Below are 1,153,433 nucleotides of genomic sequence, written 5' to 3' on the forward strand. Positions count from 1 at the left end.
CCTACTCAAAGACTCAATCAGATACTTATGCACCTAATCACAGATTCACTCAGAGACTTATGCACCCACTAACAGATCCACAGAGTGACTCAAGCACCTGCTCAGAGACCCACTCAGATACTCATGCACCCACTCACAGACCCACTCAGACAATGATGCACCCACTCACAAATCTATTCAGAGACTCTTGCACCCATTCGCAGACCCACTCAGATAAAGAAGCACCCAGTCACAGACCCACTCAGAGATGCATGCACCTACTCACAGATCCACTCAGTCACTCATGCACCCACTCAGAGACTCATGCACACACTAACAGACCTACTCAGAGACTCATACACACATTCACAGACCCACTCAGAGACTCACACACACACTCACAGACCCACTAAGACACTCCCACACCCAGTTACAGATCCACTGAGAGACTCCCACTCCCATTCACAGACCCACTTAGAGACTTATGCACCCACTCACAGACCCATTCAGAGACTGATACACCCAGTCACAGTCCTACTCAGAGACCCATGAATCCACTCACAGACCCACTATGACACTCATGCACCCAGTCACAAACCTACTCAGACACTCATGTACACACTCACAGCCCACTTAGGCATTTCACCCACTCACTCTCAGACCCACTCAGAGAGCCATGCCCCCACTTGTAATAAAAATGTTGATATGGAACATTACAATCAAGTGTATAGATTGAAAATGTGAATCAATCCAGATCAGAAGAGATTTAAGAACAATACAGCATCCATCCTCTGCATTCTAAAGAAGACATTGGTGGTGCTTTTGATCTCTTTCAAATGAAGCAAGCAAATGGACCTCCCATTAATGTGTGGAAGAAAAGTTTAGAAGCTCGCTGTTTTGTACAACTGTTTCCCACTGGAGGAGGTGGCCGATATGATGACTGCCCTGTACCAGCAGCTGAATACCGGTCAACAAGATTATATTTAGCGGATCCAAGATTTTGCCAGTACACTCTATACATTTTCCATCTTCTGTTTGAGAGTGACTTTTTAGACTTTCATATGCTTTAAACCACATACTAAAGACAGAAGTTACTCTTCAAAATTTCGCTGCAAAGCAATTCGTTGACAAAGTTTATGGAGAGGATGAAAAGTTAGAATACAACTTGTTTAATTTGATGGCGTTTCCAACGTGGCACCAACAAATATTGGTATCGTCGCCATGGAGAACTGAAATATATGTTGAGAAATTTAGGTCCATCTAATTGGTTTCTGACACTTAGTTGTGCTGAGTACGCCTGGGATGAACTGCTTGAATGTTTGAGAGAAGCAAGCTCAAACATTAAGGACATTAATGTGAAGACAGCAGGAGGCCTTTGCTCTTTGGATCCTGCTAATGTTTGTAGATATTTTAACCACAGGTTCCAAGCCATGCTGTCTTTCATCTGCAACAAAAGAAATCTGCCTCTTGGTAAAGTAACTGATTATATTTGAAGTAAAGAGTACCAAGCAAGAGGTGCTCCTCATATTGACATGCTGTTATGAGTAAACGATGTACAGAAATTTTGAACAGAAAATGATGAGTCTGTTTTGTCTTTCATATAACAGTTTGTCACATGTGCCATCCCAAAAGATGATGGTGAAAATGGTTTGAGGCAGCACTTCCAAACTCATAGATGTGAGAAATATCATCGACAAAAATACAGATGCAAAGCAAAATTTTACACATATTTGTCATTTTGGATTGCCACGAACCATCATTTCAGAAGGAAGAATGAACAGCTTTGTGTCTGCAGTCCGACAGACTCTAATACAGTAATCACCAAAAAATGCATACTATCTGAGAAAAACAGAGGCTTCAAAGTATATTAATGACTACAACCCTGTTATTCTGAAGATGGGGAATGCAAACATGAACTAACAATTTGTTGCAGACACCTCGATCACTGTTGCTGGGTACATGACTTCATATATAACAAGATCAGAGAAAACAGAAATGAAAGAAATGTGGGAGGATATTTCTGCTGAAGAGTCTTACCAAGATATTGTATAGTTTCAGCTTGAAGATGCTTTCCCATAGAGAAATAGGTTCCTATGAGTGTTTGGACTGCTTGAGCTCTGCTAGTTTATTCTCAAAGGCAAGAGGAATTGTATGGGTAAGTCTAGGCCTTGTAACAGTCAAAATAGAGTACTAAAATCTTTCCCAGAAATACAGTACTCGCCTAATTCGATCCAGAAAGTAGAGATATTCTGTAAACAAAAATGTTGGATGCATACTTCCCAAAAAGGAGTCCACATCTTCAAAAGATGTATCTCTATGAAGCAGGAAGATATGCAGTACTTGGATGCAATGGATGTTTGGTGAGACACAACAAACAAAACCACAACAAAAAAACACCACAAACTTTGATGCCAAACTCCAGAGAGAAGTGAGTTTTTCTACCTGGCACTTTTGCAGGTATTCAAGCCATGGCATGCTGAATCAGATTTACTTGGACAATATGATTTTTTTCGAAGACTCTTTCAATTATGTGAAACACAGCATTGAGTGTTCAGTCTTTCCAACCTATTTGCAAATGTTGAAAGATTAGATTGAATTGGAGGAAACTATTGCTGCTGAGATACCGAAGGAAGGTTCACAAATCACTCAGAGTTCTGCACCACTCAGTCAATATCCTTTTGGAGAACCAATAATTCAAAATAAAGCAGCTAGAGCTATGCATGAAGTAGAGACAGCAATGCAGCATGCAGGAGAGGAAACTAGATTTTGAACAGTTAGTAGAAAAACTGAACAATAAACAGAAAGACATTTACAACGAAGTTAAAGATAAAATAGAGCATGGATTTATCCACAAGAAGAAACAATGTGAATATTCTTTGTATAAACCAATATTAATATACATCAGTGGTCAAGCTGGCACTAGAAAAAGCTTTCTAATAAAAGTTCTCAGAGGTTATCTACATAAGACTACAGATTCAAATTTGTCATGTTGTAGTAACAATATCAACAGGATTAGCTGCACATAACTTTAAAGGAATTACTCTAGATCTTTGACACCATATCCCACTACACACTGATCAAAAGACTCCCCCATATTAGCATCCAATGGGGACATGCTCAGATGGATCACCTCTTTCCTCACCGGAGGAACCCAGAGGAACCACCTTACACCTTTAAACCCAAGGTGATCAACTGCAGTGTCCCCCCTGGGCTCATCCATCAGCCCATGCTCTTCAACGTATATATGACCCCACTGGCCAACATCGTCAGGTCACACCGTCTCAACATAATTTTCTACACAGATGACACAGAACTCGTCCTATCACACACTGATGACCCCACCACCACCAGAACCAACTTCCATAGATGCATAACAAACGTTGCTGACTGGATGAAGAACAGACAAGACAGAAGTACTGGTCTTTGGCAACAGTAGCAACACATGGAATGACTCCTGGTGGCCATCAGACCTAGGACCTGCACCCAATTCCTCCAACCATTCCAGAAACCTTGGAATCATCATTGGCCCCAAGCTCACCATGACATCACAGATTAACTCTGTCTCCTCTGCCTCCTTCCTCACTCTGCGTATGCTATGTAATATCTTCTAGTGGCTACCCCTACATACGAGACACACCGTGACACAAGCCCTCATTACCAGCCGACTGGACTATGGCAAACCCATCTACGTAGGAATCACCACCCACCTTCTAGGAGACTTCAGACCATGCAGAACACCGCAGACAGACTCATCCTCGGCCTTCCCCGACCAACCCACCTCATACTCCACCTTGGGAAACTCCACTGGCTCTCCATACAGAACAGATGCCAATTCAAGCTGCTGACCCACGCACAGAAGGCTCTACATAACCTAGGACCCAACTGCATTAACCACCGCCTGAACTTCCAACATCCATCGAGAAGACTACGCTTCAACTTCCTTTCACTTACCCATACTCCCAGTAACCTGTAACAGCCTCCCCACGCACTTTGGGACCATCACCTCACTTCCAGAACTCCAAATGTCCCTCAAGACCTGGCTGTTTGAATAAGCCTCTGTGGACTGGAAGCGCCTGGATACCCTATGGGGTGATTAGCTGCGCTTTATAAATCCTGATTGATTGATTAACTTTTACTACTAATGCTACCTGTTGAACATGAAAATAAACTGAAATATCAGAAATTATCTGATGACGCTTGTCATGAGGTATTCAGAGTATTGAAAAAACTGAAGCTTCTAATCATTGATGAAGTGAGCATGGTATCAAACTTAATGGTTGCCTTCATACACTTAAGTATGCAGCAGATTGTAAGAACAAACTTTAATATACTCATTGGAGGAAAGCATTTAAGTGTGTTTGGTGGCCTACTGCAACTTACTCCTGTTAAAGGACATGTTTTCAAACACTTGTTCATAATGAAACAAGAAACTCCATGGGTAGTATTGGCAATGTGGATATTTGGTTAAACTTCGAATATAAGGAACTAGGAAAAAGTATGTGTCAAGCATCTGATGTGGAATATGGAGATATACTAAGAGTAGGCGTTCTGACAAAAGAGGGGAAATGTGCTTTGGAAATTATCCTTATCAAGAAATTATTTCCATGTAACATTGCAGCACCAGAACTAATGTACAATTTTATTCAAGAACATAAATCTATAGTTTGTTTAGTCCATACTCTCGAACAGTGCTCCAACTTTAATGAAAAATTTCTAAAACTGGAGAAAAGAGATATTTTGGAAATTACATCTATTGATAAAATTGAATATCAGGGAGTCACAATATTACTCACAGACAAACTACAAGGAAAATTGGATTCTTTGGAGAAGTCTGTATCCAAAACAGCAGGACTAGAAAACATTTAAGCATGAGCAAAAATTGTCGAGTAATTTTACGCCATAATTTAAATGTTGAAGAAGGGTTAGTAAATGGTGCAATGGGTAAAGATATTGATTTCATTAGTTTTCCATATAGAGATGAAGTTCAATACTTGGCCATAAAATATGATTAAATTGATGGTGTAAAGAAGATTGGCCAATAGGTGATATGTTTTTTGCTGGTGCAAGACACATATATGAGGTGCCAGTAGTTCCCACTCTCTTTAGCGTATTCTATAACTGTTCATAAATCACAAGGTTTAGGTGTAGATAAAGCTTTTGTGAACATTGGTAGTACTGTCTTTAAAGAAGGAATGTCATATCTAGCATTGTCACTAATAAGAACATTGTTCGGTTTGATTTGATTGATTTTGATGATAAGTGTTGATGCAGGCTGTGTACGTGAGTACAATCTATTAAGAAGTGTGTATGCTCCTCATTTACGCCAATACCCAAATTATGAGAAATGGCTACTCTGTCCAAAACGGAAGATTACAAAAGAGTGTACAGATGCTGAAGAAACGAAAAGACACAAGGACAATCTAGAAACTGTTAAGAAGAGAAAACTAGAAAATGACAGAGATATTGGAGGTTACCAGTTGGAAAACAGTTCAGGTGTCATCTGCTATGCAAATGTTGTTCTCAATGTACTGTTTCATTAACCACATCTAGTGAACCAAATTCAACAAAAAACAGATAAGAGATTGTGTTCTGTACTGTATCACTTGCTCTAACGTCTATTGACTAAGAGAACTGTGATACATTCTGCTTCAGGTGGTCAAGATATTTTAGATATATGGACTGGATCAGTAATGTTTACTCTCAACAATCAACAATAAGTGCAAGAATGTATTATGGTTATGTTTGGAGTTTTAGAACAAGAAGATGTAAATATTGATGATTTATTCAGATGTTGATTATACATCTACCCCTCAAAAGAATTCTGAGCGTTTTCTCTATTTAACATTTCCAAATTCCAAATCTGTGCCATTTGACAAATTGTTGAAGAAGGCTAACCAAAATAAGACTTTTCCAAACTGTAGATCGGATGTTATGTATGCATTAATCCTAACAACAACTGGAAAATACCTTATAGTAATGCTACAATGATGCAAAGCAGATGGTTACAAATTGGAAACAAATTACAAATTTCCCAGCTGGACAAATATCTATTTCGGAAACAACTTTTACTACTTCGGCTATCATATTTCCCGAAGGAATTAATACAACCCCTGGACAATACACTGTCTATTTAAAGAGTGAAAATGAGTAAACGGTATGTAATAACATCAACCTAAATTTCAAACCAAAATTTCCTTTCAAACTACCAAACTTTTATCTTTTCTTTCATCAATCAAAGTTCTAATGAGGAATTCTGGATAAAAAATTGGTATACAGTGTTTCTTCTACTTAGTTCATCACTCTTTTAAACATTAGCAGCGTATTGGGAGTAATGCCTTTAAAAAAATTCTTTAAAATTCAACAGTCCTTTTATCTTCCATAAAGGAGTTAATACCACATCTATATACTACACTGTCTAATTAAAGCCTGAAACTGAATGGACATAATCTAATTATAGCAGCCTTAACTTAAATGCAAAACTGCCTTTGAAACTAAACAATTCCCCTTTTTCTTTCATCAACCAAACCACATATTATTAGTGGGAAAAACTACATTATCTGATTTTGTCTATATGGATCATAAGCATTTTAAACATTGCTGGGCTTACCAGGGGTGATGTTTTCAAAAGAATCTCCCAAAATTGAAGTGTGCTTTATATTTATTTGTAATTGTACCAGTTATAATAATTTAAGAAATATTTGTAATATTTTTAACTTATGTTTGTTTAGATTATTATAGTAACTCCAAAGAAATCAACCAAGTAATGAAATGTAGGGAGTGCAATGCTTACTGTTACTTATTTGTAGTTATCTACTATGCAGCTTTGTTTTTCTTTTTTTTTTACAATCCATTGATTGTTTTTTTCCTGACTGTTCAAGGATGATGCTTCATATAGACTGTTAGACCTGGCACCTTTTGGCGTGATCTCCCCTGTCTTTCTTCTTCTGCCTCCTGTTTTTTTATTGTATGTTAGACTGCACATTTGCTTGTTTTATGACTCTGGGCACTTTACCACTGCTGTTGAGTCCTATAGTGCAAGTGCTCCCTATGTAAAATATAATACAAATTTGTTTGTCCATGAGGGCCATATTTAACTTACTTGTAAGTCCCTAGTAAAGTGCATTATGCATGCCCAGGGCCTGTAAATTAGCCAGAAACCGGTCCCAGCATGTTTGTTTCTGGTTCAGGGAAGACATGGCTTGGCAGTTCGGGCTGGACTGTTCCCATGAGGCACAGGGTCAGACTGATTTGCATATGGCCATGTCTCAACTGGGGTGACGGAGTGAGCTAAAGAATGATGATGGATTAAACCCAGATCAGTTGACTGGGTTTGAGTGCTTGCAATGTTCAACACTACGTCCATCATCTCCTTGTGTTTGCTTTATTCGCCCTAAGTTGGCAGGGTATGCACAGACATGGGTCCCTTGCTCACGTTGCCACTGGATTCAAGCTAGCCTGCCTGATGACGGCTGATTAGCCAGAAACCGGTCCCAGGATGCTTGTTTCCGGTCCAGGGAAGACATGGCTTGGCAGTTCGGGCTGGACTGTTCCCATGAGGCACAGGGTCAGACTGATTTGCATATGGCCATGTTTGAACTGGGGTGGCGGAGTGAGCTAAAGAATGATGATGGATTAAACCCAGATCAGTTGACTGGGGGTGAGTGCTTGTAATGTTCAACACTCTGTCCATCATCTCCTTGTGTTTGCAGGAGTTTTCACTGACACCTGAATAGGGCTGTGCATGTCCTCACACAAAGCTGTCTCTACCCCTCTGTAGTGTGCCTGGAATGAGGCAGGGAAAGGCAGGGTTTTGTGCACTACAAAGACTTCCCTTTGAAGATTGCCTACTTCAAAGGCAGAAACTGGTATAAGTACTAGAGCTATGACACCATAACAGCAGAACACGTCTGGATTGAGGACATTCTGCCAGTAAGAAGAGCTGCATTGCTGGCAGGAGGGACTACCACTTTGCTGTTTGCTTTGCTGTGTTGGTCTGCTGCTTCTGTCTTGGGCTGTGAAAGGACTGGACTTTGCTTTCTGTTTCCTGCATTCCAAGGTTCTCCAAGGGCTTGAGTTGAGCTGGCCACCTGTTGCAGAAGTTCCAGGGACATCAAATACTTCCTCCACTTCTTGTGACCAGCAATTGGACCCATCTGCTGTGAGTCCTGCATTGCCAAATGGTGCCAAAACCAGTCCTGGGAACTGAGGAGCATATTTACAAGATGGGGATAAAAAATTATCGCAGCTCTTGCGGCCGTTTTCGGCCGAAAAGCGGCGATAATTTTATCGCCTAATTAGCAAGGCCACGCTAACGCGTGAATCCTTGCTTTAGCGGCAGGATTCCTAACGCCCAGCTTTGCATCTCTAATGAGATGCAAAGTGGACGTTCCTGACCTAACATGACAGGAAAAATGTCGCTAAGCGACATTTCTCCTTTCATCAAGCCCCACGCTATGAAGCATAGCGTCAGGAAAAGTAGCGATAACCCCGGTTATCGCTACTTTCCTTACGCCTGCTTCAGGACTGACTTAGCCATGATATCCTATGGAAGGAGGGTATCATGGCTAAGTATGTGAGTCCCTATCAGCAAGCTAACGCCACACTACGTGAGATTATCGCTGGCTTTCCAGAGATAATCTCACATTAGACAGTTAGCGTGAGGATTTTTATCGCTGAGGAGATAAGCGTTGCTAATAGCACGCTATCTCAGCGATAAAAATCCACGTTACCCAGCGATAATTATCCTCACGCTAAGAGCGCTGAGCAGCTGCGGCTCGTGGAGGGAGTTCCGTGGGGCGGAAAGGCGGGGCGGGGAAGGGGCAGCATGGGGGGTACTAAAAACCAGAATATGGATAATTGGAGGTAAGTAAACAATTAAATAAATAAAACGAATTCCGTACCGCGCCCTGCATCGCAAATTGCGATGCAGCACGCGCTATGAAATTCATTTTATTTATCGCATCCTATCGCGTTGGGTACGCAAATCCACAGAATTTTTTTTTAAAAAGACAAGAAATCATTGGTTGTATGACTACTTTGTACACTGAAAGGTAGGGTGTATATTTCTGTTTTTTAAAGGTATGATTCTTATTGGTTAACAAAAACAGTTTGTAAGGAACATTATATATGATTAGCTGATATGTTGAAAAGTGAAGCACACTTCCTCTCTTGTGTAGGAACATTGTGTGCTGAACTTCTGACCTGTGTGCTTAGTGCAGTGTTCCATGACCTGTTTCTATGGTAACAGGCAGAAGGCAGATTGGGGGAAGGGTTGAAATGTCTTTTAGTTGGAAAGGGTTGAAATGTTTAACCAAAAGAAATGTGTGTTTGCTTTTGAGTTTATGTGTGAAGTATTGTGATTTGATGTTTACATGTATATGTGTGGAAAATGAAAGGGAAACTTTTCCATTCTTTGTTTTTGCTGAGAGGTGCACAGTGCAGAGATTCTGTAAAAGAAAATATGGTGAGTGACTGATATACTTCTTAATCTCCAAAAGAACTTGAAAGATGAGTTATTTAATTGTGAGGGGATGTATGTAGACTATTTTGATTTTAATCAGACTAATGTATTTCTCCTGCTAAAGTGTAAGGAGTACTTTTTTTCTCTACAATCTTATTGACAGTGTGTGTGCATGTAGAAACCATTCTGTGATAAGCATTTGTGTTTTTCATGTGTTTGCAGACAGATAACTGTGCTGTTTTTATATTTTGGTAGAATTAGAAACCAGTCACTGTTTATGAATTTGTGAAATGAGTTATGTTATGTTTCTATACTAAAATGTAGTACTACTTCTAGATGAAGAAATGTGTTTTGGTATAGTGCAAGGGATAGTGTTGTTTGTCTAGTTTTAGTAGCATTAGAAGACAGTTATGGCTTATGATTTGATTAAATGAGTCAAGCTTTGACAGAAAAGTGCAGTCCTGAAATATGTAGAGTGTGTGCAGTTCCTTTACCACTTGCACTGTAGTGAATGAGTTTTGGTAAACTCCTAGGGATAGTGGTGCTTGTCTAGAATCACAGTGTGAGTTAGTGTGTATTTGGGATCAGTGTGAGAGAAGCATTTGGTGACATCATGTATTTGCTGACAGATAACTTTTTTAAAACCTGTCATTTTGTGAAGTTTTAGTAGCATTAGAATCCAGTCTTTGCTTATGCGTTGATTAAATGAGTCATGCTTTGACACTGATGTGCTGTACTTAAATATGTAGATTGTGTTCAGTACCATTAACTCTTCTAGACTAGTGAATGAGTTTTGGTAAACTCCTAGGATAGTGATGATTGTCTAAAATCACACTGTGAGTCTGTGTGCATTTGGGTAAGGATTGTGAGAGAAGCATTTGGTAACATCGTGTATTTGCTGACAGATAACTGTTTTAAAACCGGTCATGTTGTCAAGTTTTAGTAGCATTAGAAGCCAGTCTTTGCTTATGCTTTGATTAAATGAGTCAGGCTTTGACACAAAAGTGCAGTCCTGAAATATGAAGATTGTGTGCAGTTCCCTTACCACTTCCACAGTAGTGAATGATTTTTGGTAAACTCCTAGGTATAGTGGTTGTTGTCTAGAATCACACTGTGAGTCTGTGTGCATTTGGGAACCACTGTGAGAGAAGCATTTGGTAACATCGTGTATTTTTTAGCAGATGACTCTTTTAAAACCTGTCATGTTGTCAAGTTTTAGTAGCATTAGAAGCTAGTCTTTGCTTATGCATTGATAACATGAGTCAGGGTTTGACACTAAGGTGCAGTACCATGTACTATTCTGTTCACTGTGGCAGACTTGAAAATTTAAAAGTTTTACCTAAGCACTGTCCTAGAAGTAGTCTGATTATTTAGTCAGTTTCTAAGTACCAAATAGATTGCTTCAAATGTCTATGCAGTATGCATGTAGTGTTCTAACATACTATACACTTGTCTTTTACACCTTCAATTCCCTAGTCAGTATCCATACACTTCCAGGAAACACCCTGTCACTCCCTTTGCAGTCCTCTAGAGACCCATTCAACAGCATGTACTAATCCATTCACTGTGCCAAAACCGAAACACTTATAAATTCACCAAGACACTCTCTTTCCAGTACTCTAATGATTCAGTCACTGCCTAAGTATTCATGCACTGAGCCAGGTCTTAGCACATGGACTTCTTCACACCCCTATCCACTATGCATGCAGTCCTCTAACCACCTACACACTTGTCTTTCACACCTTCAATTCCCCAGTCAGTATCCATTTACTTCCAGCAAACACCCTATCACTCCCGTTGCACTCCTCTAGTGACCCATTCAGCATCATGTACTAATCCATTCACTGCGCCAAACCCTAATAAATTCACCCAGGCACTCTCCTTGCAGTACTCTAATCATTCAGTCAGTACCCAAGTACTCATACAGTGACCCAGGCCTTACTATGTGGACTGCTTCAAACCCCTATCCACTATGCATGCAGTCCTCTAACCACCTACACAATTGTCTTTCACACCTTCAATTCCCTAGTCAGTATCCATACACTTCCAGGAAACACCCTGTCACTCCCTTTGCAGTCTTCTAGTGACCCATTCAGCATCATGTACTAATCCATTCACTGTGTGAAAACTCAAACACTTATAAATTCACCAAGATATTATCTTTGCAGTACTCTAATCATACAGTCAGTGCCTAAGTATTCATGCACTGAGCCAGGCCTTAGCACATGGACTGCTTGAACCCCCTATGCACTATGCTTGCAGTCTTCTAACCACCTAGACACTTGTCTTTCACACTTTCAATTTCCTAGTCAGTATCCATACAGTCCAGCAAACATATTGTCACTGCCTTTGCACTCCTCTAGTGACCCATTCAGTACCAAGTACTAATCCATTCCCTGTGCGAAAAGCCTAGCACTTATAAATTCACCTAGGCACTCTCCTTGCTGTACTCTAATCATTCAGTCAGGACCCAAGTAGTCATGCAGTGAGCCAGGCCTTAGCACATGGACTGCTTTAAATGGCTATGCAGTATGGATGCAGTCCTCTAATCACCTACACAGTTGTGTTTCACACCTTCAATTCACTAGTTAGTATTCATACTCTTCTAGCAAACACCCTGTCACTCACCCAGTGTGTCTCCTTATAGTACTGTAATCATTTAGTCAGTTAGCATGTAGAGTTTTAGTGAGGTAGGCTTTAGGGCATGAACTGCTTCAAAGCAGTATGCACTATGCATGTAGTGGTTTAACCATCGTCACACTTGTGGTTCAGGAACATAGTTTCTTAGTCAGTATTTATATAAAATGTGTTTGTACAGTAATGGAATAGTATAATTTTAAAAGTTATTAATTTACATTTATTTGTGATTCTTTTTTACAGATACAGAACAGGAGTGTTTCTCATCTGTTTGCACTCTTCTCGTGCAAGATTGTTTGGATGAAGGGTCCTTAGGTGTTTCATCATACTTGCTGTGCCGCATGAGTATTTTTTGTTAGGATCCCCTCGTAACAGAACTCTTTTGAAAATCTTGTGCATGAGAAAGGTGGTATTGGTCTTTGTTTGCCCCTCGAGAGAAGTAAAAAATTTCCACATCACTGAAGGAAAACGTTGTGGGCGTGGTGCATCCTCCAAAAATTCAACTTTAGATTTGGTGAATATTTTATAGCGACATCATTTACAGTTTAAGTTAAAACATTTTGTTAGCTGTGTGAATTTTATATTTCTGTGATTTGTAGTTTTGAGAATGGCATGTTTTTTTTTTTTTAACAATCTTTGAGATTGTGTTTTTTTTGCCCGCTGTTAAGTGATGAGTACGATTGAAATCACTATTTTTAGTGAAATTTAATATATTCTGAGCACAGCAAAAAAGGCAAAAGAAAATTACTTTGTGGAAATTATGCTGAGTTGTATAAAATGTATTATTACATGTTATAATTTTTTTTTCCTTTTCTTTCACAGATCCAAATTTTAAAATAAGTAATTTATATGAATTTATATTTGAATGAAAAACAGACAAAAAAATGTATACCATTTTTTATTCCTATTACTGTGAAGGTAAGTTTAACTAAGTCTCAATATGCAGAATGAAGAGGCCTGCGAGAAGATACTAAGTTGAAACACGTTTCTAAAAACACTCTGTTTATGTAGTTTTGAATTCTGACCATAATCAGATATCATGTGACCTGCAAAAAAAGAGATTTGAGGGGTTCATAATATTGCACCTTTTTAGCTGTTGAAGTACCGCAATCATTTCAATCATTCTTCTTTGAACATCTTTGCAGACAAAACTCTGTGCTTACCTTCTATCATTCGCAAGGAAATTTAAAAACGGAAATATGTCACTTTTTGTAGCATAGTTATTGTGCAAGATACTCTTTTATATTTACAAAGAGAGGAAAAGGCACTCTGTGCACTTTTTATACTCCATGTAAATATAACTTCATCATGCACACCACTTTGTGTTGAAAGGGTGTTCTATAAGTGTTGTTGTGCATGATTGCACTTAATACTCATAGAACAAGACACATGTCTAGATTTATCAGAAATCATAAATCTCGATATGTGTGTGACTGCTGCACCATTCTAAAATTGGTGTCGGAAAGCACAACAAGGAGAATTGTTTTAATTTCTCCACATTTTTATATCTTCAATGCATGCTGAAATGTTCAGCATACATTGAAGAAGAAAAATGCATTTTCTCATTGTTTTTGTGCAGGAAGGTGTGCTCTCTGCAGAAAAACAGCACATGACACAGATATCCTTGCACTATGGTCACCACATGGCTGCAGTTTAAGCAGCCGTGCAGAGAGAAGCATAGATTTGCAACATATTTATGTACATATGTTGCATCCCTGTGCTTCGGAAGTACTACAGCACACTGCAGTTAAAGAGGTTACTGTGTGATGCTGCAGCACTTCCTCATAGTTCTGCACTTAAACATTCACCATACGCTACTAATGCATTCATTCAGTCAATTACATACTACACATACATTCATCTAAACTAACACTAACAAAGAAATGTAGCTCTTTTTTTAAACCAGGAAAGTTAGTTCTTGCAAGAACTTTTTTTTTCTTCTTTCATAATTTTTTTGGGGTTTTCTGAACAATTTTTAAATTTTGGGGGTTTTTCTGAAAAAAAAAAAAATAGGAGAAACCAAACAATGAACTTCAGGGAACAATAATTTTTTTTTTTTTAAACTAGCCAATGTGACTTTCTTGCTGGCGGCAGATCAGATCGATCGACTGCTCACCATAGCACAAAGTCTTATTGCAGTTAGTGCAGAGCACTTTTAAAAACTGAAATTGAGGACGGATGTCCAAGGTTTGGGCTGATGGATGCACTCTTGATGTGCTCGGCTGCGATGAGGTGGATGGCGCAGGAGCAGGAGTGTTTCTCATCCGTCTGCACTCTTCTCGTGCAAGATTGTTCGGATGAAGGGTCCTCATGTGCTTCATCATACTTGCCGTGCCGCAAGAGTATTTCTTGTTAGGATCCCCTCTCGAGAGGACTCTTTTGCAAATCTTGCACGTGACCAAGGTGGCATTGGTCTTATTCTGCCCCTCGGGAACAGTAAAAAAATTCCACACCACTGAAGAAAAACGTTTTTTGGGTGGTGCCTCCAAAAATTCATCCTCAGAAGTATGAGGTGATGCAGGCGATGCCTGCTGCCCTAAAGCCATTTTTGGTTGAAAAAAGTTAGAGCTAAGTGTAAACTTGGTCTAAAAAATCTTCTTCTCTCCAAAGAGATGGTGCTCTAAAGAAGGTCAAAGAAGAATGATTGAAATGGGTGGGGCCTTTCAATAGTTAGAAGAGGAAGTGTAATGAACCAATCAAATCTCTTTTTTCGCAGGTCACATGGGATCCGCGCACCCTGTGCTTACGCAGCACGCACCCAGCGCGCCTCCGCGAAATTCAATTACAAAGAAATCTAGGATTAGATGTAAAAATATACTAGTTTTAAGACTAGTTTAGAGTTTGTCTTCAATTAATATTCACATGAAATACATAAATATATGTTTTTTTAAATGTTAAAATATTTCGCGGGATCCGCGCACCCACCGCGTCATAGACGCAGATGACGTATACGTACATCAAACGTGTTGTGTATAGGCTGGGAGTCGCGTATTTGTCGCATTGCGATCGCGCACTAAACACGTACCCAACTCGTACCATGCGTGGATGCTATCACGTAGGGATCGAGAACGGTGCGCATAGGGTGCGCGGATCCAAAAACATTGAAAAAAATATTTAAAATACAGTTTTGAACATATAGTTAAAAAAATATTTTGAAAAATATACAAAAATATGTTTGTAAAACCCATTAAGTTCAAATAACATTTTTTAATTTTTAAAAGAATTAATTGAAAAAATAAGTTTAAAAAATGGTGATAAAAAAGTATTTAAAAAAAAGATAATTAATGAAATTGACACACTGTATTTGAAAAATATAGAAATCCAATCAAAATCATTAAACATGATATCTTCAGAGATAAGTTATAGATAGGAATTAGCATTTAAAAAACCTTTGAAATTCACTAAAAAAAACGTAGGTTTCATGCACGTTAAAGTTAGGAATTGGCATTTAAAAAACCTTAGAAGTTCACAAAAAGCTGAACTAACTATAACGGGGGAATTTCTAGGGTTTTGTACGAGGGAAATATCCAGCTAACTATAACGCCCCTGAAACATATGTTTTTTTTAGTGAATATATATATATATATTGCACATTGCCTGTTGCTACTGTTTGCGTAGGAGGTGCCTTTTTATGTTCCTTTAATAACTTTTGCACTGTGTAAACAATCTGCATGAAACTTTTAAAAAAACGTTTGCCCACATTGGCTCCTTCATGCGCTGATCCATCAAGTGGGGGCTAATAAAAAGAGGCTCCCAAAGTGCAATTTCCCTTATTAGTTTTCATAGGAAACTTTGCTCTCTGATAAAGAAAAAACAGTTAAATGGAATTATACCAAATTTGGCAAAAAGTTATAACTTCACTCAGAAAGTATGCTTTTGGTGTAAATCTGTATAACCGTTTAAAAAAATTGCATTTAATATGGTGCTGGGTGTGGGTATAAAAGGGTATTAACGCTGGTAAAAAGTTGGTGTCCAGATATGATCTGATTGGCCCATTCATAGTGGATGGGTGAATCCTCACTGGCTGGCCCCAACATGGAGAACATATTCTGGCAGCCAATACAGGACTCCTGAATAAAATGAAAGGCCGCATATGGGGGCAGGGTGGGCACACCCTGACCCCCAGGGCCATGTGAAATGCCAGGAGTCCTAAGCAGCACCTCCTGGTGCTTAGTAGAGTGGGTCATGTGGAATAAAAGGACATGAAAAGCAGTGCTCTGCTTCTGGAGCTTTTTGAACCCCCAAGAAGACCCAGCCTCTGGGGGTTGAAGCAAGGAGATATAATAAAATATGACAGCTGGGGGGATGTGCGTAGTGCCACCTCCCTATGATGCTATTATCCCTGGATGCTCTCATGACTCAAAAAGCAAAAGAAGAGAAAATAAGCGTAGCTGTATTCTGTCAATACCTGTCCCCAGTGCCCCATCTTCCCAGGGATCAAGAAGGACATAAGCTGGGTGGCTCGCCCAATTCCATACCCATGTATTACCACAGGCGAGAAGAATGCTTTATTGCTGCTTCCACCTGCAGTCACCACAGGCAATACAGGTAGGGATGCCGGCTCCCGTAAAACATGGAGAGAGTCAGCAATCAATCAATCAGGGGATTGTAAGCGCGCTATTCACCCATGAGGGTCTCAAGGTGCTGAGTGGGGGTGGCTGCTGATCTGTTTAGCCGAAGAGCCAGGTCTTCAGGGTCTTCCTGAAGGTGTTCAGGGAGGGGGAGTGTCTGATGTCGGCCGGGAGCTTGTTCCAGGTTTTGGCCGCAATGTGAAAGAAGGATCTTCTGCGTGCTCTGGCTCTGTGGATGTGCGGGTTTTTGGCTAGTGCGAGATTGGAAGATGGAGGTTTCTTTTGGGTACGTGGAAGTTGATTCTGCCATTGAGGTATTTGGGTCCAGTGTTGTGTAGGCATTTGTAGGCGTGGGTAAGGATTTTGAAGGTGACTCTTTTCTCCACGGGGAGCCAGTGGAGCCTTCGTAGGTGTTGGCTGATGTGTTCGTGCCAGGGGATGCCAAGGACGAGTCTGGCGGCGATGTTCTGTATCGTCTGGAGTTTGCGGAGGGGCTGAAGGGGGCTTTGGAGCTCCCCTGATGAAAAATTGATGGTGTGGGTGTCCTCTGTGGGACAGGGATACCCAGTATTAAATGAATAAATAAATATGCACTTTTACCCCAGCAGCTATATCAAACGACCTCCACATCAAAGTTCCACCACTGGGGCTCAGAATGTCCCATAAGCCCTTGTGAGGGCTTTTTCTAATTTCCCTATTCTAATTAATTTTTTTGTGGGGGCACAAGGAGTGTGGCATTCCCCACAGGAGTCCCTTCCAAAGTTAGCCTAATCCACTTAGGGGTTAAATTGGTGACACTAGGAAAGTTTTCACACAGATTCAAGCACTCCTAGAGCGTGAACTCTTGCTCAGAGGAGTAGGGATTCCTGTTGCATTTTATTGTCACCTCAAACATTGGGTTTCAGCCTTGATGCCATGATGTCATACTTAAGGAGACATTAAAATGCTTCGCACCAGCTGATTTAGAGTGCGGTGGGATCTTTTTCCATATATTCCTTAACTTTATTTATCATAAGGCAATAGATTGGTCCACCGCCTCCGTCGGCCTCATCCGCGCCACCATGAAGAAGACTCACTCCGGGGCCCCCACGGACCCCTGCCCTCCTCACATCTTTCACAGAGCCGCCGATGCCATCGCTCCAGAACTAACCCGCACCATCAACTCCTCCCTGGCCTTGGGCACCTGCCCCCTGGAATGGAAACGTGCAGAAGTAAAACCCCTCCTGAAAAAGCCTTTGGCCGATCCAACGGATCTAAAGAACTTCCGACCCATCTCCCTCCTGCCCTTCGCCACCAAAGTCTCGGAAAGAATCATCAAAACCCAGCTGACCACGTTCATCGAAGAAAACTGCATCCTGGACCCGTCCCAATCCGGTTTCCGGAGCAACCACAGCACCGAGACGGCCCTGATCGCCGCCACTGACGACATTCGCATGCTACTAGACCAGGGCCACACCGCAGCCCTCATCCTCCTGGACCTTTCAGCAGCTTTTGACACCGTTTCACACCGCACACTAACCACCAGACTCCACACCGCCGGGATCCAGGGAAACGCCCTCAAATGGATCCGCTCCTTCCTCTCCGGAAGAACTCAGAAAATCAGACTCCCCCCCTATGTCGCCGACCCAACAGACATCATCTGCAGAGTTCCCCAGGGTTTCTCGCTGAGCCGCACCCTCTTCAACATCTACATGGCACCCCTCACCAACATCGTCAAGAAACACGGACTTAACATCATATCCTACGCCGACGACACTCAACTCATCCTCTCCCTCACCAGGAACTCAGAAGAAACTAGACTCAGTTTCCAGGAGGGAATGAAGGACGTCGCATCGTGGGTGAAGGACAGCTGCCTCAAACTCAACTCTGACAAAATCGAAGTCCACATCTTCGGCACCCGCCCCTCCGCCTGGAGCAACGCATGGGTGCCATCAGCCCTCGGTCTGTCCCCCACCCCTACGAACCACGCAAGAAACCTTGGCATAATCCTGGACTCCTCCCTCTCCATGAATCGCCAAATCAACGCCGTCTCCTCCACCAGTTTCAATTGCCTCCGGATCCTTCGTAAGACTTTCAAATGGATCCCCCCCAACTGCAGAAAGACGGTCACCCGTGCCCTCATCACTAGCAGGCTCAACTACGGAACCACCCTCTACGCAGGAATCAACAAATCCCTGCTATGCAAACTCCAAACCATCCAGAACGCTGACGCAAGGCTCATCTTAGGAACACCATGCCACGAGCACATGACCCCGCACCTGCGCAGAATCCACTGGCTCCCTGTCGAGAAGAGAGTCACTTACAAACTACTCACACACGCCTACAAATCACTCAGCAACATCCGGCCCAAGTACCTCAACGACAGATTGAGTTTCCACTCACCAGTGAGGAACCTTAACTCGGCCGACCTCGCCCTGGCAGAAGTCCCCCGCCTCCGCCGTAGCAGATCCGGAGGCAGGGCCTTCTCCTACACCGCGGCCACGGCCTGGAACTCTCTCCCGTTGGAAATAAGACGTACACCAACCCTGCTGGCTTTCAAGAGTGCACTCAAGACTTGGCTTTTCAACTGCCCGGAGCTGCCCTACCCCCGCCCCCACCCCTCAGCGCCTTGAGACCCTCACGGGTGAGTAGTGCGCTTTACCAACCCCTGATTGATTGATTGATTGATTGATTGATTGATTGATTGATTGATTGATTGATTGATTGATTGGCATCCATGCAGCATGCTCCTTGCGGGGTTGGTTAGGTGGCAGCTTGCTCCTCACTCATCCGTCCAGAGCTCCCACTAAATGCAGAAGAGGAAACCGCACTCGGGCCATTCCAAAATATCTTTTTTATAACAAAGCACCAGAATAGGAGCCGGTTTGGCTAGCGCCTTGGTGAGCAAGTATTGTGGACATGAAGCACAGAAAGCCTGTGCCCTCTGGCGTGGTTAAAGAGAATCCATAAAACTGACCTTACTGTGCTGTGGACCTTCACAGCCACCCACAAGCTCTGATATGGTGCGTTGCTAGTTTCATCTAAGGGGCGCCCTTTGAGAGAGATGAGGAATGCAGCTAGTGACTCTACATTCATTCCCTCCTCCCTAACGCCCTGTCATAAAATATAATTGATGTAGCTTTCTCCTGCTTGGGGCACTTTCCTTTTTAGGACACGGAAAGCGGTGTTAATCTGTTCTGAAGTTAAGAGAGCTGGAAATCACTAACAATTAATGCATTATTTTTCTTTAGATAATTTCCGGGTAAACAAGTGGCATAAAGCATTTATAAAACACTTTGTGCTTTACAAAAAGTACGCTCCCCCCCAATGTGATATCTGTGCCATTCCAACAGGAGCTATACATTTTGTCGACCTCTGAATAATGGAAAATGCATCACAAAATGCCACATTGTCAGTACCCTTGAAATATAGGGTAGAGGGCATAGCTGATTTAACCTGTTCACTTAATAGTGCTGATTACATTTGTATATTCCGTCTCTGTCGTTTTCTAGGTCCTATGACCAACTAAATGTTGGTTTTTAGAATAAAACACACAAATGCAAATACGTTAATTGCCTCAATTAGTCGCTCAATTCCCCTGATATATGTTAACCATCATTTGTATCTGCTTAATCAACTGAGACATTCATTATCATAAATTAGACCTTTACATTTAGCCACCCTACACTGGAGAAAATGAAACTTTAAGCCTGGCCTCCTCCCTGATTACTCGGCTCAGTCCATCAATCGTGATTATGGGCCTGATACAGTAAATAAGGGATTTAATCAATTGTTAAAGCACATTCTGCAGTGGACCGTGAAGGGCAGCTAATGCATAGATATTAGAGGTTAAACTGCGGATTCCTTCAGGTGATCCTGAAGGCAGCAGGGGAGGAGAAGAGGGGGAGGAGAAGATGGGGAGGAGAAGAGCGGAAGGGCATCGAGCGAGGGAGGGCGCGTTATCACCGGGCGCTGACAAATACAGATCCGAGCCCAGGCTTGAAAGGAAAACAGCCGGCATGCACAGACAGCGAGCAGGGAGCCATCCTAGCATCCACACCACGGGTATCCCGCAGATAAATGTGTCCTGCCAAATATAAAGTTACAGCTCCGCCACACCGGCTATCGCAGTTTAATTGTGCGAATTCTTTTGTTGAACTGTGGTGTTTTCCTGCTGATTAGCGCTCATCCCAGATGTGGACACAAACCAACTATATTACCACTTCTACTACTAGAAAAATAAAGGAACCGCTGACAGCATAAACATACCCTCTAATCTAAAGTAAATACAGTGCACCATTTAGGTCTGACCAGTTCCTATAAAGTATAACAAGCATTGGCACAGCCAATAAATCTCGCCTTTGGGACCTCATAAGTGTTTAGCCAGAGCTATTGGCTTTGCCAATGTTTTTAAGCTGTGTTGTAGCGCCGCGTGGCTGCTGTGCAGCATGTTGAAAATGTATAATAAAAAAGTGTTATAAGTAATTTTGTTACCTTATATATAACTAAGAAGAGATTATGTTCAACTGACTGAACCTATTAAAAAAAGAATTACATAAAAAATATCTTCTAGATTTTTTTTCCTTGCAATGCTGGCAACTTTTTCCTGCCTGTTCTAAAGCTGGTTTGTTATAGTTTTTTTCTTTGTTATGGGGGTGGACAAACAATGGGAGGGAGGGTGGAGGTTGGGAAATAGTACCTGAATTACAACACGAGCAGTGGACGAACACTAGGGGAGAAGAAACAAATGCCAGATTCTGATGGCAGGCTGAGGTGGTGATGATTGATGCTGAGGTGGTGGTTCAGTGGTGCTCAGGTGGTGCTGAATGATATTCAAGTGGTGCTGAGTGATGCTGAGGGGGTGGTATGCTGGTGCGGAGGGGATGCTGAGTGATACTGAGGTGATGCTGAGTTATGCTGTTGTGCTCAGTCAAGCTGAGGTGGTGCTCAGGTGGTGCAGAGCTAGTGCTCAGAAGGTGTTGAGTGATGCTGAGGTGGTGCTGCGCTGATGCTGAAGTGGTGCTGAACTGCTGTCGAGGTGGGGCTGCGTTGGTGCTGGTGCACTAATGCGGAGGTGGTACTGTGCTGATGCCAAGATGGTGCTGTGCTGATGCTGAGATGGTGCTGTGCTTACATTGAGGTGGTGCTTAAGGGGTGCTGCACTAGTGCTGAGGGGGTGCTGCACTAGTGGGGGTGCACTGATAAGGAGGTGGTGCTGTGCTGATGCTGAGATGGTGAGGTGTGCTGAGTGATGCTGTGGTGGTGCCGAGTCATGCTGAGGTTCTGGTGCTGTGCTGGTGCTCAGGTACTACCGAGTGATGCTGAGGTGGTGCAGAGTGATGCTGAGGTGGTGCTCAGGTGGTGCTGAGTTGAGGTGATGCTGTGCTGATGCTGAAATGATGCTGTGTTGTGCCAAGTTGGTGATGAGTTGGAGCTGCTCTGGTGCTGAGTTGGGGCTGCGCTGGTGGTGGTGCACTGTTGTAGAGGTGGTGCTGTGCTGAGCTGGTGCTCTGGTGGTGCTGTGCTGAGGTAATACTGTGCTGATGCTGAAGTGGTGCTGCATTGTGCTGAGTTGCTGATGAGGTGGAGCTGAGGTGGGGCTGCAATGGTGGTGGTGCACTAGGTGGTGCTGTGCTGATGTTGAGGTGGTGCTGCGCTGGTGCTCAGTTGGTGCTGAGCTGGTGGTGGTGCACTGATCAAGGGACGGTACTGTGCTGATGCTGAGGTGCACCCATGTGAGCATTTATAGGCTGCAAATGCCCCCAAGGTCACCTAAAAAATAGCTTTTCTGTAAACCAACAACATGGCAAAATTCTGTAATCGGCAACTCTCAATATCGAAGAGTCAAAAGGTTAATTCAACAGCAGTGCGACAAAAAAATGAAATGTAAGTCGCATGCTATGGAGAAATAACAGACCAACGCCATTTACAAAAGGAAGGAAATAATTTGACTGATTCAAACTAATCCACTCCATCTAAATGAAGGACACTTCCTTCTATGAGTTCATCATCTAGTCATTACTTTTCCACAGTTCTTTTCTAAAACATACAGAACAGGCAATGGCATGACCGTAAGAAAGGAAATGTGTTCCAATAGTAAATTACATTATGAAGTAGCGTTCAGTTATTGTACTTGTTGCCAAGAAGGAGCATACTTTAATCGAAAAGGTCTAGCTAGTTTCTCAATAGGATATGAAGTTAATAGTATCATGCTCCTAATTCTGGTCTTTAGCAGCCAGTGCTTGTATATTGTGCAGCTTTATCTACTACATGAAGGTTCACAAGAAATACTTATCACTCAAATTATGAGAAAAGATTTTTCAACTTACGCGTCAACTGAGGCGTTTTACTATCAGACATGCAGAAGTCATCCTGGGGTAGTGATTTATCATCCTAATGAAAATGGTTCAGTACAAGATTGACTCTGTTTCCACTAAATCAGATGAAATGTAAAAGCCATTAAACATACAATTAACTTACCATTTTTACATGCATTGATCTGTCGAATAAGAATTGTCCATTGAACACGGCTAAAACAAAAGTTAAGGGAAACTCCACAGCAACTAGAACAAGATGTTTGACTCTCAACAAAAGACTGCAAATGAAAAGATGCAAATCAGTGGAGAAAGACTATCATCAAAGCAGGACACAAGCATTGAAGAAAAAGCAAGAGCAGCTCATGGTAAAAGACCACATCACAACACCCGACAAAGGCTTGATCCAACTCAATTAGTAAAGCACCTAATCAAATAGGAACGATCTTAATCGCTGATCAGATCGAGAAAGCACAAGTTTGATACCACTAAAGGGACACATGGAAGGGAAAGTAAAGCAAACAGGAGACAGACCGTGTCAATAAGTGAATGAATACCTGGCAATTAAAGATAAATGTATATCACAGAGCAGCTGGCCCAGCATGTATTTCCAGCAAGTCCCAATCCAAGCACTCACCCCAGATTAAAAGTGAGACTGGGAGTACTCACTGCTCAAGGGCACCAATTACTCAACCAAAGGATACAGATTGCTTGAACAGCTTCAAGTGATTGTCCAAAAGTGACTGTGTCCATTCCAGGACTCTTGCCGTCTTGGTCTTCCTCGTTATCTGCTCGTTTCACAGTTCCTGCCATGCTAAACACCTCTTTCAGTTGTCTCCATCCAACTTTAAAATTGAGCTGAAGGACAACAAATGTTATTATGAACTGATGCAGCGGAAGCGGGGAGAAATTTTATTCATCCTTAAAGATATTGCTAATTTTATACCACTAGACTATTTTATGATTAGCAGTTCGGGCCCATGAGAACTTAATAACCACTTACAACAACAGGTCCTCCGATAAATCTTTGTGTAGATCTAAGAGGGACTTGGTAATGGAAAGACGGATACAATTCCCCTCATTAGGACCCTAATGAAGGATATATCTAACTTAATAACAACTGTCATATTATGTACAAATCTGTCAAAAACTCATAATAATGACAAACTCTGAAATACTTATTAAGTCACTTTTATTCAAGTTTTCCAGAATATGAATGATCAGTACATGAACACATTAGTAAGAATCATAAGTTTTCTTCATAAACAAATGTTACAGGCAAATCACTAATACAAGTAACAATTTTCATCAAACTCAGCACCATATCAATAACAGGCCATTGAGTGGAGAAAGCGAGACAGACAAAAGGGAAAATATTTCATTGCAAATATCAATATGCAATTTGATTTCATATGAACCTAGAGAAATATTTGCTCAGCACGCAATGAGAATGGAAGATAACCTCTTGGCCAAAAAGGTATAGCTAAGAACAACATCACCAGCCGATGAAGTGCAAAGTATTCAGGACAGTCTTAGTCAGGTTAGCAAAGACAGCAGCCAGCCAGAGTAGCAGTGAGAAAATAGCAGCGAAGCTCTCCTCCCATAGAAACAGCTACTCCCTCCAAAAATGTATTTTTTATACAAATATTTATACCTTAATTATTAATGTTCAATCTCCTAAAGGTATCATTTCATAGCTTCGTCTCATTTTCATTGGTTTTCAGAATAAGGTGATCATCTGACCATACAAGCTCGACAAAGTTCATTGAAGAAAGTCATTGTTAGTTCTAATGAAGTCATCCTTCCGTGGAAGCAGGAAAACATCTTGCAACATTATCCACGTCATCACGCACGTTTCGTTGGTTTGTAACTTTCACCCAATTAGTTCATTCACAATAAATAATCAAGAGGAAATTCCATGAGATTAATTTGTGCACAGCTAAACAAACTAACACAGCAATTTAGAACTAGTGAGGGACAAAATAAATTTTCTCCCGAAGCCTACATTTTAAGAAAAGAAAATATCATTCAAGCAAGGTTTTGAGTCCTTCATAGGATTTTGTAATGCATCTCTCTCTAGGAAAATAAAAGACATTTTAGCTACAACGATAAATATCATAAAAGATCATCGTGGCAAAAGAATCATAATTTCTCTATTATATCCACAAATATTATTCTAATTAGTCAATTTTTTACTTATGTCTTTTACATTATAAATAAGAAAAATAAGCGTTTTTGCATAACGTTTTCATAAGCATTTTCTATTTAATATTTCCATTTCTTTCACTCTCGTAAATGTCTTTGTCCACATAAAGAAAGTTTTTTTTATTCATGCTCTGCACACGTTTAACACTACTTTCACTTTTCTACACGTATTGTGCTTCATTTTGCACTTTTTCACTAATGCTTCTAACATGTGCTTTTTTTACATTTATTCACTGAAAATTGGTCACCCATGTTAACATGTTTTCACACTATTAGTCATTGTTTTATTAGTAAGACAAATATGAGTAGATTTAATCAAGCAGGATTTTATTTAGCAAAATCATGCTTCATCAGAACCAATAAAAATATTGCCCATAACAACATCTTGGTGTGCGTGATAATCTCTTGATATGTGTGATATTAGAGAGCCCGAGGATGCACAATCAATATTAAAAGTGAGCACCACTCCATCCCCTATGACGGCCTAAAATTTGACAACACATTTTTTTCATGGCCTACTACTCTTATGTAACCCCGTCTTTACAGCAAGTAAATGCTGTGGGGACTATTCTTACCCGTACTACTAGCTTTCCCCGATACCCTACCCAGGCGTGGCCTGCCCTGCAATCTCAAAGACAATAGACAAAGACAATAGGTAGACTGTGCACTTGAACGCTATTAGAATCGCTGTTCTCCTCCACCAGTTGGTCATCTCAGTTGTTGACCTCGTAGCTCCAGTGCTCCTGCTGAGGCTCCTCTTCTTGGGCCCCCTGGCTTCAAATGCTTCCTGTGCCTGGTCTCGGTCCATGTCTTCCATTCTAACGAGCCCCTTCATCTTGGAAAGAGCCGGTGTGTTGGGCCGCAGTGGGTGTCGTCAGAGACAACTTTTTGCGAGAGGGGGAGCATTCTTTAATTTAGCATGAATATGGAAAAGGGACAGAAAAGCAAAGAACCCCGTAATAATGGCATCTGACTAATGTTTTTTTCTACCATATTCTCTGCAGCGATATATGAAAGCAAGCTTTGTTATGATTATACATTTATTTATGTGACTGTAAATAAGAATTTAAATGAAACATTGTACTTATTTTATTCATTTTGAAAATATTGCTTGGCTGAGATAAACATTTTGTCATACATTTTTTAATATGAGTTTTTTTCAATATAAAGACTACATTTCATACTGAGAGGGTAGCCTTTTTTTAGTGGTAATTTGTTACACAAACGGTCGTTTTTTTCCATATTAAGATGGCTGGCAATAAAACATGAGCACAGTCTATCTTCTACAAATGCACATAAGTACGTGGGTTGGATAATGGTGAAGCAATGGAAATTAGAATGCCTGTAAAAAAGCACGTAACATGCCCACCACTGCTCGCTCCCTTGGCAATACTCCATGGGAGTGAAATTTTGAATAAAGGTGGGACATGCACCCACCTTTAGCCATTTGCAGGCCACAATTTTTTAAGGACACACACAAAAGCCAATCCAAAGTGTGAGAGGAGTCAGACCCCCACAAAGTACCTACAACAGATCGCGTAAGGCTCGACCTAAAAAGATGCTTGCCTTGTCATTTAAAATTAAATGAAGGCCAAATCACTCTGCGGAAGAACAGTTCGTAACAAAAAAAAATAGTATTAGATGGATTCAAGTCCTAGTACATTTTTATCTCCATTTCAACTTAAAAATATCAGGTGAGTTATCAGTTAGATCATAAAAAAGGTAGTCCATGTCTTCCAATAAGAAGTACAGCATTTGGTAAGGTATTTCTTTATGTATCTTCAGTGTTTTGAGAAAATATTCACCAGATCAGGCTCCAAGTGCTGTACAATGTAAAACAAGGCATTCTTTAAGGCTGTACTTTGCATTACTTATAATGTATTGTTTTGAATTTTAGTAGAAGGGATTTCCATAGCTTTAAGATTGTATAAAAGAAAAGTAAGTGTCAGGAGAAACTAAGAGGATCCAATCTGTGCTGCTCTCCCCATCTTTCCTTAGTGGTGTGCGGCAAATAGAACACTCTTTCTTGCAGACACTAGACAACGAACTCCCCATTACAAGTGAGATACTTTCTGAGCACTGAAGAAATTTCTGTTCTCACAGGGAAAGTAATTCTAAGATTTTCTGTAAACACACTCGTACATGTGTCCCTTATTTATTTATTATGAATTTATGTATTCATATAGTGCCTGAATCGACCCCCAGAGGGGTATTTCTGTGCTTTTGGACCGGCATCAAGAAGAGCTGAGAAGCTGGAACATAATCAGAAACAGATAAGGATGATCTTAAGGTGCTTTCTGAATTGGAGGTGGTCAGGGCATTGTCTCAAGTGAATGGGGAGCTGATTCCAGTAAAGAGGGCCAAGGTGGGAGAATGCCTTCCCACCCAGCCTAGCTTTCCTAACTCGGGGGAACACGAGAAAGGATTTAGTTCCTGAGCGAAGGGACCTGGAGGGCATGTACGTTGTAAATTTCTCTGCAAGATAGGCGGGCCGAGATTGGATATGGCTTTGTGAACAGTACAACAAACTTTAAACTTAACCCGCTTGCGTACTGGGAGCCAGTGGAGCGGACAGAGAAGAGGGCGGGAGGCAGTCATGGGGGGGGCATTGAGGACCAGTCGCACCGCGGTGATCTGGACCACCTGCAATCTACAGAGCGAGGACTCATTGGCTGAGACCAAGAGGCCATTGCAGTAGTCCAGACGGCTCAGTATAAGTGCCTGCATCAGGGTCTTCTGAGTTGAATCAGGAAGCAAGGGAAAAACTCGGCGTAATAGGCCCAGCATATGAAAGCAGGAGACAGCTGTCTGAGCAGCGTGCTCCTTCAAAGTGAGAGCCTGGTCCAGGCGGAGGCCTAGGTTCTTAACAAGGGACTTGAGGGCGTGGGGAGCGCCAAGGTCCGCCGGTCACCATTCAGGAGACCACAATAAGGGGGAATCTCCGAAGAGCAAGATCTCAGTCTTCCCGACATTGAATTGGAGGAAATTACATCACATCCAATTGGAAATAGCCCTCATACCAGAAGAGAAGACCGACTGAACAGATGGGGTGAATTTGTCAAAAGGAAATAGCAGCTACGTATCGTCGGCGTAAGAAATAGGAATGAAACCACAAGTCTTAAGGAGGTTGGCAAGGGATCAACATAGATATTAAACAAGGTGGGGCTCAGACAGGATCCCTGAGGTACTCCCATGGTCAGTTTCATAGACGCCGAACGATAAGGGCTAAAGATTGATGGTCTGGGAACGGAAGGATAAAAAGCTCGTCATCCACTGGAGGGCAGAGTCCTAGAGTCCAATCTCCTCCAGTCTCCTGAGCAATATCTGATGTCAGACCGTGTCGAACACGGCAGAAAGGTCCAACAGCACCAGAATCGTAGATTGGCCCCTGTCTAAGGTCATCCTGATGTTATCTTTGACAGCTAGCAGGGCTGATTCTGTGCAGTATTTGGGCCTAAAGCCTGACTGGGAAGGATCTAAGCTGCCAGTGAGTTCTACATGGTCAGACAGATGTTTGTTGATGTCCTTCTCTAGTAATTTGCTCAGGAGGGGGAGTAGCGAGATGTGACGGAAAGAGGAGACTTGGTGTTCTTGCGGATAGGCATAACCTGTGCTGCTTTCCATTCCAGAGGAACATGACTCTCTCTCAAAGAGAGATTGAGAAGAAACCCTATGGATGGAGACAGTTGATAGGACAAGGAGGCTGCAACTTTGGCCGGGATAATATCTAGGGGGAGCCAGATTTTACCTTACGAAGCAATGCTTCTACATCTACCGAGGTCAGAGGGGGGAAACTCTCTAACAGCTGGGGGTTTGCATGTTCTGGCGGGTTGAATGCCATGGCGACCGGAGGCTGGCTCCCTGACGAGACACTTTTATCGGAGATAAGTTATATTTTCTGCGAAAAATATTGTGCGATGTCATTGCAAAGAGATTGTGAGGGGGCCTCTAGATTATCACAGGCCTCGGGATTGATGAAGCACTGAAGAATTCGGTAGAGGGTTTTGGGAGCATTTCCAGCCTGGGCTAACTGAGATGCGATGTGAGCTTTCCGTGCGGCCTTTATGTTTAGGTCTCGCCTAGCTATTGCGTTTACGCAATCGCTATGCGAGACTCTAGTAAGAGGGGCATTTCAAAGTGCTCCCAAAAGTGGATTGCATGGCGAGCACGCGCACAATCACGTGCATCGTGCCGCCATGCAATCCGTTTGGGGAAGCGCTTCAGCCCACTGGCGCGTGCACGTGTAGTCACAGCCTCGGCATCATACTACTTCAAAGGGTCCGCTCCCCCGCCTGGAATGCACTCCCCCACCCCTGCCACAGCATGCCAAGAGATTGTTTCCTCATGGCGCCTCTCACAGCGCCGCGCTGTTAATGGTTTGATTGTTGACTCTTTCCATGCTCCTCCACCCCCCTCTGCTCTCACTCCCTTCTCCCCCTCCCTCCTTGTTATATCATTAGCTGCAGATAAACACTTCGGAGCTTTTCGCACTTTCCATATTGTTTCTCCAGATGCTTTTAAGCTTTTCACGGTGCGTTCTTTTCTGGCTGGTTTGACGTTTTAGATGCGCACACACAAACACGTTTTTTTTTTTAAATGCTTAGGTGCCACAAGACACTGCGGAGCTTATCACGGCGCTTTGTTTTCAATTTATTTTTTGTTTGTGTGTGCACACACAAGCGTATGCTTTGTTTGTATTGTTTACGTGCTGCTACACATTGCGGAGCTTTTTGCGGTGCCACGATACCATTTCACTGAATACTGCTAAGCTTTTCACAGCGTTTTGTCCTTCATTAAGCATCACATTGGACACTGCTGAGCTTTTCTCTCAAGGAGCTTTTTGTTACGAAGTACCTCACTGTGGTGCTTCCTTTTCCAGTATGTTCTGCTTTAGTAAACAATTAGGACTTACATGATAACAACCACATTTCCCTATATTCATTATTTAATATATATCTACACCAATTGCCCCGTCAACAGGCACCTTAATACAACATAAAAAACACACACGCATTTGCAATGCAATAGGTCTCGCATTATTAAAGTTTGAGCTATTGGCATTGCTAATAATAATGCAACACCAACAGCTCAAACATTTAGTAATGCGAGACCTATTGCATTGCAAATGCTTGTTTTATGGTAGCCAGAGAGAGAAAACCTTGAATCTATCTTTATCCCTCTCATCATAGGTGCTACGCCAGGGTCTTTCTTGTTTTTTGCATAGTTGTTTTGAGCTCAGAGCTGAGGGGAAAACCAAGCAGTCTGGGGACGCTTAGAGGAGTTGGGGAGTGATTTCAATGGTGCGAGCTGGTCTATAGCGCAGGTGACAGCAGAATTATATTTAGCAAGAGCATCCTCTTTATTATCAGGTGCTGCGTCCCAAGGCGCCAAGAAGGAGGCTTGGAAGCGCTCTGAAGAGATTTTCTTCCATTGCCTACGAGTATAGTGAGTGACAGGGCTGGGGCCATTCATCTCCCTGGGACTCTGGATGAAGAATTCAATTGATGCATAATCTGACCATGTCAGCGGCTGGGGAGGTTCACACAAAAGACTAGAAGAATTAGAGAAAATAATATCCAGTGTGTGACCTGCTGTGTGTGTTGGACCTTCGTTGAGCTTAAGTAAGCCCAGAAGGGCAAGGTCTGCCATGAGCGTCAGTGCGTCGGTATTGGAAGTACATTCACTGTGAACATTAAAGTCTCCCAACAATAAAATATTGTTGGTTGAGATCACATGGGGACATATTAGTTCAGTAGGTTGGAATAAGAATTTGGCTAAAGGACCCGGGGGCCGGTAGACTAAGGCCCCCTTCCAACTGAATTGCGATAGAAGGTCTATCCAAAAGACCAAAATTTCAATATTAGCGTTACATCGCTGCTCCAATGAGGTGACTTTGATGCTGTCCTTATGTATTATAGCTATCCCACCCCCCACCTTGGGCTGTCTATCCATTCTTATAATCCTGTAGCCACCAGGCAGGGCTATCGTAATGGCAGGAGTAGAATGGGGCTTAAGCCACATTTCAGTCAAGAAACCGAAATCCCGCTGCACGGAGGAGAGGAGATCCCATACTTCAATAGGGTGCTTAGGCAGGGATCTAACATTGTATAGCACACTTTTCCACCCTGGCTTGGAATTGAAGGGAGGTTTCCCTGTGTCATTGATAGAAGAGGTGGCAAGTTTAGAAAGGGGGGGTTGTATGTTGAGGAAAAAGCAACAGGGTTCTTCATAGGTAGGAGCCGCCTCACAAGAAGTACCTTGATACCGGCAAGCTCGACAGGAAAAAGTGCCCTCTAAAGTTGGCCAACTCCAAGGAGACAGGGGGTCTGTTCTCAGATCTAAAAGCTTTGGCACGTCCGCTGCGCGTCTGGTGAAGCATCCGGTTTTGTAGAGGGGGTTGGGCCGCTAAAACGCCAACCTGCCTTGCAACCGGAAGTGAGTCAAATCTCCCTCCACTCAAACGAGAGAATGTCGCGGTGGACCGGGGAGAGATGACCTCAAGTGTAAGTGCCAGTAAACCAAGTTTAATGTGCAGAAAAGAGGGAGGAAATATTTTTAAAAGCTCATGGTTCAGAATTTAAAATACATACAAGAACTGTGCAAATAAGCGCAAGAGTAAATAACATTCAGAGTAGGTTCTCAGTGCAAGTAGAGTCAGCTTTACCTGCGCGCGTCCGCTGCACGTCTGGTGAAGCATTCGGTTTTGTAGAGGGGGTTGGGCCGCTAAAACGCCAACTTCCCTCGCAACCGGAAGTGAGTCAAATCTCCCTCCACTCAAACAAGGGAATCTCGCAGTGGACTGGGGAGAGATGACCTCAAGTGTAAGTGCCAGTAAACCAAGTTTAATGTGCAGAAAAGAGGGAGGAAATATTTTTTAAAGTTCATGGTTCAGAATTTAAAATACATACAAGAACTGTGCAAATAAGTGCAACAGTAAAAAACATTCAGAGTAGGTTCTCAGTGCAAGGAGCTTTAGCTTTACCTGCGCGCGTCCGCAGGTATTAACTTTGGGAGAATGAACCTGTCGGAATTTACTGGGAAGAAACATGCTGTGAAATCTCAGTACGGAAGGAGGTACCCAGTAAATAATGCAATTCCAGTATCAGTATATACTGGGTACAATAAATACCCCAGCTTTAATTGGGGTTACTTCGACAAGGAGAATGGAAGGAGAAGGCGGCTCCACCCTTAACTTACCAACAACTGCGAACCCGTATGTGATTGTCATGATGAATGTTTCTCTATTTTCTGTGGGCATGACTGAATCAACCACTGAGCTGAAAAATAAGGTCACCCATTGCTTCAGTTTAAAGACCAATTCTAGGGCCTGGACTACAGACAATATTCTAATGTTACGGGCAGTGGGATGGCTTCAGCAGGGACAGTGTCATAATTAATTTCATATTGCTAAGGACTGTTGATGATCTGCTGTTTGGGTTGCAGATGGACTGTTTAAGTCTAGCCAGATTTAACTCCTGACGTTTGTCTTATTTCTCAAGAAACTTGGCTCAATCTTTGAGATGCCCTGCTGTACCACTCTGTGGAAAGTCTAACTTGGGAGTTCCCACTTTTAAGTGCTTTGAGCCCCTATCCACCTTGGCAGAGGTGGGCTGACTGTTTGAGACAGGTGATAGTCCTTGTGAGCATGAAGCCCCCATATTGAACTCTACCCAGTTCTGTGCTGCGTGATTTCCCTGTATTATTTCTCCCTATGCAATGCCCTCTGTTTCTACGCTGGTTTAGCCCTGCCTTTGTGGAACTAACTCCTTAAATAAACCCGCTGTTGAACCACTCAATCTCAGAGTCCTCAGCTGGAACATTGCAAGGGTCAAAGCTAAGCTGAGATCTTAAATATGGCTGGACATGGTGAAGCAATTTGATATAGTATAACTACATGAGACGTGAGTCACAGAGGAGGTTTTCTGTGATGGTGATATTAGCTTTTCTCAGCCTGCTTTACAGTCTACCTCATGGGGGCCAGTGCTGGTCTATTGGCCTGGTTTATGGTCACTCTGGGCTTCTCCATAACCTGCATCGATACAGGCAGTAGATTCCTCCAGGCGTTTCATCTGAAATGGGCACCCAAACCTGGGTATTTGACTTGAATTTTTATAATGACGATTTCTCTGTTAAAACTGATAGGAATTTTTCAGTTCTTTTCTCTTTTAATGATTCACTTAGTACCAGTTCTTTGTGTATAGGAGATATTTGTAATATATTAGATGGGGGTGATTTAAATGCTAAGCTGGGGGTTTGTTTAGATTTGATTGAACCTTATTATCTTCTGACTTTTCTTGTTATCTTCACGCTCAAGATCAAGATGCTCGGGGAGCATCTTGTTATTTCCAATCTTGGCCTGTTCCAATTTGTGTAATGCCTTTGATTTCCTGGGTTCTGATATTTCTACAGCTGCCACCTTTACAGTAGAGGTCAGTGTTCCACTATTGACTACATCTTTATATCCAGGAGTTTGTCCTCTAGTGTTGTTGAAGTTGATGTCATTACCAATACCTTTAGTGGTCATACTTGTTAGACCTAGCATCTTTTGACGTGATTTCCCTTGTCTTTTTGCTTCTAATCTGACCCCCTGTTTTTTGACTGTGTGTTGCATGTCATTTTTGCTGTTTTTATGACTTTTGGCACTTTACCACTGCTGGCCTGTGCTAAAGTGCAAGTGCAAGTGCTTACTGTGTAAATTATATTGGTGATTGGTTTATCCATGAATGGCATATTTGATTTACTAGTAAGTACCTAGCAAAATGCACCAGGTGTGCCCAGTGCCTGTACATCAAATTGTACTAGTGGGCCTGCAGCACTGATTGCGCCAACCACATGAGTAGAGTAGCCCTGCAAACATGCCTGAGATCAGGCACTGCAGTGTCTGTGCATGCAGATTTTAACTGCCTTTTTGACCTGGCAAGTGCACCCACTTTCCAGGCCCAAACATTCCCTTTTACTATGTGTAAGTCACCCCTAAGTCAGGAACAAGGCAGCCCCGTGGGCAGGGTGCATCATATGTCAAAGATAGGAGATGTACTGCTATGTTTTACATGTCCTAATAGTGAAATACTGCTAATTTTGTTTTTCACTATTGCAAGGAATATCTCTCCCATATAGTAACATGGGGATTACCTTGAAATATCTTTTAAGTGTAATTTCCCATTGGGAGCAGATAGAGATTTGGGGTTTGGGGTCTCTGACCTCACAATTTAAAAATACATCTTTTGTTGAAGTTGATTTTTAAATTGTGTGTTTGAAAATGACACTTTTAGATCTGTGACTGGAGGATGAGAGTCTGAAAAGTGTCAGCGCTCCGTCCATCATCTCCTTGTGTTTGCTTTGTTTGCCCTAAGTTGACAGGGTATGCCCAGACGTGGGCCCCTTGCTCACATTGCCACTGGATTCAAGCTAGCCTGACTGATGAGGGCTGTTAGCCCAAAACGGGTCCCAGGATGCTTGTTTCTGGTCCAGGGAAGACATGGCTTGGCAGTTCAGGCTGGACTGTTCCCATGAGGCACAGGGTCAAGGCTGATTTGCATTTAGCTGTGTCTGAACTGGGGTGGCGAAGTGAGCTAAAGAAGATGATGGATTCAACCCAGATCTGTGACTGAGGGCGAGTGTCTGAAAAGTTTCAGCTCTCCGTCCGTCATCTCCTTGTGTTTTCTTTGTTAGCCCTAAGTTGATAGGGTATGCCCAGATGTGTGGCCTTGCTCACTTTGCCACTGGATTCAAGCTAGCCTGGCTGAGGGCTGTTAGCCCAAAACTGGTCCCAGGATGCTTGTTTCTGGTCCAGGGAAGACATGGCTTGGCAGTTCAAGCTGGACTGTTCCCATGAGGCACAGGGTCAAGACTGATTTGCATATAGCTGTGTCTGAACTGGGGTGGCGAAGTGAGCTAAAGAACGATGATGGACTCAACCCAGATCTGTGACTGGGGGTGAGTGTCTAAAAAGTTTCAGCTCTCCGTCCATCATCTCCTTGTTTTTGCTTTGTTCGCCCTAAGTTGGCAGTGTATGCCCAGACGTGGGTCCCTGCTCAATTTGCCACTGGATTCAAGCTAGCCTGGCTGATGAGGGCTGTTAGCCTGAAACCGGTCCCAGGATGCTTTTTTCCGGTCCAGGGAAGACATGGCTTGGCAGGTCGGGCTGGACTGCTCCCATGAGGTGCAGGGTCAAGACTGATTTGCATATAGCTGTATCTGAACTGGGGTGGCGAAGTGAGCTAAAGAATGCAATTGATTCAACCCAGATCTGTGACTGGGGGTGAGTGTCTGAAAAGTGTTGGCACTCCGTCCATCATCTCCTTGTGTTTACTTTTAGAAAGTGGGCATTTTCTTGCTTAACCATTCTGTGCCTCTGCCAGTCTGTAGAATAGACATCTGTGTGTGGGCTCCTGTGCATTCACTCTAGACAGTAATACACAGGGATCTGAGGTGTGCCTTGTATATCCTGATGGGCCATCACCAGGCTGGGACTGAGGCAAAGGGAAAACTGGGAGAGTCAAAGAGACAGACAGAGTGTAGGCTTGAGGGTGAATGATTAAAGTGGAAGTGAAAGAAACAGTTAGAGAGCTGTGCTGAGTGATTAGTCAAGAGAAAGTGAGTGACTTAAAAGAATTTGTGAGTAATGGCATGGGGACGAATTGTGAGAGGGATTTACAGAGAAATACATTTCAAGGAACAGCAAAAGAAGGAAGGGATCAGAGAAAGATGGATATATTGGAAGAGATGGTTAAGGGAGAAAGTGACACCGCAAGAGGGAAAAGGATAGAGAATGGAGAGAGATAGAGACAGCAAGAGAGACAGTGATAGTAATGAAACACTGGATAATAGGGTGACCATTCTACCCATGAAAATAAACACTAAGGGCAGAGGTGAAAATGAATGATTCAACAACAGAGTTAGGCAAAGCTGATAATGGGTATGTGGTAGATGTAACTGCTGATATCAATAAATAGACTAAGGGTGTCATACAAGTGCGTTATAGTTCGCTGCCACCAACAGTGCCAGTTGTCAAAAGTCTGCTATCCAAGTTACAGGTTCAAGCATAGCCAATAGCCCAAACCACAGGACCAGGTCTTCAACAAACCTTTGAATGTCTTAAGAATTTGTCATTAAGAATCGTTTTGGGCCCTGAATATCTGGTTGAGTGGTGGTGTTTAAATGTTTGTCCCTATACATGCCTCTGTGTGAGTATGCCTTTATGTGTACACTACTGTATGTGTGAGTCAGTGATCATGAACAACTGTGGCTGCCTCTCTCTCTGAATCCCTTCTCTTTTACTGTCTGAGAAAGTCGCATTTCAAACATGATTGAAGATTCAAAACAAAATAGTGGTTGATTTTTTGTTCAAAAATGGTGGCTCCCCACTCACAATCTTGTATTGATTCACAATTTATGCCTGATTTGCTGTCCTTTTCTGTTGTTTTTCTTGCTTTTTCCACACATCTGGCCCCCCATTTAGCGTTTGGCGTTCAGACACTTGCTGTTGCACCTCCTCTTACCTGAGGATTAATTTCCACACTGCAAGACGTCACAACCCAAATACCAGTCATGATTTTTTGAGATGGCCAAAAAAATCTATGATTCGCTACTTTAAGCAGCAGAAATACCAAAGTGCTCACCCTTTCAAGCCCCCCCAATATAATTTTAATGCTTATATCTGAAAAATTACCTAACTGATTTGCAACACACCAACAAAAGCCAACTTTATGAGTAAAAATCTGACTTCATGTCAAGATTGGTATGAATCCATTGAGTGGTTTTGTCTGTAGGTACAAGCAGAATGTACTCTAGGGAGCTAAAATGAGTAAATAAAACCTTTTTCCAAAGCTCTTAACTATTTTTTCCACTCAAGGGATCACAATGAGACTTGGCATGAAGGACCGTGTGTTAATATGCCAAGAGACTGCCGAATCTGGTCCAGATCTTTTAATGGAGTCAATTTAAAAAAATGCATTTTAAATGGAAAGTGCAGCAAACCATAACTATACAGTGGCAACTGTGTAATAAATACATATATATATATATATATATATATATATATATATATATATATATATATATATATATATATCTTATCGATCCACAACCCGGAAGTACGGAGCTTCACCACGGCAGTCCTGGACGGGCTCCGGCTGTCCCATCTATCATCAAAATACTTCCACGCTTCACAGTGAAAGAAATCCAGCAATCGCAAACAGCACCTTTGCGAGTCCTGGATTTCTTTCACTGTGAAGCGTGAAAGTATTCTGATGATATATATATATATATATATATAATCTACTGGCGGTCGCCAGTAGATAGTTATAGTTAGGATCGTGTTTCCATAGGAAATCCGCAACATTCTATTTGGAATAACTTTGGCACCGATTGACGAATCCTCGCGAAATTTTCAAAATAGGTGGGGCGCTCCGCTCCGCTCCTTCCCTGAAAGTCTCGGGGGGATTCGTCAAGCGGGGGCTGAGAAAAAGGGGGGTCCCAAAACGCATTTTCCCCATGCATTTTTCCATAGGACCTTTAGTCCAAGCTACAGCCCGAACGGCTGAACAGAATTACTTGAAATTTGGCAGAGAGGTAGTCCTCAGGTCAGGGATGTGCCTTTTGCAGGTCTGGTGTAAATCTGTTCAGTATTTCCTGAGAAAATAGCATTTAAAAGCATATTTATATCTGTAAGCGCGCACCGTGCGCGTACGGTAAAACTTACCGTACGCGCACGCTGCCATGCGCGAGCGCGATTCTGATTGATTGTTAGATCTTAGTAAACATTCGAATCGGTCGAAACCAGGAAGTGTCGGCCGCCATTTTGTCTCTCGCAGTCTGAGGGGGTGAAAAACAAAGGTGGAGAACGTGAAAAGGGGGCAGGGTGGACAGTTCCTGACCCCCTAGCCTTTGTCAGGGGGTCCCAGAAGGACCCCGAAGGGCCAAAATTTCCTTTAATTTTTTTGCGAAAAATCGCGGAGTACGCGTAACGTGCGCGTACGGTAGAAACAGGAAAATTCCGCGAACTGCGTAACGTGGACACGCGGTGCGGGAAGCGCACCGCGCGCCCACAGCGCGTACGGTACGCGCACGGTGAAAAACCTTAAAAAACAAAACAAAAAAAACCATAACTTAGCATTTAAAAAAACGTACAAATTCACTGAAAAAACCATAGGTTTCACACACGTTATAGTTAGGAATTAGCATTTAAAAAACCTTGCAAATTCACTTAAAAAACCATGGGTTTCACACATGTTATAGTTAGCTGGACATTTCACTCGTGAAAAACCATTGAAATTCCCCCGTTATAGTTAGTGCAGGCAACTATAACTCACACGACCGCAATCCTCTGCTGATGACGTCAGATATTACATCACTGATGACATATGTGTCTTTCTGAAAAAAAAATGTTGTAATATATGTATAGCTAAAAATTAATGGAAGAAGACATGGGTAAATAAGTGTCTAAATACAGTGATGTAATATCTGACGTCATCAGCAGAGGATTGCGGTCGCGTGAGTTATAGTTGCCTGCACTAACTATAACGGGGGAATTTCAATGGTTTTTCACGAGTGAAATGTCCAGCTAACTATAACATGTGTGAAACCTATGGTTTTTTAAGTGAATATATATATATATATATATATATATATATATATATATATATATATATATATATATACATATATGTCGCCACTGTGTAGTTATTGTCCCCTGCGGCACACAGCTAAAGGCTGAGTGCAGCAGGGTTGACCACCTTTGAAGTGCTGAGTGCAGGAACTGACCTGCGGTCAATCTTCATTGCGCATGACCTGTAGCTGCCCAATACCCTCTGTACACACTCTCTCACTCAATCTCACACTTTCTCACTCACCCATGTACAAAAGACACCTCCTATTTCACTCCCTCCCTCATGCCCTTCTTCGCTTTCAAACACTCTCAGTCACTCTCAATCTCATTTCCATCACGTCTTCTCAATCCGTTTTTCATGCACTTTTACATTCACTCACTTCACCTCCTGTACATCACTTTCTCTATCTCGTTTGCTTTGATTCACATACAAACCAAACCACATATAGTATTTTCTTTTTTCAACCATTAATATGGTTTCTAAAAAAAACAGTTTTTGTTTTTTGTGTTTTTACTTTTTGGGGGGAAAGAAAAGAAAATATACAACTTGAATAATGCCAAAAAAGGCCAAAATAATGTTCTTTGCAGATCTTCTGATGAAGCAACAGTTGCTTTCTGTGAGCTCTTCCAAAATGACCATGCCACACACCAAGCAAAGCACAGCCCGCAGTTGCAAAGCAGGGATCAATCTTTTCTTGCACCTCCTGCATATATCTACAGAAAACCTTGGTCTAGGAGGGATGGTGTGTTGCAATGCTGAAGAAAATGTACTTTACTCTTCTGTGCCCCTCCTTCTCATCTCAGCATTGTACTGCCGTTCACGTACTTTGTGGGAAATTGTTTCGAAATGCAATGGTGAACATATTCCATATGATGGATTCATGTTATGCATGGAACCCTTAATGTGAACATCTTCCAGTTCTTCATATTCTTGTCCTTCTTCCTCTGCATTTCTCCTACTCTGTTATTGTCCGAAAGGCATTGCAAAGGAACAAAATGTTTTGGTTCCTCTAAAAACAAAATGACTGCACAATAACTATGCAGTCTTCTTTTCTTCACAACTCTCCTATGGAAAGTAAGAAAGGCATGGGTGGGTCCGGCATTCCCTGGGTTTGCTGTACCAATTCCTGGTACTGCGCAAATCAAAAGGCTTACATGGGGGAAAAGTGAAACATAATACTACATCTGTAACTTTTTAGTTGTATCTAGTAAGCCCTACTTCCAAACAACATATTAAAATGTGTTTTCTTCAAAATACATTTTAAAAGATTACTGGGTCTGTGGTTCTCAAAACAAAGACTCACCTTTGTGTGACCAAGCTAGAGTCATTAACCAAGAAAAAGACTTGGTGTCCCATAGTATTGTGCCTATCGGTGGACCTTGAAAAAACAAGCCATCTTCCTATAAAAAGTTTGACTCCTCCTTCCATATAGGCATCTTTTTATATTTCTCTCTGTACAGATCAGAATGTTGGAAAACAGGCACAGAACCACAATGAAGCCAATTAGAAGCTGAAGTGAAGAGCAGTCAAGCTGTAGCAGTCGGCCACCAATTTCTGCATAAGAAGAAGAAGTAGTTGTGGAGATTCCAGGAGAGCGGAAGAATTCATCCAAGGAGTCACTGGCCTGGAAGTTTTTCAATAGGAGAATCAAGATCCACTCACCTGAATGTCAAAGTTCCTTGGGAGCGAAGATTGTCCACCCAATTCCTCAGTTGGTCAACCCTCAACACTAGGAGACTGTGACAAGTGTTGGCGGGGGTAAAGGGAGTTGGGGAAGAGAGAGAGGGATGAGCGGGAGGATATTTTCTTCTCTGTCACGTGGCAGCTAAGGTGTTCTGATTGCAGTCAGTATGCTGGTCCACACCTCACCGAACTTCTTAAGAAATCTGTGATTCTTGCTCTAACATGGACACACAAAAGGGGAAACAGTGATTAATATACAGTTTCTGCACTTTTTCCTCAACTACTGTGGTGTTCTTACTTGCATCATTTATTATGTCACAATATGTGCACTCACCCTTGCATCTCTAATTCTTATTCTGTGCTTTTTCTATTGATCACATTGATTGCTGTGTGTTTTCTATTGATTGCATAGATTGCGTCCTTGACCTTACTTGTGACGAAGGACCCTGATGAGTTTTCAGGTTTGCCTTAGGAGAACGGATTGAGATTAAACAGTTCCGATAGTTAGATCATTTGGTTGGAGATAACAGGAAGTTATCCTAAAGCAAACAAACGCTGTTGATAAAATGCTAAGCTCTTGCAAGTCTTTCTAAGTTCAGTACAATTACCTCTTTGGTGGGCAGCCATTCTTCTTTTTTCTTTTTAACTGTGGTTTGTGCTTGTCATTCTGTTACCCACAATGTCTATGTTTTTAGTTTCAGATGCAACAGGGTGACACAGCAATGCAGGTTATTGCGACAAACTTCTCGTCCTGGAATCTGATTTGGGAGCACTTGGAGAAGGAGGTATGGGGTGAATAGCGGGATGCGGAAGTGGAATGCAAGGTCGTCTTCTCTCTGCTGAAGCCAGTAAGCCAAGCAGAAGGCTGTGACCTGGGTTCTGTATTTACGTACCGTACCCCAAGATGTCTGTCAAATTCCATGGGCTGTAGAGATCTCGTGAGATCTCGAGCGTCGCTCAGAATGGCATTGAAATGCTGAGTGAAGTCTGAAAGGAGGCCACAAATTCCATGGAGGTATCCAAGAGCAGGTGTTTCTTTATTGGGGGAGAATGAAAATTTACCACAGAGGGTGAGATGCGCGTGACCTGGGGTGGGGGGCATCATACCTATTGTTGCAGGGATTCTGCTCATGCACAGAACTATGCGCAGGAAACCAGGACCTCAGTGAATTGTGGTGTACCAAAAACTCACCTTAGTACCCAGAACCCCTATCTGACTAGCATCAGTGTTTCATTCGTTCTCCGTATCATCTCAAAGCTACCAATGATTACACAACCCAGAACAAGCGACTTAGACTACTCTCAGGAATGGTGGGAATCAGGAACACCTTTTCGTTAATATTCTCATATCAGTCCACAACAAGAGTAATCAGAGACACGATAAAGTTTAAAATGTTTATTTTTAACTACATGCCCTAAGGTGCCGTACTTTGGCTAACATAAGCAGACAAATGATTAAAAACAAAACCATCAGCATTGTTACAATACCATAGAAAATGAAGGGAGAAATCATATTACAAATGATAGTGGAATACAACTACCCTCCCTTTGCTAGTAAGCTAGTTTTATGAAACTAATAGAAGGTCTCTAGGCTTGAATGAGGATTCCCATACCGTAAATATCAACTTAGGTGAATCACATCACAGGATCAGCTCTGCTCTGTGTCTGGGAAAGGTTTTCTCCAAGTGTCTGAATCATGCATACAAATGCAATATTAAAGGCACCCGAGTTTCAGATATTTGCAGCTGTGTGCGTGTTATGGCTAGAGCGTGGGCCAATCAACCTGAATTCAAAAGCATACATTGTTATTTGACCTTGATGGCTTCTGCACACAGTGTTCAGACTAAGGTCGCGGTGCACGTCTAGGATTGTGAACAACAGACCGTTCTCATGTGAAGAAAAAGCAAGCAAGCAGTTTTTCTTGTAATAATAGCTACCTGCAGTGTTGTGTGCAAAAGCAGCAAAGTGGCAAGATGGCGTTTTACATCTAAAGCGCTTATGCTAACATAACAATGTGTGCATAGAACCCCGTCTCTACTACACTATCTGGGGGAATACAGTACGATGGGATGAACGTAACGCTAAGGTGGGCGTAGCCTAGTTGGGCACCATGTCTACATGAGGGGATACAGAGCTCACAGATTGGAAATATCAGCTTGAAACCTTGCCTATGTAGGACAGACCACAGAAGCATCACAAATCCTAACAGTTCTCCCCCTCCCAAAGGCCAATTGTTGGGCTGAGGCTTGTCAGGATAATGGGCATGTAATTGCTGAACTACACGTAAGGCATGGGCAATACATGCAGGCTCCCAGAACATCTCAGCTGTGAAATACCCTTTCCAGTCTATTAGGTAATGTATTTTCCCTGTATTCTCTTTGACTCTACAATGCGTTGGATTCAGAAATCTTCATGGTCTCCAACTAACAAAGGTGGAGGGAGGCCAAGTTGAGAGGATGTTACACAGGGTTTGACTAGTGAGGCTTGAAATACAGCGTATACGTGATAGTATTCTGGTAAAATTAGTCTTAGATTTAGTGGATTGATGACTTTGTTTACTTCAAAAGGACAACATAACGAGGTTGTAGTTTTCTTGGACCATGGAGGTTCTTTGTAGCCAGCTAGAACTGATTTCCTATTGTGTAGGTGGGTGCTGGTTGCGATTTTTGGATGGCTTGTCTTTTCATGAGCTCTTTAAAAAAAAGCAGCAAGATCTCTGTTGCTCATGTCCAAGTATCATTTAAATGTCAGATATTTGTTTGCTGTTGGAATTTCAAGTTTTATGAGTAATTTGTCTAGTGTAAATATAGGATATCAACCATAGTTACAGACAAAATGGGAAACACCAGTAGCTGTGTGTACACTGTTGTTATATGCAAATTCTGCTCTGGGTGAAGCCTGAACCCAATAACTGGTCAAAGATAATAACAGGCATCATAAGTCTTGCTCCATAGATTGATTTGTCCGTTCTATTTGTCCATCAGTCTGCGGCTGGTACGCTGATGACAAACCGTGGTCAATTTGAACAGCTGTGCAGACTCCTTGCCACAGTTTACCCACAAATAGATTACCCAGTGTGAAATAATTTTATGGACAGTCACCCATTGCTAGGCCTGCCATCCTCAGGGTGGTCTCTCCCCAGTCTCTTTGCCTTTTGCCTCCATGTTGTGCTGATTCTTTTTGTTGACCTTAGGACTCTGAGCATCTTATTACTTCTAACCAGTGCTAAAGTGCATACGCTTCCCCCCTAAACATGATTACATTGGTGTATGCTCGATTGGAATATTTGATGCACTGTTAAGGCCCTTGTTAAGTGGTATACCATATACCCAGGGCCTGTACTTCAAATGCTACTAGTGGGCCAGCAGCAGTAATTGTCCCACCCACATAAGTAGCCTTTCAACCCCATCTCCATCCCCAAGGAAGAGGTGTGGCGCCGCGGCCAGGGCGACTGACTCCGGAATCTGGGGATCACAGTTCGATCCCCGGCTCCGGCGGCAGATTAGCCCAGCACCATGTGACTTTGGGCAATAGCTTGCTTAATCTTCCCGAAGGCCCCCAGCGCCTAGAGACCCTTACGGGTGATTGTTCGCACTTTACAAATGTGGATTATTATTAATATTATCTCAGGCCTGCCACTGCAGTGCCTGTGTGTGCAGGCATCAACCCCTCTTTTATTGCACATAAGTCACCCCTAAGGAAGGCTCTAATTAACCTTAACAGCAGTGTGCCATGTAAGTAAGAGGCAGGACATGTGTGTTCAATCTTTACATGTCGTGGTAGTGACAAACCCTCAAATTCATTTTTCACTACTGTGAGGCCTTCCCATCTCATAGGCTAGCATTGGGGATTCCTGTATATACTTTTAAGCTGTAATTCCTTTAGCTGTTTCATGTTTCATGTGTTCGGAATGGCATTGATAAGTCCTCCTTACTGGCTAGTTTGGATTTAACATTACTGTTTTCGAAATGACACTTTTACAAAGTGGACAATTCACTGCACCTACTGTTCTCTGTGCCTGACAGCCTTTCCCCAGTACACTTTTGGGTTGGTGACAGCTACACTTTGTGCATTACCTCTAGACAGTCACAATACAGGAGGGATAGGTATGTCTGAGTACCCATCTACATGCATCTGCATTCTGATAGCCGTGCCTGGGCAGGATGGAATGGAGGTGCTAACAGGCAAGTGTCCTGTCCCCACAGAAAGGACTGATTACCTCCCACAGATAGCCCAGCAGACATGACTGGGTTGAAAGGGATTCTCGTGCACTTCAGAGCACTTCTTTGAAGTCACCCCTCACATCAAAGGCACTTTTGGATATAAGTACTGGGGACCTCATTTATGGGGCTCTACCGGCAATTTTGCGCCGCCGAAACGTAACTTTTTTAATGTTCCGGTGGTGCAATGTGCCACTGGCATATTTATAAGGTCACGTAAAGCCACGTTAAGTGGCTTTTCATGGCCTTATAAATATGTGCCCATTTCACTCAGAAAACTGCATGAAAGGGTCATTCCATGGGTGTTGCTGAGGGCGTCCCCAGCAACATCCGTGGCTTTTTGTCACCTTCCCAGATTTATGAGAAATCATAAGTCTTAGGCAGCACCAAAAACGATCGCCTCCCCAGTGGAGGCATAAGTAGGGCACAACAAGAATACTGCAGCAAACATAGAAAGAGGATAAAGCCTCTTGTGATTGTATATGTGCAGGCAGATTTAGCTTCCTTCACAAAAATAATCATCCCCGCAACTGAGGCAGCCTTGCACCATTATGCAAAGGTGCCTGCATTGGCACACGGCAGCCCATTGCACTTTGATGCAGGGGAAAAGGACAGGATGTGCTGTTTCCAAAAGATATGGTGCATTCCTTCAGTTTTCTTTTGCCGTAGTGCAGCGCAGCAGCAAGGCCTGCTGTGTTACTCTATGGCAAAAAACCCTTAAATCTCTGACCCCCAAAAATCAAATACTTCTGGATCTTGACCTGAACTTCTGTCAGAAGGATGCTGTGCTTCTTAAAGTACTCGTCTTTGGACTACAGACTTGGAAGGCCTACTTTTACTCTTCTGTTGCCCTGCTGCCTGCTACTCTCTGACTCTACTGAAGGAGAGCTGTACTCTTCCTTCCCTCCAAGTGATCTCCAATGTCTTGTTGACTTGCCTCCTGTTGCTTAAGACTCAAGGATATCAAAGCCTCTACCCCTGTTCTTGGCTCACGGGAAGTGGCCCAGATGCTTGCAACATGGATTTCGATGCATCTCCTGTTTGTGTGTAAAAGAATTGGTTCATCTCATCGTAACCAATACTTTGCCTCCAGAGATTAAAGCATTGGGCAGCTTGGTGAGACTGACGCATTCCCTCGACTGTTGCAGAATCCAGCACAACGCTCGATGTTTCTCGACTCTGGCGTCCATCTTCGGAACTAACGTGTCACCTTCATTGCGCAGAGAAGATCGACACAGCTCGTTGTTTGCACCCAGAAAAGGCACTTTGTTCACCGGATCTGCGTGGGTCCCATTGCCAGCCTGTGCTACATCAGGATCAGCCCGAACCTTGACTTTGCCTCAGTCTAGCGTGACCTAAATTAACCTTTTTAAGCACTACTTAATTCTAAGGGCTTTACTATTTTTATTCCTTTAAAATTAAATATCTCAACTTCTATACAATGAATTTTTGTCGTTTTGGTCTTGTTTTGTTCATAATGTAATAATCTATTTTTCTAAACATGTGTGCAGTCTGTTTGTAGTGTATTCATTGTCTTACTGTGTGAGTGTGTTGCACAAATACTTACACATTGCCTCTTAAGAGAAGCCTGGCTGTGCTAACCTACCAGAGGGTTGGCACAGGTTATTTTTTAGCATGTACAGTAGCGTGTCACCGGGTAAGAAGTCCATAATCCCTGCCGAGGGCGTCAGACCAAAAGCATTCTGGACCCAAGGGAGAGAGGGGTTCCTAGAGGGAAAGTGGTTCTATAGATGACTATTGCAGCCCCCACACAAGGTGCACTGATACGCTTACCACCTCACCTAGCTTGTCAAAGCAAATATACAGGACCTCCCGAACATCGTCCATGGGAGCAATAGGCCCAATCCCAGTCATTGCCACATCCGAACCACACAGGGGCCACAGAGCAGCTTCTCAACCCCCATCGGTATGGCACAGTAACACCAACACTACGCATCACCATTGTTAAATTCACCTGATATAACCTCCCCCTCAGCCCTGAGTCAGAAGTAAGTGGTCGGGCAGGCCCTGCGACGTAGACCTGAAACAACTGATGGACAGATCACAGGTCGGGTGACACGTAATCCTTAGACAAACGCGAGAACAGGAAAACCCAGATCGATCCCACAGATAGGCAGCAACATCACAATTGTCTTAGGAGACTGGCCCCATAAAACACGTTTGGCCGGAGGGGTGCAAGTTCCCAAAACACCATAAAGTCAGTTGCCACACCAAGTTAGGAACACTCAGCCAGTCAGAACACAGCATACACCCTATATGCAGTGATCACGTGCTCCCCTGGCTTGACATCTGGACATGTACCCACTGACCCCACATTGTGTCCATGCCAGGTCGAGACCCACCTGCCCTTCTTACCAAATTTCCAGAGTTCTGTTTCCAAAGGAATGTACAAATTACTTTATGGCGCTTCATGTAATGCATAAAATGACAGCAGAAACCAATGTGCTTTGAGACAGTCTTCAGACCCTGACTCTGTTTCCTGCTGTACTGGTTGCTGCATTGAATTAAACTAACTTCCTGTTTTGCCAAACGGCTCTTGTCTTTTATTTTTTCAAGGTAAATTCACATTCGAACAACATTCGCTCGCCAATTGTGTAGTTCTGCTCTGCAGGGGGGTATCTTTTTGGAAAAATAGGCTATGGGGTGCATTTGCTCTGAGATTTTATCTCTTTTAGAGATTATTCCTGCGACTGCATATTCTGAAGCATCCGCTTCAACAATGTACAATAGTTCTGAATCTGGGAGTCAATGTACAGGAGCAGTTGTAAACTTCTCATTTAATAAGTGAAAGCACTGATCGACTGCTGGAGACCAATGAAAGGGCATCCTTTTCTTTAACATGGCTGTGATGGGTGTAACAATGTTAGAAAAATGCATAATGATGCACCGATAAAAACTTGGCAAACCCGAGGAGAAAGTAAATGTCCATTATGAGTTGGTTAGGATGGCTTAGGCTTTACCTTTATCTGTTTGTATTCCATCAGGTGACATAATGAACCTTAAAATGTCCACTTGGGTGGCATGAAAGAGACATTTCTCCATCTTCAAGTAGAGATGGTTGTCTCACAGTTTTCGTAAAATAGCCTGGACATGAGTTAGGTGTTCTTGTTCAGATCGAGAATAGATCAGAATATCGACTATGTAGACAATAACAAAAAGGTCTCGAAATTCCTGTAAGACTTCATTGATAAAAAATTGAAAGGTTGCCGGGGCATTGCAAAGGCAAACAACGTTACACAATACTCAAAGAGGCCGTACGTGGTACTGAAGGCCATTTTCCACTTGTACCCTTCACGAACACGCATGAGGTGGTATGCCCAGCGAAGATTTAATTTTGTACAAATGGTTTCCTTTCATATCTGGGCCAACATCACGAGGATTAGAGTACATGCTTTTTATGGTGACTTTATTGAGTGCCTTATAATCTATGCATGTTCAGAGTTGCCACTTTTTCCAAGGAACAAAAGAGAAATGGGAGGCTACTGGGAAGATATAATAATAGATTAACTCATAAGAGAGTAGTTTTTCTAAATACTCCTTCAAGTGTTTGATCTTATGTTCACATAAGGTGTAAACTATTCTACAGTGTAGAGTAGCCCCCGGCATAAATTCTATTCTGCAGTCAAAACTACAGTGTGGGGGCAAAGAAGTAACCTTTGTCTTGTTGAACACATCTACATGTTCTAGATGTGGTGGTGGTGGAAGAAGTCTTAAGTCTTGTGCCAATGATGTAGGACAGGTCAAGGGTCTTACCCAGTCGGAATCTTCTTGACAGCAATACCGGAGACTGTGCGTGGAATCTAAAGTTACTGTTCTTGCCGACCACTTAATTCTAGCTTTATGCTGTTGCAGCCATGGGACCGCCAATATAGCTCCAAAGGTGGGAGTGTTGATTAGGTCAAAGCTTGGATTCTCAGAATGACTGTTGTCACATATAAGGGTAATAGGTTGAGAAGGAAAACAGATTAACCCTGAGGATAGTTCTGACCCATCCACTGCCCTTACTGGTTGTGGGTGTTCCTTTTGCAGAAATTAGACTCCCAAGGCTTTGAGTCCAGAAGAATTGGGAGAACCTTTTCGCGCCTGGTTACTGACAGCCATATTGATCGTATGGTGAAATGTTTCAGGATTCTGGTGAGGTAAACAACATTTACCACAAAACTTTTTGCCTGCAGGAAATCACAACGCGGTTGTTACAATGACCGCGTTGTGATTCCGCATACCATTACTCCGCAAGTCAGAACAATGACTACTGTCCGCACAGACTTGAGTTGGAATAGTAAATTGTACTATTACAACATCCAGCGCCCCCCCCTCCGCAAGTCGTTGTTACGACTTGCAGAGTAATGGTATGCAGAATCACAACGCGTTGTTGTAACGACTGCGTTGTGATTCCCTGTGGACAAAAAGAGTGCGGGATAATGACACACATTCTTCTGGTGATGATGTCTCCCAAATCCTTAGGGATCGCCTTTGTAGATGCACTCGAAGAGTGACCCCTTCCCTAGTTGAGTTTAGTAGTTTCCTGACTTGCCCTTCTGTACTTCCACCACTGCTACCTCTTTATTGGAAGCTTTGTATTTTACCGGACATTCTTTGGCAACGTTGCCTCCTTTGGCACAATAAAGGCACACATTTTGTTTGCGTCTTCTGTCCTTCTCCTTTGAGTGAGAACTACAAATGCCTCCAGTATGCATGGGCTTGTAGCCTTTGGTAGTTTTGCTTTTGCTTCCTTCCCTTTTTTCTCCTCAAAAGATTATTACTCTAGGACCCTCTTCTTTCATTTTCTTTCTCCCGAACAATGATCCACCTGCACAACCAAATCAATAAATTCAGAGACGTCTTCAGGGGGATTCATGATCTGAGCGAGGACATTTTTTAGCTCATAGTGCAGTCTATGATAAAAGAGAGAGGTTCTCTTCTCCTTAGGCCAGTTGGTTTCGATCTTCTAGTGAAACTGGTAAGGTAGGTCAAAAGGTCCTTACCTCGTTGACCCAAGTTTACCAGCTCGTTGTCACTGGCCTTCATGAATGTGTGTTTAGCCAATAATGTTTGCATCCTTTCCTTAAAGGCCCTGAAGTTATACCACATGGCATCATTGTTATCCACTAAAGGTATGGACCATGTGACTGCATTTCCAGACAGATAGGAATTCTTGAATGATCCTTAGGCAGTGTCATTGAGGAAAGCAGTCAGTCTGCACATGAACGTAGGTGGCATTGATTCATGAAGAAACTGAATTTGTGGCTATCGCCATTGAGACATTCTGGGTCCGCAAGAGGAAGGGGGGTGAGAAGGGTTAAATTTACATGCTGCACCCCTGTAGGGTTGGTGATTTGTACCTAAGAAGTACCGACAGGGAGAAATATAGGGAAGTAAATGACACAGGTTCTCCCTTTGGTATTGCTCTAAACTTGTCTCCCCAAGGATCTGTTCCAGGTTTCTTTTTTTTATAACTCTGCTCGCAGGACCTTATTTTCCTGCTTGAAATCCTGTACCTCTGCCTGAATAGACACTAAAGCTCTGGCCGACTCATCCATAGTAGGTCCTGATGCCACCTCGAATGTCATCTGAGGGAGAACAGCAAATTGGGCACCCTGATCCATCTTCCCTCGGGCAGATAAATTGTCAAGGACTTCCGTCAAGATCCACTTAACTGAATGTCCAGGTTCTGCAGGAGCAAAGATTGTCCACTCAATTCCTGTTAGTCCACAACCAACACTAGCAGAGTATGACAAGTGTTGGCGGGTCATCTTCCAGGGGAAAGGAGATTGGGGAATAGAAGGAGAGATGAGTGGGGGATATATCCTTCTGTCATGTGTTATCTAAGGTGTTCTGATTGTGGTCCGTATGTTGATCAGCACCTCACCGAACTTTAGCAAGCTCAGGTTCTTGCACTTACATGGACACACAAAGAGGGAAATAATATAGAGTTTGTGCAATTTTTCTCAACTACTGTGGTGTTTTTACATGCATCATTCATTATATTACAATATGTATACTCACCCTTGCACCTCTAAATCTTATTCTGTGCGTTTTCTAGTAAGCACATAGATTACTATGCTTTCTCTATTGATCGCATAGAGTGCTGTGTCTTTCCTATTGAATGCATAGATTACGTTCTTTACCTTACTTGTGAGGAGGGACCCTGATGTGTTGTCAGATTTCCTCTAGGAGAACGGGTTGACATTAAACAGTTCCAATAGTTAGATCATCTATGTGGAGATATTAGGAAGTTATCCGAAAACGAAAAATGCTGTTACAAGTCCCTTAAAATTCCACGTTTTCGCAAGCCTCTCTACAGTTTAATGCACTGGCCTTTTGGTGCGTAGCCATTCTTCTTCTTTTGCTATTTTTAGCTGCGGGTCATGTTCGTCATTTTGTTAAAGCAATGTCTTTGCTTTTTCTTTCAGATGTTGGCTAGGTGACACAGTGATGCGGGCTATGAAGAGGAGATCTTCAACCCGAAATCTAAATCGGGAGCACTCAGAGAAGGAGATAAGAGGGGGAATACAGGAGCAGGATGCGGAATTGGAAGAGGGATGTAAGGTCTTCTTCTTTCTACAGAAGCCAGAAAGCAAAGCAAAGGCTAATGACCTGGGTACAGTATTTATGTACCGCGCCCCAAGATGTCTGCCAAATCTCACGCATGCTTGAGATCTCACAAGATCTCGAGCCTTGCTCGAAATGGCATAGGAATGCCGAGTGAAGGCCGAAAGGAGGCCGAAAACTCTATGGAAGTGTCAAAGGGCAGGGATTTCTTAATGGGGGAGAATGAAAACGTACCACAGAGGCTGAGGTGGGTGTGGCTTAGTAGGACATCATACCTATCTGACGGAATGCCGGATGATGGGGTGAGCGTACCACTGAGACCGAGGTGAGCGGATGGGAAATATCACCTTGAAACCTTGGATATGTATAACAGACCTCAAAGGCAGCACAATTCCAAACAAAGAGAAGGGAAAATAATGTGAATGCAATGAAAGTCACTTGCACTTTGTGACCAGGTGCACCCCAAAGGACACAGTGAAAGATTTTCATACAGGGCAGCTTGTATGATAAGCATCTTCATGCCTTTCACAATAATGGGTGCCCACAGGCAGAAAAAGAGCAATAAAGCATGGAACGGGGGGAAGAATTAAGCTTTCCTGCAGTTATGCTTTAAGTAGAAGCGGAAGCGTGTGATTCCTGACCATTGATGTTTGCCATTTACTATTGACAATGCAAAAAACATAATTTCTCTCTGGTGAACAAAATCGATGAGTGACCTTTACTGTTATGAATAAGTACCTGAAAAAAATCACAGCATATATAATTCCCTTTGCTTCAAGAAAAAGTTGACAGTAAAAAAAAATTCTATATAGAAACAACAAATATGCAAAGAAAACATATCATAGATTTAGTAAAATAAAAGTTCAGTTAAAGAGATAAAATATTTTAACAGTCATTACCCACCCACAGTAGGTTGGGCGCAAGGCAGTGCTGGAGACCAGGTTCTGCAGCCAATGACTGCTGTGCAAAGCAAAAGGCCATGCACCGTGAGAGTAAGTTGCCGACCACAGATTTGGATGCAGGACCTAGCCGGCTGCTATCCTCCCTCTGTGCAGCTGTGTGCAGTAGGGGTTGGCGACCCGCATTGGGTTGGGAGCAGGCTGTATGCTAAATTCCCATGTATAGAAGAAGACTGTGTGGAACAAGAGTAGGCTGCCCAGAGAGGGTCATGTGCAGCGCCGAACTGCAGGGATGACCCTGCACCCAGGCCCCCGTGCAGAGCTAAAGGCCATAGGAATTGGGGGTTGGTGCCTCTCAGCACCAAAAGGCCATAAGCAATGGGTGTTAGCCGCTGCAGGCTGGGAATGCGGGTTAGGGTCAGGGCATGGCCTAGCCTGCACGTAACTTCCACAGTTTGGAACTTAAGAGTGTCATTAATAAAACATAAAATTAACCCCCAAAAAATTTAGAATCTGATTTGTGGTTCTGGCTCAAACATGTTAAATCACTGAAAGTCACCATTGGTGATTCAAGCCGCAAACACACAAATAGGCTAACTGTGTGTCACATTCATTAAATTATGCCATTGTTCTTAGCAAATAAACACTTTTTGAACTGCCTCTCTTTTTAAATGTGCTCCGTGAATTTACACAAATTAAAAAATACCAAGAATAAATTAATTGTGCTAAGTAAAAGGAAAGAAAAAATGTATTTTCAGTGGAAACTCAACCTAACCATAACTACACAGGGTATATATATCTGAACTCTTCCCTCCCCATACTCTTGCGGGCTGGAAGCAGTGCCCCAGGAGATAGCATGAGTCTCTGAGTGGGTCTGTGAGTGGGTGTGTGAGTGTCTGAGTGGGTCTGTGAGTGGGCTAGTGAGAAGCTGATTGGGTCTGTGAGTGGGTGCATGACTCTCTGAGTGGATCTGTCAATAGATACATAAGTGTCTGTGTAGGTCTGTGAGTGGGTGCATGAGACTCTCAGTGGGTATGTGAGTGGGTGCATTAGCCTCTGAGTGGGTCTGTGAGTGGGTGCATTAGTCTCTGAGTGAGTGGGTGTGTGAGTGTATAAGTGGGTCTGTCAGTTGGTGCGTGAGTCTGGATGGGTTTGTGAGTGTATGTGTAATTCTTTAAGTGGGTTTGTGAGTAGGTGTGTGAGTCTCTGACTGGGTCTGTGAGTGGGTACATGAGTCTGTGAGTGGGAGTCTCTGAATGGGTCTGTGAGTGGGTGCATGAGTCTCTGAATGGGTGCATGAGTCTCTGAGTGAGTCTGTGAATAGGTGTGTGACTTTCTGAGTGGGTCTGTGAGTGGGTGTGTAAATGTCAGAGTGGGTCTGTGAGTAGGTACATGAGTATCTGAGTGGATCTCTGAGTGGGTGCATGAGTGTCAGAGTGGGTCTGTGAGTGACTGTGGACGTCTCTGGCTGGTTCTGTGAGTGTGTGTGTGAGTATCTGAATGGGTCTGTGAGTGGATGTGTTAGTGTCTGAGTAGGTCTGTGAGTGGGTGCAAGAGTCTCTGTGTGGGTCTATGAATGGGTGTGTGAGTCTTTGAATGGATATATGAGTGGGTGCATGAGTCTCTGAGTGGGTCTGTAAGTGGGTGCGTAAGCCTCTGAGTGAGTCTGTGAGTGGGTGCATGTCTGAGTGGGTTTGCAAGTAGGTACATGAGTGTCTGCCACATTTTGTACAAATGTGTCAAACAGTGCTAAAGGTATAGGCAAATATCAAGATATCTCTATTATTTAACCTCTTCATGCCCACACTAGAGCACTTTGAAAATTTTAATTTCTTGAAAACTATGGTACAGATTCACACCAAACCACACAAAGACACTTCAAGTTTGGTGTTTTTCCATTCAGACATTATTTCTGTAACAACGAGCAAAAAATCATATGGGAGCTAAAAGGGGAAACCTAATTTTTCTGGCCCACTTGGTTTTTATGCCCCTGCTTGAAGTGTCTGGGGAGTTTGGTGCAGGCTTGTTGAAGGTCATCAAAGTTATTGAAAAATCAAAAAATGCATTTTCATTGGAAACTCTAACCTAACCATAACTACCAAGGGTATATATATCTGAACTTATCTCTGCCCGTGCTCTTGCGGGCAGGAAGCAGTGTCCCAGGAGATAGCATGAGTCTCTGAGTTTGTCTGTGAGTGGGTGCGTGAGTGTCTGTGTGGGTCTGTGAATGGGTGCATTAGTCTCTCAGTGGGTCTGTGACTGGGTGCAGGAGTCTCTGAGTTGGTCTGTGAATGGGTGCATGAGTCTTTGAGTGAGTCTGTGAGTGGGTGTGTGAGTGTCTGAGTGGGTCTCTCAGTGGGTGCATGAGTCTGTGAATGGGTCTGTGTGTGGGTGCATGGGACTATGTGTGGGATTGTGAGGGGGTGTGTGAGTCTACGACTGGATCTGTGAGTGGGTGCGTGAGCCTCTGAGTGGGTCTGTGAGTGGATGAGTGAGTCTCCAACTGGGTCTGAAAGTGGGTGCATGAGTCTGTGAGTGCATCTGTGAGTGTGTGCGTCAGTCTCTGAGTGGGTATGTGAGTGGGTGTGTTTCTCTGAATGGATATATGAGTGGGTGCATGAGTCTCAATGTGAGTCTTCTGAGTGAGTGTATGAGTGTCATGAGTGGGTCTGTGTGTGGGTGTGTGAGTGTCTGAGTGGGTGCATGAGTTTCATGAGTGAAGTTATAGTTAGAAAGTTTCCATGACCACCACTGGGATATATCTATATATATATCTTCTTTCAAATTCACCAGCGCTACTTCACAAAGCAACAGGAATCCACGGCACCATGAAGGACAAATCCAGGCAAGTGTAGACTTTTTAAATATTTATTTATAATCACCATTAGTGCAGAGATAAGGACGGTCTACGCGTTTCGGCACTACGCCTTCGACTGGAATATATATATATATATATATATATATATATATATATATTACCTACTGGCGGTCGCCAGTAGGTAGTTATAGTTATGACCCTGTTTCCATAGGAAAACCGCAACATTCTATTTTGAATAACTTTGGCGCCGGTCGACGAATCCTCGCAAAATTTTCAAAACTAATGGGGCGCTATGCTCCGCTCCTACCCTGAAAGTCTCGGGGGGATTCGTCAAGCGGGGGCTGAGATAAAAAGGGGGTCCCAAAACGCGTTTTTCCCATGCATTTTTCCATAGGACCTTTAGACACAGCTACAGCCCGAACGGCTGAACAGAGTTCCTTGAAATTTGGCAGAGAGGTAGTCTACAGGTCAAGGAAGTGCCTTTTGTAGGTTTGGTGTAAATCTGTTCAGTAGATTCTGAGAAAATAGCCTTTAAATCAATATATATATCTGAGCCAGCTTACGGTGCGCTTACGGTAAGCTTACCGTACACGTACGGTGACGTGCGCGAGCGCGATTCTGATTGGTTGTTAGATCTTAGTAAACATTCGAATCGGTCGAAACCAGGAAGCGGCGACCGCCATTTTCTATCTCGCACTCTGATGTGGTGGAAGAAAAACAAAGGCAAAAAACATATAAAGGGGCTGTTTAGACTGCTCCCAACCACCTAGCCTTGATGGAGGTGTCCTCAAAGAACCCCCAAGGGCAAAAATGCAATTTTAAATTTTTTCAAAAAATCGCCGATTACGCTTACCTTACGCGTACGGTAAAAAAACTGGAAAAAAAAAAAATATCCATATTTTCCACACCCCGTGTGCAAAAGGTGCCCGAAGGACACCAATTGTGCATTGCATATTATTATCGCATAGTACAACAAAAAATCAAACAATCCCTTTCACAACGAAGCGCATAATATGTCCTCCATGCGCGCACGGTGCGCGAAGCGCACCGTGCGTACATGGCCCATCCAGCGTAACGTGGGCACGCGGTGCGCGTAGCGCACCGCGTGCCCACCCAGCGTGCACGGCACTAACTGCGTAAAGTGGGCGCGCGGTGCGCAAAGCGCACCGCGTGCTCACTGTGCGCGCACGGTATGTGAAGCGCACCGTGCGCGCACGGAACAAACTGCGTTAAGTGGGCGCACACTCCACGAATGGCGTAAAGTAACTTAGCATTTAAAAAACCGTACAAATTCACTGAAAAAACCATAGGTTTCACACACGTTATAGTTAGGAATTAGCATTTAAAAAACCTTGCAAATTCAATGAAAAAACCATAGGTTTCACACATGTTATAGTTAGCTGGACATTTTACTGATAAAAAACCAATGAAATTCCCCCGTTATAGTTAATGCAGGCAACTATAACTCACGCGACCGCAATCCTCTGCTGATGCTAATACTGTATTTAGACACTTATTTGCCCATGTCTTCTTCCATTAAATTTTAGCTAAACATATATTACAAATATTTTTTTTTCATAAAGACACATATGTCATCAGCAGAGGATTGCGGTCGCGTGAGTTATAGTTGCCTGCATTAACTATAACAGGGGAATTTCATTGTTTTTTTATCAGTAAAATGTCCAGCTAACTATAACATGTGTGAAACCTATGGTTTTTTCATTGAATATATATATATATGTATATATATTGAAAACCAAGGTTGCCCAAGAGAAGAAGCCGCACATGAGGAGTTAATGCCCTTTTATTGCAGAAGGCAGCAGGTACAGCACACCATCAAACTTCGAGTACAATTGCCAAAGTTATCACCAGACGCGTTTCAAACTCCATTGAGTCCTTGTTTACAGGCTGTTTGGCAAGAGGGAAACAACAGACTGTCAGTGGAGCACATTGTTAAATACACCCAAGTCCCGCCTTGAATGGGCGGCGGCACAAATTGCCTCCTGGTACATGTAGTCCACCTTAATGTAAACCCCTGTGGGTGCTGTTGTTTGATAGTCCACAATTATTTCCCCAGTGGGTACAGCATGCCTGCTCCTGCTGCTAATATACTCTGCAACAATGACCTCCTCATTCTCACAAACGCTCAGAATTACAAGCGCTTCAGATCCGCCCAATATTAGGCAGCGGGGCTCCTTCGCGGCCGGACGAGCCGCAAAACATTGAAAGCCAAGGTTGCCCAAGAGAAGAAGCCGCACATGAGGAGTTAATGCCCTTTTATTGCAGAAGGCAGCAGGTACAGCACACCATCAAACTTCGAGTACAATTGCCAAAGTTATCACCAGACGCGTTTCAAACTCCATTGAGTCCTTGTTCACAGGCTGTTTGGCAAGAGGGAAACAACAGGCTGTCAGTGGAGCACATTGTTAAATACACCCAAGTCCCGCCTTGAATGGGCGGCAGCACAAATTGCCTCCTGGTACATGTAGTCCACCTTAATGTAAACCCCTGTGGGTGCTGTTGTTTGATAGTCCACAATTATTTCCCCAGTGGGTACAGCATGCCTGCTCCTGCTGATAATATACTCTGCAACAATGACCTCCTCATTCTCACAAATGCTCAGAATTGCAAGCGCTTCAGATCCGCCCAATATTAGGCAGCGGGGCTCCTTCGCGGACGGACGAGCCGCAAAACATTGAAAACCAAGGTTGCCCAAGAGAAGCCAGCCGAGTTTGCGGAGATTTTCCTATTCCACGCTCCATGGCAAGCGCAGAGATAGGCAAAACACTGCCTCTGTGGCAGAGCAGAGTTAGCCTCTCTCTCCCCCCTTCCAAATACTTTATAAATAATAAAAAGAAACCACTTATTTGTGTTTCTGCCACCTCCCCTGCCTGGCCACTCTCCTTCCAGGTCCTCTCGCTTCCTTTTTCATAAAAAGAAAACACTACGTTGTACGTCTAGCGAGTGCGCATGCGCAAGATGTACAACATAGTGTTTTTTTCAATGAAGAAGGACGCAAGGTGGCAAGGAGCAGGAGGGAGAGCGTCCTGGCAGGTAAGCCGGCATAAACACAGGTAAGTGCCTTTTTTTATTATCTTTATAGCATGTAAGAGGGGGAGCGGAGAGGGAGCTACCCGTAGAGGCACTACGCCGGCTCCGCTCACCGTTAATATCCATATCCTAGTGGTGGTCACCACTAGGTAATTATAGTTAGGATTGCTTTTCATAGGAAAAGCTTTTTTTGTGAGGCTAATAACTTTGCCACCGTTTGACGAGTCTCCGGGAAACGTTCCAAAATGGTGCTACTTTGTGACTAGTTTGTGTATGGAAAGTTTTGTGGTGATCCATGAAGTGGGGGCAGAGACAAAAAGGGGTATCCCAAAGTGAAATCCCCATGCATTTTCCATTGACTTCTTTAAGATGAACTACTGCATAAACTGCTGAACTGAATTACAACAAACTTGGCAGGATCGTAGATTGTGCTTTTTGTTATTTGGTGTAAACCTGTTCAGGTGTTTTAAAAAAAATTAAAGGTAAAAAATAATTGTATATCTGGATGGTTGGGTGCACGAGAGGCTCAAGAGACTCTTGCGGGAATGCCAGGTTAAAAATGGAGCATTTTCTTTGGCCCAAAGAGCTTTATTTCCCTTGGGCCATCTTGCTCCCACAGGTTCTCCTTGCTTCCTCTGGGCGCCAGCAGCTGTAGCTGCGTTACCTCTCTTCTCCTGCTCCCTGGTGCCTCGCTGTTCCTTCATCCGGGCTTGGCTCCGCCCCCCTGCAGTAACGTGGGACCGGCCAGGCTTGGCTCCGCCGGCCCCAGTCAAACTACAACATCCAGGATCCCCTGGGACAGGACGACACAGCACACGCACCAGGAGGCGCTTAAAGGTCCACCTAGTGCGGAGCCCCCTGTTCTCCTTGCTTCCTCTGGGCGCCAGCAGCTGTAGCTGCGTTACCTCTCATCTCCTGCTCCCTGGTGCCTTGCTGTTCCTTCGGCCGGGCTTGGCTCCGCCCCCCTGCAGTAACGTGGGACCGGCCGGGCTTGGCTCCACCGGCCCCAGTCAAATTACAACACCCAGGATCCCCTGGGACAGGACGACACAGGACACGTGCCAGGAGGCGCTTAAGGTCCGCCTAGTCCCTCGCCCCGCAAGGACACGCGCGGGCTGTGCCGGGAGAAGCCCGAGACAAGGGCGGGCCGTCTGCGGCCATCCGAGGCCAGAGGAGGCCGGGCTGGGCCACCTTATTTTCCTCTTGGATCTATTCGCCCTATGACATTCGGAACAGGTTTGTGCAACTCTCAACTTTCCATTTAGCTCTGTTATTGGTCCTTTTCCCTGCTGCAGGGTTGTTCTTCTTACGAAGCAGTCTCATAATGAACAAACGAGAAACGGCTGGCAGGGTGGTCGGTACCCTGGACAACTTTTTAAAAAGAGCGGAATCCGTTTTAATCCACGAAATAGAGGCCACCGAACGAAGACTCTCTTTAGATCCTAGAGTCCTGGGGGGGGGGGGGGGTCACAGCCCTGCGCTCCTTTGAATGTCTCTCGAACAAACTCTGAAGCAGCTGCCCCCAATGATCGCTTGCGGCCTAGGATATCCAGCCCCACCACATCCAGTCCTGAGCACCATCCGCCACCCTCCCTGAGTTCTACGTGCACTCCCGCTGGCATTACTACAGGAGGGATGAAAGGGGTTGGGAAAAATAACAAGACGACACAGAAAAAGGCAAGGAAGGGGCACAGCATTACGAAACAAAAACCACTATTGTCATCCACTGCTACGAAAGGGGTATTCGTATTTGGTAGCTCAAGAGCAGTACCCCCCCACCCACTGATAACTCCTCCAAAGCTTCTACTGACTCTAACCATCTTTTGAGTGGAAGTGACATCTCCTGTATTTTAAAGGAGCTTCTAGCTGCCCTCCTTGAGCCGTTTGCCCAAAGACTGGTCTCTGTCGACACCAGGCTCGCAAGGATTGAGGACGCTCTGGCAAACCTTTCACATGAGGGCCAGGCTCAGGTCCCCAAGGCTGCCCCCACCAGTAACTTTCCAGCTTTGGTGGGGGACATTCACAAGGACCAGCATGGTGCTACGGTACAAGCTAAAATTCTCAAGGATGGGGCAGATCCAGTTGGAAGCATAAGCACCGTTTTGCCAAGTGGGCCCAGTATCGCCGAGGCATCCCCTAACCAAAGGTCATCTATGTTAAAGAGCCCCCATAGGCTGATCAATAACAGTTATTTTGGTTGTCAAGTGAGACAACCCAACCTTCACCTGCCCCCGAAGCATCTCCCTACACGGTCATCCTGGCGAACGTTCCGACCTTACCACAGGGCACTCAAGAACATTGGTCCTCTCTTAAAAACAAGGCCCTATATTTTTATAATTAAATGACAAATCTTGGGGACGGCCTATTCGAGGAATTTAAAATGGTCAGACGGATGGAATGGGTTGGGCAATCCGCCAAATTTCTAAAAGGTGATTGTGTTGTACTAAGTTTTAGGTCCCCAGGCCTTGTTCGACATATTCTTGAGGCAGCTAGTTATAAACCTGTTAATGGGGCCTCCATTGCCATACTACCCCTTCGCTTCTTTTACCAACAGCACTTATCCCAGGGTCACCGGAATGCCCATACTGCAAGACGTAACCATCTTAGGCCTGACTTTTCCATCCAGCTTAATAACCGCTTTGATGTTCTCTCATCACTTGAAGAAATAGATTGACAGCGGGTGGGACCTAAGGGAAGATTTCCGTTAGATGTATTTGGGTCTGGAGGGGTGTTATCTAACACCAGCCACCCTAGCCCAGTAGTCCCTAAAGTCCAAACCCTGGTCACCACCACAGCTAACCCAGCCATAACGATCTTGGACTGCTGTCCCACGGACCTAGCAGCTGCTACTGGGTCCCTACCCTCCCCACAGGATGTATCCTTGGTCATTTCCTCGTGGAATATAGCTGGCCTGGAATCTAAAACTGGGTCAGCTGACTGGGCATCTTTCATCAACGGGGTAGACATCTGGGCATTCCAAGAAACCTGGGCTGTGGACAATGTTTTTCACATAGGTTATCTACATTTTCGAAACCAGCATATAAGGGCTTAAGGGGGAAGCCGGTAGGAGGTCTATCATGCTGGGTTAGGGAAAAGGAGGGGATTACTGTGGTTGAAATTCCCTCTGGAAATCCTGACATTCTAGTCATAAGAGTAAGTTCCTCAGGTGGTCTCAATCTACTCCTGTACAACGTTTATGCCAGAGGGCAACAGGGGGGCAGGTACTCCCAGGTCATAGCAGCTCTTGAGTCTCTTCTAGTCGAGAGCGCCCATAACACCAATTTGATTATAACTGGGGATTTCAACACATGCTTTGAGCCGTTGGACTCGGACGATTGACGGCTCAGTGAAGAGGTGGATGCTCTCTGGGGTGTGCCACAGTTGGATCTCCAACCCATTAAAAAATGGACCGAGGTTGCTCTACAGGTTAAAGGGCTGTGTCTGGAATGGGGACTCAGAGCTGTAAACGGCAGGACGAAGTCTGATGCAATCGGGGCGGCAACCTTTGATAACGGGTGCAATAAAAGCGGGTTTGACTATATCCTAGTCAAGGTAGACTTTTGGCATCACGTCGTTGACATGAAAGTTCACCCCCGTCCCGAAAGCGATCATAACCCCCTGGTGCTCACTCTTAATGGGTTGTGCTTTGGCCCTTTAGCATCCACTGAGTCGGATAGTGGCCCTAATCATGTAATTTTGGGCAACGACCTGAGAAGGGTTCGCTGGGACAAGGTGGTACTTGATGACAAGAGTATGCTAGAAATCCGGGCACTTGTTTCAGGCTCTTTGGGGGAAATTAATGACTGCGGTTCTCAGGAGTCCCTCAAAGCTAAATTGCCTGTAATCCATAAAGAGCTCTTTCGTAGTTTGAAGGGGTTCTTTATAAATTCTAAGCCATTAAGAGTGAAATGTAAGCCTGATCCCATTTCATGGTATAACGACTGTTGTAGGTCCTCCCACAAAGCTCTTGTGAAAGCCATCAAATCCAGGAATCTTACCCTCATCCAGCAGTCTAGGGCCCATTATAAATCCACCCAAAGAGATGCAAAAAGAGACTGGGATGAGGATCGATGGAAGGATCTTCTGTCTGCTTGCAAAGGGAGGAATATGACCCGGTTTTGGGACCTAATAAAATGGGGAAACGGGCAAAGGTTAATTACCCCTAACAACAACGTGGACCCACACCACTGGGTTGCTTTTTTCGAAGCCCCATATCACCAGGACTCGGAGTATGAAACACCTGCTCTGGTTATAAGTGTCGACTCTCGACTGACGGTTAGTGCCAAGGAGGTTGAGGTGGTTCTGAGGAACATCCCTAGTGGTAAAGCACCAGGGCCCGATTGTATCCCCCCAGACCTCTTTAAACAGAACAGCGATCTCTGGGTTCCCTACATCACGACCCTGATTAATTCACTGGCGGGGGGTACACCGTTTCCAACCTCTTGGTCCGGGGCGGAAATTATCCCGATTTATAAGAAGGGGGATCGTTCCGCCCCGGCCAATTATAGGCCGATCAGCCTTATCGACGCACTCCAAAAAATCACTGCTCGGGTCCTGCTGGGCAGGATCCAAAGCTGGATGTCTGAAGAGAACATCTTATCTTCCCTGCAAGTAGGCTTCCGGGCTCACATGGGGACCCTAGACCAAGTATTTAGATTTGTCATGCTCTATTGGAAGGTGGTTCTCTTAGGTAAGGGCCTGATATTTGCAGCATTCGTAGATTTAAAATCTGCGTTCGACCTTGTTCCTAGAGTAAAACTGTGGGATGTACTGCTAGTTCTAGGGATGCCCAAGGAACTGGTGGATTTTGTTATACTCCACACTTCCAACTACGCCCAGGTTCGGTGGGGAAAACCAGGGGAGCTCACTGAGAAATTCCGTGTCGGGAAGGGCGTCCGCCAAGGGTGTGTCCTCCTGGCCCCAACCCTCTTTTCTCTTTTCATCAATGGGGTGGTGCAGTACTTTGATAATTTTCCAACTGACGCCCCCATGCTGGCTGGCCAAAGGATACCTTTGCTCATGTTCGCCGATGACACCCTGATTCTCTCAAAAACGAGGCAGGGCCTTCAGTTGGCACTGTCCCGCTTTGAGGAGTTTTGTACCGACCATGAACTGGTTGTAAATGTGGGAAAAACAACATTTATGGTACTCCACGGGGCAAGACCTGTTTCTGCAAGAGTTTTCATGAGCAGGAAGCTCCTGGAACAGGCTAACGTATTTTCCTACCTGGGTATCACCCTAGGCGCAAGGTTGAGCTGGTTACCTCATGTGAAGCTACTTGCACTGAAACACTCCCAGCTAGCAGGGGCTTTGTTAAAGGAACATAGGCTTACCCAGACCAAGCCAATAGCCCCAGTGGTTAAATTATACATACTGAAAATGATTCCGGCCATACTCTACGGCGCCGAGATTTGGGGTTGTAGCAACTTAACAGATCTAACAAAGGCCCAAAACAAGTTCCTTAGATCTATAGTGGGCCTACCTAGTTCGACCGCCCGCATCCCCCTTCTTCTTGACCTGGGCTGTAACACAATCGAGGACATCGCTCAGTACAGAATGCTGGCTTTTTGGAGAAGACTCTGGACAGTTCCAGAACTAATCCCCTTTGCCAAAGCCTTAGCGGAAATAAGGTGTCTGGATCGCTCAAATAAGATCTTATGGCTATCCAGAATCAAAGCCCTACTCACAGAGATGGGGATGAGGGACTTATGGGTGTCCCCAGAGTCGGCCGTATTTCCACCAAAAGTATCATTTAGAGCAGCCTATTGGGACTTAATTTATTACAGGAGGCATAATAGCCCAGGAGGTTCTTTATTGTCAAGAGCTTTTTTGGACTTTAAAGACTACCCACAGTTGGAAGGTTACTGGGATCTCATCACCAAACCCAGAGACCGCAGGTTGTTCCACCAGTTTCGAGTTGAAACTCTCCCGCTTAGGAAGTTCACTCGTAAATGGACAACTGGTAAAGGCGATAAGTGCCCATTTTGTCCTGAATCAGTCGAAACCATCGACCACCTTTTATATGTTTGCCCTGTTTACTGCTTACCTAGAAGCGTGTGGCTTAAAACTCTATGCAGAAACCTGGGCACGAATTCGGCTATGATTGCCAAAAGACTATTAAAAAGCGGGGGCAATGCCACTATAATAACTGGGGTGGCCAGATTTCTTAGTTGGTCTTGGGCCATCCACGAAAAGTCGGTGGGTTATGATTATTAGCTCAGGCCATTCCCCAGGGTTGAACTGCAATGAATTAAGCAGATGTACGTTCTTCTGTAAAGTGTTTTCGATTGATACTATTGATTGTAATATATGTATAGCTAAAGATTAATGGAAGAAGACATGTGTAAATAGGTGTCTAAATACAGTGATGTAATATCTGACGTCATCCGCAGAGGATTGCGGTCGCATGAGGTATAGTTGCCTGCACTAACTATAACGGGGAAATTTCATTGGTTTTTTACGAGGGAAATGTCCAGCTAACTATAACATGTTTGAAACCTATGGTTTTTTAAGTGAATTTGCAAGGTTTTTTAAATGCTAATTCCTAACTATAATGTGTGTGAAACCTATGGTTTTTTAAGTGAATATATAAATATACACATACATATATATAAATGCATATGCATATATATGCATATATATATATGTGCATATGTGTGCATGTACAGAGAGGTAGAGAGGTAGAGGTGTATAGGTAGAGGTGTAGAGGTAGAGAGGTAGAGGTAGAGAGGTAGAGAGTAGTAGAGAGAGAGGTAGAGAGAGGTAGAGGTAGAGAGTAGAGAGCGAGTAATAGAGAGTAGAGAGTGAGTAGTAGAGAGTATTAGAGAGTAGTAGAGAAAGTATCAGAGAGTGAGTAGTAGAGAGTAGTAGAGTGAGTAGTAGAGTGAGTAGTAGAGAGTGAGTAGTAGAGAGTGAGTATTAGAGAGTGAATAGTAGAGAGTAATAGAGAGTGAGTATTAGAGAGTGAATAGTAGAGAGTAATAGAGAGTGAGTAGTAGAGTGAGTAGTAGAGAGTGAGTAGTAGAGAGTAGTAGAGAGTGAGTAGTAGAGAGTGAGTAGTAGAGAGTGAGTAGCAGAGAGAGAATATTAGAGAGTAGTAGAGAGTGAGTAGCAGAGTGAGTAGTAGAGAGTAGTAGAGAGAGAGTAGTAGAGAGAGAGTAGTAGAGAGTGAGTAGTAGAGAGTGAGTAGTAGAGAGAGAGAGTAGTACAGAGTGAGTAGTAGAGAGTAGTAGAGAATGAGTAGTAGAGAGTAGTACAGAGTGAGTAGTAGAGAGTGATTAGTAGAGAGTAGTGGAGTAGTAGAGAGTAGTAGAGAGTGAGTAGTAGAGTGAGTAGTAGGGAGTAGTAGAGAGTAAGTAGTAGAGTGAGTAGTAGAGTGAGTAGTAGAGTGAGTAGTAGAGAGCAAGTAGTAGAGAGTGTGTAGTAGAGAGTGTGTATTAGAGAGAGAGTAGTAGAGAGTAGTAGAGAGTGAGTAGTAGAGAGAGTAGTAGAGAGTAGTAGAGTAGTAGAGAGTGAGTAGTAGAGAATGAGTAGTAGAGAGTAGTAAAGAGTGAGTATCAGAGAGAGCATTAGAGAGTAGTAGAGTAGTAGAGAGTGAGTAGTAGAGTGAGTAGTAGAGAGTAGTAGAGAGCGAGTAGTAGAGAGTGAGTAGTGAAGAGTGAGTAGTAGAGTAGTAGAGAGTGAGTAGTAGAGAGAGTAGTAGAGAGTAGTAGAGAGTGAGTAGTAGAGTAGTAGAGAGTGAGTGGTAGAGAGTTGTAGAGTGAGTAGTAGAGAGAGAGTAGTTGAGAGTGAGTAGTTGAGAGTGAGTAGTAGAGTGTGAGTAGTAGAGAGTAGTAGAGAGTAGTAGAGTAGTAGAGAGGGAGTAGTAGAGAGAGAGTAGTAGAGAGTGAGTAGTAGAGTAGTAGAGAGTGAGTGGTAGAGAGTAGTAGAGAGCAGTAGAGTGAGTAGTAGAGAGTAGTAGAGAGTGAGTAGTAGAGAGTGAGTAGTAGAGAGTAGTAGAGAGAGAGTAGTAGAGAGTGAGTAGTAGAAAGTAGTAGCAAATGAGTAGTAGAGAGTGAGTAGTTTAATTTAAAAGGAACACAATGAGGAGGTTCATTTTGCCATAGAAATTATGATTAGTGCGGAAAAAAGAAAATTAGGGCACATTTTGAGTGACTTCTCAAATCCTCTTCTATTTCATTAAAAAACTTCTGACATGCAGACTGAAACATGCACTTTCAATACCAGCAGCAGACTTCCCTGGTGAGCAGTAGCTTTACTACAGTGATCTAATAAGCAACTAGAGTGCTAACATTCCGAATTAATGGCAAATGTGTGACACATCTGAATGCCTTCTTGATGGAATGAAAGTAAAAAACCGGATAGTATTTCCTACTGAGTAGACTGTTGTAAATGAGGAAATTAGGAAACTTCAAAACAAATAAGTCTCCCAAGTTGGCCACCAGAGACAAAAGAGCCCAAATGTAGCACAAATATCACCGAGATGTGGCCCAAGTATAGCCCAATGACAGAATGTCCCAGAGTGTTTTAAAGAACAACTAGAGCGCTAACCGTCTTACTTATGACAAAAGTATGGCACACCTGATGCCATCTTGATTGGAATAAAGTGGTAACACTTAAAACATTTAATTTGCAAAGGAACAAAATGAGGGAGTTCATTTTGCCATAGAAATTATGATTAGTGCTGCAGAAAGAAAGATTAGGGCATATTTTGACTTCTCAAATCCTCTTCCATTTCTTTAAAATATTCTGACATGCAGACTGAAACATGCACTTTGAATACCAGCAGCAGACTTCCCTGGTGAGCAATAGCTTTACTACAGTGATCTAATCAGCAACTAGAGTGCTACCATTCAGAATTTATGGAAAATGTGTGACACATCTGAATGCCTTCTTGATGGAATCAAAGTAAACAAGCATTGAAAATGCAATAGATCTCGCCCTCGTTTAAGTTAAAGCAATTCTGTTTGTAATTAGGTGGCTTTTTAGCTTTGCTTGTATTAGAGTTTTTCAAACTTTCATGTACATACAATGCATATGTATGCATTTATGTATATGTATATGTATATGTTTGCATGCATTTATATTTATATAGATATGCAGATTATATTTATATGTTTATATATGTATATATATATATATGAAATAAACAAGATGCCCTGAGCATTTAGAAAAGCACTCGACAGTGCTCTGCCCTCCAGCTCTGAAGTTCAGCATGCCTTCACGCTCCATTTAATCCATTCATTTGCCAACGCGTTTCAAGGTTACAACACCCCTTCATCCTGGGCTGCATAAATGACACCTGAGACTCGCATTAGATTGCATTTCCGGCTCATTTAATTTCAAATCCCACTATGGGCGTGTGCTAAGTGCAACGTCACTCTAGGATTACTCTGGGACTTGAAGTCCATAATGCGATGAACATTATTTGCTTTAAGTAAGTTCAAGTGTACATTTAAAATTCTGCTTGTCTTTTAAATACCTTAAGTAGGTCAATGTCACATTTAGGCATGTTTAAATTAATCGAAGAGCACTGTGCCAGGAAAGTTTCAATCCGTTTGTACTTTCAGCCTCGCCCAGCTGGTAGTTACATTTCTCACACAGCAGGCGATGGTGCTTTCCTCACGGCCGGGCCGCCGTGTGCAAAATGAAATAAACAAGATGCCCTGAGCATTTAGAAAAGCACTCGACAGTGCTCTGCCCTCCAGCTCTGAAGTTCAGCATGCCTTCACGCTCCATTTAATCCATTCATTTGCCAACGCGTTTCAAGGTTACAACACCCCTTCATCCTGGGCTTCATAAATGACACCTGAGACTCTCATTAGATTGCATTTCCGGCTCATTTAATTTCAAATCCCACTATGGGCGTGTGCTAAGTGCAACGTCACTCTAGGATTACTCTGGGACTTGAAGTCCATAATGCGATGAACATTATTTGCTTTAAGTAAGTTCAAGTGTACATTTAAAATTCTGCCGGCCGTGAGGAAAGCACCATCGCCTGCTGTGTGAGAAATGTAACTACCAGCTGGGCGAGGCTGAAAGTACAAACGGATTGAAACTTTCCTGGCACAGTGCTCTTCGATTAATTTAAACATGCCTAAATGTGACATTGACCTACTTAAGGTATTTAAAAGACAAGCAGAATTTTAAATGTACACTTGAACTTACGTAAAGCAAATAATGTTCATCGCATTATGGACTTCAAGTCCCAGAGTAATCCTAGAGTGACGTTGCACTTAGCACACGCCCATAGTGGGATTTGAAATTAAATGAGCCGGAAATGCAATCTAATGCGAGTCTCAGGTGTCATTTATGCAGCCCAGGATGAAGGGGTGTTGTAACCTTGAAACGCGTTGGCAAATGAATGGATTAAATGGAGCGTGAAGGCATGCTGAACTTCAGAGCTGGAGGGCAGAGCACTGTCGAGTGCTTTTCTAAATGCTCAGGGCATCTTGTTTATTTCATTTTGCACACGGCGGCCCGGCCGTGAGGAAAGCACCATCGCCTGCTGTGTGAGAAATGTAACTACCAGCTGGGCGAGGCTGAAAGTACAAACGGATTGAAACTTTCCTGGCACAGTGCTCTTCGATTAATTTAAACATGCCTAAATGTGACATTGACCTACTTAAGGTATTTAAAAGACAAGCAGAATTTTAAATGTACACTTGAACTTACGTAAAGCAAATAATGTTCATCGCATTATGGACTTCAAGTCCCAGAGTAATCCTAGAGTGACGTTGCACTTAGCACACGCCCATAGTGGGATTTGAAATTAAATGAGCCGGAAATGCAATCTAATGCGAGTCTCAGGTGTCATTTATGCAGCCCAGGATGAAGGGGTGTTGTAACCTTGAAACGCGTTGGCAAATGAATGGATTAAATGGAGCGTGAAGGCATGCTGAACTTCAGAGCTGGAGGGCAGAGCACTGTCGAGTGCTTTTCTAAATGCTCAGGGCATCTTGTTTATTTCATTTTGCACACGGCGGCCCGGCCGTGAGGAAAGCACCATCGCCTGCTGTGTGAGAAATGTAACTACCAGCTGGGCGAGGCTGAAAGTACAAACGGATTGAAACTTTCCTGGCACAGTGCTCTTCGATTAATTTAAACATGCCTAAATGTGACATTGACCTACTTAAGGTATTTAAAATACAAGCAGAATTTTAAATGTACACTTGAACTTACTTAAAGCAAATAATGTTCATCGCATTATGGACTTCAAGTCCCAGAGTAATCCTAGAGTGACGTTGCACTTAGCACACGCCCATAGTGGGATTTGAAATTAAATGAGCCGGAAATGCAATCTAATGCGAGTCTCAGGTGTCATTTATGCAGCCCAGGATGAAGGGGTGTTGTAACCTTGAAACGCGTTGGCAAATGAATGGATTAAATGGAGCGTGAAGGCATGCTGAACTTCAGAGCTGGAGGGCAGAGCACTGTCGAGTGCTTTTCTAAATGCTCAGGGCATCTTGTTTATTTCATTTTGCACACAGCGGCCCGGCCGTGAGGAAAGCACCATCGCCTGCTGTGTGAGAAATGTAACTACCAGCTGGGCGAGGCTGAAAGTACAAACGGATTGAAACTTTCCTGGCACAGTGCTCTTCGATTAATTTAAACATGCCTAAATGTGACATTGACCTACTTAAGGTATTTAAAAGACAAGCAGAATTTTAAATGTACACTTGAACTTACTTAAAGCAAATAATGTTCATCGCATTATGGACTTCAAGTCCCAGAGTAATCCTAGAGTGACGTTGCACTTAGCACACGCCCATAGTGGGATTTGAAATTAAATGAGCCGGAAATGCAATCTAATGCGAGTCTCAGGTGTCATTTATGCAGCCCAGGATGAAGGGGTGTTGTAACCTTGAAACGCGTTGGCAAATGAATGGATTAAATGGAGCGTGAAGGCATGCTGAACTTCAGAGCTGGAGGGCAGAGCACTGTCGAGTGCTTTTCTAAATGCTCAGGGCATCTTGTTTATTTCATATATATATATATATACACATACATATATATAAATGCATATGCATATACATGAATATATATATGTGCATATGTGTGCATGTACAGAGAGGTAGAGAGGTAGAGGTGTAGAGGTAGAGAGGTAGAGGTAGAGAGGTCGAGAGTAGTAGAGAGAGAGGTAGAGAGAGGTAGAGAGGTAGAGAGTAGAGAGCGAGTAATAGAGAGTAGAGAGTGAGTAGTAGAGAGTATTAGAGAGTAGTAGAGAAAGTATCAGAGAGTGAGTAGTAGAGAGTAGTAGAGTGAGTAGTAGAGTGAGTAGTAGAGAGTGAGTAGTAGAGAGTGAGTATTAGAGAGTAGTAGAGAGTGAGTAGCAGAGAGAGAGTATTAGAGAGTAGTAGAGAGTGAGTAGCAGAGTGAGTAGTAGAGTAGTAGAGAGAGAGTAGTAGAGAGTGAGTAGTAGAAAGTGAGTAGTAGAGAGTAGTAGAGAGTGAGTAGTAGAGAGAGAGTAGTAGAGAGTAGTAGAGTAGTAGAGAGTGAGTAGTAGAGAGTGAGTAGTAGAGAGTAGTGGAGTAGTAGAGAGTGAATAGTAGAGAGTAGTAGAGAGCGAGTAGCAGAGAGCAAGTAGTAGAGAGTGTGTAGTAGAGAGTGAGTAGTAGAGAGTAGTAGAGAGTGAGTAGTTGAGAGAGAGTAGTAGAGAGTGAGAAGTATAGAGAGTATTAGAGTAGTAGAGAGTGAGTAGTAGATTGAGTAGTAGAGAGTAGTTGAGAGCGAGTAGTAGAGAATGAGTAGTGGAGAGTGAGCAGTAGAGAGTAGTAGAGAGTGAGTAGTAAAGAGTAAGTAGTAGAGAGTGAGTAGTACAGAGTGAGTAGTAGAGAGTAGTAGAGAGTGAATAGTAGAGTGAGTAGTAGAGAGTGAGTAGTAGAGAGAGAGTAGTAGAGAGTGAGTAGTAGAGTAGTAGAGAGTGAGTGGTAGAGAGTAGGAGAGAGTAGTAGAGTGAGTAGTAGAGAGTAGTAGACTAGTAGAGAGTGAGTAGTAGAGAGTGAGTAGCAGAGAGAGTAGTAGAGAGTAGTAGAGAGTGAGTAGTAGAGAGTGAGTAGTAGAGAGTGAGTAGTGGAGAGCGAGTAGTAGAGAGTGAGTAGTAGAGAGAGAGTAGTAGAGAGTGAGTAGTAGAGAGTAGTAGAGTGAGTAGTAGAGAGTGAGTAGTAGAGAGTAGTAGAGAGAGAGTAGTAAAGAGTGAGTAGTAGAGAGAGAGTAGTAGAGTAGTAGAGAGTGAGTGGTAGAGAGCAGCAGAGAGTAGTAGAGTGAGTAGTAGAGAGTAGTAGAGAGTGAGTAGTAGAGAGTGAATAGTAGAGTAGTAGTAAAGAGTAGTAGAGAGAGAGAGTAGTAGAGTGTAGTAGAGAGTGAGTAGTAGAGAGTAGTAGTGAGTGAGTAGTAGAGAGTAGTAGAGAGTGAGTAGTAGAGTAGTAGAGAGTGAGTGGTAGAGAGTAGTAGAAAGTAGTAGAGTGAGTAGTAGAGAGTGAGTAGTAGAGAGTCAGTAGTAGAGAGTGAATAGTAGAGAGTCGTAGAGAGTGAGTAGTAGAGAGAGTAGTAGTAGACAGTGAGTAGTAGAGAGTAGTGGAGCGTGAGTACTAGAGAGTGAGTAGTAGAGAGTAGTAGCAAGTGAGTAGTAGAGTGTGAGTAGTAGAATAGTAGAGAGTGAGTAGTAGAGAGTGAGTAGTAGAGAGCAGGAGAGTAGTAGAGAGTGAGTAGTAGAGAGAGAGTAGTAGAAAGTAGTAGAGTAGTAGAGAGTAGTCAGTCAGTGTCAGTCAGTCAGTGTCAGTCAATCAGTGTCAGTCAATCAGTGTCAGTCAGTCAGTGTCAGTTAGTCAGTGTCAGTCAATCAGTGTCAGTCAATGTCAATCAGTGTCAGTCAGTGTCAGTCAGTCAGTCAGTGTCAGTCAGTCAGTCAGTGTCAGCAAATCAGTGTCAGTCAGTGTCAGTCAATCTGTGTCAGTCAGTGTCAATCAGTCAGTGTCAATCAGTCAGTGTCAGTCAGTCAGGGTCAGCTAGAGCAGCTCTGCTGACCTGGTTCTCTGGCTCTAAAGCAGCTCTGCTGACCTGGTTCTCTCTCTCTAAAGCAGCTCTGCTGACCTGGTTCTCTCTCTCTAAAGCAGCTCTGCTGACCTGGTTCTCTGGCTCTAAAGCAGTTCTGCTGACATGGTTCTCTGGCTCTAGAGCAGCTCTGCTGACCTGGTTCTCTCCCTCTAAAGCAGCTCTACTGACCTGGTTTCTCTGGCTCTGCAGCAGCTCTGCAGACCTGGTTCTCTGGCTCTAGAGCAGCTCTGTTGACCTTGTTCTTAGGCTCTAGAGCAGCTCTACTGACCTGGTTCTCTGGCTATAAAGCAGCTCTGCTGACCTGGTTCTATGGCTCCAAAGCAGCTCTGCTGATTTGGTTCTCTGGCTCTAGAGTAGCTCTGCTGACCTGGTTCTCTGGCTCTAAAGCAGCTCTGCTATCCTGGTTCTCTGGCTCTAAAGCAGTTCTGCTGGTCTGGTTCTCTGGCTCTAAAGCAGCTCTGCTGACCTGGTTCTCTCCCTCTAAAGCAGCTCTGCTGACCTGTTTTCTCTGGTTTTACAGCAGCTCTGTTGACCTGGTTCTCTGGCTCTAGAACAGGCTCTGCTGACCTAGTTCTTAGGCTCCTGAGCAGCTCTGCTGACCTGGTTCTCTGGCTCTACAGCAGCTCTGCTGACCTGGTTTTCTGCACTCACGATGCACACACCCGACTTCGCGAAAATATATTTTAAAATAATATAAGTTTATTATAAATAAAAATATATTTCTTACATAATCTCTTGCCTTAATATGTATATTAAAGACACATGCATATCATTTTGGAACATAATTTTTTTTGCGGGAGTCGCGCACCCAGCGCGCCCCAGCACGTATATGATGTCACACGGGACCCGCAACCGTGCAAACATCTCGTACCGTAATGCGCATGTGTCGCGAATGCGTGGGAGCAGGAGTCGCAGACTGGTCGCATACCAATCGCGCATATCACGTGATATTAAATGTATATGATGTAACTGAAAAACACGCAGCTGTTGCACACCATACGCGGATCCCTCATGACTTTCTAAAATGGCGGCTAGAATGCGCGCACCCACCGTGATGTGCACACTTTGAGTGCGCGACTCAGAAAAAATTGGATTTTTTTTTAAAGCAAATGATATAAATATATTAAAATAAAAAATGAAAACAAGAAAATTAATCAATATTTCAGTTTTAATAAAAAAAAAGGTGTTTTGCAATTTTCTGAAAAATATATAATGTTATTTAATGAATAAAATATTTATAAATAAGCAGTTAAAAAACTGTAGAAAATCAGTACAAAAAAATAGATATAACTATCACACTTAAAAGTTAGCATTTAAAAAACCTTTGAAATTCACTGAAAAAAAACATAGGTTTCAGAGACGTTATAGTTAGAAATTAGCATTTATAAAACCTTAGAAATTCACAGAAAAAAAACATAGGTTTCAGGAGTGTTATAGTTAGCTGCCCATTTCACTCATACAAAACCATAGAAATTCCTCCGTTATAGTTAGTTCTGCTAACTATAACTCACGCGCCCGCAATGCACTACTGATGATGTCACATATTGCATCATTCATGACATGGAAGACAGAGGGAGAGGGAGGGAGACAGAGGTTGACAGAGGGTGACAGAGAGAGGGAGACAGAGGGGCACAGTCTGGGGGAGACAGAGGGAGAGGGAGGGAGGCAGAGGGAGGGAGAGGAAGGGAGACAGAGAGAGACACAGACAGGGAGGCGGAGATGTTGATGGAGGGAGGGAGACAGAGTTAGACAGAGGGAGGGAGAGAGACAGGGAGGGAGACAGAGAGAGAGACAGGGAGAGATAGAGGGAGGGAGACAGAGAGAGAGACGGAAGAAGGGAGACAGGGGGGAGGGAGACAGAGGGAGGGAGGGAGGGAGACAGGGAGGGAGATGGAGAGAGAGAGAGACAGAGGGAGAGGGAGAGAGACAGAGAGAGAGAGACACAGAGAGAGAGGGAGGGAGACGGAGAGAGAGAGAGGGAGAGGGAGGGAGACGGAGGGATGGAGACGGAGGGAGAGGGAGGGAGAGGGAGGGAGACGGAGGAAGAGGGAGGGAGACGGAGACAGGGAGGGAGGGAGACAGAGGGAGAGAGGGAGAGAGGGAGGGAGGGAGACAGAGGGAGAGAGGGAGGGAGACAGAGGGAGAGATGGAGGGAGGCAGAGGGAGGGAGACAGAGGGAGGGAGACAGAGGGAGGGAGCTGGAGGGAGGGAGACGGAGGGAGGGAGACGGAGGGAGGGAGACGGAGGGAGGGAGAGGGAGGGAGACAGAGGGAGGGAGGGAGATGGAGGGAGACAGAGGGAGGGAGGGAGGGAGAGGGAGGGAGACAGAGGGAGACAGAAGGAGGGAGGGAGAGGGAGGGAGGGAGACAGAGGGAGACAGAAGGAGGGAGGGAGAGGGAGGGAGGGAGACAGAGGGAGGGAGATGGAGGGAGACAGAGGGAGGGAGAGAGAGGGAGGGAGATGGGGAGGGAGGGAGATGGGGAGGGAGGGAGATGGGAGGGAGGGAGACAGAGGGAGGGAGGGAGACGGAGGGAGGGAGGGAGACGGAGGGAGGGGGCGGGAGAGAGGCCGAGGGAGAGAGACAGAGGGAGAGAGAGAGGGAGAGAGAGAGAGAGAGAGAGAGAGAGAGAGAGAGAGAGAGAAAGAGAGAGGGAGAGAGACAGGGAGGGAGACGGAGGGAGACAGGGAGGGAGGGAGACAGAGGGAGAGAGGGAGGGAGACAGAGGGAGAGACAGAGGGAGAGAGGGAGGGAGGCAGAGGGAGGGAGACAGAGGGAGGGAGACAGAGGGAGGGAGCTGGAGGGAGGGAGACGGAGGGAGGGAGAGGGAGGGAGACAGAGGGAGGGAGGGAGGGAGACGGAGGGAGAGGGAGGGAGTGGGAGAGAGACAGAGGGAGAGAGACAGAGGGAGAGAGAGAGGGAGAGAGAGAGAGAGAGAGAGAGAGAGGGAGAGAGACAGGGAGGGAGACGGAGGGAGACAGGGAGGGAGACAGGGAGGGAGACAGAGGGAGAGGGAGGGAGAGGGAGGGAGACAGGGAGGGAGATGGAGGGAGACGGAGGGAGACAGGGAGGGAGGAAGACAGAGGGAGAGAGACAGAGGGAGAGAGACGGAGAGGGAGAGAGACAGAGGGAGACAGGGAGGGAGACAGGGAGGGAGACAGAGGGAGGGAGACGGAGGAAGAGGGAGGGAGACGGAGACAGGGAGGGAGGGAGACGGAGGGAGAGAGGGAGGGAGACAGAGGGAGAGAGGGAGGGAGACAGAGGGAGAGAGGGAGGGAGGCAGAGGGAGGGAGACAGAGGGAGGGAGACAGAGGGAGGGAGCTGGAGGGAGGGAGACGGAGGGAGGGAGACGGAGGGAGGGAGATGGAGGGAGGGAGAGGGAGGGAGACATAGGGAGAGAGAGACTGGGGGGGAGACAGAGAGGGAGGAGGGAGACAGAGAGGGAGGAGGGAGACAGAGAGGGAGGAGGGAGACAGAGGGAGGAGGGAGACAGAGGGAGGAGGGAGACAGAGGGAGAGAGAGGGAGGGCGATGGAGGGAGGGAGACAGGGGGAGATACAGGGAGAGAGACAGGGAGAGAGACGGAGAGAGAGAGGCAGAGAGAGACAGGGGAGAGAGAGAGGGGGAGAGAGAGACAGGGGGGGAGAGAGAGAGACAGGGGGAGAGAGAGACAGGGGGAGGGAGGGAGATGGAGGGAGACAGAGGGAGGGAGGGAGAGGGAGGGAGGGAGACTGGGAGGGAGGGAGACAGAGGGAGGGAGGGAGACGGAGGGAGGGAGGCAGAGGGAGACAGAGGGAGGGAGGGAGACGGAGGGAGACAGAGGGAGGGAGAGAGAGGGAGGGAGGGAGGGAGACGGGGAGGGAGGGAGATGGGAGGAAGGGAGACGGAGGGAGGGATGGAGACGGAGGGAGAGGGAGGGAGCGGGAGAGAGACAGAGTGAGAGAGACAGAGTGAGAGAGAGAGGGAGAGAGAGAGAGAGAGAGAGAGAGAGAGAGAGAGACAGGTAGGGAGACGGAGGGAGACAGGGAGGGAGACAGGGAGGAAGACAGAGGGAGAGGGAGGGAGACAGAGGGAGAGGGAGGGAGAGGGAGGGAGATAGGGAGGGAGATGGAGGGAGACGGAGGGAGACAGGGAGGGAGATAGACAGAGGGAGAGAGACAGAGGGAGAGAGACAGAGGGAGAGAGAGGGAGAGAGACGGAGAGGGAGAGAGACAGAGGGAGACAGGGAGGGAGACAGGAAGAGAGACAGAGGGAGAGGGAGGGAGACAGAGGGAGAGAGACAGAGGGAGAGGGAGGGAGATATAGGAAGAGAGAGACTGGGAGGGAGACAGAGAAGGAGGAGGGAGACAGAGAAGGAGGAGGGAAACAGAGAGGGAGGAGGGAGACAGAGGGAGGAGGGAGACAGAGGGAGGAGGGAGACAGAGGGAGGAGGGAGACAGAGGGAGGAGGGAGATGGAGACAGAGAGAGATGTGTGTATGCCGGGTCTGGTGGCTCAGTGGACGAAGGCGTCTGCTGCAGGGACCTGTGTTCAGCCTCATGGTCACCATTTTTTTTGCTTTAGCCCCGCCCCTCCCCCTCTGACCCCGTCCCCACCGGTGCGGCCCTCGGCCACAAACCACACTGTAAATTTGGCCCCCGAGAAAAAGTTTGTGAGTACCCGTGCTATAAATGCTCAGGATGGGGGGGACATACGGCCCCTCCTCTTCTTTTTATTGGAATTTTGTTCCCAGGAATGGGGTCCTCGGGCCAACTGCGGCTCGGGAAGTGGGCTGCATGCTCCCTCACCTTAAAATGTATATTTTGGTCCCAATGGATGGGGTCCCCATGGACCAAAGGCCACCTCATGCCATGCATGCCAAAGGCTGTGTGCAGTGTGGGGTTGGCAACCTTAGAGTGTGTTGACCAAATGGTCTGGCCAAAGGTTAGGCCCTGTGGCCAACCCCCACAGCGAACAGCCAAAAGCCATATGCAGTGTGGGATTGACTGCCTGCAGGGGTGTTGGTCACAAGGCCTGGCCCTGGGCCAACATCCAGCTGCTCATGGCCGAAGGTCATGCACAGCGTGGGGTTGGCTGTCTGTAGGGGGTTATTTGTACCACTCTCATTTGTTACTCTCTATTTTAAAATGACAACAATCCTGAAACATGTGTCTAGAGATAAACAGAACTGGCTGCACTAACAATGGTGAATACTAAAGGTTTTCAACTGAAGTGAGTGTCAGCATGCACTGATTTACTCCTATGCATCAGGGCTATTTGTGTGCTGGTATGTCAGGCAGTGTGCTCCCTCCTATTTTTTTTTATTAGCTCCTTATTGAGTTTTGGGGCTGATGAGCTCTGGTATGCACCTGTGCTTTGGGAGTGGTACTTAAACTGAGAAGGCTGTGAGCAGCATTGTCAGCACCCCCAAATTACACTTGTACTCTCTTGTGAAGAAGGGAAACAATCCTGAAACACGTGTAGAGGGATACACAGCACTGACTACACCAACAATGGTGAATACTAAAGACCTTTACCTGACGTGAGTGTTATGATGCACTGCATTTACCACAATGAATCTGGGCTAATTGTATGCTGGTATGCCAGGCAATGTGTTCCCTGCTCCTTTTGTGATTAGCCAATCAAATACTGTTTTATCATCGGCTCGTACCACAGTATATAGTGGACCAATATAGCACTAATTATTTCTGCCCTCTGGGCCTGATTCACAATGTTCAATTAATACTTTTTTAAACTTCACTACTGTTTGCTATTCACAAAGGCATTTCACTAGTACTACCTTTTCGACTGTGGAGTGTCCGCACATTAAAAGATTGGACCATCATATTTTTTTAGGTGCTGAGTCTCCCCATTCGTAAAGATACTAGTGGAAAATACTCTTCTGAATAACAAAAATCTGAAAACTATAAGTTTGCCTTGGTAAATCAGGGCCTATACCTTTAAAACTACTCAATTTAGATTTACTACAAAAAAGAACCCTTACACCTTATAATCGATATTTCTGACACATTTCATTTAAATCCATGAAGCCATTTTCATGCTACCTCAGTTTAAACAATACTTCATGACACAACACACCACTACACTCCACTGTACGACACGCCATTCAACTCTACTACAACCCAGTGCACACTACAACAGTCAATCAACTCCACTGTATGATACTCCATTCCACTCCACTCTATGCCACTCGACTATATCGTGTAACACTGAACGTCACTCACCTTTATGCCCCTCCACTCTATGGTATTCCGCTCTATGCCACTCTTCTCTACACCATTCTACTCTACATCACTTCACTGTACAATATTAAACTCTACACCACTCCACTCTATGGCACACCACTAGACCCAATCTACTCTATCCCGCTCCACTCTAAGCCATTCCACTCTATGCCACTCTACTCTATGCTAATTCACTGTATGCCACTCCACACCACACCACACCACTTTACTGTACACCACTCCAATTTAAGCCATTCCACTGAACGTCCCTCAACTCTATGCCACTGTACACTACTCCACGTTATTCGGCTCGATGCCACTCCACTCTACGTCACTGCACTGTATGACACTCCACACTACTTTATTCCACAGTATGCCACTTGAATCTACGTCATTCTGCGTCCCTACACTCTATGCAATTCAGCTCCATGCCACTCAACACTACACCACTGCACTCCATTCCACTCTAAACCATTCCATTTTATGCAACTCCACTCTATAACACTCTACTCTATGCCACTCCGCTCCACTGTACAATATTCCACTCTATGCCACTCCACTCTACTGAGCACCACTCCACTCTACACCACTCCACTCTATTTCACTCTGCACCACTCGACTGTAAGTCATCTATGCTATTCCACCCTACACAACACAACTCTATGCCAGGGAGAGAGAGCACTCCATTCCACTCTAAACCATTTCATTTCATGCAACTCCACTCTATAACACTCTACTCTATGCCACTCCTCTCCACTGTACAATATTCTACTCTACGCCACTCCACTCTACTGAGCACCACTCCACTCTACACCACTCCACTCTATTTCACTCTGCACCACTCAACTGTAAGTCATCTATGCTATTCCACCCTACACAACACAACTCTATGCCAGGGGGAGAGAGAGACAGGGGAAGATAGAGACAGGGGGAGGGAGAGAGGGGGAGAGAGGGAGAGGGAGAGGGGAGGGAGGGGGTAGGGGGAGGGAGTAGGAGAGAGAGAGAGAGAGAGAGAGAGAGAGATAGAGAGAGAGAGAGAGAGAGAGAGAGAGAGAGAGAGAGAGAGAGAGAGGTGTGTGTATGCCGGGTCTGGTGGCTCAGTGGATGAAGGCGTCTGCTGCAGGGACCTGTGTTCAACCTCATGGTCACAATTTATTTTTCTTTAGCCCCGCCCCTCCCCCTCTGACCCCGCCCCCACCGGTGCGGCCCTCGGCCACAAACCACACTGTAAATTTGGCCCCCGAGAGAAAGTTTGTGAGTACCCATGCTATAAATGCTACTCTATGCCACTCCGCTCCACTGTACAATATTCCACTCTACGCCACTCCACTCTACTGAGCACCACTCCACTCTACGCCACTCCACTCTATTTCACTCTGCACCACTCGACTGTAAGTCATCTATGCTATTCCACCCTACACAACACAACTGTCATGCCCCGCGGTCCTGCCCCAAGACGTTTCCAATATTTAAGGACCATAGGTTCACTCGAACGCCGCTTAGCGTTCTTGCTCCTAGCCCCGTTTCCGTCCTTTGATGCTGTTGCCTGACTTCCGCTTTAGGATTTCCTGTTTCCGTTGACGTCTGTTTCGTAGTTAACGGTTGCTAGCAGCTGTGGTCTTTCCTCCTGGCATATCGTCGCCGCGTTTCCAACTATTGGTTAAAGCGGCTACCTTTTTCTTGAGTACTTTGTTCCGCAATTTACAGTCCCTTGAGCACGTTAGAATCTAACTTAAGTTCCCCTGCTGGTTTCCACTGTATTCCCTGTCCGGGTGCTCCGCCTCACGGCCGGACTTGCTCCCGTCGCTTGGCCGGGCACTGCCTTTTGATCTTTTTCTCACTGGCGGGAGAGGTTCTCTCGTCTTCCCAGTGAAGACCCTGTTCTCTTACTTATTTGGGGTACTAGCGTGGACCACTGTGCAGAGTACATGTGACTGCTCCTTTCACCAGAATCACGGTAACAGCGCATAGCGCTGCCTTATTATACATATTGTTGTTTATATATAATTTGGATATAATTAGTCTGATTGAATTCCTTGGCAGATTATTACCATACCCACTAGAAGAACAAGCACGCTCCTCTCTCTCTGAGACACATAGGGAGAATTACGATCCTGTGTTACTCATAGTCCTCCTGGAGAACTGCGGGGTGAGCCTTGTGCATCCATAGCGTATGTAGTACTAATAGTGGAGTTACTTACCTAACCTTTGTTCTTCTATTGTACAGAAATATAGAGATTGATACAAATCCGCCATCCTCCTATACTACTAGCTGTGACCAATAGCCGTGGTAGGTGTCATAGAAGTGTGTTGTTCATACACTGGGGTTGTATGGTGAAGACAGAGTATAACACATTCTTTTCTTGCAGCTGGGTACACCCGCAACTGTCTCTGACGTGGTTCCATCAACACAACCTGCTTCTCTCCCCACCTTTCCTTGTTTTGTTTCCCTGTTTTCCCCTGACGTGCCATCTGCTACTCTAGAGTCTGATAGAGTCGGAAGGCCGTAGGGGAGGACTGAGGACTCTTCTCCAAGTTCCTGACGCTCCTGTGGAATGAACCTGGCATCCATAACAACAACTCTATGCCACTCTACTCTACGTCACTCTACACTACGCTACTCTATTCTATGCTATTCTACTCAAAACCTCTCCACTCTACACCACTCAAATCTATGCTATTCGACTCTACGCCACTCCACTCTACTGCTCGTAACTGCATTGTACACCACTCCACTGTATGCCATTCCACTCTATGCTGTACCACTGTAAGCCAATCTACTTTATGCCACTATATACCACTACACTCTACGCTATTCCACGCTGACCCACTACACTCTATGATACTCCACTCAATGCCACTACACTCTGTGCCACTACACTCAATGCCACTGCACTCTATGGACCTGCACTCCCTGCCATTCCGCTGTATGATATTCCACTCTGTGCAACTCCACTCTATGGCATTACACTCTATGTTATTACACTCTATGCCACCCCACTCTATGCCACTAGAGAGTGCAGCCCTCTACGCTATTCCACTCTATGCCACTCAACTCTGAGTCTCTCCACCCTATGCCACTCCACTCTATGGCACTACAGTCTACGCTATTCCACTCAGAACAACTGTACTCTAAACCACTCTATGCCATTTGACTATACGCAACTCCACTGTACGCCACTCCAATCTACACTATCACTTTAAGCCACTCTACTGTATGGCACTCAATTATATGCTACTCCACTCCATGTTGTTCCACTCTATGCCATTCAACTGTATGACACTCAACGCCACTTCCCTCTGTGCTATTCCAATCTATGCACCTACACTCTATGCCACTCCACTCTATGCTATTCCACTCCACCTAACTCTATGCCACTCTACTCTACTCCACGCCACTCCACTCTACATCACTCCACACCACTCCACTCTATTGTATGCCACTCCACTATATGCCACTCCACTCAAATCCACCCCACTCTATGATTTGAAACACTTAAAAACAAAGGTTAAAACTTAGCTATAGTTAGGAAAACATTATTTATTCTGTCAATAGAAACCAAATTTAAACTACACAAACATTAAAAATTCTAAAGTTATAGTCATATCTTAAACTTATGCGTTATCCATCTAAATAAATATAAATATATATATATGTTAACAATAATGATGCCTATCCAGTTGCAAGGCATTTTAAACAAACCCACAACAATGATCTCAAATGCCTAAACTATTTTGTCATTAGCTCTATACCCAAACCACGTAGAGGTGGCAATAGAGAACGCTCTCTACGACAATTGGAATCACGTTTTATTATTGAGTTGGACAGTAAACATCCTAATGGACTCAATAATACAGAAGATCTTCACAACTTTCTGTAATCCGCAATATGAGGCTTTAATCACACTTCTCTTAACATGCCTGAAGTTTGTGTTTCAAACAATTACCTTAACAACCTTTAGAATGATCAATGCCATGAGATTCCGCTCCTTTCCACTATAGGATACGGTATGGAGAACACAATACTCTATCCTATGATATGTAGGTTGCTCATAGACCATAATATTGAACAATATCTAAATAAGTCTATAAGTTGTTATGAGAAGATTTCCAACAAGACCTATTACAGTTCAATATCAGCTGCTACTCCCTTAATTTTCTTTTAGGCAAAGCACTTTAATTTTATGCATTCATGCACTAAATTATTTTTAATCATATTAGCACACAGCACTTTAACAAAAATACAAACATTGTACCGATGGAGTCTAGCTGAACGCAGTAGACAAGCATTGGGATTTCTATGACTCTCGTGTTAATAGACATTAATTAGTCAAAGAATGAAGCGTTTATAGGCATTTTTTGCACGTAGCTATGGTCCACAGTCTTTCAAGCATTTATGCAGTAATAGGCCAGCACAGGCCACAATATGAGTTTGTGCTTGAAAACAATGAATCTGTTTACATATGTATTTATATATATTTATTCTAGGTTTTAAAACAAATCCAGATTTTATAAACAGTTTTTAATCACATGTTTATATTTTTACAAATATAGACTATAGTAGCGTTGCCAAATAGATGTAGCCTTCTTTAGCACAATAATTGTGTAATAAGCTCGCACTTTTTATATCTGTATGCCCAATCATTGACTTGTATACAAACTATCAATAGCAGTAATGAGAGCCCCAAGTACAAAACAAATCTGTAAATACCAACGTTGCTGACTCACCCTTCGTCGTGAAAGAAAGTATGTTGTTTATGTTTATCACAGGTGTTGATCACTAAAAGATATAAAAATAAAAAACGGACTGCGTTACCGCATGTGATCAAGGGCACTTTGTATGCTCGAAACGCGTCATAAGGCTTGGTGAAATAAACGGTTTCAGCCATCAATCTTTGGGTCCGGGACTCTTTGTTTGTGGAAGAAGACATCATGAAGGAGTCGCTTTGTTAATAATATATATATATATATATATATATATATATATATATATATATATATATATATATATATATATATATATATATATATATATATATATATTCACTGAAAAAACCATAGGTTTCACACAAGTTATAGTTAGCTGTACATTTCACTCGTAAAAAACCAATGAAATTCCCCCGTTATAGTTAGTGCAGGCAACTATAACTCACGCGACCGCAATCCTCTGCTGATGCTAATACTGTATTTAGACACTTATTTGCCCATGTCTTCTTCCATTAAATTTTAGCTATACATATATTACAAATATTTTTTTTTCATAAAGACACATATGTCATCAGCAGAGGATTGCGCCCACTTTACGCAGTCAGTGCCGTGCACGCACGGTGGTCACGCGGTGCGCTGCGCGCACCGCGTGCCCACGTTACGCGGGATGGGCCATGCACGCACGATGCGCTTCGCGCACCGTGCGCACATGGGGGACATATTATGTGCTTCGTCGTGAAAGGTATTCATTTTTAGTTTCCTTGAAAAAAATAGGCCATGCACAAATGGTGGGGTGGGGAAAGTGTGGATAATTTTTTTTTTTTTAATAATTTTAACCGTACGCGTACGGTAAGCGTAATCGGCGATTTTTCGAAAAAAATTAAAATTGTTTTTTTGGCCTTGGGGGTTTTTGGGGGACACCTATATCGATGCTGGGTGGTTAAGAACTAAATATACTACCCCTTTAGATGTTTTTTGACTTTGTTTATGCTGCCCCCCTTAGAGTGCGAGAGAGAAAATGGCGGCCGCCACTTCCTGGTTTCGACCGATTCGAATGTTTACTTAGATCGAACAGCGAATCAGAATCGCGCTCGCGCACGTCAACGTACGCGTACGGTAAGCGCACCGTAAGCGCACCGTAAGCTGGCTCAGATATATATATTGATTTAAAGGCTATTTTCTCAGAATCTACTGAACAGATTTACACCAAACCTACAAAAGGCACTTCCTTGACCTGTAGACTACCTCTCTGCCAAATTTCAAGGAACTCTGTTCAGCCGTTCGGGCTGTAGCTGTGTCTAAAGGTCCTATGGAAAAATGCATGGGAAAAACGCGTTTTGGGACCCCCCTTTTATCTCAGCCCCCGCTTGACGAATCCCCCCGAGACTTTCAGGGTAGGAGCGGAGCGCAGCGCCCCACCTATTTTGAAAATTTCGCGAGGATTCGTCGACCGGCGCCAAAGTTATTCAAAATAGAATGTTGCGGTTTTCCTATGGACACAGGGTCCTAACTATAACTACCTACTGGCGACCGCCAGTAGGTAATATATATATATATATATATATATATATATATATATATATATATATATATATATATATATATATATATATATATATTCACTGAAAAAACCATAGGTTTCACACATGTTATAGTTAGCGGAAATTTTACTGATAAAAAACCAGTGAAATTCCCCCGTTATAGTTAGCGCAGGCAACTATAACTCACGCGACCGCAATCCTCTGCTGATGCTAATACTGTATTTAGACACTTATTTGCCCATGTCTTCTTCCATACATTTTTAGCTATACATATATTACAAATATTTTTTTTTCATAAAGACACATATGTCATCAGCAGAAGATTGCAGTCGCGTGAGTTATAGTTGCCTGCGCTAACTATAACGGGGGAATTTCACTGGTTTTTTATCAGTAAAATTTCCGCTAACTATAACATGTGTGAAACCTATGGTTTTTTCAGTGAATTTGCAAGGTTTTTTAAATGCTAATTCCTAACTATAACGTGTGTGAAACCTATGGTTTTTTCAGTGAATTAGTACGGTTTTTTAAATGCTAAGTTTTTTTCCCTTATAATAAGCCCTGTAAAGCACAGGGGGTGGGGTAAGTGTGGATAGTGTTTTTTGCCCTTAACAAAAGCCCTGTACATTTGGTGGCTTTCGGCCACCAAAAGCACAGGGGGTGGGGTAAGTGTGGATAGTGTTTTTTTTATTTTTATTTTTTTACCGTACGCTTACCGTAAGCGTACGGTAAGCGTACCCCGCGAAATTGCCGAAAAAAAAATAAAACCGTTTTTGCACTTGGGGGATGTTTGGGGACTCCCTCAACATGACTATGTGGGAGGGAGTTGTCAAAACAGCCCCTTTACATGTTTTTTGGCTTGATATTTTAAAAATCACTCTCAGTGCGAGAGACAAAATGGCGGCCGCCGCTTCCTGGTTTCGGCCGATTCGAATGTTTACTAAGATCTAAGAGCCAATCAGAATCGCGCTCGCGCACGCCACCGTACGCTTACCGTAAGCGTACGGTAAGCGTACCGTAAGCTGGCTCAGATATATATATTGATTTAAAGGCTATTTTCTCAGAATCTACTGAACAGATTTACACCAAACCTACAAAAGGCACTTCCTTGACCTAGGGACTACCTCTCTGCCAAATTTTGAGTAATTCTGTTCAGCCGTTCGGGCTGTAGCTCGTTCTAAAGGTCCTATGGAAAAATGCATGGGAAAAACGCGTTTTGGGACCCCCCTTTTATCTCAGCCCCCGCTTGACGGATCCCCCCGAGACTTTCAGGGTAGGAGCGGAGCGTAGCGCCCCACCTATTTTGAGAAATTTGCGAGGATTCGTCGACCGGCGCCAAAGTTATTCAAAATAGAATGTTGAGGTTTTCCTATGGAAACGTGGTCCTAACTATAACTACCTACTGGCTATCGCCAGTAGGTAATATATATATATATATATATATATATATATAAAACTGTTTTCAAAACTGAAAAAATACCAAATTAAACAAAATTAAAACCACTCAATAATGTCTGCTCACCACCTCAAAATTGAAAACAATAGTTAAAATGCTGTAGGCCTAGAGCAGTTTAATGAAAGCATTTAAATCATTTCAACTCATAAAACCATTATTACAGCAAACGGGCTGCATTCTCAAACAAAATAGTGGTGTGCTTTCCACATCATAAACTTTCTGCATCAAGAGAACAGCTCTTATGTTTGCAGACAAAGTGGAAGTCTTGGAAAATCTTGTGTGCATTTTTAATAAATGAAGCCTAAAATATTGTACTGTGTCCTGTAATAGATTCATGAAAATGCCAAAGGACTGTTTCCAGTCATCAATTATCTCTCCATGATATACACTATCAAAAAGAATCCTACCCCCGCTAATACCTATAATCATAGGTACGTTGTTTAAAATCTTCGCTGGGGAAATGCAGTACCTGTTAAGGCAATCAGGCAATTTTAACATGGCCCATAAAGCACTTACATCACAAAGGACGTCCCAAATGTCACTCCTGTCATCAAACATGGCACCACAGTGAGCTTTTTTATATTTCTTTTCAGAAAAACATAATATGTAAACACACTGTTTCTCCACTGCATACGGTTATCCCTTTCATATAACACCACCTTTGAAATGCACCTTAACCCTTTTAACTAAAAGATAGTTGTTGCAATGTTTGAGGGGTATCCTTAAAGTCTCTGGTACTCTCATTGAAATACTATATCCCAAATATCTAAATCTGGATAGAATCATTGGATAATCCTTCTGTCATCCACGTCATGGCAAGCTTCCCAATGATTAGCCCAAGTAAAATGTGAACTGATCACAACTGCTGGCTTCCCTTGGAGTAAAAGTATATATTTTTTTCGGGTAATAAAAACCATAATATTTTACACAGCTGAATCAATAAAAGTTACAAATTCATTAAATATATGTAAGAACTTCTTTCTAGCATTAAATATGTCATTTTGAATGATTTCTATTTATAACCAAAGCTAAAATTATATATTAAACATACTGCTACTCGCTTATTGGGATATTCATGGCCAACTTGTCCTAAGTAATAGCTTTGCCGGTTTGTTTAAAATACAATCATTTCGTGCCTTGACCATGATAAAGTGTGGACGTATTCCTCCAAGTCACCTTGATTTCCCTTGGTTCTTCCATATATGGCCAGTAAGCACAATTTGATAAACCAATTAAAAAAAAAATGTATTTGCATAGATTCTGTACAACTTTCCCAGTATTCCCAGAGTAGATGTATGTATGTGTCGAGTGCCTGTGGACAGTAAGTGCATTTGTCTGAACTGGTCTTATCCATTCTATGTAATTTCTTTGGTGCTGTGTACATTTTATGTAAAAAATAAGTGAGCCATTTTGAACCAAAGTTAGTGATTTAGTCACACATTGAAGTTAGTTTATGATGCTCTTTCTATGCAGTATCATGCATTTTGAAGCCTTTGCTAATGCAAATTTACTGTACAAATTTTATAAATGGATGCAATATTATTAAGTATTCGACTTTTATGGAATGCGTCCTACCTTAACGGGTATGGTAGTTTGAAGATATAGTATATATATATGTTTAATTGGACGGCCACACTAGTTGTTCATGCATTTATTTACTTTGAAATTTATGCTTGGTCACAAGTGCCAGCAAGATACAAGGACAATGCAGATTGTAGATTATCTAACAATCATTCACAATTACCGAATTGACTGTAAAGATTTTCTTAGAAATTGAAAAATAGTATGTTCTAGATCGTGAAAAGATAACCGTATTTGTCATTTAATTGTTTGTATTATTTATAGTTTGAGGTATTTCAATTCTTTCTGCTACAATCTTTTACAAAAAATCATATTTTTTGCAGGTTGATCCCCGTGCAGGAATTGTAGCTTGAGTAGAAAAGATATTTGATATGGTCCTTAAAAAAATACTGTCTTAATTTGAGTAAGTGATACATTTTGGTATGATGAATAAATTTGTTTCCATAAAAAAGTTTCGAACAGACGTTAAACATATGGGAAACAACTGAGGTTTTTTTTAATGAAATATAATTTTTTTAATGGACCTTCATTCAAAATAATGAGGAATTTGAGGAGCTTTTAAAAACTGCTATTGTGACCTTGACGTTGATATATGACAATGGAAAATGAAAGGAGGACAGTAACGTTCACTTGTTAAGTGGTGGATTTTGTTCCTTATAATAATAGGGATCCTTTGTGTCCTATCCTGACTATGACGTAGTAGTAGGGTGATACAGAGCTGTTCATTTCCAGTTATTTCAGGCATGAAAAAGCCAGCGCCAGCCCCACCCCATAATTTCACATGGTTAAAGATGACTGTTGCATATCAATAGTGAGTTCCATAGTTTAGCAGCTTGCACAGATAAGGGGTGCCCTTAATAGTTTCTTTCTTGTAGAGTGTATAATTAGCTGTGTACTAGTCTGGAATGTGGCGTCCTTTTTTTAGATATATTTTAAGCCTTATCTGCAGGGAAGTGGTCTCCTTTCCAGTGATTACTTTCAAGTAATGCAGTGCATCTTAAAGGTAGACCTTCTAGTGGCAGTGAAGGGCCTTTATGAAAAGGGACACATGGTCTTGTATGTTTAAATGTAGAAGATTTCTCAATGCTGTATTTTTAATCTTTTAAAAGCATCTCAGAACTGAAACTGAGACTCCATGGTAAAATACAGTTGTGATATAATGGTGGAACTAGTTGACTGGATCTTCTGTGGAATCCCAGATGTACATAAATATGTGATAGTGTCTGCATGGTATGAAATGTCGTTTTTTTATTTGGTTTACTTGAGTATTCATAGGGAGAGCTAAATCCATGATAACTGCTAGGTTTCTTACTTCTGTTGAAGTTGTTAGTGGTGCCCCCACTGCTTTAGGCCAAGTTGTCAATGCATCATCGTTTTTCCAGTCCCTGAATGTTAGGATCTCAGTTTTTCTGATACACTGAGCTGAGGTGTTATCATCCAGTGTTCAATGGCTCAGAGCCAGTTCCATAGCTTTGATCCTTCAAGGTCATTACGTTTTACCATTTTCCAGTTTGCCTAGGTATGACTCTTGTAGTTACAACATGTAAGGTGAAAGGATTTTATGAGTTCCTGGAGTTGAAAGATGTTTATGTTGATGAGGAGTGGTTGGATGATTGAGCCTTGAGGTACTCCTGTCTTGATGCTGTATGGTGTATAGTGTATAGGTAATGCTTGACATGTCCATAAAGAAGGCATTTCAGTTGAGGATGCTTTCTGCATCTAGTCCTGTATAGGCTGAAGTTCCTTTAGTCTATACAGTAGGGATTCACGTTTTATAGTGCAGAAGGCTACCAATAGTTTGAGGTGTCATTTTATTGTCACCTCATTTTTATTTATAGCGGTTTTTTGATCATCCCAGATATCAGAGCAGAAGGTCTGTCTTCTGGCAGATGTCTCTTTGTTGGTCAGACAGTAATATGTTCTCTTTGAAGAAATTTGAGATCTGGGAAAATGCTGCTTTTTCTAGTAGTTTTTGAAGGAATGGTCCATAATTCTTTGGGTTTACTGGATCCAGGTTTTTTTGACGGTGGCATATACAATACCTTGAATTGTGCTGGAAAAATATCCAATGTTAATGGTTTATTGATTATGTTATTTTCTGACATTGCAACTAAAGTTGTTAGTAGTAGGTTCTTGAAAGTTTATGGAAGGCATGGGTCCAATGGTAAACTGGCTGGACCACCGGCTTTCGCCAGATCATGGAATTGCGGGAGATATATTTGTTTGAAGAAAAAACAAATTCCAAGAATGTACATTTAATCCGTACAGTGAAAAAAATCATAATTTTAATTTTTGGGGTAACTGCCAGGAAGGCTATAAAACTTCACTTTTTTATGAGGTTGCAGGGGAAGAGAGGTACTACAATGTTTCAAAGTAAAACCTACATGAACCAGCTTTTAACTATTTGTGCCGTTGTACCACATACGCAAAAGAAACAATTGATCATGTACCACATACGGCATGCAACATGCACGTAATAAAACAAAGACAAGCATTAAAGGTTGGGGAGAGGAGCATAGCATTGGTGTGTCATGACCACTGGTCCCTAGTCTGCCAAATGTCTTGTACTTAACTTCTAAGTATTTTTGGGACTTTATTCACTACCCATCCAATGCAATGTGAACTGGAATGGAGTGCAAATTGCCAGCATCCACAGACAGGATGCCCCACAATAACAGCTGCTCCTCTAAAGCATCATAACTTTGAAATAAGATTCATTTAAAAAAAATTATATTTCAATAAACAAATAGCTCAGTTTTTCCAGATTTTTAAAGTTTGTCCTAAGCGTTTTCATCGAAACAAATATATGCAATATACCAAAATTGATCACTCAATCAAATTAAGACAGTGTGTCTTTTTAATGACTGTATCAAGCATCTTTTCTCCTCAAGATGCAAATCATGCACAAAAAAATCAACCCACGAAAAATAAATGTGTTGTAAAATAACAGACATGTTTCAGAATAAGAACTCACTGGAGAGAAGTAACAAGAGGGAAATCTTCAATATCCTATCCATCACTCAAGAAGCTCAAGCACATGCAATGTAGTTAGATTCAAGCATGTACACACAGCAAGGTTATGTCCAAGAGTAATTTTCTCACTTTAGACATCATTTTGTGTGTGTGGGTTGGTAAATACACCTTGGGAACTTTTTCAGGAGTTCTAAGGCAGACAGGGGTTACTGGGCTTTAATTGTGACAAGCAGAGCATTTTATCACTGGTGTCCTGGAGCTTAGTGTTACTACTGAGAGCAGACCTGAGCACCAATTACACCCATATAGAGCTTGAGCCTCAGGGTAAAAAAAGTCTAGCTTTCTATGGCTTGCTTAGAGGGTGGTCTGGGGTTAGACACTCGTGACTCAAAAGACTATTCAATACAAGATAATAATTCAATGTCCAGCCAGTGCTTAGTCTTTGAAAAAGATGTACTTTACAAAATCATATACAACGTAATGCAGCACATAAGATTGCAGAAGCTTAAACCACGCTATCTCAATAAACCCCTTTTTCAATCTTTTTTCTTTTTTATCCAACATATTTTATAACTAAGCATAAATGACTTAATCCCTCTATCTTGTCAGTATTTTCGTAGGGATATCACATTTATTATATCTACATTGAAAAAGGACCAATATCAAACAGTGGTGGCCATATTCGGTATATATTATCCGGGCGTACAAGCTCTTACTTTGAAAACACAGAGCTGGGAGTAGGGATGTGGTTTTGAACAACCCTATGTCGATATACCTTAGTAGTTTCCTCCTACATATTTTTTAGGTCTCGCGAGCCGAGACATTTTATATGTGGGATTTTCAAAGTGCTACCCACAGTCTTTTGGCTGGCCTAAACCTTGAGTGCACGAGATCATATGCACGTGCACAGCTGCTCCTCTGCTAATTGCATTCCCCCCTCCCTTCTCACCCAGCCCTTTGATGCTCTGCTCGATTACTTTCACTTTCGCCGCTTTGACCCTTGCATTCCCCCCTCCCTTCTCACCCAGCCCTTTGATGCTCTGCTCGCATCTCCCTCCTCCCTGGGCGTGAAGGGAGACAGAGACATCCTCCTTAATTGCTGTTTCCCCTCTGAGCCGAGAACACATCGGGTCCTGTGGACACGTTATTGATCAGCTCCGAGCTCCGATACATTGCTCTCAAGTGACCGTCTGTCAGAGGAAACAAGCAGCAGGCACTTAAATGACCTATGGGGCCCCAATAATGCTAAACACTACGAAAATCAGATAGAAATCTGTACAAACCGACACGAGTCACATGCCATGTGTTTGGGTGTTGGTGTGCTCTCGTGAGCACTGCCCATCAAGTCGTGCCACCCTGCAGCGTTTAATAGCACACATTATGACAAAGCTCTGAGCATACACCCCGCTCCCTCCTCATCTTTCGCCAGCTTCACCTCTTTCACTCCTCCTCTGCCTTTATCCGTTCTCCCTGCTATCAGCAACCTGTGAAATACCTTCCTCTTTTACACCCTTCCTTTTCTCACCGCTACATCTTTCTTTGCATTCACAGCTCTCCGTGTTCCCTCCCTCTCCATCTCGCTAAAAACACCTACTCCTCTCTGCCCCTCGCCCTGCTTTAACCGGCTCATTCTCACACTTTCCTGGCCGCATACTTTCCACGTGTTCTCCCTCTGACAACACTAATTACACTGGCGTTCCTGCCGGCACGCGTGTGTTCTTCTTTACGAGTGACCATCACACCGTGCCAATGCATGCTGGCCCCAGAGCTCTCCAATCAAAGTTTAAAACACTGCATCTGCTGTCAGGGGCGCTATTACATACACACTTTAAGGGGGGGCTATTTTAAACTAGGTGGGGGGGGGTTGGGGCTATCGGGATTGGGGCTATCTTCAGTACCTATGCCAATGTTTGCTTGTTAGCGTTTCTTTCATTAAGCACATCTATGGATCCCGCAAGTGCCTTGTTCCTAAAATGGCGTTGGGGATAAGCGCACAGGCACTGGTTGCTGCTTCAGTTGATAAACTGGTGGCGTGTGAACCAGAGAACTGCCCCATGCACATTGAGACGTAAGATGCACGATGACGCATCTTGTCTGGAGGCACGGGGAAGAGAGTAATTCTGACAAATTGCTGCTGTAGTTTGAGTTTGAAATGCATGTTTCGAGTAATCCGTACCAGCAATATTCTGAAACCCTCACTTTCACGCTTTTACACACGTTGGTAAATATCTCTCGGGAAATATATGTTCCTGAAAAAACAGTCGCCAGCGTGTGTGAGTTTTGCCGAAAACGTCGTTTGTTTGAAATGAATTACAGACATTTTTTAAAAATATGAACACAAATACAGCTGTTTCCATGACTTAAGAAAAGGAAGGTGGTTTAAATTAATTTCGCTGACCTCCGATGTGCATTTAAGAGCAATTGATTACAATAGATGTATGCAGTGAGCAGCTGAATAACAATCCATCAGTGAGCTCAAATCCTCTATACATAATTACGCTTTCTTATATGCCACATAATTTTACACCACTCAATGCAACACAATTCCACGCCATGCTACACAATTCTATGTCACATAATTCTACTCCACATCACATAATGCCACTCCACATCATGCCACATAATTTGACAGAACACCACATAATTCAACAAAGTGTAACATAATTCCACTCCTCCCTACATGACTCCACTCCACACAATGGCATTCCACATCACACAATTGCACTCCAAGTTACACATCTGCCCTTCATGCCACACAATTGCTCTCCATGCTGCACAATTCCATGTCTCACAATTCGACTCCACGCCACAGAATCCCACCCAACCAAGTTCCACGCAACGTAATTCAACTCCACACCACATAATTTCATGCCATATATTACCCCTCCAAGTCACATAATTCCACTCCACCTATTTTCAATCCACTCCATACCACATCATTTCACCCCATGCCACATAATTCCACACCACTCAAGGCCTCGCAGTTCCATGCCACACAATTCCACATCTCATAATTCCACTCATGCCACAAATTTCCACTCACACAATTCCATGCCACATAATTCTACTCCATACCACATAATTCCACTTCAGTGCACAACATATAATTCCACATCATGCCACATACTATGCCACATAATTTCACTCCCTACAACATAATTCCACTCTGTGTCACATAATGCCTCTTCCCTTTCGTGCCACATAATTCAGCTCAACATATTTCCACTCAACTCAATTCCTTGCCATGCGACACAATTGCACATCACATAAATCCATGCCACATAATTCTACTATATGCCACACACTTTCACTCCACACCACATAATTCCACACCACGTCACATAATTCCACTCCACATCACTTAATCCCACTCCACACAATTGCACTCCATGTCACACAGTGGCACTCCTCACAATTCCATGTCTCAAAATTTCACTCCATGGCACACAATTGCACGCCATACAATTTCACACCACACAATTCCATGCCACACAATTCCATGCCAAATAATTCTGCGCCACTTAAATCCAATCCATGGCATGTAATGCCATGCCACACAATTCAAATCAACATAATTCGGCTCCATGCCACATAATTCCACGGCACGTAATTCTACTCAACACCACACAATTCATTACCATGTCACATAATTCCACTCCATGCTATATGATTTCCACTCCACTCAGTGACACTCCATGTCACCCAATTGCACTCCACATCACACAATTGCATTTCACGCCACACAATTCCACGTTGCACAATTCCACTCCAGTCAACACAATTACACTCCATGCAACACAATTCTGCACCACACAATTCAACTCCATGCCACCTAATTGCACTCCACCCTCATCTTTCCAATCCAAGCCACATAATTCCACTCCATGTCGCATAATTCCAATCCTCTCAATGCCGCACAATACCATGCCAAACAATTCCATGCAACACAATTCTTCTCCACATAATTTCACGCCACCTAATTCTACTCTACACCACATAATTCCACTAGTCAACACCCCACAATTCCATGCCACACAATTCAACTCCATGCCACATAATTTCACTCCATGCAACATCACATGACTCCACATCATGCTACATAATTCCACTCCATGAGACATAATTCCACTCCATACCACATAATTCCACATTGCACCACACTGTACCACCTAAATTTAATCTCCCCAAACCAACATAATTTCACACCACACAATTCCACACCACACAATTCCATGCCAGACCATTCCATGTCACATCTCATAATTCTACTCCACGCGACATAATTCCACTCCTTGCCACCTAATTCTATGCCACACCACTTGATTTCACACCATGTCACATAATTCCACTTCACGCCACTGAATTCCTCTCCACACAATTGCACACCACGTCACATAATTGTAGTTCACGCCACACAGTAACATGTCTATCTCAGTGAATGCAAAATAATTCCACTCCACATAATTCCATGCCACATAAAGTGCTCTCCACTTCTCATAAATCCACACCACATAATTCCATTCCATGGCACACAATTCCATGCCACATAATTCCATACCACACCCTATAAATCCACACCACATCACATAATTCCACTCCACCCCCATACTTCCTCTCCGCAGAATTGCACTCCATGTCACACAATTGCATACCACGCCACACAATTCCATATCTCACAATTTCCCTCAACACCCCACAATTCTAGGCCACACCACACAAATCCACACCAATTAATTCCATGCCATACCACATAATTCCACTCCATGGCACGTAATTCCATGCCACATAATTCCACTCCACTATTAATGAATCCACTCAATAACATAATTCCACTAAGCGGCACATAATTCAACTCCACCACATAATTTCATTCCATGCCACATATTTCCACTCCATTCCATGACACATACTTCCATTCCTCTCAACACAATTCCATGCCACACAATTCCATGCCACACAATTCCACTCCACACAATTCCACACGACACCATATAATCCTACTCCACGCCATGCCAACTAATTCCACACCACATCCCTTAATTCCACACCATGCCACATAATTTAACTCCAGGTAACATAATTCATTTCCATACAATTGCAGTCTATGCCACACCACGCCAATCAATTCCACATCTCACAATTCAGCTCCATGTCACACAGTTCCAAGCCACTCAACATACTTTCATGCCACATAATTTCACCCCACACATCATAATTTCACTCTGCATATTTCCACTCTACTTGACACCACGTAATTCTACTCCCCTCTACATTTGCAGAACAAGCATTTACAATGCAATAGGTCTCGCATTTACGCAAGTTTGAGCTATTCACATTACAAATAACAATGCCTTTTATTTTTGTTTTCTTTTTTAAAACTTAAATAAAAGGCAGTGTCATTTACAATGCCAATAGCTTAAACTCGCGTAAATGCGAGACCTATTGCATTGCAAATGCTTGTTTAGTAGTGTAATCTATAATTAAGCATTAACTATATCAGTTTTCTAGTTTGTCAATTTTTATAGTGAAATCAAATTTATCATAGCTACATTTAAAAAGTCTGACACTTCAAAATGACAGACATATTGGGGAGTTACTTATTATGTATACATAGTGGCTCATTTCTGAAAGCATACAGCTGGCTTTTGGACGCTGAATGAATGTTTAGGTAGCCATCTTGGGGATGAGTATATATATAGCAGAGGTTATCTATTGTCATGTATAGGTCAAGACCAAACACTTCCATAGTTGCCATGTAGATGTCATGATGTAATCAAGCCACTGGAATAGTTAAGGAGTCCTCTATACCCAATGGGTAAACACTTTACATATTACATGTTGGTTTGACATTTGGCATTTGACATCTCTATTCTAAATCAAGTTGTTGGGAATGTTTTTTTGTCCCTCTTTCTGTTAGGATGCACGATTACTACAATGCGGCATTTTAAATAGTATTGAAGAATTACCTCCTCGTCTGGCTTCCCGTTCCATTCCTTACCCGGGAGCAGCTTCTCTGCTTTACAGAAACCTTTTACCATAGCAAACTAAGATACTTCCCCCAATATGGCACTGGCTACTCGGCCCGGCATGCATAAAGGGGGAAGTGCTCACACAAACATCCTGAGAATCCCCCCAAAAATCAAGAAAAACACAATCAATCACCATAACAGAAACAGGGAGGAAGGGATGGGCCCAGGAATGGAAGGGGAAGACCAGCACTCGGAGTAATGAAGATTACCGGTGGGTAACCGGGCATGTGCACTTAGGAGGTAAGTTAGACCATATGAAGCATAGTAGCAAGCATTGAAATAAATATATCAATAGATGAGGTCATGGATCTACTTTGTATGTACACCAGACTTATCGTTCCTCATGGCTCTGCAGTTTGATACTTATAATAGCATTATTTTTGCTGTTGATTACTTCCATGCTGGATTGATAACAATACTCTCACCCACACTAAATGGTGCATAAATAACAAGATTATATGGTATTGTTAAGGTTTTAGATGAATAGCATTACGACCAACTTCTCTTAATTTTGGATGCACGATTGTAGCACTGACAGTTTATAGTGTAAGGTAAAAATCTTAATAGGAATGAGTATCAATCCCCCTCCTATAATTTCCATGATTTTCTTTCATTGCACACTTTACAGTTATCCATTTGTGAATTTAGAAACACTTTCACATATAACATTTATAGTAAGGATGAGAGACATGGGTGACAGATTGTATATGTAGCGAAGAACACAGGATATTTTAGGTTACAAATCTGATTCTTATATGGGTCATTAATATTATTATTATGCCATGTAATATTTTATTGTTTTATAAATAATATTTGCTTTTTTTCTCTGTAGTCACACACAGAAAAAAATGTAATATATATACCTCTTGTGAATGCGCGTTAAGAAAATTGGAGTATGAATATGAATACAGTAGAGCAAAAATATAAACTGTAAAACACATAATGGCATAGTATGCAAACCTACGCTGGTTCGCAAATGTTGGACACTCGTCAGGAAGCAGTGTAAATGAAATAAAATATAAAATGATAGAGGGTGACACATTTGATGCAGTTTTAAATTATAGGAGAAATAAGTTTGGAAGCAAAATAGTGAAAGCTCTAAGGGTTCTGAATCGCGCTGCGTTTATTTAAGTGAAATAAGATGGAAAATAACAATCGTGGTTCACCCACACAGTATGCAAAATACGTGAGTCTTGATCAGAGGAGCACAAATCAGAGTGACGCCAAAGCGCCAGTCCGTAAACACTTTTGTCTATTATTGACTTTTTAATGTAATTCTAGCCTCACAACACAACTCATGTAAAGTCAAATTCTCCAGCACCCTCCTATCGTGGAAGTGCACAGTTCAAGCTGTGGGACATTTCGGGATTCCTGGGCATCACGCTCACTGAGAAGAGCAAATCCTTTCTGGGTGCTGAAGCGGACATCCTTGAACCATCCGGCCTAGGCTACTTCACAGCAGCTCTCCTTTCAGCATCCTGTTCATGTAAGGGCATCTTCGATGGCCCTCCTGAGCTGTCAGCCAGCTCTCTCACACAAAGCAAGGTCCAGGAAGCCTCATTTGGCAGTGTTGATCACCAGGGCCAGACTGGGAACGCAAACTGGCCTTGGCAATTGAGTTGGACCGGCCGCAGAGGTTGGGGGGGCGAGGGTCCACGTGGAAAACACTGCAGCTGCTTTTGTCACAGGGGGCCGATATTGCAGCTATGCTGCAAAACCAGCTCCCCAGGGGGCTTAAAACGGCCCCCCAGGGGTCCCAAAGCGGATCCCATCCTGGCGGCCCACAGGAAAGAGCCCGGTGCCCGCTACGGCCAGTCCGTCCCTGTTCATCACAAGTCCCAAAGTTGCTAATTCCTAACTTGCCACGGAAAGGTAGTGGTAAATACCTCTTCACTACAGCACAGAGAGTTTCTCCATCACCACTTCTGAGGCAACCAGGACTCTGGTTGAGAAATTCTGGCACTCTGGCTGGAAGTTGCTGATCCGTCTTTATACCAAATGTATATACAGTAGCTTTGGAACCCAACAGTCAATCGTGAGGCTGGTTCTGGGCAGTCCTGGCACTTTTGCTTATTGCACAGAAACCGGTCCTCCCAAAGTCTTTGCAACAAAGTGCTAGCAAGAATGAAAGGCAGAGCTGTAGGCACCGTGTCAAGAGAGACCCATAACAAGAGCACAAAAGGTAATGGAGGCTGCCCCACTTAACTAACTTTTAATCTGTGAGTGATGGTCCTACCAGTAAACGATGGGCCATGAAAGGGTAGAGTGAACACCCTAATTTTCAAAAGTGCCCTGTCTATACCCCACACTCAAAACTCTGACCCACTACAAAAGATTCCAGGAATGTTCTGGATGAGACCTACAATTTACATGTAAGACTGTGACTCTATTTAACCCTACATCTTAGGTACCATTAGGATGTTGAAAATGCAAAACGGATTCCATTGTGGCAGCGGCCACATGTATCATAAAGGTTTCACACACATTCTCTATACACAGGCATAATTGATTCACACAGCATGCATGCCCCACATTGATGGGCAAAGGGCTTAGTTGCTCAGGACTGAAAGACCAACGAAAAAGGTGGGAGAGGCCAGTAGGTGACTCTCCCTCGAAGGGACAGAAAAGAAGCCTTGCTTTGTCATTGAGATCTTTATCGGTGCAACTACTGCCAGTTCCCTACAGTCCAGCGAGCTAGCAGCAGTCATGTTCTGAAAAAAGGATACACATGGTGTCCCCCTCCAGACCATAGAGCCCCAATTCAATCTCAGTCCAAGTCATGAAAAGTCCTCCTATGGACACGTGATTGCCATGTGTGCCAAGTTGGGGGGTTAAAAATCTACAGAGCTTGCTATATTGAACTTGAAGCAAGGGGTGCATGCTCCCCAAAGCAATGCAGGGAACCTTTCTACATTGCAACACATAACACTTAAGGAGCAGTTCTCGAAAGGCCCAGAAAATTAATCTAATATGTCCAGAGCCACATGCAAGGAGAGTGGTAAAGAGTATTGCAGAAATCCTAACTAGCGTGTCAGCCCTAACGGTACTTTCACTGAACATAGAGGGGGCAGATTTACAAGAAAGTGATGCATCTGTAGAGATGTGTCACTTTCCCTGCGCCACCTTGAGTAACCCTTGCGCCATCATGGATGTGCATATTTACAATACGGAGCACCATGGCGCAACAATTGACACATGCGTCCGAAATTCTGATGCATCTGTTGGTGCAAAAGTCAAGCATTGCTGGAGTTGTGTCATAAGTACGACGTAACTCCAGCAATGCATGTGGAGGCCTATCCTCATTGCGCTGCATCACTCTTTATGCCTGCTTGAAGAAGGCGTATGGTTTTGACGCAGTGGCATCCTACGAGTGGCGCAGTGAAATCTTCTAGATTTCACTGTGTCACTTTTACGAGGCAATGCCAACCCTTCATACATTATACCTGACGCAGGTACAATGTGAGGCAGGGCTTTACACTGTGACGCATCTCCCTAGATGCGTCACGTAGTAAATGGACCGCATTATTAATAAATCAGAGCATACATATGAATAAACTGTAATGTATTATGGCTCAGGGAGTCACTTACCCAGAGTAATACATTTCACTGATGAAACAGATAACTTCTGTATCACCAGATTGGTGAACCGGTGTGATGATTTGCCATGATCAGGCTGATATGGGTTTTCTGCCAATCGTCTATCCAGTGAAACCGGGCATTTAGTTCCCAGTGCCTTTTTGACCAACTTCCCCACCAGCCTGACTGTGTTCATCAGAGTGGAGATGGATCCCTCTCATAGCCTTACCCCAATAGCATCATTCTTGGCACTACATATGGCATCATCAATATCATCAGTGTTAAGGCCATTTAAGGCTGTGTAATCACTGATCATAACATAAACAAGACAAAAATTTAAACGTGAAAGAAACTGAATTCGCAAACCCTACGCTGCAGTACGTATAAGCTCATTCCAAAAAACACAACACCCAGCTATGAATCCTGTTTTATTTAAAGTGGCACTGGTCTTTAAAGTTGGTCACGGGTTAGACACTTATACATGTCCTGAGTGCATACGCAGCATGGCCTGCAGATGAAAATATCACATCTGTTGAGAGGACATTTACCAGTCCAAAAGATGGCCAGTCTGCTATTGTTGTAGTTCTAAATCTAGACTACGAAAATATCAATCTTCACAAATATCAAGGTCAACATATTATGTTTCTACACGTAAACAGTAATTAGAAAAACTACAAGATATATAGTATGTTGAATTATATAATAGATTTAAAATATACCAACTGAAAAAGTATGGTGTTGGAACTGTAAAACACATTTAAAAATAGATATACTTCTAAAAATTACTGATTGGGGGCGTGGCTTGCCGAGCCAAGATGGTGGACACACTCTAAGTGTGCTCCTGCACCCCTCCACCATCCGCCCACAATCCTTACCTTAAACGGGCCATCGGGACCTGACATCTGCTGCTCAGTCAGCGCGGAACTCCGGGCGGCATGTGGACCGGCCCGCCGTATCCCGCGGACAAGATGGTGGCTCCCCTCCACTAAGTGTGGCGCTGGCAGAATCTTGGAGTGCTCCGCGGGACGTGACCTCTGGCCCTCATGAGCTGGGGAATTCCTCGGGGTGACGGCCTGATCGAGAGCTGCTGGCGGCCTTTGGTGGTGCTGGGCACCTTCTTTCTGCCTCCTGGACCTTGAGCCGGTGCTGAAGGTGGTAGGCCTGAAGTGGGGCGATCCCTCGGAGGTGAGGGACTGCTCGGGCCTCGGCCCTCTGGCGGCGCAGTCGCGTCGCCGCTTGCTGTGTCGGGTGACGGGGGCAAGGGACGGAGACTGCAGTCCCCCGCCCACCAATGTGAACCGCTGGGAACCCAAAGCCATGCAGTGGAGAGCGGCGGTGTGGGTGAATCCCGGCGGCTGTGAGCCCGCCTGTGCCTCGACCCCCTCCGGCGGAGCGGGCGTGAGATCGGCTGCCATATCGGGCAGCAGGGGCCGTGGAGTGAAGCGGTAGGTCCTGGTGCACGGAGAAGAGCCGCTGACAGACACTGGACTGAGGAGTGGGGGGCGGTGGTGCAGGTGAGTCCTTGCGGTGGTGTGGTTCAGGGACAGTTAATTTGGGCCCCCCGTGCGAGCAGGAGGCTGGTTTTGATAGGGACCTGTCCCTAAGCGGCCCTGCTCATTGTCCGACCCGACTGGATCTCTTTCCAAGACCACACAATGCCGAGGCCGGCTTCCCCTCCGGGCCAGTGGGGGCCTTGAAACTGCGCTTCTGGCCACGCGGTGGCCTGGACCGAGGGTGGCCCCGGGCTCATCATCAGCCACAAAACCGAGCGGCGGGTAGCCCGTAACTGATCCCTTCCCGCCTTGTCGGTCACGGAACGGCTGCCCTTGGCCTGGTACCTTTGCTGGAGCGGTCACGGAGGAAGGTTTTCCCTATCCGTGTATCACATCTTGGTCCCCCCAGGCCATATCAACGACTGGGGACCTGCTGCTGGGGCTTTCAGCCGTGCTAACCGAGAGGCGCCCATCTGTCTGTGGGGACCTCCATTGGGGAGTATCCGCCTTGCCCCCGAGTCCAATACGCTGGGCTGAGGCTCTGGAGTGACGGCCCCCCTCTCTCGCACCACCGCACCCAGGAATCGTGGCCCCGGGGGGTGGGGCTGCCTGTCGTCTCTCCTATTGCCGCCTGAGTTGAATGGTTTGTGGCCTTGGCAGGCGGGGCCCTGCCTGCGGCCCTGGGCCTGGACTTTTTCCTTCCCTTCCCTCCTCTCCTTCCTGAGGAGTCATTTTGTCCGGGGCGACGGAGTCGGCCGCACACATCGGGCGGCGGCGGTGTGGTCCGGACCGCGCCTCGGCGCTGGTTGCCCCTCCTGCCTGATATTGGGCCACCCACAGGGTTTGCGGGTCACCTCGCTGCATGACCCACCTGCAGGGCATCCGGGCGCTGGGCTCCTCGGCATGTTACCATGGGCAGAACAGACAGATCAGCAAAGGCTCCTGCCACCCAAACTAAAATGGACCGTTTCACCACCTTGGAAGCGGGCGCAACCGGAGGAGCCGCGGAGCAGGAGCCTTCGCCTTCTGCGGACTTGTCTACTATCCTGCAAGCCATCCACGCCTCACAGACCTCGGTAGAGGGCAAGATCGCGGAGGTGCGAGTGGACATGACTCTTATCCGGCAAGATCTCCGGAACGCCACTGCCCGGATCAAAGAGACTGAAACCCGCATTTCCTCTGTGGAGGATGATGTACAGCAACTCAAGGGGCAGGTGGCCCATCTTCAGTCGCATACTCAGGAGTTGCACCGCCGGGTGGAGGACGCAGAGAACAGGTCTTGGCGCAACAATCTCCGCCTGGTGGGCTTCCTGGAGGGGGCGGAGCAGGGCCGCACAGCGGATTTCTGGAGAAATGGCTAAGATCATGGGTCCCCGAGGGCTCCCTTTCTCCATGGTTCACGATTGAGCAGGCCCCCCAGTCCCTGGCTCCTAAGCCGCTGCCGGGTGTGGCCCCCTGACCAATCATAATGCAGATCCTTAATTTCAAAGACCAGGACGCCATCCTGTCTGAAGCCCGTAAACAGCAACGGCTCCTCTATGAAAATAGCGCTACCATGATTTTCCCGGACTACACCCGTGAGGTCCAGAATCAGCGGCGCTCCTTCGACGAAGTTAAACAAAAATTGAGGGCGCTCAATATCCAGTATCGGCTCCTTTTCCCGGCGCGCCTGCGAGTGGTGTTCGCCATCAAGACTTTGTTCTTTGATAATCCAACAGAGGCCTGGTCCTGGGTGACGGAGGAACGCCCGTTACGCACTGATGACCGAGCTCCACTCCTGGGGGGGCCGGGGGTGGGCCCGCTCGTCTCACACCTCTCGCCCCCTGGCCTCAACGTAACCGCTCTCGCTGGCGCCGTGGCCAGAGACGGACGCGTTTGGACTCTCCACCGGGCCGCTCCCTCCAGCCAATACTGCTGTCTGGTGAACCTTCAACTGGGAGGCGCTCAGGCTCATCTGATCGCCTGGATCATGGTGGTGTTTTGCTCCGACCCTCCTTACAAGATCCCCCGGACACAGACCTCTCATGCAGCACAATGCTCTTGAAAGACCCGGCTTGAACTCATCTCTGCCTGCCGGGCCTGGCTCCGCAACCGGAGAACGTGCCAGGTTTCAACACATTCCTTTTCTTCCTGATGGACTCGTTTATGTGCATCCTGAATTGAGGAGGGGTCCTCCACGCTTTCCCATTCCCAAGCGTTTTAGCTTGGTTGTTTACTCATTGGTAGGGGGCGATAGATGCTTCTGTTCCTGAAGTGTAGGGTGGGGGTGGTTTTACCGTTGCCCCGAGTTCTTTCTTCCATTTTGTGTTTTTTGCTTTTTAGTTCTGTCGCACCAGCATTCACGTAGCACCCTGGCGTACACCCGATAAGACAAGCAGACTGGACCTCCCCTTTCGGACTTGTAGTCCCAATGCCATACCACACAACATGTCTGACACACCTTTAGTAAGCGCCCCCCTACACATCATTATCTGGAACGTTAATGGCCTCTTGGACCGCTTTAAACGCATGGCTGTCCTCAGAAATGCGCAGCGCCTAGGGGCGGACATCCTACTCTTACAAGAAACTCACTTGCTGGGTAATCACTGCCCCTTTTTAACGAGTTACGGCTATGACAGAGCATGGCATTCGGGGTTTACTCGGGGTTCCCTAGGGGTGGCGATTCTGGTGAAATGCTCCCTCCCCTTTGTGACCGTCCAGACGACTCTTGATGCCCAGGGCACTATCGTAGCCCTTAGTGGCACACTAAATGGTAACCTGCTTAATTTGGTGTCCCTTTACTCTCCTCCCTTGATGCTGACGATGACCCTAGCTAAGTCTGTTGAGCTCCTGGCGTCCCTGCCCCTGGCTCCCACATTCCTTGGGGGCGACTTTAACGCGGTCTCATCACCCGACCTTGACACGACCGGTCCTCCGTCCTCTGGTAGAATCGCACAAGCCAAACAGCTGAGAGCTTGGTCCACATCACTGGGTCTATGCGACGCCTGGCGAGTATGGCACCCGCACTCTAAACAATTCACACATACCTCAGCGGCGAACCACACACAGGCACGCATTGACGCCATCTTCGTCCCATCGACGGACTGTCTTCTGATTCAGGACGTCTCGCTCCTTCCGACAGGTATTTCTGACCACTCCCCAGTGATGATCCGTACAGGTCCCCCCGCCATTCTCCGGCAAACATGGAGGCTAAATGCTTGGTTCCTTCAGGACAACGACTTTCGGAGGGTGGTGGGGCGAGAACTGGCCCAGTACTTTCTTTCTAACGAAGGATCCGTGTCCTCCTCAGGCATCCTGTGGGAGGTGGGCAAGACCACGATTAGGGGGGTCGCCAAGGGCCAGCTCAAGCTCAAACGACAAACCCAATTGGAACAAATTACTTCGCGGGAGGCGCAGGCCCTGCGCCATGAACATGCCTTGGCCCGATCCCCAGATGCTTCCAATACGAGACTCCTTACCCGGCTCCGGTCAGAGATCAAACAGCTGTCGCTGGATGTGGCCAAACTTCTTTGGCACTCCTCCTTGGCCAGGGTATATGGGTGGGGTGATAATAATGGCTCACTCCTTCACCGCCTTGCTACATACCCAAGGGGGAACCATATAATCCCCGAGATAGCGGCACCAGACGGTTCAATGTGCCATGCCCCAGTGGAGATGGCGCAGACCTTTGCCTCCTGCTATCGCCGATTGTATGAGGCTCGAGCCCCAACCCTGGCCCTTGTGGACCTGATGGACATGGAGGGCGGCTGCCTTTCGAGTGTAGACTCCACTACTCAAGCCGATCTAGACCGGCCCATTACCCATGAGGAGATTGGAGAAGCGATCACTCTCGTTTCTTCCGGCAAGACACCGGGCCCAGATGGTCTTCCTCAAGAATATTATGCTCACTATCGGGACGTTCTCATCCCTCACCTTGCTGAATTGTTTTGCGAAGCTGTGGAGAAAGGCTCCTTCCCTCAGGAGATGGACATAGCCACCATTGTGGTCCTTCCGAAATCCCAGCCCCCCTCGCCGCGGTGCGCAGATTATCACCCCATCTCCCTCATTAACACCGAGGTCAAAATGTTCACCACAATCCTTGCCCAGCAACTCAAACCCCACCTGTCTACGTTGGTCCACCCCGATCAATCTGGGTTTATGCCCTTACGTGGCACCCGACACTGTCTTTGCAGACTGCATTCCGCCTTGGCCCATCGCCACCTCCTCACCCTGTATCTGGCGCTTCTCCTGGTGGACTTCGAGAAGGCCTTCAATTCAGTGGATTGGGGGTTCCTTCAGGACATTCTTGACATGATGGGACTCGGTCCTCGCTTTCGGGCCCTGGTCAAGGTTCTGTACGCCCTCCCGAGGGCTCGTGTCCTGGTAAACAGAGTCCTGTCGGAGCCCTTCACGGTCTGCAGGGGGATGAGGCAGGGCTGTCCCCTTTCCCCCCTGCTTTTTGCTTTGGTGATAGAGCCCTTGACGGTCCTGATGCGGTAATGCGACCGGATGCGGGGATGGGATTGGCCCAGCGCCGAACCATATAAAATCGCCCTCTACGCGGACTACGTCCTCATCTACTTGGTAAGACCCCGCCCGGTCCAGCCCACACTGTCTTCGTATCCTGCAATCCTTCGAACGGGCCTCGGGCCTCCATGTGAATCCCGACAAATCGGTCCTGGTTCCCCTACACCTCTCCTGTGAATGCTTCAACTGGCAATCCGATACCCCAACGCCGGCAGTCCTTCAAATACCTGGGGATCTGGGTGACCTTACTACCCGAGCTTAGCTGGGCCCTCAATGTAACTCCACTGGTGAAACGAGTCAAGGCGGACCTCCAGAAGTGGCAGTCGCTGCCCCTTAACCCCATGGGGAGGGTGGCTCTTTTTAAGATGATGGTGCTTCCCCGCTTCCTTTACATGCTTCAGAACACCCCATGTGTTTTCCCAGGACCTGGTTCCGCGACCTCGATGGCATGGCCAGCAAGTTCTTGTGGGGGAGAGGAAGGTCCAGACTGGCGCTAGTGCTTGCAGGATCCCCTCGTTCGATGGGGGTTTGGGGAGGACTCACCTTTATTTATACTATCTAGTCACGTGACTTCTCTCCATACATGACTGGTTCAACGGGGGGTGGTCTGATCCGGCCTACAGGCTCGAGGTGGGGGAGCTGGGCCTCACCAGAATCCAGTCCTTTCTGTATGGGACCCCGATTCCTTCCTGTCTGCTGGAGGTGACGTGATCAGTGTTACTGGCCTGGCGGGCGGCATTGCGGCATACCAGATTGACGCACACACTGACCCAATGTACACCCCTGTGGCACGGGACCTGGCTCAAAGAAGTGAACAGGCTTCGGGGCTTGGGACCTCATAGGTATCACGCAATTGGGCGACATTTGGGTCGGGGATTACATGCGCTCCTTTGGCGATCTCCAAACCAGATACTCGTTGCACCACTCGCAGTTCTTTAGATACCTACAACTACGACATGCCCTACGCTCGCACCTCACAACAGGTACACGGCTTCCGGATCACAGTCCGCCTGAAGCCCAGATTATGTTTGGGGACCTGGGGAATGGTGGCCTTTCCCGCATTTACCGTGCACTGATCAACAATACCCCGACTTCCCTGGACCGACTGCCGGCACAATGGGAGGACTGGGTGGGCCCCTTCGATGAGCAGGGCTGGCGTGACGCTCTTATGGACCCCAGAACTTTCACCGCGTCCGCAAGATTGCGCCTGGTGCAGCTATTATTTACATGCTGCATACCTCACCCCGGTACGCCTTCATCGGGCTGGGCGCAGTCCGTCTTCAGCCTGTACTAGGTGTGGCCATGACGCCGCTGACTTCCTTCACATGGTGTGGGCCTGCCCCAACCTGGCGGGATTCTGGCGGGTCGTCGAGGAAGAACTAACCGAGGTCCTTGGGTGGGGGGTTCCCCATGACCCGAAACACACGATCCTGGGCATCACTGATGGGTTGTATGGGTCTCGTAACGAGAAATTGTTTTTCACTTCAGCTATGGTGGTAGCTACAAGAGACAGCCTCCTGGAGATGCCCTGAATCCCCAAGTGTGGGGCGATGGCGGACTGAGGTGGATTGGTGCGCCACACAGGAGAAAGTCATGTATGTGGCACGTGGGTGCCCAAAGAAATACCATAGAGTCTAGGGGAAGTGCTAAAAAGGTTACTTACTTATCAAATCAAATCAGGGATATTTGTTCAGCGCACATAACACTCGGAAGTTTCATGGCACTTGCAGACAGCTCTGAAAGATTGCTTGATGAGTTGTCAAATAGCCATGTTTTTAGCTTCTTGCGAAAGCCATTGTGCTCAGTGATTGTGCGCGGATTTCTGGGCAGTTTGTTCCAAAATGTGGGGGCAAGAAAAGAAAAGGATCTTCCCTCGCTTCTGGCGGCATGGATTCTGAAAGGTGTGAGTAATGATTCATTACTGGATTTCAGAGACCTGCAAGGCTGGTACCAGCTTAGTTTTTTGGACCATTATGCCGGGCCTATATCGTACATGTTTTGGTGTACTAGACAGAGGATTTTAAATTGAATCCACTTTCTGATTGGAAGCCAGTGTAGAGATCTCAGGCTGGGGGCCGAAGGGGATATGGGTGGAAGATTGAGAACCAGCCTAGCTGCTGTGTTCTGTAGAGTCTGAAGCCTAGTGAGAAGGCCTTCATTAATTGAGGACAACAAAGTGTTGCCATAGTCCAAACGGTTCATTATTAGTCCCTGGACTAATGGTTTCCTAGCCTCGGTAGGGATCCATTTGAAAACCTTTCGCAGGCTGCGCATAGTTCCAAAACAGGTGCCTACTAGATGGTTGATCTGACTTTGCATTGATAGCTTGTTGTTCATGTGGAACCCCAAATCCCGAACCGTCTGTTTTGGGGTTAGACAGGGGCCCAGGTTAGGGGGCCACCAGTCATGAGACCAGTGTTCTTGGGCCTTGCCAAAAAGTACGATCTCGGACTTTCCTCCATTTTATTGAAGGTGATTTGTGCTCATTCACCTATCAATGTGAGACATGCATTCTTTGAAACGCAGCTTTGTTTCAGCTGGGTCTGGGCCCAGTGTGACCAAGATCTGTGTATCGTTGGCATATGATACAACATCAATGCCGTAAGATCTGATCACCTTAGTCAGCGGTGTTATGTAAAGATTGAAAAGAGTAGGGCTAAGAATAGAGCCCTGTGGCACTCCCATCTTTACTGGTCTGTTACAGGAGACGGTGTTTCCTACTTATACTGTTGTGATTTAGTCTGTTAGGTAACTCTTGAGCCATTTTAAAGCGTTCCCTCTGACACCAATCTCCCAGAGCCGATGTTTTAGAATGCTGTAGGAGATGGTGTCAAAGGCAGCGGACAGGTCAAGCAGGACCAGGGTAGATGATTGACCTCTGTCCAAAACTAGCCTGAAGTTATCTGTTACCTCGACCAGTGCTGTGGGCAGCCCTGAAGCCCGACTGAGAGGGATCCAGTAGCCCATGGCTCTCAAGATGCGTGACGAGCTGTTGATTTACTAGAGATTACACCATCTTTCCAAAATAGGGGAGCAACGAGATGGGACGATAATTTAGGAGAAGTTTGGGATTGGCAGAGGGTTTTTTCAAGATTGGCCTGACCCTGGTAGCTTTCCATGCTTTAGGGAACTCGGCCTGCGACAGTGATCTGTTAAATAGGTCGGTTAGTCTGTCTAACAGTGCAATGATTGGGAAACATTTTGGGGGCACAGAATCGGTAGGTGAGCCTGATTTTATTTTCTGCATAGCTTTTCCCACTCCTTCGATGTTACACTCAGAAAAATCAGCCAAGATGTGAGAGGGGCCTGGAGACACACTGAGCGTATTTTCTGAGTGAATGTTATTTACTTGGGGCGGAAAGGAGTTATGGATGGCAATGATTTTCTCATCAAAGAATTTAGAGAGAGAGTCAGTCCATTCTTGGGAATTGGAAGTCAGTGATGAGTGGGAGGTGTTGTAAATTCTTTTAGAATTTGATAGAGCTCCTTACACGAGTTTGCCACCTTATCTATTCTGTTTAGGAGAAACTGTTTTTTTGCTTGTCTGATGTCCTCCATATAACTGTGGTGGATGTTTTTATATGATTTGCGGTCGGCTAAGTCTCTGTTTTTTCTCCATTTCCGCTCTGCTGTTCTGCAGGATAGCTTTGCTATCTTTAATTGTTCCGTGAACCAGGGGGCGGTCCAAGATTTAACTTTGACCCTGGTAAGAGGGGCAATTTTATCTAGTGCAGCTGTTATTGGCTATCAAAGGGGGTTGCTAGCAGATTAATGTCTACCTCCTGGCTAGAGTGGAAAAAGCTAAAATGTTTTTAAAAAAGAGATGGAGTGATTTTGCGCCATGACCTTTGACATATTAATTCATTTCTAGGGTTGGCTGTGATCATTTTTACAGAGATGACAAATTTTAGTAAATAATGATCTGTCCATAACAGTGGGATTAGAGATTCTACTGCGATGTCTGGAGAGTTTGTAAAGAGGTGGTCAAGCATGTGCCCTGCGATGTGGGTGGGACCTGTTATCAGTTGGGCTAATCCTAATGTGTTCATGTTTGTGATGAGTCGATCTGTATCAGAGTTCTGTAATGTCACAGCATAATAATTGAAATCTCCTATTAAGAAAAAGAAGTCAGAAGCCAGTACTTGCGGAGCGATAATCTCAAATAGCTTGTCTGGGAAATCATTTTTTGGGCCAGGGGTCTGTATATTAGAGCTCCCCTTCTGGTTCCATTGGTTAGTCCTTCTATCCTAAAAATACATAGCTCAAATTGGCCAGAGTTAACGGTTTCTAGGGAGGTGATGGTAAGTCCAGGGATAGTGCCAAGAAGTAAACCTCCGCCTCTTGTCTCCTTTCTGTCCACTCTGGTTATGGTGTATTGCGGTGGAAAGGCTGTGCGCACATCAGCAGATGTGTGCTCGTGCAACCAGGATTCTCTGACAAATCAGATATCTGGTGCCTCCATATCTATGAGGCTCCATATCTCCACCGAGTGTTTCGGGCTGGAGCGTGCGTTAAAGTAAATAGCCTTTAATGGTTTGGAAATTATAGTATGGTTTAGGACTCGAGATGGTTGGACTCTGTTCGGTAGAGCGGATTGAATTGAGCATGATATACCTTGAACTCTTTTGATTTCTTTGTCTAGTGAGACTGGAGGTCTAAGGTAAGGGTTATTTAAATCTTTTAGCTCTTGACTAGAGTATATTATTAGTGCCATATTAGTTAATTACTCACCAATTGGCGCACCAAATCCAAAAACCGGGATGGGGCAAAAAGTGCTAGGGTCCTGGCAGCTGGCAGTGGTCAGGCACGGACAGCTGCAGACGGGCTTGCCTTTGGCGCGCCGCCACTGCGTGCGTCCGTGCCCTGCCCCACTTTATGTAGGGTAGGAGCCAACTTCGGGGACTAGAGTGCCAACTGTAACTTCCGGTCGGCAAACCGGAAGTTATGTCTTTGCCTTTGTTGTCCCTCCGTTCAATCGGCACATGCCGTGACGGACCGGGGACTAAGGCAGCTAATCATACAGTTAAGTAAAACAGGCAAGAGAGATATATGCAACGCAATTGAAAATGGTTAAAAATACATTTATGTCTCAAACTGTGACTGTCTTCATCTCCTAGGAGGTTATAGACATAGATTTAATCGAGTGCTATGATGTCAGCATGGCCAGAAATCAGCTGGTGCGATTAAAGGTCAGACAGCCCTGCAGCATGTACTCACGGAGCGTCTGCTGCGCGCGTCCGTGCCCTGCCCCGCTTTTTGTAGGGTAGGAGCCAACTTTGGGGACTAGAGTGCCAACTGCAACTTCTGGTCGGCAAACTTATACAACACATTTATTAAGTCTTACATGTATATGAAATTGTATTAATTACGTAAAAAAACACCAGTTAAATAAAAACAATTAATAAAATAAACACATACATCCCAAAAAACCTACTCACTAAAGGCATTCTAAATAACAATTTATTGTGTTTCTACATTCTTTAGAACATTGCTAAAACACGGGGAAACATTAAACATCAAAGAAGATAATAAGCAATATATAATTAATTTTAAAACAAAATAATATTTGCTAACTACAAGTCTAAAAACAGAAAATAATTTAGTTTGGGGTTAATGTTTGCTAATATAATTCAAAAACTCCAAAAGCGGGTGAAAATGCATTGATTTAGAATGCGGTGGGACAGACCTGCTATTCCAAGTGCAGCCCCACACTCGTTGTGGAAAGTGTATATATTTGGAATGGTGGGTGAGATCTACTTTTCTAAGTCGAGTTCCACAAACATTGGGGGAAATGCATATACTTGGGATTGGGATAAAATGTACTATTCTAAGTCCAGTTCCAATACATTGTAAGATTAGGAACAGTGTATATATTTGTGGGAGTGCAGATTTACTATTCCAATTACAGTTATAGCAACAGTGGAGAAAAAGCACACATTTATGGCAGGGGAGCCAGATTTACTATCCTAACTCCATTCCCAGTAACAATGGGGTTAGTGCATATATTTGTGGGCTGAGATTTACTAATGTGACTTCAAGCCCACAAACATTGGGGAAAGTGCATATGCATGGAGTGTCAAATTTACTATTCTAACTCCAATGTATGGATTTTACACTTACCTTTCTGCCGCAGATGAGTGAGTCAGATTTCTTCCTCATGCTCGTATCAGAATCCTGCTTATGCTGATCCAGCATGCTGTGTTGGTCAAGGCTGCCATCTTGTTGTATTCCAGCCCACGCCAGCCCACTCGATTTGCACAGAGTATTCTAAGATGACTTCTCCCTCATGCCGGCTTGATTGTATGCCACATGCTGGAGGAATGCCGTAATCGCAACATTTCGAGCGCTAGAGTTCAAAAGAATTATACACAGTATTGTAATAAATGTTATGTCCTTCTGTTTTATTGCGGATACATGATGATTTGGAAATAATATTTTATACACCATTGAGTTGGGTAACACAAAACATCTGTTATTCAGCACCTTGGGTGATAAGTGCGCTTTACAAATACACGTGTTATGTTATGTTTATATCCCAATCCAAGATGGCTGAACCACTTTCTGAATTATGTCACATCCTGTTTGGTACTATAAAAGGGGAGTCCATTTGGAGATATATATATATATATATATATATATATATATATATATATATATATATATATAGATATATATATATATATTCACTGAAAAAACCATAGGTTTCAGGGGCGTTATAGTTAGCTGGACTTTTCACTCGTACAAAACCATAGAAATTCCCCCGTTATAGTTAGTTCAGCTAACTATAACTCACGCGCCCGCAATGCACTGCTAATGACATCACATATTACATCACTCATGACATGGTCAGTGACATCACTCATGACATCACTGATGACATCACTGATGACATCATCCAGTGAATGTGTGTTTTTCTGAAAATTACATATGTTTTATATATGTATATCTCAAGGTCGATGGAAGAATAAATGGGTATATAAGTGTCTAAATGGATGATTTGTTTTTGAAAAATTGATTGTATAACTGACTGATTAAGTGTATCTTAGTGAATACATGGCTTAGTGAGTAATGTTTAAATATGTAAATATCTGTATCAGTCTCTCACTTTGTGTATAAGTGGCTGCATGGGTTGGTGAGTAACTACATGAGTGTCTATATAGGTTATTAGTTGGTTTTTTGAGTAGCAGTATAAGTGTCTGATGTCTGTATGGTTCGGTGGGGGTATTATGTAGTGCATAGGTGCATGAATGAGTGACTCACTGTTTGTATGTGTTGAAGACAGCATGTATACAGGACAGTATGGGTGGATGAGTGGAAACAAAGTGTGCCTATACCTGTTGTGGGCTCTGCTGGACGCTCTGCTGCCCGGTCCCACGGTCGCTGACTCCTGGCTCTCCTGAGCTGCGTTTCTCCCCTGCCACCGCCACAGCACCTCGCGGCTTGGAGCGGGGGAGACTACAGCCCCCAGACTACCCTGGGCCCCTGACGTCCTACACGCGCCCGGAGGCGCTTAAAAAACGCCCGCTTTCTCCGCGTCGCGGGACGCGCGCGGGCGGCGCCGGGCTAAGCCCGGGCAAAGGGTGGGCCCTCTGTGGCCCTCAGAGGACCGAGAGAGGCCGGGTCGGGCCACGCTATTAAGCCGCAAGGTATTTAATCGCGATATTGTGGACTGGGTGCCCTGCCTATCCCCAGAAATTAAGAAGTTGTAGTGCTGATTTTAAACACCTCATTTGGATGACTTGTATTATTGTATGTGTTGGTGATAAACATACATTATTATAGTTTAATTCGTTGTTTTAGGATTTTGTAGGAACTTGTTCAACATGTCTAAACCCTTGTTGGGAAACAAATCTGCCACTGCTTCAACCCTAGACAACTACTTAGTTAAAGTAGTTACCAAAATTAATAGTGAAAGGCGCAAATCTCTAGGTCAAGGCTCCACCTCGACTATCATCTCCCCTTCATTGAATAATATATCCACCACTTCATCCCCCCCGTCTCACGGTGTGATTAGTTACAATGATAATCATGATCTGGTTACCCCGGGCGATCTAGTTCTTATTGAACAAGATTTGCCTGAGGCTAATATGGACCCTCCAAAAGATGTAAATGAGTTTCCTTCACAGGTATCCCCGATCCCAACAACAGAGAGAGTTTTGAGATCCCGCAAACACATTCAACCAAAATGGGGAGGTGCACGAAGTAGCCATAAAAAAACAGGTTCTGCGTCTTTAGTTGGGGACACCTTGAAGGAAGCCTCTTCTAATAATCTAACAACTAAGATTGATCCTGACCAATTAGACGCTCTGGTAGGCTTTTTGGAGGCTAAAATTATAAAAAATAGTTGAACCCCTAGTAGCCAAGATTGGCGAACTATCGGTAGAGATTGAAGGTTTACGTAAGCTTGTGGCCCTTTGTAACAACCCCCCTGTGAAATCTTGTAGTGTGGTTGTGGGTTCATGTGGATCTGTTGATCCCCATGAATCCCCAAAGGCAATTTCCAATTGTGTTGAACCCCCGGCTGTTGCACCCACGACCAATATGCAAAAAACTTTACCATTAGATAGCTGTTCAAGGAGTAACCACGCACCCAGACTCATGCATACAGGAGGAGCGCAACCAGACTTACCCTCTGAGTGCACCCCTTTTGTTGTAGTGTTAACAAATGTTCCTCCCCTGAAGGATGGTTCTCAAAATATCAAAATAGAATCCCACGAATCTCTTAAGAACAAAACTGTTTCGTGGCTAAACAAACAGTGTGAATTTCCAGTGCATTTGGCCCATCAGATCTCAACGACTAGAAGAGTTTCATGGATAGGGCATTCTCATAAAAAAATAAAGGGGGATTGTGTCATAATACATTTTAGAAATCCTTCCTTAGTGAATAATATCCTACTAAAAGCTACTTTGCTTCCTCATACTGACCAGGGTATTAGTGTTCGACCATTGGGCTGCTTTTATAGGCAACAGACAAACCCACCTATTAGTGAACCATTGGAGGGTAGAGCACGTTGCCCTGCTGGACAGTTTTCTCATGGTATCGTCACATTTAACCGTTTTCAAGCTCTGAGTGATTTAGACTCTAATGATTGACTTCACCATGATTGGGTTACCTCTCTATCCACATTGGGGAGTTTTAATCCCGATACGGGAGGTGGACCAGGGATTAAGTGGAACTGAGTTAAATATGAGTGCTGAGGGCACCCCTCATGCTATGTCAATAGTGAGGAATGTAAATGTTGATAATGTGGATAGTATAGCTGTCGTTCCAATACAGCCTGCAGGCACAAGTGTCCTTAGTTGGAATATAGCCGGCCTTAATAGTAAAGCGCATGATCCCTTATGGAGGGATAGTTTATCAGGCCATGAAATCATTGGGCTACAAGAAACTTGGGATACCGATAGTACCTTCTTGTTGGATGGGTTTTCTGCCTTTTGGTCACCTGCGGTGGTCTCTTGCCGGGGGAGGGCAAAGGGCGGACTTCTCACCCTCATTTCATTGTCACTCAAGGGTAAATACAGCAAAGTGGAATCAGGTTCGCCTCACTGTTTAGCAGTGGAAATTCAATCCAACTCTAATGGGAATTGGCTTATTGTCAATTTTTATAATTCATTTACTAAAAGTACACCAAATGAACATTTGATCAGTCTATATGATTTCTTGCAAACGTATAATGAAAATAATAAGAACCCTTATTCGGTTATAGTGCTTGGTGATTTTAATGTTCATCATTGTTTTAGCAAATGTTTTGTATGGGACAGCTTAGGTCCTTCAAACCAAGGAAATATATACTTCGAACATACACTACAGGGCATGTATTTAGAAGAACTCCTTGCCGACAATGCTCTGGTTCACCCCGTCAATCATTTAAATGATATCCCAATGTACAAAGGTACTGACTTGGGTTCCACTATTGACTACATCTTTGTCAGTACAACCTTGGCAGATAATGTAAGTCGGTATAACGTTATCTGGTCTACTTATAGTGATCACAACCCTGTCCAGATAACTTTGTCTGACGATCTTAGGAAAAGAGAATCTGATAATACGACAGTCAGAACTTTGGATATAAGGCCAACTGACCAAACACGTCGCCTGAAATGGTGTCAAGTGGTCCCGAAGGACTTTAATGAGAATTTGTTGGAAAAGGTTGGGGATGAAATGCATACGTGTTTGCAAGACGGGATTTTTGGCGAAGTGGTCTTGACCGCCTATGCCAAAATTTGTTCACAGGTAAATAGTGACCTTAAGAAAGCTTGCAAGGCCAAACCCATGATTGGGGAGAAATGGTTTGATCACAGTTGCTCATTGGCCCAACGGAAGTTAATGAGAGCCCTGAAAGCTGTCCCACCAGACAGAGCAGAAATCGCTGTATTTAGGAAAGCCTACAAAAAGGCCCAGAATAAGCGTAAAAATGAAATAAGGGAAGAGGCATGGGATGAACTCCTATCCCTTGATGTCATTAAAAATAGTGCCAAATTTTGAAATATCGTAAACAAGCCTTTTTTTAATGGTGAAAGTAATAATGAGCTTGATTGCGATATTCAAGAAGACAAGTGGTTTAGCCATTTCAAACAGGTGTATGATGGAGATGGCCCTAGGGTGACGCCTATATTGAACTCCGAGAATTATACCCTATCCTTTACAGAATTAGAGGTTACACATGCCATTATGCAAATGACAAGTAATAAGGCGCCGGGACCTGATGGAGTCCCGGCTGACCTTTTTAAATCAGACATAAAAATCTGGTCTAAAATCTTATTTAACGTTTTTGTTAACGCATGTCAACTGGGTCTACCGTTGACTTGGGCAAAATCTGTCATCATACCTATATTTAAAAAGGGTGATAGAGGCGATCCGAGCTGTTACCGTCCAATTTCCTTAATAGATTCATCTGTGAAAGTACTGGGAAGGGTTGTCCTCGCCCAATTGACTGGTTGGCTAGAGGAGACAGGAACACTCTCCAAGGTCCGGTACGGATTCAGAAAAGGGATGGGCACCATAGACCAATGTCTAAATTTACAACTTTTAATAGGCAAATACACAGTGGCCAAGAAGGGTTCCTTGTTGGTAGCTTTTATGGACCTATCATCGGCCTTTGACCGTGTAAATAGGTCAAAATTATGGTCCTTGCTCCTATCCCATGGAGTAGACAAAAACATCGTCTACTTCTTAGCTGATCTCCACAGGGATCTATCGGCTACGGTACGATCAATTGGGCAATTGTACAAAAGATATACCCATATCTAATGGAGTTAGACAGGGGTGCATTTTGGCACCCCTGCGTTTTACTCTTTACATTAATGAATTAGACAATGCCCTAATCAGCTCATGTAATGATATCCCTCGTGCAGGGAAATGTTTAATCCCTGCACTCTTATATGCTGATGACGCCGCCCTACTTGCAAGAACGGGAGTGGGCCTACAGTTATTGCTAGATTCATTTGCGGGCTTCATGAAGGCCTTGGATTTAACTGTCAACTTTGCTAAATCGCATGTTATGGTTATTGGTCCAAAATCTGCTAAGTCTAAAACGTTTAAATGTGGGGGTCACCAATTATCCAGGGTATCTTCATTTCCTTATCTGGGCGTTCTCTTTGACGACCAAGGTTCTTGGGTAACTCAAATTACAGCAAAAAGGATTGTTTTATCTAGAGCCACTGTGGGTGTTCTGGGTTTTGCCAGAAAGCTAGGTGCCAGACCAATGAGGGCCCTAATTCAAGTCTATAAAGCTAAATGCCTCTCTTTGGCACTGTATGGAGCCGAGATATGGGGATACAAAAATGTTAAAAGCATTCAGATCGTTGAGGACAGGTTTCTAAAAAACCTCCTCTCAGTCCCGATTTCAACTGCCAACTATAATGTTCACCAGGAACTTGGAATCGGTTCTGTAGAAGATAGTATCGCCCTGGCCCCATTATTGAAATGGATTAGCATTTGGCTTAACCCAGACCTACAATTAAACCACACAATCATGAAAGACTGCACACTGCTAGACTTTGGGTCCCGTATACCTTGGCTGAAATATATTCAGAACCTGGCCATAAAACTAGGTAGACCTGAATTATATCAGTCCCCAGAGGCCCTGGTAAAAGGTGACCTTAAATGGTGTAAAGAAACATTTGCGTACATATCTACCATGGATAGGGAAGGGAACGAGCTGGTTAAGGGCACCGTTAGGGCTCACCAGCTCTGTAAAACTACACCATCCATGGAACCATACTTAGGCTATGTCACAAATGCAAATCATCGTTTCCTACTGACTAGATTTAGATTAAATCAATTACACCTCTTGTTTGGAGATAGGAAAGGCTGGAAAAGGGCTATGGATATTGGCCCTTGTTCCTGTGATAATTTTTCTCCACAGGACATGACACATTTTTTCTTCTTCTGTGAGCACTTTATTGACATAAGGAAACGCTTTTTGTTACCTATACTAAGAAACAAAGGCTTTGTTCAGGTGAGACCTGCTCTTCTTTACCTTCAGATGTTAAATGATGTCTGGGAAACTTTTAACATTGCGAATTTTTTATCTGTTTTAATTCGCTCTTTGAGGAAATGAACTGTATCCATTTTAATGTTTTTTTAATTGGACACATTGCTCTATTTCTATTAATCTATGTCAATGCGTCTTTTAGCGGTAATGGTTATTTAAAATGAATTTTTAAGTCTATTTATTGTAGTATGCTTTTATGGTTTGCACTTAAACCGAATAAAGACTTTTGACTGACTGGGTGGATGAGTGTGTGCATGGGTGTGTTAGTGAGTAAATTACTGTCTCAATAGTGTCTCTATGAGTAACTACATATGTTTTAAACTAGTATATGTGACTATTGGTGTATATAAGTGAGTATATGTGAGAGTGAGAGATTGAAAGAGTTCCTGTATGAATAAGTATGTGTTTCTATAAGTGATTGTTAAAAAGACTAAGTATGTGTAAGTTTCTGTAGAAGTAAGTGTGGTGGTGTGTGTATAACTGTATATGCAGGTAAACAGATGTTTGATTCTTTATTAGCATGAGTGACTATGTGTGTGAGTAACTTTATGGATGAGTGGCGTTGTGTAACAGGATGTATAGGTGTATGAGTACATATGATGAGTCAGTACATGTATGAGTGACTGTATAGGACTGTTGGTGAATGAGTGGATGTGGATGTGGATCTTACAATTACTGAATAGGTTGTTGTAACTGGTATTGGTATGTCCATTGTTTTGAAAATTTTAATTTCTATTTTTGAATGTGTGTATCAAAGGTTATATTAGGGGGAGAGGAGGTCTGCCACTCTATCACAAGGATGATGTCATCAGTGATGTCATCAGTGATGTCATGAGTGATGTCACTGACCATGTCATGAGTGATGTAATATGTGACGTCATCAGCAGTGCATTGCGGGCGCGTGAGTTATAGTTAGCTGAACTAACTATAACGGGGGGATTTCTATGGTTATGTACGAGTGAAAAGTCCAGCTAACTATAACGCCCCTGAAACCTATGGTTTTTTCAGTGAATTTCTAAGGTTTTCTAAATGCTAATTCCTAGCTATAACGTGCCTGACACCTATGTTTTTTTCAGTGAATTTCAAAGGTTTTTTAAATGCTAATTTCTAGCTATGCCTACAGAGATAGGACATGTGAAGAAAGAAGGAAAAACGCACAGAAAGAAAAAAAAGAAATGCAGAAAGAAGCAACAGAAGTCCTCAAAGACGAAGAAAAGTGCAGGAAGAAGAATAACGTGCAGAAGAGCAGAAACAAGCCTTGTTGCAAAATCATCCTGTACCCTCAACTTTTTCAGACGGATACTGGTGGTAACTGAGTCTGACTAACCAGTCCTAGAGCCAGTGCTATGTTAAAAGACACTCAGAATACAGTGAAAACACCTACATACACTAGGGCACACTATGTGTTGGGGTCCCCCTGTGATTTGCATGACCTCCTCTGTAAACCCCTAGTATATAATAGGGCAGGGGATTAAAACTACCTCTTAAAACGCACCACAGGGCGTGTTTGAACACGTCACCTCATGCCCCGTCCCCTCCCTTCCCCACTGTGTAAACACGCCCTCTAGCCATTTTAAGTTGGGAGATTAAGTCCCCTTGAATCCTCAGGGTCCCTAGGGTCCAACTAGACCACTAGGTACCTCCAGTAAGCGCCACAGAGCTGCGTTGCAGATAGGTGTAAAAAGTGGCACAGCCTGCACCACCTCTCTGCAACGCAGAGCAGTGGTGCTTACTGGAAGCACCTGGTGGGCTAGTTGGACCCCAGGGTCCCTCAGGATGGAAAGGGAATTATTTCCCCAACTTAAAAACGCGCCACAGGGCCTGTGGGTGTTCTGAGTTGAGAGATTAAGTCCCCTTGAATCCTAAGGGTCCCTAGGGTCAAACTAGCCCACTAGGTACCTCCAGTAAGCGCCACAGAGCTGCGTTGCATGGAGGTGTAAAAAGGGGCATGGCCTCAGAACACCTGTCTGCAACGCAGCTCCCTGGCGCATACTGGAGATACCTGTTGGGCTAGTTGGCCCTCAGGGACCCTCAGTATTGAAGGGAATTAATTCCTCAACTTACAACTGGCCAGGGGGCGCGTTTGCAGAGTGCTGCAAGGAGGGGGCATGGCCTCCGGCGCGATGCCGGTCTTTTATTTATTTATTTTTAAGAAGGAGGGCTGTGTGGCCCCCTTTCTTTTTCTAATTTATTAGCCCTGGTGACCCCATCCCCCAGGGCCTGCACCCTCATTTTTTTTGTTGAAAAAAATTAATTTGGCCCTCCCAAGGCCTTAATGGGCCCCGGGGACCCCAACCCCCAGGTCATGGCCTTTTTTAAATTTTTTTATTCTTTAGGAGGGGGGGGGGGTGTTGCCCCCCTCCTCAGGCCACTTATGGCCCCGGGGACCCCATCCCCCGGGGCCGGCCTTTGTTTTTTATTTTTAAAAAAATATATATATTTATAGAAACACCTAGGACATGCTGGACAAACCGTATGTACCTATCACCATGACGATTTGCGTCATATTCATTTAAAGGCGACTATGCATACAATGAATCCACGTAGAATGTATTCACACCGCTAGTGAAGCTCTGACATGTCTGACACCCTACCGTGCCTAATCCCGGCGCCCCCGCTGGTGGGTACTCTCCAAGTAGACACCCTTGTTGTTTATTTATACAAACATGGGTAGCTATTGACGGGCACATTTAATACACATGCACATCAAGCCATTCAAAGGGGATTCGACAAAAATTCGACCAAACTATGCAAGAAACCCCCTCACGGTTAATAAAACACACATCCACCGCCGGATGTGTAACACTTTTTATTTTACTCTCTGGAAAGGAGACAAACCTCACTTGAGAGTCACAGCGTGCTCCTGGCTGAGCCAAATGCTGTGTTACACCCACCAGTGCCCGCCGAGTGCCACACACCTCTGTGTTGTATTCCACCAGCTAGTGCGTATGCTATGACACTCTCTAGCCCATGTATACTGTAACACCACCCCGTGAATATGTCATGCCACACTTGCCTTTGCACGGGTTATATTGCCCCATCTAACATGCCTTCCTCGATGCCTATGTTATAAAGAACAGCGCTATGCCATACATATTACAATCTGGGATCCATATCTTTGTCACAGTGCATATGCAATGTTACACTACCCAGCACACATTTTATATTACACTTTAGAGACTACTTAGGTTACACAACACTGCCCTGTGCATATTACACTCCAAGGCGCATATCACATAGCAAGCGCTAGTGCCTGTGCTATCTCGCGCTCTCCAATGAATCTGTCATTGCGCACAATGCATTGCATATTATATTTCACGCCCCGGTTCATCTTATATCACACTTTTTGGTGCATAGTTTATACCATATACTATATCTAGTTTTCATTTTCAATCGTGCTCTCAGGACTATGTTCTATATAACACTGCGTCCACCTACCCTTTTCACGGGCATTACATTTTGGGGGGTGGAGGGTCAGGGGATGTTTCTGCCAAGTGAGCCCGGAGTCACAGTCCCAAACGTCCTCTTCTTCCTGAATAAAAGTGAGATTATGCTGCATACTTGTTCATATTTTAAGTAGTTCGCACAGACACACATTTTAAAAACAATAAAGTTCCTAATACCCACCTTCTATGAACAGTTAGCTTGCTGCCCCATCCACCTCCTCCCTATCCTCTGTTGTCTGAATCCATGGACTAGCCTCCTCCCTCCTGCCATGCATGGTCTGATGTGCTTCCACTGCCCTGCATTTAGCATGATGTACCAGTCCACTCATCCTGCCCTCCATTGCCCAATTCTATGGCCCATCATTGACCTCCTGCTTAGCCTCTGTGCTTTGCTTGCTGCCCCTATTCTCCTTCCCCCTGCCCTCCGATGTCTTTGTGCATGCCCCTGCTCCATCCTTTTTGACCACCATGTTCAATGGACCTGCCACTCCTATCTACTCTAGTGTTCTGTTGAGCTGCCACTCCCCTACCACCTGCCTAGCATTGTCAGATGACTGTAACCTGTCCCTGCCACCTCCACCCTGCCTGTCCACATGCCATGCCCCTATCCCCTTCCTCCTGTCCTCCATGGTCCATTTTACTGCCACACCCTTCTGCCCTCCCTGGTCTGTTGTGCTGCAACTGCTCCTCCTGCCTGCCCCGCGCGGTCTGTTGTGAGGCCCCTTCCCCTGAACTCTCTTGTCTGTGCCCAGGTCCTGACCCTCCCTTCTATCCTCCATGGTCCTTTGTGCATGCCCCTGCACCCTCCTTCTTGCCCATCATAGCCATTGTGCTGCCACTAACCCTCCCGCTTGCCATGCATGGTCTTTTGTGCTGCCATTGCCCCTCCCACCTTCCCTGTGTGGTCAGCTAGCTGCTCCTGACCCCCTCCCACCTTCCCTCTATGGTCTGTGTGTATGCCATTATAGTCTCACTGTTGCTCTCCATGGTGTGTCTTGTTTCTAGTGCCCATCCTGCATGACCTCCATGGTCATCTTGCTGCTCCTGCCCTTCCCCCTTGCCCCCAGCCCTCTGTTTCCATGTGCAGACCCCTATTCCCTCCCTCCTGGTTTGTCGGTTCCATTGTAATGCCCCTGATCCGTCCCTCCTGCCCTTTATGGTCTGTTATGCTGCAGCTTTCTCTCCTGTCTGTCCATTATGGTCAGCTAGCTACCATTGCCTCTTTCCCCTCTGTTGTCTGTTGTCCATGTGCATGGTCCTGTCCCCTTCCTATTGCTTTCTATGGATTGTTGTGCTTCACTCCCGTCCCGCATGCCCTGTGTGGTGTATTGTGCTGCTGCAAACCCTGATGCCTGCCCTGTAGGGTCAGTTTGGTGCACCTCTCAATGTCCCTCCTGTCCTCTGATATCCGAGTCCATGTCCCTACCCCAATTCCTCCTGCCTACCATGATCCAATGTACCATACTTGCGAACATTTTGAACTTGGTAAGAGGGAGATTTTGAAATAAAACTGGGGTATTGATTTTCCCCTTTGAGTTACATTGAAAAAGAGAAGATTGTAGTCAGGAAACAGATCAAGTAAAGCCCATTTGAGCTTAAAAACATTGGACGTTTCCTGGCTAAAACGGGTCTGTTGGCATGTATGGTTGTATGACCACTGCCTCTTCCTTCTGCCCACAATGGTCTATTATATTGCCACAGCCTCTCTTGCCAGTCCTGTATTGTTGGTTTGTTGCCCCTGCCCCCCTTTCCACTGCCCTCCATAGTCTGTTGTGCTGCCACTGCCCTTCCTGCCTGCCTAGTGTGGTCAAATTGTTGCCTCTGCACTCTCCTACCTGCCTTCAATTTTCAGAGTCCGTGCCCCTGGCCTCTGCCTCTCAACAGTATCCCAATGAACAACTAGATTGCTAACATTCTATATTTATTACAAAAGTGTGGAATGCCTGACGTCATCTTGATGTAATCAAAACTGTAATGCCTAGAGCATTTCCTTTAGAAATGACATATATGAGAGGGTCTTATTTGCATCAAAATTATGGTTAGTGCTCTAAAAAACTAAAATGAGGACATATTTTCTGAGTTTTCAAATAGCGACAAAGAACTTTTAAATTATTTGTAATCTTAGTTTTTTTATCCAGTTGACCACTTGATTAAATGTTGCATCCAAGGGAAGAGGGTGTGGTGTTACTTCCAGAGCTGCAGACTTTGCAACTGGGGAACCAGGTTGGAGTTTCTGCTTCAGCTCAACATTCTGTGATTCTGGTCAAATCACTTAATCTACCCATGTCTACAACCAAAATGAATTTGATCTTGTGTGATGTAACCAATGTTCATGTAAAGCACTCCAATACCTGACAAGTCTGCACTATATAAAACTGCAAATTCACAAAAAATAAGTGTTTTGCACACTTCTGTCATTGGGCTACATTTGGGCTACATCTGGGTGATATTTGGGCTACATTTGGGCTCTTTTGTCTCTGGTGGCCATTTTAGGAGATTTATTTGTTATGAAGTTTCCTAATTTCCTCATTTACTGCAGTCTCCTCAGTAGGAAATGCTTTCAGTTTTTTACTTTGATTCCATCAAGAAGGTATTCAGATATGTCACACATTTGCCATAAATTCTGAATATTAGCACTCTAGTTGCTCATTAGATCACTGTAGTAAAGCTACTGCTCACCACGGAAGTCTGCTGCTAGTATTAGAAGTGCATGTTTCAGTCTGCATATCAGAATTTTTTAATGAAATAGAAGAGGATTTGAGAAGTCACTAAAAATGTGCCCTAATTTTTCTTTCTTCAGCACTAATCATAATTTCTATGGCAAAATGAACCCCCTCATTGTGTTCCTTTTTAAATTAAATGTTTTAAGTGTTACCAGTTTATTCCAATCAAGATGGCTTCAGGTGTGCCATACTTTTGTCATAAGTAAGACAGTAAGCGCTCTAGTTGTTCTTAAGAACACTCTGGGACATTCTGTCATTGGGCTATACTTGGGCTACATCTGGGTGATATTTGGGCTACATTTGGGCTCTTTTGTCTCTGGTGGCCATCTTGGGAGATTTATTTGTTATGAAGTTTCCTAATTTCCTCATTTACTGCAGTCTCCTCAGTAGGAAATACTTTCAGTTTTTTACTTTAATTCCATCAAGAAGGCATTCAGATGTGTCACACATTTTCCATAAATTCTGAATGTTAGCACTCTAGTTGCTCATTAGATCACTGCAGTAAAGCTACTGCTCACCAGGCAAGTCTGCTGCTGGTATTCAAAGTGCATGCTTCAGTCTGCATGTCAGAATGTTTTTATGAAATAAAAGAGGATTTCAGAAGTCAAAATGTGCCCTAGTTTTTCTTTCTGCAGCACTAATCATAATTTATATGGCAAAATGAACCCCCTCATTTTGTTCCTTTGTAAATTAAATGTTTTAAGTGTTACCACTTTATTCCAATCAAGATGGCTTCAGGTGTGCCATACTTTTGTCATAAGTAAGACTGTTAGCGTTCTAGTTGTTCTTTAGAGCACTCTGGGAAGCTGCAGTAGAACACAAAGGAATCAACTGACAGTCTCTGCCCTTGTTGGATGTACATGTTTTACTGAGAATGTCAGACTTCATTCTTACATGACTGAGAAAGATAATGTGAATTTACATAAAATATGCTCTCAGTTTAGCTTATAGATCACCTTCCAAACCTCTGTGGGAAAAGTATTAGAAAATAGTTTTCTCTCAAACATGGTTCGTGATATCACAGCAGAAGGCTTTTTCACATGGTAAAATCACCTTAGAACAATTCCTAAAATGAGTATGGTACCATCAACAAATGATTTATAATGTAACTAAAGTCTTAAAACCTTCTATTAACTGCAATGCTTTTTAATGAGGTGCTATCATGTATATTGGTCCCAAGATGGCTGCCAACACTTCTTGGATGAAGTACTGACAGCCAATCAGATCTCACGATGAGATGTGTGGTTAGGCTCCGCCCAGATATGTATGTGATTTTACTTATGATTTTCTCAGGAACTACTGAACAGATTGACACCATATATGCAAAAGGCACATGCCTGACCTGAGGACTACCTCTTTGCCAAATTTCAAGTAATTCTGTTCAGCCGTTCGGGCTGTACCTTGGATTAAAGGTCCCTATGGAAAATTGCATGGGGAAAACATGTTTTGGGACTCCCCTTTTTTCTCAGCCCCCGCTTGACGAATCCCCCCGAGACTTTCAGGGTAGGAGCAGAGCGGAGCACCCCACCTATTTTGAAAATTTCGCGAGGATTCGTCAACCGGCGTCAAAGTTATTCCAAATAGAATGTTGCGGATTTCCTATGGAAACACGGTCCTAACTATAACTATCTACTGACGACCGCCAGTAGATATATATATATATATATATATATATATATATATATATATATATATATATATATATATATATATATATTTTAAAGCAAGGTACGCTGCACTCTGGAACAGTTGTTTTTAAAGCTTTTTTATTTCAAAGCCCAGTCTGACAACCGACGCGTTTCGGCCATGACGGCCTTTCTCACATGAGAAAGGCCGTCATGGCCGAAACGCGTCGGTTGTCAGACTGGGCTTTGAAATAAAAAAGCTTTAAAAACAACTGTTCCAGAGTGCAGCGTACCTTGCTTTAAAATTGAATTCGGCCTGGGTTTGGCCCCACGCTTGCACCCGCTGCTGTGCGATCCGGCAGGAAACCCCATTGCTGAAAAAAAATATATATATATATATTCACTGAAAAAACCATAGGTTTCACACATGTTATAATTAGCTGGACATTTTACTGATAAAAAACCAATGAAATTCCCCCGTTATAGTTAGTGCAGGCAACTATAACTCACGCGACCGCAATCCTCTGCTGATGACATATGTGTCTTTATGAAAAAAAAATATTTGTAATATATGTATAGCTAAAATTTAATGGAAGAAGACATGGGCAAATAAGTGTCTAAATACAGTATTAGCATCAGCAGAGGATTGCGGTTGCGTGAGTTATAGTTGCCTGCACTAACTATAACGGGGGAATTTCATTGGTTTTTTATCAGTAAAATGTCCAGCTAACTATAACATGTGTGAAACCTATGGTTTTTTCAGTGAATTTGCAAGGTTTTTTAAATGCTAATTCCTAACTATAACGTGTGTGAAACCTATGGTTTTTTCAGTGAATTTGTACGGTTTTTTAAATGCTAAGTTACTTTACGCCATTCGTGGCGTGCGCGCCCACCTAACGCAGTTCGTTCCGTGCGCAGAAGGTGCGCTTCGCGCACCGTGCGCGCACAGTGAGCACGCGGTGCGCTTCGTGCACCGCGCGCCCACTTTACGCAGTTAGTGCCGTGCACACACGGTGGGCACGCGGTGCGCTACGCGCACCGCGTGCCCACGTTACGCTGGATGGGCCATGTACGCACGATGCGCTTCGCGCACCGTGCGCACATGGAGGACATATTATGCGCTTTGTTGTGAAAGGTAATCTTTTACATTTTCATTAACTTTAATATGCCATGCGCTAATGGTGCCATTCGGGCACCGTTTGCACACGGGGTGGGGAGAGTGTGGATACTCTTTTAAATTTACGTGTGAAACCTATGGTTTTTTCAGTGAATTTGCAAGGTTTTTTAAATGCTAATTCCTAACTATAACGTGTGTGAAACCTATGGTTTTTTCAGTGAATTTGTACGTTTTTTAAAATGCTAAGTTACTTTACGCCATTCGTGGCGTGCGCGCCCACTTAACGCAGTTCGTTCCGTGCGCGCACGGTGCGCTTCGCGCACCGTGCGTGCACAGTGAGCACGCAGTGCGCTTTGCGCACTGCGCGCCGACTTTACGCAGTTAGTGCCGTGCACGCACGGTGGGCACGCGGTGCGCTACGCGCACCACGTGCCCACGTTACGCTGAATGGGCCATGTACGCACGATGCGCTTCGCGCACCGTGCCCACATGGAAGAGATATTATGCGCTTTGTTGTGAAAGGTAATCTTTTACATTTTCATTATTTTGATATGCCACACAGGGTGGGGAGAGTGTGGATACTCTTTTGAATTTACGTGCTTTATATGCCTTTCACAAATGGTGCACTGCGGGCACCATTGGCACAAGGGGGGTGGAGACTGTGGATAATTTTGTTTTTAAATGTAATTTTTACCGTGCGCGTACGGTAAGCTTAATTGTCGATTTATTAAAAAAAAATACAATTGATTTTTTGGCCTTGGGGGTTCTTTGGGGACACCTTCATCAAGGCTGGGTGGTTAGGAGCTGTCTAAACAGCCCCTTTACATGTTTTTTGTCTTTGTGTTTCCTCCCCCCCTCAGAGTGCGAGAGAGAAAATGGCGGCCGCCGCTTCCTGGTTTCGACCGATTCGAATGTTTACTAAGATCTAACAGCCAATCAGAATCGCGCTCGCGCACGTCACCGTCCGCGTACGGTAAGCTTACCGTAAGCGCACGGTAAGCTCACCGTAAGCTGCCACAGATATATATATTGATTTAAATGCTATTTTCTCAGGAACTACTGAACAGATTTACACCAGACCTACAAAAGGCACTTCCTTGACCTGAGGACTACCTCTCTGCCAAATTTCAAGTAACTCTGTTCAGCCGTTCGGGCTGTAGCTGTGTCTAAAGGTCCTATGGAAAAATGCATGGGAAAAACGCGTTTTGGGACGCCCCTTTTTTCTCAGCCCCCGCTTGACGAATCCCCCCGAGACTTTCAGGGTAGGAGCAGAGCATAGCGCCCCACCTATTTTGAAAATTTCGCGAGGATTCGTCGACCGGCGCCAAAGTTATTCCAAATAGAATGTTGCGGTTTTCCTATGGAAACAGGGTCCTAACTATAACTACCTACTGGCGACCGCCAGTAGGTAATATATATATATATATATATATATATAGAGAGAGAGAGAGAAAGAGATATAGAGATATAGAGATATATTGAGAAATGTATATAAAAACCATAGGTTTCAGGCATGTTATAGTTAGAAATTAGCATTTAAAAAACCTTAGAAATTCACTGAAAAAACCATAGGTTTCAGGGACGTTATAGTTAGTTGGACATTTCACTTGTACAAAACCATATAAATTCCCCCGTTACAGTTAGTTCAGCTAACTATAACTCGCGCTCCCGCAATGCACTGCTGATGACGTCACATATGACATCATTCATGACATGGTCAGTGACATCACTGATGACATCACTGATGACATCTTGATTTCAAAGGTTTTTTAAATGCTAATTTCTCATTTTAATGATCATTAAACCTATGCTTTTTTCTGTGATTTTAAATTATCATCCCATTCTCAACCTGGTGAAAACTGGCGATATCGCCAGTTTCGCAGGGATAGCTTCCGCAAAACAATCGCCACAAGTGAGAGCGACAACTAACGCTAATGATATGCAGAGTAGGCGTTCTCTTGCAAAATTAACTCGAAAACACCACTTCCCGATATTTTTAACGACCAGCTAAATCTGCGATGCAATCCAAAAACAGGCAAAAAGCCGCGTTAGCAGCAAGAATTTAACACCAGCCTTTACTGGTGTAAAGCAGGACGACTACTTACAGTATGAAAGGGAGCCCAGCCCAGAGCCACATCTGAAGACCAACACATGTCATAGAGCTACTGATCATACAGCTCCGACACCCAAGAAGGCCATAATACCCACCACCACCACCCCCAGGACCTTCCCCCGGACCACACCCCCACTACCACCGAGGCAGCGCAGAACAGGACAGCGGACCTTCCCAAAATGGCATGGCCCCTCAGCCACACAATAGCTGAATGTTGGGAGATGTGGCAACCAAGTATGTGTGAAGGACTCAAGTCACCCATCAATAACAATGCACACATTGCCAAGTGTAGCAGTAATGTGCTAGACAGACCTCACTATGCAGAGCACAGACCTCTCCATGTGTATATATACTGCTGGTGTTTGTAGTGTTGTGGACAGTGGATGCAAACATGTTACCCCAGGCAGAGGGAAAGATCTCGGTCATGTAGCTGTGTTGTCCCCCCCCTATAAACAGAAGCGGAAGCGGAGTGGGCTGGTCCAATGTACGCCACTCCAGCATAGGATTGTGAATAAATAAGCCGGGATGGCCAACGTGTCTGCCACAGCGGCGGCCCTCACCCTGCCATGAGGCCACCGCCGTGACCACCGCCCTCCTCGACACAGGCCTCCTGGAACCAAGCGGCACAGCATCACAGAGTTATGTCTGTACAGACTACTGCCTTCGATGTACACTATGAACAGTAGGGCTCACAATTCAGATTGAGTCGCGATTCCAGATGACGCAGTCCAGTAGGCAAGAGACATTGCTCCCAGTGCAGCCTGCCCTGACCACACATCATCGCAGACTGCGCACACACTGAGTGCTTCATTTGCCACTAACTCAGTGCACCACAAGTCATCTCCATGTAGCCTTATCAAGGCAGAATTCATTAGGCAAAAGACATTGCTACTAGTGCAGCCCGCCCGGACCACGCATCATCGCTGGCTGCGCACACGCTGAATGCTTTTGATGCCACTAACTCAGTGCACCACAAGTCACCACCACGTGGCCTTACTGAGGCAGAATTCATTAGACAAAAGACATTTCTCCCACTGTGGCCCGCCCGGACCACGCATCATCGCTGGCTGCGCACACCCTGAATGCTTCATGTATCACAAACTCTGTGCAGCTCAAGTCAATGCCACATGGCTGGCTGTCCTTGCTGACCGCTGCCTCTGGCCTACACTGCGGTTAGCAGGGCTGACAATTCAGATAGAGTGGTGATTGCAGATGACGCAGTCCAGTAGGCAACAGACATTGCATCCACTGCGGCCCGTCTGGACCATGCATCATCACTGATTGCACACACGCTGAGTGCTTCAGGTACCACTAACTCTGTGCAGCTTAAGTTAAAGCCACGTGGCTGTGGGCCCTTGCTGACCTCTCCCTTCGGCCTACACTGTGGTCAGCAGGGCTCACAATTAAAATTGAGTCTTGATTCATTAATTGCAGAGTCCATTAGGCAACTAAGTATAACGTCCGTAAAACCTACATAATATCCTTTTAGTATCCTTGCTTCAAGAACTTATTTTATATCGTTATAGCTTTACTACAATGACCAAATTCATCTTGCAAGTCCAAAGGAACACTGAATGGCAGTCTACACTGCGGACATCAGAGCTCACAATTTAAATTGAGACGTGATTTATTAATTGCAGACAGAATTGTACTCTATGTCCTCAGATTTTGTCAAGAGGAAGTGACAAAAAGCATTCCTCGATGTCTGTGCTGACTACTACCTTCGATCTACACTGCGGACAGCAGGGCTCACAATTGAAATCAAGTCGTGATTGCAGATGACGCAGTCCAGTAGGCAACAGACATTGCTCTCACTGAGGCCCGCCCGGACCACACATCATCGCTGGTTGCACACACGCTGAGTGGTTCTGGTGCTACTAACTGTGCAGCTCAAGTCAACGCAACGTGGCTGTCTGTCCTTGCTGACCGCTGCCTCCGGCCTACACTGCCGTCAGCAGGGCTGACATTTCAGATAGAGTCGCGATTGCACATGATGCAGTGCAGTAGGCAACAGACATTGCTACCAGTCCTGCCCGCCCGGACCACGTATCATCGCAGGCTTCGCACACGCTGAGTGCTTCAGGTGCCACTAAGTCTGTGCTGCTCAAGTCAATGCCACATGGCTATTCACCCTTCCTGACCGCTGCCTCCTGCCTACATTGCAGTCAGCAGGGCTCACAATTCAAAATTCGTATCGATGCAAATTGTGTAAGAGACTATAATCGGTTAAGAAGACCAAATGCTCCCAATCTATGCAGCTAAAGTCAGCGCCACGTGGCTGTGGGCCTTTGCAGACCGCTGCCTCCGGCCTACACTGTGGTCAGCAGGGCTCACAATTCAAATTCAGTCTTGATTCATTAATTTCAGAGTCCAGTAGGCAACTAACTATAACGTCCCTGAAACTTACATATTTCGACAATGTAGTCCATACATATTTTATCTCTTATTCCATACGTCCATACTGCGGTCAGCAGAGCTCACAATTTACATTGAGACATGATTTATGAATTGCAGACAGAATTGTACTCTATGTCCTCGCATTTTGTCAAGAGGAAGTGACAAAAAGTATTCCTCGATGTCTGTGATGACTACTGCCTTCGATCTACATTACAGACAACAGGGCTCACAATTCAGATCGAGTTGCGATTGCAGATGACACAGTCCAGTAGGCAACAGACATTGCTACCAGTGCAGCCCTCCCGGACCACACATCATCGCTAGCTGTGCACACGCGGAATGCTTCTGATGCCCCTACCTCAGCGCACCACAACTCATGGACCCTTTATGATAGAATCTTTTGTGTATGATTTCAGATCTGCTGCCCCTACCCCAGTGTACCACAAGTCATAAACCCTTTACGATAGAATCTTTTGGGTATTATTTCACATCTGGTGCCCATACCTTAGTGCAGCACAAGTCATGGACCCTTTATGATTGAATCTCTGCGTGTGATCCGATGATTACTGTTGTACTTGATGCCAGCACCAACCATTCCCTGAGGGCTGGCTTACACTCACCCCACACACATCCAGCACAGACGTCACTGGACATGTGACCCTGGTAATAAAAAGGGGCCGAGCGCACATGCCCGTACCCAGTTCCACTATCTATCTAACCGTGTCTGTGTGTTCATTATGTATGCATAATGCTGCCCCTGGGCCCTACCACTTTGCATTCTGCTGTGGACAGCACCGCAACCATGTTACCTCTGGCAGTGGGGAAAACTTTGGTTATGTAACTTTGTCTCGGTCATTGTATAAGTACATAGGTAGAGACTGGATCATTAGAGTACTGCAAGGAGAGTGTATAGTGAATTTATAAGTGCTTCGGACTTGGCGGAGTGATTGGATAAGTACATATGTTGGTTGAGACTAACCCCCGAGCCTGAGCTTGGCTCTAATTGGCTGCCCTCCATGTGTCAAAAACTGAAATTTGGGCTTTGCATGGCCCTGTATTGCTAAAGCTGCAACATTCCACTGAATGTGCAATAAACATTCATATCCACATAGATATGTCATGTGCACGATCTTTCATGTGTGTAAGAATGGATGAATGTAGGGTCAGTGATTCCCCCTACCCTCCATGTTGGCCATGTTTTGGGACTTGGGTCACAGGGTGACACATTGGCGCATGCGGCCCGGGTGGCGGCAGCACTACACCAGGGACACCCGCATCAGTTGATCCCTCATAAAGGCCAAGACGGAACCACACCCGGAGCTCTGGAGTCATTGTTCATAGCCTCACGCAGGACTGGCATACGCCAGGCCAGCCCACTCCGCATACGCATACAGGGAGGGAAAGCAACGCTACATGGCCCCGATTTTCATCGTAGTGATCTGCTGCTCACAGGTCTAGTTGCCAGTACACCACAGCCACTCCCTGACGGCTGGTTTACACCCACACCACACCCATCAAGCACAGGTATCACAGGACACACGTGAACCTGCCAACAAAAAGGACCGGGCGCACGTGCTCCGCGCCATTTCCATTTCAGACTTGGTGGCACCGGATGCACTGCAGCCGGCACAGGCACACAGCCACGGACAGTGACTTTCGGTGCAGTGAGGTAGGGACTCTGTAAGTGCTGAGCGGGTGTGCAGCCTGCCATGATGCCCCGTTCTGGCGGTCTGGACAGGTCAGGTTTTGTGTGCCCTGCTGCACCACAGTGTAGGCCTGAGCCATCGAACAGCGGGGGCCTACCGCCACGTGGCGTGGCGTCACTGGTCACAGGGTTAGTGGCACCGCAAGGGCTGAATGGGTGTGCACCCGGCGATGATGGCGGGTGCACTGGTATGTCCTCTGCCATGGTAAAATCAAGACACAGCACCAAATGTGAGACCTGGTGGCCTGCGGAGTGGGGCTCCATGATGTGGAGGGTGCCCTGTCCATGGGCCCCAGGCTTGGGGCTTGCAACGGCATGTGGTGGGCCCTCTTTTCTACACGCAGGTGGCGGAAGGTGAGCAGTGAGGCCTGGGTGCGCAGGGGCGGGCAGACACCTCTGGGTGGTGGGAGTGGATGGTGTGCAGCAGCCTGGGTGCGCAGGGGAGGGCAGTCACATCTGGGAGGTGGGAGTGGATTGGGTGCAACAGCCTGAGTGCGCAGGGGCGGGCAGTCACCTGTGGGCGGTGGTAGTGGATGGTGTGCAGCAGCCTGGGTGTGCACAGACACCTCTGGGTGGCAGGAGTGGATGGGGTGCAGCAGCCTGAGTGCACAGGGCCGGGCAGACACCTCTGAGCTGCGGGAGTGGATGAGGTGCAGCAACCTGGGTGTGCAGGGGCGGGACAGCGATGAAGGCGTTTCAGATGAGTGAGCTTGAAGGCTGCAGTATAGCACGTGGTTGGAGACACACTGGTGGCAGAAAGGTGAGCTGTGAGGGTTTTGTCTACAGTGTCGGCATTCACTCTCTCTCGCCATCTCTTCCTTTCTCTCTCGCACACTCTTTCTCTCTCTCTTCCTCTCTCTCTCTCTCTCACTCTTTCTTCCTCTCCCTCTCACACTGTTTCTCTCTTTCTCTCTCTCTCTCTCTCTCACTCATTATCTCTCTTCCTCTCTCTCTCACTCTCTCTGTCTTTCTCTCTGTCTTCCTCTCTCACTCTTTCTTTCTCTCTCTCTCATCCTCTCTCTCACTATTTCTCTCTTTCTCTCTCTCCTTTGATGGGCGCATGATGCACAATCTTATCTTGCTTTTTGTCTTGCAGGCTGTGAGTCACAGATTGTAGACGCCCCCCCGACACGGGCCTCCCACCACGTGGCGATGACTTGAGTTCCACTGAGTTAGTGCCACCAGGGCTGAGCGGGTGTGCAGACTGCGATGATGCGTGGCCTTCATACACCATCCTGGCAATCAAGACCCGATTTCAATTGTGAGCTCGTGTATGCCACGGCTGAGGAGGTTGCTTCGGCACGTGGTGGGCCCTTTTGGACACACGCCGGTGGCGGAAGTTGAGCAGAGAGGCTTGTTTGCACAGCAGCAGGCAGTCACCTCTGGGCGGTGGGAGTGGATGGTGTGCAGAAGCCTGGGTATGCAGGGGTGGGCAGACACCTCTGGGTGGTGGGAGTGGATGGGGTGCAGCAGCCTGGATGCGCAGGGGCGGGTCAGCGATTTAGGCGTGTGCAGTTGTATGTACTCTGCCATTACTGATTCTATACTATGTTTCAGATGAGTGAGCTTTAGGGCTGCAATATGTCCAGGCACGTGGTTAGAGACACACCGGTGGCAGAAATGTGGTTGTATGACGTTACAGCGCATTCCGTTGCAACGCATGCCTTTTCCACACATGCGTTACATTGCGAATGCCATTACCACGCTTATCCTTTACCAAGGAAAAGCCATTACCACGCATACCTTTACAACGATTTTTATTGTAAAACTATGCACGATAATGACATTTTCATGGTAAAGGTTTTCTCCGCGTGACTGGTTATCAACGTGTGTAAACCAAGGATTTTTTCTTTTTTTTTAAAAGAAGTCACCGATCGATTTTGCATCTTTTGGTGAAGTAGGGGCTAGATGACAAGACTACGCCACTATAAATCTTCACTTAAATACATTCTGGAGATCAAGGAAAACTGTGAGTAATGTAATTTTGATATACGGGCTTAGCGGGTCTCTTACCGTTACAACTACCAGTTGGCTGCATCTTTCTTGCGACGGCAGTATTCGGAGATCGTGCGTGCCCAGTCAGCTGTGACGTATTACTGAGACACGCATGACCAGCGTGTGCAATTCGGCATGTAACGTCATTGCGCGGGGTTACGTACCCCCACAAGCCCCCTTTTTTTTTTTACTTTTACACACATGCTTTTTTGGGGGGAGACACCCAGCCCCCTTTTTTTTTTACCTTTTACACACATGCCTTTACTACGTATCTTGTAGTAAAGGAATGCGTGGTAAAGGCTATTCGTGGTAACCACGCATGCGTTGTAAAGCATGCGTGGTAAAGTGTATGTGTGGAAACGGCCGCGTTGAGTTGGCTGTTTCCCCGGAAAGGTGAGCTGTAAGGGTTTTGTCCACAGTGTCAGCACTCACTCTCCCTCTCCATCTTTTCCTTTCTCTCTCTCACACTCTTTCTCTCTCTCTTCCTCTCTCTCCCTCTCTCTCACACTGTTTCTCTCTTTCTCTCTTCCTTTCTCTCGCACTCTTTCTTTCTTTCTCTCTCTCTCACTCTTTCTCTCTCTATCTCTCCTTTGATGGGCGCATGATGCACAATCTTATCTTGCGCTTTGTCTTGCAGGCTTTGTTTCACAGATTGTCGAGGGATGACATGCCATGGCTGTGCCTACTTTTATTTTGTTGTTTTGTTTGAATTAAATATTTTATATGTAAATCCATAGATGACTGAGATTCTCATTTGTCCAACCTCACATGCATCTTTTTTTATTATAATTGTGCGACATCACCCGATTTGTTACGTTCCAGATTTTGGAAGGCTGCTGTCACATTCGTTTGTCGGGGGGTCAGAGGGGGATGGCGGACAAGGGGCTGGTGTTGGGGCACTGTTGAGTGTCCGAGCTGCAAGATCGTTGGCTCCATTGTATCTGTTGTCATTCAGGTGTGGCTGTGGACTGGACTCCCTTTCATGTTGCAGGTTGTAGTCCGACTTCACACCAGGTCAGAGCACATCTAAACTTCCTGGTGCTAACGCACCTTATCGCCTGTTTTGTACTCTCTTCACGGATCTTGCTGGTGGTTGAGAAAGTTGCAAAGTGGTGTGTTCGCTGCTTTTTGCACGGAAACGCCAACTCTGCATCTCATTAGCAATATTTGCCGGGGTCATCCGTGACGATGCTTTTTGAGGCTGCTATCGCTGGTAAACTGGTGATATGAGCTGTTTGCACCAGCTTGTGAATGGTGCGCTAAATTTATCACCATTTTGGCTGTGATAAAGTGCTGTTAACTCGGCAATGTGTCCTTGAGAATATGCTTGTCTGTGTTTTAAAGACCTGAGAAGTACTCGAGTGCCGCACTGAGAGCAGCGCACCTAGCGCGTTCACACTAGGGGGCCATGCTGAGAGCCACGCACTCTTCGTATTCACACTAGGGGGCTACGCTGAGAGCCGCGCACCCTTCGTATTCACACTAGGGGGCCGCTCTAGGGTCCCGACTCAATTTCATTCATTTACATTCGCCTCGGGGACCCCATCCCCCGAGGCATGCCCACATCTAAAAAAAATTATTTTCCAACGGCAGGTGTGCCGTGTGGCCCCCCTCCCAGGCCACTTCTGGCCCCAGGGACCCTTCCCCTGGGCCTGGCCTCTCTGTTGGTGACTGTGGGGGGAGCCCCAATGCCCCCACGGTCCCGCCGACTCCCCGCCTCTGGCGGGAGCCAGCATTCCTTTTGGGCAACAGGACCTGCTAACATACAGATCTCCTTGCCCAAAAGCAATCCTGCTTTGCTTCATTGAACCGAGAGCAGGTTTTCCTCCTCTCTCTTCAACGAAGCAACCAGGGTTTGCTATGACAGTGTGCGAGACATGCTTCCACCCTCTCATACCAAACAACACCGTCCCGGGGAAGCTCCCTGGGACATTGCAAGAGCCGGCCCTGGGGAGTGGTCCCCAGGTCCATCAAGGGCTCCAGCAGGGGAGACATGCAGCCCCCCTCCCCCTATTTTCGAAACCCCAGAGAAGTGGTGTTCCCTGGGGCTTCGGGGAGCCCGCGAAGCCCCCCCTGCATATTTAATTAAATCCCGGGGGAGTGGCGATCCCCAGAGCTTGGGGGGGCCTCGGATGCCCCCCAATAATTACAAAACAAGCCCCGGGGAGGTGGTGGTTCCCGGGGCTGCGGAGGCCCAACAGGCCCACGCAATATAATTATAGGATTGCCCCCAGAACCTTGCCCACCCGGGGGCTCATTTAAATGAGATGGGGCAGCCCCCACTTCATTTTTTTTGTCCGGATTCGTGCACCCAGCGCACATTCTGACGTTTTTATTTTTAAATAAATAATTTTTGGTCCTGGGGGTCCTTGTGGGACCCTTGTGAGCAGAAATAGAGGGTCAGGGTGTTTCTACCCTGCCCCCTTTTCTTCTCCTTTAATCTTTTTTCGACTGTTTTCTTCTGACTCGGTTCTATCGAGTCACAAGATGGCTGCCAATACTTCCTGGTTTGGAGTGTTGGCAGACAATCACAGTGAAATGCGTGGTCGGGAGGGTGCGCGAACCCACTGCTGCCCCAGATATTGAAACTTTTATTTTTTGAATTTCTCAGCAACTACTGAACGGATTTACTGAATCAAGCACTACCTTTTTGCCAAATTTGGTGTAATTCCGTTCAGCAGTTCGGGCTGTAGCCTTGGCTAAAGTTTCCTTTGGGAAATTGATTTTTTTAATCTTATTTTTTTTCTCAGCAACTCCTGAACGGATTTACACCATTTTAAAAAAAGGTCGCTTTCTGAACCAAGAGCTACCTTTCTACCAAATTTGGTGTAATTCTGTTCAGCTGTTCGGGCTGTAGCCTGTCTCAAAATTTATTTTGGAAATTAACATACGAAAAACACATTTTGGGACCCCGTTTTTTCTCAGACCCTGCTTGACGAATCACCCCCAAACTTTCAGGATAGGAGCTGACCTGGATAGACTTGTTTTGGGGAGAATTTTGCAAAGATTCGTCAAACGACGCCAAAGTTATTACCAAATCAAAAAACACTTTTCCAATGGAAACTAGGGTCTAACTATAACTACCTACTGGCGACTGCCAGTAGGTAATATATATAATATCACCATCATTCAGGACAAAAACAGTGCATAATTAAACGCCCAGAAATGCTTTCCAGGAAATTTGAGCTTCACAGACCATTTATGAGAGGCAAGACCTACATACAGGATGTCACTTGGAGCCCACTCCCTCCAAAAATACTGCATCATTCATGCACCAAAGAGGACGTTTGAATGCTGTATAAATGTATAAATAACTAAATAAAAGTACACTCGTAGGATTTCATTTCTAGGGTCCAATAGTTATACTCCGTAATTTTGCCACTCACTGTCCAATACTGACAGCGTCGGTAACTCCAAGGGAAAGAGTTATTGTCTATTACATATGGGTGAAAGGAAGAATTTGGTGCCGATCACGATCCGGTAAAAAATGTCCCCGTACGACTCGTATCGGGTCTTTTTACCGTACGAATCGTACAAGTGCCGTACGAACTGGCAATCACGATTCGCATGGTAAAAAGTCCATACGAACCGCACTGGGAATATTTCCCCACACGTCCTCGGGTCGGAAAATGTGTCCGACACGTTCTCGTACGATTCACCGTACAAACGTGAAAGGTGAACTCCGACCGGGGAATCACGATCCATCCCGGGCGTCCGAATGTACAACCGTATGGTGAAAAGACCGTCCGCACCGAACTCCCATAACAACCATGGAGACGTCCAAACAGGTGCCCGGTACGTGCCGTACCCCCCCCAGCCCCCGTAGGTACGCGCCGACCCCCCCCCAGCCCCCGTAGGTACGCGCCGACCCCCCCCCCCAGCCCCCGTAGGTACACGCCGACCCCCCCCCAGCCCCCGTAGGTACGCGCCGACCCCCCCCAGCCCCCGTAGGTACGCGCCGACCCCCCCCAGCCCCCGTAGGTACGCGCCGACCCCCCCCCAGCCCCCGTAGGTACGCGCCGACCCCCCCTGTGTGTACACCCGTGTACGGTGCGTACCCCCCGTGTACGCTCGAGTCGAACCCCCCCCGTGTACGTTCGAGTCGTACCCCCACCCGTGTATGTACGGTGCGTACCCCCAGCGCGTAGCGCTGGGGGTACGCACCGTACATACACGGGTGGGGGTACGACTCGAACGTACACGGGGGGGGCCGACTCGAGCGTACACGGGGGGGTTCGACTCGAGCGTACACGGGGGGGTACGCACCGTACATACACGGGTGGGGGTACGACTCGAGCGTACACGGGGGGGTTCGACTCGAGCGTACACGGGGGTACGCACCATACACGGGTGTACACACAGGGGGGGTCGGCGCATACCTACGGGGGCTGGGGGGGGTCGGCGCGTACCTACGGGGGCTGGGGGGGGTCGGCGCGTACCTACGGGGGCTGGGGGGGTCGGCGCGTACCTACGGGGGCTGGGGGGGGGGGTCGGCGCGTACCTACGGGGGCTGGGGGGGGGTCGGCGCGTACCTACGGGGGCTGGGGGGGGGTCGGCGCGTACCGGGCCACCTACTCTGGTCGATTCGCGCCGTACTTCGCTTTTGCGGCACTTTTTGGGTGCCGTGAAAATATTGCCGTCCGGACTGCTGTCGGTTCGAATCGTAATTCCTGGTTCGTGAAACGCTGCCTGAAAGCGTCCCGACGTCACGTCGCAGCATTCCCGGATCACATTCGTATGTATATTTTCGTCGGTCGGTGTTTTTTACGATTCGTACGGAAATGGTGTTTCCGTGCGAATCGTAATTCCATGTTTGTAAAGTTTTACAACCGGGTACGAGTCGGACGGGGAATTCGCTCCGACCGACGGTTCGTACGCGGTTTTTAACGGATCGTAATCGGCACCTACGTGTAGAAATTAATCATTTCAGGCCTCATTCCTCCCTCGTTAGTCTCACCCTAGGAAAGTCACCCTGAGATTGTCTGTTGGTGAAATATTCACGGTCTGCAGAATTAATGTAGATCATGTACCCAATTCAGCTGGTAATCAGTTTAACTGGGGACCGCCTGATGAGGTCCGTACAGGCTTCCTTGTAAATAAACCTTTGTGCTTCACAAAATTAATATAACCAAACATTCAAAATGAGGTATTGTCTGGACAAAATAAAATGCAGCTCAGTCAATGTCATGCCCACATCCAACTTGTTCTTACTTGACTCTACAATTTTATCGTCAGTATTATGTCTGTATAAAGCACTGCTCACACAACAGAGCCACGACACAGCGCCCTCCTGCAAACATCATGGGTGAGTAAGAATAATGCATCACACACATTACATATCAACCTCTTCAAGCAGATTGTTTACACCACGGAGCCTCGTTTCCCTTTCGGGTCCAGCTCTGGCTGAAGCAAGAACGGCCATTACTCAGAGTGAGCCTTTCAGGCAGAAAATGTCTTTGACATTTGAAATAAACACGATGCGGTACTGCATGTTGACAAGAAAGACAAAACAATTATTTATTTGGATGCTTCATAATACACAGGGGTGATGCCTATTACTATTTACATAAACAAGAAAGCTAAGAAGAAAGTTCTAGCAAATGTGCGTTTTCTTTCAATATAGTTTGAAAAAATCTTGGAACTTGCCTAATAACCTAAACCATTGCATGGAAGTAATAAAACAAAGCTGACCCGGGGCTTAAATATAATATTAGACAATTTCCCAGGTGAAAAGCATTACAAGGTCATAGAATCAGTACATAATTCTCTCCAATTGGCAGTCTCTGCTCAAACACGCTCAGCACAGTCACTGCATAAATTGAGCAAAGGGCCACGGGGCTGGATTGCTTCCTGCCACCACACGTGTATTCGGAAACAAATGTGGGATTGGATTCAAAGTGATGCCGATTGCTTTTCCAAAGAGGCGCGAGGGTGTTTACTATCTGCGCGGAGCAGGTGGCAGGGTATCAAAAGTCTCGAAGAATTGGGAAACCCTATCCCTCAGAAAGCTCCCACGGTGCCCTAATGTCTGCAGGAGGAAAAGCCCCTCGGTGCATCGCGACCTGTATGATTAATAACCTGCTGCTTTACGGCTTACATAAACAGCCTGATCTAAAGCATGAACCCGGGCAAACTCTGCATAAATCTGCTCACAGGTGTTGCTGGCAATAATCCTACACCAACAAAGACCGCTGTTTTGTATGGAATATAAATTGACGAGCGGGCACTGTTCCAAATTGTAGACACTTGTAATGAAACTTGAGGAATATAACCAATAAAATGGCGGTTAAACTCACTTCCTATGAAAGGGTAATCTTACAATTACCAAAGACAAAATTGCAAGATAAGCACCACACAATGGTAACCAAAGCTCCTATGTCTTCCCTGATGACATGAGAACGAACATCACTTCTTCGCCGAGGCTGGATGCAAACTACTACACATCCACCCCCCTTATTTCAAGGAATCTCTTGTGAGTCACATCATTCCAGATAACTTAACAAACCTTCAAAAGAAACACAGAGGCAGATCACTGGGAGCTCAAAGCCAAACGCTATGGACTGCATTGAACCGAAGCTCGAGGGGAGAAATACCTGCAATTCAGAAAACTCCTCCAGACTGAACACCAGAGTATTGTACATATGTGTTGGTGAGTGAAGAAAAACCACACAGAGGACTTTCACAATCATCCATGTGGACTCCAGCCTCCCAATGTGTCAGAATAGGTAATGCACACTGTACAGTGCTCTGAAGTAAACGTAAGTGACCCTTCGCTATAGTACACTTCAACATAAATAGTAAACTCCTAAATGCTGATGTGAGGAAGTGCTGCTGGGGCTCCTGAAAGCCAGGGCTGTGTATGAGGTACTGATTGAGTGCTAAGTGGTGTGTCTTACGTTTGGGGAAAGTAAGGCACGACAGTGGTTGCTGTCTTATCTCCCAACCTAACTTGTGTGATATGTAAGTGTGGAGTTCATTAAGCCAGGGCTCACCAAAAGATGAGCTGCTCTGTAGGAGAGAAGCAATTCCGGAAAATAATATAGAAGGCCTCCCTCCCACCCACGAGAGTGATTGGAGCAACAGCAGGTGCGCCGTGGCACCTCAGGCCCCTGAGCTGCCGATGATGCTCCCGAGGTACGCGGCTGCAGAGAAGACCATCGCGTGGTGCCTGGATTCGAAGGACTCACAGCCGACGGTGTGTTAAGTGTGACCACCCCTCCCGGGAGTGACTGAAATACAGTGAACTACACCATATCCTCAGGCAAGTGCATGTGGTCCCGAGGGGCTTGCTGACGATCGGCTGGCCGACTGCCAGAAGGCCTCTGTGATTTCATCCCCAATGCCCAGTCCTCGTTTTGATTAGTAGCTAACCACCTGGTACAGTGAGACTGCATAGTCACCACCTTTCAGGCCTCTCTTATCTGCTATCACCCTGCTTCCATGGGGCCTGTTGCTGCACACCCTGCCTCCTACTGAACCCAGGCACATTAGTCGCTGACAGAGAGAAAGAGTGTCACCCCGTAGGGCCGGGTGAGAACCTGGAGAGTCCACCACTGCGCAAAATCTAAGAATCCTGACCTGGAGCCCACGCTTGCCTGGGGTGCGCAGTGGGGCCCTGAATCTTGTGGCTCAGACTTGGCATGACATCTGGTGTCTCTACGCCCTAACCAACATTGTGAGTGACCAGGAACTGTTGAGGAGTATGGGGAGCCTAGTGGGCCCAACTAGATACTCACCACAGTCGGACAGTAAGGAGAAGAGATGGCTATGGGCCTTTTCCGACATGTGTCTTACCCTCACTGCATGGTGAGCAAACTACCCCAGCCATGTTTAAGAACAAGGGACCCAAATCCACCCAACAAAACAAAATCATCCGGTATACGCAACCTCTTTCCCTGGAGGGACAGACTAGGTGCAACGGAAAATGCAGAGGGAGCCATGGATGCAACTCTGTCAATGGCGGACTTGCTACCAGCACTCCAAAACTCATGGGACAAAACCGTTCATAAAATTGATTAAGTAGCCATTGATGTCAATTTGCTTCATACAGAGTTAAGGAAAGTGGCAAAACATGTGATAACTACGGAGAAAAAGGTGGATTCCCTACAACAGGAGGTCCACACCCTACGCGATACAGTCCTCAAGCTCAAAACATTGAAGACTTGACTCAATGAAAGATTGGAAGAGTCCGAGGGATGTTCCCACAGTAGCTATCTAAGATTCATGGGGTTCCCAGAAGAAGCAGAAGGACCATCTACTGAGCTATTTTTGGAAGACTAGATCACTTCGGTCATTATACCCTAGAGACTCTCAAAGATTGTACCGTTGATGAGCACATTCAGCCATGGCTCCCCGCCATGACCAGGAACACTCCATCGAGCAATTATTACCCGTTTGTTTAATTTCCGTGACCGCAATGCTATCCAGCAAAGTACTCTCACACGTGGTTTGCTGATGTTAAAAGGACACCCTATTTCTATATTCCCCGACTACACACAACGAGTGCAGGACCAGGGGAAAATGTTTCTATCAGTTAAGAGGAGACTCCAGGACCTTAACAGGGAATACAGTCAAATGTATCCAGCAAAACTGAGAGTACAACATAAAGGGAGGGCTTTGTTCTTTTTCTCACCGGGAGACATCAGCAAATAGATAGATGCTCTACCTTTCTCATGTGGCCAGGGCCCAAGTCGCCTGAACTTGTCACGGGCAGAAACCCAACGCCAATCGATGCATCTCCAATGACGATTGGGGTGCTGGAAGAACCTGGAGGATGACCATGGCAGGCAAAAAATCGTGGTCTGTCCGGATGGCACCCTACCGGCCAAGGAGATAACCCCATAATCAGGTGAAGATTCCTAGGATGAAGAACAGACCATGGTTCACCCAGTGACAGCTCAACTTGTGTTTGAGCTGTGGTTTATCCTGGTCTTCCAGAAATGTTGGATAGTCCTAGGTGATTGGGTACTTCTGTGCTGCTGTTTATCCACTCCATCTGTGCCCAGGGAAGTGGTGAGGAACTTTGCCATGCAGATATGATGCCATTGGGGGACTGGCTTCCTAAGGTATTGTGCACTATTTGCTCATAGAGGAACCTATAGCTGGGACAGATACTGTAACATGATGGCGGGAGCAACCACAACCCTGCGGTTGGTAATCACAGGGGAGAGGGTTGAGTGTCTTGGCCATGCACCTTTTCTGGGGACCTAACCTCTCGCTAAGCACTGGGTTTGGGATAGGGAGGGAGGGACGAGAGAGTGTTTTTTTTGCACTATTTTCTTTTTAAATTGCACAGATGTGGGAATGGGGTGGCGTTTACTGGCTTGCAACTTGTCTGTATATGAATGGGGCGGGATGATCATACTGCCCAAGGGGTGGGAGAGTTACGAGGAAGTACAAGTTTTTCATTCTGTGTAGAGTTAATGACATTGGTTTTGCTCTTGTGCATGTCGATCCTGTCTGGTGGTCAGATTTTACACAAAGTTGGGTAATGTGGTTGTGGGTTTGTGCCAATTTAGGGGCCGATCCCGATGTAGGACGTTCCCTGGTCCATCCGACATCGGTCAGGAGCCGTAACTGACCGACCTGCTGTCGACGGTTACGGCACTGCAAGTACGATGCGACCGAACCCTGTTCGGTCGCACTCGTATGCTTCACAATGGGAGCATGCATTCCAAGCGGAATGCATGCTTGCATTGTGAAAAGCAGGGGTGTAGTTGCCGACACCCCAAGGTGCCTGCCACCAGGTGCAGGGATCAACAGAGGGGCACCTTAGGTGACCCCAGGCCGCCAATCAGCGGCCTTGCACCCATGGGGGCCCTACTGGGAGCCCCCAAAGACAGTTTCCGACTGCCTTTTCATGCCGGAAATACCGGCACGAAAAGGCAGTGAAAAACTGCCATCGTACTCCCTCGGTCATGAAGAGGCGGCCGAGGGAGTACTGAAGGATTTCCGGATGGGGACGGGCTCTCTGAGCCCATCGGAAGCCATCCGGAAATCCAAGTCGGATTCCTTTCTGACTGAGCCCATTGGAATGGCTCAGTCGGAAAGGAATCCGGCCGGCATGTTCAGATTTGGTCGGAAGGGCTCCGACCGTCGTTCGGAGCCCTTCCGTCCGAAATCGGAATCGGGCCCTTAGAGGGATATGTGTGTGATTCTGTCATATGGCTGCTTTTACACTAAAACATATTACCTGGAATGTTAGGGGTATAGCTTGATTCGAGAAACGCAGATGTATATATATATGCCTATCTGAAATGTTACAAGGTATCAATAGCGTTTCTTCAATAAACTCATGTCTGCTGTGATTGTATTTCCTGTTTGCAAAAACATTGGAGGGGGCGCATATATGCTGCTTCATATTCAGGGTACCACTTGGGGTGCTTAGTTGGGTGGCTCCGGGAGTCCCCTTTGGCTACAGAAATAATGTTGTTGATCCGAAGGGCCACTATGTTATTCTGCATGAAACCTTAGACGGCAGGGAGGTATGCTTCATAAATGTTTATGCTCCAAAGACTACCCGGACCATTATGCTGGGGTTGCAGCAGCAGCCTTACCATACTTAGACGCAGCTGTTGTATTAGCAGGGGACTGTAAATGCACCCTAGATGGCTTACTAGATCATTAAACCCGCCGACACCACACTAAGCCCCACCTAACTGACGCGCCCGATGATCTGTTGTGTGGCTTGAACCTACGCGATGTCAGGATAGACAAACATCCAAAAGAGAGGCTGTTCTGTTACACTACTGCGACAAATACACAAAGTCAACTTGATTGCTGTTTTGCTTCCACTGATCCTGCACATTCTGTTAGAGAAGTCTTCTATCTAGCCTGTTACCTTTCAGAACACTTCCCGACCATTTTGAGCATCAAAGGTCCACCCGGACGTCCAGCAATTCCTCTCTGGTACCTCCGTGCGAAGGCATTGACATAATCCACAGTTGGCAGAAACCATGAATCAGACACTGGACCAGTATTTTGCTGAGGCCTGGGGCTCAGTAGGTACTAGAGCCCTAGATTGGGAAGCAATGAAGGTTGTTCTCTGTGGGAGCTGTATCAAGACCTTTTATGGGGTACACCACCACTTGGAAAGAGACATTGACAAACATATAAAGTGCTTAAAAAAACTGGAGGTACTGCTGCCTTCCCAGCCACAAAAGCTCCTTGTCTGGTGTGAGATCCGAACTGAGCTACTGGAGGACTGACCAGACTTGAAAAGCATATTTATATGGCCTATCGTCAGAAGCTCTATATGGAAGGAGGTAAAATGGGTGCATTATTAGCCTGTTTAATCAGGTAGGAAGCTCCCCAGTCCCCTATTCTGACCCTTCTTAATAATGTGGGCACTCTGGTCTGTACACAAGCAGCTATTAATGGTGTATTTCATGACCCTCTATGCAATACATACACTGAGCAATTGTGTTCCTCTACCATCGAGCTGAAGCAGTTCCTAGTGGATAATCCCTTACCGGGGCTCACCCCAGAGGCTAGGTACCTGATAGCCCACTCTCTACGGATGAGATAGTTGCTGCAATCCGACACCTTAAGACCTCAAAAACTCTTGGTAGTGATAGTTTACCCTTGGAATTTTACAACAAATATGTGGCATTTATAGCTGATAACCTCTTAGAGATATATCATGAAGCCAATAGCGTTGGGTGCCTACCAGGATCCATGCAGGAATCACTGATTGTGATGGTGCCAAAACCAGGTAGAGACCCACAGTAGCCGCAGCATATCGGCCAATATCACTCCTAAACATTGACATGAAACTCCTTAGCAGTGTGCTGGCAGCTCACCTACTTCTGCAGTTGCCTGAGTTGGTCTACACGAACCAATCAGGTTTCATTCCAAAATGGAACACTCTCCACAACCCCTGACATGTTGCTCACGTCTATCATGCCCCACAGCTCCAAGATGATGCCTACGCCCTCGCTCTATTGGGTATTGACAAGGAATTTGATCCTCTAAATTGGACCTACCTATGGCAAGTGTTGTGTAAAGTAGCCAAAATGTATTCAATGGGTCCGTCTTCTCTATGCCCGAGTATGAACCGGTGGCGTAGTCTCAGAACCCTTCCAATTGGGTAGGAGTACCAAGCAGTGGTGTCCTATTCCCCCTCCTATTTGCCTTGGCCATGGAGCCCCGGGCAGTGGCTCTGTGACGTATCATGGGTCCCTGGGGATTAACACTGGGGACGACCAATCATATTGCCTCCCTCTATGCTGAAGACGCCCTGGTATATCTGCGGCATCCAGCTGACTCGGTGTCTATCCTACTCATGAGTGCATTTGTGAGCTCTCTGGACTCTGAGTCAACGTGGAGAAGTCTAAATAGTTTCCACTGGAGAAGCTAGCCGGGTTTCACCAGAGGAGGTTACTGAAGTGGGACTCCAGTGGACGATTGACGCTGTGTGGTTCCTGGGTGTCCGGTTAACACACATGGCCAAGCTCTAAATATAGGATGGGTAATAGAGGGGCATTGAGCATCCATCTGATTTTAGAGGCAATTACCACTTTCCCTCATGGGCAGGATAACCATTGTGAAAATGATCATCTTACTGCTGTACCTCTATGCACTCCAAAGTACCCTATATACAATTCCAAGGCACTATTATTGCACACTGGACAGTCTTATAGTAGATCTTCTTTGGGTCCCTAAATGTAGACGAGTCAAGTTGACTACACTTTATAGAACATGGAGTTGGGGAGGTTTGGAGGTCCCACATTTGAAATTTTATTATATTGCGGCGCACCTCTAACACGCAATTCATTGGTTAGGCACCCAACGACAATTGGGAAAAACAACTTTTGCAGGGCACACATGTGGAAAAACCCCTCCTGAGATGGAGGATGTGATACTATGGGGGTCCGTCATCCCGGTAGGCAACTCATTACCAGGGAGGAAGCCATAGCTTATTTTCTTTAGGTCCGGGACAATACCGCCAATACATTAAAATATGGACTACAGCCCACATGGTGTGGTCAACGTTTCCCCGAGGAACCACCTCAATCCAACACCCTGATGATGCTCCTATATATGGTTGGAGGCCATAGACTGATTTCCCACAACTACAGGTTGCTCCGCAAGGATCTTCCATTTCAGCCACTCAAGGTTCAGACCTAGTGGGAGGACTATTGGGGGATCCCCCTGCAGCTAAGAAATGGTTTCAAATACATGAGTGATTACAAACTGTTAGTTCCAATGCATGATTCAAACTCCTGCAATATAACACTATACAACCAGCACACCTTACATGCCATATACCCTATACCCTACTCGATCCGATTTTTGTGTGCGCTGCGAGGCCACAGCAACAGACTTCACACATATGATATGGTTGTGCCCCTCTCTCTCCCCTTTCTGACAGTTGTATGCAATCTAAATAGGGCTTCAAATTGGGCGGTACCACTAGAAATCTGTCAGGTCTTACTGGGCCTGCTCCCTTCTCGTGCAAAACAACCAAATTGATTAAAAAGTATGTTCTCCTCGGCCTGGTATCGGCGAAACACCGTATAGCAATAGGATGGCTTAGCCCCATACCCCCTATGTATTTGGCGTGGTTGAAAGATGTTTCTGAGTGGGTGATTGCAGAGGAGGTACGCATGCAACATGTACATAAGGATGATAAGCTTGATGATGACCTGAGTGCCTGGTCGGCCATGTCATTCAATTTGAGGGAGCCACAGGATCTGGCTGCCTCGGGCAACGGGTCCATATAATGTGCTATATGCACCCAAACATTGTTGTACTGTATACTAGAAACACCCTCAGAGGTTGAATGGTAATACCATGGACACACACACACCACTTTTTCAAAACCTAATTTGTATCAGCAGCAGGGCCTTTGCACAAGAGTGAGGGGAGAATGGGAGAGGGGTCTGATTTCTGTTTTTTAGTTTCATGTTTTTTGGACTGTTGTATGGTCAATTGCCTGACATTTATCCCCAACAAAACTGAGTTGTAATTATTATTGATGTCATCTTAAGATCACGGTTCCCTGTTCATGTCAGGATAGATCCTGTAAAATATGTTATTTCCAATGTGTCGAATTCTGATGCGATACCATGGGATCCACCTGTACTGCGCATTTGAAATATCTGTACATGTCTATGCATATTGAGACTGAGCAGTGGAAATTGATATGTACTAAACTGATGCCCCTACATTATACTGATTATGTGATATTGCCTAAAATGAATAAATTGTAAACTTGATAAATCAAACACTACATAGATGCAAGTTTTAGACAAAAATAGCATAACATTAATACTATAGTCAATTTGTTGTCTTAAAACCATGAGAACATAGAAGTGGAAGAGTAAAAGTAATTTCACAAGTGCACTGTTTTGAGGCAGGTGATATGTCTTTTTCATGTGCATGTGAGTTCTTTGGTTTTAACATTGTGTGGCCGATTCCGATCTCGGTCGGAAGGGCACCGAATCAGGTTCGGCCGGAAAAACTACGAGTCGTGCGCATGTTTTTCGGCCGACTCGTACAGCTGTACGGGCGAGCAAGTATGATGCGAGCTACATGAAATTCACCGACCGAGTCGTTTCCGGGTCCGAACCGCTCCGTATGTCCCGGTCGCAAGCTAACCGTGGCGTGCAATGGATGCGATTTACAACCGAGCCAGTACGATGCACGCGTCGGACAACCTGAGCGAGCCGGAGTGTCCGGCACGCAAAATCTCCCGGAGTCGGACTTTGGGGGTCCGCGTCGGACCCCCTGACACCCACAGCCCTACGACTCGGACACAGGGGGAGACCTATGGGTCTCCCCAACACAGGCATGTACGCTGCGGGTGGCACCGACGCGTACCCACTGTAGGGGGCGCACTTGTTCGAGACTTACCCATTCAGTCAATGGGTGCCCATGTACGCGTCGTACGACCGGCTCCCATTTACTTCTATGGGAGTCTGACCGAACCGAGTCCGACAGCATACGTGCGCATCGTACTCGCTCGGTCGGACTGTAGGGGTCCGGCTCGGTCGGAAAACACTCCGGATCCGACTCGGTCGGAGTGCTTTCTGACCCGGATCGGAATCGGCCCCTGTGTAGTGTGAGCACCTGGGGCCATCCGGTACTGGAAGGTTTCAGTTGTAATTGACTAAATATATGTACGTCTGAAGGATTTGTACAAGGCTAGAGCCTCGTGCAAGCCGGCTGAGCATCCTGGAGGAGGCATTGTGGGTGGTATGCAGACAGAATATCAAGTTGGAAATGTGGACTTATACAAATATCGAGTTGGAAATATTGTGACACAGAAATATCTACAGCAAGAATATTGTGGTCAAGAATATCGACTTTAAGGTAAGAAATATATATATATTTTTTTAAATCGAAGTAATTGAAATAGATGGCAAAAATAAAGTTGATTAAAATATCGATTTTTTAATTAGTGTTATGTATTTTAGTATGTATTCAAGATATATGTGATACAGTTTTTTGTATAAGTATTGTTTTTGTTTTTAATATATGTGTTATATTTTTAGTAGTTATTAATTTTATTTTAAATAACTTTTGCCTTTTTTGGTTGCATATTTATATAGCGCGAACTCAAACCGAAGGTATTGGAGCGCTTTACATAGCACCGTATTTACATTACACATTCAGGCAAGGGGAGATTAAGTTATTTGCCCAGAATCACAGGATGTGGACGCGACCTCGAGGCTCGAACTCTGGTTTCCTGCACCAAAGGAATAGGGGAATTGGGTGGGAAGTAATACATTAATGATTATTTTTTATTTAGTATTATTCATTTAATTTAGATTTTACAGTGTCAATTGTGAGAAGTAATGTATTATTAATTAATTATTCATTGGTTGTTAAATAATATTAATTATTTAAATAGTAAATAATTATGGTAATCATGGTATTTGTTTAGGAGTGTGTTGTGGGATTTATAGGGGTAAAGGGTGGGAAGTAATTTAATTATCATAAATTAATGTTTTTTGAAAACATTATTAATATTTATTTTAGATTTTATTGTGCTAATTTTAAGAAGTCAGTTATTATTCAGTAATTATTCATTGGCTGGTAATTATTATTAACTAATTAATTAATTAATTAATTAGTAATAATTATGTAAATTGTGTCATTTTTTTAGGAGCTGGTTGTGGGGTTTATAGGGGTAAAGGGTGGGAAGTAGTTTATTTTTAATTCATTATTAAGTAATTGTTAATTGATATTAATTCATTATTTAAAAATTAATTTAGGAAATTGTGTAATGATTCATAGGTGTGGGTTGTGGGGTTTAAAGGGGTAGAGGGTGGATATTTAATTAATTAATAATTAGTTGATCATTAATATTAATGTATCATTTGATTATTAGGGTAATTGTATCGTTTTTTTGTGTGTGAGTTTTGGTTTTATAGGGGTAACGTTTGGGGAGTAAATCAATGTTTATCTGTTTAATTTGTTTTTTAATTAATAATATTTCTTGAATGTACCCCTCCGCTATCCAACACTTTGCCAATGTTGCACTCATTGGAGTGAGAATAGTAATTTTTACCCCTCCACTATCCGACACTTTCCCTACTGTTGCACTCACTGGAGTGGGAATATAAATTTTTATTCCACTGCAATCCAACACTTTCCCTACTGTTGTATTGACTGGAGTGGGAATAGTAATTGTTACTCCTCCTTATCCAACACTTTCCCTACTGTTGCACTCACTGGAGTGGGAATATTCATTTGTATTCCTCCGCTATCCAACACTTTCCCTACTGTAGCATTAACTGGAGTGGGAATAGTAAATTTTAGCCCTCAGCTATCCAACACTTTCCCTACTTTTGCACTAACTGGAGTGGGAATAGTAATTTTTACCCCTCCGCTATCCAACACTTTCCCTACTGTTGCACTAACTGGAGTGGGAATAGTAATTTTTACCCCTCCGCTATCCAACACTTTCCCTACTGTTGCACTCACTGGAGTGGGAATAGTAATTTTTACCTCTCCACTATCCAACGCTTTACCTACTGTTGCACTCACTGAATCGGAAATTTAAGTTTAAAGATTTTTAAATAGTTTAATGGTTTAATTTATAATATAATTTTTTAATTAGATTTTATGTTATTGGTGTATGTGTATATATATATATATTTATTTGTAAATGTTCATATATACAATTATAAAACAAATAAAAATGAATAGTTTATTAATTGTTTTAAAGTAAATATATATATATTACATTTTATATGTGTATGTTTACATTTTTTAAATTAAATGTATTTGTTATATTTGTTAAAACGTATATTACATCTAATTTATTTTTTTTAAAGTACATTTTATTATTTAATATATTTAATATTATTTTTTATCCGTATATTAAAATCGATATTTTGTACAACTATCGATACATCGATATTTGTTTTCTCGATATTTTTGTATTTATCATTATAAATATAGGGTGTTGATATATTTTTGACATTTATATTTATAACTCGATATTTGTGTATGGAGATATTTTGGGGGCTGATATTCTATCAGTGAACCATTGTGGGTCACAGACCAGAACTAAGTCTAAGGAGTGTCAGGTCTGCATTGTAAGGAAACACTGATTCAACTCTAAGATTTGCTCTATCTCAGAGATGCCTGTGTAGGCTAATGAACCATTGTTTAACAGCAGACAATAAAAGAGACATCTTGCGCCCTTCACTTACTCCCCTCAAACAAACTGAATCAATGTGGAAGGTATTTTAATTCACCCATTATCACCTGTACTCTAGCACAAAATTTACTGAAAATATAAATGATGTTTTGAAAAGTTCTAAATAGGCGGTTGTCCAACCTGGTGCATGACCCTTGTATCTAATTGACTGTATTGTACTTTTCTTGTATCCAGGTTTCTTTCCTTACTCTTGCTCTTTTCCTCCTCCCATTCCAACTGGCAGGACTTAGTCAAACCATATGTCTAATTAGGGTGAGGTAATTAGAGTTGCCCAAAAAGCAGCACCCCATCCCTTCATTAGCAATTACGCCTACAACTCCTCTGAAAACCTCTTCGCGAGAAATCCTGTTCATGCATCCAAGTGGGTAGGTTATGGGCATCTTTCCCGGTTTAAACCTGGAAGGGCCAAAACACCTGTCCCTTCTCATTTGCCCTTCTATATGACCCCACTTCCCACACTCTTCACCTTCCTCAGTAAGGTAAAAGTCAGAGAAGTTAAGGGTATATCCCCTGTTTGAGCCTGAAAGTGGGTAAACATTAAAGTCAGAATCCCTAACCTGACTCAAATTCCATTCCATTGAATGACTTTACAATGCATGCCTTTATCACGCATGTATATCTATTTCATTTCACTGGAAAAACAAACTAATATTAAACGGACGTTATAGTTAAGTGAAAATGTTAGTTAAAACGTAACATTTTAAACTAACAAAACCACTGAAATTCACCAGTTATAGTTATCTCAAGTAACTATAGCTTCAGCACTAAAGAAATTATAACTTTCCTCCTCTCCATACTCAGTGTTGTTGTCAATGATGTCATTTCAGATGTCACTAGGGATGTTAGCAATGCAGTCATTGAATATGTCATGAGTGAAGCAATATGTGAGGGTACAAGCAGTGCATGGCAAGGGTGAATATTATAGTTGCTTTACAGCCCATTTTTAAAAAACATTTACAGCAGGTTCTCTGCATATCTGTGGTACCATAAACAAAAGCATTTTTGGCCACAGAGGGGGGCCTCTGGCACCCCACCAGGCATCCATTGTCAGGGTATTCCTACCCTGCCAGACCTATATGATTTTGTAATACTTTTTTATCAGGACATGGAGTCCTAAAATGGCTCCCACAGCATATTTGCTAATGTTGTGGCAGCCAATCAGATCTAATCTTTTGATGAGTTGGGTCTGCGGATCCTCTGTGTCTCTATATATACAACATAACAACGTAAAAGAGAGGGGCTCTTTGCCACAAATAGGGGTAGAGCACCAATAGACAAAAGTCAAGAGAAGAATTCCCCTATTTGGCACATCATCAGGTGAACTAAAAGATTCTTACCCACACCAAACCATTCACTCACCAGAACAAGCACCCTTGTCTTAACCACATGTGGACTCGTAATTAAAAATTTCTATATTTCGAGATACGCGCTTCACTGGGGACCAGGTCAAGGCTTCAAGATTTCCACGTGCTGCAACGGGAAATCTTTGGAATCTCGAGAATACTTGTGTACCGAGATCTAACTAAATACATCAGCCAATGAAGTATGGATATTTAGGACGGATATGTTCTTAAAAGAATAGAGTATTTCCTTACCCCTGAGACAAGCTTTTGGACGGGATTGTTCCCTATTTTCATTTTAGCCGGTCCCACCTTTCCTATACTATGAGCGCACTTTAAAACGGATACACAGGATGGCAGATTAAGAGGTCTGTTCCCTTATATATCCTATGAACTTACCGCACTCCCGTTAAAGAGAAGTAAGGGAAGGAATCCTCTAGTACCTACCGCTTGGATGTACTGGCTAGAATAGAAGATTCTTTATATTGTGGGAGACCATAATTAACTGTCCTGAAGAAGGTGGTCTTCTATTTTCTGTTTTCCACCGAAACGCGTCGACGCAACTTTAAAGTAAAGGAGACTATAGATCGGAATGACATCTGTTCTCCGGAAAATGCAAACACTAAGTATCTAGTGTAATGAGAATAGTTGATCTAGATTATTTGTCTTCCTTTGTTTTTTGATTAGAAAGCATCTTTCTTACTTGTGTTCTCCCAGTGTTTACAAATGACTCTTAGGATGAAATTGGTTTAATGTATTTTTACTGTATGTTTTTTATTGTAATTTCTTTATTTTCTAACTGTCCAACAACTATAACATTGGGCGCAGATTTTACTGTCTTGTGATTGCTATAAAGAAATGTTTTATTATGTCATTGTTTCTAATAAAATATAGAAATTTTTAATTACGAGTCCACATGTGGTTAAGACAAGGGTGCTTGTTCTGGTGAGTGAATGGTTTGGTGTGGGTAAGAATCTTTTAGTTCACCTGATGATGTGCCAAATAGGGGAATTCTTCTCTTGACTTTTCTCTATATATACATACATTTGAAACCCTAATTTCTCAAAACCTATTGAACGGATTTACAGCAAACCACAAAAAGCACGCTTTCCATGTAAAGATCTAGCTTTCTACCAAATGTTGTGTATTTCTGTTCCGTTGTTTTGACTGTAGCTGTGTCTGATCATCCTGGGACTCACCCCTCCCCCCGAATGATCACTCTGAAAGTTTCCAGGAAGGAGCTGAGGTGGATGAGACTTTGTTTTAAAAAGATTCTTGATGATTGGTCAAATGGCACCAAAGTTATCAGCAAACCAAACAATCAATTTCCTAAGGAAACATGGACTTAACTACAACTACACAGTGGAGACTGCCACTGGGTAATATTACACAGTAGTGGTCGCCACATCAGAAGTTTCTGTGTCACTCCCTAAAATTAGGTATATGGATTGTACCATCTCAATAGCATTTGAAGCCATTTTTCCCAATGGAAAAAATGCACTCTCTTTCCCAGCACAAGAAGCAGGTCCTGAGGGAATATTTGGATGAAAATCTTCAGAATGGCCTGATTGTCTGGTAACTTCCTTCGCTGGAGATCCTCTATTCTTCATCCCAAAGAAGCCCAAAGAGCTACGACCGTGCATCAATTATCATGGATTGAATAAGGTCACCATTTAGAATTACCAGTTCCCGCTCATCAAGGACACTCCCTAAGTTAGTTCAGAATGCAAATCTGCACTAAATATTTAACTAAGTTAGACCTCCATTGAGTTTAGCATCTGGCCTGTATAAAGAAGACTGATAAGTTGTAAGATGGTCTTTCACAAATCTTTTGGGCACACTGAATATAGGGCCATGCCCTGTGTCCTTACCAATGCTCCAGAAGTTTTCCAGAGATTCATTAATAGCATATTCTTTGAAATCTTGAACCAGTTGCTAGTGGTGCACTTGGATGACATCCTAATCTTCTCTGTTTCTTTTCCTAACTGTTGGATAATGGCCCTCTCTGAAGGGTCAACCCAAACTTTTTGCCTTCCTCCTCCTATATTTCTCACCTTCCTTATGTTAGCCTTAGGACATCGAGCACTTAACCACTGCTGACGAGTGCTAAAGTGCACATGCTTCTCTCCTAGACATGGTTATATTTGGTATATCTAAAATTGTGATATTTAATTTATCTGTATGTCCTTAGTAGAGTGCACTACCTGTGCCCAGGGCCTTTAAATTAAGGGCTACTAGTGGGCCTGCAGCACTGTGCCACCCACATGTGTAGCCCTTTATACATGTCTCAGGCATGTCACTGCAAAGCCTGTATGTGCAATTTTGACCTTCCATTTAAAACCCTTTGCCAGGCTGTAAACTCCCCTTTTATTACACATAAGTAACCCCCAAGGTAGGCCCTGTGTGGCCCATAGGGTAGGGTGCTGTATAAGTAAAAGGTAGGACATGTACTTTAAAATTTTGCATGTCCTGGTAGTAAAAAACACCAAAATTTATTTTTCACTACTGTGAGGCCAACTCCTCTCATAGGTTAGCATTGGGAATTCCTTATTACACTTTTAGGCTGTAATGTGTCTTTAGAAAGGAGTAGCTCTGTCATGTTTTATATCTTTGGAATCGAGATGACAAATCCTCTTTACGGGTAAAGCTGGATTTGACATTACTATTTTAGAAACGCCACTTTTAGAAGTGGGCTTTTGTCTGCTCTTAAAGCTCTGTCTGGAGTGGGTGACAGCTTGCCTTTGTGCATTGCCTCTAGACAGCCACACACGAAGGAAGGTTAGGTGTGTCTGAGTGCTCGTCTGCATCCTGATGGCTCATCGTGGGCAGGGTGGAGTTGACACACCTGAATAGGCTGATTACCCCCCCTGTAGTGAGTCTTGAGCCAGGGCTGGAATGAAAGACTTCTGTGCACTTCAAAGACCCTTCTTTGAAGTCACCCTCTACTTCAACTGTACAACTGGATATAAGTACTGGGTTCCTGAACCCACCAAATCAGACACTTCTGCAATAAATAAAAAAATCTCTGTTGGAAGAACTGCTATGCTGCTACAAGGTCTGCCACTCTGCTGGACTGCTGCTCTGAAAGAACGGCTTTTCTCCTGTGCTGCTTGCGTCCTGCTGAGGGACTTCTGGACTCTGCCTTTGATGCAAAGTGATCTCCAAGGGCTTGTTGGCTTTCCTCCTGTTGCTTGAGACTCAGTGATATCAAAGTCTCATCACCTGCACCTGTGCCTGGTCCATTCAAAGTGGACCCAGGTGCCTGCTCTAGTGAAAGTGATGCATCTGCAGTCTGCTTGTAGTAGAACCGGTTCATCTAGCCTGTTGCAGGAGGAGAACTGGTGCATCGCAGTTGGAAGCACCGATGTATCATAACCAACGCATCGCCACTACTGCAGTGTGGGAAGATTGATACATCCCCTCGGCTGTGTGGAGAAACATGGTGCATCATCTACAAAGCCAACACCTCTCAGCTTGGCGTATCGTCTTCAGAACCGACGAATTGCCACCATTGCATGAAGAAAATTGATGCATCACCTCGACTGCAGAATCAATACCGACGCATCGCTCGGCTGCACCCCGCATCTCGCTGTTGTGACCAGGATCAAGGTACTGGGTTCAGCGGGCCTGCGTGACTCCTGTATCTGGCCCGTGCTCCATCCAGCGCAACCAGATGACCCCCATAGACGCTTATTACTTCTAAGTGCTATTTATACTTTCATTCTTTAAAGATTTAAATCTTGCCTTGTACTCATTGGATTTTTGTCATTCTGGTCTCGTTTTATTTATAACAATCATAACTAAATTTCTAACCTTATTTGGAGTCTTTTTGTGGTATTGTAATTGTGTTACTGTGTGTTGTTTTGCACAAACAATGTACATATTGCCTCCTAAATTAAGCCTTACTGCTGTATGCCAAACTACCATAAGGTGAGCACAGAATAATTCATGGTGTTTGACTGACTTGCCCTGACTAGAATTGTGGTCCCTATTTGGACAGGGTACATACCTCTGCCAACTAGAGACCCAATTTCTAGCAGTGACAATCAAGTCCATGTTCATTTCTTCCTTCTAAATCTCATGGAAAACCAAATAATCTGTAAAGCAGAGAAGTGCAAATTCAAACGAACAGTAGTGTAGTATTTGGGGGTATTGCCTCTTTGAGAGTGGACTATCTATGGACCATCTTTAGATCTCTGTCATCTTGGACTAACCGACGTCTAGATCTATCAAGAAGACACAGAGTTTCTTTGGACAAACTAACCTTTATAGACAATTCATAAAGAAGTTCCTGTTATGAATAGCCATATATGCGCAACGTTGAAGAAGGAGAAACTAACTAACGCTTTTTCTCGGGCTCTTAAAGCTCAGGAGTCTTTGTCAATCTTAAAAAGGCTTTCACCCAAGCTCCTGTTCTCAGACACACAGATCTATCCAGGAAGTTTATTGTAGTTACTGATGCTTCAACCTTTTGCTGAATAAGCATTACTACCTCAGCTCCTGGAGCAGGACAACATGGATCATCACACTTTTTAACTTCCCCATGTCATAAATTCATGTGAGCAATGGAATTCAGTTCTGGAACACAAGCTCTTGCCCCTTAAACATGTTTGTATGGAGTGGTGGCATAATTTAATGGCGTAATCGAACCTTGTGAGAGTTGGACAGACAATCAAAGCCTCCAATTCCTGCAGAGCATTCAATGTAGAAAAAACAGACAAGCTAACTGGGCCTATTTTTTTAATCAATATGATTTACATGTTACTCACATCTCTGCCACAGAGAACGTTCTTGTCGATGCCTTGTTTAGACTGGACATTTTGGTTGAAGAGCTTGAAACTTCTGTCCTATTACGTTCTGGCAAACTCTCTGTAAGACAAAAGAAGGAACAGGTGGACTACCACCCATGTACTGGATGCACAGCAATAAACAATTTTTTATTAATGTACACACTTGTTGGTAAGAAAGAGAACAAACGCATCAACAACAATGCAAATAAGCAATGTTTATGTTCCATTGATTATGAAATCATCAAGGAATGGTAAATTATTAAGTACATTATTAACACATGATAATTGTGCATGTATACATCAGAAAAAAGACATGACATCAGTAATTTTATATGTTTAAAAAAAAAAACTTCAGCAATAAATGTGGCTAATAGCGATTGTTAACACTGTTACAATTCATGCCCAATGCATTTCGGGATTGCCAAAAATCCCTTCTTCAGGGGCCACTGCAGAAAAAAATGGAAAAAAACACAATTTATGTTGTATAACTGTTATCAAATAAACTAAATGTAACATGATAGATGCAACATACATGGCCAAAGTGGTGGGGTGAATTCTTGTACGTATACAACTTAGAACAATTATCTACCAAAAGTGAATAAAAGAAAGACCTTTGCACAAAAACTGAAGAAAAAGCTTGTGTTAAGTGAAGAAAATAAAAGAAATGAGTAGGCATGCTGTGTAGATGAGAACACCAGACCCAAACCATACCGAAAATGTTGAGGATGCTAGAAGTGAAAATCTACTGGGTGCTGATATAACAGCACTTACTTGTAACCCAAAATCTGAAGCAATGTTGCTGATAGAAGATTATTCGAAAACGGGATAAAAAACTTTTCTACCAACTGTGATTCTGGAAACAGGCAAAAAATATAAATGTTAATGTGGTAGCTACTGCGAGAGGAAAGACTAAGCAAAACAGCGCTTTGTGCGTTGTAAACTCACAGTTAATAGCAGTCTCGAAACCTTCTGTAATAATACGATGTGTGTAGCGGCTTCGATAGGACTGTCAATGCAAAAGAGGGGAATATTAGACGTGATGTATTTATAAGTGTACTGAAGAGAGAAGCAACCAGTGTAATAGAGAAATACCTGGAAGTGATAGTCAGCCGATTTGACGTTTTGATTAACAACGAGCAATTATGTAAAAATGCTCGAACGCAGATGTTAATACAAACACAGGGAACCTGCGATAAAAACAAACAGCGCGCTAGTGAGTAACGCGTTCATGAAAAAGCATGTTTGAAAAGTTCAAAATATCAATTATGTACGGAAAAATTGCGACCTACTTACCAAATCTGCCCATGGAAGTGGCTGAAATCGTTACGGGTTGGAGACTCAGTCTCAGTAGAGTTGTGCATATGAAAAAACTGAAAACAACACGAGCAGCTTATAAATAATGCCTGCTTCATGTGGCGCGCGAAAAAAGTCAATGAACAAAGAAAGAAGACTGAACCGGAGTCGGAGTGTAAGCGCCATCTTGAGTAAGGAAAAGAAGTAATACAACTAATACAACAGGATGAAAAGATCGAGTAAAATACTTACTCTAAAAAAAATTTTATGATGTGAACTGACATGTACATCATCATACATCTGAAAACTACAGGACAATGAATGTAACTAAAAATGAAAAAAAGAAAGACAGAAATATGGGTGATGCGCCGATGCACACCAGCGCGACATGTGAATAAGGTGTAAAATGTGAAGTGAACGTACACTATATAGGTGCCATTTTGAAAATGAAAATGTGTTGTAGTGGCCCAAATCAGGAGGGCGACACTGCAGAGTAACATACTGTCCTGTATGAAGCAAATGCATCAAACAACAATATGCGAGGTGAAAGAAAATTTAAAAACAAGTAGTATGTGACAAAACAACAAAGCTCACCCCACACACGAAGAGGAGTAATGAGAATAAAATAAATGATACCTGTTAGATGTGTGTTGAATTGGTGACTATACTACTGTGATTGAGAAAAGAAAACACTGTGATGACCTTAATCAAATTAAAGAGGCAAGTAATTGTGAGGAGATAAATAAAAGAATAACAGGTGAATAAAAAATAAAAAGTGAAGACAAAATTGATAATTGTCTAGGAAGAAACATACTTACAGTCTAAACACATTAAAGAAAGCATTGCATTTCAAGTTTGTCATTGAGCCCGGCGGGCAATAACGTTTGGAGATATTTAGTCCACCGGACCTCTCTTTGAGCCAGTGTCTTAGTGATGCCCATTCCAGGCTGAGAGGTAATTATTTCTAGTATCATAAATTTAAGCTGAGCATTAGTATGTTGGTGTTGTAACCAGTGTGTCACCAGGTGTGACTTGAGGCTCTTAGTGCGAATGGAACTTTTGTGTTCAGAAATTCTGATCTTGAGTTTGCGTGATGTTTTACCGACATACAGTAATCCGCATGGACATTTTATGGCATAAATGACATTGTTGCTATTACAATCTCCATTATATTTAAGTAAAATAGATTTCCCTGAGTGAGGATGGTTGATTGTGTTGCCTGTCATAACATTGTGGCAATTAACGCAATTGAAACATTTGCGCATGCCAGTATATTGTTTTTGATTAACTGTGCGTGTTTGTTTCAGCAAATCCTTGATGTTTTTGCTGCACGTGTACACAAAAAGTGGTTCCTGAGCAAATAAGCCATTAAAGTCAGGTTCATGTTGAAGTAGTTCCCACCTAGATTTAATAATTTTTCTGATGTTAACCGAGTTGGTTGAAAATTTGGAAACAAAAACTTGACGATTTTGTTTAGTTCTCAATTGCGGGGAAAGTAACTCAGTGCGTTCTTTTTTGCTATTGCAAGATCTAACACATGATCCGGATAACAACGCTCCTTAAATTTTTCACACTGCTCAAACAAAGCTCTGTCTAGCTGTTGTTGATCTGATACTATTCTTCTGGTCCGTAGTAACTGGGAGTAAGGCAGGTTGCGTAACAATGATGGCGAATGGAAACTGGAATACACCAATAGGTTGTTCCTGTCAGTCGGTTTAGAGTACACAGAGGTCACAAGAGAGTTGTTATTTTTGGTTATTAATACATCCAAAAATGGTAGGGACACTTCATTGATGTTATGTGTGAACTTAATCCGAGCATTTTTTGTATTAGCTCATTGATGCATGTTTCAAGTGATGACTGAGAGCTTTTCCAAATAAGAAAAATATTGTCAATGTATAAAATGCCAGATTCATGCTCCAATGGTTATCAGTGAAAATGTAGTCATACTCAAACTTGGACATGAAAGTATTAGCATAAATCGATGCCCCAGAAAAACCCATAGAAGTTCCGCTTATTTGTAAATAAAAATCATCTTGCCACTGAAAGTAACTGTGTTGCAAACAAAATGTCAGTAGTTCTAAAATGAAAACTTTATTGACGCCAATTTCTGGTAGTTACAACAAGGCCCATTCACATGCTTCTATACCTTCTTTTAACGGTATAGATGTATATAGCGATGTGACATCTATGGTACAAAGTACCCATGAGGGAGTGAATTGTTCGATAGCGTTGTTAAGGAGGATTAAAAAATGAGTGGTGTTCTTAACATAACTCCTCCATGTTTGAACGAATTTCTGTAGAAAATGATCCACGAATTGGCCTAATGGCGCAAAAATGGAATCACAGCCTGACACAATTGGACGGAAAGGAGGGTCTTGTAGATTTTTATGAACTTTAGGCATATATAATGTGGGTCTTCTGGGATGAGACACCAACAAGAAACTACGAATTTTGGCAGTGATCCATGACATTTCTTCAGCATGTTCCAAGATCTGCTGAAGAGTTTCTTTAATCATAGTAGTTGGATCCTGATCTAGCTTACTGTACGTCGTAGTGTCTTGTAAATATGAAGACACCTTGTGTTCATAGAAAGTTCTGTCCATGATGACAAGAGTGCCTCCCTTGGCAGCTAGTTGAAATGTGAGTCTGTCATCACTAGCAAGTTGCTTGATGATGGCTGTTTCGTGTTTTTTTAATTTGGTGAAAGTGGATGTATGTAGTTTTAATTTAGTCAAGTGATTGCAAATAAGTGTTTCAAAAGTGTCTAGAGTTTTATGTGAAACTGGTGACATGAACACACTTTTGGGTTTGAATCTGCTCAATTCGGATTGGGAATCATTTTGAGTAAGAACTTCTGTTTCCTGACCAGGTACTACATTGGAATAAAAAAATGTAACCGTAAATTCCTCATGAACTTAAAAACAGCGATTTCTAACTCAAAGGCATTAGTATGGTACACTGATACAAAAGATGTGCCCTTGTTAAGAACCCGTTGTTGCGCTGATGACAATTCTATTGAGGAGATGTTGATTACAAGACCTTGCCCTTGCTTCTCAAACTGCGGGCTTCCAATTCTTTTTCTTTTGCTCCGCCTGTTTTTTTTGGTTCCGGTGGTCGGCCTGAGGTTGGGCCGCTGGCTAAAAAAGGTTGAGGTTGGGTAAGTGTATCTGTTGCCATTGTCTGCAGATTTGAGCTGGCCGTTTCTGGTTGCGATGCGAGTGGCACACGGGCTGGATCTAATTCACGGTCGGAGACTACTGACTCTTGGGATGAAGTGTTTGGTTTTTGATAGGGTCGCCTACGGGCATAAACCTCTGCCCATGTATACACTTCATTGAGCTTGTAATCTATGGTGTCGTGACAAAATTTACAGAGTTTTCTTTCCTGAATCTCTTTGCCATAGATTTCAAGTTTGTTGTTGAGTTCATCTAAAGTGAGTTTCCAATAGTCGGACTCACAACAAATTGCCATATCTGATTTAATGGCGTCTAGTTCCCTAATAGTGCGCGACAGTTCTTCTATCAGCAAAAGAATAAGATCAATCAATCAATCAATCAGTTAATTTGTAAAGCGCACTACTTACCCACAAGGGTTTCAAGGCGCTGAGGGAGGGGGGGAGGTGCTGCTGCTACTGGTCAAAAAGCCAGGTCTTGAGTCGTCTCCTGAAGGTCAGCAGGTCTTCGGTTTGTCGTAGGTTGAGGGGGAGGGTGTTCCTGGTCTTGGCGGCGCGGTGGGAGAAGGACCTGCCTCCGGATGTGGTTCTATGGATGCGCGGGACCGTGGCCAGGGCGTGGTCGGCGGAGCGGAGTTTCCTGTTGGGTACGTAGAAGGAGAGTCGACTGTTGAGATAGGCTGGGCTGGTTTTGTGGAGTGCCTTGTGTGTGTGGATCAGGAGCTTGAAGGAGATTCTTCTGTAGACGGGGAGCCAGTGCAGGTTCCTCAGGTGGGGAGTGATGTGGTTGCGGCGCGGGACGTCGAGGATCAGGCGTGTAGAGGTGTTCTGGATTCTTTGCAGTCGGTTGATGAGCTTGGTTGGGGCTCCGGCATAGAGGGCATTTCCGTAGTCGAGTCTGCTGCTGACTAGGGCCTGGGTGACTGTTTTCCTCGTGTCTGTCGGGATCCATCTGTAGATCTTGCGGGGCTTGCGGAGGGTGTTGAAGCAGGTAGAGGAGACTGCGTTTACTTGTTTGGTCATGGTGACTTTCGAGTCGAGGATGACTCCCAGGTTGCGTGTGTGGCTGGTAGGAGCCGGGGGTGCCCAGTGCTGCGGGCCACCAGGAGTCATCCCATGCTGAGGGGTTGGGCCCGAGGATGAGGATCTCCGTCTTGTCTGTGTTCAGCTTAAGTCGGCTTTCCTCCATACAGTCAGCGACAGCCTTCATTCCCTGGTGGAGGTTGGATTTGGCGGTGAGGGGGTCCTTGGTGAGGGAGAGGATCAGCTGCGTGTTGTCGGCATAGGAGATTATGTTGAGGTCGTGCTGTCGGGCGATGCATGCGAGTGGTGCTATGTAGACGTTGAACAGCGTCGGGCCGAGGGAGGATCCCTGCGGGACGCCGCAGATGATCTCGGAGGCTTCGGACCGGAACGGGGGGAGGCGGACTCTCTGAGTTCTGCCGGAGAGGAAGGAGGTGGTCCAGTCCAGGGCCTTGTCTCGGATCCCTGCGTCGTGGAGGCACGTGGGTAGTGTGCGGTGTCAGACGGTGTCGAAGGCAGCGGAGAGGTCCAGAAGGCCGCCATCTCGCCTTTGTCTAGCAGGATCCTGATGTCGTCTGTGGCGGCGATGAGGGCGGTCTCGGTGCTGTGGTTGCTGCGGAATCCTGATTGGGAGGGGTCCAGGATGCTGCTGTCTTCGAGGTGACGGGTGAGCTGGATGTTAACTATCTTCTCGATGACCTTTGCTGGGAACGGAAGCAGGGAGATGGGCCGGAAGTTCTTGAGGTCGCTCGGATCCGCCTTGGGTTTCTTCAGTAGGGCGTTGATCTCGGCGTTCTTCCAGCTCTCAGGGAAGGTAGCGGTCTCGAAGGAGAGGTTGATAATGTTGCGCAGGTCGGGTGCGATGGAGCTGCCGGCTTTGTTGAAGATGTGGTGTGGAAGAGGGTCACACGGGGAGCCAGAGTGGATTGTGCCCATGGTCTCGATTGTGTCCTGGATACTTACATTGGCCCAGGTTGTTAGGGAGTTGTGGTCGGTAGGGTGCAGTGGGTCCGGTGTGTCGAGGCCTGTAGGGGTCGTCCGGGGGTTGAAGCTGTCATGGATGTCGGTGATTTTGCAGTGAAAGAAGGTGGCGAGGGAGTCGCACAGGGCTTGCGATGGCGGAATGTCGTTGGCGCTGGAGCTGGGGTTGGAGAGTTCCTTCACGATGTTGAAGAGCTCCTTGCTGTTGTGTGCATTGTTGTCGAGGCGGTCTTTGAAGGAGGTCCTTTTGGCGGTCCTGATGAGGTGGTGGTGGTTGCGGATGGCATCTTTGTGGGCAGCACAGCTGTCCGGCGTCTTCTCGCTGTGCCATTTGTTCTCCAATTTCCGGCAGGTGCGCTTTGATGCTAGGAGTTCCGGGGTGAACCAGCTGGCTCTCTTGCTGGTGTCTCTGTCGGTTGGCTTTTTCAGCAGGGCTAAGGTGTTGGCGCAGTCGTACATCCAGCGTCTGAGGATGCGTGCACCATCGTTGGGGTTGGTGGGGTTGGTCGGTGGGTTGAGTGCCAGATTTGTCTGTAGTTGTTCTTCAGTGACTTTGCCCCAGCAGCAGCGGGGGATCTGCAGGGTGTGGTGGTGTGTGAGGGGTTTTTGGAAGGTGAAGTGGATGCAGTGGTGGTCTGTCCAGTTGAGTTCGGAGGCGTGGCTGAAGGCGACGTGGGGGCTTGAGGAGAAGATGGCATCGAGCATGTGACCGGCGATGTGGGTCGGTGTCGTGACGAGCTGTTTTAGTCCGAGGTTGGCGAGGTTGTCGATCAGGGTGGAGGAGTTGCTGTTGTTGTTGTTCTCCAGATGATAGTTCAGGTCTCCAAGGAGGATGTAGTCGGTGGAGGTCAGAGCGTGCGTGCTGATGAAGTTGGCGATGGAGTCGCAGAATTGTGGTCGGGGTCCGGGCCGTCTGTAGATGAGGGTGCCTCTTAGGGTGGTCTTGGGGTCTGTGTGGATCTGGAAGTGCATGTGTTCGGCGGTGCTGAGAGTGTCGTTGGTGTTTGTTGAGACCCTGATGGTGTTCTTGTGGACGATGGCAATTCCTGCTCCGGCTCCGTTGGTGCGGTCTCTGCGGGTGATCTTGTATCCGTCGGGGATGGCTATGGCGATGTCTGGAGAGGAGGCTTCGTTCATCCAGGTCTAGGTCAGGAAGGCGACGTCCGGGGAAGCGGTGTCGAGTAGGTCCCAGAGCTCGACGGCGTGTTTGCGTGCGGAGCGGGTGTTGATCAGGATGCATCTGAGCTGGTTGGGTTCCGTCATGGTGGGTGTCTCGGCGCCTTCGAGGCAGGAGAAGCTGCTGTTCCGGCAGGCAAAGGGACCGTGGGTGCACTTCGGGGCAGCCTTGCGGCAGGTGTGGGTCCTTCCTGGGTTGAGAACGACGAGGGTGCTGGCGTCATAACGGAGGCGGTCTTCATAGCTGGTGCGGGGGCCATGGGTTCTGGTGCTGGGCGCGATCCAGGTGCGGACGGGCGCAGACGGGCGCAGATGGGCGCAGATGGGCGCAGATGGGCGCAGATGGGCGCAGACAGGCTTGCCTTAGGCATGCCTTCGCGCAGCAGCCATATATGGGGAGGCGGGTGGCAGGGGCTTCGAATGGGCACGGAGGGGGCGGGGCCACAGGGGATGCAGCGGCGGGGACGGGAGCAGAGAAGCGAAGCAGTCGCAAGGTAGGAAAACAAGGTAAAAAGGGGTACAGAAGCAGAAAGGGGGGCACAGCTGCAGCCGGACAGATGGGCAGGGGGCACAGAGCAGAAAGGTCGCAGAAGGGGCAAGAGGCAGACGAGGGACAGAGGGAGAAAACCGGGCAGTGGGGGCACAGAAGTAAAAGAGGTCACAGCGGCGAGCGGGGTGCAGGGGGGTACAGAAGAGGATCGGGTGTACAGAAGGAGGGCAGAGGAGTACAGAAGAGAGACGGGCAGAAAGAATACAGGCACAACAGAGAGCAGATACAAACCTAAGGCCACCACTGGCCACCAGGGATGAGACGCAGGTGGTCGCCTGCGGATGGTGGAGTGCCTCGACTTCAGCGGCAGCAGCAGGAACGCAGGTGGAGCTGCAGCGGGGGGGAGCGACCTACCAGGCAAGGTCAAGGGAACATTTATTTAAAACCGCCTGCCATTTCTCCATAAATGCCTTATTAAATTGAAATTTATACAAAAGAGGTTTGATAGGTAAACGTAAACCACGAGGAATACGTTGAACCTTATGAATATTGTATTAAAGTAGAGGCATGTAACCGCTGGCTTAAAGCCCTGCGTGCGATGAATTCAAGTTGACGGATCTGTTGTGAGATTGAACAACTCTGGGCACTGAATGACGGTGCATCTAGGATTAGAGCATATATATCATTGACGTGAGAAGATGATAATGTGAGGGTGTCTGCTCTGTTGTCCGTGAGGTTTGAAATACTTTCAAATGACATCTTTAATCATTGAAGATAAGGGTGCTGCTGGCTAAAGGATCGGCTCGAGATACAATAAAAGTGTTGAAATAGTCAGCGCACTCTAACTGTTGAACAGAAAGAATCAATTGTTAAAACCAATTATACATAAGCGAGCGTGCAAACCAGATAAAGGTAGCCAACATAGAAAACAAAAGAAGGAACAGGTGGACTACCACCCGTGTACTGGATGCACAGCAATAAACAATTTGGTATTAATGTACACACTTGTTGGTAGGAAAGACAACAAACGCATCAACAACAATGCAAATAAGCAATGTTTATGTTCCATTGATTATGAAATCATCAAGGAATGGTAAATTATTAAGTACATTATTAACACATGATAACTGTGCATGTATACATCAGAAAAAAGACATGACATCAGCAATGTTATATGTCTAAAAAAAAAGAAACTTCAGCAATACATATGGCTAATAGCGATTGTTAACACTGTTACAATTCATGCCCAATGCATTTCTGGATTGTTAAAAATCCCTTCTTCAGGGGCCACTGCAGAAATAATTAAAAAAAACACAATTTATGTTGTATAACTGTTATCAAATAAACTAAATGTAACATGATAGATGCAGCATACATGGCCAAAGTGGTGGGGTGAATTCCTGTACGTATACAACTCAGAACAATTATCTACCAAAAGTGAATAAAAGAAAGACCTGTGCACAAAAACTTAAGAAAAAGCTTGTGTTAAGTGAAGAAAATAAAGAAATGAGTAGGCATGCTGTGTAGATGAGTACACCAGACCCAAACCATACCGAAAAGGTTGAGCGTGCTAAAAGTGAAAATCTACTGGGTGCTGATATAACAGCACTTACTTGTAACCCAAAATCTGAAGTAATGTTGCTGATAGAAGATTATTCGAAAACGGGATAAAAAACCTTTCTACCGACTGTGATTCTGGAAGCAGGCAAAAAATATAAATGTTTATGTGGTAGCTACTGCGAGAGGAAAGACTGAGCAAAACAGCGCTTTGTGCGTTGTAAACTCACAGTTAATAGCAGTCTCGAAACCTTCTGTAATAATACGATGTGTGTAGCGGCTTCGATAGGACTGTCAATGCAAAAAAGCGGAATATTAGACGCGATGTATTTATAAGTGTACTGAAGAGAGAAGCAACCAGTGTTATAGAGAAATACCTGGAAGTGATAGTCAGCCGATTTCGACGTTTTGATTAACAACGAGCAATTATGTAAAAATGCTCGAATGCCGATGTTAATACAAACACAGGGAACTTGCGATGAAAAAAACAGCGCACTAGTGAGTAACGCGTTCATGAAAACGCATGTTTGAAAAGTTCAAAATATCAATTATGTACGGAAAAATTGCGACCTGCTTACCAAATCTGCCCATGGAAGTGGCTGAAATCGTTACGGGTTGGAGACTCAGTCTCAATAAAGTTGTGCATATGAAAAAACTGAAAGCAACGCAAGCAGCTTATAAATAATGCCTGCTTCATGTGGCGTGCGAAAAAAGTCAATGAACAAAGAAAGAAGACTGAACCGGAGTCGGAGTGTAAGCGCCATCTTGAGTAAGGAAAAGAAGTAAGGAAGGAAAAGAAGTAATACAACAGGATGAAAAGAACGTCTAAAATACTTACTCTAAAAAATATTTGATGGTGTGAACTGACATGCGCATCATTATACATCTGAAAACTACAGGACAATGAATGTTACTAAAAATGAAAAAAGAAAGACAGAAATATGGGTGATGCACCGATTCACACCAGCGCAACATGTGAATAAGGTGTAAAATGTGAAGTGAACGTACACTATATAGGTGCCATTTTGAAAAAGAAAATGTGTTGTAGTGGCCCAAATCAGGAGGGTGACACTGCAGAGTAACATACTGTCCTGTATGAAGCAAATGCGTCAAACAACAATATGCGAGGTGAAAGAAAATTTAAAAACAAGTAGTATGTGACAAAACAACAATGCTCACCCCACACACGAAGAGGAGTAATGAGAATAAAATAAATGATACCTGTTAGATGTGTGTTGAATTTGTGACTATACTGCTGTGATTGAGAAAAGAAAACACTGTGATGACCTTAATCAAAGTAAAGAGGCAAGTAATTGTGAGGCGATAAATAAAAGAATAACAGGTGAATAAAAAATAAAAAAGTGAAGACAAAATTGATAATTGTCTAGGAAGACATTGGGCATGAATTGTAACAGTGTTAACAATCGCTATTAGCCACATTTATTGCTGAAGTTTTTTTTTTTTTAAACATATAACATTTCTGATGTCATGTCTTTTTTCTGATGTATACATGCACAATTATCATGTGTTAATTACCATTCCTTGATGATTTCATAATCAATGGAACATAAACATTGCTTATTTGCATTGTTGTTGATGCGTTTGTTCTCTTTCTTACCAACAAGTGTGTACAGTAATAACAAATTGTTTATTGCTGTGCATCCAGTACACGGGTGGTAGTCCACCTGTTCCTTCTTTTGTTTTCTAGGTTGGCTACCTTTATCTGGTTTGCACGCTAGCTTATGTATAATTGGTTTTAACAATTGATTCTTTCTGTTCAACAGTTAGAGTGCGCTGACTATTTCAACACTTTTATTGAAACTCTCTGCAAGACCATGATGCTCTGCAGAGTCGAGTTCCCTTGGCCTACCGTTAGAATCTGTATTTTCCCACCAGGCCTTTGTGATCACTACTAAGGTCTTTACACCAAGAATCATGTAATGTGTCATGAAACTGCAGTAGCAGGTCATCACAGGGTTAAGTCTCAGTAAATACCCCATAATCCTTATGTACTAACCTAGGCAATTTGACACACTGCCCAGTATTAGTCAAATATTTCTGATCACTCTTCAGTAAGACACTGCTCTGCTCTAAGAAATCTACTCCCAAGAATAACAGTGTTAGACCTGGCAGTCTTAGGGTGGTCATACCCCCAAGTTTTGCCTTCCTTTTTTCTGGCCTCGTTTTTGCTGCCCTTAGGACTCGGAGCACTTTACCACTGCAAATCAATTCTAAACTGCATGCACTCTCTCCTCTAAACATTGTAATATTGACTCATACCTAATTTCCATATTTAGTTTACTTATAAGTCCCTAGTAAAGTGCACTACATGTTCCAAGGACCTGTAAATTAAATACTACAAGTGGGCCTACAGCACTGATTGTGCCACCCACTTGAGTAGCCATTTAAACATGGCTCAAGTCTGCCATTGCAGATCCTGTGTGCAATTTTAAACTGCCATTTCGAGCTGAGAAAATACATATTTTGCCAGGCCCAACCCTTCCTTTTAAACACATATAAGTTACCCCTCAGGGAGGCCTTGGACAGTCCAGGTGCAGGGTGCAATGTTTTAAAAAAGTAGGACTTTTACTTTTAAGCTTCAAATGTCCTGGTAGTGAAAAACCCTTGCATTAGTTTTTCACTACTGCAAGGCCTATATCTCCCAAAACATATCATTGGAATTACCTTATTACATTTTATAAATGTAATTTTCAAATGTGAAGATATACTTTATTCAAGTTTGGTGTCTCTGGAATTAAAATCCTAATGTATTGTGAAGTCAAATTCTAAATTACAGTTCTGGAAATGCCACTTTTAGAAAGTTGCAGAAACTAGAGGGGATAGGCCCATTGGACGGGAGCCAGGTATTAAATTGAAAACACGAAAGAGGGGACCTGGCTCCGTTTTATCTTGTGCTCCTCTTACTTTAGAGCAACTAACAGACTTTAACCTCTTCTGTTTGGATGGAATTTTTATTAAACCATTCCTTTTTGCAATCTTAACTGTTTTGTTTATCCCAAAAATTCAAATGCATGAAAAATAGGGAGACACTCGTTTTTTCAAATAACAAAACTTGTTACAATTCACAGTAGACAATGAATATGAATACACAAAATTACTATCTACAACATTTATACACAAAACAACATTTAGCATTTGCATCGTAGGGCAAAAACGAAAATAGCAATCTTGTTGCTATCTTATTTTTTAAAGACCAATCATGTGCCTGACACAGGGAATACTTCGGTATATCTGCGGGAAAACTTATTCATAACAAATCGCTCACATAATACACTATAATTGTTCCAATTCCTCCGTGTATCAAAGTGCCAGCGCGTTTCAAGACCCAGGCCACTGGTACTTGGACTATCTTCAGGGCTTCATGTTAATGGATGACAGCAATTTTTGATAGAGCTATGACTCTACTTGTGTTTTCCGAGGAGTCCATGTTCGAACTCAAATCCAATTTCAGAGCACTGCAGGGGGCCTTGTTATTACTGCCGGTATGACTTTCTTAGGTTTGTAACAATTCTCTCTCATGCAGGCGTGTTTTCCAGCAATTCTGTCTCCTTCTTTTGACTTGAAACACATCCGTCCGTCTCTCACCGATGTAGACCGCTGCTTCACTGTCATCCATTAACATGAAGACACTAGACTTCCCATTGCAAACCCCATCAACGGGGTCCTCAACGATGGAACAGGACCTCCCACCACAGCCTCGCTGCATCCGGAACCGATTCATTGGTTTGGTTGCGCAGCGCATATTCGATGCGGATCCATGCAATGCTCTGCAACCAGGATTTAATGTACTCTGTTCCGCGGGTCTAAGAGGGTCCCTGGAGCAAACCTGCACTCCATCACGGTCGGCCTGAACTTGTGACTTTGTCCCGGTCCAACGTGACCAGATAACCCTATTGGCATTTCGTGATTTTTGGCGCTATTTTCAGTACAAACTTTAAAAATGAAATATCTCCAGTTCTACTAATTGGATTCTTGTCATTTTGGTCTTGTTTTATTTAGTAAATCTTACGCATGTTTTCTAAACCTATTGTGTGCTCCTTTTGTAGTGTGGTTTCACTGTGCTACTGTTGATGTTTTGCACAAATATTTGACACATTGCCTCTAAGTTAAGCCTGGCTGCTCTATGCCGAGCTACCAAAGGGGTGAGCAAAGGTTAATTTTGGGTTTGCTTGCGCCTTATCCTGACAAGGATTGTGGTTGCTGCTTGACCAGAGCTTACACCCCAGTCAACCAAAAATCCAATTTATGACAAGCAGGAAGATACTCCTGTAAGCAATCTAGTCACAAAAATAGCTTCACTAGTTCCAATAAGCATAAGAACGTGCTCTCTGGTTTCATCTACCGGATGCTTTTTGCAGATATTTTAGTGTTCTTGTTCTGAAACCAATAGATATGGAGAAAATGTTAGAAAGAGAACACAAAAACAAGGAGTGGCGTTGGGGACAGCGACAAGATGCTGCTGTTATGTGTGTGAAGCATATTTTACTAAAACATTTTGAGTCTGTAATTGTCTTATTTGTACTTTTTTATTATTGATGTCGGACTGTATCTCCCCATCTATATGATACACCTAGAAATTGATTTAGCAGACATTGTATCTGGTATGCAAATGAGTAACAATCTCCTGGATATAAGTACAGTTTTCCCTCCGGGGCCACTTAAATAAGTTCTATGTGTACATCATAGGGCACGTTATGCCAAAACAGCACATTATGTTTCCCTTCTCTCGGAGCGGGCAGCATAATCCAAAGATTCAAAATATACTCATGTGACACTTGGAATGAATCCAGTGTAATGTCTCTGAAAGTCTATTTTATGATGGTATTTATACTGTTTTTTGATACACTAAGGAGGCTAGGCACGCTGCAATGCTAATTTACAGTTGCTGACCAAACAGAGAAAGAACAAAAGGGTTTCACAATTAAGCACTAGACTCGGTTACACATAAAAAGCAGAATGCAAAAAGAACAATTGGTTCGTTTCATGACACTATCTGTGAGCTGTGTGTATCATTTCATCGGTCAGTAACACAGCAACCAATGCCATGGCAATATCGCTGTGATCTCCAACAGACAAACAGTCAAAACAGGCAAAACACTAGGCAACCAACCTGCTTGAAAGACTTGAACCGTATCCTGTGTGGAAGTCTTGTCTGGCCTCATCTGTTGCATATCAGGCAGACACATGCTGGAAGATCAGTTTCCATACTGCTCCCAAACGTAGGAAGAGTAACAGTTAATGGAACTGAGTATGAGGCGGCATACCTATAATTGCCAATCACCAAAGAGAGGAGTGTAGATTCCATACCACTGTTTAGGGTCCTAGAGAGTTTTGCATTCTCAGGAAACATGAGCCCACTGTCTGATCATGAAGCTGTAGGGTCAACATCTTGCATCATTCTTCTAGAATTCAATGGCCACTTATGTGCCTGCTGTCAAGGGTGTTGTCAAGAGGAATGGAAGGCTACCATGGCAGAGCGTTGGCACATGGCTTCCTTCATCCACTCTAGAGAGCGGGAAAGCATTGTTTCTGCTAACACGAGTAAAATGTGTTTGAAAAGCTCTATGTATGTCACCTCTGTTCATTGCAATGTAAATAAAAGGGCCCCCTGCTACAAATAGAGAGTTCCTCTAGGCAGGGAAAAAATGAAAATGCGAATACCTAGGGCAACTCAAACATGGTTGAAAACGTAACAATAATTCATAACTGGCACATGGCGGGACAATGAAATAAGGATTATTAAACAGATACAAAAATAGCTTTTATTAAATCAAGACAATAAATATAAGTAATAAGAACAATGAGACAGTCCACAGGCAAACAGCAGCCGTACCCACATTCACTCTAACATCACACTGTACAGTCAAGACAAGCAGAATATAAATACATAGATGTATGCATTTGTTGGCGACACCATCTGGGTTGCAGCCATTGACTGATGCTGAAAAGAATTCCAAATTATTCATCAGACTGAATTCACTGCCCAACAGAATATGGCTCCTTGCCATTTATGACATCGCACGTCATGGAGATCTCATAGACAGAATATCATTGAAAATGAGAAATTCATTTCTTCTAACTATTTTGTCTTTCATGTTATCTATGTACTTGTTATATTTTTCTTGTCTAGACTGCACATTGTGATGTTAGAGTGAATGGGGATAGGGCTGCTGTTTGCCTGTGGACTGGTTTATTGTTCCTATTATCTATATTTATTGTCCTGACTTAATAAAAAGCTATTTTTGTATCTGTTTAATAATCATTGTTCCATTGTCCCTCCATGTGCCAGTTATGAACCGCTGTTCATTGCAGCATGAGTGGGTTCCACGTTTTCTTTTAAAAAATTTAAGTTGCCCCATTATAGGGATACTTTATCGGCTATGCTTTGGTTTCATAATTATTTTATCATCACTATTTTATTGCATTCAGCCCAAGCTAAACAATGCAATACTATCTTTTTCTTTTTTAAATTAAATGAGTATTTGAAATCATCCTCACCTATATATTAAAGCAGTCACATGAATCCTTGCCCCTATCAAGGGGTTGATACGCACACGATTTTCCTTAAAGAAATAACCTTTTTGGCACTAACCAGGAGGGAAATATTAGAAATACCTACTGCATATTAGCATAGCAAAGCCAAAGTATGGGTTCCTTGTGTTGAATCCACCATTGTATGGTACACTAGGTTACTTGCCAAACAGGTATATATGTGTTATCAACACAATGGGCTGCCATTTTACAAAATAATTGAGAAAGGGAAGGCGTTTTGTGCATCATAGTTGTGCGAGTTTCTTTAACAGACTTCTCTCTTTATATATTTGGTACGAACATATTATGTTCTTCTGAAAAAAGCCATCCTTAGAGAAACTAGTGCAGGTTTCTCCAGCGGGTAGCCGTCCAGCTATCTGTGAGCAGCTCCCTTGTTTGTAGCTCAACCTAGTAAATGAAAAGCTTTTCTTTGGTTTAATTAGGTGCAGTTCCAATTTTTTTTAAAGTAAAATGTGGTATTTTCAGAAACGATAAGCTGATGTTTGCTGAAAATATATATTTAAGGCTGATATTTAAGTGGTAATTCATGCTGCACCGGGAAGTCTTTTTACAGTGTTTTTTTATGAGGTGCCATGTTGCATTGTGTGCAGGTCGCATATAATTGCTATGACATTTATAGGATTTAGAAATTGAAACTGATACAGCTTTTTGGACATTATTGCTAGCGACGTTGCTTGATGCACTGGGGTGGGCACTGTGGGTAAGCCTGCATGCAATAGGCCTATGAGATTTAGTCTGAAGTGGTCACTTTTGTAACGAGGATTTTTATTGAACGAAAGTAGTTCATGTAATATAAAAGGCTGGAGATTCCAAATGTAATACATATCTTAAAGACAGTATTCTATCATCCTGGAAAAACACCAACATGTTAAATATCATGAAAGCAACAAGAATGCAGCATCTGTTTCATACCTTATGTGTAATTCGTGGCAACATCATTATTGAATCTAGTGACACAAGGATAGCTAGATAAAGAAACTTAATTAGGATTCTCTTTAAAAAGGCTTATGTTGTGCAAAAATTCGAAATTATAGGTCGCATATCCTAAACAGGCTGTTCAAAATCCTGCTATTCTATGCAATTGTCTCTCAGCAGTGAGAAACCATGCTTCTTTTCCACTGCTGTGACCATGCTAATCCTGGAACCGGAGCCTGTCTTCTTCAGCCCATTTGTATTTCTATGTGAAAAATAGTACAATTCAAAAGCAATTTCACAATAGTAGATGGGTATGGAACCCATACACAACTTAAAATTGTAGATGAGTCACTAAATCAAGGGGATGCTTTTCACTTTGGCATACTGAGTGACATAATAGACTACTCAGTCTTTGCTCATTATCTTTATCTCAAGTCACTCAGAACTACTTGGTGAAAAACATCCCATTATTCAAAGTGACCTTCCTAAAATTCTATATATGCTCTGCATTTAAAATTAACTAGTGATTACCAATAACAGTTATAAATGTTGAGATGTCATCAACAAGGGTGAAAGCTATGTAAAGGCGCATTGGAGGATAGCGAGGGGTCATATGGGCCACATTAGACCCTTGATGAAAGTGTGACAATAGGCCAACACACCCCTCCTATCCCGGTTTTGGACTGGCGTAAATGAAACTGTGGTAGTTCCTGAGGTTGTACCTGGAAAGGACAAGTATGACCAGGGTCTGATCCCCTATCTCCACGAAACATACAGTTGGGAAGAGGACAGTTAGAAAAATAAAAACAGGGATCTTCATCCTGACGAATGCGGACGACCCACAGCGGTTGCAAAAAGATCGAAACATGTTGAGGAGCACAACAATTAGGGGTGCAGGGTACTAATTCCCCAGGTGTGCCCTGATACACAGATTTTTAAATCCTGCTAAGGGAGACTAAGAGTAAAATTGAGAGAGCTCTCTTGTAGGTAGTTTTAAGCTTTTGTGTTTAGGGGGTCCCACTTTTAAAGGGCTATTCTGGTCCACAGAAAAGAAAACTAAATTTGCTCCGTCTTGAGCATTGTTTTGCACAGAGGTGTTGTAACACACCCTATAATGAAGCATGACACTAACCAGTGTGTGAGGGCAGTTTTAAAACCATTGAGGGTTTTCCCCATTGGGATTTGAGGTTTATTTAGATTTTCCTGTTCCTTTTTTTATGTTTATAGTAGAACCTTCATGATCCTAAGCAGTAGACTAGATGCGGAGACTCAGTACATGTGGCTAAGAAATATGTACCTAAGCCAGAATTATATGTGAACTTTACTCATAACCTTGCACATCTTTCAAATATGGCATAGAACTTAAGTATATACCCTAGAGTGTTGTGCATGACGGGAGTGGATGTAAAAGTAGGTAATGTTTAGAATCATGACAGACACAAGGTTAGTTACAGACTATAATGTGTAACAATGGTTCCTTTTAGAATTCATTAAATGTTGTTTTACCAAACAATTACAGGGCCCGTTTGTAGTCCAATCATACTACAAGTATCAACAAAGTGCATTCTGAGAACCACCTAATTAGTTGTTCTTAAAGCAGTCATTTATTTACAAACATCAATTTACAGAACAAATGAAAAATGTGTTTGGTGAGTTGTGTGAATCATGCAGTGATAATATGTAAGCAGGGTCACTGGAAATATGCGGCAAGAAAAGCCAAATTATGTACCGTAAAATAGCACATCTTTTGGAAGTATTATGTAAACATTTTGTCATTTTTTACACATGTTAACACTGTCTAGGCAAAGTTTCACCTTAATTATATTAATTTTACAATTTAACAATTAAATAAAGTAATCAGCTACTGTACGGCTACCAGTTAATCTTTCTAAAGGGCTTCATACAGCACAGCAGCATTTTTAGTAACTTTTGATCTGTGTCAGCTTGAAACACATTTTTGTTTTGTTAAATCTTCAAGGTATGCATCAGATTGTGGATTATTTGGCAAGTGAGCTAATTCTATAATTTTGTAGGAAATGGTGCAGCTGCTTCTCTGCACAATTCCAGAGGTCCTGCATAGTGGGGTGGGGGGGGGGTGGATTGTGGTGGTGTGTACGGAAGAAAAATACGTTTGTATATATGTAAGAGAAACACTCGCTCAATATATATATATCACAGGCAAGGTTGTAACAACCACTGTTGCATGTCTGCAATTTCAATTGAATGTAGGTCACTACGGATAAAGATTTGAAATTGAGTTTATAGTGCCTGATATTTGTACAATAGGGGACAGTATTAATGGTCACATAAACTAAGTTATCAAATTGGTGGAAATTAGGCCCAGGAACAGGCCTTTAGTATGGTCTGGCCTGAAGTGAATCAGCAGCGAACAGTCGATTAGAAGCACACTGGTCACTGACTGATTTTGTGATGGGAATTGAGTGAGCGCTTGAGCCACCGACTATTACCTTGAGCCCGAGTGAGTGTACAGCATGGTAGAAGAGGAATCATTTCCTGAGACAGAAATTGCTAAGAGAGGTATGTATAGGGCCAGAGAGGCACCAAAATGTTGCAAATTGTGAAGAATACAGGAATAATTACGCAGTGTATCAGTGCAAGGAAGCAAATGAGAGTCTTTCCTCCGTATAAAAAAAATACGGAAAACAAGTTACAGATAGTTTGCTAAACTGCCCAATAACATGGCACTAACAGGACAAAAGTGAGCAGGAGAGCGAATATGCAATGTACGACAGAAAGCACACACATGGTAACTAGAAATAATAGAGGAAAACAATGAGATATCAACACGCAAATGGGAAATTACGAGAAAAGAAACTATGTTAGTTAAAAGGAAAAAAGAGAAAACTTTATTTTCAATTCCTTTAAGCAAAAGTAGTAGAGTGCCAATATTGCATCTTTTGCATGTCCATAAGACAAGATATCACAGTGTTCCAATTGTCCATTTACTCGAGTAATCTTCAATGGAGTTGCAGGTTAGTATCGATTTGGGCTCCCTCTTTTTCAGAACGGCTGTCTCATCACCTGTTCTTTATGGCACATGGATGATTTCAATAACTTGCAATTTAAGTTCATTTTTATTATGGTTGTTTTCGATAACATGAGAAACCAGAGGGCCATTGGTGACCTTGCAGCAATCCCTTCTCCAATATCGGCTTATTCTTGATTTTACCTTTTTGGTGGCTTGGCCCCATAGAGTAGATAACAATGGCTGAGCTTCAATTGGAAACATCATTCAAAGTCTGGGTAATCTGATTAAATCGCAACTCGGTCACAATGTTTTATTCATCAACACTGGGCAATGCATTCCAAAATGTATCTTCACATTTAATCTACAACTAAATTGTATGAATTTATGTGTGGCAGGAAGTACAAGGAATTGTACCGAAATATCTAGTTGCCACGGTTTTGTGTACCGTTAGAAACGTGTACTAAAAACAAACTTTACACTATGATAAGAAAATGTAGAGTAAGAAATGTTACCGTTTTTCGAACACTACACATGCATTATGAGCAAAAGGCGAAAATGCGCACATAATATAACATTGATAAATTACATATGTCTATGAAGGATATGTTTGAGAGTAACAATACACTTATAACCCAGTCTAGCAATAAACTATTTAAGTCAGCATTTACACCTTTTTGTATTACAAACAGTCTGTATTTGAAGAAATGTGCGCTTGTGTTTCTGTCAGGGGAGGGCTTGTGGTTGTTAAATAGAGGTGTATTTGCAACCAGAAAAGTAGTGTTAAACTTTTATGATACTATTCAATAGAAAACATGGTGGCACTAAAAAGCGTTCATTTTAGATTTAATGGAAGATATTGCAAGAACATTGGCAACCCAGTGGAATGATGCAATTCAATAAGGCATTCGACACCGCTCTAAAATGTATTTGATCACGCAGCTGTCTGCTCCATATGCTGCAAATATCAGGTAACATTGCCTCTCATTCATGCTTTATGCTGCGCCTATAAATTCTTATGGCTTTGATCTTTCAAATCTAAAAGTAAAGTATGATGGGGTGGGGGGAGTGACTAGCAGATGGACCAATGTGTTACCCAATGAAAAATACATCTTTTTGAACAAATTGTCATTACAGTGCAATGTAGATAACATTTGGATAGAAGCAATGGATGCGTGCCTCAGGTTGTGTATTTTTATTTACTCTGTGGTTTCATTTAAAAAGCAGTCACATATTTCTCACAATTTTACTAAACGGGCCACTCAGAATAGACAAAAAACTGTTCAAAAAACAGTTTCACATCGCTAAAATTACGAATAATAACCAGTCCATAAAGTTCCTTCATTTGATAACGCCTGCTTTGCTTTTGACATTTTTGGTGACATCATTCACCGGATGGCCCCTTTAACATTTGCTAATGGTAGCAGAAGGGTCTGCAACTTTGCAAGTCATGTGATGCCAACACACTTTGTGACCATAATGTTTTTTGTTTATTATCTACAGGTTTGGCGTTTTACAAAAATTAGCACCCTCGTTTTTAGGTTTCTGCTAGACAGTGCACGCGTTGTCTCGAATAGATGTGTTGTGTTCTATCTGTGGGCTTACAGGCCGCCCATCTTCTACCATTGGTAAACTTCAGCATCGCTCTAATTTTGTTTGATGCCATTCGTCATGGCACGTGGGCGTCATACCCTCTTCTTGTGTTTGTCATAGTGCATGGGCCAAGTGCATGTTTCCTGACACTGCTCCCGGTTTGTGAAGCTGTTTTTTCCCTTTGTTTTCAAGTACTCTATAGGAGCTATAGTATTTAGAGGCCATCTCCCTTGTACACATACACACATGCCACTAAAATGCATGCCCATGAAAAAATTAATTACTTAAAAAGGTGTTAAAACACGAACATCACTTGTTATTTATTTTTTTGCACGTTCAAATGGTATTTGAGCTCTCGCTCTGTCGTCCGTCTTTCCGTAGTGTGAACGCAAGCCGATGGTATTGGAGCACTTTAAGTGCTCACCAGTTACACATTAATTTTTGTCACTGATACTGCTTCAATGAAGGTTTTTCTCCATTGTTGCTTGCCCAGCTCCTACTGCTTCTCTAGTGGACCAGTCCCCCCACTACTTCCTTCAACTCGGCATTTTTCTTTGGGCACGATCCAATGGCATTGAAGCGCTTGTTCTGTCCTTCATCTTGCCATAATGCCAACACCAGCCGATTGTATAGGAGCACTTTCAGTGTTCACCAGTTACATTACACCATGACACATTCATGGTTATAGGCAGGGGGAAGTGTAAGTGATATACCCAGAATCAAAAATTGTTGAACCAACCCCGAGATTCGAACCTAGTCGGCAGCTCTAACCGTTAAGCCACATCCTCGCTTCACTTCAAAACTCCTCAACTATTTCTCACTATCACTTCCACATTTGTTCAGCAAGACCCCGTCAACACCGAATAAGCATTGGCAAAGACAATAGATCTCCACAATATCTGAGCGATTGGCCTTGTCAATGTGAATGTCTTTTAGCCATGTTATCAAGCAGCACATCTGCAGTTCAACACAGCTGAAAGTCACTGAGAAAAGCGTCATGTGATTCTGGGCTTTCAGTAACTTTCAGCTATGCTGAACAGCAGATGCGGTGCTAGAAAACATGGCTAAAAGACATTCATATTGACAAGGCCAATAGCTTGGGCATTGCCGAGACCTATTGGCTTTGCCTGGCTTGTTTATTTTCCTTGCCGGTTACTCTGTCAAGTTTACGTATCAAAGTGCATGAGCACCGAATTAAATTAAATCAAATCAACAGGAGAGGAAGGGAATACTTATGGAGCCACTCTTGGTTCCTTAGTAACACATAAATTAACAATCAACAGAAGAGTGATTCCCAACTAAGAGCGTTGGCACGAGGAGTCACACCGGTGTTTAAAAAGATCCCTCACTCACCAACCTAGTTGGTGACATGCTTCATCATTGGGATCCCACCCAAGGGGCCGAATGCCTCTTGTGTGTGCTACGACGCCTGATTACCGCGGAGCAGGTGTTTTGTGAAGTGCAATCAGTGAAGGTGGAAGGCTAAAATTGTCTTTACTCTTACCAACTACATTTTATTGGTGGACAAGCAAGGCAAGGTTAAAAAATAGTGAAAGTGGATGTAAAAACTGGTTGTAAATGGCCAGTCACATCCTAATGTGAAAGTGCAATTACCGGTATACCTGTTTCAGCCTCCGTAAGCAATTTGCGAGGCTTTCGTCAGGACGATAGAGTCACGGGGTATGCACACGCTAAGGCGTACCCTCACCTGTGACACTTAAACACCGCAAAACTTACGGTGACTGTGGGAACTGTAGTGTCTGACATCTAACTAACCCTACCAAGGTTTTGAATCTTGAGCCTAACAAAATCCCACACAAACTGTAATTCCATCAACGTGGTCTACTTGATCACGTGCCCATGTGGCCTCAGATATTTGGGGATGACAGGTAGGGAAGTGAAACAACGCATTTGTGAGCACCGGAGTAACATTCGGTGCAGGAAGAGCACTACCAAGATGACTGAGCACTTCCTGCAACTGAACCATACCACAAATGATTTGAAATGGACTGTCATTGAGCAGATCATAGTAGGAAAGAACACCCAAAGACTTCTGTTTGAAAAGGAACAGTGCTGGATTTATCGTCTCTCCACGCATAAACAGGGTCTGAATGATAACATTCCATGGGGGTCTGTCCTCAAGAAATAGTGATGGGATCACATGATTCAAAGACACCCTTTTCTAGATAGCACTTATCTTCTACTGGGTTGTTGTCACTATATGGGGGGCACAACATGGACAATACCTTTTACGAATAGTTCTAACAGCTTTGTTTCCTTCTTTAAGAGAAGGTTGACACCGCTTGATTAACCTCTGTTTCCTCTAGCAACACTATACTACAGTCAGAAAGCCCCATAAGCAGCATGTATCCTACATGTATACTATCACATGAGGAATATGCATGGCCGCAATTCCCATATACCAATGGGACACTAAGCGGTGCCTCAGTGTACGTTTGACAACACATTTGTCTTTGTCTGAATCAGAGCCTTTTATTGACCTACCACCTTTTGCAGACACTCTGAGAACCGGTCATGAGTAAATTTGCGCCTGGGGATTTCCTTTTTCTTTGTGTCTCCCATCCAACACACGCATAAAGTTGTTGTTGCAAAACATCACATTAATCATGAGTTCTTGTCATTGATCTAGCAATAAGCCAATGAATGACCGTATGCATACGCACATATGCGATGACGTCAGTGCCCCGCGCCAGGAAGGAACTGCGGGATGATCCGGCACACTACGGTTGCTGCAGAGACAGTACTTAAACTCAACCGCCCGGGACGCCTCTATCCTCGGCATACTGGAAGACGGATATCACCAGGTGCCATACGGGCGTCTGGCTTTGGCGTAGTAAGTAAGAATATCTGCAACTCCAAGGTAATAAAGCCCCTTTGTTTGGATGCCATGTTAACAATTGTGTCCATTTCCTAGTGTGTGACTACAAGATGCCGCCCCCCAATACGATCCATGATGTAAAATTCTTCTACACCTCATGTAAGCCTCAACCTTTTTCCCTCAACACCGAGCCTTGAGTTTTCGCATTGCTCTTTTAATAGTCATGTTCACCTCTTTTTTAGTCCTTAAGATATAATAATTATTTATGCCACATACCTGGCATTCGGAATCGACATGCAGGTATTAGTGCATAGTGGCACATTGACCCAGCATATTGTGACCGATCACAGGGGCAATATTTAGTCCACCTGCAATACCATCGCATGAGTAAGTGCTAAAACACACACACTTTACCGCTATCACCATAGGTTTAAGAGCTAAACTCATGGACACACCTTGATGAGCACGCATGGCAGCATAAGCGTTGACACCCACACTACATATTATCTTGCGTCTCAGCAAAACCTTAAATGTGGCATGTTTGTCTTTATTTGTGTTTTGTCTTACAGAAATGTCTGGCTTCTCTAAGTTTGCTGAAGGCCCACAGTCACCGTAAATTTTGCTGCATTTAAGTGTCACAGGTGAGGGTGCGCCTTAGCGTGTGCATACCCCTCCCCCCGTAACTCTGGTCCTGATGAAAGCCTCACTAATTGCATACGGAGGCTGAAACATGTAGACCGGTAATTGCACTTTCATATTAGGATGGGACTGGCCATTTACAACCAGTTTTTACATCCACTTTTTTAACCTTGCCTTACTTCTCCACCAATAAAATTTAGTTGGGATAAGTAAAGACAATTTTAACCTTCCACCTTTACTGATTGCACTTCACAAAACACCTGCTCTGTTGTAATCAGGCATCGTAGCACACCCGAGAGGCATTCGTTGGGTTGGGAGGTGAACCGTTTTCGTGAGGAGGGACGACTACCTCACCCCGCGGTACTGCTGACATAGCCCTCCCCGTTTCGGGGAGGGCTATGGACAGGACTCACGTATAAGAACGTGTCCCAAGACAATACTTGTCAAGCCAAACCAACAAGAAGGTTATATATGGGAATATAGGGTGTCTTTCCCTGATTCCCAGAGTCTCAGTTTTCTGTATGGTCCTGATGAAGCGCTCTAGGATCCACTAGGGACCACCTCACAGCGCGAAACATGTCGACCCCTTTCAATACACTTTAGATACACACTACACGGGTTGAGAGTAGCGGGATCTTATTTGTTCGGTTTCCCCTCTCAATGTGGCACTAATTTGCGTCTCCATCCCCGTGACTCTTTTACTCTGAACCAGGGGACCTCCCAATAAATTGTTTAGGCCCTCCTGGGTCATTTTATCTTGCACTCACTCTCACCTCCCAACCCACATACCCTCATACACAAATGCGGCAACTCCTTAAAAGATCTCCGCCAGAGAGCCCTTGAATAGGGCCCGTGAGGGACTGCAGCGCCACCCCCACGAGGAGCTTTTTGCCCAATGATAATGCTATACACTCGCAAGGGTGTGTGAGGGCACCACGTACCACACATAGGAGTACCCTCTCTCCTTTTTGCACACTCACTTATCCTTCGGAGATATCCCTTACCACTTACAGCTCATCTATCTGCTGTATTGTTTCCCCTCCCTTTAAGGAACTGATACCATCCATTTTGGTTATGTACTACTTTTAGGAGCATTGGTTCAGGACCTATTTCTAACAAGCTCCTTGTCCACCCCTCTTATATTTTAGTTGATATATTTTTTTCACAACTAACACAGCACAGACTTGACAACATGAATCATTTTTGCTTCGTCTTTATAATCCTTGACTAGTAGTTCTAAGAATTCGTCATCATTTTATTATTGCAGACAGTTTCAATCTCCATGGAAGTCCTCCTTGTCCTTCTGGATGAAGGTAAGTAAGCTGGTTTGATACTTGTTAGCTCTCTGATAGTATACTATCAAAAGACTCAATGAACAAACTGGGTTGCTTGGTACGGCACTAACATTGATCCATTCCTTACTTCACAACTACAGCTATCAAGTGTGCATCGATCAAGATCAATCACTGGATTGAAGAGTGACACGTCACGCTTCTCTCACCCTTTATCCAATATCAAATGTTCCTGTTAGCCTGCATGTCAATCTTCGGCAAACAGCGTTGGATCTTTCAATACACTTCATTTCTACAGGCCAACAAGCCTTGGTAATCCCCTCAGGCATATCATAGAGAGAAAGAAACCTGTGGAGATCACAACCAACACAGATCAGTGATCTGTTGTTCATATAAAAAATGAACACAGTGTCAAAGGAATGAATCTATCAGTACTAAGGAAGATAATACCTTTACTGCAAACCAACCACCAGAGTGAGCCAACAATGTGATTTGTAATAGGCGAACTATACATCTGGTATTCAATCTACACAATTGCCCAAGAAAGGTCATAAACAAACTGCAATAAGCATTGACACAGCCAATAGGTCTGGCTTTATTGTGCCAACACAATCAAATAGTATTTGCCCATGTGGTTCTGAACACAATAGCACATTAAAGCCAGACTGTTAGAAAGTATACATTTTTGTATAGTCACCCCTATTTTTGGTAGACTGATGCTGATGGTTTTTCAACTTTGCACACTGAGACATAGCTGTACAGTTCTCAGTGTATATGCTCTGGCTCTAACAACATGATAAAATTGGCTAATGCCAAAATAGCATCCTTAATGCTCAAGTAAGGCCTTAGAATATGTTGCAAGCATGGTATGGAAAGATAAATGTCACCCACAGATGTAGTCACATGATGTGCCATCCACTAGGCTGACAATGAAAATATGGCTTTAGGCCTAAAAGTGTAGCCTTACTGCTGCAGCTGTTAACATGAAGGCAAACATGTAAAAAAAAAAAAATTGAAAGGGAAGATTCCTACTTTTAAATATAAAATAAGTCAACCCTGGGTAGGCCTTGTAGCTCACAAGATATGTCTAGGGTCTAGTATTTATAAATGGATCGTACAAGAATGTATTTTTGGCATGCTCCTACAAGGACTAGCCCTCAAAAGCTATTTTCACAGTACAGGGCTATAGCAGATACTGGGCCAAAACAAAAATGAAAGTGCAATCAAATTACTATTTTTGCTAACATTTGTTTGTTATAAGCTACATCAATGATTCAGCCACTTTTTTCAATATTTATTAAAAATCCAATTCAGGGGGTGCTACAGAGCCAGGGTGCAAGATGGCCGCACAGATGTGAGGCTTCTGCAGTCTGGGGCCTTTTTCTGTCAGTATCCTGCCCCCGATGCCCTCACCGTAAGTATAAACATCACCTTACGGAAAGCAGAAACTGAGGGATGAAACAATACACTGCTTTTGGGTGTAAAAGCCTATGTGAGAGAGCGGCCATGTCCGCCATCTTCAGGCCCGCAAGACTGTAATTGTCACTATAGTCATGGGTAGGCCTGAAAACTGACCTGGGGGAGACAGTGGGTGGCAGAGCCAGGCACCGCAACGGAGCGGCTCTGTGACATTGCCTGGAGTGGGGACTGCGTAGTGCCCAAGCTCCAGTAAGGCGCAGAGTGAGAGGAGCGACTTACCTGGTGCGGCTTGCAGACCCTGGCAATAGTGGTCCTAAGGCCCGCGCGGCAGCAGGTGGGGCTCTTGGCTGCTTGCCAGTGAGTAACAGCACTGCCATGTGGCACCATCCATCCCATTCCTTACTCCTCTCTAGAGGCCCAACTTGGGCCGGACACAACACGGAGGAGCGGAGGTGTGGGCCTCGCTTGGGCTGACTGTGAGGGCTTGCCGCCAGAGAGACAATCTGAGCACCCACCCATCCAGAGGCCTGAGCACAGAGGGCTTGATGTGTGGGGGTGCATGGCTGCGGCCCGGACCTCCTGGAAGGGGTGACACTACAGGACACGCTTAATTGAGGAGCAGGTGACTCTCTTCACATTATTGAGTACCACAATAGTATTGTGGAGGAGATTTGGGGGGCACGTGTCTGCAGCCAGAGGAGATCGCCTGGGACACCATTGCCATTATCCGCAGGTGGAATGTGCTGTGCAGTCCACTGTGTCTCTGATGTTCGGGTCTAACTTCCTCAGCAGACACTGCCCGCAGGACACTTCGGTAAGACTTCCTGCTTGGGGGATGGAAGATTGACACTTTAACACCCTCCCTGTACAGTCGCCTGCTATAGGATTGTAGACTGGACCTGCCTGGCGAGTGACTGCCCCTCCTGAGCAACACACTTCTTGTCACTAAATGCAAAGAGTCCCTCTGACAGCCTGTACAGCTCTGTGGTGCTGCGGCTGATCTTCCACGTGCCGGCCCGGCTACAATGTGGACCGCGTGCCACCCTCCTGCACTGCCCGAGTCGGCTTGTGCCCCTCTGATTATAATATAGATGTGTGGCGGGGCTACAAGGCTAAATAAAAACCCAGCTATAACCACTGGTTCGGGGGAGGACTGAGGAGGAGCCGGGAGACACTGGGTGCAATACAAAACAGAAGCTTTGCTTAGGGACCCACAACAGGTACCCTGCACTTCAAGACATTTGAGGCCTCGGTGCGCTGCCACCTATAACAATGGGGAAAACGGACAGGGGTCAAACCAAGTTGCAGTTCAATGCCCGTAGTTGGTGCTAACAATACGGTATCCTGCGGTTGAGGTCACGGTGTCCACTTGGGTTGGAAAGGCTATTTAACATGGAGAAGGTACTCATAATGATATCAGTCAAAAATGAAGATTTGGAGGTGAGATCCCATAGATATAATCTACGAATAATGGAGATTTCTGAGTCCACCAACACCGGCCGAATGGAGGACTTTGGGGAGCGCCTACTCACCACCCTATTTGGTGCTGAATATGGAGAGAGGTCACTGAGCACTGATGACCACCCCCCCCCCCCCCCCACAGGGCACCCCTCTCCATGTGATAATTGACAGGATTCTGAATTACCATGACAGAGATACTACCTTTCGCTTGACCGGGACAAACGCACTTTGCAGTTTGAGGGAAACACAGTGTCTATCTATCCAGACTTCACGGTAATGGTAGAGTAGACCTGCCAGAAGTTTTTACCCATCAAACAAAAACTGTGTCAAGCCAACATCCCATATGCAATGAATATACCATGCAGGTCATTGCATCTCACATATGGGTAAGGATCACATCTTCACCTCCCCACAGCAGGTTGGAGACTTCATGTGGTGGAATGCAACACGGGCCTCCCCACTGGGTCACGTGACATCCCTGTCCTGGCCCTCCTCACCACTATTGGAACAAGGCTAAAATGGTATCCAATGGAAAGACTAATCTTACTTGGCAGCAACATGTCTTGTACCGTCCAGACAAACTGCTCTGAAGGGTCCAGGAGACATTTTATGACCATCAAACTATCTACATGTCTCATTGGCGCTCTAACGCTAGACATTCTTGATTTGCCTGACCATGCATACTTGTTTTTCTTGATTTCCCATGTCACATTGACAGGCTTGGCTCTGCTCTCTGGGGACCCCCCTGTAGGATACTGCTAATTTTGGCACTTGGTAGTATATTTCTTTCACTTGCACCTTCTGACCCTTGCTCACTTAGGGTAACTCTCCTCTGTCATTGCTTGGTACTATACTCCTTCCACTGGACCTGCTTTTAGAGAGCTCTCTTCTCCTTCTCTTGCCACCTCTTGTTGCGCACCTCACCTTCCTCATTCTCACATGCCTTTTCTCTCTTTCTTTGGATTACTACTGATAGTGCATTGCCATGGGTAGCAGACCTAGTCCACCTTCTGTTAGGGACAACACCCTTATTGGCATGTCTTTGCTCCTTGGCGCTTGGGTGGAGAGATATTCCTGTCAGGATTAGGCTGCAAGTGTGGGAGGAAGCCGAAAAAGAGATTTTTTTGGCTGTCCTCTTGTACACATCTACCCATACTGTTGTTGCTAAAACGGTTGAGTAAACTGACACTGTACTGTCACATCTGGGCTGCCAAACCGGATCTTTGCTACTTATTTAGGGATGACAGAAACCAAACCCATGCAGTCTAGCAACACCCGTGTCGGAATCAATTGCCTCACATGGAACATTAGAGGCTTGGGGGATGCGCACAAATGTAAGCACATACTCACTTATCGAGATGAGCATAACGTACGCATCACTCTATTACAGGAGACACATCTTGTTGATACCACACATGCCACATCTTCCACAGGTTGGCCCTCCTACATGCAATTTGCTAAGTATTCCTCATATGCATGTGGCACAGTGATCTTAGTGCGTAAGAGCACACCATATATCCCACAGGGGTCTCATAACAACCCCCAAGGGTGATGTACCTAGATATGGGGCAAATTAGCATCTTACTCACTCACCATTGTTAATTGTTATGGTACAAAAAATGACAACCCCTCTTTCTTTGATAGACTGTAGGGCCAGTTAGTAGATATTGGATCTACGTACATTCTCTGGGGTGGGGACTTAAATTTGGTTCTCAATGAGTAACTGGATAGGTTACATGGCTCCTCCACATCCCACTGTGTAGCTGCACACTGCATCTGCGGATCAAAGACTACTGGCTTCTACCATGAAGGCTGGAGTCATGAATACAGGGAATTACACATTTAGCATGCACCTCCTCAGATCTCTCCCCGGTTCTCCTGGATCTGAGCCCCCTAATGGCTCCACCATACGCAATGTGACATCTCTCTCCACTGTTGCTATTGGATTCTCTGTTTAGGATGGAACAGAGACAGGAAATTGGAGCCTTCTTTGACAGAAACAGGGATACAGTTCCGAAGCTGAGTACTGTTTGGGAAACCATTAAAATCACAGTGCGGGAGCTATGCCTGGCTCAGAGTGGTGGTGTGTTACAGGCACTTAGAGTTATGCTTAAGAACATAGAGAGGGACATTACATCTTTAGAGACCTGGCTGGGGACGCCCGGAGAGCCTGAGGTGTCCAGGAAGATTTGGGCATCTTAATCTAAATTAAAAGAAACTGCAGAACGAGAATGTTTGTATCGGGGCAAATACACTCAGGTGGGGACATATGGTAACGGAGAGCGCCCAGAGCATGCATTGGCATCCATGGTTCATAAACTCCAATTTACAAACACTGTTCTTGAGATTAAGAATGGAGACCTTGCATCAGTGTGAGATATGCCGGACATATTACAAGTGTTTGCCTCATTTTACGGTACCCTATACTATTCGACAAGGATGCAAAGGACTGATGTAGATGCCTATCTAGAGGACGTTGCGCTGGGGTGGTTGAGTGGCGCACAGAGGGAGTTCCTGTCAGCGGATATACAAGAGGATGAGATATAGGAAACTACAATGCAGTTACAGTCTTGTAAAGCCCCTGGCTCAGACAGCCTACCAACAGATTTTTATAAAGCTTACATCTGCATCCTCACTTCGCTGCTGAAGGTGGTCTGTTGTGAAGCAAACCAAGATGGAAAACTGCCGCCATCTATTGGACAGGCCATGATAATCCCCCTATTCAAACCAGGCAAAACTGCTGACAACTATAATTCCTACCGGCCTCTGTCGCTTATTAACTGCGATGGTAAGATATGAGCCAAGATCCTGGCAAATCGCCTTAGTCTCCTAATGACATTTCTGGTTCAGCCGGACCAATTAGGGGTCATCCCTGGGCGGCACACATCCCACATCTTTTGCACTCTGTTCGCAATGCTGCAGGATATAGGCCCAGATTTGTATCTTTCTTGATGCCACCTAGGATTTCAATTAGCTGGAGTGGGCTTACCTAATGGCTGTGCTTCGATGTATGGGATTCCCCCCAGCATTTCTGTCATGGATTGCCCTCCTGTACTCCTACCCAGCAGCCAAGATCCAGATAGGTGGATCGTGCTCAGCACCATTTTCCATCACTTGGGGCACGCCGCAGGGGTGTCCACTGTCACCCTTGCTGTTTGTACAAGCAGTAGAACTGCTGGCTGCCAAGCTTTGACGGCATCACCACCAATATGCAATCAGATATCCCACTAGACACATTTTAGTATCACTCTACGCTGATTACATTACATTATACCTCAGAGACTCTGGATAGTCTGAATGCTGTGCTCCGTGAGTTTGATAGCTTTGGTAGTCTGTCTGGCATCCAGATAAACTGGGAGAAATCTAATATTCTCCCTTTAACTGCAGTTACTCAGAGATTCTAAACAGAATTCCCACTAAAGTAGTGTGAGTCAAGTCTTAGATATTTGGGCATAGAGGTGTCTAGAAATAGAGACACACTTATATGTGTGAACTATGGTGCTGTCCTGTCCAGTGTGACGGACATTATCACCCGCTGACTATCATTGCCCTTATGCTTGGATGAACAGATTTCCCTTGTGAAAATGGTCATATTGCTGACGTTTTTGTACCGGTTTCTTAATATTCCTTACTCACCAGGGCAACATTTCTTTTACACTGCTCAGGACACAGATCATTCACTTGGCCTGGTCGGGCAACAAACTGTGTATAAAATAGGAGCTGCTCACTCAACCCTTTGGGCGGGGGGCTTTGAAGCTCCAGACATGGAGCTTTATTACCTGTGCGCACAGGCTTGCCACACCATCTACTGGGGCCCCTTACATACGCACATGGCCATTGAACAGGGTTGCATGACCCTGATTCCCTTCTACTACTTACCTGGGGCCCCAGGCATCTAGTGCTGCCCTATTGATTCTACCATTCCCTGCACCAATGTAGCATGGAGCAAACTGGCTAAAAAACCTGGTAAACCGCTGCTATACTCCCCTTCTATTCCACTACACTATCAGGCATCCATTCCAGTCTGAAATTGCCTGCTGGATTATGCTGCTTCAGACTGGTGCTACCACTTGGAGAGACCTTTATAAACATGTCCTGTTCACTACTCATGAGGTACTGTTTGCTGGAGAAACACAGACATCCTTAGATGTGTTTCTGTATATTAGACTAAGACATGGAGGGCCGAAACAATTGGTGTCCCTCCTATACCACACAGCACAGCAGGAGATGCTGAGAATGAGTGGTGGTGCTCTGGAGAGCTGGGATCTGGAACTCTCACTGATGCGCAGTGGCGCTATTGTTGCCAACAGACAAGGCACATCGCATCGAGCAGTAGGCTACGCATTATGAAATTCCTGCGCAGGATGAACTATAACTCCTGCAAGACTACACAAGTATCATCTCCAATCAGATAACAGATGTGCCAGGTGTACCAGCTGGCCTGGTCATGTCACCAAATTCGGTCCTACTGGGGGAGATCGTGGCAGCGCTGTCACTCATGACTGATCAACCAATCACTCTCACACTTCTGATGGTGATTTTGGGACATACAGGGGACATAGAGGCGGGATTTCAGAAATATGTATCCCTCAGCCTGCTTCCAATCAAAAGGCGTGTTGCTTGTAAGTGGGGAACGGGCCAGGCACCAAACTTTAATGACTGGCTGCAAGACTTAATAAATTGTAGAGACCAGCTTACTACCTATGCCGAATTGTTGCCCCCTAGTTCAACACCCAGCGATATATGGGAGCCATTGGAGTCTTATCCTCTTATCCAGGTCTCAGATGCCGCGGATAATACCACCACAGCTTAATGGATTGGAGAATTCTCCTGTACATACTATTACCTGATGAGATACACACTTCATCAATAACTGGGACGTCCTCACTACCACTCTATGGTTCATTGCCTTTGGAAGAGGAGCCCACACCTAACATAAATGTGTTACCACTAATGGTGAACTGTGTATCAAATCTGTGTATGCTGTATTGTAACAAGCCTATCTATGCTAAATTGTATCTTGACGTCTTGTTATATTCCAAAGTTAGGCCCATGTAGCAAAACAGATTATTTCTTACATTGTCCTCACAAATAACCTTTTCAGCTGTGACATTTTGCACATATTTGCATGCACGGCAATGCTGAATTAGTTTCCTTGAAACTAAACTTGTTTTCACATCTAGCTTCGCACAACATTATCACACCGCCCTGAACATCAACTACAATGTCTTGTTTTGTACTAACAAATGTCATCACAATCTCCATCTACAGGGTAACAGGGCTATCTACATATCCAAACATCGCTAATCTCTATGCACATCACAAGGCTGCTTTCTATTATAAAAGATGACCATCCCCGATAAATTGGCAGAATCTGAGAAACCACCACACATTGATTTGACATCTCTTGAGGGGTGTCCGGTATGCTAAGCACAGATTTGTAGCTTATGTGTTTTAAGCCATGCCCTCAATTACATCGGACACACCTTTTGGAGAGACCCCCACGTTTTTTCAACCTATTTAAAGCCCTTGAAACAACACCATGTCACAGTCACCTCACATCCTGGCACTGTGCATCATGCATGACTTCCAAGTTTTCAGATTGCCTATGTGCAGTGGCATAGTAAACCCTCCCCCACCCCACCTCTTGCTTTAGGTTCACAGTAAGGGTGAAGTTCTTGATGGGCCTCCTCTGTCTGCAACTCTGCAGACAAAGGCTCAGCTTATAATTAATGTGAAAAGGTGGGGGAGTAAGTAAGTGAAGGAATGGGTGAATGGATGGATAATTAGAGAAAGGATGGATGAGGGAGTGGAAGGATGGATGAGAGGAATGGAAGATGTATGAGTGGAATGGTGGATGTGGGGGTAAAAGGGTAGATGGATGGGTAAAAGTGTGGATAGATGAGTGAAAGGGTGGATGACGGGCAACTGAATGGGTGGATAGATGAGAGAAATGATGGATGGATTGATGAATTGATAAGTGAAAGGGTGAATGGATGTAAGGATGAGTTAAATGGTGGATGTAAGGATGGATGAGTGAGTAAGTGAAAGGGAGGGTAGATGGGCAAAAGGATGGATGGATAGATGAGACAAAGGATAGATGGATGAGTGAAAGGATGGATAAGTGATAGGGTCAATGTATGGATTAAAGAGTGGACGGATGGGTGAGTGGGTGGGTGGATGGATGGGTGAAGGGATGGCTAAGTGAAAGGGGGATGGAGAAAGAAAGGGAGGATGGATGAATGTATGAGTGAAGTATAGATGGATGGACGAATGGCTGGATGAGTGAAAGGATGGATAAGTGATAGGGTCAATGGGTGGATTAATATGTGGACGGATGGGTGAATGGGTGGCTGTATGGGTGAGTGAAGGGATGGCTAAGTGAAAGGGGGATGGAGAGTGAAAGGGGGATGGAGAAAGAAAGGGAGGATGGATGTATGAGTGAAGTATTGATGGATGGACGAATGGCTGTATGGGCGAGTGAAAAGAAGGATGTAAGGATGTATGAGTGAAAGAATGAGTGAGTGGATGGATGGGTGAGTGGGTGGGTGGATGAATGGGTGAAGGGATGGCTAAGTGAAAGGGGGATGGAGAAAGAAAGGGAGGATGGATGGATGTATGAGTGAAGTATAGATGGATGGACGAATGGCTGTATGGGTGAGTGAAAAGAAGGATGTAAGGATGTATAAGTGAAAGAATGCATAGATAAGTGAAAGGGAGAGTGAAGAGCTGGAAGAAAGGATGTATGGGTGAGTGAAAGGGTGAATGGATGGACATATGGACAAATGAGTGACTGGATCAATGTATGGATCGATGAATAAGTGAAAGGATGGGTGGAAGGTTAAATGGTTGGATGGATGAGTGGATAGAAGGATGGGTGGAAGTGTGGATGGATGAGTGAAAGGATGGATGGGGTTAAAGGGTGGGTAGATGGATGATGGATTGATGAAAGAGTGGATGGAGGGATGAGTGAGTGAAATGATGAATGGAAGGATAGATGATGGATAGGTTTGTATATGGTTGAATAGGTTTGGAACTGGATGGGCACACAAATAGAAGGATAGAATGAATGGTTATAGACTGAATAATGGATGAAAGAATGAATGGATTTCACGCCCCTGGGTGACTCAACTCCCCATCCCAAACCGACACATTACGTCAGGTAGCAAGCACAGAACTCAGGCTTCATATGCTCCTGCCTGCCATAAAGCAGAAACGAATCCCTTGTACGGTGCCGTGGTACCACAAGAGACGTTCCGCTGTTGTGCTGCTGGGCAGCGCTGTGCCCATGCCAATGGGATACAGCGCAAGCAGCCCTCCACCTGCCCATAGGCCAGGAGAGATGCATGAGGGCACAGCTCTGTGCAGCCCTTCTGTGGGGAAATGCAGGCAAGACAACATAACCTGCAGACAACAGCACCGACGTGACTCGGGTCCCTTCCACCACAAATGTTTTTTCTTTTAAAGTTTTGCACCCCTAAGAATATTGCACCCGGGGCAACCTCCCCTTTGGCTCTGCCCACTACCTACCAGTAGGGATGACATCTGATGCTTACACCTGGTAGCCCTCAATGTCTTAAGTAACATTTCCTATACATTGACTTTCACATTTATGAGTCATTGTCATTGTATAATATGTGTGTGATGTAACGCACTTTGACTTTGAAATTAAATACACTTGAGACAGATATGTGAAGTTGAGGGACACCATTGGAGGGTGGTAGCAAGGCTGGACTGGCTGTACCCTCATGGGAGGCTGGAATTTTGTGACTTGGGCCTGGAACTGCAAAGATCCTTGCATAACCAGCAGTTTTCAGGCAACAATAAAAGTGTCAAGGTAACTCTGGTGACTAGTGTATATGCTGGAGAGAGATGGGAGTTTTGCTTAGCGGCCGTTTTGAATCATCTAAGGTTGCACAGAGGGTTAATATGCCTGCTGCAAAGAATGTGTACCATGCCTATGAAAGAACAGTATTATCTTCCGGTCCTAGACGCTGCCACGGATTTCGGAGAACCAGCGCACTCGCTGTTCAGCCGAGGTATTGCTCTGACCTTTCCTGGATTATCATCACCAGCAGTTTCGACAGACCCTAACTGTGGCTGCACTGCCTATTCATCACTCACCGCGAACCAGGTTGGAATTTTCACCGGTTCAGAGAGTATTACCTTCCTCACGATTGCTACAAATTCTGCTGAAATACCGTATTATTTCAACCTTGGACCAGCCGGGACGGAAGTACCATCGGCAGAGAGATTTCTCACTTCCTTTGAACTTGCCTCAAGCCCTGATGAAGTCTTGGGTTCACTCCCCAGACGAAACACGTGTTGGCTGGGCAACCTTCCAAGATTAAAGAAGAACAAAAAAGAACTTCTGAAATGTTTATTATTTCTTAAAGTATTTGCAATACATATATATGTGTTTTGAATCACCACAGACAGAGTACTCATTCAACTACAGAATTTAAACGTGTGCACAGGCTCTGTTCAAACAGTATTATAGATACAGAGCTCAGTGGGTTACTGCTTTTGTCACTGAGATTCTTTTGTTACTGTGCAGTTCATAAGTTACATACGTAATCTAGCACAGTGAGCTATGAACTGCCATCAAAGAGCTGCATCCAAGCACAACTTTTAAATATCTGCAAATGAACTGTGTAAACATTCCAAAACATATCAGCAGTTAGGAAACCACAAATGGACCATTTGTTTATAATTCAGAAGTGTGCTGGAAACAGAGTTTTATAGGATCAAAACAATCAAGACACTTTACTGTGTGATGTTCAAATGATACATAGTTGCCGAAACCACATTTCCACACTTTATTATTTGTGCACTATATAGTGTTATCAGTAAAACTGCATGTTGGCATTTTGCTTCCATAAAATAGAAAATGTTCTGTATGTAAAAGACAGTGCATCTTTCCGCCCTACAATTATGCCTTAACCGTGTATATAATTTCAAGTCTGCAGCACACTTCTGATAAGAATCTGCATTTTACAGCGCACAGAAATGAAACAGCCAAACTGTATATTATTTCCAATATACAGATAAAATAAGGAGGGCTGATATAAGGCTAGCCAGGTCATTATATAATAATATCTAACCACTCTAACCCACAATAATACCATAACGCTTAGGCTCAGCAGTGTGCAGTCAATTAGAGCTCATGCAGGCTGGATTATAACACCTTTTTCCTGCTTAATGCTCTTACCGTCACACAAGACCTGTCCGCTATGGGTATTATCCATTACTCAGTACTGTACCAGCATCTATGCAAGTCATCACCAGCTGAACACAAATAGAATACTTGAAGCGGTCTGACACATAAAGCCGGCCACTTGCAGGACTGCACTCTAATCCAGCACTGTAGGTCCCAATTAGCTACATCCTATGGGTGCCGCTTTACATCTCACAATGCGGTACAAAAGGGGGTGGTGATGGACGGAGCATCAGAACCAATCAAACACTCACACCCAGTCAACAGATCTGGGTTTGATCCATCACCGTTCTTTAGCCCACTCTGCCACCCCAGTTCAGACATGGCCATTTGCAAATCAGTCTGACCCTGTGCCTCATGGGAACAGTCCAGCCCGAACTGCCAAGCCATGCCTTCCCTGGACCGGAAACAAGCTACCTGGGACCGGTTTCTGGCATTTCAGCCGTCTTCAGCCAGGCTTGCTTGAATCCAGTGGCAAAGTGAGCAAGGGACTCACGTCTGAGCATACCCTGCCGACTTATGGCGAACAAAGCGGTACAAAAGGGGGTGGTGATGGACGGAGCATCAGAACCAATCAAACATTTGTCACCCCGAGTGGGAAGGGTATGCCCAGACGTGGGTCCCTTGCTCTCCATGCCACTGGAATCAAGCTATCCTGGCTGAAGAGGAGTGAAACCCCGAAACCGGTCCTAGGATGCTTGTTTCCAGTCCAGGGAGGACCTGGCTTGGCAGTTCGGGCTGGACTGTTCCCATGAGGCACAGGGTCAAGACTGATTTGCATATGGCTGGGTTCAAACTGGAACGGCATGGTGAGCAAAAAAACGATGGATTTAGGCCCAGATCTCTGTACTGGGGTGAATGTATGACATTGTTCTGCATTCTGTCCATCAATTGTTGTTTTTGCATTTGTCACCCCGAGTGGGAAGGGTATGCCCAGACGTGGGTCCCTTGCTCTCCATGCCACTGGAATCAAGCTATCCTGGCTGAGGAGGGGTGAAACCCCGAAACCGGTCCTAGGATGCTTGTTTCCAGTCCAGGGAGGACCTGGCTTGGCAGTTCGGGCTGGACTGTTCACATGAGGCACAGGGTCAAGACTGATTTGCATATGGCTGGGTTCAAACTGGAACGGCATGGTGAGCAAAAAAACGATGGATTTAGGCCCAGATCTCTGTACTGGGGTGAATGTATGACATTGTTCTGCATTCTGTCCATCAACTGTTGTTTTTGCATTTGTCACCCCGAGTGGGAAGGGTATGCCCAGACGTGGGTCCCTTGCTCTCCATGCCACTGGAATCAAGCTATCCTGGCTGAAGAGGGGTGAAACCCCGAAACCGGTCCTAGGATGCTTGTTTCCAGTCCAGGGAGGACCTGGCTTGGCAGTTCGGGCTGGACTGTTCCCATGAGGCACAGGGTCAAGACTGATTTGCATATGGCTGGGTTCAAACTGGAACGGCATGGTGAGCAAAAAAACTATGGATTTAGGCCCAGATCTCTGTACTGGGGTGAATGTATGACATTGTTCTGCTTTCTGTCCATCAATTGTTGTTTTTGCATTTGTCACCCCGAGTGGGAAGGGTATGCCCAGACATGGGTCCCTTGCTCTCCATGCCACTGGAATCAAGCTATCCTGGCTGAAGAGGGGTGAAACCCCGAAACCGGTCCTAGGATGCTTGTTTCCAGTCCAGGGAGGACCTGGCTTGGCAGTTCGGTCTGGACTGTTCCCATGAGGCACAGGGTCAATACTGATTTGCATATGGCTGAGTTCAAACTGGAACGGCATGGTGAGCAAAAAAACGATGGATTTAGGCCCAGATCTCTGTACTGGTGTGAATGTATGACATTGTTCTGCATTCTGTCCATCAATTGTTGTTTTTGCATTTGTCACCCCGAGTGGGAAGGGTATGCCCAGATGTGGGTCCCTTGCTCTCCATGCCACTGGAATCAAGCTATCCTGGCTGAAGAGGGGTGAAACCCCGAAACCGGTCCTAGGATGCTTGTTTCCAGTCCAGGGAGGACCCGGCTTGGCAGTTCGGGCTGGGCTGTTCCCATGAGGCACAGGGTCAAGACTGATTTGCATATGGCTGGGTTCAAACTGGAATGGCATGGTGAGCAAAAAAACGATGGATTTAGGCCCAGATCTCTGTACTGGGGTGAATGTATGACATTGTTCTGCATTCCGTCCATCAATTGTTGTTTTTGCATTTGTCACCCCGAGTGGGAAGGGTATGCCCAGACGTGGGTCCCTTGCTCTCCATGCCACTGGAATCAAGCTATCCTGGCTGAAGAGGGGTGAAACCCCGAAACTGGTCCTAGGATGCTTGTTTCCAGTCCAGGGAGGACCTGGCTTGGCAGTTCGGGCTGGACTGTTCCCATGAGGCACAGGGTCAAGACTGATTTGCATATGGCTGGGTTCAAACTGGAACGGCATGGTGAGCAAAAAAACGATGGATTTAGGCCCAGATCTCTGTACTGGGGTGAATGTATGACATTGTTCTGCATTCTGTCCATCAATTGTTGTTTTTGCATTTGTCACCCTGAGTGGGAAGGGTATGCCCAGACGTGGGTCCCTTGCTCTCCATGCCACTGGAATCAAGCTATCCTGGCTGAAGAGGGGTGAAACCCCGAAACCGGTCCTAGGATGCTTGTTTCCAGGCCAGGGAGGACCTGGCTTGGCAGTTCGGGCTGGACTGTTCCCATGAGGCACAGGGTCAAGACTGATTTGCATATGGCTGGGTTCAAACTGGAACGGCATGGTGAGCAAAAAAACGATGGATTTAGGCCCAGATCTCTGTACTGGGGTGAATGTATGACATTGTTCTGCTTTCTGTCCATCAATTGTTGTTTCTGCATTTGTCACCCCGAGTGGGAAGGGTATGCCCAGATGTGGGTCCCTTGCTCTCCATGCCACTGGAATCAAGCTATCCTGGCTGAAGAGGGGTGAAACCCCGAAACCGGTCCTAGGATACTTTTTTCCAGTCCAGGGAGGACCTGGCTTGCCAGTTCTGGCTGGGCTGGACTGTTCCCATGAGGCACAGGGTCAAGACTGATTTGCATATGGCTGGGTTCAAACTGGAACGGCATGGTGAGCAAAAAAACGATGGATTTAGGCCCAGATCTCTGTACTGGGGTGAATGTATGACATTGTTCTGCATTCTGTCCATCAATTGTTGTTTTTGCATTTGTCACCCCGAGTGGGAAGGGTATGCCCAGACGTGGGTCCCTTGCTCTCCATGCCACTGGAATCAAGCTATCCTGGCTGAAGAGGGGTGAAACCCCGAAACCGGTCCTAGGATGCTTGTTTCCAGTCCAGGGAGGACCTGGCTTGGCAGTTCGGGCTGGACTGTTCCCATGAGGCACAGGGTCAAGACTGATTTGCATCTGGCTGGGTTCAAACTGGAACGGCATGGTGAGCAAAAAAACGATGGATTTAGGCCCAGATCTCTGTACTGGGGTGAATGTATGACATTGTTCTGCATTCTGTCCATCAATTGTTGTTTTTGCATTTGTCACCCCGAGTGGGAAGGGTATGCCCAGACGTGGGTCCCTTGCTCTCCATGCCACTGGAATCAAGCTATCCTGGCTGAAGAGGGGTGAAACCCCGAAACCGGTCCTAGGATGCTTTTTTCCAGTCCAGGGAGGACCTGGCTTGGCAGTTCGGGCTGGACTGTTCCCATGAGGCACAGGGTCAAGACTGATTTGCATATGGCTGGGTTCAAACTGGAACGGCATGGTGAGCAAAAAAACGATGGATTTAGGCCCAGATCTCTGTAGTGGGGTGAATGTATGACATTGTTCTGCATTCTGTCCATCAATTGTCGTTTTTACATCTCACAATGGCACTAATGTGTATGTAAAACTTTCCTTTTGTCCCAAGGATTTGTCATGAATTTTGACCTTCTGTCCTGAATATTTGTCCTGAATTTTGACCTTTTGTCCTGAATTTTTACACTCACCGTCCTGAATTTGCACCAATGCCAGTTGGTCACCCTAGAAGTGAAGCATATCAGAAGGACTCCAAGACACCACGGTACCTAGATGGGTGAGCAGGGATCCCTAAACATGTATATTGCTGTTCGTACAACAGGATAGCGATGCAGTACATGAAGTGCTTGACATGGCAGGTCTGTAAGACGCCGCATACACACATGTTCCAGGATTGGCACATTGCTCGTACAGCTCAGCAGAGACGAGAGGCCAGACAAAGGCAGACTGGAATCATATTATGAAATCTGTCCCTGGTGCTGGTGGGGCTTGCTTCACCATGAGTGGGCGCCACTCACTGGTCTGCATGTAACCCAGCACCTAGTAACTGCCACCTCCATTGATACTCTGCCAACACTTGGTAGTGGCTCGACTAGGGAGCGTTGACAGTTATCCTGATCACTTTTGGTGAATCTGGTGATTTGGTGCAGGTTTAGGCGCAGGTGCGCAGAAATGGTTGAAGACAGGTGAGAATAAGTTGCAACGTAAAACAAAAAGTAGCACAGAGACAGGGGTTAAGATGGAGATGCGGGAGAACCTAGGTAAAGAGGAATTGGTGGGAACAAGGGCTGCAGGGCAGAAACTGGGAAAGGCGGAGGAGCTCAAAGAACAGTAGCAATACGGAGGGGCAGGAGAGGTGGGTCACGGGAAGAGGGAGGAAGAGTGCAACAGGCTGCCGGGAAGAGAAAGGGTAAAGAGGGGAATACAGGAAAGAGCAACAGGAGGGGTGCTCGGGAGTTAAGAGGAGCAGACACACCATGGGAAATTGGAAGGGGTGAGAAGGAGCAATGTAGAATCGACAAAGGTTGACACAGTGAGATTTAAAATAGTTGCTAATAAACAGCAATGCAACCATTACAGAGGAGTGTAAGGGTACTCAGAAACAGCCAATAGCATTAAGTGAGAGAGGTAATCTCTAGGCTCATCTAAGATGTGACTGACAATGTCACAATCCTGTCCTGAAAGAGCATTAACCAAAAATGCCAACGACTGAAGTGGGCTCACCCAAAGCAGACTATAGTTAAAATATAAGATTGCTGGAAACAATATGTGACATTCACAGTTGTGCTGTCTACTTAAAAACAGCAGAACCAGGTTACCATTTTTTTTAGAAATGCAGCCACATCAAATCAACATTAAAAGAACTTCACTGGCTCCCAGAAGATTTGGACATACACTTCAAGGTCTTCTGTACCACTAACATGTCTATCGGACCAAAGAACCTTGATAGCTGGAAAATCTGGCTTCCCACTATATCCTGACGGCAACCTATGATTCATCAACTTGTACCTTAACCAACAACAAATCATTAGATGACTTAAACATGACAGTGCATCGCCTAGAGTCACAAAACCTGGAACACTTTGAACCCCAACGTCAGAGCAGAACCAAACATCTCATGTTCTGCAAATACAACTCTTGAAAAATGAACTCTTTAGGAATGTTCTGCCAATGAGATCGTACCAAGATAATACAGGTTGGGTTACTACACCTTAAATCCACTTGAACTCTACTTACCCTATATTTTGTACCAGAGCAGAAAAATTTAAATTCCTCAGCACTGGACTTGAAGTGACATTGGGGTGAAACATAAAATTCACAAATAAACAACTCACTATAAATTGTGTGTGGGGCGCCGGTGGTGATGGTTGTATTCTCTTGCGCAACGTATTCTCAATTTGACTTGCCATAGAGAAAGTTATTTAACAGTGCTGTTCTGAAAGACTCTCCTTCAGCCAAGAGATTTAAAGAAGCTGTTCATAACTTGAATGAATAATAGAATTTAAAGCGTCTATTTATCAAAGAGACCTGATTATACCAAGAATGCCTCCTAGTCACAAACTTAGCAAAGGATTACTCAATTACAGTCTTAGATACAGCCACCCTAAAATAGCCACAGATCCTTTATACCACCTAGGAGACTTATATTCCTGAATAATGCTTCAAAGTGAAAAGACTACATGTCTGGGTACCTAAACTTTTGGTTCAGAGTTTAAGTTCAAAATACTCTATAGGTCTAGCTGCCAAGATCAATGTTATGATCTCTTCTTTCAAATTGTTATTTCAAAATCTAAATCACCCACAGGTCATTTACTTTACTCATTTATTGCAAGGAACCCATTTACCTCCAGTGAAGAATGAGTGATCCTCGTCGTTTGGACAGAATAACAACTCACAGGGCAGGACCTTTGGCCGATGAACATCGTTGCGTCAGTCTGGGGCTCTGCCGAGAATCGTCTGCCTGTAGTTCAATAATGGAGTGATTGAGGTGGTAGACAGCATACGGCTGTGAGAGCTGCCGTTGTATCGAGCCATGACGCTGGAAGTTCTTATGCTGCAACACTACGACCGCGTAGTGGCGAGAACGACAGGGTGTTGCCTGGCATGTAGACTAGCTCAACAAAGGCGTTGCAGAGATGGGGAGCAGAATCAAAGTAACACAATGGCTCAGGAGAAGAGAATGGTTTCTGAAGCAGGTGAAAGTGGTTCACATGTCAGGCAAAGAACAACTACTCCTGCAAGGGCAAGACAGAGAGAGTAAATTATAGGGGTGGGGAGAGGGGGCGTGGACAGCAACTACCGGGGTGCTACTTGGAAGAAAATACAGCACTTATCAGACACAATATACTGACAGTAAATCATGTAAGAGGGAAAATGAAGGAATGAAGGGATAAATACCCCAGATCAAAGAGGGAAAAAAGAACCCTGGGAAGGGTGTATGACAAAATATCGAGAACAACAACATTGAGTGACAGCAATATTGTCTATTGAAATATCGAGTTTACATACTTTGTGTTAAACAAAACCAAAAAAGTAATGTATTTACAGTACTATATTAACAACAAATATAGAATTTAAATAATAGTAATATTAACAACGTATATCTATATTTTAAATATAAAAATATTAATTATACAATTTAATGCAATACATTTAAAAACAATAATATAAAAATTGACAAACATATATGTAACCAACAGAAGTACGTGACCTAACTTAAATATTAAAATTCATATATAATCATTAGAATTAATACTGTAAGCTAAGAATACAAATAAAATACATATAGAAATATAAAAACAATATTTAAACAATTCAAAATACATTAATATTGACAGCAACTAAAAAATATAAAACATTAAGAAAAATATAAATCATACAACTACAAAATAATAAAATAACAATCACCAAATATGTAAAAAATATATATGAGCATTAAAGCATTAAAAAATAGAAAATATATAAACAATTAAAAATAAACAACAATAGCAAACATAAGGCATGCAAATATACTTTAGAGGGATTACATTAGGTATGCCAATACCAGCATAACCAAAGACAGAAAAAACTGACGTTGGAGAAGATTGATTTACTATTCCCACTCCAATCTACGCAACAGTGAGGAAAGGCTTGGTCTTTAGAAGAGTTAAATTTACTATTCTTACTACAACATAACCAAAATCAGAGAAAGCGTTGGACTTCAAAGGGGTTTAGCTTTATTAGTCCCACTCCAACATAACCAAAATCAAGGAAACTGTTGGACTTTGAGGGGTAATATTTACTATTCTTACTGCAATCTAAACAATAGCAGGAGATAGATGTGGACTTTGGGTGTGGGAGGGGGAGATTTACCATGTCAACTTTAATCTAAGCAATAGTAGGGGAAGTGTTGGATATCAGTGGGGTATAATATACTATTCCCACTGTAATCTAAGCAGCAGTAGGGAATATGTTTGGCTTGGAGGGTTTAGCTTTACTATTCTCACTCCAGTTTTAGCAACAGGAGGGAAGGCGATGGACTTCAAAGTGGCTACCTTTACTTTTCCCACTCCAGTTTAATTAACAGTAGGGAAAGTGTTGGACTTCAAATGGGTGACATTTACTATTCCCACTCCAACGTATGCAAAATCAGCAAAATGTTGTATTTCGGAGTTGTTACACATACCATTCCAACTCCCAATCTTTTTTTTAAATTAATTATCTAACATAAAAGTAATAAAACATATTCTAAATAAAAAATATGCTATATAAATAAAGAATTACACTTAGGAAATAATAATAAAATGAATTATTAAACAAATAAAAAAAATCACTGCCATACCCACTATCCAAAAAACACAAACTCCAAAAGAATTTCCTTAAATAAAACAATAAATACATTGAAAAACTACTTAAAACAAACAAACCAATACTATTAAAATTAATAATAAATGTAAAATACATTTCACACAGTTTATGATTAAATACGCTTATCAATCAATAAATAGCATTTACATAACAAATATTCAATTAAAAAAATACATTGCTAATTACTAATTAAACATTTAATTAGTGAAAGAATTACCTAAAAAATATAATAATTCTAATACTTTCCCACCCTATTACACTACTAACAAAAGGCCAGCTGGTAAAATATAAATATGTGATTAAACTTTACAAAAACAAAACAAACAGTAAGCATGAATTAAACTGAAATGAATAAAAAAACAATTGATTAAACAATTTCCATAACTGACCATTAAATATTACATTTACATTAAAAATGCAATTAGCATTAAAAACCAATAACTTAAAATTATCAATCAATCAATCAATATAACTTTATTCGGTCTGATTGGAGATAGACCATAAAAGTACATAAAACTATTGCACATAGTCATAAACACAAATAAAACTTTAAAAAATGATCTTGCATTAAGAACAGGTAAAAAGATATATGTACATAAACAGCTTAAAAATTCCTCAAATGCAAATCGTAATCAAATTTTAAAATACCATTACACTAATACGACTGGGATCAGCAAACCAAGAGGATATACCGAGGGATGCAAAAGTGTCCTGTATGTACCTCAGCCACGGTATGGAATAGGCAATATCCAAAATCAGGCAATGAGATATGTCTTTACAAAGCTTACCTGCTGGGTTCAACTAAATACTGACCCATAATCAAAGTAGCGCCAGCTGAATCTTGTCTTCTATAAAGCCCTGGTTCAACTCGAAGTGGGTAATGAGACTAGAGGAGGACGGCAGTAAGCTCAGCAACCACCATCGCAAAAAGCAGTTTTCCTCAACCTGTAATGAGCAACATTTATGAAAATCCCAAACTCCAGCACCATAGGTGGCTGCGCTAATGCATTACGAAGTATATACCTTCAGTAGAGGGAACACAGTCCCCCAAATATCTGGTTTAACAGGATATCAAACTGTGCTGGCAATTTTTTTTAGTTTAGCACTGGCCTGAGCAAGATGCAAAGTCCACAACCCTGATGAACTAAAAGTTAACCCTAGATAACAAAAGTTATCAACACTCGTCAAATCGTGCCCATTGATACTAATTTTGTTTAACCTTAATTTGCCCGGACCACAAGACATGATGTGTGACTTAGTATATTTAGTTTTTAAGTTCAGGTTGTGCATAAAAGAGGCAAAACAATCCACCTGAAGTATCAGTGCGTTTGGAGTAAGGGCTAACAACACCGCATCGTCAGCATTCAGTAAGGCAGGAATTGTGGAGCCTGCAATTCTAGGTATATCTTCATGGGAGGAGGATAAATGAGCTGTTAGACCATTAATATATAAAATAAATAATAAGGGTGCCATTATACGCCTCTGCCTCACTGCACTCCTCAATGGAAAATCAGAAGGGTGCTCCCTGTCAGAGTTTAAACGGCTGAGAGGTCTGAGTGTAGACAATACAGAAAGTTAACTAAAGGCGGGTCCACACTTTGATCCAGCAAATTAACCAAAGTTTGGTTCAATTCACTGAATCAAAGGCAGTGGATAAGTCCATAAATGCTAAGTAAATAAGAGAGCGCCGGGCCTTAGTGTATTGAGAAATAGTCAGCACCAGGTTAAGACATTGTTCGTTAGTGTGAGAAGTTGGCCTGGCATATGCTGTCCACTAGTTATAGTGGGCACCTTCTACCAGTGCAAACAACCCTTATTGATGATAGGTTTCAAGACAACCTTTATTGAAAGCTATCCTAGTGGTAGCTATGGAGAGCAACCTTCAGGTTAAGTCTTGAAGGAGTGTAAAGCAGCTTGGTTTACCAGATTATAGCCTCTGGAATCACTAAATGAAAGGAGAACCACACAAGGTATATATAAAAGATATGTAATTATTTCTAAACACTCACTACTAATCTCTTTATGAGATTAGAGTCCGAGATACACAATAATACAGTTCTAAAACGACAGTAAGTAGCACAATATACAATGGGCCCTAGGGGCGGACCAAACCATATATTAAGAAAGTGGTATAAGAACCACGACTTGACTAGACACAGTGCCTAGAGCACGTAAAATTGCTGGGACCCCAAGGAACCACCCAAGGTAGTGACACAGGAGACCCACGGGGGACGCATGCAGTGTGAGAACACAGGCACGAGTCCTGTACTATTCTATGGGAAAGTCGCGGTTGTAATTTTAGAAGTTAAGGACACTTAGGAGAGGACTTTGAGCAAACCGCTTTAGACTAAGGGGGTTCTAGGGCCAACACCCATGGGAGCACTGGAGTACTCGAGTTACCTCACCCAGGGAAGCCGGGTGCATAGGTGTCAAATGGTGTCGGGAATCGTCGTTGATTTAAATGGCGATCTGCTGCAAGTGGTGCTGCCGGGAAGAAGAAAAGTGTCCATGGATCAAAGATCAGAAAAACCTGAAAGCAGAGAGGACAGAGACCAGTGACCAGGAGCACGATAGACGAATGCCCACCGATGTCGGCTGTTTCAGCTGCGAAGAGGTGAAGCTTGACTGCAGCCACGAGAACCAGGAGGCGTCGACGATAACCAGGAGCTGGATTCTAGCTGTCTCACAAAGGATGTCAAATGCTGCAGTATCGGTGCTCGGAGTGAACACAACAAGCCTTGGCAACAGCAATTCACGCAGGAAGGGAAAAGATGCTTCGGTGCGGACCAGCAAGGTCCTGGGGACCCCCAAGTGATGGAAAGTCAGGGCATGTCTGGAGCAACCAGGGAAGCCCAATCAGAATTAAAGTTGCCTTCACAGGGACCCACCAGTTGACGGACCAGGGATCGTGAAGGGACCTCGAGAAAAAACACAAAGGGCCAGCTCACGGAACACTCATGGAGTGTAGGCGGGCAATCTTTGGTGGAATTGCTGCTCGGGGTCAGGGCTACAAGTAACCCAAAGCTCAGCTGCAAGAGTCGCTGGAAAGCTGATGCTTCTGCAAAGTGACACGGTGTCCAGGGGTTCAGGTTGCACGGTCGCCATGAGGGATACAGGGGCACTGATTGACCTCTAAGACCACGCAAACCCACCTCCTGTGTTGCAAAGTTCTTCGGAGTCCTCAGGAGCTTTGGAGATGCAAACCGGTCAGATGCGTCTTTGGTGCCTGCCTTGCAGGGGAGTAACTCCTTTATTCCAAGGGAGATTCTTCAGTCATCTAGTTCAATGTAGATCATCGAAGTTCCAGGATTATGTATCAGAGTTTTGTCCAGGTAAATCTAAAGTCCTGCAGTCAGGGGTTCCTATCTTATACCCAAGGAAGGGGTGGGACAAACTCTAGGGACCCACCTATGGGAGGGTCAGGAAAGAGGTGTGGCTACACCCATTTCCTTTGTCCAGTATCACGCCAGAGCAGGGGCTGGTAGCCCCTGCAACCGGTTTGAGCTGGACTATGAACAGGGACACCAAATGTGCCCCCAGTGCAGACTTCAAAGCACTCTTGGAGTGCACCCACCCAGCCCCAATACGCTAAAGCCTGTCTGGGAGGTGGTGACACCGCCCTGTGACAGGAAACCTATTGTCCAGGCCTCCCCTGCCGGAGTTTCATCCAGCAGAAGGAGGGCAGACTCGTGTCTGTGGCTGGCAGCATCCATTTTGTGATGCCTGGGCTCTGTTAGCTGGTACCGGGTATACCAGTGCTGTCATGTCTCTCCATCTAGAAGGGTGGTATCATACTCCCACACCAGTTACTGGTGTGGGGGTATGATTCCAAGGTGTTTGACACCAAACACGACATGTTTCCATGCAGCCATTCCAAAGTTAGCATTTACCGCGAGGTTATAATGCACTTAAGAGTATATGGTTTGGCTACATTACAAACAACCCCTGAATAAAAGTTACGAAAGCTGCAGAGGGGCTCTGCTCATGCATGGGAACCCTCTCACATGAAACCCAGAACCCTGTCTTCAGGATTGTTAAGGCCTGCCATAGGGGTGACTGATAGGTTTACATGTGCAGTGATATGGAGAGATATAGGTAACCTATATCTCAGTAAGGGGTGCATACACCACCTTACCCAGGCTGCAGTAGCAGACCTGTGGTGTAATTTTGGAAGGCTTCCCATGGGTGGCACTATACATGCTGCAGCCCCTTGTAGGCCTCTGGGGTACCTATGCCCTGGGTACATAGTATACCATATACAAGGGATTTATAAGGGTACCCCAGAATCCAATCTGGAGTGTACCAAAAGTACTGGTAATCAATTTAGAGAGGAAGCAGCTAGGCTGTGGTCCTGGTTAGCAGGGCCCCAGCCAGACTAAAGTCAAAAAACTGTGAAACATCATCAAAAAGTGGGGGTAACTATAAGAAACAGATCCTACTCTCCTACGGTTAGTTCATAATTTTGACTGAAAACCATATTGAAAAGGGAAGAGTATATCCTCATCAGCTGTCCATTTAACCAAGCACTCATAGATGGCTCTTCCAATGATTTTGATAATACGGTTGATGAGAGAAATAGGCCGATAGCACCTAGGTGACATACAGTTCCCCTTTTGAAATATAGGTACAATTGTTGCGGTAGCCGACGAGGGGGGGAATAGTAACTGATAGACAGGTATTAAATGTATTAGTAATAAAGGTACCCCTTCTGGGCCTGGTGCTTTCCCACCATTGCTATGTTGGATAGGCAGCTCCACTTCCTGTACTCTTAATAAAAGTGGGGGGAATTCTATTGCGAAGGATAGCTAACATATTTGGTGCATCCTGAATGTGGTAGATATGAGCGATGTGGGTAACCCAGTCCATGCCCAAGATGTCGTTTTGCAGGAGAGGGTAGAAGGGGAATCAATAGCTCTGATATGCTTTACTAAGTTCCAAAAGGATTTGCTATCCTTTCCCTGGGAAGCATGTTCCAAATGCTCCCAATCATGTTTGTATATTTCCCTCTTCCTGTTTATGAGTGCGATTTTATACTGGGTGCCAGGAAGATTTCACTCCTGATCCTGCGACGTGCGTTTAGAGCTTCCCTCGGCTTCCTATTTGCCTCCAAACAGGCCAGTTAAACCATCATCTGTCCATATTGATGTACAAAATGGCTTGATCATAGATGCCCTAATTATACATATTAGCCTATTATAGTGTAAGGCCATTGAGTCTTGTTCGTTCTCCACTAGACAGTAAAAGAATATATTTAGGTGTGCTAATGAGTCTTTGGGCTTTTTCAGACACCAAATTAGTCTTAACCCATCTGAAGAATGATGTGTAACAGAGGCTATATTACTAGTACAGGCTAGTCCCTTAAGCGGTAGAAGAATAGTGGCGCTCAAGGCATTGTGCTCGCCCCAGTCTGTGGGCAGGAACTCTCCTTTGGAAAAACAAGGCAAAAAATCAGGGCTTACGAACATATAGTCTATAAGGGAGGTTCACCCCCCTTTTAAATAATATTAAAAATGTTCTCGCTCCCCCTAAGGTATCAAGTAAGTCAACCAGACCATGAGCAGTATGATACTTAAGAATCTCTGCCCCACTTGTGTCCTGCATAATGCAGCAATCTCCCATATGAGTGTCTTGTGTACTGAGGCCCCCTTTGCATTAAAATCACCACAGAGGAAAAAGTGAACTAGAACAGTGAGGCTATCAACCTTAGTTTGTAAATAAGATATAAAATTAAACAGGATATTATAGTGTGTACAACTAGAGGTCATAAAATCATTGTTATAGAAACTTATCAGATAAAAAAACATATTAGTCTTTGGGACTAAATGGTAGAGGAACCAGATTTAACCTGTGAAACTTCCATATGGGTAATCCTCCGGCCATGCGGCCACGTTGAGAAGGAATAGCAGGACTTGAATAACAAGCATAACCCTCAAAATACGAAGCAACAGTGAGCCAGGTCTCCTGCAATAGAATTAAATCACACTTGGAAACAAATGCCCTCCAGTCCTCATTGTTAATGTTCCCTTTAAGGCCTGCCATGTTCCAGCTAAGGACAAAAAGAATTCTATATTGTGTAGGCAGAGTAAGAGATGCATCTGCTGTTGGCCTTATATAGGGGGTAACATTAGATGTTACTAGCGATTAATCATGGATGTAATACAACCAGTTACCGATGTTAGAACTGCTTTAGGACCAGTACGTCAATCCAAGTTGGAGAGTGCATCAAATCTGTTAGATGTGAGTACAGAGCACATTACAGAAGATGCATAAAATGGAACCTGAGCTACAGTGGTGCATTAGAAGGTAGTACACTAACTATTTTTGTCTGTATAAACTTATCTTTTTTTTTTTTTTTTTTTTAAACCTTTATTTTCAAAAGTCTGGACACAGCTATTCAGCCGACAACCCGGAGGTTCGGCAGCTTCGATAAAGAGGAACAGAGACGCGTCCACAGTACAGTGAAGGAGGAATGCAAAGATTCCATTTTTAAATAAACACAAAACACACAACAACCCCCAGCAAGGCAAGAACACTGAATGCCCATGGTGATAGCCCCCCAGGGGAGGCAGGACCCCAATCATCTACCAGTTACAGTACTGTGAAAAGAGGAAGAAGGGGGACAGCAGAGGCCAAAGAAGTCCATTAACCATACTGAGCTGGAAAGAAGGTTAGGAGGAAAGCTGTTCCTCGGGGGGAAGTATAAACTTATCTAAGTGTGTGTTAACACTCCCATGAGAGGTAGTTAGACTTGTGACGTATGCGCTATGATTTAGAGATATATTATGTGGGCACTGCTCAAGATGGGTGGGAGGTCTATAAAATATGCCTAGTGGGACCAGGGAAATGGAGGTTCTTGCCAAATTACTAGGGCTAGCATTAAATAGCAGATCGTGTGCCAGGTTTGGAAGACTAAAATTAATCCCAATACAGTTTCCCTGGGGTTCCGCATGCAAGATATTCTTGGCATGCGAAAACTGCATTCTTCTATATCATGCCAGACAGTGTAAGGTTTTGTTAAAGAGTTGCTCATAGGTTTTGCGCTGGTACGAGCATAATGAGGGAACCCCTATCATTACGGCCACGGATGGGCATGCAGTTGGAGGTAGAGTAATAACTGGTAATTGTGTTTGTAACTGTGCTGTACTGGAATAGCTCTACCTTCTACATCCCTCGTGGTATGAGGAAAATTAGAAGTAGTAGTAGGCAACTGAACTACTTTCTGCCTGGTTAGAGTATTTTATTACATGACTAGTCTACATGGACTATTGGGTTGCTAAGAACTAACAGGGCCTGTGTTAGAGAAATGTGCTCTACCAAAGGTTCGTCAAGGTTATTATTCACAGTTCGGTGCCTGATTAAAGTGTTAGATGCAATTCCTTTGGCAGGGCCTAAGGGGCCGGTACCATGCAGCCAAATTGGTCTTAATAGTGTCCAATCGGGAAACCAGGGGGGAAAGTACAGTGTTAATCATTGAGCACAGTTTCTCTGCGAAGGTTTGTAAATGACTAACCACAAGGTCGTTGATGGAAGTGCTAATATAAGACTTATCTTCCTGTATAATGAGGCTAAAACTAGAGCTCCTGAGCTTGATGTTAAAACAGTCACGGGCTCAACCTCAGACACTTGTAAAGTCTCAGGAGGGGATAAAAGAGGGCTACCATCTGCTTGCGGGCCTTGCCACATCTAGATCTCTTTGGTAGTGTGGCAGGCAGAGAATTATTGTTCGCCGCGTTTGAAGAAGAGGGATGAGTGGCTGTGGGAGAAGTGGCCGCACAGTTCGTTATAGGACCTAGGATAGTAAGAGGAACAATACTGTTTTGGGGTGAAACTATGGGCATATCCGAAGGGGGGCAAGAGGATAGACCAGGTAAACCCCCACTAGTACCATCTGAGTTTATGGAAAGCATTTGTTCTGTTCGTGCGATTTGATTACTGATTCTACTATCCGATCAATTGAAGTAGGTTTTACCAGTGGGGATGAAACTGTACAACAGTCACCTGCTTTTTTCCTGCCCATAATCAAGGTAGATGGCCTTTATACTAAGGGACAAAAAGGGCGGCAGCGAGCCCACATGAACAAGGGATCTGAAGCAGACAGGAGGCCACAGTACAGCTCAGTTATATGTCCAATTTCCAAGGAGTGGCTTAGCGACTTCAGAAACTTCAGTTTACGTTGGGGCATTAGAGGCATCACAACAAAACGTCTCAGAGAGTGGGCCCAGCCCAGCCTCGAATGGCCAGGACGGGCACAGATGGATCCACCCATTGCGCCACCGGAGATGATGTAGCGCTATAAGCGCAGGGGTAAGGCCCGCTCTTGGCACAGCTGGAGATGACATGGCGCATTAAGCGCAGGGGGTAAATCCCCCCGTTTTGGTTTTGTTGTTCCCTGGGACTTCGAGTCCCCTCAGGGAGTTAGCGGGCAGCAGTGGCAGCAGCTGCAAATCAGGATGTCCCAGTTTCCAGTTGTTTGGGGTGCTGTTGACTTTGCTTTCATACTGGGTGTTCGCTCAGATGGTTGGGTGTACACTGCAGTTGTTTGGTGAGCTCTTGGGTGGCTGGATCCACTCTTGTATTGGAGTTGCTCTGAAAATGTTCGGTTCTTGCTCAGATTGTCAGGGTGCTGTTGGCTTCACTGTTATATCATAGGGTGCGCTCTGCGACTACTTGATGCGTGCGCAGATTTTTGCAGATGCGGTTCGGGTTCTGGCTTAGAACATGCTGTGTTGGGTCCACGCTGCAGTTCTTGAGTGCACTCTCAGAATGCTGTGTGTCACTCCTGCTGTTCGAGAAAACGTTGCAATGTTTAACACACTCTCGTGTTGTTTGTTGCCCCCTTGGATTGCTTGTTCTCTCTTCTTGTTCAACTCTTGTCCAACGTTTGCGGCAACTCACTGTTGCTGACGACTTTACTCTCAGATCGCTGGGCTCTCAAGCTTCGCTCTCAAACTGCCGGGTGGTTTAGTGAACTGTCACATCTGGCTGGGTCCCTTCTCTGCCCATGCGACGTGCTCTCAGAGGTCTGGAATGCGCTTTCCGGTATGACTGGCTACAGGCTCGAAGCTTTGGTCCCACTCTGCGATGTCCGTTCTGCTTTTCCTGGTGAGGCTTCTTGATGAGTCATGCAAGTGGATTGTGAGTCTTGCAAACCCGATGTATAATTCATTAACTTCCAACCTTATTCTCCTACAAACCCAACAACCCAATATAAAAATTTAGGGGCATATGCATCAACATTAGCATTTGCGATTCCTTATTAGCGAAAAATAAGGAATCGCTAATAAGGAATAGCAAAAGGCTATGCATGTAGGAATCGCTATTCAAATAGCGATTCCTTAACATTCCTTATTACCGAATCGGTAATACCGAATCGGTAATAAGGAATATCTACCCATTCATTCCTATGGGCTTGGAGGCCCATAGGAATGAATGTAAAGCCATTCTGTATTAGCGATTCGGTATTACCGAATCGCTAATAGCTGGAGCACTTTCAAGGGTGCCAGGGTGTCAAAAGGACACCCTGTTGCACCCCTGAAAATGATATGTGCACATATGTTGCACACACACATGCTCTAAGGGCATGTGTGTGCGCAACATGACACTTTGAAAAATGCACAAAAGTGCATTTTTCAAAGTTTTTGCAAATTACCATGCAGTTCATCTTCATGGTAATTTGCTCCCCTTATTAGCGAAATCGCTAATTTTTTAACTTTGATGCATTGCATTTAAGGAATCTCACTTTGGGATTCCTTAAATGCAATCGCTATTTAAGGAATCGGTATTTAAGGAATCCCTATTTAAAGAATCGCTATTTAAGGATTCCTTAAATACCGATTTCTGCTTTTGGGTTGATGCATTGGGATTGGGTATTTTTTCCTTAATACCGGGAGCTAATAAGGAATCGGTATTTTACCGACTGGATTTTGGCTTGATGCATAAGGCTGATAATGAATTAATTATATTTAAAAAAATTGCACTTTTAAAATTACAAACTATAATAAAAAAGAATTAACACTTTCAGTAATAATGTTAACATCCAAATCTAATATACTAACAAATATATATTAAACACTATATTCATTACAACTATATTAAGTAAACACTAATAAATGCAATAATGTTTTCCAAAAATATATACTTAAAAATGATATTCTAACCTTTGACAGTCTATCAATATTTTTATAGTGACTAGATTTTTAGCTGATATTCATCCCACACAATATTTGTGAATCAATATTTATGTCATTTACCCCCCTGGTACATAAGACTAGGGATTAAAGAGTGGTGAGTGAGGGATCAGGCATAAAGATATCCAAACAGAAAGATCCTCTAAGGCTACCTGGCACAAAAAAGGAAGTAAGACTATGCTTACATGCAAAGACTTGTGGTATTCAACAAATGCATGCAAATTGTGCCTCCATTTTCATAAAGGAATATCATGTGGAATCGCATTAATTACCTCTTGCTATACACTCACAAGGAGATTATACTGTACACAGTGCCAGTGACCACAACAGTGGCAAAAGGCAAGTTTACACCGTAAGAAATTGGATTAATATTTGGAGGGAGTGACTACCCACCTCAAGGATTTATTACAACTCTTGTCAGTGTAAACCCTTTATGTCACCGCCTGAGCTCAACCCTCTGGTAGCTTTTCACAGAGTAGACAGGATTAACTTAGGACAATTTGTACAGTATTAATACAATACCAGAACCTTAATAATGTTAAAATTCTAAATAATAAAAATCCCTAAATTAGAAAAATAGAGTAAAATTTCATAAACAGAATTATACCAAAATTACAAAAACTGATGAGGGGAGCTGGAAATATGATTTTCTTAAAGCTTTATGTAGAAAGAGTGCCAAGAAAGAGAACAACGCTAAGGATAGTAAATGGTTATGGTAGATCGCAAGGAAGTGCAGTTTCAGGCTGATCAAGGTAGAGCCCAGGTTGGAAACACCAAGCTGATTAGACCTGATGAAAATCTGTAAATCAGAAAGTAAAAAAATAAAATTGAAGTCCCGCTAGTCTGGACTAAAAGTTTTCAAAGGTTTTCAAACTTTCTTCTTGTGCCCAAACAACCACAGGAGTAAACTTCTAGAGCTCCCAGCATACCAGGAAAGACATTTAGAGATTTTCAGGGTGCCAGACAGAAGCCATCTGCAAGATCCAGACCAGGTCTAGTTGCCACCAGTCAGCTGGATACTTCCAGGATAAGGCCTCTTACAGCTACTTGTTCCTGGTAGCCACACAAGTCAGTAAACTAACCCATGGAGTCCACTTCTTTGTCTTGAGTACTAGATGGAGCAGGTCCCATCCTTCAGGGCTCCTCTCAGGTCAAAGACACTAGGTACAGTCCTCTTCTGATGGTCTAGAGAGTATTCTGTTTAGCTGCCGCAGTCATGCCTTGCAGCAGTTGGATGGGTGTGGTGGCTCCTGGGCACCTCATAACCAGTGGGTTCAACGGGCCAACTCGACCCCCTTTTTCAGTTGTTCATGCTTGCCTTAGAGCCTCAAAATGCCATGTATCAGGCCATTTTCAAGATGGTGAAAGTCTTCAGCCGCACTAAATGTGGTCTCTGAGGATTGGGCTTATGTGTGGGAGTATCAGAGGGAAATCATTAATGTCCACCCACATCTAACATTAAAATCCAGTTTGAAGCAGGTACTGTATCTACAGGAAACCCAAAGACAAAACTCTTGTAGGACAAAAGCAAGATCCTTCAGCAACCAGATAGGGGATACACATAAATAGTCTTGGGATCCTGTTATCACCCTTTCAAGTGCACCCCAAGTGTACCATGTGGCTCAACAGACCTGTTCAAGCAATATTTCACAATGTGGTTTTGCAGGATACCAACATCCTCCTCTCTGAAAATTCTTTGGAGTTCAGAGGATTAATTTCTGTGAATTAACTTCAACCTGTTGTATGTTCCTTGGAGGCATTTGACACATCTTTCACACCTATTCAAAGCTACACACTGGCTGGGCTACTGCTGAAGAGCTAATGCAAATTAGCCCCCTGGAGCTTCAGGGGCTAGAAAGGGTAACTTTCTAAAAGTTTATTTTCTTTAATAAATATGACAACCAGACTTCCCTATTTTAATAACTATTCCAATAGTGGTTTAATTATATTTATAGCTGGTCACTTTTGCACTGTGGCTTTCTACAAAGGAGAACAGATAGACTTTCCACAGTAAAAATAGTTTTTGGGCCTTGTCACTGTAAGGACATAGTAATATTAGTTTTCTGCATGTCTCAGTTTTATATACCATGCACCCTTCCCCGTGGGCTACATGACTTACGTAGGGGTGACTTATGAATATTTAAAAGGAATGTTTCTACTTCTCAAAAAGGGTTGTGTTAACAGGTTGTACTGCATATTTTCTGCTACAGCAGTCAGGATACACAGGGTAGGCTTGTAGTCATGTTTGCACTGCCACTGGAGAGAGAGTCATAATATATGCTGCAGTCCATATATGGCATGTAACTTCCAGGCACTTGGTGCACTTTATACAACATATACTAGGGATTTACAGGCAAGTTAAATGTGCTATTCTGGATTAAGCCAATTTAACCTTGGTTAAAAGGAGAGTACATGCACTTTACTACTGGCTAGCATTAAACAAAGAGACAACAGAACTGGAAGATCAACATCTAAGAGACAACATTCAGTCATCATACATAATTACAGCCTTTCATTATAAAGTAGGTTACATTTATGTCCTTATATCACCCTGATCATACCGACTACACCTTAAAGGATGCAGTGTTAGCTATGATAGCCCTGCTAAATTCATCACCATAGTAGAAGATGAAATCTCTGACAAAGAAATAGCAAAAGCTATACACCGGTATAGTTCCAGGAGAAGGTTCATTATCAGTAGAATACTTTAAGTTAAATAGAACACAGCTAGTGTCATTATCATCTCATATGTATATTGAGAGGCGGGTGAAAAAGAAGGGGTGATACTGAAAATTAAAAGAACTTGAACATCTATTATACAGAGACTCACTTGAGACCCACTACAATATGGCAACTACAGACCATATCACTTACACATGGACTTAAAGATTTTAGCCAAAATATTAGAGAATATGTTAAAATTTGTAACACCTTATCTAATTCACCTTTCACAAGTGACATTTCCCCAATTGTTCTGAGTAACCCATTTAAGGACATTATCTCACATCCTATGACAAGCTAGGAATGATAATAATGAGAAACATGTTTTGTATTTGGATGCCGAAAAGCCTTCAGCTGTGTGGAATGTTAGTTCAATTCAATTCAAAAACCTTTATTTCGATTGTTTAAAATCATAAAAGTACATAAATGAAACAATTCATAGTAATATATTCAATCAGTACAATACCCATGATAGAAATAAAGGTGACTAACTATTTTATCAACAAATAAAAACCCCCATTGAATTTATAGCAATCGATCAATCTGTATTGTTACATATCAGTTTCCTACGGATTAGCCACATTGCAAGTAGAAACCTGGAAACTGTTACCACGACAAGTGGATTTAGATCACTTCGCAAGACCCTGAAAAAGTCAAGGTAGCTCCTAATGCCCAGATTCAAGCAAAGCTGAATAATCCATTTCTTCCTAATTCTAGCGTATGCTGGGCAAAAAAGCATAACATGAATCATAGTTTCCTGTTCAGATGAGCACCCCGGACAATTGTGCTCAAGGAAACCCACCCATTTATCAGTAAATGAATATAAAGGAAGGGTCCCATATCTGAACTGTAGGAATAGCTTCTTTGCTAGGGTGGGCTGGATAACGTCGAGGTCAGATACAAAGGCGTAATTACACTTAACGTCCAAGAACTGATCAGTCAGGCTAGAAGGCCTAACTAGACGGTAAGCTTTAATGAGAAAGTAGTCTTTGAGTGTTAGGGCAAGACTTTTTTTGGAAATGCCTAAACAATTCTCTGGATTAGTCCAGAGATGGGCAAGGCCAATGTTGGATAGTGTCTGCCTAACATACTGGAGCCAGGGAATCTTATCGGCCCCAAGTAAACCCAAGATTACCTTCAATTCGTCTCTGTAACATGCCAACTCTGGTGTGCTCCAAAGCCTTTTCCAATACATCACCGGACGTATGGCAATGACCTCAGAAATAGGACGGATATTAAGATCCAACCGCAATGGCATGAGCGGAGTATTGATTGGGAGTGATAATAGTTTCCGCAAAAAATTATTTTCAGTAATAGTCAGATCATTTGTGCTACTAGAACCCCATAGCTCAGCCCCGTACAGTGTAGACGATCTAGATTGGACACAGTAAATTTCTAGAGGGGCACTTATAATTTTTAAACAACAGTTCTTATGAACTTTAAGGATGCCCCCCACCGCCTGGTTGAGTTTTAAATTGGCTTTAGAAATTTGCGGGGACCAACCCATCTTGTCATTTAGGGTCAAGCCTAAATACTCAAAGATAGAAACCCGATCCAAAGCGACTCCTCCCATTTTAGGATGTGGGTAATTAGAGGAGTTTACATTGAAGGCCATATACTTTGTTTTGCCAATATTGACCACCAAGTTCCTTTGTTTGCAAAAGCTTGTGAACTGGTCCAACACCCTCTGCATGCCCATCGGGGATTTGGACAGCAGCAGGGTGTCGTCAGCGAACATAAGGGCAGGGAATTTTCTGGAGGCCAGTTTCGGTGCATCAATGTCAATAGCATCTAAAAGATCGGCAATAAGGCCATTGAGGAAGAGGGAAAACAAGGTTGGGGCAAGTACACAGCCTTGACGAACTCCCTTAGCAACAGGAAATGGGCCAGTCAGATTTCCAACTTTTCCGTAGCGGACTCTAGCATAGGTCCCGTCATGGAGAATCTTCAATTGATGACATAAATAAGGCGGGACTCCCATATCCAGCAGTAGGTGCCATAGCTGGTTACGATCCACCATATCAAAGGCGGATTTCAAATCCACAAAGGTCATATATAGGCTACCCCCGTCCAGAATAACATGTTTCCAATGGAGCAACTGGAGCCTAAATAGTTGGTCCATAGTGGACGTTTTGGCCCTGAATCCAGCTTGAAGTGGGGTTAGTATATTATTCTCTTCTATCCAACTCTGTAGGCGTTGGAGAAGAAGCCTAGAGTAGATTTTTTGGCTCACATCTATTAGGCTTATAGGCCTATAATTACCTGGATCAAGGGGGGATCCCTTTTTGTAAATAGGGATAATTTCCGCACCCGTCCAGGTAGATGGAATCGGTGAGCCTTGTAAGATGGAATTGAAGAGAATTTGGAAATAAGGGGCCCAAACCTTTGGTTCGTCTTTGTAAAGGTCCCCTGGAATACGATCCAACCCCGGAGCTTTATTAGCTTGAAGCAGGTCCAAAGCCAAGTCCACTTCTGATAGGGTCCAGGGGGGTGCCAGCCAGGAAGGATCCTTTGACATTATGGTGGCTGGGGGATCGATGCACCTACTAGTGTTAATCGAATATAGTTTTTCGAAATGGGAAGCCCAAGCATCCTCGGAAACATTTGGATCAATCATGGTGTTGCCCTCAGGGCTTCCAGAGTGGACAAGATTCCAGAATGTTCTTGGGTCCTTTGCCACGAGGGCTTGCCTCATTGCGACCCATCTTTGCTCTTCCCACTCAGACTTGGCTGCAGAAATTAGCTTTTTATAAACTCGCCTGGCTTCCCTAATAAGTAGAGGGTTACCTCCTCTAATGGCCTGAAGTAGTTCCTGTTTGGCTAACCTACATTTCTTGGTAAACCAAGAATTAGACTTGCCTGACATCTTTGTATTGGGCGGGCCTGAGGTGTAAAAGGAACCGCCCAATATAGCTACTAGATCTTTATGAATTTTGTCCATATCTAGGATTTCATCATCTGCACTGCTATTAGTCTCACCCTTAAACACCCTATCAAGTAGGGGGAGAATATCCGAGTACAAGCTGGCTATTGCTGTAGCGGACTGTTTTATGGTTTGCCAGCGAATCCTCTTCCCCCCTTGTATAATTCTTAAATTACCCACTGGAGGAATAGCTGTATCTAGCCCTGAGTTCAATAAATAAAAGTTTAAAGCAACTGTCAGGGGGTCATGGTCACTCTCTGTGCGTCTAATTACTTTAAAATCCAGGATATTGGGCCATAAATCTAGGCTCACCAAAACGTAGTCGATCACAGATTCATGTCCCATTCCCCTATAAGTTGGTTGTCCTGGGGTATCACCGCCAAATCGACCATTACATGCTCTCATAGAGAAAGCATAAGTAAGGGAAGTTAGCTGAAGGGCCTTCGGAGTCCAGTTTTTAGCTGGATACATATTAAGGGGAGGTATAAGTCTAGCCTCATCTTCTACATTTGTCAGTGGAGTCACTCCGGACAAAGGCTCAAAGTGACAATTAAAATCCCCGCCAATCATCAACGCTACCTCGTCATGGAATGATTCCAGAAGTTGTGACAGGGAATCTATAGTGGTAGAACGACCACCTCCTTGAGTACTTCGCGAATAGATATTAATAAGTGCAATCTTAAGAAACTTTTTATGTAACAAAAGAATGCACAGTATATCGGAGCTTATTGTATCAACCCTCTTGATATTAAAGCCAAGATGAGTGCCTACCCAGACACACAAGCCCCCCGAAGGCCTCCCTCGATGTCCCTTTACAGCAGGAAGCATATAAGTTGTATAACCTAATCGATGGATGGGTTCAGTTGACCAGGTTTCCTGAAAGAGACAAATCCCAAAGGGGGCAATAAAAGAGCACCATTCTGGATTGCCAATGTTAGTAGCAAGACCCGCAATATTCCAGCTAAGAACTTTAAGCTGGTTATCGAAATTTGGAACAGACTCTTCATAATTAAGATGGGCGGGTGGGGGGGCTGTAAGAATTGGTTGTGTCTCAGTAACACCCCTCAGAGCTAAGGGTTCAGTACAGGCATCCCGCATAGGACCATTAGAATTAACGTAGTTGACTTCTGCTTCCAGGGAAGCTGGGCCCTCAACAGACATCACCAGTTGTTCACCATGATCTCTCTTTGCGTCAACATCATCATGAACAATGGAGGTGTCTCGTTCAAAAGGGGGAACAAGACCAGCTACTTGTTTGCTGGGAGGATCAAAGCATAGTGGCTTCCCACCGATCACGCCCCCATCCTGGAGAGTCCTCAAACCCCTCGACTGCTGTAAACTTCAGTCGCACCCTTCCATGTCTGTTAACACATCGAACCTATTTACAGTCTCCAGCGGTGTAAATGGTCTTAGATGCTCCATTCCCCTTATGATGTTTAGATTGTGCCTGGGGGGAACAATATTCCACCCAAAGGGATCGGCAACAGATACTGGATGTTGAATCTGTGCAGGGCATCCCATATCAAGAGGAGCTAGATAGTTCTGGTAAGTAGGTCCTTGGCCTCTTGCATAAGATGTAGGGAAGACCAGTGATCTTGGATAGAAGTACGTAAGTGCACGGGGTATGATGGAATTCATTCCATTGCCCGAGGGCCAATTTAAAATATGGTCCACCACTCGAGGGTCTCTAAAGTTCACTACAACTACATCACCCTCAAGATCTTTGCTCCTACCACCCAGCCATGAGAGTCGTCTGACATGCACTTTTTCTCCATTAATATTACTTTTAATAGGTCTAAAAATATTAAGCCAGTGCATGATTTTATTTTTTAGTTGGACGAACCCTTCCCTTTTATGATCTATCAATGAGGGAACCCCAGTCAAAACAACCACATAAGGCACGGCTTCAGGGGGGAGTTCAACCATTGGACCTTTGTTCAATGGCTTCCTTTTATATCTGGGGCTCCCCACCCCCTCCTGCTGTTTATTTACAAATACGTTATCCGTTCCTCTCTTCGATTCATTATCAGATGTAGCTGCTGGTTTGTTTGCCACCTTAGGAGGAGGTAGCCTCTGTTGAAGGGGTTCTCCTAGATTAAAAGGTACTGATGCAGCTTTGGGGGTTTGACTATTCGATTGTGCACCCAGGTGTGGAGAGGGCATCACCGTGTTCGCAACATCCCTTATTGCAGCGTCCTTGCTCCTAATAGCACACTCAATGGTTTCAAGACGTTTCTCCACCCTCTTAAGCTCCTCTATGATTGGAGAAACAAGGGACCTAAATAGATGTTCTATACTGTCTAGTAGAGGAGAGGGGGGGGGCTATTTTCAATCCCAAATCAACAGAAGGGGCGGCAGGTACAGTAGTACTAACTTCCTTGTCTAGGAGAGTGGATTTGGGAAAATTAGCTGAAACAGCAGTAGGCGCCTGGTGTGGTCTAATGTCCAATTTGGCATGCCTACCAAAATCTTTATAACTAGTCTTACATTTTTGGTATTCGCCCCCTTTTCGCCTTCTTTTGCCTGGAGGGGGGCCATGAGCCTTAGGCGGGATTGTTTTAATCACCTTGTGACGGGCAGATTTACTCCTATTGGTAATAGGACTAGTTAGATTAGCAGTTATTATACTAGGGCTAGGAGGCATGTGGTGGCTGCCAGTCTGGTCAGTTAGCGGGGTAGGAGTACATGTAGAGTCTCGTAGCAGAAAAGGGACGCTCGCAGAAGGTGTAAGGTCATCGATATCATTATGGCTGTCGCCACTCGGGAGGAGAGTCTGAGAAATCAGATCTGTAAGAGGCCGACTTCTCAGACTTTCGACCGAGCGACGACGCTCCAACCTTCGCTCTTCCAAGATTGACTCCCTGTCTAGTTCAGTGGGGACCCTTATAAAATAGCTGTCGATTGTACCAATTGAGGACCCCCCCCGACTTTTCTCCGATAACATTGGCCACACTCTGAGCCATAGCAGCAGCGCGCAAGCACAGATTAGTACAACACAATGGGGGCGTTGGGGAATAGGCCCTGCCCGGCCTCTTGCGGCCTCTGAGGGCCTAAGAGGGCCCGCCCTTTGCCCGGGGTGCGCCCCGCACGCGTCCCGCTAGCGCGTGTGGGCGGATGTTCATATAGCAATAGGCGTTACCGTGAGGAGGCGGGCCGAGAAGAGCAACCAGGTGTGCTCAATGAAGTCCGCACAAGGAACCCTGGTCCTCGCAGTCCCGGCAGTCAAGCCCCCACAGCGTCCAGCGCAGTCCCAGCCTTCCCGGTGGTTTAGGTATTCCGGCAGGGGACAGTCCTCCTCCGATCAGCACAGAGTCTCAGCACACAAGCGGCACCCGCGAAGCGGGGGCCGCGAGTCGTTTTGTTGTGGAGGGAGGCGGGGCCGAGAAGAGCAACCAGGTGTGCTCAATGAAGTCCGCACAAGGAACCCTGGTCCTCGCAGTCCCGGCAGTCAAGCCCCCACAGCGTCCAGCGCAGTCCCAGCCTTCCCGCTGGTTTAGGTATTCCGGCAGGGGACAGTCCTCCTCCGATCAGCACAGAGTCTCAGCACACGAGCGGCTCCCGCGAAGCGGGGGCCGCGAGTCGTTTTGCTGTGGAGGGAGGCGGGGCCGAGAAGAGCAACCAGGTGTGCTCAATGAAGTCCGCACAAGGAACCCTGGTCCTCGCAGTCCCGGCAGTCAAGCCCCCACAGCGTCCAGCGCAGTCCCAGCCTTCCCGCTGGTTTAGGTATTCCGGCAGGGGACAGTCCTCCTCCGATCAGCACAGAGTCTCAGCACACGAGCGGCTCCCGCGAAGCGGGGGCCGCGAGTCGTTTTGTTGTGGAGGGAGGCGGGGCCGAGAAGAGCAACCAGGTGTGCTCAATGAAGTCCGCACAAGGAACCCTGGTCCTCGCAGTCCCGGCAGTCAAGCCCCCACAGCGTCCAGCGCAGTCCCAGCCTTCCCGCTGGTTTAGGTATTCCGGCAGGGGACAGTCCTCCTCCGATCAGCACAGAGTCTCAGCACACGAGCGGCTCCCGCGAAGCGGGGGCGGCGAGTCGTTTTGTTGTGGAGGGAGGCGGGGCCGAGAAGAGCAACCAGGTGTGCTCAATGAAGTCCGCACAAGGAACCCTGGTCCTCGCAGTCCCGGCAGTCAAGCCCCCACAGCGTCCAGCGCAGTCCCAGCCTTCCCGCTGGTTTAGGTATTCCAGCAGGGGACAGTCCTCCTCCGATCAGCACAGAGTCTCAGCACACGAGCGGCTCCCGCGAAGCGGGGGCCGCGAGTCGTTTTGTTGTGGAGGGAGGCGGGGCCGAGAAGAGCAACCAGGTGTGCTCAATGAAGTCCGCACAAGGAACCCTGGTCCTCGCAGTCCCGGCAGTCAAGCCCCCACAGCGTCCAGCGCAGTCCCAGCCTTCCCGCTGGTTTAGGTATTCCGGCAGGGGATAGTCCTCCTCCGATCAGCACAGAGTCTCAGCACACGAGCGGCACTTAGTTAGTACTTATCTAATGTGATGGCAAAAACAGCTGATCTGGAGGTGAATTCATCCAAAAATGACTTCTTCATAAAAACAACTGCAGTGATAAACTGTGGGAGCTTCATGCTCCAGTTTGTTGGGATGTGGAGAGGCACCAGGCAAGTCTGCTCACTGTCTCAACTCATGTCTTTGTTTGCACTAGAACCACTAGCAATCACCTTTCAGCAATCTAAAAACATTACAGGAGTGGACACAGCGCAGCATACTCTGATGACATAATGGTAACTTTAAGAAATCCAAACACATCTGTCCCAGCAATGATTTCACTAATTTATAAATTCTATATAGGATCAACTGGGAGTAGTGTGAGTCATTACTTCTAACAAGATGAACCACAAAAGCATCATTAAGCAATGTCCCCTTTAAATAGAAGGAATTGCAACTAAAATACTTCGGTATACTGGTGAATAGAAGGTTAGACAGCATGACGAGGGACAACCTATGTCCATTATTAAAGATGATGAATCTGCACTGCTTATCAAATGGCCATCACAACAGTTCTCACTGGGGGAAGGGCTAAAATTGTTAAAATGCTTATAGCACCATGCTTCAGTTAAATATTTGCCATGATCCCTTTAAAAGTCCCCACATATTTTCTATTTGTAATGTCGGGAAAAACTAAGACTTTTGTATGGGGTGTGGACTCTAAGCCAAAAATAAAAGCATTCAATTTACATACTTCTACTGAAGTGTGTGGCCTTTGGCTACCCTATCTGGAAGCCTATTAGACTGCACTTTAGATAGCACAAACAAAACATGGGCCAAATGTACGAAATCGCATGTTTGCGATTTCCTAATAGCGAATTTTAGCAATTCGCTATTAGGAAATTGCAAACTTCTTTGAACAACTGGTTGAAGCTTGAGGATAACCATGATATGTTTCAAGGTATATTATTCACAGGTTATTTATTCCCGTTTCCATACTGACGGATAAGACTTTGGAATCACATTTGGATTCAATATGACCCACATCTAGGAGGAATTGAACCTAGTAAAACATTCTGCATTTATTGGATTAACACATGACTTTACTCTTCCAATACGAGATGAGAATTTTTTTCTTTTGACAATGGTGCATATGAGCCCTGATGAAGTCCAAAAGAGATTTTGAACGAAATGCGTTGGCTGAATGTTCTTTGTATATTTATGGATTACAAGTGAAGAAGGAAAAATGAAAAAGATTTCTTATAAATACTGCATTGAAGTTTTTGAATCAGAACACTTTCCCCAGTGCACCTTTCCATTTGAATTATCGATGTACAACTGTGTGTTTGACACTGTTAGTGATTCGCATAGGGTCGCAAATGGACCTGCCTCATCAATATTGATGAGACTGGTCGCAATCCATGTCTCCATTGTGAATGGCTACAATCACAGGCATGGTGGCCAGCAGACCACCGTGTCTGTGGTTGCTTTTTAAATAATGCAATATTTATTTTTGTAATGCGGCCCGGTTTACTTAAAGGAAACGGAATACATTTAAAAAATAAAATTGGAAAGCTACCTTTTCATTTTGGAAGAGTAGGCAGTGGTCCGTAGGACCACTGCTTGCTCTTAAAAAATGTTTGTACCCACATTCACAGAGGGGAAGGGGTCTCTTGCAAATGGGTTACCACCAACTTGAAGTTGGTGGTAACTGTGAATGTTTTGTGACCACATTCCCGGCCGCAAAACATTCATACATACCAGTGCTATTCGGTATTAGGAAGAGATGCCCTAAATACGCTGAGTCGCATTTTGCCTTCGGTACATAGCAAAATGCATTTTACCTGTTGCAAACTGTCCGATGGGCCATTTAGGACTGGTATAATGCTTCCTGCATCCGGCCCAAAGTGTTTTCCTTGTGCAAAGAGATCCTAATATGTGTACAGATTAAAGCAACTATCCGGGGCTCAGAAGGTACGTCAAAGTAGGAGAACAACCAAATCCAGTTATCAATCCGCTAAGGTTTGCATGGTGTTAAATTCCCGAGTTAGGCCCATGTAGCAAAGCAGCTTATTTCTTACAATGTACTCACAAATAACTTTTTCAGCTGTGACCTTTTGCACATATTTGTGAGCACAACAATGTTGGATTAGTTTCCCTGACACTAAACTTGTTTACACATCTAGCTTTGCACAACATTATCACAATGCCCTGAACATCATGTACAAGGTCTCCTTTCGCACTATGTACAAATGTCTTCACTATCTTCATCCATGGGGCAGTAGGGCTATCTATATATCCATAACATCACTAATCTATACGCACATCGAAAGGCTGCTTTCTATTATAATAGATGAGCATTCAAATAGATTAGTAGAGGAGGCCCTGCCGCTGACACAGAGGTCCGTGCATGCAGAGAATTCACCACGCAGCGATCTGACATCTCGTCAGGGGTCTCCAGTTTGTGACCAAGAGAGGGTCCTTCATTCTCTCTCATCAGGTAGTGGGGTTGGATCATCCCTTGAGAGGATTCTTGGTTTTACAACTACACAAACTCTAGGTACACTTAGAGTAGGGTTCGCATCTTAAGAGTACGCTCTATTACCACCTTGTTTTATATGCCTGCATATATACATTGCTTTAACACCATGGTAGAACTATATATACTATTTACGCCTTTTGTGCTTATCATCACATTTATCTGCCTCTATTAATCATTGAAGCACACATATTTTATGGAAGAATAACGTTGGTTCATTAAATTTATTGAAAACGCCCCGCTGTGTATTCTCTGTATATTTCTGTGAGAAGAGGTGAGCACAAGTGACTCAGAAAATATTTTCTGTACTGTTTCCAAGATCCCTGAGGGGACAAAGTTGTCATTTTGAGTAGTTGCCAGAAGCCATTTGCTTCCTGGTGAGGTTAGAGAGGCTTACGGTCCATAGGCCAACGTATCCTGCAGGGGTGTCCGGAATCAGTCTTGGCACCAAGCCCCTAGTTTATGTTGTTCAAACAATGCTCAGATCCTATGGATTAGTAGGAACTACACAACAATGGCATAAAGCACATGTCATGCTAAAGGTACACAGTAGACTACATGCACAGGTACCGATACGGCAGAACAAAGAGATTAGTATAAGAAAAAAAGGCAGTGTTGTGGTAAATGTGGAAAGGCAAAGGCATCAGTATATTAAATGACTTATTCATTGAAGTAAATTTTAAGGAAATTGATGACTTATAATGTGGTTATAATCCCTGGTCTGACCTAGAGATACCGCCAACTGATTAATAGATTACAGAAATGCCTGGGTCACCAGCCAGGCGCCTTCAAGCTCAACATATCCAAAAATATTCACCCATGGGATGCACCCACAGCCATGGTAACAAGGTTGTACTGAACACTCATAGGACACACATTGTCATGTCAAACAGCACAGAGAATGAAAGAATGGCAAAAAAGACAAACCAGCTGCAGAATACAGAGAAAAATATTAGGAGAAATGCTTCAGAAAACATGACCTGGATGAGATAAGCCAGACTGAAGTTGAGTTAATTAAAAAAAACTGGATAAATAGCACTGGTTACCAGACAAGCTGCAAATAGCAGGACTGAGCTCAACATCTTCTTACTGGAGATGCTCATAGCCAAATTGTGATGTTGTGCACACGTGTGCCAATGTAGCAAGCTAGATAGCTACCGGAATGGCATATGGGAAGCTTTCAAAGGAGAACTAAAGATAGAAACACATTAAACACACATATAGCCCTACTTTATGATGCTTTGACATTCCAGAGATCAACCGGAAATTTTGGAGATGATTCACCACATCTTTTCAATGCAGTGACAAAAATATGTATTCTAAGGCTGTGGAAGACCCAGAGGATATCAACATATGATTCGAGCTTGACAGACGTTTATGAGATGGACAAATATGAGTAATGTATCCACAGATTAAATGCCAGTTGTATGAAGCCATTTAGTGACCACGATCCCTGCAATTCACTTAATCGCTGGGTTGGAGACTCCTTAATGGCTTTTCGTAAAACCATTTTGCCATTTGGTAACAGATTACCAAATCCTAAAATGGATTTAATAGGGTAAAACGAATCACTATTTGGAATACATGTGTTTAGGGCGTCCCTTCCAAAATGCAATTCGTTATGTTATGTATCAATCTTTTGCCACAGAATCTGGGTACAACACATGACAAGCATTTTCACAGACATGCAGTCGAAATCTGGAACTTCCTGGACACCCTCTCACCTGACGTCGCCTTCTTTACAGAAACGTGGACCAACGCCACCTCCACCCCGGACATCACCATCAACATCCCGGATGGATACAAGATCCAGAGGAAGTAAATAAGAATGAAGGGTAATAGCAATCCCTCAAAAGGGATGAACCGCACTTCTAGTAAATAGAGTCTGTCAGTATAAACATGGATAGCAAAGCGCTTAAATAGTTACTGAAAAAGGGGTGCTGCACAAACTGAAGCACCGATTACCCCACAGTGCTGGTAACAGATCATAAACCTGTCAATCAAAGTAAAAATTGTTCAGCAATAGCACTCCCTGTCACATTTACATTTGGCGAACTTCGCCCACAGTACAGAGTCACGAGTGCTTGTATTTTCAGTAAAAATGTCCGCCAGTATTGTATATTGATCTTCTTTTTTTTCTTAAGTAGGGAGTTTCCCAGCAGCAAATAATTAAGATCAGGCCATCACGTGTTTCGTCTTGTACCACAATATGTACGCAGACTTTATCAAGGCTGGAAAAAAACAAGAAGTGTATATAAAAACAGTGAGACCGCACAAGCAAGTAATCAACAATGTATACTAGTATAAATTGTTATGTTAAACTCAACATGAAGTCATAAGATTAGAAGAGGGAAGATAATGAAACCAGAACCAACAAACAAACAAACAAGAAGGACCAAATAACACCGTGTGGAAAATGAAAATTTAAAGAAAGAGTCACCCGAAATCTGCAGCAAAAATAATAAATTGAGCTGTATCATGTGAATAAGGTAAGTCTATAATCATTGGCAGCCCTAAAGAGTATAGGCAAAGAATACCCCGAATGGTCAAAGGTGGAACATTAGTAAGATCGAAAAGCACCATTAAAGAGGTGTAGAATAGTGAAAGATACTGGGCAATTAAACACACCCACCAGTATCATGGATCAAAGTAAATCAAAAATGATCCAAAGGATGTCAGGTGTCCAAAGTAAACACGAGACTGGAAAAGAATAAAAGAATAAATCGTAAATGCAGGCCAATAAGGTAAGCCTGATTAAGTGTCATAGTCAGAGGAAGTAATACTGAATATGTTTCAATAACTGATAGTATATAATGCAACTAAAGTAACATATAGATAGTGCCAAAAAGAATTTTTTTGTTTTTTGTTTTTAATTAGTCAAGCAGCACAAAGAGAAAGGTAAAATAATGACAAAAACTAATATGTCCCTAAGGTAACCCATACGCTGAGAAATATAACGGGCATACTAAAAAAGTATATAATGTGTAGCATCAATAAACGCAAAAATTGGTGGGAGAAAAAATGTGTTAAAAGCACTCTCCCAGGCTCTCCTAGTCATGTTGAAATTCCTAGCATCGTATAGGTGAATTTAAGGTGATAACTAAAAACACTTTACGATATTTCAAGTGAAAAAAAGAGGAACCTCCATGGTGTAAAGAAATACCAAAGTAAGCGGCAAAGATGGCAACAGGATGTAACACACTAAGTATAACGAAAAATGTGAGACACTCACCCAAAGCGATCAAGATTCGGGTATGTCTCAAATGATGTGAACAGTAAATTCACGTTGTAAATTACGTGTCAAAGAACGAACATATGGCAGCCCCGCCTTGATAAGCCGGCTCCCTATGAGAGTAAATAAAGAGGAACCCTGTTTTAGCTGGTCAAAAAGTTGTCAAAAGAATATAATACCAAAAAGGAATATCTAACGGGTATCAAAGGAAGCGGTTGTGTACCTGCTAACGGTGTTGTCACCACTCGAACAGTGTGTGAGATAGAGTCCCGATGTAGTAAACAATCGGCGCGAGCCTCCCTCTATTTGAGAGAGAGCGTAGGGACGTAGCATGGAACACGTGATCCGGATGTGAAGGAAAATAGCTAGATGTATAAGATTAGTAGCGATGTATGGCCGCCATCTTCTAGTGGAGGTCGCAGTATCCAAAATAGAGGCGACGGATCAAATAAATAAACTGAAAAACTAAGTATGGCCCTAATAAAAAATATATTAACAGAACTGCACGTTAAACGAGGTAAGAACAGAACGTGCAAATAGCACAGTCTATGATATGGATGGCTTGTGGAACCCAGAAAGTGACTGGAGTGTCCACTATCTGAACACATAGTCATGTGATCTGCCGAACGAGTATAACGTTGAGATACGGAAGTAAACCTAATGAATAGGATCTCCAACTAATACTGTATATAAGAGCAAATCACTAATAATAAAAATGACTATGTGAAAAATAAACATAGAATGAAAAACGGTCCTCTTATCGAATGTGAGATTCGGGCCTGTTAAAAGAAGAAAGAAAGAGAGCAAAAAAGAAAGGAAAGACAAGGATAGTAACTGGACAAGAAGTACAGTACAAATACAGGGTAGGTACAACAAATGTAAAAGATGAAAACATTGTGAAAAACGACAGAACTAAACATTGACAATATGCGGTGAGCAACCACAATAAAGACATTGTTTCATGTACACTGTCAATATGACCCCTATTGTTGACGGTCAGTTACATGTAATAGCAAACAAGTAACATGTTAATACATAAAGAGTCAGTTGTTATTGTAAACACAAGTTTGTTATCAAATGGTCACATAAATAATTGCAAACAACTCCGTCACAGAAATATGATTAATACGAAAAAAAAAATCAGAAAGTAACAAGATACAAAGAAACAGGGGAGTGATATTGATAATCCCTAGATGAACAACATCAGTCTCTTAAGAACACATGTAAATCTCTGTCGACATTAAGTCCCATGTCTACTGTTCTGAGTTTGATTGACCATTGAGCTTCCAGTTTTCTTAATTTCGAGACCCTGTCGCCTCCTCGAATTTCTTCCAATGCTATGGCAATACCATGGAATTTGAGTTTAAGTTTCTCAACGGATGAATGTATGGTGTTATAGTGAACTGCCAGAGGGTAATCGCGGTTGTTATTGTGAATAGCCCTAATGTGTTCTTGAATGCGTTCTTTGAGGGGTCTAATTGTATTCCCCACATATATAAGATGGCACTGACAAACTATACAATAAACTACAAATTTCGTATTGCAGTTGATGAAATTCATGATGTTGTATGATTGTTTGGTGTTGTATCTGAAAGTCTTGATTTTATCACAGGCAAATTGACAAACATTACATGTTGAGCATTTGTAAAAGCCATTGGGTTTTACTGGTAACCAGCCACGTTGTGTTAGTGTGGCTGGAAGATCAATATACAAAACTGGCGGACATTTTTACTGAAAATACAAGCACTTGTGACTCTGTACTGTGGGCGAAGTTCGCCAAATGTTAATGTGACAGGGAGTGCTATTGCTGAACAATTTTTACTAAGATCCAGAGGAAGGACTGCCCCAACCACCTGGGGGGAGGCCTCACCATCGCGCACAAAAACTCCCTCCGCCTCTCCACCTCCAGCAACACCTTCCCCGTCGTCGATCACCTGCACTTCCAGGTCCAGCCCAGCCCAAACTCTGCTGCACCCTCGCCTACAGACCACCCAGGCCCCCGGGCCCTCTTTGCTGATTCCATCATCGACATCATCGCACCCCACGCCATCACCTCCATGGACTACATACTCATCAGGGACCTGAACGTCCACCTCAACGACCCCAACTCCACCACCCTACGAGACAACATTGGACTGAAACAACTCATCACCATGCCCACCCACAAGGCAGGACACACCCTCGACCCCAACTTCACTAGAGGAAACAGCATCCATTTCAGTCACACAACTCAGCCCCCGTGGACCGACCACCACTGCATACACTTCCTGCTTGACAAACCCAAGCTGCCCAAACCCACTACGCGCGCCCGGTGAAGGAACTGGAGCAGAGACACTGAAGAGCAGCTCAACTCCACCGTCAACCACAACACCCCCACCGCAGCAACAGATGCCAACGTCACAGCCAGGGAATTCCACAGATGGATTACCAACTGCGCAAATGAAATCACCCTGCTACGCAACTCCAACACAAAACACCCCAGAAAAGACGCCTGGTTCACCACTGATCTCCAGGAAGCCAGGCGCACAGGCAGATACCTGGAGAAGAACTGGAGAAACAACAAAACACCTGAAAACAACACCACCTACAAAAACGCCATGACGAAATACCACCAACTCATCAGAACCACCAAAAGGTCCTTCATCCACAACAAAATCCTCGCCAACTCCAGCAACACCAAGGAACTCTTCAGCATCATCCAAGAGCTCACCACACCCCCCAGCAAAGCCATGGACATCACCCCTCCCAGGTCCTCCGTGTAAAGCTCAGATCCTAATTCCACCTGAAGATAAGATCAAAAACCTCTATGACAACTTCAACAACCATACCCCGGACCCCAGAGCCATGCCACCAGCCAGCAACAACACCCAGTAAACCATCTCCTCCTGGACACCGATCACCACCGAAGACACCGGCTCGACCATGAGAGGCATCCACTGGGGGGGCCCCCACAGATACCTGCCTACCTCACATCTACCACAGAGCCACCACCACCATAGCACCTGAATTACAATGCACCATCAACTCCACCTTGGAGACCAGCACCTTCCCAGATGACTGGAAACCGCACAGAAGTCAGGCCCCTGCGCAAGAAGCCCTCAGCGGATCCGATGTGTTAAATGGTAGCGGCAGTCGTAGTCGATAACCTTTCAAGTATTGCCCGGCGGTAATCGCCTCTTATACCATTCGATGCTAAACCAACAAAGAGGCAGGCGCCGGAGACTGGAAGGCAGGAAACAAGGTTTTATTCTCTCCGGAGGAGAACACATCAGGTCAGACAGCAAGGTATCGTCATGAGGTGCTCTAACCACATCTCTGAGGCCTGGCCTCTTATACACAGGTTTATGACTTTATTGCAGGTTTATCATACATGGCACATTCTTGAGATCGCTTTGATACATGAAAGAACATCCTCAGAATCCCCACTTCAAGCTCGTTCCCACACATATCTACAGTGGAAGTCCCCACCCCACCCACAGTAGGAGATGGTTATCACACAGCTGGACATTCCGCCAATTCCTGGGGGTGTGTGTGACCGGTCGGGTCTCAGGGGGTGGGGGGGCCTTGATCTACTGTAATCCCTTTGATGTGGGGTGTTTCCCTTACAGTAGGGGCAATAAACTGCATCCGCAGGGCTAGGTGATGGCCTGGGATCGGTTCGGACAATTGAGCGCAGAGGAAGGGGGTTATCAAAGAGATGCATGACCATGTATGGGGTGTCGGTCAGGCGTGGGATGTGGTTCCATGGCAGGGTCGCGCAGAAGGAGAGGGTTTATGGCCTGTGTATGAGAGAGCGGGGGTGGCCAGCGCGCGGGGGAATCCTCGCAGCGCCAGGGGGACGCGCTGGCGATCGGCAATGAGCAGGGAGAGACCAGGGTGCCTAAAAATGGCTGCCGTGCGCTTTCCTGTGTGTCGCGCTGGGGAGAGACAAGATGGCGCAGATAATGTTCAGTTGCAAACTAAATTTCCACAGTCCTCCCTTTTAACATATCTCGCCAGCTTGTCTGGCCGACATTCACCGTCGTTAACCTTTTAGCCATAATATCGTAAATGTTTTCATGCGTTCCTGTTTTTTAAAAGTACAGAGTTTTAGGACAGGCGGGAGCAATCTGACACAATTGTACATAGTTACATGTGGTTAACGTGACAGTCGAGGAGGTAGCGTATACAGAATTTCATTAGCTGCATCATATATCAGACACGGAGATAGGTGGAGGGAAACTTGCTTGAACACAAACTCGACACTTGAAAAAGGTTCGGTAAAACAAGGGATAACTACACTCATTTACTTAAGGCCTAGACTTCACGTCGATCAAGCTAAACAGCATAGCCATGTGTACGGTTGATGCTATACAATTGTCATTTATAATAAGCTAATGTTTCCTCATTTATTTAGTGTGTAGTTGGAAGCGACTGATAAAAAGATCTTGGAAACTTGATTGGGAGGTAGTCAAATCAAAAAGTGGTTGGGAGAGGAATACAACTCAACATGAGATACAGTCGGGGGGGGGGTTTCTTCTTTCCAGTGTCTTATTGCAGTGAGCCATCACTGGTAAGCTCTCTCTTCTTCTTACGTTGGCACTGTTGAGCACCGGCGGTGGAGCTAAGGTCCAGCTCAAATCCAGATTTTTCGCGTTGCAGGGTGTGATCATCCTTTGCTCTTGGATCACAGTCCTGTTCTGTCCTGTCCCTTGACTGGTTTTATCGTAGGTACCTTGAGACGGGGTACCCGCTTCTCATTGTTCTTTTGTAAGGTCAATGTCAAAAATAGGGGTGCTTTGGGAGGCCGAGGGAAGAGGGGGTGGAGTGGGATCGGATCAAAAAGCGGACCAAGGAGAGCAGAATCTTTCAGCACTGGGCCCATCAATCGGGCCCGACGGGTTGGGACTTCAGGCACGTTGGTCAGCGAGCAGGGGGCTTCGGGATAGCCTTTCGTTCTATTGCTTTCCATGCCGTGAATGGTGCCTCGTCCTGCATCCCTTTGCTTTGTGGCTCCCCCTTGGTCGATGCCATAGATGTTCCATGGTCCGTAGCCAGGCTGTGCGTCACGTCCGACCCCTCTCTTCCGATGGCCGCAGGTTATCTTGGAATGAGTACAAGAAACAAAATCTTAGAGAGTTGGTTGGGAAGACATTTACACACTTCATCCTCTCTCCCAACCACCGAGTAGTTGGGGAAATGCTTTTATCGGTCGCTGTATGATTGATGTCTATTAACTCTTATGTCGGCGTGTGTTACGAATTTATTAATCATTGCTGTGGTGCAGGTTTCTGTGGGTGTTCCTGTCCATCGTCTGGCCTGCTAGGTGTTGATTCCTGTGTCCTATAATCGTTGTAGGAAGCCTGATATCTGTCAACTTTCTGGTCTATCAAAAATTCGAACCGGCTTCTCCGGTAGAGACTCGTTCTTCTTTACACAAGTTCTGTTAATACACATTTTCCTCCGAGGACTGCTCAGTTTATGAAAAAGTGCGAGGTGCTACTGTCATGGATTCACAGATATCTATTTCGGGGAGGGACACAAGCTAAACATTTTTTCTTGCTGGAGACAATAGGTAACCCTCATCAGCTTAGGCGATGTACCTTTAGAAAATAAAGTCATCAGCTGTTTTGTTCGAAATACTCTGGGACGGCTAGTACAGAGCTGGGGTGATTCTGGGAGGACGGGGATGGTGTCGTTAGAGCTCTAAAACGAAAACCACTGACATATAGTCCCCGTGATGAGGGCCAGATTGGGAGACATCAGTCGTCTTACCTGTCCTTTCTTTCTCAGCCAGTTAAGTCCAACATTTTACAGAAAGGAGAGGTAGTAACGTGGTAAAGTACGGTCGTTTTTGTTTCTGTCAATTTGTTCGAACACCACCGTGTTTTAGGCCAATTATACACATACTGAGGAGGTATAGTGTCGTTAATTTATTCAAACAGAAAGAGGGCAAGAGAGCCTTCAGCGAGGGAGGGAGAGAGAGAGAGAGAGAGAGAGAGAGAGAGAGAGAGAGAGAGAGAGAGAGAGAGAGAGAGAGAGACGTGCGCATCAAGTAGGCTATTTGGCATACGTACGACACAAAACGAGAGAGAGAGAGAGACATGCGTACGATAATAGGCTACTTGGTGCACACACAACATGGAGTAGCACGGGTCAGTTCTATGTAAGAAAACACAAGCGGGGGAAAGACAAAGTCGGTGATCACGTATACACAAATACCGGATAGGGCGTGACAGTACATACATCAAGCGCAGAAACTTAAGACGGAGACACAGGGCTACGTTGAGTATGGGGACCTCTCCTTTCCTGTCCTCTTTCCTATGCACGCTGCGTATTTTCAGTATTTTTGTAATTTATTTTGGGGGGGGGGGGTGTTGGACCTTTTACTCCCCGCCCTTTGATCGATAGACAAGCACTTCAATTATACGATGACGTTCTCTTCAAGCGACCCAAGTATATGAAATGCATACACATTCATACCGTATAACCGTAGCACACACGCACAGTCATACCATACAGTTTTTCACGTTCCCAATGGTGGTCTGCACTTCGCGCACTATCCCACAACGTTTGTCTATGTTTTTCCCTATATTGAGCACGGTGCGGTCCATGTCCACTCCATTCTTCAGTCGGAACTTCGTTGTGACCTATAGAGAGGGAAAAGAGGGTGGGGGGGGTGTGCAGTATTCAAAGTACATTAGCGCGCGTAGACACGAAAAAGTTCTACTTACCACGTACCAGGCTAGCCGCAGGAGTGGGTAATACCACAGACCTATTATGCTTTTCTTCCGACATACAAAGATGCTCTATTTCATTCATCTCCTAAATTCGGGTTTCCTGGTCGTACATGTATTTCTCGATCGGTCGTATATTATGGTGCAAGATACCATACCTTGCATTCGGCATATACCTTAAGCTATAGTCGACCATTTTCTGACAACTCTTGGAAAAAGACAGGTGTGACGGGTACAAATTCTGTTAATCAAAAAAAAATTCAGGCAAATGGGGTCTGCTTTATCTGCTTTCTATTGCTTGGGAGTAACAATCATTTATTCAAAAACCTTTACCAACCTAGATGATTTGTCATGACACTGATTCCGTAATTCCTTTAAGAAGCCCTTTATTTAAAACAATGTCAGTATACAAATACGGGCCTACAACCGTTCAGGCCGGCCACGGTGTGAGAGGCGTCTCGGCGCCATTTTGGGGCGAGGTCGGGTGGGTCCAGTGCACAGTCTAAGTCTTCGCACTAACTAGCTGCCGGACCAGAATCCCTTTCGGTAGTTCGAGAACTTTCGTTAGCGTCAGCTTGCGTCAGCATGGCGTCACCGCGATCTTGTAGCAATGCCGTGGTCCGTTCTTGGGGCGGGGCAGCAGGCGGGTTCTTCCGCCGACGCCTTGAATCAGTCTTTCTTTTACGGCACCAAACATAGGCAAGATGGCTGCCGCCCGGGGCAAAGACAAGTTAATGTGGAATAAGCAAGCAAATAGCGGCGGTTGCCCCCACCGGAAGCCCACGGGAGTCGAATGCCAATGACTCCCGCAGAATCTGCAAAGTTGAGAGGGTGTTTTTCAAGGGTGGGGCCCACGCCCAAGCAGACAAGCTTCCGAGTCCAGGGCCGCCTTTCGGTGGGCCAGGCCTGGATCTGAAGAACCGACAGCCAGAGTCCAGAGGCAGCAGCAGCAGCAGCTCTTCGTTACAGCCACTGGGGTGGGTCCCCCGATCACTCGGCTGCGGGGGCCCATTTCTTGAGTGAAACGCTAATGGCAATCTTAGTGGATCCGCGCCTGAGTGGTTACCCGGCAGGCAAGACTTGAATGGCTGTCCTGCTGCAGCTGGCCGGTGAGTGCAGGTGCGCCTACTCATCTGGACGGCGAGTGAAACGGCTGGGTGCAACTCAGCTGGCCGGCGAGTGAAATGGCAGGGTGCAACTCAGCTGGCCGGCAAGTGAAACGGCAGGGTGCAACTCAGCTGGCCGGCGAGTGAAATGGCAGGGGTGCCCTCTCTGCTGGTGAGCCTCCACCTGGGGAGGCGGGGGAGGCCCGTCCGCGTCGCTTCCCCCCTGCCAGGGCACCTTTCGCTGCCGGTCGAAGCGGGGAATGGGAAGGCCAGTACAATGTGGTGGACTCCACCTTGGCGCTGCCAGAGCCTCGGCGCTGCGTGTAGCCTCCGGCCTATTCGCACAATCGTCCGCCACTGATATCGATGGATTTTTGCATGGCTTTTATAGCCCAAAGCCGACTAAAAGGACCGCCCAAAGCAGGCCAATGTTGCTATTTCGAAGAAGGAGGGGCGAGGACTGTCATGTAAATAGTTGTTTAAAAACGTGTTTTAATGTGTTTACCCTGTTGGCGTGTTTGTTATACCTATAAGTTATTAAAATGTTATAACTATACTACTTTGTTGGAGTGTTTGTACATATTTGCAATCTGGTAACGAGCACAAGGATGTTACTACGTAATCGGAAAAATGACATAGCCCAATTGTGCGCGATCTAGCCCAGTTCGGTGACGTCGATGGTGGGTATCAGCAGGCTTCCGGTTGTGCAGGATTTTGTCGTGTTTACTGGGCGGGGTGGGCAGTAGGGCAGACATGTTTAGACAGCGAGAGCGACGGAGTCGAGCTACCTCGTGGCTACCTCGACCGTGGGCTTGGCTCCTCCTCCTAGTTCCATATTCCTCGTAAAGGGCTATTTCCTAACGTTTCTTATTTTTGCGGGGTCAAAAGGATCCCGTTATCGGTCTACTGGTCTCGCTTGATTATTCTTGTTTCTATATAGCGATCTTTTATGCCCTAATTTGCTGTAAGCTACAGCGACTAATCCATATTTAGTAAATATGTCCTTATTAGGGGTGTCTTCCAGTGGAGCTGGATGGTTCGTCTCTAATAAGCGGTCCGGGCAGAACCAACTACCAATCAGTGGGGAGAAGATAGGCATGACGGGTTACAACGGGGACAAAAGTCAGCACTACCTATCTTTTCACTGCTTGCAAAGACTAGATAGAATATCTCTATTCCACGTTATTTGTAAGCAGAGAATACCTCCAAAGAACCAATATCGAACAACTAGTGTTCGGACAATCAATCAATCAATGGTGAGAAAGAGATAGTCACGACGGGTTACAATGGGGACAAAAGTCTGCGTTACCTACCCTTCACTATTTGCAAAGACTAGACAGAATATTTCTATTCTACGTTATTTGCAAACAGAGAATATCTCAAAGAGCACTATCCTTCAAAACAATCAATATTCGGACAATCAATCAGTGGGGAGATAAAAATAGGCACGACGGGTTACAATGGGGACAAAAATCTGCGTTACCTACCCTTCACTATCTGCAAAGGGAGAGAGAGAGTATTTCTACTCCCCGTTTGCAGACAGCGAATATCTCAAAGAGAACAATCAATAAGCAATACTAGTATTTTCAATCAATCAATCAATCGTTTCGCAATTTGTCATGTTTCACGACCTTACCCGGACCGCGTGGACAGTTTCTCGTCTTCCGCCTCCAGCGCCCGATCGTCCTCTACTCTTCGTATTTGCCGCGGCACTCCTGATGGTTCCCAGTCAGGACCGTAGATCACTTGAGAGAGGTCTGCTCGGAACCAGTGAAGTTCGGATGATCGGCTGCCAGACGAGGGTCTATCGGGCAGGAGCTCTCCCGATCGTTGCAGTCGTTCACTCTGTCGTCGGGACCTCTCCCACTGGATCCACGTGTCGCTGATGGGCCCCACGCTTGGGACGCCAATTGTTAAATGGTAGCGGCAGTCGTAGTCGATAACCTTTCAAGTATTGCCCGGCGGTAATCGCCTCTTATACCATTCGATGCTAAACCAACAAAGAGGCAGGCGCCGGAGACTGGAAGGCAGGAAACAAGGTTTTATTCTCTCCGGAGGAGAACACATCAGGTCAGACAGCAAGGTATTGTCATGAGGTGCTCTAACCACATCTCTGAGGCCTGGCCTCTTATACACAGGTTTATGACTTTATTGCAGGTTTATCATACATGGCACATTCTTGAGATCGCTTTGATACATGAAAGAACATCCTCAGAATCCCCACTTCAAGCTCGTTCCCACACATATCTACAGTGGAAGTCCCCACCCCACCCACAGTAGGAGATGGTTATCACACAGCTGGACATTCCGCCAATTCCCGGGGGTGTGTGTGACCGGTCGGGTCTCAGGGGGTGGGGGGGCCTTGATCTACTGTAATCCCTTTGATGTGGGGTGTTTCCCTTACAGTAGGGGCAATAAACTGCATCCGCAGGGCTAGGTGATGGCCTGGGATCGGTTCGGACAATTGAGCGCAGAGGAAGGGGGTTATCAAAGAGATGCATGACCATGTATGGGGTGTCGGTCAGGCGTGGGATGTGGTTCCATGGCAGGGTCGCGCAGAAGGAGAGGGTTTATGGCCTGTGTATGAGAGAGCGGGGGTGGCCGGCGCGCGGGGGAATGCTCGCAGCGCCAGGGGGACGCGCTGGCGATCGGCAATGAGCAGGGAGAGACCAGGGTGCCTAAAAATGGCTGCCGTGCGCTTTCCTGTGTGTCGCGCTGGGGAGAGACAAGATGGTGCAGATAATGTTCAGTTGCAAACTAAATTTCCACAGATGGACCTCAAGAACATGTATCAAACACAAAGAGAGTAAGGGATATTTGTCGGGATACAACTCCCAGTCCCCTAGGGTTATATGACAAAAAACAGAAGAGGGAGTATCCCCAGGACCCAGCGTCCTAGCAAAAAATAGAAATGGAGAGTGATACAGAAAAGAAAGAATTCTTTCTTTTGTAAGGAAACCCCTCACTCACCAACCTGGTTGGTGACATGCTTCATCATCGGGGTCCACCCAAGTGACCGAGTGCCACTTAGGTGTGCTTCGACGCCTGTAACTGCAGCGGAGCTGTTTTTTTTGTGTGTGAGGTGAAAAAAGTGAGTGTATTAAAAATGTCTTTGTTTTACTTTCTAAAATTTTATTAGGAGTTACAAGACATAGTTAAAACCAAGTGAGATACTTAGGTTGGCTCAATGTACCAAGAAGTATCACTGTTTTTGTGAAGATATGGTCAACATGTTTCAACCTTAAAAATGGCAATGCAAGGTTTTCTTCAGGACCAGGTGTGTGAACCGGGAGGTATGCGCACGCTAAGGCGCACCCTTCCCCGATTCAACAAATCGCCAGACCGTCTACTTATGGTTCAGCATCCTTACAGCGTTCTGTGTAAGTCAAAACCAATTATCTGAAAAAGATAGAACAGAATATATATTGCACAATTATATACATTACTTATTTGTGAGTGTAATGTTCCAATTCACCATGTATATACTCCATAGTTGAGTAGTGGAAGTTTTCGACTTCTGGCACATTATGCATGTCATATTTTTAGTCACATATTATTCATGCACATATGCAGTGATGCGTTTTGTAAACAAGAGTCTTATAAATACTCTTTGCCACTTTTACAGACCCACTAGCGTTCACAATTGTAAGTGGGTGTCATGCGCCTCCGTGTATCTTAGGGGCGTTTTGTGAAAATGACTTAAAGCAGTCTCTTGGTCATGCATCACAAATACCACATAATTTAGCTTTTTAGTGGTTATGCACTCAGAGCGACAAACGGGGGCAGGGGGTGGGGAGAACCAAGGTTTTTTCCATTTCTATTTTTCACTAGGACGCTGGACCTCAAGAACAACCACCCCATCTCGCTCCTCCCTTTTGCGGCGCAAGTCGATAAGAAGACTGTCAATGCAGAACTGACAAGGTTCATCATGGACAACGCCATCCTAGACCCTTCTCAATCCAGGTTCCACACCAACCACAGCTCCGAAACCGCCCTACTCACCGCCACAGACGACATCCGCACCCACCTCGACCAAGGCCACACCACAGCCCTGATCCTTCTCAACCTACCAGCAGCTTTTGACACCATCTCCCACCTTACACACACCACTAGCCTACACAATGCCGGCATACAAGGAACGGCCCTAGACTGGATCTGATCGATCCTCACCGGCAGAAGCCAAAGGATCAGACTGCCACCCTTACACTCTGAACCCATGGAAATCAACTGCAGAGTGCCCCAGGGATCATCACACAGCCCAAAAGTCTTCAACATCTACATGGCTCCCCTCACCGCCATCGTCCGACACCACGGCCTCAGCATAGTATCCTACGCCGATAACACGCAGCTCATCCTCTCCCTCACCAAGGACCCCACCACCACCAGACTCAGCTTCCAGGAAGGAATGCAGGACGTAGCAACCTGAATGAGCAATAGCTGCATGAAGCTCAACTCGGAAAAGACAGAAGTCCTCGTTCTCGGAACCACCCCATCGGTTTGGAACAACACCGGGTGGCCCACTGCCCTCGGCAGCCACCCGACACCCACAGACCACGCTAGAAACCTCGGCATTGTACTAAACTCCTCCCTCTCCTTGAACCGATAGGTCAACATTGTCACCTCCAGTTGTTTCAACACCCTCCGCATCCTCCGTAAGACTTTCAAATGGATCCCCCTGATTCAAGGAAGACAGTCACCCATGCACTCATCACCAGCAGACTGGACAACGGAAACACCCTCTACGCCAGCATACACAAGTCTCTACTCCGCAAGCTCCAGACGATACAGAAGACCGCCGCCAGACTCACCCTCGGGATCCCTCGACACGAGCACATCAGCCAACACCTATGGAATCTCCACTGGCTCCCCGTCGAGAAGAGAATCACTTTCCACATACTCACCCATGCCTACAAAAGCCTACAGAACACCGGACCCCAATACCAAAACAACAGAATCACCTTCCACGTACCCAAAAGGAACCTCCGATCCGCCAACCTCGCCCTCACTGAAACCCCACACATCCACAGAGTCAAGACAGGAGGAAGAGCCTTCTCCCACATCGCGGCCAAGACCTGGAACGAGCTTCCGATCGACATCAGAAGGGCCCCCTCCCTGAACACCTTCAAGAAAGCACTCAAGACCTGGCTCTTCAGTTAAACGGTACTGCTGATCCCCCCCGCACCCAGTGTCTTGAGACCCTCACGGGTGAGTAGTGCGCTTACAATTCCCTGATTGATTGATTGACTGAAGAGTTCTTGTGTTTGTGAGTGTTTGAGCTATTGGCTTTGTAAATAACAATGCCTTTATTTCTGTGTTTTGAAAAGCTGCAAGTGGTGCGTAAACATGCACTTTGTAGTTAATGTGTTTGCTTAGGAGAAGCTAGGCTGGCAGTAACTGCGCCTCTTTTACTGCCAGCCTCTAGTAAGCAGGGACTATAAGTACAAAGTGGGTGTTTACACACCACTTGCAGGTTTTGAAAACACAAATAAAAGGCATTGACATTTACAGTGGCAATTGCTCAAAGTCTCCCAAATGCGAGACATATTGCATTGCAAATGCTTGTTTGAGTGGCTGCTAACAGTCTCTCACTGAGAAAAAAACGAAGGTAAGTAATTTTTTGGGGCACTGCTGACTTTGAATTCTGCAGAACACTTCAAGTAGTAAATACTCAATACCATTTCTGCTTGTGCATTCTTTCCTTGATAAAGCGAGTTTGTGTGACATTGTCTGCGAATGGTGCATCTTGAAAAACAGATCTGTATTGGTTGTGAGCTCCGGCGTATAACGTGTCTGTTCAAGAGGGATGGAGTGTGTATGTGCACCCAAGGGAAAATGTCAGTCACTGTATGTTTGTATCTATGTATACTGGCGTGCACATAGGACTGGTGCATATACTGCATCAAAGCTATCAGTGCTGGTGTGCTGTTCTCCAGTGACAGTAGAAATGATTGACTTAAATTAGTATTCACACACACGGCTTACAGCCCCTCACCCCAAACACACACAAGCGATAACTTTACCTAATGAGAAGCTGCTGAGGGTGGGAACTAGATTTACAAAGGACTGATCAGGGTAAATGGAACGACCTGTTATAGGCTTGACAGCAGCACTGCTCCAGTGGAGTTTAAATGTGTATCTAGTCAACGCCAACAAAGCAATTGTGTGATGTACCGAACAGGGATAAATAGCTGCCTGGACACATTAGCATGCACTGCAGTTATAATGCAGTGGCATCTCAGCACAGGCGAACAAGTGCTGAGTGCGCCGAACAAACACAGCCTTAAAAAACATATGTATAGGAACAGGGAGTAGGGTACCTTTCCACGGCCCGACCCCGTTCGGTACGGGGTGCAGACAAACAGAACACGCAATCAAATTAAATGCCATGATGTTTGGAGAATCTCTCTGCTTGTTAATTTGGAGGCGGGGAAGGACATGTTAGACACTTCTGCATTGCACCCAATTGCCTTTCCCTTGTTAAGATCTTATTGGGCCTATCGTCCGCTTCAGCAGGAGGACTCCAGTCAGGGATTGGATAGCAGACGATGACGCCCCTGACAACAAAAATCTAATACAAGCATTTGCAATGTAATAGGTCTTGCATTTACGCGAGACCTATTGCATTGCAAATGGTTGGCATCACAGACAACAGGAGGGAGGGCAGGTGGGGGGGGGGGAGAAGGCACGGACACTGAGAGGGTGGGGATTGGGGGGTTGAAGGCACAGACAATGGGAGGGCACTGGGGTGGGTTTTGTAGAAGGCACAGACAATGGGAGGGCGGGGTGGGGTGGGTGGAGAAGGCACGGACAATGGGAGGGAGGTCGGGCATGGGAAAGAGGGACGAACAACAGGAGGGAGGCGGGGGGAATAGGGCACCAAAGCATGTCATACCTGCAGTAGGAGAACCTCATTGAAGAAAATAGTGTTCAAAGTTGAAATAACACGTACTGTGTAAAGACCGAAGTAAAGGGGCCAGTCGCCATGGAAGTGGTGCTAAGGAGGGACTAACAAGCCTGTTTACGAATCAGAAGCCAGCATTTAGGACAGACAATGACACAAGCCAATGGCAAATATGGGTGGAGAGTGGGCGGGGCTTCTATTTGCGACTCCACCACAACAAGTCTCACTGACACCGTGTCAAAGGCGGCGCTCAGATCTAACAAGATAAGAGCCACGGTGTCTCCCTTATCAAGGTGGTGACGTATGCTTTCCGTTACCCCTAATAAGGTGGTTTCGGGGGAAAAGCCTGCTCTGAAGCCTGACTGAGAAGGATGAAGAAGTTCATGGGCTGTCACAAACTGAGATATATGGATATGCCTTTCCAGAATTTTTGAGAAAGCAGGTAAAAGTGATATGGGACCATAATTGCAGGGTATGTAAGTGTCAGCATTTGCCTTTTTGAGAAGGGGGTGTATCATAGCACGTTTCCATTCTGATGGGATAAAGGCTTCCTGTAGAGAGGCACTGAGTAGATCGGTTATCACAGGTAGCGAAGGTAAATCCAACTGCTTAATACTGAAATGGGCAGTGGGTCTTTTGATGATCCTGATTTCGTGTTATTGAGAAGTTTAGCTAAAATGTCTGTTTTCAACATAGGTCAGGTCTCAAGGAGGTTGTCTGGAATATCAGGTGACTCTACTTGATTGGGGGGGTGATTCAACTGTTTCAAGAGATGGAAGTAGTAAAGGAGTAGGAGAAGGATTACCCGCTTGCGCCATCACAATATCTTGATATATCTTATCTACTTTTTGGACCACGAAGGAGACGAGAGCCTCGCACTTCTGTCTCTTGAGTGCAGGAGGCAACGCTAGGGTTTTGGAACCAGCGAGTTCCTTAACTGTGTTGAAGAGAGTATTGGAACAATTTAAAAATCCAAAATGGTGGTGGAGACATAGTCTGCTCGGGCAGATTTGCAAAGTTTGTGGTATTTTTTTAAGGTGTTTTTATAGTCAGTTTTAGATTCGGGAGTGTAGTTCTTTCTCCACTTACGTTCCATGACTTTGCAGTTAGCTTTTTTCGGATTTCAGTGACTCGTTAAACCAAGGTGTAGGTGACCGATGGTTGTTTGTTCTTTTATTGGTGAGAGGTAGACAGGTGTTGATGGCATCTAAGAGTGATTTCTGCACTGAGGATGACAGGGGATTTACCTATTGTTTGGAACAAGGTCTATGGGAATTCAAAAATGTATTAAGGGCAGTGATATTTAATTTTTTCCAATTTCTGATTCGCGATTCTAGAGTAATAGAAGTGGATGTCGAGTATACAGGAAGTGTTAAGTTAAACCTAATTAAATAGTGATCAGACCAGCATGTTGGAAGAGCCGGAAGGCAAGTGATCTCTGCGAGGTCAGAAAAGATGGGATCCAAAAAATGACCTGCCTCGTGTGTAGGCCCAGAATTTAATAGATGGACATTCATGGAGGCCAAGTCAGAAATAAAATTAGAGCTATTTTTGCATGCTGTGTTTTCTAAATGGAGGTTTAAGTCTCCTAAAAGGGAGAAGTTGGCTGTTTTCATAGCCAAAGGAGCTATGAGTTCAGGAAATGTTGAGGTCCAGGAAGAGGGGGCGTAGGGGGACAATAGACAAGTATACCTGAAAGGGTAAACTTTGGGGTGAGAGTCAGCTTGAAGAGGGCTGCCTCACAGTTGGGGAAAGGGAGATGTTCAAAGTCACATTTGTAGTCTTTCCTAAAAACAATAGCTATCCCCCCTCCCATTTTCATGTTGTGATCTTTCCTGACTATTGCATAATTGGTGGGTAGCGCTGCGGCAATGTCAGGACCTGAACTCTCGTGGAGCCAGGTTTCTGTGAGGAAGATCGCGTCAGGTTGATCATTAGTTAGCAAGTCAAATACATCAAATTTGTGTTTGGGGAGGGAACAACAGTTTATACTAATAAAAGAGAAGAGTTTGTCTTGAGAAATTAATTTGTTGGAACTGGAGGGTTGATTATCCTTCTTGGTTTTCAGTCTGGTGAAAAGCGGAAACCGCAGTTAGAGCATGGTTTATTTTTGTCTGAAAAATGTGCTCCTATGCAATCAGGGGACAGAGGTATTCGAAGGACTTGTAATTGCTCCGGGGCATACTCAAGTCTGCTTGTTTGAACCTTTGTATCCGGCTGCTTATCACACATATGTCCGGGATTTTCGAACGGGGGACCAGGATTTCTGACCCCGGGCCCGAGCGGGCGCAGACAGGTTTGCCCTTGGCGCGCCTTCGGTGCGCCCGCGGTGCACGTCCGCTGCGCGTCCCTGACATCGGTCCCTTTTGTGCAGCCCGTATGGTGAGTCAGGGGGGGGCGTGTCACGCTCTACCGGTCCGCCCTCCACTCACGCAGCAAAACAGCTGTGGTGGACCGGGGTCGGAGCGGGAGTCGTGCGGCGCAGAAAAGGGTTTTAGCGGCAAGGAAGTCGTTTTTAAAAACACAATGTTAATTAAAATGATTTTCAATGTTAAGAGCTTAAATGACAGCAAAACACAAATGCGGAGCGCAGCCAACAGTAACACGACTCACTATCAGTTTCTATGTTTTCATGTTATGTGTTTATTTTGCGGAATTTTACTTTTTTTTTAAAACAGTTTTTTCAGAGTGCAATGAACAATATGCACTGATTGGAATAAATTGCTGAAAAAATAATGCGCAATGGTGATGGCTAGTGGATTCACACCATGTGCAGTTCTTGCAAACTAGCCAATTTATAAATGTTATTATAATTTATTATTATTAATGAATAAAAGGCATGATTTCTGTAACTAACATTTTTTTTGTCAACATCATAGAGTTCATAGAATTCACCTGACACTTTTTATCCCCAATATCCCTGAACATGACATCACACATGTGAAAACCCAGCTTACATCATAGAATGTGGTATCACAAAAGCAGATGGAAAATCCTGGAATAAACATAAAAACAATAAGGCTTAAAAAATTAAGGAAATAAAAAATTGGTTATCAACCAAGAGTGCGACGCAATGCATTATTGTTGCCTGCATTAGCTAGTGAACAAAATATTGGTCCTTGATGCTAGTGCGAAGGTGCTCATATTATGGTTTATGGACAGGTTATGAATTTGTTATCACATGTGCCGGTACGATTCAAAGAACATGAATGTTGACATCATATTGCAACCACATAAATTCAACTATAAATTAAACACAATACGGGCCAGGGCCCGCATTACAGATTGGGTGTACTTTCTATGTTTCCGCCACTTCGCACCTTAAAGCAGGTGTGCCCGGTGCAAACATCGAAAGTGTGCCCTATCAGGAAGAATGTGCTGCCCTCACGTCAGCTGTGAAGGCATTCAAAAGAAATATGGAGCTGATGTTTTAAAGCTGCTCCAAGTTTCTCTGTGCAGGCGGCATCCTCCCTGCACTTTTAAAAGGGATTCGAGATCCCTTTGCAGGTGATTGCAGTGAGTGACTGCACCCGCCTCCAAGGGGATGTCTGGGAGTTCATGGGACCACCTTTCATCCCTTTAGAGGGCTACATCTTTTTGTGGTGTACTTTCAGTGCGGTCTCTAATATATTGCTCTTTAAAAAAAATAGGTTATGGAAATAGGTGATTTAACTAGTTCAAAAGAAGCAGATCCATAGGCAATGATGTACAATCTCTTAGACACAACTTAAATCCAATCAAGACGAAGCAGGATCCGTTAGCCCTGCCCCCTTTACTTACCTGAGACTCGTCCTCCAACTGATCTAAGCTCTCACAGACCTGGCTCCTGCGCCTCAAGGCTCTCGCTTCTTCTCCCACTCACGCTCTTTCTCTACCTCGTATCTCTGTCATCAACCATTTGCTCTTTCTGACATTTACTCTCTACACTTCACTCTTTTGCCTTTCAATCGTTGCCATTTTTCCTTGTGCCTTCTTGCTCCTTTTCACCCCTTTTGTGCCTTTTTGTTCTTTTGCACCCTTGCACCTTTTTGTTCTTTTCACCCTTTGTTCCTTTTTGCTCTTTTTGCACATTTAGCTCTTCTTCTGTCACTCATTTCACTTTTCCTCTTTGCCTCTTGCCTGTGTTTTCCTTTGGCCTTTTGCTCTCTTTCATCCTCTTTGTGCCTTTTTGCTCGTTTTGACCCTTTGTTCATTCTTCTCACGCTTATGCCTTTTTGCCTCTTTGTACCCTCTGTCCATTCTCCCGCACCTTCTCCCACCTCTCCCCCTCCTTGCCAGTGGCTTCTTGTGCCGCCACGTCTTCCCATGATCCTGACAAGCCACACCCCTGCACTTCTCCCCTTCCAGGGCCTACTTAATGGTGACTGCAGTATGAACATGTGTTGCTGGTACACCAAAGGCAAGTCCGTCTGCTCCTGAACTGTGCCCAACGCCATGAAACCTGGTCCTTCCCTCCCATTGTGCTACTCTGCATTGTTTCTCTGATCTTTTAACCCAGGACTCCCATCCCCACACTTCTGTTGCACATCACCGCACAACACAGAAGGAGCTTTCACATGCACCCACAATCGCTTCGCATGTAGCATCCCACCCACCACAACCACACTTTCCACACAAACTATATACAGCACACTCCCTGCTCCAACCTACAAACATGCAAGCCTAGACAAACTATCATGCATGCTCATCAACATCCGCTCACTTATCAAACATGCAGTGGAAATCTAGGACATTCTAGATTTCAGCGCCTGGACCACCTCTTCATTGCAGAAACAAGGCTGACCTCCAAATTGGCACCCGACTTTGTCACGGTCATCCTGTGCAGGATGCAATCTCACATGACAGCTCCACCTAAGCAAGTCGGGAGGAGGAATCGCTATAATATTTAAGGAATCCAGCAACTGCACTACAACCACAAAGAATGCTACCGCCTAAATTGAACTCCTACACTTAAAACTTCAAATAACAGCAACATACACCCAGACCAAAATCTTAATCTACCGGCCACCAGGACCATAAACTACCTTCACCAACATTGCAGACTTCTTTGATCCCTTCTCCATCGAGTCTAAAGACAATATCCTACTAGAAAACTTCAACTTCTACTTGGCAGACCGGACTGACACCAGCTCTACTATACTCCTTGAAAGACTATAAAACCTCAGACTGACATAAGACATCACAAGACCCACACATTTGCTATTTTCTATGGTATGAAATCACCGTAATCACGTTGCTCACCAGGACTGATCATGCCATCATCCAATTCCAAATCAGCATCCCTCAACGAACAAAACCTGCCACCACAAACCTGGCCAAACACAGTTCTAGCATCATCTCGGAGGCAAACTGGCCCACCACCCTGTGCCTGAACCAAACAAACACCGCCGATGATGACCTAAAGAGCCAAATCATGCCGCTCGATAAATGGATCACAGAATGCGCCGACTCCCTGTCACCCTTTGACCACATCACATAGCAGAGAACTCGGAAGGCTAGTTGATACATTGAAGATCTTTGTACAACACAATACCACTGCAAGCAACTGGAAAGAAGATGGAGAACGAACCTCAATGAAAATAAAAAGGTAACTTAAAAAGCTGCCCTAAGACATTACCACCAGCTGATCAGAGAAACCAATAGGAAGGCCCTAGCAGCACGCATAAACAAAGACAACTGCTCCATTAGCTGCAAAGAATTCTTCTCAGTCATCAAAGACTTCACCTCACCAGCTTCCACCACAAACATCATTCTCTCACAAGAACTTCGCAATGCCCTTTCAAGATTCTTCAGGAACAAAATCAAAACCATCTGCAACAACTTCCACTTTCAATCGAACCCCTGCACCCTCACCTCCACTCTACCCATAAATAATCATGGAAATTCATGGACTGCCAGGGAAACTATTACCATGGATGAAACAGTCAACATCATGAGGACCATTCACTCTGGGACACCAATGGACCCCTGCCCCCACCACCTCTACAATTTTGGAGTCACCCCCTTCAGCAAAGTCCTTGTCCGCATCCTAAACATCTCTATCACCACCACAATGTTCCTGATGCCTGGAAACATGCACTGTTAAAGAAATCCTTGGCAAACTCCACTCAATTAGAAAACTATCAGCTGATCTCCCGTCTACCCTACTAAGCCAAGGTCACGAGGAAAGCCATCAACAACTTGCTCACTACCTCCATACACCAACTTCCAGACACCATACAGTCAGGCTCCAGTCCTTATCACTCTCATCATAGCAACAGATGAAATCAGGATGATCCTTGTCTATGAAGATACAGTAGCCCTCATACTGCTCGACCTCTCAGCAGCCTTCAACACGGTCTCCCACTTCACCCTGACCAGAAAACCACAGGTATTCAAGTACACACCTTCAGTTGGATCTGCTCCTTCCTAGCAAGAAGAACACAAAATTCAGCCTGCTTCCTTACACTTCAGAAGCACAAAACCTCATCTGCAAATAACCCCAAGGATCTTCTCTTGGCCTGACCTTATTGCAGGGATTCTGCTCATGCACAGAACTATGCGCAGGAAACCAGGACCTCAGTGAATTGTGGTGTACCAAAAAACTCACCTCAGTACCCAGAACCCCTATCCGACTAGCATCAGTGTCTCATTCGTTCTCCGTATCATCTCGAAGCTACCAATGATTAGATGACCCAGAACAAGCGACTTCGAGTACTCTCAGGAATGGTGGGAATCAGAAACACCTTTTTGTTATTATTCTCATATCAGTCCACAACAAGAGTAATCAGAGACACTGTAAAGTTTAAAATGTTACGTGCCCTAAGGTGCAGTACTTTGGCTAACATAAGCAGACAAATGATTAAAAACAAAACCATCAGCATTGTTACAATACCATAAAAAATAAAGGGAGGAATCATATTACAAATGATAGTGGAAAACAACCACCCTCCCTTTACTAGTTAGCTAGTATTATGAAACTAACAGAAGGTCTCTAGGCTTGAATGGGGAACCCCATACCGTAAATATCAGCTTAGGTGAATCGCATCACAGGATCAGCTCTGCTCTGTGTCTGGAAAAGGTTTTCTCCAAGTGCTTGAATTATGCATGCAAATGCAATATTAAAGGCACCCGAGTTTCAGATATTTGCAGCTGTGTGCGTGTTATGGCTAGAGCGTGGGCCGATCAACCTGAATTCAAAAGCATACAGTGTTATTTGACCTTGATGGCTTCTGCACACAGTGTTCAGACTAAGGTCGCAGTGCACGTCTAGGGATGTGAAGAACAGACCGTTCTCATGTGAAGAAAAAGCAAGCAAGCAGTTTTCTTGTAATAACAGCTACCTGTAGTGTCGTGTTGAAAAGCAGCAAAGTGGCAAGATGGCGTTTTACATCTAAAGCGCTTATGCTAACATAGCAATGTGTGCACATAAACCCCGTCTCCACTACACCCTCCCTTGATCGGACCACAAACAAAATAGGGAAGCAATGTAGGAACGCAGAGTTCAAGTTCGATTGAGACAGAACCAAGGTCATGTATTGCCAATCCATATAATTGGTAGTGATAGTTCGAAAGACTTGTTGGAAAGACAAAAAAATTAAAATATCTCGCAGTGGCGTGACACAGCCCAATGGCAAGTAAAAAGATTTTTTAATCTGTATTAGGACGTGCAGAAGACGGACAATCGCTAATTTAATCCATCAACGTGTAGGCACAATAAGTAGCAACCACCTCCAAGAGGAAGTCATTGTAATGTTCAGTAAAAGAGTCTGCCATCCAGTCAAGTAAAGTAAAGGAGCATACATGTTCTTCAATAACTGGAGCCTCTAGCACAATCAGAGGACAACTTGCATGTTCTTCAATATAACTTCTCGCCAAGAAGTCATATGCTGCCGCGTATATATCCCTATTCCCTAGGACTCCATGTGCCGCTCCACAGGCCATAATCCCGATGCCACTAAGGGACTCATTAGTCGATCATAATCCGGGGCAGGAGGCACCGTGTTCGACAGGCACAAATCCAGAGCCCATTCGAATGGACAATCTAGGCAATGGAAAACAGGTTGCACGCAAGTAAAGTAAGAGTACCGGAAGGATAATCCATAGGCTACACTTAAAGTGGCCAGTGGTAATGTCCCATAGTATTCAAGCATCCGGTTGCACATTTGGAGCAGCCGGGGCAGGATGTTGTGTGATACAGATCGTGCAGCCATTGCGAATCAAGCAAACCAACAGGAGCACACCAGCAGTCAGGGCGAGAATCAATGGTAGCCCGCCGAAGACGCTGGAAAAAGTAGAATGAAAAAATGCCGGCACCACACCAAATATTGTTTGGAAGGAGGTCACGAGGCCGGAGCCCACAACTTTGAAAAAATGCACCAAGCCAGTTGTTGACAAGGCATTGAATATAGTATGAATCAGAGCGCCGAAATGGAGGGAGAGATCAGTGTTTAAAAGCGCATGCACCTTGGTGCGGTTGTTTGCCACGTGAAGGACGAATATTTCACGGGAGGAAGTCAGAGCGACTTCTTTTTGAGACAATAGAGCCCTTATTCTGCTCATCTTGTTGAACTCCGCTTTCAAGGTTGGGATGGAAGGCCAGATGGATGCAACCAGTCTCCCATGTGGGGGCGGGAAAATGATATTTTTTACAACAGACTACGCGCTGTGAGACAGTTACTATGTACGGAATCCCCACTAGCATCCCGCAGCATGCCTCATTATTTAAAAGCAAATAACTGCAGTTAGCTAATAATGTAAAAGTGGGTGTAATTGCTGGCACAGGATTTCCCTTTTGAATGCAAGCTAAATTTGATGCCTGAATGTTGCAGGCGCATTGCAATTGGATGTTCCTACAGACTACTGAGTGATCAGGTGTTGAAGTGCATTCCTCTCCTTTCAAATAAACTTCTTTATCCTCTCGCATGCACCTGTATGTAAATGGGAGTGACCAAACTTCATGCAGGAAAGCAGTACCCAAAGGTTTGTATCTGCCTAGTGCATAATTTATTTCATACATGAACTGAACTTAAACAACGGAAACGGTAAGGTGATTAAACCGTGGATAAGCCGCACAGCTGAGTTCAATTCGGCCACAGAGAAAGGTAAAGGTTCCAACTTTTCAATATGCAGTAATGAGTATGCTGCATCCTTCATGGAGATGAACGGTTGTTTATCAGTCAGATTAAACGGCAGGAACAAAGACGATGTATTCATGTAGGCCCAGGGAACTTTCCCAGCATTCAATGTTCGTAAAGTCCACGCAAACTGCATTATAGAACGCAATTGATTTTGACCATGGTATAAAACAGACATATCATCCTGTACAATATCCACAACAGATGAAACAATATTATCCAATATGTAAATTCTGGAAGAAAGGGTGTTAATGCTATTATCGATGACAGCTAGCACTTTTTCTAAATTTGCTTGATCAATAGCCCTTAATCTAGACGCAGCTTCAATTTGAGATAGTTTCCAAACTTCGTTGTAAGTAGCATAACCCACCTTTTGGACCTGCCACCCACAGGGCCCTTAACAAAATCATTCAAATCTACTTTGTAATTTAATTTGGATAAATGAAGCTTAACAGCTGTCAAGGTGGAACGTTGCAGCCAGGTCTGACATAACTTCCCTACAGAATAGGTAGTAACAGATTGGGGAGATTCAAATCGTGGGTCTGCCCTAACCTGTGTATAGCCGGGGTACAGACCCAGAAAACGATGTTGACAGGAATCTGAACTTTTCTGCCATATTAACCATCCTTCAGGATCTAAGTTGGAAATGTTGAAGGATGTATTAGTAATAAATGACTGCAATGCATCAAGGGAAAGATCTGTGTGATCATCCCATTTTGGATACGCCCCCAGATTGGGAATAGTTGGGGAATTCATCTTTTTAGATGTAGCCAATCTAAAGCAGGTGGTTAGAAAAATGGTAGAATTCAAAAACAACATGTGGTTTGGGATGAGGCAGGCACGATGCAGAGCTTCTGTGCCTCGTACCTGCCATGCTTTCGATCCCCAAACAGATTTAAGATCAACGATATCTTTCCACAGCTCATAGCCCCCTATAGCTAATTCATCCATAAAGGACTTGGAATACAATAATTTAGTGTGGGTCAGTCTAACTTTGGAGGCTGACTCAGCAGCCATCTTAAAATAAAAGGCTTCAGGTCTGGATACGCTGAAGTCAGTAAAATATGTAATTTTACTCAATAGAGATTTGGAGCTGCCTTCAATTGGTGCTGGACAATGTTCCCATTGTGTATAATTGAAAACATTTCTAAATGTATTCGCTTTATGCAGAAAATGATTGCCATAATGTTGGTAACAAAACAACTCACGTAGTTCGCTGTGTCTAAATATAAATCCTCAGCATCAAAAGCAGCATAACATTCAAATCAGAAAAAAGAGCCTCTACGGCTTGGACATCCCAATCATCAGAGCGGATGTTTTGTTTCACAACACCCCCCATAGAAACACGAAGTACATTGGGGATATTAATCACTTTTGTGGGACCATGAATTTGAAATTTAACAGCATCTCACACAATCCCATCTAGCACAGGCCAGGCAGTAAAATTCACAAAAGTCTGGTCCCTCTTCATGATGTGTGATGAGGAGTGGGGTGCCAAAGTTCCATTAATTAATCTAATTGTAGATCTTTCGGTGAGATAGTGTCCGTTAACTAGACAAAAAATGCAACCACAAATCCAATGGACATAAACAAAAAAATAGCTATCAGCACCAGCCAAATGTAAGTCCAAGGGGGAATTAAAAAATGTCATTTAAACAAAACAGCAAAAATAGAAATTTTCGATGGGGCATTGGAAGTCACAGAGTTAGTGTCAAATGAAAAACGAGACTGGTCAACTGCACTTGAATGTAAACCAGGCAACAACACATCTGTGGGATAAGTATACTCAGTATCTTCAGTTGGACCACCAGCCGGTGGAGACAATAAAGGATTAGTAACTGTATGCTTCTCGATGGCAATGTAAGGCTTGTTGGTAGTTGCGGGAGCCAATACAGAATTTCTCAGCATTGCTGGACAAGAGACCGCTGGAGTCATACTAAGAAGAATTGGCCACTCGTTGTAGTTTGACATTGTCAACGGAGATGTACCAGTTATCCTTGCGACCAGGAAGTGGAGGTAAAATGGCTCTTCTTGTACCCTGCACGCCAAGCACTGGTACTGGAGCACGATAAGAGGAGCCAAATTCCTTCTTGTTCTCCACCTTCTTACGGACCAGGTCACCAACTCGAGGTAGCCAGCCAACTACCGGAATCTGAAGCGCAGCATCAGTTGTGGAGGGCAAGTGTTCCTTTGCAAGACTGTCTCTTGTCTCTTGTAGATTCTGCAATACAGCACAGTGATCATCTACGTCAAAGGGTGCGGCTGACGCCGCCATGTCTAGACCATCAAGGTCCGGGACAAACATCTTTATGCCAAACAGCATTTCGTATGGGGTCCACCCACCCAGAGACCTTCTAGGGAGAGTATTAAGTGCACGTTGAATGCTATACAGATGGGCCAACCAGTTCCTGCCAGTACCTAAAACCCTAGCTGTCAGGGATTGCTTTAAGTCACGGTTCATTCGCTCCACAACACTATTGGCCTCAGGCCGGTATGGAGACGAAAATTTGACTTGGACCCCCAAAGATCGCATGGCTTCTTTGCACGCCATAGAGGCGAACGCAGGACCTTGGTCAGAATGAAGGGTTCCCAATGAAAGATTCCCACAAAGACATGCAAATCCCTGATGACAGTTCGAGCATCAGCACTCCGTTGTGGCAAGACCCAAAGAAAACATGTGCACGAATCCACTGCAACTAAGATATACTTATACGCAGTATCAGAGGAGAAAGGACCGCAGTGATTTAAATAAACGCACCCAAGTGGTTTATTAGATATGTACAGCTGTGTTTGAGGTGGGTGCGCTGCAGTTGAAGGTTTTATCTGCTGGCAGATGTCACAATTAAGAACATAAGCACGAGTCTGTTTATACAATCCGCGCCACCAGTAACGTTGTTGTAAGAAAGTAACAGTCGCCGAAACGCCGGCATGGGCAGAAGCCATACCTTCGTGAGCTGCTGTTATCAAGGAAAGTCTGCAGTCCACGTTGGGAATCAATCTGTCACCAACGTCGTTAATTCTCACATAGGGAACGTTATCAGGACTTAAATGATAAGAGTATTTAGAAGGGAAACCTCTAGGGCAATCACTTTCCTTCTCTGTTGCAGCAATAGCTGCCAAGATGTCATCATCAATCTTACTTTTGGATCTAGTAACTGCTGCTACTAGATATGTTTTCACTGCTGTTTTCGCTGCTTCGTCAGCTAAGCTGTTCCCGACAGCGTGGACACCTACTCGCTGGTGCCCAAGAGTATGAATTACATTCACAAACGGCAGACGCTGTTTAAGTTCTGCCACTCGAACCCAAAGCATTTTACTCTTGATTGTGCTACCTTTGGAATCACGATACTCATTTTGAGACCAAAAAAATAAATTGTCGTTAAAAGACTGAACACAGTAAAAAGAGTCACTCACTATAAGAGTAATAACTCGAGGATCAGCAAACTCCAATGCAAGGACCAGAGCCCGAAGCTCTGCCAACTGGGAGGTACAATCACGCAATGACTGTGTGTGCACGACAACAGATTTGAATTCACCATTCACGAAAGTACCAGCCGCTATTGTGCAGGCCGCTGAATAAGCATGCTTAGATTCCGTCATCGGTTGCGCCGAACCATCAGTATAAATGACACAATGGTAATCCTCAAGCGGGCGCAAGGACAGAGGAGCTGGATGAACAAATTCATACTGCAAATACTCCTGAGTCTGCAAGGAGGCATCAAAGATGTAAGTGACATCCGGCGATGTCAAGGAAGTGGCCCATTGTATCCAACGTGGATGCAAAGCTTTAGAATTAGGTATACTGGCTTTCTTACTGCCTCTAGGGCAGGAGACGGTGTGACAACCAACATGCGTTTCCCCTGTGACAGCACTCTCTCTTTCAGGATAGCCATCTGCACTGCAGTCAAAACTTTCTCGACAGTGGAAAAGCGCATTTCAGCCGAAGTGTACAAGTGTGATTTGTAAGCAATGGGGACTGTGTCGCCCTCATTGAACATTAAGTACGTGAAACCGACTGCGCCAGGCACAATCCTTATTACCAGGTTAGTGTGGTTATCACGCGTCAGTAAGTATTTCAAAGCAAGAAGATCAGCCTGCAAAGATTGCAGGATAGCTGAATGTTCTGGCAGCCAGCTCGATTTGGAAAAAGTAGGTTGTACCAAGGCATATAGTGGCTTGATACACTGGGTATAATCGGGAATATAAGTATGCCCGAAATTCAAAAAACCCAGCAAAGATTGTAGTTTCTTTAGTGTCGTCGGAGCACGCAAACATGCGCACTTCTCCAGGAAATGAGGTGCTAATCCTCGACCTTCGTTGTTGAGTTCCTAGCCCAAAAACAACACTGTATACTCTGCAATGTGTTACTTTGCAAAGTTGAATTTGTAACCGAAGTCCGCAAACATGACAATGATGCGGTCAACGCGACACAGATGCGGCCATAATTAGTCGTCTGTGAGATATATATCTTCAACATACGAGTACGCATCAGGTTCAGTGCTCTCTAACAGAGAGACTACACGTGCGGCAAAGACACCTGGACTGTTTTAATAGCCCATGGCTAATCTTTTAAACTGTTTTTGCTTGCCGCCGGAAGTAAAGGCTGTCTATTGACTACTAATTGAGGACAGATTATGGCTATAAAAGCTATTGGAGATGTCAAGTGTGGTCTTAAACCTTTTTCTCACGAGACTATCAACAAGGGCAGAACTGTGGGTATTCTGTACGGCACAGGTCCGACAATGAGAGTTCTAATGCCGGTAATCCAAAACTAGGCGGTACGACCCATCAGGTTTAGTTACAGTGAATAGAGGATTATTCATGGGTGACACACATGTTTCAATAACACCTTGATATTCCAATTGTTCAAGGATTTCTACGATGTGAGATCTAGCTTCGCGGTGCATGGGATATTGGGGTTGTGGCTGGGGCATAGACCGTAATGGAATCTCATGCCTTGGCGACAACTTATCCCACCCAACCTGAGTACGGGACAACACTGGAGCAAGTATCTGAGCCCCCTCTTCTGCAAAGTTCTGAGTCTGATCCTTCAGCACAGTGTGTGCGAAAGATGGGAGGATTACCTCCTCCCCTCTAGGAGTGGCCAAAGCGAAAGCTGGGGGCCAGTCTGCCTCTGCTAACAGAATGTCATATGTAGAGGTTAGATTTTCCCCAAAAATCCCTTTTATGGTACGTTGTATGTCACCTTCTATTAAAAGGACTATGTCATATAGTCTGTCAAGGGGAGCCACTCTAGTATCAGCAGTTTCTACAGTAATAAATGTGTCAGTTGCTGTCGCCTTCAGACATGGACGCAGTGCTTGCTGCACTACTGTAACCTCCGAGCGCTGTCGAGCAGCGTTAGTGCCCATGCCAGGTTCCAAAGCTGCGTTCTCACTATCTGTGGCATACCTCGCTGTCAGTGCAGCAACTTTCTTCTTTTGAAAGGGGGGTCGTCGTGCAAACCCATCCTGCTTGCCTTTACCGTCAGTCTGGCGGGGCTGCTCACATCCTTGTTGCAAAAACAACAATTGATGGACAGAATGTAGAACAATGTCATACATTCACCCCAGTACAGAGATCTGGGCCTAAATCCATCGTTTTTTTGCTCACCATGCCGTTCCAGTTTGAACCCAGCCATATGCAAATCAGTCTTGACCCTGTGCCTCATGGGAACAGTCCAGACCGAACTGCCAAGCCAGGTCCTCCCTGGACTGGAAACAAGCATCCTAGGACCGGTTTCTGGCATTTCAGCCGTCTTCAGCCAGGCTTGCTTAATTTTCAGTGGCATGGAGAGCAAGGGACCCACGTCTGGGCATACCCTTTCCACTCGGGGTGACAAATGCAAAAACAACAATTGATGGACAGAATGTAGAACAATGTCATACATTCACCCCAGTACAGAGATCTGGGTCTAAATCCATCGTTTTTTTGCTCACCATGCCGTTCCAGTTTGAACCCAGCCATATGCAAATCAGTCTTGACCCTGTGCCTCATGGGAACAGTCCAGACCGAACTGCCAAGCCAGGTCCTCCCTGGACTGGAAACAAGCATCCTAGGACCGGTTTCTGGCATTTCAGCCGTCTTCAGCCAGGCTTGCTTGATTTTCAGTGGCATGGAGAGCAAGGGACCCACGTCTGGGCATACCCTTTCCACTCGGGGTGACAAATGCAAAAACAACAATTGATGGACAGAATGTAGAACAATGTCATACATTCACCCCAGTACAGAGATCTGGGCCTAAATCCATCGTTTTTTTGCTCACCATGCCGTTCCAGTTTGAACCCAGCCATATGCAAATCAGTCTTGACCCTGTGCCTCATGGGAACAGTCCAGACCGAACTGCCAAGCCAGGTCCTCCCTGGACTGGAAACAAGCATCCTAGGACCGGTTTCTGGCATTTCAGCCGTCTTCAGCCAGGCAGCACATCCTTGTTGGGCACCCCGACCTTTGCCAGGTTCTCCTTCACCGGACTGTGAGACCGATGTTTCCTGTGAAGAACGAGGAGAACGTTGTTCAGGAACCTGAAATCTATCATGAGACCTAATCCTAGTGCGATCGCGCAACTCATATATGCGTTCAATAGTCGCTTGAACCGGCGTCGCGGGACGAGACCCCTGTTTCTGTTGCTGCTTCCCCTGTTTTTTGGCTTTCCAATTTTGTTTAGGAAAAGCCGGACTGTCGTCTTTAGAAGACGCCCCTGTCTTAGTTTGCGGTTGCGTAGTTGTCTCAACAAAAGGCTTAACCCCTAAACTATTGCGGCCAATGGTCTTATAAGCCTCCGCAATAATCTTAGGTAACTGCCGGGGTTTATCGACGTCGTCGACGAGGTACAGCACATTCGACAGTGCATTCGACACTTGAAAGTTAACCGCATCTCCCTTGACGTTAGCAAGGATGAGCGTGGCAACTACTTCGAACATGCCAGCAAGCCTCATCCCTAACTCAACTGCCGCCTCCGCACCGTGTTGATTCTGAACACGCTTGATCACGGAGGGCAGTACTGCCATAGACGGGGTGCCGAAGCACTTCGAGTAGACTGCTGCAAACACTTTACCCCAGTTGTCACAATCAGCTACCTCTGGGACTAAGTCTTTCTGCAAACTAATGGTGAGGATCCTGTGTTTTTCCACAGGAGTAGAATTTGGAAAAACTGCTTCCAGCTGGTCAAATTTCTCAGCAAGCCAATAAGGCATATTGTCCTTATTCTGGGGGCGCTTGCCCATTACCGAATTAACCATGACGGGACTAATAGTAATCACGGCCGGGCCAGCTGGTTGCGCCGCAACCCCAGGCGCCCCCACCTGGACATTGCGTGAAACGTATTGCACTAAAGCCCTATGCACTGTAATTAGGGCGGTATGGAGTTGACGTAGCTCATCCACCGGGGCTTGCAAATAACGTGAATGTGGTGTAAACCCGGCCAAGACTGGCCAAGTGGCCCCTGGAATGGACAAGGGACCTAAACGAACCGGTGTAACCATGTGGGGAAGGGCGCCATTGAACCAAATACGATGCTACCAAGCAGAAATTGGAATTTCCTTCATCCTATATGGCGTGTAATTAGCCGGAACTGCTATAGGAGTGCACGAGTGAAACGTATTATCATCCGCATTCACCTCCGGCAAAGTATCCCAAGAGTAAAATAGCTCATAGGGATGTGATGCATCGGCACCCACCACAAAGATAACAGACATCCCATCGTCGGGCACCCTGAACTGCGTCAAATGACGCCGGAGAGGCGTGAGGAACTTCGATTTTCGATCACGATCGAATCGACCCGCCATTTTGTAACCCGCCGCCATTTTGTGTTGCCATCACTCAGGCAGCACAGCGAACAAAGTCTATTCTGCTTTTTCCCGTAGCTTGGTGTCAAAATCCGTCCTCGGCCTTGTTTGTGAAGCTGATGTTTGGACTAGCCGAGTACACTAATCCGTGTCTGGCTTTTCTAAGCCCTGTTTCAACTATCTGTAGGCTCGCACCATTCTTTCCCGATCATATCTTATCGACTGGCCTTCACTGTCTCCTGCTAGCATTCTCTTGTGTCATGCCTGTCCTCCAATACACACAAACATATCTCACCACCTGCAAGTCAGTTGTAATCTGTTAATAAATTAAGTTCGGGGGTGGGATGACAAACACAGTTGGAGGAGAGGTCTCTTCGAGTCATCTGATCTTTCTGTTTTCGAACCCTTCTTACTGGTTCCGCTTTGTTTTCCACTTACCCTATTGGCTCTTTTCTTCTTTGCTTGGGGCGTGTGTTTTTGTTAATAATTCTGTATTGTATGATATTTAATCTGATGCGCCACAGAGTGAAGTGGCAGTCTCCTAAGAACCTACTTTGTGTACTTCTAGGATAACTGTACTAGCTGCAGCTAATAAATCCAATCTTCTAACGCCGACAGAGTGTCCTGTGTCTCTGTGTAACGAAGCAGGTGAACCCAGAAGACGGAGGGCGTACCCTGCGCCGCCAGGTCCAAAAGGTTCTGGTTCTTCAATTGGCGCCCATCGTTGGGCGGCTTCAGTGGTACCGGTTCTGCTCGAAGGTCGTGAGGAACCTCGCAAGAAAATTCCGGAGGGTTCGCGAGCCACACTAAGCGACCCCTGTATGTCGAAAGTGGTCCAAAGGTCTTTTGCAGCGCGGTTACTCCTTCCTGACGGCTACTGGCGACCACTGCCCTGACTGCTGCCCTGCTTTGGCCCATTCCTTTGGTGATGTATGGTAAAGCGAACGATAGACGGGCCTCTGTTGGTGGAAAAAGACGTCCTTAGTTAAGTTAAGTGTTTTCGTGGGTCGCGCCCACAAATTTTGGTTCTTTGTTTGATGACCTTAGGTTACTTAGATTTAGTCCTTGCAAAGACTAAAGCCGAGGGTAAGTGCATTTGTGCTGCGTAAACTGAGTTTTACTCCCTTGAAGTTTGTGAACAGTCCAGAGACATTGTGAAATGCCTGGTCTGACTAAGTTTGGAAGAATTTTTTGTCTTGGTTGTAATAGGGACTTCCGACTTGAGGACTCTTGTCCGATTCCTTCGGTTGGAACTCCCACATATGAGCTCTACTCGAAACATGGTATCGGCCCCATTGCCTTTAACGAGACATGGACTCGATACACAAAGAAAGATGGTGTTCTTAAATGGCCAGAAAACGGTAGTTTTGACCCTGATGTGTTAGATAATTTAGAAACAGTTTTGTTCAAAAGAAAAGCCCGGCCGGCAATGTTTGATTCTCTTCGCCTTTGGCGTAAGGAAGCCAAACAGAAAGAAATTAAACAAGCAAAACGAGCTAGGAAAGCACAGGGTATGAAGATTATACAGGCTGCCCAACAGTTCAAATTCACCATATATGCGTAAGCGTCTCACAGATTCTGTCACTAGTAATTTATCTCCTTTCTTTGGAGCTCTTAATGCGTCTCCGGCTTTTGCTCGAAGACAATCTCGTAGTCAGTTCCCAGATTTCGAGGAACGAGAGAAGCTAGATTCTCTGGCACGAAGATGGATCAAGAAGGGTCCACAATATAGTATGTCTGATATTATGCCTACCTTTTTGCAATGGAATGCACCTACGCAAAGGTATGTTTTTAATGTAATGTGCGATATTCTCATTAAAGAATGGGAAGATGTGAGTTCGAGTCCGATCTCACAAGATTTGTTAGATGTCCAAGCCGATTTTGAAAAAGGACTTATTGTAGGTTCCAAAGTTGAGGAAGCTGTAAGGACACTCATCTCCTATAGAACCTTATTGTTCTCTCAGATTTTTCTTGATTCTGATCCGTAGGTTAAAGTGACATCGAAAAATTACCCTATGAGAGAGGTTCCGCCAGTATGGAAGGAAGAGGTTGCGGGAGTAGGTGCTAATCCAGCTATTCCAGCTCACTTTCAGCGTATATGGGTACATGTACCATGGAAGAGATCTGAAGTCTTGGCCCTTAAGCAGACTCTACCAGATCCTCGTAAGAACCCTGCAGGTTATTACAAAGAATTATCGCAGACAATCGATGCTTGTATTATGAATCTGGCAGATATTGATATGTTAATGGGTAATGTAGTCCCACAGACAATATGGGCTAAGATTCGTAGAGAGGATCATGCACAGGAACTGGGTGCTACTTGGGATGTCATAGCTGATACAGATAGAGACCAAGTGGGTGGTGCAAAGCCTGACGCCTTGATCTCGGAGCTTCCTGGTAGAATCATTACGTTAATGAAAACTATGATGCCTGCATTGAGAGTGAATTGGGATAAGCTAGCAGCATGTAAACAAAAGAAAGATGAAAGTGTCTCTGATTTCTTTACTCGTTTCGAGGAGACATTTATTGATCATAGTGGTCAGGACATGGCTACCGAAGGTGGACAGCGACTATTCGTGGACAAATTTGTATTCAATTTGCTTCCCGAGCTGTCACACAAATTAAAGGATTCAGAAAGTTCTTGGGCTGTTTCTTCTTCTGCCCAGATATTGGCTACTGCACAATATTACGAGAATAGGGACAAAGAAGAAAAAGAAAAGCAAGAGAAGAAGACAAAAGATTTAAAAACGAAGGTTCTCTTGCAGCAAGCTTATCCACCACGTTATGTTCAGCCTCAGACTCAACAGCCACCGCAGTTTCAGAGATTGTATCAGAAACCTGAGCCATACATTCCGCGACCTTTGTTAGGTCCTAATCAATGTGCCTATTGTAAAGAAGAAGGTCATTTTAAGAGCAGTTGTCCGGTTTTATTGCAGAGCAATGGAGCGTCATCTGCTCCACGAGGTCGTGCTGGCCTCCAGTCAGCAAACAGAGGTAGAGGTCGAGGCATGTTAACTCAAGAACAGCGTGCCTTTCCTTCTCCTAATTCCATGAACTACTTTGATCAGCAGAAAGTGAGATCCACTCAATATTATAATGAGGACCATTATGTTGAAGGCGAAAATGAGAGTCTTCATGCCAACTAGGACAGCCATGGACAAAGTAGAGGAGTTGTGCCAATCCCAGTAGATCAAAATGGCCCTTATGTCAACGTCACTACTATGGGTGTATCAGAGCCATTTCTTCTAGATACTGGAGCAATGAGAAGTTCTATTATTCATTCTAAACTCCCTGGGGCACCTTTGTCTGGCTTAACGAATGTTTCTGTAGGATTCTCTGGCGCCCCTGTTCGCAATCCGGTTTCTTGTCCTTTGCCTATTTCCGTTGGTCCTTATGACTTGGAAGCTTCACTTCTGTTAACGAATGGTTGTGGTGAGAATCTGTTGGGTCTAGACCTATTGAAAAGAATGCATGCTACAATATATTGTTCTCCTTCTGGCGTACATCTCACTCTAGGTCAGAAGTTGATCTCCCCAATGTATCTGGCTAAAGATCAGTTTCCTCCTGAGTTGCTTTCTATTCCGACAGCACTTTGGGCCACAAGTCCGAACGATGTGGGTTGTCTTGAGATACCGCCTTATGTTGTTACTCTCAAGCCCAATGTTGAATTACCACGTATTCCACAATATCGAATTTCTGCTGAAGGTGAAAAGGCGCTTTTAGAAATCATTCATGATCTCATTCAGAAGGGTGTGGTTGAAGAAACGAGAGGCAACACATGCAATAGTCCTATTCTTCCTGTTCTTAAACGTACTGATCCTTCTCAGCCTCCTGTGTACCGGTTTGTGATTGATCTGCGAGAAGTAAACAAAATTGTGATTCCACAATTTCCTGTTGTTCCATATATCACTGCCTTGTTGACTATGATACCTTCCACAGCGACTTGGTTTTCTGTTATTGATCTAAAGAATGCCTTCTTCAGTATTCCAATTGCAGAAGAGAGTAGGGATATTTTTGGTTTTTCTCTTGGAGGCCGAAGCTTCCGATTTAAGCGCGCACCCCAAGGGTACTGTGAAAGTCCCTCCATTTACAGCCAAGCTTTGAAATGTCATCTTGATACTTTTCACTTGCCGTCTGGTGCTGCTCTTATCCACTACATGGACGACTTGTTAGTTTCACCTTCCAAACTACAGTATGTTTGTTGGGAGGTTACCTACTTGGGTCATCTCCTATCAAAGGAGGGACGACGATTGACACCAGAGCGAATTCAGGCGATTGCTCGAATGTCAGTACCATCCACACAAAGGGAAGTACGTGCTTTTCTGGGGATCACTTCTTATTGTAGACAGTGGATCCCTAACTTCTCTTTGATTGCTAAACCTTTGTTGGCACTCACTTTAAAAGACACGCCTCAGCCCCTTCCTTGGACTGAAGAGTGCCAAAAGAGTTTCACTGATTTACGCACTGCTCTGTGTTCTGCTCCTGTACTGGGTACCCCAGATTACACTAAGCCTTTTATGCTGTATGTTCACGAGAAAGAAGGTTGTGCATTATCAGTCTTGACACAGCAATTTGGAGATAGACAGCGGCCATGCGCTTATTTTTCGGCTACGTTAGATCCCGTAGCTAAAGCATTGCCTAGTTGTCTCAAAGCCACAGCAGCCGCAGCGATTTCTATCCGACAATCTGCTGGAATAGTGTTAGATAACACTCTTATTGTCATGGTGCCACATGCAGTGGATACCTTACTAAACAGAACGAAGACACAGCATCTCACGAGTGCACGTTTAACTGGTTACGAGCTGACGCTATTGGCTAGTCACGTACACATCAAACGATGCAATACTCTGAATCCAGCTACTTTATTGCCCCTTCCAAATGAGGAGAGAGTTGAGGATCAGCATGATTGTTTCTTCCGTACTGAGGAAGAGACAAAAGGAAGGATTGATTTGAGAGACACACCGTTAGAGAATCCAGATGGGACTCTATGGGTAGATGGTTCTTGTTTTAAGATGCCTAATGGAGATACGGTTTCAGCCTATGCTGTAACTACCTTACATACGATTGTAGAAACTGCACGTGTTAGACACAATTCAGCGCAAGCAGCAGAGTTGATAGCACTGACGAGAGCTTGTGTATTATCAAAAGGGAGAAGAGTGAACGTGTACACTGACAGTCAGTATGCTTTTGGTGTCGCGTTCAATTTTGGGCGTCTATGGAGAGAGAGGGGTTTCCTAACTTCACATAGCACTAAGATACAGCATGGTCAGTTAGTGACTGATCTCCTTGAGTCACTTGCTTTACCTGTCCAAATAGCGATAGTGAAGTGTAGTGCTCACAAGAAGATTACGGATGATGTTGGACGAGGAAATGCATTTGCTGATGAAACAGCAAAGAAAACAGCGAGAGATTCAACGAGTCGAATGTATATCGCAGGTCCTGCGAATTGGGTCAGAGAGAGAGGAATGTGTGAGAATACAGTGGAAAGCGTGAAAACGATTCAGAAAGAGGCTACAGAAAGAGAGATAAGCAAGTGGAGAGAAAGTACGGGAATGTTAGATGAGATGGGTTGTTGGGTAGAATTATCCGAACATCAACGTTGGTTGTTACCGGATGCTTATGTACTCCCAGTGGTTACTATGGCTCATGGTCCAGCTCACCTTAGTGCAAAGGGCATTTGTAAACTCCTAGCTCCAGTTTGGCAGAATGAAAGTATCCCGAAATGTGCAGACAACGTAGTAAAGCATTGTATTGTTTGTCTGATGTATAATCCAGGAAAGGGAACCCCCACTCCAGCAGGTCACTTTGCTTCTCCGACATACCCATTTGAAGTGTTGCAAATCGATTGCATTCACATGGATCGATGCAACAACCTCAAATATGTTCTGGTGGTAGTATGTGCCTTTTCAAGATGGATAGAAGCATACCCTTTGAAAGACAACACAGCTTTATCCACAGCCAAAATCCTTCTGAAAGAGTTCTTTCCCAGGTTTGGATTGCCGCGCATTGTCTGGAGTGACAATGGGAGCGAATTTGTTGGCCAAGTCATGCAGAAAGTTTGTGCAGGTCTTGGAATCAAGCAAAAGTTCCATGCGGCAAATCATCCCCAATCAGCGGGTTTAGTAGAATGCTACATTGGGACCTTGAAGTTAAAATTAGCGAAGATTCAAGCAAGTACGGGACTTAATTGGCCTGATGCTTTGCCGTTAGCTCTGCTATCCACCAGAACTGCAGTACACTCTCGTCTGGGACTTAGCCCTTACGAAGTGGTGTTTGGCCGTCCGGCCAACGTATGGGGAATACCTCATCCTAAAAAGTTCTCAGATTTGCCCTACCCAATGTTAATTGACTATTTGCATGACCTTACAACTAAATTGCATGTTCTTCATCGACAGGTTCAGAGTGCTTTGCCAGAGGCTTCCACAGATCCAGGTTACTCCATCCGCCAGGTGACTGGGTCTGCACCCGAAATTTTCAGAAGAAAAAGAATTTGGAGCCCAGATGGCGTGAGCCCCGTATGGTTCAACTAACGACGAGGACAGCAGTTAAAGTTGAAGGAAAGAAAAATTGGATTCACGGTGTGCATTGCAAGAAAGTACCTTTGCCCTTGCCTTTTGATCAGTGGGTTCGTAGAGGGGTTGGTGATTGTGAAGGCGAAACAGTTCCACGATTTGTACCCTTTAGCGATGCACACCTGAATGGGACATTGTCTGAAAAAGAGGACGACGACATTTTACAGGGAGCAATTCCATTGCATCGTCGCTTGAATACGACTGAACCAAGAACATTGTTTCAAGATCAGAGTGTTCTAGGGAAGGAGCGCTACCATCTCAGGCCCAGACCAAAGAACAATTGAACTTTCTTCTTCTCCCTTGTGTAGTGTTCTGTTTAGGTTGCAGGGTCACGGTAGGAGTCTAGGTCACGACCTGAGTAGTGACAATAGGTCTGCAGGATTTTCAGTGTCATAGGACGGTTGAGCATCGTGACTTCAGTGATTGAGGAAGATTGCCGTGAGCATCCACTAGTGAAAATGGAAACTACACCAAGTAATAAAGAGAGAAGAAATGAAATGAAGAAAGCATCTTGTAAAATAATGTACAGTCGTTACAGTGTAACTCTATGTATTTTGATATCATTATGTATTGCTATGGCGATTATTGGTTGGATAGTTTATGTTTTACAGCCAAGAAACACCTCCCCTTCCTCCTCTTTGCCTTCTTCTACTGTCTCTCCACACCTCTTTCATACTTTTCCTTCACATGAACTTGTCAGAAGAACCGAGTATTACAACAATTATTTTGTCCAACTATTACACCAGCATCAATTAGTGGTTAACACAACTGATTGTTGGGTAAGTGGTCATATGCCGCATTCTACTGAGAAGGGAATACCATTTCTAGATCTTCCTTTCTCCTACGAGGGTTCTGCTTGGGCATTCTTTGTTATTTTCTCAAATGCATATCAAAGTAAATTCAGACGGTCTGTTGCTTCACAAATTAATTATCCGGATTTTAGTCATAGTTCTTTGATTAAGGGTATGGTAGTTATGGCTAAAATCATGAAGAATAGCAAGATTTCCATCGATGAAAGAAAAGCATACACCAATTGGAACGTCACCCAATACATGTCGAGTCTTAATAATAAAATCGGAAAGGAGAAATCCTCACCAATCTGGACTGTACCGCATCAAGGTAACTTCTGTTTAAAAATAAATGATCGCTCTTCTGACACTGCACCAAAGAGTAACTGTTCCTACATATACATTTATTCCTCTCTGAACTCACCTCCTCTAGTACCGTCTCAAGGCACCTATTTCATTTGTCATGACAGAGCTTATACCTGGTTACCAACGGGTTTCTCTGGTACCTGCTACATAGCTTTCCTTCTTCCTCCTACTTACACTGCTTCTGCCAATTATCACCGAACCCGTCTCAGTCGAGGAATTATTGACTCAAAAGACACCAAGGGACAAGAAGGAGGAGATTTCCTTAAAGGTTTTCTTCCAATGGCCAATAGCTGAAATATAAGGCAACTGGTCCGTGTTGTAGAAACTACAATAGACATCACTATAGGAGCCTTGAGTAATATTACGGCGGAACTACAGGCGGATCGTCTTATAACCTTGCAAAACCGAGTTGCCTTAGACTTTATTCTTGCCGATCGTGGTGTTGTATGTAAATTGATCGGGTCAAGCTGTTGCATTTTCATTCCTAATGACGCTCCGACAGTATACCAAGCTATTTCCAAGTTGCATATAATCTCCGAGTCTATTCATCAGGACAAAGGAGATTGGTCCTTAACGGAATGGTTTTGCGGACTACTGTCCAAATGGGGCTGGAAAGTATTGACATTCCTTGGAATAATCTTGACAATCGTATTTTCCTGTTGCTTTTGTATGCACTGTGGTCCTGCTATCTGTGATCTTTGTGCTACCATGTGCATTTCAAGACCCAAACCTCAAGTAACAGAAAACATAAGGATGATGTTACAACAACAGCTTGATGATCTCATGGCTATTGATGTGGACTCAGATTAACGTGAGTCTATCTTGCCTGAGTTCTGGCAAAAGGAGGGTCTGAGGAACTTCGATTTTCGATCACGATCAAATCGACCCGCCATTTTGTAACCCGCCGCCATTTTGTGTTGCCATCACTCAGGCAGCACAGCGAACAAAGTCTATTCTGCTTTTTCCCGTAGCTTGGTGTCAAAATCCGTCCTCGGCCTTGTTTGTGAAGCTGATGTTTGGACTAGCCGAGTACACTAATCCGTGTCTGGCTTTTCTAATCCCTGTTTCAACTATGTGTAGGCTCGCACCATTCTTTCCCGATCATATCTTATCGACTGGCCTTCACTCTCTCCTGCTAGCATTCTCTTGTGTCATGCCTGTCCTCCAATACACACAAACGTATCTCACCACCTGCAAGTCAGTTGTAATCTGTTAATAAATTAAGTTCGGGGGTGGGATGACAAACACAGTTGGAGGAGAGGTCTCTTCGAGTCATCTGATCTTTCTGTTTTCGAACCCTTCTTACTGGTTCCGCTTTGTTTTCCACTTACCCTGTTGGCTCTTTTCTTCTTTGCTTGGGGCGTGTGTTTTTTTTAATAATTCTGTATTGTATGATATTTAATCTGATGCGCCACAGAGTGAAGTGGCAGTCTCCTAAGAACCTACTTTGTGTACTTCTAGGATAACTGTACTAGCTGCAGCTAATAAATCCAATCTTCTAACGCCGACAGAGTGTCCCGTGTCTCTGTGTAACGAAGCAGGTGAACCCAGAAGACGGAGGGCGTACCCTGCGCCGCCAGGTCCAAAAGGTTCTGGTTCTTCAGGCACGCGACTATGCGCTGCAATAGCGATTTCAGCCATAAGAGAAGAAAAACAATCCATATAAACTGTAGCACCAAAAGGGTATAAGATAAAACAAAATCTTTTTAATTGTCAAGCTTGAGAGAACCTATATATTAACTATTTAGGTAGGTTTAAACCGTCACTCCCGTTAACCGGAAACAAGAGTGAGGGTATTGTGGACTAATATAAGCACTACTAAGTCATCTCAATCATAAGACCAAACATTAGGTGCGCCATGTTGCAGGGATTCTGCTCATGCACAGAACTATGCACAGGAAACCAGGACCTCAGTGAATTGTGGTGTACCAAAAAACTCACCTCAGTGCCCAGAACCCCTATCCGACTAGCATCAGTGTCTCATTCGTTCTCCGTATCATCTCGAAGCTACCAATGATTAGACAACCCAAAACAAGCGACTTAGAGTACTCTCAGGAATGGTGGGAATCAGAAACACCTTTTCGTTATTATTCTCATATCAGTCCACAACAAGAGTAATCAGAGACATGGTAAAATTTAAAATGTTTACTTTTAACTATGTGCCCTAAGGTGCAGTACTTTGGCTAACATAAGCAGACAAACGATTAAAAACAAAACCATCAGCATTGTTACAATACCATAGAAAATAAAGGGAGAAATCATATTACAAATGATAGTGGAAAACAACCACCCTCCCTTTACTAGTAAGCTAGTATTATGAAACTAACAGAAGGTCTCTATGCTTGAATGGGGAACCCCATACCGTAAATATCAGTTTAGGTGAATCACATCACAGGATCAGCTTTGCTCTGTGTCTGGAAAAGGTTTTCTCCAAGTGCTTGAATCATGCATGCAAATGCAATATTAAAGGCACCAGAGTTTCAGATATTTGCAGCTGTGTGCGTGTTATGACTAGAGCGTGGGCCGATCAACCTGAATTCAAAAGCATACATTGTTATTTGACCTTGACGGCTTCTGCACACAGTGTTCAGACTAAGGTCGCGGTGCACGTCTAGGGATGTGAACAACAGACCGTTCTCATGTGAAGAAAAAGGAAGCAAGCAGTTTTCTTGTAATACCAGCTACCTATAGTGTCGTGTGCAAAAGCAGCAAAGTGGCAAGATGGCGTTTTACTTCTAAAGCGCTTATGCTAACATAGCAATGTGTGCACATAAACCCCGTCTCCACTACACTACATATCAGATCACATGGCATCAACATATTTTCTTATGCTAACACCACCAAACAGATTCTCACCCGGTCAGACAAGACCCCCATAACATAAAACACCTTCACCACCTGTATGACCAAGGTAGCCACTTGGATCAAATCCAGCTGCCTCAAACTCAACATAGACAAAACAGAATAAGTGAGCTCCAGAAGAAAAATCTCGCCTTGTGACTCTACCTGGTGACCAGCCCAGGTCTGCCCCACAGCTACCCCCCACTAGTGCCAGAAATTTAGGAATCATCCTGTACAACAAGCACGACATGACAGCCCAAATAAACGCAGTGATTTCCAACTGTTTCTACATCCTGAAGATACTGCGTAAGATCTTCAAGTGGCTACCAAAGAAAACTAAAAAATAGGCACACAGGCCTTGATCACCAGCAGACTTATTATTGTAATGTTATCTATGTAGAAGTCACCAAGAAGCTCCTGAACAGGCTCCAAAGCATCCAAAATGCTGCAGAAAGACTCATCCTCGACCTACATTGCCCCACCCACATCACTCAGAACCCCAATGGCTCCCTGCACACAAATGCACCCAGTTCAAACTCCTCACACACATATAAAACACTTCACAACACTGGCCTGTCTACCTTAACAGCCACGTGCATTTCAACTGGCCTCCCAGACAGCTCTGATGAGCTGGAGTCTCACTACCTCACAGACCCTCCTCAAAAGCATGGAACGGTATCCCTCATCACTTCAGAGATTTCTCATTGTTTCTTGAGTTTCACAAGATGCTAAAAACCTGGCTCTTTGAATAATCTCTTCAAGGGGACATACGCCTGACCACCTGCAAAGTGCCTGGATACCCTTACGGGTGATTAGCACGTAACACAAATCAACATAACATAACAGTCTCTACATAGGGGCCACGATGCACACTGGGATAATGATGCCAGACCTGGTGGGGAAAGCAACAATACAGAACCATGAAACTAACTATGTTTTTCTATGTTCTTTGGAGCAGTCTTAAAATTAGCCGAACTGTATCTGCACTAATTGCAGTATACCCTGGTAGTACTGGGGGTCTCTAGTTGGTAATGGTTTGCACCTTTGTCCAAATAGAGAGCCTTCTTCCTAGTCAGGGTAAGGGGGACACACTTCTAAAATAACCCCTGCTCACCCCCTTGGTAGCTTGGCACGAGCAGACAGGTATCACGTTGGAAGAGTCTTGACTCACCGGTCAGCCGGGTACAGCAGGAACGATGCGTTGCTAATAGACCCTCTCCCCACAGGGGTGACACCCCTGCGTGCTCAAGAAACACCACATGTATGTCACGCCTCTAGGGGGAAGGGAAAAAGGGGATAAAAGAACCAAAACAAAAATAATCTACTGCTGGCAGGCTCTGGCACGGGAGGTCCTTGCTAGATACACAATCTCTGGTAAGGTCCACCCCAAAGGCCCTGCAAGTGGGACAGAAGCACATAACACATCAGACGCGCGCTCTGCACCTACCTCCCCTTCTCTGAGCTCCCCCCCCCGCTTGTACACTTACACTGACCAGTCTTTGCTTTCCTCATAGGTCAGCAGGTTGGTAAACACACTTAAGAATTCAGTACTGTTCTGTAGAAATGTTAATAGTTCTTATCTGCGGGGGTTGCTGATGCCGTTTAGAGAAGACGGAATCCTTCTTTGGTTACTTCACCATGAAGTCTGGATAGCGTATCTCTGCGAGCGCGACTACCGGCTTATCCCGGGTGTCCTTGGGGAGTCGGCACGGTAGGCAGGTTGCGCCCAAGAGAAAGGTCTGGGAGGAAGGGAACAGAGAGCAGAGCGCTCGCTGTCTGGTGGGGGCTTGCGGTCGTCACCGCGATGCAAGGGGGGTAGTCGTTTGTAGTCCGGGAGAGAAACGCGAGTAAACTCGCACTGCGCAGCGCACGTCTCCACCGGATAGGCGAATGCGTACCACGCACTAGCCTCTAACACAGGGACTGGGGGCTGCGCTCACAACGGAATGTCTCGGGAGTTATCCGCTCCGTGTAGCGCGCGTGGAGAGTGGCAGCTGTGAACACGGGCCTGACGCCCGCGGAGTCTCCTGGAAGTAGAGAGGTTCGTCTCGGTGCTGAACGTCCCGCTTCGGTAGTTGTCGGCAAGTCCAAGGGATCTCCGTCTGAGACCCGGAAGTACACAGAGTGACAAGCCCCGTGTTTCAGGTAGGCGGAGCTTATGTAGGCCACGCGCGGCTTGCACGAGGAGTCTGGGAAATGTCGTTCTTGCCTCCGTGACCTGGGAGGTGTAGTTCTCAGTCTTCTTGTCGGTTCTATGCCTACGCTGCGCCTCTACTAGCTCCTCCGTCCCCGAGCCCTGACAACAGGCTTATCTCAGAGGCAGTGTGTAAAGCATTTGTGCACACAGACAGTAGTACAGTGAAAATACTACAAATGGACGACACACCGGTTTAGAAAAATAAATAATCTTTATCTAAACCAAAGACCAACAAATATCTCGAATACAGTAATCAAAATATGATTTTTGAAAGGTAGAAATAGTTCTGTTCATAGAAAATGGTGGATGCGACACTTTCAACACAAAGTACTACGGATGCGTCAACAACACAAGCAAAAAGGGTCACAGGGAAGGTGATGCGTCGGTTCCTTACACACAGGTAAGGTGATGCATCAGTTCCTTGCTCCGGGGGAAGGGATGTGTCAGTTCCTTACTGCTGCGCAGGGGACGTGATGCGTTGGTTCCTTACCGGAGAGGACGTGATGCATTGGTTTCTTTCTGCATGGGGAGGTGATGCGTCGGTTTCTTACTGTGTCCCCTAGCAATGCAACAGACCTTGCGCCTTGATGCGATGCGTGATGATACGGGACGATGCGTGAAGATCTGGGATACAATGTGGTGATTCCGGCCCCGTCCCCTCGATGCCTCGGTTCTTACACAGCAGGGCCTGCATCAGAGTCGTGCGGTGATCTCAGACTTTGGAGATCGGTGCACAGAACTCGTCACACGGCAAACACTCAGCCACAGGCAGGCGCTGTGTCAATTATTTGGCTGCGGCTATGCGTCAGAAATTCTTCTCGCACTGCGGCAATGCATAGGAACCTGACAATGTGTCGATTTTCACAGATATTTAGTCTTTTTCAGGTTCCAGCCCCAGAAACAACCTCCAGAGGCCCAGAACACTGGCAGACACCTCTTGGCAGGTCAGAGCTACCAGCAAAGGAGTTCAGGAGGGACTGGGGTGAAGTTTTTGTGTCCCTGAGACTTCAGAACAGGAGGCAAGCTCCTGTCTTAAATTAGTCTGAGTTTATGCTATGTGTATTTAGTGAGTTGATATACAATAAACACAAGGTATCGAGTGGTGGTCGTTTTCGAGCATAAAATAGCAATTTCTTTTGCAGGATAACAAAAGCAAATATGCATAATATTCTGAGAGATCTTCCTCAAGCAGGGTACACAGCACACAGCAAAGTCCTCATCCTTTCCTTGGCAGAAGCAGCCACTGCAGGCCAACCCCAGACAGCACACGGCAAAGGGGCGGTACTTCTTCTCAGTTTCTCCAGCTCTTCTCCTTGGCAAAGGTTCCTCTTGAATCCCAGAAGTAATCTAAATGTCTGGGGCCCACTTTTTATAGCACAAACTCCTTTGTTCTCAGTTGGCAGAGAAGCTCTTTGCCCAGCCAAAACCAGTTCTATTTTCTCTGGTGCAGCTTCCTGGCAGGAGGTGGAGACAGCATTGTCCAAGGCAGACCAGACTCATTGAGGTGTGGAAGAAATCTCTTCTCCCTACTCTGGATGCAGGCCAGGCCTATTCAGCCCAGCCCTGACTCACCCAGGGAAGGCAGGACACACCTCGGCCCCCCCACCCAAGTGGCTGTCCTAACAGAATGCACATCCCCAGCCCCTGTCACTCCAAAGCCAGACATTCAATAAACAAACCTAGCAGAAGCACACAGGATGGCTAAGCAAGAAAATACCCACTTTCCAAAAGTGGCATTTTCAAACACAGAATGAAATCCTCCTCACTAACACATGTGTCTTTATATTCTGAGTTCAGGCATACTAAACTGTACCTTCCTATCCTGTCCCAATGGGAAGTTATATTAATAAGGTGTTATAAATGAAGTTCCATTCTATCCTATGGGACAGACAGCCTTTCAATAGTAAAAAACTAAATTGGCAGTATTTCACTATCAGGACATGCCACACACATCAGGACATGTCCTACCTTTCACATACACTGCACCCTGCTGTACCTTGGGCCTACCACAGGTGTGGCTCGCATGTAAGAAAACGGAAGGTTAGGGCCTGGCAAGTGGGTGCACTTGCCAGGTCACCATGGCAGTACCAGACTGCACACAAACACTGCACTGGCAGGCCTGAGACTTTTTGCAAGGCTGCTTGTGTGGAAGGCACAATCAGTGCTATGAGCCCAATAGCAGCATTTGGTTTTCAGGCACTGGGCACACACACAGTGCACTGTACTAGGGACTTAACAGTAAACCAAATAAGCCAATTATGGAAACACTAATCCATGACCACATTTTACAGAGGGAGCACTTACAGTTTGGTACTGAACAGAAATGGCAAAGTGCCCAAAGCATCTAGATCAGCAAAAACCAAGTCCAACACACAATAAAAACCCAGGAGTCAAAGGCAAAAATACAGGGGAAACCGACGCCAAGGATGCCAGGTCTAACAGTAGCCTTTTGGAAGTTCAGAAATTGTAGACTGAATTTTCATAACCTAGGTGAGGGAACATATTATAATGTTTTTGGAGCATATCAATGGTAGTGTCCTTCTTACAAGTGCAGCACCTAGTCTTACTACATAATTTGGCCGCTTAATAAAAGAGATATCAAGTAGATTATAAAAATTGCTCATCTTCAATTGCTCGAGCCTTCTCCTCTGCTTTAAAGATGATACCAATATAATTCTCTTTCTGGATTTTCAAAATTCCATTTTTACTTCCATTCTAATGCGTTCAGTTTTACCATTCAGTGTTATCCTGGCTCTTTTCCACTAAGATGCAGGTACTACTCATCTGTTTAGATAGCTGTGGATGCTATATGGATTCCTACAAAATAACACAATACACACCCTACTAGCTGATGAAGATGGTGAACTGCTTCTGATCTAGTAAAGATCCTTGGCATTTGCCACATTCTGGTGTACCACAAGGAGTATTAGTACACACCCTTGCCAGCCTCTATCTTCTATCGTAAGGAAAGAGGTGCCTAACATACTATTGTACTGATAAAAAAACAGCAGCTGCAAATATCACACTGACTTTATGCAACTGGTAATTTATTTTACCAACTGACCTATGTACTAATAAGTCGGATCACAAAAAAGGAATCTGAGAAGTCTGCAGAATGACCTGCCTAATGAATATTCATTAGGCAAGTTGTGAATTGCGACTCCGTCTGATTTGCTGTATTCATAGCAATGGTGACCTGCAACCCCCATATCTGTGACAGTATTTCATTTTTATTTTAAACGCCCAGAGCTACCCATGAAATGGTGCTGCTTTAAAAAAAGTTTTTCCATTTTGAGAACCTTAAGTGAGAGCAGGCAGTGGTCGCCTGGTCTACTGGCTACTTACCCTGCTGCCACCATGATTTCCATAGGAGAAGGGGTCCAAACAGGACCACTTTCCATTTGCGAATCAGTTACCACCCTAATTTGGGATCAATGGTTTGTGACCGAAGTACGGTCGCAAGCCATTGATACATAGGATACCAATTTCCAATATGGAAGGGGCACCCCAAAAATGCCCCTTGCAAGTTGCGGAAAGGTAACCATTTCTGAATCAATTTAGTGATTCTGAAAAATGTTTCCAAATACCTAAATGAGGATGGTACATTAGATAAAGGTTTTACCTGTCGCAAACCCTCTGGTTTAGCCCATCTGAGAGTTTCTGACCAGTAAAAACCTTTGCACATCTGACCCCTTGTCCATCTGGGACCATGGCTGTAAGAATAATCCAGCCACATATTAGAAGGAGTGATAAAATGAGGATAGTGAATGCAGCACACATTAAAATTAAAGCTAGGTTCATCCGATTCCCTTTTCATTAGGGCCATGAGAGTGTATTTTAGGAACATTAGCATTGTCGTATTGCACACAAGTAATCTAGGTGTGCATAGCGCTTGAGGTAAGCCAAGGGCCTCTTATACAGATTGCTTTTAAGGATCCCTTTTTAGGTCGAACCTAGCGCAGCGCGCATGCGCTGCCCTAGGAGAGGGCCTCTTGGAATCACTCCAGACTTCCAAGAGGCTCCTCCGTGTGGGTCGACCTCCTCCCACACATTTCATTGGCCTTTGCGTGTGGCTTTCAATAATAAAAAGCACGCAAATGGCCAAAGACAGGTGCATGTCCTGCCTTTCCTCTAAACTTTCACTCCCCTGGCCTAGGGGTCTTGGGAGCGAGCAGCGGCGTGCATTGTGCCAGCTGCATTCCTCCCTCATCGTTATCTTGGCTCATGTTACTCATTAAACAAACAAAGGTTGTTTTCGCGGCCGCGCTTGTTTGAACTATTTTTTTCTCCCTCTTTGATGCTTAGAGCTCCAGCCAGTTCAAAAGGCCCTTTAAAAAAAATAAACACTAACACGTTTATTGTTAGGGTAGGGGCTTTAATGTAGTCATTTTGCCTCATATCGCTTCTAAACTTTTGATGTAACTATTGTTCTCCAGGAGTATGTACACACTATTAAGGGTTTGGGGACTGGTATTAAAATCCCAACGCCAATGTTTGTAATTATGTTTTTGCATTAATGGAACTGCTGCCTTTCTTAATAGACCAACATTTAAGTTTAAAATTGTGAGGTACCAAGGTGTCTTCGTTTAACAGGGCTATACTCCTCAACTCTGACATGTGACAGTAAGCTTACAGTCTCTTTCCTTTTCAAAACTTCTGAACTATGTGAGAGAGCAAAAATGGCTCTGCCTCGCGATAAGCACTATGGCAATTGCAAAAAAATGATGACTGCATCAGCGTTCACATTCTCACGGGTCTTTTTTATCAATCCCATGGTCGTTTCCAAATTAACATGGGGTGTATCGCCCTCAAATGCACCTCTCTTTGATCTCTAGCTCCATGAAGAAGTTGGATATTAAACTTGACATTCTCTCTTTTGTATGGCAATGCCTAGGGAGAGGCGCCAGTGCATAAACTTTGTGACCTCTGATTTTAATTAATGTTACAGGAGACAATGCTTAATTAAGTGTGACCTCTGATTGTGATTAACGCTACAGTAGCCATGCTTTAATTTAGTGCTGGTTCTCATTTTGAAGAATTATGAATGTTTTATTTTATTTGGGATTTTTGGAAGGCACCACATAACAAATTGCAGTAGCTTCTAAACGATGTGGGAGCTAAATATGAAGATGGTGACTGGAGCATTGCATTGGGTAGACTAAAGTATGCAGTAATAATACAAACTGCAAGGTGGCTGGGTTAAATTCTGGTGCAGGCCTATGTGTACAGTATAAAGTAATAGAAATATATCTAAGTGCGGTGCTCAAAAAGGAAATGTGGCCACCATAACAGCCTTTAAGGTTCAATGCAGGCAGCATGCGAGGCAAGGAGGCACCATGCATAGCTCTTATTCCCCAGCCTCTTATGGCATTTTCACATAATGCAACACAATTACACGCCACATTTACACTTTACTCAATGCAACATAAAAACACTCCACATAATACCACTCAGTGCCACACAATTACATGCCACATAATTACAATCTACTCAATGTAACATAAATACACTCCACATAATACCACTCAGTGCCACATAATCACATGCCACATAATTACACTCTACTCAATGCAACATAAATACACTCCACATAATACCACTCAGTGCCACATACTTATATGCCACATAATTACACTGCACTCAATGCAACATGCACTCCACATAATACCAATCAGTGCCACATAATTACACACCACATAATTACATTCTACTAAATGCAACATAAATACATTTCACATAATACCACTCAGTGCCACATTACATGCCACATAATTGCACTCTACTCAATGCAACATAAATACACTCCACATAATACCACTCAGTGCCACATAATTATATGGTACATAATTACACTGCGCTCAATGCAACATACACTCCAAATAATACCACTCAGTGCCACATAAGTACATGCCACGTAATTACACTCTACTGAATGCAACAAGCACTCCACATAATATCACTCAGTGCCACATAATTACACTCTACTCAATGCAACATAAATACTCTCCAAATAATACCACTCGGTGCCACGTAATAACACACCACATAATTACACTCTACTCAATGCAATATAAATACACTCCACATAATAGCACTCAGTACCACATATTTACACACCACGTAATTATACTCTACTTAAAGCAACACAAATACACTTCACATAAAACCACTCAGTACCACATAATTACACGTCACATAATTACACTCTATTCAATGCAACATAAATACACTACACATTATAACACTGTGCCACACAATTACACGGCACATAATTACAATCTACTCAATGTAACATAAATACACTCCACATAATACCACTTAGTGCGACAGAGTTACACACCACATAATTACACTCCACGCAACATAAATACACCCCCACATACCACGCAGTACCACATAATTACAAGCCACATAATTACACTCTACTCAATGCAACATAATACACTTCACATAATACCACTCAGTGCCACATAATTACATGCCACATAATTGCACTCTACTTCATGCAACATAAATACACTCCACATAAATGCACTCTTTGCTACATACCACCAATCATCATAAATGCACTCCACACCATGACACAATTTCACTAAGAATAATTTCACTCAACACCCCAGTTCCAGGCCACACAATTCAACTCCACACATTTCCAATACACACCACACAATTACACACCAAACAACATATTTCAACTTCACAATCCACAACGTACCTCCAATCCACACCATATAGTGGCACCACCTGAGCACCAAACATAATTCACCACCACTATTTTGCATCAGCGCACCACCTAAGCATCACCTAAACATCACCTAATCACAATTAGTGCTATTATATCTATAATTAAATTCATAACTAAAAATAAAAACTATAAACTATTCCTCTGCTTACTGTCCATCTTTCAGGGTCTCCTCTGTCATACTTGCCTCCACTCAAACAGCGCCAAGACGTCTTCGGGCATTAGCTGCGCGTTACAAATATTATTTACATTACATTTACATTACATTACTGCAGTCTGCCCTCAGAATCTGGCATCTGTTGATTCTCTCCTAGTGTCCGTCCACTGCTCGTGTTTTAATTAAATCACTGTTTTCCAACCTCCACTCCCCCGTTATTTATGTCCCTCTCCCCCATAACAAACAAAATATATAACAAACAAGCATGAGAACAGGCAGGAATGAGTTGCCAGCAGTGCAAGTACAAAAAAAACTAAAAGACATTTTTTGTGCTAAAATCTTTTTTTAATCAAGTTGTTCAGTTGTATATAATGTCGTCTTGGTTTGTATAAAGGTAACAAAAATGCTTAACACTTTTTATTATAACTTTTCAACATGATGCACAGCAGCCACTATGCTCTACAACATAGCCAAATGTTCTGGCTAAACACATAAGGTCCCAAAGGTGAGACCTACTGGCTATGCCAATGCTTGTTCCGGATGGAGTGAATCAGGGAAAGCTGTGGCATGATGAAACAGGTTCAGCAAATTCAGTGGAGGAGTATGGTAACAATTTATACGACGAGGTGCCAGAGACCACGTGTAAGGCTGGTTAGATGCATGACACCCCATGTTTAGGAGAGAGGTGCAAGAATCTTCTTGTACTGCTGACGAAGCAGAAGATTCAGTTTTACTGAAATCCACCATTTCTAAATGCAATGATAACGGAAAGCACAGAGTGTGCAAAGCAATTGGAAAAAAAGAGAGCTTCTGCGATGGATGTCGTTGTGCTTTGTTTAGAACAATTACTGTTGCGAAATGTGACAAATGATTTGAATTCTTGGTTGCAGCTAATTTTGTCACTGACTTATGAGATGGCTTTATGTCTGCTTGTTAGAACTGGGGGTCTCTAGTTGGCAGAGGTAGGTACCTTTGACCAAATAGGGACCCTTGCTTCTAGTCAGGGTAAGGGGGTACACTCCTAAAATAACCCCTGCTCACCCCCTTGGTAGCTTGGCACGAGCAGACAGGCTTATCTCAGAGGCAGTGTGTAAAGCATTTGTGAACACATACAGTAACTCAGTGACAACACTACAGATGGACACCACACAAGTTGTAGTATAAAAATAAGTATTTTTATATAGACTTAACACAAGACCACAAACAACAAAAGTCCACAATACTTTACTTTAAAAATGGCAGAAATAGATTAATTCACTTAAGATGGTAAATGCGACACTTTGAGTTCAATGTACCTTAGGATGTGTAACGCTATACAACGAAAGTGTTAGAGGGAAGGTGATGCGTTGGTTCCCTACACGCAAGAATGGTGATGCATCGGGTCCCTACTGTTGCGTAGGGAATGCGTTGGTTCTTCTCTGCAAGGGGAGGTGATGCGTTGGTTTCTTACTGCGCATTTGTGGCAATGCGACCCGCAACGCCATGATGCGATGAAGATCTGGTGCAATGCGACAAAGATGGCGTCTTCTTCTTGATGCGACACGATGCATGCACGCCCGATGGCCATGCGGTGACTCAACGATTCTTCTGAGCCGCGACAGGCCCTGCGACACGCTTCCCGGTGATGCGACGGCGTCTGTTGCGACAGCGACACTCTTCTCCGGTGATGCGAGGCGCTTCAGTGATGATGCGACAGCTGCAGCGGCGGCGACACGCTTCTCCGTTGATGCGCCGGCATCTGATGCGACGTCGATCCTCTTCTCCAGCGATGCGACGACAGCGGTTGCGGCGGCGACACGCTTCTTCTTCGTGAGTCGCACTTCAAGCTCCTTGCAATACGCACTCCCTCAGAAATCCCAGCACATCAGCAGGCCCTTCCAAAAGACTCTTGGGGAGCTGGTTGGCGAAGTCTGTTGTCCCTGAGACTTCAGCAGGAGGCAAGCTCTATCTCAAGCCCTTGGAGATCCTTCACAAGTTGATGAAAGTACACACAAAGTTCCTCTCTCCTTTCTTTGGCAGTCAGGCAACCACTGCAGGCCAATCCACCAAACAGCACTCAGCTTAGGGATAGTCTCTTCCTCAATTTCTCTGGTTTCTCTCCTCAGCAAAGGTTTCTTCTTGTTTCCCAAAAGTGATCTAAAGTTCTGGGGTCTGGGTCCCCCTTTTTATACACAGTTTATCTTTGTTCTCTGAAGGCAGAGAGGCCTTTGCCTAGCCCAAACCAGTTCTGGTCAGTCCTGGAGCACTCTGTTTACATGACTCCTTCTTTCCTTTCACAGTGCAGGGCAGGGACATCAGACGCACCACAGGAGGTGGAGTCAGTATTGTGTAGGGAAGGCACAGCCCTATTCAGGTCCCAGGTGCAACTCCTCCCACCCATCTACATGCAGATCTCTCTATTCAGCCTTGTGCTGACTCACCTGGACTCCTGGAATCCCCCAGCCCCTGTCACTCAAACTCCAGACAAGGAATACACAACCTAGCAGAGGCAGGCTTGGATAGTTAGACAAGAAAATACCCACTTTATAAAAGTGGTATTTTCAAACATAGAAAAATGGGCGAAAATTCAGTTCCGCTCGCGGAAATTGGGATAATTTGACATTTTCGCATTCCGCGGAGAGTGCGAAAATGTCAAAATTTCCGCAATCTGCATCTTACCTGAAATTTGTTTCTTGCTCGCGCTGTAAAAAAATACATTCTCGCGTGCGCGCGATCGCCTTACCTGAATCCCCGCGTTCGCCGACAACTTTTCCCGATCTGTTCGCATTCTCCACGAGATACTGGATTGTTGGTAGCCATTTGCGCTGTCTCGCGACAGTTCGCGCCCGCATTAACGTCATTTGTTGCGCGATCACGTCATTCGTCGCGCCATCAAGTCTTTCTTCTCGCTATCATGCACCGTGAAAGTATGAGATGATTGAGATCTCGAACACGTCAATCTCCACCGCGAGCGAGAGCGTGAGGACGCAGGCACGTCATATCGAACGCGAGCGGGCGGGACAAGTGAAAACAATATGGCCGCGCCCGTGAGCAACCGCATGGGTAAGTTGGCGAGCCACGATCACGCAGAAAATTCCACGAACGGGCGGGAAAAAAACTTCTGCGTCTTCGCGATATTTCCGCGTGTTTACAGAGATTTTTAACATTTTCGCAATAGTTTGCAAAAGTGAATTTCGCAAATTCCACCCACCCTAATAGAATGTCAAAATCAACTTTACTAAAAGATGCATTTTATCATTCTGAGTTCAGGCATACTAAACTCGAATATCTACCTAGTTCCCTGAGTCAGTTAGGATTATAAGATGTAATAATCAAACTGCCCATTCTGGCCTATGGGGAACATGTAGCTATGCAATAGTGAAACACAAAACTGGCTGTAATTCCACACACATCAGGGCATGTCCTACCTAATACTTACAATGCACCCTGCCCTTGGGCCTACCATAGGGGTGTCCGAGGTTTAGGGACTGGCATAGGCTCTGCAATGGCAGACCTGAGACACACTTTTACAGGCAGCTTCTGTGTGTGGCACAACCAGTGCTGCAAGCCCACCAGCAGCATTTGGTTTTACAAGCCCTGGGCACACTCAGTGCACTGCACAAGGGTCTGGCAAGTAAACCAAACCAACCAATCATGGAATCACTAATCCATACATCAATTTACCATAGAGAGAGCATATGCACTTTAGCACTGATCAGCAGTGGTAAAGTGCCCAGAGTCATAAAACCAACAAAAACAGGTCAGACAAAATACAGGAGGAAGGCAAAAAGTTCAGGGATGGCCCTGCAAAAAGGGCCAAGTCCAACACTGCTTTAGTCGTCTTTCAAATGTTCTCTTGCATCCTATTCCCTGTGTAACAGAATATTGCAGTTCAGCTACACAGGCGATGTTTCACAGTGACAAGCTGATAGATTTAAGATTCCAGCGTCTAGACTAGTGCCTCTCCATAAATTAAACATGATTGCACAAAATCTTTCAGGTGTTTTCGATTTCATTAAAGTGGCACTTATGAGTTTATTTACCTGATTGACCAAAGCCTGCTGAAATGGATTGAATGGAAAGAGGAGAATGGAAAAACTGACAGTGTGTGCTCCTAATGCTGAAGTATTTGGAATAAAACATATGGTCATTTTCAACAGGCACAAATTGTTTGTTGACAGAGATGCAAGAGGAGCCATAATATTCTGGGCACTTCACTATTGTCAGCTTTCCCTAAATCACAAATTAAGAATTGGCTTTATCCTAGTTTTGCACCCTATTTGATTTATTTGAAAACTCGGAGGAATAAGGGAACTTAATTGTAAATTGTGGTAACCTCATGGGTTGGCCCTTCCGATGCTCGCATATCTGCATAGGCTCATAGAATGTCATCAACCGCAATCGCTCCACAGTACTTAAATTTTTCCAACTAAAGAAGGCAGGTTATTCAGAGGTGTTACCAACAGACTAAATTAGTTGAACCTGGCTATGACCAGGACAATGTGTCTAACTAAAAAAAATGAAATCAGTCTTCTGCGTTCATATGTTAACTCATAATTAGTGCTATTTTACTATAATTACCCAGCACCACTTAGACACAGGTTGGTGATTCACCTGCTGATCTGTGGTTTTTTTGCTCCAGCACTCCCAATGCTGGACGGGAAGCAAATGATGATGTGTGCACCACATCTTGCACCCACCTTCATGGGTGCGGAGGTTTAGTGTGTGTGTATAATGTTCTCTGTAGATACTGACAGTGCCACCCCTGTAATCTTTACGAGGGCCATACTATATCCCTTAGAAGGCATCTATTGACCACGTCATAAGCGGGTGGAGTTTATGACTGCACCTTCTTTGTTGATGGGCTCCGTTTGGTCTCTGCAACCTTCCTTGCCCACTCCCACCTAGTACATACAGGTGTGTGCTAAATTTTAGCTACATGCTGACTGCTTCACACTCAGTGCATCATCAAGAGGATTTTCATACGAGGCAGCCCTCATTCTCCTGGACATTTCTGCAGAATTTGACACAGTCTCACACCCCATCCTCATCAGGCACCTGCACGAAATTGGCAACCCAGGCCCCGCTCTCCACTGGGCCTGCTCCTTCTTAAAGGACAGAACACAAGCTGTCAGCCTGGCACCTTACTCCTTGGAAGCCTGCAAACTCATCTGCGAAGTGCCTCAAGGGTCATTGCACAGCCCCACCCTCTTCAACGCATACATGATCCATCTGGCCAATGTCATGCTCGCAAACTAAATCAACATCCTTTCCTACGTCAATGACACACAACTCACACTTTCCCTCTCGGACAAAGCCCCAAATACAAAAATAACCCACCACAAATCCCAACATCAAGAACTTATCAGCCAGACTCATGCTCAATCTCCCACATAGAATTCACACCACACCTCAGGGAGCTCAACTGGCTCTCAATACACAAAAACACTCATTTCAAACTCCTCACACACACATTCAAGGAACTACAGAACTTAGGCCCCACCTACCTGAATAATTGCTTCTCCTTCCACTAGCAACCTAAAAACCTCCGCTCTGCAGGACTTCTACTAGTACACATACCACGCATACACAGAACCAGATTAGGAGAACGGGCCTTGTTTTACACAGTGGTTAGTTTGTAAAAAAAAGAAGTTCGACCATCGCCTTTTCTCCTGTTAGCGCTTCCTAACACAGAACCAACGAACCCTACATGTGTGGAGGGGATGTGGTGCAATGGCCAGAGCTTCCGACTTCGGAGCTGGGAAACCAGGTTCGAGTTTCGGCATCGGCTCAACATCCCCAATCACTTAATCTCCCTCTCCCCACCAAAAATGACCTCAAGCACCAGTGTTGATGATTAAGTGCTGGTGCCGAGCATCGGAAACCACCGGCTCAAATTAAACATTGGACTGGTCTTACATCAGTCCTAATGAATGGAATGGCCTCACACGCCACATTAGAACCTCCTCCTCTGTTGTTGAATTCCGCAAGAAGCTGAAGACTTGGCTTTGCAATTAACCAACAACCTTAGGCAGAGTTAGCCACACCTGATCAGCACCAAGATACCCTCACGGGTGATAGTGTGCTTTTACAAAAACACATAACATAACTGGGGGCATGCAGTTGCATGAATGTATTGCAGAGCACCTGTAACAGAAAGAGTTGGACAAACAGATTTGGGCCCCTAGTTTAAGATTAATGTATCAATGTAATGTATTTGTCAGACTAAGCATTGCACTACCAAGGACAAAAAGGGGAAAGGGAGAGACATACTGGCGATAGTCCTTGAAGAAAGATGTGACTATTTTATAGTCCAGTTGTCTTCAAAGTAAACTGATTTCTCTGGGGAAACCTTAGCATTTCTGTATAGCAATAAAAAATCACATATACATCAGCATTGTGAAACATACATAAATAAACATTAGCTTATAACCTCCGCCTCCGGACCATGACTTACTGCTCGAGAAAGCTTGGTGCACTGAACCAAACAATATAGAACGGTGAGAGTCAGGAAATTATTTTAGCTTTCAGCGACTGGACAACTGCAGAAACAAAAGGAAGGGAAGGTGAAAAACAGAGCCCCGCTTATCGGAGCCTATCTCCTCAGCCACTGAAACAAGGGGAATAAAATAAGTGTGTGGGGATCAAAGATAGAGGTGAACTATAGCTAGGCGGTGCAAGCCTCACAACGGACACTGCAAGTGCTGAAATACTATCTTTGAGGCACTTTGTTTGTTTGCATTAGTTTATTCCTCTTGCCATATATGGGCAATGACTGCAATTGATCTGCAAGTTTTTCTTTACAGTTTGCAAATATAAAGGAACCAATCAAGTTTCTTAGATATTATACGATGGTTGAGCTACTTTGAAGCTTTTTAAGTGAAGGGATGGAAGGTAGCTGTGTGGCTCAGGGGTCAGTCCTCCCCTGTTGGATTAGGTGTTGTTGTTTTGGGTGCATAGAATCACCCCATCCACCCATATGACGTGAACAGTGGTCTTTAAGGAACATGTCTTCTTCATCCTGATCTTCTTTGGTGGTGTCTGATTCTAATAATGCAGAAGGCGATTCTGGACACAACCTGGTTGTTGTGGTAATGGTGGTTGCTGTGAAGGTGGTGGAGGAAGCGGAAGCTGTTGATATTGTGGGTTTGTGAATATTTCCTAAAGGAGACACTGATAATAGTCTAGCATAACCACCTCCCATCTGCTGCAGTTGTCTCACCAGATCATGTTGTACTTGGAGAATAGGTGGTTTATGATATGTACCAGGATCCTGAAAGCCTTGGTCCTATTCATGTGCATTATAATAAGGATGGTTGTATTGCCAGTCTACATCATCAAAGGGGTGGACCATGGGGATGTGCTCAATATCATATATGTGTCGGTGGTTGGAAATATGGCTTCGGAGGCTTGTTAGGTTTTCAAATTATTGCTTTAATCTAGGGTTTTTACAAAGAAAAATAAAATCTTCAAAAAGGAGGATAAGGAGAAAATAACATGGGAGAGAAGAAAAGGGAGTTATTTTGAGGAGTGTCAACCATGCACATTTTCAAGTTTCCTTTATGTACTGGGTTCCTTTTCTGGTCTTCTTTCGTTAGTGTGGGGATACCGATGCCACCAGCACCCTCGGGAGAAGACCAGAACATCCAGGTAAGTATATATCATGAATATGAATCCTTACGGAGTGTAACTTCAGGGGGGTATTTGGAGTGTTACCCACCCCAAATAAATGTACTTTGGGAGAAATGGTTGGCTGCCGGTGCTTTCAGTCTGGTATGGCGAGGTGTCTGTCGGTTTTCACCAGGAATTTAATTTTTTACACAGAGACTAAAACACAGACACAGACTCTCCCTGTTCGGAAAGAGAATGAAAAAAATGTTGGTTATTTCACAAAATAATGGGTTTTCTCACTTAGTACCTCTACATATCAGCATTACACTACCTTTCCACTGCACCTATAGCCTCTCTCGTCCTCCCTGCTTGTTGTATAAAGTATGTTGTCATTATAGGGTATATTTACTAAGATTTTGTGCCGTGTTTGCATCACAAAAATGATGAAAATGAAATCGAAATCTGTTTTCACCAATTTACATTCCAGCGCCAAACTTGTTTTGTGCTGGAAATTAAATTGAAAGTAATGCAAAGCAGCGTATAGAGCTGCTTTGCATTACTTGGCGCCAAGCGGGCATTCCATGGGTGGTTCATGGACGTTCCATGCAACCACCTATTCTTTTTGATGCAAAACCCTATTTGCTAATAAAAAACGAAGACATAGTTTTGCGTCAAATGACGAATGCCCATTTCAAATAGGCACTATTAACGGAGAAATGCCTTTACTTCTCCGTTTCCGACTTTGTATGTGTGGTGCACTGTACAGCACACATACAAAGTGGGAAAAGTTTTAAAGTTAGTCTAAACACTGTATTTTGTACTGGAAAACTATCCCTCGCGTACAAAAGATATGCTAGTCTCATGCAGATACCATTGCACAATGATGTAAAGTTGTGTGCTGGGCGCATGGCTGCCTGATTGTGCGCCGGCGATAGGCACAAGGGAAGAGAGTGCCATATCTCTGTAAATATGGTGCTCTTCTTCTCACGCAGTGCAGTGAAGTGCAGCATTTCTTACTGCTGCACAGCATGAGAATTTGGTAAACAGACCCCTATGTGCTAGTGTGATTGTTGGGAAACCTGAAGCTCACCCTCCAATCTTACAGACCAAGCTATGCCCCTGGAATCCTTTTCCCTTGGATATTTATTGAACGTGACTAGAGCGGTTTTTGCTCTTTTGCAAAACCATATAGCCCTTCACCCACATGTACTTGAGGGAGTTGCGAAAGATGGTGTCACTGGGCCCCCTTTAACCAACTTTACGAGTCCCTCTTCCTATATCACAGTATCACCTCTGTTTACCGGGAGATGTTGCTAGGTATACAAATGTGGAGGGGTTAGGTATTCCTTTTACTTTTTCTAGTGCTCCAACCATTCCCACTTCACTTTTTCCCGCTCCCTTGGAATAAATATTACAACCCTTAAACCAAAAGTGTGCACCCCATTATTCCCCTTTCCATGTCACTCACCTGGTCTGCCACAACTCTTCTGAATCCACCACTCCTCGCACTAATCACTGGCATCCTTGCCTTCGGTTAAGGTGGCCTCCTTTTCTGTTTCTCTAGCCAAGCCTTGAGCCGTATGAGGTCTGCGTTGTCCGCTTGGGTGTGGTCTTCCCCTACTCGTTCAGCAGCAGTTCTCAAATTCAGTTTCCTCGTCTTGCTGTTCTTCACTCCCCCTTTGAAGAAGATTTGGTGGTGGCTGGGGCAAAACTTTACTTGGTGAATTGTGTTCTGGAAGGATTTTGGTAAGAAAGCCATTGTCTGTGATGTCCTTTTCTTTGAAGGAGAAAGGTAGAAGTAATGTTCATCATCGGTGGAACACTTGAGAGAAGCATTAACAGGAGTAGCGTAGTCGGCATAGGCCTGAAAGGAACAGCTGTTGATGGAACAATTTATATAACATCGACAGAGCATGGACGATATCAGTCAACTAAGAAGACTGCATCATAGGTGATTACGGATTCTCTGCCTCTCACTATGGAAGTGATTCTTAAGGAGTCATCAAGTATGGAACAGAGGAAACATCTTTCAATGTTGAAGGCAAGTGCTTCCTGGGCAGCAGAGGCATTAGCTCCTTTCCTTTTCTTCAGTAGAAGCCTTTGCTGAACCACTCCTAGAGCATCCTAATGGAAGTGCCTACCTTGAGTAGAATTCTCGAAAGTAAAATGTGTTACCAACTGTACTTCAGAGACTTTTGTGTTCACTGACCTTTATTCGGCTTCAGTTTATAATAGTAAAATTGTCTTCCAGTCACTATATCAACCCACTATTTATTACTCTTTTTGACTAACAATACCTATGCTTACTAATGTCGACACTTTATATTATGCCAACGTGTCTCTATTTGTTAATGACTTCTAATTCATTTTTTGTTTGAGGATTCAGTTTTCATAATAGATTTTACCACAGGATTAGTTTTTCATTTCATTTGTTGCTCCTTGTTAGAACAGCCTCCCTCTTAGGCTTGGTGGTTTTGCATATTATGGTGGCTTCTGTGTCAGTCTACAATTCCTATGACCACTGTGCGTCACGTCATCTAGATGCTCGGGCCATGGTTGCTATGGTCGCCCTTTACTGAAAGCGAGGATTGGCATTCATGCTGCTTCCTCGCATGACAAATTCTGACGACTGTGGACTTTGATGAGGTGAGCAAAGGTGCTCTTTTAGACCCATAAACAGATTTTAGCACTCATGTCTCTCAAAGCTTGACTTGACCATTTCTTACAGAATGTTAAGCGATGGTTGGATATTTGGTTGAATGTTAATCATTTTTGATCATGGGTGATACTCTTTCCAAGATAAGTCGGACTGGCAGCCTTATGGCTGTTAAAGAGATCTCTTGAAGGTTGGTTAATTGCGGAGCGATAACCCCACCCATTCCCACCATGAGGGGTGCTCGATTTAGGAATAGTTGGATTTGACTCCTTTTCATAGTTTGCAGATGAGTGCATACTACTGTTGGTGTCATCTCCTTAACCTGTGTCTCTGTGCTTGTACCCCTTAGACCTGTCTTTGTGTGTAAATCAACCCTTAAGTTAAAGCCTAGCACTCAATGTGAGCTACTACAATTTACAGCACAGTTTTGGGGTGATTGAAGATGTGAATATATTACTCCTTATTGAATTATGACCCACTGATTAGAGTTGTTCTATATAACAACTGTTGCTTTTTATCACATTTTTTTTTTTTAGGTGCTGGTAACAGTGGACCTACGTGCATTAATTGTAGGCCACTCGGAGGGATCTTAGAAGGATATAACCTTCTCTTTTCACTTTTTTGCACTTGTAACTAGCAGAGTGATAATTATTTACTTGTCCTGATAAATGCCCAGAACCCCCTGACAGGGTCCTATATGGGGCCGAAACATGTGGACCTGGTTTGAAGGCTTCACTCACCTCTGAGTTTTAATCTGCTGTTTGTGTACTTCTAATAGAGCTGTTGGTCTACCATAAGTCAGTTTTAATGGTACGTTTCATGAACACCCTGACCTTTACACCCACAACCCACCCACACCTAGTTCTCAAAGGGACACCGCTTGATCCAAAAAAAACACCAAAAAGAGAAGAGCACCTTCCATTGCGCCCTTCTGGATAAAGCAAGAAGTTGTAGCCCACACCATTGAATCAATTTTCTTGCTATAAGGAGAGGCTTGATCATGAAGCATGCCACCTCAGAGTGGATGAATACTTTCATCCTAAATAGGAAAGACTTTCGATTTACAACAACACTGTCAAATACATTAGAGAACAAAAATGCATGGGTTTTAACCAGAAGACCGCAGCAGATCAAGGTCTCCCAAGGCAACCCTGAAATGGAATTGATGGGAACGATTTCTGCAGTCCTTCCAAGAATCACAGAATCCTTGAAAAGAAAATCATGATCTAAGAAATAGATTTAAACAAATAGAATTGAGATATGCTTTGACTGGGCCTGTATTAAAGCCTTTCTTAGCCACAGAATTGGAATTTGAGGAATTAGAACTGTACATGCACGAAAATAATCTAAGGATTTACTGCAACATCAGGAGGCAAACACTGACCACTCACTAGTATAAATCACTCTAGTGGATTGGCATCTAACTGCTAAAAGAACATTCAGAGCTTGTCATGGAAATGTATAAGAGAAAAGGGGTAACCACTCAAGTTTCAGGTGTGCCCATTTGGGGATTTCAAGTCTGGATTAAAAATCCTACCCTGGCCCTAGGATAATTGATCATTATTTGTTGGTATAGGCCTAGGATCTGACTCAACTGTAGTAGGTCCTGATACCAATGACATGTCCTAGAAAGGGGCTATCAGAACGATCCAAACCATGTAAAAACTATTTCTCAAGTACTCTCTTTGAAACAGTGGGAACACAAAGATCTCCCTACTTGCGTGTCACTGAGGAAAGTGTTCTAATGATGTGCAAAGTCATGTATCCTTCCCCTACAAATGAGCAATATCAGAGCTCTATAGACTCTGCATACCGTTGCCTGGACTCCAGTAATCTCAGATTATTTTGCTCAAATAAAACATTGTGATTGTGTCGTCTGTCAGAATCCAAACTTGCTTCCCATGCAGGTGTGGAAGACAGGCCTTTAGCACTAGCTTAACTGCTTTCTGCTTCATTAGACTGATGTGGCAGGAGGGTTCTTGGTGCAATCAGGGAGCATTGTAGGTAACATCACACAAGTGAAATTTCCAACCTTGAACAGAGGCATGGTCAATTGTTAGCTGGGCGAAGGTGAGCGTCATGGCATGCCTTTGGGTAGGTTGTATGGGGATATCCGGCCATGTTAAGGAATGGTGTTAGGAGGATTCTGCTCAGGAAAAGATCATAGAACTGGCTCATGTAACACCCTTTCAGTAATCCCATGCATAGGAGTATTTGTGGAACTAGAAAAAATTCAGATGCCATAAGGCCCAGGAGTCTCAAAACAGCCTTGGAAGGTCTGAGATGGGTTGTTTTTGAATTGTAATCCCACCATAAATGTGCTGCTTACTCTGTCCAGTGGAATATATTAATTTAATCTGTTTGTAAGCAGCAAGGTTCTTCAACCACATTTTCAGAGATCAAGCCTTCAGAGGCTAATCATTCAAATATGGGAAATATAGATGCTGTGATAATGTAAGTTAACATGCAGTATATCCATCTGTTTTGTCAATACCGTAATTGGGAGTGGAGGCCCCTCACAGTAAACCACAATTGCTACTATTGTTAAGAAAGATTTATATATGTAAATATGCATCTTGGAGATACATAGAGCCTAACAATTGAGAGACAGAGAGTAACAGACAAATATAAGCCTAAAGGCTAACTGGTCCTGCTAATGAAAAAGAATCTAATGAGACAAACCATAGTTGGCTTCATAAAATGAGCCTGAGTTGGCATTTCAGAAAGCTCGGGAAAAGTTAAAGAAGTGGTTGGAGCCAAGAGCAAAGCAGAGAGCACCAAAACAACAGCAACCTAGAAAGAGGCATATGTTCAACAAAACTGAATGATGCAGAGCTTGATGAAGGCTAAGATTCATTTGAATATGTTACAGCCAATGAAGCAGTAAACTTAGCAAAGATGGCCAACGTGGCTCTACGGAGGGACTCCATTTGGTCGGCAGAGATACCTGGAGGAGGAAAACTCCCCTATTTACAAATAGGCTTCAAAATAGGAACAAGGTCAGAGGATCACAATTCTACACTTTTATCTTAATTACAAGATGGAAAGAAGAGGGCTTATGCTCTTTTCAATTTCATGTATCTGCCACCAGACAGAACCCCTGAGCATCTTTGAATTCTGGGTCTTGATTTAGTTTTCAAAAAGCCATAAAATTGATGTCTCACTCGAACAGTTATAAAGTGCTTTTGAGAGGAAAGATGGAAGCGACATGCGACTACCCAATGCACAACTAGGGTGACCACTTCACTTAAGATCTTTTTGGGCTCTATCTCCAAGTCCTGGCCTCATCATCTACAAAATGTGTTCAGGTGTTTTAGTTTGCTTAGTTCAATGGATGAAAATCAAGAATTCAACATCCATTTAGGTGCTTATACCAAATTCAGGCCTGGAAACAATATCCTTAATGACCTGAAATGAGGTGGTCATCTAACTCATCACATATTAACAAAAAGGATATCAGTAAATAACATCTGGGTGAATGGGCTTGAAGTTGAAGATTTTGGTGTAGACTTTATAACTTAAAAAAATGAAAATTATTTGAAAAGAATTGAGGATACTTCCTAGGTGGCTCTGGATTCTACGTCTGGGGTCATCGTCATGTTTTCCTCCTAGCGTAGCAAGTTAACCACACAGATGAAAAAGTTCTGGTGCCTGGAAAATAGTTCACTTTAAGAACCTGTTGGCTGTAACACACTTACTCAGCCCCTGTAATTAATAGTCAAGGCCATAATTTAATTTTTTATTAACACATTTTATTGATTTTGCACATAATCAACATGAAGACAACCTTGGCCTCAAGGGCCTTCCATTCAAGCCCCAGGTGGCAATTATGGTAACAACCAATGCATCAGAGGAAAGATACATTTCTCATTTCAAAGACATGCAGGTAATCTTAAACATGAACATTGTCGCTACTGCCCACAATGAGCCCTGATCAGCTCATGGGGCCTCTATAGAAAGTCCAGTGGGCCCATATCCTCTCAATATTCTGTGGAAGACCCAATGCTTTGAATACTAATCTATCCATAGCAGCACAGTGGCCCATGTCCCTAATCCACTTCTGCAGCGGTGGTGCCCGCTTATCCCTCCAATGCTACGCCAAGTCTCTCTAAACCATCATATAAGTCATTGCAATGAGGGCATGGGTGGCACGAGACTCCCCGAAGGTGTCCATGATCCCCAACAGCACAACTTTGGGGTCCATAGCTAATGACCGGCATACCACCAGCCCAATCTGGCGGGTCACCTCTTGCTAGTAACCCTGGGTGTTTGGGCTGTCTCACAAAACATGATAAAGAGAGGCCAGGGAGCGGCGACACCAGAGACACTCGGGCCCCTGGGTACAGACCATTGCCAGAGCTGCACCGGGCAGTAATAAATATGGTTGAGGTACTTAAACTGTATGAACCCAAAGTGCATAGAAATAGCCAACATTCTCTGGGCTATTTTCACCTCCACCCACTCATCATCATCAAAAGTCCCCACAATCCTCCTCCCACCTTGCCCTAAAGGCCATCAGGGGATCAAGGGCATTAACAACCAATGATTTGTAGGGGCGTGAGATGCCCCCTCATCCCAGGTCCCACATTACCAACTTACATTCTAGAGTATTGAATTAGGTGAGGGTACCCAGTCTGTCCCCATAGCCATCCAAAGTATGGTGCAGCTGAAGGTCTCTATAGAACTGCAAGGAGTGCAAATGGAATTCAGCTGCCAGCTCTTGGAACAATTCCATGTGACCTTTCCCCCAGACATACAAGAGAGATGATATTCCAATGAGGACTCAAGCTTGAAACCCCACAAGGTCCACTGTCTCCGACAGCCACATTCAGAGGGGGGTCGGCCCCATTAAAGCACCATACCATTTCATGTGGCAGAGGGCCACATACCAGCACTGAACAGGGACCTGGGTGACAGGTGGCAATGAGCGAGGGGGAGATCTACCGTACAGCAATGCACCGGGTCTCGCCTGTCCACCCTGAAGCAGTTGTTAATCTTTAACAGCTGTGAGGCCCAAAAATACAATTTAAAGTTGGCCCATTACAGCCCCACGTCAAACAAGGAAAAACACTTTGCAAAGGAAACTCGGGGTGTTTTGTCTGTCCCCATGAAACTGGTTGGATGTGCTTGCAGATCTGCAAAGAAGGTAGGTAGCAGCTGGTAGGGGAAATGCTGCAAAACATACAGTAAACAAGGAATGAAAACCATCTAAAAGAGTGCCCCCGCCATCGACAGAGGCAGCTTAGATCATTCCCCCATAACCCGACGTGCCCTGGCCAGCAGTGGGATAATATTGAGTTCCCAGTAACTCTGTTGGGTGAGGGCCACAGTCATGCCGAAGTAACGGAAACTGTCACCTGCCACCCTTAAACAAGAATCCATCCTACCTCAGTCCACCACCCCCGTATGGGCATCAGTGTCAACTTCCCCCAGTTGACATTGAACCCCAAGGCATCCAGATAAACCTCCAGGATCTCCATGAGCCACGGGACAGTATCCCGAGATTACTGAAGGAAGAGGAGCAGGTCATTAGCATACTAGAAACACCATCCTCTGCTCCTCCTTTCCACTTAAGCCCACAAAGTCTGGTATCTATCTGGTTAAGCTCTGCTACAGGCTCCATCACTAAAGTGAATAGCAGGGGGTGGAACGGGCACCCCTGCTTGAGTGCCTCTTTTTATCGGACATTTCTGCGATTGTGCTCCGTTCAAGTCCAAAAGTCTGTGTACAATATTGACACCCACTTACTGAACCTGGAACAAAGAGCATTCTATTGATGATAGACAGGAGATAAGGCCAGCACACTGTGCCAAAGGCCTACTCTATATCAACAAGCAGGAGGGCAGCATACTCTAACACTTAGTCAGAGGGCGTGTTAGAAATGGGATTTTTGGTTGGCTAGGGCATGCGCCTAAGCCAGGTGGAAACCACCACTCTAGTCAGGGCAAGGGAGTTACACACCAAAGATAACCCCTGCTCACCCCCTTGGTAGCTTGGCAGAGCAGTCAGGCTTATCCCAGAGGCAATGTGTAAAGAGTTTGCGCAACACCACCCACACACACACACACAGAGCAGCGACACACTAGGCACACCACAAAAGAAACCACACACAAGGTTATATAAAAATAGCATTTGTATTACTCATAAATCACATTAGAGCATAATCACATATATACACTGTTCCACCTGGCACAAGGTATTACTTTACAGGGGATTATATACATTACAGGGCCAATTGGGCCACTGTCATCACCATTAGTGCACACAAGTAGTGAAAATCACAACCAGTAACTACTAGTAACATTGCATGTAGCATAAACACATTATGCATCACATCTTAGGCATACATTCTAAATTACCAGGGCACCACTGTAACACTCCTGAGGTGCACACATCACCTTAGGGCCTTAGGCCCCACCAGAACACATGGTGACTTCCAGGTCACCTGGCCTTCCGCGATGCCTGTCTTGGGCTGTCTCGTAATGCCCTCTGTCCAAAAGTCAGGGCTCTTTGAGCACGTGGCTTTGTCTGAGCCACCAGGCTGCCGATGCAGCAGGGTACGGGCCCCAATAAGCCAGAACCAAAATGAGGGGCAACGGTGCAACTCACCCGTGTCTCGCAGTGACACCAAAAAGCCCCCCCCCCCATTTGCAGATGCCCGTGATCGGGAGGTACAGCTTTACGAATCACACCAGGCACCAACAGTGCCTTGTGGGCCCCACTCACCAGGACTTCTCTGGTGCAACTGGCACAAGCAGGCAGCAACAGGGTGCCTTGGGAACCCCACTCACCGGGCTCCCACTCATAGCAAAACCGGCACTCGCAGGGTTCCTCCCCAAGCCCCTCCCCACCGGAGCTTCTCTTCGTAGGGAACTAGCAACAGGCAGGCACCCACTGTGTGCCTGGTGAGGCCCCCTCATCGGGGGTCCTCTCCGTTGCTGGCAGATCGATGCACGGGCATTCGGGCACAGAGCAAAGTCTCCATCAGCCATGCACTCAGCCAGGCTTCGGTTGCCTGACTTCCTCTTCCCTTCTCCTGGTGGCTTCAGGCAACACGCGGGGCTCTCCCTGTCTTCCCGGGAGCCACGCCTAACAACAGGTGCCGACTTGCCTGACTATGGCCACAGGAATCACGGAGCAAAGCCTCCGTTGGTCCCACACTCCTCCTCGGATCACCACGGGACACCATAATGCGGTGTGGGCTCCCACCTGAAGGTCAGTGCGACGGCGTCCCTTTTCTTTGGCTTCCACCCGGCTCAGTCCTTGCCTGGCTTCCGCTCTCCCTCTCACAATCAAGCTCTGCCTGTCTTCCGGTTTTTGCGGGCCGATTGCTGCAGGCCCAGTGCTCGTGAGCGCGAATTAAACGATTAAAGGGCTCCACATGCCCCCTCACAGGCCCCGCAGCAGTAGAGGATCTGGTCACAGTGGTGGTTCTAGCAGCAACCAGCCGGTCCCACCTCTGTAACCACCAGTAGATCCCTGACCTCCTGGTCAGTAACCTGCTCTCTCCCCCTGCAGCTCCATGGTGTAGTGCCACTGCCCTGGGCACTGCTGGTCACAGGGAAATAGGGGTTTGAGGCCCTCCTCCACCCGCAGGCTCCTGCCGGCGCCTAATCCCTGGTGGTCTAGTGGGAGAGCCATGCTCTTCTGCTGGTCCGCTGCTGTCCGTCTTGTGTTTGTGCCTTTTTCCTGTTTTTTGGTCATTTTTCTTCTGTTTGCCTTAATGCGTCCTTTTTTGTGTCTTTTCCTCAATTTCTGCCCTTTTGATCCTGCGCTGTTCCCCTGCCTGTTTCCCCACGGCCCCTCCCCCTGACGGTTTTCCTGCTCCCAGCTGCGCTTCCCTCCCTATTTAAGGGTGGCCACGCAGCGGACGCGCCGCCAGCGCGCTAAAGGCAAGCCCGTGTGCGCCCGTTCGCGACCAAACCGCAGCCAGCACCAGAAACCCTGGATCTCCGACAATCCACTGCTACGACCCAGCCACCGTCCTCGCACTCAACCCCGGAAGAAACGACAACTGCCAGTCGTCGATGCCAAACACCACCCACCGCCAGTTCTCCTGCCGTCACTGCCGCTAATCCTTCACCGCCGACCTCACCCCCATGTCCCCCGCACCTAACGTCAACAACACCGAAGCCCTGAAGTGCATCCTCCTCAACGTGCGCTCCCTGCACAGACACGCCGTAGAGATCTGGGACCTCCTCAACACCCTCTCGCCAGACATTGCCTTCTTAACGGAAACCTAGACCAACGCCTCCTCCGTGCCAGACATCGCTTCTGCCATCCCCGATGGATACAAGATCCAAAGGAAGGACCGCCCCAACTGCTGAGGAGGAGGACTCGCCATTGTATACAAGAGATCCCTCCGACGCTCCACCGCCACCACGAAGGACTCCTATCTCACCACCAAACACCTCCACTTCCAAGATTGAGATCAGCCCCAGAACCTCACTCCGAGGCACCCTCACTTACAGACCACCGGACCCTGTGCTTCGTTCGCCACCACCATCGCTGACCTCATCGCACCCCACGCCATGGCCTCCATGGACTACATTCTCATCGGAGACCTTAACTTCCTCCCCAACAACCCTAGCAACCCCAACTCCACCACCCTCCTGGACAACCTCTCCAATATCAGACTGAAACAGCTCGTCACCACACCCACCCACAAGGCAGGACACACCCTCGACACCATCTTCGCAGGAGATACCATCCACTACAGCCACATAATGCAACCCACTTGGACACAACACCACTGCGTACACTTCCACGTTGACAAACCCACGATGCCCAAACCTGCACCGCACCCTCCACGAAGGAACTGGAGCAAAGTCACTGAGCAACAACTCAACTCCACCCTCAACCATGATGCCCCCACCACACTGACCGATGCAAAACTCACAGCCAAGGGACTCCACACATGGATCTCCAGCTGCGCAGATAAGCTTGCACCACTATGCAAACCCGACAGACAACGTCCCAGAAAAGCCACCTGGTTCATCGCCAACCTCCAAGAATTCAGGCGCACCGGTAGACGTCTTGAGAAGAATTGGAGAAACAGCAAAACGCCAGAAGACCACACCACCTACAAAAACGCCATGACAGAATACCACCAATGCATCAGATACACCAAAAGGACCTTCATCCATAAACAAGATCCTCGCCAACGCCAGCAACTCCAAGCAACTCTTCAGCGTCATCCAGAAATTCACCAAGCCGCCCAGCGAAACAACGGACATCACTTCTTCCCAGGACCTCTGCAACAAGCTTGGATCCTACTTCCATCTGAAAATCAAGGCACTCTACGACAACTTCAACGACCAGACAACCACCTCCGAATCCACTCCCTGCTCCAGCACCACCAGCCAGCCCACATCTCCTCCTGGACCCCAGTCACCACCGAAGACACCTCCTCGACCATGACAGGCATCCACACAGGGGCCCCCATGAACCTCTGCCACCTGCACATTTTCCAAAGCGCCGCCATCGCTCCCGAACTACGACACACCATCAACACCACCTTTAAGACTGGCACCTTTTCCGACAACTGGAAACGTACAGAAGTCAGACCCCTGCTCAAGAAGCCCTCAGCAGACCCCACCGACTTCAAGAACTACCGAACCATCTCTCCTCCCCCCCCCCTTTGCGGCCAAAGTCACAGAGAAGACCGTCAATGCACAAATAACCAAATTCATCGAAGAAAACTCCATCCTGGACCCCTCCCAATCTGGATTCCGCAGCAACTACAGCACCGAAACCGCCCTATTTGCAGCCACAGACAACATCTGCACCCTCCTCGAACAAGGACACACCGCAGCCCTGATCCTACTTGATCTCTCTGCAGCATTCAACACCGTCTCCCACCGCACACTCACCGCCAGACTCCACCATGCCGGCATACAAGGAACCGCCCTCGACTGGATCCGCTCGTTCCTCACCGGCAGAACACAAAGAGTCAGACTACCACCCTTCCTCACCGAACCAGCGGAAATCAACTGTGGAGTGCTCCAAGGATGATCGCTCAGCCCCACGCTCTTCAGCATAGAAATGGCCCCCCTTGCTGCAATCGTCAGAAAGCACAGACTCAGCATAGTATCCTACGCCAACGACACCCAGCTCATCCTCTCCCTCACCACCAGACTCAACTTCCAGGAAGTAATGAAAGACGTCGCATCCTGGATGAGTAGAAACTGCCTGAAGCTCAACTCGGAGAAGACGGAAGTCCTCGTCCTTGGACCCTACCCTGCAGCATGGAACAACACCTGGTGGCCAACTGCCCTCGGCAGCACCCCACACCCACGAACCACGCCCGAAACCTTGGCATCGTACTCTACTCCTCCCTCGCCATGACCCGACAGGTCAATGCCGTCGCCTCCAGCTGCTTCAACACCCTCCGAATCCTCCGAAAGACCTTCAAGTGGATCCCCCACGAATCAAGGAATGTCATCACCCACGTGCTCATCACCAGCAGACTGGACTACGACAACGCCCTCTACACCGGGATCAACAAGTCTCTTATTCGCAAGCTCCAGACCATACAGAACACCGCAGCCAGACTCATTCTTGACATTCCTCAACACAAGCACACCACCCAACTCCTATGGAACTCCACTGGCTACCAGTTGAGAAGAGAGTCACTTTCAAAATACTCACCCATGCCTACAAATGCATCCACAACACCCGACCCCAATACCTCAAAGAGAGAATCTCCCTCCACGTACCCAAGAGAAACCTCCGATCCGCCGACTTCGCCAAAATCCAACACATCCGCAGAGCCAGAACAGGTGGAAGAACTTTCTCCTACATCGCAGCCATGCCCTGGAACGAGCTCCCGCTCAACATCAGACGCGGCCCCTCCCTGAACATCTTCACGAAGATGCTCAAGACCTGGCTCTTCGACTGAACGCAGCTGCTTCTCTCCCCCTCCCCTCCAGCGCCTTTAGACCCTCACGGGTGAGTAGCACGCTTATAATTCCCCTGGTTGATTGACTGATTGATAGGGCCCAGGCAACACTCCTCTCCCAGACATGCACAGGAAGGCCAGCACACAGGGTTTCTCTGGACAATAGCAGATCCTTCAGCTGCCAAGAAGGGTATCAGGTCAGTACCCCAGTGGTGGTTCCTCCTGGCAGTCCGGCAGCCTGCTGACCTCTAGTAAGCACAAAGTTCCACACCATACATGGGGTCACAGCCCTAATATGAATAGTGCAAATGTCTTTGTTCTACTCCCCTGTCACAGGCCTAAGCCCAGTCAAAAACTGTTCTGGGGGGTACCTCCATATATTTGTTTTTAGTGCACCAACACCCTAATTATTAGTGCAGGCTCTGGCCCCAGACACACCACAGGGGGGCGGAGCCAGCATTGTACAAGGCAGGCACAGACCTATTCAGGGTCAGGGGCTACTCCTCCCACTACTCCAAATGCAGATCAGGCCCATTTAGCCTAGTACAGACTCAGCCAGCCCCTCTGGAACCACTGCACCTCCCCAGTCTCTGTCCAGAGCCAGACATGCAATACAAAACAGGCAGGTACCAAGACCCATGGCACACAGAAATGCCCAATTCTAAAAGTGGCATTTCTAAAAAAGTGATTATAAATCTGCGAACACCAGTACGCAGCATTTATTACCACTATTTCAAACATACCAAACTTCATCACGCTACTCCTCACATACCAGGAATTACCACTGAAACACATATCGGGGAATCCTCAGTGCATTCCTATGCGAGGGCAGCCTCACAGTAGTGAGAAACTAAAATGGCTGTTTGTCACTACCAGGACATGCCACACAGTTAAGGCACATGTCATACCTTTAAGCTACAGCACAGCCAGCCCATAGGGCTAGCTAGGGCCTAGCTTAGGGGTGACTGATATGTAGTAAAAGGGGAGTCACAGACGTGGCACCTACTTTATGTGCCACATCACAGCAGCAGTAAACTGCACTTGCAGGCCCTGCAATGGCAGAGGCCTGAGACAGGTTTGAAAGGCTACTTTGGTGGGTGGCGCAAGCAGCGCTGCAAGCTCACCAGTAGCATTTCATTTACTGGCCCTGGGCAAATGAGATACCACTTTACAAGGGACTGATAGGTAAATTAAATACACCAAACAAGTGTATACCAATCTTACCACCTTTATCATAGAGAGCACATGCACTTTACACTGGACAGCAGTGATAAAGTGCTCAGAGTCCTAAAACCGCCAGAAAAAATACTAGGAGGAAGGCAAAACGTTTAGGGATGACCCTGCAAAAAGGGCAAAGTCCAACACAACCCCCTTCCAGTCTAAAGCCAGGGTGTGGTACTTTAAAATTTTGGACCGCGTAGGGGGCATGGCCCTACCCTGCCTATTCCGGTATCAGCGAACCGCGAATAGCCAATACAGTATGTACAAGTGTCTTGCAGAACGTTTCATCGATAAATTCACTTTGTATACGATGTTACACATTGACTTCGTGGGTTCCATTATGGAGCGGTAGCCATCTTATGGTTGCCCTCACATAGGCTGCGCGTTAAGGACATCCACAGGCCTTCAGAACACATGTGCCTTCTATTTGACTTCTCTGTGACCTGTGCAATTTGGCTCCACCGCCCCAGGTCAGTCCGGTCTCACGAGCTCCCCGTCCTACAGCCACCTGTGATTAGCATCAGGGTTTGACACACCATAAAGCCTTTTCATCCCACACAAGCCTCCGGCTAATCTCTTTCACACCTGACTTTTCCTGCTTTATGGCTTGTTTCACCAACAGGAGGTGCCCGTGTTTATTGGGGTCTGCTGATATCTGATGAGGGATCTGAGCCTCGCTGGGTAAATAATTGTGGGCTGGCTGAACTGGAATGTGGGATGGTCATCATGACTCTGCCTTTTCGTTTGTAATGAACACAAATGAATGACCATATCGTAAAACGAGGAATGTGTGCCTGAAGCATGATATTTTGTATATAAGGAGAAGGCCGTTTCTGTAAGGGAAGCAGTCTCCTGAGAACATACATTGTGTTGTACTTCTCGGATACCTGTAATTGGTCTGCAGCCAATAAATACGATCTTTGACTTCACCTAGAAGACTCTGTGTTTCTGTGGGTCTGAAACAGGAAGAACTCGAAGTCTTCGGGTGTGTTCCCCTGCACCGCTGGGTCCTAAAAACCCAGTACTTCAGTTGGCGCCCAACTCGGGGCGATTTCAGCGGTACCGGTCCAAGCCAGAGGTTTGTGAGGAGCTTCGTGTGGAAATTCTGGAGGAAGGCCGCCACTTCATCGACCCCTGCATGTCGACGTGGTCCAAAAGTCTTTTCTGCAAGGTTCTCCACGTCCCGACGTCTACGAAGGACTGCTGCCCTGATTAATCGCCCTGTTTTGGACCCTTGACGATTTGGTAGAGCGAAACAATTGAGAGAGTCTTCTGGTGACGCCATCGATCATCGATACCTCAGTTAAGTATAAGTGGAGCGTCTCCCAGTTTGTTTGGTATCCTTCGGGAATTTGGTATCCTTCGGGATCGCTTTGATTTGGAACTTGCAAGTGCCAAAGCCAGAGGACTCGTGTATTCACGAGACTATCGTATTCGATAATCCTTTGAAGTTTGAAACTAGACTTGTGAGCAAAGATGCCTGGTTCTAGTATATTTGGTAATTGGTTTTGTTTGGGTTGTAGAAAGGACTCCCGATTGGAGGATTCGTGTCCGGTTCCTCCAATTGGAACTCCAACTTATGAACTTTATGTGAAACATGGCGTGGGCCCCATTACGTATAATGAAGTATGGATCCGATATACTAGGAAGGATGGTGTTTTAAAATGGCCCCAAAATGGTAGTTTCGACACAGAAATTCTAGATAACTTAGAAGTAAAATTATTTAAGAAGAAAGCCCGGCCGGCGATGTTTGATTCTTTCCGCCTATGGTGAAAGGAAGCCAAACAGAAAGAAATTAAATTGGCAAAGAAAAATAAAAGAGAGAGAGGTATGTCGATAATGCAAGCAGCTGTGCAATTTAAAGATAATGAAGAGGACCAAATGAATGAGCAGTTGCACAGGCAACGCAAACTAGTTATTGATAAATGTTACCCAGTTTTGCCGCCCCTTCAGCAAGGCGCATCAAAAGAAAAAGAGAAAGATCCCCTGATGGCACATTTGTTAAGTTCGCCACCCCCGTATGTGCAAAATCCTACAGCACCTCCACAACCTCTAAATGCACAGCCTGCAGTTAATTTGCCGCAAGCCTTCCCACAGCCGCCAGCTCCCCCTCAGCTGGCTCCTATCCCTACAGCGCAGCCCTCTCAAGGGCCGCCAATTTCGCTACCTGTCTCCTCTGCGCTTCCTGTGCCTTTGCCTAGTACATCAGCTGCCTCCCTTGGCGCTCTTCCTAACACTGCCACTTGTTGGACAGGCCACACGAAGGGCTTGCTCCCTCCCCGCACGACAGGGCCCGAGCTCCGGCCCACCAGGCATAACCCACGAAAAGCACCTGTACCCCGTCTCCCGACGGATCTTCTGCCCTCGGACCTCTACTCATCACGGGGCCCAGCCCCACCGGCTCCCCCGGCCGGTTCAAGCCGCCATCTTGGGCCCTGCACCACGAGGCCGCGTGGCCTCGCCCCGACCCTAACCCCGGGCCTGACCGGCCCCGACATCCCGGCACCACCATCCACCCGGGAGGTGAGCGGACCACTTGGCAGGTCAATGGGAGGACGAAGTGTCAAGAGCTCTTCCCCCGCCAGGTGCCGATCGCCTCCAGCTCCCCCAGGCGCTGGCTCCACCTCCTGCTGGGTGTCTGGACACCTTCATCCCGGGCCCTCCGACCTCCAAGTGCGAGGGTCCGGACATCAAAGAGCGCCTGCCCTATAACTGGGGCAACTCCGGAGCAGGAAGGGAGTTGTATCCTGGAGTCGAGAGACACCGAGAGAACTCAGCCTTGACGGACTACTGGCGCGGCCGTAGCCCGCTCTTGTGAACCATCGTCCTGCCTGCTGGCGCTGCCGCGGCCTTCTGCAACATCCATCCTCGTCGGGACCTGCTGGCGCTGCCGCGGCCCGTTGTAACGACCATCCTCACCGGGACCTGCTGGCGCTGCCGCGGACCGTACATCGACCATCTTTCCGGGACCTGCTGGCGCTGCCGCGGACCGTGTCCCGACCATCTCGACCGGGACCTGCTGGCGCTGCCGCGGCCCGTACCAACTAAACCACCAAGCTCGAGGATTGTGAGCTAGTCATCATCTCATCCGAACTACCTGACTGGTAAACAGACTGTCCCGCTCCCCCTTACCCTGCATTGAGAGACTTGAATCGAGGGGACCCCTGAGTCCAGACCTCCTTGTACCATTCAACCGTACCTTAAGAAGTGCTTATAAAGAACACTGAACCTTATCCGTGTGTGGTATCTGTCTGTGGGGGGGGGGGAAGTTACTTGTCTGTACGATCGCTGGAGACGGCTCTCCCCGGAGACCTCTCCTCCTGACCCCGGCCGACCCTCCCGGTCCGTCTACCCTTTCTAACACCACTGTACCTGGATCTACACCCGTTTTTCTCCCCTCTGTCTTTCCCCCCGTTTTCGCCTCAACCTCTCCTTCTGCACGACAACGAATAGCTAGTGTTGTTACTAGTTTAATGTCGCCTCTCTTTGGGTCATCTAATATGACCCCTGGTCCACAACGTAAGCAGCTGCGTAGTCAACTGCCTGATTCTGGAGAGAAAGAGGTATTAGACCATATGGCACGTAGGTGGATTGTTTTTTCTTCACTCTATGATGTGGAATCAGTTGTTAATGTTTTTCACCAATGGGAAGCCCCGAAACAGAGGTATGTGTTTGAGAAAATGTGTGAATTCCTCTGTGAGGAATTGGAAGGTCATGGTTCAAACTCGAACCCGCAGTAGTTGTGTCGAGTGCGATTTGATTTTGAAAAAGGTACAATTGTGGGTCCCGACGTAGATAAAGCAGTTGTGACTTTACTGTCCTTCAGAAATGAGGATTGTCAACAATCATTGTTCGAACAGGAATTCCCTGTGGGGAAAAGGGTAGAAGCGCGCCAATATCCGATGCGTGAGGTTCCTCCAGTTTGGAGGCCTGGTGATGCTACTGCTGTTCCACCTGTTCTGCCACATTTTCAACGTGTTTGGGTACATGTCCCATGGAAGCGTTCTGAGGTGTTAGCGCTTAAGCAGACATTGCCTGACCCCCGTAAAAACCCTGCAGGATATTATAAGGAGTTATCACAGACTGCAGAATCGTGTGTCATGAATCTAGCTGACATAGATATCTTGTTCGGGAATGTTGTTCCACAGCCTTTATGGGGATCCATTCGTAATACAGATCATGCTGCAGAACTAGGGGGCACATGGGCTAATATCATTGCTGCAGACACTAGACAAGTTGGTGGTGCGAAACCTGAGCCCCTAGTAGCAGAACTCCCTGGTAGAATTATCACCTACATGAAAACTTTAATGCCCGCGATGCGTTTGAATTGGGATAAACTATCGGCTTGCAAACAAAAGAAAGATGAAACAGTGTCTGATTTCTTTACAAGGTTTGAAGAAACATTTATTGACCACAGTGGTCAAGATATGAGTACTGAAGGTGGCCAACGGTTATTCGTTGATAAATTTGTGCATAATTTGCTTCCCGAGTTGTGTAAGAAGTTAAAAGATTCAGAGAGTTCTTGGGCTGTTTCCTCATCAGCGCAAATACTGGCTACTTCACAGTATTACGAAAATAGAGATAAGGATGAGAAAGATAAAGCAGACAAGAAAACAAAAGAATTGAATACGAAGGTTCTGTTACAGCAAGCTTACCCGCCACGTGGTGGCCAGAGTAATTATCAGCAACCGCCACAGTTTCAGAGAAACGTGCAAAGGTACGAGTATTCTCAACCACGCGTTCCTGTAGGCCCTAATCAATGTTCGTATTGTAAAGAGGAAGGTCATTTTAAGTATAGTTGTCCTAAATTGATGCAGCGTACTAGTAATGCGTATGGCGCAAGAGGTAGAGGTGGTCAGCAAGCTCCTAGAGGCAGAGGGCGTGGAAATGTTCCCCAGAACGCGCGTCCTCTCCCGCCTCACAATACGATAAATAGCTTTGATCAGCAAGCCAATGCAACTGGTAATACAGCTCAGTACTATAACAATGACTATTATGCAGAAGACGACAATGGGGAAGGTAATGATTACTAGGACAGCCATAGACAGAGAGAGGGAGTTGTTTCAGTGCCAGTGGATCAGAGTGGACCGTATGTTAAGGTGACTACAGCGGGTGTAACAGAGCCCTTTCTGCTGGACACTGGTGCTGCAAAGAGTTCAATTATGCATTCAAAACTTCCTGGCGCGCCTTTGTCTGGCGAAATGAATGTTTCAGTAGGGTTTTCTGGCGCCCCGGTTAGGAACCCGATTTCTAGTCCTATGCCCCCTTCTGTTGGACCTTGTGAGCTAAAAGCACCCCTCATCCTAACGACAGGTTGTGGTGAAAATCTGTTAGGGTTGGATTTGTTAAAAAGATTGCATGCAACACTATATTGTTCTCCCTCAGGAGTACAACTTACATTGGGTAAGGAAGTGATTTCCCCAATGTATTTGTCAAAGAATAAATTGCCACCTGAATTGTCATCCCTTCCGGATGTCCTTTGGGCTACTGGTCCCAATGATGTGGGTCTCTTGGAAATACCGCCATATGTGGTCACTTTGAAAGCCAATGTCAGATTGCCACACATTCCCCAGTACAAGATCTCCAATGAAGGCCAGAAAGCGTTGTTAGCAATTATCAGTGATTTGATTAAAAAGGGTATAATTGAAGAGACAAGAGGCAACGTTTGCAATAGTCCTGTTTTACCTGTTTTAAAACGTACGGACCCTTCTCAGCCACCTGTTTACAGGTTTGTGATTGATCTTAGAGAGGTCAATAAAATAGTTGTGCCACAGTTTCCAGTTGTCCCTGATATAACTGCCTTGTTAACTATGATTCCAGCCTCCGCTGCATGGTTCTCAGTGATTGATTTAAAGAATGCCTTCTTTAGCATCCCAATTGCAGAAGAAAGCAGGGACATTTTTGGCTTCAGTTTAGGAGGTCGAAGTTTCCGCTTTAAACGCGCTCCACAGGGCTACTGTGAAAGTCCATCAATATACAGTCAGGCTTTAAAGGCCCAGCTTGATGCACTTGTTTTACCTAGTGGTGCTACCCTTATTCAGTACGTTGACGATTTGCTAATCGCCGCGGATACTGAGGAGATTTGTAAAGAAGCTACATTGTCATTGTTGCGTCATTTGTCTGCATTTCATCACAAAGTGTCTCTCTCAAAACTGCAATATTGTCGACAAGAAGTGACCTACTTAGGTCATCTCTTATCGAAGGAGGGAAGGAAACTGACCCCAGAAAGAATTCAAGCCATTGCACAATTGAGGGTGCCAAGAACACAGAGAGAAGTGCGTGCTTTCTTGGGCATTACTTCCTACTGTAGGCACTGGATCCCGAGTTTTTCTTTACTGGCAAAACCTTTGTTAGCATTAACCTGTAAGAATACACCGAACCCTGTCCCATGGTCTGAAGAGTGTCAGAAAAGTTTTTGGGAATTGCGTAATGCATTATGCTCAGCTCCTGTGTTGGGTACCCCTGACTACAGCAAGCCTTTTACATTGTATGTTCATGAAAAGGAAGGTTGCGCATTATCAGTGTTAACACAGCCTTTTGGCGACAGACCGCGTCCATGCGCATATTTTTCGGCAACTTTGGACCCGGTAGCGAGGGCACTGCCAAGTTGTTTGAGAGCTACAGCCGCAGCAGCTGTGTCTATTCGACAGTCTGCTGGACTAGTGATGGATAACACATTGATTGTAATGGTTCCACATGCTGTGGACACATTGTTAAACCGGACCAAGACACAGCACTTAACCAGTGCCCGATTGGCAGGGTATGAATTGACACTGTTGGCAAACCATATACATATAAAGAGATGCAACACGTTGAATCCAGCTACATTATTGCCGATTCCAGCAGACATAGATGAGATTGAGCGGCATGATTGTCTGTTCAGAACAGATGAAGAGACGAAAGGGAGAGTGGATCTTAAAGATACTCCCCTAACTGAGTGTGATGGTACCTTATGGGTGGATGGTTCGTGCTTCAAGCTTCCGAATGGTGATACGACTGCTGCATATGCTATCACGACTTTGCACACGATTGTTGAGACTGCACGCATACCACATAATTCGGCTCAAGCAGCAGAATTAATTGCCCTTACAAGAGCATGCGTGTTGTCTGAAGGAATGAAAGTAAATATATATACTGACAGCCAGTACGCCTTTGGCGTGGCCCATAGTTTTGGGCGATTATGGAAAGAACGTGGGTTCCTGACTTCGCATGGAGCTAAAATTCAGAATGGTCAGTTGGTGAATGACCTCCTTGAGTCACTGACCTTACCGTTACAAGTTGCAATCATGAAATGCAGTGCGCACAAGAAGGTCACCGATGACGTTGGTCGTGGTAATGCATTTGCTGACGAAATCGCGAAAGAGACAGCAAAAGATGTGAAGACTCGAATGTATGTTGCAGGCCCTGCAAGATGGGTTGGTGATGTTGGAATGTGTGAAGACACGATAGAGAGTGTGAAGTCCCTTCAAGCTGAAGCCACAGAAAAAGAGTTGAGCAAGTGGAGAGAAAGTACGGGTAAATTGGATGAGAATGGTTGTTGGGTTGATTTGTCAGAACATCGGCGATGGTTGCTACCGGATGCATATGTGCTTCCAGTGGTTACGATGGCACATGGAATGGCACATATCAGTGTGAAAGGAATTTGTAAGTTGTTGGCCCCAGTATGGCAGAATGCTGGAATTCCCAAGTGTGCAGAGAATGTGGTTAAAAATTGTATGGTATGTTTGAAATACAATCCTGGTAGAGGAACCCCGACTCCAGCTGGCCATTTTGCGCCTCCATCATACCCATTTGAGGTTTTGCAGCTAGATTTTATACACATGGAAAGGTGCAACAATTTGAAATATGTACTGGTTGTTGTTTGCGCTTTTTCAAGATGGATAGAAGCATATCCCCTAAAAGACAACACTGCTTTATCAACAGCCAAAGCCCTCATGAAATAATTTTTCCCTAGGTTTGGAATGCCAAGAATGGTGTGGAGTGATAATGGGAGTGAATTTGTAGGTCGAGTGATGAAGAATGTGTGTGAGGGACTAGGCATCAAGCAGAAGTTCCACGCTGCAAATCACCCCCAATCAGCTGGACTAGTAGAGTGCTACAATGGCACTCTGAAACTCAAACTGGCCAAAATCCAGGCGAGCTCCGGTCTTAAATGGCCTGACGCCCTGCCTTTAGCACTCCTCTCAACAAGGATGACTGTGCATTCACGAGTGGGACTTAGCCCATATGAGATCATATTTGGCCGCCCGGCCAATGTATGGGGTGTGCCAAGACCGACAAAATTCAGTGAAATCGAACATCCAGTACTGCTTGACTATCTGTATGAATTGACGGCTAAATTGCGTGTTTTACACCAACAGGTGCACGATACTCTGCCTCAGGCCTCTGAAGCCCCAGGACACCCTATCGACCCTGGCTCGTGGGTGCTCATTAGAAACTTTCAACGAAAAAACAACGATGAGCCCCGTTGGATCGGCCCTCACCTCGTACTTCTATCGACAAGATCAGCGGTTCGAGTGAAAGGGAAAAAGAATTGGATACACGGCGCCCACTGCAAACGGATCCCTTTGCCTCTACCATATGACCGGTGGGTCCAGGAGGGTATCGCTGATTCTGGAACTGACACTGTCCCCCGTTTTGTGCCATTTAGTGATGCACGTGTAAAGGGAACGACTTCAGAACGAGAAAGCAACGATATTTTGCAGGAAGCTGTGCCACCGTCAATACGATTGGACACCACAGAGCCTGAACTCTTGTTTCAAGACCAGACAGTACCTGGCAGAAACCGCTATAACCTGAGACCAAGGCCTATGGACAAATAAAAATTCCCTTCCCTTACTATTTTGTGATATTATAGCTCTCCCATCTGAAGGACTTTTTGATGTTTGTTTTTCGAACCACCATCCGGGTTCAGCCGCAGGGTCGCGGTGCCAAGAGTTCGGGGTACAGGCCGAAGACGTTAGGTCAACGGTTCTGGTCATTCTATGCGTTTCCTGGACTGACAGGCGTACTCCTTAGCAGAAGATACTCACTCGCCGCGAGCGGCACGATTAGAGGATGGAGTTTTTCAAGATGGACAGACCCGCTGAGGAAATGAACTTTAAGACGAAAATATGTAAAATAATGAAGAGCAAACGTTTTGTATTGTTATGCCTGTTTATATTATGTAGTATGATGGTGTTTACTGTAGGTTATGTATTCTTCTCCTCCCAAGTGCCATTTGCTCCCACTGTACAGCCTATTCCTCCTCCTACTGTCTCCTTGCACTCTTTCCACCCTCTGCCTGAACACGAACAAGCTAGACGGTCTGAGTTTGTAAATAACTCGTTTATTCAACTCCTGCACCAGCACCAACTAGTCATGAATACAACCAATTGCTGGGTGTGTGGTTTAATGCCACACACCATTAACAAGGGTATTCCTTATCTAGTGCTGCCGTTTAGCTATAATGGATCGTCATGGGCATTCCAGACTATGTTTCTTTTTGCATTAGGTGCCTACTCCCCGCGACAACCGCGTTCCATCAGACCTAGCTCAAACAATAAGGCCTTAATGAAAGGAGTTGCTGATATGAGCAGAGATATCGACGTATACTCATCTATTCCCAAGGATGAATTGCGAGCTTATGTAGGTTGGAACGCGACGGGGTATAGCATTAGTCTGGGCGAAAAGCAGCGGAAAATTTCATCCCCAATTTGGGTCGTACCCCACATAGGTCGGTTCTGTTTACAAGGTAATGGCCAGAATCCAAGAGCTCAACTGGGGAAAAGTGACTGTACTGAAACGTACACTTTTCCATCACAATTTTCCCCTGCGTTTTTGGCTGCCAAGGGTACATATTTTGTCTGCAATGACCGAGCATATACATGGTTGCCCCCTGATTTCTCGGGCACATGTTATATTGCAAACTTGCTACCGCCAACATTTACTGCTGCCTCTGATTATCACAAGACCAGAGTTGTGAGAGGCGTGATTAGTCAGGAGGATACTGCCGGTCAGGAAGCAGGAGACTTCTTTCTGGGTTTCCTGCCGTTTTGGGGACCGATGGTCAATAGTAGGAACCTGAGACAACTGACTCGTGTGGTTGAATCCACTGTTAATGTAACGGCTGGTGCCCTTGGAAATTTGACAGCTGAGCTCCAAGCGGATCGCCTCATGACTTTGCAGAACCGTATGGTTCTAGACGTCATACTTGCAGACCGTGGTGGGGTATGTAAGGTCATCCAATCTAGCTGTTGCATTTTCATACCAGATAACGCTCCAACAGTTTATCAAGCCATCTCCAAACTGCATAAAATATCCGAATCTATACACGTGGATAAAGGAGATTGGTCACTGATGGGGTGGTTCTGGGAACTGATATCCGCCTGGGGATGGAAAATTCTGATGGTCCTTGGAATGATCTTAGCCATTCCTTTCCTGTTCTGTCTGTGTGTACAGTGTGCTCCCGTGATATGTGGCCTCTGTGCTACATTATGTGTAAGGAAACCTGTATCGAGGGACGAGCTAAGTAATAGGATGATGCTACAGCAACATCTCCATTACTTTGTGAATATAGATCTGGATTCAGATTAGTATAATTCTTGCCTATGTAAGGGCAAAAGGAGGGTCTGTGGTACTTTAAAATTTGGGACCGCGTAGGGGGCATGGCCCTACCCTGCCTATTCCGGTATCAGCGAACCGCGAATGGCCAATACAGTATGTACAAGTGTCTTGCATAACGTTTCATCGATAAATTCACTTTGTATACGATGTTACACATTGACTTTGTGGGTTCCGTTATGGAGCGGTAGCCATCTTATGGTTGCCCTCACATAGGCTGCGCGTTAAGGACATCCACAGGCCTTCAGAACACATGTGCCTTCTATTTGACTTCTCTGTGACCTGTGCAATTTGGCTCCACCGCCCCAGGTCAGTCCGGTCTCACGAGCTCCCCGTCCTACAGCCACCTGTGATTAGCATCAGGGTTTGACACACCATAAAGCCTTTTCATCCCACACAAGCCTCCGGCTAATCTCTTTCACACCTGACTTTTCCTGCTTTATGGCTTGTTTCACCAACAGGAGGTGCCCGTGTTTATTGGGGTCTGCTGATATCTGATGAGGGATCTGAGCCTCGCTGGGTAAATAATTGTAGGCTGGCTGAACTGGAATGTGGGATGGTCATCATGACTCTGCCTTTTCGTTTGTAATGAATACATATGAATGACCATATCGTAAAACGAGGAATGTGTGCCTGAAGCATGATATTTTGTATATAAGGAGAAGGCCGTTTCTGTAAGGGAAGCAGTCTCCTGAGAACATACATTGTGTTGTACTTCTCGGATACCTGTAATTGGTCTGCAGCCAATAAATACGATCTTTGACTTCACCTAGAAGACTCTGTGTTTCTGTGGGTCTGAAACAGGAAGAACTCGAAGTCTTCGGGTGTGTTCCCCTGCACCGCTGGGTCCTAAAAACCCAGTACTTCAAGGGAAGACCAATCAATACATTGATGGGCGTCCCTGCTTGGGGCAAAAGAACACAGACGAGGGCCCGCAACTGCAGGGGTCACTCCAGTTCTATGCCACTCTGAACACATGTGGCTCCCTCGGTCTAAGCTCCCAGGACCAACTAAGCTACCCCAGTGGTACTCCCTAGTTGTCCGCAACCAGGACCAGGCCCTAGCCCATGCAGATGTCTCAGGCCCATGCCATCTCACAGAGTGGGGGGCAGTAGCCCCCAGTACATAGTATCCATTCTCTACTCTACCTCTCATCAGTGCAGTTCTAAACTGCCACTGATCCTCCAACCCAGGGTCTGCACCCTCAGGCTGACCAGGAGTCATGGGTGAGGTTCTCCTCCCTCTACCCCTCCTCCTCCTCCTCCTCCTCCTCTACCCCTCCTGCACTCTTCTCCTAGGAGAGGCACCCTCAGAACACAAAACTGTCAGGATGCTGGAATCAGTCCTCCCACACAATTCTCCCACCAGTTCCAGACCTCTCTCCTGCAATTGGTCTACCAACCTAGGGTCTAAACACTCAGGTTGCACCGGGGTCAGATGCAAGGACCCCCTCCCTCTGCACCCCCTTCCAGAGTTCTGCACCCTCCCACCTGAAGTGGTACCCATAGAAGACAAACCGGTCAGGACACTGCTTAGAGATGTCCTTCCCTAGAGGTCAGGCAGAACCTGAACCTGGCCTCCCAACCCAGGGTCTAAAACCTGCAGCTGAGCACCCACATGGCACACCAGGACTTCCTGGGGAGCAAGCATGCGCCCCCCCCCCCAAGGGTAACACATAACTTGTGTTGCGTGACAGTCTGTCTGGTGCTGATCTCCCGCCCCCTGTCATCTGAGGGAAGTGGTATCACCATGGTCATTCCTAGAAGGCTCAACCCTTATGGCTGGCCCCTGACCCACTGGTTCTCCCACTGGGGACTCTCTCCCCCTCTATCTGGACTCCTGCACCCTCCACTTAGGAGCGGCACCTCCAGACACCAGAACAGATGGAGCTCCACTTACAGACACTCCATGTTCTCCTGATACTAGGAGATCCCCCTCCATGGATGGCCTACTAGTACAGCCTAGGCTCCCCACCTGGTGTTCCCCGAAGCAACCCTCGGGCCCTTAGACTGGGTTTCGGGCACCGTGGGATGCATCCCATTCTCACTCATTCTCCGCAGAAACAGAACGTGAGTCCTTACACCCCTCCCACTACACCAGGACCTATCTGGGCTACTAAGAACCTTTCCCACCACCCTGGGCTAGGAAATACCTGAGCCACTCCTCTTCGGGTCACTCCTCAAAGCCTCCTCAGACCCTCTGGCACTCACCCAGAGGTCTGCCTCCCATGCATGCTCCTTGGGATCAGAGAACTCGCACTTCCAACAGGTGTTGGTATAACCTGGAAAACAACAAAGGAACATGTGCTCTCTGACAATCGGACTGAACAGCCCTACACATTTTTTTGCCGTGCTACCCATTCCTCTGTACCCAAGCCTGTCTGGCCTCGTCACACAGCATGTCAGCATAGGTTTGTTGAAGCAGAAGCAGCTGGCGGAGGGTGGATCCACCGTGCTCGCCTCTACATTTCTGATCTAATTGCACAATCTGGGCCTCAGTCTGGAGCAGGCCTCCCTGCGTTTCTTCCGTTGAGCAGCACAGTAGGCAATGTCCACCCCCTGATGGTGGGCTTCATAGCCTCCCAGAGTACAGCCGGAGAGTCCACCGTGCCAGAGTTTTCAGCGAAATATGTTGTGAAAGTCTGATGTAGGTGGGACGTGTATTATGGGTCCTGGAGATGCCACGGAGACAGGCATCATCGAAAAGGAGGCATGCCACCTCTAAGCAGAGTGTTAAGGCCACTGGAGAGTGATCCAATAGACCTCTAGGTAGGATATCAGTTTCAGCAATTCAGGAATTCTAGGAGTGTAATATGAATATATAATCTATCCTGGAGAAAGAGTCATAGAGGGCCGAATAATATGTGTAGCCATATGTGCCTGGATGCAGGTGCCTCCATGTGTCCAACCACCCCATATCCCCCACTAGTGTATGCAGAAGTGTATTCCTAGATACCTCGGGTGCCGTGCGTGACCTCGGCCTGTCCTGCGCCACATTTGATGGAGAGGCCTATAGGCATTTTTACCAGTAATATCGTCAATCGCTCTACAAACGAGTGTGGGGGGGGGAGGGGGGGTGACATACGCTGCCCAGGAGAATGGCCTCTCCGTGCAATGTCCTAATACAAAAATAATCTACCCTTGGGGTCAGTCCACGTTTTAGAGTGAATATAGGGAACTCGGCGGTGAATGAGGATGGCCACCCCTCTGGAGCCCCTAGTGAACCCAGCATGATAGACTTGTATATAGCCAAAGCGAGCAAGGCACAGTGCCTTAGTGCCCATAAGAAGGGTCTCCTGTAGTAGAACATCGGCCGAGGCACGCTTGGCCTGTCGTAGGACCGCACCCCGTTTGATCTTATTTAACGCCCCCCGTACATTCCAACTAACCACCTGAAGCCTACCTGCTGGGTCTATTACAGGGCAGGGTATCTAATGAAATGGGAGAATTTCGGGCTGTCACGGAGCATACAGACCACATTAAGAAGCCAACAAGACACAGTGTAATCAACAATATTTAACAAATCCAACCCCTCCCCCACCCACCCCACCCAATACCTCATAACAGCGGAAGCATCTGTCAACGTAAGTGTCACACCGCTGCCCCAATGGGAGCAGGGCCCAACCCCATACCAAGAAGTCCCAAAAGAACTGTCCCCAAACATACATAAAGTTCTCAGATAATGAGAGAAAAGTTATGGGGGTAGGCCTCACGTAGGCCCGTAACAAGGCAGATTTCATTCGCACTGCAACCATTACGATGAAAGTTCTCCAGTTGCCAGTCATGCTGGTGATGGGGCTCGCCGATCCTCTGCTATTCTTGATTCTGAGACGCTCCGAGATTTGGAGCGGCGTCGCGATCGCGATCCGCGAATGGGTTTTGCCTTAGGCTTGACCGTCTGCCACGTGGTCTCTCCGGACGAGGATTTGGAATCAAATCGCGGTGGAGTATGCAGCTTGTGGATCTGCTTCTCATCCGTCCAGGCGAAGACCTCCTCCGGGGTATCGAAAAAATGAGTACGTGACTTGTAAATGACTCTCAACCTCGCCGGAAAAAGCAAGGCATATTGGATCTTTAGGTCCCGCATCTGGCTTTAGCAACAGTAAAAGACTGGTGTTGTTTTTGCACCAGGCGTGTATAGTCTGGGAAGATTAGGATATGGTGAAACTCGAAGTGGAGTTGGCCGGCCAACCTGGCCTGTGCAAGGACAGCATCGCGGTCATGGAAGTTCAAGAGTCTCGCAATGACGGGCCGCGGCCAGGACCCCGGAAGTGTTATTGCATCAGGGCACGATGGGCACGCTCAATAATGAAGCACTGCGACAATGCTGTCTGGGGGATCCAGCTCACGATCCAGCCCACAAGGAACTCCTCCATGTTGTTTCCTTTAAATCCCTCCGGAAAACCTATGAATCGAAGGTTATTTTGTCGTGCCCTGACCTCGGCATCTTCTGCCCTTATCGCCAGCCCCTTCGTGATAGATTCCAGGGAGGTCACCCGTGCCTTGAGGGATGCAGTTGTGTCCTCCACGGTGGAAATGCGTGTTTCCGCCTCGGTAATCCTATCCACCGCTTTACGCAGGTCCTGACGGATAAGGGCAACATCTGATCCCACCTCGCCGATCTTAGCCTCAAGTGCCTCGCAGGACTGGGTTGTTGCCACCATCAAGGCCGCGTTGTCCGGGGCCTGGCTCGACATTTCCAGTGCGTGTGCCCCAGGGCCCGCATAGCGATCTAGAATGCTCTGCTTCGATACTTTGTCCCTGGTCATTGTATTGCAGGTGAGTGGGTAGTGGCCCAACGATGGAGAGTATGGCGCCACTAGGTATGTTTGGCCACAGATTCACAGCCCCAGCAGCTACACGACAGGACGTCCGATCCTCCAGTCCGTAGGTGTTGGGCGGGAAAACAGGCCCAGAGGCAATCGACACCCAAGCCGCACCAGGCCTGCTTCAGCGCACAGGTGCCTTCGTGCCCCTCTAGTGGGTGTCACCCATCCGGCCGGTCTTTACACAGGACCCCCGTGGAGTGCCCATCGCCGCATCCCAGGGAATGTTCCGCTGGCCCTCTCATGCAAGAGTCACTCGTCAGTGCCAACGGGGATCTTCAGCCCAGAAGGTGGACACTCATCAACACAGTCCTGGGTCTTGTACAAGGGAGGGGGGGGCTCACCTAGGGGACCCTTACGCAGTCACCAGCACCTTTTTACCTACAGCCCCTCGCTGTACAGTGTCAGTAACCAACCGGCAACATGAGGGGCGGGAGTTGTATGGGGCATCAAAAGGGGTCCAAGGGTAAGTGCTTGATGGGGGGGGGAGCGCTCCCGCCCCTGTCTCTTCTCCAAGCTGGCCCCAACCACACCCTGCTCGCATCTAATTTCCTCCTGAGAGCCCGGCGCACTCCCCACCTCGTAGTCGGAGGTCTGCGCTAACAGCCGCCACCAATCTGCCATGGCCACATGGTCTCCGCCCCTGCCGCAGGGGTCCGTACATTGATAGGTGTCCCGTGAGGCTGCCGACTGGATGTAGGATCACTTCGCACAAAAGGGGGACCCAGTATTGGTCCCAGCTAGGTCCCCGTAGTGCAGTTTCACTGCCGCGAGCCGGGGCGCGCTCACCGGGCCTCCAAGATGGCCAAGGGGTCGTAACACGGCCCGATCCGGATGCCGCGGATCCCCCGATCGTGGAACACTGCCAGCGCCAATCCAATTGGCCCATGCAGCGAAGACATTCAGAAGGGGCGCCCGGGGCGACAGGGATCAACACACCACTCGCTGCAATCTCCAGAGGCAGCAGACGGGTCCCAGAGCAAGCGAGTCCCGGTGCCGCAACAGCCCCGCAGCGTGCAACGCAGAGATGTCGATCCCCGGGTTGCTGATCACGATCACCGCAGCCTGGACCTCCTGCTGCACCTCAGTGTGACCTGTATGTTGAGGGAGGGCTGGAGATGGCAAAACCAAATGCGGATGAGCAGGATTAATAGAGGATATTGTACGAGCCCACGGAGCTCGTCTAAGAAGCATCCGCCATGTCGGCCCTCTTGGCCACACCGCCCCCCCCGGCTGCACATGTAGTTTGATGATTTAAATAAAGGTAAAGATTGTCAGTGTGCTGCTTAAAGAGAAATCAATTGAACCACTAATATGGTTTTGAATTTTCAACAGTTTTGCTTGGTTAAAATGAGCTGAGCAGACTAACAATGCATTTTCTAAAACAAATTGATTTGTGATTTTTCAATAGTATAAATTATACAAGACTAAACAGCAATACCTTTTAGTCTTTCATATACCTAACCAATTATTATGCAACTAGCTGGCAGCTCCCAATTCTTTGAGGCGCCAATGACAGAAGAGCCATTTCTTCATTCAAGGCAGAGATAATCTGATGCAGCTTTGACATTCAGATGCTAGACGTGCAAGCAGAAGACAAACGTTCACCAGCAGAGCGCCAAGCATTTGGAACAGCATCCTGAAGATCGGACTGATATGGTTAGTCTTCCAGTAAGGAAGGAAGGACCTTCTTTAAATTTCAATAACTAGGAATCATTTGAAGAATGACCTCCACACCTCTACCTTAATAAAAATGTGTGCTTACTTTTACCATATGCAGCACTTTGTTGCTACATAGTTAGGTCTGAGCTTTGCATTTAGTAAGTGCTCCCACGTGTGTGCCTACAGATAAAATCAGGATATATGCTTGAACTAGTCTTTTAGACAGGATCTACAGAAGGGATATGAAAAAATCCTGAGTCGATATGCTGTCAGGGAGAGCTTTCCTTTAAAAACATGGTCAAAGTTTGACTCCACGCACATCATCAATTGTATTTCTAGTGAATTATCCCATTTCTTTTGTGAAAAATATACACTAATGCCACTTCAAGGATCAGTGGCAGGTTTCTACAGGTTGATAAATGTTACTAACAAGAGATAGGCAGAGAAAAAAGATATCCAGACTCATACCTTTTGAGGTTGTGCTAGACTGAAATCTTTTTAAAGTATCAACACGAACTGCAGTTACTTTTTGATATTAAACTTATTTACAACTCTTTGCTTAAATTGGCCCCACACAATTTGAGAATCAGATGCCTTCAATCAACAGTGGCACAATGTAACCTGAAATATGAAGTCAAAAGTATCTTAGACCCTTGTCTGTGCCACAGCCAGCTATGGTATTTAGTTGAAATGGAGAGATCTATTACAAAGGATGATTCTTGTAAATGTAAATGTCCAGTATATGTAAAGTGCGAACAATAACCCGAGGGTGTCAAGGCACTGGGGGCTGTCGGGAAGATTAAGCAAGCTATTGCCCAGAGTCACATGGTGCTGGGCTGATCTGCCACCAGCACCGGGGATCCAACCGTGAGCCCAGCAGTTCCGGAGTCAGCCGCTCTGGCCGCTGCGCCACACTTCTTGGGAATTTTCTACTTAATAATATTTATCAAGCCTTGCCATTGTCCTTTACCACTGAAAAGCAAGTCTTGTGTAGGAAACATAGCAAGATGTTGTGTCCAGTTTACAATATCAGTTGCAGCAGGCCATGTCTTTCAATCCTTAGGATGGAGCTCGCTGTGCGGTCATTGACTGGAAAAAAGTGTGGAACTGTGGATGCTCATTTATCTTAAAACCTTAGTTATGCATGGGCTCCTCTTGGTTTGGGGAACCCACATACATTACGCAAGAAAGGTCTATGTTCTAATTTGTTTGGTTAGGAATCCACGCATAATACAGATCTTTCGAATACTTCCTGTTAAATGACGACAATTCCTTCAAAAGAAGAGTATCGTCTCATTTTACTTTGTGGCCCTGTCTAGTGCCTGATGCATACAGCAGCTCGTGTTTTTCCTGTAGTTCTAATAGCGTGTACAATTGGAAAGAAACTAGTGTCAGGACAGTCTCATTGACTTAAGAATGAGGCAGTTTTACTTTGTTGGCAGCATTATTTCCTACTGCAAGCCTTCTCAGGAAAGCAGATTCTGCAGGTTTCTTTTAATTGAAGAGGCAGTCCAGAAAACATATTTTCCCATAGAGGTTGTATTACTAAACAGAAGGAGATGACTTACAACTAAGACCCTCAATATCAGATTATCCTGATGCTCAGGATTTGGAGATAAAGGCTTTTTTTTAAATTAAATTAATGGTTGGAATGTACATTGATCTTTTGTACTATTTATGTAACAATTAAAGAGCACAGTTCTTTGGTGGTCTCAGTACTGCATATTACCGGCTTCCGGAATCGAACATTTAATGAGTGTGGTGGTAAGCCTCCAGAATACTTTGCTAATTCTTAGGTCCTCTTGTGCAAATGTCTAGTGACCTCGGCATATAAAGATAGTTATTGGATTTGAATCAAATGTGCATACACAGAAACATAAACTAATTGTATATTTTGCTCTTCAGTCCCATTCCAATCTACCCCCTGGCTGCTAGTATGCTGTGTTTTTTTTCTATAATCTGGTATAGGTACATGAAAGATGGGAGCTGGGAATCATCCCATTTGTGACGACCATCAGCATCTGTCACCAGATTTATGGTGAGGAAGGGATCCGTTCTACAGTTTGTGATGGAGGTGTTTGGAACTCTTTGGAGTGGATATTATTTACAACGCATAAATAATTCTGTCATTACCTTTTTCTAAGTGAAATGAGGCAAGAGTGCTATCTATTCAAAGCCAGCTGTCTATGGACCAGAATTTTGACAACTTTACAAATCAGGAATGGGCTAACCAGTTTCCCCAGCAAGAATACTAAAAAAGGATTACAAACTTTGTACAAAGTTTGAAGAAACGTGGTTCAAGGCTCTCCTGCTAGGAAAAGCAGAAAAGTAATAAATCCTTAACTTGTGTCCTTAACTTGACTTGTGTCTTTGCTACAATGTGGTTCCAGAGCTGTACCACTGAGTATCTCGCAGTGCCTGATCGGGGTCATGCCTGTCTGCTGGGAGTCACAGTGCCTTGGATGTTTGTTTCCATCTGGTGGCTGCAGTGCACAAATAACAGAGGAGTCAGGTTCCCTCAGTAGCTTCTGAAAGACAAGAGGTGTATGCTCCCATCCCCGACAGTAGACTGGGTAAGTAGGAGCGGTGGGGAAATGCTTGCATACCACGTGGTCTGGGTTTGCAGCACCAACTTCTGAAGAAACCTGAAACACCATTTAGATACCACTGCTTTTACCACATAGTACTATACAGAGAAGCTGGACACCCCTCCAGCCCGTGTTGGACATATTCTACCTATAGAATTTGAAGAAGTGTGTAATTAGAAGCAGAGGGCGAAGGGTCTCACATAGGCTCGACAGATGAGACCAAAGAGGAACGCCTCTGATTCCAGAAGTAGGTGATGTGCCATATTTAGCATTTACGACCATGGAGTTGGGATTTTACCATACAGCACTTTCTACTTGGCTGGTGGAAGTGAAAACTGTGTGAAGGCAATTAGACTTTTCCTGGCTTTCCTGGTGCAACTGTCATCAGAAATGTAGGTATATTTTCATAACCTACATGACCAACATTCCTGATGTGACGGGGGATTTCTCCCAGCACATCAAGAACCTATTAAATGCTTTCTGCACAAGACCACTACAGTTTACATGGAGTCCTGCATAAATGTTGTACTGCCAAAAATGGTGAGGAGACAACATGCCTAACTTGAGCTTATGACAGGACATATTTTATTGGTGCCACTACAGCAGTTTTAGGGTTAGGATTAAGGTTTTTCACTATGCGTGACACTGGTATACAGTGTTAAGCGTAAGGGACTACAGTCTATACATAATATAAATCCCGTCACTGCTTACCTCTATTACCTCTATTACATTACCGAAGTCCAAAGGCAAATATTTTCACCAGTTCAAATCTCTCACTTAGGTCATCCGTACTCACTGAGCAAGTTAACCTTTTCATATTTCTGAAAGAGTACTTGTTATGCGGGCATCACCCTCAGGTAAGGTGAAGAATAGCATTAACAGATTTTTCGTTCACCTCTGGGATTCTAGATAGCAAAGGCTCTAAGATTAAGCGCGTACACCACAGCCGAACATCAGGTCTCCTAGCAGGATTGCTATAGTGCTAAACAAACCATACCAGAGAAACTGTCTTTGTAATTGATTCTATTCCATTAATGCTGCTCATTCGTTTTTTCAGAAGAAAAAAGATCTGAATCTACAAAATCATGACTCTGCATAACTGTATGTTTGAAAAAATATAACACTTCATCACGGCAAAATTGTTATCAATTCTTTATTACTGAGAACAAAATGGAAAATTATTTTTTCTGGCACATAAAACAATTATTTCTACAAAAAGGAAAGTCTAAAAATTTTACAAATAGTATTTTTCTCAAAAAATAAAAATTTACTTTAGTAAACTTATTTTGTGCTCTTGTCAGCACTGTCTGAAATAATCTGCCATAATCCCTGAGCAGAGACATATTTTAACACATTTTTGACATACTTTATAAAAAGGTATTTTTAAGCCTCCTACAACAGGACAAACTGGGATGTCTTTTGTCGACATTCATTCTTTTACTGTTGAAGAAACCCAGTTATTAGTGATAACTTTAAGACCATAGTAAGCTATAAATCAATTGTTTCAATGAACAAAAAATAGGAAGATTGGTTGCATCAAAAGAGCAAAGAGCAGAAAAAGAGACTAGAAATAGGCACCCAGCAAATTCCAATGATTGTGCAACAGTAACAAATCTGCATGAGATATGTTAATCTTAAAAAGTACGTTTGCATTTTAGACCATTAAATGTAGAAGAGAATGCTGAAAGGGACCACCTCCTTCCAACTGCTGAAATACATATGTTGATATGCAATGATTTTAGATGTGCACTTTGTGAATACGCGAATAACTTGAACCCAAGTTTCCAGATTCAATAGCGATGTACGAGATTTTTACCCTAAATATATATAATTTATTTTTAAGATTATGAAATACATTTTCAAAACTCGGGCAAGAGTGTTGCACGAATGCTTTCTTAGCGATCACCACTCCTTATAAATAAAAACCTTAGCCCCAATGCTGGGCTGCGACCTAATAAAAAACAATTTTTAAAAAGCAGCGGGGTGACAAAAATGCATGAAGTTTCCACTGCACCTTTGGTTGAGTAGAATTTTCCAGATTTCAATATGTGTGTTGAGACACTCCACATCTGATCTGAACTCGTCCCACTCTGATCAATCAAAACCTCGAGTTTAAGGTCGCACCATCAATCAAGGAGCCTTTTGAAACTTTCAGGTAAAAGGCTGCAAAATGCTAGGTAGATGAACATGGGGAATTTACATAGGAACATACAAGATGCTTTGAAGATGGGCGCCTTTCACTTGACATTGACATAGGTGAAAGATAATATTATACAGATTGTATGATGGGAGGTACAGAAAGAACAAGGGCTGTAACCCAAATCCTCAGATAGTGTCTAGATAAAAAAAATATTATGAGCAACTCAACCTACTTAAAATTATCAGTTGCAAAATAATTCCATATCAAAAGAAATGTTTCCTCAAATTTGAGAAATCAACTTTCAATAAATAAATAAATAGATTACTGTATTTTCTCCAAGGATTACCCAGTAATGGAATGCTACTCCATAACTGTCTAGTTCATCCTTATAAATCTGATTCGAAGAACTTAAGAGAAACTGAGCTTTATCTATGACTGGCATATAAGTTACGCAAAGTCTTACTTCTGATGGCAAGCTGAAGCTGGACAAAGCATTCAGTGATTGGCATAAAAGACGGCAGAAACTAAAACTACACTGCCGATAATGATGCGTTATGTGTATAAACTCTGGCACACAGAGCAAAAAATAATGTAAATTTAACACCAATGTCTGTAAAGTATCCCTTATATATTACACAGTTCAGTAGGACTGCGTTTGTGCATTTGAAGCTACAAGATTTTACTATTTGTTTAGTCTCGTAGAAGATAATTATTTTAAGGACTCCACTGAATTCAGGGCAACCAAGTGATGCCTTCTGTCATGCAGCAATCCTGACTGACTATGGCAAAGTCTTATTCCCTTTTTGGCAAAACTGATTTTAGCCACATTCCCATCAGGGTGCTTATAGTTAAAGTAAATTCACATCTACTATTTACAGCACATCTCACTAGAAGAAATGTGTGTAAAACAGAAGTTCATCGTCAGAAAAAAACTCATCTATTAGAGTAAAATAATACACCTAGCTTGTGACTCTCTAACTCGATATGTTTTACACTCGAGTTTGTGGCTCTCAAACTCGATATGCTTTCGCTTTCACTTTTAAATCCAGACTAATGAGACACAAAGGGCAACTTAATCAACCTGCCTAGTGGGGAACTAGTAATGTTTGCTGAGTCGAAGGTCTATGTAAGGCATAGACAAGGAGCCAGTAAACACGATTTAGGTAACATTAGTCCGATCTTAATTCAAGGCCAATAATTATTTAGCACTTCTCTACAGACCAACCAAAATTAGTAAACAGCTAAAATGGAAGTCAAACAAAACATACATCTACGTGAAGTCTAATAAACTGAAAAACAAATTCTTGGATTTAGAGAAGTAGGGTAGCACTTGGATAAACTATGCACACATTGCATGTATTTGGCCAAGCATATGTTTGAAGTGAAGGTCTCGGTTACTTTCAGGTGAACCATATACTTTGTTCGCTCGCTCTGTTTCACAGGCAGTGCATTTCCAATGATTGCAATGAGGCCATAAATGAACATCGTGTGGCTGAGTCCCAACAAGAAGACTTTAGTGCATAAAATGCACCACTTTGTTGTGTCCATTTCTAACACTTGTAAATCCTTCATAAGGTTCTCAAATACTATCTACCTCTCCTTTTTGGCAAAACTACAGCACCAGAAGCAGAATTATCTCCTAGCAGCAGTGGAGATCCGCAGATCTGTGCAGTTAGATTCAGTCTCATCTCGGAAAACTCAATTTCCCACAAACTACAATCTCCTCCTTTTGTTCTTCGTGTCACGTTTTGGAAGTTTTTAACCCTTGCTTTTCCATGATATTCCAAAGCTTGCGAAGATTTGATTGAGTGATGATATCGTCAGGTTTGAAGTGAAGAGCCCGAAGGTAGTTGGCTTCAGCCTCTACGAGTTTACCATTGAGGTGAAGAATGGCTCCAAGGTTCATCAAGGCTGCCGGGTACTAGAAAATAAAAAGTAATAGTAAATATTAAAATCTTCTTATGATGTATCAAAACATTCTTCCAAACAGTTTTCGTGCTTGTGGGAGAATATATGGGAGCAAATGAACAACTGTGCGTCAGTGACAAGGAGAATGTGAACATGTTGGCAAATGGAGCTGTACGATGCTCATTTTAGAGAATTTAAAAATATTCCTGCACTGAGAAAATTCAGGGCACATAAACAATCAATAAATTATAACAGCAACGAATTACAAAAAAAACATGAGATGAACAGTGGAGAGTAAAGGCAGATTTAGTGTGCCATAAAAGATAACACAAAACAGAATGTTCACATTGTGCTCTAAGCTCTCATGAGTATTCCATAGTAACACATCATCAGCAGTGGGGAACATCAACGTTTAGGCTTGAAACTGGCTAGTGTGAAACTGCAAAGCAGGTGGTTCAACGGTTTGTAATACAACATGCAACCTAAAAGACTTCTCTAAAAACCTGTTGTTCAAAGATTCATCTTCGGTTCAGATTTATAGCTTGAAGAGAAAACATTCAACAACACTCTCAAATTCTACTGAAAACGATCATCAAGCTGGGCCAAGCAATAGGGACCCTGAAAATGGAAGTGGATAGCATGCCCTTTGCATGAGATTCCACACTCGGCCTGGACATATGCAGTAAAGTGACAGGTTCGTCCACCTTGTTTGAAAAGGATCAAGCCTCACTCCATAATAACATCATCACAACTGCACTGGATAGGTCTTGCACCCAAGGGAAAGCACAACAATACCTGCGAGAAGCACTCTCAACCCAAGCGTCAAGGAAAATCTTGTTTTTGTGGCTCAAAGGCCTTAGGATTTTGGATTTCAACTCAACATGGGCACAAAAGGACAGGACAGTGTCCTGCCGGGTATGCAATTATCACAAAGAATCTTGGCTCCACCTATTATGCTGTTGCCCCACATTGGCCAATGTAAGCCATCAGCGGCTATGCCCGATATTTAGTCTCAAGGGCACAATGTCCTGTAAGGAGGCCTTGGATTGGTGTTTTACAGCAATAAACACCTGCCTCCTTGCAAGAGCGTGAAAATGTATACATCAAATCAGAACTGCACTTGATACCCAGCTACTGCCCTCACAAATTAAGGCGGGTGGCAAACATGCACAAAAGATCTTGCCAGTGCCCTTGCAGGCCAAGCATGAAACCAAAACGATGGACAACGACAATAACAACCCTACAACCAAGGTGGCAGCAGCAGGGCCCAGCTGTGGGAATAAATAGAACAACCATAATGGGCAGGCGCATTTGCACAACCGTAACATGGCAAGACATCTGACTTTAAGGTCCTAATGGTGAAACAAAAACGCACCGCTATGCTCGAAGACAAAGATGGGACTTACCAACGAAAGAGGCATCAGTGTGTCTTGTGTTTTAAGTAATCAGGTGACGGGAGGAAGCAAGGGTGGACCTAAATCCCTTTGATCTTTTAACAGGTTTTGTGTAATGCTCGAGTAACGACAACAAAATAAATAAGTCTCCTGCTCGACACTTTCAATGAACTTTAAGGAAACGTCACCGTAACAAAAAAGCAGTACAATACAATACAATATTTTATTTGATTCAGACCTCAACGGAGATCAACAAATACATACGCATGACCTCATCCTTATTAAAGTACAGGCACAAAACTTTTAAAATTCATTATAAAAATAGAACAATAAAAATGCTTTAAAATCCACTTGTGCGACATTCTATTAAATAAAAAAGTTACAATTATTTGCTCTACTTTAAAACAATGTTAAAAAACTTTTAAAGAATGTAAACAAGTTATGACAAACTAATTCATTGGCTGGAGAGTTACACAGCATAATTAAGTCATGAGCTAGAGTTGCTTTATGCTTTAATTGGATAGGTCTTATAAATCGTCGTCGAGCCTCTACCATTCTCAGGTTTGGACAAATTAGTAAAACATGAAATAAATCTTGTCGTCCTTCTTTACACAATTCCCATATGCCTTTAATGTTATTTATACCTTCCCAACTGTCTAGGTGTGTTGCTAATGGGAGCATTCCCATACGTAAAAGAAGAATACAACGTCTTACCCAGTGTTCTAATTGAAATTGTAAATAGGGCGCATGGGTTTTAAAATCTATGCCTTGAGCGAACGCTTTATACTGCTTTAGCTGAATGTAATATTCTTTATCATTTTCGGAACTGATTCTAGGAGTCAGACGTTTTAAAAAGAGCTTCAAATGTGCTGGGGACCATTCCTGTAAAAGTGCAACAGTGCACTGAGAAACCTCAACAGTCTTTGACAGATTTCTATTAAAAGTAAACCGAGATGCTGCCTCTCTGAAAGTCTTCAATTTTAAGATACCTTAAAGTGTCTGGTGCTGCGTGTAATAGATTATACGCCCACCTTATGATGTTAGAAATTATTCGAGCAAAGAGCTTGAACTGGTACCGACTGAGACACCTTTACAAATTTTCGAAGTATGATTCCCTCCTTTACCTTTATAGTATGCCATGTTTTAATTTGTGAGAATTCCACAGCATATGATAGAATCGGTGGGATTTTCATACTATAAACCTCCAACATAGCTTTAAAGTGTCTATTACCCGTAGTGCGATACAGTCTCTGTAAAGCCCCTACATGAGATTCTGCCTTATGACTTAAATGTTGAAGGTGAGCTGTATCTTGTAGGTTATTTGTGAAAATACGGCCCAGATATGCATACTCTGTCTCAATTGGTTTACCTCCTAATGACCATGTAAAAGATAAAGGTTTCCTTCTACCACTGAAAGGAAGAGCTTTTGCTTTAGATATATTAGGCAGCAGAAAATTTTCATTTGCGTATTGGTTTAGTTTGTTCAGGTTTCTTTGCAGTCCTATTGGGGTACGATCAAATATAACTATATCATCGGCATACATTAAACAATGTAAGTCAACTTGTGCCAATTTCGGAGGGTGGTTTTTGATTCAGGAGAAACGCCCTGGTAGATCACTAATGTAGATAGAGAATAATAAGGGAGCTAGTAGGCATCCCTGTTTCAACGTATTCTTCGTGGGGAATGATTCAGTTAGGCCCTTTTCACCCCCCATTTGGACTCTACACCATGTTGCCGTATGAAGGGAAATCATAATTCTTAAGAGATCTGTAGGAATCCCCAAATTCTCAAATTTTCTCCATAAAATCGGTCTATCTACACTGTCAAAAGCAGTTTAAAAATCGATAAAAGCACAATATAAAATTTGAGCATTTGACGTAACATACTTGTCAAGGACTGTTTGAAACACAGCAATGTTATCCAGTGTAGAGTGCTTTGATCGAAACCCAGTCTGGAATATAGGAATCACTTTATTCGAAAAAGCCCAGTTTTATAAATGTTTCAAGAGCCAAGCTGCAAAAATGTTGCTGGTGGCATCAAGAAGGGTTATTTGTCTATAGTTGGCTAGATTCGTACTTGAGCCTTTTTTCAGAAGAGGAACCACTACACTTCCCCGCTATGATTCCGGTATTTCCCCGCTTTGCAGACAGTATTGGAAGAGTGGGGATAAAAATGTACTCCAACCATCGGCGTTTTTTTGTAGGACTTTAATTGGAATTCTATCCGGGCCCATCGCTGCTGATGCTCTGGCTGAGGTTATAAAAGCGAATATTTTTGCCGCTGAAATTTTCATTGATTCCTGCTCGCATTCACTCTTCTGCCCATAGTGCTGTCTAGGAAGGATCTGATTTTGATGGTTAGGTTTATAGAGCCCAAAGATGTGTTTTTCCCAGTCAGATGGCGAGAGTGGTGTAGCTTGAATTGATTTTCGTATTCCCATTTGTGCAAAAATTATGTTCCAAAATGATTTATTATTTCTGTATTTTACTGCCAGTTGGATATCGACCCAGATACAGTCTCTTAAAGCTAGCCTCTCTCTCTCTTTTTTCCGTTGACGGATTTTTTTCAGTTTTCTTATTTCTCCTTGTCTTACGTCACAAAAGGAACGAAATTGAGTTCTAATCAATTTATTTAGTTGTCGAGAGTTATTATCTGCTTGATTTACTTTTTGGAGCTTTTTAATGTACTCTCGCCTTGTTGGATTCACTTGACGAGAGGCAACTACAGACTGTATGATAGCTTCATATCTGTCTATAGGATTGCCATCTCTATTTGCAGATGATGACAACTTTGAGACCACGAAGATGTATGCTGTGTAAAAACATACATTTCTATGAAAAGCAATACTTTGCTAGTTGGCAAAGAAGGGATTTACCAATAAGTGGGGTACTAGAAGGTTGGGTGTGCTTTAAGGTTTAAGGGATGGGTGGGTTTCAGGTAGGAGGGAGCTGGGAAGGAGGGGTGAAGATTATGTGCTTTTTAAACAGTAAAGATTTTCAATAATCGTACGGTTAATAAACGTACTTGCGTAGTTGATTATGGTCCAAATGTGGTCATAATGTGCACTTTGTTGGGGCACAGCTGTCCCACATTTAGGCTCAATATATGTTGATTTCGTTGGCTTCAAATGTGTTGAATTTAGCTGCACAATATTTTACTCCATCACTCAAACATCCAGCTATCGCACATCATTGCTTACTGGGCTCCTGTGGGTCTTACATTGCCTTCTCTAACGTGCCCGTTGACGCCAGATGAGAAGTATAGCACCCTGAACTGATATATTTTTTGTGGGTACGAGAACAGCTGGCAGTGATCTGAACTGATGTGAGTAACAAGACATGCCGTGAACCATCCTTTTTACGTGTTATTCAAGGGCACATTGCAATTTTGGGAGCAGGTTGTGAACTGAAGATCCCAGGGCAGTAAGATTAACATTTTGTCCCTTTAGACACCTTTCCAGTGAATAAACAGGAAAGTCGCCAGCAGCCACACATCCAAATAAGGCTTCCGGACCACAGTTTTTTCCGTTTATAAGATCTACAAATGGTCAACCAAACCATCAATGTGTATGATAGCATATGATAAACATTAAGGGTCAATCAGCTTTTGACATAGGGGATTGTTATATGTTTAGCTGAACATGGATTGTCAGTGTTCCACAGAATAGTTCGCACTGCCAGGCACCTACCAAAGGATGGAGCAAAGGTGCAAACCACTGGCCTGAAGCAAGGACTTAAATCCGATGGCGGATCAACAAGAAAATCAATATAAATTTTCATCATTAGCAAAATTAAAAGTGTCATCCAAACATAACTAGTCCTTCATCTCTTTTAAAGTATCCAACAAAAGGCTGCTAACTGCAATGCTTATTTGGTAAATTTGCTTTCATAATGCGGTGGTAAAACATGTCTGCACCGAGCACTGCTTTCCTTGCCACCAAGGGCATGAATTCGCACCAGTCAATGTTTGGTGAGACTGTCTTGGTGTTGCCTCCCACACACAAAACCGTTGGTTACTCAGGCCTTCGTTGATCGCGAGCGGCTGGGGGCTCGGAGCGATATTTATTGCTCTTAATCAATGATGATATCCTGGGGATTGTTATTTATAGGGTACGATAAATATCAGCAATTATGAGTTTCCTCATAACAATGAGGAATGTGTGAATTCTGAGGCGCTCTCTGCACCAAAATCTGCTTGCATCATAAATTACCAGCCATTTTTCGCCTTGTGAATGTCGACACGATTCACCTGTCGAAAGTGACCTGGGGAAAATTTATGGGGTGAACACCCCATGGAGTTCTCTCTGCACTGCTCTCAAGTTTGAGTCACTGCACAGATCAGTAATTCACGGTGAATTCACAATCCCGATGCAAACAAGTACCTACAAAGTCTTCTCATATCCTGTGCCTAACAGTTTGAGTCCACTCACAAACATTACTCCAGTAATTTTGGTATGAATGGAGGTAAAGAATAAATAAAGATAAATTTAGCAATAGAAGCTGCAAATGAGTCTCTGTTCAAGAGCATTCATTCTTGGTCAGATGGCAGTGTGCCGGAGGCAATCAATGACTCTCTTCTAGCATGCACAGGACCGAAGATGAGTCAATGATTCACTGAAAGGTAGGGCAGGGTTAACAGTATATGAGACACTTCCACTTTATTAATTCTCCAAAAGGGGGCAAACACTTATACTGCTAGAGCTTGCCAAACACGTTGATAAAGCTCTTCAAAGCAAGACACTCCGCGCTCGGTCAAAACATTCTGTTTTCTTTAGCATTCTGCTATCTTGGCATTTATACTCGGTAATAATTGATTACTATGATCAAATAGTCTATAGAATACATTATGTTTTGTTTTTTTATTTAATCACTTTTCATCAATGAGCACTACAAAGGATTATGCCCACAGGCAATTTTCAATGTGTGCATCTTTTATATTTTTTATCCAAATACCATTCAACAATCGAAGTGGTGGATGATGCAACCCAGTCTCCTCATCCGACTCAACCAAAATGTAGCATTTTACATAAGACCCAATCAACACCCAAACCTCACAAATGGGATTCAAGGACATAGTCTTCAGTGGCTAACCCCCTGCCTGACTAACAGATTCCAGTTTATCCAAAATAACAAGTATAAATCACAGTGTATCCCTGTGGTCAGTGGTGTACCACAAGGCACCATTGCGTCACCTGTCATCATCAACCTCTACACAGAAGTGCTAAAAAATACACCTGACACACAGCTCTACAGACAAGGTGATATGGTAGTGAAACGGATGATGACAGGGCAACCTCACTACCTGGATATCGAAAGCCACCCCAAAACTAAAACCCTAGAAAAGAGTTTAACCTAACAACCAATTACAGCACTTAAGCTCATGTTAAGTAACAGTGGCTTCAGCTTCAAAAGGCACAGTGCTAGGAAGAGTCATTCTGCTTGATACCTACTCTCACTTCTTTGCAGTCAAGGCCGAACACAACTTCAGAGCAGTCTTTCAAGCGCAGGTCCTAACACTACCTGGATAGATGCAAGGTCCTGCTCGAAAGCAACTCCGAGATAGACGTGGCACCTTTGAAAACCATCTCCCATGCAAGTGATCAAGGGACTGAGAAAGATCAATGGGATCACACTGACTCCATTGTACGCCTCTGCCCAGCTGCAAGAACACTACAGACACTATGTGACAAATGGACCTTATACCTGTATTATGAACTTGCAACCGGATCGCTTGTACAGGACAATGTTTCTTTGCAACTTGGGTTATGCTTGATGTGCACACATACATAAATCTATAGATATATTTGTATAAAGTTTGCCCTTGGAAACTACATGTAGGACTGACTGCTTTCTAATGTTATTCACAACTGCAACACCCTGTTATGATTAGAATTTACTTGCAAAAAGGTTCTCTAACTCTTCCTCCCAGGAGTAGAATGTAAGCTAGAATCATTCACTCTATCAGTTCTATTTCAAGAGGAAGAGGAGTCTCAATCAAACTTTATGATGTTGCTTTCAGCAATACAGCTTTCAGCATATACTGAATAGTCATCTATCTGTATTCATACTTGTGTAGATCAGTCTAACATTCACAACACTGCACTATGAAGACTATCAGTCATATGCATAGGTCATATGCAAGGGAAAAGGCCCGCTGCCAACACAAAAATAGAACAGACAACAACTGGCATCACTGCCATGGTTGAAGTGGTATAGTTGGAAGGCAATTTCTTCTTCTAGTAATAAGCATAACAAATACTTGCTAGTGAAATAAAAGTTCACCATAGACATACTATCAAATGAGCAGAATTTATGACATTCATTGCTTTGAAAATGGAGTCCATGAGTTGCCATCTCTCCAAAACCTGTATTCCCAATATGTTCAAGCTGTAATAATATTTCATTTTGGATTTCTTCATTAAAACATCATATGGAAGTACACCTCAGTGTTTGATAATTTACCACACATTACAAAGTAACAATTATCAAAATGCATATTTCAAATAAAACCAATAGAAAAATCAACTAAAACAAGCATTCACAGAAATTTCTAGATGTACAAATACCAAAATGGCTTTCTTTGAGTGGCTGTAGAAACATTCATCCAAAACTTGTTAAAGATGTCCAAAGGTCTTTTACTTCAGAAATAAAGATACAGTTGTAGAATGCAGGACAGCCAACATGACTTGTGGCTGACATCCGCACTAGGGTATTAATGGTTGGCGTCCTTCATACGTTATTCAAGTTTTGGGTTTTGCCCATTAATATGAAAAATGTGTCCTTAATAGTGAATCTTCACAATTTACCAATAGTATTGGAAAGTGTGATGGTTCTGAAACTACAACATCAATTAGAACAAACGCAGTGGCAGATGGCATTCGAAGTAATGTGGGCCGAGATCAAGCCTGCAACACATCTGGGGTATGTATGGTTTTAAAATTAGACCTCTCAACAGCTTGTGGGACAGGGGTGCATCAATGCTTGGAAATTAGTAAAGCTATATGGTACAGGAATCCACACCTCTACTCTGCAATTTCTTACAAGTGAGATCACCCTTCTTCCCAAATCAGAGGTACATCTTTTTTTGTATGGCGAAATCATGTAGACAATCTATAATAAGAATCACCCATGTTGGTACCAAATGATATTGGTTCAGGTTTTATATCTTAAAGGGAATTTGTTTACCATTTATCCGTCCACAATTGAAAATCTGAATGGGAGACGAGTAAGCCCAAGATAAATGCTGTTCTGTGTTCAATGTGACCATTCAGGATCTCATATGTAAATGATTTGACAAGGTTATAAATCATGGGAATGCAGCAGTCATTTACTTTCCAATGTGGACATAATGTACAGATCCCATTTACCTACATAAAGCTGTAGAAGCTGGAAGAGAGAAATGTGTGTGATGTCAATCTGAAGCTGCCCGACGTTGTGCTTCAACAGAGTCGCAGACTACAAGGGCTATAGAGGTTGGAAACTGGCTCCTTTAGCCAGTCACGGCTGGTTCTTCTTTTATAGCCATTAGCCTTGGTGTAGTGGCTTTGGCACTAATAGGGGGAAACTACTGTATTGGAATTGCACCTGTGGAGCATGGTGCAAGCAGCTTCAATATACATCTTTCTTGCATATAAAAGTGCCTTCTGCTACAGTACGTACCAGTGCCTGGAGTGATCACTTTATCCTGCTCCCTCAACCCACTTTCAAATTGGTGCGACGGGCACAAACAGGGACAGTACACCCTACTGCTGATAGTGCACCGACCATTGGGCACAAAGGAACTAGTGCATTAGTGAAAGGCAGAGCAGATGCACGTAGCAGCCCCTCCGTATTTCACAGTGCAGGAGGCACTCACCTGAACTTCAACTGGAGGGCAGGGAGTGGCTGCGCCCAACTGAAGGAGGATGTATGTGGTGTCCATGGGACCCTATTCACCCCTTTCAGAGGGCTGCCCTAACGGAACACACAGAGTGCGCCACCTTTTTGCAACGTACAGTTAGGGTACCGCCTGAAGTCCTCTTCCTCTGCGCCCATGACCATAATACAGTGCAAGCACTGAGGCAAAATGTTACTAGCCCCTTGAAAATGAGGGAACACCTTTTTTAAGGTAGGGCCAGCACTGTACGTTCACTGTCGGTCTTTCTATTACAGAATGAGCTGCACAAGACGGCGTTTTCTTCTGTAATACTGCAATGACCCTATGGCCGGAATGTGAACAGCGACCAGCCCTGGCAATCTGCTCGACCGACTCTCATAGTGGGGGCAGATATTGCAGCACTGCTGCAAAACAGCCCCCCAGTAACCAAACCGACCCCCCCCCCAGCCTACTGGGAACACTTCTGGTGCCCGCTACAGCCAGTTTAGCCTTGAGTGACCTGGGGGTGCAAAAAAACAGCGCACATGCTTGTGGCACCCCAAGGGCACAGAATGTAATATGGCCCCCTGGTGTTTGGGGTAAATGTAAAATCAACTGGGGTATCTGAAGGAGTGGTGAGGATTTGAAGTGAATATTTAGTGGCTATTCGAGATGCATCTCCAAGGAGTACTGTCCCGCGAAATATTAAACGTGTTTCTTGCAAGGTTCACAGTTTCCATCTTTCATTGAGCAACCAGACTTAGATTGAAATAATATACCCTTATATCAAATCTATGACATGCTGACATTCTAGCCAAGTGAAAGGCACACTGACCACACAACCACTTCTCATTAGTTTGACTCGTTTGTAGCTTTCGTCCTCAATGTAAATACATTAATTAATAAAAAAGTATCAAAGGCGCTTTAACACCCTGCAGTCAAGCCCTTCCTTTAGTGCAATGCAAAGAATGAGCGGCCTAGTTACAAAATATGTAAGAAGCATATCGCACTCAGGAGGTTGGAATGACACCCCCTGATTTATACAAACTACATGGATCTCTGGAATTTACAATAAAGTGTGGCATTTTCATCCTCAAAGAAGGGAACTATATTGAGTGGGCAACCAGTCTGGCACCTCTAGGCCAGCAGGCTACCAACAGTTTTGGCTAGGGCTCACCTGGTTGGAGATCCTCCACTTTTGGGAGCCGTCGGAAACATGACATACTAGCGGCATAAAACACCGGCTCAAAATGGCCTCTTTTGGTCTAGAGGACGAAGAGGAAACCTGGGCCTTAAAATGCTTGCATAGGTTCTGCCCAGGTCACCAACTTTGATGATTATTTCAATTGTTATCGTGCTCTTTAATCCTACATGGATAATAGTAGGTACTGTTCCGGCCTTTGAGATGCTGCAACGGTCTGCTCATACTTCACCATCTGGTTTATTTGGCCGATTGTAAATATGCTCTTTTGATGCAAACAAACCGTGCTCCGCAGCCCAGATGGGTAGGCTGGTGATGTCTACATTCATTTAAGTAAGCGAGAAACCCAAAGACCTGCCAAAGGTAATTAAATCCTAAAACAGAGATCAGCAGAAACCTAGAAACATCCAACACTTTAAGACCACCACCTTGTACACCTCCAACACAATAGAGGGAAGGAAGCCCACTAGACCATGTTCAAAGAACACTTACTATCATGACACACCAAGAAAAAACATACAGTCGGCTGCACCGGACAGCATTCACCTATAGGAAACAACACACCTCCAAACACCCCTTCACACTCATCCTACCCTCGAAGCCATGCCCCCACCGTGATCCCCGTCAGCCGTGGGCATGACGTTAATTAGTTAAGATCCATCGCAGGTTCTGCTGCTGAAGTTATTACTTGGTCTCCGTGACCAGAGCGATCATTTCCTCGTCCTGGATTCCTTAACAACCAAATGGATTCCGGAAGTAGCAGCCTTGGAGCACTCGATTGAACTCATTGGATTAACACACAGAACATCAGTGGGCGGTGAAACTCCGCGACTACAGCATGGGGGCCGTTTGCCCGGGTGGAGTGTTCAAGCATCACTGCTGCATGAAGGCAAAAGGTTTGCGCTGCGGTAAGTGCTGTGTGCGGGGCGTGGCACCGCGGCAGCCAGTGCGCGCGCTGTGCCTGAGCGACACTTGCAGCTCTGCTGCGAGAGGAGGGTGTGTGCATAAGTGTAGTAAGCACTGCTGCCGCCATGGTGGACTGTAATGAGGGCAGCTTACACTGCTGATGCAGGAGCTGCTTGTTCTAGGTGTGAGGAAATCTTGCACTGCTGACGAGAAAGAGAGAGAGAGAGTGTGTGTTTAAGTGTAAGTGAGCATGCCTGTGAGATCTTGCCCTGTTGCTGCGCGTCGTTCCTGGCCTGTTATGGCGCGCTTACACTGCTGCTGTCCACATCGCACCTATTTGGTGTATTATGGCGAATCTTGAGGGGAAAAATATAACACAAAAAGATAACTAATTTTTTTTGCTTACTACTAGTTCCGTTTGCCTAAGACTTCTCTCAAGGCAGCATTCAACCTCTACCGATAAACGGACAAACGACCAGACGCTTAGAGTGTTTCCCGTTTCTTTTTGGTGCTGACGACATCTCGTTCAGGATGCGCCTTTTGTTTACAACCATCAAGGGTTAGTGGTCGGTGTTACATAAGAGGAAACAATGTTGGTCATCGATACTCGACACACGCTGCCGGGCCCCTCTGCGTCGCTGGCTTACCGTATCTGCTGAATTAGTTCAGATGTGCACTAAAACAAACGCTCTCCCTTTCCACCTCACTCCACCCCCCCCCCCCCCCAAAGCAATCTGCATGTTTTAAGTTAGCAGAGGACTTATCTGGCAGGGTCCAGGGTTCACTGAGAGGACTACGGTAATTATTTTTCTCAGACTTTAACGAATTCCCCACATTGAATTCGAACACACAGTTTAAAGACACCAAAGAACTAGAGGGCCAAGAGCTGGGTTAACATTTGGGGTGTCACTCATAATTACACAGCGCTTATAACTGCTGGAAAAATCAAAGGTCCTCTGAGGTCATGACCTCTATTAGCCAGCTGCAAACACAATGCCAGACACCACTTGTAAATAACCGCCTTGCCCTGGGGAAGAGCATCTGCCTTCAGGGTCATGGCTCTTTCCCATCACATGTGCACGCTTGATGCGTGTAATCTCCCTACCAAATCCATGCCAAGATGGTGCCGAAACAAAGGGAGCAGGCTAAGTCTACACGACCTAAACATTGCTTGGCGTTTGCATTTTTATGCTTTTTTTTTTGCATAAACGTGAATTCCTACTAAGAATGAAAGTGTATGGCCCAAGGAGAAAATTTCAAATGGGCAGGAGAATACCACTTTATTAGAACATTGGAATGTTGGTAACTCCATTGAAAACAATGGAGTGCTCCGGGCTTCTAATGGCTGGTATAAGCCCGGAGCTCCAACATTCCAATGTTTCTTTGTTCACAGCTCTGGCTGTGAACAAAGGCTTCAGGGAGCCGGAGGGGATTTCAATCCCCTCGCGCCCCCTGAAGTTTTTATTTGTTAGAACATTCTGCCCTCTAGTGGCAGAATGTTCTAATAGCCTTATAGCCCTTCGTAGCAGGGCTATACCGGCAATTAAAGTCCTGCTGCTTTGTTAAAATTCCTTGCCTTCGGCTCGGGCATTTAACGCTGCAGCAGGCCTTTAATAGCCGGTATAGCCCACTACGGCGGGCTATAAGGCTATATTAAACAAACAACAAGGGACTGTGCAACCTAGAAGAAACTACTGGGATGGCAAGGTGGGCTGGGGTGGGGTGATGTGTGTGAATTAATGGAAAACAAAAACTGAGAAACCACATTGGAGGAAACCAAATCATGGAAAGACAATTTTAAGGAAAGACAACTTTAAGGAAATACAAAAAAATCGTAAATTAGAGGAAACATTTTAAAGGAAGGATTTTTTTAAGGAAAAATCCAAATTTACAATAAACTTGGGTGGAGTTTAGGACTACAGTGGGGTTTTTGGTTTCAGGGATGGGTAATGTTTAGGGTGATGAGGGTTTTTTGGGGGGCAGGAATAATTGGAGTCCAGGCACAGAAAGAGGTTTTTAAGGTTCATAGATGGGTAGAGTTTAGGGGGTGCTGAGTGAATTTTAGGGTTCACGGATGAGTTGTGTTTAGGTGTGTGAGGTGTTTTTAAGTTTCAGGAATAGGTGGAGTGTAAGGGTGTTGAGGTGTTGATGGGTTCTAAGGTTCATGGATGGGCAGAATTTAGGGCTGGTGAGAGTTTTAAAGGTTCAATTATGGGTATCGGCTGGGTTGGGGATTTGTTTATAGGGTTCATAATGGGGTGGACTTTAGGGTGGCGAGGGGTTTTAAAGATTCAGGGATGGGTGGAATTTAGATGTAGAAAGGGGTTTTTAGGGTTCAGGATGAGTAGATTAGGGCGATGAGGCGTTCTTATGGGTCATGGATGACTGACATTTAAGGGCGGTGCAAGTTTTTTTTAGGGTTCAGGGATAGGGGGAGTTTTGGTGTGCTGAGGTGTTTTAACGGTTATGGGATGGGTGAGATTTATACGTAGAAAGGGATTTTTAGAGTTCAGGAATGGATGGAGCTAGGGGTAGTGAGTCATTTTATGGTTCAGGGATGGTGGCTAATTGGGAGAGAAGGACTTTTAGGCTTCAAGGATGAGTGTAGTTTAGGTGTGGTGCTGGGCTGGGCTTCAGGGGCCAGGGAATGATGGTGTTTATAGGTTATGAGGGGTCAGCGATGGATGGGGTTTACGGGTGGTGATAGGTCAGTGAATTAAAAGCATTTGAACTAATTGTTTGACAATCTAAAATATATAAATATGAAATAATGTCCTCTAATGCAACGCATTTTCTCTTCTCTCTCCTTCGTTTTATTGCTTGATTTACTGCTTTCCTTCAGCCCTGCCTTTCAATTTGTTTCTTATCTTCCTTTGTTGCTCTTTCTCGCAGATTTTGTTTCTCTACCCTTTTCTACTCCTTTCTTCCTCTACATTCCTCATGTATTTATTTTTTCTTCAATTCTGTTCTCTCTTTTATTTTTTTCTTCCTCATTCGTTCTTTCTGTAGTTGTTCATTTTGTTTACTTCCTTGCCTTTCATACACTACATTTTGTAATTTTCTTCTTTCACTCCTTTTCTCTTTTTTCTTATTCCTTCTTTAAAACTCTATATTTCTTTTTACTTTTCATTTTATCTCTTTTCTTTGTTTTCTGATTTCTTCCTTTTTCTTCAATCCTTTCTTATGCCTTCTCTTTCTTCCTTTTTTTTGCTTGATGTCGGGCAGTATCTCAGGAAAGTTTATCTGATCAGAAGTAGCTCTCACTATAGGAAATGCTGGAGATCCCTGGTCTAAACGCACCAGTGGGTGAATATAGTACTAAAAATCTCAACTCGATTTCTGTACTTGAAGTCTTTTAAATGGCATGTTCAGTCATCTCCTTCCTATGCAATTTATTGCCAAGATGACAGACCATTAGTAATTTACCAATGCATAAGTAACTGCTACCACCCTGCCGTGCCGCCCCATTGACCACTGCTCGTGTTCTCTAGAGAATTTAAAATGGTGCGTTTGTGCTGAGATCGATCATTTAGGCACAAGCCTCTATTAGAACAAGTGAGCTGCATTCATCTGGGGGTGTAGTGGATAGACTACTATTGTTCATAGCTACTTCAGATCATCCCGTGTTAATGAGGCACTTACCGTTGCCAGGGATGATATCACGATTGAAGTTGGTAAATTCATTTACGGAGAGAGATGGGATAATGATACACAAAAAATGAAAATGCCATGAATGTTGGATAAACTGTACTGTACTCTGACTAACGGCTCAATAAAGATTGTTAAAAAAAAAAAATCTACCTTTTTAACATCGATTTTGACCATATGATTTAAATGTCTCATTTAGTGTCTTAGGGGAATGGAAAATGTAAACAGGGGAGCATTTGTCATTGATATTAAAGCAAAACATTTAGAAGAACAAGTTGTCTGCCATTTCCAAAGCAGGATCTGTCAAAGTTTCTTTTGAGTGAACTAGACAGGCATGTGGGAAGCATGTGTAGACTGGATTGTAAGGCTCACGTGCAACTCCTACATATTTCAACATTTTAAATCTTATTCAGGGGCTGGTTGGAAGAATGTTCAACATTGGACATGCAATCAACTCCATCAGTATTCCCTGGTGCTCAGCAGGTAAAGGCCTTCCCTATATCCAGGGTTTAATTTTATGAAAGAATAAGTGCCGGGGCCCAACGTTTGGCTCAGAAGCCCAAAACCGGTGCTATCAAAAGTCAGGTGCCTAATTCGAAGGATGCGTAGTATGCATAGTCTTGATTTATCTGAGGTCTCTTGAATCTACTACAGACACTCCCTGACTCTTTATCTCACCTTTGCAGTTTCGTCTGCATCTCTACTTTTTCCCTTTGTCACTTTTGTTTTACAGGCTTTCTCCTCCTCTCTTTTGTGATTTTCCTTCTTTTGCTCTGGGTCAAAGTCTGTTGAGGAAAATAGGTTCTCGTCCCAAAAAATGAGTGTTGATGGGACCCATCTGCACCAGACTCAAATTAAGCACTGCACATATCTTACAAACATGAACCTGATGTTTCTGAGATTGTGTAGATCACCTTTGTATCTGGGAGACTCTCCAAAGGTACCACCAACCTAATAGTGCAAAGGTTTTGTGGAGAATGTGTAAAGATCACAAGCCCAAAGAGGAGTATTCAGTGTAGTAGTGAAGGAGACTTCCAGAAATATGCATTTGGCACGCAGATGGGTCAAGAAACACCTCAAATGTGACCATGACCTTCCATCATTCCATAATCTATAAACTGAGTAACACTAAACAAGGTGATGGTAACTCCTGATCTTTACAGAACGAAGAAGAGGAAGCGAGGTATGTAGTACTATACAGAAGAACTGCCGCCACAGCCACATAATACAATAAAGTTCACAGATCAACATTTTTATAGAAACCAGGTTGCATATCGCCCTTGGAAACGGAATACTACGATTCTAGGAGTATTTGAAGAAAATGCCTGTTTTCTGTGCCACGTTCCAGCATTACATCTACTATTACACCGATCTAAGATAGCAATGTAATATTTATGTGGGTTCTTGCTCGTACGAGGGAGCAATACTTTCAATTTCAATCTATTACTGCCAGAAAAACAACCTTAATTACACCCATTAAACGTATGTACATGCGTATACCTCAGCTTAACTCACGTTTTACGGACAATGAACAACGAAATAAAGCAAACATATGCCTAACCCACCATAGTCCAAACAGTACTTTCGAGACATTTATATTAAATTATATTCACAACCAGTCAGCATGTTTTTTTTTAGTTATGTTGTTTTTTAAGATTACATTTTGAAACAATAAAATGTCCCTGAACAGGATACCCCAAATTACTACAAAGCGAAGTGTGGCTGCACAATTTAATAATAAAGAAAGAAGGAAACCACAAAAATATGTTCTTCAGACCTCACAAAGTGCTGCTAATTAAAAGCCTTTCGTTTTTCCATTCCGAGCGTAGCTCTGTATTTCAGTTTGTACAGCGTGTAATAATTATACCCAACTTTCATAGCATTTTACTTTCCAGCTCACATGTTCACCCAAACATCTTCCATGCCCAAGCATTTGTTTATACGACGCTAACGTAACGTGATCACGTTAACCTTCTCTCCGATTACTGTACGCTGCAGATGTTTCACTAGCCAGTCCATTTCCAGTTACTTGCACAATCTGAGGCGCACAAGAGAGAAATGTAAAGTGTATTGTGTGGAAGGCCCAGAAATGAATTCTTTTTAATTTACATTAAGGGTAAAAACACAAGTCCACACAATGACTATACTTTGGTAAACCAGGGTTTATCATCAACTGCAACCCTCGTGGGACATTACATTTCAACACCTGTTTGTCTAGGATTGGAATTTTAAATTGGTCAGTAAACCCTTCGTCCCCTGTAAGTTTCCCCCGGTGAAGTTCAGAATGTCAAACCTGCTGAAATTGACAAGGTGAAAAGCTGCAGTAAACTGCAATATATGAACATTTTAATATATTAAGGACCAATTTCTGCACACAGCTCCTCATTTTTACAAGTAGAATTCAGAACAGTAACTATTTATTGCATCCGGTAAATACCACACTCGCGGTGTAGGTGTTTTACAGGTGCATTCAAATCCTCACCCACCCGATCTACTCAATCAGGGACAAAAAAAGACATAGGTCTTAAGATGCAACTTCGCGACCTGGGCCACTACAGCAACTTGGAACAGATTCCTGCTGAAAATGAGAACACTCCATCTGTCACTCGCGAAAAGGCAGGAAGTAGTGTCACACCTTTTTACTTAAAATATATATATGGAATATATTACTTACCCAGCAAGTATCTGTATGTGGCATGCAGTGCTGTAGATTCACATGCTTAGCATAAGTCTGCCATCTAGTGTTGGGGTCGGATGTGTGCAAGTTTTTTTTCACAGAAGTCTTTTGAGTCATTCAGTAGTGTGACTTCTCCTCTTGCTGGTTTTGCACATTGTCATTGACTCCATTGTTAGATTGTTTTCCCGCATGACAGGTGAGGATGGAACGTGATGTATAGTGAAGTATAAGCAATGTTTATTGTAAATTAGGTTTTGTGAATTAATTATGCAAGTAACAAATACAAACAGGTGTTCAGGGAGGAGGGTGGGGGGGTGTGAATCTGCAGCACTACATGCCACAAACAGCTTACTGGGATTCAGGTGGAGGGCCCGTTAGTCTTGTTAATACAATATTGAGGTTTTATGTGGGAGCTAGTGGAACTCTAGGAGGAATAACCATTTTGAGCCCCTCTAGAAAGGCTTGGACAACTGGAAGTCTGAACAAGGGTGTACGCTGTCTATTTCGAAAATATGCAGTGACAGCCAATAGGTGTAGCTTTATTGATGTTAAAGCTAGACCTGATGTTTGTAAATGAAGTAAGTAGCAGACAATGTCTTGTTTTGTAGCTGCAAAGGGATCAATGTTTTTGAACCGACTATAGTAAACGCATCTTTTTTATTTGGCAGCACAACAGGTCAGACAGTGCTTCTTGAAGAATGTCCACACAGTGCTGTAGGAGACAGCCAAATTCTAAGACTTCAGGAGCCAGATTGCAAGGATAAGTGATCTAAGATTTGGATGTATGTTTTCTCCATTATTCTGTGTTAGAAGGTCCTGTCTGTTCAGTAGTGCCTCGTGAGGGACTACTTACATTTCGAGAAGTGTGGTGAACCATGGTTGTGAAGAGGGTGACAGATGTCTGCCGAAGTTTGCGAACTAGAAACGGAATTAGTGAGGGACGTGAGAAGCATAAGCAAATATACCTGAGTAATTCTTCCATAATGCATTGCCCGTGGACTGTGCGTTTGGGAACCAGGAGGCAAAGCTTGGGCACTCTGCATTTTCAACTGTGGCGAAGAGGTCTATTTTTGGTTGTCCCCAATGCTGGAAATGTAGTTGGACGATTTGTGGGTGGAGTTCCCACTCATGGACTTGTTGTTGCTTCCTGCTTAGGAGATCTACAAGTTGATTGCCCACCTCCCGGAGGTAGTCCGCTAACAGGTGAATGTTGTATTGGAGAGCCCATTTCTAAATGTTTTGGGCGAGTTGGGAAAGCTGTGGGGACATGGTGCCCCCCCAGCTTCTGGAGATAATACATTGTTGTCATGTTGTCCATTTTGATGAGGACTACCTTGCGGATTAGGTGTGGAAGGAAGGCTTTCAATGCTATGTGAACAGCTAGTAACTGCAGGTGATTGATGTGAAGTTTTGTTCGACTGGGTATCCATTGTCCCTCGACAGTAAATTGTTGGGAATGCGCTCCCATATTGTAAGAGAAGCATCCATTGTTACTGTCCTCAACAGAACTGGGTCTAAACAAGGCCATCCTTTCAACAGGTTGTTAATGTGAGTGGCAAGCTTGACGGCTGATTAACACTAGATCTTCTAATGGACCCTCTGCCTGAGTCCATTAGTGCGAAAATAACTCTTGTAACAGACGCATATTGAGTCTGGCATGAGGAACTATGGCTATGCACAAAGTCATCATACCAAGAAGACGCATGACTGCACGGTCCGTGAACTTCTGATAATGCTGGAAAAGAGGCATGAGCACCTGGAAGGATTGAATCCGGGCGGCACTGGGGTAAGCTATCCCAAACTGTGAGTTGAGGATAGCTCCCAGGTAGGGTTGTATTTGATGGGATAGGAGGTGAGATTTTACAGCATTGATGGTAAAACCTAGTTGATTAAGCAGGTTTATGGTGGCCTGAATATGCTGGAAGCACTTTTGACAAGTTGTGCTTCTGATTAGCCAGCCAACTAGATTTGGAAAGACATGTATGTTTTGGCTGCCCGGCCCCCTAAACACCTGATAATCCCAGCCAAAGCACATATCCTGTCCCTAATCACCAGATGGTCCATTGTGTAGAGTCCATAAGGCTACATCTATGAAAAAAACATAGCCCATAACAATTCAGGGCTAGAGAACTAAAAAGCTATGTCATCCCTTTGAGACTCTCAATCATGTGCAAGACAATAGTGTTCATTTCACATATCAGTCGTCACTCGTATGGACTGATAATTATAACTATGGATGCATACATTTCTACTTGTATATAAAATAAGATGGCAATTTCTAGACCACTGTACACTATGAATGAAGAAATACAATTACTTCATTTGAATTAGCTGTTGAACTCACATTTTAACTACTCTGCCCCCAGCCTGCCAAAAAGGAACACAGCTGGTCAGGTAGTACTGTGTAATACACAGCACCACCATTTGACAAGAACCCCATCACCCAGAGTCGCACAGTAACTACCTTCAGTGGCCAGATCACGCTTTCAGGCACATAGCTGCTGATGAGCACATGAGATCAGCAGACCGTTCTCACAAGTGTCCTAAATAGCTCCTTCCACATAACCAACGGGCTCATGGATCCTGCCCAAAAACATGAAGAGCATCTCTCTTGCCTGCCATCTAGTATGCAGCGCTTGGCTTCTGTACCAGATGCCCTGCTCCTGGCACACACTCCGGTCTCCCCCACACATCAGGCAGATCTTTACCCACACTAGGATTCTGCAAGACACATGAATCGCTGGCATTTATGGCACACACTGATCAGTAGATTGAAGGTTTAAGGTAAGTAGATGATTTTGAGGAGTAGTCTCAGTCATGTGATGGACAAACATCATATAAAGATAAGGTCCACATCAAGATGATATCTACACGGTGTGAATGATCAGGACTGTGATCGTACTGTGACCTTTTTATTGCAGGCTAGACTTCTGAAGTCCAGGGCACAAGCAGGATCATGCTGCTTCTCACCTATGACTTATAGCTTGCACATGGTTCTCGGCTGTTAATGTGACTCTCAGATTAGTGTCATGGCCACTATGGCTGTGGGTTTTGGGGACTGAATGAGAAAGTGAAATTACGAGCATTTGCTTACAAAGACAGAAATTAGTGCGAGTGTAAGAGTGATTGAATGATCAGCCTCCGTGTGAGTGTGTGCGTGTGTATTCAAGAGAGCGTGCAAGTGCATTCAAGAGTTTGGCCTAGAGCCTCAGATCATCAGATGAAAAGATGGAATTAGGGAAAAACTAACACGATTAGCAGGGTCCCAGCAGGAAAAAGACTGGAATATCATAAAAACAATTGAATGTCCAACTTCTCCTCTTTACTCGCTTAGCTACTTATTCTCTCCTCTTGCAACGTTCAATTCATCAACGATGCTGAGGAGTCTCCTAGAAACTTCCGTCACTGACACTGGGAGGGTCGTTCTTTTGTTGCCTGCCTCCCTTATCACGCCCATAAGCACTTTCAGGAGACAGCAAAAGAGGGCCTCTTATCGTTATAGGCTGAAGAGGTTGCCCAATAGCTTCCCTTGTAGCTGAAGGTTTCCGGCAATGCTGCAGCAAAAAAAAAAAAAATCCCAACGAAGCCAAGAGATAAACATGTTTTGTATATTTAACAGCAGTAGATCTGATGAGCGGTTCATGGTTCTGGTTTAAGCTCAGTGTCTTGATATGAATATGTTTTATAATAAAAAGTGAGGAGGTGAGTCTAGCATGCAATAATATCGTTCAGTTAGAGCATGGTAAGTAATTCTATCATTCTTTGTGCCCTGCTGTACTCTCTCGGGGGGGCGGGGCTGGGGGGGGGATAGGGATAAATGACCGGGACCTCGGCCTGTTCTGTGCGGCCGTTTTCTGGCTGTACTTCAACATCAAGAAAGCAGAGCTGCAAGCCCGGCCTCTTCGAACAGCACAACCCCCCCCCCCCCCCCCCTTTTCATGGGGTAATTTTGAGAAGGACCAACTGACAGACTGCAGCTAAAAACAATATTCCCCAAGCAGTTTTAAAATCATGTTTTGTAAATGTAGACTTCGTTTTCAAATAAGTTTTTCAATCTCACAGGTAATATCGGCCCCTACTAGCGGTTATTTGTTCATACATGACAATAACAAAAGTGACGCCCTTTTCCAACTGACATCACAGACAGAGGGGGTGACTGGATGTTCCCACAAGGGTTCCGACTGTACAGTCATTGCTAGAGGGATTTTTAAGTTATAAAATCCTGTACACCAGGTAGAAAAAGTCAGTTATGATGATGCTATCTGCTGCGGCAACGGTTTCCATCGTGATCGTGAAAAGAAAGGGGCTTAAGGGGCATCCCTGTCTCTATGTTTAGCGATTTGCTTTCCCACTCAGACACGTGGAGAGGGGCAGTGTCCAACAGTAGGGTAAGGACTAATAGGCGTCTTCCTACTCCTATTCTGGGGTACCTGGAAGAGGTAGTCCCAATCCAGTGCATCAAAACACTTTCGCCAGGTGCAAGACCAGGCATGCCAAGTGAGGACACTGAGGGGACGCTCGATTTAGAATGGGTAGCATTTGCTAAGCCATTTTGGACTGAGTGGATAAGGCCCGGGAGAATTTGTAGATATCGGCTGGCAAAAATCTTGCTTAAGATTCTATAGTCCGTCCCAATATAGCTAAAAGGTCAGTAGGGACGGATCTCGGTCAGGTTTGGGGATGAAGACCAGGAGGGATCCTGGAGAGAAGGGGGGAGGGTTTCCACCTGAAGGGCCTCAGCATACAACACAGCTAAACAGGGGGCCAGGAGACAAACATTTTTTCCCCAGTCGCCAAGTTACAAATGGCTAGTTTAATCCCTTGTTCGCTTATTGGACCGTCTAAGGCTTCCAGTCTGCCAAAAAGTATACTAAGGAGGGTAAGGGGTGTCAGGAATTCGACCACAGCACTGGATGGAGGCCGTGTATGTCCCTTGGAAACTCCAGCACACAAACCTACTGACATTGCGTGTTCTCTGCGGAGGGAAACCGATCTAACCAAGGCTCTCCCCACTACCGAAAGAGACCTTGCGCCACCTCCGGATGGAGATGCCACTTATGACCTGCTAAGCATCGCCTGCTGAGTTTGTCCGCCCTGACGTTCAGGGAACCTGCCAGGTGTTGAACCACCAGGGATATGCCCTACTGTTCCAGCCACATTCAGAGACGCAGAGCCTCCTAACAAAGAGTCCACGACCTCACTCCACCCTCTTTGTTGCAGTACCACATGGAGATGGTGTGGTTTGTGAACACTTGAACTAGCCTTCCTTTGACGAGGGTAGAAAGGATTTCAATTGCAATCGGTGCTGTGCTGTGTTGCGAGACATTATCCGCAGCATTGTTTCAAACAACATACTGTGTGTGGCAAAGTTCATGGACCTTATATCACAGCGCGATATTGGTGGCGCTGTCAATGTCACTATTATGACTTTCATGTGCCAATGCTTGTATGGACCTTAGACCACATGTGCCAAAGTGACATTTAACTTTCATGTGCATTTCCTAAGTATTGTTTGCATTTACACTAATTATAACCTGGCTGGCCTGTTAGCCTTTTGTCCTTCTTGTTTTAACTATTTTGTCCCATAGCGAGCTTGATAGTTAGCTCCGCCTCCATACACACCACTGAAACACGTTCCCGATGGAACCAGCATGACAGCCATGTTGGAAGGGGCTCAAGTATAAAAAAAGAGCCCCACCCATCATCACATGCTTGCTATTTTGTTGCAGATCCAGGGAGTAAAAGCATCCTGGATTCTGTCGTCTGTGTGCAACAGGAGTGTCTCCAAGGTTTCTGTGCATGCTGTGAGCTGCAGCGGAGAGGTGCGCGTGTAGAAAGAAAAGCACAGCAGCAGATTTACAGATTCAGGATGACATGTTGGAATATAAGAGATCGGTCTTATCTCACGGGTAAGAGCGCTTTTCGCACAATATGACAATAAGACATCATTTATGCCTTCTCTGACTTTGCCGAAAAACTTGGGCCTTTGAGGTTTGAACATTGTGATGAACAGCTAAAACCGGTATAAAGTTGTGTGGCAGATCCCGCATAGTTCATGAAGCATCCCAAGTAATAGACTGTGTTAAGAGACAATTAACATAATTCCCATCCTGTTTTACTGTCTTCAGCTTCCAGTTCTTCTGGTGTTGCTGGTCTCTGATTAAGACTATTACAGAGTGAGATTTAGTAGATTTATTGTTACAAAACGAAAGTAATACATGTTATATATGGAATCTTGTACTTATAGTATAAAGGCATATGTACCATAGTGATATATGTTATTGTAGGAAAGTAGGATCTGCTTTCATAGTTACCCCCACTTTTTCCCCTGGTGTTGTGCCGTTTCTTACTAGTCTGATTGGGATCCTGCTGATCAGGACCACCGTCTCTGTGCTTCTCCTCTAATTTGGTTATGGTGAGTACCTAGGTACATCCCAGATTGGCTACTGGTGCCCCTAATATAAGGTACAGAAGTACCCAGGGCATAGGTACACCAGGGGTCCGCCTTGGGCTGAAGCATTTAATATGCCACCCATGGAAGACCACTCAAACTGTGTCTACAGGCCTGCCATTGCAGCCTGTGTAAGCTTATGACTTACAACAGATATAGCAATCCCTATAGCTGAGGTCAGTGCACTTAAAACCTAAAAGTCACCCCTAAGGTAGGCCTTTCAATACTGATGGCAGGGTGTACTGTTCTAAGTGTGAGCGTGCCCCTGCATGAGCAGGACACTCCTACAACCTACAGAGTCAATTCTCCAGGGTTGTAAGTGAATAAGCCATATAACAAATAGAGGGGCCATGCAACCTTACACAAAGACCATCTCTTAAACTGGCTGTAACGAACCCCGTCATGTTTGGTATCAAACATGTTGAAATCATACCCTCACACTGTAAACGGTGTGGAAAGTATGATTCCATGCACTGTAAAGCTCCTCTGGGGGGCCCTCACTGCTCCCGGTACAAGACTTCCAGGACCGGACAACAAGCTAGGGCTGCTAAAGACATGTTTCCAAGCTCCAGCTGCTGAGCCAAGCTCGAGCAGGGAAAGGCAAAACAATAGATATTCTGTCACAGGGAGGTGTGACCATCTCCCAGACAGGGTTTAGTGTATTGGGGCAGGATGGGGGAGCTTGCCAGCGCCACTGAGACTGCTTGAAGGGCCCACTTGGTGCCCTCCTTTCATACTCCAGTTTAAACCAGTTCAGGGAGCCGTTGGCTGCTGCTCTGGCTCACAACTGCACAAAGGACATGGGAGTATCTTCGCCACTGTCCAGCCCCTGCTCTGGGATGGACCCCTGAATCGTCCCAACCCTAACCTTAGGGTATTTAAGGGATTACCTGCGGCAGGATCCCTAGATTTTTCGTGGGACAAGATTCATATCAAGACACCACTTCATCTTCGACCGTCTGGGCACTCTGGACTTTGCTGGACTTTGCTCTGGGCACCGAGACAGCAACTGGGAAGACGCCTGATTCTCCTGGTCTCGTCGTCCTGCTCGTCTGCTGCAACGTCTGTGCTCCATACAGGATCCTTCCAAGGCCTGTGGGCATCCAAGACACCTGAAGGAATCTCCCTTGAAGTGAAGGAGTCACTTCCCTGTATCTGGAGTCACTGCAACCAAGCTGACCTGTCTGCTGCTCCTAGGATCCCACGGACTCCGCAACACAGGTGGTGGTTCTACAACTCCCTTGAGGCCTGCACTGTCTTCTCACTGAGTCTGAAGCCATAATCCCTCGTCGGAATCGCAGGAACCAAAACCCTGTGCACTACGTCGACTTGCCGTTGAAAAGACTTGTTGGCTTCCTTACTTCAAGATCCTCGGGCTCCAAGTAGCTCCAACCTCAAGCATCCCCGTGACCAAGATCTTCGTCCTCACCGTATCTTTTGCACCGTGGGCCTGCATCTTTGGTGAGCTGCTCGAGGTCCTCTTGCGACTCCAGTGCCACAGGCCTGTGGGTCCTTGTGAGGGTCTCCTTTGATTCCAGTGGGCTTCCCTGATTGCTGGTGGCCCACTCTGACTCCCCTGCTAGTGGTAAGTTCCTTGGACCTTGCTGTCCCGACACTGCACCAGTGGCGTAGCTGGGGGGGGGGCGGTCTGCCCCAGGCGGCACTATTTTGGGGGCGGACAAAGGCATTCAGATAAGGCTCGGCTTGCTTTCGTGGACGTTCGGGACGGGCAGAGAAGGAATAGGACTCGGGCAATGTCCTCTTCTTTTTTGTGCTGGCAGCTGTCCCCCACCTCTCTTCCTATTATTCCTTCTTTCTGTCTTGCTCCTCACTAACTAAAAACCATAACTTGAAGAAACGGTTCACAACCTCTTTCCTTCTTTCATTTAGTTGCTTCCCTGTGAAATGGATCCAAAAAAGAAAAACACTTGCGGGAAATGCCCTTTTTCTGACATTTTTCTATTCCAAAGTGCAGCGGGATGGAGAGAAATAGAAGGTTTTAAATATTAAAAATAAATATATAACTAAATAAAGCAAGACAGAGTGGTTGCAAAGTGGCCAGATTGGTTTTATTCACATCCATACACATCAGCCTCACTTTACTGACTTTGCAGTGAAGCGCTACTTTTGTTTTCTCGTTTTACTTTGAACAGCATTGTTGTCCCCATGTGGGGAAGTGCACCATTCCTGGAGGTACTGCAATACCTGGTTGATGGGTGGATTGGAAAACAAAATGCGTACCATGGCTCTGTTTATGGATGTGTTCTTTTTAAACCATACTGCTTACGTTTATTAAGGATATAAGCAATGGACATTGAAACGGTTCCCTTCAGGGCCCTGTAGTCATGTCCTTAACTTTTCAGGTAAAACCACTCGCTGATTTCTGAATAGTGAGTGAGAGATCGTTAAGGTAACCATGTTGTTTCTGCTTACATTTCACACGCTTTACTTAATCTTGCATTCCCTATGAGTGTTTGCTTTTACTTTTTTTTTTTTTAGGCAGCATATTACTCTTATCAAGTGCATAATTTGAATTGAGCCACATCCAAGTGTTTATAGCGGGCACAATTAGGTTGTAGCTGAAGGTAGTGAGAGTTTCTCTTTGTGGGGCAGAATGGTGTTCAGTGGGGGAGAGGATGTGGCACTATGGCCAGAGCTGTCGAATTTGGAACTGGGGAACTGGGTTCAGCCTTCATGACCAGTCCACCAGACCACTCTACTGAGGGAGCATATTCCCATGCTAGACCTTAGAAGGCCCCACTAGACCTTAGAAGGCTTGATGTCTTAGCACAAGCAGGTGTACCCTAGTGGTGTCAATTGTAAGTTAACCTTTAAGGCTTGTCCACCACAATCCATACTGAAGTTCATCTCCAGTCTTGAGGGCAGGCCTACGAATCAGCACACCCTAGAGCAACAGTGATCCAGTCTCTGTGACTCTGTCACTGAGGTCACATGAACCTTGAGCAGGTTAGGGCGGTGCGAACGGTGTGACCGCACTGGGTACCTATTTCGGCGGGTGCGTAGTGTTTGCAATTATATTATGGTTTAAAAAAAACTTGCTGCCTCCTTCCTGGACTCCAACAATTTTCAGAAACAATAAAAATGTCATGATAACTTTGGTGATTAATGTTCTCCCTAGAGAGCGAACCGAGTTTTGTCTAGTGGAAGGGTTGACTCCTGGAAAGGTAGCACAGAGGGTTAATGTGCCTGCTGCAAAGAACATGTACCATGCAGATCACAAAGTGCACTGCTTTAATGGGGGAGACCATGATGAATGGTCATTTAATGTCAGCTGTAGATGATGGATCCCTGAACAGTGTCATGTATGTGCATGTTTGCATTGTGCTGAGGGGATTACCAGGTAATTGTTCACGCAGCTCTCTGATGGATGTCACATGCAGTTTTTCTGAATTCCCAGATAGATCATGCAGATCATGCAGTTCTCTTTTGTACTGCCAGTCACCGGTGTATTCAACTGTGTAGCCTTGGACCGTGTCATGTATGTGCATGTAACATGCATGATCGAGGTAACTATTAGCGGCGATACTACGTGTCTCTCGGTCCTCTTTCAAGTGCTTGCTGTCCTTTTTCCCCAGCAACCTCGCCCCCGCCCCAGGGGCGGCAATCTGAGGGATAGTCCCGGGCGCCACAAGCTCTAGCTACGCCTCTGCACTGCACCTTTTTTGCTTGACACGTTGTCTGCAGTTGCCAAGGCTTGTTGGTGCTCTCGACGGACACCGACCCCTCAACTCTCGTCAACCGACGTGGGACAGCTCGTGAACGGCTCCTGATCTTCCACAGTGTCGCCTGGTCCACACAGCTGCAGCTCCAAAGTCATCATCAACTCTCCTGCAACACCAGACATCGGTGAGCATTCGTCTTCCGTGCCTCCTGGTCACTCCTGAGTCCCCTCTGCTTGCAGGTACTTCTCAACTTGAATTGACCTTTGGGTTCCACCGGACTCTTTATCTTCTTCGCCAGCAGCATCTTCCTGAAGACTTCCACTGAGTATGACATCGGTTTCCGACACCACTTCACACCTATGCACCCAGCTTCCCTGGTGTAGGTATCCTGGTTCCTAGGGTATCCACGGGTAGGGTGGCGCTCCCACCTTCTGTCTTCCACTGGGTTTCTTCAGGGTCCAGTGGGAAGGGTACATTTTCCTTAAAATAGCAATTGCTACTTACCCATTGACTTGACTTAAGCACGCAGACGTGTTCCCACTCTGCACACGGCCTCCGTGGGGTTCCTAGCTACTTATCTCAGGTGGTTACTTGGGTCCACAGCACTTCTACGTCTTCTGGGTATAGTCTTGACTTGGGTCGTGGTTCGCATACCACTATTTCAGTATATGGTTTGGTACCCCTCCCCCCCCGGTGACCACTGTGTATATCGTGCTACTGACCGGTTTTCTTTGCAAAGTATTGTGTGCATTGTGTATATCTCCAGGTAGGAGATATCTGTATGCGTTAGTGAGTGTCTTATAATAAATACCTATTTTTATAAATACATTGTGTGGTTCTTTTTCACTTAAACTATACCAATAAGATTACGTTCTGGTAAAACAAGCTGCTTTACACTCCTTCTGGACTAAGCCTGAAGGCGGCTCTCCACAGCTATCACTTAGAGACCTTTCTATGGTTGTCTAAGACCACTAAAATTACCATAAGGGTTGTCTGGATTAGTGCAGGGTGCTACACTTACATAAGTGAGCACGATAGGGCTACACTACATAAGTGAGCACCATATACTAAGCCAGCCTCCTACAGTTACCTTTTGTTTCCTAGGTATACAGTCACTCCTCCTTTCCCAGGCAATAAGAGAACAGCCCTCAGGTGAATATACCTTGAGCAGTAGTTGGTATTGGGGTAGAGCAGAAGAGAAATCACTAACAATTAAGCACACTCTTGGTTTTCTCTTACAGCTCTCATTCCCGCTATTCCTTCCCTAACCCCCCTTCCCCCACCTGGCCACTCCAGTAGTCTGCGCAATACCGGCATTCAGACTTGTTGGTGCCTGGAGGTAAACCTTCTGGCATCGAGCAAGCTCTGAGGAATTACATCACCTGACACATGTTCCCAGAAGGACGTCTGTGACAGCTTCATTAAAAGGGAGCAACGGTTCCAAAAAGAAGCTCCTGGCTGTAGCACCTCTGTCAAGATGTTAGTCTTGACCACCACTGAGGGTGGCTGGACGTGAAGGACCTCAGCCGCCCTACGCACTACCATTGCATAAGATGTTCCCTCCTCCGTAGCCAAGATGGGGGGGGGGGGATAAAGCACGCCAGTATCTGGAGAAGTATCCAGTCCACTAGCTTCACCCAATTCCTCATACCAGTCCATGTTCTGTTCATAAGGCTGGTCTTCTAAAGGGTTCAGGGACTCCTCTCATTCTTCTACCCAATCCTAGCCCTTCAGAATAAGGATCAGGAAACAACCTAGGACCTGTTGGTCCTGTCAGCGTCAGAATCAGCATTGATCAATGCACTACCAGCTCCGGGTCATTGGGGATGAGAATAGGATAGCACCGCTGGGGGCGACGTGAACGTCAGCATCGGGACTGGCATTGGGGAAGGGCGCAATGGCATGACCAGCACTGGCCTGGTTCCATGGACGGATCCGGGGGAACATCGGGGCTAGAGCCAACAGAGCAGAACCCGATGGAGCCCCTCTGAACCCGCGGGGCTCAAAGGCTCCCGGGAGGGGTCAGGCTTCTCAAAAATGAGGTACATGGCTATATACAATTATTTGACTTGAGCGGGGTCGCTCCGTATCCCGGAAAAGCAGGGAGGTGTGAAGCTGTCCTTCGCGCACATTCTGAAAAACAAGGCCTTGAATGCCAAGGCTCCCCCGTCATGTCGGCCGATGTATGGGGAGAATTCGAAGCACACCTCAACTTCTTGTGCCTCTTACCTAAGTGTCCCGAAGTTCGTGAGTGGGACAAAAAGGACTTGGGGATCCTGGAGTGGCCCTGGGAACTTCTTCTCGATCAGGACCGAGACCTCGAGGAGTCTGGCGCAGCGTCGCCTGCTAGGCCACAAGCAGCTTTAGGAACCGCTCCCTCAAAGCCATGGCCCAGCAGCTGGAGCATGACTTGGAATCTTGGTTGCGCTCCAGACACCACACACAAACCAAATGCGCGGTGACAGGCGCCACATGGCTTGAATCCTTAAGTCTTCCTAGACATGAATCCTACACACTGAGAAAAAACGGTCGACAAAAAGTCGAACAATTATCAAAAGTGACAGAAGGTAGCTGTCTTCATGGATCAGCGCTTGACTGGTGAGGAAATATTGGTGGCGCCCATATAGGTGATGCAGATGTCACTTCCGGTGGGGATGACGCAAACAATGTCACATGGAGCAGACCGACACTACCTATCGGTGCTCAGGGGCATTGCTCAAAGAAAAATCTTCCGGATGCAGTCTGACGCCTGGGAAATTCAAAGGTAAGGAGTCTGCAGCTATATGTCTCTATCAGATATTGGGGTTTGAATTTGGATGCACAGCGAACCAGTAATGCTAATAACAGAATACTAGGGTCCTGCAGCAAACGGCTGCATGTCCAAGCAAGATACAAAGCTGAAACAGAGGCCGCACTAGATCCAATGAGGCTGCACTGATGCTCGCTAGCCCCCAGCAGCTCCAGGTAGTGTTCAGGTTTCTCCCATTATGGCAGCAACTGTGAAGGCAATCAGCTCTTGGATCCAGGCTCCAGTTGTGAAATATGCACCCTAGCGCTCCCTTCACAGTGGGAGTCCTTTCGCTTTTCACCTCAATGTCTCAGGGGTCACTGCTACAAGGAAGGCCGCCAGAATATGAAGCTGGGCCAACGTGGTGCCATCGAGCCCAGTGCCCGGCACCACACTGCCACACAGGGGATCCTCTGAGACTCATCGATGGGCCAAACAGGATGGTAAAGTGAGGCAACAGCTAGGGCACACAGATCACAGAGCGTGCCCGTCTACAGCACCACGGCTGTAGTTCCACGATGGCCACTGTTTCAGTGTCGGGACGGTCCGTCTCTGTTCACCAGGGGAAGAGATACACCCACACCACCGTCAAGCACTACTGCTGCCATCAGGAGGTCCACTAACGCCGGATGGCAGCTGGAACTCTTCTAGTGTGAGTCCGCTAGCTAGTTCAAACCCCCCTCTCCGCCTGTTAGAGTCTTCGCAAAAGATTTGGCACCCGGTCTGAACAAAGCTTCTGAAATGCCTGTTTGAGAATATTTCGGTAGAGTGGAATATCCCTCCTGCCTCTTCAAATACACACCCTGTTTTCCTGTACTTCACAAAGGGTCTAAGGACTTAACTGTTCACATACGAAGTATTTCACTTTGGAAAGCAGAGAGAAACAATAATGGCTCCAGTTTTTGATACATAAATATAAAATGCTTTACAATCAAGTAATGCATAAAATGATTGGGTTTATGATTCCGCCTGGTGTCACTAGGAATAAACACACCTTTCTGCAGATAAAGTCAGTAAAATAAATACTGATGTTATCAAAAAAGGACAGTACGGTAGATTTGCTTAGTATCAGCTCTGCAATTCATGTATGCGAACAATACAGCCCCGGATTTAAATTAAAGTACTGCATATGCCAGAAAAACTACCACCAACAGCTTGATTAATTAATGACCTAGTGATACAGACCTACGCTTCAGGACTTAAGCTGTGAAGACCAACAGTAGCGATGATCCACTGGCTCAAATAAATACCTCACTCTGGATTTCAACTATAAGTAACTGTGAAAACAATATGATTAAGTGTCTACACAGATCCTTTCCCTAGTAAAAGAAAGCCAGACTAGCATGTGCTCCTAAAGTTATGCTAAGAATAGCTAAAAACGACTATAAAACCACCAGCCAAGATCAAACATGTAAAGTCCATTAGGAAAGAGTCGCAAGAAAAAAAACAAAAAAAAAACAGGGTGATTTAAGAATAAAATAATGTGCCTTTTGCACGCACACTGAACACTTGTAGGGTGTACAAAGAAGGGCATTTGTACACTTCAAAAACAAACATTACCACTCAGCATTTCAAGATTATCCCAGAACAGGCAATTTATTGTGTAAAAACCAATTAATTGACAAGACTGCTTCACTTTCTCCCTTTATTGTAAAAAAAATCAGACATGTATAGGTAATAAAGATAAAACAGATTGGAAAAACATTCCAATCTTTTTTTTTTTAAGTATATCGCACAATTGCAGCCCCAGAAGAGCTCCGGCAGGGAATATAGCATTAGGAAGCTGTACACAGACCGTATCTGAAAAAGCACTGGTAAAGCCAAGAAGTCTATCCTTTGGTACCAGCCTTCGGGCTTTGTCAATGCTTTTTAAGTTTTCTCATGGTTTTTGTAAAGCTTATTGTCGGGGCAGCTGCAGTGTCCTTGCAAATATAAAACAAAATGGCTAAATACATGAATATTGTCATAATAGTCACTGGCACTTGAAGAGAGGTACTTTGTGGGCACATGTTCTCCTTGTGAAAGAACAGAATGCACTCACTTGCAGTGGGATTGGCCCATGGCTGGAGTGGGAAGAAACAAATGCGAATGCCTAACAAGAGACTAATGGGTGAAGACAGCTGGCGGAAAGCACGTGCAAGCGAGTATATTAGACATACGATTTTAGTAAGATGTAAAGGGCTTGGCTAAAGATAGACCTAAAAATTACATTACCGAAAATAAGAATAACTTTAAGCAACATAATCAATCAACAATCAATCAATCAATCACACCAAATGGCAACAAAGTGCTGCATGGATACAGATCGATCGTAACATTCAAAAGTGTTCAAGGATTTGTTAAAGACCAGAATATCCTCTCCTTACACATTTCAGGGTCTTTATTCCAGGCAGATTATGGTGAAATTGGAAAAGCTTTCCCTCCAGCCCTTTTCCTCATGTTCTTTAAGCGGTTCTGGTGACAAAATGGTTCCAAGCTTTCCATCAAAGACTGACGAATTTTTTCTATAAGGACGTGTTACAAGCATTATGCTTTAGTCTTACTTTCAGATTAGTATGTTATGTCCCACTGACTGCTACTGGTGTGTACGCCTGGGCATTCCCTGCAGAATCCTGCATGAATCACAGCTAATGGTCTCTGGTAGAAGAGCAGAGGGCAGCAGTCCTGTAAGGGGGATCTTGAGGAAGGTTTACCGGACTATCCCGAACAATCGTCGAAATGCTATGATCCCTTCGGAAATGGCCTCAACTCTGTGAAAGGGTGGTGGACAGTTCACAGTCCACCTCATCTTAAACGAATCCTCTTTCAGAGACACAGACCTCTTCAGTTAGTTGAAGAGTTCCAAACAGCATAAATCATCTTTAGGATTTCTGTTGCTGCTGTGCGAGGAACAGAACAGGCCTATAGTTACCAACAGCACAGGACAACAACCTTGTAGCGGTTTAATAAACAGGAACAAACAGGGCATTCCTTGGAGTGGGAGACCATTGTATGATCATCTGACAGAGTAAGAGAGGCTGATTCTGAACTGCCAAAGGGGTGGCCAGAGTAAAAAGACAAGAGACCAACTCATTATTAAAAAAAATGCCCTCGCATCTGCCAGTAAATTGATTAAAACTTTTTTTTAAACTTGCAATTGCTACAACTCCCAGCTTGCACTGCAAATCAAAAATGGCATGGTTCCTTCTATCCAGAAGCTGCCCCCAAAGAGCAGGGTTGCTCCACTGCTCTGTTAGCAGTTGAAAAAGGAGAAATAAAATGATAATAACAAACGTAATTATCAATGTAATTTTCGGTCTTGGACAAGCTGGTTAGAGAAGGGGCGGGGCATCACAGGAACGGGGAGGAGTGGTGGCACTCTCTTAAAAGAACATGACTTTTTGGCCTTCAAAACAGTCATGCAGTGCGCACTGCGCATGTTCTCCACAGGGTGATTTGCACAGCCTGGATAGAGCACATATCCAGGCGCTCAGTTCCTGTTTGAACAATAAACCTCAGCGCTCAGACCAATCAACGCTGCTGTAATGCAGCTTCATGATTGGCTAGGTGAGTCTGGGTGGTTGCTGCTTCCTTCCTGCTCCTGGCGTGACGAAGAGGACCGAGAGGCAGCAGCCGATGTGCAGGTATGTAGTAGTTTTTTTTCCATTTATGCCCCAGCCTGCCTCACCACCCCCGTTAAGTAGCGGCCGCCACTGTCAAAAAGATGAGAACCACTGCCAGAACAGTCACTTAACAATGCCTTTGCCCTGTAGTTGGAGATTAGCTTATCTGCTCAGTAGTAGGAATATGCGTCCCAGATCCAGAAAAAGCACAGGTCAAACATTACTTTTTACCTTTAAATAGGGGCAGGGCTTACTATGTAACTAACGTAGCAGATGAGACTACAAGAAAATAGGCTAGAGCAGCAGTCTACAAACTCTAATGGGGAGAGCTGCTGATGTACACGTCTACCTGTGAGCTAGAAGTGCAGCAGCAGATCCGGCACAGGGACCAGTGAGATGCAGCAGAAGATAGGAAGGAAGCAAGGCTCAGGAGCATGAGAGAAGCTGCTGGGAAGTGAGCTAAGATCAGGCAGCCAAAGGCAGATCACTGAGTAGGCGTGGGCTTGGAGAGCAGGTACGTTCTGGTTCGAGCAGGTAGCTGAACTTGCGAGCATACGCACTTTACAGACTTGTTGTTAATTAGTAGCAGGAATGTGAAAACGTCAGTGTTGCCTGCAGCATTAGGGTAAACTGCAGCAGTGACCTGAAATACGATGTGCTATCTGCATTCCACCAACAGACCTAGTTCTGAGCATCCATAATTTCTAGAACTTTCCATCATTAAGAACAAATGCAGTGGCAATCTTCAAAGGATTGTTCTTTTTCCCTATTTGGATCATCTGCGCGGAAAAGAATCCGTCAATTAAATGAGGTCTGTTTTCTCTTCCAGCTGACCCCGCTCTAAAATCAATATTTAATAAACTGGACTAGTGTGCTTATAGCGGTTCAAAATATACCCGTCTGCCTGCCCTTTCAGCAGCAGCAGCAGTGTTACATTCATGCAGACGTAGAAAAGACCCTGGCTTGAAGAGCACTCAGAAGGTACCTTCACTTCTCCCGGAGAGGCCTGGGGAGTCAATAATAGTTTTCCTTCTTCCAGATGCCATTTGCACAACAACACATTGACCTGAGGGTGCAGATGGAACTCATCCTGACAGCTCTAATACCAGAAGGAATCCACTTTCCCGCCTGTAATCAAAGATTTCACATTCCGAGCATGCCTAAGAATTATGTATCCTAGCCCCAAGCAATACTTCCTTACAAAGGATGAATGGAGGGTACTTGAATTAATTACTACTAGGCGAAGTAAAGCTACGTAAACAAGAGGTTCAGTGTGTCCTGTTCTATTCATGTGGCTCGTGGTCTCAGAAGTGGTAACAGAGCAATGGCCTGATCCAAGCAGAACTGCGGCCAGTTCATTTATGGAAAGAAACTCCCTTTTATTTGGCCAATTTTTAGCAAGCCACATCAGACCACATTAGGCAAAAGCAGGTGTGCACCCACTTGTCGAAAACCAAACGAAAATAATTTCACTTAAATTCTTAGCTGGTTTCTTGTCTTAGATGGTACCTTGAGGATCATCCAATTTAAAATGCAATGAAACTCCAACTTCTGTACAGAGTAATGTGTTAGTATTGAACGAGTAAACTGTAAACCGAACAGGTGGGGGAACCAGCTTTAACTAGTGTCCTCTGAGCAGGTCATTCTCTAGAAAGGTGAAACAAAGCTTGGACACGGACTGGGCCGCAGGACTGCTAGGAGAATACACGACTGCTGCTGAGTGAGATGATTTGGAGGGCAGGAGTTCAAACCTGGCAGGGCTGACGCAGCCTTCCAACCCCTCGATGTATTACTTAACTGGGTGATGTAACAGCTGGTGTTTACAGCGTTTCGAAACGGCACAAGGCTGGTATGAAACGCTACATAAAAAAAGTTATTATTACACTGAAAAGTTGGTTTCTTATACACTTATGTATGTCCATGTTTACACTATGACCAACATCTGAGGGGAGTGAAAATAAACATTAATTTGACTTTAAAGAATAATTGATTCTGTCTGTTCATACATAAACGCTGACATTTTGCACATACACAGACGACACATTCATAAATATGGCTTGGATCTGAATGCCTCAAAGCACTTTCCTCTTACACCACGTGATTAAGCCATCATGCAGCAGGCATACTTCACTCTCCCTGAAGGTGAAACCACACGGACTCCTCAATAGTCGCGCGCGAGACCGGGTGTCTGCTGCTACAGGTCGACGTTTAATCAAACCCTTTTGAAGCGGCCAAATGAAAACAGCTGCCCCTAACAATGTGCTGCTGACAGGAGGCTTAGAGCTGTCAAAGAGTTGCAGAATCTTAGCAGCGCTAATGCCGGGTGGGAGGGCACGGGCTTCCAGGTCGTGGCATCGCCCCGTGGAATGCATCAGGACCAATCAGCTCAAGATGGCGGCTCAGGCCGCACAGACCTGCTGAGCTTTGCCTTAATTCAATGGTGCGAGACATCAAAGAGACCGCTCTTCTTGCGAGGCCCTAACCAGATGTGTGGGTGTTTTATCAGCTTTTTTAAGATCATCTCAAATTTGGCCTTCATCAAGACCGAAATATAAAAAAGATGTCCCAACAAAAAAGTAGTTGAAAAAATAAACATCGGCAGATGATTTTCTAAACAGCAATCGAAAAATCAAAGAAAACGCCATTTTCCACCACAAAACGAGCTTAAAGAGTTGGAGGGGAGGACAGGAAAGGAGAGGAGGAAGGAGAGAGGCAGACAGACATTAGCCAGTTTACGTTTTATCGTCTAAAAATAGAAATTTCTAAAAACCTCAAGAGCAGGACTGGTAGAAACTTGTTTTTGACGCAGAATTATTGCAGCAATTGCCAAAGTTAAATGAGCAGAGGACACAGGCGAAGTCTAGTTTTGAATATGGCCCTGTCCCGACTGGTGAAGTTGAATTGCAGCTAATTAAGTAAATTAAGAGCTAATAAAGTAAATTAAGTAAAAGTAGCTCAAGCATCTGAACAAGAGAAAATTAAAGCTTGTCCTGATGAAGAGCATCAACATGTGCCTCATCTGCCCCTCTCGAGAGACATCCATGATTTTACAGAAGTTTCTAGTTACACATATTTGACATTACTCCTGAAAGCATTTGAATCCACATACAATAGTTAGTCAGGTTTGCAAGGTTCATCTGATGCCTTGACTATTTCAGAATACACAGTACAATCCCTACGGAGGTCATGGAATGCACAGTTTGTACGCTAGGCCCTGGTCTATCACATGCTGGGAGCTGACTGGAACAGTGAAGGGTGGTCTTGAACGGATCCCACCTTTGAGTGACTCCATGCAGGTAGAGGAGGCCTTTATGTTGGTTCCATGTGAATACAGTGGATCCAAACATACTGCATTTGCATGAAAATAATATGAAGCATAATTTTATGTCCAGGACGTTGTTTAAAGACAGTACAAAAAGTGATGGAAATTGCCTGAGTTAATCCCAGCTGAAGGTAATACTCATGGCCGCATTCCATACGTTTAAGCTTCTTTGTGCCATTGGAGGCAGGAATCAACCTGAAGCAAATGAGTCAATCCAAAAGAGTCAGCCCAGCCTAACTGGTATGCCACGCCCCTAAAAATATTGACACAAGCAAACCCAGGATATGTGTTTTTCTCGATTGAGGACACAGGAGTAAAAACATACTATACTTAAACATGAACAATCGTAAGACTGCACTGGTAACACATGTATTTGTTTCATAATTTAGAATTAATACAAGAGAAAAACACTTACTAAAGGGAATCAACTGATAATGAGAGATAAATGCAACAGTAGAATTTTAGCACTTAAAAACGAAGCACGCCAACAGCAGTAAACAAATACTTACAGTTACATCAAATATTAAAACAGTGGCACCAGAAAAAAAACAGCCATAACCGTGGAACGGAATTTGAAAGACGCGAATTAGCACCAATAATGGTGTTGTACTCCATATTCTATAGATTGCAGAAGGATCCTTACCTAAACGTAGAAAGTTGGGTAACAACATTCTAGGCTGGTATTTGAGCTCAATACTATCCACCAAGAGGTATTTCAACCACTCAATTTTTAACCTCATCATCTGAGCACCCCTGAATAGGGGAGCATGATATGAATTTTTCTTCAATCATTGCTTAGCTTGTCTTAAAACTGATTTTAATATAGACTTGTTTTCTAGAACCACTTACCACCTCTCCCAACCTTCCTGGCAACTCCGGAACACAGCAGCAGTGACAAATGAAAAGTCCAATACTGAACACATCTGCATCTCACATTCACTTAAAGGATTGTAGGCAGCAGGTCTTCAGTGAATAGACCAACACAAATATACTAGAAATAGCGTGGAAATTGAAGGAAGCAAGCGCTCAATCTAGTGGCAAACAGACCAAAAACGATCTGCCCCAAAGGAAGTAAAATACCCAAAGTGTTTGAAGGTGAGAAAGCAAGACACTTGTTTTAGTCTGTCTTGAACTATGAGGCCCTGGTACTGCTCAAAAGCCTTCAGGAACAAATGAAAACAATTGTGGCAGGTGAGGGCAATGAGCATGATGGAATTCACAAAGTCAATGCTGGTACGAAAGTCCATCCTAGAGTACCACACTGTGAGAAAGAGGATTATTTGTTGGGGTGGATGGTAGTCAACTTCAAGTAATAAGGTAATTATTCTTGGAAGGTCCAGTAAAGGTTTCAATAATTTAAATCTAAGCTCAACCCCTGCTAACTATGGCACAGAGCAGACAGGCTTGAATTGAGAAAATATGTAAAGCATTTAGAAAAACCAAAACAGAAGTCGAAATCACAAGATAATAAAAATCCCAATCCAATTTATAAGAATAGGGAGTAATTCAACGCACAAAATGACAAAAATCTAATAAAGGGAATCAGATTTACGAATTTTTTAAAGTTGGAAATAAAAATGGGACCAATTAAAGTTAAGCTCCAACCACAGACATCTGGTTGCGCTTGGCATGATTTAAGGCTCACCCAACTGAATCGCGGTTCAGATACGAGAACCAAAACGGACCCAGTTGAAAGTTTTACCTTCGAGGTTAGTCTCTGGGATATAAGTTAGAAATCCACAGAAGGGCAAGGCAGCAGGCTGGGGCCGAGAAGCGCCCCATGAGGCTTTAGACAGCCGTTTGACAAGGTCCTGGTGAAGCCGTTGACTTTTGGCAGGAAACCTTCAGCAGGGCAAGAATGAAAACTGTAGCCGAACAGGGATCCACGAGGCTGGAAACCCTCTATGCCACATCCAACTGAAATGAATTTGCTGTTGCACCCTCAATCACCCTGCACCCAGCACCCTCAACCTCTGGCCCACCGGCAACACACCGAAATCAGATTGATTTGGATGATATGTCCCAGTCCTTCGGAGATTTTAGAGCAAAGGAGTTTTTAATGTTCCCATCTTTCAAGATGTTAGGAGGAGTACACTTTGACAGAGCCTAAAGTCAACTTCAGGAGCAGCACTTTGGGATCAGGACTTACTCCAGCAGAAGCCACCAGAAGGGTCCAGGGAAGGTCCAGTTTGAAGTGGTCAGCTGGACTCTTCAGGACAAGGGCCTCTTGCAGCTTGCTGTTTCCCTGTAGCTTAACAGGTCAGGCGACTGACCCTTAAAGTCCACTTCTTTGTACTGGGTACAAGTGGGAGCAGATCCAGCCCTTCTAATACCTTCACAGGTCTCAAACAGCAAGAATAGTTCTCTTTTTGTTCTTCCACAGGTCCAGAGTGTTCTGGAGAAGGTATCAAGGGGTGCAACATTTATGTCTGCCACTAGCTTGTGGGTGGGGGAGACTCCTGGCATCTCCCTGACCACTAGGGAAAGGTTTCCATGTGTAATCCTACCCAATTGTGCAGCACTTCCTGTTAGCCTTACAGGAAACAATCCCAAACTGGACCTCTCTACCTAAATCCAACATGGCAAAACTCTTCTTCCTCTGTTCAGAGCCTGTAACTTTTAACTTTCTAAAAATAATTACAAATTCGATTTTACTATTAAATTGGATTTTTAATACCTATTATTAATAGTGTTTGAAATATGTTTCCTAACCAAAATGTCCATATTAAATATAATAATGTAACCCAGTGTTTCCCTATGAAACAGCTAGAGTTGCTGCAGTGAAAAACAGTGGTGTATTTAACATTAAAGTTTTATATGACCTTCTTTTGAATACCATGCACCCGGCCTTATGGGCAGTAAGCCCTACTTAGAGGTGACTTTTTAATATTTAAAAAGGAGAATTGGGGCTCTCAAAATGAATATTTTTCACATGATGAATTTGCTGTTTAAAACTGCAACAGCTAGGCTACAGTGGTAGGCCAGCTGTCATGTTTACATTGTCACTGTAAAAGTTGGCACAATGGATGCTGCAGTCCACTAGTGAGATTTAACTTATAGGCCCTGGGTACACCTTATACCATATATTAGGGACTTATGGTTAAGGAAAATATGCTGATTAGGAGTATAACCAATGTCAAGGTGTTTTAGGGGTCAGAGCACATGCACTGGGGCCTGGTTAGTGCAGTCCCAGTGCACAGAATTTTAAAAAAACACAGCATCAGCCCACAAAAAAAGGAGGGGCTCATGCAAAAAGGGGCCAGTTTCCTACAAATACCAACTCTGAGTACCGGCCTTACTGAACATGAAAATTTCAACTTAAAAAACCTAAAAAATACAGTAGCTCCCCCCTTCTTGGCCTCCATATTCATCAGCAGATCTCCACTGGTACTTCCAATAAAAAGATTAGAGATGAACCGTTAAAATTAAAAGTCTAATTGGCAACCAATGAAACAGCAGAGAATGTGATGATTTCAAACTAACAGGCGGGACGCCATGGGACTGGCACTACACGAATTGCAAAGATAAGACCCCGCCTAGCACATCTTATGGAAGAAGATAGACAAGTAGAGATCTCTGCATCAGGATCTACGAATCAACATCATGGTAAAAAACTGCTGCCACATTAAGCTGTTCAGAAGTACTGTATATCGTGGGACAGTTTGATTCGACTGAGGGGCTTTTCAAGCAAGTTTCACATGTCCTGGGCAAGAGAAGACCCTGCTGGCAACAAACCGGTACCTCATCAGGTTAGTGCTCCTGTCTCAGCGACGGAAAACATTCCAAAGTTAGTGGAGTTTATCAAGGAGCCTGTAGCCATGTCCATAAGTTCTATTCTAAATTCTTAAATTGGCTACCAAAAGCCTGCACCAAAGTACAATGGGCACTGACGAGAATCACCCTCTGCCGAGCAGCTCTGTTTAAATTCAGGCTCCATGCTGCCTCAACTTCTACAGGAGATGTCATGTTTTGAATATTTGTGGTTATTTGGTGGATAAACGTCTGCTACTCTATACCTCACAGACCGCCTCAGAGAAGAGGATGCGGATAGTAAGCGTGGTTCTTGACCTGGCAGAATTAGCTCGAATTTCTCCAGGCTGGGGTAAAAGGATCTTTACTCTTGGCAAAAACGGTGATTGTGTCTATCCTGCGCATGTGCTGGAAGTGACATGGTATAAGCACAGAGTAATGCAAGCTAAAGATCACACATACCGATGGCTGTTTCAGGTGTTCTTGTCCCCACCACAAATTAGACCAATTGTTGATTTCATTACATATGCAGGCTGCAGCTGGTAGTTACTGCAGTCGCCCGATCAGCGCCCACAGGTTATTCTTCACTACCATTAATTTCTCCACTATTTTTTTCCAACCGCCCCATTCTCAGTTTTAGGAGCAGTTGTGCTCATTCGTGACATCACTGTGCAGTCGTACCAGCACCCCTTTACTTTTAGTACAACATGTGAAAGAGGAGGGTCATGTGATCTGTGAGCTAGCAGGGATTCTTTCATTGGGCCTATCAGAGGAGCCGCCAGCCATTTTGACAACCTTTACATGACAACATTTTACCAAGTGCGGTTGGGCACCTTAGAACCGTGTCATCATGAGGAGGTTGCACAAAGCTCATAATTATACATTTGAGAAAATAACTTTATGCATATTGATTCTCATACACTTAAGAACTGTCAACATGAATTACTTCAATTTTTTTAAAAACACGCCCCCCCCCTCACCCCCCACTGCGGCAGTAAGATTCCGTTTTGTAAAAATAAAAAAAAAACAGGGGTACCCGCAGCTCATCTTACAGTTTTCTGCTCATTAGCCACAAATGGGAATATTTGTAGATACTTACATCCGGCCTCAGTCCTGCTGCCATTTCGTAATACATCTCAGCCGCTTCGTTAAGACTGGCTTGGCTGAAAAAGGGAATACAAAAAACACACTCTTTAAAAACACAGAAAGGGTCCTGGAAGCCCAGCAGCCTGACCTGCGCATTGCTGAGATGCGGGTCGGCTTTAGCACAAAACTCTCAGCTTGAAATGTATACATCACTCCTACGAACAGACAAGTGTATAGGTGCTTTGGGGATGGGCTGGGCAAGGCATGGAGTTGACGTGCACCGACACTGCTGCTCGTGCTGTACCGGCCTGATTATGAGAAACTTGTAGTGCTTTAGCTACGTCGTACATTTTCCGAGTGTGACTATGTGCCCTGCACTGCATGTTTTAGTGCGGTTCGTATGTACGTGCACAGCTTGCACTGCTCCGTGTGCTGTGCATGGTGAAGAACCAGGGGAAGCGTGTAATGATGCTGGTTGTGCTGTAAGTGTCTGCCACCCCAGTTCAGACATGGCCATATGCAAATCAGTCTGACCCTGTGCCACATGGCAACAGTCCAGCCCGAACTGCCAAGCCATGTCTTCCCTGGACCAGAAACAAGCTTCCTAGGACCGGTTTCTGGCATTTCAGCCGTCTTCAGCCAGGCTTGCTTGAATCCAGTGGCAAAGTGAGCAAGGGACTCACGTCTGAGCATACCCTGCCAACTTATGGCGAACAAAGCTGGGGTGGCAGAGTGGGCTAAAGAACGGTGATGGATTAAACCCAGATCAGTTGACTGGGGGTGAGTGCTTGCAATGTTCAACAGTCCGTCCATCATTTCCTTTGGTTTTGCTTTGTTCGCCATAAGTTGGCAGGGTATGCTCAGACGTGAGTCCCTTGCTCACTTTGCCACTGGATTCAAGCAAGCCTGGCTGAAGACGGCTGAAATGCCAGAAACCGGTCCTAGGAAGCTTGTTTCCGGTCCAGGGAAGACATGGCTTGGCAGTTCGGGCTGGACTGTTCCCATGAGGCACAGGGTCAGACTGATTTGCATATGGCCATGTCTGAACTGGGGTGGCAGAGTGGGCTAAAGAACGGTGATGGATTAAACCCAGATCAGTTGACTGGGGGTGAGTGCTTGCAATGTTCAACACTCCGTCCATCATTTCCTTTGGTTTTGCTTTGTTCGCCATAAGTTGGCAGGGTATGCTCAGACGTGAGTCCCTTGCTCACTTTGCCACTGGATTCAAGCAAGCCTGGCTGAAGACGGCTGAAATGCCAGAAACCGGTCCTAGGAAGCTTGTTTCCGGTCCAGGGAAGACATGGCTTGGCAGTTCGGGCTGGACTGTTCCCATGAGGCACAGGGTCAGACTGATTTGCATATGGTCATGTCTGAACTGGGGTGGCAGAGTGGGCTAAAGAACGGTGATGGATTTAACCCAGATCAGTTGACTGGGGGTGAGTGCTTGCAATGTTCAACACTCCGTCCATCATTTCCTTTGGTTTTGCGTTGATCTAAACACAACAAACCCACCTGAGATTGTATTTTGCTTACCATATATCCCTCAGGATTCTACCCGAAACATTCTACTATTGGACACGCACAAAAATGTGATGGATGTCCTCACATGAACCCAGGTGTCATGCTTCATCATAGGACACCCCACGCTCTCCAAAATCCCGGTTTGATGGAGAGCGGGCCTGCACCTAAAAAAAGGGAGGCATTTCTATCCAAGGACGGACCAGTGATCTATACATATTAAAAACCGTGACATACTAAACAGACTTTTATATTTACAAGAAATATCACTTGATGTTAAAAACCAGTGTGGAGAAAAGGGGAATTAGTACCATGAACCTTCACCCTCTCAGACGGGACGCTCAAATGAGGCGCCTGCCATATGTTTCATCAACCCTACTCAAAATAAGAAACTACATCTCCCATGAGCTAGGAACTAGGGTGGATACCCAGGATTGGCCTCCCAAAGGCGAAGCCCCGATGATGCCGGATGACGTGATCATGCCGCACAATGAGGACATCACTCACAACAAAGTGCTTCAGCGGCGATGCTGTTGCAGGTAACAGCACTTCCCCCGGTTGGCTAGTACTCTTCAATTAAGAGGCTACAGCTGTACACGAGGTTGTAATTGCGAAGGGGGCCACACTATAAATACCAGGCTACGCCCCCACTCCCTTGCACACCAGGAGGAAGGAGCGGATGCAGCCAGGTTAGCAGACAGGAACTCACCTTGACTAAGTAAGAGGGTGGATATGTGTAAGGATACTGATCCCATGTTGTGTATTACTGAGAATAGGGAAAGGAATTGTGATTTACTGAAAATGAAACCACACTTCCTCCCGCATTGCTGTTTTTAGAGTGTAACTACAGGGGTTTCTAAGTCCTTCCTCCAAGGGTTCCAGATGACCTGATAGTGGAACAAGATTGTGAGCTGGTCTCACAATTTGATGTATTTGAAAACAATGTTGTTTCACGAGTTCAATGTCACTTTCTCGCCAAGCATGCAAGTGTTGCATGCTGATGGTCATTTCTATGTATCCCAGATCTACTAAACTTAAGGGATCTGAAAAACATATAGTAATTCTGTTGCAGGTATTCATCGGCCTGGTACATTAAAGGGAGACAAAGGTCCCTCTTTTGTTATTAGTGGCACATAGCGTGTCGTTTCCACACCTGGATCCCGTATTTCCATCCTGAAATATGCCACGGACTCGCATGATTCATCAGGCAGAAACATGTTGACTGTTTATGTGGTGATGGAGTACTAATTCCCGTTTTCTCCAAGAGTCTTTTCAACACCAAGTAATGTTTGTAGTAAATATAAAAGTCTGTTAAGGATGTCACATTGGTTTTTAATTTGTATAGATCACGGGCCCGTTCTTAGGTATAAGAGCCTCATTGAGTCCATCAAACCAGTTTTTGGAGAGCAAGGGGTGTCCTATGATGAAGCATGACATCTGGTGGAGGTGAGGACAACCAGTCACATTTGTGTGCATGTCCAATAGTAGAATGTTTCGGGTAGAATCCTGAATAATATATAGTAATCAAAATACACTATCGGGTGGCTTTGTTGTGTTTAAGACATTGTGTTTGGAGGCCAGCTCACCCTTGAGGCCCCATAGCCTCTAATTACCTGACTTGGATATCCTCCAGTGGTGTGGGTTTGGATATTATGTGGATTGCCTTGCACCAGAGAAACAATGAGTGGTAAAGCTTATAGGCCTATCCAGGTGACAACAGTTCTCATAACATTCTTCATCACACTGAAATCTCTTTATTTATATTTGGAGATCTGTAGAAAGATGAAGAACAGCCATAGGGCAAACAGTCCACATTCAGTGACTTAACATTCCACTTCACATTCCTCTGCAAACTATGCTCTTAATCATGATTAGAATGTGGCCCACAGAAGCTGACAACAAAGATTGCTACAGCTACAATTACACAAGGAATGGCTGCTTCAGTCACAGCTTTTCATTCGAGCTGCAACCTTTAAAATCCTGTACAATTTCAGGTGGCAGAAGGAAATTAAATACTGTGAGTACAAGGGCACCGTCCATCAAAGAGTTTCAATAATATCATTAATCACGCCTGTCGTGTTCCAAAGTCATCACAGCCCCAGAGACTGCAAAGTACGCTTACAGCCAGCCTGCTGTTCCCATTATATTTACCTTTTCTATACTTGAGCATTTCAAATTTTGCAAAGCTACAGTAAAAACCCGTGGCTGCTTTCACATCTGTCACCTTCAAAGCTCCTTTGTGATGGACGTCTTCAAAAAGGCTTACTGGCGGAAATGAAAGGAGAACAGACTATCCTACTCTACATGCCTGCGCAGAGAGGATTGCAAGCACTCTGAAATGTGCCAAGTTTGCGGAAATAGATACCTAAACATTTATAATTTCCTATACCCGCATATCCGTCTTTCAGGGACAAAAAGGGCTTACGTTAATACGGTGCATCATTGACGCATCAACAAAAAACACATACATTTCACCTCACGGAGACTGATCATCTCACTCCTAGGACTCCAATCCAACATCAACACGTTGAAAAGATCACCTTCAACTGGGACTGGAAACTGCTCCATGCAGATGCTCTTACTCCTGGGAACACACGTTACTGTCTAAGGGCTGCCCCAGCCTGAATGTCCCTTACGCGTACGTTTCAGTTCTCCAGAGGGATCACCAGCTGTAACCAGACCTTGCTGTATGGTGAGAGGGGATTATGAGCGGTTGAAGTAGTAGAAGAAAGCCCAAGTTGCCACAAGCAGTAGAGATATTAAGTCTATCTTTCTCCCGCCCATTTACTGAACAGGCATCTGATCAAAGAAACATCTAGTGATAAGGTGGCAAGCATGACTTCAAGCACACAAAGTTCTGGATGGATGAAGTCAGAGAACATGTACTTAACCATCAAAATGGGAAATTGTAGTCTTATCAGTTACATAACATTTTTTGACATTTTGAAAACCCACCAATATCTTTTACAGGAAGGACCAGAAAATATATATTTGTTAGATGATGGATTTGTGCAAGGGTTTGTGGGGTAAGGAGGTGAACCGTGGACGTTTGTGGCGCAGGTCTGTATAGATTGTACAATAGTTTCTGCTATACAAGTAAGAAGTGAGCTATATGGGGCAGAAGCCACTAACTGATTTTTGCATGGAGGCCACCGGGACTCTATCAAGACAGGACAGATAACATCCACATTGAAATTAAGAAACTAAGCTGTCGTGCTCAGGCTAGTCGACAGTAAGGAGGAATAGCAGATCCTGCCTTCTTTTGGAGTTAAATTCAAATCAGATGAGCATACTTTAGTTTCCTACATTACCAAATGTCTGGCTCGTGCTACAGGACTCATTACAAAACCTGTAGTGAAGTCAGCCAGTACCAGGCAAAAAGGGATTTGCAACTGTTTACAAACCAAATACACTACAGCCAGAGAAGTGAATAGTAGGGAAAACCAAGTAACCCCATAATGAGTCACCAGTGTTTCACGATGAAGTTTGGCTCCTGGGATACTTCTTTAAAGCCCCATATCTTTTTGAGTCTGTTCTTTACATAAGGTAAAGTGTATTTCAAAAGCCGCCACAGCTCTGCCACAGCTGTGGAATTCTAGGCTTACCAAAGACCATACCAAGTTATTTGGGAATTCTAAAATCATCTGGCTTAAAAATATTCTGGCCTTTTTGGTTTCTCAATTCGCATCACGCGCTCTAAAAAGATTACCAGTAATCTGTGACGGGAACTTGCATGGATGCTTATAATAGGAAGAAGCTGTGAAGGTTACTCACTGATGGAAAATACCCACATAGTCCGCATCTCTTGAAATGCGGCTTATGCGTCAAAGAACTACAGAGGGAACATCTACAAGATATACTGAGGCTTTACTATCTGAGTGGAAAAGCCACATGGGAAAAGGCTCCTAAATGAGCCAATGAAAAGGAAGAAGAGGTGAAATGCTTAAGGACGATAGGTATCCTAAAAACGTCCTGTACATATACATACATACATATATATGTATATATTTTTGTTTACACTCTGAGGCAATTTCCAGTCTAGCCAAATAATGTAAAATGCATTCTATGAGGTAAAAAAAAAAAACCTGCGTGCAATGCAAGGGCAATAACAGTGACGACAAGAAAGGGAAAGAGCCAAAGTCTTCATATTTAGACTGAAAAGAGTGGAAAAGGAGTGAAAGTCTATCTGGCAAAAAGAAAGACTCAGCAGGCTTGCTAGTAATAGTACCCACATAAAGAGGTGCATGCTGGGTAGGGTGACCGCATTCACTGAACCAATTTTGTCTGCGAAAATGGGTCTTCTATTGGGGCTTTAAATGCTATGAATGGCGGGTCTTCAAAGGTGTCGGAGGCGAGCCCTCGAAGACAGCTATAAGATCAACATTTTATTGTATATAAACAATAATATGCTGCACTCAACCCAAAATAGGAAAGGTTCAGAGATACTGAATACATTTGCATTGCATTTCATATTTTAATTAAATATGTTTTAACACTGTTGGCCCTACTAAGAATGCTATCCAAATTAAAGGTTTATCACCGATTGACGGTAAAATAAAACTGGCGTGCATGAGTTAAGGGGACAACGCATCCTTTTTAGGTGTTCTGAGAACATACAAGCTCTTGTGATCAATACATCAAAAATAAGTAAAGAGAGTGATCGAATTCTGGTTTAGCTCTCTCCAGCCATTGACCTTCATGTGTTTTGCCTGGAGCCCATTGGTTGGATGGGTGATCTGTCAAGGTCATGGCATTTTGAGGATGGTAACACTGTCCTATTTTTGCTCCAATTAGATTTTTGGGGCATTCCTTTTGCTAAACTGCTGGGATGTGTAACTTGAATTTGATACCCAATTTGTGTTCTTTGACTGCTTTGCTGGCAGGAGGACATTTTACTTGCCGATTTATGTCTAAACTGTTTACTGTCTGGATTCTAAGCTTGCCATCAAAGGCGGCGCAGTGCTATTCATTAATTGCTCTTGCGCATTAATTTGCTTTAGTTTCATGTCACAATAAAATGGTGGCTTTACCGCTTTTTTTTTTTAATTCACAAAATAGATATGTGCTGGCACATAGTCTGGCCCTTCATCAAAAATGTTTAAAATGCAATGTTTGCTGTGTATGTCTTTTTAAACTTTAACCAGTTTCAACACAAACTTCCTCGCCTGTGTCTATTTCATAACACTGATTTGGGAGGACAGCTTAACTCTGATAATGCTATCTGTTTAGATAAGGTGCCATTTCAAAACCATCATTACAAAGCACATACATGCAATTATATTATTAAACCATTCTTTCTGTTCTCCTCAAAGACTCGCCTGTCTATATTTCATGTTGTGAATTGCAAGCAACAAGATTAACTCATTTATAGTGTCAATTATAATAAACCAATCATTTATAAGCAAAAAAAGCATGCTTCCTTAATAACAGTACACTTATCATAGTTACCACATCTGCCAAGCCTATCTATCAGACGCATCGAGTCTGCGTACCATAACTACCATCTCTACCTATCATACATAGAACACCTTCCCTATCACAACGGACCTACCTTCCATAGCGATCATACCAGAAACGACCATAGCTTCCAAAACTACCTACCTTGCATAACCTACCTGCTACTCTGCAAAGCGCATATCTTACGCCTGCTCTGAAGTTTCAATTGAGTGAAAAAGGGCCAAGTTAAGCCTATGGTATGTCTAGAAAGACATTAATATAATGCAGCATTTTAGGGAAAGCCCTTGAGTGCAACTCACAAGACCTCTAGTGATGGCCGAAGTACTAGACTCTGCATCGGGAAAGTACAGATTGCAGCTTCTGAGGAGCGTGAAGATGTAAAGGCCTTGCTTCATTAAAATTACCAAGACCTGTTAGCTATGTAATACTTGCTTGTCACGTGATGGTCTACAAACTCCAAATCAAAGTCACCAAAAATGGAACACGTGCAGACTATAATGGCCATTCACATATCAAGCACTGACAAAGCCCATAGTCTTCCCCTAAGCAAGACCATCTGGCTTCATGCTATTCAGCAAAAAAAGCACTATGACAGGCCAGCGTTGACCTCGTCATAGTGCTTTTTAGGTCTCGCCTGACCCAGCGCATGCGCTGGTCTGGCGAGACTTATTGAGAGGGCTCCAGAAAGTGCTACCAGGCCAGCCTAAAGCTACAGTGCATGTGCGCGCGCGCCGCTTTTACCGCGATTACTCTCACTTTCGCGGCCGCACAGGCGCTTGGCATAGCCAATAGGTCTCGCTTTTGGGACTTTATAAGTATTTAGTTATGCAACTGTTGCATGGCTAAACACTTATAAGGTCCCAAAGGCGAGATCTATTGGCTATGCCAATGCTTGTTTTATTAAGCCATGTTGCACAGCAGTATACATTGCTGTGCAATGTGTCTAAGACCATTTAACAACGCCAAATAGCACTCACATCCATTTCATGTTTTTTGTTGAGAACAGAAGGGTTGGAGGGGGCAAGAGAAACCATGGGAGGAAGTGGGTTTAGCAACACAACGGACATGAAGAGAAGGATGGTGAGGGCAAACAACACGAGGGAGGAGGGAAGAGGAGGAACACCACAGAGTGCGGATGGAATGCAGGAGGGGGGTTAAACAACTAGAGGGAAGTGTGTGAGAGAAGGGGAGGGGCAACAACACGACGGAGGGCAGGGAGAGTATGGGCAAGCAACACAAGGGATGTCTGGGGAGAGGAAGGAGGGCACTGCAACACAATGGAGAGCGGGAGGGTGGTGGGGGCAGGAGTACAAACAGTGGGAGCGACTGGAAACATATGGAATCGTATAGAGTGTTTGTTAAAAAAAAAGTTAAATAAAGAACTTGCAGGGGCTACAGCTTATGGAAGGACACTGGCTGCAGAGAGGAAAGTGTAACTGGTTCATGCTTTACGGCAGGAATAAACACTTGAGGACCCAGCAGAAAGTAGGAGGCAAGCAGGAGGTGGTGACGAATAGAAGCAAGGAAACAATAGGGACGTTGAAGCCAACCAATGGTAGGTAAGTCTGTTTTTAAGCCTTATTTTTGTTGACAAACGATTTTGCTGACACAGCATGTGCGCTGTCTCAGGCGAAACCTAAAAACTAGAAGCACAGTTTCTCATAAGATAATTGAAAAATGATCTAAGAAAGGTAGATTAAAACCACCTGGAAGAGGTGATGATAAAAGCTAGACACCTTTGTAATTCTGTGAAAAGTTGTTCACTGCAGTATAAGTGAAATGAAAACTCAAATAACTCTCACGGAGCAGGAGAATGGGTGTTCTCAGATCTGCAGTATGGGCAATTATACAGCAGCAAACAAACAAGGCCTCTGCTCTGCCCAGAAGGACGTTTTTCAGCAATACTAAATGCAGAAGAGAATGCACTTTCACGTCATCGCATATTTCTCCACAATTTCTTTATTTTGCGTCTGGATCATGTTCAACATTGTTCTTTGTTTTGATCTAACATCAAAATAAACGTTTATGAAATGAACACTGAAGAAAAGTAGACATGTTGTGCTCAATTGTGCTGAATTTAACTGCTTTAGAAATATGTCACAAAGGAAAATAATATTCAGAGGCAGAACAACAATCTCGGCGTCGCCCAATACGTTTTTCTAACTCGTTCAGATATGTTTATTTTAGGGCACTCCTCCCTACATCGTTTGCTCTCATTGGGTAGAGGGTGATGGAAAGGTTTTTTTTTTATAGAAGAGTGTCAGCACCTTTGAGTAGGAAATAGGTACTCGGGGATAGCGAGTACCTACACTTTTATATTTCTATTTCAAGCGCTCTCGGTGAAGCAAGAAACAACCACTTCTATATATACTAAAAGATCATCTCACTATGCACCTTTTATGGTAAACCGCAGGGAAACAATACAAATGATACATTTAATCAACGCGCTGCAGCGTACTGGACCCAACGTACCGGAGCATGTGAGCGGCATTGAAGACCACGTCGAACTCCGAGCTGTCAAGTTCCGCCGCCTTCTTAGCCATTTCGGCTGCTTCGATTAGCCGCGATTCTTCCAGAAGGAACTGACCTGAAACAGAAATGAACCGGTTCTCTAAGCGGGCAATCATGACCTTAAGAAGAGTGGGCGAAACCATGCACGCGCGCTGCCATTTTAGGTGCATATAGCCAAAGACATGTTTAAAATTTAAAGAAAACAGACCTATTGCGGAACACCACGTATGCATCTCTCTATAGGGGTTTCTTGTATGCAGGAGCACAGAGGAACCTGTATCGCATAGCATTTAAACTATATAAAAATTGCAGATATTTGTAGGTAGCGACCATAAAAAATGCTTCACAGGAGCTTAATGTGCATTGAGGTGGCAAATCCTTAGCGTTGTGCTATTTTAATTTATCCATGCATTGTTGCTCTCGCTCATTGAATGAGACCTATACTTCATCAACCCGGGGATCTCTCTTCTTTGAAACCTAGAACCTGCTGATAGAGCGCAGTGATATTCTGGAAATTGTAGGGGTATATCATATTCATGAATAGTCCGTACCCGCATATATTCTTATGTGTGTTAACTCTAGTTAGTAATTTGTGTTGTAATAATCAATGGTAAATGAAATGTTAGAATAAGTCGTGCCATTCAAGTAACGTAAAAAGGCATTTAGAGGGAATCGTGTAATTCACGATGTTTATTGCAAATGCTTAACAGAGTAGATCAAGTGTAATGTAATGCATTAGATTTAAACATGCACCATATTAAAGTCTGCACATGTAGAAATGATTAATTGTGCCTTAAATTTGATGAAATGTAGTGCTGGCAGATGCAACATTTATAAATGCATGTTTAATTTGATGTCAAAGGCCTAGATGGAGTATTTGCTCTTTCGTGCTATGAAAGGCCTATTGGTATTCCTTATGTTAGCTGGTTTGTGTAGGCCTGAAGTGCATTTTCCCCTGGTAAAGCTCTCATTTGGAGGCAGTCAGCGAAATTCATGCGCGTGCAAGGTTGTTCTGTTCTCATGATTCTTTTGCAGGTGCAAGGACACCGTCCTCGTTAGTTAGACTAACGCCTTTTGTTTTAGGAGTTAGGTATGGAGGAGACCTGTTACAAAGTATTCAGGAATGCCGATAATTGGGAGCCGATATTCTTTCTTGCTGAAGAAGCCGGAGTCCCAAGAACACACCAACCGTTGCTGGACCGAGTACAAGTTTTGGTGGAAAATTACCTACAAGAGGTGCCTGGCCAGAGGAGGTGTTTCAGGGGCGTGTTCTATCGATTGTGCATTTTGTATTAGGGACAGTGCCATGAGGGATGAGTTAGAGAGCCGTTAGAGGGGTAGAAGGAAGGGATCGATTCTTTGAAGGAAGACTTAGAACGAGCTCTGTAGTTCGGCTACTGACCCTTACAACGTGAGTGCACTTCACGAGTGGACACCTTTTCTTGATCTTGCCTAGGAAATGCTAAGTAGGGATGCCACTTTAGTGATAGTGTAGGGATAGATTAACAAATTCCTTTTTGCAGCCACTAAAGAAGGCTAATATTGATGTTGGTGCAGTTATTGCCTGTTTAATATTTTTGGAGTTGCTTATTCTTTTTATGCTGCACCGGATTAGACTGATTCGTAGAGTGGGCTTTGTATTAGTGCCTATGTATTTTTACAACCTCGTCATGAGGTGTTGGTATGTTCAGTTATTTTTGGCTTTGTAATAAAATCCCTAAATTGGAATTGAGTCAGTGATCTTTTCCGAGTTTTTCTAAATTGATCTGTGCTGGGTTTGTCATGAATGCAATGTTTCTCCCCTTTACACTTCTCAGCAGGTAATAAAGGTCCAGTCGACCGAGGATTCTCAGTAACTTTGATAGTAGAATCCGTCATCATCACCGCTCTATGGTTCTCCTGGATTTCACTCCCTTCAGGTAGGTCAGTTTTCTACCCTAGCACCTGCTCCCTCCTCACCCTGCATGGATTCTTTCTCTTCCTTTAGTATCCATCTATTCTCCCTCCAGAGTCGCTCACACGCTACACAGACCGCCTTCGTAGTTCAGCACCTGTCCCACCTTAATGAAGAATCACTCACCCTTCTTTGGGCCTCTCCTTCCAACTGAGGCACCAAATATGAATTCCTCCTCATCTGGGTCAGCCTGTGCATTCCTTTCTAGCCACATATTGCGTTTTTCTACTGCGGTCTTTCTCCTAAATGAGCCCTCATGTCTTCTATGGGACTAGTTCTTCCTCTCACTTGGGCTTATCACCCCTTGCACAGGTTTTCCTTCTTGAGCAGGCACTCGTTCTTTAACACTTATGGGTTTCTCTGTCCTGCCGAGGGTGCTTCTTTCTACAGTAGCACCCATTTTCCTCATGATTCTGGCCTCTCCCCTCGCATGTTATGTTAAAGAAATTTGTATAAGAATGGCGACCTAAAGGCATGCCAGCGCTGATTGAGGGAAACAGACTGTAGACTTCAACTCCCCGGGGTTACTTCACAAACAGAAAGGTGTTTGGCCCTTTTCTGAAGGACAGTTATCAATTGTCTGCAGGGAAAGGGGCAGGATGTTTCAGAGTTTATCTACATTGTACCTAAACAATCTTCCTCCCTCTCTAGCCCTCTTCACGGGTAGCTCGTCGGCATTCATGGTGTGAGAGGACCATAGAGGCACAGCCACCTTTTACTCCTCTTGTGGCCCTTCACCCTACTTTTTCTGTAACCGGGCAGCTGTTCCATCAACATCCCCTGCAGCTCTTAACCAGTATGGATCATCAGCATTCCATCTTTTCCCTACACATAGGTCAGTCCTGATTACCCTAAGCCCAGCTCTCTACCCCCTGGATCATTCTCCCACTGCATAGATCCTATATCTCTGTAGCCTAGAAGTGTTTCCCTGGAGGAGAGTTTATTACAACTACTCATTTTTTAAAGAGGTTAGGGGTTCCAGTAAAATCAGTCACTATTAATACACTGTAAAGAAAATCTGTCAAATGCAACTGCAAGCTTGACGTCACACTCGAGTGTGCATGACATGATGGGGAATTCAACAAGAAAAAGGGTGATGAGAAATCGATATTCAGTTTTCTTCCAAGGCTTTAAGATCTGCACAAAAAATAGATGTGTTATGTGTCGAGTATGCAGATGTGTACTGTGCAACTGTATGCATGTATGTGTGAATATATGTTCTCAACTGAGCTGATGACATTGAAAGAAAAATATATAGGCAATTGTTGGCAGACCGAAAGCCACACACACTTCTCAACACGGTTGCTTTACTTTTATTGGGCACTATCCAGTGGTGTCCTGCGCATACAGGGAGGTAGGATCCTGTCCCACCAGCACCAGCCGGCATACACTGAGAGGCTGCTCTCCGCAGCCTCAAGATTCTGAAAGAAAAACAGACAAATTGTAACAATGTCACATAGTCCTGTTTTTAGTTCCTTCGACAGTGAACTGAGTGCATAGTGCGCATGGCAGCAGCACAGGGGAGGGAGTATCTGAAGGGCACCACAGATCATGCATGTTTGGGGATGCTGATCTTTCCTACCGCCTCATACATCCAAAACACATACACATGACATGCATGCACACACAGCCATGTTGAGGATAGGAGGCCCTATGGCACTAGCACAATCTTTGCATAGTGACGCCATACACTGTTTGAAGTCGTGATAAGGTGGACCTGACCTGCAAATGATCACCATAAGCCTAATTCTAGCTTCTGATAAAGCAGTTAGAAGGCCCCCAACCAGACATAACAAGCTCGCAGAGCCCGCCCAGCCACTGTAAAGAGCCTTGGAAAAGGCCTATCTGCTGGTAAAGTTCCATTTCACTGAAACAAGGAAGGGCAAGTCTGTGCTATAAGATGAATGCACTGTGCAAACGGTCACTGAGTGACAAGAGCTGCCCAGGGTCACATCAGAAGCAGTTTATAACTCACTTCAAAGAACCCTGTCTAAAAATGGCACCACTCTATACAGCAAAGCCGCCATTGCTGCCCTTACCTTGACAATGTCGCTTCTTTATGCACCTCAGGACACTAGAGCCATCGCCACTACAATCACTACTCTCATGCACCTGTTGCCACCCACACCGTGCCATGCTGCCACCAAAGCCTACCACCACAGCCCTCTCTTATATGTCTCCATGCACTCACACTGAAGTAAAACAGGATTCAGTCCTGGACAGCAAACACTGTCTGCTGCTAAAGCCAGCCACAGCCATTGCTATGGCTTTTAAATAGTTCCTTCAGCAAGCAGCAGGAAGCAGTTAAAATAAAAAGGTGACTAAACCCACCACTGTGTTGGCAGTTCTAGAATTATTCCAGGTGCTTGTTGCAGCAGGGTATAGTACTGGCACTCCCAACACAGAGCATGGCCCAAAATGAAGGAAGGCCCTCAAAGACTGGTTGGGTACTGTGGTGATGGGCCCGATCCATGCATGGGAGATAACATGCACGCAGAGCTGGGCCCAGCTATGTTTGTTGCTAGTACCTCCCAGCACAGGGAATCTGTTTCTACAGGAAGTCTAAGTATGCTAAATATGTACAGCATGTGACCAGACGCCATTCCTATTTAGGTCTCGCCTAGGCAGCGCTTGTGCGGTCTCTTCGAGACATGCTGTATTCAGGATATGTGAATAAAGATCTGCCTACTTCCCACCCATCTTTTTAATTGGCTACTGTCCCTGCCCTTTCTAAATGGTGGCTTTTCATTGGTTATTGGGCTTTGTAGTCCCTCCTTAGTAACTCCCTGTCTCTTTTTGTAGCCTCCCATGAGCACGCCCCCTATTCCATGTGTTGTTACGCCCTAGGTTTTAATTACAACCTCAAGGCACTATTTTCTTAAAGGACTTCAGATAGGACACTCACTTGGTCCTAAACAAGGTTCGCAGTGACTACTTTACTGGCTAGCACATCTCACATTTATATTAAACCTCTATAAATTTCCCTTGATCAGCTCCATGTAGAGTACAACCTAATCCGGAATTATTATAATAATTCTTTAGTCACATTTCAAAGCTACTAATTGTATATATTGATGAACTGTGGTACTGTCTTCCATGCAATGCATTATGGGTAGGGTGGATTTACCATATCTTCAAAGTTTATGATGCCCACTAGGGACATCTAGGAGCAGCTTGCGGTACTGCACCTACACATCACACATTTATATTAGAGCGTCTATAAATGTCCCCTTCATCAGCTCCACATAGAGTAGAACTTAATCAGAATTAATATAATAATTGTTTTGTCACATTTCATAGCTATCAATTGTATATATGGACACAGCTATTTGAATTTACTCGTGGTACTGTCTTGCATGCAATGCATTAGGGGAGTACCATATGTGACCAAACGTTTGATGCTCAGTAGGGCTTGGGGTAATGGCAGTTTTGGTGCCTTGCTCACTAGGGGCCTCTAGGATCAGCTTGCGGTACTGCACCTACCACATCTCACATTTATATTGGACCTTATATAAATTTCCCCTCATCAGCTCCACAGAGTACGACCTAACCTAATCCGGAATTAATATTCTTTTGTCACAATTCAAAGCTACTAATTGTATACAAGTACATAGCTATTTGAATGTACTCGTGGTACTGTCTTGCATGCAATGCATTATGGGTAGGGTGGATTTACCATATCTCCAAAATTTAGGATGCTCACTAGGGACCTCTAGGAGCAGCTTGCGGTTCTGCACCCAGAGAAGCAGTGCTGGTGCCTTGCTCACTAGGGACCTCTAAGAACAGCTTGCGGTACTGCACCTAGACATGCAGTGCTGGTGCCTTGCTCACTAGGGAGCTCTAGGAGCAGCTTGCTGTACTACACTGAGACATACAACACTGGTTGCTGGCTCGCTAAGCAATCATTCGCAATGCACTAGGTCTCGCATTACAGAAAGTATGAGCTATTGGCGTTGCGTTTTTATGTGCAACACCAATACCTCAAACTATCAGTAGTGCGAGACCTACTGTTTAAAACTTCCCTGTGGGATCAGAACCAGTTCCGGAGACATAATTGCAAGGGTCTTGAGATTTCTTTCAGTCAGTGGCTTGAGTGCCACTGCTACATCACTGCGAGGGGAGAGATGGTGACATAATTGCATTAGGCTACAAAACCATTATGTACTAAAACGCATCCACTAGGAAGCTGTGATGCACCTTCTCGGAGCTCTGATATTGCTAGTTTCCGAGAGCACTGGTGGAGTCTGATGCTAACACCAGATCCTCCAATATAATTGTGAGGTACTTGCATAAATTCTGGAACTGTGACATTGCTGCCAGGGACTGCTTTTGTCAGTGCAGCGGTTGTTGCATCACTACCAGGAGCTGTGACACCACAACCAGGGAATAGCATCAATACCAACAACTAGGACAACTGTGCTTTGTATGGTTATACCCGCGAGCTGAAGACTGCAACATCATTGGCAGAAACTTATAAGCCTTTGTGCAAGTGAATGAGGATGCGTGTGTTTAGTCGGGTCAAATTATCTCTGGCACGCCCTACTGTACCAAATGCATGAATATTATGGGCATTATGGGTCCCCTCGGCATTATGGCCCATTAGCGATTTAGAGACATTTTGGCGATATCTGTCATGGTGTACCAGACATATTTCTAGGCCTTCTTGGGGACATTCAGGATGAACTTGCCATCAGGAGCCCGTCAGTGATTTGGTGACATACTAATCTTGACAAACTGGCTGTCAGTGACATTTTTGGACATTCTATGCATGCTAGCTATATTTGCATAGTCGCCACCCAATGACACTTATTACCATTCTTGGCAAAATCTGGCTATCCCAGGCATCATGGTGGTAATCCTTCGTTTTTTTATATTTATTTATTGAGCAGGTTGCATAATATACAGTCAGGCCCCCAAGGTAGGACCCACGGCAAACAACAAATGCATGAGTGATACAAGCGTTTTCCATAAGCATAAAAAAAACAACCCACAAGAAGTAACATCCCACATCCCTCCAACCACTTCACCCCCATGGCACATTAGATGATACTATGACCCCAAAGTGGCATATCATCACATGAGGACATTTCTCAATAAGTGACCAGTCCGAAACACAACCAGTGCATCAATATACAGCATCTACTGAAAATCAGGGTTGCTCAGGAGATACACAGATAACGGGGCCCAGAAATCTTTAGGACGTAAAGACTCGGGTAGTTCCTCAGCATATATTCCGAGTTGTTCTTGACAGTAGAGTAAGTCACAGACCCACTTTTGCAGAGTAGGGGTAGTCCTAGACCCCCAGCATTGTGTCACCGCATGGTGGTAGTCCTTGCTGCAATGTGGGCATGCTTGGCAATATAGTCTGACTACCATGACATAATAGTGGCCCATCCTTGCCATATTCTGGCCAGGATTGATAACATTTTTACTATCCCCGCTATAACACCAGTCCATCCTTGACCTATTGATCCAATCCCTGTCATAATTGGCATCTCTGGAATAATCCTGCTGAACATTGTGGAAATGTAATCAAAATCCCTGATATGTGATGATAAATCGACATGAAATATGCCTATACCCGGCAATCAAATATGGGAGTAATTGGTGAAAGTGCAAGCTGATGTTTGTCGCCCAAAAGTATATTAAACATGAAAACCTGGACAACATTTCTGGACTAAATATTATTTTCCTGGAAGTGAGAAGCTGGTGTTTGGAGGAACTGAGCGCATTTACAAAAAAGAAATGCTTATTTTCAGAAATTCACAGACTGATGTTTTGAACCATTTCTGAAGTATATTTAAAGTTAATGTTTGACAGACATTTCATGCCGAGTGTGGGGGGCTTATTTCTTATTTCGATTCCCTGGTACCAAAGGACACTTCCTGCCAAGCTTATTATTTCATGACTTGCCTGAAGGCATTTTGTCTTCTATATTCATAAAGCTTTTATGATATCAGAACTGCTGCTAAAGTCACGGAGCGTGGAGGGTAGGTGTGATGCATGCGATCTGATTCAGTGTCACTTAGCAGCAAGTAGTATTGAGCCTGTGGGTTCTGTGTAGCTCTGCGGTCTACAATGTGTGCTTCTGAGATTAGAATTACATTTGAGTTGCCCGGCCTGCCTCTTCCGCGCAGAGTCTCAGCCACAACAAATGAGCCGCATTTTGTTTGCCGACAGACAATTCGCTGTCTGCACTGCAGCGCCTACTAATTACATCGCGCTATAGTTGTAGGTGGCGAACTGCCTGTGGGCAGCAGGGGGAGGAGGGAAACACCGACGTTGAGAGTGTGTCTGTGTTTGCCCTGCGGTGAATTGTCTGCAGGTCCTGGACATCTGCTGAGAAAGGACTAGACTGAAATAAGGGAGGGAGGAAAGATGTTATATGCATTTTGAAAAGTGTTAAGCCACGTTAGCTTGTATTACAATATATTCTACCTGCTTGTGTGTGATATCTATGCAGCTCTTTTAGCTAATATTGCATCCATGGTGTTGCCATCGTTTTAAGAAAGGTTTCTGAAGAGGCAACAACCCCGGGGAAGGTAAGGTAAGGGTTGTCTCTCACTCAACAAAATGATGAAAATGGGTCAACAATGTGCTTTTGACACTGCTCTTTTTCCAACCCCACCCCCCCCCCCCCGACCTCCTACAGAAGGGGGTCCCGGCTGAGGCCGGGTTGGTCACGTCGCTTCACTCAGTCAGTCAGTCAGTCCGATTCAAGGAAGGTATTTACAACCAAAAACCTTCAAAGTTCGTCAGCTCTTCTAAGCTGCGGCGCACTACGAACACAATGTCTGCCTCAAACAAGCCGAACTGATACAACACAGACACACAACGCACGGGTCACTCGAACACGGAAATTGTACTGAACTGACAACTACAGTGCAAGCACAAGTGAATTATGGAAAGGCTCTACATGCTCAAGGAAGGAATGCAGCAGGAATGCAAGGTACACAGGTACACACATGCACAACTTCTAGCTCCTGTGCAGTACTAACACACAGGGATGGCAGACTCTGCCCAAATCAGCAAGACAAATGACACAACGATGCAGCGCTAATGGAGAGGAATGAGTGTGCAGTAGTGGCACGTTTGTAAGACTTGCAACTGAATATCACATGCACACAATGTGTTTGCTGGATTCATTGGTCCATTTGGGATAACACTTACAATCTTCATCACAAATGTGATGTTTTGTCATGAAACCACTCTGATTAGCCTCATTCAGGACCAAGGAAGAGATTACGTAATCAGTTGAAGATGTGCTTGTCACAACTCATTTGAAAGTGTTAAAACCCAGTCTGACTCCTGTGACTGCAGGTTATCCAGTTCAGCACATGAAGGAAAGCATTGCTGAGTATCCATACAATGTCCTGTCTATGCCGTGGTTAGTTGCAGTATACTACAATCACTAGTAACCGCTCAAGCAGATCAACCATAGCCAGCCAGAGCATCAAGAGGATCGCGGCAGAGGACAGTGGGCTGGCAGGGAAATCTGGAGTAAACCCAACAAGGTTGGCACTGCAGCCATACGGGCAGGGATAGTGGTCTACTGCAAAATGCTTAAAAAAAAACCTACATGTAGTCAACCTTCATTGTATCATTAAATAACCCAGTAGGTGGCATGACGCATCTGCGCGTAGACACCACTTCGCCCCAGAACTGATGCCCACCCAAGAGCATGGACGTCAGTTTCTTTCTCGACACAGTTTGTACCCAAGAACCAATTGTTTGTGCTAGTGTGCAGATCTCTAATTTGGGAACTTTTTAGATGGAAAAAACTTCACTCCACAAACGGGAAGGTGGGAGGGTGGTGAGGCATCTGCGGTTAGATGGAGTATCCACCAGCAAGTACTTCAGTGACAAAGGTAATTAACTTGCTCTTCTGGTGGATACTTTTAACAATAGATGCTTCACTTTCAGAATAGAGAACAGATGTGCATATCTGCTGCTAAGGTTGATGAGCGTAATACAGGAAGCCAATAGCCCAAGAAGCCTCAGAGCCGCTCACTGAGACCCAGGCTGAGGCTGAAACATTGGGATCTTAGCACAATTGTCCTGGAGTCTCTGGTCTAGAGGGAATGTCTGATAACGCACCATATCCAGGATGGCTCCAATGAAAGGGAACCTTTGCGAAGGAGTCAGATGTGAATTTGGCAGGTTGATAATGAACCCTAATGATGTTAGGAGACTCAGTTGTCTGGAGGTGGTCCAAGACGCACTATGGCCATCCCCCTTCAACACCCCATTGGCTGAGGTAGGGAAAGACAGTTACACCCAATCTTTGAAGGTACAAGCCCTACCATCCAATCTCCTGGATCCAGGGCAGACAGAACCCAGGACAGTGTAAGTAATTTGGATTTGTCCTTCCATAGACAGAAATTGAGAGAAGTTGTAAATCTAGAAGCGGACTAAGGCCTCTGCCCTTTTTTGGCACGAAGAACAGGAGTAATATCCAGTTTTGATTTTGAGGCCGGGACTCTCTCTGTGGCTACTTTAGCCAAAAGAGTCTGACATTCCTGAAGCAGGACACACAAGTGGTCCTCCCAAAGCTGCCTTGATGTAGTTGGAAGGGGCACTAGGTTAAAAAGGAATGGCAGGGCGCATCCTCGTTAAACCATCTGCAAGACACACCTGTCAGGTGTTATGGCCTGCCACCCTTAGAGAAAGTGACTGAGCCTGCCTCCCACAGGGTGGTTCCATTCCGCAAAGGACAAACAAAAGCAGCTAGAAGGCTGCTGTTGGGAGGGACCAGGGACTGGGAGGTTTACTTTTCTTGAAGGCCTGAATGTTATGTAGATGTCTGTATGTTACATTCCGTACCCCCAAAGGATTAGGATGCCTGTTGCTTGGGGGGGGGGAGGGGGACATTGGTGTTGCCTATAAGAAGAACCCGTGGCGATGCCTCAGAAGAGGCAATACTGTAAGGAATACTGCCCTGCAGATGAATGCTTTTGCTCAACTTTCCTTTCCAGCGCTCTAGGGTGAAATCAACCTTCTTGTCAAATAGGTAACACCCCTGGGGGATGCCTAAACGTCACCGAAAAGTCTGTTGTTCTCATTCATATGTGGAGCCAGAGCACCACGCTAACCCAGACAGCTCTTCCTGAGCTGTTGATTGTGTTGAGGCCTCACCGTATGACAACTGGTTTGGTATGCACCAAATTGGTGTGGAATTCCTCCAGGACTGCTGGCAAGATCTCTGCAACATAGTCCTATAATATGTGGGAGCACCTAGCAAGCAAATATCTTGCGCTAACTGACCGAAGAACAAGAATAGATATAGAGGACACTTTCTAAAAGCCTTCAGTTTCTTCAACGTCATAACTGGAAGGGTCGTAGGCCAAGTTTGGATTGGTCCTGCTAGTGGAGGCCTGAATCACCAGGCTCCCAGGGGCAGGGTGGTGTGCCAAAAAAGCAGGGTTGCCCAGAGCATTTCTGTTGGCGTTGTGCTACCAGTCTATTTATAGGTGGGTAGAAACAAGGTTCAACCCTGGTTCCTATGAGGATGTCAAGTCAGGGCTTCATTCCTTGGCAGCAAGAACTCAGACAAAGTTTGCCCAAGCTGCAGAACTTCAGTGAGTACATTTTGTTTTTACTTCAACAGATGGTAATTGTAAATCCAGGACGTCAAGCTGCCCGTCTGATGACAACAGTAAATGAGGCTCTCTCTTCGGTTGAGGGACCAGGGGAAGAACACAGACCAGCGTCAGAGGAAGTGTCTAGTCCACTGAACTCTTGTAGGTCCGGATAGAAATTATCATCATCATCATTGTAGGGGAAATCCGTCCCCATCATCTGCATTGGTGCCAAAGGGTAGTTGCTTTGGTCAGAATCTGATCTGAAAAGAAGTTGGATTTCTGGAGGGCGTCTCCTAGGCAATGGTGCTATTTCGTCTGAGTCATAGTGAACAGGGGCCAGGTGTGTTGAAACAATTCAAGGATACGACCTCGGTCAAGATTCGGATAAGAGTTGGAAAGTGCAATAGGGATAGTCATCGTCCTCCGCCATCAGCAGTATCAGGGTCAGCATTAGGCATGGGTCGTGGTGCCACACATGGAGTCCGCTCATGAGTCAGAGCAGAACCCAAAGAAGGGTAAGGAGGCACAGACCGCGTCAAGACTCAACCTGCCAGTGGTAACCTGACTTGAGCCCTCCACAGAACCTTGGGGACCGAAGGCGCACTAGAGGGATTCGGCAATGTGCCAAAGATTCGCACCGTGGCTCCCTTGAAGGCCTCAATCTCTAGCAGCCTCACAGGAAGGCCCCAGAAATATGGGGTGCATCGGGATCAGCTATACACTCAGCTTCTCAGCGGGTGACTGGGAACGAGACTAAGGGGCACCTTTAAGTCCATATGACTTTTCTGCAGGAGAGTGGCAATCCTAGGCCGAAGTCTACTTGGACTTCTTATGTTGAATTTTGGACTTTAACTTACCTGAAGACTTGGACCATGATCACAACATATCGAAGGAGTGGCTACAACTTGGAGTAGTGGCTCAAACCGAAATACCAGAGAAATACTTCGTGAGTATCTATCACAGACATCTGCTACTGACAGTCCCTTCAAGGCTTAAACCCTATAATTTTAGCGGACATGCTCCAATGCACTCTGTAAAAAAAATTTGCCAAAAACAAATCCATCAACTAATGAGAAAAAGTTAGCAGCTAGCTCTGCATCTGTGTACGAAGGTGTGGGGAAAAAAACGGAACAGATGTCAGCTTGCTTGGATGATGCCCCTGCAGTCATTTCAGGGGCGGAGTAGTGTCGACGCAGAGCCACACTACACCACATACCAGTGCTTAGGGGCTATGCTGAAAAATCTTCTTGATCCATTCTGCCACCGGGTTATTGTAATGGTCAGGAATCTGCAGTTAGACATCCTTTGGAAGCACATTGATGAGAAACAGCAACATGGAGCATGGGGAGAGAAGCACATGGGGAAAAGAAGCACATGGGTGACAGAGTGCACGGTGAGGGAGGAAGCACATGAGGGAGACCGCAGGAAAATGTGTGAACTCTCTTGCAGCGCTTAAATGTTTGTCGCTGGCAAAAAATAAATATCAGATTTGCAAGTCACAATTCAGAGTGCAGCAAGACAGACTCAGGCTCCCCACCCTCCCAAAAGTCAGCAACTAATACAGTACCATTAAACTGGGTTAAAGTTACACCAGTTACAGCACACAGAAACTGCTAAAGTGAAATATGACTCACTACATATAAAACAAGTTATGTCCAGCGACAAGTAGCAAACATTGAAATCACCAAATCCTTTTAACATAATAAAACAGATACAACGAAACAAACAGTCTTTTGTTTAATCTGCTGGTGGAACGCAGGGGAAGCTTGAAGATTAGAGGCAATCCCCAAACCAGCCCGACCGGAAAATTACCAGTTACCACAGCAATATCAATGCTTTCACAACTCCAAAGGGAAGCTGCCCAAAAGGTGTAAATCCAAGTTCAAAGATAAGCAAACTTCATAACGTATCCACTAAACAATTAAGTGGCACACAAACAGGGAACGAAATGTATTGGCGAAAGCAATTTAGAAGAATCATTAGTTTAGCTTAATTGAGACCTAGATAACATCCGCAAAATTCTGCAGATGATGTCTTAAACTGTCCGAAAAAGGAATAAAGAGTGATGGGCAATGACTCCGGCGAGGCCCATTAGCATACATACCAACCCTCCCGATCCAGGCGGGAGACTACCGATTTCAGGGCGAGACTACTGATTTCAAAGCTTGCATGTAAAAAACAGAGCCCATTAGCATACATGCCAACCCTCCCGATTTAGGCAGGACATTACCGATTTCAAGGCAAGACTACCGACTTCAAGGGTTGCATGCAAAAAACAGATTCCTCTGCGGGCTTCAGATGGCAGGGGCGCATCTTGTGAGACTCGGATTATGCACTGGCAGTAATCTGCTACTATAAGTAAATGCACAAAATTGTCACGTTTTTCTGCCTGCCACAGCAATTTTTCTGTGCGCCTGACAGGCATGGGGAAATAACCTTATATTTGAATTTATGCTATTCGATCCTGCAGCAGCACACTTGCAAGTCCCATACATGGCAACAGACCCAATACGGGCCGCAAAAGAAGTCAATGGGAGAAATACGAATATCTGATGTTACTTAGCATACCGTTACTCCGTAGGTATTTACTTCAAAGTTTTTACTTCGCAAATACCTTTACTACGCATGATTTTAGTGCGCATGCTTTTACTTCGCAAATATATACAAATACTACTTCGCAGTTCATTATTATTCATACCGTTACAACGCGTTATTAGTACTTTAAAACAAAAAAATAACCATAATAGTAACCTATCCCCTGGCACGCACCCCGAGTCCTAAAAATACCCCCTACACCCCAAAACCCTACCTCACCCTGACCCCTAACAAATATCCCAGTACCCCTAAATGCATCCTGAACCCTAAAATTATTACCCCCTACACCCCAAAACCCTAACCCACCCTGACACCTAAAATTACCCCAGCACCCCAAAACCTAAACCCACCCTGAACCCCAAAAATACTCCAGCACCCTGAACCCTAAAAATACCCCCTATACTCCCAAACCCTAACCAACCCTGACCCCTAAAATACCCCCTACACCCCAAAACCCTAACCCACCCTGACACCTAAATGCACCCAGAACCCTAAAAATACCCCCTAAACCCCCTAACACACCCTGATCCTTAAAAATACCCCTGTACCCCAAAACCTAAACGCACCCTGAACCCCAAAACTACCCCAGCACCCCAAAACCTTAAATGTACCCTGAACCCTCAAAATACCCCATGTACCCCAAAATCCTAACCCACCCTGACCCCTAAAAATACCCCAGTACCCCAAAACCTAAATGCACCCTGAACCCTAAAATTACCCCCACACCTCAAAACCCTAACCAACCCCAACCCCTAAAATTACCCCAGCAACCCAAAACCCTAACCAACCCTGACCCCTAAAATTACCCCAGCACCGAAAACCTAAATGCACCCTGAACCCCAAAAATACCCCAGGACCGCAAAACCTTAAATGCATCCTGAACCCTAAAAATACAACCTACACCCCAAAACCCTAACCCACCCTGACCCCTAAAAATACCCCTGTACCCCAAAACTTTAATTTGCACAGTAACTCCATTATGCGTAGTAAGTGCATGCTAAGTAAAGGAACATGCGTAGTAAATGCAAATGCATGCTAAGTAATGGCATCTGCGAACTAAAATATACGTAGAAATGGTAAATTGGTAATACGAAGTAATGACCGCGTAGTAAAGGTAGAATACCGAGAAAGACATTTTGCAGATTAGGTTTTTATTTAAAAAAAAATCGCACCTTCCGCTTCCACAATGTTGTCATGTATGCATTAGGACAAATAACATTGCCCTGGAATGCCATGCTACATTGGATGAATCTGTCACAAACTTCCAATGGAAGCGAATTAATCAGCAAAACATTTTCTTCTGTTCTTTGCTCAATTCCGCCCAAGCCGCTGCAGATAGCCCAGACCGGGCTCACGTCTCACCCACTGTTATTGTAAGAGTCGAAAACACTATTTTCTCAGCCATTTGCTCAGATAAGGTTTTCAAGAAACTGTATTCTGCAGTTTGAACAGGAAGGAGAAATGAATGACAATGAGGAGGTGCAGATGTTCGCCGCCATACTGTTTCAGAAGGAGGAAGCTAAGAGACTGAGGATAAAGACTCACTTGACACTTCTTTGTTTCACAAAAGTTTTACGATCTTTCTGAAAGACAGGACTCCTATTTCTTGCTTACAAAAATACTCACTATTCTGCTGATGTAACTGTTTTCATCTTTAAAACGGAACTTTTTGTTGAAAGGATACAGTCCTTAGTAGCGAACTGGGAATCGCAAACAGCCTAGACAAATAACTAAACACATAAAAATGCAACCACGCGCTGCATCAAGTGAGCCTGTCACTCGCCTAATCTCTGTTCTCCTTGATAAGGGATTGGGGGCATTTTCTCCAAAAGGACACGTTACTATTCCGCACCTTTAGACCATCCCCAGGTGCCAAACTGAAACCAGAGAATCCTCCAGCAACGTTCATGTGCACCAGTAAGAAGTGCCGTGTAGTTCCATCCCTGCACACTATCAACATGTCATTGTGTCTCTTTCATACCACACACTCAGATGTGCAATGCAGAATAAATCGCAGCGCGCTGATCGTCAAACTTGGAACCTCTTTAGACGTTAAAGAGACCACTCCAAAGAACGGGCAGGAGGGAGGGCAATGAAGAATCAGCAGGTTCAGAATCCACCAGAAAGAGCATTACTGAAAGGAACGGACTATTTTCTGCTGATTGACACCCCTTATGGCATATTCCTCACCTTTAGAATGGATAAGCATAGCAGAACCTTCCAACGTTGGAGGGTTGGGAGTGCGGACTCAAATCAAAGATTTTACACGACTGAGCAGGTGAAGCCTCCTTCCTGCTCTACATGGCTGACAAGGCAGTAGTGCTTTGTGAATATACATACTGACCCCCACGCTGCCAGTCTGGCAGACGCTTAGAAAAGAAACGCCTTGTGCAAGTGCTGTCGTAGTGCCTTGGACTAGGTGGAATGAGCCTGTATTCCTGAAGGGAGGGCTGCTTCTAGGCCAGTGCCTAGCACATTTTTATTCAGAGGGCTACCCACCTTGACAGAGTGCTCTCCTGCCCCTCCTTCTCTTTCTTTGCGCCAGAGAATCCCAAATCTCATCTAAACAATGGTCCTTTCTGCTATTGATGTAAAAGCCGAGTGCTGTCTTGGGAGCAAGAAGATGAAGCCTCTCTTCCTCTTTTGAGGGGGGGAGGCGGGGCAAAGTATGCTGGCAGAGTGATCCACTGGTCACTATGGTAAGAAGGCCACTGGGTCCTAAAAAGCTTTTTCTGGGGAAAAAGGTGAGAGTTTGGACGGTTGCACCAAAAGAACCTGCCATTCAATCACATGAAATGCTGAGGTGATTGTACTGAGGAAGACAATCTTCAGTGTTAAAAGTCTTAGAAAACAGCTCTGCACAGGTCCAAGGGTGTGCACATGAGAAATGTCAACACAGTTTAAGGTTCATTGTGGTATAAAATTGTTTGAAAAAAATATGGGAGTCAAATCTTTTAGAAATTGCATCACAATCGGTGACTTAAACTAAGAAGAGTGGTCAAATAAATAGACAGGATGAAGGAGTTGGCAACTAAACCTTTCACTGTGCTCACCACATGATCTTGTTCGCCTTATGAACAAACAAAGGAATATCAGACAGTTTAGCGCGTCAGGGGTTGGTGCTTCACAAACCACACCTGGCAATATATCTATCTATATAAGATTGCTGATATAGGAAATATCAGTCCCGAGATGCTCACACCGTGTAAAGATGATAAAGATCATCGTAAATCAATTTCATTCAAAGCTTCACCACGTTTAGTTGTAAAATCCTCATTTTATTGTTCTTTTGTGCAAATTGTGAAACCGGTGATTTCCAATATTCAAATGCTTGTATTATGCTCAATCGCCTTTGATACAGCATGTTAGAATCCCAGTTTCTGGCGATTGAGCATAATACAAGCATTTGAATATTGGAAATCACCGGTTTCACAATTTGCACAAAAGAACAATAAAATGAGGATTTTACAACTAAACGTGGTGAAGCTTTGAATCAAATTGATTTACGATGATCTTTATCATCTTTACACGGTGTGAGCATCGCGGGACTGATATTTCCTATATCAGCAATCTTATGGACATTACTTCGGCGCTACCAGGATGAAGCGCACTCCAAGATAGCTCCCCTTAATGGAATACTCTACGATAAACTTGAACTAAAATGGTGTGCGGGACATACATACATTCAATATATCTATCTATCCCAGTGCTCAACATATATGGACTTAGTGGAAGGAAGTCTGGATGAAAGGATTGCATCAACTACCTCAGTCAGCAAGTCAAACGCATTTAGCTGTCACTGCTCAAGTGCCACGCACGGAGATGAAGGCTGTGGAGGCTCAGATGCTGAGACAGGAGGTCCTCCAGAAGTAGAAGCCAGATTGGAGGACAAATGCTCAAGAGCTCTGGTTACCACACACTCCTGGCCCAATCTGGGGCAATGTAAACGACTTGGGTCCCCGGTCTGCCTTGATCTTCCTCAGGACTCATGGCAGGAGAAGTAAAGGAGGGATTGCATACAGAAATCCTTACATCCACTCAAGCTGGAATAAGTCTACTAAGGAGCACTTTAGAGGAAACTTCAGCACACAGATATCGTGACAGAGTTTAACAATGGCGGATAAATTTAGCCAGGGCATATCCCATTGTTCGATGATGTCCTGCACAACCTCAGGATGAAAACACCATTGTTCTCCACAGGACAGTGTCTGATCAGTTTGTGTGCTCTGGAATTCACAGACGCTGCTTGGCAGTTAGCGACCAAGATGATGTTTTGCTGGTCCACCCGCCTCCAGAGACTTAACACCTTTTGACACAGGATCCTACCTTATCTGCTTATTGTAGTACCACACAACGGTAATGTTGTCCTTAAAGACCTGCACCGGCCTTCTTTGATGAATGCCAGGAAACTTTTAGGGCCAGATGGATTGCCTGAAACTCCAAGAAGACCTATATAGAGCAGGCTCTCTGCTTGAGATCAAAGGCATATGATTTCCACTTCTTGCAGGTGCCCCCCCTCAAACCAAGCAGTGATGCGTCTGCCACCACCATGAACTCTAAGAGGGGGGAAGAGAGTGGCCTAGCAAAGGTTGGACTTTGCTAGCCACTATTACAGACCCTATGACATCTCCCTCAAGATCTGGATGGCGATGGAAAGGCAACCCTAATGCTGGGCCCACTGGGCTCGGAGGTCACATTGCACAGCCCGCTTATGCCACCTGACAATGAGAATGAGAAGGATGCATGAAGCCTGAAGACTAAGAAGCCTCAAAGCAATGCTCAATGAAATCCAGAATCTATATTGAAACATAGGGGTGAGATCCTGATTGCCCCCGACTAGCTGCAGAGGGGGAAAGGCTTTGAACACAATTGTGTCCAGAACTGTCCCACTGAATGGAAGCCATTGTGAAGGGTTCAGGTGGGACTTCTGCTCACAGATGGTGAAACCCAATGACACCAAGAGTTTGTCTGTCATTCAGAGGTTTTCTACGTGATGTGGTGAGCACACCTGTAGCAGCGATTGTTGATATATGGGACTATGTGTTCTCCAACAACAGGGAGAGACTACCACCATCACGTTTGTGACTAGTCAAATAGCCATGGTGAGGATGAAAAGGAGACTGGTGAATTGAAGGTGTAGCATGAACCTCAGGTAACACACCTGTGGGACTGCAGAACAGGCATGTGGATAAATACCATCCTTTCACTTTCGCTGATTTTAGGACCTGCTTTATGGCTCCCTCAGAGAACAGAAGGTGGACTTCCTGCATCAGGATTGTTGAATGCTCTTTTGAAAGTCAACCCAGAGTGGGAGGACAATGGGGTGGGGGTGGGGGTGGGAAGAAGGTGAATGATAAAGCAAAGCACTTTTGCAAGCTCCATGTGGAAGTCTGAAGTGATAGATCGCCAGCTGGGAGGGAAATATTGCATCCTGCCTCCTACCAGCCAGGCATGACCACGAGAGGCTAACAATGTTACTTGGTAGCCACTTAAGTAGCAGGGTAAGAATTGGAGGTTTGCTGTCCCCTGTCCCTGCTAGCTGAAGCAGCCTCTGCCAGAGCCACCTCAGCAGCCTCGAAAGGACACTGCTGGCTGTACAGGTTGAAAAGGCGGACGTCTGTAAGCTAGCCTCAAGGAATACCCTCTAAATTTTCTGTATTGGTGGGGACATTTTTTAATTGGTATTGAGAGCTGCAAAGATCACACTGTGTTAAGGCTGTCCTTGAATTGTTCTAGTGCTGATTCAGCTTTTTCTCCAAATAGCCTGGTGTCACTGAAAGGCATATTCAGTAAGGACTCTTGCACATATCCAGAAATCTTTTTTAACCACATCAAGGCATGCCTTTTGAGCACAACACTGGTGCCAATAGCTCTACTGATGCAGTCCTTCCATTCCTGTTCAGAGCAAATCCTTGCTGCATTCAGGCCATAATGTAAAGCCTGGGCTAAAGATGCCCTGGGTTTCTCTGGGACAGCCGGCAAGATGTTGCTTGCCATGACCCATAGTGCATGGATTTACCTCCCCAAAAATTAAACTACGTTAAAAGATCTGAGGGTCATACTGGCTGTAAAAAAAACATTCTCTTTCCAAAGGAATCAAATCTTTTTGATTCCCTATCTGGAGGATTTGTTGTAAATACATTTGGATTAACCTAGCTTGTTAAGGTTTGAACAATTGTGCTTTATTGTGTAGGGTGCTTGTTGAGGATGTCCAGGTCATTGGGAGCCAGTCAACTCACTGGTAGGCATGAATATGACTTAGGAAATATAGCCCGAAGGGCATCAAAAAGAGCTTCATTAAACAGTAGTAGGGGCTCAGAGGAAGCGGCCCTGATCGAGAATCTCAGTAAATATTTTTGTTTTCCTCTCTATAGTGGGCAACTGCAAATCTAGTGCCTCAGCTGCTCTCCTAACCATGACTGTGAATGAAGCACTTTCTTCCATTGGTGGCCCAGATGGCAAGTGTAGCTGTTTCAGATATCTAGCGCTCTGGCATTTTGTAGATTAACAGACAATGACTAGTTAGTGTAATGAGGAGGGGAAATAGATTAACTTCCTCATCATCAGCAGCGTCGTGAGGGACACCGGGCATTTTATTGCACTGGGTCTGAACCAGGGCCAAAAATAGCATCAATCCTCTGCAGGTACTGGTGCCAGGCAGAGGATTTGGCCTTAAACTTGGCTGAATGACTACTGGTTGAACTTTTGCAATTTCATAGTGCGACATAGGCAAGGATTGGGCTGATGTTCATTCAGGGTCAGAGATCGACACCAGTGGAGTCGATGTTGGTACCAGCATGGAAGGAACTGCCATAAACCATGGCGTCATATCGCAAGTCAGAACCAGGGTAGGCAGGGGCCTGGTAGCGGGCGCCGCAGATGGCATTGGGGGCCAATAGCTGGCAGAAGTCTTTCTGAAGACTCCAGCGGCTCCGTGGGGCCGAAGTTGCACAAGAGGGCGCAAAACCGTACTAAAGATCTGCAGCATGGAGTTTTGAAGGCACTAACTGCTGCTTGGTCAATGACCGCCAACAAAATTCGGCATTGGTTCAGATTCAGGGGTAGTGCAATCTTCTCCTTGATGCTCTTGCACTTCTTTGCTAAACTTTGAGTGCTGGGATGGGGCTTAGTTTGATTTGTTTTTTGTGTGCTTGTGTTTAGACTTCGACTTGGCCATGCTGGAAGACTTTGACCAGTAAGTGGATTTTCGAGTGCCTTGAATTGGGCCCGCAACTTGGTGTGGGTGCAAGATCTGTGCTGCGACCATGACATCTTATGCTCAGCGATGTAGAGTGTTGCTTCCCGGTCACCAATCGCCTTTGTGTGCATAAGGTCATACCTGTCACATAACTTAAGAGTTGTGACCAAATCTTAAGCGGTACATACATATGTCATGGGACTCTGTGACCGACACCTGCTTCCTGCAGTCTCAGGACAGTTAGAATTCTGTCATTTTGGGTGGGGACATGGTTCCCTAGCACACTGGCAATTTTGTTTTTTGATTTGTCGGATGACATGGTGAGGTGTGAGCGGAGCTCCAGTTACACACTGAAGTGTGCAGGAAGAAAGGAACTTCCTGGGGTCAGGAATATTTCTGAAGAATTCTCAAGACGCAGTCTGGCACTTGAGGTCACTGTAAAGGTGAGGAATCTGCAATCAGAAGTATCCATCAGAAGAACATTTTTTGTAAATATGGTGATCATTAGAGTACTAAAGGACAGCATTAGACATTTGTAATGTTTAAAAAGCCACATATTGTTAAAGCAGCTATGAAAAAATAGAGTTAAATATTCCAACACTTCAAAGCCTTTCTCAATACCATGGAAGAATTGCTTTGTATGTAAAGAACCACTGCTTTGCATCTTTCCATATTACACGATGTAAAGCATCACTGTTTTATCCTTTTCTACACCTCCAGTTGGTAAAGCACCATTTGCATCCACATGTCTATGCTGTCCTGTATATACATTATAGGCTGCTATACAAACAAGGGAATGTAAAGACTTGCATAGCTGTTACCGTTACACACCAGGTAAGGTGGAAAAGCTCAGATTTTCACTTTCCCTCCTATGTAAAAACAGAGTTATGTCCATTCCCGGAGTCGAGCACCCACCAAATGCTGTTACCTGGACCCCTCGCAAGGCCTGCAGCCACAGTGAAGACCAGAGCCCTGGTGAGGTGGCTCATCCTCTTGGTGCCGACTCATTCATAATAACCAAGCAGGCAGATGAAGTCATCTGGCGCACAGGTCCAGATATATGGGGGGAAGTGGCCTCGGTCTGCTGTCCAGTATACCACAGAACCTGCAAGGAACCTGTGGCGTTGTACGGCGGTTCTTTGCGCATGGGTGTTGTTTGGCACACATGCTCTGCGTCCCTGTGATAGAAGCAACTGTGCGGGTGGGCCGATCTCCTTTGTTCCTGCTACATAAACGCTATATACCCGCCACCTCCGCTATTAATCTAATCGCCCAGCACGCCGATCTGGGCTTTGCAGCGAGCCACACGGCCCCTATGGTAGGGGCCGTGTGGCTCACTACAGGTTTGTCGGCCATTACGGTAGATAGACTGCCTAGTCCACCTCTCATTCGCACGCTATCTTCCGATACCACATGCACCTTGCATTTCTACATGGAAGGAGCCACATCCCGCCAAGCCCATTAGCTTCTGTTTTAGCAAAATAGGTTTCCTTCATGTACAGCAGTAATTTGGAAACTGGGCCTGAAGAATGTTTGCAGATTGGCAGCAATGGACTCCTCTGTTTTTCAATAGTGTGCCAAATGCCGAGGTTATGCAGTGTTGTCCAATCCTAGGGATCCTCATCACGAAGGGATGGATGGCACTTAGGGCCATATGTAGGAAGCCCAATAACGGTCGGTAACGGCCGATTTTCGGTAAAAATCCTGTTACCAACCGGTATTCAGGCTTTTGGTATGTAGGGGGCACATTTCAGGATTCGGTGATTTACCGAATCGGTAAAATTACCGAATCGGTAATTTTACCGATTCGGTAAATACCGAATCCTGAAATGAGATGTAGGGGGAGTGTGTGGGTGTTGTGGGGATTCGTTATTTACCACCAACTAAAAGTTGGTGGTAAATGACGAACGGCTTTGAAAAAGCATTTTTTTGCACTTAGAAGTGTGCAATGTGGCAGACATACATGCCCTTAGGGCATGTATGTATGCCACATGTGCACACATGCAGGAATCAGGGGTGCAACAGGGTGTCACTGTGACACCCTGCCACCCTTGATTGTGCTCCCCCCCATTACCGAATCGGTATTTACCGATTGGGTAATGGTAACTGGCTTCCCATTGATTCCTATAGGCCAGGAGGCCCATAGGAATCAATGGGAAGCCAGTTACCATTACCCAATCGGTAAATACCGATTCTAAAATACCGACCCATTCCGAATCGGTAAATATTACCGATGGATTACCTACATAGAATTTACCACTTCATAAATACTGAATCGGTAAAATTCGGTATTTATGAAGTGGTAAATGTTCGGCCACCTACATATGGCCCCTAGTGTTTTATACAAATACACACTTTTTTAACCTAAAAAAAGAGATTACTGCGCACAGTAAAACACAGCCAAATATTACAGTTGTTTCCAGGATGCAAGACGCTACGGAATTGAGACTAATTCATTTCACCAATTCCAGCACAAAGCTAATTAACAGAAATGCTTTTCAGTCACTGGTATGGGCAAAGAGCAGTACATCTTCATAATACATGATTACACACGAAACAATAGTTACAATTTTTCAACTACGTTTCTTCAATTACTGTGATTACGGTCTACGCTACTTACATTAAGTGCTCTCAAAGGTAAGAAACATTCATTACAGAAAGCAGTTTTCTTGAGTGCAGCTGAAGTCTGAGTAGAATGATGTGTATAAAAGCTATTGGGCGACTAGTGGTGTCAATGCGGTTTATGCTTTTAGCAAAACAAAATTGTTGTCAAACAACTGCGAGTTTCTGGGCATAAATGTTCAATAATCAATCAATCAGCTTTTTGTAAAGCGCAACACTGTCACCCCTAGGGGTATCCGGGCGCTGTGTCTCCAAAGAACCAGGTCTTGAGTCTCTTTCTTAAGTCTGCCAGTGAGAGGGGGGAGGTCGTTCCAGGTCCTGGCAGCGATGTAGGAGAACGAGCTGCCACCGCTGCAGCTGTGACGGATTTGGGGGGTGTGCGCGAGGGCGAGTGAAGAGGAGAGCAGGTGTCTAGAGAGTTGGTGGAAGTTGTCGATAGTTGAGATAGGCAGGTCCTAGGTCGTGGAGGGCTTTGTAGGTGAGCGTGAAGAGCTTGAAATGGCATCTTTTCTGGATGGGGAGAAAGTGGAGGCCTCTCAGGTGGGTAGTGATGTGGGTTTGTTTGGGAAGGTCCAGTATGAGTATGGCTGCAGTGTTCTGTATGGTTTTGTCTCTTCTGAGGAGCTGTGTTGAGATTCAGGCATAGAAGGCACTGCCGTAGTTGAGTTGGCTAGTGACAAGGGCCTGAGTGACTATCTTTCTGGTGTTGGTTGGGATCCATCTGAAAATTCTGCAGAGCATGCAAACTGTGTAAAAGCAGGAGGAGGCGACCGTGTTAACTTGTCGATTCATGGTCAGTTAGCTGTTGAGGATGATGCAGAGGTTGCGTGCATAGTCAGTCGGTGTGGGTCCGAGTTCTGCAGGCCACCATCTGTGGTCCCATGCGGAGTTGTTCTTCCCCAAGATCAGTACTTCCGTTTGTCGGAGTTGTGTTGGAGGCAGTTGTCTCTCATCCATTTGGCAACATTGATCATGGCATTGCAGAAGTTCGTTTTGGCGTAGGAAGGGTCCTCAGTGATCGAGAAGATCAGCTGAGTGTGATCTGCATAGGAGATTATGTTGAGTTCGTGGGATCAGACAACATCTGCAAGGGGGTCATGTAGATGTTGAATAGGGTGGGGCAGAGGGAGGATCCCTGCGGAATGCCGCATAATATCCTTGGGTGCAGAGCTGAAGGCAGGCAATTGGATGCTTTGTATGCATCCTGTAAGGAAAGAGGTGATCAACTTGAGGGCATCTTGCTGTATGCCTAAGTTGTAGAGTCTGGAGATGAGGGTGTTGTGTGAGAAAGTTGAATGCCGCAGAGAGGTCGAGGAGGATCAGGGCCACTGTTTCACTATGGACGAGTGCTCTGATGTCTTCTGTGGCTGAAATCAGCACAATCTCAGTGCTGAGGTCGGCACGTAATCCTGATTGAGAGGCGTCCAGTAGGTAGTTTTATTCCAAGAATTCGTTGGGCTGCTGGTTAATGGCTTTCCCGAGAACTTTCACCAGGTAGGGGAGCAGGGAGATCAGATGATAATTTTTGAGATTGTTGTAGTCAGTGGAGGCTTTCAAGGGTCTGACGTCTACGTGTTTCCATCTGTCCGGGAAGATTGCTGTGGAGATGGAGGTGTTGAGGATGCTGGTGAGTTGCGTGCTGATTAGGTCTGATGTGAGGTTATACAGTTGGTGGGGGCAGGGAGCAGTGGGTGCAGTGGCGTGGATGGAAGACATGATGGCTGAGGTGGGAAGGGTGGTGATCTGTGACCAGGTAGTGATGGTTTGGGTGATGTTTGCTGGTTGGTTGAGGTTGTCAGCAGTGAGGGCTGCAGGTTGGAGGTTGAAATTGTTTTAGATGTCGGAGATCTTGCTGTGGAAGTAGTCTGAGAGATTGTCACAGAGATCTTGGGAGGGGTGGATGGTGTTGTGTGTGGCTGTCTGGTTGGAGAATTCTTTTACTATTTTGTGTGGTTGGCCGTGGAGTCAATGCAGGCGGTGATAGCTGCTTTCTTGGCTTCTCTGATGTAGCGGTGATAGTTGCTGAGCGCTGCTTCGTGAGCAGCTCTGTCAGCTTGTTCTTGGTGGCACGCCATTGTCTCTCCAGTTGGTGGCAGTTGAGCATGGTGATCCTGACTTCTGGTGGGTACCAGATACCATGTTTGGGGGTCTTGTTGGATTTTGTAGGTTTCAGTGGAGCAACTCTGTTGGTGCTGTCGGTTATCCAGGCAGCGACGATCTGGATGGCCTAGATGAGGTCAGTTGAGGACTTGGTTTGGGAGGTGGAGAGGGCGTGTGACCACTGAGGTTTGGTGGCCTTGCTTCAGCTTTGGTGGGAGGAGATCTGACACCTGGTGAATGTCTATTGGGTGTCTGTAGTGGTTAAGTGTACATTGGTGTGGTCAGTCCAGGTGAGTTCTGTGGTATGGCTGAATTTGATTCTGTCGCTGGAGGGGAAAATGGGGTTGAGTTGGTGTCTGACTTTCTTCGTGGGTTCTGTGATCACTTGGGTGAGACCGATGTTGTTGAGGTTCTCCAGGAGGGTGGCAGAAAGGCCAGAGGTTCTGGTGCTGGGTGTTGTCCTACCTGTGGTGCGCTGGCGATGCACCCGTTGCGCGCAACTGCTGCGAAGTCGTGCAGAGACATCTATTAGTGATCCGAGTGAGAGGTCCAAGTGCAGGTAGCGCAGTGGCAGAGGGCAGCACAGGGGAAGCAGACAGTGCAGGGGAAACGGGCTGCGCAGGGGGAGGTGAAGCAGGCAACGCTCCTTACATCACAAATCTATTTTTGCAGGATTCTAGTGCCTTTTGTGCATTGTTCATTTTGTACGAAGATCCTGAATTGGCTAGTACTTTAGAAAGAGGCTAGGAATTTGATCAAATGTTTTCTCAGGGAAGACTGTCCATGTGGAAGTGGACAAGACTGAGTCAGATATTTAGGTATTCAAGAATAAACTACAAATGTGAGTAAAAGGTCAAAAAAGAGACTGATGGTAAGGTGTCAAGTGTACACTGATAAAAGTGGACCCCCACACATACACCTTTAACTGAAAACAACACTCACTATGAATGCAAGTCTGATCTATTCAGACATCCAACAATAAGCAGTACATTTAAGTGAAGGATCGAGTGTCTGTCTCACTTGGCTCAAAATCCATGAGCAGCACAAACTGAGTTCCCATAAAAACCATTGTGCTCATAAATTTATTTACAACTTCAATACAACCTATTTTGTTACAATGTTATCCACAAACAGGGCTATTATGCCATAAACTGAACTTCAAAGAAAATCAAAATAGATCCAACTCTGATGGCAAAGGAAAGAGGTAATAAATCAATATTTCCATGTGTGTTTTTTAATTGGTCTAAGTGCACAGGAGAGGGCATGCAGCATAGCAGTCAAAGAGCGGTCTGTCATCTGCACAAATAGCACACAGAAAATATTCAGCCAAACTAAGGGCCTTACTTAGAATGTGGCGGCCAGGATAGTCTATCACACACATGGCCACTATATACACACAACTTGTCCATTTTGAATAACAGTACTTTTCATGATGAAGAGTTGCAGACATAAAGACATTTTATTTCTGAACTATATTGCTATACCCTTTGGAGGTTTCTAGATACATGATAACACTTTCGATTGTTTTCACAGAGCCTACATGGGAATCCGCCTTTACAATGTGGTTGTTAGCACGCAACACCTTTACCATGCATCAATTACCACACTTACCTTTACAATGAAAATATAAGTATTTCGCAGGTAAGTGTGTGTATATTTAAAAGGAGGGCGGGAGAACCGTGAAATTATTTGGCAGCATTTGAGAAAGCTATTGTAGCGGAACGCGTCATGCAAAGCCAATTGGAGAATTAAAAGCACCTTGAACTGAAGTCCTGTGTGTGCTCTGCTTCCTTCGGTTGAGGGGAGAATTGGTGGATGTTTATGGTGCGAGCCACGAGCACTTTAAGAGTACCAACCCCTAAGTGTCCGGCGGTTTTTGTGGCAAATCTTGGTGTAACTACAGACTTTGTGGTAGACGCCGGAACACCGCTTACCTGATCAGTACCTGGCTGTCAATGATGGACCGCGACTTCGCAGGGGACGGACTGCCTACTTAGGCAGTGTGCACAGGAGTTTATCGGGAGTTACGGCGGTGGGGTGAAGGACCCAGGACAGTGCTATCCCGCTCATTTCCATATCGAAGCCTTCACGAACTAGGCGGCCATGGGGAAACGGGAGCAGACACCGCCCACTGGGGCAAGTACTTACTCTGATGTCTGCTCGGCTTGGACCTGGACTCCTGGGTTCGGCTCTTCCCGGTGGCATGACGACAGCACTGCCTCAACCAATCACAATGAGGCAGGCAGTTTAAAAGGAGGGCGGGAGAACCGTGAAATTATTTGGCAGCATTTGAGAAAGCTATTGTAGCGAAACGCGTCATGCAAAGCCAATTGGAGAATTAAAAGCACCTTGAACTGAAGTCCTGTGTGTGCTCTGCTTCCTTCGGTTGAGGGGAGAATTGGTGGATGTTTATGGTGCGAGCCACGAGCACTTTAAGAGTACCAACCCCTAAGTGTCCGGCGGTTTTTGTGGCAAATCTTGGTGTAACTACAGACTTTGTGGTAGACGCCGGAACACCGCTTACCTGATCAGTACCTGGCTGTCAATGATGGACCGCGACTTCGCAGGGGACGGACTGCCTACTTAGGCAGTGTGCACAGGAGTTTATCGGGAGTTACGGCGGTGGGGTGAAGGACCCAGGACAGTGCTATCCCGCTCATTTCCATATCGAAGCCTTCACGAACTAGGCGGCCATGGGGAAACGGGAGCAGACACCGCCCACTGGGGCAAGTACTTACTCTGATGTCTGCTCGGCTTGGACCTGGACTCCTGGGTTCGGCTCTTCCCGGTGGCATGACGACAGCACTGCCTCAACCAATCACAATGAGGCAGGCAGTTTAAAAGGAGGGCGGGAGAACCGTGAAATTATTTGGCAGCATTTGAGAAAGCTATTGTAGCGAAACGCGTCATGCAAAGCCAATTGGAGAATTAAAAGCACCTTGAACTGAAGTCCTGTGTGTGCTCTGCTTCCTTCGGTTGAGGGGAGAATTGGTGGATATATATATATATATATATATATATATATATATATATATATATATATCAGGAACTGTGAAAGTTCGAAACGCGTAGGCGGGGAAGAGGAAAAAGGTGATTAAAACTGAGCTGATAAATCCAAGAGGAGTGCGGCATTTTTCTTCATGTAATTGATATATATATATATATATATATATATATATATCTCCCACAGGTTTCCACAGGAACACCCCACAATCCATGGGGAGAAAAAAAAACAGCACAGCCAGATATCTGTAGCATGGTGAGTTTATTTCATTAATCCGAACAGGACAACCATAGTGCACAACAGAGACCAAAGCGTTTCGGCCGGAGCCTTCGACTGGGTCATAGAGTTCTTGTGTGTAGACTACCTAAAATAAAAAAAATAAAAAATATATATATATATATATATATATATATTTGTTTTTTTGTCCCATAAAAAAACAAAATGTTACAGGGGCATTATAGTTTGGAAATACAATTTAAAAAAACCTTAGAAATTCAGAGAAAAGACCCAAATTTACAGGGACGTTCTAGTTAGGCGGACATTTCACTCGTACAAAACCAGAGAAATTCAGCAGCTATAGTTATCTGGGCTAACTATAACTCGCGCCCCACCATTGCACTGCTCATTACCTCACACATTACATCACTCATGAATTGGTCAGTGACATCACTGATGACATAATCCAGTGACTGAGTGTTTTTAAAATGTTTATTTGTGTTAAATATTGAATAGTTTACCTGTAGGTGTAGTTTTGCAGCTTGAAGACTTTCTGGATTCACTATGCTGTGCATTATTCCGCGGTCTAGTGGTTGGGACCGGAATCGTAGTATTTTTTCTTTTCTTTTTTGTGGCCCAGGTGGGTGTCGACGTCCCACCATTTGGTGTCTTCCGTGACGTTAGCGCGCTTCCTTCGGAAGCTCCCACCTTTGGGCGCCATCTTCGGATTCTTTTTTTCTTGTCTTGTTCTATTCTTGTTTTTCCTCTTCTCTGTTTCAAAGTTTTTTTCCATTTTTAATCCCTTTCCTCCTGTCTCATCTTTCTGGCGGACGTGGGTGGGTTCGCTAGTGAATCCAGAAAGTCTTCAAGCTGCAAAACTACACCGACAGGTAAGAAACTATTCGTTTTACAGCGTGAATATTTCTGGATTCACTATGTTGTGTATAGACTTTGTAGCGGTTTGCTATGTTTGTGGCGGCTGGGTGGAAGACGAGCGTTGGTTGTTGAATATATGTTGAAGCACTTTTTGTCATACTTGTGCTTCCTTGTTCATCTGTATATCCACGCAGTAGTGCTTAGTGAACGTGTGCACTGAAGCCCATGTTGCCGCCAGGCAAATGTCTTGGATAGGTGTGTTTGCCAGGAAAGCTATTGTTGCTCTCTTTTTTCTGGAAGAGTGAGCTTGTGCTGCTCCTTGTAGTTCTTGGCCTGCCTGCTTGTGGCAGAATTGGATTGTCTGTGCGATCCATCGTGCGATGGTGTTTTTAGTTACCGGTCTTAACAAGAAACTGCTTGCGAATGACACAAAGAATTGCTTTGTTTTCCTACAATCTTTAGTCCTTTCATTGTAATACATAACTCCTCTTCTAGCGTCCTGAGTGCCCTCTCTGCGCTTGTGGATGGTCTTTGGAAAAAACTTGGTATCTGTATTGTCTGGCTTATGTGGAACTTTGACACCACCTTTGGCATGAAATGTGGGTCTGTTCTCATTACCACCCTGTCATTGTGAATTTGAATGTAGGGTTCTTGAAGTGTTAGCGCTTGCAATTCGCTCACCCTGCGTAGCGAGATGATTGCCACCAGAAAGGCTGTCTTTATGGTGAGCATATGTAGAGAGGCCTTGTGAATGGGTTCGAAAGGTGCCTTCATAAGTTGCGTTAGAACTACATTGAGGTACCATGCCGGCGGTGGCATCCTTTTTGGGGGGACGATTTGTTTGGCCCCCTCCAGGAATCTTTTTACCACCTGGGATGTAAAGAAACTTTTCCCTGTTTCTCCTCCTGTATAGGTTACTATTGCTGCTAGGTGTACTCTTAGCGAGGTGTCGCTTAGGTTACTCTTTAGCAAGTGTGTTAAGTATCTTAGCACTGTTGATTCCCTAGTGATTCTCTTCTGGAGCTTTTCCCTGATGCACCATTGGGTGAACCTTTTCCATTTTGCTACATAACACTTCCGTGTGGTGGATCTCCTTGCCTCCCGCAGCACCGCCAGCGTGCTCTCTGGGAGCTTTAGGTGCACGAACTCTAAGTCTTCAGGAGCTAAGCTGTTAGGCTGAGGCTCTCTGGTTCTGGGTGGAGCACCCTTCCGTTTTGCATCGAGAGCAGGTCTCTTCTTTTTGGGAACTTGTGTGGTGGCCCCTGTGCCATTTCCACTATTTGTGAGAACCAGGACTGCCTGGCCCACTGTGGTGCTACCAGAATCAGTGTTATGTTGCTGGTTCTGCACTTGCTGAGCACCTTGTGCATCAGCGGTATCGGGGGAAAAGCGTAGTCAAATGTCTTCGACCAGCTTATCCATAGGGCATTTCCTTGGGATTGCTGACCTGGCTGTCTGGATGCGAAGTATTGGCATTTTGCATTCTGGTGTGTTGCAAACAGGTCCATTTGTGGGGTCCCCCACTTCTTGAATAGCTTTTGCGTTTCCTGTGGATTGAGCTCCCACTCGTGGGATGCTGATGTCTGACTGCTGAGTCTGTCTGCTTCCACATTGTCCTTCCCTGGTAGATGTATCCCCAGGTCTATTTGTAGTAGGAAGGACCATCACCATATCTCTTGTGCTAGCCTTGATAGCGCCACTGATTGAGTTCTTCCCTGCTTGTTGATGTAGAACATTGGTGTGGTGTTGTCTGTTTGTATCAACACCCTTTGCCAGTACAGCTGTTTCTGGAAGGCTTTTAGGGCAAGGAACACGGTCTTTAGTTCTAGGTAGTTGATGTGTTTGATCGCATCTGTTTGTGCCCACAAACCCCTCACTTTGAGCAGGTTCATGTGCGCTCCCCACCCCATTTGGGATGCGTCTGTTGTGATGGTCACTGTTGGAGTTGGTGGTGTAAATGGCTTCCCCCTTATGTTCTCTTTGTTTCACCACGCTATCTCCTCTTGCACTGCGTGCGTTACAACCACTAGATCTTCCCAACTCCCTGTTGCCTGTGACCATTGTTGTTGGAGCCATTCCTGGAATGGTCTCATGTGGAGTCGAATATTGGGGACTAGGTGTATGCAGGACACCATCATTCCCATGAGCTTGCTCACTGTCAGAGCTTGCCCCTTCCGGTATTGACGTGTCTCCTTTAGCAGGGCGAAGGTTCTCTTCTCACTGGGGAATACCCTGCCCTGAATGGTGTTGATCTGTGCGCCCAGAAAGATCTTCAACCGGTTCTGGTTCTATTGAGGACTTTCCCCAATGTATCAAAAACCCTAGTTCTGTCAGCGTTTGAGTGACTCGCTGAGCATATAGTTTGCATTGGTTGTAGGAGTTCGCCTTTACCAGCCAGTCATCGAGGTAGGGATATACATGTATTCCCTGCCTCCTTAGGTGCGCCGCTACCGCTGCTAGGTATTTTGTGAAGACCCTTGGTGCAGATTTCAGTCCAAAGGCTAGGGCCGTGAACTGGTAGTGTGCTTTGTTGATGGCAAACCTCAGTAGATGTTTGTGTTTTAGGTTCATGGGAATGTGTAGGTAGGCATCCTTGAGGTCTATAGTGGACATAAAATCCCCGTCTCTTATTTGTGGTATAACTTCCTCCAGGGACGTTATTTTGAATTTTTGCGTTTTTATTTATTTGTTTAGGAACCGTAGGTCTAGGATGGGTCTTGACATTTCGTCCACTTTTTGTACGAGGAAGTAGTTGGAGTACACTCCCTTGTTTCTGTCCTTGTACGGCACTGTTTCTACTGCCTCCTTGTGGAGGAGTTCTTGTGCCTCCTGCAGGAGGAGCGAGAGCTCTCTTGTTGAGCGCGTTTTGTTGGTTGGCCTCCCGTTTGGTGGCGTTTTTTCCAGTTCTATACAGTAGCCAAACTGTATGATGTTGAGTATCCATTTGTCCGCTGTTATCTTCTTCCACTCCTGGGTGAAGTGTTTTAGTCTGCCTCCTACCGGTGTTACATGTTCGATGATTTCTCCTTTGTGTGTGTCTAATTGCTTTTTGAGTCTTTTCTTGTGCCACTCCTCTAGAGATGTTGTCTGGGTGGGCACGTTTGGTACAGCGGAGTCACTTGGAGTCGGGTTGCTGTCCCCCTCTTCTCGTTCGTCCCCGTCCGTTCGATCGTCCCCGAAAGGACTGGCCCCTCGGTACTGCCAGCTTTGCTGTTGCTGACCTTGCTGCGGCGCCTGGTTGTTTCCTTGATAAGTTTGCTGGAAGGCCTGGTGCGATGCTCCCGGTTGGCTTCCTCCTCTGCCGCCCGGTCTCCTTGAGGGTGTGCCCCTTCTCATCCCTCTGAACTGCAGTGCTCCCACGGACCTTGCAGTTTCATCATCCTTTTTGAGCTGTGTCAGCTTCTCGTCAACTGGTGTCCCGAACAGTTGTTCCCCATTGAAGGGTGTGTTCAGAATATTGTTCTGGGTTACCGGTTTGAAACCTGAGATCCTCAACCAGGCATGCCTCCTCTCCGTTACTCCAATCATCATAAGCCTGCTGGATGCGTCTGCCGCATCCAGGGCCTACTTTAGGCAGGTGTTGGCCATGTTTTTGCCTTCCTCCACCAGGTGTGTTGCCCTCTACTGGTATTGTTCTGGGAGATGTTTGAGCAGCTGCACAACCTCCTCCCAATGTTGGTACGCGTGCCTATTTATTAGGGCATTGGAGTTCGCAATGTGCCAGTGAATCGCCGCATTCCTCTCTACTTTCCTCCCCATGAGGTCTATTCTCTTACTCTCTTTGTCTGGAGGTGACCCTGAGTTTGTGGGAATGTTGGCCCTCTTCCTGGCTGTTGACGTTATAATGGAGTCAGCTGGTACGGATCCCTGGATATATGCTGGGTCCTTCGAGGAATGCTTGTAATTTTTCTCTGTTCTAGGGTGACAGATCTGCAGGCTGCTGGCTCCTTGAAAGCTTCCCTGCCCTGGTCCAGCATACTTGGGAGCATGGTCAGGAATTGGCTCCTAGTTTGAGTGGGGAGCAGAGTCTCCAAGAGGAAACAAGCTTTTGGTTTCTCTTCCTCTAATTTAACCCCATATGTTGCTGCAGCATTCTTGACGACCATGTTGTAGATACCAATGTCGTCTGGCGGTGAAGGCCTCAACAGATATGACTCTATGCCCTCCTCCGGGCTCTCGGCGTCGAGGTCCTGCCATTCCAGGTCCTGCGCTTCCAAGGATCTTTAGCCCAAGTATGTTCGCTGATCATCCTCGCCTTCTCTTTCGTAATAATACAGGCCCTCTTCGTCCTATTGCTCTGCTGGTTCAGGAGTTTTCGGCGAGTCGGCGGCGCCGAACTCCTCTTTGACTTCTGATTCGACTACCGTCGAGGGTGTCGTAGGGATGGTGCATCTCCTCATCCGTTCGTCGAAGTCCTTTTTCCTCTGGTTGATAATGTCTATTTCGCCCTCAAGCCTTCTCTTCTTCCTCTCCATTTCGGCTGCTTGTTCAGCGTCGAAAGTTTCGTCGCTTCTCTTCGTGGTCGTCGATGTTAAGGTCGAAGTCGCCTTCAGCTGTTTTTCCTTCGGCGTCGAGCGTGGCTTTTCGGGACTGTGCTTCGAAGACCTAGGCTTTTCTAGAGTTTTCGCCAGCTGGGAGTCCTTTTCGAAGGATTCGCTGGGCTGTTTGTCCATGGACTGGGCTGTTTGTCTATGGACGCAGCTGTGGCCGTCCAGTGCTTCAACGCCAGTGCTCCTTTCGAGGACTTTGGCTCAGTTTTTCGAGAGTCTGTTGGAGCTTTAAGGGTCGACGTCTCTCTTACCTCCTTTGTCGACTTCTTATCTGTCTCTGCGACCGTGTAGTCCTCTGGTCCCTCGGCGATGTTGTCCTCTTTTCCGCTGGAGAGGCCCACGTCCCAGAGCGACGGGGGTTGTCCTTGCCCCTGCATGGTGTAGTCCACTATCCTCTGTCTCTTCCTCACTTTGAGAGTCTTGGGGGTGAATGCCGAGCAGGCATTGCAATCCTTGCTTTCGTGGTCGATTGGCAGGCAGAGGTTGCAGACTGGGTGCTGGTCCTTCTGCGCGTACTTATGGTGGCAATTACGGCAAAATTTGAATGGGTTTTTGTCCATTACTGCGCTCCCTGTGTGCGCATTCTCTGTTGGACGTCGAAATTCTTTATCTTTCTCACCCTCTTTGTCGTCCCGGCTCTGTACTCCTGGTCGTGTGTTGAAAAACCCTTAACTCTTGGCGTTTTCTGCTTGATTTTTCTATTCTCCTTTCCAAAAAGACCCAACGGCGGAAAAAAGAATCTGAAGATGGCGCCCAAACGTGGGAGCTTCCTAACGTCACAGGAAGACACCAAATCGTGGGACGTCGACACCCACCTGGGCCACGAAAAAAAAAGAGAAAAAATACCACGATTCCGGACCCAACCACTAGACCGCGGAATAATGCACAGCATAGTGAATCCAGAACGGTTCACACTGCAAAAATATAACAAGGTATACTGATGAATCAGTGGCTGTATCAGAGAGTGTGACTGCCTGCATGGATGAGTGAGTGGATGAGCCAGTGGCTGTATGGGTTAGTGAGTATGTAAGTGAAGGGCTGTATAAGCGACTGAGTGTGTGTATGGGTGTGTTGAGTGTGTGTATGGGTGTGTTGAGTGAATTGTTTCAGTGGTATATGGGTGAGTAACTGGATATGTGAAAAGCAGTATTGGGAGTATATGAGTGACTATGCGTGAGTGAGGGCTTGTGATAGTGGCTGAATGGGTGAGTGTGTGCTTGCGTCAGTGACTGTATAGGTGAGTGAGTATTTGTTAGTATCTGTATTAATAAGTGAGTGTGTATAACTGTAAAGGTGAGCAAATGGTTTTGCGAGTGACTCTCTAGGTGAAGTATTTAAGTGTGTGAGTAGCTCTACGAGTGACTGAAAGTGTGTGATTGGCTGTATGAGTGGAAATAAATCAATGGCTGTATTAGAGAGCAAGTTGGTGTATGAGAATGGTAGTGTGGAAGTTGGAGTGGGTGTTTTAATGGTTATATAGGGTGTGCGTGGGTGCATCAGAGAGTCTGTGGTTGATGCCATCAGTGATGTCATTTGAGATGTCGTCAGTGATGTTACTGACCAGGTCATGAGTGATGTAATATGTGAGGTCATAAAGCAGTGGATTGTGGGGGCGTGAGTTAAGTGCTGAATTTTTCTGGTTTTGTACGAGTGAAATGTCAGCCTAACTATAACGTCCCTGTAACTTTGGGTTTTTACACTGAATTTCAAAGATTTTTTAAAATTCTATTTCCTAACTTTAACGTCCCTGTAACCTTTGGTGTTTTCAGTGAATATCTAAGCTTTTTCAAATTCTCCCAACTATAAAGTCCATGTAACTTATGATTTTTTTATTTAATTTTTAAGGTTTTTAAATTGTATTTTCAATCTAAAATGTCTCTATAAGTGGTATTTTTTCAAGCTTGTATTTTATTCAGTGGATTAATAAGCATTGTTTTTTTTTTCTTCACATTTGTTACATTTTTGACGACATCGACAAGATGTTTTTAAGTAACCTGAAACTCTGCATCCAGTCATATGTATAGCAACCATTTACACACAAAAAATGCAACAACTCTTGTCAGACACACCCTAATACCCAAAATATTGTGAAGTTTTTTTCAAAAGGGTTTTCTTTTCTTTCATTTTTTGGGATCTTTGCGACAATGTCGCGATACCCGTGGACACGTCGCAAAAAAGGAAAACAAAAGCAAAAATTCAATGACCACCAACACATCCAAAAATATGTAAAAAAAATCCATTTTGAACATTACCCTACACATATTTCTATATACATACTTCTTTAAAAACATGTTTAAAATAATGTTTTTGTAGTAAGTTTCTTTACAATCCATCTTTCAAACCTATTTTCTTTTTTCGCAGTTATTTGGGACGCCGGGATGACGTTAACTGCGACGATCGCGCCTTTCCCATAATGTCTAAAACACATATATCCACACATACTACAGTATTTTACAAACAAGGGGCTTTTTACAGTATTTTCTAAAGTCATGTTTTCTAGAGAGTTTATATACAAACCATCTCTAAAACCTATTTTCCATTTTCGCTGTGATTCCCGAGAGCACAATGACATCGGTAAGCGTGATCCCCATTGGACACTTTGCGAAAATGGAAAACAAAAGCAGACATTCAATGGGCACCAACAGATACAAAAATAATATGTAAATAAATTCCATTCTGAACATTGCCCTACACATATTACTATATACATACTTCTTTCAAAGATGTTTAAGCTCATATTTTTGTATTATTTCTTTATATACCAAATTTGAGACCTATTTTCCATTTTTCCGGTTATTCGGGACGTCACAATTACTTCATTAACAGCGTCGATTGTGCCTTTTCCCTAAAGTGAAAATACATAAATGCACACACACACTACAGAATTTTACACACTACGGGTTTATTACTGTACAATTTAAAGTCATGCTTTTCTAGTGTATTTCTAGAACAACCATCTTTAAAACCTATTTTCCGTTTTCGCGGTGAGGCTGGAGATCGTGATGACGTCGGTATACATGATCCCCGGGATTACGTCGCAAAAGCAGAAAGCAAAAGCAGGAATTCAATAGCTATCACCACATAAAAAAATAACTATATAATTAATTCTAATCATAACAGTAGATAACTCACTATATAAATAACTCTATAAAAACATTTCTCAATATCTCTAGAGGGCTTCCACGCTTGCTTTACAATAACCCCCAGGTGGGCCAGGTTCCAGGGGCATAGCTTCATATAGGAGGGGGACGCAGAAGGCCCCGCTCATTGGGCTTATCATGACCGCAACTCCCCTTGTCACTTTTGATTATGAATGCAGGCAGGCATAGTGGGCTAACTCCATTTGTGTGGGGGGGCTTCCTGGACCCCTTTGCTTTGGAGACCGCCACTTCCCCAGGGCTAATTTAAAATATTATGGGGGGCCTCTCTGCCTCCCCCGTGCCCTATGAGCCGTCACCTCCCTCAGCTAATTAAAAAAATATGGGGGGCCCACGCAGACACTTCCTTGCCCCAGGGACCGCCACCTATCCAGGGCACACAGTTTTGTTTTAAAGTAATGAGTGGGAGGCCATGGGGCCTACCCCACTGCCCAGAGTGACCGCCACCTTCCCGGGGCACAAATATAATAATTAAGGGGGTTCCTTGGGGCCCCCTGGCCCCGGGGACCACCACCTCCCTGGGGTCTAATTCACGAAGGAGGGGAGCCCTACATGGCCCTGGGAACCGCCACCCCCCCAAGGGCCGGCTCCAGCTATGTCCCAGGGTGCCCACCCCCGGGGACATTGCAATTCGTTATGGGTTGGCGGATGCACAGCTCCCGCCAAGTCATAGCAAACTCAGCTCTGCTTTCAACCAGGATGAGCAAAAATTCTTGCTTGATAAAAGCAGAGCAGGTCTGTTTCCTTGCCCTATGAGAAGCGAGCAGGAAAACATACATTGCTTTGACATCTAGGGAGCTGCATGTTAGCATCTCCATGGGTCTCAAAGCAATGCTGGCTCCCGCAGGAGGCGGGAGCCAGCAGGGACCACGGGGGCCTTGAGGTTCCCCCCACGGTCCCCAACTTTTAAAAAAAGTGAGTGCCCTAGGTGGGACCAGGATACCCACACTACAGGCGGGACGCCAGGGGATGGAGTCCCCTGGACCGAAATCGGCCTGGGAGCGGGTACTGCGTGGCCCCCTCCCTTTATTTAAAATAAATACTTTTTTTTAAATGAGAGCAAGACCTGGGGATGAGGTCACCGGGGCCAAAAATGGCCTAGGAGGAAGGGCCGCTTGGCCTCCCTCCCCTTCAATTAAATAAAATTCCATTAAAAAACAGGTAGGCCCCGGGGGATGGGGTCACCAGGGCAGAACTCGGCCCGGGAGGGGGGGGGCTGTGAGGCCCCCTCCCTTATTTTCAATAAAAATATATTTTTTAAAGGGTCCGGCCCTGGGAGAAGTGGTCCCTGGGGCCCAAAATTGTATAGGGAAGGGGGCCACGCAGCCCCCTTTCCTAAAATAACAGAGGGGAAAAAATGGAAAATAAAAAGCCGGCAACTCGCAGGAGGCCTCACCCCCTTTCTCCACTACTCTGCAAACACGCCTCTTGGCATGCTCCTGATTGGGGGATTAAGTCCCCTTGGCTGCTGACGGTTCTTAAGGGCCAACAAGACCCCCTGTTGCCTCCAGTAAGTCCCACACAATGGGATTGCTGAGAGGTGGTCAGAGGCCACGCCCCCTTTTTCCACCACTCTGCAAACCTTCTCGGTAAGGACTGCTAAACTCTGGAACGCATTGCCAATCCAGCTGCGCCGGATTGAGGCAGAATAGGAGTTTAGGAAGGTCTTAAAAACTTGGCTCTTTAGTCAGGGGTAGTATTATTGGCTTGCCTTTTTCTTTATTCTACTCTTAGCGCCGGGACACCTCTGTTGAGGTAGCTGTGCACTTTATAAATGACTATTGATTGATTGAAACACGTCTCTCAGCTCACTGCTGGTGCAGGTATGAAGTCACCTTGCCTCCTGGGGGCCTCAGAACTAAAGTGAACTTCTCCCCCAAAAGAGTAGTCCACCAGGAGGCGCGTTTGCAGAGTGGTGAAGAAAGGGGGCATGGCCTCTGACGACCTCTCAGTAATCTACCTGTGTGGATCTTACTGGAGGTAACAGGAGGGTTAGTTGGCCTCTAAGGACCCCCAACAGCCAAGGGTACTTCATTGCCCAACTAGTAGTGCACCAGGAGGCGTGTTTGCAGTGTGGTAGAGAAAGGGGACGTTATAGTTAGGAAATGGAATTTAAAAAACCTTAGAAATCTATTGTGAAAAACCAAAAGTTACACAGGTGTAATAGTTAGGCTGACATTTCACTCGTATAAAACCAGAGCAATTCAGCAGTTACAGTTAGCTGAGCTAACTATAACTTGCGCCCCAGCAATGCACTCCTTATGACCTCACATATTACATCACTCATGACATGGTCAGTGACATCACTGATGACATCTCAAATGACATCACTGATTAGATCACTGATGACATCATCCACAGAATCCGATGCACCTTCTCACACGCCAATACAATATTTCATACACCCGCTCCAACTTCCACACTGCCATTCTCAAAACCATTGATACACTCATACCAGTACTTACAAACCCGCTCACTGATTCAAATGTCTACACACACATCTACTCATTCACCCATACAACCACTCATAATCCAACTCCCTCACTAATACAGTCACTGATATATCCACTCATACACCCATCCAGCCACTCGCACACTATGAGTCACCCATTGAGCTACTCATACACCTACTCACTCTCCCACAGTCAATCACACAGCAACTTACTCACCTATACAGTCATACATACATGTGACCCACTCACTTATTCATACAGACTAACACATACTCACTTACCTATTCAGTACAAACTTACCCATAGTCACTCTCACAATCGCTCACTCACACAATCACTCATATACTCCAGCACTCCCCTATACTGACTTTCACATATGCAGTTACTCACCCAAATAGCACTGACACATGCACTGAGTCACAGACACAACCATACACACACTCACCCATGAAGCCCCTGACAGATGCACTCAGTAACCCTTACAGCCACTGGCTCACCCACTCACTCATCCATACAGGTAGTGACACACCCCGCATCCACCCACACAGACACTTATACAGGTCCTCAGACAACTAATCACTCACAATACAGCAACTCACATAGCCACACACATACTCATTCAACAACTTACACACCAACAAACATACTGATACAGACATTCACACAACCAGTCACTCATCCATATATTCACTGAGACACCGATTCCTTCACTTATACAGTCATTCATGCTACCACTACATCATTCATACAGACACTCATACACTCACTGATTCATCAACACACCTTGGAATATATATTGATCATGTATAAACTGTTTAAAAACAGTCAGTCACTGGATGATAGCATTGCTTTGGGATCCAGGGAGCTGCTGACATGGAGCTCCCTGGATCTCAACGCAATGTGTCTGTTTCCCTGCTTGCTTCATAGAGAGCAGGGAAACAGACACTGCTCCGCTTTCAGCAAATGAGAGCATTGCTCTCGCTTGCTGAATGCAGGGCTGGTTTGGCATGGCATGGCTGGAGCATGGCTCCCGCCATGCCCTAGCAAACTGCAATGTCCTGGGGGTTGGCACCCCGGGACATTGCTGGAGCCGGCCCTGGGAGGTGGTGTGCAGCATGCCCCCCCTCCTTTCCTGACTAGGGGCCTGCCCCAGGGAGGTAGTGGTCCCTGTGGCTGAGAACAGCCCGGACTGGGGCACGAGGCTCCCTTCCCATTTTAGAGTTTGGTCCTGGATATGTGGTGCTCCTAAGGGCCCGTGGGGTATGTGAGGCCCCCCAACCCAAGCATTTAAAGCCCTTGGGAGGTGGTGGTCCCCAGGGCAGGAGTGCAGTCTGTGAGGCCCCCCACACACTATATTGAATTAGCCCCGGGGAAGTGGCAGTCCTCGAGGCTGTGGACGGGCCCAGTGAGCCCGTCCGCATGCAAATTAAAAGTGCCCCAGGGAGGTGGAAGTCTTTGATAAGCCCTAGGAGGAGTGCCCTGTGCAACCCGCTCCTATATTTGACATATGCCCCTAGGACCTGGCCCACCCGAGAGTTATTCTAAAGCAAGCACGAGAGCCAGCACTTTTTTTTTTTTTTTTAACTTTACTGTGGATTCGCCGATCCACCCGTGAGTCTGCGTCAAAACTTAAAAAAACAATGCTTTTTACCCCCATCAGGGTCCCAGGGTCAGGGTATTCCTACCCTGCCCCCCTTTCTTTTACTTTTTTTTCCGGGACTCAGCTTCAAGCCGATTCTCAAGATGGCTGCCCACACTTCCTGGTTGAAGTGTTGACAGACAATAACATTTTTGTAGGATTTGTGATTCCAATGCAAGGACTAGGGTCTCCAGATATCTATCTTTTTAAAGATAGAAATCTCAAAAACTACTGAACGGATTTATAAAAAAAATTGAAAAGCACGCTTTCTGGGCCAACATCTAGCTTCCTGCCAAATTTGGTGTAATTCCATTCAGTTGTTCGGGTTGTAGTCGTGTTCAAAAAATAAAAACTCCTCATAGAGTTAACATAGAGAAACAAGATTATTGGACCCCCTTTTTCTCTCAGCACCCGCTTAACTGATCTCCCCAAAACTTTCAACACAGAAGTAGAACCAATAGGGGAAGTTTTGTGAAAATTTAGTGGAGACTCGTCAAGCGGCACCAAAGTTATTGGCAACAAAAAAAAAAAAATACCTATGGAAACTTTGGTCCTAACAATAACTGCCTACTGGCGACCGCCAGTAGGATCTATCTATCTATCTATCCTTCCTTTATACTTGCTTGCGAAATACTTACATTTTCGTGATACAAGCATATGCGTGGTAAAAATGTGAGTGGAAACAGCATATGCATGGTAATGGACGTGTGGTAAAAAAAGGCATGCGTGGTTCTGTCATACATCCAGCCTACACCATATGGTATAGGGTAGGACTAGATTACATTAGTAGGGTTGAAACATGTCAACAAATTACAGGCAATAAGGGCAGAACCCTAACAATTACCTTTCACCCCACTCCCTTTTTCAGGTTTTACCCTTGGATAGGAGAGGTGTGATAGAATAAAGTGACTGAGAATTTCCTGCCTCTGAGAAATGGGTTTCACCTATTGATTTTTGCTTCTTGGACTTCTACTTTGAGGGAGTCTCATTAACTGTTTCATCCATTGTAACTCTGTTAAAATGGATTGGGAGTGCTAAAGGCCAGTTCCACCCTTTTAAGAAGTGGTCCACAGCTGCACACCTGTGGTAAGAGGTTCTGGGCTGGTTGTACATGGTGAAACCTGCTCCCCTCAAGGCACGGACATGGAAGACAGGGGGAACCCCCACTGCTGCTCCCATGGCTTTGGCCTCTGAGTATGATTTTTCTCTGGAGTGCAGCATCACTTATTCTGCGTTTGGTCCCTGGTAGAGTGGGGCCCCCGGTGACATGGTTGGAAATGAGTATAGCAGCGCTCACCTTTTTCTGTGCTTCCATTATTCGGCGTCCATACCTGGAGAGAAGGGGGCCCCTGGCAAAATTCAATAAGAGGGGAGGGGGCCCCTGGTCCTCACCAGGGGAGTTTGGACTAAGATGAAGTGGGATCCATGTACGGTTCTCCTGTGAAAATCTACAAATCCTAGGGATAGATCGCCAGAGCAATAGTTCTTTTTAGCCCCAACACACGAAAGGTCTGAGCAAAAGGTGGTTTGTCTAGCACCGTAGCAGATTCCCATGGGGTATATTGCATTTTGCTAATGGAGTAGGACTTCTGCCCAGCTTAGCTCACTATCTGTGCACAAGTAGCCTGTCAAAGCAGGGATCCTTCATGGAGTGGTACTGACCTGTGCAGGGTCCTATAATATGAGTATATGTTCATAGTGTGAGTATGTACATCTGTAGTGATTTACTGAAAAGTGTGTGTGTGCTTTACTGAATTGCACATTATCAGTGACCCAGAAACTAGATTGATGCACCAATATTATGGTAATAAGGATCCTGACTGCAGATTTGACATTAATTTCCACATACCTGCACCCTTTTCTGGCATTTCAAAATGTATCAGTTTTCTCTGTCTCCGCTCAAATTAGATTCTTGCTTTTGAATCATACCGCTGAGTCAAGTAAATTACACTATTGGCCAGCCTTGAGGATCAAAGGTCTCCCCACAAAATAGGGCCATTTACCAGTGATTAAGTCTGTTCCTAAGTGTGAAAAAAGCGGAGGCAGAATTTGCATGTACCAATTGCTTTTCACACTGTACTTGGACTGGGAAGACAACCTCACAGATATTAAAGGAGGGTAGCCAAATCTGTGTAGGCAGTCACAGTAGGGGCTTAATTTTAAGTTTTGGAGGGAAGGGCCAAGGCAGCAGTGGCAGTTAGAAGTAAGCCTTAGGATCTCAGAGAAGGTTTTTAAACAGTCCATATGAGGGTGGCATATTGGAAAATCCCAAAAGGCTGTGCTGGAGGGTTGGGGCAGGTGGCGAGAGTTGTCATTCTAGGATTGGGGATAGATGCTTAGGATTTTCAAACTTTCAATCCCACTTAAAATTGTTCACAATGAAGAGACACTTGAGAACAGTTTAGACCTGGGGGAAGTGAGATTGGAGGAATATTCAGCAGGAAGAGATAAGACGCCCAACCTCTACTACAGAGATGGATTCATGGAATATTGATTTCAGCTGGCACCCAGAGACTAGGATTTGTTTCTCCACGGCTAATGGTGCTGGCCCATCCTAAACCCTATGGGGAACAGTAGAGGTATGGGCCTGCTGAGGGGCACCCAGGGGGAATCACCTGAATATTTGTGGGCTGGTCCTGCAGGTGTGTGACCTCCGAATAGAGGGGGGCCTGGACTTCTGCGAATACAAGTGCTTTGCAGTGGCTGAAGGAGGTCATGGGACCTGTAGGGTGGAGGCAGGGAGAGCACTTTGCCTTGGGATCCTGGGTTTGCTGGTGAGGAAGACCTTGGCCCCAGGAGAAGTGCCAGGTATCCAGACATGAGACCGGTCCGATGTAAAGAGCAAAAAAGTAGGAAAACAAACCCAGAGTGCTCTATCATCGGAGTGAAAGCAATAGAAACCAAGCTCCCCAAAAACTATAAACTTTTAGGACAGGAGACCTTAAATAAGCATACCTGGTTACTGGAGCAAGTCACCATTATCAAAATGCCATTTAGCCCATGAGAATTGTCCAACGCAGACTGATAACACACCTTTTGTTCAAGCCCTTCTTGTTGGGGCCAAGCAGAACTGCTGTCAATCTTGTGAATCTACCTCAGGGATTTGCTCATGGCTCCCGCTCCCTCCTAGTCCCAAAACTCCTGGTGAGGGCCATGGGCCACGAGAGTCAGCATATCACATACTTGGTGCCAGTCCTGGGCGTATGTGAAGTATCATATTTAATTTACCCTTGCGGCCCCATCTTCTTAGGTACCAATGCCAAAGAATGGAAGCAAATAAAAAGGTGAACACTGCTGCACTGTTTACCAACCATGTCTATGTGGGCCCCCCATGTCACTGGGGACTGAAAACCAAATGAGCACCGCTGCAGCTCAGAGGAAGCCGTGGCCTGGGAGGCAAAGCCGGAGCAACAGGTGTTTCCCCTTTTCCAAATGTCCATGCCTTGAGGGGAGCAGGAGCACTGCAGTCTGGATTTGTGCACGCATGGCTGCAAAACATCTGAGCTGCACTCAGGGAGTTGGCAGAGGGCTGCAGGATATACAGAGGATGATAGGTTTGTTAGATCTTGAGGTTCACATCTGGATGAGTTGGTCAGTATTGGTTGGCAGGCTTAGAAGTCAGCCACTGCAGACACTCAGAGGAGAGTGCATGATTTCATGCTGTGGAACAGAGCTTAGTGGCAAGCTAGCCTCAGAAATTTACTCATCTTTCCAGAGTCTTGGAAAGCCAGATAAGCCCTGCAAAGGTAAGGCAGTTGGTCAAGAAGATGGAATCCAAATTAGATTCTATAACACAGGGTCAAGGCTACCGTTTGACAGCAGAGACCACCACTCCAAAAGACCTAGAACAGGGGTTGAAAAATGCCTTCAAAATTCTCAACAAACTAAAGATGTACATCAGTTTTGGAATTATTTTTTTAGCCATCCCAATGATGAAGCGAAAGGATGGGCGTGTGGAAGGGGCCGGTGTAGGAAAAGAAAAATCCTTATGATGCAGGGAAATGTTTGCCTGAAATTATAAGACTACTATACAGAAATAAGGATGTTAAAATTGGAGCACATGTCCTGAGAATCATAACAGCAGTCTGATTCAACCTTGGGTTGAGGGCGTTTGCATGGTAGAAACAAGCTCTCGTGATTTATTTATGGCAATGATATGCGTACAAGAGAGAAAGCACATCTTGGTGACAAAGTTTAATTTTTATAACAAGTAAGATGCTCCTGAGAAAAGCTAGGTCTTGACTGTCTGTTATTCTAGCATGCTTGTAAATGACAACAGGATTGTTTAAGCTTATTACGTTCTGCAGTAAAGAAGCTGAGAATAAAGGACACACCTTTAGAAGTAAACAGGAGATTCTTCAGTCAGTGCTTATCAGGAAGAGGCTATTAGAAACTTAGCGAGGTTCCTAGGGTAGATCAGTAAGGCTATGGAATTAGGTCCTGATTTTGCTGTGTTTGTCACTGTCATGACCTGGAAAAACAGAGAGCAAAGACATTAAATGTCACCCCTGCGCATCTGTTGGGGGTTCTGCTGAATTCCCATCAGTTCCGCATTATCTGGCTGATAATGTAAGAGATGGAGTCCTTTCACCTGCCACAGAACATATCCTCAATTAAATTAAAAAAGACATAAGGAGGAACAGCGGGACGCTCAGCATGGCCTCTGCCAGATGAGAAGATTAACTTTAAAACTCAACAGCCTTCCTAGCCCTCAGAACTGAATGTCTTAAGCAAAGTGACAGGTGTCTGCCTTCAGTGAGGGATGGCAATTCCTATTGCTTGGGGGCACACAACTCTAAGCCGGAACACTTATAAACCTGCCTGACTTAACAGGGAGAATGCGGGAAATCATCGTGAAGTTAAAAAGGAGACCAAATTCACAATGTGCGTTTGCTAAAATGCATATTTACATTACATGTGGTCACTATGCTCCTGATTGGGAATGTTAATGCTCTGATCAGTAGCAGGACAGCATTTAAATACAATACAACAGCAATGGGAGTTTTGTGTATTAATTATAATTATTTAATTTGTCTACTAGATAGTCAGCTTGTTGTTTAAAGTTATTCATGCGACTACATATCCGCCGTAAGCAGAGGAATTGCACATAAGGTAGGTTTTTCCGTAGTGAATGGAGGTGAAAGCTGTAGAAACTTAGCAGGCTGTTTATTTGCAGTTGGCTTCAGGTAGGCATCTGTTTGTACATTTCCCATTTCAGGAAAGACTTGTACATCCAAAAATGTCAATAACTCTTTGCTAATGGTGTGGGTAAATCTTACATTTCTGTCCTGGTTGTTTAGCCATATGATAAAGTCAAGGGCGGGGTCACTCCTCCAAATTACAAGGATGTCATCAACATACCGCTTTGATGTGGAGATGTTTCCCCAGAATGGATTTGTTTCATATAGGTTTTCATTTTCTAGGTTGTAAACGTATAACCCGGCCACACTAGAAGCGAAGGTACTCCCCATCAATGTGCTGTGGGTTTGAAGAAAGAGAGTTCCCTCAACCTCAAAGACATTTCGTATTAGGGCACAGTCCATCACAAAGTTAGGGCACAGTCCATCACCAAGTGTCTGGGGGAGGGGAGCACGTATGGCCACTCCATGTTCTCAAGTATCTTGTTGATGACCTCTGGAGTCTCTACTTGGGGGAGGCTGGTATATAGACTTTCTATGTCTAAGCCTATTAAGAGGTCTTGTTGGTCAAAGAACCTGGTGTCTTTGATATGGACCAGTAAGTGTTTCATATCTCTAATGTAGATTTCTGTTTTCTGAAGTATGGGTTTTAGAAAGTAGTCACATAATTATGACAGAGGTTCCAAAAGGGAACTTATCGCTGATAAGACTGGCCTACCTGGAGGATGATTGCGATTTTTGTGGATCTTGGGGAGCATGTAAAAGTATGGAGTTACTGGGTTAGTGTTCCTTAGAGAGTCCCATTCATGTTTACTGATCCACCATTCGCATTCCGCTTCCTCTACCATGGAGTTAATCTCTACTGCGAGTGTGGTTGTAGGGTCTGCATCTAGTATTTTGTAGTTATGGTCGTCCGTCAACAGCCTCAGACACTCTGTTCTGTTGACTGTGGTAGACTGTAGGACTATGTCACTGCCTTTGTCAGCAGGTTTTATGGTGATGTCAGTGCCGTTTTGTAAATCGTTCAGAGCTTGTTTCTCCATGTTGCTTAAATTCAGATTTGTTTTAATGCATTTGTGTCAATGTTTTCTATTTCTGTGCATACTGCATGTTCGAATGTTAACAACTCCACTGGAGTGGTGTGAGTGGGGGGTAGAAGTTAAACTTCTTTCTTAAGCCTGTGGTCGATGTCTCTTGTGTGGTTTCTTGGACCCCAAAGTGTGCCTTTAAATGTGTTTGCGAAAGAAGGCTGCTAGCTCGCAACGTAAGTGGAATTTGCCAAAATTTGGTATAGGGACAAAATCTGGGCCTTTCATTAGTACCTGTTGTGAGTTTGAAACAGTTTTTTTCAGTGAGATTAATCACTAGGAGGGAGGAAGCAGGACTCTGAGCGTAAAAAGTAAGTTTTTTTTATTATATATAAAAATAAATATTTGCCCACTGTTACCACCCGCACATGGGGCTGCATTAGCTCTGAGGTACTCTGTCATTATTACTCCATGGAGGATTACTCTTATCCTGTTCCTCTTTTTCTCAGTTAGTGTTTCCCAGTCAAGCGTCTGTGATATAGTTAGGGCAACGTTTTAATCGGATAGGATCCTGCCAGAATCTCATTCACGTCTTTATCTGTGAAAGTTAGGCCGAACTTTCCACCATTGTGAACGTGTGGTGATGTGTTCTGTGTGTGCTTATGTTTATTAAAATTATGAGGTCTAAAAAAGGAGGTGGTATATCTCATGTAGTGTAAGACTACACTCTGAAGACCACAGGAATTGTGACAGTCAGCAGATTTCTTGTGGCATAAAGTCTCCTTAGCTCTCACAATTTTCAAAAGTTTGGAACTGCTTTTTACATCCAGCGCCATAAAATATTCCGGCCAATATGACAATGTATTATTTTTTAATTGTTTTGGAGCTAGATGAGGTCTCTTTCTGTGATCTGTACCCAATTAAAAAAAAAAAACTCAATAAGCAGAGACAATTGAGCAAAACGTTCTTGAGCAGATCTGAAAATGTGCATTAACAGAGACAGTAAAGACTTTGGTGTCAGCTGAAAAGACATGAGGGTGGTTTAATAGTTAATCGAAGACAGGCAAGGTGCCCTGCTCCGATATTCTTCTAGTTATAGTGTGGAACAGACCCCGATCATACATCCGTCTAGTATTTTCAAGTGGGCACATCTCAATTAAGTCAGTTTATTCTTAGACTACCTCCTGACAAGCAGGTTTTCTTGAGGTCGCTGCTGCTGTAACCAAATGTTACGGCTATGCGCTGGCATGCTTGGGCCATTGTGGCAATTTATGTAAAGTGGTGTGCTTTATATTGGTGTTTTGTTGATTTTAAAAAGGCCCTTGATTTGGTTGGTAGAGCTTCTCTTGTAGGCTGAATTCCCAGCTTGTCAGAGGACAGACACACTGCCACTTGTCACTTTCTCAGACAGCGGAGCATTCTTGCATCTCTCGTCCTGTAATGATGGGGTGCACAGCATGATTCACACTGGCAACCCCCTGCAATGGGTATGCAAGGTGGCATCCGTGGTGCGAGCTTTCTGTAGCTCCTTTACTAATTCAGAGCAAGCCCAGGAGCTAAAGACAGACAGGTCTGTCAGAAGCTTTTGCTTGCCTGGGTTACTTACCAGCATGAGGGTGGTACTTAGGTACCAATTACCTACCAGTCTCACCACAAACATATCACAAAAGCAGGCTAAGCCTGTGTTTGTGATCAAGATGGCTGCTGTGGATGCACGCAAACAGATAGGTAACCCTCTGAGGGGAAAACAAGCCCTGGCAAACAAAACAGCTTTCAAGGGTGTGACCTTTTGGATTTACAAGTGCTTAATAACTAAGAGCATATTTTCAAGAGACAAGTGAACCCAATGGATCTGAGAGGGACCTTGGGTAGGAGTAATTATAAAGGAACAGTGGTCCTTTTCAACACAATTAAGAAAAACAAGTCAACACAGGGATATAATGCTTATGGGAAAATAACTATTTTAATTTTCATTACAAAGAACATAAAAAAACACAAAGAAAGTGGAGTACTGATAAGCAATGGGGTTAGAAGAACTCAGACATAAATAATCAAACATTTTTGATCGGTTTAAGTCCGAGATAACAGTATGGGCCCTTTATATTCAAGTTGTGGCCAATCCATTGGCTGGTGGGGCCCGGATTGTCTTAAGGTGATGTTGGGCCGTAATTGGACCGATTCACAAAGTGTAGTTTGTCCGACTCAAAACATTATAGACCAATTAGTTTTGTTTTTGTTGACAATTTCCAGACGATAGATTTCAAGACTGGTGTTAAGGAGCCTAAAGGACTGGATAGAGGTCAGGAATGTTTACTCCCACTTAATGTTCGGAGATAAAATTAGCATGACAGACCACGGGGTTAGATTCATAATGCTGATAGGAAAAATTGTATCTCTGCATTACCTTTTCTTATGACTGGCAACTGCAGGTTTAAAATCCGCTTTTGAAAGTTCCGCATGAACTTGGTGTCCCAAGTAATCTTCTTGCATTAATTATTTGCCTACATCATAAAAACCATTGGCCGCACCACGGCGCTCAGACCAATCACAACGCTGCATTGCAGCATTGTGATGGGCTCAGGGGAGCCTCAGACTGCAGGCTTTCTGTTCCTGAAACACGGGCCGGGAGCGACGACGACAGGACAACAGAGAAGGTGCGGCGAGGGGGTATGTTTTATTTCTTCTTTTTTTACACCTCCCTTACCCCTCTCTCCCATCTCCGGTCCGCGCCCCCACCCTCAATCCGTGCCGGCCGGTCCTGTGATTGATTAATTGAATGGGGTAGTGAGACATCTATTTTCATGTTTACACAACGCACCAGTATTAGCTGGAGGAAAAAAATTATTCCGGTTTGTGAAGACAATTGACTGATCTTTGAGGCAGCGAGTGGTTACAAAATTATTTTAACACCACAACTGGGACTCCCTAATATATGGGAAGCTACAGACCTAACGGAGGTGGAGCAACAAATGACCACTCTGGGATACACATTAGTGAAACGAGCAATTGCAATGAAGTGGGGGGTGGAAGCGAAACCATCGCCGAAGAATTGGGCTAAGGAATTAGACCAGTGTATGATAGCAGAATAAGAGGTGTTCAACTCCAGGGGTTGTCCCAAGAAATGGGATAAAAAATGAAGTAAATGGAATACATACCGGGGGATTTGTGTACTTCGCCTACCACGGAGATGAGACAGAATTTTGGACATAATATAGGGGCAATGACTGATTTACTATTGATTCCTACTATATGCATGAATGATGTAACTGTACTGCAAAGTATGCAAACAAAAGAATTGTGACATTTGTTTTTTCAAATCAATAAAAAATTAAAATAAGATTAATTAATTTCAACCCACCTAGATGGTATACAAAAGCCATCTATTAGGAAAATTTGATAATTGAGGGTGTTCATGATTTTGATTATCTAGGTATTACGACAGCTGATAATGCCAAATGGACTAATCAAACTGGTAAAAATACAATCACTTTAGCCCATACAGTTAAAGCCATGTAAGCATATGCAGACACATAGGATCCCAGATGGTTTCTGCACCACTGGAAGTTTAAAGAGCCCAACCTCAGACAGCAGCACTCTACAGTGCAGAGTTATAAGGAACTGTGAGTCTCAAAGAGATATTAGGGCTAACAACTGTTTCCTTAAAGCCCTCTTAAAATTGCCAAGAAGTGCCACAGCTTTACCAAATCTGAATGATCTGGGTATCCGAATTACTGATTAGGCCATTGACTTTCTGGTGTAGGATATAGTCAAATGATAAATTGCTGCACTATAGAACAGCTCTCAGCAACTTACCTTGGCTAATGTATGTTTGCACCTCTTTGACAAAGCTGGAGCTGTCACATTACTGGCATGAATTTGAACAGATTACACCTGCTAAAGCCGAAGTGTTGAGCAGAAAATATTGGGCTAATGTCAACCAGGAGAGGCTGCTTAGTAACGGTTGTGACACTTCAACAGAAGGTTTTGTACTGCTCAAACATGTGGGAAGATATGATACCTACCTGCACTTAATACAGCCAATTCTTGCTATGATGATATATATCAAGTGCAGGTTTGGCATATTCCCACTAGCAGGTTTTCCTGGTAACTGCTCTAACTAATCAGAACACCCACAAGAATGGCATTTGCTGTTTCTAGATTTGCAATGTCTGCATGGAAGATAAGAATAAAGCATACTGAAGTTGCACGATAATTAAAGGTGCTGCTATGGATTACTGTTAATTGAATGTAATATTGTATAATATATATATATATATCACTTTATGCAGCTATTCTTATTGTTTTATGCAATGTTGTATACTGTTTTATGGATACTTGTACACATATACGGATGAAAGAACTTGATGGTAAATCAAAGTCAAAAGTAACCCTGGACCAAAGGATGAACCATTCAATTCACACTGATTTCGCCCTAGGTGGGTTATCCCTGAGCACTCATCTCTGGAAATTAACAAAATCACAAAAATGGTAAGAACTAATGCGAATAGAATTTTTAAATCTACGTGCATAATGTATTACTGACAGTGGATAATAAATGTTGGTCTTTGTGAGTTTCTTGGAAATATAAAACAACCCTGTAATGCCCAGAAGGGTGTAAAATATTGGAGAAAAAACTGTGTAAAAGAGGGAAGGCTTTAGGAAGCTCTATAAATTATACTGCTCTTCCTTTAATACAATACTTATGTCAAGCACACATCGACACACGATCTTCTAATGCCCACCCAAAGACTTGATGGAAAGCCGCGCCTGCATGGCTGAAGACACGATTCTGAAACCCTCCACATATGGGGCTTGGCTTATTGCAGCACAGATGAAGCCATGTTGACAATTGACATTCCTCTCCTGTGAAATGAGAGCTTTAAATTGCAAAAATAGATACAGGGCTGATTAAGAAAATGTAAAACGGCAGATTTTCTGCACAGGAGATTTGCTTAAGTGAGGCAGGGTGTGACAGCAGGAGATTTTCAATCCATAATCATGCAGCGAGATTAACAGCGAACCTGGAACATATGAAGAAACAAAATCTAAGCAAAACTCACCATAATGCATATAACAATTTCCTTTGGCGGGATCCAGCTTTATTGCTTTTAAGAAGTACTTTTCAGCCTCGCTCTTGCGGCCCTAAAAAAAGAAAAAACATATTTAATAAAGAATAATTATAATATAGATAGATAGATAGATAGATAGATAGATAGATAGATAGATAGATAGATAGATAGATAGATAGATAGATAGATAGATAGATAGATAGATAGATCCCTACACATATATAGTCATTTCAGGCTATGTACATTTTGGCTGAGCGCCATTTCCAATTTTCATATGGTTCCAATAAGCACATCTTTCAGTTCCGATTCGTCATTATAGAATGCTTACATATATATTTAGGCCACCTATGGTACTCATAAAAGAAGCTGAAGGAAAAGTTTCACTCAGGGTTCGAAGTACTGAAAATTGTCTAATTATCCGAACGTCCACTCGTTGGGATAGATTTCAGAACCCGTCTCTACTCTACACACAGATGTGCGTTTGCGGCCACCCACAGTCTTCCATATTCAGAACAGAAAATTAGTGGTTTGAAGGAGCCAGGTGCCTGCGCCGCACTTGTTGCACAATTACTCCAAACACATGCACAAGGAAGGAGGACAGTTGCCTAATTTGTCACTCTCTCTGGCTGAATTCCATTATGGAGAACTTGACCAGCGGTGGATATGGGTGTCTGGTGGCATAAAGATTAGGGAACCTCAGTATTTGGCATCCTAACATTCGATAGCACACGTTGCAGGCTTCTCAGTAAAATTTTGTGCTTGGGCACCTATTCTTTTACAAATTAAGCACTGCTAGTAAACCAGTCTTCCACCTTTATCTAGGCATGAAGTTGCTAGCATGTCTGGGAAGCAAAAAGACCCACCTGTTCAACGTAAATCCAGAGTTAGCCATATATGAAAACGAGTTACTTACCTGTAACTTCAGTTATCCAGTATTGGTATCTTTCATAGATTTACATGATTGAATCATTCCCCCGTCTAAGAGGGAGTCTCACAGTAAACATAAAATATATATATATTACCTACTGGCGGTCGCCAGTAGGTAGTTATAGTTAGGACCTATTATCCATAGGAAATCTGCAGCATTCTATTTGGAATAACTTTGGCGCCGGTTGACGAATCTTAGCGAAATTTTCAAAACTCGTGGCCCGCTCCGGTCCACTCCTATCCTGAAAGTCTCGGGGTGATTCGTCAAGCGGGGGCCGAGAAAAAAGGGGGGTCCCAAAACGTGTTTTCTCCATGCAATTTTCCATAGGGACCTTTATTCGCAGCTACAGCCCGAACTGCTGAACGGAATTGCACCAAATTTGGCAGAAAGGTAGACCTTGGTTCAGAGTCGTGCCTTTTGCTTAAATTGTGTAAATCCGTTCAGTAGATCCTGAGAAAATCAAAATCAAAATCACATGTATATCTATGGCCGCGCTGGATCCGTGCACCCTGCCGAGCACGAGCTGTATGCTAATTGGCTGTCAACACTCCAAACCAAAAAGTGTTGGCAGCCATCTTGTGCCTCGGTAGCACCGAGGCACAAGAAAAAAGAAGAAGAAATGCGCAGAACGCAAAAAGGGGGCAGGGTAGAAACACCCTGACCCCCTAGGCCTTCTCAGGGGGGGTACAACAAGGACCCCCAAGACCAAATTATTATTATTAATTTTTTTTTTTTTAAAGTCGGCACAATTCGCGCTGGGTGCGCGGATCCTGCCGATAAAAAAAAACGAAGCGCGGCCTCCCACGCTTCGATGCTAATTAGCCCCCGGAGGGCCAAATCCCGGGGCATGTTGAAAATAAAGTGTGGGGGGCCCAATCCCCCCCACACTGCCCCGGGGACCGCCACACCCTGGGGCAAAGTATGAATAATTGCGCGGGGGGCACACAGCCCCCCCGCAGCCCCAGGGACCGCCAACCCCACGGCTTAATAGTTTAATGTTGGGGAGCCTCTAAGACCCCCTGAGCCCCAGGGACTGCCACCCCCTGGGGCTCGACTTGATTTACATTGAAGGGGGTGGGGCACTCTGCCCCCCCGCAGCCCCGGGGACCGCCACCCCCCCAGGGCTTTTTTTTTAAAGAAAAAATACCCTGTGTGGGGGGGCTCAAGCCCCCCCACACGCCCCGGGGACAGCCACCTCCCCGGGGCTCTAAATATGTAAATTGTGAGGTCCGTGATGGACCCCCAGCCCTGGGGACCACCACCCCCCGGGGCTTTGGAAATTGGTGGGAGGGGGCCCCCCCCCCAGAGCAAATGATGGCCCTGGGGACCGCTACCCCCTCAGGGTCGGCTCCTGCAGTGTCCCGGGGTGCCCACACTGCTGTTTGCTATGCTATGGCAGCCCCCCTTCTTTAAAAAAAAAAAAAGAAATACCGGCATTGCGCCGGAGGCCACGCCCCCTTCTTTCAACACTCTGAAAACGCGCCCCCTGGCTCGTTTGCGGATGGGGAACGAATTCCCCTTGAATACTGGTGGTCCCTGGGGGCCAACTAGCCCACCAGGAACCTCCAGTATGTGCCAGGGGGATGCGTTGCAGAGAGGTGTTCTGAGGCCATGCCCCTTTTTACACCTCTCTGCAACGCAGCTCTGTGGCGCTTAATGGAGGTAGCTGGTGGGCTAGTTGCACCCCAGGGACCCTCAGGATTCAAGGGGGGGGTAATCCCCCAACTTAAAACGCGCCACGGGGCGCGTTTGCACAGTGGTGAAGGGAGGGGGTGGGGCCTGAAGTGATATGTGTGGAAACACGCCCTGGGGTGCGTGTTAAGTTCAGGAATTAATTCCTCTTCAATCCGGAGGGTCCCTGGGGGCCAACTAGCCCACCGGGAACCTCCAGTAAGCGCCACGGAGCTGCGTTGCTGAGTGTTGTAAAAAAGGGGAGTGGCCTCTGAACACCTCTCTGCAACGCAGCTCTCTGGTGCATACTGGAAGTACCTGGTGGGCTAGTTGGCCCCCAGGGACCCTCAGGATTGAGGAGGAATTGATTCCCCAACTTCAACTGCGCCACAGGGTGTATTTGCAGACATGTCACTTCAGGCCACGCCTCCTTCCTTCACCACTGTGCAAACGCGCCCCGTGGCGCATTTTAAGTTGGGGGGTTAACTCTCTTTTAATACTGAGGGTCCCTGAGGGCTAACTAGCCCAACAGGTATCTCCAGTATGCGCCAGGGAGCTGCATTGCAGACAGATGTTCAGAGGCCACGCCCCTTTTTACACCTCTCTGGAGCGCAGCTCTGTGGCACTTACTGGAGGTACCTTGTGGGCTAGTTTGACCCTAGGGAACCTTAGGATTCAAGGGGACTTTATCTCTCAACTTAGAACGGCCACAGGGCGCATTTACACAGTGGTGAAGGGAGGAGACGGGGCCTGAGGTGACGTGTGCAAACACGCCCTGTGCCGCGTTTTTAGTTGGGGAAATAATTCCCCTTCAATCCTGAGGGCCCATGGGGGCCAACTAGTCCACCGGGTGCTTCCACTAAGCGCCACTGCGTTGCGTTGCAGAGAGGTGGTGCAGGCTGTGCCCCTTTTTACACCTCTCTGCAATGGTGCTTACTGGACGTACCTAGTGGGCTAATTTGCCCCTAGGGACTCTCAGGATTCAAGGGGAGTTAATCTCCCAACTTAAAACAGCCACAGGGCGTGTTTACACAGTGGGGAAGGGAGGGGACGGGGCCTGAGGTGACGTGTGCAAACACGCCCTATGGCGCGTTTTAAGTTGGGGAAATAATTCCCCTTCAATCCTGAGGGCCCATGGGGGCCAACTAGTCCACCAGTCCTTCCAGTAAGCGCCACTGTGCTGCGCTGCAGAGAGGTGGTCCAGGCCGTGCCCATTTTCTCTGCAATACAGCTCTGTGGCGCTAACTAGAGATACCTGATGGGCTAGTTGTACCCAAGGGACACTCAGGATTCAAGGAGACTGTATCCCCCAAATGTAAACGGCCACAGGGCGTGTTTGCACACGTCAGCTCAGCCCCCCCCACTCCCTTCACTAGTGTGCAAACGCGCCCTGTGGCGCGTTTTAAGAGGTAGTTTTAATCCCCCTGCCCTATTATATACTAGGGGCTTACAGAGGAGGTCATGCTAATAACAGGGGTACCCCAACGCATAGTGTTCCCTAGTGTATGTAGGTTGTTTAACTGTATTCTAAGTGTCTTTTAGCATAGCACTGGCTCTAGGACTGGTTAGTCAAGAGTCAGTTACCACCAGTACCCATCTGAAAAAGTTGAGGGTACAGGATGATTTTGCAACAAAGACTCTTTCTGCTCCTCTGTTTGTTCTTTCTGTAAGTTTTCCTTCTTCCTGCACTTTTCTTCGTCTTTGAGGACTTCTGTTGCTTCTTTCTGCATTTCTTTTTCTTCTTTCTGTGTGTTTTTTCTTCTTTCTTCGCATATCCTATCTCTGTAGGCATAGTTAGAAATGAGCATTTAGCAAACCTTTGATTAGCATGACCTCCTCTGTAAGCCCCTAGTATATAATAGGACAGGGGATTAAGACTACCTCTTAAAACGCGCCACAGGGTGTGTTTGCACACGTCACCTCAGGCCCCGTCCCCTGCCTTCACCACTGTGTAAACGCGCCCTGTGGCGGTTCTAAGTTGAGAGATTAAGTCCCCTTGAATCCTAAGGGTCCCTAGGGTCAAACTAGCCCACTAGGTACCTCCAGTAAGTGCCACAGAGCTGCGTTGCATAGAGGTGTAAAAAAGGGCGTGGCCTCAGAACACCTGTCTGCAACGCAGCTCCCTGGCGCATACTGGAGATACCTGTTGGGCTAGTTGGCCCTCAGGGACCCTCAGTATTGAAGAGGAATTAATTCCCCAACTTACAACTGGCAAGGGGGCGCGTTTGCAGAGTGCTGCAAGGAGGGGGCGTGGCCTCCGGCGCAATGCCGGTCTTATTTATTTATTTATTTTAAGAAGGAGGGCTGTGTGGCCCCCCCTTCTTTTTCTAATTTATTGGCCCTGGGGACCCCATCCACCAGGGCCTGCACCCTAATTTTTTTTGTTGAAAAAAAAAAATTTGGAAGGGAGCCGCGTGGCCCCCCTCCCAAGGCCTTAATTGGCCCCGGGGACCCCAACACCCGGGTCATGGCCTTTTTTTTTTTTTAAATTCTTTAGGAGGGCGGCTGCTTTGCCCCCCTCCTCAGGCCACTTATGGCTCCAGGGACCCCATCCCCCGTGGCCGGGCTTTGTTTTTTATTATTTAAAAAAATATGTATATTTATAGAAACACCTAGGACATGCTGGACAAACCGTATGTACCTATCACCATAACGATTTGCGTGATATTCATTAAAAGGCGACTATGCATACAATGAGTCCACGTGGAATGCATTTACACCGCTAGTGAAGCTCTGACGTGTCTGACGCCCTACCGTGCCTAATCCCGGCGCCCCCGCCGGTGGGTACTCTCCAAGTAGACACCCTTGTCGTTTATTTATACAAACATGGGTAGCTATTGACGGGCATATTTAATACACACGCACACCAAGCCATTCAAAGGGGATTCGACAAAAATTCGACCAAACTATGCAAGAAACCCCCGCACGGTTAATAAAACACACATCCACCGCCGGATGTGTAATACTTTTTATTTTACTCTCTGGAAAGGAGATGAACCTCACTTGAGAGTCACAGCGTGCTCCTGGCTGAGCCCAATGCTGCGTTACACCCACCAGTGCCCGCCGAGCGCCACACACCTCTGTGTTGTATTCCACCAGCTAGTGCGTATGCTATGACACTCTCTAGCCCATGTGCACTGTAACACCACCCCGTGAAAATGTCATGCCACACTTGCCTTCGCACGGGTTATATTGCCCCATCTAACGTGCCTTCCTCGATGCCTATGTTATAACGCACAGCGCTATGCCATACATATTCCAATCTGGGATCCATATCTTTGTTACAGTGCATATGCAACGTTACACTCCCCAGCACTTATTTTATATTACAACTTTAGAGACTAGTTAGGTTACACAACACTGCCCTGTCCATATTACACTCCAAGGCACATATCGCATAGCACGCGCTAGTAACTGTGCTATCTCACGCTCTCCAATGAATCTGTCATTGCGCACAATGTATTGCATATTATATTTCACGCCCGGTTCATCTTATATCACACTTTTTGGTGCATAGTTAATACCATATACTATATCTGGTTTTCATTTTCAATCGTGCTCTCAGGACTATGTTGTATATAACACTGCGTCCACCTACCCTGTTCACGGGCATTACATTTTGCGATGGGGGGTGGAGCGTCAGGGGTTGTTTCTGCCAAGTGAGCCCGGAGTCACAGTCACAAACATCCTCTTCTTCCTGAATAAAAGTGAGATTATGCTGCATACTTGTTCATATTTTAAGTAGTTCGCACAGACACATTTTAAAAACAATAAAGTTCCTAATACCCACCTTCTCTGAACAGTTAGCTTGCTGCCCCATCCACCTCCTCCCTATCCTCTGTTGTCTGAATCAATGGACTAGCCTCCTGCCATGCATGGTCTGATGTGCTGCCACTGCCCTCCATTGCATGATGTACCAGTCCACTCCTCCTGCCCTCCATTGCACAATTCTATGGTCCATCATTGACCTGCTGCTTAGCCTCTGTGCTTAGCTTGCTGCCCCTATTCACCTTCCCCTGCTCTCCGATGTCTTTGTGCACGCCCCTGCTCCATCCTTTTTGCCCACCATATTCCATGGACCTGCCACTCCTATCTACTCTGAGTGTTCTGTTGAGTTGACACTCCCCTCCCACCTGCCTAGCATTGTCAGATGACTGTAACCTGTCCATGCCACCTCCACCATGCCTGTCCACTTGCCATGCCCCTATCCCCTTCCTCCTGTCCTCCATGGTCCATTTTACTGCCACACCCTTCTACCCTCCCTGGTCTGTTGTACTGCAACTGCTTCTCCTGCCTGCCCCGCGCGGTCTCTTGTCTGTGCCCAGGTCCTGACCCTCCCTTCTATCCTCCATGGTCCTTTGTGCATGCCCCTGCACCCTCCTTCTTGCCCATCATAGCCATTGTGCTGCCACTAACCCTCCCGCTTGCCATGCATGGTCTTCTGAGCTGCCCCTGACCCCCTCCCACCTTCCCTCCATGGTCTGTTTGTATGCCATCATAGTCTCACTAATGCTCTCCATGGTGTGTCTTGTTTCTAGTGCCCATCCTGCCTGACCTCCATGGTCATCTTGCTGCTCCTGCCCTGCCCCCTTGCCCCCAGCCCTCTGTTTCCATGTGCAGACCCCTATTCCCTCCCTCCTGGCTTGTCTGTTCCATTGTAATGCCCCCGATCTGTCCCTCCTGCCCTTTATGGTCTGTAATGCTGCAGCTTTCTCTCCTGTCTGTCCATTATGGTCAGCTAGCTACCATTGCCTCTTTCCTCTCTGTTCTCTGTTGTCCATGTGCATGGTCCTGTCCCCTCCCTATTGCTTTCTATGGATTGTTGTGCTACACTCCCGTCCCGCATGCCCTGTGTAGTGTATTGTGCTGCTGCAAACCCTGATGCCTGTCCTGTAGGGTCAGTTTGGTGCACCTCTCCATGTCCTTCCTGTCCTCTGTTATCCGAGTCCATGTCCCTACCCCAATTCCTCCTGCCTACCATGATCCAATGTACCATACTTGCGAACATTTTGAACTTGGTAAGAGGGAGATTTTGAAAAAAAACTGGGGTATTGATTTTCCCCTTTGAGTTACATTGAAAAAGAGGAGATTGTAGACGGGAGACAGATCAAATAAAGCCCATTTGAGCTTAGAAACATTGGACGTTTCCTGGCTGAACCGGGTCTGTTGGCATGTATGGTTGTACTACCACTGCCTCTTCCTTCTGCCCACAATGGTCTATTATATTGCCACAGCCTCTCTTGCCAGTCCTGTATTGTTGGTTTGTTGCCCCTGCCCCCCTTTCCACTGCCCTCCATAGTCTGTTGTGCTGCCACGGCCCTTCCTGCCTGCTCAGTGTGGTTAAATTGTTGCCTTTGCAACCTCCTACCTGCCTTCAATTTTCAGAGTCCGTGCCCCTGGCCTCTGCCTCTCAATAGTATCCCAATGAACAACTAGATTGCTAACATTCTATATTTATTACAAAAGTGTGGAACGCCTGACGTCATCTTGATGTAATCAAAACTGTAATACCTAGAGCATTTCCTTTAGAAATTACATATATGAGAGGGTCTTATTTGCATCAAAATTATGGTTAGTGCTCTAAAAAACTAAACTGAGGACATATTTTCTGAGTTTTCAAATAGCGACAAAGAACTTTTAAATTATTTGTAATCTTAGTTTTTTTATCCAGTTGACCACTTGATTAAATGTTGCACTTAGGGGAGAGGATGTGGTGTTACTTCCAGAGCTGCAGACTTTGCAACTGGGGAACCAGGTTGGAGTTTCTGCTTCAGCTCAACATTCTGTGATTCTGGTCAAATCACTTAATCTCCCCATGTCTACAACCAAAATGAATTTGATCTTGTGTGATGTAACCAATGCTCATGTAAAGCACTCCAATACCTGACAAGTCTGCACTATATAAAACTGCAAATACACAAAAAATAAGTGTTTTGCACACCTCTGTCATTGGGCTACATGTGGGCTACATATGGGTGATATTTGTGCTGCTTTGGGGCTCTTTTGTCTCTGGTGGCCATCTTGGTAGATTTATTTGTTATGAAGTTTCCTAATTTCCTCATTTACTGCAGTCTTCTTAGTAGTAAATGCTTTCAGTTTTTTACTTTGATTCCATCAAGAAGGTATTCAGATATGTCACACATTTGCCATAAATTCTGAATGTTAGCACTCTAGTTGCTCATTAGATCACTGTAGTAAAGCTACTGCTCAACACGGAAGTCTGCTGCTGGTATTAAAAGTGCATGTTTCTGCATATCAGAATTTTTTAATGAAATAGAAGAGGATTTGAGAAGTCACTCAAAATGTGCCCTAATTTTTCTTTCTTCAGCACTAATCATAATTTCTATGGCAAAATGAACCCCCTCATTGTGTTCTTTTTTAAATTAAATGTTTTAAGTGTTACCAGTTTATTCCAATCAAGATGGCTTTAGGTGTGCCATACTTTTGTCATAAGTAAGACAGTAAGCGCTCTAGTTGTTCTTAAGAACACTCTGGGACATTCTGTCACTGGGCTATACTTGGGCTACATCCGGGTGATATTTAGGCTACATTTGGGCTCTTTTGTCTCTGGTGGCCATCTTGGTAGATTTATTTGTTATGAAGTTTCCTAATTTCCTCATTTACTGCAGTCTTCTTAGTAGTAAATGCTTTCAGTTTTTTACTTTGATTCCATCAAGAAGGTATTCAGATATGTCACACATTTGCCATAAATTCTGAATGTTAGCACTCTAGTTGCTCATTAGATCACTGTAGTAAAGCTACTGCTCAACACGGAAGTCTGCTGCTGGTATTAAAAGTGCATGTTTCTGCATATCAGAATTTTTTAATGAAATAGAAGAGGATTTGAGAAGTCACTCAAAATGTGCCCTAATTTTTCTTTCTTCAGCACTAATCATAATTTCTATGGCAAAATGAACCCCCTCATTGTGTTCTTTTTTAAATTAAATGTTTTAAGTGTTACCAGTTTATTCCAATCAAGATGGCTTTAGGTGTGCCATACTTTTGTCATAAGTAAGACAGTAAGCGCTCTAGTTGTTCTTAAGAACACTCTGGGACATTCTGTCACTGGGCTATACTTGGGCTACATCCGGGTGATATTTAGGCTACATTTGGGCTCTTTTGTCTCTGGTGGCCATCTTGGGAGATTTATTTGTTACGAAGTTTCCTAATTTCCTCATTTACTGCAGTCTCCTCAGTAGGAAATACTTTCAGTTTTTTACTTTGGTTCCATCAAGAAGGCATTCAGATGTGTCACACATTTGCCATAAATTCTGAATGTTAGCACTCTAGTTGCTTATTAGATCACTGTAGTAAAGCTACTGCTCGCCAGGGAAGTCTGCTGGTATTGAAAGTGCATGTTTCAGTCTGCAAGTCAGAAATTTTTTATGAAATAGAAGAGGATTTGAGAAGTCACTCAAAATGTGCCCTAATTTTTCTTTCTGCGGCACTAATCATAATTTCTATGGCAAAATGAACCCCCTCATTTTGTTCCTTTGTAAATTAAATGTTTTAAGAGTTACCACTTTATTCCAATCAAGATGGCTTCAGGTGTGCAATACGTTTGTCATAAGTAGGACTGTCAGCGCTCTAGTTGTTCTTTGGAACACTCTGGGAAGCTGCAGTAGAACACAAAGGAATCAACTGACAGTCTCTGCCCTTGTTGGATGTACATGTTTTACTGAGAATGTCAGACTTCATTCTCACATGACTGAGAAAGATAATGTGAATTTACAGAAACAATGCTCTAATTTTAGCTTCTGGAGCACCTTCCAAACCTCTATGGGACAAGCATGAGCAAATAGTTTTCTCTCAAACATGATTCATGATATCACAGCAGAAGGCTTTTTCACAAGGTAAAATCACCTTGGTACCATACTCAATTTAGGAATTGTGGTGTGTTCTATCAACAAATGATTTATAATGTAACTAAAGTCTTAAAATCGTCTATTAACTGCAATGCTTTTTAATGAGATGCTATCATGTATATTGGTCCCAAGATGGCTGCCAACTCTTATTGGATAAAGTACTGACAGCCAATCAAATCTCACGATGAGATGTGTGGTTAGGCTCCGCCCAGATATATCTATCTTTTTACCTCTAATTTTCTCAGGAACTACTGAACGGATTTACACCATTTCAGCAAAAGGCACGAGTCTGAACTGAGGACTACCTCTTTGCCAAATTTGGTGTAATTCCGTTCAGCAGTTCGGGCTGTAGCTGCGTCAACAGGTCCTATGGGAAAATGCATTGGAAACGCGTTTTGGAACCCCCCTTTTTTCTCGGCCCCCGCTTGACGAATCACTGACATTTTCAGGATAGGAGCGGACCGGAGCTTGCCAAATGTTTGGAAAATTTCGCTAAGATTCGTCAATCGGCGCCAATGTTATTCCAAATAGAATGTTGTGGATTTCCTATGGAAAATAGGTCCCAATTATAACTACCTACTGGCGACTGCCAGTAGGTAACATATATAACAGTAGTAAAACATATTATAATAGGCTATAATGGACTGCACAGTCACTGTAGTAGCCCATCCTTGTCCTTTTGTAAAAAGAACCAAAGTTAAAACACAGCCAGTCAGGCTCTATCACCCTCTAGAACACTGCACAGAGAGGCAAGTCCCTCAGATTTTCGAGCACAAGTGACAAGAGTAATACAACAGCAATAAGGGAAGCCTCTCCGGGGAGGAGGGTGGGTCGCATGTTAATCTATGAAAGATACCAATCCTGGATAACTGAAGTTACAGGTAAGTAACTCGTTTTCTTATCCAGTATTGGATCTTTCATAGATTCACATGCTTGAATCCAAATAGATAGCAGTTAAACCATTTAATTTTGAGGAGGGTGGGTTTCATATGAATGGCAAATAGATATCCTTATTAATAGATATACATGTACACATTCTGAAGCCAAATCCAAGCAGTAGTGCCGTGTAAATGTATGCATATTCTTCCAAGTAATGGCACGGTTTTATCCAAGGGCACTCCAGCAAAAAGCGCTACTGATGATGACACTGCTCTCGTGGCATGAGCCTTAGGTTTGACAGAAAGTGGACAAAATTGAAAAGTTGCTGCAGGCCACCTTGCAATTGTTGCTTTAGTATCTGCTGTACCTGGCTTTTGCGCACCATAGGACACAAACAATTGATCCGATCTCCGGATGGATTTAGTATGTGAGAGATAAAATTTGAGGCATCTTTTTATGTCCAGTGTATGAAGTGGCTCTTCAGCCGGGGAATTACGATTAGGAAAGAATGTACATAGAATAATCGGCTCATTAAGATGGGAAGTTGAAGGCATTTTTGGAATAAAAGCAGTATCTGTTCTAAAGAGAACATAGTCATTAGTAAAGCGAAGGTAAGGCTCTTTAATAGAAAGGCTTGAATTACTCTGATTCTCCTGGTGGAAGTAAGAGCTAATAGAGCAACTTTCCAGGAAATGTATTTGGGTTCAGCGCTATGAATTGGTTAAAAGAGATGTTTCATAAGTTGCGCCAGAACTACACTGAGTCTCCATTCCGGAGGAGGAGCACTTACAAGAGGATATACTCTGAAAAGTCCTTTCATAAACTGTTTAACCAGTCGAGTTGAACAAAGAGATAAACCTCCAGAGGAACGTCTGCAGGTGGAGATGGCGGCCAGATGTAACTTAATAGACGTGAACATTAGGCCAGATTTAGCCAGAGAAAGCAGATAAGGCAGAATTTTATCCGGAGAAGACTCAAGTGGGTGCACATCGTTAAGAAGGCACCATGAACAGAAAAACTTGCATTTGAGAGTTTAAGTCTTAATCGTGGACGGTGACCTTGCTTTAGCAAGTACGTCTCTGCAGTATTGTGACAGATCTAAATCCTTGAATTCAGTAACCATGCATGTAGCTGCAGTGGGGCTGGATTTGGGTGGAGAATCTGGCCCCTGCTCAATGTTAACAGTGTTGGCGATACTGGAAGGCGATACGGTCTGCATTCTGAGAGCAGAAGTAGCTCTGTGAACCAGTGCTGATGGGCACAACATGGAGCAATGAGAATCATTTGGCATGGCTCCGTTTTCAACTTCATCAGTAGCCTTGGGATTAACAAAAAGGGGGGAAAACGCGTAGGCGAAGATCCCTGTCCACCTCATCAGAAAGTTGTTCCCCCACAAGCCTTTTTCTGGTTCCCAGCTGGCAAAGAATTGACATTTCCGATTTATTTCGGAAGCAAAGAGATCCAAGTTAGGCTTCCCCCACATCTGGAAGATGTACTTGAGAACCTTTTGATCCAGTTCCCATTTGTGGCAAGAGTAGGAAGTCCTGCTCAAGGAATCCGCTAGACTTTTCTTCACCCCTGGGAGATGTTCCACCTCGACAGATATGTGGTGAAAGAGAAGCCATTTCCAAATCTCCTGTGCTTCCTGTGATAGGATGTGGGAGCGTGTTCCTCCTTGTTTGTTTAGGTAATGCATGCATGTGGTTTTGTCTGTTCTTATTAGGACCGAGGATCCCTGAATCCTTGGGGTTTCTAGACTGCAAGGCTAGAAAAATGGCTCAAAGCTCCAGGAAATTGATGTGCATTTTTGAAAGCTCTTTTGACCACTTTCGCCTTATCCGGAGATCTTGAAGGTGAACCCCCATCCTTCTAGAGAAGCGTTTGTAGTGAGTACAAACACCGGTACCTGAGAAAGGAAAGTTAGCCCTATTGAGAGATTGCTGGAGCGCTGCCACCAAAGCAAAGCTGATTGTATGACTGGAGTTATCCGTACCAGGTCATCGAACGATCCGGTCACCTGAAGCCATTGATTATCTAGTTCCTCTCGTATTGGTCTCATTCTGAGACGAGAGCAAGGTACCATTAGAATTGCAGAGGACATCATGCCCAGTAAAGATTTTATCAGTCTCACAGAAGCAAACTTTCTTCCTATTAACTTTGTTGCCAGAGAAATTAGATGTGTTTGCCTTCTGTGAACTGCCTTGTCTTGGATAGTGTCCAAAACTGCTCCGAGAAAAAGCGTCCTTTGAGACTAATGCAGAACTGACTTCTGAAAATTGAGAGTTAGCCCAGGGAACGCAACATCTGAAGGCAAATTGAAGTTGCTCTTGAGGCTTGTCGAAAAGACGGTGCTTTCATCAACTAGTCGTCTAGGTAAGGGAACAGCTACAGGCCCTGCAGCCTGAGATGAACAGCGACTGGGGCTAGACACTTGGTAAAAACTCTTGGTGCTGACTGCAGACCAAAAGGGAAAACTCTGAACTGAAAATGGGCACCTGCCACAGTGAAACAGAAAAAGTTTGATGTTTGTGATGAGTAGGGAAGTGGAAATATGCATCCTGCAGATCTAGTGTCGTCATGAAATCTGCATGATTGAGGAGCTGTAGAATGTCCTGGAGAGTGACCATGCAGAATGACTTTCTGCAGGTATTTGTTTAATTTCCTTAGGTCGAGAATTGGCCTCCACTCTCCTGACTTTTTCCTTATCAGAAAGAAACGAGAATAAAAACCATTCCCCACTTGAGTGAGGGACTCTTTCTAATGCTCCCTTCCGGAACATAATCATGGCTTCTTTTCTAAGAAGTTTGAGATGAGGTGGAGGCTTCTTTAGAGGCGGATGGGGCGGTGGGATCTTTACGAATTCCAGGGTATGACCATACTTTACTATGTCCAGGACCCATTTGTCCGAAGTGATTTTATCTCCATTGGTCGAAATGTAAAGAAATATTTGCAGTATTGGGGTTGATATGTGGCCGAGTTGTTGCAGGTGCTGGTGAGGTGCCGCTGCTTTCTGGAATTGTCTCTGGCCTGAGGGGGGTGCTTTCTTCTTTTCTGCTGTCTGAAGTAGGCAGCAGCAGTGGGGGGCTCTATATGATCGTTGTGATTGATAGCCATATTTGTATGGATAATTCTGTGGCTGGTATTTTTGGTAGCTCCCTTGAAAGGAGTATGATCCTTTACCACGGGTCCCTCAAAAAGGTTATTTTCTGTACTGGAGCGTTCCTAAAGCCTTAGCTGTGTCTGTGTCCTTTTTAGTCTCCTGTAATGCATCGTCAATGTGTTTGCCAAACAGTGCGTCCCTATCAAATGGCATGTCTAATATTTTACTTTGCATCTCAGGACAAAAGGTGGTAAACTTGAGCCATCCTTGGCAACGGAGAACTGCTACTCCAGCTAGTTGCGGAAAACCTAAAGAAGTCAGATCCATAGAGATGTCAATAATTTCAGATGCTGCCCTTTTCCCTTCCAGCAGAATTTTTTACTTTTTGTCATGCGGCAAAAACTCGAGGTACAGAGCAACATCAGACAACATTTAGCGGTCGTATCTCCCTAAAATGGCTAAGGAATTTGCGGCACTCACTGAAGCATCTGCCATGGTGGTGAATCTTTTCCAAATATTATCTAGCCACCTTCCATCTTCATCGGGTGGTGCAGTTATGAGCACTGAAGGATTTCTGGATCTGCGTTGCGAAGCTTGGGAAATTACTGAATCAGGTTTAGGTTGTCCTGCCAGACATGCAGGAGCATCGTTGGGGGCCTTGTATTTCTTGTCGATTCTAGGAAGTACTGCCGGCACTGAGTAGAGGTTCTTCATGATTTTTACGCCTTCTTCCCAGATGTGATTAATGATGGGAATTGCGCAGACAGATTTCCTGTTCTGGTCCTTAAAATCATACAAAAAACAGTCAGACTGCTTAACAGGCATGAGAAGGTGGCATCGATTTGACGCTCTCTCCATAATGGCATGAAAGGCTCCAATATCCTCAGGAGGAGAATCAACTGCCTGAGGAGCCAGCGGAGAAGGTGTCGGAATTCAATAATCTTCCCACTCATCAATGGTAGTAGGCGTCTTAGGAAGTTCACCTTCCGCAGAGACTGTATCATCGTTGTGATCCTGCAGCCTCTGATCTTGTGGCACAGATAAAGAATCCTGAGACTCCGTTACGGGTACTGAAGGTGGTGCTGAATCTAAAGCAGCCTGAGGAGATGATTGTCTTTCAACAGAACCTACTGCAGTAGGGAAGCGTGTATGAGAGATATAAGAAGGTTTCTGGTAAAAATCTCTCAACAGGTTTGTCGATGAGAACCTGGATGACCTGATTGGTGTAAATTGCAATGAAGAAGGTCTTTTCCGTGGCAGCGTCGACGAGATGTTCACCGACGGTGAAACAAATACTGTCGATGTGTACATAACCAATGTCAACAACGGCGTAGTCATCGCCGAGGCCATCGACGGTAGGACTATCATCGAAGTTGTCGTCGTCGATGAAGTGGTCAATGGTGGTGTTGACGAGGGAGGCACCGTTGACAACAGGAGTGGCGCAGACGGGAGAGACGTCGACGGAGGAGAGATTGTCATCACTGCAGTCTCGTCGACGGTGCAGTAGCCGACGGTGAAGAGATTATCGTCGACGATGGCACAGTTTTCGTCAATGGTTCGGTCGACGAAGCAAGTGCCGACAAGGAGTGTTGAGGGGCCAATTCTGAAGGTGGTTTAGTCGTCGACAAAGCCTTTTTCGAGGACGAGGAGGTCTTGACAGACTCTGACTGAGTCTTAGGTTGCTTGAAGGCAGTCTTTGGGGCCATTTTTGAGGCAGTTTTTTCCAGAGCTTTTCCTCAAAAGGGAATGGCAGCTTCCATTTTTCAGAGGTAGCATGAAGAGCTTCATGATGGGACTTTTTTGCAGATTTCTTGTGTCCCTCAAGAGATTCCTCAGACCTGTCCCTTTTCTTTGCCAGACGGACTGACGCCTGGGAACTACCACTGCCTTCGTCCTCAGACACCACAGATGTCTTAGATATCAGCTTTTCAAGCCAAATAAGTAATCTGCCTTCCCTGTCTTGGAAGAAAAAGTCCTACATATCTTACAGTCTTTAAGTTTATGAGAAGGATAAAGGCAATAAATACAATCCTTTTGGGGATCTTCAAAATGCAGCCTTTTCTTCCCACATGACCCACAAGACCTGAATAATCCTTTTTTAGAAGTATGAGACATTCTGTGTCTCACAAAATCCAACAGATGAAAGAAAACTGAGCAGAGCTCAGGGAGACTCCCTGGTCACAAGAGGTGCGGTAGAAAATCTGAGGGACTTGCCTCTCTGTGCAGTGTTCTAGAGGGTGCTAGAGCCCGATCGGCTGTGTTTCAACTTTGGTTCTGTTTACAAAAGGATAAGGATGGGCTACTACAGGGACTGTGCAGTTCATTATAGCCTATAATGTTTTGCTACTGTTATATAAATATATCTTATTTTTACCATGAGACTCCCACCTTGACAGCGGGGATGATTCAAGCATGTGTATCTATGAAAGATCTATTACTGGATGAACAGTAATACATCCTAAAAGGAAATTATGAATGACAAAAGTAAAGGCATACACCCACAGGGACCAGTACACACAATTCTTATTATAGCGGCAGAATTCTAACCTTGTCAGACCAAATGTTAGAACAAACACTGGCAAAGCCAATAGGACTTTTTTACATTTTAAATACGGACTAAAACATTAAAGAAAGGCTACTGCTGTAAAGAAAACCTTTCAGTACCTAATGCAGAAGATAATTTATTAAGAGATGATTCAGTAAACGTTTGAGATGTGCAGGGTGCCAAGACAAATTGCTCCCAAAATCTGTATGTCTGAGGGCACTTCAACTGTCCCTGACGGGTCAAAGAAAGTGCTTAATTTGAGCCGGTGGGTACCGCCGCTCGGCACGGTCTCTTAATTGTCAACACTGGCACTTATGACAGCCACCACATGGTGGCACTGTCTGTCTAATTAGGAAATGAGCACAACAATAGTGGTTTATTACTTCAATATACAAAAAAAGAGGACTAATACCTGCCGCCCGAGCCATTCTTGTAATGTTGGTGTACCTAGATTAGTCTGAAATGTTATACTTGTAGAAGAGTGATGGTTAGTAGTTGTGTTGATACTGGCATTGGCAACAGTAATGGGTGGTGCAAAGCCGAAATGGCCTTCTGATGAGGGCCATGGTACTTTATTTTTAATTTTATTTTTAATTAAGCACTGAAAGGAGAGTGCCGAACAGTAACCAGAGACAAGGGAAGAGACTCAGAAGAAGAGACTCCAAGAAGTAGCAAAATTAACAAACATGGGGCTAGAGACATTTCTGATTGGATGTTTCATGACCGTGAGAGAAAGCACTTATGATGGCTTGGCATAGATGAAGCACTGTCAAACGTTGGTGATTCCATCCTCAACAAGTTGCACAAAAGGGCTATTCATTTGTTTGGGTGAAAATTTTGAGCCTGGGGCTCATGGAAGAACCACCAAGGGAGATCTCCTTTTCCCTGACCAGCACTTGCAATTGAGTTCCCTGTTTACCTGCATTCGCATAGCCCCTGTCCTGGATGGGAGAAGTGCATCTATACCGAACAGTATCATCAAGGGAACATAGCAAGAAAACAATTGGCTGGGGCAAAACCAAATGCTGCTGCTCCCCAGCGAGCATGCACATCAGCAGTGTGGAACACCATATCAGCAGACAGAATAACGCTGCAGGCACCTTAGCCCCACAGTTTTGAAGCGAAGGTGTCCATCTAAGAATTCTGGGAACAACAAATAACTTCTATTCTACTCTCGAGACAGAAAACGATAACCACTAGATCCAGACGACTATTACTTCCCAGTCTAATTATTGCAGAATTACTGCTGTGGGGGGAAATGCAGGGATGAAAGTAGACTGTACACTACCATCCCTTGAAACCACAGGTGTACTGTCCTATCACAATTGAAAAGTTACCTGGAAAAACCTGGGCGTAATCGCAAAGCAACACAGACTCCCTGGTGAACCCTGTGTCTACCTATTCTTGTCATGTACATGTTTTGTGTGTGTAGTATCTTACGGTGTGCTGTGAATAAAGTACTATTCTTTCTTTCGAATACTTTGTTTCGGTCAAATAGACCATAAAAGTGCAAGTGAAATAAAATCATACAATACATTAAAACAAAAAAATACACGGTCAAGTAGCCAGCAAAGTCCTAGGTTACAACTACAGTTAGTGAATCTTAGCCCCGTTAAGTATCCAAAAAGGGACATACAAAATAAGTTGTGCCCTATAAAAAATATACAATATTAAAAATAAAGTTTGCCAGGGTATACGTCTGGTAGCCCAATGGAGTCCTTAATAACATAGGTCATTGCCCAACACTGAAACATCTTGCCCTCAGATGCCCAAAGACAACCTGCAGAGTAGAAATAACCCCAGTAATAAAATGCTTAAAGTTGATGTTCGCTGCTCCCTCATGTTTACAATCAGCTAAAAAAAAAACTGTTGGGATGAGAATAGTTTTAATAAATTAAAATGGGGCATGTCCTATATAAAGAGTGTGTCGGCTTAGGTACGAGAAGTGGATACAACTAACGACTTGCGCGCATACCACATGGAAAATAGGAAGCGCGACACAGCAAATACAATTGGCTTTTGGGTATTATATTTCAGGAGCCTAAATACATCTGCACCATGCTTGGACCCCAAATTTCTGCACAATTGAATCAACTATCTATGTCTGGCTTTTTAATAGCCAGGACAGAAGAAAAATATGTGAAGTTCTGCCTCCGCCTCATTACAGGCTGGACATCCTCGAGTAGAGGTGCCTGCCCATGTATTTGAGAAAGAGTGCGGGGGGAAGCCATGTCTGAATTGTACATATAGTTTCCTGGCTAGTGCAGGTTGTATATCATCCAGGAAAGTCTCTAGAATATAATAATCCTTGATTCTCATAAAGGTACCTGTTAGAGAACCTATTGCTGAGCTCTCCTATAGATGAGGAAATGTAATCTCCCTATAACTCCTGGCCAATTAATTCCTTTTCTACCTATAGTACGGAGTGCATCCCTAATGTGTGCAAACCACGCTAGTTTGCCTGCACCCAGTACCTCCTTTAGCTCTGACCTGTGTACAGCCAAATCCAGGGTCACCTTTAGGCGATGTCAAAAGGTTAATGGTCTAAGACCAATTTCCTCGGCGATCAGTTTCACCCCCAGGTCCAAACACAGAGGAAGAAGTGGGGTGCTAGGGGGAGACCAAATAGCTGCCTGATGAAGTTGTTCTCAGACTTGGTAATATTTCTTAAAGAGCAGAGCCCCCAGAGCCCCTTACACTGCGGCACCCATTGTTTGCAATTTAAAGATCTGGACTATTAGACCAATGGGTTTGTGGAAAGAATTTCTAAATAGCTTGGCCAACAACCCTGTTGTCTGTGCTAGCTTTAGGCTTGTTTTGTCTATTTGTGGCCCCAAGTCCATTTTTTCTGTTAGGGTAACACCTAAGTATTTAAATACTGATACCCTCTCAAGCAGGATACCATTCAGACAGGGATGAAGATGTGCCGTGCTTACTGGCTTAAAGACCATATATTTGGTCTTCTGAATGTTGATCTCCAGCCCCCTGTATTTACAAACAGCGTCAAAGCTAGCGAGGATCCTTTGGATGCCCACTGGTGACTTGGAGAGCAGGAGAGTATCGTCAGCAAACATCATTGCTGACACTTTACTGTGTGCTATCTTCGGGGCATCAATGTTCTTCACCTCTTTCAGTATGTCAACCGGTGCATTAATATATAGACAGAATAAGGTAGGTGCTAGCACGCATCCATGTCTGACTCCTCTATTAACTGCAAGAGGTGAGTTAAGTTCACCATGTTTCCCATACCTGATTTGGGCATAGTTGCCTTCATGCAATCTCCTAAGCATGTGCCAGAGATAAATGGGTACCCCGAGGTCACTTAATACAGACCATAATTTGTCCTTGGGTACCAGGTCAAATGCATTTTTTTAAATCCACAAATATTAAATAGAGACAGCCACCCTCTATGGACACCGTTTTCCAATAAAGAAGTTGAAGCCTAAATATTTGATCAATGGTGGAGGTGTTTTTCCTAAAACATGCTTGAAATGGACACAGATATTATGTTCATCCATCCAGTCCTGGAGACAGGCCAATAGTACCCGGGCAAAGATTTTCTTGTTTACATCAATTAAGCTAATGGGTCTGTAATTAACGGGCAAGAGAGGTTTTATATACTGGGAGGATTTCAGCTCCAGCCCATGTTGTGGGGATTGCCATTAACCTGCAATATGGCATTAAATAAAGCCCACAAATTAGGCCCCAAAATTATTGGTTCGGCATGAAAGAGGCCCGTCAGCATCTTGTCTAGTCCAGGTGCTTTAGACTGGGCTATTTTGCTTATAGCACTAACTGTTTTGGTCAGAGTTATCTCTGGGTCCTCTCTTTGAGTGCTCTGCAGTTAGGTTATTGCTTGAACTATGGTGGTACCCTCAACCTCCAGCAAAGTATCTAGGGCATGAAAATGTCCTTTACAGATGTTTGCCGCTATATTAGGCTCTATAGCCTGTTTACCTTCACTACAGCCTGAATTAACTATGTTCCAGAAGGCCTTCATATCAATGGTAGATGGGGCCCTTTTCAGAGAGTCCCATTTGTCCATCTTCCAATTATTATTTTTTTTGCTAAGTAATGCGGTCTCTATAAGATGCCCTCTTTATTTTGATTTGAGTCTTACCCTTAGATTTAATGGCATCTATCAGAGAAAGCTTGGTCTCCCAAACCAGGAAAGCTTGGTCTTTTTTTTCCCCACTAAGATATCCTTCTGGAAAAAATATATCAGGGTTGGATGTCAGTATGTCATGAATCTCTGCAACTCCGGTGAAAGAGGTAAAAGTATCTTCTGTAGTTATAAACTTTTTCGCTTCCAGTAGGATATGGATGATACTTTCGTATAATGAAGCCAACATACCAGGAAATTGTTGTATTACTGCCACCATATTCTTCTCCTAATGTTAGTAAGTATTATTCTATCGTCTGGCGGTGTTTTTGAGGCAGAGTTTTCCCTGAACAGACAACTCCACCTCCACAATCAAAGCTTTGCGATCACTGTCATGTTGAGGCAGGACAGCAAAATCAACTATCCTTTGCCACATCCTGGTTTCAACCAGGATGTAATCTAAAATGGAGGATTGGACAACTCTATCAAATCTTTGCTTCCCTGGAGAGTCAGATTGTGTCCGACCATTACAGGCTCTTAGAGAATGGTTTAGAGTGAGGGGTTTAATCTGGAGAGCCAGAGGGGTCCATGCCCTGACTGACAGGATATTTGGCTCAGGGATTGCCCAGAGCAGGTCTTCTTCACAAGGGGTTACACCGTTAGGATCAATCAGGGGCTCAAATTGGCAGTTAAGATCACCACCTATAACTATCGAGGTATTTTTGGTCATGGTTGAGATAAAAAGGGTCGGTTCATCAATGGTTGGGGATTCTTGACCGATACTTACAGGTCTGGAGTAGACATTGACCAGTGCTATTCTAATCTTTGGGGCAAAAGTAAGTAGAATGCACTGGATGTTTGTACACTACTAGCCCTTGAAACCACAGGTCGTACTGTCCTATCATTATTGAAAAGTTACCTGGAAGCAGGCGCGGTGCGTCCATTGGGGCGTGGGGGCGTAGCCCCCCCGCCCGCGCCCGCAGCTCCCTCGTCCCTCCTCTGTGAATGTCAGTCAGCATGACGTCGGACCGTGGGCGGTCCGGCGTCATGTTGACTGACATCATTGTCAGACGCCTTTGGGAAAGGCAGCACAAGTGCGCATGAGTGGGCATGGAGCTTAATTTTTACTCCGTGCCCAGTCATGCGTACTTGTGTTTTTGCTGCCTTGCGCATGCCCATTAGGAGCCCCTCGGTCTCCTAATGGGCAGGCGGCGGGCGAGGAGTAGGCTGTGCCGTCAGCCAATCCTGGCGTGAGGGCCGGGTTACCAGTCACTTGCGTCACGTGGACGTGGTGTTCCGGACCGTTTGAAGGGGCAGAGAGGCGCCAACGCGGACCAGGAGAAGAGGCGGTCAGGTAAGTGTTTTTTAATTTTAGGGTGGTTTGGCTGGGTTGAGGTTGGTCAGGTTTGGCTGGATTTGGTTTGGATTTGTTTGGTTTGGTGTTGGGAAGGTTTTCCAGTGGTTTGGCAAAATTCGATCGAGATTTGGCTGATTTTAGGGTGTTTTTGCGTGTTTGCGGGGGGCGCGTGTTTGATCGCAAAGTCGTACCCCTTCCACTGGATGGATTTGTGTAATTCTTTGTGAGATTCTTCATAATCGCTGGAACTACTGTTCCAGTGAGTTTCAAGAGGATCGAAGTAGGGGAACTGCGAATAAAACGCTTTTTTTTTTTGAAGGTTCGAAATCAATGTTATCCAATGGGCGTTTTTAAGGTGGTGGAGAAGTGGTTTTGAGGGTGTTCCAGTTGCTCGAGAGGAACGGGGCTACTGTGAGTGGTAGGGAGGGGGAATTCATGGGTGTGCAGGAAGTTTGGGAGGAATCCATCAATGGGAAGGGTGTTTTTTGTCAAAGTCGAGGAAGGAAAGAGCTGCCATAGGAGCCCATGTTAAATGTGAGTGTTTACATGTTTTTGGGGTTGGATTGTAGGGTGTTCCAGGTGGTTCCAAGTGAATGTACTTAGCTGGGATCAGAGATGGGAATGTCTAATTTTGTTTGCAAGTGTTTTGATGTTACGTGAATCACGTGGTAGCAGCAGAAATGGAACCAGATATCTCATACATAGAATGTGAAGGTCATTGCGACAAATGAAATAGGTTAAATAGGTGTTTTGGTCCTAGTTTGAGAGTGCGTTTTGACGCGACTTTGTTACGGGGCACTTTTACGCCCCGCCATTTTCAATTGTCACCAGCCGCCACTGCCAGGAAGAACCTGGGCGTAATCGCAAAGCAACACAGACACCCTGGTGAAACCTGTGTCTACCTATTCTTGTCATGTACATGTTTTGTGTGGGTAGTATCTTACGGTGTACTGTGAATAAAGTACTTTTTTTGGTTTGTGAACAGAAGCAGTGGCCAGACAATGAACAGATAGTTATTAAATGCTTAACAGTCTGCACCTCATATCGCCTCCATCAGAAATCCTTGGACTGCTCAATTTCTTTACCTTGAGGGTTGTGTGTTTATCTAGGGATTAGTTTGGGGTTCAACTGTAAGGTAAAGGGCCAGGACACGTGTCGTAAAAGGCTCTGACAGTCACAATCTGAGCCCAACATCCTCTGATTGCCTTGCAAACCTGTTGACAAATAAATAGATCTACAGTTGCAGATTTATGGTTTGCTTGGATATATATATATATATATATATATTATCTACTGGCGGTCGCCAGTAGATAGTTATAGTTAGGACCGTGTTTCCATAGGAAATCCGCAACATTCTATTTGAAATAACTTTGGCGCCGGTTGACGAATCCTCGCGAAATTTTCAAAATAGGTGGGGCGCTCCGCTCCGCTCCTACCCTGAAAGTCTCGGGGGGATTCGTCAAGCGGGGGCTGAGAAAAAAAGGGGGTCCCAAAACGCGTTTTCCCCATGCAATTTTCCATAGGGACCTTTAGTCCAAGGTACAGCCCGAACGGCTGAACAGAATTACTTGAAATTTGGCAGAGAGGTAGTCCTCAGGTCAGGGATGTGCCTTTTGCAGGTCTGATGTCAATCTGTTCAGTAGTTCCTGAGAAAATCAAAAGTAAAATCATATATATATATATATATATATGTGGGCGGAGCCTAACCACACATCTCATCCTGAGATCTGATTGGCTGTCAGCACTTCATCCAAGAAGTGTTGGCAGCCATCTTGGGACCAATATACATGATAGCACCTCATTAAAAAGCATTGCAGTTAATAGAAGGTTTTAAGACTTTAGTTACATTATAAATCATTTGTTGATGGTACCATACTCATTTTAGGAATTGTGGTATGTTCTAAGGTGATTTCACCATGTGAAAAAGCCTTCTGCTGGGATATCGTGATTGAGAGAAAAATATTTTCTCATGCTTTTCCCACAGAGGTTTGGAAGGTGATCTATAAGCTAAACTGAGAGCTTATTTTCTGTAAATTCACATTATCTTTCTCAGTCATGTGAGAATGAAGTCTGACATTCTCAGTAAAACATGTACATCCAACAAGGGCAGAGACTGTCAGTTGATTCCTTTGTGTTCTACTGCAGCTTCCCAGAGTGTTCCAAAGAACAACTAGAGCGCTAACAGTCCTACTTATGATAAACGTATGGCACACCTGAAGCCATCTTGCTTGGATTAAAGTGGTAACTCTTAAAACATTTAATTTAAAAAGGAACAAAATGAGGGGGTTCATTTTTCCATAAAAAGTATGATTAGTGCTGCAGAAAGAAAAATTAGGGCACATTTTGAGTGACTTCTCAAATCCTCTTCTATTTCATTAAAAAATTCGGACATGCAGACTGAAACATGCACTTTCAATACCAGCAGCAGTTTTCCCTGGTGAGCAGTAGCTTTACTACAGTGATCTAATGAGCAAAAAGAGTGCTAACATTCTGAATTTATGGCAAATGTGTGACACATCTGAATGCCTTTGGAATCAAAGTAAAAAACTGAAAGTATTTCCTACTGAGGAGACTGCAGTAAATGAGGAAATTAGGAAACTTCATAACAAATAAGTCTGCCAAGATGGCCACCAGAGACAAAAGAGCCCAAATGCAGCCCAAATATCACCCAGATGTAGCCCAAGTATAGCCCAATGACAGAATGTCCCAGAGTGTTCTTAAAAACAACTAGAGCGCTTACTGTCTTCATTATGACAAAAGTATGGCACACCTGAAGCCATCTTGATTGGAATAAACTGGTAACACTTAAAACATTTAACTTAAAAAGGAAAACAATGAGGGGGTTCATTTTGCCATAGAAATTATGATTAATGCTGAAGAAAGAAAATGAGGGCACATTTTGAGTGACTTCTCAAATCCTCTTCTATTTCATTAAAAAATTCTGACATGCAGACTGAAACATGCACTTTTAATACCAGGAGCAGACTTCCATGGTGAACAGTAGTTTTACTACAGTGATCTAATGAGCAACTAGAGTGCTAACATTCAGAATTTATGGCAAATGTGTGACATATCTGAATACCTTCATGATGGAATCAAAGTAAAAAACTGAAAGCATTTCCTACTGAGGAGACTGCAGTACATGAGGAAATTAGGAAACTTACTAACAAATAAATCTCCCAAGATGGCCACCGGAGACAAAAGAGCCCAAATGTAGCCCAAAATCACCCAGATGTAGCCCAAATATAGCCCAATAACAGAAGTGTCCAAAACACTTATTTTTTGTGTATTTGCAGTTTTATATAGTGCAGACTTGTCAGGTATTGGAGTGCTTTACATGAGCATTGGTTACATCACACAAGAACAAATTCATTTTGGTTGTAGACATGGGGAAACTAAGTGATTTGACCAGAATCACAGAATGTCGAGCTGAAGCAGGAACTCCAACCTGGTTCCCCAGTTGCAAAGTCTGCAGTTCTGGAAGTAACACCACATCCTCTCCCCTAAGTGCAACATTTAATCAAGTGGTCAACTGGATAAAAAAACATAAAGGTAACAAATAATTTAAAAGTGCTTTCTCGCTATTTGAAAACTCAGAAAATATGTCCTTATTTTAGTCTTTTAGAGCACTAACCATAATGTTGATGCCAATAAGACCCTCTCATATATGTAATTTCTAAAGGAAATGCTCTAGGTATTACAGTTTTGATTACATCAAGATGATGTCAGGCGTTCCACACTTTTGTAATAAATATAGAATGTTAGCAATCTAGTTGTTCATTAGGATACTGTTGAGAGGCAGAGGCCAGGGGCACGGACTCTGAAAATTGAAGGTAGGTAGGAGGGTGCAAAGGCAACAATTTAACCACACTGAGCAGGCAGGAAGGGCCGTGGCAGCACAACAGACTATGGAGGGCAGTGGAAAGGGGGGCAGGGGCAACAAACCAACAATACAGGACTTGCAAGAGAGGCTGTGGCAATGTAATAGACCATTGTGGGCAGAAGGAAGAGGCAATGGTAGTACAACCATACATGCCAACAGACCCGATTCAGCCAGGAAACGTCCAATGTTTTTAAGATCAAATGAGCTTTATTTTATCTGTCTCCTGCCTACAATCTCCTCTTTTTCAATGTAACTCAAAGGGGAAAATCAATACCCCAGTTTTTTTTCAAAATCTTCCTCTTACCAAGTTCAAAATGTTCGCAAGTATGGTACATTGAATCATGGAAGGAAATGGGGTAGGGACATGGACTTGGATAACAGAGGACAGGAGGGACATGGAGAGGTGCACCAAACTGACCCTGCAGGGCAGGCATCAGGGTTTGCAGCAGCACAATACACCACACAGGGCATGCGGGACGGGAGTGCAGCACAACAATCCATAGAAAGCAGGAGGGAGGGGACAGGACCATGCACATGGACAACAGAGAACAGAGGGGCAAGAGGCAGGACCATAATGGACAGACAGGAGAGAAAGCTGCAGCATAACAGACCATAAAGGGCAGGAGGGATGGATCAGGGGCATTACAATGGAACAGACAAGCCAGGAGGGAGGGAGTAGGGGTCTGCACATGTAAACAGAGGGCTGGGGCCAAGGGGGCAGGGCAGGAGCAGCAAGAAAGCCATGGAGGTCAGGCAGGATGGGCACTAGAAGCAAGACACACCATGAAGAGCAACAGTGAAACTGTGATGGCATACACACAGACCATGGAGGGAAGGTGGGAGGGGTTCAGGGGCAGCTAACTGACCACACAGGGAAGGTGGGAGGGGCCATGGCAGCACAGAAGACCATGCATGGCAAGTGGGAGGGTTAGTGGTAGCACAATGGCTATGATGGGCAAGAAGGAGGGTGCAGGGGCATGCACAAAGGACGATGGAGGATAGAAGGAAGGGTCAGGACCTGTGGACAGACAAGAAAGTTCAGGGGAAGGGGCCTCACAACAGACCGCACGGGGCAGGCAGGAGAAGCAGTTGCAGCACAACAGACCAGGGAGGGCAGAAGGGTGTGGCAGTACAATGGACCATGTAGGACAGGAGGAAGAGGATAGGGGCATGGCATGTGGACAGGCAGGGTGGAGGTGGCAGGGACAGGTTACAGTCATCTGACAATGCTAGGCAGGTGGGAGGGGAGTGGCAGCTCAACAGAACACTCAGAGTAGATAGGAGTGGCAGGTCCATGGAACATGGCGGGCAAAAAGGATGGAGCAGGGGCATACACAAAGACATCGGAGGGCAGGGGGAAGGAGAATAGGGGCAGCAAGCTAAGCACAGAGTTTAAGCAGGAGGTCAATGATGGGGCATAGAATTGGGCAATGGAGGGCAGGAGGAGTGGACTGGTACATCATACTAAATTTAGGGCAGTGGCAGCACATCAGACCATGCATGGCAGGAGGGAGGAGGCTAGTCCATGGATTCACACAACAGAGGATAGGGAGGAGGGGGATGGGGCAGCAAGCTAACTGTTCAGAGAAGGCGGGTATTAGGAACTTTATTGTTTTTAAAACGTGTGTCTGTGCGAACTACTTAAAATATGAACAAGTATGCAGCATAATCTCACTTTTATTCAGGAAGAAGAGGACGTTTGTGACTGTGACTCCGGGCTCACTTGGCAGAAACACCCCCTGACCCTCCACCCCCTATCGCAAAATGTAATGCCCGTGAAAAGGGTAGGTGAACACAGTGTTATATAGAACATAGTCCTGAGAGCACGATTGAAAATGAAAACTAGATATAGTGTATGGTATAAACTATGCACCAAAAAGTGTGATATAAGATGAACCGGGCGTGAAATATAATATGCAATACATTGTGCGCAATGACAGATTCATTGGAGAGCGCGAGATAGCACAGGCACTAGCGCGTGCTATGCGATATACACCTTGGAGTGTATAATGCACAGGGCAGTGTTGTGTAACCTAACTAGTCTCTAAAGTTGTAATATAAAATATGTGCTGGGGAGTGTAACGTTGCATATGCACTGTGACAAAGATATGGATCCCAGATTGTAATATGTATGGCATAGCACTGTGCGTTATAACATAGGCATCGAGGAAGGCACGTTAGATGGGGCAATATAACCTGTGCGAAGACAAGTGTGGCATGACATATTCACGGGGTGGTGTTACAGTGCACATGGGCTAGAGAGTGTCATAGCATATGCACTAGCTAGTGGAATACAACACAGAGGTGTGTGGCACTTAGCAGGCGATGGTGGGTGTAACACAGCATTGGGCTCTGCCAGGAGCGCGCTGTGACTCTCAAGTGATGTTCGTCCCCTTTCCAGAGAGTAAAATAAAAAGTATTACACATCCGGCAGTGGATGTGTGTTTTATTAACCGTGAGGGGGGTTTCTTGCATAGTTTTGGTCGAATTTTTGTCGAATCCCCTTTGAATGGCTTGGTGTGCATGTGTATTAAATGTGCCCGTCAATAGCTACCCATGTTTGTATAAATAAACGACAAGGGTGTCTACCGGGATTAGGCACGGTAGGGCATCAGACATGTCAGAGCTTCACTAGTGGTGTAAATACATTCCACGTGGATTCATTGTATGCATAGTCGCCTTTTAATGAATATCACGCAAATCGTCATGGTGATAGGTACGTACGGTTTGTCCAGCATGTCCTAGGTGTGTCTATAAATATATATTTTTTAAAAATAATAAAAAACAGTGGCCGGCCCTGGGGATTGGGGTCAAAAAAATATAATTAGGAGACAGGCCCTGGGGGATGGGGTCATTAGGGCCAATAAATTAGAATAAGAAGGGGAACCACACAGCCCCCCTTCTTAAAAAATTAAAATAAATAAAAGACTGGCATCATGCCGGAGGCCACGCCCCCTCCTTGCAGCACTCTGCAAACGCGCCCCCTGGCGAGTTGTAAGTTGGGGAATTAATTCCTCTTCAATACTGAGGGTCCCTGAGGGCCAACTAGCCCAACAGGCATCTCCAGTATGCACCAGGGAGCTGCGCTGCAGACAGGTGTTCTGAGGCCAAGCCCCTTTTTACACCTCTCTGTACCGCAGCTCTGTGGCGCTTACTGGAGGTACCTAGTGGTCTAGTTTGACCCTAGGGACCCTTAGGATTCAAGGGGACTTAATCTCTCAACTTAGAACAGCCACAGGGCGCGTTTACACAGTGGTGAAGGGAGGGGACGGGGCCTGAGGTGACGTGTGCAAACACGCACTATGGCACGTTTTAAATTGGGGATATCATTTTCCTTCAATACTGAGGGCCCCTGGGGGCTAACTAGCCCACCAAGTGCTTCCAGTAAGCGCCACTGAGCTGCATTGCAGAGAGGTGGTCCAGGCCGTGCCACTTTTTACACCTCTCTGCAACGCAGCTCTGTGGCACTTACTGGAGGTACCTAGTGGGCTAGTTGGACCCTAGGGACCCTCAGGATTCAAATTAACTTAATCTCCCAACTAAAAACGGACACAGGGCGTGTTTACACAGTGGTGAAGGGAGGGGACGGGGTCTGAGTTAACGTGTGCAAAAACGCCCTGTGGCCTGTTTTAAGAGGTAGTTTTAATCCCCCTGCCCTATTATATACTAGCGGCTTACAGAGGAGGTCATCCTAATCACAGGGGGACCCCAACGCATAATGTTCCCTAGTGTATGTAGGTGTTTTCACTGTATTCTGAGTGTCTATTAACATAGCACTGGCTCTAGGACTGGTTAGTCAGACTCAGTTACCACCAGTATCCGTCTGAAAAAGTTGAGGGTACAGGATGATTTTGCAACAAGGCTTCTTTCTGCTCTTCTTTTTGTTCTTTCTGCACGTTATCCTTCTTCCTGCACTTTTCTTCGTCTTTGAGGACTTCTGTTGCTTCTTTCTGCACTTTTTTTTCTTTCTGTGCATTTTTTCTTCTTTCTTCACATGTCCTATCTCTGTAGGCATAGTTAGAAATTAGCATTTAAAAAACCTTTGAAATTCACAGAAAAAACCATAGGTTTCAGGCACGTTATAGTTGGGAATTAGCATTTAAAAAACCTCAGAAATTCACTGAAAAAACCATAGGTTTCAGGGGTGTTATAGTTAGCTGGACTTTTCACTTGTACAAAACCATTGGAATTCCCCCGTTATAGTTAGTTCAGCTAACTATAACTCGCGCGCTCGCAATGCACTGCTGATGACGTCACATATTACATCACTCATGACATGGTCAGTGACATCACTCATGACATCACTGATGACATCTCACATGACATCACTGATGACATCACTGATGACATCATCCTTGTGATAGAGTGGCAGACCTCCTCTCACCCTAATATAACCTTTGATACACACATTCAAAAATAGAGACTAAACTTTTCAAAACAATGGACATACCAATACCAGTAACAACAACCTCTTCAGTAATTCTAAGATCCACATACACATCCACTCATTCACCAACAGTCCTATACAGTCACTCATACATGTATTCACTCATCATATGTACTCATACACCTATACATCCTGTTACACAATGCCACTCATCCATAGAGTTACTCACACACATAGTCACTCATGCTAATAAAGAATCAAACATACATTTATTTGCATATACAGTTATACACACACCACCACACTTACTTCTACGGAAACTTACACATACTTAGTCTTTTAAACAATCACTTATAGAAACACATACTTATTCATACAGGAACTCTTTCAATCTCTCACTCTCACATATACTCACTTATATACACCAATAGTCACATATACTAGTTTAAAACATATGTATTTACTCATAAAGACACTATTGAGACAGTCATTCACTCACTAACACACCCATACACACACTCATCCACCCATACAGTCCTGCACACATGCTGTCTTCAACACATACAAAGAGTGAGTCACTCATTCATGCACCTATGCACTACGTAATACCCCCCACCGAACCATGCAGACACTCAGGCTGATACTCAAAAAACCAACTAATAACCTATATAGACACCCATGTAGCTACTCACCAACCCATGCAGCCACTTATACACAAAGTGAGAGACTGATACAGATATTTACATATTTAAACATTACTCACTAAGCCATGTATTCACTATGATACACTTAATCAGTCAGTTACACAATCAATTTTTCAAAAACAAATCATCCATTTAGACACTTATATACCCATTTATTCTTCCATCGACCTTGAGATATACATATATAAAACATATTTAATTTTCAGAAAAACACACATTCACTGGATGATGTCATCAGTGATGTCATTTGAGATGTCATCAGTGATGTCATGAGTGATGTCACTGACCATGTCATGAGTGATGTAATATGTGACGTCATCAGCAGTGCATTGCGGGCGCGCGAGTTATAGTTAGCTGAACTAACTATAACGGGGGAATTCCAATGGTTTTGTACAAGTGAAAAGTCCAGCTAACTATAACACCCCTGAAACCTATGGTTTTTTCAGTGAATTTCTGAGGTTTTTTAAATGCTAATTCCTAACTATAACGTGCCTGAAACCTATGGTTTTTTCTGTGTATATATATATATATATCAAAAAAGTCGCTCCCCACGTAGCCCCGGGAAGCAAAGGCGGCACTCCAACTGGAAACCAATCATCTTTATTTTATCGTGGCAACATGGACAAACTGCCTCCCCAACGCGTTTCAGCATACAGCCTTTGTCAAGGGTTCCGGCGGCAAAGATGGCTACTCGGACTGCCACAGGAAAGTTCATTATAATCAAATTGCTCGATGAAAACAATTGCATCCTGGGCCGAGTAGTTCCACCACAACGCCCATTGGAGCTATGATTGTTGTGGTGGAACTACTCGGCCCAGGATGCAATTGTTTTCATCGAGCAATTTGATTGGAGGACTATATAATGAACTTTCCTGTGGCAGTCCGAGTAGCCATCTTTGCCGCCGGAACCCTTGACAAAGGCTGTATGCTGAAACGCGTTGGGGAGGCAGTTTGTCCATGTTGCCACGATAAAATAAAGTTGATTGGTTTCCAGTTGGAGTGCCGCCTTTGCTTCCCGGGGCTACGTGGGGAGCGACTTTTTTGATATATATATATATATATATATATATATATATAGACTTCAAAGCATTCACAGGCTTCCAGCACGCGGCGAGAATGAATGTACAAACTCCTCTTCGTTGGTGAATAGAGATTTTTTAATACTCCCTTCTGCCTGCCATGACGCGTTTCGTCCGGTAAAACGGCCTTGATCACATGAGGCTGTCTTTGCGAGAGACATTTTTAAAGTAGCAGCACCCATGTCACATGATATATAGACATAGAAGATATACTGTGTTAAACAATTAATTCTCCTGCAGAAAAAAGATTTTATATGCTAAAACGATTACAGGTCTGCATAATGTACTTGTTTTAAAACAGTGTATAAAACAAATAATTAACATACATCCTTAAAAAATATATAGGTGGTGTGGTAAAAGCATGAATGCTGTTAACATGATAATTACAGTACTAGTAATCATAAATAACTGCATAAATTGCTGAATGCCTTAAAATTGATTACACTTTACTGTATAATTTAACTGAGAAAGTTCACGAGAATGGGCAATATGTAAATATCATAATGATATAAATATGTTACTCGCCCTATCCTGCTATCTAAAACAATCTAGTTAAGTCAAGTGTTGGGTACCTTGTAATACTGGTAGACAGAGCAAAACTGTAGGGCCAATTCATGTTGCTGCATAAACGCAAATTGCGGGAATTGGTCACCTGTCTGATGCAGTGTGTCCAGATGATAGTAAGGAGTAAAAGAGGTACCATGAAAATTGAACACTCCAAATATAATTATAGGATGGGTAAAAACTGCAGTTAAAAAAACTTGTTAATAAAAATGTATATCAGTATATATATGTATATGTATATATATCCAATCACTGAGTGCTCCTGCTGGAAGCCGGAGTCCCGTGGGAGGTGGCGCAAGAGTCGGCAGAGCAGCCCATAATCCAATTAATACGATCAAGCCGATGTGCGAAACGCGTCACGTTGATTTATGAAGGAATAAATCACTGGTTTTCCTGATCCCGTCTGTTGTTTCTGAGAGCGCAAGAGACTGCCTTTATCGTATTAATATATATATATATATACACATACATACTGTTTCATTCATACATACTGTTACTCTTTCAGACATTGAGACTCTCACCTTGACCATATAGCCTTTATGACACTACCTCTTGTATTTGATATTTGTCGGTAACCTCTGGGGTATTTTTGTTTGGATCATCATGCGGCATTCTGGGAGTGGTAGTCCTTTGATTCATCCCGGTGGCTGGTGAAAGCATTTATGCGGCTATTTCACACTGTGTGTATAATCAAACACCGGGTGGGAACTATAATTACCCTGATTTTAATCGTCTTGCCAATTGCTATTGGATCGTGACCTTCCATAACACCTTAGGAGTCATCACGGCATGCTAAACGGAGGTTAGAGGTCGCTCAATGACGAAGCTGTGAGCATTGGCGATATACATTTTAGGGCTGAGACGGTCTCCATTGAACAATTGAATGACTTTAAGCAGTAGTATTTCCTAAACTGTTATATGTTTCCGTTTTTATATGTGCAGGCGGTACGAGATAAAACAGTTTGGCGCTACATATATACTTGTAAAATATTCCCACTAGAACGGCAAAAATACATTCTCTGCAACGTAATTTATTAAACGTAAATTATTTATGTCAGCAATTACAACGGTAAATAACACAAGCTGTTTAATAGTTGCATTGTGCTAATTTTGAATTTCATATTTGCTTTACCAGTAATTATGACATGTTGCTGCAGATTACATCAATTGGCTCTATTGGTGATGTACTCTGTGGACTTACTTGAGGGTATGTCTTCTATGTTAATTATGCATTTGAGTGGGATGCACTATATATGAAGTGTGTGATAGGGTGCCAAATAGATTGACAAAGGCTTCTAAAGCCGAAACGTGTCTCTTACCTCATGGGTTGAGGGGGTCCTGAATGAATAAATGGATGCCGTACCCTGACAGCCTCGTGTCCGTGCCTCCTTCTATGGTTCACTCTGTGGGAGTTGGTTGATATATATATATATATTACCTACTGGCGGTCGCCAGTAGGTAGTTATAGTTAGGACCCTGTTTCCATAGGAAAACCGCAACATTCTATTTTGAATAACTTTGGCGCCGGTCGACGAATCCTCGCGAAATTTTCAAAATAGGTGGGGCGCTGCGCTCCGCTCCTACCCTGAAAGTCTCGGGGGGATTCGTCAAGCGGGGGCTGAGATAAAAGGGGGGTCCCAAAACGCGTTTTTCCCATGCATTTTTTCATAGGACCTTTAGACACAGCTACAGCCCGAACGGCTGAACAGAGTTCCTTGAAATTTGGCAGAGAGGTAGTCTACAGGTCAAGGGAGTGCCTTTTGTAGGTTTGGTGTAAATCTGTTCAGTAGATTCTGAGAAAATAGCCTTTAAATCAATACATATATCTGAGCCAGCTTACGGTGCGCTTACGGTGCACTTACCGAACGCGTACGGTGACGTGCGCGAGCGCGATTCTGATTGGCTGTTCGATCTAAGTAAACATTCGAATCGGTCGAAACCAGGAAGCGGCGGCCGCCATTTTCTCTCTCGCACTCTGAGGGGGGCAGCATAAACAAAGTCAAAAAACATCTAAAGGGGTAGTATATTTAGTTCTTAACCACCCAGCATCGATATAGGTGTCCCCCAAAAACCCCCAAGGCCAAAAAAACAATTTAAATTTTTTTCGAAAAATCACCGATTACGCTTACCATACGCGTACGGTTAAAATTATTTTTAAAAAAATAATTATCCACACTTTCCCCACCCCGTGTGCAAATGGTGCCCGAAGGGCAACATTTGTGCATGGCATATAATAATCATGGAAACTAAAAATGAATACCTTTCACAACGAAGCACATAATATGTCCCCCATGTGCGCAGGGTGCGCGAAGCGCAACGTGCGTACATGGTCCATCCTGCGTAACGTGGGCACGCGGTGCGTGCAGCGCACCGCGTGACCACCGTGCGTGCACGGCACTAACTGCGTAAAATCGCCGATTATGCTTACCGTACGCGTACGGTTAAAATTATTAAAAAAACAAAAATTATCCACACTTTCCCCACCCCGTGTGCAAATGGTGCCCAAAGGGCACCATTTGTGCATGGCAGATAATTATCAAGAAAACTAAAAATGAATACCTTTCACAACGAAGCACATAATATGTCCCCCATGTGCGCACGGTGTGCGAAGCGCATCGTGCGTACATGGCCCATCCCGCGTAACGTGGGCACGCGGTGCGCGCAGCGCACAGCGTGACCACCGTGCGTGCACGGCACTAACTGCGTAAAGTGGGCGCGCGGTGCGCGCAGCGCACCGCGTGACCACCGTGCGTGCACGGCACTAACTGCGTAAAGTGGGCGCGCGGTGTGCGCATGGAACGAATTGCGTTAACTGGGCGCGCACGCCACGAATGGCGTAAAGTAACTTAGCATTTAAAAAACCGTACAAATTCACTGAAAAAACCATAGGTTTCACACACGTTATAGTTAGGAATTAGCATTTAAAAAACCTTGCAAATTCACTGAAAAAACCATAGGTTTCACACAAGTTATAGTTAGCTGTACATTTCACTCGTAAAAAACCAATGAAATTCCCCCGTTATAGTTAGTGCAGGCAACTATAACTTACGCGACCGCAATCCTCTGCTGATGACATGTGTGTCTTTATGAAAAAAAAATATTTGTAGTATATGTATAGCTAAAATTTAATAGAAGAAGACATGGGCAAATAAGTGTCTAAATACAGTATTAGCATCAGCAGAGGATTGCGGTCGGGTGAGTTATAGTTGCCTGCACTAACTATAACGGGGGAATTTCATTGGTTTTTTACGAGTGAAATGTACAGCTAACTATAACTTGTGTGAAACCTATGGTTTTTTCAGTGAATTTGCAAGGTTTTTTAAATGCTAATTCCTAACTATAACGTGTGTGAAACCTATGGTTTTTTCAGTGAATTTGTACGGTTTTTTAAATGCTAATTCCTAACTATAACTTGTGTGAAACCTATGGTTTTTTCAGTGAATATATATATACACATAGATACACACATACATATATATACACAAATATACACACACACTATGCCAGATGCGATCATTTCTACTTTTTAACAACTTATATGTTAAGTCCAAATACCATGTGTTTCGACAGAGCAAAACAGATGGTCTGACTACAAATACCAGAAGACCAGCAACAATGTTCCATATTACAATATAAACCGTCACTGGTATCTCGATACGTCTTGAAGGGATGGTGTGGTTTTTTTTTTTTTTAACCTGCTCATTCACGAGAGACTTGTAATGTGCCCTAAAATGACCACAGTGTACAAATAAGTTGTGCATCAAACGTTCCAAAACAACATCTGATGAGAATGTTCAAGTATTTGAAATTTTACCCATTTGGGCGGCAGTGCCAGATCACCAACCAGGAGGATGCCACCTGCTACCAGGCAGCCATCATTGGCAACCACCCCTTGTCTATTTGAGCCGGCAAACCCAAAAGCATGCAAAAGAAAAGTGTGACCATAAGAGATCGCAACATTAATGCCCAATCCCATCACGCACAGTCAGTTCTAACCTGCCATTCCCTTCTGCAAAGTTTAAACCTTCTCAATGGAAAGCTGTCAAAAATTGAAGAGGAGGGGGGACAAGAAGCTCTAAAACGACTGCTTTTTTGTGAAAAAAGTGAGGTGATTATGAGATGGAACTACTGGAAGGGGATAAGGTGCTGGAGGTAGGATAATACTGCGAAATTGAAATTAACACTTAGGAGACTGATTGTATGAAATCTTCAGGCAGAAATGGAGATCGCCTTTCAGAAAGGGAAATATGTGCAAGATCAGTGTATGCCTGCAGGATAGAAAAATGGAAACAGAAGTATCATCATCTAAAACTGAAGGGGTGGAATAGATATAGAATGGTAAGAGATAACTGGCTCATACCTGTCTCCATCACAGTTTTTACTTCTACACTCCTCCCATCACTTAGTATATCAAGCGGGTGTTGAAAAAAGGATGGTGTGTTGGAAGGAAGTAGGGAATGAAACAGATGGAAAGGCCTAGTAAGAGCCTGGTAGAAACGAGAGGGAATAATTATATATCAATATGGACCAGGGTGGAACAACTACTATTGCCTCATCCCAATTCCAAAACACATTATGATTAATTGATGTATGAATTTTCACAAAAGATGCTTTAAAACGAACAGAATATGCAAAGAATATCTAGAGTAAGAGGTTACAACAATCAGACATGGGGAGGGTTGAACAGAAATCAGCAGTGCACTAGGTTATGAAATTTGTGAATGCTGGGGCCATGTTGTCATAGAAAGTTCTGGGCAGAGCATGACAGAATTTAGTCTGGCTGATAGGAAGGCAAGGAACATGTGCTGGTGAAACATGGACAAAGGGAAAAGCAGACATTCTGGAAGGGTTTAAGAATACAAAGTGGAAAGCCACAGAAGTTGTGCTGACGTTTGATGCATAAATGTTGGTGTCGTGAGAAAACGGGTTGACTAGTCAAATGTAAAGACTGTGTTCCATAGGGAGACATTGCCGAGGGAGAGGAAGTGGTAGCAGAGCATCGAGGGCTGGGGAGGGCCTGCTGTCAGTGCAATGGGCGTCAACTTGGTTGAGCACCAGAATACTAGGAATGTTCACACAACCTTACAGGAATACTGTTGTCCACCCCTGCCCTCAGAATACCCCTTCCTCCGGACAACCTTCTTCCTCACGAAACACCAGAGGGAACAGAGATACAATGTGCCTGGCCTGCGGGTACCTCGGGTCATCCGTCACTCAGCCAGGTCCACCCAGGTCACATTCTAATGAAGTCACAAGTGCTCACTGTAAAACCAGGCCAACAACTCCACCTTGTCTCACCAACAGATCCCAAGGAAGTACACATTCACTAAGGGGGTGGGGCAGTGCGAGATTATGTGCACAGAAAGGGGCTGACACAAAGCAGCTCTACCATGCTAAGTGGTGGAGCAGCACGAAAGGAACCAGCGGGCTGAGGAGCAAAGCAACAAAGAAACATCTGCCAGAGAGGACAGGTCAACACGAGGCTTGGAAGCATTGTTGTGATGGATTGTGTGGGTGCCAGAGACTCACTGACTCAGTATTCGGTGTGAAAAGAGTGAGCTGAAGGTGTTGTGCTGGGTGTGGCCACTCAAGAGGGCAGAACAGGCACTTGCACAGGTCCTCTGTGGAGCGTTACCAAAGAGATGCACACATAAAGGGATTGCAGCATTAAGAAGGGTTTTCCTGGCACACGGCAGCCTCATCACATTTTAACGCAGCAGCCATATTAGGTGACAGGAAACACTCTAACAGCCAATATGATTGTAATACAAGCACTCTTTCAGAGGAAGCACGCAACTTCTGGCCAAATTGTGCAAACATGACTCCCAACATGGGTGTGGAGCCAAAGACCCTCTCTAATAGACCTGAAAGCTCTTTTTAAGTTGATAACAATAAGGTCAGGTGACAGCTGTGCTGCCAAGCTAGACCTAAAAAGGGCAGGCAAAGCAAGTTTCTTCACTATGCTCTGATAATCATGAAAATAAAATGGAGTAATGCAGAGACGTGGGTCCTGTGCTCACTGTGCCATTGGATTCAAGTTAGGCTGGCTGACGAGGGGTGACACCCCGAAACCGGTCCCAGGATGGTTGTTTTCGGCCAGAGGACCTGGCTTGGCAGTTCGGGCTGGACTGTTCCCATGAGCAGCAGGGTCAAGACTGACTTGCATATATCTAGGTACAAACTGGGGTGGCATGGTGAGCAAAAGAATGATGAATTTAACCCAGATTTCTTGACTGGCGGTGAATGCTTGATTTGTTCAGCATTCCGTCTATCATTTGGTTACGCAGCATATAACTAGATGTGGACAACACGTTCTTTGCAAGACTACTTCTATCAGCATTAGAAATCTTGACCTAAAAAAGACAAATTATCACCTTTACCCATGTAAGTTCCCAAAAAGGGTGTAGTGGATAACTTCATGGGACTGGGGACATTGGCACTACTTAGCAAACATCACAAACAAAACCTTTACATTTGTTTTGCTGATTACAGCACCACCATCGATAGTGGGCAGATGTGGACAAAAAGGTATGGCTTGGGTAATGATGAGGGACATTTAAACTTGATAAGACCACTCCATGAAGGAACCTGGGTCAGATATAAATGTAATAATAGGAGGGGCTTTTCACAAAACAAATATGTAAATAATGGTTGAAGACAAGGCTGCATTTTAGCACCCTTCTTATTTTTTATTTATTTGGCTTATTTACCACACGGTTTAAATGGCCCTTGCTGTCATTCACCACTGCTTGATAATAGATTAATCTGTAGCCTAACACCAATTTATTACTTTGAACACAACAACTTAACTGCAAACACCTTCAACCAAATTAGCTATTTACAAGCCTGAAAATAAGTTTATAATTTACCTAAAGAAAACTAACTTTGATATTTAATGCACTCTCAAATTGGAACTTAAGCATTGCACCTAAATAATAAAGAAATTTGAACCAATGTCCCCGTGCTGGTATTTGAGACAGATTATGGATGCATGCTTCACATCACATGAAACAGTCATTTAAAGTCAGGGTGTGCTTTGGTGGTACATAGTTTCAAGAGATTCAACAGACTATTTTGCATTTTAAACCAATACAATTCTAATATAGAGGCTATTGATTTTGCTGCTCTCAACATGGACTTTTGTATATTTTCGCTTCAAAACTAACGGGATCATTTTGATTCTTGAGGTAAGAGTCTCCTCAACCCCATCTCCAGATGGGACTGGGGCTGGCAGCGCCCTCTGTTTCTGTAGATCAACCAACAGGTTTCAATATTTTTAAATGCTGTTGGGTCAGAGAGTGGCTTATTAAAAAATATACCATGTTATTAACTTACCAATGGTCTAGTGGAGAGATTCCAGTGGTCAGCATTAAGCAATACAGCGATTAGCTTAGCAAGGCTGATGGCAACTGGCAGGATTTTCTATGTTTATCTACCTGCAGTTTAATCTCAATTTAAAGCACATTCTAGTGAATGTCCCTTTATAACTTCCTACCAGCAGTGTGCTATTGAGAAATATATAAGAGTTTTGAGAATAATTTTTCAGTGAACAAGTGTTGGGCTTGTGTAGTGTTTTATATAAAGTGTCCTGCTCAGAGAGTGTGTGTTTGTCATGGCACTGAGTGCTCATGTGAGCTTAGAGACACCCCAGCTGTGGGTGTATCTGGCTAGTGATGTAGGTATGTATGTGGTACATCTTGCCTAAGGTGTCCTGAAGTGTCAATATGGAACAATTCAGACAATCCTAAAAGATTCTGTTAATTTGCTTATATGACTATCATTATGTTACAATGCATATATAAAGAAATTAGTTAGGCGCATTCAAATTAGTCTACAGAGATATTCTGCTTTTGCTAGGTGTACACTATACAGATACCAAAACATACATATATACAGCCAGTTGTCTTGTATTAGATAACATACTTGTTTTTCTATTTGTTTAAGATATATAATATCATAATTGAACACTGTATATGAAATTGGATTTTTCAAAGTATTTGCAGAACGTATTGATTTGTACTCTCAGAGAAACGGTATTGTATAATGATTTGGCTAAGAGATTCAATTAATAAACAGTGTTACAGTGTCTGAGTTTCTTGAGTATGCACATGATCTTTCAATCTAAATATTAAAGTACAGTACTTCTATTGTGTTTCTTGCACCACTGTAGAGTGAAGGTACTAATGTGGAATATACGGTGCTAAAGAAAGCGTGAGTGTATCGGATGGAAGAATGAATGGAGATTGTGAAAATCCGTTTCTTTATCTGAATGGTGTATCACGGATCTACAGCATCAAAGTATGATCCAGATAGGTTCTGTGTCTGAGAGGTGAGAGAACAGATGAGGTATGTGAAAATAGTTTTGTAATTTTTCCTAGGCAGCTTCAAGGTCCTGCTGTGATTTCCCAAGCAAGTTACATGGAAAGGACAGAGCTACACTCAGTTGTGACTTGTGAGAGAGAATAATATGAGCTGTCCACCCAGATGTGAGACACCAAAAAAACTAGAAGCATACCAGATTTCCCAAAAATTCTGTATCTGTAGTGTATGCTATTGGATATCGACCCAGATGTAGAAGGAGTAAAATGCACTAACACCAGTGCTGAATTTGAGCCGGTGAGGCACACCGGCACTCATTTCAGGAGACCAGCACTTTTTTGCCCCAATTACATATTTCCGAAGGGCAAGAGAGGGATAAACATACAAACAGGAAAGAAGGAGGAAGGGCAAGATGGAAAAAACGTCACCAAGGGAGAAAGCAGGAACCTAGAAGAGTGAGATAAAGGGGCAGGAAGTGTCTGGCAGTGGATTGAATATTAAGTATTCTACGCATTGACATAAAATAGTGCAGATTGCAGGGCTTCTGAGCAGCACTTTGGGCACTGGCACTCATTATTTTACAACTTAAGCACTGACTAACACCACTGTTTTTTTCCATGTGATTTCACAGCAAATTATCTATTTCTGGTGCAGGATGTCTGGTTAACTCACCGTTAATGTCAGGAGTTTCCCATAAGTGAGATGCGCAGGGATATGATCTGGTTTTGATCGTAGGGATTCCACATACCAGTGCTCTGCTTCTGAAACCTTGTTCTGTCTCATATATGCTTCTCCTACAAACACAAAAAGATGAAGGCATTTGGTTAGAAGATGCATCATTTTTCACATGTTTAAAATTTGCAACCAATGCCCAAAGCATTAAACCACCTTCCTTGATGTCGTACACTTTTCACGTCACCTATGGTTGATTGTAAACTGCTTAGCAATCCTTACAATAAAATAAAATCGAGTTCTACTATCTGTGGACCGAATGGGAGCAATATGAGAGGAATTAAAGCTTACATTTAAAAATATAAAGAGATGACTAGTTTGCGACTTATTAAAGTACAGAATTTGGGACCTGTCTAGAATGAACTTTGCTAAATCGGACATAAACTGTACCCTTCCTTTTATTTATTTTTTTATAAAATATATAACACTAACTAAGCTATTTAACGGAGTTGAGATTTACAATCCAAAATATTCTTATAAGGTTAAGGCATTGTCTTTTATGTGATATGTGCGTACATGTGCAGTCTGTGGTCTATGTGGATGCGAGCAAAAAAGTAGGCCAAAGAAGGACCAAAAGTTGTGATAAAATGGTGCAATTGTCAAAGATTGCAATTCTCAACACGTGGCGCCATGACAACGGTGTGCTGAAGAGGTTTTGTGGTTTATTACATAGAAAGCAATCAAGTCATCCAAGGCATTGTTGCTCTGGCCTCACTGGGCGGCACTTAGCCATGCCTGGACATTATCAGAGTTCAGAGTCATTAACGCCAGGAAGGCTTCTTGCTACTGAAACAATATTGTTGGTACCAAGGAGCATCAGTAACACTGCCAGCAATCATGTTTCCACAGTCAGAAAAATAATTAAGAATATAATTGACACACGTGGAAATGTGCTTTTGAAGGAAATGTGAGCTGGACAGTTTGAAGGAGAGATAGGTTTTTTTCAATAGTTCACATTAAGTGCAGTCCTTCTCTCTGTACTATGGTTCACAGTTTTTTGTAATTCTATGTTTTATTAAAAAAAACAATTTAAAAAAACAGGAATGCTTTGAAACAATTTTAGTGAGACAACAGATATTTAAAAAAAAGATTAACCAGCATCACAGAACTAATGGTATACATCTAAGTAGACCAATATTTTGCTGCATGTTACAAGCTTGCAGCACAACTACAGGTACTTTTAAAACAAAGAATAAGGTAGAAGTGGGAGTTGAGAAAATACAGTAGGAAAAGAGAAATTGAGGGGATAAAGTGTCACAGATGATGAAGTAGTTGAACTGCTGAATCCCTTAGTTGACACATAAAACTGATTTTGACACCTTTGAGAGAAAAATGACAAACATACACAACTGGTGTCCAAGAGAAACAGATCACAAAAAGACTTATCTACTGCATTGTAAAAGCATGTAGAAGAGTGTAGACTAGACGAAAAGGCTTGTTTTTAACACAGGTTCATGTTTCCTAAACTGCAATGGTGTGTTCGGTTAACGTGAAATAGAAATGTAAATGTGATGACTTGCGTGTTAGAGAGACTTCATTAACCGTTTTCCTTTGAAGAATAATGTATTTAAAGAAGTAATGAAAACTAATTGCTAATTAGATAAAGCTGTGAATGTTATAGAAGAGTTTTGATTTCAACTCTATCTTTGCTCATGTTAAAAGTGTGCACCAACAGAGAAAAAGAGAAACGGTGCTCCATGTTTATAATAATGCCAATTACTTTAAAACATCTATAGAATGATCTTCATACATGTACTGAGATTTACTAGAAATGACAACTATTTTAGATGTTGAAATGATTTTACACATTGGTACTTTGAAAATGTAGCAATGTGTCATAGTTACACGTGCTAATTCCACTGAAACAAAAATGCTTTATAAGTGTCATAAATTGAAGACACAAGTCTTGGATTACAGTGTATAATGCCCGTGGAGGGCAGTCTGTTACGGACTACATCCTCCTCAGATTTGGAGACTGGTCCAGATTTGAATATTCTAGGCATTTATGTAAAGTGGGAACTGACCACAACACTTAAGCTCTAGATGTCAAAGTGAACATATCCCACAAAACTAACGAACGACAAGGCCTGCACCGTACACCTGGGAAATCGGCAGTCAGGGTAAGATGGAAGCAGGCCCTGGAATCAAATACTGAACAATGGCAAAATGTGACATGCGCCAAGACCTTTTCTCAAACATGTATAGGGACCCACGGAAATTGAACGTCAGGTTACCAAGAACATTTGACCTCCCCATTATCACTAGTGTCAAAACACTTCTCCACTAACAAAAGAATTCACAATAAAATCGAGAGTACAGGGTGGTTTGATGAAGAATATAAGACCAAGAAAAAGATACTGAGCCAGACAAACTCATGGAAGCAATAAGTAGTTACAAACTACTGATAAAAAAATGAGAAGGAAGATGCCCTTCAAAATAAGTGGCTAATGCTAGAAAAAGCAGCACTCGATAAAGACCTATTGACACTCTGTTAGAAAACTGGCAAAGGTTTTTAAAAAGAAATCTCATAGAAGCCAAAATCTCACTGGACGGCTGGATACAACATTTCCTCTCAATATCTCAATCAACTGATTAATCACATACTCCCGACCTTTTACAATATTTCCGGGACCCCTCCCAACTCTACCAAAACAGAAAAAAGTTGCTCGAGGAAAGACTTTTACATAGTCCTATTCAAAGAAGAAAATCTGATTTGAGCAATGAAGGACCTAGCAAAGAGGAAAGTCCCAGTACAAAACATGATACCATAGAGGTTTTCAAGCAATGCCGGGTCAGGTGGCAACATATCTTAAAAGCAACATTTACTGAAAGAATTATGTGAAACGTATACCCTCAATCCTGGTGGAAAAGTTGAATTATTCCTCTGTACAAAAGGGTTCCAAATGGACTCTAAATTCTATAGGCCAATTAGCTGAATAGGCATTGTAAAAACTTTTCAAATTTGCTACTTAGGGGGATGGAAGTCTGGATTCTAAAGGAGAACATCTTAAATCCAAATGTGATGCCAGGGAAGGTCTGTCAACAACTGAACAAATACCTTGCTTCACACCAAACAAATACAGCACTGCCAAAAAGATACCACTATATGTAGTTTACCTGGACTTTTTTGGCTGCTTTTGACCTTTTACAGACTACTGAGAAAACTGCATGACATGGGCCTGGAGCTTTTCAGGTGATAATATGGTTTTATTATATTTACTTACCAAACACACAAAAAATCTACAGACATCAATGTATGAACCTACATTTATTAGTTAAATAAAGGTAGAAATATACTAGTTGCTCTCAATTGTCTTAAGGTTACATAAGATCTCATACGAAAAAGAAATATTGCATAAATACGAATGAAATGGTCATAAAAATAAGTACCATTAAAACAGGTATCCTTATAACACACTCCCATCAATTGATTTAAACAAGTAACAATGATATCCCTTCCTTGTTGTACAAAGCTCCCTACATGTAACTCCAAAGTACACACAGTTAAGCACTACTTGTTGCTGCGTGAAGGACAAACCAGCCGGCTCAGCCGAATAGCACACAGCATTTGTGCAAAAGCAAATCTTGCATAATGGTTGGCAGCCTTCTAGAGAATTCTACAACTAAAATTATAATACAGTACAAGAAGCAGAGGGCCAATTGTGTGAGATTCGAAAATATTTCTCTTCTTCCAATAATCTCTCTGATACAGGTTTAGCAGTACCGCTGAGATCCCCTATTTAAAATGAGGATCCTGAAGTTAAAAATATGGTTCAATTTTCTGGACCAGACATTTGTCAAAGTTAGAAAATGTTTTGTTTTTTCTTCTTCAAATCAGATTAGAACATATTGGTATGGTACAGATTCTGCATTTGGTAAGACTTCATACAAAGTTCTCTTTTCTCGTCAAACCATGGTTTTCTAAAAATTATGTGAATTGGTCCCAAGAAGAACAACGCAGGCATATTTGATGCATACGTGTGGCGCTGCTTCAATTTGAAACTCTGATGGAGTTCCAGCCACTCTGTTTCCACTGGACCATACGAGAAGGGGTGCATTATTTAACCCAGGCCGAGCTCTCTTTCCTAAATGAACTTCCCCTCTTATGCTACTTGATCTTTTGAATATCAGCCCTCGAGAGCTGTGGCTTGGACAAGATGGCCCTCACTATGAGCACCAGCTCTCTGAAGCTGGCCCAAGGTTTTTCCACTACCTACTGGTGTAACCCATATTGACGCGCTTGCTGGTGGAATGCTTACTTTGGGGCTGTTACCTCACCTCTAGAATGTGAACTCAAACTAAATATAATAGTCATTCCCAAAAGAAGATATCTATCCCCTCGTAGGGCGCAAGACCTGAAAGAGCATCTGAAATATGGGTGTAATCATTTATTTTCACATGCAGCAATAATTATCAAAGTAAACGCTCCATGTGGAAAAGTATTCTTGAGGAAATGTGAGCTGGAGGGGGCGTTGCAGGCGCTTTTCTGCAGGCCAGAACAATCGCACGCCTCTTCTCGGTCCCATTTGGTGGTCACAGAGTTTTCATGGGCCAGTTCCCAAGGGTGGGGTGGGGGGGGCTGAGTGGCTGAGAATGCAGCAGAAATCTCTTCCAAATGTAATCTCGCTTCCACATCATCCACGTGTGTGGCCCAGAAAAGACAACGTCTGACACAAACAGCTGTCACAAACAAATGAAACCACACATCTGCGATCCACATTTCAAGCAGTGTGACAGGCAAACCACGCAATCACACGCTATTTAGTATTAACACGTGGAACAAAAGTAGCCATTGATGCAACATTCTTGTTCCTTCGACGACGGACTGGAGCTGTATCATTTAACAAATGTCACCATTAGCAGGTTTGGATGAGCACTGGGCAGCGCCACAAGTGTAACTTTCACAGATTAATTGACATTTATGTTGGAAACTCAAGCCACCGGTTCTTGGTTTCGGTAAAGGACAGCTGTGTCTCCTACAGCAAACACACTGCTGTATGGACCCGGCACCAAACATGGCGGTTCGTGGCTACCGAGCCCTGTTCATACACCTTTCTAAGTGACATGTTTCTCAAATATTTTTCTTAGTTTCTTTATAGAAACACTCAATCTCTCTAGTTCTTCCCTATAAAGCGCACTAACACCAACATTGTGAAGTTGTGTGCTATAAAAATGCATAACAAACACGACTAAATACCTTCACTTATGGTATTGTGCAAAACTATGCAGTATGTTGAGATATTTACGTTCAGAAATGTGCAAGATGTACTTCAAAGGTTTTATCTCTTGTTGATTTGGATTTATAGCTGGTAAATTAGCCGTGATTATCGACCATAGTAGAACTGGGCAATAACTATGTTAAAAACTAATTGTATAAGCAAAATACGTCATTAGATCCATTACTAGTGGAAAACAAATGAGCATACTGATTCATGGGACCTTCAAATAATACCTTCCCAACCGCAGAGGGGATGTGAAGGGATCACAGAAAGAACGACCCTAAACTCATTGGGAAACTTTTGCAAAGAACATATTCAAGGCACTACCTCGTCCCCGCCTCCCGATTGGTAACAATGTAATTAGGGAGACAACTGTACATTCAATCAACCTCTTTGGCGGTGGGTAGGAAATAGTTTCAACGGAGTTGCATTGTGTTTTTTGTAACTCTATTACACTGGCCACTAGGGAGAGGGCTACTCGGCCTGCCTTGTGGATGGTTCAGTGTTTTCATGTGCTGCGCTTTTGGGGCCTACACAGAGGCATAAATAGAGGCCATTGTGCGCACCTACGTTGCTGCAGCAGGTATTTAATGCCTTGAGTAACTTTTGCAAAGAGGAAGTTCTAGGCACCATCTCTTTCCTGCCTCCCTTTGGTAAGAACTTTTATGGGAGACTATCGTCACCCATATGCACCCCCAAGGTGCCAGCTATGCTGCCCCATCATTATAAGCAACCAACTTCGCTGCAGAAACACTCAATCCCCTGCCAAGGGTTACAGACGCCATAGACGCAACATCCAACCTTCAGTATCACCAGAGTTAGCTCCTCACGTCACGGTCACCTTACTGTGAGCTACCTGCCATTGCTAAAACTACACCAAAGAAAGAATCTATACTATATTGTCGCTCTCAACAAGGTCTGCTCTTAATGATCTTAAACAGCTAAAGCTACTTCTAATTTCATTATTAAAGCTACGTTATTTAATATAAGGTCAGCTGCTAAATAGTGCATTGGATTAGCAGATCCTTGTGAGGCACACGATTTACATTCATGCTGCCATACCAAATCTTGGTTGTACGACAACTCTATTATGAGCCAAACTGCTACCACCAGGCATTCCAGCGTTGGGCTTAGCAGCCTCAGGAAAACCGGCAGTGGCGAAAACCAGTTCTGTATCAAAACTATCTGGCATTAAAAAACCGATGTCTTGTGAGAAAAAGTTCCTAGGCAAACTACTAGCATGTGTGTGCAATCATGGTGCAATAATATTAAATCTTCTTATATTACGCCCTCCTCAAACCAGTATGGAAGCTTCCGCTGCTCTAATTGAGGATACAGGAAACTGTGCCTTGAATAATTAACATTCCATTATTCCTGGCGACTTTATTCATTTGCTGGAACAGATGGATGGTCATACGTCTGGCTTCCTTAAAGACTTTGAAGTGTTAATTCTCACATTAATAAACAGCCCACACATCGCACACGATATCTCCTTCATGCTATTTTTTCTATAGCTCTTATGAATTGCAGTGCCCATCAGCCGATCCCTTTAGCTTAGTCAGAGACTACTTGGGTATCTTACCTTTACGTATCTTACCTTTACGTTAAAAGCTCAGGAAATATACTGTAATGCAGAGAAGGTGGAGGTCCTGCTGTCCATAAGAGGCTAGTAACATAGCCCCCTCTTTCTCTCTAAACCCCTTCCCCCACCCCCAACATCAGTGCAGGATAGCAACATTAACACAGATTTAGGAAATTGAAATTTGAATATGAGGAACCTACTTGATCCTATTCTATGTCAGGACCAGAGGCGAGGTTTATGCTTTAACTTCCTTCGCTTTTATTAATAACTTTCAATACCAAAGAAGTGATAAACTACCAGGCCCCAGAGGCTCTGGGAATGGTTCAAACAGCAATAACCAATCAAGTAACTACAGTTTGCTGACCAATCAGGCTTGTCATGTCCCAAGGAAGTCTATCACTCATCTTGTGATCTCCTCTTTCTTAGTTGCTTGCAGTCCAGATATATCAGGTCTTTACCTTAATGCCTGTGTTGTGGTGCGTGAATTGTTCTTTGGCTGCATTTGATGAGTTTGAGCGCTTCTGCACTTTTCATTGGTCTACTGCCACAGGAACGCAGTTTGCGCTCCTCTGATGCCGCCTTTTCAGTGAAGCTCCGCGCTGCGGTCTTTTCCGACCGCTAGGTTGCGCGCTACTGCGTGTGGCCCTAATCCCGCAACTTTGTCAGTTTCTCCTCAGTTGGAGCAAGAATCGTGCGTCATGTAGCTGATCGCCCAGGAGGCTGGAAAGTGACACCCCGTTGCTGGTGGGGTCTGTACTGCCTTCTTTTATGATCTATGTTTGACGCCCTGTTCAGGATCGGTATTGCATCAGACCACCCCTCAGGGTCTGTATTTTATGTGTGGCCAAGCAGGTCTCCCAGGGGGACACACGCTCCCAGGCTGTAATATTATCTATAGATACTTTCGCAACAAGGGGTGAGTGTTACCGGGCTCTGCCCATTAATAGTGTGGCTCTGCCCACATAAAAAGCCTTGACTGGACCCCCAGTCCCTTATCTGCAGCCCTCTGACTGCCCACATTGGTTTTGTGAGTGCTGTGTAGCGCCCTTTACACTTATTAAAGCATGGTAAAGTAAGCCTTCATGCAGTACCCTGCCTGCTTCTACCGGTCTTAGTGATGCACTGTGCCGTACATATTCTCTAGCTGGCACTTAATTTCCCTCATGGAAACCTCCGATAACGTACACATGGAGGAGGATGATCCCTCAGCTTACCTGCCCTGGGATGATGAGTTTTATGACGCAGTGGACGCCCACATCTATAGGCCGGTTGAGTGTCCTGGGTCCTATAGAACAGTGCCTTGCTCAATTAACTGTGATGAAATGTGCCAAAATACCCCAAGCAATGCAGGAAACATACGGACCCTCCACAGCTTCCCCCAGCTCTGCAATACTCAAATGCTGTACCAGCAAAACACCCCACGAGGATGGCGTAGACAACGATGCATTTGCAAGCCTAAAACAGGCATTCTTCGCCCAATATCTCCCTGCCCTGCCCCCTACAAACCCTGCGGGGATGCAGAAGCCCCAACTTCCCCTCTCCCCTTATTCTCAAGATGACAATTCACACTCAGATGATGAAGTTGGGTCTTCGAGACCGTAGCGTCCTCATCCCCCTCCCCCACAGAGCCCTCAGCTGCAGGGCCCGACATGCTGGACCCCGATGACATCCTCCACCCCCGGTCTATGGAGTGTGTCCCTGGGGTGAAAGTAGCACACTACGTAGTGAACTGCTTCCACAAGTCACTAGAAAAAGAGGCACATAGCCGCCTAAGGGCAGAATACCCGCGGCCGTCTTTGTACTGCAAAGTCACCTTGACTCCAGACAGACGCCAGGATGGCCACATTTCTGGCCAAATTCATAAAGGATCCCAAGAGAGGCATAGAGCGGTGCTGGAGGGCATGTCAAGACAACTTACGGGCTGCTGGATGCATTGGCCTTTTAACAAAAATCCTGGACATGGTGGTGGATGCCAAGTCTTCGAGTGCCCTGATCTCACTTGAGGTACTCTTGGGATTGGTGCAGCGGGCGAATATCTTTCTAAATAACCCCAATTGCACGCTGTTCAAGGAACGGCGGCTCTCCTTATTGATCAAGGTGCACCTCGAAGGTCTGGAACCTCGCAACCGAGGCAGTGGCCCACGGGGGGCTGTTTGGAGAAATCTTTATAAAGCAACTGGGAAAGTTCGTTAGCACCTTTACCTCATTGGACATTGCCCAGTCGACCATCAAACAAGTTTTTCTCACCCAGGTTTTCGAGAAGACCGGCTGTGGTAGGAGTCGCTCAGATGGCCGTGGTACTTCCCAACTCCCTCCAGAGGGCAAGGCTCCAGGCAAGGCTACTATCAGGACCAGTAAGTATACAAAAAACAGGGACGAGGGGCGAATGAAGGTCAAGCATACATGCCCCCGGACATACATGTACATTCAGAGGTATGCAGTTCCTAAAGGAGAGGTCAGAGGTACCTGATGTATCAAGTCAGGGGATCTGATCCATCAGGAGCAAGGGCCCTCACACACCACAAGGGGTCTCATGCTTCATCTTCAGGCAGCTGCTCATTGGGCTGGTGCTGTAATGCCCAAAGGGCCCCACAGGGGGACTCATTGCCAGAGTTCTTTTGATGCTGCTGACGTGAAGTGTGAGGTGCTGTTAGTGAGTAGACGATGTGTGGTGAATTTAAAAATAACTAGAGGTAATCCAAAAGATTGATTTTTAACGTGTGTATCACTCTTTATGATATAAACAGGTGGTGGCCAAAGGTGGATATAATGTTCCATGTTGGCTCTAAAATTAAGTGTAGGTCAACATGTTTCTTGCCATAAGTGTGTCAGAAGTGATCGTGGCAATTCTGCAGGACCTTGAAAATGTGAACGCTAGAAGTACAGGTGTTCTCTAAAGCCGTACCTCACCCCAGCTGTAAATGGTATAGAGTATACCTTTAGACAATCAGTATAGGAACCGACCTGAAGGGAACAGAAGAGGAAAACCAGCGGCAGATTTGAGTCAATGTATATACGTTCGCATGAAGTGCACAAATCAATCTACATGCTGAGGCTAATGCCACATGAAGGTACATGTAATTAGTAGGTGTGCAAATGGCTAGCCAAACTGACAAAATCTCATGCCAATTACCAAGCGTAACCCAAAAGTGAAACAAGTTTAAAAAAGTTATAAAATATTGATGCGCAGTGTAGGGACAGATTTTAGGCTGGTGCCATCGAAACTGAGAAAAACTAGGGGTATTACCGCCTACAGGGTGGGATGTGACCCCACAGTTGGTTGCCGAGTTGCACTAATTAGCGTCATACCGGCTAAAAACACAAACTGACATATACAATGATAAAAGGAGGTCAGAAGATTGGAATCAGTTGCCGAATTGTCCAAGGTGAGCAAATAGGCTAAGATATGGTGTATACTCACGTTGGTTGTCAAAGTGTATGGCTTGCGAACCTACCCCGATCTCTGCTACTGTTGGAGTGATGTATGGGCAGAGCAGACACAGTAAAGAGTGTAGCCGTGACGTGCGCCAGAACTGACCGGCCCGTGATTCTAGACTGCTACAGGACTTGTGGAGAGGCAGTAGTCCGGCACCATATTGGAGCGGAGGGGACGTCTGTAGCAAAGTAATGACTAGAGCAGTGAAATCCCAAGTTGAGGGTTATTGATAAAGGCAATACATAGATGGCCGAATCAATAGTCCCAAAAATGCGTAAGTGCAACTATGGGTTGGTCACTGGTCTGCAGTGGGTCTGCTGACATTTGGTGAGTGGTAGGTGTAGGAAAGTACAGCAGTATCTAGGTGTTGATCAGGTGGAGGACATGTCCCCCATGTACTAGTACTGAGCCATTATCAGTATTGACTCATCATAGATGGAAAGGGGTCTAAGAAAGGGTGTTAGCCCAAAGAGCGGCTATGTCACAAGAGGTTCTTTGTAGTGTGGGCACTGAGGGGGGGCGAGGGGGGAGGATGGTGTAGTGACTCCCGGTGGAGTCTCAGGCATGTATCTCGCCCCATGATATGTCATCATCGAGACCTGTCAGATATGTGGACAAACGAAAGATCCACCTCTGTTCTCTTCGTAACAGATTGGTCTTGGTTACGTTAGGGTGTGCCTCCAGAACATTCCAACGCAGGTCATCAGGAGAATGGCGCACATCAAGGTAGTGTGTGCTCATTCTGGTGGTGTTTTTGGTTTTAAATGTATGCCACTGAGATGTTCCATGATTCTTATTTTTACTACTCAAGTGGTCATTCCTATGTAGAGTTTGTCACAAGGGCAGATGAACATGTATATACAGTTATTAGAATTGCAATTTGTGTGGGACTTTTGTGTCCATACCTGGGTATTGTCCAGTTGGCTCATTTTTGAAGGTTCAGTAAGGGCACAGATACCAGATGAGCCACAGGGAAAATGGACATCCCGATGATCAAGCAGAACACCCCTTAAGGTGTGTGAGGGCCCTTGCTCCTGATGGATCAGATACACTGACTTGATAGATCAGGTACCTCCGACCTCTACTTTTCGTTAGAAGCTGCATACCTCTATCAGGACCAGATTCCCTTCGCCAGCTTTTACCCACCAGAGGCCAACGGTTCTGAGGCAAAGGCTTCAAGGGGTATTTCAACCCATCCTATTACGGTGTGTTTTCATCCTTCTTTCCTGGTACAAGTGGGGGGCAGACTAACAATTTTCATCAACACATGGAGGACTATCACATCAGACATGTGGGTTCTGTAAATGGAGCAGGGTTATCAGATAGGGTTTTATGGTACTCTGTTTCAGGCCACCGGCTCACGGCAGATACAATTTTCTTCTCAGGGGGCAGCACTTATAGACACTGGTCCACTCGCACTTGGCAAAAGGAGCCATTCAATGAACGACCATCCACCCTCACGGGTTTATCAGCAATCTTTGCCTGGTGGACAAAAGGGATGGCGGGCAGCGTACCATCATTTCAAAATGGAAGTCATCTACCTCCTGCGTTCATTCAATTAGATTATCTGCTTGAAATACAAGGACGCCTATCTATTGATCCAAATTTTCCCACCTCATTGAAGGTTCCTCCAGTTTCTTTGGCACCACCAGGCGTTCAAGTTTTCCACTGTACCATTTGGGCTCTTCTCCAAACCTTGGTGCTTTACCAAGGTTCTCAGAGGATGCACCTCATTATATACCTGAATGACATGCTCCTCATGGTTCAGTGCCCTTGTCAGCTCTCCAGTCGACTGCAAACAGTGGTCGACCTTCTGGAAAGCTTGGGGTTCATGATCAACGAGGCAAAGTCCCTCCTGGTTCCTTCCTAGAAAGCAACCTTTTTGAGGTTTGTGATCAACTTGACCACGTCCACGCTGAGTCCTCCGTCTCAGAAAATCACAAGTTTGTGTCTTGGCTGGAACACCAGTTTTTTTTAAGCTGGAGACCGGACCCGCAAGTGGCGACGACAGATGCCTTTCTGCAGGATTGGGCTCCAGAGAAGGATTACGAATTTACCTTGTTCGCAATAATCATTCGGGCCTCGAACCAGATCTGGTGACAGCGAGCAGAAGTGGTGCTGATCACTCCAACTTGGAGATCTCAAGTATGGTGTCCAGTTCTTCTGGAACTTTCCTGGGATTCTTCAATTTGACTCTCCCTGTTTCCACACCTTCTCAGTCCGGATCAGCTCCCGCACCGACTGGTGTTGCAGGACTTCCTAAGCTTGATGGCTTGGCGGATGACAGGGGGCGGTGGTCAATCCTGGGCCTTTTGAGAGAAGCTGAGGACCTCTTATATAAAGCAAGGGCCGACAGTACCATCAAGTGGAACAAGTCTGCCCGGACTCTGACGTGTTGGTGTCTACGACGGAGTGCTGATCCCGTGGTCGCAGATGTAGATCAGGTTCTCAATTTCTTGGCTAGTCTGGCGACAGAAGGTTTAGCCTATTGTTCTACCAATACTTTCTGTTCGACATCTCAGCAGGCCAGGTCCCGGTGGAGGGTTACCCAGTGGGGAAACACCCTTTTGTGTGTAATCTTCTTAGAGGAATTAGTCTGTTTTCACCACCGGCACTGCGCTATTTGGTGCTCTGGGAAGTCAACCAAGTGCTGAATCTATTTTTGTCTTGCAATTGAACAGGTTTCTATCTTGTACGGTGCTTTCAGCAAAACTGGCAATGCTGTTATGCCTGGTATCCTGCAGGTGGATTTCCGATAATCGAGCCCTCGATGTAACTGGCAGAATTTTTTCCCCTTCAGGGATGTCATTTACCAGTAGTAGACGGAAAATATCCAACACCAGGACTCTTTCATACCCGGCCTTCCAGGACGTCCCTAAATTGTGTGTGGTACGATGCCTTAAGGCAGGTGAGGAAAATGTCTGAAAAGTTCAGACCTTCCGGGGAGAGAACTCCTTATTGCACTGTGTGAGCAGCATAGGGCGGTTTCTTCCTCCACCATTGTCCACTGAGCGCGTTGGGTAATGTAGGAAGCTGGCATTGATCTGTCTGCTCTCAGAGCTCACTCAGCTAGTGGGACCATGACTTTTAAGGTCTTTACCCTTGGGGCACGCTTGGAGGACATCATGAATGCGACAGATTGGTCCTTAGATTCTACCTTCAAGAGGTTTTACTTCAAGCTGGTGCAGGACATGGATGATTTGGGGGTGAGCAAGCTTTGAAATAGCAAAATCCTCGCCTTCAGTCCTGGCATACAATGAAAATTGTTCCTAACTATTGTGTAGGAACGCTTTAATTCTATTAAGAATGGAGGTGAGGATTATCTCACCAGGCGAGCTTCTTCTCTAAGGGACCCACCTTATTATTAGCAAGTACTGGTTTTCCAGTTATTAAATTGGATGTAATGTTATGCATTTGTTACAAGATACTCTGTCTATTGTGTTACTTCAAAATGACCTTTTTCTGGCACAGCGTCTAATAATGTTGAGAGATCATTACTGATGACTCTCTTTGTCCACAGGATCGTAGGTTACTAAACAGGATCAGTGAGGACAGTGTTGAGGTTTGACTCACGCGATGAAAGAGGAGGTCACAACACAAATGATGGACTACCTTGGCACTGGTTACGCCTTTTTGGACAGCACCTGAGACTGTAGTTACTTTGTTATTGCTGTTTGAACCATTCCCAAAGCTTCATGGGACTGGTAGTTTTTCGCTTTTTTGGTATTAAATGTTAATAAAATGGCTGCTGTAATAAAAGCGAAGGAAGTTAAAGGCTAAGCCTCGCCTCTGGTTCCTTAATAGAAATGAAACTTGCAGCCCACAAATTAGACACAGATAGCAGAAAAGTTTTGGTGATAAAGAAAATAGTCAGGACTCCAAACAGCTATATATTGAATATCACTCTACAGCTAGACACCACAGATGCACACCATGAAACAAACTCACACTGTGGCTTGTATACCCACAAGCACCTAATCAAACAAAAAAGTTTTTAAAAGTGACTGAAGAACTTACAGCCCCTGCAGCAGCAACATTCGTCCTGCCCAATCAATACTTGTGAAATCAAATCTCTACCTTTTTATTATCAGATCCTATCTCAAAAAAAGAATCAAACAATGATGTAATTCCCAGAGAATCTACAGATCTCCTACCTCGGCCAAAAATATCCTGGCATGTTTCAGAGAAATTACCTCTAAAGAGATAACTGCTACTATAGCTATCAGCAAGCCTACTACTTAACCATTAGATATTTGTCCTGCTAAAATTATTAAACAGCTAAGTTCTGCACAGGTCGAAAATTATGTCTCCTTGTTTAACTTTTCCCTTAAAAAGGTGAACATCAAGGGAATGGAAAACAAGTGAGAGTAAAACCCAAAATGAAAAAAATATATATACTCTATCATCTGATGACCACAACAATTTTCACCCCATTTTCTTTATTCCTTCTCTGGGAAAGCTTTGCTTCACATAATTGCATTTTGAGGAATCTAATAATGCACTCCATCCTCTTCAAGCCGGTTTAGACGGTCACAGTGCAGAGTTAGTGGTATCTTCAGAGCTAGATGATCTTCATAGGTTGGTAGTGGTGTAGGGCCACGGTTATGCTAGATCCATCAGTTGACCTTGAAACGACAAACACTACGTTTCAACAGACTGCATGTAGGCCATCAGCCTGGAGTGGATACGGCCCATCTTCCCCAAGTGGCCCAAGATTCATTTTTCTTCCTCTTCTCTTATCAGAAGAAAAACCTATGTCAGGCACTGAGATCTATCCTTTTACATCTTATGTCCATTGTGCATTTAATTCAATGACATATTCAGTCAATTTTACATATTTGCAAATGATACACAATTGATCTTTGAATAGGTGGAAGTTAGAAGATCTTAATCAACTGTTTGTTCACAAATGTCTGGCCTCAAACTTTCTAAAGTTCAATGAGCAACAAAAACACTATTTATAAAAGGGTTAGTGACTGTTAGGCAGAAATCATGATCTAGTACCTTCAACCTCAGTTAAAGTGTGCATAATCTCTGGATTTATATTGTTTCTGATGTGTCCCTAGTAACCCAGATTTCCATAGTGGTAAACAATTGCATTTTTGAAATAAAACATCTGAGCAAAATCCTTCCTTATATTGCCACAGATCAACATGCTTGCCCTTATACATTCCAATTGGTTTACGTGAACTCTATTTACTTAGATCTTCCTGACAAACAGTCTCACCGCCTTCAATCTGTGCAGAACACAGAAGCCTATCTTGTTACGGTAAAAAGGCATCAAAATCCCATTACTCAGATACCAAGGTTTCTTAATTGGCTACCCATTATAAAAAGAGTAGTCCTTAAATCTTTAGTAACTGGACTGTGTCATTAATTAGACTTTCCCTGCATTTGATGTAACAAGACACCAGTTACATACCCAAAAACCAGTATTACATTCGACAGAAAAACTTCTATTGGATGTTCCTTAGACTCAGACGTTTCATTTGGTGACAGTGATTTTGCATTTGCTGCAGCGATGCAATTGAACTAGCTCCAGCTGGACTTATGTGCACTTCAATCTCTACTTATTTGTTTGTAATAAAAAAAATAAAAAAAACTTAAGACTCTAAATTTTAATTATTAATCCTTTTGGATGTTTTGTTAAATTCTTAAAATTTGTAGTGCTGCTCAAAATCTCGAAGCATCTGTGTGCATGCACTTATAAACTACAACATAAAGTACAAACATAATAAATAATTTGTCTCACTAAATAAATTGTTGGGATTCTAGATAAGGTCAGTAATTTCTGGGTGCAAGGAAGCACCCTGCATCAATCTCCTGTGACTTTAGAAGCCACTATGCTCAGATTTTGGCTGTGTGTAAGGCATGGCCTTGCCACAACTGTTGAACTTTAGGGCTTGTTTTAGAATGTAACCACAATCTCCTCTCTCTTTAATTATTGTTCAGAATAAGTTGCACTTTTTCTTCAAAATCGGTTTGTTTGCTAAGATCTGTACTTCCTTTGACAATCCCAAGATTGCAGTGAACCAAGGACCAGGAGGTGGTAAGAAGGAAGACTTTGTGCTGTCTTTCATGAAATTTAAAAGCGATTTTCCCTCCTAGTTTCTCCCTTAATCTGTGCACCACAGACCTGTGTGTTAAGCAATTCAGCCCCAGCTCCCATTTTGCCTTAGTGAGTGAAACCAGATCAACCCCCCACCTCAGAGCCCCCTTAGAAACAGATATTATACATCATACAGAACAGAGGGTGCTCAGAGAATGCAGTAATCTGCTGTCAGTTGTTTAAACTTTGTTTGGGAAGGGTTTTGTAACACTTGTTTTTTGGCTAGGAGAGTGAGTTAAGTGATGGAAAAGCAGTATTGTTAAAGGGCAACGTTTTTGGGCCCTTACAGAGTGTGGATTGAGCCGGTCTTTCTCCTATGAGATTGTAAATTGAGGCGCCGTTTCCAGCCCCCTGCCCAGCAAACATTGCCCGAGGTCGCAGGCATCTGAAATAGGTTGCTATTGGATGCTACATGTGTGCACTGATTGGTGGCTGTATCTGGTGTTTCTATTGAATTAGGGTTAGTGTTCTCATTGGTTGAGTATTTGTGGGTGCTGACTGGTTCCTGGGTCAGTGAGTCTATTGGATGCAGGGCTTAGGGTTAGGGATCGGATTGGTGGATAGGTTTAGGGGTTTGGTTTTAATTGGTTCCTAGGGTTAGGGTTTTTATTGGACTTTGGGCTTAGGGTTTCCTGCACGATTGGCTGCTGGGACTAGGATGGGGGGGTGAGGCTAGGTTTTCTATTGGACGTAGGGCTTAGGGTTTCATGCCCGATTGACTGCTGGGGCTCGGACTGTAATTGGCTAGAACAGGCTGCTGTCCTATTGGTTCTAGAGCTTAAGGCTATTCTTGTGATTGGTTAGGGTTAGGACTACATCTAGGAATAGGGTTCCTATTAGCCAAAGGGGTCAACTGATTACTAGGGCTATTTAAGGCCAAGGTTGAGGGTGTCTCACCCGGGTGTCAAACAAAGGGTGGAGAGGACAAGGGCAACTGCCTGTTTGAGCCTGTTCGAGACAGATCATACTATGGCCAGAAATGCTGCCCAATTTTATAAACACCAGCACCCACCCTACCCCATCACAGCACATGTACTGTACTCATTACTACGGACTAACCGTACACAAAGTTCAATCATTCAGCACCCACTACAAAACCCCAAATACCACATCTTAACACCCTTCAATCACAGCTACCTCAAATTTGCACCATCACTTACAAATAATACACAACTATATCATATACCACTAACCAATCCACTCATCACTAACACCCCCCAAATCCACACCATACTTAACTATATCCCATCCAAACACACTCCCTGCTCTAATTACTCCTAACAGGCCATTTTTTGGCACTAACAAACCTACACTCAGCCTTCAATAATTTCTCTCACCAACACCCTCCTCTTCTTTCTACCACAATAACACAAACACACAACACTTACAAACACCACTCATATTAACTCCTTCAGCTATCGAATCTACCGCAAACACTCTTAACTCTAGTTCATCCCCACTGACACAAAACATACACTCCACTCACAAACACATCACCACCCCTTTACCTTACAACTTCCACTCACAAACGGTACTCTACAAACAAATCCTTCTCAGAAAACAAATACATCAGAACCTCCTTTCATTACTCCTCAAAAACACACACACCAGCACAACAAAATCACTCACGCACACCTCATAATACTTTGTCACAAACTACAAACATACACCCACCTTCTAGACTACGCAAATGATACACACCTTGAACAAACACCAATGCCAAGCTTTTTGTCTTCCCCCACACCTAACATGTACAGCAACACAGCAACTCTTTTAACAGCCTCTCATCCACTGAACAATTTAGAACCTTACTACATGACCCACTTGCTGCACCACCACCCCTAACTCATACACCTTCCACCCTAAACAGACACATACAAAATAAGCAACATACCACATCTCACAACTTCGCTTCTCCGGGCCTTCTGCACAACAAGACTATACTACAAAAATGACATAGCTCACAAACTCAGTCTCAACCATCGTCTCCACCACCTACACACGAAGACTCATCAATATGCCTTCTTGGCTTGTTGGACTTCGAACACGATACAGAACAGCTGCACGATTGCTATTCTCATACAGCTAATACCAACACTAAGGACACGCCTGCTACAAGCCCACAAAATACTGCTCGCTCTTTTACAAAAAAAAGTAACACTATCACCAAAGCAAGTTCTCTACACTGTTTACTTATAAATGCTCAATCGCTCTCTAAAAAAAACATATCTACGACCTTTTCACTGACACAAAACCGGACATACTCTTCATAACTGAATCAGAGTAGGGAGATGATATGGCTCCCGTCCTGCATGAAGCAGTTCCTCTAGGCTATCAAACTATCAAGCATAATGATATAGGAAAAAGAGGAGGTGGCCTAGCTGTTGTGTTCAAGCAAACATTACATATCACTAAAGCTGACTACGTCTCCATACAAAGTTTAGAGTCCCTTTTCACGAGATGCAATCCTACACCATCTTCCTCCTCTAACTTCCAGCTCCTTTACAGACCTCCCCCTAGCAATGCAACATTATCAGACACACTTGTAGACACAGTTTAAACCTGATAACACTACACTCCAACCTATGCATTCTGAGTCACCTCAACATTTGGTTTGACAAACCCAATATGCCTCATCCGAAAACAATCATCATTGACCTAGATGCACTGAACCTGCATCAGAACGTCCACAAACCCACACACATCGCTGGACACATCCTAATTGTCATTTTTGCTAACACAGAACTAGTTACCATACAAACAATGGCTCCAGTCACATAGTCAGACCACCATTTGGCTTGCTTTCCAACATAAAACACAAAGCAACGCACCTAACACCACCTTTTGACCTTGTATCAAACTCAATTTGGAACACTTAGAAGCGCAACTAACATCCAGTACAGATCTAGACACAATAAGGAAAATACTACTTACCAGTATGCATCTGTTCTTGGCACATAGAGCTGTAGATCAACATACTTTTGCATAGATCGCCATCTGGTGTTGGGCTCAGATATTTGCACTTTGTTATTGTGGAAGTCTTTGTAGTCAAAAGATTGGTGACTCCTCCTTTGGTTAGTAGTGTGCATGGTCATCGACTCCATCTCGATTGTTTTTGCCATGAAGGGTGAAGGGTGATGATGGAGAAGTTAGAAATAGGAAAGATGTCCATGTGTAATGTATCTAAGTGAGATAGTACTGCAACCCATATAGGTGTCCGGGGAGGCGGGTGGGCGTATGCGGATCTACAGCTCTACATGCCAAGAACAGATGCATACTGGTAAGTAGCATTTTCCATTAGAGGCAAATGAGCTGTATATCGCATACTTTTGCATAGACTATACAGCAGCTATCCCATTAGCCGTGGCTACCTGTACGAGTTGCAGTAGTTTGAAAAAGTGTTCTTAGTACAGCCTGGCCCACACTTACTTGTTGTTTTGCTTACACATCTACACAGTAGCGTTTTGTGAAAGTGTGCGGGGGAGACCATGCTGCGGCAAATGTCATCCATGGGGATGTTTCCTAAGAATGCCATGGATGCCCCTAGTTTGCGTGTGGAATGCGCCCTAGGGGTAATGGATAATGTACGCTTTGCTTTTTGGTAGCATATTTGAATGCATTTAACGATCCATCTGGCAATTCCAGCTTTTGATAAAGGATTGCCCTTATGTGGTGGTGAGAAAGCTACGAAAAGTTGTTTAGTTTTCCAGAAACTTTTTGTCTTTTCAATGTTGTAAAGAATAGCTCTTTTGACGTCAAACGTATGAAGAGCCCGTTCAGCTACCGAGTCTGGTTGAGGAAAAAATGCTGGGAGCTCAACAGACTGGTTAAGGTGAAAGGTCAAAATTACTTTAGGTAAGAATTTAGGGTTTGTCCTAAGAACCACTTTGTTGTGATGTATTTGCAAAGATGGTTCCTGTATGGTTAGTGCCTGGAGTTAACCCACTCTTCTGAGAGATGTGATGGCCACAGTGAAAGCTACCTTCCATGTGAGGAACTGTAACTCACATTTATGTAAAGGTTCAAATGGGGGACCCATGAGCCTTGTTAGGACAAGGTTTAGATTCCATACTGGAGAGAGTGGAATTCTGGGAAGAATTATCCTTTCAAGGCCTTCCATGAAAGCTTTGATGGGAGGCACCCTAAACATTGACAAGTGTTGTCTATTTTGTAAGTAAGCTGCTATAGCAGCAAGATGTAATCGTATGGATGTATATGCCAGATTACATCTTTGTAAATGCAGGAGACAACAAATAATGTTTTGAGTTGAAGCATCTAGTGAATTGATGGTGTTATTGCAATAAACCGCAAATCTTTTCCATTTAGCTGCTTAGCATGTTCTAGTGGTAGGACGTCTAGCTTCTCTAATGACGTTCATGCAGTCTGGTGGGAGACTGAGGTAACCAAACTATAAGACTTCCGGAGCCAGATCGCTAGGTTTAGTTGGGCTGGTTCTGGATGTCTTATCTCTCCATGTTTCGGTGTGAGAAGCTTTGGGTAAAGGTGCAACTTTTGGTGTGGAACTACTGAGAGTTCCAGCCATGTTGTGAACTATGGTTGTCAGGCCCATGTTGGCGCAACCAGGATCATTGTGAGAGACTGTTTGAGCTTGCGCAACAGCAATGGAATGAGCAGGAGAGGCGGAAAAGCGTACGCATATCTGCCTGACCAGTTCATCCATATCGTATTACCTTTGGACAGTGGGTGTGGATATCTGGAGGCAAAGCTTGGGTATTTTGTGTTTAAATGAGGGGCAAACAGATCTATGTCTGGGTGGCGCCACATATGAAAAAACGGATGAAGAACTTGCGGATGAAGCTTCCATTTGTGAATCTGCTGTTGTTGACGACTGAGCAGATCCGCAATTTGATTGTGTATCCCAGGTAGGTGCTCTGATAAGAGGTATATCTTTTGATAAATGGTCCCTCTCCATATGCTTTGTGCTAGGCATGAAAGCTGCAGAGAGAGTGTTCCCCCCTGTTTTTGTATAAAGTACATTGCTGTCATGTTGTCCGTTCGGACTAAGACAGTCTTGCCTAGGAGATGCTTCTGAAATGATTTTAGGGCGAGAAATATGGCCAGTAACTCCAGGTGATTGATATGAAGAAGTTTCTGTTGAGGGGTCCACGTACCTTGAATGGTGTGGTTTAAGAGATGAGCTCCACAGCCTGTGAGCGATGCATCCGCTGTTAGCACTATTTGTGGAACCGGGTCAAAGAACGTCCGCCATTTGGAAAGATTTTGTGTGCTCCACCATTGCAGAGAGTGATATGTGCGGCTGTCTACCAACACCAGATCTGTAAGCTGACCCTGAGCTTGGGTCCACTGTTGTGCTAGACATTTCTGTAGTGGACGCATTTGGAGTCTTGTGTAAGGGACGAATAAGATGCAAGAGGCCATTATCCCTATTACCTGCATGAACACTTGAGCTGGTAGTGAGTGTTGAGGTTGAAATTTGTTATGAGGGCTTGCATACTGGCTATCCTGATTGGGTTGGGGTATGCAAGAGCTTTAAAAGTATCTATTGTTGCACCGAGATACTGTTGGGTGTAGGACGGCTGGAGATGTGACTTGGTGAGGTTTATTGTGAATCCTAAGTTGTGTAGCAGCTGGATTGTGTTGTGTGTGTGTTTTGCACACAATCGCAGCGTGACTTGGCTTTTATGAGCCAGTCGTCTAGGTAAGGAAACACATGAATGTGTTGCCTTCTTAAGTGGGCTGCTACCACCGCGAGGCATTTTGTAAAGACTCTGGGTGCTCTTGTGACTCCAAATGGAAGGACTTTGAACTGGTATTATTGTCCGTCCAGCACAAACCGTAGGTATTTCCTGTGAGCAGGGTGAATAAGAATGTGGAAGTAGACGTCCTTGAGATCTAGAGTGGAAAGGAAGTCGCCTTGTTGGAGCAGCGGGAGGACCAGTTGTAACGTGACCATGTGGAAGTGGTCAGATTGTATGTACAGGGTTAATGGTCTGAGGTCTTATTATGGCCTGAGAGTGCCGTTCTTTTTGTGAATGAGGAAATAAAGTGAGTAAACCCCTGTACCTTGCATGGATGCTTTTGCAAGAGAGTGAGAACCTCCTGCTTGAGAAGCATTCCATGTTCTGTGGACATTGGACGTTGTCTGGGAGGTATGTGGGGGGGGGGGGTACAAGTAAGTTCCAGGCAGTAACCATACTGGATAATTTGTCTTACCCACCTGTCTGTGGTGAAGGAATTCCAGACAGGTAGGAACTGTGATAGTCTTCCCCAGAGTGGAGAGGTCTGGGGGGAGTGGAGGGAAGTCACTGTTTTGTGGTGGGGGAGTTGCAGGTGTTAGAACCACGTACTCTCCCTCTGTTATTGCCTCTGTAAGTCCCTCTAAAATATCCTCTGCGAGGGGAAGTTTGAGTGGGGCTTTTGTATGTGGAAGAGGTGTTTTCTGTGCCAGTTGTTTTGGAGGCGCCCCTATAAGAGGAGCGACAAAAGGAACCTCTACTTGTTGTTGCTTGTTGAGCCCCCATAGATTTGGCTGTTTGTGTCCTCTTTCAAATTTCTAAAAACGTGTCCACAGTAGGTCCAAACAAGTGTTCCTGATCCAATGGTTGATTCAGGATGTTAGACTGTACCTCTTGCTTAAAACCAGATTTGCGTAACCACGCATGTCTGCATAGTAACACACTTGTATTAATTGTGCGAGATGCTGCATCTGCTGCACCCAGGGCACATTTAATAGATGTATTTGTAATTAACTTTCCCTCTTGTATAAGATTGTTTGCCTTGGTCTTCTATTGGTCAGGAAGATGCTGCATGAGCTTTTCAAGCTTATCGTAGTGAGCCCTGTCATACCTCACTAATAAAGCTTGTGAGTTGGCAATACGCCAGAAGTTTGCCGCCTGGGACGCAACTCTTACCTGATGCATCCAGTAGTTTAGACTCTCTGTCTGGCGGAGAAGCATCACCTGTGGTTTGGGAATTTGCCCGTTTACGGGCATTTGCCACTACTAATGAGTCCAGAGGAAGCTGACCCTTAATGTAAGCTGGTTCACTTACAGCTGGTTTGTATTTTTTCTCAATTCTAGGATTGAGCACCCTAGCTCCGACAGGGTCTTTAAAAACCTCAGGGGCATGTTTAATCATCCCTTTGAGCATAGGGAGAGTGTTTGTTGTTTTGAGGCTGTGAGAATATCTCTAATAAAAAGTCACCTTCCAGGGGGTCTGAATGGAGTTGAACCCCATGGTATTGTGCAGCTCTATTTATTAGTTGCGCAAACCCTACATTATCATCTGGAGGGGATGGTCTGGAGGGGTATAAATCTGGCTCAGGCACATCTAGGACATTATAATCGGCCCAAGAGTTATGAGGTGGGATACTGTGGGTGTCATCATCAGTATCTGTGTCATGATGTGGTGTGTCTATGTCTTCATCCCCACCCCCTAAATCCTCATCGTCATCTTGTGGTGCAGGTGAAAAAGGAGGTACTGGAGAGTGTGCTGGAGAAGTATAATGGTAGGAAGCTGTGGAGGTGGAGAAAAAGGCCTCATAGGTGAGGTGGCTGAGTCTTTTTCCTTCGAGGGTATCTTAGGTGTTTCTGAGGTGTACAATTTCATCTTTTTAGGTGGTATAGAGGTGGCTTGTCTGGTAATGGGTCAATATGGAAAGTCTTTTGCTTAGGATCCAGTGGATCTGGATGGAAAAGTTTCTTGGATCCATTGTCTTTTCGGCACCGAGGACTTGGGCTCCGAGTGGTGTTTTGGCCTATCTTCTTTAGCTTTAGGAGGGGGTTTTGGTGTCCTTCTGCTTAGGTGGAGTTTTCAACTCCGAAGATTTAGGCTGTTTTCTCGGATCCGAAGTCTTGGATTGAATTTGCTTCGGTGCCTTGGGTTTTGCTTTCGGTGCCGAAGATTCTGGTACCTTGGGCTTATGTTTCGGTGCGAAGATGGTTTTTTGGCACCGTGGTGTGGCTGTCTCGATCCCGAGCTGCCTGAAGGCTTTGTGGGCTTCGGAGCCAGGCCTGGAGGCAGGGCTTCTGAAGTATTTTCACGTGTCGACCCAGACCCGAAGGTGTTACTGGAGCCTTTTGTTTTTTCGGGGCAGGGGTGTCGATGTCGGTATTCATCCTCCGTTGACCTGGAGTAATCGACTCGTCTTCAGAGTCCGATTCGACGGCTTCGGAGACGCTGGCTTGTTCATCTCCTGTCTCCGGTTCTGGATCGTCGGGCCTGCCTCGAAGATGTTGTCCGGCGCTGAGACGGTTGATCTAGACATTTCGTGACATCAAACCCGGCGATCACTTATAGAATCACAGACCTGGCAGTGTCGACTGGGTTGCAGACCTCGTGGAAATCTGTCTGTGGGAATTTAGCCCCACACTTGCATTTTTCCTTTCCATATGCTGGTTGATGGTGCCGATCGGCCTAACGGCCCACGTCGATGACCGGACTCGAAAATCTCTTAGGAACTGGATACGCGTTGAGAGATCGCAGTCAAAACAATACCGTCGAGCGGTGAGAGCTTTGCGTGTCAAAGGGGAATCGAAACGACACCAACCTGGAGCGCAGCAAATCACATCCGAACCCGATGGGGGAAAAAAACAATCTGGAAATGGAGTCGATGTCTATGCGCACTACTAACCAAAGGAGGAGTCACCAATCTCGTGACTACAAAGACTTCCACAATAACAAAGTGCAAACATCCGAGCCCAACACCAGATGGAGATCTATGCAAAAGTATACGATCTACAGCTCATATGCCTCGAACATTCTGTTCACAAGCTACATGAGTGGCTACAGGAGTCTTTTGATATCCTAATACCACTAAAAACGACAACAGAATAAAGAAAACAGGCACCTTGAAGAAATACAGAGATTAAATGATAAAAAAACAAATTAGAAAGCTGCAATGTACTTGGCTCAAAACAAACACCAATCAAGACAAAGCTAAGAAAAGGTACTATTTAGACAGAATTCAAAATGCTCAATGTGCAAATAAACAATTCTACAAAATTCTCAATGGATTTAGTAAACCAAATTGTCTAGAAGGAGCTCATCCCGTTACTCATCAATTTACAGACAAACTGGCAAATCATTAAATAGCCAAAGCAGACACATTGGACTCATATTTAAAATAAAGACAAAGCACCAGCACCAACCCTTTTACAAAACAACAATCCAACAAAACTCTAACCCAGCCTCTAAATTCCTTCCAACATATTTCACAATTTATGGACCTGGTCAAAGCAAGCAGGCCTGCCGGCAGCCGTCTGATCCCTGTCCACCACAAACTTCGAAAGAAAGAATTCTTCTATCAATCTCTGCTGCCAAACCAGTGAGAAGAATCATCAACGATTCCTTAACTACAGGAATATTTCCAGGAGAACTCAAAAAGGCCTTCATACACCCATTACTGAAGAAAAGAAACCTGGACCCGCTCAACCTCTGACAGACCAATTACAAATGGACTTTTCCTTGGCAAACTGATAGAATTGCATTCGCACAGATGTCACAATTCATTGAAGATAATGCCAGACGTTGACTTCCAAACGGGATTCCATCCAGGGAGAGGCACAGAATCTGCCCTCCTTGCAATCTGGGAATACCTTAAGAACACAGTTGACAGTTGCTGTGCTACTCCTCTTGGACCTCTAGGCTACCTTTGACATGGTTGACCATGACACACTGATACAAAGACTAAACAAAGCTGGCATAGAGGGGACTGCTCTAGACTGGATCACATCCCACCTTCACTACAGAACTAATGTCATCCATACCGCCCTTTCTCATCCAAACCGTACTTCACAAAAAGCAGGGGTCCCTCAAGGCTGTAACATCTCACCCATGCTTTTCAACATCTACAGCCGCAGCCCGTGCAGGTAAGAGTGGTGGAGCTGGATGGGGGGTATTCGACAGATGACGAGGGGAAATTAAATAAATAATTTATATTCCCTCTTCCTGTTGAAATCCCCCCCACCCGGCCCCACTGATCTTACATCCACGGGCCGCAGCTGCTAAATGAAGTCATTACCGGAACTGATCAATTTCACCTCCCGTACTATAACTATGCAGATGACATGTAAATCCTCCTTCAACTGGAATGCCCCAAAGACATTGGAAACTCACCAATTTGCAGATATCAGAGCTGTGTATCAATGGATGATAAATTGAATGCTTCCAAAACGGGAATACTCATGTGTGGCGACTGGAAACATTATGACCCACTTGCCGCCTGGCCTGGTGATCTGGGAACACCAGCTAAAGTATCAAAGGACGTAAGAAACCTGGAGACTTTGGAATTACCATGGACTCCAAGCTATCAATGAATAGGTAGTGAGGGAGGAATAAATGGAGGTGGGAAGGTAGAAGAAAATGAAACAAAAGCAGCAACACGAAAAATAGTACCTCAACCAAAAGCACCAGTGGCGAAAGGAGCCGAAGAGCATAAATTATTATGTTTCTGTAAAACATAGGCATTATTTTTTATTCTACGGTGCCTGTGGTACCCGAGAATGTAAAGCACCAGTTTACAAGATGGTTGCTACATTTGTTAACTTAGTCTTGTGGAAAGGGTAGAGAAGAACGTGGTATTTATGTCACCCAATTAATCAGAAGCACTAATTGTTTTTATATATAAATATCTCAGAAATTGATGCTTTGCTAAAGAAAAAGACGGTTCATTCATCTAGGCTTTTTCAATGGGGAGGGAAAGAAAGATATTTCTAAAAATTGATCACTTCTAGGTACTCTGACGCAGTCTAATTACTTGCCAACTGTAATCGTACAATGTAACTGCAATGGGCAGTTATTCCATACAAATCTGGTTAGTCGGAAATTCAAGTGAATTTACTATCTATTTGTGAAAAACATGCTTAGCAATCGTAATTATTTGCCATTCGACAGCCATCACCCCTATTAAATGATAATTTACCCAACAATCCCAATATGGTCCCCAGGTTAATCATACATCAGAAGAAAAGGCTAATCAATTTAAGCCAAAAAATCCAACTGCCTGTGGTCGAGATCGGACTTTAATGCTTGGCTCATTTGCCTACCTCAAGCCTCACACTATCAGCCGGATTTGTTTCCTTACTATTTCGGTCAGAGTAAGCATTTGAAGCCCTCCTCTGCAGTCAGAGAAAGGCAGACCGAGTATTACACCTCCTTCAATAGAATGTGCCGGGAAATCCTATGGTTCACTGAGATGGAGGTCTGGGTGTTTGAGTGCGTTACTCCTTGAAAATAACCACAAATGTAGAGAACAAACGTATGTGAGAAGGCAGGTTGCTACTGTGTGGGATTTACAAAAACTCTAAGTCAGCATTTGAGCTGTACCCAAAAGAGGCCTGAATATTTAAGCAAACAGTTGACTAGACAAAGAGGTGTCACAAAGCATCATGACTGTAGTGTCTGCAGAGTAGAGTCAGGTTACATTTTTGGACATCCCCCACCATATGGCTATGACTACGAAACAGTGTTTGTGCAGGCTTTACTCTAACAAATAGGGTTCAAATACCTTTATGGATACTTGGAAAACTTGTAACACTATTATAACACGGACGACTGCTATGACACAGCGCTTCTTGTATGCTCTTACACTACACTTTACTACTACCACAACACATAGCCACACAGATGGCAATTTGTTGCAGCTCTCCCAAGTATTAACTATATACCGCTAACATACAGTGCAATAGACTACAATATCCACGTGGCTCTGAAAGTAAATGAACATGCCTTCTTGCACTATACACATTATTTTGATTAGGGTAGGTCCTATTGTGCAGTGACTCTATGTGGGACAGGGACAACGGACAGTGATGGCGGTTGGCAGTGGGTTCCGCTGATGCTCTTTTCTGCCCTTTAGTAAATTTTTAGGTCTCCAGTGGAGTGGAGTTCCTGCAAAACAAAGAGAAAGCCTGATTGCACGGTCCCTACCTGTCCTATCCCTTCCCTCCCCCCCCCACCCCCCGGGCCAGGGCAGAACAATTCTCGTGGCCTGGGTGGACGCCAAAAGGGACAGGACTGGCAGTTACAGTGCAGTGGGAATTTATCTTTAATCACTGTATGGTGGGCAAGATGAAGGTTTTGATATTTTACTTACAAATGAAATCTCACATCATTGCATGAGACTTGTGAGATTGTATTGCAACGTGAAACTAAGTTAGTTAAACAACTTGGCCATCAGAGGCATGCTGCTGGGTCACACCTGCTGGGTACACAACCTCAAGACATCAGTCTCAGCTGTCTGGTCTGCAAATTGAAGAGGGATGAGAATAACTGAAGGTTCATTCCTCCCTGCTGGAGCCTGGGGGTACGTCTTGGATACTACCATACATAAGAGTCTCTTAACCACAAGATACAATGTAGAAACTAGACATCAAGAGGACTGAGAGCCAGAGGGGAGATTGCTTGGGGTTTACCTTCTTCTACCTTTGAACCACTCATGTCTTCAGTTATAGAACTCATTGTTTAAGATACCACAACTTTGTCTCACTTTAGTCCCCAGTCAATCCACTCAGAACTGGTACAAGAAGGCTATTTTGTCAGAGATAGGCTGAGACATAAGAGAGTTCCTCCTTCCTCCTCCTTACATTTGAAAGTCACCAACAAAACAAATGCCAGAGTACATTTGTAATGTGTCATTTTATGTAATGTACATTTGATTATTCTGGATGCAATTTCCGGTTTGGGAAATCATGTTTATTGGGATGAAGGTGGTCTGTGGACGTTGTATTTGTGTATCACAATGTGTAGAGGATGGTTATGTTTGTTACTGGCCAGTAAGATTAGAATAGATGAATCTACTGTTCAGCTTTTAATGCTATAACATTAACAGGCATTTGGGACAGTAAAGACGTGGGCTGCCACAAAACAAAACCGAGGTGCATCAGGCGAGATCTGGAGGACTCCATTCGAAACCAGCAGGGCTGAATCCTGTAGATGTTACTCTAAGTTCTAGCAGTGCAGGTTCCAGAACAAAATTGGTGAGTGGGGCTTGTCAGAGTCAGAAGCTAGTGTTTCTTTCGGATGGGACTAGCACAGGTCAGAACTTGCTAGAGACAAAAATAACCTTGTCACAGCCCTCAGTTAGGGTGATTCACAAGACAGGGCTTTCACACTGCAGCAGGAAACTTTTTTTAAAAATATACTGGAAAGGGGGCGTGGTTTGATGGCGCAGCAAGATGGCGGTCGCCGAGTGAACTCCGCCGGTCGCGGAGCTTCTTTGTTTCCTGTTGCCTCGACGCGCTAGTGTTTGCGAACAGAGATGGCGGCCCGATGCCCTGACACAGCGCTACATCTAAAGGACGCTTTTTCCAGCTTCTACGTGCAAGGTGAAGCACAGAATCACCGACGGTACTGTCTCCCTCTTAAAATCGCGTTTCAACTGAGTTATACCTCACATTCTGCTTTTAATCCTGAACTGCTGGTATGCCACCTACTGTGGAACTCTTTCTTTTAATATGAATGCTGCACCTTTTTTTTTATACTTCTCTTCTTCTATTGACTGCTCCTTCTTTTTCCTATGAGTGGCAACAAGAGGGGCTGTACAGTGACAGAGAAGGCTTCTCAGTTTTTCTCTTTTACCTGTGAAGGCAATCTTTTGAATAGCAGCTTATTTCCATCAAAGCTGAGGCATTCACATGGAACATTTATGAAGAGGCACTTATGATTGTTACTGGCATGCCATGTATTAAATGCAGTCCTATCATTTGTTGATATAAAAAGGTGCATTTTTTGTGTGTCTTTAATCAGTAGTTACACTGTTTTCATCGTATATTTGGCCTGTGGCGACGCTTTTTCTTACTGAGGTAACATTGGATTTTCCACTTTCCAATCATCGAATACAGTACTATATTATAGTGCTTCATTTCCTTTCAACACTTGTTCTTATTCGTGGAGGCTTACCATTCTTGCCTTCCTCTTCTGTGGTGTATGGGTTGCATTTGTCCACTCTTAACTTCTACTCATCGTTCTCTTTCACAATTCAAGATGGCGAATGACATTCACGCCACCTCTAGATCCTCCTCCTCAGGCACTAAACCAAAGAGACATAAGAATGATCCTCCTTCCCCCATTCTTTCATCGCAAAATCCTGTGCTGGACTCTATTTTACAGTAAGTACGTGGTCTTCAACCCTTCATGGTCACCACTAATGAAAAATTGAAACAAACTGAAGACCGCTGGATTATCATGGAGGGCAAAGTTTTGGAACTTGAACAACGTGTTGGGGATCTTCATGATATCTCTACTAAAATTCATTTGTTAGAGCAAGAAATCCACCAGCTTAAACTTCACACTGCAGACTTGGAAAATCGTAATTGAATGAATAATATTCGCCTATATGGCTTTCCAGAAAATATTGAAGGTCCAGGTATGCTGTCCTTTCTAAACAATTTTCTACCGAACCTTTAGGATCTTCAATCTTCATCGCCTCTCAACATACAACGGGCGCATCATTTGGGTCGTCCTCAACCTAACTCTAACAAGCCACGTGGTATTGTCATGCTTTTCTTAGAATTTACTGAGTTGATGGACGTTTTGAAAGCAGTTAAATCCAAATGACGCCTCACATGGTCTGGTCAGGATATTTTCATTTCGCAAGAGGTTTCAAATGCAACGAATGAACGCCGTACAATGAGACAATTGACATTCAATAGGGTATTCTTCACCCATGTCTTTGTAAAGTTACTCACGAAGGAAGGTCTCCTTCTTTTGAAGATCCGGCCCAGCTGAGACTTTTTCTTAATAATTTGTCTCCTCGAAATATGGAAAATTAATGTTGTATACTCTTAGTTCTATCAGTCAACTGGTTCTTGCTCATCTAATTCTACCCTTATTCCCCTCTTTTTACATGTTCCTCCTTTAAAATATTTTTTCTTTATTCTTTTTTCTCTTCTACCTTAACTATGTACTTCAATTACTAATGTCTATTTATTTATTTATTAGGCTTATTATTTTTTATTTATTTTTATCACTGTCTCTGCTTTTGTCATCACCATGTCCCGACTGTCTTGTTGCTCGTTTTTCTTCAGATCAGGATTCTGTTCCTTGATCTGCTTACTTTCTTCTTTTCTCTGTTTTTCTCTGTTTTTTTCTTTTCCTCTCTATCATTCTACTATTCCTATATTTTTTGTTATGGTGTGTCTTTACTTTCGTTCCCTTGTCTTCACAAATATCTTTTCTTATATTCCATTAAGTGTTTACATTTCTCTATTTTGTTGCTTGATGCCTTTGTCTATCATTAACTGTTATACGTTTAGTTTTTTGTATTTATCTAATAAGTGGTATTTTTTTGCTTCCAGTCGTTATCCTGAAGTGTTTCATCTCTATTCATGTATTGCCCTCCCTTCCCTCCATTATGTGTAATGTTGTTACGTGGAATGTTCGTGGTCTTGCAAACCCCGTCAAAAGACAAAAGGTACTTTCTCACTTATCTAAATTGAACTCGCAGGTCTCTTTTATTCAAGAAACGCATTGCAATGATATAGAGTCACTTAAATTGAAAAAACAATGGGGGGGTCAAGTTGTTTTTTCTCCAGCTTCTAATCGAAAAGGTGGCGTAGCTATTTTATTTCATAAATCGATCCATGTATGAATTTTATCTACACAATGTGATAGTGATGGACGTTGGGTAATGGCTAAAGTTGTTATACAAAATAAATAAATTGTCTTATTGAATATTTACAGCCCTGTTAAACCAGACCCAGATTTTTGGAACAACATTAAGATTTTATTATCCTCTATTGATACGCCTAATATTATTGTTGCAGGGGACTTTAATCGATGGTTAGATCCATTTTCGGATAGAAAATCCAAATGCAAATTTAAACCAGATAAAACTAATTTCAATCTGCCATTGCCTCTCGTTCTTTATATGATGTTTGGAAGACCTGTAACCCTGATGCCCTTGAATTTACTTTTTTTTCTAATGTCCACCACACTTGTTCTAGAATTTATTATATTTTAGTTAGTAAACCACTACTCCCATCCATTCACTCCTCTGAGATCGGATCTATTTTTATTTCTGATCATGCTCCCGTCTTCTCTACCCTAGACCTCTCCTTGAGTTCTCAAAAATGTGGTCGTTGGAAACTTAATAATTTTTTATTGTCGGATAATACTTTTGTTACTGAAGCCACTACCTTTATTAATGAATTTTTTACTATAAACAATCCTTTGGACACATCCATTACTAATAACTGGGACGCCTTTAAGGCTTCCTTCCGTGCTTTTGCTATTTCATATTCAGCAAAAAAGAAGAAAACTGCTAAAACCGAATATGCCATGTTATTACAGCAACTTAAACAATTGGAACATAATTACTTTACCTCTAAGTCTTTCTCGGTTCTTCATGGATTGATTAAAGCCAAATCTGCTCTTAATAAACTTGCCACAACTGATGCTTGTAATGTCCTTCCCAAAATTAAGTCCAAATATCATGGTGGTCAGAATAAAGCCGGTAAGATGTTGGCCAATTATTTAAAAATTAAATCTGAACGTAAAAATATAGGTCCTATCCTCAATGAATTTACTAATAATTTGGCTTCCTCTGATGAAGATATTACTTCTATATTTCATGATTATCAGTCACTATATTCTGATGATACGAATCCCTTTGCTCAAAATTTACATACCTTTTTTTCGGGCCTCCCTAGTCCTCCTTTGCTTCCTGATAAATTTGAATTCCTAGAAAATTAGATTATTCTTCAAGAGATAACGGAAGCTACCAAATCCTTAAAAAAAAAAAAAAAAATCGAAAGCTCCAGGTTTTGATGGTCCTTATGTTGAATATTTTGCCACTTTTTCCTCTATTTTTGCAACCAAACTTTTGGCCCTTTTTAACTTATTTCTTGTGGACTTCAAACCTTCTGGCTCATTTATGGAGGCCTTGATTGTACTTATTCCCAAACCAGACAAGGATCATTCCCTCTGTAAAAACTATCGCCCCATTTCATTATTTAATTATGATTGTAAGATATTTGCTAAAATCCTTGCCACTCGCCTTGAAAGTATCATCCCTCTTTTGGTTAAAACTTATCAAGTTGATTTTGTTAAGGGCAAATTGGCTTCGAACAATGCTCGCACGTCTGCTAATGTTATTTCCTTCGGTAAAAAGTACAAATCCCCACTTGCAGCTTTGTCTTTAGATGCAGAAAAGGCTTTTGATTGTATAAACTGGCATTTGTCATGTCATGTCAATAAGAATTTGTAAAGCGCACGTACACCGGGGAGGTTTCATGGCGCTGGTTAAGCCGAATTCAGGTCCAAAAAGAAAAGTTAGAAAGCCTGTCGAAAAAGCCAGGTCTTTAGAAGGCGTCTGAAAATGAGGAGAGTAGAAGAGAGACGAATTTCAGAGGGGAGGGAATTCCAAAACTGGGGGGCCAGGATAGAGAACCTGGCTCCAACGGTGCGTTTGAGTTTGAAAGTAGGAGTCAAAAGAAGATTTTTGCGAGCAGAACGCAGATGGCGCACGGGGGTGTATTTTGTAATCATGTTGTTGACAAATTTCGTGCTTTGAAGATGAGGCAGCCGATTTTGAAAGCGCTACGCTGAGCAACAGGCAACCAGTGAAGATGCTTCAGGACGGGGGTGATATGGTGATGCCTAGGTAGGTGAGTGATTAGGCGTGCTGCCTGGTTTTGTATAAGCTGAAGCCTTTTAGATAGATGAAGGGGGATGCCAAAGTACAATGAATTGGCGTAGTGGATATGTGACAAAACCATAGCAATGATGACTTGAATGCGGGCGTCATAGGAAAGGTATTTACAAATTTTCTTGATTTTCCGAAGTTGGAAAAAACAAGTGGATACCACAGAGCTAATCTGGGGTTTCAGAGTTAGGTCTTGACTGATGTGCACCCCCAGACTTTTAGCTGTGCTAGAGGGGGTGGGAGGCTGACCCAGTTCTCCGGGCCAGAAGTGGGGACCCCAGGGGTGTTTAGCAGTACCGCCAATTAAGATGACTTCCGTCTTGTCCGGATTAAGTTTTAAGTGATTCTTGTTCATCCAAGTGCTGATGAACAGAATAGTGGATTGGAATGCGTAGACCGATTCAGGGGTGTCACTGATGGAAAAGATAAGTTGGAAATCATAGGCGTAATTGAAGGTGCAGACTTTCCGATCCTGCAGGGAGCGGACAAGAGGACGGAGGTAAAAGTTGAATAATAGAGGGGAGAGAGAGGAGCCCTGGGGGACACCACAAGAGGTATGAACACTGGGAGCAGTGAACTGGGCTGTTCGAACTGCCTGGGAGCGATTTTCCAAAAAGGAGATGATCCAACTTAGGGCAAGGCCAGAGATTCCTGCTTCCCTGACACGGTCGACCAAAAGGTGGTGGTCGACCGTGTCAAAAGCGGCCGAGAGATCAAGTAGGACCAAAGCCTGTGGGGAGCTCTTGTCAGCCTCACCGCGGAGAGTATCCAAAACAGTAAGGATGACCGCCTCGGTGGAGTGGGCAGGGCGGAAGCCAGCTTGGTGGGGGTCAAGAAATTCAGATTTCTCCAGGAAATCGGTAAGGCAACTGGTGACATGGGCTTCCAGGAGCTTAGCCAGGAAAGGAAGAAGAGAGATGGGCCGGTAGTTGGTGAGGATAGCAGGGTCTGAGCCAGTCTTTTTCAGAAGAGGTATAACAATGGGGGGGGCAGCAATCAGTGGGCGAGCCAGATTTGACTTTGGAGAGGAGTTCAGCAAAGGTGTGGTCCGTTAGTGAGGGAAAGTGAAATAACGAGCTGGAGTTAGTGCTGTGTGGAGGAGAGGGAGACGAGTCTAGGATAGCAGAGATACTGGACTGAATTTTCTTAATTTTATCAATGAAAAAGGTGTTGAGGGAATTGCAGAGAATTTGAGAAGGTGAGGGGCTGCATAGGGTTCTTTCAGGATTAGAGAGCTCGTTAACAATACGGAAAATCTCCTTGGAACGGTTGGTAGCAGACAAGATTTTTGTTGAAAAGTAGGTAGAATTGGCCGTTGCGATGGATTTTTTGTAGGAGTTCCGAAAGTTAAGATATAGCAGTTTGTCTTCTAGTTTATAGTTGCAGCACCATTTCCTTTTTAATTGCCTGAGGGTGAGTTTAAGGAGTTTAAGTTCATTGGAGAACCATTTTTGGGCGTCATGGGGACGGAGGGTAGAGGGCTTCCTAAAGGGAGCAAACTTATCAGAGGCAGTCAGAAGCCAACTGGTAAGCTGATCGTTGGCTGAGTCAAGGATGGAATTATCCAGAGGGGCGGTATTCATCAGAAAGTCGATGAAAAGTGATTTCTCCAGTTTGTTCCAGTTTCTACGGGCGTGAGTGGCTAAGCTGGGATTTTTAATCATGGCCTCAATAGAGATGGAGAAATGAATAAAATGGTGGTGATCGGACCAGGGGCATGGGTCTACGGAAACAGTGGGCACAGGAATATTCATGGTCCAAAACTGGTCAAGAATTTGACCTTTGATGTGAGTGGGCGTAGATATGTGTTGGGTGAAGTTGAGCTCGGTAAGTAACTCGGTTAGCTCAGCCGATTTAGGGCCGCCGAGAGTATCGTTGGCCCAGTAATTGAGGTCGCCAATAAGTAAGACCCTCCAATGGATTCATCTTTAATACACTTAAATTGTTTGGTTTTGGTCCAAATTTTATTTCTAATGTTAAATTGTTATATTCTTTTCCTCGTGCTAGTATTTTTGTTAACCCCTTCCATGCTGCGCAAATTCCGCCGCTGTGCTGACGGTTTCTTGCGCGGGCGTGGTCATGACGGAACGGTTCCGTCATGAGCACAGCTCAACCGTGGCTCATGACGGAACCGTTCCGTCATGAGCACCGAAGGGGTTAATAACCATTTTTCTAAATCGTTTCCGTTATATAGAGGCACTCACCAAGGTTGTCCTTTATCGCCCTTGTTATCTGTATTATGTCTTGAACCTTTCCTTGAACGTATTCGAATTAACCCATATATTTCTGTTTTTTTACATAATTCTATAGAATCCAAATTATCAGCATATGCGGATGACATCCTGGTATATATGTCTGATCCTAGCTCCTCCCTACCTCCTTTCCTGGATGAAGTTAGGCTATATTCTAGTATCTCTGGATATAAGTTGAACTTTTTTAAGACAGATTTTACCCTTAAATTCTCTGTGCTATCAATATATGTTCAATAACACAAATTTTACCTGGTGTCCCATTAAACTTAAATACCTTGGTATTTGGTTTTCCTCCACCTTACCTTCCACCATTAGTTATACGTTCAATGTTCTAATTACCAAGATACAAACACTCCTCCTTTCTTGGTCCCCCCTTTTCTTGTCATGGTGGGGTAGATTAGATACTATTAAAATGATGATTGTGCCCCATGTCCTATATATATTATCTATGCTACCTTTTTGAATTCCAGCCTCCTATTTTTCACAGATTAACTCTATTTGTACAAAATTTCTATGGAATAATAAGCACCCCGCATTACTCTTACAAAACTTATACGTCCCAAAACTGAAGGGGGTGTACGTTTTCTAGATTTTAAATCTTACCACTTCGCATTTTTAATTCGCAATTTTTTGCTTTAACTTATGATTTTGCTGACATTCTTGTTCACCGTTGGATTGTTTTTGAACGGTCTCTATTAAAAGATTTTTCTTTTCGTGATGTAATATATATGTCTAATTGTTCCTTCATATCAGATAATCCTATTTTAAAATACTCCCGACAATTACTATATAATATTTTTTCTGATGGTCTAGACTCTTATCAATGTTTTTTATACTCGACTATTTGGTATAACAAATGTATCAAATATAAACGTAAATCATTTTACTACAAGCATTGGAAGGAAAAGGGAATTGTTTTTATTCATCAATTTATTAAACATAATTCCGTTATTCCCTTCCAGGAATTGAAGTCACAATATAATTTACCCGATTCATTTTTTAATGAATACCTTTTATTATCAACAGCTTTACAATCTTACTTATCTTCCACTGTTTTCCCTTTAGCCTCTCCACTACTCACTTTATCCTCAACGTTATGTAATGTTTCCCAAGATCATAGGCCTAAGGCAGCTTTTATTTATAAGTTGTTATTATCTCGTGATACTGAACGACCTAAATCCCATGTTGAACTACTCTGGGAAACAGACTTATCTATGTCACTCCCCATTCCTTCTTGGGATAAGTTATGGCTCAAGCTATTTAAAACTTCTGTTGCCGCACGTATTACTCAATCCCTTTACTTCATTTATAGTAGAACTGTTATTACCCCTGTTCATATATCCAAGTTTTCCCCTACCTCCTCATCCCTCTGTTGGTCCTGTTCTGAATCTACTGGGACTTTAGTTCATCAACTTTATGATTGTTCGAATGTATTAAAGTTTTATCAATCTATTTGGTCTAAATACATGACAATATTTCAATGTAATATTCCATTAACTTTGCAAAACGTTTTTCTTGGTTCCTCCTCACCTGATTTTGATGTTTCAAATCATATTACTCTGTTGTTTGATTTATTTATTGCTATCGCTTTTAAAGTGATTTTGTCCTTTTGGAAAGATAATTCTAAATTATCAATATTAACCTGGTGGAATTTTATATGCGATGAACACAGAATTGCTACTGTTTCTTCTCTTACTCTTCATCAGAAAATCAAATCTGACCTACTTTGGCTACCCTTCACTTCTTATCTTTCCTCATATGCACCTAAATCTTAATTTCTTACTCTTTCCCAATTTCCAACTTTCTTTTATCCTCCCTTTCTTTCTTTTCTTCCTATCCTTCATATCTCTTCCTTTCCCTTTCTTTCTTTTTCCTCTGTTTTCTTACCTCTTAGTTATCTTTTCTTTTGATTCATTCGCTTATATTTTTTTCTTTAATTTAATCATTGTACTTTATTGATAATGCGTTCATTTAATTATTATATGTTCTCTTTTCCTGAAAACTTAATAAAAATCATTAAACAAAAAAAAACCACTGGAAACAATATCAGGCAACTGACTGCTTGAGGGCTTTTTCACAATGATGCTCTAGGCAGTGACATAACATACAAACTTGGATTCTCAAATACTTAGTGCCATGTATAGGAACCTCGTGTCACCGATACTGAAACGTTTCTAACAGTCACACCTGCATCTTTAAGCTACATTGATAAAACATGCATGGAAAATGAAGAGCAAAGAATCGATGGAGAGAAATGTGCCCAGAGAAAGTGTTGAGAAAACAGACATGGATAGGAAGGTAGAGTAAAGAAAACGGGCGTAGGACAAATACAAGGTATATATGAAAAAGAAGAAGAGAAGTAAAGACCTGTGGCAAGAAAGAGAGAGAAAAGAGTTACCAGTGAGGACAGATTAACATGTTTTTGTTTCTGTATACTACAAATTAACCATTGACGATGACGCTAGAAAAGGCAGATGTACAATATACAGAAACCAATAGTATAGCATAAAACCAAATGTGTCTAACATAAAACAGAGTACGAATTAACAAACTATGGCAATAATATGCTTTAGAAATAGAACAGGTAAATATACGTAATACATAAATAGCAAAAATTCCTTCGAAACAAAAGGTGTACACCAACCTTTGGGACAGGGGCGGTGAATCATATCGAAAACCTAAGCGAGCCTGACAAATGTAAACACTTTGCAAGTACCTATCACTTGGTTTATCCAGGAGGCCAAATTTCAGCTTAAATCAATGTTAGTCATCTGGCTTGTTTTCCGTTATCACCTCTTCAGCTACTATTTTTCTGTCCCCAGCACGGAAGGAACATATCGATCAAAACTGACGATTTCATTTGAATTCAAACGTACATATTGGCCCCACATATCTTGCTTAACAAGAATATTTATGTAACGTTAAGCACCCGGACATAGCCTGCAGTGATTTGCAGCACCACAGGAAAAAGAAAATCACATTTAACGTTTAAACTTTAATAATACAAATTTTTAACAACACCCTGGTGTAAAGCTGTGGCCAATATCATTAAAAAGTTTTCAGTCACATTTCCTTAAACAGGGAATCGGAGACAGCCTGGACAAACTTCAAAGACTACATTTGAACGTTCTGAAATAATTCACAAGGCAGGAAGCACTATTTTTAAAAGTTCAGCATTTATGTTTTTGTTGCATAGTTACAATGTAGAACACATGCTTCCCTTTGATTTCCTTTGTCTGTACACATCTGCTTTTGGGATTTTACTTCACTCGATTCAAACAAATGAGCGAGATTCCAAGTTTAATGTGTTGAACTACATAATCTTTATAAAATTATGCATATATTTGTGGACTGCGAATAGGAATACAATTCAAGACCCCTACAGAAAAATAGAAAGGGGAGGTCAACTCTTTGGTGATTGGAGCAGGATTTCACAGATGATTAAATTTTATTGGCAAATCGCCAGTTGCGCAGGTTACTAGTTTATTCGGAGTATAGTTTCAATTAAATATCATGAGTGGTAAAACAACACCTCTACTGAGGCCAGCACAGATCTACTAGGTACCCTTCTCATCCTGCAGGACTAGTAGTGAACCACATGAACAAGCCGGCACATAAGCCAAGCCTAGGGCTTGTCCTCATTTACCGCTAGCACCCTCCTTCCCACCTTGAGTCTCAGTATCATGAAGGTAGTGACAGGGAAAGAGTTTAGGCAAGGCTCTAAGAGCCCTGCTTAGTTTGCTTTTCATTTAGCCATTTGGCATCAAAGGAAAAGGTAGTGTCTGAGACAATAGGTGAAACCTACAATTCTACTGTGTTTAACAGGGTAAGTGAGGTCACTCCCACTACCTTGGCAATTTGGTGCATTAACATGCACGTTGAGTACGCTTTGTCAGACGACGCTGGATGGGCTACATAACGAGATTTTTGTATAGCACATATCTATCAATTGTTTGGCTTCTTAGTATGTTGCATGAGTTACGACTTTGGCGCAACTTTACAGCGAGTGCTTTCCCACCCTCTGGTTAACTTTGTTCAATGCACAAGTGTGCCTCACATGGACCAATAGAAGCTGGTATTGTAAGACCGCGAACATTCCCCAAAGCCATTTATTTTTTACAGGCTTTCCATTGAATCCTTGATTACTCTCAACCACCAATGTTGCAATTCAACAATGTATCCTTGCACACAAAAAGCTTAGTCAAACACAATGAGTGTGGGAACTGATGAGTCACTCTTTTTTAATGAACGTAGGAGGGCATGTAATTCTGCATGTTGTGCAGTATTATCACCTAAGCGTTTGTTGTGGGTGCGTTGTGGGATGAATTCACCATGTTTCACTACAACTTACACTGCTGCGAACACTGTGGAGTACTTGCATTTGGTTCCTACCACAGGTTGGGCAGAGCCATCAGTGTAAAACATGCTCTGGTAAGACTCAACAGGTAAAGTGTCTGGAGTCAGATCAGTATCCTGTATATATTGGAGAAAACCCTGTGTATGAAGAGAGGGGTCATACTGAAACTTACATCCACTTCACTTAAAGAAGAGGCCCACTGTACCCATCTTGGATGTAGGGCATGAGCATTAGGAATGCTTGCCTTTGTGGCCGCTTCTAGTGCTGGTAGAGGAGAAATAATGATGATATGTTTTCCCTGCGCCATTGGGCTCTCCTTAAATAAAAAAGCTGTTTGCATAGCCATCAGCAATTTTTCAATGTAAGCAAATTGTGATTCAACCAGGGAATACAAGTGAGATTAGTTGGCAATGGGGATAGTCTGTCCTTCATTGTAGGTCAATGTAGGTGTAAACCGAGAGACTGGGTAAGACTAATAACCAGGTTGGTTTTATTGTCCCTAGTTTGTAAATATTTAGTCTCAAGCATGTCTGCTTGTAGAGCACACACAATATCAGTATGTGTGTTTTGCCACTGTTTTGATGAAAATGTGGGCGAAATCTGGTCATACAGAGGCTTCACTTTCTCTGGTTAGTGAGGCAAATAAGTACATCCGAAGTTAAGAAATCTCAACAGGGATTGCAACTTTTTCAGTGTATTGGGAGGCTACAAGGTAGCACACTTCTGGAGGAAGTCCAGGGCTAGACCCTTGCCCTCACTGGATAATTCATAACCAAGAAAGGTCAGGTAGGAGATATTTGATTTTTTTTAATTAATCTTGTAACCATGCGATGTTAACATAGTCACTACTCTGGTCTACCCTAGTAAGGTGTAGATTCAATTAATCGTCACTTGAGTAGATATCATCAATGTATGACAATACCTCAGAATCAGATTGCAAGATCTCCACGATTCACGCTGAAAACAAGACAGCGCTATACTTATAGCCCATGGCAAAACATCTGAATGAAAACTGCACTCTGTCAAAACAAAGCGGTTATATACTCACTCTCAGGTGCTATATTCTGACTGAAAAACCCATTGTACATATCCAGGGTCATTTTGCATTTTTTTCGCACACTGTTTGTCATTAAGCCTGTGCTGTGGGCATTTTGCAGTGCATATGTTTGGGTGTGCAAATTCAGATTTCCATTGTCTAAGACTATTCTAGAGGAACCGTCTGGCTTAGAGAAGGGGAAAAAGAGGTGTGTTCGGAGTGAGAGGCAAGGCATTGTTATACCCTGATACTTGATCTAATATTGCTTAGATACCACATTTTGCATCTGGTTCTAAAGGGTACTGTGCTTGTGGTTCACTTCATAGGGGAATATCATCTGGACTAGAGTGTTCATCGCATCCCATAAAGTTGGAGCCTGTCTCACAGCCCATTCACTGGCATACATTTTCATTATATCCTCGGGTATTATGGGAGAGAAGGCTATCCTTATGACTTCCTCCCACTGAGGTGCATCCCTAATGAAGGCTGGAGGTCAGTCTTCTTCTGCTAGGATGATATCAATCATCAGATAATTGTGTCCAGAAGACTGCTTTGATTATAAGTGGCATGTCCTCTTCAATTTGTATGGTTAGGTTGTAAAACCCATCAGGAGGATTTAAATGCTGATCTGGAGTCTCGATCTGTAAAAAGTTATCAGTTGGATTCAGATCCAGAAATATCTGAAGCATCTGATGTTCTATTGTGACTTCTGCTGCGCTGTCTAGAAGCGCTCTCACCCAAGTCGTCTTTCACAAGACAACTTGTAGCTGGATCAGCATGTTTTCTAGAAAGTCCGTCCACTTTCTTCTTTTTTTTATTGTGTTTTTAAAGTTCAATCCTTTCTCTTTCCCTTTTACGCTAACATCAGTCTCACTTCCTCCTCCACTTTTCCTATTGTACTCTACTTTTCTTTGGTACTTAGATTAGCTCCCCCTCTCAGTTTTTACCTTCAGTGTCCTGAAAAGAATGTGAAGAGCACCTATTGGAATACTGATACCATTCAGGCTTTTTTATTTTCTTGCGGTCTCTTAAGTTATAACCATCTCAGCCAAATTCCTGAGAAGCAGGCGATCCAGTCCGTCTTTTTGTTTTTTCTTCCCTTCCATTGTAGATTTCTCCTTAACTGAACCATTGATGTCATTTTTAGGCTTTAAGTGTTGCTTAACGGGTTGAGTACCTGAGGCATCACTACCTGCAGAGGTATAAACTTCCGTGATTATTTTCGGTAGTTCTCGTTCACAGTCTTGAACCGTAACTGCTTCTAGTCTCTGATGTATAGCCATAACTAAAATCCCTACCTTTATGTTGCTTAGAATGACAGAGGAGACCGAAGAGAAGTTTCCCATTAACTTCTTTCCTAAATCCAGAGCAGATGCAGCTCCATGCTCATTTTGTACTTATGCAAGTACATCGGGGGGACTACCAATAAAGGCGTAGCATCTGTACTGTTATAAATGCATAGAAAGATGCTCCTGAAAGAGTTACTCTCCTCTACTGGGAGGTACCATCCCAAGAGGAAGGCACATAGTCAGTATTCTGTGTTTGTCTTGGGGGGCAGTATACATATACACTGCTTCTAACTGGTTAGTCTTGTGAGCAATCCAGAAAGCCATTTCATCATGCTTCACTGGCGCTTTTCTCATGATAGCGTTAATAGTGTGTGGACTAATTGTTTGTATTGGTGCAGGAGCAGGCTGAAACTCAAAGTACGCTCACAAACTCCTGTATAAGGTGACTGTGTAATTTAATATCCCTACTACCTCTGCATGGGGTAGGTTATCAGGGCGAGGGATGGGTGTGTAGGCAGCCAGCACTGGCCACATAGCCCGGTCACTGCTCAGAGGCCCCAGACAAACATTTCTTTGCGTGTGGCAGTTGACCAGCAAACTAATTTTGGTGTTCCTTGGTAAACCCTTTAATGGACCTACCTCTTTATTTTCACGAAACTGCCCTGAGGAAGAATCAAAAGGCTAACATTCCACTCAGGAGTAAAAAGTCTGAAAGGCACATGCTAGATGTGCATCTATTACAAAAGTAACTGCCCCCCTTTTATCAGGAACACCTCCAGCTTTGAGGTGTTCAGTAACTGGTTCCTGCAATTGACCGTTATAACAACAACATTTTGGAATCAAAGAATTAGAAAACCCACAGAACGAGGACTAACTTTTTAGGAGCCATGCTTGGCAAACCTTCGGAAATAGGAACACCATTACTCCCACCATGATTACCACGGACGTCCCCGTAATGGCGTAATAATTGTCCACATGTGTGTGATAAGTGTAAACTATTCAAGGTGTAACCGTAAGGTACAAGTCCCACGTTGGGTGCCAACTGTAGCGTAAGTTACAACTTTTGCATAGCTCTACAAGGTGTGCTTTCCCACCCACGGGTAACACGGGTGAACTTCGTTCAATGCACCAGCAATGCATGTGAAAGACAAGGTATTGTTGTCTAGCAAGACACTATTCAATGTGCAACTGACAAACAAATATTGCTTTTAGGTTACTAAAAATTTCATAAAGGGATTAGGGGCACCATGTTAACAGCAACAAACCTTACTTTGCTATTCACAGTATCACACACACTGTACTACGAAGAATGAACACTTAAGTTATAAGTATTTATTACTACAGGAACAGTCTGTTCCTCAGTACATCCAAAACAACTATGCAGAATATCTTAAAAACAGCAACAAGACACGTTATGAATAGAAAGAATAAAATGATCTTTTCTAGCATTCTTAAAATGTCAACTAGAACCTAACATCCTAAAGCCTACTTCTATGCACTATACTAATAGAGCATGGAAGGCCGAGCAAGTTGCAGTCTAGAGTTTCTTAGTGAGACGATACACTGTATAACTTGTTCACAGCAAAGGCTGTCTTTATCCCCTTCGATGCGTATGACGGAGCGGTTCCGTCATGCGCGTTGGTCGCTCTGTGCGCATGACGGAACCGCTCCGTCATGGCCCCGCCCGCGCACGGAACCTTCAGCACAGCGCGGTAATCCGCGCCGCGCTGAAGGGGTTATTAGTGGAGGCGCAAAGATAGTGTTCCACGCGAAAGGCAAACATCCACTGTGATATCAGTCAGTTGGTTTTCCACTGGGATTTGGCTTCAGGCTAGATATAGCAACTGCAAAGTGTGAAGTGTGCTGGCAGGAGACGAGACCTTCTCAGGCAGAATCTCAAGCGATAATCTGGGTGAAGGACCTCTCCTGACAAGTGGTCAAGAGTATACTAAATCTTATCAGAAATTGGATTTTCTGACATAAGTTTCAGAATGTGTGACATAGATTATGTGCATTAAGGTATGCTTCCCAGACTTTTCCCTATGAACATATAAAACAAAAGGACGTCAATTCATACTACATTATATTGGTTATAAGTGACATTTGACCCAGGCGAATGTTGCATTAGATATTGCATCTAAATCATTAATCGAAGAACTTGACGCCATCACAGTTCTTAGAAAGATTAGGTCTGGGGATATCTGTGTCTAAAGGCAGACATGACAATGATTCTCTATAAATCAGGGAATATCGTGACTTCCATTGTCTAAGTTAAGGAAGATGGCGGCCTTCATGAATAAGATGGAGTTGGGCCTTAGGGACTTTATGTGAAATACTTTGGTGCCGAGCTTGTCTGCAGTTGTGAGTTTGATTGCAAGGTGAGGTCAACCTCAGAGATGATTCTCAACAGATTATACCTGATGAAGGTTGTTGCTGTCTTCACAGTCTGATCACACTGATGCCACAGTAGGCCTTAGAGAAGCTCCTCTGAATTGTAATATTTAAGCTGGCACTATCTCATATTTTTAAACACAGTAAGCTCTTGTTTGCAAAGTGGTTCCAAAATTCAAAAAGTGCTGGATGGGGATGACACAAAGCCTGTCCTTTTTAAATCTAAGTGTGTACTTGTGATTGGTAGACAATTAAGCATTTTGAGTTAACCTATCAGCAATCACCATGAAGTAGACTCAATTATCTTGGGCAGATGTGTGCATGAGTCAAAACTAGCTTTTCCTATGAAAACAAGCATCAGAAGGCACTGTTATCTTCTGACTTTCATCCTCTCATCTTTGAGGAACTTGGGAAGTGCAGACTGAGCTATACAATGCTAGCAGCTTTATAGTGAACAATACAAAAGTAATTCTTTAGAAAGTAATGGGTTGGCATCCTCTACATTGGAGGTTGAACAATACTATTATTCAGCTAAACTCCATGCGACAGCTGTCACAGTAGGCAGAAACGTAGTTGGATCCCAGTTCTTCTAAGCCTTCAGCTTCACTCCATAGCAAAAAGGAGCAACATCTATTACAGCCTGTCAGTATGCATTCACTTTGAAATGTGTTTAAACTATATACGAGCAATATTTTATTAAGTTCACTGTGGGGGGAGAATGCAATTTGCAGCCACCACAAATATTTAAGCAGAAATATTGGTTCCTCTATTTCAAAGGCCACAGAAAAAACCACGCTTTCAAGATCAACTAACGTTTATAATAAATACAGCAGCATTTAGGTCTGGTTATAGGTCCAGAGCCTGAGAACAGGAAGGGTCAGACTGTCCTACAGGGCAATAAGGTAGTGCCTGAAGGGCTGGTCTGACAGGTAAGTGTATGGGTAATTTCTTTGGCTGTTAGTGGGACTGTTTTATGGTCAATGCTGGGCCGGTATTTACTCTTGATTTCCCTGATATTAAAACAAACATTGTCTGGTGCAAGCTCAAATCCATGCTGTCCAGCATACCTTGCAAAACACTTATACGGTGTTTTGCAAGGTAAGGAGCTTGTTTGCAAACATGGACTTTTTTAACGATCCAATTCACTAATTGGGGGCACCTTTATTTTGGTGCCTGAAACCGAGAATAAGCACAACATCAACAGGATACGACCATAATTGAGACAAAACATGTGGCCAAGAAGGTGACACTCAATAGGCATATTAGTTTAGCGCCACAAATCCATTGAAGCGGAATATTCTAAGCCTGACTAAGGGGATGCATGACCATTTTGTTGGTATCGTGGAAGTGAGGTTGGAAATGAGGCACATGACTGATGGCAGAGTTTTAGGTAGTGCAAGGATGAAAATGGGGTCTGGCAGCACAGGCAGGGCTCCTGGGTTACTCGGAAAAGGCAAGTTATTTTGGAAGCCAGGAGGCAATATATGGCACTAAATTGCTTGTTTTACTAGCAACATAGTTGATCTAGACCCATGCACCCGATATTGTTACTTTAGCTGGGAATGAGCCCACAGCAAAGGGTCGGTTTACAAGAGAGGCAGATAAACCATAATGAGAAAGCTACACAGTAAACAAAGGAATTTTGTTTAGGGAGTGCGAAATCTGAGTAATATGGTTTTGCACAATTGCACAAAATGATGAAAAAACTAAGCAAAATTACACACAATTAATTCAAAATGCATATCCGTCTCTTCGCTCTATTGTTAGCATGAAATAAATGCTTCCTTGTGAAAATTTTGGGCCCGATGATGCATTTGAAGAAAAGCACCACATCAGTGCAGGCAGGGAAAGAGATCAAAAGTCTGCTTCCAGCAGTCGGAGCATTTTTTAAGTGTTGGTGCGGGCAGGGAACACGCTATGTCCGGGGGGGTGGGCTCTCCAGGACATAGTAAGTGAGCCAGCCCAGGGGATTGGGTCCACAAGGCCATTAATAGCTTGGGGTGTCACATGGCCACACCTCCCCATTAACACAAATTTTGACCCAGGAGGTGGACTCCCCAGGGCCTCTAGAGGCTCGGGAGGACAGCAGTTCGGCCCTATTCACCATTTTGAATAATTTCGTCCCCGGGGATGCGCTCACCGGAGCCTCCGATGGCTCAGGGATGGGGGCCATGCAGTCCCCCTTCCCCTTATTCAATGTTTTTTGCCAGAGGGGTGTGGGTCACTGGGGCCTTGATGGCCTGGGAAGGGGGGCCGCTATCCCCCTCTCCATATATATTAATTCCGTCCCCAGCTGCCATTTTGCTTTTTTATTTTTTACAATCCAGCAGGACCGCAGCAATTTTTGCCAATTCTTTTTCGTTTTGGTCCCAGGAAGAGGGTGGGATCCTCTGCGGCCCTCCCAACCCCACCCCCCCACTGATAGGGCATCCCTGGGGATGGATGGAGATATATATATATATATATATATATATTCACTTAAAAAACCATAGGTTTCACACATGTTATAGTTAGGTGGATATTTCACTCGTAAAAAAACAATGAAATTCCCCCGTTATAGTTAGTTCAGATAACTATAACTCGCGCGCCCGCAATCCACTCGTCATGACGTCACATATTACATCACTCATGACATGGTCAGTGGCATCACTCATGACATCACTGATGACATCATCCTTGTGATAGAGTGGCGGTCGCGCGAGTTATAGTTATCTGAACTAACTATAACGGGGGAATTTCATTGGTTTTTTACGAGTCAAATATCCACCTAACTATAACATGTGTGAAACCTATGGTTTTTTAAGTGAATTTGCAAGGTTTTTTAAATGCTAATTCCTAACTATAACGTGTGTGAAACCTATGTTTTTTTCAGTGAATTTGTACGGTTTTTTAAATGCTAATTTATTTATGTAATATTATTTTTTTTATATATTTATTTTACAATAAACTACGTATTAAATTTTTTTTTTTTTCACCGTGCGCGCACGGTGCGCGCACCCCCGGGATTTAAAAAAAAATAATAATATTTTTTTGGGTGGGTTTTTCACCGTGCACGCACGGTGCGCGCACCCCCGCGATTTAAAAAAAAAAAAAAAAAATTCTGCCTTCGGGGTCCTTCAGGGACCCCCTGACAAAGGCTAGGGGGTCAGGAATTCTCTACCCTGCCCCCTTTTCACGTTCGCCACCTTCCTTTTTCACTCTCGCACTGAAAACAAACAAAATGGCGGCCGACACTTCCTGATTTCGACCGATTCGAACGTTGACTAACATGTAACCACCAATCAGAATTAAGCTCGCGCACGTTAGGGTGCTCGCACGGTGCGCGCACCCTGCGCGCGTATAGATATTGATATGCTTTTAAATGCTATTTTCCCAGGAAATACTGAACAGATTTACACCAGACCTGCAAAAGGCACTTCCTTGACCTTATGGCTACCTCTCTGCCAAATTTCAAGTAATTCTGTTCAGCCGTACAGGCTGTAGCTGTGTCTAAAGGTCCTATGGAAAAATGCATGGGGAAAACGCGTTTTGGGACCCCCCTTTTTTCTCGGCCCCCACTTGACGAATCACCCCGAGACTTTCAGGGTAGGAGCTGAACGGAGCGCCCCATTCGTTTTGAAAGTTTCGCGAGGATTCGTCAACCGGCTCCAAAGTTATTCAAAATAGAATTTTGAGATTTCCTATGGAAACACGGTCCTAACTATAACTATCTACTGGCGACCGCCAGTAGATAATACACATATATATATCAATGCTCAAATTCTGCCCAATTGTATGACTGGATGGTTGGGTCCGCGAGAGTCTCCTGCAGAAGTGCCCGTTCAAACTCCCTCTGGAGGGAGCGCTCAGATTGGCTGTTGGCAATATGAGAAAAATTTTGCTTGTAGCTGTTAGATGACTAGGGGACTTAGTCCCCTGTCCTGAACATGATAAAAAAAAAATTATCTATATATATATATATATGTATCAATGCTCAAATTCTGCCCAAAGCAGTAAACACGCACTCCAACCTCAGCGTGACAAACAGGTCTTTAATTGGATATGGACAGCAGGTCCTGGTGCCGATAAGATTAACAGCCGTTCCGTCGAGTCTTCGCCTTACGTGTTTCGAAGGGAGAGTCCTTCTTCCTCAGAGGTTCCTGGACGGGAGCTAGCACGTGCTCTATTCCGGTTACGAGTTCAATTTGTGCATGTGTCCACGCCCTGTATGGGCTGCTTATATAAGACTGTGGGGCACTCTGGGAACTGTAGTACCGGTTGCCATAGATGACGGCACTATTCACTGTTCAAAGTTAATTACAAGCCCATGTATGAGCCTCAGCGGCAGGGCGCCATCCTCCATCCTGCGCTAAGGCTTCCACATAACAGTCCAGTAAATACTAGGCTTGTGGCCCCCTGAGATCCGCTGGGTGGTGCGTGTTTGGCAGCAGAGGCTCCTGGACGGGAGCGGTCACGTGCTCTATTCCGGTTACGAGTTCAATTTGTGCACGTGTCCACGCCTTGTATGGGCTGCTTATATAAGACTGCAGCCCATATAGAGAGAGAGAGAGAGAGAGTTACATATAATAACAACAACAACAATGGTCGATTGTATGTTAAGGAAAGATTCTGGGTATGCATGGCTACTACTTGGTCAACTAAGTACGACTATGATTTAACCGCGTTTTCTAATATATATTGGTATGGAGCAACGTCAGTTTATCTTTGCTTATATAAGACTGCAGCCCATACAGGGCGTGGACACATGCACAAATTGAACTCGTAACCGGAATAGAGCACGTGACCGCTCCCGTCCAGGTGCCTCTGAGGAAGAAGGACTCTCCCTTCGAAACGCGTAAGGCAAAGACTCGACGGAACGGCTGTTAATCTTATTGGCACCAGAACCTGCTGTCCATATCCAATTAAAGACATGTTTGTCACGCTGAGGTTGGAGTGCGTGTTTACGGCTTTGGGCAGAATTTGAGCATTGATACATATATATATATATAGATATTTTTTTTTTATCATGTTCAGGACAGGGGACTAAGTCCCCTAGTCATCTAACAGCTACAAGCAACATTTTTCTCATATTGCCAACAGCCAATCTGAGCGCTCCCTCCAGAGGGAGTTTGAACGGGCACTTCTGCAGGAGACTCTCGCGGACCCAACCATCCAGTCATACAATTCTTTTTTAACCTTAACTCAAAAACTACAGAACGCATTTACACCAAAAAGCACAATATGTGGAACAAGATCTAGCTTCCTGACAAATTAGGTGTAATTCTGTTCAGCAGTGTTTGCTGTAGCCTATCTTAGAGAAGTCCATGGAAGATGTATGGGGATTTTGCATGTGTGACCCCCTTTTTGCTTGGCGCCCTACTTGATGGATCACATTGAAACTTTCCATACACAAACTAGCCAAAATATAGCACCTTGTAGGATAGTTCTGTGAAGTTTCATCAAATGGTGCCAAAGTTATTAGCAACACAAAAAAAGCTTTTCTGATGGAACAGCTGCCCTAACTATAACTACCTAGTGGCGACCGCCACTAAGTAATATACATATATATAAAAAAAACTGAACAAACCAAAGGTTATAGTTATGTGAATTCATCAGTGACAACATTAACGTTTTGAACTAAAAAAAACAAAAAGACACAGAAATAAACTATAGTTAGCAGAGCCAACTATATCTTGCACCCCCACCATGCACTGCTTATAACCTCTCTTATAACATTACTCATTACAAGTTCTATGACATCGTTTATGATATCAAATCACAAAGGAGGGACTCTGAGCTTTTTGGAAAGGTCAAGCATATGTGCCCAAACTTAGTAAAGATACAGAAAATATGCTGGTCCGAATTACGAGACAAGAGAAAACTAGGGGAACCGGTTTTGCGTGGTCATGAGATATAGGAGGACGGGGATTCCTCCTCTTGGAATTTGGGGCCCTCACACACCGGCTAGGTGTCATGCTTCATCATAGGGCTGCTCCTCGTCATGTCAACGCTGCAATACCCGACGGGCTCTCTATGAGGGGCTCTTTGGCGGAGGTCTTTTATTCCAAATTGCCGTTTGGTGCTGTGTGGGTGCGGGGCGTAACCAGTGTAGATGAGTGGCGGTGTGAAGGAAGTTTAAAACAGGTTTGGAAGTACCAACAAAAACTATTTTAATCAACAGGTCTCCCAACCTGATTAAAAGAGACAACGGCACATATCTGAGGTTATGCCTCAGGTAGGGCGCTATATTGTGTGGTCAACATGTTTCTCGCCTAGTAGTCAATCAATCTGGTGGCAAAACAGAGGGCAGAAAAACAAGCAGAAAAGGCAAGACAGAGCAGAAAATGGAGGGCAGAAAAAGAGCAGAAAAGGCAAAACAGAGGGCAGAAAAATGAGCAGAAAGGCAAAACAGAGCAAGAAACGAGCAGAGGAGGCATGAGCAGTGAGCAGCAGGCAGACAGGCAGGCAGCAGGGGGGTAGTGGACTGCGGGCAAGCTAGACAGGAGAACTGTTGCAGGGGGAGCTGGCATGAGTACCTACTCAATAGGGTTGCGCTGCGGCCTCTATTAAGTAGGTTCTGGTGGAGGGGAGGGCGCGTGGAGGTGGGAGGATGTAGATTGACCTATATACATGCAACCAGAATAAGCATGGTCTAGTCTGCTGGGACAAATAATTATATTATTTTCATCTGTGGATGGAATTTTATGATATCATGGCTCTGTATAAATCCAAGGATTCTGCATAGAGCACTTGAATGCAGTGTTGCAGTGGATATGTACTTATTGACTGCCAAGGAAAATGTAAGAATGGAATAAAAGGTGATGTTAGGGGATTTTTATGTGTAGGGGAAAGACTGATCAAAAGTCCATTCTTATCCCTCAATCACTGTTGGCCTGAAAAGTGCCTGTGGTGATGCAATGCTTGATGGAGGAACGTGCCTATGTTGTGTCCCTTCTCTAGAGCTACTAATTGAATGGGAAGTTCTTTTCTGGCTGAGAAGCCACTGCTGATTTGGCTCGGACCCTAGAGTTCGGCTGTTAGACCCTTCCACTATCCATGGCAGAAGCTGCTTGTTTCACTGATTAACAGCACCTGAAGAGGTTCAGGTGCTAGATTATCTGGTTTTGCCCTGCTACTCCCAGCCAGGGAGAATACACAATGTCTCCATAACCCCACACAATTTTGCTCCAGTCTGTGATGTTCCGTTCCAAGAATGGGATATGAAGAAGGTGAAGCTCCAATCACGAGCATTTGGTAACACAAGACTGCTTGCGGACGGGTATGTTCGGACTGGGAAAAAGCACCTGTGTATGCGCATAAAGGGAGGATTCTCTTTTTATCACACACTCACACTCGGAGCTTTCTTTAAAGTGTCGTTTACCCTGCATAAAATATTCTTATAGAAAGGTTGGGGTATAATGGCCAGATTTTTCCCTGTAAAAAGGCCATGGAATCAAAGTTTGATTATGTATTAAGTACATAGAGTACAGGAACATCCTTTCTAGTGTATTTAATTGTCTTTAGTGCCCATGTTGGCTCACTTTGAAACAATGGAGGGAGTGGAGACATATTCTTTCATCCCTTAAGCACTGTCTGAGTAGAATCAACCTAGAGTACATGAAACCTACAAATGCCCCGAAGAACTAGAGCAGCTCCTTCTTGTGGAGGGAAGGGTTCTCCTGTCACAGGTAGCACCAAACCACAACGACGCGGTGTGCTTTCCTTTCATTCTGTAAAGCCTCAAAAAAGGACTACACAGCTCAAGTACCATAGAAACCACCTGTGGTGTCTCAAAATAGACAACATAGGAACAGTCGTACAAGGCAGATTGCCACTATAACTCACATTGGGTATTGGCATAAGACGAGGATATTAGGATACACAATCTAAAACAGAATACAATCAAGTGAAAGACTACTTTGTCTGAGTTGTTTGGTGGCGCAGGACTCTTCGGAGAGATGAATGCTTTCAAACTAGACATAGGAGAAATGAGTGACCGCCACATGTTTTGGAGAAAAAACACTCGGGTTCATGAATTTTGTACTCCAACGCATCTTTTCAGCACACACTACTTCACTCGAAAGGAAGGAGAGAGGTGACTAGTAAAAAGCGAGAAACAAAAGGGGGTGATAGGGAGGTTAAATCACGAATATTTCCACTCCGAAATAATGGCTTCTTGTGAAACCTAGTTTGATAAATGTGCAAAAGTATTCAAAGGAATACAGCTCTAGTCGCTATTGGTAAGAAGAATGTCGTCCATTGATGCCTTGAGTGAGTGATGGCGTGTGCCCTCGTGAACCAACAATGGTGCGTCAACCAGGTTTCGGTGCTCTTAAGTTCACACCTTTCACAAAATAGGACGTTTTCACTGGAGTCTGAAACGGGTGTGAGCTCCACAAACGGTGTAGATGAAAAACAAAACTGTAGAAACATTTCACTTAAGGCAGTTTTACCTTTGAAAGAAACTGAATGAACTAAGCTTTTTTGCCAATGAGGCATATCATGAAATGCAGTAAACACTTCCCATGTTTGGTATAATTTGCTTGGAGCAGCATTTTAAGCTTTTCGGGCATGTGCTCCAAAGAGCGCTCAGTTAACAGTAATAGTTCCTCGGCTTTACCTTTTTTTTTAACACTGACAAGAACTCTATTTTTGTGGATCAATTATCAAGGAGAAAATCCCTAGATGTTTTATGGCCAAAATGAAATAAACCTCCTTTTCACATTTTTTGAGGAAACCCTAGACTGAACCAGTGGTGCTCGACCGCACGAGCTCGGTCAGTCCTTCCACACTGCTTTCTCGAGGACAAAAGTAAGTAATGCCAGCACTTTAACTCTTTTTTTCTGCCACTCGCTGCAGAATCATGGATTACTGTAACAGGTGGGGCTCTGTGGCTTTAGAAGCAAAGTAATACAATAAACTCTATAATATCACGTTTCCAGGGAAGGAAAAGCCATTTAAACTCAAATCTGCTCCTTAAGCAATCCGAATATTGCCATTCAAACTGCCAGCGTCCCACAGGTATCATTAGATCGTTTGACCCCAGGTTTTAATTGAAACTTTAAACAAAATATATTAGAATTTAAAGCAATTTAGCTGCAGTCTGGGTCTTGCAGAGCAAACTTCAATAACGTCCAGAGAAGTAATCTCTGCAGCAGCAGCATGCCGGGAATCTTTTGTAGGAGGCAAAGCTAATCACAAAAAGGCAGTTCTAAATCAGCACCATGTTACATACAACATGTGCTCTTGGTAGGTAAGTGCGTGCGTTCAGAATGGAATGTTCCTTCCTCATGCACAAACTATATATATATATATATATATATAAAATAATAACAACAACGGTCGATTTTATGTTAAGGAAAGATTCTGGGTATGCATGGCTACTACGTGGTCAACTAAGTACGACTATGGTTTAACCGTGTTTTCTAATATATATATTGGCATGGAGCAACGTCAGTTTATCTTTTCCTATGCATTAAAATGGATAACTTTCTCTATAGAATCCGCAATAAAAAACACAGCAAAGGTTCAAGCGCTTCTGTGGGTCAAAAATGCTCACGCTTTCAAGCAAACAAGTCACTGGGCCCGGAAAATGTTCGGTAACATGAAAGATGGGTGCATCTAAATGCATAGAGTGCCAACCTGGACGCCTAATCAAGCCATAAGGTGGTGAACTCTTAGTGCAGCTAGAGCAGAATGCTACTTCAATGTCGCCGTCATTTAACATTCGGATCAGGATCTCCAACTATAATCCATCTGAAACAAGGAGGCCTCTGTTCTGGTTGCAGGTACGAAAACAACAGCATAGAGAAGAAACTAGCAAGGCGTCTTTGTAATTTACAGAAGGCAGCGGATCTTGTAATTGGGCTTTTCTCTTTTTACTTATTTATTAGCAGTTTTATACAGTGTGGACCATACCTCCAGATCGAACCATAGATTTAAAGTAAGATTATGGTATGTAGGATTCAATCCAGCGGAGGCTCCTCCGTTAAGGTAGGGGGGAGGTGGGGGGGGTCGCCCTACTGCTCCGCTAGCAGTTTAAAAAGGAAACATAAAATGATAATACAATGTAATTTTATTTTTCTGTTCCTGCTTAGGTTTGGGTCCGGGCCGCGCTGGCCAGATCAGGGTCCAGAGGGAGGATTGGTGAGCACACACACTAAGTGCGCGTTTCAGTTTGGCCGGCCGCCTTGGGCCGGCCAAACAGTCATGCACACTTTGCATGTTATCCACGAACAGTATTGCGCAGACTGGGTGGGGAACATGCAAAGGCTCATAGTCCCAGTCTGAGCACCAAACAACGGCGCTCAAACCAATCACGGCGCTGCTGTCATGGCTGGTGACTGCTGCATCGTCATTGGCTCGGAGAGCTTGTGTGCTTCCTGCGTGTCGATGACCAATGAGGACCGGGAGCCAGTGGCCAGCCTTCCAAGTAAGTGGATTTCTTTTATACCCCCTCACCCACCACCCCAGTTAAGCAGCAGCCGCCAATGATTTAATCCCATGCAAGAAACTGACTTGGTGATCGATACCTGTGAGTTGATGTGCTCCTGCAGACTGAGTTAAAATTGTTTTGTTTTTTTACTGTGGAGCAAAATCTAGAGGTTCAGTGCAGTCAGGAAGTGACTGTTTACGGTCCAGAAGTGGGAGCGAGTGTAGCCAAGATAGAGCCTAGTTATTTCTAAGTCGTTTTGAATGGTATGTTGTGTTGTTGTCCTTCAGACGTCTGCCAATACTTTTTCACAGAGGAGCGCGAGATGCTTAGTCACCATTAATGTACATGGCAGTGACGTCTGTGGGAGCAAACTTTCTTACTCCACCTGGCACAACATCCAGGGGCGGTTGGTGTTAACGGGTGAAAGGGGCGTTGCCCTACTAGCATCAGGACTAGCATCCGGGAGGAGATAAAAGAGACAGAATGTACACCATGAAGCAGATTCAAATGAAATGCTCACTTCTTCATATGGATTACAAATCCTTTTTAGGTCTCGGCCTAGGCAGCGCATGCGCTGTCTCGTCGAGAGATGCTGTATACAGTACCGTGAGGAAACCTCCGGCCACTTTCCGGCGATCTTTTTAATTGGACGAAATCGTAAATTCTGCATTCTCATTGGTGTTCGGCAAGTTAGTCCCGCCTCCTGACGGCAATTACATCATTTTTGTCCCTCCATGGCCAACAGCCCCTTTACTTTCAAAACAGTTCTGTTCCCCTGCCTCCCCCCGTTCCCTCGCAGTCCGTCACTTCTCCGCCCACCAAAACCCCCCCACCCACTCCCGTTCCTGCCTTCTTGCACGACTGCAGTTTTGTTTACAATGCAATAGGGCTCGTGTAAATAGGAGTCCATTGTATTTGTAAATGCTTGTCTTCTCCTCTAATTGGCTGAGTCGATTTGCACTCTTTTTTGCCTGACCAGTCCAGTCTCTTGTTTAATTTGTGATTTACCCGGAAGCATGGCGGCTATAATGCAAATGCGCATCCTGCGATGCGCTTTACCGAGGACAGGCAGGAGCTAGCGGCAGCTTGCGGCGCTCGAAGCGGAGCTCCGTCCTACCATATTCTCGGGAATGGACCCAGGACAATCAGGCCCCAGGGGCTCCGGTAAAGCCCACCTTCACATACAAGCTGCAGGCCCCTCATACAAGAAGGACCGGGGAGAGAGCATAGAGGCGGACACTTAAATCAGCGGATCCAGCGGGAAGGTAAAGGTTCTTTCTCCACCGAAGGTTTTGCACCTTAAAAGGCCACCTATATGAGGGGGGTAGCTTTGCTGCTAGATGGAATGGCATTCCTCGCTGCGTCTAGCTCCTCTTTGCACAACTGAAGTTTGGGCAGTGGCACAGATATCGGAGGAGGTAACGTGGCAGACTGGATCGCTCCTCAAGCTGCTGTGTGGCCTGTAACGGGTCCTGGCCCTCCGGCATTGTTGCAGCAAAGGAGGCACCCCAGGCATCAAGTACCTGTTAAGACATGGTATGAGTAGCGTGGTACCGCGCTAAGGTGAGGATGTGCCGTGCTTCAAGTCTCCCCAGCAAAGTAAAGAGTGGTGTCTGTAACCTTTGAGGAGCGTATTAGGAGCTCCCTGTGGCAAGCAGGGGCTCGATGGTGGTGGAGGCATCCCTCTTAGGGGCGAGTGTGGCTTGCTACTAGCACGCCCCTATGCATGTCGATGCTCAGCAGGATCCCTAAAGCTGTCGCAGACACTTCGAGATTTAGTTGGCACTAGCAGGCATTAATATATGGGCAGTAAATCGCTGTATCACTCAAGAAACAGCCTAAAGGTGCAGAAGGAGCACAAGCAGGTGCATAAACCATTTGAGGGGGCAGGGCACAAATTGCCCCCCCGTGTTGCATGGGAGAAAAACTTCAGTGGGCTATCTGGGGGTGATATCCGAGTAATTTGTTAGACAATCGTCCTCCCCGCTCTAATCTAGATGAAGCGGCACTCAGTCCAGGAGATAGCAGGGAGAACTCGTACCCCTGCAAAAGCCTCAAAAGCAGCAAAGCTTGCAAAGATCCACCACAATCAGCCCGGGCTAAACGGCGCCAAGAGTATGGAACGAGGGAACAGGCAGAAGGACAGGGTGTTTGTCGGTGAAAGGTTGCATGAAGGTCACACAGAAACAGATTAAGGGAGATCAGTGTCTCCTGTAAAAGGAAATGTGTTTGTGTGTATTGTGCAGTGTTAGTGTCTGTTTGTGATGTGCGTACATTTGTGTGTCTGCTCGTGTGTGTCTTTGCATGTACTATTTGTTGCCTTCTCTATGATAGCGTGTGCATTATTGCCTCCAGTCAGTGTGTGTTTTTGGATGATATAAGTGCACCCCTGTGCGATTTTGTGTGCATGCATCTTTTCTCTATTGCTTTTACGATGTATGCGCAGACCTCTGTTAATATTTCCTACCAGGCTGCCATAGCGCTTATGCTTTTGGCAATCTGCTACCATCCCCTGACCTCCCTGTTTTTGCCCATCTGTCCTCGCGTCCTGCACTCCCATTTTAATTTGCCACGGGTCACACCGTGGGACTGCATACTCACCATGGCATTAATAATCTCATTAACGTGACCCGTTGGCCACACTTTGATTTTTACAAACTGCTGTCTTGCTCTGCCTTTCAGCTACACTTAAATGTTTGTGTCCTGCGTACCAATTGGGATTAGTTCCAGTCTGGAAGGTTCTTTGTCTTAAACCCCACATCCATTCAGTGCTTTTCTCATACATAGCAGTCATAGTGCATGGCGTGCTTATGTGAGCTTATTTAGTTTTTACCTCCTTACGCAATTAATGCCTCTTATGCACAGTAATCAGCCTTTACGTGGTCGTGTTTCACACTAGCAGACCTCTGTTAATTTTTGCTACCAGGTTGCCATAGCGCTTATGCTTTTGGCAATCTGCTACCATCCCCTGACCTTCCGGTTTTTGCCCATCTGTCCTTGCGTCCTGCACTCCCATTTTAATTTGCCAGGGGTCACACCGTGGTTCCCATGCAGTAAATTGCTATATTACACTTCAGGGGTGCTCCCCTGGGTTACCTCTGAGGGGGGTTCCTCAGTACGCTCACTGTGTGCCTGTAGATATGAAATTCACTACATATTCTAAAGGTAAGTTTGTTGTTCAGAAGACGTCACATATGTGTTAAAAGGAAGTGCTATTTCCTCGCAGCCTGCCCTGGGATGAATGCAATGCACTCTTACCAGCCAGTTATACAAAAATACCTCTTTCAATTAATACTTCTCAATGCAGTTCGATAATATGCCTATATGTCCTTGCAAAATGTAACAGAGGCTCATGTTAAGCACCCCAAAACCCTTGTGTCTAGTTTGCACTATATAAAACTATTTAAAAAAATTTGAAGGTTAAAGAACACTAGATGTTGTAGCTAATGTGCTGCATAGTTAAAAACGTATAAGGTTCCAAAGCCGTGACCGATTGCATTGCAAATGCTTGTTTTTTTTAGGAAGGGTTTGGGTCTGAGTCCTCCTGAACATGTGCTGGCCGGGCGAAGACTTTTGCTGTCCCTCGTCGGACATGCGAGGAGAGTGATGTCAACCTGATGGGAGTGGCCAGAGAAAGAGCCAATGGTTAGGTTTTAAATGGGGCGCATGCTGTGGCCCAGGCGGTTTCAGCAACGCGCTATTGAAATGAACGGTAGGGGGCAGGGTTGGCCTATCTCATCACAGAGCAGTGGGTAGCAACAACTGGAGCACTCCCTTTGCGCTACTTTTAGGCCTCCTGATTGGATAATGAAAGCTAGGGGAGTAGGCTGAGGAAGAGTTTGGCTTCTCATCTCTGACTGCGGGATAAGCAGCACGCAGCAGGAGTGCTGTATTCTACGTGTTGGTCGTGTTTATTGCTCAGGACGGACACTGGCACTGGCTGCAGTCACAGCATAACATTGTGGATTGTTGCCAGGCCGGGGTGTGAAAAAACAGTCGGTACAATCGCGACATCAGGACAGCGCTGCTTGTGCGTCCCGGGTCTTTTGTAAGACTGGCAGAATGGCGTGCGTGGTAAACTGGGATGCTAGTTCTCGAACCGCATTTCAAAGGAGAAATTTAGCTCTTGAATTGATTTTATATTTTTACTGTTTGCACATTGTGCTGTTAATTATGATTGTACTTGGTGTTTGATTGCTTACGTTTTAAGACGCTTTACTATTTATCACCAACAGTATTCTTTTTACCATACAAGTAGATATTTTATTTTTTTACATTCATTTATGAAAAGCGCTGGTTGATGTTCCATTTTATTAAATTGTGTTTCAATATTATTGCAGTACATTTAAATCCACTGTCATTTTGGTAAGTTGTTTCGCAATAGTTTCCTTAAGCACCTGCAAAGTAACATGTTTGTATACTCCTGAGGTGAGTTATTTATTACCAGGATGTCTAGTTCACAGGCGTAGCAATGACCTTAGGAATTGTAAAATATAAACTGTGCCCTTCATTTTGTATAGCGCACAGTGAGAACCCAATTCATCGTAAGTGCTTCAGTTTTACGACTTAAGCATACATACTTTTCAGAGGGAATCACGCAAGGAAGCTGCAGAGGGAGAGCCATAAACGTACTCCCTCCCTGTAAGTCAACATTTGTGTAAAATAACATACAACACTCTCTGTGGAGAGAGAGGAAAGGTGAACTTAACTTGCATTATTCAAGCGTTCCCTTCTTGGTAGACAACTGACAGGCAGGTACAGTGATTTGCCCAGGGTCACCCACTTTGCTCAAGAAGGAAAGCAAAGATTAGGGCTCAAGTCTTCCAGTTCTAACGGGAACCAGTGGCATCCAGAGTTCACCACTACCCTCTAACTCTGCAATACTTTGTAGTCTCCCTTTTGTTGTAAACTGGAGACTCCTGACTTAACTTTGCTTTTGACGCCCCCTGGCTCTTTATTCCCCTACATCTCACAGGTATTCATTGGCCTTGAGCTGAATGGGGGCCCTTCAAGGGCTGCCCTCCCCGTTGAAAGGTTGTGGCATTGCAGGGGCTTGCGTAAAGCATCTGCAAGGTGTTTTATGTGGGTGTTTTTATTTTATTTAAACACCCCCTGAAACCTCCTTCTGTTAGTCAAGCTCACTTAGTTCACTTGCTAATTTGAACTTTTCTCAAACTTTTACGCCACATCACTTTGAAAAGTCACCAGCCGCCACTGACATACCACCATTTGCAACACTGCATATGAAAAGGTAGACTTCTCCTTTGCAAAGCAATGGAATGAGACATTCGGTCGAGGTGAAACCTCTTCACACAGACCATGGCTAACTGTCCTGTGCCATGTCCCAGAGACAGGTGCCATAAAAGCACAGATGGGTATGCCAATTTCCCACACGAAACAATGTTAACATTTCCAGGGCTGGGTGGCCGTGGCATGTGCTTCAAAACGCAGACCTGTTTGGCACTCTTCTCCTGTAGACTTGGCATCTAATGTGACCAAGAGCCAGATATGTGCATCGCTCACCTGGAAAATGTCATCAAGAGCAGAGGTGTGTCAGCGATGAAAACGCGAATAACTATGGGGCACGATCGTGCAGAAACGTGTACCACGAGGCACATCATTCCGAACACCTTTCTCCAAAAGCTGTGAACACTAGCATCACGGTGTAAATTTACAGGATAACTGGCGCTGCTTGTATCTGTATTATCTTCAGCCAGCTGGAAGGCACCCTTGCCTGGACTGCACTATGTAAAACCCCCAAATAAATACAATCCCTTCGCAGCGTGCCTGCACTAAAGTCAGGCCGCCATATGTCATTATACAGAAAGAAGTCCACACCAAGCGGCGACTCCAACAGTTCTTTCGCATCAGACACCAGTGACAGCCGCCTGAGGCACACTGCTCGCTCTGCATTACTAGCCGAAGAGCTAGGCCGCCCTGCTGAAGAAAAACTATTTTGACAAGTTGTTTTGAATATTTACTCGCACACTTTGCTAGTAAGCACGACTATGAAATTCCTTCGCATTTCGTCAACAGAAAATAATGAGGTGATAAAAACACCAAGTCATTTTGCGGCTCAGCCGCGGGGCGAGTATAAATATAGCCTCTTTCCCAGGGCGGCGTGTGCGTGCGTGGGTGGGTGGGGGCGTCTGACTCTCGTGAGCACGCGGCGGATTCAGGGGTGGGAGAGCCAATTTGCAGCTCGTTTCTGCGCACATCTGCGGCCGGTGGTACCCGCTCGCCGGAAGGCAGTGCATCACCGTGGATTTCCAATACGCGATTCTATGGTTTTCTAAAATCCAGTTAGTCACTCTGGGTTCCCTATATTTAGATCCATCTGACTGCCAATCATCGCGTTCTTGTTAAATGCAGCGAGTGCTTTTCTTAGGCTACTTAAAGTTACTTAAATACTGCGAAACACAAAAGGCAGAGGCTAATACAACCCCCCTCCCCCAAGAGATGAATGCGCAACCTGAAACTCATAGGTTAACGTCCCGCCAGATACTCCGCCTTCCATCCTAAGTACCACTGAGATGGAGGAAATTAGCACCCGTTATGTACAGTGCTCCAAAATTACCAAATCTGCATGAATGAACACAATGGAAAACAAGCACTGTCAAAGTCAACAGATCGCAGCTGTGAAACCTATTGGCTTTGCCAATGTATGTTTTATATTAGATAGCTGCCGTACTGTCTTCACTCTGGAAGTGGAGAAAGCATAAGACAGGACATTTGATTGTATGCACGGATAGTTATGACAGACATCTGATGAATTGAAAGGTATTAGTAGTTTTACTAAAAACCTGCCGTAGAGTAATAAAGTGCTGCATATGAAGATGACAAGTTTCGGATGGCACAATTAGAGGAAAAAAGATACATCTAAAACGAGAAAATGACCACAGACAATAACAATACTGGCATGGGTCATACATAGCACACGCAGCTCCCAGTGTTTGCTTCCATTGGTCAGACTGAGGGCAGGTAGAGATGAGCAGGAGAGATCAGTGTGCGGGGTTGAACTGATGAGGGGTGGCAATGCCATCATCAGCCATCAGTCTGCCCTGGTGAGTGCAGATAGGTTTAGAGCAGTGTTGAACAGTGGGAGGAGGCCAGAACTTGCGAGCCATTGGGAGCAAGGGAATGGTAATCATTTGGCACGGCGCGCTCCTACTTTACCATCAGAAGACGGGAACACATGGATTTTAATTTCATCACCAAAACACATTTCCTACATATAGGATACAAGAGAAAACTAATAAAAGGAAATGGAATTCCCACCCTGACCTTTGGTAAATCAGGAAATGGCTATCGAACAAAATGAAGAAAGGGAGTAAAAAAGTTACCTGCACAGCTGATAAAATACCTCCATCATTAAAACTAAGAGCTCATCAATTTCTGACATACGCGACACAACAGTGAAATCCCAGGCTGAGGTGAGGCGCCTGAGCATGCTGATATTGGCTGAAGATGATAACAATCAGTGTAACCAATAAAAGGAAAGATAAGGAAGGATTATAATAACTACTACATTCACTGATTTATTTGACTTCTGGGGCATCTCTTGGACAGAACGAAATTAAAGATGATACGTGTAACTGTTGGTAATGGGTTCCAGACGAGACCACCTATTACGTGCAGTACTTACAAAATACAACCGCTTCCTCACACGTATCTTCAACATTTGGTGTCAATCCCACTTTTTACAGTACACATTTCAATCCTTCATTTCATTTATTTTGCCCTGAAATGTCAGTCAAACATTTCTGTAAAGTGCTCACCCATCATGTTGTACAGGCTCTGGGGTGCGAACTGCCTTGGCATTTTCTGTATTGCTTCCTTGTATACAGCAAGGGCGTCCTGCCATTTGAGGAACAGAGAGGAGCGAATTAGACCATTGGGACATCATCCCACTATAATTCATCTATTTTCAAATTACCTACATCACTCATATAACCCCCAAAACCGTTTATACTCAAGGATCAGGCTCCCCATGGTAATTCACAAAATAAAAGCGGATTCCACTCACAATTGCAAACACATCTTGGTACTTAAGGGCCAATGGAGAAAATGTTACACCCTTCTACTGCACACAGATAGCTACCGTTAGATTGCCTTACATAAAGACCTTTTCCACAGCAAAAATGGTAGAATGAGAAGGGCCTACTCATTCTGTAATATTAACGCTATTATGCTTTCACGCACCTGGAGTGAAAGTAAGGTATATGATAAAATACATTAGTGAGTGCATTACTTTAAGGTATGGCACACAAAAGGCAGGAAGAAATTAATACATCATTGTCTATGAGGAAGAGCAATATTTAAAATGTAGAGTGTTGTTAAGTCACAGTTTCCCATGAAAATTACTTTTTCTCATGTGTTCATTACTTTGTTCCCTTTTGATGAATCTGCACACAATCTTGAAATCACCTTATCTGTGAAGCTAAGCGCTGGCATGTCAAGTTCCATGCATGTTGTCACAGGACATGTTCGTACAGGGACAGAACAAAAAGTTCAATTTTCAACTTTATCTGCCATAGAAGGGTTGCCCACAGCTACAGCAAAATCGCTGAATGAAATGACTCCAAACTTGGCATAAGACTAGAACTTTACTTAGAATAATGCTGCCAAATGGTGTGGTGTGAATTTGTTCAGTGGCACTGAAATGGGCAATCCGTTTGAGATGCTGGTATTATATCATCCATTACCAGATTTTTTGCAAATCTCAATTCTTTAGTCTTTAGAGGAAAATATATTTTGAATATTTACAAATCTAATGGGAAATCGGGAATGTTTTCACTTTCTCTAATTGGAGGATTCAATGATCTACAAATATTTGTTGCCGCTTCCATTATAGGAAGGCAGGCATCAAAGCGGACACCCTGAAAAGTGACAGATGAGGTATATGTTGGTTATGGGAGCATTCCTGACCCAGAAGGTTGTGGGTGGTATCCCTGAATGTCAGATACTGCCCACTAAGAAATATAGGCAAAATACTAATTTTTAATGTGGTATTCGCAGATCCAAACTGGGTGCCCAAGGTATGGTTTGTGTAGCTAATTTTAATTGGTGAAATTCTTAGAGTTTTCAATCAATCAATCAAGGGAATTTTTAAGTGCGCTACTCACCTGTGAGGGTCTCAAGGTGCTGGGGGAGGAGAGCAGCTCCAGTTAGTCAAAGAGTCTTCCTGAAGATGTGGAGAGTGGCGCTGCACCTGATGTTGATCGGGAGCGCATTACACGTCTTAGCCGCGATGTAGGAGAAGGTTCTTCCACCGGTTCTTGCTCTGCGGCTACGCCTGGGTTCGATGAGGTCGACAGAACGGAGGTTTGTCTTGGGTACGTGGAAGGAGATTCTTTAGTTGAGATATTGTTATGGAGGCATTTGTTTGCGTGGATGTGTATCTTGAAAGTTACTCTCTTCTGAACGGGGAGCAAGTGGAGGTTTCGCAGGTGTTGGGTGATGTGTTCGTATCAAGGGATGCAGAGGATGAATCAGGCTGCGGTGTTTTGTATGGTCTGGAGTTAGCGAAGGAGAGACTTGTTGAACCCAGCGTAGAGGGCGTTTTCTTAGTCCAATCTGCTTGTTACGAGTGCGTGGGTGGTGGTATTTCTTGATTCCGTATGGATCTATTTGAAGGTCTTCCGAAGGATGCAGAGTATGTTGAAACAGGTGGAGGGTACAGCGTTGATCTGTCGAATCATAGAGAGGGAGGAGTCTAGTACGATGCAGAGGTTCTGGGTGTGGTCCGTGGGGTGGGAGGGCTGCCGTGGGCGGTGGGCCACCAGGTGTTGTCCCATGCAGAGGAGGTAGGTCCATGCACGAGGCCCTTTGACTTCTCCAAGTTGAGCTTCAGGCAGCTGCTGCTCATCCAGGATGCAACATCCTTCATTCCTTCCTGGAAGCTGAGTCTGGTGGTGATGGGGTCCTTGGTGACAGAGAGGATGAGCTGGGTGTCGTCGGCGTAGGATACTATGCTGAGTCCGTGCTGTCTGACGATGGCGGCGAGGGGGGCCATGTAGATGTTGAAAAGCGTCGGGCTGAGTGATGACCCTTGGGGTACTACGCAGTTGATCTCTGTGGGTTCGGAGAGGAGGGTGGAAGTCTGATTCTTTGGGTTCTGACAGTGAGGAAGTAGCGGAACCAGTCAAGGGCAGTTCCCTGTTTGCCAGCGCCGAAGGCTGCAGAGAGGTCGAGTAGGATCAGGGCCTCGGTGTGGCCTTGGTCGGGGAGGGTGCAGATGTCATCTGTGGCGGCAAATAGAGCGGTCTATGTGCTGTGGTTGCTGCAGAACCCGGATAGGGAGGTGTCGAGGATGGTGTTCTCTTCGATGAATTTCGTTAGTTGGACGTTGACGGTCTTCACGGTGACTTTGGACGCGAAGGGGAGGAGGGAGATTGGTCAGTAGTTCTTGAGGTCCGTAGGGTCTGATGAGGGCTTCTTGAGTAGGGGCTTGACTTCTGCACGTTTCCAATCGACGGGGAATGTGCCAGATTCGAAGGTGGCGTTGATGGTGCATCATAGTTCTGGTGCGATGGCAGCGGCGGCTCTGTGGAAGATGTGGGGAGGGCAGGGGTCCGTGGGGCCTCCTGAGTGAATGCCTTTCTTGGTCGATGTGGTGTCTTAGATGGTGACTTGGGTCTTAGAGGAGATGGTGTTCTGGCTGGCGTTGCTGGAGGAGGGAGTGGTTTCGTAGTCCGGCGTCTGTTCGTTGAAGTTGTCGTAGAGGGACTTGATCCTGGGAGGGGTTGATGTCTGGTTTCGCTTGGGGGTTTGGTGAATTCCTGGATGAAGCTGAATAGTTCCTTTGAGATGCTGAGGATCTTGTTCTGGATGAGGTCAGAGGTTGGCGAGGTTGTCCAGGAGGGTGGTGGAGTTGGGATCGATGGCTGAGGTTGTCGAGGTGGACGTTGAGGTCTCCGATGAGTATGTAGTCCAGGGAGGCAATGGCGTGGGGTTCAATGAGGTCGGCAATGGTAGTGGTGAATGCGGTTCGAGGTCCGGGAGGTCTGCAGGAGAGGGTGCCTTGTAAGGTCATTCTGGGGCTGGTCTGTATCTAGAAATGGAGGTGTTCAGTGGGGGCGGGCAGTCGCTCGTGCTGGAGGTGGTGAGTCGGAGGGAGCTTTTGTGTGCAATGGCAAGTCCTCCTCCCTGGCGGTCCTTCATCTGGATCTTGTATCCGTCAGGGTTGGCGGGGGCGATGGTGGAGATGGTCCAAGTTTCTGTTAAGAAGGAGACGCCTGGCAAGAGGGTGTCGAGGAGGTCCCAGATCTCTACAGCGTGTCTGTGCAGGGAGTGCACGGTGAGGAGGATGCACCTCAGGGCTTCGGGGGTGCTGGCATCCAGCATCGGGGTGCTGAGGGTGGTGAAAGTTTGGCGGCAGTGTCGGCAGGAGAACCAGTGGGTGGAGTTCGACAGACAATTGGCAGTTGTTCCTTCCAGGGTTCAGTGAGAGGAGGGCAGCTGAGCTGTAGCGGTGGGTGGTCTGAGATCCAGGGTCCCTATCACTGGTCGCGGACGGGTGCAGATGGGCTAGCCTTCTGCACGCCAGCGGCGCAGTCCGCTGCGCGCATCCGCTATGCGGTGCCATTAAATAATGAAGGGGGAGGGAAGTGCAGCTGGAGGCGGGAGCGGGAAACGGCATGGGGGAGGGGCCACGGGGGCAGCGGCGGCGAAAACAGTCACGGAGGACACAGGTACAAGAACAGAAAATACAAGAACAATTACAATATAATACAAAATAAAGGTACAATAACAGAAGAGAGGAAACAGAAACAGGGCACAAAACACAAAGACAGACAACAGCGGACCAGCAGAAGACCAAGGCTCGCCCACTGGACCACCAGGGATGAGGTGCAGGCAGGAACCTGCGGGTGGAGGAGGGCCTCGAACACCTACCTGCACAGAGTACTGCACAGATCAGCGGCAGCGACACCACCAGTGGAGCTGCAGGGGGAGAGAACAGGTCTCTGACCTGGAGGTCGTTTTAGAACCACAAGGTCACTTCAACTGTTCTTCTATAAGGGGAATATTACTGCACACATGCGAACAACCAGGATTTAACTTGACTGAAGATGAAGTGCAAAAATAAAAAAGAGGCAACAGGACTTCTCTATCAATGCACCAAGGATCTGAAACAATATCCCTGTGTCCACCAGGACCGCCCCGAGCCGCCTCTTTTTGGGAAAGAGCGATTAAGGCAAATCTCTCTAAAGAACAAAACAATAAATTAACAGTCCACTTTCACTCCTAGAATACAGATATCACTGCAACCACTTGTTGACTGTATCTTTGAGTGTGTGTAGCACTCTGTTGGCTTTCTTCCTAAATAAATAACACATACACATATATATTACCCCAAACAGAAAAGATCAAAGTAAGTTAAATTGACTAATACATTGACAGTGGCTATGTCAGAAAAAATAAAGATAAATTAAATTCAGAAGTTAAGGCATAACCTACACCCAATCTCCCACCCCTATTGCAAAATCAACCTTAACTCTTAACTCCACCACACACTGTTAGCAACATCAAACAAGTTGGCACACGAAAATAACACAGGTAGGATTAATGAATTGGCCAAACTTGACCTGAAAAATCCACTGAGTAATTGTGGTACTGTGTCAAACCAGGCAGTAGACTAAAGCTCAGTCTCAGTAGTTACTGCCATTTGTACAAGCATTATCCTATGGTATGTTAGGATAAGTACAAAAAGCATGACTTGTATCGAAATGGAGTTCGTTGTGCTTATCCAAGTTGCAAATAACTGATTTGCAAAGCAATAGTTCATGGAGGTGGATCCAAATCCCCCTCTGTGCATTTATTCAAACAAAGCTGAATCAGACCTAAAACAGACAAGACAGAGCACTCCTACGTTTTGTTATAGAAGGCACATGTACACACCAGTTTTATTCCCTTTTTAGATTACAAGAGTAATTTTACCTGTTTTAAATCCAGGGGTACGTTTGATGATACAATCTAGGACCTCTTGTCCTACAAGAATGGCTCATTAATCATTCCCTGTGATCCAACATATCTCATTTCAATTGATCTCTTTCTATATAGAGAATATATTACCTATATTTACATTGCTGTGTGCTAGAATGACTATTTTGTCTTCCCAAAAATGTGTCTAGCTTTTAAATTTTGCGGATCCTGGAACCATCCAAAAAAAAAGCTGCTAATAATAGCAAGATGTGAAGAGCAATAATCAGGTCAGATGGTTAAAGAATTAAAAATGTTTTAAAGGTTTTTCTATTGTATTTAACAATGTCATAGTTGGAGAAACCTGCAGAAACCACCAACTACCTTGTGGTTCCATACTACTTCCATCCACACAGTTCCAGAGCATTTCAGAATCGCTTATCTTTCAATCAGAAGATAAGAATAGGAAAACTTTAATGCTGTAGATCAGACCTTACAACAAAATAACTAATTCTTTGTGACTCCAAAGCAAGGATTGGGGTCATCCCCCAATGAGGCTGATAGAAGACTGCTGGCCTTTTTTTAAATTTTTTTACTGTTTGCCATATACAACTCTGTTGAATAGTGCTGGGTCATTATCATAGGCAAAGGAACTGCTGTTGAAAATTGTAAGGTGGATCTGTAACTTTCTCAGCTTAAAAAAAACTCGCTTATTACAAGTCTAATCTGTTCTGATTTGTTTCACAATATAAAAATGTATTGGAAGAGGTGCGATAAGATGGAACTTAATGAAGTGATTTCTCTATAACACAAATTGTCAACACAGAGAAACAACGGAGTATATTAAAGTACAATTATGCAAAAATTAGTATGTATGAGTATTTATTGAACAGAGAACTTTGACACCGGCTGAGAAAGGCCCAGCCCACAATGTACATATCTATATATGAATTAGAGAATTGTTTTGAAGTTTAGTAGCTGTATTCATACAGTTTCAGTATTTATAGTGTAGATGTTTGTATATCACGGTGGAACAAATAGGTGGTCAATGCAAATAATTGGTGTTGTATTCAGAATCAAGTAGTGGCCATGCAGCATGCTGCCTAGGACAGTTTTTGGTACTCCTTGTAAAATATTGATAAACCCTTTATTAGTTGATAGGCTTTATGAACTGTAAATCACGGTCACCAAGATAAACTTTTGGGTACTTAAAGATCTTAATTGAATTTGGAATGTCATTGAGTCCTCATGCCAAGTCTAAGCCTTATATGTTTATGCCCTGGATCTATTTTTAATTTTACAATTATATTGATCCTTCTATAAGAATATTTCTTGGAATCACATGCGCAAGACAAAAACATTTTATATTTGAGTCCTTGGCCTCTTTTTGAGTTTTTTTACACAACAGTAAAATGACAAATGACAGAATAGGCACATCAAGTTATATAGTCTTAAAATAAGTAATAAGTAGCAAACAAATGATTTTTAGGGGTTCTTAGAAAGTAGATACGCTTATATTCATCAAGTTAATATATGCAATTGTGTCAGTTCTGCCATTAACAACTGCCCTTGATTTATGTGTGTTGCGTGTTACATCACATAGGGTAATTTGAATGTGGACTCTATAAGTACTAAGATATGGTTGTTCGACAGGATGGGAATTAACTCTTGAATATCCAATGATTTATATATTTTATTGCTTGAAATGTGATCAAAAACTTATTGTGTGCATACGTTTGTTGTAGCCTTAAAAAAGAGGTGGTACCTCGAAACATGTAATGGCTGTGTGCTAATTGAATACTCTTGTTTCCTAACTCAAACATGGAATCAAAGAGACAAGATTATAAAAAGTTTTTGAGCACATTGTTATTTGGCGCATTCTGAATAATTGATGATTATCCTTCTATTGAAGAAATGTTTTGAAGTTTCACACGCAGTTTCAAGCTTGAGACTGTTATGGACCAAACTTGCACTTGACAGAATGCACACAAAAGCTTCTTCTAGATACACTTTATAAGTGTATCTCCCCACAATGGATGTGTTGGAAAAACTGATAAATATAACTCATACGACTGAATCAATGGCTGACTTTTAACTGGGATGGCAGGCACAATGTGATGCTGTGATTCTTGTAATGTCAGGAAAACACGAGTGAGAATTTAAAGTATCTATTTACAGAGGCATTTTCTTTGTCGAAGTCAAGCACAAAGCCTTCTTCAGAACAGAGTCAAAAGCTGACATGCTCTTTTGTGACGTCATCTTTTGAAAAAAATGCCTTCGCTCTATGAGATGTTTATTCCCAACAGTTATCTAGAATCACCTGCGGTTTATTCCTTATTATACACTGTTTATATATCGCTCTGTTATATGTGTGTATTAGTAGCGCAAAAAAAATTCTAGTCTCTTTTCCTAATACATTTAATATCATTGCTCACAAAAACTATTTTAACATAATTAATTCTCAATGAGTGTGCGAATGAACTCATATTTGTGATTTCAGTACATTGGCTGAATTGTTCCTATGTTTTTAAAATCAATAAAATGTGCTTATAAAAAAAAAGATAATTCTGAAATCCACACGCAAGGAACCCTTATATCAGGGCTTAATTTATGACAGTTATCCAATATATTTTGTACATTTATTCCCTTGTAATATTAGAATTAACAATATTTTTCCCTTATAGAAATATATTTTGTTTGTGGAGCACCATAGCCAATTCCTAGTGGCCCGTAGGGTCGCTCTGTGCAAAGTCAACTAGGAATGCACTGCCATCAGCAGATCCAATTGTTCCAGTACCACAGAAATCCACAAATCAGCCTGCTCCTGTATAGAACTGATTTACACTAACCATTTATTATGTATTCTCTGCACTGGGTGGACCCTAACATTCGGAGGGTCTGTATTATCCAGATGGTTCTGGATTCACATGCTAAGTGCAGACGAATGAATGGCAAGTTTACAACATGCATAGCGCATGGAGAGGGCCCCTGCTGGATTGTTCAGTAGCACTCAGACTCTGGCTCAAAAATGCACAGAGTGTATGACCTTCCTAAAATGATGAAATGCCAAATTGTGCTAAGCAGGAATCACTCAATTATTGATATTATCCTCAATGGCTGCAAACCAGGAAGGAGATCATGAGGGTTGGGAGATTTCAAAAGCCGAACCATTTTTCAGAAGTAAGTGGTGTGAGGTGAAACTCAGCACTTACTTTATAAGGTCTGTTCTTTGTACACAATACTTACAGTTCTTCTAATGAGCCTAGGACAGTTTCCCTAATCCCGTCTATGTTACAGCTAAAACAGACTTATTTGGCTGGTGCTTCTGGAAGATGAGAAATGGCAGAACTTGGTATAGACTTCTGAATCTCACAGTGGAATACATCACACGTTTTTCCATTTTCGATGGCTTTATGCTCAGTTCATTTTCTTTCAGCTTACCCACTCTCTAGTTTCGGAGGTTCTTTTTTGTAACACTATTAGTTTGGTGTTCCTTTCAAGATACTCCCTTTACAAAATCATCGTAATCAGTGTCAAGTGAAACTACATGCACGTCTTGAAGTAAATCTTTATGGGGCGTCATATTCTCTTATGGTACCTGACCGAGAACATACTAATAATGACAGATGTTTCCCATAAATGGCACCCCATTAAAATTAGCAGCATTGACAGGCTGCGCTCACCTCATACTGGCCTTTTTCATGAAACAGCTTCCCCAAGTTGTATAGACAACTTGTGACTGAGCTCTTGTGCGCGTGAGGATCTTTCAAGTTTTCGTCCGGGATTTCGGAGCACTTCACAAACGTCCTTCTGGCCTCATCAGCCTTCCCCTGATTCATCAGGATAATGCCTGTATTCAAGTACGCAGCTGCGGAGGAGCAGAACTGATGGTTACTAACTAACAACGTTTGCATGAGTATTACCTGCTCCAAAATACAGCAATAAATGACTGACTGCAGAGACAGTGACGCAAGACAGAAGAAAAGGTTTAAAAGTCTTATTTACAATGCTTGACTTGAGATATTGAGGCACTTGCAATACCTTCTTAGTAACATCACTTCAGTAGCATCACTGCTTCCAAACAATTTAAACGCAAGTAGGGCACATCTACTTTCTGTCGCCAAAATGTAACTGTTATGTTGCAAAAATGTCGTGTGAGTATAATTTGTATTCAAAGAGGATAGAATGTCATTATATAAGGAAACTTGAGAAGTCGCGCAGGCTTCAATGAGTCACCATTCCCACCTAATATTCTTAATTTATTTTGTGTGTAACCTACTACGGTAGCTGTATCTCTGCGTTTGGGGAACTATTCCTGGAGCAGTCAAATGTGTAAGATTTAGGCTCAATTTACAACGGGAGAAAATAATGCGGAAAAGTGCTTTTGCAATATTAACGTTTCCTTTCTCAAATTGGAATAAAAAACCATGTGGAGCAATCGTTTCTTCTCCACCCCTTTTCCATGGCAGAAAACAATCTCGAATTATGAATTCAAACAAATATATGATTGGGTGGGTATCTACTTCACTTTGGAGGGCCACCCCGAAAGGTACACCTAAAATTCTGCCCACATACCCAACCTTGCAAATGTAAACTTGGTAGATTTTCTGCGCTTTTGAAACAAAAAAGGCCACCAAACCTGGATCTCGGTACCAGGATATTAATTTAATGTTTTTTATATTGCTGTTTTTGCGCACCTAATCATAACTTACACACACACACATGAATCAAGCCTTCCGATGTTAGATTCCTTAGCTGCCATTCATTAGACACTGGTAAAGATTACAAGCTATTAACGTATATACGGTGCAGGAAAATAAAAAAAATACTGTTTAACATTTTTGGGGGAACTAAGGCCAGAAATTCTGTTTGTTCAAATAAGAGCATTTGAAAAAAGCAATGTGTGAACTGTTACTGTGACTGTGACATGAATGAATGTTAGCAAAGACTACAAGGCGATTCAATGAATATTGTAACGATTACAGGGATGAAAAAAACACGATGTCACTACAGTGCGGAAACTGTTAATGAAGTGCTACTACTAACAAGCACTGGCAAAGCCAACAGGTCTGTGTTTAATGTGCTAAGTGTTAGTACATTACAACAAAACAGATTGGAGGGAGCCAGCTGAGAGGGCAGTTCGAAGAAGGAACTCCAGTCAAGGTGGAAATGTACATTCAAAGAGCAAACAGCATTAAGTAAGAGAGGACTATTCCACTGGGCTCAGCCAAGACGTGACTGATAAAGTCTCAAGCCAATGACTAAAAGAGGGCGGCTGAGGAAAGTCAATGGCTAAAGGGGATGGATCTAAATCTCACTATATGTTACCAATAGGTCTGAGCTGCGCCACGAAAACCCAGACCTCAGGTGCAAACTATAATCACTCCCATGGGCCGTGTTGTGGGGCAATCAGCTTTGGAGCCACTCCTGCTCTGACAAACGTTTTTCGGGAGGAAGAGAGGGCAAAGGACTGGTCACTTCAAAAGGAAGCAGACCCAACAAACTCCAAAGACTCAGACTCTAAATCACATTTGGTGTCTGGAAATGGACTACAAGAAGGGGCACTTAAGACCCAAAAAACTGTTACCTGTCAATCAGCCAGTCGGGTTGTGCAAGGAGGGGAAGCTCTGCAAGAATTCTGCCTGTGACCAGGAGTGGTGGCTAATGCCTGCTAGTCTCCCAGCTGGGTGAGAGGACATCGCCGAGGGAATCCAAGACCACCTGTCTTGGAGCCAGGAGCATCAGCGTCTGCCCTGGAGCCAGGAGCACCACTGCCTGCCCTTGAGCACCAGGGCGCTGCCCTTGAGCACAAGCACCTGCCCTGGACCACCAGCGCCTGCCCTGGAGCCAGGAGCACTAGCGCCTGCCCTGGAGCCAGGAGCACTAGCACCTGCCCTGGAGCACCAGCGCCTGCCCTGGAGCACCAGCGCCTGCCCTGGAGCACCAGCGCCTGCCCTGGAGCCAGGAGCACTAGCGCCTGCCCTGGAGCCAGGAGCACTAGCGCCTGCCCTGGAGCACCAGCGCCTGCCCTGGAGCACCAGCGCCTGCCCTGGAGCACCAGCGCCTGCCCTGGAGCACCAGCGCCAGCCCTGGAGCACCAGCGCCAGCCCTGGAGCACCAGCGCCAGCCCTGGAGCACCAGCGCCAGCCCTGGAGTCAGGAGCACCAGCGCCAGCCCTGGAGTCAGGAGCACTAGCGCCTGCCCTGGAGCCAGGAGCACTGGAGCCAGGAGCACCAGCGCCTGCCCTGGAGCACCAGCGCCTGCCCTGGAGCACCAGCGCCGGCCCTGGAGCACCAGCGCCGGCCCTGGAGCACCAGCGCCGGCCCTGGAGCACCAGCGCCGGCCCTGGAGCACCAGCGCCGGCCCTGGAGCACCAGCGCCGGCCCTGGAGCACCAGCGCCGGCCCTGGAGCCAGGAGCACCAGCGCCCGCAAAGTCCTGTTTGCCATGTGAGGAAGAGGAGAGAGATGGAGGGAGCGAGGTCCAGTAAGGAATCCTCTCGAGTGGACTCCCTTAGTGCGGTGTGAGGAGATCGCTGCTGCACAAATTGGGTCATTGCACGTGTGCAGGAAAAAAGTCGGCGACTCTTGTAAGCGAGCACAACTGGCATGGGCTGTGTGCTGTGAACACATCCTGACCAGCTGCTGTCGCTCAGATTTTAAGACAGTCGGAGTGGAACTCTTGAGATCCAGACTAATAGTAAGGCTTACCCTGGATGGTGCCCATAGTGCATGGGGAATAATCACTATCGCTAGAGAAAGGAGGGAGTGAGACATGGGAAACTGCCTAAGAAACACTAGAGCCCTGACCTAGGGGACTGTGGAAGTTGTTTGTGATTGTTGGTTTTTCCCTCTTTTTTTCTTTTTTCATAACATTTAGTATTTGGCTGGACAATAATTTATTGCTGTGTGTGTTTTTAGTTGCGAGTCTGTGTTCACCCACTTTCCAATTCCCCCCGCAACCCCCGGAGAGAGCTTTGGAATGCTCAAACCACGCTATTACTGGGAGTCAAATGCTGAAAGGATATTTGGCCCAGTTGCTCAGAATCCATGGTAGGTCGGACACCTAGACATCTGGCGTCACAGGAATCGACTCACATGGTTCAGGCCGGTAACCCCTGCTTGCCTTGTGACCCTCCGAACAGGGTTCTGACAAGGATGCTCAGCCCAATGCACAGAGCCTCAACAAACAGATAACTTGCCTGCCCTTGATAGTGAGTTCTTGGCAATTCTACCTAGAATTTTCCTGTTCATTTCCGATAGCATGATCATCATTCCCAATATTTGAGGGGTTCCTGCGATGGGCGGGAGGAAGTCCCCTTAACATAACCTATATTGATCCGCTGACATGGCATTACTAAATGTATATAGCACCCAGAAACCTGTCACTCTGGGAAGAAGCAGTCATAGAGCCCCTTAGGCAGGAGACCTGACTTCTTCCTTGCTAATTAGCAATTATGCATGCATTTGGTACCAATAAATACATTTCACTCTGTTTCTGAGCAAACCTGCTATGTCTGGTGAGTTTCATTTGTTTGCTCTTGGGAGGGTGCCAGAATTTCCGAATGGTGTTAGAAAAAGTGGGACATTGGAGGACTGATATGTCACCAGGCAGTAAGTAACTGTAAGCTAAATAACCAACTTGCTGCATGTGACCTTTCAGTCTTTCAAATGCTTAGTTAAAACATAGTATTAATAAAAATGAGCATTAACTGCCATTTAAACTAAATAGGGGACTGTAGAGTATGTTTTAAAAAAAAATTCTCTGTATCAATACATTAATTGATATGTGGCTTCCACTGCAGGAGAGCCTGGGTTAGAGAATAATTTATGTGTACCTACACATATAAGAGATAGTCAAACAGGGGACTGATAAGTAACTAAGTTACTTTATGTCAAGTGGCCTGCCCTTAGGGGGCTTATAAAAACCACTGCAGAAGTGCCTGTGCCAGGATGGGGTATTTATTTTCCCCAGAAAAAGAAACCCTACCAGAATATAGTGAGTGGAGCTTCTGATTTGAGGGTTGCACCGGAACACAGAGCAATGATTTTGAAATATGCGTAGTTATGCCCTGGTGGTACCTACAAGGAAAAACGCATGCAAGCGGAAATGGAAAACTATATTTTATGCAGAAAGAAAACAGGCCTACTCGAGCCAATTTAAGCATCTCATTCAATAATGCACATTAATACATGTTGGTTGTGCACATACAACTACAAATAATTGACACGTGTAAGTATGTACATAAATTCAGCATCAGATTCATGTTCCACTTTAAGTAAATGTAAAGTACATTATGAATACCAATGCATAAACATTAGTGCCCATGTTTACATAAATCTCTCTCGTTTCTAGCCTAAATATATTTTAATAGTGTTAAGATGATTTATCAAATCCCTAAAGACTATATTTAGTTTTAATAAAGTTAAAGGACACGAAATATATGAATTTCTAGTTCTACAGTGAATGCACTTCAGCACTGGATTTAAGTGCAACATTTACATTAATAACATTAGGACACACACGTATGTAGTGCTAAATGCACATTTATATGGAGTATTTGTGATGTGTGAGGGCAGAGCCAAAATTACGATACAATACAATACTCCACGTCCTTGCCCTGTCTCCAGCCACGAAGCAAAACAGTAAGAGAGGAAATATTTCAGTGCCATGGTAACACATTCTAAATGCACCTCACTGTTTTTGAAGAGTGGCTAATCGAGACCTCAATTTTAAATTGAAATACACCACCAACGCATACCTACAGTGGCACCTTGCCACTTGGTTTGCAATAATTTGTTACTTTTCTACAAAATAAGGATTACAACTATATGTCTCTTTCAAGCATCATAACAATTACCAATGTGTCTTCCGGTAATAAATAATAGCTCGGCTAATGTCAATGCAACATAATCGAGTAAAAAAGACTTACTGTGTGACTTACATGCTAATGTAGGTCTGCTACCAATTGCTAGTTTATAGTACCGAAGAGCCTCAGAAAATCGACTGTTTTCCTGTAGCAATAATCCCCTACAAGAAAAAAAATACATTATTAAAATATGGAAGATTATCGAAGGACAGTTCAGGTTCAGATGCAATAAAGCAAGGATCTTCAATTGCACAAAAGAGGAGAAAGCCATATTACAATCTGCCAAGAGCAGAGAAAAGAGAAGCCATGAGGACAGATTGCTGAATAGCTGCTTGTCAAAACTTTCAAGGATAAATTATTTAAGCATTTACTTTCGGTGTATGGTTTTAATCCAAGTAAATGGACCTTTTAGCAGGTGGATAAAATATAATTAACACTAGTCTTTAAAAAATATTCCCTTTATTCAATAAAAGTGCAAACTTCACTCTTAAACAACTAGCGTTTCCCTAATTGCTGTCCCTTTTTTATAACTGCATATTACATACACGAGTGATGAAATGCACACCATTATGTCCAGTTTATACTCCAAAAATTCTTGCTGATTTAGTCCATTTGCGTGCAGTCCAGATAATTATGGTTTTGCCCTACAACCACTTGAGTAACGAATATTCCAGGTGGAGCGATGTCACGAAGAAAGGCCTATATGGCAAACTGCAACATTTGAAATGTTGGTAATACATTTACTGTTGCACATATGATTGTCAACATAGACTTGAATTGCATTAAGCACTGGATTAAGATTGCAATAAATAAGAGAAAAATGGATAAATGAAGTTTCCTTTTGTATGAAGGAGCGTAGCTGTGCGTCCGATAAGGAGCGTGAGATGGCTCCACCTGGAATATCCTTTTTAGGTCTCGCCTGACCCAGCGCATGCGCTGGTCTGGCGAGACTTATTGGGAGGGCTCCAAAAAGTGCTACCGGGCCAGCCTAGAGCTACAGTGCATGTGCGCGGGCGCACACGCTTTACCGCGATTACTTTCACTTTGATGTTTGATCGTGATCACGATCACGATCACTTTCACTTTCGCGGCCACACGGCATAGTCAATAGGTCTCGCTTTTGGGACCTTATAAGTATTTAGTTATGCAACTGTTGCATGGCTAAACACTTATAAGGTCCCAAAGGCGAGACCTATTGGCTATGCCAATGTTTGTTATGACTGTCCACATCCCATTTACCTCCACTAGGTCAAGTTTTTGTTATAAACCTATTTTCGTGTTATCAAGATCTGATGCCTTTGCTTGAATTCCGATGTACTATGGTATACCTCAAGGTTCATGAGTAGTTCCAGGTCTGAGTAATGTTTGTTGTAGGGCTTCGAATATAAACTATAATTTCTATGAAGGGTCAGCCTTATACCTGTTTATGTAACTGGGATACGACGGAATGATCATTTTTTAATTATTACAAGAATAACTTGTAAACATAGGGAGTGACAGCTAAGACTTAAAAAAACATGGTGTGGCGATCGCGTCAAACTCACCATATATTACTCCCCCGGGTGTGCATCTCTCTCCCCAATCAGCGTCCACGAGCAGGAACGGGAAGGACTTTCTTCCTGCTCAGTGGACAGCAATACAACCAATCCTGGTGAGAGCAGCTCCAGGATTGGTGGAAGCAGGCTAACCCAGCGTTCATTTTGAGGATGGGGGCCTGTGCCAGCAATCCCCGGATTGCTGGGTTTACAGTGCACATGTTGGGCTGGCCGTAGCAATAGAGCTGGCCGACCAGAGATGTGCACTGCAGGGGAAGCTGTAATCCTGCTATGGCAGGATTCAGCCCCGCCCCCTGCCCTTGCACTACGGCGTTTACGTGACATGCCATTTTACTTATTCATGTGTCTCTGCTGCACTCACAGCAGGCAGGGCAACGCTCCGCTGCTCTAACTGAGGAGCCGCCCCTGAACATAGGGCATGATTCACAGACAGAAGTAGTACATTTGCAGCTGTTGTGCTACTCCTACAAACAGGTGCAGATTTTCTAATTCTGAGAATTCATGAACATTTCCAGACATATTGATGGAAAGCACCCCAAGCGTAGGTTTCCAGGTGCACTACTGGGAATGTCATGTGACCTATTCACCAGGGTTTCATTTCCCCCCAGTGGATAATTTTACACACATAACATTTACAGACTGGAAAGGGTGTCCTTTTGTGCAATTTACTGCACTATATCACGTAGACTGCTAGAACAATGCAAAATCTGTTCATACAAGCAGAGATATTCATGTTTGATCTGTAGTTTATCCAACTGTATTATGAAGAGGAGCAAGGTGGCCTACTAATACAAGATATAAACTAAGGCACTTAACCAAGTGACACCGGTTATTGCATATAGTCTCTGAAATGCCTGTGGTGTACAGTCATGGGGGGATGTGCCCTTACCTTTTTCATTTTAGAAAAATAGTGCCCCAACTTTTTCTGAAAATGTAACCGCCCTGGGACGGTTAATTGAGACAGCTGAGATGGCTCAGTTGAAGTATAAAAAAGGGAAGTCTTCTGTGCTGTGAAGCAGAGGTAGGGGCAGACAGCTAAACAAACCTTCTTGCCTGGGTGTCCCATTCCCTGAAAATAAATGTAAATGTGCTCAACTTCCAAATGTAAAGGGCACTTGGAAAGATACTGGCTTTAACTGATGGAATTACTTGACACATTTATTCTTTTTAACAGGACTGTAAGGGAGTTACCAGCTAAGCTGTGTGTGCTTTTAAAAGACAGTTATAAAAAACAGAATTGCACTACGTACATTCTGGTTATTAGTAAAATCTATGTTTGGAAGCACTTTATCTTAAAAAAAAATTGCGCAATTTGTAGCAGCCTACTTTATACTGTATGTAAGGTAAGTTTAAAATAATGACTTACATGTTCACAGTGCTTTCTGTCAAACTGGGACCTTGCTGTCCTAAACATATATATGTCACTATTCTCCACTGCTACCAGCCAGGATTCAATCCTGTGGCTCTCTGGTGCAGTGAATTAACTAATAGAGGGTTCATAATGTACGATAGTGCATTTCCCACTAATTAACATAACTTGCATTTAATTTTCATTGAAGCTGTGTGTTATTGTATATGTAGTTACCTGAAGGTGAAAGATTGAAAAAAGTTACAGAATATTTGGGGCTTTTTTGCTACTCCTTAAACCATGCCCCCACATCCAGCCCTCATTTCGCGCAGCATCAAAGTTTCCATACTTTTTTAATGCACTTTGACCACTGGGTGTACAACACATACAGGTAAAAGGAAAGAAAACAATATATTTGCATGAGCAAAAAAACAACATAAGGATTAGAAATCCAAAATCCACAGTGGCCGGAGACTTCAACGAAGTACAACATAGAATAAAGTCAGTAAACGTTCCAATTATTGTAAATAATGATTTGAAATTAGGAACCAGACAAAATAAAACCTAGCAATAGATTTTGGATACAAGCTACAGTTTACAGAGGGTAGATGAACAACTAGAATACAACTGTTTTCTGTAAGTATCTCTACTGAACATATTCGAAACACATTAGAAAGCAACAGCCACGACTAGTTTGCACTGGGTTATGGGTACAAGAAAGGCTAATGGTGAATAATGCCTGATGGTTTGGAAAGAGGATGACGTTAGTATATATAGGGTCCGGCTTATAGTGCAAATATCCGCTGTTCTTATACTCCTGCTGAACAGGACGTTATTGTTTCCCTTTCACAATTATATTTTTTATTTTCTGAGATACGATTTTTTGATATATGTGGAAACTGATGTGACTATACTGTAGGATTGCTCTGCAAGACTGCACTGTATTGGGAATTCTGACATAACTGTATTACTGTAATGTGTTTGGCTTTACTTCTGTACAGACTTTCAACGGATATTTCTTGGTTATACCAAGTCTGTTTAACATAGTGAGTACTGTTAAACAACGGACATTGTGAACATTTCATTTATCTATTAAATGTTTTTAGGTCTCGCCTGACCCAGCGCATGCGCTGGTCTGGCGAGACTTATTGGGAGGGCTTTAAAAAGTGCTACCAGGCCAGCCTAGAGCTACAGTGCATGTGCGTGGGTGCTTTACTGCGATTACTTTCACTTTCGCGGCCGCTTTGCATAGCCAATAGGTCTTGCTTTTGGGACCTTATAAGTATTTAGTTATGCAACTGCTGCATGGCTAAACACTTATAAGGTCCCAAAGGCGAGACCTATTGGCTATGCCAATGCTTGTTTAGAGTGAAGGGGAAGAGTAGATTAGCCAAACTGACAAATGTAATAAAAATGTAGATCCAAGAAAAACAATTATAAACAAAGAAGAAGCCACCCACGACCAGTGGGGTTTATCTCCAGAACATGCATGCATGCTTTTACTACACCGGTTAAAGATTATTACATTTTCTTTAAAATATTAGTGGACCAAGTAGAGACTCAAGAGTTGGTGCACAACTTCTCTCCTCCATCTCATACCTGTAATCTCGTAACTGTAGAGGCGCTGTGCACAGTGAGTTGTATCACCATAGTTCCAATTATGCAATATGGTAATTAAAATGGTTGTCATTGTATTAAAGCTCACACGGGGAGGCCTGTTTAGCAGGTTTAGGAAACAAAAGTTCAAATAAAATAAAATGGATGTAACTCAGCAAAGAGATGGATTTCACTACACAGGATAAACACCTTAAGATTGCTCAGTGTTTAGATTGCTTCAGATTTACGATGCAAAGTCATCGTTTACGGTACGATCTATTGTACATACTCAGAGACAAAGCAATTCCTTGAATGACCAGGATTAATCATGGTGGAACTACTGATGGGGCTGAGTAAAGGTGTGTCATAGGAGATAATTGGTGTGTAGGTTATGAAGCCCACAATGGACAGCAGTGGGGAGGCTAACCAAAACACAGACAATAGAGGCTTGAAGTACGGAGCACCAGGTTTGTGCTGAAGTTGGCGTCTAGATTGGAAAACCAAGTTGAGCTGCCAAAGGTGGAGTCCTCCAAGTCCCTAGGTTGGAAGAAGGGAAGAATCTGCAGAGGTGCATGGAGTCTTTCCCGGCCCAACATTCCATTCACAACTGCTGAGAAATTGCAATTTACCTGAAAATGTTTTTTGGAAGCAATTCAGGAAGGAACTGTGTCTGTAACAGTAGGAAGTAAGTAACATTGAGCGATTGTAGAATGTTTTTTTTTCCAGGACCGAAGCCCATAGACACACAACAAAGATGCCTCATGTGTGGACGAATTTGCCATCAATGCGGTTCAGGATTCTGTGTAGCCAAAGGCCTGGCTGAGTCACTAATACCAGCGAAGGGAGCATGCTTTATTTCACACAGGCACTACCAGAACGTTTACTGCGGACATAATTGAGGCTGGGAGATTCTACTACAGCATTTAGAAGTATTATTTACACAACTGAACATGAGAGTGCTTCTTTGAATAATGTTGTTGTATGTTTGGCTAATGTATAATACCAACACAACAAGTAAAGTCTGCGGGTCTAAACCAATCTCTCAAAAGAAAAGAAGCGACATGTCAGCACATTCAAATGAACAAAGAAAGAAGTCCTAATAAAGAGGGCCAAGTCCCATCACCCACCGAAGTGGCATGCTTCATCATCTGGGACCTCCCATAACTACACCTGGTGTAGTTATAGAGCTACGACTCCTTCGATTACTATAACAAGGAGGAGCTCAGGGATGTTTTGGTTCCTATGATCAAGACAAGACAAATGAGGATACCACATTGACAGACGGTGGTACTGACAGTGGCCTTAGGAATAAATCCACATTCAATCCACCAGCACATTCCTTGCCCCCTCATGTTCTTGCTTTTGAAACTGCCGTCACCAAAGAAACCTCCTTGATGTTGACTAAACCAACTCGTCAATATAACAATCTACCTAACCTAGAGAAGCAGGCTCTGACCTCTCTGTCCAGAAACTCCACAATTATCATCAAACCTGCTGATAAGGGAGGGGCGATCGTGATTCTCGATGCCCTTGATTACAAGACAGAATGTTTAAGACAGCTCAGTAACGAGAGATTTTACAAAATCCTCACTCAGGACCCTACACCGCGCATCAAGAAAGAAATTTTGGAACTCGTGCATGAGGCTAAACTAGAGGGCTGGATTTCAGCACGAGAAGCAGAATTTTTGGTGACGGAACATCCGGTCACCCCCTATTTCTACGTTCTGCCCAAAATCCATAAGACTCAACGCCCTCCCCCTGGCAGACCGATCATCTCCGGCCTGGGCTCGTTACTGGAACCCCTCTCAACATTCGTTGATGTTTTTTTGAGACCCTTGGTCAAAACCATGCCGACATACCTACAGGATACCAAAGAAGTTTTACAACTGCTTCCAGGTCTAGACTTCAATACTGACACAGATTTTCTTGTCAGTTTTGACGTAGAATCTCTATACACTTGCATCCCTCAGACTGAAACTCTTGAAGCCATCAGAGGGCTCCTGGAAGCCAACAGTATTGGGCTGAGTTCGCCAGTGGCATTTATTATGGTATGTGCCAGGCTGGCTATGACTGAAATTTTTTTTCAGTTTGAACACCAGCTGTACCTACAAACATCAGGTACATCTATGGGCACGTTTTTGCCCCCAGCCTGGCCAATCTGTACGTACACTTGTTCGAACAACAATGTGTCTTGTGCACTGACAACCCCTTCCGTGACTATATTGTCATATGGAAACGCTATATTGACGATATTTTCGTCATATGGCGAGGTGACTTTGCAACCCTAGAGACCTTTCACCTTTGGCTCAATGAACGGAATCCCTTCCTCAATTTCACCATGGAAGCGAGCAAGCGGAGTTTACCATTTCTAGACCTTCTCATCTTTCCCACTGCCAACGGACTCGGGAGTGAGCTATACACTAAACCTATGGCAAGGAACTCTCTCCTGTCATATGAAAGTTTCCATCCCAAATCACTCAGGTCCGGCTTGCTTACCATTTGGGCAATTTCTCCGCTTGAGACGTAACTGTACTGACACTGACAAATTCAAAGAACATGCTGATGTTCTCTCGAGAAATCTAAGGGCAAGGCAGTACCCCTCGAAACTGATCAAACAATCCTATAAGCGGGCTAGCAACAACAATCGTGATGCCTTATTAGAACCATCGTACCCAAGGCCTCTCTGGACAGACTGACATGTGTCCAGACTTTCAGCACTCACTCTAATCAACTCCAGAAAATCATACGAAAAAACTGGCGCATTTTGAATGTGGGACAGGTACATCTTAGCCCTCCGCTTTTTTCGTTCAAGAGAAGTGCGAATTTGCGAGACACACTAGTACACACGCGCCCACAGAACAGAGTGATCTCTAAGACCAACACCTTGTGGAATTTGCCACCTGTCCAAGGGCATTATGCGTGTGGCAATTGTGCAGTATGCCCTAACACCAGACATACTACAGAAGTAGACATAGGGACAAATAAACCCTGGAGGCAGATTAAACACACTAACTGCAATAGCGAGAGGGTAATCTACTTGATCACTTGCCCCTGCGATTTAAGATACGTGGGCATGACCACGTGAAAGATCAAACTCAGGATAATGGAACACAAAAGTACCATCAGATGTCAAAGGCAGGCAACCCGCATGACTAGACACTTTGTGGAATCCAAACATAGCCCTGATGACATTAGGTGGACGATCATAGAACAACCCTTTATTCCGTCCCATATAACAGACGTGTCCACTTTTCTATTCAGAAAGGAGCAACGCTGGGTTTTTACACTCAAAAGCGACACGATAGGGCTTAACGAGTCTATACCTTGGACCTCGTTGTGACACTGCAGTGTCCAAGCCCTTGTGGCTGACGATGGGTCGTTTTCTTTTTCGGTAAAGTCTCATGATACTTCATTCCAGTGGTACTATAGTCAACTATGAGTAACATGGGAGAGTGGTATGATCTATCCCAACCTTCTCATCAAGCCATAACTCTTAACGCATTACACCTCTTCAGGTAGAGGGACACTCCCATGTATGACAGCTTAAGACTGATTTGGACTTTTCTAGGCAAAATTGGAACTCTCGTTCAGTCATACACAAGAGGATGCACTTTCAGTCCACTGCAACTCTATTTATAACATTTTCAGATTCTCCTGCACTTTCGATTTTTAGAGCGTCATGTTACTAAATTACCGCAATTAAAGACGCATCTATCCCTGACACATACGTACCTTCCTTGTTTCTGTTTTCATGGGATATAAGAGTGTTGAGTTTTACAATGGGGACAGATGGGACTGTGATCCCACTCTTAAGATATACTTCTGCCCACAACATCGTAAATTCACGGCCATAAGCGCGCTACATAATTTGGAGAGACTACAATCCCCAGCATTCGTTGCGTTACCGACGCACGTTTTCATAGCGTGTTGCGTCATTGCGCCTCCGAACGCTGATTGGTCCAAATCCCGGAACCTCTTACAGATGATCGTTATGAAGGGCAGGTTTACGATGCTCCGGTTACGCTCGGTACAACTAGGTAGAAAGTCCGGGGTAACGACGGACAGGTAAGCCTGCTCTCTGTTCTTCTGTATACAGTGACTTAGTCTCTTTACTGAATCCTACTTTAGAGACTAGTCTTCGAGTCATTTCTGGCTGTATTCGGCTATATGGTTGCCATTCGCCTGCTTTTGGTGATTTCAATTTCCTTCTAGTCATGGGCATGCTCACTCAAGATCCTGGTTAAGTTGATTTCCAGTATATTAGTAGCATGGTTTTATACAATTGATAGTCAGTTAACATACCTATGTCTGTTTATAGGTTTTTTAGTTTTTATGGTTATACAGCTTTTTGCACACACAGTTGAATATACAATCTTCTGTTGCCTTCGGCATTAGCTAGTTCTTTCTCCCCCTTTTTCTTGTCTTCTAGAGCGTTGCCTCACGCCCTGAGTTGTAACCAGGAGTGTAGGTGCATCCCTGACTTCTTGCGGGTAAGAGGACTATGCAGTCTGCACACTTGACAAATGTTTACGTACGAGACATTTGTATATTGTTTAAGAAAACGTAGTAGACTTGTTCAGCACATTTATATATTACTATTCTGTTTTTTCTCCAGGTGATTGAGTTACATCACTACGGTGCCACATATCCACGGATAAGTAGGTACTCTGATAGGTTGTATCGTTCCTTTTTATCTCACTTACCACTTACTCACTTTTTTTGCAGTAGTGTTACCTATTGGTCCTGACGAAAGCCACAGTCATTGGGTAGACACAGGTTGGCTGAAACATGTTGACCCACGTGGGCGCGGCCCTATAACGTTTGTGGACGCGCTCCCCCCACAATTTCTGCTGTTTTTAGTTTGGTGTCATTGGATACAGAATAAAATTTATTTTCCAATGATGATCAATTTTAAATCACATTCTTATTTCACACACTGCATCTAGATTCACCACACTTAGGACAGTCTTCCTCATGCTGAGATAATCCGTCCTCCCAATCATAGGAACCAAAACATCCCTGAGCTCCTCCTTGTTATAGTAATCGAAGGAGTCGTAGCTCTATAACTACACCAGGTGTAGTTATGGGAGGTCCCAGATGATGAAGCATGCCACTTCGGTGGGTGATGGGACTTGGCCCTCTTTATGAGGACTTCTTTCTTTGTTCATTTGAATGTGCTGACATGTCGCTTCTTTTCTTTTGAGAGATTGGTTTAGACCCGCAGACTTTACTTGTTGTGTTTGTTCAATTGATTTGGGGATTTGTCTGCGCAGGTCTCTAAAATTCCCTTAGACCCTGTGACCAGTGTTTTGTATTGATAATGTATAATACCATCACGTACCATTCACCCCTGGAGACCCTGACTGTAAGGTATTAAATGTAAGATTATGTTTTTACCATTGACATATGATTTTTTTTTTTTGTTGAATATTTTTATTGGCATTTAAACACTCGGAAAACAGTACAATCAACGACTATCCTTTGTCAGGGCATGTCAATATACAATTACCATCGCATAAATTTCCCAGCTATGAGTCAACAGTACATGGGTAAATCGTTGCCCCCCCTAGTCACCCTGCAGGATAATCCTTAGAGGCCCGCCCCCTGGCGTTCCCCCGTAGGCATAGTATATACTCGCAGGGCGCGGGGTCCCCACACAGATGGTACCCCCATGTAATTGGAGCCGCCAAATAAAGTTCAAACTTCAAACAACCATTGACATATGATTGATTAAAGTTTTCGATTATGCAGTTAAACAATGTTCCTTTGTATCTGGCTCTGCGCAATACTCAAGTTTTTTTACTCTGATATTTCCACTTTTTTTCTTTAGTATTGGTCACCTGTTAAGTAGGCTAAGAATTATTGTTCTAAGAGTATAATTGATCAAAGTAGCGCTATGTTGTGGCATTGTTGTCTATGGTGTTTAATTTTTTCTCGCTAATTAAAGGACTTGAACCGCAAATTGATTAAAAAGATTGAAACACAGTCCCATCATGCGAAGGCGTACACAGACTCAGAGGGGCCACAGACACTCGGACTCAAAGCACTCCACACAAACCCGCAAACCTCAAACTCACAACCTTTATGAAGACTAGCGCCAACTTCAAAGATGGCGTTTACTATTCTAACTGGACGTCCATGTAGCTACTGAATGTTTTTCAGAGCCCCGCGGTTAATGTTTCCGCATTAAAACACATGCACTTTAACTTACAGTGCCCCGTATAGGGACTGGGTCCCATAGCTCTTTGTCCTTTACAAAGACGGTTGTCGGAGTCAGTGAGACTTTACGATCATCATGAGGACTGGTCTGGTTCTATGGTATTTTTCTAATTATCCTCACTGTGGACAGCATCATCTGATTCCCACAAAGCACAATATAAGAGGACATATGGCTGTATGCCGGAAGACGAAGGCATTCTCTGTCGCCTCTTAAGTCCAGCATGAATGCATTTTGTGAGCCACTGGCTAACAAGCGATATAGTGCTGCGCCTCGCTGAGTTATGTATATATATATCTCTATATTAATACACACAACAAGCAAAAAGTAGCATATTAAAATGTAAATTCTTTTTCCTATTTATTATACGTCTTTATTGAGCCTCGGGACAGCTTGCTTCGAACTAGCAATAAAGCATGCCACTGTGTACTAAACTATGGAACGCCGGCTTCCTGAAGTCACCACCACGAGCAGCAAAACCCTCTGAAAAGGGACACAGCCTTTTCATCTCCCATTTCCACTTACTCCCATGACACACATCAAATCAAAATGCACTTTGCTAATAATGGCAAGTGGTCTTATCAATGTCACTCGTTTCCCAATTACAACATGATGTGCTTGGTCTGAGAGGGTAAGGGTCACATTGTTAAAAGGATTATACAGAAGTGGATAACGAGGTCATGATCCCAGGGGGAAACCAATGAGCTTGTTTGGGCTTCGACATCTTTATTTATGTACTCTGGCATATTCCCAATGGCACCAAGTTCGCTTTCCAAAGTTGTAAGAGATGATCAAGAAGCCATTTTTCAGGGAGGCCTGTATTCTGATCGCATTTATATGAAGGTGTCCTGATGTGACACGGAGTGCAGCTTCTTGAAGCCGGCATTAGTAATTTCCATTACCTATCGTCTCAGCAGCAGTTACACCGTTACCGCAACTACATGTATTGGCCTGAGATGTGTCCACTGATGAAAAGTACCATTTACTTAACACGCAATACACCGTTCTGCCCTTTACCTTTACACCCAACAACTTTAGTTGCCTTTAATGGTTGGCTCCTGTACACAGGGCTTTAAGTGGGCCGGGTCCTGCCAGTGCTAAGCACCGGCAGTACTAAAAAGCAGGGGCTGAGACGGGTCCCTGTCTGGCTCTCCATTGTTGCCCTCACCCTCAGGGTGAAACATCTCAACTCGGCAGCAGTGCCACCCTTCACTGCCTTTGATGTAACTTCGAAAAGACTCGCTATAATTCTTTCACAGTGTCATAATTTCAGAACCGAAGCATTTTCAATATTGTATACAACGAAGCCATAGTTGTTGTTTATCTTATGCACCTAACAACCGTTGACAAAGACAACAGTCCTGGATTGTTGTAAGTATAATGTTACTTGTATTGTATATCTGGATGCAATGACAGAAACAGCAAAATACCAGTCGGGCGGCACACTACGTTAAGCACAGATTTTAAGCTTAGGTGTTTTTGAACCACGCCCTTAATTACATCGGCCATGCCCCTTTGAGAGAAATACAGTTTTTTCATCCCACTTCAAGACCTGCTTGTATGTATTTACAAAACAGTACTACATTTGTAAAGAAGCACTGTGCCTATCCCCTCCTTGCACGGGCCAGTAGACCACATGGCATGACAGCGCCATAAGCTCTGCTTCTGCTTTGTCAGCCCAGCAGAATATGGACCTGTTGAACCCAATGTCATATGCCACGGGCTGGTCCAACATAGGCCCTGGAGGGCCTGGTACATTCCTGATTTTCAGGATAACCTCGAACCTTGTGAATGGAATCTCTAAAGATTCATTGTCGCCTAAGTTATTTTATGTAGGTAGCAAGAAAATCTGTGTTGGATCTGCGGCGCCTGAAACTATGTTGGGTACCCTCATCCAAACAGATGGTAGTGGGTTGCAAGGATCCACCGTGAACACTTATGGGGATGAACTGTTATTTAAGTTATTTTTTTTGTATGACCCATTCTCACAGAGCCACAGAAACTAATATCAAGCATACCCCAAAGAAATATAGAGCAATGCCTTTCTAAATTGCATGGGCTAATGTTTTGAGTGCAAAGACTCTCAGGTAAAACCTGACAAGGTTTCAAGTGCCATCTTTGGCAGTACGATCCACACTTTCTCTCTTTTAAGAACGCTTACAATGTGCAATTGTTTTCAGCTAAGGACTGCCATTCTAAGGAAATTCACAATTGTTAAAAATAACAAATAATTGGTAGCTATTCTTAGTGATCACTGAAAATTATCTCATTAGTCCAAATCAAAAAGTTTTCATAATTTTAGCTGGTTATTTAAGACAAAATTTGGACTGATTTATTTCAAGTTCCAAAAAATGAGGCTGAATTGAGATTTCAGCACAAAGTTAACAAGAAAAAGATTTCCCTCCCTCCCACCTTCCTTTAAAAATAGTTATGGAATCCTGCTGCCTTCACAGACTCGGGCACTTGCTATTTTTGAATGCTGAAGGAAGTCCAAGAATTCTGAAATCACTTATGGGACAGAAAAAATCTAGTCGACGTCCCAGACTTAGCAAAACCAAAATGCAGTAATCAGTTTCACGGTTAAGCCCACTGGGATGATGAACGGCTCCATCACGCCAGAAATGTAGTGATTATCATCCTCGACGACAAGCCCAAGTTAAAGCCGTGACCTCCACCTGCTTCCACAACCTGAGTATGCTGCACACGATCTTCAAGTAGCCACCAAGGATCACCAGGAAAACAGTTACACAGACCCTAATTACTTGCAGATTGGACTACGGCAACCCACTCTACGCCGGAATCACCAAGAGACTCTCGAACAGGATCCAAAGCATCCAAAATGCTGCAGCAAAACTCATCCTTAACCTACCTCGCTGTACCCACGTGATGCCACCTCTTTGAGAACCTCACTGGCTCCCCATACCCAAACGAACGCAGTTAAAACTCCTCACGCACTCACACATACAAAGCCCTACGGCCCAGGCTACCTCAACAGCTGCGTATGCTTCCACATACCTCTCAGGCAACTATGCTCAGCTGGACACATGCTCCGCATTCACAAAACCAAAGTTAGAGGCCGCGCTTTCTCTTACAAATCCCCCAAAGCATGGAACGACCTTCCACATCACATCAACGCCTCCTCATAGCTTCTTGAGTTCAGCAAGTAGCTGGGGACTTTGCTCTTCGAGCAAACGCACCGGGAATCAGGTGCCTGTATACCGTCACGGGTGAGTAGCACACTATACAAATAAACATCAGTTTCTGAAATTGGGGTATAGTGTGAAAGCATTAGGTTGTTGGCTTCATGAGTATGACAGCATTAAACAAAGCATCTCCTTTCTTCCCTTAATGATAAGTGTCTGTAAACATATCCTATGTGCCTTGATGTCGGAAAATACAATGGCTTCACTGAAGGTGCAGATTAGTGTTTCTGGACACTTAGGGAGTTAGCTATCATTCAGTCTTCTTATAGCTAATCTGGCTGATTCTTCTGAACAACTGTTTGGATGAGGGGATCTAAAGGTTATCTCCTCTTTTCACAGTTGTAAAGATCTAAACCAGAGTTAAGGTTATGGACCCGTTTTGTTTCATTTTGGAAATCCTTACACTGAGGTCAAATATCCTCATTGAAGACCATTGGGCCCTGCCAGAAACCAAGGAACAATATTAATACAATGAACACGACTAACCTCTTTTCAAGATACACTCTTAATCCAGGGCAGAACGAAGGCAGCTCAATAATTCCTAAACAGATTGGCTTGCCAATGTAGCTTCATGGTGCCAGTCATCACTCTAGACTAGACAGGACTGTGGTCCTTAAAACAGTGGGTGTATGATTAGACAGCGTTTCAGGGATACAAGCGGTTGGAGCTCCAATTCTAGTTTTTAGCCTCTATGGGACGGCAAGTGCAGTTGAAAAGATTTAGAACGGGAAATTACATCTTTGTTTCTGAATGCATGGGATGAAGTAAAGCAAAAACGTGTTTTTAACCAGATGAAATATTGCTTGCAACAACATGATGCCTTAGTACTAAGTATACTCACCGTATCACAGTTCTAGCAATAAAGTATTATCTAGTGCAGAATATTCTATCAATGGAAGTTCTGAACCACACAGTTTTTCAATTCCTTTTAAACCTGAACATATATCTGCCAAGCAGGTATGCATTACATAATTACACACAAAGTATGTTTAGTCTGCCAATTCCCGCATACGACAATGAACCACACAATGCCATGACATAATCAAATCCATCAGAATGTTATCATTGAACACAGTGATCCTATCGCTTCAACACTGTCCACCATCCAACCCCCCCACCCCCATATGCACCCTAGAGTCTTGAATGGAATTTACCAGCTATGTCCTTTATTGGTTCCTCTTCTACTTTTCCAACTGACACTAGTTTGTTGACATGAACACCTCCAGGTCACAAAGGATCCCTACCACCTGAGAAGTCTTCCAGGGTGCCATAATATCTCAGTCCATCTTCAATTGTGGCATAGAGCCACTTAGTGCTCTACTCCCAGATAATAGCATCAAGATTCACCAATAGGCCCATGATACTCTACTTAAAATCTCCTCTGCGTCAGATATTCAATTCCTCAGATCCTGATTATTCATCAGTCAGACTTGTATGTCCAAAGCCTATCTGAAGCTGGACCCAACCAAGACAGAATTCCTTTTATTTGCCAAGGACAACAAAAAAGAAGCAGTACAGCCCTGGCTCAATGACATGAACCTTGGCAGCTTTTAACCCAAACATTCATCGAATGCCAGGTCACTGAAATTCACCCTCAAGGAGCACATTTCCTAAAAAACACAGACGGCCTGGTAAGAGATCTCTCTTCTAAAGAAAATCAAACTGTTTCTTCTGAAATAGATTTAGGAACTGCAGTTAAAGCCCTCATACTCTTGCATCTGGAAGGTGGTAATGCCCCACTATATGGCCTTCCAGACTCCACGCTGTCAACCCTTAAGGGCATGCCACACGGGCAACACGTCTCATTCAGGGCCTTACAAAATATGATCACATCACTTCTATTGTAATGAAACTCCTTTTGGCTCCCCTTGCTGGCCCGAATCATCTTCAAAACCAGTTGTATCATTTACAAAGCCATCACGACCAGAACTCCAGCTTATCTTGCAGACAAGCTCAGCATCTCTGGTGGTTCTCAGCACACTCAAAGCCAGGGCACCATCACTCTGCAGACTAAGAATTGTAATACATTTCAAACAATACAGCAAGGCCTTTCCTATCTATGCACCCAGGATCTAGAACAATATTTCAGTATCCATCAAAACTGCCCCAATGGCGCTCCATTTGAGGAAAGACTTGAAGACTCACCTCTTTAAAGAGCACTACATCACAGAGCATTAACCATCCAAAACCACCTTCCTCTCCTGTAACTTGTTGCCTTTACATTTGGCATTGGCCATGCACAGGGCTGCCCTGCCTTTTGGGGAGGTTTTCACTATATAAATACCATAAACATACATACATCGTACAGCAGTGAATTCATACTGCTACAAGAAAGCAGGTAAGAATTGGCAAATGGTAATTCTATATGGCAAGGCTCACAGATTACATCATTTATTGGAAGAGTGATTCTATTTAAGGCAAACCAAGAAGGAGGAAAATACTTGTGTGATTTCATACTACTTTGCAGGCAGGTTCGCTACTATCAATTTAGCGACTGGCAATGGATTTTCCTAGACTTCTTCTATTTAGGAAGAGGTATTTCCTTCTCAAATTATGCCTAGAGAAAGTGTGAGAGAAAAAAGTAGTAAGCTACAGGAATACCTAAGAAGGGTCGAAATCTCTTCAAATCCACATGACTTCTATTCATTGTGCCTGTGGAATCTTAAAATATGTGGATATTCTTAATCACACTGGGAGACTGAACCCAGAATCGATTTTTCGAGTTCAGTGCCAGGATACCATCACATGTGATAGTGGGATTTACAAATACACATCGCCTAACAAAGTGAGACATTGTAGGAGCACTAATATTTACAGCAAATGTACTAAATGGCTAATTGAGAGTTCCACAATGGGCCTCACCAATGAGAGCGGAACATCAAGTAGGTTTAGATGCAGCATGTCACCCTTAACAAATGTGCGACTACAGGGGCATGCTCTCCTCTAACCCCCCACGTGGCAATAGTAATTCCTTAATAAGGAATCAAGATCTATTAAGGCCATTTTGAAGCCAGTAATACCTCAATCAATCAAGCGCAACACTCACCCGAGAGGGTCTTAAGGTGCTGGGGGGGAGGGGGCGTGAAGGTCCTGGGCGTTCACTGTGATATGTCAAACGGGAAAAAGTGACGGAATCAATACCTCACCTTGTATGCATGAAGAGCAGTGCATATTTTGAGGCGGGCCATGATTAAAGGGCTGAAACATGTCAACTAATAGTAAAGGGTAATAGTACAGATATATCTTTACTCCCACTGTTTTTTGTAAGTTTTATAAGTTAATTTTGACCATACTCCAATAACCATTAATAAAGGAATACAAAGGTTGGTTTGAGATATTTTTATATTTTTAGGTAACACTGCTAGGAAAAATATTCAAAGTGCTTCCAAAAATATGGTCAAGCCCATTCTGGTTTTTGGAGACAGGATGAGACCCGATGATGAAGCATGCCACTACAAGAGTAGGTGAGGGTCCATCAAAGAAATAAGGAACTTTTTCCTCACTAGCAAAGCTTCTTTTGGGTAGTGATTTTGTACACTAGGAAGGGGATATCATTTTGTGATTGCTGGTTTAAATAAGGAGACTGTATCCCCTTTCCTGGAAACTGAATTTCTCTCTTCCCTTCCCAGGAGTGGGAAACGGTTGGATTTTGCCACATATCGATTGGTTTGTACCAATTTAGAATTCAGCCTTCAGAATTCAGACCACTGCGCCTTCCTAGGCCTGGTCGCCCCCACGCTCCTCTTGCCTCCTGCTACCTGGTTTTGCCGCTGACTTCTCCCACGCCGACTTCATCTTGCTTCAGGCGCCCCAGCCGCCGCTGAGCCGCCCGCCAGCCCGCACTCGATTTTCCCGCCGCTGCCTCCCTGCGGCCCCGCCCCCCCGCCAGCCAATTGGCTCCCACGCTCCCGCCACCCAGCGGACCCTCCCTCCCGGCTCCCTTCTTATGGGGACCCTGCCACCATCTCTGGAGCGACCACTGCGCCTTCCTAGGCATGGTCGCCCCCACGCTCCTCTTGCCTCCTGCTACCTGGTTTTGCTGCTGACTTCTCCCACGCCAACTTCATCTTCCTGCAGGCGCCCCAGCCGCCGCTGAGCCGCCCGCCAGCCCGCACTCTATTTTCCCGCCGCTGCCTCCCTGCGGCCCCGCCCCCCCGCCAGCCGATTGGCTCCCACGCTCCCACCACCCAGCGGACCCTCCCTCTCGGCTCCCTTCTTATGACGCCCCCACGCACGCGCAGCGTTGACGCGCAGCGGGCGCGCAGATTGTGTGCCGAAGGCGCGCCAAAGGCAAGCCCGTCTGCGCCCGTCCGCGCCTGGACCGCGCCCAGCGCCAGGACCCCTGGCCCCCGCCGATGCAAGACTACCCGACGGACCTACGACGCCGCCACCCTCTACGCACTCAACGCCGGCCGGAACCCTGCCTGCTACCGAGCCACCCCGAGACGCACCCACGGACCCTTCACCTGCCACTCCTGCAAGTTCTCCGGCATCCGGACCTGCACTGCACCCGCCAAGCCGACACCCAGCAGCAACCACCTCAAGTGCATCCTGCTCAACACCCGCTCCGTCCACAGACACGCCGTGGAGCTCTGGAACCTCCTCGACTCGACAGCTCCAGACGTCGCCTTCCTCACGGAAACCTGGATGAACGCCTCCTCAGCGTCCGACATCGCCATCCCGGACGGCTACAAGATCACCCGGAGGGACCGCGTCAACCAGACGGGAGGAGGCATCGCCATCGCCCACAAGAACACCATCCGCATCACGACCAACACCGACGACACCCTCACAGCCGCCGAACACCTGCACTTCCGGATCCACACCGACCCCAAGACCACCCTCAGAGGCACCCTCATCTACAGACCCCCGGGACCGCGCACACAATTCAGCGAAGACATCGCCGACTTCATCAGCCCGCACGCACTCCCCTCTGCCGACTACATCCTCCTCGGGAACCTCAACTTCCACCTGGAGAACAGCAACGACCGCAACACCACCACCCTGCTGGACAACCTCGCCAACCTCGGACTCAAGCAGCTGGTGACCACCCCCACCCACAACGCCGGCCACACGCTTGACCCCGTCTTCTCCTCCAGCAAGGACATCTCCCTCAGCCACGCCACCGGACTCCACTGGACGGACCACAGCTGCGTCCACTTCAGCTTCAAAAGGAACACGACCCACCACCACCAGCAACAGGCTCCACGCAGAAGCTGGAACAAGATCACAGCCGACCAGCTCGCAGCATCCCTGAGCCAGAACCCTCCCGCCAGCTCAGTGAACCCCAACCATGCCGCCATCAACCTCTCGAGGTGGATCAACAACTGCACAGATGACCTCGCCCCACTGAGGACCCCTCCCAGCAGACCCGGCAGCAAGAAAGCATCCTGGTTCACCGACGAACTCAAGAGCTCCAAGAAGTACTGCCGAGCCCTCGAGAAAGCCTGGCGCAGAGACCCGACACCAGACAACATGACCACCCTCAAGCTCGCCACTCGAAAACACCACCACCTGATCCACACCACCAAGAAAACAGCATTCAAGGAACGACGGGACAACAACGCTCACAACAGCAAGGAACTCTTCAACATAGTCAAAGAGCTCTCCAACCCCAGCGCCGGAAACAACGACATCACCCCATAGCAAGACCTCTGCAACTCACTCGCCTCGTACTTCCACAACAAGATCGCAGACATACACAACAGCTTCAGCACACAGCCGACGCACCCTACGACCACACCAGCGCCCCCCACCACCACCCTCCGCGCCTGGACCCTGATCAACACCAAAGAGACCATATGCACGATAAACTCCATCCACTCCGGATCTCCAACCGACCCCTGCCCTCATCAAGTCTTCAACAAGGCCGACTCCGTCATCGCACCCCATCTCCGGGACATCATCAACGCCTCCTTCAACACCGCAACCTTCCCGGAGAGCTGGAAGCATGCCGAACTCAGCGCCCTCTTAAAGAAACCATCAGCCGACCCCACCGACCTCAAGAACTACCGCCCCATCTCACTGCTCCCGTTTCCTGCCAAAGTCATCAAGAAGACCGTCAACAGACAGCTGGCCGCCTTCCTCGAGACGAATGGATCCCTCGACCCCTCGCAGTCCGGCTTCCGGGCGAACCACAGTACCGAGACCGCCCTCATCGCAGCCACTGACTACATCCGAGCCCTGCTTGACAACGGCGAAACAGCGGCCCTCATCCTCCTGGACCACTCCACGGCGTTCGACACTGTCTGCCACCGCACCCTATTGCAACGCCTCAGCAACGTCGGAATCCAAGAGAAGGCACTGGAATGGATCGTCTCCTTCCTCGCCGGAAGGACACAGAGAGTCCGCCTCCCCGGTTCAGATCAGAAGCCACCGAAGTCATCTGCGGCGTACCACAAGGATCTTCACTCAGCCCCACGCTGTTTAACATCTACATGAGCCCCCTTGCGGCCATCGCACCCCAACACAACCTCAACATCATCTCCTACGCCGACGACACCCAGTTGATCCTCTCCCTCACCAACGACCCCGCCATCGCCAGAACCAACCTTCACGAAGGGATGAAAGACGTAGCCGAGTGGATGAGGAACAGCCGCCTGAAACTGAATTCGGATAAGACGGAAGTCCTCATCCTGGGATCGTCGCCATCCGCCTGGGACGACTCCTGGTGGCCCCCTGCCCTGGGCAGCGCACCCAAACCAACGGACCACGCACGCAACCTGGGCTTTATCCTGCACTCCGCCGTCTCCTCGTCATGCTTGAACATCCTACGCATGCTACGGAAGATCTTCCGGTGGATCCCCACTGAAACCAGGAAGACGGTCACCCAGGCCCTCGTCACCAGCCGACTGGACTACGGCAACTCCCTCTACGCCGGAACCACCGCCAAACTCCAGAAAAGACTTCAGCGGATTCAGAACGCCTCAGCACGACTCATCCTGGACATCCCCCGACACAGCCACATCTCTGCACACCTAAGAAACCTGCACTGGCTCCCCGTCAACAAAAGAATCACGTTCCGACTCCTCACCCACGCACACAAAGCTCTCCACAACCAAGGACCAAGATACCTCAACGACCGCCTCAACTTCTACACTCCCACCCGCCAGCTTCGATCGACCAGCCACGCCCTCGCCGCCGTCCCCCGCATCCGAAGAGCCACAGCGGGAGGAAGATCCTTCTCCTACCTGGCCGCCAAGACGTGGAACTCCCTCCCCACCCACCTCTGCCTGACCCAAGACCACCTCGCCTTCAGGAAGCAACTCGAGACCTGGCTGTTCGAGCAGTAGCAGGCCCCCCCCCACCACAAGCGCCTTGAGACCCTCCGGGTGAGTGCGCGCTATACAAATGCTTGATTGGTTGATTGATAGCCTGTGGTACTCTGGCTTGCCAGTGTGGTGCAGGTGATGACCACCTGCCAAATTTAGAGCTCTCTGTTTATGGAGTGAAGATGTGTGCCCCTTCAGAGGAGAGTCTAACTCCTCTGAACACATTGTGCCTTTGCTGAGTGTGCACCATGTTACCTGTTGCATCTCAGCAAACTATTTTTGTTTTAAAAAAACGACTAACAAGCAGGAGTTTGGTTTTGTCAACTAAAACTAAGGCCACTGACAACCTGGGCGTTTTCTCCCACAGAGTGCAAGTTAAGTGTTTATTTTTTTTGTTCAGGACTGCCTGGCTTTTATGTGGGTCCCACTGGCAGAGCCATCGGGGGCTCCACTGGTGGCAACATGACAGCTCACCTGATTCTAAACAGAGCAGGTGAACCAGACGTTTGGCAGACAGGGTATGCTGCCATGTTTGTAGTGGAGTACCCTATCCATTAAACTCTAGTAAAGCCCTTTCGTTCTTCAAATGGCCGGCCTCGGGGGCCTTCTGTGATCATCCATCATTCATTTGGTGGTAAAATTGTATAGGGTTTGGGCATGGACAGTATTGATTATTGTGTGTACTCCATTATTACTCAAGGACAGAATAAGGAAGTGCCTGGATTCAATGATTGGGAATTATTACTCTTGGTAAATACTACTGTTCCCCTTTTGTATTCTTGTGATACATTAGTTAGTGGACAGTACTGATCATCTGTGGGGGACGTGATCACTGCAAGAGGACATTTGGACTTGTCAAATGTCTACAAACGTCAAACTTGGATTACCTGTCTAATCAATGTGCATACATGCAGCAGTCAAAGAGAAGAATGGCTAATTAGTAACAATATCCAATTTCAATATCATTTTAGAACAGTGATGTTTCCAAGTTATCAAACAGATTCAAGAAACAAGGTATGTGTTACCCACCTTGACTCGTGCGTATGACCCACTTCATAAGGAGAAGGAAATGGGATTAGATGAACCTGGTGAACAGACCTTTAAGTTTCTACTGCCCATTACAATAGAAGTTTTTTCTCCATATTTGTTCTACACGCTGCAACACACAAGTCGTTTATTAGCCACCCCTTGAGATTTATCACACTCCTAATAAATGTGATATGCTACACAGATTACCTGCAGTCTGGATAAGCAAGTTGACAGTCATTATCATACAGTATTGTAAAATGTAATTAATTATTTAGGTGTTTTGTGAAGCTTCTGTTGTAGTCTTAGGATAACTGATTTGAACAGAAATTAAAAGGAAACCCAGAACAGGTAAGAGGGTAAGTAAACACCAGGCTATTAGATGTAAAGAACACAACTAGCCACATTCCTCAAACCCAAACCCTCGAGACAGTCTTGAAGCGACTACATTCTTGAAATATTTAGCTTTGAGAAGGTTCTGAGGAGATGTTTCAAAACCACACAGTAATTCTAAAAATTGCGTGAAATCTTTGTGGTTAAAGAGCCATCACTAATGGAACTATACAAGAAGTAAGAATGGCCCCAATGAATACCACTGGGCGTACTGTGCTTCATGCTTTGGACTGTGCTATTGCTGAACTTCAAAGCTCTGAGCAGGTCAGAGGGGCCAAGCTGCTGCTTTTTACTGAATTTTACATTTTATGACTTCTCTGAGCAGGGCTGCGATCAGTCCATTCTACAGAAGAGAGTCGCAATCTCTTTTAAAGACCCATCCAAAGAGCCCACCAACCTTCATTTACAGCATCACATTCTGCATGGATTTCAGGGCAATTAACACTGTAAAGGACCCATGGCCAGCTAGTCCTCAGTAAGCACACTCAACGGACATGAAATGGAGGACCGGTTGCCTGTCACATTGGTTTGCTAACCTCATCAGGGGCATTTATGGAACAAGGTTCTGGATGTGATGCTCCGTCCCTCACTGAAAATCAGAATCCACATGCATGTGGGAATTTGCTTCACAACTTGACAGTTTAGAGATAAAAATACAAAAGACCCTTGAGGGAGTGCCATTGCTCTTTAATATCCACTGCCCAAAAGCTTTGCCCACTCTGCCCGACCCACACAGTTAGCATAATTTTACTTTGCCTTCTTATGGTGCAAATTATAGCATCTACTCAATAAAGAGAACACAGCAGGGAATTGAGACGGGAGTTTCAAACTTGAGGCTAAAGTAGCTGAGCTGGAAACATTCTCCCTTTCAGCTGCACTGGAGAATTTTTCCAACTCTACTACTTTGGCCTAAAGTTTAAAATTCCCATCGCAATTCTCTCTAAAGTGCAATTGCCGGGACTGTCCAGGGATAGTGAATTACCCAGGACAGTCTCCTTTGGATTGTCAAAATGTTGTGGCCTATGCAAAATAATTAGACAACTAGCCGGCCTGCTGTTTCTATTGATCTCGCTCTTGCACCTGCTGCTTGAAGTAACCACAGTTTCGTCAAATGACTTCACTCGAGGAACATTTGATAACTGCGGTAAATGGAGGTGCTGCAGAGCTCATCTCTTTGGCGACTGCCTGGGAAATCCCTGCACAAGTTTTGGGATTGCAGCTTTCAATAAATACATTTTGCAGTGAAACTCTCGGATGGAAATTGGTGGGGCATTACTCGTGTGGCTTTGGTTCCTCATAGTTTTTCTGTGCCTGGCGAAACTAAGAAATATTTCAAGAGTGATTTGTTGACCCAAACTACACGAAAAAGTGGTCGCTCTTCAATAAGGCCGAAGAAACTGAATGATTTTGTTTCTCGCTAAACTGTTTTGATGTTTTTTTTCTTTTCTCTTCTTATTTAAAAGGGTGTGTACGGTGTTGTGTTAGATTAAATCCTTTTAAACATCTTTTGTTTTAATTAGATAGCACTATTGTTATTTGCACTGTATTATTCTTTGTTTTATAAAAAGGGAGATGTGTGGTATTGTGCAAGCCCGAGGCTTGCAATGTCATGTGGTCACTGGAGCATGGATTTCTTTCTGTAGTCAGTTGCTCCAGTGCCCCTTCATGAAAGGACGTTTTTCTTGGACTAAACCTGCTTCTCTCACTATAAGCTGCGTAGTGTCTTCTCTACACAAACCCAAACAAAAGGCAGACTACGTTTTCTTGGGCACTGATGGTGTTCCCCATGCTGGGTCATATTATGCAGCATTCCATACCTGTAAAAGAAGTAGGTAAAGGTGTGGGAGTGACATTCTCTGTTCAGCAGTGAGCAGCCATCTAAAATAATGAGACCGGCATCATAAGGAAAGGATGGTATTAATGCAGAGCTAAAGAATATTTCGTACTATCTACTAGTGCACCCCGCTAATCTCCATTTTATTAACAGCTCCTTCAGTCAGGTGACACTTACCCTAAGTTTCTGGCAGTGAATCAAGTTACAGTCTCTAAAGAATGGAAACCTAGACTGATATTTTGTACGACTGTTACCTTCACTGTGCTCCCCTTTTTTGGGTAAACAAACTATTGAGTAATGTGCGACTCTTCAGGGTACTCGCTTTATGATAAAGAATAATTTCTTTAAATTATATCAATTTTTTCCTCTGTGTGAAACAGACGTTTAAAAAAATATATACATCTTAAGAGATAAAGGGTGTCAGAAAAATAAGGGATTTGAGGTCTTAAACAAACATTACAGATCTTTTAAAAAGAGAGATTTTTGAAGTGACTGCCAGCAAGGCAGAGCAAACAATGGACCCCAGTTGCAATTAGCATGTTTGCCTTTTATGACTAGACTGCTGATTAAACAATAGTTAGTTAGGCAGTGGTTATGTTCAGAGAATGGTGACACTGCTGTCAACAAGAAAGCGCTAATAATGGGTCCCAATACTATTCTGAATGTCCAGGTTTTCTTGGCTTTCGCAAACAAACTACTAATTAAACAATGAGCAACGGCAAAGGTAAGAAATGTAAGAAACCTCTGCTACAAACGTAGAAACGAATGTTCTGGTGACTAAAAAATGGGCACCCATGAAGCTTTCAAGTGCCATTCACTATGTCAACTTTGCAAAATAGGGGAAATGTTTTGCAGGTTGCTGCAAAACGCAAAGTTGCTTGAAAATCCGGCTCAGTCTGCGGCATGTCACATATCGCAATGAACTGCCCAGAAAGTAGGAAAATAGATAAAGGGGGTAGGGGGAAATGTTTTCCATTTAGCTCAGATACTGGCATTGCAGGCCTAAAAAGTCAACTATGTGCAGTCTATAAAGCATCCTGTCTTACGTAGCATCACTTTAGCAAATGGGTTCTGCCTATTTAGTCCATTTGGATTTTTCACAAATGTCTACCTGGTTTTTTAGATCTCGCCTGCGTGGCAGCGCATGCGCTGCTTCGCCTTGGCGAGAACTATTGTCGTTGCTTTTGTGTCCGGATTCTCTGGAAACGGAGTTGGTGTCCACCCTGTCGCCATTAGGCCCCGCCCACCCTGACTGCATATTTTGCGAGCCTTGCTCTGGCTTTTCATGAAGCATTCTTGGCGTTTGTTGGTGTCCGTCCTGTTCATTAGGCCCCGCCCACCTTGCTCATGCTTATCAGGAAGAATTTTTGGCATTTGTTATCTGCATTTTATGCTTCCTCAACACTACTTATTGAAGCCATTCCTTCAGTTTTCCTACATTTCAGGGACACGTTGGCTGCTTTAGTACATTTCAGTGCAAGTTTGGGTCTTTTTTTAATATTTGCAATTTGCTGCGGGATGTGTCGGGGAGTTAAATACTCGCTACTGAGGTACGTGGTGAACTGCAGTCAGAAGTTTGAATCACGACTCACTTTTCCGTAGTTTGTAAACTGAGTGCCATCGCAATGGGCAGTGCCAGCCCCTTTTATTTACAACACTGAGAAATAGCAGAGACGTGATATATTGGCCCGAGAGCATCAAAGCGCTTTAGCCGAGCACCAGTTACATTACACAAAGTTATGTCACGGGGAGATGAAGTGATTTGCCCAGGATCACAGAATGTTGAGCCGAAACCGGTACTCGAACCTGGTTCACCAATTCTAAAACCGCCAGGTCCGTCTCTTAGGCCACATCTGCTCAATGCTGACTTTAAAAATGTCATTCTAAGATGCTTGGCTAGCCTCACAGGACGGTTAACATCAGGGAGACTGTGCAGGCCTGCCAAGCCTCTCTGGGGCCCACAAACATCCTTCTTCTGGAGGACACGACATGGCCAAGCCCCATTCGGTAAATGCATTTCTCACACAAAGTACACACTGTCCTCGCGTGTGATCCTCTGCATTAGAAGCCACAGTTCATGTGACACTTCTCATCCCGTTGGCTGCATGGCCTCAGACGAGAACCCGCCCCCAATCTACACTCCCTGCTTCACGCTTCCAAGTGCAGATTTTTAGTTTTCCGGGAATCCCAACGCTTACTGGAGTGTCCGTGGAAAACTAGGGTGAACTACCTTTACGTTTCTGCCAAGCCATGTCCTCAAATCCAGACAGAGCCTTGTCCTCAAATCCAGACCGGTGAGCATCATGCACACGGAAGTGACCTTGCATTGGTGCAAATGCACGTCAGGTTTTCTCTCAAATATTTTTGACCTATGCAAAAACCCTCCCCTTTATAGTTGTTTTGTGTTGTGTTTTTTTCAGTTTTCAATAGCGCAAACTCGACCCAAAGGTATTGGAGTGCTTTGCATGAGCACCAGTTATGTTACACAAGGACACATTCATTTTGTTAGGCACGGGGAGATTAAGTGATTTGCCCAGAATCACAGGATGTTGAGCGTCAATGCTGAGACTCTAACCTGGCTTCCCAGTTCCAAAGTGAGCTGCTCTGGCTGTTACGCCCGCTTCCTTTTTGTGAGGTGGTTCCTACCCATTCCTACCCTGGACAGGGATTTACTCCTGCTTCAGGCGGATGAACTCTCCATCACCAGGTTCCAAAATCAGCACCTCTGGCCGTTATGCCACAAACCAGCCCCCCATTCCCCTTACCTCCCCTCTTTCATGTCTGTTACCTCTTCTTCCCTACCTTGCTATTGTCTCTGCCCCTCTCCCCCACATGCTTTCTCTCTTATTTGCCCCTCTACCTTTTTCCTCTTTTCATTCTCCTCTCTGTCACCCTCTGCATATTTCTGCATCTCTTTTTCACGCCTTTCTCTGCCCTATCTTATCTTAAGTCTTTTCCCTCTTTCACCATCTTTTCTTCCTCGCTCTCAGCTGGCCTACCCTTGCTTTCCCCTTCTCTCACTGTTCACTCTCACTGTTCCAACACTCTGTCTCTCCATCTCTGTTTATATCCTTCGGTCCTCCTTTCTCACTCAGTTTCAATCTAGTAGTGCAACAGTCTGTGAACTATAATTCTACGTCCACTTGCACAGTGCTGCTTCTGGCACTATCATTCAAGGTCAGCTGTCACATTCTGCTTGGGCAGTGTAGGTTTGCTAGTTTTTTCATTGTTAAATACATCCAGCCATACGTGAATGTTTGCTCAATACTCCAATGTGTGATACAACTACAGAACATAAACCTATTGTGGCTTGTACTTCTGTCAGCGGTCTATTTTATAAACGTGAAGCCTCCTCAGAATGGTATGTAAAAATGATCTTTTGTCCTGAATTTTGACCCTTTGGCCTGAATTTTTATTATCAATGTCCAGAATGTGCCCTCTTGCCAGGTGGTCACCCTAGTCCCTACGGGATAGGACTCTGGGGTAGTTTGCTTAGCCCACGGCTCCCAAGGACAGCAGAAAGGATGTATGAGTGACAGGCCATGGAGAACAAGTGGGCGTGCAGAAGAGGTCATCAGTGAAGGGTCACAAAACAGGGGTTGTCAGGGCACTGAGCAGTCCCGTTCCGAGTCTTTCAAAGTTACTGGCTTTACTCCAGGGTAAAACTGTACTTATCCTGCAGAGAGAGCTCCCACTACAGGTCAGAAAGCCCCTGATTCAGTGTCTGCACTCACCCCATAAACAGAACAGAATGTGTAGTTGTAAAGCGCACGTTCACCTAGAAGGTTATCTTGGCGCAGAATCAAAGATGTTTATTGTCACCCAACTCAATGATACTCATTTTATCGACCTCGGAAGAATGAAAGGCTGAGGAAACCCACCGGGATTTGAACCTGTGACCATGATGGCAAGCACCGGCCCCTACCATGGGCGCATTAGTCAACTAAGCCCCCTTCCCGGCAAAACAAGCATTTGCAATGCAATAGGTCTCGTATTTTCGTAACTTTGACCTATTGGTATTGTAAATGACTGCCTTTTATTATTGCATGTTTTTTAAACACATAAATAAAAGGCATTGTCATTTACAATGTAAAAAGCCAAAATACCTATTGCATTGCAAATCCTTGTTACTCTTACTGTGAGCGAGTCTCACTACCTGAGGTTCACTCAGCAAATTCATAGTAACTAGACTGAATGTGTTAACCACCAGTATCTCCATTTAAGATAAGGCTGCTGCTGCACAGCTAGGGAAATGGGCACTGGGAGTGATCACACATGAACAAGTGTGCACATGCATGTGCGGGCATCTGTGGGCAGTGCAAGTGAGACTACCATCGTGCCCAGCCCAGTATCTGACACTGGTACCGGTCACACAGAACAGGCTCTGCAAGGATTGGAGCTGACCTGGCGTAGGCCTTCTAAATATGAGTGGGTATTCATAGTGTAGGTCTGTGGTGCCTTCATTGTATTATAGATTATAGGCAAAATCTGCCCTGAACTACAGTTTCGTTCCACTTCGGACAACAGGCTCCAGCAAGGTACTGAACTGGGGTACAACATGCACGCTAGGTTAGAATTTGCAGTCCTCAATATACCACACTCATACCTTATGGAATTTTACGATTTGTTATATTTCTCTGGCTCAACTTACAATCAGATTTCAGGCCTTTGTTCACCCTGCTTGGTCAATAATAATGACTCTGCTAACCAGCAGCAACAAAGTAGGCCTCCCACAAAAAAGATCAAAGTACCAATTAACAGTGATTGGCTCACGTCCTGGAAGAGGAAGAGGGTGGGGAAGTAAATCGACATCTGAGAAGTTGCTTGTTATCCCCCAAACCCCCTCCCAACCCCCAAAAATGTTTTTTTGTCAACTAACCCCAAGTCTCCAGGGGCCATGCACCCATGACCCCAAGACCAATCATTTTGAGTACTGCCAGAGCTTTTCCTCAAGTGTAGGGTCCCCTGGTGGTCGGTCCTATGAGCTTTTGCTCTACACGTGAGGTCAAGGGTCTCTTATGCTCAAGTTCTATGACTGCATTTTGTGGTCTTTAGATTGTGAAGAAAGGGACTGACACGTTTTTGAAATCAACGTTCTTTATTAACATTGATAGTGCATGAATTCTGTGTATTAGTAACATTATGCTTACTGATTTTACTGGAGGTATACGGTTGAAACATGAATTGGTTGCTTTTTCTAATGCCACGACACCCTGACAAAGCTAGTAGGCCTGCCTTATTCAAAGTGACACCCCATGATATTGAGATTTTGCATCTAGTATAGGTGGGGATATTGTCATCATATTGTTCAGGACTAAGGGTGTAACATAATATGAGGGTGTCACCAAAAGTATTTCCAACTCTCTGATGTACATATTAGTAATCAGAATTGCTTAATAGCATATGTAATAAAAAAACGTTTCCTTTTTAAAAGAAAAACACTGACCGAACAATAATTTATTGAGTGGTGTTGTGGGTCAGCAAATTCAGAGTGCTAGCCCACACACACCGCCCTTGAGTAGGTCTTGGACTGCTCTGCTACGCTACCCTAAAAAAGTACTAGAATGTTCCCTGTAATGAGACCACTGTGGACCTATTATTTGCAAAGGACGCACAGTCTTCATAACTGATGCACAATTTCTCACACTGTTCAAATTGATATTTTATGCACAAAAAATTAAATGTCACGGTTACATTTTGCACAAGAAAAAATGGCCAGCTCCCAAAACAAGCAGATCAGTTCAAAGGACTCTAACTGGCAAGGTAAATTACTAGAACAAGTGATGCATCATTGTTAGGCAGATGCAAAACAAATGGTTTTCCAAACAGTACAAAGCTTGCGGGGGTTTATGAAATGCCATCGAAAGAAACGATCAAATGTCATTTGTTGTCATTTTTCCACATGAGCGAGCCTGTGTAATTGCCACGCACAGTTGGGCTGAGCAGGCTTTTTAGGAGATTACTGCAGATACATTCATACTGGGGGGGGGGGGGGGGGGGGGGGGGGGGGGGACTGTGCCCATGGCGGTCTCACTAAGCTAAGCACCGCTTCATTCCTTCTAGGTTAATAATAGGCTTCTCTACTGTGACTGAAGCCTCTAACAGCTGTAAATATTTAAGTCACAGTCTACCCCATAATCACAGGATTTCTGCCAGCATTTCTTTTAATCACATTTTACAAAAGCACCATACATTTGTTTGAGAACAAAAAATAAACCACCCAGTAACGCCACATATGGCAACGCGCCATCTTTACTGACAGGGTCCCACTGCCGTAGTTTACTTCACTGACATCATTCAGAACAATTTACTATTTTCTTTCAGAGTCATGTTCGGCCGGAAAAAAAGTCATTCTCTCCAAAGAATGTACTACACTGAATTGACTACCTTGAAAAACAATTATTGTGGCAATACTCCATCAAGCACCAAATCAACTAATTAACCACACTGCACTGTCTAAATAGAAATACCAACTGTGCCTACACTGAGGTGTGCTTGAATGCAGACGTGTGCACAATGAGTGGATGTTTGGGTATAAGAGTGACAAAGGATGAGAAAGTACGTAAGTCATGGTCTTTTATCTGGACACACTTAAATAAGCTTAAAAAAGCATTGGCAAAGCCAATAGACCTGATATAATCAAAAGTGTTTCTTCACTGATCAATGATTGAGGACTATTGTATGGCTGGGTGATGGAATGCAAGAATGACTCAATGACTGCTTGAATGTGCGGATGTATGAATAGGTGAGGGAGCGAATGGATTGTTAAATGAGTAAGTGGAGTGCAAGGGTAAATCAATGGGCATGTTGGTGAATGAGTACCTCTGTGACATCCCAATAACTCCCACAAGCACCATCTTTCTTGATTCAATCAAGCGCTCATATCAGTTGCTGCAAATAAATGAACTTCCCTTCTATCTTCCAGACTAAAGCACAAGAAAAGTCAGGCCTGCTCTACCTGCACTCATGCACCTAATTTAATCCAATCACCGCATGCCACTACACAGGCATTCTGCCATGTGCCTTGTATGAGGCATTTAAAACAACCAACAGCTGTAATGTGGGGCGTTGCACAAGTGAGCTAATCTTACAACAACTAATGTCTGGGATGGCCTGACCTATTGCCATACTTTATGTACTGATGGTAGAAGTGCTTGTGAAAGGACTACAGCTGCCTCATTTTGGAACCACCGGTAGCTGACAAAGCCATTGTACCCATATATTTTGCATTTTGAAGTCGTTTTCCAACGTTCAATGTTGTCATATTGTGCATTAAAAATGTCTGTTTGTATACTTATGCTCAACTAATTGCCTCTTTTAACTTGCTTCTGAGTAACAAAATATATTCCACGAAAACATCTCACTGATTGCTCAGTGGCACAAGCCAGGCTAAACTCAGATGTCCAGCCCGCACTAGCAAGTGGATGGACTATGAAGTAGGTTCTTCAGCATGACATTTGAGTGGTCCCACATCTCTGCAACAAGACAGTCCCTTAAGATGACAATTGCCACCTAATCAAGGTACCAATGCCAGCGCCACGGACATGCACTTGTGTGTGGAATTTTGGGTAAACAAGCCACAGCCATGATAGACTAACAACTCACAGCAACTCCAGGAACTGAACTTGCAATCTAAACAGACAATCCGGTTTTCTCTGAAGCCACATAACAGTGCCAGAAATTATAGAGTACAGAAAAACTGTAACAAACACACAAAAGGGGCCGGGGAAGATTTAAATACCAGTGCATATTTGCTTCCAACAACACACATCAAAGACATTGCGAAATGCCCAGGTGGCTAAAGTGATAATATGGAAACTAAGGTGACCAACTTATCTTTGGTCAACATGTTTCTGCCCATAAGGTACCCTTAACATAGGTGTGGGGGCATTCGTCAGGACCTGAGTATCGATCACTTCTGCCAATCAGTGTTCAAAGTTAATCCAACCAAACGAAAATAAATAAAAAGTGGACACAAAAATTCATTAGGGAATCCACTTCTCCTGGACCCGCAACAGTCGGGTCTCCTGTTTCTACTAGAAAGTGGCCATGGCAAGTGGCTCAGAGCACAAACTACTTTGTGGACCCTGTTAAGTCCGCTGCTCGCCGGGAAACCAATTCCCTTCGCCAGGTAGGGAAGAAACATGTTGACCAAAGATAAGGCACTGAAAAGGGCCGGCTAAATCCCCTCCCTGACTACTCACTTGCACATAGCTTTTAATCCTAACTCCTGAAAAACAAGTATAAAGCCCATCATTTGTGGGGTCGTTCGTTTTAAGCCACCATTTTGACTTCATTACACTTTCACACTCTGCATTTCTCGCCCAAAACTATTGACTCACCTAGGATCGCATTAAAACATCCAAATAACTCCTCCTAACCTACTTATGAGTTGAATCCCACACCACATTTTTTGAGGTGTGAGGTGGAACCCTATAATGAAGCAAGCCACCATTAGTGGGTGATGGGTTTCCGTCCTAAAATGGAAATATCCCTGGACACCTAAATTTCCAAATGATCACCTTAGCCTCCGAGACCTGGGCATTTCATTGTGTCCTTGATGTATAGAAAGCTACTCAGCCTTGCAAATGGTGCTGCATCTGGTGGAAACTGAAATATGAGTGTTTCAGTCAGGTGAGCCATATGGCAAAGAAACAGCTTTGACTATCACAGCTAAAGCACAGCAGCAGAAATCTCAAAGCTGCCAGACAAAAAACAGCCAAGTCAGTAAGCATAACTCATTTTGCTGTACAAGCAGCTGTGGGAACGGGAAACCAGGGCATCATCAAAATACCAACGCAGGGATTAAGGCTATCTTTCTCAAAAATAGTGACCATAACTCTGGATTTTCAAGTGTGAATAAAGAGACAGTTTAAGTGGGGATTCCTAGGAAGAGCTGTTTTCACTGAAAAAGTGTTTGAGAATCGAACAATGGACTGAAGAGCATCTTGGAATTGTGGCTGCACTTCACAGCAGATTTTAATTATGAATTGCCACAAAACCCGTATACGATCAACCTTTTTTAAAATGTCCATCTAACTGGACTAATTCTGCATGCATAATTTCTATAGTTTCCGACGGGAGCCTAAATTCAAGTCAGCGGACACCAAGGGCAACAGTTCCAAGACAGATGCATGTATCCCTACTCTCAGTTGAGTGTAGGAAGGCACGTCATGCAAAGTTATTACTAAGGAGTACAATGCTAAAGTGGACAATACGTTTTTACACTCCTTCTCTTAACAAGACAAATTCCATAGACGCAGTTATCACACTAATGAATGCAAGTCACTGGATGAAGTGGAGATTGCACCAGTCTATCGTACCAATGTTGTGCTTAACAATGGGTATGAGGAAGCAATGCCCATGCAGTTCTGCAATGGGAAGGGCAAGGAGACAATAGGGACTAATCATCAAATGACTGTCAGTTTCTACATCATTTAGTTGCATTGTAAAACGAACACACAACATTTTTGCCATACACTTGCTTTATCCAGGAATCCTACCATGGGGGTTTTGAATTCAAGAAGGGCGATTGTACTCACACATGCCGCAAGTGTGACGCCCCTTACGTCAATTTTGCACACCTCACGTGGTCCTGCCCAAAACTACAGTCATTTTGGGAGGGGGTGCATAGTACACTAGGCGACATGATCGCACTGATGCTCATCCCCACACCTGAAGTGGCACTACTGGGATATGTGGTAAACTTCCCTAAGGGCATCTGGAGGTTCGCTGCCCTTAGTCTGCTACTGGCCAAAAGAGAAATAGCTATTCTCTGGGGCCGCAAGTCAGCTCCCACTCTGCAAGGCTGGTTGAACAGTCTGGCTCATTGCAACATCAACAGTGAACTATACTCTAACACTCTGCCTAGCTCTTCCCGTCCCAAGGACATCTGGGGCCCATACAGATCCTACGTGGAAACTTCTCGACGAGCCACTGGCGCACAACCAGCATTGTTCCTGCGGGGGTGGGGTGACCAATTTTTTTCCTCCTCAAGGTTTTATTTCCTCTGCTCTGCATTATCCAACAGTACTTGTGACTCATTGACTATGTCGCTTCGTCTGTGGTGGTTGGATACGAGTGGGCCTATAGACCTACTGCTGGGAGCCGCTAGATTGCTTTCGGGGTTGGAGGATGGGCCTTCAGGTCCGTTGTTTACTTATTTTTCTATGCCTAGCTGATTTATGTCCTCTAACAGATAGACTCCATATCAATCGGTGTTTTGATGTGTGAGGCTCCATATTACTGCTCTCCATTGTAAAGTCATTGACAGTGAACTTCTATGCCTGTATTGCTATGCTGTGCTAAATGGTCAATACAATTATTTAAAAACACATTTTAAAAAAGGTTGATCGTATACGGGTTTTGTGGCAATTCATAATTAAAATCTGCTGTGAAGTGCAGCCACAATTCCAAGAAGGACACCTTATTTTGTATCCACCACTGCATGATGTAAATGTGTCCAATACTTGGGTGGGCTGATCAAAGATACGAACAGCAGTTCAAGCAGAAAATGAGACTGTCTCAAAGCCCCAAACTATTAATATTTTTGATGTAAATGGCATGGGAACTAGCATAAATCTAAAGCTGTCTGCAGCCACACCCAACAAATGAGATGCTGGGTAAATTTCAAAAGAATTTATCATCAACTAGTGAGAAAAATTACTGCAATCACAGAAGCCAATCCGAAATCTTTTTAAGAAAAATAAATGATTCCAACAAAGAAACGTGGCCTATAATGATATTGAAAAATACTTTGTGTGCAGGTTCCAGAGAGACAAATACAAAGAACAAAATGTTTTTTTGAAATGTCCCATAGACGCCAAAGCATTTCAATAATCAGGTGCCTCTTACTGAAGGGAAGAAACAAATGGTATATTTGGATTTAAAAGTGTCCCCTAGGCCGAATGACCCACAGTGTGCCTGAGAAGATGTGAGAGCCCAGAGCTGCAGGCATGAGAATCCTAATTTATCTTTTGCCCTCCTGTTTGGTTATAGCAGTCTCACAGTACTCCATTCCAGAGGGGACTGCATGTTCTGGCACCTACTGTAATTAGAGACATCCAGAGAATTTTCAAACATTCTGGAGTTTCAGGCAAGTGACAGAGGTCAACCAACAGGACATCCCCGCCTCTATTTACAACTCGAATGCCAATAGATGCAATGGCAATTGAAGAGCCCTACCATGGCATCTGGCTCATGAGCATGCTCTGAACTGTTATGGATGCTGATGGCTCATTGACCTTAAATTGTTTCCAATCTAGTTGCCTAGATGACAATTCAGTGATGGGGAGTCCAGAAAGTGCCATACATATTGTTTGGGAGAGGGCAAGGAGAGGTCTCCTACTGCCCATGGCATTTCTTCTTCAGGTGGTTTGTTCTGGAGATTAAGCCAATGCACCATCTAAAACGAAGGTGAATATGAATTGCTGCCACACAGGACATTCATTCTTTAGCAACACGATTTACAGGCACAGCACTAATCCTAGCCTTTGGTAGCGTTGCTGGTTTTAGATAACTACTTAGTACTCCAACTTAAAAAGAAAAACACATTCAGGGACTTGACTGCTAAAATGGAAAAGGTTACAAAAATGCAGGGCCGATGGTCATTGTAAGTCCAGGGGCATAGCTTCTGTAGCAAATAGTGGTGTTCATGTGCTTTCAGTCCGGTATGGTGAGGTGTCTGTCAGATTGCAACCTGGATTTTTACATGCCCACACTTACAAAACAATCAACAACAAAAATATATATACATATATCTCTTTCTCCCCCCCCCCCCTCCATCTCCCTCTCCCTCCCTTTCTCCCTCTCAAAACTTGGTTAGTTTGCAATCTATTGTGTTTTAAGTACCCCTAACAATCCGCATTCCTCTTTCTTTCCACTGCCTCTTAAGCCCCCCTTGTGTCCTACTTCTCATGATGTATTTTAACAATATACTTCAGCATTATTGCTGGGAAATCTGACGCTTACACCCCGCTTCCCCCCGCAATTTTACTGACCAAGCTACGCCCCTGTCTAAGTCAGAAAAGAGATGACGCGGAGATGTGGTAGTGCTATGCTGCATAACATTTAGTCCCCTGATATACCTCCATAAACAATTGTTGTCCATACATTTTCATATTTGATTTGTATATTTGTATCATTAGAGAAGTAATTTAGCTTAAGTAGACATTGATAATCCGGGCTGAATTTTTCTGAATGACTTTTTGTTTTATAAATGGCGGATGTGTTGTAGTGGTGAGGCGATATTTCAGGACCCATGAGATCTATATACTTCATTTTGGTGTCAAAATTTAGGTTTTGGGGGTCAAGTAGTCTTATAGAGACAGAAAATAACTACTCATAGCAACCATTCCACCATTTCACAAAATGATGTGTGGTAATTCATTGTAATATTGTTTTTGTTTCAGGTTTTCCGTTGATCCAAATTCGTAAATATGAACAAAGCAGGTAGTAGTAGAGAATCTTTACCCCCTGACAGAGCGTTGGTAACTACAAAATCTGAGGACTCCAACAAAGAAAAATTTGCATTATACCAAACTAATCCGAAAAAAAGCTAACATCAACTGCAACTGGACAGAAGAGGGTTCGAGATGTTGCAGAAATACGGCAAGTCGAAGTTCACAAAAGATTGAAACTGATGGGTGAAGAGGATCAAATATTTTATAATTGTAACAACAAGTTCTACAAGTCGTATACAATTGAAAAAAGCCTGGAAAAAAATTGTCAAAGAATAACAGAAATCAGTGAATCACAAGAATCCGAGTCTTCTGAGAAAGCGACGGCAAACAAACACAATGCCCATCCACTTAGAAGATCAATGGCTACCCATGGTCCACCTCCAAAAACTGAACAAAAAGCAGAGCATCTTCAATGTGTTATCTGTGGTTTACCCAGAACAAGGGCCAAAGGGATTGACGAAAGAACGAAGTACAGAGTATGTGAGTCTTAAAGGGCAAACATGTTTTTATTTGCAGCTAGTTTCTTTCAATATGAAGTTTTCAGCTGAGTAGCTGATCCAAACAGCATGGTGAATGTATTTGTAGCCGATTTGTATGCCTACCCGTACTGCATACGTGCATGCATTTGAAAATATTCATGCACAATAAGCTCCTGGCAGCAACGTAGCCTCCAGCCTTCAGTTAAGTTTGCACTCTTTGAAAACCTCATGAAGTTTTAAAGCCACTCTTGAGTCCTGGCTACTGGTTCACACTCGGTGAGATCAGAGAAATCATGGTCAACATTGATGAAACTGTACTGATCCATAATAATGAAATTAAGATTTTTCAGGTGAGAATGTACAATGACAGAATTTTTGGGGTCAGCCTCACAAAAAGAATGAGCCACTTATGGTGGTGTTCTCAGCTGATGTAACTCTTAAAGTTCTTGCTGCCGAAATAAGATCAGAGGATGCAGTAAAATCATCAGGAACCATTTTAAGAAACATCCTTAAAGAATTAGATCTTGTGATGTCCCAGAGCTCCGCAATTCATGGGAGCCAACATAAATGCCTGCTGTTGTCTTAAATTTTTTTACATCATTGTTTAATAACAGCAAAGCAAACCTGTTTTCAAACTAAAGTTCTTGAGTTCGAAACAGAAGCCGACAACATTGGTGATGGCTTTGAAGACACAAGCGAAGAAATGGAAGAAAATCTCATGAACAGACAGACTTATGATGTGCAAATGTACTGCCTTTTCCAAATTATGATTTATAAATTACATCACAGCAAAAAGAAAACTCCACTACACAGTATGTCTGCCCACGCAATCTATGACAAGTGCAAATGTAGAGAGCTAATCACTTCAATGAATAGGATTGCTGTATCAACAAGTTATAATGACATAGTACGGAGCAGGAACTTGTTAGCAGCTCATGCTGTAAAATCCTATGAATCCAACAGCACACAACTTCCAAATCACTTTACCAGGAAAGGATTTACAATTGCTGCTCTTGATCATTTTGATGACAGCTCTTCTTTGTCTGAAACATCCAGCACACATGATACTGCCATGGTGCTTATTCGAGACAGTACCAATGAAAATAGCTGCTGGAAAACAAGCTGTGTTTGCTGGAGGCATAAACAAACGAAGCCGCAAACTTATAACCCAACTGCCTTGCCAACATGTGCAAAATCACTACAAGCCATCAATACGTCCCAGTCTACCAGAAAGTTTCAAAGTGGCTGAGGACATGGATCTTCTTCTACCCGAGTCTGCAAAGCTGATTTAACTGAATTGTATCATATCGCTTATTCAGTGCGGACTGAAGGAAGAAAAAAAGCCAGTTCCTCCTTGGGCTGGTATTCATGCTCTGATCTACCAAACTACCATCCCACTGAAGAAGGTTGGGTTTTTACCAGTATTACCATCTCCAGTAACAAACTACGCAACAATATACACAGCTCTAAAATAAATCCAAAATGTGCATGCTCAGCTTGAAAACCAGCCTATCCTGCCAATTTTCTGTAATGGTGTTCGCTGTATTGTAGCTGACATTTTTAAGAGCAAATCCTGTAGAATTTGATGATCTTTATCCAATGATTGGGTGTTTTCCACACGACAAACGTTGTGTTGCTGTGTGCAGGAAGGTATTTCAGTGGATGTGGCATAGATGATGCACTTTTTGAAGCTGAAATCTTTGGAAGCAAAACTGTCCAGTCAGTATTGAGCAGAACTCATGTTCATTCGTTATAAGGTATGCTCATCATATCTGTGGCTATAGACACATTGCGCTGGAATGCTGTCTGGCACAAGAATGACAAATATCTTATTTCAGAAGTGAACAAGGCACAGGGTGCACATCACTCAAAAAACATAATGCAAAGCCAATATTCAACACTAAGTTCAAAATAAAAAAAAAGTTTGTAGAGTTTGTCAAAGAATGTGAAGAAAAATAAGAACTTTGCAAGTGCTGGGGAAATGTTTTACACATAATAGTTCTAGTGAAAAACTTGGCACTCGGAAAGGTTGTTTGGGAGCTGCACGTGAAGACTGTGGAATCAGTGATTACTGTGTTTCGCGAATTCAATTCCATAAACTACCTGAGATATGGGTCCTGGTATTTAGAAAGAGTGAAGATGCTAGAGGTAGAAAAACTATACCTCTACAGAAAATTAATCCAAAGACATTTTGTGGTAAAAGAGAGAGAAGGTTCAATGCTGAGGCTCCAGATATGAAAATGGAACAGACGATTGAGAGATCACACAAAAAGCTCCAAGGGGATTGTTGGTCAGACACGTAAAAGTGAATATGTTGGGGGCGTGGCCTGGGAGCCGAACATGGCAGACGTGACTCTGTAGAGCTCCGCTGTTCGCTCCCCCTAAGGGCAGAAATCCCGCACTATCCTGGACCCTGAACTCGTCCTCGGTGACGTTCCAGGCTGCGCTGCGGTGGCGGTCGTGGCCCGGCGGAGGTGTTCCGGAGGCCGTATTGAGTCTGCGGCCCGGGGGGGCGGCTCCCGGTCACTGGCGGTCGCGCCTGCGGTGAGAAGTGCAGCACACGAGGCCGCGGCTGTGGTGGGCCCGCGAGTGGCAAGGCGGCGGCCCATCCTGCCTTCTGCGGATCCTGGGCCAGAGTGGGGTCGCCGTGTGGAGCGGCACCGCAGGAAGACCAGCGCACAGACGAGGCACACGGGGAGGCTCTCGCAGCGACGCCATAGGCGGTGCCCCACGCACCGCGGCTCCGTGCGGCCTGGCGGGATGCCTGGGTTCCTGTGTCTGGGTGCAGGGGAGCCGAGTCCCCGGAGGAGTTGCAGGCAGGCGGCAGACCTCTGGTGCTAGGGCACATTCTCCCGCCCCCCCTTTGTGGATCATTGGACAGCCCAGTCAAAAGAGACGCCCAGGGTGGTGAGGGGCTGCCGGAGGGCCCACCACTGATGTGGTGAACAGCTCGGCACCCGTGAGGCTCCAGTGGGGATGCAGGAGAGTGGCCAAACCCAGAGGCTGTGGTTGCTGGGCGGCCCGAGTCTTGTGAGGGTCTGGCTCCTGGCGATCTGGTGAGTCCCCATACTGCGGCGCTGCGGCCGCCGTCATCCCTCTTCAGGTACGGTGTTTGGCTCCTTCTGCACGACGTTCCTGGCTGAGAGATTGTGGCGCAGGTGGGTCCCTGTGAGATAATCCGCAGTGCGTGTCTTGGGCTGCGACGCGGCCTAGTGCTGGAGTCTGGTTGGGACTGCTCTAACCTACACCTGGAGTCATCTAGTGCTGCTGTGGGGGGGGGGGGGGGCGGGGAGTCAGCCGAAGTCCTCTGATCGGATGCCGTGAAGTTGATGGAAGCCATCACACAATCGCGGACAGCCCTCGAGGCTCAGATCGTGGCCGTGGGTACGAAAGTGTCTTTCCTCCGCCAGGATCTGCGAAAGGCGGTTGACCGCATTACTGAAACAGAAATCCGAGTCTTGACCGTCGAAGAAACAGTCACTGGACTGCAGCAGAAGGTGAACAAATTGACCACGCAGATGCGGAAGCTAGCGGTGCGGGTCGAAGATGCGGAAGGACGGGCCCGCCGCAATAATCTGCTGCGAGGGGACCTCGACGGACAAGTTCATTTCGGACTGGCTGCGGGCGCTGCTACCCCCGGAAGACATGTCCTCCTGTTTCGTAGTTGAGAGGGCCCATCGTACCCTGGCTAAGAAGCCACCACCTGGGGAATGCCCAAGACCTGTGATAGCCAGACTCCTTAATTATGCTGACCGGGACGCCATACTTCAATATGCCCGACTTCATAAGGATAAAATGGTATTCGACTCACACCCCATCATGGTCTTCCCTGATTACTCAAAGCAAGTGCAGCGGCAGTCTTTTGTGGCAGCCAAGAGACGGCTGCGGGAACTGAATCTATCCTATGCTCTGTCGTTTCCGGCCCGCATGAAGATGATGTTCAAGAAAAAGGCATTCTTCTTTGATACCCCGGAAGACGTCTTTGTGTGGACTGATGAGACGTATACTGAAACCTGACTCGCCCCCTCCTGTGGACTCCGATTCTTCCCAGAGCTCACATCGGAGTGGCCGACAGCGCAGAGATGCCACATCCCGGCGCAACCGTTCCTGCTCCAATTGGCGTGTCCCGGAGCCGACAGGATCCGGAAGCTGAACTGCATTGGACACAGTATTTGTTTTCTATATGTTTCTCTCTTGGGGTGGGAATTGTTTATGGGCGGGTGTAACCCACTGACTAGATAGTGTCCGACGAAGAGGGGTCCATAGTACAGGCCCTGGAAGGGATGGACCGAGGTTCGCCCTGATCGTTTTGGGTTATGTTGGGTAAGTTCGGTGGGGGGGGATCCATTGGAGGGACCGCTTGGATCATCCTGTTGGGGGCCTGGGATGGGTTTTCACCGCAACAGATACTCCATGTTGCAGGAAGTATGGGGAGGGTGGACGGCAGGGGGTTGGGGGACTGTTTCTCAGTTGATGGTTATTTGTATTAATGTTTCGCACCATGCACACGACACATTGCTACACTCTACGCGCATCGGCCATTGTTATTCTGTTGGCCACACAGAGATGGCTCACGTGACAGGTAACCTACCAACAGGGGAACTCAATATTCTCACCTGGAATGTGCGGGCTTGCACAATAAAATTTAACGGGGCGGTGCTTCACCAGGCGAAGCGATATGCTGCTGACATCTTACTGCTCCAGGAGACGCACCTCCTGGGTACGAAGGCCCCTTGCCTGGTCCGTTATGGATACTCCACGGTTTATCATTCTGGTTTTACACGGGGGCGAGGGGTACTGCCATACTCATCCATCGTAGGGTGCCACTCCAAATCACACGTCATTAGCTGGACCCAGGGGGACGTTACACTGTGGTCTCGGGTACATTAGCTGGTGAAAAGATCACACTAGGTAGCGTGTACGTCCCTCCGCCTCTAGGTCAGACGGTTATAGATAAATTAACAGCTGTGGGGGGGATCTTCCTGGTGGCCTTGTGCTGCTGGGGGGCGATTGGAATGACATTATGGGTCCATTGGATAGGTGGCGGGCCCGACAACAGGATACACCCCCGGTCACATCCAAATTGAATGTACTCGCACATACCCTGGGATGGGCAGACACGTGGCGGGCCTTACACCCGACGGAGACTGGGTTTTCATATGCGTCTTCGGCTCACCCCTCTCTTTCACAACTAGATTATTAATTCATTCCACAGAGTTATATGCACAGGGTGGCACATACATCTATTCTGCCTCGAGGCTTGTCGGACCACTCACCGATCCAGCTTAGATTGCATTTGTCCACGAACAGGGCCCCCTATAGGTGGCGCATGTCCCCCAGGCTGCTTCGGGATGAGGCATACAGGGAAATGCTGAGCCAGGCGATTATCGACTCTTTCCGATACAACGCCGGGTCGTGCCAATCCCCAGTGGTTTTGTGGGAGGCGTTTAAGCCCACGATTCGGGGTGCAGACATAAGCTACCGCACTGGGGAAAAGCATCGCCGCTTGGCCCAGGTCTGTGACCTGGAGGCCAGACAGGAAGAACTCCAATCCCTTATGGTGGGCAGTTCGGACCCCACGACACAGGAATCTTCTGCATGTGCAACAAATGCTCCATCAAGCCCACACAGACTGTGCTAAGGAGGCCTGGCTGGCCACCCAGCATAGGAAATACCAGTGGGGCGATCAGTCTAGCCAAATGCTCCATAGGCTCGGCCAGGCCAGGGCAGCCCCGACGCAGGTACCCCTGTTGCGGTCCCCAGCAGGGATCGCGTGTACGTCTCCGGAGGCGGTCGTTCAGGCTTTCGCTGATTTTTACGCGACATTATATGAGGCACGAGAGGTTATTTCCGTACCCCTCATAGATGCCTTTCTAGTGGATATTCCTCCCCGCCGTTTGACAGACGAGCAACGCGAGGCACTGGAAGTGCCTATTACATTGGAGGAACTGCAGTCTGCTCTCTCTAACACCCATCCAGGAAGTGCGCCGGGCCCGAACGGGTTCCCATGTGACTTTCTGCGGCCCCATCTAGAGCTTCTAGGGCCTCATTTACTTGCGGTGATCCAGGATGCCTTGGAACAACATATTCTCCCTCCAGATTGGAGACACGCAGAAGTAGTAGTGTTTCTGATGCCGGGCCGCCCACCGTACGACCCGGGCTCTTACCGTCCCATTTCCTTGCTGAACTTCGAGCCCGAGCTGCTGGGGAAGATCCTAGCGGACCGTCTCCGTACCTGTATACAGGAGCTGGTGCACCCGGACCAGTCGGGCTTCATGCCGCAACGCTCTACCAGACATAATATCAGATGTGCCCATAATGCAGGGGAGGAGGTACACCGTCTGGGACGTCCTGCAGCAGTTTTGTTGGCCGATATTGACAAGGCGTTCGACTCCTTAAGCTGGACATATCTTTTTAAGCAGTTGGAGGCGGTCAACTTGGGTCCTCAATTCCGGGCCTAAGTACAACTGCTGTATACAGATCTCTCGGCATCAGTCAGGGTAGCCTGTATAAAAAGTGAAGCAATGGGGTCTCGGCCATAGACATTCCACCGCGTACGCGGGATCGGATTGTGGGCAGTACCACCAGTCATTTATCACCAGGAGATGTGAGGCCTGATAATACACCTGTACGTCAGCCGCCGCTATTCCCCCGCAGTAGGTAGATTGGATGCAGGTCGCCAGTGCCACCCGGACCGCTCCACCTCCCCAGAGAAACCGATTGAGTCGGGCATTAATTTGTTGAAACCATATAGCAGCCGATATAACAGGCGAGGCAGAGACACCATTTTAAAAATGGCCAATCTGCCATACAGAGAAAGCGGAAGCTGAGACCACACCGTCATCTCGTCCCGAACCGCAGGCAATAACGGCGGAATATTCCGCGACCAAGCCTCAAGGGGGCATCGCGTAGTGAAGCCGGACTCTGCCACCACCAGCAGTGAGGCCCACGCCTGAGGCCGTTGATTCCCCTGCATATCAGAAACAAAACTGATTTGGAAGGGTTGGCACAGAGTCCCGACGTCTCACCGAAAACCCTCAGGATCTGCAAGCACTCGGGGCCCGGAAAACCATGGTTCTGACATGAAAAACAAAGTGTCATCAGCGTAGAGCGCTATCCTATCCGAGCACTCCGGAGACCAATCCAGACCCCGTATGCCCGCATTCAGACGGACCCACGCCGCCAGAGGTTCGATAGCCAGTGCGAACAGCAATGGAGAAAGCGGACAGCCCTGCCGCGTGCCTCTCCTAATGGGGAAGGAGGCCGAGAATTGACGGAAATTCCCCCGGCATGCAGGACAGCCATTCAGATTTGGAGACGAGTGGTCCGACAGATGGGATGGTGGGGCAAATTCACCAGGGCTACGCCTCTGTGGCACGGCACACACCTCCGGCCAGTTGCAGCTTTAGCCGGTTTTCGGAGGTGGGATGACATCGGGATTTCGGTGCTCGGAGATGTTATGAGGGGATCCACTCTCAAATCTTTTCAGCAACTACAGGCTGATTTCAACCTCCATAAAATGCAATTTCATAGGTATTTGGAACTTCGACATGCTATATCCCCTCTGATAAGGGATCTCGCGGGTCTCCCGGAATTTCACCAGCTGGAAGGCCGGCTGCTCATGGGGGAATTGGGGGCCCACAAGATCCGTCAAATTTATCAAACATTGACTACACACTCCACAACCACTCTACACCGGACCCGGGCAGCGTGGGAGGCTGATGTACCCACGCTGACAGACGATGACTAAGCCGAGGCACTGGCTAGCCCTAGATATTCTGCGGTCTCTGCCCGCTACCGGCTGATCCAGTTCAAATACCTCCACAGGGTCTACTATACCCGTCTCCGTCTATACAGGATGGAGGCGGTGCAGTCCCCTATGTGCCTACGCTGTGGCTCCTAAGAGGGGTCGTTTCTCCACACGGTGTGGACCTGCGCGGCTCTGCAACACTTCTGGGTGGGCATAAATTCCTGTTTGGGGCGGGTACTGGCTTGGCGCATTCCTGCCGACCTTCGTTTGGTCATCCTACACAGTCAAACCAGTGAATCACATACTCGTACAAGAGCTCGACAAAAGCGTTCACCTGAAGAATTTCAATTTGAAAAGGTGTCCTCATTGAAAACTGCTGTTGTTGTGGACTATACGTCACACTTGCGAATGGTCAAGATTTCATCCATGCAAAACTTCAGAGAGGTTGTTCAGACTGTTCTACAGATATCAAAATCAGTGTGCACCTTGCAAGAATGGTACATTGTCTCCGACAGTTATATTGAACTATCTGTCGAAGAAAGTGAGAGAATCAGACAAATGTCTACAAGTGAAACAACTGACCTTGCCTGCATTTAAAGTTCGACACCCATACCTGTGCAACTTGATAAATTCTGGTCATCAACATCGAACAAGATGAGCTTGGAGACGTTAACTCGCCAAAACATTGCCGATTGTAAATGAGGAGCTGGTTCCTGCAGAGATATATTCAAAAGGTACAGGCCATATTGTTCAAGAAATTAACAGCAAATTGGAGGAAGCTGACCTATGTGTTGTGTCACATGTTAAGTGAGCTGTTCGAAATGGTTCCAATCGAGTCATTGTACTGTCAAATGACACAGATATTATTATTGTGCTACTTAGATTTTTTGCAATGTTTCTTAGTCAAAGATTGTAAGAGTTATGGATACGTTATGGAAGGCGAGAAAAGACATTTAATCCCGTTTCATATTCTGTACAAGAAACTTGACCCAGAGATGCCCAGTGTTCTTATCAAGGCACATATTCCTACAAGTGATGACACTATGAGCAAAACTGGAACCAAGCTCGTCGGTTTGATTCCCGATCCTGTGAAGTTTCTGAAAGGATTTGCTGAGAAAGAAGAATAGGACTTTAAAGACGTAGAGAAATACCTTGTGCGTGTGTGGTAAATGAGTTCTGACCGTCACACATTTGATGATCTACGGTAAAGTGAGTTAAAGAGATCAGTTCCCCTAATTGACTTTCCACTGATGTCATATTCTTTGCGTGGACACATTAAAAGAGATTTCTACTTGATCAGAAGATGTGTAAATGTTTTGGATCATGCATATGTAGAGAAATATCCATGTGAATTTGTTTGGGAAGATATTGATGGGATGCTAAAACCTACGAAATTTCTAAAGCCTCTAACCACAGAACTTACACTTACATGTACTTGCAAAACCTGTGCTACAGAAAGAGGTCTCTGTCGATATGCTCTTCTCAAATGTTCAACATTCTGGAAATGTATCACGAGCGATTGCCAAAACAAATATATGAACTATAAAAATGTTTCTAACACAGGAGTGATCAACATTATTTTTTTTCATATTCTGATCATATACATTGTTTGGTGTATACATAAAAGGATTCAAACCCATTATTATTTGTTTAATTTCTATACGTCTCTTCTTCCTCTATTACAGCGCCATTTTGGAAAAGGGCGGAAGGGTTGCTCTAAGGAGTTCTTTTCTGTCTCTTTAAGACTACTTGACCCCCAAAACCTATGTTTTGACACCAAAATGAAGTATATAGGTCTCATGGTTCCTGAAATATTACATCACTGTAACACATTCTCCATTTTTAAAAATGTTGATCAGAAAACTTCGGTGTGGATCAGCAATGTCTACCCAAGCTAAGTTACTTCTCTAATGATCCAAAAACACAAATCAAAAATGTATATCTCTGGACAAAAATTGCAGTGTGGGTTGAGACATGGCAGGTATGCATTGAATAGTGTGGATTCATGCTGAGCAAAACTAGTCACAGGGACAAAGGGGATCTTGAGCAGTAAAGACAGCTCTGAGGGAACAGCCACAATCCTCAGACAGACACATACATACATAATTCTACAAAGAAATAATGCTCCTGGGAGTGGTGGTAAAACCATGATGCACTCTAATTTTATGAATTTCACTTCAAAACATCCTACAGTCAACATGTTGAAAAAATGGTGCTGCAAATGCCATCGTTCACCCCCCAATTTGAATTCAAAAGTATCCTCTGCAGTGGGTTGGTAATGCATTATACAATATGGTGGTGGTATTAAAACATTCCAGGGCCGCTTTACACCTATCACTCTATCCATTGCTAATCTCAATGAAGAGAAAGTTTTTTCTTAAGTATTTATTGCTCCTCATATCTTTTTTTTTTTAATTATTTTATTTATAAACAGTTGGCATGGTCAAGACATGAGATTATAAAAATTACATTTTAGGCATTGCACATACATCTGGTGCACAGCTAGACACACAGCACAATTATATAAACATCTAAGACTCAGGGAGGATTTTCCCCTACCGCCTGACGCAACAGTATAATACACACAAATCCTTTCGTTACAGTGTTGAGGAGCCCCCCGGTGAATGATGTTGGACCCTCGAGTGTGTGGGAGGGCTGTAATGGCTTCTGTCTGGGGCCATGGGGGAGTTTTCCATTTGTCAAAGATTGGTGGTAAAGGGTTCCCAGATGTCACAGGGCGAGCCCGTGGAGACATCAGGTCCCAGTAGTTGGAAATTGTTTGCGACAATATATAATGTCTGTGATCCAGTCTTGGGCTTGTGGCGCCTGTGCTCTTCCCCAGTTCATTGCAATTCTTCTGGTTGTGAGAAGGAGCATTACAGCTATTAGTTTACAGGAATCACTAGGCATGTCCTTTACATAGCCCAGAAGTCCCAATAGTGGAGACGGGGACATTGGTATGTTTGTAATTTTCTCTATTATGCAGAAGATCTCCACCCAGTAGGCAGCAATTGCAGGGCACTGCCAGGCGAATTAAGTCCGCCTGAGGTGAGTGACAGCATGGGCAGTGGCAATCCAGGCATAGCCCCATCCGATGTACTTGTATGAGAGTTTGGTATATGCTGTGCAGAATTTTGAAATGAATAGGTCGTAATCTGTAGTTGGGAGATAGCATCTCAAGCTGACCACAGCTGAGGCCCACTGGGTCCCAGTTAGGGGTAGGGCAAGGTCTTCTCCCCAAGACTCTCGGGCTGGTGTGGACACCACTGGCACAGTGCGCTGCATGTGGTTGTTTAGGGATGTTATCAGCTTCTGAGGCAAGGGTGTCGTGTATATATGATCTAACAGTATGAGTGTCTTCGCAGGAGCTGGGAAGGTGTCGTGAAGCGCCTGGCATGTCGTGCGCAGTTAGTAATACAAAAAGACGTCTATTGATGCTCTTATAGCGGTAGCTGGTGTTGGCAGGGCAAGGAACTGGCCTTCAGGGTAGAGATCTGCAAAGGTATGAATGTTTAGCTTGCTGGCGCGGCTGATTGCGCCTTTATCGTGCAGAGGCGGTAGCAGGGGGTGCTTCGCCACTGAAACGGATGGGGCGTAGAGTTGTGTTAGTCTTGCACGTCGTGCCATCCAGGTCCATGCTTAATGCATACACTGCGGAGTGTCTCTCCCTGAGGCAGGCGGTTTATATGGAAGAAATAACACCGTAGATAGTGGCCACGGGGAGGTCTTGTCTGTCTCAACCAGGACGTGTGGCTGAAAAGGTGTGGGGTGAGCCTAGTAGTGTAAGAAATGTGCCTGGGCACACATCGCTCCTCATATCTTGGCTGCACCATGATACACAAGGGTACATCAACATCTTTAAAAGCCTTCCTTTCACGCTGTGGTTAACATTCATACGGGTGTTCTTACCCTAATATGGGTATCTGCAGGGCAGACCCGAAGCTGCCTTTTATTTATTTATTTATTTTGAGATTTGTAAAGCGCCTGGTGACCCGAAGGCATCCCCGCGCTATAATACTGTAAAATCCAGGACGGGCGAAAACCAGGAACTATTTGGGGAAGAGGAGGGTTTTGAGTTTTTTGCGGAAAAGTGTGTGGCTGGGTTCCAGACGCAGCAGACGAGGAAGTGCGTTCCATGTGGAGGAGGCCTTAACCGAGAAGCGGCGTCCACCGGTGCGCGACTTCTTGAATCTTGGGACTGTGGCCAGATGTTCGTTGTCCGAGCGGAGGTTTCTGTGGGCTTTATAAGGTGTAATCATATCTTTGAGGGTGGCAGGTCCAACCCCATTGATGAGTTTGTGCGTGATGCACATGGCCTTAAACTCCACTCGCTGGCGGACCGGAAGCCAGTGCAGAGATTTGAGGGCCGGTGTGGTATGGGCTCTGGGGGGGAAGGTTGAGAATGAGTCTCGCCGCGGCATTTTGTACGCGCTGAAGTTTGGTCAGGGTGGTTTCAGGAGCCCCGAAGTATGCGGCGTTGCCGTAGTCCAGGCGTGCTAATATGAGCCCTTGCACCAGAAGTTTCCTGGACAGGGGGGGGCAGGAGGGGGAGGATCTTCCGAATTGAGCGGAGAAGACCAAAGCATGTCCCCGCGGTCTTGACTGCCTGGGTCTTCAAGGAAAGGTCCTGCTCCAACCAGAAGCCCAGTGTTTTAATTTCTGTCTTGGGCGTGGGGATGTCACCGAAGGAGTCTGGCCAGGCTGAGGGAGGGACAGAAGACCATTTGTTGCCCAGCAGCATGATTTCTGTTTTTGTCCCGTTCAGCTTCAGCGAGGATTCGCACATCCAGGTATGTATGTCTTGCAGGCAGTTGAGTAAGATTACAGGGTTCTTGTCCAACTGGGACAGGGAGACGACGAGTTGTGTGTCGTCGGCATAATTGACTATTTTTATCCCATAGCGGGTAACCACGTCCTCCAGCGGGGCCATATAGACATTAAACAGGGTGGGACTGAGCGAGGACCCCTGGGGCACACCACGCGGGAGGGGGTCTGATCGGGAGTTACCGTCCCACACCTGAAATGAACGTCCCGTGAGGAAGGATTTGATCCAGGCATGTGCGGCTCCCACAATTCCTGCCTTGGCCAGGCGGTGGAGGAGGACACGGTGGTCCACCGTGTCGAATGCGGCACTGAGGTCCAGGAGGATCACTGCCACTGATCCTCCTGAATCCAGGATGCACCTAGTCTCCTCGATGACGGAGAGGAGTGCGATGTCTGTGCCGTGCCCTGGCCGGAATCCGGTTTGTGACTGACGTAGTATTTTATTCGTCTCGAGGAATTGGGAGAGTTGCACATTGACCAATTTCTCCGCCACCTTGCTGAAACAGGGAAGGAGCGAAATGGGTCTATAGTTGGCCAAATCGTCCGGGTTTAGGTTGGACTTTTTCAGCAGGGCCTTGACGACTGCGCCCTTCCAGGAGGAGGGCACTATGCCTTGGGCCAGAGATGTGTTTATCAGATCCCTAATGGTAGGTGAGGTGCTGGGAGAAACAGTTTTTAAGAATCTGACGGGTGCTGGGTCCAGGGGGGATCCACTTCTCATTTTAGCCAGCGTGGTAGTGACCTCATCGAGGGAGACTTCTCTAAAGGAGGACAGCCGCGGGCTGGTAGAGTGGGCGTCTAACTCCACCGGGATGGGGGGGCTGATTGGGGGGAGGGATTCCAAGATCCGCGTGATTTTGGAGTCAAAGAATGAGGCTAAATCCTTACATCTGTCCGGCGGGGGGGGAGAGGCTGCGGGAGCTGAGGGAATGTTAAGTAGTTCCTTAACTATCAGGAAGGATTCCTTAGTAGAATTGGCCGCGTTTTTAATTCTATTGTCGTAAAAGGTGGACTTGGCTAGTTTGATGGCCGATTTATAGCGTCTTACTGCTATGTTATAGGTGTCTTTTTTACTATGTAGCCAGTCTTTCCTCCACAATCTTTCCGCTTTTTTACATTCTTTGCGGAGGTCACGGAGTTCCGGGGTGTACCACGAGGCATGACCTATTGACCTGTCTTTGATCTCCCGATTTTTTAGGGGAATGAGGCTATCAAGGGAGGAGGAGAGCCAGCCTCTTACTTGGGTGTCAGCCTCGGACGGGTCAGCCGAAAGGCTCGGGGTAGAAGAGTCCAGAGCTGTAGCCCAGTCCCCTGTTGAGAGTTTGGCCCACGATCTGTCCTTGGAGAAGGTGGGGGCTTTATGGGGTTTCTTGATAGCCCCAGGAATGTTGAAAGTGATAACAAAATGGTCCGTCCATGGGAGAGGTTGGGAGTTGGTAAATTGGAGGGAAGGGATGTTCGAAAACACTGGGTCGAGGAGGTGTCCTTTGACATGTGTTGGACCTGAATTGGCAAGAAGAAGGCCATGGGAAGCCAGGTCGCAGATAAGATCGGCGGCGCCTGTGTCCAACGGGTCATCGAAGTGAATGTTGAGGTCTCCTGTTAGGAGAAAGTTTGATGAGAGGTGGGCTGAAGAGGAAACAATTTCCAAAAGAGAAGCTGCGAAGGGGGCGAAGTGGCCGGGAGGCCGGTACACCAGAAGGCCTGAGAGGGAACTGGTCGGAGTAAGCTGAAGGGTGAAGAGACAGCTCTCTGAGTCCGGGGTTGTCATTGTGTTAATACGGCTGGCGAGGTGGTCCCTGAAAATGATAGCAATTCCACCTCCTCTTCCTAAAGGGCGTGGTTGGGACAAGATGAGAAAGCCGGGGGGGGAGAGCCAATACCATATCGGAATTGGAATGCCCCGTGATCCAGGTTTCTGTCAAGAAGAGTATGTCCAGGTCTAGATCGTCAATCAGGTGATTTATATGCAGAGCATGCTTCGGAAGCGATCTGCAATTGATTGTCGCCATTTTGATGACCGGCGGTGGGACCGGGGATTTAGGGAGGTGTAGCTTCGTCGGTTTGCAAATGGTGCAGCTGACGTAGGGGGTGTTAGGATCTTGCAGGACGTGGCATGCGCTGGTTTTTCGGGGTCTGAGGCTAAGTAGCTCCTTGCGGGAGTAACTCAACTTTGTAGTTGGAGGGACCGGCATGGAGTCTGGCCCTAGGCCCGGTCGTGCGCGGACGGGCGCAGATGGGCTTGCCTTAGGCGCTCCCGCTGCGCTCGTCCGCTGCGCGTCCTGTGGTTGCACATCTTTATGGGTAGGAAAAGGGGCGTGGCCTCAATGTGGGCGTGGCCTCACTTCCTCGCCAACAATGGCGGTGCAATGTTGTTTTTCGAGCGTTTGGTCGGTGCAGCGAAGGAGTCGCTGTTCAGGCGCGTCTCTGACCCGCTGAAGGAGATAACAGCCGGGTGAGTGCCCAGTTAAAATACAGGACTAAAGGGCGACACACAAGTGAAAGTACAAATTTTAAAAAGTGGACGTCTCCCGGCTTCCGCCTCAGGAGATTTAGCAGTTTCTGGTTAGTTGGCGCTGATGGCAGCGCTTAAATACTGTGGCGGGTGGGCGTGGCCTCAATGTGGGCGTGGCCTCACTTCCTCGCCAACAATGGCGGGGCAATGTTGTTTTTCGAGCGTTTGGTCGGTGCAGCGAAGGAGTCGCTGTTCAGGCGCGTCTCTGACCCGCTGAAGGAGATAACAGCCGGGTGAGTGCCCAGTTAAAATACAGGACTAAAGGGTGACACACAAGTGAAAATACAAATTTTAAAAAGTGGACGTCTCCCGGCTTCCGCCTCAGGAGATTTAGCAGTTTCTGGTTAGTTGGCGCTGATGGCAGCGCTTAAATACTGTGGCGGGTGGGCGTGGCCTCAATGTGGGCAAGAAAGAAAGACAAGCTACTATACTTATCTATATGTACTTCCAGATAGTGCATTTGCATCCAGTACTGCAAACATTACCAGTGCCTTACTAAGAATTCTCGCTGTGTTTATTCCACTATTATACATTTATACTCACAGACATTACACAGAAATACAGACATTATTTATGCAAGACGAGCAGAGATCACCAGGTGATAAATGCTAGCAGCTAGCCTTACATCATACACCCAAAAGCCTACCCGTGCAACGGCGCCGCCTAAAAAATGTCCGATTTTATAACAGACGAAAACCAGAATGCCCTAATCTATGATGTGACAAATATTTATTCAAAAAACAGATTAACTAAACATACCATGCCTTGTTGCATAGTTTAGCAGCATTTTATCATTCTATTGCTGTGCCAAACAAATGTCTGCAGGGTTTGAGGAAACTACCTTTTCCCTCAGGACTCAATACTAGTATTTCAGATCAACTCATATGACCTTAGCCTTCCAGACACCGTGTATTACTGGACTACTGTGCCACGATTTCGCTGTATTAGTGCGTTAAGTGCAGTGGCACCGGGGTCCAGAGGTATGAATGCTCTCGTGCACTTCCATTGTTACTGCCTTTTACAACCCAATTGGAGGTCCAGGAGCCCATTTTTCATGCTAACACTGGGCCAATGGCACACTTGCTAAGACCATATCGCAGCTTTAAGTGTTCAGACATTTGTGCAGTGTTTTTTGTAACCGCATCATTGAGTGCAAGTCCTTATTTACTATTTGCAAAGGCCACACTAAATGTTACTGAAGCATAACCGTGAGACCCGGCTATCGATGCATAACCTTAAAAGCCACGTTCTGCTCTGCAGTTTAGGAAGCGCGATGAAGTAAAAGATAAAAAACCAATACCCAAAACAGGTGACAGCGAGGACTAGCTCCGTTTCCTGTGGATAATTCAATTGTCCCATTCACCAGACATTTCATAAATGAGCCCGCTCCCGCTGAGCCGTGCATACTTACAGGTTATAAAGCATGTCCGCCATGTTGCTGCGGTAGTACAGGGCATTTCTATAGGCGCTCTCAGCTTCGGGAATCTTGCCCTGGCTTTTGAGAACATTTCCAAGGTTACCCCACGCTGCAAAAAACACAGCAGAGTATTAGGTTGAAATACACTCATTATAAATAAACAGACAAAAAATAGACATCTTAACATGCGGAGGTTTCAGGACAGCTAAGACACATGATAGTGAGAGTTCAATTTTACAAGCATGACGACTGAAAAAAGTAATGTATTTCATAGACGTGATCCTGTAAAATGTTTCACTACAACACGCAATCAATGAAAAGCTTAGTGTGAAAACGATACGCAGAATTTGACCAAGCAGAAATTGACAGGAGAAGTGGACTATAGGAGTACCACTGATTTATTCGTCACTGACAGAAACAAAAATAGCAAAGGGAATCATAAAATGACCTCATGTCAATATTAAAAATGTATTAGAAAAGGAAATACTAACAAAGGCGAAAATTGAAGCCAATGGTTCTTCAAAAATTCATGAGGGGCGAGTGTGAGGACAAAAGTCATTTCACCATCTGTCCCAGGCACGCATGCGGTATGGACAGATCCCCCATCAGTGATGTGAAGATCCATACTGAAGTATCTTAATACAGTGGCTTGAAAATCTGACTACTACTCGTATCATAAATGCACATCCAGGACAAGATGAAGAAAGAAAAAACTGTGCCAGGTGAAAATATACAATACATCAGGTTCCCATAAACCTGAGGAGGTAATGACATAAGAGCATCATGGCTTAGCATTTTCCTTATTTATTTTCTGCGACATTGTAGCTTAGAATGATGAAAACAAACTTCAAGAACAGGGGAAAAAAATGACTCATTCAAACGAGTCTTTGGTGTGAGTGAACACTTCTAACTCTGCACATAAATGCTACTGTAAAAATTAACTTGAACATACATTCCAGAAACGAAAGCAGCGTTCATACCTACCCCATCTTTTTCGTGCTAACTTTACAAAGTGCACCACCCCCATAAAGGTGCCTCAAATTAGACCACAAAAACCATCTTAAATAATCACAATAAGAGGCAAAACCAACATTCAAGCCAAATTGGAGGATCTCAGTGACTGGTGTCCATTACATATCCAAAGCATCGACACAATGTTGCTAATACTTGATCCAGCCTCTGTGCACAAGGAATATCGAATAAGAATAAGGTTTCTGACAAAGCCAAGTTTCATCCTAAAACTCATGTAAAGAACCTGCTGAGACACACTCAAGTTTATTACACCTTACAAAAGATACACATCACTTCTTGTCAACCAAGAGAAGACCTTTTTTAAAGCTCAAAGCCACAGAATTGGGCATGTTCAGTCTGTACTGTCAAACAACGGGTACTAACAGAGGCTCATGTTGCCGCCTATCAGATGTCCTGAAATGACACTTGTCAGTCTAACAAAGCAGCTGCAGCCTCTCTTGTACACTTACCCTGGCTCTCTATGATTCACTGAACGTTTTTTTTACAGAGAAAATTATGGCCATCAAAGACAGTATTCCTCAAACCTCAAGTCCTCTCCTTTCTGTTCCAAGCCCCAACACTATCGATTCATTTAGCAGTTTCCCCCCCATCACCCCAGAATTGTTCCAGGAATTACTGGTAAGAGTAAAATCTGGTGCTCCATCTGACAGATGCCCTCCTTATATCCTGAAAGACTGCCTTGCAGTTATCCCGGCCCCTGCCTGTACCCTTCTAAACAACTCTTTGGCCACTGGATTAGTTCCCCTTGCATTTAAAGAAGCGATTGTAATACCTCTCCTGAAGAAACCTGGTGCAGATCCGACCTGCAATGCAAATTACCGCCCAATTTCCCTTCTTCCCTTTTTGCTAAGGTGCTGGAGGCTCATGTTGCCAACTGCTTGTCCAATTTTATAGAGACATCTAACTGCCTTGATCCACATCAGGCGGGCTTTCGCCCAGCCCATTCAACTGAGGCGGTGGTAGTGGCAGTATTGGACACCCTTAGGGACTGCGCAGACAATCGCATTCCACAGGCCCTGGTGCTCCTGGATTTGTCAGCCGCATTCGACACGGTCGATCATACCATCTTGATCGACCGTGTCTCTCAGGCTGGCATCCGGGGCACGGCAGCCGGTTGGCTGAGGTCCTTTCTAGTAAATCGTTCCCAGGCAGTCCACCTGGGTAACCTAGCGGGCACTAAGCAGGCCATTACTTGCGGTGTACCCCAGGGTTCGTCACTGTCACCCCTCCTGTTTAACCTCTATATCTCCCCCCTTTAATCCAAGCTCTTCGAGATAAACAGGTAACGGTGCTGAACTACGCGGATGACCTACAGCTCCTATTCACAATTGACAACTCAGATACGTCCATCTCCTTCTTCCAATCAATAATGAGGTTCATCCAAGCTTGGATGAACGAAAATCATCTGAAATTGAACCCAGGGAAAACCGAGCTGGTCCTGACGGGGGACAGCGCTAAATACTGGGGCCCACAGTATTGGCCAACAGAAATGGGTCAAGCTCCGATCCCTTCATCTTCGGCAAAGACGCTTGGTATCACCCTAAACAGTGACCTCTCTTTAAAAACGCAAGTAGGCCAGGTGATATCCAAGTGCCTCTTTCAAATGAGAAAAATCCGGAAGGTTCGCCGTCTTTTGACCCACGAAGCCCTGATACAGGTGGTGATCGCAACCGTGATTTCCCACATAGACTACGCTAACTCGATATATCTGGGCCTCCCCCAGTTCCTTCTGAAACGACTTCAGATGGTGCAGAATCAGGCAGCAAAACTGATTTTGAACCAGCCTAGATGGCATTCTGCCACCCCTCTTTTGAAAGATCTTCACTGGCTCCCGGTCGCCCTACGCTGTACCTTCAAAGTCAGTTGTATGATTTTTAAAGCGCTCCACTGTAAAAGCCCCACCTTCATCACAAAACTCATTATAAAGTATGCCCCGTCCCGTAGCCTTCGCTCAGCCCAACAATGCCTTTTACAAATCCCATCCTTTAAACGTAAACGCTCGGGTGGCTGCAGATTTGGCACCTTGGCACCCCGTCTGTGGAATGCCCTCCCCCTTGCGATCCGGCTATGCCCCAACCTCATATCATTCAGGAAATCCCTAAAGACCTGGCTATATCAACAAGCCTACTACTAACTCCGCTGGCTTCCTACTCTGACTGTTCTCTGTCTCTACAGCGCCAGGAAACCAATCGGTGTCAGTGCGCTATACAAATCATTGTTAACATAACATAACATAACCCTGAATTTGGGAAAGTACAGCCTGAACTATTGCAAATGCTAGTCGAATAATCCTGAGACACATTGTGGATGCTGCTGACTCAGTTTACAGCCCCAAAATGGACTTAATAATTGTCATAGAGCCTGAAATAGCCCGAGCTCTACAAGGAGATCCAGACTGTCCTGAGGTCATCCAAAATGTAATAATGGTCCGCTTCTAAAGACTATGGTTCCATGAAGAAAGCCAGCAAAAATAAGTCTTGGGATATCCGAAAAGAGGGTTGGCCAAACTTGAGAGCAGTGGCTTCCAGGCAAACAATAAAAAATGTATATCTACTACATGACGCTCCAAGTAGATAGGACTGCTTCTAGAAAGACCACATTACAGTTGAGGAATCTGGTGTCCACCAAGTCAAGTGACTCAAAGGGCTGAGACTCAGGATAATCATTTCACTGTCGAATGGGCCATAAGGAATTTTGTGAGCAGTCCTGATGCAAGAACTTTGCCTACTCAAAAAATTACAAAATGTTTGCATAAAGGCTTTAGAAGATGTACACAGAAAATTCAATATAAACAAAGACAAACAAATGGAAAACCCCATACTGAAGTTACACTGCAGAAACCCCAGTGTTTCTCATATGATTTTAACGTGGAGGCATGAGTGGATAGATGGACTACGCCATTTCCTTAGAGATGGCCAGTCTCTTTAGACACTCCGGCTCAGCCTCCTCAATGGAAGTTGAACTGAAGGCTGAAATTACCTCCATGTGGATTCTAGAAGAGGGTGATATTGGTACTTTCACGCCACAGTGGTAATTTGCCTCTTGACTGGGAACTAAGCCCTGCATGACCAACAGCACAGCAGAAGCGGTACTGTTAGTGCTGGTAGGTCCATGCCCAAGCCCTAGGGAATGAGGCAAAAGAGAGGAAAAGCATACAAAAGCCAAACCAGCCACTTCGTTGCTATGTCAACTACCATTGTGTGCTTGAGAGTCTGGACAACAGCAGCATAACCCTGGAAGATGGTTATCCCAGTGTGATGCAATTATGGCCTTGAATGGGAAGCCTAACTATCAGCAGATCTGCAGGCGCATGTCATGTGGTGTGCGAGGGATTGAGAAAAGAAAACTATTCAATTTCATTTGTTTCCTCATACATTGGCTTTCCCCTCGATAAGAGATACAGTTCTTGCTCTGCTCAGAGCCTCATTCAGCATGCCAAGTCTGCTGACACACTGAACTTCGTTTCATGCCGCCTCTTGACATGCATAAATGTCTGCATATAGTCTTTTTATATTGGAACATATCTCTCACGGTCTTGAACATCCCTGCTGGTTTTTTGTGGTTTGAGAACCAATATTCAGCACTCTAGTGCAAATACCCTGAAACACCTAGGTTTATGGGGTAGTATGGCATAGACTATGTAGCTTAACCTACTCTGGCACCTAGAATGTTACTAGGTTAGAGAGAACAGGGAGGGAGAACGTTGGGGTGAGAATGCCAGTTGGCAGCCAACTGCTGTTGGATGTAGTGTATGTATTAAAGGCTGCACTTACCTTCATTGCAACGGTTTCTTACCTTATTTGAACATCATATATCTGGCGGCGCAGGATGGGACACTAAGTTAGAAGTGGATAACACCTCAACAAGGCGGTGGATGTTTCCAGATGCTGTTCAGCTTTGTTCAGGTTGGTGTGCGGTGAGAAGCGGCTTTGTGAGGATCTCGAGACCTGCTTAGGGGTCTGAAGCATGAGTACCTCCAGAGTGCTGATTGTGGCACTCATCCATAAGTTTGTCACGTTAAAGCTCGCATCCGACCCACTGGTTTGAAGAGGAGAGAGCAGACTACTCTGCTGCAGGCCCCTATGGCGTGTGATCACGAAGTTGCGCGCCCACTTGTCCTAGCATAAATGACTGGGTCCCTACGGCTAGCAAGATTGGGAGCACAGTGTAACGTCCTCTTCGTCCCCAGGCTCCCTGGTGTAAATGAACGATTCTGTTGCTGTTTTTCCTCCCAGTTGTGGCGTTCTTTTCTCTTTCGCCAAGAAAGATGGTGAGTCATGCGCTTTCAGCGTGCAAGGTTGTGAGCGCAGGGGAACGTCCTCTTCCCCCCCTAGGTCCCGGGTGTAGGAAAGAGGAGAGTCTCGCGCAAACAGGGTGTGTACAACAGTGCTAATTGGTAAAGTGTCAAAAGACAGGGTATGTTGAGTCGTAGGTTTCACCGGCTCAATAATCTGTGACTAGAATGCTTCAATAGAGATACAGAGCTGGAGGTTTAGTGGTCATATTGGATTGGTGACCTCTTCTTGCATGATTAACAATGACATGATTAACAATGACATGCACATCAAATTGAAGGTTTTGGTGTTGTCCCGTTGAATTGGAGCAATATTATTCTAGAACTATATACAAATACACACTTTCTTTTTTTACATGTGGTTATCTTGTTTAACAACACTACTATTTTGCTGTTATTAAGTATTCGCGGTGACACACACACACACACACACACACACACACCTCCCCTCGTTTCTACAGTAAGGTGCCGAACGTTACGGACAAGTAGGAGGTGACTGAGGTGTGTTATGTTGTGTTACTGATTTATAAAGCATGCAGCAACCCAACAGAGTCTCCAGGAGCTGGACAGGGCGGCAGGCAGACCCATGAGACTGCTAAACAATATCCCCAAGGTAAAGACTCAGGCTTGGCAGCTAGGTGTGTGAGGTAAAGGCTCAAAAACACTCACAAGAAAGGTAGAACCAGAAGCTAGGGTACAGAAGAAGCTAGAACCAAGTTTCAAGGGTACATGCCACAGGTGTGGACTTGAGGGTCATAGAGCCAATGATAAATCTTGTCCTGCGTCGTCACAAGTGTGCAATTCCTGTGGAATCAGGGGACATTTCAGTAGATGTTGCAGGAATTAGAATAGGAAAGTAGATAGGAATAGGAATCAAGAAACATGTCAAGAGATAGTGCTACAAATAGGAGACGCAAACAAGTGGTTTTCCTCTGAATTTGTGTTTATTGATGGTAAACAAGTTTCAATGAAATTTAATTCATGCCCTCGTATTACCATCATATCCAATCAGATTTCTAAAAGACGGTTGGCAGAAGTAAAGAAGCTGGAGCCGATGGACAAGTGCCTGGAGGTTATGGAGGGTTTAGAATTGAATAGCTGGGATACTTCATAGCTGACATATGCATAAGTGGGAAGACCACGTCTGGGAAAATGTACGTGTCAATCAATCACGTGTTTGTTAAGTGTGACTACCCACCAGTAAGGGTCTCAAGGCGCTGGGGGAAGAGGGGAGGTGCAGGTTCCAGTCCATTAAGGTGGGGGTCTGTCGAAGAGCCAAGTTTTGAGGTTTCTTGTGAAGATGGGGAGAGATGTTGTCTCTCTGAGGTGGAGCGGTAGGGCGTTCCAGGCTCTGGCCGCAAGGAAGGAGAAGGAGCGGCCTCCCGATCTGGTCTTTTTGGTGTGGGGAACCACAGAGTAGGAGAGCTGGGCTGATCGTAGGGTTCTTTGGGGTGCGTGGAAGTTGAGTCGGCTGTTCAGGTATGCTGGTCCGGTGTTGAGGGGACTTTGTGTGCGTGGGTGAGGATCTTGAAGGTGATTCTAGTCTCGATGGGGAGCCAGTGGAATGTGTGCAGATGCTGGGAGATGTGGCAGTGTCTTGGCAGGTTGAGGACCAGTCTTGCGGTGGCGTTCTGGATGCTTTGTAGCTTGCGGGTGAGGTTTTTGTTTATTCCGGCATAAAGTGCTTTGCCATAGTCGAGTCTGCTGGTGACGAGGGCGTGAGTGATGGTTTTTCTGTGCTCGAGGGGATCCATTTAAAGGTCTTACGTAGGAGGCAGAGGGTGTGGAAGCAGGAGGATGCGACGGAGTTGATCTGGCGGTCTATTTTGAGCTCGGAGTCCAGGATGATTACCCAGGTTTCGTGCGTGGTCCGTGGGGGTGCGTGGGCTTCCGAGGGCAGGGGGCCACCAGTTGTCCTTAAAGGCGTCGGGTTGTCGGCCCATGAGGAGCACTTCAGTTCTGTCGGTGTTGAGTTGTAGGCAGCTGCTTTTCATCCATTTGGTGACAGCTTCCATGCCTTCTTGAAAGATGTGTTAGGCTGCGTTGGGTTCGCTGGATAGGGAGAGAATGAGTTGGGTGTCGTCTGCATATGAAACAATTTTGAGTCCGTAGTTTCTGATGATGGGGGTGAGCGGAGCCATGTAGCCGTTGAAGAGCGTTGGGCTGAGGGAGGACCCCTCTGGGACTCCGCAGGTGGTTGGTGTAGGGTCCGAGAGGAAAGGAGGAAGTCTGACCCGTTGCGTTCTGCCGGAGATCAAAGAGCAGATCCAGTCGAGGGCCTTGTCCCGGATCCCTGCGTCGTGGAGTCTGCATATTAGGGTGTGGTGGGAGACTATGTCGAAGGCCGCTGAGAGGTCCATGAGGATGAGGGATACTGTTTCTCCACTGTCCAGTAGGGATTGGATGTCGTCTGTTGCGGCGAGGAGGGAGGTTTCTTTGCTGTGGTTTTTTCTGAAGCCGGACTAGGATGAGCCGAGGATGTTGTGCTCTTCGATGAAGGTGGCGAGTTGCCTGTTGATGGCTTTCTCAATTACTTTCGCTGGGAACAAGAGTAGCAAGATGGGTCTGTAGTTTTTTAGGTCGGTGGGATCTGCCGAGGGCTTCTTCAGGAGGGGGTTGGTCTCGGCGTGCTTCTAGTCGTCGGGGAAGGAGGCGTTCACCAGGGAGTGGTTGATGGTGTGGCGGAGCATGGGTGTGATGGTGTCGGCGGCTCTGTTGAAGATGTGGTGAGGGCAGGGGTCCACTGGGGCCCCGGAGTGGATTGACATCGTCTTCAGTGCGTCTTCGGTGGTGAGGGCTGTCCAGCTGTCAATCGTTGGCTTCAGGGTGTCGGGGTGGCTGTTGATGGTTCAGTGTGTTGGTTATCTTCATTGAAGTTGTCGTAGATGTTCTTGATTTTGTGGTGGAAGAAGGTTCTGAGTTTGTTGCAGAGGTCTTGTGAGGGAGGAACGTCAGTAGACTCGCTGATGGGTTGGGCGAACTCCTTGATGATGTTGAAGAGTTCTTTGCTGTTGTGTGCATGTGTGGAGATTCTGTCTTCGATCGCGGTTTTCCTTGTGTTTCTGATGAGTTGGTGGTGGGCGTTGGTGGCTGCGTGCCATGTCAGGGTGATGACCTGTTAGGGTGGGCTCATCAGAGAGAATTAGGGGTGAGTCTACATCCCAACAAAAGTCCACAGGTGCAGGTGGATGAAGTCAATAGTGACCATAACAAGTAAGTGAAGGAATTTGAGTGTTTGTTTCAGAATAAACTGGGAAGATTACAAGGGTACAAGTAAAGAATCAGACTTCAAGTGAATGCTAAACTATCAGATGCCAAAGTCAGGAGAATGCCTATACACATGCAATCTGCAGTAGCAGGTGAATAAGGAGGATTGTGTCAATGTGGTGTAATTGAACCGGTTGAGGCAACTGAATGGTTGGCTTCCTTAGTAGTGGCATGCAAAGGGAATGGAGACATTGCCTATGTATGGATTTGCATGCTCTCAACAAAGAAGAGACAGTGGACAAATTTCTGTTACCTAACATCGAAGAAATGGTTACAACATTTTCTGGGGCAAAAAGTGTTACCACTCTTGATTTTGTCTCAGTCTATAATCAGATGGAACTTGATGACAACTCAAGATCTCGCAGCATTTATAATGCCGTTTGGAGTATATAGTTTGTAGAGAATGCTGTTTGGCTTAATCTCTGCTGCTGCAGTTTTCCAAAGGATCATGGTGGGGATCTTGAAAGGCTTACCTGGAGTAAAGTGTTATCAGGACGACATTCTTATCTACGGAGTCACTAATTCTGAACATGATCATCGGGTGAGGAAGGTGCTCAGCAAACTGCAAGATGTAGAACCTACACTAAAGGCTGAAAAGTGAAAGTTTGGTGTTGCTGAAGTGAGTTATCTAGAAAATCAGATTGCAGGAACGGGAATCAAACCACATACGGAACTGGTGGACATAATTAGATCTCTTGAAGAATCAAAATCGAAAGAGGAATTGTTAACTTTTCCTGGCATTGTGGAAAATTATAGTAGATTCATCAAAGACTTTGCCAGCAAAATGTTCAACATGAGGAAACTACTAAAAAAAGGACAGTTTGTGTGGGATAGTTTGTGCAAAGCGGAGTTTGTGAGAGTTAAACAAGAATGAATTAATGCACCTTCTCTTCAGGCCTATGATCCAGAGAAAGACATTAAGGTGATGTGTGATACCAGTGCAAAGGGTTTGAGGGCTATTCTCATTCAAACCCAAGTTGGTAAGGAGAATTTAATTGCCTGTGTCTCACGGACCCCGAGGGATGCAGAAGGTAATTATTCCATTACTGAAAAGGAAACGCTTGCAGTACATTGGGCCATCAATAGATTCAAACAGTTTTTGTGGGGAATCAAATTCACTGTTCAAATGGATCATAAGCCACTAGTAGAAGTATTTACAAAGAAGGGGTTTGATTCAATATCTTCATTTATTAGGAGATGGAGTGTTTGAGCTACGTGCCCCTGACGGGGATTTATGAGGCCTTTAAGGCCTACTATACTGATCTCTATCGCCCCTCCCAGGTTCCCTCCTCCGGTGTCCTTGCGGGAATTCTTGGCCCCTACACAGCTTCCTAGGCTGGCACCGCTTGAGCGGGCGAACCTTGGCACTAGTCCAGGAAATTCGTGATACCATTACAGCTGTGGCCTTCGGTAAGACTCCTGGGCCGGATCACCTCCTGGCTGAGTTTATAAGTCCTTTGGGGAAGAGTTGGCTCCACAACTCCTCCAGCTCTATGAGGTACGTTGGCTGCCGGATCCCTCCCAGCCACAATGCGTGACGCCTCCATAGCTTCACTGCTTAAGCTGGATAAAAACCCTTTGGACTTCGCATTTTATCGCCCTATTGCTATCATGAACGTGGAATATAAGATCTGGCCAGGAGCAGCTCTAGAAGTGTCCAATCGATGCTTCCACGTTTAATCTATAGTGACCAGAATGGATTGTATTATGGAAAGGACTACCTCTCTGTGTTCGTCGGCTGTTTCGGGTCCTGAAGGCGGAAAAGACCCACTGATCTAGGGCAGTGGCGCTGGACATCTGTAAGGCCTTTGACTCCCTCAGCTGGGATTATCTTTCTACGGTCTTTATCTTTCTACGGTCTTGCGGAGTTCCACCTTCGCCCCTACATTACTAAACTTATCCAGCTCCTCTATACCTTCTCTACAGCTCAGACCCACTTTGGCGGTGGCGATATAAGGACCCTTCACAGTTGGGCGTGGCACCCACTAGGGTTGGCTTCTTTCGTCCTTGCTCTTTGCCATGACTATGGAGCTATTGGCTTCTCGGGCGAAGGTGGAAGGGCTAGGCTGGAGCATTCCCTTTCATGACGGGGCTCACGTGGCTTCCCTTTATGCAGATGATGGCATGCTCTATCTGCGAGATGTGGACTCTGACCTTTCCATGGTTGCTTCCCTCCTGGCTGACTTTGGAGATGTGTTGAGACTTTTGGTCAGTTGGAATAAATCCTGTCTGTTCCCACTGGTTTGGGAATTTGGACCCCGGGTGGTAGATCTGGGGAATTGGAAGCCAATTAATTGGGAACACGCTTCTGTCCGCTACTTGGGGATCAATGTATATCACAAGAGCTCGGACTTTTTACAGGGGAATGTGATTGAAGCAGTGGCCTCTATTGACTCATCCATCCCATTCTGGACATCGCCTCCCCTATCGGTCTTAGGCGGTGGAGCAATTTTCAAAATGATCATCCTACCCAGTCTCCTTCATAATTTTGGGGACCTTTCCCTCCCTCGTTCATTGTTTTGGGACTTGCATGCCTTACCTGCATGGATCAAGCAGGCGGGTAGCTATCGTGAAGCGCCAGCTCCCTCCGGTGCAGGGGGGCCTTGGGGCACCTAACTTGGAATACCATTATCTGGCGGCCCAACAGTAGTGGCTCTCTATTGGTTGGCTGGCCGCTAATTGGCAGATACAGGGACATATTGCCCCTATTCCAAGGGCACTTCTCCTCCATCTTCTTCACACCCGGACTAAGGTTCCCCTAGACTTGCCTGTTCTCTAGAGGGTTGAAATGATGTGCATTAGGCATGCTCTCCGTCTCACTAAGTACGTCCTTCCATATGCCCCGGCAGTCCCATTGCTTGGGCTTCCCCAGCTGGAGAGCCGCCTCACAAGGAGCCTTTTCCGGAGTTGGGAGGAGGCCGGTAATACTTAGTTGGGAGACATTCACACCAAAGGGCAGTTACTGCCTTTCAAGGCGCTGGTGGAGCAGTTAGCCCTATTTGAGGGACAGTTTCTTCTTTACGCTTCCCTCTGAGGAGTGTTGAAGGACACCTGGGGTAACAAGGGCCCTATACCGGGCCCTATACCGAACACCCACCAACTCCTGCAAACACTGCACACTATGACTGGGGGCTGTAAAATAATTACCTTGCTTACTAGGGTTCTCCTTTAGGCTCTACTGCAGTCCTTGAGGGAGACATGGGAGGGAGAGTTTGGTAGACCAATCTGGGCATGGGAGAGGGTGCTTGCATATCGAAGACAGATGCCCTGTATGCCCGCCTTATGCTCATCAAATTCTTTATACTTCATTGAGCATACCTCTACACGCAGCGGACTGCACAGAAATTTCCTGGTGCCTCCGATCTTTGTCCTCGATGTAGTGCCTGAGCAGCAGATCTGAAACACCTTGTCTGGGATTGCACATACCTACATGCCTATTGGCTCAGTTTTCACACAGCTTGAGTGCATCACGGGCATCCAAAACCTTTCCTCATGGGAGGCAGGTGCCTTGGCCATCTTGTCTAGACCCGGAACCGAAGAGCTGCTACTCGTTTGCTTGAGTTGGCCCTATATTAGCTAAGACAGCCATGACATCCCTCTGGAAGTCATGCGCTATTCCCACCTCAGCTTAGTGGTTGGTGCTATTCACCAAGTGGACAAAAGCCGAAGCTGTGGCGCTGCATAGGCAGGATGCACAAGGCGTTCGTTGGCACTTGGTGGCCCCGGGTTGGGAGGCCTTTTTGCTCTCTAAATTACTCAACCCGCAGCCAAAGTCCCCATCAGCCTCTAATGCCCCATCCACTTCAGGACAATTGCTTATCACTGATACCCTCCATCCCACCTCTCCCCCACTGAACCACCTCCTACCCCCACCTCCCATCAGGGCGTTCGTCCCCACTTCACATATATGAGTAGTGCCCCTTCCTGGGCCCCTGTCACCACCCCCATCCCTGGGGTGCTGCATCTAGCCCTTTCTTTATCCTTTTCTAGGGTACATGGCCCACAGGCCTTGCGGGGGAATGGCCTGGTTGGGATGCTTTCCCATATTTGCTCCATTGTGCATCTATGCTTCTCTTGTTTAGACTCTGTGATCATCACCATTGCATATTTGTACTGGTTTGCGTTTATTCTGCTGTATTATTTTGCTTTGTTTAAATCCACAACAAAACCTTAACAAAAGACGTGTTTAAAAGCACAGAAAGGCAAGATTTAACTGTGCTACCCTCAGTAATCTGTCTGCCCTGCAAGTCTCTTGGTCATCTGATGTATGGGTTTATCAGTACTTTATGTGCATTTGTATAAAGCACAACTCACCCAGAATGGTATCCTGGCGCTGCTGGGCATTGCTTGATTTTAAGGATGCACTGCTGCACACAGCTGCTTGTTCAAGTGGAGAGTTTCTTTAAGAAGCCCCATGGTGTCACCAGACACTGAAACCCAAAAGACTATTTTTGAAGTTTTTCTAGCATTAGTCCAATAGATAAGTCACACCTTCCTATTCAGCTACTGTGTGTCAGTATGATTGTGTTCTGATTGTAACATTTTTGCCTTTCACAATAGAATTGCATTCTACCATAGCTGGCCACGCAAACTGTGGAAAACTTGGATGTTTCGCACTCCCATTTCTGTGAAATCTCAGTAAAATATCTGATTTTAGCACCACTAAAGAGCATTGCCAAGAGCCAACAGATTTAATACTCATATTTCCTATTACATTAGAAATCAATTATTGTGTCACGATCACATATCTGTAGTGAACAACAAAGATGATATTATACCTCGAATTGTATTAAAAAAAAAAAATTAAAAAATCTTGCATTCTTTTTATACAAGGCTCGATATGTGCCCAGGTCTTTCACTTATTGTTAATCAGATAATTTGACAAAACCACAATAGTGCCTTCTGGCTACCTCGGCCCTGGAAAGAAAAATCCTGTTGTGCATCCATAAATTATTTAAACCTGAAGGACACACAAATCACCACCCCTCACGGTTTGGAGGTTATGTGAGATCCGAGCTGTGGACTCAAACTGGAAATGGTAGATTGGTCTCTAGAACGTCGATCATTGAAGGGCGCATCTGCTCTGTAAACAGCTAAGAGTGCACAGCTACTTGACAGTTTTTTGGCTTCGCACACAAAGATGCTTCTGTTGCCATGTACTCCAACAAACCTTGCTCATGCACGCTTTACTGTGCAGAGACAGGGTGAAATGTCAGTCTGGGCCTCCACCTTCTTCACACTGCAGCCCCTGGACCATAGCCATCATGCACATACAGAATCTGTACCTTAAAACTCCCCTCCAAGGAGCATAACGATAGAACACAGTTTCTGAATTTACATGGGATGGAACTTTCCTTTCATTAACCCTAACTCAATTTTAAAAGTCTAAAATTTATCATCACCCCAAGATTCACTTTATAAAAAAGTACGACTTTTTGAGAACAATATATATATATATATATATATATCATTTAAAGGAGTGCGGCCCAGAAGGAGGTTGAACGTTTTAAATATCCGTAAGGTCCTGGTATAATTTATTTTGTTAATGAAACCTGCCTTACTTGCCATTTTCTTAATACTTATAAGCCTTCATTACAAACTCTGTCCCCAATCAAGCCATTGTCTTCTAAATGTGCACAACTCTTACACTGCTGCTCTTCCGATAATCGCTGGAGCTGCCACCTACTTGACAACTTTATACTGCCTCGTTCTCTCCTACTACTAGTAAACAAAAAAGTTGCCTCCAAGCCTAACACTTCCAGGGCTGGGATGTGGGTTTTGCCCCTTACACACGAATCTGTGCCACATCCAGGAAGAGTGCATTTGTGTTTACCGGAATAATGGCACATATCACAACATGCATTTCGTGCGCTGCGCGGTACAGCGCAGACGACATGGTGACTCTTTCAATGTTCCGTCGTCTCACATGCACAAAGTCCTGTGGTAGGAAATTTCCACTCTTACAAGTTAACATGTAATTCCACCATGCTATATTTCACGTTGTACAGCATAAGACCTTCCCAGCATGTAGATGGGTAAGTAGGTTTGCACATAGTATTCAATTTTAAACTAGACCAGACAAAATGGTTCCTATCACCTTTCTAAAAGGTATGTCTGCCTTGTCAGGATTTATTAGGCGCTGCTTTAAACCTAGCCTCAGACTAAATGGATAAATGAAAGAGTGCTGTAACACCTGGAATAACCTGGGTTTTTTTACGTTGGATGTTTCATACATTAACATTTCTCATGCCTTTTAGTCAGATTAATTTATTGTACATTTTATTTCAAATTCTAGTTTCTAAAAGGCTGCTGTTCTAACTATTTTGTTTTAATTGAGATACATTTCTCAAAGAAACGAATCTCTAATATCCCCTTTAATAAACGGGTTACTCTCCCTGCTCAGGTTCATGATTTTGCATTGCTCAGCACTCTTTTCGATGATGACGGCACCAAAGTAAATGCTATATGGTCACAACTACGCAGCCTGTGTCTTCAGAGGCTTCGGCCAGTGGTTCGTTGTTCTAAAAACGCTCAAACTCATGTATGTGATGGAGCCATCGACCAGCGGCCCCAGATAAGCCATGAGCGTTCTTAGCAACTACTGTTGCATTTAAGGTGATTTATCATCAACATGCCTCAAAGCCATCAGTGGGGCTCATGAAGGTGAAAAATAGGCACTTTGGAACTTTTGGGCGGAAAAATATGCTTTAAGCTTAACTTTACAAGTAGTGCAAAATCACTGACTCGAGAATGGCCTGCTTCTCTATCTGCTTTGATTGGACATCAGTCCTCATTATTATGACACCAGAGCCTCTCAACCGTGTTAGGAGTGTAGCACATTCGTTCCCAGGTCCTGAAGAAGGAAGGCATTGGAACCTACGTACACATTAGCAGTGCTGAAATATGTTCACGTCGTCACAGGGTATGGAATATGTCAATTAATTTTATTGTTTGCCAGAAATAACATACGTGCATCATTAAAAGTGTACTCCCGTCACCTAGAACTATCTAATGAATGACTGGAGTGAGTTCTACAATTGTAACATGTAGTCTGTCATCAGCCCTGTGGTAAGACCACTTCATCAGGTCACCAGAACATCAGCGGTCCACCTGGAAGTTCTTCCCTTCTTTTCAGAGCTTTCATACGAACGCCCGTTCCGATACTTCGATAACGGGCTGCTTGCGTGCCACTATGAGCATTAGATGGAACCTCAAAGCAGTTTCCCAGCCTGGATTCTTCTATCGAGATAGGATAACTTCTTCATGACCCAACAAACAATTACGTCCTCTTTATGCACATGTTAAATTCATGTCATCCTACACACACATATAGCACCATCACTGTACAAATGCATTGGTTCGCAGGTTTATGGACTCTGTATTCAACATAACCACAAATGAGTAATTATATCACAATCTTTTTTGATGATGTTGAAAAACAAAATACATGTATATATGTGGACGAATACATTTGTATGGTATGGTACAGTGGGCGTATGTGTTGGATGTCATCTTTGTTTCCACCTGAGAAATGGGATGCATGTTTTATTAAATGAATAACATTATATCGAGATTTTTTTTATATTTGGTGAATATTTATGGGGGCTGCATGTATGTGTGTTTGTGTTATTGCAATTAGAGCAGAGCCTGCTTTTACGCGAGACACAGCACTACGTTGTGCCAGACTATGCAATACAATGCTTAATACCCTGGTACACAACTAAGTTCACAATATCAATCCTTTATATCGAGAACCACGTTCTAAAGATAAACCAAGTCTAACAGTAGAACACTAGCAATGGACTGTGCATTCCTGGTAAAGAAGATGGCTGGGTGCTTTCTGCAGTGCCCAACTGTGAGGCCACTTGGAGGTTCCGGACCTATGACCCTGGATATGTCTTTTAACAATAGGTTATCAAGACGTTCACACTGATATCAAAGTGCAACCACTTTTTCTCACAGTGAAACACTTAAGAAGGCTGGGTGTAAGTACATCACCAAAAAATAGGTATGTTAGACACTAAGGGTCCTATTATGATGGTGGTCGGACAAGCATCCGACCGCCATCGTTGTAGGAACCGGACCGGCAGACAGGTATGATCCGACCGCCATGGAGGTGGTCGGGAACATGTCTCTGTGCACTGAGGCTTGTACCGCAGCCCGGAAAAGGACTGCAGCACAAGGCCCAATGTCAAAAGGCATGTTTGTGAACATCCCTGCACCCTGTGGCAGGCACCACACGATGCGGGGATACCAGGGTCCATAACGGAGGGCAATGGGGGACAGGGGTCCTCCCAGTGGGCCCAAAAAAGCATTTCCACCAACCTTTTCACATCAGAAGAACCGACGTGAAGTGGCTGGCGGAAAGGTGGATCGTAATCCCCACGGCGGTGCCTGGGAAGGCACCGCCTCCATTGAGGGGGCTCCTTGAGCTCATCGGAAGATGTAGGTCGGTCCCTGAGCCAATGCAGTCCGACTGACTGCATCCTAATGTGGCGGTCTGACCACGGTTATAGATGTCGGTGGGACTGACGGCACGTCGGTGTCGCTACCACCAACATCACAATCGGCCCCTAAGTCCCAGGCAGATGAGTTTAAATGTGGTTTATTTATGAAAGAAGCCAGAGCAATTCAATTTACCGAATGCTTGAGTGAATATTATGATACTGGAAGCTGTTGTAATAATAGCATTAGGGGGATGGTTTACTACTATACACCAGTTAAAAGAAGATCTGCAATAATATTGCAACAAAATGAAAAAGACTCGAACCATGTTGTTTATATCTAGACCGCGAAGTCACACATATACAAAGCCAGTGGAGTTAAGCAATATTGCAGGACTAAATTGGGAGACAAATTATTTGTAAAGATAAAGAAAATTATATGCATGTTTTGTGGCATTATTTTCGAGACCTAATACACATTAACAGTGAAACAAAAATGGATCACAATGCTTTAGAAAATACAGAGATGTCTTACAAAAAGCTACACACATTTAGCAAATACTATGCAAAAGATTACTAACAATTAGAGAATGTGCCTAGCACGGGTAGCAAGGAAAACTATTGTACCAATATTGTTTTCATTATTTCTTAAAGGAAAATTCTTTGCGTAAAAACAATAACAGCGGTACAGTAAGTATAACACAAAAATACAAGCACACAATATGCAACGGAAAGTGTGACTTTTACTGAACGCTGAACTCTTCACAAAGTAATCAATTATGTTAGTCCTCAGGGCTTTAAGTGTTCAACTGGGGAAATTGGGAATTGGTTCCAAACAGTATGGTCATGTCTCGGATGAATCAGCTCCGGGAAAATATTTTTAACTGCTGTAAGAATAGTTTAAAAAAGTTAATTCCAAGGATCCTAAGATTGCCCTTTTGAGATATGTGTCACAGACAGAGGGCCTCTTTAGTTGCAAGAGCAAGCCGATTTTATGTTGCTGTGCCTTTTGAAAGATCTCGGATACTGCAAAAAATAAAAACCGTAACAAGTCCCCATTGATTCAGAACGAGTTGCAAAAATACCGACAGTGACAGGAAGTTAATTCAATTGTGGGGTACTTTTTTTAATTGGATTGAACTGAAAAAACATTTGTGTAGCGCATGGCTACCCGGGAGCATCCCAGCGCTGAGCAGTACTAGAGGCAACAGAACATTAAGGGAAGAGCAAGGTCTTTAGCTGTTTTCGGAAGGCAAGATGGTTAGAATCCCTGCGAAGGTACAGCGGTAGGGTGTAGCAGGGGTTGTGAACGGGTGTTCCTCCTTTCCACCGTTATCTTTTTGTCAAAGAGGATAATTCCTTACGTCAAATCAATACAACAATTCAGGTAGGATTTGAGTTAAAAATGGTTCTTTTTATTCACCATATTTCCTTGTTTCAGTTTCACTCGTTTTTTAATCTTTAATTAGGAAAAAATGTGAGAGAAGATGAACAGCCGACACGTGTTTCGCCCTATGTGGCAAGTAGAGCCAGGGCTTTCTCAAGGCTAATCTTTACAATCCAACAACATAGTGTCCGCATTTAGTCTGTGCATTTTCAGATTTATAAAGAAATCAGGTCTTAACATCCAAATTCTCCTGTTGCCCAACAGTATACCACGAACTTCAACTTCTTTCTGCTTTACTTCTGACTCTACACCATGGCTTGGCGGCACTATACGAAAAACGCCGACCTCCACTTCTGGCTTTCTTGATCCTAGGGACCCCTACTAAATGGAGCTCATCCGAGCGCAATTTCCTTTAGCCCTATAGGGGTGAATCATGGCTGAATTGATCGGTTCCCTTGCAGAGGTCCCTAAAGCAGATTCTTTCCTGCACCGGAAGCCAGTGAAGGGAGTGTAGGGCAGGTTTTGCTGAACAGCGATTGGAAACTCCCATCAGCAGCCTGGCTGCACAATTTTGTACAGTCTGAAGTTTCGCGACTACTAAGTTTGGGGCACATAGATATAGAGTGTTGCCATAGTCGATCCTTGAGAGTATTAGCGATTGGACTAGCACTTTTTTTGCTTGGAAGGGTAGAAGGGAAGCACTTTGCGGGCTATTCTGAGCAGGCCATAGCATGTGGCTGCAGTCTTCCTAGCTTGCGCCTTGAAGGTCAGGTTCTGATCTAGTCAGATGCCCAGGCTCTTTATCTCGGCTTTTGGGGCCGGTACCGGGCACATGCACACTGGCCATAAGGTGCTAGATTTAAAGCTTAAAGGACTGCCGAGAATCATGAGCTCGGTTTTCTCACCGTTGAGTTTTAGGTGTGACAAACCCATCCACTTAGAAACTTCTTCGAGACATAAGTGGAGGCCATTGGACCTCTAATCTGCATGGTTCAGCGCTATGACCAGTTGGGTATCATCGGCGTATGTTACCATGTAGATCCCGAATGGGGCTACAATATCCGCCAACGGGGCCATGTAAACATTAAAATGAGTCGGGCTCAACGATGAGCCCTGAGGGACTCCACACTGTAAGGGGGTGGGTTTTGAGGTGATGTCATCCTCAAATACCTGGAAGAATCTTCCCTCCAGAAAAAAACACAGCCATTGAAGCGCTGTGCCAGTTACTCCTGCGCTCCTGAGACGGTGAACCAAAATGCGGTGGTTCACCGTGTCGAAGGCCGCATTAAGGTCGAGAAGTATTATGGCTGAAGACCCTCTTGAATCTAGAATCTTTCTACATTCTTCCACCACAGCCAACAAGGCAGTTTCATGGGACTCAAGAAAAATGGAGAGTGTGTGATTTACATATTTTTCTATGATCTTGCTGATTCCCGGTAGGAGAGAAATGGGGCAATAATTGCCCAAGTCGGCAGGATCCAGATTGGTTTTTTTTTTAACAGTGTTTTAACCATAGCCCTTTTCCATTTGAAGGGGACGGTACCTGTGGAAAGTGAGGCATTAATCAGGTCGGTGATAGTGGTGGCAACTATTGGTGCTACCAATTTCAGAATATAGGGTGGTGCCAGATGCCTAGGCGACCCGCTTTTGACTCCAATGAATATTCAGTTACATGCCGACCCAGATCTGTGAGCTCGCTCGTAATGTCGCACTCACAGTCACTCTGGGATAGGCATTTGAGGATGTTCTGTACTTTGGTGGAGAAGTAATCTGCCTGTTCATTGCATCGCTGACCCGAGGTGTCTGGTGCGGCTGGAGGGGCGGAGGCTTTAAGTAGCTTTTTTATAATAAGAAAGGTTTCTCTGTGGGAATTAGCGGCTGACGAGATCTTTTCCTCGTAATAAGAGGCCTGGGCTTTTTTTTTCATTTCTGCCTTATAAATGCCAATGGCCGTCCTATATTCCATCTTCTTATTAAGTGAGAAGTCTTTCCTCCAGCTTCCTCCTAGTATTTTAGAACGCTGTTTTAGAGTGCGTAGTTCGGGGGAGAACCATGGGGACTTGTTAGGTCCACCTGTCTTTTTAATCAATATTTTTGGGAGCCCCACATTCAATTATTCCTCTATCCAGTTACAAAAGTTATCATTGGCTTTGACTGGGCTACGACCAGGATTTGGTCTGGTCCTTCCCAGTTCTTGGGCCCACTTGTCGAAGGGCCGAATTAAGGTGCGTATGGACTGGGTTTGTGGTGTGATAATAAGCGGGGACAAGAGAAGGGGAATGAGGGAATAATCAGACCACGGGAGTGGGATGGGATCTTTCCCTTTTAAATCACCTAGATTAGAAAAAACAGGATCAAGGCGGTGCCCTTTGACATGAGTCGCTCGCATGATCTTCTGTGGTAGTTGGAAGGCCGTAAGGTCTCGCGCTAATTCGAGTGCGGTAAGTGCTAAGGGGTAGTCAAAGTGCAAACTCAAATCTCCAAGGAGAGAAAAATTTGCGGCAGTGCTGCCAGATTAATAACTGCTTCTAGCAGAAATTTACAGAATGTGCCTTTTACCCCAGGGGGGCAGTAGATTAGAATGCCCATGAAGGGAAGGGAAGGTGTCAATTCTATTGAAAAGTGGGCATTCTCGCAGTCTGAAAGTGGGCTACTGAGCAGGCGACAGGTTAGATGCTCTTTATAGATAATAGCGATACCACAGCCCTTGCCTGTCGTTCTGTCCACCCTCTGCATCAAGTACCCCAGGGAAGGGGGGGTGCTTGGACGATGTCTGGCTCCAAGCTGGGGTTAAGCCACGTTTCAGTAAGAAACAGGACTTCTGGGCTTGAATCTTTTAGAAGCATCAAGATCTCTGCCGTGTTTTGGCAGAGATCTGCAATTCAGCAGGAATAGATTGTACAATTTTCTGGACAGGGAAGGTGCAGTGGTGAGGGAAAGATTCAAATCTGCAATGTATTGAATTAAAACAATGCAGCAGGTAGAACCACTCTGGCTTCCGCAAGTGTTTTGCCTCTAATTAGCCCGGCGCGGTCGCGTCTTCTGGCACCTTTATGCCTGTGGGCAAAGAGTTGGGTTCAGCAGCTAGAGTGCTGACCCGACGTCTAAAGTGAGAGTGCAAAAGAAAACGGGATGCCCCACTACCCCCTAAGCATTGAACACAGCTCTTCAAAGTTCATCAGTAACACAGTAAACACTTTAAAATTAATAAAAACAGTTAGCAGCAGTATTGAATTAAAACAATGCAGCAGGTAGAACCTGGATTTCTAGGTATCTTATTGATTTTAAAAATCGGTATATAGGCCTTCGTGGAATATCACTGGAAACTGGACGGAAATATTCATGGCTATATTATAATTTACTTATCATAATTCTTCACAATGGAAGGAATAAGTAAACTATACTTCCATTGAAGAAGTCAAAAAATAACATTTATTCTGTTTTATGATGGTTTCTATATTTTTTCCCTGTCAATAAACAAATATATATATTTGTTTATTTACACAATTATTTTACCATGGCATGCACCCTCTGAGGATGGCTTGCTTCCTTTGTGGTTCCCGATCTGGCAACGCATGAATATATATCCCCACAAGTTGCCCTCTAAACTGCTGTGTACTTGGTCAGGCCTAGACCAACCTCACTTGGAATAGGCAGTCAGAGTAATAGACAGCGTTTAGAGGAGAAGATATTTCAGGGCATGGGTTAGTACAGCTTGATTTGTCACACTGGAGAAGGGGATCATTTTTGTTGACCGGTTTAATGGTAACTGGGTAAGGGGAAATCATTCCAAGACAAGAGAAAAAGAGAACATAGAAAATGTTATTAAAGTAAAAAGCGGCATAACTAAAGTACAGACAAAGTTTAGCAAGAGAAAAGATGGCTTGAAGACAGATGGAAAGTGTATGAGTTGCATTAGGTGCATTTCATAACTTGGCAGACAAGATGATGTAAACATGCTCAGTAACTCTTCCTTACAAATGTATCTCCTGTGGTGTTTTTCTGAATTTTACTATTTTAGCGTGTAGGGTGACCACATTTGAAAAATAAAAAAAAACGGAACACGCTATAGAATTAGAACTATAGATTAGGACCGGCCATTGATACAGGACTATGATAAGCGCACACAGTGATAGAGAAAGACTACTACAATGGCAAATACTTCCATTATGGTAGACAGTTATCATTTATACAGTGTTAACACTGAAAAGGAAGTATTGTTAAGATAGACAATTCATTTATTCAAACCACAACCTCGAACTGTATGTGGTTAATCATACCAGGTGAGATATATGTATAAATAAGGCTGTTACTTCAAAACACAATAAAATATGTATTTAAGTATGGTGAATAACCTATATGAGGAAATCAAACCTTTGTTAGGGTCTCCCCATTTTACAACTGGAGTCAGAATGCTGGACCAAGGACCTGGATAGGCTGCTGCTCCGCGGCATGAATGAGGACAATGCACTGCAACATCTGTGGAAACTTACAGAAGAGGGGGGCCAACAGAAGTCGGCACGCAGGACATGTGAACTTGCCCTCAACTGACCCTCGCTCCAAAACTTGGGAAATATATTAATTTAGTCTAAAAAGGTAGTGATGCCAAGTCACTGCTTGTAATCAGTCACCCAATCCCAGAATCGCACTCTAGGTTCCAAAAGTCCAAAAGTGGAACTCTCCCTTAAAGCTAGTTGGAGCATCCATGCAAGAGGGCAACGTACTCTTCATCATAGCCTCCTCGATCGTTCTGATTGTCATGTTCTGTCAATTTTATTCATTTGATGTGAATCTCAAAGCACGTCGGCATTCCATTGTTTAATTAAAATGCCAAGTTTACATACCCTGTGCAGGCCAGAAGACATGAATTACGCACAGCTTAAGCTTATAAAAAGCAGATAATTAAACTCAGGTGCCAGTGGGTGCTTTCTGTTGAGATGTTCGAATTTTACTAGAAATTGAACATGTGGCGTTTTTAGGCAAGAACACCAGCAGCAAGCGTACATTTAAAGAAAGAACCCTTTCGACTGCTCAAACTAGGATATTCTGCTGAAGTTTAAAATACATTTGAAGTATTTCGATGGGAAACCCGGCCTTGGCGGTGTGTAATGATTGCCCGTGTCCCGCCTCGAACCATGGCAACTTTGCTTTAAATGTGTCACTTCCAGACTGGTTCTTTAAACTAAGGCTCGTCGTTTTTATGGAGGAAAACAAACATTGAAGCAATAAAAGTAGCAGAACAGCGATTAAGGAACACAGGGGAGAATTGAAACGCAAGCGCAATCTCAGCTGCTGATGCTGGAAAACGTGTGTGCACGCTCATATTAGGGCACATCCAGGTCAGCAGAAAAAAATATTTCGATTTTCTTGCAAGGAAAATTTGGCTGCTACGTGCACTATTTTGGCATCCCACACATCAAGTTGACAAGCCCTCTATCTCAAGAATAAAGTAAACATTATCAATTGGATGATAATGGCACATTGGCTCCCTGGAAGAGAAGCAGCACAGCCTCGAGCCAGGGGTGTCCATATGCTGACCTCTTCCTATAGTCGTGCGACAAACGTAACCAATCAGAGAGGGCGACATAGGGGGGCCAGAGTTGATCAAAAAGGCCACAAAACTAGTCTTCGTTTGATTTCCATGAAAGAAACATAAGCACATTATTTTTTCAGGAAGAAAGTGCTGCTGACTGATGAAAAAAACTGCAAATTGAAAGCGCGAGTACCAGGGCATGAGGTTAGTACCAGACCGGTCAACTTGTGAAAATTGTTCATGTGAGGAGGAGGTAGGGCCTTGCAGGGGGCAAGGCTAAGTCTTGCCCGAGCACAGCCCGGGGCACTTTAAAATGCACCTCCAAGAACGCCCCTCCCCACCCCAGTCAACACTAAAAACAAAGCTTTTGAGGCTGCCGCTGATGTTCGGGGGAGGTCTCATACCTCGTAATGGGCATCGGCTGGGCAGACTCTCCAATTAACTAAAAACCTGCTCTTTATAGCCATCTCCAGCTAATTGCCCACTGTGTGAGATTGGTTCCTTACCGGGTGACTGTGACACATGGTGGTGACGCGTGAGCTGGAAGGTCTGTTGCACCACGTACCTATGAAATGATCACACTGCACTGCATAAACTAACATGCAGATGCGAGTCAATTCCACCAAACTGATTCAAAACTTACAAAAAAAATCATCGGAAAATGAATGACAACAGATGTATTGCATTGTACTGCAGCATGTGGGGGCATTGAAGCACTTGCCTTCATAGGCACCAAGCTACGTCACGGAGGGAGTGAGTATTGAGTGTTGTCTTTCGTTTTTAGGTCTCGCCTGACCCAGCGCATGCGCTGGTCTGGCGAGACTTATTGAGAGGGCTCCAAAAAGTGCTACCAGGCCAGCCTAGAGCTACAGTGCGCGGGCGCGCGCGCCGCGCTTTACCGCAATTACTTTCGCGGCCGCACGGCCGCTTTGATGTCTGATCATGATCCCGCACGGCCGCTTTGCATAGCCAATAGGTCTCGCTTCTGGGACCTTATAAGTATTTAGTTATGCAACTGTTGCATGGCTAAACACTTATAAGGTCCCAAAGGCGAGACCTATTGGCTATGCCAATGCTTGTTTATCTTATGTGAGATGCGTTTCAAAATCGTGTGTGATGACTACTGAGGTGCAGTTGTCATGGTACGCAGCGCATAGCAGGGTTGTCGATGAAGGTGACTGAGGGAGAGAGAGAGAGAGAGATTGGGAGAGAGAGAGACTAGCGGTTTATGGTTATCAGTAAGCTGGCAGCTTTGAGCAGCCCTGCATGTCCCTTTATGATATTTCACACGTTCAGAGCTTTTTCACTGTTCACTGCACTGGGTTGCCCAACCTGGTATTTTGTTTAAAGTGTATAGCCCTAAGCAGGCATGGTTGGAAAGAGAAATGGTGGAGAGATCTACTGGGATGGGCTTATTTCTTAATTTCACTGTGAGATGTAAAGAAACAGTCATAGTGTGTAACTAGCTGGGACTTGGAGTGTGGCCCAGATTGGAGTCCTCTGATTGGCCAGCTATACGCGACAGATCTTTTTTGTTATTCAATGCCCGGTCAGTTGGTGGTGGCTGGTTTATGGGCTAGTACAGTACTGGGTGATGGACAAGACCCACAGGAGATACGCATTATGTGAGTGTACTAGGATTAATACGTTTGAGAGTTAGTGGGCATCAGCATGCTGCATAATGAGTGTTACAGTATTACTATGGACTAGAAGAAGGGCTATAGGTAAATTTATATTATTTTACAATAAACTGGCTAGCCATATATCAAACCCCTTTTAGCGTACCCGGGTATAGAAAGAAGTGTGCTGGTTGGGTTGTTCCATATGTGTCGGCTGTAAATTGTAGACTGTACTTGAAGGTGCAATTATCTTGACAGGTTTTGCCATAGAGATGAAAAATGAAGTGGGTAACTTTGAAATAGCCATGTTTTCAGCCGTCTTATGAAGTGCATATGCTCCTAAATGCTTCAAATCTTGGCTGGTAGCGTGCTCCAAAGCTTGGCAGCTTGTACCGAGAAAGCAGAGTATCTTACTGATTTCTTCTGGTAAGGTGGCATGAGGATCCATGGTGCAAGCCTCGAGGACAGTGTGCGGTTTTGCTGTATTGCTTGAATGTAACTTACATGTGAAACTGTCCTTTCCCTTAGGAGGCTCTGCGCCCATCACAAAACTGCTCTTCTAGCTATAGGTGGCCAGTGGGGTGATTGCAGGACTGGAGTCGTGCTTTGTCTTCTGCGAAGATGGGCAAGGAGTCTCGCAGCACCATTTTGGATTAGTTGTATTTTGCATATCATGAATCTGGGTACGCCAAGGTATAGGCTGTTGGCATAGTGAATTTTGAAGAATACGAGTCTGGGGATAGCGTGTAGTTTTTTTTTGTATCAAGGTATGAGAATAATATGACAGTGTTTCTTTATGTAGAAAGTGCTCTTTGGGGGGGGTTGTTGACACGTGGCACCAAGAATAGGTCAGAATCCATGGTTACCTCTAGGTTTCTGACTTTTACTGATCTAGCTGGAGGGGCTTGGAATTCCTCAGGCCATGTAGCGGGGAGGCTGGTACTCTTGCCATTGTTCGCTGGTTATGAGGCCATCTTTGCAGTTTTGAGTTTTAGATGAAAACTCATCATTCAAGTATTTGTGGCACAAAGGCAGTCATCAAGTTTTGAGTTGCAGAGGTGCTCTGAGCCAAACATTTTTAGAACGATTTACATGTCATTGCATAGTTATAACAGGCGAAGGTGAACAATTTAACCAGGTCGGGTAGGGAGATTAGGCAGATGTTGCAAAAAATAATAAAAAGGGTTCATGGGGCTAAAGTCTGTCATTATTACTGATGAAAAGGATAACCACTTATTAATGTAATTATGTAGGTCATTCTACTGATGCTGTTGTTCTTAAAGTGAAGCAAAAAAAAAATATCCGTATTTCAGACAGAATAACTGCCTATATTGTTGTTTCTTGAACTTCATATGGGATTCTGCAGATCAGGTTAGGCAAAAAAAACAAAAAAAACTGTGCGCATGCATGATTAAACAGCTTCCTTTATTTGAAAAAATATACTGCCCCTGAATTATTCTCTCTACGCTTGACTAACACATCCAACCCATCAATATTTCAAGCTTGTGAAATGTCGGTCTCCCCACAGGCACTGACCCACCGCCCTCGGCAGAGTCCGGTTCTGTAATTAGAGCCGGTGATAAACTGAAGTTGACTTGAAACCTCAACATGGCCGTTCACCCGCCTGAATGGAACGGAGCCCTTGAATGACGCGGCAGCGTCAATGCTTTGGATCGGTGTCACTTCTGCCACTACCGCTTCATGGCAGACCTGCAGCTTCAAGGCACGTCAATGCTCCCGCTGCACAAATATGACAACCGCCGTTATTTGGGCATTAACAGAAACAGGAATCTGTCAATGCATACATTTAGCGAAACGGATAGCCGTCCGCAGAGATAAAGTGTTCCGATGCTGAGCGGCATCGATTCATTCATTGACGAATCCCCCAGGACTGCTGGCAGCTCAGATCTGCCTGGTGATGAATGACAGTCCGTGCGGCAGACTAGGCTGGGTGTAGCCAGCAGGCCTGTGACTGCAACCACCTCCTTGCTGCACTGCACGATTTCCAGTTGCGCCATGGCTGGAGCAGGTTCCACTCTGCTACGCAGTTACTACCACCTCAGCTGCTTGCATTACAACATGTGCATCAGCCGGGAAGGTACTTTACGAGGAAATTAATAGCTCCCACGGTAAAGTACAGACAAGGAGAAACAGGTTTGCTCGGGTGGACAGTCTGACACTGTACAACATTCAGCACAAGAGGAAAGAGAGCGAACGTATATTAATGGACACCGCGTCGCTAAACCCTCCACTCCGTTGATCCTGCTCTGTCCCTAAGCCTGCAATATTTCAAGTACCAGACTCGAAGAGGCTCGCACTGCTCAAGTTACCAAAGCCCATTAGTAAGTGTCAAAACCCAGACTCTGGTAAAGAAAGCCCTGGGGCCTGCCATGACAATTTCATATTTTAAAATATTTTAATTCCACCCTCAACAACCTGCCAAAAAGATTCTAAGGCACCTACCATTTATTCGTAAAGAAACCCACTGATACGTTGCCATTCACTCTGGCCCGTCGTTCACCAGTTTACATCCCACCAATGGACCACACTTCATATCAGAGGGTAAATATAAAGCCTACCTTCATACTCCAATGTTATTTCATCTAGCCAACCCTCTGCCTTCAATTAGATTCAATCCCACCGTCGAAGCTGCCCAATGAATGTCGCAAATGAACATAGCTTGTCTCCGGTTTCAAATCTCTACAACTATTAGCTATTCAGGGACAGTTTTAGAAATGGGGGTCTCTAGTTGGCAAGGACTAGCACCTTTGTCCAAGTAGGGACCCTTCTTCCTAGTCAGGGTAAGAGGGATACACTTCTAAAATATCCCCTGCTCACCCCCTTGGTAGCTTGGCACAAGAAGACAGGCTTATCTCAGAGGTAGTGTGTAAAGCATTTGTGAAAACATACAGTAATACAGTAAAAACACTACAAATGAACACCGCAACAGTTTAGAAAAATAAGTAATCTTTATCCAAACCAAACAAGACCAAAACGACCAAAATCCACAATACAGTATTCAAAATATGACTTTTAAAAGGTAAAAATTGTTCTGTTCAAAGCAAATTGCAGATGCAACACTTTTCACACAAAGTACCTTAGATGCATCGCGCACACAAACAAAAACTGTCGCAGGGAAGGTGATGCGTCAGTTCCTTGCACCCAGGGAAGGTGATGCGTCAGTTCCTTACTTCAGGGGAGGTGATGCGTTGGTGCCTTACTGCCACGCAGGGGCGGTGATTCCTTACTGAAGGGGAGGTGATGCGTCGGTTTCTTACTGTGAGGGGAGGTGATGCGTCGGTTTCTTACTGCGGCCCCGGTGTTCTTGCCGGCGTGGCGCTCAGCTGCGATGTGTGAGGATCAGGGCTGCACGGTTCTCAATGCAGCGGCAAGCAGCGTTGTTCCTCCAGCCACGGCCCCACGATGCATTGGTTTTTTGCAGCCGCACAGCAGGGCCTGCGTCAGAATCAGTGCGGCGGTATCGGAGATCGGTGCATGGGATTTGACGTGCTGCGATTTCTCGAGCCTCGGCAGGCGCTGCATTGATTTCTTTGGCGATGCACTGGAAACAGGTGCGGATGCGTTGCGCTTCTTGAAGTTGCGTTACTTTTCCAGCTCCCAGCGGCAAACAGCCTCCAAAGGACCAAAACAGCAGCAGGCACCTCTTAGCAGGTCAAAACTCCCAGCAAGGAAGTTCAGGGGAGCTGGTGGTGATGTCATTGTGTCCCTGAGACTTCAGAACAGGAGGCAAGCTATATTTTAAGCCCTTGGAGACCTTCCTCAAGCAGGAGACACAGCACACAGCAAAGTTCTTGTCCTTTCCTTGCCAGAAAGAGCCACTGCAGGCCAACCCCAGACAGCAAACAGCAAAGGGGCAGTACTCCTCCTCAGTTTCTCCAGCTCTTCTCCTCGGCAAAGGTTCCTCTTGATTCCAAGAAGAGATCTTGGAAGTCTTTTCCGTTCCGGAGACTTCCAACAGGAGGCAAGCTCTACTTCAAGCCCTTGGAGAAAACTAACAGCAGGATGATGAAAGCACAGTCCAGTCTGTTCCCTGCCCAAGAAAGAAGCAACCACTGCAGGCCAACCCCAACAGCACACAGCACAAGGGCAGTACTCCTCCAGCTTTCCCGGTTCTGCCTCCTAGCATGTTCCTTAGTTCAGCAGTAATCTAAAGTTCAGGGGCCAGGGGCCCACATTTTATAGCACAAATTATTTTGTTCTCTGGTGGCAGAGAAGCTCTTTCCCCAGCCAAACCCAGTTCTGTCCTCTCTGGTGCAGCTGCCCGGTAGGAGGTGGAGACAGCATTGTGCAAGGCAGACAGGGCCTATTCAGGTGCAAGGGAAATCTCCTCCCACCACCACTCTAAATGCAAACTGGGCCTATTCAGGTGCTAGTGAGAACTCCTCCCCCTACTCTGAATGCAGCCCAGGTCTATTCAGCCCAGCCCTGACTCATCCAGGAAAGGCAGGACACACATCAATCCCCTCCCCCCGGTGGCTGTCTGAGAGAATGCACCTCCCCAGCCCTGTCACTCCAAACCGGAGAGTTAATACACAAACCAGCAGAGGCACACAGGATAGTTAAGCAATCAAAGACCCACTTTTTAAAAGTTATATTTTCAAACACACAATATAAAAATCATCTTTACCAAACTAAGCATTTTTATATTCTGAGTTCAGGCATACTAAACTCTATTTTCTCATCTTGTTCCCATGGGAACTTATACTTATAAAATGTTATAAGTAAACTCCCCATTCTATTCTATGGGACAGATAGCCTTTCAATAGTGAAAAACGAAATTGGGAGTATTTCACTATCCGGACATGCCACTCGGATCAGGTTAGTGCTTGGCAAGTGGGTGCACTTGCCAGGTCGATATGGCAGTACCAAACTGCGCATAGACACTGTGATGGCAGGCCTTAGACTGTTGAAAAGCAGGTAGCGTGGGTGGCACAATCAGTGCTGCGAGCCCACTAGCAGGATTTGATTTACAGTCCCTAGGCACCCACAATGCACTGTACTAGGGACTTACCAGTAAATCAAATATGCCAATCATGGAATCACCAATCCATAAACACAATTTACAGGGAGAGCATATGCTCTTTAGCACTGATCAGAAGTGGTAAAGTGCCCAGTGTCATAAAACCAACAACAAACAGGGGGCCAAAATGCAAAAAGTCTGGGGATAAACCCCCTGGACAAGTCAGGACTAACAGACAGTTTGAGGGAAAAGCAAGACCTGGAAGATACCTGGGCTGCAACATCCAGGAACTCATCAGATTGCCCAAACAACCAGCAATGGAACTCTTGGGAAACAAGAGTGAGGGAGGCGAAGTAATAAGAAGTTTTCACAAAAAGCATCAAAAATCCATGCTCCTGATCTACGCCCTTCTCCATTGTTTAGATTTCTTCTGACTCATGTAATCAGCTACAGTGCAGACCAGCAACATATAAAATGCTCAATCCAACATCAAAAACACAGTTTGCTTTAGGTTTAAGATTCACTTGATTGATGTTGAAAAAGTGTTATTATATACTGGTTGCTTAGTGGACTACATCGGTACACATTTGGTAGTTCGCAACTAGCCAACATATCACATTTTGATATTGATATTAGCTGTGAAGGGAGGAAGGAAGGTCTCATTGCTATGCAACGCATCTCTCGGACACTGTCATCTTACTTAAGAAAAGGCTTCTTAAGGTAGATGCTGGTGAGGAGGCGTATAGGGTTTGTGCCTGAAGCAAGCCTGTCTGGACCCACTCACTACTCTGCCAGGTCCAGGGCCATAAATGGTGCATCATTGTCCCCACATATTTATCTATTGCTAGGATGCCCTTAAATATTCTCTCCTCAGGAAACCACATTCACCATGAAGTCCACTCTCGCCCGTACCTGGGACCACATGCCATTCCCACTGCTACTCAGCCTATTACTCAATGTTTTATCCTTACCTCATAACAATGAAATATTGCTCCTAATGCAAACGTGCAAAGCTCAATTTGTTTCCTTATGGAAACATGACTATGCAATAGATCTGTCCATGTTATAGCAATCTCTTGCTTCCTTCCCACAACATTTTACACGTAGACTGACCTTCAAAGTTGGGGAGGGGGGTGAATGCAATAATTTTCTAGAGTCCCTGAATACCTCTTATTCCCCCCTCCACCAAATTTCACTAAATTACTCTAATTTCAGATTCTTATATCTCCACCCTGCACCTTTTCTGGAGCCTTAGCTGATGACCATCAGGCCCTGCCACTCCGATAGGCAACCAACTGATTCATCTCTTTATATCTAAATACCCAAGTCATCTAAATATCTAATTTTAGGGAGATTTTAATGCCTGCACAGACCACCCCCAACGGCACACCACATACAGCTTGCAGTAGGTCTTCTTCAGGTGGTACATCAACAACGCATCTCCGGTGTGTTCTTTTTTTTTACCCAATTTTCTGCAACAATTCTACTACTAAAGTATCTATCACACTCCTTTCCAGTGGACTGACCATTTCGGGGTGCCTTTCAAGCTTCATAAACCCCTCCACACCACCTACCCAGGCGTTCCTTCCACTGTTCTCTCAACCATTCCTTGGGCTGACATAGGTCCACAGTTCCACACTTTGGTCTATGTTCTACCATGGAAGAGAGTGTTGACAATTTCACCACCTGGGTAATCAGTGCTCTAGATGAGTTGGCTCTTTAAAACGTTCTGCGTCCCATCATGCCAAACCTACCACCCTACAGAACACACCTCTGCTCAATATTTGTAAATGTTATTGCAAAGCCCCGGAGTAAAGCTGCTGGAAAGATAACAAGCAAGCGGCTAAACTCAACCATACACTTGCTCTTAAGAATTACCAGAAGGAAATAAAATCCGCCAAAGTTACTTATTTCTCCTTTTGCATTCAGGAGTCTAAAAACTAATCTAGAGCTTTGTTCAACTTTGTAAAATACTTAGCCAATCCCTCCTAGTACTCCTGTCCCCTACGTCTCGAGCTATGCATTGACAGGTTGAAACCGCCTCATTTCTACTGCGTCTCTCGCAAACAAACCGGACACCCTCTTTAGCCCCAAACTCACCTCCTGCTTCTCTTATCTTCTCACCCAATCTCTCTTTCGGAGACCACAGGTCTATATAATCCATTCAATGAGCTCATCGGATCCTTGCTAAGCTCACTTGTATTCCTCACTTGCCCAAGTCATTGCCTTGGCCCTGCACTAACTGATCTCTGTAATAAGTCCCTAACCTCTACAGAGGTTTCCACTGCCTGAAAAAAACCTCTCGAAGTGCCTCTTCTATAAAAGAATACTGCTGACCCGTCTGTTCTTTCCAACTTCTGACCTAGTTCGCTGTTCCACTTTCCAAACAAACTCCAAGAAAAACAGGTCAACAAACAGATGCGCACTTCCTTGAATCTAACAATGTATTTGAATCCTCCCAGTCAGAATTCAGAACACTTCACAGTACCAAGTCTCCCCTACTGGCTGCCTCAGATGAACTCCAGCTAAAGGTGGAGAAAGACTACACTGAGGCCCTCCTCCTTCTGTACCTCCTGGCATCGCATGATACAATATCTCATCCCATTGTCACTACCCTCAACTAGTAAAAGCATTAACTTTAATGACTCCAGTCTTTCCTCGCCACTTGCTCAGTCCATATTACTCGCTCTTCTTAAGTACCCCCAGCTAAGTCTCTCCTCTAAGGCATCCCCTTAGGACTCATCACTCAGCCCTACTTTGTTCAATGTAGACGTCCTCTCCTTGGCTCGACTGATTCATTCTCCTGGCCTTTCGCTGATAACCGACACAGGTGACACTCAACTGACCATCAGCATAGATAATAAGAGAAACAATGTCCAATCGCCCTTCTGCACTTGTCTCAGAAATGCAGCACATTGGATGAGGGATAATTCACTTGAATTACACTCTGAGCAGACAGAAGTCCTGATTCTAGGAGTGCTTCCTCTGTATGGACATCTTTATGGTGGCCACCAGATCTTGCTTCCCCTACTTGCATCGTCTACCTCAGTAAAGAATTTTGGTGTGTGGTTCAACAAGGCAACTCTCCTCCATGCATTTGCTTGCATTCCTGCTTCCTGCTTCTAATATATTTTCTAAGTGAATACAAATCTTCCTTTCCTTCCTGAAAATTGCAGGAAAACTGTAATTCAATCTATTATCTCTCACTGTGGCTCTACCAAAGTCATCATTCATCCAACTTCAAGTGATAAAGAACAACGCTGTCCGCATCCCTTGCAATCTGCCCAGGCAATCTTGGTGGCTCATCTGCCCAAACAGAATTAGTACCTAATGTGATCTTATTCAGATCTCTTTGTACAAGCCACCAAACATATTATAATACAGGTCCACTTTACTTTCAAAAATATATTTCACCCCTGTACCCCCACTCCTCTCATCTTCACCATTGCAAGATAAAGAAGTCTTACCTTTGGGCAGTACTTTCTCCTATCTTGCGGCTGAACACTAGAATCTAGTGGCTGTCTCCATAAGAGCTACGTCTTCTCATATGCAGCTTCCGACGTCCCTACAAACCTGACTCTTCTTTGACAGTAACTAATATTTTTATTTTCTGTTCTCTTATACTATAAGCATAGTGCCAGGACATCCACGGGCACAGTACTGCTCTTAACAAACACGTTGATAGACATGGTTTGCTCTACGAAACAAATGACAATGTAAACAACTAGCTGCTCCCTTGCTGTGACTTACCATATTCAAGTCATCAGTGCGATAAGAGCACTTATGTGCATCAACTCGCCTACGATGATACAACAATTTGTCAAAAAGAATCACAATATAACTCTGTGAAATTGGTGGATTTCAAAGGAATTCATTTTCAAAGTAAAACCTGGATGTGGATAAGGTACGGCGTTTAACTCTTTCCCCCCCCCCCCCCCCCCATAAAAGGTATAAATGTCCTTCCGCTGCCATGTGCATCAACAAAACTTTGCCACATCTTTTCCAAATTCACAGAGGACACTATCAAGAGTGTCTCCTATCACCCCGACGTTTTGCGGTGTATACTGAACAAGTAATTGCATCTTTCATCTCCTACACAGGGATTTCACTGTTCTAGGTGTCAGATTCGTCTTACCAGGTTTTTGAAAATGAAGTGGCGCCTATACCTTTGATCCTGAAAGAGCAATACACAGCGTGGATCAACTTTGCAAGGAGTTCAGGCACGGACAAAATCCAATGATTACTTGCACACTTTATTTAAAAAACTGCTAATTTCTGACCTTTAAAAAGGCCTTCTATCCAAGTGTCAAACTCTACATCGATCCTAACATTTTTGGGCCAGTCGATCATGGGCGACTATGTAATTAGACATGGTGGTTTTATGTACCCCTTCTATGCTGGGCTTTGTTAATGCAATTAAAATGAAGGCTCTGACCTGATGGTTTGCCTAGGAATATGGTGCATTTGGACATGCATTTTTTTTTTTAAGTTGAGCCTTCAGGACATGGAGGATTTGATCTGATTTTCAAACCGATTGTGAACTTTCGAGAAAAGACATTTATGTTATCATCAGCTGAGGTGGCTAGGTCCATCCAGAAGAACATGGGTAATCAGAAAGGGTAATTTCTTGGTATGCCTATTCTCCTTGGATGTAGTGGGGGTAGGTTTTGCATGCCTTGTATGAGGATCGGGGAGACGGCATCTGAGTATTTTTTTAAGCTACTTTCTGAGGCTGTGTTTCTCCTGTGCCCCGCTTCTTTCTCCTAGGATCCCTACTCAGGGTTTCACTATATTGTGGGTTGAATCCTTCAGACCATTAGTGAGCGATATGATGGTGGCTAGGCACTTGGTACTGCATAATTGAGTGTTTTGGCTTTACCATTTCTGTTACCGAGCTCTGGCTTCCATTTTAACATTAATAAACAGATTTGAGAAAAGAAATAGGGTAATGCTTATAATTTGATATAGTCCACATTAGGTGCCATAAGGTTATTAAAGGAGTTTTTCATTTACTAACAGTTTTACTTTGAAATGTAAAAAATGCAAAGGGCACACAAATGGCTAGGATTCAGATGCGCTAACGGAGGCTTAGCTGTTAGTGTTGATGTCACACTGATTGGTCAAATAAGTTTGAGAATCTAAGCAGGATTTGTAATACAACTCCGATGCAAACTATTAGTCAAAGTCAAGTCAAAAATTTTGCTTTATTCGGTTAAAATTTAAAACCATCAAAGCACGGTACAATAATTCATGGTACGGGCAGCTACAAAAAGAAATTCACAAAAAATATAATACAGAACATTGGCGCAAAACACAATAAAAGTATGTCCAATAAATAAATCTAATTAATTACAATTCTCTAAAAACATTTCTACATCACATTCCAAATATCATGATTAAAAAAACAGTACTCCGAGGGCCTGGGGATCATTACTAATAGGATTAAACCCTATTTCTGCGCCTAATAGCACCTGTAATGAAGCTTGCTACCCCAAAACAGACCACCGGGGAGTCAAGCATTTGCAAATATACCAATGCAGGGCTCACTTGTACAAAGTTTTGCTTCTTGAGGATAGGCACGATGTATTTTTTACGGAGTATGGAGTAAAAAATCACAAAAGAAAACCATGTGCAACAAATTTTGTTCGGAAGTATTATCAAACTATTACATATCTATCCTACCAAATATTGTATTCTATTTTTATATAGTGTCACTATGTATTTTTATTTACTCCACAGGTATCTAATGTTACTGCTACTGTGATAGTTCTATAAATCAACCCAATAGCTTAAAGTCGAGTTTGTGCTATATAAAATTCGATAAATAAATACAGTTCCCAGACATACAGACACTGTTCAGCTTTATAGTATTTGCTAAACTCCATCTGACTGGAGGGTGGGTGGAGGTGACGTCTTCCTTTGCTGACCAATTGTGGCATGAAATTCTTAGAACCTTTTACATGGGAAAAATATATTAATGACAAATAAAGTATTTTATAAATGACAGGACAGGGTTACAGGCCTTAGAATGCTGTAAATAATGTTCAACTCTGAGTGGTCGGGAGCAGTTCACCTTTTGTTCTCTATATGGTTTATTTGCTTATCTGAATAATCCCATTTGTCAATTTAGTTCTTATATTCTTTTTGCTAAACTCTATGTTTAGGTTTCCCCACTCCAAAATAAAAAATCAAGAAATGGAAATGGGCAAATAGTATGTTAAGACACAGTTCCAATTGCTTGTTGGAGGCACAGCAATTGTGTTGGGAAGGGTCTACACAATACAGACGGTGCCAGGTCTTCAATGCACTGTGGATATGAACTATGCAATGATGTTTTGTGGTTGGGTAAGGGGCCAGTCTTTTGTGCTGCCCACACTTCATAAGGGCGAGCGGGTTCTGATTTCCTTTCAGGGCTATTCACCAACTTTAAGAGGGAGCCAGCAGGTGCAGTGCCCCAGGAAGACTGGTGAGATAAGCCCCCTGTACCCTGCAGCAGGCGCATGCCAGCATTGCTGACAGTATCTGCTTTCTCTTGTACAGGCAGGGGGATTTTCAGACAGGTCTGTGTTCTCAAGCAAGCACCACAACTGGTGCAAGCACGTGTTTCAACAAACGTGCAACTGTGGCTCACAAAACACAGGCTAACTACCTTATTTCCAATAATTTTGAGTTTTTTGGCAGAACAATCCAATTTGTTTCAAACTAAGGTTTCCCAAATGTACTGCAGACACTCGCAGAGATCAGAACCGATAGTAAAATGCATTCACACACAATTCAGCCATGAACCGGCGCTCTTAGTGCTACATATTCGAGAGGGTAACAATTTACAGTCTGTCAGGGCAGTAATGTATAGCAGATGTGAGGCCGCACTCCGGAATGACACTATAACTGCACGGTAAATATGTCAGCCGTATGAAATTACTGCCGCTCGGTCCAACCATAGGAATTGTATTAGTAAAATGTGTTATTGTATCCTGCCTTTCGGTTGCTGTACTTCTTTTTGGTACGTCTATTTCGTAACATACAACAAAAAAACTCCACACAAACGCCCTCCACACAAGGTATAACTAGATTGTGATTATAGACTGCTTTTTTAGCAGAGAATATTTCACTAATAGTGAAACAAAGGAGTGGATAATCAACAAACGTCATTTTGAAAGAGGCAATCCATCACAAATATTGAATTTTGAAGCCGCGGTCTCTGAAGCTGTGCCAGCGTGACGGGGCGGTATACTTTTACCCCTGACGAGGCGCTGAATATACCAGGTTAAGTCTTCTGGTCTTATTGTAAAGTAAAGAAAAGCTCTATTTCTAAGGGTGAAGACAAAATAAAAATAGGGCGAGTGAAGGCGGGCCTAGGCTTGGGGCTGGTGCTTCTTGGCCAGATTTTGTTTTTAGAACTCTTTGCTTGCTTTTCCCAGAAAGGATATAACAGGAGGCCGAGGGATTTGTTTCTTTTATCACTTGCCAACCCGCCACCTTCTATCATCTCCTTCGTATTCGAGTGTCTCAACTTTTTAAAAATTATTATTACAATTGGCTCATGTGTAGGTGAAGGCCCTCCAATTCCGACGATTGCTCCTCCTCCTATGCTGGGGAAGGGAGGAGCGGGGTCCTGGCAGAAAAGGAGCGAGGCTTCTAAGAAATCGAGTCGAACAGGAATTGTCTTCTTTCACTTCCAGAAGAGGATGCATGCTGTGAACATTCTTGCTCTGCTGGGCATCAACCAGACCTCACAGTTTTGTTCCTGCAAAGCTTCACTTCCACGTAAGGACCAGTATGGGGGAGGTGTCCTCTTCGCTTCTCTCAGATTCCTGCTTCTGAACCTTTATAAAAAAGGTCCCATCTTGTTCTCTTGTTTGAAATCAATCACACACCTGAAGAAGTAACAGACCTCTATAATCATCATGTGAAAGCAAATACAATGCAAAGGAGCACAGCAACTAACACAATTACAAAAAATACACAACCGGTGCATGTACAAGACTGCTAATATTTAGGGCTTATAAATAAAAGATCAGGAAAGGCTGAAAGTGGAGATTAAATGGGAGGTACTCTCAACATGGTGAGTAAACACAACAGCCACGATGAAAGGTCTATGTACGTAATATAGTAGTATTACAGAACCTTTGGAAAGGTGCAAAAACATGAGTCATCCATGATTCTCCAGTTATGATGGTGTAACGTGGAATGAGGCATTTTACTCCAGACCATATTACGGAAAGCTTTTTGCACTAGCGTAAAATGGAGAAAATGGATTGATTGCGCAACCCCGGCTAAACATATGTAGCACTTATTAGATCGTAAAGTTTTTACATTTGCAGTGGACTTTTCACACAAAGAATATTGGCAATTTACAGCCTTATAAAACGTTGTGTTAAAAATAGATATAACTGCTTCTGCCTCAACTTTAGTCCCATCTCTGCATTTGGAAAGTAAAAGGAAATGTATTGTCATACTTCCTTTTATATTAAACATCGGGTAAAATTCATTCAGTTCATATTTGCATGGTAGCAACATGCGGTTTGCTCCATTCCATACTTCAAAAGTAGCTGAATGGTGCAAATATATCTTCTATCTAGTTGTTCAGAAAGTGCAAAGTTTCAGGTTCAGTTACTATGCAAGTGGCTTTTAAGTACTGAAAGGTCCAGAAGCCACAAAGGTTCAGAACATTCAAAGTGGTAAAATTAAAACAGAGAAGACTAGAAAGCAGAGGTATGAAACTGATCCCTTTGTTTCCTGAGAAGACATTAATAAGGTGTGCAATGTAAAAAGGTTAAAGAAAGGTGAGAATTAGATTGCAAGGCAAGATTTGATGAGTGAACAATGGCAAGAAACTTGTGCATGGTTCGGGCAAAAATAGGAGTGAAACGTAGGAAGAAACTGGAGCAGTGGGTAGGGAATAGCTGGGGGAGTATAGGTTGGAATCTATGGAGATGCACAATCATAAAGAACAGCATACAGGCATTTCTTTTAAAAAGTGCCAGTTTCTATGCAATTGACATCAGTAGGGTGGTGGAAAGCTGGCAGAAATACGAACAGGTGTGACTGATCAGGTGAATGTTCAAACCATCAGCGTAGTGGATGACCCAAGGAGACTACAATAAGTGTACCTGGGAAACAGGTTGGGAAAATATTTAAGCGAGAACTGACACCAGGTGAGGTTTACCCGTTCTCTCATTCCAGCTCATGCTAACCTTTACAAAAAAAAAAACCAGAATATTTACCTAGTGGGCTCGTCAGCTCCTTTAGACAATCCCTTATTTAGTTAGGAGTTCTTCTGCTATTGGCTTGCAGCATTGTAGCACATCTGCTTTCAGCAACAGGAGTATTTTAGTCTAACCGACATTCTATTGGTTGTTTGGCGTATTCTTCCACCTCCAAAGGGACTGCATGCGGGACTATTTTACACTTGAAATGTATGGTCCAGCATAAAACAGGCGATCGTTTTCCGACCAATACGGTTACTCATCACACATTCAGTACTTTAATGCTCCTCTCCCTGCTGTCAAGCTGCTACTTCCTTTCAATGCAACTGCAAGCTCAGATTTATTCGCTGCTCAATAACTTCTCTCCTGCCTTGATGCTACCCAGATAGAGTACACTGCCATTAGCTCTTCTCGCCCCTCCCCCCGCAGGGATGGCCCTTTATACCTTCTGCAGGGACACTGCTCACAGCATCAGCATGCTCAATGGTGCATCTGTCCTGCCATACAGTTGCTGTTAAGCACTCCCAGTGGTTTCTTTCAACTGCATATAAACAAACGAATACAATGGGTTTGGCTTGTTACTCACATAGCAAAACAGACTCATTCACTTTGCCAATGCTTGCTTTTATGCAAAGGAGTTTATAATGGAGGAATGTGGTCAGATGCAATTGGCAATCCGCAAATGACCAAGCTAACTGTTCAGAACACCACAAGCATGATCTCAGTAAGATAATCACTAACACCAAAGACGCGGAGAGAGGGGTGTTGCCACCGTAGGCAAATTGTCATTGTGTTCGATCACAAACCAAACAGAAGGGCAAGGTTTGTTGCCTGCATTGCCAAGCTGGCACATTTTATGGCTAGCTGGTCTTAATACTATACGTTTGCATAGACTCCTCACTTTATGAATATAACCAGGCGCCAGACTGGACCCAGAAACGTCTCTCCAAGCAATATCTCTTCTTCCAGGTGGTACGATCAGTTTAATCAGTGGACTGATCTGTAATGTATGATGCGATATAATAGTTTATAAAGTGCTGCGAGAGCATTAAAACAGCATAGGAAACGTTTGCATACCTTCGCATCTTAACTGCAACACAAACTCAACAGGCAAGGAGGGATGGAGGTGAGGAATCTTAGGGAAGACATAGTATCACCAGAAATATCATTACAAAGGGTAAGTAACTTTTTTTCTTATGGGTACTTGCCACAGATCCCTCACTTTATAAACTAGTCCCAAAGGAATACCCTGTGGGAGGTGGGATTGATTAGTGCAGATCAACCAAGGAACTCTTGCAACCAACGACGACTTATGCAGAGAATGTGGTTTTGGTAGGCACAGGAAGGCAGTCAATGCAGTCAAGTAACCTGTCGCCGTGGTGACCTCTGAACCCTGCTGCACATAGCACAGCAGAAAACATCAGAAAGACAAGACTGGAAAGGGTTGAAATGTTCCGGCTCGTATCAAGTAAACTATGATTAGCAGCCCAGAAACAAATTTTGCAGTAGGTTTCCTGATAGCTAAAATGAAAGTCACTTCTGTTGGTAAAGAGAAGGTTTCTAATTACAACCGCTCAACCTCCTTGCTGTAGCCGTAGGGTCAGATGCACTGGGGTTGTGGGGCAGTGGGGGATCAAACCACATCCAATGCATAAGCAGGTCTGCTGTGCGTGGAAATGAGGAGCAAATTAGTGTTGCGCTTGCTCTTGCATACTCTGCAGGACGTTCGACAGAAGGGGGTGTGTGTAAAAGTGGAACCCATGACCAGTTAAATCTGAAGGTGTCACCAGGGAATTATTTGTAGTGGAGTATAACACACATCGGAGTCATCAGAAAAAGCGCAGCGCTTGAGCATCCCAATCAATAGAAGATTAGATCTATTGCCTCGGGATGGAGTTCCTACTTGTGACAAGATGATTTAGCACAATAAAGGGAGTAAAATTCCAAGCCCTAAACTGTAAAGCCACCCCTTTCATAGCACCCTTATTCAGCAATGCAGGAACCTCCGCCTTGAAGATTGGGGTGTGTGCTGGACATCACGCTGTAGCAGGAGCAGGGCACTCGAGGGGACAGGAGAGAGGCTGGTGTTGGAGGGGAGCCTGGGGGTAGGCGGGTGATTGAGCAGAGTCCGAGGTTTTATAAAGGCATATACAGCAGAAAATGGCACAGACTGCTGGCAACCCTTAGGTTCACCAAGGATCCGAAAAGGGTGGCAGCGCTGCTGAATAGTCTGGACCAGCAGAGTTTAATTGTCAAATCGTTTTCACTTTCCTACTCTCCCTTGGATTATATCAGCAAACTTTTAAGGCAGGGGAGGTGGTACCATAATCGGCATCGATGACACAGGCGGGACACTGAAGGCACGTAGAAGGTAACATTGGTTGTGTTTTTCCTTGGAAGTAGTGACGAAGCCTAGGGAGGCAAGGAGACAGGTGGCCTCTGGGTCAGTCTACGCAAATCGCTGTACCAGCTAAATCGGGCCCAAACATGGAGGTGGACAAGAATGTTGAGGGCCTGTCCTGAAAAACTCAACCATATTCTAACTGAAGACATCAACCTAACCAGGGTCAGCAAAAGGAGGGAGAAATCTGGTTTAATCTTTATGAAGACTGGAATCAGCTCCAAAGGGGAGGACGAGCCAGGCATCAGGAAAATGTAATGCTGAGACTCCGGACTGTCCAAGCAGCAGGAGCGTTTTCTCAACAATGAAGAAGACATCTTATGACCTTTCTTGTGCTAATTCTGAGAAGATTCCCAGAGGAAAATCCCAGATCAGGTGACTTACCTAAAGGAGGGAAAATGTAATGCGTTGGGTTCTCGTGGCATGCCAGAGTAAAAGAAAAAGACCTTCCGCTTCCCTATGGCATTTGAGTGCATTAAGGGACAACAGTCAGAGGCTGAGCGGTTGCAGGTAGATCCAAGAGCAACATACAGATGCCATGTAGATCTAATAAGACATCTTTCTACGTGGTCAACATGGTTTAAACCTAAGAACCTTAGAAGAGCACATCTGACTTTTAGGTTGTCCTGAGCCTCCAAATCAAAATGAAGACAATTCTTTTTTGCTTAAGGTTCTGAATCAGTTTGGAGAGTCACTATTAATAAGTATTGGGTTAAAAACAAGAACCCGGATTGATGAAGGTTTCCAGGAAAGTTTTACAGGAACATCTGACATCAAAAGAGGGCATTGGAATCAATGCTGTCAACAGTGACTGGGTTTTAATAGGGACAATTTATGCTAAACCTAAGCGCCCCCTACATTTTAACATCAACTTAGTTTGAAGGCAAGTGTCCTACCTACATCAATGATTCCCAACATATTTGAAAGCTGGAGGTATATGGATACAAACCGATGCATGGCAAGTTAATGTATAAAACAAAAGGTGCTCATCAACTTAAACCCACATCAAAACACACTATGGATGTTACAATAATGCACTACAAGGAAGTGCTGCACACAACTACTTTATCCTGCTTTGAGACTTCCACTGCATGACCTACTTAACTTAATCCAGTATTGGACCGAGGAATCGATCTATTGTTTATTTCAACACGTGCATTAAGGTGGCTCTCAACACAAGCAAATCCAATCAAGACACATTTAGGTTTCATGTATTAAAATATTATTACCATAAAAACCAAGAGAAGCGCACTTAATTCACTTTTTCTTCAACAAGATTGAGGTAGCACACTGATACACAACTCCACAGTACTACAGAGAATGTTTCATCACCAACAACTATGAAGAAGCAGCTCCTTAAAGGAAAGCATTATAAAATACTAAAAGAAAGAAGACTCCCTACCTTTCTTTGTGTAGAAATGTCACAGTAAACATTTACTGCGGAACACTAAACCACTTTCATCAGCAGGTTTGAATTCTAATCACAGATGTGCTCTAGCAGTACCGAAAGAAATGGGGGAAGAAGAAACACCAGGGAATAGAACTGGTTAGGGTTATGCAATAGGACCTGTATCGTATGATTCCTATCTATTTGCCCCATGACTTTAACACAACACCAAACAACTTTAAGAACCAACCATGTAGAAGTCTCTTCTACAAAGACAGATTCAACTAGTAAATTGACCAAACAGATACAATCATCAACCGGAGTGTAATAAATAAAGGTACCCTATATGCCCCACCTTCCCAGGAAGATCTCTATTTACAAGTATTACATTATTTTGAAACTAGACCACCATAACAAAAATGTATGTTGGACTCTCAAACCAAAACGGATCCATGACCAGCAGCAAGTATAAAACACATTTGTGGCTTCTAATCATCTGACCAAATATACCCATTGTCCTAATAGTACTTTGTATAGCTCCAGTGAAATGGAGGAAGCAGTGTTAGACCCTTTGCCCCAAATACAAAGTAGTGCAGCAGAAAAGACATAGAACTTGATTGCTAAATAAGGAACTGTTTGCCTTGAAAGATCCCGCACACCCTCTTAAAAGAAACTACAAAAAAACAGACAATGACAACACCGATAACTTTTATGAACTGCTGCAATTTAAGGCCTGCACATTTTTAACCCCTGCCCAAATTTCACTAACTACTCAAAAAACCTCACTTGTGCTCATCTTCCAACCGTTCTTCCTGCATCTGCTTTACAACTAGGATCTTCACCCAGTACTCATCTGGACAAGTTTAAATGTGCCCTGATGATTCCCTGATGTGTTTAAAAGCATTATGTAATATAGCCTTATAGCCCCCCCGTAGCGGGCTATACCGGCTATTAAAGGCCCGCTCCAGCGTTAAAGGCCCAAACCAAAGGCGAGGGACTTTAACAAGGGAGCGGGATTTAAATAGCCGGTATAGCCCAGCTACGAAGGGCTATAAGGCTATTAGAACATTCTGCCACTAGAGGGATACATATACAAATGACTACTGACTTTGTAAGTGTGCCTATTCACTCAAGTGTTATAAATATCTCAGGAGTACATTAAAGACCAGATATTTGTTGGAAGATACTATGATATTTCTCACAGGTGGGGACATTAGCTCCTGGAAACTGGAATAACCTGGTTAAACACATCTAGTTAGCACTTTTGCCTCAGGTATGTAACTTTTCAACTGTGTCACAGCTGAATGCCAGGGAAATCAAGAAACTACATTTTGTTACGTCAACTTTTGATAGATTATAAGCACATTAGACAGCATGAAAACAAAGAGATAGGGTGATAGCTGAGAAAATAACGGTGATCATAATTAGAATACAGAGAAAACACTTATTAATTGTCACTCATACAAAACAACAATAATGAAGAAAGTGGGCGTCTCTTGAGCTTTAACACTACAATATTTGGCAACAGGTACGACAACACATAACTACAGTGTGTGTTATGAAAGCCCAAATTGTATGCAGACATTGTATTCAGACATTACATGCACAAGATAGAAACAAAGGAGTGGTGTGGTTTGGCAATATTACTGATATGTCAAGTTTATCTTTTCCTAAAACCGTCTGGGAAGCATAACCATCATTAACGTCAACATCCGAAAGTGGATACTGCGGGAACAGTTTGTTTTTTTCTTCACTGCATATTCACTCGAAATAAAAAAAAAATGTAAACGTCAAAAGCAAAACAATATAAAAATCATAACAAGCGAGAACAGAAAACCAGAATAAGAGTGAATGCAAAAATCAAGAATAAAACCACCAGAAAAGTTCTAATGTGGAAAAACGCTATCCTTACTTGATAAGAATTCTTTTCATGAGCTATTGACCTGCCCTGAATGTGAAGGCTCGTTTACCAGAGGGATTTTTCTTTATTTACATAAAAAGTCACAATTTGATTTTGCTAATTGGGGAGGGACAACTGGCTTAAGCACTTCAAGAATATCTGCATACACACTGGTGGTGCCTGCTTCTTGGTGAAATGCAGGAGCTGGGGTGGCAGTGGCGGCAGGCGGACGTCCTGGTGACCACCCAGGTCCTAAGCACCACTACAAACACTGAATGTTCAAGCTATCGCCGCTGTATTAAGCAGGGAGATTTATTAATTAGGAAACTGAAGGAAACTGTAGCCATTAGGAGCAGGCAACCAAGAAACACACGAAGTTCTGGCCAGAGTTCTCACTACGTTAGCAGCGCATTCACATGAGGAATGAACATTGAGAATGTTTATAAAGCGTGATTTTACCTTTAGCTGGATTCACTTTTATTCCTGACCGGTACAGCATTTCTTCATTCTGCCAGTCACCATTGCGGACAACAGTCTTCAGCCCATAGAAAACAATGAAAGCAGCGGTGGCGTACAAAATCAAGTGCTTGAGAAAGTGCTTCTGGGCTTTCACGTAGAGGGCTCGAATACCCACAGTGATGAGAAGGCAGAACCCCATACTGGGAATATATAGCACACGCTCTGCTATCACAAAGCCGACGTAGAAAAATAGGTTTGTGGCGGGTACAAAAGGGACTATTAACAAGGACAAGGAAAAAACAACAATATGCTCCGACGAGGGAAGCTGCGGTCTGTGGGTCACATGGTTTTTTGTGCCATTTTCTACATTTGGAACAAAGCTTGGCTTGAGCTCCTGGCTCTTCTGCTCCAGGTCTGAGTGGCAGCTGTGCCCATTAGTATGCTGCTTGCCATTGGTGAAGGCTTTCCCATTGCATGCGGTCTCTGGACCGGATCTCTTCAGGCTCACGTAGACGAGGAGGAGGAGTCCAGCATAGAAGGCCACAGTGTGAAGGTTCCTCAAGTCACCGAGTGTTCTGAGGAGAGGCACTGCATCCATGGACCAATCGAAGCTCAGGGTGTCTGGACAAAGCAACAGCCACAGATTCTTCCCCGGCAAGTGCAGGAAAGTCAGCAGGCGCGCGAGAAGGCTTTCCGCGTCCGCTGCTGGGTTGTCAGAGTTTGAGAAGCTTGGTGGCTTGTTGCCCATCCAGTACAAGCGGGCACCCAGCAAGGTGGCACCCCAGACAGTAAGCAGGCCGATGCTGATGAAAAGAGGTGCATTCTTCCGCTGAAATAAAAAAAAACAGGAAGAACTCTTAATGGAGAAGAACGTGTGATATGCAGTTACACAGACATCAAGATTCTATCTGCATTAAAAAGTAATTAGATCACTCATTTTCATTCAATTTTGTGTTCCAAGGTGGCACAGAAAAAACACAAACACTTGATTCAATAGTCTGCCTCAATTTGGAAAAAATAAAGTGCTGCCAGAGTCTTGTCCGTTATGAGAGCACTGTAAGGCGCCACCGTGGAACTGTCATTCCATTCAAAGTGTTTTTTGTGTGGCAAAGTGGAAAACATACCTCTGCAGACGAAGATCCTGACAGTACCTTCCACAAAACATGGCATGGAAAGCCTTTCCACATCTTCTACATTCATCAAATTGTGCAACTGGTATTTTTGATGGTCAAAGTTTGTAAATGCAGTGCTTAATGTATGACTGACTATCTTCCACCATGCCTCTTCTGTTTTTTGTGTATTTTTGCATGCTGGCGCTCAGACTTCGAGGTTTTTCCTAACAATTATAACTCCTTTATTTGATTTCTAACAATCAATTTCATGGTTAGCAGAGATGTGGTACTGCATTGGGAGGAGGGTACGGGTGGAGAAGGAGAAAGCGAGAATAAGCGTAACCAACCACCAGGCTGCGTCAATCATGCAGCGGCGCCTTTAGGTAAGCACGGGCCAATCTTGGAATTGTTCCAGAAATGTAACATTCAAGCAGGTTGATACAGTTCTATTCAGGATAGAGAATGTTTGGGGGTATTTTGGTACAACTCCCTCTGGGTAATTATCAGCAGTTTACATCCATTACAAGTAATAGACAGCCAGTATAGGCTTGCAAGTACTGGGGATACACAGGCACACATATGGGTAGCGATAACTACGGGAACCTCAGTATGGACCGGATTGTAACTCTATTAACATCCACTCAGGGTTTTTCTTTTCAAAATGATCTGATTTGCTTTAAAAGCTTGGTGTGGTACGTAACTGAAGATGTAACCACATTCACTAGGTGCCCCGATAACTCCAAATAAAAAATAAAACCAACAAACTTCATTTTTCGCGACTGGAAAAGAGTCTTGCTAACATGATGTGTTTACATACTCCTGCTAGCTGTGAGATCTGATGCCCATTAATAATAAAAGCTCTATTTTGTCTCCTGCAAAGCAAGCCCTTTATTTCTCTTTCAGAGTTGAATCTCTTCAAATGGGTTTTATGATAGAACCACGAGTGGATAAACCATGTGTGCCTCTACCACGCAACCTAAACAACAAATGCGTCTTAACCACGCATTCCTTTACCACACATGCTACTTTAACGTGTAATTTCGTGGTAAGGCATGAATGGCAAAGTGGTATGCTTGGCTAAATTTACAACCCTTCATACCCCCGCCCTAGGCTACAAACTACCCTGCCTTCCCACAAGCCCTAAAAACTACCACGACTACCCATTCTCCTCCCCTGCCCTGAAGCCTAATACCCTAACTCCTAATAGAAACAAGCATTTACAATGCAACGGTCTCGGCATTGTTAAAGTTAGAGCTATAGGCATTGCTCATGACATTATTTTTGTTTATGTTTTTGTTTTTAAAACATGTAGAGAAACGGCATTGTTATTTACAATGTCAATAGCTTAATCAGTGTGTGTGTAGGTGGCTCTGTGTGTGGGTGCAAATGCAATAGGTCTCGCATTTGAGAGTGATTAAGCTATTGACATTGTAAATAACAATGCCGTTTCTTTAAATGTTTTAAAAACAAAAACATAAACAAAAATAATGTCATGAGCAATGCCAATAGCTCTAACTTTACCAATGCCGAGACCATTGCATTGTAAATGCTTGTTTTTAGGAGGCACAAGGCAACCGACTTGCTTCTTGGGCCACTGATAAAATTGTCATCAGAGCTTAAGGGCAGCCGCGGCCCATGCCGGTAAGAGCGGTGGGCTGGGCAAGAGGGGTGGTGCGGGGGGGGGGGGGGTGTGGGGGATTTCTGTAGATCTACGACGAGGGAAAATGAATTATTTAATTTTCCCTCATGGCCGCCTGTCAAATTCTCGCCCCTCCCCCCTCCTGAAAAGTTGAGGCATGATCCTTTTCCAATTGGAAAATGTTAGGTGCTTGGAGTCCTTAAGTGCCTGATTATTAAAAGCAGTGTCTGATGGAAAATGCAGCCTGGGGGCCTCCTGGGGAGTCCACCGGTGTGTACATGCATAGATCACTGAGTGGTTAGAATGCTGGCTCTCTGTGTGAAGATTCATAGCATTTCTATAAAATCGTAAACAATACAAAAGTGTTTTTAATCAGAAGCAGATTGCTAGTTCAAGGTCTGAGCATGTTTGAATGTGAACTGTGACTGTGCACAATCGCACCTGCCCTGAACTAGAAACTTCTCGGGAAAAACATTGTTGAACTGCTTTATTGATATTATTAATACATATATCAAATACATTGGGGAGGAAATAAAGTACACTTCAAGAAATATTATTACCTCCAGAAACTATTATCCCAGTATGAGAAGAAAAAAAAAAAACTTATTTCGCTCATGATAACGATGATTGACAGTGGATAATGGTTGGGGGTCACAAGGGTCTGCGGACCCCCCGTAAAAGGCACCTTAAGAACGGCTGGAATAACATACTGTTAATAGTGTGATTTATGCTCAGGTAAAGGGATGTCTTTTTACTTTATCTGTCCGTTTGTACTTTAGAAGTTCTTCTCTGTACCCCGACTGTTTTACTGCAAATGTTTATATAACCCCGACTACGTTTGTGCTACATAAACTCTACTAGATAAATAAGTCTATTGTCACAATGGCCACGTGTTATGATCGTTAAATAAACGCAAGTCGTGTTCAGCTCCTCACAGACTCCAGTACTGAAACCCATTCTAGTTCTCGACAGTGAAGAGTGCCGGAGCAGGAGAGGTGACACTGCAGCCAGCAGCACTCACAAGTCAACTCAGCCTAGCCGTGGTTCTGGTGGCTTTAGTGAACCAGCTTCTTCAAAAACAATGACTACCTCGTTTGCACTTATAAAGGCAACTTAGACATACTTGGTCAAAGGAAAATATGTTTTATGTCAAGAAAAATAATCAGCACGGTCACCTTTTTTAAATTTCAGTTTTTTTCATTACTGGGGTGACCAGGCCTCCAATACTTTCCCGAACAGTCCTAGTTTTTTACTGTCTGTCACAGTTTTCAGACTAGGGTGACTAAGTGAACCCAGAGTGAGGAAAGTTCACATGTTTCGGTGCAGGATTAGTTAAGAGCTCTTAACAGAAAGCTTTAAACAGATGACACTGTGTGTAAACGTTGCATTCAATTCCTTTCAGTGACTCACTGTGTTTTCTATGATACGGATCACTTTTGGTTAAGTCATTCTGTGCCCAATGGTCGATGGCACATTACAGTCTTACTTCTATATTTATGGAATGCACCTGTATTTGGTTTTCGAAATCCGGTGACCTTATCGACGACATTTTAGTCAAGAACAGATCAAGTACAGTAACTTGTTCATTGCAACCCAGCATGGGTGACAGACTTGCCACTAAGCAAAGGCCTCTACCACTGTCAACAGAATGAGTATCGTTTAGACAAGGAATATCAGTTACCCTAGCATTGGGAGTAAGAAAATGCCAAATGAAAATCATGAAATAATGGCCCAGTAAAAAAAAAAAAACAGCAGTTAATTCCTGGTTACAAATTCAACAGTGGTTTGTAAAAACTCCAAAGAGCATTCAATATTCTTCGAACTTGAGGGCGCTGCTGACAAAAGCATGCCAGTGTCAAGCCAGGCGGGTGGAGCCCTACAGAGCAGCTCTTCATCGGATCAACTGCATACCAGCCTACAAACCCTCAGGGTCCAGAGAGGTGACTACTGTGGATTAGTATCAGATCCACAACAGCCAATGGTTTTCTGTGCAGATCCAAACGAGTTGTGCAGAAGAGGAGCAGCGCTCCGCTTTGTGGAACAAACCTTACTTCACTTTTCTGTGCTAAATAATGCACAACTGAAGTTTAATTAAGAACCGTGCACCACTAAATTTACAAGAAGCCCTGGGAATTGTACATACTTCATATGCGAGAGGCTTTGGCAAAGGGCTGTGCGAGAAAAAGAAACTGCCAATGTTGCAGGCCAAGCCACGCTTTGCTCACATGCTGATCATACTGCGAAGGCCCGTTGCCCTGCCTTAAAATCCAAAACATCCCAAAAATAACAGTCATGTACCCTACCCAGAACATGCAATACAGCGTTCGGAATGTACATGATGTATACACAAGGAATAGGACTTTACTCGTTAAATGTCTGTGCATTGCTGTCAACAGATGCTTACAAGGCATGCCGCAATTCTGTTCAAATGCACAGGTGGATTTTAGTAGCCGGCTTGGGATTTCATATCCTATGACCGTGACGCTGAGTTCCAGAATCACAAAACAAGCTGTCGAAATAGCGGATGTCTCCTGTGACTAGCTGGTACGTTGGCTCAGTGAGTTAACGCGGACAGCTGACATCAGCTGTTATTTGAAGGTTACAATTTCGATTTTAGTCCGGGCAAACTCTGCCTTCAATACTTCTGAGGCTAGTTAGTCGAGCACTATTACACTCGGTGATATTAACAACCATTATGTACAGCGCTTAGAAATTGTCGAACAAGGGTGTTATCGAGAAAAGGTATCTTACTCCACTAATGCCCACAAGGTAGATCTAAACTGCACTCCAAACGGTCTCCGTTTTATTACAGTAAATATGGTCGAAGTGAAAGAATCTAATTTGAATAATTTAGCCGAGCCACTAGTGAGCAAAAAAAAAAAACCACAACTTTTATTTTCAATAAATAATTTTGAGAGAAAGCCTGTGGAGGAAGGGCGATCTTTTGAACGGTATGACGCCACCTGCCCACCACATCGCTAATTAGCTCTCCGCCGAGCGCTGACTGAAACGCTCTGCAGCGTGGAGTCTGCCTGCACGCGCGCTGACGGATGAGGGGCGTGACGAGGCCTTGAGAGCTTCCTGTGTTTTGCTGACCTGTAAAATCCAGGCACAACAATGGATGAGCTCGCTGGCAGGGTCAGACTTGGTCACAGAACATGGAAGTCGTGTCTGACCCCTAGGGGAAACGGTGAAACAACACCGCGCGCAAAGCCAAAGAGGCCGAACGGAAATGGAGGCGGGTTGGTTTCCCCCTTCGGCTTCCGGGTACAAGGAGTGTGAAAAAGAAAAGGGGTTGCACTTCTCCAGAGATAATCCTTGAAGGAGTTAAGGGATGGCGAATTGCGACACGCGTTTACATTGGGTAAATGGAGAGAGGCGTTAGCCCAAGCAGAGCACAAGACTCAAAGCCAAACGGTGCATATTGGCATGTCACATTATGGAAAATGCAGGAGGTGGTCCAAAATATTAACAAAAGCTGCTTTACAAACATCCTGTGCTAGTGGAATAAAATAGTAACGTTCAGAGATGACTGGGCGTGTATACACGCACACCTCCACTTTCCAAATACCCCACTGAGGAGCAATGCAGGCATGCCATTTTTACAGGTTTAAAAAGGAGAAGCTTTAATACTTCGAAGAAAGTACGCAAATCCTTTCTCTTGGGACAGAGACGTTCCTTGTATGCTCTGTAGACCGTACACCCCTACCTCGGATTCACCAATCTGCCAATACCTCAGCACGCACAGAGCTCACGCACGTCCGCTGGAGGTTTTTTCGTGTCACGACTGAGACAGAGCATGGCTCTGTGGTTAAGAATGGTACAGTATGTGCACCCACCTTGCCGAGCGTGACAACCGCAGGGCACAAGTCCTAAACAAGGAGATCAGGTGAGGGAGCAACGCCGGGACACCACCGCCTTTCTCCGAGGCAGAGAAGAACTGCCTCGGAGAAACGCAGCCTCGGTTTCGGATTCGGGGGCGTGTTTCTTTTTCTCTCCTCTTGCCATTTGCTGGAGGAGAGAAAAACACGCCCTGCGAAAAGCAACGAAAAAAACACGCCCCCCGATCCGAAAAGGACGGGGCTTCAACGGAGTGACTGGACCTCTTCTCCAGTGGCTGGCCAGCATTTAAGAGGCCAGCCAATGGAGAACAGGAGAGAAGAGGGGCGGGTGCAAGCCCCTCTTCTCAAAGTCACTCAAAGTCATTAAATCTCGGAGCGAGACTGCGCAAGCGCAGCCTTCGCAGCCGAGACCTAAAAACTACCCCTGATCCCCCAGCCCTGAAAACTACCCTCAGCCCTGAAAACTAGCCCCAACCCCCAGCCCTGAAAACTTACCCAAGCCCTGAAAACTTCCCCGACCCCAGATAATTACCCACAACCGCACAGCCCTGAAAACTAGCTCCAACTCCCCCAGCCCTGAAAACTACCCCGACCCAACCCCCAGCCCTAAAAACTACCCCGACCCAACACCCAGCCCTAAAAACTACCCCTGACCCACCCCCAGCCCTGAAAACTACCCTGACCCAGCTCCAGCCCTGAAAACTACCCCTGACCCACCCCCAGCCCACAAAACAACCCCCGACACACCCACACAAAACAAGCCCGAACCACCCCCAGCCCACAAAACTATTCCGACCCACCCCAGCCCACAAAACTACCCCAACACAACCCCCAGCTCACTAAATCACCACGACCCAGCCCCAAGTCCACAAAACTACCCCAGACTCACTCCCCAGCCAACAAAACAACCCCGACCCACCCAGCCTACTAAACTACAACAAACCAACCCTGCCCAGAACTACACCCAGCCACACCTACCTCTACGCTTCCTACGAGGTCTTACTGCCCCCATCCGCAGCTGCCAGAATCTAGACTGCAGATTGCCTTAACCACACATATGCATGGTTAGGGCATATGCGTGGTTAAGGCAAGCGTGGTAGAGCTTGCGGAGTCGGAACTCACGTGGTTTAGACCATGGTGTTCCGACTGTTTCCCCTTCAAATGCAATCTAAATGTGAACCTTGTTTATTGGAAAGTTGTTTAAGTACAATAGGAGTATTGTCGATGTCATTATAAAATTAAAGCAAAGCTAATAGAGAAGAGCAGGTAACAGCCACTGACATATATAAACAGTAGTCGTTATAATCACTATACAGGAGGCACTCCCAAGGCCATTTGTCATGGACCTGTTCAATAGCTGCCCAGAGTCACTTGTTATGCTATGAAGAAAAGGTGTAACCAACTCCACTGCTGCAACCGACAGGCTGACCACCTCGTTCTGTATACTGAGGCCACAGAGGCTGGTCGGAAGTACAAAACAGAGGGCTATGATATATCTTATTCTGGACATCCGACAAAGCCACTTCAGTGATGCTAACTGGAAACCCAGTCCCCCAGGGAATCCATGAAGATCCAGGTATTCCAAGAGTCGGAAGGACCTTTCCAGGACCTTAAATAAAAACGGAATATTGGAGATAGATTTCTAGTTGCTACATATAAATAACTGAGTGATGTTTTTTCCCCAATAGGAGTGTAATCTAAGCTTATTTCAAGAAATCTGTAAACAGCCTGTTCAAAACAAACCAGTCATTAAGTCCGTCTACAGAAGCAGTACATCTTCCACACATTCACAAAGATTGATGAGCTCAGATTTCCCTCAAAGAACAGTACAACGCGGGTATAGCTTTTCTAGTGTCATCTGTTGACAAATACCTAAACTGAAACTATTTACAATGAAGTCTACCCAAGGACGCATCATTTCTTCCCCTACACTGAGCGTCTGCACCAGGCAGACTTTCTAATGGACTGATACCAGAAAAAACAGTGTCCAAAATATTGTTTACAAAAGTATAGCCCTATGGAAGCTAACAAACAATGAACATCTAACAAGATTATCTTATTAGCAACAATATTTAGCACAAAATATTTGTTGCAATCGATGTTTTTCTAAAAATATTCTGAAACACAATCCTATCTAATGTCATTTGCAGAACAGTAGTGCCTTTTTACACTACAGCATTGAGAAAGCTGTACAAAAATAGCAGGTAAGGTGCTTCTAGCGAAACTAAATTGAATCTTGCCTACAGAATGTAAGATTTTGAGTAATTTTCTGGAACCGTGTTTAGAAATTACAATGTAGGTCTTTGTTGCTCTCAGTGTCTCTAAATGAACCTATTCGTCAGTTTACCGCAATTGATATTAACATTCATTGCATTGCTTTCTTAGATATCATGATTACAATAATATCTTCTTGTTTTTCTGCCTTCATCCTCCTCTTCCATTTGGTGCTACACTTTTGGCGGTGTTCAGAATTGTGTAATATTAACCCACTGCTGCTGGAAATTAAAACATTCTAGGTGTTTGCTATTCTTTGAAGGAGACTACTGCATTTGTTCATTTTTAGAGGACTTTGCACTTTACTTTAGCTGCTTTTTGTTACAGACTAAAACAAAAAACTAATGGTTGTGTGATCAGTCAATTCCAAATTCTCAAATCAGATGACTGTGGGATGGACATTAGTGCACAATTAGCCAATCTAATAGGTGTCACTTATGAGGGGGTGACAAAGCTGTTGAAAAGACTCTCAGAATCTCTGCAGCTGTGTTTGTGAGATTCCCTTACTATGGGTTGTTGTCCCCTCCACTACATCAAATATACCAAAGGTGATGGGAGAATGCTTGCAATAAGTCTAACCCTTGGCAATCGCTTGTGGTAGCATTCCAACCCACCATCTTTTGCTCACCGTGCCACCTCACATTAAACCCAACCATATGCAAATCAGTCTTGAGCTTCCTCCAATAACAGCCCAGCCATGACTGCCAAGCCAGATCCTCTCTGAACTGGAATATAAGCAACCCAAGACCAGTTTCACCCCGATTGTCCAATGGTATGCCCAGACGAGGCTCCCTTGCTTACCGTGCCACTGGAACCAAGCTATACCCAAGTGAAGAACCCCAATCAGGGCAAACCCGGTCTTGGGTCGGCTGTGTTCCGGTTCAGCTTGGCCTGGACTGTTCCTATTGGAGCAGGATAAAGACTGACTTGCATATGGCTGGATCTAATCTAAGGTGGTATTGTGGGAAAAAGACTGATGGGCTGGGATGCTACACCGAGTGATTACCCATTGTTAAGAGTAATTGCAATCATCCACCCCCCCAATCTTGTGTGCTTGATGTATCACCCTAAGTGCCAAAGGATACACCCAGACGTGAGTCCTTTGCTCACTTTGCCACTAGAACCAAGCTACACCTGACTGAAGAGCCCCAACCTGGATGAATCCGTTGTGGGGTTGCTTGTATTCCAGTTCAGAAAGATTCTGGCTTGGCAGTTCAGGCTGGACTGTTCCTATTGGAGCAAGGTCAAGACTGATTTGCCTATGGCTGAGTCTAATCTGAGATGTCCTGAGGGGAAAGGAAAAATTGGTTGTGATTGCCAGTGGTTAGACTTATTGCAAGCATCCTCCCATCACCTTTTGTGTATCCGCCCCACTATAACCATTAAATATGGAGAAGCGGAAAGATCAGTAGTACGTCCAAAATGTCATTTTCAAAGGTTGCAATGCTAACCGGTGACCCCATTGGGTTACAATTTAAGTGCTTCTAATCAATCTTATCAGAAACCTTTTATGCAAATTCATTTGCGATAGGGTCGAAGAAAGCATGGCGAGGTATTGTAGAGTTGTGCATTTAAAGATGTGTTTTAAACACAACTGATATCCCTTCTTTTCCTTAGATTAAACTTGTTAAAGAACAAGTATTGGTAAAGCCAACAGGTTTCGCCTATGCAAGATCTATTAGCGCTTTTAATGTTTTTTAAAGATGTTGCACAGCAGCGTGGTTAGACCATAGCACTTTGTTTTTATTTACTTTAAGCCATGTTGCACAGCAGCCGGCGCTGCAGAGCACAATCTTTAAAAAAAACATTAACAAAGCCAAATAGCCCTGTGTGAGCTATTTGGCTTTGTTAAAATTTGGATTAAAGTACATAAATTAAAGCTCTATGAAGTGGCCAGCGCTGGCCATCTAAGCACTTTTTGTTCTGAGGCAGGGGCAAAAAATGGACTCAAGAGGGAGTGGAAGGGATGCCAACTACGAAGAAGGAGGAACAGGGCAAACAACAGGGATGGGAGAGGGGGAGGAAAGGATGAAGAGAGAGCATGCAAACACAGGGGCCTGAATTTTTAAAGTACCAGTACAAGCGGCGACCAGTGGAAGGGCACTGGCTGCAGAGACAGGAAACTGGACTAGGTGCAAACTCTATGGACGACCGGATGACAGGCGAGATGAAGAGAAAGTGGAAGCAGCAGGAGGCCCTGACCAATGAGAAGTAAGGAAATAAGAGTTACGTGGAAGTCAACTAATGTTAAATAACGGTAAGCATGGGGAGGGCTCTAGGCCCATTTTTAAGCTTTTTAAATTTACAATAGCTTTCGTTGTCAGCGCATGTGAGCTGTAGGCAACACCTAAAAATACAAAAAAGTTTGTCCAAGTTACTTAATTTCAGCTTAACAAATTGTGTAAATTTGTTTGTGTACTAGGCAGCGTTAGCAACAACTTTAACCATCAGTTCGGACAGCTTTGCGCAAAATGGAAAGGTACATGCAAAATCAAAGGGGAACTTGGGCAAGAGAGGGGACATTTTAAAACAAAATATCTAACTTGTGGTCCTACAACAGATCTTTAATGTTCACATTTTCAGAATGCCTTCATCTCCTTCTGAAAGTGTAATACCCAAAGTAGCTGTCTGCATGCTGTCTGTTACCACAAGTGCCTGACCGGGCCAGTTCTCTGAAAACATTTACAAGGTCTCTTCATAAGGCTCAGCCAGTAGGGGGCAGAAGCTCGTTCCAAGAGAAATAACATGTAGCCAACAGGTCTCACCATTGGTACCTATTGACTGTGCAATGGTCTTAGCAATGGAGCACAGCTCATCTAAAGAAGAGAAAAAATATAATTTTGTAGGCGCACGCACAAAGTGTGCACATGCCAACAAAATAATACAAGCTTTTTTCTTTATGTTTACTGATCTAAGTTAGATTGGGTGCAGAGAGGGAAACAATAAAGGAGTGAGAGAGAAAGGTGAAGGGTAAAAGCAAATGGCTAAGACAAACCAACGTGTAGCTGGAGGCAGGAGCAGGTGGCTGAAAAAGCAGTGCGGGGGAAGATGCATGTAGGGGAAGGGAGAAGCACACGGGCTGAGAAAGAGAAACACAAACTTGATGGGGGATACTCTAGGGAGGCAACAGGAAAACACATGCACTCTTGTGGAGTGCTTAAACAAAAAGAAAAATGTAGCACCTGAAAAGTGATCAGTGGAAGGATAAAAGTAATGTCTCTATGGGAAGGGACAAACACACAAAAAGGAAGTAAAGCTCACACACGCTAGCAAATAAGAAGCAAGAAAATGAGTGACAATGAAGCCAACCAATAGTAAGCAAGGAAACGGTGGGCTGATCCTAAGCTGGCAATACATTGTGCAGAAGAAAGCGCATTCGCAGTTTAGTATATAAAACTTACAAATAGCCATTTTCTCAAGGGAAGGGGTAAAAAAAATGGCATCTAAAACATGCACAAAAACTTTCATCGGCCATTCATCATTGATGGAAGAACTGGGAGGTTTTTCATGTGCTTATTTGCGTGTGACAGGACAATGACAATGAATAAAGTCAGCGGGGCTAGCAGCTCTTTGGAACGCTGAGGCAGTGTTGTAAACTGTTCGTCCAAAGGACGGACCCGAAGGAAACCAAGAACCCGCCTGCGAGTATTCGGGATAACGCCAGCTCGCAGTAAAACAAAGATACTATCCGCAAACTGTAGATAGAAAGTTGTTAGAGTTCAAATTATTACACGATGAAGTAGCTGCATAATTCAATTACCCCAGCTGTAAGGGGTGTGCTGCAGTCACTAACCAATTACACTAAAAGCTACTAAATCACGTTAATCTTGTTTAGCTTAAAATGAGAGATTTAAAACATCCCACCAGGCAGGGCGAGTTGGTCAAATCAGTTTAACTGTGAAACAATCCAGCCTCTTTTTTTGGAAAAATTTGGAAAGCAACATCCTCCGAGGTAAAAGAATGTGGTTTAAAAAAAAAAACTTCAGTACATTTCATTTTAAATAGTTTTTTGTTTTTTTGGGCCACATGTTGAGCCTGAATCTGAAAGGGAAGAAACTGAATAAAAAGAGCACAAAAGTAATTGAATCTGCAAAAGGCGCCAGTCCTTCATCGATCTCTTTATTCACAGCCCTGCTGCATTGCAAATGGGACCGCAGTGCCAGTGGATTAAACGGCAACATTCTTTTGAGCCGGCGCGGCCCCCGCGTGACAGGCCGACCATTATGACACATTCCGGCCTCGTTAATGAGTCCAGCTCCGGGAGCCGGCGTTTGCGGCTAATATAAAGAGACACTTTATAATGAGATTCCGCTCAGCTGGGAGGCCCAAACGGCACAGCCTTCTCTCAAATTTGCCTGCATAATGGAAGGCCGTTCGTTGTAAGACGATAGGGGTCTATTGAAGGCACCTCGTTATGTTACTTAGGAAAGAAAATTAATAGGCATTAAAAAATAACACTGCAAATCATTTCATGTGTCTCTAGACAAATATATGGACAACGGCGTGTATTCTGAACGCCGATTTTTAATTTTTTTTAACATTACATTATACAAAACTACTGAAAAGAAATCCTGGGAGAAGAGCGAGGACACACCAGGAATGCGTCATTTCCAACTCGCGTGCAGAAATAGGAAATGAAGGAAAACAAACATGGCCTCTTTTATTCTTCTGTGTCCTCAAATTTGTCTGATGCCATCACCCCCATTTGCATGCTGTCTGCCGATTAGATAAGGAGACACTTTGCAAGGTTTAAAGAAAGACAATCAAATCCCCTCCTCCCACCACCCCGTCCACCACAGTCCAACCCCACAGACATTCCAGCCTATTCGACAAGACTTTTTCAATGGTTTCTGCCGATTTTCAGACGACGTTACAGGACGTCCCTTGCTTTGTATCAAAGCCAGTTCTACAGTACGTCGTAGTGCAAGTTTTAAAGATTTGCAGACCTCCTCTCCTCGAGACTCTACAGTCTGTGCCTCAATGACTCAAAGCCTACGCCTCAAGATGTTTTTAGCCTCTGCCTCAAGAAGGTATAACTTATGCCAGAGGACGTTGAAGCCTGTATTTCGAGTATTTGAGCTGTAGGCCACTGTATTTGGCAACCTATGCCACAGGACGTTGCAGTCTATGCTCAAGACATGACGTCCTGTGCCTTGAAGATTTACGACCCGTAGCCAAAGATTTAACATTTCAAACCACAAGAATGTAGAGGCTACGTCACAAGACAGCCCAATAGCGTGGGAGCCCAAAGTTTCCTACATAGAAGTACAAATTATTTAATTTAAAAGGCATTTGGGTGGTGGAACCCTCTATTTAAGCATTTCAATATAAACCAAAGCTCTGGATGTTAACCCTGAGAACTACAAAATAATAGACAAACACATTTTACACATATACAGTCAAAGAAATAAAAATGTTTCGAAGTTTAAATGGAAGCACTATGAAAACAGTAAAAATAACAGGGAGAAGGAAACAAGACGAGAAAGCATGACGCAAAACGATATTTTAAACAATATCTTTTTGGAGTAATACTAATATAGCATAGAACAGTTTAAATGTGAAGGCTGCTTCTTTCCGAGGACAACTCTCCAGCATAAGGGCAGTGTTCTACTAAGGTAAAGCCTCTGCATCAAGAAGGGGTGCACTCAGTAATATAGCTTAGTGCGTGAAGTCACATATCCCTTTCCATTAAGAGTCAATAAAATGGACTGTGAAAGCACCAAGAAATAATTCAGGCTGTTTGTGTGATACCAACTCCGGGTCATCTAGGCTGGGACCATTGAATATAGGTGGAAGACATTTTTCTTAAAGGAACTCACGCTCACTGAAGGTTACCCAGTGACATGCTTCATCACGGAGTTCTTCCCGACCCTCTGATGGTAGGGGCATGCTGCAACCTCTTCACTTACAAGGGAGCACTTGAAGGAAAAAGGGCGTAGGATTTATATGAGGTACACTTTAAAAATGCCTAGGCGGTGCCCAAATTAGTATTTATTCACAGGTCTGTCTGAAAAGGTTAAAAACTGGGGAAGGCAACCTAGTTGGAGTTACTAACACTCCTTGGCCCTGATCAATTTGTTTCCGTCATGTAACCCAATCCAGTGGATTTCATCGGGATCAGTATGTCCCTATTGATACTTTTTTGGGTCCCCACTCAGCCCAAGACCTGTTCACATTCTCCTGGAGACCCATGATGACTGTCACTACTGGGCACACTACCCTCCCGGGATTCCTATGAGGCACCAGGCGTCCACTAAATAAATGGACCATCTTCTAAGAAAGGCTATTACAGTAGTGGACCATGTAATTCTCACCTGGTATGTACTGTCCAGGATCCACAAAACCTGGTGTCACCATAGTGACACTGGCACATGTGTCCCTGTAGGCTTGAGCCACTTTTGTATTTATCAATGGAGTCTGTCTGTACTTGCCCAGATTACTGGGGCTCACAGTCAGGGACAAATCCATGTCCCCATCACAGATCAAGACTGCCTGTGCCAGGGTTCTGTCTAGGTCAGAATCTCCTTCAGTTCCCATAGTGATTCCCACTACACCCTTTGTCTGTGGACCAACACTGCTAACAGTAGTACTGGGAGCAGGTGCCTTAGGGGCAACAGTGTTGGGGGCTCCAACCTTCTTACAATCACTAGTCCAGTGAGTTGTATTCTTGCAAGACTTGCACCAGGGTTTCTTTGGACCTTCTTTCTTCTTCCCTTTAGGTTGTTGGGATCCACCCTCATTAGTACTAGTTTGGGGCCCTGTTGAAGACTTCTGGTCTTTGGATTTCTGGTCATTACCCTTTTGGTCTGTTTTCTTCTGATCACCCCCTTGGCCCGGGTTCTGGTTCTTTTGCTTAACACTGGTTCTGACCCATTTGTCTGCCTTCTTTCCCAATTCTTGGGGAGAGGTCAGATCCGAGTCAACCAAGTGTTGATGCAGTTGCTGGTTTTGACAGTTATTTAAAATCTGTTCTCTCATCATCAAATTGTACAATCCTGTATAATCTGAAACCTTACTTCCCAGCAACCAACCCTCCAAAGCCTTAGTGGCACATTCAACATATTCAGACCAGTCCTGAGTCTGTGCCTTCTGGGTATCTCTGAACATTAACCTGTACTGCTCAGTGGTTAAGCCTAACCCATCAACCAGGACACTCTTCAGGGCTCTGTAGTTTCTGACATCCTCCTCTCCAACAGGGAGGAGTCTATCTCTGCCTCTACCTTCAAAGGAGAGCCATAAGATTGTTGCCCACTGGTCCTCAGGAACCTGCTGTACTTTGCAGGCTCTCTCAAGAGCAGTCATCCACTTGTGGATATCATCCCCACTTTTGTAGGGGGGGGGCACAACCTTGGACAGGTTCCTATTATCAAAGACCCTATCTTTGTCCCTCAGGACAATGCTGCCACCAGTGGGTATAGACCCACTCTCTCTAGGTTGCCTAGCCTTGTTCAGTTTCTCTTCCATAAGGGCTACTTCTAGCTCCTGTTTCCTGATTCTCAGCTGAGCTTCCTGCATTCTGGCCTCATGCTCCCTCCTCTGAGGGCTGGTCATCCTTCTTCTGGATTGACCCTGAGAGCCTCTAGAGGCATGAGAGGCATTATAGTCACCTGAGTGATTCCTCTGTCTCCCAAACCCCTGGTTAAGTCCACTGGGGAAACTCGATGGGGGGAACCCATTGTCATTCCCAAATAGTCTTAAGTTAGCTGTGCCAAGTATAACACTTGGCACTGGGCTATTTCTCCCATCAGAATCACTACTATTACCAGACTCATCCCCCTTGTCATCCTCGTCCCTATGCTGATCCTCATCATCTGTAGTCTGATTCTCACATAAGGGGCGACTGTTAGGAAGGGGTGCTTCAGTAGCATCTTCAGAAGGAGGGCCTCCTGTTCCAGTCCCTGAGGGGCCTAACCGGGAGGCTTTCTTGAGAGCTCTCTGATCTTCATCAGTTTGCAAGAGTTCTCTGAGTTCAGCAGAGGTAGGGTTCCTGGGCTGTTTAAGGCCCCTGGAATTAGCCAACTGCCTGAGCTCATTCTGGTTTAGGGTAGCAAAGATGGATGGTGCCCTCTGGGGGTCACTCTCGACAGAGATGGGTACGTTGGACCCCTCTGCCCCAGCCATTGCTCTTAAGTGTGGGTGGATGTGTTGCAACTACCTACACTTGGGTTTTCCTACTAAACCTATCTAGTAGTTGTAGTCAGGGCGTGCTACTCCCTTTGCTCTACAACAACTAAGTTCAGTAGAACTTAAGTATATAACTAACTTGTTTTATATGTACCTAAAGGTACCTGTATGATCTTTCAATTGGTAACAAAGAGATTACAGAAGTAAAACAACAGCAAGCTCAAATCCCAACCGCTGCTCACCAATGTGAGAAGTTGGCCTGGTATATGATGTTCACTAGTTAAAGTGACCACCTTGTACCATGCCAAGCAACCCTTATGGTGTGGTTGTAAGTCAACCTTTTCGGACCAGCTGTCCTAGTGGTAGCGTAGGCTAAGCAGTCTTTTAGGCTAAACTCGTTTAGGCATGTTAAGCAAGCTGTTTTACCATATGTAACCCCCCTTTATACCAATGAAAGGACACCACACATATATATATTCAAAATATATATGTATTTATTACTCAAAGTATCCCCTAGTCTCTTTATGAGCACAGGAGCACAAATCGTTAAACAAGAAAGTATCACAATATACGAAAGTTGCACTTTATATGGATAGGCCCTGGTGGCCGCTCAAACCATATACTAAAATAGTGGTATAAGTACCACGAACAGGAAAGGGAGAAGGCCTAGGGCCTCTAGAATCGCTGGGCCTACAAGGAGCTAACTTTAGTTAGTGACCAGGAGGTCCACGGGTCGCGTGTGCAGTGAGGAAAGTTACACGCGGGCGCCCATAGGTTTTCAATGGGTGCGTAAATGTTCAAAAGTTACTGCTAGAAGGGTCTTCTGTTTGGACTACGAATTCAAGACTTCAAACCTAGACATTAGAGATGTTACTCTACACTTGTGCACCGGAGTGCCAGCTTTACCTCACCCACAGAATGCGGGTGCATAGGGCTCGAAGTGCGTCGGGTTTCGTCTATCTGTTCAATGGAGCCTGATGACAAAGATGCTGCAGGTGGTCGGTTCAGAAGAGATGCGGTGGATCCAAGGATGGATCGGAAGTGTAGAAGACCTGTAAGCAGAGGGGACAGTGTTCACAGTCACTAGCCAGTGACCGGCGTGGCACCAGGTAGGTACCAGACGATGTCGGGTGCAAACAGGTGAAGAGGTGTAGCTTGTCTCTGCAGCCACGTGGTCCCTGAAGGTCGACGACGTCCAGGAGTCGGTTCACGAGCTATCCCACACAGGCTCTCGCTGTCGGCGACTCAAAAGAAGCAAACGAGCCTTGGCAAAAGCAGGAGTCGCAGGAAGTGAAGAAAGCCGTTAGCTCTGACCAGCAAGGTCAGAGGGGCTGCTCCTTTGGAGGGAAGCGGGGGCCAGTCTGGAGCAACCAGACCAGCGTCGTAGTTTTTCAAGATGATGGCCACTAGTCAACGGACCAGTAACCGGTTAGGCGCGTTGAGTCGCGAAGTGCAGAGGGGCCCCACGCAGATCGTGGAGATGCTGGAGGGCTCACCTTTGGTGCAAATGCTGCTCGGATGTTGGGCTTCTCAGGACCCAAAGCACAACTCAGAGGGAGCCTCTGTTGTCGCGCTTTCAGCTAGTCGAGTGTCTTCCAAGGTGGCTGGCTCCACGTGTCTCGGTGCCTCCACGGGTTCCTTCTTTTCAGGGACTGTGGATCGGGCGGTGAGAGGTCTGGAGGTCCAGTCCTTGTCGGTCTCTGGGCTCGGGCTCCGGCGGGAGGCGGCGGCAAAGCAGACGTCGATTCGCTGGATGGTGCTTGCGTTAGCAAGATGGTCACTCCCTGACCATAGGGGAGATTTACTTCAGTCTTCTGTGCAGCAGAACGTCGAAGTTCCCGTCTTCTTCTTAGTTGTAAGTTGATTCCAGGATGTCTAAAGTCTTTGGACACAGCTCCTACCTTTAAGCGGATTCTAGGGGCCGGACTACCTGCTAGGTCCCTCCCTAAGGGTGGGACCAGGAAGGGGGGGTGGTTACACCCCCAATCCTTTGTCCAGCTCGCCCCAGGTCTGGGGCTGGTGTGCCCCAGGACTGGTTTGAACTGGCATATGCACCGAGGCTCCTTGTGAGCCTCAGGCATGTCTGTTTCCTTTCAAGCCCTACCTGACCAATACACAAAATCCTGTCTGGGGTGGTGCTCGCACCTCCCCTGGCAGGAAACCCTTTGTCCACGTCTCCCAAGCTGGAAGGACTCCCAGCAGCAGGAGGGCAGACTGGTGTCTGTGGTGGCAGCGTCCATTTTGTGGAGCTGAGGCTATGTCTGATTTTACCCGGGTTTCAGGTTCTGTACATGTCGTGTCCCTCTAGGAGGGTGGAATGCTAACCCCGTCGCCAGAATTGGCGAGGGGTTAGTATTCCAATTCGTATGACACCTTACTCAACATGTTTTGATAAAGCCAAACCAAAGATATCATTTAACCGCGAGGTTCATAATGCACTTAAGAGTATATGGTATGGCGATATCTGGAAACGGTAGAAGGAAGTTGTTCCGACTACTGCAGACAGGCTCAGCTCATGCCAGAGCACCATCTCACATGAAACCAAGCACTCTGCCTTCAGGATTGTTAAGGCCTGCCATAGGAGTGACTTATAGGTTAACATGTGTCCCATTTGAGGTTAGGTATAGGCATACTACACCTAAGTAAGAGGTGGATACACCAACTTACCCCAGCTGAGTGATCAGCCAGTTGTGTCAAATTGCTAGGCCAGGCCAGGGGTGGCACAATACATGCTTCAGCCCCTGGTAGGCCTAAGATACACCAATGCCCTGGGTACCTAGTGTACACTGGTACAGGGGCTCACAGGGTGATCCAGTTCCAATGGGTCATGCACCTAAAGTGCATAGTGTCAATTTAGCAGAGAGAACAGCAGGCTGGGGGTCTGATTAGCAGGCCCACAGCCTCAATACGTCGAAAACCAGTGAAGCAAAAAGCAAAAATTTGGGGTGACCATAGGATAGCAGACCCTACTCTCCTACAGTAGTACTGGAAATAAACATGCACAGCTGGTGGAATTTGTGTGTATCACCGTATTATAGAACTATTTATTATGGGCATGTGCTGAGAGATCTACTGGGAAGTGGAGGGGTTCCCAATTTTTTTTATAACAGGGTTTGGCTTAATGCCGCCAAAAGTGTTTTCCTTGGTAGAGTGTGGCCGAGCATATGAGAAATAGGATAGGATTAAAGTAATGAAACAATGTAACAGCCCAACACTATAATAGGGGCAGACAAGTGTCTCGATCAGTTTCAGGCTTGGTGCTCTGGATGCCATACAACTAAAAAGAAGCAAATCAGTGACTGCTTTATGCCGACAAAGGAAACTTTTGGGACTGTTGCTTATTATCTGGAGCTCAAGAAGCATCTGGATAAGCGATCGCTACCTCTTTTGGAAGCAAATATGCTTCTGACAAATGCTTTGTGAAAGGATGTCTACCAAAGAAGAAGAAATGATGCTCCTGTCCCCTGTGGTAGGGTTACACAGGTCTAGGGCAGAAGCAGCAGCCTAAGTCATCACAGAGGCCAGAAGCATCTCATTCAATACTGAGTTTCCAAGCAGGTATTCAAGGCAAAAGTAAAGACCAGTAGCCTCCACTACCACGAGAGCTCTCCTAACACTGTAAAAAGTCATCATTTTTTCTGACGTAAGCAAGGAAACAGATTTTTTTGAGCACACCCAACTCAAAATTCCATGCCCCCCACTCTCCCCAACATATCGGCCCTCCACTACCCAGAAAAACGTAGTTCATGCTGGAGTGCTCTACTCATGTGTACACGCAATGCTTACTCTAGTTGGCATGTATCACAACCACCCCAGAATGTTGTATCTTCTTGGTAAAATTTTAATCATAAAATTTGAGGGAATGATTGGTGATGCCTACCAAGCAACAGATTGACCCAAGTCCTTAAGCCCCTCAACCAGGCATACCATCAACAAAATTGGGAAAGTTGTAATTTTTTAGAATAATAGAGGACAAAATATGGCCTTTGTTGGCAAAATTCCAAACTAAGTTGACTAAACTATGTTGCAGAATTGTATTATATTGTACTGATATCTGAATTGCACTTTCATACTCACCAGCTAGGCCCAAAGCCCTCTCTACTTGGTCGGGTAAATAGTTACCTTGATTGTTACGAAGGGCTAGTAGCGTATTTTTGTAGAGGGCATTACGTGGGAAGGTTACATCAGGTGCTGCAATGAGATTATAGCTCGCCTTAAGTAAGGTGTGAAGCATAAATATATGAGAGGGATAGAGTGACAACTGCACAAAATCTGCAATGATGCTGGATTTATGTGAGGTCCATCCAGTATTAACAGTGGTACAACCACAGACAACACGATATGGGAGTCTTTCGCTTCCACTTACAAGCAGTGATGGCAGAACCCAATGATACCACGGTAAATGGTCTATAGGCTTCACCCAGAAGCAGAGAAGGAAAACCAAGAAAAATCACAGATGCCTCAGTAATGGATTTAGGGTTCCACCCATACACAGAGATGGTAGAATCCAAGAATGAACCACAGACAAAAAAGTAGTATAGGTGATACAGCAGTGTAGTTGAAACATTGCCCCCTCCCTCACAAACAATCATAAGAAGGATTTATTCACAACAAGATAAGGAAATGACTGAAGAACTAATTAAACCCCTCCCTAAAACATGTCACAACCCCCCCTCCCCCAACCCCCACTAACCTATTGTCACCCAGACAGGATTGGATAAACGTCTTGGGAAAGTAGCCATTCTGCAACTTCAGGACTACTTGGATTCCTATGCATTGTTTGTCAAATCATTGGTGCTGTTGGCAGTCTCTAGTCAGACTATTTTCTGTGTTGGGGTGTGCCCAATAGAGGGTGATTCTTGTGGGGAAGTGAGGACTTTAGGTCGCACATTTTACTTTCATGAGGGATCAGTGTATCTATTACTAGAGATGTGTAACAATGAAAGGCCCAAAAAAATAAGGAAAGGTAATGCCATACCATTCCACCCAAAAAGTATACTCGTGCCCTAGTGTGGGTAGCACCAATGGAGAATCCTTCAAAGAGGAACGGTTGTTGTGGCCCTTCATGGGTCGCTTGCATGTGTTTTATGGATAATTAAAACCTACCACACAAACAAGTACGGTAGCATTTATAGGAGTGTGGTCCAGAGCGGCGTACAAATAGGAAACCAAAAGTGGTGTACCTTTTGACGAATGTGTGACTATAAAGGACACCACCCCCTTCGAGACCAGGAAGCTGGTATCCCCAATGTATATGGAGTTTATTGAACATAAGAACCTGAACCAGGTAGGAATTAACTGGGTTTAAGGGTAGTTCACACCTTCATTCTATTTTTTCATTTTAGTGACTGTTAGAAGTCACAGATACTTCGGAAGGGATCTGTTCGCCTTGAAGAATGCCCCAGACTGTTCTGGCTATTATCATTGGGCAGAAACATGTTGACACATGAGGAATGGGCTTTAACCATTGTCCTCATTATACCCACCCAAGGTTGTTTTAGAGATACCCGGTGTTCCTGTGAATATAGGCAATAGCCTGGCAACACCAAGGTATTTATATTAAAATCTGGATCCCGTCATTGCCCAGTTAGTCTTATTCATGAACTCCTTCCTTCCATTCAAGTCTTCGAGGAGATTGAGTCTGCGATGGTGGTATTAACCACCCGAAGTGGGGAGAGGATGCCGATGAAGAAGCATGATACCAATAGGTGTATGAGGTTTCCTCTTCCATAAAAGATGCCTTTCTTTGCAAACACAGCATAAGTACAAAAAGTATTTGGTTTCCAGTCTGTTCCTACAACTGTTAGATAAGTAGATAGAGAGATTTGTGATTCTCTCACACTCCTATTGATGCTACCGTGCTTGTTTATGTGGAAGGTTTCAGTTTCTGGAGGGACATACGGTGGCCTGCCCTCCTCTATCTTTGTGAGGTTTGTTTTTTATGCATAATTAGACAGCCTCTGGAGACTGTAGTGAATCCAGCGCAATCTTCTGCCTCGTCAGAGTAAGAGCAGTGAGGAGGCTGAGAGAGCATGCGTCATCTTGTGTTATCTTTTTAAGTCTTTCTGTGTGTGCGGTCACCATTATTCTTCTTGTTCCAGAGTGCATGTTTTATTCTCAACTCTTCGCCTGCACCTTCTCCTTCCTGTGCTTATTTGTCTTTAGCGTTCCATGAATACATTTTCCTTTGCATCGTGTCCCGTTTGCCCATTATCCTGTAGTCAAGGGCAATCCGTCTCTTGCAGCAACTTGAGCCAGGCATTAAACCCAGCATTCGAACTGAAGCCTTCCATTTGCCATGACACAGCTTATACAAAACCAAATAACGGTTTAATTAAAAACATAGCAAATTTCAAACGTGAAACGGATACTTTATACAATACCTCAGATAAAGTATGGGTTCTTCAACCACAGGGCCTAAGATCCAGTTAGGACCAGATCAGTGCTTAATTTGTACAAATTGAAGTACAGGTGCTCAAATGTTTGTCAAAGGCCACACTCACTTTCCTAGGCTCCACCCACTTCCTCCACTGGCTCCACCCACTTCCTCTGGGCCACTGGAATTTTGTGTCAATGAAGGGTCAAATTATGCGGCAGGGTTGAGTGAATTATGCGGGAAGAAAAGGCAAAATATACAGCATAATGAGGGACATTTTATGATACTTCATTATTCTGTCAGTTTTACACTCGTTAATACTTCCTGGGCACTGACTGCACCTTATTAATACCAGTTTAACACAAAAATATAGCAATAAGCAAAAGAAAGGTGGCCAGTCAACCTTTGCAAAGTGCCTTCAACTACTCAGCAACATCTGCTGCTTGCATGTTTAATAACTTTTTAACCAATTGTGCCAGGAACATTTTTTTGTTGAAAAAGGCAAATCATGAAGCAGTTAATACATTATGTGGCATATGCGGCAAATCTATACTTATGTGAAAAATACTGCTGCCACACAATTGCATAATTCCAGTGGCGCTGCCTGCAGGTATGTTATCATGTACTAAACAGTGCTGTTATTGGAAGGCTTTCCAAAGTCAACCTGGAAAACTGTTATTATATCTCAATTTAAACCACAGCATAACCTTTTGGAACGTGCCTTTTAGACGCTCTTGTCCATGATAACTACAGAAAACAAGAGAAGGAGCAAAATATTAAGAAGATGTCTATATTCATTGTTGCCGTCTTCGTTACACTGGTTACATGAACAGCAGAATGGTTTCAATCACTCGCTGAGCCTCATACACAGTTTCTGGGTTCTTGAAGGAACTATGCAAATGCATCTGCACCAGGAGGCCCTGGCTGAGTCAATAGAATAACAGAATGAATTCGATCCTCTGAATTTGCCATATATGCTTGCAATATTCCGGCACATGGGATTCTGTAAGGGGATATGTCACAGGATCTCTCTATTTAATGCTATACCATCGGCAAATGTTAAGACAGGTAAAATAATATTATCACCTTTGCAGTGTCCCTTGGCACTACACAGGTATGCCAGCTATCAACCATGCTATTCGCACCCTAGTCTGGACCCCCCTGTCAACATGCTGAGAAACAAAGGGGCAGTGAGAGGGTTACAATACTCAGAGGGTCGCACAGATCACCTGCTTTATTTTAGGAGACAACTGCGAGCAGGCTTAGTCTCAATGTTTTATTCTCTTCATGGAACAGTCATGCCTCTTTGTCTAGTGGAAAAAAGGAGAAACCATACATTTTCCAATCCACCCAGCTGTTGATGATGAACCACTGAGGCACTAACTGTGAAACACACACATTTAGGTATCTGTGTGTATGCACGCATTTACCATAACATCGAGCGAAGAGTACAACGAGAATCTGTGGGCAACACTGCACTCGCTGAAAGACTAGAGTGCTGGAATTAAACAAAAGGGTGACGTAAGATTAACACCTTCCGGAGCGCTTTGCCAGAATGAACACATGGCTTAGATGACTTGCTGGTATATCTGAACTCGGGAAGTGGGAAGACATCGAATCCCACTTGATAAACTGACATTTCTGATCACACAAGGGCCTAGGGGGATTTAATTAAGATTTTGAACACTATTAGGCAGCAGCACTGTAACATTCCTTTTGTTACTGTGGGCCGATTTTGGTAAAAAACATAAATAAATAGGCCCCAGTAACAAAACCAGCCCGTTTGAAAACCAGCCCAGCTCCCGCCCTTCCAGGCTCCCGGCGTTGGTTACTACTTACTCGGTAACATAACATTGCTGCAGTTACAGACCGGTCACTGCCTTATTAGGAGGCCTGCTGCACACTGCATACTACACACTTCTTCAAATAATAGTGCATTCGCTCCGAACTGCAGTGTGCTCATGATGAGAAGGCGGGCGGGAGTGGATTCTAAAAAAAGGTTACGTTTGGTTACGCTTTACGCACGCTGTAACGGCAGCCCCAAAGGACCAAATCCAACCAAATCAGTGTCCCGCCCACCGGCAACACAGACTGAAGTCTTGGAATGCATGGATTTGTTATTGGCGAAGTCCACCTCACCGGAAAGACAGAGTGTGAGTAAACAACAGTAGATTATATTTGTGTGTCACAGTGACACACATGCAGTCAGACAGTGTTGATGTGAGTTGGCAGTGGCAGGCACTCAGGTCTAGACCCGGCCCTGATAAATTAGTGCCGGTGCTAAGCACCGGAAAGCACCGGCACAAATTAAGCACTGGACCAGATTATGGATACTTAAACGGAGCATCGACATCCTCCATTTATAAACATGCGTTGATACCAGTAAGAGGAACACAATGACATCTTAAAATGTTATGTGTCATGTGAAAACGAAACGCAATATACAACTACCTCATTAGAAATGTACACTATTTTTTTTATTCACGTTTAAACATTCAAAATTATTTCACAAATATTGTGATAGAACAGCAAAGTCTCATTTTGCCTTAAACAAAAAAAGAAACACAAAATAAAACGTTATACTTGCCAAATCTATTCATAGTCTTCTTAATAAATACCATTGCAGCAACTGGCATGCTGTTCAGTCCCTGGGGGAAGAAAGACTGACTGCAGCAAACACAGCAAAACACTTGTGTTTGCAATTATAAAATTTGGAGCGCGTTTCAGTTGTACTGTAAACATTATGGAGGGGGTGTCTATACAAATCACTGCTCATTAAGTTACTTTAACAGGGTCTTGCATAGAGTGCATCTGCCAATTGTATGACCTCATAAAATTGAGTGGATGCCTTCCCACCTGAAATGGCTTAACGGTGGACCGAGCCGTGTGTAGCACCGTCGGGTATATACGTTTGAGTTTAAAGTACAGTGGGCATGGCTGCCAACGGCCTAGTAGGAGAGAGTTGTAAAGTTTGCATGTTGGAAAGCAACACAATTCCCTGTGTATGATATTTTGGTCATCTGTGATTGCAAGTTAGTATGGTAGTTGCTTTGAGAATTTGCTCATGGGTTTGTGCCCCAGTGAGTGATTTGTTATTATCTATCAGCCTTCCATCACATCCGCTGGCTGTGTGAAGTCCGACCATTTTCCTAACTTTCCAAGAAAATCACCGTAGCACTGGCAGCCGTCAAGGCACAGCCCGAATCACAGCAATAGGGACCACACTGGTCCGCCAAACAATTCCCTCCCCATGCTCTAATAAGTCTAGAACTAGACAGCCTGTTTAATTTTTGGTCTCAAACATAACTATGTTACACCAGGCCTCAACTGGCAGCCCATTAAAGCAAGGTTGTAATCAGAATCATCTGCTTCATCCATACAATTCTTCATGGCTCTGCAGGACACTAAGGGCCTGATTACAATGTCGGTCGGAAAGCCTCAGACCGCTGCCCAGAGTCTTTCCAACCGGCATGGTATGTTTAAAGTTTGATCGCCGTATTAGGATGAAGGCAGTTGGAGTTTATATCGGCCGTGGAATCCGACGCGGTTCCCACAGGGTAAAAGAGCTACTCGGAAAGCCCTCATAATCCGTTAAAGAATGTGTTTCCACCGTCGGGATGATGATATTGGTTTCCGACAGCCAATCCATGTTGGCCTTTCCGACATGGAATGGCGGTCGGAAACTGACTTTGGGGGCTCCTAGCAGTGCCCCCTTTCTCCCTGGCCCTCTACATTTGGCCCTGGCCCCCCTTAACATCCATGCAGCGCATGGTAGGCACCGTGTGGTGCCTGCCACATAGTGCAGGGATGTTTAAAAACTTCCATTTTTCAAAGGGAGCTTGTGCTAAGTGCTTTTTCAGCCCGCCGCACAAGCTCCTATTGAAAAATGGAAGTTTGGTGATCCTAATTGCGTTGTCGGAACCAATGACCTATGGTCGGGAAGTTCCTCCCACGAAACTGTTGGTCGGAACTCGGAAGCAACTCCAACCGACATCGGAATGAGGGCCTTAAGTGTCCAATAATCTATTACTATAAGCCTACAATCAACAAATAAAAAATCCTGAGGTTACCAGTCACTTGCAGCACTTTACCAAAGCTCCAAATAATAAAATATCCAGTGGCATCCCATTCTTATTCGCTTGAAATTGAATAAAGTACAAACTGCTTGTGGGCACGGGCTGGAGGAGCAATGAGAGCTCCATATTTAATGCAGATGGTGACCTGATCAGAACTTACGCAAACTTTGAAAAGGCGCCCATTTCAAATACTCCATTCCTTGACAAAGAGGGTCATTTTCACCAGGGAGCTGCATACGAAGCACCGATTACACCTGCAAATTAGAGCGTACAAAGGTGCCTGCACGTCACCTTTGAAAGGTTTCTTTGCGCCGCAGTCTAATCTAGCGCCGAAAGGATCGTCCTCCCAATGGGTCACCCACAGTATGCCTGCGGCACTGTGCAGTTTGCACTCCTGCCTTTGACTTTCTACACATCTGCAAAACTGACAGCGCATTTGGCTTCAATTTGTACAGAGCTTTTAGTGAAACCGAAAGCAGGCGAAGCAGCGATCCGAGGCGCATCTGGGAGATGGGCGCGATGCACTTTTAAAGACTGGGAGGCGACTACGGCGGCTTTTCATTTAGCAGCATTTCCAAAGCTTTCTGCTAGCAGTGCGGAGAAGGGCCCGAGCAAAAGCGCCAAATACCGCGATACCCCGGCCCTGCCGACCTGACATGGCCTCTCGCAAGCAGTACAAACTACAGGCGGTGTTAATGGGCTGGCAACGCTGACACACGGGCGAGCATGTGCCCACCTCTCCCCTGTCGGAGATACTTTCACGAGGCCAGGCTGAAACTGTAATCCTATTAGCGCCCGAAGTATGCGCCTAATGGGAATTCAGTCTCATTTAACAAACGTGCTTATCCCACGCAGGCACTTTCAACAAGCTGTCAATCACCAGCAGGCCTGCCTGCAGGCCTTTGAGTCCTGGTGGGGTGGACGCTTGGTCACGTGGGCATCTGTTACTTACAAGATCGGATAAGTATGCAGGTGGCCAGAGGAGAATGCAGGCTTTTGAACACCCCCCCCCCCCCGTACTACATGTTTGACATTTTAAATTACTGTCAGGATGGTTATGCATCACTGGGCGAGAGGTTTGTTAAAAACGTGGGTATTCACTCAGTCCTTATAACAACTTTACATCTTTTGGATTTTATTAAGATTAGGCAGATTGCACTGTTTCCTTGCCCAAGGGCGAGTGAGAAGTGAAATCCACACGCAAGTGTATCCCGCAGCCGAAAGCAAACATTTTGTGGATCAACACTAAATAGATATTCAACTTGTTGCATGTAATATGGGCTAAACTGCTCCTTCAACCGCTTTATAATAAAAAAAAAAAAACTACTAAAAAAGCGTTAGGCTGTGCAGTCTGCCTACATTTCAACACAATGTTTCTACTTGCTACATTGCTGGTCTCTCAAAGACAAAACAAACTTGGAATGCTAATAAAAGAAATCGAAAAATGTCCTGAGGGCAGTACATCGATCAATGCATAGGGTTGTCTTTCCCAGTACAGAAGTAATATTTGTGCAGAGCAGAATAATAGGCAATTATAGATCTCAATAGTGCTCGGTTGGCAATGTGCGTCAAATAGCTCCAGGACCATTCATAAATATCAATATAGTTCTTACCCAACTTTTGGACCATCTTAGTGCATTACAACATTCCTCTCCCCCTACTCACCTTCCTAATACAGCTCGAAAAAAAATAATGAATTTTTATATATTTTGGGAAACATTTTCAAAATGCTGACAAGCCTCTCCTAGTTCTCCTGCGAGGGAACATGTTAATAAGGAAGGCCGGCCCCCTCCAAAACCTTCTGGCAGTACTTCAGGTAGTGGAAGGGGCAGGGCTGGGTGCAGGTGGTGGGGCTTATATCATTCCAGGGGTACTTTTTTCTGTAGCTCATAATTCACACTAAATGTGAGACTTGTAAAAGAGCAAACACTTCAAACAAAAACAGAAATTGACTAAACACTACTCCCCATAACTGGGGTGTTGTGAGCCCCTCACACTCCTGGTACCCAATGCAAGTGTACCAGCTGCCCTAATAATAGTTGTGACCCTGAATAGCCGGCTGTGTCGGCTGTCTTTTTCACCCCCATCCCCAACAAGCCTGGACAACTCTCCAATCTTGAGGCAGATTTCTACCTGAAAGGGACGGCGAATGAGCACCTACATATTGCCTGACTATTTGCAGCAAGGGTGCCTTCGGCCCTAATGCTAGCAGGGAAAATGAGCCTACATGCCTTTTTTATAAAGAGAATCATAATTGTGATGCAAGGGGCACCTCACACTCCTGGGACCCAGTGCCACTGCACCGGTTTTACTAATCAGAGTGACTAATTTACTAAGTGGGAAGTATTCTCTGCCCCTTGTTGAAAACATGAGCCTCCAACTAGCTCCATCTTTCGCTCTGCCATCTCTCCGAGGCCCAAGCTAAGGTGTCTCTGCTCCATTTCAGTTTTCCCCTCTCTTGGGCCTTGGTCCGATGCCGAAAGCAATACTGACACTGGGCCCTAATGTAAGCAAGGTAGGGCAAGATAGAAACCTTCAGCCCGTGAAATCAGAACCACCTGAGACCCATGGTATCCCTGGGCACTGAGGCTGGAAAGCGATGCACTTTAGGTCGGGCATGCTCCGGTGGTGGGGTAGGTATGGAGAAAGCAGAACTGCCTGAGACATGGGCAGAGGCAGTCGCATGGAAAATGGCACCAGGCAGGCATGAATGGGCCTGTCCGAGCCTCTGTCACAGCAGCAAAGTCGGGGAAGAGGATTATAGACACCCGCACCACAAAGACCACAGTGACGAAGGAGAGAGAGACCATCAAGATCAAAGCTACAACGTACGCTGGGCAAAGGGATAATACGTGCCCAGGAGGATGGAGTGGTTGGACAATATTTAACGCCCAAGAGCAGGTGATCGAGCTGGCGGCCTCGTGAGACAACTGTGAGTAAGGCGCAGGGGACAACCCAAACGAATGTGAGGGACTGCAGATGTGAGTGTAGTTTCCTGGTATGTCGTAGCAGCGCAGTTAAGGGGGCCTGAAGAGTACAGCTCAGGGGTAAAAGACAGCTGCCAGGGTCTCAAGGAAAAGCAGTAATGACAAGGTGATTTTCGTGGGTGCAGGAAAGTGACTGCGGCCCATACTGTTGGGATATCTGGCTCCGTGGTTACAGCAGAAATAGCCATCAATAAGAGATTACCTGGAAATAGAAGGCCCAAGTATGAGAACCACAAGAGGGGAAGTAGAAATATAACAACCTAGACAACACCATCCCCCCAATGGCTTGACCCTCAACATTGTCCAGGATACAGACCCTAAAGAACATCAAACTGATAAACTGGACAAATGCATATTTAAAAGTAGGGCACTAGGAGCCTCGCATCCGGGACAAATTTCTTTTTTATTTATTGGCGCGTTTCGTAGGGGGTGTCAGACGTCGCCAACATTGAGGAAGCGTGCAGTTTCAAGCCTACAGCATGAGGTTGTAAGGAGAGAGAGAGAGAGAGTTGGTGGACAAAGGAGTTATTTATCAATATTCAGAAACGTATATAGAAACAGACAGCAGAGTGGACACGTACCAAGAGGGAGGAAGACAGAATAATTTACCACTATGACACAAAGCAACCGGTCTAACAGTTTAGGCCTGCATGAATTGACATGAGATGTTAATGGACAAGGTCACAAGATTAAAAGGGAGATTTGGAGAAATTCCTATATAGACAAGACGTAGTCTTAATTATTATTACAAAAATGTCACCTAGTGGGTAGTAGATGTGATTTTATAGGCTAGGGTAGCTATAATGGATGGACCCATTCTGGGTTAATGTCAAGACTCCCAGGGGGTTGGTATCCTAGCTTGTAGATGGCTTGCACGAACTGTGACTGAAACATGGACTGATCCGGAGGGCTGCCATGCAGCCATACTGTGAGAATGGAATGTAGGGAAGATTCTGGTAGGACGAGATGCTGATTATTGTCAGAAATCTCAACCAGACAATGCAGCCCGAACTAAACACAGTAACAAAAAAAGCTCAATAGGGGAGGACCGATAACAGATTGAGAGATTTTGCTCATGTCCTGTGATTAAGTAATCTCAGGAGGTGGGGAACAAACACCCTAATGGCAACCAATATACAAATAATGTAGAGACTTGACTATGTTTTGGTACCAAATGAAAAGGGCGAGAGAGAAATATTGCCAAATACTAAAGAATGAAATAAAGCTGTGCAAAATAGCACAAGCTACACAAGGTGTGACACAAGGCAAGTAGGTTATTGGCCTGGTTGGCTCACTGAGAGGACAGCCACAGACGGATATGAAGCATCAAAGCCACAACTTGGGAACTAGCAGAAACGACACCTGAAATGGCATAAGGCAATGGAGGCAATTTGGAGCAAATATATTGTCCTGGGAAGAGATGCCTGTAGCCAAGATCCTGGAGTTAAAAGATATACCCACCCAGTCTCACTTGGGAAGATAATGAAGGGCTGGAGCTAGAGGTTAGGGAAGTAGGGGAAGCCATTAAACAAATAAAAACAGGAAAGACTATGGTAGCCCATGGCTTCTACATAAAATGTATTAAGCGTGTATGTGGGAAACATTGAAAAACCCTTTACCCACATTTTTCAGCATGTGTGGAAATTAGGCGGCCTAGCACATGATATTAGAACATCCAACAATACCCTTGTATATTAACCTGGTAAACCAGCTAAGCGCTTTACTGCACACAAGCCCATTTCTTTACTTAATATTGAACATTGACTGGCTAAAGTTTTTGCCAATCGGTACTACAAGATACTGAAAAGCTAGTTGCAATGGATCAACCAGGATTCATGCCCCACAGATCTCCGATGCACAACCTCTGAAGCCCTCTATGCTGTCCTACATAGAAGATAAAGGATGCAGGAACCAGTGGTTCTACTATCCCCAATGCCAAAAAGGCCTTTGACTCCTTGGAGTGGCCTTACTTGAGGGATGTGTTGTAAAAAAAAGTGTCCCGAGTGAGGATGACTGGTATTATGTTGAGAGAATTTCCACTGGTCCAGGGCACAAGGCAGCATTGTCCTCTATCCCCCTCGTTGTTCACACTTACGATTGAGCTATTGATTGAGTAGGGTAGAAGGTATGCTCTCCTCAGACGTATAAGATGGGACCCGGAGTGGGTGGGAAGACACCATTTCTTTGTATGCAGATGAAATATTGCTGTAGCTGCCTGCATTCATACACTCCATATCAAAGTCTTGGGAATTCTACAGATATCTCCCAGAAATGCAAATATAACTATTAACTGGAATGCCAATGGTGGCATATCGAACCGACGACTAGGAAACCTCTAGACAACTGGATTGTCTGGATTGACTGGGGGAGATTTAAATATCTGGGGATTTTACAAACAGGGGACCCCAAAGAATTCCCACACCAGAATGTAGGTCGAATCTAAATGAAATACAAGGCTGAAAGGGGTCGTACCTTGTGTCATACTATTACAGTGAACAATAAACACCAACTAACGGTTACTCTGATTCCAGCTTTCAGGTGGTAGCTTTACCTTGTATTTGAAAAGGCCTGTGGAAGTCTAGTGAAAGAAACATGTGTTGCCTGTTTTTTTGCAGACCAGACGTGAAATAACCTTGTTTGTCATTCTATGTCTGACTTTTGAATTAACTGTACATATATGAGGAATGGCATAAGATCTGTGCATTTCTTATATTTGTGTGGAAATCTAATAGATCAGTAAGTTTTCTAATGCTATGTGTGCAACGTACTAAAAATCTTTTGTTGTATTGTAAATATTGCGTCTTGTAAGCAGAACTAATGAAGAGCCTTTGCAAGACATACTTTAATAAATGTGAACACTACTGACATTTTATGTGTGAGATTGATTTCATATGGTGTGCTCGAGACAATTATCAGAAGGCGGCCACAGAACACTGAAGAAAGTTACAGTTATTGATGCTGGAGGGCAGTATTATATAACAGAATCATCCCGCCAAAATGTTTATATACACTGCAAAATACACCTTAAATACTACCGGACAGATTCTTTCACTCTGTCAATGCAGTGACCAGGTCTCTTCTGTGGGATGGGGAACCCTCAATCTCAATACTTACCCTAAGAGGTCCATATGATAGGGGTATTGTCTTGTAAGACCTGAAACTCTACCTTCAGGTAGCACAACAGATAGTAATAAACAAATCTGAATTTGCAAGGCAGTATAGGTGTGTGAATAAAGAAGGGCATCTCCTCCATTAAGACCAGTTGTACCCGAACCCCTAAAGTATAGGGCTTTTTAAACTGAACTGATTGGTAAGGTAAGGCTTACTCTTAGTCACAGCATGGACGCAGACAGAACATTGACATTTCAGGTATGCTGGTTACCCTGAAGAAGGCCATATACCAGTTACAGGCTACAAAAGGGGCCAAAACATGTTGGTAGGAAGAATGACATGATATCTACAGACACATCCCACTACTGTGTTTAACCATGACCAATGTACCTACCTGACAAGGAGCTTCTCTTTAGGTTTACAATGAGGTAGTTTAATCTAATATCAGTATTCCGTACCTATTCAGGAAATGTTTTTCGATCGCCCTCTAATTCGAGCTTGAGACCACCTTGGTGGTAATACCTTACCATGGTGGGACATAATTGCCTGTGATGAAGCATGCCACAATTCTGTGAGTGAAACTTTTCCATCCAGTTCTTCAATACTTTTCCAATATCATCTCGCTAGAGCATTGGCATGCTGCAAGTAGTGATAGTGCTTTAGCTACTACCACATTTTTGGTGTGTATTGATATGGTTTCAGAGGACATATGGAAGGCATGGAATTATCCTCTGTCATTAGTGCCAAATTAAACTGTATATTTTATTCTTTTGTTGCTACATAATTTAATCAACCCTGCCTCATATGTAGACCCTTCCTTCAACATAATTCCAGTGGCCCTGCTTACATTGTGTGTTATACAATTTTTTAATAATGGCTTACATACTCATAGTGCTTCTGTGTTACAGGCTGGAACTTCACAGCATTATAAATACACAAGTCAATATTCCACACAGCACCAATAAAGATTCAATTCTGTGACTCACTGATCTCACAGACATCTGCATTGATCTCATTAACCTATTAAGGGCTTCATAATATAAGAGAGAGAATTCTCATTGATTAGTTTAATTTTGCATTTATTTTTTATTCAGGTATGCACATTTTATATGCAGTTTTGGCTAAAGATGAAAAAACAACAAAATACTTATAGAATATCGTGTTCTTTTACCCACATTGTTGACCCCGCCATCACAGCGCTCAGAATCACAGTTGCCATACTTTTTTTATGCACTTTAACTGCTGGATATACATTAACATAGCATGGAAAAGCGAGAACTTAAAAAGTCGCTCTACGAGGCCATCTTCATTTACAAGTACTTACAGAGGCATTTATTGTCCTGCTGGGAACACAGCCATGTACGCCCAGAGAAGCACACCCCACAGTTTGAAGACCGCTGGTCTAGAAACAGATACAGATGTCTGTGCCCCCAGATAGCTGGAGTACAGTTATGACAGCTATGCATTGATGCTGTTGTGTAAAGCAGATGCAGCGTGGTGAGCAATATCAGAAGAAACTCTCATTAAAATGGTGGTTTAAATACATTCACAACAAGTGGAAATGAAAACGTGAAGAGAGGAAATGTTTGGAATTATGTCTTTTGTTATAGTAGTGATGGAACTTTGCGCCTACAAGTGTTTAGCCATGCAACAGTTGCATAACTAAACACTTATAAAGTCCCAAAAGCGAGACCTATTGGCTATGCAAAGCGGCTGTGCGGCCGCGAAAGTGAAAGTGATCGCGATCAAACATCAAAGCGGCCGTGCGGCCGCGAAAGTGAAAGTAATTGCGGGAAAGCGCGGCGCGCGCGCGCACATGCACTGTAGCTCTAGGCTGGCCTGGTAGCACTTTTTGGAGCCCTCTCAATAAGTCTCGCCAGACCAGCGCATGCGCTGGGTCAGGCGAGATCTAAAAATGAGTGGTGATGACTAAATTTCCTAGGGGCTGTGTAAACAGAGGGCACCAAAACCATAGAAATTCCACTTTTCAAACTCAATGACAAACCGCACACAATACCCTGAAAACATAGATTCAGTTTTAAAGCATTCAGGTATATTGTGTTACGATTACCCACCCATATGGTCTTATGTGGATAATGATATGTGGGACATCTGGGTAAGTCACTAACCGACAAAGCATAGATATCAGAATTTGGGTTATCAATTTAGGAGGGGGTGACCTGGTATGGTGTTGCTGGTTGAGAGGTGTTGGTGGTTGAGATGCCAGATTTATCCTACACACTAGCTAGTGATTTCAAAAAGTCACTACCCAGTGCTACCTAGTTTCTCGCAGTCACTCACCTATTTTTGTAGGACCTCCTCTTTGCCTTACTGTAAAATTACCAAGACGCCTCTATTTCAAGATGACAAATCCTAGCCTTCAGCAGCTAGGACTATCTTCAGCCTGACAGACCCACTCTATTTAGGAGCTCTCCTCCTGTTTGAAAGGGTCACAACTGGTGTTCTACCATACTGTGACTGGAGCATGGCTTGTGGGAGGGTCCGGGAATAATTAAGAGAATAGTGGCCGCCATCAACAAGTCCAAAAGAGGTAGTGCTAATGTTTCTCTTTGTTCTGCAAACTGTACCTGCCCAATCCCAGATAGCTGATCACTGTTAAGTGGTCAGCAGTTAATATCCATCTGCCCTTCCTGGACAGAGAGGCAGCCTATTTTCTTCTGAGCCAGAACTGGAAACTCTCCCAGCCATGGATGTGTATTCTAGCCCCGGAGGAATGATAAGTGGCAGGACTCGCTTTAAAACGAGTTCTATCTCAGGTTTTAAGTTTTCAAACACTGGATTTCACGAATTAATTCAGAATTTGACTATATATATATATATATATATATATATATATATATATATATATATATATAAATATATAATATCTACTGGCGGTCGCCAGTGGATAGTTATAGTTAGGACCCTGTTTCCATAGGAAATCCGCAACATTCTATTTTGAATAACTTTGGCGCCGGTCGACGAATCCTCGCGAAATTTTCAAAATAGGTGGGGCGCTACGCTCCGCTCCTACCCTGAAAGTCTCGGGGGGATTCGTCAAGTGGGGGCTGAGAAAAAAGGGGGGTCCCAAAACGCGTTTTTCCCATGCATTTTTCCATAGGACCTTTAGACACAGCTACAGCCCGAACGGCTGAACAGAGTTACTTGAAATTTGGCAGAGAGGTAGTCCTCAGGTCAAGGAAGTGCCTTTTGTAGGTCTGGTGTAAATCTGTTCAGTAGTTCCTGAGAAAATAGCATTTAAATCAATATATATATCTGAGCCAGCTTACGGTGCGCTTACCGTGCGCTTACAGTAAGCTTACCGTACGCGTACGGTGCCATGCGCGAGCGCGATTCTGATTGGCTGTTAGATCTTAGTAAACATTCGAATCGTTCGAAACCAGGAAGCGGCGGCCGCCATTTTCTCTCTCGCACTCTGAGGGGGGGGGAGGAAAAACAAAGGGAAAAAACATGTAAAGGGACTGGTTAGACAGCTCCTAACCACCTAGCCTTGGTGAATGTGTCCCCCAAGAACCCCCAATGACAAAAAATAAATTTTTAATTTTTTCCGAAAAATCGGCGATTACGCTTACCGTACGCGTACGGTAAAAATTATTTAAAAAAAAAAAAAATGTCCACACTCCCCACCCAGTGTGCAAAAGTTGCCCGAAGTGCACCTTTTGTGCATGGCATATCCATTAGCACAGAAAAATAAAATTTAAAAGCTCACCTTTCACCACGAAGGGCACAATATGTCCTCCATGTGCGCACGGTGCGCGAAGCGCATCGTGCGTACACGGCCCATCCAGCGTAACGTGGGCACGCGGTGCGCGTAGCGCACCGCGTGCCAACCGTGCGTGCACGCCACTAACTGCGTAAAGTGGGCGCGCGGTGTGCGAAGCGCACCGCGTGCTCACTGTGCGCGCACATTGCGCGAAGCGCACCGTGCGCGCACGGAATGAACTGCGTTAAGAGGGCGCGCACGCCACGAATGGCGTAAAGTAACTTAGCATTTAAAAAAACGTACAAATTCACTGAAAAAACCATAGGTTTCACACACGTTCTAGTTAGGAATTAGCATTTAAAAAAACCTTGCAAATTCAGTGAAAAAACCATAGGTTTCACACATGTTATAGTTAGCTGGACATTTTACTGATAAAAAACCAATGAAATTCCCCCGTTATAGTTAGTGCAGGCAACTATAACTCACGCGACCGCAATCCTCTGTTGATGACATATGTGTCTTTATGAAAAAAAAATATTTGCAATATATGTATAGCTAAAATTTAATGGAAGAAGACATGGGCAAATAAGTGTCTAAATACAGTATTAGCATCAGCAGAGGATTGCGGTCGCGTGAGTTATAGTTGCCTGCACTAACTATAACGGGGGAATTTCATTGGTTTTCTATCAGTAAAATGTCCAGCTAACTATAAAATGTGTGAAACCTATGGTTTTTTCACTGAATATATATATATATATATATATATATATATATATATTCCAAAACACCATGCCCTCAGGCGAGGCAGCACACGAGCAGCACCGCAATCCAGCGGGTAGAAGACACATCAGCATGCCGGTGTCAGCTTGTCAGTCGTTCTTCGCCTGACGCGTTTCTGAGCCGTTCGCTCGTCATCAGAGGCTCGACTGTCCTTGGCGCTTAACACTCCCACTATTTATTCAAATAAAACTCAATTGAGTTTGAAACGCTGCCATTCAGGGAATTAACACTTACTATGTATCCCACAATGCAGCGTTTCAAACTCAATTGACACCGGCATGCTGATGTGTCTTCTACCCGCTGGATTGCGGTGCTGCTCGTGTGCTACCTCGCCTGAGGGCATGGTGTTTTGGAATATATATATATATATAATTTCCAGCGTTTCTTCCGATAACATCCACCTAGCGAGGTTGGTGCAGGCAGGCGGGTGCTGGACCCGCTAAAATTTTTGGAAATTTTATTAATGAATTATAAAATGAATATAATTTAAGAACAGTTCCAAAAGCTAACTCAGGGAATACAGTGATTATATCAACTGTTTACTTGATGTTAACAAAAAGTGTCTTTCTTTTTGTTATGAGTAAAGTTGTTGAAGTCTGTTTTCTAAAAACTAAAAGAAACAGCAGTATCAAGTATTAATACAAATATTTCTTCCATGTTTATTGTTTGGCAACAGGAACTGCTTAAAAACAAAATTACTTCCTGGTTCATTGTAATGACTTACTGACGAAGACCGTGGTGTCGAAACGCGTCTAAGTCACGAATTACTAAAACTTCTCTAAGAAAATCTTGTGTGCGACTATTCTTTCCACGCGCCTGGAAACTGCGCGAGAAAATTCCTGTTTAATATATATATATATATTTTTTTTCACCAGATCGCTGCTCGAGCGGTCTTCCCCTCCTCGCGAAGTTGGTGCCTGCCAGTGGCAGCAGCAGCCACTTCCTTTAGCTCCACTTTCCAAAATCACACCCAAATGGTCGAATTTAGAGGCGGCACAAGAGTTAACTGCACAATAATTTTATTGTGCACCAAAACCTTCAAGGACGACGCATTTCGGCGTTTACCTTTGAACAAAGGCAAACGCCAAAACGCGTCGTCCTTGAAGGTTTTGGTGCACAATAAAATTATTGTGCAGTTTCCTGGTGCGCCGCCTCTTAATGCGACCATTTGGGTGTGATTTAGGAAAGTGGAAATATATATATATATATATATATATATATATATATATATATATATGAGAAACAGGGTTTGCCTTTTGCGGGAAGCACTCGCTGGAGACGTGGTTCCACTAAGGAGCTGCTAACACCTCAGACACAAGACAGTCTCTTGCGACGCGTTTCGGGCCATCCCCGCCCTTCTTCCATGGCAAAACTGTCAATTGGTGGGTCAAACACAGCTTCCAGTACATCCCCCAAATTTAAATGCAAGTCACGCCCATGTGGGCCGGCAGAATACTCACGCCGAAGCAAAGGATTATGGGACTGGAAGTTTATTGAAATTGAATAATCCATGTGGATCTGTTCAAACCTCTCCAAAAGTTAAAGCATAAGTTCTTAATTAGTGCTCAAGTGTATCGCAGCTCCCCATTACCAGGCAATCTCCAGCTCACGGAATCAGCTGTCCCAATAAACAGCGCCGGACCCGCAAGGGTATTGCGGTGGTGCTGTCCCTCGACCTGGCGGGCCGAATTACATGAGAAACAGGGTTTGCCTTTTGCGGGAAGCACTCGCTGGGGACGTGGTTCCACTAAGGAGCTGCTACCACCTCAGACACAAGACAGTCTCTTGCGACGCGTTTCGGGCCATCCCCGCCCTTCTTCCATGGCAAAACTGTCAATTGGTGGGTCAAACACAGCTTCCAGTACATCCCCCAAATTTAAATGCAAGTCACGCCCATGTGGGCCGGCAGAATACTCACGCCGAAGCAAAGGATTATGGGACTGGAAGTTTACTGAAATTGAATAATCCATGTGGATCTGTTCAAACCTCTCCAAAAGTTAAAGCATAAGTTCTTAATTAGTGCTCAAGTGTATCGCAGCTCCCCATTACCAGGCAATCTCCAGCTCACGGAATCAGCTGTCCCAATAAACAGCGCCGGACCCGCAAGGGTATTGCGGTGGTGTTGTCCCTCGACCTGGCGGGCCGAATTACATGAGAAACAGGGTTAGCCTTTTGCGGGAAGCACTCGCTGGGGACGTGGTTCCACTAAGGAGCTGCTAATACCTCAGACACAAGACAGTCTCTTGCGACGCGTTTCGGGCCATCCCCGCCCTTCTTCCATGGCAAAACTGTCAATTGGTGGGTCAAACACAGCTTCCAGTACATCCCCCAAATTTAAATGCAAGTCACGCCCATGTGGGCCGGCAGAATACTCACGCCGAAGCAAAGGATTATGGGACTGGAAGTTTATTGAAATTGAATAATCCATGTGGATCTGTTCAAACTCTCCAAAAGTTAAAGCATAAGTTCTTAATTAGTGCTCAAGTGTATCGCAGCTCCCCATTACCAGGCAATCTCCAGCTCACATTTAGTGAGTGTGTGCACATCTTGCCCTGTTGGCTTACAATGCACGCTTTAAGAGTGATTGATGTATATATAAAAAAGGTTTTACCTACGTAGCATAGGCACTTTTCCCTGCTGTGTTTCACTGCAATTCGTTTAAACTATAGCCCTACCCAGAGTACAGAGGCGCTCCTTGGCAAACATATGTCTTTGCCATATAGGTAGATGGTGTAAATCCACACTGCAGCCCACATATATTACTTACCCTCCATGCCATAGGTGCATTTTCAGGTCTTGCACATTTTCCATTTATAGAAAATTATCCTTTGCACTTCCCTCGCCCAATCTTCCCCATAATTGGGTGAGACTGTAGAACCACCACACCCCTGTGCTCCATAGAATAGAATGAAAATACAGGCCTGAGAGTCATGCCTTGTGTCAATCAGTTTCTCTTTTTTTTCGCTTAGCCAAAAAGGATCCCTGGTGTCCAATGTACATTTCAAGTCTACTTCGTTGCTGTGTCCAATATTAAAGGAATCCTGCTCTGGGACGGCAGTTAAACTGTTAACTCTGAGCTGAAATCCTTTAAGGACAAAGCTGTTGCTATCCTGAGAAGAGTTCAATCCTAGCTCAAGGATTGGGGTACTTCGTCAGTCCCCAAACAGGAATCATTTTGAAAGTAGCACAGCTGGGCAGGAGAGAAGGAGCAGCCCCAACACTGCTCCAATTTAGGAAAGAGTTGAAGTCTCAATTCTTTAAAAAACACCAATGAAATAACTGTACACAACACAGATTCCTCTCCTATTACTGGTTGACTTTAAGCTATCCTTTGTACATATACAGCACTTTGCCTTTTGACTAGCTTCACGGTATACAGAAATACACATACAAGCCCCTCCCTGCAGAAATGCCCAATCGACACCAAGGATTTGTTTTTCAAGCAACAAAAGAAAATGTATGGAATGTGGAGCTAGGCTTCCTGGCATAAGATTCACTTTGCTCTCTAATAACTGTATGCTCTCCTTGGGGAGGAATGCGAGCACGCACTTCACACTCTGGACTCCCGCCATTTCATCTCCACTGGGTAGGTCAGAGGACTCAGACACTAGCCTACCACTTTTGGGGTCCTACATCAGGTCATGCAACATAATAAAGATACAAAGTAGAGAGATTGGGGTAAACTCTCCAATCCACCCCCAGGGAGAGATAAAGACTTTGCTGTGAGGGTGTTACCAAATGCCAGTAAGGACTGGGCCCGCAAGTCATTTGTTTATATTTTTTAAAAAAATGTTGTCTAGGTGTGCTTTCTGCCTCCCTGGTGTGGGCATTCTTCATCCAATCAGTCCACCAGTGCACAAGAAAGACTATTAATGTGGTGGTGCAGCTAGATTCCAAGTGGCATCCTCTCCTCATCCAACTCTTCAAACAAAATCCCTGTTGTATATTGATGCAGCCCGACTCCAGGTGGTGCAAGCCCTCAATCCACTAATGTTTTTTGTGTATGTCTGTAAATTTCCTGGTGGCTAGTGTTAATCGCAGACCCTTTATAAGGGCAGATTGGGGACAAACCACCCAATCTGCTCTCATGGGGCGGACATGCTGCTGAACCACATCAATTGGGGTTAGGCCTATATCAACTTTGGTACTCTCCCCCACTAAACAAGTCCCTACTGAGTAGATTCCTGCTTTGAATCGGTAGCTCAGACTTCCCTCTCTGGCAAAAATTCCAAAGCCGAAATCCACTTGGGAGAGGTACTGCTGTACTACAGAACCTCTCTCACACTGATTGATGTTTTGGGTGAATATGAGACTTGGGTGAATCTGGGTACGCTTATGTTGTCAATATTGTCAGGGAGGCCCTTGAGCTGACACAAGAGCTTCCACATCAGCCCTTGGAGGGGTGAATAAAGGGAAACTCCTCTGGGTGAGAACCAGATGTCAGGGCTGGCTTTTGGACAGTGCAATAGGTGCAGTCACACCTGTTTGCTGAGCTTGGGTAGGGGAAAGGGGAGGTGCTGTGTTTAGAAATAACTTATAGGGTTTAGCACTTGCTGCAGAGTTCCTTGTGTGTTCAGCAGTTTTCATGCAACAATAGAAATGTCAAGATAACTCTGGTGATTAATGTCCCTGCTGGAGAGAGATAAAAGTTTAATCTAGTGACAGTTTTGACTCATCACAAAGTAGTGCAGATGGTTACTATGCTTGCTGCAAAGAACATATGCCATGCAGATCACTGAACTATAATTTACGTGGATAGCACAGTGGGTTACTGCTTTTGTCACACAGTTTCTTTTGTTACTTGCAGTTCATAAATTACAATCCTAATATGGCACAATGATCTATGAACCGTCAAATAGCTGCATGCAAACTGCATAGAATAGCTAGAAAGTTGTGTTTTTTCCACATTCTTTTATTATCTGAATGTTGCTAAAAAGTTGGCTAGAAATATATTATTATTAGTAAAGTCAACACCAACGCTTGGTACGTTTTAAATCCGGAATGTGCACTTCTCCAGACCAAACACTCTTAAAATATACTGTCTACTTGAATGGATGACGTGATTCCTGGGTAACATCTCCTATAGAAGGGCGTGGAGCAAGCAAGCAGCTGCAGGGCACCATACAGAAAGACCTCAGTATAATGACAGGGCATAAGTGGGGAGGAGGTACTTAATTGTATAATATGGAAAACGAGCAAATACAGGCACAAAATGCAATACATTGGTAAGACATTATTAAAAAAAAGTAACCGAAAGCTGAGCTCCGAGTGCTCTATTAGAGTGACAGGTGCCCTCTTTACAGTGAGCTGTGGGTTGGCGACAGTTCTTACTTTACAATAAAACAAAAAAAAAAAAAACATGCCTATGGGCCAAAAGTTTTCTTAGGAGCCTGAGCATCTGAATGTCGGGTTGCCCAATACCAATGTTGCCTATCGCTTTGATTCTACCTCATGCCACTTTCTTTCAACACATACACATTCACTCGCTTCATCTCACTCTTGTCGTTTTCTTGCCCTCCTCTTCCCCCTCTTTATAACTTTTTCTGCCTTTCTCACTCTTGTTCTGGGTCAAAGGGTGATTGTGATTAAGTCGTCCCTGCGCTCAAAAATGAGTTCTCCTGACCTGCAACCACAAGCACAGTCTAAGCGCTGCTTGGTGATCACTGTTCAGCAACAGGTCAACCAATTCTGAACAACTGCCCATGAAAGATGCACTCACTCACTAACAAGGCATGACTGTGCGTTCACTTTCAGGATTCTTGTTCAGGTCTTGACTGAGCCCTCAGGCATGCCCATACCCAAAACCGTTTTTTTGACCTTTCAGTACTTCTGGAAACGTGTCACTTCTGCCAGATCATCAAAGCTGCATAAATAAACGCATAACAATCACTTCTTCTTTTCAAGTTGAAATGGAATTGACCCATTTTACTAGTCCTGAAGGATAAGGTCCCACTTTGACAGAAGACTAACAAACCGCGGCCTTGAAAGGTTGCCAGCTCAGCTCACTCATGTTGAACTACTAGAACAGCATGGAAGCCTTCCAAAATACCCTTCGTTTGGTTATGCTTCAATAATTGGGTAGCCTTCCACAAGCGAACACAGAGTAGGTATAACATAATATTTAGAGTGCTACAATAACAAAGTAAAGTTCACATTTAAAGTGATTTGAAGATCTCAGGTGCCGTACGTGAAAATACGGCTGAAAAAGGTACCATTAAAAAGAAGATTTGAAAAACCCTTACAACCTGGTCCTCTGGGGGTATTTACAATTGTGATCGAGATGAGGGTCAGGCAATGGCAGGAAGTCGGATTTGACCAAGCAGAATATTACCCTTCAGTCCTGGAAGAGAACCACCAACGTTGCTGTCACTCCCTACCCACTTAGAGGCTCTCCTGGTCATACTGGGTGACTAGTGTTAAACTATTTCATGTCCTTGGTGGCAAGTTATGCAGTGCTTGCTGCAAACACATTTTACCAACATATTAAGAAAACAGGATTCTGGACCAGGTAATATGTCGCGCACATTTGTGCAAATGTGTTGTGCAGAATGTTGTTGTTGGTGATGTGTTCTGTTTTTTTGTGCTGGTGTTCCTTTGCCCTGCTTTATTGAAAGTGAATTTATTATGCTGTTCTGCCATTATTGTGTTGAGTTAGGTTTTGAATATTTCACTGTGCCATTCCATCTTATTTTTTTAACGGAGTCATATGTTGCTTTGTCTACAGTACTGTGCTATGTTACGTTGCTTGACTTTAGATATGGAAAGAAATGCTGCTATATTTCCAGGCAAAAGCAGGACATGCCTGGAGACTTCCTATGACAGGCAACCATTTACCACTGTCTAAGGCTGTAAAAAACCACTGCAGCTCTTCAACTTTTAAGCCATCAGTCAGCCCAGAACTGGGCAGAGACTGGGCCATAACTCAGCGCTCACTTTATGTGATGTGTCCTCATAACGCGAGTGCTAAATCTGAACCCTTACCGCTGCGAATTTCCACACCACAAATGGGAACTAATGCAAAATAATAGACGAAGGCAACAACAAACTGCGCGCAATGATTACCTAGAGCACAATCCTTTGATGTGCCACCTCTAACGAGGACCCACACTAAAGCATGAATGTGAGACGCTCCAATCTCACAACAACTCGTACTAAATAAAGCCATTTCCCTCCGGTACTTCCACTGAACTCAGTGCTCTGGAGCACCCTCTGCGTGGCATAACCATTATCCAATTTACTTACAAATAATAATACTCCCTTTCCATCAAGGAATTATGGGCCTGCATCCGGATTCCACCTCCGGCTCATTACAAATAAATAACAGGTAGGTCCCCTTAATTTTAAGCTGCAAATCAACTGCAAACTATTTCATCAAAAGAACGCAGCGTATTATGACGTGGCTGATACCATAAGACAGGCTGCGTCCTGGTGTGGTTTCATGTGAATGGTGGTCACCAAAAGCCTGATGGCAGGCGGGCTGGTTTGTGCTGAATTCATTACATTTCAAAATCCTATGAAATGAACAGGCACAGGGTGCGGATGGGGGGACGTCTCCTAATGAGCTAATTACCATATTTCAGGATCAACAAAACATTCAATTATTGCTATTTAGTGTCAATCAGCTGATCATTAGTGGAACAAATAGCTGCAGCCTTTAATGTCCTGCACTGACGCCTAGACGGCACACGCTGTTCCATGCCTTTGAGAATCTCCCTGCAGCGGTGTTAACAAGCATCATTAAACACAAGAAATACCCGCTTCCGAGTCGCCCTAGTGGCTGCCTCTGGTGAGAGGCTGGAGCGTCTCTTCGAATGTGTGCAATCAGGGCTGGGGAGAGGCATGTGGACATATAAAAAAAAAAAAACTTCAACAAAAACAAGCATTTGCAATGCAATCGGTCTCGCCTTTGGGACCTTACATGTATTTAGCTATGCAGCACATTAGCCTGGGTGTAGAGACATCTTCTGTTCTTTAACATGGAGGGAAAGTAAGCACCAAACTGCGTGACACACCAGGTATGGGAACACATGGAGAGAGATATTGCGTTTCAGCGGGAAATAGTATAGTCCAAAGCTCTGTTTTTAATATAAAATCAAGGCCTTCGGTGGTCATATCACAGTAAATACAAGATTTGAAAAAAATATTATTGTATACGGGTGCTCGTGGAAGACAATTTCTATGGACTGGAATATAGATAATGCTGAAGTGATTCTGGTATTTTACGGACCTCTTCGGGTCGTTTTCTATCAAGAAAGTTATATAGAGGCAGTTGCCAGAAAAAATTAAAAAAAGAAAGTCTCTCAGCAGAAAGCAATTCTGGTATTTTACTGACCTCTGCTAGTCGTTTTCTATGAAGATAGTTAAATAGAGGCAGTTGAACAGAAAAAACAGTCCCTAAGCGGAAGCAGACAAGTCCTAGGGCTGATCTCCAGAGCCCACAAACTACATGCACATATAAGTATATAATAAGTATATATTAAAGTATATACAAGAGGTCTCAAATGCTCGACCTGAAAACAGCATTAGCCCATCAGATATGCACTGAAAAATGCACATACAGTGGAGAAGTGTTGCTCAATGATTAGAGCGGCAGACCTTGATGCAGAGGTCTAGCCCGGGACCAGGGTTCAATTCCCTGCCTCGGCGGGTCTTGGGCTCAAAAAATTCCACGGACCTGATAATTCTCGCCTCGGTGCCTATTCTAATCATGGAGTCCCACTCTGCAACTCTGGGCCCCCACAACGCTAAGGATGCCTGGCCTCCACCTTGGGGGTGCCCAGGTGTGGACGCCTCACAGGGAAAGCCAGGATGGGTTCCACAGCGGTATTCGTACAAGCGCCTTGAGACCCTTGCGAGTGAGTAGTGCGCTATACAAGTTTCAAATGTACATTTTTTTTTTTTTTTTTTTTTAAAACCTTTATTTCTTCAAGAGTCTGGACACAGCTATTCAGCCGACAACCCGGAGGTTCGGCAGCTTCGATAGGAGAGTACAGAGAATCGTCCACAGTACATTGAAGGAGCAGTGAGAAGGTTCCATTTTTAATAATTACAAACACACAACAAACCCCAGCAAGGCAACAACACTGAATGCCCACGGTGGTAGCCCCTCAGGGGGAGCCGGACCCCAATCGTCTAACAGTCACAGTACTATGATAAGAGGAAAAAGGGGGAAAAGCAGAGGCCCAAGAAGTCAATTAACCATCACATCTGCATACTGAGCTGGAAAGAAGGTCAAGAAGAAAGCTGTTCCTCGGGGGGATCCAGATCAGGGGCAAGACATATTCCCCCCCTGTATTGATTCCACCGCCCCCAGATGGCATGCCATCTCCGAGGGCGGCCTCTGGCGCAGTATACTGTCTTCTCCCTGAGCATACTCCAGTCCATATTTTCTTTCCACGCAGTTAACGTGGGGGGCCCCCCGGAACCCCACAAGCGCGCGATGTCCCTCTTAGCAACCATGTTACCCAGGGTCACCCACTGGGTCTGTGCCTCATCATGGTCAGTGGGCCCCCAGACATTCAGGAGACAACACCGCGCTTCCGGCTGCATAGCAATGCCCGTCACCTCCCCCATCACCGCATGAACTCGCCTCCAAAATTCCGTGATGACACCACATTCCCAGATGATATGTAGGAAAGTACCCAGCATACCGCATCCCCTCCTACATAGGCCTTCCTCAGAGAATCCCATAAGAACCAGTCGCGGCCCCGTCACATACACTCGATGCAGGATCTTGAGCTGCACCAGCCTCAGACGCGACGGGATCGCAACCTCCTTAGGAGAGGAAACAGCAGACTGCCAGTCCTCATCATCCAACTCGAGTCCGTCCCTAGTCCACTGGTCCCGCAGCCCCAGTAGTATATCAGCCCGAACATTTATCAGTTTCTTGTAGATGAGCGAGATCGTGCTCTCCGGCATATGGCCATCAAGGATCCGGTCCTCCAAAGGAGAGGACTCAGGCACCTTCTCACCCTCCACGAGGACTGATCGCAGGGCATGACGCACCTGAACATATCGGAAAAACTCAGACGCCCCCAACTCATACTCCTTCTGCAACTCTTCAAAGGACTTCACCCTACCCTTAATCAGCGTATCTCCAACCCTGGAGATGCCGATCAAGTCCCATTTATCAAACCCTTTCGTATGCCAAAGCCTACCCAACCTTTCAGATTCAAACAACGGGGCAGCTAGGGTGAGCCTATCCTTCCAGCCCAGAGAGTCAGTCGCCATCTTCCATACACGCACCGCCACCCCAGTGGGCCCCGTGAGGGATGAGTCGAGGGACCGCGAGTACAACGCCCTAAGATAGTTCCCACCGCGCAACAACCATCTGTCCATGGCATAACCAGGGCTGAGGGCCGGGCCATAGAAACCGTGGTTAATCGCGGACAACTGGGTGGCCCAGTAATAGCGTCGGATGTCTGGAAGCGCGATACCCCCGTCATACCATGGAAGCGTCAATTTAGCAATCGCTATCCGCGGCCGCCCATCCCACAACAACGTCCGTTGGAGGCTTTCGACCTCCCGAAAGTACTTGGCCGGCACCCAATCTAGAGTATTTTGCAATGCGTAGAGGAACCGAGGAAGAGACATCATTTTGAACAAGGCAGCGCGCCCGACGAGGGAGAGCGGCAGCCTCCGCCAGCCCTCAACATCCCGCCGCAGGCGCGCCAGGGGGGGGAGCAGGTTTCTCTCATACCGCAAAGCGGGGTCCATGGAGATAAAGATCCCCAGATACACGAAGCCCTGCTGAGCAATCTGGATCGAACAAGTTCGCGGGACCGGCGGAACCTCACCACTCAGGACGTATAAATACGATTTACTCCAGTTGATGACGAGACCCGAATTCCTACCGAAGGATGTAAGAACGTCACAGACCACTATGAGTGAGTTCTTGGGCGAGGCAAGATACAACAAGATGTCATCAGCATATAGCGAAATGCGGTCCTCGTGTTCGGGCGACCACCGAAGGCCACGTATATCCGGGTGCCAGCGTATCCACGCCGGCAGAGAAATTTACATTTTTAAATTTTATTTCTAGTACTACTGTTTTCACAAATGTAGTTATTATTTCCTTTTGTTTGTTGGGTTTTTCCTTTTGCAACAAATGCTGTATTTCATATCACGTGACCCAAACGGCAATTTCTGTAGGGAAATTTTGGAAGTTTGGAAGTCATTCCTTTTGTTTCTCAAAATACATTAACAAGTGACATAAACAAGAGCAGTGGTTCTTAACCTGTAGCTCGGTGACCCCTGCGGGTACTAAAAGTCTGCTCAGTGTCTCCATGACTACTTAGAAAACAAAATAATATTAAAATATAAGGTGTACATTAGTGAAGAAGCAAAATAGAACATTTTGAAACCTTCTGTACATGTGAAGAAATTGGGGGCTAAAAATTAAGTTAGGATCCCCAGATTTATACGTGGGCGCAGTGGAAGTGCATCATACATAATCTAGTACGGACGATGAGTGGCCTCAATTGAATTTAGAAAGGCTCCAAACTTCTCATTAAAATTTAAATATAGATTTTGTTTTATATTTGTGAACTAATTGAAATATTTCAATGTTTGAATATTTGTTTGAGGAAGACTTGTTTCTTAATGTTTTGTTTATTGTTTTGCGGCTCAAATCACAGAAAATGCTTAGGCTGTAGTCCTGTGCTTCCAGTAATGTCTCAGTAGGGGCGCCCCCGATTTCATAAATGATCCAGTGGGGTCCCCATGTTCCAGTAAAGATTAAGTGGGGGTCCACAGAAGTCAAAGGTTTCACAACTACTGAACTAGACCAACAGTTAGACATAAACAACAGAGTGATAGTGCTCAAGATTGTCACTAAACAGTCACAAACCAAGTATTTGATAGACATACCATGGTTAGAACACGTGCTAGAGAACAGGATTACAACGCTGAATGAGACATTGAGCAGATGAGAAACTGGAGGACAATCTCAGAATTCTGCTGTCTTTCAGCGACCAGTAAACCTGCAGGTTTAAATAAGGTCCAGCAGGAGAAGGAACAGCCAAGTAGAAGGGAGAGCCACTGTCTGGGGGAGCATTTTCCCCATTGTGTAGCCTTCCATGACTGGTTGTATCTCAAACCATATAAGCCTATTGGCGGAAAGCGCAGGAGAGTTCGCACTTTGTCCAGGTGCAGGCCAATAGCTAAGCACTTTGTGGGGTGTGCTTTTACAGCAGACCAATAAGCCTGTGCGACAAGACTCAAACCAGATATCCTCTTGCACGCTCCAGATATCCTCTTGCACGCTCCATTTCACTCTTACATGATTCCCTAGTGTTTAAATTAAGCTTCAGTGTGCCGAATATTACAAGTTATGGTAGCATTTGCTTACACTCTACTCTTATTCACTGTGGTGTTTGTGATGTACATATGGTGAACCTTCCACAAACTAAGCAAAATGCACTTTCTGCAAGGAAACATTATTCCTTTTTAGCTTAATGTCATAAATATATTTCAAGGTTGTCTATGGTTAATTATGCTGCACACAAAAGGTGCAGAAACTGTTAATTGAGTTTTATATAGCGTAAACTCGACCCGAAGGTATCAGAGTGCTTTACATGAGAACCAGTTTTGTTACAGACTGACTTCTGTTATGCACGGGGAGATTTAGTGATTTGCCCAGAATCACAGGATTTAGAACATCCCTGCTGAGACTCGAACCCAGTTCCACAGCTTTGAGGTCGACTACTCAAGCTGTTAGATCACATCCTCTCTGTGGCCTAGTCCAGGAAGCAATGGACTTTTGTGTAATGAAGCGCATCCAATAACTTGAAGTTGATCTACTCTAGCACCTGGTGTTATGATAACAGCACATCACCAAGTGAGTAGTAGATTCAAAGTGTGATCAGTGAAACACGCAACGCGGTATTCAGTAAATATCCTTAATACACTATTTATTACCAGTTGTATCTGCCCTGCGTACTACTTTCCCAAATGCCTATTTAGAGGGCCAAGATGACATTTCAAAAGCTTCTTGAAAATCAAGTTTTTTTCTTATTCTGCAACAGAAGGACACGTGGTGAAGCAGGTGATGCAGAAGAGAGGAGATATCTTTCACAAACCAATTGCAGCTACACGTTAGAGAGGAGGTAAGGTGTACATTTTGAAAACATATGGCTCCACTCTGGACATATCTTTGCAGGCCATACTGAAATATTAGCATATTTGTGTGAAGATAAATCTATTGTTATGTTATGAGGATTTGTAAAGCACGCTTATTACCCAAGGAACTTTCAGGCACTGGATTAGGCGAGTAGGCTGATCGGTCTCCTAGACAAAAAGCCAGGTCTTCAGCTTCTGGGCTATTCGAGAAGGGATGGGGAGGGCCTGATGTGGTGAGGAAGATTGTTCCAGGATTTGTCTACGATGTCGGAAAAGGGGTGTCCTCCTGACTTGCTCCTTTGGATGCTGGGTACATGCGTGAGTAACAGTGAGGCTGAGACATTTGTCTGGTGGGTTGGTGGAAGCTGAGGCAGTGGTTAAGGTAGGCAGGTCCAACGTTGTGGAGAGCTTTGTAGGAATGGGTGAGCAGTCTGAATTCCCATTACTTCTGGATTGGTAGCCAGAGTAGTTCTCTGAGGTGGGCAAGGTGTGCGTTGTGGGGGATACCGAGGATGAGTCTAGTGGTGGCATTCTGGTTGGTCTGGAGTCTTTGTAAGAGCTGATTGGGGATGCCGGGGTAGAGTGCAATGCCATAGTTCAGTCTGCAGATGATGAGGGCCTGGGCTACGATGCATCAGGTGTTGGTGGGGAGCCAGTGGAATATTTTGTAGAGCTTGCGTAGGATGAAGAAACAGGATGAGGTGACAGTGTTCATTTGTTTGGTCATTGTGAGTTTGTCATTCACGATGATACTGTTGCGGTGTGATGCAGCGTGTAAAATTCACCTATCGCAAGCTTACTCTCCTTAATCCTCTAACTGTACTGTGACCTTTACGATTAGACAGTCTAAAGCACTTTATTTACCAAAGAGGCAATGATCCTTTGATGAATCTTTCTCCACCCATAAGAGGGGTGGAAATTAGGATGACCAACTCCACAATAGCTGTACAAGGCGGACCATTAATTGACAGCAAATGTCACGGTTTGAAATCAGATTTAGATAAACCACTCTCAGGACCATGTTGTAAAAATAAAGAATAGCAACTGGAAGACCCAACCTCCTAAATAAGTTAAGTCGAGTGAGAATTATGCAAACCAAGAGCTCAGCAATTGGAACGCAAAAGAGGAGAAGTAAAACCCGATTTTCTGATAGGGCTCGCTGATTCTCTCTACAATGCATTTAAAAACTAAATACAGTCAAAATGGAAAATTCAAAAGGACTCAAAAATAGACTCGGATAAATTTAGATTGATTTGATTGTATTAAGGAATCAAAATTTATCAGAATGAGCAGTTTAAGGACTTCGGTCTGGAATATTAAAGTACCTAGCATTTAGACAAATCTATAGAAGATGGTTATTAAATTCCGAGTACAAAGTCCCATTACCCTAAGGCAGAAGGTGGGTTCAATTTTCTAACAACTTAGGCCCTACGAGACAAAGGAAAAAGTTCAGATTAAAAGTCCATTAGGGACGAGTCCATTAACTTAAAATTTAAAGGTAAAATAGGATTTTTTTTTTTTTTTTTAACGGTTCAGCAAAGAAATTCTCAGTCCATCAACTACCAATTGTAGCATCAAAAACAGTCCAAAAGTAAAGAACAATCAGCATAGCATCCGGTTCCCAAGTAGGAAAAATCAGAATGGCGGTCTTTGCCCCTCCTGTGGGGTTTCTTCTTTTATAGACCTTTAGCAAAGTCCAGTGGCTTAGCATCACACCACCAGCGAAAGCCTATCATATGTCCCAGTTCACATCATGTCACCTAATGCGACTGAAATATCAGAGTAGTTTGCCATGCTAGTCATAAGAAATGACAGTTTGCGGGTCCTTAGAGGCCTAACATTGGTAGAAAAGAAATACAAAGTTGCGACTTATAGCCATAGCTGAAATTTGTTATAAAAGCATTGAAGAATGTCAGGCTGTAGAAGTGTACAGGACAAAATATGCAACATTTTACTTGCAAAGAACCATTCATTGTATTAAATCAAGGGAAAGGTCAGCATTAGAAAATCATTTTGTTAAGGCCTTTAAGTTGGCATTACATGTTTAAATGAAATGAGCTCTGACTTCACTTCTAACATAATGAAATTAAATCAATTCAAATGAAGAATGCATAAATTTCACACAATATTACATAAAAATAACTAACGTTAGAAATACCCTACTACAACTAAATTTTACGATATGAATATAAATGTGCGTTTTAAAATTTGTATTCTACTTTCATATTTCATAAACGACAGTCTCTAGTATCAATTTGCAAAACCTCAAGCCTGTACTTCATTGCTACACATTTTTTACACCGACTTTTCTGGCTGGTGCATTTTCAACAAAAAGCATTAATCAAAATCACTTCACATAGCATCAAAATTATCATCAATATAAATGTATAAGCAACATATGCATGAGAATTTATCTCAACTAATTTTTGTGTATTAATGTTATCTTATGAATATGTTTTCTTTATTTCACGTTTTAAAGTACACTTTTACAGTGCCCTGTTACTACACTTGTATCTGACTCATGTGCCACTATGTCTATCGCGTGCAATGTGTCCTTTAAGCCTTTCATGTCTTCTGTGTTTATACATGTTTTTTTTTTTTTTTTTTTAATACTGCTGGATCAATGCCAAGGTTTTTGGGGGTGGGGGTGGGACCCAGGTCTACTGACAACTAGGAGGAGTCCCATGGAGAGCTCTTATTGCCGAAGATCAGGACTTAAGTTTTATCAGTGTTGAGCTTTAGGCAGTATTGGTTCATCCAGTTAGCTACGTTGGACATGCAGGTGTATAAGGAGGTCCTGGTGGTGTGTTGTTGTCCATGAGGGAGAGTATGTGCGGAGTGTCGTCAACATAGGATATAATGTTGATTATGTGGGATCTTAGGACATGGATGAGTGGTGTTATGTAGACGTTGAAGAGGGTAGGGCTCAGTGATGGTTCTTCAGGAACCCCGCAAATGAGGTTCTTGGGTTCATAGATGTAGGGTAGGAGCCCGTCGTTGGGTCCGGTCGGAGAGGAAAGAGGTCAGACAGCTCAAGGCGGGACCATGAATTCCCCGAGTTGCTGACCCTTGTGATATTCACTATTCCACCCAAATGGGGTCCTCAGAGCTGCACTTGGTTAAAAGGGCTGATCGTGGCATTCTGGACTGCCACGGGGTCTGTCCAGAGCCACAGACACACCACATTATAATAGTTAACGTTTCATTTAAGCAGCTGATGCAACCACTGTTTTGGGTTGCTAGAGCAAAGAGGACATTTCATTACTAACCAGAACTTTTAGTCATGAAAGGAAAATATATATAACATACATTTTAATGATAACAAAGACCGCTGTATACATATAAACTTGCATTTGGTAAAAATCGTGAACTCTCGGAAACCTATCAAAGTCATATGATTCATAACTGGTGCCTTGGGTGCAAGGTATCAATTTTATTTACTTATAACCCAGCTTCAGTTCAATGTTGGTTCAAAAAAATTCCTTGTCACAAGAGATTCTACAAAATGACCAGAAACTGAGTGCCAACGAGGCCGAGTTTAAAGGTTAGGTTTTGAACCACCAGACGCCACTGATTCATGAACAAGAAGGGCATGAAGTATTTATCCAGTATCTTATTTTCCAGACAAATTAAATCCTGCTCGGTTTCCTGAAATCACACTAAGAATGCAAAGACACATAATTACAGATACAACGCTTTCTTGCAAGCCCGGATTATAAACATGCTTGTTACCTTCAAATACAGTAACACTTTCCTGTCAAGACCTTTTAAAATACAACTTTTGGGAATGTTTTCCCAAGTCTGACCTTCTCTTACACAGCATGCCTGCAGATGTTCTACGATTCCAATTTCCGGGGCCATGAAGAGTGATTTATCAATACCTGGCTGCCTCTCATTTTAAGTGAAATCTACTTTTTAATGACCCTCAAAAAATCCTAAATCAAGACCGGAAGGAAGAAAGCAGTGCTAGATGAAAGAGAGGGAGAGGTACACCCAGGAAAAAGGGAAGAGAACAATGAAAAAGAGGTTTGTGAACTCGAGATATTTATTATATGACGATATGGGAGGGAAGTAAGTATACAGCCAAACTGTAAATGAAAACCAAAGAAAGCAAGTAGAAAATTAATAACAGAGGCTATGCTTTCCCTGTGGAATGCAGAATGTCATTGAGACATCAGACGCACCTTGTACTTTCTGGTTCTACACAAGACTATTCTTACATGGAAACTGTATTGGAGAAAGACACTTATTTAGAATTAAACAAGCACATTTGTGAACAATGGGAACAGGAATGTTCCAATTTACCGTAAAAATACATTTTGGTCATTCTTGCTTTTCAGTCTTGACAAAGGCATTAATTTCACATCAATCACACTTTTGGCATATACTAAATAAATACACATTAAACTTCCAAATATCAAGATTTCATTGTTAGTGAATACATTCAGCTCCCACAAACAAAGGTTTTATATTGTAAACAACACTTTAAACATCAATGGCACGTTTTTATTTTTAGTAAAACCGTTAAAACAGTTCTCAAATCTCAGTCTGCCATTTTTATCGAGACCTCACACGCACTAATGCCCAACTTTGGAAGATGCAACCGCACACGTCCATTTATCACTTTCACATGGCAGGCCTGTATCTTAAGAACCTTTGGGGCCCAAGTCAAACATTAATTAGGGCCCTCTACTCGGAATAACTCTGAATTTATTATCTATTTTCAGCTCATTCACTCCTTCAGCAACAGTGCTCCGATTATTGACACCCCTATCGTTGGCCATCCTACATCTGGGCCCAACCCTGGAGTCAACAGTCGCTCTGGCTGGCACCAGAGAATCAGAGAGCAGTCACAGAGGTGGCATAGTACAATGCCAATCTTTACTGCCTAGTAAAGTGGCACATGCTGCATAAAGGCAAAGGCCTATGCAGTTGGTCTGGGCCTATGCACTTTAAAAGGTTAAAATGCTAGTTGAATTGAACTAGGCTCTAATTGGTTTTTTTTATCCCTCACCATCTTTTAGGTAGCGGCAGTGCTGGCCAGGCAGAAAGAATTAAGTAAATAAAATGAATATTTTAAAACTCTTGACAGTCTGGGACTCTCCTGGATGCTTAATTGATGGGGTCCCTAAAAAGATGTAATCCCTGGGCCAACGCTTACTTTGCCCATGCTTTAAAACATCTTTGGGACTGTCCACAAAAGGTTGAGGGTAGCCACTATACGTCAAACGACTAGCTTGTGCTAAGGAATGCCCATCAGATATCAAACATTCCAGAGCATCCATTATACAATAAGAGGGACACAATGTCAGGTAGGGCTGTAATATACCAAACACACCACAGGAGGACCACAACAAGCGAAGGTCACTGCCAGTAGTGGGCCACAACATGCCGGAGCAATAATTACAGCTAGTGTGGCCCACCACATTTTTTAAGGAGAGCCAGAGCATACGAGGGTCAGTACTGAACTAGACTGTCTCTACCAAAACAGGCATGTGCTGGAAGGCGGACACACACTCACAACCACTCACTAATGAACAAGTTATCATCTACTTTATCTGGTAGAGACTATGTAGTCATATATTCCTTACCTTAGAATGATCTCAAGCCCTATGCCTGGATCTGGATATTTTGGTGAGTAGTACCCCTGCTCGCCGGTAGTGTCCTACAGCTTATACTTTCTCAGTAAAAACTGTGCGTTTGTTTGACAATCTAAACGTCAAAACTGGGCAAGACTGATTCTACGCACACCAACAGGATATGCTGGCCTTAGTACCACATATAATGGTGCTCACAGTGCACCATCTGTACCACCAACCTGACAAGGTAACAAATTGAATGTGCAACCTCAGAACACGACAACCCTGACTTCCCAAGGAAATAGTGTAAACCGATCTATAACATTTTAGTTTGGTGACTCATGCATACTCAAAGGGTACACACGAAATATACAAGATGACATCTCAATATTTATTGAAGTATTGTGTTTTATGAGTAAAATACGTGTTCTTCAGTAATCTATAGAAGGAAACAGAATAGTGTGATCAGCAATAGAAGAATGATGCAGGGGATGAATAATTAAGCCATTATGCTGGCTACAGAGAATATATGCAAGCATATAAATACTGTTCTATTCTGCTCCTCCCTAGCGCTACTTATCCTAGTGTGCCTAGGATGGGTGAATCTGCCAAATCCCTACAGAGTGATCTAACTTCCCTGTTACCTATGGGTAAGTGTTACAAGGAAGCCCATTGTGGTGGCGTGCTGGACTTCATCCCTCTCAGGAGATAAACCGGAATCGGCTGGGCTGGAATTCCAGCATGTGTCGACCTCTCAGTACCAGCAAATTGCTCCTCCAACTAAACAAGGTAGAGATGTTGTTTATATTATAAACATCACCCATGTACCCATGCATAAGTCCCAGTCAACCAGCTCAGTCGCCAAACAGACAATAGCAAACATTTTGCGCAGTGAATTTAGCCCTTGTACAGAATGATCAAGGTATTTGATAATATGGCTATGAAGTGGAATAGCAAGAAAAGCTGTTTCAGAGAATTTTACCCTGCACAAGCAAACAAGCAAATGTGTGTCAAATGTCATTGTGTTTAAGAAAAGAAGACAACTTTAAAATGTGAGCATGTAAAATGGTAGTGTTTCCACCCAGGCCTATAATGTGACCACATGACAGTAAATGTAGTAGTTCGACTTCACAATGCATCTTCAGCGTTGTCCACACAAAAAGTGACACGTGCGGAACCTATATAGTGCCACCCCAGCAATCTGACATCAGTTTACTTTCGTGACTTTCTATGCCAGGAGCACGGAGCCACGAAGAACACTGACCACTGGTGTGTAAAGCAAGGGCCCTGCAAGGGGAACAGCCCAGTCCCTACAAATCATTGTCAATTTTCTGTCTCAAATTATGCATCGGTGGGGGGTGGGATGGGGGATTTGGGGGGATAGTGGAGAAAAATAAGAGCAACTGCCTTTAAGTGTTGGGTGCTGCTTCTACTGCCTACTTACTCCCTCTTCTGCTGAAACTTCTCTACTATGGAAGCTTAAACACTATACCGCACCTGTAGTTCAGAACAAAACATTAATTTCACAAGAGAAATGCACTATATTCCCTTTCATTGAGATTCGAATATATAATATATATATATATATATATATATATATTACCTACTGGCGGTCGCCAGTAGGTAGTTATAGTTAGGACCACGTTTCCATAGGAAAACCTCAACATTCTATTTTGAATAACTTTGGCGCCGGTCGACGAATCCTCGCGAATTTCTCAAAATAGGTGGGGCGCTACGCTCCGCTCCTACCCTGAAAGTCTCGGGGGGGATCCGTCAAGCGGGGGCTGAGATAAAAGGGGGGTCCCAAAACGCGTTTTTCCCATGCATTTTTCCATAGGACCTTTAGAACGAGCTACAGCCCGAACGGCTGAACAGAATTACTCAAAATTTGGCAGAGAGGTAGTCCCTAGGTCAAGGAAGTGCCTTTTGTAGGTTTGGTGTAAATCTGTTCAGTAGATTCTGAGAAAATAGCCTTTAAATCAATATATATATCTGAGCCCGCTTACGGTACGCTTACCGTACGCTTACGGTAAGCGTACGGTGGCGTGCGCGAGCGCGATTCTGATTGGCTCTTAGATCTTAGTAAACATTCAAATCGGCCGAAACCAGGAAGCGGCGGCCGCCATTTTCTGTGTTTCACTCTGAAAAAAAAAGAGTGAAAACAAGAAAAGGGGGCAATGAGGAGAGTTACAGACCCCCTTACATTTGTGAGGGGGTCAAAGAAGGACTGTAAAGTACAAAACAAACATTTATTGATTTTTGAAAAAAAATCACGGGGTACGCGTACGGTAAGCTTACGGTAAGCGTACGGAAGAAACATGGCGTGCGCGAAGGAGATTCTGATTGGCCCATAGATCTTAGTAAACATTCGAATCGGCCGAAACCAGGAAGCGGCGGCCGCCATTTTGTGTGTTTCACTCAGAAAAAAAACAGAGAAAACAAGGAAAGGGGGCAATGAGGAGAGTTACAGACCCCCTAACATTTGTAAGGGGGTCAAAGAAGGACAGAAAAGTACAAAAAAAACATTTATTGATTTTAAAAAAAATCACGGGGTACGCGTACCGTAAGCTTACGGTAAGCGTACGGTAAAAAAAATAAAAAAAAAAAAATGAAAAGCAGATTTAAGAGTTTGCTCTTCATATGTCCTCCATGTGCGCACGGTGCGCGAAGCGCATCGTGCGTTCATGGCCCATCTAGCGTAATGTGGGCACGCGGTGCGCGAAGCGCACCGCGTGCTCACTGTGCGCGCACGGTGCGCGAAGCGCACCGTGCGCGCATGAAACGAAATGCGTTAAGTGGGCGCGCACGCCACAAATGGCGTAAAGTAACTTAGCATTTAAAAAACCGTACAAATTCACTGAAAAAACCATAGGTTTCACACGTTATAGTTAGCTGGACATTTTACTGATAAAAAACCAATGAAATTCCCCCGTTATAGTTACTGTAGGCAACTATAACTCACGCGACCGTAATCCTCTGCTGATGACATATGTGTCTTTATGAAAAAAAAATATTTGTAATATATGTATAGCTAAAATTTAATGGAAGAAGACATGGGCAAATAAGTGTCTAAATACAGTATTAGCATCAGCAGAGGATTACGGTCGCGTGAGTTATAGTTGCCTACAGTAACTATAACGGGGGAATTTCATTGGTTTTTTATCAGTAAAATGTCCAGCTAACTATAACATGTGTGAAACCTATGGTTTTTTCAGTGAATATATATATATATATATATATATACACACACATATGCCATTATTCAAACACTTTACCCAAATGTTTTAAGATTGTGCTACCTCTTGTAATCGAACGTTTTTGTATAACTTGTGGTTATTAAGTTTGTGATTCACTGAATTGCTTCCTCAAGTCTTAGCGATATTGCCTTTTGTTCACATTTAAATAAGTTCAAAGTCTTTGCTAGATGCTTCAATCTTATATTGTTAGGCTCTCTTAGTTATTTCAAAAGTCTGTTATAAATACTCCAAATCCCTATCCTTAGAAAAGTACAGTTCTATGTTTATTCATGAAGCTTTTGTGCTCTTTCCATACCAGAACCGAAGTGGAAAACAAATTCCTTCAAATGCAGATGTCAAGATTGTTCTCTGTGAAATGACAAGACACTACCTTACGATCTTTCTTTGCGCTCTGAAACAATACACTTCTTGTGTGCAATTGGATAAATAAATACTTCTAGAGCAAATGTGATATTGAGACACTATCCGTGATGACTTTACACAGGCGCTGAAGCAAGGACTGTTTTGTGTACGCAGATTTTCCGGAAGAAATGCTCCCTGAGAACGCATAAAGATGAGATGCTATTCAATGGCCCGAAGATTAAGTTGAAGTGCACTACTCTTTTCTCAGGTGAGTGCGTTGAGGGCTTCAGGCTCTAGAGAGAGTCAAATAAAGTAGACTGCAGAACCGTGTCAACTTTCTCGATGTCTACCATCTTGAAATTCTTGCAAAGACTTCTTTGCAGAGATTTAAGCAGTTTTTTCTGTAGTCTTCTTGAAATAGGTTGACCACGTTTCCAGTGAGGATATCTTCTAGCTCTGACCAACTCAACACTCCTTTTTGGCCTTACTTTCACAGACTTGATACCAGCTGCTACACTCTTGACAACTGCTGAAGGCAAGTAACTTGTTCATCTGATAGCTACTTCTAGTCGCAGATCCCTTCCCTTAGAATAGATACACAAGCAATACCTCCCTGAAGGTGGGTCTGTAAAACAATTTTACCTCAAAAAGTTCTTCATGACTGAATGGGCATAGTGTCAGTCCCAACTGACCTGACTGTCCAGTTTCCAGGGCTAGGACTCCACGTGCTTGGGTAGCGGTCACAGTCTTTGCTCTGGTGGAATGAGCAAGCAAACACTGTGGGGGTTGCTTCCTGGCTAATGTGTAGCAGATCTTAATGCAGAGCACGATGCATCCGGAGAAGGGCTGTTTCTGCACAGCCTTCCCTTTCTTGGCTTCGACATACCCCACAAAGAGTTGGTAGTCTACCCGGAACTCTTTTGTGCGTTCAAGGTAGAATGACCACGTTCTTTTTGGGTGAATTCGGTGGAGTCACTCCTCTTCCTTAGAGGGATGTGGCAGAGTAAAAAAGTTAGGCAGGGTGATGGATTAGCCTATATTACAGTGAGTGACCACCTTCGGAAGGAAGCTCTGGTGTGAAGAACCAGTTTGTAAGGGAAGAAGTTGACGTATGGAGGCTTAAATGACAAAGCCTGGAGCTCACTGACCCTCTGGGCAGATGTTATGGCCACTAGAAAGGCTGTTTTGATAGTAAGGCGCCCAATAGGACAGTTGTGTAGTGGCTTGAAAAAAGTGCACAAAAGAAAAGGGAGTATTACATTTAGGTACCACTGAGGCATGGTGAAGGTGGGAACATGTGCTGTAGACCTTTCAAAAACCTATTTACAATAGGGGAATTGAACAGGGATGGCTGATCTGCCAACCGCAGAAAGGCAGAGATAGGAGAAAGATAGCCTTTTAAGGTGCCCAAAGCAGAGCCCTGCTGGGCAAGAGAAAGAATAAACAGAAAGAATAAACAAAAGTACCTGAGAAAGGGAAGCAAAAAGAGGGTCAACTTGTTTTTCTGCAAACCATGCAAAACCTTAACCCAATGGCAGGCGTATATACCATCTTAGTGGAGGGATGCCTGGCTGACAAAATGACATTAAAGACTTTGGGTGGAAGGTTTAAAGCTGTCAACTGTCTCCACTCAATCTCCACACATGAAGGTAGAGTGTTGACCGGTTTGGGTGGAGAACCTCTCCCTGTTGCTATGAAAAGTAGATCTTCCCAAAGGGGCAGTGTAGCAAACTGGGCTTCTTTGCAGATGTCCCTTTAGTTTTAGCCCTCATTTGAACTGCTAGATACTGGTTCTGGACTCTAATAGTGCACTGGACCTGCCAACCATGCCCCATTGACAGTGCTCTTTACCCTTAAGTAATATGAATTGGTACATTCAAATGGCAAGGTCCTTTGCCAACCCTTTAAGTCAGTAGTATATGATAACCGTGGTACACAGGGCAAGGGTGGTAAAGGGGTCACCAGGGCTGCAGCACTGTATTGTGCCACCCTGTGTGACCCAAGTAAAAGTGTATAGCCATTGCAGTCTGCACAAGCACCCGGTCTGCTTGAGAGGGACCCTGCACACACCACGGTCACTATTACTGCCTTAATGTAAGTCACCTCTAAGGTAGGCGTCCTATAGCCCAGGAGGCAGGGTGCAATATATTAAAGGAGTGGATATACATGTCAGACACATATATCCCTACAGTAACCCTGTAAAGCAAGGTTTACTCGAAGTAACCGGCGGTCCACAGGATAACATAGGGTGGCTAATGAGGAAACTCGAGATAGCCAGCTCAATTATGGTACCACCAAATTATGTCATGTTTGGCATCAAACACCATGCTTTATCTCCCTGACATGATTCTCGAATCAAGGGTGAGCTAGTATGCATAGGTATGACACCCTGAGTGGGTGCCCCTAAGATACAGATGCCAAGTGCCTTGGCGGGGTTCCCCGAGCTGTTTGCCGCCAAGACAAGAGTTTGCCCTCCTGCTGGTCATTCTAGCATGGCTACAGAATGGGAGATAAAGGACCTGGGTCATCCTCCACCCTCCCAGAATGGCTAGTGAAAGAGTAATCAAGGTGGTGAGCCTCACAGGCTTCACCGCCCCTTGATATGTAATTAACTTGTCCCTCAGTGGAGGACAAAGCCCTTCCTGTGCCACAGGCAGCTTAAGATGCAGGCAGGAAAAGTAGCCAGCCAGGAGGCGTACACACTCAAAAGGTTAGAGACACCTTTAGGGCAGGCTAGGAGGTCTGTACAGACAAGGAAGGGGTTTGCCATTTTGAAAAACCTGGAAAGTAGAGAGTTCTGGGAAGAAAGGTGTCGTATACACACAGAATGTAGTCACCCCAGGGGCGAATTAGCCGCAGGAACTAGTAGCCCATTGGTCACTATCCCTCACAACCTTAACACCCTCTAAACTAAGACTTAAGGGGATCCCCTGGCATCAGAACCTCAGTTCTGCACAAGATTACAAAGAAGGATGCCAAGTAGTAAGTGCCATTCCAGTATATGGTGCCACAGGGACTTAAGTATTCCTTCTCGAGCTTTGGGGCAGAGTCCATATCCTGTTGTCAGGACAACAGGATTTGGACTCTGCCGCAAAGCTTGAGAAGGGATACTTAAGTCCCTGTGGCACCATATACTAGAACTGCATGGACGACTTGGGTCCATGGCTGAAAGTCGACTCTCCCTGCAAGAGGGCCTCCCGTAGACACTAGAAATCAAGTCAGTCTCCCCTAGACTGGTGGGATCAGTCTCCTGCAAACTGCAGGTAAATGTGTGTGCTGATCGCAAAAAATTGCCATCCTCCAGGCCCGCCTAGAGATAGCCCTATGAAAACTGGTGAAGTGCATGCTGGGAGATGGGCTCACACCAAGTTTCGAGCCTCTACTGCACCAAAGTAACTTTGGATTACCTCTGCCGAAAACCAAGGCTTGTTGGTCGCCAGTCCGATAACCAACCCATAGTGACATCTACAACAAAATGGCACTTCACAGCACCTGCAAGCGTCATCGGCAACAACACCGCTCCTGTGTTTCTGCATCCTCCAACTGGTGAGGTCAACATTGTGGTAAAAGCATCTTTGGTTCGACTCGTTCCCGGTGACTGTCAGCTGAAGCTACCTCTGCACCCGGAGCCACTGAGCAAGGTAGAAGAAATCCAGCTGTTGAGCCTGGGTTTTGGGACCTCAAAGACCTCTACTCTACAAGAATAGACCGTAATTCAAACCCCAAGTGACTGATTGTCAAGCGATGCATTTTTGACAGTGCCTGTGGCTCCCATTTAAAGTGATTGACAGCTCAAAGCTACCTCAGCACCCAGACTCACCGAGCAAGGTAAAAGGGAACTGGCTATTGAACCCTTGTCCTGGGACCCCAAAGACCACTACCTTGCAACAGTAAGAAGTAGTTCAACCGAGAAATGACCGTTTGTAACAAAAGCGTTTTTTCCCCATTGACCACAATGTTTAAAAGCCCCAAGTTAAAGCCCAAGGATCATCTGTGTATTGTGAGAATATTGCATGGTAAGGCCTCCCAGCCATACCACATATCATTGCGCCTTGCAACAGGCAGCTTTATTGAAGGACTGATGGCCATGCTCAGTAACTCGGTATACCAAACTCTCCGAACCCAGTACGGAGCAACAAGGATGACTGGTGCCCGGTCATTCCTGATCTTCTTGATAACCCTGGGCAGGAGTAATATGGGTGGAAAGGCATACAGTAAATTTGAGCTCCACTGTGTATCTGAGCAAGAACTGCCTTACAAACTCCAGCATGCAAAACCACTGACACTGCACATTCTCGGCGGTGGCGAACAGATCTAACCAAGGCTCTTCCTAATGCTGAAACAGACCATGCAACACCTCCAGCTGGAGACGCCATTTGTGATCCGCTAGGCATCTTTGGCTGAGTGTGTCCGCCCTGATGTTCAGAGAGCCCACCAGGTGTTGAACCACCAGGGATATGCCCTGCTGTTCCAGTCATGCCCAGAAACACAAGGCCTCTGTACAAGGGATCCACGGCTCCACCCTGCCCCTTGTTGCCGTACCACATGGTGGTGGTGTTGGCTTTGAACACCTGCACTAGCCTTCCCTTGATGGATAGTAGAAAGGGTTTCAATGCTAGTTGAATCACTCAGAGCTCCAATATATCGATGTGGAGTCCGGATTTTACTAGAGACCAGAGGACTCTGATCTCCACCTGCCTAACATGGCCGCCACATCACAGGAGTGATGAAACGGTTACTTCTGTCAGATCTGGTTGAGGAAGATAGAGGCATCTGCCGCTCATCCAATCGTGGTTCATTAATTACGACAGCAGATCTTGTGCAGTACCCTCTGAGATCTGGACCTTGTCAATGAGATTCCCCTTATGCTGCGCCTTCTGGAACTTCAGATCCTACTGCAACGGGCATGTTTCACAAGCATTAGGTCATGAGGCCCGGGAGCCTCACCGAAATCCAGGATAGAGGCTGAAACATCAGTATCATTGCCTTAATAACCTGGACTTGCAGTTCAGGAGAATAAACCTGAAAATAGCTTGTGTCTAGAACAGCTTCAATGACAGGGAGCATCTGAGAGGGATTCAGGTGTGATTTCTGCACGTTGATAGTGAACTCCAGCTATACAGGAGGACAGCTGTTGTCTGGGGGTGTGAGACGCCTGCCTGGCGTGAGCCCGCCTTCAACACCGAGTCATCGAAATAGAGGAACACTGGCACCCTTAATCTCTGCAGAGGAGCTGCAACCACTACCATCACCTTGGTGAACACCTGAGGGACATTGGTAAGGTCAGAAGGGAGCACAGCAAACAAAGTGGTCAGAGCCCACCATGAACCACAGGCAATGTGGGCAGGCAGGACAGGAATGTGAAAGTATGCGTCCTGTATGTCCAACGCTACCATCCAGTCTCCCGGGTCGAAGACCGACAGAACTTGAGCAAGCGTGAGCATTATGAATTTTTCCTTTTTGAGGACTAAAATTGAGAGGGTGCAGGTCTAGGATAAAAGAAAAGATTCTGTCCTTCTTGGGCATCAGAAACCAGCTGGAATAACCACCACGACCTGCTGCTGGTAGCGGCACCCTCTCTAAGGCTACCTTGGCCAATAGAGCTGCCACTTCCTGGCGGAGTAAGGAGAGATGGTCCTTCATCGACCTGCCGAAAGTGGGTGACATGGATGGAGTGGCAGTAGCAAAGGGCAGGGAGTAGCCCCTTCGGAAAATCTGGGAACCCCAGCGGTCAGATTTTATCAACCTCTAGCGGTGTAGGTGATGATGTATTGTGCGTCCCACTGGATGTCCATGATGGTAGGAGAGCAAACTAAAGAGGCTTGGAGGCTGTGGTGGACTTGCCCAACCTCTGGCTGCCCGACCCACGGCGTCTGTGGATACTGCAGCCATGCAGATGCTGGGAAGATTGCAGGCCTTGGGGGCTGGGCCAGTAATGACATGGCAGACAACCCCGTCCACGGCCACAAAAGGAGTGAATGGTGGACTGGGGTTGAAAGGGGGCCATAGATAGGCCCAAGGACCTGACAGCAGCCCTGCTGTCCTTACAGTGCTCCTGCATCGAGTCTGCCTTGGCTCAAGACTGTTAGGAGAAATCACAGAGTATGTCCATAAGCAAAGCTTGGAAATCCCTTGAAAAGCCAGTTCTCCTCCGCCAGGCAGGGTACTGTAAGGCCACTGATGAAGAAACTGCTCTGCCTAGCAAGTTGGTCATGTCCAGCCCACATCGAATTGTGAACTTAACTACATCTTTCTCGTCTGCTATAGCCTGGGAGAGAATGGCATGGGCTTCCTCCAGGACCATGGGCACCACCTGCACAACCGAACCTTAAAGAGAAAAGAAGAAACGGCCCAAAGGGCATGCCCTGTTCATAGACCACAATGGCAGACTGGCAGAAGAAAACATCTTCTTACCCAAAGTGTCCAGCCTCTTGGATTCCCTAATCCGGTGGGGTGGTAGAGAATGCACCAAGTGAAGGCTTGGACCACCAAGCTCTGTAGGTTGCGTGAGGAAAGATGGGTCACCTGGGGTGAGGTAATGGGCAATTGTCCTGTTCACAGGAGCCCCTGTGCAGGGCTTGGATCAGGCCCCAAGCAGGACGTCCATAAGGGCTTCATTAAAACGGGAGAAGTGGCTCTGATGGGGTTACTCCGGGCTTATGCACCTCAGTCAAGACGTTCACCTTGGCTGCCACATCGGGCAGCTGAGAACACTGGGCAGCTGAAGGTCCAGGACCTCAGCTGCCCGTCTCACCATTTCAAGTGAGGTTCCCTCCTCCATAGCCACGGTAGAAGGAGACCTAGTCAGTATCTGGAGATGTATCCAGTCCACTGGCATCCCCTGATTCCTCACATAAGTCCATATTTAAGTCAAAGGTTGGTATTCTTCAGGGTCCAGTGGCCCCTCCCAATATTCCCCAAGTCCTAGCCCACAAGAATAGAGCTCAGGCTCTGGCCTGGCGGGATTGGCCCCAGTCGGACACGGACAGCACCTCTGTGGTGGAGTTGGGGATTAGAAGGGGGGCAGTGCTGCCGGAAGGTGAGGGTGGCATCTACAACAGGACTGGGGCCAGGGAAGATCAAGGTTGTTCAACCTGCGCACATCCAGATCCATCCAAGGGGCACAACAAGCACCGTGGGCGAACTAGTAGTGGCCCCTCACCAAAACAGATGGGGCTCCTCCCGAACCAGTAGGGGCCTATCCAGAACCAGTAGGGGTCCCTCCAAAACCAGCAAGGGCCTTAAGGTGAGCTAGCAATAACAGGCTAACCAAATATGAGGAGCATGGCCTCACAGAATTCTTAGAGTCGGGCGGGGGTCACAATGGCTCCCAGAAGCTCGGGTGGCACAGACACAGCCAAGACACAGACTCAAATGTGGAGACAGGCCTCAAGTGATGATGCTCACTTGTTTTGTCGGAAGGCTTTGATGGACAGGGTGAAGTCAAAGACCTCTTAGACTTCTTACTTTTCTTCTTTTTGTGGGACTTACCGGAATGGGACAACTTTGACAGCAATGAAGATAGATAGCTCCGAGACCTATCCCGGGACCTTCCTCTCAACCAGGATCGAGACCCTCGCAGTGTCGCATGTCGAGCAGCAAGGAGCTTGAGGGATTGTTTCCTCAAGCTTTTGGGGTGCATGACGCAACAATCTATGGCGGTCTTGGCATCGAGGTCATGCTCAAGGCACCAGAGGCAGACAAGATGTGGGTCCATCACTGACATCTTACAGTGACAGGCGTCACATGGCTTAAAACCAGCCTTCCTAGTAGACATCCCTGCCACATCAGGAGACAAGTCTCAAAAAACGTTTGCAAAATGTCAAATAAGCTCAGTCAAAAAGTGACTGATGGGGTAGCCCTCTCCGGATCTGCACTGACTGGCATGGAAAGAAAAGAATTGGTGTCAGCGCGCTGTTTGGTACCAATATATACATGCTTGCTTTACATTTTTAACCCTCTGCCAAGGGCACCATTGCCACACGTGCTCCTGCTTCGGGTTACATGTTGATTCTTCCACAGGACTTCATTTCTTACCCGACTGGCCACACCTTACAACCCAACGCTTCAGCTACTTGACATGCAGCGGGGATCCATAGCTAACTTCCTCACGTGGAGGGACGATACATGAGATATATCGGAATGGGATCCTACCCATAGAGGAGCTCCTCGTAGACTCTGAGCTTCCGCCGGGACAATTCTTCTTGCGCACTTCCTTTATCTGAGCACTGAGGCAGTACTGGGGAGACAACCAACAGGAACTCCCACAACATCTTATAATCCAATACCCACACGTAATGGGGACAGGTCGTCGCTTGACTCGATAGCTGGCCAGCTCCTTGTGCACCCACACAGTCACCTCTCTATTCGCACTGCGCCAGCACTGGGATACACACTTGGAACGCAATTGTACGGATACAGAGTGGAAGGTGATACTAGCTTACCCTACACTGTTGTCCCGCAATGCCCGTTTTAAATTAATAAAATTTTATATGGTACACACAGCTTATTTAGCTTCCCACAAAATCAATTGATATTTTAATTGTGCTGTTTTACTCCAGAGGTGGATCTTCTACATATGCTTTGGTCCTTCCAGTCATTGACTGGATATTGGCTGGATGTTACCACACATCAGACACAATGCACAGGCTCCTCCATAGTATATATCTGGGAAGTGTGCTTGCTGGGTCAAATACACTGTACAAAGAAAAACAGGGCAGTGTCACTCTTTATGGACATTGCCCTAATCTTAACAAAACGCCTGCTCACCTGTATGTGGAAGGCAACAAACCCCCTAGTTCTTCCAACTGGGCTTAGAGAGGAAATAGGAGGTCTCCGCAAATATCCATCTCCAATATCTGGGATGCACTACCGGAGAAGCTCCAAGAAGATTTGCAAATCAAAGAAAAACCCGCTTAACACTTCCTATGGGCTATCCTTCTATTACACCATATCCATCCATCGATCAGAGGTAGGACCCTGTCTTAATACAAAGTCTTCTATAGGAAACCCTGAGTACACCCTTGTTGGTTCACTATCTGTCACACCTAGTGAGTGCAGGATCGTTTTGCTCACTGCAGTTGTAGGCAGTCCTGTTCTATATTATGTTAGGCATCAGTTAACATTGCCTGCGCCTAAGCACATTCCTTTAAGTACCCCCAACCTTTGTTGGTGAGTTTTGACTATTGTGCGTCTCTAGAATCCTACATCATTCAACCCATGGCATTGTGTAGCAATGTGTTATACAGCCGCACTAATTATGATGAACACTATGCTTTGTAACCTGTACAATGTCTATGTAAATGTTAAAATACCAATAACAATTTTTTTTTTTAAATCAAGTGAAATCACTGGAAAGCAAGGGACACGCCAGAGAGTGTACAAAGAACACCAAGAGACCTGAGGCAGGGAGCGATGAGGGCAGTGACACACACATGCAGCAATGGATGCTGGACTCATACAGTGCCATCCTGATCTCGATCACAATTTTTCATTCAAAGAGGCTCTGTAAGGCTTCGCTAAGTAAACGATATGGGGAAATGTGAGGCCTGGGCTCAGTTTCTGTCAGAATTCTGAGTGAGAACTTTTCTCCCCCTAACCTAGTACAATGTCTCATTTTTATAAGCATGTGTCTGCCCGCACCATCACCTCACTCTCAGACAATGTTTGTCTACTGCTCTTCTAGTGCAGGATTCTGAAGTGCAAGAGACCAAAGTCCTTTACCTCCCTCCTTCTCTCGTGGGACTCCACACAAATGTCCTAACTGGTGAAACAATTCTTGGTAAAGCATACTATTCTTGTACAAGACGAAGAAAATCTGAAGCTTTCTGGCCTCAAAGAAATTCAGTATAAATTTTGTATATATATATATATATATATATATATATATATATATATATATATATATATATTCACTGAAAAAACCATAGTTTTTAGGGGTGTTATAGTTAGGAATTAGCATTTAAAAAACCTTAGAAATTCACTGACAAAACCATAGGTTTTAGGGAAAGTTCTAGTTAGTTGGACATTGCACTCGTACAAAACCCGTGAAATTCCACTGTTATAGTTAGTTCAGCTAACTAGAACTCGCGCCCCTCCAATGCACTGCTGATGACGTCACATATTACATCACTCATGACAAGCTCTGTGGTGCTTACTGGAAGTACCTGGTGGGCTAGTTGGCCCCCAGGGGACCTCAGGATTGAAGAGGAATTAATTCCCCAACCTAAAACGTGCCACAGGGCGTGTTTGCACACATGTCACCTCAGGCCCCGCCCCCTCCCTTCACCATTGTGCAGACGCGCCCCGTGGCACGTTTTAAGTTGGGGTATTAACTCCCCTTGAATCCGGAGGGTCCTTGGAGTGCAACTAGCCCACCAGGTACCTCCATCAAGCACAACAGAGCTGCGCTGCAGAGAGGTGTAAAAAGGGGCGTGGCCTCTGAACACCTCTCTGCAACGCAGCTCCCTGGCGCATACTGGAGGTTCCTGGTGGGGTAGCTGGCCCCCCGGGACCCCCAGTATTCAAGGGGAATTAGTTCCCCATCTACAAACACGCCAGGGGGCGCATTTGCAGACTGCTGCAGGGAGGTGGCAGGGCCTCTGGCGCGATGCCAGTCTTTTTTTTTATTATTTATTTTTTTAAGAAGGGGGGCTGTGTGGCCCCCCTTTTCCTATTTTACTGGCCCTGGGGACCCCATCCCCCAGGGCCTGACCCCAATTATTATTTTTTTTTTAAATAAATTGAAAGGGGGCCACGTGGCCCCCCTCCCGAGGCCATAATCAGCCCCGGAGACCCCAGCCCCCGGGGCATGGCCATTTTTTTATACTAATTTATCTGGAGGGGGCTGCGTTGCCCCCCTCCTCAGGCCATTTATGGCCACGGGGACCCCATTCCCTGGGGCCGGCTGTATTATTTTATTTTTTTTAAGTTTTTTTATTTTTTTGGATGAGAGGGGCCGCATGGCCCCCCTCCCGGGCCCCTTCTGGCCCCGGGGACCCCATCCCCCGGGGACCCCATCCCCCGGGGCCTGCCCTATCCGTTGGGGACCGTGGGGGTCCCCAATCCCCCCACGGTCCCGCCGGCTCCCCACGTCCTGCGGGAGTCGGCATTGCTTTACAACACGGGGAGCTGCTAAGATGTAGCTCCCCGTGTGGAAAAGCAATCTGCTTTGGTTTTTGGAAGAGAGAGCAGGTTTACTGGGGGTGGGCACCCCGGGACAATGCAGTAGCCGGCCATGGGAGGTGGCGGTCCCCAGGGCCATCGAGGGCTCCAGGAGGGGGGCCGCGGGCCCCCTCCCACCATTTACAAAGTCCCGGGAAGGTGGTGGTCCCTGGGGCTGGAGGGTCCATAACGGACCCCCCAATTTGCATACTTAGTGCCCCGGGAAGGTGGCGGCCCCGGGGGCGTGAGGAGGGCTCGAGACCCCACACACAGGTTTATTAAAAAAAAAAAACAAGCCCCGGGGGGAGGCGGGGGGGATGCGGGTGGCAGTCCCCGGGGCTGCAGGGGACCATGTGGCCGGGGCTTGTCTCCGGCAGTCTCCTGGGCTTGGGGGGGCCTTTCAGCCCCCCCCACCCATTTCATTCAGAAGCCCCGGGGGTGGCAGTCCCCAGGGCTGCGGGGGGGCCGTGAGCTGCCCCGCAAATATTTTTGAAAAGCCCGGGGGTGGCGGTCCCCATTACAAAATAAAGATTGCCCCCGGGGCTTGGCTCACCCGGGGGCTAAATTATAATGAAGCGCTTTGTTTTTTGTTTTATCGCGGCCGGATCCGCGGATCATCCGTGCATCCTGTGATTTAAAAAAAAAATATATATATATATATTTTGGGCCCTGGGGGTCCTTGTGTGACCCCCCTGAGCAGGCCTAGGGGGTCAGGGTGTTTCTACCCTGCCCCCTTTTCGTGTTTTGCGCGTTTGTTTTTCTCTTTAATTGTGCCTCGGTTCTACCGAGACACAAGATGGCTGCCAACACTTCCTGGTTTGGAGTGTTGACAGCCAATTAGCATGAAGCTTGTGATCGGGAGGGTGCGCGGATCATCCGTGCCTCTAGATATCACTATGTTTATTTCTTAATTTCTCAAAAACTACTGAACGGATTTACACCATTTTTTAATAGGTCGCTTTCTGAGCCAAGCAGTGCCGTTTTGCCAAATTTGGTGTATTTCCGTTCAGCAGTTTTTGCTATAACTGGGTCTAAAGTTTCCTATGGGAAAATTAATTTTTCACCATTTTTTTAACTTCTCAGGAACTACTGAACGGATTTACACCATTTAATAAAAAGGGCGCTTTCTGAACCAAGGGCTACCTTTTTGCGAAAATTTGCTGTAATTCCGTTCAGCAGTTCGGGCTGTAACCGTGTCTAAAATTTCCTATGGGAAATAACATGGGGAAAACGCGTTTTGGGACCCCCTTTTTTCTCGGGCCCCCGCTTGACGAATCACCCCCAAACTTTCAGGATAGGAGCTGACCGGAACGTGCCAATAGTTTTGAAAATTTTGCGAAGATTCGTCAACCGGCACCAAAGTTATTGGGAATAGAATGTTACAATTTTCCTATGGATAATAGGTCCTAACTATAACTACCTACTGGCGACCGCCAGTAGGTAATTATATATATATATTAATATATCCACCACCAAGCTTACTTTGTCCCTTAAGCATGAGCCACACCGATCTCTGTTGAAGAAAAGATATATTTATTTCAGGCACAAACAACGCGTTTCGAGCTTACACAGCTCTTGGTATATATATATATATATATATATAGATATATAGATATATTTAGTTCAAACATCTTAACATCCAGACTGGAGAACAGACACCCAAAGAGCATTCCAGCAGAAGCAATAAATGCAAAATAACTTTAATAAATGTCCACCTCAAATCTGGAAATGCAGAGAAGGTGAATCATTTCCTTTAGTTTTGCATTCAGATGAAGCCCAACTTGGTTGGCTGTAATAGATTAACACTGCAACCGACAGGTTACGGTGCCTGATGCTAGCGCTTCCCATTCGAATCCTCCAAGATACGTGGTTTCAGTATGTTCTTGCTACTGAATTATGAATGCTTTATGAAAAAGGTAAAGAATTGATCTCATTGTTGATGATCCTAGTAGATACAATCAAGCTAAAATATTTTTTTTAAGTTAAAGGTCATGCTGTCTCTTGCCACAAATCTGAAGAACGCTTGCATAAGACACAGAGTAAGTCACCAGGCAGGCAGATTGAGTATAGCCTGGTGCCCTTCTGAAACAAAGCAAAGAAGGTGACTAGTCACCATATTAAAACAACACATTTGTAATAACCACTGCCGAAACCAATAGGTCTGGCGTTGGCAGATCGCTATCTGGCAATTCTAGTTTTGTTTTGTCATGATTTTTGCAAAACTTTGTTCAGGAACATGCCAAGCCTTCAAAAATATAAAATAAAAACATTTGCCTTCACTTCTAGAACTTTCTTTCACAGCGGCAATTTTAATAGGCCAACACGTATTCCAATTTTTTACCACTTCCTAATATCCACTTCAGAGTCTTGGAGTTGCTTTGACTGGCCTCCGGGGCTATGCCATTAGCTCATGTCATACAGATAGAGTTTTTCGGTGAATGCTATTTTCACTTTCTTTTTATATATATATATATATATATATATATATATATATATATATATATATATATATATATATATATATATATATATATATATATATATATATATATATATATATATATATATATATATATATATATATATATATATATATATAGATGATGCCATATTCACACTCACGGAAAGGGCTTTGAAGTAGAAGTGAATTCCGGTATTGCCATTCCAAGACTCATTAGATCTACTGATTTCTCAAGGACCAACATTATGTTCCGTAACCCAAATCCCCCAAGCTTGAGCTTGAAAGATGGCGGCCACTTGGCATACGACTTTGTTGCCAGTGGTGTCTCACAAATCCAGCAAAGTGATTTGCTGCTGGAGTTGCAGTTTGCCCTAAATACATTGACCAAAAATGATCTGCGGTTCTCACAGCAACACCGGTCAACTTCTACCAATTGAGATTTTAATGCGTTAAAACTTCATGCAAGCATATTCAAGTTGGATGTATATAATAGGATATTTATAGCAAAGTCACCTATCTTGGGGAGGATTTTTTTTTTTAGTCAGGTAAGATCTTTGAATGAATGCTCATTAAAAAAAGTGAAACATGGAGATGACCAACAGGCACCATTGTCCAACACCACAAGTTGTAGCAAACTGCATGCTTAGTTTCCCTTAGGAAATCTTGAATGAACGTAGAGCTATAACAAAAAGCAGGTTCTCAACCATTTCAATTTTTTCCAGTTTTATCAAAAATCCCTTTTTGTTTATCAAATCAAATGTAGGCAGAGATTCCAGGATTGTCTTAGAGAGTGGCTTTTTTTTGGGAATAATCTACTTACACGCTACTAAACACAGTTCTGAGAGAATCTCTGCTCAACCCCGGGTATATATGGCACAAGCAGCAAGTAATCACCAGAGAATTGCATGCTAAGTTCAAGCAGTACCAACAACTTTAAAGAACGGAAAAAAACACAATAAAAATCCCAAACTAATTACGAATAATAGAGAAAATTTCATGAGCAAAAAAACAACATGATCATATGGGAAACCGGAGATATTCATTTTTTACGTTTTTGAGCAAAAAGGACCTAAAAAAATGTCAAGCACTATGGACAAACAGTTCCCAGAGGACTGAAACCTTGGTGCAATTCCAGGCCAACCACAAAGGAGAAGAAGGGAGATACACCAATCGGGTGTACGTCAAAGGGTTTACCTTGAGTCCTTGTGTGACTCATCTACTTCTAACAGCAGCTAAGAGTCTGGATTCTTCTTCCAGTAGGGCCTTCTTATTCAGATGGTGCTTTCCCTAGCTCACAAACGTTCTCATAATGTGGTGGTGGAGGTAACAGATTTATTGTGTGCACTAGGCAGTGATTGAAGAAATTCTGCTGCTTAATCCTAAAACGTTTCTTGCAGTGCCTCCGCCTCCTTTTGTAGCACTTCCTGTTTACTGTACTGTAACATTAGCCAGGAGCACCTGTTTCAATGTGGTCGGCCGTAGTGGCTACTAGGCATTCTTCTGTTCAATGTGTACTGTGAGTTCTGTGGATGAACAAAGGTCCTTCTTGGCATCTCCAAGTCAAAAGAAGTATTGTTAAAGTTGCCCTTTGTTCTGCCACTGTCCACTGCCTAACAGTTAATCACTGCTAACTGGCCATCAGTTAACACCCATTGGCCTTTCCTGGACCCACAAGCAAGTCTTAGCCCCCTGAGTCAGAGTTGTCCACTCTCCCAGCCAAGGTCGTGCATTCCAGCCCCAGTGGTGTGAAGAATTATATAACTGGTTTAAAGCAAGTTCGGGCTCAGGTAGCCTAATGTACAAAAATGTAACTCCACCTTTAAATCAGTTTTTAAAAACGAATCAGAAAATAACCTGGAGGCATTTTCTAGTCGTTTTCTAAGCAGAGGGGAAAGATTTAAATTTTTATCACAACTAGGCCTATAAAGTGGAGCATGGCCTACATAGTGAAATATATATATTTTTTTCACTGTGATGGCAAACTTACTTCAATATGTAGTGTGCCCTATTTTGTTTTTATATATTAGCACCCTACCCTATGGGCCTACAACTCTCACTTAGCTGTGGCTTATGAATATTAAAAAAATAGGCTATTCTTGAATGGCAAAGGCATTTTCCCTGCCATATGTCAGAGCAGTGTTTTTAAACTGCAGCGTAGCCAGAGCACAGCTGTGCTCCTGGCAGAAACACTGTCATCCATGTGGGAGGTGTAAATATAAACTGCAGCCCACATATGATATTTTGCTTTCCATTGCTATATGTACACTTAATGTACCACTTACAAGGGACCTAAATAAAAGACAACTAGATAAGCTCCAATGTATAGCATGTTTTGGAGGGGAAGAGTAGGCACTTTACTACTATTTAGCACTGGTAAAGTGCAAAGAATTCTAAAGTCAGCAAATACAGACATGCCAAATGTGAGGAACAATGACAAACAAGTATTGGCATAGCCAAAAGGTCTCGCCTTTGGGACATTATAAGTGTTTGGCCATGCAACAGTCGATGTTGCACCAAGGATATAGTGCTGCATAATTAAATACTTATAAGGTCCCAAAGGCGAGACCTATTGGCTATACCAATGCTTGTTAACTGAAGTCTATTTTGGCCTCGGAACACCGTCATACCTTCATTACCTTCGTTAACCGTTGAAGAGAAAGTAAAACCGGAATGTTTCAGAACCTTTGGCTGGGCTGTAGTTCAGCCAGTAGTAGTTATTCAACGCATATTCATTTGCACTGAGTCTCCTCCCTAAGCTCTCTAGGAGTTAAGTAAACACCGATCACTTCAAAGTCAAGTGGCAACAAACCTTCGGGTGAGAGATTACTGGACACGCGGAGGTAACAATTTATAATGTATACGTTAATTGGCATTTCTGTGAGGCACCGACGCGCTGTGTGAACGCTAGGTTGCGAAGAGAAACAGCATTTCTGGTTTACAGTCTACTTTTTAGGTATATTTCAGTTTGAGCCGATTTATTTCAATCTTGAAAGCCCGAGTTCTGACAATGCTCTTACTCCAGCGAGGAGTGCGCTCGATGGTCTTAGAAGCAACAAACTCGTATTAATACCTTTATAAATTGAACGTGTCACTAGTGTGTCTCGAGAAAACTGCTTGTAGCCAGAACCATGTAGCAACGTTCCCTGCAAACAGCAGAATAACTTCGAAGTAAGCGTGGCATGGTTTATTTTGTTATAAACTATTTTTAATTGTAAACAACACGCTTAGAATGATAACTTTGGAGATATTTAATTGTCCAGCCTATTGTATTGCACCGTTTGCTATTTGCATAATAAACCGGTTATTTTGTTTAAATTTGTATGATTTGGTTTTTATTCCTTAAAAAAACATACCATGTTCAACAAGCGCTCGCGCAAGTAGCGGGTGTGGGGTGTGGGGGCGGAGGGGGGAGTGCGACCGAGAGCAGGCAGCATTTCCCTTGCGGGAGCGAGCGAGCGCGATAATTGCTAACACATGGCACCGCTCGCTCCCGCAAGGAAATCGCCAAACGTGCACGCGTTGCCATTCAAAGTAATGCAACGTGTGCACTTTTTTGCTCGCAAAGCTGTGCCCATTACTAAAGGTCTCTTTACTATGCAGCGCATGCGTAGGTGAGACCTAAAAAGGGGTTATTTCTCACGGATATGGTTAGTAACATGTTCTTTTTCTATACCAGATCTTATACGTGGTTATTTGGGGGATTGATGTGAATTAGCAGTGAACATTTCGGATCTGCAGGAAAGATTTACAAGTGGTGCAGGGTCCAGCTATCTATACAGCATATTTTCGACAAACTCGTTTTATGGCTTACAATAAAGTAGGAAAAAGCTTTTGTAAACAAATCTAAAAATAGACGCATCTTATACAGATGGGCCATTAAATATTTATTCGCCTCTGTGCCAAGGAACATTAAAAATAAGGCTGCTGAAAATAAGCTACTAGTAGCGGCTCTTGGAGGGAGAGCTGCAGGGCGGTGAGGCGGGGAAGCAGGGAGGTAGGGAAGGGCAGTAGTAAACTCCGGCTCAAGGCCAATCGGAGTAATATAAATAAATAAACAAACAAATAAATAAATAAATAAATAAAACGAATTTCATTGCACATGCTTAAACGCCAAATGGCGATGCAGCGCGCACAATGAAATTAGTTTTATTTACATTACTCCGGCCGGCCGTGAGACGGAGTTTACGACCCCCCACCCTGCCCCTCAGCACTCACTCCAGGAGCTGCTACTGTAAGCTACCCACGTGGTAACAGTGTATCAAGCGTGTACTCATCCAAAGTGAGAAGAAGCGATCAGATAAGCAGGTTGTCACTTGTAATTCTCTTAGGTTCCAACTGATCTATTAATGTTTCTATGATAATTTGCCTTGATATCGGAAGGGCTCTCCATTTAGTTGCTTCATGGCTGAGTGAATCTTGTTCACTCAAAGAAAATGACAGTCCTTCTTTGTTTCAAGATGCTGGTGCAACCCCTAGCACCTTCCTCCGCCAAGAAAGCAATCGACTTCAGTAAATAACCTTTTCCAGCGTCAGTTTACTAGGGGTTAACTGGAATATGTGCTGGTAGCACCATGGTGCTACGCCTTTTTGAAACTGCAAGTCCAAAACCAGCTACTTGGCAATACTTCAAACCAATGTTGAATGTCGGCACCAACTTTAAGGACCACATACAACAGATTACACATTTCATGCAGCCCCAATATGCTATTTACTCAGCATGTGGCACTAAACAACAATCGGTAATGTGCAGAACCATCCACCTATCTAACTGTCTAAATCCAGGAAGGAGAGGCTGGGTTTGGCTATTAAACCAATTAACAAGCTACATCTATGCACTCGAAACCCATAGACTGAAAAAATAAAATTTGTGGCAGTATTTCATAGACTGGACATAATAAATTCAGTATTAAGAACGGGTTTTATGTCCCAGTCAGGCAGTGTTTTGGGACACAGTACCCAGGTAGGTTAAACTCAAAGCAAGGCTTTCAAGAGTTTCATATTACGCATAAATGTCATGGCGGTCTGTGCACACCGCAAGCAGTAAGTGTTTTACCGGGGGTGGTAGCCTGTTTCGCGGTCCCTTATAAAACCATAAAGCTCAGCTGTGTTTATTGATGGTGAAATGGTTATTTTGGGCACACTCCCAAATCCGTTTCCAGCTTCTCTGCTCAGCATTTAAATCAATCTCAACTGTTTATTTTTCTTTTCTTAATAATCGTCTTAGACTTGGCCTCTATGGCTCCTGCTATGTGGTCAGCGGGTTACCAAGTCGCAATCGTAAAAAAAAACGTAAGAAAGTAATTTTTACATTGACATTTTAGGATTTCCGAGATATGATTTCTAATGAGCTGGGAGGATGAGGAAAAAAAACAAAACATCTGCTGCAGGAAAAAACAAGCACTGGAATAGGCAATGGCTCTAAAACGATGAGCTTTAGGTTTTCCCAATGCTTCTTTGCAATCACGTGTGACGATGTATATGCACACATGCAATGGCAATTTTGGAATGGGTTTTGTGATAAACAAAACCGATTAAAAAAATATTGCTGGACCCTCATAAAAAGCACTATTTAAAAAAATGACAAGGGGAGCGGAGGGGAAGAATGGCTGAAAAGAGAGAAGGAACAGGGGTGGGAGTAGTAAACAAAATAGAGCGTGATTAGCAGATGAGGGACAGGGGACCAAAACGGACAGCAAGGGGCTGTGGGGGGAATGCAGAAGCACGTGGGGGAGAGAGCAAGGCAACAGATGTACTTCCCCTGACTGCTTACAGAAAAAGAAAAATTAGTTTGCTGATAGCAAGCAACATCAGCAGTGGAAGGATACAAATCAGCCGATCAATACATTGTGAGACTACAATGCTGCTGGGTGGGACAAACAAATGGCATAGGACTAGAAGTCCAAACCCAATGTGTGTTATATTCAAGATGGAAGAGGGAGACATTCTGTATACAATTGAGGATAGCAGGGCCCTTCATCTTTTTTTTTAAACCTATACAAGACACAAAGGGTGCTGTTTTGGGTCGTCTGATTGATTTAACTCACAAGATGGCATTACTGTATTTATTAGAAGACTAGGGCTTCAGGGATGCAAAACAAATACTTGTGCAGACGGGACTCATACCTGAGAAGCGAGATAAAGCTGTCCCACCAAGTGCTACTAAAAGGAAAGTTAATTTAAACACGAGTTGTGTGCTCCAGAAACCAATATATGAGGCGCATGGTTGTCTCAGAAAGACACACATGACTAATGGGAAACTGGTTAAAATATTGAGACAATGACACATCCTAATCCTAAAGGCATGCAATGCAGCCAGCCGTGGTCCGTGCAGGTAAGAGCGGTGGGCCGAGCGGTGGTGGGGGGGATTTCGTCAGACTACGACAAGGGAAAATTACATAATTAATTTCCCTCGTCGGCATCTGTCAAAATCCACCCCACCCAACCTGATCGCCCCACCACTCTTACCTGCAATAGCCGCGGCTGAATAAAGCTACTAAATATGGTTTGTAAATGTGATAATTATTGGTGTGGTGGAAGGAGGATGAAATCATGGACTACATGGTTTGCCTATGGTTGAGTGGGATCGGCCTGGTGCACACTGGAATAAGTTGTATCGTGTGTATTGTTAAATTATGAATACAAAACACTAGTAAAAATAATGCTTAAAAAAAGAGAAAAGGTCAAAGTACAAAGAAACATTAAGTGAGGCATGTGAAACCCCTTTCAAATTTGCTAGGAATAATTTACTGGAAGATAAAGTGTGACTTACCTGTGAAGGTAGGCATCAATAAAGAATGTCTAGCTCTTCTCAGTCCCTGGGCCCTATTGGAAGAAAATACTTCACCACCATACCCTAACTTGAATCATAACAATGCCTCTTCTTTCACACAGTCTCCATTGCTTGCCGTCCAGGGTTGTTTCATAAACTCCAATATATGAATGCAATGTATAAAAGTGGAAACTAATATACTGACAATGGATGGAGTTGACAAGATTGAATGGCTGATCCACATCACCCTAAACCACTGAATTAACCAATCTATGACTAAATAGGGACAATATGAGCAGAAGAAAAACAAATTAGAAGGAAAAGATGGCATACATTTTTAAAGTCTCATCTGTTAAAATATTATAATATACTGAAGAGGGAATTTTATTACAAGTATGCAACCAAATGGGGCTTCCAAGAAAATAGTGATAATTAGAGCTGGGTATATATAAGCAACCCAAAATCATCTGAAAGAAATCAATTACTCTTTGAAAATACTAGAGAACACGGTGAGAATGGAGAGTATTTCTTCCAAACATTCCTTGCAAGTACATACTTAGAATGGGCCCTTAAGTGTGCCTTTAGGTCAGGGCAGAAGGGAAACCAGACCACACTGCTATATGCAGCACACATGTTGCTCCACTGTGTCATTTTAAAGTCAACCATGCAATGTCTACCAGGATGCGCAATGCTTTGGCTCTCCAGCCCATGTAAGGAGATCAAGAATGGTTGGCCTCTGGGTGCTTCAATCGAATTCAAACCCAAACATAGAAAGCAAAATCAGATCCTGCTTAAACACTCATCAACCTAGATGGCCATACAACTCCCAAACACCTTGCGCTGTTGAAAACTAAAACGGCGATATGATTAAGTATTCACTAAAGACATGAATTCTCTCTAGTTAAAACATGTTTCTTGTCTTATGTTGACTAATGTCTGGACTCCATTTTGTATTGTTATGTCTCCACGTGCTTTGCACGAGAAGAGTCCTATCTTTTCGCTAGTTGCTCTTGTAATCTGCCCAGTAACAGTCTATAAATAGCTCCTTTGTCCGGCTGGCGCATGCCCAGACTTGACCACATCTGTTATCAGTTAGTCCTTGTTTGACCATGTTTTCGCGGGCTTAGGAAATTGTTAATTCCGCCCACATATTGATCCTGTATCGAAAATGTCCATAAATGGTAATGAATTTTGCTCTATGTTGTATCCACCCACTTATGAGCCCCTCTGTTATGTATAAAAGGGGACCGTGTACGCAAGTTCTTTGTGCTACTCTATGCAATACTAAAGAAGTGTTGTGTAGGTTGTAGGACCACCCTTAAGGGTTAATAAACTTTATCTTTGTATTTGCAGCTTCCGTGCCAACTTCCTTCTAGCTTTTGTTACAGGAGAGCGAACCCTTGTATTCTGCGGGCCTAGCTGGGGCCTGAGATTCATCAATTGGCGCCCGTCACGTGGGGCTCATCGGCGACTCGGATGCTCGAAGGACTGGTCGTGACGAAGGTGAGGAATTTGGCCGGGGATGTGATCACTGCCAGCGGCGTTTTTGGTCCTGGCATCCCGAGGTTTCTTCCTTCCCTTCCGAACTGACCATCTGGGTGGCGCCAGTTCTCGACTGAGACCTCTTCTGTCGGTCTACCGTGACAGCCGTTTGGGCGAATTTTGGAACTTGGCAGTTGGAATCTGGACACTCTCGATTGGTAAGAACCGTTGTACGGTACTTGCTCCGAGTTTTGAAGCCTGGATTGGCTATTTGAGTTTGATTTGTGATGACCGGTCATATCTTGTATTGATTACTGTGAGAATATATGCGTTGCAACACATATAGGCAGGTAATGTGGAGATATTTCTCCGGAGTTGTTTAAATCTGAACGGCGCAAAGTTTAAGTGCCATTTTTTTGATAATACTGCATATTTTGCATTATTTTTGAGCATGCCTGCTTTTAGCGCACTCCGTAAGTGGTGCTGCTGCTTTGGAAACCGGTTAAATCTCGAGGAATCTGCTCCAGCCCCCCCAGAGGGGACTCCTAATAGGGATATGTATGTGAAGCATGGTCTTTCCTCTATAATGTACAGCACAGTGTGGAGGAAATACACCAAAAAGGATCCTGAGTTACGATGGCCTTTGTATGGATCGTTTGATATGCGAAAGATTGAGTATGTGGAACAGTGTATGTGTAAACGGCGTGCTCGCCAAGACATGTTTGAATGTGTACGGTTATGGGTGAAGGAAGTGCGTGAGCGAGAGAAACGTGAGAAAGCGCTGATTGATAAAGAGCAACGGAAAAATGATCATGTGAGAGCACAGGAAGCGAAGCGTCGGGAGGAAAGAGAACTGGCGGAGAGACAAGAGAAAGAGCGTAGGTTGCAAGTCTCGGATCAATATGCTGTCCGCCAGCCACTTTATCCTGTCCTTACTAATCTTGAAGATGATTTTTATTTATTAGATCGCTCTCCGCCCCCTTATGTTGGCGCGTCTGCCCCGAGGTCACAGGATTCTGGATCGGTTTCGGATAAGGTAGACACGCGGTCCATGTTATCAGTTAAGCGTATGGGTGATCTTCTGAAAATTTCTCTGCGTGTGCTTAAAGGCAAGTTATCCCTTGCTGAATTGTTGGAATCTTTGGAAAGTTGGCAGGATAGGGAGAAGCTGTATTTTGTGGCAACTTTTTCTGATGAAGTGATTACTGCCTTTCGGAAATATTCAGATGTTTTTGAGCCCGATGATGTAGTATCAGATTCTAAAGCGTTACGTAACGGTGTTTTTTCTCCCTCTGAGGTACCCGATGCGGTCCGACGGCTGTTTGCATTGCGGGACGCGGCGAGTGAACTTAAAGAGAGAGCGCGCCTACAGGCAACGGAGAAGGAGCAATCGGATTCACATATCGGCGGCGGCCAACCATCTACTTCCCATTCAGATAAGAGCGAACTAGTGCATGCTAAACCGATGCGAGAGGCAGCACCTTTGTATGTTCCTCCTAAAGGAGCAGGAAATAGTTCAGATATATCTTCCCCTGATGCTAGGGGATATTTTGTGTATAATTGGGTTTATACTCCCTGGCATAGGGCTGATGTTATGGCATTAAAGAATGCATTGCCTGACCCCCGCAAGAATCCGGCGGCCTTTTACGAAGAGGTCGAAGGGGCCTTGAATTCTTGTACTATGACTTTAGCGGATATAGATTTGTTCTTTGGGCTCATTTTACCACCGGATATGTGGAGATCTGTGCGGAAGGTGGATGATGTTACCGCTTTTAAGGCTAGGTGGTCTGAGATTGAGGATGAGGATAGGGAGAGAAAACCCGCGCAAAAACCACCACGGATTATTTTAGACCTTCCTGCCGCTATCTTGACTAAATTGAAAACAATTATTCCCCCTAAAAATATTGACTGGAATATGTTAGCCTCATGTAAACAGAAGGTCGATGAGTCAGTTTCAGATTTCTTTACGCGCTTTGAGGAGACATTTCATGATTTCAGTGGTCAGTCACTTACGGATGATACGGGTCGACATCTTTTTGTCGATAAATATGTGGCGAATTTATTACCGGGAATAGCAGCTCGATTGAAAGCGAGTGAAAGTTCTTGGTCCACCTCGTCTCCGGCATCCCTCCTAACTATGGCTCAGTATTATGAGCGTCAGGAACAAGAAGCGAAGGGGAATGAGGAGAAGAAATCGAAAGATTTGAAAACTAAGGTGATGCTAGCACAAGTGTATGGTCCGCCTCGTCGGGGTGTCGAAAGAGGTAGAGGAGGATTCTATGGTCCCCCTTCGGGTCGGTCAGATGTTAATAGAAATCAATGTGCGTATTGTAAACAGTCGGGTCATTGGGCCAGAGATTGTCCGGTATTATATGCATCTCATCAGGGACGTGGTCAGGGACCACCGAGAGGTAGAGGGGGCTTTTCGAATTTTAGAGGGAACTCTAATGATCGTGCTCGATTCGAGCCGAACGTACAGCAACGGGATAGACCTAATGTATTTGATCGGCAACATCAGTATCAAATGTCTGGGAACGACCGTTCTGGGTACCATGATTCACAGCATGCGTAGGATTGCGTTGGATGGGGGTTGGAATCAGTTGAAGTGCCGGTTGATCAGAAGGGTCCTTATGTTTCAGCAAATGTTTTGGGTTCTACTGATCGGTTCCTAGTTGATACAGGAGCTACTCGTAGTGCGCTGTCCAAACAATTGGTTCCGAGGGCTCCCCCATCTGGCTTAATGGTTACATCGGTAGGGTTTGATGGTACACTCTCTCGAAGCCCTCTTTCCCGACACCTTGCATTTCATGTTGACCACTTTTCTGCACCCTGTCCGTTTTTGCTTGCCCCGAACACGCCTGACAACATTATGGGTCTTGATATGCTTAAACACTTCAGAGCAACGATCCGCTGTTCCCCTACTGGAGTACGTGTGATATTAAACGATAATCACCCTATGACAGACCGGATGTGTGTGGTTGCGGAGGATGCTGCATTAGCTTCCCTCCCTCATTCTTTGTGGGCCACTTCGGATACTGATGTGGGACAGATGGTGATTCCGCCTGTCCACATTAGTGTCCAGGAGGGTGCGGTGTTACCGCGCCTCCCTCAGTATCGTATTTCCCAGGAGGGGGAGGAGGCACTCATACAGATTGTGCAGGATTTGATTAAGGTGGGAGTAGTGGAGGAAGTTCCCTACAATGTCTGTAACAGCCCTATTTTACCCATTTTGAAGAAAGATACTGATACTAGGGTTTATCGTTTTATCATTGACTTAAGGGAAGTGAATAAGATAGTGATACCTCAGTATCCAGTGGTTTCTGATATCACGACGTTACTCACTTTGGTCCCGCCAACGGCGACCACGTTTTCAGTTATTGATTTGAAAAATGCTTTCTTTTCGATTCCTATTCATCCTGATAGCCGATACCTTTTCGGCTTTACTTTGAATAATAGGTCTTATAGATTTTGTAGAGTCCCTCAGGGTTATACAGAGAGCCCTAGTATTTACAGTCAAGCATTGAAAAGGCAATTGGATTCCTTTGTTCTGCCTGAGGGTGTCGCCCTTATACAATATGTCGATGACATCTTATTGGCAGCCGACACTCCTGAGCTGTGTGAGAAGTGTATGTTATCTTTGCTTTCCTTTTTGGCATTTCACAATCACAAAGTGTCGAGGAAGAAATTGCAATTCTGTAGACCAAAGGTGACTTATTTGGGTCACCTTTTGTCTAAGGAGGGGCGTGCACTCACACCAGATCGTATTCAAGCAATTTTGGACAGGGGAACAACCTTTACAACGCAACTGTTACAACGCACTACCTTTACAACGCATTTTTTACAACGCATAATCCATTACAACGCATGACATTACAACGCATGACACTACAACGCATTTTTAAAAACTACCTTTACAACGCATTCCATTACAACGCATACTACCATTACAACGCATACCATTACAACGCATAATATTACACTACACTATCCAACACTTACCCTACTGTTGTACCCCCTGGAGTTAGAATAGTAATTTTTACCCCTATACTATCCAACACTTACCCTACTGTTGCACCCCCTGGAGTTAGAATAGTAATTTTTACCCCTATACTATCCAACACTTACCCTACTGATGCACCCCCTGGAGTTAGAATAGTAATTTTTACCCCTATACTATCCAACACTTACCCTACTGATGCACCCCCTGGAGTTAGAATAGTAATTTTTACCCCTATACTATCCAACACTTACCCCACTGTTGCACCCCCTGGAGTTAGAATAGTAATTTTTACCCCTATACTATCCAACACTTACCCTACTGTTGCACCCCCTGGAGTTAGAATAGTAATTTTTACCCATATACTATCCAACACTTACCCCACTGTTGCACCCCCTGGAGTTAGAATAGTAATTTTTACCCCTATACTATCCAACACTTACCCTACTGTTGCACCCCCTGGAGTTACAATAGTAATTTTTACCCCTATACTATCCAACACTTACCCTACTGTTGCACCCCCTGGAGTTAGAATAGTAATTTTTACCCCTATACTATCCAACACTTACCCTACTGTTGCACCCCCTGGAGTTAGAATAGTAATTTTTACCCCTATACTATCCAACACTTACCCCACTGTTGCACCCCCTGGAGTTAGAATAGTAATTTGTACCCCTATACTATCCAACACTTACCCTACTGTTGCACCCCCTGGAGTTAGAATAGTAATTTTTACCCCTATACTATCCAACACTTACCCTACTGTTGCACCCCCTGGAGTTAGAATAGTAATTTTTACCCCTATACTATCCAAGACTTACCCTACTGTTGCACCCCCTGGAGTTAGAAAAGTAACTTTTACCCCTATACTATCTAATACTTACCTTAAATGCAATTTAATATTATGCGTTGTAATGGTATGCGTTGTAAAGGTATTATGCGTTGTAATGGAAATGCGTTGTAAAGGTAGTTTTTAAAAATGCGTTGTAGTGTCATGCGTTGTAATGTCATGCGTTGTAATGGATTATGCGTTGTAAAAAATGCGTTGTAAGTGCATGCGTTGTAAAAGTGTGCGTTGTAACGTCATACATCCTTTTGGACACGCCAGTACCTTCCACACAGAAGGATGTGCGTGCATTTTTGGGTCTTGCTTCTTTCTGTAGGCAATGGATATTGGAGTTTTCACACATAGCTAAACCGTTGTTAGCACTTTTGACAAAAGACACACCGATTCCTCTTCCCTGGTCAAATGAGTGTGAAATTGCTTTTCAGCAATTACGACAAGCCCTTTGTTCAGCACCAGTGTTAGGTACCCCTGATTATACGAAGCCCTTTTCACTGTACGTGCATGAGAAAGATGGATGTGCATTATCAGTTTTAGTGCAGATGCACGGCGACAAGCAGCGCCCTTGTGCATATTTTTCGGCTGTACTTGATCCTGTTGCCCGAGCATTGCCTGGTTGTTTTCGCTCGGTTGCGGCGACAGCTGTGTCAATACGCCAAAGTGAGGGAATTGTGTTATCTCACAAACTGTTGGTATTAGTTCCCCATGCTGTTGATGCCCTGCTTAATCAGACAAAGACGCAGCATTTGACCAGTGCTCGTTTAACGGGATATGAGTTGACGCTTTTGGCTCCTCATATTACGTTAAAGAGGTGTGCAACGTTAAATCCAGCCACATTGTTGCCGTTCCCGGAAACTCAGTCTGAAGCACGGAAAGCACATGATTGTATTCTTGTGACTGAGGAACAGACAAAGGGTCGTATTGATCTCCAGGATACGCCCTTTACAGATGTTGATGGAGAACTATGGGTGGACGGATCATGCCTGAAGCTACCAGATGGTACGACTTCAGCAGCGTATGCAATTACCACATTACAAACAATAGTGGATACTGCACGCATACCGCAGAAATCAGCTCAAGCAGCGGAACTGATAGCATTAACACGAGCATGTGAGCTCAGTGCAGGATTGTGTGTGAATGTTTATACAGATAGCCGCTATGCCTTCGGAGTAGCGCACAATTTTGGCCTACTCTGGAAGGAGAGAGGGTTTCTAACGTCACATGGAGCACAGATAATGTATGGAGAGTTAGTTCACAACCTTTTGACTGCATTAACATATCCAAAGAAGATTGCTATAGTTAAATGTAGTGCCCATAAGAAAGTGGTTGATAAAGTTGGAGAAGGGAATGCTTTAGCAGACCGGGTGGCACGAGAGACTGCGATGCAGCCTGGCGCTACTGCAATGTATGTTGTGAAGTCACAGGCAGAAAGATGGCACGATGCTAGGAGAGAAGTGCTGGAGATACAGAGGAACGCTTCCGATAAGGAACGGGAGCAATGGTCCAATGATGGAGAATTAGATGATGAAGGGTGTTGGAGAAGTAAGCAGATGGATAAATGGAAGTTACCCACTGCCTTCGTACAACCTATGGTTCAGATGGCACATGGACTAGCGCATGTCGGAGCTTCCGCAATTGTCAAATTACTCACACGAGTTTGGGAGCATCCGGAGATCGCTAGTACGGCAAAGAGGGTAGTGCAGACCTGCATGATTTGCCTGAGGTACAACCCAGGAAAGGGTACACGAACTCCAGCAGGAGGATTTGCAACACCTACTGCACCCTTTGAGGTTTTGCAGATGGATTACATTCAGCTTGAGCGCTGTAACAATCTGAAGTATGTTCTAGTAGTGGTTTGTGCCTTCAGTAAATGGGTTGAGGCATACCCTACGAAAGACAATACTGCAATGACTACAGCCAAGATGCTATTGAAGGAGTTCTTCCCTCGATATGGTGTTTGTAGATTGTTGTGGAGTGATAACGGACCTCATTTTATAGCAGACGTTATCAAGTATGTCCTGAAAGGCCTAGGCATTACTCAGAAGTTCCATGCAGTGTTTCACCCTCAGTCTGCGGGATTGGTAGAGAAATATAACGGTACTTTGAAGCTTAAGATCGCTAAGATCCAAGCTTCGACTTCTTTGACTTGGCCAGATGCTTTACCGCTGGCATTATTGTCAATTAGATCGATACCGCATTCTCGGACCGGTCTCTCACCCTACGAGATCGTGTTCGGACGCCCAATGAATATTTGGGGTCCACCAAAACCGAAGTCAGTGTATGATGTACCTTGTGTAATGATGAATGATTATCTGGCACAGTTAACGGATAATTTGGTTTCTATTCATCAACAGGTTCGAGAAGCACTCCCTGATCGGTCCACAGGTGAAGGTCATAATCTCCGACCTGGGGATCAGGTTATGATTAAGGTGTTCGAAAGGACGAACAGTCTGGAGCTAAGATGGGTTGGTCCTGAGCAAGTCTTGCTCGCAACGAGGACAGCTGTGCGAGTTTCCAATCGGAAGAACTGGATCCACTCTTTGCACTGTCGTAAAGTGCCGCCTGGATTAGTGGAGCCTGCTGTATTGACCGACCATCGAGAAATCCTGACTGTAGAGAAAGGCCGTGCTGTGGAACCGGACGACACTGAGGAGCTCTTCCCGGACCAAGCGATTCCTGGAGGAGGAAGATATCATCTCAGACCGAGGAAGTCATTTTTTCTGCATCCAGAGACGTTGTCAGAACGGCCCTTAGGTTAGTGAAACGGAGAGCCAATGAGGCAAGGGGGGGGATCAGCCCTGCATTAGTGTAGTGACACCCGTCTTGGCCCGCTGGTGAAGAAATCGACGGCTGCCTAAGGGGAAGAGTTCTGACAACTTTTTAGTTTCAGGAAGATACTGACTTTTTACTACAAGATGGAGAAGAGGAAGATTCTTTGTGCGACAAGCTTTATTATCATTGTGGCTATTGTGGGTATAACCACATGGTTTGTTGAGGATGTGACTCCTGCCCGTGAGTTGCTTGTTTTGACCACTCCAGTGCCTGAGGAGCACTACTTTTATACCCTTCCGTATCAAGAATTGAAGCATCGTCAGTCTTATTTGAATAACACTTTCATCCAGATGTTGCATCATACCCATGTCGCTACAAATGCTACGAACTGTTGGATATGTGGTATGATGCCAGCTCATCAGAAGAAAGGAGGAACGCCGTTCATACCTCTCCCTTTCTCTCATAATGGCTCTTGTAGAGCTGTCAAGAATTCCTGTCATACAAGGGAAACACGCCCTTATGTAAACAGGAGAGCTGTTACATAACACAAGGAAAACACGCCCTTATGTAAACAGGAGAGCTGTTACATAACTCAAGGGAAACACGCCCTTATGTAAACAGGAGAGCTGTTACATAACTCAAGGGAAACACGCCCTTATGTAAACAGGAGAGCTGTTACATAACTCAAGGAAACACGCCCTTATGTAAACAGGAGAGCTGTTACATAACTCAAGGAAAACACGCCCTATAAAGGGAGGAACCGGGAGGTACAACGCTGTCGGATATTGTGTTCACACCGACGTACCTGCTTCGTGAAGAGCAGTGTTCCGGAGTGGTGCTCCAGTAAGGCAAGAACGGAGGTAGGTCGAGTCGTTACTCCCTGGGCCGTGTCTTGCCCCATCGTCACCTGTGAAGGACCCGGAAGCTCTACCGGTCAACCATTGAGCTTCGCTTTTTGACTCGGCTGAGTCCAAGCGCAGTGGCGCTTTTGCTGGTTGGAGTCGTAACTCCCAGCCCGACCAGAGACACAGGGACTGCCAGCTGTAACGCACACCAGGAGGTGTTTGCCGCGTTACAGACTCGGAAGTCCACAGGATCGATCGAGCGGCTGCTCTCGGTTCAGTCTTCTTGCTTGTGATTGGGGTATCGGTGACGCATCACCAGGAGGTGACTCCGCGTCCCGGTGCAGTCTGAGGAAGAGGTTGAGCGGCTGCTCCCTTCAGGTAGAGACCCCGGCTGGGTGTTTCCCTGACTCCTCGATTCTCCCCAACACTCTTCGTGCCCCTCACAGCCTACCGATTGGCATTGTCGGCCATTTCATTTCTGCCCTCTGTTGGCATACGCCGGGACCGGCGTATATGCAGAGGACGGTTAGGACCATCCGTGCTGTGGGCTGGTAACGTACTTAGCCTGGAGGATTCCAGTGACTATAACTTGTTTATTCTTTGTATTATATTTGCCTTCATTAAAACAACTAACCCTTCACTAGTGGTTGCGTCCTCATTGTCGTGTCTGTTAAACGATCCTGAGACGTTCAGGGCGTTACAAGAGCATGGTATACTTTGCTTTTTGCCACGCGGAAACCTACAGTGGGACGATTACTTTTTAGACTTAATAGGGAATGTCATCAAGATAAAGAAGGCTATCAACAAGCGAATGGGACAATATGGGAGTGGGAAGAATATCGACCAGACAATGAATCGATCCCCTACATTTTCACGAACACCAGAGACACTGCTGGGAATGAACAATTTGTGATTCAAGTGGCACAAGCTCAAGCGGACCTGTGTGTCCAGAGTGTGGGTTATATTCCTGTTGGTGTTAGCGACTGTATTATTGTGTTAAACATAGATGGATTAAATAATAGTACTTTCTTAGCCTCCCATAATACATACTTCGTATGTGGGAATAAGGGTTATTATCGCTTACCAGCCGGGTGGTCCGGAGTATGTTATGTAGCGTTTTTATCACCTCCTGTATTCTTAGCACCTGCATCCTATCATAAAGACTTGAAGTTGTTGAATAATGTGACTGTAAATAGGTATAAACGTACTCTATCCATTGATGATGTTGATCAAACTGATACTAGCTTACAGCAGTATATTGATTTTAACCTAGGATTGTTTTTCTTTGTTGGAGCTGCCCTAAATAGTAGGAAGGTTCGAAGATTAACAAGAGTTGTAGAGGCTGTGACGAATCAAACCGCTGCTGCTCTTGGGAATCTTACGGAAGAATTACAAATTACTAGAATTGTTGCATTACAGAATCGTATGGTATTAGATGTTATGTTAGCTGACAGAGGTGGAGCATGTAAAATTATCGGAAGTAGTTGCTGTGTGTTCATTCCTGACCATACGCCATCAGTTTACAACGCTATTAATAAGTTGCATAAAATCGCAGCTGAGATTCATACAGAAAATGGCACTTGGACCTTTTCTGGATGGTTTTGGGCATTGATCACTACATGGGGATGGAAGGTTTTAACTGGTCTCTGTATTATTGTAGCAATTCTGTTTTCCTGTTGCATCTGTGTTCAGTGTGGCCCTTTACTCTGTTCTATATGTGTGTCATTCTGTATACCTGATAAGAAAGCTATTGCCAATATCACCTATCAGAAACATTTAACCAAAGAGGTGGAAGAGATGATGAAAATCGATATATATGATGATTATCCTAATAAGCCGAATGTCTTCAGTAAATGCTGAAAGGGTCGTCTGTTGAAAACTAAAACGGCGATATGATTAAGCATTCACTAAAGACATGAATTCTCTCTAGTTAAAACATGTTTCTTGTCTTATGTTGACTAATGTCTGGACTCCATTTTGTATTGTTATGTCTCCACGTGCTTTGCACGAGAAGAGTCCTATCTTTTCGCTAGTTGCTCTTGTAATCTGCCCAGTAACAGTCTATAAATAGCTCCTTTGTCCGGCTGGCGCATGCCCAGACTTGACCACATCTGTTATCAGTTAGTCCTTGTTTGACCATGTTTTCGCGGGCTTAGGAAATTGTTAACTCCGCCCACATATTGATCCTGTATCGAAAATGACCATAAATGGTAATGAATTTTGCTCTATGTTGTATCCACCCACTTATGAGCCCCTCTGTTATGTATAAAAGGGGACCGTGTACGCAAGTTCTTTGTGCTACTCTATGCAATACTAAAGAAGTGTTGTGTAGGTTGTAGGACCACCCTTAAGGGTTAATAAACTTTATCTTTGTATTTACAGCTTCCGTGCCAACTTCCTTCTAGCTTTTGTTACAGGAGAGCGAACCCTTGTATTCTGCGGGCCTAGCTGGGGCCGGAGATTCATCAGCGCATATCAAAAAGTACAACAATTGTTCTCCATCTTTCCATAATTTGCAGCCCTGGACAAAAATTATTTTTATTGCCTGCCTTTTCTTTTTAGATCAAAACTCTGCAAAAATGTTATACAGGTAAATAATAAACACAATACTGACAATCTCACAAACAACAGAGATGTACTTACCATAAATTATAAAAAAATAATTGACTTCAAATGGCTTAACTTATGAAAATTCAATGACTAATGCCTACTCAGTTCCGTCAATTTTGTTTTTAAGGATCGCTATAAAGTTTGGTGGATGCGTGTAAATGTATGCCAAGCCCAATATAGGAAAAGGTCATATAAGGTGTAAGCACACGGGTTTTTGATCCTGAAGATCCTTGCAGCACTTGTCCTGAAAAGTGTGTTGTGCTTCTGAAGTGACCGAGAGAAGATACACTCAAAGCCCAAAACGGTTGAAGGAGGATGCATAGGAGCCTCTAGTGTGATTTATTTAGCAAGGCTGTCACACAGAGAAAGAAAAGAAATATCTCTAGGCATTTGTCGGATTCCATCCTCTGCACAAGAATTTTTAGGTTGTGCGTAAACGTACAACCTCTTGTATACTTTAGTATACTTCTCTTGTGAGATTAGGGCCATCCCCTTGCTTTTGATGTTTGTTTGTTTCAGTGCCCTTTAAAAATCCTCGCTTGCTAGTTGTCAGCCCTGCATCTTTATCCCTCCTTTTCCCTTCCGTTCCTCCCACGAGAGCAGGGACCAAGTACTGTCTCTTTAGGCTAAGGTTATTTATTTGTTCTTTGGGGGGGGACTATTTTTTTCTTAGTTTCCTACTCTGTTACTGTTTAGCTATGTTCAGCTTGGGCACCATAGCTGTTTATATGTAAATATAGCATTCCTCCCTCCCACCTCCTTTTAATGCCACAGTTGTGTTAGTGCTGTCTCTCATGCCGTGCCTGGCGCTCCGTTGCTTGTATTTTATTCAGCCATTTTTGCAGTTTGACATCCACTGTCACTTAGGCTTTTTTTAGTAGGATATTAGTTTAGTTTTGGTCTTCCATTTGGGGGGGATTGGGCTTGTTGAAGTCCAGTTTGTAAGAAGGCATGAGGCATTGCAGCTCCTCCCACTTCTCCTTGTGCTCCCGTCCCATCCGTCACCTCTTCTCCCATGTTACAAATGCTGCAGCCTTGTAGGAGCCACCTGTAGCCACAGATTGTGCTCAGAAATGGTTCATCGCTGTGTAGACAGTTTGGTTGTATCGTAACTTTGAAGTGAATGCATGAAGTGGTGCTTTTACTTAAAAATAAGTGTTTCCTGCATCGCCGTTTTGTTTTTTTAAATTGGTGCAATCTGAGCCGTGATCTCTCAACCTAAGCTCAGCCTCTCTTGCGTATTTGTAGAAATTGCAAGCTATGCTGGATGAATGATGTGGAGAGTTAGAATTGTAAAACACTGCATAGACATTTCTGCTGGGTGCTGATAGGATGTCCGCTCACCAGCGTAGGCTGCTGGCAGGGTAGGAGGACTGGGACCGGGACATAGGACGCAGCTAACACCAAGAGCTACCAGAACTCACCACAGCACCGAACAGCACTCAACTGCCAAGGTCTATCCAGCCTAGCACCAAGCTCAAGTGAGGTGAGGTGAGTTCCACAGACACTGGGTGAGCTTGGGGTGATTCCACCGGATTAGGAGAGAATGGGTGAGGGGGATCTCCGGGGTGGTCAGGGTCTTTTCTGGGGTCATGCAGGGCTGTTCTCGCTGGTATCGGATTCCCCTTATTTCCCAGCAGAGCAGTACTTCTTGATCACCCTGTTCCTATGGGACGGCCCCTGTCAAGAGGCAGCCGAGGTAGGAAGGGTCCAACCCCACACTGAGCTCCTCTTACTCCCCTTTAGCCCCACTGCTTCCCTCCGCTGACTTAGTCTTGTGTTGTTCTTGCAGATGCTGGTGCATAAGTGGCAGAACAAATATGGACATGCCCCTTCATTTGACACCCTGATGGTTACTTCCCCACCCCCAACTCGTGATGGACTCCACTAATAGCATCCCTGTGATCTCCCACTTACAGCTGATGCCTAAGTGCATTGACTGGACTGGCCGATATCCCCCGAGGACCTATCAGAGCCTGGTGAAAGCCCTCTCTAGCCGTTACTCCTGCTACAGGGGAGGGAGTGTATTTAATCCCTTTTTGGGGAGGGAGTTTATTTAATCCCTTTTTTAAGAGAGTTATCCGTTGAATTTCCTGCAATTTTTTAACTGAAATAAAGTTAGCGTCCGGGTATGGGGGTGTGGTTGTAAATGCATCATGGATAGGTAGTAGACTTCCCGGCACCAAGATTGAGGGCACCTTTTACCACCGCCTGCCCTTGCATGTGCAATCTGTTTTTATGCTCAAGTGGGCTCATAGATATGTGTTGTAAATAGAGGTATGTCACTATCGCTGTGTAGCGGGAAGGAAGTGACGCCTGGTGGAGGAGATCTGATGGAGTAAGCTCTGCACACAACAAAAGCACATGATTAAGGGCTCTAAGAATCAACAGTACTCCGGGGGTTGACAGCAGAGGGAGCGCACAACCCACTATACAGACGAGCACCTTGTTGCTCCTTCATTACCATGAGTTATGAACCCATATTCGTCTCACATGCAGGGTGAGAGTGTTCCAGTAAGCGAGTGCCAGGAGGAAGACCAATCTTACAACTGGGATTAGCATAGGACATATAGGTTGTGATAATGAAGAATATGGGATCAGAGGGGCAACTTAGGGCGGTTATTTTTTGTTTAGTTTGGTGTGCTACACAACCAGAAGTTGCTTCAGTGCAAGGTTAAATCCAAGACGGTGACATGTGCTAGACACCAGGACCTAAAGGGAAACTGGATGTCAACGAGGAACTACCAGAGGGATCTGTTATCTATGGGGTGTCAGCTTACTTGGTATCTACAAAATACCCGTGCACACATCCAAAATTACATAAGGCAAGGTCCATGCATTAAAACAAAGGTAAGCCGAATCCAATGAAGATATCACGTCTTCTTTAATAAGTTGTACACAAGAAGCCAGCCGACACGTGTTTCATCAGAGAAAGAGTCTCTGAATCTTCAGGGCTGTAGACTGATTCCAATACAGCAAAATCTGAGAGAACAAAGCTCGGTCATAAGCAGAAATCTCTAGTGCACGCAAATAAGAATAACTGCCGGGTACAAAGCACTGATGGCATATACTCCAATAAATATAAGTATCACGAAAGAGTCACGCCAGTGTAGTCAAAATCTCAAATAGAGTCAAATCTCATCAAGCGATCGAAATTGGGTCTTAGTGAAACGAAAACGGGTAAGACACGTGTATTGTGTCTGACAAACCCTCTGTAAATTTGAAAGCGAAGAAGAAAAAACGTCCTGGCGGCCCCACTAAAATCCTGGAGTGCACCGCTGGCGCGCCTAAGGCAAGCCCGTCTGCACCCATCCGCGCCCGAACGGGACCGGGGACAGACCATTATGCCCAAAATCTTTCTTATTCTTTACATGAACTGAAACTCTTGCACTCTGAAAATTACCGTTTCAATCCCCATACTAACATGAGACTAATTAAACAGGGGATTATGGAAGTAAGGGCTTTCTTTCCAGAAATTACCACTCCCCCCATGCGATAATCACCCCCCAAAGACAGACTAGAGACACTGACATCAAACTTACCGTCGTTTATCTCAACACCCGCTCCTTGGTGAAACACCAGCTTGACATATTCAACCTCTTGGATTCAAGCCACCCTGACATCCTGTTCCTAACGGAAACATGGTTGTCACAGAACTCAGCTCCTGACATCTTAGCAGCTCTCCCTAACGACTATTATATCCTCCAGGCAAATCGCACGTCAGGGAACATAGGTGGGGGAGTAACGGCCATTGTGCGTCAAGACTTAAAATTTACAAACTTAATTATCTACCAAAGGTAGGTCAAGTGGGATTAAGCCCTCAAATTGGAGTCAGTTTCGACCCCTTTAACCTGTGTGGTATTATATAGACCGCCTAAGAACATGCCCTCGTTTCCCTAGCTGAACAGCTGGCTCGGCTAATTACCAACAATGCGAAAATTTTACTGATCGGTGATTTTAGTTATTGGGCCAATGACACACAAGGTGGACCCCATGCTAAAGAACTAACTGATCTTCTTGTTGGATTAAACCTTAGTCAGCAAATAACTACGGCCACATATAATAAGGGACACACGTTGGACCAAGTGTGGACAGCCAACGTTACAGTATCTGCATTGACAGTCTGCCCCTGCACTTGGTCTGATCACTCCCCAACTCAGTTTTTTTTTTTTAAAAGGACACATTTTGTCAAGTTGCACATGTATAGTAGGGCTCTGTATCGCAGAGACAATTGCACAATCAGGCTGACTTTTCCATAGGAGATATGTATTTATATATTCACTGAAAAAACCATAGGTTTCACACATGTTATAGTTAGCTGGACATTTTACTGATAAAAAACCAATGAAATTCCCCCGTTATAGTTAGTGCAGGCAACTATAACTCACGCGACCGCAATCTTCTGCTGATGCTAATACTGTATTTAGACACTTATTTGCCTATGTCTTCTTCCATTAAATTTTAGCTATACATATATTACAAATATTTTTTTTTCATAAAGACACATATGTCATCAGCAGAGGATTGCGGTCGCGTGAGTTATAGTTGCCTGCACTAACTATAACGGGGGAATTTCATTGGTTTTTTATCAGTAAAATGTCCAGCTAACTATAACATGTGTGAAACCTATGGTTTTTTCAGTGAATTTGCAAGGTTTTTTAAATGCTAATTCCTAACTAGAACGTGTGTGAAACCTATGGTTTTTTCAGTGAATTTGTACGTTTTTTTAAATGCTAAGTTACTTTACGCCATTTGTGGCGTGCGCGCCCACTTAACGCAGTTCGTTCCGTGCGCGCACGGTGCGCTTTGCGCACCGTGCGCGCACAGTGAGGACGCGGTGCGCTGCGCGCACCGCGCGCCCACTTTACGCAGTTAGTGCCGTGGATGGGCCATGTACGCTCGATGCGCTTCGCGCACCGTGCGCACGTGGTGGACATATTATGCGCTTCGTTGTGAAAGATAAACATTTATATTCAGTTTAAATTATATATAATATGCCATGCACAAATGGTGCCCTTCAGGCACCTTTTGCACACGGGGTGGGGAGAGTGTGGATAATTTTTTTATTAATTTTTTTACCGTACGCGTACGGTAAGTGTAATCGGCGAATTTTCGTAAAAAAATAAAAATGAATTTTTGGCCTTGGGGGTTCTGTGGGGACACATTTAGCAAGCCGAGGTGGTTGGGAGCTGTCTAAACAGTCCCTTTACATGTTTATTCTCTTTGTTTTTCATCCCCCCCTCAGAGTCCGAGAGAGAAAATTGCGGCCGCCGCTTCCTGGTTTCGACCGATTCGAATGTTTACTAAGATCTAACAGCCAATCAGAATCGCGCTCGCGCACGTCACCGTACGCGTACGGTAAGCGCACCGTAAGCGCACCGTAAGCTGGCTCAGATATATATATTGATTTAAAGGCTATTTTCTCAGAATCTACTGAACAGATTTACACCAAACCTACAAAAGGCACTTCCTTGACCTGTAGACTACCTCTCTGCCAAATTTCAAGGAACTCTGTTCAGCCGTTCGGGCTGTAGCTGTGTCTAAAGGTCCTATGGAAAAATGCATGGGAAAAACGTGTTTTGGGACCCCCCTTTTATCTCAGCCCCCGCTTGACGAATGCCCCCCGAGACTTTCAGGGTAGGAGCGGAGCGTAGCGCCCCACCTATTTTGAAAATTTCGCGAGGATTCGTCGACCGGCGCAAAAGTTATTCAAAATAGAATGGACATACCAATAACAGTTACAACAACCTATTCAGTAATTCTAAGATCCACATACACATCCACTCATCCACCAACAATCCTATACAGTCACTCATACATGTACTCACACATCATATGGACTCATACACCTAAACATCCTGTAACACAATCCCACTCATCCATAGAGTTACTCACACACAGTCACTCATGCTAATAAAGAATCAAACATCCATTTACTTGCATATGTATATATGTGTGTGTGTATATATATATTCACTTAAAAAAACCATAGGTTTCACACAAGTTATAGTTAGCTGTACATTTCACTCGTAAAAAACCAATGAAATTCCACGTTATAGTTAGATCAGGTAACTATAACTTGCGCGCCCACAATAAACTGCTGATGACGTCACATATTACATCACTTATGACATGGTCAGTGACATCACTCATGACATCAATGATGACATCTGAAATGACACATTGTGCATTGCGGTCGCGCAAGTTATAGTTACCTGATCTAACTTTAACGTGGAATTTCATTGGTTTTTTACGAGTGAAATGTACAGCTAACTATAACTTGTGTGAAACCTATGGTTTTTTAAGTGAATTTGCAAGGTTTTTTAAATGCTAATTCCTAACTATAACGTGTGTGAAACCTATGGTTTTTTCAGTGAATTTGTACGGTTTTTTAAATGCTAAGTTATGCATTTATTTTTAATTTTTGCGCGCACGGAGCGCGCTTACAGATATATATATTGATTTAAATGCTATTTTCTCAGGACCTACTGAACAGATTTACACCAGACCTGCAAAAGGCACATCCCTGACCGGAGGACTACCTCTCTGCCCAATTTCAAGTAATTCTGTTCAGCCGTTCGGGCTGTAGCTCGGACTAAAGGTCCTATGGGAAAATGCATGGGGAAAACGCGTTTTGGGACCCCCCTTTTTTCTCAGCCCCCGCTTGACGAATCCCCCCGAGACTTTCAGGGTAGGAGCGGAGCGTAGCGCCCCATTAGTTTTGAAAAATTTGCGAGGATTCGTCAACCGGCGCCAAAGTTATTCCAAATAGAATGTTGCGGATTTCCTATGGAAACACGGTCCTAACTATAACTATCTACTGGCGACCGCCAGTAGATTATATATATATATATATATATATATATATATATATATATCCATATCCTTGTCCTACTGGCAGTCGCCAGTAGGTAGTTATAGTTAGGACCTATTTGCCATATGAAATCCGCAGCATTCTATTTGGAATAACTTTGGCGCCCGTTAACGAATCTTCGCAAAATTTTCAAAAGTTTTGGCCAGCTCCGGTCCGCTCCTATCCTGAAAGTCTCGGGATGATTCGTGTAGCGGGGGCGGAGAAAAAAGGGGGGTCCCAAAACGTGTTTTCCCCATACAATTCCCCATAGGACCTTTAGTCGCAGCTACAGCTAGAACTGCTGAACGGAATTACACCAAATTTGGCAGAAAGGTAGACCTTGGTTCAGAGTTGTGCCTTTTGCTTAAATGGTGTAAATCCGTTCAGTAGTTCCTGAGAAAATCAAAAGTAAAATCACATATATATCTGGGCGGAGCCTAACCACACATCTCATCATGAGATCTGATTGGCTGTCAGCACTTCATCCAAGAAGTGTTGGCAGCCATCTTGGGACCAATATATACATGATAGCACCTCATTAAAAAGCATTGCAGTTAATAGAAGGTTTTAAGACTTTAGTTACATTATAAATCATTTGTTGATGGTACCATACTCGTTTTAGGAATAGTGGTATGTTCTAAAGTGATTTTACCATGTGAAAAAGCCTTTTGCTGGGATATCATGAATCATGTTTGAGAGAAACCTATTTTCTCATGCTTTTCCCACAGAGGTTTGGAAGGTGATCTATAAGCTAAACTGAGAGCATATTTTCTGTAAATTCACATTATCTTTCTCAGTCATGCAAGAATGAAGTCTGACATTTTCAGTAAAACATGTACATCCAACAAGGGCAGAGACTGTCAGTTGATTCCTTTGTGTTCTACTGCAGCTGCCCAGAGTGTTCCAAAGAACAACTAGAGCGCAAACAGTCCTACTTATGATAAACGTATGGTACACCTAAAGCCATCTTGATTGGCACAAAGTGGTAACTCTTAAAACATTTAATTTAAAAAAGAACAAAATGAGGGGGTTCATTTTGCCATAGAAAGTATGATTAGTGCTGCAGAAAGAAAAATTAGGGCACATTTGGAGTGACTTCTCAAATCCTATTCTATTTCATTAAAACATTCTGACATGGAGACTGAAACATGCACTTTCAATACCAGCAGCAGACTTCCCTGGTGAGCAGTAGCTTTACTACAGTGATCTAATGAGCAACTGGAGTGCTAACATTCAGAATTTATGGCAAATGTGTGACACATCTGAATGCCTTCTTGATGGAACCCAAGTAAACAAGCATTACAAATGCAATAGGTCTCGCCCTCATTTAAGTTAAAGCAATTCTGTGTGTAATTAGGTGGCTTTTTAGCTTTGCTTTTATTAGTGTTTTTCAAACTTTCTTGTACATAACATGCATATATGTATATGTATGCATGCATTTATATTTGTATTTATATAGAAATGCAGATTATATGTATATATATATATATATATATATTCACTGAAAAATCATAGGTTTCACACATGTTATAGTTAGCTGGACATTTTACTGATAAAAAACCAATGAAATTCCCACGTTATAGTTACTGTAGGCAACTATAACTCACGCGACCGCAATCCTCTGCTGATGCTAATACTGTATTTAGACACTTATTTGCCCATGTCTTCTAGCATTAAATTTTAGCTATACATATATTACAAATATTTTTTTTTCATAAAGACACATATGTCATCAGCAGAGGATTACGGTCGCGTGAGTTATAGTTGCCTACAGTAACTATAACGGGGGAATTTCATTGGTTTTTTATCAGTAAAATGTCCAGCTAACTATAACATGTGTGAAACCTATGGTTTTTTCAGTGAATTTGCAAGGTTTTTAAAATGCTAATTCCTAACTATAACGTGTGTGAAACCTATGGTTTTTTCAGTGAATTTGTACGGTTTTTTAAATGCTAAGTTACTTTACGCCATTTGTGGCGTGCGCGCCCACTTAACGCAGTTCGTTCCGTGCGCGCACGGTGCGCTTCGCACACCGTGCGCGCACAGTGAGCACGCGGTGCGCTTTGCGCACCGCGTGCCCACGTTACGCTAGATGGGCCATGAACGCACGTTGCGCTTCGCGCACCGTGCGCACATGGAGGTCATATGATGAGCATCGTTGTGACAGGTAAAATATAGGTTTTGTTTATCTCTGATGAGCCATGCACAAAAGGTGCACATCGGGCACCTTTTGAACACGGGGTGGGGAGAATGTGGATATTTTATTTTTTTTATTATTATTTCTTACCGTACGCGTACGGTAAGCGTAATCGGCGAAATTTTCGAAAAAATTAAAATTGCCTTTTTTCACTTGGGGGATCGTTGGGGACTCCCTCGACATGGCTAGGTGCTTGGGAGCTGTGTAAACAGCCCCTTTACATGATTTGCACTTTGTTTTTCAACCCCCTGTCAGAGTGCGAGAGAGAAAATGGCGGCCGCCGCTTCCTGGTTTCGACCGATTCGAATGTTTACTAAGATCTAAGGGCCAATCAGAATCGCGCTCGCGCACGCCACCGTAAGCGCACCGTAAGCTGGCTCAGATATATATATTGATTTAAAGGCTATTTTCTCAGAATCTACTGAACAGATTTACACCAAACCTACAAAAGGCACTTCCTTGACCTGAGGACTACCTCTCTGCCAAATTTCAAGTAATTCTGTTCAGCCGTTCGGGCTGTAGCTGTGTCTAAAGGTCCTATGGAAAAATGCATGGGAAAAACGCGTTTTGGGACCCCCCTTTTATCTCAGCCCCCGCTTGACGAATCCCCCCGAGACTTTCAGGGTAGGAGCGGAGCGTAGCGCCCCACCTATTTTGACAAATTCGCGAGGATTCGTCAACCGGCGCCAAAGTTATTCAAAATAGAATGTTGCGGATTTCCTATGGAAACGTGGTCCTAACTATAACTACCTACTGGCGACCGCCAGTAGGTAATATATATATATATATATATATATATATATATATATCTCCACAATTCCGCTCCGTTTCAAGGGGCCCCTGGCGCTTCTCTATCCGGTGCAATGCTGCGGCCGAGCTGTGCCGTCATAACATCCTCCGACGGTTCCCTGGTAGGAAACCAATTAGCACGCACTCACGGTTTATTTGATTTTAATCCCAGTTCTTTATTCGTCTTAATAGATTTCCAGTCTTAAGACAGACCAACGCGTTTCACCATCCACTGATAGCTTGATCACGGTTGTCGTTACACTTTTGAAATTAACCAATAAAAACAATCGGTATCAATCATGTGACTGTTGATGTCATCAATTACACAGCATAGCATTCTGGACCTCGTAGTTTTTGAACCTTACATCAATACATCATAAACGGTATCATTTCATGCAAGAATTTGATTCTTCAGTTTTATAATCACTTGATTAACTCTTGCATTATAACCCATATTGAATTTATAAAGTGGAAATTAATTTATTTGTTATAGTGACATGTTTTATTTACAAATTTGGTCTGCCAATTAGCACTTAGTTGTGTGTTTGTTTGCATACTGCTATTTGTATATCTTTTTCCATTATTATTGGGTTTATTTTATTTTATTTTATTTTAGTTGGTCCTGTCCTCCTCTGAGAGTTATCGTAATTTGTTTGCGCAAACAATCAGAGGAGGACAGGACCAACTAAAATAAAATAAAATAAAATAAACCCAATAATAATGGAAAAAGATATACAAATAGCAGTATGCAAACAAACACACAACTAAGTGCTAATTGGCAGACCAAATTTGTAAATAAAACATGTCACTATAACAAATAAATTAATTTCCACTTTATAAATTCAATATGGGTTATAATGCAAGAGTTAATCAAGTGATTATAAAACTGAAGAATCAAATTCTTGCATGAAATGATACCGTTTATGATGTATTGGTGTAAGGTTCAAAAACTACGAGGTCCAGAATGCTATGCTGTGTAATTGATGACATCAACAGTCACATGATTGATACCGATTGTTTTTATTGGTTAATTTCAAAAGTGTAACGACAACCGTGATCAAGCTATCAGTGGATGGTGAAACGCGTTGGTCTGTCTTAAGACTGGAAATCTATTAAGACGAATAAAGAACTGGGATTAAAATCAAATAAACCGTGAGTGCGTGCTAATTGGTTTCCTACCAGGGAACCGTCGGAGGATATATATATATATATATATATACATATATACACACACACATATATATTTATAAATACATATGCATATATATATATGTGCATATGTGTGCGTGTAGAGAGAGGTAGAGAGGTCGAGAGTAGAGGATGAGTAATAGAGAGTAGAGAGTGAGAAGTAGAGAGTAGCAGTGAGTAAGTAGGACAGAGTAAGTAGGAGAGTAGTAGAGAGTGGGTAACAGAGTGAGTAGTAGAGAGTAGTAGTGTAGAGAGTAGTAGAGAGTGAGTAGTAGAGAGTAGTAGAGAGTGAGTAGTAGAGAGTGAGTAGTGGAGAGTGAGTAGTAGAGAGCGAGTAGTGGAGAGCGAGTAGTGGAGAGCGAGTAGTGGAGAGCGAGTAGTGGAGAGCGAGTAGTGGAGAGCGAGTAGAGCAAGTAGTGGAGAGCGAGTAGTGGAGAGCGAGTAGTGGAGAGTGAGTAGTGGAGAGTGAGTAGCGGAGAGTGAGTAGCGGAGAGTGAGTGAGTAGTAGAGTGAGTGGTAGAGAGTAGTTGAGAGTGGAGAGTGAGTAGTGGGGAGTGAGTAGTGGAGAGTGAGTAGTAGAGAGTAGTAGAGAGTGAGTAGTAGAGAGTAGTAGAGAGTGGGTAGTAGAGAGTAGTGGAGTAGTAGAGAGTGTGTAGTAGAGAGTAGTGGAGAGTGAGTAGTAGAGAGTGAGTAGTAGAGAGAGTAGTAGAGAGAGTAGTAGAGAGTGAGAAGTAGAGAGTAGTAGAGAGTGAGTAGTAGAGAGTAGTAGAGAGTGAGAATTAGAGAGTAAGAGAGTAGTACAGTAGTAGAGAGTGAGTAGTAGAGTGAGTAGTAGAGAGTAGTTGAGAGCGAGTAGTAGAGAGTGAGTAGTGGAGAGTGAGTAGTGGAGAGTGAGTAGTGGAGAGTGAGTAGTGGAGAGTGAGTAGTGGAGAGTGAGTAGTGGAGAGTGAGTAGTAGAGAGTAGTGGAGAGTGAGTAGTAGAGTGAGTAGTAGAGTGAGTAGTAGAGTGAGTAGCAGAGAGTGAGTAGTAGAGAGAGTGGTAGAGAGTAGTAGAGGATGAGTAGTAGAGGATGAGTAGTAGAGGATGAGTAGTAGAGAGTAGTAGAGAGAGTAGTAGAGAGAGTAGTAGAGAGTGAGTAGTGGAGAGTGAATAGTAGTGAGTGAATAGTAGAGTAGTAGAGAGAGTAGCAGAGAGAGTAATAGAGAGAGTAGAAGAGTGAGTAGTAGAGAGTGAGTAGTAGAAAGAGTAGTAGAGTAGTAGAGAGAGTAGGAGAGAGTGAGTGGTAGAGAGTAGTAGAGTGAGTAGTAGAAAGTAGTAGAGAGTGAGTAGTAGTGAGTAGTAGAGAGTGAGTAGTAGAGAGAGAGTAGTAGAGTAGTAGAGAGTGAGTGGTAAAGAGTAGTAGAGAGTAGTCTGTGTCAGTCAGTGCCAGTCAGTCAGTGTCAGTCAATCAGTGTCAGTCAATCAGTGACAGTCAGTCAGTGTCAGTCAGTCAGTGTCAGTCAGTCAGTGTCAGCTAGAGCAGCTCTGCTGACCTGGTTCTCTGGCTCTGAAGCACCTCTGCTGACCTGGTTTCTCTGGCTCTACAGCAGGTCTGCTGCCCTGTTTCTCTGGCTCTAGAGCAGCTCTGCTGACCTAGTTCTTAGGGTACAGAGCAGCTCTGCTGATCTGGTTCTCTGGCTCTAAAGCAGCTCTGCTGACCCGGTTCTATGGCTCTAAAGCAGTTCTGCTGACATGGTTCTCTGGCTCTAGAGCAGCTCTGCTGACCTGGTTCCCTCCCTCTAGAGCAGCTCTGCTGACCTGGTTCCCTCCCTCTAGAGCAGCTCTGCTGACCTGGTTCCCTCCCTCTAGAGCAGCTCTGCTGACCTGGTTCTCTGGCTCTACAACAGCTCTGCTGACCTGGTTCTCTGGCTCTAAAGCAGCTCTGCTGACCCAGTTCTATGGCTCTAAAGCAGTTCTGCTGACATGGTTCTCTGGCTCTAGAGCAGCTCTGCTGACCTGGTTCCCTCCCTCTAGAGCAGCTCTGCTGACCTGGTTCCCTCCCTCTAGAGCAGCTCTGCTGACCTGGTTCTCTGGCTCTAAAGCAGCTCTGCTGACCTGGTTCTCTCCCTCTAAAGCAGCTCTGCTGACCTGGTTTCTCTGGCTATACAGCAGCTCTGCTGACCTGGTTCTCTGGCTCTAGAGCAGCTCTGCTGACCTGGTTCTCTGGCTCTAGAGCAGCTCTGCTGACCTAGTTCTTAGGCTCTAGAGCAGCTATGCTGACCTGGTTTTCTACACTCACGATGCACGCACCCGACTTCGCGAAAATATATTTAAATACAATATAAGTTCATTATAAGTACAAATATATTATTTTCATGAATATCTTACATAATCTCCTGCCCTAATATGTATTTTAAAGACACATACATATCATTTTGTAACATAACATTTTTTGTGGGAGTCGCGTACCCAGCGCGCCCCAGCACTTCTATGACGTCACGCGGGACCCGCAACCGCGCAAACATGTCGTACTGTAATGCGCATGTGTCGCGAATGCCTGGGAGCCGGAGTCGCGGACTGGTCGCATACCAATCGTGCATATCACGTGATATTAAATGTATTTGATGTAACTGAAAAACACGCAGCCGTCGCACACCATACGCGGATCCTTCATGACTTTTCTAAAATGGCAGCTAGAATGCGCGCACCCACCGTGATGTGTACGCTTTGAGTGCGCGACTCCGAAAAAAATTTACTTTTTTTTTATTAAAGAAAATAATATTAATATATTAAAATAAAAAATGAAAAACAAGAAAATCAATCAATATTTCTGTTAATTTTTTTTTTTTAAATGGTGCAATTTTCAGAAAAATATATAATGTTATTTAATGAATAAAGTATTTATAAATAAACAGTTAAAAAAACTGTAGAAAATCAGTACAAAAAAAATAGGTATAACTACTATCACAATTAAAATATAGCATTTAAAAAACCTTTGAAATTCACTGAAAAAAAACGTAGGTTTCAGAGACGTTATAGTTAGAAATTGGTACAAAAGGGGGTGGTGATGGACGGAGCATCAGAACCAATCAAACACTCACACCCAGTCAACAGATCTGGGTTTGATCCATCACCGTTCTTAAGCCCACTCTGCCACCCCAGTTCAGACATGGCCATATGCAAATCAGTCTGACCCTGTGCCTCATGGGAACAGTCCAGCCCGAACTGCCAAGCCATGCCTTCCCTGGACCGGAAACAAGCTTCCTCGGACCGGTTTCTGGCATTTCAGCCGTCTTCAGCCAGGCTTGCTTGAATCCAGTGGCAAAGTGAGCAAGGGACTCACGTCTGAGCATACCCTGCCAACTTATGGCGAACAAAGCAAAACCAAAGGAAATGATGGACGGAGTGTTGAACATTGCAAGCACTCACCCCCAGTCAACTGATCTGGGTTTAATCCATCACCGTTCTTTAGCCCATTCTGCCACCCCAGTTCAGACATGGCCATATGCAAATCAGTCTGACCCTGTGCCTCATGGGAACAGTCCAGCCCGAACTGCCAAGCCATGCCTTCCCTGGACCGGAAACAAGCTTCCTAGGACCGGTTTCTGGCATTTCAGCCGTCTTCAGCCAGGCTTGCTTGAATCCAGTGGCAAAGTGAGCAAGGGACTCACGTCTGAGCATACCCTGCCAACTTATGGCGAACAAAGCGCTATGTTCGCCATAAGTTGGCAGGGTATGCTCAGATGTGATGTACAACTAAAACATATATTCGCTCACCAACACACAAATAAATATACACCTAGTCAATCAACCATTCACACATCTATGCATAGAGTTACACACACCCCATCCAACCACACACAAACTCAGTGTCCCATACAACTACTCACCCAACTAATCAATAACTAATATACACACTCATGGAGTTAGTGACCAACTGATGCAACATGTTATAAAACAACAGAGACAGTGCTGCACACATTCACATAGTTTAGTTACTAATCCATGTATTAAGTGAGACACTTTTAATTACTCACTTAGACAGTCAGACAGCTACTAAATCCTCCATCCAGACAGTTATATATCCACTCAATCTTCAATACAGATTGGTATATATATATAATACATATTAAAATTTCAAAATAAACCATATTCACTGGATGTCATCAGTGATGTCATCAGTGATGTCATCAGTGATGTCATCAGTGATGTCACTGACCATGTCATGAATGATGCAATATGTGACATCATCAGCAGTGCATTGCGGGCGCGCGAGTTATAGTTAGCAGAACTAACTATAATGGAGGAATTTCTATGGTTTTGTATGAGTGAAATGGCCAGCTAACTATAACACCCCTGAAACTTATAGTTTTTTCTGTGAATATATATATAAATAAAACAATAATATGAATGCCCCAACTCCCTCCCTCTCCCCTGGTCGCACAAGTTCCGCATAGTCCTGTCTGCAACCTATAATCATAGCAGAATGGGCGAACCCCACCAGGCCCCCCCCCCCGCACCGTACCCCCATAGCCCAAATATGTACATATAAGTTATCCCAAGGGATGAACCTCTGTTACGGATGGCGGTTCCAACAACAATCCCCGATAATCAGCCCACCGTTTCCAAATCTTGTAGTGTTTGTGTGGGCACCCCTTGTGACAACAATAGGCTGTTTCAGCCCCATACAGAAGTCCAGCCCATTTTTCCATGCGGCAACCGATGGGGCCCTCGGCGCCTTCCATGCCTTGGCAATATCCCTTTTTGCGAAGGTGAAACCCAGTTGCATAAGGTGCCGCCTATAAATATTGCCTCCTATGCTCTCCATAACATGAAGCAAGGCCAGCTGCGGTGTACGCGGGAGCTCCCAACCGAGGACCTCCGAAAGACAGGCAAACACCCCCCTCCAAAAGCGGTCAAGGGAAAGACAACGCCAAACTATATGAATGAATGTACCCTCCTCTCGACCGCAGCGAAGGCAAGCAGGAGAAACGATCAACCCTGCCCTCCACAAATGCACTCGAGTAAAGTAGACCCTGTGTAAGTACTTGAACTGGACTAGGCGAAGTCGCATTGCTATGGCTGCCCCACGCGGGGCCACCAAGGCCTCGGTCCAGTCCTCCTCCTCCACGTGCCCACATCCTTGTCCCAATTGCCTCGGAGCTTCTGCATTGTGGGGGAGCAATGGGTAACTAGGGACTGGTATAGCCGGGAAATTTTCCGGTCATTTAAATCTCCCATGAAGACTTTTGCCTCCAGTTGCCTAAATTCGGGCAATGACTCCAGACCCTCTAAATTGGGGGATAAATTATGTCGAAATTGAAGATAAAGATAAAACTGGGACCATGGCATAAGGAATTCTTTCTGAAGATCTTGAAAGGATTTGACTCCCTAATTCAGTTTACTATCAATGACATTGCTATAGTAAAACACCCAAGTCTAAAAAAAATGAGTAGCTAGAAACTGGAATAATATTAATAGAATCCACTTCCATGCCACTCTAGCAAATACAGTTCCTATCCACCAGACGTCAATTAATTAAAGTGAGAAAAATCTCACAGCATGGCTTACTGTGGCCAGCAATGAATACGCCCCACTAAAAACAATTCGGTCAGCAAGACGCCACGAGGCACAAAAATGGTTTTCCCCAGATTTACAAAGCCAAAAACTAGCACTTCGTCAAGCTGAAAGGAAATAGAACTAACTATTCCCTAGATAAAAAAGAGAGATATTTGACTCATTTGAAAGAGTATAAAAAAGCAATTTCTTCAGCTAAGGCTGCTCATTTATGTTCAAACATTATGAGTTCTACCAACAAGTCCAAAGAAATATTTGCCATTGTGAACGAATTATCCAATCCTGACAGTTACATTAAAATCTACTCCCAGCCAAGTTTTTTGTAACTCCCTCAATTCGTTCTTTATCGATAAAATTGCTAAAATAAAAGCCAGTATTTCCTGTTGCCCTGCTCTTGAGGGTTCACCCTCAATGTTGGAAAACTCCTGCTCTCTTGAACAGTTCCCAGCAATAGACAATCAGACTTTTTTGGACCTTCTGTCTAAAGTAAAGTCAGGATCACCTACGGATAGTTGCCCGCCTCACATCTTAAGAGAAGTTTTCACCATTTTACCCGGACACGCTTTGGCACTCCTTAATGGCTCTCTTACACAGGGCTGTGTTCCGAGAGCTTTTAAAGAAGCAATAGTTGTCCCCTGTTAAAAAAATCAGGTGCGGACCCTGGGGCTTTGGCTAACTATCGGCCTATCTCCCTGCTCCCTTATTTGGCCAAAATATTGGAATCTCACAAGGCCAAATGTCTCTGTACTTTTATTGAGCAGTCGGAGTACCTTGATCCTAACCAAGCAGGGTTCCGCCCAGCCCACTCTACCAAGGCAGTAATACTCACTGTACTGGATACTCTTCGAAAAGAAGCCAAAAAGGGCTCCCCCCAGGCCTTGGTGCTGCTGGATTTCTCAGCAGCATTTGACATGGTCGATCATGGTATCCTGATCGACCGTGTCAGGATGGCCGGTATTAAGGGGATGGCGTCCAATTGGGTTGAGTCATTTCTTGAGGAACGCACTCAGTCAGTGCGTCTCTCACAATTCTCTGCACCTAAAATGGCAACGACATGTGGAGTGCCACAGGGATCCTCATTGTTCCCTCATCTATTCAATCTCTACCTTGTTCCCTTACTTTACTCCTTGAAAAATAGGAAGGTATGCACGTATAATTATGCAGACGATCTGCAACTGGTGTTTTCAATCGATAATTCATCTGTCTCGATATCTGAATTCCAGGCAACAATGTTACACATACGTGACTGGCTGAACAACAACCAGTTAAAACTGAACCCAGATAAAACAGAAGTGATTCTGATAGGTGGTCCCCTGAACCCCTGGAACGCACATTTCTGGCCAAGTGAACTAGGCTCTCCACCTAACCCTTCTTACTCAGCTAAAAGTCTGGGAGTGATCATCAATTGAGATCTCACTATGAAATCTCAGATAGGAGCCGTGACCTCCACTTGTTTCTTTCAGCTGAGGAAGATAAGGAAGATTAGGAGATTACTCACTCAGGAAGCCTTAATCCAAGTGGTTCTAGCCATGGTGATATCTCACCTGGATTATGCCAATTTTCTTTACTTTGGCATTCCGCTCTATCTTACAAAAAAACTGCAGATGGTTCAGAACCAGGCAGCAAGGCTGATCTCCCAACAACCTAGATGGGAACACATCTCTCCCACTATGAAAGAGCTACACTGGCTCCCCATCCTGCAAAGATGTGTGTTTAAAGTTGGTTGCCTCATATTTAAAGCTTTGCATGGTGCGAGTCCAAACTTTATATCCAGACTTGTCCAAAAATACCTACCTGCACGGAGCTTATGCTCTGCCCACAAGAACCTCTTAACCATTCCTTCCTATAAACGGAAATGAATAGGTGGCTGCAGGTTTGCAGTATTGGCCCCCAGCTTCTGGAACACTCTCCTGTTAGACATTCGAACCTGCACTAAATTTGTTAGATTCCGTAGACTTCTTAAGACCTGGCTATTTATCCAAGCCTATAACTAGACTTGTTGACAACTAATTGCATGAAGTCCCAGCAAAATTCTTAAGTTCAGCGCCAAGAAACTAATTGGTGTACGAGCGCTTTATAAGAAATATTAACATAAAACATTTTAACATAACAACGTTCCCGAACAACTAGAAAGCAAGCAGTTTTGTCTCGTGCAACTTTCATGCGTTTTTGTGCACATAAGAACACAAGTGCTTTAAACCTTTAGTCCTACTGGATGGAAGGAAATGCCGGTTGCTGGCTTTTTGGCAAAGATTCACTACACACGTACCTCTATCCAGTAAAGCCTGCAGCTCACATCTGGTATTACTTTAAATCTCCGGCCCTTCTGCCTGTAAACCCCGAACTTCAGCCTCTATTCTCTTGTTATCCCTCTTCTCGCTCCCTTTCCAGCTCCCTCCATTGAGCTCTACACTGTCATCAAACTTGCAATTTGTCTCTCTTCGCACTCTCACATCTATATTTCTGCACTGCTCTTCTGATCTACCCTTATTTGACTTTTACATTTTTTTTCCTCGCTTTCCTCTCTGAACCTCCTTTCTCCACTTTCTTATTCTCTTCACTACTCTCAGTCTTTCTCTTTGCCTTCTATAATTTATTTATATAGTCAACTTATACCCATGCCTTTTTCCAGGTGACAGCTGTATACTTTCATTCTTTGCCTTTTTTCAGGTTACAACTGTTATACTTTCATTCTCTGCCACATTTTAATGCGTTACTATGTAGTTTCGGATGTTTGTTCAGTACCAAAATCTCAAGACACGACATTGCTTTGGCCGGTCAGCCTCATCCAAAGAGTTTGTGCCCTTAGTCCTTGCAGCATACATGTGAAGTCACCCCATCCACTTGCGTGCTTGGTAAGCCCAGCTGCAAGCCTGGGCAGGCCTGCCCCCATGATCCTCACTAACTACTTTGGGCCTGAGCAGAATTCCAGGAAACCCGTAAGTTGGCTTCGGAAAAAATGCAGTACCTCATTTTTTAGGTCTCGCCTAGATGTCTTATTGGTTATATATAAGGTAACAAAAATGCCTATAACACTTTATTATAACTTTTCAACATGCTGCACAGCAGCAACGCTGCTCTACAACATAGCTTAAAGACACTGGCAAAGCCCATAGCTCTGGCTAAACACATAGCCATAGTTTTACTGTACAGTTGCTATGACACTTAATAATATGGTATAGTGTGCACTTTTTCATCAAATCACTCCACTGCAAAAAAACAAAACAAAAAAAAACTGTCAGCGCTAAAATCTCTAGCTTCAACAAATGCGAGACCTATTGCATCGCAAATGCTGGTGGTTTATGGCACCTACCAGCATAGAGCAGGAGCTTGGCTGAAAGTACAGATGGTAAAACCAGGCAACTAGGTGTCCAAGCATTTATTTCTGTTCTACTTTGCTATTTCCATATCATTGGGCGATGATTTCACTGACAGCAACTTTTCCCTTTATCAGATGAAGCCAGGAGGCCAAAGAAGGAATTAGATTACCTTCCCTTGCGGGATCACACAATCACATTCTCTGTTCATGAAAAAAAAAGTTATCATAGAATTAGAATAGTGACAGCTTGGATATAAAGCCAATACAAAAAAAAAGGCAAGTCTTCCTCAGAGTTGCCTGTAGTGGTCCCGCAGCCCAGGGATAGTTGGAGGATTGCTACCAACTCTACGGAAGTGTTGACAAGAACAATGCTGAGATGAAAGATCTCAAACCTGAGGCCCTGGCACTGGTACAGATGTAGTTGCTCCTGTTCATGCTCATTCTAACATTCATGAGATTTTATGTCCTGCTTAGAACTAGAAACACAAAGTTACAATGTCAGATACTCTGACCCACACTTGTAATTGCACAACCATAAAGATGAGTTCTAAGGCGACTATGAAAATACAAAAGATGCAATTTTGGAAACGCCTTGTTCAACTTTCGAGGGTTTGTTTTACGATCTCAGGCCTGATTATGATGGTGATCGGACTTTCGTCCGAACGCCATCCTGTCGGGAATGGGACCGCCCAACTAGCTGTCGGCAGTCCCGCTACTGGTATTATGATGTATCTGCCTTCAAGGTGGTCGCAGTGTGTATATTTTGTATTGCGGCGTGTGCTACGAGCCGCAGCACAAGCCGCAATAAAAAAAAAAACATTTTGCATATGCCGGCAACATGGTGCAGAGATATGTCAAGGGCACCATAGGTGCCCCCCAAGGCCCATATCTGAGGGTCAGGGGGCCCACTACGGGCCCCCAAGTCACTTTCTGCCTACTTTTTCATGGTAGGTTAACCGCCATGAAATGGCCAGCGGAAGGAACATGGTAATCCCTACAGCGGTGCCTAAGCAGGCACCGCCACTGTTGTATGCACTGCAGTCCCTCAGACGGGCTCAAGGAGCCCATCGGATCCGTGGCGTCGGTCTTTCCATCCACCTTCCATTCACCCGCCATCATAATGCAGCGGGCAGTCAAGCAGGGTCCAATGGCGGTGGAACGGCCACCGACGGCCTGATTGTGGCGGTCCTACCACCATGTTAATCAGGCGTAAAGACACAAAATTAACAACAACTAAAAAAATTGTGAAAAGAGAGCAGTGATAGTAAGCTTGCTGTTAGCCAAGTCTCAACCTGCAGGAAGAAATCCAGAGCCTGAAAACCACAGCGGTTGAATTCATGTCTTAGCTAATATATAACTGATGTCTCCATTGATTTTCTTTCAGTGGTTCCTGTAGCCGTAGTAGAGCTCTTTCTTACACTACTAACCATGTCATTAACCCTCAATATATTTTACTTACTTTTAGGGTTTCAGCCTGCCCTGGTGTCATTCGTCTTTCTTTCCCACCCACTACTTCTATTAGCATGTGACAGTGGCTCAGCCCACGTCAGCCACTGGCTAACTTCACTATGAGTGACAACATTCTGCTCTTTCACAAGGAGCTTATTCACACACAAAGTAATTCCTTTCTGTGCCATGGACTACAATGGCAATGTGTGCTTTCTGAAACCAAACAAGCACTTGCAAAGCCAAATGGTCTCGCCTATGAGAGCTTGTACAGCACAGTGAAGGCTTTGCAGTGTGGCTAAAACGAACTTAAAGCGATACGATGCAGCCAGGAATATGCACTTTTTTAATGTGTTTTAGTGCTAGATGCATCAGTCATTTTTATTATTATTATTTTTAGCCATGATGCACACAGTCAAACTGCTATACAGCATGGCTACAAATCATTGCCAAAGTCAGCAATACCCATGCTGTACAGCATGAACAAAATGGCAAAGCCAACAGCCTCCACACAAGACCTATTTGCTTTGCTAATGCTTGTTAGGTCTCGGCACAACACCCCAGTGATTCTGCGCAAATCTCCCCATGCATGAAAAACGAAAATAAATATTTGTCATCAAATTCTAGCATATAAATAAAGCAATTGGGCCCATGTCCATGTCTTAGTGAAAATATATTTAGAAACCGATATCTGTTGTCACAGTAAAAATCAATTTCAAAGGAGAAAGGGGCGTCTTTGCAGTGCATGTGGCACGCTAAAGCATAGCTACAAATGGCAAGTGGCAAGAGGTTCGAGGTTCAACGTGGACGACAGAAAAAGAAAAAAATACAAGTAGTACAACAATCACAGCACATTCAGAAAGACAGTAATCAAACTGAAGCGATCAGTACTTTGTCCATGATGAGGAAGTGAAGCCAGCAGCACTGGCCTATTGGAAGGCAGCAGATAAGAGCAACAATAAAGCCAATAAATGTTAAGCAGCGGATGGGCTGCTAGACCCTTGTTTTATACATTATCTCTCCAAAGTGAGAACGCATGTGCTGTCGAAAAATAAACCTACAAAAATGTTTGCTTTTTGACATTTTCTTTTTTTTAGTACTGGTGAGGGCCTGTCTGCTTCCTCAACTATACAGTTTTACAAAAACCGTATCAGGACAAGACCTGTGCAAGTCGCATGGCTGCAGCCAAAGCCAGACCTATTGACTTTACCTGTTTTGTTTTCATTTATTTTACAGTGCACAGCTAGTCGATATGCTATTGTGTACCCCTAAAATTCTACACCCCAAGAGACACCTCACCAGCAAACCCATGGATAGGTGGATCAGGGACAGTGTTAAACCTCAATTTTATGAGACAATGTGTACCAAGATAAGGTACAAACCAACATCACAAAAATACAGTCAATTAAGAAAGGCCAGAGTCAATAAGGGAGTTCTAGGGCGAGACAAAAAACTTGAGAGGATTTATTAGGAGCATTCGAAGGGTACAATGCAGATTAATTAGATTGCAGGTGCACAGGATCGTTGTAATACAGGCCATTAGTACAGAAAAATGACAAATCAAAGGAAAGTGCCAAGTCTGTAGCAAAGTCAGTAAGGAGAAAAACTGAATAAGAGGAATTGTCTCCATGGATATACTAGATGAACAACTCAACTAAAGACCTCCCCTCTCATCTAACTGGTTTCTGCCATTTTTCTCCATCTTGTTGAAGGGGAGACCAATGCTTATTTTGGCATTTTTGGCCAAGTCTCTTAAGAAAAGATGCTCCTGCGATGTATGCTTTTCTGTTAAAATAAATCTAATAAAAATTGGTTTAAGGGGGGGGGAGGAGCCTAGCGCGCATCCAAGATGGTCGCGTGAGCACAGGGCTCCCCGGACCCTCGCTGCTCCTCGGAATTTATCCTGAGATTATCCTGATATAGTTTACGGAATCTGGAAGATGAAGGCTGGCTGAACACGGATCTCCTTTCAGAAATCGAATCGGACCTGGGAATCCTGATTTATCGTGGTCTGAACTTTTGGGACCCACCCGACGGCGGTGCCCGGTGCGAGGGCGAACTGTGGAGACGGGGCGTAATTGAACAACAGCGGCTACAGCGCTGTGCCAGTGGTCGCTCCATCACTTTCGGTTTCACTTTTGGACTTTGAAGGGGCTGGACGGCGGAATCGCTTGGTGTGCCTGGGTGTTTCCTAGGCCTCTGCGTGAGGCCTTTGTCTCCGCCTGCTACTAGTGTGCCCATTGCCTTTGGTCCCCTCGCACCGCTATATTGCGGACTCTGGTGAGGCGCCCGTCTGCGGTGCCGGTGCCCATTCGACCCTTGATCGGCGGTCCCCTTCGGTGAGCGTGGCCCAAATGGGGGGCAAGGGGGGCCCCGAGGGGCGTAAGACTAAAGCTTCCCTCCGCGGGGGACCGGTCCAGGCGAACAACATGGACCGCTACACTCATGGCAGAGGGTCCCCTGGAGCGGCCGGCGCCCCCCCAGACGCCGCCGGTGGTGGCACGTCCGTCTCTCCGGAGCTGTCCCTGCAGGACATCATGGGCGCCATTGATGGCATCAGGGAGACCATCGCCACGCAGTACGAGGCCTTGGCCCGTAAAATCGACACGGTGGCAATCGATGTCACATTAATTCGGGCGGATCTCTCTAAAACCAACGAGAGGGTTCAAGCGCTCGATGTGCGGACTTCCACCCTTGGTGCGGATGTGTTGGACCTGCAGACCACTCTTGGCGACATCAAGATGGCCAACGATCAGATGGCCCGGAGGCTGGAGGACTTCGAGGGACGAGCCCGACGCAATAACATCCGTGTCATAGGCGTACCGGAGTCCTCCGACAACCGCCCGGTTGACCTCCTGGTTGAGGAACTCATCCTCCAACAGCTGGCCCCCGCTGGCCTAAGTTCTTTGCCGTGGAGCGGGCCCATCGAGTTCCGGGCGGTCGACCGCGGCCGGGGGCCCCCCCCCGAGGCCTATTGTAGCCAAACTTTTCCACTATAGAGACCGAGATGCGATTCTGCAGGCCTCACGGGTCCACGGCCCGGTTCGTCATGAGAACTCGTCAATTAACTTTTATCCGGACTTCACCCAACTTGTCCAGAAACAGCGGATGGGTTTCCAGGGGGTGAAGCGTCGTCTCCGTGACCTGGGCCTTAAGTACTCTATGCTTTATCCCGCAAAACTTCGAGTGGAACACGAGGGTCGGACTGCCTTTTTTGACTCTCCCGCGACTGTGAGTGACTGGCTGGACTCGCTGCCGGACAGGGGTGACCGGCCTGGGCCCTCTGCCGGTACCGAAGGTGACGGGTCCCCCTTGGAGTGACTTTTGGTCCTTGACTTTGCCATTTTGCACTGTTCGGCTGGGTTTTACTTCTTTTGTTCATTTTGTCTCACTATGACCTGTGTGGGGGGCGGGCGGGGACGGGTCCCTTTCCTCCTCCGGGGTCTTTTCGTAGAATGGGGTTAGTAGGGCGACAGGCACACTGCAAGTTGGGGTGGTTTTTTGGACCGCAGGGGTGCAGGGTGGGGGGAGTTGGATTTGGGGGGGGGTTGGGGGGTGGGAGGAGTTGTTTTGATGTGTGTTTTTTGTTTTCAGGGCGAGGTATTGATTTTTGTCCAGTTTCGGGGGCTGTGCTACTGGCTGGGGGACCTTTGATCTACTGGAGGGGATGGGGGGGACGGGTTGAGGTTGATGTCATGGAACGTCAATGGGTTGGGTGACCGTATCAAGCGGGGTGTTGTGCTGCAGTATTTGCGTCGTCTGGCTCCTGATGTGGTGTTTTTACAGGAGACGCATCTGGTTGGTAATGTTTGTCATGCAATGAACAGGGGGGGGATACCGCCTCGTGGCTCATTCTGGTTTCACCACAGGTTCTAGAGGGGTGGGCATTCTCCTGCGATCCTCACTTCCGTTAGAGATCACCAGGGTAGTCTCGGATGATAGAGGGCGCTATGTGGGTCTGACTGGGAGGTGGAAGGGGCAGTCCCTTTCCTTGGTCTCAGTTTACGTCCCCCCGGGCCTCCAGAACTCCACCTTTTCGGACTTGGGTCGAATGCTGCTTGAACTTCCCGACAATCTTTTGCTTATGGGCGGGGACTTCAATTCGGTGCTTTCGGGTGACCTGGATCGTCACCCGCCCAGGGCCCTCCCCGCTGCCCAGGCATGGCTCGGCGGACTATTGGAGACCTTCGGTCTGGTAGATAGTTGGAGATTGATGCATCCGACACAATGTCAGTACACCTTTCAATCTGGGGCGCATGGGAGTCTTTCCAGATTAGACTATTTCCTTATGCCCGCGGCCCAGACTGCTCGGATTCGAGAGGTTAGGCACCTGGCGCGGGGTATCTCTGATCATTCCCCGCTGTGGCTGCTCTTTGACACCGGGTCGCGGTCTGCAGGGCGGATCGCTCCCATTAACCCTTGGTACCTGCGAGACCCTACAACTCGCGACAGCTTGGTCAAGTCGATTGACCAATACTTCCTTGAAAACGAGGGGTCGGTGTCGTCCGCAATGTCCCTGTGGGAAGCCTTTAAAACCGTGCTCCGCGGACACGCCCTCTCCCAGATAGTGGTGGCTAAGAAGATCAAGAGTGAGGCAGTGGTGAAGCTGGAGACTGACATCTCGGGGCTGGAGTCGGCCTTGGAGGCGGGTGTCACTCCGGACGGGCTCCATGCCCTCAGCTTGAAGCAGTTTGAATACAGGTCTCTTGTTACTGATGCTGCCAAGACTATGTATAGGGAGCAGCAGGGTAGATTGTATGACGCCGGGGACAAGGCGGGTAAATTGATTGCTTGGCTGGACAAGAAGGAGAGAGTGAATCGTGTGGTCCCGGAGCTTCGGGCCTCGGATGGAGCGTGTGTGACTGAGCCTGGTGAGATTGTGGAGTGTTTCGCTGACCACCTCCGGGCCGTGTACTCCCCGGTGACGGATAGGGATGAGGAAGACTCTCGCCTTCTGCTGCGGGATATTGCTTTGCCCGGCCTGTCCGTCGAGGGACGTGAACAGCTGGACACCCCCTTGTCTGTTGACGAGATTGCCACTGCGATTCGGTCCCTTCGCTCTGGCAAGGCTATGGGTCCCAACGGCCTGCCTATTGAGTTGTATAAGTTGCGCCCTGATAAAATCGCGCCTTTCCTCCGTCGTATGTTCCAGGAGTCCCTCGAGACGGGTTCCCTTCCCGCCGACCAGCGTCTGGCTACTATAGTCGTGATCCCCAAGGAAGGTAAGCCACGAGACCGCTGTGCCTCCTACAGGCCTATTTCTCTATTAAACGCCGAGCCTAAGATACTGGCTAAAGTCCTCGCCAATCGTTTGCTGAGCGTTATCTGTGATCTGATCCATCCTGATCAATGCGGCTTCATCCCTCATCGTAACACCGCTCTTAACCTGCGGCGTCTCCACGGCGCCCTCGCTAGGGCGGAGTACCTCTCCGAACCAGCCGTACTGGTTTCTTTGGATGCCACGATGGCCTTTGATACCATCGAGTGGCCATTCCTCTGGGCTGTCTTGACCAAATTCGGCTTTGGGGAGGGATTTCTTGGCTGGGTGAAGCTTCTTTACACTGGACCAATGGCTCAGGTGGTTGTCAATGGGCGGGTCTCCCGGCCTTTCGCTCTCGGTAGGGGTACGAGGCAGGGGTGCCCGTTGTCCCCTCTGCTCTTTGCTCTCGCCTTGGAACCGCTCGCTGCCTGGCTCCGCTGGGAGCCCTCGATCAGAGGGATCCGGTGGGCCCCGGGCTTCGAGGATCGGGTCTCGTTGTACGCGGATGATATTCTTTTGTATCTCACCTCGCCGCGGCAGTCGCTTAATGTTCTCTTTGATGTTCTTACTTCCTTTGGGAGAAATTCGGGTTTGACGATTAACTGGTCTAAATCCTGTGTCTATCCTATCTCTGGTGGCCCTCCTCTCTTGCCGCCTCGGCTTCCGATCCAACTATCTCTGTCCGGCTTTAAATACCTGGGGGTGTACGTCTCGTTGGACCCGGCGGTTCGCTATGAGCAGAACCTCCTGCTTCCACTTCGGCGTTTGAGGGAGGATACAGCTCGGTGGTGTAAGCTGCCCTTGTCCCCGCTTGGTCGCGCAGCACTGTTTAAAATGATGTCCCTTCCCAGATTCCTTTATGCACTTCAGAACTCCTTCGACGTCATTCCGGTGGCCTACTTTCGGGAGGTGGAGAGCCTGCAGAGGAGACTGGTATGGGACGGGCGGGCGCGTATCGCTCTGGCAAAGCTTACTCTCCCCTGGTACGACGGGGGCATCGCGCTTCCCGACATTAGAAGGTACTATTGGGCCTCACAGCTATCGGCCATTAACCATGCCACGTATGCGCCTGGCTTGAACCCGGCGTATGAGATGGATAAATTCCTGCTTCCCGGCGGTAACTATAATAGGGCGCTTTACTCCCGCTCGGCTGGAAGGACCCTTACGGGCCCTACTAAGATTGCGGTAAGGATCTGGAAGGCGGCTAATGTAGCCATGGGCTGGAGTGAGCGCTTAACATGTGCCACTCCTTTATTTGCCTCCGACCGACTGGGAAGCCTCTGGAAAACGAAAGGCTTTGAGCGTTGGGACACGATCGGTATTAGCAGAGTGGGAGACCTATGGATTAAGGGCGCGGTTAAAACCTTCGCGGCGCTCCAGAGTGAATACGAGCTTACTGAAAGGGAGTTCTTCCGTTACGCCCAGGTTCGGCATGCCCTGCTCTCGGTCTTTGGGGTAGGGACCAAGGTCCCGGCTTCTTCGCCCCTCGAGGACCGCATACTCGATGGTCACGTGCCTGACAGCACTATCTCTCTAATTTATAAAAAACTTATTAATAATCGGGCTGACCTCTTGGTGCGTCTTCGGGAGGCATGGACGGGAGATGGGGTGGAGCTGGACGACGAGGACTGGCAGTCCGCACTGTCGTCCCCTAAGGAGGTGGCCATCCCGGCCCGTCTCCGTCTGGTCCAGCTTAAGATTCTCCACCGGGTTTACGTGACGGGTCCCCGTTTGGTTTCGATGGGATTTTCTGACGACGGGCTCTGTAAGCGGGGCTGTGGGCTTAGTGCCACCTTTCTCCACATCCTTTGGGAGTGCCGCGAGGTGGCGGAATACTGGCGCCGGGTGCATGTGGTAATGGGACAAGTCACCGGGGTCGCTCTGTTGCCGGAGGTGCGTCGCTGTGTTCTGAATGTGTGGGAGCCCAATTATTATAACGCGGCCCAGACTCGGTGGGCGGCCCTGGGGAACATGATTGCCAAGAGAGATATAGCGCAGCTTTGGGGTTCCCAGCGGCCGCCCACCGTGTCTGTATGGAAGGAGAACATGGACTGGTGCATGTTCAGGGAGAAGACTGTGTATGTGGCTCGTGGTAAACCGGGGGCATGGGGTAGAATCTGGAGGCAATGGAATCAGTATCGGGGAAATATCTGTGCTCCCCCCCTGGTGGACACTTCCGAGGTTGCCTTGTCCCCCTGACCCTTGATGGTTCCTTGCGTATTTGGAATATCCGAGTGTAGACCTGGCTCTCCCGTGACCCCCCCCTGACCTCTTAGTCCTCCTTTCCCTTGACCGCCATCTGGTGGTCGGATGTAGGGTCCCCCTGCTGTAGTCTGACGCCCACTTCATGTCACTACGCCTCGCCTTTTGTTTTTAGTTGTTATTTATGGTAAACGTATGTATCCTGATTCCCTTAGGAGTATCCGGAGCTTCTGTAATGGGCTGGGGACCATGGGTCGGTTGATGACTTTAACACTGTGTGATCCTTTTTGATTCTAGCGGCCGGCCCTGGTGGTTGTAGGCCCATGCTTGTATCCTTTTTTCTGTTCAATAAAAACCTTTTTAAAAAAAAAAAAAAAAAAATTGGTTTAAAACAAGAAAAGAAACAAACAACATCTCTAATAACATAGGAAAATCGTCTGGCTCACCCCCAAATGTGAGGGATTATACAGGAAATCTTCTTAGAATACATTGGATTGCAGCTTCATCATGGTCTGAGCAAAAGAAAACAATTCCACAAATAAGAATACAGACGTATTAAGCATCTAACAGTGGCACATATGTACTATCCCATTATTGAATATTAGTTCAGCTACTTTCTTACCTAATGTCATCGGGAGATGTCATAACAAACTAGTTACAAAACAACAGTGAACTATGGTGAATGAATGCAATAACATATGCCCATGTTAGAGAGCTTCAAACAATGTCAATAAGAAATAAACAGGACTCTGCTTGACTGTGAACGGTGTGCAGCAGAAAATACAAACAGGGAATATGACATCCATTTTAAACAATGTGACGGCGAGGCCCAGGTAGCATAAGCCAAGATAATGTACTTTAACAAATCATATCAAAGTTGTTTCAAAGACAATAGCACCATATCATTGTACACATGTAAATTCCAGTGTAGAAACCCATCCTGCACATTAATGCACAAAAATATATAATGCAGAAAAACATCTGCTCTATATTACAGTCTTCTGCCAGGGGCTATACCGGTTGTTAAAGGCCCTGAGCCCCATATACTTGCCCGAGCAACAGGCAAGAGTCTATAACAAGGGAAAGGGCTTTTAACAACTGGTACAGTCTGAGGTAGAAGGGCTATAAGGCTATTAGAACATTCCACCCACTGAGGGTAGAATGTTCTAAATTAAAAAGGGAGAAACAGATATACAAACACTGGAACATTAGATCAGAAGGCTTATACCAGATATTGTTAATCCTGAGCCACGATATTGTATTTAATGGAACTCCGTACATTCCAAAGTTCCAATAAACCCTAGTTTGTAGGACTGCTTTCTTAAATCAGACTACGGGAGAAGATTGGAACCTTTCTGAAAGCGTGCTGCAAGATTACAATTTGATGTCTCTATCCCTAGCATCATCAATTCAATTTCCGATGGTATGACAATAAAACTATTAACATGTTGATCTGTGCAGCACTTGTGTCTTCTCAAAGGACCACTACTCGGCCTTTTTTGTTTCCACTTTAGTTCAAAGTATGAGTTCATAGAGTTGGAATAACGCCGAGGCATCAAAAGTCGAACACCACATTTTTCAGACATGGTCCTTCACCTAACATCGGTTTCTTAGGCATAAAATATCATGATCCCGTTACACAGGAAGACCATCAATTCATCATCAAAAGTAACTCAAAGCACTAACGATGAGAACGATATTTTAAAGCTTCACTCAAAGACTCACTTGCTGTCAGCAGTCACACAACCCTCTTCTTATGCTGCCGGAAGAACGCGAGATGTTCTTTTACCAGCTTATCATCATCCTTTACACCTTTTCTTGTGGCAACCTCAGCAGAGCATGTCCAAAGACACCACCCACACCCTCAATCATTAACACATCCTGCAAACACACCTCCACTAAATGGTTGATCAGACTGACTTTATCAAATAGGTGCACAGGAGTGAAATCGCCTTTCAATTTTAGAATATCCAGGTTGAAATGTACATTATAGTTTAATCTTCATAAAGATCTCCTTTTGGACTTAGGTCAGAAAATGTGTACAAATGTGACTAACATGACTTTGAGGCACTGTGCCAAAAATCAGAACTTGTCCCCAATTACAATGGTCTGCCTTGGACCTCAGCCACAATCCTATTATGGTTTCAAGACATTTGGTTTTTGGTGCAAATTAATGCCAACAGCTGTTTCGGTAGCCCCATATTTATAAAACCAAAAGGTGTTCTATATTGAATTTAGCTAACAACCCATCTCAAATTCAGTTATCTGACGAATTACATGTCTCTCATTCTGCAATGCCACATGCAACAAAAAGGAATCCTGCTTTTTGTGACATCAAATGATCTGTGTGAGTTTGCTCTCAGTCACTGCACTGCCCCAGTTCCGACACCAATATTTACCCTGTTTCCCTGGTTACCATTTTCCTATGGTCAGTCTCAAATTTGCTTGACAAACGCCACATTTAGTTCTGTTCGCCCGGCTGCCACTCATCTGAGTAATGCTTCGGTCACGCGCTGAACATATTTCACGGTCCTCCAGACACGCCTGGACCAGACGCGTGCTAGTAGGAAAGTGAGCCCGATCACAGCCCTCAAGAGCATTTCATGGTCTGGCAGATGTTCAGACCAGCATCGTTTACGGGAGTCACCGAGGTAAAAATGAGTTGCGCAAAAGGCAGCAGAGCAAGGGCATGTCAACCATCTAGCCGGCAGGCAATGAAACTGCTGACACTCGCCCATTACAGCACTGCCAGGCTTGCTATTGCTAGTTGGATTCCTACCCCTGTCCTGAAGGGACACTTGAGCTGATCAATGAAGACGTCAGTCCGTCGACTGACACAGTACCTTTATAAAAAATGTCCACCAGTGCCTTCCTATTAAAGTCTGTAGTGCCCCCACGGAAACAAACATCAAGAGAAAAATTGCTTTTATGACCTAAACACTTGCACTAACTTGACCCTAAATTTTCTGTATCGCTCTGGAGGCAAAATGACTGAAATGAAGAACTGCGTGTAAACCAGCTAACAGCCACTTTCGTCGACACGACACGTGTAAGCTTCGAGGGCAATGCAGTTTCCCTTCTTCTGACTGCAGCCAATGAGAAATGCATAGAGGCACTTTTGGAACGTGCAGGGCAAAAAACACTCCTCAGGAAATGTCTTGTCCGGTGAGAGTTAAACCAAGTAACGTAGCGCGAAACGATTCATTCAAATGCTGGCTCTCAATGTCGGATCTCGGGCAAGTGACTTTCAGCTCAGGGTTTGGTTAAGCATTTACATGAATAGGTGACAAAGCTGGGCTTCGTTAACAGTTTGTTGAGTGCAGCATTAACAGAATGTGCAGGGATCAGACCACATGAAGGGAGTGCAGTAATGAACAGCCGAGCTACAGAACTGTGGGAAGTGGAACCCTTGGCAAAGCTCCAATGACACCTCCCTTGTCTGGAGCAGTCCCCCTTCAAACTTCCCTAGAACTGTTGAAAGTTTAACAGCCCGGCCCGTGCTGGACTTCGTTATAGCGACACCGTCTGAGACCGTGGGCTCCACAGGCTCAACTCGTGCCCCTTGTTCGGACAGCACTCCACCTCCTTAGTACAGCAATGTGAGGTGAGGGGAACAGCCTTAAAAAGCCGAACTTCAACTGTGAGAACCGGTCACAGAAAAGTCACCGAGCAAAAGAAAAATCACCTCCAGTTCCTCAATAACGCTCCATTAAGCTCCACCAGGAGCTTCTACAAAAGCTCTTGTTTTGTAGTCCGAGGTCCGAATATCTAACATAAATAGTTACACGCACAAGAAAAGGGGTGGCCAGAAAGGGGGAGGATTTAACAAGACAGGCTGCGTGCTCACGGACGTCATTCCAAATAAAATAATTTGGTGCCTGCAATGAATCGGTAAAGGTGTGAACCACAAATGGGAAATCGATGATACTAAATTATGCATGAAGAATATATACAGCAATTTGTCAAACAAAGTTCCGCTTAAACCCCCTAACAGATGACACGATGATTCTAAAGTCAGCTTTCCTAAAAGACAGCTTGAAATAGAAATGAAGCAGGATTGATTTTTCTGCCCCCTCCGTTTTCGACCCTGTTCTATATACAAAAATATATATGAAATGTATGCTGTGGCTGATACGGTGCCATCAGAATGAGTTGCCGTGGAAATGTGCTCCCTGGAGTCCGAACGGGTCCCGCGCATAAAATACACTAAACTGACTGGATGAATGGCAGGGTGGTAATTTAAATTCAAAGTAGCTGAATGAAAAATTAATGAATGCAATTTTGTACTTTTTTTTCTTTAAACATTAGCAGAATGCTATTACAAAATGTTCTGATTAATGTGCATTTTGTTCTCTGAATAGTACAAACAATTGACTGACTTAGCCATTTCATTCCAGACGAAAAATGACAATGAAATATGACACAATATGATTGCAGTTTCACGATCCAGTCCTGAATGTCCTGAAGTCGACGTTTTAACGGCCTTGGAAAGCTTTACTTGTAGAGATCCTCTCTCGTGACAGAGCGTTGGCAACAGTGCCAGGGAGATCAGGAGGTGAGAGACAAGATAACTAAAAATAAATGTGGGTTATATATGTATAGAATATATGAGAGTTAAACAAACTGCCTTGAGTCTTGACTTGTAGACAGACTTGTTGAGGTGTTTTAGTTCTGGGGGAGGGGGGATTGCACAGTGCCAAGATACCCAAGATTTCTGATTCTCCGGCGCATCTTCTAGATAGGACAGAAGACAGACTGCAGCGACTGCTCTAGTGCATGAGTTCTTAACCTGTGTTCTGTGGATCCCCAGGATTCCGCATCACCTACTCAGGGGGGTCCACAAATGTGTAGAAAGTTAGATAATATTAGCAGATTAATAAAGTGTACATAAAGAGACAAACTGTGCAATTGAATATTTAAAAACATTCTGTAAATGTGAGGTTCAAATCGAAGAAATTGCTTAGGCTTGAGTCCCCAGCATCCAGTAATGACTTAGTGAGCGCCCTTTAATTCCATTAGTGATTCAATGTGGGGTCCACAGAAGTCGAAAGTTAAGAACCGTTCCTCTAGTGGTATGATAATGTTGCAGTACACAAAACTTGTGTTCCAGAAGGTGCCCAAGATCAGGCAAACTGTTTTAAAATGCATCTTTCTTGCAGCAGGAAGCCAGAGTACCTCTTGCAGCAAGGGGGTAAAATGGGGACTTTTGCCGTTTCAGCAGGCACGTCAAACTGCTTGTTTTGGACCTGCAGCAGGGTAGTAATTTATTTATTTGGCAAACCCACAGAGGTGGATTCATAACAAAGGTTTTGTAACAGATCTGTGTTATTTGGGAAATAGGATAATTATTTTATTTGCTTGTCTCAATAAGGACCTTGTACATGTTGTACATGTTATTGAAATTCTCCTGGTGGGCTAAGGCGAGCCGGCAACAAAAAACAGGTCACTCAGGCTCTTAGCCCTCTCAGTGGGTGGCAGAGTGATATAACCAACAAGCCATCTGAAGGGGAGGGGGAGCTTTACTTCTGCAGCAGACTAACATCTCAGTTTTGGATCCATTTAAGGTGAAGCCACTGGATAGCATCCAAACTTGTGTGTATCCAGTACGTTTTCGGTAGACCATTAATGAAGACTGGGATTTCAGTACTATCAAGGTTTGCTGCCAAATTAAAAACATCTAGGAGTCCACCCACATTCAGTTATTTCCTTGATACAAAGGTGAGGACAATACGCTATAATATCCGTTTGTAGTGTCTTGGTTCTGTGCTCCTATGTGGAGTGCTGCTACTGGTTGCTAAGTGATCGCTCTAGAATGTAGAACCTGGGTGTTGTCTAGGGACTTTTGGACGTGTCAGTTGACAGTTGCTTCTTTTGGTGCTGGATGGGGTCTCCATTACCTCAGTCTTAATAAAGACAACTTCAACTCTACAACGGCCTCCTGAACTCTTTATTTCTGGTGCTGATGCGGATCTTACATTTGGCGACGACCGGAAGCATGAAAGAAACCCAGGAGACCTCAAAACACCATATAGATGAGTAACGTGTGCACTTAAAATCTGAAAGCCTGTTGCATCTAAGCTGCTTTGTGGTGCGTAGGCAAGCTGTTTCCTGGTTTGTGACTGAGGGAACTGGTGGTCTATATACTTCAAACTTGTACTCACCGGAGCAGTCGCGCACGCAAACCAAGTTCCCGTGCGCACACCAAGTGCCCGAGGGCTTTAACGACGTAAAGCAGCGGTACCTGGCAACAAGGGATTACACCCATTGCGCGCATACCAAGCGTGTGAGTACTTCATGGACGAGGAACGGCGCCGTCTGACAATGAAGGTTTGCACATGTAATCAGCGCGCACCCTCTCTCAGTGAGTATTGCTGCATGAATGTTCCCCGAGATTTGTCTGTCAGTTTGTTAACCCTGCGCTCATTTCCACAGTTCATCCTTGTTAGGCAAGTTTGTCTGACACTAATTTCGTCCTGCGCTGATACACACAGCTTACCGATTTTTGTGTATCCTGGAGTTCATAGTGTACGCTGTTTTGAAAGTTGTTTGTCTCTATTCATTAGGTATTGATAATACAGAATGTGCCTGCTCCTCCCTTTTTTCTATCTTCACCAGGTGAACCAGTCTTAGTCTGAGTTAAGTGGAAGAAAGTTTTTACTCACTATGCAAGAGTGTGTAGGACATCACTCAGTGCCAAGAGGAAAACGTCCCTTTTAATGCACTGTTTAGTTTCTGAGGGACAAGAGGTATTTGAGCATCTTCCTGAACTCACGGATAGTTATGCTACAGGCTTAAACGAGTTTGAAATCTGTATAAAGAAATTAGACTTGCATTATTTGCCAAAGGTGAGCAGGGTTCTTGAGAGGTACCACTTTTGTATGAGGATGCAAAGACGAGAGGAGTCTGTGGAACAATATATCACTGATTTGAGCAAATTGGCTTCAACGTAGAACTTTGGGGTTTCACTGGCGGAACGTCTCCGGGACCAACTAATGTTGGGTGGCAGCATTGATAAAGCCAGGGAGAGTCTATGGCAAAAAGATAACCTCTCATTACATGAGGTGCTCACTTTAGCATAAACTCTTGAACATTCTAAGGCCTGTGTGGAAATGATTCGCAAGATTGAACCCCAGAGTACGTGTGAGGGTAGTGTATTGAAGGTAGATGAAGAAAAGGTTGTCAAAAATAAAATGTCCCCAAAGGTAGGGAACAGATCCTTCTACAAAACTTTCCCAGGAAAATGTTTCAGATGTGGTAATACTGGCCACACGGCAAACTTTAAGGGCTGTCCTGGCTGGAAGGTTACGTGCAGCAACTGTGGGCGCAAGGGTCACTTTACAAAATGTTTTAGATCCAGTAAAGATCAAAAGAAAGTTAGGGAAGTGGATCTATATGAAAGTGAAGGTGAGCTTGAGGAAGTGAACATCTGTCAGGTCAAGGTATCTACTGGTCACTGCCCCATGGAGGTGGTGCTGGTCAATGATGCACCAATAAAGATGCTCTTTGACTCTGGAGACAAGGTGACTTTAATTCCCAGGTCTTTCTTTGAGCAATATCTGGTTAATAAGGTTAAGTTGTTAAGACCAGATATAAAACCGAGGGGGTATGGAGGATAAATTATTGACCTTCTAGGCTATTTTTGGGGCACATTAGATTTTAAGTGAAGGATCATCCCGGGAAAAGTGTATGTGTCCATGAAGGGTGATTTTCTCATAAGCTGGTTTCATCAACGTGATTTACGTGTGTTCCTGGATCCCAATGAGAGTCCATCTGTGTGTTTAAAGGAGCTGCCTGCTGTCAATCAAGTAGATGATGGATGGAAAGTCTGGGTCAAGGAATTTCCTGAGGTATTTGACAGCAAACTGGGGTATCTCAATAATTATATGCATTTCATCAAGCTGAAGCCTGGTGCAGTACCAAAGGTAGCTAGAGTTCGGGGTGTACCACTTGTTATGAAGGAGAGAATGAAGGTTGAATTGGACAAGTTAATTGCCAATGGCATAATACATGAAGTTGAAGCCACGAATGGCTTTCTCCGATGGTTATGGCTCGCGAGGCCAGGCTTTGTGTGGACTTGAGAGAGCTCAACAAGGCAGTGGTGGTGGATTACTATCCCCTGCCGAACATCAGCGAAATGTTATGCTCTCTTGGGGGTGCAAAGCATTTTTCATCTCTCCATTTAACCTCGGTGCATCACCAGGTCAGGTTACACTCCACCTCCCAAGATCTCACCGCTTTTGTGACGCCGTTCGGCACCTTAAAATTCTTGAGGATGCCTGTAGGTATCATCTCTGCTGCTTCAGTGTTTCAGAGAGTTATGGAGCGTATCTTGAAAGGGGTGGATGGAGTAAAGGTGTATCAGGATGATGTGCCTGTGTTTGGAGTTGATGCCGAAGAGCACAATAGTAGGTTGAGAGTGGTCTTGAGAAAATTGTGCGATGCTGGCTTAACACTGAGAGCTGACAAATGCCGTTTTGATGTAGCAGAGATTGAGTACTTAGGACATTTAGTGTCAGCGAGTGGCATTAAACCCAAGCCTGCTTTAGATAGTACGATTTGCAAGCTTAGAGTTCCTCAGAATAAGGATGAGCTTGTCAAGTTCTTGGGGATGACAGAATTTTACCGCAAATTTGTCCCAAACTTTGCTGGTGTGATTTGTCACTTAAGGGATCTCCTGAAGAAGGGATGCGAGTTTCCATGGTCTAAAGCGTGTAATGATGAATTTGAAAGCCTGTTTGAGCAAAGTGCCTGATTTAGGTAGTTTTGACCCCAAGAACGATTCTTAACTAATGACTGATGCCAGTTCCAAGGGCTTAGGTGCAGTTCTTCTCCAGAACTCTGGAGGGGAGGAGAAGGTTATTTTGTTTTTATCTAGACCTTTGAGGGGTGCAGAGTGCAACTATTCAGTGGTTGAGAGGGAAGCTCTTGCCATCTTTTGGGCCATCTGTAAATTGCAGAAGTTTCTTTGGGGAAGCAAGTTTGAGGTATTAACAAACCATAAACCGCCGAGAGAGGTTTTTAGTAAGAAAGGAATTGACTTTGTTTCCCACCGCATACGAAAGAGGGTTGTAGCATTGCAAGAATTTAGCTTCGTAGTTTCTTATGTTCCTGGGGCCAGTAAAACTCTGGCCGACGTTCATGATGAGGTGGCTGAAGAGAGTGAACGGTTTGGAGGAGAAGAACTCGAGGATGATGTTGATGTGTGCATGGTTAGTGATGGCATCTTTTCTAAAGTGGAATGGAGAGAGTTTTTAGCGAAAGATGATATTTTGCAAAAGATGGTGGCAATGGTGTTGGATGCGTGGTGTGAGAAGAAAGATTGTTGTCTAAACCTTAAGGGGTTCTGGCAAGTCAAAGAGGAATTAGCGGTTGTTGATGGTATCCTCTTGAGGGGCAGTAAGTTGGTTCCTCCTCGTGCTCTATGGGGACGGTTACTAAAGAGCCCCCATGCCAGTCATATGGGAATAGTCAAAACCAAAGAAAGAATTAGGGAAACATATTGGTGGCCGGCCATGGATGTTTATGTAGAGAGGGAGGTTAGGAATTGTGCACAGTGTACATGCAGCGATATGGTCTTTAAAGTGCAGAACTCAACCCATGGCACTGAGGGAACAGTCCAAGGAGCCTTGGTCAGCTATTGCCATTGATATTTTAGGTCCAGTAAAGCTAAATACACGTGATGGGTATATTTTAGTTTGCATGGATATGTATTTGCGGTGGCCAGAGATTAAAGTAGTCAATTCTGTGGAGTCCACTGTGGTTATTGATTTTCTGGAGGAACTTTTTGAGAGAGAGGGTTTCCCGATTTCAGTGCTCTCAGACAATAGTGTTCAATTTACCTCGAGGATTATTGCAGATTTTTTGTGTTGCAGGGGGCTCAGACACAAGAAGGCGGCTCTTTACCATCCTGAAAGCAATGGCGTTGTTGAAAGGTTCATGAAGGTGTTAAAGTAGACCTTGCGGCAAGCCATTGTGGCAGGAGTGAACTGGGAGGTGGCCATGAGGAAAAAAGTGATAGAATATAGGTTTACTCCGCATTCTTCTACAGGGCTATCTCCTTTTCGCCTGTTCAAGAAAAGGGTGGCGAACACAGAGGTTTGTCCCTAGTGGGTCATTGCAAAAAGGTCAATTGTTGATGGTGATGTTGGAGGCGTGGATGGTTGGAGAGAAAGAGAACGTGTTGTCATGGAGAAAAGGAAGAGATGGTTCGATGAGCGCAAAGCTGTCAAAAAAACTAGTGCAAAGCTGTCAAAAAAACTACGGTCTGTGGGAGATTGGGTTAACATCAAAAGTCCTCCCTTGGGTAAAGGAAATTCAAAGTTTTGCAGACAATTCCAGGTTAATAAGGTTTAAGAATGCCATCAAGACCAGCGATTGCAGGGTGTGGAATTTGAAGAGAGCGGCCAGATGTCAGTCTACTGATGTAATTGAACCTTCAAATGTTACTTCTGATTTCACCTCCCAAAAGTAGGTCTCTAGGCCTGGCAGAGTCATTAGACGTCCTGTTACATTAAAAGATTATATTTAAATGCTATGCTTTATTTTTATTTTCTTTGGTTTGGTCACTTTTCACTGTATAGTTTTAAGCTCTCTTTGTTCTTCACTTTGTTATCCCCTTGTTCTTTGTTAAGTATGGGGGAAGGTGATGTAGTGTCTTGGTTCTGTGCTCTAATGTGGAGTGCTACTCCTGGTTGCTAAGTCATCACTCTAGGATGTAGAACCTGGGTGTTGTCTAGGGACTTTTGTAGGAGTCAGTTGACAGTTGTTTCTTTTGGTGCTGGATGGGGTCTCCATCACTTTAGTCTTAATAAAGACTACTTCAACTCTACAACGGCCTCCTGAACTCTTCATTTCTGGTGCGGATGTCGATCTTACATCGTTCCTAGTCATAAACTAACCCAGTTCACGCTCAGGAATACCTCCTAGCGTGTACCCGTGGTATTGAGCTAAAACCACAAGGTAAACCAGGTCAAACTGAAATAGATGGCTTAACAGAGAAAAACAACAGTTTGTGAAGGCTGATAGGCCACAGACCCGGCAGCCACACCGACCTGGCAGCCATTCAGTGTGGAGGCAGCCTGCACATGCTGTAGGCATCGCTTGGAGAAAGGGAGAAGGAGAGAAAGGCAATTATGGGTAGAAGCAAATGAAATGCACCAGAGACACATGCGGCTTGCACATCTTTCTACAGACCAAACAGAGGAGCAATTAAAAAATGTTAAGAGTGTTCTGATAACCAAAAACAGTTAAGAACACTTTTTTAGACTGAGAATACCTACAAGAGCAAAGACTGCTGCAGGCACTTAGATTAGAGTCTTAACCTGGGTTCAACATGCTTGTGCGGTTCCCCCTCAGGTAAGTAGACTCAATGGTTTCATGGATATTAAAATTGTTTCCCAGCCAGCAAAAAAGTCTCTCAGAACATCCCCAAGGGTACAGATTAGGAGTAAATGCATGAACACCTGAAGGAGATAGAAAGGTCATTATACAGAAACTGAAGAAGGAGAACTGAAATGACTTAACATTTTTGTAACAAACTGAATTCAAATTTGGGTTCACAAGAAGTTATCGATATAAAATATGTCAAAATTCCTGTCAGTGTCCCAAAGGTGTCACCTGTGCATAGAGCAAGTAGACAGAAAAAAAATGTTTTTATTCATCATTGGAAAAACAACGAAAATGCGGCGGAATGGATAGAAAGAGAAATTATTTCTAGAAGGAAAATTAAATTAATCCCTCGCATGGACTATAATTAATGTCCAATTACTTATTCTAATTTAGAAACCAACACCAAAATGTAGTCCAAAAGAGTATTTTTATATATATTTTGAATGGGGCAATACAAACAATTATATATACACAAATTATATATACAAAAAACAACAATACATATGTCTGTACTTGAACATCATTCCTTGTTACCCTATTTGATATAACGGTTGCTGGAGATCCCAAACAATGATTATCAATGGCAATCCATAAAAAGAAAGAAGATAGCCCTAAGAATAGCACACAGCCAAGGGGAAATATTATCCCTCTGTCTAAATTGGAATGAGCATCAATTTATTTTAAATTCATTTCAACTTTTGCAGGGCTTCTCCAAATTGCTTAGTCGACGCGTTTCTTCAGCCCATATGTTTTGGGCCTCATCAGGACTGGAGCAAAAGGAAACCTCTTATCAATTCAACCGTCTCAAGGACAGGGAATGAACAGTGCCTAGAGTACAACTGTCCAAATTATTTGTTCCGCTCAAATAAATATAGTGGCAGCACTTCCAGGGAAGGTATATAACTTCTTAAGGGCGATACCATTAATTCTTAGGCTCTGTATAATAGGGTCTCGGTATTTCCTGGTCAATCGCGGTGCTACAGCACGACGCGGGAAAGACAGACCGTCTGCAATGGTACGGAATGCTAAAAGTTACAGAGATATGCTGACCTGGGGGAGCCCATATAGAAAAGATGTCATCAGCTTTTCTTTTGTGTGGAGTTTTATATAGCATGAACTAGACCCAAAGGTATCCGAGAGCTTTACATGAGCATCAGTTACGTTACAGACAGACACATGCTTTTTTTTTTTTTTTTTAGGCATGAGGAGATTAAGTGATTTGGCCAGAATCACAGAATGTTAAGGGTCACTGCCGAGACTCGAACCTGGTTCCCCAGCTGTGAAGTCGACCGCCCTAGCCGTTAGGCCACATTCTCTCCCTGAGAGAATGTTCCAATATAATGTGCTCTACTGCAGGACAATACAGTCCGAGTCCATTCTAGAGGAGCGAGTGTTGATCAAGGGTTGATGGACCAGATCAGAAACTGGATAATTTGTTTCATTACCCATCTCATCAGATCTTGGAGGACTGGACGAGGGAGTTTCCAGACCGAGTTTCATGCCAATCTCCATCTTATACACCAAGCTCTGCAGTTGGCACGCAAGACACTAAGTTATCAGACAGGCATTATATTATGTGACATCTTGTCCACTGCCTACCCCAAAACAAGCATTTACAATGAAATAGGTCTCGCCTTTGATTAAGTTAAACCCATTTGCTTTGCTAATGGTATTGTATAACAAAGCAAATGGCTTTAACTATCACTCACAACACCGGAACACCCCCACGCACGATCAAAACAACACACCCTACATGCTGTAGCATTCAACCTATGGAGACAAATGCTTCAGTGCCGCATACAGGGGTAATAAGCGCTATATAAAAATCGACAATACAATACAAGTCACCCCATCCTAACGGAACTGCATTGACTCCCCGTGCCTGCCCACATCACCTTCAAAACCGGCAGCATCATTTACAAAGCCATAACAACCAGCACCCCTACTTGTTTAGCAGACAAGCTCACCCTCTCTGGCGGTACTTGGCACACCTGCAGCCAGGACGTCATCATACTGCAGGCAAAGTATATATATATATATAAAAAGAAAAAAACACAAGACAGCAGGCCTTTTCCCATCTGTTCACCTAGGATCTATAACAATATCCATATAGACCACCCCCTCGCTGATCCAATTTAGGAAAGAGTTGAAGACACATCTCACATCAGAATGTATTATCCATCCAAAAACCAACCTTCTTCTCCTATAGCGCGTTGACTTTATAGTTTCACCCGGTCCAGACATCCCTTGCCTTTTTGCTAGGTTTGACCTATAGAAATCCCACATTCAAACATCACACTGGCTTTTGCATCTGGGTTAGATCACGGCCATGATGTAGCTTGTGGAAGGCAGTCCTGTGCAAAAGGACTCTGATTTGTCAAAAGGAGCTGAAGAGGCAAGCCTTGATGCTAGTCACACCTGTGTGTCGAACCCCAACTTCTACCATTCCCCAAGAGTTATGATTAGGAGTACACAGTTGTCAGAAATAAGAGTGACTGTGAGACAATACAAACAAATAGCACTACAAGGGGAGCAGTCTTCTGAAATATAAGCCGCACTTTAAGATTACCACGCATTATTTCTTTTTCTAAGAAATGTAGACAAAAGCTATTAGGAATGTGACTGGCAGGAACAGAAAGAAACTATTTTATAACTGATATGATTCTTGATATCGAAAGACCGGGCAAGAAGACTCCGGGATCTCAAAAAAACATGTGATGAAGAACCCAAAAGGCTTAACTATTGGCTAAGGTGAACAATGCTAAATCTAAAAAAAACTGTATGGGGGGGATGGGGAGGAAGGGGTTCAAGCTGTTACAGCTTCTATGGTGTCATAAACGATCATTAAATTTCCAAAACTGTTTAGATAGAACGTAAGTATTATACTACTAAACTATATCAGTTACAACACGTGATGTTTGTGATATATTTCCCCACAATAAGGAAGTTGCAGAAGTTCTAGTTTTGGACAAAACTGTCAGGACCGGAAAGGGAAGCTCATTTCAAACTTCAGCTGATAGTATAGCTGCCCCATTCTAAAAGTGAACGACTGCATATGGTTTTTCCCAACACTAACAATAACTCCATCTTCTGACAAAAGATGTGCCTAGAAGTCTTTATATTGGTCCTTCTGCTAAAACATTAGAATTTAGAGATCAGCTACGTTTGTGAAGATGCTCAAATTACCATGCAGACAGCACATACATGCTTTCCGAGATCTCCGTTGTCTAAACACCAAAGCACATCACCAGTGAAATAATTATAAAAGCAATGTATACGGTGGCATTTAATTATAAGTCTGGTGATAAAACAGCAGACGGCTGTCTAGCAACTTGGGGTCACGGTTCTGGTTCGTAGTTCCAGAACAATAATGCAATTACCACTTGGAGACCGTCCAATAACTAAGTGTGCTGGGAACCTATACTTGGTCATACAAGAGAAACAGAGTAGTGAGCAAATGGAAAAAGATGTATAAACACGTGATGGATAAGACAACACAGACAATGCCTCTAACCCTCCACGTATTGCATCTGCTATATCTGGGAAGAGCTGCATTGGGTCACAGAGGGTTTCTGCTATAACTGCCTCCATGGTGAAAGGTGAACAAACAAACGACGAAACCCAAGGATTTATGGCAATGACATTGAACTAACATAGCCAAGAACTTGCCAAAGACATCCCAGCCTAGGTTCTGGGTTATGAAAGGAGTGATGGAAGGAAAAAAAAGTCCCCTCCCTAGAATTCCAACCAAAGAGAAACCAACTATTAGCCATGCTCGACAGCATCAAAAAGTACACCTCGAGGACGGCATAACATTAAGAAACTGTAGACTTAAGACATACCAGACATAGTAACACCAATATAGGTATTCCGCGCCACAGATGATCAGCATCAAACTTGCAGTCTGAGAGACAACCTGTTAAACGGGTACTGTCGCGATCTGCGTATGGGTAAACTTTGTAAACACCTTTCACTCCCAGTGGAAAGCTCGAAGCAACACGCTTATGGTCAGAATTGTGTCGGGGTGCCTATATCAATTAAGCACCTTGATGTAGCGAAGCTGTCGCTATGTTGCTGAGCTGCAAGTTTAAGTGGGCATACACCTGGAAAAGGAGTTCTCTTCCTGGGCCATGCTTTCATCAGTGCAATACACACGAGGCTGTGCAACTAAGATACTGCTGCACAGACCAAGTTGTGTAGTAGCTCGTACAGTGCAGAAAGTCCGCAGATACTCCGCAGTTCACAATCAGAAATGAAGGAACTCGCATTGGTAATGTTAGTGCAGTATTGTTACTTTGATGTTTTTGCCTTACGTCACCCTTGCAGCTCACAGAGCTGTTGCAGGCACAGAAGTGATAATCTAGTACCCCTGGGGCTGCGCGGGCACAACGCTTACTTAAAGATGAAGGCTTGTAATTAGCCATGATCTGCAATGAGGTTTACATTTAAATATTGTAAACGTTTAATAAACATTAGGTCCCACCTGGATCAAGAGTCCTGATTGCTAAGCAGTGCACTATAAAAACAGATGTCAGACTGGACCACAGTTTCCATTCTATGCAGGGCTTTAAGTGGGAAGAAAAAACTGGAGGGGGGGGGGTCTCTCAAAGGTGCGTGGCCAATGTAATTAACCCTTGCATGCTCCCCATGCCTGTTGAGCCCTTACCTTGCCCTTGCCATTGTCATTGTCCTGCACAGCCCGGTTCGTCGCAGGAGCCTTTTCCTCTTCCACTGTTGCCTGGGGAGCTGGGGCGAGGCTTCGATCCCTTCGGCATCCAGCTTCGTCCTTCTCTTCTTTGGGAAACCGTGAAGTCCGGAGATCGCTGCGGAGCACGCCGTCCTTCGGCCCCTCTGATCGATGCCGCTGCAGGGAGATGAGGCCGGAACCATCGATACAGCGCCACCGGTCAGCGTTTTGCAAAAAAAAGATGGGGGTTTCGAAAATCACCACAGTCACCCGAGCAGCAGACTGTGACCCACCGAGGTTGTGCCGGGCTTGTGAGCCGCGTAGGCTTCACCTGCGGCAGGTCCACGTCCTTCAGCTGCGCTGCTGCTCCGGGTAACGCTTCACCGCTGAACCAAATGATCAGGCTTGCCTGTAGGTCTGGAGGCGTAGTCCTCTGTAGGCGCTAATATATAAATGATCTGAGCGCGGTGTCCGTGAAGTGGCACCGCACTCAGTTTCAAAGTTAAACATAAAAAAGACAAACACAAACAGAGCGCGGTGCACGGTCATTAGCGAGTAGCACCCGCCATTGTCCACTGAGTGCCAATCTCCCACATTGTTTAGTAAACAAAATAGTGCTCACAAACTAATTAAAGCATCCCGTATAACTCAGCCAGTAAACGATGCAATCCCAGTGGGCGGGGCCAAAAGGAGACAAGGTGGCAACAAGGCGGGACTACGAAGCCTCCTTTACAATCAAAAGGCAGCGTTTTGCATCTAAGCTGACGATAGCCAATTACAAAAATGGGCGGGGCTTCAACTCTGCCTCCGAGAGCTTCGGAATCTGTATGGATTCCAAGAAGCTCTCGGATGCCGAGAGCAGCGCATGCGCGATGCTGCTCTCCAGCCGAGACCTAAAAACAAAGGGTAAAATATTCCTAAAATATGCATTACCTTGCTTTTGCCCACACCTGGGTTTGTGGCTTACAGCTGAGCAATTGGTTTGCAAAATATCCCCTCCTACAACAAAAAGATCTTGTTAGAAAATAAAGGATATTGACTTGAGATATATTATTCAGTTTTGAGGGAGGTGGTTTTCATAAAAAGCCATAGAGAAAGTAATATAATGGCCCTTCATCATCACAATGCTAACTTACTAATTTGCAGAGCTCATTAAACCAGTTTACGTTGTACTTGCATCACAAGCCAGCCAATTTACTGTTCCAGTGTACACTTTTCTCATCATACTTTTGGGTAAAAACGCACAATGATTCTAGATTAAAATAGAGCTTAGAAAAATAAGAAAAGATGCACATTAAGCCACTGTTATTAGCAACTTTAATTACATACCTGTCCAGTGAGAAAAGACGAAGCTGAATAGGAGCGGTGTGTGTGCTTGGTGTGCATTATCAAGCTTATTCACTCTTTTTAGATATATATTGCATTAAGTGGAACCTTTTTAGTAACCAATAAAATTATTCCGCTGTAGTCATATTCCTCTTTAAAGCTCCATGACAACTGGAATTAATGAATGACAAGGGACCTAGTAAAGTTTTTTTTATTCTCTAAGGTAGAAAATGCTACAATCATGTGGTGACAACACTGCATTTTGAATTAGAAAATGTATTAAAAAACATCCAATGACACATTTTATACATTCAATTTTAAGAAATTAAGTGTATATTGCTTGACTGAAGTCATAAGCCGCTTCGAAGCTCCAGTGACAACTAGAATTAATGAATGACAAAGGAGGTAAGTAAGCGTTTGTGCATTCTCATGAGTAGAAGATGCTACAATCTTGTGGTGGCAATAATGTATGTTGGATTTATTTTTTAAAACATATGCACTTACACATTTCATAAATTAAATCTTAAGAAATGAAGTGTATGTTGCTTGACTGAAGTTAGAGACCTATCAACATTTCTGCTAACGATATAGTCCTAGCACTATCAGCAGACTCATTGACACATTTTCTATTTTGACACAGTTTGAAACCAAAGCAGGAAAAAAGAAATGATATAATCCTTGATTGGCACTTTAACTCCTCACCAACAGATTATTTCGGAAAATATGCCAGGAGGAATTTTCTTTAAAAGCAAGGTATAGTTTAATAGTTATCAAGTTAGACTTGGCATACTTGTTAGTTCTCCCCTGTTTGCCTTCAACCCTCCTGTTTTGCTGACTTTGATTTTGCTGGATTTAGGACTCTGCACACTTTACCACTGCTAACCCATGCTACAATGCTTGTGTTCTTGCCTTAAAACATGTTAGACTTGGCTTATACCCATTAGCCTCTTTCATTTACTTCTAAGTCCTTAGTAATGTGTTCTAGCCTCCCCTGTACCTCAGTTTCAAAATTGTATGCTGAAATCAATAGTTGGATGAGCAAGCACTGCCTTAAACTTAATTTGGATAAAACCGAGATAGATATTTTTGGTAATCTTCAACCCAAATTGGACGACTTATTGTGGCCTATTGAAATGGGAGTACTACCAAAACCGGTAGCAAAGGCTAAAAATCTAGGGGTACTGATTGATAATAAGCTAACGTACTCGCAGCAAACTAATGCCATAGTTTCTGCTGCCTTTCATTTGATTAAGAAACTGAATAAGGTTCTTCCCTACATTCCTACCAAGTTTAGGAAGACGATTGTGACTGCCCTTGTGCTATCAAAACAAGACTATCTCGATGGACTGTATCAGAATATGCAGAAACAACATCTAAAAAAGTTGCAGATGGCACAAAATGCAGCCGCAAGACTCCTATTGAATCAACCTAAATAGGAGTAGGTTACTAATGCAATTTGGAAGCTCCATTGGCTTCCTGTAGCAAGTCGCGTCAAGTTTAAGACACTATGCTTAGTTTATAAAGCCTTGAATAACATCGGACATGTATTCTTAATAAGTATTTTCTTAATAAGTATTTTTCGTTCATACCATCCTGGTAGACCGCTTTGCTCTACTGACGCTAGGCTCATGATTGTTCCCAGGATTCGCACTTTCAGTTGGGGGGGGCCGTATCATTGGTTATGGTACGGCCAAATTATGGAATACGCTCCCAATGCATATTAGGTCAGCAAGTTTATTTTCCTCGTATAGAAAGAATCTTAAAACCTGGCTGTTCCAGAACTAGATCTTGATTCCCTGGGCATACTTTTAGTCTCAGCGCCAAGACACCTCCGGGTTACGCTCAATAGGTTAAAATAACATAACGTACTACATATGCCCAGGGCCTGTAAATGAAATGCTAATAGTGGGCCTGCAGCACTAATGGTACCACCTACGTAAGTAGCCCTTTAAACATGTCTCAGGCCTGCTACTGCAGCCTAGGTGCGCAGTTTTAAACTTTCATTTTAACCTGGAAAAATACATCTTCTGCCAGGCCAAAGTCTTCCTTTTTAATATGTATAAGTCACCCCTTTGGTAGGCCGTGACCAGCCAAAAGGGTAGGGTGCAGTGTATTTAAAAAGTAGGACATGCGCTTTTAAGTTTTAACTTCCTTGTAGTGAAAATCTCTTAAATTAATTTTTTACTACTGCAAGGCCTACCTCTCCCATAGGATAACATTGGAGTTACCTTATTGCATTTAAGCTGTAACTTGCAATTGAAAGCAGGTAGACAGATTGAGTTTGGGGGTCTAAAGAATTGCAATTAAAAGCCCACCTTAATGTTGAGGTCAGATTTTTTTATTCACATTTAAGAAAATGCCACTTTTAGAAAGTTAGCATTTTCCTGCCCTAACTATTTAGTTCCTGCATCAGACCCTGGGACACATGACTAGGAGTAGCTGGCAGATAGTCTTTGTGTATTGGTACCAGACAGTGAGAGAAAGAAGATATGTGTTGGCAGAATGGGCCACTCTGATTTAACCCCTTTGATGCGCATGACGGAGCGGTTCCGTCATGCGCATCGGTTGCGCTGTGCGGATGACGTAACCGCTCCGTCATGGCCACGCCCGCGCACGAACCCTTCAGCACAGCGCGGTAATCCGCGCCGCGCTGAAGGGGGTTAACAAGGGGTAGGAGCTGTCACCTACCACACTTGCACATCACAAAGGCTCTGCCCGAGCACTCTCACAAAGGGTTTGTCCCAAGTCTTTTGTGACCCCAGACAAGCTGGGACCAGGACGGGGAGGAAGGGGACGTCAGACACCTCAGGGAAGGTGGAAATCTCTAGAAACTTGCTCCACTTCAAAGTGGGCACCAGGTATAAATATTAGGCCCTTAGACCCAGCTCTACAGTACACTTCTGGGCCTGTCAACTATGCAAGGAAGAAAGACTGCTGTGCTGCTGAAAGGAGTGCCACTCTGCTGGACTGCTGCCTTGAAGGACTGCTGCCTTGCTGTGCTGACCTGCTGCCCTGCTGTGCTGACCTGATGCCCTCTTGCCTGGGTGAGAAGGACTGGGCTGGCATCCTAAACCCAGGACCCCAAAATGACTCCAAAGGCTTCTTGGCTGGCCTTCTGAACAGAAGCCTCAGGAAAACAGCAGACTTTCAACAACCTTGAAAGCAGCACCTAGGCTCTGCCATCTGTGAGCCCTGCCCTCCCAAGTGGTGCCATCCCAGGCCTGGAGCCTTGGAAGTGGACCTAAAGGTGCATCAGCCCATCTGTGGATTCAGCAGAACAGACGCATCTTTGCGGCACATCTCCCGCAGACCCGACGCATTGCCCTCGGAGCCAACGCATAGTGTCTTCTGCACGGACTTCCCCAACACAGGCACTTTGCATCGCCATCGTAGCTAAAGCATCTCCATGCAAGGGCATTACCTCGCCCAAAGCAGCCCTCTGAACCCCTGCTGCGTGATGCATCACCACACCAAGACATTGCATCACCTCTGCTGTGTGACACATCCTCGACATGGGACTCTGGTACTGTGTTCAGCTGGCCTAGGTGGGTCCCTGTACCCAGCCAGCGGTCCATCACAGTCGGCCTGAACTTTTGACTTTTTCCCAGTCCGGCCCGACCAGATAACCACAGTTGTCCCTATAGGAGAGGAAATTTTATTTGAAACTTTAATGATATGAGAAATCCGATTACGACATTTTCTGAGAGAAAATTACTAAACGTGCACCAACTACACACTCACAAAAATATAAGACTAAAGACTTTTTACTTAATGCATCATAAAAGAATGCAGGAAAGGTGTTGACTGGATAATATTATTTGTGTAAATAATAGACTAATTTTTAATCAACAAGGTATTATTTTCCATTAACATGTGGCAGAAACCCTTAATCCTCATTATTTCCGTTTATATGTGTATAACTAATGTCAATTTGTCAAATGTTATGAATAATCCGGATTATGACGGTAAACATTACTAAAATGTACCATTTATGTGTGTAAACGTGTGCGCCAAAATGACGAAAGAAAAGGAGATGTGACACATTCCTAATTAATGTTGCTTCAGTGAAACTTTCAGAGATTTTATTTCGCACTTGTAGTAATTTCAGCACCTAAAAAGAAATCCTAAAAATGTGATTAGAAATATATTTACATGTTCGTACATTTGAAAAGTAGAAATGTATCATATTGACAAGTTATTTGAAACCATACTAAATGATTTCAAGTGCATCAGAGTTATACTACAATCATGACATCTTTATATTTCCTATGAATGTATGCTTAATAATACTATACATTTCACATTATATGAGCACAATTCAATGTAGGCCTAACTGCATACGTGAAGTTTCTTTACTTGCTGAGTCCACTGCTCATGAGAAAATTCCTCAGTATAACCAATAAAGTGAAACAATGTTCTTTCCTGAGTTCTCATGTACATTAAAAGATGCATTACAACAATTTCCAATACAATTCTGAACAGCTGCCTGGGAAACTCCTCTTGAAATTGCGGACAAGATCTTGCTAAATGAGCATTGTTTCAACGTTTCACATGGTGGATTGCTTGTGGGCTGCGTAATTTTACTACTTATTTCTCCACAATTTGTGTCTTCTTTATGTCGCTTGACACCCAACCAATACGGACTGACCAATGGACTGAGTGGTCTGACCAGATGAGGTGACTCCAGGAGGCGTCAACCCCGGAACTTAAAGAATATAATATTTCCTGAAGTTAGTTTTATGGTACGCTCGGACACACACACGCTAGGAGATAGAGAGACGTAGAGGCCTGTTGTAGTCCTAACTTGTCTGAATGCGGACATACTTGGCTTCCTTTACAAACTGGTGCATACGCTGTATGATCCGAGCGGTCTTTTCCTTCTTGGTAGACTGCTTGAATTGGTATATCTCTTGTCCCTTCCTGAACTTTCCAGCTTCGGTATCTTATTTCAACGATTTATTAAAATGTAACCAAATTGTCCTATAATCTGATGCAGATTTACTGATGCATAGGTCTTACCTTAAACTTTTATAAACTATACTAAAATTACTGTATCAGCTCAGTTCATGATTTATTTCCATTAAAGTGAATGTGCATTCTTAATTCAGACTTACTAATGGCTAGAGGAGATCATATTAGAGAGATCTCAGAGCATCAAATACTAATGCTATTATTATGTATAGCTTTAACTGAACTCTTAGTGTGAATGATATTGGCTTGCCTCCATTTCCCCAGGAGATATGGGCTTGCAGTGATTATCCTTCACCTGAATAGCATAGTTTTAAGAATAATATCCATGAGTCTGATTTCTAGTTTTTTGTTCAGTTATCCAATTCCTGGTCCTCACTGGATGACTGTTAGGACCCTTTATATCCAACCACTCTCGGCACTAAACAAGATACATGGCAGGACCAAGACAGTAGTATGTGCCAATCGTAAGAGAAAATTAAGTAAAAAAAACGAATAAGAAAAATGTAATGGGCTTAGTAACGCCGCAACACAGTGTTCTGCTGTTTGGTGCTATTTTCACTTTAAGTATTCAAAATTGCATATCACCAGTTCTACTGATTGGATTTTTGTCATTTTAGTCCTGATTTTTTAAAATCAAAATTTACTCAATTTTTCTAAATTGATTTGGGATTTTCGGGAACAGTGTTTTCACTTTATTACTTTTTGAAGTGTTGCATAAATACTTTAAAGATTGCCTCTAAGTTAAGACTGACTGGGGGGGTCCATTCCATCTCAGTTGCTCGATGCGACGCGTTCCGTGCTGCTGGCCTGGCGGGCCTCTCTACGCCACACTCGCTGGATGCGTAGGCTGACCCAATTCTGGCAGGGGACTTGGCTCCATGAGGTCAGTGTGCTGCAAGGGTTTAAGTCTTGGGACCTTATTGGAATCTCACAACTTGGGGATGTCTGGGCTAACGGGCACATGCATTCATTTCAGGAACTCCAGGCCCGCTATTCCCTTCACCCATCCCAATTCTATAAATATCTACAGCTGCGACATGCCCTCCATACACCTATCACAGACGAGACTCCCAGAGTACAGCCCTCCCGAGGCGCAGACTTTGTTGGGTGACCTGGGCAAAGGGGGTATCTCCAGCATTTACCTCACCCTAGTTAATAACACCCCCACCTCGCTGGATGGGTTGCGGGACCAATGGGTGGAGTGGGTGGGCCCGCTTGACGAGGTGGATTGGCACGACACCCTTATGGCGCCTAAGACGATTACCTCGTCCGCCAAGCTTAGACTGATCCAACTACTCTACCTGCACGCTGCCTACCTCACTCCCTTGTGCGTCCACCGAGCGGGCTTATGCCCAGATGCATCCTGAGCTAGGTGCGGTCATGCCCAAGCTGATTTTTTCCATGTGGTCTGGTCATGCCCCCAACTGGGGCGATTCTGGGGAGCTATTGAGGAGGAGCTCATGGAGGTCCTGCGATGGGTGGTTTCCCATGACCCATTTCACTCTTTACTGGGGATCACTGATGGGCTGGATGAGTCCAGAAATGAAAAAATATTTTTCAATACAGTCATGATTGTAGCTAAACGCGACTTAGCGGCGGCATGGAAATGCCCTGAATCACCTGACCTCGGGAGGAAGCGAAAGGGGGTGGACTATTGCGCGACCCAAGAAATAACCCTATATGCAGCAAGAAGATGTCCCAAGAAGTACCGTAGGGTATGGGGAAAATGGCTGGGTACTGTGGAATGACCAATTTATTTGGATTGATTATTGTGCCTGTGTACACCTTATGGGGATGGGGACTGTGGGATGTCAGGCTCCTGTAAATGTATATGATTTACTGTTTTCCGTGTTTATGCTGACCTGTTTTGCCTTTTTCAAAACAATAAACTTGAGTATCAAAAAAAAGTTAAGACTGACTGCTCTGTGCCAAGCTACCAAAGGGCTGAGCACAGATTGAAGGCGGCGGCACACGGACTCGGGCACGCCGCAACTAGAAGAGAGGATGGGGCTGGTGACGTGTGCATATGACGTTGCTGGCAGCAGCCCGACCTCGTACAGTAATTGGCTGACCGCGGGGTTGCCCTAGAAGGGCTTCAAGCACCTCCGGTGCAACAGAGGTAGGCCCAGCTGGTTCCTGCCGGTTTCTCACAGGCACTTTAAAGGAGGGCATCGGAGCGGAATGACGGTCTTTTCCTCACTGCTCCCGACGTGCCATTGTCTCCGCTCTCTGCCGGCTACCTCATCGAAGTGCAGGAACATTGAAGAGCTCCTGCTCTCTGTTCTGTGTCTCCCTTTAAAGGTTTTGGTGCCTAGCAGGCAGCGCACCGGGGGAATCAGCTGTTATCTACTTTGGGCCAGCTGGGAGCCGCGCAGGTTTGAGTGATTACACTCACCGGCCCCAAAATTTAGTGATTGAGGTGGTGGCTCTAGCTAGGAGTCCCAGGTAAGGGGAAAAGAAGTGTTAGGTGGTGCATGCTGTTCCAGCAAGTGGGGGTTCTTGTAGTGGCCCCCTGTTTTAAGTGAAGTTGCAAGGTTTTGCAGGAATTTTTGTGTGGGTTCCTTTTAACAAGTCATTTCTGGGGGCTGGGTTGCAAGGTGAGACTGGATCTGCCCTTTGCTCTTGTTCCCCAGGCTGCGGATGTGACTTGGGACTTTAGGGTTTTACGTCGGGACACGGTTGTGGTTTGGGGCCAGCAGTACCCAGGCGTAGCCAGAGTACTGGTAATAGGAAATTGGGTTGCACTGCTTGTACGTTGGTGCAGTGAGTGTGTTTAAGGTCTGCAGTTAAGAGTAACTATGGCACCTAAGTTGCAGAAATGGAACTTCCCGCATGGAAGAGCTGATGGAGGCAATGATGAGCAGTATGGATGATAGGGGTCAGTCCTTGGCGGACTTGAGAAGCCGGGTGGAGGAGCAAGACTTAATTGAGGAAAGGCCCAGGTGGGCTGGGGTAGCCCCTAGAGCTGCATTCCCGCCAGTACCTAAGAGGGCTAAAACCAAGCAGGGCGGGAGCGAACGACAGGTGCCCCCACGTGCTCCAATAGTGGAGATAACAGGGCCTGCAGCACCGGTCCGGAGAGTCCTTCCAGAGGGCCCGGTTGGGGGGCCCCAGCAGGCATATCGCTGGGAGGCATGGGGGGCCCTAGTCAGCCGGCTACTGTCGTCAGTGAGGTGCCAGTGGGAAGATCGAATGAAGGGGGCCCGGGGCAGCTGATTTTAGTCCCCAGTGAGGTGCAATCAGGCGGACTGGTCAATCACCCAGATTTAGTTTCCAGCTTAGCAGCTGTGCATCTGTGGTTATCACAGTCAGGGACATGGACCCCTGTCGCAGGCAGCAGGGCTTTGCTGGCTGATAGGGACTCTTTGGAGAAGGCTAGGAAGCTGGTGGCGCAAGTGGAAAGGTCCAAGCCAGTGGGAGCCCAATTTGTAGCTGCAGCCAGCGGAGCTGATCAGGGTGGTGCAAAGAACAGCAAGGGGTCTCCTGAACCTAAGAAAAAGGGAGCAGTGGCGGATGGAGATATCACCAAGAAGCAACACGCGGCAGCAGCATGTATGACGCAACTGCTGCCAAGTCTGGGTTTGGGGGAAATACGGTCCCCAAGAGAGCATCCCACGGGAGGTGAAAGAAAAAATTTGAAAGGGGAATATGTGGATATGTTTGAATTGTTGGTTATAAGCCAGAAAAGGAAGAGACACAAGGTGTAAAGAGTGTGCCCACTCCAGGGATTAGGCCCACTGGCCTTACAAAAAGAAGATTGATGAGACATGGGCTAATTGGATAAAGGGTCTCTCCAAATATAATGCAATCATGGCAAAGCATTTTACCGATTTAGGCGCCCAGATGGCATGCTATCAGAATAGGACTGCCTATTCACATGATGAATACGGGGTTGTAGGGTGGAAGGAGTACGATAAGGAGTATAGGAGAGCGAAGACGACTCACTCTGATTTAACTTGGGATCGGACTGACCTTATTATGTGGCTATGCCACATGAAACTAGAGCGACAGGACACCCTCCTCGGGCAGTCCTATCGAGCGGGCTCCTCTGGTAACGCTGGGGGGGGGCATGCTGGTACTATAACAGGCGACGTTCCTGTAAATTTAAAAACACACTTGTTCCTTCTGTGGCCTTCCCTCCCACCCAGAGTCCAAATGTTTTAAAAAGTCAAAGGACAAAGGGGGTAAGAAGCAAGAATAGTGACTTACTCCTCATCAGGGCTCCCTCCCCTATGAAGATAGCGGCCTTGATACCATGGTTAAATAGATAGAGTTGCCCAACCACAGCCCAGATTATTTTTGAAGGTTTCAAGGAGGGTTTTAAAATTCCTGCACCTGGCTATCAGGGTGGTTCATACTGTTGGAATCAACAGTCGGTAAGTTCCAACAAGCCAGTAGCGGTAGCAAAGACAGGAAAAGAGCTGAAGCTGGGGAGGGTGGCTGGCCCATTTGAGACTGTGCCAGTAGAGGGCTTTGTCTGCTCACCGCTGGGGGTGGTGCCCAAGAAGGATCCGGGAGAATTTCGCTTAATTCACAATTTATCCGCTCCCAGGTGCCAATCACTGATTGATGCTATTGACCGTGCTCCATTGTGCCGTCCGATACGCCTCTCTTGATCAGGCAATACAGATGCTGCAGGAGCTGAGGCCAGGTACCCTGTTCGCAAAATCAGACATTGAATCAGCGCTCCACCTAATCCCTGTGCACCCGCAAGATTTTCATTTGTTGGGTTCTCAACTTGACAGGAATACTACATAGAAAAGTGCATGCCCATGGGGTGCTTGTCTCCTGCTCATACTTCGAGAAATCCAGTTATTTTCTTGAATGGGTTTTCAAGCAGGTGACGGCTCATCAGGGGTTCTCCATTACTTGGCCGATTTCCTCTTCCTGGGCTCACCGGGTTCACAAGAGTGAGCGGGCGCCACAGTCTTTTTGCGCACTCATGCAAGTATTTGGAGTCCCTTTAGCACCAGGCAAAACTGTGGACCCTTCGACAGAAATTGAGTTTCTGGGCATCGAGTTAGACTCTGTGAATGGGGTGTCATGGCTTCCATGGGGGAAGGTTGCAGCTTTCACCCTCGCACTGCAAGTAGGGAAGACGTCATCTTACATCAGCTGCAACAAACTGTTGGGCAGCTCAACTTTGCGCTAAAAGTCATCCCCAGGGCCCGTCCATTTTCACGTTCCATCGCTCAAGCAATGTCGGGCCTGAGGGAGAAGCACCACCACACACAGTTGTCCAGTGAGGTCCATCAGGATAAGCGTATTTGGATGGCATTCCTGAGTGATTTCAATGGCACTGTGGTATGGCCCAGTCCTCACAGGTCCAGTGAAGAACTGGGCCTGATGACAGACACAGCGGAAAGCAAGGGGTTTGGTGTCATTCTGGACCTGGCATGGTCCACCCAGCATTAGCCATCTTGGTGGGTGGAGTCTGGTTTGACGGCTAACATTGGTTTCTTGGAGCTGTTCCCCATCCTGGTGTCATTGATCAGTTGGCCAGAACAGTTTCGCAATCAATCTGTGGTTTTTGGTCCGACAACATGTCAGTAGTGGAGTGCATTGACCAGAGGCAGCTAAATGTAAAATTATACTAAGGCTGTTAAAAGAGATAGTGCTCCAGTGCATGAAATTGAATGTGTTGTTTAGGGCCAAGCATGTCTCAGGGGTGCTGAATAATGCAGCTTACATTCTGGCTCGTTTCAAGATGCAGGTGTTCAGGTTATACCACCCGGAAGCAGCAGAAAGCCCAACGCCCTTTCCAGACCATCTATGGCAATTTGGTGCATAACCGATCGGACCTCTTGGCAGCCAGCCTAGTGCCCAGGACAAGGCGGGCCTATGAGGGGGCTTTTAGCGCCTTTTGTACTTTCCTTGGGGAAGGCTGGGAAGGGATCTGACATGAATCCTCTGCTTTCTTATCATTTCTGAGGGCATTGAAGGATAGGGACCTTCTGCAGCGTGTGCACGGCACCACATGGTGGCGATTTCCTTTTTTGAGAAAATGCAGGGACACCGGGATCCCACCAGCACTTTCATAAAGCAGAGGAATCTGAAGGGGTGGCAACGTTTGCAAGGATCACAACCAGATGCCCAGCGCCCAATTGGCATCCACACACTGGCAGCAGTATTAGGAGCGCTGGGGAGCGTGAGTTGATCCACAGGGGAGGTGTAGATCCACAGGGGAGGTCCATATGTTCAGGGCAGCATTTACCCTGGCCTTTTATGGCATGTTCAGGATCGGGGAACTGGTGGCGTTTAACAAGAAGGAATGGCATGGAGGGCTTCAGTTTGCACATGTCCATTTACAAGGGGGTTCGGTGTCTCTATCGATCCCTTGGTCAAAAAGGGACCAGGGCGGCAGTGGGGACCACGTTATATTGCATAAAGCGCAAGGAAGCTCTTGCTGTCTTGTGGGCAACCTCGAGTCATTCTTGGCAAACAGATCTCGGGTCGCGGGCGCTTTTTAAACCAAGAGGATGGCACCCCGCTCACCAAATTCCTGTTCAACAATGTTCTTGGTATAGTGCTTAGGGCAGCGGGGTTGGACCCTTTCCAAATTCGGTTCCCATTCTTTCAGAATTGGGGCGGCCACAGAAGCCACAGCCAGAGGCCTCACAGGGCAAGCAGTACAGAGGTTTGGTCGGTGGTCTTCTAAATGTTGTAAACAATGTGTGCGGCTACACATGCTTTGAGTCTATTATATGTTCTAAAAGCGGTGTTCTTTCTTAGTTTTCTCTCAGTTTTCATGTCCTGTGACGCAAGAACAAAGCTCAATATTGTGCGCCAGTCGTCGGATCCTCGTACAGCTCAGGTGCCCGCCTGGGGACCGGGTAAGATGGAAGTATGGGTAGTAGGCCATTCCTATGTAAACAGATAGAAACATCCTTTTTTCACAGGAAATTACGTGGAGCGGGCCCAGCAGGCAGGGTTCAACATCTCCTTTCATGGTCAAGGAGGGTTGCGCCTGGGGTAGTTAAGGAGCATGTTAGAGGTTTTGCTGGTTAAAATACACATGCCCCCTGCAATTGTGGCAATACATTTGGGGGGCAACGATCTGGTACACTTGGGCAGGAGGGGCGTGTTTGAGGCACTGATCATGGAGACAGGGTGACTGGCAAGGAGGTGCCATAGTCTGTTGTGGCTTGGTCTCACATCATCCCACGATTCCAATGGCGGGGGGAGATTCGGTCTGGGCCCTGAACCATTCCGTAAAAAGAATTAGTAAAAAGATGGACAAGTTGTTTAGGTCTCCAAAACTCCAAACCATCTCACATGGGTGCATCAGGAGGGAGAGGTTTTTGTTGCAGGATGGCATTCACCTCTCGAAGTTGGGTAACAAGTTTTTTCTAGAGAACTTGCTGGCATGGTTAATCAGGGCACGGGATAGGGCATGACGTTTAGACATTTCTGGGGAGGGGGGCAGATAGTCTGGCAACTATGCTGGCCTGTGGTGGTAAGGTCATGCTTGGTGGGGCATTTACGGTCCTTAGTAGGCATCACCATTGTTAATGGGGATACCCGGGGGTTAGCGGTCTCTCATGGAACTTCAGGGGGGACTTACGGCCAGTAGGATGGATGGTGCGGGTGGGGAAGTACACGCTTCCAGTAGGCCCTTGCAGTCAATCCCCGCATGGACGAGTGGGCGCCAACTTAGCATAACAGTGCAGCCCCTTGGGGTGGTATTTGAGAGAGTAGGGGGTGCCCGACGTAGGTAACCTTCTGGGCAGACAGGCCTCCTGCGCAAGGTCACTCAGGTGGAGGTGGGGAGGGTGGACCTAGCATGTAGTTGCACCACTCATGATCTTGCCCGTAGGCTCAATTCGGGATAAACAGAGACAAATGTATACATTCCTTAGTTTAGGATTAGGAATGGTTATGTATTAGAATCTCTGTTAAGGTTAGCGATCCACAAACACTGTAAATAATCTTGTACATAAGTTCGATGTATGAATACGGTCTGGATTGTTATGGCGGGTTTCCACGTCTTGAAATATGAGAATTTTAATATGTTGTCATTTAATAAAATACGTCCAGGGTGGTTACAACCCCTAACGCAAAGAAAAGTTCTGTTACGTTTTCTCTGATCTATGCCTCGAGGGTCGGTGGGGGTGGTACCCACGAGGCCATGGGATGGAATGGGGTGTCTGGCGGGCGTGGACTCAGCAATACCTGGCCATATAATTTGGGGTTTGCTTAGTACTTCACCCCGAGAAGGATTGTGGTTTCTGCTGGAGTAGGGCTTTACCCCACTCAATCAGTAACCCAATTTCTTAGAGATTATCATTCTCTAGTTTTAGAATGGACATTTTGAGTTAGTATTGTGAGTGGAAAAACAACCTAAGTGTGGGAGAAACCAGGAGAAGCAGTTTGAAGGGATCAATACATAAGTGCACAGGGAGCATAAAAGAAAAATATGTTAATTATTCAATTATTGAAGATACAAGTAATTTTGCTGGACCAAAATTAAATCCTATCCCAGATTAATTACTAATTTAAAAATAGTAAATCGTTTTAGGCTAACTTTAAGGGAAAAATAGGATATTGTGAAGCAAAATAAGAGGTTGGTACACAGTTTATGAACAACAACTGAGAGAGGAGTTGATTAGGCAAGCTAAGATCAGTTACACGAAAATCAACAAACTTGGCTAGTCTGGTAATTTATTGCCTAGCTAAAGAGGCAGTCACAAATGACTATTGATGATACACGATATTGAATGCCTATTTATGTAGCAATTACCCCTGATGACGCGATTATTCTGAGGATGCTTTCATAAACTGAGATTTGGCAAACAAGCTGTAAGGCATTCTCTATTTGTTGTTGCAGACTTGGAAGTTCCCAAGATATAGGTAATCTTTTAATCTGTTCAAGATTTTATGGAGTATGACTACTGTTAAGACAGTTTTCAAAAATAAATTAATGGTCGGTAAGGTGTTTTAATGTGTTTGATCTGCTGTTAAGCACTTGCCTTTTTAGACTGAAAACTGCGCTGTTATGACGTTATGTGCGTATATCTTGAGATGGATGGATGTATATATATATATATATATTTTTTTTTTTTACACACATATACACACGCATTATCCTCTGATATGCATGGTTGCACAGTTAGTTTCAAATTATAACTGAGTATTTACGTTCTATTGCTTTTGGGAGCCTTTCTTAAATTTCGGTGACAATAGCCAACATTCCTTGTAGCTTCTTTGTACCAGGACTGCCTGGTCTCAACAGACATTGTATATCGTGATTGTTAAGAATCTCCACAATAACTTTCTTTAATCGTACAGTACGCGCGATTCAATTTCATTGAGTTAGTAATCACACAACTGCTAACATACTTTGTTTCTACAGACTATTAGACATTGAAAGTTCTCACAGTGTTTGACGTGCAGTCACTCTCAACACTCTCACAGGCGTACCACATAGGGATTTAGGATTTGCCTGGTTAGCTTTAAAAAACAGAGAAGGTTCAAATGTTAAGCACAGATGCCAAAGACCACGGTAGGAAGAAGCCCTTAGCACTTACTGAGTTAATGATATGCCATTACAATTATTACACAAGAACAACCCAAATCAGTACGGATTTACCCAATTGACTGGAGGCACGTGCACACGCAATTTATTTTAAGTACAAGTTGAATGTTATCTACTGATCAAGAAAGTCTCCTGGTAATCAGCAAACTTTGTTGCTTTAATAACCTTAGCCTGCTACAAGATGGTGACAGGCAGCAGAAAAACAGGCACACCCACAAACAACCCCCACCCACCCCGCCCATGCCAGGGGGCTTCATAGGCGTAACAAACAAACAGGTACAGAAGTCAAGCCCAGCAAAAAGCAGGCGTGTGTAGAGCTATAAATAGCTGAATACTAATTAAGTAGATCAGATGGGGCACAAGCTTGATTAATGATCATGTTCTCAGCCAGAGTCTTGTAAGTACAACTCAAATGATCACTTTGATTTTCATCTCTTGTACAGATACAAACTGCCCTGGGCGAAAAACTGCGAGCTGTCATCCACTGCATTAAAGGCTTCGATGGAGAAGGGTAGGCGGGATGATGAGAGCATGGCAAGGGCCAGTTTACACAGCCAGGTGGAGCAGTACAGACTGACAGCTGCCCATCACATTTAAAGATACTAATTTTCACAATTTTTTTCCAATAAGTACATCATATCAAGGGAAGGGAGAATTTCTAGAGGATGGTGAAAAGAAGACAATCAAATTAGCAATACTATTTTTTTTTTTTTTAAACACAAAAAGGTCACCAACTAGGCTTACACAAAAAATACAACCATAGGTTTGTGAAGCAGAGCTCCCTACTCACCTTGCTAAATGCGGGAATGATCTGGTGCATTTTCAGTTTGTGGAACACAAACACATCATAAACTGCTGAAACCGCCAAAACGGTCACACCTTGCTCCTTCCACAACATGCTGCAAGTGGCACAGACCCCCGTGCATAGGAACCAGCTCCACGTGCTGGCAGAGTACCCTCTGGTGGAACAGTGCTTAATGTAACAAATCAAGGATAGCACAAAAAAGAGGCCAGCACCAACGTCTGCCCTTCCCACAATTCCAGCCACCGCCTCCGTGTGAATAGGATGAGACGCGAAGAGAAGGCCAGCGATCAGTGTCCAGTACCCATCGCCAAAAAATATCCTGGAGAGGTTGGTAAAGAGCCCCGTGACTGCCGCGTGCAGGAGTATGTTCACTAGGTGATAGCTCCAGGGGTCCAGTCCCCCAAGGGCATAGTTAAGGCGGAAGGAGAGTGTGCATAATGGTCGATACGACTTGTGACTGCCACTGTGTGTAAGAAGAGTCCCCCAAAAGTCATTGAAGAATATGTGCGTCCAGGGGGTGTCCGGGACAAGGTCCTGATTAGTCTTGATAGCACGGCTAAAAAGGAGAAAAATGAACATATTAAAATAGAGAAAGAAAAGTAGGTGCAATTCTGTTAAGATATCCCTAAGCAAACCAGTGAAAGTCAACAATTTCCCTCATTCATAGGCATTTTATTTTTGTGCATCACCGATTAGCTCTTTGGTAGATAACCTTTTAATTTTTACACTATCTGCTACAAATACGCATATTACTAACAGAGCTACTCCTAGGTAACAGGCACCTATGCAACCACATGTCTACTGCGCAATGTAACCACGTTGTTTAAAAAAAAACTACTCAGACATTCACGTTTGAACAGGTACGCCCACGTCTATAGACTTACATTGGTGCCCTATACGAATGATCCCATTATCAAATTAGGCATAGTAACGGAAAGGTGGAAAACAAAATGTGTCATTTGGAAGGAGGCATGGGTGCCAGCAGGTTGCAGGCATGGGTGCCAGCAGGTTGCAGGCATGGGTGCCAGCAGGTTGCAGGCATGGGTGCCAGCAGGTTGCAGGCATGGGTGCCAGCAGGCTGCAGGCATGGGTATCAGCAGGCTGCAGGCATGGGTATCAGCAGGCTGCAGGCATGGGTATCAGCAGGCTGCAGGCATGGGTATCAGCAGGCTGCAGGCATGGGTATCAGCAGGCTGCAGGCATGGGTATCAGCAGGCTGCAGGCATGGGTATCAGCAGGCTGCAGGCATGGGTATCAGCAGGCTGCAGGCATGGATATCAGCAAGTTGCAGGCATGGGTATAGACAGGTTGCACCAATAGAAAGAATGCTTCCATTTAATGGCGATCCGACTTAAGAATTGTCCCTTGAAGCATTACAAATGGCATAAACCATATGAGCGCTGCCTAGGTTATGGGAAATGATAAACTGGTCTGATTTTAGAATCCCATAACACAGTATGATGGGACAAAAACGCAGTTTATTTGAGTAACAAAGAAGACGTTGTCCTCATTTGTTGGTGACCCCGACACCATGCACTTTTGTCAGCGTCCCTCTCTTCACTTTCTTAACCCGCCCCTTTTCCTATTCTGACCTTAAACCAATGATGACCAACTCCACGCCGGCTACACAAGAAAGACAAACGATCATCATTACTAACAGTTTTATGAAATGTTATTTCTACTGAATGACCACGTCTGCAAAACTGGGAAATGTGTATTTGCTTACATAAGCGCACGCACGGCATGATGCAAGCTGAAGTACTGGCTTCGGCAGTCAAAATGGACACTCGCACGTTTATTTAGCTCGTCTTCACAGCTATTGAAGCTGAAAGCCAAGCACACCTCAGATATGTAAATGTCATCTGAATTGTTGGAATTTGAAATACCTAGCTCTTTGGAAATGGTAATGCTTTCACCAGCACACGCCAATGTTCACTATCCGGAAATCAAAAGGAAAACGTACTTACACAAGTTCCAATTGTGCAAGAGATTTGCTATGAGACAACCTGACTTCTTAGTCTATTGAAATGCATGAACGAAAACGAATATTTGGAAATATTATTCAAAGTTTAAGTGTTCTGTTCACTAAATATTAAGAGAAAATTACTTCAAATTGCCTAAAAACTATTAGCACAGTAATGCGGTGTGGGGGAAATTGTGTGCAGATCTGTTTCTATAAATCGACTACGACGTGAAAGGTTCCCTTTGAGCACCGAAACGTTAAGTGGTCCGTCTGGATCGACCTGTTTCTGAAACCAGCACCCTGCGCCATTCACCTGGAAGGCATACAGACATCACAGTAATTGAGGTGCATAAAACCATTGAGAATAATGCTCAAACAAATGGGTCGAGGGTTATAACACCACAATGTACCAATATGTCCGAAAATTTGTTCCTCGTTGACGTTTACCCCCATTATGGTCATTTTAAAAACACGTGTCCATATTATCAAGTTTCACATGTTTTGTCGACAGCTGAGATCACGCAGCTCTGTACTGGTATCTGCAGACCAACACTCACAAGAAAGTTTCGTCAGCACCCGCATTTTTGGGGAGCCTCTGAGACAGCATGAAGTCTAATAAAAAGAGATGCCGCCCTCTGTACAGTTTTAGGCACTACAATCCTTCTCTCCTGCAAACTCCAGTCACTTCAGATGCACAGCATCAGCACTGTAAGCACAGCACTGTGTGTACATGCCAAGTTCAGCCAAGTCAACAAACGATTTAGGCTTCGTTCGCAATACACTTCACAGAATCTAAAGAACTGTGTTCTCCTTCTAGTCTATCACACAAAACATATCCGCTTTAACTGCCAAAACCAACATGAAAAGCCAACTGTACAATGAACAGTCACTAGGACCCAGGTGATTTTTTTCTGAAAACACTCTGCAAAAATCGCAGTTCGCTCTCACTTTAGCATTAGACAAAGGACTACCTCTTGAGCATATTTGGGGATGGCTGTAGAACCTCAGAGTTACTTAAAGCATCTCAGAGGCACTTCGGCCACTACCGACAAGTGTCTCTGTTTATGCCATAAAGTCCGTACTCGCAGTCCCTAGTGCTACTCCAATGTATATTGTCTCAGTCTTCACTACCCGTTCCCAGTTTCTGTAGTGAAGTTTCACCTAGCTCACACAGGGTAAAGTTCCGTGTACAGGACCACATTTCTCTGAATGTTCCATTTGTAATCAAAACATTCCATCTCCTGGATGCTAGCCCACAATATGTCATCTATGGCAGTGTGCCCCAAGCTGGGGGCCGCAAGTCGATAAAGACCTTAAATTGTGCAATTATCTTGTCACATTTGCTGCGATTCAAACACAGGGTTTGTTAGACCCAGTGGTTTCGGGCTGGTTGGGATGCATCGAAGCCAGTCAGAATCCACTGTTCCAAATAGGATGAGCACGATACACTTGTCTGATTACCTGTGCTCACCCTCTGGTAGCGTGGCACCGAAAATTCAGGCTCATCTTCAGGCCTTGAGTGTAAAATATTGGCACAACACCACCCCCACAACACACTGCGTACGCCACAAAACGAATCCACAGCGTATGTACAAAACACTAGTCTTTGTATTACACACATTGCAATTAAAACAAATAATACATTGTATATACACTCACAGTTATACGCAATTGTTAGACTTTCCCATTAGCAGAAAAGTCAAACAGTCACAGGTCTAGGACTATGCCTCGTGCCCCAGCACCGGAGTCATTCAATGACACCAGCCAATGATACACATTGCCCCTGCTGGCTAGAGAGTTGACTAGAGAGTCAGAACCACCTAACACAGAAAGAAATAGTTACTTAGTTCCATTCCTCTGGATTAGACATTCAGGCGCCCGGTGGCACCTGCACAATTGTGGAATCGCTATAACCCCCGTACACAAAAGGTTGTGACCCAGGAGGCTGGTGCGCTTCCTAGTCTAGAGAAATGTTCTCCCCTCAAGTGGAGGTGTGACCTGCTGTAGCCCCTACCAGTCAGCTGTAGGTGCCTACAACTCCCACCAAATCCCTTGGGCCTCACCACGGTATTCTCCACTACAAAGCACCTTGTGGCGTGGGTCCAGGGAGAGGCAGCCAACGACCTCGGACAGAGGCCGCGATGTCAGGCTTGTAGTCTTACCGATCTGGAGGTGGAAGACAGTCATCCCCCAGCTCATGTTCCCAAACAGCCCTCAGACACCACACGCTCTGAAGCGCAAGCTAGCACAGGTCCCCTTGGTTGCAAGCACAGCTCCATTTGATGCTGCAAGCTTCTCCCGCACTTCTCAAACTCCTCGCGTCCTGGCAGCTCAGGTGGCTGCTGATCTTAACGCGCATACTCCTCTGCACAGCCTGATGATAGTCTATGTCAGGCCCCATTGTACCGAACACACCAAACGGTGCCATTCATGACCCTTGCAGGTAACGCATACATACACATGTCCAACCTCTTCCCAACACCGCACCCTGTCACCAGGGAGAACTCCGATATAGCAAGAGACATGCAGAACCTTGGCACACAGCATTTTAAAGACCAAGTCGAATAACAGTAACCTGTGAACACAGGCCCCACCAGCGCAAACCTGTGGCACAACAGATGAGGCACCTCCGTGGATGCACAGCCAGTGTGGCAGGCCCACGAAGGAGCACTCGAGATACATGTCTTACCCTTTGACAAGGGACTTGAACAGTGGGGTAGCTAGCCCTCTGGGCACCTGTGGCGCTCCCTGTGCTTGCTGCCCTGTGGCAGCCTTGAAGAGCAGGCGGGTGGCAGAGGGGTGGCAGAGGGGTGGCGGAGGGTGCTGGCGAGTTTCGGCCGACGATAGCAACCCCGCGATGGCCGCTCTGTATAAGGGGGGGGGGGGGGGATTGTTGCCCTGCGATGGCAAGTAAGTGCGGGAGGAGGCCATCGCTCCCAAAACTCGTGCAACCCAGGGCGGACTGCAACCCTCCCCCCCTTGCTACATCACTGGACTTGCAGCCAACTCAAATCAGCCAATTATGCATATGACGAGCACAGTGCATCGGCACTGAATGGCAGTGACAAACGCGCTCAAAGTCCTAAACCAGCAAAACAAGGTCCAAACAGGAGGTTGGCAGCCAAAAAGGTCAGGGGAGACCAGGGAGACCACACCAAACGATGCCCGGGCTAACAAGGGGTTAAATGTCTTCCGATCAATTGCTGATTATTTTGTAACTTGGGGATTGATGTCTACGAACTCCTCTCGTTTTGCAGTCAGAGAAAGAAAAGGAAAGTGAATTGTGCAACAATCCTGCTGGGGTACAGGAAGTGTGAATGGAAAGGCTGTAGGAGTCAGTTTTTGCAAAACACAACTAAATGTAAATACCTGTAAAGGAACCATACACATTCAGAAGTTACAAAAGCAAATCTGATGCACTTTTTTTGTAATTCTGAAGGGTGATGGAAACAAAGTTTTTTGTAGGCTCAAAACCAATCACGACTCTTTACTTGGTGATACACAAATGATATTCACTGAAATCTGATTTCCACACATTAGCATTTTTGTGTGGCATAGTTTTATCAGTAAAACTGATGTCTGTGCAAATTTAGAGGCCCTTTCAATGGAAAATGTGCTGTCGGTAAATGACAATGCGGTACCACACAATGGTTTTGTTACATTAAAAAATTGCCCGCCTCAAGTCCATTAAAGCTAGGTGGGTCATGAAAGATCGTCTTTGTTTCTACAAAGTTTGGGAAGAACTGAACTATGGTAATACATTCAATACTCTTAATTCTATTTAATGAAGCATATATTTGTGTTCTCAATTTCTACATGCCTTTTATCCACATCCAGGGGCGTAACAAAGGCCCCCGCAGCCCCCGCGGTGCGGGGGGGCCCCCAGGCTTACCCATACTGGAGGGGGCCCCCCTCATCCCCTACAGATGTGAGTGTGAGGGGCCCCTGGCGTGAATGCATGAGCTCACAAGAGTAGTGCCAATCACCAACAACAGTGCACTGAACACTACCCTTGGAGTCTGGAGCTGTGCACTTTAACGCTTTAATCAGGGGTAGTAAGCGCTACATACAATACAATATAGTCATCTTGTAATTGTGTTTTCTGCACATGGGTCGACGTGTCTGTAATGTCGCCTGCGCGACTCCCTGGGTGATACCATTGTTGACCCAGGGTCTGTACTGTATGTGGCGAACCCCCCTCTTACCCCGCTAGTAGTGGGAACGCCGAGGGGGGGAAGGGTGGTCACGTGACCATGCTAATAAAGATAAACCCTCGCGGATGTGACGCCAGAGGCGCGCATACGCGAGAGCTATTTGCCTACCCAATAACTGGTGTCCGAGATTTGTTTTGCGGCCTGCGCCACGTGTATCGCCCGCTACCACGGAACACAACGGTGACCTCTCGTGTGGTATTATTTAATGCAAGGCACTGGTTGAGGGGCAAAGAATCGTATTTTTCTTCTGGAGAGCCCGCTGGCAGGTATGAGACGCAGGCTGGAGGCAGGTAATTGCTTGTATTCTGTGTAGACAGATCGCCCGACTCTCCAGCAAGGAATCAAGGTCGGAGTCTACAGCGAGCTCTAAGTTTCGATTCCTGCTCAGACCATGCTCCGGGAGAGGCCGTCTCCTGATACTCTCTGCCCCCGCTGAAGCTCAGTTCTGTCACCCATCACATGCCCAGACTGTCACTGGTCGGCTCGAGCACAGCAGGCCAGTCCGGCAGTCAGAATTACAACCGCAGAGGCACGGTGTTCTCCTGGGCCATTCTCCAGGGTCAGCGAAAACCGAGCCCTCACGACTCAGCCTTTTACCCTCCCCAATCCGTAAATTCCCGACCTGTAATAGAGTAATAAGGATACCTTTTATCCACAGCACTTAGAGACAGCAGAAGCGCTGTGCACTAAAGTGAGTTATTGTGTCATATTTCGTGGGGTGCACTTGGCTCCATGTGGCCCAAAGGGTGCAAGTGTTGAACATGACAATCTTTATATGTACTGGACACCTCTGTGTGTCTTAGACGTCCATGAATCGCACTGGCAGGCTTCGAGGCACACGGCACAGTGTGTTTGTGCATAGCTCTGACCTGGGGTTCACGCTCTTTCCATCGACTCCCACTGATCATATGACTGACCCGAGGCACGGTTACTAGCCCAGGCTCACCCGAGCAGGCCCCGACCATCCCCAGCAACCCCCCCCCCCCCCCCATCACCCCCACCAACCGCCGAACTATGCAGTCCCAGGCCAGTGACCATAGGCGCTGAAAGAAGGGGTACTGCAGCAACACGACTTTAACTCTTGTTTTTATGTGGTAAAAGTTGCTGTGCCTCAAAGACTGTCGTCAAAGTCAGGCAATAGCTTTTCCCTATGGCTGTTTATTATGTTAACTTGGAATCTGGGTTTACTTTCTCTAACTGCAAAGTGAGATGATTTTGTTAACTGAACTTAGTGGCGGTCCTGCATGGATATGGTACATGTCATTTTTTTCTGACACATGATATCTAAATACCAGTCTGGAAAGCACAAATGAAACGCATTTTTTTCTTAATTATAAAGTATGATGGAAATAAAGATGTTAATAGGATCAAAGTAAATCAAGACATAATTATTTCCTGGAGGCGAATTTCCACGCATTGTTTACTCTCTTTTTAACAATAAAAAACGGTCTCTGACCAAATTTAGTGGCCATTTAAATGGAAAATATGCAGTCTGTTAATGACTCTTCACTACCTTGCTTTAGTAATATAGCTGCGACAGAGTTGTGCTAAAAAAGCACCACCAGCTAAGTACTACACCCTTACCACTGTCCTGGTGAACACATTTGCGTGACAATTGGAATGTTCACACTCCATATGACTTCTGTGATGTAACATTGATGTCAGCACCCCCACTCTGTACCTTACTACCCCCTCGCTGACTCCCAGACCACTAGGTGGGGAGAGTTTGCATTTAACAGGGAAAAGGTAAAGCTTACATTTTTGACATCCTGTGCCACGTCACAGCAGAGACAGTATCACACCCTGAACTGCAACGAAGACATTTACAGTCCTGTGAACCCTCCCACAGAACAAGTCAATCAGAGGTGTATGTTTGGGGAGCTACACTCCCCGTCCCCCAAATAAATGTATTCTCTAGTCTAGTGAATAGTTGGGTACAGGTGCTTTCATTCGGGTATGGTGAGGTGGCTGCAGGACCAATAATTTTTACCTGCACACAGAGACAAAAACTCACGCACACACACTCCTCTCTGCTCTTAAAACTGTTGGTTATTTTACAACATTTGCAACATTTTACAACACATTTTCTTTGAAGGTGCCAAAAGGAGACTGCATAACACAACTGGGCCTGCTGAGTTTTTCAGCACTGTGATGAATAGATTCCTTCACTAATTATCTTTTTAGTCACTTCAGCGGGAGCATTTTCATGTGGACTCCTGATTTAACAAGCCGTTTTGGTATATTGTATTTATTTTTGTATTTGCATTGCTCCTTGCATTTTCCATCTCGTATTTTGGTGTATGTATGACTTGACTGTTATATGCACAGTGCTCTGATACCCTGAAGAGTCATGTTCACGCTTTATAATAATCCACAAATAAATAAATAATATAAATAGCATGGTTAATGCTGCACAGCTGAAATGTTGCCACTGACAGCAGAGATTGCACATAATTCACACAGCCTTTACATTTTCTTAAGGACTCAGAGGAAGAAGTGGGTGGCTGTATCATTTGCGGGAGGCTGAGAACAGCGGGGCAGATCTACAAGCCCCTTGCGCCACCAGTACGTCACTTTTTGTGACGTACTGGTAGCGCATTTCACTACTCCATATTTACAAGGACAGGAAAACCACAGTGCGTGGCTTTTCCTGTACTTGTAAATATGGCCCTTTAAGCTCCAGAGGGGCCCCTCCAGCACTGTGCAGGAGTGGCTGGCCCACGCCCTGAGAGCTCCTGAATGGGTCCAGAGCGTGGGGGGCCCCCTCCATGTACTTTGCAGGGGGGCCCCCTCAAGTTTCGTTACGCCACTATCCACATCAACATGCTGAGATTACAATGCGGACATAAGGGATGGTGATTCCATATCACGCATCACTATAGTATCTTAAGAAAGCGGGACTGAAAATTCAGAATTAAGTGAATATGGTTCTTTTACTAAAAGAGGGAGTCTCTATAACCGCAAGAAGCTTCCTACAACCCAAGAGGGCCTCTGTGCTCTAACGCCAAGAGTCAATTAAAACTAACGAAGTCCAGCGAACAATGCAGACAGTGATAAAAGCAGCCCCATGACAACTGAAACATCTGAAAAGAACAATGAATTAAAAACACCATCGCGCAACCGGTTTTAATTTAGAAAACAGGGTTGGGTAATTGGAAACATATGTGATGTATTTTTGCAAATAAACGGCAATGTCTGGAAACAAGCTTATCAGCAGCGTTGAGCGAAGCAGGCCAAAATAAATGGGAACAATCACCCTATCTAAACAGCCGGAAAACAGCGAATGTACTGTTCTTTACGGGACTCGAATTTACACGGTGTGATCCCCGCCCAGATAACAAGGGCTGTACTTGTTAGACACAAGTTTTGACAGCTTCTGAAGCAGACACTTGCGTGGGTACCGATTTTTCCACTCCTTTCATGTTTTGTGAATCCACCAGTCTCTCTCCCTTTCATGTTAAATGATATGGAAATTCATGACTTCAAAAGGCAAACTGCTTCGCCTCGAAGGAGCCAATGGCATCGTTGAGAATATTTTCCAGAGCTCAGAATAAATTCGCTTCCTCACCTAATGTTAGCTCTCGGCAGAGATCACAAGCAATTTTTTCTTCTAATTTTCACATAGGTTGAAAGTGCTTGTAAGCAAGGTTTGTGCCAAAAGGAGCATATCGAAACATGTCTAAATTATACGCCGAAAGAACTGAGGTAGTGAAGTGGTCAACCCTACTGCAGGTTCTAGCTCACCCGCTCCTGCCATCAATGCATGTACCATGTAAGATCTAGAACTTCTCTCGAAGGAGCCGATGGCGGGCTGCACATCTTCAGTTGTGTTAGTGCGCATGTTGAGCTCCACTACCCATCAGATAGGAGAGGAGTGCAGTAACCGCATCTCAAACAGAAGGAGGGTTGCCAAGTTTATGAACTTTATTATACATGTCACATTAACTCCCATCACACAATTTTTTTTTAGCACCTAATCAATTTTTGCAGTTTGTCAGGATATCCAGATCTGCTTGATCTGTGTCTGTCCACATACTGAACTCATTATGGAAAGGTAACAACAGCGGATAAAACAGATGGACCTTTAGAATTAATCTATTTCAGAGGCTCCTTACCAAACAGAGTCCATAAGTTGTAGTGATATTCTGCACATACTGTGTCTTCGGGTGCACTGTACCACCCGTTTTTGCTCTCAAGGGAAGCATTAATGACTCTGCCGCTCACGTCCCTGGGTCATTTTCATGTAGGGAGCTGGGGTGTCGCCCTGTGGATAAATAAGAAGCTCTCTAGGGCATTATGGTAGGTCAGGGCAGCACATCATTTCCAACTTTGCCGTCAGGATTTTGACAATCTCACGCCCATCAATACCACCCAAATGCAGTGGGAAAGGCATAGAAAGAGGGGATGAAGAACATTTATGAAGAGACGAATTTGCCTTCAATTGAATTAGACCTTATTGTCTTTGTTTTCCAGAAAGAGCAGCTCGCAACTAAGCAGGGCGGATCCAAATCCCAATGAGAGAGGAGACCCTTCATACTTATGCTGATGGGCTCTTCTGCAGGCAGTGATGCAAGCTTACCTATGCTCTTATTTACTGCTCATTTGTGACAGCATCCTTTTTTCGAACACACCATGCTATGGGAGCCGCACGCTTCCGACATGTAATACAACCATCGTTGGAACATTTTAAAAATGGGCTCTAGGGTTCAGAAAACAGGACAAATTGAGTGCCCCTACTGAAAGACTTAAAGCAAAGATCGTAAAAAACGCAAAGATGAACAACTTGCAAACTTGCCACAGGCAAACCATAGACGATAAGGCACATTTTAAAATTCAAATAACTGTCAGATAGGAACTGGAAGCGTGCTATTACATCTTTGTTGCTCACTCCATCAAATTCTTGACTAATGTTACAATATACTAACGAATACCCATCCAAAACACACTCTGGGGGACAAGTCTTTGAATAGCACTCCTTGATTTGCCACTAAAAACATCTTACATGCACACAATCCTTCATTCTCCCTCCATGATACCATGTGCTCCTAACCCAGCTAACTTGACTAAAGCAACAGGGATGTCTGATTCAATCTGACTCTGAAGCTTGGTGTCAGAGGCGAAGCACTAGCATATTTAGACTGTGCGCTCCGATAGTGTCCTGCTCTGAATCTGTACTTCTTAGATGGTCGACCTTGCAGGCCTCTATGATATTTTCTTGGGATGTGTAAAGTGAAGCTTCAATTTAAACATGTATTTTTCATACTGTAGTTTAAAGTCCCTGTCGAACCTTAATGTATACATCTATAAAGGGCCGGCGCTAGGCATGGGCAGCTGCCCAGGGCTTCGCACTCAGCCCACCAGCATAGGGCCTTGCACCGGTAGCATGTCCTCTTGTTTCCCTGAAAGAAAGGTGTCTCCTTGCAATTAGGGTCCATGGGAGGGGTGCCCTCCCCGGGCCTCTCAGAGATGGTGTTGGGAGGCCTAGGGGAGGGAGACACTTCCTCTTGTCCCAATTGCAAGGAGACCATTTAGAGACACGACGGGACGCCCATTGTCCATTATTATAGCGCCCTCACAGTTTTAATTTTCAGCCCCAAGCAAGTATCACACCTTCAGCCGATAGGAGCTGTAAAAGAGGTGCTTGTAGGAGGCTGGGAGGAGGAGCTGCGGACCAGGAGGAGTCTGGACAAAGCTGCCTCCTGAGATGTGTCACTTATGTAAATTAGAGGGGCCTCACACATTTCCTTTTGGCCTAGGGCCCCACAAATCCTAGAACCGGTCCGGTATCTATAACTAAACTATTTTTCCATTAGACTCTGCCCCAGGATTGAGGTTTGGCCATACATTTGTCAGAATTCTTCTATGATATGAGGAGGTTAAACCAGTTGTAGGTTGCCCCTTCCTTGACGTCAGTACATGTGTAGTCCCAGTTACAAATACTAGAGAAACCTGGCCTGGTTTTCTTAAATGTAATGGTTTTATAGCCCCCAGATTAACAAGCATTTGCAATGCAATAGGTCTCGCATTTATAAGAGTTTGAGCTATTGGCATTGTAAAATTACAATGCCTCTTATTTATGTTTTGGTTTTAAAACAAATAAAAGGCATTGTCATTTACAATGTCAGTAGCATAAACTCGCATAAAAGCAGTGTGTGGAGTGCAGCAGTGCAGCAGTGTGCAGCGTGCGTGGCGTGCAGCAGTGTGCGACGTGCAGCAGTGTGCGACGTGCAGCAGTGTGCGACGTGCAGCAGTGTGCGGCGTGCAGCAGTGTGCGGCGTGCAGCAGCGTGCGGCGTGCAGCAGTGTCGTGCAGCATGCAGCAGTGAGTAATGCCGCAGTGTGCAGCAGTGTGCGGCGTGCAGCAGTGTGCGGCGTGCAGCAGTGTGCAGCGTGCAACGGCATGCAGCAGTGTGCGGCGTGCAGCAGTGTGCGGCGTGCAGCAGTGTGCGGCGTGCAGCAGTGTGCAGCAGTGTGTGGCGTGCAGCAGTGTGCGGCGTGCAGCAGCGTGCGGCGTGCAGCAGCGTGCGGCGTGCAGCAGCGTGAGGCGTGCAGCAGTGTGTAATGCAGCAGTGTGTGGTGTGCGGTAGTGTGCGGCGTGCAGCAGTGTGCGGCGTGCAGCAGTGTGCGGCGTGCAGCAGTGTGCGGCGTGCAGCAGTGTGCGGCGTGCAGCAGTGTGCGGCGTGCAGCAGTGTGTAATGCAGCAGTGTGTAATGCAGCAGTGTGTAATGCAGCAGTGTGTGGCGTGCGGTAGAGTGCGGCGTGCGGTAGAGTGCGGCGTGCGGTAGAGTGTGGCGTGCGGTAGAGTGCGGCGTGCGGTAGAGTGCGGTAGAGTGCGGCGTGCGGTAGAGTGCGGCGTGCGGTAGAGTGCGACATGCAGCAGTGTGCGTCATGCAGCAGTGTGCGGCATGCAGCAGTGTGCTGCATGCAGCAGTGTGCGGCATGCAGCAGTGTGTAGCGTGGTTTGTAAACAACAAGAAAAGCGGACATCAAAGGAAGGGTGGGAGGGAACGAGCATATGGGATGTGAGTTATAACGAAAGTTAATTGTTGTAAGAGGGGATGCAGGAAGTGAGGCAGAGCGCTCGCTGGCGAAAGCAGTCTGCTGCTTTCAAGTCCGATGCCAGATGCCAGCTTCGCGCTTGAATGCCTCACATGCACTGGACATAAATCGCATTCCTAAGGTCTTGTGCCCCTTACTAAATCTCTCTGAATGCGTGATGCGGCGCACGCGCAGGAAGTAGCTGGTGCCAAATGGAATGCGCGTGGTTGTGCGCGTAACCGCCACCTGATCCGCCTGGGAAGCCTTTTGGAGCATTTTCTGAAGCCCCTACTTAAGTCTCGCTGTGCGATCGCTTACGCGATAGCCAGGGGAGACCTAATGAGGTGGTGAAATGTTTCCTGGCACCGGTGGTGACAACCTGCAGATAGCGCTCTTGGAGTGGTTGGTGAAGGATTCATTTTTGGGGTACTGTCCAGTGCATGCTGGGGCCCGCTGTAGAGATGAAGAACCAAAAGGCGATTCAACAGTAGACCGGGACCGCGGTCTGATAGGGGTGCTCTGTGAAGGAGTGGGCCATGAGAACGACCCGGGGAGGGGCTGAATTCACCAGAGGCTGTTTAACTTGAGATATTTGATTCATGGACCAACGATGATGTGAAACCTTATGGTTTCTGCCAATAAAAATATTTTGGAAAAGTAAGTCTATGGAGGAAAAATGTTATAAAATTGTATTAAAAAGAAGCTATCCTGCTAAAACCCTAAACATGCAGCCGGTATTAGTCAAATGCACTGAAGTCTTTCAGCCCTATCAAATGTTCCTGTTCCAGGTTAGTGTCTGAAAGGGCAAAGAAGATACACTGAAGCAAAACATGAGGCAATGTATTGCTATGAATGATAACAATGAGCATAATGCAATGAAATGGGACTGCAAAGCTATCAAGTAGTGAAATGGATGCAATTCTGATATAATAGAATAACTGCAAAATATAAGAACCAACACCTGGATGCAATGAGAGTCAAGAAGGAGAGAAATTAAAGACACACACACAGACCTCATGGAGCATCAGCCACCCAAGACCACTGTGAGCTCCCTCGTTTCCTCTCTTGATCCTTCACCAAAGGGCAAGACATCTTTCTACTCCAACCATTCCCCCCAAAAACAACAGTAGTCCTGAGACAACTGTGCAGCAAGGAACACACTCAACCACTCCAAGAAACACAACTTTTGCTCTTCATCACATTGAGTGTTGTACTGCAACTGGAAGAGACCCCACTCTCCCAAATGAACCGGCAGCAACAGTCCACCTGGCACCGTGACACTCCTAAGACAAGTCCTGCAGCCTCTATACACTCTCCTTTACCACAGCACCATCTTAAAAAGTCGTCTACTTGCAGCACAATTAAAAGGATACAGTTTCATGAGCATTCACCTAGACATAATTAAACAAAATTAAATCTTAAACTACAAATTTGAACAGGAAGAACTCTAAATCATAAAAAACAGAAGAGAGGTTTTCAATCCACCCTGAATTATTTGCCACGGAAAATAAAACTAGACCGCAATCCTTACATTAATATAAAACACAAACTTATGCTGCTGTGCAGACTTCAGCTTGTTCCATCCACCTCTCACCACTCTCAATCACTTGTGGCCATACTCTCCAGAATCTTAAATAGAGAAGCAAGACTATAGTTGGATGGTAACACATTATTTTGTGCAAACGGAGCAAGTACCATCACAAGTTGGCTAAGCAGAACATAACAAGCACCGGCAAAGCCAACAGGCTGCGGCTTATTAACACCGGCAAAAAGTATCTGAAAAAAAGGCAAATTGACACAGTCATGTCTTTCCCTAGGTGGAGGCCTCACCATGCATTTGTGCTCCTTCTAAACGGTGTGGCCGTTCTTTATTTTCTTTACCAATCCAGAATGGCAGACGTCACTTGAATAATTTTTTTTTTAAGTTGCATTCAAGTGTATTCCTTAAAGTGGAGTAGCAAAGCAGCAAATGTGAGCTGCCAGGAGCTCCAGAAAAAAATGGTTTAAAAAAAACAAACTCATTTGAAGCACTGCAAGGGGTGGGAGAGCAACAAAGGGGAGGGTTGGAGAAGTAACGAACAGTGGGCAAGGTGAGACAGTGAAAATCAGCAACCAAGGCAGCAAGTAAATTGGGCATGGGAGAAGCATATGAAGAATAGAGCAACACAGACTGAAAGAAAGGGTATTTGGCAGGGGTTGTGGTGGAGAAGTGCAGAAAGTAGAGAGTTGGAAAACTCATGCATTCTCATTGAGCACTTAAATAGAAAAACATATTTTTCTAAATCTGAGCAGTGGAAGAAATAAGTCAGCCAATCAAATGGGTGGCAAAGAGACAATGTATCAGGGAAGGGCTAAACACAAGAAGAGAAAAGCAGGCCATTGAATAAGAAACAAGTAAATTAGAGGGACAATCAAGCAAACTAATGGTAAGCAAAGGGTAGGCTGTAAGCCCACTGCAAGTTTTGGTAAGCCCCCAAAAGGTCTTTCGCAATGTCTGGTAGCTGAGACCTGTAAACAAGACTAAAAACACAAACATTAAAGTAAAACGGCAGCACCAGTACATCCAAAGTAGTGCTTTTGCATTGCCAAATTGTCTCATAATAAGCTCTATTGCTGTAAACTGTACATCTTCTAAGAAGTCAGACCGCAGAACATGTCGTTGAAAATTAAGGAAAAATACTTATACAGCAAGTAAAATTTATAGGCATAGCGATCTGCATACAAAGGGTGAAAAAGAAGCCCAGGATAGGCATTTATAGAAAAATGATTGTCCTGAATTTAGGAGTCTTCCCGGTGTGTGGCCTCAGGAAATTTCAAGTTTCATACGGCAGGAAACTTCACATTTCCCCGGTTCAACAAAGCATCTATTTTCAGATCTTGTGCGTAGCTCAAAAGACGAACTAAATGCAACCGCTTTTTTTTAACGGTCATGGTTAGACCTCACCACACAAATTAGATCACATCCCAAAAATTGGAGAACCATAGCTGGACATTAAGGACTGAATAAAGTTAACCCTAATACAAGTCGTACTAACCGCCAATACGGCAAAACAAAAACCTGATGACCCTTGCATCAAATACAATTTTAGCAAAAAATAAAGCAAACATAAAGCTGCGGAAATAAAGCTGCGACCTGGTCCGTTTATACCAGACTGACCTGCTAAGTGAAAGAAGACGGAGGAAAGCTTAAATAGGTAAATAGAAAGACAATTGTTAGGAAACAAGGAAGAAGATATAAACTAGGAAAAGAGCAACATACAGGAAAGACGAACTGTAGAGAAGCTATAGTGAGAAAAGGTAGACAGTGAAAACAGAGAGGTAATGTGCACTTGCGTTGACATGCTGGTATAAGGATTTGTAGAAGCGGGGATGTAGGGAACCAGAGCCAATGGTGGGATCGGGTAGATGGGTGCGCAGTGTGTTTTCTTTTCTAGGGAGAGGCTTCCAGGTCTTTAGCAGCTGTCTGGTCTCATCTGAAAGGGAAACAAGAAGGGCTGGGCGAGAAGGGAGGGGGGAATGCCAGCAACAGAGGAGCCCGCGAAAGTGAAAGTGATCGTGATTACGATCGCTACGGAGGAAACACACATGGCGCTGCGCGCGTGCACGTTCACGTGCACTGTAGCTTTAGGCCACGGCAGCACTTTGAAAAGCCCAGATATAAAATGTCTCTTCGAGCCTTTGGCTCGCGAGACCTAAAAATCAATAGCTGGTACTGACAGTTCTAGCTCTGTTGAGAGCCACACTGCTCCAAGCAGCATATAAACGGCTTTGCCATACAATACGCCATTTACTCGCCTTGCAAACGTTTCACATTGATGCGGAGTTCAGGCTGCCCGATACCGCCTTTTGCAGCCTTCACAGTGAATATTAGAATTCATATCCAAACGTGAGAACACGTGGCATCGGCATACAAATGCCTACAGCCCATAAAATGCCTTTAATTTTGCAAAGTATTGACACATTTCTCTTTGACCCGGGTTTCATCGAGATAACAGAGACTAATGTGGTGAGTTGCTCGTCAGAGATTGTTATCTGGCAGCAAAATGGCAGCTCTTCCAATTAGCGTCTGACACACAGATACGAGAACTGTTCCAAATAATTGAGCCTAATGGCGCAACAGGTGCCTGGTTTCCACCTTGTCACGGTACAAGAGCCCAATCTTGATGGCAGCCGCTTGTTATCTCGCAAACTGAACACTTCCCATGATCCTTCTCACGCGGGGACTACGTGCCCTGTGTGAAGATCTAGTTAGCGGGTCTGGAGAGAGTCTGAGACACACATTTATTTCAGCAATGAGTTCCCCGCTCAGCCTGCTATTTTACTGGTGTTAACTATAATATGGCCCTTCTCAAGATTCTATCTGGTTTTCATGTGAAAACAGGAGTATTTTGTGTTTTTTATAGGGCGCCACTTTTTTAAAGTTGTTTGTAAGTGTAAGTAAAGCACATTTAGACTAGAAACAATATAAATAGTAACAAAGCCATATTTAGGCATTGATATCATTACATAGAAGAGTGGTGGATGTTATTGGTGAATGGGAAATACAGTGACAATACACTGCAATTATTTATGTCACACAAATTTACAATTTCAGGCATAAAGAGATTAAGGATTTGTCCACATTATGAAAATGTTTGTTCAATTGCCAAACCCAGGCGTCGAACCTAGGGCTTAAGGAGACAAGCTTATCCAATCTGCAACTAGAACACATTTCCCCCCAAATGTTTGTACACAAACATATTGCATTTTATCATCTCATGTTATATGCAGAGATTTTGCTTTAACTCCGAGAACAAGAGGATTGATGAAAAATTGATCAAAGTTCAAACAAAAAAAGTAGAAGTGTACGATTAACACCCTTTGGCCACCAGTGGGGTCCAACTTCAATATAACACCATTGTGGTAAAATCACAGTGCTCTGTTGAACTTTGTCGGACCCTGCTACCTTTATTGAATGTAAAGGCAGGTAGCAGTTCTAAGGTTACTGGTCTTTTTATGTACTGTTAAACTTTGTAATGTATTAGAGTGGTGTTTAGGTTTTTGGCTTTTTTTTTTCGTTTTATACAGCGCGAACTAGACCCGAGACATCGGGTATCCGAGTGCTTTACATGAGCACCAGTTTTGGTACAGATGGACACATTCATTTTTGCTAGGCACGGGGAGATTACGTGATTTTCCCAGAATCACAGGATGTTCAGCGTTGTTGCCAAGACTCGAACCCGGTTCCCCAGCTTCGAGGTTGACCGCTCTAGCCGCAAGGCTACATCCTCTCCCCAAGATTAAGTAGTATGTAGGAATTATGTGTTGTATGGGAGGTGTACTTGTGTGTAGTATGGAATGCTGAGGGATGGAATTGTTCTGTAGGTGGTGGTTGAGATCAGCAGTTATTGGGACGCAGAGGAGTGTCACCCCACTGCTTTTAAGCAGTGAAAAAAGTAAAGGAAACATAAAATGATAATAATTTTGAGTTATCATTTTATGTTTCCGTGCTGCTTTGCGGCTGGGTGGGTGGTCCTGCTCTGCTCTTGGGGCAGGGGAGGAGTGGTTTACCCAATCCTAAGTGCACATGACTGTTTGGCCAGCCCTCTCTATGCATAGATATATTTTATCACTGCTATCAAGGATCCGATGAAACATCTTTAGTCCAAGTAATGGCAACATTTTAGTGGCTTTATAATAAACCAAAATTCATAAAAACAACTAATTGTCAAGCCATTGGATATCAGGGCTCAACAGAAAGCAGCTGCTTTAATAAACAGTATCAGATAGCCTAGAGCAAATATAAAACGCATAGAAGAGGCTCAAAAGGAGGCCTGTGAGATGGATTAGATGTGTAGCCCTATGAAAATGATAGGCCCAAATCTAAAAGCCAGTAGGAGTCTTGTGCAGAGGTAAATCATACACTATTTACTGCAAGTGTGGGTTGAGCACACTTGGACATCATTAAACATTGTTTCCAGTGCAAAATGGTGCTGAAGTTTTGATGACAGAGGATGGTTTTCCTTTATATACCAAATGGTAATACTAAGTTTACACTACTCCTGTGTAAAACATTTGAATGTGCAGAGAAATTAGACTTTCAGCGACTTGTAAACTGGGAAGATTCTGAACAAATCCACCCATAGTGTTCAAAATTAAGGGTGCAATTGCATTAAATAAATTGTATGATTAGGGGCATATTGAGTCTCATTTTGAGACTACACATTACTCATACCATAGAAGAAATCAAGCGATAGGATTGTTCATAGATTTGGGCAATTTGAACTTCAGTGGGTTGAGTGGGAGGAACCCTCTTCTGGCCTGCGTCCAAGCGACGGCAGTGACATTATGCAGATTAAAGTACTTTTCTACCTTGATTCACCCAGAGCCTACGATCAAGGTGACTTTTGATCAATTGCAAGCTCTAAATGCATCCATTACTCAAATTCTAAAAGATTCCTATAGGACATAGGTCGTGTGCTGTCTCGACAATTTCAGAGACTGATGAAGCCACTTTTCAGAAGCCGAAATACTCTAGAAGCTATTCAAAGAGGCTTTTTGATTCATCAGATTTTACTAAAGCCACAGCATGATTTCATGGGGTTCGATAAACAAAATTTACCTGCCATTTATCTTTAAATGTGAAAATATATAAATTTGTGTCAGTTAAACAAAACAGGAAAACTTTCAGTTCAAATCAGATTTGGTTAACTACCATAATTTATACTAAAGAGACTTGGGGGATGAAACCACTGAAGTCTTATCTAGGGGTTTCAGTTATAGTCTACATTTATTGAAAACATTGCTGCTGAGGTTTAACCCTTACGTTCACAGATGAAAAACAATGCTGGATTTCAGTGAGCCCAACCTGTGTGCCAGCACTGTAGATCACATTAAGGAAGATCTCACATTTTCCTCAACTTTATAAACCTTTGATTAAGGGCATCAATTGTTGGGTCAAGTCTGATGCAGCTGGACAGGGCCCTGGTACTTTCACAGCTTGATGGAAAGAAATGCTCGACACTAACACAGGCTTCGCGTTAGTAGCTTGGATCTGCATACAGATATTCTGCAATGTTTTACATCTCTATGCTGCCCCAAAACAAACTTTTTGTACTTGAGATAAAAGCATTTTTGTTGGAAGCGTTTTTCTGTTGATTAGTGACCATAAATCTTAGATTTCCATTTTAATAAAGGAGACTTTGTAAATGTGTCACCCAGGATGGTCATGTTTGCTATTCAATTCAATGAATATGTACTCAGAGGAGGGTACTTAACTGTAGTGCGCATTATAAATATGCTGTTACAGGGGTTGGTGGAACAATATCCTTTTGATTTGTCTGGTTAATGATGTCTTGGATGTTGGGTGAATCCTTTGGAAATCCTTTTCTCTTCTTTCACTTCGTCTTGTCTTTCTTCAGCTTTACCCTATTTTTTCCATCTTTGCTTTCTTCTTTTCTTTCCTTTCATCCCTAAATTAATATCGGATTGTGATACTTTTGATAATTACTTCTTCCGGTTATCAATTTCTGTTTCTCTAATTAACTTATTTTTCTGATATTTACAGATTATACCATATGTGTGTCTTAGCTGATATCATTTGTATCACTTTTGCTTATATTTTATGTTTCTTCTGCTCTTTTAAAATAATAAATTCTTTTGAAATCAATAAAAAAAAAAAATATGCTGTTACTTTGCCTCAAACCCCACTTCTTGTTGCTCTCTCTCCAACATTCACTGTGTTTCACTGATTTGCTCCTTACAAATATTTTTGAGGGAACAGCGGTCCTTCATGAAACAAGTAGAAACAGTTAAACAGAAATACAATGAGGTCTACGTACGGTGTCCAAGTGGAAAGATCCTTACTATTTATTAATACAAGGTAAACAACATAGCAGTGGATCACCAACATGGGACCGCAGATACATTCCTGTTAGCAGCTTGTCAACCCGTTCGTTAGCTTTACTAGGACGACCATTGTACATATTTTTAAGATTACTGCCTTGAAAAAGCCCTTGGCGTGGCAATCATTTGGGTGAAACAGGTGTCGGCAGTTCTGTTTTCCCTCATTTGGCTAGAAATAAACACAGAACTAAGAAAAATGCACAGCATATCTGGATTTTGTGACATTTATCCCAGGAACCCCAGCACATATATCCGGCACAACCTGCCTCACTTACAATTAACACTTTGCAGAAGAACTGATGGGCACAATGTTAAGCGGAGCAGGATGAGGGAATAAAAACCCAATGTAAGACTTTTCTTTGGGCACATTGGGCCAAAATAATCTGTCAATTTGTAGTTCGGCTGGGAACACTCACCATGAAAGTTCTTTGGCAACAAAAAGCAAAATGCAAAGTTGTTATCCATATAAAAGTAACTTTTACAACAGCAATATTTCAAAAACACTTAACTGCATTTAAGTAGACAAAAAAGAAAGCACCAAAGCTCAAACGGAATACCTATTAGTGTGATTAAATCCTATCATCTAACACAAATTATTAGCAAACAGCAGTTCGGCAATGCCAAAGATGTTCTCAGTCTAAACAAAAGTCACAGTCTTCCCTTTTGGGACTGATACCTTGGAACAGCACGACACTTCTCTGGCAGTCGTTTTTATGAATAGTCTGGACATAGGGTATGCACTGGTAATATTGTATAGCTATAGACTTTTTTATGCTGCATGCTTCTGGTATTGCTGAAATCCGCTCCCTCTTCGGAGTTTGGGTCAGCATTTTTTCATAGATCCACGATGCCTCTTAAAAAGTTGCATTTTTTTTTATAAGCGCCAAGTTACTTTGCGGATTGCGAAGGTACATTTACTTTAGTACTACATTCAACTTTTATGATTGCCCATGAGTCTAGAAAAATCAATAAATGAAACACTAAAAAAAGTAACTCAAAGAAGAACCTACAAAATGTTAATGATACAAAATATGTCTTCAGAACTTTACCTAAATCATCAAGGCTTTCATGGAGCCTCTGCAAATTTCCTTATCAAAATCATTGCGCTGATTGGAGCACGACAACTGTAATCCTTAAGCTTATATTTTTAGAAGCTTACAAACGTATGATACTGTTAAGGGATTCGTAATACTGCGGTTACTGTCACCAAGCTAACCGCAATCAGCAGCATCAGCCAGGTTGCACGCTTCTCAAACATGTGCAATCAAACTCTAGCCACCGTCAGATTTGTATTGCATAACACTGATTACGCACCACATGCTTTCGATATCACCATAAAGACTCTCGGATTTACCTGTCTGCATCACTCTGCACCCCCGCCATTGCACATGCAAATCCTCAGCCACCCTCTGTGCAGGGTCAGCAAGAGCCCATGCCCTGGCAACTGCATTAGTCATTCTACACCCCAAACAAAGCTTAGGTACTCTTGCAGTCTGTGGTGTCCCTCCTCAGAATAGCCCATACACTCTGTACTCTCTCAGCGATACTTTGTACATTCAAACTCCCTCTACACCCTCAACAACTGTGCACAACCACACCCAGGCCCCGGCCCCTCCCAGCCACTCTAAAACAATCAAAATGCACATTGTAAACCATGTTCTATACGCTGTCAATCTGCACAACGCCCCCCCTCGCCCCTGGGGGACATCTTCTGAGCTAGTCTGATACTCTCGTCCTTTCTGCAACGGGGATCAAACGTAAAGGAGGAAACCTGGTGCTGCTCACGTCTTCAAGAGGTGTAAAGAGATGTCAAGAAAGGAAAACCGGTCTGTGGGAACTGCGCTAGCAGTCTATAAAGCACAAATGCACCCTTTAAATGGTCAGCTCCTCGACAGGGCCTGTGAGCAGCAGCACCTTGGACTGCTTGATATCCGCACATCTAGCTGTGCACTTTGAATGGTCAAGGAAGGACTGCAGGATTGGTGAGCAGTAAACAGAGAGGTGGTTCCATCATTGGTATGGACCTGCAATGTCTCCTGCTCTCATCAACCCTAAAACAAGTGGAAGGGCGACAGCCTACAGGTATCTGCAGATGCACCGCGGGGAGCCGGCGTTCAAATAAGGAGCCTGCGGCGCTAGGACTCCCTGCAGTGTGCACACTGCTCCCTTCAAGCATCCTTTCACCCCTTCCACACACATAATTGGCCTTGCTTCAGGCGGAGTCAAGTTGATCTAATGTGCAATACTGTGACTTTGCCCGCACTGTTTTCAGGATGACCAAAGCCCCCTATACAAACATTCAAAACTACGCCCTTGTTCAATAAAGAATACAACCAAAAAAAAGATGCAGCCTACTTATATATCCAGATATTTATTCCGAGATGAATTGTTAATTACGGTATGATTTACAAGGCGCAGGCGCTCTCCTGCCTCTGCAATGCCACTCCCCCGCTGAAGGCACCGGGGGTGGTACCTGGCAGACATTTATAAAAAAACAAGACGTGCTACAGTAATCCAGCAAGGTGCGCGTCATCATGCGTGACGAGGATGAAATCAAAACACGCAAGCGGAGCGCAGTAACCAGCCCTGCTCAGGGCGGTGTGTGATACTCTGCATCGGGATCAACGCACCTGAATGAACGGGCCTCTAATTACGGATGGGAACGCAGCCTGTTACATTATCAGGTCACGCCTGGAAAGATGCTGCCCCCTATCTTCACCATCTGAGGTCTTCCAGCTTTGCAACCAAAAGGGAGGCAGCCAGTGCACACAAGAAAAACTTACTTACATTGTGCATTTGGAAAGATTCTGCTCTTGCGTCTCCTGTGGTATTGTTTTTAGACTATACTTGAATCCTAGATTCTGTACCTATCTATGCACGTTCTCATTCAAATATTAACGAATTAAAGCAAATTTCTTTCTTTGGGGGAAGCTGCACAGCATGGCTAAAAAGCATTGACAAGGCCAATAGGTATCAAATGCGCAATGTCTTGATTTTGCCAATGTTTTTTTTCTATCGGTTCCAAATCTTAAATGCTCAGCGGCGTAGTTAACACGTTGCAGCAGAGACTAGGCTGAGCGAGAGGGGACAGACTAAACCCAGATACCAGGTTGGTCAAGATGCGTTTTGACACATTGCCTATATGTTGCACCCACATATGGTGGTGCAAACATTCTGTGGCCCAGCTCCCGGAGTGCGAGCCGAGGGGGGCAGCAGTTATACCGTTGGCGTGCTCGGGATAAACATTAATCAGCTCTGGTGGAGGAGGGACGTCTGATCGCCGCCTCCAGTGCAGCCGCCACCAGCAGACACGGTTTCTGTCAGCTCGGCATCCTGTGCGTTCAGCGCCGTTTACAACAAAGAGGCTGATTAAAGGGAAAGCAGCGTGCGCTGAAATACACGCCCACCGCTAGCAGGCACGTCTCACGAAATGTTTACTAACATGTTCCTGAACAAAAAGGCTCTACGTTATCCAGAAACCTCAAAAGAAACCCAAACTGTGGCTTATTGGAAGGCGCAACCATTATTTACAATAGCAAATCACTGCTGTACGTTTTCCATCACATGGCCTTCTAAGACTGCATTAGTGAGGCGCTTGTTTTGTTTTCATTGCAAAATTTAGAGGGTATGAAAGGGGAATGAGGCACCAGGAGAGTGAAAAAAGCTGCACTAAACTATATTTGCATGCAGATTGTAGCCGTACTTCAGCGGTGTTCTAGTAAATGGAATAAACAAACAGTTTTGGACTTTCGAAAATGGATTTACAATCTCAAAACACTTCCCCATTTCCTACCAAGGGGAATTTAGGGGTCAGATTTGCAAACCAGACAGTATTAATGCCAAACGATGGGAATGTATGGCAGCAGACCATTTTGAATGTCTTATAGAGGGGCACGGAATGAGGGGAGGGATGCTGTGTTTGTTGATGCAGCTCCTAGCAGGAGAGCAACAGGCCATTAAACCACAGCCCAGCAGCCACAAACCCAGGACAGTGGGAGAGAGATCGGATTTAGACCAATGTGAATGGTCTGAATTGGATATCGTCCCCTCCCCAGAACCTTATCTAGGAGCCACGAGTAACAGGGCGACTTGGAAGCTCTGAGTCAAATACTTACGCAGGTGAAGTGCAGTGTAGACCACACTGTATTGTACCAGCGTTGTGCGAGAAATGGCACAAACGCCATTATGAGCCCTCCCCCCCCCCAGACATCAGGGGCCGGCAAGAGAAAGCATTTTTCAACAGAGTGCCAATAGAGATGGGTTCTCCAAATAATACCTGGCTCCAACCGAGAACCTTGGGAGACTTTCTGCTATGTGCCGCCTTAAAACAGTGTGAAACGCAAAGTGAAAGTACATCTCATAATTCTGCTGCCCTCGATATGTTGGGTATAACAATTATTAGGCTTTATAGAGTAAAAGGTGTATCACTGGCCCTCTAGAGTAATTTCATGCGATTCCCCATTAAACTGATTCCCAACTTCAGAGGCAACAAATGAGAAGTGACCCCAGGTACAAAGGGTGCTTTTGCTTTGAGCCAAATGGGAATAATACAACATTACTGGACATTAAAGAGGGAACAGGGAAGATTGCAATAGTCAAAGGGCAGAATCAACACATTAGCAGTAATGAAAAGAAAAAGGAGCTCGGTACAGTAACAACAAATAATGTAGAGTTTCATGTGCTGAGAAAGAAACTATCAGAAATAAAGTCTGAAGCTCAAGTAAGACTGAGCAGGTGATCAGCAGCAAAGCAGGAAGGAAGATAAACAAGCATTTGCAATGCAATCGGTCTCGCCTTTGGGACCTTATATGTATTTAGCTATGTAGCACATTAGCCGGGTGCTGAAACATCTACTGTTCTTTAACATGGGGGAAAAGTAAGCACCAAACTACGTGACACACCAGGTATGATAACACATGGAGAAATATTGCCTTTCAGTGGGAAAAGAGCAACCCTTGACCCCGAGTTCAGGTAGGTCGCCCCCCCTCTGCCACCTCATGGTCCTCCTGTGATGCGGCATGTGCCTGCCCCGCTGCCTGCTCTGCCGCTTCCTGCCCCCGTGCCACCGGTACACTTTTACTGTATTGTGCGTCTCTTTGAGCTTTTCACTGCATTACCGTAATAACGTGTCCCCTTTTTCTTTTTGTATCACCGTATTATTGTGCCCCTTTTCACTGTACTTTGTGCCTTTGTTCCTCCACTTGCTGTTGCCCTAATTTGTACCCCTGCCCCCCGTTTTGCTTTCTGTATCCCCCCTCCCGCTCCCCTCCCTCGCATTCTCCTGCCACTGCGTCCCCGCGGCCCCGCCTCCCTGCAAGCCCATTCGCCGCCCCGTTCCCGCCTCCCAGCTGCTCCTCCCTCCCACTGCCCTTCTTATGGAGGCCGCGAAGCGGTGAAGGGAGCGACCCTTAACCCGGAGTTCAGGTAGGGCGCCCCCCCTCTGCCGCCTCACGGTCCTCCTGTGATGCGGCCTGTGCCTGTCCCGCTGCCTGCTCTGCCGCTTCCTGCCCCCGTGCCACCGGTACACTTTTACAGTATTGTGCGTCTTTGAGCTTTTCACTGCATTACCGTAATAGCGTGTCCCCTTTTTCTTTTTGTATCACCGTATTATTGTGCCCCTTTTCACTGTACTTTGTGCCTTTGTTCCTCCACTTGCTGTTGCCCTAATTTGTACCCCTGCCCCCCGTTTTGCCTTCTGTACCCCCCTCCCGCTCCCCTCCCACGCATTCTCGCATTCTCCCGCCGCTGCGTCCCCGCACCCCTGCAAGCCCATTCGCCGCCCGCTCCCGCCTCCCAGCTGCTCCTCCCTCCCACTGCCCTTCTTATGGAGGCCGTGAAGTGGTGAAGGGAGCGACCATTGACCCTGAGTTCAGGTAGGTCGCCCCCCTCTACCGCCTCGCGGTCCTCCTGTGATGCGGCCTGTGCCTGCCCCGCTGCTTGCTCTGCCGCTTCCTGCCCCCGTGCCACCGGTACACTTTTACTGTATTGTGCGTCTCTTTGAGCTTTTCACTGCATTACCGTAATAGCGTGTCCCCTTTTTCTTTTTGTATCACCATATTATTGTGCCCCTTTTCACTGTACTTTGTGCCTTTGTTCCTCCACTTGCTGTTGCCCTAATTTGTACCCCTGCCCCCCATTTTGCCTTCTGTATCCGCGCTCCCCTCCCTCGCATTCTCGCATTCTCCCCCCGCTGCATCCCTGTGGCCCCGCCCCCCTGCAAGCCCATTCGCCGCCCTGGTCCCGCCTCCCAGCTGCTCCTCCCTCCCACTGCCCTTCTTATGGAGGCCGCAAAGTGGTGAAGGGAGCGACCCTTGACCCTGAGTTCAGGTAGGTGGCCCCCCGTCTGCCGCCTCACGGTCCTCCTGTGACGCAGCCTGTGCCTGCCTTGCTGCCTGCTCTGCCGCTTCCTGCCCCCGTGCCACCGGCACACTTTTACTGTATTGTGCGTCTCTTTGAGCTTTTCACTGCATTACCGTAATAGCGTGTCCCCCTTTTCTTTTTGTATCACCGTATTATTGTGCCCCTTTTCACTGTACTTTGTGCCTTTGTTCCTCCACTTGCTGTTGCCCTAATTTGTACCCCTGCCCCCCGTTTTGCCTTCTGTATCCCCCCTCCCGCTCCCCTCCCTCGTATTCTCGCATTCTGCCGCCGCTGCGTCCCTGTGGCCCTGCCCCCCTGCAAGCCCATTCGCCGCCCCGCTCCCGCCTCCCAGCTGCTCCTCCCTCCCACTACCCTTCTTATGGAGGCCGCGCGCATCGGGCGCGCCAAAGGCAAGCCCGTCTGCGCCAGTCCACGCCCAGCACCAGAACCCCCGGCCCCCACAGGAACCAGAAGCCCCGCCCCGAGATACAACACCGCCGCCCTCCACGCACTCAACGCCGGCCGAACACCCGCCTGCCATCAAGCCACCCGAAACGCACCCAAGGACCCTTCACCTGCCAAGCCTGTAAATTCACCTGCCCCCGAACCTGCACCGCGCACCCCAGACCAGGCACCAACAACAACCACCTCAAGTGCATCCTGCTCAACAGCCGCTCCGTCCACAAACACGCCGTCGAACTCTGAGACCTCCTCGACACTACAGCACCAGACGTCTCCTTCCTCACGGAAACCTGGGTGAACGCCTCCTCGGCCCCCGACATCACCATAGCCATCCCGGACGGCTACAAGATCACCCGGAAGGACCGCTCCAACCAAACCGGAGGAGGCATCGCCATCGTCTACAAGAACACCATCCACATCACGACCAACTCCGAGGACACCCTCACCGCCGCCGAACAACTGCACTTCCAAAAACACCGACCCCAAAACCACCCTCCGAGGCACCCTCATCTACAGACCCCCAGGGCCACGCACACAATTCAGCGAAGCCATCGCGGGCTTCATCAGCCCGCATGCCCTCGCCTCCTTTGACTACATCCTCCTGGGGGACCTGAACTTCCACCTGGAGAACAACAATGACAACAACTCCACCACCCTGCTAGACAACCTCGCCAATCTCGGACTCAAGCAAGTGGTAGACAGCCCCACCCACTACGCCGGCCACACGCTGGACCCCGTCTTCTCCTCCAGCAACCTCGTCACCTACAGCCACTCGACCGGACTACACTGGACCGACCACAGCTGCGTCCATTTCAACTACAGAAGGACCACGACCCACCACCACGCGCAACAGGCTCCCCGAAGATGCTGGAGCAAGATCACCACCGACCAGCTTACCACTGCCCTCAGCCAAAACTCCCCTACCTATACCTCTGACACCAACGACGCAGCCAGCAACCTCGCACAATGGATCTCCAACTGCGCCGACAACCTGGCACCACTGATGAACCCTCGGAGCAAACCTGGCAGCAGGTAAGCCCCTTGGTTCACCGACGACCTCAAAGACTCAAAGAAATCCTGCCGCACCCTCGAGAAAGCCTGGCGCCACGAACAGACGGCAGACAACCTGACTGCCCTCAAGATCGCCACCCGAAAACACCACCAGCTGATCCGCGCAACCAAAAGGACATCGTTCAGCGAACGACTGGACAACAACACCCACAACAAGGAACTCTTTAACATCGTCAAAGAGCTCTCCAATCCCAGCGCCAGCAACAACGACATCACGCCTTCGCAAGACCTCTGCAACTCACTCGCCACGTTCTTCCACCGCAAGATCGTCGATATTCACGACAGCTTCGGCACCCAGCCCACATACCCCACCACCACACCAACGCCCCCCACCACCACCCTCTGCGCCTGGACCCCCGTCAGCACTGAAGACACCACCCACGTGATGAACACCATCCACTCTGGCTCCCCTGCCGACCCCTGCCCCCACCACATATTCAACAAAGCCGACTCCATCATCGCACCCCAACTCCGGAACATCATCAACAACTCTTTTGAATCCGCCACCTTCCCGGAGAGCTGGAAGCACGCAGAGATCAGCGCCCTCCTGAAGAAACCCACTGCGGACCCCACAGACCTCAAGAACTTCCGGCCCATCTCGCTCCTCCCGATCCCCGCAATTGTCATCGAGAAGATCGTCAACAAACAACTGACCGCCTTCCTCGATACGAACAACTCCCTCGACCCATCGTAGTCCGGCTTCCGAGCGAACCACAGCACCGAGACCGCCCTCATCGCAGCCACAGACGACATCAGGACCCTGCTCGACAACGGGGAAACCGCCGCCCTGCTCCTCCTCGACCTATCGGCCATGTTCGATACCGTCTGCCACCACACCCTAACAACCCGCCTCCACCACGCAGGGATCCAAGGAAAGGCCCTGGAATGAATTACCTCCTTCCTCTCCGACAGAACCCAGAGAGTCCGTCTCCCACCCTTCCGCGCCGCGGCCACCAAGATCATCTGCGGCGTACCCCAGGGCTCCTCGCTCAGCCCCACCCTCTTCAATGTCTACATGAGCCCCCTCGCAACCACAACCTCAACATCATCTCCTACGCGGACGACACCCAGCTGATCCTCTCCCTCACCAATGACCCCGCCACCGCCAAAACCAGTCTCCAGGAAGGAATGAAAGACGTCGCGGAATGGATGAAGATCAGCCGTCTGAAACTGAACTCAGACAAGACTGAGGTCCCGATCCTTGGACCTTCCCCCTCCGCCTGGGACGACTCCTGGTTGCCCCCTGCCCTGGGCTCCGCCCCCAAGCCCACGGACCACGCACGCAACCTGGGCTTCATCCTTGACTCCTCCCTCACGATGACAAAGCAAGTCCACACAGTCTCATCCTCATGCTTCAACACCCTTCGCATGCTCCGAAAGATCTTCCGGTGGATCCCCACCGAAACCAGAAAGGCGGTCACCCAGGGCCTCGTCACCAGCCGGCTGGACTACGGGAACGCCCTCTATGCCGGAACCACAGCCAAGCTACAGAAAAAAGACTCCAACGCATACAGAACGCATCTGCACGACTCATCCTGAACATCCCCCGTCACTCCCACATCTCCGACCACCTGAGAGACCTGCACTGGCTCCCCGTCAGCAAGAGGATCACGTTCAGGCCCCTCACCCACAAAGCTCTCCACAACAGCGGCCCCGAATACCTCAACAACCGCCTTACATTCTACTCGCCATCCCGCCAGCTCCGCTCCGCCAGCCTCGCCCTCGCCTCCGTCCCACGGATTCGAAGATCCACCACAGGAGGAAGATCCTTCTCCTACCTGGCCGCCAAGACGTGGAACTCCCTCCCCACCCACATTCAACTGACCCAGGACCACCTCTCCTTCAGGAAGCACCTCAAGACCTGGCTCTTCGAGCAGTAGCAGCCCCCCCCCCACCCCCGCAGCGCCTTGAGACCCGCTCGGGAGAGTAGCGGGCTCTACAAATTTCGTGATTGATTGATTGAAATGGGATAGTCCAAAGCTCGGTTTTTAATATAAAATCAGGGCCTTTGGTGGTGATATCACTGAAAATACAAGATTTGAAAAAAATATTGTCCACTGGTGCTCGTGGAAGACAATTTCTATGGACTGGAATCTAGAGAATGCTAAAGTGATTCTGGTATTTCACTGACCTCTGCTGGTCGTTTTCTATCAAGACAGTTAAATAGAGACAGTTGAACAGAAAAAAAAAGTCCCTAAGCGGAAGCAGACAAGTCCTAGGGCTGATCTCCAAAGCCCACATAGTAAATACACATATAAGTATGTACTAAAGTATATACAAGAGGTCTCTAATGCTCGGCCTAAAAAGCCTACAGTGCAGGGTTTGAACAATGCTGTTAAAAAAGGAGCACAAAAGCGACTGAGGCATGCTGCAAACATGGAAAAAGACAGTCAAAAATCTAAAAAAATAAATAAAGGACAGTAAAAATCATACTGAAGGAAATGATACAGATTAATTAACCACATTACTAACAGCTGAGAAACCCTCTTCAGAACCTGGGGCTAGAACTTCCAAAACGGACTCAACACTTACTGTAAATTAGTTTGTGGTACCATGAAAGAATGAAGGAGACACACGTTTTGAGGACATTCGAGGGATGATTAGAATGACAAGATTGGTATGTTTTGCTCAATGGATTTTTCTTGAAATTGCTTCTTTGTGTAGACACTGTGGTAGGACAACTCCATGCACTGTAATGTTAATGCACAACTTTATTTTAAAAAACTACTACCTAATTCAACTCAATGGGTTTGTGTGATTTAGGTTTCCATTAAAAGTGCCAAGGATAGGTAGGGGACACTCAGGATAAAGATAGTCTTTGAAGATTAATGTCAGCGGAGGAGGGGAAACATCAGCCCTATTATACTTTGGAGACAGCAAGTCCAGTACAGTGTTTAAATCTGCCCTCTCCAGCATGGGGTAAAAACAAAATATTTTCGGAGAATGACTCATAAATGTATTAGGAAAGAACCGTAATTGCCTTTGATCCAAAATGAAGGAATGTCTTAAAATTTAAAGACCAGTATAAAATAATGAAATAGTGAATGCATGCTGTTCTCATTTTGTGTTTGGCATGAGATCGTTTTATGGTTTGCAAATAAAGCCGAGTAAACTCATTAAGGTATGCAAAAAAATGAGAAAAGTAACTCATCACAACACACAAAACCACAAAATTTAAATTGAATGGGGGGGGGAAATGCTAAAATAAAACTAATAGGTAAAAACGCATTTCTCCAGGACGTTTACTCAGTAATGCACTCTATATAATCTCTCTAGATAAATTCAAACACCCGACATGAATCAACTATATGTGTCATAACTAAATAAAAAAATGTATGTTATACCCAAATAAATAAAAAATGAGTAATGCTGATTCTTGGTCAAACACAGATTATTTTTTAAGGCTGCGTGTTAGTTTGCAGAACGTGTATTTTTTTTGTATACAGAAAATAAAATGATGACACTGCACAAAAGGCTGATAGATTTTAGATTTTACCAGCGTGCTGCACTGACCGAAGAAACTTCTAGTTTGTAATTTAAAGTGTACAGAGAAAGGGTCCACGGTTTGCTCAGGTCATAAAGGAGTGTGGATTCAAGGGGGGTTACTCTGCAGAAGCATCAAGCAGAAGGGGATCATGGCACTGGCAATCACAGAACACAGCAAGTGTCACCGGCGACTGGCATCCTGCACTCAAATGGCGGAACAGGACCACACAGCAGGGCCCTTCACCAAGGTGAAAGGATCCGTGTTCGATCCATCTAACACCAAGCGACAACAATGGCCCCTAGGCGAGGGAATCAATAGAAAGTGACACTACCCTTTACCGCATCCCTGATGAACGAGCCACTGCCCCCTCCCCTGCAGATCGGAGATTATAAAACGCGAGACCACACTGCCCTGGAGGGACAGAGGCGACCTGAAGCGTCTGCAGCAAGAGAGAGAACAACGGAACAGCTCGGGGTGACCACAAGCGTCTTCGTGACAGTATTTACCCGTGCGCATCTGCAGGCGCCAGACAGGCGTGGGCCGCGCGCTCACTGCGGAAAGGACACCGACACCGGCATCAACGGTCCGCTATCCGGGGTCCCCAAACTTCTAGAGCTCGTTAGAAGTCATACTAAGGGCCACGAAATCTATTTATGAAACACAAGGGACCACAAAAGCCTGTGTTGAAATGGAGTTATGATATCTGTCAAAAGAATTCTTATGGGCATGCGTGAACACTTCTTACCTCAGTGCCCCAACCGAAACCTCTTTAAATCGTTATTTTACTATAGAAAGATATCGTACATTACATGTATATATAATTATTTATTGTAACCATGTTAGATGATTGGCATTACATTACCAGGGCAGCAGGCCGGTACAAAAGCGCCTTCTGGCAAAATATTATTAGGAACGAGATTACTCAAAGAAGAAAAACACCACTTTCTTCAGCTTGGAACACACTGTGTAAACGCTAGCTAACATACCTACCAACATAGTGCACGCGGATCTATGGCAAAATAACCTACAGCATTTACAAAACTGCTTTTGAAAGTCTAAAGCCTCTGCTCTGCCTTGTAGCTGCACACAGCTAAACCCACTGAGAAGAAAACAAAACTCATTGCTAAGATCACATTTCTACCTCGGCACTCAAGACAATAAACTCTGCAAAGAAAAGTACAACAAAGCACGAAAGTAACTACCTGGTGGACATTTACCCATCCGAGTATTACTGCTTTCAATGCCACAGATACGCTTGCCTCAAGGAGCTATTGTCTATGGCTTCTACTGTTAGTGCCTCTCCTTCCATGCATGGGGAATACCAGTTGCCTGCATTTAAAAGGGGTGGGGTGGGGGGGGGGGGGCATTTATATCAAAACACAGCGTTTTGGGGGATATGTCCAAACAAAAGTCACCAACAGTGCAGGCTGAAGTAGTGATAACCTACTACACAATTCATCTTTTTCTTCGCTATTGTGACAATACCACAGTGCCTTCGACAGCTCAGCAGTCCCCTCCCGTGCCTTGAGACCCTTATGGGTGAGTAGTCGCACTTTACAAGACATCTGATTGATTGACAATAAAAATTATTTGCCACATTTATCAGTAGGTAGTATGTTGGGGAAAATATGAAAAACCTAAATAAAAAAAATATCAAGAGGGGTCATGAGTAGCAGGGCTTTTATTGTTTATGTTCAGGAACAGAAAGGGGTCTTAGAAATCAGCCCCTTTCAAGTCTGTGCCACTGCTCGTATCAAAAGTTAAGGGGTTACTTCAGCTGGCAGTGCACTCAACCTCTAGAAACCCAAAGTGGAGCACTGAAAGGCGTTAGTGTGAGTACTACTGGCATAATTATGTTCAATTAAAAAATGCACATTTTATAAGGAATAAGACAATTCCATTCTAAGTAGTTAAACGAGGAGCATATTGTTAATGATTGAAATTGCTAAAAAAGAAAACAGACACTGCAACTAAGCTGCAACATACCCATAGAGTGACATAACACAGGCAGGCCTGTTTATCGCATATAGGAGGCAAAACAGACAAATATCATTATACAATTCAAAATAATGCATACAAACTATATATTTATATATTGGGGCATTTGCACATTTCTAGCACTTGGAAAAAAGAATATCAAATTGTTAAGGAATGGAGTGTTATGCACACAAAATGAACGTTTGGTTCGGAAACTCATAGGGCTCAGTTATTTTCTGCTATATCTCATTTGTTACGGGCGACATATTCCGAGGCTTCTAAACAACACTACAATGATAAAAGCTAAACGGCGGGGAGAGCAGGACTAGTGATTAAAAAAATAAGTTATCAACATTTACATAAAGCCCAGAATATTGTGCTCCGCACAAAGGGAGGGTTAAGCTATTCCAACATTTGGCAATGGAGATCGAAAAGGCCCGGTCACCGAAAGAGATGGTCCACATTCTATGAAGTTCAAGGAGGCATACATTAGCTAAACAAACGGCACAAGTGGAGTGCAGAGAAACAAGAAATTTGGAGGTTAAGAATGAGAAGACTGCATTGGCATGGATCTATTGATGCACCAGTGACGGCATTGAGGACTCTTGAAAGAATCAACAGCCAATGTAGTGCTCTGGGGATGAGGTGATGTGAGCTCTTCCGGTGATCTGAATGAGTTGCAGGCACTGGCTTTTTGAAGCACAATTAGCATAATCCATTTGTGACTGGATAAGACTGTTTATAACTGTGATATGTAGGTTTGTCTTAATCACTGTCAGGAGGTTGAGGATCGCAAGACGGCTGCAGTAGTTGTGCAACACTTTAGATTTGTGCATGTAACCCAAAATCATCTAATAAAACCACTTTTAGTATGATAGGTGAAGGGCCTATAAACAGGAGGCATCCCACCTTCCATAACTACTGAACACATCAGTCTTGGAAGGATTCATCTGCAGAAATGGTCCAATTATCGCCCAGTTGTTCAATTACAGAGACAGCGGCCAATTACTCCGCATTGCCCGAGAAGCCGGAGAAACGCAATGGGGGGATTAAACTCTTCTTTTATCCAGATTTCACACCGGCTGTACAGGATGCCAGAAAAAAAATTCTCCCAGTAACAAAGAAACTGCAAGAAAGAGGCCTGTACTACTGAATTTTTTTACCGATTCTGGTAAGGCCCTGTCTTTTCTTCACTGCACTGCACCGGGCAGCAGCTCAGGTCTCCCTGCAAAAAGGCTGAATCTGGATCGCCATTGGAGGAGGTTGGCCAGTTTTGACATTTAACACTCATACTTTTAATCCAATCATCAAGCCCATTTCCCCACTGAAGAGAAGGCCAACGTTTGAACTAATTTGGGCTACCTTAAACGGTAGGACAAATGTAATCACACCCAAGAGTGAAATGGCTTCATGCTACCATCTTGCATAACATATACCGCTTGGTATGTATAAAGGTCATCTGTGTCAATATATTAACTGAAACAGAGATAGGGCCCTGAGAGAAAAAGCAAACAGAGATAAAAGGCTGAGCAGTCCAACTGAACAGTATACAATACCTGGGCTATAAATGTTCTGTCCAGAAAAGGCCTTTCTTGAAAGTTTCCAAGCAGCAATTTCTTTTGCATTCTCATCATACAGACTCGAAGGTTGGGAGCGATGCAGTTTCCTGCTTCACAGAGTAATTAGTCTGCAAACTTCCCTTTTAACGCCTGGAAAGATGCTTTTGCTTTATTAGTGATGCTCCTCCACCTTGCTTGTGGAAATCCGTTTCCCTACAAGTAATAGGTTCTGAACACTAAACAACAGCCAGCAAGACTATCAATTATCAATGTCGAAATGCACTGCTCTTCCTTGTAAGCAGAGCAGACATTCTACAGATGTGCAACACCAGATAAGCAATACCAACCCGTTTTCAACACACACAGGAACTACAAGGCAAATCAAGAAATCAAACCGGTAATTCACTCTTCTGTTTTTAGACCAATAATAAAGGCACAAAGAGAAGAGAAGCTGGAGAGAAAAATACATTGATCTGCAACTAAGCAGCAGCCCGTATTACTAGTCTAACATTTAAACTGTTTTGGAGAAGGACATGCAAGTGCTTCATCACAGAGGTACAATGTAGTGGAACTGGAGAATGTCACTTAAGGGAAAGCACTACTTTTCATACACAGGTCAAATGAGTTCCTTTGAAAACGGACTTTATATCTCTCACTTTAAGCTGGGGTTTTGGTGGCAGCAGCTAAAAGCTCAAATCAGGCAACATGCCTAGAATCTACAGTCCGACAGGTGTGGGCGATTTTGTACAGCATGTGGAGCAGACCGGTGGCAGTCAGTTGAGGGGTGCCCACTCATGCAGAATGTTTGGTCGATGTGGTACTGTGTTAGGAATTAACCGGAGGTGCTAGTGTATTTTGTCCACTTGGAGTGTCTTGATATAAGTCTTGTACAGCAGAAGAACACCGTAGTTACATTGTGCTGTCAGTCAATTTTCTAGGTCTGACCTTTTGATTTTACTAAAATCATATCATATACTTCTTTATAGAGGTTTTGAGACCGCTTTCTTCATACATTGGTGTGCTGTTGTATTGTTCAATTTTTTGCCCGCCCCGCTAGAACTTGGCCAATTGGTCAGCCCACTTCAGTCATTGGTCAATTTCATTTAGAGAGGTCATTGTACTGTTTCACAAGGAACACTTCCAAACACACATTTATTGGCTCCTGCCAGTGAAGTAATTCCCTTCATTGGCAGAAGCTACTATGGCAATGTGTGTGTAAAGGCAGCTTGGATTTTTTTGTTTCTTTTTTTCCATTGGCAAGGGCCTTGTCAATCTCTAAACAAACTTTACAAAAGCACTGCCAAAGCAAAAAGCTGGGAGCCAAAGCCATATTGTAAAAAAACAATGGTTCACTATGAATGATAAATAATGTTAACAAGAGAAAAATGGGTCTATATACATTTTTAACAGACAATTAGATAATACACCTGGGCAAATATAGAAGTAGTCTAAAGAACGGAGTTTAAACTGCAATTAATTGGAGTTGTGTACTTTTTGTTGCAGAATACTTAAAAAATACCATTCAGATAGTGTAAACAAGATCCAGTGTTTACATTTGGGTAAAAGAGCATGCAGTGACAAGTGTGTGATAAAAAACATGAATCAAATAACAAAAACAGAACTCCTTAAGTTATTTTTTATACAGTAAAAGAGGAGTTGGTGTAACTACAGTCAAATGCGTTTCGGCCTCTATTGATGTGAAGTCATCATCAGGACAAGGTGTGTGAGCACCTGTGTCTTACTTTTCCACAATTTATTATGTGTCCTTTGCCGTTTCCGTAATAATAGAAAATGATAGTTGGGCATCAAGGCGTGCTCCATAAGATGGTCATATCAGGGTAAAGTGGGAGTTGGGGAGCAAAGGGATATCTCTGGACACAGAAAATAGAGAGCCTGTTGCTACCATATTCAAGCAGAACCAGCCAAGCAGCTATTACAGCAGATCCTGTATGCAGGAGTGTGGAGGAGAGCGTAAACAGAGCTAGGAGGTAATGTTAACGGTACATTGTGTGATATACAAATGCCAACAACATCGCTTAATGGTGTTTAAGGAACGAGGTAGGGGTATTTCATAAGTTAAGAAATTTTATTTTAACAGGTTCTTGTACAGTATGCATCTGTTTTCGATATGGCTTTGTAGCTCTTTAAGTGGGTCGTCAGCGCTTTCCCATGTGGACCGAGTTAACGATAAATGACAACTAGATTGCTATATTTGTGTGTGTTCTGTGCAACTGTGTATTAGGTATCAGAGATGAAGCGACTTGGCTGTCCAATGCCCATTTCCCAGTTCCTTGAGTGTAGCTGTCGATGGCTGGATGTGGTAGTATACTTCGGATCCTGGAGACCTTGATGTTGAAGAAAGGGCAATCCCTTCTCGAAGCCACAGTGCCAACAGGGAACAACCCACACTAGCAGTTGACCATGAAAAGGACCACCTCTAAAGGAGGAAAAGCCAGAGGTACAAAAACCTCCAGAGAATCATAAGGGCTGGAAATGCTAAGAAGGCCAACCTGGAAGGGCATAAGGAAAAACTAGTCAGAAGTACAATAACCAACTAGGAGCATGGACAGAAGTAGAAACATTTGCGACACACTCTAACCAAGTTCTCACTGCCTTATAAACAAAATAGTGACCTGGAACAGAAAACCTCCCACAGAAAGCAATATACCGCCATCTTGGATTGGGGAAACCCCTCCAGATTGCAATGAAAAGGCACCATATTGGATAGGGCACATATAATATACACGAGATGGCCCCCGAGCAGACAAACACCACTTGCCAAATAGTAGTGCCTAGCTTCATTATTCAAGGCACCCCATGCTGCCCACAGCACTCCAACCCTCCAAAGCCACAGGTGAGTGAGCACGTAAGAAACTGTACACCGCATGCCCCTGCAGCAGAGTGACCACTAAAGATCAGTGCATTCAGCCCCGGCACCAGAACTCTGTGCGCCTGACAGTATATCCCCTCCAAAAGCACTGGGTTTGGTGGGATGGCTATGGAAAAACCTAGACAAGCGGCAGGGCATGAACCACAGAAGCAGGCTCCCAGGACTGTTGAGTAACAGGATAACCCTTCTACCAAACAAGATACTGCAGTTGCCCCCCCAAAAAACACGGGAATTCACAAAAGCGAAAACTTAAAACTCGGATTGCCCGTCAACCATGACGGGTGGAGGCAGAGGTAGTGTTTAAAGAAGGTGTGCAGAGGTACCCTGCAGAATTTGTCAAAAACAATGTTTCAGTTGATAAACATGAAAGGTAGAATGTACTTTCCAAGAATCACTGAGGAGCAAGCACACAGTGACAGGATTAATCTTGTGGGTGGCATAAAAGGGACCCAAAAAGAGGGGCTGAACTTAGAATCCCCACCCTTAGAAGGTAAAAACTGTGTGAACAACCATACCTCATCTCTAACCTGATGTTCAGGAAGCAGACGTTTGTCAGAATAGGCTTTTATCCTATTCCTGGCCCATTGTAGGTTCTTCGCTACTTGTTTCATATGATAGAAGAAAAAACTCAGAGACCGCAGCAACAGATCTAGGCACCCTTGTTATCTCAGGCCACAATTTGGGATAAAACTCCTGCAGATAGAACAAGCATTGGCATAGCCAATAGGTCTCGCCTTTGGGACCTTATAAGTGTTTAGCCATGCAACAGCTGCATAACTAAATACTTATAAGGTCCCAAAAGCGAGACCTATTGGCTATGCCAAGCGGCCCCGAAAGTGAAAGTGATCGCCATCGCGATCAAACATCAAAGCGGCATGCGGCCGCGAAAGTGAAAGTAATCGCGGTAAAGCACGGTGCGCGCGCCCGCGCACATGCACTGTAGTTCTAGGCTGGCCTGGTGCCTCATGGGAACAGTCCAGCCCGAACTGCCAGGCCAGGTCCTCCCTGGACCGGAAACAAGCATCCTAGGACCGGTTACAGGGTTTCACCCCTCTTCAGCCAGGATTCTTCCTAAAAAATCAGGCCTTTTTAATCAACCTTGTAATTGTACTAAAAGGTGAAAGTCGGTGCATTAAAAGCTTCATTAGTCAGTCAAGGCATAGCAAACAAAACTTTATGGGTGGTGGGTTATGAAGCACAAGATCTCATCCTCGCCCCATTCCTGGTCCTGTCCTTGTTCAGTGCCAGAACTACACTAAACTACTGGTGAACAAGGGAATCACACAAGTGTGCATACTAACACGGATATATGCACCTCCTATCAGACCAGGGTAGAGGGTACCAAAACCTTCATGGGTTTCCAGTGATTTGTAGAAATAGTTGTAATACTGATCCCTTGATTAAAGTACTCAAATACAGTTATGACAACACAAGGAAACGGAGACAAACTGCACAACTCTTCCAAACACTTTCACTTATTGCGATCACAACATTTTTGAAGAATTTCTCCCTGAAACCCCACGGATAACCTTGGTGAATATTTGAAATAGTTTCACTTCATACAGACAGCTCAGTCTGACCGGCAAAAACTGAAGCCCATTTGTATCTTGCTCTGGACACAAAGGGGTAGCCAAGTCATTGCAACTTTAAAGAAAGACACAAAAACTCAAAGTTCAGGAGGGCACTGACAAAAGAGCATGAATGTAGAGAAAAGGACAACTGAGCTTTTGACCGGTTTGTAACCACTGAGCTCCAGGGATACCAGGACGGAAGCAAATAGAAGACAGAATTTGTTTAAAACAAAAATAAAACCTGCAACAGTTGACAAAACCTGTGTGTTATAGCCTGTCCTGGTCAGTCCAGTCATATGGCCATAACAGTGCTTTCTTTCCATTGTGAGATCTGATAGAGCAAATATTTCAAAACCACATTACATGACATTTTATTGATTTAGACACAAAAACTTGAATGCGCACATGACACAAAATAAACAAAGTGATACAAACATAGAGACAAGTGAAGTAACAGCAATGTAAAAGCGTGCTTTAAAGAGTTAGAAAAGGATAAAATACATTGCTAAATAGTTATAATGCTTACTAATAGATTTTCATTAGAAGATTACTGAAGAAATTATGTTTTATTATTGATATATTGATAAAAACTAATGAAGTTAATGATGAGGCTTAAAAATTCTATTGCCTTTCATTGCATATGCCTTATAATTGATTGTGGTGCAACATTGCAATAAAATTAGTTTTGAAGTTGAAATTTATATTGGTGATAGTAAAGACCTTAATGATTTTAAAAATGTTGGAACGATTTTGGTATAATGGTTTTTAAGAAAAAATTACATATATAGATGTTGAAAGATTTGTGGCAGTCGACCATAACGAACGCTAAATCAATTTCATGTAATAATGACATTGGTGAAACATTTATTATTCTTTTTATGAAATGATGATTTGATGCAGTATATTTGAATCCAATTAGGTTTAATTCATTTAGAGCAGATATATGCATTTTAAGCTTTAAACGTGTTCTTTCTTGAGCTGCAATTCTCCCTTAGCAAGCATAATATTGTATTGACTTTTTTTGGTTCTATATTTATTATGTGCATGTTTCAGCATACACACAAAGGACATTCTTTCAAAGTTTGTGGTAAAATGGTTTGGTGGGAAAATGAACTCTCACCCAGTACCATAGTCTGTTAGTTGGTGTATTTTCTACCGTTGGCTAAACTATGAGTCCTGGAAAGCTAAGTTGTTATCATGAAATGCTCTGGAAAGAATGCAGGAGTACCTAAATGTATTTTGTGACAACATAGGTAAGCTAATCAAACGATGGACTGACTAGTGGAGTGACACCACATCATTAAGGTGTCATAAGGACTATAAAAGAAGAAACCCCAAAGGCTGGGCAAAGCCATGCACCATACTATTTTTCTTCCGGTGCAACGCAACGCCATCCCTTCTGACAAGGCATCAATATTTTGTTTTCGATGGGACACCACACAATGCGCTTTGGATTTTATCCTTTTAACGCACCACCTTAATTTCCCCATTTTGAACTGCTCTTTTGCTGATGCTGCTGCATTCATTCAGTCGACCTGGAAACCATCTTTGACAAATTAATAGATTTTTGCTTCATATTTTCTTTTTGCCAATGCTCATGGACTCACCCTTAGCGGACTTTACATTGGATTCTTTTGCCCCTTTGAATCTAAGATATGACTGAACTATTCTTCTGCAATTAAAGATGGTAGAATCTTTTATCTGATCTTTCCTCAAAACCCATCCTCTTTGGATTTGAACCTCTGATGAAATGTTTAGTCTTGACCTACATGTTGTGATATTTTTGACTAAGATGCTCATGAAGCGTCTTATCTATATAAATTGTGGAACATTAATACAATAACTATCTATCTGAATTGCTTGAGTCTATTATTGTGCCCTGATGTTCTTTTATTAAGACTCTATTGAATTACCTTCTTATTCTAAGTGTGTTGTATGGAAAATCAGCAAATCTTTCCAGAATATCAAGTTTTGGTTCTTTTATTTTGTGTCGCAGTAGCAGAGCTTCTAGTCTGTACCATTTTGGTTAAGACTTATTTTCCATAGGAGATTGGGTCTCCCCAATGCAATACTTTATTTTTACATCATGGTACTGAGAGCAGTGTATCTGAATATAATTTCAAGCTTGTAAGTTTGTCACCAAATAATGGACCTCATTGGGTGGCTAACGATGTTTGACACCCTAATTCCAACCTCTCCTATTGTCAGAGAAAGATTTATCAGAGGACCATTCGCGTCTGTGGTGAAGATAATGCTGAAAACCATGTAACTGTAGAGGGCACAGTGCATTTAGAAGGATAGATGAATCAGAGTAGTGAAGTGGCAGTTAAACTTGACATATGTATACTGCTTAAACTGGACCAGATCATAGGGTTCCAAGGAATGGATGTTTAAGTTGTCATTTGCAGGAAACCTAAGAACTGAGTTGATCACCTAGATCTTGGCATGGCTCCATTTATCATGTAACTGTACAGAATTACATTTACTTCAAAAAAAGACAAATGACACGGTATTGTGCACTATACAATTATAAGAAGAAAAAGGTCTACCTAGAAATCAGCCCTTACTTGTTCTGTGTAAAGAAGTGAACTAAGATTAGCAGTATCAGTATGTGTTCTCTACCTACCTAGCTGTGTCTCTGTAAAGTCTTCATCTCATGCACTCAGGAAAAAAAATCCCCTTCCTCATTTGGACGGTATGAAAATTAAATGACTGGTGCCTTGGCAGTGAAATAACAGAATACTAGTGCACATGGAACTATCTACTGCCCTGTGCCGCGTAACACAGTCCATCCCTCCTCGGTATTTAATGGCAAGAAGGTAGGGCATAGGAGGAGCATGCTTACCAATGAGAACAGAATTGTGGAAACATTTCAATAGTGGTGTTAGGGGTATGTTCAATAGTTCTATTTTTAATATCTGGCTCGACATTGTACACAAAAATCAGAACCAATCTAAGAAAATATTTAACATCAAAATACATGCAGTAGAAACGCACTATCCAGTACTCAAAGTAAAATACAAAAATAAATTATTATAATAATAAATCAGCATTTAAATTCTCAGTGGCAATATTAACTGTGTGTCATTGTTTCACCACTGGTGGTGGTGGGGGGGTGGTCGAGGGAGGTCATCAGAAGCATTGAAACGCATCAAGCACCAGCCTCTGAATATTTTCAACACACAGTTAGTTACATACCATTCTCACAATTTCCTAGCACCGAAAAAACTGAACTACTAAAAATGCAGATTCTCAAAGCAGACATTTTTCAAAATCTAGTTGCAACCTGTAGTACATCGATATGTTTAAAAAAATGACCACTCGGATCAATTTCAAAAGAATTCTGTAAAAAAGCATGCATAGCTTCATGCACCGTCAAAGTGGAACCTACTGATTACAAACCGCAGATGTCTTCACTGCAGTCCGCATTTAAAGGAAGCAAAGCCTTTATCCTGTGCCTAAAAACACTGTCCTACGTAATATATATAATGCTGAATAAATGGGAGCCCTAAATGCCCATCGCTCTAAAAGAGGGTACAATAAAGCTTGAAAAACACAAAAAATGATTCAATTAATATATCCTGCACGGACAGTACTCTACGTTTTGTGTAAGGTGCACTTTTGTACAAACAAATGAATAAGCACATGTAAGCAATACAGTCATGGCACAGGAAACTTTCAATGGGAAAATAATTTTGAATAGGACTATTTTAGCAGCAGGTTACAAAAAGAAATTCCGTGATCTATTCTTGTGGTGTTAGAGACTAAACTGAGCCTCCGAAGGTGTCTGAGAGCTTTACAAGGTTCTCCGACCTTGCTAAGCAAATAACATGCAGAGGTGAGTAACTAAACCAACACAACACCATCACACAAAAAACTAATATAAGACAGTTCAGGCAGATGAGACGCTTAACAACTCATGCTGAAACATACCCTTCTACAAGATTGCATGCTTTGAAAATCATCTTTGCCCAGATCTACTTCAATTTATCAATCTTCGGTCCTTCATGCAGAGTTACGACAAAGAGAGAGAGAGAGGTTTCTAAGTATAATGCGGAGTAATTATCATTCAGATGGAAATAAGACCAGGATGTCTCTCCTAGGCGACTGTTTGACACTGTAAAATGAGTTGATCCTAATCTTAAAGAGGCCACCTCTTCGAATCACAGCAAGGCAGACTCAACTTTTAATGGGACTTGGAGGTCCTTGTTGGGCTCAAGTTAGAGATGGCATTCGTGTCCTTGTTGGCATCACAATTTAAAGTGGGGAAAAAGGACAGGAGGGAAGACAATGCAATTCAAGCATATTTAGAGAGCTTTATAGGTTCAGCAGATGTGTGAGCGCAGTTTGACTTTGCATTTAAGATCAATGCACCACCGAGAGAATTTGCTGAGCTTGTGGAGCATGTGGAAGTCCGCATTATATCCATAATTAAACATGCATTCAACAAGCATCAACAAAATTTCAATGAGGCCAGTAAGGGACCTTTTGTGGAATTGAAGAAAGTTATAGGAAGATTTTCAATGTGAATCTCTGACAGCTAAGAGACAGAAAAGATGAGCTGACTTCGAGAGAACAGGGGCATGCTGGGAAGTATAGAAGAGAGGGCCTCAATAGGGTTCAGATCGAAGGAGGTTAGTGGTACCTGGCAAAGAACAAATAACACAGGAAGGAGACACATGGGCCGGCCCTCTGCCTTTTAACTTAATTCCTTTCGGATCAAACTCAATCTGTGCAATTGGGCAATTTCAAATCTGCACCTTTCACCTTGCCTTGTGGGTTGCCTCAGGGGTCTTCGTTAAGCCCTACGTTTTTAAATTTTTATGTTTCTGAATTAGCTTCCTTGATTAGCTTTGATTTAATTTCCACCTCTTATGCCGATGACACTCAGTTGGTTATCTCAGCAGTGGACAAGGACATCAACAACTCCATCAAACTTCATGACTGTATGGTCACCCTGAGTGACTGGATGGGTAGGCATGGTTTGAAGTTGAACTCCGGAAAAACTGAGGTAGTGCTATTTGGAAACCTTTCCCCTCAGTGGTTAACAGCTTGGTGGCCAGACACTCTGGGCCCTACTCCTATACTAGTAGCCAAGGCAAAGAATTTGGGGATCAATATAGATGAAAAACTCAACATGAAGTTCTAAGTTTCTAAAGTGGTTTGTTCCTCCTTCCTCACTATCAGAATTGTATGTAAAATTCTGCCTTTTATCCTCATAAAGACAAGAAAAACAGTACTGACCTCCCTGGTCTTATCCAAATTGGATTACTGTAAAGGATTGTATATTCATTTACAATCCAATTTACTTAGAAGGTTGCAGGCAGTACAAAACGCCGCAGCTAGACTGGTCTTGGATGTTCCCAAGTACCAGTCTATCAGAGCAGGCATTCAGGAATTGCACTGGCTACCAGTTGGTCAACGGATCAAATTTAAGGCTCTTTGCACTGCGTATAAGGCATTGCATAGAGAAGGACCATGATTCCTTTTGGACCTTTTTAGCTGGTATTCTCCCAACAGATCGCTTCGTTCAGCTAATGCCTACCTGATGCCCATCCCTAGATTCAAAAGGACTAATTGGAGGGAAGGAGGAGTTTCAGTTCCAACACTATAAAGGAATGGAATGCCCTTCCACTCTCCCTTAGGAAGACTTCATCCCTGCTTGAGTTCAGGAGACTGCTCAAGACATGGCTCTTTAGAAATTAGCTTTTCCTGACACAGCATGGCAGACCGTGAGAGCCTAGACACCTCCGGGTGGTAGTGCGCATAATAAATTGTTATAACATAACATGGGAGGAAGGACCAACTAGGTCATACCTTCTTTCTCTAAAGGCTGCCAACAGCTTCTGGTCTAGATGAGTAATAGCAGTCATGCTTAACCTTACCCCTATTTGAAGAGATATTTCCCAAGTAGGGTTTTAAGGTCTTTTTAAATGGATGAGACACATCAAAGCCTGGGGGCATTGTGCATGGCTAGCATCATGTCATTTTGGTGACTTTTAGCCACTCCAGCTTTTTAAACAATCAAACTGAATGAGATGAAGTTGAATGTCAAGACAATAAATAGAACTTTTACACCAAAGCTTGCAAAAAGGAAGGCTTGAATGAAAGGTAACCTCATGACATAGGATAGATAAGATAAGAGCTATGTACGAGTGTGTAGGGCTTCATGAATGGCGATACTTACATGCATTTATCATCTTTACCACACAGATCTTTGGAACGGCCAGACAGGGAGTGGTCAGCTGTCAGTGGCCTGTGGGTCAGTTTGCCATATTATATGTGCATTTGCCTTCCCCAGTAAAGGCCAATATACAGCAATGATATAGTTGAAGGCTTGCTAGGCTTGCATCATGCTGCATGGCTTTCAGTACCACTAAGGGGTTCCTAGGTAGGAATGTTCACAGCTCAGTCTTCATATTGCCACACACAACTATTTGTTGCTAGTACTGAATGCTCGTATGAAACCAGTCTATGGTATTGTAGTGTTCACTGCTCTCACCAGGGTTCAAGATCTCAACTGGATTTAAAATGGGATCATCCGTTTGTGGGTGAAGTAAATAAAAAGCTCAAAGTGGTGAAGGAGTAGAGAGCTGGGGCCAGGAAAACCCAAAGTCATGAGAGAAACTGCCTCAAAAATCTAAATGCCTTGATAACTGCACGGAGAAGGCACACCAAAGAGAAATAGAAGGAACTTAACCAATCAAGGTGCCTCTAAGAAAAGAAAAAAATCTTCCTCTCGGTCAGTACATCATGTTATGGATTCCTGATTTTTTTTTTCTTTCTTTCAAGGGAAAGCAAAGATGCAATAACTCTGAGCCAGAAATATGTTTTGTTTTTTTAATTGCTGCCAAGCTTAGCTGGTCGATATCCATATTCTTGAATGAAAAAGACAGAAAAAGAATATTAAGTTAAAATTAAATTTGAATTTGAGACGTACTATGGAGACTTCGGGTGGAAATTGGCAATCAAACCAACATTTTATTGTGAACTCTATGAACTCTGGTAGCAGAGCAAATTAAACTATTAAAATATCAAATCATTGGTCTTTGCCACTTAATATTATTACTGACTTCTAAGTCAAATAATTTCTAACAAATTAATGTTTTTCACACCTCAGTTTAACGTACAAGTCTTACATTTAACAAGCTACTTGGATCTGATATTACTTCCTCGAGGGCATCTGGTTTTCTTTCAAAACAACTACTCTGGAGTATGGGTAGAGCTCTGATCCGGGCAGTACGGACAATAGTTTCAATAGATGACAGTATGAGGAGGTTAAACTGTACAGTCAATGTGGGAACCTTTACCGGAGTACACAGGCATACAGGGGAGGCTTTTACCACTTGTGGTACTTTAACGTCATGGTAAGCAGCAGAGCCAATGAGGTCATTACAAGGACACACAACACATCTGGCAGCATAGATTCTTTCCCCGGTTCCAGGAAGCTCTGTTACACACCTCCTGTCTTAGCTACTAGCCGTCCTCCTTTTCAAGGCAGTGTCCTCTTTGCACGAGGGAACCTGCCCTCAAGGCAGGCCTCAGACTGCTCTTTGCCTAGCAGGGTGTGGAACTTACCAGGTTCCTGGTCAATAAACTAGTGAAGGGAAGTGGCCAATGAGAGACCCCAACCATGACACAAAAAATAAAGTCTCTCCGTTTCTATTGTTGCGAGACGCAGGGATTCTAGTAGAGAAATCCTGGCACACAGGCTGGTAGTTTCGGTCTCATCTTTATACTGAGTTTTCAGAGAGAGTTTGTGTTTCCAATGGTACAGCTCAGTTTTGAGCAGTTCTTGCCTTTTACTTATTCCTCCTAGACTGATGGCTCGATGTCTCCATGTTCTAGCTGGAAGTTGTGGTGGAGTAGGGAGCCTTCTGTCAGGTGAAACTTAAACCAAGGGCACCAAGAAGTGAGATGATGCCCCACATAACCAACTGTTAACCTGTGGAGGCACCACTACTAGGATACAATGGGACAGAAAAGGGCAGGAGAATGTCCATAGGATCTTTTCTCACCTGCTCTCCATGCCCTAAATTGTGGTCCACTACAACAAACATCGGGAAGTCTAGAAGCCCTCAAATTCACATTGCGATCTGAGTCTCTCTCCAAACTCCCTTTCATACCACTTAGGTCCATGAAGTCAATCTGTATTCTTTTGTAGCCACGTGTGTCAGACACTACATGTAAAGCCTTCTGGATACACATGTGGGTTACTGACGTGCATCATATGAACTGAGTGAAGAGTCCGGTTGCAGAGGAGTAGCACACCATAGGAGACGTCACGAGACGACTCTTCGTGAAGTAATTATTACTTGTCAGCGTCTTCTGTTACTATACTAGATTGCTACCACCACTATAATTACTCAGTTGACTTTATTTATACTCGATAAAGGAGGGTGCACTTGATTTGCCCCCACTAAGACTAAGATCAAGGCCATGCGACAAATCTTTCCCACTCTAAGAGTCCACAAATTTAGAATTTTTAAATAAATGAACCCCATAGGGAGCAAAGATTTTGCCAGCATATATGACATTTGACCTGTCTATGATTTAGACTAATAATTTTACAAACAACGAAAAAGGTTTTAAGGCAGATTTCAAAATCTGCTGGAACTACATTTTCTTTATTCTCTTTGAAATATCCCTTTTGCTTCAAATACCCGGTTGGTGAGTAAAAGGGGAGGCCTCAAAGGAAAACTGGATTTTTCAATGAGGAGGGGCAGGCAGGACTTCTCCTTCAATGTTTACCAAAGAAATGTCTAAGAAAAGTTCTGGGTGACAACAAGAAGGGACAAACGCTGAAAACAAAGAATGTACTTGACTGGGACAAAAAGTATGTTCGCAGAGTAGATATTGATATCTGCTGCCTGAGCTGCCGAAACTCCCATTACATCTTGTACACTCAACAGTCTTCATCAACACACAGAGGAAGAAATATGTATAGCCACATGGTTGGCACAAATGGAGACCGAGCAGGTCTGTAAAATATTCTTCCCATCTCCACAGCAGATGTACAAGTTGCCAGTTCGAAAAGCCTTCACATATATTTATAGCCGGTGTTGGAAAAATCAAAATTAGAGATGTCATAATACGAGACCAACAGAATGTGAGTCTCTTTAAACAGATTGCACTTCTGAGCACACCAGGTGATCGAGCAGAGTAAGTGGCTAATGGAACATACTGCACTAGGACTTCGCCCTGCTGCAGACAAAATGAAGAGGGCAAAGACTAGTGCTCAACTTTCCACTGATAGAGCACCAGTGCCTCTTAAAATAAGAGCTTTGTCTAAATGATCCTCTGCAAAATCTGATGGTGGAACCTGGTTGGCCACATCTGCAGGTTCTTTTTTTACCCAAAACCTCCTTCAGAGTTAATCCTGAAACTTTTATGAAATCTCTATCCAACGTCTACTGGAACCAAATACAGCCAGGTCTGCCACAGCCATCTGCGTTCAATGAACTATCCGGACCATAGGAGGCAAACTGAAGGGGTCTTCGATTGATGGTAAGAGCACACTTTACTCTCAGCGTGGCATTTATTGCGGCTGCTAGACCAGAAATTCACCAGCTACGTTACTGCTTACCTCCTGATGGGGTCAGTTTCAACCGGTCTAGCCAGTGCAATCTTCTGGCCGTGAGTTACCCTAAAAGTCTTTATAAGTTATATCGTTTTTTGAGTTTTACCAATGGTAGCACTGTCGTCTAGTCTTGAAAGCACTATGGTTATAGACACACTCAGACTTCATCAGCTGGATTCTCTCTGTACTGTCTGGAATTCCCCCGACACCAGTCAACTACAAACCAGGCGTAACTATTTGTGAAGTTGACATGAATGGTAAAGTCAGCACACTTTAAACAGATGCCAGCCAGATACACCACTAGCCACACCCTAGAATACCTATTCAATCTTCATAGCCGAGAATGTTGCAAGAGAAGGCTGTAAGAACACACGTTTTGGCTCAATACAAAGCCATGAAAAAAAAATAAACATCAAACAGCAAGCTTTAGGAATCCCTTACTCCACAGCCCCTATTTTCCATTTACTTTAATAATCAAACATTTGAACATTTTTTACAATATCGTCAGATCTCACACCTTTGGACAAAATGAACTCGGCTGTTCCCTTCACATTAAGGGGCATTATTTAGAAGTTTAACACAAAATGTTATTTTAACCATTTAAAAAGTTTAAGTATACTTAAACGTCAAACAAAATAAAATTAAATTGCTTGCGACACAGTGTGGTCACGTTTTCTACAAGTATCGACATAAACACCAGAACACCGGGCGCATTCATATCTCCACAAAAAGGTTCTATTTCCTCATCAAGACCGGACAATAATTGTAGCATCACAGAATTTAAAATTACATTGTTACTTTAAAAAAATAAATTTTAAAAAAAGGAAGAAGCAGACATCAAAGAACACTGAAGTGTGACGCACTGATGGAACCGATTGGCTGCAGATGTGCATCTTAAATCCATCCCTTCAATTTCCTTATCGGAAATCCCAGCTAGTAAACAGACTCTCGGCACAGACACAATATGAACTCGGTAACACTGCTTTCAAGATCCGCTTCAGCAGAGGGACCAGCAGGGAACGATGAGAAGTCGGCACTGCTTTGAAAAATATTTACTTGGGAAGACAGCAAGCGTTCAGGTCACGAGTTTCAAAAACATGCTGGCAACCCCCCGGGTAGCGAGGCGCGTAAGAAGCTTCCAACGACTTCCAGGCTAGAGATTTAGCCGTCAATATGGAAAAAAAAACCTCAAAAACCCAAAGCTCGAGGGATTTTCTCTTCCAGTGGCCTCGGCTCACTGTTCACTGTTTGAAAGAAGGTCACAGGAACTTAACTGGCAAAAGGGAAACGCCAGCATCCATTCCTATGACATACACAAATAGTTATTATTAGTGTTCCTTACCTTGTCTTTCTAAACCAACATTCATTATACGGTAAAAGTTACATTCGACCCCAAGTACCTGGTGCCACGCTGTTCCAAAGTAAAACCCAGCTGTATTTACAAGCCTTTAAGTGGACATTTAAAGAAACGCATTCCATTCCAAACCATACAAAATTGCAATTATGACAAGGCCATTATCCAGGAATGAAAAACAAAAGATTTTCCAGGGCAGGATATTGAGCAAAAACAATTTTAAAGGATGCTGTTATTTGGGGTCAGGCCTAGAACCAGTCTTTTAGTGACTCCTATTTTTATTATCCCTGCTCAAACATATTCAGCCTCATACAATTTATGTTTACTTCTTACCATGTGCCCCTCCTTACGCTTTTAAATGCACTTCATCCCTGTGGTCTCCGAAGGCATGCAGCTGTACACAGTCCTAATTAGCATCAGACAGGCTATTCATGAATAGGACCAACTCATGGGTCAGCGGACGCAGTGTAGGCCAGAAGAGTCCCACTGGCCCCTACACAAGGCGCCCCATGCACATTCAGTAAACAGAGACACTCTGGCCACAGCATCCCAACTTTCGACCCTTGGCAGATCTCTGCCCGCTTCCATGAGAAACTTAAAAAGCTCACTCCTTAGGGTGAATAGGATCTTAACCTACAGCGCACTGGGTTGCCATAGAAGACAACGCGAAGAGAAGCCCGTCATCTCCACGGGAAGAGTGGGAACGGAATAAACCACCTCCCCCGCCCAAGCATGATCATCATTTACCGCTCACCCCAAATAATTGAACATCCCTTCTGACCAAATGTCCTCTAAATTAAGTACAGACCTATAGAAATACATCCATTGGGCGCGCGTCATAATAAAGTACGTGCATGCTCACCCGCATCACTGCGAAAGTAGAAGATTTAAGACTATTTCACAAAAACAATGGTTATCGATGCACATTTTGAAATGAGAATATCAGTTTCATACAGAATACACTGCCAACAAAAGGCAGAAGAACATCCGATTAGGAGGTCTTAATAATGGCTGCATCTGATGCCACAGAGGAGGGCTGAAATGAATGCTTCGAGATTTACTTATTATTTTTACCTAGGCTGGACCAATTGTGGGAACTCGGGCTGCCCTGCTGCTTGTTATGACCTTTCTTACAGCCTGCAGGATATCACTGGAAATAACATCTTGAAGAATTGACGTTAATATTTACACCAAGCCAGGTAGAATGAGGCTTAACATAACTCGCGTTGCTTCCTGTTTTGCGAGATGGAAACAGTTTAAAGTGAGTTTATTTCCGTTTTCTCACTCTCTGGGTCCCAGCTCAGCTCGACAGAGGTGTCTGCTTTCTTTCCTGCTGGGTCCCAGTGTGCGGTGGTAAATGGCATCACCCGAGAGGGTTATTTCAAAAAGGAGGTGCAAGGAATGCAGCAATGTTGTCAGCGGAGATTAATTTGTCATTTAACAAACATGTTGCACAAGCATATTTATTATAATACAAAACATCCTTGGTGTTTGCATGCTTAGTTCTGCACATTAAAGGGATGTCACTAATAATTAGTGCTAGGTTGTTAAAATAGCTTTTGCCACAACCGGTAGCCTTTGAAGCACTTATCTGATGTCACTGGAGTCCTCAGCAGCACTACTCTCACGCTATGATTTGCAATGACACACAGCGCCGATCCCCAGGACACAGCCACAGTGCCCTGGAACAGAGGAGCAGGGTGGTAGGCGATCAGGGGAGGAGGGGTTGTAGGGAGAAACAGCCTTTCCTCCTCCAAAGAAAAATAGCACATGTTTATTTATTTAAGGAGTTTTATATAGCGCTGGCAAGACCCGAGGGTATCAGAGCGCTTTACATCAGTGCAAGTTCATTACAAATAGCGAGTATAATCATACCTTTGGGATAAGATAAAGGTGGAAACTGTTGATGATCAGGAGGGAGACCAATAGCAGGGGAGGAATACAGAGAGTGCCAGTTCAGGCGTCGGTTGAGGAGGAGATCATTTTGCTGTCTCTTGAAGCTTAAGGAGGGGTTTGTTCTGATATGTAGTGGAATGGAGTTCCAGATTTTAGTAGAGGAACCTCACCACAGTTTACAAGAAGTCTGGAGGATCCATATAGAGTTGCTTGCAAAAAAAAAAGCCCACATGAGCAGAAAATACATGCTAAAGTTAAATCCATGGGCGTTTAGTAGACCCACTGCAGACATGAATGATATAACGGCAACCTCAAGCAGCTGAATGAATCTAAAGCAACAGCCATGGTGCAAGAAAAATATACATGTTTAGAAGAATTTCTAGTACCAGGTGAACTGTATTAGCCAGACCTTCTTTCACCCCACTTTCCCAAAACAAATTTTGAGACAACTACTACAGAGGAAACATCTACGGTCGCAATCATTACATGCAAAAAACCTACAGACCATCTAGAAACTTTACTTTCAGGTTAGTATTTATATCTCATGACACTTCACTGCAAAACGGATCCATACACCAGATGTCCCACAATATTAAAGAAAGTAATTGCATCAAAATGTGTGTGATGGGGCGCTGTAAGGGATACCACCAATCTTAAACCCATTGCTCTGACCGGTCCCTTACTACCCATGGACCAGCAAGGCTCAATAATGGAGAGTCAGATTTCAGTTTTCTTTTTTTTAGATTTTTATTGAATTAGCACAGTTAATTAAAACCATTTCAATAAAATGTCTGAGTAGTATCTTTATCACATTAAAAACAAAGCGAAGAAAAACATCAAATTCATAACACAAATTTCTAAAATGGCTATCTTATAATTACAGTTATAATCACAGTAAAAGCTTCAAAATCAAGGATAAAATGAACCTTATGGCTCAATTTGGTGAAGACACACTAGGGCAAAGTGCAAAAATAGTCTGTGATGAGTTTTTGGGAAGGAGGGACCGGTTGGGCAGAGGGAGAGAGCAGGTTGTCCAAGAGCCTCACATATTTTCCAGACCTTGCAAGCGCTTGAATATGAGGAAGTAAAACAGAGAGAAGATGCCTCCCAGCATGTGCTGACGCCCCTTTTTAGATATAAGGGATTTAGGAGAAATCTTCTAGGAGCATCAAGGGCGGGACAACAGCACAGAAGATGCAGCCATGATTAAGACCTGTAATTGCAGTCTACAAGCCCCCTCCTCACCAGTTGGAGCCCATCGGTTGAAGGCAGTGGAGCGCAGACCTAGAAGAGTCATGAGAAAGAGCAACACGCCTACTGAATAGAGCACCATTTATAGCCCACAACTCTATAAAAACTACTTGAGTTATGGGAAGAAAAACGAAAAACTGCTGCCCTACAAATCTACCCCTCTAAACCAGGTACAAAAGACTGCAATACAAACAAAATGCACCAAAACATTTTTGCTGGTAAATATTCACCCTGTCAACCAAATAAATAAAGACAATTAAGTCATAATCCTAATGCTCGACTTAAAATAGCGCAATTCTGAATATCTGAACCTATTTAAAAATACAAATGCTTACATTTTTTTCCCAACAAATCACCTGCGAAACCGCAGAGATCAAAGTCACAATTCTTCAGGTTTTTCTATCCCCACATTCGGGTCCCCCTGTCAAAGGCACACGTATGGTAACAGAACTCTAGGCGTTGTGATAGCTTGACTACTTGGGCCAAAGGAATCCATTTTGGATGCCCCTGGCTGTACACGGGCAGTAGATAGAGGGCAAGGATAGCTTTCCTAGATAGTGGATATGTATTAACTTCATTCCTGAAGCTGAAAGGTAAAGACTCTTAAGCGAGGAAGGTGGGTACATAGCTCACTTTAGAAGTTTTTCCGGTGTGTGCACTACCATTTGGTGGATAATAGGGATGAGAGCTGGGACTTCAGTTTCTGCTGTAGGTGAAGAGGTTTTGATGCCAGGTCAATCCTTTTGTTTATGTTGGATTACTGGTTCATGAAGGCTGATGATAACCAGGTACAGAGACCTCATACTTCACAGTGACCCTGTTGTGAGTACTCATGCTTGCAGCCTGCCCAGTTTCCACCTGCTGGGCGAGCCATCACTTTGCACAAAGAATGTGTCTGGAGAGCAGCCTTGAAATGACATCTGAAAGGGAACCAAACCGAACCAGGTCTAACGTACAAGAAATGCTTGGAATGAGTATAAAAGTGGCTCCAACCACTCCACTTTGTTACGGTTTCAATTTCTTCTTGGCCAACAAAGGGGGTGCTATGCAGAGTACTCTAAGAGCTGCTGTGCAATGATTGCTGGGGTCTGTCAAGCCATGATCTCACAAGGGAGGGGACATTGCCTAAAGCCTACACTTTCTGCTGAAGGAGCTAGGGTCTGTCTAAAGGGAACGGAAGCCTGCCTGCTGAGAAAGGAAAGAGTGTGCCTGACCCGGAAGGAGAGACTGTTCAGGAAGAGAAGCCCAGAATGGTCCCGGCATGAGGCGCCCCAGAGGAAGCCAACTCAAGAGTGAGATCCAGTGTGACCTGTGCTAGAAAGGAGGCCCCCAGTCCCTTGACGCCATTCAGTAGTGAGCTAACCAAGTCTGTACCAGAGCATATAGCCAGCAGTCTGCCGCAGGCTAGAGAGACAGATACTGACACTCCTAAAAAGGAGACGTTTGCAGAGTTGCCACTGCAGAAGAGAATCTTTATCAGCCCAGAAGCTGAAATTGCCTGTGCGGTTATCACTGCAAGAAACCTGGCCCAGAAGCTGCAACTGCCATCGCCCAACGCAGGACTGCAGACCAACGCAGATGGCCATGCTTACGATGTCAATAGCTGCCATGCTCCACCCCTTGCCCAGTCTCCACAGAAAGACCTGCAAAACTTGCTTTGAAGCGAGGCCGGTACCGCAGCTTCCCTGCAAAAAAGCTGTGACAGTGGGTGTATAACCTGTGTCCCCTACACAGCCAGCATTACCGTGAATTAACATGGGTGTAGGCCGCCCAAAAGAACAAAAGCTTAAAGCACACAGATGTGTCTGATGCACACGCCCGAGACTATAGTTGAAAGAAACAATAGGAAACATTGAACTGAGTAGCTCCTCAAAACAGTGAACTTTTTACACGATCTGCACCTGAACCTAATTTTGGTTATTCCTACAGTGGGGTATGGACGTTAACAGTGGGAAACTTCACCCTATCATGAGGCGAAGATGATTACTGTGAAAGGTCGAGGGATGTAGTGCTTTGCTGTTCAGATGAAACTTTGGTAACCCTATATAGTGTACCTACTGATTCACGTACTATTTACTTCTGCTGTGAGATTGAAGTACTTTCTATTTCAATAAAAGATAAGTGCCAGGCTGGGAATCGTGTCTGTTGGTGGACTGCTGAGGTATGAGTATTTGTATCTCACATAACATCCCTGAGAAACCTGTGACTGCTGGTCCTCTCTCAGAGCCAGGATAAGATGGCCCTCAGGACACCTGTGGCAAAAGGCCTCAACCACAACGGTTAGGGCCCAGTCGCCTCTTCTGCCCTTTGCCAACCTCCTCCCCTTCCCCCTCCTTTACCTCGAACAGGGAGGGCCAAACATAATCCATCTTTAGAACTTGCAAAGCCAGGCTACCCACAACCATTCCCTAAAAGCAGACCCTCCCGACAAAGTAGTACAAAAGTGCTCTAAAAACACCAACTGCCTTCCACTATTCTCCATCAAACCCCTTATTCCTTGATTATAATAAATACATTTTTACATCATGATGCCTCTTGATGGGTCGCAGCTTAAAATAATCACCTTTTTGCATCTCCTCTACTGAGAGTTATGTGATCATCATTTATTCTGCGGGGGTGGGGTTTCACAAATTCAACACAATAAGGCACACCAGGTCACACCAGTGATATGTTCTGTGCTTGCCATGCACTTAAACAGTGGCCACATTGTAGACAAAGACCGGTCATATGGAAGGCACTGTCTTTAACAACACCATCTGCTCTTCACTCATTCGAGAACCAAGTTAGGAAATTTGCCATTGAAGACATCAAAACTAAACGTTCAAGCATTTAAAATAAAAAACCGTAATATTTGCCAAGTCTTTTAGTATCATCCATATGCCCTTATCATATGCAACAAAATGCATGCATTTTCCATCACGTGTTTCGTGAAATGTCACTTTTCAATGCATGGAGTAGCAAAGATATAACTTTAAGCTTCATTAGACCCCTTCAGTATATAAATGGACTACATGTTGGCACGCAGCCACAGATCCTAACCCACTTTACCAATGTGCCTCACACACCAAGGTTGCTCAACTTGTCCAGCCAAGTTATGACACTGCAAGAATGCAAGTGCTTCAGCTCAACTTGTGGAAGCGGTCAGCATCTCCTCGCAAGGGACAGACTTTCCAACAGTGGACTGGGCTCACAACAAAGTCCGGTCTCGCTCAAGTTCAATGCAGACCATCCTTTATGTACAAAGCTAATCTGATCTGGCACCGCAGAGGACGCCAGGAACCTGGCTCCCACAACTGGACATTTTATACTACATCACAAGGCGCCATCTAATTTCTCATATTAGCACTGCTCATTAAGAACCCCATGAAAAAAATGTCTCTGTCATGTAAACCACTCATTTCAATTGTACGAGAGCTTGCAGCGAAATGAGTATGTGGTTTTAGATTTAGTATAACTAATTTCATAACACAAGAAACCGTTCCGGTCTGATTTCCCTATCAGGACATCCAAACCAAAAAAAAACAACAGACGAGGCGGAGAAGAATTCAAGACAATGGATGCCTAGACTGGCTACAAACCCTGGAGCGGTGGATGCCTAAACATTACACATGGTTTTAATACATTTCTAGCATTGGAGGGTACTGTGAAGCGACACACACGGATCCCTTAACGTTTACAATGATGCCACTTCTTGACATACAACACAATTTATTTTAGGGGGGAACCAGATTCCGTGCTGCTGCCCTAAAACCTGCAGCAATATGGATTCTGATTATCACTGGGATGCACGAATTTGATATAAAAATAAAACTGAATTACAATCGATTGTATGCTGACAGAAAGGATAGTTCTTAACGAGTGCCTGTTTATTTATACATCGCCCTAGACTTTTTACAAAATAAAGGACAGGAAAGGGATTCATATGATTCACTCAGAGGAATACACAAATACTGCGGCAGAGAAGGGATTCATATGATTCACCCTGAGGAATATACAAATACTGCACCCTAAGAAATACACATACACATATACTGCAGCAGGAAAGGGATTCATATGATTGACTCCAAGGAATACACAAATACTGCGGCAGAGAAGGGATTCATATGATTGACTCCAAGGAATACACAAATACTGCAGCAGAGAAGGGATTCATATGATTCACTCCCAGCACAAATACTGCAGCCGAGAAGGGATTCATATGATTGACTCTGAGGACTACACAGATACTGCACCCTGAGAAATACACATATACTGCAGCAGGAAAGGGATTCATATGATTGACCCAGAGGAATACACATATACTGCGGCAGGGAAGGGATTCATATGATTCACTCCGAGGAATACACAAATACTGCAGCAGAGAAGGGATTCATACGATTCACCCTGAGAAATACACAAATAATGGGACACTGGAAGTAAGCCCCTTTGCAGAGTTTTTTGGCCTTAAGTACACTCAAATGCGTTCAAGCAGCACGCGCTCCCGCCTTACTTGTTACATCTTAGGGCAAAGGTACAAGTAAAAACAGTTAATGAGTCATGACTTCCATCCAGCGAAATCCCATCCTAGCACTGTGCTTAAAACACTTTATTCACACAAATATCACACCTGAAGCAGCACACAAGGTTTGCTGATCAGAAATTGTATGACTCGACTGAGCGTTAGAGACCTACAGCTTGGGCATGCCCTTAGGAGTGATATAGTCGAGCAGGAACAACTGCTGGAGGCGCCGTCGTCAGAGGATCTCCTACTCGCAGACCCCCTGACGGATAAGGCTTTTTCTATTGTTTACAAAAAACTTGTTAATAACTCCCCTGACCCGATGTGGCACTGAGAGAGTCCTGGGAAAGAGACCTTCGAGCCTTAGACACTGGGCAGAGGCCCTACAAAACCCACAAGATGTAGTTATTCATATCTGTTTTAGATTGGTGCAATTGAGAATCCTGCATAGATCACACTTCTCTAGAGTGCTCCTTCAGAAAACAGGAATGGGAGACACTGCACTTTGCCTGCGGGGTTGTGGACAGGAAGGCACATAGTTCCACATATCTTGGGAATGCCCGATAATACAACTCTATTGGGAGGAGGTGGTACGAAGAATGGCTCAGGTGCTTGCTCGGGGCTCCCCTAGATGCGAAGTGGCATCTTTTAGCTATAACAGGGGAGGCGAGGTTAGGCGTCCCAGACGAAATATCAGAAGATACACAAGGTGGTTGCAGTGGGGGTGGCTAAACACAACATTGCACAAGATTTGGGCACAGCAACTCCCCCCAGAGACGAAGACTGGGAGTTCGATTTAAACTGGTGCCAGCAGGCGGAGCAAGGGGGTCTATCAAAGCAGGGGCTGCCCTAAGAACTGGGATAAAGTGTGGGGCAACTGGAGCATCTTTGAGGTTGCTGAGTAGGGGGGCAGTGCTGGCAAGTGAGGGTACTGCACTTTAGGTGTGTTACCTGCTGTGGACTTTAAAAGTCATAAAGGCTCCATTTCAAATGCATTACCATGTCGTATTTCTAATTTTGTCTGCTCTGATTAAAATGTATACTAAATGATGGCTTTCATTACTGTATTTACTTTGTCTGGGTGCGGGTGACACACTTCCGGCCTCACGCAGGAAGGAGAAAGACAGGATTGCTAACCTGTCACATCCCATTTCAACTCAGTCTCTTTTCTTCATCTTCAGGCATTGTCTGGAGGTGTGACATACAAAATCTCTCAGCCGAGAGCTTGGGCGGAGGTTTTCTCTAAAGCAGTACCTCTCCTGGGGGCAGAGGGAAACCGCAGCACTTACCTGTGGCACTGCCCCTGCTTTTGCCTTATCCAGCCTTGCCCGTCAGCCCTTAACAATGCCGCCATCGCTGGGGTGGGACACAGTCCCCCAGCTCGACTTGCTTCCTGGAAGGGGGCGCGGCCACACACCTGACGCCGTAAAGTAAAGGCGTGGCTGCACTCTCGCAGCCACAATGCGAGACGCTCTCCTGGGGGCAGAGGAAAACCGCAGCACTTACATGTGGCGCTGCCCCGGCGTTGAGACTCACTTGGATTCCGGTGCACACGATGACCAGACCAATCCTCACGAAAGTCTTGCGGCACACAATGCACCGCACACAACGGCGTTGAGACTCACTTGGCTTCTGGTGCACACAATGACAAGGCAAATCCTCACGAAGGTCTCACGGTGCACAACGCACCCGCACACTGCGTCGAGACTCATTTGGCTTCCAGCGCACCCGATCACTGGACAATCCTCACAAAGGGGTTCAGGCTGCACAAAGCACACGCACACCGTGTCGCAGATCCTTGCTTGGACTCCAGGTACCCCCGATCACAGACCGATCCTCCTGAAGATCTCAGGCTGCACAAAGTACGCACACACAGTGCCAATGAGACTCATTTGGACGCCCGGCGCCTACGATCACAGGTAGTCCTTACAAGGGTCTCAGACTGCAACAGGCGCGCTCACACAGCGCCGCTGAGACTCTCCTGTAAACTTTCATGTTCCTGTGTTTCTGAACAGTGAACCAGCTCACCTCAGGCCCTTGGGTATAGTTACTTCAGGACACAGCACACCGCAAAGTCCTTCAAGCAGGGGGACACAGCAAAGTCCCTTTAGCCTTTCCTTGGTTGAAACAGCAAACTGCAGGCCAGACCTAGATCACACAGCAAGAGCAGTCCTATCCATCAGTCTCTTCAGTTGTTTCTTCCTTGGCAAAGGTCCTCTTGACCACGAAGTAGCTCCAGTCTTGTCCACACTTGATCAAGCCATTCTCTAAAGTTCAGGGGCTTCAGTTCTCTTAGTTATACCCCTCAGTGGCTTTGAAGTCTTTGTGCTTCGGGGGGGGCACTGACCCCTGCTCAAACCAGTTCTGGGTGCCTCCCTGCCAGTGACACCTTCTTCCTTTGAATAGTGGGGGTCTGGATTATCAATCACTCAGCAGGAGATGTGACAATTGTTTTATTGCAGCAGCCCAGGCCTCTTCACCTCTAGGGGCTTCTCCTCCCCCTACACTGCAGATGCAGGTTAGCCTGTTGCTGTCTCACCTCCTCCCCTGGGTCAAGACATACCCGAGATCCTATCGCTTTCAAATCCAGACAGCCTGGCAGAGACACAGAAATGTCAGAGCACAAAAACGCAGCCACTTCAAAAGAGTGGCTTCTGAATACACAATGCAAAAACCACCTATATAAAAGGATGTGTTATTACATTGTGCGTTCAGGCATACTAAACTTCACCTTTCCATCTTAAGCCTTTGGGAGGACAGGCTGGAAAACATATTACACAGCCCTCCCATTCTGTCCTATGGGCAAGATGGCCTTTCAACAGTGAAAAACGAAATGAAGATTATTTCACTATCAGGACATGACACACACCTTTAGTACATGTCCTACCTTTCACACGCACTACACCCTGTCCAGGGGGGAACCTAGACCTACCATAAAGGTGTCTTAGGTGCACAGAAAGGGAAGGGTAAGGTCTGGCAAGTGAGTGCACTTGACAGAACAACATGGCAGTTTCACAAACTGCGCGCAGGCCCCGCAATGGCAGGCCTGAGTTCCCTTTTTAAGGCTACTTGTGTGGGTTTCACAATTAGTGCTGCAATCCCTCTAGTAGCATTTGCATTACCAGCCCTGGCACACATAGTGCACTTTACTAGGGACTTCACTAGTAAGGCAAACTAACCAATCATGGACAACCAATTACCATTACTTTATACAGGGAACACTTACACTTTGACACCGGTTAGCAGCCCTATGGCCTCTTTGCTATTCGCAGATGAAACACTGCTAATTTCTAAGACCCCGATGGGCATCTAGAACGTTTTAAACAAGTTTGCCGAAGCATATAAAGATCGCGGTCTTGAGATCAACTGTTCTAAAACAAAATATATGGTTTTAACGCTTACAAAACCGCCAAGGGAAAATTGATGTTGGGTACCCAACATTTAGAACAGGTGAAAGTTTTCGACTACCTGGGGGGGGTCCGAATTAGTGATAATCTAGCATGGACTCTCCAAATCCAGAAGAGTGAGCTGGCATTACAACATGTGGACTGTGCAATAGCAAAGAGGGCAAGACGTCAACTTTTTGCCCAATCTCTCCCACACTCGAAATACACAGGGCCAAAGGCCTAGGTGCGGCCCTATTTGGGGCCGAAATGTGGGGTTTGGAGAATGTCCAACAGCTAGAGGTAGCGGAAAATACATGTTTAAGGGCAATCCTCAATCTTCCCATCAATACTCCAATACTGCCATTACGCCTTGACTTAGGGCTTAAGTCCATTACTCATTTTGCTGTTTTTAAAGCACTAAAGTTTTTGGTTAGAATTTGGACTAATACTACCATGCAAAAAAAGCAGTGGAGGAATTACTAACTCTTCAAAGACAGACAGGCCACCTGCCCTGGTTCAATAGGGTCAGGGAGTAGCTTTTTAGCCTGGATACGATGTGGGAGGCCCCACACTCTATTACAAACAAGCATTGGCATAGCCAATAGGTCTCGCTTTTGGGACCTTGTAAGTGTTTAGCCATGCAACAGTAGCATAACTAAATACTTATAAGGTCCTAAAAGCGAGACCTATTGGCTATGCCAATGCTTGTTTCTGTTTATTACTGCTCTGTAGTAATGGCGGTGCACGGGTGCCACCATTACTACATAGAAGTAATAAACTGGAGAAAAAAAACTGGCTCACGGAGAACATCAAAGCGAAAGTGATCGCGATTAAACAGCAACGCGGCCATGCAAGTGATGCGCGCGTGTCCGCGCACATGCACTGTAGCTCTAGGCTACAATGGTAGCACTTTTTTGAGCCCTCACAAAAAGTCTTGTCAGACCTGTGCATGCGCTGGGTCAGGCAAGACCTAAAAAATGGCCCCTTTGTTAAAAAAAACAAAAGATATTGGGATCTTATAGAGTCCTCTTGTATTGATACTGTAGCACTTGGCACTTTGACTCTTCAATTTTTAAATGTTAAAAGTAATTTTAAGATTGACATGTATATTGATGAAATTGAACCTCCCCAGGCATGAGCACTTTATATACAGTTTAGGTTAGGGACTCTCCCATTAAATGCATGGAAAAGCAGTTGGGAAAATGTTACTCTATCCCCCCTGTGTCCATCTTGTTATACTGCTCCAGAGACCATAGAGCATTTTATTTGTTTGTGCCCGGTGTATGAAAGTCTAAGGAAATCGTGGATCATTCCAGACCGTCGACTGCTTTCTTTCTCATTCCCCTCCGAAGCCTTACGCATATTCAAGTCAGATAAAACAAAGTGGCTTGTTTTCACAATAACTAGATACCTGTTCTATGCTTGGTGGCAGAGATCGTAAATTATATCACAATAAGTGCTCGGCTTAGAGCGGTTTTAATATATGTGTTTTTATACTCCTATCCTAATTTTATAGAACTGTAAAATTGCAACTTGCCTAAATTTTATTTGGCATTTGACTTAAATCATGTTTCAAATCACTGTTTTAAGAATTTCTTTTTAATATTTTTATGTGTATTTGATATTTTTATGCTATGATCAGGCTATTGGTCGATTAATAAACTACTACTACTTTGTGCTGAATGATGTTTAATAAATAGTTTTTTTTTTTAATTTCAAAAAAGAAATTGTATGCCCCACCTCTTCTTCAGACGGCTGCAAATGCCTCTATGACACTGCTTTAAGACCAATTACCTTCCTAAGTCCCTCTCCTAGCTCTCTTTTCAAAACAGCAATTATGTGAATGATAATCTTCTGTAAAACAATCGTGAAAACAGGTACAGTAAGACAAAGTCGAATAGAGGAAGTGACATTTTCCAAACAAGTAAAATTGGCCAAAAGTGACTACATCCTTGTTTAATGAGTAACAATTACAGATTGCCTCCTGCCTAATCTAATTCAACAGTGCAGCGAAGTAGTGGAAACCAGAGAACACATACCATAATTTCTCCAAGAGCTACACCTGCACTGACCTCAGCCCGTCCCACCTTCCTTTTGAACAAACAGAATGTTGTCAACCAGCCTAGGTAATCGGAACTGCTGACTGATACAGATAAGAGTTATTCATTAACTTTTTTCCTTCAGATCTACTTCAAAAGTTTGAATCTAGGTAGCACCAACAAAATAAACTGCCAAGATATCATGTTTGCCTTTTAGCACTGTGAGAAAGGGCTCTTTTTGTGTAATAACCCCATTATTACTGAATTTTATTACTGGTTTTTAGACTCTGAACACTGGGACACTACTGTACAGTGCCTAATGTATGTGCTCTGACCCCTTTAACTTGTAGAAATTGGCTAATCCCAGATGGGCCTATTTAACTCTCCCATAAGGTCATAGTGTATGGTATAGAAACTACACCCATGGCATGGAAAGTGAAATGCTACCAGTGGACTGCAGCACTTATTGTGCCATCCACTAGTGTGACAAGGAACACAGATTTTCCAGTCTGCCAGTGTAGCCTGACTGCTGCAGTTTAAATAATCATTATCTTTGTTAAAATCTTATACATCCCCAAAGGTTTAATGTGCTCCATACAAGAACAAGCATTGGCATAGCCAATAGGTCTCACTTTTGGGACCTTATAAGTATTTAGTTTTGCAGCATAATGTCCTTGGTGCAACAACATCAACTGTTGCGTGGCTAAACACTTATAAAGTCACAAAGGCGAGACCTATTGGCTATGCCAATGCTTGTTGGTGGTCCCACGATGACACTAAAGTTGGTGTCCTCTATGTCTTCCAACTTGTTCCAAGATAACTACATGTTGCGATATTGCGCTAAGTAACTTGAGGTTCTTTACTTTTAGACTTGGAAAAACAGGTGTGAGTCATTCTCTCCAGGCACGAGCTGCTAAGGAAGGAGGAGGGGTCAGTGAACAGGTAGAACAGGATGAAGGGAGGGCGGTCGCTGAAAGCAGAGACACCCGAGAAAAAGCTGAGGGAAATGAGACAGCATACGTTCCACACAGAGAACAGGCAAGAGTGGAATTAAAATAGGTGAAACACTACGGGAGAGTACAATTTTTTACGAACCAATGTCCTGGAAATGAACTCATTGAGAGCGCTCATGTCCATAGAAACCCCAACGATGAGAAGTGAAATGGAATTAAATATAACTTTTAGACACATTATCACCTGTGGTATCTAAATTTGTTTCTGCTGAGAGCTGCTAAGTAATTCTGCACTGGAACACATACAAATGTGCCTCCCTCCGTGTTCAGCTGACCCTCCCAAAAACCCCATGAAATGTGCAAAATGTACTTATATTTGCCTGAACAGATGGTGAAAAAACAGGACTGTCGTAACACATCAGGGATGCTGGTCACCATAAGAAGGATGCTAGGAACAGGACCGGTTCGTCTATGGGTGATTGGCATAGAGAGGCATGAGAAGAAATCAAACAGCAAACAATATTATCACGGTAGCCCCCCTGCTACGGCTAGTCTGCGCCGCATCCTGCAGAGTTCTCACCGTCTTTCTGGGGCTTGCCTGTCCTGCAAGTTCCTCTCTCTCTGCTCATGGATATCCGATCCTTTACAAAGAGAGTCCCCCACTATTCTAAAGAACACAAACACAGGATATTACGGACCGGTCTGTCGCAGTTCTACCACAGAGGACTCAGGAGGAGGAAAATGAGGGGAAGTTATTAAGCAAACTACTGCGCTGATGAGAAACAATGAGGGGTACCAAGTATAGCCGAGAAAGTAGTCAGGAAGCAGCTTTCACAAACCTGCCAGTTATTCACCCAAGGTGGGAAAATCGTTCGGAAGGGAACAATGCAACAAAGTATTAAATAAAATGGCTTTCCCAGAGCCGACATAAACAAAGGTAATAGCGCTAAAAGTAAATAAAAACAAGCAAAAGTGACGCAGCCGCGCGAGTGGTCTGTATGCTAATTTGCCCCTCCCCTCAAGAAGCAATAAAAAGGGACCACCTATAAATAGGTGTAAGGCCATCTGGTGTAAATAATTGTACATTTACCAGTAGTGTTGGGTGGGGGGGGGCGTTCCGCGGGAAGGGTGGATGGTATGTTAATTCACGAGGGCTTGTTCTAGGAGCCACTTGCCTGCATGAAAGTCTAGAGGGCGTGGGTTCAACTGTTGTGAACACATGAGTTAAACTTTTTTGGACACAACATGGTGTAGACACACACGCTAACCGGAGGTGACGTGTACACCGCATTTAGTTCTGGAACCAAATTCAAAGGGCGTGTAGCACCTGGAAGAGGATGTTTGCAGAAGAGGCGCATGAAAGAGGATGTTTGCAGAAGAGGACGGAAGCATACAGACCACTTCTAAATAGTGAGTGAGAAAGTAGCCAGGAAGCAGCTTTCACAAACCTGCCAGTTATTCACCCAAGCTGGGAAAATCGTTCGGAAGGGAACAATGCGCCAAAGTATTAAATAAAATGGCCTTTCTAGAGCCAACATAAACAAAGGTATTAGCGCTAAAAGTAAATAACAAGACAAATTGGTCCGGACGCGAGCGAGCGCCTGCCGCGCGAAAGTTAAAGCAAGCGCGCACGCTTGGCGGGGGCGGGGGAGCGCATTCCAGGCTGGGGAGTGGACCCTTTGAAGTATGATGCCGAGGGCGCCAGTGGGCTGAAGCGCTTCCCAAAACGGATAGCATGGTGGCACGATGCACGTGATTGTGCGCGTGCTCGCAATGCAATCCACTTTTGGGAGCACTTTGAAATGCCCCTCTTACTAGAGTCTCGCATAGCGATTGCGTAAACGCAATAGCTAGGCGAGACCTAAAAAAGCGCAGCACCAAGGAGCAAAGTGCTCCGTGCACGTGCAATGCAGCCGCTTAAAATCAATCAGGATCATTTTGAATTGAGAGTTGCTTCCTTCATAAAATATAGAAAACGCCCAGATAGCTGGCATGATTCATCTCTTAGGCAATTTAAAACGGCTGCCAATCATATACTCACATTTAATGTTGGAAATATTGGCCCAAGACGTGTGCCTCAAGTGCTTTAGGGCTTTACATATACAAATCACTTGTATTTAAGACTCCTCTGCTTGGCCCCACCCTCTGCATCACGTTACATTCACCATCCTTATAGCCGTACCAATAGCACCTTAGAAGAATGAGGCCAAAATACATTTTCATTAGTGAGTATTTTGAATTGTTAGAGAGAGACAAGCTCAAATATTTAGGTAGTGTACCTGGGGAGTAAAGGTTCACAGCCCAGCTGCCATGGAACTTGGATCTTAAATCTGGGAGATCTTAGTCGATAAGGCCTCCACACTCTGAGTCTCACTAGAGGTTGTTAGAAGCAAACCCATACAGAGCCAGGCTCCTGAATTTATCCCAGAGGAGTTGTTTCATCGTGCCAATTATTTCAGTTTTCAAACTTTGATAATATGATACAAATTTAGCCCGCAGTGCCAAATTCTGCTTTGTTAGTTTAAATTGCAGTCTGATTTGATCTAGGCTAGTGCAGTCTGGGAGTGTAAAAAGGGAGCGGTAGCAAATGCATTGTTGTTTATTAAACCACTCATGGAGCTACTACTTGAACACCATTGCGCCATACAATATTATGGGAATCAACTTAGTTGCCACCTACATCAGTAGGGCACTAGTATTTTGACGTGTAAGGTTTCTCTTAAGTTGACACATTCTGCATATCTGATGTTTCGCCGCCGATTTGAAGGAGCATAACTGCGCTTTCCTGCCACCGCTTTCATCGCGCATCACGGTAAGATATTAAAAAAACGACTACTTTTTCTATTCTGGAGCCTCTGATGAACCCAGAGCCCTTCATTGAATTGATAATGTCATTTGCTGCGCAATATGTTCAAACCCATCAAGCGACCTCTGGAGACCAATTAGGGTGCTTTCTAGTACCACAATTTTATCTGCATATTATACATTTTTTATGGTTTTCTACATCAGACGAGGTGGGCAGATCCTAGGGACAACTAAATGACTTTCCATATCTGCCATATACAGATTGAAAAGTACGGGGGCAAGAATGCAGCCCTGTTTTAAACCTTTGTTTGTGTATATTTTTTCTGAGGTCGCCCAATTGGCTGATAATTTAGCTTTCACCCACGTGTTACTGTATAGGGATTCTATGGCCTTCAAAAGGTGCGGTGGTATCTCCCACTTCCTTCACTTTGCCGAGAGACGGTCTCTTGGCACGTTCTCAAAAGAGTTTATAAAATCAATAAATGCTGCATTAACCCCTTGCATGCGGGTTTATTTCTCCCGCTGTGCGGGAGAAATAAATGCAATCGGGAACACGACGGCTACCGGCCGTCGTGCGCACACGCCCACTGTAATGCACGACGGCCAGGAGACGCTGTGTGCACTCAAGGGGTTAAGAGGGCAAGTCACAGAAAGCATTGCCTCATCGACTAGAGAGGTCAAGGTCAGAAGGTTATGCTCAAGGTTGCTGTACCTCTGGAAACTGGTCTGGAACCATGGGATCAATTTCTTCTCTTTAGCCCAGGTTTCCAAATCTTTCTACAAAAGTGCTGCATAGCACTTTCCTTCCACATCCAGGAGGGCTTTAGTTTTAAGTGAGCATCTGCTTCTCTTATTATGTATGGGTACCAAAATCGAGCCCCTTCTGCTATCAGGGACTGGCCGTAAAGTATCATTCTGCATAGAGTGAAATTAGGATGGGCAACAAGAGACTTGGATTGGATTTTAACAGAGCCACAGGGAGGCCGTATGGGCCCGGCGCACCAGCTACCCTCATATTGCTTAGTGCTATTTTCAGCTTAATTTTACTCAGGCAGACAGTCATTGGGGGCATCGGTGCTTTATCCCCTTCCCCTTCCCTCACTCTTGTTAATCCACACACTGCCTCTGATACAGCCGATGTTTATTTTTCATTTTGGTGCACAGTGATGGTCTCCCTCAATTTCCTGTTGTATTCTGTAGGCCATTCCTCATATTTGTTATGCCTTCCAGTTACTATTACTGGGTCTATCCAAATAGGGCTCCATTTCATTCAGACTGAAATTACACCCGAGTCCCAGTCTACAGCAACCATTGAATATCATTAGCGCTTTACTTTTTCCTCGCTGTTTTTTCCACTTCAATCTTTAAGAATTCATATCTCGAGGTCCCCTTATTAGATACTTGCCGTTTTGGGGTCATTTTGTTTATTGTATTTTTTTCTATTGTTTATAAGTTGGAGAGGGATTTTTATTTCATTGTGTCTTTGACTTTAACTGTTTTGGTGCTTCTAAATGCTTAGCACATTATCTCCAAGTTAAACCTGTCTGCTCTCTGCTACAGCTACCGGAGTTTGAGCTCAGGTTTATATTACTGAAACCTTTAACTGACCTAACAAGTTTGCTACTATTACTTGTGGTGGACTCCCATCCATCCACCTAATAATCCACTTTCTCACAAGCACCTATATATTATAACAACCCACCTATGACGAGACGTTTTATAGCATAATCAACACACAAGGATTATGAGCTTGGCATTGGCATCTATATAATGTCTACTATCAACTATTTTTTTTTGTTTTCGGTGTTAAGAGTCCTGGAAGTGGCACTCACCCTAGACTTTATAAAAGAAAGAAAAAAAAATGAATCAATGTTTTCCACTCATAAAAACATTTCCTGGTTAAAACATGCTTGGTGTTAGCTACCAGAGAACTATTATATTTCTGCTTTTAGGTCAGTAAAAGGAACCAGTCTGCAGCTTTTGCAATGGCTGTGAAAAGTTAACAGGTTGCAGAAGAGGCTGAGAAACTGCTTGCATTTTAAAGGGTGTACGTTTAGAAATACATTTTGTTACTATTCCCAAATACTAATTTTAAAATACACAAAACTTCTAGGCATATAAACCACATGCATGACCACATAATATAGATATATTGTACTTGTATTGTAAAATATGGCACGGATGTCACTTGGCTCTAAAAGGTTGGCTTTTCCCCTAGGCTGCATATCGTCCGACGCTCAGAATAACTATGTCAAGACACCACTCATAAATATGTCTGGTCAGGGGCTACTATTTCGTGGCAAAGACAATGTTTCTTTCAGCAAATGTGAAGCAAGCTTTAACTAGGAATACTTCACATGTTACATTGTGGGCTCTTAAAGCAACCGTAAGTGGTTAGAACGACTCAAGACTGAATTATTTATTGTTTCACAAATCAAGCCCTCATTGCATCTCAGTTTCCTCACTTTTATAGCAGACATAAATAAAGTGGTTTTTGAAACTCGAATTCCAGGCGTTAGCTCTGAAACACTTTTGGACTAAAACTAAAAACAGAATGACAAAATGGCAAATACTTCAAGATAGTCGGCAAGAGTGACCTTAACTTGAAGCTCAACTCCAAATACATTCCTTGGGCATGGCTCAAGAAGGATAGTACACAAATATAATGTCTCATACACATGGACTTCTGGTCATTTGTACGCTTTTCTATCTATTATTCTGCCGCATGGCTCAGATTCTACCTTTGTCTTGCAACAATGATGTTTATAAAGACATCCATGATGTATAAAATGAACATTTTAAGGTAGACCAACAAAAATGAACTGTTTGGTCAGCTTTCACTTACCATTAAGTACAATGAATATTGCCTACAACTGTATAGTCAATGCTGTACTTACAGAGCCCATAAATGCTGCCCAGATAGTAACACATGCACTTCCACGCCTACTTCCCACCTGTAGATAACTGCAATCAGTTGTTGTTCCCAACATTATATATAAACTATGCTAACTTGCACAAGGGGATCACTGTGGGACAAGTGGGCTCCTCCTTGGTATGAGGTCTCATAGGTGGTATAATGGAGTAGAAGTGCTGAAGCTGGGCAGGACTATTGAGGCTGGTGAAGTCTCAGAGGTACCTCACCACATTCTGGGGGCTCCATATAGAATTGAGACACTGCTTGCAAAAAACACCCATTAGCATAAAATACAAGCTAAAGTTAAATCCACGAGCTTATAGCAGAACCACTGCAGACATGAATGATATAATGGCAACCTCAAGCAGCTGAATTAATCTAAAGCAACAGATATGGAGTAAGAACAATATGCATGTGTACAGACCTTTCTAGTACCCTAAAACTGTAAAAGGCACCCATATTCCAAAATCACTATGAGGCCATATATAAATGCTAGGTTTGCCTTTAAGTGGGGCTGGTCCTCATAGAAACATGAAGTAATTATAACTGACCTTGAAGCGGGTCCACTCTCAGGCCCTGTACTGAGGTCTTCAACAATAAAGGCAAAACACTGATCAATTTCTCAGCAATGCCTTTAAGTTAATCCATGTCAGTGAAGTGGTTCCTGTTTACATTTCACAAGTTTTGCTTAAACTTGCATTCCTTAAAAGGCTTTAGTTTTTCCATGATGATATGTTTCTGTATTTCTTACGCTACATATTACTCTTGTATAGTGCACATTGAGAACAGTGTCTCCCCTTGTTGTCTGAGAAAGTGCAGGTTGTGGATGGGTGTTTGAAACGGGTCACGATTGAGAGTTCTGGATTTGAGCCTGACGGCAGCTCAAGTTTCTCATTGTGTCGGTCATTGAAAATACATGCAATCCTCGCCCTCTGTCAGAGAACATACAGAAATGGTCACATGCGCCAGTTATTATTGTGATTTTGTGGTAAGGGGTGTGAAGGTGGTGCAAAACTCAAAATATCGGCAGGATGAAAGCAAAAGAAAATTAAGTGCTTTCAGCTGAGTGGGTGCGTTGTGTATGTGGGGAGTATTAAAATGAAGATGATAGAAGGAAGTACTTCCAGAAGGAGAAAGAGAAATAAGGGCATTGACTAAAGATTTGGCGAGCGATATGCAGATGGAAAATTTCAGAAAGATGTGGGGAAAAAATGGTGTATGCGTCTAACGGAAAAAGACTACAGAGGAAAGTTGTGTGAAGAGGAGAACAGGAGTGATTGAGACACTCTGAAAGCCAGTACCCCTTCCGAGACCTTGGTACGGTTTAACTCAATCTTAAATTTTCAAAACGGATACCTTGATATTCTAATTATTCACAAGTAAGTCATTGTTGTTACTCATTTATCAGATACTGCAAACAAGTCTAGACAAAACCAGTAGATTTCATGGTTTTAGGCATAGGTCTGTTGCTGTATGATAAGTGTGGAGGTGTGGATGCAATTATAGAAAAGTTACAAAAAAGCACCTAAACACTAGACTGGTGACACTGAGGGAAGTACAAGATGTTAACATGTTTTAATGTACACCCTTAGTTACTTAGGCCAAGCCTCTTGGAAAGGACTCCTAGGTACACTTCTTTGGCCAAACCCCTAACATACCAACCCCTCAAACCTTTTTCATCTCGCTTAAAGCCCTGGTTTTAGCAATGGGAACGATATTAATGTAACTTAATATACAATACAAACTACCTAGACACACCATGAAACCATATGCCTTCTGAAGTATTACTACAGCTAAAGAAATATAATTTTTACATATTTGTGCCTTCTATTTTGTGCATTAATAATGACGATTAATAGGCCTCTTCACGCTTGACTTTACAAACTGAGAACATATTCGTTTATTTTCATTGCTGTATTGTTTGGTTCACGGTTAACTTGATATGGTGCAGATGTAAGACTGCAACAAGTATCTCTCATTTGTTTTTTCACTGGGTTTATTCAGTGACAAAGTATTATTCTTTAATGGTTTCAATTTGTTTGATCATCTCCGGATGATATTAGCATAGAGGGTGCTGAATATATTTTTTAAAGAACTGGCATGGTGTTGATTTGCTAAGGTGATGATATGTATTATTACTGTGTTCTGATTTGCTAAAGAAATGATACTTTTGCTCATGAAGATTTTACAGCATTTCTATGCGAGTGGGAAATTCTTGTGAGCTTTACTATGCTGCTAGGGATGCTGTCAATTTTCTTGTGATTTTCTGCTCATTTGGGCTTATTGTTTTTTTTTTAAACATTTTATAATTTTTTTAATTTTCAACCCATCAATTACAGCATTTTGTAGTTATACACAATAGTGTAATACACTGACATCACCGTACAGTGTACGTGCATCATCATCTCCAAGAAGTGTATGACATATGAATACAATTAACACACACGGCATAACTGAATCTGAGAGACTTCAGGGCATTGACTGTACCGCTTATTTAAATTTTTGTACTAAAACTCTAACTTTTCGTTGATCTAGAAGTAAATTATTGAGTGGACCCAATTACTTATTAGAGCTGTTTTACTCCGTTAATTTAATGCTCTGGGAGGTGCCTTAACGCAGGGACACACTGCCTCATAAAAGTGGGGTTTAACTCCGTCTCAGATCCAGTAAACTGTATGAGAACACGATGAGGTAACTTTTGTGAAGTGTTAAAACTTTGGGGTACGCTTTTGCTCCCACACACACAAGAATTCGCCCAACTCATAGATTCCAAAGGGTATGAATGCGATCACATTTGGACAGAGCATACAAAATTCCAGCGGTTAAGTAAGAGGACTGTAAGTGGTATGAGAAAACTGACCCCGTTCTAACCATCTTGTGCAGTCGCCGTTATATGCAATGCAAATCTTTGCGGGTCGCCATCCAAAAGCCTGAAAATCCTGCGTTCGTTTATTGAGTACCTGGACCAATGATTTATTCTTTCGGCTCACGCTGAGAAGAAATCTGCTCTCAGTTCATGCCAGGAGTCCAGGCCAAGCCCACAGAGGCGCAATGTGTCCATGCTGTTACGCAAAGCCCGCACGGCTTTGAAGATGGCAGATTTACATGTTTTCTGAGAGCTACAAAGGTCCACTTATTTTTACAACTTACTAAAGCATAACTAACTAGATAACTGCCATTCGATTGAAAAAACATCTGGTATCAGCAACCTTGAAAAATAGCCGCATTCTCGATTCAGTTTTCATTGTGTACGTTGGTGGAACCAGCAAACATTGACAGAATCACCTCCAGGCGTGCAGAGGCCCCGTCCTTGTTAACAATACTTCGCTTCTTATCCGTTCTTTCATGGATGGACGGTCTGCACAGCAGAAAACGTCCACTTCCTGTCAGCACCTTGGCCTGGCCATCTGCCAGCAAGGGCCACTGTATCATGCCAAACTCTGCAGCTCTATCTGTGGGTGCAAACCGAAATAGATTACAATGAAACAGCCATAGTATGTGAAACAATTCAGTTTCAGGGGACCCTCAGACATGGTCCACAGTCTGTATGCACTTCAAGTGATGCTTTCCAATCTATTTGGTGCACAGTACAAAGTGCAACTGGTTCAGAGAAGAAAACAGATAAAACAGAGCAATTGCCGGCAGTCTGTTGCATTTCTCCTGCTTTTAAAACTACCTCAGCCACTTTGACATTGTGAAGGTCAGCCAATCAATCCCATGTGTGTTCTGTAGCAGTACAAGAGCCACGCACTGTTCTACACCAAGAATGAGAGGTTATCCTAAGGCAGTGTGGCCTTCAGTCTTGTGATGTGCTATGTCACAGTTTACTGAAAGGCTTGGAAGTAATGCAGGCTTTTAATCCTCACATACACCGAGGATACACACACAGTTAAAATCTTGAGCAGAAGGTGGTGCTTTTTATGAACTTTTTACCCATCCTGCTGAGTCTGGTGTATTTCTCGGTCTGGGCGAGTTCAAAGCAACCAGAACCGCACAGCTTCTTTAACCTGCAAAGCCAGCGTCCCTCTATCAGGAGATGGGTCGGACACGTGCTGTACTCGCCGCCAGAACTAGTTACGGCAGTGATATCTAAAACACGCAATATGCTTTTATAACCAGAATTCCTTTCACTTCCAAAGTGGAAGCGAAGTCAGCAGCACTATAATTCAGAGGGACGCCTGCAGCACTGGCACCTCCCACTACCAAATGACTACGAGCTTGTTTACATGGTCCATACATTTTATCATCGCTAATCTCAGAAGTGTGTAGTTCAATTTTAGAGAGTTTCCAGATCAGTATATTCTTTGTCCAGAAGTTGTCAACAATAGAAAAGCAAGTTTTTCTCGTAAAATGTGCCAAATTTCGACCACACCTTTGTATCACCTCGTTCTCTGTGCCTTGCATCAGCTTATCGAGACCATATGCAATGACTGACCTGGATGCGGAAATAGATAGACATCCGCCTCAACCCCTCAGGCTCGGGACTTCAAGGTGTGGACCTGGAAACAGGTCACAGGTTCGGGACTTCGGTGTTTGGAAACAAATGCTTCACCTCCAGTGGCAAGGAAGGCAAAAGCCTTGATCCACAGCAATTTAGCCAAAAGTGAGAGAGAGCTGCCATCTTTGGGGCTCACTGCCCCAGAACAACTAAAATAACATAAGAAAGACTTGTTTATGCGTCTCCTATCGCACAAAGGATATGGAGAGCAGCGCATGTGTATGCATATGTATTTGTAATTCGTGTACAAAAAGGAACATAATGGTCACCCATTTATTATGAGCTCATTTAACATAACCTTTTGCAGAAACATTACACTATACATTAATGACATAACGTGTATTTGTAAAGCGCACATTCACTTGTGGACATCTTGGCGCTGACTTACAGATGTTTGTTACCCAATTCAATGGTGCTCATTTTATTGACCTTAGAAGGATGAAAGTCTGAGTGGCCCCACTAGGATCTGAACCTGTGACCATGAGTTCAAAGACAGGCTCACACAGTGGACAAATTAGTCCACCAAGCCACCAGACCCAGCCTAATAGAAAACTCAAAACTGCATGTCTTCAACTACACCATTCAGAGAGCTGCTAAACATGGTGGCTAGAGTTCACACACATCAGTCACTGACGTGCTTTCAGGAAGTGGATACATAAAATGTGTAGCATATTAGTCAATGCTTTCAAACCTTTGTCCATCATGGTATGCAAAAAACAAATGGACAGAGAAATCTACTGTGTACCAAGCAAGTTTACTCTAACTTGCAACACTGAACTTTAAATTGCTTGCTAGGAAGACTGATAACTAACTAGTGACTAACTAGTTATCAGGAAACATAGGCACACAGATTAAGATAATTTTCATGTAGGCACTCAGAGGAAATATATTGCTTAATTTGCCAATAGCCGTTAACAGCCACCTTGCACTTTGATTTTATTTCAGGTCGGAGTTCTATTCTCATAACTGGATGATGCAGTAAAATAATTTGAAACCGGTTGTAGATTCAGCATAAAAACCCATGCAACCACTTGTCTCAATCCTAACAGTACAAAGTAGCTTAACAGGAGTCCCCTTTAACATAAAAAAGCCTTGAGCAGTTACAGCAGCACAAAGAATATGAATTTGACAAGCTAAATGCGCATTCACCTTCATTTATTTATTTATTTATTTATGGGTTTTGTATAGCGCCCGAATCACCCCATACGGGGTATCTCTGCGCTTTAGACTGCTGATTGGTCACTGAGGGAAAATGATTAGAAAAGATGTGTCTTCAGTAATTTCCGGAAGACCCCCAATTTGGTACATTGGCGAAGATGTAATGGGAGGAGATTCCAGTAACGGGGTGCCAGATAGGAGAACGCTTTACCTCCCATCCGGGCTAGTTTGATGCGAGGGATTTGCAGGTATGCAAGTTGGCTGGATCTCAGTAATCTAGTCGGAATGTATCTGACCAGTTTCCGAGCAAAGTAGCCAGGACCCAAGTTGTGCAAGGATTTAAACACCATGCAGCAGATTTTGAATCTGACCCTCTTTTTTATGGGGAGCCAATGGAGGTCGTGAAGTAAAGGAGCTGAGGGGGTCCTGGGAAGTGCGTTATTTACTAATCGGGCAGCGGTGTTCTGGACCACCTGCAGTTTGCATAGAGATTTTTCTTTCGCTGCAATTAACAGGGCATTGCAGTAGTCCAATCTACTGATAATCAGTGATTGAACCAAAGATTTACGGGTAGATAAGGGAAGAAAGGGACAGACCTTACGCAACATGCGGAGGGTATGAAAGCAGGTGTTGGCAGTACTGTTAACATGTTCTTCTAAAGTAAGATCATTGTCCAGGCGTACACCCAGGTCTTTTACAACATCTTTGGGGGACGGGGCAGAGCCCAATTCCTCTGGCCACCAACTAGGGGACCATCTCAGTTTTGCCTCTCCAAACAACATGATTTCTGATTTGTCAGAATTTAACTGTAAATAATTTTCCCTCATCCAATGTGCAACTCCTTTCATGCCCTCAGAAAACAAGTCCAGGGTAAGCGGATTTGCTTTGTCGAAAGACATCAAAAGTTGCGTATCATCGGCATAGGATATGGGGTCAAACCCAAGCCGTCGGAGGTATCCTGCCAAGGGGGCTACATAGATATTAAACAATGTAGGGCTCAAACAAGAGCCCTGAGGAACCCCCTTGGTGATCCCGGTGGTGGACGAGCTGAAGGGACCTAGATTGACAGTTTGCGTCCTGTTGGTCAGAAAATCAGTCAGCCAACCAAGCGCTTTACCTCTTACACCCATCTCCTCGAGTCTGGTGATGAGGACCTGATGAGATATGGTGTCGAAGGCAGCAGACAGGTCAAGCAGGACCAATAGCACTGCCTGACCCTTATCTGCTGCCATTCTGATGTTGTCTATGACCTCCACTAATGTAGTCTCCGTACTATGTTTTGGACGGAAACCGGATTGTGATTCGTCTAAGCATTGGGAAGCTTCAATAAACGCGGATAGGTGTTTGTTGATGTGTTTTTCAAGGAGTTTACTGAGAAGGGGGAGCAGCGAAATGGGTCTGTAATTGGTATAGTCCTCTGGTGACAGTTTCGCATTTTTCTTAATAGGAATGACCTGGGCTGCCTTCCACTCCGCCGCAAGGACACCATCCTTTAATGACTTATTAAGGATAGCACAAATAGGACTGGCGAGCGAATCTGACAAAGTAGCTGTAATTTTGGCAGGCATAGGGTCTAATGGTGAGCCAGATTTGGTACTTTTTAGAAGAGCAGCAACTTCCAATACCGTGCATGCAGGGAAGGTGTCAAGGGTGTGTAATGTCTCTTTGACGGGGATGGAATTTAAGGGCTGACTGGGGCAAGGCCTACTGGTCGAGGTAATTTTTTGATAGATGTTTTCAATTTTCTGAGACAAATAATTTGCTATATTGTCACAGAGGTATTGTGAGGGAGCAGCATCTGTATTACAAGCCTTGGGATTAGTAAACGTATTTAATATTTGGTAGAGTGTACGAGAGGAATTTTCAGCATTGTCAATCTCAGTCGCAATATGCGTTTTACGAGCGAGCCTCAAATTTTTGTGATAGGCTGTTAGAGCATTTTTGAATGCGACTTTATCATTTTGATTGTGTGAGAGGCGCCAGGTCCGCTCCAACTTTCTGCAACGGGATTTCTCTGTTTTCAGAGTAGGATTGTACCAAGGAGCTTGTACGCGTTTAAGAGGGTTCAGTTGAGATTTAGATGGAGCTAATTGGTTAATAGTTGCTTCGAGGTTGGCATTCAAAGCTGTTACATGGTCATTAATATCATCCAACTCATTGAAACATGGCGGGTTAAAAAGGTCCTGAAAAGATTGAGGAGTAACTCTGCGCCACTGTCTAAAGACTCTGGGGAGTCTGTTTTCATGTCCTCCTAACTCCTGTTTGCTTAAGATTGAGAAGTCCACCAAATAATGGTCAGACCACTCGAGAGGAGTCGTCGCATTGTAGCGGATGTCCGAGGAGTTGGTTAAAATAAGGTCGAGCATATGCCCGGCCTGGTGAGTGATATTTGTATTTATAATGCTCAAACTTAGAGTAGATAGGTCTGCTAATAAGGAGAGAGTTTCCTTGTTGTTCGTGTTTTCTCCCTGGACATTAAAGTCCCCAAGTAATAGAAAATTATTCGTGGAAATTGCATGCGGAGAGATTATTTCCAGTAATCGACAAGAGAAATTAGTTAAAGGTCCAGGTGGTCGATAGACCAAGGCACCTTTCCAGCAGAATTGTGAGTGTAAATCAATTCTGAAGATCATAATCTCCATCAGATTAGTGCAATGCTGTTCTATAATAGTTACTTTAATAGGGTCCTGAAATATAAGAGCCAGGCCTCCGCCTGCCCTGATAGGCCTGTCTTGCCCTAGAATGCTATAGCCCTCAGGGAGAGCGATAGCAATATCAGGATTGGAATGAGGCTTCGTCCACGTCTCAGTTAAAAATCCCATGTGGGGATGATTAGAGGCCAACAAATCCCAAATATTAATGGCGTGTTTGGGTAGTGAACGTACATTGGCCAGGAAGCAATTCCAGGTTAAAATTGATTTAGGTATCACATTAGGAGGCTTTAATTGGGAAGGTGGTATCTTCGGATCAATACTCTTGTAAGTTAAGCATTGAAATCTGCAGTGTCTGCAGGAGACGGGACCATCTAGGACAACTGGGAACACACATGTAGGTTTATGAGGGTTCCTTTGATGGCTCTGATTTCTGATGGCTATGAGATCAGACCTAGAATATTTTATCCGTACCGGAGTCTTTACATGTGGTTCCGAGGTAGCATTTGTAGGGGTACTGGCCACTGGCAGCGTCCTGGCGCGGACGGGCGCAGACGGGCTTGCCTTTGGCGCGCCGCCGGCGCGCCCGCTGCGCGCGTCCGCTGCGCGTTCGCCAGGCCATTGATTTTAAACCCCAGTGCCCCGGAAGTGGTGGGGGGAGGGGGAGGAGTCAGGCCCTAGGTCCACCCTCCGTGCAATCGGCACAAGCCGTGACGGACCGGGGTGCAGGGCGTCTCCAACAGCAAGCAACGAGTGAGTAACAGTTAAAATGTTAAAATAATGAAAAGGATATGTGCAAATAATGCAATCAGCACCTCAGCAGCGGCGCTCAGCTTTGTCCGCCGTGCTCTCGCCTGGCATTGATTTTAAACCCCAGTGCCCCGGAAGTGGTGGGGGGAGGGGGAGGAGTCAGGCCCTAGGTCCACCCTCCGTGCAATCGGCACAAGCCGTGACGGACCGGGGTGCAGGGCGTCTCCAACAGCAAGCAACGAGTGAGTAACAGTTAAAATGTTAAAATAATGAAAAGGATATGTGCAAATAATGCAATCAGCACCTCAGCAGCGGCGCTCAGCTTTGTCCGCCGTGCTCTCGCCTGGCATTGATTTTAAACCCCAGTGCCCCGGAAGTGGTGGGGGGAGGGGGAGGAGTCAGGCCCTAGGTCCACCCTCCGTGCAATCGGCACAAGCCGTGACGGACCGGGGTGCAGGGCGTCTCCAACAGCAAGCAACGAGTGAGTAACAGTTAAAATGTTAAAATAATGAAAAGGATATGTGCAAATAATGCAATCAGCACCTCAGCAGCGGCGCTCAGCTTTGTCCGCCGTGCTCTCGCCTGGCATTGATTTTAAACCCCAGTGCCCCGGAAGTGGTGGGGGGAGGGGGAGGAGTCAGGCCCTAGGTCCACCCTCCATGCAATCGGCACAAGCCGTGACGGACCGGGGTGCAGGGCGTCTCCAACAGCAAGCAACGAGTGAGTAACAGTTAAAATGTTAAAATAATGAAAAGGATATGTGCAAATAATGCAATCAGCACCTCAGCAGCGGCGCTCAGCTTTGTCCCATGGTTCATGGGTTAGAGTTCACCTTCATGGGTTAGGTCTCCAAGTTGGATTTTATTTTAGCATAGGTTAGACCTGGCATCATTCACATGGTTTCTCCTGACTTTTTGCCTTCTAACCTCCTATTTTGCTGACTTCATCTTTGCTGGTTATGGAATTCTGGGCACTTTACTACTGCTATCCAGTACTAAAGTGCATACAACAGCATACATTCAATGACAGGCATGAACTCCATTCCCAAGACAAGCTTAGTTATCAAAGTGTTCTGCACAACAAGCAACAGGAGGACAGAGTATTTCAACTTTCTTTGTCCTGGGCATATTATTTTAGCATTAGAACTCGTGTCTTTGGACTTTAATCTAAGTTTGTTGGATCCTCTACATTCATGACCTACTGGATGTTAAAGATTTTAGTGGCTTGGCACTGCTGCCACCACACCAACCAAATACAGGTCCACAGCTAGTGGTGGAAACGATTTTATAATTCAGGTAATCTGCCAATGCTACTAATTTGCTGTGAAGATGCTTATCTCAGATTTGATTGATGCATTTATCAATCTCCTCTATTTAGTTACGCTCACTTTCTCCATTCAGGCCCCATTTTAACTTTCAAGAAGATAAAAGAATTCACATAACTGATCAATGGGTCTTAATAGCAACAAGAGCAGGGGCAAATAATGAAGCCTATGCACTTTCCTGCCCACCAGGCTTTGGCCCTCAAGCTTACAACACCAAAGATTTCCACAATTAGAACTTAGGCACCTGATCACATCAGAGCACCAGAAAGTATCTCTTTAATTAACACAAAACACTTGTATGCAATTGGTCAAAAGTCACTGCCCTATACAAGTCAATTGGGTGAAGTACTGAATCCTCGAGGAGGTAGAGTGGAGATAGATTCTCACCAGACCTAAAAAGAAAGGATTGTCACAGAACAGAGAAAAATGGTTATGTGTCTCCTATAACTCCCCTGCCAATGTTACTACTCAGCTGGGATCTTTTCATCACTACTTCTATTCAGAGATTTCAGCATATCAGAACTAACTTTTACATACGATAAGCAAGGCATTCCTTTCTGGCGCATCCTTACAGCTGCCAAGAAAATGTCTTCTTACTGCCAGAAGTGGAAGTAGAAAAACATCGAAGAAAGTACTTCTGCTGATGGCCCTCTGAATCTGAAGAGAGCTTTATATGGATATAAACACTGAAGAGGTTGGATTGGTTCTGCTTTCAGGTGGGGTTACAGGCTAGAAACAGTCCACATATTTGAATCATTGCTAATGTCCATTGTGCAGTAGTTATGAGGATGTCTGAACAAGAAAAAATGCATGTGATGTTAGGAGGTCCAATGCCAGGCTCTTAAACACCAGCTAGTGCAGCCTAATAACCAGACAATTATACTATTAAATGTTAGAAGTGGGGTGGGTAGCACAGCTGAAGGTAATATGGTTCATTCTGTTTAGGGCAAGGGCACTACCGTGGCAATTATAATACATTAGTCAAGAGGTGCTGGCTCATGAATTTCCAGCTCATTTTAGTGAAATCACTTCTATGTGAAAGGGCCATCTTGAACCTTGAACGCCATGCTCGCTGGGCCCAGAGTATCAGTTCACTAAGTCATGCTCTGGAGATGCAACTTGTATTGCATATCGGGGAATTGACTTGCAGTTCAAGCCAGACTTTTGGAACAAGGATGGACTGATTTCCAGGTGACTGGTATTCAGCAATACTATGGACCTCCTAAAAAATAATGGAAAGCCGCACTGGGAGGAAAGGTTTTAATTGAAGTCACTGGAAAGCACTGGCCCACGTACTTTCCATCTCATTCATTGCTGTCTACCCTACAAGGCTAGGACCTGGACTTCTTCCACATTTTTACAGACACGGTTGTATTCATAGATAGACAGCAGGGTTTTCAAACTGTGTAGCAGAAATTATTTACTGAATGAGTAGGTTGCCTTTATCCTCTTGCACTGGTTACTTCTTACTCCGATTCATGGTAGGATCCCAAATAAACCAGGGCAAAAGATCTCCAAGTGAAATAATAAGACTTTATTTTTAGGGGAAACAGCAAAAATGTGCACTTCAGAGCTGAATACCGTGCACATTAGTCAATTCCCAAAATAATCCTAAAAGTCTACATTAGGAATTTAACTCTCTGCTACCTGTAACCTGTACTTTTAATGCAATTATAAAATGGATCTTAGTGTCTCCGGAATGACCCAGAAAATGGCCTTGTACTCAGGTGTCAGTCAGCCACCTCTGCAAAGACATTCCACCAGTGAAAAGACAGAAAACAGGACACTAGTGCAGTGCCAGGGCACATTTGGAGGTGAGTGCAGAAGGGTTATCAAGGTCAAACTGCAATTCTGAAACCAGGATTTTGTCACACACTATGACACTAACAACGTTCCTTCGTTTTACTTGAAAAGCACTTAATCGATTTTATAAACCTAACAATGGTTGGTTCACCAACACCTAGAACAATCACTACACCAAAATGAAGATGTGGTTAGAGAAAGCAGACTTCTGATGAGGCAAACATTTTAAGCTGAATCTTAATTCTGGAGATAGAAGTTTTTGATTAGCCTAGGAGGGCAACGGATAAGGGTGGTAATAAGCAAAATGAAATATTTCTTCCACAAAATTGCAGCCATTAGGGCCTTCTAAAATACCTAAACAACTTTTCTAAGGGATAAAACTGGTAACAATGCCACTGACCCAGGTCTCGGTAAAGTCTCAGGACATGGTGCGGTCTGTGAGATTTAAGTAAGGAGGAGCACAGCATTTTAAATTGGCCATAAGGCCCCTCCCTGCTACCAAATTGTAGAATTCTCTGTTAATAATGCTGATCAGTGGTGCAGCGTGAGGTGAAGCTTTCCATAATATTGCATTTCGGTGGCTGGTAAGGTCGACGGAGAGTTCAGGGTAAGAACTGCCACAAGCAAATCAAGTTTGTTGAAGTGGCTAAACTAAAACTTTGAAAAAAGCTTTTTATTAGGCTCCTTACAGGGCCATGTCTTTCTAATCACTCTTCCCTTTTCAAGGCAGAGGGCGCTATCGACATGTGCTTTCATTGCGATTCGGGAATGAACCTTCCTAAACTTGTTGCCTTCCTCAGTTCAGCATCCTATTACAATTCTATTGCAGATTTGCCAATTAATTCTCTACGGATGCAGGGCGAAAGCACACCAATCGATTCCAGAAATACTTTTCCTGCACTTTTCGAAAACACGTTAGCGATATATAATAACAGCGCTTGCAAACAAAGCCCACACAGAAGTGATATCGAGCACAAGTCCACTGCAAACAGAACACCAAGTGACACGGGCACAATTCCATCTGTTGTAGCCAGGTCTTCCCCGGATTTATTCCAGACGTGCTTACAGAGCGAGAAAGGCATCGAGCAAGGTTGGAGGAGAGGACACGAAACTGTAGTTTTAATATGACAGGTGTAAATACAGGAAACTATGCATTTTCTAACCATAAAAATGTAAGCCCACCAAACTTTGAAAAGGTGAACTGTCGACACTGGAAACTGTACAAGATAAACAAGAATAAGGTCGGTAGATTGGTACATTTCCAGATAACTTCCTGAAAAGGCAGCTGGATTGCAGAATTCCTTTGCAAATGTGGGCATCTGAGAAAGCGCCAACAACACACGAACCACAAGCTCTATTGGATTTCACCCACCCTATTTCAGTCTGTGACAAAATGGTTTCCAGTCATGGTATGTTTTCTATCGTCTGCAATTACTGTCCCAAATCTCTCTAAATTGAAGTATCTGGAAAAGTATTTCAGCTCTTCATGGTCTGCGATGCAGGCAGCAACCTTGGGGGGATTGCTGGAGATTTTCCACTACCCACACGACTAATCCATCAACCCACAATGCCAGCCTAACCACAATTGCTTACATGGTGGTCATAAAACCACAGAGTGTATTTTTGTAAATCGCGTCCAGTGACATCAACTACCAACCGTTCGGACTGGGTCGGTGCACGCAGCATCTGGCTGTGTGCTACATACCTCAACTGGTCAGTGCAATTAGATACTCAGGACATCGAAGCCGAAGGCCCATTTAACAGACAGATCTGGATAGAAGTAAAATTACGTAGGGTGGTCAACTATGTTCTTAGGTCGAGCCTGGGCAGAGCATGCACTGCTCTGGGAGGCATGCTGTATTGAGGTATGTACTTGAAGACCCACCCACTCTTCAACCAAATTTTTCACTGGCTTGTGTCATTGTCCTTGGTGAATGCTGGCTTCTAATTTGTTAATAGGCTTGTTAGTCCTTCCTTATTACCACCTTGTCTTCATTTGTAACCTCATATGAGGACATCCCCGGTTACGGTTGCTGGTGCTCGGTAGGCTCTAATTACAGCCTCCAAGCACTATTTTGGTAAATGCTTTTCACCACGCTCTCTCGTAAGGCTTTATTTTTTTTCTCAGCATTGCACACCACAGTGGCGGTGGCGCCTTTGTTTAATTTGCGGCCGCATGGTTATTTTCCCTATTTTTTTAGTTAACTTTTGTTTGTAAATTGCCCTATGCCACGCTTTCCCGTTAATGGCAGCCACGCCAATTGCTTTAGATGAGCCGTGTCTAAGGAAAAGGGCCCCAGCACAATTAAACTGAAAGCGTGGCATAGGTCGCTTTTGTAAACAAGCATTTGCAATGCAATAGTTCTCGTATTTGAGAGTTTCGTAAAGGCAAGACCTATTGCATTGCAAATGCTTGTTTGTATTAGTCGGAAGCTCACAATATATATATTTAAAGGCTTCACTCCTGCTCAAGGACATACCCCGACACTGAACAAAAAAGAGGGTACCCAGCTGTGATGCTTCTGGAACATGGAGCCAAGTGCTTCCCGTTTCTTCTTGACAGGAGACAATTTTGAAGTCAGGGAAGTAGTTTGAAGTCCTGCTGAAGCTCTTCTGGCCTGCCTGGCTGCTGCCTGTGAGGAAGCCTCCTGACCGCCCAAAGAGTCGAGATGCAAACATAGCACATACAAAGTTTTGGAGACCAACTGTTTGTAACAGGCATAGTACTAAATGGTATAGGATGGTGGAGCGAGGATTCTCTTTTAATATTGGCAGGATCATAGGTAGGAGCTTAACATCAAAATAATTAGGAAAGAGTGCTTTCCATTTAAAATATAATCTGAAGGTCCATTTCTTAATGTAGGAGGAGAAAGGTTTGAAAATGTACTCGGAGGATTAGCCTTACATTTGGAGCAAATTTCAAATTTCTGGGATTCTTTATGAATCCTGCAAGTACCCAAACAATATCTAGCAAAGTCATATACTGTTCTGAAGCACTCACATACATGACATTTATGACTGTAGATTACCAGCAAGGGAAGGGGGGGGGCTAGGGAGGATTTCTGCATCTTGAAATGTTACTCAAGGGTGCATTTGTACATGGTTTTCTTTTCTTCACAGGGAAAACCAATTTTCCATGCATAAAACCTTTTCCCTGAAGCAACTTTACATTTGGTGTTTCTATCACTCGACTACCACACTGAAAACACGGTTACTCTTACCTCAAGCAGAACAAAACTGCAATTATTACAAGGGTCTAAAACTACCTGCAGTGCACTCAAGAGAATCACACGTGTGTATATATCGGGGGGAGGCGGGGAGGGGTACATACCAACTGTTGCAAATAGCACCATTAAGGATGGCTTACAAACTGCCCCTACTAGTAAGGTTGCGATTGTTCAAAATCCACCATAATGGTAGAATATCAATATTCTCTATTGTCATTTGCGATGGTAAAATTACTTTAAGCTTTATTAAAAAAACAGGCCTGGAAACGTGTGCTTGAAAATGGAATTTGTGAACAGATTACATGTAGGTGTGCATAAACGTTTGCAACTGAGCCCGAAATATAGGGTTACTTTCATAATCATTATTTGTGCTGAAAATAATTCTCTTGTGGATTTATAGTGTCAGAAAGTAGGGTTTTGTGTCAAATGTGAAATTTACTAGTACATGCTATGGTTTGTCCAATAACCTATGCTGCTTGCTTCTATTGTATATGGTCTATTTTACCTTAGAATCCCATATTTACTAATCTGATAGTTTGCACCAGGTTTGGGATAATAATAACAAAATAACTGTACTGAAGTACATAAAAAGGAGATAACAATGCCTACTAGACCACGCTGGTAACGTTTACAAGTGTAAAATAAATACTTTGCTGTCCGTGACTTTGCACCAGACGCACTTTTCTATATGTTGAGTGTGTGGCAGGCTCATAGGAGCTAGATACACAAGTCTCCACAGCTTCAGTCTTACAAGCCCTCAAACACTGCCTGCACATCATCCATATCTTTATGTCCAACACCTATCTCAATTGCAACCGAACCAAGACAGAATTCTGGTTATTTGCCAAAAACAACAAACAAGAAAACAGAACAAACTTGTCAATGAAATTAAATGAAACTTGAGGGCTTCGAACTCCAAGTTCAGGAAACTCAACTGATGAGAAAAAAAAGTGGGAGTAGGTTTCGAATCTGCCTACGCAGGAGTGAAAGAAAGGAACCAACTTCAGCACACAGAGGTGACACTAATATGCGGATTGTTTTGTTCCTTACAGGGTGGAACAACGTCAAGGCAGTCACACAGTGCTGCTTACGGGTGTGCAAGAGCAGTAATGATTTAAATCTCCTGTGCCCAGCCTGTTGTCTGTGGATATTCTAAACTTGAGGAATATATAGATAGAAGTACCCATAAGAAATAGGAAAGTGCACATTAATACACAGTCATTGATACCTATATCAATAGCATAAAACCAGCCAATTCCCACTCCCACCGAGCTATGCTACAATCAGTACTTCCTCAATCCATATATGGAACCTCTTGCCTACATTCTAATCCAATTTAAGATCCCATACCACTTCTACTAGGATGACACAGCTCTTCCAAGAAATCTCACCCTCAGAAATCTGGAGTTATGGCCAACTTCTATGTAATATCTAAACATGAATGACAGCATTGGGGGGGCTAAACCCACTCTAAACAGAGTTCATCAAAATGCCTCAGTTTAGCTGCAGCAGCCCAATTCAGACCTGGCTCTACACACTCAAAGGTGCTCAAATGCCGCGGTTTTATTGTGAAATTAAATTCCGCTTAAAAGCCTTCATTACAGAGCTGGGTTTTAAACAAGTTGAATACTCCCACGTGGTATCAAGACTGGATTATCACAACTCGCTTCCTATATGGATTTAAAATCTAAAGGTTGATCATCAAAGCAGCCCTCCATGCGGACTGTTTGATCACAACATCTAAATACTGATCTTGGTCATTGGCTTTTCTTTAGAAATTGTGCCTACTTTCATAATTAGCATACAACGCATACAGAGATTGACTATCATCCTACCATCTCAGCAGGTCACCATCACCTACGGAGCCTTACCCGATTTGTTCAAAAACAACAACTTTAAAAAGACAGAAAGCATACTAGGGCTTGGAACTCTATTACACCTGTTAATAAAACTCAAAGCCCACATTTACAAGAGAGTCGGAGAGCCTGCTGCTTCACCGCATGTATGTGTGTATCGGTTACTTTTATAGTGTGAACATACCCAAAAGGAGCAGAGGACTCTACATGCTCAAAGTCAAGAATACAGCGAAAGTGATAGAAAAGGAAGCCAGGCTCCGAGGGTGGAGGGGGACTGTTACTTTGATACGATGTAGTGTTCTTTAAAGAGGTGCGTCTTCAGCTCTTTCCTAAATTGGAGCAAGGTTTGAGTAGTCAAGATGAATAGAAGGATCTTTCTCAGGATCCTAGATACATTGACGGAAGTCTGTTGTTTTATCACTTCCACCTGTAAGGGACACTCAGTGGTGGGGAGTTCCGTCTTTAACCAAATTATTTTCTATATGTACTGCTCCTTCTTGAAAATATTGCCCATCATGTAGATGAGATTACTTATGCCTTTTTCTTCCTTTGTACATTAGGATAGCGCTCATTCTTTTCATGACCCTCGAGGTGCACTGGACTCAAATATATTATTTTTTAATGCTCTTGTGAAACAGCTGCTATATAAAGCACTCCACAACCTTTGGGTCTTGTGCAAACTGAAACAACTGACAAATAAGTACATTATTAATCACAACATGGTCATGAAGAAGCCTCTATTTGAAGTGACATTTCCTGGTCTAGTCTTTAGATTCTGAAAACTAGAGATAATTCAATTTGCTGTATGAGCCATACATTAAAAGAAGACATTATCTCATAATAAGCAATCACGGGAAATAAAAAATGTGTACATCTACAATGGAATTAAAATATTGGAACTTCCATTTTAAATTATTTTATATTATTTACGCTTGAAACACTGTCCTAGAAGATAGAATAGGTAAAAAGGAAGAGCAACAAGGAAAAGAAATGGAGAAAAAACATGAAACTCATTTCAGACAGAGAAAAGGACAAGAGAAAGAACAATAAAATTAAAATCTCTTTCTCCAAGAACTAACGCTGAAGTGGAGGATCAGGTGGGGCGAGTGTAAAAAAGAATTTCAATGTAAATCTCCGTGGCCAGCTTCACATATTAAGTGTAATTCTTCCAAAAGGCGCAAATTGCCCTAAAGTCTAATCTTACTTTCTGCCATTAACAGTCTCTGTACGAATAACATACTCGTCAGCTTTTTAACTAGGACCACATTTAGTAATGAGAGGGCTGTTCCTCGTCAACATATAAATAAACAACCATCCAGTGGACCATTTACGTACAGTTTGGGGTATACAAATAGCCATCAGCTGTTTACAGAGAAACATAATAAAACCAAGTGGCCCATTTAGTCATTTCTGTGGTTTCTGTGCGTGCCTTTGGCTAACAGTACAATCACCATCCTTGGCAGTCTCCCCTCAGACTTGATTATCATCCAGAAAACAAGTCATGATGACACATACTGGAATCGGGAAAGCATGGCAGCTGCAAAGCAGGCCTCAGGGGAACTAAAACACAGATTTGTTTTTGTTATGATCAGTGAACTGCTGAGTGGTCTTTGCTTGGTGTTCAGAGGTTAGACATGCAATTTTTATTTAGTGCGATCTAGACTCATTTGTGTTTCAGTATCATCACAAACTGGATCAGGGATAGGTTTGACTTGTTCGATCTTTTATGACAATTTCTCCCCCAGGACTGTAGATCTAATAAGCGCCCTTGGGAAAAGAAAAATAGATAAAACACGATTTTAGAAATCCATCTTACAGTGTGGCAGTACCAACAGTGACAGTTATATAATAAAGAATGTGTCAACTAAGATTTCTCCCAACGTTTCAAGCGTAGGAGTGGAGATATCGGATGGCAAGATACTCTGTACAAGTATATACACAAATAACGGGTAATTAAATATATGGCTCGGTGTGTTAAGGGAGAGAAAAACACAGATATCCGTTGGTTATATTCTTTGTGATTTATCCTAAGAGAAAAGCCATTTTAGGGGCTCACATTACAATACATCCAATTTTCCATCATGTCCATATATTACTTTACAACAAAATATAGTGAGTCCAGTATCCTACTTTTTCAGAGCAGGTTCATTTTCTTTATTCTTATTCTAAACTTTCTACGATAACTAACAATGTTTTACCTTGCGAAAGAGCAAAACCTGTGAAATATGCATCTGCAGTGATAGGATTTTGAAGCAAATTGTGCTTGACTAATGATTAGAACACGGGAAATAAACCATTTTTGAAAAATAAATTATCGGGCTCATTTTGTACAGTAGTACATGCACATTATGTATAATTGAATGAACTGTAATGTATTTATAGTAGTGAGATGCTCTATATATAGTTACAAGGCTACCCATAAAACAGGTTTTATGCCAAGGTTTTACATGCATCAGTGAAGCCATTAACCATCAGAATCTAAATTAAGTGTGTAGCTAACACATTCGAAATATAAGAACAATAGGAAAGGAAATCCCCTAAAAAATAAAATCATCCTTCGGAGGATCTGGATAGGTCAAAATCATTGCAAGCAAACACAGCTATCTTTACATTAACAAATCTAGTTCACACGCTGTGCCAATCGGTCCTGCTCATTCGGAATGGCGCTTCCCTTGAGGGAACTATCTCCAGATCCTAAAGGCACATTGTAAAATATTTTATAAAAAAATTAATTGATTTACAGTAGGAAGATTTGTAGAGGTTTTGGCTTTAATGTACTTAGAACAGATAGTTACACGTTAATAGACACTTCTTAACCCTTACTGCTTCTTCAGCACTAGGACGAGTGCACTATTGCCTGGAGGCATTTGTTTCAAAGGTACATAACTACTTGAATATACCAATGCGCAGTTGATTAAAAATACATGCCTCTTCAACCATTCTGGTGAAGGAACTTACGTGGGTCAGAGCAATGATTTTGTGAGCCTTCTGAAGGTATCAAGTAGTTATTTTTCTCCAGCAAATACTAGTTACATTGCAAACAGGGAATAGCACAATCCAGAAAGCCGCCACATGCCTACTCAACTCTCTCTCTCTCTCGATTTCTGAAACAATTTAGCTATATATTACGTCACATAGGTGGATATTACCGGATTCATACAAAGTAACTAAGAAAACCAGTTTGCCTTCAGGTTTGCAATCAAAACTACAACATAAAAATTCTTACCATTCATCTCATCCTTTTAAGAAATGAAGTCAGAATTTCAGGACTCTGTAAAGGCCAGCAGTCCTCTTGGCTGCCCCTTAAATACTTGCTCTCCTTAACTTTTCAAAAAGATTCTTCCATCATCTTCTGCATCTATCCCTGTCAGACACATAACCAACAACTCCTTAACCGCAGGAATCTTCCCAGAAGAACTAAAGAAGCCGTATATTTGACTGCTGGACTTGGCCCACTCTGCAGGGTCACCTCCAGACATTTTGCCTTCACCCCTTCCGTTTTGTGAACATGTTTTCGTTGGCATTAAGACTTTATGCACTTGTCCACTGCTAACCAGTGCAAAAGTGTGTGTGGAAATATTGGCACATTTAATTTGCTTATAAGGGCCTGTAGATTAAATGCCACTAGTGGGCCTGCAGCACTTACTGTTCCAGCCACATCTGTTATGTCATTGCAGCCTGTGTGCAGTTGCCATTTTGACCCAGCAAAATAACCCTTTTGCCAAGCCTCAACCTTCCTCTTTAATACATATAAGCCACCTCTAAGGTAGCCCCTAAACAGCCTTTGGCTCAAGGTGTGGTTTATTTTAAACACTGGACATGTACTTTTAAATTTTCACTACTGCAAAACCTACCTTTCCCATAGGATAACATTGGGTTACCTGATTACATTTAATAAATTATACTTTTTGCTTGAAAACAGGTAGAAATGTCGTGTTTGATCTCTAATGAATTGTAATTTAAAGCGCTCTTTAATGGTAAAGTCGGATTTTAAGTCACAATTCTGAAAGTGACACTTTTAGAAGGTTGACATTTTCTTGCCCTAACCATATGGTGCCTGCAACCAGTATCCTAGGTCACATAACTAGATGTAGTTGGCAGTTGGTCTTTCTGTATTCCTTGCTGACAGCGATAAAAAAAAAAAAAGGCAACAGGATGCTGTCAGGGTAGAATGGGCAGATATGTGCACAGCCCCACTAATATTTCGAAGAAGCTGCCTCAGCACACTCACAAAGGTCTTCACACTTGTCTAGTGTCACTTCAGACTCCTCAAAGCCAGGCAGAGGGAGGAAGGAAATTCCAGAACAAGAAACCAGGGGTGTGGGGGAAATCTAGAAGTTTCTACCACTTTAAAACTGGCACCATGTATAATTATTAGACCCTCAGACCAACTCTTTAGGACACTACTGGATCTATGGATACTATAGAAGCACTATGCTGCCGCCTAGGGCCTGCTCTGCTGTCTGAGAAGGAATACTGGACCTGCTGCCTTCATCCCAGGCTACCTGAAGTGACTTCAAGGCTCAGCTGACTGACCTCCTGTTCAGAGACACAGGGACATAAGCTCCAGAGGCCTCCCTACAACTGGCCCTGTAACTGGACCTTCCTGAGCCCTGCTTACCTCTATATGATTGAGTCCTCAATCCCCTAAGAGGCTCCTCCCTAGGTCCTGGTCCTTGGTTTGCATTAAAGTGCACTCCTCTGGACATAAAGTAAAATTTCAGAAGTTTTGAGCTTTTCGCGATCACAAACTGGCCTGTCCCCATAGAGATCCTGCCGCCTGCCAATGCGAAGCTCCAATGAGCCAGACTCCTTGTGTTACAGCGATCGCCAGCAATTCAAGATCAGACTTCGCGCTACAGCATCGACAACCCATGGTGACCACCAATTCAACGCTCCAGCAACAACCGCCTGTGATGCTCAACAGGATCTTCAAAAACTGAAATACTGACACAGTGATTGAAAAGGTCGACCCCCTATCATTCTAGTAAGATGAAATGGGACCATCAGAAATGACTGCTAAAGAGTTAAGAAATCTTGGAATTTCATGTACTGCCCTCTGACTTGGTGCTCAACTGGACAAGCTGTCTACACCAACTTCCTAAACAACGAAAATGCTTTTTCCCACATCTCATTTGGGTGTTCCTAAATAAATCCAAGCAACTACTTGAATCATCATTTCTAAGCTGGATTACACTAAAGAATTATATCATGGCATCCCACTTTAAACAATGAGAAGACTGCAGAGAATTTAGAATTCAATAATAATACTCCCATGACAATGAATCTGCCTGAAGAGTTTGAATAAAAGAACATGAAAGGCTCGTGGTCTTAAGAATTAATCACATATTACTCAAATTCAGTATCAGTACCCTTCAACACTGTTTACATAGATATTGAAAATGTCTATCAGTGTTAAAGTACCCTACTGTTCTTAAATAAGGACCCAACTCTCTCCTTTACGAGAATTCAGAATTTAGTAGCAAGACTACTACTGTATGTACAGATACAACCCACATCTCTCACATACTAAAGGAGCTCCCAACTGAAAGAAGATCCACTTTCAAAATGTTATGCATCACGCATAAGGCATTAAGCGGTAAAGGACATATATTTATTCAAATGAAAATCACCAAATATTCTCAACCCTTACGTTCCAAACTGACACCACATACAATTATTCTAATTTACAGGAAGAAACAGTTGGTGGTTCCTCTGCCTTCGTTCAAGTCAGTTACCTTTGGAATTCAATTCCTGCAATGATTAGAGCTACTGATAAGCACTTGCAATTCAGAAGACTGGTAAAAACGTTCAGTTTTTAACGTGAACCTGCATAGATTTCCTTAGTTTTTTCTGCACTAAAGGATAATTTGTCAGTTGTAAACTGTCTCCCTCTATCAACAGACACACACAAGACTCCTGCCTTTCTCGTCTACCAAAATACATCACCTGGAGTCACCTCTACGATCTAGGAACTATCTTTTACAACAACATTGATGGAGAACTTGTTGCCCAGACAAACATAATGAACTTAATTCTTAAACTCAAATGGCAAACTGTTACACAAATAAATATATACATTTCTCAAGGAAAAATCAAAGGGTCACCCAATAGGGCATTTCATTCAAGCAAAATGGTGGCACCAATCTTAATCCAAATACAAATCTGAAGAAAAAAAAAAAGAAAAAAAGAAAGACAATTGCTACTCCAGCAATTTGTATCACTCAAAAGACACTCACTGTAGATCTCTACGTCCCGGATTTTGGCAAAAGTTTAGGGAAATCTACTTTCAACCACTAGAAGGCTTCCGGGGGTTCAGAGAACATAACTCCAATGACGATTTCTATATGGACAGATTTAGGTATACATCTCCCTTTCCGAAGACTCTCCACTGGTCTACAAGAAATGCACTTTACAAGGCAAGCACCATTGCAAATAATTTCCTTCATTCAAGAAGAAAACAATTTGTGGCACTAACTTATCCATATTGGAGGTCATTATACAGAACCTCCCACACAACAAAACAAGAGCCACTGACAACCATAGGGGATCCAGAAGGAGGGTTAAGAGAAAGGTTTAAGTCTCTGCATCAGCTCATCATCCTGTGATTCTGGGCAAATCACTTAAAAATCTCCATGTGTCTAAAAAACAAAATTAGAATGAATGTGCCCTTGAGTAATGTAACTGGTGCTGATGTAAAGCACTCCAATACCTTTGGGCCAAATTTGCGCTATATAAAACTGCAAAAACAAAGAAACTATTTACCATGGACAACTACCCTCAATGACCGAGAACACAATAAAATGAGAAAAGTGAGTTGACAGGCAGATGCTCTGCCCATCCCATTGAAATATCTGAGAAAGCCATTTCAGCCCGGCCAACCCTACTCTGGCCTTCGCCAATAGTGCACTATAAAACATACCATTAGGCTGCCAGAGACTGTTGCTTCCATTTATTCACACTACAGCATTAAGACCGTGCAAATATATTGAGCTTGATTCTCTATATTGCCTAGCTGCTATCCCCTGCTGTCTCATTGCCTCCTAATGATTCTATGCTACTGTGCATGTCCTTTGCCTATCGTTTTAAATGTACCTCTGTATAACGCTCACAAGCCATCCTTAGAACGTAACCTCTCTGAAGCCAGTAATTTCACTTCCCTGCAACCTACCAGTTATGTAATTCCCCCCAGTCTAGCTACTCATCCCAAAACCCTTTTGCATGAACTCATAAATCTACCTTTTGCATGAACTCATAAATCACCTCTGGCAGTAACATAACTTTTACTTACTTAATAATTTAATTTACTAGCAAGTTTCACAAAACGTATGTAAAAGCATGCAGTGGAGCAAAAGACTAAAAAAACAATAACTATTGAAGTAATTTTGGGTTATGGGGTAAACTTCTACTCACCGTAAAAGCACTTAAGTGCCTCATTGTGATTAGTAAACGATATATAAATGCAATCACAATACATATTAAGACAGGAGAATTCCAAGAGGCACAAGGCAAAAACAATTCTGGTGAAATGGGGAGTGAAACAATTAGGCATAATTCCAGGATTACAATATGGGAGCAGCAAGCATAACAGCAGATGGTAGCAAATTCTAGGTCAGGACCGGAGGCGAGGATTATGCTATTCCTTCTTTGCTTTAATCACATAATAACGCAACAGCCATTAAAGGCATAAAAAACTGCTTTCTCCATGAACACATTAGGGGAAAAAACTCACCAGAATTCAACAGCCCTTTAGTGTCCACAACTAGGTCCCAACAAAGTTCTCTGTCACTGTCTGATCTCCCTCTTTCTTCGGTGCTCTGCAGCCAGTTAAACGGTGCTCATTTGTTTCTTCATTTATTGTGGATAGTAATTCAGGTTACTGGTGTTGGTATTTACCATCAATAGCACGATGCGGTGCATATTTACTCTCTAGATCCCCTGACGTTGCGGGACCTCTCCAGCGTTCCTTTAGCGACTTGGCCCCGATTTTGGCCGCAATGCGGTCCTCCGCCCTAAAGAAGGCGAGACACTCTAGTGCCACAGTGCTCGTCTCCAGCATCAGGATACAGGTGTGCGCTTGAGCCTGAAGTTGATAGAGCCCGGTTCCTAGCTGCTCAGGGCGATGCCCAGCGATCGGCTGGGTCTGTATTTCCTATATTTGTACATTTTTGGACACCGCATTGGAGTCTGTATTCGTGCTGTACATAATGAACACCCCAAGGGTTCTGTAATACTTTCAAGGCCAGTGTAGGGACAGTTCCAGAGCAACTTGTAAGCCCTTCAAAGTCTAGATGGGTGTTTTGTGTCACCAGGGATTGCGCCAACCGAAATTGTGCCCCTTGGGCCCTTCCATACTTGCCTAAGTGCCCTCTGAGCTCTAATTTGGACTCACTGGCGTGTATAGTGATATTGATAGGGCCTTACCGGCCCCACATTTAGGTCTTAGGCATTTATCAGTTCCACAGACAGACAAACAGACACACACACTCTTTTGCTCAGAGTGCAGTGCCCTTCATTATTAGTTTGGCAGGATGTCACAGGCTGCTTATGACAAGGAGGACTCTCTGGCCTACCTCAAAGGGGACAATGAGTTTTATGAGGCAGTTGATACCTCAATATATAGGGCAGTTAACAAGCTTATGGCTCCCATGGAACAGCGTCAGTCTGAAAGATGCCCACAATCGCCTTAGAGCAGAATGTCCCTGTCCCAACTTGGAGAGGAAAGTGGCCCTCACCCCTAACATCGATGCAAAGATTGCCACGTTGCTGGTGAAGTTTGTCAAGGACCCTAAGGAAGGGCATGTTGTTTGTGTTAAGACAACCAATTGGAAGCAATAGGTCCTCTGACCAAGATTCTAGATATATTGGAAGAGGCCAAGACATTGGGTTCCCTCATTATCACAGACGTCCTTTCCAACTGGGTGCAGCGTGCTACATGCCTCATGGGCAACGCAAACTGCACCCTCTCCACAGAGCGTTGCCGCTTCCTTCTCATCAAGGTAGACCCCAAGCTGTGGGACCTTGCCTCTACAAAGGCAGGCACAGTTGCACCGGGTGGCTTACTCAGGGATCCCTTTGTAAAGGACCTGCAGAAGTTTGTGGCAATCTTTAGGTCGCTAGACAAGGTGCAGGCTAATATGAAATGAGTCTTCAAGCTCCGGGTTTTCCAGGGGACAGGTCGTGGCAGGGACAGGCCATTTCTCCTACTCTCCCTCCTCCAGGAAACAAGGCTCCGGACAAGGACGATATCAGGCTAACCCGCACTCCATCAATTTCTACCCAAGACGGGGACAAGGCTTACGCGGCCGTGGAAGCTACAAAGGACAAGCAAGCGGCAGTGCTTGAAATGGTAAGTGTTCTTCCGTCTGCTCAGATAAAGGTGGGAGGGCGGCTGGCATTATTTCTTCCAGCCTGGGCCTCTATTATGTAAGACGCAGGAGTCCTACAGATGGTGCATGGGTTCCAAATCAAATTTTACGGTTCCCCGCATCAAGACTCTCACCCTCGGGCCATTTGCTTCTCCGTCCACTATGCAGCACTCACAGACAAATAGGTTGTAGCCCTCCAAGATAAAGGTGCCATCTGTCAGTCAGTGGTACATCCAAAGGAACTCCTCAGCAACCTGTTTCTAGCCAACAGAGCGGATGTGGGCCGCAGACCCGTGAAGAACCGAAGGGACTTCAACAAGTGGCTGGTAAACCGTCACATCAAAATGGAAGGAGTTCATCTTCTCAGTGATGTTCTGCTTCAATCCGATTGAAGGGTGCATCTTGACCTGAAGGAACCATACGTCACGGTTCCAGTTCCAGCCTCTCCCCCACCCCATCGTCGTGTTCTGCAGTTCATATGGTGCTCCCAAACCTTCGAGTTCCTTATTCTTCCCTTTGGCCTGTCGTCTGGCCCCTGGTGCTTCACTAAGGTCCTCAAGCCGGTTGTAGAGTTCCATCAAGCTCATGGAATCCAACTTATTATCTACCTGGACTAAATGTTCATCCTAGCCCAATGCCCCGAAAAACTGATGGCACACCTCCAGACAGCGGCAAATCTATTGTAGGATTTGTTATCAACGAAAAGTTGTCTCTTTTCACTCTGACTCAGAGTGCGTCTTTCTTAGGGTTCACATAGATTCCAGCTCTTCATCCCAGAGTCTCTAATCTCGGAAGATCATGAAGATCAGGCACAAACTCTGCCAAAAGCTGGCCAAACCATGCACGTCGCTCAAGCAAATCGCCCTTCTGGTGGGTCTCCTCTCCTCCTCGATCCAAGCAACTTGTCCAGGCCCTCCCCATTATCGAGCCTTGCAGTGCCTACAAGCACGTCATTTGAGGAAGGGCCCAACGTACTCTGTCGATTCAGTTGACAGACTTGGCCAGAAAGGACATAGAGGGCTGGCATATTCATATGGAGGCCTGGAACGGGAGAGCCATCTTTGGTTCCACTCCCAACCTGTTGATGGAATCGGATGGAGGAAGTTGGTAGAACAACAATTGCATATCAACTGTCTAGAGCTCCTGTCAGGGTTCGTTGCGGTTCAATGTTGGACAAAAGATCTTATTCAGACCTTGGTCTCATTGAAGATGGACAATGTCTCAGCAGTGAGATATATCAACCACTTACGGGGTACCAGGTTGCAAGCACTAGAAAACATGGCAAAGGAATTCTGGGAACTTCTGCATGAAGAATCAGGTCTCGGTATATAACTGAAGAAACAATATAAACTGATATAGTACAGCAAGCATGCCCAAGATAAGCAGGGTTTGTACGTCCATTTTGCATGTATATACAAATCAATTTTAATCATGTTAAGGTTCTTACTTCTCCAGTGAGATGTTGGACTCCTAGAAACGGTTGCAAACTTCATTTTGCAAAAGGTTATGGTGATCATGTATTCAACAACTTCCCATCCACAACTGAGACCTTCATGAAGTATTTATGAGGATATCAGGTTGGAGCAAAGGTTTTAAATATCAGTGCAAAGGTCAGTGCATGAAAGAATGCTCGACAGGGATTTTTAAATGACTGTCCTACCAATATCTGACTACATCTCATAATTTAGAATAAGCTCACTGGCAGCAGTGGGGACACTTCATCTACTCACTTTAGGGATACGGGGAAGGCAGCTAAATGTACTCTTTGGAAGCAGTTTAACTGGAAGTTCAATGCACTGCTTCTACGCAATATGCTTTTCAACCATGAAAGCTTTAAAAGAGTTTGCATTATCATCCCTATAATCAGACTCTGAATCAAGAAGGGTTTTTAGAACGCCTACAAATAAATGCTCTAGCCATTCTAGGAGGGAATTGCTTGTAGGCTCTGCCATTCTTGAAGACACGATCCAAGACGCATTGAAATTTAAAGGGGAAATTAAGCAACAAAACACCACATTGAGGATGGCCTTTTATGTTCCCATAAGGGTATCCTGGTGCTTCTTGTTTATTAAGGTCACAAGAGGGCCGTCGGGAGATAAGAATCTTATCAAAAAGGCAGAACATAGCCACACCCGAGTACAGATGTTCTCATGGTGTCTGTGAAAGAATGCCATGTTCCCTTGAACAACTGAAGAATCAACTCCTATCTTCCTTAAAGATCTGGAAAGACACTTTAATAAGGAAGAAAGTAAAGAATGTATAATGGCCCCTCTGCAACCACAGCAGATTTCGTTCTTAGCAACAAAAACCCAAAAAACCTTGCAAGAGAGTAACATGTAGGACTTTAGTACTGTACAATGCAGCGATATGTGATTCTCATTTACTTGTGAGGTTAGGGCTGGTAACGCTCTTAACTCTAAAGCTCTAAAGCTTTACAGCCTAAAACAGCTCAGCAGTTTGTGCAGTGGTGGCTAGCACACAAACATATGTTTTGATATCTATTCACTTCAGGGCAAGTCTAAATGGCGAATTTGAAGTTTTTCCATTTTATGAACTGGACCCTATGTATGGAACTGTCCAGGCGAGAGGTAACCATGGCCTGGGACTACTGTCAGAGCTAGAACAGATGCAGTTTCTGTATGAAACCATGGTATACCATTGGAGCCTTCAGTAATGCACTCCTTGAAGCTTTAACCCATCTGCATATTGATTGTCTACAGGCACTGGCTGGTGAAACAACCACAGGGGCATCTCACACTGTACAGGGAACAATGGAGCTTACAGGCTCAGAATCCTTAACATATGATAAATTGTCTGGAGTAAAGGTTGTAACACAGCCATACTATGGACACTTTATAACTCTGAAAGCCCTACAAGATGAGCAGGCTCGGTCTTCATTATGATTAGGTAGACAAACATCACAAGAAACAAAATCTTAATATTGAACCAGGAAAACCAAAATTCTATCATAGAACTTCAAAAGAGAGGAATTGATCATGTGTGGAGCTCTGTTTGAAATTGAAAATCCACAGCATTTATGGAAGCATGAGCACACATATAGAATATTTGGAGGCAAGTGTGTTACAGTTTCAGAAGCCTTTGGAAAATACATTTCACATTTATTTCAGTCATAGCAGGCTAAAAAGGAGCAACGGCCTGAGAAATAAAACAAAATCACAGCATGCACCGGGGGCTTGCTCAAGTCTTTATCTGACCGAAGAGAAAAAATGAAGTGCAAAATAAGGGAAGAGTATAGTTACAGTTGGGAGGGTATGTGAAGTTTTACTTTATCTTTTAATACCTTTTTAGGTCTCGCCTGGGCAGCGCGTGCACTTTTTCTTCAATTCATGCTCTATTCCGGTATGGACTTGAAGCTCCACTCATTTCCCACTCATCTTTTCAATTGGCTCCTCTTACCGCCCTTTGTATATGGTGGCTTTTGATTTGTGAATAGGCTTGGTAGTCCCGCCTTTTCTCCTTTGGAAACATCCCATGAGGATTGCCCCTATAACATGTGTTGTTACTCAGTATGTTTTATTTACAGTCTGGATGCACTATTTTATTAACAACTTTCTCCAAGCAGCTGTTGTAAGCACGACAAGCTCTCCCGCTTTCACTCTGCACACAACCTAATTTTAAGCAGCGAGGAACGCCCTAATCTTTAACAATGGTGGCCTCGCCTTTTTCTGCTGCGCAGTTCGCCACACTCTATTTTTTCAATATCATATACTTTAAGTAAGCAGCACAGCAAGCTGCTGTTGTTTCCCGTCAGCCGCCTTCATCTTTAACAATGGCGGCCACGCCCTTCTTTCTGCTCTATTCTTAAAGATGAATTACAAAAAACGTACAATATTCAAAACAGAGTTTGGCAAGGCATACCTTTCTTTTCTTCAGTGTCGCTCGCCAAACTTAATTTTTCAATATGATATGCTTTTAATAAGCAGCGCAGCATGCTACGATCCTGACCCCTGTCAGCCGCTTAAAAGATTAAGGCGGTGTGCTGTGCTGCTTACGAAAAACATACAATATTGAAAAAATTGGCGAGCCGCGCATTTCTTTTCGCCAAACTCTATTTTTGAATAATAAATGCTTTTAGTAAGCAGTGAAGCACGGTGCTGTCCTGTCCCCTTCGACTTCAACAATGGCGGCCACGCCTTTCTTTTCTTCGGCACGGCTTACCCAACTGCCTTCTCTCCCTTTCTTGCACGCGTGCGGGCAGCTACGGTAATAAGCATTTGCAATACAATAGGTCTCGTATTACTTAAAGTTCGAGCTATTGGCGTTGCAAATAATAATGCAACACCAATAGCTCAAAACTTTCAGTAATGCTAGAACTATTGCATTGCAAATGTTTGTTTTGAAGAGCTTTAGGGGCTTGGAAAGAAAAAAAAAAGCCGGTCTCAAGAGCGAGGATCTATTTCAAGGTAACCAATAAAAGAACAGGGCCTATGTTAGAGATCATTCAGTTCTTTGTCACTTGCATTGAACACATAAATGTTACAGTTACACTATATAACACATGGCTGGACTTTAGGAGATTCTCAAATCACTAAAACTCCTTTGGACTCTGAAGGGAGACAATATTAAAAAGGCCTTAAGTTTATTATGTAGTATATGCAGAAGTTGCCTGAATACAACGCAGTTGTAGAAAAGATACAAATACATTAGCATGGTAGCTCGGGAGAACTTTGGTGTGGCAGTTCATCCATTTCCTCTGTACACACTGCAGAAGCTTATAAAAATGTAAACAAATTTGAAAAGACTACCATAGTACAACTGCTTTTTAACAAGTAAATAAAAAAATATTACTGCTTTTACAAAAGCAGAAGAGTGTGACAATTTGATCCAACACAATCCACTATTGCAATTTGGCAAGCGCCAAGCTTACATAGTTGGATTTCAGGAATGTGCATTTAGACTCCAGCAATACATTTGTTTTACTCCAATTCTGTAAAACTAAAGTTTCAGCCCCGGTTCCATTGGTTCGGTGTTGGAGCATCTGTTTTTAAATGATCATTGGATCAGTAATTATGCAGAGCTGGCTGCCCCAGCCCTACTAAACACATAAGTGCAGTGGCGTTTTAAACACGGTAGGGCCTCTGAGACAGATTATGAGGCATGGACCACAGGTGTTACTTGGAGTTCACCAGACTTGGAACAGTTCTGAATTAAGACAAGTGAAGTTACTGCCTTCTTGATTATACTACAAGAGATCCCTTGATGTGCATGATTATCGAATTTTAGATTTTTACATATTGTGTGGTGTTTATTTTTGCAGCACGAGAGCCTTGAAGCGGCCTTCATTGCAAATATGCTTTGCATTACAAAATGTTTTCTCAATATAGTGATTTTACTTTAAAATGTTATGATTCCAAACAACCACCTAATACCTAGTCTATTTGCGAGCGCCATTTTAAGGCTTTGCCTTTGTGTTTTTAACACATGCAAAGCAGGTCTTCAGTTATTTGTTCGAACCCTGAGCTTCTAGGGTGAGAGGGTGTTGCAGTTCCCATATGATAAAAAAAAGTCAATAAGCGAATGATATTAACGAGCCCTTAAAACCTAAGCTAGTATCATTCAGCAGGAACATTCTGGAATTGCTATTGTTGATGCTTCTTAGTAAACAAAGAAGTGGCTTCAATCCCTCAAATCACACTATAGAGAGTAAATGACAAACTTCGTAAAAGCAAAAAAAGCACACACACACAAAAAAGCACATTGCATTAAACTGAATTGCCACATATAGAAGTTCACTTTTGACTAGTCCCAAGCTTGACCAGATGAGTTGCATACACCAGAACAATCAAACCAAGAATTTCATTCTGTGTAATGATCTCTACTTACCTGTTTAAGCACATAGGGCGACCATACATTCCAAAGATCAATCATTGCAATTTTTCTCCATTGCCATGGAACAATACTTGAACATACTGCCAAATTAATAATTATTGGCAGTCACATATAGACCCAAAAGCCACATGAACGTTTCTTTGGCTTAAACAATTAATTAATCTCAGTAAACACTGCTGTTAATCCCATTGCTTTTTATAGAGTATTTCTGTACTGCATGGTTTACCAATTACTTGGCTTCAGTTTCCTCAACCCAAATAGGTGTGTGAGAGATGTTGTTTGGAATGTGACGTTTATCCCCCACAGACGCTTTTATTTGAGGTAGGGGATGAGTGAAAGGATTTGTAACCGTTCATACTAGTGTATATGGTGTCAGTAATGTGATGTCTGTGTGGTGGCTCAATACAAGGCTTGAGGCAATTCAACCCTACACCTCACCCAGGTTAGCTTTTGTTTGCAGGCAACTAGTTGGAATTGCTTGACTCTTTAAAAGCAGAAGAGGTGGTGTACTATGATGGAACATGAAATTGAGAGGACTTACTGTGGTGGTTCAGGTAGCTGTTCTGGTTTAAAATTGTGCAATCCTGACTTTGGGGTCAATGTATGCCAGTGCTAGTTCTGAGGCCCAAGTGCAAAGATTTGTTTATTGGACCTAGGGTTTACTTCCAATAATTGACGATTTTACTGTGTGTGGTCTAGTGTGCTTTTGTTTGATCCCATTCCTTTGTCAATGTCCCAGTTTCTTCCTTCTCTGTCTCGGAGTTTCATGACCTACACATTTCAACAAGGACTGTGTGGTCTCCCCGAGATCCAAGTAAAAAGTTTCTTGTTTTTGGTTCTCTATCATCTTTCTGCTTTGGATGCTGGTATACTTAAGTGCTGCTAGTTTAGCTTTGCTGTTCTACCCATAACTGGAAACATACAACCACAGAGAATGGATTTTATCTGTTCAGGATCACACCACACCACACAGTTATTAAGCTGGGTGGAAGTGGGAGTAAAACTCTCTTGTTGCCAATTTTGCTACAGAATAATTTCTTCAAAAGTATAGGTATGTTTCTCCATGTTCACAGAGAAGCTTTTTACATGCAAGAGAAATGGAGAACAATATTGTCCTATTCCACAGATTTTAACATTTTTATTTCACAAATTTGTGGTTCCATTTGTGGTGGCTTTACCTGTTCTGTTGGAAAGTGACAGACAGGAAGTAGAAGGTTAAGGACTGTCTTTTATCTAAAAAATTAAAAATAAGAAAAATATCTAGAGCTAGAACAGTGGCAATAACCAATGCGGTCTTATAAACTCATACAAAGATTAGAACAATGTTGACTCCATTACTGACAATCCTTTCAGTAAAGCCACTCTTTAAAGGGGCACTGTGCATTGGTTCTCTTCCCTTCTGTGTTGGAAAGAGGCATGAAATGAAAAACACCACAGCTAAAACCTCAAGTCTCCAGTGCTCAATAAAACAAGAAAGCTACACTTCAATTCCATCCATGTTTTGGGTGACCACATGGCTTCATATCACTAAGGCAGAAGGTATTCAGTTCAACCCTTTATTTAAAAAACTAACACACGCTGGGAGTTGGAGTTCTGGTTCACTTCAATTGTAATAAAGTTGATGGCTCAAGAAGGTTTGTAAAAAGAAGGACGAGAGCTGGGATCACGCTTTCCTGGTGACTTGCAGCCATCTGGCCACCATACCAAAGAAACAATTTAGTCTGAACCGTGAGCCACACACCAAAACACATCTCTTTTATTTGCCAACATCTTTTGAACTCTTCCTCTAGTTAGTTACTTAACTCGGAAATAATGGATTTTCTTTGTTTTGATCATTTTTATAGGCATTCATAAAGGCCACTCTGAAAAAAATAATGTGTTTTTGAAAGCACACATTAGCAAAAATGACTTGACTCATATTCCTTTAAGAGGAACACCCTGGGTCTACCAGGAGTAACAATCTCGCATATTTACAAAGAAGTGCAAAGGGAGATTACTTGAAGGACAGAAAATCTTGGCAGAAACTGAGGGTGGTTATTAAGCAGAGATAACTTTGACTCCGCCCTGCCCAAGGAAAGGCGCTGCCGTGTTCTGCGACTGAGCCCACAAGGGTCCTTCGTTAACCAGGGAGCCATCAAGCCACAGATCACAGATGCGTGAAATCAAGATAACAGAAGTAAGATTGTGTTAAGGCCACAATCTGGGCAGAAAAGAAGTACAAAGCAGGCTTCAGGTGAAAAGGGGAAGGCAGAAAGAGGAGTGCACTTGTACGTGGAGTGACTCACACTAGAGCTTTTCCTGGCTAGGAATAAGCATCCCATATTCAGAAAAGATTTGCTGTGATTCATTAGGTTTTTAGGTCTCAGTTCTAGCCAGCTGATTCAGCACGATTTACAAAAATCACAAACCACGACACATTCGCGAACAAAAGCTTGAAAAGTAAAGGACGAAAAGCTGACACTTTGCACACATTAGACACAGTGACACATGAAAAGGAGACAAGCATAGTAGAAGCACCATTAAAGAGTGCTTTAAAGCGTGAAGATGGAAAAAATATATACACAAGACCACATTAATACATATAAATGAGTTTCGCTAAGGAATTTATAATGCATATATAGCTTATTTACATATATATTGATGGAATTTTGACGTTAAGTGAAGTGGCATAGTGTTTTCAAATGCTTTTTTCTGGGAATGTACCAGTCAGAAAAGTCGGTGAAAAAACGGGTAGAAGTGAAGTACAAGCTTGAAACTTTGCATAGTCATAAAAGCTTCTATAGTTTATGAAAAAGTAAAACCTATTTTTGTGAAATGAGTAAAAAAAAAATATGCACATATGAATATTGTGAAAATTTGTGGTAGTAGGGTATTTCTAATGTTAGCTATTTTCATGTAATAATGATTTGTAAAAATTAAATATATTCCTTATTTGACTTGATCTTATTTCGTTAGATTTGATGCTGGGTTAGAGCTAATTTCATTTAAACATGCGATGCTAACCTAAAGGCCTTTTCTAAATGCTTTTTTCTAATGCTGACCTTTCCCTGACTTAATACAATGGTTAATTTTCTACAAGAGAAATGTTGTTTTATTTGTCGTGTACATGTGTACACCATGACATTCTTGAATGTTTCTGCATGGTTTACAGTGAAATATTCCTGTGGGAACAGGACTGCAGCAGTTACTTTAATCTCTTTTGGGTTTATGTGGACTTTTGGATCTTTCGTTTCTCATGACTAGCATGGGAAAACTTCTTATTGTCACAAGTGACCTAGGTGACACTATGCAAACATGGACATGCGATAGTCTTTATATGGTGGTGTGATGCCACCTCACTGGGGAGATATTAAAAACATTCTAAAAGAAGAAACCCCAAAAGGATGGGACAAAGATCATTCTGATTATTCTTACTCGAGACCCGGATGTCAGGCTGATTGTTTTTTTAACTATCTTTTGGACTTCTTGGTTCATGGTACAGTCGGCAGCTGGTGGACTGAACCTTCTTTTCCGAACCATTCTCATTTTTTTCATTTAATTCTTTGTTTAGGCTAATGGACTTGCCCTCAATGGACTTTAAACCTGAATCTCTTTTTCCATCTTTGTTGTCTGACAGCTCGAAACCTACGAACTATTCTGAAGGCAGGCCTTCAATTCTGTAGTTGACTCTGATTTATAACCATCCGAGAAAGCCTGCTTAAATGTTTGGCACGGTTACACAAGCTGTAATATTCTTAACTGAACTTTTCAAGAAATTACTCTCAGCAATGAATTTTAAATCCTTAATACAATAAACAGTTAATCAATTATCTGTCTGAGTATATTATTGAGTTCTGTTGATTCTTCCATTCATACAGTGCTGTTTATAACTTAATGCATTGTAGGGAGAATCATCGAGCTCTGACAGAACATCATGTGTTACTTCTTTTGTTTTGCGTTACTGTTGCAGAGCTTTTAGTCTGCATAATCCTGACTCGACTTAACTTCTTTAGGAGGTTGGGACTTCGTCGCTATCCTTTATTTCTACAGCATGGTTTGGAGAGTGGTGTACTTAAATATGATCTCTAATTTGTGATTTGACTATCAATTCATGGTCCTCATTGGACAGCTAACGTGGAGTTTGGTCACCTTAATTTCCACCCCTCCTATCGGCGGAGAAAGATTCATCAGAGGATCACTGCCTCTGTGGTAAATGGAAGCGCTGCAGTTTATCGAATCCTGAAGGCTCAAGTAAAGTTAGAGTAGTAAGGAGAGAAAGCGTATAATAATTATTTTTACCGCGCTTTACGCTGCAACACATTGCATGCGTGGTCTCGAAGGAGACATGTTGTACATACTTTGAGGGCTTCAGGTAGCAGATAGGCTTAGCATTTGCTGGCTCCATCGACGCTCTCCTAATCTGTCTCCCTATTTCTCCATAGCAAGCATGCGTCATGCCTCTATCTGTGTTTATCCTTCCCTAAGAGGACCAATTGCTTCGCTCCATTCACTCCTCCCATTGAATGACCATTTTAGGAACTTACTTTTTCTTTAAGAGCCCACCTCAGGAGCGGTCGTGTTTTCACTCGCTCAGAGCACCACGTCATTTCTGTAAATAGGCCTGTAAATTATGTTCATATCTCGTTTATTGTCCCATCCCCCAATCACCCTCCTCCCGCTTTCTAAATTTATCGCCCCATGTCTGCTTGCCCAGTGCTTCTCCAACCGTTGTGAAACTGCTCTCCACCACTCTGCCAGGTTCGATATCTCTAATATATTGATGTAGACTAATTCCCCATGTGCAATGATCGATTGACGGAGCCCATGATAAGCTCCCATCAGATAAAGTCTTGACACTTCCGTAGATGCGGGACAAGACCTTATCTGGTGGGAGCTGATCTTCAGAATTAGCCTACATCAATATATTAGAGATATCGAACTTGGAATCACTTCTACTGTTTACGGCTCACCACTACCTCACATCACATGATCGCTTCGTTTCAGCTGCCTTTCCCTCACACTCTCACCCCTGAGATAGTTACAAAAAACAGGAACACGTCATAACGGGCTCGCTAGTTATTAATAAAACATGTTGTGAAAGGGCTTGTTTGAATTTACTGGATGGTCATTGTAAAGCGCCACATGCCAACAACTGCACTCCTAGACGCTGGAATGTATCTGTAAAGTAAGCGTTTTGTATTTTAGAATTCAGCACACAGTACATCAGCAATCCTTTCCATGGTCTCCATTGCCTTGGAAGGTCACGTGACCGCTTCGTTTCAACTGCCCTTCACTCACTCACTCTCACCCCGCTCTCGACCCCTGAGATAGTTACAAAAAACAGGAACATGTCTTAACGAGCTCACTGGTTACTAATAAATCAGGCTGCAGGAAGGACTTGTTACAATTCACTACATGGTCACTTTAAAGTGCCACATGTCACCAACTGCAGTCCTAGGCACTGGAGAGCATCTGTATAGGAAGCACTTTGTATTTTAGAATACAGCGTATAGTACATCAGCAATCCCTTCCATGGTCTCCATTGCCTTGCATGGTCACGCGGCCGCTTCATTTCAGCTGCCCTTCACTCACTCATCCTCACCCCCACCTCATCCATGAGATAGTTACAAAAAACAGGAACACGTCATATCAGGATCACTGGTTACTAATAAATCAGGCTGCGGGAAGGGCTTGTTTCAAATTCACTTGAAGGTCATTGTAAAGTGCCACTGGAGTGAATCTGTATGTTAAGTGTTTTGTGGTTTAGAATACAGTACATTAGAAAGCACATGGTTATTTTTTTTGCAGAATTACAGGTTAAAAGCAAACGATCAGTAAAAGGCTTATCGCAAGATAAAATAAACAAAAGGTATTTTCAACAGACTGCACCCCTCCTTTGAGATGTAGGTTTAGTAAGTGTTGATGCCGGTACCCAAGTAAAGTCACATTACTTAGATTTTGAAAACTGCAACCTATCGGGGCACCAAAGCGGCAATTTGTACATACTCTAAGCCCCTTGCGAACTACGATAACAGTGGTAGAAAATAATACAATACTTACTTAACACTTTAAGGCTGACATATACAAGTACTGCAAGAATTTGTTACTGTTACACAAATTAACAAGATTAATTTTATCAACCTAGCAATGTCCAAAGGACGAGTTAGTCTTACCAGGGTCCGGCCACGTGATCCAGTGATACCAGTACAGTGGCCTAACGAGCTGGCTTACTACTTCCTTGCAGTGACCTTGACGTCTAGGTGGTGGTTGTAAATCCAATTCACTGACTGGACAGGAATGTATGGTCAGACTATACCATGTTTTTGTCAAACCAGGTAGACAAAACACCATGTAGTAGAAAGAGGGAATAGATTTGATAAAGGATTCTTGAATTTGAATCTACGCCTGAAATGTTCTCTGCATTGTTGACTGGTAGCCCTGATACTTCTAGCCAGTTGGATAGCTCATTGGGTTGAGTGCCTGCAGCAGTCATAAGTATGAATTGCACTGAGGCAGATGGTACCTTTCGTTCTTGAGATGTTAACAAAAAATGTATCATGATTTTATTAGATCATTTTGGCAGCACTCGTTAAAGGGAATTGACACATTTCGTATTGTGCTTTGCTCTCTATCAAATGGTAAACTTAATTTGGGATGCCTTGTTCGTGTATACCCGTAGTTACATAAAGGAGTAACAGCACATCAGCTGTGGGCGTTTGGGTGCTGCATCTGCCTGGAGAACACTTACCATCCATGCCCTTAAAACTCGCCTCTTCCTGTAAGCCTATGTGTAAGGTTGTACATTTTTATCTTTGTTTTGTTAGGCGCCTTGATACCTGCGGGTTATTGTTTTGCGCAATATAAATTCTTTATCAATCAATCAATCATGTGGAAACGCATTGACAAAGCCAATAGCTCTCACACAGACGAGACAATGCTTGTTTCAAGCTGCCCCAACATCCCGGACATGACGATACAAGTACTTTGAACTGCCATTTTCCTGAGAGAACCCTGATGCGCTCCGCCTCTACCTCAATGCCAGAACAGCCCCGTCAAAGAACACTCTCCAAAATGATTTTCTATTCCACTTCCTTAATAATGGCTTCAGTATAATGGTCTTGGATCAAGGTTAAAAACATTTTTAAAAACTCAAATTAGAGAAGAAAAAAAACTGATTGACTGCACTCCAAGCAAACCAAACATTAGTGTCACAGCACACATCTGGATAGTGTATTAAGGCAGCATTATGAAGACCAAAAGGCAAGGGAAACGCCAGATGCTGTGCTTTACAATACCACCTTATACAAACGACATGAAATCAGTGGGAGCAGAGACACAGGAACTTTAAATAACCAGTGTAACAACAAAACTAAGTTAAAACTCTGCACTTTTGCTTAAACATCATAGAGCATTGCTGGAGTAGGAACAGACAAACGGGCACGAATTTATAATAGAAGACAGCTGAAGAGCAAAACCTTTATTAATTCAGAAACGAAGTGAGAGGAAGACGGTCTAAATTGGAAAAGGCTACGTACCATGCGTTTGTATCTTAACAGTGCAATATTACTCTCGATATTTTAAATATAACTGCGAAATGCGACTCGGAAACAACTATCCCACACAAAAGAAAAAGAACACAAAAAAATGCGGTATTGAACTGGTTTATGTGAGTAATTAACAATCGATCGCATTGTTATAAACGCAAACACCAGTTCTGGAAGCGGAAGAAAAAAATTGCCCATGAGAGAACTGTTGAGATCAAATCTACTCAGTAAAACACAAACATGGCGGTTCGAGCACATAACATGCCATGGCTTGGGGTGAAATGTAATTTCCTTGGTTACGAGTCAACATTAAAAATAATGTGCTATCAAATGGAAATGAAACAAATAGCACATGAGCCCAGTGACGTGCTTAGTCAGTAGACGTGAAACCAGCAGAAAAGTCAGTGAGGATCTCGAACCTTCGATGAAATATTTGCTACTTTCCAGCACTTGACTGAACTCCAGAAATACCTGCACAGACCAATACCAAGGCCCACATAATCAACATCTATGCTTGTATTTTTTTTTTAGGTCCCACCTCAGCAGCGCTTGAACGTCTCTTTGAGACATGCTGTATTTAGTATATGAGCATTAAGATCCGCCCATAAAAGTTATTGGCTCCTTGCAGTGTCTTTCGTAATTCTTTTTATTTGTTTTTTATTTTGTTAGCAGTCCCTCTTTCCTCCTGTTTAATACCTCCTCTCCTCTGTTGTGATCTCCCATAAGGACAGCCCCTTTTACATGTGACTTTACTCTGTGCGTTTTATTTACAGTTTCAAAGCACTCTTTTGTTAATTACTTTTTGTTGGTAGCTGCCATTGCACGCACAGCTAGGCACTTCTGCCAACCCTGAAACATCAGATGCTTCGGAGTACCGTGCACTTCCGCCCCCCTGCATTGGCACACACACATTTGCATCTCAGGGCGGGGGATCATTTACCACTCGTTTTCTTTTTTTAACATCACGTAATATTCTTTAATATTTATTATAAGTTTAATTTTTAACATACTTTTTTTATACAGCCCATGCCAGGTTCCCCAGGGCAAAAGTCGGCAGCTCCCTTTGTTACACTGCAGGCACAGCTACACACATCCCCCCATCCCGACTCATCAGATGCTTACGAGGGCGCATGTTCCGTGCACTTCCCCCTACTGCATTGTCACACACGGCATTGCCGCACTTCATGTTTCCAACAGCATTCGTATTTTAAAAACAGTAGCGTGTGTAGGCATTTCCATTTTTCAACAATAACGTGTGTAAACAAACTTTTCTGAAGCGACGCCGCTTTTCTTTTGTTTTGCACGGCACAGTGTGTTCCTTGGAGCTGTTTTCTGCTCTCCCCTCCCGCTTTGCATTATGACACACAATCAGAGCCTTTTCCTTAAACAGGTGGCAACGGTTCCTCATTCCTCCTCCTGCGGCCATTTGCTGCTCTACCCGTCCTCCTACCTCTCTTGCTCCCGGGGTCTCATCAGGGACGCCACGCTTCATGTTTCCAATGGCATTTCTATTTTTAAAACAGTAGCATGTGTAGGCATTTTTCCTTTTTCAAAAGTAGCGTGTGTGAATAAACTTTCTGTAAGCCAGCGCAGTCTCTTTTTCAAGGCATGGTGTGTTCCTTGAAGCGGTTTTTGCTCCCCCCGCTTCGCATTATGAGCCCTACCCTCTGAGCACAAACAAAGCTTTTCCCTTAATCAAGCAGTAATGCTTCCTCATTCCAAAGCATTCACTGCTCTAGCCAACCTCCTCCTTCGCTCGCGTGGGTCTCCCCGCTTCAACTTGGCTGTGAGTGGGCTCTTCCTTAGCTCTTTTAGCCTTTCAGGGTGAATGGACTGCTTGAAAATCTTTTAATTTCCCTTAAAGCTAGTCCACTTCTGCAACCAACATGTCAGCCGTGAAGACAAGGTGCCCTGATTGCTTGACTCATTTTTTTCTCTGAAACTATCTAGGGAGCTAAATTGGTTCCTTGTGAAGAGCTTGCTGTTTCTGCTTACATTTCACATGCTTTACCTAATCTTGCATTACCTAGAAGTGTTTGCTTTTTCAAGGATTTTGTTACTTTTTTTTTCTTCCAGGTAACATATCACTCGTCTCCCCTCCCTTATAAGCTATTTCCAGGTTCTCCAGAGCCACAACGTCATCCAAATGGCAATAGCGCTATGCAAATATAATCACTCAAAGCAAATAAAAAGACAAAAGTAAAACACATTGTAAACGTTAGAGCTCTTGGCGTTGAAAATGACAAATACAAGACCCATTACATTGCAAATGCTTGTTTTTAGGTCGAGCCTAGAGCCAGCGGCATGCGCTGCTCTGAGAGACTTGTTGCAGAGGAGAATGGAATAGAAGCCCCGCCCATATTTGCCATTGGCTTTTGTCATTGTCCGTCCCAGATGCTGGCTTCTGATTAGTCAATAGGCTTGTTAGTCCCTGTCTAGTAACACCTCCTCTTCATTTTTCACCTCTCATAGCGACTGGGCCCTTTACTTCGACTGTTACACGGTACGTGTTATTTAGACTGTGAGCACTATTTTCTTTAATGAGGTTCTCCAACTGCAGGCACAACATGCTTTGGTGCCTTCTTTACTCCTCCTCTCCCGTTTTCGTGCCTTCTTCCCCCGCCCTACTTCCCGTTGTCTGTGCCTTTTCCTCCCCCCTTTCGCACTCCCGTTGTTCGTGCCTTCTACACCCGCCCACCCGTCCTCCCGTGGTCCGTGCGTTCTACACCCACCCACCCTTCCATTGTCCGTGCCTTCTCAACCCCCACCCACCCTTTCGTTGTCCGTGCCTTCTCAACCCCCTGCCCACCCTCTCTCCCATTGTCCGTGCCTACTCAAGCCCCTGCCCACCCTCTCCACCGTGGTCTGTGCCTTCTCAACCCCCGTCCGCCTGCCCGTTGTCTGTGCCTTCTCAACCCCCACCCTCCCGTTGTCTGTGCCTTCTCAACCCCCCCGTCCGCCCTCCCTCCCTCCCGTTGTCGGTGATGCCTACCATTCGCAATGCAATAGCTCTTGCATAAATATGAGACTTATTGCATTGCAAATGCTTGTTTTATTACAGCAAGCCCAAGTCTGTTTTCTTAAAACGATTCCCAACAGGGCAATAAAACAGAAAGGTTATTTTGTAGAACACAACACGGATAAAAAATACCCCAAAGCACTTGCGTCTTTCTCATCCTGTCAAACAACTGTTTGAGCACTATAATGGTTCCTATAAAACAGAGGACAGGAAAAAGGTTGATCCTTTATGAGAAGAATGCTATTCAGGCACGCTCCTTAATGAAACGGGGTGGTAGTTTGTGTAGTGGGAACCTCTGGTCTGTCCTGAAACGATGGTCTCAGCAAAGTTTACAAATGTGATTGCTTCTTTGTGAAGCAATACAATACCTCTGACTAATGTCCAGGGAGAGTTCACCACAAGTCACCATCACAAATGAATAATTAGTATTCATGCTAACGAACAGATGGCTGAGTAGGCTGGCAGGTTAAACTATGTTGTAAAAATGTCCTTCACAGCCTTGCTCAGCAGCTGCTCAAGTTTCTTTCACTGAGAAAATAAAACAGAACCTAATAGTGTTCAAGGGCTTAACGACTCCTACCAGGTAAAACCTCTGAATATATGGTTGGGTATCAAGAGCAGTCATTGCACCTAGTAGATTAGATACAAAGTTTGGAATCTACCTTGGACGCATGAGTCAGCTCTTATGGCAAAGATTGCTTAATTCCAAGAGTGGATTCCAAGAGCTGCTCTGCATCATCTCAACATTTCAGAAGTAAAGGCTTGAGGTCCAAGTTCTGATCGTCCTGAAATTAAAAACCTCACCTTGACCCGAGTGGAGACATTGACTCTACCCATGCGAAAATCTCTGCACTACCCCAGCAGTCTCCTGTTGAAGCAGATAGTTCTTCTCCTCAAAGAAGGAGAATGAAGACTTTGGAAATGCGTCAATGCCAATGGCCCACTGTCAATATGATGGCCTTACAAGGCCGACAGGTGAAACGCAGAAAAATATGTAAGTAAAGAAGGATTCCCCGGGACCTTGCTCACCCCACACTGTTCATGTACAGATATACAAGAGTGAACCCCGGGAATTCCGATGGGCAGGGGCCCAAGCTGAACCCGCTCTAAAGTGCATAGCCACCATGTGGCAAAAGGGGAATCCAGCGTACTTCCTCACCAGTAACAGAGCAATGATCACCAGTAATATACCACAGCAAGGGAATGGTGTGAGTTACGGTGCATGGGTGATTGATATCCAGCTTCCCACCCCAGAGCTCAGAGTCTGTGGACTTTCATCCCTCTTTCTAGACTGCACGTGCCAGTAGATACTGTTGAAATACCGAACTGCAAGTCTACTTCTCATCCACACTTCCTATGTGCCGCATTGTCTCAACCTCAAAACTCCAGACCTCCCAATCAGATAGTCTGCCATTGGCTCAGAGCATCTTTGTGCAGTCAGCTTGTCCAGGCCTCTCTGCTGAAGGAGTACTGCTCATCATTCTATACAAAAGCGTAGGTTCTATTAAAATACTGTGTTGGAAATAAATGTGTAACTCATGACTATACCTCCCCAACGAACGGAGATCTACTGAAGGGGTGCTAACTGAAGCACTTCATAGCCAACGAGCTACACAGAGCTCTTGCATAGGCTAGTTGTCATGCCGAGCTCTTCAAAGAGCTGTAATTATTTTGAAGGTTAGTATTCTCAATTCAGAAAGTCTTGAACGCAAACACAGGTCTATGACTCTTGAAAATCAGATTCACCCAACCTTACTCAAATCCTTAGATCACTGTTGCAAACTGAAGGCATGTCAAATTAATGGGTTTACTGAAGCAAATTGAAAGCATCACTTTTTAGAGGTCTCACAACAAGTATTGGCTAGAGACAAATGTTTCACAGTGAAAGAACTGAATTCTACATTGTGCGCTGTTTCTGTCTTGGTACAGCAAGATGCCAAGCACAATTCAAAAGTTGAAGGTATGAACCAACATCAGCAGATGAGCGTTCTTTAACTGGACTTTACAGAGAAATGCACATAATAGGCTGGGCTGGTTCCAACCCATCCCACATACGTAGACCTTGAGGTGGCTCACATTTCAGTAGGAGGTGACCTTTTGTAGAGCAGAGCAAGGTGAATCCTATGCTTGTTTAAAGCTAGTTAAGCGTTCGAAGCAAAGATTTAGAAGCCATGGTGGGGCATATTTGAATTCAATCGGATACAAAACATCCATTTGCGCTTTTTCTGAAATCAAGGGCCAACTAAAAAGGTAAAAACCAAAAAGTTGTTTGTGCCTTATGTGTTAAAAACATCTATAAAATCCTATAAGAGAGCCTTGGCGGCTGACCTGCCTGGAAGATAGAGTAGATATCAAAACCCATTAGTTTGGTGCACAAAAAAGAAATCTTATTACTTGTGATGTACTTTTAAGGCAGATTGAGAAAAAAAATAAGTCTGGTACATATTAAAGCATATCTCAGGAAGCAGCAGTATGCACATCAAAGCGCAGGAGAAAATAATTGTGTCAATTAAAAATAAACAGACAGGGGTGACAAAGCAACTGTGAGCCATGTTCAGTCTGAAGAAACATTATACAGCATGATAGAATATTCTTTGCAGTGCAGCCTTTCAGACAGACATCTGCAGAAGAGTCCCCTTCAATATTGTAAAAATGCTTTACTGTAATGAGTGATAAATTGTTTTTTTAAAGCAGGTGGAAGCAACGATTTTGTTGCAAATCTTGAACGAGCCGAAAACTGTTTTTGAATATATTTTTTGTGGACATATGCTAAGCACTGGAAACTTGTGAAAAGCACCTTATACAGCTTGACTGCCACAAAGGCCAACTCCACACTGATTGAATGAACCAACTGATAGATTGGAGCAGCCGTGACAATAATACCCAGAGACCACACAGAAGCACCATTTCTTATCTTGGTGAAGCTTTTACAAGGTCGGAACGAACCACGCAAATCCAGCTCATGGCTCACAAAGAGACTTACGAGAGGGACATCAACTCTATTTTAAAAAGATACAGTCTTGCAACACGGACACGCCTTTCAACCCTATCCATTGTGAACAAAACGTTGCTAATATCAACATAATAACAAAAAACATCTCTATCCCATGTGCTAAGCTGCAAACGCAGCTGTCTGCTATCACATTGTCAATGCAAGGTGCTTTGTATAAAAATCCTGCTCAGCGTGAAGGATGTTTAACAACCAGTTTACAACTAAAGATGGCCTCCACCTCCACTAATCACAAAATACTGGGGACCCTAAAATTGCTATACTGGGCCCCCAACCCATAATAAACAGTCTAGACACCAGATCGGATCCACTTCCGACAATCAAATACGTTAGCTATTGTTAATAACACATATCAAGGATGGTCGTAGCAATGATGTATAATTTTACGACCTGAAAGAAATTATACAGATTGAATGCATACATAAAGGAAATTTAAATAAAAATAAAATATATAAATAAATATATATATATTTTATCTACTGGCGGTCGCCAGTAGATAGTTATAGTTAGGACCGTGTTTCCATAGGAAATCCGCAACATTCTATTTGGAATAACTTTGGCGCCGGTCGACGAATCCTCGCGAAATTTTCAAAACTAATTGGGCGCTACGCTCCGCTCCTACCCTGAAAGTCTCGGGGGGGATTCGTCAAGCGGGGGCTGAGAAAAAAGGGGGGGTCCCAAAACGCGTTTTCCCCATGCATTTTCCCATAGGACCTTTAGTCCGAGCTACAGCCCGAACGGCTGAACAGAATTACTTGAAATTTGGCAGAGAGGTAGTCCTCAGGTCAAGGATGTGCCTTTTGTAGGTCTGGTGTAAATCTGTTCAGTAGGTTCTGAGAAAATAGCATTTAAATCAATATATATATCTGTAAGCGCGCTCCGTGCGCTTACCGTAAGCTTACCGTACGCGTACGGTGCCGTGCGCGAGCTCAATTCTGATTGGTGGTTACATGACTGTAAACATTTGAATCGGTCGAAATCAGGAAGTGTCGGCCGCCATTTTCTGTCTCTCGCACTGAGAAACAAAGGTGGGGAACGTGAAAAGGGGGCAACGAAGAGAGTTGCAGACCCCCTAGTGTTTGTCAGGGGGTCCAAGAAGGACCCAAAAGTACGGAAAATACATTTAATAATTTTTTTTAAAAATCGCGGAGTGCGCGTACGGTAAGCTTACCGTACGCGCACGGCAAAAAAAAAAATAAAAAAAATAAAAATAAAGAAGTAACAATCACATTTATTAAATAAATTAAAGGACCCACAAGGGAGAAAAAAACAAATGTTACTGTGTAAAAAAAGGCGAGGCGCGCACGGCATGGACTGCGCAACGTGGGCGCTCGGTGCGCGAAGCGCCCCGAGTGCCCACAGCGTGCGCACGGTGCGCGAAGCGCACCGTGCGCGCAGGGTGTGCGCACAGTGAAAAACCAGAAAAAATAAATAAAAACATAACTTAGCATTTAAAAAAAACGTACAAATTCACTAAAAAAAACCATAGGTTTCACACACGTTATAGTTAGGAATTATCATTTACAAAACCTTGCAAATTCACTTAAAAAACCATAGGTTTCACACATGTTATAGTTAGCTGTACATTTCACTCGTAAAAAACCAATGAAATTCCACATTATAGTTAGATCAGGTAACTATAACTTGCGCGACCGCAATCCACAATGTGTAATTTCAGATGTCATCATTGATGTCATGAGTGATGTCACTGACCATGTCATGAGTGATGTAATATGTGACGTCATCAGCAGTTTATTGTGGGCGCGCAAGTTATAGTTACCTGATCTAACTATAATGTGGAATTTCATTGGTTTTTTACGAGTGAAATGTACAGCTAACTATAACATGTGTGAAACCTATGGTTTTTTAAGTGAATATATATATATATATTCACTTAAAAAACCATAGGTTTCACACATGTTATAGTTAGCTGGACATTTCACTCGTAAAAAACCAATGAAATTCCCCCGTTATAGTTAGTGCAGGCAACTATAACTCACGCGACCGCAATCCTCTGCTGATGACGTCAGATATTACATCACTGTATTTAGACACTTTTACCCATGTCTTCTTCCATTAATCTTTAGCTATACATATATTACAAATATTTATTTTTCAGAAAGACACATATGTCATCAGTGATGTAATATCTGACGTCCTCAGCAGAGGATTGTGGTCGCGTGAGTTATAGTTGCCTGCACTAACTATAACGGGGGAATTTAATTGTTTTTTTACGAGTGAAATGTCCAGCTAACTATAACGTGTGAAACCTATGGTTTTTTAAGTGAATATATATATATATATATATATATATATATATATATATATATATATATATATATATATATATATATATAAAATTCTGGATCCAGAAGGATACAATGAGTCACAACGAAATGAAACATCCAAGAAAGAAGTGGCTCAAACTATGGTCTCAAAGATCAAAAAGATATTTCCACTACAACGTTTGTTCCCGCCTTACTCAGGTAGTACACGATTGCTTGCTCGGTGGCTGTACAGCCAACACTGCTGGATTTTCAAAAAGTATTAAGTGAAGATTCCATTTGGTATGTGGAATCAATGCAGACCGGAGATCTTTTCAGATATGCAGGTGGTGTTATCATTGATGTTTGGTCGATCTAAACACAATGATTTTAAATAGTACATCCATAAGTTCTCTCTTGAATCCAGTATTTCTTCCTGTAAGACCCGTTCCACAGAGAAAATCTTCAAATCTTATAGCCAATAGTCCACAACGTTAAAATGATTGGGTAGAGTCTGGTCAAGTTTCTTATTATTTTTGCTGATGTCGTTCCTGAATTGTGTACGGAGGTCATCCACTATTAGGCCTACATATTGTTTTTTTACAGCTTTGGTGTTGGCAATGAATCACATAATAATGCATGTTGAGCAGCTTGTAAGATACGGTCTTATTCCATAGATTCTTCTCGTAACAGAACTAGTTACTGATGATATTTGTACAAGGTATTCACAAGTAATGCACCTTTTAGAATCACAGGAATAAACGTCTGCATTTCTTACAGCTTGCTTGAGTTCAGCTCTCACAAAAAGAGATCGTAAATTGGGAGCTCTGTGGTAAGAAATGACTGGCAGTTTTGCAAAAACCTTTTGCAATTGAAGAATAAGGGAACTGTTTTTTGCATTATCTGTCTGTAGTTGGGAGCTGATGAATGATAGTCAACCACAAATGGGTTTGACATTTTTTTGTCTGCCGTTGGTATTACAAATTATTTCTTCCCTTGATAACTGCTAACACTTGTCAATTTGTTGTTCTATGATTTGTAGAGGATAGTCCCACATTTGAAAAAATCTACCAAGCTCCTGTAGATGTTCTTTACAAGTTTCCTCGTTTCTATGGATACATCTTATTCAGAGTGCTTGAACATTAATGATACAGAGTTTAGCGTGGTAGGGGTTACATAAAGACCAGTTTAGATACAAATAAGCATGTAGCCTTTTGGTAGAGATCAGTTATAATGTTTTGTTCAGAAATGGTGGGCAGCACATCCAGAAAAGGAAGGTGATGCTTCTGTTTAGTATTACAGCTGGTAAATTTGATACTAGGACAGATGCTGTTGATTTATGCTGTAAATTCTTCCAATTTTCTACCTCCTGCATTCCATATTATAAATATGTCATCAATGTATCTTAGCCATACCAGTGGGGGTTTGATGCTAGAAGTAGCAAATATATAGTCCTCTAGTTTGCCCATGAAGCTATTTGCATAGGATGGAGCCACCCGAGTACCCATGGAAGTTCCTTGTATCTGCGGATCATGTTTATCGTTGAAGTAACATTGTTGGATTTAAGGATAACTCATGTAAAGTAGGTAAGCATGTAGGTTGGTGCCTTTTCACCACAGTTCTTTTATTAAAAGTTTCAGCTAATGCCAGAAGACCATCCTCATGTGGTATGTTGAAGTATAATGATGTAACATCAAATGTAGCCAGAAGAGTATTATCATCAAATGTGTAGGTGTTAATTTTTCACTAATTTGAAATCAGTGACTGTTATGTCCAAATGATGGAAGTTCCTGGACAATGAGCTGGAGGTGCAGGTCAACAAATAAAGATAGTCTCCCGGTGGCTGTATCATTGCCAGAGATGACGGGACGACCAGGAAAGTTATTTTTTTTTACATTTTGGGACACATACAAAATCTGCTAGGTCTTTGTTTTAGGATGAACAAGTATATCTGCTGTCGTTTCATCAATGAAATTTAAGCTCCTGTACTTTGCAACTATGTTCTTAATATTGCTGTTCAAGTCTTCTGTGGGATCATTTTCTAAAGGTTTGCAAATGTTGGTATCATGGAGAAGCCAGAAAATCAAAACACCCCCCACTTCAAACCAAAGCTCTTATGGCACCAAGCAAATGAGGCAAGTCATCACAATACTCCCCAGAAGAGCTCCCTTGTCTCTTTGTCCATTCACTCTTTCATCCTTCCATACACCTGGTGATATCCATCATTTCACCTTTACATTCTGAAGTCCATTCCTTCTTTCATCTATCATCCAGTCTTTCACCATTCCGTCTGCTCATCCATCTTCAAAACTATCCATTAAACCTATCTAGCCATCTGAATGGCAGCAAACTGATTTTTTCAAACACTACTTGTAACTAGGCCTACGTGAACATTACTTCACACAACAGAACCTCATGTCTGAAAATCTTGCTTAGAAGGATGCTATTGGCAAATGTCATAATAAATATTTCATACCAGGACTTCAGTGAAGGACGGAGAAGCTGAAGGGAAAGGAGCAGTAGAAGAAAAACAGATGAATAACTACAAAATATAGCGGTGTGCACCATCACATGTGGCCACACAGGAAACATCTACTGCAATGAAATAGTAATGATCACAGTGGTCATTTCTTTGTTTGTGTACCAACCAGCCAATTTATGAATTTACTGCTCCTTGGCAATGTTTTTCAATACAATGCTGAGGCACATATCCATTCTGCAATGTACAATGGCAGTTTGTGAAGTGCTGTAGTAGGCGCCACTGTGATTTTTTCCTTTAAGTGACAGAGGGTGAAATATTAGCCAATCCGGAAACTGAAAATAGGGGAGCTGCTGCCGCTTGCTGGCCTTAGTGCCTGATGTGGGAGCTGTGGTGAATGAGGCACACCACCAAACACCACCACATCACTATTAATCAGGCAGGCCTGATGACTCATTCAAGAAGAAGGAAACAGTTATACTCAGTCACGACTCTCACTGGGCACAGCCACCCTGTATGTACATGTAGCACTACGTGTCTTTATTTTAAGCCTGTACGAAGTATTAAACACATTGCCACCTAAAACATGTGAATAGAGGGCTTTAGGGTATACCAGGCACATTTTATTCTAAATGTAAATTGTACAAGAAAATCAAGATTTTTTTTTTCTGCCGACACCGCGAGGGTGTAAAACCTTTTCTAAAGTAGTCAAACTCTCCTTAAGCAACAAATAGTCCAAAGAGAGGTGGGAGGCTTGCTACTGATTGCCGAAGAGACACAAGTGCATCAATACAGTGGTTCTGTTCTTCAGCAGAACTGTGGGGCCTATATAAAAGGCAGCACAATGCTCACAGTAATCGAGAGTCAGGGGCTGTGGGTAGTGTTTACAGTCACACGTCGCCCTTCACCCCCTGCTGCAGATGCTTGTGTCCATGCCCTCTGTCCTCCCGTGGGCAGGCGATCATTACAAGGCAAATGGAAAAGAGACAGCAAGGCCAAGAGGAGTTGCGCACTTCCTTTTCAATAAAGGACAACCGGATTTATAAACACATCTGCAGCATCACCAGCCTCCAGGGGAGGAAGTGTGACCTTTTCCCACACATCCTGCATCGCATTTTGTCAACAGAGTTCCTTTTCTCTTTTTTTTTCCACTCTCGAAAAGGCAACAAATTGCGGCCGGAATCCCAAGTGCCCGGGTTGCAGCCCACAACAAACAGCCTCATTAGCATATGCATGAGGCCAGCTGCCGCAGAAAGAGGGTGTTGCACAGCTAGTCTCGTCTCCTGTGCGATGAAACAGCAAGCCTCTGAGCACAGGGTCATGGGCTCGGAACCAGGCCTGGTGCTGTTAATGCGCTGTGGCAAACATACCGCCCACTACCTTGTATGTAGAACGGCCAGAAAATATTCTGGCATACAGAAAATAAAGAGAGAAAAAATCCTGAATGACGTACTATTTCAACATGTCCATACACATGGTTATGTGTTGTTACACAAGATCAGAAATGTGTAATTTTCAATTATAAAATGCACACAGTCCCTATGCACACTGGTTCTAAGTACACTGATTTACCATCATACACCGCGGCAAATCATACATCTCTTATTAAAAAGCCATGAATTACCTTACCTGATTTAATATCTTGTGAGAGAAGACCACAGCAACTACACTTTCGCTTGATATTCTTCTCACCAAAACCAAGAAAGCTAAACAGTTCTTAATAAGGTCAAACCTTCTCATTGCAAAGCAGGTTGCATATCAGATTCCCCATAATGTGTTGTTCTGCAAAAGTGTGCAAACTGAGGCACTGTGGATTACTAGGGCCACATGTAGTAACAGCGCAAACGTGCAATGGTCGGTGCGGCCAATGACAGCAATCCTAAAGTAAATGCTTGGCTTAACAGTTTGGTGGTCGGGTGTAGTAAAAAAAAAAAAAAACAGGGCACTGGCTATTTTTTTCTGTGGTTGAAGCCCTGTTCTCGGGTTGGGGCCACCACATACTTGGATTGTACACTTCTGTTGCCAGGTTGCATGTACGCTTGCACATCAGACTGCTTGGTGTGCATCGGGACCTTCGCTTCTTGAGGCTGGGAGAAGACACAGAGTTGTTAGTACCTTGCTTGGTTATCACTTGCCATTAAGTGGGAGAGATAACGATGGCTCAGGAACCAACAGTGACGTTCCTGACAAAGTAGACTGGGAGAACAAGCCATCTCACTTCAGGAAGAATGATGTCAGAAGCTGCAGAGGACAGACTTCCATAAACGTCCAAAATTGCAAGGCAGATTGGTCCTAGGTTCTGCACTGACGAACCACTAGAGTAAACAGGGCATGAATTGGCTGCACAGTGGGCGCCACCACTGCACATCCACATAACACGATTAAAGTTAACAGGGAAATGGAGGGCCTTCATATGTGGAAAGTGGGGTTGTGAGGGGGAAAAGGAATTCCCAAAGGCATAGGTACACAGAGTGATAGGCGCAGGAGCTGCCATCACTAACTAATAGGATCAGCCCTATCCATTTGAGACGAGCAGACCAATAAAAGGCAGAAGGGGATAAGAGAGGGAACGGTGATGAAGTAGTACTGGATGGTCGGTTATTGGTGTCATCTTTTTCTGTTCCTCACGCAAGTTTTATCCATTGAGCGAAGGATAAATCTTTAGGTAGTGGGAGTATGAATAAGGGAAGAAAGAAAAGTAGGTCCTGTTGGTTGGCACCTAATGGTATATTTTTCACTTCCCTACAGTGATCTGGACCAGTACAGGGACACAACGTTAAGACATTGTACCTGTATTTGGAGTCCTTTGTGAGATTAAGAATGTAAAACAGAGGGAGTGGCACAACATGAAGTAAATACTAAATGCAACATAAGTATGTATATGAGGAAAAATAGCAAAAAAGGTATTATCATTAAGTGTCTCAAAGCACGAATCGGACAGTGCACCACTTCTCCAGCATGCTTGTGTACAACGAACAAGACTTGAATTCATTCACAGACTTTACTTGAGAGCCAGTCAGTAATCTTGATGATGGACTTCGAATTTTTGCTTTTTTCCTAGTTAAGGCACTTTAAGATTGCACTTTCACAAATCCTTTCAAGGTGTTGTTTTCTGGAGAAACGGCTGCAGGTTACATAGTGATAGTTAAGGCATGACACTACCAGGGTTCTACTCAGAGCCACCCCAGCTGATTAGGAGGAGTTGTAGCGTTTTAAAGAGCATGGGAAGTTGTATTCTGGTGCCTATTAACAATAGTGTTATCTGAATGCTCTTGAAAGGAGACGGTTAAGACAATTCTAAAGAGCATGACCAGATTCATCATTTTCTGAACTGGATCTGGCCAGTAAAGTGAATGGCTTAGCCTTGACCTTTTATCTATTAAAAAGGCAGCTTTAGAGACATGACGCTGGAGATGGAATCTCTTTCATTCAGTAGAATACATACATGGTTGAGGAGCTTCGCGGTTTATTCATCAGATCAATTTATAGGAGGCGATTGATCTGGCTGGCCTCCATGTTCATCTCAATTCACAGCTAGTGCATTTCTATTCCACTGAGGGGGGCCTATAGAGATCACATGACAAAATGTAAGAGTTGCGGAGGAAAGACTGCTGTGGATCCAATGCCAACGTACTCGGGTCAGCTTACCCATCAGAATACCATAAATGGGTTCAGAACGCCATCACAAGCTGCAGGTAGGGAAAGGATTTTACCATAACAAATAGTAATATTTTCCAAGATCCATCCCCGAAGACAACCACCTCTGAATATTTCCATTCAACAAACTTTATTTCGGTCAATACAGACCATAAAAAGTAGATGATACAAATACATACATAGCTAAATTTAAACAATATTAAAAATTCATCAAAGGCAAATTATAAAAGATAGCCACAATGCATTTTCAGTTAGTCAAGTATCATTACAGGAATAGTTCAGGGAATTAAAACAGTAAAAAGAAGGTTAAAAAAGTACAAAAGTTAAAAAAGTTAAGATGAGACAAGTACAAAAAGAATTATTTAAAGTTGCTGTGGCAAATTTAACAACACCCTACGCCTATGCCACATAGAATTGAGAAATCGGGACACAGCAAAAACCGTGGGGCGGTGAGTATCAGATCTCAGTATTCTATATGTCACCGAACACTGCCTACATACCAGATTTCTACAGAGTTTATGCAAAAAGTGAAAGTATTTTTGAATACCTTTATTGAGCTGTAGCAAATAGATTACGTGCAACTTAGGTTATAAGACGTATAAATGAGTTTTTGAGATGTATTTTAATGTTTTAAAAGAAATGAACTTTTTAAGATGTAATTTTAAATATTGTGTGTTTTGTTTATGGATCTACGGTCCAAATAAACGTGAATTAAATTTTGTTTTTACAGAGTGGTACGAGCCAACGCCGTCTGGCTATTTTATAGCCAGGGCAAAAAATAAAAATAAAAAGAACATGAATGTCGGACTCATCTGGGCTATTGCAAGCAGGACAACCTAGGGAGGGATCTTTTGACCATTTGTTCGTGAAAGCATGACCAGGCAAGGTCCCTATTCTAAACTGGCTATATAGCTTCCTTGCCAAGGAAGGTTGTATATCATCCAGAAAAGGCTCAAAAAGGTACTGAGCTTTAATATTAAGGAAGTCAGCAGTTAGGTGCCCAAGTTTAGTGATCCCCTGAATATCGGCTAGTCTGAGCAATCTATAGGCTCTTACTAGTTCTAGTCGTGGGATTGTCGGGGACACTTCCTTGAGATTACTCCAAAGGTTAAGAAAGCCTAGTCTAATGCATACATCTTTTATATATACAAACCATGGTAGTTTTCCCGCCCCTGGGAGTCCCATAATCCCTTTAAATTCAGACTGGTAGACTACTAATTCAGGGGTCGCCCAGTCTATGCCAAAAGGTGAACGGTCTGAGGCCAATCTCCTCCTCGATAGGTCTAATTCCTAGATCCAGGCGTAGGGGGATGAGAGGAGTGCTTAGCGGTAGGCCCAAGAGCTGTCTCATAAGTTTATTCTCTATTTTGGACAATCCGCCAGAGGGACGGTGAGCTCAAAGTTCCGCTCATACATTACAGCACTCCTAACTTGTGCTTTATATATCTCAGCCACCGGGCCAGGTGGTTTATATAAGGAGTTGCTAAAGGTTTATGCAATTATCCCAACCATCTGCGCTAGCCTCAAGCTTGCCCTGTCTAGTTGCGGGCCCCATTCAAATGATCCGGATAACGTGACACCAGGGTAATCAAAGACAGTCACCCTCTCTAGCAGGGTGCCATTTAAGGAGGAATTTGGACGAGATGTTTTGGCTGGATTAAAGACCAGAAATGTGGTATTTGATGTATTAATCTCCAGCCCCCGGTTTTTACAAAATAAAGAGAAACTGTCAAGAATCCTTTGGATGCCCATGGAGGACTTAGATAACAACAAGGTGTCATCCGCAAACATCATTGCTGGCACCTTACCATGCACCAGCTTTGGGGCATCGTTGTCCACTACCTCATTTAATTGGGCCACCAAAGCATTGATGAAGAGACAAAACAAGGAAGGGGCCACCACACACCCCTACCTTACGCCTCTGTTGAATGGGAAGCGGGGGGTCAATTCACCGGATTTCCCATACCTTACTTGGGCAAAATTACCTGCATGCAGTTGCATGATCAATGACAACAGGTAATCAGAATATTTCATACTCTACATCAATTGAGAGAGATGTTTAACTGTTTTCTCTGTTTACAAGTCAGAAAGTTACTTTCAGTGGATATAATTTAACTTACTGGTCACTGCCGGGAGGAAAATGACAAAAAAAGCCAGAATGAAAAGGTTGCAGTGGAAGACTTACCAGTCTAGGTACCCAGAATGTGCAAGAAAGTCCCCATTGACATCTAAACTGCTCAAACCCGTCTGCAGTTCAGAAAGAAACAGCCTTGGTGAGGACTATTCACAACAATTCTTCAACTGAACATAATTGGTTTGTTTTATGGACACTGGAGCTTTTCTTTCTATACTCATGGTCAAGCTTAATTATTAACAAACTTCAAAATGGCAGACTATGGAATACTTTTTCATCTGGATACATGAACAGAAAGCAATAGCTCTCCTCTAGTTGTTTATAACATTAATGGTGTCCTCTTTGGTCAAAGGCCCACTTCAAATGAAAAGAAAATGTGTTACACAAAAATTGTAAAACGTGTCTGTTGATTTCTTTCAGGGCCAGAAGATTATTAGCGTGTCAAAATACCCACGAGATTACCACAGAACGAAAAAATAAGCCAAAAAAAAAAAAATAATAATACACAATACTTTAAGCACGTACCTCTTCAAATCATGTGCCACAAAAACAAAGAAACACTTACACCTCCGTACCAACATTGCTGTGCAGCTTGCATTAAGCCTCTTATTTTTTCCGGCTTGCTAATATTGCCCCTTTCTCTTTACTGTTTGGAAATGTTCCACTCCTTCTAGGAAAACACCACAAGGTAAAGGATCTCCACAGTAAAATAGGCAAACTATTGGATTTAACAACACAGTGATATTTATTTACCCTTTAGGAGAATGCCTATCAAGAAAAACACATTAATGGCGCTTTGTGCATACTCTCCTCGTGTTATACAATGCTGTGTATTGAGAAAACAAAATCTAAGATATTTCCCACAATAAAAATAAATATTCTGAATCAAGAAGCATGTAAACATTTCAAACTACTCTAGTTATGTGTTCGACATTTCTATTCAGTCTGTAGTGCTGTGAGGAAAAACACTTCCTTAAATCAATTTGCTAAAAAGCTTTCAGCATTTCAAAGCGTTGTCAGATTCCAAACATATCCGAACAAGTAGTAGGCGCCCTCTACTGGGTCAAAAAATGCAATATCCTTGCTCTAGCAAGCAGCAGAAAAGGGAAAAAAAGAATTTAAAAAAAATTGCATAAGCAAACGCCAGACATTTGGTAGCCTACGTACTCCTTTAATTTATTTTATTAAGCTTCCTTTAATTAAGCTGCTGTCGATATTTAAAGAAAACATTTAAGAGCGGACTCGCGAGGCACTGGATAAATAGTGAAAGCTCATGAACAGGCAGGAGCACGTGTGGTTCCTCTTTTGCAGCAGTTGTAATTTTGTGGAAAACTGTGCCCTACATATTGATATGGCCACCACCATTCTGGTGCAGCATGAATCTGCGGAAGAGCACTGCAGGCGTTTACGTTGAAAACCACATGGTTCTTTAAAAAAATATATGTTGTCTCTACAGCGTTGAGCTGTCGCATGACCCATGGGATCCAAGTCGGAATTTCTGGAGATATATATATATATACACACACAAATCCAGGAGTGCTTCTTCAAAGTTTATTAATTGGTTTTTAATACAGGTTCAATAAAAGCCCACTTGGGCATAATTCCTGTCAGATATACTGTTCATTGTCTTAATGACTTAAGCAATGCTTAACTATGATGTATCCAATATGAATTGGTATGTTTTTGCCGAAATCGATGAGAAAGATTAGTTGACATCTCTATAGAAGTGTCGGATGTTATACAATGGATTTGCCCACTGGGGCTAAATTGAACCGGTAATGAAACACAGTATATGTTATATCAGTGTTAGAAATCATTCATGAATTGCAGTTCTAGATAAATGCATTCAATTTATGTACTTCATCCACATGGAAATAATGTGCTGATAAATGATATTGGATATTGAAAGTCACTCTAAAATGGCGCCCATGTTAGACTGAATATACTAGTCAAATATAGTCCTACTTTTGTGTTATGTTTAACATCGTATGTAAAGAGGGCGCAATAAAGTTTTTGCCATACCGTGAACAAGCTATAAGCATCACCCTGCCTTAATAAGTTTTGAAGAAGCACTCCTGGAAGTCCTGGATTTCATTGCTTGAAAAACGGAGAGTTGGCGTTGTGATAAGATAGGGCAGCCGGAGCCCGTCCGGGACCGCTGTGGAGAAAGCTCGGAGCTTGAGATAGATAGATAGATAGATAGATAGATAGATAGATAGATAGATATACAAACACACACACACACACGTGTGTAAATACACACATATATATATATATATACACACAAACGTGTGTAAATACATTATATATATATACACACACCACAACACACACACACACATGCACACTATATACATGTACATCCAAACACGCATACTATATATGTAAATACATGCACATACTATATATGCGTACATACACACACAATATACACTATATATACACACACAGCAGCATGAATAACATGGGAATGAGAATTGTATGCTTACATTCTGCATAATTAAAGTGAAATCGAGATACAGGTATTAATATCAGTGCCACTAAGTCGGTACCATTATTAACTTCAGAATGAAATGCTGACTTTACCCACTTGTAAACTGCAGCTTGCCCACATATTTCTGGAAAAGGTGTGCTGATCTACTGACTATTCTTCCTGAAGATGAGCATATGAACCATGTGCAAAATGAAACCCTGGAGAAGACTTTTTGGTTCACACTGGAATACTCCATGATGGCGAGTAAAGTGCCCTCTAAAAATGCGGATGGTACTGCAATCAACATAGGTGAGGAATTTCTGTACACTCACTGCAAAGGGTAATAAAGATTTACCATTTGGCTGCGGTGAAGAGCTCAGGGTGCCTTTAAAGATTGACATGCTAGATCCAAGTATGTGAACTTTCTGAACACCAGGGACCGTATTACTGTCAGGGTGCACTGTCCTCGTTTGGGCCACGGTGTACCTTTAAACAGGCGCAAACAGGGACAGTGTGCCCTATTATGATAAATACACTGCCCCCGAGGGTACAGTACTCAGTTCCACTCAGTTAAATATGGAGCGGATGCTTCAAAAAAGATCCATGTTTTTTACAGTGCAGGCGGCAACGAGCCTGCAATTCAGCAAGGGGTTAGAGATTCCCCTGCAGGCAGATGCAGTGAATGAATGCACCCGCCGGTAGGAGGAGGACGTCTCATGGGATGCTCTTTTCCCCTTCCAGAGGGCTGTCAGTGTTCCTCCCAAACGCATGTTTGCCTCTGCATGTCCTTAATACAGAGTGGGCGCACAGTCAAATTGATCTATTCATTTGCGTGGGACCAACCCCCCACGCACACGAGGAAACATCCTCTGGAGATAGCGCTGGTGCTACATGTGCGTCAGCACCATCAGTACTTCAGAACGGGCTGCACAAGCGTCTGCCGCCCCTCCTGTACTTTCATAGTGCCCCAGAGGTGCAAAAAGCAAACGCATAACTCTGTTGCGCCCTGGCATATATCACTACCTTGAAAAGTAAGGCCAAACTATTTCCTCTCCCCTTCCCCCAAAACAAAAACAAACAAAACCAGCATAGTTTGTGGTCTATGTTCCTTGACTACACAGGCAACAATAAGGTCATTACCAGGTGAATATTTACTATTCAAGACAACACTATTTAGGACTCAACTGACTAGTGGTAAGAGGTAACCTCCCCTACTTCCTGTCAAGCAAGTACTCAGCCATCTCATCTTCCAGCTACAGGCTGAGAGTGGTTAGTGACGGCACTAAAATGTCTCTCTGCAAAATACTTCCTCAGGTCCTCAACCCTCTGCAGAGTCAATCACGATATGATGGGATACGAGAGAAAATAATATCACTGGAAGAGGGCGGATGATTGCCACAGCTGCATTTGTGAATTGTTCTATCAAGTGATTCAGTTTGCTTGACATGGTTAAACTGTAGAGAAGAACAATATCGGAAATATCTGTTCTAGACCACCATTGGTTTTCACATAGATTGTGAATCTTTAAAGATATTCGAAGGACAAGTGCTGGACGCACAAGCTATCAAGTGAATTAGCTAGGGCATCAAACTCTTTACATGTGGCTCGTTTTAGGTACTATGAACAAATAACTCCAAGTCCAGAAACACAGACAGTCAAGCATTGTCAGGCATCTAGAAAACATTGGGTGTCATATTACATGTAAGATATTTTGTACATATGCATAAATGTAAAACCAAGTGGTGAAGGACATGCTAGTTACTTGAACATTCCTAAAAGTCTCTCATCAACAATAATACTAAATAAACTAGGCACAGGGCCAAATCGCAACAACTCCAAAAAATGTCAATGCCTTAACCTTGGGCCATGTTCCAATTTATTGAGACCACCTCCTCAAAACAAGTTTTATTAAAAAAAGAAAAAAAAAATACACAAAATCATCCAGAGAATCCCCGCACACACGCATCACCATAACTACCAAAGGAGAGCAGCTACAAATTCAGCATAAAATCACCAAAGAAACAAGCAGCTATCTGTGAGGGTCTGAACAGGCAGGCACAGCTGCTCACCCTGACAAATTAATGCTGGAGTAGAGAAGGTTAGAGCACATAACTTCACCTAAAGCATGAAAACAAAACTGCCCAGTTGCCCTCATACGACACAGTATCCGTGTTTTCTGGTCAACACCATTTTCATGTTAGAATGTAAATAATATCTTCTTTGTTATACGGTGCTTCATAACAGTCTGGCCATATCCAAGCGCTTCTGACTGGTATTACTCCTCGAGTAAACCGCATGCATTTGACCCTCTCCTCTCAGCTCGAATACTTTTATCAAAGAAGCACTGTATATGGCAATAATGGACAGTAAGAATCAAACAACTCACACAATGGTATGTTTGCCACATAGTCTTCTCATTATATATGACAATCGCTCAAGGATCGGCATAATCAGAAAAGCAGAATGGCTACTCGGTGGTACTGAGCTACAGTTTACTGAAGCTGCGCATTGAAAATACGAATAAAAATATTATAGCGTTCACCACTACCTAAGCAGCGGGCAAGCGCTTACACAATTGGTGGGATTAGCCAACTGTACAGTGATCATTTCATGATTCTCATGAAGTAAAAGGATTGGTCTACCCTGCTGGAATCTGAATCTATATTCTGCATGTCTCTATGAAGTGGCTCAACACACCGAGACATCAAATAATTGACAATTTTATCAAAACTACCAAAAATATCTACCAGTTTTAAGACTCTTCATTTTCAAAGCCCGCCATCTAGTTCTGCACCTCGAGGCCTAATGTTGGATGGAACAAGAAGAATGAAAACCCACCTCGTCCATCTACCACCTGCTTACAAACCAGTGACTACACACAGTCGCGGTCTCAATGTCTGGACGGCTTGAGATATGCTCCGCCTCTGCAACCACGACCCACAAAGCACTGAGGTAGCCTCGCGATCCCAGGAGGCTGCATACACACAAATGACTAAGAGAACGGAATTATTGTTTGCGGTGAAGCGTTTGAGTTCAATCCGTTCTGATCAAAAGTCATTGGGCACTATTTTACCTGTTCTTCCGTTTTCCTTTTGTTAAACCTCCCTCGGCCAACTTAAAATACAAAATGGTCTTGTCAAGATTATTTAGAAACAAGCTTATTGGGGAGTACGACATGAATACATTGAAAAAGGTTTCCCTCTCTGGCTGGAATTTGAAAGTCTGCTTAAGTATATATGGCAACCAAGATTACTCATTCGCCCCTGAGGCACATTAAGAACAGGGAAAAAAGTGAACATGACAAATGTAACAGTCAAGCAAAAAGGCAGCAGAAACAGGGACCTACTAAGAAGCAGATGGCAGATCATTTTGCTGCAGTGTATTTATAAACCACAGCGCGCATGTGGGTCACTTGCAGGATTAACTCATGCAATCTCCAAGACATTAGCATGCGTTGGACGCGTGGCCTACTTTCGATTCGTTCAAGCTTTCAGCAGTTGCGTATCATTTAAAATAGGTCAGTCTTTTTATTATCCATTTAAAAACACGATCAAAAAGTTAAAAATATATATATTTTTTTTTAAATCACCACTGTTCGACAGACGGAAGGAAAACAGACCATGGCCCCTCGAGTGGCCGTCATCTGGTAACCACAGTTGGGAAGCATAGCTCGGAATAAAACCATAACTGAGTTCAGGCCTTTCCTGTCAATCACTACAACGTGCAACGGCAGTTAATAGTTTGGTCACTGTTATTTCACAAAGACGTATCCCAAACACATGTTAGAGAATCCAAAACTACTACTGCAAAGATGGCGGCAAACCTAGGACTCTCTCCCCCACTACAGAATGGTGACCAGTTACTTATGAAATCAGCTGACATTTAGTAATGAAAGATAAAATACAGTACAAGAAGAAGCGTTTTGAAAAGTTTCAATGAAGCAATATTTACAAGACGAACACTTTACTTTCGAGACAATGGTGAAGAAAACATGCACATCTGACTGGAATGTGACAATTTAAAAACAACATTCTATATTGGCAGGTGTTAATTTGGTAGCAAAGTTTTATCGAAAACAAGTCCAAGCAGGCCATATAAACACAAGCCAAAATAATCAGAATAATTTGTCAACACTGATAAGGGCTGAAGCTTTCCAGACCGGACAGAGCAAGGCTGTGCTCGAAAGAAAGTTTGTGTGATTTTAGCAATCCGAGAACGGGCTTCTGTATAGCTGGTCAGAGGGCAAAGGGCTCCCCTAATGCTATCATTACACGTGCAGGCTCAACCATCTGGGAGCAGAAGAGTAAATATTTAAAGTAAGTTGTGAATAGGGAGTTCACTGAGTGTCACCGTGACCTTACGCAAACTCACACTAAATCCTTCCCAGCGCCATCTTTTCCCAGAGCAGGTCACAGCCGGAGACCTGCGTTTTTAGCACGTTCTTCGTTAGAATGTACAGCAGGCAATGTGGTGCCGGGTGACAAACTGGGCACCCCAGCAGGGCAGTCGGTCACTCTTGACCCAATATCTTGAGTGGAGCCCAACTCCAGTTCACGGATTCACTCTCTTTATGGGACGATAGAGATGCGGCTAAACAGTAAAATGACGTCAGTATTTTTGATTTTATTAAAGTACCACCTTTACCACCACCACCACACAGTAAGGGTAACAGAAAAAGTCAATACAAACATTGGATCTGCGTCTTAATTAATAGGCTTAAGCGATAATATAGAAAATATTATCCATATTTAATTGATACACTCATATGGCACAATCTATTTATGTTATTACCTACATAAACGAAGTTCATCCATTAGACCTTAGAAGGACATGAGACTGCGCGGGACTGTCACTGAGATTGCACACACACCTCTATGTGCATGTATTAATCCACCGACTTTATATGTTTGTACAGGTGAGCCTCCAACAGATACTAAACAGTCACATGATATATAAAAATAGGTGTCTTATTGGAAAGTACATTCGTAGCTTCAAGGCAGCAAAGTAACTAACACAATGGAGGACATGGAGCCCAATACATTAGATAAAAAAGGAACAGGTACAGTGTGCACTAAAATATATATATATATATATATATATATATATATATATATATATATATATATATACACACACACACACACACAACACACATACATTCCCATACAGGCGCACAGGGCCTGCTTTGGCGCTGGTGGCGCCCGGTGCGACAATCATTTTTGGCGCCCACCCTCCCATGACGACCTCTTCGAATTCCCTCACTACCACTGGGCAAAAGCTCTCTTACATACATTTCATTTGTTTTAAAGCACTAATAACGGCTGGCTTCACTAATAGGAATGTAGATCTTTCCAAACTAACCCTTTTTAACAACACGAGAAATAGATAATGAAAGACAGCAGGAAAAAAAGCATAATGGCCTAACCTATTTTATGCGGTTTGCATTCAGCTCTGATGACAGTTCATAACAATCACTGATCTATATTAGGGACGTATCTTAAGAACAGCTGTAATAAAAAGGATCTCTATGACAAAAGCAGGAATCCACTCAGCTATCCACATAAAATACAGATCTGTGATCTGCACGGTACAAATTCTTTGAGGCAAACATATTAACCCTCTGCGCTGCTTTATGGCAGGTCAAACCGGAAAAAACTAGAAAAAAGTCTGATCCCTCTCTCAAGTAGGAACATTATTAACAAGCGGGACACTTTTATTGCTACCTGAAGACTGGATACACAAGGAAGTCTACATCTGTTGTTTTTAATTGTAAGTGATTGCTAAACACAGTGCTCTCCTGAGGTTAGAGTCCCCTCCCAAGGTCGGCGACCTCCTACCTAGGTGAGCACCCAGTGCAGCTGCACCGGTCACACCAGCCTAAATCCAGCCCTGCACACACATATACAAACACACACATACCGAGATCCAGTATATCACAGGGAATGTGAATCATCTGTCTTCAATCAGCTTTGGAAATTGAATTCTAGATTTTCATCTTGGTGATGTTACATACGAGGTGTTTTGAACATTAAACATTCCTCTGTCAGGTACCAAGCTGCAGTAAAATGAGGGAAGCTGAACTGTCATTAGAAATATATTTCAGGCTTAACTTCTGCAACACGTGGGCTCTCATGTAAGGCAGGTCTCAATTTTACTTCAAATGGTCTATTGATGCAAACAAGGCATCACAACTTGAAAAAGATGGAACCTCAACTGCACAACAACTACTCAATGCCACTTTAAAACATAAGGCACAGTCAAGAGACTTTCAATCGCATCACCCCACAGTCATACATTAAACCATAGTCAATTTACGCCCTTCCCATAAATTAATCTCTTGTGCTCTATTAATACTTTTTAACCAAAATGCGGTTTTAATCGAGTGTGCCATCTGTCTGTGTTTTCGTAGTGTATATGCCGGAATCCACATATAATATCCCACCTGGTTATCTCAAGTAAAACAAGCAGGCAGTATGAAATGAAAACACCCCAATGGAAGATTTCATTCAAAAGGAGAAAAAAAAAAAAAAAAAAAAAGACAAGGCGTTGGAAAAAAGAAAAGCATTCCACTAAGTAGTCTTGCCTGTCTCCAGATGCAGTGTGTCATTTTATATTTATTAAGAAAAATGTTGTGTATTTTGTTTCTACAGATCTCTAACATTATCAATCCACTGTCTGAAATCAGTACACTTCTCATAATAATGTGTGTGGAAAAGGCTAGAAAAATGCCCAACACACGGGCATTCATTCGCTCATTCTATGAGCAAGTTACAATGACATACTGGCACATATATCCATTGTATATCAACCACAGAAGTAGTCAGCCTGTCTAGCAGCCGGTAACCATACATTACAGGTAATATGTACAATATACCTTAGTTATCTATGTTTACATAAAATACAGGGCTTCCAACATATTCTGTATGAATAAGGTTGAAACAGAGCAAACGCGAAGCTCTCACAGGAGGCACGATATCTGCCATTTAGATGCCTCTGATCATAGCCGGGTCATGTGAATTTTATGAGAAAATGTTTCATAGAAATACAGGTCAACTTCAGCTTTGGATTCTCCACAAGGCAAAAGTTATTATTCCCCAGAGTGATGTGCCCGAGTGATAGGTCAAAATGACAGTGCCATTGCAGAAAGGACGTGCATAAAATCTCTGACGATGTTCACTTATGAGGCACTCCCTGCAGATGATGAAACTTCAAATTAAAAAATAGATATTAAAAAAAAAGTTTGTTACCCCACCAATAGAACGGTTGGTGTGTTCTATGACTTAACAAAATGTCACTCTTTATCTGTTAGATCTGAAATAAAACTACTAAGACAACACTACACCGTCACTATACGGTTTGAGCTGCTGAGAACCATGTTGACTTGCATCACAAGTGGAAAACAACACTATATATCCTATTTTTTTTTTTTTTTTTTTTTAAATCATTGTCATCTTAAAACACAGACATCAAAATATTGTGGCAGACAACGATGATCTAATGATGAACAGGAGCGAAAATGAATAGAGAGAGAAAAAACATGGCTCCAGCAAAGGTGATTCAGCCTTTTGAGAAATCAGAAGCTTCTTAAAAGGCCACTGCGGCTGGGTGGTCTGGAAAAGAAGCACTTGCATGTCAAATATACAACTACTGCCATGTGCTGGTCTGAACCCCAGGCTGTCCAGCCTTTCTGAGGCCCGCCTGTTGAGAAACCTTCCAAATTCTTGTAGGAGAGAGTCTGCATGTGGTTCCCAATGACATTACAAATTTGTATCAGATTCACCCACGGCAAGTCTCTGTACTACTGCCCTCCAGTATTTTGTAAACCACACCAATCCACCAGTTCAGGCCACACCAACGGTTTTGAATGGAAGCATGATATCTTCAAGCGCTCTCCGCTTTCCACTGAACAAGAGTTCCGTAACTCAATCTACTGTGTCTTGTCACATTATTTATTCAGCAGGTTACTAATGTGGAGGAGAAAGTATGCGAGTGCCTCAGAGTGTGAATCAGTGAGCAATACAACGAGTTACACAGGCACCAACTATGAGCAACAGCCTCTGAGTGTTATCGAAACACAGGGCGCTCCCAGGAGCGCAAGTGGAGGCAGCTTATTAAGGTTGAGGTATCAAGTGGAGGAATGCTGTAGTTTAAACTGCAAGATGGTCCTGCGGTAACCCCAACAATAGAAGGCACAGCGTAAATCTTGGCACAATAAGAAGTGAGGAGCATTGAGTAGTCTACAGCCAATACTTATAGCTTGAAACCCATTAAAAATAAACTTTTTGAAAAGATAGCCCTTTTCCCAAGGTAAACAACTATCTGCAGCTTCTACGCATCTGCATACTTAGCCCTTTTCCCAAGATAAACAACTATCTGCAGCTTCTATGCATCTGCATACTTAGCCCTTTGCCCAAGATAAACAACTATCTGCAGCTTCTATGCATTTGCATACTTTTCTCTTAGGTGCTTCAGAGACGATTTTCAGTTTTTGTCCATATAATTGAAACTTTAGTTTAAGAACTTCAAAGTGTCATTTGACCCCTAATGCCAATGCTTGCTGTTTGCCAGCGGTCAATTTGACGTTCCTGCTTCCCTGTTAGTTCTACCAACTGAGAGACGTTCTGTGATTTCAGTAATCAAGCGTGTGAAGTTTACCACTCTTCCTGAAGAAATCGACGAGGCTCGACTTCCTACAACTACGGTATGAGTGCCTTTTACAACTATTATTTTATCCCCGAGTTGTAAAAGGCTTTATAGGCTCAGCTGTCAAAATAAAGAAAGAGGAAAGACTGTTTAGGGACCGTGTTTCACTGCTCAGATGTACAACGCAGGCATAGGAGTGTTCTACACATAGTAGCCCAGTTTCTGCGACTTCCGGGCGACAGCTGATTCCCAAAGCACAGAGGGGTCGATGGGGAATTGTCAAGAAAATCGCTGCTCGCTCTTCAGGGCGACTCGGCTCCAACAGAGCACGTAACACGGCGGGAGCGTCAATGGGCCCAGTCAGGCGTGCTCTTCCCCTCCGATACATATTTAATTATGCATCAGCTTTAATTATGATGAGATTAAGTCACTGGAAAAGGCACAAATTGAGTTTGTCTCTAATGAACAACAGACTTCCTCATGAGTTTCGAAACTGTGGCATACGGGGCTGTGTCGGGGAGGGAGACACGATAGATCGCGTAATCGTTTCACAGAAATCTGTTTGTTTCTTTGACAACAATTCCCGGCTTGGTGCACAGCGGAAATGAAGTGAAATGCAATATAAGAAGACCGTGGAGCAGAGGTCTCCAAATTCCACAAACAAAGAAGTCTGGCTTGGCAACAATACTGTGCTACAGATCTGCGAAACCAATTACTTTCACGGTAAAGAAAAATACATGCATTCATGTAGTTTCAGTATTTGAAAACACAAGTCAGTATCTCGAAAATCCTAACGGGCATTATGGATTTGCAAAGCGTGCTCTATCAAAACTCCGAACAACTTCAAGTCATGCACGATGTCACATAAAACAGTTCAGCAGCTTTGAAGCAGACCCCAGCGAGTGGTAATTGGAAAAGGCTTCGACAGGCATGCGGGTACAAGTCAGACACACAGCACGGCGTGCACTTGTAGGAGCACTGCCCAGAGAAGGCACCCCTTCCATTGGACACCCCAAGGAACGAGCTTATATGGACGGGTGAGCTTTCATGAGGGCACTGAAGAAAGAGCTGTATTACTTGCATGTGACCAGTATGCGACTCCGATTTTGATAATGGATTTTGAATCTGGTCGCCCTTGTATAGTGAAAATAAAAATAGCGAGAAAACCGCAGGGGCGTCAAGAGTCCTTTCTAGAAAGACAGCAGGTCTCTTTATTTAGGATTGTGCGCACCGTGCTGTGATCTCAAAGTACGGATAGCCAAAATAAAACCACAGGTTCAAGAAACGCAGACAGTTCATGCACAATAGGTCTCGATTAGACCTAACTTTTTTACCACGTGAAACAGCCTGACAAAGACAAAACTCTGCCAGTAGACTGCTGTACACTACACAAGACCCACTACGGTCTGTCCTGCAGAATGCCTTCTTAGACCGATTTCTAGCATTTCTCTCAAATCATTAAATTAATTAGATAAAGGCTGGATCCCATCACATAATAAAACTATTGCCCTCCCCAAGACCTCACAACTGCCTGGAGAGCGACAGTAGCATCAATTCATTAGTGACAGTGCAGTTACCAATGAAACGTTCAATGCCGCTCAGCCATGAAGCTTTTGAAGGGACCATACAATGTCAGAAGTCGATGCTCCTCCGTGAGTTTGAACAATGAAGCAAACATCAATGAAGGCAAATGGGTTGCAGGTCTTCAGAGGACCTCACACATTTAAAAAAATTGTTTGCAACTGGGAATTTATAATAGAGGGCCAACCTTATACGTGAATAAGAAAGCACGCTTAAAGGTAATTCTTTATGGACATGTTCAACTTGACAATGACAAGCCGTAAAGTTATTCTTAAAGTCCAACAAGTTGAGAAGACTTGCTTTTGCTCTCAGTTAGAGGATCTTTGTTTATAAAAAGGGCATCGAGAACAGATAAGCACCACTAGGCCTTTGCGCCCATCCACCTAATCATTGCAGCCGTACAGAACCTGCTCCCCATCTTTCTTAGCTCTCATCTATCATTCCTGTGTCGGGCTCATGTTAGTAAAGCGCTCCCATCTTTGAGCACTGTGACCGCTCTCATGCACTTTGGCAATCCGGACTTGCGGTGATGTACACTGGACTAGAAGCACATCATGATGCCCAAAGGAGCCCACATTCCTTTAGGGACTGAAAATGTTGATCAGACCCCCACTAATCAGCGGTTCTGGCTTCACCGTGAAGGCAGCATACAGAGTGAATTATAAGGATGAACTATGACGGAGAGAATATTTCCTAACTCATCTGAGTGTACAGAGTCTCCACCCCTCCATCCAGAATGTGCCTCTCATTAGCTTTTTCTTAGTTATTAACTATACTAAGAACATTTTTTAGACCTATGAAAAAAAAAATCGACAACAAATTATAATTTACTTTAGCCAATGTACTTATAACGCAGGAATATCAATGGCAGGTTAGGGATACACAAATACCCACGCATATGAATGTCCCCTTATTTGTTTTACTGACGTTTAAAGTTTTGTGGATTAAACGTTGAATTAAAAAAGCTTTTAGGATTGCTGAGTGCCAAACTCAATTAAACAAGTCTCCTGACAACGGTAAAAAGTGTCTTGTTGAACGGTGCAAGTTAAGGAAACAAGTTTCTTTATGGGGGCTGATGTCGTTTCGGGGTATTTCCCTAGTTGCCCGCGGACTTTCACTAACACTTGATGTCATTATGCACATCCGAAAGCAATCTGAGAAATCTGTAACCACCCGTGCAATTTCAGGGAGCGCTGGGATAAGAATCACCATAGGATGCCGCTGTCCAATCCAAAAGAGCGGCTGCAGATCAGGCAGACCCGGGAAGCGGCCAGTGCAGAGGTAGGATGAGAATGGAGAGGCATCTCACTAATGATGCTGAAAGGCACCCTTCGGCAGACAGGTAAGAGCTTGTTCCGGTGGCAAGGTGCACCTCTGCGGGGTGCCGGCGTCGGAACTCACCTGTCGTCATAGCAGAAGTCCGCGCCCAGGGTGTTGAGGTAGAGGGCGAGCCCCAGGGCGCTGCACAGCAGCTCCGCGATCATCTCTGCTCTCGTGCTCCGGGTGACCAGCTGCAGATCCCGCAGCCTCAGCTCCGGCGGTGAGGAGCAAATCCAGCCAGTGTGTGTGAGCGCTGCAACCCCTCCAGACCCTGCCGTCCTCCGTGCCGCGGGGCGGAGCTGCCGCTCAAACCCCCATTCCGCTGACCGTGGTGCCACTGCGCCACCGTTCGCGGGCTGCTGTGCCCTAACCCATGCTAGTGTGCGCCGCGACCAGAGTAATGAGAGGGCGGGGCCCCCTGACGGCCCAACAAAGCGGCGACGTCACGCCGCACTAGTGCGCCTGCTCGAGCTGCCTCGGCTGTGGTACACTGTGCAGGCTGCGACGGGTCCGGGAGGAGACGGTTAAGCGTGAACCTTTGAGGGATGATTCGCATTTGCCTCTATGTAGAAGACGCACAGGCACCCTTCTCCGAGACAGTCCAGTGAATTGAGCTCTGCATGTTCTGTGTGAATGGGAAAAATGAAACCTTCATTGCTCACATCAACTTGCTACCCTTTGTTCAAGTCAGACCCCAGTGATTCTGTAGTATTGCTTCTCAGAAACTGCGCGCAGTAAGCAAAGATGGGTCTTCTGTGGTGATTAAAAAGAAAATAGTTTTTTCCTGACTTAAACTAGGTTTAACACTTTTCAAAGAGACAAAATAGCGCTCATGTGTTGTTTTAAGAGCCTGCAAATTCATTGACTTGATACTGATGCCCCATGATTTAAAACAATTATAACACACAACATGTTTATACACAGAAGAGACCAAAGTTTGAAAGTACAGTTGCACACATTAAGACACGGTGACACATGACATAGAGACAAGTGTAGTAGAAGCATCGTAAAAGTGTGCTTTAAAACGTAAGGAGAAAGAAAACTCATTTATAAGATAACACTAAGGGAGTTGCAATAATTAACTTTAATGCATATGTTGCTTATTAACGTATAATGATGAAATTAGTGATGTTAAGTGAAGTGGTGTAGTGTTTTTCATGCTTTTTGCTTAGATTGCACCACTTAGAAAGGTTGGCTCAAAACTGTGTAGCAATGAAGTACAAGCTTGAGACTTTGTAATATGATATTAGAGACTCTATAGTTTGACATATTGAAAGCAATTTTTGTAGGAAGACAGTAGAAAATCTTGCATTTATATGAATGTTGTGAAAATTTTTGGTAGTAGGGCATTTCTAATGTTAGTAATTTTCATGTAATATTTTGTGAAAAATATACATATTCTTCATTTGAATTGATTTAATTTCATTATATTTGAAGTAAAGTTATCGCTTGTTTCATTTAAATGTGCGATGCTAACTTGAATGGTCATTTTTGACATGCTTTCTCGCTAGTGCTGACCTTTCCCCTGATCGTTCTTTGCAAGTAAATTGTTGCTTATTTGTCCCGCACATGTTTCCCCTGATATTCCTGAATGTTTCTTCAACATTTACAGTGAAATATTCCTGTGAGAATAGAATTTCAGCTATGGCTATAAATCACAACTTTATATTTCTTTTCTACCAATGTTAGGCCTGTGTGGACTCACAATTACTCGTTTCTCATGTTGTGTTTACTGGGCCCAATCGTTTTCACAACTATGGTTTTCCTTTCTTTTTCCTGTTGTCAAAAATTTATATCACTCTCTTGGTTCTCCGATCGACCTTGTTTTGTGCCGAGAGGGGTTGGATATAAAGGACCCAGCAGTTGTCCAATGAGGACCAGGAATTGGATAACTGAACTACAAACCAGAAATTAAGCTAATGTAATGATAAAGGATTATCATGGCAAGCCCAAATCTCCTGAAGAAACATAGGCAAGCCAAAATCATACTCACTAAAAGCTCAGTTAAAGCAATTCAAAATAATAAAATTAGTATTTGATCCTCCGAGATCTCACCAATATGATCCCTCCTGATCATTAATAAACTCAAATTAGGAATGCACATTCAATTTGGAAAGAAAAAATCATGATAGCTGAGTCAATATGGAAATATATAGTTTATCAAAGATTAAGAAATAAACGCATCATTTAGTTTCATCAGGTCATAAGCAATTTGGGCAATTCTACACCAAAGTTCAAGAAGGGACATGGAATACGCCAGTTCGATAAGTCTCTGAAGAAAGGAAGTGACCACTAGGACGTATATGACATATGCATCAGTTTGAAATGGAAGCCATTTGAAAATTAAACTAGGCAGTGGACCAAGCCTAAATGCCACACCCTCACTGTTATCACCAAGAAGAGAATTTATAAACAAAAAGAGTCTGTTTGGAAATGTGCGCACACACTGAACACACCCTCTGCCCAAAAAATGCCAACCTAGGTTAGGGAAAACAGATAATTATAGAAATCAGTGGTGCACCACTTTGACAATGTCTTTGTTAGCACAAAGTATATCCACAAACTTCCAAAGGTTATTAGAAATCTTTTCTTTTTATTGTTGCTTCTTAGGTATGTGCCAAGGAAAACCAGCCAACGTGTTTCGTCCACATGAAGGTGGACTTCTTCAGGGTACAGAACTATTTAAAGATCAATCAATTAGTCATCCAAAATGGTAATGGGTCAAGTTTATGTCCAATATTGGTCTCAGGAATGGAAATGAAGTTCCAGTAATGGTCAATCCAATAGAAGAAGTACAAGGAAAAAAATAATTAAAAAATGTCCATCTGTTGTCCATGTTGCAAATCATCAGACCTGTGTGGCATACGGTCCAGTAAAATATTTGTAAAATATTTGTACAAAACAAGGGACAAATCTGCCCTTCATCCAACACTGCAATTGGTGCAGATCTACGGGAGATGCTGTAAGGCTCACAGTCCTGAGTGGAACATAAACGTGGAAGCCTGTTGAGTCTGCATCCGACAAGTTCAAAGATGCTAAGGAGTTCTGAAACTCTCCAAAATAAGTGATCAGCCATCCATTCGGCACCATCAGCCAGCAGAACTCCAAGACCGCAAGAAACAGCAGCGGCAGTAATTAGCAGTCGTACTAGTCAAAAAGAGCCCCCGAATCTTCCAACCAGGCAATAGTATATTCTTAAAGTTCCAAGCGTGACACCTCCTAGAATAACCTAATTTGGCCTGACCACCCAGTTCATTGTTCAGTTTTTATAGTTTGACTGTCAGGCGACAAAGAAGACACAACATCTAGAGGAGTAGGTGGGACAATTACACAGTCTTTAAGCAATCCAGTGAGTGAAACGTCAAAACAATGCTCTTTTGGCAAGAACTCATGAGCAAGTTCATTTTTTTTTTTTTTTATAAATCCTCAGGATTCAGAGAGAGCGAAACACAACATAGATTTTCAGGCATATAGAAAATAAAAGATACATTTGAAATAATAGAATTGGAATTTCCAGCAAAAAAGAAAAATCAAAGCCATTTTTTGATAATGTCCCAAGTTTGTAGACCAAATCTTTTTTTCCTAGGTCGTTTAAGCCTATACAGAGTAGTTTCTAAATGATATAGAGCAAGAATCCTAATTCTCCACTCCAAGAACGTGGGGGGATCAGGATCTATCCATTTTGATGTAATACATAATCTAACAATAGACATACAAATAAATAAGAAACGAGACTCAGGAGCATACCCCCCACCGTTGCCACTACTCGATGACATTCCAAACAATACAACTTCGGCAGTCAGTTTGCTTGTTATACCCAAAGAGGAATTTAGAAAATGTTGAACTGCGGATAAAAATACAGCAAGCAGAGGACAAGCATAGAACATATGTACTGAGTCAGCGGCATACAGCTTGCATCTAGGGCACTTGTCCCCCCTTCCCGTCTTCCACTTTGCTACTTTAGAAGGTGTATAGTAGAGATTAAAGACAGACATATAGAATTGGCTTCTCAAACTCCCCGAAAATAACACTAAATTGGCCATTTCCAACATCGACTGTATATCAATCGGGATAGCGCCAAGTCTTCGTTTCCAATTTTCCAGTTGTACATCTAAATCGTCAATTTGAGCAGAAATTAAGCTTCGATATACTTGACCAATTTTACACTTGGTTGCAATCATTTTTATCAATTTAATTCGCCCTTCCTGAAAAATTCCTTTCGACGGGCATTATCCAAAAAGCTATGTATCTGGAGAAATTTTAAAAAGTCGCCCCTACACAAATCAAATTTATCCTGAAGCTGTGCAAAAGACAGAATCTGACCAGATTCATATAAATTCCCGATAATCCGTATACCCGACATAGCCCACCTACGAGAAAAAGGATCTTGAAAAATACTAGGCAGTAACCCTATAGATTCAAATGGAGTCAAAACTGATATTTTAGGGATCTTATACATGATACATATTTTTTTCCAAATCAGAAAGGCAGCTTCCAGAACCTTAAACCGAGTCCTTTTGTAGTAACTCGGCTCTAGAATCCTTACTAGAAGATATCGGGCATTATTTCCTAAAATCATCTTATAAATTGACGGAGTGTGAGCAGGATCATACATTGCTTCTTCGCCAACTATTAGATCACCAAAATGCTGAAGTAGGGAAGCCCAATAATAATACCTAAAATTCGGCACATCCCAGCCACCTCGTACTCTAGGTAAATTAAGCCACTTCATAGCCCTCCTAGTTCTCTTATATCCCCACATAAAACGAGCACACATTCTTTCTATCGTATTGGTAAATACCAGAGGTATAGCACGGAATAGATATAAAAACTTAGGGAGTATTACCATTTTCAACACATTGGATCGACCATAGAGTGATAGATGTAAGCGGTTATATTTTTCTAAGAGTTTGTTCGAGGAGTCCAAAATCAGATCTATATTAGCCGCTGGTGTCTTCAGAACGTCAGAAGAAATGCAAATGCCCAAAGAAACTGCCTCAGAAACGGTTTCAAGCTGTTGAGGAAGACCCACCTCAGAATGAAGGACTTGAGTCTTACCCAAATTTAACTTATAACCTGAGACCGCACCAAATGAGTTATTAATAATTTCTATTCTATTCAAAGCACTTTTGATATCAGAGGATATTATTGCCAAGTCATCGGCAAATGCCAAAACTTTGGGAGATTCTATCGGGGAGGCTACAGGGGATATCAGAGGGTCTGTCTCAAATTTAAGAATTAAGGGTTCCAGGTACAGAGCAAAGAGGAGGGGTGAACAGGGGCACCCCTGTCGGGTCCCCCTGTTCACCACAAATTCCTCTGACTCTCCACCCAGGATCCTAATAGTGGCCGACGCGTTCTTATATAAAGCCTGTATAGCTTTTATAAAGGTCAACGGAAATCCCTTCCAGACAAGTACTGACCACAGAAAATCCCACGAGACCCTGTCAAATGCCTTTTCGGCATCCAACAGGGCCAATCCCATTCGGGATTTCGTTGCATGAGCCCAATCGAATAGTGCTATAACCCGTCGAATATGATCCATAGTACTTCGTCCACCTATAAAACCATGCAGCCTCAGGGATACCAGCGGAGTAATAACTTTCCCCAATCTAATGGCTAGGATTTTAGAATAGATCTTGCTATCCACATTTATTAAAGAAATGGGACGATAAGACGGAAGTTCCATGGCATCCTTACCCTTTTTCTTAAATACCACAATTGTGGTCTTTGACCATGAATTAGTTAGCGTTCCATTATACGCACCCTGTATTACAGAAAGCAATTCAATTTTTAGAACATTGCGGAATGTTATATAAAATTCCAGTGGAATTTTATCTGGACCCATCGCCTTCCCCCGTGAGAGAGAGAGGAGAGCCAACTCCACTTCCTCCCAAGTAATTAAAGAAGCTAAATAATCCTTATTGCTATCCGATAGAGCCGAACTTTCGGTCCCCGCTAAATATTCTTTTGCTATCACAGTCTTGTCGTTCATATAAAGCCTTTGATAAAATTCCCTAAATGCCTGCCTTATACTTAATGGAGAGGTCTGTACATTATCATGCACATCTCTAATTTTTAAGATCTTATTCTGAGACTCCCTCTGTCGTAATCTATTGGCTAGAATCATACTGCTTTGCTCCCCAAATTCATAGCACTCTCTCTTGTATGTCTCGAATTTTAAAGCCACTTCTTCTGTAAGGTGTTGATAGATCATCGATCGTTTGACTGCTAGTCTTGCCTGGCATTCTACTAAATCTAATTTATATTTAATTTTATATGTCAGCTCTGTCTCCACATCTGACAGACTAGCCATACTTCTATCAAGTTTATCTTTGGCTTTTTTCCTTTTTTGCGCAGCAAAACTCAACGTTTCTCCACGAATCCCAGCTTTCAAGGCGTCCCAAACTATGGGCTCAGAGGCAGATCCCTTATTAATCAAAAATAATATTTTAATCCACTCTTCGATATGAATATAATAGTCCTGATCCAGAAGAAGTTTCCTATCAAACGACCAATTATTGACAACAACGGAGAATCAGTACCAGAAATTTCCAAGATGAGAGGATTATGATCAGATATTATTCTTGGAAGCTTTTTAACGGAAGATCTTGCCAATAGAAAGTGTGAGACCAGAAAATAATCTAGGCGTACCAGCTTGCTATGGGGTGCCGAAAAATATGTATACCCGGGATGATTGGGTTTTAGTCTCGCCCAAGCATCACATAATCCCTGATCCTGCATTAATCCCTGTAAACTTTTAAAGACCCTAGGTTTACGCCCCTTATAGGACTGGCCTATATCAGCATTGAATTCAGCCTCTAAATGTATATTTAAGTCTCCACATAATACTAAAGGTTGTGGCCATAATGCTAATTCATTATTAATCGACTCCATCAATTCGGCATCGTCCAAATTTGAACCATATAAACTACAAACTGTAAAACCCTCCCCATTAATCTTCACCTCCACAATCACCCATCTTCCCCACAGATCCTCCTTTTTCCTTTTACATTCCAATATACCCGTTTTTGACAAGATAGCAACCCCCCTAGAATTAGTTGATTGTCGTGAACAGCCTAATAGTTCCATCCCAAGCAGACCTGTCGGGGTTGTCAGTAGCGCAAGAGAGAAGAACAAGCCACTAACCTTAACACAACAGCCAGCGGGGACGACAGCAAGCAGAAAGGCCTCCCTATTCTCCAAGGCACAACCCCCCACAGTGTAGGGAACACACCTATGGGAAGTAGCACATCCGGGGAGCAGGGAAGGGAAAATGAACTCGGCAGTGCAGAGGGTCTTGCAATTCCGGGGAGAGCGGCAGGTTTAGTCTCCTTCTATCGACGTACTGCAGAATGACAAAATACAGAAGGATATTCAACTACCCTGGGGTGTATCTAGGTGACTGTTACCCCCATAGACATAACCCTTCGTTCACTCACAGAGTCGTGAAGAAACATGCGTCTCTTCCCGTGTCTTGATCTCGACCTCTCCAGAATTAGAACCATCAGACCATACACATTACTCTGTGTGCTTGGACTTGAACTCAAGCCGCCTGGCTGTTATCGTCACAGCAAGCGGAAAACGAACGTTCCCCAAATTAAATGCCTTTATGTCACAAGAAAGCACCGCTGAAACAATGTTGTTCCCTCTGCAAGGGAATCCTCAGGAAGTGTATTTCTTTAGTGTTTAAGAGCCCTATCGTATCTCAGTGTCTTGCCCTTCAAGTCAAGGCAAACGCGGAAATGCAGAGGAAGGAGGCATGGTAATGGACTCTTTACCTGTACGGCGGGGACTCGACTCTTCGACTCTGAGGCGGGTAGGAAAGCGTCCGCCCTCAGAGCACCCTACTCACTCCGAGGCGGGAAGGAAAGCGTCCGCCCTCGGAGCTCCGATAACGCTGTCTTGAGCCCTCTGGGTCCCGAATGGCGCGCGACGGCGGATGAGGTGCGTGAACAGGATATCCCAGCGGGAAGGCAAGCGTCCGCGACCGGGAACAGCAAACAGGGAGTGAAGCACGAGGAGGACGGGAAGCGTCCCCTCGCCGTCGGCTACGGTGAAGGATTGTCAAGCACCATCCCATTGCGGAGGTGGTGCTTAAGTAGGGAATGCCGCCCTCGGGCGCCGTGTTGTTGCACGTCAGGCCCCATTGCCTCCTGGGAGTTGTAGTCCCGTCGGCGTCCTGACCGCCTACGCCATCGCCCACACTTGCAGGTGGACTTGCGGGGGTGCGAGAGGCCCGGACCATGCCGGACACAGCCTATTACCGTTACAGAGCTCCCTCTCAAGGACCGCCGTCTCGGCGGGCGGCCTGGCTTTCCTGGATTGTCCTTATGAAAGAGTTCTAATAAGTCCGGGCAGTGGAGATTCTGCAATGGCTCCCATGTCCTATCCTCTACCCCATATCCTTTCCACTCTACGAGGTACTGTACCCTTCCCCGTACTAGTCTGGAATCTAACAGTTTCTGGACCTCATATTCCTCCTGACCCTCTACGTCTATGGGAGGGGGTCTGTCAGGTAATCTCATGTGTGCAGGACAGGGTTGGAGCAGGGATACGTGGAATACAGGGTGTATGTGCCATGCCGTGGGTAAGGTTAATTTCATGGTGACGGGATTGATAATCTTCTCAATGCTATAAGGACCGATGTATTTGGGTTTTAACCTGCCCACCCCTTTTAGGTGTAAGTGTTTTGTGGCTAGCCAGACTTTTTCCCCTACATGATATTCGGGTTCTTTGGGCCGTTTTGTGTCAGCGAAGCGTTTTTGCGCCGCCTGGGCTGCTATCAGGTGTTGTTTTGCATTCAATAGGACTGCCCTAAGGTGAGCATGATGCTCTTGAATGCTCGGGAGTTTGGTTACTACTGGCCACTCAAAAGGGAGCATGTTCGGATGGTGTCCGTTTAGACAAAAGAAGGGGGAACACCCCAATGTTGCATGGTCTGCGTTGTTATATACAAATTCTGCCATCCATAATACGGTGACCCAATCCGTGGTGTTTTGGAGAGCAAAACACCGGAGGTATTGCTCCAACGTCTGGTTCAGCCTTTCTGTTTTTCCATCCGTTTGTGGGCGGTAGCTGGATGAAAGGCGAGCGTCTACTCCCATTGTTTTGCACAAGGTCTTCCAGAACCGGGAGGTGAACTGCGTTCCCCGGTCTGTAATGAAAACACTGGGTATTCCGTGGGCTCTTACTACATGTTGTAGGACGAGAAGGGCTAGTTCTGAGGAAGAGGGAAGCCCGAATACTGGTATAAAGTGTCCCATTTTCGTTAAGTGGTCCACTATAACTAAGATCGTCGTGAATCCTTGGTAGGGGGGCATCTCTACAATAAAGTCCATGGACACCGTATGCCAGGGTCTAGGAGGGATAGGTATCGGTTGCAGTAGTCCTGTTGGTTTGGAGTGTTTAGCTTTCCCTTGTGCACACACACTACAACTCTGAACGTAGCTCCGGATGTCTTCCTTCAAGGACGGCCACCAGAAGGAGCGCTGTACGCAGGCTATCGTTTTGTGGATGCCCAAGTGACCTCCTAATAAAGAATCGTGTGCCAACTTAAGGACTTGTACTTGCAGGTTAGGGAGGGGTACCTACAATGCTTGATAACGGTATAGCAACCTGTTCTCCTCTGTTCTATGGTCGGGGCCCTCGTCTATCCAGGTCTGCACGTCCAAGCTGGTCGTAGCTGCCTTGACTTCCGCCACAAAGTCTTGAGGGATTAGGAGAGCGATGGATTGGTCCTGAAATACCTTCGTTTTCAGTGTGAACGGAATGTCGGACGCTGGTTCTTCCTCAGTGGTCATACTGCGAGAGAGGGCATCCGCTTTCCCGTTCTGGGGTCCCGGGCGGTACTTTATCACGAAGTCGTACTCTGAGAAGAAAAGGGTCCAACGTAACTGGCGTGGCCTAAGGGCCTTAGCAGTCTTTAGAAATAATAGATTGCGATGGTCCGTGTAAATTTCAATGGTATGCTGGACTCCCAGAAGATAGTGTCTCCATTCTTCGCAAGCCCTTTTTATAGCCAGCAATTCCTTATCGGTAATAGAGTAATTAACTTCACTGGGGGTAAGTTTCTTCGAGAAATATGCCACGGGGTGTATCTGCCCCGTTTTCGGATGTCTTTGCGACAGTACTCCTCCCAAGGCATATTGTGAGGCATCCGTCTCCACTATAAAAGGGAGGTGTGTGTCCGGATGTCTAAGGATGGGAGCTTGAGTGAATTTGGCCTTTAACAACTGGAAGGAATGTTCGGCTTCGTCTCCCCATACAAACGGTATGCCTTTTCGTAATAAACAGGAGATGGGATGTATGATCTTGGAGAAGTCCTTGATAAATCTCCTATAATAGTTCGCGAAACCCAGAAAACTCTGGATGGATTTCACATGTTGAGGGGTTTTCCACTGAGTGATGGCCTCGATCTTTCCGGGTTCCATTTGAAAGCCTTGGGCGTTGATCACATATCCCAAAAAGGCTACTTCCAGGACGTTGAAGAGGCATTTTTCCAGTTTCGCATACAGCTCATGTTGACGGAGTCTACTGAGGACCTCTTTGACGTGATGCACATGTTCTCGGGGACAGGAGGAATAGATGAGGATGTCATCTATGTACACTACGCAGGTAGTGTCAATCAAACCCCTTAGTACTTCATCCATGAAGTATTGGAACGCCGCCGGGGCGTTACAGAGCCCAAAGGGCATTACCCTGTATTCAAAAAGTCCAAACTTAGTCCGGAAGGCGGTCTTCCACTCATCCCCGCTTCTGACCCTTACCAGGTGATAAGCGCCTCTGAGGTCCAACTTCGTGAAGTAACGGGCTCCTTTAAGTTGGTCCAGAAGGACTGGAATCAATGGGAGGGGGTACCGGTTCTTCACGGTGATGCTATTTATAGCTCTATAGTCGATGCAGGGTCTGAGCTCGTCACAATCTTTCTTCGGTATGAAAAAAAAAGGGGATGAAGCCGGTGACGAGGAAGGTGCGATAAAGCCGGAAGCCAGGTTCTCTTCAAGATAGTTCTTCAAGTACAAAGTCTCGGGTTCGTTTAAAGCGTAGACCCTACTGCAGGGGATGTCTGCTCCAGGCGTGAGTTCAATACGACAATCGTACACGCGGTGCGGAGGAAGCCGTGTAGCCTTTTGTTTGTCAAAGAGAGGCCTGTACTCTTCATACTCCTCGGGTAAGGTGATGGTACCGCTGCAGGTTTCTTGTGAGCATGCAGTGGCCAAGAGACTGGCCTGAGTGTCCACTATCCTTACTGAAGGTGTTGTCAGGTGGTTGCACGTCTGTTGACAGTAGGTAGAGTTCAGGGTCACGGTGCGAGCCGCCCAGCTAACTACAGGATCGTGTAGAGTGAGCCACGGCATGCCGAGGATGAGCCGAAATTGAGGTGCATCTACAAGATCGAATTGTATATATTCATAGTGCTCTGTGTTGACTCGCATCAATAAAGGAAGAGTATGCGAGGTGACGGGTCCTGAGGTTAGAGCTGATCCATCCACAGCTTTCACGTACTCTGGTTTTTTCTTCATTTCCCACGGAACACCGATGGCCAATGCATACCCTTGGTCCATGTAGTTCCCGGTGGCACCTGAATCCAATAGCGCCTCTACTTTCCTGGGGTTGTCCTTGGTAACCCACAATAATACACCTACACAGATATGAGCCGGTTGTAACGTATTGGCTAGTACCGTAGAGACCTTAGCATGTTGTCCGCCTGACCCAGTGATCTCCTTCTGGCTCGGGCTGCTCAGTTTTCCACCGCCTCTTGGGTTCCCAAGATGGCTTGTTTCCGTGGCGTAAACCCACGTTCCGGGAGTTGAGCTCTGGCCCTACATTCTCTAATGAAATGCCCTCCTTTCCCGCAATATAGGCATAGTTTCATTTTTCGTCGTTTTTCCTTTTCTTCTGTGGTAAGGGGACCTCGGATGCCCCCAATTTGCATGGGCTCTGTTCCTTCCACTGTCTTGGGGAGGTCTTCGATGACTTATTTCGATTTGGGGTACCAATCCCGAGGTTCTCCTCTGCCCCTGTCTCCCTTTCTTTCCAACAATCGATGTTCTAATTGAACTGTGAGATCGATCATCTCTTCACAGGTTTGTGGCAATTGAACCACTTGCGCGAGGACGTCCTTCAGCTCCCCTCGCAACCCTTGGTAAAACAGCGTTGTTCGCTTTTCTTGGGGCCAGTCCGTTTCGACTACTAACCGGTTAAAGGAGGTTATGTAGGTCAGTAAATCCTGGGACCCTTGACGGAGGGTCAGCAATTCTCGGTCCAAGGTTAACATGTGCGACTTTCGGTCAAACAATTTCCTCATGGCTGCACAAAAGTCAGGGAAGGAATGCAGCATGGGGTCATTTCTCTCCATCAGGGGTATGGTCCAACTGGCCGCGTTTCCCCCCATGTAAGACATCATAAAAGCGGTCTTCGCTACCTCGTTCTGGAAGACTACAGGCTTACACAAGAAGTGGAGTCTACATTGGTTTAGAAACGTCTTGAATTTCTTCGGGTCTCCATAGAAACGCTCGGGTGGGGCCAGAGGGATCCCTGTATTCTGGATTACGTGAACAGTGGGGGCATGATCAGAGGCCGTGGAAGGAACAGGAGGGACGGTAAATAACCCACCCACTTGTGTGGTGGTTGTAGCAAGGGGAGTTGCAATATGTCCTGGAGGCGGTAAAGTAGCTTCCCTAATATACGATGATAGTCCCGCCACCTCTCTGCGCAAGGTACTCTATTCTCTTTTTAGGTCCTGGTTTTCTAATCGGGAGGTTTGAACTTCCTGCTGGAGTGCCGTAAGGCTATCCAGCAGTGAAGATAAAACCACATTGGTGTCCATCGTCCAGGCCGGACGTCTAACTTGGGTTTGACAATCTGTCGGGGTTGTCAGTAGCGCAAGAGAGAAGAACAAGCCTCTAACCTTAACACAACAGCCAGCGGGGACGACAGCAAGCAGAAAGGCCTCCCTATTCTCCAAGGCACAACCCCCCACAGTGTAGGGAACACACCTATGGGAAGTAGCACTCCGGGGAACAGGGAAGGGAAAATGAACTCGGCAGTGCACAGGGTCTTGCAATTCCGGGGAGAGCGGCAGGTTCCTTCTATCGACGTACTGCAGAATGACAAAATACAGAAGGATATTCAACTACCCTGGGGTGTATCTAGGTGACTGTTACCCCCATAGACATAACCCTTCGTTCACTCACAGAGTCGTGAAGAAACATGCGTCTCTTCCCGTGTCTTGATCTCGACCTCTCCAGAATTAGAACCATCAGACCATACACATTACTCTGTGTGCTTGGACTTGAACTCAAGCCGCCTGGCTGTTATCGTCACAGCAAGCGGAAAACGAACGTTCCCCAAATTAAATGCCTTTATGTCACAAGAAAGCACCGCTGAAACAATGTTGTTCCCTCTGCAAGGGAATCCTCAGGAAGTGTATTTCTTTAGTGTTTAAGAGCCCTATCGTATCTCAGTGTCTTGCCCTTCAAGTCAAGGCAAACGCGGAAATGCAGAGGAAGGAGGCATGGTAATGGACTCTTTACCTGTACGGCGGGGACTCGACTCTTCGACTCTGAGGCGGGTAGGAAAGCGTCCGCCTTCAGAGCACCGTACTCACTCCGAGGCGGGAAGGAAAGCGTCCGCCCTCGGAGCTCCGATAACACTGTCTTGAGCCCTCTGGGTCCCGAATGGCGCGCGACGGCGCCCGGCGGATGAGGTGCGTGAACAGGATATCCCAGCGGGAAGGCAAGCGGGAACAGCAAACAGGGAGTGAAGCATGAGGAGGACGGGAAGCGTCCCCTTGCCGTCGGCTACGGTGAAGGATTGTCAAGCACCATCCCATTGCGGAGGCGGTGCTTAAGTAGGGAATGCTGCCCTCGGGCGCCGTGTTGTTGCACGTCAGGCCCCATTGCCTCCTGGGAGTTGCAGTCCCGTCGGCGTCCTGACCGCCTACGCCATCGCCCACACTTGCAGGTGGACTTGCGGGGGTGCGAGAGGCCCGGACCATGCCGGACACAGCCTATTACCGGTACAATACCCAACCATGCCCTATGAGCCCATGAAATATGAGTCTCCTGAAGACACACTAGATCCCACCCTTGCGACTTCATTAGCCCAGCTAGGACCTTCCGCTTATTGGGATTATTTAGCCCAGATATATTGAGGGTGCAAAGAGTTAGTTTCCTCATTTTAGTGATGTACATTTTTTTCCCCCCTGACCATTACAGCATAAAAATATATAGATAAACCGGTAGAGAATCCTGCGAGAGAAACTAATACATTCATAATCTGCACAATGATATCTAGTCCCATCAAGATATCCAAATAGCAAAAAAAAAAAGAAAAAAGAAAGACCAGAAAGCACACATAGCTGGGTTCAGATATGACCAATAATTATAACATTCAAAAATGCTAAAGTTTGTAGCTGGAGTTCTCCCCCACCTCCCTCCCTCCGCCTCCCCACCCCTCTTGTACCTCTCCCCCTCAGCCCCCCCACACCCTCACCCCCTCCACCCAACCCATGGAGCTTAGGGACAAATGCCCCCTTTGAAGTAGAGTCAATCTCTCCCATAGATCTCCTCCCCGATGCAATGCAAGCCTCAGCAGAAAAAATCATACCTAGCTTAAACCAAACCAAAAATAACAGAGTAACCAATAGATCAAGGAATCAAGATATAATCTTGAAACCCTACAATTAGGAACACAATTAGGAACACATGGTTTGTAGAAATTCATTAGCTTTCACTTCAGAGAGAAAAACCTGTGTATGATCTTTAAAAATTACTTTTAGCCTAGCCGGATTTTGTAGAAAGATTTGTGCCCCCTTAGCCTGGAATAGTGGGATTAGCTGACGCATTCTCCAGCGCGTCTCGACCGTAGCCTGGCAAAAATCCGGTCTTACAAAAAATTCACAGCCCTTCCCATGGGCTTTTTTTTTAGGACGTGCCAGGTCATATAGAACTTCTCTCGCTAAAAAATTATTGAGAGAGATAAGAATAGCACGTGGTAGAGACTCTTTCTGCCCCCTTCCCTTCTTTTGATTAAACGGAAAACGATGTGCCCTCAACACCTCCTTTTGCCAATCCCAATTCCCCAGTCCCGGGAAAGCCTCACTCAATAACTCAATAACAAATTTCCTAGCATCAGAACCTTCACTTCCCTCCGGGACCCCCAAAATGCGGAGATTATTGCGTCTAGCCCTATTCTCTAAATCAATTAATTTCCATTGAATATCATCTCTCTGGGACCGTAATGATGCTGTAGCTTCTTTCTGTGCTATTAGGTCGTCTTCTAAAGTTGATATCGTAGTTTCGGTCTCTACAACCCGTGTTACAATATCAGCACAAGTCTTAGATACTCTTCGTATTGCATTTTGTTGCTGCTTGCATGCACTCTGAGAACAATTACTCTCAGCCTGAGTTTCAGCTCTATGAGCCATTATGAGATCGTGAATAGTGGTAAGTGTAATTTCCCCCGAGCTTTGATCTTTCTCTACGGGAAGAGGCCCGACCACGTTAGTAGAAAGAGTGGCTATATTTGGAGAGTTCTGATAGTCCCATGACAATGAGGCTTCGGATCCCTGTTGACTCTCCACCACAAGATTGCTCTTGTTACGCACAGTCCGATGCTCAGCAGTAGCATAGCCTGATATATCTAAATTCCCTTCATCCTCATCTGGATTAGAGTCTTCCAGCCATTCTTTAAGTAGACTCTCAACAGAAGAGCGCTCAGACAGTGAAACAAAATCATCAGTATTTGAGATTTTGTCAGGAATATCCAAATTGTTAGGAGCCTCCAAGTTTTCAGGTGCATTACTGGCCACACTGTTTAAACATACATCAATATTGTGTTCTGCTGTTCTCAAATCTGTTAGAAACATAGGCTCTTGCAGGGATGGTCCCGATGGAATCTGCAACTCCTGTGGATCAATAGGTTTATCGAGAAGGCCTACAGTTCCCACAATGCATTGTTTTGGCAAATGCTCGCGAAGGCTTTCCAGAATAGTTTCAGCACACGGGAAATCAGGACCCAAATCTGAAACCACATCCGAAGCCTGAGGCCCCTCAGCAGATACGGAGGTTAACCAAACCAGGGGAAGAGTAGTGGGCTCACCAACTACGCCATCCGAATCACCCTCCACCTCGCTGCTCACCCTGCTACTGCCTTCCACAGGTGCGGCCGCTAATTCAGAAGCCAGTCCTCTCTTCGGAGCCCGTGAAAACATTGCAGGTACAATTGTAGATATACTTTGAATGTTTGGCTGTGTTCCTGATGTGCCGCCAAGCGGTACTGCATTGGAGTCCGTACCCAGGGATGAAGGGGTCTGCGCTAACGAACCCTTTCGGATCATCGAACCTGTGCTTTTAAGAGTTTGCTTGCTCGCCGTCTTAACTCCCGCAGCAGCCGTAGCGTTTCTAGTTTTAACAGGGGTCCCAGCCATCCATGAGCAAGTTCAAGAGGACAGTTTCGCAGGCAATTGCTCCTCACTGTAACTAAAATGTTGCAATTGGTCTTGAACAGTACATGAGAACTCAGGGAAAGGAAACACTGTTTCACATTATTTGTTATATTGAGGGATTCTCTCGTGAGCATTGGATTCAGCAAGTCAAGCGACTTCAGATTTTCAGTCAGGGCCACATTAATAAGCCAATTTAACGTAAAATGTATATATGATCCTTTGATATGTGTTCACAGAGAATATGAAAATGTCATGATTCTAAAATAATTCTGATGCATTTGAAATCATTTAGTGTGGTTACAGTTAATACATGTCAGTAGGATGTATTACTTTATTGAAAGTACTAACATGTATGAATATTTTAAAACAAAGTATCAAACTCTCATTATAGGCATTTAACGTTAAAAGATGTGTAAAATACATTCACTAAGGGCCTCATGTAGGAAGCCAAATACCGGTCGGTAACGGCCGATTTTCGGTAATTATACCGTTACCGACCGGTATTTTGGCTTTTGAGATGTAGGGGGAGAATTTCATGATTCGGTATTTACCGAATCGGTAAAATTACCGAATCGGTAATATTACAGATTCGGTAAATTTACCGATTCGCTAAATACCGAATCATGAAATGAGATGTAGGGGGAGTGTGTGGTGGGTGTGGGGATTCGTTATTTACCACCAACTAAAGGTTGGTGGTAAATGACGAATAGGTGACAAAAAGCATTTTTGTGCACATTTAAGTGTGCAATGTGGCAGACATACATGCCCTTAGGGCATGTATGTGCGCCACATGTGCACACATGGCCGAATCAGGGGTGCAACAGGGTGTCAATGTGACACCCTGCCACCCTTGCATGTGCTCCCCCATTACCGAATCGGTATTTACCGATTCGGTAATGAGGCATACCTTCCCATCAATGGGAAGGTATGCCTCATTACCGAATCGGTAAATACCGAATCGGTAATTACCGAATTTTTCCGAATCGGTAATATTTACCAACTCATTACCTACATTGCATTTACCACTTCATAAATACCGAATCGGTATGATTCGGTATTTATGAAGTGGTAAATGCAAGCCCACCTACATAAGGCCCTAAAAGTTTCACAAATACATAATTAGGGATGTGTAGCACCTATTTTGTTATGTCATTTCAGGGCACATGTTTACACAGAAGCTTTAGATTCTAATTGAATATGTCATTATTCAGATTAAATCTTGATGATTATCTAGTTTCCATTAGTTATACATGCATATAAATAAATAAATAAATAAATACATATAAAGAATGATTAGAAGTAATCTCTCTTAATGTGAGAGTTCACCATTTACATATTTCTAGCAAAGGTTAGTAAATTAAAATCTATATTATGAAAATGAAAGATTTCACCTAGACTACATCTCTTTCTTCATGCTTTTATGACACAGTAACTGAAATTCTCTTGACTTCTTATGTTTTCTTGAATGTGTATTTGGTGCACATTTATTAATTTTCTTTCAGAAACATCATGATTTAGTTTCTCATGTCTATAAAAGTGTAAATGTGATTTTCTCTCCAACACTCATGACTAGCATGGGAAACCAGCTTGATGTTTCAACCATCTCAGTTGACATGATGCGAACATGGACATGTGGTAGTCTTTCAGTGGTGGTGTGATGTCACGCCACTGGACTGTAAAAACTCTGTAAAAAAAAGAAGCCCCAAAGGAGGGGCACCGAAGGCCAATTGATTTTTGTTTCTTGAGACCCTGATGCTGTGCTGATTGATCTTATTTTGGACTGTTTGTCAATTCAACAATCGGTAGCTGATGGACTGACACATTCTTGGCCGAGCCATTTCTATTTTTCCAATCCTGTTATATCTTTAGGTCTAAGCTAATGGGCTCACCATTAATGGACTTCAAGTTTTAACTTTCCCCTTGTTTAGGACCTGAGCTGTTAGAAATTTGGACCATAGTTCTGCCTTAAATGGTAGTGGGACTTTGTAACTTTGCAAACTGAATCTTATTAATGAAAACTCTGTAAAGATGTGCCTAAATATTTGGTGCCTTAATGTAAACTGTGATATTCTTGACTGAAGTCCGTTATAAATTGCTTTCTAATGAATATCAATACTTTAATACAATAACCAAATAAATGTATATCTTGTCTGAGTCTATTATTGAGTCACGTTGGTTTGCCCATTTAAACTGTGCTTCTGTTTAAATGCGTTGTAGGGAGAATGGCAATTCTTCAATTACCTTGTGGAAAGAATCTTGCTTTCATTAAAAACAACCGAGGCCAACAATATGCAATAACCTTTTATTGCTGCCCCAACATGCAACTCTTCACGAATGTTCAACACATCAGATATAAAAACATTCCAACAGAGAATATCCAAACATCATGTAGCTCCATGAAAACTAGGTTTCTTCCTCTTTAAGCTGTGACGAAAAACAACACCTCACACCAGCTTCATCCGAGACTTACTGGAGAGAATTATCTGGAAAACACGAAATCAAGTGATACTGTTAGGAAAGACATAACTATGTTACAATTCTCCCTGTAAGGTAATTGGAGAATCACCATTTCATTAAAAGACCGAAGGCTACCATTATGAATGTTTAAAGCGCCACATTACTCCACAGGCTTAAGATAGAAGTTTGCAAATTTGCTAGCACTTAACCAGTCTGACACTTTTAGTATGTCTGCAAGTATACCTCCTGCCTATAACATCCTACTGGTCATTGCAGCCCTCGATGAGGGTGCTCCAAATTTAGATAAATCTATTTCTGCCTCGGAATTCACTGCCCTCACCCATCTTGAAATGGTAGCTGGAGATACGTCCCTGAACAGTTTAATGTATGAAATTAATAACTGATCCTCACCGTCCGGCCTCAGTTGTAACATGATTTGTTCATAAACTTTCATGCAACTTACTAGATACACCTTCTGACAGTCGTTAAAAGAGGAAAAAAAATGTTTTCAGACATTGTTTTGGTTCTCTTCCATATCTTGAAGTTAGCCCCATCTGGAGAATAATACCTATTACAAATCTCTAGTTCTTTAACAACCGATACTCTTCTAAATGAGAGAAAACAATTATCAGGCCAAGAAACAAACAGGTCAAAGACAAGGTTAACATTCCATAATGAATTATACCTGGTACTAGGTGTGCACCTGAGTCTTATTCCCTTCATTACCCTATGAATCAAAGGGTGACTACCAATTGCAAAGTCATTCACTAAAGCATGTCCCGCTGAAATTTCAGACCTGTAACAGTTAACAGTCCTATAGGACAGAGCTAACCTGAATAAGCCTGCAAGATAATTTGCTATTTCTACTGAAGAAGCTTCCACGGGATCCAAATCCCATTCCAAGCACCAACTACACCACTTCTTCCAAACTTCTGAATATATTTTCCTTGTACCAGGTGCCCATGACTCATCCAATAAGCCCTTAGCTTCTCCTGAAAGCCACGAGTATCTTTGGGATCTCCTGAAATGCTCTAGACAGGAAGGTTGAAGTTTCCTTCTAGAACAAGAGGGTGTTTCTTCCCTATCTGTTCTTCTAACAGACCTGCAACTCCTGGTATTAACTGTGGAACTTCTACCATTAGCTCCATTACTCCAGGGAACCACACTTGTGTTCTCCAAAAGGGTGTCACTAGGACGATTTCGGATCGTTCCTTTTGTAACCCTAACAATACTCTCTGTATTAGTGCAAAGGGAGGAAAAGCATAACAATTCTGTCCATTCCAACTCTGGAGTAAAGCATCCACTGCCAAGGCTCTGGTCTCCAACTGTAATACCGGTCTACCTGATAAGTCAGTATCCTTGCGAACGGATCTATCTGAAAGGGGCCCCACAAACTCAGTATCGTCTTGAAAAAAACTGAGTTCAGTTTCCAATCGCTGGAATACCGAAGGTATATTGAATTCCAGTCTGCTTGCTTGTTCTGAAGGCGTGAAAAACATTCCGCCTTCAATAAAATCTTCTGACCCCAACAGAAATACCAAATTCTTTTGGCTAGATTTGCAAGTTGTTTCGCCTTTCTCCCCCTAGACGGTTGATATAGGAATCTGTTGTGAAATAGTCTAATGGGATTAAGACAATATGGTTCCTTAGGGTGTCCCTGAAGCTCATCAAAGGTTTCAGCCCTGCTAACATTTCCAAGCAGTTTATGTGTAAGGAGAGTTCCTCCCAGGACCACTTCCCCCCCAGTTTCCGTCTCTCTCAGTCTCACACCCCAAACAAAGCTGCTTGTGTCTGACTCTACTGTAAACTCTGGAACATTCCCAAAATTTGCCTCCCTGTTCTAACTGTCCAGGTTGCTCAACCACTATTGTAGGTCCTCTCAAGCCTCCTGGGACAGAGGAACTGAGTCTGTATACCAAAGATCTTTTTTTAAACCTAAGGCTTTGAGTCTCTGAAGAGCCCTGTAATACAACGGCCCTGGGGAAACTGCTTGGATTGAGGAGGACAGAAGGCCAACCACTCTTGCCAGACACATCAAACTCATCACATCTGTTGATAGAACATAAGTTACCTCCTTCTTGATTTTTGTTAGCTTCTTCTCAGGAAGATGCAATTGTGTCTTGATGGTATATACCTGAAACCCCAGAAACTCCAAACTCAGTGTAGGGACCATAACCGACTTCTCTATATTGATAGTGAATCCTTACTCCTCTAAAAGATCCTTTTGACCACTTTATGTGGTTCAACAATTCCTTCTCATCCTGAGACATCAATAGCATGTCATCTGAGTAGATCAATAAGTGTACTCCCCTCCTTCACAAGGAGGCCACTACAGGTCGTAGAACCTTGGTGAAACACCAAGGGGCTGATGAAAGCCCAAAAGGAAGACAACAAAATTGGAACAAAGCACCCTTCCAACTGAAACGTAAATATCTCTGACTGTCTTAAAATGTCTGTAAACCAGAAATCTTTGTCCTGTTTCTTTACAAGAAAAAACATACTCACAAAGCCTCCTTCTGAGTTGGTCACCTCACAAAGTGCTCATTGAGCAACGTTTGCGCTACTTCTAAATCTACTAGATCTGATTGTTCCTGGTCTAGGGACAGTTTTCTTGGTTGACTCACTTGGTAGGTATTTTGCATAAATCTATTTTGAACCCTTTCACGGTTTGTAACACTCAAGAATCCTTTGTTATGCTTGACCATGCCTCTGGGAACTGGTGTATCCTTCCCCCTACCTTTAAAAGGGAAAAAACAATTGGAGGGGGTACTCTTACCTCGATCTCCAGATCCCTGGTATCTGCCTCTGTTGCTTCACGAGCGAGGGGCTCGCCCTCTCTGCGGGAAGAAATTGTTGCTTCAACTAAAATTTCTTCTGTGACCTCGTTGGTCATGAGCCAGTCCCCTTCTGTCAGCCCTTCCAAAAACTCTATTGTTAAACAGGTGGTGCATATTGCTTTGAGCTCTAGTAAAGGTGGAGAAGGTTGAAACGTAATTCCCTAGGGTTTTAATAAATCTCTCCCTAAGGAGTAGACCATTCGGGTCTCCATGCAACTCTTTTGTGGCAAGTTCCCCTAGTTTTGGGTTAGATCTCATTAAGAGAGCTCTTCTCTCAGAAATTGACCCAGCATTAGCATTACCGAGTAGACATGGGGCCCGCTGCCTCCAATCACGGAGGAGCTCCACATCCGCTGGCACTCTTTTAAAGGAAGTCTCTTCAGCCATATCAAATCTATTTGCCAGTGGACCCAGAGTGTCCAGTACTCCTATACAGCGGTTCTGGGCCTTTTCCAGGGTCCCTTCCAGTCTTAAACAAAAATGTGAACAACTCTGTATCCAAATTCGGTGTAATAATAGATTTGTTGTCTTAGAAAGGTCTTGGGCACTCTACCCTCATTAAGTTCTGTGTCTCTTTATCAAGTGGTTTGCAAATCCAGTGCTTGATAAAGGACATCACAAGGTCCCTAAGCCACCACTCAGACCCTCTAGGGTGTGTAATATGGGTGGGATTAAACATCTTGATACCAAAGGGATCCCTAATAGCTTTTGAAGTAGATGGCTGGTTTAGGTCCTCATCCAGGAAATTGTTGTCCAACATTTCCAGAGGATCAAATACATATTTATCTGACTCTTCCCTAATGTCCATCTCAAATGGTTATTCCTCTTCGCCAGTTATAAAACTACGGTCTTTTGTGCCATGAAAGCTACTCGTTCCTTTTGTGCTGCGGGGGACACCCGTGCTAATTGTGCCAAGGTGGCTGCTCTTACTCATTTTGCTGTGGGCACCATGGCCACCTGTAGCGCTCAGGCTACGCAAAGATTGTTCAGAGTCCATTGCAGTGCTGAGGCTGCCTATGGAATGTATCTCACTAGTGAGGTGTTTAGACTTCTTTGAGGCCGTACCATAATCTTCCATCTAGAGTTTTTATTTCTTCTGGGAGTATCAAGATTTCTTCCTCAACTGGTGAATTTCTTCACCTTTTACTGAGCACGGCTTCAACAGCCTCCTTCAGTTGAAGATTTAAACTCCCTTTCAAAATACCTTTTAAAGGTATCCTCATTGAGGAAGATATCAGGAGTACCCAGCATGTCATTCTCAGACATTTTTACCCAGTTAAATTAACGCTTAGTTCAATTTCCAGATAAAGTAACTACTCGACCGTACCAGGTAAACAGGGTATTTCCTCAACTTGCTCCTGTAGTAATTTTTCTCCCCTTATTTTTCTTTTTTTTTTTGTTAGTATAAATCAGGAGCTGAAAAAAGGATGGCTGACCGTAGCGTACTGAACAGCTAATGAGACCTTTCATCTCGTGTTAGGCTTGTTGCCCTAGCAACACGCTATGTATTCCTCTGATGAAGGGTACATGCCCGTTGTCCTAGTCCTGTTGCTTTTGCTGTTGGTGCTAGGACGTTTATGTCCCAAACGTTGCACTGTCCTTCGTGCATGTCTTTGCATGCCTTTTGTCTCCTTCTGCTCCGATCTCAAAATCAGTGGCAGCTCCGTGGACGGTCCTGAGGCCCGATGACCCACGTCTTTCAACGCAGAACTACGGGAGGCCTGCCAGCATGTATTCGCCAAATGGCTCAAGAGGAGGGAAATAAGCCGTCCAGAGGACGAGGAAGGGTTTCCTCTGCCTCCCAGCTGGTTCTCTTCTGCTAGAAAGCGGGAGAGCACACCACTCAATATTACAACAGCAGGACATGGCTAGTTAACTGCTAATTTGCTGCCCATAGCTGCCAGGAAGGAAGTCAAATTGTACTTAACTGTCGAAGAGCAGTGAATAAAGAGGAAGATATCTAGTTGTCGTGGAGCTATAAGATGTTTGGACCTTCTCCGTTGGAATCTTTATATTTATGATGTATTGAATAGTCTTTAAAGGACTGCATGTTGGGGCAGCAATAAAAGGTTATTTAATAATGTTGACCTCCGATCTTGTAATTAAATCAGCAAGCACTATCAGTACTTCTTTTGTTCTGTGTTGTGATTGCAGAGCTTTGGTTTGCAGAGCTTTTGGTTTTCATAATTCTTACTCGACCTAACTTCTTCAGTAGGTTAGGTCTTCCAGTTTCTAGCCTTTATTTCTATAGTATGTTCTTAAGCATGGTGTACCTAAACTTGATTTCTAACGTGTGTTGGCTGTGAATTAATGGTTCTCATTCAACAGCTACGTGGAGTTGCTCACCCTAATTTCCACCCCTCCTATGGGCGGAGAAAGATTCATCGGAGTGTTGGAATAAAAATGTGTTAAAGGAGTTATCCATGCATTGTATGTCTTAAGTTAACATTCGCGCCACCATTTTATTTCCAGCCGCCATTTTGAGTCACGATTGAAATTAACTTCCGTCTCTCTCATGTTCTAGCCCAGCTGAAAGCAGCTGCAATTGTTTTAATTTCTCCAAGGTTGAACTTCGCTGTACTAATGAATACTCTGTCTTTGTCTATACATGCCTTTCCCACTAGATAGGCCTGCTGCCACCCTTAGAGTGGCGGGTGCAGAAAGAGTGACCTTGGCGCTAAGATAGCATGTGCCCGGTCTCAGGATCGAAACACATCCTTCTGTATCTCCTTTGTTCACCAGCTGCCAACTGTAAATTTCCAGACAGGGAGGGTCTTTATTGGTTTGGCGTTATACTTATTGTAACACCATGCTTGCGGAACTCAGTCCCTCTGCAGCAATCCAAGGAGGCTGGTCAGACCGGACTCCACTCGAGTGTATCCTGAATAAAGCTTTCTTGGTTTGTATTCTCTACTGTCTGACCGACTCTTCATTGGTATGGAAGCCTGAGAGGTGGTTGCTAGAATCCCGGGTGACCCTAATCGGGTCACTTCCTTCAGGAGGATCATAGCCTCTGCTTAATGAAAACGTTTCAGACTGTGGGCAGAGAACGGTTAGAGTAGTAAAGAGAGAGGAGAGGATTTGGCCTAACGGCTAGGGCTGTCGACCTCGAATCTGGGGAACTGGGTTCGAGTCTCGGCAATGACGCTGAACATCCTGTGATTCTGGGCAGATCACTTAATCTCCCAGTGCCTAACAAAAATGAATGTGTCCTCATGTAATGCAACTGGTGTTATGTAAAGCGCTCTGATAGCCGATTCAGGTCAAGTTTGCGCTATATTAAACTCTGTAAAATAAAATAAAAAATAAAAAATAATAAGTGTATGAAATAGTACAAAATAATGATTTTACACACGCTTCATGCTGCAATAAATCTGGTACCAGAGCTATGGTTCTGTCTAGTGAAGTGAGATTTTAGGGTACCTAAAACAGTCCTTAGCTTAACTCCAAAGAGTCTGCAATTTTTGGTTCAGCAAAGAGAACGTTTGATGGCATGCTAATGGAGTGTTGCTCTGGATAGAATCAACGTGTAACAGCAGCAAAGGAATGTGAGTATCAATATGGATGCGCATTGCTATTACTTTGCTTAACATGACTTTATTTTGTTAAATGGCTGTGTGTTGTTGAGCGGAGTTAAGTGGTTAAAATCCACATGGTTAAAGTTCATGTATGAGTGTGGCACTTTTGTGCAAAGTTGAATTTGTAAACGGGTCCATCGTGGCCTAAGATCTTGAGCTATTTACCTATGAGTTGTCTCACTGTAGAAGACACTGTGTAAGTTGTCTGCTGGTTTGTGGTGTTCATAGTGAGACGTCGTCAACAACACTTTGGTAAGGCTTCTCTTTGTGTGTTAGTGGTAAACGATTGGCAATGGCGTAGCGTGGGCGGAGCCACAGTGGCGGTTGCCCTGGGCACAAAATTCTTAGGGGCCAAAAATGTAGGTTCCAGAAGTGTGGATCGATGGTGGAATCGACAACTTACTCCCGCAGAGCGATAACTGTACAAATGAAGGAGGGTGTATGTGTGCCAGTCAAGCTTACCACAAACTTGGTGACCTAATTTTTCACAGAGGTAGAGGGTAGAGTGGGCAATAACGAAGAGGGGGGTTAACAGTAAAAACAGTAAAAAGATTTGATTGTGACACAAGAACTGACCGAGTGGCCCTGGGTGGAGGACTGATACAGGTGGAGTTTAAATTTAGTCAGCCTAAGGCCGGATTACTCTGTGGCAACTCATTGAGAGAGGCGGGCAAAAGTCACTGTAGAGCGATTACGACCGTCCATTGACGGAAGGAAAACGACACCCAGCATGTAACTCTTGTATTCAGATCACACATTGCTTGTGCTGATAATGGCCTCACCCCCTGCATTACTGGCTCAACCAGACTGCTCCTCCCTGCTTGGAAGTGGCTTGTGGTGTTCTGGCGGAATACAATGCAGCTTGTCTCAGTGACAGAACAGCCTGTGAGTCCTGCTAGCTGCTGACCTGCTGGTAGTAGAGACCCGGAGAACATGAAGCACCAGTGACCACCCCCCACGCCAGCCGAACATAATCACTAGGGCATCCCAGGTGAGACAATGGATGGGTGGCATAGACAAAGGCAGGGATGGCAAAAGGCATTTCTTGGTAAGGAAGATGTTATCTTAATAGCAGATATATGCTCAGATAAATTGACAAATTGGGAGGGGTGTTGCAAATTGGGAGGTGAGAGCAGGGGTCAGAGTGCCAGTGAAACACATTAGTAATTAGTTGCTCTACACTGCTGGCATGTCCCGACTGGCAGCAACCTTATTTAAAATTGAAATCTTTGGTAGGCTACTAGACTAAATTGCCTTCTATTCATTTTCCGCTTTATTGTTTTTCAATTTAGTGCAACCCGCCTTTTTATTATAGTAGATGTTTCCTCTTCTGTAACATTTGCCAGCTCTGCTGGCTTTGACAATGTCTTAAAATATTGTTTAGGCCATGTTATTTGATCCATAACAAATACAGTTTCCTTTAGTGTTATTATAGTGCCACACAATAGAGAAGACTGCTTCTAAATTTGCATGGGGCAGGGTTTGAGCGAGAAGGCATGGCCTGTCAAACATAAGGCATGGATGTTAGTCCAGTGACTACCTCGGTGCTGCATATAACGTCGATGCAGAGTTGCTGGTGCCTAATGCGGTCATGGAACCAAATCAATTTGCCAACTTTCAGCTGCATTTCATCGGATTTGACCCGACCCACCACAGCTGAAGTAGGGGAACAGGAACTCTCGATTCTGAAACAAATGTCCCCTCATTCCTCTTTATGAGCCGCCATATGATTTTCTCCTGGGGGGTCTCAGAGTTAAAGACAGATTGCGGAACGTAGGGATTGGGGGATGCCTGCTGTTTCTAACAACGCTCAGGAGCCTGTCAGGGGGACCACAAGCCTGATGAGCTCAGGAGCCTGTCAGGGAGCCCACAAGCCTAATTGTAGAACTATACTTGCGTTGCCCCTGGTGCTTGCAACCCACATTGTGCCACTAGTGTTCAGGGGTTCAAAATGTGACACCTATTTAAAGACCCCTTATCAGAATTTAGAATCTGTTGTTTGTATTTTGTGATACTATTGTGGGTCATGTACTGGGTTTTTGTTCGAGTGAGCGACCATAGCAGATTAAGGATTTCCCATCACTATGCTCTCACTCCTTTCAATGCTGACACTGACAGCCATGACTGCTTTAAAGCAGCCGGCCAGTCCTGTGGCTAGAGGGCCAAGAGTAGTCAAGAAATAAGCCACAGGTCTCCAAGGAACTCTGTGCACCTGCGTAAGCACTGAGCTCAGCCCTACTTCTCACTGCAAAACAATGTAAACATCTTAGTGTAATGAGGCATTCTGTGTGCCAGGGCATGACAGAGACTTTCTCTCAGCTCAAACAATCTTTGTCCCATGGAAGCAGATAAGATACATCTTCTCGTGTCAGCGTCAGTAAAGGCTTAGCCTCTAGGAAAAAGTTAGGAATCCACTGCCTACTGTAACCAACCATTCCCAAAAATATCCTGACTTCTCTCTGAGTTTGAAGTAGATTTATTTGAAGATTCGCATCCACCCTCTCTGGTGATACTTTTCTTACTCCTTCTTCAGTAGTATGTCCCAAGTACTGGACATTTTCTTTTACAGTATTGCAGTTTATCTGACACTTTTTGTCCATTATTGGCCATGTGATTCAATAAAGCAATCATGTCCTTTTACTAGCTTCTCGTGTCTCTGATGCCACAAGTATGTCATCAATTTATTGCATGAGAACTGAAATATAGACATCTGTAATGACTCCAGATTTTTTTTCAAGATCTGGTTGAAAATGGAGGGACTCTCTGTATATCCTTGTGGGACTCGGCACCATACCAAAACACTCTGTTGAAAAATGAAGGAGACGAGTTACTGGCTATCTTTATGCAGTGGCCCTGAGATGAAAGCCTGGCAGAGAGACATGGCAGTGAACCACTTTGCAGTGCATGGAATCTGGAAAAGAATACTGACTGGATTCGGTAAAACTCGACAGTATGGGACATCTGTCCTGTTAATCTTTCTGAGGTCTTGCACAAACCCATACTTCCCCTTGGGCTTCTGTAAACCCATGATAGGGGAGTTGCATGGGCTTCAACAAGTTCTTTTAAAATCCCTTTTATCCAGAATATCTTCAATTATGGGTGTTAATCCTGCAATAGATTTTTGTGTCAAATTTTATGATGATGTTCTTGGATACACTGCATTTTTTTCAGTGTTACTCAGGCAAGTTCTACCCATTTAATCAGTCTGATATCTTTCCCTGTGAAATCCCACACTTCTCAGTTCACTAACTCTTTCAAATCAAGAGGTAATTCTTCAGTAGTTCTCACTGGGAATAACCCTACATCTGTGTCTTGTTTAACCATTTTAAACTCAACGTCTTCTTCATGTGTATGGACAACAAATCTCTTCCTAACAGATTTAAGGGACTTGAATCGTAAATAACAAATTTGTGTTTTTCCTCAGACTGCCCTTTTTTTTGTACAGGAAGGGCTTCTGAAACTGGGTTTCTGATCTGTTTATTTGAAACTCCTACAACTTGGATCTTCTTTCCAGAGAGCGGTAGGTGTGGGACTTCTGGTGTTCACACAGTGGAACTGGTGTCAATAAGGAATGACATTGGGTGGCCATTTACTTCCCCCTCCCCAAATGGTTCACTCTGGTCTACCTCTATGACTGTGCCCAGCACGCAATCTTCCTCTCCCTTAGGCAGTGTCATTGGGAATTGTCAGAGCTGAAACCATCATTATCAGACATAGGAAACTGTTGAAATAGGTTCTGATTCTGATTCTGGAATGTGTTTACGTTTGCTTTAGGCAACTGGTTCAAATTAAATGTGGGGCTTCTCATATTCTGTGGGACCATCAGAGCTTGTGGAACTTGCATTATTGGAACCTGTTTCTGCATTGCCACTTGCATTTGCTGAGCTGGCATGTTTTGCATCTGCATTGGATTTCTTCCCTGCATTGGTACATTGCCATTTACTCTGTCTGCTGTGGGATTAAGTCTAGACTCCGTCTTCCAATGCCTGATCTTGATACAAAGGTGACAAGGAGTCATTTTCTTCAGTATCGCATTATCCATACCAGTATTCGGATCCAACAGAACACCTCTAGTTCTACCAAACCCCTCATGAGTACCTTGTACTCCATCTTGTAAACCAACACCTTGCGTGCCATATTGATTAATTATCTTCAAATGGCTGATTCTGAAAACCTTTCTGAGCAAACTTCATCTGGGCTTACATGAATTTCTCCTTAAGCTTTCTTTGCTTCATTTCTTGTTCATCACTACAGTATTTTGCATATCTCAGGATTTCATCCCCAGACTTTGTTTGCAAACAAATCTTGCTCTGCTGTATGTGCATACTAATCTCTGGTCTTAATCCAATAACACACTGAAACACAAATAAACTCATATTACTAGGCTCGGGATACTCCCACTGTGTTGTTGAAACACCAGTAGCAACCGCTCATTGGAATCATGCCTGATTCCTTTAACTCTTGTGAAGTTCTTTTAATCTTAACCTAATCAATGTCTTTGGGAGGCAACTTGCCTTTCATGAAAGTAAATACAACTTCATTTTTTTCCATAACTACAGGATATGGGTCATTAGTTGGAGAATCTCTCGTTGGCTCTTGACGCTGCCATTGTACAACAACCTTGCATTCAGCCCCCAAATCATTTACCACTACAATGTCAAAGAATGTATTCAAATCAATCCACAATACTTTACAAATTTTGACAAATCTGTCAACCTGTGTGTACAATTGTACTGGCTTGTCTATCAATTTTGGAAAATTGTTCGCAAATGCGGCAAGACCACCCCTGCTCCATGGTACATGAACATATGCTCCTCCTGCTATTTCTCTCAATGGGTAAGCCGAAGCTCCCTCCTCATCCTGAGAATCTGTTGATGACTTTTTATTTTCCCTATCTGCCTCTGATTGTTTCTCTCTCTTTTCATGTTTCTTTAACCATTTACTTTCTAATCTTACAAAGTCACTCCATTTACGAATGCATTTCACTAATTCAGTTTTGTGGAATCGCATTCCTGAAGTACGCATTGTTTCAATAGCTTGACCATCCAAGTAAACTCTGTAACATCTCTGTAAAGGAAAACGTTTTGAAAGATTAACATCGTATTTTTTAGGGAAATCAGTTAATTTATCGTGTGTAATTGCTGCCTGTCTCGTAATTTCTTTACTTGGGTAAATCAACTCTTTCTCCTGATACTGATTTAAATATTGAAGTTCTAAACATCGCCTAATAATCTCCTCTAATTTCACTTTTAGTCTGGAAGTGGTCTTTCCATTTCAGGTTCTGAAGTTACTTGTTGTTCTGCACTCTCTGTCTTTTTCAATCCTGCAGCTTCCTCAAACCATGGTGGAAAAATCCCATCTTCGAATAAATCAGTCTCTCAGTGAACTATTGATGTCATAAAGTCAATCTTTACCCCTTCTCTCAGTGATTAAATTGTTTGTGGTGTATTCCTGGCAACAATCTGTGAATTCTGTGATTTCAGAACAAACCCTGTTATAGGTACTTTTGTAGTAGCTCCTTAAACTACTGCATTTGGAATGACATTAGCCGAACCAGTCAATGTGCGAATCTCTAATGGCTGTGCTGTCACAACCCTAGTAATGGGAGTTGCTTCAGTTACAATTCAAGCAGTAATACCTGGAGGCATCACTGTAGGAATATCCTCAATTTGTGCAGGCACTATATTTGTTACAACAGGTTGCGCATCAGGCTGTGTCCTTTGTAAGGATCTTTCAGTCCAAATCATACTCGGATCTACAGGGGCAGTAGCCACTGTTACATCAGATGTTGGAGTACTCTCAGAATTTGTTACAGGGTTCACACTAGGTGGGGGACACTCAGCTAAAATTACATCCAATATATTGTCCGCTGCATCACTCTCTGTATCTGGCTTTGTTCTGTCTTTCTCATCTTCTTTTCCCTGTGTTTTATTCTGTTTCTATTTATCCGGTGTCTCTGTAGTAATAGCTGGGTATAGTTTCATCGACTATGGCTTTCCTCCATCTCAGTTGTTGATCATCCCATCGAGCGATGAATAATTACCCACTCCTCTTCTAGTCTTATTCTGGTACTTCTCTCTTTCCCTATCTCAGGCTCTTTTTTCCCCCACATATTTAATGCTTCATACTATGCAGGTCTAGGTGGTGGCTTCATTTCATACAGCTTCTCTTTCAATTTGTCAATAGTCGCCCAACTCAAATGTACCATATCTTTGAAAACTCAATGGACCCGCTCTTTCACTAATCTTGCACCATTGACGAAGCTACAAACATATTCAATCCAATGTTGTTGTCATAAAGTGGTGTATCCTCGGGAGGCACTAATTCACCTACCTGTAACAGCTTTCACAAAGTTCTTAAATCCCTTAAGACATTTCATGATTCTTGCAAAGTTCAACAAAAAATGATTCAGTAATGCAATTAAAATTCAATGTTTTGATTCTTTTCCGTAAATGTCAAATCTCCTTCTTCAATCCTGTCACAGTTTCTTTCTTGAAAACTCGTTAATCAATCTTAAAGCTGTATTCACACAACAACTGACCTATTACAGCACAGCACTATGTGTCGTCATCTTCTAATCACAGCGTGACAGTACACCATCCAATGAATTAATCTCACCGTGGCACACTGCGCATATGATCTCACTCTTTGCAGCAGTTCACCCTCCTTTATAGTTTTCTTTCATACACACAATTCTAAAATCGTAGACAAACGTAAATAAACAAATCTTTGCTCCACTAAAGAATAATGATAAGGCAACCAGCAATTCGAATATTAACGGATTTACACCTGACTTTACACACAATTTATTTTTCACAAAAACAGATTAAATCTCGACCAGTGGAAAATCACTCTAATCAATATAGCTTGACCCTTTGCACAATTAGGTCCTCCAACATCAATCGATTTTAGTACCAATACGACAGATCATCATAATCCTTATCTCATTTGTGTAGTCAATGGTACCTCACGATCTACATGACAAAATCTTAGCAGACAAGAAAACCATATAAGTGTCTTCTACACTTATCTCAATATCTGGGCTCTTAGGTTACGCCGAACCTGATAATCTCTTCAACTGTTTCACAATAAACACATAAATATCACCAAATCATTCTTCATACATACTCCAATTACAGTCAATAAAGACAACAATTATCACAGTTTATGACGTATAACCCTACTGATACTCACACCTCCAATACAGCAACCACTATTGGAAAATCACACCTCATTAGTCTATAAGATCTGGGCATTGGATCTGGGGACTAGAGCAAGTATTTATAGCTCCTCTTCTCTGAACATAAATCGTTCCTCTGCCACCAAAATTTGTTGGAGCAGGAATCAGTTTAAACAAAACTCGGTTTACCATCAAAACACACACACAGAACTGATCCCACTCGGTGCTGAGGGCTAACAGGACAACGGACATTGTCTGGTGTGGTTGAGAAGATCAGGAGCAAATTATCACTTCCATAGTAATCACAATTAGGATCTAAGTTCAGTCATTATTGAGAATTTTTAAAGATTTTAAGGGTTTTATTATTAAAAGTTGTAGTAAATCACTCCCCATTCCTTGGCTCAAGCAGAAACAATCTGATGTTGCTGTCATTTCAGAAAACAAGAAGGTGGGTGGCTCTGCTTGGCAATGGGGCAAGATAGGAGGGGAGAAGTGATGCCAACGCTTATTTGTGCCTGTAAGCTTGATGATGTACAGCCATGATTTTGTTGTGTTCCAATAAAAAGATATATATAGTTTTTTAAAGTCGTAGTAAATTGTCTTTATTCAGAATCATAAGTTTTATCCTTATTGGTTTCAATCAATCAATCTTTTTCAGAATTGATAAAGAAATAGTGGTTAATTCCATTAAAATACGATGCATTAAGCGTGTTCTATAGAGGAAAGAAATCCCTATTCTAATGAGGAGAAATGTGCCAGTAGGAATCTATAAAGAGTTCAAATTTGAAAGAGAAGGCGATCAAACATAAAGCTCAAAGTATCTAAAAGACAACAATCAATCAAAGTAGAACTTCCCATAAAGAAAGGTTCACGAAACTCTGTAGGCTCTCACAGCAATAAAGAGTAAGGCAGGGGAGGCATGCAGTGTCAATAGCAACCACAATTAATAGGATGGCGGGAGAATCAGTTAATGGCATGGCATACGTGTTTTGCACGGAATGGGGTGCAAAATGGCAAAAGAGTGTATGGTGCTAGCCTACTCTAGGAACACATACTATTATAAATAATCTAAATTAATGTTGCATCTTCTCCTCCTCTCGTCCAATTATCTTTCAGTGTTCTTCCTGAAGAAAGTGTTCTCTCCTCTTCTTCTCACACGAACACAGTGGTGTACAGACAGTAATCTTCAAATGTGCAACTTCGTTGTTTTGGTCTAAACTGCACATGAGGTTTCATCTTTCTAAACATCCTTTCCCATGATTGGGACTACATTTCTAATCTTCTAAGGAAGCAAATGATATGTTAGCTAACAGTGGGCTATGTAAAAATCAAAACATCTGCAGTAACAAAATAACAGTTTTTTCATGGCTTCATCCTTTGAGACTAAAACAAGTTGTTAAAAGAGGTCAAGTTCCGTTATTGTGTTGCATTTTATGTGATTATTCATCATAATTTCACTAAATAATCAATTCTAAGAAAGCATTTGAACTCTTCTTTTTTAGGAAGAAACATCTTGCAGTGTTCTGTGAAACATTTATTCAATTTAACATGATCATGGAAAGGTCAATAACTTAAATAAATTAAATGCATGCATCAACACATTTTAGTCAAGCTACTTTCTATGCAATGCTGCTTTAAACAGTTTTGGGGCCTAGTACGTGTAAGTGTGGCTAATTACTAAATTTCCACATGTTTAAATGAATTTTATTTATTTATTTAAGTCTGCACTTTAATAGTACACATATATTTTAACTATATTATTTTGAGTTTATGCCAAAAACACCTCTATACAGTTCAAGGCAAGCCCTAACCTACAATTTTTAGGTCTCGCCTAGCTATTGCGTTTACGCAATCGCTAGGCGAGACTCTAGTAAGAGGGGCATTTCAAAGTGCTCCCAAAAGTGGATTGCATGGCGAGCACGCGCACAATCACGTGCATCGTGCCGCCATGCAATCCGTTTGGGGAAGCGCTTCAGCCACAGCCTCGGCATCATACTTCAAAGGGTCCGCTCCCCCGCCTGGAATGCGCTCCCCCGCCCCGCCACAGCATGCCGAGAGATTGTTTACTCATGGCGCCTCTCACAACTGTCCCTCCCCCACCACAGGGCTAGTCTTTGCCCAGATCTGAGTCTCAAACAACCAAAATAATAAGTTTGCCCTGCACGCTTTCTGCGCTTACAAAGTTAACATATGCCGCGCTCATTCCCTTTTCATCCTTCTAAGGTCGAGAACATTAGCTCCATTAATTCTGCGTCTAAGGATTTAAATAACCATATGTTTTCTTGCAACTTTAGGCACTTCACACACACAGCCCCACTGCTCACACACACAGGCATCAAGGTAGCAACAGAATGCTCTGAGCCCCACCAGTGTTTGCCACACACACATGCCTCTCGCATCTCGTGTTTTCTTCCAGCTTTGGCCCGTGTTCACTTTGCCTTTCAGCACTCAGCTTCCCCGTAACCACCATTTAACTAACATCCTGCCACGCTCATTCCATTTTCATCCTCGCTTTCACTTTCATGCCCGTGTTCTCTTTGCCTTTCAGCACACAGCTTCTCCGTAGCCACCATTTAACGACCATCCTGCCACACTCATTCCATTTTCATCCTCGCTTTCACTTTCATGCCGTGTTCTCTTTGCCTATCAGCACACAGCTTCTCCGTAGCCACCATTTAACGACCATCCTGCAGTAAACACCATTTAACTACCATCCTTTTAGTTAAAATAAAAGAATTGCCTCTAAGGGTTTAAGGAACCATAGAAATACAAGGCAAGGCAACATACACTCCGAATGCCACTCAGAGCCACATAATTACATGCCACATAACTACAATGCACTCAATACAACAGACACTCCAAAAAACAATCAGTGCCACATAGTTACACACCACATAATTACACAGCGCTCAATGCCACATACACTTCAAATACCACTCAGCGCCACATAATTACACACCACATAATTACACTACACTCAATGCCACATGCACTCCAAATAACACTCAGTGGCAATTAATTACAATGCAAACAATGCAAGATACACTCAAAATAACACTCAATGCCACATAATTACATGCCACTAAAATCAACATACACTCCACACAAAACCACTCAGTGCCACATAATTATATTCTACATAATTACACTCTATCTATCGCCCTCACTCTCTATCTATCTATCTATCTATCTATCTATCTATCTATCTATCTATCTATCTATCTATCTATCTATCTATCTATCTATCTATCTATCTATCTATCTATCTATCTATCTATCTATCTATCTATCTATCTATCTATCTATCTATCGCATCACCACAGCATCACTTAGCACCACCACAGCATCACTCAAGGGCACCACTACATCACTATGCGCTACCTCAGCATCAATTAACGCCACAGCATCACTCGACACCACCACAACATCACTCACTGCCACCACAGTATCAATCTGTACAACCATTCAACAACAACTGGCTCTAATATGTTCTCTCAATATTTAGGCTTTATTACAAATGGCACAAAAAAATGATAATATTCAACTTCTGTTCTTGGATTTTAGGCGCAATTAAATACACTAAACATAATCTTCACAAGAGTTACTAACAAAAGTTTAAACGATTGCCATTATAATTTACATTAACTTTTATTTAAGTATTAATTATTTGCAAAAATTAAAAGCCATTGTTATTTGTAATATCAATACATCTAAGTCACGTAAATACAACACATATTGCTTTACAAATGCTATAGGTGTCACATTTGCAACAGTTACAACTATTGACATTGTACATGAGAAAGCTAGTAATTTCAATATTTTCAATACCAAAACATAAATAAAAAATTAGTCAATTTACAATACAAAAAGCTCAAACTTTCCTAATGCAAGACCTATTGCATTGGAAATGCTTGTTCTTGTGGTTGCTTGATTATTACAGTTCTGCCAACGCGTGACACAGGTGTTTTGTTCTTATGAACTCGTCAGAAAGGCAAGGTATCCTTTGGGATGGGGGAAGAACATGGCTGCTGATGATTTTCAAACAGGGCTTGTGTGCGACTCCACTCCTTAGCAATCTATGTACAAACTCCTGCCTCTTAGGGGAGCTGGTGATCGAGTTGCAGAGCAAGACGTCTGTACCTGGGAGCTGTTTGACACACATCCACAGACACTAAGCAGCAGGAAAAGGTCCCCCCAGAGGACATAACAGCAGTGGCATTTGTAGCTTGCCCTGTATTCAATTCACAATTGTAAACAGGATAGCTGTCAGATATACTGCCCACCCCTCCCAATACCTTATGCAGCAGATGATCATTGAGGGCAATTTTCAACCACTATTCTAATTCTCTTAGCGACTTGGACACTGTTGAAGTTAACAGCTACCTGACTTTCATGTTTTCAAATTCAAACACAACACATATGGGTTGCCATTTTTTTTAAACTTCTTTTTATTGAGTACAAATACCATTAACATTCTGACGGTTTAGGAACACATTTGCCAGTATTCATGCTTCCGAGTACATCTGGTTCACCTATTACAATTATACGACTATTACATTCTGTTTCATCGTATTTGTATTGCTACATTTCCATACTCTTAATACTCATCTCGAGTCCACTGATAACCCACTCGGGGGCAGAGCACAAATGTTCCCTCTGTAAGTGTTACACTTGCCCCATATTCTTTCCCATTTTTTAGGGCATCCCCGATGCATATACGCGCCCTCTCAGCTACCATTGCCCTATCAATGTCTCCTCGCCATTCTTGATATGTCGGTGCGGGTTGAGCCCCCCAATGTTTGGCTATGTTACGTTTTTCCAACATCATACCTAATGTTGCCCAATCCTGACCCGCATGGTTGAGATCTGTTGGTTCCCATATGTTTAAAATACATCTATTGGTCTCCGGGGTGATCATCACTCCACTCACTTGCATAATTACGTTCATAATTGTCTCCCAGTAGGATACTATAAATGGGCATTCTCATAGTGTGTGCTTTCCCTCTCGCATTGTCTCAGGCAGAGTGGGTTGTCAATCTACCCTATCTTATGAAGGGTTACTCTGGTATAATAAACACGATGAAGTATTTTCAGATGTACTAATCTCAGTTTGGAGGATATTGCCACTTCTCGAGGGGATTCTAAGGCTTCTTGCCAATCGGTCTCGTCTAAGTCACCCATCTCCCCTTGCCATTGTTCGCGGAGGCCTTGTGTGGGATCTGGCTGGTTGTTAATAATTTTGCGATAAGTGAGGGAGATGGCCTTTTTATCTATCTGTTCTGTCAGGAGCCTATCCTCTAGTGGCTAGGCTCCGGGGAGTACAGTTCCCGTGGGGATGACTTTCTTAAGGGCATGCCTAATTTGGATGTAACAAAAGAGTTCTGTTGATGCTATCTCGTATCGTTCTTGGAGTTGTGGAAAAGTAACTATTTCCCCCTTCTGCCAAAGGTCCCCCACCGTTGAAATTCCGATTGAATCCCAGTGTTTAAATCCTTTACTGGTATCTAGCCTGCCCAATCGCTGAGTTTTCCAGAGCGGAGTCATTTGTGTTATCTGTTCGTCCCACCCCAGCTGATGAGTGCCTTGTGCCAAATTTGTATTGTGTGTGCTGTGGGGCCCATTCTTGATGTCTTCCGACTTTTATTATATAGATGCCTTATTACTCCTCCCTCCCCTAAACTATTCCTGTCTGCGCAGAATGCTGGGTCTGCTTGTGGGTCGTGGAGCCAGTGATTTACTACAATCAGCTGTGAGGCCCAATAGTACATTTGTATATTTGGAAGGGCGATTCCTCCCTCGTAACAACCCTTTACTAATTTCTTCATGGCGATTGGGGACGGTTTGCCATCCCAAAGCAGGGTGTTCACTTCTGCATCAATTGCCCTAAAATAAGACGCGCGGACTTAGAACGGGGTGTTTTGAAGGGAGTGCCATCATCTTAAAAAGTGCTGCCCTCCCGAGCAACGTCAGCGGTAGGGAGCGCCAGTGTCTTGTGTCTTGGCGAAGTCTTTGCAGGGGTGCCATGAGGTTTTTTTCCTTAAATTCTTCTGGAAGTAAGGTGATATAAATTCCCAAATACTTAAAGCAGCTGGCTGTAATTTGTATAGTGCATCCCCTTGGCAGCTGTGGTGGAGGACCGCGTAGGATGTAGCGGATTGATTTGACCCAATTGATAGTATATCCGGAGAATTTGCCGTATGTTTCACAGATGTCCAAGAGGCTGGCATTGGAGCGTCTCGGGGAAGCTACATAAAGTAGTATATCATCAGCGTACAGGGAGATACGGTCCTCCCACCCCTCTGCCCATCTGAGGCCTCAAATGTTAGGGTCCCACCTTATAAAGGCTGATAATGGTTCTAACACCAGAGCGAATAAAAGTGGTGATAGGGGGCAACCCTGACGTGTGCCACGTCCAAGGGGAAAGTCAGCTGAGATGTGTCCATTTTCTACTACATGTGCTAAGGGTTTCGTATATAAAGCAGCTGAACCCACATGTAGAATTTAGGGCCGAAGTTTATGTGTTTAGGTGTTTCAAAACGGCAAACAAGAAGGGCCACTCCACCATGTCAAAAGCCATACATGCGTCTAAAGATAGGATAGCTGCTGGTTCCTGGATCGTAGGAGTACGAGCGAGTACGCTGTGCAGATGTCGCAAGTTAAGTGCTGTGTTCCTACCCGGAATGATGCCGGATTGATCTGGATGTATCAATTTAGTGAGATGGGGCGTGAGTCTGGCTGCTAGGGTTTTGGCTAGTATTTTGGCCTCCACTTGAGGAGCGAGATGGGCCGGTATGACGCACATTCCATGGCTGGCTTTCTGGGTTTATGAATGGGTACTATTGTCGCTATATGTTGATCTCTAGTGAGTTTTCCAATTTGTAGGCTGTCTACATACATCTTCAATAAATGTGGCGTAATTGTCGTACCTGTTTTTTTGTATAGTTCAATGGGTATGCCATTAGGTCCTAGGGCTTTCCCTGATAGAAATATCAGATCCTATGGCCAACGTTAACTCGTCTGTGGTGAAGTCTGCTTCAAGGTCTTGGGCTTCTTCTGGTGTAAGTGTGGGCATAGTGATATCTTTGAGGAATGCCTGCGCTTCTCTGACTGTAGTAGTGGTTTCCGGGGTATATACTTTCTCGTAGTGCGCTGCTAGCACGTTAACTATCCTCTGGGGTCTGTTCTGGGTTCTTCTTCATCCAGTTGTAACTGCGTCACCCACGCTCTCTTTTATCCAGCCAAGCCAGAATTTTTCCCGCTTTGTCATCTACTTCGTATACTTTATGTTGGGTGGCTAAAAGTTTAGACTTTGCTTCCTCCCACAGATATTCTCTATCTCCTTACTTTTTTAAATAAAGGTCGTGGGCAGTGTCTGTGGTGAGGTTCATGACATATGTTCTTTCCGCTTGATTCACCTCTTGTTCTAAGGCTTCAACCTGTTTTTTTTGTTCCTTTTTGTGGCCAGCTATTGCCGAAATGGCCTGCCCTCGAAGAACTGTCTTATATGCTTCCGATAGAACTGTTGGTGAGGCGACCGAGTGTTCGTTCTCCTGAAAATATTGTTGCATCTTTTTGGTCAAAGATTTCCCAATGTAGGATTTTTGAGAAACCCTGGGAAGGTTCGGCGTGGAATTTTAGCTGGATGCATATACTTCACTGTGACTGGGGAGTGGTCGGAGATACCTCTGGGTAGGTGAGTCGCCTCTTGTAACTTTCCTAGACTATCTGCCAGTGTAAATATATAATCTATCCTACATAGGCTATTGTGTGCCCAAGAGTGAAATGTATATTGCTGTTCCGAGGGAAATTTGTACCGCCACATATCTATGAGGCCCATTACCTCAACGAATTCAGCGAATCTGGGATTTGTGCTACGCAGCTCTCTAGGTGGCATACAGCCAAGCCTATCATTGATTGTGGCATTGAAATCGCCGCTTATGAGGAGTTCTCCTTCAGGGACTGAGAGGATGAATGTGCTGAGGGCTGGAAGCGCCAGTGAGTGAAGTGCCGGCGGGATGTATACTGAGACAATATTATATACCCATCCCTCCCATTGGCATGTAATGGCTGTGAATCGTCCCTGGTCTTCCGTCCATGTTTTTTTAAACTATGATTAGGAGCTGTTTTCGAATCAAGATGCCCACTCCCTGGGAGCCCGACGTGAATTCCGAATGTGCTACCATTCGGTAACCCTATCTGTCCAAGGCTTTGCATGTATTTCCTACCAAATGTGTCTCATGAAGTAGGGCCACCGCCGGCGAGTGCCTTTTGAGGTACTGTAAAACCAGACCTCTCTTTATTTCATCCCCCAGCCCGTTGACATTCCACGATAGGGCCATCTGCTACAGGCACTGATGTGCTAGTGGTCACTCTGTCTACCAGTATTGTACCCCTCGTCATAGCTTGTAAGTGCCAAATGGGACTCCGTGTACTCTGTGTGGGAAGCTTATTACGTGAACATTGAATCCAAACCGTCAAGTGTGCAAAAAAACCACGTTAACATCAAACCAAATACTTCTGTTCCCTTGCCCACCCCCCTCTCTGCCTCCCTGCATGACAGATTTTAAACTACCCGCCACCCCAACTGCGCAGAGTGCTTAATTCCCATCCCTTGTACCTGTATGGGGGGGGAGTTTCGTTTGTTAACCCAACCAGGCACCCCATCCTTGCAATGAAAGGTGTTTGCATAATCTGATTCGTAGTTCAGTACAATGAAGAATAGGGGGCGACCATGTGAGCCAAACCAGTATCGGCCACCCTTAAAGTGTCAAGTTGCTTTATCATCTCGTCACATTCTCAGTATATAGAGCTGCTATAGTATCACTGGGAGTGTGTTCACAGGGCACCAATGTTAATTGGTAGGAGTATGTCCACTTTGGAAAGTCTCTTAGCCATCTCTCATTGTGCGTCAACTCGAGCTGGTAGTCCTTGCCTGTCGGTCTTCTCACTCTTCTCCGCTTGCATGTGATGTCTCGTCCTGCCCTCCTGTTGCTCCTGGCTCCATTGGTGTTCCGTTCTGCGAGCGCTGTGTTCCTCTCCTGACAGTTCGTCTTGAGCCCGGGACCTGGCGCCATCCCTCAAGCCACTCCGTGGCCTCCTCGGGTGTCTTAAAGAACCATGTCTTCCCCTCCGCCTCTACTCTCAGTTTTGTTGGGAATAGCATAGAGTATTTGAGTTCACGGTTTCAGAGCTCCTTTTTTATCTCAAGAAATCCACGCCGTTGTTTCGATACTGTGGCCGTATAGTCCGGGAAGATTGCTATGGTACTGTTGTTTATACGGAGTGGGGGGGCAACCTGGGCCGCCTGCAGAATCAGGTCGCAGTCTCGGAAGTTAAAAATACGGGCTAGGATAGGTCGCGGGGGGCGCTGGTCTTTGCCTACCCCCGGGACTCAGTGAGCTCTCTCCACAGAGAAATAGTTGGATAAACCCCACGGCTGCAGGTGGTTCAGGACTAAGTCTTTAACAAATAGGTTGAGTGGCGTTTCCTTTGTCCTTTCTGGTACGTTAAGAATTTGGATGTTCTTGCGGCGAAACCGGCCTTCCTGATCAACGAGCTTGGCAGTCAGGAGCTTGTTGTCCGCCACTAATTGCTGTACTTGTTTTTGAAGGGCTGACGTGTCAGTGGTGAGAGTTTTCGTTGTTGCTTCAACTTCCGCCACTCTAGTGGACATTTTTTGAAAGTCTGCCCGAAGCAAGGATATGTCTATTGAAGCTGATCCGATACGTGAGTCCAGGGATGTATGGACATTATTCAAAGTGGTCAGGATGTCTTGCAGTGTTACTTCTGGCCCCTCCGTCGGTACAGGGCTCGCGGCTCGGGCTGCGTCACGGTCTGAAGGATTCGGTTGGGCCTTAGTGAAGGCATATTTGTTCCGTTTAGGTTGTTGTGCCCCCCGCTGGCCTCTGCCCCCATTGCAGCAATTTTGTCAGCACAGTACGCAATGCAGATAAGACCAGGGTGGTACTCACCACCGCCTGCCTGTGTGATGTGTAGGCACACGCGGCCTGTCGGGTTTCCCACCACTGTTCCACCGGGCCACCTGCGTATCGAGTGTGAAGGATGATGGTTGTTCTTTTAGCCGTTGTTGGGCCCAGCTTATGGTGATGATGGGGGCCTTGCTCGTCGGGCGGTGCGTCACCTCTGTTAACTCCGGCACTCCAGAATTCCCACCCTCACCTGGCGCCAACTATGAATGCAGCATGCTGTGGAACACATGGCAGGTTGTTTCGTGCCACCAGTGGCGGCCAAAGTACAACGGCAGAGTCTTATGGTGAGGGGGAAGGCAACAGAAGCAGGGGCGAGAGTCGGGCGTCACCTTCCCGGGTTCTGTAGTGCGCACCGTAGTTGGGCCCTCACACCACACTTAGCAGGGGTCCTACACCCTTGGAGAGCTGGTGTCTGAGGAGTTGTTGCGGTACCAATCTACACTGTATCTGCCCCGTCGCGCGCACCACCGACCTGTTCTCTGGGCTCACTTCGAGAAGTGGCTGTTCGCCGTGGCCGTCTCACCACGATCTTCCTGCCGATTGGGGCCACTGCGTAGAGGAAAGATGGCGGGGTGCCGGCCGCAGCCAGTAGCTTGAGCCACGGCCGCGTCGCGCCTTACCTCCCCCCGTTATCTCGTCCACAGGGCAGAGTCAGCTTCACCGTCCCTCACCACGTGGCTATGCCCCAGGCCAGGCCTCAATTACAGTGTCCAGCAGGGACGCGCGCCACTCCGTCCCAGCACCTCCGTAGTAGCGCTCTCTGTTTGGGTGGCTCTGAGTGGACTCCAGCCCCCCCACTTCACCAAGTAGTGGAGGCCACACCCTTTCGTCTTGGCGTATCCTCTCTGGCGTGCAGAGCATGGGTCTTTTCCACCAATGTTTCCGATGCTCACTTGTTCCGACGTCCCCCCCTTGCATTTCACGGATCTTATGCCTGCGGATTAATTATCGGATTCCGAGGAAACCGGTTGGGTCCCGGAGCTGCTCTAGGCTGCGGCCATTTTGTTTGGCTGCTAGCCACCTCTCCATGGGCTGCCATTCTTGGAGGTTGGGTGTTGTAGTAGGCAAGAAAAACACTCTGAAGAACTTGGACAAAGCCAGAGGTGCAGCGTAAAGTAATTCTGTGTGGTGTTTCAGTGTAGGAAAAAGTGTGGTGTTTCAGTAAAGGGAGAAATATGAGCCCCCATTGCCCAAACAGGAATATGCATATTAGGAAGTAAGCATTCCTTCCACCACAGAGCTGACCAACAATTATACATTTGTGCAGTGGGCCTTTCTAAACACGCGCATTGCAGGAAAAACAGTGTTCACAAGGTCTCTCTGTGTTTTTTAATCTCCTTACAAAATTGCTGTACTGTACTGAACCTCTGTGATCTTTACAGTTGTGGGAAACATTTGACATTTTATCATAGTATTCTCCTTTACTGCCAGTAGTGATACACAAAGGACCCCATGAGTACGCTAATGGTTCAAATAATTTCTGCTCAGCAGATATATCCAAATATGCAAAGGCTGCTTCGAGGCACTTTTGACTCCGATCTAATTTTTGTTCATTGGTGTTTTGCGGCTGGTAAATAATATTGACACAGAAGCTGTAGCGTTAAGCTACCCTACTGTTTATTTTTCCGACCCTCATTTACACTTGATGATTATTACTGGGGTAGTATGTCCCCAACTATGATGCCCTATCCAGGTATTTTGTCCATTTCCCTATTTCGGTTCATCTACCTATCAATAAGTGGTCACTGCAGCAGTGCTCACTTACTGACTCCCTAGGTCCTACTGTCCACCTTCTCTACCTGTTACCTTACCTTTTCTGCCTTGCCCCAAAACATGTTTTCAGTATGTCTCAGTATACATTGGTTGGAATGATATGTTTTTTGGATTGCAAGCATTGCGTAGTCATTTAGACTCCAGCTGATGTCTTACACTTTCAGTGTTGATTGAAGCTCATCATCCTCAGTAATGCTTTTAGCCTATCCATCATCTTTCCTGAAATCGAATACATTTCTGGTAATGGTGCAAGATTTACAAACAATGGCTGAGACTTTACAAAAAAAGCACCGCTCATACCACTATCACCAAAATGTGTTATTTCAATTCACATTAGGTGCACTTGGCCCGAGAAAGGCAGCCATAAATCCTCCCCCTTGATTCAGAAAGACTCAATAGATATCAAAAGATGACCCGGGACTGTATTTAAAAATGTTTAGTCTTAAAGCTTTATGCTTTTCATTTGTAGCCAAAGATAACACTTTTCGTTCTCTAGGAACTTCTTCAGGGCTACAACAAAGTACATATACATGAAAAACATTTAAGACATCTATATAAACGTTCTTTTTTTTTTTTTTTAAAAGAGCAAAGAATGGGTATAACCATTCTACTCATATCATATTAATAGATTGTACACATCCTCGAGCACCTCAATCATCAATCACAGATATTTTTTTATAAACTGAATTTTATTGCTTTTAGAAAAACAGCATACCACAACATTTCCACAGGCCAAAGTATGGCGTTAAACCACTGAGTGTACACCAACACACTTCTGAAGTGCATACATACCAAAGCTTCCCACGATATGCTATCCATTTTCCTCATACTCATTGCATGCTTTTTGGGACTTCCCCATGCCGTATAAAGCTCTCACCTGTGTGGCACACCAATCTAGCACCAGTTTACAGGAAGCTCATGGAGGGGGAGAGACCAGCCTTCACCAATGGACAATATCTCTCTTTGCCAAAGCCACCCCATTTCTCACCAGAGTCCTGTCCACAGTGGCATCGCTCAAACCCCCTAGGACTCCCAACAGAACAAGCACCGGGGAACTATCGATAGGTGTTCCAAGCACTCTGAACAGGAAGTCAAGTATCCTACCCCATTACCCAGTGACCACTGGACTCTCCCATGCCATGTGATAAAGTGTATCCCCTGCCACACGTCGCCCACCTTGGAGATTCCTATCCTATCCCAGCCGCAAAACTCTGCTAGGGAAAAAGTCTGGTGCAGCCAACCATCCACCCATAAAGGGGTCGCAAGTGTAACCCACTGATCCCAACCAGTCCATCGCGCTGCCATACGCCTTGTCCTAAGTACCACCCTTGTAGGCCTCGGGGAGATGGGAGGGAATAGGCTTGACGTACAACAGCCCTTCAGTCTTTTGTAGGCCCATCCCGGCCACCTCCAGACAAAACACTGGATCTTCCCAACCCCCCACTCATCCCGTCATTGGCCACCAGCAGCTGGGCAGCCCAGTAGTAGAGGCTCACATCCGCCCTTCCCAATCCACCGTCCCAAGTAGAATGAGAACCCTTTACCTACGCTATGCGGGGGTCGATTAAGCTATAAGAACGCCAGTATTTTGACCTGCAACTGTCGCCACCAAAACTGTGTCAACATCAGGGGATCATTTTGTAATGCTTTTAATTAGCGGGGAGAGCAATCACCTTAAACAGTGCAGTGTGGCTTTAGGAGTAACGTAGAGCACCCAAACAAGCCCCAGAACCTAGGCCCATCCTAATCAACATCTCCTCCAAAAAGTTTCAACTAACCAAATCAAAGGCCATCTTGAAGTCCAAAAGAAGAACAGCTGTTGGGTCCCCTAGCAGAGAAAGACGCACTAGTGCCACGTGTACCCTCTGGAGGAAGTGGCTTGTACTCCTCTGGGCATAAACCCACACTGAACAGGGTGGACCAGCTGCGGCAGGACTGCCAGCGGCCAGTTAGTCAGCACCTTTGAGTAGATTTTAACCTTAGAGTTAATGAGTGAGATCAGACGATACGACGCACATCGACCAACCGTTCACTAGGTTTGGGTAATACCACGATGGTCGCCAAGTCGAGTTTGGAAAGAAAGTGCGCCCTGTCCACCACCTCCTGGTAAAACCCAAGAAGGTGAGGTGTCATGTGGGCCTTGAAGTGTTTATAATATTTCACTCGGAACAGATCGGGCCTGGAGCCTTCCCTGAATTCATGTCCTGTCGGGCATGAGCAACCTCCTCTGATTTGAGTCTGCCTTGTTACTCGCAGACACTGTGGGCATCGGAATGTCTAGCACTAATGTTAAACACTAATATACTCTCCTCTAGGAGCGTATAAATCCTTATAATAAACAGAAAACATGACCGCTATATTCTCAGCTGTTTCCACCACCACCCCACATGGCTTAAATTGAGGGAACAATCCAAGAGGCCAGCGTCCTCAACCAATACAGGAGTTTGCCAGACTTGTCCCCCTATTCCTAGGCTCCACCCTGTCGACCCTGCATGTCGAGGCCATCCAGCATTGGCGAGCATCTTAAAGCGACAACTGCTGAAGTGACAACGTTTTAAAATCCAGTTGGTGTAGATCTGTTCCATCCATATTAGCACAGCCCCTGCGTTCCAACCCAAAGATATTGGACTCTAGTAATCTGTTACCGCTGAACCAGTTCCTGCCTTTTCAAGTAGGACCTCGCTGTTCCCCCTCAGAACTGTCTTACTCGCCAGCCAAAAAGTTCCCGCGATTCAACTCAGATCAAAGTAACCACCCAGCTCATAAGTAAGGATGTCCAGAAATTTCTGTTGTTACAGAATCCAGGCATTCAGTCTCCACATCGGGTGGGGCCCTATGGGCTGCTTGCCAAAGTTGAGAGTCACGGGGCATGGTCAGAAATACTTCTGGGCTCAGAGTAGGAACCAGTGGTTCCAGGAAGATCGGAAGCTGGAATGAGGATTTTTTGTTTTTAATGTATTAATATTTTGCAAAAAAATGAATCATCCGGCGGCGTGGCTTGGAAGGCCAACATGGCAAACGCACCTTAACGGAGCTCCGCACATCCATGCCACTAAATAACTAAATCCAGCATTATCCTGTCCTGTGGTGTACATCCGTTGCACTGCCGTGTATATAGATGACATGGCGGAAAACCGCGACATGATTCCCGGACCTGGCGGCGTCTGAGCAGAGTAACGACCGTGCTGGAGCCCTGCGCCGATCGTCATGGGACTGGTGGCCACCTGGTGCCTCTGCCTCGAGCTCCGAGTGCGGGCGAGCGGAGAGGACCGAAAACATTACGGCCCTGTCAGGTTCTCACTCTGCGGAATCCAGACGCAGCAATAAGCTCCACCTCCGGACCTTCCCAACACCCTGAAGTATGAAACACAGGGTGTTCGAACGATACGGTGAGGGAAAAAATCCCCGAAAAGGGGAAAAAACCCAAAAGGAAGGGAAAGGGAGGGTCAGCAGGGAAAGGAAGCTGGAAAACATAAACAAAAGGGTTAACATACGGCATACATGCTACTCTCATTAAATTCTCGCTACAATCATGTAATGATTCACCTGTGAAGTCTCAGCACACTGACTCTATCCCTGGAACGCTTCCGCTATCCCTTCTTCCTATGGACACACAAGAACCCCGGTCCGTTAGCAGGAAGACAAGACACCTGTCATGCTCTCTAGACAATGTACACTTATACTACCTACCCTCATGAGAGGGCTGCTCAACCTCTAAGAGGATCCATGGAGCTTACTCCTGAGTACGAAGGGTTTTGCTCCTCTAGAAATCCCCCGAAAATAGCAGCAAATAAACAAAACAAAGATAACGTGTTGCGGGGTATATTAACAGCATATACCCCGAGGTTTTCAACCAAAGCTTTATCCCCACTCTGGGATTCCTCCAACCACGGAGGGGCGTAGGGATCAACTACCGCCGCCCGCGTTGGCACCTGTAATCCACTATGGCTATCTTCGTGACGGCAATGCAGAGTATACCTGCCCCTCGCACTCCGCCACTTGTATGAACGCTGGACGCTAGCACGAAGGCAGCGCCTCTTGGCTGTTCCCCGATTCACCACACCGCCGTGTGGTTCCGGTTACTCTCACCGTTATAGCCTGGTATTCGAATGTCTGGTCAAGTGCGTCTTCGGGAAGTCAGTCGACCGCACTTCAGCACTCCACGGTCGGAATTAACCGCGACCACTTCAAACAAGGAAAAAACTATCGGAACTTCGAATGGTAGCTGCTGCTCCCGTGGTTCCACAAAATCACGAACGCTTACGTTTCTGTTAGCGTCTCCTATATCCGGTCCTATCGCAACGGCTGATGGGAGTAGTAGTTCCAGCCCCCGGAATCATGGGAAATGTAGTTCGTTCGGCAGGCGCGAGGGCTAGACCCTGACAGTACGTCCCCCTCCCCAGCGCCTCCTAGGACCAGGCTTAGATGGAAACCTCCGATGAAAAGACGCCACAGCTCTTGGGGCATGCACGTTGCTCCAGGGTTCCCAGGAGTCATCCTCCACCGGAAACCCCTTCCAGGAGACCAGGTACCACAACCGTCCCCTACGCAGCTTGGAATCGCGGATTGACCGCACTTCATATTCAAGCCCGTCATCCCCACACACCGGAGGGGGTGTCCTTCTTTGAGCCGTGAAGGCTTTTTTCAGCAAATGCACATGGAACACGGGATGTATCCGCAACGAACAGGGCAGCCGCAATTTATAGGCCACGGGGTTGACCTGTTTCACTATAGAATACGGACCAATGAAGCGTGGGTGGAAGATGCTTCGTAATTTGAAGCGGATGTATCTGGTTGACAACCACACCTTGTCCCCCACTCTGAATTGAGGACCCGGGATCCTATGCTTATCCTCCCAATGCTTGTATGCAGCTTTAGCCTTCAGCACATGGGTGTGTACCACCTTGTGAACTGTCCTCAACCTGCGCACGTGTGCCAGTACCGCGGGCTGATTCCGAACGGCCGAAGGTATGTCAATGGGTATCATGTTGGCGTCGTACCCGAAATTGGCCTTGAACGGTGACATGCCCGTAGAACAATGCCAGGCATTGTTATACGCCAATTCGGCCACCCATAACAAATCCACCCATGATTCATGAGCTGCATCGGAATAACACCGGAGGTATTTCTTCAGTGTCTGATTTAACCTTTCGGTCTGCCCGTCAGTCTGTGGATGAAAACTCGTTGACAGCGCCGCTTCCACCCCTAATGCCTGACACCATGTTTTCCAAAAACGGGCAACAAACTGAGGTCCTCTGTCAGACACGATCACTCGGGGCAAGCCGTGCAATCGTATAACCTGAGAAGCTAGTAGTTGGGCAGTCTGACTAGCGGTGGGAAGATTAGAACAGGGCACAAAGTGACCCATCTTGGTTAGGTTATCCACGACCACCAAGATAGCTGAATGTCCTTTATCCCTGGGCAACCCTGTTATAAAATCCAAACTTATGTTCTGCCATGGGCGTGCTGGCGTGGGTAGGGGCATTAGTTGACCTTTATTGCGGGTGTTCTCCCCCTTGGCTCTGGCACAAACCGCACACTCTCTTACCCACCTCTGAGCATCCGTTACCATCGAATCCCACCAAAAGTATCTCCGAAGTAGATGTACAGTCTTGGTTATTCCTGGATGACCAGCCATGGGTGTTACATGGCACCAGACAAAAGCCTTTTTCTGCATTTCCCTCGTGGGTACATACAGTCCCTCTCCGTGAAAAGGTAGCCCTTGTTTCACTGCCCTGCCTGGTTTACTCGCCGCCCATCTTTCCCAGGCCCCTAGGGATCTGGACTCCCTGATGGTGTCCAAAAACTGTTCAACCCGAATCACCCCAAGTACCTTGGTCGCCGGAATGATAGCCTGAGGGGTAGTCTCCGATTGCTCTCCCGGCACCTCCTGACGGGACAGTGCGTCCGCCTTCCGATTTTCACAACCCGGTCTATAAGTGACCACAAAATTATATCCTGCGAAGAACAACATCCAACGCATCTGACGCTGCGTTAAATGTCGCGCTGAGGTCATGTATTGCAGGTTTTTATGGTCTGTATAGACGGTTACCGCCTGACTGGCCCCCCACAGATAGTGCCGCCACTCCTGGAAAGCCCTCTTGATAGCCAGGAGCTCTTTTTCCGCTATAGTATAGTTGACTTCAGCAGGGCTCAATTTTATCGACAGGAAGGCTACCGGGTGGAGGAAACCAGTGAGTGCATTACGCTGGGATAGCACAGCTCCAATAGCCTCCTCGGAAGCATCGGCTTCCACCACAAACGGATGGTCTGTGACAGGATGTGCCAAAACTGGGGCTGTAGTGAACGCTCTTTTTAGGGACTGAAAGGCCTCATCGGCCTCTTGGGACCAAGCAAAGGGAACCCCTTTCCTCAACAACCTTGTGATAGGAAGAGCCGTGTGAGAAAACTGCCCTATGAATCGGCGGTAGTAGTTGGCGAACCCCAAAAAACTTTGCACCTCACGAACGTTTCTTGGGGTGGGCCAATCCACTACCGCCCTGACCTTTCTCTCCGACATCTGTAACCCCTGGGGACTGAGGTTCACCCCCAGGAACTCCACCTCACGTACACCAAACTCGCATTTGCTCAATTTGACGTATAAACTGTTTTCTCTCAGTTTTTCTAACACTCGACACACATGCTCGGTATGACAAGATACATTCGTGGAGTAAATCAAGATGTCATCTATGTACATGACCACGAAACGGTCCACATATTCTTTCAGCACATCATTGATGAAGAATTGAAAAGCCGCCGGGGCATTGCAGAGCCCAAACGGCATTACTGTGTACTCATAGAGACCGTATCGCGTCTTGAACGCCGTCTTCCACTCATCCCCCTCGCGTACTCGAACCAGGTGATAAGCCCCCCGCAAGTCCAAGCGGGTATAGATCTGGGCTTCCCTCACCTGGTCAAGCAACACTGGGATGAGGGGGAGAGGATAACGATTGCGCACGGTGTTTTTATTCAAGACGCGATAGTCCACACATGCCCTTAGATCCCCATTGGCCTTTGCAATAAAGAAAATGGGAGAGGCTGCCGGAGAGCGCGAAGGCCTGATGAAACCCAACCGAAGATAATGGTCAATGTACTCCTTGAGGTGGATGGTCTCGGGAACCGACAAGGCATATACTCTGCAGGTTGGGATGTTCGCCCCCTCCACCAACTCTATACGGCAATCGTACTCCCTATGTGGGGGTAACGATTCCGCTCTGACCTCACTAAACACATCACTGTATCTACTGTACTCCACAGGAAGACGTACATCAGTTTCCACCGCAGTAGCGGCCAAGTACGGGGAAGCTAACACTGCTATATGAGTCGAAGGAGAATGTGACATGTGTTCCTGACAGTATTCAGGCAAAAAATGAATCGACTTCGACCTCCAATCCACCCCAGGGTTATGCAAGCGTAACCATGGCATACCTAAGATCACCTCGTATTGAGGGGCGGCTATGATATTAAGTGCCACTACCTCCGAGTGTACCATTCCTTTTGCCCTAAAGGTGAGCCCCACCTCACTGGTTCTTTCGGTTATTTGACCTGATTTCAACGGCTGTCCGTCTACTGCTAATACGTCCTCCGCGTTGTCTCGGGGAACCCGGGGCAGTGCTAGACGGGATACCAACCCGTCATCTATAAAATTGCCTGTTGCGCCGGAGTCCACCATCACAGAGACTTGATGGATTTGGAGGTCGCATGCAAGCTCCATGCCCAGAACAAGATGTGATTCAGTTTCACCCACCCCAATGGTGGATAAAGAGGTGAGTTTCCAAGGTTGACCTCCCTCCTCCCTCTGTCTAGGGGTCTCAACCGGTACCTCCTCTGTTACTACTGAAGAGACCGCTATTCTCTTGAATCGATTGCCCCCAGAGGATTTGGGTTTGAAGGGGCACTCTCTAACATAATGCCCCTTCTTACCACAGTACATACAGAGACCCTGCGTTCTCCGGGCTTCCTTTTCTTCCTTCGACAACTGAGCTCTAAGAGCCCCGATTTCCATTGGTTCAACACTGTCTTCTGGTCCTCCCCCTGCCTTCCGACCTGGACGCTCCGAAGGACCAGGCCCTCTGTCCCATCGTCTCCTGCTACCCCCTCGCTCTGACATACGACTATCCAGACGTAGAACCAAATTAATCATATCCACACACGTGGTTGGTTGAGGGTCTACTTGGGCCACTACATCTTTCAACTCCTCCTTCAACCCCTGGTAAAAAAGGGACATCCTTTTTTCCTCAGGCCAATCTGCCTCAGCCACCAACCGATTGAAAGTAGTTAAATAGGTGATTAATTCATTTTTTCCCTGTCGTAACTCCAGGAGTTCTTTGTCGGCGCTGAAAGTAGTGGCCCTTCTATCAAACATTTTTTCAAATTCCTCTTTAAAGGCTGACCAATCTGATAACATAGGGTCGTTCCTTCGTACCAAAGGCACAGCCCAATTGGCGGCGTCCCCCGCCAAATATGATATGGCAAAAGCCACGCGTGAATGATTACTGGGAAAAGAGGCTGGCTTGCAAGAGAAGTGCATTAACACCTGAGTCAAAAACACTTGTGTTTTACGAGGGTCGCCAGAGAACCTCTCGGGAGTAGCCAACGGAATGGGAGGGGGCACCGTGACCTGAATGGAGGATGCTGAAGAGGAGGCACTAAAAGGGTTCCTAGATAATTGTTCCACCTTATCTTTCAACGCCGAAGTTTCGGCTCTAGAAGCTGCCAACTCCTGTTGTACCAATACTAAGGCATGTAACACCTCCTCCATGGACGCCATTATTGCTGCGACTGAATCGGGCAGAATGCAATTCGTGGGTTCGTGATTCTGTCAGGTTCTCACTCTGCGGAATCCAGACGCAGCAATAAGCTCCACCTCCGGACCTTCCCAACACCCTGAAGTATGAAACACAGGGTGTTCGAACGATACGGTGAGGGAAAAAATCCCCGAAAAGGGGAAAAAACCCAAAAGGAAGGGAAAGGGAGGGTCAGCAGGGAAAGGAAGCTGGAAAACATAAACAAAAGGGTTAACATACGGCATACATGCTACTCTCATTAAATTCTCGCTACAATCATGTAATGATTCACCTGTGAAGTCTCAGCACACTGACTCTATCCCTGGAACGCTTCCGCTATCCCTTCTTCCTATGGACACACAAGAACCCCGGTCCGTTAGCAGGAAGACAAGACACCTGTCATGCTCTCTAGACAATGTACACTTATACTACCTACCCTCATGAGCGGGCTGCTCAACCTCTAAGAGGATCCATGGAGCTTACTCCTGAGTACGAAGGGTTTTGCTCCTCTAGAAATCCCCCGAAAATAGCAGCAAATAAACAAAACAAAGATAACGTGTTGCGGGGTATATTAACAGCATATACCCCGAGGTTTTCAACCAAAGCTTTATCCCCACTCTGGGATTCCTCCAACCACGGAGGGGCGTAGGGATCAACTACCGCCGCCCGCGTTGGCACCTGTAATCCACTATGGCTATCTTCGTGACGGCAATGCAGAGTATACCTGCCCCTCGCACTCCGCCACTTGTATGAACGCTGGACGCTAGCACGAAGGCAGCGCCTCTTGGCTGTTCCCCGATTCACCACACCGCCGTGTGGTTCCGGTTACTCTCACCGTTATAGCCTGGTATTCGAATGTCTGGTCAAGTGCGTCTTCGGGAAGTCAGTCGACCGCACTTCAGCACTCCACGGTCGGAATTAACCGCGACCACTTCAAACAAGGAAAAAACTATCGGAACTTCGAATGGTAGCTGCTGCTCCCGTGGTTCCACAAAATCACGAACGCTTACGTTTCTGTTAGCGTCTCCTATATCCGGTCCTATCGCAACGGCTGATGGGAGTAGTAGTTCCAGCCCCCGGAATCATGGGAAATGTAGTTCGTTCGGCAGGCGCGAGGGCTAGACCCTGACAGGCCCTGCAGATAGGCAAGGGGTGCCTGGCTGGCTCCGGGTGGTGACTGCGGCCCGGGAGACGTCTGGGCCTGTGGCCGCACGGCACTCGCTTGCTGAAGATGCCCCCAGACAAACTCCATGAAGAGGCCATGTCTCCCAGCGGGATGAGGAGCCCTGCTGTTCAGCGTAGATCGGACGCGCTGGGCGCCCAAATGGACTGTGCGGCCTAGGACCCAACTCTCGATCCTTTGCGGCTTGTGACTGCATGCACGAGCCTGGCTTGTGGGCTTGGCCTGTGCGGTGTGTATACCGGTGGCTTGGGGCAACCTACCAGCCAAGGGTGCCTCCCGAGGTGGACCTCTGGACGGAGAGGTCTCCCGGTTGAGCCTGCACCTCCCAGCTGCTGATGACAGCCGCTTGAGTTGGGTATCCACCGGGCGAGATGGCCCTGAGGCCTAACGCCGAGTCCTGTTGACTCTGGGCCCGCAGAGCCCCCGGGGTCTGTTCCCCCCACGACAAACGATCCTGGGTTCCGCCGGATTGGGGATAGTGGCGAATCATCGTGGTGTGAAGAAGGCATCACTGGTTACGGGGGCCTGGAGCGTACACCTCAGACCAGGAGGACGACTGACTGAATTAGAATTCCCTCCGGGGACTCGTGTGACGCTACTGTCTGGTGCATGCAACCTGGTGACCTGGTGACAGCGACCTGGGGTGAGCTACATATGCGGCGACCATACTGAGGAGTGGTGCCGGTGCGTGAAAGTGAACTGGGGGCGCGTGGTGGGCTGGGGATCCGGCGAGTCTGGTCCCTATAGCGGGGCCTACTTGGCCAGTGGACAAGGGCTGCAGAGGCGGCCGGGCTACGCCCGGTGCGGCTTGTGGTCCGAAACACGTTGGATTCCATGAAGCCTGGCCTGTCACATTACCCTTGAGAAACACAGCGACAGCCCAGCGGCCGGGGACAGGGGGACAGCGACAGGGGACACACTCCTACCCCTTCCCCCGCGATAAGATCCGTGGTTCTGACTCAGCCGCCGGGTCGTCCATCGTCACGGGCAAGGATAAGCCTGGCGTGGCCGGTACTAAGCAGAGAACCATAGATCAGTACATCACGGCCCCAAGTGGTGCTACAGGGGGTGACACGAGCAGCACGATGCCAGATAACGCAACACTCCTGGTGGCTATCACCAAAGCAAGGCGCACACTAGATGCCAAAATTTGCGCGGTAGGATCGGAGGTTTCCTTCCTACGTCAAAATCTCCGAAAGGTGGTAGACCACCTCACCGAGGCGGAGACGCGCATGTCAACAATTGAAGATACTGTAACCACACTGCAGAAGAAAGTTAATAAACTCATGGTGCTGACACAGGAATTGGCCTTTAGGGTCGAAGGCGGAGAAGGACGCGCAAAACGAAATAATTTGCACTTCATGGGCTTCCCGAAGGGCTGCGAGGGCTCATCCATGACCCATTTTCCTACCCAATGGCTAACAGACCTCCTGCCAACAGATAAACTGTCTGTCTGCTTTGTTGTAGAGAGGGCACATCGTGCTTTAACAAAGAATCCGCCCCCAGGGGAAAGCCCGAGATCCGTAATTGCAATGTTCTTGAATTATGCTGGCCGGGATTCCATTCTGCAATTTGCCAGGACTCAAAAAGACAAACTTAAGCATGACTCTAAATCTATAATGATATTCCCGGACTATACCCGTCTAGTACAACAACAGTGCTAGTCTTTCATGGCAGCGAAGCGCAGGCTGCGGGAATTGAACATACAGTATATGCCTTTGTATCCGGCCCACATGCGAGTCATTTACAATTCTAAATCCTACTTCTTCGACTCGCCAGAGGTGGTCTTTTGCCTGGACAGATGAACGAATACGCCTGAAATCACACACACCACCGCCACTGGAGTCAGACTCATCTCAGGGCCCACACAGGAACAGGCAAAAGAGAAAGAAATCCAAAAGACGTTACAGATTGGGTTCTACCCAGCGCTCCTCTGACCCGGAAGAATCATCCTAATACCAACTACGGGCATCTATCCTCCAAAGATTCTATGTCACTTTTGCTGATCATCTACAATGTTTGTTTAGCCCCACATGGACCACAAAGATGACGTGGATGTTCAACTGCATTATTCCTCCCGCCCCGGACACTTTTATTGTTTGATAAGGTTACATGCGTGGTTTGGGTACCATTGGAGGAGGTACCTTGGGTCCCTCGGTTGGGGGCCTGAGAGTATCCTCCACTGCGACAGATGCTCCGTGTTTTAGGCAGTATCGGTTGGGGGTCTATGAGGGTTATTATGGTATTATGTTAGCATTGTTTTTTGTTCTTGTAAGCGTGCAGAGGTCAAGTCCTGATCCCACAGTTTCAGCTCCAATTCATTCATGCCCTGGGGGTAGATGACAACACAGCAGCATGCTTGGGGATGTGACTATAGTCTTGTGGAATGTCAGGGGCCTGCTCAATAAAGTGAAGTGGGGTGCCATTCTCCACCAAGCCAAACTTTATGGGGCCGATATTCTCCTGTTCCTATATGCCAGCCAAGAGCAATTATCGGAGGCCTCTATTGACGAATTTCTACGTGATATGCCCCCTCATAGACTTACAGACTCCACACGGGACCAGCTTGACGCTCCTATAACTATTAACGAACTTAGAGCTGCACTGGCAGCCATACACCCAGGCCGGGCTCCTGGACCCAATGGTTTTCCTATGGAATTCCTTAGACCACACATGAACACACTGGGTCCATACCTGCTTGATGCCTTACATGAAGCTGTCGACCAATCCCAACTCCCTCAAGATTGGCTGCATGCAGAGATAGTCCTCTTTTTAAAACCTGGTCGCCCGCCAGAAGATCCTGCATCATATAGACCTATCTCACTTATTAACTTTGAGCCCAAACTTCTGGGCAAAGTTCTCGCTGACCGCCTCAGATCCTGCATACAGGACCTGATTCACCAGGACCAGTCCAGGTTTATGCCCCACCGCTCCACACGTCATAACATCAGACAGGTGCATAATGCCATGGCTAGAGCCCCAGTACACGGTAGCCCTGCGGCTATACCGCTCACAGACATCAACAAGGCATTTGATTCTCTCAGCTGGTCATTCCTCTTCCGACTCCTGGACGCCATTAACTTCAGCCCACATTTCTTAGCATATGTACGCCTACTCAATACGGGGCTAACCGCCTCGATTAGAGATGCTGGGCATCGCTCGGCCCCATTCCCCATATGCCACGGTACGCGACAGGGCTGCCCCGTCGCCATTATTGTTTGCCCTTGTCGTAGAGCCTCTGGCGGCATGAGTGCGTAGCGACCCGGTGCTCAGAGGCTTTGAATTGGCCCCATCTCGATCTGATCGCATCGCGATGTATGCGGACGATGTCCTTTTTTTTATGACTGGTCCGTGGTTCTCGGGACCCCGCATCCTACAAATCCTGCGTGTATTTGGCCAAACCACTGGGCTTTAAACTAACCCCTCTAAGTCTATACTATTCCCTGTGTGCGGGCATCTGGGCCTTGAGAGGTGGGCTGAGCAATTGTCGCGTTCTACCACTGGATTTAAGTATCTAGATATGCAGTGTACCCTCCACAATCAGGTATCACCCAAGGAGTCCACGTGAACCTGTGAAACAACTACCTTTTTGTGTTATGTTTTATGTAGGAACACTGCTGTACCGCTTGATCTCCTGATGTGTCCTGCATGAAAGATCTTATTGAACCCATAGCGGGCCAGGAATGAGCAATTATTGCAGAGCAGGTGAGTCTCTTGCAAGTGCAAGATCGCAGGACCCTGCTGCTTGGCAAAGCGCAGCACAGCCCTTCGTTTGACACGGTTGTTAAAACCATTTACATTCCACGTCATCAGCACGTAAAGGGCCATAGCCTAGGGAAGGAACCTATGTAGTTATTGTCACCCCTGGTGTGTGTGTGGATAGAGAGCAGCGACCCATCTTTGATAGGAAGGAAATATAAACACAACTTGCCTGTGGGGCCCCCTTCATTGTCCAACAAAAGAAAACCAACCTGAAACAGTAACAACAAAGCGAACACTGCCCATCCCCTAACAACCCCATCCCACACTTCCCCCCCAGAAGCATCTGTCACCCACCCCACACAACAAGAACTCAAACTTAGGTGAAGGTCCGAGAGCATGCTCTCCGTTCAGTCCCATGCCTTCCTATCATGACTAAGGAGACAGTGATGCTGACATAAGTACAATAGTAGAGGGTCAGGAAGGCCTCAGGCCCTGTCTACTGAATCCACAGATAAGCCACAGGCCATTGCCTGGACGGGATGCCACTGCAATGATGATAAACCCTGACCTCGAGCCCTGTTCCCCCGAGCCAGAGTCTGCTTCTAATCCCTTGCAGCCCCTCACCTCTAGGGGCCCCCTGCACTGGTGGGTGACCCCATCCTGACACCGGGTTCACTGTCAAGTCCCGCTGTTCTGTCACTCACTTCCAGGCTGACAGACAGGTTCGGAATTAAGAATAACACAAAGGTACACCGTGAACATCAACATGTACTTCAGATTTAAGGAGTTTCATTTTGCCTTGACCTTGTCATATCATTTCTTGGGCAGCCGGGAAAGCTGAATAGCCAGCAAGATGGCCCTGTGTGATCCGTCAGGGAGGAAGGCTTGATGGCGACTGTCGGCTCTTGGGCCCTGTGTGAGGCAGATGATGGGACAATAAATAGGTCAATTTTGGATTGACCCTGAGCTCCCACTGGCTTATCGTACCCCATGGTGAAGAAGGTTCCTCCAGGCTCCCTGCTGTCAGAATCTCCCCTCCGTGTTTTCCTTGGGGTCAAAATAGGGGGCGGGAGAAGGGTCCCTGATTTGAGAGGCCCATAATCCATTACGGCCGGTCAGGGCCCCAAGCTAATGCCCCCTGGTCAGACACTTCTCCCTTGCCCCCAATTCTTATCTCTAGGGCCCACAGCTCCAGCAACTCTTCTCCTTACAGGGAGGAGGAGAAAGAAAGAGAAACACCCCCACAGGCCTTCCCCCATTAATTGGGGTGCCTCAAGTAGGCCAGAACATGCTGGGGCTGACAAGCATGGCCCTGGTGCCAATTGGGGCACTGTGTGGCTCTACGATGGCACCGCTGCCCCGGTCCCAAGTCCCGCTGTCCAGCTGCTACATGTGGGTGGGGAAGGAAGGAGGGGGAGGGAGCCCGACCATCAGGCCCCTGCCGGCTGCCACCCACACGGGCCCGCGCGCCCTGTCCACTGGGCCCAGCATCACTCGTGGCTTTTCCCCGCTGTCATCCTGGGCCTGCAAAGCAAAACCAAAGGGGATGATGGACGGAGTGTTGAACATTGCAAGCACTCACCCCCAGTCAACTGATCTGGGTTTAATCCATCATCATTCTTTAGCTCACTCCGCCACCCCAGTTCAGACATGCAAATCAGCCTCATGGGAACAGTCCAGCCCGAACTGCCAAGCCATGTCTTCCCTGGACCGGAAACAAGCATCCTGGGACCAGTTTCTGGCTAATCAGCCGTCATCAGCCAGGCTAGCTTGAATCCAGTGGCAAAGTGAGCAAGTGACCCATGTCTGGGCATACCCTGCCAACTTAGGGCAAACAAAGCAAAACCAAAGGGGATGATGGACGGAGTGTTGAACATTGGAAGCACTCACCCCCAGTCAACTGATCTGGGTTTAATCCATCATCATTCTTTAGCTCACTCCGCCACCCCAGTTCAGACATGGCCATATGCAAATCAGTCTGACCCTGTGCCTCATGAGAACAGTCCAGCCCGAACTGCCAAGCCATGTCTTCCCTGGACCGGAAACAAGCATCCTGGGACCGGTTTCTGGCTAATCAGCCATCATCAGCCAGGCTAGCTTGAATCCAGTGGCAAAGTGAGCAAGGGACCCACGTCTGGGCATACCCTGCCAACTTAGGGCGAACAAATCAAAACCAAAGGGGGTCCTGGACCTGAGCACTACAGGCACGGTCTTCACGGCCGACAACGCGATACTGGCTCTTCTCTGGGTGCCGCAGTGCACTCCAGGCAATTGCTGCCCCACGGACAGCTAGAGCTGGCAAACTATGGCCATCCCCACCGGGTCCATCAGGATGCGGGTGAATTTGGCGCAGCAGACGGGAGACCTAGCAGGGAGTGACCACCATATTGGCCTGTCAGGCTATGCCCCGCATTAAATGACAGATATTATCATACATTATTGTATCAATAATATCAATGATGTTTAATGTTCAGTTAATTAAAACTTACAATCGTCAAAAGATCACAATCTGAAAGTATCATTAAATAAAATTAGGTGTTTTTTGCATATCTCTATACAATCGCCCTTCATTAGTTTATAAAAACATTAGACATACCTAAACGGCAATAGCAGATAAAAAAATGCACAAAAAATCATGAAACAGGATTGCATTACTAGGGCAATTTCTTTGTAAAACAGGGCTGAATACTTTGAATTGGTGTAGAGATCATCCCACAAGGGGCTACTGAGACAAAAGGGGCAGATGACAGATCACATAGCATAATAGCCTTTAAAGTGCAAATACTCAGGAGAAAAGTGCTTAATGCTTTGTATCGATTTCAATTCAGCATACAGGGTGTACTGGGCCAGAGAGAGGAGAAGAACCAGGCATAAAATGTAATAACTTTGGAAGTGCAAATACTCTAGAAAAAAGTGCTTAGTGCTTAAGCTTAATTTAATTTCCACATACACAAAATACTGGACCAAAGAGAGGAAGACAACAGATCATAAAGGGTTTCTAATGTTAATACTAAAAAAATGTCCATGACAAAAAGTGCATTCTGCTTACTCATTGATACCACAAGCATAATTACGAGTCTGGGGCACGGCGGTGGCAGACCAGTCACCTCCCCATTACAACTTGGGCTGTCATACCGTCATAGGACCACTGCCTTTGCCACAGAACCGCTGTTCCTACAGTAGAAGCACAGGGCTCCCTTGTGCCTCTACGCCCTGTGTATGCACACAAGGGGGCACAACATATGCCCCCTTGTGTGCATGCTTGTGGGGCACAGCATGTGCCCCCCTGTGTGCATGCACACCACTGCCTGCACGGCATGGACGTTACAGTCCATGTCATGCAGTAACCTTGTGAGGCGTTCCCTTTAAAGGCACCGCTGCCTTTGAAAGGACACCGTATGGGAATCACCAAACCCCTCCCCAAACTACAAAAGACTTGTAATCTGGCAGGTGGCTGCGACTTGGTGGGGTGCGGCGGTGTCAGGCTGTCCACCCCCCACCGCCAACACTCGTAATTGGGCCCTAGGTGTCCTGCAAATGGATGCTTGGCAATTCGGACATTCCAGGCCTAGCACAATGTCTACTGACTACAAGAGTCTCGGTCAGTTTGGAGACGATCGCCAAATCATAGTAAGAGAGTACTCCTTTATAATTCTGTCATTGCCAGTTTTGAGTCTGCTCTACGTATAAATGTAAAGAAATTCCAGCAGAACATAGAGTTGTCTCCTTGAAGGCAGACTATAATCGCTTGCCGACACATGCGTTTGCTGTTCCTAATAAAGTACGGCCTCAGCAAATCTTTTTGTTTCATCAGCATGGCACCTCTGGGACAGCACAGCTTTATCATTGAAGGATGAAATCTTTTTTCCAGTTTGATTTTATGACTCTGTTAAAAGCATGTTGTGAAATTGTTAAGGACAAAAGTTCCTCTACCTTGAAAGTTGTTAAAGCAAGGTTTAAGTAGTCATGAGCCTTAGTGTTTCTTGGATCACTTATGACCTTTCACACAATACTGCTTAGGGTGGATCTGGGATCATTTTGTAATTTATAACAACCTTTCAAATAGGTAACGAGGCTGCTTACACTCTGTTTCCAGCTGAATTCAAACTGAAGAAGCATGGCGATATGTCCCTGTTATTGCCTTATCAATTATTTTATCAGCTCTTCCTCTCAGCACCTCGGCTCCATACGTTAGAGAGGGTGCATGTTTGGCAGCCGTAACTTGAAGGAGTGTCTGAAGAGACATTCCTTTTAAAGAGTTCCTTAAGGAGCAAAAAGCAGAGGTTAGGTCCATCATTTTCATTAACTATACCAAATCTCTTCTGTTGTATCATCATATCCTCAAGCAATCCATGTAGTTGAAATCCTTCCAATAAGTATCCCTCTCAAAGTCAAAATCAAAGTCAAAAGTTAGCTTTATTCGGTTAAAAATTTTAAAACCATCAAAGCATACGCAATAAAATTCCTTTCACAATTAGTCACATTACTGTGTCATAATTAACACAACTAAGTATATTACAATATAAAAAGTGCTATACAATTGATGAGTACAAAAACACAATAAAAAGTTTGTCACCCAATGGAAAATTAATTATTTTCTATAAACATTTCAGAAATCATTGCATCAAATTATCGTTAAAATAAAACTTTCTGTTACACTGCGAACATAAAAAGGCAGAAGGGGGCGACTAGGGTAGCAGCATTTTCTTACGACATCTTACAGCCCCTATAATGTAACTCGCCACCCCAAAACATATTGCAGAAGACCCAAGCATTTGTAAATAAACCAGAGCTGGTCTGACCTGTTCAAAATTACAACATCTTAGCAGTGGCAGGATAAATTTCTTTCGCTGCAGTACATAAAACTCGCAGAAAAAGATCATATGCAGGGCATTTTGCTTTGATTTGTTGTCACACAGACAAGGCCCTAGAGTCCCATTTTTGGCATACCCCCGGGGGAAAGATAACAACCATGGGAGCATGCCATGTTTGAACCTTTGCAGAACAAACAAATGGAATGGCTTATTTATGTATGCTAAGTACGGCTGAATCTCTCTCCCTGTGCTTAACACAACAACTTTTCTAACCAATGGTTTTGCCAATTCCTCCTCTTCCCTTAGGACCATCAACCTGTTTAAGTACTGAGATTTTACTGCCTTAATCGCCATTTTACTTAAGGCCCTAGGGTTTGTAAACAAGTCAAGGCTACCCATTGACTCCATTTGGGTTTTAATATAATGGATCCATGGTATAGCCATGGCCTTGTCCAAGGACAGACAGTCCTGAATAATTAGTTGATTTAAATTCGGAGCTTGCTGTGACCAGATTCTAAGCCATCCGAATATCGGAGCCACAGCAATCTGGTCAGAAATATAACCAGCGCCCAAGTCTTCATGTATGTTAAAGGATGCTGCAGATTGAGGAAGCGATAAGACTTTTCTAAAAAAGACATTTTCTGCCATTTGAATCTCGCTAGATTTAGTATAGCCCCACACCTCACTCCCATACAACACCATGGGCAAACATTTGGCGTTATAGATTTTCATGATGGCCGGTAATGGCTTACAACCTAAACGTTTAGCAAAGCCCAACAGGGCCCCTGTGGCCCTCACTAATGTGTTTTTTTTCAACGAGCGTTGCATTGCCCAGGATCTTCTATCGTCAAAGACAATACCCAAGTATGTGAAGGCAGGTATTTCCTGCCCTTTACAGACAAATGATGCCCTTTTCGCCCGTCTGCTGCCTAACGTCATAGTGTGTGATTTTTTAAAATTAGTTTTCAAATCCAAAGAGTCCATAAAACTAATAAAACAAACCAGAAGTGATTGTAAACCTCTTGCCGTCCTTGCTATCAACACAGCATCGTCTGCGTATAATAGCGCAGGAATCTTTTTTTGGCCCACTCTCGGGATGTCCTTACATGATGCAATTAAGGCTTCACCCAACTTGTTTATATAAAGTGTAAACAGCAGAGGAGCAAGGATACATCCTTGCCTTACCCCTCGCTTTACTGGCCAGGCGTCTGTCAAGCTCCCGTTCTCATTATAACACACAGCAGCACTAGTGTCTTTATGAATATCGGCTAGGAAGGATATCAGTATGGGATCTAGACCTATATCAGACAGGGCAGTCCAAAGTTTCTGGCGGTTTACAAGGTCGAAAGCAGTGGAATCCAACTTTTAGGTATGGGATTGCTACTTTTTAGGTACCTTGGGTATAGTTGGTTTTTAATTGTTTTTTCTATATGGTAAATAAGCAGTGATTTTGATGACACAACTCCTCCCTGTAACTCCATGCCCTGGAGAACATTTCCATGCGTCGCCTTAGAATATTATAAATATGTGCACTGTAAATTATATTGTGAATTGAATGCAACTTCCTCATTTCTTTTTTTCTTAGATCCATGTCAACGGGTGTTGGCATTCTGAGTATTCTCTCTTTTCAATTTTAATGCTCATCTGAAACTTGCTTTAGACAAACCACGTCATAACCCCTTTCTTCAAAACATGCCTTAATCTCATTGATTTTTTTTTTTTAAATTCCCTTCTTAGCTGCAGTTACGACATGGTCATCTCATCTCACCATACGGAATTTACAAGATAGTAGATCTGGGATGCAAGCTCGTTGCATGCAGTATACTGTTACAGGTATCTTTTCTAAATATATCACTACGTATGACATTTTCATCTATATATAACAATAGGTCCAAAAACTCTATTTTCATGCTGTCATGTTTCAGAGTACGATGGTCGTTGAACCTGTTGTTATTCGGAAAATTATAAAAGATCTTTAATTTAGTTTCCCTAATAGGTAATGTTAAGGAATCACAATTTATTTTGCGATTCCTACATGTATAAGTATTTGTGATTCCCAAATAGCAATTCCTTAAAAATCGCTATTTAGGAATCGCAAATCCAAATGTTGATGCATGTGGCAGATCGTCCTTAAAAGTAAACAAAAATCAAAATCTTTGGACCACTGGTAGTGGTGCATCTAGATCAAGAGGATGTGATCATACTGGCTGTTGTGTACAGTGGAGAAACCTAGAAAGCAATGACAGACCTCTATTTCTGTTCTTTATGCATCATTAGCCAGTTCTGTACATTGATGGTTGAGTCATTTAGTTTGCCAGCATGCATTGTTCTTCTCTGATTGACTACTCTGTCACACTTTCTGAGTTCCCTGTCATCTAGTAAGGTGGTCCATAGGAGGGTATCCCATCCTCGTCGCTAAAAATAATGTAGGGTTCCAATGAAATCCAAGAAAGTATTTTTTTTTAAAAATCATTTAATTTGGGAGATACAAAAATCAGAAGCTCACAGGTCAGAAGTTACAAGTTTAGTGACCAGAATCCAGAATTCCCAACATTAGAACAATCTAGAATTACAGAGAATTCTAATAACATTAAAGAAACAGACAACAGTAAAAAGAAAAGTTACGCAGAGAATATAACAGGGGGGTTCAGGTCTGAGCTTATTTTTTAACATCAGATCTGCTTGTTATTTCCCAGTGGTGTTTTAAGAGCTAATTTAATTTGACCTAGAACAGGATTTTATCGTATAAATATTGCCGGCTTTCCTCATTTTATTTTGCACATATATTAATCTTTGTGTTATGCCTTTCGCTTGAGGGAATAACAGTGTGATCCTCTTGTTCAGAAAATGCATACATTCCTCAAATTCTCTCAACTTCAAGACTGAACAATGGTAGCTCATTGTCTGTTTTTTTAAAAAGAAGCTTAATCTGAAGTTTTCAAATTTTTTATTATACAGTATAGGTCCCGATTAAGATCCTTGGTAATGAACATTATTTCTGCATGCTTATTGGAATAATGCAACTGAAATCTGTACATAAATATACTTTACACACAAATAACAGGCTAATAGACACCACCTTTTCCATTCAATTTTTAGCTCGAGCCTGCTAGATAGTGTGTATGCACTGTCTGCTGAGAGGCATAATATGGCTTACCAAGAACATAGAGAGTCAGTAAACCCACCCATTGCCTACCAGTGGTTGACATTCCCTGTTTCTCTATTTGCCTACTTTTTAATTGTGTCCCAGCTTGTCAGTCTTGTGTTTGCCCCTCTCATGATGCATTTCCTCTTTACAACCTCTTTGATTGGCCGGCGTTGCTAATTCCACTGTTCCACTGCTTGCTTTTTCAGTACTACTTTTTTCGTTTGTGTAAAGCACTCCATTTAGAGATCATGTGTTTTCGAGCCGTCTCCCTCATGCACTTCTCTCCCTTCTACTCCGTGTTATACTCTGTTGCCGAACTGCTTCATCCTGCCCACCTCCCTCTTGTGCTTACCCATGTTCTTCTCCCCATTACTTTCACCACCCACACCCTCTGTGTTGCTTTCTCCCAACATCCATGTCGCTTTTCCTCCTGCCCCCGCATGGCTTGAGCATCTCTTCCAGTGTTACTTCACTCCCACTGCCCGCACTCTCCCCCCATGTTCCTTTACCATTCACCCTGGCCATCCTGTGCTGCTATGCCTTTCACCCACCCTTCCCCTGTGTTGCTTCCACCCACCCGCTTAAAAAAATGGTTTTGCAGGTTTTATTTTCATTTTAGTTATGGATCCAACTAAAAAGGAAAAAGCACCAATGTCATTTTGTAGGTAAGCACATGCGTGGTGTGCACTCCTACTCTAATGCGGGCAGCCGTTTCAAAGACTTTTTAAAACTTTACCCATGCTGCAGAGATGCTGTTCAACCTGACTAAAACCATTGCAAAGCCAATAGGTTACAAAGGTGAAACCTGTTGGCTCTGCCAATGCCTGATAATTAAGCTTATCCCACAATTTCCCCTTTAGTTCCCATTGCAGAGCTTCTTGGGATGTGGAACCGGTCGAAACAACATTATGAATTGCTCAACGCTACCCAAATCTTGTCCCACATTTTCATGCAGCCTCTTTCTTCAGACACCTCTCTTTTCACCCCCTAGCACAAGTTCATTCCTAGTCAGCAGATTTCAATTTCTGCAGCTAACGCATTGTCCCACTTCTTGGTAAGATCTCTCCTAGTCAGCATAAAACTCAAAGTATACACCATTATTTTATATTAGGGCATTTCTAAATCTCTGCCTGTGCAGAGGATAGCCAGATGGGTTAAAGTACAACCACATAGCACATACCAGTTACTCATGTACTCTCTGCAGTATACCAAAATAGTCTCACAACTTCAATTTGTGCGGTACAGGGAACCTTTTCTCTTACATCTAAGACATGTGGGGTTAGTGATCAGTCCCGTACAAAACAATTAATACCCTGTGGAATGTTTTAAATTATGTCAACTTCAGGTTAGATTGAATAGCCAGCTCCCCTTCATGGCTATTGTCTTTTCCTCTGCACCTCTTTATTACTAATAATTGTGTAGTAAGTCATTGATGTAATCTTTTCTGTTAATTGTTCAATGAGATTTCATTACTTCATGTCAATCCCAAAATAGACAATATATGCACATCACCTGTGACTCTTTACTTCTCAGGTTAAACTCGTTCTGTATTTCTTCAAAGGTTTGCAGCCTATTCCCTTCTATCAGGGTACCCAACTGTGAGATCCCAATAAGGTGCCAATAATGACACCCCCTCAGAATCAATACTTCGCTGAGTCTTACTGGATACCAAAGTGGAGTTTCCTTAGGCACAAAATCATCTCAGCCTGCGAAGTGGGTTACAAATTTTTAAGCACTGGGAGCCAGATGTATGACCCTTTCTTGCAGCCGAAAACGGGAGATCCTCCCGTTTGCGACCGCAAAAAAGTGCAATGCCATGTACAAATGCTTTTTTGCGAGTCACTGACTAGCAAAATAGCATTTGCGACTCCCGCTATTAGGAAGGGGCGTCCCTTCCTAATAGCGAGTCACCATGCCATGTACAAGTGTTTTGCGACCGCATTTACGGCTGCAAAACACTTGCAGTTTACCACCTACTTCAAGTAGGTGGTGCACCACTCAAAAAACGGGAAGGGGTCCCCAGGGGACCCCTTCCCCTTTGTGAGTATGTGAGAAAATATTTTTAAGAGCAGGTAGTGGTCCTAGGGACCACTCCTGCCCTTAAAAAATATGAAACTGAAACGTTTCATTGTTCTTTTTTAAATGCATTTTCTTAGTTTTCCTCTAAGAAAATAACGGGCTGCATTTAAAAAAAAATAAGTCTGCTTTATTTAAAAGCAGTCCCAGACATGGTGGTCTGCTGACGCCAGCAGGCCACTATCCATGGGAGTGCTAGCCATTCCTAATGTGGTCGCAAATTGCGACAGCCTCATTAATATTCATGAGGCATGCAATTTGCGACCCCATTAGGAATCCCTAACAGTGTCTGAGACACTGTTATACATCCCAATTTGCGAGTTGCAAATAACGAGTCGCAAATGTGACGCAATTTGCAAGTCTCAAATTGGTGAGTCGTACAGCTGGCCCTGAGTGCTGCGGGCAGCAGACAACCATGGCTATTTACACCCTTCATAAAAGGTCTGTGGGTTAAATTTCACATGGTTTATTGCCTTGTCTAATTAAGTGTTCCTCCATCAGTGAGAAGGATCATTCATTTGCTGACAGCAATAGGGAAGCCTAGCAGTAACCTCTCAAGAAGAGTAGGAATACACACTCCTCGTGTTTTTTGTAGACATAAATTAAGCAAAGCATTTTGAGGGTTTTTGAACCTCATAATACCAAATGCAAAGCAGCATTTACACGACCCAGTGAGGGGCATTTTAGAGGATGTAGAGAAATATTGGTAGAGAGATGATTTATACAAATTTGTGCTAACCAAAAGTGATGAAGAAAGAATTTCCATGTGAAGGACATCATCTCTGAAACAATCCTGAAGAGCATTTATATTTTCATTTTCACAGTCCTTTATACTCAAATACTTGATTTTTGCATTTTGAACTTGAAGATCATTAAAAGCAAGTGCCAGCATAGGTGGGTCTGTGATCGGTAATAACCAGACTTGTTCCAGTTAATATGAAATCCAGAATAAAAGCTGAAAATCTCTGGTCCCTTTTCTCTGTTAATCCACGAACCTTTATGATGTTGTGCTTATTTCCAGTCAGCCATTTGATATTGCTTAAGGATAGGTCATATCTAATCCATCAAGTGGTTCAATTGCTAAAGCAGAGAAAATTGGGGATAAGCGTCTACCTTGTCTCGCGCCTCTGTGTAATTTAAAGGCACCAGACAGTGCGCAGTTGACCCTGACCTCTACTGTTGGATTTGTGTAAAGAAATGTAATCCATGAAAGAAATGTTGGGTGTAAGCTGAAGGTTTTTTATAACTTTATGGAACAATTCTTTTTATTGAAGCCTGTAAAGCTTGAGACACGGCTATACACCTGCAACCCGTGGCCGGCAGCGATACAAGATATGGAATACAGTTGTTTGCCTACAACCCAGGGGCCAGCAGTGAAAGTGAGGCAAATGTATAACAGAGGGAGAAGGAAAGGAAAAGAAACCTCCCCAATAAGCTCTCCATCCCCCTGCTCCACCTACTTGGTTTTCATGAGTATGCGTCAAACGGTCCAAGATCCAATACTGCCAAGGGAAGGGGAATATAGTTGCAAGGTCAGCAGTAGTTTAGTCTGCGTTCAGGGTGTTGGGTGGAATCAGTCGAAGTATTCGCAGATAGGTTGGGCATGTTAATTCTCTAAATTCAGAGGATCTGAAAAAAGGTGCCCATACTTTGGGGTAAGAAGCGTTGCTGGGACTCACAGACATCGACTATATATCCATCCTCAAGATCACCCATAGCTTGAGCAGCCATGAGGTGTGGCCAAGATTCTTATTGCTATCCCAAAGTGATAGAACTACTTCATGCTCTGCCCCAATGCTAATTACATTTGTCGTCCTTGAGTGGAGCGTAAGGGGTCGGTCAGGGGATTTTGCAGTCCTAAAACAGTGTATGCTGGGAACCTTGGAATAGGAGTGTGGAAAGGAGTATCAATGTCAATTAGCACTTCGTCCCATTATTGGGTGAGTTTTGGACAGTGCCATATGAGGTGGAGAAGAGTCCCAGTAAGTTTGCATCCCCACTAGCATTCCTTGGAGTACCCTGGATTCCATCTGTGAAGTCGTGTAGGGGCCAGATACCGATAGGAGACAATCTTATAGGCAGTCTCAGTGCTGGCTATGTTGTGTGCCATATGGTTGTTCTATAAAAAATGTCCTCCCATTCTTTTGTGGTTAGGTACCACTATCTCTCTGTCTCCCACCATGCTTGCCCTTTGGTGTTTAGAGTCGGACCATCCCTGGTCAGATGGGCATGCAGTTTGGTTATGAGTCGCTTTTATTTGTTTTAAGAAGCAACCATTTCTCAAAGGGATCATAGGTTGGACAGTGGTGGGTGGCACAGGTAAAAGCGGTGAGATGGGTGGGGTTGTGGTTGGGGAAGTCGACAGATGACAGGATAAGTAAAATGAAATTAAAAAAATAAAACCACTTACCTTGCGCTTGTCGCATCGCCTAGTCGGAGATACGGCTAGTGCAAGGTAAGTGTTTTTTTTAACTGAATTTTACTTATCCTGTTGTCTGTTGACTTCTCCGACCCCCACCCCGCATCACCGCTTTTACCGATGCCGGCCGCCACTGAGGTTGGGATGCCCCCTGTTTATACTCCGACAATGTCACCCAGTGTTGAAGCTATAGATATGAAATGTGGTCCGCTGCAGTCAAAGAGTAAACTGTTTTCTGATTGGCCAAAAGATAGAAACCCTTCTTGATCAAAGAGGGAGCCTATGCGCTTGCAGCCCCCATTGTACCATCATTGGAAAACCTCTGGTTCCTGTCCAGGAGGAAAATCAGGGTTAGCTAATATCGGCGTCATCGGGGAAGGAGACACAGTTAGACCGCACCAGGATGCCAGCGTATCCCATACTTTGAGCATCAAGTTCATTACTGGTGAGGAATATAGGCCCCATACTCTGTACTTACAAAGTAGCCAGACTTATCTCCATATACTAGAGTCAGCCACTGCCTGGTCCATAAAGGATCAATGTTTTTGAGAGAGTGGGGGATTCCACTTTATCAAAAAGTGAAGCTGTGTAGCTTGATAATAGCGGAGTATTAATGGGACCGCCAGTCCTCCATCTTGTTTCTGGTGATATAGTATCTGTTGTCTAAGTCGTGTTTGCTTGCCGTCCCATCAAAATGTATTAATATTCAACTGCAGAAGGTTGAAGGGCATTGGGTGCGTGTGTCAGAGGGAGTGTCTGGAATATGTAGAGAATCCGTGGGTGAATTGTCATTTTGATGCCGCTATTCGACCTGTCCATGTAAGGCGGAGCCGGTTCCATGAAGACAGAGCCTTATTTGTCTGGGAGTTAAGGGCAGAGTAGTTTGAAGCTAAAGTCTTTGTGGCAGTCCAGGCCTGTTTGATGCCTAAATAAGATATGGAGTCCTTCCTCCACTCGAACGGAAACTGAGCTCACAAGGTAGATTCATGTGGAGGAGTGACTGACCGGTTCGGAATGTGAGATTTTGGAAGATTTACTTTGAAACCCGAAAACCCCCGCTCTGGTTCTTCAACCAGAGAGGGTAGTGAGGTCAATGGGTTAGCCATTAACAGAATAACATCGTCAGCATAAAGGCTAATGAGGTGGTGGTCTCCTCTGAAGGGAATGACAGCGATGTCATGGCTGTCCCTTATTTGCTGTGCCATAGGCTCCATATACACAGAGCGCAGAGAAGAGTGGACAAAGGGGATCCCTGACGCATACCCTGTAATATGGAGAAGATAGGGGAACAAACACCACTGACCTGTACTGAAGCATGGGGATAGCTGTATATGCAGCTGACCCATCTGATGATTTTATCGCCAAGACCAAACTTTCAAGCTCCCATCCTATTCTATGGGCACCTGTCCGCTTGTCAATAGTCCTGAGCTCTGTCAGTGATTTCTCCAGATGGTGACGCTTATCTCGACGCCTGCGGTTTTCATCAGCAAAGATTGCTATACGTTTTCCCCTCACACTAGTTTCAGGGCTTCTCAAACCAACAACAAGGATACCTCCCTGGTATTTTAGCATTAAGGTAATTCATTAGAGTTGTTAGAAGAGAGTCAATTGTAGCTGGGGACTGCAGCAAGGAGTCGCCAATGGGAGTACCGGGGCTAAGTGACAGTGATGTGGAGAGATAGTAAGAGCGGGCATGATCTGAGAGCGGCCAGGGTGCAATGACTTCTTCTGTGATAAGGGCTGCAAGAGTCCGAGTTGCTAAGAAGTTATCAATACGTGTATATGTTTTGTGTGCTGCAGAGTAGAATGTGTAGTCCCTAACGGATGGGTGAAAATGATGTCAAACATCTTGCAGTCCACTTAGTCTGATATCCACTGAAAGCTGGACCTAACGAAGGCTCCTGTCTGGCTGGAGTGCTGTTCCGAGCGATCGAGGTCAGTGTCCAGTACCAAGATCAAGACCCCCCCCATCAGAATGGCAGCATCAGGGGTTTCAAGGGCCATTGTTAAGGATTAACTAATACAGGCTTCCTGGTGTTTGTTAGGGGTATATATATTTACCAGGGTAAAGCAGAAAGTGCCTAGTCTAATTCATGCTGCAAGAAGGCACCCCTTGACCTCAGTGACTGAAGATAATGGGATAAAAGAATGGCCACCCCCTCTTCTTTAAGGGTCCCAAGGACCAGAGCTGATGGGGGAACCATTGAGAGTGCATTCTGTGTATATCCTTGTAGAAGGCATATATCACTGCAAGATTGGTCTAAGAGTGAAAGCACTGCAGACCGTTTGACAGAGTTATTTAGGCCTGGGTCATTGAAGCTAGCAACCATAAGATGTTGGAAAGTAGGGTGTGGGAAAGAAAAGCTAGAAAGATATCTTGGCCCAGGTGACAGGATGAATCCTCGAAAAGGCATCCCTTTCAAAGGAGTGCCTAGTTATCCCGTATTAGAGGGAGCAGCAGGGGGTCAGTATGGAGGAGTGGAAATAAAATAAAATCTCTATTTGGGCGCCGATCACGATCCTGTAAAAACCGGGTACGAACCGTCAGACGGAGCATATTCTCCGTCCGACGCGTACCCGGTCGTCAAAATATGCAAACATAGAATTACGATTCGCACGGGAACACCATTTCCGTACGAATCGTTAAAAACCCCGACCGAACAAAATAAACCTACAAATGCGATCCGGGAAAGCGCCGACCTGACGTCGGGACGCTCGCAGCCTGCCATTCACGAACCAGGAATTATGATTCGCACCGACGTCATCCCGCACGGTGAATATTTTCCGGCAGCCAAAAACTGCCGGGAAATCAGGACGACGCGAACAAGGACTACCAGTACGCGACGGACAGACAGGACGACGCGAACAAGGAGGACCAGTACGCGACAGGACGACGCGAACAAGGAGTCCCAGTACGCGACGGACAGACAGGACGACGCGAACAAGGAGGACCAGTACGCGACAGGACGACGCGAACAAGGAGGACCAGTACGCGACGGACAGACATGGACCCGAACCTACGAGTCATCCCGGCCCTCATAGCAGTCGACCTCCTCCACAGGTTCGGACGCAGACGCCGCAGAAGGTCAGAACAACTAAGGGAGGGGGGAAAGTGGGGTGGGGGGGGTGGCAGGACCAGGGCAGGCCACAAACCCCCCACCAAAGTCACACAGCACACATGCCCTGGACATAACTGACTCCCAGGCCCTGGTCACTACGAGGGGGTGGGGGCGTGTCCAGATAAGCCAGCGACCGCCACAACGGAAGTCCGTCACGACGCGAACAGGCAACACAACCAGACAGGTACGTCCCGTACCCACGCCTGAAGAGCGTGGGTACGAGTCGAACCACGCCCACACCCACGTCACCCCAACAATGGCGGGACGGCTCGTACCCACGTGGCAAAGGCCTGGGTACGGCCCGCACAAGCATCACATAGCGTGGGGACGGATATGTACGGACCCTACCCCCACCCCGTATGCATGGAGCGTACCCCCCACCCCAACAGTGTAAGTACGACACGTACCCACACCCGCGTACATATGGAGCGTACCCCCACCCCAACAGCGTAAGTACGACCCGTACCCACACCCGTGTACGTATGGAGCGTACCCCCACCCCAACAGTGTAAGTACGACTCGTACCCCCACCCGCGTACATATGGAGCGTACCCCCACCCCAACAGTGTAAGTACGACTCGTACCCCCACCCGCGTACGTATGGAGCGTACACCCACCCCAACAGTGTAAGTACGACTCGTACCCCCACCCGCGTACGTATGGAGCGTACCCCCACCCCAACAGTGTAAGTACGACTCGTACCCCCACCCGCGTACGTATGGAGCGTAGCCCCACCCCAACAGTGTAAGTACGACCCGTACCCACCCGCGTACGTATGGAGCGTACCCCCACCCCAACAGTGTAAGTACGACTCGTACCCCCACCCGCGTACGTATGGAGCGTACCCCCACCCCAACAGTGTAAGTACGACCCGTACCCACACCCGCGTACGTATGGAGCGTAGCCTGAGGTTCTGTAGCGATCCGAACCCGTGAATTCGGTATCGTAGTACCGACACGATTTTGGTACCAATGAACCGCAAATGATCCATTATATACATGACAGTGTTTTCGCTGCGCAACTAGCATGAATTCACTGGAAAATAGGGCATTCTGTCATAAAAGTAATGGCATCCATTTTAGTTACGGCATCCATTTTGTTTCTTGCCCTCACATAGTCAATGAACGGACGATGACCTCGGCAGAGTCACCTTGTTAAGGACACGTAAGCTCGTGCCCCGAGAAAGGTTGACGCTGCATGACTAGGCAGAATCAAGCTACCTCCCTTGCCTGAGGCCACTCCTGCTATACTGGTTCTCGTGTCCGTTGTCCCGACTGAAAGGCCGAAGACGGTAGCCATGCCCGTTTATGATCCATAAACACCTCTTATCCTACATTTCAATCCTTTGCACCTGGCTCTGCTCCTTACCTTCTGGGCTTTTACAATGGGGAGGTTACGATTTTTATGATGGGGAGGATCGGGCAAAGAATGGAAAACTGTCGAGAGGACCTGATCGAATACCGAAAACCTACGACTAATTATTGTTTGATGTCAAATTTACTGTTTGTTTGGGATACCGGGTTAGGCATGAGAAATATTTGTGTAATGTAGCCTAAAGACATTTTTCGTGTATTTAAAGGGTAACCCACTTAATGCAATTTGAACAGTCTCGTAGATTCTGCCTCTGTGTGGTTCCTATGATTTCTGTGTCCCTGCAGTAAATAAACCTTGGTCTTTGACGCCGCCATCGAGAAGCCCGTGTCTCTGTTTATTTGTGCACCGGGACAGGAGGAACTCAGGGGTCTTCGGGTGTTGCTTCCCTGACACCTCTGGACTCTTAAAAGTCCAGAACCTCAAATTGGCGCCCAACGTGGGGCGACGTCATCCGGTACCGGTCCAAAGCCTGAAAAGTTCGAGAAGTTTCGTGTGAAGATTCCGGAGGGAGGTACCCCGCTTCATCGATCCCTGCATGTCGTAAAAGTGGCCCGACGATCTCTTCCACGAGGGTTCCCGTTCCCAGACGGCTACAGAGGACCGCTGCCTTGACTGTCGCCCTGTCTTGGACCCGAGGTGCAGACCTTAGTACGGCGAGACGTAGACGGGTTCTCCTTGGTGACGTCTTCCACATTTCAGTTAAGTATTAAGTGGGCTACGCTCAGTTTGGTTGTTCCTTGTTGCTTTGGTTTAAATTCGTAGATTATCATTGGTTGCTCTTGTTTAGATAATCTTTGTTTTGGTATTGGTTCATTTTGGTAGGCCTAAGTTCGCTGCGCGTTTTAGTTGAAATTTGTCTTTGTTGTCATGACTACCAGTGGTAACTGTTTCTTGTCCTGGTTACGTTGCAACGGGGATTCCCGGTTGGAGGATTCGTGTTTGGTTCCTCCGATTGGAACTCCTACATATGAGCTCTATTGTAAACATGGTGTTGGTCCTATTGCGTATAATGAAGTATCGGTCCGTTATACCAGAAGAGATGGTGTCCTTAGTTGGCCGCCACATGGTAGTTTCGAAACGGAAATACTAGACAATCTAGAAATGAAGTTGTTCAAGAAAAAAGCCCGGCCGGCAATGTTTGATTCCTTTTGCGTATGGCGCAAAGAAGCCAAACAGAGAGAAATTAGGAAAACGAAGAAAGAACAGAAAGAGAAAGGGTTGACTTTAATGGAGTCTGCTAGGCAGCTGCATGTCAACGAGACTGAGAAAGCAATGGAGATGGCGAATAGAAAATATAATTTGGCAATTGATAAATGTTACCCTGTATTGCCATCATGTCCTACTAAGCCGATGGAGGATCATGAAAAAGATCCTCTGTTGTCTTACCTGTTGAATTCACCCCCACCGTATGCACAGGGTATTACAGTACCACAGTTGCTACCTGTTGTACAGCCAGCTGCTGGTCAGCCTGGAATAGTTGCTCCACTTCCTTTGATTCCAACTCCTATCCTTCCCGTGGTTAATGTTCCTTCGGCACCCCCTCTTCCTGGGGCGCCCGTTCCGCCTTTGCCTGTCGTTTCACAAACTGCTTTACCTGCTACTCCTACCCTTACTATTTCATCTGCTTCAGCTGTTTTGTCTCCGAACCCTGTGAACATTCTGACTCCGCTTTCCGTTCGTCGGAAAATAACCGACTCTGTAACTAATATCTTAACTCCTCTCTACAGGTCTTTAATTGAGACCCCCGTTTCTGACTCTATACAGAGACGTAGCCAGTTTCCTGGTCCCCAGGAACGAGACACGTTAGATTCGACAGCTCTTAGGTGGATGTCGAAAGCTGCGAAGTATGATGCACGAAGAGTGTTAGATACCTTTATGCAATGGAATGAACCAACCCAACGTTATGTTTTTGACGTGATGTGTTCTCTTGTACGTGAAGAATGGGAAGATGATGATTTAGACACCGTCCCCTCTGACCTGATAAATATTCAACAGAAATTTGCCGCAGGAATGGTAATAGGTCCAGAAGTAAGGGGAGCGATAGAACTGATTTTAGCTTATAGGGATGAGTCCCCTCTTCGAGCAACAAGAGACCCTGATGGTTCACCGAGTACTACTAGGAAAAAACGAGGTCAATATCCGATGAGGGAAGTTCCACCGATATGGCGTGATGCAGTTCAAGCTGATGGGAACTTGGGTATTGCAGCTGCTCCGGCACATTTCCAGAGAGTGTGGATACACATCCCTTGGAAACGGGCCGAAGTGTTAGCCGTAAAACAAGCGTTACCGGACCCACGTAAAAATCCTGCTGGTTATTACAAAGAGTTAACGCAGACAGTTCAAGCGTGTGTCATGAATTTAGCAGACATTGAAATGCTATTTGGTAATGTGGTACCACAGCCTATATGGGCCAAAATTCGGCAAGAGAACCACCGAGTCGCCTTAGGAGGTGATTGGGCAGCTATTGCGCAACAAATTGGCGGTGCCAAACCTGAACCTCTGATTGCTGCTTTACCTGGCAGAATAATTACTCTAATGAAAACGCTGATGCCAGCGTTACGAGTCAATTGGGATAAATTATCGGCATGCAAGCAAAAGAAGGACGAAAGCGTCTCTGACTTCTTCACTAGATTTGAAGAGACCTTCGTAGACCACAGTGGGCAAGATATGAGTACTGAGGGAGGCCAGAGATTGTTTGTCGACAAATTCGTGTTTAATTTACTACCTGAGCTTAGTAACAAGTTAAAGGATTCTGAAAGTGCATGGGCAGTGTCGACAACAGCACAGATACTTGCAACTGCTCAGTATTACTAGAATAGAGAGAAAGAAGAGAAGGAAAAGTCAGAAAAGAAAACAAAAGATTTAAAGACTAAAGTTCTTTTGCAACAGGCGTATCCGCCTCGATCGAATCAGTCAGATTCACAGCAGCGACCCCAGTTTCAGCAACAGCCACAAATCCAGCAAGGGACGGCCCAAGGATTTAATTATAGTTGTCCGCGACAACAGTTAGCATGGAATCAGTGTGCTTATTGTAAAAAGGAGGGTCATTATAAGAATGAATGCCCAGTACTGCACCCACAAACTAGTGGTGTCCCAGCTCAGAGAGGTAATGTTGGGTTTATGCAAGCTCCTAGAGGTAGAGGACGTGGTACGATGACACCACAGGCTGATCGCCAATCGAATTATTTCGATCAGCGAAATGCACAATCTGCGCAAACAGGTAGATCTCCACAGTACCATGTTGAAGATTACTATGATCATAATGAGGAGATTCAAAGAAGCGAGCACTAGGACAGCTGCAGACAAAGAGAGGGAGTAGTATCAGTTCCAGTTGATCAGAGTGGACCTTATGTCACAGTAGTTACCTCAGGCGTGGTCGAACCGTTTCTGTTGGATACTGGTGCGGCAAAAAGTTCAATTATGCATGCGAAACTCCCTGGCGCACCTTTGTCTGGCTTAACGAACACTTCGATAGGATTCTCAGGCGCCCCTGTTCACAATCCTGTTTCTAGTCCTTTGTCAATATCTGTTGGGCCATGCGAACTAGAAGCACCCCTTATCTTAACAACCGGTTGTAATGAGAATCTGCTTGGTTTAGATCTGTTGAAACGCCTGCATGCGACACTGTACTGTTCTCCTTCAGGAGTACAGCTCACATTAGGCAAAAGAGTCATCTCTCCAATGTATATGTCGATGGATAAGCTCCCACCGGAGCTGCGTTCTCTCCCTGATACTCTTTGGGCAAATGGTCCTAACGATGTAGGCCTCTTGGAAATTCCCCCTTATGTGGTAAGTCTGAAAGCTAATGTCAAATTCCCACGAATCCCACAGTATCGGATTTCGAATGAAGGGGAACGAGCACTCTTATTGATTGTGAAAGACTTGATACAGAAAGATGTGATTGAGGAAACTAGAGGGAACGTCTGCAATAGTCCTGTTCTGCCGATTTTGAAACGTACCGACCCTTCCAAACCTCCAATTTACAGATTTGTGATTGACCTCAGAGAAGTTCACAAAATAGTGATCCCACAGTTTCCTGTAGTCCCAGATATCACTGCATTACTAACGTTGATTGCTGCCTCAGCTTCATGGTTTACAGTGATCGACTTGAAAAATGCCTTTTTCAGCATTCCCATAGCCGAGGAAAGTAGAGACATTTTTGGTTTCTCCTTAGGAGGTCGCAGCTTCAGGTTCAAACGCGCTCCACAAGGTTATTGTGAAAGCCCTTCAATTTACAGCCAAGCATTGAAGAGTCAATTAGATGCCCTTGTACTACCTCATGGTGTTGCTCTGATCCAATACGTAGACGATCTTTTACTGGCTGCGTTTGACAAGGAAACTTGCAAAGCAGCTACAATTTCTTTATTACGTCATTTGTCAGACTTGCATCACAAGGTGTCACCTTCTAAACTGCAATATTGTTGCCAAGAAGTGACCTACTTAGGTCATCTTTTGTCAAAGGAGGGAAGAAGGTTGACCCCAGAGAGAATCAAAGCAATTTCACAGATGACTGTACCAAGCACACAAAGAGAAGTGCATGCGTTTTTGGGTATTACGTCATACTGTAGGCAATGGATCCCAAATTTTTCTCTCATGGCGAAACCATTGGTAGCCCTGACTGGAAAAGGTGTTCCAAGCCCTTTGCCATGGTCTGATGAATGTCAACAGAGCTTCTCGAGCCTACGTGATGCGCTGTGTTCAGCTCCTGTGTTGGGTACTCCTGACTACAGTAAGCCGTTTACTCTATATGTCCATGAAAGAGAAGGTTGTGCATTGAGTGTATTAACGCAACAATTTGGTGACAAACAGCGGCCTTGTGCATATTTCTCATCCACATTAGATCCGGTAGCCAGAGCGTTGCCAAGTTGTTTGAGAGCTACAGCAGCAGCTGCAGTGTCTATTCGACAGTCTGCTGGACTAGTCATGAACAACATGTTAGTAGTCATGGTTCCACATGCTGTGGATACACTCATGAATAGAACGAAAACTCAGTACCTCACCAGTGCTAGACTATCAGGCTATGAGCTGACGCTTTTGGCAAGTCATATTCAGATCAAGCGATGCAACATATTGAATCCAGCAACACTGTTGCCGACTACTCAGGAGTCGAGTGATTCAGAGCCCCATGATTGTTGTTTTAGAACTGAGGAAGAGACAAAAGGTAGGATTGATTTAAAAGACACTCCGTTACTAGACCCAGACGGCACTTTATATGTCGATGGGTCGTGTTTCAAACTACAGAATGGTGATGTGACGGCCGCGTATGCAGTTACGACTTTGAGTACGATTGTGGAGACTGCAAGAATAAGTCAGAATTCTGCCCAAGCTGCAGAATTAATTGCACTAACAAGAGCGTGTGTTTTAGCTGAGGGAAAGAGAGTGAATGTGTTTACTGATAGCCAATACGCCTTCGGCGTTGCACACAATTTTGGGCGTCTCTGGAGAGAAAGAGGTTTTCTCACGTCCCATGGGACTAAGATCCAACATGGACAGTTAGTTAGCGATCTATTGGAATCCCTGACTCTACCGAATGAAGTTGCAATTGTGAAGTGCAGTGCACATCGGAAGATTACGGATGATGTTGGCCGTGGAAATGCGTTTGCTGATGAGGTCGCCAAAGAGACGGCCAAGAACATGACGAGCCGAATGTATGTTGCAACGTCTGCAAGATGGATTGCGGAATCAGGAATGTGTGAGAATACGATTGAAAGTGTGAAAACAATCCAGAATGAAGCAACTGAAAATGAGAAGAATGAATGGAAGGAGAAAACGGGTAAAATGGATTCAAGTGGATGTTGGGTCGATTTGTCTGAGCAGCAGCGTTGGATGTTACCTGATGCGTATGTACTTGCAGTAGTTACGATGGCGCATGGAGCGGCACACATCAGTTCGAAAGGGATCTGTAAAATGTTAGCTCCAGTATGGAAGAACGATGGAATTACTAAGTGTGCAGAAAGAGTGGTGAAAAATTGTATGGTATGCCTGATGCATAATCCTGGCAAGGGAACCCCAACCCCAACTGGTCATTTTGCTCCCCCTTCTTGTCCCTTTGAAGTGATTCAGTTGGATTATATCCACATGGATAGATGTAACAATCTCAAATACGTCCTAGTGGTAGTCTGTGCCTTCTCAAGATGGATTGAGGCATATCCGTTAAAGGACAACACTGCTATGTCCACTGCCAAAATCCTCCTAAAAGAATACTTCCCCAGGTATGGTATGCCACGGATTGTTTGGTCGGACAATGGAAGTGAGTTTGTAGGGAAAGTTATGAAGAGTGTGTGTGCGGGTCTGGGTATTTCCCAAAAATACCACAGTGCGAATCACCCACAATCAGCGGGTTTGGTTGAAGGGTACAATGGCACCCTGAAGCTGAAACTTGCGAAAATTCAAGCTTCCACTGGTCTCTCTTGGCCAGACGCACTGCCTTTAGCTTTACTGTCCACCAGAGTGACTGTACACTCTCGAGTAGGGCTTAGCCCATATGAGATTGTGTTCGGCCGCCCTGCTAATGTTTGGGGAGTCCCTAGGCCAAAGGAATTCAAACAGATTGAATACCCAATGTTGATTGATTACCTTCATGATCTGACTGCTAAATTGAGCCTTATTCATCAACAGGTATTCGAATCCTTGCCTAAACTGCCGGAGAGTCCAGGCCACACGTTGAAACCAGGCGACCAAGTGGTAGTCCGGAACTTTGAACGTACTCGGAACCTCCAGCCAAGATTCGTGGGTCCGTTCCAGGTCCTCCTCACAACAAGAACTGCAGTCCGCCTAGCTGGAAGGAAAAACTGGGTGCACACCAGCCATACGAAGCGTGTCCCTCTTCCACTCCCCTATGATAACTGGGTTAGACAGGGAATTGGTATATCTGAGACAGAACCTGTTCCTAGGCACATCCCTTTCAGTGATGCAGAGTACATAACGGACCACCCACGAACGGAAACACAGAACTTTGACACCCCAGCAGGAACCGCTCCTTTGAATCCTGAACCGAGTACTGTACAAAGTGAACATTTGTCACCTGTGGAGTCGAACATTTCCGCACCTGTAGACCAGCTATTTCAAGACCAGACAAGACCCGGAAAGTGCAGATATAATCTACGTTCTCATGTTATGAACTAATGACATTACATAATTACCATTCTGTTTGAAAACTGTTTTGATCTTACTGCATTCCATTCAGTCAGGAAGTTTGCTCAAAATTTTTATCCTTTTTTTATTATTTCTCTCACCTTGCCATCTGGGTTACCGTAGGGTCGTAACGTGTACCTTGTTTTAATTTGCAGGGAATCAGACACTAGGTCGGTTTCTTCTGTTTGTCTTGGGAACTCCCAGGATAAACAGAGGCAAGTTTTTAACAGGTACAAACCATCCGTCGCGAACGGTTGTAGAAGATGGAGCTTCCTGAATTGCGACGGGTTAATGTCATAAATGTGCACAAGACAAAGCTATATGACATATTGTATAGCAAGTGCTTTCTAATGCAATGTACTCTGACACTTCTAATTGTTTTAATAACTTTGGCAGGCGGAATTATTTTTGGTATTCAGTTGATCTTTACACCTGTTGCATCTACAGTATCTCCCCATGCTCCTGTTTCTCCGACTGTTGTTTCTCTTCATTCTTTCCATCCTTTTCCTGCCCACGAGCAAGCCCGACGCTCTGAGTTTATAAATAACACTTTCATTCAACTCTTGCACCAACATCAACTAGTGGTTAATACAACAAACTGCTGGGTGTGTGGTTTGATACCACATACCATGGACAAGGGCATTCCCTATTTGGTTCTGCCTTTTAGTTATAATGGATCATTCTGGGCATTTCAGACCATGTTCGCTTATGCCCTAGAGACCTATCCTCCACGACCTCCGCGTTCCACCCGGTATAACTCTGCTAACAGAGCCTTGGTAAAAGGAATCACCGACATGGTGAGAGATGTCAATAATACTCCGTTCATTCCCAAAGATGAATTGCGAGTTTACATGGGTTGGAATGTTACGGAATATGGCATTACTCTGGGTGAGAACAAACGTAAGAGCTCAACTCCGATCTGGGTCGTACCCCACCAAGGTCAAGTCTGTTTGCAAGGAAATGGGAGGAATCCGAAAGCTCGACTAGGGAAGAGTGACTGTATCGAAACATATGGTTTACAGTGATCGACTTGAAAAATGCCTTTTTCAGCATTCCCATAGCCGAGGAAAGTAGAGACATTTTTGGTTTCTCCTTAGGAGGTCGCAGCTTCAGGTTCAAACGCGCTCCACAAGGTTATTGTGAAAGCCCTTCAATTTACAGCCAAGCATTGAAGAGTCAATTAGATGCCCTTGTACTACCTCATGGTGTTGCTCTGATCCAATACGTAGACGATCTTTTACTGGCTGCGTTTGACAAGGAAACTTGCAAAGCAGCTACAATTTCTTTATTACGTCATTTGTCAGACTTGCATCACAAGGTGTCACCTTCTAAACTGCAATATTGTTGCCAAGAAGTGACCTACTTAGGTCATCTTTTGTCAAAGGAGGGAAGAAGGTTGACCCCAGAGAGAATCAAAGCAATTTCACAGATGACTGTACCAAGCACACAAAGAGAAGTGCATGCGTTTTTGGGTATTACGTCATACTGTAGGCAATGGATCCCAAATTTTTCTCTCATGGCGAAACCATTGGTAGCCCTGACTGGAAAAGGTGTTCCAAGCCCTTTGCCATGGTCTGATGAATGTCAACAGAGCTTCTCGAGCCTACGTGATGCGCTGTGTTCAGCTCCTGTGTTGGGTACTCCTGACTACAGTAAGCCGTTTACTCTATATGTCCATGAAAGAGAAGGTTGTGCATTGAGTGTATTAACGCAACAATTTGGTGACAAACAGCGGCCTTGTGCATATTTCTCATCCACATTAGATCCGGTAGCCAGAGCGTTGCCAAGTTGTTTGAGAGCTACAGCAGCAGCTGCAGTGTCTATTCGACAGTCTGCTGGACTAGTCATGAACAACATGTTAGTAGTCATGGTTCCACATGCTGTGGATACACTCATGAATAGAACGAAAACTCAGTACCTCACCAGTGCTAGACTATCAGGCTATGAGCTGACGCTTTTGGCAAGTCGTATTCAGATCAAGCGATGCAACATATTGAATCCAGCAACACTGTTGCCGACTACTCAGGAGTCTAGTGATTCAGAGCCCCATGATTGTTGTTTTAGAACTGAGGAAGAGACAAAAGGTAGGATTGATTTAAAAGACACTCCGTTACTAGACCCAGACGGCACTTTATATGTCGATGGGTCGTGTTTCAAACTACAGAATGGTGATGTGACGGCCGCGTATGCAGTTACGACTTTGAGTACGATTGTGGAGACTGCAAGAATAAGTCAGAATTCTGCCCAAGCTGCAGAATTAATTGCACTAACAAGAGCGTGTGTTTTAGCTGAGGGAAAGAGAGTGAATGTGTTTACTGATAGCCAATACGCCTTCGGCGTTGCACACAATTTTGGGCGTCTCTGGAGAGAAAGAGGTTTTCTCACGTCCCATGGGACTAAGATCCAACATGGACAGTTAGTTAGCGATCTATTGGAATCCCTGACTCTACCGAATGAAGTTGCAATTGTGAAGTGCAGTGCACATCGGAAGATTACGGATGATGTTGGCCGTGGAAATGCGTTTGCTGATGAGGTCGCCAAAGAGACGGCCAAGAACATGACGAGCCGAATGTATGTTGCAACGTCTGCAAGATGGATTGCGGAATCAGGAATGTGTGAGAATACGATTGAAAGTGTGAAAACAATCCAGAATGAAGCAACTGAAAATGAGAAGAATGAATGGAAGGAGAAAACGGGTAAAATGGATTCAAGTGGATGTTGGGTCGATTTGTCTGAGCAGCAGCGTTGGATGTTACCTGATGCGTATGTACTTGCAGTAGTTACGATGGCGCATGGAGCGGCACACATCAGTTCGAAAGGGATCTGTAAAATGTTAGCTCCAGTATGGAAGAACGATGGAATTACTAAGTGTGCAGAAAGAGTGGTGAAAAATTGTATGGTATGCCTGATGCATAATCCTGGCAAGGGAACCCCAACCCCAACTGGTCATTTTGCTCCCCCTTCTTGTCCCTTTGAAGTGATTCAGTTGGATTATATCCACATGGATAGATGTAACAATCTCAAATACGTCCTAGTGGTAGTCTGTGCCTTCTCAAGATGGATTGAGGCATATCCGTTAAAGGACAACACTGCTAAAATCCTCCTAAAAGAATACTTCCCCAGGTATGGTATGCCACGGATTGTTTGGTCGGACAATGGAAGTGAGTTTGTAGGGAAAGTTATGAAGAGTGTGTGTGCGGGTCTGGGTATTTCCCAAAAATACCACAGTGCGAATCACCCACAATCAGCGGGTTTGGTTGAAGGGTACAATGGCACCCTGAAGCTGAAACTTGCGAAAATTCAAGCTTCCACTGGTCTCTCTTGGCCAGACGCACTGCCTTTAGCTTTACTGTCCACCAGAGCGACTGTAAACTCTCGAGTAGGGCTTAGCCCATATGAGATTGTGTTCGGCCGCCCTGCTAATGTTTGGGGAGTCCCTAGGCCAAAGGAATTCAAACAGATTGAATACCCAATGTTGATTGATTACCTTCATGATCTGACTGCTAAATTGAGCCTTATTCATCAACAGGTATTCGAATCCTTGCCTAAACTGCCGGAGAGTCCAGGCCACACGTTGAAACCAGGCGACCAAGTGGTAGTCCGGAACTTTGAACGTACTCGGAACCTCCAGCCAAGATTCGTGGGTCCGTTCCAGGTCCTCCTCACAACAAGAACTGCAGTCCGCCTAGCTGGAAGGAAAAACTGGGTGCACGCCAGCCATACGAAGCGTGTCCCTCTTCCACTCCCCTATGATAACTGGGTTAGACAGGGAATTGGTATATCTGAGACAGAACCTGTTCCTAGGCACATCCCTTTCAGTGATGCAGAGTACATAACGGACCACCCACGAACGGAAACACAGAACTTTGACACCCCAGCAGGAACCGCTCCTTTGAATCCTGAACCGAGTACTGTACAAAGTGAACATTTGTCACCTGTGGAGTCGAACATTTCCGCACCTGTAGACCAGCTATTTCAAGACCAGACAAGACCCGGAAAGTGCAGATATAATCTACGTTCTCATGTTATGAACTAATGACATTACATAATTACCATTCTGTTTGAAAACTGTTTTGATCTTACTGCATTCCATTCAGTCAGGAAGTTTGCTCAAAATTTTTATCCTTTTTTTATTATTTCTCTCACCTTGCCATCTGGGTTACCGTAGGGTCGTAACGTGTACCTTGTTTTAATTTGCAGGGAATCAGACACTAGGTCGGTTTCTTCTGTTTGTCTTGGGAACTCCCAGGATAAACAGAGGCAAGTTTTTAACAGGTACAAACCATCCGTTGCGAACGGTTGTAGAAGATGGAGCTTCCTGAATTGCGACGGGTTAATGTCATAAATGTGCACAAGACAAAGCTATATGACATATTGTATAGCAAGTGCTTTCTAATGCAATGTACTCTGACACTTCTAATTGTTTTAATAACTTTGGCAGGCGGAATTATTTTTGGTATTCAGTTGATCTTTACACCTGTTGCATCTACAGTATCTCCCCATGCTCCTGTTTCTCCGACTGTTGTTTCTCTTCATTCTTTCCATCCTTTTCCTGCCCACGAGCAAGCCCGACGCTCTGAGTTTATAAATAACACTTTCATTCAACTCTTGCACCAACATCAACTAGTGGTTAATACAACAAACTGCTGGGTGTGTGGTTTGATACCACATACCATGGACAAGGGCATTCCCTATTTGGTTCTGCCTTTTAGTTATAATGGATCATTCTGGGCATTTCAGACCATGTTCGCTTATGCCCTAGAGACCTATCCTCCATGACCTCCGCGTTCCACCCGGTATAACTCTGCTAACAGAGCCTTGGTAAAAGGAATCACCGACATGGTGAGAGATGTCAATAATACTCCGTTCATTCCCAAAGATGAATTGCGAGTTTACATGGGTTGGAATGTTACGGAATATGGCATTACTCTGGGTGAGAACAAACGTAAGAGCTCAACTCCGATCTGGGTCGTACCCCACCAAGGTCAAGTCTGTTTGCAAGGAAATGGGAGGAATCCGAAAGCTCGACTAGGGAAGAGTGACTGTATCGAAACATATGTTTTTCCGTCACAGTCTTCCCCGGCATTCTTAGCTGCTAAGGGTACCTATTTTGTTTGTCAAGACAGAGCATACACATGGCTGCCTGCTGACTTCTCAGGCTCATGTTACATCGCTCAACTGTTACCTCCGACATATACTGCTGCACCGAACTATCACAAAACTAGAGTTGTGAGAGGTGTTTTCAGTAAAGAAGATACTGCTGGCCAAGAAGCAGGAGACTTTTTCAAGGGTTTCCTCCCATTCTGGGGGCCTATGGCCAACAGTAGAAACTTATGTCAACTAACACGGGTAGTTGAATCCACTATCACTCAAACGGCGGGTGCTCTTAGTAACCTGACAGCTGAGCTTCAAGCGGATCGCCTCATGACGTTACAGAACCGTATGGTCCTTGACGTGTTACTTGCAGTTCGAGGTGGAGTATGTAAGATGATCCAATCAAGTTGTTGCGTTTTTATTCCAGATAATGCGCCAACAGTATACAAGGCCATCTCTAAGTTACATAAGATTTCTGACTCTATTCATGTAGAGGAAGGTGACTGGTCATTAATGGGATGGTTCTGGAGCCTGTTGTCTGCGTGGGGATGGAAGGTTCTGATAGTCACTGGTGTTGCATTAGTATTTTTATTTTCGTGCTGTCTCATTGTTCAGTGTGGTCCTGCCTTATGTAATCTCTGCATTTCTACATGCGTAAGAAGACCACCTGTTTTTAGAGATACGCCACGGGATAGAGTAATGCTCCAACAACATATCAGTGACCTGATGAACATAGAGATGGACTCTGACATAGTGAGTTATTGCCTATGTAAGGGCAAAAGGACGGTCTGAGGTTCTGTAGCGATCCGAACCCGTGAATTCTGTATCGTAGTACCGACACGATTTTGGTACCAATGAACCGCAAATGATCCATTATATACATGACAGTGTTTTCGCTGCGCAACTAGCATGAATTCACTGGAAAATAGGGCATTCTGTCATAAAAGTCATGGCATCCATTTTAGTTACGGCATCCATTTTGTTTCTTGCCCTCACATAGTCAATGAACGGACGATGACCTCGGCAGAGTCACCTTGTTAAGGACACGTAAGCTCGTGCCCCGAGAAAGGTTGACGCTGCATGACTAGGCAGAATCAAGCTACCTCCCTTTCCTGAGGCCACTCCTGCTATACTGGTTCTCGTGTCCGTTGTCCCGACTGAAAGGCCGAAGACGGTAGCCATGCCCGTTTATGATCCATAAACACCTCTTATCCTACATTTCAATCCTTTGCACCTGGCTCTGCTCCTTACCTTCTGGGCTTTTACAATGGGGAGGTTACGATTTTTATGATGGGGAGGATCGGGCAAAGAATGGAAAACTGTCGAGAGGACCTGATCGAATACCGAAAACCTACGACTAATTATTGTTTGATGTCAAATTTACTGTTTGTTTGGGATACCGGGTTAGGCATGAGAAATATTCGTGTAATGTAGCCTAAAGACATTTTTCGTGTATTTAAAGAGTAACCCACTTAATGCAATTTGAACAGTCTCGTAGATTCTGCCTCTGTGTGGTTCCTATGATTTCTGTGTCCCTGCAGTAAATAAACCTTGGTCTTTGACGCCGCCATCGAGAAGCCCGTGTCTCTGTTTATTTGTGCACCGGGACAGGAGGAACTCAGGGGTCTTTGGGTGTTGCTTCCCTGACACCTCTGGACTCTTAAAAGTCCAGAACCTCAAGCCCCACCCCAACAGTGTAAGTACGACCCGTACACACACCCGCGTACGTATGGAGCGTACCCCCACCCCAACAGTATAAGTACGACCCGTACCCACCCGCGTACGTATGGAGCGTACCCCCACCCCAACAGTGTAAGTACGACACGTACCCCCACCTCGAATGTCATGAGCGTACATATTGTGAAATTGGAGAGGTGGGTGCAGAGTCCTCCCAGCAGTGCCCTGTGACAGGAGGGGTGTGTGCAGAGTCCTCCCAGCAGTGCCCTGTGACAGGAGGGGTGTGTGCAGAGTCCTCCCAGCAGTGCCCTGAGACAGGAGGGGTGTGTGCAGAGTCCTCCCAGCAGTGGCCTGAGACAGGAGGGGTGTGTGCAGAGTCCTCCCAGCAGTGCCCTGTGACAGGAGGGGTGTGTGCAGAGTCCTCCCAGCAGTGCCCTGAGACAGGAGGGGTGTGTGCAGAGTCCTCCCAGCAGTGGCCTGAGACAGGAGGGGTGTGTGCAGAGTCCTCCCAGCAGTGCCCAGACACAGGAGGGGTGTGTGCAGAGTCCTCCCAGCAGTGCCCTGTGACAGGAGGGGTGTGTGCAGAGTCCTCCCAGCAGTGCCCTGAGACAGGAGGGGTGTGTGCAGAGTCCTCCCAGCAGTGCCCAGACACAGGAGGGGTGTGTGCAGAGTCCTCCCAGCAGTGCCCTGTGACAGGAGGGGTGTGTGCAGAGTCCTCCCAGCAGTGCCCAGACACAGGAGGGGTGTGTGCAGAGTCCTCCCAGCAGTGCCCTGTGACAGGAGGGGTGTGTGCAGAGTCCTCCCAGCAGTGCCCTGAGACAGGAGGGGTGTGTGCAGAGTCCTCCCAGCAGTGGCCTGAGACAGGAGGGGTGTGTGCAGAGTCCTCCCAGCAGTGCCCAGACACAGGAGGGGTGTGTGCAGAGTCCACCCAGCAGTGCCCTGAGACAGGAGGGGTGTGTGCAGAGTCCTCCCAGCAGTGCCCAGACACAGGAGGGGTGTGTGCAGAGTCCTCCCAGCAGTGCCCAGACACAGGAGGGGTGTGTGCAGAGTCCTCCCAGCAGTGCCCTGTGACAGGAGGGGTGTGTGCAGAGTCCTCCCAGCAGTGCCCTGAGACAGGAGGGGTGTGTGCAGAGTCCTCCCAGCAGTGCCTAGACACAGGAGGGGTGGGTGCAGAGTCCTCCCAGCAGTGCCCAGACACAGGAGGGGTGTGTGCAGAGTCCTCCCAGCAGTGCCCTGAGACAGGAGGGGTGTGTGCAGAGTCCTCCCAGCAGTGCCCTGTGACAGGAGGGGTGTGTGCAGAGTCCTCCCAGCAGTGCCCAGACACAGGAGGGGTGTGTGCAGAGTCCTCCCAGCAGTGCCCTGAGACAGGAGGGGTGTGTGCAGAGTCCTCCCAGCAGTGGCCTGAGACAGGAGGGGTGTGTGCAGAGTCCTCCCAGCAGTGCCCTGTGACAGGAGGGGTGTGTGCAGAGTCCTCCCAGCAGTGCCCAGACACAGGAGGGGTGTGTGCAGAGTCCTCCCAGCAGTGCCCTGTGACAGGAGGGGTGTGTGCAGAGTCCTCCCAGCAGTGCCCAGACACAGGAGGGGTGTGTGCAGAGTCCTCCCAGCAGTGGCCTGAGACAGGAGGGGTGTGTGCAGAGTCCTCCCAGCAGTGCCCAGACACAGGAGGGGTGTGTGCAGAGTCCACCCAGCAGTGCCCTGAGACAGGAGGGGTGTGTGCAGAGTCCTCCCAGCAGTGCCCAGATACAGGAGGGGTGTGTGCAGAGTCCTCCCAGCAGTGCCCAGACACAGGAGGGGTGTGTGCAGAGTCCTCCCAGCAGTGCCCTGAGACAGGAGGGGTGGGGGCCCATCACTCCCAGCAGTGCCCATGGAACACAAAGGGTGGAGTAGTCACAGATACCATGCCCACAAATGTCAGTCAGGTGCACAAAGACCCTGCAGTACATGTACCACATGTGTTCGAGGCTGGGAGTAAACGCATGCATAGCGCAGAAAAGAAAACATGTACACATTAAGTCATGTCAATAGGCCACATACACAAGTACAATGACTACCAAGGATGCCACGAATGACGCAGGTGGAGACATCGCTCAGCATGCATGTGCAAAGGTGAAGGACTACGTCACACACCCAGCTAATGGACACACAGCTCTGTGCCAAAGTCAGGGGACACCCTGCAGGGAAGAAGTCAGGGTACACAGAGGAAGGAATACACCTTGGGACAATTGCAACATGCAGCAACTGCTTACATGAATGGAGAAAGGTAGCTAACACCGTGTGATGGCACACAGATCCCAGGGTCCCCCCTATGAGCAGCACACTACTACATTTCCCACACACCCAACACATGACCAACACCCACAACCATGTAGCAGCCCCACCAACAGCAAGGCCAGCTATGCAGGAGTGTTCCAAGGGCAAAAATAAATAGCTTTATTCAGCATGAGAAAAAAACGAGTATGACGTGAGTCCAATTTTAACAAAGGCCATAGGGCAGTCCAGGAGTCCCAGCTGGATGGGGGACACAGTGGGATGCGTGTCCCCTAGCTTGCCTGCACAGTTACAATCCGTTGTCTTCAACAGGGGTCAGGGCATCATGTGGGGGGGAAGAAACAGGCACCGCAGGGACAGGAGGGTGAAGGGTAGGTGTCGTGGGTGCAGGGATGGAGGACTCCACCACAGGGGGTGGGGCAGGGCCAAAGGCGGAGGCCAGGATCTCGCTGCACACCTTAGCAAGGTCCTCCAGGGACTCCCCTGCACCCGAAGGAACCACAGGCCCCAAGGAGGGGGGGGTCAGAGGGATGGGTCGCAGCGCCACTGTGGGAGGGTGTGGACAGGGGGGGGGAATCAAGCACCCTGACCGGGGACCTCCTTGACCGCTTGCGGGGTGGTGTCACTGTGGGGCTCAGGGACAGAGCGGCCATGAAGGAGTCTTTGGGGGAGATGTGGCCAGGAGAGCTGAGGGGAGGGGATTTGGAGGGAGTGGATTGGGTGGAATGCGGACTCCCACTCTGGCTGCGTGTCACACGTTTGCCCCCCGACCCAGTGGGTGTGCCTACTGCACCCTGTGTGTGCGTGTCAGGAGGTGTCCGGCGGACCTTCCCTGCTGGTGTGGTGCCTGTGTCTATTGTGGTGGGTGCATGCTTACGTCTGGGTGTATGTTGGACAGGCATGGGAGTGGGAAGTGTAGAAGGAGCAGGGGTTGGGGGTGGGACGTAGCGCTGCAGGAGACCCACTGCTGCAGTCAGTGTGGAGTCTATGGACCTCAGCAAGTTGCGTTGGTCAGCCTGCGATGAATGAATGCCCTCCAAGTGTGCCTCCATGTTGTTGAGGACCTGGCTGTGGCCATGGAGGACATTAAGGATCGCAGTCTGACCAATCTGCAACTGCCGCTAGATGTCCACAGACTCAGCATTGGCGGCAGCAGTGGAGACAAGTGCAGGGGGTGCGGTGCCTGGCAGGAAGGAGACATGTGGTGACCGGGCACGTTGGGAAGGGACACGAGCACGTGGGAGGCGGCTGATGGCAATGGAGGGGGCGGTGCCAAATGTAGGGCTGCTGTCAGATGGTGGTGCAGCCACCGCCCACTCGGAGTGATCATCCTCGGACCCGTCCGCTTCATAGTCTGTTGTGCCAGTCGACAGGTCCCCGGGGTCACTCTCCACCGCCTCTGTCCCACTCGAAGTGCCAGCCCCGATGTCACCGCTGGCACTGGTGCTCGGTCCCTCCGCGCCGTCTGTGTCCATGTCTCCCACCGTGTCCCCCGACGATGCTGTGGGCAGGGTGAAGAGACAGAAAGTAATCATACACCTGTATACATATGTCACATGAGTACAATCTACGTAGGTTACAGTGCATAGCCTGAAACAAAGGATGAGTTACAACTACAAAACAAGGTACATACGTAGGTCCTGCAAGACACAGTTGTGTGACCCACCATGCCATGGAAAAACTATGGAGAGCATGACACAATAGCAAATGAGATGACATGGCAATCTGACTGAGGAGCAAGGCCCTGGGGACAATACAGCACTGCATCTGCACCACACAGCGTGGCAGGAAATTGGGATGAGCAGGGACCAAATCCAGGAACTAGAGGCACATGCAGCATAGGTAATACTGAGAACATGCCCACCCTGACTGGCACGCTGCACCTTGAGTGTATGTCCAGACAAACATCACACACTGGCCAGTCCGAGCAAGGAGATGACAGGTCTTGACATGTAGGCCATGGCCGCCCCACCCACCCCCTACATGAGACACATCTGTGGAGACACATGAAGCACTTACATCTCTTAGTCTGGGTGAAATACACATGGGATGCAATAATTCAAGATTGCACACCAAATACCCAAGGTGCGCCTGTCCAAAGAATCATGTACAAATGGGCATCATCAGATGATTGCTACAAGACACACAGGCAATGGCCACCGTGAGTATGTACTTGGAAAATCATGTCAGGCTGGACAGTGGACACTTGTAATACATCTCACGTCAATAAACATGGTGCCAGGGGACAATGGCACAGAGCACAACCTATGCTGTAGACACAGAGATTGTCGGCATTCTCGGATTACACACATGATACCTAGGAAAAGATGCCCCTGGGGACAGTAGTGGCCACACAACTCCATGCTCCTGAATGGAAATGACTGCAACACACGCTAACATCCCAGCACTATGCGTAACGCACACTCATGCACATCATGTGACAGGCCACCACATGGGACATGCCTGCTGGAAGGCCTCGCACTCAAGAGATTAACTCCCATGTCTGAAATCAGCATTAGTGCCAACTGACATGGAACCCACAAGTCCAGAACTGGACAGGGCACAGGCAAGGTCACTAAACCTCTTACACACCACCCCCACACATGATGCTGCAGGCATTGTACACTTGGAGAAGGTGTCAGGCTACATAACTTTGTGATGGAGTGACTACACAGAGACCAGGGAACACATTGCAAGGTGGGGAAGGGAGGCAGGAGAGGCCTGCAACACTGTGGGTAACAGGATCGTCACAGCACCATAAACCCTGGAAGTGTATCAATGGAACAGTGCACTTACAAATGCTGGTGAAACACAACAAACACACACATGTACCTACCCCCTTCCGGCTGCTGCATGTCCTGTAGACGCCTGTCCAAGTCAGGAAAGACCACCGCCAGCACACGTTTCTGGATGTGGGAGAGACGGCGGCGCCCGCGGTTCTTGTGGCTCTCAGGTGAGTCCCCCAGCAGGAGCCGTGCGATCCTCCGCGTCCAGCACCGGATATCCTGCCAGCGTTTCCTCACCTGGGACAGGTGCCGCCTCCGACCATCTGCACTCCTCACGGCGCTGACGGCGTCCAGCCATATCTGCTCCTTGGCAGAGGCGTCTACCTGTGAGGATGAACAAGTGATACTACATCAATACACCTTGCACATGTCACGGGGACACAGATTAGAACACATTTGCTGTTTACAACAAGGCATAGTATGCATCCAACGCATTGCAACTTTGTCATAGGGACATGATCCTCTGGGGGAAGGCCAAAAGCAGTACGTGCCATTGAAAGGACACAGGTGGAATGAGGGCAACTACACAATCAATGATCTAGGCTCACACTGTGCATCACACCCACCCCTCCTGTCTCAGGGCACTGCTGGGAGTGATAGGCCCCCACCTCTCCTGTCTCAGGGCACTGCTGGGAGGACTCTGCACACTCCCCTCCTGTCTCAGGGCACTTCTGGGAGTGATAGGCCCCCACCCCTCCTGTCTCAGGGCACTGCTGGGAGGACTCTGCACACTCCCCTCCTGTCTCAGGGCACTGCTGGGAGTGATAGGCCCCCACCCCTCCTGTCTCAGGGCACTGCTGGGAGGACTCTGCACACTCCCCTCCTGTCTCAGGGCACTGCTGGGAGGACTCTGCACACTCCCCTCCTGTCTCAGGGCACTGCTGGGAGTGATAGGCCCCCACCCCTCCTGTCTCAGGGCACTGCTGGGAGTGATAGGCCCCCACCCCTCCTGTCTCAGGGCACTGCTGGGAGACATCAGGCATCCCCCCCCTGGGACCCCCCCTACAGTACAAAGCATGTGTGTCACACCTGGACACAATGGCAGAAGTCACAGTCACTAAAAAGGGACACAGTCTGTGCCAGTGGACACTGAACTCACCTGATAACCTGGTCGCCCATACAGCATGGGGTACCGTGGGAGGATCACATCCACCAAAGCCATGTTCTCCTCCAGGGTGAATGGCTGTGACCTCTCCACAGCCCTTGACATGGTTCCAGGGAATCAGTAGCAGCAGCTGGGTCGTGGAATACAAAGATGTGCAGGCAAGTGCTCCCTCATGGGACCTGGCTGCCTTATATCTGCCTTGCTGGCCCATCTCATGCACAGGAGTACAGAGTGATTGGTCACTCACATTTGCATCCTATGTTTCCTCCAATCCCTTCAAACCTAGCAGTCTGTGTGTTCTCTATCGGTTTCATTCTCCTGCATGATGTCAGCCCCACAAACACATTGCAACAAAGTAGATTCATTCCAACTGACTACTGCTGTGCACCTTCCAGAACACATTCAAATTTTGAACTTGGTCTCCATGACAACCAGCATGCATGTAGGCCTTAATACTTGTCCTCATGTGTCCCCTATGTAATTTGAAGCTCCACACACAGGTACGGTGCGTTCCGGGGCCCTAGGGCACCCCAAATGCATTGCAACGGACCGTACACGCGTGCCTACGTTCACTATCACTATGGGTGTCCTCGCGTATGCGTACTCGTAGTGGTACGGGCCGTACACACGCCTGTACGCTCCCTATCACTATGGGTGTCCTCGCGTATGCGTACTCGTAGTGGTACGGGCCGTACACACGCCTGTACGCTCCCTATCACTACGTGTACGCATACGCGAGGACACCCATAGTGATAGGGAGCATACAGGCGTGTGTACGGCCCGTACCACTACGAGTACGCATACGCGAGGACACCCATAGTGATAGGGAGCGTACAGGCGTGTGTACGGCCCGTACCACTATGGGTGGTCTTGCGTATGCCTACTCGTAGTGGTACGGGCCGTACACATGCCTGTACGCTCGCCATCACGATGGGTACACATACGGCAGCACTCCCATAGTGATATGGGAACGTACACAGGCCCTCTTCGCAGCATTACAGCGGTTTTCACACATCACAGTGGTGACAGGCGGCACAGAGGTAGGGATAGGGCGGACATACTTGTCCATGGATGGACATACTTGTCCATGGATGGACATACTTGTCCATGAATGGACATACTTGTCCATTAATTGACATCAAGGCATCGTCTGTGCATTACTACATGTGTGGGGCACAGGTGTGACGGCCTGTGATGTGGAACATTACTCCTGAGTCGAGAAGGCACCAGATGTATGATGAGATGTCTACAGATGTACTGTGTGATGGTGCAATGTGTGCCAGGCATGCCCTTGACTCCTTTGACATGTGTGCATGTCGTACTGCACACTTGGGGTGAGCGTCACTGCCATGGCACGGACACCAACACACGGAAGTGTCCCCTGATGCCCGGTACAGGGGTTATCACACCTGACTTGTCACTACCCACGGTGCACAATGTGACTATGTCATGTATGTGTGGGGGCTTCCCATCAGGTTGATGTTGGAGCACCCTCAAAAGCTGCAGCCGTTGCAGCAACCAACATGTGTCTGTGTGTAGATTGTCATTGCACACTGTTCCGCACACCATGCTACATGTGGTATCAGATGTGAGATGCACATGTATGCATGGGACACGGAGTAGCATGACAAGGACATGTCTGCATCCTCACAATGAATGTGTGGTGAGTCATGACATGTGCACCTTCATGGCAAGGTGTGTGGGCTGTCCTAGTGTAATGTCATGTGACCTGTGGCTCTAGTGTTCCGCTACCAGTCTCTGCAATCGGCATCCTACTTCTGCTGATGTGTGGGCGTATGTCACTCCTGTCTTGCGTCTGGCTGTTCACTTGCACTGGGACACAGCTATTCCCATGGCGTGGCATGGGGAGGTTCTCAATCTCCGTGTGTAGCTGGGTCTTGGTAGGAGTGTCACCTTGCATCCATATGTGTCCTGGGCATGTAGCCCATACCTGACTCCCTATGTAGCATATGTGTATTGACAGATTAACATGTGCTCAGTACATATGAATTGTTGTCGTAGTGCACTCACTCTTCCTTGTCACTTCCAAATTACTGCAGAGCGCCGCCTCTTGCCCGACCAATTCCGGACTTGGCTGCCATGCAGGAGAATGACAGCATCCGGCTCTACCGCTTCACCCAACCGTTGATTCTGGAGTTGACGGCGAGACTGGCACCACACCTGCAACCGCAGCACAGGTATCCTACGGCACTGACACCCCAGCTGAAGGTAATGGCTGCCCTACATTTTCTTGCCACGGGTACCTTTCAAAATACCATAGCTCATGTTGGTGGCATGTCCCAGAGCATGTTCTGCCGTGTGCTGCATGATTTCTTAGAGGCCATGTTGATTCACCTGGATGACTTCATCAAGTTCCCAACCCCTGAACAGTTGACTGCGGTCAAGCGTGGATTCTATGCCCTGGGAGGGATGCCCCATGTCATTGGGTCCATAGATGGGACACATGTAGCTTTGGTACCACCACACGCACGGGAGGTGGCGTACCGCAATCGGAAGCACTACCACTCCATCAATGCCCTTGTGGTGTGTCAGTCCAACATGGTGATTTCACATGTCTGTGCTCGTTTTCCAGGATCAGCACACGATGCCTACATCATGAGGCGTAGCAGGATGCCTGAAATGATGATGCAGCTGCGCAACGAAAGAGCATGTGTTGTTGGTGGGTACAGTCTGTCTGTCCTGTAATTTGCATAGTCTACCAGCACGACCGCTTCACCAGTTCTAACGATGTCCATGTGCTTCCCATGTAGGGGACGCTGGCTATCCCAACATGCCATGGCTGCTCACAACTCTCCGCAACCCCATCACGCCGGCCCAGCTCCGCTACAACACCGCCCATGGCCGGACAAGGCGAGTGATAGAGAAGACGTTTGGGCTGCTGAAGAGCCGATTTAGGTGCCTCCACAAGACCGGTGGCGCGCTCCCATATGCCCCTGCGAAGGTCTGCAAAATCTTCATGGTCTGCTGCATGCTGCACAACATGGCAGTTGAGAGAGCTGTGCCACTCATCCTGGATCAACATGACGAGGACCATCCACCCGTGGAGGACGAAGGGCTTGGCAATGGGGCTAGTGATGTGGAGGATGTGGAGCCGCAAGAGGACATCCGGACTCGGCTCATACGCGACTTCTTTGCTCAGTGGTGAGTACCAGTGTGTGAGTGTGCACACATTGGTCCCCGTGTGGCATGTGTTGTGATGTGTGTCTCCACCTGCATGTATGGCACGTGAGTCAGAGGTGTGTGTGGGTGTGTCACTGGAGTGATGGTGGCAGTGATGGTTGTATTTCCCCAGTCATAATTGTGACCTAGCATGTTGTCATCCATACATGTGTCGAGTAAATGCACATGCAAGTGGCTGTGCTTTTTGTGGCTGACTTCTTGTGTGTCTCTCTTCCCCAGGTACTTGCGCATGCCGTCTGCTGCTTGCATTGTTGTGGCACTGCTATTCCTCATGGACACGTCATCGTGGGCTGACTCAGCGTTACAGGCACGGACACGTTTGGAAGTCTCCATAGGGTAAGGGATGCATCAGGGGTGTATTGGGTGTGGCAGTTGTTCACGATGTATGCACACTGCCCCTGTCGATGTTTGGTTCCTCTGCAGCCATGTAGCATCCCCATGGGACACGACATGCAGCTGTGTACACCTGAATAGATGGTCTGCCTGGTTGACAGTCATCAGTGATGGGATAGTGGATTGTGATGATGGCATCAATGTGTGTGACACTGCCCTCAGACACATATGGTTAGCATTGGCTTGACATGGTGTGGGACTTCCACATCAGCGGATCAATGGTGTATGGCAGTCTCTCCGTGAGCAGCTGTGGGTGTTTAGCTGTTAGCCGACAATTGTGAGCCAGTTCCATGGCTAACACGCATTTGTGCTGCAGAAGGGGGGTGCCAGTGTTGGACCCACATGTTACTCCACAAGATGTGTTCATGTGTACTTCAAGTTGCCTCTGCAATCCCGAAAACATGACTAATAAAGGTGTCCCTATGCCTCCAAGGTGCCTCTTCTCCGTCAATGCTGGTGTGTTGCCACGGTGCATCCAGCATGTCTGGCATGGTTTTCCCTGATAGTGGCTATGTGTCGATGTGTCGAGTAGCAAGATGCAAGCTGTGTGTGTGGGCTGAGACTGTGTATTGGGCATGATGTCCATGACTGTGTGGGTATTGTGACATGTGCCATCCCCATGCATCCAACGTTGGCCAGGCCCCCATTCTCTGCATCCACCGGACTCAAGCTTGCAGGACATGGTTCTGCCACCTGTTTACACATACCTGGGTGCCCCCCAGGACCCTGGACATGATCCCTGACCTCTGCGCATGACTGTTGCTGTACTCAATGTGTCTGTCAGCACGGTTGTGCGGCCACCCCCTCAGCTGGTTTGGCCCATCACGGGTGTGTATGGTGCTCCATGTCTGTCTTGCCTAATACACTGTGACCCGTGTGTCCTGTGCCAGACTCAGGCCCCAGGGTGTGGATGGTTGGAGTCAAAAGAGAGCTCAGGCATGTTTAGACTTTACAACACACATGTAAGGTAATAATTCAACCAGCAGGCATCTTCTCTTCATGGTGTGAATTTTTATTTGGGGGGGGGGGATGAAGTGAGGGGCTTTCTGGGAGTTTTGAATCCAAAGTTCAGTAGGGGAGTTGGTGTCCTTGCCATTTGAAATCCTCAGAGTCCATGCCATAGTCTTTGTCAACATTGGTCAGACAGTGACCAGCAGGGCCATGTGGCAGAGAATGTCTCTTGATGCTGTGATGCTGTTGCTCCAGTGGGCCAAGTGCCAGGCCAGGTGTCCTGGGAGATGGTGATGTTGCGCCCTCCCTCACGGTCTTTTCCGTGGACGACCCGCCCTCCTGCGGGGACCCTCAGCAGCAGGCCGTGACGACGTCTGGGATGCTCCATCGGATGTTTCCTCCTCCTCCTCCTGCTCCCTCCCTGTGGGTGGTGATGTTCTCCGCCTTCTGGCACAGGGAGGGTCGGCCATGTTGTCGGCCATCCGACGGAGTGTATCGTGAATCCCCTTGAACACCGTCACTTGCTCAGCCTGTCTGTCCTCCATCCTCCGTTGGTGTTGCAGTAGACAGGCATGTTGCTGGGCCTGCTGGGACTTGATCCCCTCGAGGATGGACACAACCTGGGCCATGCCCGTGTTGTCCTGCCGGTATGTGTCCATGATGTTACGGACATGGGCAAATACCGGTTCCCCAGCCAACTGGTCAGGCTCGCGCCTCCGCCGTCCTCCACTCCCACCACCCCTGCCCACTTGCACCTGGCCTGCCCTTGTGGGTACATCGGGTCTCCGGGACCCCTGAGGGGTGGCATTGGCGTTGTCGCCTGCCTCCTCCTGGGTGCCCGGGACACCGTGTCCCTCCTGGCCAGCCTGGCTGCATTGTGGTGGTGGGGCAGGGATCCTGGGTGTCTCCTGGGATGTGGCAGGAGTGGGGGTGGTGGTTGGCACAGTTGTACCTGACGCAGGTGCTGCAGGTGGTTGGACACCAGAGGTGCCAGGTCGGTCGGGGTCGTCCACAGAGTGGTGAGAGTCGTCGCTGCCGGTGGGATCGGGCTCCCACAGATCCGGGTCCTGTGAGTCTTCCCCCCCAGTGTTGGGGGGTGAACCACGACGTTGACCTGTGTGTGAGAGAGACAATGTTAATTTTGGGCCATGCAACATCCATGTTTCATCAGTTTCAAAGTTGGCACTTTTCCTCTTGGAATGAGGATCTGTCTTGCATTCCACTCACAGTGCACTTGTGCATGGGTGTGTCCCTTGGGCACCACTTTGGCCCCTTTCACTATCTGTGGCACAGTCTTACTTGCTGCGTCAAGTGTGACTGCAGTCAGCAGTGGAGTGGGCAGGTGTGGCGAGCCATGCATTGGCGCCTTCCGTGTAGCACTGTACATGTGCACATGGAGTGGATCCACACACTTATATAATGCAGGTAGCTGTCGTTGTGCTTGTGAACAGGTTGTGACATGGCCCTGTGTTTGGCTATGGAGAAGAGGGGGGGTTCTGGCACTGGCCACCCTTGGCTACATGCACGCTGTCTACCTGCTGACGAGCAGACATTCCCACACACCACACGGCTGATTTGCTCTCCCTGTGTCTCCCTCCCTCTCTGTCCCCCTCTCCCTCCCTCTCTGTCCCCCTCTCCCTCCCTCCGTGTGTCAGCCTCCTCCCTCTGTCCGTGTCCCTGTGTCTCCCTCCCTCTCTGTCCCCCTCTCCCTCCCTCCGTGTGTCAGCCTCCTCCCTCTGTCCGTGTCCCTGTGTCTCCCTCCCTCTCTGTCCCCCTCTCCCTCCCTCCGTGTGTCAGCCTCCTCCCTCTGTCCGTGTCCCTGTGTCTCCCTCCCTCTCTGTCCCCCTCTCCCTCCCTCCGTGTGTCAGCCTCCTCCCTCTGTCCGTGTCCCTGTGTCTCCCTCCCTCTCTGTCCCCCTCTCCCTCCCTCCGTGTGTCAGCCTCCTCCCTCTGTCCGTGTCCCTGTGTCTCCCTCCCTCTCTGTCCCCCTCTCCCTCCCTCCGTGTGTCAGCCTCCTCCCTCTGTCCGTGTCCCTGTGTCTCCCTCCCTCTCTGTCCCCCTCTCCCTCCCTCCGTGTGTCAGCCTCCTCCCTCTGTCCGTCTCCCTGTGTCTCCCTCCCTCTCTATCCCCCTCTCCCTCCCTCTGTGTGTCACCCTCTGTCACCTCAGCCCAGCTTCCTGTGCACACACTGTTAGCAGATCTTTGAATGGCCCTTGGCTTGTTGATGTGAGTTTGTTTCTGATCTCCAGGCACCCATTGAGTGTAGTGTCTGTGTGTGCGCTGCTGCTGTGGTGGTGTGTGCTGCCACTCTTTCACAATGTTGGCTGTTCATTAGCTGCTGTCATGTGCAAAACAGTGCCTTCACCCCCATGTGTTGATGCAAGGCGTCCGCCATTTGCTGGCGAGTATTTCCTGTGTGGGGACACAGTGTTTGTCTGGCTGTGACCTAGGCCATATGGGCAGAGGGCATTGTTGTCTGCTTCTGAGTTGCACTATGTGATTTTTTGGGGCCCACCCTCCCGCCATCCGGGTTACCGTGTCATGTGTTGTTGTCTTCTGTGGCCTGTGACTTGACATTGTCCAGCTGGGTGCATGGGGCCTGGTGGCGGTAGTGGCATGTGTGTGTTCATGGAGTGTGGTTGAGTCATGCGATAGCTTGGGGTGGTTGCGTGCCTGTTAGTGATTTTGGTTGTGGATGACGTTCCCCCCATGTGAGGTGCGTTGTTTGTGTACTCACCCGGGTCTCGGAGTCCTTCTAATCCCTCCACTGCCTCCACCGGCAGTATGGCCATCACCCTCTCCTCCCAGGGCTGGTAGTGTACGGGTCTGCGGGAGGGCCCTCCTCCAGTGGCGTTGGCTTGGTTGTGTTCCTCCTGCATCTTGGCTCGGACCCTCCTCCGCAGATTGTACCACCTGGATTGGCATTCCTGCCTGGTCCTTCTGGTGTCCGCAACAGCATTCACAGCATCGACGATGGTCTGCCACATGGCTGTTTTTGCTGCCATGCTGGTCTGTCTGACCAATGTTCCAAAGAGCTGTGGCTCGACTCTGAGGATTTCATCAACAAGAACCTCCAACTCTCGGTTACTGAACTTTGGATTCTTGTTAGTGGGCATGGTGAGGGGTGTGGGTGTGGATGGTGGTGGGGGGGTGTGGATGGTTGTGGGTGTGTGGGTGTGGTTGTGCAGGTGTGTGTGTGTGTGAATGTGATGAGGGGGTGTTTGTGAACGTGGTTGTGTGAAGGTGTGCAAGTGTAAGGTGTGGTGAAGCTTGTAGTATGGTTCTGTGGTGTCTGGCAGCAGTGAGTCTGTTGCAAAGGCTCATGGTTTGTGTGTGTGGGCCCTTTTTATTGGTCCATGGGTGGGTGTGGCTGTGTTTGATGTTTGGGTGGGTGTGTTATAAGGAGTGGTGGTGTTTTGGGCCTCTGTTTGTTTTTGCCAGTTGCAGGTCAGTGAAGGTGTTTTTGTAGTGTTTGTTGGCCATGTTTAGTGGCTTTGTGCCATTCGTATAGTGTATTCTTGTGTTGTTTAGTTTTGTCCTGGTTGTGTACGTGCGTTTTGAGCGTGTGTACGGTGTGTACATGGGCCATTGGGAAATATTCCCAATGCGGTTCGTATGGACTTTTTACCATGCGAATCGTGATTGCCAGTTCGTACGGCACTTGTACGATTCGTACGGTAAAAAGACCGGATACGAGTCGCACGGGGAATTTTTTTACCGGATCGTAATTGGCACCTAAGAGTAATTTTTGAAAAATGTACAAGATTAACAGCGAGGAAACTCCATCGGGAAGTGGTGCAAATCTGGGAACATGGACCAGGCAGGAGGGGGGAAAATCAGCCATGATCTTTGAGGAAAGCTTGTTACAGAAAAGGGGAGAATAGTGGAGCTGACAATTACATTCAACTCGTTCCAGCCTACGTCACCACCATCATGATACTCCCCTGCCTGAGGGAATAAAGCTATGGTGGAAGAGACCCATCGAAATCAAGGCACCTCCGGTGTATCAGTATCTTTGATAAAGTCTTGAGGACGGATTGTCTCTTTTTAGCTATGGTTGCGGGATCAGGCTTCATGCCAGCAGAGGGGCCCACATTGCATTGCCAATGAGATCGCTTACCTTCCTGGGTACTGTTGTGGCGGTCATCCTGTGTAGAGTCCATTGATGTCAAGTACTTTACGGGCCTCTGTGAGGGGTCTGAGTTGGTATAATTAGCCATTAAGGTGGAATATAACCTGAAAAGGATGGCCCCAGGAGTATGTTATTCTAGCTCCTCGCAGGTGAGCAGTGATAGGACGAATGTCCCGGCGTTTCTGAAGAGTTATGGATGACAAGTCCTGATCTAACACAAGCGAATGGCCATATAATTGAATTGGGTGGAGCTCTCGAGCCTTGATCAAAATTATTTTTTTTAATTTGAAAGTTGTGTACATTATTCAAGATGTCGGAAGGGGCAGCTTTGTCCGATTTCGGTAGACCCACACGGTAGACACGGTTCAGTTTTATGTCTATGTTTTGTAAGGCTCCCAGGAAGTGCCAGAACAGAGCCCGAAATTTTAAATTTAGGTTGGCTCCCTCCGCTTGAGTAGGGATTCCCTTGATCCATACGTTGTTACGCCGGTAACAATTTTCAAAGTCCTTGATGTGAGTTTGATCAAGGTGCTGATCCCTCAGGTGGAGAACTTCTTGTTAGAGCCATTCCACCTTCTCGTCATGTCTGGACTCGCATTAATTTATGGCAAGCACCCGGTCCCCCACCTCTTCAAAGTCTCAATGGACTTTGTGTAGATCATCTGAGAGATCCCTCTTCACTGCCTGCAAATCGTCCTGAAGCGATGCAAAGAGTGCCTCCAAGAATGATCTGGTCACTGGCCCCGCTGGTCAATCTGGCTCAGAGAGATGGTCCACGTCAAGTGTAGGTGGTCTGTTCCATGCTATGCCTCCTGCAGGCTTTGTTAACATATCTTTAAGAGAGCAGCCCTTCTTGGCACCTGCGCCAGCCCACCTAGAAAGTCCCGGACAGGCCAGCTTAGATGCCAAGAAGAAAGGAGGCGCTGCAGTTCTTGTTAGAGAGACCGCCAGGGCAGGATTCTTGTGTAGAACAGTTCAAACAATGGTGATGGTTTGAGAATGGTGTCTTCTAAGGGCAGCACTTCAGACACAAGGCAGATTGGAAGTTCTCAGGGAGGAGGGATGGTCGACCCAAGAACTCCCGATCACAAGTCCCTCCAAATAGACATCTAAGGTTAATAAATTCCAGCCAAGACCCTCTGTAGGTGAAGAGCCAAGGGATAGGCACCCCGCAGGTCAAGCGGGCTGGGCAGATTCTATGGAGGGATCATTATGTTGACCTCCTTGCCCTCCTCCGAATACAAAGCTGGCCCGCATGAGAATGCGTGTCCCCCAGACCATGCTCACCAAACATCAGAGGGCAGCAGGCGATCCCCCCGGTATCTGAAAAAACAGCTATTCCAACAACATGCCAGAAGTAGCAGGGTCGGTTGCTCAGTCTGATTGAGGGTGCTGGGGTAGTCAGAGCAGGTAAAGCTGGCAGAGATCCAATGCAATGCATCAGGGTAATTCACATCAGTGCCACCTGGTGCCCAGTCAACAGGCCCAGACCCTGGGCTTAGTTAATGGTGCCTGGAAGATCAGCAGTCAGATGAGCAGGTAGATGGCAGGCTGCAAAGGCAAGTAAGGGGATATTAGGCCTCCCGTCAGATCCTTCAGTTCCTAGAGGTGCCTTAGTGGGGTCTCGCAGCCTTGTCGTCCACATGGCATGTAAGGGGGAGGCAATGATCCTTGCCTTCCTCCGGCTAGCGAGATAGGGCAGCAGGATTCAACACCCGTCCCAGCCTCTTCCAATTAGGCCCAATGCACATTTGGTGGTAATCAGTGTTGGGGCGCGACTCTCCGTCGTGGTGGGGGTTTGCTGTGTAGTTGGTCTCCAGATAGCTCAACAGGCCAAGGTGCAGGGCCCTCCTGGATAGTGGGCACAAGGGCAAGACCAGATGGACCTGTGCTCAACAGTGTGGCCGGTCTCCTTCATTCACTGTGAAGCACGTTCATCGCCATTGTAGGAAACTGGCTCTGTATGGTATGCCACTAGGTGATTATACCATGCACAGAGACCAGGGGTTCCCCAAACGTGTACAGGGCTCAGTGTAAAACCCAAAGTGTTCTATTAGTGGTAGTGTGGGCAAACAGCCTTAGGCTTAACACAGAGGAGTGTCAGACCTTTATTGCACAACATTGACAAATAATGGATATGCAACTAAAAAAGGAGATCCACACCAACTTTATAAAAATAAGCTTTGTTTGTATTTTATTTGAAGATTTTCGCAATAAGATAAGTACATTTTTAACAAAAAATGTTTTTCACTTTCAAAAGTCAACAATACAATTTCTGAACAGTTCAGTGCTATCCTAAGGGGGAAAGCAATAATGTGGTTAAACAGGTAATTTTGCAGCGTACAGTTCCAGTCTTCGGGACCAAAGGTCAGCAAGGCGCAAGGGTTAGGTGAGTACAAAAATTGCACTATAAGTGGCGCAGTGGGGGTCAGGTGCACAGGTCAAAATCGGAGTTCGGCCCAATGCTTTTCAATGTTAATGTTATGTTAATATATTTTGTAAAGCGTGCATCTACTAGAAATGCATCTTGGCACTTTGTCTAAGAGAGTGTTGCATCACGGCAAAAAAAGATCTGGTCAACGGACAGCAGGGAATAACCAGGTTTTTAGGAGCTTTCTGAAGCTAAGCAGGTTTGTGTGCCCTCTCAGGTGAGCAGGCAGATCATTCCAACAATTACAGTTATTGTAGAAAAAGCTTTTTCCTCCCCAGGTGGTTTTCTTTATCCTGGGAACCACCACCTTATTAGCAGTTAGGCATCGAAGGTTGCGCGAAGGTATGTACCAGTTGATCTTAGATTGTAAGGAGAGAGGGTCAACTTTGTGAAGGGTCTTATGGGCTCAGCGCCAGGCTTTACATTTTATCCGCTCTCTAATGGCCAGCCAGTGGAGATTGCTTATCCTCTGAGATGGAGCTAAACTTAGGGAGATTCAACAGGATATGGGCCGCTGCATTCTGCAGCATTTGAAGTTTATTAGGAATATTCTGTTGTGTGCCCACATAGAATGCATTACAGTAATCCAGCTTTGAAATTACAAGGGCCAAGATCACTGTTTTCTTTAGTCCCAAAGGAAGAAATATAACAATTTTTTAAAAAACCTTTAAAGTGAAAAAACAAGCAGAGGAAACCTGGTTTGCATTTTTGGAAAAAATCTATTTGATGTCACAAATGACCCCCAGTTTCCTAACTTTGTGGACTGGTATTGGAGGGGAACCCAGCTGCAAGGACCACCAAGCTGAGGTCCACAAAGAAGTATCATTGATGAAAAGCATCACCTCTGTTTTTTCTGAATTTATTTTAAGGCAGTTCTATCACATCCTTCATGCAACAATTAAATGTGGTGGTAGCTATTTCAGTGTTCCAAGAGCTGGACACCACAATTTGGGTGTCGTCCACATAAGAGAGGACAACAAACCCAAGGGATCTAATCAGCTTTGTGAGGGGAGTGATATAAATATTAAAGAGGGTTGGGCTCAATTAGGACCCCTGGGGGACCCTGCAAGGAAATGTAAAGGAGTCAGAAGAAAAGTTACCAAGAGTCACCATCTGCTCTCCGTTAGACAAAAATGATTTTATTAGGTTATGAGCTTCGTCAGCAAAACCAATCTGTGCGAGAAGATTGACCACAGCACGTGGTCAACCGCGTCATAAGCAGCCAAAAGATCTAACAAAATTGACTGCATTTCCACCATTGTTGACTATGGCTCTGATTTTCTCCGTCGCCTCAAGAAGAGACCATTCCGTGGAGTGAGTTGGTCTGATACCAGGTTGCACTGGATCAAGGGTGATCCTAGAATCCAGAAAGGTCATGATCTCCAGATCTATAGATTTTCCCAGGATCTTCTCTGACAGAGGAAGCCGGTAGATTGACCTATAATGTTTTGCTTCCAGAGGATCTAAAGACTCTTTTTTGAGAAAGGGTAATATGGATGCCTTCTTCCAGGTTGAGGGAAAGCAATCTGAGTCAAGAATTTGATTAAAGAGAATTGTCAGCTGTGCTGCTATGGTGTTAGCAACTGGGTACAAGACCCTAGGGGGACATTGGTCTGATGGAGTGCCCGACTTGGCTTCTTGAATCATTTAGTTACCCTATCCTCTGATAGAGATTAAAAGGTAGTAAACAAACATGGTCCTTATACTTATATAGGTGGGATGGAGTCTTCTGATAACTTGTTGAATACTGGAATCTTAGGGGCCGATAGCCCGGCACCCTAGCGGTGCTGGGACCGGCCGCCAGTGGTGCGGTGGTCCCGCACCTGTAATTAGGATGGCAGTGGCATCCTCTATTCCCAGCATTGTGGCGGGCGGTGCTCATAGCACCGCCCGCCACAATGCTGGGAATACACTGTGTGCATTGTCACGCACAAGGTGATAGGCACCGTGAGGTGTCTGCTACCATGTCCATGACAATGCAGGTGCACTCCCCAACCCCCAATACCCTGGGGGCCCGCAACGGACCCCCGAAAGCAGACTGCACATGGCTTTCCACGGCAGGGTCTCCGCCATGGAGAGCCATGCTCCGCTGCCCATGCTAATATGGATGGCAGTGTCTAGCAGACACTACCACCATATATAGCCCCTTTTCTGCCCCGTCGACTGGTCAACCGGCGGAAAACCGGCAGACGGTCTTTCTGTCTGCCGGGGTCCTCCCTGCCATGCTAATATGGCAGGGGGGAAATGGGTGGCGGGCGGGGAAGTATGTAGGGCGGATTGCCACCGCCATGTGGGCAGTGGCGATCCGCCCTACATCCTAATCGACCCCTAAGTATTCTTAGCTGAGGCAGTAAATTCTCTGAAGTAGTTGGTTACTTTGGTGAGAAAAAAATCAACTAGTTTATCACAGAGTCCTTAATCATGGGTCGTGGTATTTTTAGAGCCAAATTTGGAAAGGCTGTTAACCGTGTTAAAAGGCTCCTTAGGCGAATTCTTAGCAGAATTAATTTTGTCTGTAAAAAAGGTGGCTTTAGCGGTGCACAGTCAAAATATAGAATTTTTTATTTCGACCCACAATAATATCGAGTTTTTAATATCGTAGGGACAGAACATCGATGTCAAGAATATCTTTGACCAGAATATCGAACATAAGGTAAGTAATATCGTTTTTTTTATATCGAAGTAAGTAATATCGAAGAAAGTAATATCGTTAGCAAAAATATCTTTGTTAATAATAATGATATTTATATTAGTGTTATGTATTTTAGTATGTATTTTATATGTATGTTTATCATTTTTTGTAATGTATTTTCATTATTTTTTAATATATGTATTAAATGTTTAGAAATTAGTAATTCTTTTTAAAGTAAATTTTATGTTTTAGATTCAGAGCGGGTTGTGGGTTTATAGGGGAATAGGGTGGGAAGTAACTTAATTATAATTAATTAATTAATATGTTTTTATTTATTGTTTTTGATTATTAATTTATTGCCAATTAATTATTAATTGTGTAATTTATCATTATATTAAATATAATTAATTCATTATTAATTTTTATTTATTGTTAGTTAATTTATTGTTAATTCATTATTAATTGGTAATTAATATTTATTAATTGATAATTAAATTATTTATGTTATTTTTATGTGTAGCGTGTTGTTGGTTTATAGGGGAATGGGGTGGCAAGTAATTTAATTATATTTAACTAATTAATATATTTTTATTTATTGTTGTTGATTATTAATTTATTGTTAATTAATTATTAATTGGTAATTAATTATTATTAATTGGCTAATGTATAATTATATACATTATTATTAATTGGTAATTCATTTTTATTAATTGATTAATTGATTATTAAATTAATTGTGTTATTTTTGTTGTGTAGCGGGTTGTGGTTTTATAGGGGAATAGGGTGGGAAGTAATTTATTATAATTAAGTAAATATTAATTTAATTTTATTGGTATTTATTATTTTTATTAATTATTACTTTAGATATTTTACAAAAATTATTAAATTAATAAGTATGTTAATTTAACACCTACGCTATCCAAAACTTTCCCTACTGTTGCACTCACTAGAGTGGGAATAGTAATTTCAACCCTACGCTATCCAACACTTTCCCTACTGTTGCACTCACTGGACTGGGAATAGTAATGTTTACCCCTACGCTGTCCAACGCTTTCCGTACTGTTGCACTCACTGGAGTGGGAATAGTAATTTTAACTGCTACGCTAACCAACACTTTCCCTACTGTTGCACTCACAGGAGTGGGAAATGTAATTTTTACCCCTACGCTATCCAACACTTTACCTACTTTTGCACTCCTTGGAGTGGGAATAGTAATTTTCATCCCTATGCTATCCAACACTTTCCCTACTGTTGCACTCACTGGAGTGGGAATAGTCATTTTTACCCCTAAGCTAGCCAACTCTTTCCCTACTGTTGCACTCACTGGAGTTGGAATAGTAATTTTTACCCCTCCCCTATCCAGCACTTTCCCTACTGTTGCACTCACTGGAGTGGGAATAGTCATTTTTACCCCTACGCTATCCAACACTTTCCCTACTGTTGCACTCAGTGGGGTGGGAATAGTAATTTTTACCCCTATGCTAGCCAACATGTTCCCTACTGTTGCACTGTTTGAAGTTGGAATAGTAATTTCATTCCCTCCGCTCTCTAATATTTTTTGTATTATTTTAGCTAATGTAGTATATAATTAATTTTAAAAAGATTAAAAAGATTTTTTTTTTATTTGTTACATATATTTATTACATTTCTATTTATATTATTGTTTTATGTGGATGGATGTATTTATAATTTACAGGTTTTTAAAACAATTTATAAGTTATTGAAATAATTATTAAAACATATCAATAAGTAAGTATATATATTATATATTATGGGGCTGATTCTGATCCTGTAAAAAGGCTGTACGAATCGTTGTACGGAGCGTATAACCGTACGACTCGTACCCGGTAAACTTTCCGTACAACCTAGGAAGTACGATTCGTACAGAAAGCCTATTTCCGTACGTTTCGCAAAAAAGCCGGTACGGGTCAAAAAAACCTACGATTCTGATCCGGAACAGCTTGTACGCGACGTCCAGACGTATTCAGGCAGCTGTTTCCGGCCCAGCAAGTACGATTCGCCCCTACGTCACTCTGTACGGCTCTTTTTTTTACGGGAGTCAAACACAGCCATAAAAGCAGAGTCCAACGCGAACCGCTACTCAACGGAGCACCGGTACGTGACGTACACGCCATGAACCCCGCTGTACGTGTCATCCCGGTCCTCTTGGCCTACGGCCTGCGGTTCACCGCACCCGATGCACACGCCGCAGAAGGTGAGAACATCACCCAGGGGCCAGGGTGGGGGTGAGGGGCAGGAAACAAACCCCATACTCAAAGCCAAACCTATAAAATGGAGGCCATACATTACCACCAGGGTCTGGTCACTTGGGGGGCGTGGCTTGCAACCCCTGCGTACCGCAACAACGGATGTGGACGTGTACGGTGCGTTGCACACATACCCCTACGGCACCATTAGAACAGTGATACGGACCGTACACACACAATGAATGCGTCGGTACAGGGCGTACCACACGTACCCCTAGGGCACAGTAGAACTGTGATACGGACTGTACACACGCAATGAATGTGTGGGTACGGTGCATTTCACACGTACCCCTACGGCACCATTAGAACAGTGATACAGACCGTACACACGCAATGAATGCGTGGGTACGGTGCGTACCACACGTACCCCTACAGCACAGTAGAACTGTGATACGGACCGTACACACGCAATGAATGCGTGGGTACGGTGCGTACCACATGTAGCCCTACGGCACAGTAGAACTGTGATATGGACCGTACACACGCAATTAATGCGTGGGTACAGTGCGTGTCACATGTACCCCTACGGCACCATTAGAACAGTGATACGGACCGTACACATGCAATGAATGTGTGGGTACGGTGCGTACCACACGTACCCCTACGGCACAGTAGAACTGTGATACGGACCGTACACACGCAATGAATGCGTGGGTATGGTGCATTTCACACGTACCCCTACGGCACCATTAGAACAGTGATACGGACCGTACACACGCAATGAATGCGTGGGTACGGTGCGTACCACACGTACACCTACGGCACAGTAGAACTGTGATACGGACCGCACACACGCAATGAATGCGTGGGTACGGTGCGTTTCACACGTACCCCTACGGCACCATTAGAACAGTGATACGGACCGTACACACGCAATGAATGCGTGGGTACGGTGCGTACCACACGTACCCCTACGGCACCATTAGAACAGTAATACGGATCGTACACACGCAATGAATGCGTGGGTACGGTGCGTGTCACACATACCCCATTACGGCACCAGTACATTTGGGATACGAGGCGTACACACGCCAGGAATGTGGGCTTAGAGGACTGGCCCAGCATGTTACCTTCATATTGGTGTGTGTGTAGGTCCAGGCCAGCAGTGTACTGCTCCAAGGGGTTGCGTGGGTGGGTGCAGAGGACTCCCAGCAGTGGCCTGCAATATGAGGGGTGGGTTTATATGACTCCCAGCAGTGGCCTGCAATATGAGGGGTGGGTGCATATGACTCCTAGCAGTGGACAGAGATATGAGGGGTGCGTGCATATGACTCCCAGCAGTGGACAGAGATATGAGGGGTGGGTGCATATGACTCCTAGCAGTGTCCAGACATATGAGGGATGGGTGCATATGACTCCTAGCAGTGGACAGGGATATGAGGGGTGGGTGCATATGACTCCCAACAGTGGCCCGCAATATGAGGGGTGGGTGCATATGACTCCTAGGAGTGGCCTGCAATTTGAGGGGTGGGTGCATATGACTCCTAGCAGTGTCCAGACCTATGAGGGGTGTGTGCAGGGGACTCCCAGCAGTGGACAGAGATATGGGGGGGTGTACATCATCATCAGATGACCACACCTACATGGTGGTATGGACGCATCCCTAACTTTGGACTATGATTTTAGTGCTATTACAACACATCACTGACAGCAGTGTCCCACTCCCAGGACGATGGATGTCTGTCACACACTGCATGACACACCACATGTCGGTGTGAGGACATATAACACATGCATACCCACCCATGGCGGATGCAGCACAATACACACCCTGATTTCATGTCAACAGACTGTATTGTCATGTAACTGCATACAAAACTAAGATAGCCAAGGGGAACACACACTGTCACGCACATCCCAGGAGTGTTAGGAATGTACAGGTGCTGGTCCAGCCACCAAGATGTTGTCTCTCCTGGAAGGAATAGGGTTCAATTCCACCAGATACAATGCCCACAATTGTGAGTCAGGTGCCCAAATACCCTGCATAACAAGTACCATTTGTGTGGTAGGCCGTGATTACACACATGCATAGTACAGAAAAGGGCCAATTTGTCCCTGAAGGCATTCCTCCATACCCAAAACACAAGTACAGTGACTAGCAAGGATGGCACAGACGATTCTGCAGGAGACATCGGTGAGCAGGCATGGCCATTGTTGAAGGGATCCGTCACCAACAAAGGAAATGTGGACACAGGTCAGTACAACAATTGTGCAACTGTTTGCAGGGAAGATGTCAGGTGCCACAGAGGAAGGAACACTCCTTGGGACAATGTCTCCAAACTAAATGAACACACACTACCAATGATTCTTTGCAGAGACATTGTGATGGCACACAGATACCATGGTCCACCTCATGACCATCATACAAACACATTTCTCTGAACCCTAACACATTACCAGAACACCAACTCCCGGAGCCTCATCACCAACATCAAGTACCTGGAATGCAATAGTGTTGAAAGTAAAAGAAAAGGCTTTATTTAGCACCAACAATAAATAAATATAAAAGACACTATGTACAAAGGCCAATGGCCAGTCCATTTCTCAAGTCCAAGGGTGGACGTAAGGGACCGTGTCCACCCCTACCTTGCCTGCACTAAGGAACCTCAAGGTACGTCGACCGGGGGGGGGCATCATCTGTGGCAGGATCAGGCACCGCAGGGACATGAGGGGGAGGGGTAGGTGTGGTGGGTGCAGGGGTGGACATCTCCACCACAGGGAGTGGGGCAGCGCCAAAGGTGGAGGTGAGCACGGCGCTGCACACTGCTGCTAGGGCCTCCATCCTAACCCCTGCACCTGAAGATACCACAGGGCCAACGGAGGGTGTGGTGGGCGAGGGATGGGGTGCAGCGCTCTTGGGGGAGGGGGTGGACATGGTGGGGGACTCAACTCCCGTGCCCGGGGACTTCCTCGCCCGCTTGTGGGGTGGCGGCTCAGTGGGGGCGAGGCCCAGCCTATCCATATAGGACTCCTTAGGTGAGAGTTTGGCAGGGGAGCTAAGGGGAGTGGTTTTGGAGGAACAGGGTTGTGAGGACTGCGGACTGCGACTGTGGCTGCCTGTATGTCATCTGCCCCCAGCCCCTGTGGGTGTGCCTACATCCCCCTGAGTGTGCGTGCCAGGAGGTGTGCGCTATGCCTTACTTGGGGGTGTGCTGGATGTGTCTGGTGGGGTGCAGCCCGTGACTGTCTGGGTGTGCGTTGGGCAGGCATGGGAGAGGGCAGTGTGGATGCGTCCGGGGTAGGGGGGATAGAGCACTGCAGGAGAGAAACTGCTGCCGTCAGGGAAGAGTCCATGGACCGCAGAAACCTGCGTTGGTCAGACATCGTTGCTGACATGCCCTCCATGAACGACACCATCTGTGTGAGCAGTTTAGTGTGTCCATGGAGGACAGTCAGCACCGATGCCTGCCCAACCTGCAACTGCCGCAGTATGTCCACAGACTCTTCACTGAGGGCAGCAGGGGTGACAGGGGCAGGGGGTGCGGTGCCTGGGACGAAGGAGACATGGTGGGACTTTGCACGGACAGATGGGATGGGAGCAACTGGGAGGGCGGAGACGGTAATGGAGGAGGTGGGGATGCTGCCAGTTGGTGTTGCAGCCTCCGCCTCCTCAGGGAGGTCAGCCTCGGATCCGTCGGCGTTGTAGCTGCTCTCGCCTCCAGACAGGTCCTCCGACTGACTCCCCTCGCCCTCCGTGCCACTGGCTCCTTCTGACTCCACAGCACTGGTGGCACTGTTGCTGGGTCCCTCCTCCAGGTCCATGCAGGTGTCTCCCTCGGTTGCGGATGATGATGCTGTGGGCAAGGAGAAGAAACCGAAATGCATCAGTCACCTGTATACATCTGACACATGAGCACAAGAACAATTGGTCACAGTGCATATCAGGCAATGCATCATGAGTAACAGCTAGATAACTCCGCACATATGTAAGCCCTGTACTGCCCAGTTGGTAGATCCACTATGCCACTAGGACACCAGGAAAAAAAGAACACAAAAGGCCACAACTTGAATGAGAAATACACTGAGAAGCTAGTGTCTGTGAAGCGGTGAGCACAACAATACAATGAAGTCATGCCACCTCTTGTTTAACCTGTAAGAAACAGTAGTGGTGCACCCAATGTAAACTGACACACCTCAATACGCAAGGTGTCACCACACTCAGAGACCTGTAAGAACTTTGGAACACAAAACGAAAAAATGTTGCTACCTTGAGATTCACAATACTTGACACAATCTACATGTTTTGAATGTGCCAATTCGCCATTTCGTGAAAAGAACACTCATGTGCCTGCATGAAATATGTCGCACAAGGCAGTGCACACAAAAGTACATTTACACTGTCATTGAAGAAGCTGGCACCTTTTCTAAGAATCCACTGTTAGAAATGAATGGTGTTGCAGATGGTACATATACATGGGCCCACGGAGGTCTTGATGTCTTGAGACTCGTCGGTTTGTATCACCAACAACAAAGGAGTCTCACATAATCAAGAGCACTGTGGGAACATGTATATGGAGAATCTGCAACACCATTTAATTCTAACAGTGGCTTCTTAGAAAATGTGCCAGTGTGTTCCATGCAAGTGGAAATGTCGTTTGGTGTGCACTTCCTTGGGAGACTTTTTTCATGCAGGCACATCAGTGTTCTTAACACAAATCATCACATTTCCAGTTTCAAAACATGAAGAACTGTGGACAAGTGCTGTGAGTGCCAAGGTACAATTTTTTAAGAGTAACAACTTGAATTATGTCACGTGTCACATGGCCATCCATCACCTGATTACACAGTTGGCCACACATATGACCTACTGCCTGTCATCTTGAGTGGCACACATGTCCACACCCAGGACAATGCATAAGCTAATGGGCCTGCAATTGGGTTGAAAAAAAGCCTAGCTGTACTGTGGGAACATCCTCATGGTAAGCCAGAATGTACACACAGATGTCAGCACACAAAGTCCAAACAGCGCTGCATCTGAACCACACACATGTGCTAAAAATTTATGAGCAGGAATCATGTTTTTAGAAAACTGACACAGGCTGCAAAGCAGGTAAATTAAGCCCCCGCAGGATCACAGGGGCACTGCACAGTGATTCTTTGTACAGCCAAGTCTCACACACAAGTCAGAACTGGCAATGAAAAATCAGGGTTGCACATGTATGCCTCTCCCGCACACCCCACCCCATGCCTGAGTCAATGTGATTGATACAGATCAAGAAGTGACACCTCTTATTCAGGGTTACAATAACTGTGCTGGAAAAATAGCTTCATTTACACAACATCACCTCGTGGGGCTGGCAACACATATTTGTGACAAACAACCATCAACAGATTGTTGTGAATAGCCACACAGGCACTGCCCAGTGTGAGTATGCACAAGCAAAATGGTTCATCCCTGTCCAGTGGACACATGTAGCACACATTTGCAAAATACTAACTAGGCCAGGGAACAATGCCACAGAGGCAGACCTATGCTGAACACACAGAGAATGTGCACAGTGTTGGATGACACACATGATTAGGAGGCCAGGGTGTCTCAGGGGACTGTAGTGGGCACACTGCTCCGTGGTCCTGGAATGAGCTGACTGTACCATGTTCGACCGTCATGGCAATGTGCATATCTCCCACTCATGCACATCATGTCTGAGGCCACAACATTGGTCATGCATGCTGCAAGGGTGTTCAGTTGAAAGCTCACACTCATATGTTGAGAATCATCATCAGTGCCAACAAATATGGACCCCCAACATAGTGAACAGGTCATGGCACAGGCAAGGTACCAACACAAGTCACAGACCACCCTCTCACATGATGCAGAAAGCAATGTGCACTTCGATTTACTGGCACCCTAGATGACCATGTGCAAATGTGATTACACACAGACCAGGGGACACATGTCAAGGAGGGAAAGGGATGAAAAAGAGCACCAGGTGACATTGGGGATCAGAAAATGCACTGCACATATTAACTCTGGGAGTGTATCCAGGCTACAGAGCACATCCAAAAGCTGGCAACACATAACACGACAAACAGCCATGTACCTACCCCTCCTTGCTGCAGTCTCTCCTGTAACTGCCTATCAAGCTCAGGGAATACCACCGCCAGGACACGTTTCATGTGGGGGTCAGGCGTCGGCGGTCGCCGTGGGGGCGAGGACTGTTGAGCCCCAGCTGGACCTGGGCGATCCGCCCGGTCCAGCACCGGATGTCCTGCCACCTCTTGCGGACCTGTGGCAGCTGCCGACTACGCTCCCCCTCAGATCTCACGGCCCTGACGATGTCTTTCCAGATCACGCCCTTCTCGTAGGCAGTTACCTGTCAGGATGACAAAGTGACACAACATCAATACACCTGCTCCATGTCCCAGAGACACACATTTGAACATCATTGAAATGTTGAACAGGGCATAGGATGCAGACAGGAATTACATCATACACAATCAGATATTGGCCTGTGTGCAAGCCCCAATGCACTACATGGCATTGAAAGTCAACAGGTTGACATGAGGGGTGTGACACACTCACTGCTCATGCCACACACTGTGCAGCACATGCAACAGCAGGCTGAAGGCAAGCTCGTGCCAAGCAGTCACATGTCCCACTTCACTGATGCACCATCAGCATACTAGACAGACACACCCAAGCACAGATCACTCGCCTGTCATTGACAACAGCGGATACAACCCTCACTCTGCACATGTGCCACTTGCCAGTGGGGTGTCACAGGTGTCATGCTAGCTCTACAAGTCAGACACACAGCACGGCTTACTTGTCACATCAGATGGGTTGATCTGTTGCCTCCTCCATGCAGCTGTGGTGCAACACTTCACATAGACACTCACCCACATGACAAGGAACATTCACACATCACTGTCCATGAGGTCGTACACATCATTTGGACACTCTCACCACAGGGCCACTCAACTCATACACATCTGTGGGTACAGTCACCTGTCACACCGGGGGGACCATTGAATCACCTCAGGATAATAGGAAAAAAACACCAAGGATTTGCCAGGCTGAAAGTGTAATGCACTATGCAGTGAAAGTCACAGTAAGCATAATGCAAGTGAGGAGTGCACACAGGAACTACATCATGCTCTCCATAGTTACCTGATGTGTATTAGCAGTGTAGCATGTGCTATGTTCATTGACATTGATATTGGCAGACTCTCAATCTTCATTCTTACAAACAATGTCTTGCAGGGCACCGCCTGTCCCAAGACCAATGCCAGACTTGGGTGCCATGAGGGAACGTGCCTGCATCCGATGTTACAGATTCACTCAACAGTTGATTGAGGACTTCACCGACAGGCTAGCACCACACCTCCAACCGCGACACAGGTATCCTACTGTGCTGAGCCCTACATTTTTTTGCCACAGGTACGTTTCAATTCACCATAGCTGATGTTGGTGGCATGTCACAGACAATGTTCAGCCGTGTCCTGCGTGATGTTTTAGCAGCCATGTTGGAGCACCTTGATGAATTGATCACATTTCCTACTCCTGAGGAGTTGACAGATGTCAAGGGTGATTTCTATGCCCTGGGAGGCATGCCCCATGTCATTGGGTCCATTGATGGTACACATGTGGCTTTGGTACCACCACAGCCACAGGAACAAGCCTATCGCAATAGAAAACATTACCACTCGGTAAATGCCCTTGTGGTGTGTCTTGCTAACATGCTGATTTCCCATGTCTGTGCACGTTTTCCAGGATCAGCACACGATGCCTACATCATGAGGCGTAGCTGAGTGCCACAAATGATGCTGCGGCTGCACAACGAACGAGCATGTCTTGTTGGTGGGTATACTCTGTCCTGTGTGTTGCAGTATCTTTAGCTCTTACGGCATCTCCTGACCCACTTTTTTACATGATGTTTCCATGTAGGGGACTCTGGATAGCCCAACATGCCATGGCTAATGACACCTCTCCGCAACCCAAGAACAGCTGCAGATCACAGGTACAACAATGCACACGGGCAGACCAGGCGAGTGATTGAGAGAACATTTGGCCTCCTGAAGAGCCGATTCCGGTGCCTGGACAAGACAGGCGGGTCCCTCCCTTATGCCCCGGAGAAGGTCTGCCAAATCTTCATCGTGTGCTGCAAGCTGCACAACATGGCAGTTGAGAAGGCAGTGCCACTCATCCTGGATCCGGATGAGCAGGAACATCCACCCCTGGAGGATCAAGGGCTTGCTCACGAGGCTAGTGATGAGGAGGAGGAGGAGGAGGAGGAGGAGGATGATATCCGGAGTCAGCTCATATGCAACTTCTTCTCATAATGGTGAGTCACTGGGTATGAGTGTGCAAGCTTGTAGCATTGAGTGGCATGTGTTGCAATGTGTGTGTCCAGCTGACTGAATGTAAAGTGACTTTGATGTGTGTTCTGATGTGTCACTCGAGTGATGATGTCATGCCACACAGTTTTGCGGAGAGACTTTCTTTGAAATTTACATGTGTCCAACATTGTTCATGTTTTGTAAATGTCCCTGTGTGCGGCGAGAATTCTTTCAGGTGACTTCTTGTGTGTCTGTCATTCCCAGGTTTTTGCGCCTGTTGTCTGCTCGTATCATCTTTGTCCTCCTGCTATTCCTCATGAGGATTGCAACGTGTGCTGAATCAGCGTTCCATGCACGGACATGTGGAAATGTCAGTTTGTGTAAGGATAGCAGCAAGGCTTTTTGGTGGTGGTACGGGTTGGGAATGTGTGGGCCTGCTTCTGTGCATGTTGTGGTACCATGCATACATGTCTTCTCACCATGGAGCATATAACATGTAGCATCACTCCCATGACATGATAGTCACCCTTCTTGACTGTAATCTGTAGTGGAGTGTGCCGTCTGATGAAGGCATCAATGTGTGTAAACCTTGCCTCTGAAACATTGCGGATGATGCGGTGGACATAGTGTGGGACATCACAACAACAGGCTCTATGGGGAATTGCAACCTCTCCGTGTAACGCAGGATTTGTTTGGCTCATCCCCTTGACTTGTGTGCCAGTTCATTGGGATTGACATCATCCGTGTCGTGAAGGGGGGGTCCAGCGTATGTCCCACATGTTCTTTCAACTGACCTGTTCACATGGATGCATTTCCCCTTGTGTGTGTGTATGTGGAATAAAGGTGTTCAGCACAATCCAAAGTGCCTCATCTCTGTCACTGCAGCTATCTTGCCAGTTTGCATGCGTCATCTATGGCATACTTGTCAAATATTGAGCATATGTGTATGTCTACTTCGGCAACATGCATGCAGTTCTTCATGGCTAATAATATCTATTGTGTATGAAGTCCCTGGTTGTGTATGTATTTGTGCAGGTTGCTCCACACAACGGGACGTGAACACATGCTGATGGTGTGTCTCCTGTGCGTAGCTCCGCATTTTGTTGCCTGACCCTGTGACCGTCATTTTTGGTGATTGGTCATACATTTTCTCGTAGTGACCCATGAGTTACCTGACATTCCTTCCTTTACATACACCTGTTGCACTGTGCCTTTCTGACCTCCTTGTCTTTGTGTGCTACTTTTTGCCTAGTTTCTCACCCCTTCCGCCTGCTGCTGCCTCACCTGCGGCACCGCCCCGCCGAGTGCCATGATTCTGCAACCCACACGCCTCCAAAATGCTCCTCCCTTCCCCCCTCCTGAAGTACTGGGTATTTTAGACCCAGCGGTGCAGGGGCACACACCCTATGACTTCTGGGTTCACCCTGTTCCAGACCTACAGAAACACAGAGTCTTCTGGGTGAAGTCAAAGAATTGTTTATTGGCTGCAGACCAATTACAGGTATCCTAGAAGTACAACAGCGTGTATGTTCTCAGGAGACTGCTGAAAATCATAGGAACGGACTTCATCTTAAATACGCTTTTCCTTGCCTCAAGCATACATTCCTAGGTTTTATGATACGGCAATATACAAGTGTACATTACAAAGAAAAGGCAGAGTCATGATGACCATCCCACATTCCAGTTCGGCCAGCCCACAATGATTTATACAGTAAGGTTCAGATCCCACATCGTATGTCAATAGACCCCCCAATAAACATGAGCATCTCCTGTTTTGGGAAACAAGTCATAAAGCAGGAACAAGCAGGTGTGGAAGAGATTAGCCGGGGGATTGTATAGAATGAAAGGGTTTTATGACGGGTCAAACCCTGATGCTAATCACAGGTGGACGGAGGAAGGGGAGCTCGTGAGACCGGTTTGACCTGGGGCAGCAGAGCCAGCTGCCCAGGTCACAGAGAAGTCAGAGGGAAAGCCCATGTACTGTGAGGCCCGTATTTACTCCATTATAGCCTATGTGAGGGCAATGACAAGATGGCCACTGCTTCCAAAATGGAACCCGCGTAGTTGAAGCAGAATAACGTGTACACAGTGCATTCATAGCTAGAACGGTATATAAAGCACTCGTACATGCCGCATTTACCATTTGCGGTTCGCTAATACCAAGATAGGCAGGGGTAGGGCCCTGTCCCCTACGCGGTCCCGAATATTAAAGTACGACAGACCCTCCTTTTGCCCTTACATAGGCAATCACTATACTCATCTTAATCCGAGTCTAGGTCAATGTCCGCAAAGTCATGGAGATGTTGCTGTAGCATCATCCTATTACTTAGTTCGTCCCTCGATACAGGTTTCCTTACACATAAGGTAGTACAGAGGCCACATATCGCGGGAGCACACTGTATGCACAGACAGAACAGGAAAAGAATGGCTAAGATCATTCCAATGACCATCAGAACTTTCCAACCCCAGGCAGATATCAATTCCCAGAACCACCCCACCAGTGACCAATCTCCCTTATCCACGTGTATGGATTCAGATATTTTATGGAGTTTGGAGATGGCTTGATACACTGTTGGAGCATTATCTGGTATGAAAATGCAGCAACTGGATTGGATGACCTTGCATACCCCACCGCGGTCTGCAAGAATAACGTCTAGAACCATGCGGTTCTGCAGAGTCATAAGGCGATCCGCTTGGAGCTCAGCTGTCAGGTTACTAAGGGCACCAGCCGTTACATTGACAGTGGATTCAACCACACGTGTCAGCTGTCTCAGGTTCCGACTATTGACCATAGGTCCCCAAAACGGCAGGAAACCCAGGAAGAAGTCTCCTGCTTCCTGACCGGCAGTATCCTCCTTACTAATCACACCTCTCACAACTCTGGTCTTGTGATAGTCAGAGGCAGCAGTAAATGTCGGCGGTAGCAAGTTCGCAATATAACATGTGCCCGAGAAATCAGGGGGCAGCCATGTATATGCTCGGTCATGACAGATGAAATATGTGCCCTTGGCAGCCAAAAACGCAGGGGAAAACTGTGATGGGAAGGTGTACGTTTCAGTACAGTCACTTCTTCCCAGTTGAGCTCTAGGATTCTGACCATTACCCTGTAAGCAGAACCGACCCATGTGGGGTACGACCCAGATTGGAGATGAGATTTTTCGCTGTCTTTCACCCAGACTAATACTATACCCCGTCGCGTTCCATCCTACATAAGGTCTCAACTCTTCTTTGGGAATGGATGAGTATGCATCGATATCCCTACTCATATCGGCAACTCCTTTCATCAAAGCCTTATTATTGGTGATAGGTCTGATGGAACGCGGTTGGCGAGGGGAGTATGTATCTAGAGCATAGAGAAACATGGTTTGGAATGCCCATGACGATCCATTGTAACTATACGGCAGCACCAGGTAGGGAATACCCTTGTTAATGGTATGGGGCATTAACCCACACACCCAGCAATTGGTCGTATTCATTACCAGTTGGTGCTGGTGCAAGAGCTGGATAAACGAGTTATTTACAAACTCTGATCGTCTGGTCTGTTCGTGCTCAGGCAAAGGGTGAAAAGAGTGAGAGGAGGCAGTAGAAGGAGATATAGGCTGTTCAGTGGGTGCAATGGGCTTTTGAGCGGAGAAAAACACAAATCCTACAATAAACATTATTATGCTACACAGTGTAAAAAGGCACAAAAAGACAAAACATTTACTTTTTACAATTCTACACATCCTTGTGTTAAAGTTCATTTCCTCAATCGGTCCCTCCATCTTAAAAAACTCCATCCTCTACTCGGGCCGCTCGCGGCGGATGAGTTTCTTCTGCTGAGGGGCACGCCTGTCAGTCCAGGGAAACGCCCTAGACCAACCAGAACCGTTGACCTAGCGTCTTCGGCCTGTACCCCAAAGTCTTGGCACCGCGACCCTGCGGCAGAACCCGGATGGTGGTTCGAAAAACAAAAATCAAGAAAGTCCTTCAGATGGGAGAGCAAAAATGTCAAAAGGGAAATTGTAAGAAAATCTTTATTTGTCCATGGGCCTTGGTCTCAAATTATAGCGGAGACGGCCAGGTGCTGTTTGGTCTTGAAACAAAAGTTCAGGCTCAGTGGTGTCCAGTCGACTTGATGGTGGCACAGCTTCCTGCAGAATATTGTCACTCTCTTGGTCTGAAACTGTGTCTCTTATGCGTGCGTCACTGAATGGTACAAAACTAGGTACAGTGTCTGTCTCTGAGTCGGCGATACCCTCCTTGACCCACTGGTCATATGGCAGAGGCAAGGGGACTACCTTACAGTGGGTACCATGGATCCAGTGTTTCTTCCCTTTCACTCGCACTGCTGATCTTGTCGAAAGGAGAACAAGATGAGGGCCGATCCAGCGAGGCTCGTCGTTGCTCTTGCGCTGGAAATTTCGGACTAGCACCCACGTACCAGGGTTGATAGGGTGTCCAGGAGGTTCAGAGGCTTGGGGAAGAGTATCATGTACCTGTTGGTGCAAAACACGCAGTTTAACAGTCAAATCATACAGGTAATCGAGCAGTACTGGATGCTCTATCTCACTGAACTTCATGGGCCTCGGTACACCCCATACATTGGCTGGACGGCCAAAGACAACCTCGTAAGGACTAAGTCCCACTCGTGAGTGTATGGTCATTCTGGTGGACAGGAGTGCTAGAGGCAGAGCGTCAGGCCATTTAAGACCGGTGCTCGCCTGGATTTTGGCCAGCTTGAGCTTTAAGGCTCCATTGTAGCGTTCTACTAATCCAGCTGATTGGGGGTGATTTGCAGCGTGGAACTTCTGCTTTATCCCTAGCCCTTCACATACATTCTTCATCACTTTACCCACAAACTCACTTCCATTATCACACCACACCATTCTTGGCATCCCAAACCTAGGGAAAAACTCTTTCACAAGGGCTTTGGCTGTGGATAGGGCAGTGTTATCTTTCAGAGGATAAGCCTCTATCCATTTTGAGAAAGCACAAACAACCACCAGTACATATTTCAGGTTGTTGCATCTTTCCATGTGAATAAAGTCCAGCTGCAAAACTTCAAATGGACATGATGGGGGTGCAAAGTGACCAGCTGGAGTTGGGGTTCCCCTACCAGGGTTGTACTTCAAACATACTATGCAATTCTTGACCACATTCTCTGCACACTTGGGAATCCCAGCATTCTGCCATACTGGAGCCAACAACTTGCATATACCTTTCGTACTGATATGTGCCATTCCATGTGCCATAGTAACCACTGGAAGTACATATGCATCAGGCAACAACCATCGCCTATGTTCTGTCAGATCAATCCAACAACCATTCTCATCCAACTTACCCATACTTTCTCTCCACTTGCTTAACTCTTCCTCTGTGGCTTCAGCTTGAAGCGACTTCACACTCTCTATTGTGTTCTCACACATTCCCATATCATTAACCCATCTTGCGGGGCCTGCAACATACATTCTAGTCTTCACATTCTGTGCTGTTTCTCTCGCGGTCTCATCAGCAAACGCATTCCCACGTCCAACATCATCTGTGACTTTCCTGTGCACACTGCATTTCATGATCGCAACTTGCAACGGTAGGGTCAGTGACTCAAGGAGATCATTCACCAACTTGCCATTCTGAATTTTAGCTCCATGCGACATCAGGAACCCACGCTCCTTCCACAGTCGCCCAAAATTATGAGCCACGCCAAAGGCGTACTGGCTATCTGTGTATATATTCACTCTCATTCCTTCGGACAACACACATGCTCTCGTGAGGGCGATTAATTCTGCTGCTTGGGCCGAATTATGTGGCACTCGTGCAGTTTCCACGACCGTGTGCAAAGTCGTGATAGCATATGCAGCAGTCGTGTCACCATTAGGGAGCTTGAAACATGACCCATCTACCCATAAAGTGCCATCACACTCAGTCAGGGGAGTATCTTTTAGATCTACTCTCCCTTTCGTCTCTTCTTCTGTTCTGAACAGACAGTCATGTTGCTCAATCTCATCTGAGTCTGCTGGAATTGGCAACAATGTAGCTGGATTCAGCGTATTGCATTTCTTTATGTGTATGTGATTTGCTAACAGTGTAAGTTCATAACCTGATAACCGCGCACTAGTCAAGTGTTGTGTCTTGGTCCTATTTAATAATGTGTCTACAGCGTGTGGAACCATAACAATCAAAGTATTGTCCATTACCAAACCAGCAGATTGTCGGATAGACATCGCTGCAGCAGCTGTCGCTCTCAGACAGCTTGGCAATGCCCTTGCTACAGGGTCCAAGGTTGATGAAAAATATGCGCATGGGCGCGGTCTGTCGCCAAAAGGCTGTGTTAACACTGACAACGCACATCCATCTTTCTCGTGAACATACAATGTAAAAGGCTTACTGTAGTCAGGGGTACCCAACACAGGTGCTGAACATAATGCATTACGCAATTCCACAAAACTTTTCTGGCACTCTTCAGACCATGGGATAGGATTCGGTGTGTCTTTGCATGTTAAGGCTAACAAAGGTTTTGCCAATAAAGAAAAACTAGGGATCCAATGCCTACAGTATGAAGTGATGCCCAAGAAAGCACGTACTTCTCTCTGTGTTTTTGGCACACTCAACTGTGCAATGGCTTGAATTCTTTCTGGGGTCAGTTTCCTTCCCTCCTTCGATAAGAGATGACCTAAGTAGGTCACTTCTTGTCGACAATATTGCAGCTTAGGGAGAGACACTTTGTGATGGAAAGCGGATAAATGGCGCAACAGTGACAATGTGGCTTCTTTACAAATCTTCTCAGTATCCGCGGCGATCAGTAAATCGTCCACGTACTGAATCAGGATAGCGCCACTAGGTAAAACAAGTGCATCAAGCTGCGTCTTCAAAGCCTGACTGTATATGGATGGACTCTCACAGTAGCCCTGGGGAGCGCGTTTGAAGCGGAAGCTTCGGCCTCCCAGACTAAAACCAAAAATGTCCCTGCTCTCTTCTGCAATTGGGATACTAAAGAAAGCATTCTTTAAATCGATCACTGAAAACCATGCCGCAGAGGCTGGAATCATTGTTAACAAGGCAGTTATATCGGGGTCAACCGGAAACTGTGGCACAACAATCTTATTAACCTCTCTAAGATCAATCACAAATCTGTAAACCGGTGGCTGTGAAGGGTCCGTTCGTTTTAAGACAGGTAAAATCGGGCTATTGCAAACGTTGCCTCTTGTCTCTTCTATCACACCCTTATTAATCAAGTCGCTGACAATGTCTAACAATGCTTTCTGCCCTTCATTAGAGATCTTGTACTGGGGAATACGTGGCAGTCTGACATTAGCCTTTAGAGTCACCACATATGGCGGTATCTCCAAGAGGCCCACATCATTGGGACCAGTAGCCCAAAGGGCATCCGGAAGGGATGACAATTCAGGTGGCATTGTATTTTTAGACAAATACATTGGGGAAATCACTTTCTTGCCTAATGTAAGTTGTACTCCTGAAGGAGAACAATACAGTGTAGCGTGCAATCTTTTCAACAAATCTAATCCCAGCAAATTCTCACCACAACCTGTTGTCAGAATCAGGGGTGCTTTCAGCTCGCAAGGTCCAACAGAAAGTGACATGGGACTGGAAACCGGGTTCCTAACCGGGGCGCCAGAAAAACCTACTGAAACATTTATATCGCCAGACAAAGGTGCGCCAGGGAGTTTTGAATGCATGATTGAACTCTTTGCAGCACCAGTGTCTAGCAGAAAAGGCTCCGTTACATTTGCTGTAGTCACCTCAACATACGGTCCACTCTGATCCACTGGCACTGAAACAACTCCCTCTCTCTGTCTACGGCTGTCCTAGTAATCATTATTCTCTGCATCACCGTCCTCTGCATAATAATCATTATTATAATACTGAGCCGTATTACTAATCGCGTTAGCTTGCTGATCAAAGCTATTTATGGTATTTTGAGGCGGCAGAGGACGCGCGTTCTGGGGAACACTTCCACGCCCTCTGCCTCTAGGAGCTTGCTGACCACCCCTACCTCTTGCGCTATACACATTACCGTTCCGCTGCATTAATTTAGGGCAACTATATTTAAAATGACCTTCCTCTTTACAGTATGAACATTGGTTGGGACCTACAGGGACACGTGGTTGGTAATACCCGTTCATTTGCTGATTGTTCTGAAACTGTTGGGGTTGGTGATAGACACCTTGGGGTTGCCTATAATTATTCTGACCTCCACGTGGCGGATAGGCCTGCTGTAAAAGGACCTTTGTCTTCAGTTCCTTCGTTTTCTTTTCTGTTCTATCTTTCTCGTCTTTATCTCTGTTTTCATAATACTGTGCAGTAGCCAGTATTTGCGCTGAAGAAGAAACAGCCCAAGAACTTTCTGAATCTTTTAACTTTTTACACAGGTCAGGAAGTAAATTCTGCACAAACTTATCCACAAATAACCGTTGGCCACCCTCAGTACTCATATCCTGCCCACTGTGGTCAATAAATGTTTCTTCAAACCTAGTAAAGAAGTCTGACACTGTCTCATCTTTCTTCTGCTTGCATGCAGATAACTTGTCCCAATTTACGCGCATCGCAGGCATTATTGTCTTCATATACGTGATGATTCTACCAGGCAGTTTAGCTACTAAAGGTTCTGGTTTCGCACCACCAGTTTGTCTAGCATCAGCAGCAACAATGTTAGCCCATGTATCCCCTAGTTCTGCATTGTGATCTACATTACGAATTGATCCCCATAGAGGCTGTGGAACAACATTACCAAACAACATGTCTATGTCGGCCAGATTCATAATGCATGACCCTGCCGTCTGTGACAACTCTTTATAATAACCTGCTGGGTTTTTACGGGGATCAGGCAAGGACTGCTTAAGCGCTAACACCTCAGAGCGCTTCCATGGAACATGCACCCAAACACGCTGGAAATGCGCTGCCACAGCGGGGTTACCACCGGCAGCTGCAACCGCTTCCTTCCATACTGGGGGAACTTCTCTCATAGGGTATTGTCGCGCTTTTGCCTTTTTCCCCACAAGGACATCTTGTTCAAACAATGATTGTTGGCAATCATCATTCCTAAAGGACAATACAACCGCAACTGCTTTATCTACTCCACGGTCCACAATTATACCAGTTCCAAAATCGAACCTCACTCTACACAACTCCTGCGGGTTCGGATTTTTACCACTATCCTCCAATTCTTCACAGAGAATTTCGCACATTTTCTCAAACACATATCTCTGTTTTGGGGCATCCCATTGATGGAAAACGTTGACAACTGATTCCACATCATACAGTGAAGGAAAAACGATCCATCTACGCACCATGTTATCTATTACCTTTTTCTCATCGGGGTTAGGCAATTGACTGCGCAACTGCTTACGCTGTAAACCAGGAGTCGCACCAGATGACTCAAAGAGAGGAGACATTAATGTAGTAACCACATTAGCTAAGCGCTGTCGCGCTGAAGGAGAAGCTGAGGCGAGAACAGGGGGAAAAACAGAGGGAAGAAAAGAGGATGTAGGGACAGGTACTGGAGTGGTGGAAGGAAGAGTGTCAGGGGAGGCTGCTGCTGTATTAGGCAAAGTCGCAGGAAGTGCGGGGGCAGTTGGAAGCACAACTGGCGGCGCTTGAGAGGGCTGCGCTACATGGATAAGAGCCGGCTGCAAAGCAGCTGGCGGCAGCGGCAAGGCTTGCAGTATATGCACTGGAGGTGGCATATTTACAAGCTGGGGAGGCGCCGTGGCAGTTTGAGCATACGGGGGTGGCGAACTCAACAAATGTGACATCAGGGGATCTTTCTCCTTTTCTTCGGACTCATTCTGCTTAGAATGTGGCAAAGCTGGGTAACATTTGTCAATCCCTAACTTATGCTGCCTGTGCAATTGCTCATTCATCTGTTCCTCCTCATTGTCCTTGAATCGTACAGCTGCTTGCATTACTGTCATACCTTTCTCTCTCTTATTCTTTTTCGCTAACTTAATTTCCTTTTGTTTGGCTTCCTTTCGCCATAAGCGGAAAGAGTCAAACATCGCCGGCCGGGCTTTCTTCTTAAACAATTTAATTTCTAAATTATCTAAAATATCGGTATCAAAACTACCATTTTGGGGCCATTTTAAAACACCATCTTTCCTAGTGTAGTGGATCCATACTTCGTTATATGCAATGGGGCCTACGCCATGTTTCACATAGAGCTCATAAGTTGGAGTTCCAACCGGAGGAACCGGACATGATTCCTCTAGCTGGAAATCTTTTCCACAACCCAAACAGAATAATCTACCAAATAGTCCAGAACCAGGCAACATTGCTCACTAGTCTAGATCCAAACGTCAAAGGATTATCGATTACGATATTCTCGTGAATACACGAGTCCTCTGGTTTTGGCGTTTGCAAACTCCAAAGTACCAAATTACCAAATCAAACGATCCCGAAGGATACCAAAAACAAATGGGAGACGCTCCACTTATACTTAACTGAATATTGCTGATCGATGGCGTCACCAGAAGACTCTCTCGATTGTTTCGCTCTCTCAAAACTCGTCAAGGGTCCAAAACAGGTCGATTAATCAGGGCAGCAGTCCTTCGTAGCCGTCGGGACGCGGAGAACCTCGCAGAAAAGACTTTCGGACCACGTCGACATGCAGGGGTCGATGAAGTGGCGGCCTTCCTCCGGAATTTCCACACGAAGCTCCTCACGAACCTCTGGCTTGGACTGGTACCGCTGAAATCGTCCCGAGTTGGGCGCCAAACTGAAGTACTGGGTATTTTAGACCCAGCGGTGCAGGGGCACACACCCTATGACTTCTGGGTTCACCCTGTTCCAGACCTACAGAAACACAGAGTCTTCTGGGTGAAGTCAAAGAATCGTTTATTGGCTGCAGACCAATTACAGGTATCCTAGAAGTACAACAGCGTGTATGTTCTCAGGAGACTGCTGAAAATCATAGGAACGGACTTCATCTTAAATACGCTTTTCCTTGCCTCAAGCATACATTCCTAGGTTTTATGATACGGCAATATACAAGTGTACATTACAAAGAAAAGGCAGAGTCATGATGACCATCCCACATTCCAGTTCGGCCAGCCCACAATGATTTATACAGTAAGGTTCAGATCCCACATCGTATGTCAATAGACCCCCCAATAAACATGAGCATCTCCTGTTTTGGGAAACAAGTCATAAAGCAGGAACAAGCAGGTGTGGAAGAGATTAGCCGGGGGATTGTATAGAATGAAAGGGTTTTATGACGGGTCAAACCCTGATGCTAATCACAGGTGGACGGAGGAAGGGGAGCTCGTGAGACCGGTTTGACCTGGGGCAGCAGAGCCAGCTGCCCAGGTCACAGAGAAGTCAGAGGGAAAGCCCATGTACTGTGAGGCCCGTATTTACTCCATTATAGCCTATGTGAGGGCAATGACAAGATGGCCACTGCTTCCAAAATGGAACCCGCGTAGTTGAAGCAGAATAACGTGTACACAGTGCATTCATAGCTAGAACGGTATATAAAGCACTCGTACATGCCGCATTTACCATTTGCGGTTCGCTAATACCAAGATAGGCAGGGGTAGGGCCCTGTCCCCTACGCGGTCCCGAATATTAAAGTACGACACTCCACCCATTCTTAATGCAGCCAGCAGCTTGTCTGTGCCACTGTTGCGCCAACGCCGTGCCAAAGGCAGGAGCGTGTGCGCCTGCAACGTGCACAGTGCCCGAGCCTCTGGTCTTTGCATGACCCACGTCACACAACAGGCTCATGCTGCAGGCAACCTCCAAGCAATGTCCTCCACATAATCATCCGCCTGCTATCAGGCAACCCCTAAGCGCACACGTGACACCTTCGCATGCTGAGTGTGCAACTCCAACTGCCTACACAGCGCTGCCCAGCCTACCAGACCCTGTCAGAACTACCAGGTCATGTGCCTCCTACTCCACACCCGCTCCGTCCACCAGCACGCCATTGGACTCTGTTACCTCCTCAACACAACAGGGCCACACATCACCTTCATGACAGTAACCTGGACATAAGCATCCTCAGCACATGACTTCTTCATTGCCATCTAACACGGATACAAGATCACCCACAGGGACGGCACCAACATTCCCGGAGGATGAATTGCAATTGATTCAAAAGTACACCCTCAGAGTCACAAATCCGGGTTTGCAGCAACTCCCTGGCAACCCTCAAAGTAACACTCATCTACAGATATCCAGGCCTACATCCACAATTGCGCTAAGCCATCAACACGTACATCTGCACGCACGCCCTCACCTCCACAGGCTACATGTGGCTGGGGGCCAGTAACTTCTGGCTGGAGGAGAACCACACCACCATCCATCATTGGTCCATCAACATTTTAATCGACGTCTTCGACAAGCAACACACTGCCCCACACCCTGCTACTGATCCCCCAAAGATGCTTGATGTAAGTCACCACAGACAAGCTGTGTGGGACACTCAAAACAACACCAACGCAACACCCTGAAACCTCACGCACTGGATCAGCAACTGATCCAACAATCTTTCCACATTGACGGACTTTCCTGTGAAGCACAACAATAGTTAACGCACCTGGGACAAGGCAGACCTACTGGACTCCTACAGACGTAGCCGGACTCTTGTGCACACCTTGCAACACAAAGAGCCATCATTTACCTTACAGGCCTGGAAAAGACCACACACAGCCATCACCATATCATCAGCAAGGACAAGTGGAGATCCTTCAGATAGTGCTGAGACACCAAAACACACGACATCAAGGAGCTCATCAGCATTGTGAGTGAACTGACAGCAGATCTCCATCCAAGACACCCCACCCTTACAAGGCAGATCACATCCTTGCAACTTTGTACCACTGCTAGCTCATGACCATACACAACAGCCTTGGCACACAGAGGCAGGCAGCACTATTATCCGCAGGACAAACCGCCCTCAGGTTCTGGACTCCCGTCAGCAGCAAGTACACCGCCTGGCTCGTGTGCACCATCCACTCTGGCTCTCCATCAGGCCCCTTCCCACACAACATCTCAACCACATCATTCCCCATCCTTGAAGCCCACGTCCAGCGCGTCCTGAATGTCTCCTTTGAGTTGGCCACATTCCATGGGTGCTGGAGACATGCAGAGACCCAGGCCCTTCTTAAACAACAGACGGCAGTACCGCAGGATCTCCTAGTACATCACCCTGCTTCCCTACCCAGCAAATGTCATCCGGAAGACACTCAACAAGCAACTGACATATTTCCTCTACGCAACCAGCTCCAGGCAACAGGCACCAGAACATATTCCACAGTAATCACACCACTGCAACCGTCATCATTGCCACCACCAACGACAACTTTGCCCTGCTCAACAATGGTGAGCCTACCCCCCTTGACCTCTCAACGGCATTGTACACCATGTGCTACCACACTGTCAGCTCACACATCTCCAACACTGGTATCCAGAGGAGGGCCCAGGATTAAATCAGAAAGTAGCTCACCAGCAAGGCCCAGGGAGTCTGCCTCCACCCTGCAGCATGTAGTACATTGGGGTCATGTGGCACATGCCCCAGGGCTCTTCTCTCAGCGTGACGATCTTCAATGTCTCCATGACCCCCCTCTCCACCATCACATGCGCACACGACCTCATCATCATCTCGTATGCCATTGACACCCAGCTGCTCCTCAAACTCACCAAAGAGCCAGCCATTGCCAGATCCAAACTTCAAGAAGGCATGAGATCCGTTGACGAATGGCTGAACATCAGCCACCTGAGGCTGGACTTGGACAGGACTGAGGTCATCATCTGAGGATTGTCCCCTTATGGCTGTGTCAACTCCTTGTGTGCCACTGGTCTGGGCACCGCACCAGCACCCAGTGGCCACGCACGCAAACTGGTGTTCCTCATGGACCCATCGCTGACAATTACCATGCAACTCACCACCATCTGTACCTCATTCTGCAACACCCTCCGCATGCTGCAAATGATCCACAGATAGATCCACTACAAGGCAAGACAGACCGTCCCCCAGGTCAACGACACCAGCCGGCTCAACTACAGCACCGGCCTCTACGTAGAACAACAGCAAAACTGCAGGAGAAGTTGTCCACATCCAGGGTGCATCCGCACACCTCATCTTCAACATCCCCAGCCCCAGCCACATCACCGTCCACCTGAGATAGCTAGAATGGCTCACTGTCTGCTGCAGGATCACCTTCAGACTCCTCAACCACACTCAGGAGGCAGTCCACAACCCCAGACCCAAAACAAACCTTGGACGTTTGTCATCCAACACCCCGTTGGCCCAACTCCGTGCAGCCCACCTTGCCCTGGCCACCATTCATCACATCCACATAAACACTGCATGCAGGAGATAGTTCTCCCACCTCGCCACACAGACCTGGGACTCTCTCCCCGGGCACATCAACATGACCCATGACCTCTACACCTTCATGATACTCTTCCAAATTGGTCTGTCTGAGCAGTATTGCAAGCCCCCCCTCAGCAGCTTGAGGCCATCACGGGTGAGTATTGGGCTCCATGTCTGTATTTGGTGATACATTGAGACACATGTGTGTCCTCGACCAGACTCAGATCCAAGTATATGGATGGCTGGAGTTAGTTCCACACTCAGGCATACTTTGACATATCCCCACACGTATGTTGTGGACTCATGCTAAATGACTGCAACATCAAATTTCACGTATTAATTATTTAATTATCGGTCTGGGGCGTGATTTGTGCACTGAAAAAGGTGCAATGCAAGGACCATAGAATCCAAAGTTCACAGGGGGAGATGGGATCCTTGCCATTTGAAGTCATCAGAGTCCAGACCACAGTGTTTGGCATCATTAGTCAGACTGTGACCAGCAGGTCCATGTGGCAGATGATGTCAGTCAATGAGGTGATGCTGTTGCACATGAAGGCCAGGTGCCAGGCCAGGTGACCTGGGAGATGTGGATGGTCCGCTGCCTCTCACGGTCTTTTCCGTGGACGACCCACCTTCCTCCGGGGACCCTCAGATGCAGGCCTTGACGATGCTTGGGACGCTCCATCAGATGAATCCTCCTCCTCCTCCTCCTCCCTCGCTGTGGCTGGTGGTGGTCTTCGCCTGGTGGCACAGGGAGGGTTGCAAAGGTTGTCGGTGATCCGACGGAGTGAATGGCTTATGTCCCTTTGCACCGCCAGGAGCTCAGCCAGTCTTGCCTCCATCCGTCCTTGGTGTTCTTGTTGACTGGCGTGTTGCTCGGCCTGCTGGTTCTTGATCTCTGAGAGGGTCAGCACTACCTGGCTGAACTCCCTGGTGTCACGCCGGTATGCCTCCATGATATTGTGTATGTGTGACATACCGGTTCCTTCAGCTGGCTGGTCAGGTTCTCGCCTCCCCCTGCCTCCACTCCCACCACCCCTGCCCACACGAGCCTGGCCTGCCGTTGTCGGCACATCGGGTCTACGGGACCCCTGAGGGATGGCAGTGGCGGTGTTGTCTGCCTCCTCCTGGGTGCCCGGTGCTCCTTGTCCCTCCTGGTCAGACTGGCTCAGTTGTTCACTGCGGGCAGGGCTCCTCGGTGTCTCCTGCGATGTGGCAGGAATGGGGGTGGTGGTTGGCACAGATGGTCCTGAACCAGGTTCTGCAGGGGCTTGGACACCAGAGGGTCCAGGTCGGTCGGGGTCATCCGCGGAATGTTGAGAGGCGTCGCTGCCGGTGGGATCAGGTTCCTCCCAGGCCAGGGACTGTGAATCTTCACCCCCATTGTTGGGGGTAGATTCATCACGTTGCCCTGTGTGTGAGAGACAGACAATGTTAATACTGTTTCATGCAACATGCATGTATCATAGACATTCAAGTTGGCACTGTTCCTCCAGGTAGTTGTATGTGCCTAGCATTCTCCTCAATGTTCACTTATGGATGGATATGTTGTGGGGGACAGATTGATATGTTCTCCTGAGTCTTTGACATGTAGATTTTTGGCTTGGATGCTTCTTTGGCTATGTATTGGTGCTGTTGTGTTACATGTCCATTGTGACAGTGTGTAAATCCATTGCCTGTCCCGGGGGTGTCTTCTTGTGTGAGGGGTGTGTGTGACAGGGCCTGCTGGTGGGTGTAGGGTTATTTGGCAGTGGGGCTCCCAGGTGATGTAGCTATCCCCCCATGGAGCATGCTGCCATGACAGTGAGTGTGAGTTCCTGTCCTAGATATCTGACCTTGTTGTCTTGGTGTTTGTGTTTGCACTGATCACAGGAGGGCCTTGTGCTGCCTACACCCGGGCCGAGTGTGAGCTATCTTGTCAGTACTTTCCCAATCTCTGTGCATTGCGCATGGTGCATGGGTATGTACCTGGGCCATATGGGATGAGTGCAATTGTGTTTGATTTGGAGTTCAACAATGTGTTTTGTGCCACCCACCCTCCCAGCATACGGGACATCCATTCTTGGGTTGCTGCTAGATGTAGCATGGGACATAGCATGGCCTTGCTTTCTCAATGGAGCATACACATGTTAGTGGCATTAGCGTTATTTTTTACTGTGGTTCTGGCCGGTGAGGGCTTGGGGGTAGTTGCGTGCATTTTGTGTAGTTGGGTTGTGGATGCCATTACCCCCATGTTATGTAAGTTGTTTGTGTACTCACCAGGCTCTGGAGGTCCTTGCAATCCATGTACTCCCACCGGCGGAAGCAGGGCCATCCCCTTATCTTCCCAGGGATGGTAATGTACTGGTCTGTGGGCGCACCACCTCCAGTGATGTTGCTCTGGGCGTAGTCATCATTCATTTTGCGCTTGACCGCCCTCCGCAGATCGTACCACCTGGCTTGGCATTCATTCCTGGTCCTTCTGATGGGTGCAACAGCATTCACCCTATCGACGATCCTCTGCCACAGGCGTGATTTTTCAGCTATGCTGGTCTGTCTGACCAATGTTCCAAACAGCTGTGGCTTGACTCTGATGACTTCATTGACAAGGATCTCCAGCTCCTCCCTTGTGAACTTTGGATTCTTGTCTGTGGGCATGCTGTGGGGTGAGGGTGTAGATGGTTGTGGGTGTGTGGGTCTGAATGGGACGGTGTGGGTGTGAATGTGTAGAGGGGGTATGTGTGAAGGAGGTTGTGTGACGGTGTATATGTTAAGGTGGATGGGTGCAGTTGTTGGTGTGTGCTCTCTAGCTGCAGGGTCTGTTGCAAAGGCTCATGGTTTGTGTGTGGGGGCCCTTTTTATTGGTCCATTTGTGGGTGGGCCTCATTTTGAATTTTTGGTGGGTGTGTTATAAGGGGTGGTTGAGAGTTTGCCCCTCTGTTTGCCTGTTTGGATGTGTCCAGGTCAGTCATTTCTATTTTTAGTGCACTGTAGACGTGTTCTGTGGTGTTGTGCAAGTCTAATTGACCCTCCTTGTGCTGTTTTACAGTGTCCGTGGTTCAGTACGGTACAGGGGTACGAGTCGTACAGGCACACCCCCCCATGCGTTGTGTATGTACGGTGCGTACACGGCCATTGCTATGCACGGTGTGACACCGCCATTGCATATGTACGGTGCGTACACCGCCATTGCTATATACGGTGCGTACACCGCCATTGCTTATGTACGGTGCGTACACCGCCATTGCTATGTATGGTGCGTACACCGCCATTGCTATGTACGGTGCGTATACCGCCACTGCTATGTACGGTGCGTACACTGCCATTGCTAGGTACGGTGCGTACACCGCCATTGCTATGTACGGTGCGTACACCGCCATTGCTATGTATAGTGCGTACACCGCCATTGCTAGGTACGGTGCGTACACCGACATTGCGTATGTACGGTGCGTACACCGCCATTGCTATGTACGGTGCGTACATGTATGGTGCGTACACCGCCATTGCTATGTACGGTGTGTACACCGACATTGCATTTGTACAAGTCATTCCCCGTGTACAGGACGTTTTCCATACGAATCGTAAAGCGGAAAGCCGGTCCGGATCGTACTTGTACGCTCGGACTGTCTTTTTACGATTCGTACGGAAAAGTGTCCGTGTCCGTCTCGTCCAACTTTTCCCGCTACGGTTCATACGGATCGGGCCAATCCGTATGTACTTTTTCCCGTACGAATCGTAGTTCACGGGTTGGAAGTGACTTGTACGATTCGTACGGAAAAAAATACGGATACGAGTCGTACGGGAAAAAAAAAATACAGGATCGGAATCGGCCCCTATATGTATATGTTTAATTTGTTTCTACATTATATATATATTACTTATAATTTTTAAACATTTTGTAATCATTTTAACTATGTTTATTTGAATTATATGTATTATGTACTTTATTTTACATTATTTTTCTACTTAAATAAAAAACGATATTTTTAACAACAATATTTTTTTTCGATATTTTTTTTCGATATTTTTGAACTTACCATAATGTAGATAGGATGTCGATATTCTTGACCTCGATATTCTTGCTACAATATTTTTGTAGGTCGATATTCTGACCTTCGATATTCTGTCAGTGATTCGGCTTTAGCGCCATTTATTTTCTTTTTATAGTCTTTTATCATCTTTTTATATTGAATTTCCCAATGGGGCAGTAATTCATTCTCCATCGCTGTTCTTGCGTTCTACAACCCTGCCTTAGCAGCCTAAGTTCATGAGAGTACCATGGTGCAGTAGGTGATGTCCTTTGATTGGTTTTAGTTTGTTTTGGAGGCGCTAAACTGAATCAATCCAGCCATTAAACACGGCTGCAGCCCGATCAATGTCCATACAGTTTTCAAAAGACGGTTAAGATTCATGCAGTATCGTATTTAATTCAGTGCTAACTTATTCCATTGACGACATTAAACAGCTGGTGAGGCTACTTTGTGAGTGTACAGTTTAATTTTTGGAGTCTTTAGGAATAAGATTATCGCCAGGTGATCTGTCCAGGATAGGGGAATAATCTCCTTTATGTCTAAATTAGGATCATTGGTAAAAATACCATCAAGGGTATGGCCTGCTTTACGAGTACAAGATGTAACAAGTTGTTTTATCTCAAGAGTGGACAGTATATCTAGTAGCAGTCTCATGTCTCTATCTTTTATTGCTTACAGATGGAAATTAAAGTCACACAAATTGGTGAAGTTTGGAAGCCCCTATAATGATTCAATGATATGTAATAGGGCTTGAATAAAAACTTTTCTAGGGCCTGGTGGTGGGTAGATTAACAAACCATTAAAGGTGTGCGTGTTGCCAATATTCAGATTGAACAGAAATGCCTTACAACCTACAAGTGGTAGGGGTTTATATGTGGCCTTAAAGTGAGTCCTGTATACTATTGCTATTCCATCACCTCACCTGTGGTTCCTATAACATCTATCCACCTCATAACCTTTAGAAATGGCAATAATGAAATCGTGGTCAGATGCTTTGTCAGCCCAGGTTTTGGTGAGGAATGAGACCTCTTCCTGACTGTGTTTAATAAGGGATCTCGTATTTAAAAGCAGACAAGTAAATGACTGACTGAGATGAGATATTGACTCTGTACATGGAGTTAAGTCGCCCAAATGAGACAGAAAATCAGTTATGTGATGACAAAGAATTAGGATTTTTTGTAAAGTTGCAGATAGGACACTTCATCAACTTATCCATGTACTTGAGGTTGATATGTGTGCAGGATGATGACTTACCCTTGGTGTCTAAAAGAAAGCAATTCCGCACTTGAGTAGGCCTGGGAGGCATGAGGACCAGAGGTCCTCGCACATGACGCAGTCCGGCTGCTGACGGGCTTGCCTTTCAAGCGCAATCAGCACACCTGGTGCACACGTCCTTGACCAGACACGCTTCTCAGTCCCTTATGAGGGCCCTGGTAAAGGGTCATGGAAGTGGCAGAAATTAAGCAGGAAGCACGCTTTGAATTAAAAAAGATAGTGAAGGGCCAAAGTAAGGGGCGTGGCAGTGGCCGAAATGAATCAAGAAGCGTGTTAGTAGGCTATGAATTGAAAAAATATTCATTGGCAATAGAAAAAGAGGGCAAACTGGGGTACAGCAACCCCCTTCATGCAGCACATGCTCCCCCGTGCAGCACAAGTAATGGTAAAGAAAAATAAGACTAAAATAAAGGTGAGTAAACAGATGAAAACATAAACATAGCAAAAAATGGCATCAAACTTTTAGACAATGCGGCAAGTTTTTTAAAATGCTCGGGAGGCAGGCGTCTCCCAGAAATAGCCACTAAGGCATACAAGCAAATAAATCAATTCACCCTATGAGAGTATCCCTTTTTCAATGGAGACTGGGGGTGCTTGAAGCCACACTGCTTGCAGGTAGGTAAATTGGTTGCAGGGGCCAAGCTTTGGGTGTTAGGTCATGCACAAGGGCGGGCCACAAGGCACCACCAAACAATCATCACCAGCAGCACAGGGGCGGCCGGGTGCAAGGTGCTCCTTCAGCGTCGGGCAGCCAATGCTTTTCAATGGATATTCTGCTTTCAACAAACAGGCTACAGGTGTTGCACCGGAGGTTGCAGGAGGGAGACAATCAACAGCAGTGAAAAGTAGAGATGTTGAGGGTCGTAGGGGCACTGTCGATTCAGCTCACCAAGGTTCAGGGAATTTGGATGGAGGGGTGCCTTTAGACGTTGGAGTCTTCTCACCGGAGCTGGTTGTGGTCAAGGGAAGCCTCTAGATTCAGGCTGCAGGTGTTGTCGTGGAGAAAAGGAGGGGTCCAGAATGGGTGCAGAATGGGCAGAATTCACAGATCCTCAGGACATTGTAGTCCTTTGTGTTGGATTCTTGGGCACAAAACCGCTATCCTCGGGAGTTCTGGTCTTTTTCAAAGTTCAGTCAGTCTTCCTAGGGTTTCTGGAAGTCATTGGCTGCAGAACAGGCATCATCTTTTTCCTGGATCTTGGAAGCTGGAGATAGGCCGGTAGGGCTGGGACAATGTCGGTCGTCATATTTAGGCTTCGCTGCATGGCGTCTTCTTCGTCCTTCTTCTTAGGTCGCAGGTAACTAACTACAAGGTCTAAGGGAGCCTCCTTAATACTCGATTTAGAGGGCATTTTAGGAGAGTAGTATGTAGGTCAAAAGTACACCAATTGTGTTACCTATAATTTGAAGACACATGAGAGATATCTTGAGAAGACTTAGAGGTCCATTAGGATGGCGGGCAGAAAAACACCCCAACCGCCATGGAAGCGGAAAACAACCGCCCGCTGGCACCGTGGGAAAACCGGCGGGCAAATTAGGATTAACCGCCCAAAAAATCCGAGGTTCGAGGCCAAGAAAAACCGCCCCAGGCGGAGATAGCCAAAATCCGTCCGCGGCGGAAAAACACCAACCCGCCGCAAGTATAGCGGAGACACCGCACCAGAAATTAGGATATCCCCAACGGTCCGCGGTACGTACCGCTGTCTCCAACTGCCGCGGTCGCACAATGGGATGAATGGAAGAGCCAGTGGAAGAGCTGAAGCACAGCCACTGTGGCGGACGAACCGTCAAAAATATGGCGGACGAAGCCAAAACCCCACCAGAAGGCCAAAAAGTGAACACAGAAAACTAGTCATGTCCCCCAAATACACAAAACACACCCCAATGACACAACCACATGACAAAACGAAAAATACAAATCCCAGGACAACACACCTGTCAGCAACACCCCAATTGGACACACCCACATAGCTGAGCATAAAACCAGCCCCTTCCCTGACCACAATCCCAAAACTCCAGGGGAGAAGGGACACATACCCCAGCTGACAGGAGAGGCAAAGGACACAGCATCACTAGCCACACCACACACAGCACCACCACCACCTCAACACCAGCACAACTAACCCCCTGCACAACACACACCATACACAGCACAACCACAACCACCACACACACTCCTGCACCCACAATCACTTTGCACACTACACACCATGGCCACACAGAAAATGCCCAAATTCACTGAGAGTGAGTTGAAGGTCATGGTAGATGAGATAGTCAGAGTGGAACCACAGCTTTTTGGTAGCCTGGTCCAACAGACACCATTAGCCACAAGGACACAAATATGGGCAAGGATAGTCCAAAGGGTCAATGCAGTAGGGACCACCCCAAGATCAAAAAAGGAAATCATGAAGCGTTGGCATGATCTGAAGAGGGTGGTCAAGGAGAGGAGGAGCAAGAACCGTGAGCTGGCTCAGAGGACTGGCGGTGGCCCTCCCAATATTGACTATTGCCCGTCAGCCAAAATTTCCCTTAGATTTGCTCAGAGGGCCTACTACGCCGCTATTAAGGAGGCTAAAAGTTGTTATTATACTGAGCGTATCTTTGCAGCTAACAATAATTCTAAAGAGATCTTCTCTATCGTCCAATCCTTTCTTAAACCGGACGCTGAATGTCTGGCCAACCCCGCCTCCTTGGAATGGTGTGAAGAAATCTCTAATTACTTTTCGGACAAAATACTGGCTATTAATGACTCGTTTAAGTGTGATTCTTCTATCCCCTTCCTTTGTATGACCCTAGCCCCCCCTCCGGGCCCTCTCTCTCTAATTTCTCCCCTGTCTCGTTACAAGATGCCTTGGCCATTCTCAGTTCGATTAAATCTGGATCACCTATTGATCCATGTCCTGCTAGATTGCTGACCTGCTCTGTGGAGACGGTGTTGGTTGAGGTTACAAATATTGTTAATCTCTCCCTTTCAACGGCCGTTGTTCCGGCAGGTTGGAAACAAGCCAAACTTACTCCACTTCTAAAAAAGCCCTCTCTATCCCCCAAAGAGTTAACTAGTTATCGCCCCATTTCCCTGCTACCTGCGTTGGCTAAGGTGACGGAAAAGGCGGTGTTCAGATAACTTGATGCCTTCATTGAGTCCTCTGGGGCACTCCATCCTGCCCAGTCTAGCTTTCGAAAGTCCTACAGCACCGAGACCGCTCTGGTGGAAGTATCTGAGGCTATCAGAGATTGCCTCGACAACGGTGGCCCGGCAGCCTTGGTGCTGTTGGACTTATCTGCAGCACTTGACACCGTGCCTCACGATCTTCTGTTGGCCCGTCTTGCCTCTATTGGCCTTTCGGGTCCGGTTTTAGCCTGGTGCAAGTCCTTTCTCCAAGGCAGATCTCAGCAGGTGGGGATTCCACCTTTTTGTTCTACCTCCAAAGAGGTTAATACAGGTGTCCCTCAGGGTTCCACCCTTTCCCCCCTGTTTTTTAATATCTATCTGACACCTTTGATTGCCCTGGCTGAGGAGCTGGGTGCTAAGGTCATCGCCTATGCTGATGACACTCAGCTCCTCTTCACCTTGCAGCAGTCTTCAACTGGTTGACTAGGGCCAGGCTCAAATGTAATGACGAAAAAACAGAGATCCCCCTCTATGGCTATTTCCCCTCTGATTTTAAAGATGACCTGTTTCCTTCCCCTACCAATGTAGGTTCGATGGCTAAGAACCTGGGGGTTTGGTTCTGTAGCGATTTACGCTTCCCGGTACAAATTAAAAAATTGGCGGGACATGCTTTGGGACTTTGACGGCACTGCGAAAAAAAATTCCTTTTCTTCCTCAGCATGCTCGTGAGACAGTTGGTAGAGCTCTCATTTTGTCTCGCATCGACTATGCCAACGCTCTCTACATTGGCCTCCCCGCCTATCAGACTCAGAAGCTCCAAACAGTGCAGAATGCGACAGTCAGATTGGTGTTTGGCATTGATAGGCGGATTAACGTTACAGAATACCTATCTGCCCTCCATTGGCTTCCTGTGTCCCATCGGATACAGTTTAAGGCCCTTGTCCTTTCCCATCGCGCCCTTCATGCTGAAGGGCCGATCTATCTGAGGGACCGCTTCAGTTTTTATATACCTAGCAGACCCCTTTGTTCGTCCAATCAGTGTTTGGCGGCTGTTCCACGCTTTCGCCTTTGACGCATGAAGGGCGCTTCATTGGCAGTTAAAGCTGCCGTTGCCTGGAATGAGCTCCCTCTGGTTCTTAGACTCGTGCACGATCTCAGGCTTTTTAAGAAACAATTGAAAACCTTCTTGTTTATCTAGATCGTCGCTCCCTTGCTGCATCTCTGTTATGGCTCCGCGCCGGGACACTCCTGAGTATCCGAGCACGTAATAAATGTTAATAACATAACATAACATAACATTCCACAAAAACCATTCACACAATGGGAGGAGAAGGTGCTTGCCATACTGCATCCAGAGAGTCTCACAGGAGTAGCCGGGGGAGTGCAGGCTGGTAAGTACAAACAAATAACTACCGCCACTCTGCTATGTACTTGCTTGCACAACTACAAAGCTACACCACCTAGGACACATACCATCCATCTGCACCACAGACTCACAAAAACATGGCTCACAGATGCAACATTCACCCACTCCCATTCACCCCAAACATAGCTACCAACATAACCATGGGGGCGTGTGTACAGGCAGACAGCACTACAACACCAGGCCCCCTGGCAAGATGGATCCCTCCCACCACCCCACCCAGAAGCATGTGTCAGCCATTACACAACCCTCATCAAACTCACAGGTAGGTAGCCATCTTCACAGTGAGGGTGTCTGGGGGTGGGGGGGCCTGCACCACTACTCCCACCATGCCCCCTGTCCCACAGCCTAGCAAGATGGATCCCTCCCACCACCCCACCCAGAAGCATGTGTCAGCCATTACACAACCCACATCAAACTCACAGGTAGGTAGCCATCTTCACAGTGAGGGTGTCTGGGGGTGAGGGGGGCCTGCACCACTACTCCCAACATACCCCCTGTCCCACAGCCTACCATGATGGATCCCTCCCCCCTAAAGTATGTGTCATCCATTACACAACCCACATCAAACTCACAGGTAGGTAGCCATCTTCACAATGAGGGTGTCTGTGGGTGCGGGGCCTGCACCACTACTCCCAGCATCCCCTCTGTCCCACACCTGACCAGGATGGAGCCCTCACCCACTCAGTAGCATTTGGAAGCCATTGCAGTACATAATCTAATGTGCCATATGACAACACCAGCCCTCTCATTGCACAAAGAGACATACCTACCCCATTGCCAAGCACAGTGGGCACACATGTACGCTAAGGAAACTGGCACAGCTACCAAAGTGTGACACACCAATGCACAACCAGAAGAAAGTTAGGGCACAATCATGCACAGCACCTATTGACAGGTGCATCGCCATGGGGCCAGAGCAACAAGGATCATTCGAAAAATAAGACTGCGTGTGTGGTGGTAGAAATCAAGATATGCACATGACAGGACAAAGGGATGCAGGAGATGACACCAGCCAGTCCATGGCCAATTGTAACATCTGCCAGGTCAGACAAATAAACAATGAGTTCTCAATTAAACACATGTTGTGCCAGGCCCTAGATGGCAACAAGTCCCTGTAAACCTCAATTGTGCACGGGTCGCAAGGTATGCCTTGACGCCTCACACCATGGACAAGTAATGCCTGTACCACTGCATCATGTCAGGAAGCACAGTACTGCACATAGTCAACAATGTGATGATATGTCAATTGTGCATTGTACAAAAAATGAATGACACACAGCTAACACAGCGCTTGCCGGGTGCACTGCAATGACCATTTCACATCTGACCCACAGGTGACCAAGAACTCACTGCAGAGGACAACACCAGCAACCTGCAGAGCCAGTCTCCACCCCCGGTACAAGGACTCTCGGATGTTGACTCCCAGGATTCCATGGACGATGAGCTCGAGGCCGGCCCATCTGGTGTGCCAGGGAGCAACAGGTCCCAGGACCCCATTGTCCCCCCACCACATCTGCGCCAACAACAACTCCACAGCAGACCCCTGCTGTCACGGCCTGTGCGGCCACCACCACCACCACTACCACCACCAGTGCTGCCTGCAACACCCTCCCTGTCCCAGGGGAGGACCAGCACACACCACCAACGGAGGAGGGCAGGGAGAGGATGCGGGTGCCCACAGTGGTGAGGCAACAGGTACGTGGCAGCAGGGCAGCTGGGAGGGGCAGTGTCACCCAGGGACACCAGGAGGCTGGGACCCACTCCCTGGAACACATCACCAGAGTCCTGGGTGCATACGAATAGGCCCAGGGACAAACGGGCCAGTCGGACCAACTGTTGCACGAGCTCATCCTGCTGATGAGGTCCATCGACACCCGCATGGGACAAATCGTGGACCTCTTGGGCCAGCAAGTGGCGGTACTGAAGGGACAGGCATGCGCCACAGACAACACCTCCACCTCCCTCTGGTGGGCCGCACAATGACAGTTCACCATCCTCCCCTGCGCCCACAAAGAGGGGTGAGTCCTCAGACCCCACTGGCCCTGCAGCAGGCCCCCCCCTGCCAAACAATGAAGGGGCCATCCTAAGAAGACCCTGGGAGTATCTGGAGGCCAAGAACCTGCCAGACGCCAGTCACGGAGCCAGCCATGATGGCAACCCTCTCCACCACTGCATTGACTTTTTGGACAGTCCTTCCCCACACTGCCTTGTGAATGGTATCTGTCTGTTGGACTGGGTCACCACAGCAATGTGGTGACTACTCGACTATCTCATCTACCACAACTGTCAACTTACTGCTCCACCCCACCCCCCAATGGAAATGTATACCCCTCCTCGCATCTCACCATTGTAAATAAAATATCCTCACACACATGTTGGCGTGTCCGCTCCGTCTTTATTGCAGGATGTTCAGTCTTCAACATGATCACAATGTACCAGGAGCATGGGCTGTATGTAGGCAAGGATAAGTCAAAGGCACCTAGGAAAACACAACAGAACAACTGTCACTGGTCTGGGTGTGGAATCACAAACATCACACAACACCCACCATCAGGATAACCCAACATGCACATGTCACAATGACCAACAAGTGTCAACATACACGTCCTGTAGATGTCCCCAAATTACATGTCCCAGAAATATTTCCAACCAGCACTGAGTCTACAACTGGCTGATGCTACAATTCTCACATGCCCCTTCATGACAACAGCAATTTAATCGGACAATGGGTATGTCGCACATTGACACCCACCATCAAGTGAAGTAGCGGGTGAGGAGCTGTTCACGCAGGTCAACACCTTCCTCCTCTCCACTGTCCTTATCACTGGACACGGCTTGGTTTGCAGGCTGGGGCCTTGGGTCCTCACCATCATCCAGGAGCAGGGGAATCTCCTTGCGAATGGCTAGGTTGTGGAGCATGCAGCATACCACAACAATCTGACACACCTTCCAAGGCGAGTATGCCAATGTACCTCCGGTCTTGTCCAGGCAGCGGAAACGTGACTTGAGCAGACCAAAAGTACGTTCCACCACACAATGTGTCCTCCCATGGGCCTCATTGTAGCGGACTTCAGCCGGGGACCTGGGATTCCGCAGTGGGCTCAGCAACCAGGGACGGTTGGGATATCCAGAGTCACCTAGGTATGACAAACACAAATAGACATTTCAACTTCGCTGAGGCTGAGGGCAGCAGGTCACAAACACAGCACGCCACACGACTAGGCATACTCACCCACAATACAAGCACACTCGGGAAGAAGATTAGCCATCAGCTGGGGCACTATGCTGTTCCGCAGGATGTAGGAGTCATGGGCCGAGCCTGGGAATTTGGCACACACCTGAGAGATGGTCATATCTGCCAGGCACACCACCTGCACATTGATGGAGTGGTAATGCTTGCGATTGCGGTATATGTGCTCACTTGCCTGTGGTGGCACAAGACCGACATGGGTGCAATCAATGGCCCCAATGACATTGGGGATGTGTCCAAGGGGATAGAACTCTCCCTTCACAGCTGGCAATTCAGCACCCCAGGGGAAATGGATGTATCTGTCCTTGTATAGCATCATGGCGGACAGTACATACATCACCCAGCACCATGCTGAACATCGGTTGTGACATCCCACCAGCGCTGGCCACAGCCTCCTGGAAAGATCCAGTGGCAAAAAAATGCAGGGCTGCCATCACCTTATAAGTAGGGGTGAAAGCTGTTGGATATGCCCTGCAGGGCTGCAGGTGGGGCTCCAACAGATCACAAAGGGTTTTCAGGGTGGCTCTGTCCAGGCGGCATTTCCGTATGATCGCAACATCTTCCATGTCCTCCAGCAGCATCAAGTGACGAGTCAAATTTGGCCTCCTCCTATTTGAGATGATAGTGGACACATGTCAATGCAATACTTCATGAGATGTGCACAGCATATCACGTTCTGGATGACACAACCACAACAATGACTGACATCTACAGTGACTAACAGACCAGCTGACATGGAGTGACACCTTCAGCTACACAAAGGGCACACGTGTCAAGTACCTCCAACACCACCTTGGTCAATGTGAATGCACATAGGGATATGGCCACATGCGCACGCCTGGGAGTATAGCATCCAGCATATGTGTAACTAATCAAAACCACTGTCTCATACCTAGCTGCTGTACCTGTCACACCTTGATGCGTCATTGCAACCTGGCACACATCCACCACACAATGACCACATTCGGCGCTGGAATGACGAATGTGTTCATGAGCAGACATGAGAGGCAATGCTAAATAGATCACCATTCATTGAGACGAGCATTGCTGTGATTGCCACTGAACCTAAACACATTGACATGTGTACATATCGTACAGTCCAGAACAACACTGTCCTGCCTACACCAACATCAAATACATAAGTGACATGAGAGTGGGTACAGGCAAATCTACGTTACACACACACAAACATGGCACGTGTAGCCATCAGTGGACTGAATTGAGCATTGGCATTGTGTGCACAATGATGTGCCATTGAACATGTTGGCACTGTGCACTGTTGATGTTGGACAGATGGCCATCGCCATTGTATGGTTCCCAAATCGCGGTAGCTACCGCCTGGCCCCGGCAGTGTGTCACCAGCACCCCCTTTCACACAAGTACGGTAGTGAGAGGCATGGAGACATGGGGAAATGGCAGTTGGCATGCTCTGCTGCTTGAATGGTGGAGCCTCGTGTCAATGTGTGGCACCCCAATCGCGGTAGCTACTGCCTGGCACCAGCGGTGTGTCACCAGCAACCCCATTCACACAAGTGCGGTAGTCATAGGCATGGAGACATGCCCATATGGCGGTTGGCAAGCTCCGCCGCCTGAATGGCGGTGCCTCGTGTCAATGCATGGCACCCCAATCACAGTAGCTACCGCCTGGCCTCGGCGGTGTGTCACCAGCACCCCTATTCACACAAGTGTGGTAGTGATAGGCATGGAGACATGGGGAAATGGCGGTTGGCATGCTCCGCCACTAAAATCGCGGTAGCGCACACCGGGCCCCTGCAGTGTATCACCGCCATGGAGTTCACCCTAGAGCCAATGCGAAGCTCGATAGTGGTGGCATGATGCAAATTTGAAGATCGCGGTAGGTGTGCTCCGCCACCGCGGAGGCGGACATTGGCTGCATTTGAAAGATGCACCATCGTGGTAGCGCACCCCGGGCCCCAGCGTTGAATCACCGCCATGGAGCATGCCCTTACAGCCAATGGGAGCCATGATTGTGGTAACATGATGCAATTTTGAAGATCGCGGTAGGCGTGCTCTGCCACGGCGGAGGCGGTCATTGGATGCATTTGAAAGAGGCAGACCTGGACCACCAATTGCTGCAGCTTGGCACCTTTGAAACGACCCCAGGGGGCTATATATGTGAGAGTGAGCCTCACATTGCCACTGCTCCCAGAGACTGCTGCCTGAGACCCCTCACCTGCTGCTGCCTCCAGAGCCTGCTGCCTGAGACCCCTCACCTGCTGCTGCCTCCAGGGACTGCTGCCTGAGACCCCTCAACTACTGCTGCCTCCAGGGACTGCTGCCTGAGACCCCTCACCTGCTGCTGCCTCCAGAGCCTGCTGCCTGAGCCCCTCACCTGCTGCTGCCTCCAGGGACTGCTGCCTGAGACCCCTCACCTGCTGCTTCCTCCAGAGCCTGCTGTCTGAGACCCCTCACCTGCTGCTGCCTCCAGGGACTGCTTCCTGAGACCCCTCACCTGCTGATTCCTCCAGGGACTGCTGCCTGAGACCCCTCGCCACCAAAATCCCCTGCTGTTGTCTCACGTCCACAGTGATGGCAAGGACACAGAAGATCCGTGCCAGTCCTGTCACAAGTGAGGAGCTGGAGGTCCTGGTGGACGAGGTGCTCACACAGTACCAAAGGCTATATGGTGCTCCAAATGTCATGGTGAGTCTTCAACAGTGGTGGGGTAGGGCAGGGGGGCCACACATGTAGTTGGACTGATGCAGTATGTGCCTGGGAGTGTGGGTTAGTTTCATGCACTGCCTGACATGCTGTCTCCAGTGGGAGGGTGTATGTACCCAATGCCACAGGTTTGCCTCCCTGCACATGTATGTATGAGTGACCTGTGTTGTGTTGTCAGCCATACAGTGACACAGAAGGTTGTTCATGCAGTAGTCAGGACAGTGATTGCTTGGCTGGATGGCTGTGTGTGCCCCTGTAGTCCATCTCAGTGTGAGCCCAGCTGGCCTGCATAGTCCCCGCCTACAAAGACAAGTACAACTCACTTAACTTACAGAGTATGACATCAGTCTTTTCACATAGCACTACAGCTATGGAACATCTCAGCAGTGTGGTTTGCACATAACTGCCCTTGTGAATGGCATTTTGTATTTGTGAGACCATGTCCCTCCATGTGACCACCATGACACATTCAAATATTCACAGGACAGGGACATTGATGGCTGCACAGTCTTGGACACAGTGAGACCACCCCCAAACACAGGTTGACATGTGAGGTATGTGTTGCTCAAGCCAACAATGGACTGGAGCTGTGGGTAGTGTATATGGGTGTTTCAGGGCTGGCTTCTTGCATGTGTGTGAGATGTGCAGGGACTGTGTTCCCCCCTCACAGCTGCATGCTTTAACATCAGCTATTCCCATGCAGGGGTCCCATGTGAGCTGCATTATAGTCTCTGATTGACCTATTGTTGGATATGTTATGATTTTGTATCTATACTGATAGATGTCGGTACATGACACTGTGTCCCTGATCATTTCTCCCTCTTGTCTCCCATGCCTGCAGCTCAAGGTACACCAGCGTAAGGCCGTGTGGAGGGCTATTGCAGCGAAGGTGCGAGCCCTGGGGGTCTCAAACTGACGGCGCACCCACTGCCCCAAGAGATGGGACGACATCAGCTGGCTGGCAAAGAATGTGGTGGAGATGACCTTGGGGCTGCTTCCTCACACTGAGCGTCTGGCACGGCGCAGTATGACACCACTAATGTGGTGCATCTTGGCGGTGACACATCCTGAGCTGGATGCACGTTTGAAGGAGCATCAGCAGCAAGCCAGGGGTGAGCATTTGGGGAGTCTGACTTTGGCTGGGAGTGGCTGCATGTGTACAGAGCCTGTGCCAGCGCTGGCCTCTGTGATGTTGGTAGTGTGATGCTGTGGCATGTAAGTGGCTGCTGGCCTGGGTGCCTGTGGCATGCATTTGCCCTACCTGTACTTACAAAGGTGATTCAGATGCTGTGCCTTCACATTACATTCTGAGTTGTGCTCTTCAGGTTTCTTCTGCATTGGTGTAGTCTTGGGAATCCCATGGGAGGGAACGGCAGTGTGCCCAATCTGACTGTGCGTACATCAATGCGTCCATTGCATGCACCCAAATTGGGGAGGCCTACACATCTTACAGCAATGTGCAGCATTATATTGTCCCCAAGGTACGACATGGTGGGTGGCATGGGCTAATGTTCATTGTGGACTGTCATGTTGTAGTCTGGGTCTGTGTTTTTCCCTCCTGTTCCATCCAGATCTGTCATTGGCAACAAGTAGTGTGCCCCCATCATGTCCCTAGGTGTGCTCAGAACTAGTTGTGTGTCTGTTTGAACAGAGCCACAAGCAGGGTGTTGTGCTGTGTGGTCATCACATGGCTCACTCATGCCTGAGTATCCTGTTTCCACACACTGCTTGAGTCTATGTAGTGAGTTGGCACGATGTGATTGCACAGGGTGGTGTGCAACATGTAGATTTGGTCAACTTTTGTAATGCATTGCTTGCATATGTTTGGTCTGTTGCTGCCACTGACCTGCCATGCAGCATCACCTGTGGTTACGGAGGGACAGGAGACGGACACCAGTGGGGGTGAAACTAGCACTACAGCTGTCCAGGAGCCCAGTGACACAGATGTCACCAGCGCCTCATTGGGGGACAGGAGTCTGCTGGAGGAGTCTCAGCCTGAGACACAAAGCACCACATCATCCGATGCCAGCGGGGATGAATGAATGAATGAAGGTAGATTTATACCGCGCAAACTTAGCCCAATGGGCGTCAAGGCACCTAACAAATAGAGCTGACTGGGACAGACAGGAGAGCTTACTGGTAGGCCTTTATAAAATACCAGGTTTTAAGCGCTTTCCTAAACAAGGCCAGAGAGGGTAGTGACTTAATCTCCAAAGGGAGACCATTCCAGAGTAGGGGAGCGACAATGGAAAAGGCTCTGCTCCCCCATCTGGTCTTTTTAAAGCGAGGAACTACCAACTGGTTAGAGTCTGAGGATCGCAAACGCCTACTAGGAATGTATCGGGTAAGCAGTGACCCCAAAGCATTTGAGGGGCCAGCCTGCAAGGCTCTGTAGGTAAGGCAAAGAAGTTTAAAGGAGATTCTGAAATTAATAGGAAGCCAGTGCAGGTTTTTCCTGGCCAGCGTTGCCGAGGAGTCCCTAGGAAGTGCTAAGACGAATCTGGCAGCAGCGTTCTGCACCACCTGCAGGCGCTGTATAAGATATTTATTGGACTCCGCATATAATGCATTGCACTAATCTAATCTGGAGCCCACAAGGGCAATCACTGTCTGTTTACGTGCGTGCGGGGACAGATAGTGAAGGATTCGTTTCAGAGTCTTAATGACTCCCCAACAAGTGGCCACCGTCCTGTTAATCTGACAGTTCATGGCGAGTAAAGTATCAAAGATAACACCAAGATTCCTAGCCGTAGAAGAGGGAGTGGGGCAAGTTCCGAGGGACGGAGGCCACCACTCATTGGACCAGATGTCTTGATCCTTGCCGAAAACCAGAACCTCAGTTTTATCGGCATTAAGTTTTAAAGAATTTAGTACCATCCACTCAGCTACCATCTGCATACAGGACCTAAAACCAGAAGCAGAGACACTAGCAGAGTGGCTTAGAGATACCATAATTTGCGTGTCATCAGCATAAGACACTACCTCCATCCCCTGCGGTCTTACTAATCTAGCAAGGGGGGCCACATAAAAATTGAATAGGGTCGGACTTAGGGCCGAACCCTGGGGCACTCCACATTGCAAAGATTTAGCAGGGGAGAGGAACTCACCCAGCAAAACTCTTTGCTCTCTAAGATGTAGAAAAGAGTCAAGGAGACTGAGAGCCTGTCCTGCCACACCTGCCTCCCTCAGCCGAGATGTTAAGGTAGAGGGAGACAGGGTATCGAACGCTGCAGTCAGATCCAGCAAGACTAGAATCGTCGTCTGACCAAGATCGACTTTGCGACGGATGTTATCAGCCACCATAGTCAGGGTGGATTCAGTACTATGAGATTTCCTGAATCCGTGCTGAGAGCTATCCAAGAACTCAGAGGAGTCAAGGAAGGTGGATAGATGCGAATTTAAGTGAGCTTCAAGCATCTTTGCGGGGGCGGGCAACAGGGAGATGGGCCTAAAATTCTTCAGCACTCCAGGATCAAGGGAAGATTTTTTTAGAAGGGGTTTCACTATGGCCTTTTTCCAGACCATTGGGAAAATACCCTGAGTCAAAGCCCCATTCATAACTGCCAATAACGGAGGCAGAAGAGTTTCCCTGCAATCCCTTAGAACTTTCAACGGACAAGGGTCTACAGGGGAGGCTGACTTAGTCATATCAAGCAGCGAATTAAGCCCCTCAAGAGAAAGTGACGGAAAGTGGGTGAGAGACTTGTTTGAATCTCTCCTCCAAGATTCACAAGCCTTAATGTTAACAAGAGAGTGCTCATCCAGCGTCTTCTTTTGATTGTCCAGAGCCAGATGAATATCCGAAATTTTATTATAGAAAAAATCGGAGATATTATTACAAAGCTCCTGAGAAGCCACAACTGGATCAGGGATCTGAAGAGAGCACAATGAGTCAACGATCTTAAAAAGCTCTTTGGATGAGGGGAGCGAAGTAGTCAGATGGGAGAAATACTCCTGCTTCTCTTTAATCACTCGAGATTTATATTCACGTAGCATCAGTTTGTGATCTTCTCTATCAGACGGATCCCACGACTTACGCCATTTTCTCTCCTTGATTCTGCAGGTTTGTCTTAGGAGTCTTAGAGGCTCCGTAAACCAAGGTGCAGAAGGTTTCCGCCGCGCCACATATCGCAGAGAAGCGGGGGCTAAGGCATCAACCGCTATAGTAATGGAGTTGACAAGATCTTGAGCCGCCCCATCCACGTCTCTGGAGGCAGAAGTATCAAAGTCTCGCAGAAAAGGAGCAAGAGCTTGATTGGTAATATTCCTGTATCCTCTTTTCATAACTCTATTGCAAGGAGCAGCTTTAGAGAGCTCCTTAGTGGCAGATGCAAATCCAAGTGGTACTGCGAGATGGTCCGACCAGACCAGAGGCACGGGGGAGCCAACAGAGAGTCTGGGGTCATTGGTAAACACCCCGTCCAAAATGTGGCCAGCCCGATGCGTAGGATATTTTACAAGCTGAACAAACTCGCAAGCTTCCAGCGCGTCAATAAGCTGAAAAGAATCCCTAGAGACCACATCATCTAGATGAAAATTAAAATCCCCCAGAATTGACAGATGAGATTTGTCAAAATATGGCTCAAGGATTCGAAACAGCTCAGAGCAAAAACTGGTTCTAGGACCCGGCGGTCTATAGACCAGAATGCCAGTGAAAGATACTGTAGAAGAGCATGTTATACAGAAATACAAGGCCTCAAAAGTGTCCGAGGGTACAGACAGGGTTTTAATAGAGCACAGATATGGGGCTCTGCAAATAATTGCCAGCCCCCCCCCCCTCTACGTCCCAGTCTATCCTGTCTATATAAGGTAAAACCCTCAGGTATCGCTAATATCAGGTCATGACCTGATGAGGCGGATGCCCAGGTTTCAGTCACGAACACCCAGTCAGGTTGCCTATCATTAACAAACTCGTGAAACGCTATGTTATTTTTAATAAGTGACCGAGCATTGATCAAGAAACCAGTTCTAGATGGTAAGACGTTCAGAGGAGGTGAATACTTAACAGGGGCCTTTCCGCAACGAGAAGAGGGACAGAGCGTTACTTGACACAAAGGACAGGTAGAAGAACGTTTTAACTCATCCGGTGACCGGCCGCAGTGACACGGTCGGGGCGGAGGTCTAAGTGCTAGCAACTCATGCACTGAATACTTCCTCACCAGCTGTAGGGGATGCGAGATAATATTGGTGTCCAGCCCGACCAGCAGCCCGTCCTCAGCGCGGACGGGCGCAGACGGGCTGAACTCAGGCGTAACTCCAGCGGAAATCCGGCGGTCCCGCTGCGCGGATCCGCTGCGCGCCATCACCCGTCTTAAATAGCCGCCTAGTGTCCTTGTGACAGCTAGAGCATCAACCTCCAAAATGGCGCCGCCAGGCGTCCCGGAGTTCCCCCAATATGGCCAGCAAGCAAGATCAATCCCAGGAAGTGGACCCGCTCCAACGCGGTGATAAACAATTTAATGTGCAAGTGAGAGGGCCTGAATTAAGAGCAAGGTAAAATACTAAATTAAACTAACGAAAATAGAAAACGGGGAAGTTTAAAAAACGCACCAGCAGCTCTAAGCGTGTCATCCAGTAGCCAGCGCAGCGCGAAATAAGCGCTTTTAAAATCACAAGGATGGATGGATGCATCCATGTTGGAGGGCACAGGGAATGGGTACTCTGCATCGACTTCCACCACACAGCGGCCATTGCCCACCCTCCCAGCCACTTCCTCTGGTGCTGCCCGTGTTCACCTCAGTAAGAGGGGCAGAGTGTCCTTCACCCCTGACACCACTGCCCCTGCCCCTGTCCCCCCTGCTGCCATCAGTGCTGAGTCTGTGGAGCTTTTGTGCCAGCTGTGTGTAGGCCAGACAGCTCTCCTCAATGCCTTCATTGACCATGACAAGAAATTGGCCCAGGTGGTTGCTTTCATGGAGGGCATACATTCCGACGAGGGTGGGCTGCACCGGACTGTCCAGGCAATGAATCAACAGCGACGTCTGCCCTGCAACAGGCACATGCTCATAGTCCAGTCAGGCAACACCAGAGGACAATTAGCAAAGCAGCAGACCTCATGCACACATGCCTTAGTGGCATCATCATCCAAGGACTCTCCTGCCCCTAAAGCATCGCAAAAAGATAATCGTACAGTGTCTGTGCCCACCAAGGAGGTGGTGCATGCCAAGGGTACACTTAGGAAGGCAGTATCACCAACCACCTCGACTCCCATTCCAAGCCCAGTGAAGCAGGAGCCGGAGGGCACTGTAGGGGTAACACCTAGTAAACAGGGGAAGGGGGGACAGAGGTGAAGCAAGGTGAAGTGTTCCGCTGGGTCCAGCACATCACCAGAGGGGCTGCCAGCACCTGCATCTGCTGCAGCAGTGGTGGTGAGTGTGCCTGTTGTGCCCACACCACTTCCCATTAATCCACAGTCAAGCCATTTAGGATCCCCAAGAAGTGAAATGGCACCCCTCCACAATCTCCCAGCCACACCGTGACTCCCGTCTGCATGACTCTACCTCTACGTGCCACTACACCACCTGGCCTAAGCAGCCCTCCGGCTTGCCAAGCCACTGATAGCTCTACCTCAGCTGTTCCGCTCTCTCCCCCGTCAAGTGCCCTGAAAATCTCCGAGACACAGCCAGCTCCCAGTCCGGCCTGACAGCCAAGTCTGAGTGTTACTCACCCTCACACACCTGTGTCTCACACAGGTGGGCCTGTACTGCACATTGTTGCACCCTGACTGTGTTGCTGACCATGGCAAGGTACAGTCGCACACATTCCCTGTGCAGCTTCTCATGGACTCAGTCTGCACCCTTGACTGACCACTGGCCTTGTTGCGCTTTGCTGTGTTGGACCCTTCCCTGTGCAGCTTCTCATGGACTCAGTCTGCACCCTGGACTGGGCACTGGCCTTGTTGCTCTTTGCTGTGTTGGACCCTTCCCTGTGCAGCTTCTCATGGACTCAGTCTGCACTTTGTCCTGCCCACTGGCCTTGTCGTTCACTGCTGTGTGCACCCTGCCTGTGCAGGTTCTCATGTACTCAGTCTGCACTTTGTCCTGCCCACTGGCCTTGTCGTACACTGCTGTGTGCCCCCTGCCTGTGCAGCTTCTCATGGACATGCTCTGCATCTTGTGCCTTGCTCATCTCTTCTCATGGTACCTATCTGTGCAATATGTGAATAAAGACATTTGCTCCTGTTGTCTATTTTGTCAGTGTCCTTACTGAATAAAGTTCTTTTGCTGTGTGTGAATGGTTTACTGTGCCACATGGTCTGTGTGGCACCTCAACATGATCAATGTTTGGGCTCACTCTCTTTTTTTAGGGGTGACATGGTCTTCATTTCTGTTTGACCCAGATACTTGTGGTGGCAATGGTGTCAATTTCGAATGGTTAGCAGTAATCATTTGCTTCATTGGTTCATGTTGGCTCTATTGTACACATGTCGGGGGGGGGGGTCACTGCCAGCACAGAGTGGGTTTCTGCACACTGTATTACAGGCAGGCTGGCCAGGTTTGTCATGTATGTGTGTTCTTCCTTTATGTGTGCCCAGTGGTGTATGAGTGCGGTCATCTTGTGATGGTCAGTCATCCTAGTCCCATGGCTTATTTTTCATTTGTGCTCTTGGATGGCCAGGTAGTGTGCAGTGTGAAGGGGGTGAGTTTGTGGGGAATGTTGATGTGTTCATGCCTCTGCAATGTCAACTACACACACGTGTCACCCGGGAGTTGTGTGCCTGTTGTTTTGATTGTTCATCCCTGTGGATGTGGTTGTATGCCCATGTGTGAGTTATATGTTGTGCACTGGCAGTGTGTTGGTGTGTCCTTGCAGTTCTGTCTGACTCCTACTTGTTGTTTTTTACACTTGTGAGTATGCAGAGAGTGTTACTGGCAAGTCAGTGTTGTGTTTTGTTCCACATCCATGTGCTTGTTGCTGTTTGTGGGGTCTGTGCAGACCTGCTGAACCACACTGCCATTGTGGTCTCATGCATTGCTGTCACATGGTGCCTTCTTGCCTCCAGTGTGGCATGTTGTGTGTGTTGTCATGCCCTCCCCTATATGTGCATTCAGCTGCATACCCATTGTGGGTCTGCACTCCCTCTCTTCGTGTATGGTACACTCCTGCCATGTCCCCTACTGACATGCAGTGCACTTCACTTTGGTGTGAGCTGTCCCCTTGGCTTATATGTGTTTGTGCCTCCCCATGTCTTCATTTGTGCCACTGTCGTTTGTGGTGCAGTTCTTTGTCCAGGGTCAATGTGTCACTCAGGGCATTTCCCCAATGGGTCATGTATGATGTTCTGGTGCTGTTTGTCAGTCATGGTTGCTCCTATGCAGTTCACCTGTGTGTGCTGCCCAGTCCTGTGGTCAAGTTGTTTCCACCTTTGTGTCCCAGACTTGTGCATCTATTGGGTGTTGTGTTGTGTGTATGTGTGTTGTTTGTGTTTTTGTTTCACTTCCTGGGTGTGCTGTTGTGTTTGTGCTGTGCTGTATGGTGTTGTGTGGGTTGCTGTTCTGTCACTAATGTCTGTGGTTGTCTGGTATGCTTGGTGTGCACACACCGCTTGTTGTGCATGCAGTGCTGTGTGTGTATGTTGCCTTGTGATTGCCTGGTATGCATTCCCTGATGTTGTGCTGTGTTTGCTATGTGATTGTTCTGCCTGTGCATCTGTTGTTCGTTTTCTGTGGCTGTGTTGCTATGTGATGGTGCACTTCTTGTGTGTGTTGTGGTATGTTGTCTGTGCATTGTTCCTGAGTGATGTGGTTGTGCCCTCCTGTTACGTCTGTGCTCCCATTGCCTTTCCCCAGTTTAGCTGCACAGGGCATGTCTGTTGTTGTGGCTCTGTGTGTGTTTCTGTTGGGATATGTGTTTGTCTGTTGTCTTTGTTTCTACATTTGTGGTGGCATCCCTGTGTGTGTGTGATGTTTGTGGCTGAGCCCAGGGTGTGTGGTTGTTTGTGTGTGTATTGTCTGTCAAGTATTGCCAGCCTTCAGTGTGTTTGGCACTAGTGTTGTGTGCTGTTGGTGTGAGGGGGTATGTGTGTAGATTCTTACTGGTGTTTGTCAGTCCTGAGGTGTGTAGATGGACCCTGTGTGTAGTGCTGCTGGTGTGCTCCTGTGGGTTAGTTGTGTGGATGTGTGGCTGTTCCCTTTTTGACTTCAGGGCCTTCCTTTCATCCTTGCATCCTTGTGCCTATACATGGTTTGCCTTGCTGTCTCTCTGTGTTGTTGCACTGAGCTGTCTGTGGTTTGAGTTCACTGACTGTGCCAGCCATGTGTGCTTTGATGGTGTGAGGGTGTTGTGCTCTGTTCCTTGTGTTGATGTGATGTACACATGCTTGTTGTGTGTCTCCATGGCCTTCCCTTTGTGTGCATCCCACTTTTGTTTCCCTACTTGTTGTGCTCCATTGCTGTTGGCATGTGGGGTGTGTATGTGTGTGTGTGTCAGTCTGTGATATGTATGTTTGACTGTGCAGGCTGGGTGTCCATTTGGATGTTAATTCCTTGTGTGTGTTCATTTGTTGCTTGTCCTCATTGATATTTACCTGAGTGTGGTGTTGTGTGTGTTTCCCTGGCCCTGTGCTACTGTGCTGTGTGCTGTGTGTTCCTGTGCAGCTACTCCTGCATTGTGTGTCTCCATGATTGTTTGTTGTGTGGATGAGGGGGTGTATTGCCCTGGCTTGTTGTTGTGCATGGGGTGCACAGGAGGGGCACATGGCATGTGCCTTCATGGGGTGTGCTAGTGTGTGGTGGGAGGGGGTGTGGCCCTGTGCTTTTTTCACCAACGTCATTGAACCAACTACTACCCAAGACAAAGGAACACTTATGGATTTACGCCCTAAAAGCAAATTTATGGCTCCTACAAGCCACAAAGTTCTTGATAACTTCGAATTAATTGTAGGAAAGGAGTTAACCAATCTATTTTCTGAAAAACAATCGAAATCCAGTAATTTGTCTCTAAAAGAACGAAACACCATCCAACAATTATCAATGGACAAAGACATCACATTTTGCAAGGCGGATAAAGGCGGTGCTCTTGTTATTTTGGACACTCCTTTTTACATGGAAAACGTGGAAACTCACGTAAGTGATCCAAATACCTATCAAAAATTGACGTCAGACCCTACCACGGAATTTTCACTTATCCTATCGACTATCATCAATAAAGCACTACAGCTAGGCACCATCAATGACAGAGATAAACGCTTTCTCATTGTAGAAAACCCTAACGCTCCGTACCTATACATGATACCGAAGATTCACAAAAACCTGGAGAAACCACCATTCAGACCCATCGTCAGTACAAGAAATTCTATCCATGAACCCATTGGAAAATATATTGACAAACATTTGCAACCTCTCGTTCAATCTATGCCTACTTATTTAAAAGATACCACGGATTTTCTTACCAAACTTAATCACATAAAGGTTCAAGATCATGACCAGCTTCTTCTATGTACCATAGACGTCAAGTCTTTGTATACTTCCATTCCACACAACCTAGGAATACAGGCTATTGAATCTTTCTTGATTGATACCGACAAAGAGGAGGACATGAAATTTTTTTTACTCGAACTCATACATTTCACTTTATACCACAGTTACTTTTCGTGGAACAACAACTACTACATTCAACTCTCTGGAACATCCATGGGAAATTGTGCTGCTCCAGCATATGCCAATCTTTTCATGCATCGTTTTGAACTGGATTACATTTTAACCCAAGAGTCCTGGTCAAAAAATTTACTGATGTTTTACAGATACATTGATGATATTTTTCTAATTTGGAAAGGTACCCAGACGGAATTATTGACACTGATAACACAACTCAATACAATCAATGAACGCATTCAATTCACTCATGAAATGAACTACAATCACATCACTTTTTTGGATGTTGACATTTCCATACTCAATCACCAGCTAATCACATCAGTATTCACCAAAAGTACCGATCGCAACAACTTATTACATTTCTCTAGTTTTCACCAAAAATCATTGAAAAAACACCTACCTTATTCTCAACTTTTGAGAATTAAACGGATTTCATCAACGGAAGAGATCTTTCAGGAACAGAGCCGCCTACTGATCGACAAATTCAAGAAGAGAGCTTACCCTGATCCCATTTTGCAAGAAGCAGTCAAAAGAGCACAAACAAAAAATCGTAGAGACCTATTACAAACACAAATTTCCAAAACTACGAACGATTCACGATCAGTATTCGTGTCCAAATACTCAAAACAAAGTCAAAAAATCAAAACTACTATCCGAAAATATTGGCCGCTTCTACAATCGGAACCTGACTTCAAAGGCATTTTTAATGATTTGCCAATTTTTGCTTACCAAAGAACACAAAATTTACAGCAACTTCTAAACAAGAGCCCTCCGGACTCTGCAAAAACACACAAAGGAACTATCCCCTGCCTAAATTGTGGTGGCTGCAACAACATCATTAAGGGTACAACACTCATGCATCCCTCTAAAGGAACACCCATCAAACTCAGAGTTACAGCAACTTGTGACAGCAGCAACATAGTGTATCTGCTTAAATGCCCATGTGGACTCCCGTATGTGGGTAAAACAGAAAGAAAAATGAAAACCAGGCTCATAGAGCATTAAAGCAACATTCGAACAAAGAATATGAAATCGACTGTGGCAAGACACTTCATGGAAAACAATCACAATTGCAGTCAACTGAGATTCTTGATCCTAGAACAAGTCAAGATCCAAAGATGGAAAGACAATGGAGCCGTTCTGTTACAACGCGAACTTTTTTGGATACTTAGATTGAATTCGGTTTACCCGCATGGTCTTAATGAACGCTTTGAATTTAGCTGTTTTTTGTAATTAACCTTTTTTTGTATACTCATTTGTATCCTGTTGCTGAACCACTCAGTTATATCTTCTATTGATATTCTTATCTTCCACTTTATATTTCCACCTTTACTTCATACATTTGTTGATATTGCCCTTTTTCTTTTCACCATTTACATTCATTTATTTTATTGTATACATGCTACTTTATGTTCACTAGTTTTCTCAGTTCTTATAATTTTTTATTATTTATTTTGATTTCTTCATTTCTGGTCACCCACAAACGCCCGCTAGTCTTTCTTCTAGCTCCTTTCAGTCACATGACTCGTTCGCGCGTTTCACTTGGTCCACTACTTCCGGGTACTTGATATTTAGTTCCGGGGCTAAGCTTGCATGTCTTCACCCTTTCGGACGAGGTTCCTAAAAACCTTACACCATCGGCGCCATTCAGGTAATTTAAAGTATTTGCTCCCGTTATCCTTTCTTGATAATCTTTTCTTACTCCCTAAAGACTAACGCTATTCTTAACACCACTGGTTTCAAAGTTCCCGCAACTTGGTACTTAGAACGGTTTATCTTTTGTTTTTTTAACTTTATTCACCTCGCGAGTGCTAACACCTAATCCCTTCCACCTTTACGCTTTGCACGTTACCAGCACCAGTTCTGCAATCGACACGGAAACTACGTTACTCCTCTGTAGTCACTAGCTCACCACCGCAGCACTGTTTAGCATGCTGATATTTTACTCACCAACTCTATACATCATAGACACTATGGCATTTGACGCGCCTACTCTGTTGTCACTAGCTCACCACCTTAGCACTGTTTAGCACGCTGATATTTTACTCACTTTATTTAGCATAGACACTACGGCAACTGAAGCGTCCACTGTTCATTTACTTATGTTCGCATACATCCTGGATCCCAGCCTTATGTCCTCCTTTTATTTCTTTCGTAGAATTCCCCCTGACGAAGGGCTCGTCCCAAAATGCATCGGGGACATTTGAAAAAAATGGCTTGGTAAATACGATGGATATAATGCAGTGAACTGTTTCGTGGTCTGAACCCACTTTTTTCAGTATGAGCAGTATCATACTACTGGAACAGTTTTATGAAGTTAATATGAATTAAAATAAGTAAAGAATCAAGTCACATCGTTTGTACTACTTTCATACAGCGGTTCTTCCGCTTTGGAGTGCTAATGTGAGGACGTCTTTCCCTGAGACGCGTATACACACTTTTTGTACACTGGCCCTGCCTTCTGCATTGTGCGCATGTATTTGCTTGTGTTCACCGCTGCGGTGACGTGACCGGGACATTGCTGCATGGTGGCGGTAGCTGTGTATCCAGGATCCAGCCGGGAGACTTTGTGGCAGGTGGGTGATGTGTGGGTGCCCTTGTGGATGTGTCCCTGTCCCCCCTAGGGTGTCTGATGTGTATTTGGACCCTGTCACTCCTTGTGTTGTGTGTTGTGTGCTGTGTTGTTGCGTACCTGCGGCGGCGTCCGCGGCGGTCCATGAGTTCCTGGTGATGTAGGAGGTACAGCACCGGAAAGACGTGTAGAGCTGGGTCCATGGCGGTCGTGACCGGGACTCTGGTTTTGCGCTCCGCTGTCGAGCTTCCGCCTTCTCTGGTTGGGCAGTGTCTCCGCTGCGGTGCGTCTGCTTGCTTGAGTCATCCGAATTTGTGGAGCGGGGTGGACGTCATTCCGCACGGCGGAAAGTCTCCATTGGCTCCCACCGCCGCGGTGACAGGTGCACTTTGATGGCGGTGCACCTCGCACCGCAGCGGTCGGGAATTGGCCTATGTTTGACCATACTAATATGGCGGGCTTGATGTCCGCTGCTGGAGGGCGGAAAAAGGCATTTTTCCGCACCGCCAGCGCTGAAGTGGTCCCACCGCCCGCCATCCTAATGGCCCCCTTAGTAACTGCATCATAAAAGCTTGCAGATAAATTGTAGGTTAACTGGAAATATATATATTAAGTAATATAGGTTCATAGTTTAACCTGTTTCAGTTGCAAATTTAATGTGTATCAGTCAAAAGGTAATTGAGATGTATTTAGGTGTTACAAGATTTCCAACCATTCTTATCAAATAATGATGTGTATGAAGAATTTAATGAAATCTCTCATGGTTTAGAGATATTTACCTGTGATATTGAAATGGTTAATTCTAAACTCCATGTATTGCACATGTGAAATTATGCACCAAGTGAGAAAAGAGGAAATGGTGCTGCAAGTTTATACTAATTCCAAATGCTCTGACATTTTCAGGGAATAATCTTAATACATGATATTAATAATTTATGTTTTGAAATAATTTTACACCTTGGTGCTTTCAAAATGCAGTAATAAGTCATAGTTACATGTGCCTTTTATAAGGCAACTAAAATACTTTATGAGTACAAATAAGTTGGAGAAAGTGTATAAAATCCCAAAGCATATGAATGAAATACATATTTCCATTATTTTATATTCTGTATTTCATGAACCAAATTCAATTTAGTCCTGCATTTTTCCTTACTTTGCTTGGTTCTGTTCTCATGGACAGGTTTCATACACGTGCAATATAAAAAGAAACTTGGTCTCATAGTGAGAGTTCCCATTCATATTCTTGGACTGTCTGCAACAATTTTGCTACTTTGGCGACATCTGCCATGGGAAACTGTCCTCTTGAACTCACCCATGCACTTTTTGCAAAAGAACTATTGTTGAAAGTTAAATACACCGGATGGTTCGACTAATACTACTTCTACTTCTATCACATTTCTCTCTCTGACATTTTGTTGCATGCCGTTACTCCTTACTTTGAAACTTCCTTGCGGACTCTGCTGGCTGGTGCCTACTCTGTGGGTGCTAGTCCCCGACTTCTTTCCCTATCCTGGGAGAGTGCACTTGAACAATCATGTTTCATGTCCCGTCCTGAACTTTTCTGAGCTTTGGTAATTATTGGCCAATGCAAAATCAATTTGTTTAAGTGTTCTTAAGATCTTAAATGCCTGAAATAGATGTAATTATCTCTCTTATGAGTGTACTAAAACTAACCATCCCCAAATCATGTTTATGCCTCTCTATGATTGGTCTCCAAATTTGATTGTGCATTCCAAATGGGTAATTAATGTCCAGAGGGAATTCTAATAGAGAGATCTCTGGACAGCGGAAACTAATGTTAATTATTCTGCATAGCTCTAACTGAATTATTGGTTTGTATGATCCTAGTTACACTGCATTTCTTCAGGAGGTCTAATCTGGTAGTAATAATAATTTACTTGTATAGCCTGGCTGTGAGGGATATATATATATATATATATATATATTCACTGAAAAAACCATAGGTTTCAGGCACGTTATAGTTAGGAATTAGCATTTAGAAAACCTTAGAAATTCACTGAAAAAACCATAGGTTTCAGGGGCGTTATAGTTAGCTGGACTTTTTACTCGTACAAAACCATTGAAATTACCCCGTTATAGATAGTTCAGCTAACTATAACTCGTGCGCCCACAATGCACTGCTGAGGACGTCACATATTACATCACTCATGACATGGTCAGTGACATCACTCATGACATCACTGATGACATCTCAAATGACATCACTGATGACATCACTAATGACATCATCCAGTGAATGTGTGTTTTTCTGAAAATTACATATGTTTTATATATGTATATCTCAAGGTCGCTGGAAGAATAAATGGGTATATAAGTGTCTAAATGGATGATTTGTTTTTGAAAAATTGATTGTATAACTGACTGATTAAGTGTATCTTAGTGAATACATGGCTTAGTGAGTAATGTTTAAATATGTAAATATCTGTATCAGTCTCTCACTTTGTGTATAAGTGGCTGCATGGGTTGGTGAGTAGCTACATGAGTGTCTATATAGGTTATTAGTTGGTTTTTTGAGTATCAGTATGAGTGTCTGAGTGTCTGTATGGTTCGGTGGGGGGTATTACGTAGTGCATAGGTGCATGAATGAGTGACTCACTGTTTGTATGTATTGAAGACAGCATGTGTGCAGGACTGTATGGGTGGATGAGTGTGTGCATGGGTGTGTTAGTGAGTGAATGACTGTCTCAATAGTGTCTTTATGAGTAACTACATATGTTTTAAACTAGTATATGTGACTATTGGTGTATATAAGTGAGTATATGTGAGAGTGAGAGATTGAAAGAGTTCCTGTATGAATAAGTATGTGTTTCTATACGTGATTGTTGAAAATACTAAGTATGTGTAAGTTTCTGTAGAAGTAAGTGTGGTGGTGTGTGTATAACTGTATATATGCAATTTAATGGATGTTTGATACTTTGTTTGCATGTGTGACTATGTGTGAGTAACTCTATGGATGAGTGGCGTTGTGTAACAGGATGTATAGGTGTATGAGTACATATGATGAGTACATGTATGAGTGACAGTATAAGACTGTTGGTGAATGAGTGGATGTGTATGTGGATCTTAGAATTACTGAATAGGTTGTTGTAACTGGTATAACTGTATGTCCATTGTTTTGAAAATTTTAGTTTCTATTTTTGAATGTGTGTATCAAAGGTTATATTAGGGGGAGAGTAGGTCTGCCACAAGGATGATGTCATCAGTGATGTGATTTGAGATGTCATCAGTGATGTCATGAGTGATGTCACTGACCATGTCATGAGTGATGTAATATGTGACGTCATCAGCAGTGCATTGTGGGCTCACGAGTTATAGTTAGCAGAACTAACTATAACGGGGGAATTTCAATGGTTTTGTACGAGTGAAAAGTCCAGCTAACTATAACACCCCTGAAACCTATGTTTTTTTCAGTGAATTTCTAAGGTTTTCTAAATGCTAATTCCTAACTATAACGTGCCTGAAACCTATGTTTTTTTCAGTGAATTTCAAAGGTTTTTTAAATGCTAATTTCTAACTATGCCTACAGAGATAGAACATGTGAAGAAAGAAGAAAAAACGCACAGAAAGAAAAACAAGAAATGCAGAAAGAAGCAACAGAAGTCCTCAAAGACCAAGAAAAGTGCAGGAAGAAGGATAACGTGCAAAAAGAACAAACAGAAGAGCAGAAAGAAGCCGTGTAGCAAAATCATCCTGTACCCTCAACTTTTTCAGACAGATACTGGTGGTAACTGAGTCTGACTAACCAGTCCTAGAGCCAGTGCTATGTTAAAAGACACTCAGAATACTGTGAAAACACCTACATACACTAGGGAACACTATGCGTTGGGGTCCCCCTGTGATTAGCATGACCTCCTCTGTAAGCCCCTAGTATATAATAGGGCAGGGGATTAAAACTACCTCTTAAAACGCGCCACAGGGCGTGTTTGCACACGTCACCTCAGGCCCTGTCCCCTCCCTTCCCCACTGTGTAAGCACGCCCTGTGGCCATTTTAAGTTGGGAGATTAAGTCCCCTTGAATCCTGAGGGTCCCTAGGTGCAAAATAGCCCACTAGGTACGTCCAGTAAGCGCCCTTGCAGAGAGTTGTAAAAAGGGGCACGGCCTGCACCACCTCTCTGCAACGCAGAGCAGTGGCGCTTACTGGAAGCACCTGGTGGGCTAGTTGGCCCCCAGGGTCCCTCAGGATTGAAAGGGAATTATTTCCCCAACTTAAAATGCGCCACTGGGCGTGTTTGCACACCTCACCTCAGGCCCCGTCCCCTCCCTTCACCACTGTGTAAACGCACCCTGTGGCCGTTCTAAGTTGAGAGATTAAGTCCCCTTGAATCCTAAGGGTCCCTAGGGTCAAACTAGCCCACTAGGTACCTCCCGTAGGCACCACGGAGCTGCGTTGCATAAAGGTGTAAAAAGGGGCGTGGCCTCAGAACACCTGTCTGCAACGCAGCTCCCTGGCGCATACTAGAGATACCTGTTGGGCTAGTTGGCCCTCAGGGACCCTCAGTATTGAAGGAGAATTAATTCCCCCTACTTACAACTGGCCAGGGGGTGCGTTTGCAGAGTGCTGCAAGGAGGGGCCGGTCTTTTATTTATTTTATTTTTTTAAGAAGGAGGACTGTGTGGCCCCCCTTCTTTTTCTAATTTATTGGCCCTGGGGACCCCATCCCCCAGGGCCTGCACCCTAATTTGTTTTGTTGAAAATAATTAATTTGGCTCTCCCAAGGCCTTAATCGGCCCCTGGGACCCCAACCCCTGAGTCGTGGCCTTTTTTTTTTTTTAATTCTTTAGGAGGTGGGGTTGCGTTGCCCCCCTCCTCAGGCCACTTATGGCCCTGCGGACCCCATCCCCCCGGGCCGGCCTTTGTTTTTTATTATTTAAAAAAAATATATATTTATAGAAACACCTAGGGCATGCTGGACAAACCGTATGTACCTACCACCATGACGATTTGCGTGATATTCATTCAAAGGCGACTATGCATACAATGAATCCACGTGGAATGTATTTACACCGCTAGTGAAGCTCTGACGTGTCTGACACCCTACCGTGCCTAATCCCGGCGCCCCCGCCGGTGGGTACTCTCCAAGTAGACACCCTTGTTGTTTATTTATACCAACATGGGTAGCTATTGATGGGCCCCCTTTAATACACACGCACACCAAGCCCTTCAAAGGGGATTCGATAAAAATTCAACCAAACTATGCAAGAAACACCCCTCACGGTTAATAAAACACACATCCACCGCCGGATGTGTAATACTTTTTATTTCACTCTCTGGAAAGGAGACAAACCTCACTTGAGAGTCACAGCATGCTCCTGGCTGAGCCCAATGCTGTGTTACACCCACCAGTGCCCGCCGAGTGCCACACACCTCTGTGTTGTATTCCACCAGCTAGTGTGTATGCTATGACACTCTCTAGCCCATGTGCACTGTAACACCACCCCGTGAATATGTCATGCCACACTTGCCTTCGCACGGTTTATATTGCCCCATCTAACGTGCCTTCCTCGATGCCTATGTTATAACACACAGCACTATGCCATACATATTACAATCTGGGATCCATATCTTTGTCACAGTACATATGCAACGTTACACTCCCCAGCACATATTTTATATTACAACTTTAGAGACTAGTTAGGTTACACAACACTGCCCTGTGCATATTACACTCCAAGGCGCATGTCGCATAGCACGCGCTAGTGCCTGTGCTATCTCGTGCTCTCCAATGAATCTGTCATTGCGCACAATGTATTGCATATTATATTTCACTCCTGGTTCATCTTATATCACGCTTTTTGGTGCATAATTTATACCATATATTATATACGCTTTTTAATGAATACGTTTCCTCTTTGGCCCCCCTGATTGAATCCTTCGGCTTTGGTCTAACATCTTATGCCGATGACAACCAAATTGTCATCTCCTTGCAACCAGGTCAGGAGGAGGCAACGGGTGAGAGGCTTCATGACTGTATGGGGGCAGTGGGAGATTGGATGGTGCAGAACTGTTTGAAATTGAATGCTGGCAAACCAGAGTGATTCGGTTTGGGAACAACGTTAATCTCTGGACTCCTAGTTGGTGGCCAGAGGCCATGGGGACTCTTCCAGTACCCTCCAGAAAAGTTAAGAACCTGGGGGTGGTGCTGGATGAACATCTTGACATGCGTGATCAAGTAAATGCCGTGGTCTCTGCTACCTCTTTGACCCTTCTGCCGGCTGACTGCAAGCATACAGTGGTTACAGCCTTGATTATGTCAAGACTTGACTATTGTAACAGCCTCTACTTAAGTATTCATGAGCGCAGTTTACAAAAACTTCAGATGCTCCAGAATTCAGCTGCCAGGCTGCTCACGGGAACTCAGAAATTTGCTTCCATCTCGAGCTCAATAAAAAAACTTCACTGGTTGCCTGTAAAAAAGCGAATACTTTTAAATCCCTTTGTTTGATTTTTCGAGCACTTCAGGATACAGGCCCTTTTTATCTGAAGCAACAATTTCAGTGGTATGTGCCCAGAAGATCGTTATGTTCATTAGGAGCAAAACTCACTGTAGTACCCACCATTTAGAGAGTTAGATGGGGAGGCAGAAGTTTTTCCGTTGGGGCAGCCAAGGCCTGGAATGAGCTTCCTGTTGGCTTAAGAAATTGCAATGACCTATTTGCTTTTAGGAAGGCGCTCAAAACGCGGCTGTTTTAATTCCCTCTGGCCGAAACCTTAGTTAGGAGGACTGTAGCAAGCGCCGGGACACCTTTGGGTAGCTGTGCGCTATATAAGTTTTACTAACATAACATAACATATCTAGTTTTCATTTTCAATCGTGCTCTCAGGACTATGTTCTATATAACACTGCGTCCACCTACCCTTTTCACGGGCATTACATTTTGCGATGGGGTGGAGGGTCAGGGGGTGTTTCTCCCAAGTGAGCCCGGAGTCACAGTCACAAACGTCCTCTTCTTCCTGAATAAAAGTGAGATTATGCTGCATACTTGTTCATATTTCAAGTAGTTCACACAGATACACATTTTAAAAACAATAAAGTTCCTAATACCCACCTTCTCTGAACAGTTAGCTTGCTGCCCCATCCACCTCCTCCCTATCCTCTGTTGTCTGAATCCATGGACTAGCCTCCTCCCTCCTGACATGCATGGTCTGATGTGCTGCCACTGCCCTCCATTTAGCATGATGTACCAGTCCACTCCTCCTGCCCTCCATTGCCCAATTCTATGGCCCATCATTGACCTCCTGCTTAGCGTCTGTGCTTAGCTTGCTGCCCCTATTCTCCTTCCCCCTACCCTCCGATGTCTTTGTGCATGCCCCTGCTCCATCTTTTTTGCCCACCATGTTCCATGGACCTGCCACTCCTATCTACTCTGAATGTTCTGTTGAGATGCCACTCCCCTCCCACCTGCCAAGCATTGTCAGATGACTGTATCCTGTCCTTGCCACCTCCACCCTGCCTGTCCTCCATGGTCCATTTTACTGCCACACCCTTCTGCCCTCCCTGGTCTGTTGTGCTGCAACTGCTCCTCCTGCCTGCCCCGCGCGGTCTGTTGTGAGGCCCCTTCCCCTGAACTCTCTTGTCTGTGCCCAGGTCCTGACCCTCCCTTCTATCCTCCATGGTCCTTTGTACATGCCCCTGCACCCTCCTTCTTGCCCATCATAGCCATTGTGCTGCCACTAACCCTCCCGCTTGCCATGCATGGTCTTCTGTGCTGTCATGGCCCCTCCCACCTTCCCTGTGTGGTCAGATAGCTGCCCCTGACCCCCTCCCACCTTCCCTCCATGGTCTGTGTGTATGCCTTCATAGTCTCATTGTTGCTCTCCATGGCATGGTGTGTCTTGTTTCTAGTGCCCATCCTGCCTGACCTCCATGGTCATCTTGCTGATCCTGCCCTGCCCCCTTGCCCCCAGCGCTCTGTTTCCATTTGCAGACCCCTATTCTCTCCCTCCTGGCTTGTCTGTTCCATTGTAATGCCCCTGATCCGTCCCTCCTGCCCTTTATGGTCTGTTATGCTGCAGCTTTCTCTCCTGTCTGTCCATTATGGTCAGCTACCATTGCCTCTTTCCCCTCTGTTCTCTGTTGTCCATGTGCATGGTCTGTCCTCTCCCTATTGCTTTCTATTGATTGTTGTGCTGCACTCCCGTCCCACATGCCCTGTGTGGTATATTGTGCTGCTGCAAACCCTGATGCCTGTCCTGTAGGGTCAGTTTGGTGCACCTCTCCATGTCCCTCCTGTCCTCTGTTATCCGAGTCCATGTCCCTACCCCAATTCCTCCTGCCTACCATGATCCAATGTACCATACTTGCGAACATTTTGAACTTGGTAAGAGGGAGATTTTGAAAAAAAACTGGGGTATTGATTTTCCCTTTTGAGTTACATTGAAAAAGAGGAGATTGTAGACAGGAGACAGATCAAATAAAGCCCATTTGAGCTTAAAAACATTGGACGTTTCCTGGCTGAAATGGGTCTGTTGGCATGTATGGTTGTACTACCACTGCCTTCCTTCTGCCCACAATGGTCTATTATATTGCCACATCCTCTCTTGCCAGTCCTGTATTGTTGGTTTGTTGCCCCTGCCCCCCTTTCCACTGACCTCCATAGTCTGTTGTGCTGCCACTGCCCTTCCTGCCTGCCCAGTGTGGTCAAATTGTTGCCTCTGCACTCTCCTACCTGCCTTCAATTTTCAGAGTCCATGCCCCTGGCCTCAGCCTCTCAACAGTATCCCAATGAACAACTAGATTGCTAACATTCTATATTTATTACAAAAGTGTGGAACGCCTGACGTCATCTTGATGTAATCAAAACTGTAATACCTAGAGCATTTCCTTTAGAAATTACATATATGAGAGGGTCTTATTTGCATCAAAATTATGGTTAGTGCTCTAAAAAACTAAAATGAGGACATATTTTCTGAGTTTTCAAATAGCGACAAAGAACTTTTAAATTATTTGTAATCTTTATGTTTTTTATCTAGTTGACCACTTGATTAAATGTTGCACCTAGGGGAGAGGATGTGGTGTTACTTCCAGAGCTTTAGATTTTGCAACTGGGGAACCAGGTTGGAGTTTCTGCTTCAGCTCAACATTCTGTGATTCTGGTCAAATCACTTAATCTCCCCGGGCCCGATTCACAGAACTAACTTAAGACAAAATCCTAAACTTACTACCATTTTCGTATTCACAGAAGGCACTTACTCCTTTTGGTATTCATAGAAGACACTTACTCACTTCGGTATTCACAGAAGTTAGGAGTCCTAACTTTAGGACTCCTAAATGCCTTCTGTGAATACCGAAAGTCTTAAAATTTGGATTTTTCTCAGTCTAGGAGTCCTAAAGTTAGGACTGCTAACTTTACTACTACTAAACTCAGAAAAATCCTAATTTTAAGGCTTTCGGTATTCACAGAAGGCATTTAGGAGTCCTAAAGTTAGGAGTCCTAAGTTTACTACTACTAAATTGAGAAAAATCCTAATTTTAAGACTTTCGGTATTCACAGAAGGCATTTAGGAGTCCTAAAGTTAGGAGTCCTAACTATACTACTACTAAACTGCGAAAAATCCTAATTTTAAGACTTTCGGTATTCACAGAAGGCATTTAGGAGTCCTAAACTTAGGACTCCTAACTTCTGTGAATACCAAAATCAGTAAGTGCCTTCTGTGAATACCAAAATGAGTAAGTGCCTTCTGTGAATACCAAAATGGTAGTAAGTTTAGGATTTTGTCTTAAGTTAGTTCTGTGAATCGGGCCCTCCATGTCTACAACCAAAATGAATTTGATCTTGTGTGATGTAACCAATGCTCATGTAAAGCACTCCAATACCTGACAAGTCTGCACTATATAAAACTGCAAATACACAACAAATAAGTGTGTTGCACACTTCTGTCATTGGGCTACATGTGGGTTACATCTGGGTGATATTTGTGCTGCATTTGGGCTCTTTTGTCTTTGGTGGCCATCTTGGGAGATTTATTTGTTATGAAGTTTCCTAATTTCCTCATCTACTGCAGTAGGAAATGCTTTCAGTTTTTTACTTTGATTCCATCAAGAAGGTATTCAGATATGTCACACATTTGCCATAAATTAAATGTTTTAAGTGTTACCAGTTTATTCCAATCAAGATGGCTTCAGGTTTACCATACTTTTGTCATAAGTAAGACAGTAAGCGCTCTAGTTGTTCTTAAGAACACTCTGGGACATTCTGTCATTGGGCTATACTTGGGCTACATCTGGGTGATATTTGGGCTACATTTGGGCACTTTTGTCTCTGGTGACCATCTTGGGAGATTTATTTGTTATGAAGTTTCCTAATTTCCTCATTTACTCCAGTCTCCTCAGTAGGAAATACTTTCAGTTTTTTATTTTGGTTCCATCAAGGAGGCATTCAGATGTGTCACACATTTGCCAAAAATTCTGAATGTTAGCACTCTAGTTGCTCATTAGATCACTGTAGTAAAGCTACTGCTCACCACGGAAGTCTGCTGCTGGTATTAAAAGTGCATGTTTCAGTCTGTATATCAGAATTTTTTAATGAAATAGAAGAGGATTTGAGAAGTCACTCAAGATGTGCCCTAATTTTTCTTTCTTCAGCACTAATCATAATTTCTATGGCAAAATGAACCCCCTCATTATGTTCCTTTTTAAATTAAATGTTTTAAGTGTTACCAGTTTATTCCAATCAAGATGGCTTCAGGTGTACCATACTTTTGTCATAAGTAAGACAGTAAGCGCTCTAGTTGTTCTTAAGAACACTCTGGGAAGCTGCAGTAGACACAAAGGAATCAACTGACAGTCTCTTCCCTTGTTGGATGTACATCTTTTACTGAGAATGTCAGACTTCATTCTCACATGACTGAGAAAGATTATGCGAATTTACAGAAAATATGCTCTCAGTTTAGCTTATAGATCACCTTCCAAACCTCTATGGGAAAAGCATGAGAAAATATGATTCATGATATCACAGCAGAAGGCTTTTTCACATGGTAAAATCACCTTAGAACACACCACAATTCCTAAAATGTGTATGGTACCATCAACAAATGATTTATAATGTAACTAAAGTCTTAAAACCTTCTATTAACTGCAATGCTTTTTAATGAGGTGCTATCATGTATATTGGTCCCAAGATGGCTGCCAAAACTTCTTGGATGAAGTACTGACAGCCAATCAGATCTCACCATGAGTTGTGTGGTTAGGCTCCGCCCAGATATATCTATCTTTTTAACTCTAATTTTCTCAGGAACTACTGAACGGATTTACACCATTTAAGCAAAAGGCACGAGTCTGAACTGAGGACTACCTCTTTGCCAAAGTTGGTGTAATTCCGTTCAGCAGTTCGGGCTGTAGCTGCGTCAACATGTCCTATGGGAAAATGCATGGGGAAACCGCGTTTTGGGACCCCCCTTTTTTCTCAGCCCCCGCTTGACGAATCACCGTGAAATTTTAAGGATAGGTGCGGACCGGAGCTGGCCAAATGTTTGGAAAATTTCACGAAGATTCGTCAATTGGCGCCAACGTTATTCCAAATAGAATGTCGCAGATTTCCTATGGAAAATAGGTCCTAACTATAACTACCTTCTGGCAAGTGCCAGTAGGTAATATATATATATATATATATATATATACATATATATATATACACATATATATATATATATATCTATCTATATATATATTCACTGAAAAAACCATAGGTTTCAGACATGTTATAGTTAGCGGAAATTTTACTGATAAAAAACCAATGAAATTCCCCCGTTATAGTTAGTGCAGGCAACTATAACTCACGCGACCGCAATCCTCTGCTGATGCTAATACTGTATTTAGACACTTATTTGCCCATGTCTTCTTCCATAAATTTTTAGCTATACATATATTACAAATATTTTTTTTTCATAAAGACACATATGTCATCAGCAGAAGATTGCGGTCGCGTGAGTTATAGTTGCCTGCACTAACTATAACGGGGGAATTTCATTGGTTTTTTATCAGTAAAATTTCCGCTAACTATAACATGTCTGAAACCTATGGTTTTTTCAGTGAATTTGCAAGGTTTTTTAAATGCTAATTCCTAACTATAACGTGTGTGAAACCTATGGTTTTTTCAGTGAATTTTTACGTTTTTTTAAATGCTAAGTTACTTTACGCCATTCGTGGCGTGCACGCCCACTTAACGCAGTTCGTTCCGTGCTTCGCGCACAGTGAGCACGCGGTGCGCTTCGCGCACCGCGCGCCCACTTTACGCAGTTAGTGCCGTACACGTAAGGACTTCACTGATGAAGGCAACAGAGTCTTCCTCTTGAACCTTAGACTCTGCATCGGTATTTACTTGTAGGTACCAAAAAACAAACAATAAACACAAGGGCTCTTTTTAGAGCCACCTTATATCTAAACACTTAAATGCGATTTTTTTTAAATTTGTTTAATAAAGTTTTTTTCCGGGTGCGCGCTGGGTGCGCGCACTCGGCGATATTTTTGAACAAAATATAGATCTTTTTTTTTGCCCTACAAGGTCCTACTTTGACCCCCTTACAATGCCTACTGAGTCAATTTCTACCCACTCTGCCCCCTTTTCAAGTTCTCCCCCTTTGTTTATCACCCCCTCTTTATGCGATAGACAAAATGGCGGCCGCCGCTTCCTGATTTCCACCGATTCGAATGTTTACTAAGATCTAACAACCAATCAGAATTGCGCTCGCGCACGGCGAGGTGCGCGCACCCAGCGCGCACGGAGCGCGCTTACAGATACATATATTGATTTAAAGGCTATTTTCTCATAATCTACTGAACAGATTTACACCAAACCTACAAAAGGCACTTCCTTGACCTGAGGACTACCTCTCTGCCAAATTTCTAGTAATTCTGTTCAGCCGTTCGGGCTGTAGCCGTGTCTAAAGGTCCTATGGAAAAATGCATGGGAAAAACGCGTTTTGGGACCCCCCTTTTATCTCAGCCCCCGCTTGACGAATCCCCCCAAGACTTTCAGGGTAGGAGCGGAGCGGAGCGCCCCACCTATTTTGAAAAATTCGCGAGGATTCGTCGACCGGCGCCAAAGTTATTCAAAATAGAATGTTGCGGATTTCCTATGGAAACGTGGTCCTAACTATAACTACCTACTGGCGACCGCCAGTAGGTAATATATATATATATATATATGTCCCCACAAATAATCCAATTTCAATGCACTACCCTCACGTGATCAGGACTCTGCAACGAGTTGAAACGCATTGTGAGCAATAAACACCCCTATCGGCACTTCTCTGGATTTGGTTTTTCTTGGTGACTGAGAGCGCATTGAAATTGGATTCTTTGTGGGGACATTTACGAGCCGGCGTGCTCCGCCGGCATATGCGCCACCTCTCTCGGGTCCAGCTGTTCAGAAGGAGCAAAAAAATTTGGTACATATATATATATATATATATTACCTACTGGCGGTCGCCAGTAGGTAGTTATAGTTAGGACCCTGTTTCCATAGGAAATCCGCAACATTCTATTTGGAATAACTTTGGCGCCGGTCGACGAATCCTCGCGAAATTTTCAAAATAGGTGGGGCGCTACGCTCCGCTCCTACCCTGAAAGTCTCGGGGGGATTCGTCAAGCAGGGGCCGAGAAAAAAGGGGGGTCCCAAAACGCGTTTTCCCCATGCATTTTTCCATAGGACCTTTAGACACAGCTACAGCCCGAACGGCTGAACAGAATTACTTGAAATTTGGCAGAGAGGTAGCCATAAGGTCAAGGAAGTGCCTTTTGCAGGTCTGGTGTAAATCTGTTCAGTATTTCCTGAGAAAAATAGCATTTAAAAGCATATATATATGTGGGCGGAGCCTAACCACACATCTCATCCTGAGATCTGATTGGCTGTCAGCACTTCATCCAAGAAGTGTTGGCAGCCATCTTGGGACCAATATACATGATAGCACCTCATTAAAAAGCATTGCAGTTAATAGAAGGTTTTAAGACTTTAGTTACATTATAAATCATTTGTTGATGGTACCATACTCATTTTAGGAATTGTGGTATGTTCTAAGGTGATTTCACCATGTGAAAAAGCCTTCTGCTGGGATATCATGATTGAGAGAAAAATATTTTCCCATGCTTTTACCACAGAGGTTTGGAAGGTGATCTATAGGCTAAACTGAGAGCTTATTTTCTGTAAATTCACATTATCTTTCTCAGTCATGTGAGAATGAAGTCTGACATTCTCAGTAAAACATGTACATCCAACAAGGGCAGAGACTGTCAGTTGATTCCTTTGTGTTCTACTGCAGCTTCCCAGAGTGTTCCAAAGAACAACTAGAGCGCTAACAGTCCTACTTATGATAAACGTATGGCACACCTGAAGCCATCTTGCTTGGATTAAAGTGGTAACTCTTAAAACATTTAATTTAAAAAGGAACAAAATGAGGGGGTTCATTTTTCCATAAAAAGTATGATTAGTGCTGCAGAAAGAAAAATTAGGGCACATTTTGAGTGACTTCTCAAATCCTCTTCTATTTCATTAAAAAATTCTGACATGCAGACTGAAACATGCACTTTCAATACCAGCAGCAGTTTTCCCTGGTGAGCAGTAGCTTTACTACAGTGATCTAATGAGCAAAAAGAGTGCTAACATTCTGAATTTATGGCAAATGTGTGACACATCTGAATGCCTTCTTGATGGAATCAAAGTAAAAAACTGAAAGTATTTCCTACTGAGGAGACTGCAGTAAATGAGGAAATTAGGAAACTTCATAACAAATAAGTCTCCCAAGATGGCCACCAGAGACAAAAGAGCCCAAATGTAGCCCAAATATCACCCAGATGTAGCCCAAGTATAGCCCAATGACAGAATGTCCCAGAATGTTCTTAAAAACAACTAGAGCGCTTACTGTCTTCATTATGACAAAAGTATGGCACACCTGAAGCCATCTTGATTGGAATAAACTGGTAACACTTAAAACATTTAATTTAAAAAGGAACACAATGAGGAGGTTCATTTTGCCATAGAAATTATGATTAATGCTGAAGAAAGAAAATGAGGGCACATTTTGGGTGACTTCTCAAATCCTCTTCTATTTCATTAAAAAATTCTGACATGCAGACTGAAACATGCACTTTTAATACCAGGAGCAGACTTCCATGGTGCAGTAGTTTTACTACAGTGATCTAATGAGCAACTAGAGTGCTAACATTCAGAATTTATGGCAAATGTGTGACATATCTGAATACCTTCATGATGGAATCAAAGTAAAAAACTGAAAGCATTTCCTACTGAGGAGACTGCAGTACATGAGGAAATTAGGAAACTTCATAACAAATAAATCTCCCAAGATGGCCACCGGAGACAAAAGAGCCCAAATGTAGCCCAAAATCAACCAGATGTAGCCCAAATATAGCCCAATGACAGAAGTGTGCAAAACACTTATTATTTTGTGTTTTTGCAGTGTTATATAGTGCAGACTTGTCAGGTATTGGAGTGCTTTACATGAGCATTGGTTACATCACACAAGAACAAATTCATTTTGGTTGTAGACATGGGGAGACTAAGTGATTTGACCAGAATCACAGAATGTCGAGCTGAAGCAGAAACTTCAACCTGGTTCCCCAGTTGCAAAGTCTGCAGTTCTGGAAGTAACACCACATCCTCTCCCCTAAGTGCAACATTTAATCAAGTGGTCAACTGGATAAAAAAACATAAAGATAACAAATAATTTAAAAGTGCTTTGTCGCTATTTGAAAACTCAGAAAATATGTCCTTATTTTAGTCTTTTAGAGCACTAACCATAATTTTGATGCCAATAAGACCCTCTCATATATGTAATTTCTAAAGGAAATGCTCTAGGTATTACAGTTTTGATTACATCAAGATGATGTCAGGCGTTCCACACTTTTGTAATAAATATAGAATGTTAGCAATCTAGTTGTTCATTAGGATACTGTTGAGAGGCAGAGGCCAGGGGCACGGACTCTGAAAATTGAAGGCAGGTAGGAGGGTGCAAAGGCAACAATTTAACCACACTGAGCAGGCAGGAAGGGCCGTGGAAGCACAACAGACTATGGAGGGCAGTGGAAAGGGGGGCAGGGGCAACAAACCAACAATACAGGACTTGCAAGAGAGGCTGTTGGAGGGAAGATCTATTACGGGTCAAGGAAGCTAGGGGCGGTCCCCAGATCCCCGGGAGCCACCACAGAACTGAGCAGGAGAGTGAGTCAGGGACAAAAGGGGCACCTTAATTTGAGCCGGGGTGCCTAGGAACGCTTGCTCCAAAAATGAAGAAAACAGACATATGAGACATGGAATTGGAGGCAGAATACAATGGCAGTTTAATGAGAAGATGCAACTTCAAAGAAACCGCAGAATAGAGACATAAAGTACAAAATACAGAATCCAGATAATCATACAGCTGTCATAATATTCTCTGTATCTCAATTAATGTACTGACAGAGAGAGAGAGAGAAAACACATCTATAAATGCATCATGAGAAACATGTTACACCAAGGAAAATGTTACCTAGGAACACTCACGTTTACTCTTAGAGCAAGCATTCCTGCAATTACAATACAAAATCTTTTAAATGCAAAAGTAAAGAGAACAATGGTTAAACATAACATGACATTTCATTAAGGTAAAATAGAATAAGATACTTCAAGCAAAGCAGAGCAAGACATTTTAAGCAAAGGAAGACAAGAGCTCCCAGCTCTTGGGGAAAACCTGCACTGCCTGTTAACCTACATACAGACGGCGAGGTAGTCCGTCGATATCTGTAGGTGCTCCCTTTTTATATCATTTTGTGGGCTCCTTTGCACGCTACATCTACCTACGTATGCTACCCAAAAGCTTCGTCTGCAGATTTTACCAGACATTTCGTCATTTACCCACTTAATGCTGACAATGGACTGGGTGAAAAGGTCAGTCTCTCAGGCCAATCGCTTATCGGAAGTTCCATAGAGCAAGCAGAAAATAATGGGTATTGTACGGGAATTCAATATATTCATGTATAAAATCTCCTCAGTTCTCCTAACTTGACGCTCTGCGGTTGCCACTTCCTTAAAAGCGGGAAACCTGCCCAGGAAGCAAGTACCAGTCCAGGATGCAGCCTACTGTATGTCGACAGCTTCAGGGGGATGTTGAACTTTGATACCGAGCACGGAGCACTCGGGTAGGGTGGGGGCTACTAGTTTGGATCAGAAGGCCTCGCAGACCTGCCTTCAGACTGCTATACACTAAAATTGCAGAGCTATGGTCAATTTAACAAAGAGGCCTACATATTGAACAGAAGGGCCTACACAGGGGTTTTATGCTGGCTGAGTGGTAAGGATGTCTCAGGATAATTATATAGCAACACAGGACCCGCTGGTCAATTTAATACGGCCTACAAATGCAGCTGGCAGGGCAAGGACAAGGGTCTCATACTTCAGGTGTGGACAGAACGGGCCAGGGGCCCCCTGTGATACAAAATCTACCCTCCTTCAAGGCTGTGGCAATGTAATAGACCATTGTGGGCAGAAGGAAGAGGCAATGGTAGTACAACCATACATGCCAACAGACCCGATTCAGCCAGGAAACGTCCAATGTTTTTAAGCTCAAATGGGCTTTATTTGATCTGTCTCCTGTCTACAATATCCTCTTTTTCAATGTAACTCAAAGGGGAAAATCAATACCCCAGTTTTTTTTCAAAATCTCCCTCTTACCAAGTTCAAAATGTTCGCAAGTATGGTACATTGGATCATGGAAGGAAATGGGATAGGGACATGGACTTGGATAACAGAGGACAGGAGGGACATGGAGAGGTGCACCAAACTGACCCTGCAGGGCAGGCATCAGGGTTTGCAGCAGCACAATACACCACACAGGGCATGCAGGACGGGAGTGCAGCACAACAATCCATAGAAAGCAAGAGGGAGGGGACAGGACCATGCACATGGACAACAGAGAACAGAGGGGCAAGAGGCAATGGTAGCTAGCTGACCATAATGGACAGACAGGAGAGAAAGCTGCAGCATAACAGACCATAAAGGGCAGGAGGGACGGATCAGGGGCATTACAATGGAACAGACAAGCCAGGAGGGAGGGAGTAGGGCTGGGGGCAAGGGGGCAGGGCAGGAGCAGCAAGATAGCCATGGAGGTCAGGCAGGATGGGCACTAGAAGCAAGACACACCATGAAGAGCAACAGTGAGACTGTGATGGCATACACACAGACCATGGAGGGAAGGTGGGAGGGGGTCAGGGGCAGCTAACTGACCACACAGGGAAGGTGGGAGGGGCCATGGCAGCACAGAAGACCATGCATGGCAAGTGGGAGGGTTAGTGGCAGCACAATGGCTATGATGGGCAAGAAGGAGGGTGGAGGGGCATGCACAAAGGACAATGGAGGATAGAGGGGAGGGTCAGGACCTGTGCACAGACAAGAAAGTTCAGGGGAAGGGACCTCACAACAGACCACACGGGGCAGGCAGGAGGAGCAGTTGCAGCACAACAGACCAGGGAGGGCAGAAGGGTGTGGCAGTACAATGGACCATGTAGGACAGGAGGAAGAGGATAGGGGCATGGCATGTGGACAGGCAGGGTGGAGGTGGCAGGGACAGGTTACAGTCATCTGACAATGCTAGGCAGGTGGGAGGGGAGTGGCAGCTCAACAGAACACTCAGAGTAGATAGGAGTGGCAGGTCCATGGGACATGGTGGGCAAAAAGGATGGAGCAGGGGCATGCACAAAGACATCGGAGGGCAGGGGGAAGGAGAATAGGGGCAGCAAGCTAAGCACAGAGTTTAAGCAGGAGGTCAATGATGGGGCATAGAATTGGGCAATGGAGGGAAGGAGGAGTGGACTGGTACATCATACTAAATTGAGGGCAGTGGCAGCACATCAGACCATGCATGGCAGGAGGGAGGAGGCTAGTCCATGGATTCACACAACAGAGGATAGGGAGGAAGGGGATGGGGCAGCAAGCTAACTGTTCAGAGAAGGCGGGTATTAGGAACTTTATTGTTTTTAAAACATTGTGTCTGTGCGAACTACTTAAAATATGAACAAGTATGCAGCATAATCTCACTTTTATTCAGGAAGAAGAGGACGTTTGTGACTGTGACTCCGGGCTCACTTGGCAGAAACACCCCCTGACCCTCCACCCCCTATCGCAAAATGTAATGCCCGTGAAAAGGGTAGGTGAACACAGTGTTATATAGAACATAGTCCTGAGAGCACGATTGAAAATGAAAACTAGATATAGTGTATGGTATAAACTATGCACCAAAAAGTGTGATATAAGATGAACCAGGCGTGAAATATAATATGCAATACATTGTGCGCAATGACAGATTCATTGGAGAGCGCGAGATAGCACAGGCACTAGCGCGTGCTATGCGATATGCGCCTTGGAGTGTAATATGCACAGGGCAGTGTTGTGTAACCTAACTAGTCTCTAAAGTTGTAATATAAAATATGTGCTGGGGAGTGTAACGTTGCATATGCACTGTGACAAAGATATGGATCCCAGATTGTAATATGTATGGCATAGCACTGTGCGTTATAACATAGGCATCGAGAAAGGCACGTTAGATGGGGCAATATAACCCGTGCGAAGACAAGTGTGGCATGACATATTCACGGGGTGGTGTTACAGTGCACATGGGCTAGAGAGTGTCATAGCATATGCACTAGCTAGTGGAATACAACACAGAGGTGTGTGGCACTCGGCAGGCAATGGTGGGTGTAACACAGCATTGGGCTCTGTCAGGAGCACGCTGTGACTCTCAAGTGATGTTCGTCCCCTTTCCAGAGAGTAAAATAAAAAGTATTACACATCCGGCAGTGGATGTGTGTTTTATCAACCGTGAGGGGGGTTTCTTGCATAGTTTTGGTCGAATATTTGTCGAATCCCCTTTGAATGGCTTGGTGTGCATGTGTATTAAATGTGCCCGTCAATAGCTACCCATGTTTGTATAAATAAACGACAAGGGTGTCTACCAGGATTAGGCACGGTAGGGCATCAGACATGTCAGAGCTTCACTAGTGGTGTAAATACATTCCACGTGGATTCATTGCATGCATAGTCGCCTTTTAATGAATATCACGCAAATCGTCATGGTGATAGGTACGTACGGTTTGTCCAGCATGTCCTAGGTGTGTCTATAAATATATATTTTTTAAAAATAATAAAAAACAGTGGCCGGCCCTGGGGATTGGGGTCAAAAAAATATAATTAGGAGACTGGCCCTGGGGGATGGGGTCATCAGGGCCAATAAATTAGAATAAGAAGGGGAACCAAACAGCCCCCCTTCTTAAAAAACTAAAATAAATAAAAGACTGGCATCGTGCCGGAGGCCATGCCCCCTCCGTGCAGCACTCTGCAAACGCGCCCCCAACAGGCATCTCCAGTATGCGCCAGGGAGCTGCGCTGCAGCCAGGTGTTCTGAGGCCAAGCCCCTTTTTACACCTCTCTGCAACGCAGCTCTGTGGCGCTTACTGGAGGTACCTAGTGGTCTAGTTTGACCCTAGGGACCCTTAGGATTCAGGGGGACTTAATCTCTCAACTTAGAACAGCCACAGGGCGCGTTTACACAGTGGTGAAGGGAGGGGACGGGGCCTGAGGTGACGTGTTCAAACACGCACTATGGCATGTTTTAAATTGGGGATATAATTTCCCTTCAATACTGAGGGCCCCTGGGGGCTAACTAGCCCACCAAGTGCTTCCAGTAAGCGCCACTGAGCTGCATTGCAGAGAGGTGGTCCAGGCCGTGCCACTTTTTACACCTCTCTGCAACGCAGCTCTGTGGCACTTACTGGAGGTACCTAGTGGGCTAGTTGGACCCTAGGGACCCTCAGGATTCAAATGAACTTAATCTCCCAACTAAAAATGGACAGAGGGCGTGTTTACACAGTGGTGAAGGGAGGGGACGGGGCCTGAGTTAACGTGTGCAAAAACGCCCTGTGGCCTGTTTTAAGAGGCAGTTTTAATCCCCATGCCCTATTATACACTAGGGGCTTACAGAGGAGGTCATGCTAATCACAGGGGGACCCCAACGCATAATGTTCCCTAGTGTATGTAGGTGTTTTCACTGTATTCTAAGTGTCTTTTAACATAGCACTGGCTCTAGGACTGGTTAGTCAGACTCAGTTACCACCAGTATCCGTCTGAAAAAGTTGAGGGTACAGGATGATTTTGCAACAAGGCTTCTTTCTGCTCTTCTTTTTGTTCTTTCTGCACGTTATCCTTCTTCCTGCACTTATCTTCGTATTTGAGGACTTCTGTTGCTTCTTTCTGCACTTCTTTTGTTTCTTTCTGTGCATTTTTTCTTCTTTCTTCACATGTCCTATCTCTGTAGGCATAGTTAGAAATTAGCATTTAAAAAACCTTTGAAATTCACAGAAAAAACCATAGGTTTCAGGCACGTTATAGTTAGGAATTAGCATTTAAAAAACCTCAGAAATTCACTGAAAAAACCATAGGTTTCAGGGGTGTTATAGTTAGCTGGACTTTTCACTTGTACAAAACCATTGAAATTCCCCCGTTATAGTTAGTTCAGCTAACTATAACTCGCGCGCCCGCAATGCACTGCTGATGACGTCACATATTACATCACTCATGACATGGTCAGTGACATCACTCATGACATCACTGATGACATCTCAAATGACATCACTGATGACATCACTGATGACCTCATCCTTGTGATAGAGTGGCAGACCTCCTCTCACCCTAATATAACCTTTGATACACACATTCAAAAATAGAGACTAAAATTTTCAAAACAATGGACATACCAATACCAGTTACAACAACCTCTTCAGTAATTCTAAGATCCACATACACATCCACTCATTCACCAACAGTCCTATACAGTCACTCATACATGTACTCACTCATCATATGTACTCATACACCTATACATCCTGTTACACAATGCCACTCATCCATAGAGTTACTCACACACATAGTCACTCATGCTAATAAAGAATCAAACATACATTTACTTGCATATACAGTTATACACACACCACCATACTTACTTCTACGGAAACTTACACATACTTAGTCTTTTAAACAATCCCTTATAGAAACACATACTTATTTATACAGGAACTCTTTCAATCTCTCACTCTCACATATACTCACATATATACACCAATAGTCACATATACTAGTTTAAAACATATGTAGTTACTCATAAAGACACTATTGAGACAGTCATTCACTCACTAACACACCCATACACACACTCATCCACCCATACAGTCCTGCACACATGCTGTGTTCAACACATACAAACAGTGAGTCACTCATTCATGCACCTATGCACTACGTAATACCCCCCACCGAACCATGCAGACACTCAGACTGATACTCAAAAAACCAACTAATAACCTATATAGACACCCATGTAGCTACTCACCAACCCATGCAGCCACTTATGCACAAAGTGAGAGACTGATACAGATATTTACATATTTAAACATTACTCACTAAGCCATGTATTCACTATGATACACTTAATCAGTCAGTTACACAATCAATTTTTCAAAAACAAATCATCCATTTAGACACTTATATACACATTTATTCTTCCATCGACCTTGAGATATACATATATAAAACATATTTAATTTTCAGAAAAACACACATTCACTGGATGATGTCATCAGTGATGTCATCAGTGATGTCATTTGAGATGTCATCAGTGATGTCATGAGTGATGTCACTGACCATGTCATGAGTGATGTAATATGTGACGTCATCAGCAGTGCATTGCGGGCGCGCGAGTTATAGTTAGCTGAACTAACTATAACGGGGGAATTTCAATCGTTTTGTACAAGTGAAAAGTCCAGCTAACTATAACACCCCTGAAACCTATGGTTTTTTCAGTGAATTATATATATATATATATATATATATATATATATATATATATATATATATATATATATATTCACTTAAAAAAACATAGGTTTCAGGGGTGTTATAGTTAGCTGGACATTTCCCTCGTACAAAACCCTAGAAATTCCCCTGTTATAGTTAGTTCAGCTAAATATAACTTGCGCCCCCGCAATGCACTGCTGATGACGTCACATATTACATCACTCATGACATGGTCAGTGACATCACTGATGATATCACTGATAACATCTCAAATGACATCACTGATGACGTCATCCATGTGAAAAATGAGTGCATCTTCTCACACCCTAATATAACCTTTTATACACCGACTCAAAATTTCAGACGGCCATTTTGACAACCATAGATACTCCAATACCAATAACTACTCACCCACTCATTGACTTTTAAGTCTACATACATCTCCACTCACTCACCTGTACAGTCACTCATACTTACAGTCACTCTGTGCATTTATACACCTATATAGACACTCACACACCGCCAATCATCCAGTGAGGTACTGACACATCTAGTCAGTCATGCAAATAATTATTCACAGTAAAATTTACTCACCTATACAGTTAAGAACACTCAAGTTCACTTACTCATAAAAATACTAACAAATTCTGTGTTTTCCTGCAGAAAAACAAACAGCACATGACACAGATATCCTTGCACTATGGCGCATACAGCCACTCCCAAAATCACACACTCTCACATATAGATAGTTATATACTCTTACACACATATACACTGCGTTTCACATATGTAGTTACTGACACATGTACAACTGAGATATACATTCAATCACTAACACACCCATACATACACTCACCCAACCATACAGTCCATCACAGATGCACTCTTAAAAACATGCACCCATTGAATCATCCACTCACACATCTAGTCACAGAGTCACACACACCCTACCCACACAAACGCTCAGGCACCCATACAGATACTCAGACAACCAATCAATAACTCATATAGACACTCATATAGCTATTCACAAAACCATGCAGCCACTTATACACCAACACACAGACACACACAGACATTCACACAGTATTGTCACTAGTCTGCAGTAAGATACATTTAATGACTCACTTATAGACTCAGTTACGCACCTAGAAAATCATCCATTCACACACTTGTACACCCACTTATTTTTCAACAGGCCTTTCCCTTTATATATTAAACATAATAAAACTGTTCAGAAACACATAGTCAATGGATGATGTCATCAGTGATGTCATCAGTGATGTCATTTGAGATGTCATCAGTGATGTCATCAGTGATGTCACTGACCATGTCATGAGTGATGTCATCAGCAGTGCATTGCGGGGGCGCGAGTTATAGTTAGCTGAACTAACTATAACAGGGGAATTTCTAGGGTTTTGTATGAGGGAAATGTCCAGCTAACTATAACACCCCTGAAACCTATGTTTTTTTCAGTGAATTTCTAAGGTTTTTTAAATGCCAATTCCTAACTATACCGCCCCTGAAACCTATGGTTTTTTCAGTGAATATATATATATATATATATATATATATTACCTACTGGCGGTCTCCATACTCTCCCCACCCCATGTGTAAATGGTGCCCGTCGGGCACCATTTATGCCTGGCATATAAGACATATGAAAAATTAAAATATTACCTTTCACAACGAAGCGCATCATATGTCCTCCATGTGCGCACGGTGCGCGAAGCGCATCGTGCGTACATGGCCCATCTAGCGTAACGTGGGCACGCGGTGCGCGTAGCGCACCGCGTGCCCACCGTGCGTGCACGGCACTAACTGCGTAAAGTGGGTGCGCGGTGCGCGAAGCGCACCGCGTGCTCACTGTGCGTGCACGGTGCGCGAAGCGCACCGTGTGCGCACGGAACGAACTGCGTTAAGTGGGCGCGCACGCCACGAATGGCGTAAAGTAACTTAGCATTTAAAAAAACGTACAAATTCACTGAAAAAACCATAGGTTTCACACACGTTATAGTTAGGAATTAGCATTTAAAAAACCTTGCAAATTCAGTGAAAAAACCATAGGTTTCACACATGTTATAGTTAGCTGGACATTTTACTGATAAAAAACCAATGAAATTCCCCTGTTATAGTTAGTGCAGGCAACTATAACTCACGCGACCGCAATCCTCTGCTGATGACATATGTGTCTTTATGAAAAAAAAATATTTGTAATATATGTATAGCTAAAATTTAATGGAAGAAGACATGGGCAAATAAGTGTCCAAATACAGTATTAGCATCAGCAGAGGATTGCGGTCGCGTGAGTTATAGTTGCCTGCACTAACTATAACGGGGGAATTTCATTGGTTTTTTATCAGTAAAATGTCCAGCTAACTATAACATGTGTGAAACCTATGGTTTTTTCACTGAATTTGCAAGGTTTTTTAAATGCTAATTCCTAACTATAACGTGTGTGAAACCTATGGTTTTTTCAGTAAATATATATATATATATATATACACCTAATAATGAGTGTGTAGGCCAGTTACCCAATTCCTGGTCCTCCTTGGATAGCTAGAGTTAGATCCCTTATGTCCAACCCCTCTCGTCCCTATTCAAGATCAATTGGAGGACAAAATGAATGAGAGCCAAGGCAAGTGATACATGATAAAAATTAGTGACCAATCGGGCCCAGTAGCGCTACAGCAGTAATTCTAGTAGCGTGTCGGAAGGTTTATTAGTCCGATGAAGTGAGGATGAAGGAGGTCCTTACTGAGGTCCCTAATGAAATTCCCTGTCCAAAGATTGCCCATCCCAGCCCAAGTTCAAAGCTCATGTTTTATTGAAGGAGACCAAGTGCCGGTACCAATGGAGGAATACGATGAAGACGGTTTAAATCAGTAGTGTGAGTATCATTAGGATTGCGCATTGCAAATGCTTAACCATATTGCTGTAATGTGAAATGGCTGTATGAGGTTATGCAAATTGGTTAGAGTCTACTTTTGAGTGATACGCTTTATGCAGAAGAAGTTGAAGTTGTTATAAGGTCCGTTGTGATCTAAGATCCCAGGATATACACCCACGGGTGTTCTCAGTGTGGCATACACTAAATACGTTGTCTGCTTTGTTTCGCAGGTGATGTTCGTGAGATGTTGTCGGCAGTACCACTATGTGAAGGGAAACTTTCTTTGTATGAGTGAGGGATATGGTTGAAACGGTTGCTCTCAATGCACCAGGAGAAATTGTGACAACCTGAGTGAGATCCCGCTGGTCGAGGCTTCACTCGAAGTGCATCTAATAAGAGATTAGACTATTGTATTTGGTTACACTTCTTTGTGAAAGGACCTAGCATTTCTTTAGTGGAGCAGACAGAGTATTTGAAATAGCCTACATTGAGTGAAGATGTTTGCTCAGGGAAAACAGGAACAAAGAATTGTGAAGGAGGGGTAGCCACTACGAGGAGTGAGATTTACGTCACAGTGTGCCGCTCTGGTATTGGTCGGTTAGTTTAATGCCGCTCTGTGATAGGGTGTCTACTTCACCATGCGCTGCGTTGTTGTGAAGGCGCTAAACAAGGAAGTACAGGGTAAATCGATTAAAGAGAGTCATTTGGGAAGGATAAGTTTTAAATTAAGTGATGAGATGAAAACTTTGAAAAACATGAAGAGCTTGATGCAGGGGGATGCACCTATACTCATTCGAGGCGGGGTACCAATAGTGCCCGAGGGTACACTAGCATAATATATATGTCACAAGAGACAGGGTATCACCCGTGTATTTGGCTTGAAAATTGGATGAAATACACTAAGGATGTTTGCCTTTAGCTTTTCCACAATATGGAACATTAAGGGGCCGATTCCGATTTCGGTCGGAAGGGCTCCGAACGATGGTCGGAGCCCTCCCGACCGAATCGGAACGTGTCGGCCGGATTCCTTTCCGACCGAGCCATTCTGATGGGCTCAGTCGGAAAGGAATCCGTCTCGGATTTCCGGATTGCAGACGACAGCCTCGGAGAGCCCGTCCGCCGTCCGGAAATCCCTCAGTACTCCCCCGACCGCCTCTTTGCGACCAAGGGAGTACGATGGCAGTCTTTCACTGCCTTTTCGTGCTGGTCTTTCTGGCACAAAAAGGCAGTAGGGCCCCCATGGGTGCGGGGTTGCCGAATGGCGGCCCGGGGGCACCTATGGTGCCCCTCTGTCGATCCCTGCACCCGGTGACAGGCCCCTTGGGGAGCCGGCCACAGGGTGCAGGGATGAACTGCACCCCTGCTTTTCACAATGCAAGCATGCATTCTGCTCGGAATGTATGCTTGCATTGTGAAGTATACGAGTGCGACCGAACCCTGTTCGGTCTCATCGTACTTGCAGGGCCATAACTGACGACAGAAGGTCGGTCGGTTACGGCTCCTGACCGATGTCGGACGGACCTGAGTCCGTCCAACATCGGAATCGGCCCCTTAATGTCAAAAGTCTTCAAAATGTGAGGAGCCAATTATATGAGATAACACCGCCTCCTAGGCCTAAGCAGTTCGAGGCGCTTAGTGAATGGTAACATATCGCCCATCAGAAGGAGAAACATTGGTCTGATGGAGCGCCCTATTTGTCTTCTTAAATCAGTTTAGGTACCCTATGCTCTGATAGAGATGAAAAGGTAGTAAACAGAGCTGGTCCTTATACTGATATAGGTGGCATGGAGCAGTCTGATAACTTATTGAATACTGAAATCTTAGTATTCTTAGCTGAGGCAGTAAATTCTCTGAAGTAGTTGGTTACTTTGGTGAGAAAAAAAATCAACTAGTTTATCACAGAGTCGTTGATCAGGGGTCATTGTATTTTTAGAGCCAAATTTGGAAAGGCTGTTAACCGTGTTTAAAAGCTCCTTTGGCAAATTCTTAGGAGAATTAATTTTGTCTGTAAAAAAGGTGGCTTTAGCGCCATTTATTTTCTTTTTATAGTCTTTTATCATCTTTTTATATTGAATTTCCTCAATGGGGCAGTAATTCATTCTCCATTGCTGTTCTTGCCTTCTACAACCCTGCCTCAGCAGCCTAAGGTCATGAGAGTACCATGGTGCAGTGGGTGATGTTCTTTGATTGGTTTTAGTTTGTTTTGCAGGCGCTAAACTAGGAATTGCTAAATCAATCCAGCCATTAAACACGGCTGCAGCCTGAACAATGTCCATACAATTTGCAAAAGACGGTTAAGATTCATGCAGTATCGTATTTAATTCGGTGCTAACTTATTCCATTGACATTAAATAGCTGGTGAGGCTACTTTGTGAGTGTACAGTTCAATTTTTGGAGTCTTTAGGAACAAGATTATTACCAGGTGATCTGTCCAGGCTAGGGGAATAATCTCCTTTATGTCTAAATTAGGATCACTGGTAAAAATACTATCAAGGGCATGGCCTGCTTTACGAGTACATGATGTAACAAGTTGTTTCATCTCAAGAGTGGACAGAAAATCTAGTAGCAGTCTCATGTCTCTATCTTCTATTGCTTCCAGATGGAAATTAAAGTCACACAAATTGGTGAGGTTTGGAAGCCCCTATAAATTATTCAATGATATGTAATAGTGCTTGAATAAAAACTTCTCTAGGGCCTGGTGGTGGGTAGATTAACAAACCATTAAAGGTGTGAGTGTTGCCAATATTCAGATTGAACAGAAACGCCTCACAGCCTACAAGTGGTAGGGGTTTACATGTTTCCTTAAAGTGAGTCCTTTATACTATTGCTATTCCGTCACCTCACCTGTGGTTCCTATAACATCTGTCTACCTCATAACCTTTAGGAATGGCAATAATGAAATCGGGGTCAGATGCTTTGTCGGCCCAGGTTTTGGTGAGGAATGAGACCTCTTCCTGACTGTGTTTAATAAGGGATCTCGTATTTAAAAGCAGACAAGTAAATGACTGACTGAGATGGGATATCGTCTCTGTATACATGGAGTTAGGTCGCCCACATGAGATAGAAAATCAGTTATGCGACTTGACTAAGAATTAGGGTTTTTTGTAAAATTGCAGATAGGACACTTCACCAGCCTCTCCATGTACTTGAGGTCGATACGTATGCAGGATGAAGACTTATCTTGGTGTCTAAAAGAAAGTAGTTCCACTCTTGAGTAGTCCTGGGAGGCATGAGGACCAGAGGTCCTTGCACATGACGCAGTCCGGCGGCTGACGGGCTTGCCTTTGGGGCGCAATCAGCACGCCTGGTGCACACGACCCTGACCAAACACGCTTCTCGGTCCCTTATGAGGGCCCTGGTAAGGGGTCATAGCAGTGGCAGAAATTAAGCAGGAAGCACGCTTTGAATTTAAAAAGATAGTGAAGGGCCATAGAAAGGGGCGTGGCAGTGACCGAAATGAGTCAGGAAGCATGTTAGTAGGCTTTGAATTAAAAAAAGATAGTGATTGGCAATATAAAAAGAGGACAAACTGGGGTCCAGCAACCCCCTTCATGCAGCACAGGCTCCCCTGTGCTGCACAAGTACTGGTAAAGAAAAATAAGACTAAAATAAAGGTGAGTAAACAGATGAAAACATAAAAATGGCATAAAATGGCATCAAGCCTTTAGACAATGCGGCAAGTTTTTTTAAAATGCTCGGGAGGCAGGCACCTCCCAGAAATAGCCCCTAAGGCATACAAGCAAATAAACCAATTCACCCTATGGAGTATCCCTTTTTCAATGGAGACTGGGGGTGCTTGAAGCCACACTGCTTGCAGGTAGGTAAATTGGTTGCAGGGGCCAAGCTTTGGGGGTTAGGTCATGTACAAGGGCCGGCCACAAGGCACTACCAAACATACATCACCAGCAGCACTGGGGCGGCCGGGTGCAAGGTGCACCTTCAGCGTTGGGCGGCCAATGCTTTTCAATGGAGACTCTGCTTTCAACAAACAGGCTGCAGGTGTTGCACCGGAGGTTGCAGGAGGGAGACAAACTACAACAGTGGAAGGTAGAGATGTTGAGGGTCGTAGGGGCACCGTCGATTCAGCTCACCAAGGTGCAGGAGCTTTAGATGGAGGGGTGCCTTTAGACGTAGGGTCTTCCCACCGGAGCTGGTCGTGGTCAAGAGGAGCCTCTAGATTCAGGCTGTAGGTGTTGTCGTGGAGCCTAGGAGGGGTCCAGAATGGGTGCAGAATGGGCAGGATTCACGGATCCTCAGGGCATTGTAGTCCTTTGTGTTGTATTCTTGGGTAAAGAATCGCTATCCTCTGGAGTTCTGGTCTTTTTTAAAGTTCAGGCAGTCTTCCAAGGGTTTCTGTAAGTCGTTGGCTGCAGGACAGGCATCATCTTTTTGCAGGGTCTTGGGAACTGGAGACAGGCCGGTAGGGCTGGTGCAAAGTTGGTCGTCATCTTCAGGCTTCGCTGCATGGCGACTTCTTCGTCCTTCTTAGGTCGCAGGTAACTAACTACAAGGCCTGAGGGAACCTCCTAAACACTCAATTTAGAGGGCGTTTTAGGACAGTAGCAGGTAGGGCAAAAGTACACCAATTGTGGTAACTATACTTTGAAGAAACATGAGCGATATCATGAGAAGACTTAGTAACTGCATCGTAAAAGCATGCAGATAAATTGTACGTTAAATGGAAATATATATTTTAAGTAATATAGGTTCATAGTTTAACCTGATCCAGTTGCCAATTCAATGTGTATTAGGCAAAAGGCAATTGAGATGTATTTAGGTGTTATAAGATTGCTAAGCGGTACAAAAGAGGGTGGTGATGGACGGAGCATCAGAACCAATCAAACACTCACACCCAGTCAACAGATTTGGGTTTGATCCATCACCGTTCTTTAGCCCACTCTGCCACCCCAGTTCAGACATGGCCATATGCAAATCAGCATGACCCTGTGCCTCATGGGAACAGTCCAGCCCGAACTGCCAAGACATGCCTTCCCTGGACCGGAAACAAGCTTCTTAGGACCGGTTTCTGGCATTTCAGCCGTCTTCATTCAGGCTTGCTTGAATCCAGTGGCAAAGAGAGCAAGGGACTCAACGACTGAGCACACCCTGCCAACTTATGGCGAACAAAGCGGTACAAAAGGGGGTGGTGATGGACGGAGCATCACAACCAATCAAACACTCACACCCAGTCAACAGATCTGGGTTTGATCCATCACCGTTCTTTAGCCCACTCTGCCACCCCAGTTCAGACATGGCCATATGCAAATCAGCCTGACCCTGTGCCTCATGGGAACAGTCCAGCCCGAACTGCCAAGCCATGCCTTCCCTGGACCGGAAACAAGCTTCCTAGGACCGGTTTCTGACATTTCAGCCGTCTTCAGTCAGGCTTGCTTGAATCCAGTGGCAAAGTGAGCAAGGGACTCAACGTCTGAGCATACCCTGCCAACTAATGGCGAACAAAGCGGTACAAAAGGGGGTGGTGATGGACAGAGCATCAGAACCAATCAAACACTCACACCCAGTCAACAGATCTGGGTTTGATCCATCACCGTTCTTTAGCCCACTCTGCCACCCCAGTTCAGACATGGCCATTTGCATATCAGCCTGACCCTGTGCCTCATGGGAACAGTCCAGCCCGAACTGCCAAGCCATGCCTTCCCTGGACCGGAAACAAGCTTCCTAGGACCGGTTTCTGGCATTTCAGCCGTCTTCATCCAGGCTTGCTTGAATCCAGTGGCAAAGTGAGCAAGGGACTCAACGTCTGAGCATACCCTGCCAACTTATGGCGAACAAAGCGGTACAAAAGGGGGTGGTGCTGGACGGAGCATCAGACCCAATCAAACACTCGCACCCAGTCAACAGATCTGGGTTTGATCCATCACCGTTCTTTAGCCCACTCTGCCACCCCAGTTCAGACATGGCCATATGCAAATCAGCCTGACCCTGTGCCTTATGGGAACAGTCCAGCCCGAACTGCCAAGCCATGCCTTCCCTGGACTGGAAACAAGCTTCCTAGGACCGGTTTCTGGCATTTCAGCCGTCTTCAGCCAGGCTTGCTTGAATCCAGTTGGCAGGGTATGCTCAGACGCGAGTCCCTTGCTCACTTTGCCACTGGATTCAAGCAAGCCTGGCTGAAGACGGCTGAAATGCCAGAAACCGGTCCTAGAAAGCTTGTTTCCGGTCCAGGGAAGACATGGCTTGGCAGTTCGGGCTGGACTGTTCCCATGAGACACAGGGTCAGACTGATTTGCAAATGGCCATGTCTGAACTGGGGTGGCAGAGTGGGCTAAAGAACGGTGATGGATTAAACCCAGATCAGTTGACTGGGGGTGAGTGCTTGCAATGTTCACCACTCCGTCCATCATTTCCTTTGGTTTTTTCTTTGTTCGCCATAAGTTGGCAGGGTATGCTCAGACGTGAGTCCCTTGCTCACTTTGCCACTGGATACAAGCAAGCCTGGCTGAAGACGGCTGAAATGCCAGAAACCGGTCCTAGGAAGCTTGTTTCTGGTCCAGGGAAGACATGGCTTGGCAGTTTGGGCTGGACTGTTCCCATGAGGCACAGGGTCAGACTGATTTGCATATGGCCATGTCTGAACTGGGGTGGCAGAGTGGGCTAAAGAACAGTGATGGATTAAACCCAGATCAGTTGACTGGGGGTGAGTGCTTGCAATGTTCAACACTCTGTCCATCATTTCTTTTGGTTTTTGCTTTGTTCGCTATAAGTTGGCAGGGTATGCTCAGACGTGAGTCCCTTGCTCACTTTGCCACTGGATTCAAGCAAGCCTGGCTGAAGACGGCTGAAATGCCAGAAACCAGTTCTAGGAAGCTTGTTTCCGGTCCAGGGAAGACATGGCTTGGCAGTTCGGGCTGGACTGTTCCCATGAGGCACAGGGTCAGATTGATTTGCATATGGCCATATCTGAACTGGGGTGGCAGAGTGGGCTAAAGAATGGTGATGGATTAAACCCAGGTCAGTTGACTGGGGGTGAGTGCATGCAATGTTCAACACTCCGTCCATCATTTCCTTTGGTTTTTGCTTTGTTCGCCATAAGTTGGCAGGGTATGCTCAGACGTGAGTCCCTTGCTCACTTTGCCACTGGATTCAAGCAAGCCTGGCTGAAGACGGCTCAAATGCCAGAAACCGGTCCTAGGAAGCTTGTTTCCGGTCCAGGGAAGACATGGCTTGGCAGTTCGGGCTGGACTGTTCCCATGAGGCACTGGGTCAGACTGATTTGCATATGGCCATGTCTGAACTGGGGTGGCAGAGTGGGCTAAAGAACGGTGATGGATTAAACCCAGATCAGTTGACTGGGGGTTAGTGCTTGCAATGTTCAACACTCCGTCTATCATTTCGTTTGGTTTTTGCGTTATAAGATTGCTAACCATTCTTATCAAATAATGATGTGTGTGAAGAATTTAATGAAATCTCACATGATTTAGAGATATTTACCTGTGATATTGAAACATTTAATTCTAAACTCCATGTATTGCACATGTGAAACTATGCACCAAGTGACAAAAGAGAAAATGGTGCTGCAAGTTTATACTAATTCCAAATGCTCTGAAATTTTCAGGGAATAATCTTAATACATGCTATTAATCATTTATGTTTTGAAATAATTTCACACTTTGGTGCTTTCAAAATGCAGTAATAAGTCATAGTTACATGTGCCTTTTATAAGGAAACAAAAAAATGTTATGAGTACAAATAAGTTGGCGAAAGTATATAACATCCCAAAGCATATGAATGAAATGCATATTTCCATTATTTTATATTCTGTATTTCATGAACCAAATTCAATTTAGGCCTGCATTTTTCTGTACTTTACTTGTTTCTGTTCTCATGGAAAGGCTTCATAAACTTCCAATATGAAAAGAAACTATGTCTCATAGGGCGAGTTCCCATTTGCATACTAGGACTGTCTGCAATAATTTCCCTACCTTGGGAACATCTGCCATGGGAAACTCTCCTCTTGAACTCACCCAGGCGCATTTTGAAAAAGAACTATTGTTGAAAGTTACACACACTGGATGTTTTGACAACTTACATAATGATCACCAACTTTTTGCTTTAATATGTGTCTTCTTTATGTTGCATAACGATCACCCCACACAAATTGGCCGATGAACTGAGTGGTCTGACCAGATGAGGTGACCGAGGAGGAGTCACCCTGGAACTTGAGGATTATATTACACATTGGTTCAGCTTCCAGGCCCTAGGAACCCAGGGTACCACTTACTAGGGACTTACATGGGGCAGAAATACTGTAGGAAAGTAGGATCTGCTTCTTATGGTAACACTTTTTGCTTGATGTGATGCTGTTTCTGACTAGTGTGACTGGGATTCTGCTAATCAGGACCCCAGTCCATCTGCTTTCTACCTAAATTGGTAAGTTCAGTACTTAGGTACATCCCAGATTGGATACTAGGGTACCCTTGTCTGTCCCAAGTATGTGGTACCCATGTACCCAAGGCATAAGTACCCCAGATGTCCCCCATGGACTGAAGCATGTATTATGCCACCCATGGGAGACCATTCAAATTGGAACTACAGGCCTGCCAATGCAGCCTGTGTAGGTTGGTGCATGTAGCACTTACTAAAGATATAGGTTTACTATATCTAAGGGTTACTGCACTTAAAAACTATAAGTCACTCCTATAGCAGGCCTTTGCAATCCTGGAGGCAGGGTGCTTGGTTCTAAGTGAGAGGGTGCCCCTTCATGAACAGGACACCACTGCAGCCTACGGAGTCCATTCTCCCGGATTGTCAGTGAAGCAGCCATATACTATATAGAGGGGCACTGCGTAATCGTGCGATGACTATCTTGAAAATGGCTGCAACGAATCCTAGCATGTTTGGTATCAAACATGTTGGAATCATACCCCCACCCTATAAATGGAGTGGGGGTATGATTCCAAGCACTAGAAGAGCCCTTTGTTGGGCTCTCAGTGTTCCTGGTACCAGCCTTCTTGAACTGGACAGCACAAAATGGTTGCTGATGACCAGAGACACATTTTTACCCTCCTGTTGCTGAGCCAAGCTCGAGCAGAGGAAGGTGGAACAATAGGCATCCTGTCACAGGGAGGCATGTCCACCTCCCATACAGAATTTAGTGTATCAGGGCTGGGTGGGTGCACTTGCCAGTGCCAGACAGTCTGGCTGAGGGGCACATTTGGTGTCCCCGTGCATAGTTCAATTCAAACCAGTCCTGGAAGCTGTTGGCTCCCGCTCTGGCGCGAAACTGGACAAAGGACATGGGACTCCTGGGAGGGTCCCCTGAATCTTCCCAACCCTTTCCCAAGGGCACTTAAAGGATTACCCGGGTATAAGTCTTTGGATTTGGTGTGGGGTAAGATTCAGATCAGACACCATTGCACTTCTACCCTCTGGGCACTCTGGACTTTGCTGGACTTCGTCTGGGCCTGACTTTGTCTCCCTTCCAGTCTGCTGCGTTGTCTGTGCCTGTGCATCATACAGGTACCTTCCAACACCTGTGAAGCATCAAGGACAACCAAAGTATTCTCCCTTGGAGTGAAAGAGTCACTCCCCTGCATTCGCAGGCACCGCAAATAAGTCGACTGGTCTGCAGATCCTGAGCTCTTCCGGAGTCCATAGGCTCTGCATCACAGGTGGTGGTTTTCCACAGCTCCTGAGGCCTGCTCTACCCTCTCACCAAGTTGGAGGCCAGTAGTCCTCTTGGGGGTTGCAATAACTGAACCCTTGAGTACCGCGTCCCCTTTGCAGTTGCAAAGGGTTGTTGTCATCTTTGCAAGAAGATCTTCGGGCTCCAAGTAGCCCCAACCTCAAACCTCTCCAGTGACCAGAATCTTCAGCAACACCACATCGTGTGCATCGTGGCCTGCATCTTTTGGTGAGCTGCTTGAGGTCCTCCCCTGCTTGCAGTGAGTCTCCTAGACCTTGCTGGTCCCAACTTTGTACCTTTTAGACTTCCTGCATGAGGTGCATCTTATAAGGCTTGTTGGTGCCCCGCCAGACACCAACCCCTCAGTACTCGACATCCTTTGTGAGACAGCTCGTATCTGGCTCCACGTCATCCTCAGCATCGCCTGGTCCCCACAGCTGCAGTCAATGTCATCGACATCATACCTGAAGCACACGACACCTGAGGACATTCGTCTTCCAAGTTTCCTGGTCACCCCTGAGTGATATAGACTCTATCCCCTCTGCTCTCAGGTACTCCTCTTCAAGAATCCACATTTGGATTCCCCTGGACGTTCCTTGGTATAGGTAACTTGGGTACCACGGTATCCATGGGTGGGGTTGCTTTCCAACCTTCTGTCTTCCATGGGGTTTCTTCAGGGTGGGTGCGCTTGCCTGTGCCAACCCACTGGGAAGGGTCCCTAATCTTTAAAAATCCAACTGCGACTTGCACATAGACTTGTATGGAGCACGTGGCCGTGTTCACACACTGAACAGCCCTCTCTGTTGGGTCCCTATCTACTTACCTTGGGTGGTTCTGTGGGTCCCCAGCAATTATACGTCCTCTCGACATCATCCTGACTCGAGTCGTGGTTCTTATACCACTTTCTTAGAATGTGGTTTGGTCCCCCCCCGGGGCCCACTGTGTATTAGTGCTATATACTGTGATTTATTTGCTAAAGTGTTGTGTGCTTTGTGTTTTTCTCCGTGTGGGAGATACTGTAACGTACTAGATGGTGTTAAATAATAAATACATATTTTTATAAATACTTTGTGTGGTTCGTTTTCATTTAATCTATACTATAAGATTGCATTCTGTTAAAACAAGCTGGTTTACATTCCTTCAGGACTAAGCCTAAAGGCTGCTCTCCACAGCTACAACTTGGATAACTTTCTAAGATTGTCTAAGACCTCTTAAGTCACCAGAAGGGTTGCCTGGGCTGGTGCAAGTTGCCCACTGACATTATTGGACAGCATATTCCAGGCCAGCTTCTCACAAGTACCAATTGTGGATATGTTTTAGGGAAGAAGCACTGGCACTGGGGACCTGGTTGGCAGGGACCCTGTGCACTACAACTGAAACCACATCAAATACCAGGCAAAAAGTGGGGGCTAACCATGTCAAAAGAAGTGCTTTCTCGCAGATAGGTGGGGAGAGGAGCACCCAGCCACACATGGATTCTGAGCATTTAATCCATGGAGGGTCCAATGTCTCGTCCGCACCCAGGTAAGATAGCAAGAGAATGCCTTCAGCATCCGCCTCCCTCTGATGAACAAGGGAGGCCCCAGAGGTCACAGCACACACACAATCCCTCTGGCACCGTTCTATGAGGTCCGGCGACCGGCTGCTATTCCATCCTCGGCGTTGGGAAACGGCAACAGCAACAGCAGGTCCGCCTCGCAATCCAACCAAAGGCAGCTATGGGACCTGGTCCTTGGATGCGCTTAGGTTTCTGAGTGTAGGCCTCAGTGGTTACACAGCTTCGAATCAACGGCAGGTGGGCTGCTCCTCCTCGACTCAGAGCAGCATCTGCCTCCGGGCACGGTTCCCCAATTCTCAGGGACACATTCTGTGTTGTTGGTGCAGTGCTGCAACTGTGGTCCGCAGCTTCACCAAACTCAATTCCCAGTAGCTGTTGCCCCAGATGATCGAGGGGACAAAGTGGAGCAGGCAGGAAGGGCGCTATGTCAAGCTGATGAGGTGGGGGGATGGAGAGACTGGAAAATGCATCTTACCCATCCGCCAAACTAGCCATGCCCCCCAGCTTTTATAACTTTAAAGAGGGGGTGCCATTCTCTCCATTCAAAAGCTTTTTCCATGTCCAGCAACCTCAGGGTGAAAGGGGCCCCTTCAATATGCATGGCAGTTATGCAGATGGGCTCATTTTAGTCTAGTGGAATATGTGGGCTAATTTTAGCTTAGTGAATTTTGTGGTGCGAAGGCAGACTGGTCTGGGTGTACCACTTTTGCTGCTAATTATAACAACCAGCTTGGTCAGGATCTTGCTTTCCACGCTAAGGAGTGAAATGGTTCTTATGACTTGCAAGCTGTCATTGTTTTGCCTATTTTGTCGGGTATCATTAATGTTGTCGTTTTCATTTAATCTCACAGGGAATCTTTCACATCATTGTCTGTGCTAACAATGGTTGGAATATCCCAGGGGAAGAAGATGCTACTGAGGCCTGGCATGAATTTCTCTACACTTGTTGGTGAGATCATCTCCACCAACAGCAGTGCCTCCATTAGGGTGGAGGAGCATCATCCCACCCTGCTGCCAGTGCAGCAGACCTGAAAAATAAAATTAGTTTATTACCATTTTATTTTTCAGTGCAGGGGGACAGCCTGAGCCAAGTGTTAGGGCAGGCCATTATGGCTAACGGGCAGCAGGGTAGGAGGAGTGGTGCACACTTAATTTTTAAAGTGGGCAAACCACTTTGGCTGGCTGTCTTGCAACGGCCAACCTGACATGCTCACTTTAAACCCGAGTTCTTTTAGAAAAGTGAGTGGACAGCAGGAACAGGCCTCAGCCTGAAGTACACAATTTAATCACTCCAAACCGAGTTGTCTTAGAAAGCTGGGTGGAGAGCAGATACAGGCCTCCAGCGCCTGTAGGAGCGCTGAGCCAGCCCGCTGCAACCAATCCTGCTGCTTCTCTCATGCTGGTTAACAACTTGAAAGCAGCATCTGGATTGGTTGGGGGAGTTGGCTCACAGACCCTTGGCTGCCTTTTTGTGATGGACTGCAGACCGAAGAGGAGTGGGCAAGTACGTTTATTAAAAAAAAAACAGGCAGTGTGATAAACTTCAGCCTCAACTCCAGAGCTCTTAATCGTGGCCCGTTATAAATACTGTTTATATTTGACCATGATTGAGACCTTAGGGGTTACAACTAAGGGCAATAGAAACCAAAAGACCCAAAGAAGTCTAATGTGACCAACTCCCATAGACCTCTAAATAGTTCAAACCTTTGTAGGGGAACTAGTTGGCTGTCTATTTTTTTGTAGGCTGGCTTAGAAGTCATTCTTGTGAATGACATGCTTTATTATGGGAATTACATTTGCTCTCTGGCTGTTTTCATAATGGCCACCACCACTTGTCTGTGGTCTTCTTATGCCAGTTCCTTGGGTGATCTCCTCAAGCACTTTGGAATGACTGCACGTCCCCCCTAGTGTTGTGTCTGCAGATGCTATGAGATGCATCATCCTGAAAATTCTTGAATGCCACTATTCCTTCTGAGTCCTCATCCTGGCCCTCTTTTCTTATGTTTTTTATGTCTCTGTCCCTGCAATAAGATGTTTAAAATAGTACCATAAACGAGGCCACATGTATGATGAAGTTTAGACATATTTCTGCTGTGAAAGTTTATTTCTTTTTTCCTGGGGGGGTGTTGGAGAAGCCTATCCTTTTCCCGTTCATAGATTGTCATGTAATCATACTGTCCTAATCAAATGCCCCAATTGTAATACTTGCCAATAGTTTTGCTTTGGAATTTCCAAACCCCTGCTTGTAATCTGTGAAACTTGTGAATTAAAATGAAGCCACATTAGTGGAATTGACTCGTGAAAAAAGGAAAAAAGAAAGAAACCAAGAAAATCGTGAGAATAATGTATGAAGCTCAGGGCCTGATTTAGAGTTGGCTGGAAGGGTACTCTGTCACAAATTGACGAATATCCCATCTACCTTATTACAAGTGGCAGAGAATGTAATGTACTTATAATACAACCAACACTATATCCATCACCGTTGTGACACAGTAACCCGTCTGCCAGATGTGAAATCACTCCTTAAATCCTCTACAACTCGTCAGCTACTGATTATAATTCTATAAAATAATTTGAACATTTGCAAATGGTTGAAGAGTTATATCCTGTATGTCCTGTATGTCCCGATAAACCCATCAATAAATGTAATGCCTATAGTTTATCACAGAAGTTTTGAAAAGCCACTTGGACAAACTGTGTACACATCACAAAAGAAGAGAACATACACACACTGAACCAATAATGTTACAAGACTCCTGTTGCACATCCCTGACAAAGATAAATGTAACGTTCAGACTGACTATTCAAAATGTACCCTCATAACACGACTCTTTCTGGAAGGTAGACATCATTTCAGGTGTGATTTCAGGCTCCTCAAGTATGCCTGCAAGGCCGTGATTGTGAAATCCGCCTTTTCACCAGGTAACCTGGTGAACAGAGGAATTAGATGCATTTTCTCTGTAGGACTGGGTGAGCAGTTGGATTTTATATATATTATGCTTGTGGCTGTAGCGCTAGTGTAGCGAATTCATCTTTTGTTTTCTTAATAACTTTGGTGCCATTCATTAAATCTACATATATTTTACCCCCAAAAATGTCCACTTTGAGTTGTTCCTGGAAAGATTCGTGCTGATCTGTCAAACAGGGGTCCCAAAAGTGCTATTTCACATTTAATTCTTTGCTCTATGGCACAGAAAAAACAGCTGAACAGAATTACACTAAATTTAGCAATTAGCAAGAACGTGGGACTCAAGGAAGTGCCTTTGCTGAGTTTGGCATGAATCCATTCAGTAGTTTTTGATTTAAAAACTGCT

At 44.8% G+C, this 1,153,433-nt stretch overlaps 1 protein-coding gene across 1 annotated transcript; it reads right to left on the bottom strand.

Annotated features, from left to right (window-relative positions):
• Positions 1-326,801: 326,801 nt before the first annotated feature.
• Positions 326,802-951,130, bottom strand: TMTC2 (transmembrane O-mannosyltransferase targeting cadherins 2). Its single transcript, XM_085652968.1, has 12 exons — positions 950,787-951,130; positions 808,952-809,522; positions 654,159-654,987; positions 608,240-608,354; positions 554,431-554,516; positions 549,171-549,355; positions 540,345-540,423; positions 476,796-476,917; positions 434,732-434,813; positions 381,521-381,635; positions 372,087-372,150; positions 326,802-329,723 (listed from the first exon to the last, which is right to left on the bottom strand). The coding sequence occupies exons 1-12, from the start codon at positions 950,867-950,869 to the stop codon at positions 329,544-329,546; spliced, it is 2,511 nt and encodes an 836-aa protein (XP_085509094.1). The 5' UTR covers positions 950,870-951,130; the 3' UTR covers positions 326,802-329,543.
• Positions 951,131-1,153,433: the final 202,303 nt, after the last annotated feature.

This window comes from Triturus cristatus, chromosome 4_1 (assembly GCF_964204655.1).
Source record: "Triturus cristatus chromosome 4_1, aTriCri1.1, whole genome shotgun sequence".
Taxonomy (NCBI): Eukaryota; Metazoa; Chordata; class Amphibia; order Caudata; family Salamandridae; genus Triturus; species Triturus cristatus.

Excerpts from the sequence above, each read along its gene's own strand:
- TMTC2 (XM_085652968.1), bottom strand. The coding sequence starts at position 950,869 with ATGATCGCGGAGCTGCTGTGCAGCGCCCTGGGGCTCGCCCTCTACCTC. Across the intron at positions 654,988-808,951 it reads TCATTCCCGCATTTAGCAAG|CGGAAGAATGCACCTCTTTT; the intron begins GTGAGTAGGGAG and ends TTTTTATTTCAG. Across the intron at positions 540,424-549,170 it reads ATGAAAAAGGCCAGTATGAG|GACGCCCTTGCTGTATACAA; the intron begins GTGAGCGCAGCC and ends CTCAAATGGCAG.